This window comes from Canis aureus, chromosome 18, assembly GCF_053574225.1.
Source record: "Canis aureus isolate CA01 chromosome 18, VMU_Caureus_v.1.0, whole genome shotgun sequence".
NCBI lineage: Eukaryota > Metazoa > Chordata > Mammalia > Carnivora > Canidae > Canis > Canis aureus.
This window is the reverse complement of record NC_135628.1, coordinates 45,689,592-46,830,743: the sequence shown is the minus strand read 5'-3', so window position 1 is coordinate 46,830,743 and position 1,141,152 is coordinate 45,689,592. Positions and strand designations below refer to the sequence as shown.

The 1,141,152-nt window shown below is 36.7% G+C and overlaps 4 protein-coding genes, 4 long non-coding RNA genes, 2 other non-coding genes and 4 pseudogenes across 20 annotated transcripts; 6 read left to right on the top strand and 8 right to left on the bottom strand.

The window, feature by feature from the left end:
* Positions 1 to 4,558: 4,558 nt before the first annotated feature.
* Positions 4,559 to 20,698, bottom strand: SRI (sorcin). Of its 2 annotated transcripts, none has more exons than XM_077857095.1 (8): positions 20,381 to 20,698; positions 19,166 to 19,249; positions 16,982 to 17,051; positions 10,320 to 10,363; positions 9,407 to 9,554; positions 8,895 to 9,008; positions 7,578 to 7,636; positions 4,559 to 6,007 (listed from the first exon to the last, which is right to left on the bottom strand). In XM_077857095.1, the coding sequence occupies exons 1-8, from the start codon at positions 20,681 to 20,683 to the stop codon at positions 5,981 to 5,983; spliced, it is 849 nt and encodes a 282-aa protein (XP_077713221.1). In that variant the 5' UTR covers positions 20,684 to 20,698; the 3' UTR covers positions 4,559 to 5,980. The 2 variants fall into 2 exon arrangements, with proteins under 2 accessions (XP_077713221.1, XP_077713222.1); XM_077857096.1 differs by lacking the exon at positions 20,381 to 20,698 and adding an exon at positions 20,127 to 20,261.
* On the top strand, positions 20,387 to 23,349 carry LOC144288974 (uncharacterized). The gene is made up of 2 exons (XR_013357031.1): positions 20,387 to 20,924; positions 22,198 to 23,349. It is a non-coding gene; the product is annotated as an uncharacterized LOC144288974 (long non-coding RNA).
* Positions 23,350 to 42,588: 19,239 nt separating this feature from the next.
* On the top strand, positions 42,589 to 45,175 carry LOC144288966 (putative ATP-dependent RNA helicase DDX6 pseudogene; annotated as a pseudogene).
* An 18,712-nt stretch (positions 45,176 to 63,887) lies between these two features.
* Positions 63,888 to 65,543, bottom strand: LOC144289173 (dnaJ homolog subfamily B member 6-like; annotated as a pseudogene). Its single transcript, XR_013357185.1, has 2 exons — positions 65,299 to 65,543; positions 63,888 to 65,027 (listed from the first exon to the last, which is right to left on the bottom strand). The product of XR_013357185.1 is annotated as a dnaJ homolog subfamily B member 6-like (transcript).
* Positions 65,544 to 72,076: 6,533 nt separating this feature from the next.
* On the bottom strand, positions 72,077 to 97,512 carry STEAP4 (STEAP4 metalloreductase). Of its 2 annotated transcripts, XM_077857093.1 has the most exons (6): positions 97,273 to 97,512; positions 95,036 to 95,121; positions 79,442 to 79,899; positions 78,271 to 78,798; positions 76,636 to 76,800; positions 72,077 to 75,008 (listed from the first exon to the last, which is right to left on the bottom strand). In XM_077857093.1, exons 3-6 carry the CDS (start codon positions 79,895 to 79,897, stop codon positions 74,724 to 74,726), a joined length of 1,434 nt encoding a protein of 477 aa, XP_077713219.1. In that variant the 5' UTR covers positions 79,898 to 79,899; positions 95,036 to 95,121; positions 97,273 to 97,512; the 3' UTR covers positions 72,077 to 74,723. The 2 variants fall into 2 exon arrangements, with proteins under 2 accessions (XP_077713219.1, XP_077713220.1); XM_077857094.1 differs by lacking the exon at positions 95,036 to 95,121.
* Positions 78,257 to 87,726, top strand: LOC144288972 (uncharacterized). Its single transcript, XR_013357028.1, has 3 exons — positions 78,257 to 78,477; positions 85,613 to 85,731; positions 86,395 to 87,726. It is a non-coding gene; the product is annotated as an uncharacterized LOC144288972 (long non-coding RNA).
* Positions 97,513 to 204,214: 106,702 nt separating the features above from the next.
* LOC144288973 (uncharacterized) lies at positions 204,215 to 439,896 on the top strand. Of its 2 annotated transcripts, XR_013357030.1 has the most exons (6): positions 204,215 to 204,330; positions 204,616 to 204,696; positions 378,422 to 378,467; positions 380,120 to 380,174; positions 438,990 to 439,096; positions 439,615 to 439,896. It is a non-coding gene; the product is annotated as an uncharacterized LOC144288973 (long non-coding RNA). The 2 variants fall into 2 exon arrangements; XR_013357029.1 differs by having other exon boundaries at positions 438,990 to 439,896.
* On the bottom strand, positions 335,988 to 336,136 carry LOC144289240 (U12 minor spliceosomal RNA). Its single transcript, XR_013357226.1, has one exon. It is a non-coding gene; the product is annotated as a U12 minor spliceosomal RNA (small nuclear RNA).
* LOC144289254 (U6 spliceosomal RNA) lies at positions 371,954 to 372,060 on the top strand. The gene has a single exon (XR_013357232.1). It is a non-coding gene; the product is annotated as a U6 spliceosomal RNA (small nuclear RNA).
* On the bottom strand, positions 406,413 to 407,908 carry LOC144288360 (zinc finger CCHC domain-containing protein 17 pseudogene; annotated as a pseudogene).
* Positions 439,897 to 498,385: 58,489 nt separating the features above from the next.
* LOC144288965 (uncharacterized) lies at positions 498,386 to 499,431 on the bottom strand. The gene is made up of 2 exons (XR_013357024.1): positions 499,250 to 499,431; positions 498,386 to 499,136 (listed from the first exon to the last, which is right to left on the bottom strand). It is a non-coding gene; the product is annotated as an uncharacterized LOC144288965 (long non-coding RNA).
* A 622-nt stretch (positions 499,432 to 500,053) lies between these two features.
* ZNF804B (zinc finger protein 804B) lies at positions 500,054 to 993,370 on the top strand. Its single transcript, XM_077857064.1, has 4 exons — positions 500,054 to 500,272; positions 898,824 to 898,967; positions 982,968 to 983,098; positions 988,898 to 993,370. The coding sequence occupies exons 1-4, from the start codon at positions 500,165 to 500,167 to the stop codon at positions 992,565 to 992,567; spliced, it is 4,053 nt and encodes a 1,350-aa protein (XP_077713190.1). The 5' UTR covers positions 500,054 to 500,164; the 3' UTR covers positions 992,568 to 993,370.
* On the bottom strand, positions 503,628 to 532,851 carry TEX47 (testis expressed 47). 7 transcript variants are annotated; one of them, XM_077857058.1, is made up of 4 exons: positions 532,758 to 532,851; positions 530,931 to 531,923; positions 524,525 to 524,591; positions 503,628 to 503,899 (listed from the first exon to the last, which is right to left on the bottom strand). In XM_077857058.1, exon 2 carries the CDS (start codon positions 531,822 to 531,824, stop codon positions 531,063 to 531,065), a length of 762 nt encoding a protein of 253 aa, XP_077713184.1. In that variant the 5' UTR covers positions 531,825 to 531,923; positions 532,758 to 532,851; the 3' UTR covers positions 503,628 to 503,899; positions 524,525 to 524,591; positions 530,931 to 531,062. The 7 variants fall into 7 exon arrangements, with proteins under 7 accessions (XP_077713184.1, XP_077713183.1, XP_077713187.1 ...); XM_077857057.1 differs by having other exon boundaries at positions 530,931 to 531,920; XM_077857061.1 differs by having other exon boundaries at positions 503,628 to 503,948; positions 532,680 to 532,830.
* Positions 838,945 to 859,150, bottom strand: LOC144288448 (60 kDa heat shock protein, mitochondrial-like; annotated as a pseudogene).
* Positions 993,371 to 1,141,152: the final 147,782 nt, after the last annotated feature.

The window sequence follows — 1,141,152 nt, the reverse complement described above, 5'->3', positions numbered from 1 at the left end:
GGGTAGTTCATTGGGAGGATGCCAAGTGACTGGCAGAGAACATGGGAAGGGGGAACAGATGTGGCGCTGCATGAATGAAGAGAGGCCAGCCGGGTGTGGCTACAGCCTGACTAGGACACCATTGTCAAGGGCGCCCCCGTGGACAGTGTATTATAAATATCGTCCTACAAGTGGGTAAGTTGCCATCAGTTTTCCAAGAAATGCTCTCCCATTGGCGGCATAATGTCTACATTTCAGAGTCCTGATGGTATTTTTCCTTTCACTTCTTAGGTTTTTCTCTAAAAATGTCACCCAAGGTTTTGTTTTGTTCAATGGAATCAAGGTGAATTTCTCATCCTACTAGCTTAGATAGATAAGAAGCAGGCATCTCTATGGAATAGAGCTTAATTTGAGCCTCGGGATTTTTGCTTTTCTCCTCAGTTATTTTCTGAATGGATAAAACTACTCTGATTTTGGATGCAGCAGCTTTCCCTCTGGGAAGGGGGCACTAAGGACTTTCATCAGCAGCTTCCCCTGTGTGTTAGATTGTGAGGAGCCCAGACCACTCTTGTGATCAGTTAAGGGGCAGCAGCCCATCATCTGGGGGGTAGGGATGTGCCTGTGTGTGTGCACATACCTGCTGGAACCATGCATGCTCATAGCATATGCTCTATGGGCAGGTGCTTTTAATTCTGAGGGGAGCTTTCCCACCACACCTGCAGATGTGGAGCAGAGTTGCAGCTAGACTTTAGAAATCAGGGCATAATATTTCTGTTCACATTTTATTCATGGCTTTTTATTCAGTCCCCAAAATGGAGCACCATCTGGTTCACTTTGTAAGTAGAAAAACAAAACATTCAAAAACAAAAACCCACCTGGTATTTTTGTTTTTTATATCAAGGCCCTGACGAACAGTAAGCATCCTCCCTATGGAGCTTGAGAGATACTTCCAGACCCTACTGGAAGGGTAGGGTTCCCAAATTGCTCTCCTTCAGTGGCTTGTCAGCCCTTTTCTCCTGAGTAGGAACTTTCACTGGCATGGAGGTAAATATCCCCTTTTTTGGCCCCCCCTTTTTTGGCTAAATTGGCACTGGGGAGAACTATAGGAGTACCCAGTAGCGGGGAGAGAGGCACCTGTAGTTTTCTCCCTTTGGCAACAGGGCGTGATTATTACAACTTCAGTAATCACTGAGAGATTGGTCCTCAGGTGTGTTTCAGGATGGAGAGGAGATAGAAGGCAGCCCTTGGGAGATCAGAGGGCATTCAGCCCTGGCATAGGAGTGGAATGGAGACCCACATGAACTCAGAAGCCAGGTATGCAGAAGGTGGTCACTGGGAGTCTGGTGGAGGCAGAGGGGCTCCTAGAGGGCCAACAACAGACCTATCTGCTCTGCAGTTTTACTGAGTGGTTGGCTCTGTAAATACTTCTTGGGCCAGTCCCAAATGGGCCAGTCATTCTTGCCTGCTGTGTCCCTGCTGCATTGTTCATAAAACCTGTATCCTACTGAGAGGTGCTTAGAGGCTGGCAGGGTTTTTGCTCCAGGGCATCCTTATTTTGTGTTTTTAGATATCCTTGAAATCAAAACCAGAGAAAATGTAGGGTATTTTTTTTTTTTTTTTTTTACAAAAAGGCATACAATGAGACTAGCGATCTTAAGATAACGCACTTACAAAATCATCAATAAAGTTTTCAAAGAATTTATGAAGGGACATTTTCCTCTCAAGTTAAAGTTTCAGAGGTGGATTTTTGTGTTTTAATGTTCCAAGTTCTAAAATAATGCGAATAGCCCCCAATCTTTAAACACAAGCGGTGCTAAGTTATACTAGATAACATACTATGGAAAGTGCTGATATGAATTAACAATTTATCCAGTAATAATACAAGAGTTCTTGCTAAATTACACATGTGTATCACTGCCTGATTAGAAACCCCACTTTTCTTTTCAAATCCAGCACAATATCCAACTGTGATTCTATAGCCAGTGTTTTTAATGGGCAAAAAAGACCCAACACCTTTGTTTTGTAAAAACTTTTTTTTTAAACACTAACTTCAAAAGTGCTTAACAAAAGGTTTATTCAGGATAATTAAGCATGTATGTCCTTTTTTTAATCTGCTGGAAGAGACGTGCCTCTCCAATCTAGCATCCCAAAAAGATAACTTCTTTTAGAAACAGCATTTACCTAAACATAGCAGTCTATATGTTAGCCAAGGTAGGTCTGCGCTAGTGTTTCCCACAATCCTCATCTATATGGGGTGATGTCCATCAACAGCGGAAGCCACTTCGTAGGGAAGTGTTCATAGCAGCATGATTTCACTTTTGGTAACCAAGGAATCCTGTGTATATACCTAAGATTGGCTTCATTTTAATATATTCTCTGCTCCTCTGCACTTCAGGTTCTTAAGCTATTTTACAAATAACTGGGTTTTGGCAATCACCAACTGATATGTATGTGGCAACTGCTTTCCTGAGCAACCGTGATGTGTTCGATGGCTGTTCAAGTTACTAACTTGTTCTTATATTGTAGGTAAACAGTCTTACTGTTTTTAAAGGTCACTGTAACTTGTTCAAATTTCTGGCACAATTTTATTAGTAATTCACTTCTGAAGCTAAAAAGATACAAGTTTTCTATGTTACTCTCATTGTAACATCAATAAAGTGACTTTCAATAAAAGATTTTATGTTATTTTGATGCCCGACTCCGTTTAATCCTGCTTTTCTCCCCATCAGTTTCTCTTTAAGAAACTTTCGTGGTAGTGCTGTTAGGGGCTCCGTTTTCTCTTCATGCTGCCCTGGAAGGCCTGCCATCAACACGATGAGGAGCACAGAGATCCTTTAGTAAAGGATGGCCCACTCACTTTGTTGAACAATTTCCCCAGGTGGGTGGCAGGCGGGGTCTTGTCTCCTAGGCACTTCGTTTCTTGCCCTGACTGAATCAGTCACTGTATCCTGACTGAGCGCCCTAGTGGTGGTGCTGGTAGTGGTGGCAGTACTTATTTATATGCTCTCCTGGGTTAGACTCTAAGGCCTTGGGCCTTGGATGGACTCCACCTAGGTTCAGGAGTCCACTGCCTAAAACACTAGCCCCCTCAGCTGTCTGCCTCTCACACAGCCCTTTCATCTTCTGGTCTCTACCTTGGCACTTAGTTTCCTTGCTGTCAGCTCAGTGTGCTGTGGAAAGAAGTAGTTATAGGTAGTCAAAGTACTGCTTTAACGTGAGAAAAACAGAAGTCATTGACAAGGTTTGTATGTTTATTAGATTAAAAAAACCTTGGGGGTGAATACATATAGCTGCATTTCTTGTATTTATAATATTTTAGGCACAGAATCATCCGGATGAATACTGAAAGAGTAACACTCAGCTGAGCAAAAAAGCAAAGTCTAGCTGGGATAAGTACAAGTTTTAGTTCATGTTGCCTCTCATGGGCTGATGGTACCACCTAGAACATCATGCTGAAATGGGAGTCTCACCTCCACTTTGGCTCTACGAGAGTGCAGGCTATGATTAATTATGTACGACTGCTGTGGTGCAAATCTACGCCAGCTGTCCTCAAGGAAGTGCCTGGCTTCCTGTAGCCACATTCAGTGCCTGAAAGGCACTTCCTGTAGGCACATTCAGTGCCTGAAAAGGGTTACATACAGGTACTTTACCTCTTGCAACACAGTACTAAAAGCACATATCTCCAAATGAAAGCTAAAGCTTAAGCTGGCAGTTTTTGAGGAACTTAATCTCCAAATAACTGAACTAGTCCAGCTTGGGTTCACAGCTTGACCATGCTCCAGCTAGCTGTTTTAAGAATAGACCAAGAAAGTTTTAAGAATTAGGCAAGGCTGCACTAAAAGTTTATAATGAATGGAACACAGAACCCAACATAAATAATGCAACCCAAGATTCATTTGTAATGAAGACTTTGGCTGTAATTAAAGGGGATGGATATGTTAAATTTGTCAAGAGGAAGGAAACAATTTCTAAGTGCAGGGACATCCTGAAGACTAGGCTCTCTGTGCTTTCAGAAAGAAACTGTGAAAGCAGAAATGGAGGAGATAAGGAGCCTTGCTATGAAGTACCAATAATTAAAACTGAGTATTTCCAGAGACACAGTTTTGTTGATGCTTCAGCATTTATCCAAAAAGCAAATCCAGAACCAAGACTGACACAGCATACCTTAGGACTTACCTAACCAGTAGGATGGTTCAAATATGGTCCATAATCATGAGCTAGCAAGGGCCTTCCTCCTTACCACATTAGGGTGACCCAGGAGGTCACCATTTCCTCAAACTATCCCTTCTTTATGGGACTCCAGTGAGACTAAAACCAACTCTGAGGGTGAATTCCCTCCCTCCTGGTCCTCTGAGCCCTCTCTGGCCCATTTCTGAACAGCTCTGGCTCATGCCAAGCTGTGTATGTAAAATGAAACCTAGAGTCACCAGATAACATAAAGCAGGCTGCATCACGGTCTGATATGCAAGCCCCAGTGTGACTATTTGATGTGGATGCATAAGCTAAGATTGTATAAATATTTATAAAATTAATGTATTGTAGCAATATTTGAAAAAAACATAACCAAGTGAAATAAGGCTGAAGATGCTTAGGAATATTTTATTTTTTCATTGGTTGACAACTAACTGATCATCTGAATGATAACTCTCACACTATGCCCTGAAGTAAGACACATACTCTGCTGGCAGGGAGAAAACAGGTGAATTTCACGGTTTCATGTGCTATGCTCTCTTGCAGAAAAGAGCAAACCAGGCCAGTTTTAAAATTTAAGAAACAGAAATACTATTGTTATACCAACACACTTTTTCATGTTCAGAACTACCCCCATGGAGTATTAACTTCCTTTTCAAAGGTGGGGAAGCTAAGAGTATCTGAGATGACAAAAATCACATATTCAGGAAGAGGCACAGCCAGCGTGAGAATCCAGATCTTATTTAAAAGCACATGATTTAAAAATTAAAAGAAAAAAAAAAAAGTCTTCCACTACAAGAGTAATACTTATCAGATGAAGAGTCATGGGAAGGAAGAAAATCGGTTCCTGACCCTGACTCCCAGGGGTAGCAGCACCAACATTGTGGTCCTCTCTGTCTGGTCCTTTTGCCATGTACAGTTTTTAAAGTGACTGTGAACACACTTAAAAGATTATTATCTTCTGATTTTAAAAGGAAAGTGCACACATTATAGAAAACTTGCAAAGTACTGAAATCTATAAAAGAAATTACAGTCACCTGGAATCTCATAAACCAAAAATGACCATAGTTAATATTTTCATATTATTACCTTAGTTTTCTATCAGTTTTCTTTTTTTATACAGTTAAGTTCATAATTTATAAGACTTTTAAGTAGAGCTAACAAAGGTCTAGGTGGTTGACGACAACAAACTTGGTGACAGATCATATTTGCCATTCAACTGATGCAGGTTTTCAAGAGAAAATAATCATTTCTGCTCCCTGTCCAATCATGAGGCCATCAAAAATGTGTAAGCCTTAAAAAGCTGGTGCTAAGTTCCCACTCAAGTGAACCCTATTAATTACCATGGGTTTTTGTTTCTGTTTGCATCCAAGTGAGAATAAATTATAAGAATACTCCATACATAAAGCTTTTACTACCATGTAAAAGCTCCTCTAGGAAAGACAAGAGCTGTGGTCTAATGAAAAGGTTTTTAAGAATCTTACAGTGAAAAATTTGGGCTAGTGATTTAAACATTTTGTACACCAAAATTTACATAAAAGGTTTAGTGAGAAAATAAAGCATCACTGACAATGGCTTTAGGAAATTATAAATGGGGTAAGAGACCTGATTTTATATTCGTAAAATTCCAACGAATTTATTATCAACACTAAAAACTTTGATTGTACATAAAGTAATAAATCTTTATGACAGCTAATAAGGAAAAGCTGCGCTGCAAGTTTACACACAGTGGCTGAAGGCAAAGAGTAAGAGCAAGAGAGAACTCCAATCGGAATGCTGTTGGTTGGTTGTGTTCATACGGCTTCTTGGTTTAAACGCTCATGACACACTGGATGAACTGAAAGAGAAAAATCCACATGATCCTGCAAACATTGCAACAAGTAATAGCTGATTTTTAGACTGCTTACATTTTATTTTTCTAATTTGAATTAAGGATTGAGAAAGATCCCGGTCTAAAATAAGAGTATATGGATGGAAGGGTTCATTTTGTAGGGGAAGCAGTCTAGTATAAAATCCAGTGGATATCTCTTCTTACAGAGAGCAGATTTTACTTCATTGGATAAAGAATTATTTAAATTCGTTATCCCAGACTCTACAAATGGCCATGGTAAAAGGTTCCTACTCAGAAATAACAGATGATACTGTTCCATCACACGGATGCCTCCAAACTACAGTGTGATCCCACCACTCACAGAGCACCTTCAACAGTTTACTCCCTTAAAATCTGCTTCGCTAAAATAAATCCTAGTTTGCAACTTTATATATGACCAGAGACAGAATATGGGACCTTTCCTCAGCAATTCAGAAACCCGGGTTTAGAAACATCAATATTCACTGTGAAATGTCTGCTTCACTATAAACACCAATAGGCTCTATTTTCTACCAATTTTTTCATTCTTCTGACGCCAGGGAGGCACTATGTACTGCTAATGCCTGCAGCACTGCTACAAAGCCAAGCTGACTATTCCTTTCAGGGAAGGGGGAACCCAGGATCAAGATATTTAAAATCTCTTAGGGGGCCCGTTGGAGGCACTTTCCACTCCATAGGCTGCCTCTCCATCTCTGGAAACAGTGACAGGGCCATCACCTGAGAAACTAATGCACGATAATGAAAACACCTTCAAGCAGAAGGAATAAACAAATTTACACACAAATCTTTTTAAATTATCAGAACTGTGGCAGCTGCCAAACTGAAAATGTCATCCTTGCAGTTTGTAATCATTATCACAGTGATTTCCATTCTGAAAGTGAGTTTTTTACATCCAAGGCTGAGCAAAAATAGAAACACTATGAAACATTTCCCTAGCTTTGTTATGTATATCCAACTAATGTCATCCAAGATGGCATGTGACTGCATTCCCACTGAGTCTTTGGCATTGTCCTACCTCCTCCAGTGTGGTTAGTAAATGCATTGTTTTAAACAAATGAAATCTGTGCCTTATGTCCTCAATGAACAACACAGGTGTGTTAAGTACAGTTTTGAGCTGTTAAATTTACTTCTCGGTGACAGAGATACTTGTTCAATGAAGGCAGAAACAGACACAACATCTGAATGGTGTTTTCCAAGGACATTTCTGATTGACATCTCCCAATAGCCCAAAGAAGGAGGTATTACTGCTTTCTCTCCTCAAATATTCTCAGAGCAATGATGAAACCTATCTCTGTGACCCAGCCAGTAAGTGGGACCAGCTGGGCTCCGAACCAAGTCTTTTAATGAAAGTCAAAGTGAACTATATGAGTAAGACTAGTAATAAATGAAATTAATAAATTCTGAATGGTAACTCCTAATCATTTAATCCTTGATTACTCAGCATCCTTAAGATGCTCTTCATGGCTAACTTCAAAACGGATGCCCAACTGGCGTACATCTTATTCATCTTTACAGTTCCGAATTTAGTGAGACTTACATCATCATATGGGAAATTCACAACACCTTGCTGAGCAGTATCCCGTCTTCGAAAGCTGTCTATAAAACACCACAGTAAAATCTATGGTTATTTTTAAACATCTGACATCACAACAGTAAATTATTTTGGCATTGGGTTCAAACTGCAGTAGTATTTGAGTTGTAAAATCAGCCAACATAAACAAAAGCCCACAGTAAAGAAGCCAACTATAATAACGTGGATAGATTTAATATACAACAGAGTAATACAGTGCAGAAATAACAGATGATACTGTTCCATCACACAGATGCCTCCAAACTACAAACTTCTTAATAACACAGATAGTGTTTAGGAAAATGGATGGATGGAGTTCCTAATATGGCAAATGGGCTATAAAAAATATTCCACCCCTCTGAGCTCTGTGCTATTGAAAAGGATTTACTTTAATTAAAAAAAAACAAAAACAAAAAACCTGGCCTCATACTTTTGTTAGGATGCAAAAGAAATTACAAACCCAGGTATTAAAGAGAGTAAAGACTGGGGTGCCTGGGTGGCTCAGTCAATTAAGTATCTGATTTTTGATCTCAGCTCAGGTCTTGATCTCAGGGTCCTAAGTTCAAGCCTCAAAAAAAAAAGAGAGAAACTAAAGAGAGGAATGGAACAAGAAAAATAGAAAAATATACAGAAAAAAGAAAAAGAACAAAGGAAATAGAAAAGTAGAGATTACTGATATAACCTCATCTAAGCAGTCCATACATTTGAAACAGATGACCACAGCTTTAAACTACTTTCCAACAGAAGGAATTAGGAGAGAGAGCTAATGAGTAATTTCACTCTCTTCAAATATTTTATATTCTAGGGAGGAATCACAGAGTACCGCTCATATGCTGATAAAAAAATGCACAAATTAGCTGATCATGTTTTGGAACATTTTTGTGAAATTCAGTTAAGATTTTTTTTTTAAGGATTTTATTTATTTATTCATGAGGGACAGAAAGAGGCAGAGACATAGGCAGAGGGAGAAGCAGGCTCCACGCAAGGAGCCTGATATGGGACTTGATCCCGGGTCTCGGGAATCACGCCCTGAGCTAAAGGCAGATGCTCAATCACTGAGCCACCCAGGAGTCCCTAGTTAAGATTATTTTAAAAGCAGTTTACCACTAATCTGAAAGGATTTCTGAAAAAAAAAAAAAAAAAAAAAAATAGTTATTCTGCTAGACACGTTTACTAGCAGTGTTTAAAAAGCCACTGAGGTTAGGGGGGAAAAAAGATTGTGGGCAACAGAAGTTCAGAAACACTTTACAAACACCCTGGTGAACACCACCTCAAAGAACGCACCTGTCAGGGCTCGCAGTTTGACACAGCAGGCGATGTAGTCATCAAAGGTGATCTTGCCATTGGTGCTGTATCGTTTTGCGATTGAATTCACAGCCTGGGGACTCAAATGAAAACCTGAGGAATGAAAAAAGGTAAAGTGTAAGAAAAAGATCATTAAAAGTCATCACAATTTTTTCAGTCTGGGAGTACTCATTTTTAACTATGAATATACACTAGGAATTACATATGTATTATGTACTTCATTATGAACATATACTACTTCTAGAAAACAGAAACTGCCTTTTTTTTATAAATTTATTTTTTATTGGTGTTCAATTTGCCAACATATAGAATAATACCCAGTGCTCATCCAAGTGCCCCCCTCAGTGCCCATCACCCAGTCACCCCCACGCCCCACCCACCTCCCTTTCTACCACCCCTAGTTCATTTCCCAGAGTTAGGAGTCCGTAACACTTGGTTTTGGAAATGAAAGGAGAATGATGTCTGCGGTGGCTGGAGTCAGCCATACACACCCATTGTGGTCAAGGCCTTCTGCAGTTCTTGAGGATCCACTGTTCCACTCCGATCACTGTCAAAACTGATGAAGTGTTGTCTCCAGCCATTCAGCACAGCCCAGAGTTCTTTAAATTCATTGAAACCCATTGTGCCTGACATATCTCTCTGAACCGTAATTAAGGATTAGAGCACCTTTATTTGGCAACATTTTCTAATGATTAAGCCAAAGCTCAAGGGTAAGGGAGTTTAACATTCTTTCTGCTAAAAAGGTTAAAATGTTACAAGTCCCTCTTGATGTGATACAATGAAAGGATACTCTAACCATATAATGAAAAGAGCCTATGGTGAAAAACCTCACAGTACAGATCACCTGTGAGATGTGATTACAAGGGAGTAAAGTGGGCACTGTGGGCCACACATGGAAAGGGATCTCGTTACCGGAACCCGACTGCACTTTCTGAGTGCCCTCGGCACTGCTGCTGGGGTCCAGGCATTCCCCTGGCAGGCCCTTCGAGACCTGGGGCTTTCACTTTTGGAAAATGAGGTGGGATGGAAGGCACTGCAGGATCAGTACAGGCTAAGCTGAGTCTAATAACTGTGATGTGAGAAATTCCACAGTGTGAAGGTCAGGTGTGAATCACGTGGGGCAAACAACGATAAAGCAACGATAAACCCTGATTTCACCCTGATTTCTATACTTGTTCTCTTCTGATGCTTCCTTGAATTCCTGAATAACCAACACTATATTTACTAAACTCCCTTCCCTTTTTGCACCAAATTACATGTTAAAAGTTAATGATTTCAAGAACTTTGTGGTCCTTTGTTACCTTATATTTACTGGGTATTAATTCTTAGATGAATTCTTTTAGGAGAAAATTTTTGGGGGAGGGGTGGTCAGGAAAAAACCTTCCAGCAGCAATCAAAGGATACATCCAGCATTGAAACCATAAGCCGACAAGTCTCCAGGTTAAAAGCTGTTAAATCAAAGAAAGTACATACATATTAATACAGTTTCAAAAATTCACATTACATTGCATACATTCAAATTAATTAGGAAAGTGACTATTTATGTACTCTGACTTTTATATACTACTTAATTTATGTAGAACTAAAGTACATGGAGCTTTGAAGGAGATTTTTTTCCAGGTAGTGGGGATTCCTTGTAGAACCTAAATTTGATAGGTGCCTGGGTGGCTCAGTCAGTTGGGCGTTTGACTTCAGCTCAGGTCATAGTCCTGGAGTTCTGGGGTTGAGCTCCATGTCGGTCTCCCTGCTCAGTGGGGAGTCTGCTTCTCCCTCTGCCCCTCACCCACTCTCATGCTCTTTCTCTCAAATAAAATCTTAAAAACAAAAAAATGAACACAAACTTGATTTTAACAACTTTAATAGAAATCTTTTTAAAAAGTATTGCACTATACTCTTAATATTTTTAGGTATGATAATGGTTTTGAAATTGAGGGGAGAATGTCCTTATCTTTTAGAAAAGTAAACACTTAAGTTATTTCTAGGTGAAATGAATGTTGTAAGATATATGGAATTTGCTTCAAAAGAAAATGGACAGAATTACAGATGAACTAAGTAGCAATGGCAACACATTGATAATTACTGAAACTGGGTGACAGGTGCACACAAGTTCACTGCATCATTACCTCTGTTCTTGGATAGGTGTAACACTTTCTATGTAATCATCTTTTTAAAGGTCTATAATCTTCATGCCTTTGAAACTATAATATAGTGAGCTCAATTCACCATGATGAGTAGGAAGAGAGGGTTGCTTTGTTCCTATACCTAACGGACTATAAACAGCTGATTTTGCTAATTCTATTTCATTAGTTTCTTTCCTTCCCCTTTAATGTCACACACTGAATGGTAACCTCCTACCTGAAATAGCCTATGACCTGGTTTCATATACAGTAAGTTTATATATGGAACTGGTAACTATGCTTGCCAGGTCTGTGTTTAGTTAAGAGCATTGTAGAGTAAGATACAATGACCCATTCAGGGATGGCCACTCTTCAGAAGCCTCTTGAGTTTACATACAGCTAGAGCATATTCTGAGGGCATTTCTATACCTCACTTAGAAAACCAAACTAGAATTTACCTGTTGGTTAATGGGCCTACTGATGAACTACCTAAGCATTAGCAGGTTACGAATTAAGAATTCCTTGTACCTTACATTGTGTTCATGGATATCAATGACTGGAAAACATAGGCACAAGGAATGTAAGGCTAGAAGGCAAAAGTGACAGGGTCACATGGGCAAAGCTGGCATAAACTCTGCAAGTGTATTGAAAGGCACACAGAAATAACATTTTTACAGCTCTTACTAGCTTTGTTTTTATCTCCAAGCAAACTGAATTTAAAACATATGTGAGCTAATTCTTCGTACTGTAATGTCTCCAAACAGTTCAAATTGTTTCCCACTTTTAACAGATTCCTATGTTTGGTATATCCTGGAACTTGAAATAAAAGGTGGGGGACTATTCCTACTTTGGCCCTTCAGACTCCATCCAATCCACCGATACAGCTCTTGAGATGACTGGAAGCAACACTTTCCCACACTTTTGAGAAAGAGCTGGTTGATTCTTCATTCTGGCTTTTCAGTTGTGTGGAGGTATGAAGTCTCTCTAAGCTAGGGGGAGAACTCTAGATGAGTATCAGAATCACCCAGAAGGTTTAAAAGATCCTGCTATCGGGGCTGAACCACAGAATAATTTTTCAGCTCTACTGAGATGTCGTTGACAAATAACATTCGGTAAATTTAAGGTATACAATATAAAGATCTGACATATGTATATCCTGCAAAATGATAACTACAATTAGATAAGTTAACATATCCATCACCTCACATGATTAACTTTTTCATATGTGTGATGAAAACTTTTAAGATCGACTCTCTTAGCTACTTTCAAGTATACAAAACAGTATTAGGTATAGTCCTCATCTACACAGAACAATTAAATCAGAATACCTGAGCATGGAACTCAAGCATGACTATTTTTTTTTTTGAAGTTTCCCAAAGATTCCAGTGAATAGCCAAGGTTGAGGCCACTGTTACTCTGAGTGTGATCCCTGGGCCAACCACATTAATATCATCTGGGAGCTTTCAAAACTACAGAATCTCAGCCTTTAACCTACACCAACAAAATCAGAATCTATATTTTAATACTATCCCCAGGTGATTTATATTCACATAAAAACAGCTGGTCGGTCTGGACCATCATCATCCGGAAACTTGTTAGTGATGCAAATTCTCAGGTCTCACCTCAGACCTTCTGAATGAAAAATTCTAGGACAGAGCTCAGCAATCCAGTGATGCTGAGGCAGCTAAAGTTTAAGAACCAGTGCTCGAGAAGGCCTGACAGTCATGACACAGACACACCTGTGTTTGACTTAAATCAAGGGTTTTGAGGGGCCATGAAGCAAACACCTTCCCTCTATCCCAGTGCTATGAATGTCACCACCATCTACTTAGTCACAGGAGCCAGAAACCTGGGAGTGTCCCCAATTCCTTGTCCACTGATATTCAATCACCTTCTAAATGGCTTTAGGACCCATCCATTTCCAGCCCACAGTCATTTCCTTGGTTTAGTTAGTATTTCTGTCACCTGTAGGATTCTAATGGCCACTTAACAGGTATCCCTGATTCTCCACGTTTCCCATATCCATGCCCCCCCAATTTGGTTGGTCTTTATCCTATATCCAGGATAGTATGTGCTTTTCTATATAAGATGTCCCAGTACAGATGTTCCACTGCTGTTAGCATGAAGTCCAAGCACCCAAGTGGCATATGAAGTCACACCTGTATTTTCCCAATCCAGCTAGTTTCCTGGCTCTTCATTTAACCTCCATATTCTATCTTCACGGTGAATTTCTCTCAGTTCCTTGACTGCACAAGCACATGCTCTCTCTCCTGAGTCTTTAGTATATGCTGCTCTATTTGCCCGGAACACAACTGCCCTGCCCTATCCCACTTGCTTCTAGGTCTGCCTCATTTCTACTTGACTTTCATTTCTCCTCAGTTTAATTATCGATTCTGCAAAGAAAACCTTCCTGACCACTTTCTGGGTTGTATGCCTACGTGATCCCACAGCCTCTATATTTCACTTATCCCAGTGCCTTCCACAATGTCCCACAGGCACTGTTTGTGGGTGCATATCCTTGCCGCTTGCACATGGTGGGCATCCATTAAAATGTGCTGGTGATATGACTGAATGGAACTTCTCGTCCCTATGTAGAAAGCTGTTACTCCTCTCAACCAGTCTAAGGATAGTTGGGGTTTGGTTTTTTTTAAGGATAGGTTTTTTTTTTTTTTTTTTTTAATAAAATCTAATTTTTACCAATACTTAAAAGTAATGTATAATCCCTGAAGACAAATCATAGTCAAAATACCAGTAAGGGTAGAGGGCTATGCTTTTTCCCATTTTAGACAATCTTCCATACTTGTTAATTCAATAAATGCCTACTAGGTACTCATTATGTGCAGGGCCCAGGATACCAAGAATACTGGAAATACAAATGCAAAACTGGATCCTGCTCTAGCTGATGGTCTAAGGAAAAGAGAAGTCATGTGTGCATACAACTCTAATCAAGGCAGAGAATGGGGAACCATAATGGAGACACCAAGCAGTACCAGAAGTATTGAGAAGTGAAAGGTTCCTTCCTAGTAAGAAAGGCTTCACAGACGAAGGAGCATTTAAGTCAAGCCTTGAATGATAGGAAAGATGGGGGACATCTGGTGACAGCCAAGTAGAGCTAGGGACCAGAATAACCAAAGAGAAGCAGGACAGTCCGGGTCAAGCAAAGGGAATGGGAGTATGTATGTTTGATGAGGCTGCAGTAGAAGATCTTGAATTCCTACTAAGCTGTTTAGCTTTTGCTTTATAGGCACTAGGGAGCTACTGAAGAATTTTAGGGGAAGAGAGTGACAGGTTATAGTTTTATGTCAGGAAGCCCAGAAAACTGGTCATCTTTTGTTAGAAGGATTTAAAAGAGGGAATGAGATGTGCAGTGAACAAAAGTGAATGAACAGAAAATTCACATTTTCAGACAGTTCTAATGAACTAGAACACTGATGTCTAACAAGTTTGGAAGGGGAAAATTCTGGCTCAATTTTAATTTCAATTTTTCCCCAGAAATAGCTTTTATTAATGCTAATTATATTTTAAATAATTTCAAAGGAACCTTAGCTATAATTTTACTTTACTCTCTCCCTTCTCCTGTTCATTCTACTAGAATGCTTCAGACATCTTTTCTTCCAGTAGAAATCCACAATGTAATGGACCTAGCAGGAAAACCCTACCTTCAGTTGTTTCTCTCAACTTTACCACAGAGTAACAACTACACTTAAGGGGAAAAAAGAAGCTGAATTACTAGCTTATAGACTAGAGCAACTTCTCTTATCAACTCCACCTCTGGTACGACTGCTTCTTTTAAACTGGAGAAGATGCTTGTAAGTACTGGATTGGAATATCCCTCCGCACTGCTCCCCCACCATGTGTGTTCTTTGGTTTGGAAGCTGGGTTTAAAAAACACCAATGGTGGGACGCCTGTGTGGCTCAACAGTTCAGCATCTGCCTTTGGCTTGGGGCATGATCCCAGAGTCTCAGGATCAAGTCCCACATCAGGCTTCCTGCATGGAGCCTGCTTCTCCCTTTGCCTATGTCTCTGCCTCTCTCTTTCTCTGTGTCTTACATGAATAAACAAAATCTTACACACACACACACACACACCCCAATGGCTGTATAATTTCTGTATTATAAAACTCTGACACCTCACAAGAAGGATGGTTTTATGGTTCCTTACTGCCTCCACAACCAGATGACAGTAAGCAAATAAATTCAATCATATGGTTCTGATGACTCAGGAAATATCTTCCCCATAACTCAATGATCTAAGGCCATTGCTAAACATGATTTTCTCATATGAAATGTTTCAAAGGACTATTCTCCAAGGACATAAATTCATTTCTTAGTCAGATCTTAAAACCTGCCACACCTCTTCTACCAAAAGGGTACAGAATAATAGTTTATGTTGGGACATAGCTCACTTTCACAAACCCTGCTATTAAACCTTCTTTGTTCACTAGCCCCAACTGCTTGAGGTTAACAATTAATAATTTAAATGTATTTCCTACAACAGGAAAAAAAAATCCCCTATCTAGAAAGTGTTTCTTTTGTAAAGAACCAGATTAAATGAGAAATGTAAAAGGTTCCTCTTTCATATTTCTCCAACTAGGAAATATTAATGGGATCTGAAGTCACATAAAAGAAAGGGTAATTAGATGTGCAAATAGTTTAAAAAGAGAGCCATCTAGTAAATATGCCACGTCGAACAGCTAAAAGATGCCATTATAAATCTTCAGGTGTGATTTCTAGTTTGAGCATTTTAATACACAGTCTACCAACAGCTAAGGCTTTGATTTGATGTTCTGTCTCAGTTAACCACTGGCAATATCAGCAAGTCAAGACACTATTCTCTACTTTGAGTATTTGTCATGGTCAAGATCTGATCTGAAAAGAAGCATATGGTATAGTGCATGGGATGATGAGAAGCACCGTTGGGATGCAGCACTTCTGCAATACTTCCTTATCTGCAGCCCTTGACAAAGAGCTCTTTCAAAAGGCAGGAATGTGGTGTAAGCACTGAATTTTAAGGCAGAAGATCCAGTCTTTGAGGAACTGAGGAAGCAAGGTGGAGGAAGACTAGTGCAAAGAGTTTAGAAATAAGGAAGGGCACTTCCAACTTAGCCCACACACATTCTCTGAGGTGAAATGAGAAATGAAGACAGACCTGGGGGATGTCATGGCAAGGATTCATGTTGCCAGCACCATACTCAGGAAATAGGAGTGCAGAAGTGGCTCCCTGGGGATGAGAGTGGGGCTCAGCTACTGTGGGGAAGGTGGACAGGATCAGCCACTCAGAACCAGGAGTGCAGGACATGTCACTCAGGGACCAGCTGTACAGGACCAGCCACCCCAGACCCTAAGTGCCATCAGGCTCAGGACAGAGTCGACTTTTGGCAAATAGTCGTAAATGTTAGTTCCTGTCATTGATGACACCCGACCTGGCGGATTTCATTTCAGCACCCTACCGTGAAAGAGGCCACACAGACTGGCTCATTGCTTTGAATCCAAATCCAAAAGACCCAATCAACTGGCAGGCGGGTAGTATAGAATGATTAACAACTATTTTCATATATATATACATTTTTTTATTTATATATTTTCATTCATTCATTCATTCATTCATTCATTCATTCATTCATGATAGACATAGAGAGAGAGAGAGGCAGAGACACAGGAGGAGGGAGAAGCAGGCTCCATGCTGGGAGCCCGATGCCGGACTCGATCCCGGGACTCCAGGATTGCGCCCTGGGCCAAAGGCAGGCGCTAAATTGCTGAGCCACCCAGGGATCCCAACAACTATTTTCAAATTAACATTTTGTAATGAACAACCAAAATTAGCTTTGGAAAGTCCAATTTTTGCTAAGTCAGAAAAACCCAGTGTCCTTGAAGGCTATCATCATAAGTAACAGTTAAAATATGAAACACGAGAGTACTTCTAGAGAAACTTTGGGACTGTCAACTCACGTTTGTATCCTCCAGCAATGCCTGACTGTGTCAGGCACCTCTGCAATTCATCAGCATCTATTTGCCCATCCTTTTGAAAAAAAAAATAAATAAAATAGGAAGAGGAATTACAATAGTGATCGGTACCTTTTAGTTCTTTGTTCACTTTCACAGTGTATTATTTCAGCAATAATGATAAAGAAAATGAGCATTTTCATGCATGACACTTTAAAAAAGAATACCTTCCAAAAACAGGCATTCCTTTCTCCATTCCACTTTCAAAAATAATTTAATGATGAAAGAAAAACAAATTAAGTTCTCTTCCACAAATGCATAATTAGGGACACAAACAAAAAATGCATTTCTTGATACCTAAATAAAGTCAGCATTCAATTTCAGACTCTATTCTATTTTATTATTTTATTTTTTTTCAGACTCTATTTTAAATAATTATTACATAAGAATTTACAAAGTCAGAAAGCTGCTCACATCTATACTTTAGTATTACCAGTATCTTTTCATTATTTCCTCTAAATGCCTCAATTAGATTTGGCATTAAATTTTCAGGTACAAGATTCCTTTTTTAAATAAAACACTGAGGGGAATTCAGTTTCTTCCACTGATGCCTAGTATTTCTAAATGTATGAATAAAACTCGTCTCTGTCTTGAACTACTTTTCTTTTAGCCTCAACAGGGAAACTGCCCATTAAGCACTTAAAATTATTTATATAGTTGCTTAAAAGTCTTATTCCTCTTTCTAGCTTTTGGGGGTTGGTAGGAGTGGAGAACAGGGCACACACCTGATATCCGTAAATAAAATGCTTGGATGAAACAAAGAGAAGCCTTCCTGATCACCTAGGCTTCTGATGAGGCATAATGGTTTTCCAGAATCACAATTTCATCTGGAAGATAAAGGTTCCTGGTGCCTATTGGTGGGCTGATCAAGTTCAGAAATAGACAGATGTTACTTTTAGGGATTTAAAAAATAAAATACCCCAAGCCTCAAGTCCAGGCATATCGTAAATTCTAACCAAGGAGCAGGAACAATAATGTGAAAGACAATGGATATGCTGCTGTAGGCCAGGGCCGCTGCAAGGTAAGCAGGTGGGGTCATTTACAGGACTGGAAGGATAGGCAATCTAAGAACTCAAGTCTTGAGCTTTGCCCTGTCTTGTGGTTTCAAAGATACAGATCACTAACAGATTAAGCAGATACTTCAAGGGAAGCTCTTTCAGTTTTAGACACAATTTTCCACTCAATTTCTTCAACTATATTTCTCAGAATGCTGTTCTGAAAGGCGGCCTTGGGTTTTTATCCCATAACATTTGATAGCATCTTCACATGAAGATTATGTTATTTCTTGTTTTTGATCAAAACAAAGCAAAATCGAATTTCTAAGACTAAACATCCCTTCTGGACATGTCTGGGTTATACCAGCGGTGTATTTACTGTACACAGTGTCCTGGTGAGCAAGGGATGTGTCCTCCCTCAACGTACACCACCCCGTCCTACAGCTCAACCAAGAGAAGTGAAAGGTCTCCAGGAGCTAACACTTGGGTCTCTCTCGGTCAACAGGCCACAACACCTTTTAAGGACATGGAAGAGCTGACCTAGAATAGGCATCAGCCTTAAAGAGAAACCAAACTGCTCACAAGATTAACTTCCTCACAGTAAGGCAGTAATAACTTTCTTATTTTGAAGCTGGTAGTCTAACACAAGAACCTATTTCTTAGGGGGTAACTGATTAACAATCGAATTCAACCCAAAAAAGTGTTCATTAGAATCTGACTTCATAATTACCGGTATGTGTCTTCAAGTTGTACAAACAAGGGCTTGTGGTCGTCAGATCTAGAATTTCTCCTCTGGAAACCACCATGGACCCTGACAATTCATAGTCCTAATAACATCTTTCTACTTCACAGATCTTCACAATATATTTATAACCCCCTATTCCTGTTTAATCTGACCCTAATTCAATCACATGTTTAGTTTGAATTGAACTAACATAAATACAGGCAACACTTTGTCCTATTTGTTCTGAATATTCAGAAATAAGTAACTATCCATTTCCTTCTCTCTTTTTCTCTTTTACAGAAGCAAAGGGATTCTTCTCCAGAGGAAAGTTCTTTTTTCCATCCCACTCTAACCATGGCTAATACAGAGGCAGACTCTGACAATTCTTGAATATTAAGGGGAAAAGCTAACCTGTCCAGCTACGGCAGCAAAGTAACCATAGAGCGGATCCTGAGTTTGTCCGGGAAACGTAGGTCCTCCGGGGGCCCCTCCATACTGTAAAACAAGAAGCACAACAGCATCATTCCGCTGAATCCAGTTTTATTCTTTCACCACTGAATGCTTTTGTGCAAAGGCAGGCAACTGCCCGCCCTCCGCAGGATGGTTCGCCTCCCCAGCACCGGGCACGCTTTAGCTGCAATCATTCCACCCCTTCTCTCCGTTCTCACCGCATCAGGATTCAAACGCCGGCGGCTTGGACCACGGTGAGTGGTGCTGATCGTGCCAGCCGCCTACGGGAAGCGACTCTAAAGCTCCCCGCCGGCCTGCAGGTTACCGAGGAAACGCAACCGCGACGAGCAACTTACGAGCGGGGCGCGAAGTGTTCTCCTTCTACTTTTAGAGCGTTGAAGGGATCTTTCGCGGCGGCCCGGGACAGGTGCACCCCGGCTTCGGGGTCTGGGTTGGGCCGTGGGGCGGACGACGCGCGACCCCGGCGCCGCGAGAGGAGGCCTCCCTCCGCCAGGGCTTTCCCCGACTTTTAAAAAAAATCTCTCACTTGCTTTCAAAGAGGGGAGGTGGCTCTCCGGACCCTTCGAGATTAAAATGGCTGTTTGCTCTCAGGGGAAGAAACCGGGAGGGGGAGGAAGCCGATACCCAAGGCCGCGCATCCCAGGCACCGGGGAGGGGGCGTGGGGGGCTTCCCGGGCCATCACCCCCCACCCCCACCCCCACCCCCACCCCCGCGCCTCGGCCCCCACGCGGCCGCCCGCAGCGCGAAGAGGCGGGGAGGAGGAGGGGGCCTGAGGATGGGGCCGAGCGGCAAGGGCCTGCGGCGAGGCACCGCCCCGCGGAGCGGCCCAGGGCGGCCTCCCGGCGTCCACGGGGCCCCGGGGCCGCGGCCCGACTGCAAGCGCGCGCGGGCTCCACTTACCCCGCCCGGGTAGTACCCGCCGCCGGCGCCAGGGTGCCCCGGGTACGCCATGGTGCAGACTGCGCCGCCGCCGCGCCGCCGCGCCGCCTCCCTCCCGCCGGGGCCGCCCCGGAGCGCACCACCCGGGCGGGGGGGGACGCGCGCCCGAGCCGCCCCCGCCCCCGCCCCCGGCCCCGCCCCCCGCCCCGCGCTGTCCCGGCCCCGCGGGCGCCCGCCCCGCTCTGACTGCCCGGGGCCCGCGGCGCGGCGCTCACCCGCCGCCTTCCTCCCCGCGCCACGAATGGCACGTCCCAACCCAGGGCGGCGCCCCGGGGATTCTCGATTTCGTCCTGCTGCCTCGGTTCTGACGCTCCCGAGCCTTGCGGGCGGCTTCGGCAGTCGGGCCTCCCGGGCTCCCGGGCTCCCGGCGGAGGGCGCTTTTGGGAGGCAGGGGCTGCACGCTGGCCCCAGGGGCCGCTCCTGCACGCCTGGGAGGGAGGGGGGCGTGGAAAGAGCAAAACATGGAAACGCCCTTGGAAAACAGGAAAAAGCTTCAGGAACTGTGTGCGAGAGAGCATTTGGCTCGCGGTTGCACAGTTCACCGCGAGGGCACCCAGTCCGGTCCTGGTTCAGCTGCGGCGACACCCAGGGAGGACAGAGGCCCCTCACTGGCAGGGCCTCCCCGCCCAGGCTCTCGGGGAAGGAGTTGTTAGAGTTATCTCGATGATTCAGGCGATACGACCACTCTTCCCAAAAAATTACTCAGCTACTTTTTTATACGAGGAAACTACAGCTAGGAGTGTGCTGGTAAATCGGAAGGTGAGAGGTGAGAACTCTTCCCGGAGGTAGATTCGGAAAATGGTTCTCTGCATACGTTTTCCTTTCTCGCCTGGTTGAACAGTCCGATGTGAGCAATTCAGGTGTCAGATTTTCGTTTGGTTTCGTCTCATGTAATTTCAGTCCTAAAGAATTTTTTTCCCCCCTGAATTTTATCGTTTTAAGAAATGCATTCATAAAAAAAAAAAAAGAAAAAGAAAGAAATGCATTCATGAGCAACATTCAGGGTATTTGCTATGGCGGTTGCACGGAAAAATTGAGCGTCATCAACATTTAACAAATACTGGATCACCTGCAGAGTGTGGTGATGTGCTTGCTCAGCATGGTAGACGGGGTTCCTCCACTCCAAGTCCCCGGGCTGTGTTCCCACTGGGGTCATTGTTTTTCTCTTCCTTCCAAGTCCCCTTTTTGGATAATCAGACTCCAAAAATGAAAGTCCTGAACTGTCAGAACAATTTTAATAATCCCCGTTGTTACATATCAAATAAACTATAGATTACCTTTTTTTTTTTTTTTTTAAGATTTTATTTATTCATGAGAGACACAGAGAGAGGCAGAGACACAAGCAGAGGGAGAAGCAGGCTCCATGCAGGGATCCCGACGTGGGACTCGATCCCCGGTCTCCAGGATCAGGCCCTGGGCTGAAGGCGGCGCTAAACCCCTGGACCCCTGGGGCTGCACTGGATTAACTGTTTTAGGTTTGATTTAGGAAGTAGGAAGTAGACTATTGTTTTCAAATACCAAAGCGATTATCAAGATAGATTAGACATTTTATGAGTCCTTTGACCTCTGTGGGGTTCTTTTTTTCTATGTATGTATGTAAGAACAACGCACGGGAGATCTGTCTACCCTCTCAACCAATTTTTAAGAGTATGATACAGTATTGTTGACTGCATGCACAGTGTGGTACCGCAGGGTCTCTAAGGTTTTTCATCTTGCCTGACAAAATCTATACCCCTTGAACAGCCACTCCCCATTTCTCCTTCCTCCAGCCCCTAGCAACCAGTATTCTACTTTCTGTTTCTATGAGCTTGATTATTTCAGATACCTCATATGATTACAATAACCAGGTATTTGTCTTTTTGTGATTGGCTTATTTCACTTGGCATAATGTCCTTGAAATTTATCCATGTTGCAGCATATCGCAAGATTTCCTTCATGAATCTGGATAAAATTCCATTGTAAGAGTAGGTCACATTTTTAATCCATTTATCCTTAAACTTTTTTTTTTTTTTTTTTTTTTAATTTATGATAGGCACACAGTGAGAGAGAGAGAGAGGCAGAGACACAGGCAGAGGGAGAAGCAGGCTCCATGCACCGGGAGCCCGACGTGGGATTCGATCCCGGGTCTCCAGGATCGCGCCCTGGGCCAAAGGCAGGCACCAAACCGCTGCGCCACCCAGGGATCCCTCCATTTATCCTTAGATGGACATTTGGGTCGCTTTGGCATCTTGGTTATGGTGATTAATGCTCCAATGAACATGGCTGGAGTAAATAGCTCTTTGAGATCTCATTTTCTATTCTTTTGCGTATATGTTCAGAAGTTGGAGTGCTGGATCATATGGTAGTTTTATTTCAAATTTAAATTTAACTTAATTGAGGAACCTTTATACCATTTTCCATGGTGGCTACACAATTTTGCATTTCTACCAGCAAAGTGCTAGAATTCTAATTTTTCCACATACTTACCAACATTTATTGTCTGTTTGGTTTTTTATTTTATTTTTTTGATAATAGTCACCTGGACAGGTGTGAGGTGATATCTCAGTGTGGTTTTGATTTGCATTTCCTGATAATTAAAAACACTGAGCATTTTTTCATATACTTGTTGGCCATTTGTATATCTCCTTTGGAGAATGTTTATTAAATTCTTTAGCCCATTAAATGTTTTCTAATTTTAATTCCAGTATAGTTAAATTAGTTTATATTAATGTTGGGTGTACAATATAGTGTTCAGCAATCTATACATTACTCAGTACTCATCATGATAAGTGTACTCTTAATCTTCTTCACCTATTTCAGCCATCCCCCACCTACCTTCCCTCTGGTAGCCACCAGTAAGACTCTGGTTTGTGGTTTGTCTCTTTTTTTCCTTTGTTCATTTGTTTTGTTTCTTAAATTACACATATGAGTGAAATCATATGGTATTTGTCTTTCTCTGACTGCTTGGCATAATACTCTGTAGTTTCGTCTATGTCATTGCAAATGATAATATTTCACTCTCTTTTATGGCTAAGTAATATTCCACTATATATCTATATCTGTATCTATATCTATATCTATGTCACCTATATATCTCACCTCTTCTTTATCCATTCATCCTTCTATAGACATTTGGGTTGCTTCCATAATTTGGCTATCATAAATAATGCTGCAATAAACAAAGGAGTGCAAATATCTTTTCAAATTAGTGTTTTTGTATTCTTCGGATAAATACCCAGTAGTGGAATTACTGTATTATATGGTAGTTATATTTTTAATTTTTTGAGGAAACTCCATACCGTTTTTCACAATGGCTGCATCAGTTTGCATTCCTGCCAATAGTGCAAGAGGGTTCTCTTTTCTCCGCATCCTTATTAACACTTGTTGTTTCTTGTGTTTTTGTTTTTGTTTTTGTTTTTGTTTTTGTTTTGAGAGAGAACATACACGAGTAGGGGAGGAGAGGCAGAGGGAGAGGGAGAGAGAGAGAGAATCTTAAGCATGGAGCCTGACACAGGGCTCAAATCTCATGACCCTGAGATCATGACTTGAGCCAAAATCAAGGGTTGGGTACTTAAACCAATTGAGCCACCCAGGTGTCACTGTTTCTTCTATTTTTGATATTAGCCATTCTTAACAGGTGTGAGGTAATGTCTCATTGTGGTCCTGATTTGCATTTCCTTGATGATCAGTGATGTTGAGCATCTTTTCATGTGTCTGTTGGCTTTTTCAGCCCATTTTAAAATTGGGTTATTAGTTTTTTTGCTGTTGGGTTCTAGGAGTTCCTTATATATTTTGCAGACTAACTCCGTATCAGGTATATAGTTTGCAATTTTTTCTCCCATTCCATGGTTTGCCTTTTCATTCTGTTGTTTCTTTCGCTGTGCAGGAGCTTTTTATTTTATTTTATTAATTTTTTTTGCAGAGGGCAGCCCGGGTGGCTCAGTGGTTTAGCACCACCTTCAGCCCAGGGTGTGATCCTGGAGACCCGAGATCGAGTCCCACATCGGGCTTCCTGCATGGAGCCTGCTTCTCCCTCTGCCTGTGTCTCTGCCTCTCTCTCTCTCTCTGTCTCTGTCTCTGTCTCTCTGTGTGTGACTCTCATTAATAAATAAATAAATAAATAAATAAATAAATAAATCTTAATTTTTTTTTTTTTTTTGCAGAACCTTTTTAGTTCATGTAGTCCTATTTTTGTTTTTGTTACTTATGCTTTTGGTATCATAGCCACAGCCATGAAATCATTGCCAAAACCAATGTCATGAAGACTTTCCCCTATGTTTTCTTCTAGAAGTTTTATACTTTTCAGTCTTATATTAAGTCTTTAATCCATTTTCAGTTGATTTTTATGTATAGAGTAAGAGAAGAGTCCAATTTTATTCTTTTGTGTGTGGGTATCTGATTTTCCCAAAACCATTTGTTGAAGAGACCATCCTTTCTCTGTTGTATATTTTTGGCATTCTCCTAGGAGATCAGTTACTTGTATATGCATGGATTTATTTTGGGGCTCTCTCTTGTTACTTGACCTCAGCTGTTAAATCTGTTTCTTCAGAAAGAGGTAAGTAGGATGCCTGGGTGGCTCAGCGGTTGGGTGCCTGCTTTTGGCTCAGGTCATGATCTTGGGATCCAGGATGGAGTTCCGTGTCGGGCTCCCTGCGAGGAGGCTGCTTCTCCCTCTGCCTATGTCTCTGCCTCTCGCTCTCAGTCTGGTCTCTCATGAATAAATAAATAAATCTTTAAAAAAAATTTTTTTTAAAAGAAAGAGGTAACTATAAAGAATGGATAGGGAGGACTGAACTCAAAGTTGAGTGTAAGCTCTCTCAAGACTCAAGTTTGAAAGAGCATATAGCATATAAAATATGTGTAAGTATGCAGAATGAGCTTTATGGATGAGCAACTATGCTAATTGTCATTTCAATTATCTTTAGACATCTTCCTACTACTCTGCTGCTAAAGAATTAATTTAATGGAGTGCTGCAGATGAAATTCCTACAATTATTGCTAACAAATTGGTAAGCTGCTCCTGCTTTCATTTATGAAAAAAACTGTGGTAACTAATAATAACATAGAACTTAATATGTACCAGACCCTCTTCTAAGCACTTTACGTATTTACTTAATCCTCATAGAATCCCATGAAATAGATGGTATTATCATCTTCATTATACAATTGAGAAAACAGAATGGATAAGAGAATTTACCCAAGTGGAAGGAACACAGAGCTGAGCTATGCTGTCAAGCCATCTTGGCTCTGGAGTCTGTGCTCCATACTAGCAGACAGCAAACTTTGTAAAAAGCCAGATAATAAACATAATAGGCTTTGTGTGCCATGTAATCTCTGTAGCAACTATTCAATTCTGCCGTGGTAGCATGGGAACAACCATAGATAATACACAAGTGAATGGGTGTGTTTCAATGCAATGTATTTACAGACACTAAAATTTGAATTTTATGTAATTTTCATATATCATGAAACATCATTCTTTTTATTTTACTCAACTATTAGAATATGAGCATACCATTCTTAGCTCCCTGTTATGCAAAAGCAGTGGGCCAGATTTGGCCCTTGGGTAGAAATTTGCTAACCACTGCTAAAAATCTCTCTAGGATTCTGGCTATGACTCTGGGAGAATAGCACCTTAGCAAATGATTTGCTGCTTTTAAGATAGAGCTATGGGTAGCAGTGCCTGAGTCACACTGAGGAGCGATGACCTCCCTGGATTAGGATCTGATGTATAAAATGGCTTCTTCAGAGTCTTCCCTGTAGTCCATCCAGTAAGAGGACCGAAAGGAACACTGTGAAACCCTGACTTGTCAGTCTCACTCTATGTAGTAGTAGCTAGATGGCCTGTTCAGTGACAAAACTAGATGCAAAGCCAGCTTTTAAATGTTTATTCGTGTAACATGGATTCCCTTATTTATAGGCTGAGAATTGTCAAATCCTCTCCCAAATTAGGAAAAAATCCTGAATAGGAACTCCACAAAAATAGAAGTAAATACAAGCAATTTACTTGTATGATTTTGACAGTCATTACAAAGGAAGGGGTAAAGATGGAGGGAGAAATAAGCAACTTTTTGAAGTTCTTGCCAAGTGTTGTACTAGATACTTCCTTCTGGTATTGCATGTAAAGAACAGTGCTTTCAAAAGGAGTTGCAATTACCCACATTTTATAGACAGGGAAATGGAGGCATAAGTAACTTTCCCAAGGTTACATACCACATCTTTGACCTCTGATCTACCTAACTCTAAAGCATTGGTGTTTTAAAATATGAAAAATCATAAAGATATTCAACCAAACTTACAATTTTTTCCTCATTGTACTGCTTCTTGAGGAGTTAGGGCAGAGGAGGGACTGTAGGAAAAGAATTTTTAGAGGTAGAAAAACGCTTCAAAGTTCCTAAGTGTCAGCCTTGGGCACAACTGCACAGATTGTCAGAGTGACAATTATTTCCTTCATTTCCTAAATATAACCTGGAGAAATCAAATCTGCTCCTTATGTCTTTGATTTTGAATCCAATAAAAACCCCAGTGGAATAAGAACTCATCCTTATACCTTCAAGTTACAGAGTCCTGGATATGGACATTGCAATTCCCAAGTTGTTTAGAGAAACTCAGCAACAGAACACCCAAGCTGTGTAGTTAGAGGGTTTACTGGGGCACTAGGGTAGCTCAGTCTGTTGAGCTACCAACTCTTGATTTTGGTTCATGTCATGATTTTGAGAGCCCCGAGTAGAGCTCTGTGCTCAGCAGAGTCTGCTTGGGATTCTCTCTCTCCTGCTCCCTCTGCCCTTACCCCCTGCTTGTGCTCTCAATAATATATATATATATTATTATTTTATATATATATATATATATATTTTTTTTTTTTTTTAAAGGAGAAGGATTTCTGACTGCTATGGGCAGTGTGGGGAACTAGAATACTGTTATTTGTTTTAATAGTATTGCTAGAAAAAGGCTGGAAATTAGGCAGCCATACCACAGTGGTTGAGGGGAGTGGCAATAGCATGGGTTATGCAATCACAGATACCTTGGCTATCATCTCCAACCATGCTGTTTTGTGAAAAAGATGAAGAAGGTAGGAAAAGGTGGGAAACTGTAAATGACTGGCCCAAGATCTTGAAGGTATGACCCTAGCCTGATGCAAATATATCACTTTTTCTGATTAAAGTTGTGGTGTTATCTAATAATGTTTCTCAGAGAAATTATTGTTCTTTGTGGCATACCCTCCCCAATCCATCTTTATTCTGTTTTTAAGACAAAAGACAGGTGGACTCTCTTTTTGTTCCTGGAAAAAAAAATGTAATATAAAGCACTGTGTAGATTTCAGTTATAGAATGAAGATGTCACAGGGATAAAAGGCACACAGCATAGGGAATAGAATCAATGGTACTGTAATAGCGTTGTAAGGTGGCAGATGGTAGCTATGCTTGTGGTGAGCACAGCATAATGTATAGAGCCGTCCAATTGCTGTGTTGTACACCTGAAACTGATGGAACATTGTCAACTATTCTTTATTAAAATAATAAAGTACTCTGTAGAGCATTCAGGTGGTACTTGTTTGCTCAGATGCAGGGTGAAATAAACACTCTAGCTCAGTAACTGCTATTGTTTCCTCATTTCCTGCAGTTGAACTAATGTCTAACGTATCAGGAAGAAATGCGCAATAACATTTGCTGGATTAAGGTCTCAACTTTCTTTTAACTCTAATCTGAGCATGTTACCTCATGATTTAAAGATCTCTGCCTTAGAACTCATATCTCAAAAAATGTAAAAATGATTCTGTGGTACCAACATAGGGAGCCAATAAATACTATCTTCATTTTTTTGAAAAAGATTGATGGGAAAAAAGATGAAGAGTAGGATCTTCACTTGGGAATAAAAGATATCCTTTTTCTCTCACTGCCCAGAATAAGAGCTCAATTAATCATGTAACTATGTAACTATTTTCAAGGGATAGTAAAGCTTCCATCATTTATGTTTTAGTGCTTGCATAAAAAGTATTTAATGCATTCCTGGCGCACTGTAGGTGATAATGAGTCATGAACCATACCTGTACTATAGGTTGTGTTTTTGTTGATTTTCCTACCCACTTCCCACACAGAAGCTTTCTAGTTTGTTGTGTCCTACTTGTTTATTTTTTATTGTGTTGCTTCTGTTTTAGGTATCATATCCAAAAATTCATTACCCAGACCCATGTCAAGGAGCTTTATTCTGATATTTTCTTCTAAGAATTTCATGGCATCAAGTCTTTACATATAAGTCTTTAATCCATGTTGAATTAATTTTTTAAAAAGATTTTATTTATTTATTCATGAGAGACAGAGAGAGAGAGAGAGAGAGAGAGACAGGCAGAGACAGGCAGAGACAGAGACATAGGCAGAGGGAGAAGCAGGCTCCCTACAGAGAGCTCAATGTGGGATTGGATCCCAGGACCCTGGAATCATGCCCTGAGCTGAAGTCAGACACTTAACCACTGAGCCACCCAGGCGTCCCCATTTTGAATTAATTTTTGTGAGTAGTATAAGATCTGGGTCTGGTTTCAGACTATCTTTTCTCCATTGAATGTTCTTGGCTCCCTTGTCAAATATTAATTGACTCATATATGCTTGGGTTTATTTCTGTTCCATTGGTCTATTTGTCTGCTTTATACCAGCACCATTCTGTTTTGATGATTAAAGCTTCAGAGTATACATGAAATTAGGAAGTGTAACTCCTGCTTTGTTCTCTTAGGATTTCTTTTTTTTTTTTTATTTATGATAGTCACAGAGAGAGAGAGAGAGAGGCAGAGACATAGGCAGAGGGAGAAGCAGGCTTCATGCACTGGGAGCCCGACGTGGGATTCGATCCCGGGTCTCCAGGATCGCGCCTTGGGCCAAAGGCAGGCGCTAAACCGCTGCGCCACCCAGGGATCCCCTCTTAGGATTTCTTTGGCTATTCAGGGTCTTTTGTGGTTCTGTATAAATTTTAGGAGGTTTTTTTTTTCTACTTCTATAATAAAATGCCACTGGAATCTTGACAGGGATTGCATTGAATCTATAGATGGATTTTGATAATATTGACATTTTAACAGCATTGAATCTTCCAATCCATGAACATGGGATTCTTTCTCATTTATTTGTGTCTCCTTCAATTTCTTTCATCAATGTTTTATTTTCACAGTAGACATCTTTCACCTCTGTAGTTAAATTTATCCTAAGTTTTTATTGTTTTTGATGCTATTGCAAATGGTATAGGTTTATTTATTTATTTATTTATTTATTTAGAAATCTGTTGTTAGCATATAGAAATGCTATTGATTTTTACATGTTAATTTTGTGTCATGCAACTTTACTGAATTTATTGCTTAGATCTAACAGGTTTTATTGGTTGAGTCTTTAGGATTTTACATATTCAAACTCATGTCATCTGCAAATAGAGACAATTTTACTTCTCCCTTTCCAATTCTAATACATTGTATTTCTTTTTCTTGCCTGATTGCTCTAGCTAGTACATAGTTCCAGTACTATGTTAATTCGATAGGAGTAGTGAGAGTGGGCACCTTTGTCTTTTGCCTGTGTGTATTTTTTTGACCATTTTTAAAAAAATTGAACATGTGACCTAATTCTGGCAGCAAGATCAAAAGGGAAGTCGTGTGTGTGTGTGTGGGGGGGGCATCTAGAAAATATTTGCTTGCTTTTAAGAAAGTGATGTAAGGGATGCCTGAGTGGCTCAGCGGTTGAGCACCTGCCCCTGGCTCAGGGCATGATCTGCGGTCTCAGGCTTGAGTCCTACATCAGGCTCCCTGCATGGCGCCTGCTTCTCCCTCTGCCTACAACTCTGCCTTTCTCTATCTGTGTCTTTCATGAATAAATAAATAAAATCTTAAAAAAGAAAGTGATGTAAGTAAAAATGTCCATAATTGTTACATCTATTTTATTGTTATTCTCAAGATAAACCCACCAGCAGACTCTCAGGGCACATAAGGAGACCACTGAATTACTGCATCTATAAAGATGTCACACTTCTGAATCAGTATTTGTTACCTACAGCACAGAAATATCCTCCATAAAAAAACAGAATATTTCTAAAGCATAATTTTAGTTTTTTGGTTTTGACAAGTTATCTTAAATAAACCTACATTAGACCTAGGAATTAATCTATAAATTAGGATTACTTATTTTAAAACTATACAGAAGACTTTCTTTTTATAAAATCAAGTTTATTGAGATATAGTTTACAAATAGTAAAATCCCACTTTTTAAATATATAGTTTTTTATTTTGATAAGTGTATACTTCTTTTTTTTTAAGTGTATACTTCTTTATGGATTAGTCTCTATGCCCATTTACCATGTAAAAAGAATTTTGAGGATGTTGTCTTGATTTCAGCTTTTATTCGAGAAGAAAATTTTTCTCTAAATGGAATAAAACTCTTTTTATATTTGTAACTCCGAATTAACTTTAAAGGAGCTGTGAAGGATTCTGTAGCAATAGAGATAATCTGACTTAGATCAGTATCTTGAGTGCCTACAAGTACACTTTACATAGTCACATTATTTTGCCTGTAGTTTTTATTTGCAATAACCTGGGGCTTTCCTAGTTTTCAAGCTGAAAATCCTCAGTTCTGAGAAACTCTCCAGTCCTGGGCAAACCAGGATAGTTGATCACCCTAGGAAGATTCTCAACCTTGAAACTATTGACGTGGTGGGTCAGATAACTTGTTTTGGGGGACTGTCCTGTGTGTTGTAGGATATTTGCGGCACCCACGGCCTCTACCCACTTGATACCAATTAACACTCCCCACCTCCAGTTGTCACAATAAAAAATGTCTCCAGACCTTGCCAAATGTAGCTGGGAAGCAAAATCACCCAAGATAAGAACCAATGACCTAGATAACAAATGCCCTTATATTCCACAAATTTGAAACTCAAAATCTTATTCTTTGTTGCTGTTGTAAAGCAAAAACAAGTTGACTCTGCTATTTTTATCCAGGACTTAAAACTCTGGGAGACTGCTTCTAGATTATTTCTCTTTTGGAAGGTTAACACCACTCCGTCCCTACTCACCCCTGCTCCACCCAAACATTCCTTTTTAACACTGCAAATGACCTGAACAATTATTCTAGCTGCTTCTCTCCTATAGGTTCTGGGAAGCTGCCAGTGTGGTTGTGTCAATCTAACTCTCTGGACTCAAAGTTCTTCTTTTGTTTGTTTCTTTGTTATTTCTAATTCATCCATGCTTGCATAATCATGCATATAATTATATCTGTACACATACTTATAGGATTGAATGTTCACGTGTTTTAGCAGGATGGTGTTTTACACACTTTTCTGTTTTTTGTTTTTTTTTTTTTTGCCTTTCTCGATTAACAATATTACCTGCTACCTAGAAAGATAACCAAAAAGATGAATGAAGCTTTAATTTATACTTTAAAATAACAGTATTCTATTATGTAATTAAACTATATTTTATGTACCATTATTTTATTAACTTTCTTTACCTTAACATGATGTGGTGATAAACATTTATGTACATATATCCTTACCTTCTAATGCTCTTCTTTCTACAGCAGAGATTCCCAGAAATGAAATTGCTGGATCAAAGGCTATTTCAAATTTTAAGAGATTTGCTGGACAAGTTTCTAGAAAAGCTATAATGGTTCACATTTCTATTCATATTGTTAGGGGAAAGGCCACAAAACCAAAATCTTGTACTCCTAGATTCCTGATAGAAATGTGCTATTGTTCTGTTTACTTCTTTGCAAATCTGATGGGAGTAAATTGATGTTTTGTTAATAGTTTACCTTGTATTGCCCTGACTGGAAGAGTTTAAACCTTGTTTAATGTTTATAGGCTGTTTCCATTTGCTTCTTTGTGAAAATTTCAACTTCTACACATGACATTTTTCCCATTGGAAATTTCATTTTTATAAGTTGTAAGAATTTGTGTATATCTCTGTCTATATGTATATTTATATCCATATCTACATATGTACACATAACTTACCACTGTATCACTTTTAACTAATCTCTCCTGATTGTAGTATTACCTGTCCTACCCCTATTTTACTTAATTAATATATTTTTGGTGCTTTCTGCTTCTCCTTTCGTTTTTGGCCTCTCTTTACCACTTTTCTATTTTTTTTCTTGTAAACAGTCTATAGCGAGGTTTTGTTCAATTAATCTGGCTAAGTGTCTTTGCTGATAGTATTTGTAGGAGTATTATATCTTGGCCAATATTCTTGCTATCCCTTCCATAGTTCTTTATTATTTATTTTTGCTTGGGTGTTTACTGTTGCTTGTCCCCTGATTAACTTGTGAATGCCACTCTACTTTTCAATTTTCAGTACTTATAATTAGACATCTATTTCTCTGCTATTATTTGAAATATGATAACCAATATTTCTCCCACCAGAATGATCACTTTCCTCAATGTTCTCTGCAACTAGATGAGATCTTTAGAATAATTTGTCATTCTTTCTCTGCAGCCAGCCTCCTCTGGTCCCATTTGTTATGCTTTTATTTCTTTCCTGTCCAAACCACCAGTTACTAGGAATTGCTGAATACTTTTAGTGCTTTCTGTTCATGACTGTTGTTAGAATATCTCTGGCATTGTGTCTCCTCTTTTTTCAGTGCTCCTTGTTTTTATTAATTTTCCATATCCTCAGCTTATCATTATTAATTTAAATTTGACTGTATTTAAAGATAGTTACTTGGGAAATTTGTTGCACATTACTCCTTTCCTCTCTTCTTCATAGGCTCTTATCTTGATTACTCGTTCACATTCATTTGTTGTTGGAAATCTTTCCTTAGATGTATTTTCTAAAATTTTGCATATCCACCAATCTATGGTCATCATGGGAAAATTGGAATACAGCTCTTTTTTTCTCACTGGTCTGTGGATTCTATCTTCATCTTAAAATTAAAAAAGACTTTTAAAAATTCATTTTAAATTTCATTTTTAATTCCAATATAATTAATGTACATTGTTATATTACTTTCAGGTGTGCAATATAGTGGTTCAACAATTTTGTACATTTGCTCACTGTTCATCATGATAAGTGTACTCCTAATCCCCTTCACCTATTTCAGACATACTCCACCCACCTCCCCTCTGATAATTATCAGTTTGTTCTCTATAGTTAAGACTCTGGTTTTTGGTTTGTCTCTTTTTTTATTTGTTCATTTGTTTTATCTCTTAAATTTTACTTATGAGTGAAATCATGTGGTATTTGTCTTTCTCTGACTTATTTCATTTACATTATACTTTCTAGCTCTGTCCGTGTTGCTGCAAATGGCAAGATTTCATTCTTTTTTATAGCTGAGTAATACACATACATATATATGTGAATATATCTTCATATATTTATCAATCAATGGATGCTTGGGTTTTTTCCATATCTTGGCTATTGTAAATAATGCTGCAGTAAACATAGGGGTGCAAATATCTTTCCAAATAAGTGTTTTTGTATTCTTTGTATTCTTTGGGTAAATACCTAGTAGTAGAATTATTGGATCATGTAGTAGTTCTATTTTTAACTTTTTGAAGAACCTCCTTATTGTTTCCCACAGTGGCTGCATCAGTTTGCATTCCTACCAACAGTGCAAGAGGTTCCTTTTTCTCCATATCCTCACCAACACCTGTTCTTTTTTGTTTTTGTTTTTCCCCTTGTGTTTTTGATTTTAGCCATTCTGACAGGTATGAGGTGATCTCTCATTGTAGTTTTGATTTGTATTTCCCTGATGATGAGTGATGGTTAGTATCTTTTCATATGTCTATTGGCCATCTGTATGTATTCTACAGAGAAATGTCTGTTCATTTTTTAATTGGATTATTTCTTTTTTGGGGTGTTGAGTTTTATAAGTTTTCTGTATATTTGGATACTAACCCTTAATCAGATATGTCATTTGAAGGTATCTTCTCCCATTCAGTGGGTTGACTTTTAGTTTTGTTGATTGTTTCCTTTGCTGTGCAGGTTGTTTTCATGCTCCGAATCTAAGGGAAAAAGCTCACCATTTTTCACCATTAGGTATGATGTTCACTGTGGGTTCTTCATATATGCCCTTTATTATGTTGAGGTATTTTCCCTGCAAACCTATTTTGTAGAGGGTTTTTTTTAATCATAAATGGATGTTATCCTTTGTCAAATGCTTTTTCTGCATCTTTTGAAATGATCATATGGTTCTTAATCTTTTATTTATGTGGTGCATCACATTGATTTGTGAATATTGAACTCCACTTGTAACCTGGGAGTAAATCCCACTTGATGGTGGCAAATAATTTTTTAATGTATTGTTTGGTTTGGTTATGCTAGTATTTTGTTGAGGAGTTTTACATCTATGTTCATCAGAGATATTGGCTTGTAGTTCTTTTGTAGTGTCTTTATTGGTTTTGGTATCAGGGTAATGCTGGCCTCATAAAATGAATTTGGAAACTTTCCTTCCTCTTCTGTTTTTTGGAGTACTTTGAGAAAAATAGGCATTAACTCTTCTTTAAGTGTTTTTATTTCCTTCTTTCTATTGGTTTGGGGTTTTGTTTGTTTGTTCTTTTTCTAGATCCTTTAGTTTAAGATTAGGTTGTTTGTTGTTGGTTTTTTTAGATTAGGATATTTTAGATTTTTCTTAGTTCTTGAGATAGGCCTGTATTTTTTTAATTTATTTTTTATTTTTTTTTTAATTTTTTATTTATTTATGATAGTCACACAGAGAGAGAGAGAGAGAGGGGCAGAGACACAGGCAGAGGGAGAAGCAGGCTCTATGCACCGGGAGCCCGACGTGGGACTCGATCCCGGGTCTCCAGTATTGCGCCCTGGGCCAAAGGCAGGCACTAAACCACTGCGCCACCCAGGGATCCCCCCCCTTTTTTTTTTTTAAGATTTTATTTATTTGTTCATGAGAGACACAGAGAGAGAGAGAGAGAGAGAGGCAGAGACACAGGCAGAGGGAGAAGCAGACTCCATGCAGTGGAGTCTCGAGACGTGGGACTCGATTCCAGGCCTCCAGGATCACGTCTTGGGCCAAAGGTGGTGCTAAACTGCTGAGCCACCCGGGCTGCCCAGGCCTGTATTGTTAAAACTTCCTTATTAGAACAATTTTATTCTATCCCAAAGATTTTGGATCATTGTGTTTTCATTTACATCTGTTCCCATGGTGTTTTGTTTTGTTTTGTTTTGTTTTGCTTTCCTCTTTGATTTCTTGTTTTACTCATCGCTATTTAGTAGCATGTTATTTAACCAGCATGCATTTGTGGTCTTTCCAGATTTTTTCTTGTGGTTGGCTTCTTCTAGTTTCATAGTGTTGTGATCAGAAAAGATTATGGTATGACTTCAATCTTTTTGAATTTGTTGAGACTTGTTTTTGGCCCTCATATGATCCATTCTGGAGAATGTTCCATGTGCACTTGATAAGAATGTGTATTCCACTGTTTTAGGATGGAATATTCTGAATATATCTCTTAGAACCATCTGGTCTAATGTGTCATTCAAAGGCACTGTTTCCTTGTTGATTTTCCATTTGGATGATCTCTTTAGTATGTGGGGTATTAATGTTCCCTACTGTTATTGTATTACTATTGCTGACTTCCTTAATGTTTACTATTAGCCACTTTATTCATTTGGGTGCTCCCATGTTGCGTGCATAAATATTTACAGTAGGTATATCTTCTTGTGGGATATTTTTCTTTATGATTATATAGTGTCCTTCTTTGTCTCTTGTTACAGCCTTGTTTTAAAGTCCACTTTGTCCCAGGTAAGTATGGCTACCCCAGCTTTCTTTTTACTTCCATTTGCCTAATAAATGCTTTTCTATCTCTTTGCTTTCATTATTTATGTGTCTTTAGGCCTGAAATGTGTCTTTTGTAGGCAGCATATAGATGGATCTTGCTTTTTTATCTGTTCTGTCACTCTATGTATTTTTTTAAAGATTTTATTTTATTCATTCATTCATTCATTTATTCAGAGAACATGAGTAGGTGAAAGGTCATAGGGACAGGGAGAGAGAGAATCCTAAGCAGACTCTTTACTGAGCACAGAGCCCAACCCAGGGCTGAATCCTATAACACTGAAATCATGACCTCAGCCAAACAGACTGAGCCACCTAGGGGCCCCTTACCCTATGTATTTTGAGTGGAGTATTTAATCCATTTATATTCAAAGTAATTATTGATACTTGTTGTATGGTTGTTTTGTAATTCTTCTGTGTTGCTTTCTTCTCTTGCTCCCTTCTCATGGTTTGCTAGCTTTCCTCAGTGATATGCTTGGATTCCTTTCTCTTTATTTTTGACATATCTGTTACTGTTTTTTTTTTTTTTTTTATTTGTGGTTACCATTAGGTTTCTATATAGCATCTTATGCATAAAGCAATGTATATTAAGTTGAAGATTACTTATATTTGAATCCATTCTAAAAGCACTAAATTTTTCTCCTCTCCTCCACATGTTTTAAGTATATGGTGTCATTTTAAATACTTTTTTTCCTGTAAATTCCTTGGCGTAAAAATCCTTTGATTTTTATAGATATATTTAATTTCACTGTCTTTGTGCTTCCTACTTTTCTTACTCCTGCTTGTAGTCTTTCCTTTCCAAATGCTTCTTGTAAGGCTGGTTTGGTGACACTGAATTCCTTTAACTTCTGTTTGAGAAACTCTTCATCTCTCCTTCTATTTTGAATGATAGCCTTTCTAGATAGAGTATTCTTAGCTGCAGATTTTTACTTTCCAGCACCTTGAATATATAAGGCAATTCTCTTCTGGCCTGTGAAGTTTCTGCTGAAAAATCAGCTGATACCCTATGGGATTTCTCTTGTATATAACTGTTTTCTTTTCGCTTGCTGTTTTAAAAAATCTCTATCACTACCTTTTGCCATTTTAATTACTATGTATCTTGGTGTGGATCTCCCTGAGTTGGTTTTGTTGGAGACTCTGTGCCTCCTGGATCTGGAGTTCTGTTTCTTTCCCCAGATTCTATCTGTTATATCTAGCTATTATATATGTTTCTTTCCCCAGATTTTAGCTATTATATCTTCAAATACATTTTGTTCCCACTTTTCTCTCTCTTCTCCTTCTGGGATGCCATAATGTAAATGTTATCATGCTTGGTAGTATCACTGAGTTCCCTTAGTCTATTCTAATTTTTTACTTTTCTTTCTAATTTTTTACTTTTCTTTCTTTTTTTCTCCTATTTAGCTTGATTGTTTTACATTACTCTCTCCTCCAGGTAGGTCATCCATTCTTCTGCTTCCCTTAATCTACTATCTATTCCACCTAGTGTATTTTTCTTTTTAGATTTTATTTTATTTAGAGAGAGAGAGAGAGAGAGAGAGAGAGAGGCAGAGACACAGGCAGAGGGAGAAGCAGGCACCATACAGAGAGCCTGACGTGGGATTCGATCCGGGGTCTCCAGGATCACGCCCTGGGCTGCAGGCGGCACTAAACCGCTGCGCCAAACCGCTGCGCCACCGGGGCTGCCCCCACCTAGTGTATTTTTTATTTCAGTTATTGAGTTCTTCATCTCTGATTGGTTCTTTTTTATGTTTCCTATCTCTTTGTTGAGCATCTCACTGAGATCCTTCACCCATTTCTCAAGTCCACTGATCATCTTTATGACCATAACTTTAAATTCTCTATCTGGCATATTACTTACCTCTGTTTCATTTATCTCTCTTGCTGTGGTTTTGTCTTCTTCTTTCATTTGGGACATATTCCTCTGTCTCTTCACTTCATCTAACTCTTTCTGTCTTTTTCTATGTGTTAGGAAAGTCAGCTACATCTCCTGCTCTTGAAAGTAGTGGCCTTAGAAGAAGAGACCCAGTTGTGATATGCCCCCTGTTCACCAGCACTTGGTACTTCTCCTATGTATGTTTTCTTCATTGTGCTGTTGTGGCTGAGCTGCATTTTCCTTCAGTCCAGTTGTCTGCAGTGGCTGTCTTTGCCTGTTGTGGGCGGGCAGATTTGGTCCCTGTTTTGTGAATAGGCCAGACTGGGGCCACCTTGGGTTTGAATTGGGTCATACCTAGCATTTGTCAGAGCTGCAGTAGCACCAAACTGCAGAGTGCTCTCCCTGTGTTATCCTCTAGAAGCTTTCCTTGGTGAGTGAGGCCTGTAGTCAGACCAAATATCTGCCCCCAGCCCTCTGCTGGGGCTGCAAACTGGTGGGTGTGGTTATCTTTCCCTGTCCCCAGGGCAGGATTCACTTTGGAGTGGTGCTGGCATCTATTGGGGTTGTTTACATACTGCCATGCTTGAGGTGCCCACTTTGAATGGAGTCTTGAAGAGAGTGGTTTGGATGGGGCGAGTCTGCAGAAAGTGAGGGGACAGAGCTTTGGATGTTAGCAAGGTTTGCATAGGTCTGTTGTGAGAGGGGACCTGGAGCCGCTTTGGTAAACTACTGACGGTGGGTGGATTGGGCTGTCCGCTGAAGGGTGTGAGGCCTGCTAGGTGGAGAGTGTCAGTGCTGCACTATTTCCTGCAGGTGTTCCTTTATCTGGGTAAGGTGGGGGGAGTTGGGATGAAGTGTGGAAATGGTGCCTACCAGCTCTTTTTGTTCTTGGAGAAGTCTCCTAGAGCTCTCTGCCCCTTTAGCATGTGCTCTGAGATTAATAAACAAATCTCCCTCCAATATACCCTAGGCATTTTTCTTTCTTAATTTTTTTTTTAAAGACAGGCATTTTTCAAACTGCTCCTATATTGCATGTGAGCAGGGCTATTTCTTGTGCTGTCTTTAACGGAGAAGATTAAATTTCCTGTCTCCCTCCTTGCTCTCCCAGAGCCAAGCCAGCTGATTTTAAAGTTCCAGATGTTAAGCCCTATTGGTTGTAAGAACTTGTGAAATTAAGCCCCTCTGGTTTTCAAAGCCAAATGTTATGGAGGGTCGTCTTCTGCATATGGGTCTCCTGTGCCTGAAGTGCCTGATATGGGGTCTGTTCCTCTCCTTTCTCTATGTCTGTCCTGTCCCACTCTCTCGTGGACAGTCTTGCAGGTCAGCTGGGTTCCCAACTGTATCCTTATCCCTTCTACCCTCTTTGATGTGGCCTCTTCTCTATAGTTAGCTGTGGAGTCTGTTTTGCCAGTCTTTGGGTCATTTTCTGGGTTATTTACACTGATGTGGGTGTTATCTAGGTGAGTGTATGGTCCTCACAAGGTGAGTATATGGTCCTCCCACTTTTTCCCTCCATTTTGTCTTCTCATATTACAGGTGAAACATTCATTGCCAGTCTCATTAGACAACTTTTTCTTCTGTCTGAATGTTTATAAGGTTTTCACTTTACCCTAGGAATTTAGGAATTTCTAGAATGTACTTGTGTGTGTGTGTGTGTGTGTGTGTGTGTGTGTATTAATCAGCCCTTCTGGGAACTTTAGATCTTTCTTCAGCTCTGGGAAAACTTCTTCCTCTATTTCTTTGATTATAACCTGTTCCTTCTGCGTCTTCTTTTATTTCTGGAATCTTTGTTTGCATATTAGACTTCTTAGATTTATCCTCTAATTCTCTAATTGTTTCCCTCTTTCCTCACCTTTTCCCCCCTCTTGAATCTCTTTGGGATTTTCTCTTTGTTTATTTATTTTTTTGCTATGCTATTTTTTTGAAGGATTTCTTACTTGACTTTGCAGGCCACTATTTGGCATCTCCTAGTCTCCTTTATTCTACAGCTTTCAGTACAGATGCCTGAGAGCACCAGGATTTGCTCTTCTGAGTACCAAAGGACTCTTAATCTCTCAAGATCAAAAGGCTGAAGAATGTTATTTTATATGAAAAAAAAATCCAACAGATTACCAAGAATGCATAATAGTCATTAACCTTTACACAGGAGTAGCATGATGTGAGACTTTATAAAACAAAACTGAAAGACGTATACAGAGAAATGGCCTAATACAGCCTTCTGGGAGTTTAAACACATCGCTCCAACACTGAAATATTAGGTAGGTAGAAAATAAGAATAGAGAAAACTAGGATAATTAACAAGCAGAATGTAATACACGTGTACAACTTTGCATCCAAGAAAAAAGGGAATGCATGTTCTTTTTAATATAGAATTTTCTGAGAATCAATTGAAGAGGAAGTTTTCCACAAATGCCCCCAAAACCCCAAACATAACATACATACTTTGTTTCCTGACCTCAATGGAATTGAAAAGGAATCAACAACAAAAGGATATGTATTTTTAAAGATTTTATTTGTTTATTTGACAGAGCGAACGTGAGCACAAGTAGGGGGAGCAGCAGGCAGAGGGAGAGGAGAAGCAGACTCCCTGCTGAGCAGGGAACCTGACTCAAGGTTCATCCCAAGACCATAGATCATGACCTGAGCTGAAGGTAGTTGCTTAACCTACTGAGTCATCCAGGCACCCCAATATGAGTTTATTAAAAAAAATTAAAAGCTAATTTTTGATGGAGCTTAATACTGTAGAAAACTCTTTGGTATGATTTTTAGAAGAGAAGAGAGGAACAGGAGCAAAAAAAAAGAAAGACAGGAAATTAAAAAATACAGCTTAACACAAAACACAATACAATCTATGGTATTTTCCATAATTGTTCTCACTTCATCCTTCCTTATATCACTGCTCTGTGCCACATAAATTTGTAGTTCTTTTTGAACATTTTTTTTTTTTTTTTTTATGATAGTCACAGAGAGAGAGAGAGAGGCAGAGACATAGGCAGAGGGAGAAGCAGGCTCCATGCACCGGGAGCCCGATGTGGGATTTGATTCCTGGTCTCCAGGGTCGCGCCCTGGGCCAAAGGCAGGTGCCAAACCGCTGCACCACCCAGGGATCCCCAGATTATTCCCATCTTATACAAACTATTAGAGAACATGGAAAAAAATGAGACCCTATATAATTCATTTTTAAAAAAGTAATGAAGGTAATGTGATATTGGTAACAATGCAGTATTAGAACAGAAAAAGAAATCATTGACCAAGCTTAATTGAACATTCATGCAGAAATCCTAAATTAAACAGAAGCCAAAGTTACAGTAAAGAATCAAAACTATGTTTTAAAGGAGCATATAGTTAAGAGGCAGAAGTTAATAATAGCATTTATTAACAATAAATACTGTAGCAATGCTAAGACAGAGAAAATCAAAGTATTCCTTTGCACAGCATTTTTTCCATCATTAAATGTCCTTCCTCATCTGTTCTACCAAACACAAATGAATACTTTTTGTGATGTCACCTTAAGAATGGCTAAATCTCTTTGTAATTTAGATTATTAGGTGCACATTAATCCCCCCAAAATGATAAAACTTTAACGGGAGTCACTGGAAGTTATTTGCCTTTATATATATCAGAGTATCTTGCCAAAAACAGACTCTCAGTAATTATGTGATGATTATTTGCCAGATGTATGTAATGGGCTGCTTAAAATTTCTTCCAGACAAAATTCTAAAATAAGTATTCTCTTATTAATAAAAATACCAAGAATAATACATGTTACCTCAACTACTTGAATCTGCAGAATACTTTACAATATATAAGTATTTTATGTACATTTCCCTATTTAGTATTGTTAATTTAGTGAGCCATGTTGTAATCCTCATTTTACAGATGATTATATTGAGGTTAATGAAGTTAGGTAACTTGCCCTGGTCTTGCAAATAAGTAGAAGGGCTGGCCTTGATTTTAGGTCTTCTCAACTCCAGTATCTTGTTTTCTAATATGTTATGTGGCCTACTAAACTTCTTTCCATACTAATTTAATTTTAAAACATGAAAGTGATTATATTCTGTTGAAGTGATAGCTGGCATACATCTTATAGTAACAGATGGTTTTAAAAACCAGAAAGTTATTTAAGAAAGGGTAAATTTAGAAAAATTAGAAAATTCATGGATGAACTATGATTATTTCAGGTCTAATATCTTTATCTCACACAAAAACACAATTAATTTTCTAGAATAGATTTCTAAAAGTTCAGTTTTTCTTTTTGACAGGTTGAAAATTTTAATGAAAAATGTTGAAATCTGCAGAATACAACTAGAAAAATTATACAATAAATAGGAAAAAATTTATATGAGAAAAAGGTGAAGATCATTGATTTATTTGAAGAAAATAATTAGGTCTTTAAACTTGAGAAATTAAAAATCACAGTAAACTGAATTGGAGCAAGTTGGTCTTTTAAAGGAAGTGACTTAGTATTGTGCAACATGAGGAATAGAAACATGATTTCAGGGATCCCTGGGTGGCGCAGCGGTTTGGCGCCTGCCTTTGGCCCAGGGCGTGATCCTGGAGACCCGGGATCGAACCCCACATCGGGCTCCCGGTGCATGGAGCCTGCTTCTCCCTCTGCCTGTGTCTCTGCCTCTCTCTCTCTCTCTCTCTGTATCTGTCATAAATAAATAAAAAATGTTTAAAAAAAAAAAAAAAGAAAAGAAAAGAAACATGATTTCACCAACTTGTACAAGTACAAAACTTGGGCTCCCGGCTGAGGCGCGCCCGCAGGGGCTCGGCCGCGGCCCCCGGCTCCGCAGGCCCCCGGCTCTGCAGCGGCTGCCGCGGCCCACGGGGGACGTCAGATTGAAGTGAGTGAATTCAAATATATAATTCAACCTTGTTAGAGGGCTTTTTAAAAAATAAAAAGTTGATTCGGTGCATGAGAGCAAGTTACTGCTGCATACCGTTCAGAGACTTACAGGTGCTTGCCTGCATTGCAATAAAGGACTCATATATTGAGCAAGACTTATATTTATCTCTTCGTTTTGGAGAGCCTAATAAACTGTTATTACAGTTTCTCTACTGACTTTCAAAAGTTTTGAAGTTTGAAAGAGACATCTTTACAATTAATACAGCATGAGCACGGCCAGAACAGAGAACCCTGTTGTAATGGGTCTTGCCAGTCAAAATGGTCAGCTGAGGGGCCCTGTGAAGCCCAGTGGTGGCCCCGGAGGAGGGGGCACACAGACACAGCAACAGATGAACCAGCTGAAAAATACCAACACAATCAATAATGGCACTCAGCAGCAAGCACAGAGTATGACCACCACTATTAAACCTGGTGATGACTGGAAAAAGACTTTAAAACTCCCTCCAAAGGATCTAAGAATCAAAACTTCGGATGTGACCTCCACAAAAGGAAATGAGTTTGAAGATTACTGTTTGAAACGGGAGTTACTGATGGGAATTTTTGAAATGGGCTGGGAAAAGCCATCTCCTATTCAGGAGGAGAGCATTCCCATTGCTTTATCTGGTAGGGATATCTTAGCTAGAGCAAAAAATGGAACAGGCAAGAGCGGTGCCTACCTCATTCCCTTACTTGAACGGCTAGACCTGAAGAAGGACAATATACAAGCAATGGTGATTGTTCCCACTAGAGAACTTGCTCTACAGGTCAGTCAAAGTTGCATCCAGGTCAGCAAGCACATGGGAGGGGCCAAAGTGATGGCAACCACAGGAGGAACCAATTTACGGGATGACATAATGAGGCTTGATGACACAGTGCACATGGTGATAGCTACCCCTGGAAGAATCCTGGATCTTATCAAGAAAGGAGTAGCAAAAGTTGATCATGTCCAGATGATAGTATTGGATGAGGCAGATAAGTTGCTGTCACAGGATTTTGTGCAGATAATGGAGGATATTATTCTCACGCTACCTAAAAACAGGCAGATTTTATTATATTCCGCTACTTTCCCTCTTAGTGTACAGAAGTTCATGAATTCCCATTTGCAGAAACCCTATGAGATTAACCTGATGGAGGAACTAACTTTGAAGGGAGTAACCCAGTACTACGCCTATGTAACTGAGCGCCAAAAAGTACACTGCCTCAACACACTTTTTTCCAGGCTTCAGATAAACCAGTCGATCATTTTCTGTAACTCCTCTCAGCGAGTTGAATTGCTAGCCAAGAAGATTTCTCAACTGGGTTATTCTTGCTTCTATATCCATGCTAAAATGAGGCAGGAACATCGAAATCGTGTATTTCATGATTTCCGAAATGGCTTATGCCGCAATCTTGTTTGCACTGATTTGTTTACCCGAGGTATTGATATACAAGCTGTGAATGTGGTAATAAACTTTGACTTCCCAAAGCTGGCAGAGACCTATCTCCATCGTATTGGAAGATCAGGTCGCTTTGGTCATCTTGGCTTAGCCATCAACTTGATCACATATGATGATCGCTTCAACCTGAAAAGTATTGAGGAGCAGCTGGGAACAGAAATTAAACCGATCCCAAGCAACATTGACAAGAGCCTGTATGTGGCAGAATACCACAGCGAGCCCGTAGAGGATGAGAAGCCCTAACAAGCATGCTTTCACAAACTACAGAAGGCTCGTTTGGATCTGTGACACATCGTTTGGGGGGGATGCTCTTCTCTTTGTGGGTTTTTCATCTTCTTTTATTTTGGAACTATGAAGACTTAAAAGAGCTCAGACATTTTTTTCTTTTTTTTAACTGGTGAAGAGAAAAAGCTGAAAAGAAGGAATTTACCTTTTTTGTTCCACTTGTTTGCACTGTGTGCTGACTGAACATTAGTTGCACTAACTGCTGGTTTTTAAAAAATGTTTTCTGGGGAAGGGGGACAAGGAAGGAGGAGAAAGAAGAGAAGGGGAGAAACCCTGAAAAGAGAAGAATCTTGATGAACACACAAGCTTGTCTACAATTTCAAAATTCTCCAACAGCTGACTCTTGAGTGCATTTCAACTTCTCCCTAATTACTCATCCGTTTTTTAAGCCTGAAGAGCTTATTACTTATTTGTGCGAAGTGCCTTATGCTATGAGACCATTCAGAATATCATCTTTTAGACACAGCCCAAGAAATCAACAATAGTAGTTCTTTCCTTTTTTTATTTTTTTTTCCTTCCTATCTTTTTAAAATTTTTGTCTTTTTATTTTGATTTCAAGTTGGAGTCTCTCTCTTCCCTTTTTACCTGATACTCAAGCCCAGGGCTGGAAGATGACACGTATTAGTAATGTTAAACACCATTCTCTTTTTCTTTATGTGGAGGAGTTGATATGCAACTGCAGTTCATCCGCACTGTAAATACATGTATTTAAAAAAAAACAAAAACAATCCCAAGTAAAAATTTCTTCTGGGCTGAGTAGATTACAACATCATCGCTCCCAAAGGAAAGAGCAGTCTATCATTGCAGGAGCCATATGACAAGCCTTTGTGCTCTATAGCAGAACACTAAAGACTGGTTTACATACGCTTCCATTAGCAGTTATGGCACTTGATGTGTAGACATGTCAGAGCCTTGACCCTCTTTCCTCTGTGGCAAAGCGTGTCCCATAGAAAATTGGGTGTGTATACTTGTATAAACTTTGTAAATAAGTTTTTTTCTGGGTTCATATATATATATACATATATATATATATATTTTTTTGGATGAAGGTTGCTGGGATTAAGGGGATTAGAATGATTATGGGAGCAGCTAAAGATGAGAGGGACTCAGTTTTCCGCAACACTAAATTCTAAAAAGTACTTTGGCCTCTTTAGTAGAGAGAGCAGACCTCTGTGGTGACCCTGTGTTGGAAGAGGGACCTGGAAGTCTGGGATTTATTGTTTGCTGCCACACTGTATCATCTAATACCTTTGGAGAACACCTGCCAGAGAGAGCAAAGAAACTTCAGAAACCTATAACTCAAGATGTTATTTTTGAGAAGCTCTCTCTGATTTTGCTTCTTCCTCCCCTTTTAAAGAAAGTTTGAGGAACTTTTCAAGCTCAGCAAAAGGGGACAAAGATTAATCTCCCTTGCAGTGTGGAAATTCAGTTGCGTGGCAGTGTCTGAGCAGTATATGTACAAAGCATGGATTTTGCATTTCAGAATATTAGCCAGTACCAGCTTTGGTAATGTTAGCAGTTCTGGAGCTTACTTTCTGTGGATCACTTCCTGTACTGTGTTAAGTGTGTTGCCCTCTGCCCACCTTGATACATAAACTTGCAGGAATGGGCAACTCCTGAGAGCTGTTAACTTTCATGCTAAAGAAAGCTGCTTGCCATCCTCTTGCTTTGTGACAAGAATTATCTGTCATTTTGCATTGTAAATTGCTGGCAAATGCTTTACAGTCAATAGTGTTGCTTTAAATTGTGCCCCTCCCAACATGCTTGATGTTTGGCCTGATCTCCAGGCAAAAGGAGTGAGATGAATCAAAACCAGTGAACTTTTTTTTTTAAATGTTTTTAATTCCCTTTTAACCCAGTGTACTAGGTCAATCAGGAGGCATCTAGGGTTTAAAAAAAAAAGCAAAAAATAAAATGAAAAAAATTTGTTTTCCATATTCCATTTTTTCGAAACCCTAAAATATTACAAGAGAAGTCCTGCATATGCTTTCGTGCTTAACTCATGGATAAAAAAATCAATTATTCAAAGTTGCTTTTTTTTGACTCTTGCGTAGTTCTAAGCAAAACTATTTTGTGACTCACCCAAAACTCCTTAGGATCAAAATCCTATAGATGCCTCCTGATCAGACATAGCCCTAACTCCTTAAAAAATCTGTAGCAAGAGCTGCACAGTACAAACCCAAAAAGAGTAAGCTCATTTATTTGGTATCCAAGCTATGTTCTATCCAGCCAATGTTGGTTACTAAATACAAGCCCTAATTAAGAAAATAACTCTTTTCCAGGGGGTGGGGGTGGGGGGGGGACGGGGGGAGGGAATTTAGAAGGCATCAACTTTTGACCAAAAATATCTTGCCCTTGTACTGATGCAGCTCTCTCTTTCTTCCCCACCTCTGGCGAGATAAGAGGGATCATTCATTATAGAAGAAAAGCAAGAAAGGCTTGTAAATGCAATTTGATATCTCGCTAGAGAGAGAGTAGGTGACAAAAACAGCGCAGTCTCGTTTGCTATCCTCAGACTGTGCCCGGTGCCACATGCCTGTGGGTCCCTCTTAAAGCACAGACTTAATTGAAAGTATTACTGAAGTATAGCCTCTGATGAGGAGTAGCACTTAAACTATCTGGGACACCACTATTGGACACAGTTCTGTAGAGGCAGCTGTCCAGTTTTGGTGCTGGACTCTTGAATAGGAATTATTAAATGGAAAGATGCTCTAAGGACTAGGTCAAGGCCTAGTCTTTTTTTTTTTAAGTCCCCCCTCACTATAAGAAGCATTGTTATTAGAAATTGTTTTTGTGTTCTTTCCACTATTGGGTGTCTGTTTTCAGTAATGGTAATATTTTTTCCGGTGATTCATTTGGATGAAACTTTTCCCTATTTTTAATATTTAAATTATGTCCAACTCGCGGTTTTGCCTGTGGTTGTAGTTGTGCAATGGGTTATGGACTGTTACACACCTTGCTGCCTCTGGGCCTGTGTTTTGTTTTTCTCTTCCCATACATTCCAACGGAGAAACTTTCTTGTCTTTCCCTTGGGAACAGAATAATCTAAGGGAGAAGCAAATCTAAATCTATTTCTCAATTATTTTCACGTTGGCCCCAGCATCATAATATGGGTGGGCCCCAATGGCGAGGGGGCGGGGGGAGGAATTGGTTATCAGTATTTGTTTTCAGAATGAGATGGGAGCATCTTTCCTTTGCTGTGTGCTTTGTGTTTGATACCATCATGCTTGAGTTAGAACCAGACAACTCAACACAAAGCCTTGAGTGTAAATTTGTTGGAATCAAAACATCTCATTCTGATCACTTGGTTTCATTTGTTTTTTTTTTTTTTTTCTTTTTTTTTTTAATAGGGGTGGGAGGGAGGTTACTATGCCCCAAAAGGGAGGGTGTCTACACTAAGGATTTAGAAACACTTTGGAAACTCATAACCTCATCAGAAATGGCCTTTAGCCACACTCCTGACCTTCTAGATGAGTACAAAAAGATGAAATGATTTTTGGGAATTAAGCCATTTATTTTAATTTGCTACTTTTTTCAGTGTTCTGTGTATCTTAAAAATTGTTACTGTGGAATCATTTTCTGACAAAATACTTTTGTCAAACAAAATTTTTGGCTTCATGGGAGCTGAAGTCCGTCAATGTTTTGGTGAAATTAAGTGGACTTTGGTGAGCTTATAGTTCTACTTTATATCCTTAAAGATATGTTTTTTAAAACTCCCCCCAAAAAATCTCTGGTCTAAAAACTCATCTTTGGGGTAAAGAGTTAAGTGTCCAAAGGTTACAACAGTTCATGAGGTTAGAGGGAGCTAGCCTGGCACCTGGACTCTGCCCCTCCACAGCTGACAGATTCCAGCAGAAGTGTGTTTAAATTCTCCAGTAGACAGTACTGGGCAGGGCAAGGGAGGGGGTAGGGCTGGGTTATTAAGATACAGGCTTCTGTATTTTAACCAATGGTTGTGGGGGAGGGGTGCCTGGAGAAAACAAAGTCACTTCCCTTTTTTGAAACAAAACTAAAACTTGAAAAAAATTATTTTTGTTTAGTAAAAATGGGGTAGAATTCCAATGTCCCTAGCCACAAGGGACCAGTTCCACTGAGAAATGAACAGTGGGGACTCAAAATTTTGAAAACATTTGGGGAAAGGGAAAATTGGCTTTCTGTTAATTGGCAAATGTTCCAGTGGGACTCTGTTTTTGTTGGGATGTGTTATGTTGTATGTACACATATATATGGACCAGAGTCTGCCGAGTTTATAAGGTTCAGGAAAAAAATGGTTGATAAAATCTTGGTTTTTGTTAATTTATCTCAATAAAAGCCCACTGGAACTCCAAAAAAAAAAAAAAAAAAAGTACAAAACTTGTACTTTCTATTATTTTGTGTTTGTTTTTCATTTTTCTAGTTTAACTAAAACATGTTTTTGTTTTTTTTTAAGTTCCAAAATACCTAATAGCTGCTGGTAGATCTAATGCTACTTAAAAAAAAAAAAATTATTTATGTATTCATGAGAGTCACAGAGAGAGGCAGAGACCCAGGCAGAGGGATAAGCAGGCTCCCTACAGAGAGTTCCCCCCCCCGCCCCCCCCCAACTGCTCCCTCCCTTCTGGGATCACGCCTTGAGCCAAAGGCAGGTGCTACACCGCTGAGCGACCGAGGCATCCCTAACGCTGCTTTTCACTGATGGCTTAGTGCTATACTGCCAGTAACCACAAGGTGTCACCGTAACATCATATTTATTTTGGAATCTGCCTTGCATTTTCACTCTTAATTTTTCCATTTTTAATAAGCTGGGCTTCTCAGAGGGAGTCCCCCTGGAGGCTGTAGGTTGCTCTGAGGGAGACTGCTAAGGCTGGTATTGGGAGTTCTGGAAAAAGCTGAGGGCTGGACCAGCAAATTTGCTGGTGGGCAATGCTGCCCAGAAACTGAAAAATGGGAAGGAATGCTTTTTTCTTCTCTCCTGACCTTTTACCATCCTTTTAATAGCACAGTAGGAAGTCAACAGGCAAGAAAGTCTGGGAAATACAGTATGTGGATTCTCAGCACTGAGCAGAGTAGAAAATACTGGCCATAGAGCTTAAAGACTGTGAATAAATAAAGAGCATGAATAAGTCAAGAAACAAGACTATATAAGTAGAAAGGGGTGGCGGTTGGAGTTAAAAGATTTTTGGTACTTGTATTATTCAGAAGACGAGTGAAAAGATTGATTATCTTTAAACTTTTAAAAAAGTTAGGTATGCACGTTGCAATCTCTAGTGTACTTACCATGAGGCTACAATAGACTATAACTTTCAAAGCAGGAGAAAGGAAAATATGGAATGAAGGGAAATAATCAATCACTTCAGGAGAAGGCAAGAAAGAGGAGAAAGAATTATTATAAAACAATATAAATAAAAAGAACAAAATAAGGGACACCTGGGTGGCTTAGTGGTTGAGCATCTGCCTTAGGGTCAGGGCGTGATCCCTGGTCTGGGATCCAGTCCCACATGGGGTCCCCTGCATGGAGCGAGCCTGCTTCTCTCTCTATCTGTGTCTCTGCCTCTCTCTGTGTGTCTCTTATGAATAAGTAAATAAAATCTTAAAAAAAAGAACAAAATAAAACATTTGAAATAAATGCAAATATATTCGTAGTCACAATCAATTTAAATAGACTGATATATGTAATATATTATGTATATAATTGTAATATAATAGTAATTGCAAGTGTGTATGCCCCATGAGCATAATTTTAAGTTATATAAAGTTAAAACCAACAGAATTACAAAAGAAACCAAATCCACAAATTTGAAAAATTTAACACACTTCTCTCAGTATTTGATGGATCAAGTGGACAAAACATAATCAAGGAAACAGAAAACCTAAAGGAACAAAATAAAAAAAAAAACAGAATCAACAAATTTAATTTAATGGATATATATAGAACATTGCTGCCAACCACAGAATTCTTTTTAAGCACACATTGAACTTTTATAAAAGTGGAAAATACGTCAGTCTATAAAGCAAGTTTCAACAAATTTTTAAGAGCTGATGTGGAGACCACATTCTCATACCAATACAATTAAATTACAAATCTGTAACAAAACAGCTACTGTATGTTTAGAAGTTAAAAGCATTTTAAACCAACTTTTTGCTCAAAGGAGAGATTATAGGGGAAATTAGAAAGTACTTAATACTGTGAAAAAAAAAGCATTACATCTTAAAAACTTGTGGATGCAGCTAAGGCATTATAAAGTTGAATCAATAGTCAAAAATCATTCGTCTCCTAAACACTCAGTGGGTTTTGTTGGCAAGTTCTACAAAATCAGGAACAGAAAAGTCCAATCTTAGAACCCACTTATAGATATAAGAAGGAAACATTCTCTACTGCATTTGATTAGGCTGGTATAATTTTGTAAATAAAAGTGAATAAAGAAAATATGAGAGGAACTTTAGACCAATTTCATGCATAACATCAGTACAATAATCCTAAATAATATATTAGCAAATCAAATCCATCAAGGTATAGCAGAAATAATACAATTTGACCAAGTTGGAATATTCCAGGAATGCAATATTATTACTGTAAATCACCATAATAATACAGTAGATTAAAGGAGAATAATTTCATAGTCACTACAATTTAATTAATTTATGATTCAGGCTCTAATATTAAATATAGAAGGTCATTCCTTAACCTATAAAGGATATCTAAAGAAAATGAAATACACACAGCAGATTTTATTTACTTTAGAAAAAACTTCTGGGGATCCCTGGGTGGCGCAGTGGTTTGGCGTCTGCCTTTGGCCCAGGGCGCGATCCTGGAGACCCGGAATGGAATCCCACGTCGGGCTCCCGGTGCATGGAGCCTGCTTCTCCCTCTGCCTATGTCTCTGCCTCTCTCTCTCTCTCTCTCTGTATGACTATCATAAATAAATAAAAATTAAAAAAAAAGAAAAAATTTCTGTCTAAAATTAAGAATAGGAAACAATTCCTGCTGCTACCACTTTTATTTAACATTGCAGTAAAGGCATTAGCTAGAGCAGTAAGACCAGAAAGAGAAATACACATATAGGAATTAGATAGATTCATAGATTCTATCATCATTTATGTAGAAACTCAAAAGAATCTAAAGATAATAGAGCTTAGCTGGTTCCTAGATATAAGATTGACGTAATATATTGCATACATGTATAGATCTACATCTATGTATAGATCGCTATTTATATGTTGGCATCAAAGAGAAAATTTAAAAATAAAAATTACCACCACCACCATTATCAACCAAATAACCTGCTTAGAAATAAATTTGACAAATGAGGTGTAACGACGTTTTCTAGAGAATTGTAAAACATTATAAATAGGTATTAAAGCCAGACTTAAATATGAATATAGAGACATACAATATTTAAGAATAGAAACATTCCAAATAGGGATGCCTGGGTGGCTCAGTGGTTGAGCATCTGCCTTTGGCTCAGGGCGTGATCCTGGAGTCCCTCTCCCTCTGCCTATGTCTCTGCCTCTCTCTCTCTCTCTCTCTCTGTGTGTGTGTCTCTCGTGAATAAATAAAATCTTTTTTAAAAAATAAACATTCCAAATAATTAAAAAGTCAATTTTCCCCGAAATTAATATATAGATTCAATCTCATTCTGAGTGCATATTTTTAAGTTGTATATGAAAGTTAAATATATGTACATATATAAGAATGTATATTAAAATAGGAGGGAAAGAGAGAGGAGTGGGGAAAAGCAGAGGGAGAGGAAGAAAGAAAATCCCAAGCAGGCTCCATCTCTAGCATGGAGCCCAACTCCAGGCTCAATCTCACATCCCTGAGATCATGACCTGAGCCAATATCAAGAGTCAGAAGCTTAACTGACTGAGCCACCCAGGTGCCCCAATAGTTAAATATATTTTTTAATGTGAGATCTATTTCATCATGAGGACTAATACTGCATATGAGAGAAAGATCTGCTTATATGGCATATTCTGTCAATTGGATTAGCAGCCTAAAACCACATTTAGTTCTCAGCTGGGTTGTGACTGTGTCCTGTGACATTGGTTCTCAGAAGATGGGTATGTGCTGTGTAGGGAGACAGAGATAAAAATTCCTCCAATTTTCATGGATTGAAGTTGCATAGCAAATACTTTTTTAAAAGATTTATTTATTTATTTGTTTGAGAGAGCATGAATCCGAGGGGGAGGGGCAAGAGGGAGAGGGAGGGCAAATCTCAAGCAGACTCAGGAGGCTGAGCATGGAGCCTGATGTAGGGCTCAAGTCCCTGACACTGAGATCAGGATGTGAGCTGAAACCAAGAGTCAGAGTCAGATCCTTAACCTACTGTGCCAACCCAGTTGCCCTGACAAATATTTAGAATAGGCAAAAGTATCTGATAAACTTGCATTTACTTCATGTGTTTTAATTTTATGAAGTGATCTAGATAAATAATATCATGATGTTTTGCCCCCAAATATGTCATATGACATCTCTGAATGATGAGAACATTTTCTATATAAACACAATACCATTGTCTCATATGACAAAATGAACATTAACTTCCTAATAATTATGTATTATTATAATAGTCTGTATTCAGATTAGCCTAATTATTCCTTACGCTTTTGCATTTCCCCTTTATTTCCTTAATTCTGTCGATCACAAAACTTAATGGTGCTCCCATGTCCTCTCTCCAGGGTATTATGGAAGGCTTTCCTAACTCTCAAAATTGACTTGCTGCCTAATTGTTTAACTTACCTTAATCAGCAATTTCAACTAACCTATTCTTACTTTGGAGTAAGGGGGAAAAAATAATTACTAATTCATAAAATGCATGATGCAGGAAGGTCTTACATATTTTGGTTTCATTTCCAGCCTATATAAGATGCTTAGAAGGTGTTAAGTCAAATTCAAATTACTGCCACTGATGTCAGCTGTACAGCTTGTTAGTTCTAAATCAGGTGATTATTAACTGATCATTTCTTATATTTCTTAATATCCTCTGTTGTATGTTGTTCCAATACTTTTGATTGATTGTTACTGCCAAAATATAAATTCTGATTTTTAGAGTGCTTAGCATACATAGTCAAAAGTGAAGATATTTTAGGAAAATCTTTACCGGTTTTCAGGTCCAGTATTTCATTCTCATATCCACTCTTGTCCCATTTCCCCGTCATCTCAGTATTGGTGTTAAACCTCTTCCCAGAATGAACTGGCATAGAGTAAGCCATATGATCTTTAGCTTAAAACCACAGGAAAAGATGGGAGAAAATAAGCCAGTTTCTAACCAGGTATTTGGGAAGTCTACCTTGAGATTTCTGGCTGATTGGTCACCCTGGAAGCAGGATACTTCTTTCTGTAGCTATCTTTTAGAAGCTAATGTTTTTATGTTAATCATACACATTAGTATCTCCTCCTGCAGACTATCTAGTGAATTTTGCTTCTATTTATTTTTAACCAAAAAAATTTATTCATATAAATAAACACAACAGTCAGCATTACAAATTATTTTAAATCATATGTGATGAATTTTACTGGTACATCTCTAGCATTTGGGCAACCTGTTTCTGTAGAGTTTATTTCCTTTGTACTTTCCTCTTGCAAAATCAGAGAAATAATTTATTTTATCCTGTATTTTTAAGCAGCTCAACTACAGAATTTAATAGAAACTTCAGAATTACAGTGTATATCTTTCTATTTATTCAAAAATATTTTTTAGACATACTATGTGTAAAACATTCTCAGGGATACAGAGTTATTCAGGTTTTAGGGTAACCAATGATTTCCATATTGCCAAATCCAATGATCAGCCTCTCTCATACTGGGCATATCAGAAGTCCTTAACAAAGTCATCAGTCCTGCCTACTTGACACTTTCTCCATGTGGCCTCCAGGTCCTCTTCTTTCAAGATTATCTGTCTACCTCAGTCTCCGTTGCTGAATCTTGCTCATGTTACCACTGTCTAAAGAGTTAGGATGTATCATGGCTCAGTCATGAAACCTGATTTCTTCTCACTCACATCTCAAGTGGTTCATTCAATCCCATTCCACATTTGACATGTCCAAAATGAGATTCCTCCTCCCTCCAATTCTGTTCCTCCCACACCTGACCATGCCTCCCTGTGTTGCCTGCAACACCACCAATCCAAACCACTGTAATTTCATTCCTGGATGATCATCTTATTTCTTCCTGCCTAAAAATGGTTTATTAACTGACTTCTAGTAGAATAAAAACTCCATGAAAACAAGGAATTTACCAATTTCTGGCACATAACTGTCTTTCAAAAACTCTTTGTTGAATGATTGCCTGAATTGATCCTCCTCCTAAATTTCACAATATGAGTTCCTAAGTATTCACTCATTTAACAAATATTGATAACCATTTCCTTCTTGTATAAATGGCATAGACAAATTAGAACTTCCAATGATAAAATCCATTAATTGGGAGTTGAAATTTTCTCAAGTGAAAACAAAATAGTGATTACTTGTACTATAAATCTGTATATTATACTTCTGCAGAATCATAACATTTTAAAAATTTTAATGGAGTACTTTCTTTGAGCCTCAATTCCACTCTTTTATAATTTATAATTTTTTAAAAGATTTTATTTATTTGAGAGAGAGAGAGAGAGAGAGCACGCATAAGCAGGGGGAGGAGCAAAGGGAGAGGAACAGACTCCCCTAGTGGGAGTGGAGCCCAACTGGGGGCTTGATCCCATGATGCTGAGATCATGATCTGAGCTGAAGTCAGACGCCACCCGGGTGCCCCTATAATTTAAAAATTTGATATATTACACTATATCTAATGCTTGAAATCACTTTATAAAAACATTTTAAAAATGTTTTACCACTAGCCTCTGGTAAAACAGTCTCCAGTGGCAATTGGTTCACTCTCAAAATGATCCATTCCACCTTTGGACAACAGTGGTCCTTACAAGAATGCTTTCATCCCCAGGGTTCAGGGAACAGTGTCTCCTCTAATGTTCATTCATCAGTCTCAGGTATGGTCAACTGCTTACCCTCTCCCCTTTCACCTATTACAACAACTCATCAGATGTAATATTTTAAGATTCAATCATTTTTACCAAGATTGCTTTAATTTTGAGTGCTGACACTCTACACTTTCCAGCTCAGTCTCAATCTGTATTTTTTTTTTTTTTTTTTTGAGAGAGAGAGAGCACAAGCATGCGAGCAGGGAGGAACAGAGGGATGGGGAGAAAGAGAATCTTAAGCAGGCTCCATGCACCGTGTGGAGCCCAGTACAGGGCTCGATTTCACATCTCTGAGATCATGACCTGAGCTGAAATCAAGAGTCCAATGCTTAACTGACTGAGCCACCTAGGCACCCCTCAATCTCTGTCTTAATTCTAGCTTTTGATTTTCCAAAAGAACCTGTGTTTAAGGATGCTTATCTGGGGTTACAGCACTAGTTGTCTCTTGAGTTGTAATACAACACTAAAAAATTTAACTTGCTCCCTCTTCAACATTAATAGGCTCTTTTTTTTTTTTTTTTTGATCCAGGGATAAGAAAGTTGGAAACCAACTGTTTGATTCCTGTTTTCCTATCCTGTTGATAAATAAGCATGATATCTAGAGTACAGAAACAACAGCCTTGCTGATACTGAGTGCTAACATCAGCCACTAGAATCTGATATAAAACTCTCCATTTTTTGATCTGGACTATGGCTATAGCTGCTACATTTCATAGAATTTTAGAAGTAGGAGACATATTAGAAAAATGTAATCTAACCCACTTATTTCACATAGGGGAACTCAAGGAAGTTATTCTGGTTAACTGCTCTTTCATGCTTTTGTGATAACTTCATTCTGTGCCCTCTGCTTACCTGTAAAAGTACATTGATTTTACTTTCTGGTGATTGGATTTAGAAAGAAGACTTAAAGTCATCTTGGGGCACCTGGGTGACCCAGCAGGTTAAGTGTCTGCCTTTGGCTCAGGTCATGATCACAGGGTGCTAGGATCGAGCCCTGTGTTGGGCTCCATGCTCAGCAGGGAGCCTGCTTCTCCCTATCCCTCTGCCTGTGGCTTTCCCTGCTTTTGTGCTCTGTCAAATAAATAAATAAAATCTTTTAAAAAAATAAAAGAATTAAAGTCATCTTATTTAATTTCCTAAATTTACATATTACCAGATCTGAAAAGAATAAGTGACTTGTCCAAATTCAAAAGATTAATGTCAGGAACTGGTCCCAGGTTTCCCTCTGGACTTTTATTCAAGGACATTTTGTATTACACTGGGATTTAGATTAAATTCTTAGATGATTAGAAAGGAGTAATTATCTATGATCTAAATCCTTCCATTGTACTTTGTAAAAGTAACATGAAATACTTTTAAAAAATTGACAGAGTTCTTTGGGTCCACTTTTTCAATTTCACTATTTCAAATGTATTTCAGAGTTTTAAATATATATATAAATAGGAAGGATGGTATAATGAATACCCATATCCTAGACTCAATAGCCACCAACATTCTGCATCACTGGTTTCATCCATTCTTCTTTTTTGCTAAAATATTTTAAAACAAATTCCAAATATGTTATTTTATTCTGACAGATATTAGTCTTTACTGCTTAAAAATAGATTTGAAAAAAAAATTATGAAACCTATTATTACTCCAACAAAATGAGCAATTCTTCATATCATCTAATATATTTATAGTTCTCCACATGTTTCTAAAATCTTTTTCCATTTGATTTGGTCACACAAGGTACCATACTCTGCATTTGGTTAAATTTCTAGATCCGGTTTCACATCATCCTTGTTGATTTATTGAAAAGTTTGGGTTATTTGTCCTGTAGTATGTTCCATATTCTGGATTTGTCTCTGTGCTTTCTGTTGGTGACATTTAACTTGTTGCTCTATCTCTTATATTTCTTGTTAACTGAAGTTGGCACTGCTTGATGAGATTCAGGTTCAACTCTACTGGCAAACGTTTGTGGTGCTGGTGCTTGATAGAAAGCACATGATATTAGTGTCTAGTTGTCACACTTTTGTGATAATAACAAGCTACAATTACCCATCAGCTTTAGTATAGAAATTTCATCTAATGATGAAAGCCACTTGAATTATTTCATTAGGCAAAATGGCACTTTTCTAATTTTCTTTCTTTCTTTCTTCCTTCCTTTCTTTCTTTCTTTCTTTCTTTCTTTCTTTCTTTCTTTCTTTCTTTCTTTCTTTTTTTTTCACTTTCATTAACTGGATATTTTTCTGTGGAGAACTTCGTATCACTCAACTACCACTCTTTGGTTACTGGGTAGAACAGAGAAGGCAGGATAAATGCCTAATTCTTTTCTTTTTACTGCCAATTTTCAAAGTAAGGAAATATTCTAAACACAATGGTAACCAAGTAAATGTGTGTGCATTGGGTTTTTTTAATTTTTAAGTGATGGAATGAAATAACAAATGCTAATTAATTAGTTTCAGTTACTATTTTTCATTGTTAGTATATTTTGCCACGGCATTCTTCCCTTATATTTGCTCCTACATGTTTATATTGCTTCTGATATGTCTCATTACTCTGATTGTCTCTTTCTTTCCTAGCATAACTTTTTTTTAAAATTTTTTAAAAATTTTTATTTATTTATGATAGTCACAGAGAGAGAGAGAGAGAGAGAGGCAGAGACACAGGCAGAGGGAGAAGCAGGCTCCATGCACCGGGAGCCCGACGTGGGACTCGATTCCGGGTCTCCAGGATCGCGCCCTGGGCCAAAGGCAGGTGCCAAACCACTGCGCCACCCAGGGATCCCTTTTCTAGCATAACTTGACACAAACTCATTTAATGCATTTTCTTCCCCAAACCTAGAGTCAGAATTCTGCAACAGGTCTGTGGTTCCTGTTAGTAGGAAATGGCACTTAGAGACCAGAATGTGGACATTGAGAGCTCTCTTGTTTTTGGGTGGTCGCTGTCCTCAAGATCTTTGCAGTTGTAAAGCTAAGGAATACATATTTTGAAAAGAAAAATAATGAAATAATACTGAAATTTCATATCAATATTCAATTCAAAGTTAACATCATAGAATTTTCATGTAATTTCTTTAAACTCTTTTACACTAATAATTTTGGCTCTTAGCAAAATTGAACTTTTAAAAATTTATCTTCATGCACAAATGTATATGCATATTTGTGTATATACTAGTTCCAAATTAATAATACTGATACCAATAGATACTGAATTGAGTTTAAGATTAATTAAAGCTCTGTTTTTAATTAGAACACATTCCACTTAATATGAGAAGTCCTCAAAAGCCACTTGAGATAAATCTATCATTTGTGTTATAATGTCATTATTTTGATACATTGATATATTTGATTGTTTTCATTTGTTTTAAGTTTGGAGGCAAAGTGTGGTGTCCAGAATAGCTACTTCAGCATCACTTGACAACCTGTTAGAAATACAAATTTGTGGGCCTCGTATCAGAACTTCTAAATCAGGAACTTTGGGAGTCAAGCTCTGAAGGAGAATTTTATGTAATATTTGAGGATGACTGATCTAATGATAACTATTTTTATTAGTTTCTCTTTTTGCAAATATAAAAGAATTATGTATATATTAATTATCTCCTTTTTTGCTTATCCAAATATTATCATACTATGTATGTTGTTCTGTATCTTGCCATTGAAAAAATATACTTTTCATATAAGTCATTTTTTAAGTTTTTATTTTAATTCTAATTAATTAACATGGTATTATATTAGTTTCTTCATAGAAATCATTTTTTATTTTTGCGAGAATATTTTGGAGGTAGATTCCTAGAACTGACACTGCTAGATAGATTGCTAGTTTTTTTGCTTTTTTAAAGATCCTATCAAACTCCTTTGCCTGGACGTACAGTTGTTCTCTAGAACTTTGCCGATAGAGACTTTGGCAGACTTTGGGATGTTTGCCAATCTGATATATGAGAAATCGTAGCTTGTAGTTTTCACTTGCATTTCCTGATTAAGAATGAGTTTGGGCATCTTTTCATATGTCTAGGGACCATTTTCGTTTCTTCTTTGGAGAATGGCTGCTGGTATATTTTGCCACTTTTCCATTAGGTCGTTAGCCTGTTTCTTCTCAGTTTGTAAGAACTCTTAATACATTAAGCATATTATCCAGTTAAGTGCAAATATGTTTTCTCAGTTTTTCATTTGTCTTTTACCTTTAGCTTTTACCTTATGTTATGTCATATCATGCTAACATTTTAAGGAAAAGGAACATGATTAGATTTATTCTTGTTTTCTCTTGTAGCTTCTAGATTTTGATTTTTTTTAAAAAAGATTTTATTTATTTATTCATGAGAGACAGAGAGAGAGGCAGAGACACAGGCAGAGGGAGAAGCAGGCTCCATGCAGGGAGCCCGATGAGGGACTCGATCCCAGGGCTCCAGGATCACATCCTGGGCAGAAGGTAGATGCTCAACCGCTGACCTACCCAGGAGTCCCTAGATTTTGATTTAGTAAGGCTTTCCTCAACTCAGGTAATAAGGCAGTTCTGCTATGTTTTCTTTGAGTATGTTTTTCAGTTTTTAACATTTAAACTTCAATTTGTCTGGAATTTTTCCTGGTGTGAAGTGCTGACCTGATTTTATTCTATTTTCCAAACTTATGTCTGGTTGTCCTCACACAATTTATTAGTACAGTTCATCTCTTTCCTCAGCAATCTGAGATGCTACCTTTATCCAATACTGGGTTTCTATACACCCTGTGTCTATTTATACACTCTCTTTTTTGTTCTATGTGTCTGTCTATATTACACTGTTTTAATTATAGTGGCTGTAAAATATGCCTTAATATCTGGTGATAATTAGAAATACTTTTCATTTTTATTCTAATTATTACTTTTCTGCTAATGTCCTTAGGCTTCTCTGTCTTAGATCCTCTCCCTTGACTTCCTGTGAGATCTGGTACTTAAAATAGCTGATTATTGCTACCTCTCCTCTGCTCTTCCTCTCTCCCACCGTTCAAATTTATTTTTTGTTTTAATTTTCATCTTTAATATTAAAAAGACAAAACATGGTAGTTTTATCTAATTTTAGTCTGTATATTCTTAAGTACAATTAAACAACTATTTTTTGGCTTATCAGCTTCAGGAGATATCCTTAGCTCACATTTTCTTTCACTGGGTATCTTAAAGAGTATAGTTGGGAAGTTCACACCTAATATCTGTTCTACATTCCTTGTATTCTTTTCTTTCCCTTCCCATTTTTGCTATTTGTATAGATTATTCACAGGTTGTCAGAACATCTGGAATTTTTTTTTTAATTTTTTTTTATTTATGATAGTCATACAGAGAGAGAGAGAGAGGCAGAGACATAGGCAGAGGGAGAAGCAGGCTCCATGCACCGGGAGCCCGACGTGGGATTCGATCCCGGGTCTCCAGGATCGCTCCCTGGGCCAAAGGCAGGCGCCAAACCGCTGCACCACCCAGGGATCCCAGAACATCTGGAATTTATATGCTACTTTGTCACCCTTATTCCTATCTTCTAGTCTTTGTTCTATAGTTTGATATATTCAGTGCTTACCTGTCAGCCTTATGCTGAAACTTCTGTAATCCTCTTGTGCTAGATTGTTCTCTACTACCTTCTTCAGGAAGAGCGTTAGTGTGTTAATAGCTTTTTATCTGTGGCCTTCCCCTTTTTTTTGAGAGAGAGAGAGAGAGAGAGAGAGAGAGAATGAGAATGAGAGGAGTGAGGAGGGCCAGAGAGAGAAGGAGAGGGAGAATCCTAAGCAATCTCCACTTCACACTCAGGTGGAGCCTAATGAGGGGGGTGGGGTGGGGGAAGAGCAATGGATCATGACCCTGAGATCATGATCATGACCTCAGCTGAAGTCAAGAGTCCCACGCCTAGGGGATCCCTGGGTGGCGCAGCGGTTTGGCGCGTGCCTTTGGCCCAGGGCGCGATCCTGGAGACCCGGAATCGAGTCCCACGTCGGGCTCCCGGTGCATGAAGCCTGCTTCTCCCTCTGCCTGTGTCTCTGCCTCTCTCTCTCTCTCTGTGACTATCATAAATAAATAAAAATTTAAAACAATATATTAAAAAAAGAGTCCCACACCTAACCGCCTAACCGACTGAGCCACTCAGGCACCCCTGTGGTCTTTACATTTGAAGAGTAATTTGATTAGATGTAAATCTTTAGTTTATGTTTTCTTTCATTGAGTAGCTTAATTATATTGCTCCAGTGTTTTCTACCTTAAAATGTTGCTGCTTAGAAAATGGAAGACAATCTGATTTTCATTATTCCTGACAAACTAAAGAATTTTTTCCTTATCTTTGAAGTTTAATAACTTTACTAAGATATGTCCAATAAAATATATCATTTATAGATTAATATACATTTCTCTTTGATACGTAGATCTAAGACTTTTTAAATTTAGGAAAACTTTTTCTTTTTTTTTTCCAGGAAACTTTTCTTGAATTACAGTCATAAGTATTTTATTTGTTCCATTTCCTAGGTTATCTTACAGTTCTCCAATTGCATCCTCCTTTGTTGCAATTGCAGGTCTCCTTTGTTTGCTGGCTATTTCTAGTACTTTCTCCTTAGTCTTCACAACAACAACAACAACAACAAAAACATCTTTGAGTTCCTTCACTTTCTTTTTTATGCACTTATGGCATCTATTTGTGTGTTCAATTTAGTTTTTCTCTTTTTTTGCTCTCTTTTCCCAATTCTTTTTCGACATCAGTCAATTCTCATTTTCTGTCTTTCCATAACTTTTGGTACACAACTCCTGGGTATAAGAAACGCTACAATTCTTTAGTTCTTTAAATCTGAGTAACTGTTCATGGAGCTACCACTCCACTAGCCAATAGAAGATTCAACTTAAGTAACTCTTTGTGGCTTATGCTCCTTCACTTTTTAAATCAAAACAGAAACTGTTCATTGCTTGTGGCTAGAGGATGGTGGGGAGTGGTCTGGTCCTGTGTCCATGGTGGTTGGCATCTTTATTCTGGCTCCTCTGGCTCCATGACAGTGCTATTAAGACTTGGCCTGATTTAGGCTCCTTGCTTTGAGTGTCCTTAGAGCTGTTTCTGAGAGTACTTCACTACGTTCTCAGATTCTTACCAAAACGTTCGTGTCTTACTAAGACTCAGTAAGGCATGTCTTATCACTTGGGTTGCTTTATTCCATATGCCTCATTCTTCTGGCCACCCCAGTCTCTGGGCAGAGGAGGGGCTAAACTCATACGTTTCACTCAAATTTGGCCATTTCCAACTTCCGTTGCCCAAGCTTCTTCCCTTCGTGACCCCCTCAACACATTTAGCCTCTCTCAGAGACCATCAGTTTAATAATTTTTGGTGAAATAGAAATACTTATTTTTCCTCTGTGTGTCTTGAAAGATATTTTATATCTTTATAAAGGATATATATACTGTGTGTTTTGAAGGGTATTTTATATCTTTAAGGATATAAAGATATATCCTTTTTAGGAACATATGTTATCTTCTGTTTTATGGGTAAGGATTGGATCCTGGAAAAGTCAATGCCACCTCTAGTGGCACGTTCCTAACACATTCTGTTACACGCATCTTGGCTTATTTATGCCTGTCTTACCTTAATATATGAGTTAGTGAAACTCATTGTTGAAGGGTTTATTTTAATGAAAGACATAATTAATGTTATGATATTGAAGATACATCATAATAAAAAATAATTAACTTTGTGACTTTTCAGCCACTGATGCTTTGTCAGTTAGATCCTCCAAGAAGGAAATAGCAAGTAGAAAGAGAGATACATGGGAGGAAACTCCCTGAAGGATAACGCAGGGGGGAGCCTTCCTATGGGAATACAGGTCTTACACCTTTAAAGGTGAAAGTGAGGGAAAGGTCAGATAGGAAAAAATGCAAGCATAAGTCTCTTCACTGCGATACTTCCAAGGACAAAAATTCAACCACAAAGCAGCCTAGCTGGCCATCTTATGGGAACGAAAATACACATGGCACAGTAGAATTCTAGGCAGCTCTTAACATGGTGGCTACAAAAATTTATCTTAACATAAGCTGCTTCCTAAATATTGACTGGAAACCTTGTGGATAATCTTATTAAGAAAAATGTATTTGTGGACAGCCCCGGTGGCTTAGCTGTTTAGTGCCATCTTCAGGGCCTGATCCTGGAGACCTGGGATCGAGTCCCACGTCAGGCTCCCTGCATGGAGCCTGCTTCTCCCTCTGCCTGTGTCTCTGCCTCTCTCTCTCTCTCTCTCTCTCTCTCTCTGTCTCTCATGAATAAATAAATAAAATCTTTAAAACAATGTATTTGTGTATCCATGAGCATGTGTGTTTGTGCTTGGAAGAACATGCAGGAGAAAGAATAGTGCTAATATTCTAGACAGGTAAGATTGTAAGAGATATTTCTATTTTGGTTTTTGGCATTTTCTCAAAACATTGTACAAATTTATTAACTTGAAAAAGCAGGAAAGCTCTTCCCATATAACACACACCTGTGTGTATATGAATGCGCTTTCCAATGTGACTTGGAACACGTTCCATTCTGCATTCTTCCCCATGTATAACCTTGTTTTCTTGTTTGTTTGTTTTTTTTGAATGCACCACATTCGCATTTTTTTAAGCAAATGACAAAGACCCAGTTTACCAGCTTTACTTTTTTTTAAACCTAAGCTTAACATTACATATTTAAACAATTGTCAAATCTTACTAAGTTGCCAGCATTCATGCACAACTAGAAAAACATCCTCAATTTATATTAAACAAGAAATGTATTACCATTAATGCATTAATATCTCTCACTACTAAATACTGAAAAAATTTGAAATTATTTTTGTGGAAGATTCATCCTGGCAATGTTAACTTCACAGCAGGCTGACTCTACTTGGCTCACGTTTCAAACACAATGGAAAAGCAGGTCCGTGCTGGTGTCAGTGTACGAAAGAGTCACGGCCACCTTGGATTATGTTGAATAAAAAAGCAAAGTGCATACAGAGATTTACAACAATTTTAAAGACAAAAACAAAACAAAACAAAACAAAACAAAGAAACCCCAAAACAATGGTCCTATTATGTGGTCCCAACAATAAACTCAAAAGTCTATGACAAATAGGGCTCCGATGAGCTGTGTATAAATACTTTAGGTACAGTTATACTGAAAGTTGAGTTCGTTTGAAATCTTCAAAAAAAAAAAAAAAAGAAAAAAAAGCGTTCCTGTCCGTCCTCAGTGGTGCCCGTTACAGCTAACATTTCTGCTACACGCGTGCGTTGTTACTTGTTATCCAAGCGCAGCAGCTGCTCCTTTTACCATATTAAGGACTTTAATTGGCCGTTCTCTTCAACTTCTACTCTTTCTTCACCATTCTCCACAATTCTCTTTGTAGTGATTTTTCTGCCATTAACCACTTTAGTAGAAGTGGATATAGATTTGAAGTTGCCCATCCCACCACCACCAAACGTCGTGGAAGAGAATGAAGCGAGGCCCCCGCGACCTGGCGATGCGAAGGCAGTAAACCCTCTAGCAAAAGAAGAAAAGCCTCGCAGAAGACGCAAATCCACTGGAGACGGAGGACCACGACCCGTGCCTCGGATCCTGCTCCCCCGGAGCCTCTTCGGCTCCCAAAGAAGTCCTCAAATGGGTCTTCTAGGAAGTCCAAGGAAAACGGGTCCCTTCCACCAAAACATTCCCTGAAGACATCATCTGGGTTACGGAATGTGAAGCCAAAGTCAAACGGAGTGTCAAAAGGAACTCCACCCCCACCCCCACCCCACCCCACCCCCACCCCCACCTCCACCTCCACCCCCACCCTCACCCCCACCCCTACCCCCACCTCCACCCCCACCCTCACCCCCACCCCTACCTCACCCCCACCCCCACCCCCACCCCCACCCCACCCCCACCCCCACCTCCACCCCCACCTCCACCCCCACCCCCACCCCCACCCTCACCCCCACCCCCACCCCCACCTCCACCCCCACCCCCACCCCCACCCCTACCTCACCCCCACCCCCACCTCCACCCCCACCTCCACCTCCAGCGTTTAGTCCTTCTTTGCCGTATCTGTCCTGGATGTCCCGTTTTTTTGCATCTGATAACACCTCATACGCCTCAGCTACTTGCTTGAATTCCCTCTCTTGCTTCTTCTTTATTTTCAGGGTTTTTATCTGGATGCCACTTTAGGGCCAGTTTCCGGTTCGCCTTTTTAATGTCCGCAGCTGAGGCATGTCCCTGCACGCCCAGAACTTCGTAGTCCTCCACCAGGAGTCAACAGGCTGCTGCGGTGAGCCCCGGGCGGGAGCGGGGCGGGGGCGGGGCGGGGGCGGGGCGGGGGCGGCGGCCCGGGTCCCCTGGGCTCCCGCAGGGCGGCGCTGGCAGCCGCGGCCTGTTTTCTTGTTTTAAAGAAGGGAAGGGATTGGGATCCCGGGGCAGTTGTGGAAAACTCACTCATGGCGAGGCAGGGCAAAGGGAAATCCTCAAACAAAACTTGACCATTAAAAAAATCTTGCCTGAGGCAGTAGTCGCTTGGTTCCAGTCCCCAGGTCATGCACAGGCGCGACCGGGAGCAGCCCCGGCTCAGCGTGCATCATGGATTGAGCGCATGGGGCGGTGCACTCCAAGATACGGCAGTGGAAGGCTGTCAGCAGGTTCTCCTGAAGGGCCGTGGGAGTGGGTCATCTCTATGGCTGCCCGTGATGTCTGCTTGATACGTTAGCCGGTTAAAAAAAAAAAAAAAACACTTTTACCATAAATTTCTTTTATATTAAAGCAATTTGACAAAGTCATCTTCTTATGGGGAAAAGATTGCAACAGAGATTAATAATGTATAACTTCTATCGCTGGGTATCTCTCAAATGTTTACTAAGACTCTGATATCTTAATTAGAGAATGTGAAAGGAGTTAAAATATCATTTAGCATTATTTAACATTCTAATAATCATAGGCAATATAAATAAACCACTAGATTGTATAATGGTGTTCTTTTAGTCTTATTTGTCACTTTTCTAAAGGTAAAGCTGCTCATCACTGCCTGAAAAGTCCGAAATTGGTAGCTGGATATACCTGCTTCTGATCAATCTGTCCTTTTGACCGTTTTGATTTTGATCTCCAGCCAATTTGTTTTCAATGGAGTCATCTGCTTCCAAAAGGACCAGAAAAACTCTGAGCCTGGGAATCAGGTCATCTGGGGTCTAATTTTACTTTGTTACAATGTAGCAGTGTGACCTTGCAGAAATGACTTCACCCCCTTGGGCTTCAGTTTCCACATCTGTGAAATGAGTTTATTAGATTAGATAATCTCTAGGCTTCATCTAGCCTATGAAATATCACAGTTGAAGTTGGAAGTTATGGATAAAATGTTTCTATATTTGTTATCAAAAACTAAAATAAGGACATGGAAGCTATATTTAGGAAATGTGTAGACCGCACACATGTTGGAAAATTCAATTAATATTTAAAACAATCTTCCAGGCCAGAAGAATAGGTTATTTTCTACAAAATACACTTTAATAAGAATAGGATAGATTGTTTGTCAATTATTTTATTAAAGATTTATTTATTTATTCATTCAGAGAGAGCGAGAGAGAGGCAGAGACATAGGCAGAGGGAGAAGCAGGCTCCATGCAGGAAGCCCGATATGGGACTCGATCCCGGGTCTCCAGGATCACCCCCAGGCTGCAGGCAGCACTAAACAGCTGCGCCACCAGGGCTGCCCCTGTTTGTCAATTTTTAAAAATAAACCTTTTATTTTAGGACAGTTTTAGATTTACAGAATTATGGCAAAGATAATAAAGAGTATTTATTTGTTTTTGCTTTACACTTAAGTTTAAAAATATTTGTGGCAATCAGTGTTCGGTGTGTGTGGTTTTGGTGATGGAAGGGGCTGAGATGAGGCCAGTAGGGCAGATTGTGGAGAGAATGGACTTCATATTTTATGTGAAAAGAATTTAGGCATGTAATGTGATGCAATCCTGGTGTGTGACTATCAAAAAACTTCCCAATGACAACCTAATACAAGCTTACCTACATTAATGATCTGGAATAGGGAAGTAGCAATCATATTGTGCTCCAATGTGACTACACCTCATCTAGATTGTTTTTGGGATCATTGAAATGCTTGTAGGAGGCTCAAAGAAGATGGAATGGTATGACAACAAATTTAAAAATTATTGTATAAGAGGAAAGACTGGATGAGTTGGTGAGGCTTAGCCTGAACAAGAGAAGACTTAGCAGAAACAAGCAACCAATTACTTTTTAAATTAAATTTATTTTAAAAACCTAGGTAAATGACTCATATAATCAAAAAATTAAAGTGATGTAAAAGATATCAGTGCTTCTACGTCTGTTTCTACTCAGTTCCTCTATCCTGTTTAGGTATGATTTTTCATTCCTTTCTTTTGAATCCTTCCACAGTGATTCTTTTTCTTTCTTTCTTTCTTTTTTTTTTTTAGATTTTATTTATTTATTTATTTATTATTTATTTATTTATTTATTTATTTATTTATTCAGGAGAGACACACAGAGAGAGGCAGAGACAAGCAGAGGGAGAAGCAGGCTCCCTGTGGGGGAGCCCAATGTGGGACTCAATCCCAGGACCCTGGGACCACAACCAGAGCCAAAGGCAGACGCTCAACCACTGAGCCACCCAGGTGCCCCCACAGTGTTTCTTTAGGCAAATAAATACACATATACAAAAGGAATCAAGCAATGTATGTTGTTTTGCAACTTATTTTTTTTTTCTTAATATATTTTGGAGATCTTTCCATATATATAAAGAAGGTACCTCATTTGTAGTTTAAATAGTTGTTTACAATCCCATTCTGTGAAAACATCACAGGTAACTTAATCAGTTACAAAAATCAATGTTTGAGTTCTTGCCCATGTTCTGTTGTTACAATGTTGTTATTCACAGGAAAAAAAAAAAAAACAAGAAGAAATGAGCAGCAATGCTGATTTTTCACCTCAAATTAGTGCAGGCATATCCATAGGACAAATTCTCAGAAATGGGGCCCCAGGTCAAAACCTAACTATGAATTTTTAACCTGAAAGATATTGCCTTATTGCTGTCCATAGGGGTGGTCCCAGTTTGCATATTTCAAGAGCAGTAGACCGGAATGCATGTCTTCACAGCCTCACCCACACAGAGTGTGCTCAAACTCTTGGAGTTTTGCCCACCCGCTAGGTGAGAAATGGCATCTCAATGCAGTTTCAGTTTCTATATGCCTCTGCTTATAATTGTAGGAGAATATCTTTTCACATTTTGGGGAGCCATTTTTTCCCTCTTAGAACTCTATGCTCAAGCCCCCTGCACAATTTTGCACTGTATTGTGTAGCGGCCGTTAGTGTCACACTCTTGCTCTGCTGGCACTCACCTCTGCAGACTGGAAGCTACTTGTGTCAACACCTGTGATGCTTGGCCTGCAGGCATTGTTTTCTGGCCACAGTGGCATATGGGGCAAGAGTACTGCAAAAGTCAGAAGAGCCAGAGGTTAATGCCCTAGAAGCTTTTTTGATCCAATAACAAACAGGGATTTGGTGCATAAAACTCCCATCTTCCTTTCCTCTTGATAGGGAGAAATCTGAGATCTATTTAACACTGTCTTCCAGAGTTTCCCTGTAGAGTTGAGCCCACAGTGGAAAATGGCTTGAAAACCCACCCTTTATTCCTTTTCTACTTTCCTACTCCATTCCAAGTACTTAATGATTTCATTTCCAAAGTAACCTAGTTGTATTAGAATTCTTGCCTCAGCCTTGGCTTCTGGAGGAACCCAAGCCAAACCATGTAGTCCTGTCCTTGAGTGCTATTCCAAGGGTAGTCTGCAGATGATGCTGGTTTGTGACCTGCTTGTTACCCATCTGATAAATTCAGAAATTGAGCATAAAACCTTAGAAACTTTCAGGTTGTCTGGGTTGTGCAGTAGATTAAGCGTCCGGAGCTTTTGGTTTCAGCTCAGGTCCTGATCCCAGAGTCTCTAGATGGAGCCCTGACTTGGGCTCCACCCTTAGCACTGAGTCTACTTGAGATTCTCTTTCCCTCTCCCTCTGCCCCTGCTCCCACACACTATTTCTCTCTGAAAATTAAATAAATCTTTTTTTTTTTTAAAGAAAGTTTTATAGCAATTTGATGTCACCACAGTATTTAAGCATGTGATTTTGTGTTTTACACTCTGGTGCATGCAGGCACACAAACACAGAATCTTTGGTGAATTGGCAAAAACAAAAACAAAAGATCTGGCTTTTACCTCAGATAGCTGGAATGGCACTACTTTATATGATGGTACTAAGAACAATGGGTGGAAGTACAACTGGAAAAATTTTGTTTAGATATAAGAGAATTTTCTAATTGCCTAGGGTGCCTAGAACAGGAAGAGATGGCAGTCAACACTTACGAGAAGAGTGAGCCTGTTTAGCTGGTTGGCTGTAGAGACTGAAGAATCCTGTACTCACTGGCAGAGCTCTTTCATTTCAATAGATTCTACTACTCTGTCTTAATGAAATTTGAGCAGTAACTCATTCCTTTTCTTCTCTCTCATTTTCATCTATGTTCATTTTAAGTAGTCTTTCCTCTTAGGTTTTGTATTTTATTTGCTTGCTCTAGTGTTGTGTTTTTTTTTTTTCCTTCTCTTTCTTTACGAGAAAGGATTAGAAGAAAATGGAATCAATATGCTGGTTGTGTTCTTTAAAAACCTGTTGACTGTCTTAAAATGATCAGGGAAAGTTTAATTCTAGTTGGTCCTGTTTTGATAGCTTTTGGTGTACTGTGAGTTCTATTTCAGCAGCTGAGAAACTGTCAACTAGGTCATGTACTGAATCTTTTTTTTTTTTTTTAAACACTAAAATTTCTCAACTGGTATTGAAATACTAAGTGAAAAGTATTATGAGATTTCCAAGGTGAGTCACTAGATCTCAAGAACAAATATGTTCACTCAGTGCATAAAGCCCTAGAGTGAAACCAGAGAGAAAGAAAACATTTGTCTTTGATCTCCTGGAAAAGAATTCTACTGTCCTCGGCTACTCCTCAGGTTAGGGGTTTAGTCGGCCTCCAGCTGAACCAAGCTCTCCCTGATGCATAGGACAGCTTGTCAGACTGGAATGGAAAGATTAACATGGCAGTTACAGCAGAGTTGAACTCAATGCTGAAACTGCAAATTTCAGGTCACTACAATATTACAGGATGTACTAAAATCAATACTAGGCAAATGTAAAGTGTTAAGGACGGGCAGTCAGGAATATTGAAAGTGCTAATGAACTTCCTTTTTAAGCAATCTTTCAAAAACCATGCTTTAGTCCATCCAGCCTAATATACGGATTTGAAGGAACATTTTGGAAGCCAGCGTGAGTGTCCTCCAATTTCTGGTAATGTTGAAAGGGACTGGTTATGGAGGCACACTGTCTCCAGTTCTGATTGCAGCTCTGCCTCTTACCAGGCAAGGCACTCAATGCTTTTAAGGCTCAGTTTTTAATTCTGAGAAATGGGGGTAATTGGTATGATGATTAAGTAAGATTATGTGAAGTTTAGCACAGGCTTTCCTATAGTATTAAACAACGAACATTATTATTAAAAGCCTTGCAGGATCCTCTTGAAGCAGGAAACATGTAGAACTGGATGCTTCTGTCTTTAGGCTAGGGCAGGGGTGCACTGTCCTGATCATCCTTGCTCCCCTTTTCTCTGACATCAATTCCTTTCCCTTTCAACCTTGACTCTGCTCCTCCTCATTGTGGTCTTTTTCTTCCTTCCTCTTAGCTGGGAGTTCAGGGGGTTTCAGAGGGAATTACACTGCGTGCAGCTATAAATTTGGAGTGTGTGGGAGGAGCCTCTTCGGTTGCCATGTTGGCCTGGAACTCTCTGGGCTTTGGCTTGAGCTTGAGGAAAGGCAGTGCAGAGGAGAGTAACTAGAACTCTCTTTTCCTTTATTCTCCTAAACAAATCTTTAGAAGAGTGGAGGGTTTTTCTACATTTTAATTCTAACTCATAATAAAGAATTGGAGCAGGATCATGCAAGGATATGTTTGGTGTGTGAGTGTGTGATGGACAGGTGGTATGGATGCTGTTAGTAGGGGTAGAGACTAAAACCAACACCTGGACTGCCATTTTACCTTGACTTTGGGATGAGGTCCAGAATCTTTTGGGGTTCCTGGAGGTAGAATTCATTATATACTTTCATCATTGTTGTGGCTCTTTTCTGGTCCCTGAACGATTAATGCATGAAGAGCTTTAAGTGCAATTTGTAATTGAAGTAGCTTGTGAGTAGGGGCTTTTCTATTTGCTTCTAGCTTGTTCCAGATTTATAGCCTCTATTTATCAGTTTTTATCTTGCTTTTGAAAGAATGATCAACCCATCAGGGCTGTTGCTGTCCAGTTGTGCAGGGCGTTTAATGTCTGGTCTGCTGGCTGAAATCCAACCTGAAGTCATCCATTGGTGAAATTATTAGCCTCGTCCTGTTGGTATCTACCTGGAGGAAGGAAAGCTTTTTGTTCCCCCCTACTTCTCACCAAAGTCCAGTGTGGGATAATACACCCCTCCCTCTGTTTGGCCAGCTAATACTCTCCCCTCTCTGAGAGTAAAACACAGACACATAGGATTTTGGAGTGTACCTACTGCTGAGCTCAAGTATGTATTACATAAAACTGCAAATCTGTTAATGTGCTTTAGAGCTCATGTACTGCCTCTCCTTTTCCTTATGCCTGAAGGGAGGTATTTTTACTTCCAGATGCCGGAACTACTGTGATTTAAAACCTTTTAATCATTTTCTTTTGGAATGCCAATAAGTCAAAACAAGAATTAAACAAAACTGGAACATATTTTTAAAATAACATTTAATGAATACAAACTTACAAAAGTAGTCATCCCTTAACATGGGGAGAACATACAAAAATAAAAGGTCTATGAGCTTAAAGCTTTTCCTAGAATACAGTGCAGCTTAGTCTAACATTTTTATGCAGAACAGTTTGGATTTGTTAAAAGCTGTACAGTTCATTATTTCCATCTACTCCAAACTCATTCTTTCCAACCCAATGTAAACTAGAGGAGTCAGCTGTGTTAGGATAATCAAGTTGGTTTGGTGGTTTGGGGAGGAAGGATGTGGAGAGGGACAAGAGGAGGAAATTGGCTTCTCTGGTCCATTGTGAGGCTTGGAGCCCTTGTGGTTGAGGCCAAGGGTCAGGCTTGGCACTGTAAAACACCAAAACCACTGGAGGTGTTCTTCAACTTCTGGCTTCATGGATGGCTTTTCTTAACTACACAGGCAGAACATTTTTACTAGGTTATAAAAATAGAGTTTTACTCTAGGTAGGCTTGGTTTTACCTCAGTGTGGCATTTCAATTTTATTGACAAACTATGGCCCAGTAAAAGCTCTTTACCAAAAAGCATGGTTAACCCCAGAGGCTTTCTTTACATCAACCTGGATAGTATTTAATTTTGAAGCAACCATTCTCTAGACAAAGAGCAGCCTTCAACTCTGGGACACTTACATGGCTGTTTTGCACAAAATGGAGTAGATGAGTAGCAACATTTTCTGTCTTTTCCCTTGATACTCTAGGGTCAGCATCACACACCACAGGTCTGCTCACAGTTTTCCAGGATTTTCGTAACCTTGCTTAGGTGGGTCATGGATAAATGAATGAAGCATGTGTTCTGTGTATCTTCTCAGTGTACATGAACTGATATGAAAGACAAAATCTATGAAAGGTATGATGAAACCAATGCCTTCATCCAATGCCAATGATATGGACAAGGTTAATTTAGAAATAATTTGGCAATATATATCAAATGATATTAAAAGTTCCTTAATTTTGTAATCTCAATTCTTGCTAAGTATTCTAGTGAAATAATTTAAAAAATGGAAAAGAGTTATAAGTGCTAAGATATTCTCTGAAATGTTATTTGTTTTAGTAAAAAACAGATATAACCTACATGTTTAGTGTAATGGTTGAATAAATGCCCATTTGATGTAATATAATTCAGCCACTAATAATACACATATATCATGTAAGTCAGAGAATAAAACCACTGATACATTAAGTGAAAAAGGAAGGATGTAAAATTGAATGTAGATGGAACTATTTTCAAAAAGTTTTATAGAGAAATATCCTAGATGGTGGGTGATGTTTTAATATACTTTAATCATTTTGCATCATGTAGATATGATAAGTTGAAAAAAAAGAAAAAATAGATGGCCTTTATAAGGCAGGCAGAAAAAATGCCAATCTCAAAGCCTTTTGTTTATTTCAGTTTGTGGAAAGAGGGTACATGAGGCTCCTTTCAGCTCCATGCATGAGCCAAGAAGGCCAATCCTGCTGAAGGTCATCTTGGAAATGGCACTATCATTAGAGACGGAGGAAACCATCCTGCATTCCAGCAAAGATTTGAGAATGAACCAAGTCTCATATTGCAGCTACTGTTCATACCTCTCTAACCCTAAGATTTTACATAATTCTCTTTCATCTATGCATTGGTCAAATTTATACTTTCATTATTCATTTAATTTCACTGCTTAAAATTATAGTAAGCCCTGATTATAGAAGCCACTTTTTAATACTAGAAATCCATTTCATAGATGATTAGTATTGAATGATATTTGGAATATTCTATTCACCAAGCATACCATAATACCTAAATCATGCAATCCTCGTATAGTGCAACTTTACAAAATTCATTTAGCTTGCTATCTAAAATTCTGGGTTTTTTTATTTCAACTTCTTGTGCAAGGGCTTTTATCAGCCCTTCCTTGCTTATTGTATAATGAGAAAATCCAAGCAGATATCTCTCAATTTTAACTCAGTGTACACCTTTCCCTACACCTATTCCTTTTAGAGAAAGGATCTTATGACAAGAATAATAGATTTGCATATATCCAACCCATGGTTACTTCCAATCAGTTGTGATATTTTTGTGGTGTTATAAAATAGTTCTCCACAGTACAGATCCATGTTGGCAAAAGCAAAATCAAAGAGTACATTAACTACAGAATTCACTATAGCAATACTTATGATCACTTTCACTTACAAAGAACAGTAAGAAAAATTCTCATTCCTTTTACTTCATTTGGCCCTCCTTCTCAGATGTATCTCAGAAAGCCTTTATCAGTGGCCACCATCTTACTGTTTCTTTTTCTTTGCATTCAGCTCTTGAACCAGAAAAGGAAGTTGCATGTATTTCCCCTGGATTTTGCAAGACATTAGGTCATGCATGTTGCCCAAAGCAAAAAAACTTTTTAGTGTGAAACCACAAAGCTAACTGTGACCTTAGCCCCGCTGCCTCCGGGAAGAAGAGAGGCAGGGACCTCCACAGATTCATCACTAACCTGAGATTAAATGGCAATCTATTCCTGTCAATTTCTAAAAGTCAGGCAGCAGTTCCTTCTCTGTTAACAAACTTTAAGCTATAGTGGGAGAAAAATTCTTTCTTAGCTGTGCGCATTACATAGTCTCCTCTAAATATACAATACTATAATTGAGAGTCCAGGTGAATTGAGCTTTGCTTTAAATATTGTCCATCTGATGTTGGTTTTGAGTTCCTCTCCCAGCCCTGGCGGATTCGTGTAAGGGTCTTGTCTATACATGGCAGGATGAGGATAAACTTGATCACCAGCACGGTGCAGGGAATGATGAGCGCTATCACATAGGCTGAAGGAAGATACCATATGAGACTTGCAGGACTGAGGAACCTCTTTCCGCCGTACACCAAGGTGTGGGCTGTGCACAAGATCAGGGTCAAGTAACCCAATTTGGACTATATAAGCAAGAAAAAATACATATAAAAAAAAGAAAAAATACATATATATTAACACTATATTTACAACTTAAAGTGAAACACTCTAAGCCAATGAAGAATATTTATTACCAACCACAAACCTTTGACATCTGTACCATTTAGAACACTCTTCTAAGTACTGGAGAAAGCATTAACCCTCCTTTGGGATGACAAATATTTCATTAAAAAAAGATTGTGCTTACAAATGATATGGTGGTTTTATCTTTTTTAAAAAAATTTTATTCTTGAAGTAGAGTTGGCATACAATGTTGTATTAGGTTCAGGTGTCCAACAGCTTGATTCAACAATACATTTTGTATGCTCACCATGATAAGCATAGGTACCAGATATCACCATACAACGTTATTACAATATTATTGACTATATTCCCTCTGCTGTACTTTTAATTCCCAGGATAGGTGACATAGGTGAAGGGGATTAAGTGGTGGTTTTATCTTAACTTGGCTGGATGGGAAAGTTTAGCTAAGAGTAAACTCTTTTGAGTTAGAATAAATAATATACTTTGGCTTCTTCCCCAATGGAAAACTCTTTCCTTGATCAACTTTTCTGGAGGCCAAAGGTGAATAAGACACAATATGTCCTCAAGAAGCACCACATTAGGTTATGTTACTGACTAAAAGCAGATGCTAGATTGTTTCTATCACAATAAAGAACAATTAGAAAACTTTACTTTTGTTTATGTGTTTTGGCCTAAATTCTAAAGCTCAACATTTATTTCTGTCTTAATGCCTTGACTAAAGGTGTTAACATGAGAAAATGTTGACTGTATTTGTTCTCGGGGAAAAACTGCAAGACTTCTGAAATTTGAATAGTTTTATAAAATTCAAATCTAATTTCAGTTACTAAAGGTCTTTTCTCTTATACTGGTTAACAATGAGCTACATCAGAATAATCTGGAAGGCTTGTTAAAACACATTGTTGGGCCGCACTTCCAGAGTTTCTGATTCATTAGGTCTGGGTGGAGCCTGGGGATTTGTGTCTCTAATAAGATCCCAGGTGATACTGGGGTTCTAGGTACACACTTTGAATACTATTAGTTCATAAGAATAGTAACTAAATGCCAGACATGTCTGGTGGTTGATATGTGGGAAAAAAACAATTTTCCCTGTTACAGATCGGCCTTGAGTCTGGTATGATAACAGTCTAACATAGCTTGCTTTGATGGTTTTAAACTTGAGTTTAATACATGCCTTTTTGTATCAATATATCTGTATTCTAAGGTTGATTTTTCAGAAGTAGAAATTTTGTCTCTGGGTTTCCTTTACCTTGTGCCTAGCACAACCCTATGCACAAAGTCTATTAGTTGTTGGTACTTTTCACTAGCTACTCTTACCTGTGGCCCTGGGAGTAGGCAGTGATCTGGGCAAGTGATGCCCAGTTACGAAACAAAACTATTATGCTAGGCCTTTTGGTGCTAGAGTTTAGCATTTTCTCACTTGAACTTGGTTCACTTGCTATTTTTGTGACATTGCTAGGGAAGTGAAGGAGCAAAATGAAAATCTATGCGTGGTATGAGAGAAAAATGAAAATATTTGTTAAGCTGGACTTGTGCAATATAAAGGAGATTAAGTCTTGAAGCCCTTACCTGTACAAATCGGAACTCTCTCCAGTTGACCATATTGCTAACTGATGGCAAAGAAGTGATTCCCAGGAGTACAAACAGGAAAAATCCAAGGATTCCCAAAGCTACGTAGGAATCACTAAGCCAGGCAGTAGAAGTGCTAAATAGATCTTGTGTCTTGGCTGTTGCCTAAGAAAAATTATAAGTAATTTTAAAAAATTACATTTTTTTACAAACTGCCCAAACTTCTAAGGGGACTGAAAAATACCTCTGCATGGTATATTTGCTCAAGATAAATTGTATGTATTTCTTAATAATCACTTGAAAATAACTGAAGAGAAAAATATACTTGGAAGTGATATTTCTTGGTAGGAAAAGTAATTGGTTCTGCTGGGACTTTATTATAATAGTTGACTCCAGGAGTTGTGTAGAAAGTTTTAATTGACCCCATAAATTTGAAAACAAAGTAAGCATTTACTTAAACCTTCTTTACTATATGGCTTTTTGTTCCCCAAGCAAAACTTGATGTTCTCAAATGATTATACCAAGGATTCTCTTGCCTTACATGCTGATTATTCATACACAGGAAGCTTGGGTTCTTTCATGTTTATTTGTGTCGTAATATAGCATCAAGTCTGTCACACCACAGATTGAGAAAAATCAGGCCCTTAAAATGAGACTCTTACCCAAGAACTTCCCATGTATTTGTCAGGGAAATAATGTAGAGAAATCCACAGAAGTACCATCAATAAGTTATTGACTCATAAACTTTGAGAATGCAGTAAGATTGATCAAAACCAATTATTTCCAAACTAGAATGGATGGATAGCACTTCCTCTGGGACTGCTTTCAGACTCTCTAAGCTGATTCTCTCTGAATTTTTGACTATGCAGAAAATAGTATTTGACATTTGCCCAGAATTGTTCAGTTTTCTAGTTATTGAGGATGGCTCTCCTTGAGTCAAACATTAATGAAGTTATAAGCACCCTTTGTGAATTTGTTTACCTTCCTGTGACACAGGTTTGAACAGCCCCCTTATTTATAAGATGGTTGGTTTTGACTCCCATGTATAAAAATAGAAGTTTGAAAACACATTGGTTTACATTTATTGACTGTACCCCTCCACAAGGAATTCGAGTAGGTGTTATTAAGTTTCCTCAGCCCCCAAATCTGTCAGTTTGCCAGTATTCCAGTGAGTCTTGTAAATCTAAATTTCATTCTCAATAGTTGTACAAGATCTCAACTGAATTCATTAAAAAACCAAAACCAAAACCAAACCAAATCAACAACAACAACAAAAGAAAACAACCAAAAACAGACAGTAGCTCTAGTTACTTTAAAAAAATAAAGATGTGGTGATCCCCGGGCGGCTCAGTGGTTTAGCACCTGCCTTCGGCCCAGGGCATGGTGCTGGAGTCCTGTGATTGAGTCCCTCATTGGGCTCCCTGCATGGAGCCTGCTTCTCCCTCTGCCTGTGTCTCTGCCCCTCTCTCTCTGTGTCTCTCATGAATGAATAAATAAAATCTTTAAAAAAAAACAGTAAAAAAATAAAAAAGATGCTTAGAAAGTGATTTTTCTGTAATTGTGAAGTGTAATATGATGTAGCAAGATTTCTCTTTGATTTAAGGAACTGGAGAATATAAATGAGTAGAGATTTACCTGGGTAATGGTTCTGTTTTTCAGTGTCCATCGTACATAATAACGGATAGGAATCACAAGTGTGTAGAGGACATGGAGGAAGGCAAATCCCAGAGCTACCAAGCCAAGCTGCTTTCTGCAAAGCATCCAGTGGTCAAGCCAGTCTGGGAATCGGCGGTATTTTGTACCTCGGTACAGTTGCAGAATGGCAGCAATAACACCAGGGAGGTAAACCAAGGCAAGCAGTGTAAGCGCTGCTATCGGAAAGATACGATTTGGAATGGAAATAGCCAAGCGAAATGTGATATCTTTCTTGCTATTAACATAAGGGTAGATTATGTCTCTTATAACACAGTAGAAGAAGAAGAAGACACATAGAATAGCAGACAAATAGAAGGGGAACTTCCACATTGGAAATAGTTGCAGGGGGTAGTTTTCAATTTCTTTGGCTGCCATGAGAGATCCTTGATCCAGTGGAGTAAGCCCAAGAGTACGAACAATATCCATCACTCTTTGCTTGGCATGGCTATCATTTCCGCAGACAAACACCTGAGTGAAGAATAATTAATTAATAAATAATTAAATAATACTTATTTTTTGTTAATAGTTACCTTGAAAGTCTATATAAGCACTGTGCAGAACAAGGACATGCTTTTCAAACAAGGATGGTAGACACAACATGTTTTAAACTTGCACAGGTGTGCTGGATATTTAAGCACTAAGGTTTAGGTTGAGGGTGGTTTTAAGCAGATTGACCTGATATAATAGGACCTGGTTCTCCACAGGGTGAAGGGTTTGATTTTTCTTCTGTATTTGTGGGTGCTACATCATCTATGGATTACCTTAATCTCAGTGAATAAATGGAACCAGTTTCATACAGTGTAATGGGAATGGAAAGGATATCCATCAACAATTTAACTGTGTTATTTTTTAGTACTTACACAAGGCCTCTGGAGCCTGACACCACTGGGTTCCATCAACCTAAAAGTTGAGGGTGCTGACAGTGGGCATAAACCACAACAATCGACTGTTTTACTTAGTTAAACCCAAGAAAATTATACATGGCATGTATTAGCAAACTGACATGAGTGTGTATTTTATTTTGGAATTCTATGTTGGCGTCTTTGAGGTAAGTGCCCATTACAACATTCACTTTTTAAAGATTGAGTGTAACTTAATCCTTTAATTTTACCTGCCGATTTGCATCCAGTGTTCCAGACTGGAGAGCCCAGGCTGAGATGGTGTTAAATGCTTTTACTATGTGGGCTCCTGGCACCAAATGAGCAAGGTACTCTGCATTAGATTCTGGATACTGATTGATTTTGAGGTTGTTGCTGATGTCAACCAGTATTTTTCCTTTGAACACCTCAGTTAGTTCCTTGAGAAAATCATAATGCTCTCTGTGGACTGCTATGATTATGATGTCCGATTTCTGGGCTGCTTCTGAATAGCTGAAGATCTCTGCACCATGGGGCAGCAGACTGGACTTCTGGGGATTTCTACTTCCAAAAACAATAGAATAATTACACTGGAGCATTTTAAATGCTAGTGATCTTCCAAAATCTCCAGTTCCAAAAATGCATACAGTCTCTTGCTTTTCTGAAGAATATATAGTAGAAGGAAATGCATCTGTAGAAGTTTTTTCCATAACTGAAAGATAATAACAGAAATGGGAAACAAATATGAAAGCTCAACATGGAACAATTATTGTCATATATATTCTCATATGTGTCTTATTGAACAAAATCACTGGTCAAAAACTTCTTTTGTTGTATAAAGAGATGCAATGAAAAACCAGGACACTTATTGGCAGATGCTTTAAAGTTATATGGACATGTGTTGCAATGATACTGTGTTTGTCCAATACTTAACAGTTAGAAGAGTTCTCAGAGCAAAATCTAACAAAGAATTCACTAGTAAGGAAATTGTAGAGCAATTTACTTATGTTTCATGATACAGAAAATCCTAAATAAGACATTAGCAAACAGAATCCAGCACTGTTAAGAGAAAATGTACATTGATCAAATGCAGATTATTTTAGGAGTGTAAAGATGAATTCTGTAAATTCAATATTAGAAAATCTACTAATATAGCTTACCATATTTAGAAGACGTAAGGAGAAAAACATAGTCATATTTATGGATGCTGTATGGGCATGTGTTAAAATTTGACATTTATTTTTGACTTATAGTTAAAAAGGAACAGATAGGTATTTCCTTAACATACAAAGTATCTTTCTCAACCTAAAATCTAGTATCTAACTTAAAAAATAATTACCAAAAAAAATTATTAGAAACACTCCCGGAAAAGTCATTAGTCAAACAAACATGTCTGCTTTAACCACGTTAGTTAGTATTGTTTGGAAATTCTAGCTAACATAACTGACCAGAGAAAGAAATTCCAAGTATAGAAACTCAAAAGGAGTTGTGAGTGATGAAACTAGTTTCGCAAAACTGGAAAAAGTCAACTGAAAAGGTACCATACATATAGAGTCAACCCAACATCTTGTTTAGGAACCCAATTAATATCAATATTTTTCATATATTAAAAAATTGGTTTGAAGATTTAATAGAAGAAAGGGCCCTACTTAAAGCTGCAACAAAATAGAGAAAATATTTAGGAATAAACTTAACAAGATAACAAGACAGATACATGGTCTACATGAAAAGAAATATAAAATTCTACCCAGAGAAGATTTATGTAAATGGAAAGGTACAGCATGTTCCTGGATGGGCAGGCTCAGTTTTATGCAAATACCAATTTTCCTGAATTTAATCTCTAAATTCTGAACAAGAAAGTACTGAATAGGGGATAGTTCTATTAAATATTAAATATTTAATATCTAAATATTATAAACCTAAAATAATGAAATAATATGGTGTTATCACAGGAATAGAAAATGTTTAGTGAAATAGAGTAAAAAATATAGAAACTGACCTAAGCACATATGATAAAGATGTCATCTCAAGTCAGTGAGAAAAAGGTTGATTATTCAGTAGCAAATATTGATTGGGACAGCTAAATAGCCAATTGGAAGAAAAGGTTGAATCTATACCTCATATTCCTGGTACAAGGAAAATTTGAAATATATTAACGATTTAAATTATCTATCTATCTATCTATCTATCTATCTATCTATCTATCTATCTATCATCTATCTACCTTCCTATTTTAAGTAGAACTACAATAAAAGTAGAAGGAACCATGTAGAATTCTTTTATAACTTGAGGGAAGAAAAGCCTCTTTCCTATATCACAGATCCCTGAAACCATGAAAGAATAAAGGGCTAAATAAAAATACAAAGTATGTCTCTCAACCTAAATGTAGTATCTAACTTAAAAGTAAAAATTGTCATTTATATTACATAAAAAATGTGATTTCATAAAAACAAATACCTGCAAAGCAGAAACCACTGTAAGCAAAGTCAGAAGATCAACAAACTAAAAAATATTTTTAATTCCTACAGATAAAAAAAGATTGCCCATTAGAAAATTGGACAAAGAATATAACTTTCATCCTAAGGTGATGCAACAATAGTAAAAAAATCTTAATCATATCCAAAATAAAAGAAATGCAAGATAAAATTAAATAGAAATACTGTTATAAAGCATGTGAGTTACTTTTTTAAAGTTTTTGAAATTTAAATTAAAAACAAACCAAGTAAATGTTTTAAAAGTTCCTATGGTCCAATAGAATAATCTAGGTTGTCCTGAAGTATATTATTTTTTCTTTCAGTAATGAATTTTTCTCAAAAACTTTATTTTAAATAACATTTATTATTTACTTTAAATTTTTCTTTCATCTTTCTTCTTTCTTTCTTTTCTTTCTTTCTTTCTTTCTCTCTCTCTCTTTCTTTCTCTTTCTTTCTTTCTTTCTTTCTTTCTTTCTTTCTTTCTTTCTTTCTTTCTCTTTCTTTTTCCTTCCTTCCTTCCTTCCTTCCTTCCTTCCTTCCTTCCTTCCTTCCTTCCTTCCTTCCTTCCTTCCTTCCTTTCTTCTTTCTTTTTCTTTCCTGTCTCTTTTGTTCAGTAATGTATCCCCAGTGTTAACAAGAGCACTGACTATGACAGACTAGGCACTTGAAAAAATTTGTTGAATGATATTAAAAAGGTGGAATGTAGATGTTGGAAATAACTGTTTGCTTCGTGTGCCAGGCACAGTGTGGGCACATAATGAAGAGGAAGTTGAATGATTAAAGTGTAGCCCCTAGGAAGAATAAAGGAGAAAAGAAGTTGGGAGGGTGTTGTGAAGACATTGCTTCTTTCACCCAAATGGGTTTAAAGTAATCCTCAGTGAATTTGCTGTGGAATTTTAAACTAGATGTAGTCACTATTCAATTCTTTTTTTTTTTTAAAGCTTTTATTTATTTATTCATGAGAGAAAGAGAGAGAGAGAGAGAACGACTGAGGGAAAAGCAGGCTCCATGCAGGGAGCCCGAAATAGGACTCAATTCCAGGGCCCCAGGATCACACCCTGGCTGAAGGCAGACGCTTAACAGCTGAGCCACCCAGGTGTCCCACTATTCAATTCTTCCATGGTGGATTTCATGCCGATTGTAGAGCAGATGAAGCTTGCACATTTTTAATGGGATTTCAGAAATTTGCCCTTTCCTTCGTAGCCTATGGAAAACACCCATATTCTTACCTGAGTTTATGCAAAGATGTGTCCCTGTATCACAAGCAGATCATTTAGAGCTTTCAAGTATTCAGAAGTCATGGAAGAAATGAACAAGAAATACAAGACTTTCCTGCACTTCCACAGGAACTCTTTGAATAATTGAATTAATCACCACAACTAACTCACTTTTAAAACTAGCTGGTGAGTGATATCTTGAACTATGTCAGAGAAAGGCATGAGCACATGTGGAGAAGCACCTGATGATGATACGTGGCCTTTCATATGGAAACATAGCTGAGCTGTTGAGAAATTCTTAGTAGCATCTGCAAACACAAACCAGTTTAGCAATTTATATTATATTGGTTAGCTGCTAATCGGTTAACACCTGCTTGTTATAACTTAAATCTCTCATACTGGTGAATGAAGCCTTGATTATTGTGAATGTGTTCAAAGAATGTCAGTTGGCAAGCTATCCCCTCACCTTTTATTGAATCTTTTTTCCCCTCCTATGTTATTTTTCTCTCTCATAATCAGATGAACATTTGCAAGCAAAATACAGATTTGATAAAGTTACCAGTGTCCTGTAATGAGATGGATGATATCTTTATTGACATATTCTCACTTGGATCATTTTAATTAATGCAAAGAGAGAGTGATTCCAGACTATTTTGACAATTTGGCAACTACCTTAATTTATTCCAACCTGTCATAAACTTTATTTTAATGGAGATATCAACCAAAGAGCTCTTTTTTTTTGGGGGGGGGGGGAGTCCAGCTCTTACTAGCACTATCAGCTTGAGTAAATTACTCAAACTCTTGGTGTCTCAGTTTCATCATCTTTTTTTTTTTTTTTTTTTTTTTTTTTTTAGTTTCATCATCGTTCAAATGAGAGATTGATAGTACCTACTTTGGTGACTGTGAGAATTAGATGAAATAATGTTTGTTTTGTTTTGTTTCTAAGAGAGAGAGGGAGAGAGAATAGAGAAAGAGAAAAGGGGGAGAGGAGAGAATCCCAAGCAGGATCCATGTCCAACACAGAGTCCCATGTGGAGCTCGATCTTACAACTCTGAGGTCATACATGACCTGACCTGAAATCAAGTCAATCACTTAACCGACTGAGCCACCCAGTTGCCCCATGGATTAATGTATCTTAAAACAGTTCTTGAGACATAGTAAGTACTCAGTAAATTGGCTATCATTAATAGATTATTCAAGTATCTAGTGATTTTCTAATTTTCCAATCTATTAATTACCTAATTAATATAACCTTTATACAAATTCTATAAATTAAGGGTTAATTGTGCTTCTATAACTGATTATTGGAAATATTTAAAATTTATCTGAAATAGTATTCAATAATTCTTAAGAAATTTCTGCTTTCCCCACTTACTGCTTATAAATAAAATCTTATATGAAACGGCTTTAGAACATACAAGTTTATCAAAACACAGATGTATAAACAGCTCAAGAGTGAATTTCTCTCATTTGTAATTCTTACTCATTTTAATATTTCCCTCTTAAAATGCAGGTTGGCAATCCAGTGTAAACACACTTGGACTGTTACCAACCATTGAAATTATTTTTACTTTCTTAAATTTTCAGAGTTATCACTGGACAAACTGGAGATACAAAGACAGTAGGAAGATATAAAATAAAATATCACTTACTGACTTAAAAAAGAAATACAGTCATTCCATTGGGCAATTAATTACTCCTTATCAAGTTATAGAAGTTCTAACGTTGATAATTGTGTTGACCACATCTTGAGCTCCTCCTCTCCACATCCTCCTGGTTTTACTTCCAGTTACTGGGCAGTAATGGAGCTCTGCTGAACTCCCTCTGCCCAACAAAAAGACTCGCTTTGGGGACCCACATCTTGTATCTCTTGATTCTTGTCCCAAGGCTTCTCTGATACCTACTTCTGCTTAACTTTCACACATGTATGACCCATGGGGCCAGCATTGACCAATGGGGGATGGGACTCCAAGGATAAATGCTTACCCTTTCATCGTCTGGCACTCAGTTCTGACACATTTTATAAGGCTCCTCAGAAAGTCCCAGTGAATTGAGCACAACTCCTCTGTAGTAGTGGCCTACTTAATGTTTTTTCCCACGATCTTTCTCATGTTCCTGATTTATGCTTCTTGTCCTCACTCCTGCTCCTTGGAATCACTTCCCTGGTAAACTATCTGCATGCAAACCTTTGTCACAGGCTCTACTTGCAAATCAACCCAGGATAATACAACTTTTTGATAATTTATTTTTCTGGAAAAAGAAAAATGATTGGACCTCAGGTTTCCATAACTGGGATGATGGAATAACATGTGAAAAATAAAAAGTTAGTAATTCTTTGGAAGAATTTCACCCTGAACTCTTGGAAAAAATTCTAATAAAAGGAGTTCATAAAAATGAGATGTATGCATAATCTAAACCACAAGGGAGATCAAGTTGAGGGTATGTTTTACAGTAAGTACTATGTAAAAAAGGAAGTTATGCCTATTTCTGACTATTTATAACTCAAAATTGCTCCCATTTGTAAACATGGATTAATGGAGGTAGTAAGATTTCATATGCAACGACTTAAAAAAAGTTTCGTAATCCTAGTTTACTCTTAGATGTAGGAGGAAGGAATAAAGAAAATAAGAAAGGTGGTACACAGGGAGCAGAGTTATTAAGGGGAAGAAGAATTAAGATAGTTAAAACATAGCATGGTGATTTCTTTTTCCTTCTGCTTTTTACAAATCTCAGTTCTGTGTAACAGAAAACACAACAGGAATACCCCCTAGATTGGAAAAGCTCCAGGACTGATTTTTGTCTCCTATGGAAGCATCTCCCACAGAGGCTCCTGGAGACCAGGGCCAAGACAGGTAAAGTGATCCTACTGGATGTTCATATAGATTAAGAGATTGGTAATCAATAGTGCAGATGCAAAGGGTTGAAGATGACTTTGAAGCCATGGTAGCAGCTGCCAGAGAATCATGTGTGCGTGTCTGTGTGTGTATGGCATTAGACGGGGAACCAGGTGTGGCTCATGTAGAGTCTTGCCTGTCGTCTCCCTTGGTCTGCAGATCCCACCCCAGGCTTGGGGAACCTGAGGTGGCATTCTTTGGGATATTCCAACTAGATGTCCCATAAGGATCCTAGGGCTTGTCTGGCTTTTGCATTTTACTTCTATCACCACCCCCAGAGGTCAGAGATTAGGGAGGCCCTGGCTATTTCCAATTTAAGAGGATTCTAGCATATTAAAAACATGGAAATGTCCAAATGAGATAACAAAACTTGCATTTTTAAAATGTTTACACTTAACAAATCAATGCTATTAATGATAGAATAATTTTATTTGAAATGGTTATAGAAAAAAAAAAAAAAGAAATGGTTATAGACTCGCAGGAAGTCCTAAAGCTAGTACAAGAGGTTCCTGTGCATCCTTCATTTGCTCTACTGGTTGCACTGTACATAGCTATAGTGCAGTATCAAAACTGGGATATTGACATTGGTGTAATGTGTGCATATGTCATTTTATCCCATAGGTAATTCGTGGATCCACTGAGGTTAATCAGGATACAGAGCTATTCCAGCACTACCCTGTGATTGTTGTACTTGCCCTCTTCCCTGCACTCCTAACCCTTGGAAACCATGCATCTGTTCTTTAAATCTCTAATTTTGTCATTTTTGAAATGTTTTATTTATTTTTTATTTTTTATTTTTTTTGAAATGTTTTATAAATGAAATCACACCAAATGTGATCTTTTCATAATGGCTTTTTTTTTCCCATTTCACATAATGCCCTTGAGGTCTATCCACTTTGGTATGTGTATCAGTAGGTTCTTTTTTATTGTTCAGTAGTGGTCCACTGTATGGACTTCATTTGCTTATTTTTGACCTATAGGCCATTTGGTGAAAAGTCATCTCACCTTATACCATCTTCCAGTCAGATTTTTATGTTTTAGCTGTTGAATTTTTATATATTCTAGATATGAATTATTTGTCAGATATGTGGTCTTCAAATATTTCATCCCACTCTGTGGCTTGTTTTGTCATCATCCTAGCAGGGTTATTGATATAGCAGAAGTTTTAAATTTTGATTAAATTTAATATATTGCTTTTTTTCTTTTATGGATTGTGCTTTTCATGTCATATATAGGAATTCCTCACTTAAACTTTGGTCCTGAATATTTTCTCCTCAAAGCTTGATAGTTTTATATTTCACATTTAAATCCATTATCCATTTTGAGTTAATTTTTATATAAAGTCTGAGGTTTAAGCCAAGTTTATTTATTTTTTTGCCTATGAATATCTAATTGCTTCCCTACCTGTTATTTAAAAGGCCATCCTTCTTTCATTGAATTGCTTTTGTACCTTTGTCAAAAATCAGTTGCCTGCACACGTGTGGCTCTATTTCTGGCCTCTCTATTCTGTTCTATTGATCTATGCATCTGCCTTCTGCCAATTCTAAGTAGCTTTGATGCCTTAAAATTAGGTAGACTGAATCTTCCCACTTTTTTTTTTTTTAATTTTCAGAATTGTTTCAGATATTCTAGTTCCTTTGCCTTTCAATGTAAGTTTTAGGATAATCTTGTCCATAGCTATAAACAATTGTATATTTTAACTGCTTATACTCCAACAAATCACTGATTTTGGCATATTCTAAAAATACAACACAACCTATTTTGTTTATTTAGGAGATAATTACAGTTTGTATAACGATATTAATTTATGTTAAAGCATAATAGCAATGTACGGTTATCTGATAAATAGATACAAATCTAAAGTTGTATAATGGACTTCTTTTCATCCTAAGCAGTATATTTCTGTATATGCATAGCTGTCATTTGGAAAATACATCAAAATAAAAATTTAAAGTCCCTTGTGTATCAGCAGCCAAAGGCTAACTGACTTTTCCCCCCTCTTTTTGCCCTGGAAGAGATCCTATTCCTTATTCCTCTTAGTGAGAACAGGAATCAACAATCCAACCAGGCCACTTCTAAAAGGTGGGCACTTTTTTGCCTTTCTTTCAGAAAATGGGCGATTTGATTCCCCTAATGTTTTCACAGAGTGAAGAGGAAAATATGTGAATACTTATGAATATAAGATCATTTGTAAAAATGGGAAGAGGAAAGAAAATCTTCCCCCTCTTTCTCAGGTGCAGATAGACCTGAAAGGAAAAATTAACCTTCATGAATCTTCTTATATCTTGTATCCTGAGAAATTTATAGAAAATACAAATTAAGGTAAATTCTTTTATATAAAGATTTAATCTTAGTTATACACAATATTATATTTGTTTTTTGGCTTACCCAATTTTGCATATTTATACAAACTGAAAATGCAAAAAATATTTCTTTAAAAAGGTTTGGAAGTAATCATGAGAAGGACTATAAAGACAAAACTATCATCACAACACACAAATTTGGGTAATAGAAATAGTGTGCTGGGAATCATAAAGACGTATAAGTGACAAAAAAAAAGGACCCATTTAGAGAATTTGGTTTGGATGGGAATGCAGGAAGACGAGGCCATGATGGTGGTACAGACAGATGTCTTCCTGGCTCTTTCTAGACTTCTATTTGACCATCAAAGCAACTTCTTAGAATAACTAAGGTTTATAAAATGCAAATACCACCACAAAGGATTATACTAGAAACCAGGGGTTCTCAACCCTGGTGCATATTATTATTACACAAAGAACTTTTCATAAAATACAGATGACCAAACTCCTGGAGAGTCAATCAACAAGTCTAGGGTAGAGCCTGGGCAATTTTTTTTTTCTCCAAAAAAAGCTCCCCGAGATGATCCTACTGTTGAGCCAAGATTGTGAACTAGTGCCTGTTAGCTTTCAGCTAACGGCCTGCTACAGTGGTTTTCTTCACACATTAAAATCAGCTAGGTAGATATTAAATGCTAGGACACAACCCTCCTGAGGTTCTGAATCAGTTGGTCTGAGAAAGAGCCCAGACATCTGTAATTAATTAATTAATTTATTTATTTATTTATGATTTTATTTATTTATTTATTTATTTATGATTTTATTTATTTATTCATGAGAGACACAGAGAAAGAAGCAGAGACATAAGCAGAGGGAGAAGAGGACTTAGGGAACCACTCAACTGCTGAGCCACTCAGGCATCCCCAGACATCTGTATTTTAACAAGCAAACAAAGAAAACAAACATACAAACAACAACAACAAAAACCAACCCAAACAAGCAATCAATTCTAAAGAGCACCCAGGACTAAGCACCACTACAAATGAAAAAAGATAAGGGTGTCTTTTTTGGAGAGGGATGGTGGGGAAGAAAAAGGCAGAGAGAAAGCAGGGTGTTGATGAGGTTGTCAGGGGTTGCTGGAACATTTCACCTGCCTTACAACAACTTTTTCCACGAAATAGTCATTGGCTGAATCTGAGAGGCTAGAATTCCTATTTTTATGAAAACCAGAGGCAAGAATGAGTGTGCAGGACCCACAAGGAAGAGAATCAAAGGAGCCAGACTCAGGGCTTGGTGTCAGACTGCGGGTAGGCTTTGTCAAGGAAACCTTGACAAGTTGTTCTCCATGAGCCACAAAGTTCGTCGGATCAAATCCTCCCACAGATCTAACAGAGTACTCCTGAATATTAACTCTCACATTGTGCCATTCACTACCTCATTTATCATTTGGATAAAATAATTATTAAAGATATCCTCCCCCTTTTCCCACTTAAGAATTCAGCTTTGAATTCTGAAACGATTGCTCATCGAAGAGTATGAATTCTTTGGCAGGTAGTATCCCCACAGGATGCATACACTTCCACTGATGTTGTACCACACAAATCCAGTGATCTGGCTTAGCCCCTTCCAGGGAGTTAGAACACAAATAACACTTTTAAACTCTGTAAGATGTGACATGATTTGTCATTTTAATTTGATGCCTGGAAACAGGGATTTTTTTTTTTTTTTTAGTCCTTCCTTCTGTTTTATTTTTCCTTCTGAATTTCAACCCGAAAGCACTACATGACTTGACAACATATTTGTAATGAGCTGAAGCCCATCAATCAAATATTTCCTTTTATCACAAGGCATAGGGGCAGGAGGGAGTTCTGCAACAGTGCCAGGCTTTTTGTGATTAGAGCATTTGTTTTAATATATCCCAGGGAGAAATGGAAAGCAAAAACTATTTTAAAAAATTTAAAACCTTCCACTAACATGTGAACCCATCCAATTTTTTCACTGAGGTATTTCTGTATTTAGTGAGATCAAGGTTCTTCAGGGAAAGCAAGCATATTTACATTTAAGCCCATATCCTTTTCTGACAGGTATATATTATTGCAGCAAAATCAGAAGACTTTGGCTTAAAAAGACCTCTGATTGCAGTTTATGAAAAATGTAACATCTAGAATCAATGGATTCTTTTACTAATTATATTTTTTGACATTCAGTCTTCAGTGTCTATATGTTATTTGAAAATATAGTTAAAGTATATTTCTTATTTTAGCCTCTGTGGTTAGAAGTACCTCTGTTAGTAACAGCCACTGACTAACATATCTAGCATTTAACGCATTTAATCTAAATAAGGAAACCACTGCCGGTTGGTTGCTGAAAAACTGATAAATTATTGCAATTGTATTGTAAGAAAATGTTATTTATCTCATAGCAACCAAGTTTACTGGTGATTCGTTTTTATGCTAGCTAATAGAATAATACAAAAAGAAACAGTAGTCTTAACTTTTATGGTTTGATCAAGTCCTAACTAAATCTAACCTTCACATTAATGTTCTAGAGGGATATATACCTCCTCAGGAATTGCTAATAAGTAGAACTAGCTATGGCCTGTGCTATAACCAAATGATTGTTAGTAACATTTCATTACTAACCAATGAATTACCAAGACAGCAAGGAGATGCAGATCTCTGTTACCTATTTTAATTGTACTTTAAAAGAAAAAGGATTTACTTTTAAGTTCTTTGTGAAATTCTAGTTCATTCAAAAATCTTTTTAATGCATGTTTTCTCATTTAAATCTCAGCTTCATCTGTCAAGATAGATGAAGATTGTGTTATGATTCCCTGGCCAAGAATTTTATCATGTAGGTTCATTATCTACTGACTAGGCTGGTTAGTTCATTTGATTAAAGCCTGGGGCTCATGACAACAAGGTCAGGAATTCAGTCTTGTCTGAGTTAATTTGCCTTGACCTCTATTTATCTTCTAAATGCTGAACAACTTCTTACGAATCTGTAATTCACCAAAGATTCAGCATCAGGACAGAACCTGGGCTGCCACCACCAGAAAAACAACTGTATCTCATGGATTAGGTGGCATTTTGCTTATACACACTACATGAGCATTTGTTTACTGAATAATTTGGGGATTGCAACAACCCACTTAGTATTTAGTGTTAATGGATTTTGCTTTTTCTAGGATTACTGTGGTCAGAGATTTTTAGCAAGAGATTTGATCATTTCTATTAATTTCTATTTTTTTTTTGTATTGAAGACTTTATTGATTTATTTGAGAGAGTAAGAGAGAGAGAGCATGCAAGAGAGACCACCAGCGGGTGGTGAAGGGCAGAAGGAAAAGAGAGAACAGCAGACTCCCTGCTGAGCAGGGAGCCCTACTTGGGGCTTGATTCCAGGACCTAGAGATCATGACCTGAGTCAAAGGCAATGAGTAACAGACTGAGCCACCCAGGTGCCCTGATCATTTCAATTTTGAATGAAAATTTTTTGTTTTTTTTTTTTGTTGTTTCAGTAAGCTTTCTATTAATAGTCATTTATCTTCATATTGAGACCACTAAATTATCTGAATATTGATAATTGCTAAATTAGTTTGGGGGTAGAGGAATTTTGATGTGAATCTGATCCTACTCTGAAGTCTTTGCTGATGAAACGCCATTCTGCTTCGTGTTACCTATCTTCTTACCATTTTTTTGGAACTCTCCTGGGGGTGGGGCACCTGGGTGGCTCAGTTCATTGAATGTCCAACTCTTGGTTTCTACTTGGGTCATGATCTCAGGGTTATGAGATCGAGCTGGTCCCTCCCCTCCTTAGACTCTGTGCTCAGCATGAGTCCCCTTGAGATTCTCTCACTCTCCTTCCACTCCACCTCCTGCTCTTCAGCACACATGTTTTCTCTCTCTCAAATAAATAAATAAATCTTAAAAAAAAAAAAAAAGAAAGAAAGCAAAGAAAAGAAAAAAAGAAATCTCCTGGGGGTGATTTACAGATTCTTGGGAAAATAGTCTCCATCTTTTGGGTATCATTTTCTTCTTTCTAAGCTGGCTCCCAGAGGCAAGGAATCCCCAGTGGCCACTGGGCCTCTAATGTTTGCCAAAACTGATGAGCTTGAGCTTGAGGGCAAGACCTGGCCTTGCAGCTGCTCCATGTCTTACCCCAGGGAACAAAGTGCTCTTGAAACTAACTCCTTCCCCCTTCTTTGTGTTAGCCTGTGATAGACAAGTTTGAGAGAGGTCCTGGTTGATAAATATTTTTTAATGAGATGCTCCCTATTTTAAATTCCTTGGTTTTCAACCTCAGCTCATTTCAATGGTATGGCTAGAGCTGGCCTACCAGATGAGGGCTTGAAATCAGCCATGGTGAGAGTTTTCCCCCATGAAAACCAGCAAATGCTAGCAATTGGGACTTTTTTTTCTTAGTCATTTACCAGCACCCCACCGGCTGTTTCTCTTCCACTCATCCCTTCTCCTCAAGAATGGCATGTGATCATGGAAATGGGAAAATAATTTGGCTGATAGGGTGAAACACTTTTCCAGTCCTACCTGCAATTTAGGCCTAAATCTCTTTCCCTAGGGGCCTCCCTTCTCAGAGGGCCCCTACACTCTAATGCAGATGGGGTCTGTGTGGCTCCCTCTTGACCAGGAAAGGGCCTACACACTGTCTGCCCCAAACATGGAATTAACACAATGCTGCCTATAAATCTGATACTTTTAGACTCTTGCTTCCCTCAAGGAGATAGAGGTGGGGGCCTCTTGCTGTACCACTCTCCCCAAACGTATATCTTTCCATTTTCCAGGTATGCCTCAAGAATGCACAATTGGGGACTGCAGTCTGGGAAAACCAGAGGCAACTGGCACCTTTCATTATTAACTGAGCCAAACCATTTGTCAATCTATGAACTGTTTTCTCCCCAACATCCTTTCCTTTTCTATGAAGAAATAATGGGGAACATAATTTTTTTGTATAAGTATGATTTGCTGTAACTTAATTCTTTTGAACTGTTCACTAAGCTTCATATCTTATGCCATGCTTTCAGGTATTAAGGAAGGTCTAACGTGCTTTACTTAAGTTAAACTAATTAAAGCCTTTAAAAATTCAATATTCCAATTTTCATGACCTCAGTTAAATGCCTTAATCGTATTGTATCACTCTTTAAAATGAATTAGACTCCAAAGTATTATAGTTACAAATTTTTTTTTTTATGAAACTTACCCAGTATAGTAACAACCTAATAAGGTTACTAAAATTAAGGTTAATGAGAAAAAATGCCAAGGTTCCTGCAATTTCCTCCTTCTTTAAAAAAAAAAAAACCTTATAATAATTTCCACTATTTATTTTATATGCACCATACAGTGCAAAGCAAGCTTATGCTTCTCCTGGATTGGCAAGCAGTTGAAATCTGGACACTTCAGCCTTAGGTTGTACAGTGCAGGGTGCTCCTCTGCTCATGTCCTGCTACCTCCATAAGAGTTCACATCTTCCAAAAATAAAAATCAGTTTATCAATGTCTTGGTAGGGCTTCATGTTTTCAATAAAGTTTTGAACAGATTCTCAGTGCTAGGCACTGTGCTGTGCTCCAGTCTTGGGGAGGATGGAGACACATCATCAAACTGCTCTAACCTGCTGTGTAAGGACCCAAGCACAGGAATGTGCACAGCAGACCCCACATTAGAGAATGGGCACTAATTTAGAAAAAGTGGAAACAGAACAAGGAGTATACTAAAGTCTGCACGAAATTGCTTCAGCCATTGTTTAATTTGTGTTCAAAGCTGTTTCCACACCCTGTAAAAAGAGCAGGCATAGATGAAACACACAGAATCAGTGTGGACCATTAATTGCTCCCTCATCTTCCCAGCATTGGTGCCATTGCCACTGAAGACCTGATTGGAGCCTTCTGCTCTGTTCTTAATGCCATTTTTTCCCTTCAGTATTTGGATCTGAGACAGAAGAGACTCCCTAGTTTGCATTCTAATAACCTTCTATGAGGTGTGATATATAGTTGTACTGCTACCTTTTTGGTTTCTTTCTTTTTTTTTTTTTTTTTCAAAATGATAGTTCCTAACTTTTCAAAATTACCCTTCACACACATTTTTTTTTCCTTTTAAGATGAAAAGTGGGCTTTACTTCAGCCTGACATTAGGATTGCTCATACAATCTACATTTAAAAAAAACCATATTTCTCTCAAAACAAGTCTTCTGAAATATTTGACTGTCAAAGTACAACGTAGTAAGAACTCTCCCACATGGTATCATAAACTCTTCTGGGGCATTGTGGAGAAGGATTTGGATCAAGATGTCAACATCCTGCCTAGTTAGAGTGGAAACACTTCCTCTAGTAGAATAGTACATTCTTTTTGTAGTGATACATTTCTGAAAGATGATCTTCAAACAGTACAAGCATTCTTTGTTCTCTTTTTCTTAATGATTTTGGAAGAACAAATTGTTTATGTATATAGGCCAAATATGTTTTCTGATCATGCATTGTTTTAAGCATTAATTATCCTTTAGTTACCTTCTTGGCTTTGTTCCTTCCAGGACTAATTTCTTCTCAACAATAGAACAAGTGTTAATTAAAATCATTTTGGAAATGTCCTACAAGTCATTCAAAATATCCTGAACAGGTTTAATACATCATGCAGAACTATTCAGAAAGTCTTCATCATTAACTAATGAATGATTTTCTTTGGATTTACAAAGAACAGAATCAAATAGGTGACTTCAGAGTTCTTGTCTTTGTAAATCTTATTTCTGTTATTTCTGGAGTAACTACAACTTCAAAAGAATCCTCCCACCCAGAAAACTACATTATTCATAGTCTGCATAGAATCTTACAGTAAGAATTATAGGTAGATGTGGGGATACGCACTTAGCAAATGACCTCCTTCTTGGAGGACAACCCAGAGGACACTAGCTATAAGGAACCCTAGCAAGTCTTCAAGTTTGAAGGGTTATTAGGCACATACCTTTGTCAGTAGCTTTGTGGCCTTCTTAAGATTTTTAAAAGGAAATGATTTTTAAATTCCAGTTGACAAAAAGATCCAAATGACTTCTAAAGAGAACAAGAGGATGAGGATCATGAAACACTAGATTGCATTTCTGAGGGTGATTACAGAATCAGCTACCTGGGAGACTTTAAAAGGAGAATGAGGGCAGCCCCGGTGGTGCAGCGGTTTGGTGCTGCCTGCAGCCTGGGGTGTGATCCTGGAGACCTGGAGACCTGGAGACCTGGGATCGAGTCCCACGTCGGGCTCCCTGCATGGAGCCTACTTCTCCCTCTCCCACTCTGCCTGTGTCTCTGCCTCTCTCTCTGTGTCTATGAATAAATAAATAAAATCTTAAAAAAAAAAAAAAGGAGAATGAAAATAAAATAAATAAAAAAGAAAAAACTAAAAAAAAAATAAGAGAATTTATGTCCTTTTAATAATGGCATTAACAGTGGTAGAGTGAGTAGGGGCAGTCCTTCAGGAGATAGGGAAGAGCAGAGTGACTGCCCAGGATTGCTTCGATTTTGAAATTCTATGACATCTGAATCCATTTTTTTTTTAAACTGTTCAGAAGCAGGCTCAAGGCCCAGGGTTTTCAATTTATTAACAGGCATATAAAAATGTATTTGGTTACTTCTAACAGCAGTTAGCAAGTGTAAGCAAGGCAGAAGTCTAGAAATTATTCTCAGGTTAGGGGTCAGGTCTTGTACATATTGGTTTCTGAAACCTGAAGCTTCTATGTGAACTTCAGCAGAACCATAAATGTTGCCAGTGGAGAAAGTGCTATGACCCAATTTCTCTGTACACATGTACCATTTACCTTACAACCACAAAGCCTGATAAATAGAGGAAAGCTTCATCCTGTTTTCTGAGTTGGCAATGTTTGCCATGCAGATAGAAAACATGCAGGTGGAATTTCATTCCGTGCTAAATCATAGCATTCTGAAAAACTCGAGGCCTTGCAAAAGGCTGTATCTCAAAAAGTTACTGCTTCAAATAAATGTGCCATTTTATAAAATTACACCTACTGGATCAGAAAAAATGTTCTTTCATGTGAGTGACATTTATATGACTGCCATTTATAGGGAATAGGACATTCTCACATAGCATGGCTGAAGAATGCTTTTGAAAGCTGAGAGTATTCTCTGAATGATAAACGTGGTAGAAGTCTAAGACACTTGTGTGGGAAGAGATGCCCCACAACCGAGTAGCAGCCCTATGAAAATGAAAATTGGCTTATTATGAAGAAAGTAATTGCTTGGTTATATTTATTGCATGAATGAGACTTTCAATGCATTTCAAACCAGCAAGCATCTTTAGTAATGGACTTTCACTTTGTTACAGTGTTGGACTGTGAGGATCATCTGGTCCAATAGCCTTTTATTTTACATACAAGGAAACAGAGGCTAAGGTGGTGAGCTGCTAGTTGGAACTAGGAATAGGATTCTCCAGCTTCCCTCCCCTATCCTCCATCCAATTCATCTTCATCACACCAGTCATCTTTTTTAAAAAGTTCCTAAATTATTGGGTAGCCCCAGTGGCCCAGCGGTTTAGCACCACCTTGGGCCCAGGGCGTGGTCCTGGAGTCCTGGGATCGAGTCCCACGTCGGGCTCCGTGCATGGAGCCTGCTTCTCCCTCTGCCTGTGTCTCAATCTCTCTCACTCTCTCTCTCTGTCATGAATAAATAAATAAAATCTAAAAAAAAAAAAAAAAAAGTTCCTAAATTACTATCTGGAGCGAAAAACTACCATCCAGCTGCCTCTGGACAAACAGGGAAACCAGGCTATATTTATTCTTCACAATAAATTACACGTCAAAGTGTCTCTGGAAAGGACACGGATATCGAGGTCAAGGACGGAAGCGGTGGCAGCTCTGAGGACGGATCTCGGCTCTTGGGAGGGTCTGGGGCTGCGGAGCTCGCCAAAGCTACCTCCTTGCAGGCTCCCTCCCCAGGAGCGCCGCAAGACCGCTCGCACCCCGAAGTGAGGCGCGGAGAGGAAGGCACACCCTCCGCGCTCTCCGGGGCGAGGAGCCGTGAGCTCGGGGAGCTAGACGCCCGCGGACGCCCCCTCCTGGAGCGCGGCGGGGCGGGGGCGGGGGCGCGGGGCGCGGGGTGCCAGCTGGCGGGGGACTGGGGTCCGGGACGCAGGGGCCCGGGCGGGTCGAAGCGAGCAGGGAGCGGGGCTGGTGGCGCAAGGTGCGAGGCCGGACCCACCTGCTGAGACGTGCTCGGGCGCAGCTGCGGGGCGCGGGCGGGCTCGGCGAGGGCTCGGCGAGGGCTGCGCGTGGCGCCTCTGGCGGGTATAAGAGGCCGGGGAGAGCCGAGGGAGGGCCCGCTAGTTTCGCAAGATGAGCGGCGAGGAGAGCGTTTCCAGGAAGAGTTCGAACTGGGAATCCCGGGCAACTGGAAGAACCAGACCTTCCGGCGCTCCGCTGCTGCGATCGCGGCAGACACTGCCCAGGGACCAGCCTCCCGGGGTTTTCACGGGTTTTCCCCAGAGCCCTTGGAATCTGTGCAGTCCAGGCAGATGGAAGCTTAGCGAGGCTGAGCACGATCCCTCTCCTGAGGCGGCCAGACAGCCCTGAGTAGCTGTGAAAACACTGCCTACCTGGTCTAGACTTCCAGGCATTTCTCCCATTGCCATTTTGTCTCAATTCAGCATAAGAGGTGACACGTCTTTCCACCTCTGTCTGGAAGCCTTGTGTTCTTGTGGGGCCCATAGCATGGGTGATCTTGAATTTGGAGGGTTTAATTTAGGTGGAGTAAATCGTTCAAAAGAAACAAGCCAAATGAAAAAGAGGGATGATGAGATAGATGCCTTATTGTCTATATAGATCTATATACTATTGCATAATAATATGTAATAATATATGTTGCATAATTATGGATATGTAATTGGATTGATAAATCTTTACGTACAGGAGGAGAGCAGAAGCTACAGCTATGAGGGGTTTAAGATTTAATTCATCATGTTAACCTATGTGGCAAAGCACCACTGCACTCTCAAACTGCAGTTTAGAACCTAGAGTCCTTCCAATCTTGCTCTTGCCCAGCCAACTGGTCTTAAGTTTCACGGCCTACTAGCCAAGACCCAGATGTTCAGACACATGGAGGCTGTTCCTGACACTTCTGAGCCAAGCCTTCCTTTGCCTGAATTGCAGTTCTCCCCGGAGTAGCTTGTGGAGTTAGCTCAGACCCCACATCTTCACTTCTTTTCTAAGCCTCTCATTACAATTAAACTTTCCTTTCTCCATACAGTGTAGTTTATGCTTCCAATACAGCGGTTAGGATGCTTTGTCTCTTTAGAGAGTTACTGTGTCTGTATCACCTCTCCTGGACCGCAAGCCCCGGGGGTGCCGACATCCTATCCTGTTCAGCCTGGGATTCTCCACCACACCTAGCGTAGTGCTTTGCTTATAATTAGTACCCAATATTTGTTACACTCATTAATAAACCTGTCAATTATATTTTATAAAAATTTCATCTGATTTTATTCTTCAGAAGAGGAAGAACTTCAAAAGGGATTCGTTGATTTTAAAGCATCAATTTCTCCAGCTTGAAGACTGACGGGGGGAGAAAAAGGGGTACAACTAGGAAAGAAGGCCTCCTGGTGTGTCCCTTAGAGGCCTCTTGATTGATCAACAGGGTTTGAGTCACTTGCTCCTGGTCTAGGACCTGGCTTTATGCCTTGTGGGCACAGAAACCGGATTCTTAGTGTATTGAACTTGAGACTTCCAGCCAGAATGCTGAGTTGTTAGTTGTTAGTGGAATATAAAGGAAACAATTACTGTGAAAATACAATTGCTGAGGGTACCCAACATTCTAGCCATCACATTTTTTCCCTGGGGATAGATCCTGAGAAGGCCATTTTATGCAGAAGTGTGCTCCATAAAAGGGGGGGGGGGAGGGAGTGAGTTATCAGACCTCAAGGTTGCTGGCTTCTAACTGTCCATCACTGACACCATGGGGTCATATCTGCCACCAGGAGCATGTAGCTGGGTCTATGGACCAGGTCATTCTGGTTTCTGGGTGGTGTTTGGATCCATGATGGGTTGACATACGGACAATCATATTCCCAAATGCAGCCTCCAACTAATAACAGAATCATTGCTTTTTATACTTATTTTCAGGTGGGTAAAAAATTTTAAAACCTGGTTTTTATGACAGGCAGATATATTTCAGTTATGTAAGCTCTTTTCTTTGCCAAAGGCAACTAGAGTCCCAGAAAGGGAAGATGAAATTACTGGAATATGAAGGATAGAAGAAATTGGCTTTATTAGTACTGAACTTAAGAGGTACTTGACTTATTTATCTTGTGGTCTAAAGATTGATTTTTCCCGTGGTCCTAGGAAGGACACAAAATTCATAACTCTGCTAGTCTTTCCTTAAATCCCTGCTGTTGGGAAAATTAAACTTTCAAAGGTGCCAGCAACCTGAAGACTCAAGGCTTTGCCATTGGCAGAATTCATCTTTTTCCTGAAAGCTTAACATCAGAACTCCAGATAAGCCTTCCCAGATGTTGCGCACACCAAAGCATTCCTGTTTAGAGATTTCCACATTTACTGTCTTTTCTACCACGTTCTCACTTGCCACTCTGCTCTCTCCATTCTCTATATGGCAGAACTTAGGAAAATTGATGAAGTAGGCCTAGTGCCAGTACTAAACGATTGAATAAAAGTATGCCTTTAGGGACGCCTGGGTGGCTCAGCGGTTGAGTGTTTTGTCTTCAGCTCACAGCATGATCCTGGAGTCCCAGATCGAGTCCCGCATCCGGGTCCCTGCATGGAGCCTGCTTCTCCCTCTACCTGTGTCTCTGCCTCTCTGTCTGTGTCTCTCATGAATAAATAAATAAAATCTTTAAAAAAAAAAGTGTGCCTTTAACCTTGTATCTCCTTTTCTTTGTCATTTTTTTCCTCTTAAGGGGCCGTTTTCTGTGCAGTCTCAAGTCCTTACCATTCCTTCCTCTTCCTCAAGGCCTCTCCTTACAACGCATCACACTATTATCAAGGGGGGCTGGCTCTGGAGTGACTAACTTGATAGTCTATAATTAGCATGTATATGGGAAACTCTTATTGACCTAAAGATTTGCCTTCTAGCTGTTTTTGAAAAACAAAGCAAAACTGAAGGATATTTGGAGATGTCTGGCTTTTCCAAAGAAATAAATCTCTAATTGGGAAATTTAAGCATGCTGGGAGATATTTCTGAATACGGGTATAATGAGTGTTTTGTCTTTTGCTTGCATAGAGTCCAGGTGAGATGAGTGGGATGCCTAGGACACAAAATTTAAGGAGGGACTCTCTCAAAAGAGACCCTCATGAACCAGAAAATGAGTGTCTTCCTTAAAGATAGGCCCCTTGGTGCTTCATTGACTTCCTCTTGTCCTGGCCTTGCAGAATCCATTTCTCTACCTGCTAATCATAGCTTCATTTTCACCCTTGCACATCTGAGTCCCTGTGGTCCAGGTGGAAAGTGAGAGCACCAGCGGGGAGTGGGGGAGGAAATGTTGGTTTCAGGCATAGATTCATGATTTAGGCCTGGCCAGTCAAAGAGCACAGCCTCGTCCACAGTGATTGGTCCGCTGATAACATGTGACCTAGGCTGGGCACATAGGTATCATCCCTGGAACAACCCAGAAGGAAGCGTGCTCTCTTTACAGTGAGTTGTTGAGCCGCTAGACGGTAAACCTACATCATTGTGAGCAGACAGTTAGCCTGAGAAAGAAGCCAGTCAAAGCAAAGCAGAGTGAAAAAGTGAGAAGGGACAGATTTCTGAAGTTATTGGAACTCTACACCTGAAGAGTGTTCTGCACTGAAGGATTTTGAGTTGCATATGTCAATGATTGTGTGTGTATTATTTGTACAGTCCTGCCTAATGAAGTGGGTCTGGGTGGGGTGAGCAGGGCACCTACTCAGTCTCTCTTCTCCCATCAGACTGCTTACTAAGGAGACGCCATCACACTGCTCAGTCAAAATGAGGATAACATTTGTCGTTTGGGGAAAAAACAACCCTCTCACTTTCTGAATTGTCTTGTAGCAGTTTTGGGACTTGAGTGAATAATCTATGTGGCTTAAGTTTCTCAGCTACTTCTCGGTCTATGTGGAAATTTTTTCTTGTCCCAGCCAACTTCTTTTTCTACTTCTTTCCTACTCTACTGGGAGGTGGGCGGATAGAACCATCTTCTCTCCCCGCCACAAACTGTGAAACTGCAAAGGGTTAAAACAGGCTGGTGACCTGAATTTACTATATCGATCTCTAGGATGCCTGCCAATAAAGAACAGGAATCAAAACCAAACATTTTGCCACCCACCTGTTACCCAAAAAAGCACTGATGGGAAAAATATGCCAGACGGATGCTGACACTACTGGAGACTGGGCAAGGCAATGTCAGGAATGACAATAAAGAATTTAAAAATAAAACATGCCCTAAAGACCCTGATTCTGTCACAGAAATTCAAGAGAGGTAAAAGTGGAAGAGTTGAGTGTGTGAGGTGAGTGAATAATAATACTTTAAAAAGTCACTAACTACAGGTATAAGGCAGCTACTTCTGGGAATTGGCTATGGGGAAAGAATCCCTATCCTCTTTACCTGTGTCTCTGACTCTCTGAGCATCAAAGTCTATGGTGATTTGGCAGGGCTATGAACTGACCATCCCGAAGAGAAATCTGGATGTGGCCCAGGCCAGACCTGCTGATCTCAGGGAAGGTCACTTGGCCGTGATATCATCAAAGAACAAGATTTTCAGGGTTGTCTGGGTGGCTCAGTGGGTTGAGCGTCCAACTCTTGATTTTGGCTCTGGTCATGATCTCAGGATCACGCAGGCCTGCATACTTTTGACTGTTTATAGAGATCAATTACTTAATAAGTTATTTTTCTTCCTTGAGATTTCCTTAAAAACGACTATAAAACTTTATCATGTTGGTAAAGAAATGCCAAATATAGGTGATTTATTTTATATTTCTAGATTATTTGCCAAACAATTGATTTCACTACTGTAGATTATTTTCAGTCCTGTAAAACTTCATTTTAAAGGATTCATTAAAATATTTGAAAAATTCATGCACAGGTGCAAAATTCAAGATATGAAAGCAGTACCTTAGAAAGCATTTTCCCCCAGACATTGAGTTCTCCTGCCTGGAGGCAACGCTGTTGATGATTTATTGGATTTCTCTCACAGACAGGCTATGCATATAAAACATATCTATTTAGTCTTAAAAAAATCCAAGTGGCAGCCTACTAGTCACATTCTCTGCCTTGCTGTTTTCACCTAACAATGCAACTTAGAGAACATTCAGAAAGAGCAGTCAAGGCAGGCCGATTTGAATTTATGCCCAAGCATGCCCAGCTCCCTTTACCTTGTTGCCCCTTTCTCTGCTTTGTTTCCATAGCTCCTGTTACTTCCTATTGCACTGTAATTGAATGATTTATTGTGTTTATTGTTTGTCTTTCCTCCTGGATTGCAGGAGCCACAGAGATAAAGAATTGTTGTGTCATTTGTGGTCTGCTGTATATGTAACACCTAGAATGGTGATTGGCACGTAGCAGGGTCTCAATAAATATTCAGTGAATGAATGAATGAATGAATGAGTGAATGGAGTGTTTCAAAGGAAAAATGATACACTGGTGGAAACCCATAGAGAAACAAGTAGAAATTTAAGATCTTCGAAACCATTCATGTAAAAACTGTATTGATGTGATTAAGCCCACTCTTCCGCAGTGGAAGTGGAAAGCTCAAGTAACTGCCTCTGCTGATTGCCAAACATTTTTGTGCTAAAATCATTCAAAAAGGCCAGTGCCTCTGGCTACTTATCTCTTGTTATTCCCAGGGTTCTGCCTCCGCCCCCCCCCCCCCCAGACTTCTTTTTCAGCTCTAACCTTTTCGTTTAATTACTTCTCTCCCAGCTCCATATCTCCTATGCCTGCAGTAGCATTTTGTGAAAATGTAATGGAGTTCCTGGGTCTTCTTTCTGAAAGTTTCTTTGTAGTGAGATATCTCATGAAGTGCCAGCAGTTAGGACTTGTAAACAGACAGTGGGAAGATGTCCAGCCAGCATTCCTTTTAGAAAAGGGAGGAGAGCCTACCCTCTTCAAGACTTTTGGGGATGGTACAGGAGGCATTGAAAGAGTTTGGATTCGTCAGAACTGTCACCTGTGTTTTTATATAATGATTGCAGGGAAAAGGGATGTAGGGCAGATGCTTTCAAATGGCATAAGTAAAAAACAATATTTGGAATCATTTTTAAAAAAAGGGAGGTGGGGAAAACAAAATAAATGTCTTATTTTCCTGGCCCCTTTAGGTAGATACCCCGGAGGGACTAGTGGCTATTTGGAATATTCTTAATTTGTGCTTTCTTGCATTTTGTAAAGCCGTGATTACATAATGGATTGATACACGAGGAAGGCCACATGGGAAAGAATACTTGGCGGTAGTGGAGGGTAGGTTATAATTTTTTATGTCATTCAAATGTGAATTACTTAAAACCCTAGACCAGAACTATTTTAACTTTAAACTTAAATCCAAGGTCATTCATAATTTAATGGCTATTACTTAAGAAGAAAGCAAGAGACATGTTTAATTAAGCACTAGAAATTTAAATAGAGAGAAGTTTGTCAAATCTTGTCAAAACCTATTTACTAGAAATAAAAGCTTATTTTTTAGAGGGGGGACCTCTGTCCATTCTGGTGCCCCTTATCCCCTTCAAAGAGTAAAGTTTCATTTGGCCAAAGGGAAGGAAGGAAGCCAAGTAAATGTCACCTAGGAAACCCAAACAGATTCAGTCAAGTTCATAGACTTCAATTGTAGTGCCATTAAGACCTTCTAGAGAGCGATATGGAGTCCCTTGTCAGGCTGGAGCCTGTGCCAAGCAATGAAGCAAGCAGTTAAGGTACTACAGCTAGGAGGTATTCCCAGGACCAGTATCAGCTGACAGCCCAGAACTGATAAGGAGCAGAACCAGAGGAGGTCTTCTGAGGGGATGGGGGTACCCAACACTGATCAAATCCCTTAAAAAAGGGGAGGATTTGGGCAGCATCTGTCAGACTCTTAAGACCTGACCTCTCTACATCTGATGACTTAAAAAAGGCAACTGCCACCAAAGGCTCTGCCCAATGGGTCTCTGAACAGGACGCAGAGCCTTCCCTGCTTGAACAGAAGTAGCAATAAGTGCCTAGAGCCACCCGCACCGCCTGAGGCCTGATCTTAGCTGTGTGCCCACAGAGTGACTTCCTGTTTGGTTTGTTAACTTCCTGCACCCTCTGTGATCCTGTTTGTTGTGTGCCTTGTCTTTTGTCCTGTTCTGTGTGTGGTGTAAGAAGCCAAGTTTAATCACATGAGGATATGTCATTGAGTTTGGAATCCTGAACCTGCTGTATAATTGTGATTTAACTTTACTTTATCATTGAATAAACCTGACACTCGAAAGACACCACTCATCTGTGCACTTCCACAGCATGCTCGTGACAGACCCTCACTCAGGGACCCTTTAGTGAGTTCTAAGAAGTCCAGTTTTGAGGCTATTATGCCTGAAAGGGAAGAAGGAAGAGACAAGAAAACTAAAAAGTAGACTCAAGGACTCCAAATACAACAGTCTGGAATAGTTTATTAGAGAAACAAAACAATTAGGAAATACTGAGGAAATTACCAGGTATACCATAATATATTAATATTTATATTAATAGCCATACTATGACAAAAGTTATGTTTAGTGTGCTTCAATAATATAAGAAATGGAAAAAAGCCATTATAATGGCATTTCTATCCAAAATGATTGTCATAAAGTCGGATTTTTGTACTGACCCACCCTCCTTCCTGAGAATCCACTCACAGTCAATCATATCCACCTTTTCCTAACTAATAATTGCCACACTTTCATTTCAACCCTCTCATTTTATCATCATGACCTCTGTCCCTCCATCCCACTCACCCTGTCTGTCCCACTCTTGCTAGTTTCTAGCTTCATTAAGACCTCTAATTCCTGTTATTCATTTTTCTATGTGTCACTTGCTCTTGCTTCCCCGATCTTTTCACTTCTCTTACCCAGCTGGGGTTACATGTACTACCATGACCCTTTTCTCGAAAATGGGTCCCCAGTGAGATCCCCTTGGCTATCCCTTTGTCCATTGCTCTCATCTGGCAAAATCTCAAGCTTGGTTTCCCCCAGCTAATTGCCTACGCTGCAACTCCACTCAAAGCAGCTAAGTGTTGCTGGAGAAAATCACACAGTTGTGCTGGCTCGAGTCATTTCAACACCATGACCTCACACGGCACATTACACTAAGTGCCGTCCTATGGTACCTGGCAGGCATAGTCACTAACTCTCTGAAATGACGCCTTAAACCTTCCCATCCCTTCCCCAATCAGTCACGTGTTATGAAGTCACCATGATCTAATTTTCCTACCGCCACGTTCATACATACTCTGCCATGTCTTTTTGGCCCCAAGGCCATTTTCTCCAGGTATGTCTGGCCCCCACCCCACGCTGCCTGCATAAAGAGCACTCCTCTGATTATCATCTTCCTTTTCCCAGTCTTCAGTTCATCCTTGTCCACCAGATTGTATCTGACAGCATTCAAGTAATGACTTTGTGCCCTAACCTTGAGCACTTGTTCTCATTGTAGGATGTTTGCATGCTGTGGCTACTACTGCTTCTGCTTGGAATGGTCTTTGCCCAGAGCTACAAGTGATCAGTGCATTATTCTGGTCTCAGCTCATCTTCTCTTCTTGTTGCCTTTAATGACCTTTTCAGTTCGAGTTAGCTCTGCCATCCACTGTCTTTCAGGTAGGCACTGGATGTCGCATTACATAGCTTAATTTTCCTCATGGTACATATTATCTGAAAACATCTAACTTTTTCTTGATGTGTTTATGTATTTCTTTTCCCACTGGAGTGTAAGCTGATTGAAGGCCAGGGACCATTTCCATTTCATCATGGTGTTACTGTATTGCTGTTACGGTCCCTGGCATTCAGTAGGTGCCCAATAAATACTGATAGATGGACTGATTGATTACTTAAAGGTAGTAGCTACAATAATTTGGGAGACATTGTTCCCCAGCAATGTGGATGAAAAATGTATTATTGTGTTTTCTCATTCAAACAATCTTTTTCTAGAAGGCTAGTGAAAAAGAGTAATGCGAACACCACTGCTAAGAAAAATGCTTATATAGAACTTATGGTGTGCCAGACATTCTTCTGGACACTTCTCAACTCTTAATTTATTTAAGCCTCACAACAATCCTCTGAAACATGTACAACAAATGAGGAGACTTGAGGCACAGAATGTACCAGCACACTTAGGTGTCTCCCAAACTCAGGTTTCACTGTTCCTTCAGTGGGAAAAATGTTGAGCAATATTTATAACATAATTCCCTTCAGATCATCACATTTGCAGGTGGTGATTTCCATAAGAAGGAACAATCATTTAGTATAAAGTATCAGGCAATCCTGTAGTTCCCATTGATCTTGGATTCACTATACCTTAGGAACTGTGCTAGACATTGTGGGAGATACCAAAGAAGGATGAGACTGGGTCCTTTCTGGAAAGGCAGAGTTAATCTGTTTAGTAAGTCGAAGGACTATAAATCTATCAGGGACCGTATCGTATCAATAAATAAGATGAACACATTGATAGAATATTTACACCTTTGAAAGCATCCTTCTTGTTTTTCTGTGATGATATTCTTTCTATTCTGAAGACATGGAAAATTTTTATGAAGTTAGATGTGTGGATGAAGGCCACATCATCATACCTTGGCACCTAGCTTTCAAAATCTTAGGACCTAAAGGGTGTTGGACCCAAATTAGAGTGTCTATATGTAGGCATCAGGCAATCTCCCCTTTCTGAATACATCAGTTGGTCTACCCAGCTCAGATACCATTTTTCTTAGTACCTCATTAAGAGTCTTTTTTCCCACTTTTTAAAGGACTTTATGTAAACATAAAGCCTTAGTTTAGCAGAATTGGCTACATACTGCTAGATGAACTATAAATTTTTGAAAACTCACAAAGTGGTAATTTAAGAACAAATATAGACAGCATTAAACAATCCAGTCATAGTTCCAACATGGGGTGGGCGATACTCAGCTTATTTCCTTCAAGAAAGAGGAACACCCTGAGGCAGCAGTGACTAAGGAGACATCTGTCTTCATCCTGTTTTTGCATCCTACACTAGCCCACACCTTCCAGGACTGGCCTGGGCACAGCTCATTTCAGAGATGATTACCGGGAGTTTCTGGTTTGTGTCTATAATTTCTCAAAGTTGAGTCCCTAAAATATCTTAACTTTCTGTTTCAACTACACAGTCTGCACCAACTCTATTTCAGTTCTGTAGCTACATATACTCCTTGTGTTTATTGTTCAGGTCTGCAGTGCTAAGTATTTATGATGTGCAGTTTTTTTAAAATACAGAAGTACCCACTGAGACTGTGTGTAAGAAAAAAAATGCTTTATATTTTGTGTTACCTCCTGTCATCTTCTACATCTTCTACTGAAAGCCTCAGTAACTAGAATGTATGAAATTTTAAGATTTTTCGGTGTAGTAAGTTGAATCGGTGTCCCCCTAAAAGATATATTCCAGTCCTCCGCTCTGAGTCCCTGTGAATGTGAACTTATTTGGAAATAGAGTCTTTGCAGATGTAGTTAGTTAAGGATCTTGAGATGATCTCAGTCATCCTGGATTTAGGGTGGGCTCTAGCACCAATAACTTGTGTCTTTCTAAGAGAATGGTTTGAGACACAGAGAGGAAAAGGCCAGGTGAAGACAGAAGCAGACCCAAGCAAAGGAATGTTATACAGATCCAAGCAAAGGGATCCCAAGAGTTGCTAGAAAGGCCTGGAACTGGACTCTTGGGTGGCTCAGTGGGTTAAGCATTTGCTTGCTTTCCACTTAGATCATGACCCTGAGTCGAAAACTGAGTCTCACATCAGGCAGGGAGCCTGCTTCTCCCTCTCCCTCTGCCTGCCATTCCCTCTGCTTATGAGTTCTCTCTCAAATAAATAATTTGTTTTTGTTTTTGTTTTTGTTTTAAAGAAAGGCCTGGAACAGATTCTTCCTCAGAGCTTTCAGAGAGAACCAACTCTACTGAAACCTTGATTTTCATCTTCTGGCCTTCAGAACTACGAGATAATATATTTTGTTGTTTTATGCCCCTAGTCCTGTGGTAACTTCTCATGGCAGTTCTAGGAAATTAATATACGTGGCTTTAGGTGGGGAAATAACAAATTCATGACTTGAGTAATGCCATGAAGATCCTCACGTATTACCGATTATTGCTTCCTTTATGGTTATGTCCTGTCTCATATGTCATCAATTGCCTACTTTTGCTGTGCTACCTTGGTTAAGGCAATTGCTCCCAACCTTTACAATAAATACAACCCAATACCAACAACAATCAACCCACCAAGTAATTAAAAAGAAATCTGTTCTTCTGTTTTTTAAGCATTTCTTGTGTACTATTATAAACATTCTGATTATCATGCATTTTTAAATATTTTAATGTGCAATGCCTAACTTAGAATTTTGGTGAAGCAAATCTTTTTTTCTGGTAGAAGTGTAATCAAAATCTGCAGAGAGAAATAGACTTAGCAACATGATCTTAGATAAGATTGTCATTTGCACATTAGCGGTTTTCAGGACACAGGGTAAATCACGTCAGGCTGGAGTAACTGAAGGAACACGGCTGTGCTCAACCTTCTTCAGAGCCCTTCCAGGAGCCAGTTTGGCAGTAAAATGAATTTCTTGGATGTTGCTTGTCAGAGCGTATCAGAGATTCTCTGCATCCATGGACTTTCATTCATCTTTCTCGTGCCAGCTTCAGTTACAGTTCTTGGTCTTTGCTCTCTGATCATTCCCTGAAATCTAAATAGTTCTAGAAGGTAAACACTTGTGCTTATTTTGTTAATAATCACAGTTGGTGAACACCAGTTATATTTGTCCTATTTATAAAAGGGACAACCAAGGGTTCTTAACCTGGCATCTGTGAAGTCAGGTTCGCGGCAAAAATTCTCTTATTTTTATTAAGCATGAACTGATACTCAAGTGTAATTCAATTTCCGTAGCTTTTGAAAACTTATTTTATTGTATGCATTTATCAATTTTATTCTGAGAAGGAGTCCTATAGGCTTCACCAGAATGCCAAAGAGGTTGATGGCACAGAAAATTTGCATTAGCTCTTAGAAAGAAAGACAAATAGGGTCTGAGGCCACTAAGTCATTTGCTTCTGCAGCCCTGGCTTGTTTAGCACAGTTCCTTTCAAGGGCACAGACAGATGGCTGTAGGTAACATTCTAATTTTCCAAAAACTGACTAAGCCCCCCTTTTTTAAATTACTTTGCATTTTACTTACATCTCGTGTACCAGCTTTTTTTGTCGTCACACTGAGCATGTTTTGTTTGGTTTTCTGCTGAAGGGTATGCTAGGTTATCATCATTAGTCATCTGCAACTCTCAGCTTTGATTCTGAGCATGTGGTAATCTTTGTTCTGCCTTGATCATATGCGGACCTTCCTTATTTGGCTTGTCACTGGAAATGAGGTGTAAGCTACTCTCAGAATGTGCTGGAGGGCACAAAGTCATTTTATGGGAAAATGGGGACATTAGAGGCAGGACATGGAAGGGTGTCATGGCGTTTCCTTTCCGGCAATGAAAATGCACTCTGTTTATAGTACTTGGACTTTCATAATGGCAAATTATTCTGTGATGCTGTGGCTTCCGAGTGTATAGGTGTGGCTGAATTAACTTGGGTATGACACATAATGGCATTCCTCTTCTCTGTGTTCAAGGCAAGTAGAACTTATTGTTATTTCTGGCTCTCTTTACAGCCAATGGTTATAGGATGCTCTCTTCTCTGAACTATTTTTAAGAACCATCAGCAACAAACACATTCATGTCTACATTCATGCATATGTATTGGAGTGGTGGAATCATTTATTCATTCGACGAACGTTTGTTCTGCTCTGAACTGCCTGCCAGGCCTGTGCTATGGACTGTGATTTCACATGCTGGCCTCATCATTTCTCTCAGGAGGCCCCTCTTGTGATTTTACAGGGGATGGAAGACCTCAGGCTTTCACTTAACTCTCTCCTTTTCCAAATCAGATTTTCTTTTTCAGGCACCCTCACCTCACACTCATTACCCTTCCAAGATTTTATTCCTACCAATTTTACTCCCTTTTATGCATTTTCAATCTCTAGGGTCACTGGTCCCTTCCCCACTACAATACCACTAAAAATGATGGTATTGTTGTTCCATAGTCAAAACAATGACAACAGCGACACCCCAAAACCACCATCCAAACTTAAACGACAGAGAAAAGAAAACACTCATGATCTGGCCTCACTCTCTGCTTTTCTTCTCCAAATGCACTCAGCAGATCTTGGTCTCCTCAACTTGCTCCTAATTACTCACTCTTAGGACCTCTGTCATTTGATAATCTCTCTCATCAAGCCATGGAAAGGCTCAGTGGCTTCTTAAGCTTGAAGGCTAGTCTCAAATTCTCACTTGTTTTCTAACCTCCTTGAGGTGTTTAAAACCATGGCCTGCCCCCTCCTGAACCCACTCTTCTCCCTTAGTGTCACTGGCACTGTGCTATCCTGATTTCCGTTGCTTTCCGTTGCTTTCCCTGGGGCATTTTAGTCATATTTCTGCCATCTGTCCATTCCCAAATGTGGCTCCTCCCGCAGCTTTGCTTGTCCTCTCTCTCTGTCCCTATGAAGCTCTGCCTGAGTTAGCTCATGTCAACAGTGAGCCCTGATGGCCAACTCCCATATCTGCAGCTGCAGTATCATCTTCCCTTCTGGACTGGTAGGCATCCCCACCAGGGCCAGGCAGACGCCTTGTGTACACATGAGCTCTGGCCCCTTAAACTGGAGCTCCTCCCATTTTCAGAAGGAGTTACTGATCTTACATCTGGAGTCACCCAGGTCCCCGACCTGAGACAGTTACCTTGTACTCCTGCTTTCCTCCATGATCCCATGCAGCCAGTCGGTTGCTAAGGGTCATCCAGTCTTCTTTCTCAGCATTTTTCACACTATCTTCCCCTTTCTATCTGTACAGTATTTTGTTGTTGTTGTTGTTGTTAAGGTTTGTTCTCAATTCCCAACTGATCTCTCTTTTATATTCCCTCCGGCTTCCGTCCCCCACTCCCAAACCCATTCACCAGGTTCATTTTCCCAAAGCACTGTTAAGTTTAGTCTGGAGATGTTTGTTTTTCAACCAGATTCGTTGTTCTCAGTGCTAAGAACACAGGTAGGTCTCAAAGGACTGGAATAAGGATTGCAAAACCACTGGGTACTTTCTTTGTGTCTGTTCCTTGATTCTCCTTGTGCTGCTACCTCATCCCTCTCTCTGCAGACTCATCTGACATTTATTCTCAGAGTGGGATATGGCCCCTCATAGCTCTGAAATTTACATACGTTATTTTCTGGCAGATAGAGACACAAACTCTCCTTATCTTGGCTTCATTTCCCAAAGTCTTCCTTTAGAGAATCTGATTTTCTGGCTTGGTTCAGTGTATACCTGAGGTCCAGTTAACTAGGGCCTGAGTAAAGATGTTACTGGTATAGCATGGCTGCTTGTGGCTGGATAAGGGACTAGGGGCAATTTTCAGAGAAAGAAGAGGAGGTTGATGATTCATAAGTTTATGATTCAGGAGTTCCCAAAGCTGATTCAGTTAGAACTGGGACTCAATGGTAGGATAACAGGGAAAAGCTGTCTTGTCTACTTACTAACTCTGTGGTCTAGAGCAAGTCACTAAACGTAACTAATATTTCACAGTGCTATTAATCAAATGAGACAGATATCAACTCATACCAGTTAACATGGCTAAAATTAATAAGTCAGATATGACAGATATTGTCAAGGATGCAGAGAAAGGGGAACCCTCTTAAACTGCTGGTGTGAATGCAAGCTCAAATGGCTACTCTGGAAAACAGCATGGAGGTGCCTCAAAAAGTCAAAAATAGAGCTACATACGACCCAGCAATTGCACTACTAAGCATTTACTCGAAGAATACAAACATAGTGATCCAAAGGGGCACCTGCACCCCAATGTTTATAGCAGCAATGTCCACAATAGCTAAAGTATGGAAAGAGCCCAGATGTCTATTGATAGATGAATGGATAAAGAAAATGTGGTATATTCATACAATGGAATATTACTCAGCCATCAAAAATGAAATCTTGCCACTTGCAACAATGTGGATGGAGCTAGAAGGTATTATGCTAAGCAAAATAAATCAGGGATAGACAATTATATGATCTCACTCACATATGGGAATTAAGAAACAAAACAGAGGATCATAGGGGAATGGAGGGAAAAATAAAACAAGATGAAATCAGAGAGGGAGAAAAAACATAAGAGACTCTTAACTCTAGGAAATAAACATGGTTGCTGGAGGAGAGAAGGTGAGGAGATGGGATAAGTGGGTGATGGACATTAAGGAGAGCATGTGATGTAATGAGCACTGGGTGTTATATGCAATAGATGAATCACTAAACTCTACTTTTGAAACTAAAAAAAAAATACTATGTAAATGGTAAGGAACTACATAATAGATGTTCATTGTTATTGTGGGCATACTTGGTTAGTGTCATAAGATATCTGTAAGAACATGGGAATAAGGGAATTAAACATATTCTCTTTATAAATAAATTGTAAAATTAGTCCTTGTAAAGGGCAGGAAGTCTCTAAGCCCAGCAAAGCTAGACCACTATTTTTTACTATATTAACTTATCTCATGAGTGACTATCAATATCAATCAATAAAGGAGTCAATCAGGCATAAATCTTGATTATTTGATGATGATTGATATAGTTAGTGATAATTTCATTGCTACCCCCCCGCCCCCCAAGAACTGTTTGGATTTGTAATCAACAGTTGCCTCCTCTTTTGAATCCTATATAATTTGTTCAGCTTCTTTTTTTTAAGATTTTATTTATTTATTCATGAGAGACACAGAGAGAGAGGCAGAGACATAGGAAGAGGGAGGAGAGCAGGCTCCATGCAGAGCCCAATGTGGGACTCGATCCCAGGACTCCAGGATCACGCCTTGAGCCATAGGCAGACGCTCAACAGCTGAGCCATCTAGGTGTCCCTCAACTTAACATACTGGAAAATTTCCTTAGTGGGCTTGTATTGACAGAAAGACAAGATACTTTTTGAGTAAATCAAATACATTTTACTTGGGAATGCAGTTAGAATAAATGATGGCAAGATCAATAGCAGCATCCACTAGAAAGATACAAGCTTCCTAGTGCCCGTTTTCTAACCAGGGATTACACAATTGTGAGTGCAGATTGCAAATCTTTCTAGAAGTGTGACTTGTCCCTTTCCATGCCAGTGTTCAGGCATAAGGCTGGAGAAGGCCTACACATTGTCTAGTCTAGAAATGTGCTAATATTTCCTTACTTGGTCCAGGTCATCATCAATCTCAAAATTATAGAGTGCAAATACAATTGAAGCAGTACATTCAGTTCTTATCCATTACCTTTAGACCCTTGAGGATAGTTCAGCTGATCCAACCACATTCCTGAACTTTATAGAAGCAGAATAGGCATCAATTCCCCAGAATTCTTTGGATCCATTCTAAGAAACTCTTAGATCATCTAAAGGGCATATCCTAAAAGTCTTAGAGCATTAAGAAAAAACATATAGCCTTGTCACGTGCATCTGTGTGTTATCTCTCCTTCTAGATGATGCAGTTATTGAAAGAAGAAATTGTAATTTATTATTTTTGTGTCTCCTGTGGACTTAGCTCATTTTATTAACAAGTGAGTCTTCATTATTATTGAAAACAAGGATACCTATTTACTTCTTCCAACTTATTTCTGGAAACTCCTGCTTGTCTTTTAAAAAACTTAGATTGTGGGGGCACCTGGGTGGCTCAGTTGGTCAAGTGTCTAACTCTTGGTTTCTGCTCAGGTCTTGATCTCAGGGTGTGGGTTCAAACCCCATATTGGGCTCCATGCCCAGGGTGGAGTCTACCAAAGGAAAAAAATGAATGAATGAATGAATGAATGAATGAATGAATAAATAACTTAGATTGTATATCAACTTTCCTTGATATGTCCCTGACACTGTCCAAGAAGTTAATCATTCCACTCTCTGTCAGTAGCAGTTTGGACAGAGTTCTATGAGCACGGTTTTCATTGGGTTGTAGTAATATATCCTCCACTAGACTGAGTTTATCTAAGGCTAGAAATATGATTTGTTCATTTTTGTGTTGTTCCAAGTAGCTAAAGCTAGAGTCTGTTCATGCTAAATGTTTACTGAAGTAATGAATGGTATAGTATCTCTCCTTCCCCTCTCACTCCCCAGGTTTGTAGTATTACAAAGCAGTATTGATGTAGGAAAGACATTAGGGTTTGAAGCCAATGGCCGAGAAAGAATTCTTGAGATGTCTTTAGTGCTAAAAGATGGATTTATTAAAGCACAGGGACAAGATCCATGGACAGAAAGAGCTGCACTGGAGTCAGGAGGAGTGGCCCGTTATATACTCTCACGTTGGGAGGGGGTTAAGAATAGGGTAAACCTCCTGGGTTTTTGGAAACAAGGATTCCTGAAGGGGCTAGTTATTGTTAGGGAAAGGTCATTTATTACTGTTTATTAAAGCTCAGTCATGAGACTCTTCAGATGTATACCAGTGGGTCTCTGTGGATATACCAGTGTATACCACTGTATACCAGTGGGTGTATATGCTTGGAGGATGATCACCAACATGTAGCTTGCAGGGTAGAGATAAAGGAAGTTTCCAAAGGAATTTTTATATGTTAAAATAGACTTACAGGGTCCTGGGGGTCAGGCCTAAGGTTGCCTTTTGCCTTTAGTGAAGTATTAACATAGAGGCAGCTGAGTTCCTAGAGGAATGTCACTCTGCCTGTTTCAAGGATTTGTCAGTGGGCTGCAAGTAGTAAGGAAATTTAATAATTTTTCTTCAGCCTTTGTTTGCCACATAAAGTTTTAGAGTAGAACCCACAAGTGGATGCAATAACGGTTCCCTTGCACATAACTTAGTGAGTAAAAATATGGTCTCCTGAACTGGATTGCTTGTGTTGAATCCTGGACCTGGTACTTACTAGCTCTGTGACGTGGGTCTCTGTGTGTTAGCTTTTTTGTCTGTAAAATGGAACATTAATAATATCTACCTTATTGAGTCATTGTATTAAATGAGATATTATTTGTAAACTGCTTAGAGCCATGCTTGGCTTATAGTAGGTGCTCAGCAAACATTAGCTATTATTACTAGAAAAGTTTTCTACTGAATTTAGTAAACTAGGGAAAAGGAAAAGAATAGAATGAGGTATTTTGCTCTGTTGTAATCATAATTTTGCTTATTTTCCCCTTCCATTGATTCCTTACATGTTTTCCCCTTTATTCCTTCCTCCTTTCCTCTTTTTTACTTTCCTGATCTCAGGTCTTTTCTTTTTCTTGAGATGAGTGGTAGGAGATGTTAATAATAGGGTTAGGGTTGGGCGTTGAAAAAGTAACAGTTCTTGGAAGTCATAGATTAAGCCAAGTAAACTGTGATAATGAGAGTTTGATATACATGAGTCATTTGAAAGGGTTTCCTGGATGTGGGCCTATAGGGTTTCAGGAGGAGGAATATCCAAAGATTAAAGGACTGTGAGTTGGCCAGTATGAATGCATTTGCTATCTCTTACCCTTCTTCAGTATATGATAATTCTTTGTTTAGTGCAAATAAAATGCCGATTACATTTTGGGTGAACTATACTTCTTTGTTTTATAGATTTAGGACTTCAAGTCTCCAAGGCTGAAATTTCCTAATTTATAGAGAAGTTTACACTGCAATATGTACATGTATAAATCTTCATCTTTTGATCATTATGTTAATTGTAGAATCTCCTTTGGCAATTAAAAAACATATTGCTATTGACATAATTTGGTCTTTGGTAGTTGTATGAAACATGAACAAGCCAGGGTTGTTTATTCTTAAAATTCTAGATACATTTGACTACTCTCTTCAACTCTTTGTAGGACAGTGGTTGTGTACTACAGAATAGAATAGAACTGAACAATCAAATTTTTGAAATTTGGACTTGCTGTTTGTTTTAGAACTTCCTTTTAGTTCTAGATTAGGACAGTTGCCACAAAATACATTTAACTTAATACTTTTAGCGTAAGCAGACCTGTTTATTGAAAAACAGGCATTTGCATAGTTAGCCTTTGGGTGTTTCTTCATCCCTTCAATCATACTGCATTTCCTATGAATCAATTATCTAAAAAAATCAGAAGTGGGATGGGGCAGGGCATGAAAGTGCTACAAAACTATTAGGGTTCAATGAGGTAGATTTCAAGATTAGAACTAGGATTGAGATGTTAAATGCACTATTCAATGTTTTGATAAAAGGCTAAATTTAAAAGATTTTAAAAATGGATCTGATATGAAATAAGATTGTTCTTAGTAAGTAGACTATTTGGATTGGGTAATAAGGTGAGCATGAGAGAAAAGCATATATATTGTGGTAATTGAAAGCTACAACAAAGCTACCCACAAAATGACTAGAAACAGGGACGCCTGGGTGGCTCAGTGGTTGAGCACTTGCTTTCTGCTCAGGGCATGATCCTGGGATCCGGGACGGGGTCTCACATCGGGCTTCTAGCGGGAAGCCCGCTTCTCTCTCTGCCTGTGTCTCTGCCTCTCTCTCTCTCACTGTGTCTCTCATGAATAAATAAATAAAATATTTTTAAAAAACCCTGTCACTAACATATTTAATGGCAGAGAATCATTATAAAAAAATGACTAGAAACAGATTCTGATGATACATTAACCACGAAGGTGAAGCTTGAGTGGCTTATAAGGCCATCAAAATTCAAGAGTAAGAGAGTATACTTATTCACAGTGTTCTTTTGTTAAAGATGCTGGACGGATGCCTCACAAGGTCAATGAGAAACACATGTTCAATGAACTGTTCCCTGGTTTTCTTCAAGGCCTTGATTAATAGAAGCATCCAAGTAAAATGTCCTTGTTTTCTTAATTTTTCAAGGTGTAGCCAAGCAGAAACTTTAAACAAGTCCTCCATTTTCATATTTTTTGGAATAGCATATTTATACAATTCTTTGAATATATTTTTATTACTTTTGACTGCTCAATTTGAGTGAGTCAATAGGTTTCTGACACAAAGATTAAGTTAATATGTCAATTCTGGCATCAGCAAACATGTCAGTCTATTTAAGGATACATGTTTATTATGAAGAACTTTTTCAGTGATGGGTGATTGGATGTGTGGAAACTTTTGAGTGAATAAGATCAAGAAGGGTATTTCCATTTCCTCTGGTTATGCCCCACAACCACAAACATTAGCAAGTGGTGACAGATGACATTTAGATTTAAAGATTTAAATAGCTAACTAAATATTTCTTGAATAACAAACTATAAAATGTAACACTTGTGTTTTTTTCTTTCTTTCTTTCTTTCTTTCTTTTTTTTTTTTTTTTTTTTTTTTTAGTAATGAGGGGGTGAGGTAGGAGGAGGGTCTAAATATATAACCTGAATTCAAAAAACTTCTATGTAGTACTTTCTTTTTATGTAATACTTTACATTTATTTTTTATTTGTGGTAAGATACACATAGCATAAAATTTACCATCTTAATCATTTTTAAGTGTACAGGTTAGTAGTATTAAGTATGCTCCCAAGGTTGTGCCAACATAATCACCACCATCTAGCTCTAGAACCTGTTTAATACTGTTTGGTGAGGTGAAATTCTCACCTCTACAGTTCAACCTACCAAGTATAGAAATCAAGGACTAGAACTACTTTATAAGATATGTGAATTATGACTAAAGGTAGAATTTAGTGATATGCAGTCGGCATGAGTAGAAAAAGACTAAAAAGCCAGGGAACCATGTTTATGTGATTTCATTATAGGAGATAAGCACCATTTACCTAAAAATATACACAACCTGACCTTGTCCCCACAGAATTTCCATTCCTAAAATCTTGTTATGTGTTTAATTGTCAAGGATTAGATTAGATGTTGTACTGTGTGCTACTTTAGTCACAAATTGGATGATAAGAGCAGGGGTCATAATTTCTATTCTAGGATTGGAAAGAGGCTCTTCACAGCTCTCCAGAGGTTTAATGACCCCCTTCTTGCTACAATCTCATGTCTTCCATGTCCACAATAGGCAGAACTTTAGGTCATAGAGTTGTTCTTTATTTTCCCAGGAGAAGTATTCATTCCCCACATCCTGCATGTTCAGGAAAGTGTAGAGAAGGGAGAGTAGCTGATGACAGGGTAGAAATCCAGGTCATCTGATCTAGTTGGGAATCTTAGAGAAAGTCTGTGGGTCTTTGTTTCCCTTTGTACTAAGGAGAGTTTAACCTTGGTTCTACAGTGTGGGACTGGGCTCAAGAGTGGCCAGAATGGAAGACAACACATTTTTCCATGTAATAATCTCATTGGAAAGATTGGCTGTATAGTATTTTTTCAGATATGAGTTCACAATCTTTTAATGGTGGCAAAATCAATGATAGATTACTATCAACATTTTAATAAACTGAGATAAAAGAGAGTAGAGAATATCACAATGAGTGCTGCTTCATGAAACATTTTTTAATTATGTATGTGCAAATGCATTTGTTTATATATGTATACATGGGTATGGACATGAATATTTGCTTTTGTATATTTTTTATTGGAGTTCGATTTGCCAACATATAGTATAACACCTAGTGCTCATCCTGTCAAGTGCCCCCCTCAGTGCCCATCACCCGTCCCCCCGCCCACCTCCCCTTCCATAACCCCTTGGTCGTTTCCCAGAGTTAGGAGTCTCTCATGTTATGTCACCATCTCTGATATTTCCCACTCATTTTCTCTCCTTTCCTCTTTAATCCCTTTCACTATTTCTTATACTCCCCGTATGAGTGAAACCATATGATGATTGTCCTTCTCTGATTGACTTACTTCACTCAGCATTATAACCCCCAGTTCCATCCACGTCGAAGCAAATGGTGGGTATTCATCATTTCTAATGGGTGAGTAATATTCCAGTGTATACATAGACCATATCTTCTTTATCCATTTATCTGTTGATGGACACCGAGGCTCCTTCCACAGTTTGGCTATTGTGGACATTGCCAATATAAACATTGGGGTGCAGGTGTCTTGGAATTTCTTTGCATCTGTATATTTGGGGTAAATTCTTAGCAGTGTAATTACTGGGTCATAGGATAGCTCTATTTTTAACTCTTTGAGGAACCTCCACACAGTTTTCCAGAGTGGCTGCACTAGTTCACATTCCCACCAACAGTGCAAGAGGGTTCCCCTTTCTCCACATCCTCTCCAACATTTGTTGTTTCCTGTCTTGTTAATTTCCACCATTCTCACTGGTGTGAGGTGGTATCTCATTGTGGTTTTGATTTGTGTTTCCCTGATGGCAAGTGATGCGGAGCATTTTCTCATGTGCTTGTTGGCCATGTATATGTCTTCTTTGGTGAAATTTCTATTCATGTCTTCTGCCCATTTCTTGATTGGATTGTTCCTTTGCTGTTGAGCTTAATAAGTTCTTTATAGATCTTGGATACTAACCCTTTATCTAATATGTCATTTGCAAATACCTTCTCCCATTCTGTAGGTTGTCTTTTAGTTTTGTTGACTATTTCTTTTGCTGTGCAGAAGCTTTTTATCTTGATTAAGTCCCAGTAGTTCATTTTTGCTTTTGTTTCCCTTGCCTTCGTAGATGTATCTGCAAGAAGTTGCTGTGGCCAAGTTCCAAAAGGGTGTTGCCTGTGTTCAACTCTAGGATTTTGATGAATTCTTGTCTCACATTGAGATCTTTCATCCATTTTGAGTGTATTTTTGTGTGTGGTGTGAGAGAATGATCTAGTTTCATTCTTCTGCACATGGCTGTCCAATTTTCCTAGCATCATTTATTGAAGAGACTGGACATGAGTCTTATAAATGGGTGTTTGTGTGCAATGGACAATTTGTTGCTTACCAAGAAGTCATTGAGAAAAGTTTGAGTCTACTGAAGTCACAACTGCTTGCTTTTGAGTTTTAGAATCTAATTTCCTCAGAGTATTAACTAATACCCAGTTGCAATTAAATCAAATCCGGAGCTGTTTCTAGTTTCCTTCTGTTTCCAAATAATTCTTGTTAACTTGAGTTAGTAGAGTGCTAGTCAGTATGTAGAAATGGTGATTCACTACTAAGTTAGCTAACATTTATCATATTGTCCAATATTGTGCTAAGAGTATTATATGTACTGATCCTTACAATTCTTTGGGATGGGAAATATTATTATCCTAATTTTACGGAGGAAAGAATGGAGGCGCTGAGAGATTTAGTGAATTGTTCAAGCTGGTAGCTGACATGTGGCCCAGCCAGGATTCCAACCCACAAGTCTGACTTCAGAGTCCATGATCTTGACCACTACACAATACTACCTCTCACTATATTAAACAGAAGTATTTTGTTAACAAAAATGTAATGTTTTTAGTGTCACACTGCGTATTTGAGTCTTTGGTAACACCTCATTCAAAGTGATTGAGATAATGTCATCACTAGTCTTCTCTGATAATTCCATTTCAGAAAATATTTGCCAATGAGTTGATCCTTACTAACTGGTGTGGTGCAGAGATGCAGTGTGATGTTGTCTAAGACTAGGCTAGTTCATAGTTCATTCCTCTCTGTGTGAAGAGGAATGGTATCTTTGAACACTGAGAAGTGCTTCATTGAACAAGTTGACTTTTAGTTCAAATTGTCAGACATTTCCAATTGGTAGGTGGCTGCCTAAGGAGGCCCAGAAAACAACTATGCCATTGTTTTACCCAGAAATCAGATAAGGGCTATTACTTGCCCCTTGTCAGGCATTGTAGTGTCTCAGGAATTCAAACAACAGCAACACAAACTTCACACACAGCAGAGTTTGAATTAGAAACAAACTGACTGAAGCTAATCACCTTGGATGCTTTGAATCACTTTGGATGGTAAATAATGTGTTGTGTATAGACACAGACAGGGTTTCATAGTATCCAGAGGGCTTGCTCTTTCTGGGTGTGATGGAAGAGTCCTGACTGTGGGTATCTGGCTTAGAAAAATAATTAAATTTCCTTAGTACCTATAGCCCATTGACAAGTCTTGAAACAGAGTGAACTTCCTCTAGGAACTCAACTGCCTTGATGTCACTTTGCTAAGGGCAAAAGGCAACCTTAGCCTGATCCTCAGGATCCTGTAAGTCTACTTTAACATATAAAAATCCCTTTAGAAATTTCCTTCATCTCTAGGCCTCCAAAGTACGTGTTGACAATCATCCCCCAAGCGTATGGTCTACCAATACACATCTGAAGGGTCTCATGACTAAGGTTTTATTAGAGGTAATAAATGACCTTTTCCCAACAATAGCTATCCCCCTCAAGGGCCTGGAAACCTTGCTTCCAAAATTGCTTAGAGACTTGGGCTATCCCTAACCCCCTCCCACCTTGAGAGTATATAATGGGCCACTCCTCATGACCCCAGTGCATCTTTTTCTGCCCATAACTCCTGTCCTCATGCTTTAATAAAATCACCTTTTTGCATCAAAGACATCTCAAGAATTCTTTCTCAGCCTTAGGTTTTGAACCCTAACATCCTTTCCTATATCAACATGAACTTACTTTGGCCATTAGGAAGTTAGCAAATATGATCCAGTCGGAAGCTTGTACAGTGCTTGCTTGCTGGGGCTCATTTTCTTGCAGCATTTGGACCTTGAGGCTGTCATTGAAAGGAGCCCAGGCTAGCCTCTTGGAGGATGAGAAGAAACTTAGAAATGAGCTGATCCAGTGAGAGCTCCCTATGGCAACCATTCAAAGTGTGTGTCTAACCACTGAAAGCATCTACTCCTAGAAGAGCTGTGAGATGAATGTAGAAATCATTTGAGCTCACCCAGACAAGCAGAACCATCTGGATGATCACAGAAATATGGGAAACCACACATGTTCAGTTTTAGAATCAGTAAGCATAGGAATGATTTGTTATGTGACACCAGCTAACCAATGTACTTGCCCATCAACTTACCCTCTATTGCCTTCCCTTCCCTGTATCTTCCTCCTATTCTGCTCCTGGAGTTTCCTGAGCCTCCCAAATAAATGTTCACTCAAATCCTTACTTCAGGATCTACTCTCCTGGGAGCCCAAACTGAAACACTCTGTGCTTAGTTTTTACATACAGGAAAGTCTTTTTCCTTAGGACTTCTGTTTAGGGATTGTGAGCCATTAAGTGGCCCTGGACAAGGAATTAGTGCAAAACCCAGACTGTGCCCATTTGAACAATCCCACAGTGCTCTCTGCCTTGACAAATTCACTGGTCGGAATGTTCTCTGCTCTGCGGACATAACTTCCTGATTCCCCGCAGATAGGAATGTCATACATGCTTTGTTCTCCCTCAGCATGACAGTAAGACTCCCTTCCTAAACTGTTAGATAGAGAAAAATTTGTCCTTCTAGGCTGGAATGAAAGTGCAGAGTTGATCCAATTCCTCTCTGCAGTGAGGGAGGAAAAGGTGACTATTTCTATGAAACTTGACTCCTATACTTTTCTTCTTTGATCAATTTACTGTCAATGTGATTTGAATGAAAAAGAGAAGCTCATAAGCTTAGCAGTGGATTTATGAATCAAAGAAACTCAATTTCCTCTGGATTTTCCCTAGGTAGCAAAAATAGAAAACTTGGGCTCTATTGTAACTGGATAACCAGACAGCAGAACATTTGCCGAGTAAAAGTGCAAAGAAATATGATTTGTTTTTGATTATCGTGGTGATGGATTGAGAATGTGTGTGTGTGTGTGTGTGTGTGTGTGTGCATGTGTGCATGTGTGTACCTGGGAGCATGTGAGCTCAGGTGGGATAGGAAGAAATTAAACAAAGGAAGTTCCATTTGAAGGATAAATATAGTGCTTGCTTCGGCAGCACATATACTGAAGGATATATTCATAAACTTGCAGATACAATAATTTTATAAATGCTTTAACACAAATAAATTTTAAATGTGGTTACATGAATCCAAATTTCCGAAATGTTGTTTCTTTTTGCAAACTCTTTATGTGGTGACTCTATGAATCTAATAACATAATTCTTGAAATGCTTATCACCATGCATCAAAAATTAGTATAGTGATTATCTTAAATGTTGTTAAAACTTGCTCTGTTCATGGCACTTCACAAAGAGAACTATTTACCAGAAGTACAATCTACTATTCTTGATTATTTATTCTATCAGCATCTCTGTCTGGGGAACTTTTGCATTTGCTTGACATACGACTTTGAGACTATTAATAATACTTTGGTTTCCCATTGTAGCACTCTGACACCGCTTCATTGTAAGAGTGTTTGTTATTTATTATCATTTCAAGGTGGCAAGATAGGACTAAATCTCTAAGAGGTAACACACAAATTATTCCTTGCTGTTGCAATGAACAGCTGCTTTACTTTTCAATATTCTGCTACACATTAAGTGCATTTTCTTTATCATACAGTTTTAAAATATATAGGTTTTTTTTAATTGAAAGGCAATATCCATTCCATTATAGTTGATTTTTGGAGTAAAGTATAAAGGCAACAGATAAAAATTATGTATAATTCAAATAGTTAGGGACAATTGCTAATCATGTTTGGTGTATTTTTGTCCAGAATTGTATTTTGTCCAGAATTGTTTATTTGAGTAAAAATGCACATCTATTTCTGACCAAATTGGCATTGTTGTATATTAAGATTATTTTATTTTTAAATAATAATACATTTTAAACTTAAAACTATATTGTAGTTATTTTTTAAAACCTCTAAATATTTAAATATCCTGTTAATGACTTTATCCTATCCCCCTGATCTCCGAGTTCATGACATATTTTACTGACCCCCTGTTGTTAGGTATCTATATCATTTCCAAATTTTCATGATTACAATTATATACAATGCTAACATCTTTGTAACTGAAATTTTCTGCACATCTATGGTCATTGTCTTGGTCTAATTTTTCCCCAAAATAAAATCGCTAGATCAAAGAGGAGTACATTTTTGAGGCTTTTGATCTATTTTTCCCTCAAACAGATTGTATGTATTTTCAGTCTCTAAGGGTATATTTTAATAGTTTTGTTGCTCTTGGCAACATGAATTTTATACACAGTTGTCAACTAGTTTGATCCCCAAACACGAAGTAAAATAAGGAGCAATCTGTCTATCTATCTATTGAGGAAAATAGCATAAGGACACAGAGGTGTCAAGGATTTGTCCTTATGCTTTATTGTGTGAGCCCCTGGTAACCTGGTTCTTCACCTGTGGCCAGTGTGTAAGCATGGCAGGGAAAGCACCTGCCATAATGATGTGGCATAAATGTCTCAGAATGTGCTATACCACACCCATATTTGTTTAGAGATCATAGTGCAATTCTCCAGTTCTCCATTGCTTGTGAATCAGACTGGCACTTGTACTACTGCTTTGGTATATTCTGTTGCAAACAAATGGGCTTTAAAGAAAGAAAACTCTCAAACAAAATTCATTTTGAAAAGCATAAAATTTAGTAGGTAGAAAGTTGATTTGTTCTTTGAGCTCAAGGGAAGTGAGACTATGGAGTAAGACAAAGGTGAGAGTACACATTTTGGGCTAGATTTTGAAACTGGAAGAGAACATGCCTAGTTAATATATGCAGAGTTATTAGAAAAGCTATTTTGCAAGAAGGAAGAGACCTGTAGGAGAAATATTGCAATTTTCAGGGCAAATTTCTCCATAGAGTTGACTAGTCTGACATCTTCTTTGCTTCCTCCCCAAGTCTCATCTCTCTCTCCATCCTGCACCCCAGTGTGGGATTGTTCTTGTCAGTTCTCACTGACAACTTGCTTGGATTGCACCCATTGAAACCACCTGACTTTCTACCTCCCAGAGGCCTTCCATCTCCCTGAAGGCTCCAGGCCCTCATTACCTGATCCTATAGCAGGTATGTGTTGGAGTGACTCCCCTTATGAGCATCAGCCTACACTCTTCTCCTGGGAGTTACATCTCCTGTCATTGTTCAATCTGAGAGACATGAAGGGCTGAAGCAAAGTCATTTATAATCCCAATCATACACTCTTGACATTGTGCCTCCAAGTAGAAATATCCCAGTGCTTAGGTTTTTGTTGCTTGTTTATTCATCCAACTTATAAATTGAGAGCTTTCAATGTGTCAGGTGCTTCTAAAGGGTGTGAACTTCATATTGAACAAAAGCATACAAATTCATGACCACAATGGAGATTATAATCTAGTAAAGCTAGCTGAAAATTAACAAATATGCAGCAGTTTCATAATGTGCTGTTAGGTAGTGACAAGTGCTATGAAGAAAAATTAATTGGAATATGAGGATAAAGAGAGAGAGAGGCTACTCTTCTAGATAGGAGGTGAGGGAAGGTCTGTCTAATGGGGTTTCAGCAGAAACCTGAAAGAGAGAGAATAAGCCATATTGATATCTGCAGGATAGACAGATTTCCCAATAGGGGAAATTGTATATGCAAAGGCCCTGAGGTAGGACTATGCTTGAGAAGAACAAGGAAGCCTGTGTATATGGATGGAGTAAGTGAAGAGGAGAGTTGGGGTAGTTGAGGTCAGAGATAGCCAAAGGTCAAGTAAGGTAGGTAATGTAGGGTCCAGATGATGTAAGGACTGGATTTTGCTTGAAACTTGATAGGCAGCTTGTGAAAGCTTTTGAGAAAGAAGTGGCATGACCTATTAACATTTGGTTGCTGTAGTGAGTTTTTTTCTAATTCTGCTTTCATGGTTTTATGGCACTGAGACAGGAGGACATTTTTTTTCAAATTATCTTTTGCTTTTGTCAACATCACCATGTGGGAGACAGTTTAGATTAGATAAATGTTTTCTCCCTGCTAAAGGCATAATTAAAATTTCTGGGACTTTATATAAAACTTTATAGAGGACTTGGAGTACTGAAGTTTCTTTGGATTTGAAATAGCAGAATCCAACCCAGATTATTTTAGCAAGATTCATTGAAAAATTGAATGTATATTTTTGAGAATCCGAGGAAAAGTTCTATGTAGGCCTTGGGAACCAGGGCTGCCCCAGGGGCCTTAGTAGCAGCCATCTGTGGTCTCTCTTCTGTGGTTTCACATTATTGAGACCAACAGTCTCTGAGTCCCTTTGTTTAAAAGTCTAGATGACTGGGGGACACATGGGAAGCTCAGCTGTTGAGCATCTGCCTTTAGCTCAGGGCCTGATCCCAGGTCTGGGGATCAAGTCCCACATCAGGTTCCCTGCCAGGAGCCTGCTTCTCTGTCTGCCTGTGTCTCTGCCTCTCTCTGTATCTCTCGTGAATAACTAAGCAAAATCTTAAAAAAAAAAAAAAAAAAAAAAGTCTAGATGACTGGAAGAGAAAATTTGATTGGCTCAGCTTAACTCAGATATCATCTTCTGAACCCAACAGTTCTAATCAAGGGGACAAGGCAGCAGAAACACAATAGCTCTAAGACCCCTGTGGGTAAGGTACATTGTTCCTAAGGACCAGGCTTTATAGAAAACTTTCTCTGGAGTGGCATGTGACTACCCTCTGGGCAATCCCACATGGGCATCCATGTGCTTTGTTTATGTACTTTGATGGAGGCAGACCCCTGGAGCAGGGGCTTCTGGGTAGTAACCATGTCTCTGCTCTCTTTCTCTGTGGAGATTTAGTATTCTGGACAGTTTGGTTTCAAAGTCCTTGACAATAAGGGCCAACTTTATCCCATTTTGTACCTCCTTGCACAAAATAAAGGGCAGAGGATGTTTTTGGTGTTTAATTTTGCTTCGGGCCCTGTTCTTCATGATCCTAGAGCTGCCCCACAACTATTTAAAATTATAGGTTTTTTTTTGCGTTCTTAAGAGATTTGCTGATAACTCGGCAAGAAGCTATAGTTTTATCGTGAAGGACATTGTGATCACTCTCACATGGATTGCTCTGCCAAGAACATGGAATTTGGAGCCTGGAGACGATTAAATCTGGTTCCTGAGAAACTGGGAGATGGAGATTTGTGGTGGGCAAGAGGTTTCGTAGGGAACATTCTGGAGATTGGTGCCTGTGAGGCATGAAGAAAATAAGACTGGGCAGAGGAAGAAGGGGAAGTATGATGCAATTACAAGAGCCTTCAGCCCATCCTTCCAGGGATCTGTGGAGCTTGGGTAGACCTTCAGTGTTATTCAGAAATGAGGCAAGGGGGCCAGGCCTCTGCACCCTACAGTGGTCACTATGGGAAGGAGGCTCATGTTAGGAGAGACAGCTCCCTTAGGCCTAAGGCGATGCCTGGAGAAGGTTGCAGCTATGAGCTTTCAGCCACCAACGCTACCAGTAGCTGGGAGAATGAGGGCTTTACTCCTGACTCATGGGCTAGGGAGAGAGAAGGTCTGGCTGGTTCACCATGGTATCCCCTGCAAAGGCTTAAATTTCATATCCATCCTACCACAGTCTTCTGTGAGGCTTTGGGAGAATCCCTCAGTTTCTTTGAGACATCATGACCTCATAAAAAAAAAAAAGGTATTTAACAAATTGGATTAAATAAGTAGTGTTGTGAGCACTGTGTAGGACACTTTCACTTGTGTTTATTGTTTAATTTTCCCTGTGAGTCTATGCCATATCTATTTTAGAACAACTCTGTTGATAGATCCTCAGAGAGGTGAAAGTGGTTTGCTTGAGTTTATGTAGATAAACCATACAGAAAATGCAGTCTCAGGTCTTCTGAACTTAAGTCTTTATATTGGCCAATGCATTAGAGCTCCCTCTCAGCAACAGAAGTAGCATTAACAATATTATTAATGATATAATTAATAATGACAAGTAATGCCTCTTTTTTTTTTAGTAATGCCTCTTTTATATGCTTGTTATGAGGATTGAAAGGAAGACATTTGCAAATAATAAGTTGCTGAAAAAAGTGAGTCCGTATCACTGTTCTTCAAAATTGCTTTTTCTGTCAGTAAGACATGGGCATGGTCTACTCAGTCTTGAAAAGATGAGGGGAAATTAACATAGGATCCTAGAGAATCTCTCCTAGCCAACCTTTAAGAGGCACAGGGCACCATGTTCCCAAGTTTTTTAAAATGATGTTTGGACTCCTCTGGTTCGCTCTTTGAGAGCTTAAGAAATTCAGCTCACATACTCTGAACTGTAGCTTAGTCTTTGAGGGCTGTGCTGTAGTGCTGTAGAGTACAGAAGTGAAAAAAATGTCCTTGAGGGATAAAAATAAGACCAATCAATGACAGTGATGGGAACCCATGTACTGGAGGAACCAGGACATTAAAAAGAGCTCGGAGGCTCTGGGAGTCTGGGTCAGAATCTTCAATTGTCAAGGTGATTCATACCATAGATGTCAGGTGAGGTTTTGAACTTTATATGCTTTGACTTTCAGGATCCATTTTTATAAGGTGAGAAAGTCATGGCAAGGAACCAGTCTGTGGTATCTTTACGAGTTTGGGGGAAAAAATGCAACTCTCTATGTGAGGCTTGTTTTCCCATTGGCATATGAAGCGTTTTATATGACGCACAAAATCCAATGAAAACAAAATTGTTTTGAGCACATACAGTCACGGATGTAGTTTATATTGTTTTGTGAATGATTGATATCCATGAACCTTAATGCAAACTCAATAGCACATTTAAATTTAGATTGAAATTGTGTCTCCACATTTTTGTGAAAACCCCCTTTTGCACTCATTTCATAGTTACCTTGCTAGAAAATTATAGGTTTTGATCTAAGTTTTACTAACTTTTATTTCTGGACAATAATCAAATATTACTACTAACATATACTATTTGACTTAAGGTATTACTTCTAAACCATTAAATCAAAAGTTTCGGGTTTTTGCATGTTCAGCCTCACCCTCCCACCTGGGTTTCATTTAGTAAATTCTGGATTCCCCAGTGTAGCAAGTTCAATAGAGGTCAATGGATTCTCATGTCCCTGGTTTGTTTACTTTATCTCCACTTGACCTAGATTAAAAAGTCAAGATTCTTGGCAGGAGGACTTATTTGAAAAGGAACTGTAATGTTATGGGGATGGTTAAAATGAATCTGAAAATTCCATTTATAATTGTAGAGAGATTGAGTCCAAATGGTTAGTTTGTTCAATCACAGTTTCACTGCTTAGCTTCAGTGGTGATAAGAAAACATGTCTATTAGGGCTATGTTTCTTCCCACTCTGTGAACCACAGTCAGTGTCAATAACTGATTATGTTTTCTTGTTTTCCTTCTGTGAAAAGGTGAGGCTTTATTATCAAATGATTATGTTATTTATTTATTTATTTATTTATTTATTTATTTATTTATTTATGATTATGTTTTAATTGAATAGACCTGACTGATGTTTTGGGTGCAATTTGGCATAATACACCAAACTGTAGAACAATACAGATATATGTGCCATAGATAAAGAAAATTTTGATGGTTATTTGTAGCAAAGAAAAAAATTAGTAAAATCTAGAACATGTTTTTATTTTCTCCTTTTGTTCCCATGACTATCATTATCCTTTGAGTCAGAATCGTGAACAAACCAAACTGCCCTCTAGTGAAAAAAGCAAAACCCTCCAATACATTAAAAAAAAAAATGCAATCTCATTTTCCCTTTCTAAAGCATTGGTGTCAAGATATACTTAAAACAAAAATTAACCTTCGGAATGGATATGATAAGAGAAACTGCTAGCAACTGATCAGCTTAGGTTCTCTGAGTTATAGACGTATATTCAAAACCATAAGCATAAAACAGTCCTTCTCTTATTGAGCTTTATGTTTGATAATTTATTTGAGGTAAGCACATGACATGTTTTCAGTTTGTGATTACACACAGGTTAAAAAATACTCTTCAGTTGTATTAAAAATATAATTTAATGCACGTGGTTTGAAGCCTCTGTCTTCTTCATATGATAACATGAGTACCCTGTGATACAGTAAAAAAAAAATTAGCCCTAAAAAAATCCTTCACAAGTGTGCTCTAGCCAAAATTCCAAGTTTAGTTTGAGAAATATAAACACAATTATCCCTCTGATAACATAGGATCTGGGTTTCTCCACCTCAGCAGTATTGACATTTTGGGCCAGTTAATTTGTTGTGGGAGCTGTCCTGTACATCATATTTAGCAGCATCTCTGGTCTCTACCTTCTAGAGATGTTGGTAGGACCACCAACCTCCCCCCTTCCCAAGTTGTGATACCAAAAATGTCCCCAAACTTTGCCAAACATCCCAGAGGTGGGGAAGGGGGTAAAACCATGACTAGTGAAGAACCAGTATGCTAACAATTCTCCTGGGTTTCATGCTTAAGTTCAGTATTACAATTTAAAAGCAAAATTTACCTATGTAGAATATTTGAAAGATCAATAACATTTGCTAGGAAGATTTTTTTAAAAAGAAACTATCATATATCTGGTAGACAGTGGCTAGAATAAAAGGTCTTCTTGTGAACTTTCTGTGTCATGATTTAGTGACACACTTAGAGGAGTAGTGATTGCAAGCAAGATCTGTTTTCAAGCCACAGAATTCAGTGGCATGTTTTAAAAATTATGGATAAAGTAACTGAAGTGTAAATTGTGTAATTCTCATATTGACTTCATTTCAAAAAAGGAAATAACATTTAGATTTAGGGAAAAATGAGTTGTCAACAGCTTTGGGAAATCTCTAGGTATGCCTAACTATGCCAACGTTCATGGGAATAAAATTATGCCTTTTCTCAGTAAGGTTGCAGTGGAGTATCATATTTTTATCCTTTTGTGCACATGATTTTCTTATTTATAGTATCCAAGTTTTAGGATTGAGAGTATTGGTATTATTAATATACTCTGTTAATGAATCTTCACGTAATACAGTTTTGTTTTTCCTTTTGTGTTTTGGTAAGTTTATTTGTATTTCTCCAGAGTTAAATAAAAATGGATTCACAATATATCGGCTTTAGGATTTACAACAATTGACCTTATGATTGGATTTTTATGCATATATGAGAGTGTGTATCCGTCTGTTCTTGGGAGGGCACCCATTTGTTTTCATTTTTATACCCATTTATAAGCCTCTCCCTCACTGTGTCCACTTAGAGCAGGTACATTGTTTATTGAAAGGAAAAGGTTTTTTCAAGATCTGCTCAGTTGAAACTCACCCAGATCCAGATTCTGTGTCAAAGTGCTTGTCAGAAATCAGAATATACCCAAATTATAATAGGCCGCTCATCTTTCTTTCTCCTTTCTGAGGTCAACTGTGAATTGATTGACTTCCCCTGGGACTGTGCTGGCCCAGCAGGGCACCATTTACTCTTCCAGCTGCTGATCTGCACGGAGCTTCTCATTTGAGCTGCCCCCCACACAGTCAGAGCATCTTAACAGACTCCCTATTCAATGTTAGGTTGTACAGTTAATTTTCTTCCATCACACTTACACCCCCTCCCCACCTTTTCTTAATGTTAAAGATAATTTGGATTTTTCAAAGCTTAGAGGAAATAAGAAGTACCCTGTGAAAATCTGGCATCCCAGTATTTTCCCTCATCTGCTCATTTTCTATCTTCCCCCAGTCACTGTTAACCACTGTTGTCAATTTCTTATGTGTCCTTCCAAAATTAAAAAAAAAAAGTGTGTGTGTATACACACACACACACACACACACACAAGGAAATTGTACTTTCTTCTTTTTCTTACACAAAAGAGAGGATGTTGTATGTGATGTGCAACATACTGCTTTTTTGACTTAGCAATTTTTCCTGGAGGCATTTTTTACAGGAATACACAAGGCACTTGCTTAAAGCTCAGCCTTTCTTATAGCTCTATTATTCTTTATATGAATGTACAATAATTTATTTAATCATTCCCCTATAGATGACATTTAAGTTTGTTCCATTCTCTGACTATCTTAAGTAGTCAGCAATGAAAAACAGTCATTATTTTGTCTACAAGTGCAAGTACATATGAATGATAAATCCACAAAGTGAAATTGCAGGGCTAAGGGGAATCTGCAGTTGTTTTTTTTTTTAAGAGAGAGAGAGAGAGGGTGTGTGTGCATGCATGCATGCATGTGACCATGGGAGTGGGGGGGAGGGGTAGCGGTTGGGGCATGGGGGTGGAGGGGCAGAGAGAGTGGAAGAGAGATAATCTTAAGCAGGCTCCATGCCCAACACAGAGCCTGAGTTGGGGTTTGATCTCAGGACCCTGAGATCATGACCTGAGCTGAAATTGAGTTGTACACATAACCAACTGAGCCTCCCAGGCACCCCAGGGTATCTGCAGTTCTAATTTTGATAGATAGTGGAAAATTACCTTCCATAGACGTAATCTTAAATTTTTTTAAAAATTATTTATGATAGTCACAGAGAGAGAAAGAGAGAGAGAGAGAGAGGCAGAGACACAGGCAGAGGGAGAAGCAGGCTCCATGCATCGGGAGCCCAACTTGGGATTCGATCCCGGGTCTCCAGGATCGCGCCCTGTGCCAAAGGCAGGGGCTAAACCGCTGCACCACCCAGGGATCCCCCATAGACGTAATCTTAACAGCAACACAGGACTGTGCCTCTTTCCCCACAGGCTGGTTATCACTATGTTAAGTTCTAACAATATGGTAGGTAAAAATGATGTAGTTTTAATTCACGTTTCTATTTTTATAAATGAAGTTGGGATTATCATTTAATTCTGATTGGGTCTGTTGAATTCCTATTAGATTATGCTCCTTAAACTCTCATAATTTTAGGCAATGTGAAGTCATCTGGAGGCTGTTCATAAGATAAGACCCCACTTAGGAATGTCCAGCTACCTCTGATTGTGTCTGGATGTCTGAACTGACAAAGCTCACATCATGTGTTTCTCTGTTTCCCTTAGAGTGAGCTCAATACTAATCTGTCAAATGACAATTTCATAACTACTAATTTGTATTTTCTTCAGATAATTTATATATTCCAAGTCTACCAGTTTTACCAACTCATTTGTCTTCATTTCTGATGCCATTTTCTCTAAGTTCTTTGGAATTATAACTAAAGAATAATGTTTTTCATTATGACAAATCTGAAATTCTCCCCTTATTTCCATCAGATGAAAAAAACATAGAGGGTTTTCTTGTCAAAAATTGTCTTCTGGATAGCATCTTTTACATTGCATTCTCTTTTAAATAGATGTAGATGTCAACAGGTGAATGCATTCATATAGGCATTCAACATTCATCCACTATTCATTGAGGCACCTACCAAGTGCCAGGCACTGTTATAGGACCTACCACTGTCTATTGCAGCCCAGAAAAGACAGGCATTTGAATATTCATTAATCTTACCTACTCTGTGTGTGGGTAGAAAGGACTATGCAGGGACAGTACATATTGCACAGTCTATCAAAAGATCAAGACTGGCAATTGGGACACTGAGTTCTATTCTTGGATTTGTCCTTATCTTGCTGTGAATATTGAGCAAGTTCTTTCATCTCTTTAGGCCTCAGCTTTCTCATCTGTGAAAAATGTAATGTTGACTAGAATAGATGATATTTACATCCCTTCTAGTTTTGACATTCTAAGATCATAATGACCATATGCTACTTTTACAATTTAAAAATATACCCGATAATCCTCATTTATATACTAACAAAGATAATTGTTCCCCCCTTTTGTGGATACCTCTCTAAGGATTCATATTCATTCTTTTTCTATCTGGAGGTAGCAGGACATGCATTTCCCACAGTGATAGATTAGAATTTGTCATTATATGTAAACATTTGCATTAAAAAATCTCCCAGAAAAAAAATAAAATAAATAAAAAATCTCCCAGGACATTAAATATTAAACACTTAGGGCATATTTTTGTGTAAGTATCAGTAAGTGAATGAAATGTCACAAAATATAAATCTCAGCAGAAATCTTTAATAATAGACAGGTTCTGGAGAAGGATAGAAGGATCATCATCTCTCAGATAGAAGGTATTATCGTCCAACTCTTCATCTGGAACTGAGTTACCTGCCTATGAACCTGGAAGTAGTGATTTATTTTTGAAAGATGCTTACAAACATCATACAATCTCATTTTATCAAGCCATCCACACCTATGCATTCTCCAACTCTTCTTCTGATCTCTATTATATTCACCCTGGATTATTCTTCAGGTTAAGCAATTTCTTGTGCCACGGCAGTAGGTCAAATTGTAAACTCAGTCTTGAAATAAATCAGTCAGAGAAGGATAAATGCCATGTGATGTCACTCATATGTAGACTTTAAGAAACAAAACAGATGAACAAATTAAAAGAGACAACCCAAACCAGACTATTAACTCTTGAGAACATTGATGGTTACTAGAACCAAGGTGGGTGGGAGGTGGGTGAAATAGGTGAAGGAGTTTAAGGGTACACTTGTTGTGATGAGCACTGAGTGATGTGTGGAAGTGTTGAGTCACTATATTGCACGTCTGAAACTAATATAACACTGTACGTTAATTTGACTGGAATTTTAAAAAATTAATTAAAAAATTGTAAATTCGGTTTAAAAATGTATCCTATTTCAATGACTTTCAATCAGATTTTAAACAAGTTAAATAATTTCATTGCAAAATATTTAGATATAATGCAATATATTTAGATATAATGATATTAACTTATCACTTGTCACTCTGGATAAAGAATTAATATCTATTATTTTCAAATTAACATGATTTAATGGAGAAGAGTGGGTTTTTGGAGTCCTGTTTTAAATTCCAGTTTCATCAATTTCCAGTAGTAATTTACCAGCCTTATATTTATTTGAGCTTCCGTTTATTTCTCAGATGATGATACTAATAACTTTCAAATCGTTATGAGGTTAGAAATAATATATGAATATACAAAACTATCTCAACACAGAAGGACTCAATAAATGTTAGTTGTTTTATCAGTACCATTATTATAATGAATGATCATCTAAAATAGCCACTAGCAATTATTCCTCTGATCTTTTCATGTAAGGCAAAGATTAGGAAATTAGGTCTTGCTGTTTTTTTTTCCCCCTTCTTTTCAATTACTTATTGATGTCTGAGAAATATTTATTTCTTATTGCTATTTGAAAACGTCTAGCAACTTACATGATGAACGTGCAAATCCTGGATGAATTCAGAGAGGGATGATCACAGCGCTCACACACTCCACTAATTGATCACTTTGTATAGAAAGTAGCGCTCTGCCAACCACAGAGCTCTCTAATGAGGTATTTTTCCCATGATTGCTGTTCTCAAATTCATTATCATGCAAAAACAGCACCATAGTTTATTTAATACGGTTGGTCTTTGTTGGGATGAAGTCTGAAGACTCAGGAAGAAAGCCGTTTGGTTTTCAAAGGAGAAGAGAAGACCCAACTCTCAGCACGGGGTCATCTAAAGGAGACACGGGGCGCAGTTGGGAGCCCTGGTGGCGGTCGGTGGCGGTCGGTGGCCGCCGCGGCCGGGCGCGGGCAGGGCCTCTAGGTGGCGGAGGAGCACCGCGCGGCGCCCGCCGAGCCCCGAGCCCCGAGCCCCGAGCCCCGAGCCCCGAGCCCGCCCGGGCCGCCCGGTTCCCGCGCTCCACGCGACTGCCCAGTTTATGCTTTAGGCCGACGTGTGCCCCCTAATAAAAGTCACTTAACTATGGGAGAGCAGGGTGTGTAATACGGCACACCAATGAACAACAACACATTTTTTTTGGGAGATTGGCTTTTCAGTATTTTAAAAGCATTTTTTTTCTCTTTTCTTTTTACCTTTTTTTTTTTTTTTTTTTTTTTGGCCAGTGAAGAAACCTTCATTTAGAAAGAGGCCCGAGAGCAGAGCGGTTAAGGATTCAGAACTCGCAGTGGTCTGGATCTGAATCCCTGCTCCCACACTTGCTGTGTGTCCTTGGGTAAGGTGCATCCACTCTCTGAGCTTTGGCTTGTAGTCTGGGCAGAATGGTAATGCTTCTGCCTCATTAGGTGGTCGTGCAGATTCAAGGGGCAAACGTGGTAAAGCACTTGGCACAGAATTTGCCTCCTTGTAAGTGCTCCATAAATGGCAGAATTTGGGCCCGATGAGGTACTAATACAAACGAGGTTGGTTTATTCAAGTTGAACAACATCCGACAATGTGCGTCGTAGGAATGTGGCCCATTACTGGACTCTGAGATGGTGACCAGACATCCTAACAGCTTTTCTTACATTGCTGCTTAAATGTGAGAGTGTGTCAAATATCTCCATTTCTCCCTGACGAAATGTGTCGGGGGAGGGACAGGTGGTCACAAAGTTCTGACAGATAGGAAGTTTAGGGGCACATATAAAGCACGCCACTCAGATGTAGCTTCTCAGTAGGAGAATTTTGGTACTTTCTTAAAAATCAGCATAAATAATCTTGTCAACAGCAGATTTTCAAAGAGGAGAGCAGAGAGGGGGCTGTGCTTTCCCTGGTACCTGAAACAGAGCCTTAGGACATCAGATTTCAGTTAAAGTTGGTGCCCTCATTCATTTGGGGAATATAAAAAATAGTGAAAGGGAATAGAGGGGAAAGGAGAAAAAATGAGTGGAAAATAGCAGAAAGGGAGACAGAACATGAGAGACTCCTAACTCTGGGAAACAAACAAGAGGTGATGGAAAGGGAGGTGGGTGGGGGGTGGAGGTGACTGGCTGACCGGCACTGAGGGGGGCATTTGATGGGATGAGCACTGGGTGTTATGCTACATGGTGGCAAATTGAACTCCCCCAAAAAATAAATAAGTAAATAAATAAAGTTGGTGCTCTAAAGAAGCACCTACCAAAGGAATCATAGGGAAGTCACAGAAAGTGATATTTTGAATAGTTTTCTATAGCAGGTGGAAAGAAAACGTGTTATAATTATCTAAGTGTAGGCCTTTTGGGACAAATATGACATGTTAAACCAGCATAATTGCAGCAAGAGGTGAGAGGTAAATCTCTATTGAAATTGCACTTTCCTCATTTCTCTATATTTTGGCCTAATATTTTCATTCTCTCTTTTTTAAAGATTTTATTTATTTATTCATAAGAGACACAGAAAGAGAGAAGCAGAGACATAGACAGGGAGAAGCAGGCTCCATGCAGGGAGCCCGATGTGGGACTGGATCCAGAGACTCCAGGATTACATCCTGAGCTGAAGGCAGATACTCAACCGGAGCCACCCAGGCATCCCTAATTTTTTCATTCTCAATGAACTTTCTCCCATAAATTAACTGGGAAGCACATGCATAGTGATATTAGAAAACAAAGGAGGTAGAGCTGTAAGTACTTTCCTAGGATCCACAGATATATTGACCTGAAAATGAATGGGAAAAAGAAATACACTTTGGTTCTTACATAGAAAAAGCAGCAGATCTAAATGCCAATATTTAACTCACACCCTGTTCTCTATGGCCAGGGAGTGAAGAAGTGTGGAAACATGGGCTTTCTTCTCTGCTCATCCCCCATGGCAGAGTTAGCAAGCATCTTTTGGGGTTGAGGAGCCTTTCCAGGACAGGAATGTATTTTGTCTCCCAGATCTGCCTTCCAGGGTAGCCATGCTTGGCTGGCTGCTTGTCCATCCTGTTCCTCAATGCACTGCCTGCTAAACTGGCCTGTACCCAGTCCTCTCCCTCCTCACTTCCCTGGTGAAAGGGGGGTGTGTGTGTCCCTGTGAATCTGAGGCAGGGACCACCCCTCTGTGTGAAGCAAAAGTTGCAGTTGTTGCCCAGGCCAGTGAGGCCTTCTCAGTGCCTTTTGGCAAGTTACTTGTAAGGGAAACAATCCTTGTGTACTTTGGTTCTGAAACTTCTGGAAATATTACATAGGCTTCAGTAGATACTACTTTATATAGTGGCTTCAATTCATTCATTCAAATTGCAGTTATTTAGTGCCTATTAGATGCTAGGCACTGTGCTGCATACTATCGATACAAAATAGAGTAAAATATGGTGCCTGCTCTTAGATGTTCACGGAAGAGAGGTGGGCAAAGACAAAAGAGGTGATTACATTGCCCACACACCTGGTAAATGGGTAGCCTGCTGTTTTCTGGAGTCATTCTTTTTGAGAGCTGTGGTGGTTGGTGATGAATTAATTGTGGAGGTGGTGTGCTGAGAAGAGGGAAGAAAAGGGAAGAAAACCCAACCTCATACATTCATTATTTCATGATTATCTCAGCATTACAATATCACAGAACAACTTCTCTAGCCAAAAATGTGGGCAGTTGGGCCCTGTATATTATAATCTACTTGATTAGGAAATTACTTACAGAGACATAGGGGGCAATTTGTGGTGCCCATGATGGCTTAGGATGACCACTTTTTTCTTTGTCAGTTGCTGTCTCTCTCTTTTGGGAGCATCCATTACTATATTTACAGTATGCTCTCTGGAATCTGTGACGAGACCCTAAGGAGGGAGATACAAATTTCATTTTTAAAATTCAACTGGAAGGAGGAAAATTAGGTTGTGGGGATTTTAGGTCTCCTGATTTATTGTATGAAAACTTTTATATATGATTATGGAAAGAACTCTGCGACAGTTCGAATTTACAGTCTTGGAAGTAGCAGATTATGAATAGGTTTAGTTGTTTTAGAATAGTGCAACCTTAAGATAAAGATCAGTATTGATACAATACCTGGAAGTAGTCTTTTGGGATAATGACATGTTCAAATGAGAGATTTTTTTTTTTTTTGCCATCTCTCTTCTTCTAGATAATCATAATCTTCCTATACATGTCCCTATTATTACAGTGTGTTATTCATGTTTTTTGAATGAGATATTAAATACTAGCAAGGTGTAAGCTACCATCTAGAACATAACGGAGAAATAGAATCATTAGGTTATCAAAAGCACATGAATAAATGGGGCCATCCATCTTCTTTACAGAAACCTGGGGGTTAACTCTTTGGATGTTGAGAACAATTAAATATAAGGAATTGTGTGTGTGTGTGTGTGTGTGTGTGTGTGTGCATGCATGAACACGTGCATGAGTGTGTGTCTATTTCTATGAGCCAAAATTTATAATGTGCTTCTGTCATATTTATTAAAAGTTTTTAAAGTGTAAAAATATGAAGAAACACATATTTATCTGAAGCATGAAACAACCCCACAGGAAAACCTTTCAAAACTTCATCTTCATCCTAATACCCAGGAAGTGTCAAGTCATTCATCATGTACAATTAATACATCCTTTCTTCCCTTTCCTCCCCAAGCACAAGGATTGCAAAATCAGTCATGCAGTTTTTGTAGTAAATAACTCTGTTTTCAACAATTTGTTTCCATGTCTGGACAGATGTATCACTTAATTTGTCAATTCTGAAAATTTATTCTGCTCAGTTTTTGTTCTCGAATGCAAATATACACATACCTGATGCTGCAAATATGGAATGAAAATCTTCATTTTGTAATATTAAAAAGCATTGTTTGTTTACAGACCTTTAATTTCAACATGACCGCACAATTTATCAAAAGCTGCACAGTATTTAAGTAAGGTGAGATAGTTTTATGAAATACAGAAACCTCTTCTATCTGAAGAAAGGTCATGTGGCATATATATTAGCATTTGATCTATTTAATTGTCTATTTGTATAAGACTGATCATCAGTGATTTCCCTCCTCCAGAATGGTTTTCAAGTGAGAAATAATTTTCAGTATATAAGGTGTTAGACTATCATGTAGAATTTGTGCTCAATCAATACCTGGCTATTTAGTCAATTTTGGATTGTATTCGTTTAAGGAAAGTAGCATTTGTGTAGGTAACTCACTGGTATTTGTTCTAGTATCTTAGTGTGTGTTCAGTTTATTGATTAAAAGTGATTTTATTGAAATGCAAGGGAAATGAAAACTTTATTTATGACAGGAAATCCAAATCATCTAACTGAAAACTAACTCAGCTGGTTTTTTGGCTTCCCAATCCATTTTGAATTTGATAGTGTCATTTCTTGGAGAAATACAAATTACCAACATAAGATAAATAGCCTTTATTCTTTTTACCAGATAGAATAAGTGATTAGTTATTTTGATTTAAAGTGGTAAGCAGGGATCCCTGGGTGGCGCAGCGGTTTAGCGCCTGCCTTTGGCCCAGGGCGCGATCCTGGAGACCCGGGATCGAATCCCACGTCGGGCTCCCAGTGCATGGAGCCTGCTTCTCCCTCTGCCTATGTCTCTGCCTCTCTCTCTCTCTGTGTATGTGACTATCATAAATAAATAAAAAAATTAAAAAAAAAGTGGTAAGCAAAAGAGCACAAATACATATATGGCATAAGAGTAATTAGCAAATGATTCTCTTATTTTCTCTATTTAATTGTGGTGATGAAAGTCTGAAACTAAAACAGATACTCCTATTGTTAACATTTTTTTCCATGAGCTCTATTAATAATAGAGGTGGCTCTACTGTTTTTAAAGTTCTTCCTAGGCTTTTAGGGCAAATGAACAATAAAAGATAGTAGGTAACTGAAGTGGTTATTTGAATGACTGTCTCAAAATTTTAACCAGTTACATATGTGCTACATAATCGAGGCCAAGACAGGTATTTTAACTGAAACAGAACAAATTTCTTTGGTTTGCTAATATGATTAACTTTTGTCTGGATCTGAAAAGATGTTCTCTTTTCTAATGTCATATTTTCTGTTAACTTCAGAAGGAGCTCTCTTGTTTTTAGAGAGAAATGTAAATTAAATTCAGGGTCTTTTTTTTTTCCTTAAAACACATCTGTAGGCCATCTAGGTGACAAGCATTGTCAAACATGTTGTTGAAAGATGAAATTGAATTTTACAAGTTCCCTTAAAAATTATTATTATTATTTTTTAAATTTTTATTTATTTATGATAGTCACATACAGAGAGAGAGAGGCAGAGGCACAGGCAGAGGGAGAAGCAGGCTCCATGCACCGAGAGCCCGACGTGGGATTCGATCCCGGGTCTCCAGGATCGCGCCCTGGGCCAAAGGCAGGCGCTAAACTGCTGCGCCACCCAGGGATCCCTCCCTTAAAAATTATGGTGCATTGAGTTACTTGCTCTAGGGGATCGCTGGTCTCTCACGCCCCTGGATTGAATGGATGTTTATTTTGTGTATTTGATGAGTAACTCTTTTCCCTTGAAACTCATCTCGGTGTTCCCAGAATCTTGGATTATGGGAGAGTTCTGTATGTGGCAGGTGAGGACCTCTGTGGTGGGGGTTGCTAAATGAAGTTCCTCCACAGTTCTCTAGGCCTCATGTAGTGGGATTGTGCTCATACTCCCAGGGTTCTACTGTTACTGACACTTCCAATTGAATGCTTAGTTAAGGACAAAGATAAAGATGCAGAAGTCTCCTAAAATGCACAGAAATTATGTTGGTTTGCACAGGAACCACGCATATGGTAATACATAATGACTCAAAAGATAACATTTTTGTCTCTCACCTGAATAGTCCTGCTCAGTCCCATACCCCTAGATTAAGAAGCCCACTTCTCATTCCTTCTTCATGGCCATCTTTGATTTTTCTGCAAGTGGAAGAAGTCTGCTTGTGTTCTCATTGGACATCTTATTGAATTTATAAGACACTGTTTTTCTGGTGAGGAGGAAAAGAATGTGTGCAGTCTGGTTTTTCTCTTTTGAATCATTCCTTTTGGAGGTCTTGCTTAGAAATTGCTATTAGTTTCAGCCGTGGCACCGTGTGAGCTACTAGCCTGCGGTGCCCATCAGGGTTCCTTGCCCTTCATTCACCCAGAACCCTAGTTTGGCCATAATTTTTTACTCCTTTTTCCCCTTTTGAATGTACATATCCTTAAATGTACAAGTGTCAGCTCTGACATTTTCATAACTTCTGAATGAAAATATCATAGAGGATACATGCCTGGCATGTCTCTGTGACCCCAATTTACTCATAGGCCGCTCTGTGCTCATAATTTACTGAGGAGTAAGAAAATAATGCTATTACTTGATAGCTCACTGCATTTAGGAATCTCAGATATATGGATGAGCTAAGGTCCTAAGGAAAAGTTGCATAAACTGGAGTCATAAAAAAAGCATACTGCTGAGACTGTCTTTGAAAATATGTAGCTTAGAATAAAGGGGCTGATTTTGCCATGGCAGTAAAATTGCAGTAGGTCAGCTCCTGCAGCTTTGATTGCTGCTTAGAATTTCAGAATTCAGACGTTATGAAAATGCAGGAGCAGACCACGTGTGCATTCAAAAGATACGTAGTTTAAAAGGAAAAAAAGAGAGAGAGAGAGAGAGTTCAGATCACTACGGAATATATGCTTGTACAAAATGCAATATTCCTTTATTTATTTATTTATTTATTTACATTTTAAAGGAGGTTTTCTAGAACATTGGCATGTAAGAAATTGAAAGGCATGGAATTTGCAAAATTTAATTAGAAAACATTTTTTCTTGCTAAGAATAGGGACAATTCTTATTAAACAGGACAGCTAAGTATTATATTATATAATACCATAATTCACACAATAAACTCGTTTCAACTTTAGAAATTAGTTTTGGATAAGCCTGGCTATTAGTATCAGCTGCCAGGGCACTGACGTACTCATTAGTTTTATTGTCTCTTGTTGGGATTTCACTGTGGTGGCATTTCTGTATGTTAAGTACTTGAGAAAGAGCAGGGAAAACAGTGAAGGACTGAACACATTTCCCTGAGAGGTTCAAGGCCTGCGGAGTTCCACCTTGACCCGGTGGAATGTGCAGAGACATTGTTGTTTTACCAACATTATGAGGGAACAGATATAGCTCCTTCCACACCAAAGGCTAACTGCTGAAAAAATCAGGAACTTTCCTGGCTGAAAAATACATAGTGAGGGAAGTCAAAAGCAAACAAGCAGACTTTTGATCTTTAATGTTTCCCCGGAGAATGGCTGCTTTAAAAAAATATATATCGTGCTCCCAGGAGTGGGGAATTACTACTCATCTGACTCTTGACTGGGCTTTACCTATTTTGTTCACTATTTCATGTAAAACAAGCTTTTAATTTGCCTTTAAAAAAACACACACAAAACAAAAACTAATGTTATCTGGCAATGTTACCATGGTAACCAGGCCTTGGCAACCAACCATGAGTGCTGCCCAAATAGTACTCAAAAATCAGAGAGTACAACAGTAATAAGACTGTGAAGCTGCTCCCCCTTCTTGCCTATGGAAGCTCCAAACAACTAGCTGGTAATGAAAAGAGGGAAAAGAGGAAGAAATGAGGCATAATTTTGAGTGCAGACAATTGAAAGGAAAAGGGATTTAAAAAATTATGCCCACTGCAGGTTCTTTTCTTTAAAGTAATCATGGCATTTTAAAAGTTAAACTGTGGCAGTAATCAAAATCCGAGATTGGCATGGTGGGCAGAGCCTGTTGAGAGGGCAAGTCCAGCAGATCGCGTAGGACTGGCTCCATCAGGGGCCAGGGAGGCTCAGGAGGAAAGGGAATGCCAGGCTGTGGTGGAGGCAGACACCTTTCTCAACTCAGTTTTGAAGCTGTGTTCTAATGGTATGGTGTGTGTGTGTGTGTGTGTGTGTGTGTGTGCACATGTGAACACACACACACGGGGAGTTATTTCTCTAGTTGAGCAAAACTGGGCTTCAGAGTCTGGTTGTGTTTGGCAGAGGGTATCTCCTTTCAAGCATACATTTATATGTGAATGTAGTTGAGGAGTGAGTTACATTTTTTAAAGGTTTTATTTATTTATTTGGGGTGGGGGAGAGAGAGAGCATGAACACAGGGAGGGGAAGAGGGAGAGGGACAAGCAGACTCTTCACTGAGCAGGGAGCCCAACAAAGGGAGGAGGGCCCGATCCCAGGACCGAAGACAGATGCTTAACTGACTGAGCCATCCAGGCACCCCAGGAGTGACTTATTTAAAAAAAGTTTTTAAGCAGTTTTTTTTTTTTTTTAGGGCAGGGACTCGAGAGAAGGCATATGGTTGTTGTTTCCTATGTAGACTTCTCTAAAAGATGTGTTTATTTTGACTCCATCTGTGTATCTCTTGAACTCATTTTCTCCTGTTTCCACTGACACTGCCTTGTGGCTTTGGTTCTTATCACCTGCATCCTGATGGCAGTTGCTCTTCAGCATTTTTGCCTCAGAATCTGTCTTTCTCTTACTTGTGGGCAGAGTGATTGTACTATAATGCTAGATTGATCACTTCACTGTCTTCTTAAGATCTTATAATGAATTCTGACCACCTTTTGGAACAAATCCTCAAACAAATTCCTTCCTGATAAGTCCCTGCATACTTCTGGCCTCATAGGTTGGTTGATCCCCTCTCATAATTTGTCCCCCACCGTTAACAGATCTCATTCTAGTTCCTGAATGTATCTGATTTCGTGCCTCCCCTTCTCTATGGGCCTGGATTCCTGCCTCTTTACCTCCCTCTCCACCCCATGCTTCCTTTCAACTTGCAAGAGGAGAGCAGTTAAGAAAGGAAACCATTTAGCTGGTTGGCTTCATAACTCTATTTGTCACTTGTTGAAATGGCAACCTGTCAAAAAATCTTTTCTGACTCAATTTCTAGATCAGTTTATACAAAGAGCATTTATGCTCTTTCTCAATTTTGTCGGGAAAATCAGTTCCATTTATTAAAATACGTTGAAATTTATTGATGAAATTTTATCCTTCTAGTAATGCGAATGAAACAATGCATGAAACAATGTAAATGAGAATAACGCATATATGATTTTGTAATATTTAAAAAATCTGGTGAAATTGGGAAACTGAGGTCGTTTCACTAATTGGCAGCAAGAGTAGCAATGCTAATCTTCATCTTGTGATTGTAGCAGAGGTATCCATGGTGAGCTAGCTGGGGTTGGGGGGTGGGTGTAGATAACTTGTGAGGAGAATGATTGAATTATCTCAGAGTTATTTGGAGAAATTCATATTAAGAGAGGGTTAGTCTGGATAATATCCGGGTCTCCCTTCCTTATGAATTCAGAGAAAAATAGATGGCTCTGAGACTTGAGTGTGCAACAGAATCACCTGAAGGGCTTGGTAAACCATCGCCAGGTCCCATTTCCAGAGTTTCTGAATCAGGGATGGGACCTGAGAATGAATGTTTCTAACAAATTCTCAGCTAGTGCTGGTGCTGCTGATCTGGGGCTAGACTTTGAGAATTATTGGGCTAAAGATTCTAAAAGTGCCTGCATTCAACTTCGCAAATTTAGAGTGTAATTATAAACATGCCACTGCCCTGAGTTATACAAGTCACTTTTGTAAGATGTAGGTAGGAAATGGTTACAACACACAAAAGAAAAAGAGAACTAGCATCTTTTGTTAGTTTCAGCAACAATATTTAATAAGTTTTCCCTAAAAAGAAAAAAATGCTCAGAAGGGTAAAAGCAAGAGACAGTTGTATCAAAAATCTCAAAAAAAAAAAAAAATCTCAACAAGACTTGAGTTTAGGTGGCACATGTAAGTTAGTTTAAAAATACAAATGTATGCGCATACTCATACTGATCTTTAACCCAGTATATTGCTTCTTCTTAATTGTCTGATAAATAAGCAATGACACAGTTAAGTGATATCAGAATTATGGTAGAGATTGTTGTGTGTTTTTCAAAATAGCTGAGAATTACATTTAATAATACTATTAGAAAAGAAAGATTATTTTCTTTGTTGTGGGAAATAAAAATATCATGGGAGTTAAAATATCATATTCTTTTTATCGTCCTCAGTTATTCATCATGCAGTAACACTAGCAAGAATCAAGCTCATTTTCTTTTGTAAATTATTTTTTTCATAATGGATAAGTGATAATAGAATGAATCAACATTAGTATTTTTTTCAAAAGCAATTGTTAGGCTATGTCTGGAGATGAGTACACATTCAACTCAATTTTGTGCTCATATCACTTCCATTTGCAGTATTGTAAAAAGATTTTTTAATTTCCATGTGATGACCTATATCATTCATCCTCACACAAAGATTAAAATATTTATTAAGGCAAGAACGTCTATCAGTATATTCTATGAATGTTTTCAACTCTAAGGCTAAGATGCTTAGGCTTTTCTAGATAACTCTCAAATATCTAGAAAATGCAATTAATCAAAATAGTTCATCCTTTGGAATTTTGGTCCTATAAGGTAACTAACTCATCTATGAAATTTCCAAATCTGATAATAGATCATGTTGAGGTACCCAAAGCAGCGATGTTCAGTGAGCAAAATAACATGTGGATCAAATCCATATGCATAGCTTTATTAGCCTAGTATTCTAACCAACAGGTAATTATATATATTGTAAATTCTGAAAAAGAAGTATTATCCATATAGGAAGTGAGTTAAAAAGCAAAGAAGTTACTTTTATCATTCTACCTAATAACATTTAGAATTCATACGTAACGTGGTCATGTAGAATTAAACTAACATTACCTCAAACAATAACAGCAATAAAAAGAAGATATTTAGTAGCATTGGAATCCTTTTTACCACCCTGAAACATTCTTAGATTTGTAAGAGTAACTATGTCATCATCACGGTGTGTGACTTAAATCATTTACGTTGTTGGAAATCATTTTAGTGTAAGGCAGTTCACTTCAGCTTCTTGCAAACATGCAATTTATAGGAGCTAAATGAGAGCATTTATTTTAGCTCAGAACATATTAATTTATTAGCCCACAGATTCTGTTAAACCTCCTGACTAATCAAAAATATGTATTAGAGTGAGTTGCTGTTGTGAATTCAGCCTTTTGGAACTTTCCACCTCTTTTCAATTTCAGTTTTAGACTGTTCTGTTGCTTAATTCCCATCATAATTAATTAATTTATAAATAATTTATGCCCATCTTCTCCCAAGAAAGGATTTAAGGAGGCTACATTTAACTAGGAAACTACCATAAATGTATAATGAGGTGGATTTCAGTATCCTCTCTTTGGTGACTGGAAGGTCACTCCTCATCCCCTAGGCAAATGATACCACAAAGCCACCTCTGCCAGGAGCCCTCCTCCTTCAGCTCTGCCTCGCTAGCTTTGGGGCTGTGGGTGCTGATGGTCTTGTCCTAGTCATTAGGGACACAGACAGGTTCAAATTCTCTTCCTTCCCCAAATTAGCTTTGTGAGCTGGGCCAATGGTACTAATTCTCTCTGAAGCCCTGTTCTATCTTTTTTCCTTTCCTTTTTTTCTTTTCTTTACTTTTCTTTTTTCTTTTCTTTTCTTTTCTTTCTTCTTTTCTCTTTTCTTTTCTTTTTCCTTTTTCTTTTTTCCTTCTTTCCTTCCTTCCTTCCTTCCTTCCTTCCTTCCTTCCTTCCTTCCTTCCTTCCTCCCTCCCTCCCTCCCTCCCTCCCTCCCTCCCTCCCTCCCTCCCTCCCTCCCTCCCTCCCTCCCTTCTTTCTTTCTTTCTTTCTTTCTTTCTTTCTTTCTTTCTTTCTTTCTTTCTTTCTTTCTTTCTTTCTCTTTTTTCTTTTTGAGAGGTTGGGGAAGGTTAGCAAGAGAAGGAGAGAGAATCTTAAGCAGGCTCCATGAAGCAGGGTTCGATCAGGACCCAAGACAAAATCAAGCCTTCCAAATGAACCACCCAGGGGTCCTCCATGTTCTGTCTTTAACATAAGTATGATAATTGCACTTGTCTCATAGGCTTGTCCTGAGGATTAAATGAGTGATTATACATGGAATCTCAGAAAAACGCCTGGCAGGTAGTAAGGAATACTCAAATGCTAGCTGTTATTATACACCCTTCTGTTCTCAATTAAAATGTAATTTCCTCAAAGATGCCTCACTGAGACACCACGTTAAACTAATCCTGCTATCATAGGAACCTGCACTTTACTTCGTGATGCTTGTCATCATTTGCTACGGATATTTACAGTACCTAATCTGTCTCTCTTATAAAGCTGTAAGCTCCAGGAGGGCTAGAATCTGTCTGTCTGGCTCAGCACTCTATCTCTGATATTTAGTATAGTGCCTAGCACAAAGCAGTCACTCAGTAACTCTTGAGTGTGTGCATCCAGAGAGACCTGTCTGCAAACAGGCTAATCAAGATGAGATTACAAATAATTGTTTTGTTAGTTTTGCAAATTTTTATTTAAAAAATTTTAACCATTACTATGTGTTTTCTTTATGCAGTAAAAAAAGGAAGTAAAATCTTGGTATATCACCTTTATGTACTGTTGTGAAGTCACTTCAGCAAGGCAACAGTGGGGCCATAGGATGGAATTCTCATTTTATTTTTTATGGACCACTGGAGTAGATTAGTGGTTCTCAATTGGGGGTAATTTTGCACCTCAGAAGTCATTTGGAAATGACATTTTTTTTTTGGTAGTCACAATTGGGAAGTTGCTGAGTGTATCTAGTATTTTGAGGCTGATTAACACCTTATAATGCTGATAAACATCTTATAATGCTCAGAACTGCTCCCTCCCTCAACAGAAAGCATCCAGCCTTATATGCCAATAGTTAGTCAAGGTTAAAGGACCTTAGCATAAATGGATGGAACCTTGTAAAAAATAGTAAGTTCATGCAATTGACAAAATTGATGAGCTGTTAAATAACGAGACATCAGAATTCTGAAAATCAGTAAAATTCACTGTGATTTAAAACAAAATTTTTTGTGGATTGCATTTACTTTGTATTATGATTTACTGGTAGTAAAGTATCAGTTAAATTCACTGTGATTTAAAATAAAATTTTTTGTGGATTCTATTTACTTTGTATTATGATTTACTGGTAGTAAAGTAAAAATGACTCTTTAATGTATTATATTCACCAGTATGGTCTGTGACAGTAGAGAACTTTGTAGTGTGCTATATAGGTTTTTCCTTTCATGGCCAATTGGACCGGTTTTATTTATTTATTTTTTAAAGATTTTATTGATTTATTTGACAGAGAGACAGCATGTGTGCACAAGCAGGGTGAGTTGAAGGCAGAGGGAGAAGGGGAAGCAGGCTTATCGCTGAGCAGGGAGCCCGACACCAGGGCTCGAGCCCAGCACCCTGGGATCAGAATCTGAGCCAAAGGCAGACATTTATCCAATTGAGCCACCCAGGTGCCCCAGGGGGACTGTTTTTAAAGGAACAGTGTATACTGACTGCTTGTTCACATACTTATCAATGCCCAATTTGATGGAAATTTTTTTTTTTTTTTTTTGATGGAAATTTTTTTTAAAGTGCAGGTTATGAGTCAATTTAGCTGAAACTCTTGGGCAGGGAATACAAATAACCATACTGCTTGTAGATTATTACGTTATAGCTCTAGAGTAATAAAATAGAAATAAGGTAGGGCTGTTTAATATTTATGGGGTTTGGTCTATTTGGATTTGATGTGTAATATGTAGGAGAGGATGAGCTGGTACAGGCTAGGGGATGCTACAGTAACAACATTTCTGTGGTTTAAGCCAACAAAATTTATTTCTTCTTTGGAACCCATGGTGCATCTGAGTGACTATCCCAGACTATGTCAATGTATGAGCCTTCCAGGCTAAGAAGGTGCCACCATCTTGCATCTGCACTGTGTGGGTCATGTGGCCTTGTTAGATGATGTGGCAAGGAAGAGAGAATGTGGGATACTGTTAACTCTTCAATGCTTTGACCTGCAGTTCACATAGTTGAATTACAGTAATATTTCATTGACCCAGCAAATGATATGGCCATACCAGGTTGAGGGACTGAGGGAGGTTTAATCCTTTCACGTTGTGTGGGAGAAACAGAAATGTTCCTGAGCATGATCAGCATTTATCATAACTAGCTTTAATGTTTGTGTACCTTTGTATGTGGTCGTTCAGGAGAGTTATTAAGAAGGTAGTTGCTAAGTGAGCAGATGCCATATCTCACACCAAAATATTCTAATTTCATTATATTCCTTTTGGGCCCGTATTTATATCTCAAAGTATTTGTAATTTGCTTCTAAGTGTTTGGACTTCAAAATGAGAATCTTTACCAGATGCTGTGGTCTCTGGTTTCTCAAATGGGCTACCATATTTCACCGGGTACTGAACGCTAAGGGAAAAGAATGGTGGCCTTTGCATTTTACATAATGGTGAATAATCAAAATGTTATTTTTGTTGTAAAAGAAAAACAAGCGTACCTCAGAGTACAAAAAAATATAGTGAATTCTTAAGATAAAACATGAGCCCTAATGGAATTTTGCACTGAAGCAGGCTGCTTTTAGCTGTGCCCCAGAGGAAAATATTTACTTCCCTCTGCTACCAAGGTTACTTTACTGGACAGAGTTGAGAAGCCGTGTACTTAATTTTTTATTCAATTTTGATTTGGATATTTCCTTAGTTATTTTTATTTGGTGGAAATGATCGTGTCATCATGTTTTTAAAGCAGGAACTCCTTCAGGGATCTGCTATTATTATATCACGAAAATGGGGCTGAGTTTTACAAAGAGGAATTCAGAATTTCTATTCTGCATCCATTAGCAGTTTGACATAGGAGAAACTAGATAATAAAATTGATCATTGTATTCATTTTTCTGGACTACCACGTGGAACTGTTAGAAGATATAGACCTACACCAACTTTCCCTCATTTTACCATGTGATTCTGTGTATTTGGTGTTCTTATTATTTATAGCTATTTGAGTCTGTATACATTCATTCATAAAACAACTTTTGAGCATCTACTGTATGTGAGTGGCATTATGTTAGGTGCTGGGGATTAGGACAAGATGAATAGAGACAGCTCTTCCTCTCAAGGACATTCCGTGTAGTAGATGATGGCCCACAGGCATTGTAAAATCTGTCATTCATTTCACATGTATTTATTGAGCACTGATATGTGACAGGCACCCAGTAATGGTATAGTGAACAAGAAGCAGTAGAGAGTAGTGTTTAAGAGCGGAGTCTCAACAGCCAGGCGGTCTGGCATCAGATTGCATTTCGAGCTTCCTGGAAGGTCTTTGACCCCCTCCTGCCACAGTTTCCTTGTATGTGAGATCAGGACGATTCAGAATTCACTCCTGTCATGGAATTCTTGGGAGAATCCTGTAAATTAGTGTATATAAAGCACTGTATTGTTGTGCCCAAGATTGCGTATCCGAGAAACCACCAAGGAGCCAACACCGATGCAAATACACAATGGTTTATTTACAAGCTCGAGCTTGGGTCCATGTGTACCCGACACAGCGGAGCAGGGACTTGGACCCCGAGGTTAAGAGGCATAGCAGTTTTATAGGGGCCCGTGGCCAATGGGATTGTAACACACATGGAAAGTTGCACAGTCATGTTGGTCCACACGCAGGTGGCCAGTTGAATTACAATTTACCCTATGGTGACCGTTTGAACTAGCCTATCACTCTGGTCAGAATTGGCGGGCAGGTTTGGCGGGCAAAAGGCGGGGTTTACATTCTAATGAGCCGGTTTCCGGTAAGGGTGTGCTCGTTGGCTTGACTAGGGTCGGGGAGTGCCTTAAGCAATAAGCAGGTCATGTGGGGGTCATGCAGGAGATGGAGGCTGTAACACAAAATGGAGTTAGTCCAGGGGTAGGGGATTTTTGTTAAATTCCTTGCGCCCACAGTTTATTTTATTATTTTTTAAAAGATTTTATTTATTTATTCATGAAAGACAGAGAGAGAGAGAGACAGAGAGACAGGCAGAGGGAGAAGCAGGCTCCATGTGGGGAGCCTGATGTGGGACTCGATCTGGGTTCTCCAGGATCACACCCTGGGCTGAAGGCAGGTGCTAAACCGCTGAGCCACCTGGGTCCCACAGTTTAAGTGTTAGCTCCTACTGTTACTCCTTATTTTTTTTCTCCTGCTTTACCCTCTCCTCAAATCTATATTCTTTCTCATGTCTCCCTTTTATTCCTTTAGACAAAGCAGTCCCAGTAATTAATCATTATTTTGAATATTGTAGTTTATTGGTAACCTGTTAAAAGTATTCCCTGGAAAAAACACATGGGAAATAATAGAGCTCTATCAATTTTCTGGCTTTTATGTAACCTTTTGTTTTCTGTGTGTGTGTGTGTGTGTGTTTATGTTTTGTAGTCATGGAAAGAAGCCATTGCAAACCACATTTTTCAAGGCACTTAATCAGGTAAGACATTTGATTCAAGGGCAAGACAACCCCAATCAGAAGTTGTGCTTTGTAGGAGCCTCCTCCACTTTTCCAGACTGAAATTCTGAAATGTCTCCTGTCCACCTCCATTACCAGGGCCTTATGCTTGCTCCACAAGTAGGCATTCATCAGGAGTACACCCAGTTGTCAACAGCCTGCAGAGCTGCCTTGGCAGCAGAAAAGCAAGTATTCGCCGCTTAAGAATTTCATATTGCCTTTATGAAGTGCTTCACCAGTGTGATTGAACTCTGCAAAGGAATAGGTGTAGGGAGAACTCAGTGGAGACCCATTCTTTGGCAATGTTTGAATTTTATAGGAAGCATACCTATAAATTTCCCATTTCTATAGTAATGTGGCTTTAATCTTAATGAATATCATTTTGGTGGTTCTCTTCAGAGACTGGAATTAACATTCACATGTGAACTGGAAATGTTAAAGTGTTATTAGTCTTGTGAGGATTTTGCTTCTGGTTATGCAAGTTTATCATAGTTTAGATGTAGCAAAATACCACCATTTCTGCCTGTTAGAACAAAACTCTCCCAGGTTTCTGTCTATTTCAGACCAGGGTTTGATTTTTTCAAAGCAGAAAAAAAAATGTTTTTCCTGGACTCTGAATAGAACCCCATGTCAAAAATCAATTGAAAAGCCAGCAAAAATCTGTCATGAGTGCTGTTTAAAAGCTTTTTAGTAACCGTTTTCTTGTCATTACTAACAAATTTCTTAATTAAACTGTTGAAGTTATTAATATGGTTCTGTGCAATTTTAGAAATCTTGTTCATTTATGTAGTGATTTACATCTTGTTTGGCTCTGCAGAGTTTAAATTGACAATCGCGTTTTTAAGTTGACAGATTCTTTAAGAATGGAAAGGTGAGACCCTGGATTTAACCAAGATGTAAAGTAATCCTGGGTTTGAGAATGCTGTTTACTTTTTTTGCCTCTGCTGCCTGTCTTTTCTCTCAAATATGGAGCTCTTCTTGTTTTGGTCACTCTCCAGGTCATGATCATTTAAACTTATATAGAGATTCTTGGTTATTAAATAAAAATTTGGATAGTACCCCAGGTTTTGGTTATAATAGTAATTGGTACAGAGGCTGTGAAACTTATCTTTTTAGGGTGTAACTTCACTTACACACACACATACATCTTGCCTTTCACATGTAAATTTTTTTAAAAAAATTTATAACTTTAAAAAAAATATATTTTTTTAATTTATAATTTTTTAAAAAACTTATTTGGTAGAATCTGGGTTGTCATCTTGTGTGTATTTTCCTTCCTAAATACAAAGTATAAACATTCCAAATCCTAAGGTCATGTTCTCTCATAACAAAGTTGGTCTTTTCAGTAAAAGGATATTTATTAGGGGCCTGAGTTGACCATGCACTTATCACCTAAATCCTCCTAAGGTCTATGCAAAGTGGATGTCGTTATTCCCAGACAACTGATAAGGTATAAAGGAGGGTCTGAGATGTTAAAGGATCTGGCCAGTGTCACGGCTTTCAGGTGGGAAAGCCGGAATTGATGTGCTATGGTCTTCAGACTGTTTACCTTGGGATATCCTGGGAATGGGGTAAAATGCAGTATCCTGAGCCTCAGTACTCTGGGATCTGAATCTACATTTTCAGATAATCAGGTGACTTTTATCCACATTAAAATTTGAAAAAGGATATATGGTTCTTTAAAAAAATCATTTCAGCCAGTGTGATATAAGACATTGAAAAAAAAATTCCACTTGAGACGCTCTTCATCTATGGGCCTTTATGATTGTTACCTAATTACAAGTTAGATTATAGTTCATTTCCTTCAGCTGTTCTGCTCCTGCATCTGGCTTTGAGCTAGTCTAACAAGGATTATATGTCGTGCTGGCTTCTGTGACATTTCTTAGTGATCTGTTTTGTGGTATTATTGTTAGTTAAAATGGCCTTGTGGCTATAAAACAAGAAAAATTGATTCTGTCCTAACTGCTTGATTTTTCCATGTATCCAGGTAATCTTCTTGTCCTATTTCCCTCCAGACTTACCTTTGCTTGTTTGATTCTTTAAAAAATTTTTGGCCTTTTCCTTGTCCACTCCTTCAAAACATTAAAAATGACTTATAGTGATAAACTCCACTTAAAACAAGCAAGTTTAATCTTACATAGAAAAATGGGAAAATTATAGAAACAACTTTAAGAAGGAGAAACATACATCTTGCATATGAGATGTTTAGTTGCTGTAGTTATAAATTGAATTTAATTCTCATCTTTTGGGCAGTGAAGTCAAACAGGGAAGTGTAAGCGGCTGTTGAGTTCTTAAAGTAGGATGAATAGGATCATTCATGTTCATTTGGAGTGAAATACATTTTCTTGCTACTGAATACTAAGAGGAATATATTAAGTATCTCTTTGTGTTGAAGTTCATAGGCAACATAACATATAATGTCATATTTTGCGAAAGAAAACGAAATACATTTTAAAAATATACCTTTCTTATGTTAGTCTTCAAAAAATGCTAAGGTCATGAAACTTAGATTTTGTGAAATGATTTTTGGGAGAGAATGAAAATAATATGGCAGTATATTGTCTCTTGATGATCAAACAGCTGAATACAGGGAGGGGCAAGAGCTTGAGAGCCTTATTTAAATGTGTAATTTATTATATCCCCTGGGATGAGCCTCCCTCTTCTGTTAGGTATATCTGAAGTGAGCTTTTTGGCAAGTGCTAGATCTCAGTAAGTTTGGATTTTCAGAAATAGGTAAGGTAATAAAATGTTCTACTGATGGTTCAAGGAGGCTTGGAACACCAGGCATGTTGGCAGGAATGTTGACATCCCATTGTGAAAACTGGTGTTCTTTTCTTTGTGAGAACTCTCACTGTTGCAAACCTCTTCTCATGAGATAATGGAAGAGACCATTTTCTGAGTGTATAAGTGAGTCTTAAACTCTATAACGAAAGAAGCAAATTTTGAATATAATTCTCAGAATTGTTATGGATGATTGTTAAAGACTATGGCTACATGGTGTGTGTGTGAGTGTGTTTATTTATTATATATAATTTTTCTTAAAAGAAGATTTTATAAATAAAAAATTCAGTTGACCATGTTGGAGGTCATTCAACATGAAACAGTTTGAGGCTCAGTTTTGTTTCAATTTCTTTATTAACATGGAATAATTATTGACTAAAGCATGGTCTCAAATCTCAAGGTATTTGCAGACTGGTAGGGGAATAAAACTCTCTTAACTATTATTTAATTAGAAATAATGTTTTATAAATTTATATTCTGAATAAGGATACTGCCCTAAGAAACTGGTTTATATTTTACCACAGAATCACTTGGAAATGCTTCCTAAAATTGCAGAAAGACAATTCATTTGAATACCAGAATGTCCATTTTAAACAAAATCCCCAGTGGATTCAAAAGCAGGAGTCTTTGGTGGACACTTGGAGAGATAATGGATGAGAATGGTAACCTTATATTTAATGGACTGACTGGTCATTCTCACTGCATGGAGACCCAGTTAAAGTGTAATGACTAAGGTCATCTGTAAAAACTAATGTTAATAATCACCTTACAATTTTACCTGAAGCAAGCTATCCATGTTAATCTCCAGGCATGAAATGTAATGATCTGTTTTATTATTGTTAATTTATGCTCAAGCTTCCTTTTGCTCTTCTTTTCAACCAACATAACAATTATACAGGCTAACTATTTGCCTCAGGGAGTTGCTGTAATAGGACTAATTAAATATTTAATATTTTAAAGGACTTAAACAACCTTGTAAGAAATACATTAAGAGGAGATAAAATCATGATGTTCCTTTTAGTAGAAGGAATGTTAATGAAGGACTGGGATCAAGCATCCCTCTAGTGCCTATATCTTATTTCTAACCAGAAGCAGAATAGCATCATGGTTAAATTTGTGGTTTTGGCAACCTATGGGCATTCTTTTACTTCCTTGCTCTGGGCCTAGAACAGATGTCTTAGTCTTTCCAGGCCAGTTTCATTTCTGTCACCTATGGGGTGGGGGATATTAGTATCACCCACCTTTCTGAATTGTTGTGATGCCATATATGTATCTAATAAAGGGAAATGATTTTTAGTAATATGAATTAATCCCATAGATTATCAGATGTTGCCAAATTTGTGATTTGTAGATTCTTCTTTTTAAACAAGAAATGTGATTAAGAATTTGAAAATGGATATGCACTTTTAGAACTAATCTCAAATCTGGAAAGAAGGAAAGGGGAGTAGGAGAAAATGCCTCTAAGTATAAATATACACAGGGGCGAGAGACAAAGAATTAGCAATCTCTGTGCAGAGGAGACTTATTGTAGATAAATACAATCAATGTAAAAATGACCTCACCAATGTGGACAATCACAGAATCTTCAAATGTCAAGAGTAGGGATCCCTGAGTGGCGCAGCGGTTTGACGCCTGCCTTTGGCCCAGGGGCGATCCTGGAGACCCGGGATTGAATCCCACATCGGGCTCTCGGTGCATGGAGCCTGCTTCTCCCTCTGCCTGTGTCTCTGCCTCTCTCTCTCTCTCTCTCTCTGTGACTATCATTATAAAATAAAATAAACTTGGCTGCTAATTTAAAAAAAAATGTCAAGAGTATAGAGATCATATGGGAATGCTTTACTTTCTAAGTCCGTGATTAGTGAGTGAATCTGAATTAGCCTAATGTTTTCATCATTGTTTTTTTAATGGCATCTTATTTCTTCAAAGTTCACATAGAATAAGGAACCAGACTAACAAAGATTTAGAAAAGTTCTCTCTTTGGAAACTGAATCAGAATTAATTGAATAAGCATTTTAAATACATAAACAGGTTCATCTAAAATATTTCAAAGCTTGTCTTCCTATTTCCTAGGTGTTTTTTGAAGGTCTTTCCTTTATAACTAAAGATATTTTATGAATTCCTTTCTAACGGAAAGTCTAAATGTAAAACTTATTCATATGGTTTTTCCTGATGACATGAATTACAAATTTTGGGGAGACCCAAATGCAATTTTTTTGGTACATTCCCAGTCCACAGTTTTGTAATTGGCTATTGGCAAAGGAAATAGTATGCTCAACTCCATTCATTTGACTAATGTTTATGATTGTTACTGTGTTCTAGGCCATTGGAAAAGAGAATCAGGTTTAAATTTTCTCAGAAATTATGTATTTTTTTTCTTGTCCCTTTAATGTACCATCATTAAGTATTCTTGATTGGTTCTTAGGATTTATTAACTATGTGTTGGTTTTGAGAACTTACTTGAAAGTCAGGGTGAGGTTCCACTTTGCTTTCAGGTACAGTTGATCCACATTATTTATGGATTCCACCTTTGTGAATTCTCCCACCCATGAGAATTTATTCATAACTCTAAAATCAATACTCCTGACACTTTTGAGGTCATTCATAGACACATGGGTGAAAAATTTGATTTGGCTCATGTACATGTTTGGGAGATTAGGCAAGGCTGATACTTCATCATCTTCTTTTTTTTTTTTTTTAGATTTTATTCATTTATTCATGAGAGACACACAGAGAGAGGTAGAGACATAGGCAGAGGGAGAAGGAGGCTCTTTGTGGGAACTTCATGTGGGATTTGATCCCCAAACTCGGGATTATGACCTGAGCGAAAGGCAGATAGATGCTCAACCAGTGAGCCACCCAAGTGCCCCTTCATCTTCTTGACTTAGCTTTTATAGTGCCATATGTTTTACATTTTTGTGCTTTTTGTTGGTGATTTAAAAGGGACCTTAAGTGTAGTGCTGGAGCGCTGTCTTGTGTTCCTGTGCACAAGAAAGCTATAATGTGCCTTATGGAGATAATGTGTGTGGTAAACTTTCATTCAAGCATGTGTTGGCTATGATTTCTACATTAATGAATCATTCATATAGATTTAAAAAGGCATTTTTAAACTGAAACACACACAAAACAAGGTTATGTATTGATTGGTTCGTGGAAATGTGATCAGAGGCTTGCAAGAATCTAATCTCGTATTTTCCCAAGGAATATTCAGTACTTCAGTGTTTGCAATACTTTATAGAATATAACTACCATGAATAAAGATAATCAGTTGTATTTGCATTTTTGAGGAGTTTGCTAAATGCTTGTTCTTGGTTACAGCAGTATGGTAAGATATTCTTTGGCAGGGCACTTGTGAGGCAGTGTTTTGAGAGTCATTCCTGCACCTCTGACCCTCCCAACAATGTTGTAAGGCCCCGATTCCCAACATTCCATCCAATCCTACATTGAATGGGCTAGAATGGTTTCTGTAATCTATCACTGAGTTCTGACTAACATGACTCCTTCCACCTCTGACTTTTAGAATGTTCTCTCCATCCTTACAAGCTAGTAGATTTGAGATAATCTTGATGTAAAGAGTTATTATTCTCAAATAAGAGTCATATACTAAAAATAACAGAAATTTCCCTTTTGCTTTGGATCTACTCAAGATAGGAACAAATAAACTGCCCTCCTGAGGAAACAGCATGAACAAAACCCCACAGTATTGAAAGCCCTAGAGTTTAATTTTATAAATGCTCTCTCTTTTCCTAACCTTCTGTATTAAACCTGTGATTTGTGTATTTATGGCTGAACTAAACTAATTTTGTAAGATCTGCTATTGGTTAGCAAATATAAACAAAAAACTTTCATTTTTCATTAGATTATCTATATTAACTTACTGAAGAAAAAGTGACATATTTTAACTTCTTTAATGGATTCAGGAATTGTCTGAGTGATTTAATTTAAGTGACTTTAAAAATTATTTTTTAATATATTATTGTAGAATTTTGACTTTTAGTACCTGCCAAACAATGTAAAGAAATGTTCATGCTATTATTAATTCCTATACATCATATACAAAACTATTTTAATTAATTCCTTTTCTTTTAATATTCAAATGACTGAACTAAAATATACAGAGTAATCATGAGAGAGACCTAATGACATTTAGTGTTGCATTATTGATATGCTCAAATATTTTTTATCTTAGTGTCAAAACTAACAAAGAATTCTATCTAAATTTGTTTAAATATTGGGCATTACAGTAACATTAAATCAATTGAAAATCGGCCTCCAGCCCCATTATTATACTTCAGCACATCAATTGATTGAAAAAAAATCAACATCCCTTTTACATATATCACTGTTAACATTTAGCCATGAGCATTTGCAGGCTTATTGTGTCTGTTCCATAAACAACTTCCTTGCAGCTCCTGAAATATTACATTATACAGACTCAAAGTCAACTTGTTTTCTTAAAAGAGAAATTCAGTAATGAGTTGATTGTGGATTATAGCTTCTAAGCAATTCAATTTTAGTTTTTCAGTTTAAATTTCCTTTTCAACTCTCTAAAATTTCTTTACTTATAGAGGTAGGTAATCAAGGGTAAGGAGATCTTTATATAATCTGCAGGTAATGTGAGTCATGGGGGATGCTCCACTTCTTCCTTCCATTCTGTTGTCAGTGATTAGAAATTTTCTTTTCATACGTCAGTGCTGCTATATACTGTCTATCCTAGACTTTCTGGAATCATTTTGGAACATTTCCAATTTATTTCATTGGGTAATTGACATTTCTTATCAGGACATCCAAACGGAATCCACCTGGACTCCCTTCTTTGTTCTGTTCATTTTCCTCCCTCAGTCTCCACAAAGAGACTCAATATTAACCTATCTTCACATTTTGCTGTTGTTTAAACATGGTCTATATACTATGTGACAGGTAACATTGAATTCGGCTTGTTTTGGACATAGAGAAGGTTTCCCAATTTTTCACTACTATGAATAGCTGTAAGAAGTCTTAATTTGTCTTGTAGGTTAATTCTTTTGTCCATATTGCCCAAAGTGGAATTAACAAGGCATAGGCAGGAACCATTTTAGTCACTAATTCTTTTCTCAAATATTTATTCATTTTCTGATATATATCAGAACTTGTGCTAGCTGCTGGGCATATGATGGTGATCATTTAAAGTAAAAGAGATGTGGTTTCTGCCTTTAATTTGATAAGCCTTGTCTCATGTGCTCTTCAGAAAGGGTGAACAATTTTCCGAACCCCCAACCTTTTTCATTCCCTCAGTCTTTCTGATGTTGGTTTTTAAATTTTGTACCCCCTTTGCTAGCTTAATAACTATGTAATGGTACCTTAAAATTATTTTGATTTGTGTTTGTTTAGTTGTAGGTGAAGATATGCATTTCTTCCCAAATCAGTTTATTTATCTTTTCTCTTTGTTTAATAGGATAATTGGTAGATTATTTCCCCTTTTTGAATAGGAATTTCTGTTTTTCCCCATTTTCCTGGAATATTATTTTAAATTTGAATTAGACAGCAATTAGACACAGAGGAATGATGTTTAGTAATTCTAACAAATGCTCACCTTGAAATAGTACATATAATGAATTTAAAGATCATTAAAGTAATCCTAATACAGTTGGTTTCAATAATTAAAAAAACCCATGAGATCAAATAGCACTTTGCTTGTCTATAAATATATTAATACTAATTTTATGACACTATAGCCAGAAGAAAAGAGCAAAATATGATAATTAATGAGTCCTTTAGGAAACAAAGCTAAATTAAACACATTTTAGTGGGATCCCTGGGTGGCGCAGCGGTTTGGCGCCTGCCTTTGGCCCAGGGCGTGATCCTGGAGACCCAGGATCGAATCCCACGTCGGGCTCCCGGTGCATGGAGCCTGCTTCTCGCTCTGCCTCTCTCTCTCTCTCTCTCTCTGTGACTATCATGAATAAATAAATAAAATCTTTAAAAAAAAAATTAACACATTTTAGTTTATTTAAAAAAAAACTCAAAGTGAAAATTACCTTTTTCAAAGCATCATTTAGTAGACAACTTCTTCAGGAACCTACATAGATTTTGAATTAAAAATCCTTAGTCTTGGGATGCCTAGGTGGCTCAGTGGTTGAGCATCTGCCTTTGGCTCAGGTCGAGATCCTGGGTACTGGGATTGAGTCCTGCATCAGGCTCCCCGCAGGAAACCTGCTTCACCCTCTGCCTATGTCTCTGCCTCTCTCTGTGTGTCTGTCATGAATAAATAAAGTCTTTAAAAAAATCCTTCATCTTATGGTAACTCAAACAGATTTTCTGACCCATTAACAGCAGTTTCATGGCCATAGCATTCATATAGCCACCAAAGAACTTTAAGTTGTATGTTTAGCAGGGACAGCCCAGCTTTGAATTATGTCTATCCTGGCTGGCTGTATGCTAGTTCAGTGCCTTTCCTTCCTACAGCTCCCACATCTTCTCTAGGCTTCCTCCCCACAAGAGCTCTGGATCTCAGACCTCCTTTGTGAATCCTCCTCTAGTACGTTTTGACTTGTATCTAAAGGCAAAAAATGAATATGGAAATGTTTTGGGGAAGCAAAGCTACACATAAAAACAAGCAATAACAACAAAACTCAAAAAACAGACCATAACAGCAGTTCATCTGTTGGTTTTTTTAAAAAAAATTATAGAAACACAGTAGTATTGGGGCAGATTACTTCATTTGTCCTCAGTTTCTCTCTCTGTGAAGTTTTAGGTTCTTTCATCCAACCTCCTGATCCATAAGACATACACAGACACACCCCATAGTTGGTGTGATGGGGCTGAAACTGATAAAAATCTTAAAAAAGTAGTTCTTAGGTCGAACCACAGGAGATGACTGTTATTTGATCATTGTTTAACCCAACCTAAGGGCCAATTGTATATCTTCCTTCAGTAGGAAACCTCATAAATATATAAGTGCTATTAGGGGACAGCAAAGCAAAGTGATAAGCGCGAACAAAGACCATTGTCTACTACCACCCAGCTTGATAGTATGAAACACACAAGAGGTCAAACAAATAAAAATGTATTTTAAAGCAGACTTTTTCAGTTGAACATTGTGCCTGAGTAGAAGCAATATTTTCCCTTCATGTTCAAGTTACTAGAATACTGGGGCTTCAGAGTAGGAAATAGGCCCTGTATTCTGTTTGTTCACCCACTATTTCAGAAGCATGACTGCTGGTCCCAGATTCTGCTAGGATCTGTGAGGAATACAAAAGACATCATGATTCCTCTCTGCCCATGACAGTCTAGTTGATGAACACAAGACAGAATATTATGGAGTAATTTGAGAATGAGTCCAAGGCAAATACCTATAGTAAAGAGCAGGGTGAATTCCTAAGGTGCAGTGGGAATTCAGATTAAGAGAAAGCTCACCATAAGTGTATTTGATCCAGTCTGGGATGACTTCTTGGGGAATAAGAGCTTTAAACAGGGAAGGTATGCCAAGTACTATGCTTGGTGTTAAACATATGTTAGGAATTGTATTAGAAAAGATAGCTATGTATAGGATTGTCAAAAAGGGGGAGTCTACCCTTTAGTTAGTACAGAGACATTTCCATTTGCTGTACAGTAGCCCAGGTACTTTAACTGATTCCAGGATTCTTCCCTAGTTGGCTGATTAATGACTTTGGGAGAGTTTAGGTATCCCAAGAACCTGCCTCACTGAATTCTTCTTGATAATTGATCTGCTTAGCATTGTCAGTAACTTATTGTGTGTGTGTGTGTGTGTGTGTGTGTGATTCAAGGACAAAAAAATGTTAATTGTATTTTTTAGGACTTGTGCTAGATTTTTCAGAAAAAATCCCTGAAATCACTAAAATTTTCTCGACACATCCAATATTCATGATTCCCACCAAAAGGAGACTGTATTTTCACATTTCAGCTATCCAGGTGAGAAATTATATGGTCTAGTCATTCAACGTTTGGGTAAGAGACCAACTCACAGAACATAACAAAATACTGTCATAAATCAAGGCGATTTTTAGGGCTGTGGTTTGCATTGAAGAAAGAATACAAATAAGATTAAGCAAGATTCTCCTCCTTTAGACTAAAAAAAATGAATAACAGGACTTCCTTATAGTTTGTCATGAATACAAATGATATACAAGTGTTAGAAAAGGAGGAAAGTAAGTATGTCATTCAAATTTTAGTATTCTACAATATATGACTTGTCAGGATAGGAGAGACCAAACTACTTAATTGATATTTCCATAAAATGGGCATGCCATTGTTTTCTGATACGCAGAACACCTCTAAATATTTATGGAAAAGGAAAAAGATAATGATCCTTAGAGGTTTTTAAAAATGAAATAGACTCATTTACCAGGAAGATTAGAAGCAGTCAAATAAGAAGATGAAGTTTATTGCCTGCTGTCACTTTCTCACATCATTGCAGCTCCAGCATACTTTCTTCTTAGCCCATGTAAAAAACGAACAAACAAAACAAAACGAAAAACAAAACCGCATTTTCACTTATGATCTCCAACAGAGTAGGAATGGAAAGTTTTTAATCCAGGATCTCTGTATTGTAAATCAATTGGTATGCTGACCAATGCTTCACTCTCAGTGGGGGATCAAAGTTCCTGGAATAGGAATCACTCCTCTAGTTCAGACTCTAAGTCAACCTCAATTCATCCCGTCTTTAGCAGGGAACACTCTCAACTTTGAAGCAGCTGATAGTTTAGTGAGGCTTATTTACATATGTAGACCCACCTAGAGGAGCCAAGTATTGCATAACTTTGTACTTTATATGCTCCCTTCTGTCCTTTTCAAAGGGTTTCGTGCGTATCAATAGCCCCTTCCAGATTGCAAGTCTTCTGGGGACCGAGACTCTGTCTTACATTTCTTTTTACTTACCTTTCCCTCCTGCCCCATTGTGTGGCCTTTGCGGCTCCTACCCAACTCCATAACTGCTTTCTTAATTCAGAATATGCAGATCGTTCTTAATATTCACTGCTAAATTTGGTAAGTTTAATTCGAAATTACACTAACTATAGAGAGAAAAATCTGTGCCGACAAATTCACCAGTGGGTCTGCACTCTGGTTTATTCATGGCACATTTGCATTTTATAACCTTTTGGTGACCTCCTACCAACAGAAGGATAAAGTTAGGGAATATTAGAACTTGTAGCTCTAGGGTGCCCCTAAACCTTTGTGCGAGAGATTTTTGTGGGAAAGCCAAATAGGATCCCGAGGGAGCAGTTTCGGGGCAGAGAGAGGCAGAATGAATCCCATTCAGGTGAAGAGAGAAACATTTATTCATTAAGACGTAAGCTGAGGGGAAGAGGACGTGAAAGGGGCCGCAGACCTCTGCAGGAAAGAAATAGTTACGGAGTCGCAGGAAGAGATATTGCTGGGAATTTTGAAGTCTAAAGTACCAGCTGAGGGCATTGTATTGCTCTCTCTCGGGAACAAGAGGCCTCAGGGTTCAATTCATTTGTTTTGAACTAATAACAACCACAACAAAAAGCTCCCAGCTCTACCCTATGATTTTAAATATGAACAAAAAATATCCTTGGAGGGAAAAGAAGGCTACAGTATGTGACCACCATTGTACTCAAGAACATGAAATTACAAATCAATGAGTGACTTGAAAGAAGATTAAAATTTGTGTTTGTTAGTCTATTTTTAAGCCTTTCTTTCATAAGGCTAGGAAGGTTACATCAAGTTTAGCCAGCTTTTTGTAAGAGAATCTAACTGCACCTTTTCCACCTTCTGTTCTCAGATTTGGCAGCAAAAAAAAAATCGTTCTGATCACAGTTTCTTGAAGTATAATTACTTTGTCAAAAGAAAATATAATTAGAACTGATATTTTAAAATGCACCGTAATTGTATCTAAAGATTTGATAATTTGCTCACGTACGAAATGTTCTGTTAATTTAGCAACAACCAGCAGTGCCGGAGTCAGGAAATGATCTGACGGTTTTTCTCTTTCCTGTTTTAAAAATACCATCTATTCTGCCCTTTTGTCTATTCAAAGAGATATAGTCAATTTCAGTGGTGGATTGAAATAAATGCTTGGCACAGCTTTATGAGTGTCAGGTCCATTTATCTCCTCTGTTCTACTGCACTTTTCCACAGGTCTCATACCATTACTGCAGCAGCGTAACAACAAAAGTGGCTGGGGGATGCCAATGAGTCCTTTAAGGCCTCTTCATTTTTAACCTCAATCAGCATAAATCTGTTTCTTGTTCTTTATTCCTGACCTGGAAACTCTGGAAATCCCCTCCTTCCTTCTATTACTCACATCATCTAAGGCTAGATTGTCAAAGCCAAAACAAATGGGTGACTTTCTCCTCTCTTTCTGCAAAGGGCACACTTGCTCTGGCCCCTGTTACCCTACTTTCTGGGTCCTCAGCATTGAAATGCAGGGCAGGATCTGAACCTGTGCTGTTTGGAAGTGATTTGGAAGACTACAGGGTGGAGTTTCTGGAGTCAGGTGCTTCAACTCTGTATCTTAGCTCCCCCATAGAACCTTCGGGAAGTTATTTAGCCTCTCTGAATTTGTCTCCTTATGTGTAAAGTACATACTTTTTTTTTTTTTTTTGGTTCTGTGAGGCATTTAGAATGATTAGTTATTACTCTTATCACGCTGGATTAAATACTGTCTAGCCAAATATTTCAAACAAATTATAGCTATGATGGTTCATTTAAGCTTGGAATATTTTCTCCCAGAATTTAACTTCTGATTAATTGACAGTGACTCATAGAATCGCATACATTTCTAGTTAAAATTTTTTTTTCTTCTTTCCCTTCAACCAATTTCTAATTGAAATGAATACTGTAGTGGTCATTTTCCTATTTCACATATGAAGTGAAAATATGTATGGGAATTATATGGTTAAAATATAATATTCTCATTACTGAATTTTGTTGTGTGGTGTGAATTACTAGTTGAAATTAGAGTACCTGGAAGAGCACTATATATATATATATATATTTTAAGATTTTATTTATTTACTCATAAGAGACACAGAGAGAAACACACACACACACACACAGAATGAGAGGCAGAGACACAGGCAGAGGGAGAAGCAGGCTCCATGCAGGGAGCCCGACGTGGGACTCGATCCCAGGTCTCCAGGATCACACCCTGGGCTGCAGGCAGCACTAAACCGTTGAGCCACCAGGGCTGCCCACAAAAACATATTTGAAAGAATATAAGTTTCAATCTCTCATTCTGTCTAGGCCTTTTTTTCCCACCATGATCTGATACTGATTTGCAGAAGTGGAATGGATGGAAAAAAGAATGGCAGTCAATTTAGGTCATTAAGATAATTGAACAGAAGAAAGAAATTCAATATTTGCTCCAATCACAATGCAGTAATGAATTCTCATTTGTGACATACATTATTCAGCATGACATTGATAAAGAATAGGGATTTCTTACAGTAATGTTTTATTCTATCTGAAACATTGGCATTTAGGCCATTTACTGGTCACATTCCTTATGTTCTTCAAGTTAAAACATTTTTGATTGCAAAATAAGTTTATGTTTCATACCAAATTATGATGACACCAAGTAAATTTATGAATAACTAGTGTTTGCTTAGGATTATTGGATGATATCAGATCTTTGATGGTCATTTGAATTGTTTTCATTGATATTCTCAATATGAATAATCTAACCAGGTACAACTGTAGAAACTGGTCTTTGGTTTTTAAGTGAACATGATATACTCACCTGGAGTTGAAAGATGAGTTCTTCGAAATTGTATAAAAATGTTTTTTTATAAAACTGTGTTAGCTTCCAAATAATGAAGACCATTCAATTGGCCATGGAGACGTCTCTGAAATAGAACAGAGTAAAGGTGAATGCTTGGATGTAATCTTTTTTTTTTTACAAAAGTTACAGAACATTCTTAATTTTCTTTTTTGGAATAGTTAAAGAATATTCACAGAAATGGGTTTGAATTAGCATCTTTAGTGTTGGCTAAAGAGACAGTCATAGGGTATGTAAGCTAGAATCATAAGGGAAAAAAAAAGCCAAGAAGGAAAGGATGGCTTCTTGTTTGACCATTCTGACCATTGACAGAACTGTGATTGACTCTCTGACTGTCAGTTTTTTGGCACCAGGTAAATATTTATTGTTGACTTAAGGGAAGTGGCGCATCAGTAAATATTCCAGGGCCAAAGGGTTATTAATAATGTTGGCTTGGTTTGAATTCCTAGGGGGAACATGTAACTGATTTTCTTTATTTGAATCTGCAGCTCAAAGCTGAAAAGATGTGGCCTGCTGCAGTAGATGTGTTATTAAATGCTATGTCTTGCCTTAGACCACAGTGTGTTGTTTAAAGCTAACTGTATGCTACATCTCACTGGGAAGAGAAGTGTATAATTCTTTAAGGAGTTTCTAAAAGTGGCATGTTGTGTACAGTGTATTGTGTATATGTCTTGCTAATTGTATTGAACAGTAGCAATATTTGCTACCACATCCTTTTCTTTCTGTCAAACACTGGGGACAAATGCTTTTTCTTTTTTTCTTTCTTTCTTTCTTTCTTTCTTTCTTTCTTTCTTTCTTTCTTCTTTCTTTCTTTCTTTTCTTTCTTCTTTCTTCTTTCTTCCTTTTTTTTTAGTGTGAAAGAGGGCATGAGTGGGGGGAAGAGCAGAGGGGTAGAGAATCTTAAGCAAGCTCCCCGCTCAGTGTGGAGCCTGACAAGGGGCTTGATCTCACGACCCTGAAATCATGACCTGAGCAGAAATCAAGAATTGGACACTTAACTGACTAAGCCACCCAGGCTCCCTGGGAACAGTTACTTTTAAAAATGTTTTTCTTCTCTAACAGCTTCTGCTCAGGGACCTGAAAAATCTTTGTTTTAGTCATTCAGAATAGTATTTCTTCAGTCTGATTAAAATTTAGCAAATATTTATTGGAGACTTACTCTGTGTCAAGAACTTTGCTAAGCTCATGAGGTTGGAGAGATGAATATGACTCAGTCCAGTGCCACAGGAGCTAATAACGTATAGGTAACATGTTCTCCTGAAGAACAAAAACAAATATAAAATCAAAACCCCAAATCACTAAGTGTAACATGAATTACTTAAGAGTGCCTTAAATTAGGAGACTTCACCTCAGTTGGGATGAATTTTGTCCAAGGAGAGAAGTTCCAAGTTGAGGAATAGGATGTATCAAGGAATAGAGATGTGACCTTCATACAGCTATTAGCAAACTGTGCAGTCCCGTGTGTGGTAAATTATAATATAGCTTGTTTATCACTTTTGATGAACTCCAAAGGCTTGGCCATCTTTAACTGCTCTTTCTACTTTATCTCTTATGAGTCCTGCAGTGTACCACTTATACCACTCCCTGAATATCTATTTAAAAGATACAGAATCATAATCACGGAATACTGAATAAAAAATTGATCGATGGTGTCACCCTTTTTTTTTTTTTTTTTTTTTTTTTACTGGAACGCACCATTTGAGTTTATAAATGTTACAACATTCATTAAAGATTTTGGAGTTGGAAGTGTTGTTTATTATTATCTAGGCAAAGAATTTCACTTGAGGATTAATTATAAGGTTGGGTTGGAGATTATTTTACTTTGAAGCACTGACTGAAAAATGGATCTCGTCCTCACAGATGCTTCAGAGGCCAAATTTTCCTCTGCATACCTTTCAAAGACTGTGGTTCTCAGATCACAAATATACCTATATTGTACTTTTCAAAAAGTAAGTTTCAACAATGTTTGTGGAAAGAATGAAGGAACTTTTGAGACATTGCATCGCCATTGGATCAGGTGATGTCATAAATTTCTGCTTAACAGTTTACATTTTACACTGGAGATAAACATCATGATTTTTAGGGTCTCTATTCCAGAATAATAAAACAACCTCTCTGACAGAATGCAAAGTCCAACACTAAACTCTGGCCAGGGTGCGGGATAGAGAGAGTTAAGTGGTTAGAGAAAAAAGTTTTTAAGAGTCATTAGAAATAGTTTGTGGTGCAGTCCAATAATTATTGATTATAAAAGTCACCAGCTTTTAGTTCCTGCTTATGGTTTTAATTAGTTTTAATGAATGTAAATCATGTGGTCCTCTACTGACCTGTTCAAGTTCATTACTCACTAGGTTGTCTGCGGCTGGTTGTTTCAGGATTAACTGTCATGCTGAGGAAGACAAGCTTTTGTCACTCATACAGTCTCAAGCCAGGGCGATTTTCTTCCCTGGAAGGAAGGCAACGAAATTCAGTCAACACAGAGCATTTGGCTTCAGTTTCAGTCTGCATGTAATGACCCCATGGGTTGTATGAAAGAAAGACTCAGAGATGCCAGGTGAGCATAGACTCTGGATTTCATATAGAAAGTGAGCCCCAGAAATGCCTATTCTGATATTTGCCTTATTAGTAAATATGCCAATATATTCGTATTTATTATAATAATGAAATTTGACCTTATTAAAAGAACGGGGATGGGGAGGAGTAGATTTAGTGCTTAAACTCAGTGTAACATTTCGTGGGACCATTTTATAGGTGAGAGTAGGTCCTTTGAGTTTCATGATTCTCATCTGGCTATACTTTTGAATCACCTGACAGCTTTAAAAAACTCCATATACAGGCCTCATCCCAAATCAATTACTTAAGAACTTCTGGGTTACTGATTCTATAGGTCTGGGATAGGGCTCTCACCCTCTGTCTAACTTTTTGTTTTGAAATAATTTAAATCTTACAGAAAAGTTACAAAAACTCAATGATACTTTAAAAATCTATATTCAACATTTCTTTTACATTTTATATTTACTTTGTATATATTGACATTTTTTCTGAACTATTTGAAAGTATGTTTTTTTGTTTTTGACAGGTTTTGTTTTTTAAAAATTTATATTTTCCCAGCTTTATTGATATATTCCTGACATGTTATATATATGTTTAAGCTGTACAACTTGATGATTTGATACACATATATTTTGTGAAATGGTTGCTATAATAAGGTTTGTTAACACCTTTATCCATTTACATAATTACTGTCTTTTCTTTGTTATGTAATCACATTTAAGATCTACTCTCTTAACAACTTCCAAATATGCACTATAGTATTATTAATCATAATCATTCCATTGTATATTAGATCCTGTAACTTATTAATCTTATAGCTGGAAGTTTGTACATTTTGACCAGTGTCTCCTCATGTCCCCTACAACCCAGCCCTTGCAGACACTATCCTCCTCTCTTTATGAATTCATCTTTTTTAGTTTCTACATATAAGTGACATACAATATTTGTCTTTCTCTGACTTATTTCACTTAACAAAATGCCCTCTAGGTCCATCTGTGTTGTCACAAAAGGCAGGATTTCTATCTCTGTATGACTGAATAATATCCCATTGCATGTACATACTACATTTTCTTTATCCATTCACTTGTTTTTTTTTTTTTTTTTTTATCCATTCACTTGTTGATGGACAATTAGGTTGTACCCATGTCTTGGCTATTGTGAATAAGGCTGCAGTGAATATGGGGGTGTAGTTACCTCTTTGACATAGTGATTTCATTTCTTTAGATATGTCTGTGAGAGTGGAATCGCTAGGTCATATGTAATTCTTTTTTTTCATTTTTGAGGAACCTCCATTCTGTTTTCCATAGTGTCTGTACCAATTTGCATTCTTACCAACAGAACACGGAAGCTCCCTTTTCCTCATAGCCTCATCAACACTTATCATTTCTTGTTTTTTTTATTTTAGCCAATCTGATAGGTGTGAGGTATTATCACACTGTAGTTTTTATTTGCATTTCCCTGATGAGTGATATTGAACATCTTCTCATTAGCTGTTGACCATTTGCATGTATGTGTCCTTTGGAAAATATGTCTATTTAGAGCCTTTGCTCATTTTAAAATCAGATTATTTTGTTTACTTTTTAGCTATTGAGTTCAAAGAATTTTTAAATGTATTTTGGATATTAACCCCTTATCAGATATATGATTTGGTTACTTTCTCCTATGACATAGATTGGTTACCTTGAAAATATGTTGCAAAGAACATGCCTCTTTACCCAATAATTTTTCGTGTGCATTTCCTTAAACAAAGAATATTTCTTATAGAGCCAAATTATAGTAATCAAATTAAGGAAACCTAACACTTATATAATACTTTTACCTAATTTGTAAACCATATTCTGATTTTGTCAACTTCCCCAATAGTGTCCATGATAGTTAAAATTTTGTGTATCAACTTGGATGAGCCAGAGGGTGTCCAGAGATTTAGTCAAACATTATTCTGGGTGTTACTGTAGGTATGTTTTTATATGAGATTAACATATAAATCAGTAGACTGAATAAAGCAGATTACTTTCCCCAGTGTGGTGGGCCTCATCCAGTCAGATGAAGGCCTGAACTGAACAAAAAAAGCTCACCCTCACGGTCCCAGAGTAAGAATGAATTCTTCCTGTTGGTCTTTGAACTGGGGCATCAGCTTTTTCATGCCTTTGAGCTCAAACCGAAACACTAGCTCTTTCTGGGTGTCAAGCAGGCAGGTTTTTAGGCTGGTGTATGCCATTGGCTTTCCTGGGTCTCCAGCTTGCCAACTCACCCTGCAGATCTTGGGACTTGTCAGCCTCCATAATTGCCTGAGCCAATGCCTTATAATAAATTCTTCACACACACCCCCCACACTCTATTTGTTCTGTTTCTCTGGAAAATGCTGATACAGTGTCCTTTATAGAACTTTTTCCCTAGTTCAAGGTCATGTATTACAGTTAGTTGTCATATGTCTTCAGTCTTCTTTAAACTGGAAGAATTCCTCTGCCTTTCTTTGTCTTTCACACTATTGGTGTTTTTTAAGAGTAGAGGACAGTTATTCTACAGAATGCCTTCTATCTGGATGTCTTTGATGTTTCCTTGGATTACATCCAGATTGTATATTTTTGGTGGAGTACTTCATGTAAATTGTACATTTAAAAGCACACCTTCTGGGGTGATGTTACTTTGGATCACTTAGTTAAGGTGTGGCCCGTCTCCCCACTCTCCTGTTATTATTCTTTTTCTTTTAAAGCTAGTATGTATACTTTGTGGGGAAATACTTTGAGACCTCATAAATAACCTATTCCTTTTAAATTTTTTGCCAGTAGATTTAGCACCCATTGGTGATTCTTGCCTGCGTCAATTTTTACTATGATGGTTGTTAAAATAGTGATTTTTGGTACTTTCTTCTTTCTTCTTCTTCTTTTTAATGATTTATTTATTTATTCATGAGAGACACAGACTGAGAGAAAGAGGCAGAGGGAGGAATAGGCTCCTTGCAGGGAGCCTGATGAGGGACTCGATCCTGGATCCTGGGATTACAGCCTGAGCCGAAGGCAGGTGCCCAACCGCGGAGCTACCCAGGTGTCCCTGTTCTATCTTCTTTATTAGTTGGCGTTTTGTTGTAAAAAAGAGCTCTCATTTCTATCATTTATTTGGTTACTTATTTGTTTTTTTTATTATTTGTTTATTATAAATAGGACCCACTGATTCTTACTGAATTCAATGGGTTATACAGTATTAACCTTTGTCTTTTTACTTTGAAATATTTTTAAAGAGAAATTTCAGGGGCACCTGGGTAGATCAGTGGTTGAACATCTGCCTTTGGCTTGGGTCGTGATCCTGGGGTCCTGGGCTCGAGTCCTGCATTAGACTTTCCATGGGCAGCCTGATTTTCCCTCTGCCTATGTCTCTGCCTCTCTCTCTCTGTCTTTCATGAATAAATAAATAAAATCTTTTAAAAAGAGCAATTTCAGGTCAAAAGAAACCTGAGAGGAAGGTACAGAGATACCCCTAGTATCTCCTCCCCACCCAGAAAGCCTCTCCCTTATCAATATCACTCCATTAGAGTGGGACACTTATTATAATTGATGAGCCTACAATGACACATCATAATTGCCCAGAGTCCATAGTTTATACTGGAGTTTAATCTTGGTGTTGTGTATTCTATGGCTTTGGAGACATGTATGATGACATGTATCTATTATGGTATTCTACAGAATATTTTCACTGCCCTAAAAATTCTCTCCACCTATTTATTCCTTCCTGCCCTCTTCATCTCCTGGCAACCACTGATCTTTTTGTTGTCTCCATAGTTTAGTTTTTTCCAGAATGTCGCAGAGTTAGAATCATATAGTATGTAGCCATTTTTATTTGTTTTCTTTTACTTAGTAATATGCATTTAAGTGCATGTCTTAAGCATGTCTTTTCATGGCTTGAGTGTTCATTTTTTTAAGCACTAATTATTATTCTGTTGTCTGGATGGATCACAGTTTATTTATCCATCTACCTGATGAAAGACATCCTGGTTCCTTCGAAGTTTTGGCAGTTATGAATAAAGCTGCTCTAAATATTCATGTGCTGGTTTTTGGTATATTTATTTTGATGATAAAATTATCCTAGATTTTAACTATGAGAGTTTTATCAGACTGGCGTCTCTGTCTTGTGGTTATTCCCTCATGGTTTTGTGAGTGCTTCACTTTTTTCTGGCACAAGATATTCTTAATGCATTTTGCATTCTAGTTGTGAGAGTCAGCTGTTTCTGCAAGGATCCCGGATTCCTTTTAGTAAGAAAAGGTGTTTGGAAAGTGGGATATGAGTGATATTATACCCTCTCTCAATGAAGTCAAGCGTTAGAGTGAGCATGGTGATGTCTGATTATGAGAACAGATATTTTGAAAACTAGACTACTTTGGAGTGAAGTTTGCTTACCAATTACTGAAACCAGGAAGGAAGGAAGAATATACTTACTTAAGATAATTAAGTCTTATAATAGTTGATTTTTAGTTAAAGAAAAAGCATCGTTAGAATCAAAAGGAAACTGCATTGCATAATCTATGATTTTCTTACCAGTAAGCAGTGTTGGTTTTGTTACAAGAAACTGTCATAGCCTTGTGCTTCTGCAAAATGAATGACACCATTTAAGTCTAAATCAGTTTCACAATGACCAAATCTTGGCAGTGACAAAATAGACTTGACATATAACTATAATACAGATAAATATTTGAGAAATGGAATATTGATGCAATTGATGAGTTTAAGAAAGAGCAGTCGCTTCAAATGGAAGGCATGAAAGATGGGCAGATCAGCTCTGTGCTGTAGGTGAATCCTGAGGAGGTAGCAAAACATTGCACCTGGAAGGAGGAAGAAACTTAGGAGAGTTAGCCAGCAGAGTGAAATGTAGAAATGAAAAGCTCTATGCAGAAAATTTAAGAATTATTCTATTGAAATTATAAAAAAAACCCAAAAAGTTGCTCAAATTAGTGCAAAAACATGCTGTTGTGAGAACTTGCCTGGAAGTGGCCTTCAAGAGCCTAGGAATGAAATATTTAAGTCAGTCTAAAAATTTTTTTCTTTGAGATAAAACATATTCTATTAGCATATATATGAAATATGAATATATATATTAACATATATGTAATATATTTAAATGAAACTTCGCTTAGCCATATGAGCCCTGTTGGCAAGTATGGGGTGGGGCCGGGTGTTGTGAGCAGAGGGTTAATTAATGTGAAGACTCAGGCCCTATGCTGAACCCTGGGGAAGAAGGCATTTCAGTTTTGAAATCAAACAGGAAGTAACATTTCTTGCAAAAAGGGTAAAAATACTTTGGTACTGTCAAAATATGCAGAATTCTAATGCTGATCACAGCAGAGAAAATAAGGACCAGACCTACTGAGGTTGGGTGGTGAAAACAAAGTTCACCCACTCATTCGGCCTTTTTCTTTGGCAAGTGAGAAGGAAGCCAGCGTTTTATAAAACCTGTTAGAGGAAGGCAGAGAGTCAATCAGTGGATAATACCTGGTGTGTAGTGATTTCACTGTAAGTTGTATGTAAACACCTCAACAATGAAACCTCTTGTGTAATTTGCTAGAAAACTTAGAATTGGACTTGTACATGGCACACAAAAATAATGACCAGGACAAAAAGTAGAGTCTAAATCCAGACAGAGTGCAGTCTTCTCTGACTGCTGTGACTAAGGAGTCGCTTCAGCTCCTTCATGAATGGAAGTTGGAAAAGGCTTTCAGAACTTTGTATGTCCTGTTGACATTTATATACAGGGAGGCTGAAGCTCTCTGCAGTCCAGTAGATGGTTGTTACCTGTGGGAAGCTGTTTGGAGACAGGCCAACTCTCACCTGATACTGACTTTGTTCAGTTGTCAAACTCCAGGGTTTTGCTAACACTATGAAGCCAGAGACGTGCTTTTTGTAAGAAATGAATGATCAGGTCTAGAAATAGACTCATATTATGTGTTCAGTGATGATTAGAGCATAGGAGCCTATGTAGTAGTTTGTTCTGAGACTACATTTTATAATTTTAAAAAATATTTATTTATTTTTAGAGAGGGAGAGATGGGGAGAAAATGGAGAGGGAGAGAGAGAATCTCAAGCAGACTCCCCTCTGAGCTCAGAGGCTGATATGGAGCTTGATCTTATCACCCTGAGGTCATGATCTGAACTGAAATCAAGAGTCAGATGCTCAACCAGCCGAGCCACCCATGCATCCCCTGTACTGAGACTATTATGGTCACATGGGAACACACCATTCTCCCTAATAGGGATTGAATTATATTCACCTAAAATTTATGTGTTGAAGCCCTAACCCGCAATGTGATGCTATTTGGAGATGGGGCTTTGAGGAGGTAATTAGGGTTAGATTTGGCCCACATAATGAGATTAGTGGCTTTATAAAAAGAAGAAAAGAGAAGGCTTTCTTTCTTACCATGTGAGGACACAGGGAAAATGTGACCTTGCATAAACCAGGAAGAGAGTTCTCATCAGGAACCGAACTGACCCTGATCTTGGACTTTCCAGCCTCCAGACCTGCGATAAATAAATATCTTTTTTCAGCCACTCAGTCTATGGTATTTTATTATTGAAACCCAAGCAGACGAATAATATAGTCCTATAATCATGAATGGGAAGCACTCATGTGTAGTAACTGTTTTATTAATTTATTATAAGGTATCTTAGCAGAGGAACTTGTGATACTTGAAGTCCTTGTTCCTGATGAATTCTCTCTCTACAAGAATTACATGGAAAATCAGTCCTTAATCAGAAAGTGATTGGGGGACCATGGAATTAGAACAAGGGCCAGTAGACAAATTCAATGTTAAATAGATGGCTTGATGGTGGTGTTGAAAAATCCAAGGGGTGCTTTTTTTCTCATCAGTTTTCAACTCAGTTGACCATATCCTTTCTTTCTTGAACCAGACCTCTTTTTTTGTTCTGAAAATACCACACCCTGTTTCCCTCCTGCCTCTCTGGCTGCTCCTGGACTCCAACTGCAGTCACTTGACCAGCTGTCTTTCACTGACCTCAGCCTACTGTTCGAAGCAAACATGTATATTCACAGGAACAGGTCTTTCTTGCCTTTGTACTTTTCTCAATCTTCTCTTTTCTTTTCTCAGATGTTCACCTTCTTCCTTTCCATTCAGGCAAATCAACTGTCTTTTGAGAATCAGCTCAAGTTATCCCTCCACTATAGAGTCTCTACAAAGGAGTTTACTTGTATTTAAGTCTCTCATACTTAACTTTTCAGACCGAGAAATGGCTATGGGAAGTCAGTGAACTAAATGTATTACAAATCCAAGCAACAACGTGGATAAAACTTGGAAATGAGTTGCAATGGGAAAGGGAAGAGAAGAATACGTGCAACATACTATTTTCTACATCACAAAAAAATCTGGCATAGTGATTTCTTCTATGGGGTGGAAATGCGGGATTCCCTGACAAGGGGCTCCAGTCTAGACAGAGCACACAGGTGGATGCAGTGGGGAAGGTTGTGTTGTAGTTAAATGGAGATGATTCTGCTTATAACTTACAATGTTACATACATTCTTTTGTAGTATCAACTATTACTGAGTAAAACATGAGAAAAAGTTTTATTTCATGTCAGTTATAATAGTTGCTCCAAATATAATAATTGCTTTTTATTAAAAGATTCTGCAACAGCTTAAGGGGACAGCACTTGAATAGACTAGCTAGAGGCCCAGACAAGGGCTGCTGAAGCATGTGCCTCTTTAACAGCAGTTCTGGGTGGGGCTTAAGGACACAGGATCAGGAGCCAGACTGTCACCTACCAGCTGTGTGGTCATAAGTAAGTTCCATATTTTTCCTCCTCTGTAAAATGAGGGTTATAATAATTCCTACTGTATAGGGTTGTTGTGAGGGTAAAATATGTTAATGTATATAAATTGCTTAGAGAATGTCTGACATATAGTAAGCTGACATTAAATGATAGCTATATTTATTTGTTGGGGAAGTTATGGGGTATGGCCCTCAGGTTTGAAAAAAGGAACAAAACCAGAGTATCTTTTTTTTTAATTTAAATTTTACTCAGCATACAGTGCAATATTGGTTTCAGGAGTAAAATTCAGTGATTCATCACTTTCATACAAACCCAGTGCTCATCACAAGTGCTCTCCTTAATACCCTTCATCCATCTAGCCCATCTCCCACCTTCTATCAGCCTTCCATTTGTTCTCTATCATTAAGAGTCTCTTATGGTTTGTTTCCTTCTCTCCTCTTCTTCCCCCTCTTCCCATATGTTTATCTGTTTTCTTTGTTAAATTACGTATATGAATGAGATTGTATGGTACAAAATCAGTGTATCATGATAACAGACATAAATTAACCAAACTTGAATGAGAAGATGTGTAAACCCTATGGCTAATATATCAGTACCCAAAGGTGGTAACTTTTTCCAGTGATAGAATGCTAGTGTTTGTTATCCAGAGCATCTATTTTTCCTGGTATAGAGGGATCCAGAAAATTCAATTCAATTTTATTATCAAAAGAATCCTTGAGGTCGTGGATTCAGGGAATAAAAAAGGAAATATTTATTTGTGAAGCTTGATGAATTAGTTTCCACTATCCTATCCTATCATGGATAACTGTGCTCCTTTTGGTCACATTCAGAGTATCCTCACCTGGAAAGTGCTGGGAAATTGTCACCTTAGGGTCTTCCGGTTTCTTCAGGTTTCATTTTTCTTCCATGTTTATGTTTACTATCTGTCTTATATTCAGCCTTTTCCCTGAAAGGACAGAATGTAGTTGGTAAACAACAGTTTAGTGCAACACAATTGCAGACTTCTTTTTCCCTAGGAGAATAACTGTTTTTCTGTGTTTTGAGTTTGGTGCTTCTGGTGTCTGCAGTTAACACATTCGCGAACATTCTTTTTAGAATTTTTTGAACCCTAGGCAAAGCAGGGCTAGCATGTTTTGTGGAAGGGGCACATGTGTGGGGATCTTGGGCCTGCACACATATTCTATGAAGATCATGGCTGTCCCTCTTAGTTGGAGAGCTCTGTTTACCATCCAGACTTTTCCAGAAGTTCTGAAAGCTGATGTGCAAAAGCGGAGGCAGTTGGAGAGATGGAAAAGACAGGTGATAATTAGATGACTTAAGAGAGCACAAGCAGGGCTATGAGTAAGCTACAAATCCCTTTTGGAGGGATTTCAGGGAGAAAAAGAAAATATAGTCCATCTTCCTGATTTTTTTTGTTTATTTTTGATAACATTTTTCAAGTATTTGCATTTGCTATAAATTCCTTTTGTTCCTCTGGGAAAAAGAAGGAGTATGTATCCCTCATCCCCAAGCCACTCCTAATGCTACTTTATGAAAGCAAGCAACAACAATGAGTTATTGCTTGTGAATTTTACTGGCTGACTCTTGGCAGGAATTTTATTAGCAGGCTTTCAGGAACTGCTTCACCATTTCCTTATGAATAGTTTACAAGGTTCATGGGATGAAAGTAGTAAAGAGACCCTTGGGACAAGGAGGTGGGGACCATCATCACAGGGCCTCCTCCAGAGTGCTCCCGGAAAGTCATCAAAGCTTGAGAACCTTCGTCTTTCTGTTGGCTGATCACGTAGTCTCCCCTGGAGAAGGGAGAATGATGCTGTTTATGGTGTGATCTGGGAGGTGCTAAAAGGACTTTCAGAAAATATCATCCTCACTGGTTTGACCTGAAGCTGTCATTAGAATGACTCTAATGACGGTTTCCAGAAAAACCTTTGTTAAAAATAAGTGTTGCCTGTGAAGCAATAGCATGTAACCCTGGGCACGTAAACCACCTCATTTCTTCTTCTCTGGATGCTCCAAAGAAAGCACTCTCTGTGCTACTCTCTGACCTACCTGTGGAGGTCCCCGGGGGGCACGGCTCCTGGGCGTCCGTACACGCAGGAGGGAGATGGACCCGGAGCTCCGAGCCCGGCTCTGCGGCGGGCTCCCCTCGGCACGTCGCCCGCCACGGCGAGAGGAGGACTGGCCCGCCCGGGCTGACCGGGCCGTGGGGAGCATCCGAGAAGCAAGCGCTGTCCCAGCTCTGCTGCCCCGTGGCTGGGGTGGCAGGGGCCCCAGGGAAAACCCCGGGCCTCCACTGTGGGTCCCAGACAAGAGCTTTGCAGCTCGGCCTGAGCGGCTTCCGGAGGCCCAGGCCTGCGTGAGATCAGGAAGAGCATCTGCTTGTTCGGGCCGGGACCCCGGCAGCCCCTCTGGGATCCGTTACCCACGCGGCAGCCAGAAGCTCTTGAAGCAAATCTCTTCACGCTGCAAAAACAAAACAAAACAAATCTGCTTGATAATAACATGTCCAGTGAGGGGAGGCCGTAAGTGGGAAGGGACTGGGGCATGAACCAAGAATGAGGGCAGCCCATTTTGTCAGAATGTGTAGGAGAAGGAGTGAAGTGAGTGGGGAGCGGAGTGGCTTTGCCACTGCCCTACCCTCAGCAGAGGCTTGTGGATCTCGGGTAGCAGATGAAGGCACAGGAGTGGGAAAGCTGTGAACAGAAGGCCAACTGCATCACAGTTTTGTCTCAGATAGATGGGGTGACTCCTTACTCTATTGATTTTTCCTATATTAAAATGATATTGCAAATAAACTGGCCAAAACCTTGATATTTGTGCAGAGAGCACCATCACTGAAACTCACAGGGGGAAAAAATAATCTTTTTTATTAAAAAAAATTTTTTTTTGAGTTTCCTAGATTCCTCTTGGCAGTTGTTTTCATTTCCTGGTAAGAAAACATGTTCTATAGCATGGCTACATTAAACTAACCCTGCTTGGGCCCCATTCCAGTCAATTAGGATGCTTCATTTCAATAAGCCCTTTCTTCAGTTCAAAGTTGTTATCACACCGTCAGGTTTACATATTTTTACAACCAAGGCTTGACAGATTCTGAGCATTTCTCATTAGTTTCAGAAAAGACAGGAGAGAATCTCATGAAGTCATCACAACAATTTTGAGTGGTCTTCTGGTCTGCAAGCTTTTGAATTAAAATGGAGCCTACTGATTTCAAAATGAACCATAGAATTTTCTCTCCTTTGGAAGAAATATCTTTCTTAAAATTGACAATTTTAGGAGTACATGCATTATCTAAGTATCTATAAGTTTGTAGGAGCTTTTTGTTTGTTTGTTTTTTAAGCAATAGAAAATCCAGCCATTACCAGGAGAGCTGTTAATATTTTCACTTTCTATAATTCTGAGATTTAGTTCCTGTGGGATTGTTAGTATTATTTTTACAGTGTTATACTACATACCAAAAAATAATATATCTCCACATGACTTAAGGGACTTGATATTTGACATAAAATTATGATCATGTATAACTCTGAAGTTGTGTACAAAAGAGATGAAACTGAATCATTTCATTGAATACAGTACATTTTCTCCCCAAATAAATTGATTTTAGATGAATTCCCTTCATCTCTTCTACCCTGCTGGGCCTGGCTGCTTGCTATGAGACACAGCTAAGTAGGAGGAGGCTGTTGTTACTTGATGGCAAATTAATTCAACAATTTCAACAAACATTTATCGAATGCATACTATATGCCAAATATAATGCTACGTGCTAGGCATATAAAGAATCAGGTATAGTTTTTGCCTTCAAGAAGTTCACTACTGAATTAGGCTAGAGAAACATTTGTAATAAACTACAGTGTAATAATGTAAGTGCTCTATTAGTGATGATGCAAAGGGAAAAAATGGACAGAAATGATCTATTTTCTTAGGTGACATTTGCTCTGGACTTTGACTCTTAACAAGTGGATAACACAGAAAGGATGTTTTAGGCAGAAAGCAAAAAATAAGAGCAGAATTCTATAGACTTTGAGATACCTTCTGGGTATTTGGTTACAATGGACCCTTTAATCTGGGCTAGGAACAGATATGGGGCTTTAAACCCTCCTGTAAATTTGTAAAAACTAACATTTATATAACATTTTATAATAGAGTGCTATCCTATAAATTATTTATGCCCCACCCAGACCCTGTAAGATAAAAGAGTCACAGAAATTCCTCTGCTTACAAACTTTTAATTATAAACCTTTCCTAATCCAAATAGAGCTAGTTTGCAGAATAAAAGCATTTGAATTCTGCTTTCCACCAACAGATGGCAATGGTAGGCGTGCACTGTGTAGCTGCTCTGGTCCTCTGCTCATAGTAGATTGTGTATGTAGTCTTCATGCTGAATTTTGAGTATTTCATAAGTAGTACTAACTGCATTATGTGTGATGAGTACAGAGGCAGAGGGGATGTGGCATGTATATAAGAAAAGCGTAGCAGATCCCTCTGGTGTCCTGGTCATGTCCCCTCAGTCCAATTTTGATTTCCACTGCAGCCATAGTGGACAGTTCAGCGAAGGTATAGACTCCCCTCACATCCTAGTGTCACCTCAGGAGTGCTGTGTATTCTGGCCCAGAGCCTCCTCTGCACTGGCAGGAGCTTGCTCAGACTGTACCCATGTGCAGCCCAAAGTGCAAGGAATTAATATCCCAGAGACAACTCTCACCTAATAGTGGATAGGAGCCTGTGGTTAACTGCTCTGGGCTCCTATCTTTCTAGTGGACAGTTATGGGAGGCATTCCTAAAGCTCTTGGCAGAATGGAGCCCCCACTTCTCCAGCAACTACTTCAATAATCCCTTCTTGGCTTTTCTTCCTATTCTATCTTACTCAGTTGTGTGAAAGCGTGTTTACCTAGAGAATGCCTTCTTTAGAATATAAACTCCATGAGGACAGGAATCTTTCTTGTTTGTTTGGTGCCTCAGATAGTTTGGGACAAAGAATCAGCAATATAAGTATTTGTGGAATACGTACATGGGAGAATGAAGGAAAATAATATATTTGAATGGAATTATGTATATATAGCTTTGAAGGAGCAAACTAACACTCCTGTATTGTAGAAATGCATTGGAGCCTGCAAAATCAAATCTTTCTCTGGCCATTCTGAACTATATCCAGGTGAGCTTGGAGACAGACTAACTTGTTGGTAAGTAAAGAACTGAGTGTGGACTATCTTATGTGGATGAGAACACTGAGTCTTAGCCAGGCCAAGTGACTTTTATGAAATATAAGAAACTGGCCAAGGGTACAGTAAGTTGAATAATTTAGCTCACCAAAGATACTGAATCCTAATTCCTAGAACTTAAAATGTTATCTTATTTGAAAAAAAGGGTCATTGTAGATGTCATTACCCAGGGATCTTAAGATAACTCTGGAGTGTCTGGGGGACTAAATCCCATTGCATATGTCTTTACGAGAGAGCAACAAAGAGAGATTACACAGACACACAGAGGAGAAGGGAATATGAGGTTGGGCAGAGAGACACCTGGCCATAGCCAAGGAATGACACAGATGCCAGAAGTGAGAAAAGGCAAGGAAGAGCAGTTCTCCCCTGGAGCTTCTGGAAGGAGTGCCACCCTGCTGACACATTGATTTTAGAATTCTAGCCTCCAGAATTGTGAAAAAATAAGTTTGTGTTGTTTTAAGCCATTCAATGTATAGTAATTTGTTTCAGTAGCCCTAGAAAATTGATGTAGAGGCCCAGTGAATTGACCACCACCTACTCTAAAGAGTCTCATAAAAGGAAAAATGCCACGTGGATCAGCAGACAACCTTGCTGGCATCCTCAGGTCGTTGGTAAGATTTCTTCATGGGAAACGTACCCTTTTTCCCTCTCCAGTAGCCTTCCTGGAAGACCAGAGGCAGGGTAGAAGTGACCATCTCAGGAGGGCATCAGGGTGATCATCCAAGGACCACCAATTTAGAACTTGGTGCATATTAAACTTTGGTATTGGCCCAGTCATCCATGGCTGCTCTCCTGAACTGCCACTGGTAAAACTTTTAAAACAGAAAAGACTCTTGAGTTTATTTAAGCAAATCAAAGGTCAGGGAATTTCCCAAGAAGCCTAATTTGGGGGAGAGACTCGACAGTTTAAGTAATTAGAAATATTCCCCTTGGCTCTCCCTTTAGCCTGTACATGACCAAAGACACTGCATTTCACACACTACACACAAACACCCCCTACACACACACCCCTCACTTCACTATAACACACATATGTGTGCACACAGCTGTCTTGAGAACAATGACCAGAATGCCACTACAGAGTAACGAATTACCAAAATGTCTATGCACAGGTGAATGGATAAACAAATTGTAATGTATTGTGTAATAGAATACCACTAGGCAGTGAAAAACAGTGAACTACTGATTCATGCAACAATATGGATGAATCTCAACAGTATTTTGTAACCAGACACAAAGTGTACATGCTTCCTGACTCCATTTATATAGAATTCTTCAATAGGCGAAACTAATTTATAGCAATAGTGGATTAGTGGTAGACTGGGACTGGGGGTTGGGCCTCGAGTGCCAAGAAGTATAAGGGAATTTTGGTGCAATGGAAATGTGCCATATCTGGATTATGGTATTGATTAGCTGATCACATGGCTGTACACATGTGTCAAAACATATAGGACTTGTGCATATAATATGGATGCATTTTATTTTATGTAAATTATAGGTTAACAAAGTTAATCTAAGAAAGAAAACAAAAAGACCTTTTGTGCCACTTTTGGCACAGATGTTCTGGCTGAATTATATTGTATGGAAAACTCAAATATTTTTTAATGGAGTTATTTTCTTCATTTTTTAAGTTATTAGCCTAATAACGGAAAATGTTAAATAGAATACAGCAACAATAGATTTAATAATGCTCCTCAATTAGAAATGCTTATATATGTAAATTCTGTTTGAATTGTTGATAAATTTTGAATATAGCACCTATTTTTATTTTCAAAGTAAAGTTTGTCATAGGCTTAAAAACATCTATGATTCTGGGAATGAAAATAAGTGGCCCACTCATGATACTTTTAAGACATTTCTGGTCATTTTGCCTACAGGAGATATACACACACATTTCTTGATTTTTTTTTTTTTTTTTGTATATCTTAACTTCTAATGTTGTTTGTTTGTCATTAGGGAAAGAACAGTGGTTCTCAGACTATCCATCTCTCTGGGTACCATTGTGTTTTTAATAGCAGGTTAAATGAGTACAGACCATCCTAAAGCAAAAGAGATCCACAAATTAGGCACAGGTTATACCACCTATTATGTATAAAATTATCAGCTCAATGCAAGTAACCATGAGGTATAAAATGAGACACACCATAAAGAAAACAAAACAAAACAAAAAAAACGACCAAAATCCAGGCGCTCAGTAGATATTTTTGTTTCAGATAGAATTACAGGATCTTGAAATAAATGTGAAATTGGATGAGTGCAAACCTTTTCTCAACTAAGCCCAATAAAAAATATAGTTGGTTAAATGTATTGAATCCCTGGGGAATGTGCCTAGGGAACCGAATGGAGTTGTTTGGAAAGTTATAAAAGAAGTTGAAGACTCAGATCTTTCTTGGGCCTTGGTTTAAAGATTAAATTGAAAATAGAAGATGCTTGACATTTGATATTTGGCATTATGGCTGGCTTTGGAAATCCAGAGTGTGAGTAAGGGTATTGCTAAAGGCCATTTCCAGTGGGTGCTAGAAATCTGGCCTAGAAGCTCAGTGGATGAAAAAGACAGAGCCAGGCAACAGCAGTGGTGACTGCTTCATCCATTCTACCACTGCCTGGTCTTCCCAGCACCGTAGATGGAGGCTGGGGATCTGGTTCCACTCATCACTTCTGTCTTCTCCCCTTTCTTCCCCAGCCCCACTGGCACGATAGTTAATATAGGGGTGGCATTTCTAAGTGCCATTAGAGAAAATCAAAGTTTCTTGTTTACAATTTATGTCTTCAGTGACAAGAAAAGTACCTGACCTAGAACAATCGTGAAATACATATATGTTGAACAACTCAATGTTGAGAACTACAAATGAACAAATGCTTCTGCTTCTGAATAATGATATGTGAAATGATAATGGCTGTGCTGTAGCTCACACCATAGGAAACATGCTGCTTATGTAGGTGGGCAGTGGCAGAGGTTAAGGCCATGTGGAGAAGCTGGGAGCCTAAACTATATAGAAGACCAGATTATAAGTAGAGTAGAAGGCAGGCAGTGACAGGATGAATTGCAAAGTTCTAAAATTTTGTTTTATTTTAAGATTATTTATTTGGGAGAGAGAGTAGGTGCATGTGCATGAGCAGGTGGTGGAGGGGCAGAGAGAGAGAGAGAGAGAATCTCAAGCAGACTGCCCGCTGAGCATGGAGCCCAATGTGGGGCTTGAGCTCACAACCCTGAGATCATGACCCGAGCCAAAAATCAAGAGTCAAGGCTTAACCAACTGAGCCACCCAGGTGCCCTTAAAATTCTAACATTTTAAACTTCTACCACAGAGGTATGCTACTTTGACAAAAGTTTCTTTTCGAGTGGACTGTTAGCCTGAGAGAATACATGATAATTAGATGCATGTGTTCTGTTCTCTTACCATATTCATAGTCTACTTATAGAAGAGTTTTACTTTAATTTTTTAGGGAGGTAAAGGTTAAAGGATTCACATAGTGATCAGAGTACCCTGTTGTCCACTTCCATAAAGTATGTCAAATATCTTTGCTTCATGATTTAATCACCAAAATTTATAAGTAAAAGCCTATATTTAAATGATATTAGTTATATTGACAAGCTAATGTGGGGAAAGCAGTGGTAACTATAATTATTTAGATTATCTTCAACTATGTTCATGTATTTAATAATAAGATCATTATTGAATACACAGTATTGGGTAGAGAATCGGTGAGTTATATTCCATCTATTCTGTAAATCTTTGCTTTCATAGAGCTTCCATGTAGCAGACTCTGGTTAGTGACCATAATGGAAAGGTTTGGTTCTATATGCACACATACTAAGTATGAGGATATGCTCATCTGTTCTTTGCTGAATTTAAGTTGATCTGACATCAAGGAGTTTCAAATTCATAGATTTGATATACCCATTTTAATATACATATATTTTCTTTTAATATGGAAATGGAGATTAGGTATATTTTCACTAGTGTTGTGCCCAATTGATAGCAGTACCTTATTCTGAAATTATGTGATAAGAATTACACATTTATGGAAACACAGCTATGTTTTAAAATCGAAGAGTTAGGTAATGCAAATTGCGGTCAGGGTTTAGGAAGTAACTCATTGAAATTGAATACGTCATATGCATAATTATGTGGCACATTGTACACCTATCAATTGGCAATTCAGTCAACTAGCACATTGTATAGGCCACAAATACTACACTTAGAACAGACAATAATCAGGATCCCTGGGTGGCTCAGCATTTGAGCATCTGCCTTTGGCTCAGGGCGTGAACCCGGAGTCCCGAGATCGAGTCCCACATCAGGATCCCTGCGTGGAGTCTGCTTCTCTCTGCCTCTGTCTCTGCCCTCTCTCTCTCTCTCTGTGTCTCTCATGGATAAATAAATAAAGTATTTAATTAAAAAAAAGAACAGACAATAATGATGTAGAAGCCTTGTAAGACATGGTGTGCTTTCACTAATGTTTAAAATGAAGTAATCTTTCTAATAGGTTTACTGAAATCAATACAAAAAATACTCACTGAAATCCATACAAAAACAATTTTTTTCTCTTTTTATCTAACTAGTTTAAGAATATTTTGTATTTGAAATTTTATTTTTTCTTAAAAATCCAACTGTATAATAACCAATAGGATAGATCTGATGATCAATCACACAATTGTTAAACAAACTTGGATAACTGATCAGTGGCCTCAAAATGTTTTATTTTCTTCTGAAATATCCTTTTGTCCAGTAGTTTCACCCTTTCTTCTAAAGGGGTTCTATTATGAATTTGCTTTACTCAATTGGCATGGACACATTCTCGTTCTGGCAAATTGACCAGTTTATCTTAGAGGTGAACTGTAAGAAATTAAACTTTCCAATGTACTTCCTCGTCTTTCAGATCTCTGATTTTTCGCATTCATACGATGTTCTATGCTGTTTATTAAATACCTTCAAAATTCTATTCTTTGTATGGAATTTCTCTTTCAGAATGAAGTATTGGTACTTGAAATGCTAGAATATATCCTTTAGAATATGTTTAATACAGCACACATGCATACCCATTTTCTTGCTCAAATTCCAATGTAGGAATAACTAGAAATTGATTAAATATGTATGAATGTTAGAAAACTAAAAGAATACAGTGGTAGCAAGATATATTTGTTAGAAGGGAGCAAGCTAAAAAGCACTGGGCTCAAAATAAACTTGGGATCTATTCTTAACTCACCTAAGTAAGTACTTTCACCCATTAAAAGTAACCCAGTGGACTGCAGGTAGCACAGAAAAGAGGAGCATCAGGTATTTGATAAACCTGGCTGCCTCATCTATGTTTGAAAGTCAGACCTTTCAGAGCCTGGATAAATCAGAATCTTCAAAGAACAGAGGCAATAGCATTTTTATAGGTGCTAGGATCAAAAGCTTTCTCCTCTGGGGAAAAATTGCTCTATTATTTTCCATTTCTAGCCTTGGGGCTGGAATTCAGATTGATTCTCCCATGAGCATAGCCTTCTGCAAAAAAGGATTTCTCTCACCTAATTCCTTTATGTAACTTTGGGCCTATAGTGGTGGCTTCAAATTTTAAGACCTCAGTCAAGCAATTGCAGAAACATCACTGGGATGTACAACTGTCTCTTAAAGTATTTTAGTTTTCAATCCCCTGTACATATAGATTTATAGGCTATTATGGAAAATTTTTTAAATGAAAAGTATGTTTGTGTGTGTCTGTGTGTGTGTGCGTGCACACACGCGGAAGGGTAGGAGAGAGAAAGAAATCAGTAAATAATCTAGTTTGTTGACGAGATATGAAAATATAAGTATTCACTATTTAATCCCACAAGTGGCTATGTTTCCTTTTACATGGAGTCAACTATCAAAATCATGACTGCATTAATTTGCTATAAAATCCATATATCTTTACTTTGTAGAGACAAAGTGTGTTTACAACCAAAGTTATACCTTTGTGAATGTGACTTCAAGAATGTCTTCTTATAATTAGCAAAATATGAATATAATGATTGTTTCTTCACTAAGGCCATGCAGTAGAATATTAGGCTCCTGTGTAAAAACTTCCAGGGGACTTTTTTTCTCCCTCCTTCTCTCAATGACAAGCTATTACATTCCCAGGAAAGGAATCTCTTCTTTTTAGTCTTCTGAACCTACAATCTCAGGGGATGATAATATAGCATACCTTTTATTCAGGTGTTCAGAGGAAAGTCCTATAATTAACACAATTATTATTTTTTTTTAGATTTTTTTACTTATTTATTCATGAAAGACACTGAGAGAGAGAGAGAGGGGCAGAGACATAGGCAGAGGGAGAAGCAGGCTCCATGCAGGGACCCCCATGTGGGACTCGATCCCGGGACTCCAGGATCACTCCCTGGGCTGAAGGCGGTGCTAAACAGCTGAGCCACCCGGGCTGCTGTAATTAACACAATTAGAACTTATTTATAATTGATGAAGAACTTGCAAGATGATCATTACTCATTTCAAGATTTAAAAGCAGCAACATATTCTATAGCTCAGAAATGAAGGAATTAACTAGGTAAAATGCTCGGTGAGGTCAAAATATATCTGGTAGATATTTGGGAAGGTGCCATTTATTTATTTATTTATTTATTTATTTATTTATTTATTTTCCCCCCAAGCAACAGGCACTGTGCTATGTCCTATGAAGTAGCTATTGTGACCTCCATTTTATTGTGAAGGGAATAGTCCTGGAGGTCTGAAGTGATTTGTCCAATAATCAATCAATAGCTCATTAGTGACAGAGAAGTAGGTTTCAGCTTTGGTTTACATGATTTAAACTTGGGCTTGTCACTGCTTTACTCTAACAGACCATTGTAGTTACAAAGTTTGTTAGTAGCTTGCTGATGCAGAAATATGCCGCCTCTCTGAAAACATGACTCAGTTCTGTTAGGATCAAGGCAAGAATAGTGCTCATGAATATTCTATGTGGTTATTTTCATGGGCTTTATAATACTTTTGGATTAACCATATTATAGTTACTTTAATTAATAAACTCCCTTGAGTGATGGTGAAATCAGCCTTTCAACTAGGTTTCTTAGGAATTTATAAAATTTAAACCTAAAAAGAAGAACTTAAACATTCTCTGGCTAGATCCTCTCATTTTATAGAGTTGAAGCTTTAGGAGTTTGTGTTTGATTCTAACATATGTGATGCTGCCTAACAGTCTGCTGCTGTGTGTTTGTCTATGTTGGAGGTGAAAAGGAGATTGTTACATTCATTAGAAGAAAATATATAAAACTGTGTTATATCTGAAAGCCTCCCATCATAAGGAAATTAAAATGTATAGTCTGGGAGAAGAATTAACATGAGTCTGTTTCTCCAATACATTGAGTCAGTTAGATCATGACTGAATTAATTTTCTGTAAACTTCATACGCATACTTAGTAGTGTTAGTATATTTTCTGCCTATATCACATTTTTTTGTATGTGAATTTAATTTTATTGTATTTTAAAGATTTGTTTATTTATTTGATAGAGGGAGCATGCATGAGCAAGGGGCGAGAGAGAGAGAGAGAATCTCAAGTAGACTCTCTACTGAGTGTAGAGCCTGATGAAGGGCTCGATCTCACGACCCTCAGATCATGACTTGAGCCAAAACCAAGAGTTGGATGCTTAACTGACTGAGCCACCCAGGTGCCCCTTAATTTCATTCTTATTCTAGCCTGCTACTTTTGTATCTTCTTGAAGTATAATTATATATACGTATATATATAATTATATTTTTTAAAAAAATCAAAACATTCCTGGGATTCTCATATGATAATAGTGTTTTTAGCATTTGTTAACTGAGAAAACGTGTAATTTCAAAAAGTTATTCCCAATTCAGTAAACCTTTTAAATAAATTTGTGTTTCATGAATGTCAAAAGCATCTCCAGAAATTTGAATAACAATAGTGCATATACATAAGGGAAATATTCAGTATGTAGACAGTATCTGATGTGCACATGGATCCTTTTAGGTTCTTCATCATTCATTCATTCATTCATTACATTAAATTTTCATTTAACATATATTGATAGAGTATGTACTACATGCCAGACACTGTAAAGCAGTGGTGTAGAGAGGAGGCCAACCAGGTTTGTTCTTGACTTCTTGGAGTTCCAGGTATGCAATGTGCAATAGAGGAAGTTTATAAGGCACAAGTTTACAGGCATCAGTCCTGGCACTTGACCTAGTTTAGGGTTCAGAGAATGCCTCCTGAGTTTGTGACTCACCTGAGACTTGAAAGACTTCAGGTTTTATGGAAGATGTAGGAGAATGGGTGCAGTGCTGAGGGAGCCATGGGCTACAGACCTAGCTCTACTCCAGAGCAATTTTCTATGGAGTAATAAAAGCACATGTTGTAATCCCATTATTCTCCATTGAATAGAGGGAATATTTGAAACCAGGTTAAATGATTTAGCAAGGCCTTGGTGAGGGCATGGGATTATCAGTAAAAAGGATTTATATTTCAGAAATTCTTACAATGGGATGCTCAATGGAGATGCATTCATTCAGTCTATGAGCTCAAGATCCATGGCATGTGCTTCCTCCAAAGGGAAAAGGTCTTCTTGCTGAATCCCTCCCATGGGGAAAGGCTAGCCTTTCTTCCAAACACCTGGTAGAGCTCTCATGTAGTCATTGATTTATTCAACAAATATTTAATAAGTACCTTCTATGTGCTAAGCAGTCTTCCAGGCACTGAGGATATATAAAAATCCCTCCACTCGAAGTTTACATTCTAGTTGGGGGTGGGGGAGAAAGAGATAAAGACACAGCATATAAGCTTGTGGTAAGTGTTATGAAGACAAGGCATATTAAGCAGAAGAAAAAAGATTGAAGGGATCATGGGAAGGGATGCTGTTGGGTATAAAATGTGCCAATTAGGTGCCTCTGATCAAATGACATTTCCACTGAGGCTTAGAGAAAGAAAGTCTCATTGCTACAGGGTGGGGGGAGAGTCCACATTTCCCATGCCCCGTTAAGTCAGAGAGGATAATATGACCTCTTCTCTTTCTATTCTAAGGCCTACTCTCTAAGGCCACATTTTCTTCCCATGATTTGCTGCTTCCTGGGATGACCAATAGTGTTAATATTTATTGCATTCAAGAGAAATCTGAAGGGAGGAACTGGTTTGTGAAGGTCTTTTGACCTTATCTAGCTTGTAACAAATCTCTCAGCTTGGTACACCAGTTCCAAGTGTTTGCTGACACCTATAATAAATTCTTATAACCTTTGCTCCTTTAAGGACAACTTTTTGACCTCACAGTGTGGTTTTGTTTTGTTTTTTTTTTTTTTTCCAATGTTATGGTCTGCTAAGAAAACAAAAGAAACATACAAGTTAGTCATCAGGATCTGCTCGGAAATGAAATTTCTCTCACTGTACGTATATAGTGGGATTGTTTTTCTCTGCCAGCTTGAACTTAGCCTTTGTCATATGACTTCTTTTGGATAATAAAATATGAGCAGAATTATTGATGTTTGCCACTGCCACAAAGTTGCTTTAAGAGCCATTTGTAATTCACCACATTTTCCCTGCCTCTGAGATCATGGAAAACACATGTTGAGAAAGAGTCTTCTGTTAGCTGGGTTCCTGAGTGATAACACTGAGTGGAGTTCCATGGCTTATATATGATAGAGTGGGCAAGAGATAAACTTCGCTGTTTTAAAGTCAGGGAGATTTTGAAGTTTTCCTTGCCAGACCTCGACTTAGCGCATCCTGGCTTATTCAGCAGGGGAGGGAGTGTTCTGGTCCCAGGCACAAGGCTGGAGTGGTGAGTTAGGCATTTTCCTGTAAAAGATTTCAGCTGATCCAGGAGCAATATTCTCCATGAAGAGAGGAGAGAAGAAAGTACACCTGAGAAAGAACTGGAGGCCAAGGCCAGGAGTAGCCAGATCTTACATCAGGCTAATGAGAATGAAGGGATATCAATGGTTTTTACTACAAAGATGGGGAAACAAATGGGATGACTATTAGGATACCAGTAAGGTCACTTAAGAAACATTAGGCATGTGTCAGAATATTTCTTTTACATGATATCTGATATATCCTGCTAGGGTTAGGGTGGCAACTAAAACCACTGCCGAGGAAGTACATTCCACTCTAGTGCAACCCATACCCCAGAATGAGATACTTTGTTGGATACTTTCCATTTGCTCTTCCAGAAGCACTCTGTATCCTTTCTGTGCTACTCTCTGTGCAGAGAATTTGACCTGTGTGAGTTGCCTTGATCTCTGGCTTCCGATTAAGTCTAGGCGATGGGAGGCCCCATCAGATGGTCAGTAATGAGAGGACAGCAGCTGTCTGTGGTCTGCTGGCTCTATCACTGTCAAGTTGTTGTGGGTTGGTAGTAACCTTCTACCCAAAGCCACTGCTCCTGACATTGATCCCCTCCAGATGGCCATTTTCTCAGAGTGCTGGTAACCACAGCCTCTTGTCTTACATCTATCTGACTTAAGTGTCATAGAAATACTGTGCTGTCGCTGGCCCGGACACTGCACCATTTCTTGTTGGTTTTCCTAAGCCTTGCTCAAACTTTTGTAAATGCTCGCTTTAAGGAGCTGTCCTGAATTACTCCATTTGATTGTGCCCTTTGTTACCTACCGGGGGTCTGACTAGTAGAAGCACTTGTCTTTGTGTTCCCTTCTACTTCTTTCTTTTTCTCCACCTTCTCTAGTCATCAGGATGGTTCTTGTCTTCATGCTTGAGAGACTCACGATTACCAGAAGTCAGAGTCATCATTTATTCTGTGGACTTTCGTGGTCTTCACACACATAGAACTTCCTGTGTTCCATGGGATATCAGAATTTTAGAGGTGGGAATGCCAATGTTGCCCTTACTGGGATCCTTGCTATTTTGTAAATTTCCATTTATAGTTTTAAATGCCTAAATAAAAAATTGTCATTGTAGAAAAATTTTCTAATTTTTCTACAGATGATCATAGCTAGTCATTGCCAACATTTGTGGGTAGTGCTTGTTATATATTGGGTACTATTTTAGGTGTTGTACATATATTAACTAAAAAAATCTGAAACACTGTGTACAGAGGCATAAGGAATTTTGTTGTACATCTTTTGATTTTACTTACGCAATATTGCAGTTATTTTTAACAAAAATGAGATTCTATTATGTATGTAATTTTGTTAACTTTTTTCACCTAAAATTTGTCTGAACATTTCTCCAGGCCAATGTGATCTACATCATCACTTTTAATAGAAGTAAAACACTGCATTTTCTATTGCTTTTTATACATCCTGCTCTTATTGGGTGTATTCTTTCCAGCTCTTTGCTGTTATGAACAAAGGATATACCATCCTTGTATATAAATCTTTGTCACATTTCTTATTATTTCTTTAGGATAAATTACAATGCCTGGAATTATGGAGTGAAAAGACATGAACATTTGAAGACTTGTAAATATTGCTAAAGAGCTCTACTGAGAGCCACATCAATTTCTACTTGTATCAGTATGTAATAGTGTTTCTATATACCCTATGCAAAGTGGCTATTGTTGGTGTTGATCTTTCTCAATTCAGTAATATGGAGAGTATCTTGTAGCATTTCTTCAATTGCTAATGAGACTGAAGGCATTTAAAAATGTTGTGTTATTTATACGTTTGTGCTTTTTGCAAAATGTCTTAATTTCCTTTACCTATTTTTCTAGTAGGATGTTTGTTTTCTTATTGAACTTTAATGTATTTATTTTTAATCAAAGGTACATAAGCACACAGTTTAAGGAGTCACTAAATGAATAGTATGTTAAAGACTGTAGTCTCTCCCTCTTCCTGCCCTTCCACTTCCTCAGAGGCAACCACTTTCAATACTTAGAGTTGATTTTTCTAGCATTTATTTCCACATCTCTAAAACATACCAGTTAATTGGTTTTCTACTATGGAATACAAAAATGCTCCTCTTCTCCCTCATTGTTTCCCTAGCACATATCTGCTCATCTTTCCATTCTCATACTATATTTATACCATCATTTTGGTTAAATCTGTATTCATTGATTATGTTATTAGGATTATCCATTTTAAGAGATAAACTATGTCAAACTACGATTAATTTCATGCCTTGCAGTTTTTTGTTTCTCCTGGTTAAAAGTTTTTTTTTTTTTCCAGATTTGCCTTTTTTCCTGATTTGCATAATTTTCTGTCTTTTTAAATAACTTAACTTCAAATTATTTTCCAGGTTTCTAATCTCATTCATATGAGGTATTCTATCAAAATCATCTTCCTTTATTTTCCAGAGACTTATAACCTTTTCCAGTATGGACTGGTAGGTAGCATTTATGCCTGGAGCACAGATGGTTTTCTAGGATCTTGGTTTCTTTATTTTATTTCTTTTCTTTTCTTTTCTTTTCTTTTCTTTTCTTTTCTTTTCTTTTCTTTTCTTTTCTTTTCTTCTCTTCTCTTCTTTTCTTTTCTTTTCTTTTCTTTTTTTCTTTTCTTTTCTCTTTTTTCTTTCTTTTCTTTTCTTTCTTTTCTTTTCTCTTCTTTTCTTTTCCTTCTTTCATCTTTCTTTTTTCAAGATTTTATTTATCTATTTGACAGAGAGAGAACAAAAGCAGAGGGAGCAGCAGGCAGAGGGAGAAGTAGAAACAGACTCCCTGATGAGCAGGGAGCCAGAAGTGGGGCTCTATCCCAGGATCCTAGGATCATGACTTGGGCCATAGGCAGATGCTTAAGTGACTGAGCAACCCAGGCACCCCTGATCTTGCTTTATTCTTATCCATGTGATTCCTTTTTCCTTTGGTGTTGTATTTCCTGCTTCCTGTACCTCAGCTATTCCTCTTTTTTAATTTACTCCCTCTTTTCTGACGGAGCTCATCCTTTGTACTTTCTAGGGTACATAAAGTTAAAATTTTAGATTTTACAAGTTTGAGAATGTCTTTATTTCTGCCTACACATTTGACTGGATTTTTGGCTAGATGGAGAATTCTAGGTTGGAAATAACTTTTCCTCCAGAATTTTGAAGCAATGCTTCCAGTTACTCATCTGAAGCTATTCTCCTTCCTGATCATTTGACTGTGATCTGTTTGTTTGTTTTCCTCTCTGGACACTTGGAGGATTTCTTTTTTGTTTCCAGTGTTAAAACTTTGCAATGATATGCATTGGTGGAAATCTATTTTCATGTAGTGCTGAGAACTTGCTGGGTCCTTTTAAATTGGACATAACATCTTCACTTCTCATCACTTTTTGAACAATTTCTTTAATACTTTTTCTTCTCTCTGTTCTTCCCTTTTGGTTCTCCTATAATTTGATTCTTGGATTCTCTGGACTTTATCATTTTTGTATTTATTTTTCCTGTTTCCCATTTTCTATTCCTATGTCTTTTTCTTTTTTTATAAAAATCTCTTCTAGTTAATTTCTTCAGATTTATCTTCTGATTCTTCTAATGAGTTTTTTTTTTAAATCTGTTATTATGTTTGAAATTAAAACATCTCTGTCTCTCTCTCATCCTCTTCTCATTTATGGCCCTGGTAATTGATCATCAGAATAATATAATTACTGGGTTGTTGCCAGTGAGACGGGTTTTCTTTGGCTGTTTAGATCCCCCAGAGACTTAGTAGACCTCTAGTCTAGCTGCTACCAGTAGATTTAAGTGTGAGGAGCTACAGTAAATTTGTTTAAGTTTGAAGCTTGAAATTTTTGGCTTCTTTGTTTTGAACCCCCTCATTAGCTTAATAAATGGCTGCTGCTTTGTAATAATTTAACATATCCTCTTGGGTGGAATGACCACCCTTACTGTAGGCTTACTCCCTTCCCCACATCCCCTTTTCCTTGCCAGAGAACTCTTGATGGAAAGTGCTTAGCAAGCCCAGGGTTACCAACCTCATTTTCTATCAAGGCTACACTTCACAACTTATAAGAGTTTCATTATGGAGGATAGAAGCAATTGGCTTTCTCACCCTGCAAGAATCCTAACTGGGGCACCTTGTCAATCTAGATTGCTTGCTGAAGGAAGAATGTATCTCAGTAATGCAGTGTTACTTTCCATTTCTGGATACAGAGTGGCTTGTTCTAGTCTGAGTTTGTCCTTTTGTTGTGGTGGTGGTGGTGGGACTTGGCTGAAAATTGCTGAGCTAGCAATCATATTTGCACATTTTGAAATGTCCCTACCATTTTTAAACTACATCCTGTGTTGAAATTCAGGGCAAGATACAGTTTGGCCCAGTGTTCTGCCCCATGTAGCAAAGTCCTCTACACTGTAGCCTGGAATATCTGGGTCTTTAGTGTCTGTTGATACTTCCTCTCAGGCATTTCTATATTTTAGGGTCGGTACTTGCAGTACCCTGCTTTTGGACACCAAATTATATCTGAATCAGTTATTAATTCATTCAGCCAGTAAGTAACCGAACCAAACAAATACTGGTTTAAACAGGTAAGAGTTTTGCTTGTTTGCTTTTGGTGTCTGGAAATACATAGTCCAAAGGCTAATGCGTGCTCAGAGATACAGTCCAGAATCCAGGCTCTGTCCATCTTCTTGATTTGCCATTCTTAATGTGCACTTTTTACTTACATGGTCATAAGATGACTTTTGTGTCTTTTACTTTTAAGGGAGGAAGAGAAAGACAATGTGCGTACCATCTGCTTCTTTCCCTTTGAGAAAGCTTTCCCTACCCAGCAACATCTGCTTCTATCTTACTGGCTTGTCACATGATCCTCACTAGTCCAATCTGTGGATAGAAGTTGGGTTAGTCAACCAGTCGTGTCAGCATACATTGTGCCTAAGCTACTGGGACGTTTGTCCTAACCCTCAGCTTATCTATGCTGACCTTTTATTTTAGTTCTCTTGAAAGGGATCTCTCTCCTGACCAAGATCCAATCTGATCCTACACAGAATAGTGGGCTTTTCAGACTTTTAGTTCACTTGTGCAGAGCAGCCTGCCTCTCTCCCTACTACGAGTGTACTGCTGCTCCCTCCTGCCCTGAATCAGCCTCATTTTCTTTCTACCCTTTTTCTCCTGTCTCTGCTTTGTTCAGTCAGACTCTATTTATAGGAAATTTCTTATTCAATGCTTTAAACTATAGTGCATTCATTTAAATGAACCCTGGAGATTTTACAGCATGGTGAAGCTTTCTAACCTAAAGCAAAATATTCAATGTAAATTTTAAATGCATTTAAAAATGTTTCAACGCACGTAAGTAGATCTATATTTAATTTCTGGACTCTTAGAGGGAGCATGGAGGATAAAAAAAATGCTTGCCAGTTTTACCTAGTCATACATAAATTTGGCTTTAATGAGAATGTGACACTCTCTGTTTTCACATTATTATTGTCATTTTCGTGTCAATCCTTCCTTGTCTTCTCACTTCTGTGTCTATTGGAGCCCAAAAGTCAACTGGAATTTCTTCAGCTTTCTCTCAGTTATAAAAAATGCACAAGAAAGCAAAGTAGATTTTACTGAAGGAGGAAAGAGGAGGGGATTTATGTCTTTCACCCCACAGAAAACAATTTAAAATCCATTTTAAACACAGTCCTTTCTTAGCAGGAGACACTCCAGGGGGAGTGTCTCTTTGGCCTTTTTGCAGTCAGTGCTGTGCTTTGCTGTTTCTCTCATTTCCTGCTGGAGTCTGCCACCCTTCAGTTGACATCTTTGCCCTCTGAGATGGAGCGACTCAGTTTTGGCCTGATTCCCACCATGTAAAGTTGTACACCCAAGCTCAGAAAAGTGCTTATTAAAACAAAGTTTGTATTTTCCTTGATGGCTTATAAAGTTGTTTTGGGGAAAAATAAAAGTTTTCTGTTGTAGTATAATTCCATAGTTCTCCGACTAGACTGCAGTCAAGAGAACTATAAATGTATTTTGTGAAATGTGATTATTTCACAATTGGATTGTTATATTTTTGAAAGATATCTTTGTCCACAGACCATTTTGGCTAGATAGTTTTTTGCAGGCCAAGATGTTTTTCAGATGGACCACAGTGGTAGGGTAAAAAGATGATATTTAAAAGGTAGATCTCCTCTGTTTATTTTTATTTTTATAATTTATTATTTTTTATTTACATGTAGTTGATATGCAATGTTAACATTACAAATGGTGATTCAATATCTCTATACATTATGCTGTGCTCATCACAAGTACAATCTGTCACCATTCAGTGCTATCAAAATATCATTGACTATGTTCTCTATGCTGTACCTTTTATTTCTGTAATTTATTCATTTCATAACTGTAAGCCTGTATCTACCACTTCCCTTCATGTGTTTTGCCCATTTGCCCCCCTTCCCCCTGGCAATCATAAGTCTATTCTCTGTGTTTATAGACCCAAGTATGTTTTTGTTTGTGTATGTATTTGTTTTGTTTTTTTTTAGATTCCACGTATGAGTTAAATCAAATGGTATAGGTATTTTTCAGTTTGACTTATTTCACTTAGCATAATATGCTCTAGGTTCATCCGTGTTACTGCAAATGGTGAGATCTTATCCTTTTTATGGCTGCATAATATTCTGGTATATGTGTGTTTTGTGTGTGTACACACCACTTCTCCATCCATTCATCTATCAATGGACACTTAGGTTGCTCCCATTATCTTCACTATTGTTAAGTAACACTGCAATAGAAATAGGGATGCACATATCTTTCTGAATCAGTATTCTCATTTTTAAAGGTAAATACCTAGTAGTGGAATTATTGGATCATACAGTAATTCTATTTTTGTTTTTTGAAGAACTCCAGAATGTTTTCTACATTGACTATACCAATTTACTTTCCAACCAACAGTACATGAGGCTTTCCTTTTTTCTACATCCTTGCCAACGATTGGAGTTTCTTGTATTTTTGATTTTAGCCATTCTGACAGGTTTGAGGTGGCATCTCATTGTGGTTTTGATATGCATTTTCCTGATGATGAGTGAGGGTGAGCATCTTTTCATGTGTCTGTAGGCTATCTGTATGTTGTCTTTAGAAAAATGTGGATTTAGGTCTTCTGCCCATTTTTAATTGGATTTTTTTTGGTATTGAGTTATGTGAGTTCTTTATATATTTTGGATATTAACCCCTTATCAGTCATATCATTTGCAAATATCTTCTCCCATTCACTAGGATGCCTTTTTGTTTTGTTGATGGTTTCCTTTGCTGTGCAAACCCTTTTTATTTTGGTGTAGTCTCAATAGTTTAATTTTGCTTTTGTTTCTCTTCATAGGGGATATATCTAGAAAAATGTTGCTATATCTATGTCAAAGCTGTGCTCTCTTCTGGGATTTTTATGGATTTAGGCCTTACATTAAGGTGTTTAATCTATTTTGAGTTAATTTTTGTGTGTGATACAAGTAAGTGGCCCAGTTTCATTCTTTTGATTATAGCTGTCCAGTTTCCCTAGCACCATTTATTGAAGAGATTGTCTTTTCCTCATTCTATATTCCTGCCTTCTTTGTCATAGATTAATTGACCAAATACATGTGGGTTTATTTCCGAACTCTTTATTCTGTTCCATTGATCTGTATGTCTCTTTTTGTGCCAGTACCATACTGTTTCAATTACTACAGCTTTGTAGTGTAACTTGAGGTCGAGAACAAAGCTGGAGGCTTTGTGTTTAAAAACAAAACAAAAAAATAAAATAAAATAAAATAAAAACAAAACAAAGTTTCTCAAAACTGCTTTGGTTATTCAGGGTTTTTGGGGTTCCATACAAATTTATACTATTATCTATTCTAGTTCCATGAAGAATGCTATTGGTATTTTGATAGGTATTACATTATAGATTGCTTCGAATAGTATAGACATTTTAACAATGCTAATTCTTTCAATCCATGATCATGGACTATCTTTCCATTTGTTTGTGTCATCTTCAATTTCTTTCTTCAGTGTTTTATACTTTTCAGAGTATAGGACTTTCACCTCCTTGGTTAAATTTATTCCTGGGTATTTTATTCTTTTTGGTATATTGTAAGTGGAATTGTTTTCTTAATTTCTCCTTCTGCTACTTTGTTATTAGTGTATAGAAATGCTACTGATTTCTGGGTATTAATTTTGTATCCTGCAACTTTACTGAATTCATCTATTACTTCATATAGTTTTTTGGTGGAGTCTTTAGCATTTACTATACAGAATATCATGTCATCTGCAAATAGTGACAGTTTTACTTTTTATTTACCAATACAAATGCCTCTTATTTATTTTTTTTACTTGTCTGACAGCTGTGGCTAGGGCTGCAGTACTATGTTGAATAAAGTAGTGAGAGTAGACATTCTTTTCTTCCTGATCTTAGAGGAAAAGTTCTCAGTTTTTCACCATTGAGCATGATGTTAGCTGTGTTTTTGTCATATTTGGCCTTTATTATGTTGAAGTATGTTCTCTGTATGCCCACTTTGTTGAGAGTTTTTATAATCAACAGATACTGAGTTTTGTCAGATGCTTTTTCTGTATCTGTTGAGATGATCATGTGATTTTTATTATTCATTTTGTTGATGTGCTGTAGCACATTGATTTGTGAATACTGAATGATCCACGTATTTCTAAAATAAATCCCCCTTGGTTATGGTGAATGGTCCTTTTATGTATTGTTGAATGCAGTTTGCTAATATTTTGTTGAGGATTTTTGCATCTATATTCATCAGAATTAGTGGTATGTAGACTTTTTTGTGATATTTTTGTTTGGTTTTGGTATCATGATAATTATGGCTTCATAGAATGTGTTTGGGAGCTTTCTTCCTTTTGTATTTTTTGATATAGTTTAAGCAGAATAGGTATTAACTCTTTTAAAAATGTTTGGTAAATTTCACCAGCAATCTGTCTGGTCCTGGACTTTTATTTTTTGGTAGTTTTTTGATTATTGATTCAATTTTTTAACTAGTAATTGGTCTCTTTGGATTTCCTCTTTTCTTTTCTTTTTTAAATTAATTAATTAATTATTTAAAAGTTTTTATTTAAATTCTAGTTAGTAAACTTATACTGTAATATTGGCTTCAGGAGTAGAATTTAGTGATTCATTACTTACATATAACACCCCAGATTTTCTATTTCCTCCTGATTCAGCTTTTGAAGATTGTGTGTTTCTAGAAATTTATCCATTTATTCTAGGTTGTTCAATTTGTTGGCATACAGTTTTGCATAGTATTCTCTTATAACTCCTTCTGTTGGTGTGGTGTCAGTTGTTACTTCTCTCTTGTTTCTGATTTTATTTATTTGGGTCCTTTTTTTTATCTAGGTGAGTCTGGTTATGGATTTATTACTTTTGTTTATCTTTTCAAAGAAGCAGCTCTTGGTTTCATTGATTTTTTCTTTCTTTCTTTTTTTTGGTATCTATGTCATTTATTATTGCTCCGGTATTATTATTTTCTTCCTTCCACTCACCTTGAACTGTGTTTGTTGTTGTTGTTTTCTAGTCCTACTAGGTGTAAGTTTATTTAAGCTTTATTTATTTATTTATTTTGAAATAGGCCTGTATCACTATGTACTTCTCTCTTAGAAATGTTTTCACTGCATCTCAAAGATTTTGGAGCACTGTTTCCATTTTCATTTGTCTCCATGTATTCTTTCTATTTCTTTGTTGACTCATTCATTGTTTTGTAGCATGTTGTTAAGCCTTTATGTGTTTATGTTTTTTTTCCAGTTTATTTCTTGTGATTCTTTTCTAGTTTTATAAGGTGTGGTTAGAAAAGACACATGGTGTTATTTCAGTCTTCTTAAATTTATTGATACTTGCTTTTTGATCTAACGTGTCTTGATGTGGAGAATGTGCATTTGAAAAGAATCTGTATTCAGTTGTTTATGGGTAGAATGATCTGCCTATATCTGTTATGTTCATCTAGTCTAATGTGCCTTTCAAGGACACTGTTTCCTTATTGATTTTCTGCCTAGATGATCTATCCATTGATATAATGTGGTGTTAAAGTTCCCTCCTATTATAGTATTACTATCAATTTCTCTCTTTATGTCTGCTAATATTTGCTTTGTGTGTTTAGGTACTCTGAGGTTGAGTGCAATTGCTATATCTTCTTGTGAATTGATCCCTTTATTATTATGCAATGCCTTTTGTCTTTGTTTTAAAATCTGTTTAGTCTGATACAAGTATTGCCACTGGCTTTTTTTTTTTTCCTCCCATCTGTGTTTTCTGTTCCTTCACTTTTAGTTGGTATATGTCTTTAGGTTTGAAGTGAGTTTTTTGTAGGTAGCATATAGAAGGTTTTTTTTTTTTTTTTAAATCCCTCCTACATCCCTGTCTTTTGATTAAAGCATTTAGACCATTTACATTTAAAGTAGTTATTGATATGTACTATTGCCATTTTGTTAATTGTTTTCTGGTTGTTTTTGGAGTTATTCTCTGTTCATTTCTTCTTGTCTTCTTCTGTCTCCCTTGTGGTTGATGAGTCTCTATAGTGTTATGTTAGATATATATACATGAAGTTCGTATATAACTTTCTAAGTAATTAGCAGTCTATACTAAGTTGATGGTCTTTTAAATTCAAACACATTCCAAACCAACTTCTTTTATGTATTTATTTTTACTTTCTCCATGTTTTATATATATGCTGTCATATTTTACATCTTTTTATTCATAATTTTCTTAGTCTAATTATGGTCTTGTCCTTTACACTTCAAGAAACCTTCATAGTATTTCTTTTAATGCTTGCTTAGTGGTAATAAACTTTAACTTTTGTTTGTTGGAAAGCTCTTTTATCTCTTCTACAGTTCTGAATGAAAACCTTATCAGGTATAGTATTCTTCATCGTAGTTTTTTTCCTTATGGAACTTTGAATATATCATGCCACTTTGTTCTGGTCTGCTGAAAAATCTGCTCATAGTCCTATGGTGGTTCCCTTGTACATAGCAAATTGTTTTCCTTTTGGTGCTTTTATAGGTTTTTTTTTTCTTGTTTTTAAGCTTTGACATTTTAATTTTGATGTGTCTTGATGTGGGTCTTTTTGAGTTCATCTTATTTGTTCATCAACTCTTTGGATATGAATGTTTTTCATCCCCAGGTTAGGGAAATTTTCATCCATTATTTCTTCAAATTAGTTTTCTGTCCCTTTCTCTCTCTTCTTCTTCTAGAATCCCTATGATATGAAGGTTTGTTCTCTTCATGTTGCCCAAGAAATTTCTTTACCTATCTTCATTAAAAAAAATTATTTTCTCTTTCTCCTGTTCAGTTTGAGTGTTGTCCCTTACCCTGTCTTCCAGATTGATGATATGTTCTTCTGTATTACTAGTTTGCTGTTGATTCCTTATAAATTCCCTGTGATGTATTTTTCATCTTAGTTATTGTATTCTTCTAGTTTCTATAGATTAGGTGGACAGCCACTTATCCTAAACTTGAAGGAATGGTCTTGTGTATGGTAACTTTTGCTGTGCTTAATGACTTTTGCTAGTTGACTAAAGCTGTGGTTGGCATGGGCTAGGGGTCCCAGGCTCTCCATGAAGTGAGTGACTTGGAAGGACAGCTAAAGTTGAAGTATGCCAAGATTGGTGTGGTTTCCGGGCTCTACATACAACAGATACCTTAGCAAAACAGATAAAGCTGAAATGGGTACAAGCTGGGTGTTTCCAGAGGTACTCCACACAGTAGGTACCCTGACAGGACAGCTGGAGCTTCGGCAGTATGCAGGCTGAGAGCTCCCTGGGTTTTCTATGCAATGGGTGCCCTGGCAGGATAGCTGAAGCTGAAATGAGTACAAGCTGGGGTGTCCCTGGGATACTTAATGCAGGGGGTGTCCTGGCCAGGTGACTGGAGCCAAGGCTAGCATGGTTGAAGGTTCTAGGATACTTTATGTAGGGTGCCTTGGCAAGGTGGATGAAACCAAAGCAGGCATGGGCTGAAGTTTTGAGGGTGCTGGATCTGAAGCATGTGTCACCTGAGAGGTCCAGGAATGCTCTTTGCAAGTTTGCCCTAGCAAACTATCAGAACCTGAAGTGATGTGGGCCTGGAGTGTTCCAGGGTGCTCTGCACCTGTTACTTGGTGTAGAGTCTGGAGCCATGATGAATGCTAACCAGCTCCATGGCCACCTTAGCAGGACAACTAGGGCTAGTGTAGGCTAGGGTCCTGGAACTCAATGGGGAAGCAGGCTGGTTGAGGTGCCTGAATCCTGCTCTGGTCTGACTTTTCAAGGTGAAGAAGGGAGTATAAGCCATGTTGCTTGCCAGTCTGTCTGACCACAGAGAGTTATAGATGCTCCTCCACTGTTTGGCAGAGATCTAGGGCTGAATCTTTTATACACTATTTGATCTATTAAATGTGGCTTCTTTTCTGTGCCTAAGAACAAAGGAATGTGCTCCTGATCCCTCAGTACTATCTCTTCTCACTGTAGTTTGCAGCTTCTGGGATGAAGTTTGGTACTGAGTATCCTTTTTACTCGCTGTTCTCTTTTGCTGTTTCATCTTTTGCTGTGTAGAAGCTGTTCAGTCAGCCCTCAGTTCTTCTTCAGGAGGAATTGTACTATAAATAAGTATAATTTGTTGTGTCCTGTGGAGAAGGTGAGTTCAGGGTCTTCCAAGGTTGCCATCTCGGACTGGAACCTTGTCAACATTTCTTCTCCTTGTTTCTGTGTGTGTGTGTGTGTGTGTGTGTGTGTATCTTCATGCGTTGTGGTTGAGACTCTTGGCTGTCCTCTCTTATAATAGAATCTCTGATGATTCCTTGTAGCTAAGTGTAGACTTTGGAGTAATTTATCTCAAATGGAATATTGTCAAACTTTTATGTGAAACTTATGGAATGTGCCTTCCTTTGTTCATTTCTTTGCATTGCTGACTGGAATTTAGCTGTGATGTCAGATGTCTGGAGCCCAAGCATCCATCTTGGACCTTGAAGAGAAGCTTGGGTAGGGGTGGAAAAGGAGCAAGGTAGGAGGTTGACATCCTGGAGTGCCACATTAGCTCTTTTCTCCTTGTCTTCCAACTTTGTTTATGTGAGAGAGAAATATCTTGTTTAAGCCACTCTATTCATGCGTTTTATAACATGCAGGAAAATCCATTTCTGATGACACTTGTATATTTATTCTACAGATTTGATATATAATCAAGGAGTTGTTACTTTGCAGCTAGACTGACCTTTAAAGCAGTGGTTTCCAAAACGAGTAAGCATATACTACAGAATGTGTAAGATACATCAGGATATAGGAGGAAAATATTAGAACATTTCTTTGAAAAATTCTAATAATAATATAATAAGGTAGAAGTGAAGATTTACTAATATTTGATTAATGAATTGACTGTGATTCCTTGGCTCTATGTGTTGAACAATCACATAGCCTAAGGAAAATTTTACAATATGGAAGGATCAGTGGTCACATCTCCTCCATTCTTGGTTTGTTTTTAGCATATTGCAATAATTAGCACGTTGCTTGGGTTGGTTACAAAGAATTACAGATTATATTCTCTCGTTTCGTTTTAGCTAAAGTAATCTTTATAAGATAGCTAAATGCTTAACATTTTAGGAGAGAAACTATGAATTGAGGATAATCTCAACACATATGAACAGCAAGAAAATGGCAGAGCAGACACATTCCCTATCCTGTAATTTGAGTTTTCGTAAACTATGAGGTGATTGCACCACACTTACTTACCTCACTAAAACATTAGTATTATTTTTGGTGTGAAGGGACAGTCTGGTATTTAGTAAATAAAAAATATTGTGTATTCCATATTAATCTTTTCACTTATAATTTCTATTTTTGTATATGTTGATAGTGTACATAATATAAGTAATTAATATATAATTTATAAATAAATGTATGTATATGTGGGTGAGGGATTATTTTTCTGATGAGGTGAATTTTTTAAACCTTTTTTGTTTTTTAAGTTTGGAGAAGTTAAAAAAGCTAAAAACTTTATTTCTAAGCCCTCCTGGCCAGAGATTGGAAAAGATGAAGTGAGGGATAGGCCTCCTTCTTGCAGTTAAGTGAGGCTATTGCCGAACTAAAATTGTGATAACTCCATGCTCAGCTTGAAAAGAGATTATGATAAACAAGTTTTGTTTCTCCTCTCTTATAGTTTCCCAGCAGGTCTGGCCTGAGGCCCAGGATGGAAGGAAATACAGAAACTGGGGATAATAGTAGTAATAACCAGTGTTATCCACTGAAATTTATCGTAATTCTTGAGCATCTTTCTTGAATCAGGCTTACATGCTGACATTGAGCAGTTAAGTCAGCTCATTTTAACTCATTGGATATGTGGGATCACTGTTAGAACAGTATTTTCTGATATTAAAATTGAGAAATTTATGTTCAATGCCATTCTCAAACTGTCTAAAAATACAGCTATTCTTTTATAAGAGCTAAGATTGTGGACAATACATCTTTTATTTTTGCTATTGTGACAATAATTTATTGGTATAAATTTCTTCCAGTTTAAGTTTAAGAATACTTATCAATGGGATTTCAGAAGATTTGTATCTGACTAAGATAAATGCCAGAAATGTGTTGTTATGCTAAAACATGGTAAAATATCATTTTCCAGAAAGGGGGAATGCTCATTGTTTTTTTTTTTTTCCACCAAGAATGAGATGCAAAGTAGAATCCAAGGCGTAAGAATGATGTATAGTGAAACCAGTATGGATGACTGTTTCATCAACCTTTCCATCTTTCCTGTGTCATTTCTGATATTGACTAAACAGGGATATTTACATTGCTTATTTCATGTTTTGGGATTTGTGTGTGTGGGTAGCTATCTTATCACTCACTTCTACAGGTTCAATCACCAGCAACAATAGTCTCAATGAATTCCAAACCTGAATTTAATTATGGAGGGAGTGGGAGCTGTGAGTATGTGAGTATGAATTAAATCACAGGAGTTTGGGAGGATGGTGATGGGTGAAATGTGGGTATGGTAGGCAGCTGGGTGAGAAGATGTGGTTGTCTTTTAGTTTAGGGAGTATAAGGGACAGTTAGGACTGTGGTAACTTCGTTTCAGATATCCTATATAATAGGTAACAGAAAACTAGAAAGGTAGAGATGAGTGATGTTGCAGAAACCTTTCTCTGTTCTGGACAGTACTCTTTGAAGTAGTTGAAAATTACCCAGTGAGCAAAGAAAAAGGCAAATGGAGAATCCAGTGGTGTTTTATAAAAATGACCAGCAACTATAGTTTATAGGCTCTCATAGGTTAAAAATGATTGTGACCTCTCTTTTTTAATAGCTTTATTAAGATATAATACACATTCCATATAACTCACCCATCTAAATTTTGCAGTTTAATGACTTTTATTATATTCTCAGAGTTGTGCATGCATCAACATAAAACAATTTTAGAATATTTTTACTACCCCAGAAAGAGACCTCCTACCCCTTAACTGTTCCCCATAATCCCTCCATCTTCATCAGCACTAGGCAACTACTAATCTGTTTTTTTTTCTAATCTGCTTTTATTTCAATATAGATATGCTTATTCTAGACCTTCCACAAAAATGGAGTCAAATAACATGTGGTCCTTTATGACTGGCTTCTGTCACTTAGCATCTATTTCAAGGTTTATCCATGTTTTAGTATGTATTACTATGTGTCAGTGTTTCATTTCTTTTTATTGATGAATACTATTATATTGTAAGGATATACCATACTTTATTCACTCATCACTTGATGAGCATTTGAGTTATTTCTACATTTTGGCTATTATGAATAATGCTATTATGAATATCCATGCACATATTTTTATGTGGATGTACATTTTCATTTCTCTTGGGTATTTCTTAGGAGTGGAATTGCTAGGATATATGGTAATGGTTTTTAAACTTTGAAGAACTTGCAGACTATTTACCCATGTGATTGCATCATTTTATATTCCCATCAGCAATGTCTGAGCATTCTAATTTCTCCTCATCTTCGTCAACACTTATTTGGCTTTTTTGATTATAGCCATTCTAGTGGATGTGAAGTAGTATATCATTGTGGTTTTGATTTGCATTTCTCTGGTGATTAATGATGTTAAGCATCCTTACATTTGCTTATTGGCCATGTATATATCTAATTTGGAAAGATGTTTAGGGTTATTCTACTTCGCTTTTTATTATTGAGTTCTAAGAGTTCTTTGTATATTCTGAATACAAATCTGTTATCAGATCTCTAATTTGCAAACATTTTCTCCCATTCTTTGGGTTATCTTTTCATTTTCTTGATGCAGTTCTTTGAAGGATAATTTCTCTTTAAGAGCATATTTTAGAGGATGTTTGAGCCTGGGCTTTCTTGAAAGCATTGCTGGAGGCAAAACTCACTCATATGAGTTGCTGGTAAGTTTTGCTTGGAAGTAATTTCAGGGACAAGCGTGAGGGATGGGACCACAGAAGGAGGGAAAGACAAAAACATGAGGTATAATTGAAATAGCCACTCGTATGAGTGACTGGCACCTGGTCGTTGCTGGGACTTTCTGAGGAGCTTTATCAAATGTGTCACAAGAACTTCAACTGTGGGACTCCTGGGTGGCTCAGCGGTTGAGGGTCTGCCTTCAGCCTCGGGGCATGATCCCAGAGTTCCAGGATTGAGTCCCCATATTGGACTCCCTGAGGGGAGCCTGCTTCTCCCTCTGCCTATGTTTCTGCCTTCTCTCTGTATCTCTCATGAATAAATAAATAAAATCTTAAAAAGAAAAAAAAAAACTTCACCTGTGGGACAAAAGTGGGGAGTATTTAGCTATCAGTTCCCAATCACCCACTTGTTAAGGGTGGTCCCAAGGGTATTAACTTCTGGGATGTGCATGTGAGTACCATGCTGGTTTCTGATGGCATCCCATGGTGTGTATTGGAGGAGGTAGGAAGCAGGAGGTGTATTCCACAGATCCCAGGTGAAGAGCTCTTGAGTGGTACCTGCTTTAAGCTGCTGAAACCTCCACTGAAGTTGCCATTGTAGAAGGGGCTGGGGCAAAGGGTAGACCAAGGGAATCTGAAGTAGTGCACAAGCAATATCTATTGTAATAGGTAACAAAATACTAAGATTTATGAAAATGGCACAGTCATCTCATGAAGAAAGTATTCCTAAAAATCCCTTATGATTAAGATAAGGTAAACTAACATTGTGGATCATTTCTGGTGATAATATGGTTCATTTGAATAGTAATTAGCAGTGAAGTGTTTTTGAAAGTATCTCATTTAATTCTTACAGCTCTGAGAAGTAGGTATTATTAGTTCCTTTCTTCAGATGAGAGAATGGAGATGATGAAATCACTTGCTCAAGGCCACACAGTGAATTTTGTTGCTGCTTGATACTTATTCAAAGCTCAGTGAGAGAAATATTGGGGCTGCGCTGTCTGAAATAAATATAATCTACTCATTCCTCCCGATGAGGAGTTTCAAATTCATATGAGTTCTGGGGGCTGAGGAGGCAGAGCTGATGACTGAGGTGGTCAGAGAGGGGACAGTGAGTACGAGATAGATGCTCTCCAGTTTCTGGTGACATCCTCAGGTGGGGATGTGGCTCGGTGGGCCAGATCTGCTAAGTAAAAAACAAGCACACATTGGATGTGCACCTTATTTGGAACTTTCAATTTGAATGTGGGAAATAATAATAATAAACCCCACACAGACCCATGAAAATACATCTGTGGCCTAGATGTAGCTTATTTTGTGCCGGTTTGTGGCTTCTACTGCAGGTACTTGAAGCCCCCATCAGGGAACTGTACCTAACACATCATTTAGTCTCTTTTGTAGAACTGGTTTTATAGCACTGTGCTTTCGGAACATTGTACTTTGGCTTACATCAAGGTACATGAGGTACGTGATAGGAAACTCATTCTTGCGTTTATTCTAAGGCTATTTGGAGGACATTGTTCACTGCATTAGTCCTCATTATAAAAACCCAATGGGAAAAATTTCTCTCTGGATTCAGTGACAGTAATAGTTGCATTCTTAATGAAAACTTTGTTTTAGTCTTATGGATGCTGTAAATTACGTAACTGGGCATGCATTTTCATTTGTCTTGCCTTCCAGAAGGTTTAGAACCAAATTTGTGACCTATAATAACAAAATAATAAGGTAATAATGACATTATTTGAGTGTTGATCTTACAGTGATTTTTTTTCATTTTCTTCTCTTACTTTGACTTTGCTCCATTTCACTTCTTCTTGAAAATAATCTTCCACTGAATGCATTTTAAAGCTGCTGCACACATGTAGTAAGGCATAAATGATATATCTAGTGAAGGTTAGAATCTGAATTTAAACTCAAAGCTTCAATTCTAAGTCCAAACTCTCTCCTTTGTGATCCAATTTAACTCATGTCTTTGGTCTCTGAAACTAAAAGTAGTTGGGTTGGCAGGGGCATGTGATTGGCTGTTTTAGTCCAATGCAGTTGCTTTTATTTTTTACAAAATGTACTTCTTGATATGTGTGTGTGTGTGTGTGTGTGTGTGTGTGTGTGTACATGCACACATGGATGCCATAAAGTTTAGAAAGAGGTCAAAAGGTGCTTAAAACTGATAACTCCTCTATATAGTCATAGCAGGGCAGCAAAATTTTGACTCTGAGCTTAATGAAAATTAACATCTACCTTCTCTCAATTTTAGGCCATTCAGATTTATTTGGAGAGAAGGTGTGTTAATGGGAAAGCTCTGAATGTGTGTGTGTGTGTGTGTGTGTGCGCGCGCGCATATATTAGATCCAGTTGTGTATGCTGAGCTTGCCGGGAACCAGAGGTAATAATACTTGGGAGAAGATGAGAGAACCATGGATGATCAGATCAGCTCAGGTCAGGAAAGTTGTGCAGCTGGAAGAAAGCACAGCACATGTTCTAGTCACTGCTATCTCAGAGGGTCACTCAAGAAGCTTCAGTACCACACTTGCTCTCACATACTTCTTTAGTCCTAAAGTTTTGGAAAACTCATTGTGCAGCTCTAAAGGAGCCCCAGAATTGTCCCTGCCTATCCCATTATTGTATTATTAACTTATCTCCAAACCTATTCAGTTTCTTATTCTTTACCTTTGGGCATTTAATTTATCTTAAACCTTATAGGGCTATGAAAGCTTTCCAGAAGTCAAAAGTCTTCTGTTATTAAGCAAGACTGCATTTTTTCAGCATTCCCAGAACAGCAGATTTTATAACCTCCTTTGGAAACACCTTTTGGCATTTAATCAGTTCTCACCTTAACTTAGCCTTCATCCCTCCAGCTGTGTCTTGAGCACAGTTCTAAGTGAGAAAAAAAAGTCAATGATCTATACCAGTGTTTCTAAAACTTTGTATACAAAAACCCAAGGTACTTGTTAAAAAGCAGATTCTCAGGGTACCGGCATCATAGGGACAGATGAGAAGAATCTTGGGTAGATCAAGGACTCTATAATGTTTTCAAGCACTGGAGATGTGTTGCTTTTCCATACTTCAAGAAGCACTATTCTATACTTTCGACCAGTGGGCCTTGGACTTTGGAATGCAGTTCGTGAATTTTAAATATGTTGCCTACCCATCTTTCTGGAGAACAGACTTTATAGATCAGATAATGGACCTTGGAATTCATAGAAACACTTGCTGATGTTCACCAGTGTTTTTGAGATATATAGCATTAGATCATCTCTACTGTTCTCCATGAGTTTCAAGTTATTTACTTTCTTTTTGCTTGATTACACTTAAATGTGTTAAATGTTGTATTTAATATTACAGAAATATCCACACTTTAAATTATATGTAATTAAGTAATGTATAAATCAGCATTTATCATAGTTCTTGTCCTTCTGGAGTAAAATTTCTTACTGTATATACTAAAAAAGCTATGCTGCTCACTTACATGGGTAATTTTGCGTAGTAGATTAAATATAAAACAAAAAATGTACAGAAATGTAGGAAGAATAACATAACAAATACCCAGATACCTATCATCTGAGATTAACAAGTGTTGCTATGTTACAGTATTTAATTCATAGTTATTTTATTTTTAATACAATGTTATAGATAAAATTGAAGTGTCATTTGGATTCTGACCTCTCCAATTTCCATTTCCCTCCTCATCTTGTCATAAGCAAATCTTAATCCACGTGCATATTTTTTTTCCTTAAAATAAATTTCCAGAAACCTACCTGATGAGTCAGAAAGCATAAGAATTTAAAATCTTGCCAAAATTGCTCTGAAGTGGTATCAGTTTGTATTACTGCCACTGTACATGAGCTGGCTCTTTTCTGTTAGGCCATTACCAATGGAAATTGGGGATTTATCATTAGTAGTAATTCCAAGTTCTACAGGTATAGGTAGTATATCATTGTTTGAATTTAATTTTATTACCATTGAGTTTAAACATTTTTTTGAATATAGTCATACATTTACATTGTTCAGAAGCCAGAAAGTATTAAAGGCCTTTTAATCACTTTAAAAGAAAATTCTCCTCCATTTTTGAATTCCAACCCCTGCAAAGTAACCACTATTTTTAGTGAATTTCTCTGCTTCCATTATTTCTGTATGCATATTTGAATATCATATTGGCATTTCACTAGATTTCTATCCCTCCTTCTCCCTCAACATACCAAAGTTAGCATATTTGTTCACTATTCCGTACCATGATTTTTTTTTTCTACATGGCAGTATAGCTCATGGATGTTACTGTAATGGTACATAGAAAGGTCCCTTATTTCTTTTCCCTGTTGCACAGTATTCCATGATACATCTGTGCCATACTTTATGTAACCAGCCCCTATCGGTAGATATTTGGATTGTTTCCTTACTCGTGCTATTATACCTGGCTTTGAGTCATTTCAAATGTGTGGCAGTGGATTTGCTGAGTCAGAAAGTATATTCATTTATCATTTTGATAAATATTGTCAGATTGTTCTCTTTAGGTGCTGCACTAATTTACTGAAGAGATACATGGAATGCATTGTTTCCTCGCAATCTTACTAACTGAAGTTTTATCAGACTTTTGAGAATTTGCCAGTCTGACAAGTGAAAAAGTTTCTAAGTGTATTTCTGTCTTAATGTTCTGCCACTTGAGTGAACTGAGCATCTTTTCGCATTTTTGAGAGTAATTATATTTATGTGAACTCCCTGTTCGTATCTTTTAGCCATTATTATATTGAATTTTTCTTTTCCTTATCAATTTCTAAAAACCTTTTGTGTATTAGAGGGGCTATTCTTTGTCTCCAATTTGAGTTGAAAATCTTTTTTTTTTTTTTAGTTGTCTTTTGACTTTGCTTGTAACTTTTATTGCCAACGGTATCTAACGTCTTTTTGTGTGTGTGTGTGTATGTGTGTATAATTAAATGTATTGACTTTATCTCATGTTAGATTCTGGATTTTGAGTCATAGGTAAAAGGACCTTATAATGCAATTCTTCTACGTCTTCTTTTGTTACTTTTATTACTTCATTTGAAAATCATTTTAATCTTTGTTCCATTTGGAACAAAGCATGATGTGGGAATTACACATTTAACTATTTTTTCCAGAAGACTACTGAATTGCCCCAACATGATTTCCAGGTTAATCTGTTTTCCCCATTGGTTTGAGATTCCATCTTTATCAGATAGTGAATTACCATATATATTTGAGTCTATTTCTGGATTTCCTTTTCTACACTGCTGATCTATTCATGTACCACTACAATACTGATTTGATCATTGTTATTTAATAAAATGTTTTAATATCTGATCATGGCAATCCTTTTGGTCTTTTTTTCAGCTTTTCTCCTCTCACTCTTCTATTTGATCATTTTTCTATATGAAGTTTAACTTCTCTAGTTTAAGAAAAATAAATCTGGGGGCATTGTTTAAATTTGTACATTTCTTCCCCCCCCCCCTCCCCGGGCCAGCCCCTCTATACATTTCTTTAAGGAGAATTAAGATTGGGAATCCCTGGGTGGCTCAGCAGTTAAGTGCCTGCCTTTGGCCCAGGGCATGATCCTGGAGACCGGGGATCAAGTCCCACGTCAGGCTCCCGCATGGAGCCTGCTTCTCCGTCTGCCTGTGTCTCTGCCTCTGTCTCTGTCTCTCTCTCTTTCTCTTTGTGTGTGTTTGTCTCTCATGAATAAATAAATAAAATCTTTAAAAAAAAGGAGAATTAAGATTATGATATTGAGTTTTTCTTCTCAAGAACATGGCATATCATTCCATTTGTTTCTGTTTTCTTCTGTGTCTTTTGGCAGTGCTTTAAAGTTTTGCTCATAATAGTTTTATGCATTTCTTATATTTAATTGTTGGTATTTCATCTTTTTCAACTCTGTTATGTAGATCTCTCACCAATTCTGCTTTCTACCTTGCTGCTATTTCTATTCATGAAAATATATATTTCCTAATCTGCTGTGAAGATTACTGTCATCTATTGAATTTTAAATTATAATAACTTCATTTTTACATTCACAGAACTTCTGTTTCCTTATTAAAGCTCAGCTGGAGCTGTCTTCATAGTGTTCTGGTCTTTCGTTATAGTTTATTCTTTTAGCTTCTTAATATTTCTAAGAAGTCTATTTTATTGTCTTTTTCAGCTCTAAGGGTTCAACCTCAGCTGTTTTTGGAGTCTTTTCTGTTTTGGAGTCTCTGCCCTCAGGGCACTTTCTTTCTTAGGTGATTTCAAATTTTTACTCTAAATATCTCTTCTGCTGGGCTACTTTTCCCCCTCAGGGGTCCCTTGAGACCCTGGTTGTGAAAGTATTCCTACAACAGTTTATACATACTTCTTCCAGAGCCTTAACATTTCCAATGGTTGTGGAGAGCTCTGTATCTTAATTTCTTGTCTTCAGGATGCCTTACCTTATAGTTAGTGGAGATTGAGACCGCACATTCCTGGGGTTTGATGTCTCATGAGTTTATTTTTATCATCCCTTAGAGCCCTGGACAGATAGCAGACTTCTTACTCTTTCTCCAGGCTTTTTGAATTATTTTTTCATGGAAGTGACAGCTCTTCAACGTCGCGTATTATGCAGAGGGTTTTATTTCAGTTTCTCTGCTTACTATACGATTGGAGGTCAGCCTTTTGTTCCTGAGGGAGTGTTTACACTCCAAGCTCTCATGTACCTTGGGCCTACATCTTCTCCTCTAAGGAGTCTTAGAATTGATAAGGCAACGTTGTCTAAACAAAAGTTGAAATGAGCAAGACTGTATGTAACACTGGGAAATATCAGAAAAGAACAATCATGTGAGTGTGGAGAAATTTCTTCCCATTCTTGTAGGAAAACATTGGAGAGACAGACTATAGTGATTTTTTTTTCCTACATGAATGCCCCAGAGTTTTTTGTCAGTTTGTGCCCTTGCTTTAAGTAAAAGTTGATAAGATCTGCGTTTTCTTCCCTCACCTTCATTTCTTTTTATGTCAGAAGTTAATTATCCGGTCCGCGTAATTATTACCAGTGCCCAGAGTCTCCGGGCCTGCAAGTTTAGAATTACATATGGGCTTTTAGCAATTTACACAGTATGGGCTTTGAGCCAATTTGAGAAACATTGAAAGCCATTATCATCTATCTGTAAAATACCTCGCCCTGTGTTTGCTGCCCTCAGAAGAGTGGGTTATAAAAAAGCCACAAAATACTGGTGAAATAATTGGGCACGCAGTTCTGAGCATTTTGTATACCCCTGTTCTCTGGCTGCACATCTGTCGTGTGCTTATTGGATTTTTCTTTTGAGAGGTCTGACAAGTTTTTCTTCTGTTCTAGAGAATCATCATCCTATTCCAGCTGCCCGTTCTCTTCAGAATATTTCTTTGCCGTAATCAAATCTTCTATGCAGATGATTTTATTTTATTTCAAGTCCGCGAGTGTCACATCCTTATTGGCTAGGGCAGTCATTTCTGAATGATATTAAGGTATTCCTTTTTCTTTGAGTCCAGGGATTGAGGAGCTAGATTTCAACCAACAGTTGATTTTCTTCAGTGTACTTTCTCTTCTTTGTCTACCCTACTGTAATCTTAGCACACTCTTCTTTCCTCTTAGTAGGTATTTACACTAGGAGTCAGCCAAGACTTTGGAAATACTTTATTTTTATTTATTTTTTTTACAGTCTTTGGTAGAATATTTCCATCTTTTATGTGAACTACTGTTTGGCTATGAAGAAAAGCCTTTTAAATTATTGAAGTCTCTTGACAGTGATACAAGATTACTATATATATCATCTGTTCACTAGGTAAAGAACAACTGCTCTGGGCCTTATTCAAAAATAAACAGTATCACACACACCAGTCAACAAAGCACCACAGGAAACCTTCAATTCATGAGTGCCTGGCATAATGAGAGTAGGCTGGGGTTTTGCTGTATTCCCAGACCTCGTCATTCCCTGCTGTATGCAGCTGCGCAATCAGCTGTAGGTCCTAGGAATCACCATACATTTGTGTATGGTTACATGGAAAGGAATATGTATAAACCTCAGGGATGCTTTGCCTGGAGTGTGTGAGCCAGTTTTGTGGCCAGACCCAGTGTAAACTGAGATTTGCCACTGGACCCAGAAAATTGCCTCTGCTGTTCCTATGCTGTTCCTGAATTTACACTGTTCTCTCTCAAGATAATAGACCTTCCACATAGAATGGAGCCTTGGATGCAGAGAAACTGGTAAGAAATGAGAACATCCTCCTCTTTAATGATAGGGATTCCATTTGCACTGCACACTGAATGCAATAGCAGTTTTGTGGGGTTCTCAAGCCTCACTAGGGATATATTTGGGGGAGAATGTGATGAGGATGGCAAAGTGGTGCCTCATGGTTCCCTGGGCTGCCTGCACTGATGTGCTGATTTAATTCAAGGATGTGCTGAAAAGACACTTCTCTGCTCGGAGCACAAATTCCAGAGAGAAGCACCCTTGCACTTGATAAGAATGAGGAGATGGTGGTTTTGAACCGTGAGCATTTATTCCTCACTGCAGGTTTTCTTAAGTTTTGATAATTATGACCTTGTAGTTGGGCTTAAAGCCGGGTTCTTTCTTTCCGGGCTGGCTGGGTAAACCGGTCTGTTTGGTTAATTTGAGCATTGCAAGTGTGTGTTTGGTGACACAGAGTTCACGTGCTATTCCAGAAGTGGGTACTGTGTCTGGACTGTGGGGTAGCAGATAGTTGTCTACATGTAGGGGTAGTGACTCAACAGCATAGCTTAAGCCCCTACTTGCCCTGTCCCTTCCCTCCTGCAGAGAATTGTGGGATAATTTGCTCGCCAGTACCTTCTAATATGAAAGAAAATATATTCTCTTGAGACGGAGAAGGACTGTAGTAAAGTTATGATTTTATATAGTACCCTTACCTAAGGAAATTCTAGTTTGATAAAATGAATGTAACTGTAGCAACCTGGCAGTCCAAATCCTTTTAATTTTTCTCTTACCTTAATGCCCTGACAAAAGGCATTCAGACAGCTCTGGTTTTGTTCTGTGTCAGGCCTTCTGCTTCTGTCAAATAGAATCCACTTTTAATGGATTAAAAGTTATGGATTCATAACTTTATTATGAAGATATAAGGCTGTTATTTCTGGGGCAAAATGTTTAGGAATTGACAGATGCATGAAAGATGTATGAATGCTTTTGCTTGGGAGAGCTCATTGCTTCAGGAAAGGAGTTTTGGTTCTCAGGAATTAGACACACAATTAAAATACTTGTAAATTACTATGAAATACTATACTTGGCTAGTGACACTATCACCAACCTTGCCTGGTTCAGCTACATTTCTAGCAACTGTAAACACTTGACAATTTGGCTGGAGCTGTTTGGGAAACTGGCTGGCCTTGAGTGTGACATTTTTCGCCCCTTATTTACTAGTCTATCATGCAGAGCCCTTACATTCAAGGACATAAAGCATCCTTCAGAGACAACAATGAAAACAAAATCAAAATGGAATTCAGTTGGTGAAACATCCCAAATCACTCATGTGGATTGAACCCATGTTTCCATTCATTTTTCGCTGGTGTGCCCAGTACTTCTCGTCATTGAATGGATCCTTCCTCAGCACTCCATGCTAAGCACTGGCCAGAGTCTAGACCTTTACCAAAATCTCAGTTTACTTTCCTGAGTGTGGCCTGACTGCAAATCATCCTACTTTCCCATACTACTAGTGTACTTTTGTGAATTCCTTTCTGTGAATTCCTTTCCTTTCCTTCTCTCCCATTCACAGGGACCCTCTTCCTCTGTGGTGGGGGTAGGGGTGGTACAACTAAGAGGAGAAAGAGACCATCAGAATTCATTCTGTGTGGATACTTTAATTTAAGCTTCCCTGAATACCATAAGCATGGGTTCTACTGAATTCTTAGTTGCTACATTTGGGGAACGTTCTGTGTAAAGTGGAGCCTCATTAGCTTTAGTTCATTAGATATATTTAGAGTTGTATTGAAATAGGATGACATGAAATGGTACATAATTTAAGATCATGTATTATAACTGTATTCAAATCTGAGCTCACCAGTTAAAAATCTATGTGTCTTTGGACAAATTACTCTTTCTGAGCTCAGTTTCTCATTGTAAAACGAGGTGGATGATAATAGCAATCCCAGAGCAGCGTTTTGAACATAAAATGAATATTAAATATGTACTTCACATTTACTAGTATTTCCCTTTCTTTTGTTTTTTTAATATAATAAATCTGTCAGGAAACTAATATGTCTGTTCTAAATTCTGCACTCGATTCTTGGCATCTCAGAATCAGCAAGATGTTAAATTGGCAAAAATGAAGGAAATTTAAAAGAAAGGCACTTGAAACAATTCATGTCAGTTGTAAGATTTATGTATACAAATAATAAAGATAAATCCTTTTTGCATAAACCATGTGGAAAACATACTTTTGCAAAGAATGCAAATATAAAAGCATTTTCATTAATTTTTAATTTAATTTATCATAATATTTATGCTTTCACTCAAGGATGTTGGAGTCTTTACTCATGTTTTCATTACATTCTAAGAATTGCATGAGAAAGGCATTATCTCTCAATCATAGATGGGAGAGAAAAAGGAGCATAAAGATAATGTGACTTGGACAAAGTTGCATAGAGGAGAAGAAGCAAACTTGTGTGGACTTAGTCCAGGCCTTTGAGGCTTTGGTCCTGGAGCCTGAAGGTTGAGGGTCTCCAGTAACTATTCAGGAAGGTAACATGTGCCACCTTGGGTTTCCTTCTCAGAACCTGCTAAAGACGAGAAACTAATCAACCAGTGATCTCCTTTTACTTGTCCCATATCTAATTGAACCTTCATGCTCAGTAGCTATAATCTCCCTCATATCCCATCACCCTCATTTTACGCACTTCTCTAAATCACAACTCCTGTCAAATCCAACTGTGACCTTCTCCAGGCCAACACCCATATGGCTTAGGAAGAATACACAATTGTGCTGACCAGTCTGTCTTTAAATTCATGACCTTGAATGTTAGCTAGCTCTGAGTGCCCACTGACATTCATACCCAGCTTTGCTGTCTCATTCTCTTCTTTCCTCTTCTAAACACTCATTCTACTCACTCTTCCTCACCAAGCTTCAGCACATTCATCCCCTCCTTCATTTTTACAGAGACATTGGAGCATTGGAAGAGGATTGCCACAGCCTCTCATGGCATTTCCTTTCAAAGTCTTCCAGCCTGTTGCCCCTACACACTCTGCTGTCCTAGCTGTGACCAGAGGTCCGCAGGGGTCTGGACCCCCCAACTGAGCCACCAGATCCCATCTTCTCTCACCTACTCAAGGACATTCTTGTAGAAATCCTTTCCTCCTCTGACATTATTCAGAAAATAATGTTGTTTGTTGTTATTGTTTGACTGGTCTCTTGGGTTATTAACATCAGCATTCAAACACATGGCCATATTTATCATGATAAAACCCAAATCCAAAGCAAAACAACGACAAGCAACAAAAAACAAAACAAACAAACAAACAAAAAAAACACGAATTTTTTTTTAAAGAAACTCCTCTTCTGGGGATTCACTGGGTGGCTCAGCGGTTTAATGCCTGTCTTCGGCCCAGGACATGATCCTGGAGACCCGGGATCGAGTCCCACATGGGTCTCCCTGCATGGAGCCTGCTTCTCCCTCTGCCCGTGTCTCTGCCTCTCTCTCTGTGTCTCTCATGAATAAATAAATAAAAATCTTAAGAAAAAAACAAAAAACAAAAAACAAAAAACAAAACTCCTCTTCTTTGACTTCACTTCACTTCACTTCTTCCAACAACTTTTGCTCATTTTCTTTGCAGCAAAACTCTATGAAGCAGAGTCTAAACTCAGTTCCCAATTTCTCTCCAGTCTGACTTTCATCCTCACAGTTGTCCCCAGACTGCTCTTGTCCTGGTTAACAATGTCTGCCTTGTTAAATACAGGGGTCACTTCCCATCTTAATTCTGAAGCAGTTGACACCTTGATCTCTTTCTTCTTGTGAGTAAACTTTCTGCTGTTGGCTTCTAGGATACTGTGCTCTCTACTTTCTTTCTGTTTCACTGGCTGCTCCTCAGCTACTTTACTGCTTCCTCCTCATCTCCTAGACCCACTTAATAAAAGTGTGCATGGTAGGAGGCGGGGCAGGGGATGGGGGAAGAGGGAAGAGTTCTTCCAGGGATGCCTTTTCTGTCTGCATTTCTTTTCTTTCTTTCTTTCTTTCTTTCTTTCTTTCTTTCTTTCTTTCTCTCTCTCTCTCTCTCTCTCTCTTCTTTCTTTCTTTCTTTCTTTCTTTCTTTCTTTCTTTCTTTCTTTCTTTCTTCTTTTCCTTTTTTTTTTTTTTAAGATTTATTTATTTATTCACAAGAGACACACAGAGGGAGGCAGAGACACAGGCAGAGGGAGAAGCAGGCTCCATGCCGGGAGCCCGAAGGGGACTCGATCCCGGGACTCCAGGATCAGGCCCTGGGCTGAAGGCAGACGTTCAACCACCGAGCCACGCAGGCATCCCCATTCATTGCATTTCTGATCTCAGGCAATCTTGGGGGCTGAAATGGACAAACAAATAATTACTCCCAAATTTGCATTATCCCATCAGACATCCCGTAATTAATTCTAAAGTGTTTTTTTCTTTTTTGAAGATTTTAGTTTTAAGTAATTGTATACCTAACATGGGACTAGAACTCACAAGCCCTGAGTTTAAGAGTTGTATGCTCCCCCGACTGAGCCAGCCAGGCACCCCCAAAGTGGTATTTTTGACTGCGTAGTTCTTTTGTGATTAAATGGTATTTCAAATTTAATGTATTTAAAACTGAACTTCTGACCTACCTTTTAAGGAATCCTGCTCCCCCCATCAGGTGATAGCAAATCCATCTTCTGTATGCTCAGGCCTGGATCAGAGGAGTCATCCCTCACTCTTCTTTCTCCCATACCCCACCTCTTATTTATCAGAACATACTGTAACTTCTTTCTGCAGGATCCTCCAAATTAGACCACGTCTCACCATTTTAACGGCTCTCCCGGGTCCAGGGTGCCATTACCTCCTACACTCACTACCAGAACAGCCTATAATGTCAGCTTCCCGCTACTGCCCACATCCCCTTGACCATCTCCCCCTGCTTTCATGCTTACTGGAAACACAGCACCCAGAGTGAATCTTCTTTAATGTGTTAGTCATATTATATCTTTTTTCCTCTCAAAATGTAGGAATAGATTCCACACAGAAGCCCCGTCATTATTCTGTCTGCAAAGCATTTCATGCCCTGACCCTATCCCCCCCCCTCTCTCTCTCTCTCACACACACACACACACACACACACAACTATTTCATATCCACGCCCCTCCCGCATGCCACTCAGGCGACATGGGCCACCCTGCCACCTCAGACATGTCAGGCATGCTTACCTCCTAAGACTTTTGTACATTTCTTAGGAAGTTTCTTCCTTTGTGAAATGCACGTGGCTAACCACTTCACATCACTTAAGACTGCTCAAATATCAACTTTTTAGTAGTTTCTACTCTGTTCTATTTAAAATTGGAAACTCTGCTACCTTTACATTCCCAAATCCCCTTGCAATACTGGATAGTTTTGTCTAGCCCTTATCACCTCCTGATATATGATGTGTAATTTGCTTATCTATTGTTTCTTGTCTCTATGTTGCCAGATGTAAGTTCCTCAAGGGCTAGAATCTTCTTTTGTCTTGTACACTGACAGAGTATCCTGATTGCCTACCAGGCAAAAAGTGGCTGCTCAAAACACATTTGTTTTGGGACATTTGGGATTTGAGGCTACCTATTCCTGGGCTGAATTGATCCTTTGATGGAGAGAGTCATCATATATTATGGGGGAACTTGTAGGGATCCTGGCCCAGTGTGTTTTTCATTTGGAAGACTGCAGAATATTTTTTTTTCTGAGATTTTACAAGAGTATCCCACACGTTTAGCACCCTATCTGGTGCATTAATGAATGGGAAAAGCTCCAGACTTTATCTAGACCTTGCATTCATGTAAAGCGACATGAGTTCTAAAATGTACTTACTGGGGAGCTGGGGAACCAGTTGGGTCTCCTTTGTGGCTAGATCCTTGGACCTCATGGTCACATCACATAGATTGTGGCATTGGGAATCTGTTGGGTTATGCAGTAATTGTTAAATAGTCCATGTTGAGGTGGAAAGAATACAGCTTGAAGTCAGATACATGAAGGATCTGGTGAGTTCCTGGACTTAACACCTCTGGGCTTTCCTTTCTTTCTACTGTGCATCATCGTGGGGCTCAATAGGAAGTAGAAAGTTGCCAGCCCAAGGCAGATACAGAGCGGGATCACTAAGGCTGAATTATCCTTTCTTGAGAACTCTCTGCGTTTCTCCTATTATATTATTTCCTGGGTATCACAAAGGAATTTAACTTGCCTGAATATATGAACATACACTAAAGAGATTAATTTATGAACCAGAAGAAATGGAACAAAGAACTACCTGCTTCTCTTTTATGAACTCTGAATGCCTCGGATTTACAATAGAAATTACAAGACTATAGAAACTTTCCAGGGAATATACATGAGAAGACTGCAAATCATCAGTTTTGGAGATGAAAAGAACTCAGTAGCCAGTTAAATTTCCTCTCAGACTATGTGATTGTGCATATTTATTAAGAACCTACTGTGAGCAGTTTTAGGTGTTTTGTGGCATTGAACATAGAAGAGATATGAATTCTGAAACTACTAAACATGAATGTGCTTTCATTGTGCTGGGCAAAATATTTCTACCAAGATGACTGAAGAACTTCTAAGGGACTTTCTAAGAGATTATTAGGTACACTTCAGAGGATGCTGTTAGGAATCTTCTAGGAAGTTGTGCAAATGCATAGTCAGCTTAAAGCTGTTAAACACATTAATTAATTACAATTATTCTTGTGTGGTGGCTCTAGTTTCAACTGAGAATGACTGTACCACATCTGTTTCCTTCAGGCACAACTTTAGTCTTCATTTGAGATAGTGTGTAAAACATCTAGGATTAAAGAAAACAAACAAACAAACAACTCTTGGGAATGGCAAGAAATTCAATTCCTAGGTAGTCTTATAAAAGTCACCTACCATTTAGTGTTGCAGTTTATTCACTTGTGAAATAGAAACAATAGCAATGAAAATAAGACTTACGTTTTGGGAACTTCTAATGGAAGTTCCCCACAATAGAAGTGGGTTTAAGTTGACTATGGAAATTATCAACTTAACAATTGAGGAAGCCTGATTTCCTTAGAAGACGAAGTATGGACTGAGCCAGGGCTTGATTCTGTTTCCCCGAGTGGCTGCTGCTTGCACGGAGAGTACTTGGTAGCAAGGGTGAGTAAGACCACGGTGGAATTGAGAATTCTTCTAGTCTTCCAAACTGAGTTAATTTCAGATATTCCAGAAAAATATACACATGCCATACTTCTAATGATGCAAAACCAGTTTAGGCTATTGGCATGACTTTATTTTCAAATTGGAACTAAACAACTGCTGATTTCTAAATATTCACCGACATAAATGACTTAACGTTACACTTCAAATATGCAGCAATAATTAAGTTATGTGTATAATTTGGTATGTCTTCATCAACAGCTAAGTGAAAAACCAGAACATAAAATGAAAAATAATGATCTCAGTTATGCAAACATATTTACATACTTCACATTTTCTTCACATATATGAATAGGAAAATACTGGAAGTAAATAAACATAACAAATGTTAGGCAGTGGTCATCTCTAGGTGATGGGATTATTGGTGCTCTTTAATCCCATCTATTTTCTTCTCTGTATTTTCAATGCTTTTGAGGCTCCAGTGAAAGTCTATTAGTCTTACAGTAATAGACCAAAGCCATTAAAATTGTGGTTAAAGGTACTTTGCACAGGGCAGGAGCATAGTACAGTAAATGCTGAGAGAATGAATGAGTCCATCAGGAAAGCTGACAAGCTTTACCAACTATCTGGCAGCTTTGTCCATCTTTCTTGTAGGTTGATAGTAAAATGTCACATTATGAAGGTTTCATTACAAAATAAATGATAGTGTATTATAAATCACTACCATAAATAATAAGCGTAGACTAATCAAGTCGCTTTGTGATGAGACAGCTCTAATTGCTTTTAATTTCATGCTTTCACTTACTGTACTTGCTAATTCTTAAAGTTGTAATCTCCAGTGTTCTCTCAGTCATTAGTATAAATTAGCAATGTTGTACTGTATTCAAATCAGTTGGCTGAAAAAGTCAGTTATGTGGAAAATACTGTAAATAACCTTTTTCAACTCAATTAAACAATTTTGGTGTGATACCCCAGGCTTTGAGGAACAAGTAATTGACTAAAGCAGTTAAAAACCTCTGAGTCCAATCCAGAAAGCCTTACACAGACAAAATTCTCACTCTCTTCAGCACTAATGGTGTACACTCAAGAGGATAGGGATAAGGCTGGGAATGAAATCCTGTGTGGACAAAAGAAGATAGATACTAGCTAATATTTACTGAGTGCTACATGCACTCTTGTCATTCTTTGTCCCCAAAGTGAAAATGGCATTGAAATATAAAGTGCAATCAAAGATATGCCCTTCAGGGTTTTCCAGGCTGTATTCTGCTGGCGTGTGCTTTCCCAAATGTGTTGTTGTTTACAAAGGGAGGTTCATGATAAAATGATTTGGGGGATTTTTGCATAATGTGTATCCCTTTGAAGGGTGGCAAGATTAAGATATAAAAGGTCTGAAACTTGTGCAGTAAAGAAATAGTTTTACTTATTTATTTGTTAAATATTTACTTATTTGGAGGGGTGGCAGAGGGAGGAGGAGAAGCAGGCTCTCTGCTGAACAGGGAGCCGGATGCAGGGCTCCATCCCTGGGATCCTGACCTGAGCTGAAGGCAGACGCTTAACCAACTGAGCCACCCAGATGCCCCAAGAAATATTTTAAAATTGGTTTAGGGATCCCTGGGTGGCGCAGGGGTTTGGCGCCTGCCTTTGGCCCAAGGCGCGATCCTGGAGACCCGGGATCGAATCCCACATCAGGCTTCTGGTGCATGGAGCCTGCTTCTCCCTCTGCCTGTGTCTCTGCCTCTCTCTCTTTCTCTCTCTGTGACTATCATAAATAAATAAACATTTAAAAATAAAATAAAATAAAATAAAATTGGTTTAATCCAGTGGTTAATTCCATTTGAAAATAAAGCTATTTTATTTTAATTAATTCATTTATTTATTTCACCTAATATCTGCTAACATCCCTTGAAATTATCATTCCATATTCAAAGACCAAAAAGCATTGAAGTAATATTCAATGCATTGGACTTGTTGAATATGGTGCATGTGTGATTAGGAGGTAAATAGCTATAGCTGCCACATCCCCTTTTTATCTAGTAAGTAGTGTTAACAAACAGATGCTAATACAGTCTGTTTTTCCTGGGAAAAACCGTATAGTGACCTGATGGCTGCTAGGATCTGCTTAGGTCCAGGCACATCTGATAAAAGACGTGTTTAGAATTCTTGATTTTTTAAAAATAAAAAGAGATATTTAAAAATAAATAAAAAGAGATATTTAAAAAAATAATTCAGTTGCACAGCATATATAAAATGTCTTGCAGTTTGAGGACTTTTCCTCTTAACTTCTCACCCTTATTTCCATGTGTCACACTGATAACCATTGTTTTGAGCCATAAATGTGAATAGGTTTTGACTTTCAATCCCATATCACTAGATTGTGAATTAGGTGGGGTCCAAAGTCCAAGGCCCTCTGAGGTCTGTGGATCCTCTGTCCTTTTCTTCTTTGTTAAGATTTTGGCAAATTTCTTCTGCACTTTGCTCACTCTTCTACTCTAACACTCAAGATAGCCTTGTGGTCAATCCATATATGCAGAGGAAAAAATGAAAATCTCTCTCCCAAGTTCTCCTCTTTAAAAGATCACCAAATTATAGTTTAGAGGCACCTCTCAAGGATCTAAAGCATCCCTTTAAACCTTGGCTTGATATGTTTGCTGCTTAATCTTATAGGGCTTTTTTGTGTGGGGCTTGAACATGTTCATTTACACTACACAGACCAAACAAATAATAGAAAATACAGCAAACTATGAAATAGGAATGCTCCAAAGTCAACGAAATAGGAGGTATGATTGGAAAGATACTGAATTAGAAATAGAATTTCTACTCTGACAATTACCTTTAGCATAATATGCACACTGAAACTCTAACATAATGATAACCCTTGTTAGTTCCTTCTACCAAACAAAACCAAAAGTTTGGCTACAAAGGATACAGGAATAGACAGAAAATCTTGCTTGCCATTGGCTTGTTCACTGTTGGAATGACTTTTGGTGCCCTATTTTGCCAATAATCTTTTTAATCTTTAAAGCTAAATTTAGTATTAAATCAACATTTACATAAATTCTAAAGAAGAAATATCTGCACATTACATAACTTGAGGGCAGTTGGTTTGGAGTGTGTTGTTGTTGCTTTTTTTTTTTTAAATCTGTTCAGTAGTGTCTCCATTCCAAAGACTTATGTTTACACTTCATTTATTTAAACAAAAAGTTTTGTGTATGAACTGTTGCATTATATTTGCTTTAAGTGTCCCTGTGTCTTATTTCCCTCCTAGACATTTAACCTGCATTCAATAATGTTCTTTCATTCTGGGATTTTTGTTTTTGAAGTATGCTAATTCTCTTTGGTCATGATTGTGGTCAGCATCATTTTCCTGATTGAAGGTGACTCCGGAATCTATTCTATAGCGATTACTCTAGGTTGGGTAAAATATTTGAATTTGAAAGTACTTTAAAGAATACATCTCAATACCTAAATATCTGAGATTTAGGGAAAGACCTTATGTCATAGGATGAGTAGCAAAAGATTTCTTCATGTCCTCTATAGTCTAATAAATCAGAACTGAAACATCAATCTTACTTTCTTAGTCTGGAAAATTTGCCTCATCTCCTCACCTAAACTTTAAGTAGAAGGATTGTTACAGTTACCAAATAGATTTTTATAAAAATAAAGATTAGATCAGGGTAGACCTCCTCACCTTAAAAAAATAGAAAAATTTGCATTCAGAGATTTAAAAAAAAAAGATATTGTTTTGTGATCTGATCAGTGGTTCTCAATGGGCAGTTTTTCCCCTGTGGGACATTTGGCAATGTTTGGAGATATTTTGGTGGTCACATGTGCAGGGGTTGCTGCTGGCTTCTAGTGGGTAAAGGCCAGGGATGCTGGTGAACATCCTACAATGCACAGGACAGTCCCTCACAACAAGAATTACCTGGCCCCCAAATGTCATAATGCTGAGATTGAGAAACCCTGATGCAGGTCAGTGGTTCTCAGAGGGTACAGTTTGCCGACCAGTGGCTTCAGCATCACCTGGGAACTTGTTAGGTATGTGCACCCTTGAGCCTCAACTTGGGCCTCCTAATGTGTGGGACCCAGAGATTCTGATGCATGCTGATGTTCAAGAATCACTGAAATGGATATTCTAGTCTTCTTTTTCAGTCACTTTGAAAGATATGGATTCTTGCTCTCTACTCAACCTTTCCTTTGACCAAGTTCCTAAAGTTTAAAATCCATTCTGTCTAAAACTCCAATTTCTTCTATCTTCAAGAAACTTCTTGTGTGGTGGTCTTTCTCCAGTTTTCTGTTCCAAAGAAATCCACTTGCCCAGAACCAGTGTCTTCTTTTCCTTTGTATCTTTCTAAAATATTGGCAATAGCCAACCCTATGCTTTGGTTTACTTCAGCTGGTCTACCCCCGACATTTGTGTAAGGCTGTAGCTTGTGCACCAATGAGTCAGCATTGGTGAGTGGAGCTGTATGTAGTTGCTCAGCAGGTTGCATCAAAGGGCTTTTGAGATTAGCACTCTGAATTCTCTTTAGCTATGAACCTGTTAGATCCATTTTTTTCTGGTGTTGGGGAAGTATCCCTATTCTCAACCTGTCACCTCATAACTGCCAAATCACTCACACTTGAGGTGTAGCTCAAACTAAAATCTATACCATGACATAACTCAGGGCCTATCTCAAATTATGGCCAGATAACGTAGATTTCTTTAATTATATTTTAATTCCAGAATAGTTAATGTAAATGTTATACTAATTGCAGGTGTGCAATATAGTGATTCGATAAGTCTATATGTTATTCAGTGCTTATTATAATAAATATACCTTAATCACCTTCACCTATTTCACTTATTCTTCTACCCACCTCCCCTCTGATAACCATCAGTTTGTTCTCGTAGTTGAGGGTCTGTTTTTTGATTTGTTTCTCTTTTTAAAATTTGTTTGTTCATTTGTTTTGTTTCTTAAATTCCACATGTGAGTCAAAACATATGGGATTTGTCTTTCTCTGGATGACTTATTTCGGCTTAGCATTCTACTCTCTAGATCCATCCATGTTTTTGCAAATGGCAAGATTTCAGACTTTTTTATGCTGGAATAATATTCCATTGTTTATATATACCACATCTTCTTTATCCATTCATCAATTACAGGCTGCTTCCATAATTTGACTATTGTAAATAATACTGCAATAAACATAGGGGTGTTACTGTTTTTTGCATTCTTTGAGTGCATAGCCAGTAATGGAATTGGATCATATGGTAATTCTATTTTTAATTTTTTTGAGGAACCTCCATATTGTCTTCCATAGTGGCTTTCCCAGTTTGCATTCCCACCAAATGTGCATGAAAATTCCTTTTTCTTCACAACCTGTCAATATTTGTTGTTCTTGTGTTTTTTATTTTAGCCATTCTGACAGGTGTGAGGTGATAACACATTGTGATTTTGATTTTCATTTCCCTGACGATGAGTGATGTTGAGCATCTTTTCATGTGGGCCATCTGTGAGTGTTCTTCAGAGAAATGTATGTTCATGTTTTCTGCATACCTTTCAATTGGATTATTTTTGTTGTTGTTGAGTTGTATAAGTTTTTTATATATTTTGGGTACGAACTCTTTCTGGGATATGTCGTTTGAAAATATCTTCTCCCATTTAGTAGTTCATCTTTTAGTTTTGTTGATTATTTCCTTTGGTGTGCAGAAACCTTTTATTTTGATGTAGTCCTAATGGTTTATTTTTGCTTTTGTTTTCCTTGCCTCAGGACACATATCTAGAAAAATGTTATGGTTCATGTCAGAGACATTAGTGCCTATGCTCTCTTCTAGGATTTTTATGATTTCTAGTCTCACATTTAAGTCCTTAATCCATTTTGAATTTATTTTTGTGTATGGTGTAAGAAAGTGATCCAGTTTCATTCTTTGGCATATAGCTGTCTGGTTTTCTCAACACCATTTGTTGAAGAGACTGTTTCTTTTCCCATTGGATATTGTTGCATCCTATGTTGAAGATTAATTGACTCTATAATTGTGAGTATATTTCTGGGTTTTCTATTCTATTCTGTTGATCTATGTGTCTATTTTTGTGCCCTAAACATATCTTTTTGGTTACTACAGCTTTGTAGTATATGTTGAAATCTGGGATTGTGATACCTCCAGTTTTTTTCTTTTTCAAGAGTACTTTGGCTATTTGGGGTGTTTCATATTTCCACACAAACTTTTGGATTATTTGTTCTAGATTTGTGAAAAATGCTATTTGTATTTTGATTGGATTTGCATCAAATCTATAGATTGCTTTGGGTGGCATGGACATTTTAACAATACTTGTTCTTCTAGTCCATGAGCGTGGAGTATCTTTCCATCTGTTTGTGCCATCTTCAATTTCTTTCTTCAATGTTTTATAGGTTTCAGAGTACAGGTCTTTCACCTTCGTGCTTAAGTTTATTCCTAGGTATTTTATTATTTTTGGTGCAATTATAAGTGGGGCTGTTTTCTTAATTTTTCTTTCTGCTACTTTATTATTGGGGTATAGAAATGCAATAACTTGCTGTATATTGATTTTGTATCCTGTGACCTTACTGAATTCATTCATCAGTTCTAGTAGTAGTTTTTTGGTGGAGTTTTTAGTGTTTTCTATATAGAATATCATGACATCTACAAATAGTGAAAATTTTACTTCTTTTTTTAAATCATTTTGGATGCTTTTTATTTCTTTTTGTTGTCAAAGTTGTCGGTTTTTTCCCCATTGAGTATGGTGTTAGCTATAGGTTTTTCATATATGTTCCCTCAAAACCTAATTTGTTGAGTTTTTTATCATGAATGGATACTGTACTTTGTCAGATGCTTTTTTCTGCATCTATTGAGATGATCAGATGGTTGTTATCCTTTCTCTTGTTGACTTGATGTATCGTGTTGATTGATTTGCGAATATTGAACCAACATTGCATCCTAGGAATAAAACTTGATCTTTGTGAAGATATTTTTTAAATGTATTGTTGGATTTAGCTTGCTAATATTTTGTTGAGGATTTTTGCATGTATGTTCATCAGAGATATTTGCCTGTAGTTCTCTCTCTCTCTCTCTCTCTCTTTTCTGCTGTGTGTGTGTGGTCTCTTTATGTAGTTTTGATGTCAGGTTAATGCTGACCTCATAAAATGAATTTGGAAACTTTCCTTCCTCTTCTTATTTTTAAAGGAGTCTGGGAAGAATAGGTATTAACTCTTTAAATGTTTTGTAGAATTGACTTGTGTGTAGTCAAGGACTTTCTGTTGGGAGTTTTTTGATTAGTGTTTCAATTTCATTGCTGGTAATCAGTATATTCAGGTTTTCTATTTCTTCCTGACCCAGTTTTGGGAGGTTATGTGTTTCTAGGAATTTATTCATTTCTTATAAGTTGTCCAATTTGTTGGCATATAATTATTCATAATACTCTCTTACAATCCTTTCTGTTTTTGTGGTGTCAATTGTTTCTCTCCTCTTACTGATTTTGTTTATTCGCATCATCTCTCTCTCATTGTGATGAATTTGGTCAAAAATTTATCAGTTTTGTGGATCTTTTCAAAGAACAACTGGTTTCATTGCCTGTTCCTTTTTTTTTCATTTTCTGTTTTGTTTATTTTTGCTCTAGTTTATTATTTCTGTCCTTCCATTGGATTTGGGTTTTGTTTGTTGGTCTTTTTCTAGCTGTGTTAGGTATAAGGTTAGATTGTTTATATGAGATTTTTCTTGCTTCTTGAGGTATTGCTATAAACTTTCTTCTTAGAACTGCTTTTGTTGCATCTCAAAGATGTTGGAGGGGGCAGGTCTGCAGGAGAAGGCTGGACTCATGTTGTGAGTAAGGTATGTACAGCTGTGCTGTGGGAGAGGACCTGAGGCTTGGCTGGAGGGGGCATGTGCAGGAGAATCCAAGGTGGGTGTGCTGTTAGCAGGTTAGGTAGCAAGTGTTGGCACTGTCCTGGTTCCTGCAGGTGTTCATGAGTCCAGGCTGGGGGATGGGCAGGAGAGGAAAATGACACCTGCCAGCTCTTTTGTTCCTGGAGAAGTTTCCCAGTGATTTCTGCCCCTCCAGCACAGACTCTGAGATTAGTAAACAAATTTCCTTTTGGGGTACCTCAGACATTTTTCAAATTGCTGCTTCTGTGCTGTATCTCAGCAGGACTGTTTGTTGTGCAATCTCTTTAAGGGCAAGGACTCAGTTTCCTATCACTTTCCTGGCTTTTCTAGAGCTGAGTCTGCTGATTTTTAAGGTTTCAGGTGTTAAGACCTAATGATTGTAGGGACTCTTGAAATTATGCCCCACTAGTTTTCAAAGCCAAATTTTATGTGGAATCCCCATGCCTTGGTTTTCCTGGTATAAAGGTCTGTTTCTTTTCCTTTTAGGCTCCTGTGGTATCCCTCCCTCTGTGGACAGTCCCAAACATCCCTTTAGGTTCTGATTGTGTCCTGCCCTTCCCATCCTCTTGGATGTGGCCTTTTCTCTACATTTAGCTGTGGAGAGTATTCTGCTAGTCATCGGGTTGTTTTCAGTGGTTACACTGATGTGGGTGTTTTCTAGTTGTATCTATGGGACGAGATGAGCTTAGTGTCCTCCTACTCCATCATCTTCCCATAACATGGTTTTCTTCATATATAAAAAGGAGTATACCACATTTTCTTTCCTGCTTGAAGTACAAAAAATGGAACATCTAGAATTATGAGAGTAGGAGCCGAATTTTATTACTGATAGTTTTTGGTAACTTGAGAGGGACCTTTAGACCTTAAATACTAGTCAGGAAGGCTTAGGTTTGCCAATCCTATCCCTTCCCCATCATGCATTCACATCCTTATTTCACTAAAGGAAAAAAAAACAGCTTTGATATGAGCCTTTATGATGGAGTGGAGGAATGCAAATCTTATAATTAAGAACTCAGTCTTCATTATTAGCCTGCAAATCATACAATAAAATAAACCTGGCAGACATGGCCAACTGTTCATACTCAATTAATTTGGAAATATATTATTCATCTGTTGTGGCCTTCTATTGCAGCTGACAGTTTTGCTTCTCTTCAGCTTTATTAAGGGTTTCTGGCAAGTGACACTGCCAAAGGGTTTGAAAACCTAAACACAAAGCAATTGTAAATCCAGAGGAGAGGTGAACCGTGTAACCACCTATAGCTTTCTTCCTGAATTGCCTCCTTCATTTCCATGAGGGCTGGAGAGAATCTACTGAGTTGGTATAAAAAACATTTGACATTGTGCTCTCAGGAAGTGATACCGAATCATAAGGCTTTTCGACCAAGTAATGGTCACAGGGTTGCAATGAAGACAACATCCACCTACATCTCAGATTAAAGATAAATTTGTGTTCTGACTTGTCATATGGTCTCTTCACAACTCATCCAGTGTCATCCTTCCAGGATAGGGAGGTAATTGTGCTCTTCATTGCCCTCGACTCCTTTCCTTTTCTTAATACCAAAAAGGAATGGGTGTGTGTGGGGGGTGGGTATTTGAGTTTAATTTGCCTGTTTTTACCCAGTTTAAACATAAACTTAAATGATGTCTCCCTTTTTTAAAGTATGCAGTGTGGGGTTTTTTTCCCCTTAAAAATAGCTATAGTATGGCTTTTTATAATTTGCAATATCAGGACCTGTTTCTGTTCCCGAAAAACTAGCTGAAATTCTGTAGGTTCCTGGGCTCCTTAAAGTTGATCAATAAAATATAGAGAGCTTCCTTCAGAACAATTACCACCCATCAAAACAGGCAATTTCGTGATGACATGAATTCAGCAGACTTATTTTGTGTGTGTATTGTGAGGAGAAAATAGTTTTTAATTCCCTAAATTTGTGGTATTTGGGGAAGAAGGGAGGGTGGATGGTGACAGTTCTTGTGTGTGTGTGTGTGTGTCCATCCCTGGGGACAGTACACAGTCTTGAGATGACATGGAATAAGGGAAGGAATAGATGTTTTAGAATAACAAAGAGTAGGTCTGTGAGGTGAAATCTGTCAGGCATTTATTAAATGCTTTAAAAGTCAGGCTTCATTTTTTGGAACCCCTGCCTTAAACACTTTATTGTCCTCAGTCATCAATCATTTCTCAATTCAAATGCTAATCACTTTCCAAATAGACCCTCTCCAAAAGTTCTGCCTATCTGTACTCTGCTACCATCATGCTTATCAGAGAATTCAAGGTTCTGCTTCACAGGTACAGGCAAGATGCAAGATGCATTAATGTACCGGCATAAAGTGTAGTTTCCACTCCTAAAACCTCTAGAAAGAAATAGAAGGGATACAGGGGCACATCTCTTGCTTTGCTAATAGGATTTTACATTGTGCTTGTCACATCGCAAGAACTCGGTAGTTTGTATCTTAACCAAATAAATATGTAAGCAAACATGAATTTGGGTTCTATTAGAAATGATACGGTAGTTACCAAGAACCAGTAGAAACAAAAGGTGCCTTTACTGGTCACGTAAACCATTCCTTTCTCTTCAAATGAAATTAATAATCTACTTCAGGTACAATACGAAAAGAAAATGCTACAATGGTCTTGTTCAGCTAGTTATTCATCCCAAACAGGAGAGCTTAGCCCAAAACTGAAGTTGTGTCTCTGCTTCCCTGTTAATAGACCTGTGTCAAGTTAGATGAGCTTTAGATTGCTCGACCTCAAGACTGTCGCTTAAGCGGGCTGGGGGCAGCTCCCCAGGCCGATGCTGAGATGCTGCACAGGTCTGCTGGACAGGTTTCAGCTTTGGGTCAGGGTCAGGGGAGATGAGGGAGTAAGGCCACATCCAGACAGCCTGAGCACTGATTACAGGTGGGGATAAATGATATCCTGCCTTCTGAATTCTGGGGTGCTATTTTTATCTCTATCTGGGGGGTCTCGCCCCCCTTCAGTGTGTCTCTTCATCATTGTTTTCAAAACTAAACACCTTCCACTCTCTTCTCATCGTTGGTAACCGTCTTAGGTTGGCTAACTCTCTAAATCAACTGACCTGTTTTTACCCTATTTTACCCTCTTACCTCTTCTAAGTTGAAGAGCTTGATAATAGATGATTTGGCAAAATAAGAGATTGGGGATTTCAAAAGGTCTGGCAGATTAATTCATCACATCCTTCTAACTCCCTACCTTGCTGAACCTCAGTCAGAGGGAGGTGTACCAGCACTTAAATTTTGCTAGAGTTTGGATCCTGGTTCCATCATCTTTTGGCTGTGGAGCCTTAAGCAAGTCATTCAACTCTTCTGTGCCTCAGTTTCTCCATTTTATAAAATGGGGTTAATCCACTGATATCAGTGGATAATTGTATTAGATGAGATGAATTATTATGTATTACAGTCTTAGAATGGTGCCTTAAATGTGGTAAGTACTCGAAAAGTGTTAGCTACTTTTTTTTTTTAATTTTTATTTATTTATGATAGTCACAGAGAGAGAAAGAGAGAGAGGCAGAGACACAGGCAGAGGGAGAAGCAGGCTCCATGCACCGGGAGCCCGACGTGGGATTCGATCCCGGGTCTCCAGGATCGCGCCCTGGGCCAAAGGCAGGCGCCAAACCGCTGCACCACCCAGGGATCCCGTGTTAGCTACTTTTTATTGACCTTGTGTCTATTTCTCAGTAGCATTAGATGGCTACAGCCACAAGGCAGTGTGGCTGCTTGTGGGGGCCATGATGACCTCTCTGTGGCTTTGTAGATTGCTAACAGGATAGGAGAGGGCTTAAAGACGCACTCCCTAGGAAGTAATTGCAAGGGGCAGAAACCCTGGTTGACACTTTTTACTTCTATTTTTCCTCATTTCCATATTGGTGACCAGCAAATTTCCAGGGGAAAAAATCAGTGCACTTTGGGTACCTTTATTCTACCTAATCCATTTGTATGAATGGGTTGAAGTTAGATGATGCGTCATAGGTAGGTGTTTATTTTTCTCACAACACGGAGAGCATGAAGTATTGGTTATTTGTCCAGTGGCTGTGGGGTATTACAGTTGTGGTTCTAGAATTCTTGTGGCCTTTTCTATGTGGTACTTCATTGTGTGCCCCTCTCCATCTGAGAAAACCAAAGCTTTCCCAGACCTACCTCCCCCCTGCCCTTGTCCCATCCCTCATCCAGGCACTTTCCAGTGAGGTCTCATTGGCTAGAATTGGAACACTTGACAAGCCCTAACTGCAAGGGAGGCTAGGAAAATATGGCACAAGGTTGTCAAATTGGATTTAAATAGATCATGATCCATTGCTTGAAACTGGACAGTGACTGAACATTCTCAGGAATCTGCAGAGAAGGTGGTGGCAGTGATTGGCATTGGCTAGGCCATTAGCAATATCTTCTATACCAGCATCCATATTTACTGCTCTTGCCTATTTCAGTGGTAAGCGCTTTTACTTGAACTATATCTTGGTTATTCATCAGAACATATTTGTAAGTAGATATCTTATTTTGCAATTGAGATAAATGAGGCAACTATTAAGTGTTGGGGACAGGATTCAAATTCAGGTCATCTGATGTCATGCTGGTGCTCTAACCCACTTTCCCATAGTGATTATATTAGAGCTAGAGGCAAAATGATTACCTGGCACCTCCTTGAGAAAATGAAGCATGATTTGTCAGGCTCATTACTAGAGAGAAGAATCTCTGGAGTCTCCTATTGTGAGAGTCCTGAGTTGAGAATTACTTGTCACAGCAAGTGACCCAGAATTTCCGTAAAGCTCAGCCTTTCTTTTGAGCCTCTAGACACTTTCATATCTGTACCCATTTCAGGAATTCTGTCTCGATCTCTTGTATTCTTCTGCCTAGGATTCTTTTTCTTCTGTCAATTTAGGGCAAGTCCCAGTAAAGTAGAACTCATACAGTGTGGATGACCCTGGCCATTTCTTGACTTGTGATTACCCTGATGTAATGACATCTTTTCAAGAAACACTCACATATAACCAGTGTGCCTTCTTTTTGGTGTAGGGAGGAGTTCACAGTTCACCAAGGATGCTGTCATGTATTTTCCACTCCGATTGCACTTACATCTGGTTTGAGGCCTAATTATGCCCATCAGCTCTGGCCTATGGGTCTAACTGTGCAGCTGCAGGGAGAGTTGGTGCTGTGTTCAGTTAAAGGGAACTGAGCAGGACTCTCATAGAGGAGATCTAGGAGCCCCTTGTTTAGACTAGGGAAATGGTAGGGCTTCTTTTTTTTCCCCCCACTCATTTTTAGGCAGTGGGGGCCCTGGGTGCACTGAAGGAAGCACAGTGAAATACAATGCTCTAGAACCTGTCTATTGATATTGGGGAAGAAGACATTCTTCCCCTTTATTCCCTCTAACACCACCTCCTGATAGTGGTCCTTCTCCTTTCCAGTCTCCACCACAGAGATGAAAAGCCTTTCCATATATCTGAAAGTCAGTAGCATGCAACTGTATTATCTGGACTTTCATAAATTCTCAGAATCTGAGACAGCATTAGAGACCTTAGCACCTGTCTCTAGAGCAAGAGTTAGCAAACTTTTTCTATAAAGGAACAGATAATAAATACTTTAGACTTTGCTGGTCATATGATCTCTGTTGCACATACTTAATTCTTCCACTATAGCATGAAAGCAGCCATCTATAATATGTAAATGAAAGAGCATGGCTCTGTTCCAATAAACTTTGTGAACTCTGAAATTTCAATTTCACATAATTTTCACATGTCTGAAAATATTCTTCTTTTGAATTTATTTTCTAGCCATTTTAAAATAAAAAAACTTATTCTTATCTTATGGTTAATACAAAACAATTTGGCTTGTGGGATATACTTTGTTGAGTCTTCTTGTAGAGCAAAGCTGTCTAATAGAATTGTCTGTGATGGAGATGGCCTATGCTATTGAGTGCTGGAAATGTGGCTAATGCAACTGAGAAAATGAATTTTTAATTTTAATTTGCTACACTTGAAATTTAATTTTAAGTAGCCACCTGCAACAAGTGACTACTATATTAGACAGATGTAAAACTTCACTGTTTATCTTATGAATATTTGGCGCACCTAGATTTTTAAAAAAATCTTTTAGATTAGAAATTTAAGTACCTGGAAGAAAAACTCCAACTGGCCTCATTAGGGCAAAATCATCAGACAGTTGGCTTTAGAAATTCCATTATTTATTGCACTTACATCTTATTTATTGCACTTACAGTTCATTATTTATTGAGGTTAAGTGGAGGGGTAATTTCTTACCAAAGAAAGACTGAATATACACCCCAAAAAGCGTTTGCTACAATCTCCTAAAGTCTTTTGCCTTTCAAAAAGAGATCCCTAATGGAAAAGGAAAGGAATAACTTCAAAATGACATACTCTTGGAGGCAACAGAGTGGGAGAGAGATTCTTAGCTGTACCTCGTTTCAGCAGTCCTTAATTCATCCTACAGTGTTGACTTGTATAACCTGGCATCTGTCAGAGAATATCATTGTCATTTTAAATATGCTACATGTGTAGTCAGTCAACAAGTATTCTTAAGCATCTGCTATATCCTTAGCACAGTGCTAGGTGTCTTCACAAATCGCTTCAGACTTTTTTCTTCATCTCATGAAAGTTCTTACATAGAATGCTGTTTTGCAAACAATTAAAATGATATCAAATGGCCTCATCATGAAAATAATATGGATTATCATTCTGTGACAGAAGGCACTTCAAGACTATATCATGAAAAAGCCAAGACTTTAACCTTATATCAACTACTGAAACTGAAAAAGTTTAACTCTCAGAGCTTTAATCCTACAAAATAGTGGTTTATCAGCTTAAGCTGCTAATCATTCTCGCCTTCTATTTGGGAACCCCCTAGAAACGTCCTTATTTGTGTGTGAGGAGGTGGGAATACTCATTATGAATGAGAAATCGGGTAAGAGACCACTGACATTTCACCTGAGGCTTAAATGGTAGGAAAGTGCAAGTCAGGAAGATTTTGGAGCAGAGATTTCTAGAAACAGCCACTGCAGGGACTCTAGAGCAGGAATGAACTTCCTTTGTTGAAGGAAAAGCGGCCACAGGGGTTTGGAGCATAACACAGCAGGAAGGCACTGAGAGATGGATGGATTCTGGAGATGGTCCATAACAAAATCATAAAATGAGGTGTGTTAAACAATCAGCAGAGATCTGGAAAGTATCTCATTTTAGCACTCTGTACACAAAAATTACATCACTGACTCTGGAGTCAGGACTGTTCATTTATGGCTAAGTTGAAATGCATTCAATTGAGACAGAAAATAGGTTGGTAGAATCATGTCCCCAGTTTCCTCCAGGTGTCGTGGACCACATAGTTCAGAAGGAAATGCCTAATGTTAAACTCAGCAGGGGGATGTGGTTGTCCAGAAACCACTAACTATGGATGAGTTGGATCTCTTTTGGTCTTTAGAAAAAAAATCTCAAGCTGCTGATAAATTGAAGGGTTCAGACAACCAAGGAAACTAGGATATTAAGTCATAGAAGATGTAGAGCTAAGATACCTAACACAAAAGCAGTTTTCTCTGAGCAGAAATCAACAAAAATTCCAAAGAACTAGAAGGTAAAACAGCAACAAAACAAATCAGAACAAATTATCAAAGTTATTAAACCTAGGAAGCCTCAGAGAAGCTGTATATGCAATATAATCTGTAGTCTGATTGCTTGATTGCTGGAGCCCAGCACAGCAACCAAGGTTTTGAATCAAATTTGTAGAGGTGCTTCAACAGTAGTATTTTAAATTTCTGTGAATGAAGGCTAAAGCAGGATTCTGTGATAAAAAGAGGTAATTGATTTACTTCATTAATAATGTTTGGAACTACATCTATGAACAGGGAATTTGCAAGGTATTTTCCATGGTTGACATTGAAACCATTTTGAACACACTTATTTACGATATTAAAGTGGGGATGGCAATTACTGCAAATGCAGGCAGCATTGGCAGTATGGATAGTATGTGACTCTGATGATCCCCCTCAGAGCATCAGTACAGTCATATAGGCCACTGGTTCAAGGTCTTTTGAGCATTGCCACAAAAATGGTGTGATATCACTTATCAAATGTAATTTACTTACTTCATTATGGGTATCAAAGTTTCTAGAAATCAAACATTACTGTAGAGAGTAAGGACTTGCTGTTATGAAAATATTTTTTATTTATGAAAATGCAAAACTTCCATCACTACCAATAACAGTAGCTTAATAGTATATAATACTGAAAAGTGTTATAATTCCCAGACAATTTTATCAGGATTTTAAGACCTTCTTATGGTTATTCAAGGAAAGATAAGCTTATAAATGCATATTTGCCAAGGATGCAGGATAAATACAAAGCATAGAAATTACCAGGTTTGAGGCTGTTTGTGAGGATCTAAATTAGCTAGTTTTTGTATCTGATTCATCCCGAGTATTTTGTTCTATTTTTAACCATTGAAGAGGCTCCTTGACAGCACTGAGAACATACAAATGGTGCAGGAAGAGGTTGCAGCAGTAAATGCAGATTTGTGGTGTGGTATGAAAAGAGACATGGCATCCATGTTCCATAGTCCATTGTATCTTTTTATTTTGTGTATATAGTCAGAAATAAAAAAAAATAAGCCACTGTCTTACCTCAAGCACAAATGATGACTGTCCAAAGAACAATATGTGATATCATTGTAAAAATAGTAATTATCATTATCTTTCTAGTGAGACTATATCACTGTAGCTGCCTGACTTTAGAATTTCTTGGAAGTTTCAAAATAAAACAAACAAAAAAAGTCCCTGTCCATTGACAGGGTTGGTTCTCAAGTGGTTGGTTCTCACCCACTTTAGTTCTGCCTCTTTGGATAAAATTCTATCTTAATGCTTTGCAGCTGACCCATCTCCAGCTCGTCCCTTGTTCCCTACATAGTGTAGCTTTTGAGGCCCGCTTCTCTTGGCATTGCAATATGGATCAGCCTCAATGACTTTGTGGCAGATACACTTGGCCTTTTTAACCTGAAGAGGTAAACCCAGTTCTCAGATACCTCTGAATCCCAAAGGCAGTCCAGGGCTTAGAAGAAAATCCTTTTCTGCAGTATGGCAAGGTGAACCTCTGTCTGAATAGAAATACCTGTCCTTAAAGTTAAAAAAAATTTCCATATTTGGCTCTAAAATAATTCGACTTTAGAAAATGCTCTTTTCTTTTTCAAACAATTTTAGGCTCTTTTTTTTTCCCCACATAATTTTAGGCTACTTAAAACTAGAAGTAAAGTATTGAGGTTGACGATACCACCTGCGACATGAATTATGGTTAAAATAACTGTTCAAGGAAAGTGAAGGTAGTTTGAAGTCCACACATTTATAATCCTCTATTTCCTGCCAAAGGAGGATTCTGCTAGAATATCGTATGATATAAACGGGGGAAGGAAGGCTTTCCATGGACCACTGAGCACTTATTTTCTGGTAACCAGTTCATGTCCTATGCTATTCCTGTAATCTTTTTTGACAAATAAGAACAGGTTTTCTTCACTTTTTTGACATCAGAGAAATTTGATGTCCCAAGTATTGACCTTTTTAAAAGATTTTATTTATGTATTTATGAGAGACACAGAGAGAGAGGCAGAGACGCAGGCAGAGGGAGAAGCAGCCTCCCTGCGGGGAGCACTGACCTGAGCCAAAGCAGACACTCAACCACTGAGCCACTCAGGTTCATCCACCCATATTGGCTTTGTAATGTAACTGCGATTTTATTTGATGGGATTTCAAAGAAACAGGAGTAATAGTTCTGTATGTCAATTCAAATGCATGCCTATTAAATGACTTGGGGATGCGTACACAAGTACACACATACCAATAGTATTTTGGGATGGAACGAAGTGATTTTGATGGTTTTAGATTTCATTCTTAGAAAGATCATCAGTTACTTAAGTTTGGAATGCAGCCCTCCAGGAGGCCAATGTAATCTGTAAGTGCCTGAGATTTTCAAGTATACCTAGTAATTTGTCAAATGTTCACTTCGCTTGGCATTAATGTTTATTGATAATTTTTATAATCTCTAGGTCACTCAGTCTGATCCTTGTGATCACATTTTTCTTTTAATATTTATACATTTAAGTATAATTAGTGATTGCTTATCAATTTAAAAGCTAGTCTTTTAAATTGATAGTCTTTAAATATGCATTTTTAAATGCCCTTGGCTGGCTTGAATGTCTCTGGGTGTCTGTTTGTGAAATTCTTCCTAAATAGCCACAATACAAGAATAAAGCATTTAATACTGGCTTAAATACACAAACTGTTCAATTCAAACCTATGTAAATCATCTTGGGTTCAATTATGTTTATTCCATCTGTTTTTATCATCTGTTGTTGCAATAATTTATCATTTTTACATGGTATTAAAATGTAAATGAATCAAGAGAGGAAATACATCTGTGGACTGTTAGTTAATAAAACTACATTGGGCAAGTGAGCTAAGTCATAATAATTAATTAAATTTCACTGCCCATATATGCTTGTAATTGTATATTTAGCGTGCATTTGCATAATCATGTAATAGGATCTATATGATTCATACTTTGCTGAGCATAAACTGGATGCACAAATTACCGGTTCAAAATTAGAATTGCTTATAAAGGTATCATAGAGACATTGTGCTTTTTTCAGGAAATGATAAATAGGAAGTAAATCTTTTTAAAAAGCTTTTATTTTTATTTTTATTTTTTTACTATTTACTTATACTTTTTACACCTTTACTTATTTACTTTTCAGTAAGTTTAAATCCTTGATGGGTAGAGCATCTCATGGATTCCATGGCCAGTGGTTTTAGCTGGAAGGTTTCTTTGGAATTTGGCATGAACCATGAGTACAAGTTACTTTTCCCGTTTACTCTGGTTTTGTTCGGTTTGCCACCAGGAGTCACTGTGTTGTCCTTTACTAAGTACACAGAAGCCCATCTCTTGCCTAGGTAGAATTCAGGTTCATCTGGAGCATAAACGCCTTTAATTTTAAGAAGAACTCGGTGCTCCTCTGCTTCTGGAGACCCTGCTTATAGCTAGCAAAAATGGTCTTGGACCACAACCTTCCAGATTTATTTGTTATTTAAGGAATGCTGTTACCAGCAGGCCCCCATAGGCTCCAGGATGACAGAAAGACAAGGCTAAAATAAAATTTTTTTTAATGTGAGTTACACTTTTTTTAAAAAAGATTATTTATTTGAGAAGTGGGGGGAGGCCAGGTAGGGGAGGGGCAGAGCGAAAGAATCCCAGACTCCCCACCAAGCACAGAGCCCAGTGATGGCTTGATCTCACAACTCATGAGATCAAGACCCAAGCCAAAACCAAGAGTCAGAGCTTCAACCAACTGAGCCACCCAGGTACCCTTGTAAGTGATGCTTTCTTAAACTTCATCAAAGTAACTGATTGTAGAGACATCAGACCTGGCGTGGACAAGTTCTGGCTTTGTTCTTTGAAATCCTGCTTTTAAAAGTACACTGGTAGTATATTTAGTAGCTTTTTATCAGGGAGGATTTTTTTTTTTTTTGAAGTGGCATGAGCTGGTCAGATTAGATATTTTTCTGAGCCGGGCTGTATGTCTAGGGCTCCTCAGTCATAATATTTTGTGACTGAATCACATTCCAATCAGTCTCATCTCCAAAGTAACTTAATTAAGAAATATGAAACCTTGTTTTAAGATCATATCCTAGGACAACATTGTGCATATTGACCTTAAACTTCTAGCATATGACTTCTAGCATTTGCTGCAGGTGACTAGGGACAATGTTCCTGAGTAGACAGCAGGCTCTAGACAAAATCTATTTTGGGCATTGTCCATCTCCACCTCCTCAAAACCTAGTCCTCTCCAGCCCTCTTATTAGCAGCTCAAAATAGCTCGCTGCAAGTTTGAATGACAGAGACTTAACTTCTGAGGTATATTTGCATATTGAAAAGAACCTTGTCATTTTGAATATATTTTGAAAATGCCAATCTGTTCAAACCACTCCCCTCCCTGATGTCCTTTCCTGGCTTCTCTGTGTATAAAGTTTAAATCTAAATTTCTCCAGGCATTTAGCATCGTTTGCTGGCTATTTCATCATGTGGTCATCTTGGCTTTATTGTTTTACCTTCCTTGTCACTCACCAATCATCCTTCTGTGGCTTAAGAATCGGATTGCCAAGAAACCTGAAGTGAACACAAGTTGAGAGTTGCATTATTTTAAAAAAATGGACAAGTAGTGTCAGGGACCAGACTGTCTCAGTCTCATAATTAGATTCTTTCCTCACTAATGCCAAATTAAGGAGTAGGTCAGTTGGGTGGCTATTCCAGGTACCAGTCAATTAAAGATACTAAAATGTGCTTAGAATAAATTGGAAATATGGTACCAGTTAATTTAGGTATCTAAGTGTAGTTCCTTTCATAACTGGGCCAAAATAAAAAATGTTTCTCTTTCTGCCAAAGGAAATGGTGCCTTTGTGTGAAAATAAAAATATAACAGAGCACAGGTACTATACACTGGTTTATCCAGTTTATCCACTGAACACTCTTCAATGGGCAGAGCAGATTCAAGTGGTAAGTTGGATTGAGCAGATCACACCCAGAGAACAACCAGACCAGTTAGCTGACATGTAGCTAACTATGAAAAGGGGGGAAAAAGAAGGCAATGAATACAAATTCCTTAAGGATTCATTAAGAATGAGTGAATTTGTTTTGGTATTTAAATTTTAAGCTCTTTTAGGAAAAGATGTGCCCTGGTCAAAAATAATCCTTCTCAAAAGTTTAAGAAAAACCTGCAAGCAGAACAAAATCTATAGAGAAGATGTTGCCTGGTAATAAAAGAAAAAAGCCAAATAAGTAAAAGAAAAAAACAGAAAATACTTTAAGTAATATTTTGAATAGACCTGATTGGGAAAAAAAATCTGTAATTCAAGGCAACTTCAAATAAGTCAAAATACTATGTTACATCAGTGTGTTTAATAATTACTTATTTTGAACATAAAGAAAGTATGCAGTTTTGATTAATATAATGTATTTTTCCCTGAATCTGCTAAACATTGAATTCTGTTTCCTCTTGAGTCTCCTTGTTGGCAAGGAACAACTCCTCTTCTCCTACCTAGCCTTCCTTCTTTTATAAACTTTTTACTCTGAATTAATTTCAGACCTACAGATTACAAAAATAGCACAGTTTATTGTGCATGTCATCCAGCTTCTCTGTGGAAAATGCTTCTGACAGTATACCATTGGTGGACTCATGTGATGACTGATTCAGAATAAAGTTATCCCACATAGTTGTGTATATGACCAAGGAAATAGCTCACAGCAGAAGAGAACCAGAGGGCCATAGAAACCTCCACTCATACATTTACATTATCACCCAGAAAAAGTTGGCTTTGTAGAACTATGAACTGGTCTGCTGAAAACCCAGTATGTCTCCAGCTGCGATATGATACACTGTTAGTGATGCTCTCCTACAAGATGCCATATGTGCTTTGAATTGGTAGCAAATAGGGGTGCCTGGGTGGCTCAGTCAGTTAAGCGTCTACCTTCAGCTCAGGTCATGATCTCAGACCTGGGATTGAGCCCTACCTCCAGCTCCCTGCTCAGAGGGAAGTCTGCTTCTTCCTCTCCCCTTGTCCCTGCTGCTCAGGTGCTCTCTCTTTCTCAAGTAAATAAATGAAATCTTTAAAAAAATGAACTGGTAACTAATACCCAGTGCTCTTTCTCTCATAGCCAAATCTCCCATAGCTAAAGAGGGAGCAGTAAGAATGGTTCCTTTCACTATTATTCTGAGAACTCCTCCCTCCCTCCTGGTATTGGTTTCTAATGACTTTTGCTTTCATTCCCACCATCATGGTTTTAGATGTCTCAGAGGATTTTGTATCCAGAGAATAGGCTTCTACTGGAATTGTGGGAGATGATGTAAAGATGGTTTTCTCGAGTTGAATTGGAGTTGAGATTAACACCTGGCCACTTGGGGCTCTTCATACCACTGAACCAATACAGTAGATAGAGGAGGTTACTAACCTGGATGAGATCACTGATTCCAGTTGACGAGGGCAAGTTGCATTGCTCTTGCAATGGAGATGAGTGGGACTTAGAGGATTCACTGGACACTTAGTACTTTCGCACACAATAGTGAAAATTAATGGGGGATTAGGACTAGCCTATAAAGGCTGGACACCAAAGGCTTAGCTTCTTCAGGGAATAATGTGTAGGTCACTGTACCAGACAGAGAATCTCTACTATCAAGGTGGTAGCTATGGTCAAGGGGAACATGGAATGTGTGTTAGAAGAAGAATGTATTACAATATTAATTATCACTCATGATCACATACTAGAAGGAAGAACAGGAAAACTATGCATATTATATATATTACCTATAAATATATATTTTACTTACATATTTAAACATATATTATGAATATAAGTTCTGTGTATATTGAGAAAGGAAAAAGTAGCTTCTGACATCTGGCAACTGGTCTGATGCTTATGGATAAGCCATGTTGTTCTGTTGGACATAATCTTACAGAAAGTTAATGTCAGGTTATGATCACTCTGAGACCAGAATCAAATGAGACAAATGAGGACACTAATCAAGCCACAAACTACCACATATCTCTCTCTCCCAAATAACAGTGATTATTGCTTTTTTTTTCAGTTACAGATTTATCCTCATTTATCCTAGTTTGCCCTCCCTATAGCTACTATTTACTGAGACACCTGGTATTGGATTAGCCCCTGCTTTCTGACAGCACTCTATCTAAGGTAAATCTCTGCTCTCTCAGACTCTCCCCAAATCACCTAGCTAAAGCCCAAATCCTGTCTGATAATGGTTTTTGTTTTTTAGCATCCTTTTAACTGAGACACCTTTCTGTTCCCTACAGTATGTATTCCCCCTCAACATAGGGAGTAATAAACCCAGCTTGTTTAACTTGTTTTACTGATGGTGTTTTGGCTGAAGGACATGGACAAAGTTTAACTGCTCATTTCTCTTTTTCTCTTTCTCCTTCTTCTACTATTTCACATAAGAAGTGTTATCCTTGGGGTGCCTGGGGAGCTCAGTTGGTTACGTGTTGCTCTCTTGATTTTGGCTCAGGTCATGAACTCAGGGTCCTGAGATGAAGCCCCGCATTGGGCTCCAAGCTCAGTGTGGAGTCTGCTTGAGATTCTCTCTGTCCCCTTGCCCCTTGCCCCACTTGCATATACACTCTCACTAAATAAATAAATAAAATCTTAAAAATAAAAAGGAATGTTGTACTTAATTTTATAATTAGTTTTTAGATTACAGGATATCCTGGTAGGATTTTGATTGAGTTAGATGGGAAATTAACACAGATGGAGATATTCTCTCCCTTTCTGGAGAGGGTGAGAGTATCTTAGTTTGTATGAAGGATGGTTGCACCATGATAGGCAGATACAAGCAGTTCTTGTTGTAGGAAACTTCAGTATAAGTGGAGAGTGAGGAGGGAGGCTAGAGAACAGACAGGATACACGGTGCTAAACATTTGCCTGTTACTTCACCATTGCTTATAAATATTTGAAGCAATTAAGTGAAAAAAATTTTAATAGTCATTTTCTAATGATTTGAGAGTTAAAAGTAGGCCTGACAAGACAAGAATAGGGGGCTTGGCTGAAGCATAAATCTTAATGTTTTTCCTGCCCCCAGAAACTAGTTGAAGGACAGGATCTTCTCATTATGATTCAGATTTGCCCTGGCTTTAGCAGGAGTTATACACAACTCCAGCTGGAGAAGAGGATCTTAATTTTTTATTCTCTCAGTGGATACTTGTCTGGATCTGCTTTCTCAAGGCTAAATGATACTCCAAGGTGCTTTCAAGATCAGAATTGAGTAAGTCTTTAAACCTTTGACATATCTGTAGGAGGCCTTTGGGGTAGGTCATTGTCTTTGCAAAATGTCTCATATGTAAGCAAGGCAAAATAAAATCTAAGCATAAGAACAATACAATTAACAAAAAAAATTGATATCTCTAAACTTTGGATACAATTTATCATCGAAGTTGTGTTGATTATTTTATTGTTGATGTTTTTGAATAGCTGCTACAGTTGCAGTCATAGCTGGGGGTTTTACATAAGATTTAAATAGTGAAGAAATAATTTATTTCAGAATAAACGTGTCAGTCATCGATGGACATTCTCCTTGAGTTCACTAAATCCAAAACAGAAAATTCTATTTCCTCCGTGCTAATCAGTGTATTATAGGGAGCGTGTTGCCTAAAGGCCCAGAAGTTCTCACCCGTCTTTGGGGCTCAGGGGAATTTTCTTTCTCTTTTTGTTTTTCACTATGTATTCAGTAAATGGGCCCCTTGTGGCCTGAAAGAATTAACATGCCTCTTTAACACCCAGATTACCTCCAGGGAGTGACTTAGAACTGTGGATAGTCTGGCTCTCTTTCTTTGAAGATCTTTGAGCAGGTTGGATGAAAGCAATTGCCAAGAAGCAAGTAGAAATCTATGCTATTTATTAAGGTGTTGAATATTTTTATTAGATGAGGCTGTTAGCCACAGGGGATGTTTCAAAATTTCAGCAAATAAACATTCAAGCCAGATTATTTCTGTGTGTCCATCTCTCTTCACAAAGTCCATGAACACACACACACACACACACACACACACACACACGAGTCATTTATAGAGTGCATCTTCTCTTAATTCAGAAAAGGTTTCTTCTGTCCCTTTTCTGTTATTAAAGAGGCAAGAAAATGGGTGATATTATAGAGCACGGTAATGTTAAAGAATCAGTGTTAAGCATGAAGGAATGGAGAGTTGCACAGGGTATAGATGCACAAGGCTAGGATTTGAAACACATTAAACTACAAGTCATTTTAGAATTTGAATAAAAATTAAACATATGACCTGGTAATATATTTTGATTCACACCTATTTTCCTCCTTTTGGGCTCTTTCCCCTTTTTCTCTGCCGGTCTAAATATTACCTACTCCTGAGTACTCCGTTCCAATCTCTCCTTGAAGTTTTCTGACAATAGGTGCACATAGAGACATCTCCTTCCTCTGAAATCTCATTGTTCCTATGGTCTGTAACACTCTGAGACACAGTATTAGGTATTCAGTTACACTCCATGTTGGTGTGATGAATCAACCAGGAACTTAATCTTCTGTTACCTTGCATTGTGTTTGAAAATCACGTCCTGGGACGCCTGTGTGGCTCAGCGGTTAGCACCCGCTTTTGGCCCAGGGCATGATCCTGGAGTCCCGGAATCGAGTCCCACATCGGGCTCCCTGCAGGGGGCTGCTTCCACCCTCTGACTGTGTCTCTGCCTCTCTGTGTGTCTCTCATGAATAAATAAATAAAATATTTAAAAAAATAAAGTAACAGGGAATTATACAAAAAAAATTATATATAAAAAAAAAGAAAGTCACATCCTTTGCATGTTATTTGATTTTCTCTGTTTAAGGCTTATTTCTCTTTCTAGACTATAAACTCATTGGAGGCAGGGATTAGGTTTTATATCACTTGGGTCTTCCTTTTGCAGGCCTCAGCGTATATATATATATATATATATATTTATAAATATTCATATATATAAGCACCTGTATATTGGTTATTGATGACCTCTGTCATGATACATCAGTTCATGGTTGGTCTGGCCATTCTCAGAGGAGTCACTGCTCTTTGCTAGTAATTTAGCACCCAGAAGCCTGGGTGATTACCTTGTTAATTTTCCATGAAAAAGACCCACTGCTTAGCATTGATTTGATCTGTATTTCTTCAGACATAATGTTGCTCCTCTGAGTTTGGTGGGTCATAATTTGCCATTATGTTGTCACTGTGAAGGATGTAGTATCTTAGAAATTCCATTCTTGGTAAAAATATTTTGTTTCGATATGATTTTTGGCTCCATAGAGCAGAGCTTCTAAGTGATTTAAAGCAGGCTCACAACCTTTATCTGAAGAAGCATTTGTATTTCTCTCCTTGCATTTGCCCTTAGAAATTATGAAAGTTCAGAAATGGAAATAGGTTTGTGTAATTTGCTGAGGCTGCTGGTAGGCTTGCTACTGCAAGCTTCTGGAAACATAAGTGAAGATGGTTCTAATATTTTCTCAAAGAGCTGCTTTGTTCAGTGTCTCAGTATTGACAAAGGCCTCTTATCAATTACAGAACAACAGGGTCTGCCAAGGGCTCAGAACTCTTTTGTGACTCTGAAGCCAACAAAAGCAAGAACATATTCTTTAAAGGTTCCCTTGACTCTAGCCAGTCAAACAGACAGGAAGGAGCACCTTCCGTGTGATTCTGTGCTAGGTCCTGGGTAGATACAAATCAGGTGCAGGCCCTGCCTGCAGGAAGCTCATAATCTAGGGCTGGAGAAAGAATATATTAATTAGCACATGAAAAGCTGCAATTATAAATGCATTAGAGGACACAAAGATTACAGAGAGCAGGTGACACAGTTAAACCCTTTTAGAAGGAGGCAGTTCTTGAATTGGATTTTGAAATTGGAAAAGGAATGTTCCAGACAGAACACAGGTGTGTGTATGAGGGTAGTCTGGGGCAAAAGCATGAAATGAAAAGGCGAGCATTCTAGAAGAAGCAACATGATTTGTAAATAATAGGAGCTGCTCGATGATGTGGATGTGTAAACAATATGGTATGCTTGAGATGCTGTAAGCCGTTCTGAATTCCTAGAGCATAAAACGTGAGAAAGGAGTAGCAGAAGTACCTTTGGAAAACCAGTCCATCCATCTATATCAAAATGGGTTCTGCATGCAATGCTGAAGAATTTGGATTTTGGTTTGCAGAGGACTGGAATTCAGTGCTGTACTAGCAGTGGGAAAGAGACATGATCAGATTATCATTTTAGGAATTTTACTAGTGTGGCCAGGAGATTGGTCAAGGGACACAAATAAGGGCAGGGAGAGTAAAAGGGGATTCTATAGAAGTTTATGCAGGAGAGTAGCACGCACTGTCCCTCCAGTTATAGAAAATTAAGAATTGTCGAACACCTGGGTGGCTTGGCAGTTGAGCATCTGCCTTTGCCTCAGGGCATGATCCTGGAGTCCTGGGATCGAGTCCTGCATCAGGCTCCCTGCATGGAGCCTGCTTCTCCCTCTGCCTGTGTCTCTGCCTCTCTCTCTGGGTCTCTCATGAATAAATAAATACAAATCTTAAAAAAAAATAAAATTAAGAATTATTAGTTTTAGTGACATTCTTCCTCTTGGTAGAAATTCATATTTTCTGGGAAGGAAGATAAATTTAATTTAATATTAGTTGGAAATGTTTCTTATTTTCAAATATATCTTACCAATTGTTATGTAGATATCATTCTTTACTCTGTGTATGGACTTCAGTTTTAAGATAAACCTTACAAATTCATATAGAAGACAAGCTGTGGTAATAGCAAAAATATATTTTAATTAATAAAAATAAAATTCTTTTAAATTAGGTTGGTTATGGAACATTTTTTTCTTGTGTGTATGACTATAGGAATCTCTAATACTCCAGGACTATTTTTCTTAGGTTGGAGTAGCATTTCAAAATAACTGACCAGGCCTTATTTAAAATTATCAAATATTCAGAAGCTACTGAGAAATAATAGTCCTTCTGTAAATAGAAAAACATTTTAAAAGTATATCTGTGATGACATTTTAGGACTTCAATAACTCGTGAAACCTTTTATCTAGAACCACAGATGTTACATCCATTTAGTATACTTACAGGTGGTTCATATGTGTAATAGTCCAAAACTGAATTTATTTTTCTGGTGTAAGTTATTTAAAATTTGTAAGAAGCTTGTTTCTCACTTCTCTTACACAATTTAGTGCATTTTAAAAGCTTAAGTGAGGGGCAAGATGGCTGAAGAGTGGGTCCCCAAATCACCTGTCCCCACCAAATTACCTAGAAAACCTTAAAATTTCCCTGAAAATCTATGAATTCGGCCTGAGAATTAAAGAGAGAACACCTGGAATGCTACAGTGAGAAGAGTTCACGCTATCAGGTAGGAAGACGGGAAAAAGAGATAAAGGAACAAAAGGCCTCCAAGGGGGAGGGGCCCGGGAGGAGCCGGGCTGAGGCCGGGGCGAGTGTCCCCAGGACAGGAGAGCCCCGTCCCGGAGAAGCAGGAGCTACACCGACCTTCCCGGGGGAAAGGGGCTCGCAGGGAGGTGGAGCAGGACCCAGGAGGGCGGGGATGCCCTCGGGCTCCCGGGGACACTGACAGACACCTGCGCCCCGGGGGAGTGCGCCGAGCTCCCTAAGGGCTGCAGCGCGCACGGCGGGACCCGGAGCAGCAGCTCGGGGGGGCTAAGGGCGGCTCCGTGGAGGGGGTGCGGAGCGGAAGCAGCTCGGGGGGCTCGGGGGGCGGCTCCGCGGAGGGGGCTGCGGGGCGGAAGCGTGAATCTAACAGCGCAGGCTCCGGAGCACAGGGCTCCAGGACACAGCCCAGGATCCGGCCTCCCCCGGGACAGGCAGAGGCCGGGAGGGCCCAGGACCCCAAGGACGCTCCTGCCCCAGCTGAGCAGATCAGCGGCCCCGCCCCGGAGCCTCCAGGCCCTGCAGACCGAGAGCTCTGGAGCTACTGCGGGGGCTGACTCCAGGGCTCCAGAGCTGGCCCCGCCACTGGGGCTGTTGCTCCTGGGGCCTCAAGGGGTAAACAAACCCCCTGAGCCCTGCACCAGGCAGAGGGCTGAGCAGCTCCCCCAAGTGCTAACACCTGAAAATCAGCACAACAGGCCCCTCCCCCAGAGGACCAGCTGGACAGACAAGTTCCAGGGGAAGTCAAGGGACTTTATACAGAATCAGAAGATACTCCCCCGTGGTTCTTTTTGTTTGTTTGTTTGTTTGTTTGTTTTTTGTTGTTTTGTTTTGGTTTGTTTTGCTTTGCTTTTTGATTTGTTTCCTTCCCCCACCCTTTTTTTTTCCTTTCTTTCTTTTTCTTTCTCTTTTTCTTTTTTTTCTTTTTTTCTTCTTTTTTTTCTCTTTCTCTTTTCTTTCCTTCTTTCTCTCCTCTCTTTTTCTCCTTTTCCCAATACAACTTGCTGTTGGCCACTCTGCACTGAGCACAATGACTAGAAGGAAAACTTCAACTCAAAAGAAAGAATCAGAAACAGTCCTCTCTCCCACAGAGTTACAAAATCTGGATTACAATTCAGTGTCAGAAAGCCAATTCAGAAGCACTATTATACAGCTACTGGTGGCTCTAGAAAAAAGCATAAAGGACTCAAGAGACTTCATGACTGCAGAATTTAGATCCAATCAGGCAGAAATTAAAAATCAACGGAATGAGATGCAATCCAAACTAGAAGTCCTAACAATGAGGGTTAACGAGGTGGAAGAACAAGTGAGTGACATAGAAGACAAGCTGATGGCAAAGAGGGAAACTGAGGAAAAAAGAGACAAACAATTAAAAGACCATGAGGATAGATTAAGGGAAATAAACGACAGCCTGAGGAAGAAAAACCTACGTTTAATTGGGGTTCCTGAGGGCGCCGAAAGGGACAGAGGGCCAGAATATGTATTTGAACAAATTCTAGCTGAAAACTTTCCTAATCTGGGAAGGGAAACAGGCATTCAGATCCAGGAAATAGAGAGATCCCCCCTAAAATCAATAAAAACCGTTCAACACCTCGACATTTAATAGTGAAGCTTGCAAATTCCAAAGATAAAAAGAAGATCCTTAAAGCAGCAAGAGACAAGAAATCCCTGACTTTTATGGGGAGGAGTATTAGGGTAACAGAAGACCTCTCCACAGAGACCTGGCAGGCCAGAAAGGGCTGGCAGGATATATTCAGGGTCCTAAATGAGAAGAACATGCAACCAAGAATACTTTATCCAGCAAGGCTCTCATTCAAAATGGAAGGAGAGATAAAGAGCTTCCAAGACAGGCAGCAACTGAAAGAATATGTGACCTCCAAACCAGCTCTGCAAGAAATTTTAAGGGGGACTCTTAAAATTCCCCTTTAAGAAGTTCAGTACAGCAATCCACAAAAACAGGGACTGAATAGATATTATGATGACACTAAACTCATATCTGTCAATAGTAACTCTGACTGTGAATGGGCTTAATGACCCCATCAAAAGGCGCAGGGTTTCAGACTGGATAAAAAAGCAGGACCCATCTATTTGCTGTCTGCAAGAGACTCATTTTAGACAGAAGGACACCTACAGCCTGAAAATAAAAGGTTGGAGAACCATTTACCATTCGAATGGTCCTCAAAAGAAGGCAGGGGTAGCCATCCTTATATCAGATAAACTAAAATTTACCCCGAAGACTGTAGTGAGAGATGAAGAGGGACACTATCTCATACTTAAAGGATCTATCCAACAAGAGGACATAACAATCATGAATATATATGCCCCGAATGTGGGAGCTGCCAAATATTTAAACCAATTATTAACCAAAGTGAAGAAATACTTAGATAATAATACACTTCTACTTGGTGACTTCAATCTAGCTCTTTCTACCCTTGATAGGTCTTCTAAGCACAACATCTCCAAAGAAACGAGAGCTTTAAATGATACACTGGACCAGATGGATTTCACAGATATCTACAGAACTTTACATCCAAACTCAACTGAATACACATTCTTCTCAAGTGCACATGGAACTTTCTCCAGAATAGACCCCATACTGGGTCACAAATCGGGTCTGAACCAATACCAAAAGATTGGGATCATCCCCTGCATATTCTCAGACCATAATGCCTTGAAATTAGAACTAAATCACAACAAGAAGTTTGGAAGGACCTCAAACACGTGGAGGTTAAGGACCATCCTGCTTAAAGATGAAAGGGTCAACCAGGAAATTAAGGAAGAATTAAAAAGATTCATGGAAACTAATGAGAATGAAGATACTACCGTTCAAAATCTTTGGGATGCAGCAAAAGCAGTCCTGAGGGGGAAATACATCGCAATACAAGCATCCATTCAAAAACTGGAAAGAACTCAAATACAAAAGCTAACCTTACACATAAAGGAGCTAGAGAAAAAACAGCAAATAGATCCTACACCCAGGAGAAGAGAGTTAATAAAGATTCGAGCAGAACTCAACGAAATCGAGACCAGAAGAACTGTGGAACAGATCAACAGAACCAGGAGTTGGTTCTTTGAAAGAATTAATAAGATAGATAAACCATTAGCCAGCCTTATTAAAAAGAAGAGAGAGAAGACTCAAATTCATAAAATCATGAATGAGAAAGGAGAGATCACTACCAACACCAAGGAAATACAAACGATTTTAAAAACATATTATGAACAGCTATACGCCAATAAATTAGGCAATCTAGAAGAAATGGACGCATTCCTGGAAAGCCACAAACTACCAAAACTGGAACAGGAAGAAATAGAAAACCTGAACAGGCCAATAACCGGGGAGGAAATTGAAGCAGTCATCAAAAACTTCCCAAAACACAAGAGTCCAGGGCCAGATGGCTTCCCAGGGGAATTCTATCAAACGTTTAAAGAAGAAACCATACCTATTTTCCTAAAGCTGTTTGGAAAGATAGAAAGAGATGGAGTACTTCCAAATTCATTCTATGAGGCCAGCATCACCTTAATTCCAAAACCAGACAAAGACGCAACCAAAAAGGAGAATTACAGACCAATATCCCTGATGAACATGGATGCAAAAATTCTCAACAAGATACTGGCCAATAGGATCCAACAATACATTAAGAAAATTATTCACCATGACCAAGTAGGATTTATCCCTGGGACACAAAGTTGGTTCAACACCCGTAAAACAATCAATGTGATTCATCATATCAGCAAGAGAAAAACCAAGAACCATATGATCCTCTCATTAGATGCAGAGAAAGCATTTGACAAAATACAGCATCCATTTCTGATCAAAACTCTTCAGAGTGTAGGGATAGAGGGAACATTCCTCAACATCTTAAAAGCCATCTACGAAAAGCCCACAGCAAATATCATTCTCAATGGGGAAGCACTGGGAGCCTTTCCCCTAAGATCGGAAACAAGACAGGGATGTCCACTCTCACCACTGCTGTTCAACATAGTACTGGAAGTCCTAGCCTCAGCAATCAGACAACAAAAAGACATTAAAGGCATTCAAATTGGCAAAGAAGAAGTCAAACTCTCCCTCTTCGCTGATGACATGATACTCTACATATAAAACCCAAAAGCCTCCACCCCAAGATTGCTAAAACTCATACAGCAATTTGGTAGCATGGCAGGATACAAAATCAATGCCCAGAAATCAGTGGCATTTCTATGCACTAACAATGAGACTGAAGAAAGAGAAATTAAGGAGTCAATCCCATTTACAATTGCACCCAAAAGCATAAGATACCTAGGAATAAACCCAACCAAAGATGTAAAGGATCTATACCCTCAAAACTGTAGAACACTTGTGAAAGAAATTGAGGAAGACACAAAGAGATGGAAAAATATTCCATGCTCATGGATTGGCAGAATTAATATTGTGAAAATGTCAACGTTACCCAGGGCAATATACACGTTTAATGCAATCCCTATCAAAATACCGTGGACTTTCTTCAGAGAGTTAGAACAAATTATTTTAAGATTTGTGTGGAATCAGAAAAGACCCCGAATAGCCAGGGGAATTTTAAAAAAGAAAACCATATCTGGGGGCATCATAATGCCAGATTTCAGGTTGTACTACAAAGCTGTGGTCATCAAGACAGTGTGGTACTGGCACAAAAACAGACACATAGATCAGTGGAACAGAGTAGAGAATCCAGAAGTGGACCCTGAACTTTATGGTCAACTAATATTCGATAAAGGAGGAAAGACTATCCATTGGAAGAAAGACAGTCTCTTCAATAAATGGTGCTGGGAAAATTGGACATCCACATGCAGAAGAATGAAACTAGACCACTCTCTTTCACCATACACAAAGATAAACTCAAAATGGATGAAAGATCTAAATGTGAGACAAGATTCCATCAAAATCCTAGAGGAGAATACAGGCAACACCCTTTTTGAACTTGGCCACCGTAACTTCTTGCAAGATACATCCACAAAGGCAAAAGAAACAAAAGCAAAAATGAACTATTGGGACTTCATCAAGATAAGAAGCTTTTGCACAGCAAAGGATACAGTCAACAAAACTCAAAGACAACCTACAGAATGGGAGAAGATATTTGCAAATGACATATCAGATAAAGGGCTAGTTTCCAAGATCTATAAAGAACGTATTAAACTCAACACCAAAGAAACAAACAATCCAATCATGAAATGGGCAAAAGACATGAAGAGAAATCTCACAGAGGAAGACATAGACATGGCCAACATGCACATGAGACAATGCTCTGCATCACTTGCCATCAGGGAAATACAAATCAAAACCACAATGAGATACCACCTCACACCAGTGAGAATGGGGAAAATTAACAAGGCAGGAAACCACAAATTTTGGAGAGGATGCGGAGAAAAGGGAACCCTCTTACACTGTTGGTGGGAATGTGAACTGGTGCAGCCACTCTGGAAAACTGTGTGGACGTTCCTCAAAGAGTTAAAAATAGACCTGCCCTACGACCCAGGAATTGCACTGTTGGGGATTTACCCCAAAGAAACAGATGCAATGAAGCCCCGGGACACCTGCACCCCGATGTTTCTAGCAGCAATGGCCACAATAGCCAAACTGTGGAAGGAGCCTCGGTGTCCAACGAAAGATGAATGGATAAAGAAGATGTGGTTTATGTATACAATGGAATATTACTCAGCTATTAGAAATGACAAATACCCACCATTTGCTTCAAAGTGGATGGAACTGGAGGGTATTATGCTGAGTGAAGTAAGTCAGTCGGAGAAGGACAAACATTATGTGTTCTCATTCATTTGGGGAATATAAATAATAGTGAAAGGGAATATAAGGGAAGGGAGAAGAAATGTGTGGGAAATATCAGAAAGGGAGACAGAACGTAAAGACTGCTAACTCTGGGAAACGAACTAGGGGTGGTAGAAGGGGAGGAGGGCGGGGAGTGGGAGTGAATGGGTGACGGGCACTGGGGGTTATTCTGTATGTTGGTAAATTGAACACCAATAAAAAATAAAAGTAAAAAAAATAAAAGCTTAAGTAGCCTAGATTATCATTGAAAAATCTTTTGTACTTTTTTCAATGCCCATTATCAAATAATTCATGGAGTGAGCTCTAAGGGGTACTGATATAACAGAGTATATATCACATTCAATTCCACTTGTATTGGTCATAAAATACAGCACATGCAAAGTAGAGCATAGTGGATGGTTTTCTATGACTTTCTATTGTATAACGTATCAAAAACATTTTTTTTTTTATGTATCAAAAACTTAAGTGAGCATCGTGGGCAGTTTTCTTCAAACCCATACATAATAGCATGAAAAATCAAATGTAGCAAAAGATAGTGAATGCTTATGTTAGGACTTACTAGGTGTTGGCACATTTCCAGTCTTTACCAATATTGATTCATTTGAATCAGCTGGTGTGTTATACTATAAATTGTGCTATCATATATAGAATTCATGTCCCAATAGTTGTGAAAGCCAGTAATTATAGTCAAGCAGTCATGTCCAAAAATAATACTGAGGAGTCCTGAATAGTCAAAATTATGTGTATGATCAAGATGGCCTGCTACTCAAACTTACCAAACAAATACAGTCACTCCTTTTATTGTTACAGATATTTCATTGACCCTTGACTTTTACACTGGCAGGATGTCTTGCATTTGCATCAGGACCAAGGTCTCCTTTGCCCTATTGTTCCAGGAACCTGGGAACTCACTTAATCTTGGTGTCACCGTTGATGCCAAGTTTGTAGGGTTCCATGGACACTTGTCCAGGTATGGTTTTTCTATGGGGAAAGTTTAACTAATATACCTTGAAAAAATTGCCCTGCTTTAAAATTTTGAAGAGTAGGAATTAGGCTTTAAATGCTATTTATTTATTTATTTATTAAGATTTTTTTTTATTATTCATGAGACACACAGAGAGGCAAAGACATAGGCAGAGGGAGAAGCAGGCCCCTTGTGCGGAGTCTGATGCATGTCTTGATCCCAGGACCCCAGGATCATGCCCTGAGCCGAATGCAGATGTTCAACCACTGAACTACCCAGTTGTCCCTTAATGTTTTTTTAATTCTAAAAGGTTCTTGGATTCCACAGATTGGCCTTATTTTGCCTTATTGGTAATTTCTGAGTACAAGGGTACAGGTAGTAGCATCCCTCAGGTACTCCGTAATGCAGAAAAGTGGATGTATGTTTATTCTAAATTTGTATATGAACTCCTTAAGAGACCATTACCAAGATAAAGAATAAACTTCTCATTAAAAATAAACCAAACCACATTACACAGTGTCACACCTGATGTAGGAAAATGTTGGAGTTTGGAGCCAACAGCCAAGAAGGAATTCTTGAAACATCTTTGGTGCAAAAAAGGTGGTTTTATAAAAGCACAGGGACAGGCCTGTGGGCAGAAAGAGCTGCTCTGAGGTTGTGACAGGTGACTGATTATTTACTTTCAGGTTGGGAAGGGTTTAGGGATAATGTAATTTCCAAGAAATTTTGGAAGCAATGTTTCTAGGATCTTGAGGGGGCTAGCTATTGTTAGTAGAAGGTCATTTATTACTGTCTAATAAAACCCTAGTTATGAGACCCTTCTATGTATCTCATTGGGTCTTATGTGTGTGGGGTGGTTGCTAACATAAATCTCTAGGGGGAGGGGGGAGAGGTGAAGTTTTCAAAGGAATTTTTATTTCATTTATTTATTTAAAAGATTTTATTTTTTATTTGTGAGAGACACAGAGAGAGAGAGGCAGAGACACAAGCAGGTTCCACACAGGGAGCCCAATGTGGGACTTGATCCTGGGACTCAGGATCACACCCCAGGCCAAAGGCAGGCACTAAACCGCTGCACCACGCAGGCTTCCCACCCAAAGGAATTTTTATATGTTAAAGAAGACTCATGGGATCCTAGGGCTCCAGCCAAGATTACCTTTTGCCCTCAGCAAAGTGTTAACATTGAGGCAGCTAAGTTCCTAGAGGAAGGTCACTCTGCTTGTTTCAAGGACTTGTCAAAGGGGTGTAAGCAGCAAGGAAATGTAAGTTTTTTCTTTTGCCTTTGTTTCCCCCGTCAACACCAAACCAAATTAAACCACAGGCAAAAACAAAACAAAACATCCCAAACTATATCAAATTATATACTTATAAGCAAGATAGATGATTTCGTGGGTTGCCCAACTCTTTTGACTTAAAGATATTCTTTGTCCTCTTGAACTGAATTTGAATTCAAGATCCATAACCCAAAAAAAGGCATACAAGTTTCCTTTCTAAATGATGCTTTGCTCCTCTCCTATTTGGGAATGAAGATTCGACCTTCTTTAAACATTTTTAAGCCCTCTAATATCCCCCTTCCATTCTTTTTATAGAGAAGGTTAATACAAATAGGGAGGGGAAGGGCAAGATGTCTCTGTATGTGTTTCTTAATCTTGGCTCAAAGCTGCAGAAACTACAAAAATTGTAGAACAATTCTGAGGGAAGGAGGCAAGGTAAAAATGTCTTACAAAGTGATCTCACTGAGTTGGATCACATATGGTTTTTATATCCCCTGTGATATTATGATTTATAATTAGAATTATATATTTTGTCTTCATTCCCATTTCTGGCACAGTTTTTCTAAAACTCTTGGCATTTTCTGTGCTGAGAGCAATCAATAAAGCATTTTGCTAGTAAATGAAGTGACTTTTAGAATGCACCTAAGAATGGGAGGTGGTTGCCAGTGATTAGCTGGAAGTTGAGTTCTATGTCCAACGGACAATGATTTAATCAGTCAGATCTAGGTAATGGAGCCTCCCTAAGAACCCAAAAAGACAGGTTTCAGAGAGCTTCTGGGTAGCAAATACTAGTATATAAATAACATTTATATTATGTTATAAAAACATGTGGAAATAATGATAGGTGATCACATGGAGATGTGGGGTGAGAAGGGTACCTTGAAAGAGCATGGAGTTCCATACCTTACGATTTTCCTGCATGTAGTAGTTTCTGAATGATAACCTTTTATAATAAACTGGTGATCCATTAAGTAAAAGGTTTCTCTGAGTTCCATGAGCTGCTCTAGCAAATTAATTAAACTTGAGGAGGGAATTGTGGGATTTATAGTAATTTTGATTTATAGTAAGTTGATCAGAAGTGCAGGTAACTTGGGTTTATAGCTAGCATGTGAATTGGGGGTACAGTCTTGTAGGATTGAACGCTTAATCGGTGGGATCTTATGCCATCTCTGGGTGGATAGTGTCAGAATTGAGTTAAATTGTAGGAAATCCAGCTGATGTCAGAACATTACTTTTTGGTGTAGGCACCTCCCATGCACACCGATTGGAAACTAGGTCTCAGAACACTCTAATAACTCCTCCAAAGAGCATCATTTGACATATGAAATGAAAACTAGGAGCTTATATTTTGAGACAGTTCAAAACAACCCTGTAACAAGAATTGTTTTGCTTTTTTTTCCTCTCTGACTTAGGGCTGAACTTACTATTTTCTCAGTATTCTAGGTACCTCTTTCTCTCATTCTCTCCTAAGCTCATTTTTTCCCTTAACACACACACACACACACACACACACACACACACACACAATTAAATAACATTTTTATCATAGCATAATATTTTAGCGAGTGCCTTAATATTTTCAGCTAATATTTTAGCTAATGTCTTTCTTCCTAATCTTGGGCAGCCTAGAAAGGAGAAGTTATAGTACAGATAAAATGTGTATATTTTCACTAACATAAATAATATCCTATTACAAATTTTCACACACCCACTGCCATCTACAGTCTGTTAAAAAACAAAAATTCAAATGAGTACATTTGAAGATTTAATTGGCTTTTATTAAGTGATTTACAAATTGGGCAGCATCCCATCTAGCAATTAGAAAGATGCTCCAGTGGAATTGTACAAAATGGAAGGTGTTTATCAGAAAGAAGGTGGGGCAAGGGATTGTTTCAGGCCAGGACTTTTTGTGGCTAAGAGAATGGCAGGGTTTTTATCATGCAGATTCACTCATTAATGCTGTCCTAACATTGCTGAATGGTCTTCAGACAACTAAATAAATGTGCTCCCTCCTGAGCTACATTTTTAGTTTTAATTGACATGATTTCTTGGTGAAGGAGAGTTGATCAGGAATGGATTTCTATCATATGTCATGTTTATTATCTCAATACACCATTTTAATCACTGTATATTAGTTATATAGGGAGGACTCAAAAGATTACTACTGACTAAAAATTATAGTTGCCCCCTTTGAACAGTGCAAGGAACAGGTGCCAATTCCTACACTGTTGAAAATCCATGTATAACTTTCGACTCTCCCAGATTTAATAGTCTACCTTTGACTGGAAGCTTTACTGATAATATAAACATCACATATTTTGTATGTTATATGTGTTATGTACTATATTTTTACAATAAAGTAAGTTAGTGAAAGGAAATTTTATTAAGAAAAAATATCCTCCTATGTGAAGGTGGAATACATTTTAGATATCTTTTTGGGATCCTTTTTTTCCTATGTGAATTTGTTAAATACATGAGAACATACTAAAATTTTGTCTTCAGCCTTTTAAAAAGACTTATCATTACAGAAAACACATTTTACCATATTATTAAATTTGATAAAAATGCCATTCTGGGATAGCATATGAAGCTGCCAAATTAATGTCTCACTTTTAATTTTATCATTATTATTTTTTAATATTTTATTTATTTATTTGAGAGAGAGCAAGAGACAACGAGAGAGAACACAAGCAAGGGGAGCAGCATAGGGAGAGGGAGAAGCAGACTCCTCCTTGAGCAGGGAGCCGATTGCAGGGGACTTGATCCCAGGACCCTGGGATCATGACCTGAGCTAAAGGGCAGATGCTTAACTGATAGAGTAACGCTGGTGCCCTTTTAATTTTATTATTAAAAAAAAAACTTTTAATGGTTATTTTCCAACACACATAGAAATAGAGGAAACAGCATAACAAATGCCCAAGTTTTGGTATTAATCACCATATATATCTGATAAATGTTTTTTATGTAAGTAAAATGCCGTTATCATATCTAAAAACGGTAGCAGTAATTTCTTAATTTATCTAATACTCAGTTTATATTCTAATATCTCCAACTGTTTCAATAAATATCTTTCTTAGAGTTGGTTTGTTAAAATAGAAGGCAAAACTGCATTTGGTTGTTATGTTTGTTAAATCTCTTAATCTCTAACAAGCTCCCACCCCCCAATTCTTATGTCATTTATTTGGAAAGAGACTAGGTTATTTGTCCCACAGTGTGTTTCACATTCTTGATTTGACTGATTCATCGTGATTTATTTTTCTTCCTCTCACCCTATATTTACTGTAAACTAATATTTATACCCAGAGACTGGATTGGAATCAAGTTCAATTTCTTTTTGTCAAAGATATGCCATTCTTTGTGTTGTCTCCCTACTGCACTACAGCCAGAAGCCCATACCATCTGGTTCGCCCATGTTCAGTAGTGTTAGGATAGATCAGGTGTTGTCAGCCCGTTAGAGCTTCCTTCAATCTTTCTGTTTTAATCTTTTAATCATTTTAACAGTGATTGATGAGGATTGGCTGGATCCATAAATTCATTAGGGCTTGCAAAATGGTAATTTTCTAATTCTACCTTCCCTTCTACATTCTTGACCCACCAAGAACCTTCCCTCAATAACAGTTTGGTTTCTTGGATGATAGTTTGTACATACGAGATCTGTTTCTTTCCCTTTCTCACTTTTTTTCTGAGTTAATGTCTGAATAATCTCTAATGGTGACCAAAGAGTGGTTTTGCTTTTTCTTATTTCACTATCCATGAATGCGTTTTCATACTACAATTTATATTCTTTTTGATAATTCAGTTACTCATCTTTGATCAGTGGAATTCCTTTAGGTTTAGTTGCATGTGTCTTTAATATGACCCTGTTTATGTTGGCTGTCTTCCATATGGCCCTTTGTGAAAATTCCTCTGGAATTTTTGAGTGTTGTGTTTGCTGTATAGTTAGTTTGCTAAATAGAACTATAGAATTTATTTCTATAAGGAATATAATAGGTCTTCTGTATATCTACATCTTTTTCAACACTTGGTGTTCTGATTTTTCCAGGCTAAAGTACATATGTCTCATTGATTTAATTTGCATTTCTCTGAATATCAATGATTTTTAGCATCTTGTGATATGCTTGCTAACTTTTTGTATATATGTGTGCATTTTTTAAAGACTTTATTTATTTATTTATTAATGAGAGATACAGAGAGAGAGAGACAGAGACACAGGCAGAGGAAAAAGCAGCCTCCATGCAGGGAGCCCGACGTGGGAGTTGATCCTGGGTCCCCAGGATCACGCCCTGGGCTGAAGGCGGCGCTAAACCGCTGAGCCACTGGGGCTGCCCCCTGAGCCACTCGGGCTGCCCCTATGTGTGCATTTTTAATTACCTATTCATATCTTTTGGAGTTTTGGGGAAGGTGATTGTTATTTTCCCAATTATTCTGCGGCCCTATCTCAATCAATCTTGGGGGTATTATTTACATAATCTCTTTTCCTGCTATTTGGTCTTAGCTTAAACAAACATAGCAGCCAATTTACAAAGATTTTGAGACTCTAATTTCTGGATTTTTTGCAGCCTCTGCTGGATTTGTGTGTGTGTGTGTGTTGGTTTAATTTGAATACTTCCTGCAAAAATGTTTTCAGTGTCGGCTTCTAGTAGTAAATAAGGGCATATACCTGAAGTTATTTTTATTTTGCTCTCATACTGTCTTTTTAAAACTCTTACATGTAAATGATAGAATACATGTAGAGTTGTAGGTTTAAACTTCTTATAGTATTTAATAATTTATTTCTCAATTGTGTTCTTGCGTCCAGAGAGGGTGTTTGAGAAGTTTGATGGCAAGATGAATCTTATTTCTTTGTAAAAGATCTACCCTTTCAGAAAGCACAGAGTTGCCTCATTGACTTTGATATGTCTTTGTAGCACTTACCCTTCTCTCTCACCTGGAGGGCCTTTCAATCCAGTCTTTTATTTAAATTTGGGTGACTCTTTTTTTAGCTTCTCAATACATTTTCAAGCTTATTTTAAGTTTTTGGCCTACTTTTTTTGTAAAAAAAGTTGGCATATTTTACCTAGTTAAAAAAAAAATTCATTGAGATACTTATACTTGACCTGAGAATCCATCATCCATCATCCCTTGGAAGATGAGTTATTGGGTTTAGTAATATGAGTTAAGAAAGGGTTGAAAACAAGTTTCCAATGTTTGCTGGTTTGGTGAACTTAAGGAAGGTGTAGGGAATGAACCTCAGTGTGGAGAGCCTCAGGCACAGCAGAGCCAGTGGTGATTACTCCCATTTGCCTCTTGCACAAAATTTCTTCTGCCTCCTGGGAAGCCTCAAGGAAAAACAATAGGAGCTGCCTTCTTAGTTTGTAACTCATCTGCTCTGGGGCATTAAATAGGGAGTGGGTAAAAGTAAATGTCTGGGGGGCAGCAGCTTTGTGGGCACCTGTTTTTATATAATACCCACCCTGATGGGGCATTTGCAATCTTGCAAAAGATAATACATTGGAACATGGGTACTAGGATCTGAAAGGTTGCCAATGACTTTTATGGTGCAGGCCTAGGAGATGATTGTCCCAAACACAGCATAGGAAAAGACAATGTTGTATTCAGAGAGTTTTATTCTAACATATCCTCCCATAGCTCCTTCAGCTGTCCTCTGTCCTAAGCTTTAGACAACTACTTCCCCTCAACACATCAATTGAAATCAGCTTAGTATTTACTATGGAAAGGTTAGTCTCTGAAATACACTTTTCCCTCTTACTTCTATAGTTATCCCAGGGTTAATTTTACAGAGGGAGCCAGAAGCCCCATGTTAGGTTGCCATATGGACAGGAACCAGAAGTTCCTACTATGTTGAGTAAATATTTTTTTCACAAACCGATGTCCTATTTTATGAGGCATCTGTTCTTTCTTTTGCCCACTTATCCTGTGTGGTCTTTGTGTTTTTTAAATTGATTTTATGAGTTATTTATCTATTATGGATAAAACCATATTTCCTGCTTTATTAATGTATATATTTTAATGTGAATATTAAAATAAGGGTATTTTTCTCATTTTTTGCTTGCTTTTCATATATTGTTAGCGAATAAAATAATTTTAGACTTTCAATGTAAATAATTATGTCTTCCATTTCCATTGTGTTGTCCTCTGTTACTTTTAAGCTTAGAAGGTTCTCAGGTCAGAGCAGGTCATGGATAGGAAAATTTAAATTACTTAAACATATAAGATATATGTGTGTAGTGGGCATCCTGATAAACCAAGCAAAGGGGCACCTGAGTGGCTCAGTCAGTTAAGTGTATGACTCTTCAGCTCATTTCATTATCTCATGGTCCTGAGATCAAGCCCCATGTCAGGCTCTGTGCTGGCCATGGAGTCTACTTAAGATTCTCTCTCTCTCTCTCTCTCTCTCTCTCTCCTCTTTCTCCCTCTGTCCTTTCCCCCACCCTGCTTTCTTTCTTTCTCAAAAAGCCCACAAAAAACTAGAAAGTAAAAAAAAAATCATGTTTAATAAATGTAAAAGGCATATTTCCACCAGTGACTAGTAATATGAGGGAAAATGCTCAGATTGAACTGAGTGAGCTTCATACAAATTGTTTTGTATGAATTGTTTTATAACAATTGTCATTGTTATTTTGTATGAATTGTTTATAACAACTCTTTTGTAATGAATTGTTATATATATATATATATATATATATATATATATATATATAATTGATATATAAAATCTTTTAAGACATTCTTTGGAGTAAGGAAAACCCAGGATCCAGGAATCAGGATCCAAGAGTCTTGTGTTTTCAACACATTTGAAATTTTATTTTTTTATTTTTTTTATTTTTTTATTTTTTTATTTTTTATTTTTTATTTATTTATTTATTTTTTACATTTGAAATTTTTTAAAGGATGAGCTTAGATACAATTTAGCTTCTTTGAGTCTCAATTAAAAAAAATCTGTTAAATGATAGTAATAATTGAAAGTGCCTAGTTTTAACATTTTAAATCATTAAATTTAATAAGAACTTTATATCTTAATAGTAATAATAGTTGTAATAATAGTAACAAGAAGGAAATGACCAACTGCTTGGAGAAAGTCAGAGTTAGTAGACTGTTGAATTATTTTGCATTCATCTTCTGAAGAATTATGCAGCATCTAGAAAGAATATAAAAACCCCTAAAAGGATCTGACTTCACTAATATGAGAAAATGATATAATAAAACTCATTGTTCAGTAAGTCCAGGCTCAGGTATCATATTTAAATCCTTGCACTTTGCTTTCTGTTGTGTCACTCAGGACTGATGACATACACATACACACAATACTCCCATGAATGCCTGCTGACATGAAACCTACACTCTGACCATCTTTTTATTTTTTATTGAGATAATTGATGTCCAGCACTGAGTAAATTTAAGGCATGTAATGTGTTGGTATGATACATTTATATTTTGCAGTATAATTACCACCATAGCATTAACTAACACTTCCATCCTCTGTTATAATTATCATTTATTTCTTTTTTGTGGTGAGAACATTTATGATCTAGTCTCTTAGCAACTTTGAAGTACATAATACAGTATTGTTGACTTTAATCACAGTGATGCATATTAGATGACCAGAGGATGTTTATTTTCTAATTGCCAAGTTTGTACCCTTTGACCAACATCTCCCCAGCTCGCCTAGCCCTTCCCTTTCTCCTTTTATATCCTTTCCTCCCTCCTTTTCCTCTTTTTCCTCTTCCTGACCTTCTCCTGTGTCCCTCCCTCCTTTCTTCTCTGTCTCTTCCCTCCACCCCTTCTCTCTTCCATTCTCCCTTTCCTCCCCTTCCCTCTCTCTTCTTCTCCCCCTCCTCCCCTCCCTTCCCTTCCTCTCCCATTTTCTTTTCTTTTCTTCCCTTCCCGTCTCTTCCTTTCTTTTCCCTTCCCTCCTTCCTTTTCATCTTTACATAGATTGTACTTATGTTCATTTTTTTTTTTTTCTTAAACTGGGTCATCTCACTGTTCTGAAGGTAGCTGGGGTCCATGTCTAGGTTTTGTAATAGCCCACAGGCAAGATAATGTTCCACAGAGATATTTAAGACACTTGACCAGGGTTTCCAGTAAGAGCTGGGGTGAAATTGACACATGAAGAATTATTTGCCACCTAGATTTCCTCTCTTTCCCCTAGCTAATTTTGACTTACGTTTCAGCCACTGTTATCAACGATGGAGAACAACCTTGGTCGTGTCACTAAACATGTGTGAGTCTTTTAGAGTTTAAAGCTTAGTCTCTCTGGTGAATTTAGTCTCTTGGGTCAATGCTTGGTTTCTCAACATCTTCTCCTCTGGCCTTTTTATATCCCTCCCTCTGCTTCCCCGTCTGTATCTCACCACCACCACCACTACCAAAGCTCCATCTCCCACCAGCTTTCAGGATCAAGAGGAAGCTTATATAACATCTTAGCAATGGAGAGTGGGGCTCACTGGCTCTTGTTAGCCTCTGGCCTCTTGCCAGCTCTTTGGGCATTGCTCTCTATCCTTGCTGGCCTTTTTGCTGACCTATTGATGGCTGGTGTAACCTGTCCTCTCCCCCCTCAGCAGAGGCAGGCCACACTAATGGCTCCCAGATAGACTAGCCACCACTTCTCACTCGTGCTACAGACTCCCCAAGCTCTCCCTTTCAATTCCATTTGGGGAGCTGACTGTGTGTCCTTCTGCTAGAGGATCACAACTTTCATGGTGAATTTGCAGCTTCAGTTGTCTTCTGAATGCATCAGTAGGTCACTGAGAGATTTATGGACCCCTAAATGCCCTGTACAGGCTGAGAGGAAATGGGGCACTGTTTCAGGCCCACCCACCTGGCCTCCTCCCCTCAGTCATTGCTGTTCTTATCATTCAAGTACCATGTTCCACATGGCCCCATGACACCCTCAGAAAGGCATATGTCTTCAAAAGCTGTGTCTGGGTATGCAAGTAAACTCCCTTACTCTAGAATTCTACTGAACTATTTGCACATTTTTATAATAGTAACTTCACTTCCCCCTATCTCCATCTCCCCATTTGATTCTGGGGCTGTGTTGGAGGCTTGAATAGGGTTTTCCCTCTTTCCCTCAGACTTCTCTTTTCATTTTTTTTCTTCCTGTCAGGCAGGGATGATCCTAAATAATTTCCTTCTGATTCTCAGGAAGATATTTGCCCTCTACTCCCTATAGAAATAAGTACTAAAGTCATATTTGTCCTAATAACAGAAGCTGCAGAGAAAAATTCAAATTACAGACAAGGAAAAATACTATCAGAGAATATTTAAAAATATATCACCCTACTATGGAGTGGAGGGACAGATATTCCAGGCAGAAGGCACAGCATGTAGTGTCCCTGAGGTGGGAAGGAGTGAAGCCAGTGTAGTGGGAGTGGAGGAGGAGACAGTGAGATTCCTAAGAACTGGGGCTGGAGCCACTGCTGACCAGATGATGAAGCACCCTCTAGACCATGTGAAGGAGATTTTGTTGCAAACGGTTTTTATGCCCAGGTAAGGAATAAGGCTGTGCCTTCTTCAGATTCCTCAGAATATACAAATAGCAAGAACATCCTTCTTTTCTGGGCATCCTGTTGCACTTTATTTCATCCTAAAATCTGATAGTATTCTGGTTTCTATGCAGTAAGTGTAGAATGAACACTGACATAGGAGCCTGTGCATGGTCAGCCCTGCATGAATGTGAGGGAATTCATGGAGTGGAGGTTACTGTGTTAGAGATATGCTAGCTCTCTTCTCTTCATTGTTACCTTTACTAGTGGTGGCTCTCAGAAAGGGGCAGCAGATCCCAGAGTTAGATTGCATGAGGGTCCTCTAGGCCTGCCAGTCATTTTTAGGCTGTTTAAGGAACTGATTATGGTCTCTGTAGATGGCAGAAAGGAGCAGCCTGAACACATGAGGGTAACATCTCAGCAGGTTCAATCTGAGTCGTGGGCCTTTGCCTTCAAGTCAGTGTGGCCACAGTCACCCTTGAGTCTCCTAAGGTAACTTACTGTTATCATCTAGGGAAGCGAAAGGGCCAAGCTTGGATAAAGACATTTATTTGCAGGAGTTTGCATTGTTTGTTGTTTGTCTTCAGAAGACAAATATTGAAATTGGTTTTCTGTCTCCTGTGAGCTACTCGATCTCTTCAGAATAACATACCACCTCAGACTAAACTCAAGCATCTGTTATTTGTAGCGTTAGAGGGCACTTTATCTTTCTTAGTGAGGGGAGATATTTGGGAGCAGCCTAATGAGATTGTTTGTCGATAGTTTTTATTTTCAGTTTTAAAAGATGGTCAATGTGAAATTAGAAAGCAAATTAAAATTGTTTCAACTTGCTAGAGAATGTATTCCAACATTTAACAAATCAAAAAAGAAAAAAGAAGAAGAAAAGGTAACATGTTCAAGTTTGGAGTATACTTTTTCTGAAAGCTAGTGTGGTCTAATTTACACTGTGAGTCAAGACATATATGTGATCTGATTCCAGCTTCAATCCTTTGATAGGCTGGTGGCTCAGCTTTTAGAAATTAAAAATTTTTTTTTGAATAGGTGAGATGTCTTATTTTTCTTCCTGTGTCTCACCGTGCTATCATGGTTAATTTTATTTGTCAACATGATTGGGCCATGACATTTGGTGAGATATTATTCTGGGTATGTCTGTAAGGGTATTTTTGGATGATATTAATATTTGAATCGGTAGACTGAGTAAAGTAGATTGCCCTCCCTAATGTGAGTAGGCCTCATCCAATCAGTTGAAGGCCAAATAGAACAAAAAACCTGACTCTCCTGAAAATAAGAAGGAATTTCCTCCTGCCTGTCTTCCTCGAGCTGGAGCTTTTTTCCCTCTGCTTTTGGATTGGGACTGAAACATTGGCTCTTCCTGAGTCTCAAGTTTACAGGCCAATGAAAGGAAGTACATCATTGCTTCTCCTGGGTCTCCAACTTGCTGACATCACATCTTGGGACTTGTCAGCCTCCATAATTACGTGAGCCAATTCCTCATAATAAAACTGTGTGTGTGTGTGTGTGTGTATACACACACACACACACACACACACACACACCACTCTGTTTCTCTGGAGAACTCTGACTAATACACATGCTGATGATTTTTTAACAACTATTTTAGAAAATGAAGGCAAACCCTTTTCTGGCATCATAGGCCTACTCCCATAAACCAGTTTTATGCTTAGAATGAATATCTTTGCATTCTGAGAAGAAAGGATGTTGAAGGAATGCGTTGATCATTGAGGTTTGCTGTGTAACATACGTTTTTCATCCCTTGGACCACTTCTGAACATTAATGCAACAAACACAGTCAAAGGACCAGATTTTCATAATTAACAAGTCTTTGGTATAAAATGAGAGATCAAATATTATGTTTTCTCTTAATCTTCTGTCATTTTACTTATTTTCCATTCACTGTTACTGCCTCTGGGGCTATTCTGGGCTGACTCAGCCTGATCTTCGGAAGAAACCACTCACCTGGAATCTGGCCAAGTGCACAGCTTGGGCTCCAGAGCTTCTTTCATCTTTCCAGGAAGCTGCCAGCCCGCGTCTCAGTTTGTCTTTCTGAAGAACATCAGTAGGAAAGTGGGCCTAAGTGCTCAGAGAGAAGATGTTGGGGAGTATATAATAACTTTGGTGCTAAAATTATAAGGGAAAATATACCAGCACTTTATTAAGATTCGGTTTCCTATGGAAATTCCCCCAGATATTAAATTCTGTACTAGTTGCTTAATGTCTAGTTGATAATTGAATACTTTTCTATAAACGAATAGGTGTCACATTATTAAAATATAACAATGTAAAATAAGCTTCTTGTTTAATTGGATGACTTAGCTAATTTTTCTTTCCAAAATCCTAGAATTGAGGTTTTTCATTTTTATCTTTTGCTGACGTATCTAAAAAATAAGCATAAAGAATGAGAATTTTATCATTGATGTTTCATGAAAAATCATATGAAATGGTCTTAGAGATATGGGGCAGGTCTACCTCAGCACAGAAAACCAAGATTTGAAGCAATTATTTAGATATCTTAAGCAGAATATGCATTTTTTAAAGTATTTCTTTAAGACCCTTCTAGCATTTATATACTATTCACTCCCTTCCCTTTTTTGGATTTTACTAATTGATTTATAATCCTTACTTTGTTAGCATAGATCTGAATATAGAATCATTACTCAATGAAGATATTTATAGTGTAATTGAAATGGTGTTACCATAGTCCTTATAACACACTGGTGTTTTTGCAATTAAATTTGCACACTTATTTAGAAAAGTGCTTGATCAGAAAAAAATAGTATAGTGGTCATTGATAGGAAAAAGACACTAAAAAATGGAAGTAAAATCAGCATATTTGAAAATCTAAACCCAAAGGTGAAAAGCCTCAAAGCTAAGCTATGTTTCACTGCAAAGGTTGGCGAATTATAGGCTTGTTCTCATAATTCAGATGTAAGAACCGGAAGGTATTTGGGACTGAGCATGTTGAAAATGAAAATGCTTCACATTAAGTTGTGATAAGAGAAATCCAAAGGAAATTATTGTTAGGATACAAATTGTTTATCTTTCTAGAATACTGTTTGTCATTTTCCATTTTAACCCTTCAGAAAGCACAAAGTCCCTATACTTTTTTTTTTAAAGATTTTATTCATTTATTCATGAGAGACACAAAGAGAGAGGCAGAGACACAGGCAGAGGGAGAAGCAGGTTCCATGCAGGGAGCCTGATGTGGGACTTGATCCCGGGACTCTAGGATCATGCCGTGAACCAAAGACAGACGCTTTAACCGCTGAGCCACCCAGGTGTCCCAGTCCTTATACTTCTTTTTTGGTGAACCTAGTGCTTGGGAAAGGCAATGATCATCATGGCCAATATTTTTCTGACCATTTTTTTCTTTGTGAACACTGTGTGACTTTCGGCAAGTCACTTAGCCTCTCTGTAGCTCAGGTCCTTATTTGTAAAATGGGGATAATAGTGGTACTTACCTAATAGGGCAGTTGTGTGGATTACAATGATAAAACACAAGTAAAGTTGTAGAACATGGTAATGCCTCCCAAATATTTCTCATTATTTACTATTGAAATTAAAGAAAGAGTCATCGGTACATTTTAAAAACATATGCACTGCATACTAAAGAGGACCTTTTAGTTGTAAGGTGAATGCTAACATCTCTGGTTGGGAAAATTGGAAAGTAAGGGAACCCATGATACTGCTAGGTCAGCTCCTGATTTGAGATAGTTCAACACCGGTCACTATTCATTGCAGCGATTCAGTGAATATGAAAGAAATGTGTGTGTGTGTGCGTGTGTGTGCTTACACACATATGTAATATGTATGTTATATAGTATGCTATGCATTAAAGAGAGGGAGAGGAGAGAGAGAGAAGAAAAGGGAGAGGAAGAGAAAAACATAGAAACTGGAATAAATGTCCTATTGTTGGGCTAACGTGTTCTAGAAAAGTTCTATCCACAGACATGTCTTTCAGGTCAGAATAGGGTTATCTTTCCATTTGTCAATGTAGTCATGATTATTCCTCCTCTTTGATGCCAATCAACTAAATTTCCCTTCATTTGCAGATTATATCAGGAAATCGATATTGTTGGCAAATTGAGTGTGATAGAGTCTTAGGTTCAGAATTATCCTTCCTCCAATGAACACATCATTGTCAGATGTCTCCTGGCTGGTGAATAGGGAAGACATGAATGACACTATGGAACTGTTATTGTATGTCGCTTTGCTGGTCTCATGCATTTAATCAACTCTATTGTTCATTACATAATTAACAATTCAATGCAGTGCTGCCAAGACTTTAATGATATTTTCCAACAAAACACACCAAGAAGTTAGGCTTTTGTTTTGTTATGTTTTAATTCTCTTTTTCTTTGCATATCAACAACCGCTTAAGCTTTAAGATGCAGACCAGGGTGGTGGTCTCTGGGAAAACTCCTTTAGTGGCCTCCACTGTCCTGTCATGTCTCTTGTGCTTCCTTTTAATATAGTGAGTATTTTATTATAATCACCATTTTAATCTTATATATCTCTGACGAGTTTTTCTGCAGGTCAGGATTTGCTGGTTCTTATCTCTAAATGTTCAGTATAGAAGTAGGGACTCATGGGGCACCTGGATAGCTCAGTGGTTGAGCCTGCTTCTCTCTCTGCCTATGTCTCTGCCTCTCTCTCTGTGTCTCTTATGATAAATAAATAAAAGCTTTAGAAAAAGGAAGTTGGGACTCATAAATATCTGCTGAATGAATAAATCATTAGGCAAATTTCTATAAATTTTCACTTCTGTAAGTCCATTAGATTTCATTGTAGAAATTCACCAGGTAGACAAAGACGAGATATTTCTCATAAAACACGCAGTATGGACCAAGAGAAAATAGGGTGAAGAATATGGTGTATTTTGGGGATTGCAAGGGTTAAATGGGTCATAGCACTGTATACCTCAGTAGTAACACAGAACTGTCTGTTTCAAAAGACAAAGTTCAGATATTGTCTCTTTGGAAAAGATCTAGCAGACCTTTATCCTTTTCCTTTACCCCAAGCAGGATTTACTACCCTATTTTTGCCATTACTTTATGTTGTACACATTTCCATTGTACTATACATTTTTTTTTATTACAAGCGTTTGCTTTCCCATCTTCTTTGCTAGAACTACTGGCAGCCTGGTGCAGAGAGCTTGGAATTTGCACTTTGACAGATCTTGGTTGAAATACTTTGTTAATCTAACTGGGTAATTAATAATAAATGAGCAGTTTCCTTGAACCTTAGTTTATCAGTAAAATGGGGAAAATAGTACCAACTTCACAGCAGTGTTGTGATCACATACGTTGGGTGCATGACAGATGCTCCATAAATTATAGTTCCCTTTCTCTTTCACCTTCTCTGAAGACAAAAATCATGTTTAATTAATTTATTCATAGCAAGTAGTACTTCCTCTGACACCTAGGAGTATTTAATAGATGCTTGTTGAATGAATAAAGTATTTATTTAAGTGTCTAATATAATTGTGTGTGTGTAAGTAGGTACTCAGGAAATTTATTTGGAAATGTAACTTTGCTAAATTTAGTATATCAGGGTCACTGCTACAGTAATTCTCATATGGTCTAATCTACCTTACCAATCCTTGCCAAATTTCAAGCTTGCCTGAATTCATATGTGTAAGATGGGAGGAATGTTCTAGGCATTCCATCTGCTTAGGGAGTTTCTATTGGAATAGCTGAGGAAATAATGATGCACAACTTAACACAGCTTTCCAAGTAAGTACAAATCATTTATCAGCCTACCAAAATTTATAAGTCTTCCTTTCCCTAAGGAGGTGCGCAGACAGTTAAACAAATTGAATTGGTATTGTTTGTTACTGGTCTATTATAAATCATTGAGTGAATGCATGTTATTAGCTAGGTTGCTTCACCATACTCTCCTCTTTATATTCCTGAGCATAATTGCTGATTAGAGATTGTTTCCAGGAGGCTCCGTTTTGCCTTTTGGCAACATATGAATGGGAATTCTATGCCACTTCTATAAAAGTTAACCATAGCAAGCCTGGAAAATGTACAAATCAAAGTTGTGGATGACTCAGTCCCTTTCAACATGTCATTTTGCTCTGGGTATCTGGAATTGACTGGGCCTACATTTTTTCTCCTATTCCTTCTCATCCTTTCTTTATGTTCCACTCTGTTTTCCTTTTCCATTTTTTACTGAGCTGGATCAGTGAAACAAACTGCAAGACTACATGCCTTTATCAAGGATGTGATTGAGGCAGATAAACTTTTACCTGGAAATCCCATTTTGGCTGATTACTACTTGTCAGTAAAGGTGGCTTCTCCTGTTACTCATTCGGAGAGTCCAATTACTTTGAAAAGCTTCAGTGCATTAGTGAAAGGAAATGGAGAGATGAGATAATGTGGTTATGAGGGGATAACTCTTCTACTAAATAATTGATCTGTTTTGCTAATTGAGCTCTCAATATTCAATTATTATTTGGAGATGTGTAGCCTAGTTGAATTTCCTAACTCAGTACAGTTAAATTAATAGGAGTAACTTTTATTGCAGCAAATTGTTAATTCCCAGCTGTGTTTTATCTTTTTTTTTTTAATTTTTATTTATTTATGATAGTCACAGAGAGAGAGAGAGAGAGAGGCAGAGACATAGGCAGAGGGAGAAGCAGGCTCCATGCACCGGGAGCCCGACATGGGATTCGATCCTGGGTCTCCAGGATCGCGCCCTGGGCCAAAGGCAGGCGCCAAACCACTGCGCCACCCAGGGATCCCCCAGCTGTGTTTTACCTTATGTCATTTGATATTACTCTTAAATTTTTTCACTTAAATTTAGAATGATTTTGCTTATATGGGAAATTAATCAAAGTGAGACCTTTCTATTTTTTAAAAAAGATTCTTGGTGGAGGTTCAATTAAAAAAAAATCGCCCATAAAAAATCCATCCTTACATTTGCTTTTTAAAATTTGTTTTGTGTCAAATTCTCTTTTGTTGATTTTGTTTTTGTGTGCCAAATTCTCTTTTGACATTAAAAGCAGCCATTAAGAGTTACATATTTTGTGATTTCTCTTTATCTTTTATGACATTTCAGTATTTGTTTTTAGACGTTCTTCAAAATATAGTACTAAATAAAGTCAAGGTATAATTTAAAGAAAAGTATACCTTAAAAACTTAATTTTGATTATATAAAGGAAGAGTTTAAAAGTTGAAGATCTCTTTTTTCCCATTCAGGATAGAAGGATACTCCCCACTGATTTAATGCTGGTGTTTACTAAATACAAAGTACATTTATAAGATTCACAGCAGCATACTCAATATATTAAATAATTTCTCTAGGTATGCTGCAAAGTGATGTATATAAAGAAAAAGTCAAGTGCTTAAAGTGTTCATGAGTTTCAGGGATGAGGTATTTTTCTGGGCTCCTTGCCTTTCCCATTTGGAAGGCAGGCTTTACTTTAGCTGAGCTTGTCAAAGCCGATAGCCTGGCTCTCTGCCTCTGGCACTGAACTTGATTCAGCATTTTAAGAGAAACATGAAAAACATCAACATTCTGTGTTTACACTTTGCCAGTTGTTGTACATAAAAAAATCCTTTTTGATGCTTTATATTTAAGCAATGTATTTACACTGGCATTTTCTTTTCACTAATCAACAAAGTAGAATTGAAATGCAACTATCTATTCAATGTTCTTAGGAGTTCATCTCAGTATCTTTGATAGAGTTCTAAGTGAGCTAATGCTATTATACTTTTTTCCAAGTAAATACTGGAGTGAATTAAAACATATTTTATAAAATGGATACTTTTTTATAATAGAGAAATGATATTCAATCTCTTTACATATTTATTTTATATTATAAACAATGATGACCAAAGGGAAACAAATGAAATGTTTAGCAACATTCAACATTATTTTTTTTAAAGATTTATTTATTTTTATTTTAGAGAGAGAGAGGGAGTGAATACATGTGGGGGAGGGGCAGAGAGAGATAGAGGGGTAATCTCAAGCAGACTCCCCACTCAGCATGGAGACTGACTCAGGGCTCAATCCCAGGACCCTGAGATCATGATCTGAGCTGAAATCAAGAGTTGGATGCTCAACCAACTGAGCCACCCATGCACCCCCAACATTATTTTTTAAAAGTGGTGTTCATCCTACCTACCTTAGTTTAAGCAATATATAGGCACAAAGAATGGAAAATACTATTTTTCCTCTTTGTAATGGACTGAATTGTGTGTCCCCCTCCCCAAAATCGTGTGCTGAAGTTCTAACTCCCAGTACTCAGAATATAAGTATATTTAGAAATAAGGTCTTTAGAAAAGAGATGAAGGTTAAATGAGGCCCTAGGAGTGGGCTCTAAGATTGATGTCCTTCTAAGAAAGGGGAGAGGCACAGGACATATGCAGAGAGGGAAGGCCACGTTGCTTAAGGTCCAATGAGAAGATGGTAATCTGCAAGCCAAGGAGAGAGATCTCAGAAGAAAACAAATCTGCCAAAACCTTGTTCTTGGATTTCTAGCTTCCAGAACTGTGAGAAAATGGATTTCTGATTTAAGCCATTCAGTGTGTGGATTTTTTTGTGGCCTGAGCAAACAAATGCATCTCGTTTTATTACTTTAACCAAGCCTTATGATACTTATTCCTTTGAAAAAATGGGTGTGGGGTGTGGGGGAGAAAGAACAAAGGACGAGCATGAAGAGGAGAAGAACAAGGAAGAAGAGGAGAAGCAGCAGCAAAGAGAGGGTTAGAAGAAGCCATGATGAGGGGCCCCTAGGTGGCTCAGTTGGTAAAGCATTTGATTCTTAATCTCAGCTCAGGTCATGATCTTAAGGTCATGAGATCGAGCCCTGAATCAGGCTCTGTGCTCAGCAGGGAAGGGGTGCTACTTGAGATTCTCCCCATCTCCCTCTGCCCCTTCCCTCATTTGCATGCTCTCATTCTCTCTAAATAAGTAAATTAATAAATAAAATCTTTTAAAAAAAGAAGAAAACATGAGACGGTTCATAGAAGCATTGTGGTGTGGGGGATATGTTCCAGTATTATTCTCAGGATGAAGGGGAAAACGTTAATAGTTAACAGTAATAGAGTTTAAAATGTGTGAGGATCTGTGCTAAACACTGTGCATACACTACTTCATATAGTTCTCACAAAGGTTCTGTCAAGAAGGCATTGCCATTAACTCTTTTAGCCTTATTTTATGCATAAGGAAACTGGGGCCTTATTGAAGTTAAATAATTTTTTTCAAGGTTGCTTATATAGGCAAAAGAGAGGTAATTTGAGGTCAGGTCTTTCTGATACTGTGGCTGATGCCCCTAAATGCTATATACTCTCTTTTCTTCCAATGGGATAAAAGCTCTCAGCAGAGTAGAATTGTGGTTCTTAATGTTTTCTATCCCAAGAACTGAGCTGGTCTTTTCTAGTCTGTCGTAATTGGCACAATTCAATCTAGCAAACATTCTTTAAGATCTAAATGGCAAGGAAGAGATTTTTGCTTGAAGCAAAAATCTAATAGAAATAGAATTATTGGTGAGTGCCATACTACAAGAATGTCGAAGGCAGAGAGGAAAGATGATGCAGTTTCCTAGGTTGGTGATGGGTGTGCTAGTACTGATGATGACAGTACAATGATTTGCCATTTTAGTTTTGCTTCCTTAAATATTTTCATGTTCTATTATATTCCTTGATGTTCTGTTTTGCCCAGAAACAATACTGATTGATCCAGAATTAAAATTCCTTTAGGGACTTTGCATTTAAGTAATGCATTTAAGCAATGCATTAATATCGTCATTACTTCATTGGTGGCTTTATTGAACAATTATTTAATTTTCTAGATATGTTAGGTTCTCTCTGAATTAATTCAGCAATTTGGGTACCTTATTTGGGGTTTATATTAATGCTTATATTTAAAAAAATCCCCTGGCCAATACAGACATCTTTTGTCTACAGATATGGGTGGCTCTCAGCAGGTTCTGAAACCTCACATGATCCTCCAGTGCTCTCGTTATCAGTGTACTCTTCTTCTTCCCTTTATCACCAGTGTAGCAAATATCACAGGCTCCTTATCCCTCCTAAACAGTTTCTGTTTGGACTTCTGCCCCCACTGCTGTCCTACACTAGCCCCATCAGAGTTCACCAGTGACTCCTAGTTACAAATCACATCACCTTTTCTCCTCCTCTTCTTTGATTGGTCTCTGCTTAACACAAGACCTTTCTCGAAATGTTCCACTCCTGGATTTCATGATACTGTACTTGATTAGTTTCCCTGACTCTGAAATGTTCTCAGAATCTTTCATGACCACATTTTCCATTCACTCCTTAGTGATCAGTTCTTTTCAGTTTTCTTTCCCTGAGGATTTCCTTATGCCTGGGACTTGAACTCTCAGCTCTCCAAGGCTGACTTCCAGTGTTTATCTCTGTCATCTACTCTTTTTAAATCACTCTCTTAAACTTTACTCTTATATTTTTTTTTTTTTTAAATTAAAGATTTATTTATTTACTTTTCAGAGAGAGAGAGCATGAGTGGGAGGAGGCGTGAGGTGGGAGAAAGTGAGTGAGAGGAGAGAAAGAGAGAGAGAGAAGATTCCCTGCTGAGCCCAGAGCTCCTAGAGGGGCTCAGTCTCAAGACACTGAAATGATGACCTGGGCCACAATCAAGAGTCAGATGCTCAACCCACTGAGCCACCCAGGTTCTCCAACTCTTACTACATTTCTTAATGCTTACCTTTCTCCATTGATATTAACACTAGCATCTAAAACCAAACATATCTCGAATACTCTTTTAAGGACAACTCTATTTTCATTTTTTAAAGAAATATCATTTTTCCAGTCATTCAAATTTGAACCTTTTATCCTGGCTTTGATTCCTCCTCTTTCAACTATAATTCGGTACCAGTTCTGTGGACTGTAATCCATGAGGTTTCTCACATCCATTAGTTTGGAAATTAGACTTTAGAGCCAGATTGCCAGCTTTGAATCTGGACTCTCCAATGAAATTCTGGCATTTTGGCAATCACTTTATTTCTTGTGACTTTATTTCGTCTTCTAAAAAATAGGGTAATGATAGCATCTATTTGTTGGGTTATGATGATGACTAACTGTGTTAACATGTAGCAGATTTCAGATCGTGCATAGGACAGTAATCACGGTGAACCTGAGTTTGCTATCACCATCATCATCTCTGTCATCTATAATCTCTGTTTTCATATATATCCTGTTTCAGGTTCTTGTTATGTCTTCTTTAGTCACTGATAGATCTCTCTAACTGGTTTCTCCCATTCTCAATCTCTTCCTATTCTACTTCATTCTAAAATATGTTCTAAAAATAACATTCTAGAAGCAGAACCAGATCATTATGGCCCTGTACTGAAAAACGTTCGTTGATTCCACTACTAATCTTTCATGTGATATCAGCCAGGTCTCTCTGGTTTGAGTGTCCTCATCTCCACTGTAAGGGGTAGAGTGGAATGTTCCCAGCAAAAAAATTGATTCTAGCTTTGATTTCCCAAAGCCTGTAGATCATAGTACATATGCCTAAGCGTGACATTCAAAGATTTTCCTGCTTTGCCTCCAAACTGCATTCTCAGCATTACCTCTTTCTTGCTGCTAACCAGCCAGAAGGAAATATGGTATTTCTTATTCTGTGGAAACGTCTGGTGCTGTCCTACCTCCACGAGTCTAATTATGACATTCTCCCTGCCTGGAATGTCCTCCTTCTTCATTTACTTAGCAAAATTCTGCCCCTTCCCCTCTGTTCAGTTCAGGGCTGCTGCTTTCATAAATCTGCCCCACAAATAAATACGATTACTTTCTCCTCCATAATCCCATAATGAGTATGTTGAATTACATAATTGTTTTTCTGTCTTTCTTTTTAATTTTTTTAAAGATTTATTTATTTATTTATTCATGGGAGAGAAAGAGAGAGAGGGAGAGAGAGAGAGAGAAGCAGAGACACAGGCAGAGGGAGAAGCAGGCTCCATGCAGGGAGCCCGATGTGGGACTCAAGCCGGGATCTCTAGGATCAGGCCCTGGGCTGAAGGCTGCACCAAACCACCGAGCCACCCAGGCTGCCCTGTCTTTCTATTTTTAAATGTGACTCCCTTATGATTTAGGGTCTCACTTATTGCACCCCCTGTCCTAAAACCTGTCATATGCACCCTGCTTTGCACGTAGACTCTCCATGGATGTTTATAAAATGACTATATGGAGTAGCTAGTGTCAGCAACACTATGTGGCTCAGCAGAAACTTCTTGAAATCACAGAGGACACAGTATTGATATATAAGGATCCTATAATGTAGTAGGAATCTTCAGCTCAATTTAGCCCTGGAGAGCTCCAAGTTGTAGCCTGACCCCAAGGAAGGTCGTAGGCCATACAGAGAGACACCTTTCTCAATGGCAGTGATTAGTGAGTCTATTTTGATTTTGTTGTTTCAGAGGACCTTATATCTATCTGCACTCAGCTATTAGACTAGCTTCTTCTTGCCACCTCCATGAGGGCAAGTAGTGTGTCTTAAATAATATATAGGAAAGTGTTGAAACATGAGCTCCTTATTGACTATAGCATCTCTAGGGCCTGACACATGGTGGGTTCATTTTTTTTTAAGGTTTTATTATTTATTTATTTGAGAGAGAGAGTGAGTGAGCAAGAGAGAGACAGAGGACAAGCTAGAGGGAGAGGGAGAAGCAGACTCCCCGCTGAGCAGGAAGCCCGACATGCGATCCCAGGACTCTGGGATCATGACCTGAGCTGAAGGCAGATGCTTAACCTACTGAGCCACCCCTCATGGTGGGTTCTTAATATGCATTTGGGTAGGGAGCCATAAGACCATGCCCTTAGGGGTGGGGCTTATGACAGGCCCCTTTGGGGCTTGCATCCCATGGCAACATTCATCCACGCTAAGGTTTGGCACCTGTAGGCAATAGAATCAGGGTCAGTCAGAAAGACGAACTGCATAGTGTCTCTGAATAAATCACCAAAGCTGAGTAACTCTAAAGTCTAATAGATTTTGAGGTTTCCTAAAATATATAAATTTTAAATAAGTGGTATTTTTTTCTGGCCACTTAATTTCCAGGGACCTTTTAAGACATTAGAGTTAAAATAGTGTGGTTCTTTCATTTAACCCCCATGCATTATTTAGAGGAATCTGGTATTATTTGTAATCTAATGCCATCTGTCTTTTGAAAGTTAATTGTTCTTCCGTATACTAATGCAAAATCTTCATACACAGAGATAGGGTCACTGGATTATGTAGGATTAAAATTCCACCTATTAACCCAAATTCTCTTGCTGACCACGTGGCACTTGCTCTCAGGGTAATTGCCAATTTTCTGTTTGGTGGAAAAAAAGCCAAAGTAAAAGGAACTTAAATAACTTGGCTAAGTTTTATAGCAGACTAAGTACAAAGATGGAAGGAGATGTTGAACAATGATGTGATTTTTACAAAATCCCGTTTCCTTTGCCACCCTTAAATATCTCTTTAGGCCACCAGTTACTTTACTTCTGCGATTTTTGTATTTGATGGAAATAAAATAATACATAAAGGTTTTGGCTTATGAAGTTACTGTCTCAGCCACATTCAAAATTCAGTTGTGTCTTAGTCTCATACCATGTTGGATTATTATACTGAAATTATAAACAAATAATGAAGGAACCATGCTATCATGCTTAGTTAGTGTATATACTTTGGTAGAGGAGTTTCCTCATGAAATTTAGGGGATATAGTTGGTATATAAACATGAGTTGTCCTCATAGTCGAAAGCATTAACATGAAGGGAGGTTCAGAGTTCACTTGGCTTCTGACAATCTTTGGTTCAATTCATTATGTAAGCAGCACTTCTCACTACTTTGCATGTTGTTTTAAGTTATATAACCAGAAAAAAAAAATATGCTCTCAATAGACAGCTTTTTTTTCTTGGAATACTTCAAATGCTATTCTTTTTAGTGTAGAGAACATTTCTATGTGAAATGTCTCAAATTTATAAGACTATATGATTTATGAATATTTATTGAATGTGTCTTTTCATATTGCTTCTCTAAGGACATGTTAGACATTCTAGATAATCGATTATAAGAAATTTTTTGGCTATATCTATACAGGAAAATCTGGTTTCAACTTGGAACTTGAAGAGTTTTCTTTTACAATACTAGTAAGTGCTTTAATATCTGGGTGTTTTTTTCCCAAAGAATTTGGTTTGCATTTTTGTGTCTAAAAAAAAAAGCCCCATACGCAAAGCTAATTTGTTACTTAACTGTATAGAAGTAGTCCTCTCTTAAAATTTCCCCTGTAAATAGCTCCCAAACCAGAATATTTGTGGGAGAGTTCAGCAGAAAAACACACCTATTAGTGTAAATATACAACAAAAGAATGATGGTAAAGTCCAGATGGCACCACCCATCAATCATACTATGTCACCAATGCTATGTTGTTACTCCAGTAAAATTGATGGGTGTTTATTTCAATCAGCCCAACATTCATTTCAGTATATCAATGCTGCTGTTGGAAGAATATACTTCTTGCTAAGTACTAAGTACTCTAGGTGTCTGGTAATCTTGTCCGATCCTGTCACATCATCTTCCATGGCCCTGTATCATTTGTTCCTAAATAATGGTCCCAGTTTTAACCCTTTTTGCCAGCCACCTCATTCCAATACAATTTTTTACTTTTTCATGCCTACATGGTCTTTCTTGTTACTTTTGTTAGATGGTTTCCTCCTCTTTCTCCCATGTTTGGCTTTCAGTTTCCTCTTCAGATGTTCAAAATACCACCGAAAGTTCATTTCCTCTGGGAAACCAACCCCCAAGTCACCTTGTAAAGTCAGAACTGAGATTGGTTGAAATTCCCCCAACAGATTCAGCTGTATGGAATCTTTTGAGAGATGATTCATTCACCAGCTATGCATTGGGCATATAACTATGCATTGAGCATATAAAATATGCTGTAACTGCTCATTTCCACAAGGAATATAAAATTTCAAAGGCCTCTACTTTTAAATATTGTCAAAACAAATGGTGATAAATATTAGGACAAAAAAAGAGAAATGTGTATTTATCTAAAAGAGTGAAAAGGGAAAGTATTAGTGTAATATTTTCCTTGGTACTTACTCTCAAATACCTAAATATGGCTAATGACAACCAGAATAACAAGGAGTGAGGCATAAGATGGAGTCCCTTTCTATTAAGTTAATACTTAATTTACTAGTCACAAAGAAATGGATTCTTTTGTTTTTAGATAAGGAAAATAAATTAAATGTTCATTTACGCTTGATTTTCTTTCTAAACTTGAAGCACTAAAAACTTTTCAGTGGAGACGTTATGCTTGCTTGTTAGTGGTTTAATTAAATTGTTAGGGTTTACAATACAGTATAGACAGTGGCTCCCTTGCACATCTTTTCAGGCCAGCGCCCTTTAGCTGTAGAATACTTAGTAAGTACAATAGCTCGATGCTCTGGTGAGGCATTTAGATGGGAGCGTATTATATCAGAATAACTTCTTTTTATTTTGTTTAAACTCCGACTTTGCCACTTTCTATTCTAAAGAACTCTAGTGAACAGAAGTGTTTTTATAAATGTGACCTGTTTTTGGTAAAGATTGTGAGGCGACCTCAGGCAAGACGGCGGAGGAGCAGGGGCCGCACCCCCCCCCATGACTTTCAAACCAGCCTGAGCACCTACGAATTCAACCTGAGATTTCAAGGGAGAACAGCCGAATGCTACAGAGAGAAGGGTTTTCGCTTCTAGCAAGGTAGGAAAAGGGAAAAAATAAAATACAAAAGAATCCAGTGGGGGAGGGGCCCCAGGAGCCGGGCTAAGGCGGGGGAGACTCGGAGCGGGAAGGCCCCGCCCCGAGAAGCGGGAACTTTAAATATCCGCACCGGATCCTTCCTGGAGGGGAGGCGCTCGCAGGGAACCGGGCGGGATCCCGGGAGGGGCGGCGGGGCTCCAGGTTCCCGGGGGCACTGACGGGGAGCTGCGCCCGGGGGAGAGCGCCCCACACCGCGGGCCGAGCTCGGTCAAGGGCTGGAGCGTGAGGCCGGCGGGGCCCCGGGAGCAGCTCAGGCGGCGGCTCCGCGCGGAGGGGGCTGCGGGGCTCTGGGAGGAGCTCGGGGGGCGCAGGCCGGGAGCCCAGGGCGCGGGGGACACAGCCGGGCTCCTGCGCTCCCCCCGGGACAGGAGGAGGCGGGGAGGGCCCAGGACAGCGAGGACGCTCCTGCCCCGGGCGCCCCCCGGCTGTGCATCTCTGCACCCCCCACCCCCAACGGGGTATCCTGGCCCCTGCGGACTGGGAGACTGCGGCGGTTACTGCAGGAGCTGATGCCAGGGCTGGGGACCTGGCCGCCACCAACAGGGTCGTTCCTTCTGGTGTCACCATGTGTCTGGGACAGAGTGGGGGCCCCAGGGAATAGGAGCCTCACAGGATAAACAGCTCCCACTGAGCCCGGCACCAGCAGGTGGGGGGCAGCTCCCCCAGGTGCACACACCTAAGAGTCAGCACAGCAGCCCCCCCAACCCCCAGATCAGCTGGAAGGACAGCAAGTTCTTGACCCAGCAGAGCTGGAAAGCTCCAGGGAAGTCGAGGGATTTACAGTATATAGAACCAGAGGGTACCCCTCCTATTTTTTTTTTCTTTCTTGTTCCAGTACAACTCATTTTTATGTCAGATTGTAAATTTCGAATTTTTTTTCTCTTTTACACCTTAACTACAATATTTTACCACCTCTTCATTTTTAAGTATCTCCTTTTTGACTTTCATATTTCTACAATTACAGGTCTTAGATATATTTTCCACTTTTAGATTCCCTTTAACATAATTCAATTTTGGGAGATATATGAGGTTTTTTTTGTTGTTGTTTTTGTTTTCTCTGCCTCATTTTGTTCTACAATGGCAGAAGTTAATACCTTCTAAAACATGACTAGCATGCACCCAGAACCAAGTGGTATACTGTGCTGGTTCATTCTGTGATTCCTCATTCCCATTCTGCCCCCCTCTTATATCTCATTTATGTTTTGCTGGTCAATGGTGGGGCTCTCTACAAGTATTTCTAGTTTATATAAATTTGAGATGAGCATCTTCTAATATACAGAACTTAATATACTCAGAACCAAGACAATCACCCTCTAGGACCCCTCAGGTAGACTACATTCTCCCTCCACTACAACTTCATCACCATGACCATCTCCCACCCTTTTTATCTTTTTCTTCTCCTTTTTTTTCCTTTTTTCTTTTCTTCCCTCTTTTTTCTCCTTTCTCTCTCTTTTTCTTCCTTTTCTTCTTTGGGATTCTTGGCCTTTTATTTTTTACTACTTTGTTTTAAAATTTGTTTTTCACTTTAGTGGTCCTTTTATTTTATTTAGTTCTGATCTTTGTTTTCAATTTCTGGTCTCTGACCTCATCAGAATCATCTAGGGTGAAATTTACTTAGGTCGTGGTTCATATTCTTGACTCAACCCACTCATACAGCCACTGTGCACTGAGCAACATGACTAGAAGGAAGACCTCACCACAAAAGAAAGTTCTCTCTGCCAGAGTTACAGAATTTGGATTACAATTCTATGTCAGAAAGCCAATTCAGAAGCACAATTATAAAGCTACTAGTGGCTCTGGAAAAAAGCAAAAAAGAATCAAGAGACTTCATGACTACAGAATTTAGATCTAATCAGGCTGAAATTAAAAATCAATTAAATGGGATGCAATCCAAATTGGAGGTCCTAACAACGATGGTTAATTAGGTAGAAGAAAGAATGAGTGACATAGAAGACAAGTTGATGGCAAGGAAGGAAGCTGAGGAAAAAAGAGAAAAGCAATTAAAAGACCATGAGGAAAGGTTAAGGGACATAAATGATAGCCTCAGAAGGAAAAATCTATGTATAATTGGGGTTCCAGAGAGTGCTGAGAGGGACAGAGGACCAGAAAGCATATTTGAACAAATCATAGCTGAGAACTTTCCTAATTTGGGGAGGGAAACAGGCATTCAGATCTAGGAGATGGAGAGGTTCCCTCCCCACCCAAATCAATAAAAACCATTCAATACCTCAACATTTAATAGTGAAACTTGCAAATTCCAAAGATAAAGAGAAAATCCTTAAAGCAGCAAGAGACAAGAATCCCTAACTTATATGGGGAGAAATATTAGATTAACAGCAGACCTCGCCACAGAGACTTGGCAGGCCAGAATGAGAACATGCAGCCAAGAATACTCTATCCAGAAAGGCTCTCATTCAGAATAGAAGGAGAGATAAAGAGCTTCCATGATAGGCAGAAACTGAAAGAATATGTGACCACCAAACCAGCTCTGCAAGAAATATTAAGGCAGACCTGTCAAAAAAAGAGGAAGCCCAAAGAAATAATCCACAAAAACAGGGAATGAATAAGTATTATGATGACACTAAATTCATATCTTTCAATAGTAACTCTGAACATGAATGGGCTAAATGATCCCATCAAAAGACACAGTTTCAGGCTGGATAAAAAAGCAAGACTCATCTATTTTCTGTCTACAGGAGACTCATTTTAGACCTAAGGACACCTCCAGCCTAAAAATGGAAGGTTGGAGAACCATTTACCATTCAAATGGTCCTCAAAAGAAAGCTGGAGTAGCAATCCTTGTATCAGATAAATTAAAGTTTGTCCCAAAGTCTGTAGTAAGAAATGAAGAGGGACACTATATCATACTTAAAGGGTCTATCCAACAAGAGGACCTAACAATCATGAATATTTATGCCCCTAATATGGGAGCTGCCAAGTATATCAATCAATTAATAGCCAAAGTAAAGACATACTTAGATAATAATACACTAATAGTAGGAGACTTCAACATGGCATTTTTTTGCAGATGACAGATTTTCTGAGCAGAACATCACCAAAGAAACAAGAGCTTTAAATGACACCCTGGACCAATGGATTTCACAGATATTTACAGAACTTTGCATCCAAATGCAACTGAATACACATTCTTCTTAAGTGCACATGGAACCTTCTCCAGAATAGACCACATCACTGGGTTACAAATCAGGTCTCAACTGATACCAAAAGATTGGGATTTCCCCCTGCATATTTTCAGGCCACAATGCTTTGAAACTAGAACTCAATCACAAGAAGACATTTGGAAGAAACTCAAACACATGGAGGTTAAAGAGAATCCTATTATAGATGAATGGGTCAACCAGGAAATTAGAGAATGATTAAAAAGATTTATGGAAACTAATGAAAACGAAGATAGAACCATTCAAAATCTTTGGGATACAGCAAAAGCAGTCCTAAGAGGGAAACACATCACAATACAAGCATCCCTCATAAAATTGGAAAAAACTCAAATACACAAGCTAACCTTGCACCTAAAGGAACTGGAGAAAGAACAGCAAATAAAACCTACACCCAGCAGAAGAAGAGAGTTAATAAAGATTCAAGCAGAACTCAATTGAACAGAGACCAGAAGAACTATGGAACATATCAACAAAACCAGGAGTTGGTTCTTTGAAAGAATGAATAAGATAGATAAACCATTAACCAGCCTTCTTAAAAAGAAAAAAGACTCAAATCAATAAAATCACGAGTGAAAGATGATAGATCATAACCAATACCAAGGAAATACAAATGATTTTAAATACGTATTATGAGCAGCTATCTGCCAAAAAAATTAGGCAATCTAGAAGAAATGGACGCATTTCTGGAAAACCACAAATTACCAAAACTGGAACTGGAAGAAAGAAAAAACCTGAACAGGCCAATAACCAGGGAGGAAATTGAAGCAGTCATCAAAAACCTCCCAAGACACAACAGTCCAGAGCCAGATGGCTTCCCAGGGGAATTCTATCAAATATTTAAAGAAGAAACAATACTATTCTACTAAAGCTGTTCTGAAAGATAGAAAGGAATGGAATACTTCCAAACTCACTTTGCGAGACCATCATCAATTTAATTCCAAAACCAGACAAAGACCCCACCAAAAAGGAGAATTATAGACCAATATCCCTGATGAACACAGATGCAAAAATTCTCAACAAGATACTAGCCAATAGGATCCAACAGTACATTAAGAAGATTACTCACCATGACCAAGTGTGATTTATCCCCAGGACGCAAGGCTGGTTCAATACTTGTAAAATAATCAATGTGATAGATCATATCAACAAGAGAAAAAATAAGAACCGTATGATCCTTTCAATAGATGCAGAGAAAACATGTGACAAAATATAGCATCCATTCCTGATCAAAACTCTTCAGAGTGTAGGGATAGAGGGAACATTCCTCAGCATCTTAAAAGCCATCTACAAAAAGCCCACAGCAAATATCATTCTCAATGTGGAAAAACTGAGAGCCTTTCCCCTAAGATCAGGAACATGACAGGGATGTCCACACTCACCACTGATATTCAACATAGTACTAGAAGTCCTAGCCTCAGCAATCAGATGACAAAAAGAAAGAAAAGGCATTCAAATTGGCAAAGAAGAAGTCAAACTCTCCCTCTTCACAGATGACATGATATTGTACGTAGAAAACCCAAAAGACTCCACCCTAAAATTGCAAGAACTCATACAGCAATTTGGCAATGTGGCAGGATACAAAATCAATGGCCAGAAATCAGTGGCATTTCTATACATTAACAATGAGGCTGAAGAAAGAGAAATTAAGGAGTCAATCCCATTTACAATTGCACCCAAAAGCATAAGATACCTAGGAATAAACCCAACCAAAGAGGTAAGGGATCTATACCCTAAAAAAAACAGAACACCTCTGAAAGAAATTGTGGAAGACACAAAAAGATGGAAAAACATTCCATGCTCATGGATTGGAAGAATTAATATTGTGAAAATGTCAGTGCTACCCAGGGCAATTTACACACGTTCAATGCAATCCCTATCAAAATACCATGGACTTTGGTAGTCCTGGTGGCCCACAGTTTAGCACTGCCTTCAGCCCAGGGTGTGATCCTGGAGACCCAGGATCGAGTCCCACATCAGGCTCCCTGCATGGAGCCTGCTTCCCCTCTGCCTGTGTCTCTGCCTCTCTCTCTCTCTCTCTGTCTCTCATGAATAAACAAAATCTTTAAAAAAAATACCATGGTCTTTCTTCAGAGAGTTGGAACAAATCATCTTAAGATTTATGTGGAATCAAAAAAGACCCTGAATAGCCAGGGAAATATTGAAAAAGAAAATCAGAGGCGGGGGCATCACAATACCGAATTTCAAGTTGTACTTTAAAGCTATTATCATGGAGACAGTGTGGTACTGGCACAAAAACAGACACAGAGGTCAATGGAACAGAAGAGAAAACCCAGGAATGGGCCCTCAACTCTATGGTCAACTAATATTCGACAAAGCAGGAAAAACTATCCACTGGAAAAAAGGACAGTCTCTTCAATAAATGGTACTGGGAAAGTTGGATAGCCACATGCAGAAGAATGAAACTAGACCATTCTCTTACACCATACACAAAGGTACACTTAAAATGGATGAAAGATTTCAATGTGAGACAAGAATCCATCAAAATCCTACAGGAGAACACAGGCAACACCCTTTTTGAACTTGGCCACAGTAACTTCTTGCAAGATACATCTATGAAACAAAAGCAAAAATGAACTACTGGTACTTAATCAAGGTAAAAAGCTACTGCACAGTAAAAGAAACAGTCAACAAAACTGAAAGACAACCTACAGAATGGGAGAAGATATTTGCAAATGACCTATCAGATAATGGGCTAGTATCCAAGATCTATAAAGAACTTCTTTTTTTTTTAAAATTTATTTATGATAGTCACACACACACACAGAGAGAGAGAGAGAGGCAGAAGCAGGCTCCATGCACCGGGAGCCCGACGTGGGATTCGATTCCGGGTCTCCAGGATCGCGCCCTGGGCCAAAGGCAGGTGCCAAACCACTGCGCCACCCAGGGATCCCTATAAAGAACTTCTTAAACTCAACAGCAAAGAAACAAACAATCCGATCATGAAATGGGCAGAAGACATGAATAGAAATTTCACCAAAGAAGACATACACATGGCCAACAAGCGCATGAGAAAATATTCCGCATCACTTGCCATCAGGGAAATACCAATCAAAACCACAATGAGATACTGCCTCACATCAGTGAGAATAGTGAAAATTAACAGGACAGGAAACAATAAATGTTAGAGAGGATGTGGAGAAAGGGGAACCCTCTTGCACTGTTGGTGGGAATGTGAACTGGTGCAGCCACTCTGGAAAACTGTGTGGAGGTTCCTCAAAGAGTTAAAAATAGAGCTATCCTATGACCCCTATGACCCGCAATTGCACTGCTGGGGATTTACCCCAAAGATACAGATACAGTGCAACACCGGAACACCTGCACCCCAATGTTTATAGCAGCAATGTCCACAATAGCCAAACTGTGGAAGGAGTCTCAATGTTCATCAAAAGATGAGTGGATAAAGAAGATGTGGTTTATGTATACAATGGAATATTACTCAGCCATTAGAAACGATGAATACCCACCATTTGCTTCGATGTGGATAGAACCTGGAAGGTAGTATGCTGAGTGAAGTAAATCAGTGAATTGGAGAAGGACAAACATCATATGGTTTCACTCATATGGGGAATATAAAAAGTAGTGAAAGGGATTATAGGGGAAAGGAGAGAAAATGAGTGAAAATATCAGTGAGGGTGACAGAACATGAGAGACTCCTAGCTCTGGGAAACAAACAAGGGGTAGTGGAAGGGGAGGTGGTTGGGGGGTTGGGGTGGCTGGGGGACGGGCACTGAGGGGGGCACTTGACAGGATGAGCACTGTTATACTATATGTTGGCAAATCGAACTCCAATAAAAAAAATATACAAAAAGAAAAAAAAAAGATTCTCCAGTTAGTCACCCTGGAGTCACCAGGGTGTGTTTCACCCTGAAATGTTAGCCAGATGACAATGGGTTGGACCATAAGAAATTGCTCATGTTTGGCCATTTTTGACTTGAAAAAGGCAAGTCTTATGGTTCATCTTACTAGTAGCCAGTATTTACTGAGTGCTTACTACTGTCAGACTCTCCTAAGCACGTTACCTTTCGTTGGTTGTCTTCTAAACATCCCTTTAAGTTCAATCCTGATACTATTCTCCATTTCATAGACGAGGAAACTGAGGCACAGAGAGGTTAAGCAGCTTGCCCAGTGTTCTCAGTGATTAGGAGGGCAGGCTTGAAAGTCATCCTCACATACATGAGGAAAGAACACATTAATTCCTGGAGAGTCTATTGACTGGATTTTAGAAAAGTCATTCTTGTTTTTACATTCTGGTACCTGACAGATGTCTCTATACTCAGTTTTCCTTTTTATCCTGGGAACAATATTATTCCTACCTCCTATGTGTTGGTAGGGACTGTGTATTTTCTGCCCCTGTTGTTTCTTTCTGTATCGGCCCTGTTAGCTGCCCATTAGGCCATATTCTCACCCAACGGCTCTATCAGTAGCAAAGGTAGTATTTGGATCTCCCATCTCTCTTACTGTTAGTTTTGCTTTTCAGTTTGGTTCATAACTTAGGCATAAAAGAAGTTTTTGTTCCCCTTCAAATCCCCTAACAAGTAGTATTGCTAGGAGGGCTAAGTAAGAAAAATACATTTAGAAAGATTATTATATAGACTTTGGTAAATATGAAATACTTATTGTATTTACTGTTATTACTTAAATATAATCCCTCTGGCAAATTCATACTTTAAAATTCCTCTAAGGTTTTTAAGTTGCAAACTGTTATTAAGACTAGTTAAAAGTAATAAAACTTATTTTAAAAATGCTCTACAATTCAGATCTTTTGCTTTCACTAATTTGAAATGATATTTATTATACTAGGAAATAGTGAGATGTAACTATATCATATTTCATCTAATCCAAAATGCCAACAGTAGTAGCATACACATTTATTTTATATGCCATTTAGAAAGAAAAATGTTTCTAATTAATTCTGAGATGCTATAGATTAAAGACACATCACAATTTCAGGAGGTTGAATATGTAAAAATGTCTTAGAATTGATGAAATATGGTAATAAAATCAATGAGTCTGATTTTTTCCTTCACCCATGAGTTGGGATAGTTTGAGATTAAACCAGAAAGGCAGTAGGCAAGACCATCCATATTTCTGAGCTGTATTAATGATTTCCCAGACCTACTTGGCAGTACCCATAGGTTTCTGCTTCAAATCAGCCAAATCTGGAACATTAGTATGGACTGTACATTCCCCAAAAATGTTCCTTGATCATGGACATGAACTATGTCCTGAAACTAAACCAATATCAAATTGCTGAATTTCAATCCACATTCAAATTCCGATGTTTTTCTAAGGCACTAGCAAGTCAGAACTTTTTTTTTTTAATATTCAAAACATGTACTCATGGCTATGTGTGCATTATAGTTTACTGAGTTGGCTTCAAATAGAACATACAGTTTACAGAAAGTAATTAATGTAAAGGCTACAACATTAAAATAAGCTCTGCAAAGTACCTCAAATGTGCTGGTATTTCCTTTGATTTGAGACAGTGTTTCTAAGAGTAAGAGATTGAAGGGAACCAAAATGAATATACACACTGTATGCAAAACATCACACAGGAATATTTACTATTTTGGTAATGTATCATATCTTTCTGCTTTCAATTTTCAAAACCATTAAAGAGAGGAAGATTGAATATAAATTCTCCTAAGCAGAGTTATTTTTTTCTTCAACTACTGTTTCCTTTTCTTTTAACAGTACTCTCTTGCCACATGGACATGTTTATTCATGTATCTCATTGATTCATGTGCTTACTGTACTTGTTTATATCTGGTGCACAGTTGGTATTGTAAAATATGGGTTTGTGGAGTGCGACTCTTGATTTGAAATAGCTGGCCCATAAAACTAAGCTATTAGATTAACAAGTCAGCGCATTAAAGCAAGGAATCAACACAAGGTTTGATTTTCAGTCTGTTTATCACTTCCACACCAGATGAGAGAAAAGGATGACTTGACGTTTGCATAGTTCTTTAGTCTGCCTGGAAAGATTTGTGTACTTTTCTAACATTGTGTTGGCAACAGTTCAATCTTATAGTCTTCTGCTAGATCCATTCCCTGTCCTTTAAATATTTTCTAAGCTATTTGTGATGAGGCTGACTTAGAATAGCAGTAAACAAATATATATTGGTAGCAATCCATGGAATACTTTTGTTTTCTCACAAATTCCATCCTTCAAGGTCAATGACCAAGATATGGGATATTTTCTGCTTCTGTTTGCAAAATTTATTCTGTACCCAGGTTGGCTAAGGGTCATGGTTTTCTTGAACCATATAGATGACACAGTATTTAAGGATATTTAGGACAAAGCAGTATCAAGGAGTCATTGTCAGAGTGTGGCAGATTTTTAAAAGGACAACTTTTAGTGGCCTCTTAAATTTGGGGTTTACAAAGCAATGTTACTGATTGAATGCTGATGTGGAGAGCTCAGACCTGGTCTATATTATTCCACCTGTTGCACAGTAACATGAACCATGCACAGATTTGGAATGTAACTTATTCCATTATGTCTCTTGGTTGTTCAGACAGTTGATCCTTGATTTACCATACCTATAGCAGCATGGTAGTGATGGTACTGATTCTATTTTTGGTGTTACCTTCTTTGCTGCACTGATGATGAGATTCCAGTAAACCACCTGGAACAGGTTGAGACTCAAAATTGTAATGGTAATTGTAGGCTTAAAGCTAGGCATTCGTGGGGTTGCCTGGGTGGCCCAGTCAGTTAAGTGATTGCCTTCGGCTCAGGTCATTACCTGTGTCCTGGGATCGAGCCCCTCATCGGGCTCTCTGCTCAGCAGAAAGCCTGCTTCTCTCTCTCCCTCTGCTGCTCCCCCTACTTTGCTCTCTCTCTCAAATAAATAAATAAAATCTTAAAAACAAAAAACCCCAGGCACTCATGAGTTTTGTTTGTGAGACAGCACTTAACACAGCTCTTTCTAAAGTATGTTTCTCATCAGTTCTCTGTGCTGAGGATTGCAGTGTGTTTATTTAGGGTGTGTTAAAGTGGCTGGCAACCTTGTAGGCAGCTGCTAAAGGGCAGGTTCTACTACAGTCCATCCTCTTCTTCCTCCTCCTGATTCAGAGACCTTAGTTTTCACATTCTCACTCATTACTTACTTCCACATAGCTGGCAAGCATGGGGCCAACCCCGAGGTAAGCCTTCTAAAGTTTGCTGCTAACTCACTGCTTTGACTGAATGCTTTAGCATAGGAGAAAAACTTGCTTGAAACAAGTATTTTGCTCCGATTCTCTTGTTAGAGAAACAAATATCTGGACCAAATGCATAAATTTTTCTTGTATCATCACCCACCTCTTGTAAAAACAACAACAGAGAAAAATGACCCAAGTCATAGGCTCTGTGGAAATCCAGACAAATGGCTATCTGAAGTAATAATAGAGTATTTAAACCATGCTATAAGTTTAGCACACTTGAATTATTCCATGTCTTCTCAATACATGACCTATCAGAAACCTAAACTGCTCCCCAGATAGATTGTTTCAGAATTCATAGGAAAAGAGTATCTCCTTTGGAATCAGTCAAGTATGGAATTGAACCCCCTTAGCTTTGCCTTTTGTTTGCTATGTGAACTTGGGTAAATTCTGACTCATCTCTGAACTTCAGTTTCTCTTTTATAAAACTGATACTGTCTTACCACCTTGGAGAGCTGTTGTGAAGGAAAAGTAACATCCTACTGAACACAGTTGTTCCTGGGATATAATGGGTATACTGGCAATTCTCTCCTGCCCCAGCTCCCTGAGGCTGTATTCCAGGTCCTGACAATTTTGTTGCTGAGGGTGTGTTCACATGAAGCAGGTATATCTTACCTATATTGTACTGTTAGACTTCCTAAATCCCCCCCCCCCCATTCTCTATCATTTCGTTTTCCCCCCTGCTCTCTTTTTGAACAGTCTTCTTTAGCTTCATGGGCCAGATGAGCATATCTGTGCAGAAGATCCTTGATTATCTGTCTTCAGCTCTGATCTGTCTCTAGAGCTCTCCGCCCCCATTCCTAAGTGCCTGTGGATGTCTCATTTCTGATACCCTGTCAGTACTTCCAAATAGGAATGCTAAACTGAATTCATAACTTTTCCTTCCAGACCTGTGCCACTTTTCCCTTGGCTTTATGTTAGTTTAACTGACTCTCCTGGGAAGCTAGGGATTATGTTGGAATCTTCTGTCTACCCCTGGCCTTGAGAGTCCATCAGTCACAAAGTCACAGGGTACTCACTACAGATATTTCTCCCTTCCTTCCCTTTCAATTTCCTCTGCCTTCCCCATGCCTCACCTTGTCACCTTCTTTCATAACTGTGCCGGTGGCTTTGGTCGCTTATTTCCCTGACCCTCATCTTTCTCCTTTTCAAACCATTCTTCACTCAGCTGTGAGAGTGATCAGAGTCCCAAGACTGTCATTTCTTTCTAGGAAAACTTCACTGACTACCTCTTTTAGACCACAGTCTAAATCATCAGCAGTGTTAATATTTTTTGTTCCAATTTGGCCCAGATCTAATTTTCATTTTGAGTAAATAGTTTTCTAAATTTAGTACAAAACATTTTAAACATATAGGCAAGGACAAAGATTTAACATAAGCCAATATGCCACCTACATAGAATTAGCATTTGTTGGGATGCCTGGGAGGCTCAGGTGTGATCCCAGATCTGGGGATCAAGTCCCACATCAGGCTCCTTGCAGGGATCCTACTTTTCCCTCTGCCTATGTCTCTGCCTCTCTCTGTGTCTCTCATTAATAAATAAATCAAATCTAAAAAAAAGAGAATTAGCCTTTGTTAATAGTTTCCGTATTTGCTTCATAGTTTTATTTACATATTTTTAAGTAAACCCTAAAATCTTACTCCCTCATCTCCTTTCCCTGTCCTCAATATCTGTCCACCTTATTTCCCTCCTCTATTTCTCATATTCTATGTTCCTGGTGGTTGTAAGGCAAAAGAGGGATAGTATTCAGAGATGCTCTTTCTAAGGTGGATTTCTAAGGCAGCAATCTGAGTAGAGTTGACCTTGCTCAGGAAAACAAAAACCCTCCATATTATGTCCCTGATCATAGTGATTACGTCACTGATGTGTGAGGAGTAGGCAATATGGCAAAGTGGTTTCGTTTTTTTAAAACTATTTATTTATTTTAGAAAGTAAGGGGAGAGAAAAGAGGGGGAGAGGCAGAGGGAGAGGGAGAGAGAGAGAGAGAGAGAGGGAGAATGAATCTTAAGCAGGCTCTACGCTCAGCATGGAGCCCAGCATGGTCCTCAGTCTCACAACCCTGAGATCATGACTTGAGCTGAAATCAAGAGTTGGATTCTTAACCGACTGAGCCACCCAGACACCCCTTACTAATCATGGCTATGACACTTACAAGCAAGATACTCAATTCTATAAAACTTATTTTTCCTGTACATGGAGTGAATATCATAGTACCTACCTCAAAGATTTTTGTGGAGACTACTTGAGATAATGTGTGTGATGTGCCTAGGTCAGAGCCTGGCATCAGAATGGGTCATAAGTACTAAACAATACAGTGTTTGCTTCCTTTGCAGGATCACTGCATCATGAATGTATAAGTGCCATAAATATGGCTGGAGGGATTTTTAGGGGAGTATCATGAAATGTGGAATGCTTGGATTTGGTTTGAACTTGAAGGTGGTAAATAGTAAAGTTCATTTAGTAAATGCCCTTTCTCTTTTGCCTCTTCTAGCCTCCACAAACTTCTGTGTTACCATTAGGAGTTAAAGTACATAACTCCATGTTAAAGTATTCATTGGTGGTAATTGCACCCAGGGAAACTATGATGTTGCTGCTTCATTAAAGGCTTTGCTACCTGCTACAAAAGCGATCTTATATCTTAGATAGTCATTCAGTGTATTTTTTGTACTTGGGCTAAGAAATAGTTAAATAGGTTTCTCACTTATATCTTTGATTTGAATCATGTTTAAGTGACTTCCTGAAATAAGAAGTCAGTGTTACATCTGCCACAGAGGGAGAAAAAGAAACTCTACATATATGAGTGATTATAATCTTTGGCCAGGGCATAAGTCCCCCAGTGCTCCAGAAAAGACCATAAATCCATGCAATATCCCTGACTTCTGCTTTTTATATCCAGGTCTTAGAGTTATGGAAGGATATGTAAAATTAGGGGCAGGCAGAAAGGGTATTGACTATACATCTGGGAAAGTTCTTATGCATTGCTTATTCCTGGCTGTTTGTCTTCTGCTCATGAAGTCTGACACTGTAACACTCCTGCCTGATGACAGGGAACTGAATAACTTGTGTACGGCCGAGACAGTTGTCCTTTTAAGAAACCTCTCGTTTGACTATTGGTTAAAACCTTTCATTGATGACATAATACCCTTTTAGATTGGGAATTAGGAACAGTCCCTTTCTTGTTCTGATATTGAAACTTTTTCATGAAGGGTAATAGAACTTTGCCAAACATCAAAAAATGTTTACACAAAAACCCAACCCTTAGCATTTAAAGAAAGACTGATGTTTTTCTCATGACTTAAGACATTTTGAAAAATGTGTTAACAAGGCCAGCTCACAAATAATATACTAGCTCTGAAAAGTCAGATGGCAGAGAGCTTAGGAAAGGGCAGAAATCATGGCTGGATTCTTCCTATTTGACTACCACTGAGACTAATTTAGGTTGAAGAAACACATTTTCATAATTCAAATATATTAATAAATGAATAAAATTAAATCACTTTCATTGCAGGTCTAGGTTCATAAAACTTGGGGTGGAAAGCATGGGTTTAATTAACCATTGCTTGTTCTGAAGGGCAGGAAGGTGGTTGTGTAAGCTGAAGGCAGTGAGAGGCAGAGACAGTAATTAATTCAAGATTTCAAAGTGGAAATAATGAATCAACTATTGAAATTTTTATAATTTATTAGTCTATACTTTTGGTAGCATTTCCATATCTCTCAATAACATGTTTAGATTGCAATTATATTGTTTTTAAAATTGTAGGCTCTATCTTTTGATTTCCCAGTAAGGATTTAGCTCTTTTACCAAATTCTCCTGTGTTCTGCCCCTACTTGCATACACACCCTCCCATTTCTCCAGTGTCCCAATGTATTTCTATCATCATTTTGGTTATATTAATATTCATGCATATCTTCCTAGGATATGTGTTGGTTCTCTTTTTTTTTTCTTTTTAATTTTTCCTCTCCTTTTTTTTTTTTTTTTTTTTTGAGAGAGAGAGAGAGAGAAAGTGTGAGTGGGGGTAGGGGAGTGCAGAAGGAGAGGGTGAGAATCTTAAGTAGGCTCCATGCTGACAGCTGTTGTGCTACTCGATCTCATGACTCTGATATCATGACCTGAGCTCAAATGGAGTCAAATTCTTAATTAACTGAGCCACTCAGATGCCCCTCCTCTCCTGTTTTCGATTACTTTGTATTTTGCTATACTTTCAGGGGGAATTCATCAATTTTATCCTCTAACACTCTTCAAATAAGTTTTTATTTCTGCTATTGTATTTAATGTGCAAGCATTCATATTTTTGTATCTTGAATGTTTCTTTTTATAGCATTCTATTCTTATTCTGGAATATAAGATCTTTTCTTGCCTATTGGAAGGTATTACTGGTAGGCTTTTTAAAAGTTTACTTCTATGCATCATTTTTGTTATCTCCATGTTGCTTATTTCTGTAGGTTGTTTTGATCCTTGCCTTTCATAGTAGAGACATTTATCAAATCTGGTTTTGTTTACGATATATATTCCTATTTAATAATGGGACATTAAAAAACATTGGTAGCTCTGTTCTCATGGATGGGGCTTGGCAATTGTGGAATTCTCAATAGGATAATTCTAGATTTACCTTAAGAAATTCCTGCCTTCAGTGTCTTTAGCTTCTCATTTCTGGAGCTTTTTGGATTTTCTGGTTGATTTTCTAAACTCTTGCCTGAGGGTTCTGGGATTCAAATTGGAGAAGAAATACTCTAAATATTCAGGGTATTAATCTTCCCTTAATTCTTATGTTTACTGTAAAGTGCTACATGCTTTTAAGTTAGACTCTGTGATTTCCATAAACCCCTGGTCTGCCAGGCTGGGGAGGGGCAGCTACCAGGCTACATGGGAGGGAGGATGGGATCTGGCAGTGCAAATGGTTCTTTAACAAATTTGTCAATTTTTCTTCCTAGTTTTGGTCTTTACATCTACATTTCAAGATTCTACTATGTAAATCTTTTTTTTTGTTTGTTTACTCAACTGTCAGCTCATGATTCAGTTTTCTCAGCTTTCCTAAATGAGTAACCATTCCTTCTCTAGTTTTTCAGTGTATATATCTTGTTAGTTTGATTATGGTATTTGTCCAGGTTCCAGCAGGGATTGTATGGGATACTCACACTAGGATTTTTTTTTAAGAGAGAGAGAGAGAGCAAGGGCTTGTATTTTTTTTTAAAGATTTTATTTATTCATGAAAGGCAGAGAGAGATTGAGAGAGAGAGAGAGAGAGAGAGAGAGAGAGAGAGACGCAGAGGGAGAAGCAGGCTCCATGCAGGGAGCCCGATGTGGGACTTGATCCCGAGTCTCCAGGATCACACCCCGGGCTGAAGGCGGCGCTAAACCGCTGAGCCACCGGGGCCGCCCGAACAGAATTTAATAAAGGGCCATTCTCTCTCTCTCTCTCTCTCTCTCTCTCTCTCTCCCTTTAAGATTTTTTGTATGAGAGAGAGAGAGAGAGAGAGAGAGAGAGAGAATGCAAGCCAGGGAGTGGAGGGAGAAGAAAGAGAATCTTAAGCAGACTCCCCACTGAGCACAGAGCTCAACACAGGACTCGATCCCATGACCCTGAGATCATGACCTGAGCCAAAATCAAGAGTTTGAAACTAGATAGCCTGAACCACCCAGGTGCCCTATAAAGGGCTATTTTCAAAGATATAGGAAGAATGTAGGTACACTACAAGGAAGAGGACAGCCTGCTGGAGTTAGGAACAAGAAGGTTCTTTACTCACTTAGACTTCAAAATATGAAGAGAGAGTATGCTTACCAGTACCTGGAGATAGAGACAGCTGTACATATATGGGGGGAGCTGTGTAATAGGAACTGGATTTTCGTTGGAGAGACACAGCTTGCTCTTGGCTACCTCACAGGAGGGAATGAGGGGAATAAGTATTACTACCAATTCCACCCCCTCCTGCCATCTTCTGATGGTGGCTAATGTTGCTTAAGTCCACAAGAAAATGTTAATGCAGTGATCCAGGTCAGTGACTCTCCCCCATACTCCTGCCTGCACAGAACAAAGTGAAAATGAGTAGAGAGTGGATCTGGAGAGGAAGATGAAACTTCTACTAATTTACACTGTGATTATGTTGTCAGCCTTATTTATTTTAAGAAAAGGTCAATTTGAAAGCATTTAAATTCTATACAATTGAATGGTAAAGAATAAGGAAAATTATTCAAGACACTTTGAAAAACATAAAATGAAGTAGGTGTTAGGTTTAAATATACACATTATCTCTTTGTGACCTCACAAAAATAATGAATTTGATTAACCGAGTTGTAAACATATATTTATGTGACTTAATTCTTACTGCATCTGGATGAAATTATTTCCAGTTTGAGGTGACCTCAGTATCTTTCGTGTTTGCATTTGACAAGGATGACTTACAATTACTGCCCCATAAATGGCACCTATAGAATAAATGCTATTTCACATACTTTTCCATTTTAGAATAATTTGGGGAAACTTTTCACATTTGAAAACTCTAGTGAATATAGTAATTAATCCTGCAGTTCTATTTTAAAACTAATCAGAAGCAGTCTTCCTGATTTCAAATTCAGCTACTAAGCCAAAGCAAGGATCTTTTCAAGTAATCTGATTTTTTAGTACAAGTGTTTCCCTGGGATCTAATTATAGGTAGAATATTTTCTTCATTGTGTTTCTCTTTTTTCTACTAATCCTGGAAGAGGACACACACATTTTGAACATAATATTAATTATACACAAAGAAGTTCAAAAGTGGTCTTGTAAGATTAAGTTTAAAAAATTGGAGGGAGAAGTTCTCCTAGAAGGTATTCAACACATTAAAATAGAAATATATATATATTTACTCCCAATATGATTGGTCACTGAAGCCATTTCCAAGCAATTGGAATAAATTAAACAATATTATTGGAGATACCATGCTAATATGGGTGTAGAGACTCTCATGTTACAAAGTCAGAGATGATATGAAGAGCCATGTAAAGGAATCCAACAACAAAGTGTGGATTTTTGAGGAGTTTTCTCTGCAATGAAGTCAATATCAATTAGAAGGAAACATACTTATGTATGTGTTCATGATGTTCTTTATTAACCTGCTGTTTTCTAGAGCATCAACTCTAATAGTTTATAGACCTGGTATGAAGGCCTAGTAATTTTTATGACTCTGAACAGCCCTGAGAGATTATGAAGTCCGTGGCAGAGTCAGCTATGACAGGAAAATGGGGCATTTCTCAGCAGAGATGGCCTGTAATTTTTTTTGTATGTGAGAAGGAGTGAGCACCTGATGTCGGTGTAGTAGTGCACCTGTGGAGAATCACACATTTTTCATATACAAGATGTCAGATCTCTCTCAGCCTCACCTAAAAATTTGACTACTTTTCCCTGAGTCTAGTCTTAGCCCTTCTTTTTGCTTTTAACTGGTGCAGTTAAGGTGTAGGTGTACCAGTATATGTACACCAGCAAAGTGTTGTGGGAGGGTAGTTTATAAAGTGAGAACTCTAGAAAGAGTAAATTGTTAGTGAATGGCTCATGCCTAGTCAAAAATACAGAGTACAGGAAGCTACAGATCATCTGCTCTGAGGACAGGTTATTGCTACAAGCTGGATAATGAGCAAAATAAGCTTTGGTACATCATGAGGCCAGGATCTTGCTCTTCACGGGTTCTAATTTGACTCTCCCCTGCCCCTCACTAAATTCATATATTGAAGTCCTAACTCAGTTTTTTAAAAAAATAAATTAAAGATTTATTTATTTATTTTTGGGTTGGGGAGAGGCAGAGGGAGTGGGAAAGAGAGAATCTTAAGCAGACTCCCCACTGAGCACAGAGACGGACTCAGGCCTTGATTCCATGACCCTGAGATCAAGACTCGAGCCAAAACCAAGAGCTGGACACTTAACCAACTGAGCCACCCAGGTGCCCCTAACTCTGTTTTTTAGAATGTGATCTTACTTGGAAATAGGATTATTGCCAGTAAGCTAAGGTGCTTTCTCAGCTGAGATCCTAGAATTTACTAGATAAACTGAGCCAGTGAGAATAAGCTTTCATTATTCATCATATCTTTTGTTAACTTTTTACAGAATCATGAAGGTGGAATATTATCAGGCAGGTATGTGTGAAAATAAGCCACTCTGTACTTGAACCCTATCTGTTTTCCTGTCTTACCTTTCAAAGCTTTGTTGGCATCTCAGAGGGATTAAGATGGAAGCATAACAAAGGCCTTAAGAACTCATCTTTGAGCTTTAGATTCTAAAGCAGATGGACATCTAATTTTTGAATGCTCAGCATCTATTCCCCTTATTTGCTAACAACATGCTAAATGTCCCTTGAAAAATGATCCCTACTCCCACCCTCCACCCATACCCCCACCTCATCCTGGTTGGTCTTTGTAGGATGGTCAGTGTAGGAGCCATATCCTTTTCCCAGGCCAGAGTTTGTGCATGTGATTGAGGCTAGAAGAATTAGATTTTTCCTTGTAGGAATCCTGACTTTGTCACGAGGAAGAAAACATTTTGAACTGGTTCGTTGCAGTGGTGGTAATAACTCCTTTTGTTATGGGCTAGAAGCACCCCTAAACTACCTGTCCTCATTTTCTCCAAGACCTTGGCTTGTTTTTGAGATTCTGTGAGATACTCAGTATGCTTCCAAAGCATTCAATTTTCTTAAGTTAACAAGAGTTGTTTTCTGTTATGTTCAGTCACAGATCCTTAACTGATTCAGCCTACCATTCTTTTCTAGTGTTATACTTTTCTAGCATTCTGACATTGTATATCTGGGGATGATTATGGATGGTAGCAGGGAATATAAAATACTTATTTGATAGTTATTGTTTTGTAGAGTTTTTCTCTTTAAAGGACCTGAACAGTACTTTATCAGTTCATCCTAGATCCTTAAGTAGTTAAATTTTTCAGGGGAACACAAGAATTATGAAAATCATTCAGGGGCTCAGGTTTTGTGTATGGAGGTATTTGAATTGAAATGGCTTCTCAATGATTTACATTGTTTCCAAGTCTGTTTGTATAATGAACTTGAAGAATAAGATTAAAACTAGAAGAAATGTTTTCAGTTGCCTAAAGATAGAAATTGCTGGTGGAAAAGGGAAGGACATTCATGGTAGTCTACGCACAGCACAGTATAAATGATATTTAATTAACATTCTTGAAAATACTTTTTATTGTTCAAGAGAATGATTAGTTTGTTTACATATTATTTGTCACAGTTAATGAGAGTAAGAAAAAGCATAATGAATTTTAGAAACAGAAATGCAAATTCTGAGATTATATAAAAAAACAGAAAAGTCTATTTTAGTTCATAATCCACATAATACTCAGTTATAATAATTGTAAATATATAAAATATTTCTTATCATTCTGGTAGTAATTCTAAAGATGTAAGCAACTTTGACAAGAATATATAATTGTAAGGTGTCTAATTACTGGAAAATATCTGAAGATAGCTTAATTGGAAATCAAGTTCATTTTCCAAATAAACAAATAAATCTGTATTTTTTTCAAAACAAGGATATAATTTCAAAAATTCAAGATTGCATGCTTAAACAATTCTAAAATTTCAGACTTTTTAATAAATTAAAATTATAAACATTTTAGGTTTAAAAATTAATTTAGAAGTTTTCTCTAATGAAGACTAAAACTAAATATTTTATTTCTTAAAAGATTTTATTTATTTATTCATGAGAGATACAGAGACAGAGAGAGACAGAGACACAGGCAGAGGGAGAAGCAGGCTCCATGCAGGGAGCCTGAGGTGGGACTCAATTCCCAGACCCCAGGATCACTCCCTGAGCCAAAGGCAGATGCTCAACTGCTGAGCCACCCAGGCATTCCTAAAACTATATATTTTAATATAATTGTACTAGAATTTATTTTGATTACTTCTATTTTATCTTATGTCTATTCTAAAATTATATATATGTGTCTATATATGTAACACACATACATACCTACACAATTGTGTTCAATTAAAAAATACATTAAACTTTTTTCCCTTAAAAACTGGAATACAAATACCCTATTTACATTTATAGTCAGAAAAAATTGTAATGAATTCTATTTCTACTACTTACTACCCTTCCAGCTATTGATTAATACAATCTTAAAAATATCCCTTGGTTTCTCTATGACTCAGTTTTATTGCCTATTAAATGTAGAGGCCAGTGATTGTTTTGCCTACCTATATCAGTCAGATAGGGTAGGTTATGCTGTGCTAACAAATGACCTACAAATCTCAGTGGCTTTCAAGAATCTTTTTTACAATTTTTGCTCACCTAAGCAACATGTTCTTTAAAGATTGGCAGGAGAGGGTGGGTTGTTCTTGTCATAGTCCCACAGGAACTCAAACTGACAGAGCATATGGAATGCTACCTGTTTTTCTTCCAGAAGCAAAAGAGAGAGTTTAAGAGTCTTGCATTGTCAACTAAGTGCTCTAATCTGGAGATGACAAATGTCACTTGTATTCTCAACTCATTGGCTAGTGATATGGTCTCATTCAACCTCAAGGGTACCAGGAAATGCAGTTCTAAATACAGGAGAAAGAAATATCTTCCCAACATTACTAATGGCTACACTATCACTTCAGAAGATTCTTGGGCTTTGTATATAAAAATGCTTTGTAAGCTTATGAAGTAATATTTATACCAAGTGTTTTGACTCCATAGACCCTCTTATTCATGATGTCAGATTGCTCTTCCACTTCATTGTCATCATTTTGTTCTTTCATTTAATTAGCACTTATATTTGTTGAGTGCTTATAAAATGCTAAATTACTGAGTTAGGGATACAAATATGAATAGGGAAGTCTTTGTCTTCAAGGCATCCAAAATTCAGCAGAGAAAAAGAACACAGACCTTTACTTCAATGAGATTAGTTCCATGCTTTACACAGAGGATAGGATTATTACTTCTGCTGGGGTAGAATGAAAATAGCACATATGAAATTGACTGTAGATCATGAGGCTTTTGGAGTTCTAAAGTCGCTGAGTTTTTATAATCATATAATCTTTCTTTGTCCACTTAACAGGTACCTGTCAGTTATTAAAAAAAGAAGAAACAAAAGATTATGTGCTGATTCTATTTAGGGAAAGAAATTGTTTTACTGCATCATCAGAATTATTTGATATCTTTAAAACCAAATTTAGATAATTATTTTTAAGCTGTTTCCCCCTAAAAACAGACCTTTGTTTCAAATACAGTAGCATGGCACTGTTCTTAGAAATTCATCTATTTACCTTTAGCAGTACTTGATTTAAAAAAAATCTGTTTCATTTCTATGTATTTTAAAAAATTTTATCCTGAGTTCTTTACAGAAGAAATGTATTACTTTTCTAGTCATTTTTGCTGAAACAAGAAGGACTGGTAGATAATAAAACCTGAGAATGGTGTATTCTGGAAAAATTAAAAGTGTGTAGAAAACTACTTCAGTCCATAGTATTTAATTCAGTTCAACAAATATCTATTGATTGTTTGTTGTATGCAAGCCATCAAGAGATTTACTAACAGGTTGGGGAGACAGACAAACAAAAATGATCTATATTATAAGCTAGAGTGAAAGCAAATGGTGCAAATAAGTGTAGTAAAAAATAGCTGGGGCACAGAGGAAGGAAGGGTAATTCTGACTGGGAGGCCAGTTAATGCTTCACTAGTCCTACCATGTGCTGAACTCAGAAAAATGAGTAGGGTTTTAAAAGCTGAAGGAGAGGAAGACAGTGGAAGGTGGAGCTGGGGATAGATTATTTGGGATTGAAATCAAATATGAGAAGAAGCATAGTGACAAGAAAAATATATGATCTATTTGGGCAATGGCAAACAGTCCAGAATGATAGAACATTGCAGTGTGTGTGTGTGTGTGTGTGTGTATAATAGGAGATGAGTATAGCAGAGTAGGCTGAGGCTATACCATGGAGACCCCCTCCATGTCATGCTTAAGGTGTTTAGATTTTTTTCTCTAAAACAGATAACCTTAAAAGATTGTCAAGTTAGAAAATGATATGGTCAAATTTGTGCTTTAAGAATATAGCTCTTTTATTTTTTTATTTTTTAGTAAAATTATATATATGTAAGATGTACATGATGTTTTGATACACATAGTGAAATGATGACTACAGTCAAACCAATTGGCATATTCATTTGCTCACATTTTTTTGAGTGTGTGTGTGGTGAGAGCACTCGACATCTACTCTCTTAGCAAATTTCCAGTATACAATACAGTATTATACATTATAGTCATCATATTCTACATTAGATCTCTAGACTTACTCATCCTACATAACAGCTACCTTGGACCCTTTGACCAGCATTTCCCCTTTTCCTCTGTCTCCCTACCTCCCTGATAGCCACATTTCTACTCTTTTGAATCTGAGTCAAGAATGACTGTGGTTAGATCCTGTGGAAGAAAGACTAGCTGGGGGATCCAGGGATGAGAACTTGAGGAGTGAAACCAGTATACTGGGAATGGAGAGGGAGTGGCTATAGAATATTGTGGAGGTAGACTTGATTGGTGACTGATTACATATGGAGCATGATGGGGAGACTGGGTGCTCTAACTTGGTGATGTCCAAATCTTTGCATTTTAAGGTTACACTCCCCTCACCTAGTAGTTGCTCAATGACTCCCACAAATTCAGGGAATGTTCCTGATCCCTTCTTTAGTTTTCAGTTTGTATTGTTGGACTGACTGGTGCCAGATACCCCAGTTAAATCTAGGTTTTGCCTTACTGCCCACACCTCATAATTGATATACATGCAGGAACTGTAATCATGAAAGTAAGCCCATTAAAAGGCAGTGTCCCACTGATCCTTTTTTACTGTTCAGTAGGGATAGTACTCTCCTTATCACTGGATACAAACATGGGAAGACTCTGTAACTTTTCTGTTCATTCATAGGTAAGGGGAAAAATTATAGTTGCTTTAAATAATTTGTCTCAGTTCAATAAAGAGCATGTGCAGTCAAATAACAGCAAAATTCAGAAAGTAATTGAAAGTTAAAAGCTTCTCCCTCTATCCCTTGCCAAGCTGGGGGCTTGCTTTCCAGTGGCTGCTAGAAGCTTCCCTCCTGGCATTTCTTCCCTTCCTTTAATTTGGTAGACCTGTGGGGAGGGAGGAGATATAAGGGAGGTGCAAAAGTTGTTGCTTTTTGCTACCATTACAGTATGACTCTGCCTTCTCAGCCTGTCAGCTGCTTAAAGTTGATTCTCTTGTCAGCACTTTTGTGGGGTCTTTGGAGACCCTGGCATATCTAGCATCTCCACTATAATTCCCTTTATGCAGATGCAAGTTTCTCTATTTTAGCTTGTGACTTACTTTGTCTGCAGTTGCTAGCAGTTCCTTGGGGGATCTTGAGTCTGTGTCTGCTGAGAGCTCATCATAGGAAGTCTTCACAGGAGACGCTCTCCCACATCTCCCACTCTGGCTGACCTTCATCTGGTCAGTGGGAAGCACGAATACATTCTTGGCCCAGACAGGCTCTAGGAGAACAAATTTATCCTTTTCAGCAGCATTTGTTTCTAAAACTGCTGACTAGCCCATCTCAATCTCTTGATTGTTCAAGTGGGAGTCAAACAGTAGGCGACTGCATCTCTACAAATACAGAAGACATGTCAAACTCTGAGTGATCCTTATGAACTCCCTCTCACAAGCTTGAGATGAGGACCAGGCATGTGCCAGTCTGCTATCCACTAGATTTTTGAACCCGCCTTCAGCTGGCTCGTCGAGAGATGGGACCCAGGTACCAATGTAGCACTGTAAAATATCTTCCACACCAAAATGATATTTCCACACTCCTGCTTGTTTTTAACCTTCAAAATGGTGGAGATACTTGAAAGAATCATAGGATCAATAATTAACCCAATCTTTTGAAAAATGTTGTATAGTCCAGCATCCCCTTTCCAATGCAGCATTTATCATATGTTGATATTTCAGATGAACTTTCCAACTTAACCTTGCTTTCAGTTACTGTCTGTTTGATTGTTGAACCCACCTTTACCTTAGAGGCCACCCTCCTGTATCATGACCTCCAGCTGCTTCAGTTTCAAATTCAGCTATAAAGGCTGTCTGCATCAGTGCCAGAGCCATGGTCAACTTGCTTGGCTGGAAGATGGACAAGTGATAGAAATAGAGCAGTGTATCTCAACTTAGACACTGTTAACACTTGGGGCCAGATAACTCCTTTTTTTGTGGGAGCTGTCCTGTGCATTGTAGTATACTTAGTAACATCAGTTGCCCTACCCACTAGATGCAAGTAGCACCCCCTTCCCCAGTTGTGACAACCAAAAAGTGTCTCCAGACGTTGGCAAATGTTCCTTACAGGGCAAAAATACCTTATGGCTCAGAACTAGTAAAACAGGGAGAGGAACAATTTTAAGTTTTGTTGTTTGTTGGGAGGAAGATAATGTGTTTGGTTTTGTATGTTATGAAGGAAGCTAGAAAAATATCCATCTGGAGTTATTTAATAGTCCATTAGGAACTGAGGTCTTGCAGTCATGAGCAAAGTCAAGGTTAGACTTTGCTGATTTGAGGGTCATTTGTTTTTAGCTGATACCTGTACACTTGGGTATGGAAGTTCTCATCTTATGAGGTGAGTCGTGAAAAAGTCTAAGGAGAAATTGCTATGAAAGACTTTTGTTTAGAGCATGGACAGTTATAATTAGAGACAGGAATAGAGCCAGGGAATGTTTCAAAATGGAGAGACTAGCAAAAAGTATTCAGAGCTGCAGAGAGATATTCCTTTACCTCTGTTCCGAGCCAGCCAGGTCAGGCTCTAGGCTCCAACTAGGGCATACGGATGGTCTGGAGTGGTCCTTAGCCCCTGTTGAACCTGTGGAAAGCCCACTATGGAGTCTGATATGCTTAAGGTCTACATAATTTCAGTATAATTCATTGTCTTATGCAATAGCCACATGAAAATCTCAGACATCAAGAAGTTTAACAATAAAGTTTAATAAATTTTTCTTTAACAATAAGTTCCCAGACTTCCATGATAGCATGGTGTATTCTAGAAAAAGTACGGTGTTGTTCAGAACAGATTCTGTGAAGTCTGTCTATGGAGTAGCACCATCTGATGTATCATACCCTTAGATGGAGTTATTGACTGACACTAATTTGTCTGTTCAAAAGTAGGAATCAGAAGACTTTGTACTGTCTTAGATTTTGTAATGTAACAGACAACCAAAAATGGAACAACACACTAGGGATGATAATGTCAATAAAGTGAACACAGAGTATATAAAGAGTAAGGAATTAGAGTAGAACAAATGATGCTTTATTTATTTATTTATTTATTTGTTTGTTTATTTATTTATTTATATTTTATTTATTCATGAGGGAGAGAGAGAGAGAGAAAGAGAGAGAGAGAAAGAGAGAGAGAGAGAGAGAGAGAGAGAGAGAAGCAGAGACACAGGCAGAGGGAGAAGCAGGCTCCATGCAGGAAGCCTGATGTGGGACTCGATCCCAGATTCCAGGATCATGCCTTGAGCCAAAGGCAGATGCTCAACCACTGAGCCATCCAGGTGTCCTGTGATGGATGCCTTAAATCAGTGGTTCTCAGACCTTTGTTAACAATTATTGAAGACTCCAAAGAGTTTTTGTTTATAATACCTACCTATATTTGCTGTATTGGTAATTGAAACAGAAAATTTAACATACATTTATATGTTTGTTAATTTAATATTAATTAATCAATTAATTTTGAGAGGGAGAGAGAGAGAGAGAATGCTAGCTGGGGGCAAGAGGGACAGAGGGAGAGGGACAGAAAGAATCTTAAGCAGGCTTCATGTGGAGCCTGACATGGGGCTCAATCTCATGACCCTGGGAACATGACCTGAGCCAAAATCAAGAGTTGGATCCTTAACTGACTGAACCACGCAGGCTTCCCTGTTCATTAATTTCAAAATGACGGTATATTCATTGCTTGTTAACATAAATAACATTATTATTAAAAAGGAGTATGGTCTTCAAAACAAAAAAATAGTGATAATGGAGGTATTGTTTTAGATTTTTGCAGCTCTCTTTAATGTTTCTGGCTAATAGCAGATAAGCTGAATTCTCACATTACCTTCTGCACTAGTTTGTCATGGTAGCATACATTATGTAGCCTTCTGGAAAACTCCATTGTACATTTGGAAGAGAATGAGAGTGAAAAATGCAAATAATATCTTAGTACTATTTTGAAAATAGTTTTGAGCTCTCAGACTCTCACATAGAGTTATAAGGTTCTCAAGAGCACACTCTCAGAGCTGCTGTTTTAGATGATGGCTATGAAGTTTAGAAGAGCTATTGTTAAATTTCAGCAGAAGCAACAGGGTTTAGAAACAAGACTCTAAGAAATAGAACAAAATTTCAGTTGTTCTTAGGTCCTTAAATAAATTTGGGGCATTGTAAGCACCAGCCAAAGCTCACATTTATTGCTAATTTTTTAAATAATTTTCTGGTGGGTTCTAATATTGGTTATTATAATTGTCTAGCTTTTATTTTCTTTCCACAGAGTACTAGATTTAAAAGAGAGCTTTTTTTTTGTGGATGAGTATTTTAAATGTACAATTCTGCATTTATTAAAACATAGTTACTAACATTTCCACTTGCAATATTAATTTTAGCCAGGTGAACAATACACAGAATCGAAAATCTTTGGATTTTTTCAGAAAAGCAGAGGCTGAATATTTCCTCAAGTATATTATTAATCATAAAGTATGGAGCTAGTATTTGATACATCTTGGAATTCAGTATATATGATAGAAATTTATAGATAAATTTAAAGGCCTGGAAGGCATATCTGCCTGTCTATCTATCTATCTATCTATCTATCTATCTATCTATCATCTATCTATCTATCATATACTCATTCATTCTATATATTCCTCACTTGGCTGTTGGATTGCTCTTAGAATAATATATTGATTAATTGTATGGGCCGTGAGAGTGAGATTTCTGTGTTCAAATTTTAAATGTATACCATTTTTTATGCCTTTTGACTAAGTTTCCTTATCTGTAAAATTGGGGTTGTGCTTGTATCAATTCATATCGTTCTAATAGGGTTTCAAAGATGCAATTAGAGCTAAAGCTCATGGCATAGTGCCAGGAACAGAATAAGTATTCTTTACATTAGTTTTGAAGCTGCTGGTTAAGAATTTGTATGAATTGTATATAAATTAGCTGATGGATTTGGGGCATAAAAATAATATGTTTAGGCATGTGTGAAATAATAAGAAATAGGTATACATCATGATCCTTGCCCCTGGTTCCTGACAAAGAAGTCCTAAATCCCTTGGAATTCCTGGGTGATAGCATTTTCTTTTGCTTTAATGAGGTGACTTTTGGTGGGCTCCTGGATGTGTGCTGGTTCCCAGAAAGACCAAGCCATAATGAGATTGGAATTTTCATCCCATCCTCCATAGGGCAGATGTGCTCGCTGGAAATGGAATTAATGACTAATCAGGCTTACATTGTGAAGCCTCCATAAAAACCCCAAGGTAAGAGATTCAGAGAGCTTCTGGGTTGGTGAACACATCTAGGTGGTGGGATGCCCTTGGTGCACCTCAGCACCACAGAAGCTGGACAGAAACTCCAGTGCTCAGGATCTTTACAGACCTTTATTCTATGTATCTCTTTATCTGGCTGTTCACTTTTATCCTTTATCATATTCTTTACTATATAATGGACTGTAAATGTAAATAAGTGTTTCCCTGAGTTCTGTGAACTATTCTAACAAATAATCAAATCCAAGGGGAGAGTCATGGGAACCAAGTTGGACAGAAATTGTGGGTCCATATTTGGGGACATACTACTTGTGACTGACATCTAAAGTAGGGGAGGAGGCAGACAGTCTTGCGTGACTGAGCTCTTAACCTTGGGGTTTGTACTAGTTCTTTTTAGTGTCAGAATTGAATTGTGGGATGCCCAATTGATGTCACAGAGAACTGCTGGGTGTGGGGGATAAAAACCCCACATGTTTGTTGTCAAAAGTGTTGTGAGTGTGGCGGTAGTTTGAAAGAAAAAGAGCAAGATAGAAGTAAATGTTTTCGTACTCAACATGTAAAATACTATCTTAAATTTAGATCACTAAAAAAGTAGAATTTTTTATATCATATACTAAGTAAGTTTTTGCAGAATTTTTGATCTGTAAATGAATTATTTGATGGTAGATGCTAAATGAAATTCATGAAATAGACTACTATAAAAAGGTTGCTTGAGACTATAATTGTGGCTTTAAAATTTTATTTCATATATTTCTTATTACAGCTAAGAATTTCTCACTCAGTCAAATTAGTGACTAATACCTCTAGAAGACCCCAGCAGCATCTGGATTGCTTTTTTGCTGTGTAATAGTCATTTTCCATAATCCCTTACTTCTCCACTCCCAACAGCACTAAAGCTCTGGGATAGAAAGATTTATAATACATAGTGACTTTAGCCCTTTGCACAGTAGTTGATCAAAGCAGGATATTTTGACGCCAATGTTTTAGCTGCAATGGAGTTTTGACTATGTTGTCTTCTATTGAGATGACTTTCAGTCAACATCAAAGAAAATTAGAAGTTGACAGTTATTAGAAATGCACAGAAACATTGGTTTAGAAATTTCAGGCACTTTGCAGGCATTCAGTAGTCATTGTTTTGTATGTAACATATTGGGTAACAAGTCAAGTGTACATAAAAAACAATGCAGTGAATGTGGAAGCACACTTTTTAAGGACAAGGAATTTTTAATGATTCCTTTAGATCAATAATGGAAAACAGATTATTCTGGCAAAGTATATTGCCTTTCCAGAATAAAATGGCTACTCCTGAGGCAAAGAGGTTACATATACAGTTACATGTACACAATTATTGTTTGTAAGCCTTGACCAGATCCACTGTGTCTGGTGGCAGTATTTTCTCTCTTTATAACTGCAGAGTTTACATTATCTTAAACTGTTTATTAACATACAACATAGTTTGCATCTCTTATGAATAAAAGAATGATTGCTAATTTCTTTTTCATTTTATATCTTAAAGGAAATTACTTCACTATATATTTAATAATAAAGTGGATTGTTTTAATGCTCGACTCATAGAGTATATTTTATACTTAGTTCTTAATCGGTGTTCTTTTGGTACATTGACATTACACATTATTGGAAATGGGCAATTCTTATGTAATTCCCAATTGCAAATACAAATACTTTCTTTTTTAAAAAGATTTTATTTACTTATTTATTTTTAGAGGCATGGGGAGAGAGAGAGCAGAAGGAGGGGCAGAAGGAGAGAGATAATCTCAAGCCCACTCCACACTGAGCACAGAGCTGAGCAGGGAGCTCACCTCAGGACTCGATCTCACAATCCTGAGATTCTGACCTGAGTTGAAATCAAGAGTCAGATTCCACCAGGTGCCCCTAAATATACTTTATCTTTTTTTGGTACCATAAATATAAATACATTCAATGTCCATGCTAGAGTATTATAGCCCAATATGGAAGTTTATGTGTACAGACAATGTTATGAATGATTTAAATGGCATAGAAAGAATGATGAGACAATGTATAATTTTAGAGAGGGGCATCTGGGTGGCTCAGTGGGTTAAGCATCTGCCTTTGGCTCAGGTCATGCATGGACTCCGGATCCTGGGATTGAGCCCCACGTTGGGCTTCCTACTCAGCAGGGAGTCTCTCTCTCTCCTCTCTGCCCTTCCCCACTTCTCATTCTCTCTCTCTCAAATAAATAAAATCTTTAAAATATATATATTTAATTTTAGAGAAATTGTATTTAATAAACACTAGTAAACCACCAAGAAGGTTGTAAAGAAGAGAGGGTTCTGTGGTTTTAGTTACTCTACATCCAAACTTCAAAGTGTTCAAAATTATGACACAAATTGAATACAAATATGTCATATACCAGCAGCATGATAAAATAATAGTGAACAAACCTAGAATGTAGAACCTTAGAATTATAGCTAGAATATGGTAAACCACAATTTTGGATTTGTAAAGGAAGTACTCATCTCTCTTGATTTCTGTGTAGGCAGATGTGGTAAAAAGAAAGACTGCTTATTAAGTAATCTCTCAAGCCAAAAGGATCCATTGTCTCTTATTGAGGATAGGACAAAAATTTGGAATACATCCCATAGGACAGAATAAATGATACAAGTATCAAATGCTAAATCAGAGCTATCTTGTGGAGAAGAAACTTTGTTTCTTCTGTAAAGTAGAGGTGGAATTATGATGAATACTAGACAGGATAATGAGTATAAAATGTCTAGAATAACATTTGAATCATTCTAGATGCCCAATAAATAATCTCCATTATGAGAAAGATGAACACAGTATCCCTAAAAAATGTATTAAGGATAGAACAACAACTCAGGCTGTCTTTTCCTTCATGTATCTTATAATTCATTAGTTGCAGTGGGACTTAAAAATTTTAGAAAAATATAGAAACAATAGAACAAGAATGACAAGTTTTTACCTGAGTGCTTAGGGGAAGGAAGCATTCATCAAAATGGTGATGCTTAAACTGAGAGTTGAAAGGTAAGTTGTCTCCAACAGGCTGTGGAGCTGGAGGAGGATGTGATTGTGACAGTCCAGGTAGAAGGAGCAAGTTCAAAGAACTATAGTTTCATTTTGCTGGATCCTGAGGCTCAAGAGGTTGGCTTGGTGAAAGCTAAGGATGACAAGTTAGATGAGGGCTGGGTCACGTATGATCTGACATTTTGTGTTGGGAAGTATGAACTTCATCCTGTAGGTATAAAGAAGTCATAGGAGCACTTCAGTTGGAGAAATGACATGATCATATTTCATTGGAAATATATTGTGTTCATGGCAGTATGAAATATATATCAGAGAGAGAAAAGAGTAGAGGCAGGGAGCCAGTTAGAAGTTTAATGTAGCTGTCTGGCTGAGATAATGTGACTGCCTAAACTAATCTTTCAGAATATGGTACTTAAGAGGAGTAGTCAGGTGGTAGCATTGGCAGATTTTGGTCAGTGTTTGAAATATGGGGCTTTAAAAGAAGGAGTTTAAGAGGTTTTTTCTTTTCTTTTTTTTTGTTTAAGAGTTTAATATCAATTTCATTGAATAAGAGAAGTGTGTCAAGAAAAGAGGAGTCGATTGTCTCAAATGTTAAGAAGATGTTAGGTAAAAACCTGAAAAGAATTAGATTTTTAACTAGATTAATGAATATACATACACATATGTTCTTTATGGATTAAGGTCTAGGCGGTTTAGTGGCAATTATAATAATGGTTGATTTGGGGAGGTGAGAGTCTGAAAAGGCTTTTACTTCCTGCATTTGTGAATTATAATTACTACTGAATACTTTCAGTATATTATTATGAAAAAAAGAACAAAAAAGAATTTTAAAAAAAGGAGAAAATAAGCCAATGTGCTTTGTTTGCTTTATTTGTGTTTAAAGCATTGACATTATGAGTGATTGACTATCTGTTATGGCAAAACTAGTGCGGTCCAAATTTGGGTCAAATTAGACTTAGAAATGGACTTATTGCATTCTTGTTGCATGACATTTTACCAGAGGGTTTATGAGAGCTACATGAAAATGTAATTTCCAGTTTGAAATTATTTAATGAGAATTTAAAAATAGTATAAATAAACCTAGGAATTAAAAATACAGGGGACTATGTTTACAATTTTCCATTAACATAGCAGTAAAATCACACATTTAATGCAGTGGAGGAAATGTTCTTGGGGATATTTGCCCAAGATGTTTCAGTGCCATGGTGAGCTTGGACGGTGATGGGCCTACTGAGCGACTAGGAGGTGAGGATGTGGACAGAAGGTTGAATGTTCTGAAGGACTGGAAGTGAAGGCTACGTGAGGTAAAAGGGAAGCCAGAGGCCCACATGGGGTGGAGAGGATCCATGGTTTTTTTTGTTTGTTTGTTTTTTGATTTTTTTTTTTTTTTTACACAACCTGAGAGAGCCAGGTGTGTTTACAGACTGTGCAGAAGGAGTAGAGAAAGGGGGGATATTTGAAAATACAGAAGACAGGGTAGGAGAGATGGAACAAAGTCCTTGTTCCAGATGAGATGGGTGGGAGGGGCAAGTGGGTGGAGGTCACAGGTGGAGGGAGTAGCCTGAAACAAGACAAGGAACACTTCAGCTTTTGAGACTTGAAAGGAGTCTTGAAAGGAGGAGCAAGCACTGGTGGTGATGTTTGTCCCTCAGAGGGCTGGAAGTTGAATAGCTGTCAGGCTATCCCTCCTGACAGCTTCAGTTTCCCTGTGAAACAGGAACAAGGTCATCAGCAGAAAGGAAAGTTGGAGACAGAGAAGGGGTTGGTTAGCACTTGAGAAAGGTGAAGAACTCTGTGTAGCTTTTGTGAGGATGGGGAGAAGGATCTGGCTAGGGGAGGATAAAAGGTTTTGCCTTGGTCCCACCTGCAGGGCTCTAGGGGTGGGGGTGGGGGAGTGGGGCGATTGTTCTTTGCCCTGGTCAGCCAGTCAGCTATCTGGGCTGAGAGCAGAAATTCTTTTGAAGGGAGAAGGAAAAAATCCGGTTTGACAGAAATGGAGGACTCTTCAGTCTTCTGATGTAGATGGAAAAATAGAACACCCATATCTGTATTCTTTCCTCTTATGTACATTTTAACTATTGAGGAACATTTTGCTGACTGAACACGAAGAATTTCAATTAGCTCATTTAGAAGGGATCATTTAATTGCCATATTAGCTGAAGGAGATCTAGTTAGGCCTTAGGTGACCGATGTTATCTTTCTGACCTGTTTCTGAATGTGTCTGGTGCTTAAAATAAGTGTCCTTTTGTCTCTCTCATTATCTTATAAATGACATAATTCCTGCTAGATACTGGATACCAGAATTCTTCCTCTCATTTTTACTACTTCATTGCTCTTTGCCTTGTTCATTCGTCACAACACTGATCTTTATTTTTTTAAAAGATTGCATTTATTTATTTATTTATTTATTTATTTATTTATTTATATTTTTTAAGATTTTATTTATTTAGTCACGAGAGATACAGAGAGGCAGAGACATAGGCAGAGAGAGAAGCAGACTCCTCACAAGGAGCCCCATGCTGGACTCGATCCCAGAACCCCGGGATCACGACCTGAGCCAATGACAGATGCTCAACAACTGAGCCACCTAGGTGTCCCATAACACTGATCTTTAAATGGCTGTACTTCCTGTATGTCAGAAAGTACCCAAAGCCTCAAAACACACTGCATGTTTTGGGTAAATCTCATTGAATTCAGAATCACATCTCCATTGTCTTTCAAAATCTCACTATTTATAAGGGGACTGAAAAAATGATTTAAAGTAGGGATGAGCCAACTATACAGTCCATGTGCCAACTCCAGTCTGCTGCCTGGCTTATGTATATATGGCTCATGAGCTGAAGATGGATTTTACATTACTCAATGGTTGAAAAAAATCAAAATAGGATAATATTTCAAGACCTGTGGAAATAAATGAAATTCAAATTTTAGTGTCCATAAATAAAAATTTTATTGTGACCTATCACTTTCATTAATTTACATATTGTTTATTGCTCGCTTTTCCTTACAGTGTCAGAATTGAGTGCTACAGAGATCTGTATTGCCAGCAAAGCCTAAAGCACTTTACTATCTGGCCTTTTATGGAAAAAGTTTGCCACCTCATGGTCTAGAGGTGGCCCTGGATGTATTATGTTAGTATATAGTTAGCCTTTTTTCTTCTTGCTCATTAGTGGAGTTTTTTAAAGGAAAAAAGTTTTGATGCTTTATGTTATGGCTTGGATATTGCCTCTGTCATTTATGTGTTCAGTTGGGCTTTCTTGAATCCTTGCTAGGCTTGTTGCCAGATGCTGTGAATCTAGTGATGGGAATGTGTAAGTAGAGTATCATGTAGTATGTTATTCAGCTCTGGTGTCAGATAGCCTCATTTCAGATTTTGCCTCTGTTTCTTTCTTGCTCTATAAACTTAGACAACCTCTTTTGATTTCTTTATCTATAAAATGAGATATTATCCATACTTATCTCAGAGCTCTGTTGTGACCCTCTAATGAGATAATTCATGTAGTCAAGTATCTGGCACATGGTAAGTACTTAATGTTGCTGTTATTTGATTGTAATAATTTCTATGATGAAGAACTTTCTTTTACAAAAACCATCAGACAAGGGCAGCTAAACCTTCTTTGGAAGCTTCATCTTGCATCCGTAACATTTGATTGGAGACACAATGCTTCTTTGAACACTGTCAGAATATAGGGGTCCTGGCCACTGCCATGGATGGGCTCCAACACTTTGGGCAGGTTACAGTTGTCTCTGTTTTGAACCTGGCTTCCTCCTTCAAGACAGGCTTCTGTGTGATAAAGCCTCCCAGAGCTCAGTGGCAATCGTACACCAATCTCTGTGGTTGATAGAAATCCCTTAGAAGAAGTTATTTTTTTGTTTTCCTGGTATAAATTCTTACAGACCTCACAAACCTGCATCATCAGTTAGGACTGGGCCTTTAATTTATGGGCCCACTTACAGGTGAGATTTGTAGTGCCAAACAAAATGCCCTCTCATTCTGTTACTCTTTTTTATTTTTATTTTTTAAAGAGAGACACAGATAGAGAGGCAAAGACATAGGCAGAGGGAGAAGCAGGCTCCATGCAGGGAGCCCGACGCAGGACTTGATCCCAGACCCCGGGATCACACACTGAGCTGATGGCAGACACTCATCTGCTGAACCACCCAGGTGCCCCTCATTCTGTTACTCCTAATTGATCACCACATGATGGAAAAAATTAGTCCCATTCAAATGTACTTCAAAACTCTACTTCTTTGTTGCTACTACAACTGACTCTGGCTTCATAAATGTTAAAATAAGAAAGAAAGAGGTGAGAGAAGTACCAAAGAAGGTACTACTAGAAAGTAAAATCAGTGGGAAATTCAAATAGAATTCTATCTGTTAAAAATCATATCCAGGATCTGAAAGCCTCACGGTCAGGACATTGTCACTACAAGTGGAGAGCCTCTCTGCTTTTTCCAAAATACCAAAGTAGTTGATTTGAAATGTTCCCCAAGTTCAAGACTAATTTTGCTTGGATCGTGACACCTTCAATTATGCAGAGACTCAAAATATTTTACTTAGTGGAGAACTTTTTGGCCTAAGTCACTCTACTACCAGCACAGTCATATGTCTGTGCTGTGGCTGTCTTTGGCTACTTTTGAGTTATTTGTTGTATTTTGACAACAAAATGAACATAGTGCCTAAGGATAAGCAGTTAGGGAAAGAAAACTTGTTGGAATCTTGATAATCAGGCTGTGTGATCTTGGCAAGCCTTTTTTTTTTTTGTTATTATAAGGTGGGATAATAAAACTCATCTCACAGAATATTGTATGGGCTAGGTGAGTAAATATGTATGAAATTCCTGGCACATATATAGCATTACCTAAATTGGAACCATTATCATATTATAAATGAATTCTCTTTGTCTCCCTTCAAAGATAAAATCATTCTATCAGCCTCTTTTATTCATAATAATTTACCTTGGAAAAATTTTCTCTAACCTATTAGTGCAGACCGCCACTTAACTATGTGTTAAAGCAGATATTTGGCAACAGCATTCTATCACAAAATTTGCTTTTCAAAAAAAAAAAAGGGCTTGTGTCCTAATGAAACAATCTACAGAATGAGAAATACCATATAAATGACTAAGAAACAGATCCCCTTGACCTAGCTGATAGCTTGGTAGAAGTTTAATTAGTTAATTTTTAAAGATTATGACCTTGAAAAATAACAGTGGGTTTTTAGGTGAGGCTTAGTTACTTGGAGTACAAACATATCAAGTTAAAAGATGTTACTGACAAGTAAGGAACCCAAAAGAATCAATGGTGATAAATAATAAAGTATGTGGCTGTTATTGTTTTTCTTTACTGTACAAAAACATGCTTCACAAGACAGAAATGGGAAACTGGTTGTAATTAAACATTTATATAGATTTATTTTAATGCCTGACTTCATGGATGACCTGAGCAATGTAATCTGTGGCTGAAAAATATAATGTAGTACATCCACAAGAATCAAAATCTATGGCCACAGTCTCAAATGAAAGGCTTAATAAAAATTCATAAGTGATTCTAAGTAAAATATAATAAAATCTATCTCCAAATTCTAAAATACCTTCCCTCCCAAGATTTGTTTAATTGTCATTCTTTAGGGGTAAAATTATGTTTATCACATTTCTTCCTGAGGCAAACAAGATTTATCACTAAAAATACAGCAAATATTAACAAAGTGCTTACTGTAGGTCAAGCACTGTTCTGGTGAACAAAACTGACGGTGAACAAAGCAGACAGACACCTCTTAAGGAGTCTACATTCTTGTGGACAGAGGCAGACAATAATATTGATGTGTACGTCTGTATGTGTGTTGTAAGGGAGCAGAATTTGCTACCCCAAAATGTGCCTCTTTGGCATGCGAATTATTTTAGGCTGATTATTCTTAAGAAACAGAAGACTCGAGATTTTTTTTTTTTTTACCTCCCCACTTAGCTGCCTAAAAGTATTTAGACAGAGTAACTGCTCCAAGGCAGGAGTTATCACCATAGATAACTGCAGTATAATATGAACTAAGCGCCATAGACAGGAAGGAACCTAGCAGGGCCTGTTGATCAAAGTCTGATGTCCCATTTTTTTCTGGATGGCCCAAGGTAGATTGTTTACCAAATGTTTACTCTTTCATCTTCCTATGACTTTCCTTCCTTCTCTTTGAAGCCCCAGACCCCTACCTCCTACCTCTTAGTCCAGAATAACAATCATACCTCATTTTACCTGTCTTTGGAATCTCTCATGTTTATGTGGATTCTATGTATGTAATTAAATGTGATTTTCTCCAGTTAATCTGTCTTGTGTCAGTTTAATTTTTAGACCAGACAAAAGTACCTTGAAGGGTAGAGAAAATTATTCCTCCCCAACAGTGTGTATACATACACACACAGTTGTGTGTTCCTATGTGTGTATGCATTTTTAAAAATAGTGATAAGAACTATTAAGAAAAAGTAAATAAGGAAAGGTCATATGGGAGGGGTTGCAATTTAAATAGAGTCTGTGAAAGCTTCACCAAGAAGGTGCCTTTGAGCAGAGATTGGATGACAATAAGGAAATGCACACACAGATTCTGAAGGATGAGAGTTTCAGGCAGTATGACCATAAAATGCCAAGGCCATGAGGTGGCAGTAAACCTGGAGTGTGTGATAAATGTCAAGTTCGCCAGTGTGGCTGGAGTTATGTAACAGAAGATGAAGTCAGGGATGTCATAGTTGGGAAAAGTAGATCTTACAGGTTCTTACACCTCACTGTAATGATTTTGACTTACTCTTAGTGAGAGTGGGAACCATTGATCTCATAAGTAAAATGATTTAACATATTTTAAAAGGATTGCTCCAGTTGCAGTGTGGATCATAGAGTGTAAAGAGAAAGAAAGGTTCCATGCTCATGGATTGGCAGACTTAATATTGTGAAAATGTCAATGTTACCCAGGGCAATTTACACGTTTAATGAAATCCCTATCAAAATACCATGGACTTTCTTCAGAGAGTTGGAACAAATTATTTTAAGATTTGTGTGGAATCAGAAAAGACCCCGAATAGCCAGGGGAATATTAAAAAAGAAAACCATAGCTGGGGGCATCACAATGCCAGATTTCAGGTTGTACTACAAAGCTGTGGTCATCAAGACAGTGTGGTACTGGCACAAAAACAGACACATAGATCAATGGAACAGAATAGAGAACCCAGAAGTGGACCCTCAACCGCATGGTCAACTAATATTCGACAAAGGAAGAAAGACTATCCACTGGAAAAAAGACAGTCTCTTCAATAAATGGTGCTGGGAAAATTGGACATCCATATGCAGAAAAGTACCTTGAAGGGTAGAGAAAATTATTCCTCCCCAACAGTGTGTATACATACACACACAATTGTGTGTTTCTATGTGTGTATGCATTTTTAAAAATAGTGATAAGAACTATTAAACTATTAACTATGAAACTAGACAACTCTCTTGCACCATACACAAACATAAACTCAAAATGGATGAAAGATCTAAATGTGAGACAAGATTCCATCAAAATCCTAGAGGAGAACACAGGCAACACCCTTTTTGAACTTGGCCACAGTAACTTCTTGCAAGGTTCATCCATGAAGGCAAGAGAAACAAAAGCAAAAATGAACTATTGGGACTTCATCAAGATAAGAAGCTTTTGCACAGCAAAAGAAACAGTCAACAAAACTAAAAGACAAACTACAGAATGGGAGAAGATATTTGCAAATGATCTATCAGATAATGGGCTAGTATCCAAGATCTATAAAGAACTTCTTAAACTCAACACCAAAGAAACAAACAATCCAATCATGAAATGGGCAAAAGACATGAAGAGAAATCTCACAGAGGAAGACATAGACATGGCCAACATGCATATGAGAAAATGCTCCGCATCACTGGCCATCAGGGAAATACAAATCAAACCACAATGAGATACCACCTCACACCAGTGAGAATGGGGAAAATTAACAAGGCAGGAAACAAATGCTGGAGAGGATGCGGAGAAAGGGGAACACTTTTGCACTGTTGGTGGGAATGTGAACTGATGCAGCCACTCTGGAAAACTGTGTGGAGGTTCCTCAAAGAGTTAAAAATAGATCTGCCCTATGACCCAGCAATTGCACTGTTGGGGATTTACCCCAAAGATACAGATGCAATGAAAAGCCTGGACACCTGCACCCCAATGTTTATAGCAGCAATGGCCACAATAGCCAAACTGTGGAAGGAGCCTCGGTGTCCATCGAAAGATGAATGGATAAAGAAGATGTGGTTTATGTGTACAATGAAATATTACTCGGCCATTAGAAATGACAAATACCCACCATTTGCTTCGACGTGGATGGAACTGGAGGGTATTATGCTGAGTGAAATAAGTCAATCGGAGAAGGACAAACATTATATGTTCTCATTCATTTGGGGAATATAAAAAATAGTGAAAGGGAATAAAGGGGAAAGGAGAAAAAATGAGTGGGAAATATCAGAAAGGGAGACAGAACATGAGAGACTCCTAACTCTGGGAAATGAACAAGGGGTGGTAGAAAGGGAGGTGGGGGGGGGGGACTGGGTGATGGGCACTGAGGTGGGCACTTGATGGGATGAGCACTGGGTGTTATTCTATATGTTGGTAAATTGAACACCAATAAAAAAATAAATTTATAAAAAAAAGAGAAAGAAAAGAACAATGAGGGCAGTTAAGAGGCTTTTGCTATGTATCAGGTTATAAATAATAGTGGATTGGACCTGGGTGATTTTACCAGAGGTGACAGGAGAAGGTTAAATATTTTAAAAATAGCACCTACCCTGGGGCACATGGGTGGCTCAGTCAGTTAAACCTTTGAATCCTGATTTCAGCTCAAGTCATGATCTCAGGTTGTGAGATCAAGCCCTGTGCTGGGCTCCAAAGAGGGAGTGGAACCTGCTTTAGATTTTCTCTCTGCTCCTCTCCCCCAAACTCTCTCTCTCCCTCTAAAAAAAGAAAAAAAAAAAGAACCTACAGGATTTGCTGATGCCATGTGAGGTAAACGTTTTTTTCTCTTGAGTATTTGAAAGGTGGGATTGTCAATTACTGAGGGGGAGATAATGGAGAAGCAAATTTGGAGATGAGATCAGGAGCACAGTTTTAAAATGTTTATTTGGAATGATTTTCGGTTGAGTTGCTTGTTGGGCATAGGAGTCTGGATTTCAAGGGAGAAATCCATGCTGGAGATATAGGTATATAATAGGTCTTTGGCACCTACATGGTTCTTAAAGCAGTCAGACCCTCTGATGAGATCACTAAAGGAATAATGGTTGATAGAGTAAAAAGAAAGTTCAAGGTCCATTCCTTGGCACAGTTCTAAATTTCAGGTAGTGTTTCTCAACTTTGGCTGCAAGTAGAATTGCTGAGAGACCTTAAAAAATAGTACGATTGACTGGGGCATACCCCACCATACCCAAATGTTCAGATTTAATCGTGCTGGTCAGGGTGCACTCTGGGTGTCATGGAATTAACATCACATCACTTTTGCTATATTCTATTCATTAGGAATAAGTCACTAGGTCCAATCCATACTCAAGAAGAGGGGATTATACAAGGGCTTGAACATCAGGAGGTGGGGATCAATCTTTAAAAGCAGTCTAATCCAAGTAGATATAAATTTATTTTAGTACATATTTGAAAAAACTCATGTTTTCACTTAAACTATAGTGATATAGTTTTCTTTATAAGTAAATATATTGAATTAAATATATTAAGTCAAATAAAAATTAGTAATAAAACTATAATGAATATTGCAAAAAAACAAGATGATGGTATAAATAACATGTTTGGAAAATAATGTGTCTGTATAGATGACACTCTGTGTGTTAACATTATGTGCTATTTCCCATTACTGATATTAATGCTCCCTTGGCTGTTATAGAAAAGAGAATCCTAAGCTATTAGTTTCTGCCTGTTGGCAACTTCTAAAAAGTATAATTTAAAAATATTCTCTAGATACCATCAAAAGTGACATTTGAAAACTAAGAGACAATGATCTATGTATTGAATCTTTATTTTGCTGAAAATCAGGAATAGTGAACTGCTGTAGCAGCAATTATAACAGCTGTTGAATTACAGAGTGAAATTCTCCATCCTTCCCAAGCAGCTGCAAAGTTTGAATATTAATTATCATATTATGCCTGGCCCAAATAAAGGATGTAGTAAGAGAATGGAATTGAAGGAAAATGTTCATGGGGAATTTTATGAAGAAATTCTGAAATAGATACTCAAGGCTTTTGGCAGTATTCTGATTATTAAGAGATTTTTCCTGTTTTTGAGTGTCATAGAAGGCCAACCATCTTATTCCTCTTGCCCATTCCTCAATAGAACATCATCCCATGAAAACAGATTTAGGATTATGAACTGACATCTGAAACATGTATGCTGAGCTGTGTGGAAGAAAAGGGAAGCAGCAAAAAGTGCCTATGATTAGTGAAATTTTAATCCCATTTCTTTCATAACAGCCCAGGAGTGAGGCTGTGCCAAACCCAAAGAACATACTCAGCAGGTGAGGATGGCTAATCTGAAGAGAGAATCTAGATTGAGAGCAAGAACCATGTGCACAGGGTTCTGGTCATGGATCTTTGACATGTATATGTCATCTATATCTATCTATATAATCAGGTTTATAGATCAAGGAGAAAGAACTAAGACATCTTTTCTTTCTTATTTCATAGATCCCCTTACCACTGTACTCCTGCAGATTGTTATGCAAGTATGTTTTCTCAGGAGACCTGCTGTTCTCTCACTGTAAAGGACCAGCAGCAAATCTTATATTAGATGTAAATTTTTAACTATGGAATTGTAAATTAAATCTATACTATATACTCTGGTCCCTTTACTAAATACTATTGGCCAACTGTGAATCAGCCTTTTATAAAAGTCAGAAACCCAAGGGTTCTCCTCCCATTTCTCTCATGCTTTATTGCCAATTTGTAACTGAATTCTGTAGGCTTTGTTGTTCCTAAATATCTTTCAAATTTCTTCACTCCTCCATCTTCCCTACAAATAACCAGTTTTAAACTACTATCACTTATTTGTTTGAGTCATTGAATAAGGGAGTGATTTATGTAACTTCTTTTTTAAAAATTTATTTATTTATTTATTTATCTATCTATCTATCTATCTATCTATCTATCTATCTATCTATCTATCTATCTATCTATCAGAGAGAGAGAGAGAGAGAGAGCGACCAGGCAGGGAGAGGGAGAAGGACAGACTCCAAGCTGAGCGTGGAGCTCGACATGGGACTCGATCATGGCCCTGAGATTATGATCTGCGCTGAAATCAAGAGTTGGACACTTAACTGACTGAGCCACCCAGGTGACCTGATCTGTGTAACTTTTTAAGTCATGCTTTTATGGGCATCAGAGAAAGACTTGAAATTAGACATGGTAGACAGTCAAATGATTGCCATAAAATAAGACATAGTTAGATCTTGGAAGCCATCTTGTTGAGTCTGTCACTTAAAAATTAGGAAATTGGGGTCCCAGTGGAAAAGTCTTATCAAAATTTGTTTAATTATTTTGCGTCAAAGCAACAGATCGCTATTCTCCAGAGTCCCAGCTGGGGGTTGGAGAAGAGGGGGCAGGTTATCAAATTGATTAGTAATACATGGTGTGGAATTGAGAGGCTTGGTCTTGATCCTTGGTGCTGTCACTTACTAATTATATGGTCTTGGATAATTTTCTAAATATTTTTGTTCTATTTTTTTTCTTCAGTATCTTATCCTTAGGTATGTCATTCCTCCTCATATTCTTCATAGGATTAGTTTAAATATCAAATGCTCAATGCAAGGAAAGTACTTGCACAGTTTTTGATGTACACTGAGCATCCAGTATGTCCTAAAATTATATTTACTTTTTTTGTTGTTGTTCAGGATTCAAAAGGCTTAAGATATTTGAATGACTTTTTTTTTTCAAATTGTGATCCAAATATTACCTTGTTTGACAGCTGGGAAGGTCTTAAACCCAGCTTCTTAATTCTACAAGTAAAAGAACTGAGGTCTAGAGGCCTGAGATGGTGTGTCCTAGGTTATATAGTTAGTTGATGCTGTGATGTATACAGAAGACAGGCTCCAGTTCCTGCTCTGATTTCTTAGGGGGAGACAGACCCATATTTTCTTCCTCCGACACACCCATATTTTCTTCTTTCCTCCAAGACAAAATATAAATGTCTTGTAATAAACTGACAAACTGCAGTGATATGGCATGCACAATAAGAATTTATTTTGAACTCTGCCAGAGGACTCCTTTTGCATGATGCAGATAACACCCATCTTTGTAGCAATTGGACAAAGTATAAATGTCTTGTAATAAACTGTCACTATGTAATAGCTCAACAAACTTAGAGAGGTTATCTTAGCTTTTGCAGGGAGTTAAATGAGATTTCCTTCAGTCCATTTCATCCTTAAAACGTCATTTATTGTTTATTTCACTGCATATATAAAATAAGACGTAAGTACTAAGTAAATTGAAGACTAAAATTTAAGAACCAGAAATGATGGTTTCCCATTCTTTAAACAGATTTCATATCATATTTGAAAGCATAAATGAAAATTCATATTGAACATAAATAGACATTTATATAATAACATAAGTATGATAGATGGGGAAAAATTACCTGGGAATCTGGGCAATATGCCTAGACTAGAGAGGCTACTTTTTGAAAGAAGGATAGCAAAATTTCTGTGAGCTCAAAGCTTCTCCATAAAACATCATCTGAATTGGATTGATTCTTTAAGAGGTAATAAACCAACGAGTCAATGGTGGGGTTACTAAAAAGGGAGCTACACAAAATATTTTTGGCTACAATTTAATTACAGTCACATTAGACTTAAAAAAAGGCCCCTTCTCATAAGACTTTTTTTTCTAATCAATCATTTCTCAGTCTCTGCTTCCTAAATACGGTGTCCACAAAATGTGTAATCCACAGGACAAGAGGAACAAACCAGGACTGTCCTGGACAAACTGCAGTTTATGGTAACCTCATCTCTGCTGTGGAAATATCCAATTAGAATAGTGTGTGACTGGGAAATGGGTGAAGTTTATTTTTGGTGCCTTCCTCTTTTCCTTTTTTTCAGTTTTTATGCCTTTTCTGATGTTGCCTCTTTCATGGTGCTCTCCTGACATTCCATCTGTCAGGAGATAGCCCGCTATTTCCAAGGAGGGCTTCATGTGCCAATATTGTTTTCCTTTCAAGTGAAGGCTGCTCTTGTGCTCAGGGGTCATATCTACAAACAGCCCTAGTAAATCAGTTTACAATTAATTGATCCTAACTTGGCACAGAGGAAAACCATTCAGTGTTTGAGCTTCAGTTTCCTATGCTAGCTATGTGGCCCTGGGAAAGTCCATAAGCTCTCTAAACTATGATTTCTCTATAGGTTTCTGGAAGAAACCTCTTCATGGACTTAAGGTGGAAGAGGGAGAACTCTTCTAGAGACCCAATGTGGAGAACTATGAACTTGAATATCTATTCTCTATCCTAGTTTTATGAGTTTAAGCCAAGAATGTAACATTTCATCTCCCAAACAAAATTGTTTTTTCACAGACTATCATTCCTTCCATTCCTTTTGCTCCTTTTCTTGGAGCCAGTTGTAGTTCTCCAGGGTCTAACACATTGACAAAGGAAAGACATTGTATGATTATAATTCTTATATCTTAAAGATTAATACTTGGCTCGACTAGAATTATCAAGCACCAAGATGTTGGCTTAAATGTTGTACATTGCTGAGGCTTACCAAAAGACAGTAAAGGGTCTCCTAAGATAATCCCTATCAAAGAAAAGGGATGGCATTATGTGGGAAAGATGAGGAAGTTGTTTTTCTCTTTTTTTAAATGATTCTTCAGAATGCTTATTTAGGAGCTTTTAAATTTCTTTTGCCCCTATTGCCCCCAAAGCCATCAAGACATTAATAAAATCTATAGTGTGGTGTGAAACACTAATTCTGTTTTCTTTTAAGTGACTGTAGAACTTAAGAGGCTATTGTTACTAAAAATATGATCTTGGCACCCAAAACAATACCTAAGTTAAGAAGTTCTCTCAAAAATTAAATGAGATATTGTCAGTACCAGGTATATGAATAGTTGTTTAATCATGTGGTTTCTCTTCTTCTCAGTGTTTTTTTTTTTTATATCTTATCTGAGTTTTCATATCAAGTGAAAGATATTGGAAAATGATCTAACAAGTCTTGTAGTACTCAACGGGGGCCTGACAGAGTTTTGGGGAGATATATTTGGGTTCAGAGAGGAAAAAATTGCTTTTCCCCCAACAAACCTTTTATTATGAATAAATTTCAAATATGCAGAAAGGTTGAAAGGATTGTATGATGAACACCCATAGTCCTCACCTTGATTTTACAATTAATATTTTGCTATATTTGCTTAATCACGTCTGTCCATCTGTCCCTATCTCTATCTACCCATCAATCTATCTCAGTTTTTGAATGAAATTTCAAAAGGAGTTATAGACATTTGTAAACTTAATTCTAGACACTTCACCATACATTTAATTAATGGATTCTATACTTGTTATATTCCTATTTTTAAGGTACATTTTATATACAGGGAAATGCATATATCTCAAGTGTTCCATTTGATGAGGTTTGACAAAGACATAAACATGTGTGATCCAAACTCCTATCAAGATATTGAATATTACCATTACTCCAGAAAGTTCTGTTCTAAGTCATCACCTACTTTGACCCCTCACATTCAGGATGTAATCATTATGGTGATGTTTTTCACTATTGATATCAGTTTTATTTTATTTTATTTTTTGGTAGATCTTCATATAAGTGAATTCAATATATGCATACTTTTTTTGTTTCTGGCTTCCTTCACTCTGCATAATGTTTCTGAAATTCATCCATGTTGTTATAACAGCATTTCGGTTTTCTTTGTTGCCAATACTAAAGAATTGTCTTTTGAAAGCCCCTGTAATTCTTTCTCTGCTCTAGAGTAAAGCCAACCCTTTAAGAAACAAAACAAGCAAGCAGAGGGGGAAAAAAAAAGAGCAAGAGAGACACAAATCAAGAAACCGATTGTTAGTTATAGAGAGCAAACTGATGGTTACCAGAGGGGAGGTGAGTGAAGGATGGGTGAAACAAGTGATGGGGATAAAGGAGGGTACTTGTTGTGAGGAACACTGAGTGATGTATGGAAGTGATGAATCACTGTATTGTACACCCGAAACTAATTTAACACTGTATGTTAACTAACTAAACAAATTAAAACAAAAACTTGAAAAAATACATAAAAATAAACAAAAATAGATTAAAAAACACAAAAGAGTAAAGCCAATTGATAGCATTTTTTTTTTAAAGTGGGGAACAATTGTAGGTAGATTTTTTTTCACGGAGTTTTCCTGTATTAGGATCTGCTGTCTCAGGGTGTTTTTCTTCATTGTCCTTCAGACTCTAAGTTCTACTTGTCCTTTATACAACAAGAATTTGCTCATTAGGTAAAGAACTCGGTTATTCCACAAGATGTCAAATACTTGGCCCTCCTTGCCTGTCGTTTTCCTTTGCTCTCTGAATATACTTACCACGTACAGACAGCTGTGGCAACACACAGGATGGAGAAGAGGTGCCAACAACATGCAAGACTGTTTGCTTCTGTTGTTAAGCTGATGTGATAGTGGCAGAAGTATAGTCCCTTGATTGTAAGAATTTTTTCCACTAGTTCCAATTCTAAACCACAGAAAGCTTATGAAAAGAAAGCTTGACAAAGACCAGCTACATTTTGCAACTGACACTCAATGAGTATGGATAAATCTATGGCAGGAGTGAAAAAGAGAGATAAGCAACCAATTACTTACTGTAATACCAAGGATATGAAATTGGCTCTAGTTATGTCCTAAACTTCTATTGGAAATATGTGCCTATGTGAAAAAATTTAGGGAAAGTTGATGAGATAATTAACAAATAAAATAAAATGGAAAAAAATCTGTTTTATTGAAGCCTATGGAAGCAATACATTTGACCCAATCAAATCAATGCTAAAGTGAGTTACTTACAGTCTAAAGGAAATCAGAGTCTGGAGAGAAGGAGGAAAGGAAAACAAAGTCCTCCAAAAAGCTGTCTGAACCTCTGTGACAGAATTTTTGTCAAAAAATTTCCTTTACAAATTAAAGAAAACAAAGCCCATACTCCATTTCTCCACATCTACTCTTTTTGTTTCTTTGGTGTTTTTCTGTTTGTTTGTTTTCTAACTTTGGTGAAAGTGTGTCCTTTTTCTTCTTTTGCTTTATTTTTAATTTCTATATGCTTCAGAGAGATACTTTTGTAAAATAAATGAATGGAAAAAAATAAAATGTGCAAAATGAATAATATGAGTCCATAGTTTTTATTAGATTAAACAGATATAAAATTACTCTACCAAATAACTATAAGAGCTTAGAAGCACATCTTCTCATTCCTCTTCTATCTTATGTGGACCTGTAGCTCATAGTCATGGGCAGCAGTGTGGGTAGTGCCGATTTACATCAACTCTTACTGTGTTTTGGAAGTTAGTGTCCCAGAAAAGAGAGAACTCACTCATTCTTTAGAATGACATTTACTCTCCCATTTCCAACTCCTAAATCGTTTACTTGCCATTAGTAGCTTTTCTATCATAAATCAATAACATGCTTAATTTTATAGTCAGGATAAATTTATAGTTAACATTTTATGATAAGCTCGTATTTGCAATAAAGCAGAGTTCTTGAGTGAAGAATTATAATCTGAAAACTGGTTACCCTTCATGCTAGTACTATAAAAAATACCATAATCAATGAATTCTTTTAAATAGACATTCTTTTACATATATGATTATTTTGATTTTCCTAAATACATCATCTGTTAGGAAAAGATAAATGAAGGATATGTCATCTCCCTTCTTTCTTCCTCCCTGTCCTGCTATCTGTTGCTCAACTCAATAAACTTTGTCAATTTCCTCTTTTTTTTCAGGTTTTAACTGCCATAGATATACCGTGCCTTTCATGAAATATCAAAGCAGTAAGGGCATTCATAATATTTTCACTACTACCTGACAGAAATAAATCTCTTTATTGTTCTTAAAAGACAGTTATCAAAAAGATAAAGTACAAATACTTCTAAAGCCATGTTCACTTTTCTCTAAATCTGCAGATTTATCTTCACACCAAAAGTGTTAAAATAGACAGAAACTCCATCACTTCAAAAAAAAAAAGCCCAATTAGAAATTTAGTTTTGGAGCTCAGAGCTTAGAGCATTTGCACCCACCAAATATATTTGCAGAGGCCAATAAAGTTTTGTAACTTTCTTTTCTAACAAAGTCATTTCAAAAATAGGTGTTATTTTTTTACATTCTGAAGGTATGATTTATTGTATTTAACTGGCTCTATAATGAGATCTGGCATGAAGATTGATTAGCATATTACTAGGTCAATGAGTATCATAAAAGGTTAAAGAGTGAAAAGCTGAAAATCTGAATTCTCAGTTGAAGGAGTTGAACAGTGAAGTGGTAGAGGAAACAGCTGTTGTGTTTATTATATTATGTCAGTCAGTGCTTATGTTAGTGTTGGATGACATCATAAACACTTCATAAATAATGTATGACCCAGCTTATTTCTTCTTGAAATATAATAAACAGTGGTTCTTTTCCAGTCACTGCACCTCTGTGTGTTTAATGGGCCTTGCTGGGGGTAGTACTGTTTTTAGCAGAAACTCATTAAATTGCAGACATTTCTGGAATTGGATGTAGTAGCAAAGAAAAACCCTTGGAGCAGAGATAACCAGCAAGAAGGAAAAGTAGCAGAGAAAATGACTAGAAACAAGATCCCAACCAGCCAGAAGTCAGTAGACACCATAATCTTTGTGGCCTCAAGGAACAATGTGGTTGAAATAGGCTGATGTAGAGCCAGAGAGTGGCTTAACTATTTGTTTATTGCCTGTCTCTCCTCCCAGAGTGTTAAAGTCCACGGACATGAACTTTTTATATCACCTCTGAGTCCCCAGTGTTTAGCACTAGTACTTATTCAACAAATATTTGTTGAATGAATGAATGAATGCCTTGTCTTTCTGAATGGGTGGGTGGGTGAGTGGGAGGGTCATCCTTTCTATAACAGGGACTACTTAGACCACCATAAAATACTGGAAGGGGACTTGGCTGTGGTAGCTTTTTACATTATATTGTCTCTCCAAACAAAAGGAGCTTAAACATTCTTAGTTAATGTAGGAAATATCTTTTCAGTCAAGAGGGATTATGAGGAAGGACTTAAGTAACCAATGGAACCACTTGAGTCTGTCTGTATCTGAGGGGGAGATGTTTATGTGAAGAACACTCCCATTTTATTTATTTGTCTCTTTGATTTGTTTTCTTTTTCTTTTTTCTGTAAACAAATCCACACCTCACGTCATCAATATAAAAAAGAATAGTGAGAACACATTGACACGTTTTTCAGAGCACATGAGGACTGGGGCCTGCTGGGGTGCAGCAAGGTTAATTAGTCTTGTTCTAGACATCCACTGTAGACTTTGTATTCACCATCAATTTGATGATAGTTCCCTAATTGTTATCAACTTTATTTATTTTTGCTTTAATTCTCAGCCCTCATCAAATCTCCATCAGTAGTGGCATTGTGCTTGGAGTATAGTCTGATAATTAGATGGGAGGTTCTTCAATTTGGGTTTAACAATCTTAGATCCTATCTTCTCATCTGCCCAGGCCCCTAATAATAACAGGACAAAGGAACACAAAACCTAAGAATAATCTAACTTTCTACTTTCTGAATGAGATGGGAGATACAGTGGAATCTGTTCATGAGTAAGTGACCATATTTTATGGTTGATAGGTTGTAAAATAAGCTAAAAGTTAATATGATTTCCTTAGTGGGAATTCAGATTTAAAACATGAACACTTCTTTGGGTAGAAATGTAGATGCTGACTCTACCATAAAGTTAGGTATTTTTTTCTATTTTATTATTTCCTGTTTGATATCAAGTATGTTAGTCTAAATATCTGTAAATTCTCTATTTATCTATGTCTATAGGGTAATTTCGAATCATTTCCAGATCTCTCTCTCTCTCTCTCACACACACACACACACACACACACACACCATTCCTTCCCCCACATAAAAGATAAGTAGGCTCAATCAAATTAACTAAATTTAATTCACACACTAAATTCTTATTGTTCGATAAGTAGAGGCATAGTTACAAATCTTAATCCAGATTTATCCTGGATTATAGGTAAAGTAAAAAAGAGCTACTTTAAATAGTCTTTCCACCAAAAGTAATGAATGTTTTTATTCATTCAATTCTTCTGTAAGAGATCTGAATTAATGTTTATAGTTTTCTTTCTTTAAAAGAAATTTTAATTTCTTTTAAAATTTTAAAAAGATTTATTTATTCATAAGAGACATACAGAGAGAAGCAGAGACATAGGCAGAGGGAGAAGCAGGCTCCCTATGGGGAGTCTGATGTGGAACTTGATCCCAGGATCCCAGAATCATGACCTGAGCCAAAGGCAGTTGCTCAACCACTGAGCCACCCACGTGCCCTAGTTTTCTTTTTTTAAAAAAAGATTTATTTAGTTATATGAGAGAGAGAGTATGTGTGCACATCCATGATTGGGGGAGGGGCAGAGGGAGAGGGAGAGAGAGAGAACCCTTATGTTCCTCCCCACTAAGCCTGGAGCCCTACTCAGGGCTTGATTCCAGGACCCTGAGATCATGACCTGTGCCAATATCAAGAGTTGGATGCTTAACTGACTGAATCACCAGGTGCCCCTATAGTTTTCTTCCTAAGCGTCTATATTTTGTTTTCCCCATTTAAATTATTGATGTCTTTGGCATTGCAGTTTTGTTTTTGTACGAGGGAGATACTGAATTCTTGCATATATATCTGTGCCCAGTCACTTTGTGGATCTCTCCCATGAATTCTAATTTTTTCAGCTTATTCTCTTGGGATTTTATGAAAACAATGATATTATGTGCCCCAAATAATACATTTGACTAATTTCTAATGGTAACTTTCCCTTTTCCCATGGTTTTCAAGTTGTCAGCCATGGCTAAGCCTGTGTTCTTGCCTGGGACTTTAAATCTTGGGGAAATAAAGCAAAGTGAAAGGCCAGGAAGAGAGATCATTTGCTGTGATTGCAGAAGACTGAAGGGCCCAGCGGTATAATGATGACTGATAACATTGAGGGTCTCCCCAACAGATCATTCCTATGAAATATTCTTGGATTCAATTCCTTCCTTCCTTCCTTCCTTCCTTCCTTCCTTCCTTCCTTCCTTCCTTCCTTCCTTCTTTCCTTCCTTCCTTTCTCCCTTCCTCCCTTCCTCCCTTCCTCCCTCCCTTCCTTCTTCCCTCCTCCCTCCTTCTCTCCCTCTCTCCCTTATTTCTCTCTCTCTCTTTCTTGAATTAACCTTGTTTATTATTTAAAGGAAACAAGCATCTTCTCAATATAGCTTACTAACTTATAGCAGTCTACTCTTTCAGTGTTAAAGGAGGATGGGCAAATCACGACTCCTAGGCATACTGGCAAGTAGGCAGGTCACCTTAGGGGCACCTGTATCCACTCACAAATTCATCTCACATTAGCAGTGAGGATTCAGACATCACCCTGAATTGGTATTTTCCTTACTCATAAGCTTAAGTCATGGATTTCTTCCTTTCTTAATTTCCTTCCTCTTAGAGTTCTCTGGCTTTTCCATTTCATTCTATGAACTGTCCACTACCCTTCCAGTTAGTTCCTTTACTGTGCAAATTAACCAAATTCAGTTTCATTGAAAATAAAGATTGAAACAGTCCTGATTTGGGGTGGAGAGTGACTAGTGACTGGGGATGCAAGGCGGCCAGAATTCAAAAAACTGATTAGATCTGGGGCAGCACAGGATGTCTGAATTTGCTCAGTAGTAGGGAATAGATTAGAATGACCAGTCAGAGAAGATTAGAGAGGCCTTTACGTTAAGAATCTTAGACTAAGAAAATAGCCTTTGGGCCTTGTGAGCATATGATGATTTTTCATAAAAATATGAGTTGAAAACATTAGTTTTGACAGACTGTAAAAATGGAAATTTACTTACCATAATTTCAGTGGAAATTGAGAATATTTTGATAGGGATCGAATACATACTTTGGGTCCTGCAGGACTATGCAGAGCATGTTAGCAGATTGGAAACATGTTTTTTTTTTTGTTTGTTTGTTTGTTTTTTAGTGTCATGAATGCTGACTTCCATCTTTCAAATATGTGGGGTGAACAGACCAGAGGGAGTTTCTCTGGACAGAGGCACCTGTATGTCTATCTATTCCCCTTGCAGGGGGTACTATGGACTGTCCTGATAACTGCTATCAGCAGTCCTAAGAGACACATCTTAGAAAATGTGCAAAAGTACTCCCCAAATGAGGGGCACTTGGGTGGCTCAGTCAGTTAAATATCTGACTCTTGATTTTGGCTCAGGTCATGATTTCAGGGTTGTGAAAAGGAGTCCTGCATTGGGCTCCATGCTAGGCATGGAGCCTGCATAAGATTCTCCCTCTTCCGCTCCCTCTGCCCTTCCCTATTTGCATGCTTTCTCTCTTAAAAAAGAAGTGCTCCCCAAATGAGAAATATATTGATACGAATTAGTATTTGAGCATCTGTCACATCCCGAAGGAGGAATACCTTTAGTTAACCACAAGATATAACTCTGTTTATCTCTCATTACCTTTTTTTCTGGGTCCTGGCTCTTGAGGTGTCCATTAGAACAGCCAAAAGTGGAGGAGGAAGTGACAGAAATAGAGGAGAAGCAAAAAAAGTTGCCACCCTCCATTACAGGCTTAAATCTGATGCAGACTATATCAGGGATGGGGCAAGAGGAGAAAGGAGAGGAAGATTTTTAAATTATTTTGGACCAGATAGTGACTGTTTGTGACCAAAAGGGCCTAGAAAAAGTTCTTATCTGCCTGTGATTTATGGCAGATGCAGGGAGAGAATTAGTGCATAAGCATGTTTGAATGTAGAAGAAGAGAATAACGCTCTTTTCCACTAGCTCACTGAATATAGTATTTACGTATTGTTGCACAATGTTTAGTATGAGAAAACATGGGGCAATCAAATCAGTTGCCATGTAGTAACAGCTAGCTAGCAATGAGTTTCTAAAACCTTAAAGCTGGTGATGATGACAGAACGAAATGGACAGATGTGGGAGAGATTTAAAGGACACATTTCTTCCTCCTCCTCTCCTCCTCCCTCCTCCTCCTCCTCCTTCTCCTTCTGTTTATTTTATTTATTTTTTTTTTTTTTGGATGGTGGCTAATTGAATTGAACAGGAAGATAGAAGATTAAAATATTATTTTGAGGTTTTTGTTTGTTTTACAACCAACAAAATGGTTAAAATTTATTTACTTATTTTTATCGAAGTTCGATTTGCCAAGCTTTAAACCTGGTATAATGGTGGCACTATTTACAGAAAGAGAGGGATCAAAAAGGTTTCCTACTATTGGGAAAATAAGAAATAAAGGGGGGGAAAGGAATGTGTTTTGGAAAGTGAAACTAAATAATGAGAAGGGAACTATTCAGAGGTCTTCGGAAATCAGAACAAAGGAAGAGCAGGTAGGTCTTCATAGAAGGGAGTAATAAAAGGAAATAGTTTACCATACAACTCATATCATTTCTAATACTATCTGAGAGTGCTGAATAATGATGATAATAATACTAGTGATAAATTATATCATTGATACTTGGAGGAATAATAATGGACTTACTGAGGGATTACTGTGTGCCAGGCACTATGGAAGTGCTTTAAAAGCCCATATACCAGCGTTCTTAAGTTTATTAGTACTATTTACTTCAAGAAATGGAATATTGCTGAAGTCATTTATTCATTATCAATTAGACATCCTGGTAAAGAATGATCACAAGTGGAAATGGCCAGTTTCCCAAAGAAACAAGCAGACAAGGATATGACCACTCACATATAAAATTTGTTACACAGTGATGGCCAGCATTTTCTACCCGTATGCTCTATTTGCTTTTGTCAAATGTTCTGTTGTTTGAAATTTGAGAATTTCTTCCTTTATTTATTGCTTTTAAAAGTGTATGTTGTGATTTAGTTTCCCATATTCTGATTTATGTTTTTTTAACTCCTGTTCTTATTTCTTTTTTTTATGTAAGCTATGTATTTTAGAAATGTTTTGTTTTTTATTATTTTTAAAAAGATTTTATTTATTTACTCATGAGAGATACACAGAGAGAGGCAGAGACAGGCAGAGGGAGAAGCAAGCTCTCTGTGGGGAGCTGGATGCAGGACTTGATCCCAGGGCCCAGGATCATGACCTGAGCCAAGACAGACACTCAACCACTGAGCTACCCAGATGCTCCTGGTTCTTTTTTTTTTTTAATTTTTTTATTTTTTTAAGGAAATTTTTTTGGGTCTTCGTTCTGGTTCACAGAGATCTTAACTTATTTTCAAGCTAGCTATGTGTTTTTATTTGCCTTTTAATATTTTATCAATTACTATTATGTTTTAAGTATATAGGTTTAAAAAGCATGTGTTTACAGTGCCTTATTGACTGAAAGTTTTTGTGTGGTATCTGTAGTAGGGTATACTAAGCATAGTCTCAACTTTTCTTCACAAGTCTGATATTTGTGCTTGAAAATTAATTATTGTATTGTTTTGTATAGTACAGTGATAATCCAAAGACATTTTTTTTATCTGCTAGATTATTTCCCTCCACACTCAATGGCCTCAGGTCAGGTTCGCTAAAGACTGCTTGTTTTACTTCCTATTCCTATGTAATTCTCAAATTTACACTCCTGTCTCCATATCTACTGTTTCTGCCTCATTCACAGCATTACAAAATACCTCTACTTTCAGCTCTGCCTCTAAAAATATATATGCATGCTGTTGCAGATCTGGTGATGTCATTCACCATCATCCCCAGGTGGAGATCTAGGTCCTTATCCAGACACAGGAGCCTTGCACAGTTGGATCTGGTCTCACCCTTAGTCTTACCCTTTGCCCTTCCAAATTATCTGTCAGTTCTCCATGCAGCTCATGCCCTTCCTTCTACCTGTAATTCTGATCACCCTTTCCTTTTCCTGTCAGGCCTACATATCCTTTAGAATTGATCTCAGGTATTCTCATTAAACTCTAGATTGGACTAGGAACTCTGCTGGACCTATGCACCATTGAGCCTTGTCAATTTTTTTGTTAAATCATTTAGTGCCAGATTGAGTTGGTTTCTTTACTATAATATCCTCCCAAGTATGCTTTAAGTACTCCAGGATAAGAATCTTGTCTTATTCATTCTTAAATAACCTTTTTATTTTGAAAGAGTGTTAGATTTACAGAAAAGTTGCAGAGAGCACAGAGAATCCCTGCAAAGCTCCCACTGATTTTAGTTTCCCTAATGGAATCGTCTTCCATTATTGTCGTGTATTTGTCAGGTCTAAAATACCAACATTGACGCATTACTGTGAACTAACCTTCAAACTTTATTCAGATTTCACCAGTTTTCCATTAATTTCCTTCTGTTCCAGAATCCAATTCAGGATACCATATTGCATTTAGTTGTCTGGTCTCAGTCTCTGCGGATCTGGGACAAGTTATCGGTTTTCCTTGTTTTTCTTATTCAATTTTGTAACCCAGCAACTAAATGAACTAAACTGACAAAGCTTAGAAAATAGCCAATGAATTAATCTGGTTTTGATAGTTCTTCTACTCGCTCATGCTGCTATTTTCCCAACTTGATGTTCTAACTATTGGTAAGACTTTGTTGCTCTGCGGTGCACAGTTATCTGACCACTTAATCCCAGCTAACTTTCACTTTGGACCTCATGCTAGCTACTTCTGGCTCATAAACCTTTTACATTTCTCTTGGATCTATAGAATTCTCCCAGATGGTTAAGAGTAAAAGGTTCCAGATATACAGTTAAAGGTTACAGAACTAAGGAGCTAAAATGTTTCATATTCACTGGCTGTTCAGCATAACACCATCAAGGAGTCAGGAGAGATTCCAAAATTCTTTGGAGCTCTGGCATTGTGAATGCAGTGAACTTCACATGCACAAGACCAGAGGAGGTCAGACCATCCTCAGCATTTTTGTGCCATCACCTTCTTTCAGCCACAGAATGGGATAGCAGTGCTTAGGAGTTTCCATTACATAAGACAAATCTCTCTTTGGAATAAACCCCAGTGTATGGACTGGCACCTTAGTTGGATCAAGCAGCAGTGAGAATGTACTTCTGTGGTGTGTATGTGGCACTGGGACCAATAATTCACTCCTAGATCTGAGGGACAGTACAAAGTGGCAAGAGGAAGAATTCTGTGTGCGGCTTTGTAGCTTTAGGCTCAGATTGTTCACTCATCTAAAGACTATCCTTAAAAAAAAAAAAAAAAAAAATAAATAAAGACTATCCTTGAGCCTTATAAATGATAAACTTGTCCTAACAGACATGGTTTTAGACAAAGAATCTTTAGTTTGGGTGCTTAACTTTTATTTCCTTGCAGTCTTCAATGATACATAAGCCTGCCCTAAAAGCAACGAGTGAAAAAATTACTTGGTCTAACTGGATACAGAAAGTAATTTTATAAATTTACTAACAATATCCCATTAGACTTTTCACATTATCCCCTATAACCCTTTGACAAAAATACAATTTAGATAAATCACAGCGTTGGAAGTACCTGCAGCTGAGAAACACAATAACGAAGATTATAGGGTTTTTCAGGAATGTCATCCCCAAAGAGTTACAGCCAAATTACTTAGAACCTGTGGGGGAAAATAAAAAGTCAGGGTGCATTTATATGTAATTTTATTTGTCCTGAGGCCAGCCTGACTATGAAAAACAAAGGTTGATGTAGGGCACAAAGCTTTCGCTCAAGATAGATGTTGGACTTTGGGACTATACCTGTCAACACAGTTCTAGTTTTGGGGGGTAATGACCTTCTTAAGAGATGTGAGGTGATATTTCACTGTGATTTTGAATTGTATTTTGGTGTGGATGTTTTCTTAATTTTTTTTGAGATCATTTATTGTTAGTGTAGAGAAGTACAACTAATTTTTGTATCTTGATTTTGTATCCTATGACTTAGTGCTGAATTTATTAGTTTAAAACTCATGGATATATGAGAAACTGTATGGAAGTTCATCTCAGTTAAAAGAGAAGCTCCTAAAAAGATTTTAAATATAACCAAAAAGAAGCAAAAGTCTTTAAACTACTTTCTATTTTGTAAACTTTGTAACTTAAATTGTAAAACTCATTTCTACTTTACATAGTTTTAAAAGGAGATCTGATTAGGAGTCTTTATATAGAGCACGTCAGACAAAACTTCTTAAAGGAGATGTAAACAGAAAAGTTAACAGGAAGGTAAACTATCACTGCAATAAGAAAACAAAATGTGTGTAATAAAAGTGTTAATAAGAATAAAATAGCTTCTACAACTCTCAGGAGAGACATGAGGATTTATAGATAGTCTCTTTCTTTTTTAAATAAATGAAGAGAAGAATGGAATGTAGGATAATCAAAATGGCTGGAGCACAGCTCTTTAAAAATAGGTTTTCAATTTGCACAACTGAAGAAATAACATTATTTCCTCTAAAGGCTCATGAGGAAACACAAGTAATGAAGCAGCAGGCAAAACAAAATAGAAAATGTGAATGAAACAGAGTGGCTTGTGTTTGGGGTCCTAAAATCAAATAGCTTGATTTAACAAATTATTTTTGGGAAAACAGAACTTGTAAGCAACAGTATTATTTTTAAAAAGTGGTCCATTTTCAAACTAAAACCCTAAATATTTAGGTAGCAGATTTTCCTTAACTCTGTATTACTGACCCAATCTGAGTAAATAGTAAAATAAAATGAAAGCAGGAAGGAACACTGATGCTTTTTAGGAGAAAAATTTACAATGATAATGATTAGCAATGCTTATTTGTCCCAGTTTTTAAGCATGACTCATAATCATGATCATATGTGATTGGATGCTCATATGTGGCCTGCAGTCTGAAATATTTACTACCTGGCCCTTATGGAAAAGGTTTTCTCACCCTTAGACTGACAGATAGCATTTGAATTATCTTCCCATTAGTTGTTCCCTCTGTAAGAGCGATGAATAAAAATCATTAAAAGGAATGATTGTAAAATACTTGACAATATTGGAGTCCAATATACATTTGTCATGACAGTGAGCAGCTTAGTTGTAGGAAAGTTCCTTCTCAATTGGTCGGTTCCTGCAGGAGTGTAGATTCTTCTTGTTTTATAGTTCAAGTTCCAAAGATCAATGTAGAGTAAGAGTATTTTATGCTCTCCTTTTCCAGTGATCTCAAAAGCATTTTAAAGCATTAACTAAACCTTGTGGCAAATATTATCTCCATTTTACAAATGCAAAAATTAAAGCAGTGAGAATTTAAATGACTTCTTTAGAGTCATGTGGTAAAATAATAGAAGAATGGGGAATAAAACTATTCTCATGAGTCAGTACATTATCCCTTTGATTGTTCTCTAGCTCCAGCATACAGTTAAAATGCTTCTAGAATGGTTTCCATTTATTCTTTTGTCTTTTGGGGTAAGGATAGGAAGGATACTTACTTGGTAAACTTACCAAGTGACTTATTTCAGCCATACAATCAATCAAACAAATCTACAAAAGAAAACTTGACCAACATCTCATTCACATTCTGGATCATTCCTAGAATGTGAAAGTTGGGTTAGGAAAAAATTTCAGAAGAAATTGAAATTATTTGAAATGGAACAAAGAAGGAATTTAATAGGGCTTAAAATGTGTTAAACTACTCTTTCATTCTTTTGTGAAATGTCAGGACCTCAGTTGAAGCCAAGAAAATATTAACGTATATTTTGAGTTGTTGGGCAAAGAGAGATGGATTCATAATTTTTATTCCATTCTGCAAGAGTAGAGTGAGGCTACCAAATCACTAGGATGAGAGAAGGATGAGTCTGAAGACCTATATGCCTCCTCTTGAGACAGAAGCACATTATTCCTCAATATCTGAAATTCTCTTCCTTTGTCAAAGCACAGTTCAAAGGCTCAGCATTCTCAGGTGGCTCAGTTGATTAAAAGCCCGACTCTTGGTTTGGGCTCAGGTTGTGATCTCAGGGTTGTGATCCCAAGGACGTGAAATCAAGCACCATGTCAGGCTCTGTGATCAGTGCAGAGTTTGCTTGAGATTCTCTCCCTGTCTCCCTCTATCCCTCCGTTCTCTCTCTCTCTCAAACAAATAAATTTTATTCATTTATTCAGGAGAGAGAGATAGAGACAGAGAGAGAAAGAGAGAGAAAGAAAGGCAGAGACACAGGCAGAGGGAGAAGCAGGCTCTCCGCAGGAGCCCCATGTGGGACTCCATCCCGGACCCCGGAAATCACACCCTGAGTCAAAGGCAGACGCTCAACCACTGAGGTACCTAGGCATCCCAATAAATACATCTTAAAAACAACAACAACAACAACTAAATACAAAAAAAAAAAAAAAAAAAAAGGCTAAAGTCTATGATTTTTTTTTTCCTTTGGAAGGCTTATTACATCTTTTATGCTCTCTTAGAATTCTGCTGAACCTAAACCACAGTGGTTCTCAATGTGTGGTCCCTGAACCAGCAACATCAGCATTACCTGGAAGTTTGTCAGAAATGTTCATTCTCACACCCCTCCCATACTTTCTGAATCAGAAACTCAGAGGGTGGGGTCCAAGAATCTATTTGCCAACAATTTTTCCAGGTAATTCCAGTGCCCACTACAGTTTGAGAACCATGGCTCTCACTTGTATTTTATTTGCAGTTTGTTGTAAGTTGCAGTAATTCCACTGAGGGCTTTCCAAGACTGCAAACATATCTCCTCTTCTTCCTCCTCCTCCTCTTCACCCCCCTCCTCTCCCTCCTTTCTCTCCTCTCCCTCCTTTCTCTCTTCTTCCTCCTCCTCCTCCTCCTCCTCCTCCTCCTCCTCCTCCTCCTCCTCCTTCTTCTTCTTCTTCTTCTTCTTCTTCTTCTTCTTCTCCTTCTTCCTTTCTTCTTCCCCTGAATTCCTTGTGCTGCTAAGACCACAAAGTTCAGAGTATCTTGCAGTCAATACTAATTGAATGTTTGCTGTTAACTTGGTATCACACTTGAATTTGTTCTCTGTGTTAGTATATCTTAGTAATTGTGTTTGTAAAATATATACTCTTTGATAATTTTACTGGGACAATGGTATAGTACTTGAGAAAATAGTATTGTGTATTTTTTCTAGATCAAATGAACCCTAAAATGTCATACAGATTTTCAATGTCTGGTTTGCCTTGTTCCTTCCTCAGAGAAGGTTCCTTAATGATTCTGCTGTCTGCTTCTTATCCTTTTGGAGAATGTGTAATGATTGAGTGCAAGCTTTGAGGCCAGACGGATAGGAATTGTATCCCAACAGTTCCACTCTTTCTCTGGGTTTGTCATAATTTCTTAACTTTTATATACCTGAGTTTGTATCTGAAAAATAGGAGAAGATGCTCATTTTGTTAAGTTGGTATGAGGTTTAAGAAGAAAGATTGTCATATGTCAAGCAATCAAAATATTGGCTGCTATTAAATTATTAGCTTTATTATAAACTTGTAGAAAGAATGAATAGTCTTCCACTGTGAATAATTTTAGCATGCTCAGCTGATTATTCTAAAAATACCACATAATCGCTCTACTAGGAAGTCATGTATTTCTACACTAGGAAAAAACATCTGGACAACCATTTATTCTCTAAATCATTTACTGATGAAATTACTTTATTCTAAAAAAATTTGTTACAGAGACTCTTAAAAAAGGACAACATACTGTCCAAGAAAGATATAATGGTAGACTTGTAATCTGAAAAACCAATTTAGAGTCTTCATTCAGTTCTATTGATGGCTAAGATTTGAGTTCCAGTGATAAATCAAAGGGAAAGTTACTTAGCAAATCTGATTTTCCACCTCTGTAAAATAAAAGTGATACTTTGCCAATTAATTTCATAAGGTTGTTAAAAGAGATGAATAGTAAACATGAAAGTGCTTTGTGAAATGTAAAGTGCTACCTAAATACCAGGTGTTTTTGTTGCTGTTGCTATGATAATTATAACAAAATTGAGCTGCTCTGATACCTATTATTTGCTACTTTATTCTCTTGTGTTATGTGGACATGGTTTATCATTGGAGGTACCACCAGGGAGTAAATTGAGTAGTATGTTTGATAATGTAGTCACATCCCCTAAGAACTAGGTTCAGAACTCTGATACATTTCACATGGGCTAATAAAATGCTATTAGGCACAAATGACTTCTGCTCTGACAAATGACCCTGCTTGGATTTAAATTGGTGTCCCTGAGGTGTGTGGCATTGCACTGCATCATGCAGAGCCATCAGGTGCTCTGCATTTGAAGAGAAAACATATTTTTCTAGCTTAACTGTCACCATGGTCCTAGTTAATCAGCTCCCTGGTGCTTCTCTTTATGATTCTAGGCTGTGCAGTATTTCTGTTGGTAAAACTACATGTTCACAGGGCTTTTGATTTTATTTGAAGTTTTCATGCTTTTGCTTGAGTTTTCTGTTTCTTCCTATTTATGAGTGGCACCACAAACTTGCTGACTTTTAGAAACAACCCCAAATTCCCTAGGATCTCTCATTTGGCTGGGTTTTTTCCCCCTTAAAAGAACAACCACTACCAAGTCTTTCCCCTTGCCTACTCTGGAGGTTACATTAACAGAATGGTAAGACACACGCATGAGGTTTGGAGATCCTCTTGCTTTTTTGATTGAGAGGTAGAGATACATCCAGCGTAGGCATTGGATACTTGATGTGATACATACCTCAAAGGAAGGTTTTCTAGAAAGACAGGCAGAAACACATGCTTGACCCTCAGATTAGGAGACCTTGATGAGGAAAGAATGATCTAAATATTGAAAGCTAAGCTCAGGGGTAAAGTAATTCCAAAACCCAAAATAGATGAAGTGTTCTCACCTGAATAGTAAAGAATAAAGAGAACATAAGCTATGCCCACAGGGATAATATAGTAAATGAAATACAGAAAAGCATTAGAGGAAATTGAACATAATATTAATGGAAGCATGTAGTATATTGCATTTCTTGTTTGTTTTTCTGTATTTTTCAAATTTTATATGATGAACATGCACTATTTTTGTCAACAGGAAATGTAAATGCTTCTGTGCTGTTGAACATCCAATAAAATGGATGAACTTCTTACAGGATTCTTTTCTTCTTTATCCCTCTATCTCCAGAGGCTAGAATGGTGCCTGAAACTTTGTGGGCATTCAACAAATATTTGCTCAATGGATGAATTAATCATAAAAAACACTACAGAGCAGTATGTATCATAGGACCATGACGATATTAAAAAGAAAAAATATTACTAAATGGTTAATATTTCCACAAGTATGAAGTCATTGGATAGTATGGCCATGCAAGTGATAGAACTTGAATTACATTGTACAAAAAGATAACTTTGGATACTGTGCAGAAGTGACCTTTGGGAACAAAAGCAGAAAAGCTTGACCAGTTAGAAAGTTATTCGAGATGAAAATGATGACAAATTGAACTTAAGTGGTAGGTAAGGAGTGGCTGCTGTTAGACTATATTTTGCATAACTGTACAATCCTTGCTAGCAAATTGGACTTAGGCTTTTGAGAAAAAGATGATTGTATAGAATGACCCTGGGTATTTTAGTGTGAGCCACAGGAACAATGACAGTACCATCTTCTGAGAAGGAGAAATAGTAGTGGGGAGGATGTCTGGGGAGGGAGTGGAGAATACATAATTGTCTTTTGGCTATAATACTTGCGATTTGCCCACTGGAGATAAAAAAAAATGCCTAGTTAATACAGTAAGTATGACCCTTATTTATTTAGACAAATCTAAATATAGTTGAAAGGAGAAATCAGAGCTGGAGATAGAAATTGTGTAATTGAGTTTTGTATTGTCATTGAATAATATACTAAACCATGGGACTGGGTGATAAAGAGATGGAGAAAAAGAGAATTATGGTGGTGGATGAGAGGTCAAATGCAGGAGCACAGTCTGTCCTGGAATGAAAGAGGAAGGATAGGCAAGCATCTAGGGAAGGTGATGTGTGTTTGGACTTATACAAGATTAGAGACAGTACATTTTATTAGAATCAGAGAGAAAAGAGAGCATTTACATACACATGCAAAGGGGCCAAGAGGCAGATAAGGTGATGAGAAGATGGTCTTTAATTGAAAGGGAGGAAGAAATGGGGAAGGAATATTGGCAGTTTGAATAACAAGATCTGAAATAACATCTTGGTTTGTGGGAGAACCAAATGACTGGAGACATGCTGAGGGTTTACTTGAGATTTGTGCTTAAAAATATTAGGGGAAATCTGTCAGCTGGGTGGAGTGTTTCTTATTAGCAATTCTCTGATGTCAAGGGGCCGGCATGGGTTAGGCAGACAGGTGGCTTAGGTAGGGCTAGCATTATGTCAAGTGGGCGTAACAGAGAACAAGAGAGTGGAGGGGACATGAAAGGAGTGATTAGCAATTACAGTGAATATTCTACTTTCTTGTGTAATGTGAAAGTGTTTCATACCAATCAATATTCTTACACAGCATGGTTGATAATATATCCAAAGTAGCCCATCAGTGCATAATCATTTTTGGATGTGTATTGAAATCAGTGATGTCTCCTTTTCCTAGTTAAATGCATCACGCCTGCAAACATAAAATATGCCATGAAGAAATGAGGGTTGCTTTTTCTGTGCTTATATCAATAAAAGTTTATGGTCTGTCTTATCTAAGTATCAGGAGACTTTTCTCTATAGTTTGACAAATTTTAAAATTTTGTTCTTTGTTCTCGAGCAGGAAGGTACCCCTTCCTCTTCTTTAGTCCAGAATTTGGCCCTGCAAACAACCTAGAAGGCATGCACTGAGAGGGAACATGCAGAGAAAAATGTTGGAAGAGAAATACAGAAAAACATAAGAGGAAGACCAGTGCCCCCTTGAACTGACCACTGTTCCCTTTGGTTTGCGGCTGGTAGGTGACCCTGCCTCTCAGCCTTCCCTTTTCAGCCGCAGTGACTGCTCTCAGGCAGCTGCCACAGGAAAGCACATTTTACTAGAGGAAATAAAATCCTTAACAATAGACGAGAAGATTTGCGTCTGTGGCGATTGATGATAGGATAATGCGTGGCTGACTTCATAACATGGTTAGTTGCAGTCAGGCAAAATGTGCCAACTGCTCTGAAACGAAATGTACTAAACCAACTACAAAAATAGATTTTGAACACCACAATGTAAGGAGAAACAAGAATCCAAGAAGGGAAAGTGGGAGGATCATTAGAAAGCTGCACATTTGAGCTTTCATTAGACTTGGCTGAGGATGGAGATAGGCTTGATATTGGCTGGATGAACTGTTCTAAGGACCATTCTTATTGAATCTTGTTAGGTGCCTTCTCCTCCCCTCCTTACTGGCATCGTGTTGTAAATAAGGATTCTGACATTTTAGAAATGACTTTTTCCTTTATAGCCAGACTCTAAATCCTCTTAATGTTCATCTGATGCTTTGGAAGGTATCCTAACTCTTTTAGGCCACTAAGCAAACATTTAATTAATTAGCATTGTTGGTGTGGAGCAAAACAGCCATAAATATGTACTGACTGAAAGGACGTAGAGCTGTAGGATTTTAGGTCCTAAAACAGCCAGAGATGCAGACAACTCCTATTTGTATAACATTTGTCCTGGACAACCAAGATGGTCCTCTTGGGACAAGTCTTCTATCTGCCTAATGCTGAGCATTGTATTTCATGCCCTCAAGTAGGAGGGAAACCCTTCTGCATAAAGAAGGCAATAAACAGCCAAGGAACTAGGGAGCTCTCCTTAATCTCCTTCTGGCAGCCCCAGAAAAGTGAATTGTAAAAGTCTGACTTGGAGCTACACTGTTTTGAATGAGACAAGGCCCAAACGTTCTTAATGCACTCCTAGGGAGCACTCAATCCCGTTGACTGGAACATAAGGAATTTAATAAAGTAAAAGCAAGTTATCTAGTCAAACCTCCTGCTGCTTTTTTTATAATATCAAAATGAAAATAGGCTTAATTTGGTGCTAATGTAATCGAATTCATTGCAGTATCCAAACATGCTTTATGCTTCCCCCCCTTGGATGTTCTATTGCCACTGATTGTATAGATGAGGGGAGTGGGTGCAATTGCTCACTTGTTGAATGCAGATTATCTCATCCATTCTCAATCCTGAGGTGTCCTTCACCAAACTTCACAGCTAGAAATTTATAAAATGGCCATTTCAAATGGAAATATGGCTAACCTGAGTTATATTATTTATTTAGTAAGAGAGTTTACTAGAAAATTTTATATGCAAGCTTGTTATAAGTCCAATATAAGGAGTTGCTTTTCCATGAACTCACTGTAAATCAAAAGGTTATATTTGTAATGATCAAATAATTACCGTGAGCCCTGGCCAGCTGGGTGCGTGCAGCCTTACCCAGATGATAGATGTCTGCTCTCTGTCCATGAGGTTGGTAAATGAGACAAAATAACTACACAAGGAAGCAAGCCTTAAAGAATTCAGTGGACAGCAGAAGAATGACAGTGTCAAGAGAAGTTCGGAGGGTGAATTCAAACTGATCCTTTGCTCTGTTAGAGTTATAGTACCCATTTTAGAGAATTTCAATTTTCCTGCTTTCTCCATATAGAGATTTCTCCTAGCTCTCATTTGCATTTTTGAAAATTGTGATCAGCAAGTATTGATTAAAAATAGGTGAAGGAACTTCTTTACATATTTTAGATATTAACCCCACATCGCTTACATCATTTACAAATATCTTCTCCCATTTAGTGGTTTGTCTTTTTGTTTTGTTGACAGTTTCCGTTACTGTGCAAAAGTTGTTTTTAACTTTGGTGTAGCCTCAGTAACTATGTTTGCTCTTGTTTGCCTAGAAAAATGTATCTACGGCTGATAGCAAAGAAATTATTCTCCATGTTCTATCAATTTTATGGTTTCAGGTCTCACGTTTGGGTCTTTAATCCATTATGAGTTTGTTTTTGTCTGTGGTATAAGAAAGTGGTCCAGTTTCATTCTTTTGCATGTAGCTGTCCAGTTTTCCCAACACCATTTGTTGAAGAGACTGTCTTTTCCCCATTGTATATTCTTGCCTCCTTTGTCGTAGATTAATCAGCCATATAACTGTGAATTTATTTCTGGGCTCTGTCTTCTGTTCTGTTGATCTGTCTGCTTTTGTGCCAGTGTCATCGTCTTTTGATCTCTATACCTTTGTAGTATACCTTGAAATCTGGGATTGTGATACATCTAGTTTTATTTTTCTTTCTCAAGATTGCCTTGGCTATTTGGGGTCTTTTGGAGTTCCATACAAATTTTAGGAACATTTATTCTAGTTATGGGAAAAATTGCTTTGGTTTTTATGGACATTTTAACAATATTCCTTTAAGCCATGAGCATGGAATATCTTTCCATTTGTTTGTGTCATCTTCAATTTCTTTCATCATTCTTTTATAGTTTTCAGAGTACATGGCTTTACCTCTTCGGTTAAGTTTATTCCTAGGTATTTTATTATTTTTGGTACAATTGTAAGTGGGACTTTTTCTTATTTTCTCTTTCTGCCACTTTATTATTAGTGTACAGAAATGAATCAGAGTTCTGTGCATTAATTTTGTATCCTGCAACTCTACTGAATTCTTTTATTAGTTCTAGTAGTTTTTGGTAGAATCTTTAGGCTTTTCTATCTATAGTATTATGTCATCTGCAAATAGTAAAAGCTTTACTTCTTTCTTACCAATTTGATGCCTTTTATTTATTTTTCTTTTCGGATGGCTGTGGCTAAAAGTGGCGGGAGTGGACATCTTTGTTTTGTTCCTGGTCTTGGAGGAAAAGCTCTCAGTTTTTCACCTTCAAGTATGAGGCTCACTGTGAGTTTTTCATATATGACCTTTATTATGTTGAAGTATATTCTCTTGAAACGTACTTTGTTGAGAGTTTTTGTTATGAATGAATATTGTATTTTTGTCAAATGCTTTTTCTCTGTCTCATGAGATGATTAAATGATTTTATCTTTTCTCTTGTTATTGTCATGTGTCACATGATGGGCAAATATTGAACCACCCTTACATCCCAGTAATAAATCCCACTTGATCTTTGTGAATGATTTTTTAAAATGTATTATTGAATACAGTTTGCTAATTTTTTTTTTTGAGGATTTTTGCACGTGTTCAACAGAGATATTGGTTTGCAGATTTTTTTGCAGGGTCTGTTTGACTTTGGTATTAAAGTAATTCTGGTCTTATAGAATTAATTTGGAGGCTTCTTTTTCTCTTCTATTTTTTGGAGTAGTTTGAGAAGAATAGGTATTAATTCTTCTTTAAATATCTGGTAGAATTTACCTGCAAAGCCATCTGGTCTGGAACTTCTTTTATTGGGAATTTTTTTGATTACTGATTCAGTTTTACTGTTAATAATTAGTCTGCAGATTCTGTTTCTTCCTAATTCATTTTAGGAAAGTTGTGTTCTTAAGAATTTATCCATTTCTTCTAGGTTGTCCAATTTTCTGACCTAAGTTTTCATAATATTTTCTTATAATCCTTTGTGTTTCTGATATGTTAGTTATTATTTCCTCTCTTTTATTTAGATTTTATTTATTTATTTACTTGAATCCTTTCTTTTTTAATGATGAGTTTGACTAAAAGTTTATCACTTTTGTTTATATTTTCAAAGAATGAGCTCTTGGATTCATTGACCTGTTGTGGATTTTTTTTTGTTTCTATTTTATTTATTTCTGCTCTAATATTTATTATTTTCTTTCTTCTACTGGCTCTAGGATTTGTTTTTTTTCCTAGCTCCTTGAGGTATAAGGTTAGGTTGTTTATTTGAGATTTTTCTTGTTTCTTGAAGTAAGCCTGTGTTGGTATAATCTTCCCTCTTAGAACTGCCTTTACTGCATCCCAAAGACTTTGGACCGTTGTGTTTTCATTTTCATTGATCGCCCTGTACTTTTTTACTTTCTCTTTGGTTTTTTGGATGATTGATTCATTGCTAAGTAGCATGTTATTTATCTTTCATGTGTTTGTGTTATAAGTATAATATAAATTAAAACCACAATAAGATATCACTTTGTACTTGAAAAATGGCTAATTTAAAAAAGAAACACAAGAAATAACAAGTGTTGGTGAGGATGTGGAGAAAAAGGAGCCCTTGCACACTCTTGTTGGGAATGTAAATTGTTGCAGCCACAGTGGAAAACCATATGGAGATTCCTCAAAAAAAAAATGACCATATGATCCAGTAGTTCTACTACTGAATATTTACTCAGAAAAAATGAAAAGACTAATTTGGAAAGATATATGTACCCATATATTTATTGCAGCATTATTTACAATGGTCAAGATATGGAAGCAACCCAAATTTCCTTCCATAGATGAGTAGTTAAAAAAAATATGTGGTGAGTGTGTGTGTATGCATGTTTATAATGGAATATATATATATATATATATATATATATATATATATATATATATTACACACACACACAGAGAATATTACTTAGCCATAAAAATGAATGAGATCTTATCATTTGCAAAAATATGGATGGACCTTGAGGGTATAAAGCTAAGTGAAATGTCCATCAGAAAAAGAGAAATATCATATAATGTTACTCATATATGGAATTTAAGAAACAAAACAAATGAACTAACAAAGAAAAAAGAGACAAGAAAGGATTCACAAATACAGAGAACAAACTGGTGGTTACCAGAGGGGAGGTGGATGGGAATATCAATAAAATAGATGAAGGAGATTAAGAATACTTATCTTGATGAGCACTGAGCAATATATATTGCTGAATCACTATATTATATATCTGAAATTAATATAATATTGTATGTTAATTATAGTTTAATAAAAAAAATAGTCCAACAGCTATAGCAGGCTGAGAGTGGGGAGCATCCCCAGAAAGGACTTTACACAGGTACTTGAGACAGGAGATGCTAAGGATACTGATCTCTAAACTAAACGTTTAAATATTTGTAAAATCTCTAAACTTCTCTCTTCTTTTACTCCCCAGAACTAGCCCAAACTTTGATCTTCTCTTCCAGAGACAACAGATTACAGAATGCCTGCTGTTTTTTGCCATCCACTTTTCATCCCTCCTACTTAAAAAAAATAGTTGAAGAAGGAGAATTAATTTAGGATAATCAGGTTGGCTCCTTTGGACTATACTAAAGTTAAAAATTCAATATTTGTAGAAAACATGAGTGCACATACCATAGAGAATGGGAAGTGTTATACATATGCTATCATCTAAATTGCCCAAATGGTCATAGAACATGGTTTTGGCTAAAATATTAAGCACGAAGAGGGTATTGATACATTGCCAGATAAAAAATTGTTTGTAGTACATAATAAAAGCTATTGGTAAAGACAAGGAATACTTAGATAACTGAGAAAATGTCCTCCAAGACAGGTGGGCAAGGCACACCATCTGTCTATAGAGTGATAGTAATGGTCTGTACTCTTGATTGTTACTTTAGGTATCAGATGATGACCAATAAAGGAAGCGAAACTCCAAAATGGAGCAGAAATACAGGCCATAGTCAGTTTGGAATTCTGTCAGGAGAGGTCTTAATTTTTCTAGTCAGTTGTCTGGGGCCGTGGGTTGATGATTGTTTGGATTTATCATATTATGTGTATGTGTGTGTTGTGAGTTAGGATGGATATCTTTCCTTTGAGCCAGTAATGGGGGTGGGGAAGGTGATATATCTTCTTTCCCTCTCTCCTTATAACCCTCTGTGTTGTGTTGGAGTATTGTTGTTCTCCTATTCAATAGGGTGGGGTGCACTCCTTTTAGAGGGGCCTGTCTTTGTTTTTATTTTGTTTGTTTATTTTATTTTATTTTATTTATTATTTTATTTTATTTATTTATTTTTTTTGAGGGGCCTGTCATTACCTTCGCTCCTGGTTCTTAAGTCATCTTGGGATAAAATTTCTAGTTATTTATCCAAAATGGAATTTTAAAAATTCAAACTCCATTGCGGATTTTAGGTTTTGGAGAAAGAAGTGACCACAGAATTGATCCAATGAGAGTGGAATAGTGCCTCTCAGTCCAGATAAAGTTGTCCAAGTTATCAGCAACCCATCTATTGAGTATGAAATAGAAATAAGCTATCCTTTCATTTACCCATAGAGCAATGCTATCTGACTGCAAGCCGCAGCACACTGATAGAAGGATTGTTGGCAGAGTAGCCTCAAAAGCTGTATGGGAACATTTATTCAGTAGCTAATGATAATGATAATAATAATAATAATAATAATAATAATAATAATAATTAGTAACAACTTACATCTCAATGAAACTTTAAATTTTAAAGTGAGCTTCCACATATATTATTTTATTTGATTGTTAATACATTTCCTGAACCGTGAAGTCAACATATATGGTAGGAAAATTACGCTACCACGCATTACCTACTTACCAAAAAAAGCTCTTCATCTGTATTAGATGATACAAGTCCATATTAAACTGGACATCAGTGACTCATCTGTTGCCTTTGTAAATCAGTACCAATATCACTGGCATTGTATTTTATTAGATAAGAAAGTCTACATACATACTCTTTTAGAAAACCAAGCATTTAGAAAGTGAGCTAAAATTAAATTTCAAGATTCTTTCTCTTATTCTAATAGTGATAAGGAAGATGGTCTCTGCTAATTATATAATACAGAGGAAGTCTGAGCTTCTACATATAAGTGGTGGACACATCTTTCTCAATTCAATATTTAACTACACATTAGCATATGATACTTAATTTGAAATTATCATTAACTTCCCAGTCGGCATGTGGCATTCCTCTTTCTAACTTTAAACCATTTCATTCTGAAAGTATAAAAAAAGACCTGAGGCAGCAGCAAGATTGAACTGGACACATTTTCAACTCAATGATGCATTTGATTTTTAACATTTTTGTCTTATAATCAAAACTCTGTACAAGCTCTTACTGTAAAGATATTAGATGAATGGCAGAGAAAAGATAAGTTGTCCTCAGTTGCCCTTTGTGGTGTTACAAAGGAGTTATTTTAGAAAGAACTTTTTATATCAAAGCTCTTTCAAAGAGCTAGTTCGGGGAAACATTTGGTATTTACAATAACTAGTATTTCTAAAACTGCAAAGCTCACATTCTATTAAAAAAATTCTCACTTCTCAGAAATTTAAAGAACCCCTAGATGCTAAATGCAAAGCTATTTTAAATAAAGGAAACAGACCAACAGTGAAAGAAAACTGGTGTGATTCACTGGAAGCAGTGATCACACGGTCTGGTTCTGTTGAGTTGTGTGAACTTGAGAAGGAAATGATATCTCCAGACCTCAGTTCCCTCATGTGAAATTGAATGGGGCTGGACTCTATAACATGTAATCCCATTGCAGCTTTAATAACCTGTGATAATAAACCTGTATTTTATAGTATTACTTGGCTTTGACTCCTTCACTAGCATCACCGGATAGGGTTGTTTTAGCATTTCCACCCAGATTTCACTGAACATATTTCTTCTACTTTTCCACAACACTACTCAGCTCTTTGAATATTTTACCCATGTATTTCTGGAAGTTCCTGGGTCTGCCCAGTGGCCAGAGCTCCTCACCACACCTCTCTTATGGGCAGTCAGCTCCACCACATCTATCACAGCTTTGCTATTGCTGTTGGCCAGTTGCCACCCTGTCCAGGTACTGTCTCCTGCAACTCCCCAGCTATAGACCTTTGAGATACAAAAATTGTGCTGTTTTTCCTGAAAATTCCTGCATCTGAACCAGTTGATAAATGTCTTTTCCTTGCCTTTTCCTCCTGAGGCTTCAGATCTAGTCCTTGAGACTGAACTGTGGATAGAGGCAGGGATGCCATCTTTATTTCCCCTTTTCCTTCTCTGACCACAGAATGTGTGCATTAATCTTCTCATTGATCCTTTTTCTTTTAAGTGAATTGTTAATGTGTCTAGATTCCTGAGAGTTGTTGACCCTACAAAAGCAATCTCAGTTTGGGACTCAGGAAAGGCTTCTCTTTTACTATACTTTTACAAATACTTGTTGGTGGGACTTGATATTTTAAACCACTGCATAATATGTCCTACAACAATTAGCTTCAGTCCTCTTGATAAACAGAAGAGATAGCTTACATGAAGAAGGATGCCTTCAGATAGAAGGCATCTTGATCTTAGGTCATATTGATTTTCCTGTTAGAGGTTCTTTCTTCTAAGATCTACTTTTAGGTCACTCTCAATTTTCTAATCATGATCCGTGTGATATCAATTGCCACGATCAAGTAGATGTTCATTAATGTGACTTCAGCTTAAAAAAGTAGACTAATAAATGTGATAAATCTGAAGGGACTCTTCATATGACTAGTTTCTTCTTGATTATCACTACATCTTAGTATACAGAAAGCTCAAAATGTTACTGCATGATCTGGTTAAAGTAAATTTACCTCTCTGGTTTTTATATCATTGAAAAAATGGGGACACTGGCTCCAAGTGATTTTTAAAGTTCCTCTGAGCTCTAAAATGCATGATTCTATAATTTTTAGATGTTTAATTTATTAATTAAATGATAATACCTTTATTCTTTGATACCTGTCAAATTTACTTTAAAAACTATTATCACACTTCATTTATTTTCTAATAAATTTCTGACAGCATGAATTAAACATTCAAGGATCCCACTGATTTTGTTAGATTAAGCCTACATCATGCTTGGTGGGGTCTGAGGAAAGAAAATCTCCTGTTATGGTTATCACACATATTACTTAAAGAGGGGAGTCATAAGAAGTTTCCAGGTGCTACTTATTTTTAGTGGGTGGTGATAATTAGCATTATTATACCTGTAAGACAACCCTCTATATGTTGTTTCTTCATCTATTTTCATTGTTCTATATATTTAGATGTGAACTGACTCTAAAATCAATCACTTTCTATGTGTGCCAGTTGGGTTTAGTTGTGCCAGAAGAGCTTAATTTTTTGGAGAGAAAAGGTGATAAAGCAGCTTTGACAGCATAAGTTTAATAGACATTTTTGTGAATAGAGCCACAACTCACCCCCCTTGGAAATCTGTACTTTCTGAAAAAGGAGCTAATGCTATGATCTTTGACTCCATTTGAAAATGCTGGGAATTCCATCATTGTATTCCATTATTATATGAGTAAACACTTTTGAGGTATCTTATCCTATCTGTTTACCAGAGAAAATGTTTAGGACTTTAAAAAAAAAAAACTTTCTCTTCTCTTTTAAAAATATGGTCTTTACTCTTGTGGATTCTTTATGATGTTCTTCCCAGAGTTGATTGTTTTTAATGCTTTTTAGCCTTACCATTTCTTCTGAACTCCATGTTTGCTTTGATTTTTCTGTTCAGAAACCAAGACCCATGGAGTTTCCTTGAAATGATACACTTCTTTCTTAGTAATATCCTTAAATCCTTACCTATGTACATTTATATAAAACTACCAAAACCCAAGAATGAGGAATTGGTAATTTGAACAATTAAATTATCATGCTTGTTGCAGTAGCTCTTTATAGTCTAAATATGAGTTAAAATGATTAGAGTGGCCGTAATGATCCCAACATTTCTCCAAATTGGTGAGATCTAGCATTTTGGCCACATAGTTGTCACCTTTCCACATTTGCAAAAGACACTCACTTTTCACTTGATTATTCTTTTTTATTATTGCTATTTTTCTATAACTAGATGGTTTCTTAGTGCAAGGTCTGCCACAAGGCTTCTAGTGTCTCAATGTATATAGTGTCAGTTGAAGTTATGATAAAGACCTGTGTCATGATTCGTATTGTAGATTCAAAATATCTCATCTTGCTTATGAAAATTATACACTAATACTGTGTTTGGTCTTCACCATCTAAATGCAAGAGATCATTGTTTAAAACTTTCATTTCCAAATTTTCATTAAAGAATGAAAATGAAGGAATCTTGTCTCACATTTAGATCTTTCATCCATTTTGAGTTTATCTTTGTGTATGGTGAAAGAGAGTGGTCTAGTTTCATTCTTCTGCATGTGGATGTCCAATTTTCCCAGCACCATTTATTGAAGTGACTGTCTTTCTTCCAATGGATAGTCTTTCCTCCTTTATCGAATATTAGTTGCCCATAAAGTTCAGGGTCCACTTCTGGGTTCTCTATTCTGTTCCACTGATCTATGTGTCTGTTTTTGTGCCAGTACCACACTGTCTTGATGACCACAGCTTTGTAGGACAACCTGAAATCTGGCATTATGATGCCCCCAGCTATGGTTTTCTTTTTTAAAATTCCCCTGGCTATTCGGGGTCTTTTCTGATTCCACACAAATCTTAAAATAATTTGTTCTAACTCTCTGAAGAAAGTCCATGGTATTTTGATAGGGGTTGCATTAAACGTGTATATTGCCCTGGGTAACATTGACATTTTCACAATATTAATTCTGCCAATCCATGAGCATGGAATATTTTTCCATCTCTTTGTGTCTTCCTCAATTTCTTTCAGAAGTGTTCTATAGTTTTTAGGGTATAGATCCTTTACCTCTTTGGTTAGGTTTATTCCTAGGTATCTTATGCTTTTGGGTGCAATTGTAAATGGGATTGACTCCTTAATTTCTCTTTCTTCAGTCTCATTGTTAGTGTATAGAAATGCCACTGACTTCTGGGCATTGATTTTGTATCCTGCCACGCTACCGAATTGCTGTATGATTTCTAGCAATCTTGGGGTGGAGACTTTTGGGTTTTCTATGTAGAGTATCATGTCATCGGCGAAGAGGGAGAGTTTGACTTCTTCTTTGCCAATTTGAATGCCTTTAATGTCTTTTTGTTGTCTGATTGCTGAGGCTAGGACTTCCAGTACTATGTTGAATAGCAGTGGTGAGAGTGGACATCCCTGTCTTGTTCCTGATCTTAGGGGAAAGGCTCCCAGTGCTTCCCCATTGAGAATGATATTTGCTGTGGGCTTTTCATAGATGGCTTTTAAGATGTCGAGGAATGTTCCCTCTATCCCTACACTCTGAAGAGTTTTGATCAGGAATGGATGCTGTATTTTGTCAAATGCTTTCTCTGCATCTAATGAGAGGATCATATGGTTCTTGGTTTTTCTCTTGCTGATATGATGAATCACATTGATTGTTTTACGGGTGTTGAACCAGCCTTGTGTCCCAGGGATAAATCTTACTTGGTCATGGTGAATAATTTTCTTAATGTACTATTGGATCCTATTGGCCAGTATCTTGTTGAGAATTTTTGCATCCATGTTCATCAGGGATATTGGTCTGTAATTCTCCTTTTAGGTGGGGTCTTTGTCTGGTTTTGGAATTAAGGTGATGCTGGCCTCATAGAACGAATTTGGAAGTACTCCATCTCTTTCTATCTTTCCAAACAGCTTTAGGAGAATAGGTATGGTTTCTTCTTTAAACGTTTGATAGAATTCCCCTGGGAAGCCATCTGGCCCTGGACTCTTGTGTCTTGGGAGGTTTTTGATGACTGCTTCAATTTCCTCCCTGGTTATTGGCCTGTTAAGATTCCATCAAAATCCTAGAGAAGAACACAGGCAACACCCTTTTTGAACTCGGCCACAGTAACTTCTTGCAAGATACATCCACGAAGGCAAAAGAAACAAAAGCAAAAATGAACTATTGGGACTTCATCAAGTTAAGAAGCTTTTGCACAGCAAAGGACACAGTCAACAAAACTCAAAGACAACCTACAGAATGGGAGAAGATATTTGCAAATGACATATCAGATAAAGGGCTAGTTTCCAAGATCTATAAAGAACTTATTAAACTCAACACCAAAGAAACAAACAATCCAATCATGAAATGGGCAAAAGACATGAAGAGAAATCTCACAGAGGAAGACATAGACATGGCCAACATGCACATGAGAAAATGCTCTGCATCACTTGCCATCAGGGAAATACAAATCAAAACCACAATGAGATACCACCTCACACCGGTGAGAATGGGGCAAATTAACAAGGCAGGAAACAACAAATGTTGGAGGGGATGCGGAGAAAAGGGATACCTCTTACACTGTTGGTGGGAATGTGAACTGGTGCAGCCACTCTGGAAAACTGTGTGGAGGTTCCTCAAAGAGTTAAAAATAGACCTGCCCTACGACCCAGCAATTGCACTATTGGGGATTTACCCCAAAGATACAGATGCAGTGAAACGCCGGGATACCTCCACCCCGATGTTTATAGCAGCAATGGCCACGATAGCCAAACTGTGGAAGGAGCCTCGGTGTCCAACGAAAGATGAATGGATAAAGAAGATGTGGTGTATGTATACAATGGAATATTACTCAGCTATTAGAAATGACAAATACCCACCATTTGCTTCAACGTGGATGGAACTGGAGGGTATTATGCTGAGTGAAGTAAGTCAGTCGGAGAAGGACAAACATTATATGTTCTCATTCATTTGGGGAATATAAATAATAGTGAAAGGGAATATAAGGGAAAGGAGAAGAAATGTGTGGGAAATATCAGAAAGGGAGACAGAACGTAAAGACTGCTAACTCTGGGAAACGAACTAGGGGTGGTAGAAGGGGAGGAGGGCGGGGAGTGGGAGTGAATGGGTGACGGGCACTGGGGGTTATTCTGTATGTTAGTAAATTGAACACCAATAAAAAATTAAAAAAAAAGAATGAAAATGAAATAATTTTATTAAAGAGGAAGAATAATGAGAATGATGTAATTTTCATCAAAGAAAATTACAAAAATAAAAAAACAGGAAAACATAAAAGTTATCCATAGCTTTTTGTATTTGGGTAGCCACTAGTAGGATCTACACTTAAGCAATGTAATTGTGATTGTAAATGTCTTTTAATTAGTGAGGTCCTTTCTTCTCTTACTTTGAAATAAATTGTTTAAAGCGTGTGCTTTATAGAATTTCTGAATAACAAATTTTTAGACAGGCAAGAGTTAACCTTTGCCTAAATTTCATGTAAGAATCTGAGACTGAATGATAATCACTGAAATTTAAAATGATTGGCAGCGATGTAACAGAATTTTATCTTGTAAAAATTATGTAAAAGAAAAAGTATTATAGTATATAAAGCTTTAAACAGATGATAATATTCTGACATTTGGGAGATATTCAAATCCCAGAATTTTATAACTCTTTCAAAGATTCATGTTGCCCTATTCAGAAAAAAGATATCCTAATCCACAACCCAAATATCATAAATTCTCTTTTCATGTCCTCAGGCATTAAGAAGAGCAATGCTTATGTTAATATATATTTTCTTTGCCATCTTCCAAAACTTCATGACCTTTCTATCCTTGACCTAATTATACGAGACAAACAGAAATTATTTTCCCTGTGAGTTTACGTATTCCCTAGTATTGAGCAGAGGGAATAGGTAATCATAAATGTAAGAACAGAGAATAGAAATTATATAAACAAAGCAAATTGGAGAGTAGTTCCAGGCTTCTTAAAAATAATCATTTAATTTTGAGAGCCCTTATTTTCTTTAACAAAGCATGGTTAAATTTAATCACAAACAGTTTTGGGAATTAATATATAAAATGGTGTATATTGTATTTGGAATTACAGTGCAATTCCCTTATAGTTTATCTGATAGTTTACTCAGGTTTTACTCAAGAAATATTTATTGAGTGCATCTTTTATAACACACCTTTTAAGCAAATATACTTCCTCTATTTGGGGACACATTTAATACTAACCGTATCAACATGACTAACAAGGAGCTGTGGTGAGGCTTGTTTTAACAATTGTTCCAGAATGGCTTTCTTAGGGCATAGGATTAAGCATTGATTCAAGAACCATATGGATGCCAAATTGATACTATTTTCCAGAAGGTATTACGATTCCAACCACAGCTGAAGAAACTATCTAGGAAAGTAATAGTACCTAATGCATATAGGGAAAATGCTTCTGTGTATTTTGTTTTTGATGGTCTTACTCTGGGAGTTACAACGAAAAGGTTGACAGTGGTCAGCCTGTGTAAGGGATTGTTTTCTGAAAGATGAGAAGATAGAAGGGAAAGACAGAAGAAATGATATTAACATATAAATAATAAGAATATTTTGACTCAAAATGTTTTCAGGAACTAAATATAACTATGCTTTTTCAAAAGATTCCAGCTGAAAGAATGTTCCTATTTATTAAATCTGTCTCTCAAAGTCACTGGTAAAGTTCTTGAGCCAATAGATCTTAAAAGGAAATGCATCAAAAACTAATAAGCATTTCAGCTGTTAATTCTGAGGTAACAATACTTTGATGAGAGGTGATTGAGAGTCTACTTTTGTGCATAAGAGTTCTGAGAGGCCCTTAGAAAAGTCAGCTGCCTTTGGCATTACATTTATTTCATTACGGTGATACTTCATGAAAGAACTTGACTCTCTTCACAATTAGGAAGATAGATCCTTGGACAAGGATGAGCCACTGATATCACTTCTGCTCTTATTGGCAACTTTTCCCCAGAGAGCATGCTCAGGCTCATTAGTAGAATATGATCATTAGTAGAATGAGAGAGGGGGAAATGGAGTTATGGTGGAGAAACAAGGACTGAGGAATTGATGTACCATTTCTCTCTTTGCCTTTTTGTGCAACATACCCAGTAAATGGATATATAAGACTCTATTAAAAAATACTTAAATAACTTGAACCTTGTAGATTGGTTATTAAAAACTAAAACAGACATAGTTATAGATAAAGATTATGCATTTTATCCTGAAGGCTATAGGGAGACTGAAACCCTTTTTAGACCTCATCAAGTAAATAAATAACCTCTCTTCTACGATAGTTGATTTGTCTAGAAAATTATTTTGCGACTTGCCTTAAATATGAAAAGTGTTCTAAATGAAGAGGCAAATTTTATCTTTGGTAAGAATAAAACTTGAAAGTTAAAAGATCAGACTGCTACTTTTGGAACTCTTACTCAGAACTGATGGAGATAACCAGCGTATTCATGAATATTTTCTATGTACTTTTATCTAATTGAGTTATGTTGTTTTCTCTTGATGCTCCTAGTTTATGTGGTTGAAAATAACAAAATAGCCACTCCAGAAGCAAGCACACAAAACCCTGTATGTTATAATGAATTTAAAATATGGCAGTTTACAGATAGTCCATAATGAGCATATACATTGCTATAAATTTACACACATACACATGCACCTACCCCTTATGAATATATGTATATATAATATTGAATGTTTTCTTTCTTAAGCATTTGTTAATTTTTTCCTAACATATGTTGCCTATAGTTTATTTGAACTCTCAGTAATATATTCAGCTGCATTTGATAAATGACTCATGAAATTACTCATATTTTTTATCATTTTGATACAGCAGTACAATACTGCCCTGGGTTAATTTACTATATACAGTAATTTCAAGTAGAACAATGACTCCTGGCTAACAAATATTTTCAGCTGACTTCCATTTCTATATAACCTGCTCTGCCTTTGAATAGTCAGTGTATAAGAGATATATAATACACTAATCTCAATGAGGAAAATGGGAAAACCACAGTAAAAACATGGTGAGTTTACAAAGTTTGTTCAATTTGAAAATTTGTTGTATCCAGTGTTTTATAGAGCTTTTTAGTCTATTATTTTAAAATATTTTAAGTAAAAAAAAAAACCTGTTTCATTTATTGAGTGTTGGAATCTCTGATGCACCACTTACTAACTGAGCAGGCTTTGGGCAATTTTTTAAACATCTGTATGTCTCAATTCCAGCATCTGCAAAAAAGGGGATAATCATAACTAATGACTTCACAGATTTCATGAATTCATGCATGTAAAGACCTTTAAAACAATCACGGGCAGGTAATAAGCACTTATTATGTATTAACTGTAATAATAATTATTTTTATTTTACTTCAAGGTTAAGTACCTAGGTTCCTGTAGCTTACGTTAGGGCAACGTTAGTTGTACCTGATTCCAAATTCATTTAAGTGTGGTCTATAGTGTCTCTTTTTATTTTTCTTTAAGCTGGAATATTATGACCCTTTCCTTTTTGCTTCACTGGTTTTAAATATCCTGCTGAACTTTCAAGGATTAGTTCAATCCTACATATTCTGTTAAGTTTGTCTAAACACTCCATCCTACAAAGCTCCTTCTTTGTTAGCATCTTTTCTTTCTGACATATCTTCTCAATAATATTGTATTAATATCAGATTTGTAACTTACCCAGTGCCTTGCAGAGTACATGCTTAGTTAATAATTCTTTCTTGTTCCTTCTCTTCATTGTCATTCCATAAATGTGAAAAACTGGATTACCTGGATCATAGACTGGGTGAATTATTACTCAAATTTTCAGACTCTTCTCAGAGTGTCACCTCTGTTAGTCATAACTCACTCCTCCCTGGGCTTATTCAACCACCCCTTTTTTATTCGTTTTTTTTTTTTTTTTAAGATCCTTTGTGTATATTTGCAGCTAAAGTTATATTGAGAGGATGACTGAAATAACATAATTTTTGAAGTGCAACAAATGATACCCATTGGCCTTTTCCTAAATCACCTACTTGTTCTAGAAAAATTCAGATTTGATTGGCACAATTTTCTTCTCTAAGAGAAAGCAGCTTTCAGCTAGGGAAAGTGAAAGCTTCATCTACTGAGTGTCATTACAGAACTATGCCCCAGAACAGAAGCTTCCAAATTCTCAAAAAGCTTAATTGGTTGTTCTACCCAGCAACGATAATGTGGTTCAGTTCATGATCAGATGAGACTGAGAGAGTTGAGTTTTTTCTGATATTCAAAGTGACTTAGTTGTTTTCCTTTAATTTAGCATCTTGATAAAACAAGATTTGTACATTCAGAGATCACTTTTTACATTGAGATAAAGATTTTGATTCCTAGATCAAAATAGAGGCACATAAATCATTTTATTTTATTATTATTATTATAGTATATGATTAGTTATGTTTTAGTATTAGATTATTCATGTTTCAAAAAAATGATCTTGCTGAATAAAATCAGATGATTCATTCTTCTTTCCATTGGGGGTGTATACTAATTTGGATTATACAGGAGCAATGCAGGAGAAAATAACAGAGATAAAAAACTGCCTTTCACACATGTAAAATCTGCCTGCTTCTATGAATGATTTGTAACCCTCCAAACAGAGCAATACCAAAATAACATGGTTTGGAATGGCCTCTCCCCACAGAATATGCTGGAAGTCACATGGAGGGAAGTCATCTGTGTCTTTGATAAAGAAGCTTTGTTGTTAATTTCATCACTTTAAGGACTATTTAGAATAAGAAAGCTGAAAGTAATAATCTGAGAGTTTTAGTGCATTGTATCTATTCTAATTTTAAAAATAACATGCTTTTTATACAATCAGTGTATACAAGAAAATAATCTCTTCTGCTTTCCTTGTCCTATCTATATACCTATCTGTATATTTTCATGGCAATTGTCCATTTTTAATCTCAATTTTATAGCTTTTCCCAAGAGCAGACTGCCTTTTATAAGATAAGGATACCTATGTTCTAGGACTTGTGTTTTGACTTGGCAGTTATAGATGGATTATATATGAAAAAATACTTTGACCTCTCCAGGATTCCATTTCCATTCCATACCAAGAATCAGTAGGGTATCAAACTCTGGAGCCACTTTTCTTACAGAATTGATGGTGTACGTCTCTTTCTCTCTGCAGTTTGGTGACTTTACTTTGGTAGCTCAAAATGGCCATAGTGGAAGTGTTTACAGAAATCAACAAACACTACAAATCAAGATATGTTTTACCCCCAAAAAGTGGTTGTTAACAATTTGCCAGCACAAGGAAGATAACAAATCCCTATGCTGGCTCCCTTTAATTTTTAATATGGGGAAGGCAAATTTTTAACATTGGGAAGGCAAAGTGGAAGTTTTGGGTTATTTCTATAGGGCAAATAACTGTGGTTGGGTTGTAAGATATAACTGGAAATTGTGCTCTGGTGGGGAGTAAGTACATGTGTGTGGGACAATTTCGATTTTATTAGGTGGTGACATTTTTGGATTAAGGGAACTAGGGTGTGTGTGTGTGTGTGTGTGTGTGTGTGTTAAGGACCAAGTAAAAAAGAACAACAACAAAAAAGAACAAAATAGATCAAAGTAGAGTGATCCATCATGTTCAAAGATGCCCCAGTAACTGTAACCAAGCCCTATCTCTAGTCATGACTGAATGATTAATTCTCAGGCAGATACAAGGGCCACATTTGAATAATCAAATTTACTGTCACTGGGATTTAGTTCGAGCTAAGGCATCTGGAAAATTGGAGGTCATAGGAACAGTGTATTATTATGGCAGGTGATATTTTGTTTCTGCAGGGTAGTAACACAGACTTGGCCCAGCTGGGCCTGGCTTATTCCATCCCTAGTGAGATCATGAATCATATTTTTATTCTACCCTTGTTCACTAGAATTATCAGCCCAGTAAAATGGTTTTCGGAGAAACTAGGACTTCATCCTTAGTCTGTTCCTAACTAGAAAGAATAGTTAAGAATTGTCTGAACCTAGCAATGAAAATATTGAGGTGATATATGGGTGAAAAGTACAAGATGGGTCTAATCTAACTTACTTTTTTTTTTTTTTAAGATTTCATCCATTCATTCATGAGAGACAGACATAGGCAGAGGGAGAAGCAGGCACCATGCAGGGAGCCCAACACGGGACTCAATCCCAGGTCTCCAGAATCACACTCTGGGCCAAAGGCAGGGCGCTAAACCACTGAGCCACCTGGGCTACCTTCTAACTTACTTTCTCCTGAAGCCTTTGGCTTACTTCTTTTATATCAGACTAAGGACTTCCCAGCTTTTTAATATTACTTGGCCTCAGTCACCTTTTAATCTAGGATTTCTTTGACTAAAGTAACAAATAGAATCACAATTAGTTACCTGCAAGCTGTTGAATTCCAAATTGTTGTATATTCACCTATAACAAATAATTAAGCTGGATCCAAAATCATATCTGCTCTTCATGATTAAATGTTCTCAGAATAGTCCTCTACAAATTCCCCTGCCCCCTTTTTTTGTAATACAAACTTTTAAATATACAAAACTTATTTTGGGTATAATGCTTTTATTCTCTATTATGATTTTGTGTTTCACTAACTGGAGCAGTTGAGAGGCTACAAATGTTTGAACTGGGTAAATTTTAAGATCTGTACAGCAAGAAAGGGAACACTGTAAGTGTTACAGAGCAATTTGAGGAACTGGAAGTCTCCAGATCCTTTGGAATTCTCCTGGATACCCTTATTTCAGTGATCAGGGTTCCTTAGTTTCTTATCGGTATATCTTCCATATTAAAGAATTAGTGAGGTTGTGAATTTAACTGGTGCTTTAGTTAAGCACCTCACAGAATCAATTTCTATATTTGGTATTTACTAGCTTCAGTTCTATGATGACAAAAGATAGAAGTTTTGTTTTGTTTTGTTTGTTTTATGTGGTAACATACAGGAACTGAATATCAAATCGAGTGTTGTGGTAGGATTTTCAAGGGTTGTTTTTAGAGTTTTGTCACTTTAAATTACTCTTTACCATTAGATATAATAAAGATACTATTGTAGCTCTAGAATTTTTCACTCTTTGTTGTTTCTTTAGTAACCAGTATCAGTAACTTGATTGGCTAATTCACTGATCTGTACCTTCATGGGCTAGAGCTTTTCTATCCTGTAAATGGAAAAGCATCCCATTATTTTTGCTCCATGTTAACCACATAACAAATTTTCAAAAGATAAATTTCTCTAAGGATCTGTGGTCCTTGTCCTACTTTTAGTATCTAATTCTATATTTGTTAATGTGCAATAGACGTAGTTGTGATGGTACCTGGCTAGGCTTTTTGATGCTACTTTCCCACAGAATGGCCATCATGATATGGCTATGTTGCATATAATGTAAACACAATAACACAATAATATGCATTTTAATTACTTTATAATCTGCAGACAGTGGCATCAAACAAAACTGTAGATGAAATGTGGGTATTAGATACAGGTGACCTGGCTTGCAAAGTGACTTCACAATCATAAAATATTATTATGCTATAATTTCAGGGACATAAAATTGATGGTATAAAAGGCTGGAAAGCCTTCCGGTGGCTTCCCAAGACCTACTGGGGTCTAGAGCCTGTCTAGGAGAATACCATCTCTACCAACCTAAGTTTATTGTCCACAATAACCTGTAGAATCTTGAAAAGCAGCACTCGCTTCAAATCTTTGATCTTTGTGTCTCCCAGTTCATTCTCCTGAGAATGTATCTTCTGTATATTTTCAATAAATTGTACCTTCTATAAGAACAATATATCACAATTCTTTCCTTCTCTAAAACTCATATCTAATCTTTTAGAAGATTGAGCCACATACTTTGGTTAAAAATTTTGAGGAAAAAAGGAAAGTCTCTTGAAAGGAAAATGAGATCATTTACAAAGTTGAATAGTTAGGTAATTAGGTCTCAGGAAGGATGGAAATTCTGACTCAAATTGCCTTAAATGGAGAGGAAATTCATTGGCTAACATGGCTGCTACAATGGTGGTTTGATTCAGCACCTCAAAACTTTCACCAAGAAATTAGCTTCTTTCTATTTCTCCCTCCTGCCTTTGTACCACTCTAAAGTTATCTCTTTCTGTTGTGTCATAGGATGCAGCCACAGGCTCCTGAGGGTACACTCTTCCAGGTTTGTATCAAGAGCAAGTGTATGTGTGTATGTGTGTGTGTATGTGTGTGTGTGTGTGTGTGTGTGTGTGTGAGAGAGAGAGAGAGAGAGAGAGAGAGAGAGAGAGAGAGAAATATGTCTATTTTAGTCATTGAATAAAAGCCCCAAGCTTCCCTGTGACTGGACTAATTTTAGCACTTGTTCATTCATGGAAACTCATACGCTAACTACTTGGCTTAGGCATTGGTTTGCTGCTAAATGATTAAAATCAGCTTTCTGAAAAAAAATATAGCCATGTATTTTATGTACATAAGATCATTATAAATTTTACTCACGGAAAGGATGTTTGGCACACAATTCACAAATAAAAACATACAAAATACTCTTCAATGTAAATTCGATTTGACCAATTAATGCTCACAGAATACTTTTATTAACTTTTGCCAAACTCTTGTGTCTGTAGCCAACCTATGGTTGCAATCCCATAATGATTTGAAAACATCCCAGCTGTTGGGAAGTCTCACCAATTCATTACTTGATTATATGAGTGAATTACTTGCTCCAACTATTTGGACAATAGTTTTCAAATGTTGGAAGAATATATATTATTTGACTACCAGCGTGATGTCACTGACCGCAGAGTTGGGAACAGGTATGCAATAGTACACCATTACGTAGAATTTCTGTAAAGATACAATAAATGTCAAAATCTGAGGAGCATAAATTCAAATGAAGGGACTAAATAATATAAAATAATCAGGAATTGATATATTGTAAGTATTTTCATGTAATTAAGTATGAATTTATAATTGAATTTTTAATAATGGCTCCGTGTAGTAACTGACTTATAAACTTTGAAGCAATTCAGCAGTTGGCTCTGAGGAGCTGCTATGAGCTAGCTCCAGCACACCTAGGCTGGATTCCAGGTTACATACTCATCCCCCAGTTCTGGAATGGGGATGAATTATGTTGTTGGCTTCAACAAATTAAGACACATCTCAAATTAGAGATCAGATCATGCCATTCCAATTACATGAATGGGGCATTAGGGTATTGTTAGGGCTCGGGAAGGGAAGGTGAATTGTAGAAAGGCAAATAAAAATTTCTGCCACCAACAGGAATGTGAGTATCCTGGGGGGTTGCAGTGGTAGGAACTTAGGGCCCTTTGGTATAGTGCTTCCCTGGCTTGAATCAGATACCACTTTCCATTTTGGTATGCCTTTGCTCCATCTTCTAGCTGCTGGAGAAAAGACTATGATTAATCCAGCTTATATCACCAGAAGTCAATATTTTTCTGAATAAAATTGCTAGATACAACTGAAATAGGCAAAGTACTTCCAATGTATATAAAATAATAAAAATAATCTCATTTTAATTCAAGCAGTTAGGAATATATCCCAAGTTTAGAACAAATGAAATCTCAAAGTACATTTGACCTTGAATAGCATGTATACGAATGGCATGGGATCACTTCTATGTGGATTTTTTTTTTAGACAAACACAGTATTGGTACTATAAATGTATTTCCTCTTCCTTAATAGTTTCTTTCTTTTCTCTAGCTTACTTCATTGTAAGAACAAAGTAAAAAATATATACAACACAGAAAATTTGTGTTGCAAATCCCACACAACTTTAGTTTTAATAAGAATAAAAAATGTATTTCTTTCTTAGATTCTGGAAGTAGTCAGTTAAAAGATACTTTGGTACTCCACAGAATCTGAAAACCACATGACTTCTCTTTTTGCTCTGCAGAGACCTCAGTTCCCAAAATAACTTCATGGAAAGAGATGGTTGCTCCAGTTCTAACACTGCATCCTCACTTCAACCAGCAGAAAGGACATGTTCTAGAAATTTTACACTTGATTCTTTTCACATTCCATTGACCAGAACTCATAAGGCTACTTCGGTATTGCTGCAAGGTAGCTCTATGTGCAAGGTGAACAAAACACACACATAGATTTCTGAAAGTTTAATAATATACCAATAACATGACTATAGTTAGTCAACAAAGCAGTATTTGCTTATAAACTGTGATTAGAGCTGTGAAGAAAATAAACAGATAACAATACAAGGGGGAAAATGATCAGTAAAATGAGTGGTAGAAATTAATTTCAATAATAGGCAAAAGAAAGAAATATGGGAAAGCTTCATAGAGAGGCTTTTGTTGAGTGCATATAATTTGCAAAGATTTGGGCTGAAGATAAGCTTAGAAAGGGAATTTAAATATAGGGAAAACATAAGAATCACAGACATCCAAAAATGTGGGCTTTGTTCAGAGACTATCATGCAGTTTATTTGTTGAAATTAAGAGTGTGTGAGGAGTAGAAGGAATAATCTAACACTTAGACAGAATTTATTCTGTGCCAAGCACTTTTCTAAGTACTTACCTTTACTCATTTACTCCCCGCAACCACAATCTCAGGTAGGTTCTGTTGTTTTCCTCATTTTCAGGTGAGGGATTTGAGGCATGGAAAGGCTAAATAATTTGCTTAAATTCACAAAGCTGTGATTTTAAGAAGTGTAACTCTGAGTCTGCTTTAACCCTTGGACTATGTTGCTTTAAAGAAGGAGATCTCTAAAGGAGTGCCGTGATGTTGTATTTAATAATTTGAACTTAATTCTGTAGAATGGGTAGCTACTGAAGACTTTTGAATATAGATAGATCATATATTTGAATTTGTGTTTTGGGGTTACTGGTTTAATATTTGTGGGAAGAACATAACTAAATAGGTTAAGAATGGGGTGTCATTTGGGAGATGCTAGAAATGACCCAAAGAGAATCAATATAAACCTTCACTGAAAAACAGGTAAAGCTGTGGAGAGATTGTCTGAGACTAGTTTTTCTAACTTATAGTTCATATTCAGGATAAAATAAGATAGAGTGCTCGCTTCGGCAGCACATATACTAAAATTGGAACGATACAGAGAAGATTAGCATGGCCCCTGCGCAAGGATGACACGCAAATTCGTGAAGCGTTCCATATTTTTAAATCTTTGGGATGCAGCAAAAGCAGTCCTAAGGGGGAAATACATCGCAATACAAGCATCCATTCAAAAACTGGAAAGAACTCAAATACAAAAGCTAACCTTACACATAAAGGAGCTAGAGAAAAAACAGCAAATAGATCCTACACCCAAGAGAAGAAGGGAGTTAATAAAGATTCGAGCAGAACTCAACGAAATCGAGACCAGAAGAACTGTGGAACAGATCAACAGAACCAGGAGTTGGTTCTTTGAAAGAATTAATAAGATAGATAAACCATTAGCCAGCCTTATTAAAAAGAAGAGAGAGAAGACTCAAATTAATAAAATCATGAATGAGAAAGGAGAGATCACTACCAACACCAAGGAAATACAAACGATTTTAAAAACATCTTATGAACAGCTCTACGCCAATAAATTAGGCAATCTAGAAGAAATGGACGCATTCCTGGAAAGCCACAAACTACCAAAACTGGAACAGGAAGAAATAGAAAACCTGAACAGGCCAATAACCAGGGAGGAAATTGAAGCAGTCATCAAAAACCTCCCAAGACACAAGAGTCCAGGGCCAGATGGCTTCCCAGGAGAATTTTATCAAACGTTTAAAGAAGAAATCATACCTATTCTCCTAAAGCTGTTTGGAAAGATAGAAAGAGATGGAGTACTTCCAAATTCGTTCTATGAAGCCAGCATCACCTTAATTCCAAAGCCAGACAAAGACCCCGCCAAAAAGGAGAATTACAGACCAATATCCCTGATGAACATGGATGCAAAAATTCTCAACAAGATACTGGCCAATAGGATCCAACAGTACATTAAGAAAATTATTCACCATGACCAAGTAGGATTTATCCCTGGGACACAAGGCTGGTTCAACACCCGTAAAACAATCAATGTGATTCATCATATCAGCAAGAGAAAAACCAAGAACCATATGATCCTCTCATTGGATGCAGAGAAAGCATTTGACAAAATACAGCATCCATTCCTGATCAAAACTCTTCAGAGTGTAGGGATAGAGGGAACATTCCTCGACATCTTAAAAGCCATCTATGAAAAGCCCACAGCAAATATCATTCTCAATGGGGAAGCACTGGGAGCCTTTCCCCTAAGATCAGGAACAAGACAGGGATGTCCACTCTCACCACTGCTATTCAACATAGTACTGGAAGTCCTAGCCTCAGCAATCAGACAACAAAAAGACATTAAAGGCATTCAAATTGGCAAAGAAGAAGTCAAACTCTCCCTCTTCGCCGATGACATGATACTCTACATAGAAAACCCAAAAGTCTCCACCCCAAGATTGCTAGAACTCATACAGCAATTCGGTAGCGTGGCAGGATACAAAATCAATGCCCAGAAGTCAGTGGCATTTCTATACACTAACAATGAGACTGAAGAAAGAGAAATTAAGGAGTCAATCCCATTTACAATTGCACCCAAAAGCATAAGATACCTAGGAATAAACCTCACCAAAGATGTAAAGGATCTATACCCTCAAAACTATAGAACACTTCTGAAAGAAATTGAGGAAGACACAAAGAGATGGAAAAATATTCCATGCTCATGGATTGGCAGAATTAATATTGTGAAAATGTCAATGTTACCCAGGGCAATATACACGTTTAATGCAATCCCTATCAAAATACCATGGACTTTCTTCAGAGAGTTAGAACAAATTATTTTAAGATTTGTGTGGAATCAGAAAAGACCCCGAATAGCCAGGGGAATTTTAAAAAAGAAAACCATATCTGGGGGCATCACAATGCCAGACTTCAGGTTGTACTACAAAGCTGTGGTCATCAAGACAGTGTGGTACTGGCACAAAAACAGACACATAGATCAGTGGAACAGAATAGAGAATCCAGAAGTGGACCCTGAACTTTATGGGCAACTAATATTCGATAAAGGAGGAAAGACTATCCATTGGAAGAAAGACAGTCTCTTCAATAAATGGTGCTGGGAAAATTGGACATACACATGCAGAAGAATGAAACTAGACCACTCTCTTGCACCATACACAAAGATAAACTCAAAATGGATGAAAGATCTAAATGTGAGACAAGATTCCATCAAAATCCTAGAGAAGAACACAGGCAACACCCTTTTTGAACTCGGCCATAGTAACTTCTTGCAAGATACATCCACGAAGGCAAAAGAAACAAAAGCAAAAATGAACTATTGGGACTTCATCAAGATAAGAAGCTTTTGCACAGCAAAGGACACAGTCAACAAAACTCAAAGACAACCTACAGAATGGGAGAAGATATTTGCAAATGACATATCAGATAAAGGGCTAGTTTCCAAGATCTATAAAGAACTTATTAAACTCAACAGCAAAGAAACAAACAATCCAATCATGAAATGGGCAAAAGACATGAAGAGAAATCTCACAGAGGAAGACATAGACATGGCCAACATGCATATGAGAGAATGCTCTGCATCACTTGCCATCAGGGAAATACAAATCAAAACTACAATGAGATACCACCTCACACCAGTGAGAATGGGGCAAATTAACAAGGCAGGAAACAACAAATGTTGGAGAGGATGCGGAGAAAAGGGAACCCTCTTACACTGTTGGTGGGAATGTGAACTGGTGCAGCCACTCTGGAAAACTGTGTGGAGGTTCCTCAAACAGTTAAAAATATACCTGCCCTACGACCCAGCAATTGCACTGTTGCGGATTTACCCCAAAGATACAAATGCAATGAAACGCCGGGACACCTGCACCCCGATGTTTCTAGCAGCAATGGCCACGATAGCCAAACTGTGGAAGGAGCCTCGGTGTCCAACGAAAGATGAATGGATAAAGAAGATGTGGTTTATGTATACAATGGAATATTACTCAGCTATTAGAAATGACAAATACCCACCATTTGCTTCAACGTGGATGGAACTGGAGGGTATTATGCTGAGTGAAGTAAGTCAGTCGGAGAAGGACAAACATTATATGTTCTCATTCATTTGGGGAATATAAATAATAGTGAAAGGGAATATAAGGGAAAGGAGAAGAAATGTGTGGGAAATATCAGAAAGGGAGACAGAACGTAAAGACTGCTAACTCTGGGAAACGAACTAGGGGTGGTAGAAGGGGAGGAGGGCGGGGGGTGGGAGTGAATGGGTGACGGGCACTGGGTGTTATTCTGTATGTTAGTAAATTGAACACCAATAAAAAAAAATAAATAAAATAAAATAAGATAGAAGGAAATATTGACATTCCTTTGGTATGAGGTGTAAGTGTTAATTATTGATCCTTTCTGCAATGGCAAGGTGAACTCAGATGGAAGGCAGTAATGTTTATTAAGCATCTAGTTTGTGCCTAGAACTGATACTGGCTCATATTATTTTTAATTCTCACAGCAGAAGTATAGGAAGTAGGACTTCTCACTGAATTGTTTGTTCTCAGATGAGGACAGCATGATTAATTTTTGACTAGTTTTGTCAGCAAATGACAGAACTGGAGTTGAGTTTCAAGTCCTCTGTCCCTTACACTATGCAGCATCAATGGCAGCATCCAGTTCACAAGGTAAAATTGCCAGTCACAATGCCTCAGAACGTGGGGCCACATGCTCAACTTGAGACATGTTTTGAAATAAATATTCCTTTGAAATATCTGTCTGCTCTGAGATTACCTTGACTTTAGCTCTAAGTACGACATATTGAAGCATGAGTAGACAAATCTTCATTTATTTCTGGCTTACTCACATGATTAACTTATATGTACAAGACATCTATTCCAGAGGAAGAAGATACTAAATGTTTTCTGAGATTCCCAAGCTCTCTTGTTTCCTGGGGTCCTTAGTCCTCCCTCATGCTGTCACTGTGTCCTAAGATCAAAAAAATTACCTAAAAGTTCCACCTATAACACAGTAAAGACCAGATAACTCAGTAAGTACTTATGTCCTGACAACTTATTAGATATCTGAAGAAAACAATACACATAAATTATAAAAATAATTTAATTTTCACATTAGCACAATAACTAATGGGATATGTGAATCTATTAAGTATGGCACAGCTCTAAGATATTAGAACCACCCTAGACACCACTGGGACCTTCATTTACCCCGTGTTCCACATCATTTTTTGCTTAGTACTTGGTTTTCTTCACAGGAATCACTGAAAACCCAGCTATGCAAAGAGATGCAGTTGAAAGGATTTTAGCACAATCTTCTCTTGAAACCAAACTAGCTCATACTAGTAGTTTGCAGCCATCTGACAAATGTCAAATATTGCTGTGTTTCTCTTAAACATTTAAGAGATTCCCTAGTGCCTGGTGAATTTGCTGTGACGTCCCATGGCACAGCTGCACAGTTTGGGAAACATGCATATATGTTATTTGACACATATCAAGAGTTTTGACCTGAACGCATTACAATTTGCATCCCAGTGTACTTAATTCAAAACACGTTTTTCAACATTGATGTTTTTATTCCAAATACAGATTATTTTATAGGTACAGCCTGTTGCTGGGAGAAAAACAAAGAAGAAAGCATAGATCTGAAGACATGTTTCAAATCCTTGTTTCATTATTCACTAGCAGTTGGTCTCTGGGCAAGTTACCCAACATCTGTGAGCCTTAGTGTCTCCTGTTTTTTAATCTGTAACATGGAAACAGTCATAAGCACTTCTCATGGTGGTTTTGTTAGAATTAGAGTAAATGTTGTATTGGAAATACATAGGACAATGCTCGGCACCTTTTGGGCTTCATCAAATGTGTTTTTTCCCCCACTCCTTCCTCCCTAAAGGAGATCGTCTCATGGAATTGACTGTACTTCTTTTCTAAATAACACATACTTAAAATGAGAGATCCTTCTGTAAAGGCTGTGAAGGGCAATGATTTTTAAATTAGCAGAAGGAGGCTAACGCAGATGAGATGAGATGTTTAATTCTGGAGAATTTATGCCGCCAGAACCATTAACAATCTCCTTTCCAGAAGCAATTATCTCAGCAGCAAAGTAAGTGCTGAGGGACACACACACAAGAAGTAGACAAGCAAAAAGACAGATGAATTTAGAAAATACAAACTAAGATGTATTCTGTAATGAAGTATGTTCTATGTGCTCCTAAAAAATAAGTTCTAGGGAACATTATTCTTTCTGTTTCTTTTTTCTTCTTTATGTTATGAATGCTACTGATCAGGATTCTCACTAAGATGAATAATTCCTAATTATTTTCAGCATGTGTGTCATGCGTGACCATGTGCTGAGAGAAATTGAACCACTCATTTCATGGCCCGTTCTGTTCATCTTTCTCCAGGATCAGCCACATGCAGTTGGGAAAATTATGCCTACTGGAGAACAATTTCTCACTCATTCAACATTCCCTCAGAGCTACATCACATCATTAACAAGGATTTTCTCAATTAACTACTAAATCAGCAATTAAGGCTTAAGAGATATCTACTGCAAATAAAAGGGTTATTGATTTTAATTCAGTCATATCTTATAATTATGGATATTAATCACACACAGTCTTTAACGGCAAAATATGACTCTCCCTACCAGTCAGACATGAGAGAAGGAGGCAAAGTTAAATGACTTTCAAGTGGACAAACTGCCATTACTTAGTAATGAGATTGAACAGTATGGCACTAATTTCAAAGAAGGGATAGATGCTTTACAAGATAATTTTAAAATGACTTGAGATTTATATTTAGGCTTCGTTAAAACTCATCAGCCATGTAATACATGAATACATTCATTGAAGGATCATACACAATTACGGTAATGGAAAGGCAACGTGCCGTATGAATAGTTATAGCTGCACTCCATGCTCACATAGACCAGTACGTATCCCAGATCATGTTTTCATTAACATATCACATGGAAATGTAACTTGTTTAAAATAATAATAGAAGAGTGATAAGAGCATAGTAATCTAATGAATTCCATCAGGTTTAAATATATTAAAATAAAAACGTAGGCTTTTTTTTTTCTATCTGGATATGCTCATTTTGATCTAGCAGAATATGTAAAGTCTCATAAAAAATAGAAAAAGACTGCAGCCCACCACCTTTTTCTCTCTTACCAGATGGCAACATTTTCTTTAGCATTCTTTCATGTTTGCCAAAGCTCCAGCTATCAGCCATGTGTTGAGTGAGTTTAGGCAATCTGGAAAATACAGCCCGGGTTCTATTAGACAGTGCTGTAATTTTGCACAAAAATTTTCATTGCCCAAGACCAATTATATTTAGACCTTGTTTAAATGTACTATTCCAAGCTTGATACAGATTCCTGTGACTGACAGCAACCTTCTCACAAAGTAGTTTGTTTACATTATATCTTTATCAAATGCTACCATTCCTTCTGGACTGCTGTTGCCATGATTGCAAATTGCAGGTCTTTTCTTCTGTCCTAAACAGGTTCTTGAGTGTGGAAGCAAAAATTGCACTGGACGAAGTTAAAGAGGTAAGGAAGATTATATTCAAGGTTTTATTTATTGTAATCAAGAGGGAGATCAGAGTAAAGTCTGAACTCAATTCCTCTGAAACAAAGAGTAAGGATATTTGTAAGCACTGGGGTGAGAGAGGACAGGTCATCTGTGTTTGCTAATTCTCTTTTTCCAAAAGAAAAGTACATTTTCTCCTATTTTTTTTTGTGATGGGAGGTAATTTTACAACTTCGAGTAGGGCATCCACTGGAGTTAGGCTCCTGTCCTCTCGTAGAGGTTGGGAGATAGGAGAACTGTCTTCCTTGATGTTGACATTCCACGGGAATGGCTGCCAGTCCCCGCAGACAGGCAGTCCTGGACTTTAACACTGACAAGGTTTTTTGTTTTGTTTTGTTTTGTTTTGTTTTGTTTTGTTTGTTTGTTTGTTTATTAATTAATTTACATCCCAAAGGGGGCAAAGACAGGATTGACTGTGACAAAGTTTTTAAAGTTAATGCTCCAAGAAAAGGAAGATCAAGGTATTTCAGTCAGGAATAAGCCTGGCTAAAGCTGAATTAAATGGAGAAGAACTTTAAGGGTGTGTTCACCCCAAGTATTACTAGGACTCCATGGTGAAAACTGATAAGAATAATGAAAACCTCATCATAATGGCAGATGATTGGGATGCATTTCAGAATTTAGTAGCCAAGATATCCCAGTGTTTATTCTTCCCAGAGTCAGTTATAGTTATGGTGATAGACTCCTTACCTGCACTTCAGAAGTCACTACAAAATCCATTCAGAAGGTGAGTCAATCGGAGAAGGACAAACATTATATGTTCTCATTCATTTGAGGAATATAAATAATAGTGAAAGGGAACATAAGGGAAGGGAGAAGAAATGTGTGGGAAATATCAGAAAGGGAGACAGAATATAAAGACTCCTAACTCTGGGAAACGAACTAGGGGTGGTGGAAGGGGAAGAGGGCGGGGGGTGGGGGTGAATCGGTGACGGGCACTGAGGGGGACACTTGATGGGATGAGCACTGGGTGTTATTCTGTATGTTGGCAAATTGAACACCAATAAAAAATAAATTTATTATAAAAAAAGAAAAAAAAAAGGAAGGTGAAAATTTACTTTCTGCTTGAATGTCCTAAGTCATCCTTCTTATTGGTTCCCAGTCCTCTCCTAGAAATGTATGAGATTGAAAGTATCTCCAAAACCTGTCTCTATTTCTTTTATGGATTTGACTGTGGTTATATAGTAAGATTCTGAATATATTCATAAACCATCCACGTAGTGGTGTTTATAAATTTCGGAAGTACTTTCTCACTCATTTTTCATTTAATCCACACAATAACATCTTGAAGCATAAAGGGACGGATATGATGTGATCCCCTTTGTACAACACAGAAAAATGAAGCTCTTGGGAGCTAAGCAATTCGCCAATGGTCATAAAGATAGCAAATATTAGTACTAACTTTGACTACTATATCTGGCCTTTGATGCAAATTTTTCCCAAATACTCTAATCCTGTACTTATAATTCAGCCATAGTGAGATTTTTGAAGCAAATGGATTGTTTTTGTTTTTGAAGGTCTTTGAGAAAATCTGTCCTATTATTGAAGTGATATTGTCCAAGTAAGTCAGCCAGCATTAGCTGTAGGTGATGCTGTCTTTCCTCTCTTTCAGATATTCCTCCTAATTTTTGTGGACTTGGTTTTTCAAATCCCTGTCAAATATTAAGGTAACTATAGGGACATTTGATTTCTTCATCTATTTTTATAATCTGTAAATGTGTAGACAGCCTTATATTTCTTTTATTTTTGTACATCCGTATATATAAATTTATTCTTATCAATAAGAAGACTTTCAAGTTTCCCAAATTGCTCCTCTATTTCTCTCTATTTAAAAAAGATTTATTTAATTATTTGAGAGAGAAAGAGTGTGAACAAGTGGGTGGGAGGGCAGAGGGAGAGAATCTCCAAGCAGACTCCCTGCTGAACATGGAGCCCACTAGGGCTCAATCTCATGACCCCAAGATCATGACCTGAGCTAAAAGTAAGAGTTTGACACAACGGGTGGCTGAGCTACCCAGCCACCCCCTGCTCCTCTATTTCTAAAGTTTACGGAATAGCATTTCATATTAACATTTTTAAGTTTTACATTAGAGTTAGACTGTTACTGTGGGGCCAAACCCATGACTCCCAAAATGCGGTCCTTTACTGGGAATAAAATACAGAAACATATATTAATGGATAAGGATTCGTTGTGGGGCATTACAAAGAATCTGCATTGAAAGAAGGTCGAGGGGCAGCCCGGTTTGGCGCTGGTTTGGTCCCAGTGGCAGCTCAGCAGTTTGGCGCCGCCTTCAGCCCAGGGTGTGATTCTGGAGACCGGAGATCGAGTCCCACATCAGGCTCCCTGCATGGAGCCTGCTTCTCCCTCTGCCTGTGTCTCTGCCTCTCTTTGTCTCTCTCGCTGTGTCTCTCATGAATAAATAAATAAAATCTTTAGAAAAAATAAAAAAAAATAAAGAAGGTCCCAAATAATTCTGTGTACATTATAATTCAAGATATACTGGTCCTGGATTTTTATTCTCCCAGCCTCATATCTTGATTAATGTGTTTTCTGTTTTTCTGAAAATCTTCATTAAAAAAGCAAGCCCATCACTGCCACTACCACTCTATCTTACTAAATAACAATGTCAGTGGTTTTATAGTACCTATTTTTTTTAAAGATTTTATTTATTTATTCATGACAGACACAGGGAGAGAGAGAAAGAGAGGCAGAGACACAGGCAGAGAGAAGCAGGCTCCATACAGGGAACCCGACGTGGGACTTGATCCTGGGTCTCCAGGATCACCCCCTGGGCTCAAGGCGGTGCTAAACCACTGAGCCACCAGGGCTGCCCTATAGTACCTATTTTTCAAAGTATTTTAATCTTCTCAAATCCTTATATTAGCCTTGTGTGAGGGAAGAAAATAACTTCCTCAGAAAACTTTGTAAATGAAAATTAGTCAAAACTAAAATTATAGACACAGAAAAGAGTTTACCCATTGAACATGTTTTCATAATATTTATTGAGTTAATTTGTCATGAAATGGACCATATTTGTATCCCCAATCCTCAGAACCCATCATTTTCTTGGTGGGTTCTTGGGCCTTCTGGTAGACCTATATGACACCCCATTTCAGGTTTCGGGTTAATTATTTGAATTACTACGGTCACCTGATAGAGCCAACCCAGAATGTAGAGAGAGAAACAGAAGGATAAAATTATGGGTAGTTTATATTTTTGCCCAAAAGGCTTTTCTAACCTTTAGAATGTTCTACAAGTAGAATTGACTGGTTTGGGAGGTAGAGAATTCCCTGTTAATTGAACTATTGGAACTGAAACTGTATATAAGATATAATGAAAGGAATCAATGTCCTGGTTTAAAACCAAAACATACTATTTGATTTCTGAGATCCTTTTTAATTCTCTTCTTAATCTCAGAATATTTAGATTTGCCATCTGTCCAACCAAAATTATTACTGTTTTCCCATTCAATTATTATTCCTTGAATACTAGTTATAATTCATTTGAGTTTCTCATTTTTTGTAGAACAAAATCTGTGAGAGAATATTAAATGAAGCATTATGCCTTGAATTTCCTTGTCTGTAGCATAAGCAAAAACAAAAATAACAATTCTTCTCTTTGCCCAAATAATATGCAGTTTAATAAAATTTCCTAGCTTCCAGGTAATATAAAACCATGGGAAATTTGAAGGACCTTCACTCAAGAAATTTTTAAATCCAAAATTATCATGAATATGTTTCTACATATGAGGTTTTCCCCAATAATTTGCCAGCAATTAGTAGTTCTTTACATCTGTCAGAAAATTTTGTATTGGGTTTTTAATATTTTCTTATGTTAAGCATCTTTTGGACAATTTGGCTAAATATTAATGATAGTAAAATATCCTGAAAAAGTTAAGATTCTGCTAATTGGGTTCATTGGCTTTCTAATGAAAAAGACTCTGGAGTTCTCAAAAATTCATGTGAGTACATACTTCACTTCCCCATAAAATTGTACTGCACAGAAAACTCTCATTTAAAGGAGTATGAGAAATAGGTCTTCCTCCTCCCCCTTTCCAACAGAAATTGTACTTTTCCTTTATTAGCTATTTTTGACAGATAAAAATCACTTCGCATATTTTTATGATGCTTGGTATCATTTACTCTAGACATAGCCATTTCCCCTTGAGAAGCTTTCTAAAGAGAGCATTTGACAGCTACTTAAAAAAATGATTGAATGATATTCTCAACTTTTATCTATTACTCACTTTATGTTTTTGCCTAACAAAGAAGTGCCTTGAAGATAGGCTAACTTACAATTCAAAAGAAAATCTAACAAAAACACTTGCTTTGGCACAAAAATTACTTCACTTTCTATATTAGTTGATTTGGGAATCAGCTAACTAACTCTAAGTTCTAAGAAATAATGTACATATATTAATCATGCAGAGAATCTTGTCCTGAAACTTGAGATTAATAAAAGAAAATTAAAAAGAATGCAGCTTTGGAAAATGTTTTAAAGATGGTATTGTATTCCAGTTCTTTTTGCAAGAAATGTTTTTATCTGTTAGGCTAAGGAGGATTTGTTTGATTTGAGAAATGTCACTCTGATTGAATAGAACTGCCTGGAATAGAGATGATTGTCAAGGCCGAGCAAGTACTGATGCGCTAACTAGTTCCAAATGCAGAGTATATGTATTATATATGAAGTTGGGTAAAATTTTCCTTTGGACTTAAGTAAATAGGCTTCATGACTCATAGAGCTGCACAACTGGTAAGTGATTTTTATTGTTCCACTACACACAATTTATTCCTGATTTGTCAGAAAGTTTGTGGCAAATTTTTAGGTCAGGTATTTGGAACTCAGAATAAAATTTCTCATGGGAATTACATTATACATGGTGGTTGGATCTTTAGGCCAGTTCATAATGTGTCAGATCTGTATCACTCAACCAAGTATTAAAAACAAAACAAAACAAAACAAAACAAAACAAAACAAAACAAAACAAAACCTGACGTTCATCTACCACACTCCTTTAAGGGCAATGATTTCGAGTTTTGACTTGTCTTATAGAAGTATATCTGTATTTTGAAGTAGGATCCTAGGTTGTTCTTATGCTCTACTTTACAATTTAAAACAAGAGAATGGGATAGCAAGGTGACTGGAGATGCATTGGAAGGGAATAGGTGAGATAAAATGATTGAAGATATGAAATGGAAGGAAAGGAAAATGTTTTGGGAAGAGTTTGATTATCTAAATAACTAAATACTGATCGATAATAGTGGCTTGGATTCTATTCCACTCATTGTTCATGGCATTTGAGGGCTCAAAACTATTGGAACACGAAAATAATGTGCTCTAGAGCTGTGCTCTCCAGTGTGGTAGTCACCAGACAGATATGGCTCTAACAACATTTCAAGTGCTCAGTAACTATAGGAGTTTTGTGACTACCGTATTGGGACAGCAAACATATAAAGCATAACCACCATCACAGGAAGTTTCATTAGACACTGCTCCTTAAAAGAAAAGATTGGCCAACATTTTTCATAGGGCCTTTTGGTAAATATTCCAGCTTAGTGGGCCATGCATGGTCTATGTCTTAACCTCTCCTCCCCTGCCTTTTTCCTCCTCTTCTTCTCCTTCTTCTCTTTTTTCTTTGTTTTACAAACATTTAAAAATATAAAAAGCGTTCTTGGCTTATGGATTATCGTACAATGATAGGCTACAAGTTGGACACAGTTGGTTTAACTCTGCTCTTGCTGCCCTAGAGTATCTCATCCCTTTCTTTCTGATGAATAGCAAGACTGGAGGTCACAATTAATTCATGGGTAAAAATTTTTGTTTGGTCCTAAAATAGGTACTTATGTCTCATGTTGAGATTTCAGCAAGAATTGTGAGTTGCATGGTCCTTTTCTGCTTCTCCGAAGGAATGTGATTGGGTCTGCAGAGTTCCTGTATAGTACACTGGGGAGCAGTGCCATATACTTTATTTCAGTGGTGGTGGAACTTCAGAAAAAAAATGTATTATAGTATTATAATATGACTTCTCAGGAAGCATTAGACTTTTCATCCATGGCATTTATCAATACCGTACTGAAAATATGTATTGATGAAAAGTTTCTATGTTCTGTTACAGTATCATTGTAATTAACCCGAAGAGACATCCTCTACATATTTAATGTGATGAAGTGGAATCGATGATAGGGTCTTTATGTTCCTTTTAAAAAGGTATCTTATTTGATGTTTATGGTGACAATTGAAATTCATGTACATACTTTGCTTCCTGAAAATGTGATCATTACTTTTCTTCTTACATCTTAAAAAAATTGATTTTTTATTTCTCCTTTAGTCATCTCTATTTGTAATAGTAATAGTTGATTTTTAAATCTTAACTTCCTTTAAGAACAGGAAAATAAAATTTAAGAGTGTTATTTACAATATTTATGCATTCAATTTAGCAAGATTTGTTGTATATCAGCTGTGTGCCAAGCACTATGGTTAGCACTCTGGATACAAAAATCAGTTATGTGATTCCTGATATCAAGGAACTCACAAGTAGAGGAAAGCAGGCACATAAACCTGTAAAGCCGAGTATTAAATATTATATTGTTCAAGAAAAAAATATGAAAGCCTGATCAAAGAGCTATATTAATGTCTATAAAAACTTTAGGAAAGAAGAGACATCTCTTTTGGGCTTTTATGGATGAATGGGATATTTATTTATGTATTTCTTTATGAAGATTTATTTATATATTTTAGGGAGAGAGAGAGAAGGGGACAGAGGGATAGGGAGAGAGAGTCTTAAACAGACTTCATGCTGAGTGTAGGATGTGGTGTGGGGCTCAATCCCATGACCCTGAGATCATTACCTGAGCTGAAATCAAGAGTTGGAGGCTTAACTGACTGCACTAGCCAGGTGCCCCTGAATGGGATATTTTAAAAGTGAAAGGGAAAGCCAAGCCATGCTGTATAAAACAAATAGCATGAATCCACATATGGAGTATATACCTGGAATGAGAAAGACAGGTATTATAGGTTAGCTTGAGTAGAAGGTATGAAGGTAAGATATTAAGATGTGTGGCTAATCTGTGTAGCTTGATAAAGTTGTTGAATTCTATAATAAAATACCATTATAGCATTAATAGCATCTCATGAGATGACCTATTAAAGTACTATACTAAAGTATAGTCTTGACCTTAGTCAGAAATATGATTCTGGCAGCAGGGTATAAAATCAGTTGAATGAAACAATGAGAGTAGTGAGATGCCCTAGGTAGCTCTTTCCATAGTTAAGGGAAACACTAAGGATAAATGAAATTTAATTAATTAAATACAAATAAATAAATAAAATAAAATAAAATAAAATCATCACAATAAATGTTATGAGTAGGATACAGGAGAACTGGGGAGAAACTAAGGCAGGATTTGACCAATTGGTTTTGAGTAAAGGAAAAATAAGATAATTCCATATTTTTTTTCTTTTTTTTTTTTAAATTTTTATTTTATTTTATTTATGATAGTCACAGTGAGAGAGAGAGAGATAGATACAGGCAGAGACACAGGCAGAGGGAGAAGCAGGCTCCATGCACCGGGAGCCCGACGTGGGATTCGATCCCGGGTCTCCAGGATCGCGCCCTGGGCCAAAGGCAGGCGCCAAACCGCTGCGCCACCCAGGGATCCCGATAATTCCATATTTTATAGCTTGGTGTCTAGGTCAGCTTATAAACTGTTAAAGGAGAAAGGTAATGTGGAAGAGAAAGGTAGCATGGTGTTAGGAATGGAAATAGAGATTTAATTCTGGAAAGACCAATTCTGAAGAACCAATCCATCATCTCTGCAGAAATATCTAATAATAGTATAGATACTGATTTAGAGCATAAAGGAATTCAATTGTCATATCACTATCACCTCCAGACACATTTATGGGAAGTGTGAAGTATTTTAAGTGTTTATCATTCATTGCCTAGTTTATTTTTCATAAAAACCTCATGAGGTGGATACTATTATTATACTTATTTTAGAAATAAGACAAAATTGCTGATTTCTGCTGGGATTATCTTTTCTCCTCCTACATGATTCAGCAAAATGAGACAATATGTGTGAAAATACCTGACAATGCTGGTTCAAGGTAGAAAATCAAGTGTCAAAATTCAATCCATTCAATAGTTGAATATAGTACTTGAATTGGAATTAATTAAAATTAAATGTAATTAAAAACCCTTTCCTCAGTGGGGTAGTAGAATATAGTAGCTAATCTATTCAGATAGTAGAATATATTAATTAAAACCATAGGTTCTGGGGCTCAGCTCAGCCACCTGGGTGGCTCAGTGATTGTCTACCTTTGGCTTAGGTTGTGATCCTGGGGTCCTGGGATCGAGTCCTGCATCAGGCTCCCCCATGGGAGCCTACCGCTCCCTCTGCCTATCTCTCTGCTTCTTTCTTTGTCTCTCATGAATCAATAAATAAAGTATTTAAAAATACAACCATGGGCTCTGAAATCAGATTATGGTTTTAAGATATACTCCAGGACCAAAACTAAACAAAGACATTATAAGAAAGGAATACTATACACCAATATGTCTTTTGAACTTTATGTGCAAACAGTCTCAACAAAATATTAGCAAATTAAACTCAATGATATATAAAAAGAATTATATACCATGATCAGATGGGGTTTATCCTAGATACACAAGACTGGTTCAAAATTCCAAAATCAATTAATATAACATCACAATGTTAAGTTATAAGATAGGCTAGAAAAGAAAAATCGTATAGTTATATCAATAGATGCAGAGAAAGTTATTTGAAAAAATATAGCCTCCATTTATGACAAAAACTGAGCAAACAAGGAAGATAAAGGAATTTTTTTCAATTTGATAAAAAACATTTACAAAAAACCCACAGCTAACAGCACATCTAATAACGAGAAACTAGAAACTTCCTAAGATCAGGAAAAAGGCAAGCTGTGTCCTCTCACTACTCCTATTCAACATTAATGAGGAAGCTCTAGTTAATGCAATAAGATAAGAAAAGGAAATAAAAAGTATACAGACTGGGAAAAAGGAAATAAAATTATCTTTGTTCATAGATGACATAATTGGTTATGTAGAAAATGCCTGGGAATCAACAAAACAACTTCTAGAACTAATAAGCAACAACAGCAAAGTAGCAGGACATAAGGTTAATATACAAAAATAAATTGCTTTCCTATATGTAAGCAGTGAATTAGAAAACTGTATTAGAAATTAAAAAGAAAACACTTTCTTTTTAAGAAATGGAAATTAAAAATACAACACTATTTGTATTTCAAAAATGAAATACTCGGGTATAAATCTAACAAAATTCATACCAGATTTACATTAGAAAAACTAGAAAACTCTAATGTAGGAAAAAAAATCAAAGAAGACCTAAAGGATGGAGAGATATTCTGTGTTCATGGATAAGAAAATTCAATACTGCTGTCAGTTCTTCCTAACCTAGGAATAGATGATTGTATAGATTTAATAGAATGCCAGTTAAAACCCCAGCAAATTGTTTCCTGGATATTGACACAGGAAAGTTGAAAGTTTGAAATTTTGTACATAAATCCAAACATCCAGATGCCAGACAATATTGAAGAAGAAGTAAGTCAAAGGATTGACACTACCTGACGTCAAGACTTAATGTAGGGCTACAGAGAATAAGATTGTGTGGTGTTGGCGGAAGAGCAAATAGAATAATGAAACAGAATAGAGATCCACCAAAATTAGTCAACTTACTTTTGAGAGAGCAACTAAGACAATGAAAAAAAAAATCTAACATCCACTCACGATAAAAATTTGTTGGAGAAAGATTAGTCTAATCTATTCAGTAATCTAGTGCTGGAATTATTGGACATTATCATGCAAACAAAAACAGCAGACTCTTACACTTTCAACAAAAGTTTACTAAAAATTAATTATAAACCTACATATACAATACAAAAGTTTAACACTTAAAGTAAATGACATAGGAAGTAATCCTGGGTTTAGTAATGACTTTTTATAAACAAACCAAAGTCAAGAAAGAAAAAATGATAATTTGCACTTCATTAAAATTAAAAGCTCTGTCCTATGAAAGACCATTTTAATAAAATGAGAATATAAGCCACGGACATGGAGAAAATCTTCACAAAACACATATAATAAAGGAATTGTTTCCAGGGTATACAAGAAACAGTTAAAGACTCAATATTAAGAAAATGAACAACCCAATTTAAAAATGAGCAAACTACATGAAGAGGCAACTCAGGAAAGAAGATATACAGATGGCAAATAAGCATATAAAAAGATGCTCAATATTATATTTCATCAGAGAATTGCAGATTAAAACAGCAGTAAGATCCTACTATGCATCTATTAAAATGACTAAAATCTAAGACAACACCAAATGCTGAGCATGTGGAACAGAAACTAACTCTTTGCTACTGGGAATGAAAAATGGTACAACTAATTTTTTAAAATTTTTATTTAAATTCCAGTTAGTTAACGCACATCGTAATTTCAGGTGTGCAATATAGTGATTCAGCACTTCCATATGACATCCAGTGCTCATCACAAAAAGTATACTCCTTAAACCCCATCATGTATTTAACCTGTCTTCTCCTCCCCTTTGATAGCTATCAGTTTGTTCTGTATGGTTAAGAGTCTGTTTCCTGGTTTGCCTCTTCCTCTCTCTTTTTTCCCTTTGTTCATTTGTTCTGTTTCTTAAATTTTACATATGAGTGAAATCATATGGTATTTATCATTTTCTGACTTACTACACTTAGCATAACCTCACATACCCTCAATATCCATCCATGTGGTAGCAAATGGCAGGATTCCATCTTTTTAATGGCCGAGTAGTTTTCCATTGAGTGTGTATATGTGTGCGTGCGTGTGTGTGTGTGTGTATACACATACAAATACATATAAATGTATATCACATCTATCCATTCTTCTATTGTTGGACATTTAGGCTGTTTCCATGTCTTGTGTATTATAAATAATGCTGCAATGAAAACAGGGGTGCATATCTTTTTGAATTAGTGTTTCCAATTTCTTTAGATAAATATCCAGAAGTAGAATTCCTGCATCATATGGTAGTTCTATTTTTAATTTCTTGGAGTAACTCCATAATGCCTCTCATAGTGGCCGTACCAATTTACATTCCCGCCAACAATGCATGAAGGTTCCCTTTTCTCCACATCCTCTGAACACTTGTTATCTTTTCTATTCTTAGTGATAACCATTCTAATAGACGTGGGGTAGGATATCATTGTGCTTTTAATTTGTGTTTCTTTGGTGATTATTAGTGAAATTGAGAGTCTTTTCATGTGTATGTTAGTCATCAGTATGGTTTCTTTGGAAAAATGTCTATTCAGATCCTCTGCCCCTTTTAAAATCAGATTGTTTTTTAGTGTAGAGTTTTATGAGTTCTTTGTGTATTTTGGATATTCTTCATCAGATATATGATTTGCAAATATTTTCTACCATTCAAGTAGCTTGCCTTTCCATTGTAGTGATTTTTTACTTTGCTGTACATAAGTTTTTAGTTTGATATAGTCTAATTTGTTTATTTTTGTGTTAGTTGCCTTTACTTTGGGAATCAGATTTTTAAAAAATCACCAAAATTGATGTCAAAGACCTTACTGCCTATGCTTTCTTCTGAATTCTTAAAGTTTCAGTTCTTAAATTCAAGTCTTCTTTTTTCTTTCTTAAATTCAAGTCTTAATCTATTTTGAGTTAATTTTTGTGGATGGTGTAAGATATTAGTCTAATTTTATTCTTTTACACGTGGCTGCCCATTTTTCACAATACCAATTACTAAAGAAACTACCCTTTCCCCATTATATATTCTTGGCTACCTTGTTGTAAGTATTTTGACCAGATATGTATGCATTTATTTCTAGGCTCTCTATTCTGTTGCATAGATCTATGTGTCTGTTTTTGTGCCGATATCATATTGCTTTGAGTACTATAGATTTGTAATATAGTTTGGAATCAAGGAGGATGCTGCCTTCAGCTTTGTTGTTCTTGTTCAAGATTGCTTTGGCTATTTGGGATCTTTTTGATACCATACATATTTTATGATTGTTGTATTTCTGTGAAAAATGCCATTGAGATTTTGATGGAGATTGCATTTAATCTGCATATGTTTTGGGTAATATGGACATTTTAACAGTATTAATTTTTCCAGTCAATGAGCACAAAATACCTTTCTGTTATTTGTGTCTTCTTCAATTTCTTTCATCAGTATCTTACAGTTTTCAGTATATAGGTCTTTCAACTTTTGTTTAAATTTATCCCTAAATATTTTATTCTTTTTGATGCAATTGTAAATGGAATTATTTTCTTAATTCCTTTTCGTGATAGTTTGTTGCTAGTGTATAGAAATCCAGCAGAGTTTTGCATGTTGATTGTATACTCTGTAGTTTTTCCTACTTTGTTTATTCATTCTAATAGTTTTTTGCCACAGTCTTTAGGGTTTTCTACATATAAAATCATGTTACCCGTAAATAATGACAGAGTTTTTTTTGTTTGTTTTTTTTTTTCAAATTTGGATGCCTTTTATTTATTTTTTCTTGCCTAATTTCTCTGGCATGGGCTTCTAGCACTTTGTTTAATAAAAGCGGCAAGGGTTGGTATCCATGTCTTGTAAAGGATTATCTTGTAAAATGTTTCAGCTTTTCACCATTGAGTGTGATGTTAGCTGTGAGTTTGTCATATATTGCCTTTATTGTGTCAGGTACATTCACCCACTTTGCTGAGAGTTTTAAATCATAAATAATGTTATATTTGTCAGATGCTTTTTCTCCTTCTGTTGAGATGATCATATGATTTTTATCCTTCATTTGTTAATGTGGTAAGTCACATAGAGAGATTAGCAGAAGTTAATCCATCTTTGTTTTTTTTTTAATTTTTATTTATTTATGATAGTCACACAGAGAGAAAGAGAGAGAGGCAGAGACACAGGCAGAGGGAGAAGCAGGCTCCATGCACTGGGAGCCCGATGTGGGATTCGATCCCGGGTCTCCAGGATCACGCCCTGGGCCAAAGGCAGGCGCCAAACCGCTGCGCCACCCAGGGTTCCCGCCATCTTTGTATCACTATAGTAAATTCCAATTTACTGTCATGGTATGTGTTTCTTTTAATGTATGGCTAAATTGATTTGCTAATATTTTGTTGGGGATTTTGCATCTATGTTCATCAGGGATATTGGCCTATAAATTTTTTTCTTTTGTGTTGTCTTTGTCTGGTTTTGGTATTAGGGTAATGCTGACCTCATAAAAGGAGTTTAGAAGTCTTTTCTTCTCTAAATTTCCAGGAGAGTTTGAGAAGGATAAGTATTAAGTCCTCTTTAAATGCTTGATATTAAATCACCAGTAAAACTGTCTGTCTAGGAGTTTCAGTTTTTGTTGGGAGACTTTGGTTACTGATTCAATCTCCTTAAATAGTAATCAGTTTATTCAGATTTTCTACTTCATAAATCAGTCTTGGAAGATTTTATGTTTTAGGAATTAATCCATTTCTTCTAGGTTGTCCAATTTGTTGATGTACAACTGTTCATATTAATCTCTTATAATCCTTAGTATTTTTTTAAATATTTACTTTAGTTTAGAGAGATTGAGCATGCATGGAGGGGAAGGGCAAAGGGGAGAGAGAGTCCCAAGCAGACTCTGCATGGAATGTGGAGCCTGATTTGGGGCTGGATTGATCCTACCACCCTGAGATCACTACTTGAGCCAAAATCAACAGTTGATTTGGGGCTGGATTGATCCTACCACCCTGAGATCACTACTTGAGCCAAAATCAACAGTTGGACTCTCCATTGACTGCATCATTCAGGGGTCCCTAATCCTTTGTATTTCTGTGGTATTTGTTGTAACTTGTCTTCCATTTCTGATTTTATTTGTTAAAGTTCTCTTTCCTTCTTTGTGGTCTGGAGCTAACAGTTTATCAATTTTGTTTTAATTTCTCACAGAATGAGTTCTTATTTTCATTAATCTTTTCAATTGTCTTTTTAGCCTCAATTTCATTGATTTCTGCCCTAATATTTATTAATTTTCTTCTTCTACAAATTTTGGACTTCATTTGTTCTTTAGATTGTCCTTTGGATTGCTTATTGAGATATTTCTTGTCCCTTGAGGTAGGCCTGTATTGCTATGAACTTCTGTCTTAAAATTTTTGCTACATCACATAGATTTTGGTAAGTTGTAGTTTCATTTTCATTTATCTGAAGGTATTTTTTAATCTCTCTTTTGATTTTTTCATTGACCCATTCATTGCTCAGTGGCATGCAGTTTAATCTCCATGTATTTGTATTTTCTATATTTCTTATATTTGATTTCTAGTTTCATACCATTGTGGTCAGAAAAGGTGTTTGATTTCATTCTTCTTAAATTTATTGAAACTTATTTTGTGGCCTAATATATGATCTGTCCTGGAGAATGTTCCATGTGCAATTGAAACAAATGTGTATTCTGCTGTTTTTGGAGGAAATGTTTTGTATATACCTATTAAATTCATCTGGTCTTATGTGTCATTTAAGCTTAATGTTTCTTTATCAATTTTCTTTGTGGATGTTCTAGACTTTGATTTAAGTGATATAGTAAAGTCCCCAACTATTATAGTATTGCTCTCAATTTCTCTATTTATGTCTGTTAGTGTTTGCTTTATATATCAGGTACTCTCTTTTTGGGGCATAAATATTTACAAATATAAACTTCTGTTGGATTGGTCCCCATATCAGTATGTAATACCTTTCTTTCTTTTGGTCTCTTATCACAGTATTTATTTCAAAATCTATTTTGTATGATGCAAGTTTAGTCACCCAGCCTTCCTTTGATTTCCATTTGCATGGAATCTATTTTCTATTCTTTCATTTTTAGTCTATATGGATCCTTATATCTAAAATGAGTGTCTTCTGGGCAGTATACAGATGAATTTTTTTTCTTTAATCCATTAAGCCACTCTCTTTTTTTTTAATTTTTATTTATTTATGATAGTCACAGAGAGAGAGAGAGAGGCAGAGACACAGGCAGAGGGAGAAGCAGGCTCCATGCACCGGGAGCCCGACGTGGGATTCGATTCCGGGTCTCCAGGATCGCGCTCTGGGCCAAAGGCAGGCGCCAAACCGCTGCGCCAACCAGGGATCCCCTCTCTATCTTTTTTTTCACTATCTTTTGATTAGAGATTTTAGTTCATATAGATTTATAGATTTTATTTATTTATTTATTTATTTATTTATTTATTTATTTATGAGAGAGAGAGGCAGAGACAGAAGGCTCTCCATGGGAGCCTGATGTGGGATTTGATCCGGAGACCCTGCAAACATGACCTGAGCCAAAGGCAGATGTTCAACCACTGAGCCACCAGGGGCCCCAGTTCAATAACATTTAAAGTAGCTATTGATAGGAACTTACTTGTTGCAATATACTAATTGTTTTCTGGCTGTTTTGCAGTTCTGTGTTCTTTCTTTTCTTGCTCTCTTCCATGACTTTCTTTAGTGTTCTGCTTAGATTCCTTTCTTACTCTCTTTTGTTTATTTACCATATGTTTTTGCTTTGTGGTTGCAATGAGGATCACATGTATATACATTTATATATATATATGAATAAAACAGTCTTTTTTTTTTAAACAGTCTTTTTAAAGTTGATAGCAACTTAAGTTTGAACACATTCTAAATTCTACATTTTTACTCCCTGCTCCCTATGTTTTATGTTTTGATGTTCCATTTTACATTTTTTTATTTTGTATATTCTTTAACTGAATATTGTAGTTAGTTATTTTTACTTTTGTCTTTTAACCTTCATACTAGCCTTACAAGTAAGTGATTATCTATTACCTTTACTATACTTACCTTGACCAGTGAGATCTATACTTTCATATGTTTTCTTGTTACTAGTTAATACCTTTTCTTTTCTGCCTATAGAAGGTCATTTAACACTTCTTGTAAGGCCAGTTTAGAGGTGTTGAGCTGCTTCAGTTTTTACTTCTCTGGAGAACTTTTTATTTCTCTTTAATTTTGAATGATAACTTGCTAGTACAGTATTCTTGGTTGGGAGTTCTTTTTTTATTTTAGCACTTTGACTATACCATTCCACTTCCTTCTGGACTGCAAACTTTCTCCTAAAAAATCTCCTTGTTGTCTTAGGATGTTTTGTCAAAAGTAATACGTTGTTTTTCTCTTGTTACTTTAAAATTCTCTCTTTGTCTTTTAACTTTTGACATTTTAATTCTAATGTGTCTTGGTGTGGGTCTTTTTTAGGTTCATTTTATTTGAAACTATCTTGGATTCTTGGATCTCTATGTCTGTTTCCTTCCCAAGTTAGAGAAGTTTTCAGCCAATATCTTTTCAAATACGTTTCTTTTTTCCTTTTTACTCTGTTACCTGTGTCTGATCCCTATACTGCAAGTGTTATTCTGCTTCCTGTTGTCCCATAAACCCCTTAAACTATCTTTACATTTTTAATTCTTTTTTCTGCTTCTCTGCTTGGGTAAGTTTCACTGCCCTGTGAATCTAGGTCACTGGTCCTCTTCTGCTTTTTCTAGTCTGCTGTTGAACCCCTTTTGTGGATTTTTCAGTTCAGTTATTGTGTTCTTCAGCTCTGTGACTTCTGCTTGGTATTTTTTTTAGATTTATCATCTCTTTGTTGAAGTTCATCCATTCTCCTCCCAAGTATAGTAAGCATCTGTATAACAATTATGTTGAACTCTTTATCAGGTAAATTGCTTACTTCTGTTTCTTTATTTTTTTTTCTGAGGTTTTATCTTGTTCTTGTGTTTGGAACATGATCCTCTGTATTTTCATTTGACTCTTGTGTTTCTATATATTGGGCAAAATAGCTATCTCTCCAGTCTTGAAGGGTTGGATAGAAGATGTGAAGGGTTGTGTAGAAGATGAAACTTATCTTTCAACCTTTCTCTGGTTCTTGGTTGTTTTTCAAATTTTTGTGATTATCTAAGCATCCTGATTTATTCTGGATAGGTCCCAGTTGTTGATGGTGTGCTGAGATCTGTCAGTATTACAAAAGGAGGTTCTCACTCAGTTCCTAGTTTTAGGCTGATTGGAAGCCAGACCCTCAAGCAGTAAGTAGCCTTTAAAGTACATAAATATATATGTTCCTATGGGACCACATTATAACCCTGCTGGCTTCCGGACCAGGTAATCTGGAAAGTGTCCATTGGGTGATATGTGAATAATTAGAACTTCAAAAGAGAGTATAAGCTCCTTTCTGGGAGGTACTAGTGAGCTGCAGTGGGACTAAGGGAGTATAAGGGTGGTGTCTCCCTGCCTACGTTCCATGAGAATTCCTCTGTCACTTCTAGGTGTGGCAGACTTGAAGTCTGACCCTCAGGCTAAAGATCTAGAAAAAGTAAATGAGCCTTTATTTTTCACTGAAAAACTGAGGATATGATTCATTCTGCTATTTTGCATTGCCCTTTTGGTGGTTGTCTACCAATAACTGTTTCTCTAATGGGATCCAGGAACTCAAGCCCTTCTGTCCACCAAAGACAGGTGGTTTAAGGAACATCTGTGTGGATTGTGTATGCCTGCTGGCTTTAGCAAGGTAGTGGGGGGAGGCATAGGCCTGGGGTATGCCTGCCAGCTTTAGTGTGGCAGCATAGAGTTCAGACAGGGCCAGTGTGTTCCTGTCAGCACCATCAAGGTAAGGAGAAAATGCAGAAATGACTCTCACCAGCATCTCCATCTCTGGAATGTCCCCAAAACTCCTTGCCCTTTCCCCTCCAACAGATGCTTTGAGGTTAACAAATGAATCTCCACATATAATCTAGGTACTTTCAAGCTGCTGCTTTTGTTTTGGTCCCTGGGGTGAATGAGTTTGCACATGAATCCTTCAAGAGAAATATCTCTGTTCCTTATAGCCTTTTGGGTTTCCTGAATATGAGCCCCATTGATTTTCAAAGCTAAACATTTTGGGGACTCATCTCTCTGATGTAAGTCCTAAGGGTTGAGGTGCCAGATATAGGACACATTCCTTTGCTCTTCAAGGAGAAGCTCCAGATTTGTGAGATTTCTCTTTGATTAGAGTTAGCATTCCAAGGGTTGGATTTTTGGTGAAAACATATCTTTGCTTCTCATACTCTTCTTGATATTGGCCTCTAACTGTTTTTTGTGAAGGATCTGTTCAACTTTTTAGGTCAGTTTTAGAGGAAATTATGTCATAATTAGCTGTAGATTTGATATTTCTGTGGTAGGAGGATAGGATCTTTCTATGCTGCCATCTTGAACTATTTACTTGCATTTGCTTTTGAAATGGAAGTTTTTGATGCAGCTAGACCCTAGCCTGCTGGAAACTTAATAAATACATCAATATGAAGTTTATTTTTATTACATTTCACACAGGGCTTGTGACTGATGTATACTGTTGAACCACCATTTTAGATAAGAGAATCTATTGGTAATATGTGTTTTCCTACACGGGCTAAAAGACCTTATATAAGTCCTTGACTTTATGCGGCAGATGTAAACAGTATGTGAAATTTACCATGTGGAGTCACTATGACAAATAACTGTGATGCATCTTAGATGCCTTATCCCCAGTGCTCTATTAAAACAATCTTGTTCAGACAGACAAGAGTTTAGAACCATATTAGTGCACATATGATATCTTTAGAGACAATTAATACTGGCTTATCTCTTCTTATTTTATTAGATATCTTGCCTTTACTAGCAGGTGAGGTTGAAAATCAGTTTTATGTTGTCTAACTCAATTTTCAAACCCCAGCAACATAAAGCTCATAGGCTGATGGCAGTATTTGTAAATTAAAGATTACTTTAATCTTCAGTGACAGAGATTTATGAAATATAGCTTTAAATTTGTTCTTCATGTAGTAAAGCAAATTGAGTTTATTTTATAGACAAAAGCAATTTGAAGAAACCCATAGATTACTCTGGCCACTGAAGGGTATAAATTATCTCTAACTAAATTTTGTCAGTATTGTATGTTGAGCTATTTAGATAAAACATGTTTTTGACATTTATTGCAAAATGATACCTTCTTCTAGACTCTTGCATTCTCTGGAGTTGAGTATAGAATGAATCATTAAGGGAATTAGTAATCCTTTTCTTGACACGAATTGCATTATCCAAGGATGTGAAAATTTGAATGTATTTTTCTAAGTAAATTATTGTGAAAAGGTATCCAAACCTATTATGATGAATTTGAGTCCTGCCAAAACATTATACAACCCACATGCTTAATTTCTAGGCAAATTCTCTGCCATTATTTAGGATTTTAAATGCATATTTATTCCCACAGGGTATAATCCCATGTAGTGGCAAGGTAAGTAAATCATTGTGATGGTGGTACTTGCTCATATGAAGTAAGGCAATTCTTACAGAGTGTGAAGCTTTCTAGTGGACACCCACCACAAATGCTAGTGTTGCTATTATTACTAACCTCTAGAAACAGCAAAAAGGCATCCATTATGAACAAATCTCTGCACTAGAAAGAAAAAAGAACAGTGTATGTTTTAAGACTTCAATGAACATAACGTAATGGGCAAAAGACACTATGGTATACATGTTTATAAACATTAAAATACAATCAACCACAGGCTTAACAACTGGGGAGGTATAAAAGATGAAGAATAGGTAGGTGGTTTAAAAAACAGTATAGCTGGATCCAGGAAAATTATTATTTGCTAGTATTTGTAATCAAATTTGTACGACACTCAAATTTATCTCTGTAGCAACTGCCATTAAACAGAATTTCAATTTAATAATTTAATTATGAATTATATTGACTGCCACTAGTTGGAAAGGAGATAATGAACCTTTGATTAATAGTTCTCTTCTTCTCCTCTTGTCTTCCTCCTCTTTTCCCTTCTCCTCCTCCTTTCCTGTTACTTCTCAAAAATGTTTCTCTAGGCAAACCTAACTTTGAACATTGTAACTTATATTTGTTATTTATATTAAACCCTGGTGGCAATGACAGGCACATAGCCCTCCCTCCTAGATGATATAATTTAAATGAAATGTCATGTATCTCTTATAAAAACCCTCTGGTAGAGATGCCACAGAACAATAGATTTCATTAATTCAATCACCAAAGCATTTTCCACTCTAATGATCTTTGTTCTTTCATAACTAATATTAGTTCATTTACATTTATCTTTATTACAGGCATACCTCATTTTCTTGTGTTTGCTTTACTATGCTTTGCAGATACTGTGTCTTTTACAGATTGAAGATTTGAAGCAACCCTGTGTCTTGCAAATCTGTCAGCACCATTTTTTCCAAAAACATTTGCTCATTTCATATGTGTGCCACATTTTGTAATTCTTGCAATATTTCCAATACCTTTATTATTATTTTATTTGTTATGGTAGTATGTCATCAGTGATGATGACTTGAAAGCTCAACTGATGGTTAGAATTTTTAGCAATAAAATTTTTTGCTTTTTTGACAAAATACTGCATACTTAATAGACTACACTATAGTAAAAATCATAACTTTTATGTATTCTGAGAAAGCAGAAATTCATTTGACTTACTTTATTGCAATATTTGCTTTATTGTGGTGGTTTGGAACTGAACTAACAATATCTCCAAGGGATAACTATACTTACATATGTGGATTTGTTGGATCTAGAAATTGGGAGTAGGATTATGTGTACTGGGTTGGTTAACTGAAGCTTGGACACCATTGTTGAGTGAGGTGAGACTTGGCTTCCTTTATATATTAGAAGACCGAGTCCTGGAGATTAGTGAAATAGAAATATTGGAGCACACCATTTTGTATACAACTAGTTTGGTTATTCCCTAACTATGTATCTAGGAGGGTATGGCAGACATGCTCTTCACCAGGGAATTAAGAAATACATTGGTGAATGGAATACCCTAATCCTTGAGAAGTTTTGCCCTGGTTACTCACTGCAGAGGATAAATAAAAATGTGGTAGAGATACTACTATGGATTAAGTTCCCTAATTTCAATAGGAATAATGGGCTTAATACTTGAAAGATGCAGAGATGGTCATTTTAAAAACATCCATATTTAGGTCTATTTGATTGTTGAAAAGCCATATAGGTCCTGTAGAATGTCTGTATCTTGTTGATCCAGTGATGACTCCACAATCACATTTGTAGTCTCTTATGATATTTATTATATCAAATTAATACAGCCCAAAGTAGATTTATACAATGATTATTTTAATAAAAACTTGGTGTTTAATACCAACTAGTAAGGACTATCAGAAGCAATTTGCCTTTCCCTATCAAGATCAATAGTACACATTTATTATTTTGTCCTTAGGTAGTCAATGCTCCTGATTTAGGTCATATCTAATCATGAAAGTTTACAGGGACCCTAATCATCCTACAGATCAACACTATGGTCCATTACATGTATGATATTATGCTAATGGGGTTGGGTGACCAGGATATAAGCAAGTACCTAAATGTCTCAGTAAGAAGCCTCAAAGCCAGAGGATGGGAAATAAAACTTCAGGGGTAGCTACATTAGTAAAGTCTCTAAGGATTGAATGGTCTCAGAAATGTCAGGACAGCTCCTTAAATGGAAGAAGTTGTTCTACCTTATACTTCTCCATAAAAAGAAAGAATCACAATCGATGGGCTTCTTTGAATATCAAAGTCAATATACTTCATATTTGGAGATGCTCTTTCAATTCATTTATTGAGTAAACTGCAGATTTTGAAGGGGGTCCAGAATAAAAGAAGGATCTGCAAAAGGTCGAATTTTCAGGACTTTGACCAATAGATATAACTGCACTTAAAGGACAGAAGAGATTGCTGCATGGAGCTTCTGCTTCATCCCAAAGAGAACATAATATAGACTTCTAGGATTCTGTTTTGTTGTTGTTGTTGTTTTGTTTGGTTTTGTTTTTACCTCTAGGATTTTGAAGTAAGTTTCTCCTGTGTGCTGTACTCTGTTACTAAAATGGAGCGTGATACTAGATCCCATACCAGAACTAGACTATTGTCATTGTCCAGATCATTGGAGAGTGTTTTGTTATTTGTTTGAATGATATCTGGGTAGTCCATCTCCAGTGCTTGAACTGTGTGGGTGTATCTACAGTTGGATAGACTGCAAATCTATGATTCTGCAAATCAGAGCTCCCTGACTAGTGACTTTTCAGGGGCCACCCTTTTGGACCAATCATTTTATAAGCTTAAACTCATAGGGAGGGGCTCCAGTTTTGACATCTCTTTTGTCTTCATTTTTAGGAAGTTCTGAGTCCTCTTGTTAGATATCCCATATCTTATATATTAAGCAGTTAGTGCAATTCTACCAGTTTTTTTTTGTCAGTTGAAGGAAGCCCCCATTTTTACCTGGCAGTACTTTATTTTATATAAATTACAGTTGCGAACATCATCAATCTCATTATATTTGGCTTCTTTATCTACAAGTTATTTTACACCCTTATAACAGGAAGAGTCCTTAAGAAAGTATAGCTAGTGACTGTCAGGTGTACTTGGTACCTTTGAATGTTACCTGTTTTCCTAGTGGGAGGGCTAGTCATGCAAGTCATGTGTTTTAGATCTTTTTTATTTTCATTTATACTTACATAGAACATGTAGAACCCTAGCAGTAGCATCCTGTCTTGGACTGATATACTTCATTTCAGAAGAAAATCAAGGATGAAATCAGAAGAACATCATTTGTCCCATATGGGTTAGCAAATTATAGCTCTAATCTCCCTCTCCCCTTCATGGAGCCTCCTAACTTCTGGGAAGATCCCTTCAAGATCACTAATAATAGCAAAAGAATGTTATCTTTGGTCCCTGGTTTATGATACAGTCTGTATAAGAGATAAGTAGCAAATTAATAACCTGCAATTCAAATCCTTATCATTGATGGACTCCACTATCCCCAGAACACTACTTAATTAACCTTCTTTGGATATGTTCTTGATCTCTAATCCCTTGGTTCAATTTCTGAAGGCTATGGTGAGGAGGGCAAGATGTCTAGCTTTCTGCACCAAATTGTCAAACAAATGAGGATAAATGACCTAATAACATATACATCAGGCCTGGATGATGTTTATAGAGAGAAACTTCTGATATAGAGGGATTAATAGATTTGCATTTCCCCTTGAAATGATACTCTGGAGAGGAACTGGAGGCACACAGGAATATAAGATAGCTAGATAACAGGCTCTAAGTGCTGGTTCCTTGGTAGAAGAAACATCATCACCTGACCTAGATAGACTATGGGCTGAATATTGTAGTCACAGTTGTAGGATGTAATAAAACTTTGACCATCAGCACTGATTTGCCATAGTATTTTTGGTTACAAGAGCCAAGCCTCTTTGCTATGATCAGGGACGTGGGTCCATTCCTCATACTTGTAGATCTATGACAGAACAAATCATCAAATTCCAACCTTGCTCCACTACCGACTTAGCACTCTTACAGAATTGAATAACTTAGGACTTGTTTCTTACTCTTTTCTGTGGAGTGGTTTGCATTTCCAATTGGTCCTACTCTGCAGGCAGCCACCACCCTCTCAGAAAGACCATCTAGGAGATCAGCCTTGAAAGAGTTAACTTTGCTTACCTCTCATTCAGAGTCCCTTAAGAGGAATGGTTAAAAACATTAAGTGATTTGAAGAAAGAACAAAACAAACTTCAGAATGTATTCACATGATAGATGAACCCTTCGTAAAAAATAAGATCATATTGAAACACTGCAGAGGTTTATATATTGATGGTGTTACAGCAATGATAGGAAGGTGTAAAAGCTTTACACATTAAGTTAAATTTGAAAACTATGAAATTGAAGTAATACATTTTTCTATTCACACAGAATCTCTTATATGTAGGTTTGCCTGGAATTCTAGGATCCACATTAAATAATGTTGTCAAAATGATAAATCTATTAAAATTCAAGACTCAACATTTGAATTCTATTTTCAGCTTTATTTAAATAAATAGAACACCATACTGTATTGTTCCCTACTGAATAATGCTGAGTATAAAAAAAATAAATTCGTCAAGAATTTGTAAATTAAAAGAACTGTTGTGTGTTGGAGGGGAGCAAATACATCTGTGTGATTCTCACTTTAAGAGATATTATTGAAAGAGATCTAATGGCTTCCAAAAATGACTTACCTAATGGAAATTTGAGAACATCCAAATGACATTAACAGAAAAATGCAAAGACAATTATATATATGTTTGTACGTACATACTGAAAAGGTTTGTGTTTTCGTAGTCAAACTGGAAAAATGAAGTTAAGGTGCTTTCTAATAATACTTAATCTGGGTTAGAATTTGAATCCTGAAGACTAATTAAGAAAATTTATGGGGGGATCCCTGGGTGGCGCAGTGGTTTAGCACCTGCCTTTGGCCCAGGGCGTGATCCTGGAGACCCGGGATCGAGTCCCACGTCTGGCTCCCTGCGTGGAGCCTGCTTCTTCCTCTGCCTGTGTCTCTGCCTCTTTCTCTCTCTATGTGTATCATGAATAAGTAAATAAAATCTTTAAAAAAAAGAAAATTTATGGGGAAAAATACAATGTAAACTACATGAAATGTTTCAATATTGTCTGTATTTTATTAAATACCTTTTTACTGACATATAATTGTGTAAGCTCAAGGTATATGATGTGTTGATTGCAGTGTCATTACCACCATAGCATTAGCTAACACCTCTATCATGTCACATAAATATCTTTTTTTTTTTTGTGGCTAGAATGTTTAAGATATAGTCTCTTAGAAACTTTGAAGTAAATAATACAGTATTGTTGACTATAATCACTGTGCTGTACATTAGATCTTTAGAACTTACTCATCTTCTAGTTGCAAGTTTATAATCTTAGACAAACATTGTCTCAATTCCCCAATCCCCCAGCCCAACCACCATTCTAATATCAGTTTCTACAAATTCAGATTTTTAGATTCCTCATGTAAGTGATTTCATGCAGTATTTGTCTTTCTCTGTTTGGCTTATCTCACTGAGCATAATGCACACTGTGTTGCTGTGTTGTTGCAAATGGTAGGATTTCCTTCTTTTTTAGAAGGAAAAATATCACAATATATATCACGGTTTCACACATCTTCTTTATCGATTCATTTGTTAATAGATAATTAGGTTGTTTCCGTATCTTGGCTATTGTGAATAATGCTGCAGTGAACATAGGAGTACAGATATCTTTTTTATAATTCAGTTTTCATTTCCTTTGGATATATCCAGAAGTAGGATTGCTACATAATAATAGTTTTTTTTTTTTTTGCTTTTCCGTTAAGTCACATCTTTAAATCTGATTGCTTTCTAAGATCATTTCTAGCATCAGAGGGTGATTATTGTGCTTCTGCCGCATATAAAATGATGTAAACTGTGTATGGATTATAGTCCAGACCATTGGCAATAATAAACTTATTTGATGCCTATCTTTGGAATTAAAGGAAGGATTAAAATAAAGATAATAATATTCATGTTTTCATTTTCCAAGGGGTAGAGAATTGTATTCATTCATAAAGTGTTTAGGGAGATAACAGAGAACAAGATAGATGAGTGCTTCAAATTCAGAGAAAAGTGAGTTTTCCCAATGATCATGATCATCACAATGTCTATAAATCATAAGCATTCAAAGACTTAGAGAAATATCTTGTGATTCTTCCACCATGTGGAAGTGAAAAGATACAGTGAATAGATGGCTATTTGTGGACCAGGAAGTAGCCTTCACCAGACACACCAGTCTATAGGCATCTTGATCTTCAACTTTTCAACTACCAGAACATGTTGTTTCATGTAGGTTTTGAGTCTTTGTTTATGATGTTCCTCATCCATTCAATGTCCTCCCACTTTGTACACTTACAAGGTTTGCACATGTGCTTTTGTTTTGGATTTTCTCATTTTGTAATCTGCACTGTTTGTGCTAACATTTCTTGCTGAGAGGGATGATGCGTGACTTCTAGCCTATATCAAAGCATAGGACAAATCTCAGGTGCTTCTACTCAAAGTAATAACCAATTAGTTGGTAGTTGCTGTTCTAATAGTTAGAAATTGAGATAGGAAACACATTTGAAACCCTAGGAACCTGCTGATGCTTGGTGCTTGGGCCTTGGTTCCCAGCAAACCATCTACATGAAGGTCTTCAAAATGGAAGGTCTTCCATTTTAAATTCTTTGAAAAATTTCCATACTATTTTCCTTAGTGGGTGTACCAATTTACATTCCCACCAGTAGTACATGAAGGTTCATTTTTCTCCACGTTCTTGCGACGTTTATTATCTTTTTACTTCTTGATGATAGGTGTGAGGTGATAGCTCATTGTGGTTTTGGTCTGCATTTCCCTGGTAATTAGTGATGTTGAGCATCTTTTCATGTATCTGTTGGTCATTTGGATATCTTCTTTGAAAAATATCTAATTTCCTCTGTTCACTTTATAATCAGCTTGTTTATTTTTTAATGACTGAGTTGTATGAATTCTTTATATGACTTAAATGTAAGATCTTATACTGTAAAGCTCCTAGAAGAAAACATGGGAAGGAAGCTCCCTGAAATTGGTCTTGGCAATGATTTCTTAGACATGACACCACAAGCATGAGCAACAAAGGCAAAAATCAACAAATGGGACTACATCAAACTGAGAAACTTCTACATAGAAAGAAAAACCAGTCAACAAAATGAAAAGGTAACCTACCAAATGGGAGAAAATATTTGCAAAATGTAAGTTGAGTAAGGGGTTAATCTTATATCTAAAATATATTGATACATTATAAATTTTAGAACAGTTGTAGATCTATAGAAAACTTGTGAAATAGTATAGAGAATTCTCATATATCTCATGACCAGTTTCCTCTTTTAGTAACATCTTAAATTAGTATAGTACATTTGCCACAATTAACGAACCAGTATTATACCTTATTATTTTTAGAAATTTGTTAATTTTTGTTATACATTCATATATGTTTTTTCTATGTTAAAGATATTTGAGTACGTTTTATTGAAGTATGGTTGACATACATTGTTATACTAGTTTTAGATGTACAACATAGTGATTTGACAATTCTATACATTGCGCTATGCTCACTGCCATAAGGGTAGTTACCATCTGTCACCATATTGTACACTAAAGTCCACACTTTATCCATATTTCCTTACCTTTTATGTCATGTCCCCTTTTTGCTCCAGGATCTTAGCCAGGATACCACATTACATTTAGTTATATCTCCTTAAGTCTTTTTGGCTATGACAATTTCTTAAGCTTTACTTATTTTTGAAGACCTTGACAGTTTGGAGGGGTTACTAGTTAGGTATTTTTGTAGAAACTTTCTTAATCAATTTTGTCTGATGTTTTTCTCATAATTAGACTGGGGTATGAGTTTTTAGGAGAAAGCGCTATCATCCCATCCCTTCAAGTGTATATACTATCACGATGACTTTTCACTGTTGGTATTATCTTTGATCACCTGGTTGAGGTAGTGTTTGTCAAATTTCTCTATACTAAAAGATAATCCCCCCCCCCTCTTTTTCATACTTTACTCATTGGAAAGAAGTCACCGAATCACCCGGACTTAAGAAGTAGAGAGTTAAGCTCCATCTCCTTGAGCACGCAGCATCTACATAAGTTATTTGGATTTTCCTGCAGAAACTATTCTTCCCATTTTATTTCTTTATTCAATAACTCATTTTTATTAGTATGGGCTTAGAGATACTTATTTTATACTTAGAGTTATAACTTAACAGTATGAATATCACTTTATTTGTAGCAAAAAAAAAATGTTCTATCTTTGGTTTTGAGGAGTTGTTTTACTTGGTTCCTATGTACATTGACACAGTTTCATTGCATTTTCTTTCCTAACCTGTGTATTTGCAACTATCTATATTTCTATAGGTATCTTATCTGTATCTTTTTTTTTTTTTTAAACAAACACACTTCCATTTATGCCAGGAATTTAAGCAGAGACCTGAAGTGGAATCAATTGACTCACATAGTAGTAAATACAAAGTAAAGCAATGATCTTGGCTTGAGCTATGTGGTTCAGGGGTCTGGCCGAGTGTCCCACATAAGCTCAGTCGCTGCAAACAATGGTTTTCGGGCTGTCCCTTGTAGCCTGGTAGAATCACACTGGGGGAATGGAGAAAGTGAGCACCACTTCTTACCATGTTCTCCCTCCGCCTGCTGGTCTCCCTCGGCCCCTGTGTTGGATGCCGCAGGGATCACTCACCAATCAGCCCAGGGCAGACCCAATGGCGGGGGCCCCATCACTGTTCTCCCAACTACAGCCAGACTCGCCTCCACAGCAGTACCTGTGGCTGCAGCCTGGACTCCCGTGCAGGAGTCCCGTGAATCTGGCTCTGGAGCTGAAGAGGGTAATAGGACCTGCTGCTGAATGAAGGAAGTTGAGTGAATGAATGGGTGAGCTGCAGGGGTCACTTGCAAAGGGACCAGGAATGATAAGTTAACAACAACTCATTCAGGCAGATGCTTTGACATCTAACTCCCAAACCTGCCTGCTGCGGAAGGGGAAGCCATCTCCCGCGGGTGAAAAGTCAGTGGGGTGGGAGGCCATATTCACACTACTGAGTCTTTCCGGGAGCCAGGGCTTCAAGGCACAAGGCTCCTGGTTCCTCCCCCTCTCACCACCCCCTCTACTCTTTCCACTCTCACTCCTTGTGTTTCTTCTTGTGCTGCTGCTTCTTCTTCTTCTTCTTCTTCTTCTCTGCCTTTGCTGTCTTTTGATGTGTGCCTTGCCCTCTTGCCTGTGTCACTCTCAGAGTCTGAGCTGTCAGAGTCAGACGACTTCCTGTCTCTATGGTTTTTTTTCTTCTTTCTTTTTCTAGAAGAATTCCTTGTGGGGTCAGGCTTCTCAGACTCTGCTGACTTTGCCTCTTCCTTCTCCTCTTCCTCATCTGGTATCAGAGAATACTTGGTCCCTCCTGGTTGCATAAAACAATCTTTTGCAAAGTGGCCTTTACAGCCACACTTCTTGTAGGTGGTGTTCAGGACAGCCTCGAGGGTGATCTTCTGCCCAGTGTAATCCTGGAAGGACCGCCGCCACCTCTCTTCTTGCTCAATGATAACGTTGTTGGGGTCAAGGTCTTTCCCAGTTCCTTGGTTGACGACTTTCATGGATAGGGATACTTTTATCCTATCATTTTTCATCTCCCGGCCAATAAGCTTCACCCACACTTTGTCTCCAACATCCACTATCTCAGAGGACTTATCCACACGACAGGATGACATGTGAGTTCGATGGACCAGACCTTGCTTCCGACAGCCAGGGATTTTGATGAAGGCTCCATAGTCTATAACCATAGCAACCTCTCCTTGGAAAATAGTGTAGAGAGCAGGCAAGTTCTCCATGGTCTCGGGTCTTCCTGAATTCATCCTTAATGTTCTATGGCTCCTCCATTTCTCTTCTGCCAAAGTTAATTCAAGTGTCTCTGGGTCAGCTCCCGGTCTCCCGGCCGCAGCATTGCCGAAACACCAAAACCCATCTTATCTGTATCTTTATGAAGTTTTTACTGATGTCTCTAACTCTAACCCAATATAACATGATCATTCTAGCCTTCATTCTTGTTTATTTACAATTTTCCATTTCAGCTTTGAGAAACCTGCCTCCTACCATCTGTCATTTATTTTCTTAATTATTAAGTGGAGTATATATATGTATAGTTGTTTTAGAATTGTTAATCTATATTCCTGTGGAGGGAAAAAAAAACCTATCAATTATGGTACAGTACTTAGTACTATCTCTTTTGACTTTAATCTTAACATTCTCCACTCGTTTCCAGAATTACTTTGGTGGATATACTCTTTCCTCTTCAACTTCAGTGACATTGTTTCATACACTTATGATACAGTTAGATTATTTTGTCACCATATGAATTCCATCCTGGGTTCCCTCCTAAATGATTTTTTAAAAGATATATGTACGTGTTAGGCTTCAGTCTTCAAATTGTGAAGCTCTATGAATTTTGACAAATCCATAGTGTCATGTAGCTACCACTACAGAAAACACAGGAGAGTTTCATCATCCTAAAAAATTTTCTGTTTCACCTATTCAGCAACCTCCTTCCACTAAACCTTTGCAAACACTGATCTGTTTACCAGTGCTGTTGTTTTGCCTTTTTCAGAGCATTGTGTAAATGTAATTTTACAGTATATAGCCTTTGCCGACTGGCTTTTTGCACTAAAAATATGCAGATAAGGTTTATCCTTGTTATTTATATTGCTTTTTTATCTCATTTATTTTAACACTGATTGATATTCCATTATATGAATATGCCAGTTTGTTTATCCATTCATCTATTGAAGAATATCAGGGCTGTTCATAGTTTTTGACAACCATGAATAAAGCTGCTATAAAATTCTAGTACAGGTTTTTATGTGGAAATAAGTTTTCCAAACCAACTGGGTAAATATTGGGAGTACAATTGTTTGGTTATGTGGTAAAGAGTATATTTAGTTTGGTAGGAAACTGTTAAATGATCTTACAAAGTAGCTATTCCATTTTGCATTCCACCAACAAGGAATGAGAGTTCTTGTTGTTCTACATTCTCTTCAGCAGTTGATAGTGTCAAAATTTGAATTTTAGCTAGTTAAATGTTAGTTATTTAATGATTTCTTATTATTTTAGTTTGCATTTCTTTATTGACAAATTATCTTTTGTTGTTTGTGTGTCTTCTTTGGTGAGATGTCTCTTCAGATCTCTGACTAACTTAATTGCATTTGCTTGCTTTCCTATTGTTGAGTTTTAGATGTTCTTTTGTGTTTTGTATAAAAATCTTATCAGTTATATGTTTTTGCAAGTATTTTCTCCCAGTGTATGAGTTGCTTTTTCATTCTCTGACTAGTGTCTTTTATATAGTAGAAGCTTTAGTTTTAATAAAGTCCACCTTACCAAGTTTTTCATAATTGGATTGTGTTTTGGGTGTTTTATCTAAAAAACTCCACTGCCAAACCTGAGGTAACAGATTTTCTCTTGTGTTTCTTCTAGAATATTTATAGTTTTGTGCTTTACATTTAGGTTTAACATTTAGTTTGAGTTAATTTTTTGTGTAGGATTTAAGGCCTGGGTCTAGGGTTTTATAAAATCTTAAAATTAATTAATCTTAATTAATCTTTTTTGGAAAGACTATCTTTTCTCCATTGAATTGCTGTTTTATTTCTGGGATTTTCTTCTATTCCACTGACAAATATTTATTCTTTTTTCAGTAATATGCTAGCTTGATTTCAATAGTTTCACAGGAAATATTGAAATCAAGTAGTGTAAGCTTTCTAACCTAACTCTTCAGTTTTGTATTGGCTATTCTAGGTCCTTTGATTTCTTCTTTGATTTCTTTCTTCAGTTTGTTTTTTGTTTTTTTGTTTATTTAGTTTTCTCTACATATCCTGTACATACTATATTAGGTTTATGCCAAAGTACTTCAGTTTTTTAATACTATTGTAAAAGGGATTACTTTTCTATTTCAATTTCCAATGGTTTAATGCTGGTATATAGGAAAGCAACTGACTTTTGTATTTTTACTTGTATCCTAAAATTTTGCATTCCTGCTTGTTAGTTCCAGGAGTTTCTTTGGGGATACTTCGGGATTTCTACATAAACAATCACACTGTCTTTGAATAATAATGATTTTATTTCTTAAGTTTCAAACTTATTTTATTTGTTTTTTATTGATATCTTAATGGACAAACTAGGAGAATGGACACACTAGGGTTATTTAACCACTAGCAAGTCATCAAAATTACTGACCTATGGCTCCAGAGGCTTCTGCTTGAATTAAGGTGATCTAGCTTGTGGCTCTGGGTATATATATATATATATATATATATATATATATATATATAAATTTTATTTATTTATTCATGAGAGACAGAGAGAGAGAGAGAGAGGCAGAGACACAGGCAGAGGGAGAAGCAGACTCCATTCAAGAAGCCTGATGTGGGACTTGATCCCAGGACTCCAGGATCACATCCCGAGCCAAAGGCAGACACTCAACCGCTGAGCACCTAGGTGTTCTTATATACCTCTTTAGATGATGGAGTTTTAGTTTGTATTGTGATTTTCAGTTTGTCCAGCTTTTCCTGTTAAGGATGAGAGTAATAACTTCTAATCTCTTTGCATGTCATAGCTGATCTTGAAGGTCTCTTCATCATTATTTTAAATATTTAATATGGAAAACTATTGAAATTTAAATCCATTTTTAATTGTCTCAAGATTTTCTAATATTTATATTAAATGAAACACAAGGAAGAACTATTAAAGTTAAAGAATGATCATACTCTACAATGATAAGAGTTGAGATTATCCAAAATCATACTACTGGAAAAAAAGAAATATATCAACAAAACAGTAGAGTAATAAATATACTTCTGCAATTTGTATTATTTGTGCAAAAAAGTGTCTCATCAGTCTTTACTACCAAGGATTTAAAGGCATTTTTATTAAAATATTTAATCAGGAATTGTATGTAGATGTTCCAAGCATTAAAAAGATTATTAACATGTAAACAACCTCAAGTTTCTCATTACATTTCAATTTAAGATTTTCTTTGCAAGTTTTATATAAATTCAAAGCTTAACTTCTCTGTTAATTCTTTATAATTTATTTTTGTTATAATTATATAATATAAAGAACACATAATTATTTACTTACATCAAGCTCCCTCTTCATTCTAAAATTTATTCCAATTTGGCCCAGTGTATAGTGTAGGTATTATGATTTTCTCTGTGTGCCATGAAGCAAAATTGTTTGTGGTCATTATATATTGTAGTATGCATAGACTGAAAAGTTTATAACCTCTCAGCATTTTTAAAAGATTTATTTATTTATTTATTTATTTATTTATTTATTTACTTACTTACTTATTTATTTGAGTGAAAGAGCAAGAGCAGGGGGAAAGACAGAGGGAGAAGCTTACTCCCAGCTGAGCAGGGAGCCCTACATGGAGCTCAATCCCAGGACCCTGGAATCATAACCTGAGCTGGAGGCAGACACTTAGCTGACTGAGCCACCCAGGCACACCAACTTCTTGGCATTCTGAAAAATGTTTTTCTTTATGAGAGACAAATATCAAGAAATAACTTTTTGGGAGGTCAGTAAAGCAGTTCATCATTTTTGAAAGCAAGGGTCCTGAACATGTTTGTTTGTTTGTTTGTTTGTTTGTTTGTTTTAAATTGGGGTAGGAAAGTTATGGGTATGCATTTCTGTGTTGCTGTGGAGAGATCCATCCTTGATCTCATTGGCCACGGGTTCCCCTTCCCATCATTTTATTTTGTTGGCTTGACAGTAGTGTTCAGGAAGGAAAGCAAGACTTCTGACTAATGTCAGCGGATGTTCTCTTCCCACTGCTGAGCTAGCCCATTAACATTTAACGTGGCATGGAGCTTTGTACCTTCCCCCAGCAGGTCCAGTCTATAGTCCAAGTGCCTCTCCCTAAGGAATATCAGTGAAGCACTAGGGGATCCTTATGTGTGGTTTTAGTTATTAGGGAATTTTATGACAGCTAACCCTGTGTATTATAATTATTATGTGTATTTGTTGATAAGCTAGGATATTATTTTTTTAAGCTAGGATATTAAACCTCTAGCAAGTCATCAGAATTATTTACAAATGGCTCCAGAAGCTTATGCTTGAATTAAGCAGATCTAGCCTGTGTCTCTGGTATATATATCTCTTTAGATGATGGGGTTTTATTTTGTATTGTGATGTCAGTTTTCTGCTGGCTCCAAAATAAGTCATTGATTTTCAGTTTGCCCAGCTTTTTCTTGTTAAGGATGAGCATGGTAACTTTTAACCTCTTTGCATGTCTTAGATGGTCCTGGAAGTCTCTTCATGATTGTTTAAATATTTAATATGGAAAACATGTTGAAGGAACTGTGTATATTCCATATTTTGTGAACCACAGCAGCACTGATGAGATTAATTAAAAAGATTCCTTTGAAAAATCTGATTTCCTGTATCTCTTTTCTCACTTGGATTCCTGATATAAGTAAAGTGAAAAAGGATTCTGTGAATGATTCTTACATTCCCTATTTTCGTTACCCTGATGATTAGCACCTCATTGAAGCAATCAATCATATTCAGAATCCTAGAAAGCCCTGATGACAAATTAGAACATACAAAAGTTAACAGATATTCAGAAGTGGAGGTATTTCAATTTGGAATATTCCTTGGTGAGAGATAATTTAGTATCTGTAGAAGCAGTCTTGATGACCAGTCCTTCTTCATAGGTTGGGCAAGATTAATAATTTAAATACATTTCTCCTGGGAAAATGGAATACTTGATTGATTACAGCCTGTGGACATGATTTATTTGTAAGAGCCTTATTTGAAGTTCACTCCAAGCCTTCCCAGTATTCTTACATTGTAGCTATGATATGATTGTACTTAAAAGGAACACAGGATTGGGAGTCTCCACAACCACAACCTTGAAAGACATTGATCTTTTTCTCCTAGCCATTAACATATCTGCAAATGTCCCAGTTTTCTATCATAGCTTGCTATGGGCTCTTTGAATATAACATGGCAATATAATGGACATCACTCTGCTGTCAATAGACTTCATCATCTGATGATTAAATGTGGTACAGTGCCACAGCAGTTTCTTTATTTTGTAGAGAGTTTTGAATGACATGTGTCTCTCTAAGTTGGCCTTTGAGACTCTGTGTTCCTGATTAGCAAGCTGGATATTAGCATTGGTTTGTACAGCATATGACTAGTTTCTCAAACAGATTCTCTATGTTTTTCGTTAATTGGAGTCTATTCATGTTATAGATGATCTGATGTTGAATTAAACAGAAAACAAAGCCCAAGAAGATTTTAACAAAATAAAGTCTTTTATTGCTACAATACTTTTGGATAAATTGATCACAAATCTTTGCAAAAAATGAGTGAAGCCAGAGAAAACAAACTTAGACAATTATGCCTATCAATATGCATACATATATCTACTGAAAACACTAAGGACATTTCACCACAAAATGAAAACAAGCATTAGGATTGACTTTTATACCTCATAAAAAACCATGTAGGAGGCAGGCTCATCTTACTATAGCAACAGTGACCAGGAAAGATTGGCCAAAAATAAATCAAAAAGGATAAAGTGATTTGGATATGTGTCCTTAGCATCATCGTTTATCTCACTGAGTTCTCCATTGTGATCCAGAGACATTCTAGCTTTAGTTCTAGCTCTAGCACCTGTCCTGCTGTGTGCCCAGAGGAAGGCTATACTTCCTTCCTAGTGGAGGGGCCTCACACAGTTACTTGCAGTCATCTAGTCCAACTATACAAGGCAGACAACTGAAGATCTTTTAATTGATCTATCTATCTATCTATCTATCTATCCATTCATTCATTTCTAATAACTAAAGGACTAGAAATGAGATCTGTATACTCATTTTGAAATGAGTGCAAGACACTAAAAATTCATTTAGCTTCAGATGCTCAGGCTCGTTTAAAATATGAGGGCAAGTGATCACAGCAAGCCTTCTATATAACTCTTAAAAGCCTCTGTTCTTTTCAGTGTTAATTGAAAGAGTGAGCTTTAGAAACAATAGCAGGGAAACAATCCCAAAAATTAAGAAGCAAAGATTAGAATTTCACAAATGCTTTGGTTGACACTGTGACATTTCTAATTGTTCTGTTTATTGTGCTATACATTAGCCAGCTTATTTGAGTGGGCTTATTAGTAACAGGTTCATGCACAATCACATTGAGTATATGAAGCTATTAGCATTATACAGATCATCTGTATGCAGCAAATGTTGCAGGAGGTTCTCATATATTGCTTTTTACCTTTAATTGGAAGTTAGTATGAAAAGTTCTCTATGAAGAAAATATTTAGCCTTACTTGAACAGACAAAAGAAAACTTGGTGAATGCAATTTTTATCCTTACTATCCACTCAACTCAGATTCATTTATTTATTCTATAAATACTGACATAAAATGTAAAATAATCTTTAGGATATATAATTTAATTTTGATATGATGTATGTATATAGGTGTGTGTATATATATATGTATAAATATATCATAGAAGTTTAACATAAAGGAAGTATTATAAAAGAGTGGCTATGGATGAATTTTTAAATAAATGATATTGAGAAAATTTGCTCCATAGAAACTTTAAGGTATATTCTCACATCCTACCATACACTAAGTTCCAGATAATTTAGAAAGCTAAATATAAAATTTTAAGTCATAAAATACTGGAGAAAATATAGAAGCATAAATAAAATTTTAAAGCATACACTGATAGGCTTGACAATATAAATTAAAAAAAATAAATTAGAAATTTTCTGTATATTACTAATAATGTTAATGAGCAAATGTTATAACTAATTAGAGGAATATTTTCAATAAATATGTGAAGAGTTAATTTCAATATATAAATAACCCTTACAAATGAATAAATTATGAGAAAAGAACTTGAGTAGACTAATTACAAAAAGAAAGAAAATGGTCAAGAAGTCAAAAATTAGTCAATATTTTATAACAAAGATACATGGGATATTATCACTTTTCCCTCACATTTTAAATGTTCTTATACAATATTGAATTTTACTTTCTTCACATTCCCAGCTAACATTTATGTTTATATGTTAAGGATTTGCTAGGTTACTCTTTTAAGCACGTTGCATATGTTTACCCAACTTAATTCTCATGATAAACCTATGAGCTTAGTATCACTGTTATCTCCTCCGTATAGGTAGGAAAACTGGGGCAATAAGATATGATACAGATTTCTCAAAGTCACAAAACTAGCAAGTGATGAAGCTGGGATTGGAACTTGGGCAGTCTCTCTCTCTTTTTTTTAAATTTAGTTTTATAGAAAGAGATTGGGAGCAGGGACAGAGAGAGAGTCTTAAACACATTAAGTATGGATTCTGAGGCAGGGCTTGATCCTAGGACCCTGAGATCATGACCTCAGCCAAAATTGGGTTGGAGGCCTAACTGACTGAGCCACTCAGGTGCCCCTGGCTTTTGAGCTCTCAATCATGCTAGTACTTTGCTTCTGAGTTCTCTCCGTGGGTAAGGAGAGATAGATATCCAGTGTGCTCATTGAGGTGTATGTTCATACATCATTTTTGGAAAGCAATTTGTGTGTAAACACACACAAATGCACACACATATCCTTTCACAGAATTTTAATTGCTCAATACTAAGAAAAACTGATATATTAGATAATGAAAATCAGAGCATGAAATTGTCCATGCCACATGACACTCATGTGAAGATGTCAGCCATGGATAACCTAGGGAAATAAGTTGCTACGTGATTTTTTTATTATTTTAAAAATATTTTATTTATTTATTCATGAGAGACACAAAGAGAGAGAAGCAGAGACATAGGCAGAGGGAGAGGCAGGTTCTCTGTGGGGAGCCTGATGCAAGACTCAATCCCAGGACCCTGGGATCACAACCTGAGCCAAAAGCAGATGCTCAACTGCTGAGCCACCCAGGCATCCCTAGGTGATTTTTTTAAAGCACATTTTCCTATTTTTAAATATTTCCTAAATTGACCTACTGTATAACCTTTTAGTCCAGAATCTCTGTAAAATTCTATCTTTAAACCTTATAGGGGCTACAGTTTATAAAGAGTCAGTGACTATAAGAGGGTTATCTCTTCAATTCTATCCTTCATTTCTTTGCCCACTTAAGTAGGCTGAAAATAGGAAAAAGCTCTGAGCCATGTAAGTTACATTTCACTCACTAATTCAACAAATACTGTCTGTGGGCATTCCTTTTTTTTTTTTTTTTTTTTTTTTTTTTTTTTTTTTACTTATGATAGGCACACAGTGAGAGAGAGAGAGGCAGAGACACAGGCAGAGGGAGAAGCAGGCTCCATGCACCGGGAGCCCGACGTGGGATTTGATCCCGGATCTCCAGAATTGCGCCCTGGGCCAAAGGCAGGCACTAAGCCGCTGCACCACCCAGGGATCCCTTTGTGAGCATTCTTTATGCCACACATTATTTTAAAGATAATGCAGCAAACAAAAATATATCAACTCTTCTGTGCTTGTGGCATTTTCATTTCAGCAGGGAAGGACAAATAATAAACACATACATGATAAACAAGAAGAATAAAAGAGTGATAGCACTAAAGATTTATGGAAGATGCTACATTAAGTGATGTTTATGCAGACAAAAAGAAGAGAAGAAGGTATCTAAGGAAGAGCATTTCATGGAGAGAGAAGAGTGAACATGAAACCCTGGAGTGGGAGTGTGCTTGATTTGCTGGGGAGCACCAAGGAGGCCATATAGAACATGAAAAGTTGAGCTGGAGAATGGGGAGGAGGTTGGAGACAAATGCAATCTGTGTAGGGTTCTGTGGGGCACTGTTAGAACTTTGCATTATACTCTAAATGAGCATGGATTTTCACCAATGGAGTGATGTGATCTGACTTCACTTCAAAAGGCTCACTCTGAATGCTGGATGAAGAGATGCTAGGAGCCAGAATAGAGGCACAAGGACCAGTGAGGAAACCATTGCAATAGTCCACATGTGAGATAACTGGAATTTGAACTAGTTGCATACGTGTCAGTGGATAGCATGTGGAACAAATTTGGGATACATCATAAAGGTAGACCTAATAATATTTGCTGATGGATTAGATGTTGGGTATAAAGAAAGAGGTAGATAAAATGTCTCTAGAGTAAAAGAAAATGACATCTTAGAGTAAAAGAGCAAAGCTAATTTCACTTAGATGATGCAACACTTCTTGCCCTTCCACCTCAGAGTCCTGCCCATTTTTAGTCCTGCCACTATCTGAGGTGACATGGGGACCTGTCACCCCTTTGTGATTCCCCAGCACCCGGAGTTAATTCTTTTGACCAATCCATGAGCCTCTTGGGGAGGGATATTATCCAACTATTATTTCTATCTTCAATACATAGTACAGTGCCTGGCAGGTAGTAGATGTTCCATGTAATGTTTGTTGAATGGGTATGTTATTTGCTTAATTGAGTGATTAATTAAATAAGTAAATAATTATTAGATTTTCTGTGTAGTTATGACAGTTTACACTCTTTCCTATTCAGGGTAGAATAAAATTAATCAAATGTGTTTGTGTGTTTAATAAGGTTTCTTTTATTCTAGGCAGTCTTGAGTTTTCATTTTTCATAAATTACATATTCTAATCAACACGTAATTATTAAGCTGGTCACCAGATCCTCTGGCAAGTGTCCCAGAACCACCAGCTGGGCCCTAATCAAAAATACTACTTCAGTTCAGAGGGGCAGGGAGCCTATTCATTGTGGATGACTAAGACGTTATATATCCTGAGTGTTGAGAACTTCATAAATATTTTGGATAACTGGATCTGAAAACCTGAAAACTATTTTTAACTTTTCTTTTACTAGCTATGACACCTAACAATTCTTCCTTTGTAGATAAGCAGGTCCCCATTCTTCATTTCTTAATTATTGTGTATCTAGGCAATTATAACCTCAAGCCCAGATTTCTCTTGTTTTCTTCTAACTGATATCAACCATGAGAGGTTCCTGCCATTCTATTTCCTTCTTATTTACCACCTTGATTATTCTAAGGATTCATTATGTCATTTTTCTTAGAAAGAACTTCAGAAATCTGCTCTTTAACCAAAGGCTACTGCTCAGATTCCTCAGCCTGATTTGCCAGGTGTCTTCAATTCTGACTAGTCTTTATGGAATGGCTCCCCGTGCAAGACATGACACTATATCACCTTGCCTCCATTCTCCTCCTATATTGTTCACACTGCCCTCCCGAGGTAGACAATCCTCTCTGCTGTTTCCCTTCCTCTCTGCACTGCAACTATCTATATAAGTCTCATTTCTGTCTTTCATCTGCTGATGAGCAAACCTTGTAACTCCTTACTGTCAGCCTGAAAGCGGCATAACCCGTCCGTCCCTATCTGAAAGCTTCCTCTTGCACACCATCAGCAGCTCAAGCTATTCCCTGCCGAGTGCTCTCTTCTAAAGTAACACTATACTGCATGCATTGCAAACCTTTAAAATTTTTTATGGTATTGTAAAATTCTTCAAATTTTCATGAGTTTTATATTTCCAACTTGTCTGTAAGTCCCTTGTAGGCAAAGAATATATATCTTCTTTTCTTTATATCCCTAATTTTTTGGTTACCTCCCATACTGTGAATTGTTAATAGTGCATATTTCTTTGATCTAGAAATATGACAGTGGAGGTTAAACATCTTTCATATCAAAATCTATGTAACATTCAAGAGCAGACTTGTGACTTCCAGGGTTGGGAATTGGCAGCCACTACATATGCGAATTCACCTGTGACCACAATATCTATGTTCATTGAACTGCTTGTCCTTGATTTAATCTTAGCCTGCAATGTAAACTTTATAAGCCTGCAATGTAAACTTTATAAATTATATAAAAATGTATCTATGATATCTATTGTCCATTTGTGACATCTATTATGCTGCTTTGCAGAGTCCCGTATAGCACAGTAGTGGGAAAGCAGAGACCCTGGAGTCCATGAGACTGCAAGTTAAAATCCCAGATTCACATTTTTTTTTCACTCTAGGAACAGGCAATATCATTTCTGTAGTCCTCTGTCTTCTTTTTGGCACAAAAGTACAGATAATACTACTACTATAGAAGATAGTAATGAGAACTGTATTTTAGGCACCTAAAATAGTACTTGAAAGTAAGTCCTCAATAAATTTTAGAAATTATTACTTTTATTACTAGCATTATCATCATCTTTATTATCACTATTAAGGTGCAACAAGGCCTCATTTACTCAAAGACTCTGTTATAAAAATATGTCACATTAAAAATATAAGCAAAAGAGGAAAGATTGAGGGCTAGGACCTCCAATGAAGTACCTGTCAAAAAACGTTTTTTAAATACTTTATGCCTTTGTATAGTAGAACCACTGTAGCCTTCCATATTGTACGTAAAATAGGTAGACAAGGAGCCACTAACTCATCTTGTCAGTACTGAGATATAAAGATTAGTTAAAAATAAATGAAATAATTATAGAGTAAAAGCATGAAACTTTGGGTGCCTGGGTTGTTTAAACGTCTGCCTTTGGCTCAGGTCATGATCCCAGAGTCTTGGGATCTAGCCCCCGCATCAGACTCCTTCTCAGTGGGGAGTCTGCTTCTCTCTCTCTCTCTCTCTCTCCCTCTGTGACCTCTCTCACTTTCACTGTCTCAAATAAATAAATAATCTTTTTAAAAAGTTTAAAACTTAAGGAAAATTAGAAAGCTTTGGGGCCACTTAGTTCAAGATAAGTAACCTCATATATTATGAAATAAAATCTCGAGGATCTCATTTATTGTACCAAAATAATATATTTGATAAATCACATTGCCATAAACTAGCAAAAAAGTAAAATTATTTATGATAAATCCTGTTCAAGAAAGGAGAGTAGATATTTCTGTATAAGAACATTTTATTAACTTTGAAAACTTTGACATAGCATATCCAGTTGAAACTAACATTTTGCACACAATTGTATATCACCGCCTCCTAAAGTACCACTAACATGGTAGTAATAGGACTTTTAAAATGGTGTAAGTTACATGGAAAAGAATTTAGAGAGGAGAGAGGAAAAAGTAATAAAAATCTTATTAACTGGAAAGCAGATAAAGTGGCAAATAACTTAGAAGATGCAAGAATGCTGAATTCTCTATCAGCAGTGGTGGGGTAACTGACTTCAAAATTTCCCAAGAGGCTCAAGTTTTGGTTACTTCTTGTTGCTGGTTTGTTACCCCTAACTATAAAGATAAAGAAGATGCTGAAATTAGTTGAAAGACTCTTTAACAAACAGCTGGGTACACAAGATGCCTTTTCCCATTCCCCTGAGAGGCTCACTACTCCTTCCCATTCTACCTGAAAAGAGTAGTTTTATTCTCTTGAGATAGTAAAACTCAGAATTTCTGCATTGTCTGAGACCTCCAGTTTTCTTCTCCTACCCTAGCCCAGAACATTGGCAGGCAGACTTATCCTTCTACACAGGAGACAGTCACTATTCCAGTCCTGACTCAGGTCAGCCAAAGGAGAAGTGCCCTTACAAAATTACCAACCTGGTGGCCTTAGAGAAAATTTAGTGAACAACAAACAAAAGGACCCAGTCAGCTTTCTAGTGCTTCAAAATTAAATATGAGAAAGTAAAAAACAGTAGCTTTAAGGAAGCGTATCAGGGAAGAAAAAAACCCCACTCTGCCCCCATTATTATATGCGATGAGATGAAAGATGACAGTGTCTACAAAAAACAGCCTTTACTCAGAGAACAAAAAGAGCTCTAGAAATTTTAAATATGTGGTAAAAATTAAAATTTCAATGAAAGATTTGCAAGATAGGGGCACCTGGGTGGCTCAGTCGGTTAAGCATCTGCCTTTGGCTCATGTCATGATCTCAGGTCTGGCTTGGAACCTTGCATTGGGCTCCTTGTTCAGCAGGGAACCTGCTTCTCCCTCTCTCTCTACCCCTTGTCCTGCTTGTGCTCTCTCTCTCTCTCTCTCAAATAAAAAAAATCTTAAAAGAATTACAAGGTAAAGTTGAAGATCTCTCACAGATGGTGTTTTTGTTTTTGTTTTTGTTTTTGTTTTGTAAAGAGTTGAGAAAAAGAACACTATAAAGAGAACTGTAAAGAAACTAGAAGACTATTTCAGGAAGACTAGCATTTTTGAGTTAGGATTTCTAGAAAGGGGGAGAAAGATGGAGGAAAGGAAATCATTAAGAAGTTTAAGAAGGGGCACCTGGTGGCTCAGTGGTTGAGTGCCTGCCTTTGGCTCAGGTTGTGATCCCAGGGTTCTAGGATTGAGTCCTGCATCAGGCTCAGAGCCCACAGGGAACCTGTTTCTTCTTCTGCCTATGTCTCTCCCTTTCTCTGTGTCTCTCATGAATAAATAAATAAAATCTTTTTTAAAAAGTTCAAGCAAATTTTCTAGAATAGAAATATGAGATTGCTGAATTTTCTCAGTTTCCTAACTGGATGACAACCACAACCACATAACTGACATTCCAGCACATGAAGGGAGAAAAAGAAAAAAGGATAATCCTGCAACTCTCCAGAGTGGAAAATAAATTTAACATAATATCTAATACAATGCATTGGATGTCTTGGAGGCATGATTAGAAGCCAGGAAACACTGGAGAATGTCTTCAAAATTCTAAGGAAAATACTTTCTCAGGAGACTAGTAAAGGATATGCTCCATAAAAAAAGAGGGTAAAACCAAGAAAGAGAAAGAGAAGGATCCATAGAGCTGGAATGCCAACCCAAGGGAACGGAGGAGAAAATTACCAGGATGATGGTGAAGGGAATTCTTGTTTTATATTGGGTTCCCTCAGAGCAAGAACGTGGTAATAGTTTATGAGGGAGATAATCCCAGGGAACAAGAATGACAGAATAAGGGAGTGAGAAAAAGAAAGAGAAAGGAAAATCTATAAATACTCTTATTGGGGTCACACTGAGCAACTAAGATTCGATTCCAGGGGACCACTGTGAGTGAGAATCATCTCTAATTCCCCCAAGGATTTTTCCCTTGCAGGAGAGGAGCATGCACCTCTCTCATTCAGGGGCCACCATCCTAGTCATTTGATCTAACTCCAGGAAGGTAAACTACTCCTCACTTCTGGGCCACATTTGGGGGTAGGTGAGGCACCAAGGGGGAGGGCAGAAAGTCATACAAGGAGAGTTTGAGATGGGATGATGCCGCAAAAAGGTAGGTCTGAGATCACGGAGCACAGTCTACCACAGCTGCAGCTGAAATCAGAGAAGTGGGGACAGTGTGAGGTGAGAAAGCACAGGTGGCTGCTATAGATCCCTAACTTTCCTGCCTGCAGAATTGTTCTGTGAGACAGCAAGTCATAATTCTGCAGAAAAGCTCCTCAACAAGGGTGAACTGGATAGACTGACTCTTTTGGCTTTCTAACATAACTAAAGACAGGTGAGGGGAGAGTGTGGGCTAAGATTAGTGGATAATAAACAGGATACTCAGTAATAGGGGGGGAAATACATTATTAGCTGCAAGGTAGACTTTATTCCTTTGTTGAACAGTAAAGGAAAGCTATCATAGTTTGTTACGTGCCTCAATAGCGAATATCATTGACATGGTAATAATACAAGTGTTGAATGTTGAGCTGACCAAGATTATGATAAAACTACATTGAGAGTTTGGGGGCAGGGAGTATTCGTTGTGCGTGTGTGTGTGTGTGTGTGTGTGTGTGTGTGTGAAAGAACAAGGTGCCAAAAGTAGTGCCTACAATTTAAAAAAAATAGAAATAGTAATATAAGTATACCATTTGCAAATGTGGAGTGCAACAGGAAGCAATATAAGTATTTTCATATTTCTGCATGGTAGAGGCTTTTTGGAGGATGGAAATCTATGTGCTATAAAGGGAGAAAATTGTCTCCTTTCCCTTCCCCAGACCTATTTGTTCTTCACACCCCCAAGGCTCTTTGACATGTAACTACTTGTCCTTCATTGTGGAGCCATCTACCCCATTCAGAAGGTAATAGGTTAATAAAAACTTTCTGATCTCCCCTAGAGCCAAATACCTATACTTGAGGGTGGATCCCTTTCCCTGTTCCTCTAAGAAAAGCTTTCTGTCCCTGTGTGTCTGTCTCAGAGTCTCTTACAGCAGGGGAGAGGGGTTAGATGTGATAACTCCTATATAATCTCCCAATTTCATAATTTCTGAAATCAGAAATATAGACCTCTTGCATGGGAAGTGAAGGGAGACCCTGGTTTATATTGGTTTTCCTCAAAACAGATTGCAACAAAAACTTGAGAAGTAATTGCCCTTCAGATGAAATGGAGTGTGGAGAATTGAGGCAAGATATTCTGCAAGTAAACAATTGGTCTGCCTCTGATTTAGAAACCTAATGTTACTGTTAAGATAAAATAAGTGCATATAGGTATAAAACCTTATCAGAATTATATACTAATGAATCATCTGAAAAAAATTAAATTTGGTCATTTCAAGATTGGGAAAAAAGGATGGAGTCAAGCCAGGACCTGCTGTTCTTACAAGAAGCCTTGTTTAATCTGTTTGATTCTTGAAACTATGTGCTGTGTAACGTTGATATTAGTAAACTTTGAATTAAAATTTTAAACGATCACCTGTAAATGCCATTATCGCAAAAGAAGGCTATTTTCAGTATCTAAATAATTATATTGACCTTAAAATTTGCACTAGTACAATATCTTTACATAACAGTTTGATTTTCATTTACTGAATTGTTTGCTATACTCTCACTAAGTAAAAGATGTATTAACCTATGTTACACACCTGTGGTTCAGCTCATGAATTTAAGAGCTACACGGTTTAAAAGGCTGGGCTCATACTGTAATTATTTAAGTATGGCTACAAATGGCCTTCAAAGAGTGCCTTGGGATTTTTTCATTTTCCCTGGGTCAATACCTTTCCTCTCCAGGACCTTTTGCTACAAATGTAATTGCAGTTTATCAAGGCAGTTAGTCATACACAAAGGATTTCTGAGATGCCAGTTTGAGAAGTTCTTCACAGTATTTTCTATCTGCTATCAGCTATAAAACTTGGTGACAAGAAGGTTTTATCCTCATGCCACATTTTTTTCTTCTTCACCTTGAACAGTGCTTCTTTATGTATTACAGTTATCTCAATAGCTTTTGTTGAAAAATAGATGAAAATGGTCTAAGGAATTCTTAGTACATTTTGATATTAACATGAAAATTTGCCATTTCAAAGAGGGAGAATGCTAAATAAGACATAATGTGACTTTCCTATGTGTGTTGCAGATCTGAAGTTATTACCTAAATAGAACCTTTTGCTTTATGTGTGAATGCCATTTTTTTCTGTAACGAGGGTATTTGATAGACTTTATTTAAGGGATCTTATAAACTAAAGTTTTGGACAGTTTCTTTCAGTGATATATTATTTGTTCTGCATAATTTAATAATATCTTTAAATATTTATAATTTATATTCATTTATTAGCTTAGTTGCCATTAAAATTCTGAGAAAAGTTCATTTTATTTTTTATTTTATTTTATTATTTTTTTAAAGATTTTATTTATTTATTCATGAGAGACACAGAGAGAGAGAGAGAGCCAGAGACACAGGCAGAGGGAGAAGCAGATTCCACACAGGGAGCCCGACATGGGACTCGATCCTGGGACTCGATCCTGGGACTCCAGGATCACATCCTGGGCCAAAGGCAGGCGCGAAACTGCTGAACCACCCAGGGATCCCCAAATGTTCATTTTAAAACATAGTATTATCATTATCATTATTTGTCAGATGAAGAGGAAGGATAATAGCTAGCAAGAAAGTGGGATAAAGTAACTTTTAAAAATAAACTTTTTATTTGGGGATATTTAAGATTTACAAAGGATTGCTAAAAACCCTCATCCAGTTTCAGCTTCCCCCAAAGTTACTAGCTTACATTGCCACCTACGTTTGTCAAACTAAGAATCTAGCATTGGTACATTATTTTTAATTGAATACTTCACTTTATTTGGATTTTACCAGTTTAAAAAAAATTAATGTCTTTTTTCTCTTCCACAATCTAGTATAGTTTGTCATATCCTATTTAGTGTCCCTGATCTTTGATAGTTTTTCAGCTTTTTCTTGTATTCAATGGCCTTGGCAGTTTTGACAGTGTCAATCAGTTATTTTGTAGAGTTTCCTTCAATTTGGATTTTTCTGATATATTTTTTACCATTAGACTGGGATTATGAGCTTTTAGAAAATATACAGATTATGTGCCTTTTCCATCACTGTATGTCAGGGGTATATGACAACCAACTTGGGAATAGAGTTAATTTCATGGGCATATAGTGTTCAACATGCCCCATGAATACAGAATTCTAACAGATGAACAGTTCATGGAAACTCAGCCAGACTCAAGAAAGTATATGGCAAGCATGTTTCTTTGACAATTAAATGAGGTTGCTTATCATCTGGAGTGACCACACATTCAATTGGTACCAGAACTTGTTTCACAGTTGTAATAAAATGACCAAAGGACCCCAATGTATCCTTCCTTGCTTGTGTTACTTCCAGTATAGTAACCTACAACTTCAAATGGGAGGAATCTCATAACCAACCCTTATACACATATGTAACTTTTGAGACAGGAGGAGGACATTTTAGAGAAAGTGAAATATATATATATAGTAACCATTAGGTGTTTAATTTGCATTCTGAATCTTCACCTACACAAGGAAAAGTGGCCTGGAGAAATATGTATTACAGAGAACCAAGACAAACTACTACATTTCATGACTGAAGTTTACTCTCCCTAGACAGGGGAATGAAATTTGGACATTCTACCCAAATTTCTCATCAATTATTTGGGGAAACCCCAGCTGATCTTATTGATTCCCAGACTCCCTTTTCAGGTATCTATGGGTAATACAGAGTTGTATAAACATTTCTAATATTAATTTATAACATTTTTGGGCAGCCCCGGTGGCGCAGCGGTTTAGCGCCTGCCTTCAGTCCAGGGCCTGATCCTGGAGACCTTGGATCGAGTCCCACGTCCACGTCAGGCTCTCTGCGTGGAGCCTGCTTCTCCCTCTGCCTTTGTCTCTGCCTCTCTCTCTCTCTCTTTCTCTGCATCTCTTTGAATAAATAAATAAAATCTTTAAAAAAATTTATAACATTTTTGATTAGTATTTAAATAATCAAAATTTAAAATGAATTCTATTATGTGTACAATGATTTGCTTAATTCTTATATAAAATTAATATTTATATAGCAATTAAAATGATTTAAATATATTTAACATTATTTAATGTTTAACTCTGGATGCCTGATCAGGTATTATGTACATTGTTTCTTAGGCTATACTTTGGGCAAATCTTCCTTAGCTTTATCTTAGTATCTCCAAGGTCATGAGTACAAATCAACATCACATTATGAAGTTTATGAATCAGCTTGATCCTTTAATTTTAGGTTTTGAATATTTTGGAACCAAAAAGATAGCAAAATGCAGATTAGAATCAAATTGGTGCTTAATGAAGAACTAAATCAACTCCTCAAATTTATAGCTATCAGTTAGCAATCACCCTGAAAGTAATGTATTTGGGAAAACTTCAAAAATGGACTGGATCTAAAACAAAAGATTGTCTTTGTCATATGTTCAATTGTGCCTCCTCCCCAACAGCTCAATTCACATGTTGAAGTCCTAACCCTCCATACCTCAGAATGTGATCTTATTTGAAAATAAGGTCTTTGCAGATGCAACTAATTAAGTTAGGATGAGGGCATAGCGGAGTAAGGTAGGTCCCTAATTCAGTATGACCAGTGTAGTGTTTTTATAAAATGAGGAAGTTTGGAAAAATTGAGGTAGACTGCGAGAGTACCAAGGGAAGATGCGGCTGAGTTTGGGAATGTCAAAGGTGGTCAGCAGGACACCAGAAGTCTTCAGAAGGAAACAATCTTGAAATAACCATGATCTCAGGTAAACCAAGAAGAATTTCCCTATTTTAAGATAAGTTGATTAACAATGTTAATGCCACCTACAGCCTTGGTTCCCTTCTCCTATGTAACAGGTTCCTGGTATTAGGATGTGCACATCTTTTAGAGGGACATTATTCTGCCTACCACAAAGCTCAGAGAAGGAAATAATAAGGATACAAAGCTATTGAGGTCAAGAAGAGAAAAACAGGGGACCTAATTAATAATTTGAAAATCTTAATTTTTCAAAAAAGTGAACAAAAAAGAAAGATTACTTATTAACTTGGTGAAAAAAGAAAGGAAGGGAAGCATGAAGGTAGAAACTAAGACAAAATAAAAAGATAAATATTTTTTCAGAAAAAAGTTTTTTAAAAATCATGAAATTACATTGCAAGCATTTATGAAGAAAATAATTGAAAATGTAGATGAAATGGATAATTTCCTAAAAAAATTCTGATTACCAAAATTCAGTTAATTAAAATAATAGCAAGCAAACCTTACATCCAGGACATGGTTTCTAAATATCATTTCCTGATAAAAAGGACCAGGGCTCCTTGAAGATTTTAAGTATTAATGAGGTAAATTATAAGATGAATCTGGAACATTTTGTATTTTCAGAAAATAAAAAAGGACTGAAAAATAATGAGGGATTTTTTTTTTTAAGGGAATGTTTATAGGACAGAGTTTCCAACTTCCAATGCCCAAATGTGGGACAAGTTGGGAAAAAAAATCTAGATTGTAACTCAGAAAAAAATACATATACATAAATCTATACAGATTGAAAAAAATGACTAAATAAATAAATAAACAGTACATCTTTTTATAGTAAAATACAATTAATAAATGTAGATAGAATGGTGGAAATAGAAAGCCCCAACAGGCAAACACCATAGAAATAATAGTTACAGACTGAATGAAAACTGAATGCTAAAATTAGTGGCCAAAGTATGATGAAAAACAAGAAATTTGCATAAACTTGAAATATCTTCCCACAAGGTTCTTAAAAATATAAAAATGAAAAGAGATTATTTACAGTGCAGAAACATGAGAGCCACCACCTCAACTAAGTGATCAGTGTTAACATCATTGGTAATAAATTATACCGGCATCATATACCACTTGATTTGTTAGAGAAAGTCCGAACATGATTTCTGATTTCTGTGTGTTTTTTGTTCTTGGCAAAAATAAGTGATCTCATTCTAATCATGAGGAAATATTACACAATTGAGGGGAATTTTAGTAAGTGGTTAGTACTTTGCAATAGTGGATAGGACACACATGAACAAAATACCATAAAATAAAATGATAAATTGGACATCGAAATTAAAAGCAAATGCTGTTCTAAATTCTTTGTTAATAAGTTAATACAAGGAGAGCCTAGGTGGCTCAGTCAGTTAAGCATCTGCCTTCAGCTCAGATCATGATCCCAGGGTCCCGGGATTGAGCCGCACAATGGGCCCCCTGCTCAGTGAGGAGCCTGCTTCTTCCTCTGCTGTTCCCTCTGCTTGTGCTATCACTCACTCTCTCTGTCAAATAAATAAATAAATAAATAAAATCTTTTAAAAAAGAAGCTAATATAAGCTACAAAGTGGAAGAAAATATTTGCAAAACACTTATCTGATATCTGAAATACATGAAGGACTCTCACAACTCCGTATAAAGTATATGACACAGGACCTCAAATTTGAGCATACATTTATCAGAAAATAATTACAGATGGCCAATAAGTACATGAAAAGATCACCGTTATTAATCAGTAGGAAATGCTAATTAAAGCCATAATTCAACAACACAGTACACCTATTGTAAAAGGGAGGGAGGAAAGGGCAAGGAAGGGAAGTAAAGAAAAGCAAAGGAAAAAGAAGAAAAAAATATAACTGACAGCAGCTGGAACTCTGATACATTGCTGATAAGAATGCAAAGTAGTGCAACCACTCTAGAAAACAGTCAGCAGTTTCTCATAAAACCAAATATACATTTACCGTATCACTCAGGTATTCCATTCTTAGGTAATTCCTAAAGGAAAATGAAGATACACAAAACATTTTATGTGAATATTTATAGCAGCTTTATTCACTATTTGCCCAGTTATGGAAACAAAACGAATGTCCTTCAACTGGTGAACATATATGCATAAAACAGATACTACACAACACCACAAATGAATGAACTAATGACCCGTATAGCAAAATGGATAGCTTTTAAAAGCTTTATGTTTATGCTAAGTTATAGAAGCAAAGATAAAGCTAAGCAAAATAAGTCAGTCATAGAAAGATACCTACCATATGGTTTCACTCATATGTAGAATTTAAGAAACAAAACAAATGGGCATAAGGGGGAAAAAAAGGAGAGGAAGAGAGACAAACCAAGAAACAGACTATATAGAGAATAGAGTGATGGTGACCAGAGGGGAGGATGGGTGAAACAGGTGATGCAGATGAAGGAGGGCACTTATGATGATCACTGGGTGTGGTATGGAAGTGCTGAATCACTATATTGTACACCTGAACCTAATATAATATTGTCTGTTAAATGTCTGTTAAATTTAAATGTCTGTACATTTAACTGTAATTTAAATAAAAGCTTTAAAAAAGGATAAAGGAAATTCAGTAGGGAGAAAATCAGATTAGTAATTGGCAGGGGATTCACTAAAAATAGCAACTTTTTGTGGTGATGGAAGCATTTTATGTTTGGATTGTGGTCGCAGCAACATGACTATTTATGGATGTCCAAATTCATAGAACCTAAAAGGATGAATTTTACTGTATGTAAATTATATCTCAGCAAACCTTAAAAATAATAAAATATGGGCAAAGATATACTAGGTGAATACAAATCAAAAGAAAGCAGGGCTCACAATCATACTTTCAAGGCAGAAGTCAGACCAAAAATCATTAGAAATAAGTATATTTTATAATCTTATATAAAGGCTATAAATCACAATAAATTTAATAGAGTTATTAATATTTATGTGTACACCAACATAGCAATAACTCATAAAGCACAAAATGCAAGAGATTCAAAGAATATACAGGGGCACACTTATAAAACAAAAGAATAATGAAAAAAAATCCAGAAAATGTAAACCAACTAGGTTGTTAAACTTAAGAATGAAATTTAAAAAATGTCAAGAAACTTTTGGGTCACATTTGAAAAATAAAATTACAAAATTCTTTCAAAATGATAGAGTATGGAATACAAAAATCTGTGGGACAGCAGTAGAATAAGTACCAAAGAAAAAAGTAGGGTACAAATCCCTATGTAAGTAAGATAAAAAAGAAAATAGATTAATTAAACACTCAGCTCAATAAACTAGAAAAGGAGAAACTAAATGAGAGTAGAATTAATAAAGATAAAACAGAAATTAATGACTTGAAAAACATAAAAACAATGGAACTAATGAATAAATGTAAAAGCTAATCTCCTTGGGAGAAAAATATACAAAATAAACCACTAGCTAATCTAATGGTGGGGCAGGGGGAAGATACCAAGGGAAGACAAGCATTAAATTCATATTGTAGTAAAATTTTCAAGACCATTCCATTTTTTAAATTTAAAAAAATGAGTTGCAAGGGAAAATATGAAAGAACAAGATGGGGGGGGGTGACGACTAGGGCTTAAATGGGACATATTAACCATTTAAAGCACATGAACTTCTTTTGAGTGCTGCTTTAAGCAGCCAACCAGACAGACTTAAAAAAATGGGGAAAATGACAAAATTGGGACATTTAAATGCTGACAAGAATACTGAGTAAGGAATTCTTTATTTTTATGTATGATAATGTACTTAAACTAAATTTTAAAATGATTACTGGCTTTCTGAGTTAAACACTGAAATGTTTATAGATGTAATGATCTTGGGTATTTAAAAAATAATCCCATATTGTGAACTAAAGAGGAGAAAGCAAGTAGAATTGCAGATGAAACAAGAATTCCTAGGGGCACTTGGGTGGCACAGTTTATTAAGTTGCCAACTCTTGGTTTCAGCTCAGGTCCTGAGATCAAGCCGTGTGTAGAGCCCCCAGTGGGGCTCTGCGCTCACCATGGAGTCTGCTTAAGACTTTCTCACAACTTGCCTCTGCCCTTCCCCACCCTACTCCTTCTTTCTCTCTCTAAAATAAATAAATCTTTTTTTAAAAAGAATTCCTAATTTTTAAAAAAGATTTTATTTATTCATCAGAGACACACACAAACACAGAGAGAGAAAGAGAGAGAGGCAGAGACACAGACAGAGGGAGAAGCAGGGTCCATGCAGGGTGCCTGACATGGGACTCGATCCCAAGACTCCAGGATCATGCCCTGGACCAAAGGCAGGTACTAAACTGCTGAGCCACCCAGGGATCCCAAGAATTCCTGATTTGATGAAGTTGTTGACTCTAGATGATAGCTACACGTGGGTTCATTTTATTCTTCCATTTACTTTTGCATATGCTTCATAGTTTTCATAATGAGTTGATAGTTTCACAGAATTTAAAGCTATTACTCTACTGGTTCAAGCATTGTACGTAAATATGGCAGATTGGGAACGGCCACTAATTGGGGGGGGGCAGAATATACAGATTTGCCTAGCACGTCTAAAAATTGGGTTGACCATATTCAGTGACATAGGTAAATCTCCTAAGTCTCATATGGAGCAAAATAAATGATACACAAGAGCATATACTCTGTGATTCCATTTATATAAACTTCAAAATAGCAAAATCTATGGTTAAGTTTGAATAGTGTTTCTTCTGTTGGGGAGGAGTAGTGACCAGAACAGCGATTCACAAGAGGCTATTTATTGCACAGGCAGATTAAATTTTTGGCATTTTCTTTGAGTTATATACTAATCAATTGTGTATTTCTCAGTATACTTTCAATAAAAAGGTAAAAAAAAATGCCTGATGTGGGAGCAGGTGTTCTAAGATCTCTCATAGACTCCCTTGGCATTGATTTCATCTAATGATAACTTTATTACTTCATTTGAAGCAAGTTCAATGGACAGGTCCCCCTGTGCTCTTTAATCACACCATTTAAAGGCAGCCTAGTGCCGTTTTTGGCATATTATTTCTAACTGGGACTTGGCGGGCTTATTAAAAAATGCAAAATTTATTTTTTGAGAAATTTGTGTGAATTGGTAAATACACTTGAGAAAGTAACACAGTGAGTTTGTTATTTCTATTTTTTCAAGATAGAGGGAAGCAGTGAATGCATTCCAGGTATTAGAGGACTTGAAATCTTACAAGGGAAATTGACCAAGAATTTTACTAAATTGAATATATAACACATAAGGAAAAATTATGAGCCATGAAATTCCTGTCCTCGACGGGGGAAGCTGTCATCAGGTGAGAAAGGAGAAGCTTCAGAATTCCTATTTAGAAAGCAAAATCTTGGCATCAAATCAGTAAGATCAATATATTTTTAGAAGAAACCTATATAAAATCAACTCAAACAGCAATAGTCTTGAAAAACAAAAGCACAACTTTCAGACCAAACTTCAAGATTGGTAGAGAAAGCCTGTGCCTGGTGTTATCTCAGATTTAAAGCCAGGTAGCACCATGAAAACACACTGATTTATTTCAGTTAAAAAACTTCTTTTTATCAAATGATGGCAATGATCACACACTGTAAAGTAAAAGATATAAGAAGTATTATCAGAAAAGATCCAGTCATTCAAGGAACTCGATAGTGGATCAACTTCCCTGAGTTGCCAGCACATTTTCAGATTCATTACTCAACTAAATGTAATTTTCACTTTTTGGTAGTTTATTAATTTCTTTTTTTTTTTTTTTTTAAAGATTTTATTTATTTATTCATGATAGTCACAGAGAGAGAGAGAGAGGCAGAGACACAGGCAGAGGGAGAAGCAGGCTCCATGCACCGGGAGCCCGATGTGGGATTCGATCCCGGGTCTCCAGGATCGCGCCCTGGGCCAAAGGCAGGCGCCAAACCGCTGCGCCACCCAGGGATCCCAGTTTATTAATTTCTATTGCTTATTCTTTCCCCCTGAGAAAACCTTGCAATTTATTGAAAATCTGAGCCACTTACATTATTAAAATTTTCAAAAATAAATCATGACTTTATTCTCAAAAATTTTTTTGCCCTTTAACTTGGAAACATTTTTGATCACCCCTTGTGATGTTGATACTTTTCGTAAAACTGAATGCAGTCCTGTTTTTTTTCTGCATATTTTAAAAATTCATTTGGATCCATGTTTTTCCCCGCTTGTATCTCTGTCATTGCTATTGCTTTTTTTTTTTTTTGAGGAGAAAAAATTCAAACACTTGCTTTTCATGTTTTTCATGCAGCTAGCAATACCACAGGGAACTCTCCATATTTTTCCTATGTCTGTCACCTTTCATATTTATGACTAAAGCTAGAAAATCATAAGTAGTTTTATGTCCTTATATACCGCTGACTGTCCACCTCTGCCCACTACAATGACATCCCTGTTGTCCCATATTTCACTTGAAAGCCATTTCTAGAATCAAGTATATATGGGAGGAGTGGCTTTAGGAGAGCAGAGAACAATATTTATTGAGAGTCCATGAGTCAGATGATAGGATGGTCATTTTAATACCTGGTATCTCATTTTATCTGCATAGTCTCATGATTGCACAGAGGAGAAACTGTCTCTCAGAGAGATAAATAAACTGTCCAAGACCCAACACAAGCTTATCTCACTCCAAAGTTAGGTACAAAGATCTTGAATGTGAAAAATGAAGCGAATTCTAGATGCTCTTATGTTTTCTGAATCTGGTCAACCCAGACTTTCTTATCCTTACATTCTTGACATCTGGTGCTTTGGGAGAATGTAGAGGGTTACAGGCAGGTCAGTATAGAATTATCAGTTCCATTTGGGAAACTACCAATGTAAGGAAATGACTAATAATGAAGTAGGGAAAGAAGAGTCTTTCAGAACACATGTCCTTCAGAAATATGGTCTCCTAACTGCACTGAGTTCTCCCTATTTTTAGCAACTACTGTCTAAACTAAAAATCTTAGCACTGGTCTAGTTTAAGTATTCAATTTGACTTGTCTCACGAGAAAAAAAATGTCAGTTCCTTGAAGGAAACCGTCTTGAGAAATATCTTTTTTTAGTATCTTCATAATTCCCAAGAGGAGATTAACTAAATAGAATTGAGTTTTGTTGAACTAAATTGTCTTAGGTTTCAACTGCTGTTTTGATTTTCACCTGTCTCTACATTTTCTGTTGTGGATTGCAGCAACACTTTATAACATCACTGAAATGATGTTATGCTGGAAGTTGGTGTAATGTCTGCAGGGATGAGACACCACTTCCCTGCAGCTTTTGGAAGGTGTTTCATGCAGTTCAAAAGGAAGCATTTTAAAGCGAAAACTTTTGGCTTGCCAGTGAATGTTCTTCGTGATCTGACTGTTTTGTCAAAAACTATGAAGGTTTTGAGATATTCTCCCTTGTGTGTGTATGAGTATTTGTGAATACTGTGTATCTATGTATATGTGTATGTGTATATAGACATATATGTGTAGGCATGTGAATTTTATATATATGTTAGTAGAGAAACACAAGGCGTCCAGATAAGAGAAAAGAGTCTCACACACAAGATCAACAGTAACGTTTCAACATTTAATTTCCTACAGCTAGACTGTAGGCAACATAAGCTCCTATGGACACTTTCAAGGCAAGTGATGAGTTTCACTCCCAGAGGAGAGATGGAGAACAATGGATTTGTTCAGGGGAAAGACAGCTGCTCCTTTCCCCTTCTGAAAGGAGATAAAACAACAGCAGCAACAACAACAACAAACAACAACACCTTGTTCTTTAAATGGGACGGAAATGATTCACAACCTTTTAGAATGTGAGTGCGTCTTTCTAAGGAACATGTAAAACCTGGAGTCCACAGCTTTTTTGACCTAAAAATGTATCCAGATTCTGGGCTTCATCCCTTTTGAATCATAAATTCCTAGGGAAACAGTCTTCTTGATACCTTGATTATTTAATCTAAGGGCCTAATCCATATTGTAACCATTTGGCTCTCTAGGGGAGATAAGAGAAGTGTTACCATAATTATGGATCAGAGTAATTAACTGCACAAATAAGTGCCGATCTAATCTTAATGGCATATGGAAGGTAAAATGTTTCTAGGGAAAGTGAAAGCAAACATTCTTTTTTCTTTTATTTCTATGTCTCAGGAGGATAGGCTTTTTATAGGAGCACTGAGAAATTAGGGAAATTGTATTTCCCTTTATGTTCTCACTATTTCCCTACCAGTATTACTCATATTTCCCCCTTTACATATAGCATGTTTTGCCAATGGAACTATTCTCTGGACCTGATGGTATATGTCTCAGAATTTCTCTCTTCTGCAGCTTTGCCTGTAGTATTCCCTCTACATAGAACTCCATCTCAGCCCAGTGGGCCCAAACCCTCCCAAAGACTTCAACATTGAAATACTTTCTTCCCATGGAATTTGGTAGATTTCCTAACTGGATACCTTCTCTTCCTTCTTTGAAGTACTATCTCATGCTCTGGTCCTCTTTTATAGTATTTAATCATGTTCTAGCTTGTATTATAGCTATTTAGATACCAGTCATTTTCCCTGATATACTATATGGTTATTCAAATCAAGGCTTATGATTCAATTTTAGGTATACTGAATATCAGTTTTTTTCTTTCAAGCTGAAATGTTTCATTTTAAAATTTATTTTAAGATAAAATACACCTGGGTGACTCAGTAGCTGAGCATCTGCCTTTGGCTCAGGTCATGATCCCAGAGTCACATCAGGTCCCCACAGGGAGCCTTCTTCTCCCTCTGCCTATGTCTTTCCCTCTCTCCCTGAGTCTCTTATGAATAATTAATTAATTAATTAATTAAAAAATAAATTTATTTTTTCCTGTGACTTATTATGTCTGATGTCCTTCTTAATATCATAGGAATCTAAATTTTCTGTTGGAAAATACATTGTTTAATTTAGGAAGATACATTAATTTAGGTAACTAATGCTGACGTTTCACAGGCTAAGAACTAAGCCTAGGCTTATTTAACCGTAAAAAAATCCGTAAAACAAAATTGGTTAATGAGACCAATTAATGTTCAAAGATTTGAGCAAGGGTTAATTGCATCAGAAACACGATTACATTTTTTTAAATAAATGAGCTTGACAATTATAGAACAATGCTTTTAAAAATTGTTTTGTGATATGCCTATGGCACCTAGGACCAATCGTGTATGTACTTCTTCTTTTTAAAAGTTTTTAAGAGAGGGAGAGAGAGAATCCCAAGCAGGTTCCACGCTTGACCCGAGGCTCCACCTCACAATCCTGAGATCATGACCTGAGCCGCAGAATCAGTTGCTTAACTCACTGAGCCACCTAAGCACTGCTCATGTGTGTACTTCTAACTAGTTTTTGTGTTTACAGCTTTTGAAACCACATTAAGACTTATTTATGTGTCATACTTAATGTAATATACTCACATTAATTAATATACTTCTATTAATATACTTAATATATTAGCACATTGAATTATGGTTTAATAAATATTGAGTGAATAAAAGTTTGGTTTATTGCTATTATTACCTTTTGATTCTCTTATAACAATATTATCAGTCCTTTTTGAGGTAACTCAACATTTTGTGGGGTTCAATTAAGTATAATATTATAATTAGACTAAGGATTTGAAAGAATTTTTTCTTTGCATTATTTTGATTCCTAGCTCTTCATTTTGAGTATTGCTAATGCTAGTTAGCTGATCTTAGCAGCCAGTACTTAATTTCATGATAGAATATGAGCTGAACTTAAATGTTCCACTTTCTGTGTTACTGCTAGAGACTTAATTTGTCTCTGTTTTTGAAAGAGAAATAGTGATGGAAACATTCTTGTTGGTGTTTCCATTTGGCTCTCTAATTCTGTTCTGTCCTTACTGCACTTGTACTCCTAGTACTGCAAAAGTGCTGGATTATAGAATACTCAGAAAATATGAAACTGGATTTCTAAATATGTGACAGTGAGAGAACAACATCCTTTGGCAAAACTGTGAGGGGGATGAAAGTGGGACAGTGTGAATGTCAAGCCTGATCATTTTGGGGATTGTAGCAATACTTGCATGCCATCCAACTAAATGTGTGGTATCAGACAACCTGCTTTTCTGTTAGAAGTTCCACAGAGAAAATTTCAAAGTTCAATTCTGTAACTATTTGGGGGTTTTTGGAAAAGCTTTGTCCCCCTCTGAGTTAAAAGTAAAAAAAAAACCTGTGTTAATGAGACCAATTAATGTTCAAAGATTTGAGCTAGGGTTAATTGCATCAGAAACACGATTACATTTTTTTGAAATAAATGAGCTTGAAAATTATAGAACAATGCTTTTAAAAATTGTTTTGTGATATGCCAAAATCATCAAATATTTAAAAAATAAACCACTGCAATTTCTCCATGAATCCTAAAATAATCATATTAATAGTACTTATTTTTATTTTACGTAATATAAACACTATTCCTGCTACAGATTTTCCATAGCTGTCAAGTTTAAAGAAATGCCATGTATAATTTCTGACCAATTTGAAAAACTCAACACCTCTCTGTGCTAATGGGAGACCTACTTCATTTATATAAATAAGCCTTATGATGACTTTACTTTCTCTGAATTCTTTTTTATTCCTTTGTTGGTTTGTGCACTAGTGGTTGTGATGATATAGCATCAATAGGCACTAAGCATGTACCTGTTAGAAGAGAAAATCCTCTGTGATTTGCTGCTTCAAATAGGTTGGATTATATTTTTCTCTTGTATTCAAAAGAAAGGAGTTTTTGGAAGTGTCTGGTATGCATACAGATCAGAATACTGGAACAACTGTCTTAGATGAAGCTTATTTACATTAAGATTCTCTAGTGCTAATGTATATACATCCTATCTTTTACTTTTAGAAGTCCTTTTAGAAACAATATGACTCTTCACTGTCTAATGAATGTTTACTTTTGATTATGATTAAACTCTTTTGTGCTTACAAAAAGCAAACGAAGTTGCCGTTGTTGTTGTTGTTGTTGTTATTGTACTCTTGCCAGAATCCTTGGAATGGAAAGCCTTGAGGGATTCACATGAAGTGTTTGTCCCACTACAATGTGTGTTATATGGAGTCTGAGGCAACTGAACCAACACATTTCTGGGGAGAGTATTCACAGCTGGATGATGATAATAAAGCTTGTGTGTAGTTACCCTGTCATGTGACTTTAATCTTGAAATATTTTTAGAATCTTTTCCCTCCATTTCAACTCCATCTGTTCTGGATTGTTCTTCATTCCTACAAGCCAATCCTAACTTATCTCCCTGAGTCCATGATCCCTTTCATTTACTGTGTATTTTCTAATTCACTCTTCTCATGTATGTTATTCAGTCAAATAACTGTTCTTTATTTGTTTAATCATTCACTAGTATTTCATGTATCAAGCTTTTATTGGATGCCTTCTAAATGCATAAATTCTGCTGGAGAACTGAGATGACAATTCAGTGGCTACTTTCATGATGCTTAGTAATTCATTTTTCTACTCAACTCTTAAGTAGCTATTCAATTTTCCTAATGCATTGTCAATCCAAATGCTATCTTTCTATCACAGGTTCTCTACATTATAGCCCCTTGGCTTACTAAATCATCCAGGCAGCCCATAGTGTATTAAACAATTATGAAATTCAAGGTACTGTGCTCTTTGATGTTCTTTCCCATTATCACTAAGTATGCTTCCTTTAGGTTTGCCTGATAAAATACAAGATGCCCAGTTAGTGTGATTTTAAGCAAACAACAAACAAATGGTTAGTATAAGAGTGTCCCTGCCGTACTTGGGACATACTTACTCTAAAAATAGTTACTATTTATATGACAATAAACTTTAACTGGGCATCCTGTATTTTTATTTGCTGTGACAATGAACCTTTAGGAGCTTTCCTCTCCTCTAGTGAGATCGAGTTCTTTGCTCTGGATTTCTTGGTAATGAAATATTCTTAGCACTTTACACATTTTCACTCATGTAATTCTCAGGCTACCCAATGATGAAAGAATATTATTCCCACTTTAGATATGAAGGTGCTGGGAAATGAGGTCAAGGAATTTGCCCAAAGCCACCCATTTTGCCCAAGTCATAAGTATTACTTCTGATGGTCAGCCAGAAACTTCAAAGCCAGAGCCCGGAGTCTTCACCATCATGTTTTGCAGCTTCTGTGGAGCATCGCTGTGTTGCTGGTGACTAATGTGGCTCCAGAAGATAGTACTTGATGGTGACACCTGCAACGACACTTTCATAATTGTTCATTCTTAGATATGTAAGTATATATTTAAAGTATTGGCATAGTTATCTTGCCTGAGTGTTTGTGGATCCTGGATGCCTGGACACCACAAACACCATTAGAAACCCTCTTCTCTTTCCCTCTTGACTCTGAAAAGAAAGCAGTGCTGGCCTGTAAGAAGGATATGGCTGTGCCAATTATCATTTCTCCAGGCACTGAGGTGTTAAGACGTGTTCTCATTTTGTGCCCTGCAGCTACACCTCCTGAGACCCACTGAGGGAAATTCTATTTCTCCTTCCTCTGTATAATTGGACTCCATCTCCTGGAGATCCATCCATAGAGTGTCAGCGTACTCTTCTGCACTTTAGGTGTGTGACACATTCATCTGCAATGGTCAGAAACTATTCCCTTATCTCTCTTATCCTTTCTTTTCCACTGGGGTCCTTTGACAAGGCAATAATAATACTTGTACATGATCCATCTCTGTAAGGCTGTTCCACCTTGAAAAGGTGTTATGGTCTGATTTGTGTCCTCCTCAAATTCATATATTGCAGTCCTGACCCCTAGCACCTCAGGATGTAACCATATTTGAAAGTAAGGTCTTTCAAGAGGTGAATAGCTTACAATGAGGTCTTGACAGTGAGTCATAATCCAACATGACTGGAGTCCTTATAAGAAGAAGAAATTTGGACATGCTGAGAGATACAGAAGCACACATGCACAGAGAGACAACCAAGGGAATATACAAAAATACAGCCATCTATAACCAACGAACGAGGCCTCAGAAGAAATCAAACCTGCTGATAACTTGATCTTTGACTCCTAGTCTCCAGAACTGTGACAAAATAAATTTATGTTGTTTAAATCACTCAGTTTGTGGTGTTTTGATGTGGTAGCCCAAAAAAAGGAATACAGAAGGCTCATTCAGGAAAAAAAAAATCTGATACTAGCTCTTCCTCTGAAAATGGACATCAAACTAATGCACATTAATGCTTCCATGAGCATGTCATTACCATTTGAACCCACATGCTTAAACTATTCAAAATTTCGCTGTCCACCACTATAGATACCCACATTATCCATGGCACAAGCTACAGTTTCCTACGCTCTTGGTATGTGCTAGTCAATACTCTAGTGACCTTCATATGGCATCTCTACTAATCCTCACAACAATTCTGAAAGTTAGATGTTACTACAGATAAGACACTTGAGTCTAAGATCCCCAAGTAGAAAAACTATTATTTATCTAAACAGTACTCATTGTTTCATGGGAAGAACTTTGACATTCAATTAAATTGCTGGTATAGGAAGGTCAGGTTCAATATCTTAGATTACCTACAGAATGAACATATGATTGGTACTTAATACATGCTGCTGATTGATTGCCTGATTGAAAGAGGAGGCAAAAAAGAGTAGCAATCCACTGTCTTCCTGACAGCACATGTTCCCACATCATCCCTCTTATGAAACTCTGTGCTGTGTTAATGGAGAGGCTGTGCATCTATGCACTCATATAAGTAATACCACTGACCAACCATATAGATCATTTAAATTTGACCCAGGAAAGAACTTTTTAAGGCTTTGATTTAAAATCCTGTGTGTGCATATACAAGAACTTTGGATAGTAGAAAGAACATTGGTTAAGAAGCTATAGATTCTGGTTTCTAATAGTTTTTTCTAATAGATTCTGGTTTTCTAATACTAGTTTTATTCTGTAATGAAAGGAAACCATGAGAATAACTTAATGTTTCTAACTCTTGGGTCTTCAGAATTCCAATGAGGACAAATTGTGGAAGCTTTACTTGCTTCATAGAAGTGATGGAAGAACCAATTAAAGCAGCATGGATAAGCTTTGAAACACTTGCCTCCTTAAACCTAGAACAATGTCGATTCTCTTCCTTTGCTCCTTTCCAAATTTTGCTATTCTTCCCACTGTTCCCACACTGTTGTAGTGATTTTTGGATAATATGGATAGGCTAGCTTGATTATTAATGTTTTATTGTGCATACTAGATAATATTTTTTTCAGATTAAAAAATTTTTATAAAAAATGTTAAAAGATTGTTGATAATCTAAAGCCACTCTACTTTGGTGGCAGCTGATATATCTTAGAATTTGTTGTCAGCATTCAACCTTTTCTAGGAGCAGCACACAGTAATATTGGCAATAATAGCTAAAATTTATTAAACAATTATCAACCAGGAACTAACCTGGAACCTTTACATATATGACATCATTTAATCCTTTCAACAACTGTCTGAGGTAGATATAATTATTATCCATGTTTTAAATATGAAAAAGTTGCAGACTTAGAGAGGGGTTAATGAACTTACTCAAAGTCATGTAACTAGTAATTGTGGAACAAGCCTTTGAATGCTTGTGGTCTGAATCTATGCTCTTAACCACTATTTTATGTTAAAAGAATACAAATTTGCCAGAAAATCAGTATTCTAGGCAGGAGGGAGAGAATGAATGAGATACATTTCAAGCATTGCTCCTTCCACCCCGTGAGAATTGTTGTATCTCCAGCACCAGCACCTGGCATATTGGCTGGCCCAGAGTAGTGATTTTAAAAATGCTTACAAATTTAATGGTTCAGAAGCAGAGACCTGGACAGGAACTTCAAGGAGATTGACATACCTAGAACTTAGAATGTCATGCGTAAAATAGCAAGAAGTCAGTATATGCTAATAATTGTATAAAGAAGCAAGTCCATTCATTCATTCACTCATGTTTTAAAAATTTATTGGCCATCTGCCTTATATAAAATATTTAAGAATCAGATACATAAATAATAGAGCTACAATCTTTTCCTTGCAGAGATATGCTGCAAAAAAGAATTTACCATCATTTGGTGGTAAAGTTACATATGTACATACATATGAGTTAACATATCATAACAAATGTAGTGTTTTCCCAACCAGTAGCAGTATCTTGTCATGAGGAAAAGTATTGATGAAATTAAAGTGTATACTAGAAAGGAAATGCACAGTAATAAACAACTAATAATGTTTTCTGTGTATCTAAAATAATACTCCAATTTCATATTTAGGGCTAGATATTAGGTAGAAAGCAGTTCTTCCTTGACAAAAATACAAAAGAGAACAAAGTGGAATAAAACAAAGTGAAACATATGTTAATGGAAGTGAAAGCAAATTCTGTTGTCACAAATATTCTGTTTTACTGGCTAATTATTCATTTGTTGTGCATTACAGTGACTAAGCTATCACTGGTACCCTTCTGGCATTTAAACTTGTATTTATCAACATAATACCTCCACCAAATGGTTGTCATAGAGATGGGTTTCCTGAGAAGCAGCTTCTGAGACAGAGGGTAGTGTATCGATGATTACTGAGCACCATTGGGATTAACCCTGTGGAAGGAATTGAAGGAAAGCAGAAACATGTAGAAGTGAAGGCCTAATGACAGTATTTCCTGACTCTCAGGAGCTAGAGTGGCTTTGAAGAGTTATTGGTCCCAAGTTGGGTTGAGATGGCCAAACCTAACATCAGGAGTAAGTCAGTCATTAAGTGTGGCTGCCTGGGAAGTTGCATTACTCTGAGACTATCGGCTTTCTGCAACTGAGAATGTCGCAGAAGGGGCTGATGGCAAAAGGCAATCTGTGAGAAGCACTCCCAGCAGCCAGTGCCAGCAGCTCTGTCGCTGAAGGGGCTGCATCGCAGTTTCAGCCACAGTGGCCTCTTAGGTACTACACAGAGCATGTCAGGGAAAGGAATAGCTTCCTTCTCCAGAGCGCCCCCCCCCCAAGCCCCCCCCCCCCACTAATACCATGACTCACAGGCAGCCTTGTTCTACTGTGCTTGTTTTGGTATTTCTAAATGGTTTCTTCACCTCCACAGCACTAGGTGATATATTTTTACCTCTTATTTTTTCAGTCATGGTCAAATTCTCCCTCCTGATCCTGTGTGCATTACTGGGTCCTCAGCACCTAGCGTAGTACCTGGCACAGAGCGGTATTTTTTTAAGTTTATTTATTTATTTTTAGTAATCTCTACACCCAACATAAGGCTGGAACTCATGACCCCAAGATCAAGAGTCATGTGCTCTTTCAACTGAGTCAGCCAGGTGCCCCATAGAGTAGGTGCTTAATAAGCACCTATTGATACCTTCTCTGAAAGCTGAGGATTTGGCCCACTCTTTGTTCTCCCCCTTTAAAATATTTATAGTTTAATTAGTTTAAATTCTTCTGTTGATCTCTTTTACAATTCTAATGCTGTTTATGCTTATATTTTGTGTGTGTATGCTTTCAACTTAGCAACAGCATCTCCCAGCTTTCCACTCACAAGATAAGGACTTCAGTGTCCCCACCCTTTCTTTCACCTTTCCCCACTTTTGTCTTCCATGATCAATCAACTATAGGTTTACTTTTATTTTGTTCAATATGTTGACATTTATATTCTTTTTCTGAAAGCACAACTATATTAGCTATGCTTCACCCCCCACCCCACCTGACTTCCTGGATCAAACATAGTAATGGCTACAAACTTTTCGAATTAAATAAAACTTAAGAAAACTTTTGGCTAAAGACCACCAATTTGAAGCTTCCATCAGCTAAAGGCTATCATGGTTCCAGTCTGGGGCCTGGGGCCTGGACTTATCCCATATCAGTGTTTTATTTGGCTAATGTAATATTTTATACATTTGAGCTGACATTTAAAAATTGGGTAATTTTGGGTTGACTCTAAAAGTGTGTAATTAGGAACACCTGGGTGGCTCAGCGGTTGAGCATCTGCCTTTGGCTCAGGGCATGATCCTGGAGTCCTGGAATCGAGTCCCACGTCGGGCTCCCAGCATGGAGCCTGCTTCTCCTCTCTCTTCCTGTGTCTCTGCCTTTCTCTCTGTGTCTCTCATGAAAAAAATAAATAAAATCTTAAATAAATAAATAAATAAATAAATAAATAAATAAATAAATAGATAAATAAAAGTGTGGAATTAGTGAGCAGCATTTATATTGTCATTTATTGTTGAATGTTGTGCTAGGATGAGATTTCTATAGGAACAATGTTATCAAAATTATATTACTCTTAGAAGTGTTTCTAGCTTCTCAGGTTTTCTGTTATACTACCTACTGTGAGGAGTTTTCCTTTTCCCAGAGTGTTCTCCTGAAGACCCTCTATCCTCCTGCTCTAGTCTGGACTGGATGCTGTATGAGTGGGCTATATTTGAATGTGTTCTCTTATTATGAAACCCCTGCTACTTGGAGGCTATATTTCTTGGATTGGTCTTTTATTTACCACTTTTCATCTATATTTTCTGTCCATATTTTCTTCTCTACACCGTAAAATATTCTATACTGTTCAATTTTAGCATTTTAACGTAAATCTCTAAGAACACTGTCACAATCTTTACCTGACACTTTTCTCAAGAATCCTAGCTTCAGTTAATCTCCCTGACCTCTGCTGTGATTGGTGTCTTGACGGGGGGCTCCCAGTGGGATAGGCATGGAACGCCAATGTTCACAAGTTCTTCCTGGGGTTGAATATGGGGGATATGGTCTAGTTATACCTTCTTCTAGTGAGTTTTATTTTTTACACTGACTGGAAAACAAGAAACAATCTATTCCCTGAAACTCCCCAGTGTCAAGAATCTGGGAGCAAAGTTGGTTCTGAACAATAGATTTAAAAACAAACAAACAAACAAAAAAACCTTCTTCCTGCTTTCTTTTGACTATTTTCTGCTGGCAGTAAAGGTGCCGGAGAAGCACCTCTGCAGGCATGTTCCAGGTTCTCATCTCCAGCTTCCGTGGAGCTTCTCGGAATAGGCAGCAGCTCTTTCCTCATTCTCGTTTTCTGATCTATATGTATGTTCATGAGCTCAGAGCTTTCATAGTTCTGCTTTTTGTAGAAGTAGCAACTGTTCTTATGTATCAGTTCTGAACTGTTCTGAGAGTCATATCTGAAAATATAGTGTAAATGTTGCAACTCTATCACTTCCATTGATTTTATAATCATCTAATTTCTTTTATTTAATTCCCGCCCCCCCCCCCCCCAAAGCCAACCCAGAATGGTTTCTGTTTTCTGTACTGAATCCAGACAGACAGAATGAACCAGTGGGGGAATTGAGGATCAGGCTATAGACTCTCAGATGTCAGAATGAGGAGAATATTATTCTAGTGGGCAGAAATATATACTAGCTTTTTGATAATATCTTTAGTGAGGAGCCATTTAGGTAGGATTGGGATAAGGCTGGGGTCAGTGTCAGATGCTTGTGTCCTGAATTGGGATAGAGGAGAAGAATGAAAGGAATCTGCCCCAGTTGTTCTGTGCACGTCTTCACTTAATTCCACTGTTTGCAGACCCGTATTTTCCCCCACCCCCTCCACTGCGTATGCTGCCTTTGGAGGTTCTACAGACAAAAGGACCAACTCTGGCCCTGTGGTTACTAAATGGTGTATTCTCTCTGCTGTTTTTATCAAGAGGAATGTTCCAGTATGCTTTTCAGTGAAGCATAAGGAAAACCAAGTATATGAAAAATTTTGCACAAAACTGAAGAGAGCAGGGTTCATGGTTTTGCTCCCAAAGTCAACATGATAATATGTACAGAAGATAATATGGTTTGATATCTTTATACTAAATAATAAAAACACTGGATTAAGATTTCTGAGTTATTTATTTCAAACCTCTTGTCTGGAAGTTTTAAAAAGAATACTGTCAATAAAGCAAATGAAATATATTGAATCTCAAAGACGTGTCTAGTTTCTCTTCTGATTCATTACTCTGAACATTGATTTGGTTTTTGCAGTTTCTGAAATCATGTAAAAAATACATAATTTTGGAAATAAAAATGGAGGAAAGGATAATATAGATACATATCCTGGGCCTTCATTTAGATGCTCTTTATAATTCCTCTTTCTGTGTTTTTAAAAATCTTTTTGATAATTCGTAATAATATGTAACAACTTTGGATAATAACAGATGGTAGCTAGATTTATCATGGGGATCACTTCATAATGTTTATAAATGTTGAATCACCATGTTGTACGTTTAAAACTAATATAATATTGTATGTCAACTACACTTCAATAAAAAATAATGTGCAAAGTGAAAAAATATTTTTGAATATTTCTCTGTGGGAAAAGGGACCCTGCAAGTCATTAGCGGCATATTGTTATTATAGTGATTTAGAGATTATTTTTACTTGGTCACCATGACCTGGCCCCTGAAATAAAATGTTGGCTTTCAGTACTATTCAGCTTTGTGTTTCTAAGCACGGTAGAATGTTCATTACTCTCAAAATAGACCTCTATTCCTCTGATTGGATTTTATGATTAAATAAGCCAATGAATATTAAGTCCCAAAATAACAACCTAGGGGACTTCACCTGCCCATGAAAAATAGGCCCTGTTCTTTTGTTTGTTTGTTTGTTTGTTTGTTTGTTTTTATTCGTGAGAGACACAAAGAGATAGAGAGAGGCAGAAACACAGGGAGAGGCAGGCTCCACGCAGGGACCCCGATGCGGGACTCAATCCTAGGACTCCAGGATCATGACCTGAGCCGAAGGCAGATGCTCAACCACTGAACCACCCAGGCGTCCCATAGGTCCTGGTTTTGATGGTGAGGAGAATTAGGACAAAAATTAATTGAAGCCAGAGCATGTTCCTTCTGAAATCCTTCCTTTTTTGGTTTCTGAGATATTTAAGACATGAATTAACTTCTTTGGCTTCTCCCTTTAAGTACACAAGCAATTTGAGAGAGCCAAAAATGGGTAAATCATAGGCTAAAGAGGCAATTGATCACAATATGCTTATTTTATCTGTTCAAGAGAAAGCACCCGATCCATGAGAAGAGAACTGTACAAATTTTCAGAGAGAGAAAGAATATATGTTTCCTTCAAGAGATGAAGTAGCTGAATGATATTGGACTTCTTAGCAATGCAGGAAGCTAGAAGACTGTCTTGAAAATTTCCAGTGAAACATTATTTCCAATCTAGAATTCTGTGCTGTCAATCAAATATAAAAGTAAAAATAGGACATTACAGACATGCAAGACATGTAAAAAAAATACCTCAATGCATCCTTTTTGGAAACTACTTAAGCACGTGCTCCGCCAAAAGCAGGGAGTAAACTGAGGAGAAGAGAATCTACAGGTTCCAGTCAATGGGAGGCCAAAGACAAGGAGAGGTGAAGGGAATCTCAGGATGAGAGAGAAGAAATATATGAGGAGGATAACTGCAGAGCAACTTGATCAGATGAAGCAAGTCAGAGGTGTCTGGCAGAAATGTCTCTGTGAAGATGAAATTGTTAGGATTCCTGATGTATTTGGATATATTGAGTGAAGATGTACAGAATTGAGGCCTTGAGGCATTGTTTAGGAACAAATGGTGATAGATTACTAGGCCAAAGAAATAATATTTTGTGCAAGAAAGGAAAACTAGGTATTGTATACTATGTAGACTAGTCATGAATAGTATTTACCTAATTTATAATAAGATAAAATACTGACCACATCACTCACGAAACGTTGATATACATTGAACTGTCAGATTTTAATTTTTTATACAGGTCAAACTTTACTACTGATGGTTTGCATAGTACTAAGCATACATCCATCATCTTTGTGTGTAGAATAATGTTTTCATCAGGTATTTTTTGAGATTTAAACATGATTTTTAGAGATATCAAAGTAATGACAAGTTTTTCAAAAATCTAGGTTACAAAAAAAAAAAAAGAATCTGGGTTACATATTTAACCTGGAAATTACAATTATAAATTTGTATATATAATGAATAATTCCTGGTAATTGAGAAAACATATTTTAAGTGGATAGTCAGAAATAAAACTAATGCATGATTCTATTATGCTCCTTTATCAAAATGATTTTCTTTGAAAATAGATATTTGATTTCCATTTTTGCATATATATAAATGTGATCCTTTGCTATATCAGATAGGATAAAAACTTGCAAATAATTTTCATTAAGGCACTGATTTAAGGAGAAAGTACTATAATAGGATGCTCTACTGGCTAGTGAATTAAATAATAGGAACTATTTTATATATACTTAGAGTTTATATATATATATAAACATATATATATACACATAGTTTGTAGTTTGTCTGGAAAGTCAAGGTTATAATGTCTCATTTTTATGCCTAAAATCGTCTAATCATTAACCTCAATGCTGCTACTATAATAAGAAATTTTTTTCCCTTATATTTTCTGACTATATTTCTTTTGGCTCCTCTACCTATTTTTAAAATGTAGTGAATTAAAGCAATATAAAAAGTGAATTTAAAGTATCAGAGAACCATAATTCAGTCTAAATTTAAGTGATTTGCCCACTGCTATTATAGATAAAAGACTATATTAGTTGACTTCTTTATAAATAACTTTCATTTTTGAAATATGAAATGCTACATAGTTTTTTCAGGCAAATATTTTTATTTATTTATTTATTTATTTCTTTTTTTTTCAGGCAAATTTTAAGAGAACATTTACTGGAGTATGTGCAAAAACAATAATTAAATACCTAATGCCACTTGAACTAAAGTATCAAAGGAAAATGTGTGCATTTCCTTCATTTAAGGGTTCATCTATGGTAAAATGTAGAGCTTTTTCAAAACAAAAGCAGTGGGAACATGGAAGAAAAGTACCATGTTTATTGCTGAAGTACTCATTTCCAATGGTTAGGTCTTAAGAAAATCCAAAGGCAATTGCTGGAGGTTTGTGGAGGTTTTTGTTTTGTTTTGCTTTTTTTATTTTTTGAATTTTCTTTTTTTTTTTTTTCCTGACCTACAGCAAAGAACAAATGGTAACTCAGCATGAAGCAACAACTATATGCCACATCAGATATATTTCAGATATTTGAAAGCTATAATTTTTTTTCCTGTTGGCTAGTTTCAGCTTCATAACTGCCTTGCTGTGTGAAATTGGACATTTATTCTTGTTGAACTTATTCCTCCATGTTGTAAATGGCAATTATAAAACTCTGCAGCATTTTAAGTATGCATGCATTATGCTATTCCATATAGAAATGCCCCTGTTGTTGATGTTTACCGCAGGTGTGTCTAAGGTGTTCAGTGAGCGATGTATCATCTAGCGCTTTGCTTACTGAATCTCACTAACACCTATGGAGTTCTTACTAACATGCTAGTGATTCTGACCCTTAGATTGCCTGATATTGAGAGTCAAACAGAGCCACCGTATCTGTGGCTCCTGTTTGCCAGTGTAGTCTATTAGCACCACTTTTTTTTTTTTTTTAGATTTTATTTATTTATTCATGAGAGACAGAGAGAGAGAGAGAGGCAGAGACATAGGCAGAGGGAGAAGCAGGCTCCCCATGGGGAGCCCGATGTAGGACTGATCCCAGGACCGCCAGATCACAAATGATCTGAGCCAAAGGCAAACATTCAACCATTGAGCCACCCAGGTGCCTCTAATAGTACCACTTTTACAAAAGTTTTCGTGGCCATGTTAATGTGATCAAGTGATTCATTTGTGGGCTTTAAGCTCAAGCAAAAATAGAAATTTTCCCTATTGGTCACATTTCGGATAATTCTCTTTAATTCATCACTCAGCAGGTGAGTGCCATCATGTTACATTCCTTTTGTCTTACATTAATATCCCTAAGGGATTTGGCAATTTTGGATCTATATCTGATACAGAAAATCACAGTGACCTATGTGTATATTAGATGGAAATAATTGACAATTTTCAGACACTTTTAAGTTACTGATGTATGGAAGATATACAATAATAATATGCATTCACATCACAGTGTGAATAACAGAACTACACTTTTCTTTTTCTTATGACTATTCACTTAAGCGTGCATTTTTTTAACTACCAAGAAATGAATCGTTACTATTAATACATATTGTATATAAATTATTATGGTAGAAATCTAATTTTCCCATTGAATCACTAACTCGGATTCATGAAAAAATTGCCATGGGCTTGATTTCCCATAAAGTCCTAGGTAGAGCCTGAGTTATTACTGAAGCTAATGTTATTTTACACTTATATAGCAAGTGGCAATATGCTCAGCACTTGGCAAGCCATTGGGAGTGAAATTTGACCTATCAAGAAATCATAGTATGACAGGTTGATGTATGGGTTTTTTCCCCAAGGTCTCTCAGAGGTTGCATCTATGTCAGGTAATTATCTTTTCCACAGAAAAGTAGAGATTGCCTTATAACTACTTTTAAGTTTCTAGAAACACTAGGAACATTTGGTTAATGTGTAAGCCTTAGTGTCTTGTCATGAATGCTAAATTTTCATTATTTTACTAGTATAAGAACTATCAGACATGACTGTTGAATAGGAATATTCCACACATTCCACACAAGGAATAATACCTTGTGTTAAAGATACTGTTTTGGGGGGAGGGAATTCAGTTGCTATGTGTAGCACTCCAAGGAAGAAGCAAGCACTTTGAAAATATTGTCTTTGATTACTGAGCATCAGACTTCTACCTACTATTTTCAGGTAGAGGGTCATCCAGATATATCAGTAACAGGCTCGGTTATCTATCTTGGGAATTTATTAAGAGAACAAAAGTAGTTGTTGAGAGTGAATATATATTTAGGGATAAACCCATGTAATCTTTAACATTCATTGATATATATTTTAGTGATGTCACTTTCTGACATCAGTACCCATGTATCCTCTTAGCTTTAATTTTTTATTTTTCTTATTTTATTATTTTTTTAGGATTTTATTTATTTATTCATGAAAGACACACACAGAGAGGCAGAGGCATAGACAGAGGGAAAAGCAGGCTTCCTGTAGGGAGCCCGATGCAGGACTCAATCCCAGGATCCTGGGATCATAACCTGAGCCAAAAACAAACGCTCAACCACCACTGAGCCACCCAGGCATTGCTCCTCTTAGCTTCTAAATATGATACTGCTTAGGGAGGTAACTTTATTTTTTTGTAACTTTATTTTTTTAAGTGGCATATCTCTTTCTGAAATTCTGTTTCTTCTTTCCTGTGTGTGTCCCATGTCATTTTTGTAACTCCATCTTGGTACTGTGATAGTCCTTATATTATTAGTTGTCAAAAATTCTCATTTTTTATTAACAAGCCCTCCAAATTGACTCTGTAATTTAGGTAAATTCTACAGTGATTTTGCTTCTTACTAATGTGCTCTAGAAAATGCTGGCTGCCTGGTTTATTAACCCCCTTGTTTGTTTATTAACCTTCTGACTGGCTTCTGTTAGGCCCTGTAGCTTTCATTTTATTTGAAATGCATCCTCTTTTGTTAGCTTCTGACAAGACAGATGTGACCAGGAAGATCCTTTTCTTGGGAAAAGTCCCTTTTGGGTTAGGAACTCAGCTGAGAAATAGATATGAAGGGCCATGTTGCTTCTGCAATAGTGTAATTGAAGAACATCATCCCTCTGCTCTAGCAAAAGTATTTCAGCAGTGTTACTGTTTAACATGTTACTTACTGTTTATTCAGTCTTTCTTTCTTACCTAGAGTTAGGCAGGTAAGAAATTAATTCTGATTCAAGACATGTGATTGGCATTTCATAGGTCCCAGTTGATTACTAGATGCTATCCTAGGTCATTCATTTTCATTATTTTCAAGCCCCCAAACAAATCTTGAGGATAGGTGTTATTACTATCTCTAAGATGAATAAACAACGTCTCAGAGAGATAGTGTGAATTGCCCAAGGTCAGTGGGTTGATAAATGACTAAATGCAGGTGTCCTGATTCCTAGCTCAGTGGTACATTATTTTGCAAAATCTGAGGCTTGTTTTATGGCTTTTGACTTCATGTGTTTTGAAGCTTTGTTTTTAGATGCATGCATATTTATGATTGTTATACCTTCGTGATAAATTGACTTTTCCATTGTTAAGAAAGGCGACTGTGTCTCTAGTAATACTCTTGTGGTCTATACTGTCTTATATGAATATAGCCACATCAACTTTCTTAGGCTTATTGTTTACGTAGTATGTCTTTTCAATCTACTTATCTTCAGCTTATCTATGTTCTTGTATTAAAGTGGATCTTATAGTGTATACTTGAGCCTTGCTCTTCTTAAACATCATATTCTGCTATCTGCCTTTTAATTGCATATTAAGTCCATTTGTTTCTTTTTTGTCCCCCTTTGTTTTGTTTCTTTGTTGTTGTTGTCATTCCTCTATTCCATTTCCTGCCTTCTCTTTATTTGAATAATTTTTGCATACCATTTTAATTTGACTATTGACTTTTTAGCTATCCTTCTTGCATTATTTTTCTGCAGTTTCTCTAGAGATTAACATATGTATTTTCTTGTAAATAATGTTTTATCATTTAATGTCTAATGTAGTAAACTTGTAGCTATGTAGTCTCCCTTTCCAGTCTGGCATCTATGCTATAGCTATTATATGTATGACATTGACACTCACAATCAGCCGACAAGATAGTGTAATACTTGCTTTAAATGGTCTTTTGGATTTTAATGAAATTAAGAGAAAATACAGTCTTTTATATTTGCTTCCTTTGCTTTTCTAAAAACCTTTTCAAGGTTTTACATTCCTTCTCAAAGATCTGAGTGTCATATAGGGTCATTTCCATTCAGCCTGAAGGAATCCCTTTAATGTTTCTGATAGTAGTGAATTTCTGATGGTGATATATTATCTTGGTTTTAATTTATCTTTGATTATTTTTATTTTACTTTTATATCCTTGAAGAATATTTTCACTGAACATAGAATTCTGGATTGGTATTTCCTCTTTCAGTATTTTTTAAGATTTTTTGGCCTCAGTGGTTTCTGATGAATTATTGGCCATTCACATTGTTCATCTTCTATCAGTTTTCTGTGACTGCTTTCAAGCCTTTCTCTTTCAGAAGTTTGGCTATGAGGTGCTTGGGCATGGTTCACTTCATATTTATCCTACCTGTGCTTCACTGAGCCTTTTGAAGCTGTAAATTTGTCTTTTACTAAATTTGGAAAATCGTTAGCTACAATTTCTTTAAATACTGCTTCATTTTTTATCACTTTTTCTTCTGGGATTGCAATTACATGTATGTTTGAACTTTAGCTTTTGTCCAAGAGTTCCCTAAGTTATTGTTCATTTTTTCCCAATCTTTTCTGTTTCTGTTCTTCACATCTGATAATTAAATCATAATTATTGATGTAGCTGTCTATAAGTTCAGTGATTTTTATGTCCTTTCTATTCTGCTTTATAGTCCTTAAGTAAATCCAGTCCTTAAGAAAATCAGACATTGTGCTTTTCGGTTCTAGAACTTTCATTTGGTTCTTTTAAAAAAAAAAAAAACAACAACAACTTTTGTATGATAAAATATACCTGACATGAAATTTATCATTGTAACCATTTTTAAGAGTATATTAATAAATTCATAATGTTGGGTAACAATCACTATCAATCACCATCCATCTACAGCTCTTTTTATCTGGTGAAAGTGAAACTCTGTATGTATTAAACAAAAGCTTCGCATTACCTTCTGCTACTTGCTACTGGCAACAACAATTCTACTTTCTATCTCTGTGATTTTAGCTACTCTAAGAAATTCATATAATGGAATCATATAGTATTTGTCTTTTGGTGACTGGCTTATTTCTCTTAGCATTATTTCTTCAAGGTTCATCCATGCTACAACATGACTTCCTTTTTAAGGACTGAATGATATTGTACTATATGTATATACTACACTTTGCTTTTTTTTTTTTAATCTGTCAGTGACATCTGGGTTACTTCCATGTTTAGCTGTTATGAATAATGCTATTATCATGAGTGTGCAAATATATCTTTGAGACCCTGCTTTCAGTTCTTTTAAATATATACCTTGGAGTGGAATTGCTGGATCATAAGGCAATTCTATTTTTTACTTTTTTGAGGAATTACTATATTGTTTTCTGCAGCAGCTATATCATTTTGCATTCCCTTTTTTCCCTTTTTTAAATGATTTTATTTATTTGAGAGAAAGAGTGCAGGTACAAGTTGGGGGGAGGGCCAGAGGGAGAGAATCTCAAGCAGATTTCCCACTCAACAAGGAACCAGACTAGGGACTCCATCCCAGGACACTGGGATCATGACCTGAGCTGAAATCAAGGGTCAGACACTTAACCAACTGAGCCACCCAGGCACCTTATGTCCACTAGAAACTCTTTATTGAACTTCTTTTGTTCTATGTCTAGTTTCTCATTTTTTTTTAATTGGAGTTCAATTTGTCAGCATATAGCATATCACCCAGTGCTCATCCTGTCAAGTATCCCCACTCAGTGCCTGTCACCCAGTCACCCTAACCCCCGACCCACCTCCCTTTCCACTATCCCTTGTTTGTTTCCCAGAGTTAGGAGTCTCTCATGTTCTATCACCCTCAATGATATTTTCACTCATTTTCTCTCCTTTCCCCTTTATTCCCTTTCACTATTTTTTATATTCCCCAAATGAATTAGACCATATAATGATTGTCCTTCTCTGATTGACTTATTTCACTCAGCATAATACCCTCCAGTTCCATCCACTTTGAAGCAAATGGCAGGTATTTGTCGTTTCTAATGGCTGAGTAATATTCCATTGTATACATAAATCACATCTTCTTTATCCATTCAGTTGTCAATAGAGACCAAGGCTCCTTTCACAGTTTGGCTATTGTGGACATTGCTGCTATAAACATTGAGGTGCAGGTGCTCTGGTGTTTCACTGTATCTATATCTTTGGGGTAAATCCCCAGCAGTGCAATTTCTGGGTTGTAGGGCAGTTCTATTTTTAATTCATTGAGGAACCTGCACACAGTTTTCCAGAGTGGCTGCACCAGTTCACATTCCCACCAACAGTGCAAGAGGGTTCTCCTTTCTCCACATCCTCTCCAACATTTGTTGTTTCCTGTCTTGTTAATTTTCACCATTCTTACTGGTGTGAGGTGGTATCTCATTGTGGTTTTGATTTGTATTTCCCTGATGGCCAGTGATGCGGAGCATTTTCTCATGTGCTCGTTGGCCATGTCTATGTCTTCCTCTTTGAAATTTCTGTTCACGTCTTCTGCCCATTTTATGATTGGATTGTTTGTTTCTTTGCTGTTGAGTTTGGTAAGTTCTTTATAGATCTTGGATACTAGCCCTTTATCTGATATGTCATTTGCAAATATCTTCCCACATTCTGTAGGTTGTCTTTTAGTTTTGTTGACTGTTTCTTTTGCTGTGCAGAAGCTTTTTATCTTAAGTCCCAGTAGTTCATTCTTGCTTTTGTTTCCCTTGCCTTCATAGATATATCTTGCAAGAAGTTGCTGTGGCCAAGTTCAAAAAGGGTGTTGCCTGTGTTCTCCTCTAGGATTTCGATGGATTCTTGTCTAACATTTAGATCTTTCATCCATTTTGAGTGTATCTTTGTGTATGGTGTAAGAGAATGGTCTAGTTTCATTCTTCTGCATGTGGCTTTCCAATGTTCCCAGCACCATTTACTGAAGAGACTGTCTTTCTTCCAGGAGATAGTCTTTCCTGCTTTGTCGAATATTAGTTGACCATAGAGTTGAGGGGCCATTTCTGGAGCCTCTATTCTGTTCCATCTATGTGTCTGTTTTTTGTGCCAGTACCACACTGTCTTGATTATCACAGCTATGGTTTTCTTTTTCAATATTCCCCTGGCTATTTGGAGTCTTTTCTGATTCCACACAAATCTTAAGATGATTTGTTCCAACTCTCTCAAGAAAGTCCATGGTATTTTGATAGGGATTGCATTAAATGTGTAAATTGCCTTGGATAGCATTGACATTTTCACAATATTAATTCTTCCAATCTATGAGCATGGAATATTTTTCCACCTCTTTGTGTATTCCTCAATTTCTTTCAGAAGTGTTCTGTAGTTTTTAGGGTATAGATTCTTTACCTCTTTGGGTAGGTTTATTCCTAGGTATCTTATGTTTTCGGGTGCAATTATAAATGGGATCGACTCCTTAAATTCTCTTTCTTCAGTCTCAATGTTAGTGTATAGAAATGCCACTGATTTCCGGCCATTGAATTTGTATCCTGCCACAGTGCCGAACTGCTATCTGAGTTCTAGCAATCTTGGGGTGGAGTCTTTGGTTTTCTATGTAGAGTATCATGTCATCTGTAAAGAGGGAGAGTTTGACTTCTTTGCCAATTTGAATGCCCTTTATTTCTTTTTATTGCCTGATTGCTGAGGCTAGGACTTCTAATACTACAGTAGTGAGAGTGGACATCCCTGTTGTGTTCCTGATCTTAGGGGAAAGGCTCCCAGTGTTTCCCCATTGAGAATGATATTTGCTGTGGGCTTTTCGTAGATGGTTTTTAAGATGTTGAGGAATGTTCCCTCTATCCCTACACTGAAGAGTTTTGATCAGGAATGGATGCTGTTATTTTGTCAAATGCTTTCTCTGCATCTATTGAGAGGTCCTATGGTTCTTGTTTTTTCTCTTGTTGATATGATCTATCACGTTTATTATTTTATGGGTGTTGAACCAGCCTTGCGTCCCAGGGATAAATCCCACTTGGTCATGGTGAATAATCTTCTTAATGTACTGTTGGATCCTATTGGCTAGTATCTTGTTGAGAATTTTTGCATCTGTGTTCGTCAGGGATATTGGTATATAATTCTCCTTTTTGGTGGGGTCTTTGTCTGGTTTTGGAATTAAGGTGATGCTGGCCTCATAGAACGAGTTTGGAAGTACTCCATCTCTTTCTATATTTCGGAACAGCTTTAGTAGAATAGGTATTGTTTCTTCTTTAAACATCTGATAGAATTCCCCTGGGAAGCCATGTAGCCTGGAACTTTTGTGTCTTGGGAGGTTTTTGATGACTGCTTTAATTTCCTCCCTGGTTATTGGCCTGTTCAGATATTCTATTTCTTCCTGTTCCAGTTTTGATAGTTTGTGGTATTCCAGAAATGCATCCATTTCTTCTAAATCGCCTAATTTATTGGCGTATATCTGATCATAATATGTTTTTAAAATCGTTTTTATTTCCTTGGTATTGGTGGTGATCTATCCTCTTTCATTCATGATTTTATTAATTTGAGTCTTTTCTCTCTTCCTTTTAATAAGGCTGGAAAATGGTTTATCTATCTTATTAATTCTTTCAAAGAACCAACTCCTCGTTTTGTTAATATGTTCCATACTTCTTCTGTTCTCTCTTTCATTGAGTTCTGCTTGAATCTTTATTAACTCTTTTCTTCTGCTGGGGGTAGGTTTTATTTGCTGTTCTTTCTCTAGTTCCTTTAGGTGCAAGGTTAGCTTTTGTATTTGAGTTTTTTCCAGTTTTTTGAGGGATGCTTGTATTGCGCTGTATTTCCATCTCAGGACTGCTTTTGCGGTATCCCAAAGATTTTGAACAGTTGTATCTTCATTTTCTTTAGTTTCCATGAATCTTTTTAATTCTTCTCTAATTTCCTGGTTGACCCTTTCATCTTTTAGCAGGATTGTCTTTAACCTCCACGTGTTTGAATTTCTTCCAAATTTCTTCTTTTGATTTAGTTCTAGTTTCAAAGCGTTATGGTCTGAAAATATGCAGGGGACAATCCCAATCTTTTGGTATTGGTTAAGACCTGATTTGTGACCCAGTATGTGGTCTATTTTGGAGAAAGTTCCATGTGCACTTGAGAAGAATGTGTATTCAGTTGCGTTTGGATCTAAAGTTCTGTAAATATCTGTGAAATCCATCTGGTCCAGTGTATCATTTAAAGCTGTTGTTTCTTTGGAGATGTTGTGCTTAGAAGATCTGTCATTTACAGAAAGTGCCATGTTGAATTCTCTGAGTATTAGTGTATTATTATCTAAGTATGTCTTAATTTTGGTTATTAATTGATTGATATACTTGGCAGCTCCCATATTAGGGCATAAATATTCATTATTTTTAGGTCCTCTTGTTGGATAGACCCTTTAAGTATGATATAGTGTCCCTCTTCATCTCTTACTACAGTCTTTGGGATAAACTTTAATTTATCCGATATGAGGATGATGGCTACCCCTGCTTTCTTTTGAGGACCATTTGAATGGTAAATGGTTCTCCAATGTTTATTTTCAGGCTGTGGGTGTCCTTAGGTCTCAAATGAGTCTCTTATAGACAGCAAATAGATGGGTCTTGCTTTTGTATCTAGTATGAAACCCTGCACCTTTTGATGGGATCATTAAGCCCATTCACGTTCAGAGTTACTATTGTAAGATATGAATTTCGTGTCATCATAATACCTATTCAGTCCCCTTTTTTGTGAATTATTTCTTTGGATTTCCTCTTTCTTTGCAGAGCTGGTTTGGTGGTCACATATTCTTTCAGTTTCTGCCTATCTTGGAAGCTCTTTATCTCTCCTTCTATTCTGAATGAGAGCCTTGCTGGATAGAATATTTTTGGCTGCACATTCTTTTCATTTAGGACCCTGAATATATCTTGCCCGCCCTTTCTGGCCTGCCAGGTCTCTGTGGAGAGGTCTGTTGTTAACCTAATACTTCTCCCCATAAAGGTGAGGGATTTCTTGTCTCTTGCTGCTTTAAGGATCTTCTCTTTATCTTTGGAATTTGCAAGTTTCACTATTAAATGTTGGGGTGTTGAACGGTTTTTATTGATTTTGGGGGCGGGAATCTCTGTCTCCTGGATCTGAGTGCCTGTTTCCCTCCCCAAGTTAGGGAAGTTCTCAGCTATAATTTGTTCAAATACACTTTCTGGTCCTCTGTCCCTTTCAGCGCCCTAGGGAACCCCAATTAAACGTAGATTTTCCTTCTGAGGCTGTCGTTTATTTCCCTTAACCTTTCCTCACGATCTTTTGTTTTCCTGTTTTTTCCTCAGCTTCCTTCCTTGTCATCAACTTGTCTTCTATGTCACTCACTCGTTCTTCTATCTCATTAACCTTTGTCGTTAGGACCTCCAGTTTGGATTGCATCTCATTTAATTGATTTTTAATTTCGGCCAGATTAGATCTAAATTCTGCAGTCATGAAGTCTCTTGAATCTTTTATGCCTTTTTCCAGAGGCACCAGTAGCTTTATAATTGTGCTTCTAAATTGGCTTTCTGACATCGAATTGTAATCCAAATTCTGTAACTCTGTGGCAGAGAGTACTATTTCTGATTCTTTCTTTGTGGTGAGTTCTTTCTAGTCATTTTGCTCAGTGCAGAGTGTCTAAAAACAAGTTGCACTGAAAAAAGGAAGGAAAAAAAAAGAGAAAAAAGGGGGGAAACAAAGAGCAAAAAACAAAAACAAAAACAAAAACAAAACAAAACAAAAAACAAAAACAAAACAAGGAGGGGTATCCTCTGATTCTGTATACTGTAAGTCCCTCGACTTCCCCTGGAGCTTTCTAGCTCTGCTGGGTCAAGAACTTGCTGTCCTTCCTGCTGATCCTCCGGGGGAGGGGCCTGCTGTGCTGATTCTCGGGTGTGTGCACCTGGGGGAGCTGCCCCGCCCCTGCCAGGTCACAGCTGAGTGGAGGCTGTTTATCCTGTGAGGCTCCTGTTTCCTGACAGCCCCGATCCGTCCCAGGCACACGGTGACACCAGGAGGAACAACACTGGCGGTGGCCAGGTCCCCAGCCCTGGAGTCAGCTCCCCCAGTAACCACCGCAGTCTCCCAGTCCACACTGGCCTGGATGCTCTGGGGGCGGGGGGCGCTGACCTGCACAGCTTGGGGCGCCCGGCGGGAGGAGCATCTTGCTGTCCTGGGCCCTCCTGGCCTCCGCCTGTCCTCGGGGGAGTGCAGGATCCCAGCTTTGTCCTCCGGGGCCCTGGGACCCGGGGCCTGCGCCGCGGGAATCGCACCCCGGGGCTGCGCAGAGCCACCTCCCAGCCGCCTCTGAGCTGCTCCCGGGACCCCACCGGGCGCGCTCCAGCCCTTTAGGGAGCTCGGCCGCGGGGTGTGGCGCGCTCTCTCCCGGGGGCACCTCCTCTGTTAGTGCCCCTGGGAGCCTGGGAGCCCCACCGCCCCTCCCGGGATCCTGCCCGATTCCCTGCCTTTCCCCCGGGAAGGTCGGTGCAGCTCCTGCGTCTCCGGGACGGGTCTCTCCTGTCCTGGGGACACTCGCCCCGGCCTCAGCCCGGCTCCTCGTGGGCCCCTCCCCCTTGGATGCTTTTTAAATTTCTTTTTCCCCGTCTTCCTACCTTGATGGAAGCGCGAACTCTTCTCACTGTAGCATTCCAGGTGTTGTCTCTTGAAATCTCAGGCTGAATTCGTGGGTTTTCAGGATGATTTGAAGGTTATCTAGGTAAGTTGGTGGGGACAGGTGACTTGGGGACCCTACTCTTCCGCCTTCTTGCCCCGCCCCCTTGCATTTCTTTAAAAAAAAGATTTATTTATTCATGAGAGACACATACAAAGAGAGAGGCAGAGACACAGGCAGAGGGAGAAGCAGGCTCCACGCAGGGAGCCCCATGCGGACTCGATCCCGGATCCCGGGATCACGACCTGAACCGAAGGCAGGCGCCCAACCGCTGAGCCACCCAGGCGTCCCTCATGTCACACTCCTACCAACAGTGCACAGGGGCTCTAATTGTCCACAGGCTTTATGGTTTTTTTTATAGTAGCCATCCTAATTGGCATGAGGTGGTATTTCATTGTAATTTGGATTTGCATTTCCTGAATGATTAGTGGTGTTGACCATCTTTACATGTGCTTACTGGCCATTTGTATATCCTTTTGGAGAAATGTCTATTCAATTCCTTTTCCTATTTTTGAATTGGGTTGTTTTGTTGTTGCTGTTACTGGGTTTTAGCAATTATCTATATGTTCTGGATATTAATCCTTTGTCAGGTATATGATTTGCAGATATTTTCTCCTATTCTGTGGGTTGCCATTTACTTTGTTGATAGTGTCTTTGGGTGTATAAATTTCAAAAGTTTAAAGTCCAATTTGCTTATTCATTCTTTTGTTGCATGTGCCTTTGGTGTCATATCCAAAAAAATTGCTGCCACATTCAGTGTTGTGAAGATTTTGCCCTATGTTTTCTCCTAAGAGTTTTATAGTTTTAGGTCTTACATTTAAGTCTGACCCATTTTTAGTTAATATTTGTATATGATGTTAGATAAGGATCCAATTTCATTATTTTACATGTGGATTTCTAGTCTGTCTAGCATCATTTTTGCAAAGACTCTCCTTTCTTCATTGAGTGGTCTTGGCAACCTTGACAAAAGTTGTTTGAACATATATGTGAAGATTTTTTCTGGGCTCTCTACACTCTTTCATTAGTATATTTATCTGTCTTTATTGCCACTACCATGGTCTTTTGATTATTGTAGCTTTGTAGTAAGATTTTAAATCAGGAAGTCTGAGTCACTCAGCTTCATTTGTCTTATCCAAAATTGTTTTGGCTATTCAGGATCCCTTGAGATTCCATATATATTTTAGGACAGGTTTTTCTATTTCTGTAAAAGATGTCATTGGGATTTTGAGAGCAATTGCATTGAATCTTTAGATTTCTTTAGGTAGTATTGCTCATCTTAACAATATTGAGTTTTCCAATCCATGAATATGGCATGTTTTCATTTATTTATATCTTCTTTAATTTCTTTAATTAATGTTTTATAGTTCTCATTTTATAAGTTTTTCACTTTCTTGTTTAATTTAATTACTAAGCATTTTACTCTTTTTGATACTATTGCAAATGGAATTGTTTTTGTAATTTCTTTTTCAGATTTTTTAAAAAAGATTTTATTTATTCATGAGAGACACACTGAGAGAGAGAGGCAGAAACACAGGCAGAGAGAAAAGCAGTCTCCATGCAGGGGGCCTGATGTGGGACTCAATCCCAGGACTCCAGGTTCACACCCTGGGCCAACGGCAGGCACTCAACTGCTGAGCCACCCAGGTGTCCCATTTACTTACTTACTTACTTACTTACTTACTTACTTACTTATTTATTTAGATTTTATTCCTTTTCAGATTTCTTATTATTAGTATATAGAAATACAACTGGTATTTGTATGTTAACTGATCCTGCTACTTTGCTGAATTTATTTATTAGTTCTAACAGTTTTATTTATGTATGAAAATTTCAGGGTTTCCTGCAGATTAGGTCATATCATCTGTGAATAGAGATAACTTTATCTCTTCCTTTCCAATTTAGATGCCTTTTATTTCTCTTTATGGCCTAATTGTTCTGGCTAGAACTTCCAGTGCTATGTTAAATAGAAATGATGAAAGTAGACATTCTTGCCCTGTTCCTGATATTAGAAGAAAAGCTTTCAGTTTTTCACCATTTAGTATGATGTTTGCTGTAGATTTTAAATCTATGGCTTTTTATGTAAGGATAGTTTCTTTCTATTTTTAGTTTGTTGAGTGTTTTTATCATGAAAAGGGACTGAGTTTTGTTAAATTATTTTTCTGCATTGGATGACTATGTGTTGTTTTCTTTTCATTCTGTTAATGTGGTATATTACACTGATAGATTTTTAATTTGTTGAACCATTCTTACATTCCAGAACACACTCCATTTGATCATTGTGTATAATCTTTTTTATTATGTTGCTGAATTTGGTTTGCTCCAGTATATTGATGAGGATTTTTGTATCCATGTTCAGAAGGGATATTGGTCTGTAGTTTACTTGTAGTGTCTTTGCCTGGCTTTGGCATCAGGGTGATGCTGGCTCTCATCAAATGAGTTAGTGTTCTCTCCTTTTCACTTTTTGGAAAGAGTCTGAGAAGAAATGGTACTAATTTTTTTTTTTTAAGTTTGATAGAATTCACCAGTGAAGCTATCTGGCTTAGGGCTTTTCTTTGTCAATATTTTAAAAATATTTTATTTATTTATTCATGAGAGACACAGAGAGAGAGGCAGAGACACAGGCAGAGGGAGAAGCAGGCTCCATGCAGGGAGCCTGATGTGGGTGGGACTCGATCCCAGGACTCCAGGATCACGCCCTGGCCCTAAGGCAGGTGCTGAACCGCTGAGCCACCCAGGGGTCTGTTTTGTCGAATTTTTGATTACTGATTTAGTTCATTACTAGTTACAGGTCTATTCAGATTTTCTATTTCCTCATGATTTAATCTTAATAGGTTTTATATTCCTAGAAATTTGTTCATATCATCAAGTTTATCCAGTTTTTTGGCATATAGGTGTTCATAACTCTTTTTAAAAATTCTTTTAATTTCCAAAGAATCAGCAAAAATGTTCACTTTCAATTTTGATTTTAGTAATTTGAATCTTATCCCTTCTTTTTCCCTTAGTCCATCTACCTAAAGGTTTGTCAATTTTACTGATCTTTTAAATAAAACCTTTGGTTTCATTGACTTTTATTCTATTCTCTGTTTTGTTTAATTCTGCCCTGGCTCTTATTATTTACTTTATTATAATAGCTTTAGATTTAGTTTGTTATTCTTTTCCTACTTTCTTAAGTTGTAAAAGCAGGTTGTTGATTTGAGATCTTTCTTGTTTTGTAATGTCTGCCTTTTTTCATATTTTTTAAAGAGGTCAATTCACATACAACATATTTTACTTTGGGTATACAGTATAACAACTTGGTATTTGTATATATTGTTAATTTTGCATTCTTCAACTTTACTGAATTTGTTCATTACTTGTAATAGTTTTTTGTTGGAGTCTTTAAGGTTTTCTATATATAATATCATAATATCATGTCATCTGCAAATAATGACAGTTTTACTTTTTTCTTTCCAACTTGGATGCATTTTTTTTATCTTGTCTAATTGCTTCTAGATGGAATTTCTAATACTGGTGTTGAATAAAATTAGTGAAAGTAGGCATCCTTGTCTTGTTCCTAATCTTGGAGGAATAACATTCAGCATTTCACCATTGAATATGATGTTAGCTGTGGGATTTTCAAAGATAGCCTTCATTATGTTGAGATATGGTTCTGCTATATACACATTATTGAGAGTGTTTGTCATAAATGAATATTGAATTTTATAAAATGCTTTTTCTGCATATATTGAGATGATCAATGATTTTTCTCCCATTGTTAATGTGGTATGTCACAATGATCATTTGTGGACATTGAGCCATTTTTGCATTCCAGTAATAAATCCTACTTGATTATGGTTTCTATGCCTTCTAATGTATTGTTGAAATCTGGTTGCTAATACTTTGTTGCGGATTTTTGCATCTATGTTTACCAGGATATTGGCCTATGGTTCTTTCTCTTGTGTGTTCTTGTTTGGTTTTGATATCAGAATAATGTTTTATATTTCTTCTGTTTCTCTCTTTTTCTTTTTTATTTTTCTCTTGCTCACTTCTTTTGCGGTTTGATGACTTTCTTTAGTGGCATGTTTAGATTCCTTTCTTATTATCTTTTATGTAACTACTATAGGTTTTTGCTTTGTGTGTACCCTACTTACATATAACAGTAAGTTATGACAGTTTATTTTAGTTGATAACAGCTTAAGTTTGGACACATTCTAAAGTTCCACATTTTTACCCTCTTCCCATGATTTATGTTTTTGATATCACATTGTAGATAATTTTATCTTGTACATCCCTTAATTATTGTAGTTACAGTTATCTTTTATCACTTTTGTCTTTAACCTTTAACCTTCATATTAGCTTTGTAGGTGATTATTTCACTAACTATACTATATGTTTACCTTTATCAATGAGATTTTTTTTAAGGTTGTTTTTTTTTACTGATGAGATTTGTACTTGAATATGTTGTCTTGTTACTAATTAGCATCCTTTCTTGTGAGCCTGAAAGTCCCTTTAGCATTTATTATGGGCTATATATGAATTTCTTTAACTTTTGCTTGTCTAGAAAAACTCTCCATCCTTTAAATCTGAATGATAACTTTGGTATGTAGAAATATTTTTGGTTGGGAGTTTTTCTTTTCAGTGCTTTGACTATATCATGCTACTTTATTCTGGCCTGCAAAGTTTCTGATGAAAAATTTGCTGTTAGTTTTATAGGGGTCCCTTCTACATAACAAGCTGTTTTTTCTCTTGTTGCTTTTAAGATTCTTTCCTTGTCTTTAAGTTTTGACGTTTAATTATAACGTGTCTTGGTGTGAGTCTCTTTGGGTTCATCTTTTTTGGACCTCTCTGGGTTTTCTGGATCTGGGTTTCTGTTTTCCTCCCCAACATAAGGAAATTTTTAGCCATAATTTCCTCAGATAAGTTTTCTTCCCCTTTCTCTCTCTTTTCCTTCTTGGATTCCTATGATGTGAATGTTTTCCCTTTGATGTTGTGGTGTAAGTCTCTTAAACTGTCTTCACTGTTTTCATTCTTTTTTTTTTTTTCTTTTTGCTGCCCTGATTGGGTGAGTTCCTCTGTCTTATCTTTGAGTTTGCTGATCTTTTCTTTTAGTCTTCTAGAAGAACACCTTCATCTAGTCTGCTGTTGAATCCCTCTAGTGTGTTTTTCAGTTCATTTGTTGTATTCAGCTCTATGACTTCTGTTTGATACTTTATTATACTTTCCATCTCTTTGTTGAAGTTCCTACTATGTTCATCTATTCTTCTTCTTAGTTTGGTGAGCATCTTTATGACCAAATTTTAGACCTTTTAACAGGTAAATTACTTATCTCTGTTTCATTAAGTTTTTTTTCCAAGCTTTTATTTTTTTTCTTTCATTTAGGATGTATTCTTCTGTTTCATCATTTTGTTTGATTCTCTTTGGTTTCTATGTATTAGATAAAACACCTATCTCTCTGAGTCTTGATGGGCTGGCCTTATGTAGGTTTATTGTTCAACCTTGCCCTAGATCTTGATTGTATTTCTAATCTCTTTGACCCATGCAGCCTATTTTATCTTTACTAGGTCCCAGTGTTGAGGATGTGCAAGACAAGTCATGTCCCAAAGTGGTAGATTTCAGTCAGTAGCTAGATATAGGCTGATTGGAGGCCAAACCTGGCAGCAGCTTTTAAATAATGAAAACATATTAGTCCTGTGTAATGACAGTTTAAGCCCCAATGGATATTCAGAGCCAGGTAATCTGGAGGTGTCCCCTGAACAGTAGTTGCAAAAATCAGAACTCCAAATAAGTATGTAAGCTTTTCTTTTGGGAAATATTTGTAGCAAAAGAGAAGCAAAGGTAGAGCACAGTGATGGCATCCCCCAGACTATGTTCTGTTAGAGCACCTCCATAGCTCCTGAAATGTGCCAACTTTGATTCCTGTCTCTACAGCTGAGGTTCTAGGACTCTCACATAGGCAGCTTTTACAGAAAGATTGAAGATGTGTTTCAGTCTCCCTGTGAAGTTGGACCTTGGGGTTGGTAGCCTGCCACAACTGTCTTTCTTATTGTTAGAATTTCATGGGCCCTAGGAACACATACTCTTTTGGCCACCAGAGATGATGAAGGGTATCTATTGGGTGGCAGCTTCAAAAAGCAGGGCATCAGATGTAAAGACTGGTACACCAGACACCTGTAAGAGGTCTCTTCCAAGAGATACTGGTGTTCTGTAGTTCAGCAGAGGGAAAGGGCAAAATAGCACCTGCTCTCTGAGGTCTCAGGGAGGGTTTACAGTCAGTTCTTAAACATATCTTTAATTAGAAGTGCCCCCTCAGTCAATAACTATATTGACAAGCTAATAGGCCTCTTTTACATAAAGACTGAGCTCCTGTTGCTTCTTGCTGTGCCTTAAGGGTGATAGCTATTCAAGAGCTCTTTTTTGATCTGGGAAACAAACTAAGAGTTGTGAAAGTAGAGGTGGGTAGAGGGATGGGGTAACTGGGCAAAGGGCACTAAGGAGGGCAATTGATGGGATGAGCACTAGGTGTTATAAAAATATTTTGGCAAAATGAATTTAAAATTTAAAAAAACACCACTTTTTTCATTGGTCACAGTCCTAGGGACCTGTGAGTATAAGCCCTGCTGGCCACCAGAGCCAGGCAATGTAGATGTGTCTCCTGGCAGCAGCCATAAAAATCACAGTTAAGGGTATAAGCTCCTCTTCTGAAAATACCAGTGACTTAGAGCAAGGTAGAGGAAGAATAAAAATATGGTGTGAGCCAGCCTCCATTCCCTGAGAGCACCTCCATCAGCCCCTGTAAGTGTGCCAAAGCAGGATTTGCCCTTCAGACTAAAGCTTATGCACAAGCAAATAGACGTTTTTCTTAGAAAGACTGGGGATATGATTCATTCTGCTGTCCGTGCAATGCTTGGAACTGGTAGTCTGCCAAGAACTATCTCCACAATTGTTATAGTCCCATGGGACCTAGGAACACAGGTATCTCCCTGGTCTTTGGAGCCACACAACTAAGAGGTATCTCTTGGATGGAAGCCACACATACTGGATCACCAGACATAAACACTGAAAAGTCAGACAAGTGTAGAAGCTCCCCCCAGGACATACTGGCACTCTAGGGTGTTACAGAAGGAGAATATGAGGGTGGTACTCACTGGCTTGAGTGAGGTGGAAGGGGGATACAATGATGGCACTGCCCCCAAAAGAAAAATAAAAAGATCAGAATAAAAAAAAAGAAAGAAAAGAAAAAGAAAAAGAAAAAGAAAAAGAAAAAGAAAAAGAAAAAGAAAAAGAAAAAGATGGCACCTGCTGGCTTTACCAAGCTGAGAGTAGGAAGATGTTTGCCTACCAGCCTCTGCCCCTCAGGCCATCATTTTAAAATTAGCAAATCAGCCTTTCACATAAAGTCTGGGTGTATTTCAAAGGGCCACGTCTGTGCTGGTCCCTAAGGTGGCTCAGTCTATGGATGAGTCCTTCAAGAGCCATTTCTCAGTTGACCACAGCACTACATGTCTCATGGTTGAGGATTCCATTTGGTCTTCACAGGCAATTGTTTTGGGGACTTGTCTCTCATATGTTGGTCTTATAACTTGGGGTGCCCAACATAGGGTATGAACCCTTAAGTCCTCAGGGAGAAGCTCTAGGTTTTGAGTTCCCTCCCGACTGTGAGCTGCTGCACTGTGAGTGGAATTTATGGTGAAATTGTGTCTCAGCTTTTCCTACCCTTTGATGTGGTTTCCTTATTTGATTGATGTAAAGGGGTTGCTTCACCAGCTTTTAGTTTTGTCCCTCACCAGCTTTTAGCTTAGTCCCCCCCCACCCAGCAGAAATTATTCCACATATAACTATAGATTCTATGTGTCTATAGGATAAAGAACTTTCAGGATATTCCTATATCATCATCTTGACATGGAATTCTCTTAATGTTTGCATTTAAAGCTTTAAATTTCTCCCTTAAGCCGTTTCACTGCATCCATAAGTTTTGGTATGATCTGTTTTCAATTTAATTTTTCTCTAAGTATTTTCTAATTTCTCTTGTGATTTCTTCTTTGATCCACTGGTTGTCTAAGAATGTGATATTTAATTCTACAAATTTTGGGATTTTCCAGTTTTGCTTTTGTTATTGATTTCTAAATTCATCCCACTGTAGTCAGAGAAGATAGTTTCTATGTTATTGATCTTTTAAAATCTATTGAAACTTAATTTATGACATAACATATGAGCTGTCCTAGAAAATGTCCCATGTACCCTTGAGAAGAATGTGTATGCTGTTGTTTGGTAGAGTTCTTTATATGTCATATCTAGTTGGTTCATTGTATTTTTAAGCTATTTGTTTCCTTTCTTAACTTCTGTTTGTTCTATCCATTTTTGAGAGTGGGGTATTGACATCTGTAATAATTCTCATAGAGCTTTCTGTTTCTTCCTTCAGTTCTGCCAGATTTTGCTTTATGTATTTTGTTCATCTGTTATTAGGCATGTAAATGTCTATAATTGTTATAACATCTTGCTATATTGAACATTTTACTGGTATATAATGTCCCTCTTTGTCCCTCATGACCTTTTTGGCCTTTTTTAAAGATTTTATTTATTTATTCATGAGGGACAGAGAGAGAGAGAGGGGGGGGGGAGAGAGAGAGAAAGGCAGAGACACAGGCAGAGGGAGAAGCAGGCTCCATGCAGGGAGCCTGACGTGGGACTTGATTCCGGGTCTCCAGGATCAGGCCCTGGGCTGAAGGCAGCGCTAAACCACTGAGCCACCGGGACTGCCCCCTCATAACCTTTTTGGTTTAAGGTTTATTTTGTCAGATATTCATTTGGCTACCCCTATTCTCTTTTGGTTATCATTTCCATGCAATACCATTTTCCATCCTTTTGCTTTCAATCTATTTGTGTCTTTAGATGTACAGTGATAGCATACAGTTATATCATGATTTTATCCATTCTGTCAGTCTCTATATTTTGACTAGAGAATGTAATCTATTTCATTTAAAGTAATTACTGATAAGGAGAGACATATGTCATTTTTCGATTTGGCTTCTATATGCCTCATATTTTCATTCCTCATTTCTTGCATTTCTTCTCGGGTGTTTAGTTGGTGTGTGTGTGTGTGTGTGTGTGGTTGAAATGTTTAAAATCCTTTCTCATTTTCTTTTGTGTATATTTTATAGCTATTTTCTTTGTGATTATCATGGTAATTACATTTAATATCCTAAAGTTATAACATCTTAAATTGAATTTATACCCACTTGACTTCAATAGCATACAAAACTTCTGTTACTTTCCAGCTCCATCCCTACCCTTTCAGTTGTTGATGTCACAAAATTATATCTTAAATTTTGTGTGTCACAAAACATAAACTAATAATTCTTTTGAATGCATTAGTCTTTTAAATTATGTAGAAAACAACATATGGAATTACAAGCCAAAGTTAACAGTAATATTAGCTTTTTAAGCAAATAATTGAAAAAAAAATTTAGTCTTTTAAATCATGTAGAAAATAAAAAGTAGAAGTACAAACCATTGTTATAATAATACTGGCTTTTATAATTGCCCGTTTACTTTTATTGAGATCTCTATTTTTTCATATAGCTTTAAATTACTGTGTAGTGTCCTTTCATGTCACCCTGCAGGACTTCCTTGAATATTTCTTGTAGGGTCCGATTTATTGGTAATGGACTCCCTCAGCTTTTGTTTAGCTGGGAATGTCTTAATTTCACTCTCACTCTTGAAGGACAGTTTTGTAGAATATAGGATTCTTGATTGACTTTTTTTTCTTTTAGCAGTTTTTTTTTTTTTTTTTTTTTTTTTTAATATCTGCCCACTGTCTTCTGGCCTCCAAAGTTTCTGATGAGAAATCTGATGATAAACTCACTGAGAAACCCATATATGTGCTCACTCTGGGTCCCACAAGTTGTGCTGGCTACTTCAGGAACATGTGTACCTTGCATAGGCCTAAGGGTGTGGAATGGGTACCTGCTATTGTGCTAAGATCTGAAATTAACTCCAATTTAATATTCAAGCCTTCCTTTGAAAGTTGCAATCTTCAATTGCCTCTAGAGTTCCTAAATAGTTACATTAGACAGATTTTGCCAGTACAAGTTTTTTCTAGTTGGGGAAACAGATTCCTGGTACTTCCTATTTAACCATCTTCTCAGAATCCTGTCCCATTTAGTTCTTTTTCATAGCTTTTTATTTCATCTCCAATATTTACTTTCTTTTTTCATTGTGATCATATTTTTACTGAGTGTAGTTATAATAGCTTTTAAAAAATCCTTTCTGAAAATTTCAAGACCTGGTTCTTTTTTGGGTTGGGTCTTAGGTGATTTTGTTTGTTTGTTTTTGGATTCTTGATTCTTTATGAGTCAGGTAATTTTTAATTATGTCCTGAGCATCATGAATTTCATGTTGTGGAGTCTCTGGATTGTGTTATATTTCTCAGAAATGTGTGGATGGCTTATTTTAGTTGGTAATTAATTTGGTTGGAGTCAAGTTGCAAACTCTGCCTCTTAGCCATCAGTTTAAGTCTCAGTCAAATTTTTTTATATTTATCCATACTTCTTTGAATTTTCCCAGTGCATGTATAGTTTACGGGGTCAGCAAAACATATGGACAATGTATATGAGCAACGAACAAGATCTGTGGCTCCTATCTCTGGCTTTCTTATTTCCTTGATTTTACATTCACTTTTAAATACCTGTGGTTTTGATGAACTTTTGTGTGATCTCCTAATGTAGAAAGACTGTGTTTTTTTTTTTTTTTTCTCCTGAAATTTTAGCCACTTTTACAGTGCCATCTCCAGTCTGCACTCAGGATAAAAGCTATAACAAATGAAAACTTACTCCTTTCTGGTCCCTTCTGATTCTATAGAAACTTAGCCATTCTGGAAGCCTCATTTTATAGTATGATCTAAAATTTTGTGGACTTTAAAATATATTTTAATATCATAGTTTAGAGTTTTATAATATCATTTCATTTTATATTCAAATGCTGAATATTCAATGATGATTAAATCTTTCCAAAGACTCCTTCAAACACTTTCCAAAATTGAATTTTTCCAAATTATATTCAGATACTGATAGAGTGATTTTACAACTATCAAAATAGAATTTTTTCACTTTGGGCATTTAAATTAACTAACTGTATGATTAACCTCTATTATGATGCTAAATATTACAAAGCAAACTAAAAGTTTATGAAGCGGGAATATCAATATTCAGAAGGCCTCAATGGGAATTTTGTCTCTGTAAAGACCAAAGATTTGTGATCGATGTTGGTGGTGACCTTAGAAGAAAAATCAAGGGAATAAATTATTGTGTCAAAATTACCTTTATAGGCAATGTTTTTGCTGTCATAGGGCAATCTATGCTTCCCTTTCTTCTTATAATTGTATCAGTTTCTCATTGTTAAAGAATTCCTCATTCCAGGCTACTCTATTATTTCTGGAATTTGTAGAAAGGTCAGTGAGTCTCAGGAGTTGTGATTACTTTTTCTAGCTGACATTTATTGATCTCATTACCTTCATGCTCATATTTCAAAAACTTTTTTTCATTCTGTTACCATTTCAAAGATGACAGAAATGCTGCAGTGCTCACTGTATTAGAACTGTATGTAATTAAAATTTGTACTCTGTGTTTCATCACAGTCTTACTGTCAGAACCACAGTATATATTGTTTATGAATTAGATTGTTATAATTAGAACACATCATGTGCATAGAATCAAGTCTGAATATATATCCTAACATATATTCTACTTATTTTCATAGAAATGAATGTTGTAAAATCTTTGGGCTTGAACCTTTACTTGCACTGAATGGTTCACTTGACTCTCTCAATTGCCAGTACTTAGTTTTAAATGACTGCTTTCAAAAAAGTTTACATTTTTGCACAAGGAGTTAGTTCTTATAAAAATTCTAAAAACAAAGGATAAAGAAGAGAGGTATTCATGAATAAAAGTGATTAAATAAAATTAGACATAAGCAGAGTATATATCTCCTTAGTAAGATTGAATCATAATTAATCAGATTCATCAAAGAAATATGTATCTATTTCCAAATATTTAACTCCACAGTTCTAGTCCAATTTTACTTGTCTACATTAAAAAAAAAACTTTAGGAGGATGATGAAAATTATTTTTTATTAAAGTTCTCTTTGTGTGGGGATAGGTGTAGGCAGAGTTTTCTCTTGTCTTTTGTCTGCCTAAGCCACAATTGTGCTTGGGAATCTGACGTGTCTTCTTGCCAAGAGTTTATTTAGCCAGGAGTATTTAAGGATTCTATCAGAATCAAAAATAGACTCAGGCATTCAGCTGTCATAATGAATCAGAAATCTAATCTATGAACCATTTTCCAGAGGTTATATTTTAGATTGATTAATTTACGAAGGGTCCTAATTTACAGAAGCTAATAAATTGTATTTGATTGTTATGACCAAAATCACTTTTGGATAAGTCTGCCAGTTTATGTATATGACTTTAGTCTTTTTTGCCACAGATTTGACTCCTTTTAATTCATTCCTCAGGGCTACTAGTTGTTTATTCTTCCTCCTAACATGAGGGTTATGGACCAGGGAGGCATGGTCTTTCTCTCACTGCCATTCTTGTTTCTGAAAGATCTACTGAAACCCTTAATTTAAAATTGTATCCATGTGTCTGAAATTTGCAATGTTTTGCTTTACTCATATCTGTTTAAAGATCACTGATAGACTATATTCATCAGACAAACTTCAGCCTTATAGTTTGTGAACTACAAAGATAGTTGGTCATTTTGACTTCCCCACTAGACACACAAAAAAATACTCTACATTGAAATTTCTACTAGCTATAACAGAATACAGGAACCCAAGGGAATAAGTGTTTTTGTGGGCCATTTTTTAGGGAGAGTCTAGTATTTCCTGAAGAAAACATCATTATGTCTTTTCTTGAAAAATATGGGTTTTTATTATTTTTAATGATGAGCATGTTTTATACTATATGGATAATATGTGTAAAGTTCAGAGACTCTCTTTATAATATTTGAATTCATCAAGATGGGACATGATCTAGTTAAAAACAGAAAAACAATGTTTTAATGGCATCCATCTCTTCAACTGTTGGTCAGAGATCAGAGTTCTTATTATCACAAGAAGACCTCTCTATGGATATTGTTACAGCAAACAGTGATTATTTGAAATTAAATCAAACACATTTGCTGAATAGTAACATAAGTTGGATACCATGTTCTCTGTAGTGGAAGGTATGAGGGAAGTACTGGTACTAAGTACTGAGTCAGTTATAAATATTATTTTATTTATTCCTAGCAATATTGAAAAGGGTATTAATCCTATTTTATTGCTGATGAAATAGGCTCTTGATTAGAAAGTAGTACAAGAAATTATTACATCCCAGGAATGACCAAATCCCAAACCCCTTGCGCTATGGTAATGCCTTCAAACTTTTCAAACTTCTTCGCTCTATTCTGTTTACTGAATTGTGAAAACTGTGCTCCTCATCATGCATGTTTAAGCTGATGGCTACATTTTTTTGATAGCTAAATTTTTTAATCAAAATTTTAAATAGTCATAAAATGCAATTTTACATATTGCAAGTATTTTCATTAAATAATTAATACCCAGATAACTATCTTAAAAATGTCCAATTAAACCTAAATACCACACTGATTTGATGCACACATTTATTTTTTTAAAAGTACTTAGACATTCTTGTTATATTTAGGAATTTTACATAACACATTTTTTATCCTAGATCTCTGAATTTTATTATACAACTTAAATAAAATTTTATCTTAATGTAATATTTTTATATTTGATATCTTTTACTGTTTACCCTATTATAGTTCTCTACAACAAATATATGTATATAATTCAAAATTAATTTTTAAAATTTCTTGTAAAAAGTATCTAAGTATTAAGATGTATCTTCACAACTAATTTGTCAATGCAATTTTTTTGTGGGATCAGAACAACATAACCATATTAAGAGGCTGATAAATAATTAGTTATGACAAAATTTATCAGTTTTACATTTCTAAATGAGAGATTAAACTTTTAATCTATGGATGAATAATAAGCAATATTAGAGAATTAGAGTTCAGTCAAATCTATTGGGTTTTATTTTTATGAATGTAAAACCCTCTCCATATGGGAATGGGGTGTTAATGTTACTCAATTTCCCTGAAGTTTTTATAGGAATATGCCAAAAATTATTTTAATAATATGTTATTGATGTTATTGAACATTCCATCAATATTTTTGAAAACAAAGAATTTAGATCCAACTGACTTGCCCAACAAGTTGTTAAATAGTCAGTAAAGTCATTCACTTTGTCAAAATCAACACTATACTGATTCTTCACTTGATGCCTTGGATAGTTTTACTGGCTAGGGACGTACATCATAGAAGATTCTGAATAATGAGAGAGAATCATTTCCTGTTTGAAGTAGGATAAGGGGTTATGAAGGGAGAGTTGTAAATGAAGAATCAGCAAAACCTGTTCTTTCTCAGATAAGTATTAGAAAAGAACCCACATAGAAGCTGAGGATCTAAAAAGCAGCAGTGGCCTTTGGAAATGTTAACCCTTTGGAAAGTCTTTGTGTATCCTCTGGGGTATTTATACCCAAACTAGTGTGAAGATCACAGCTCCAGGACACACTGTGGACTTTGCAGTCCAGTTTAAAGGTTAACCAGAGAGGTATTTAATTTCAGTACAATAATAAAAATTTTAATAAAAGTAGGTCAAGTCCAAAATAAACCAAAAGTGTCACAAGACAGTTTCATATTAATAGTAATAATACTGTATATATTTTTCATTCAGCATTTTGTCAGTAATGTTCATCCAAACACTGACATAGCTTTAAGTTAGCCAAGATAAAGTATACAATTAGGTAAAAGAAAGGTAAGGTTCTGAATATAGTTTAAACTCTCAAGTTTTTCAGTGTATTTTAACCAGATGAAAGGACAAGAGCAAGAAGTTGTTGTACCTTCAAGATCTCACCCCAAAGTTAAACGAAAGGCATAACTGAAACTAAAAAAAAAAAAAAAAAAAAAATTGTCAGCGATAATCCCTATCCATGTGCTTCTCATCTGTTCTTGCTGCCACCGATCACTGTGATCCCTTAAGCACACAAACTCTATGAACCTTGTCTGAGTTTGACAAAGATGTATTGAAAACTCTCACAAACATCTTCCTGTCAAATTCATCTTGTACTTCTCATGTTCCATTTTTGTATAAAACAGACACATAGAAGTATATGGCTGTTATAGATCTATGGGAAATTAACCCTCTGGTCAATATAAACAGTCCTATTGCTTCTGCAATGTTTTTCAATCTACTCTGTTCATGTTGGCACTTTTGTTTTTTTTATTATTTCTTTAATTTGGGAAACTTATTTTTTTGTTGTGTTTTTAACATTTCTATAGCATTTTGTTTTAGATTTATTTCTTCTAGGCACAATATATTTCTTTAAACTGAATCAGAGAAATTAGTTTCTTTTTCTGAGTGAATTTAAATGAATTATGTTCATTGATATAACTGAGAGACCTGTCTTAGTTTTCTATTGCTAAGTAAGGAATTACTGCAAACATAAAGGCTTCAAATAATACCAATATATGATTGCACAGTTCTGTAGGTCATAAATCCAGGCACAGAGAGCCTCAGTTCTCAGCTGACTGCGCTTTTATCTGAAGCACAGGGTCCGCCTCCAAGATGATTCAAATTGTTGGCAGAATTCAGTTCCTTGATAGAAACCTGCTGGAGGGTCACTCTCCTACTCTCAGGCCCCTGCCATACAACTCTCTCCATATTCAAAGCTGCAATGGAAAACTTCCTGCACATCAACTTTGTGTTCTAGAATTTGAATCTCTTTTCCAGCAAGAGGGGTCACCTAACTTATGCTCAGGCCCATTGAGAATCATCTCTCTTTCTTTTTTTTTTTAAGATTTTATGTTTTCTTTTTCATGAGAGACCACAGAGAGAGAGAGAGAGGCAGAGACATAGGCAGAGGGAGAAGCAGGCTCCATGCAAGAAACCTGATGTGGAACTCAATCCCGGGAATCCGGGATCACACCGGGAGCCAAAGGCAGACGATCAACCGCTGAGCCACCCAGGCATCCCTCATCTCTCTTTCTTAAGGTCAACTGTGCAAAGTAGCATTACCCAATCACAGACGTGACTATCCCATCATAGTCACAAAGCCTGCCTACCTTCAATAGAGAGGGTTATGCAGAAATGTACACCAAGGAGCAGGAATCTTAGGACTATATTAGAATTGTACCTACCATACTTGGTTTTACTTTTGAATACTCGATTTTACTTTTCTAATCTTATCTTACAATTTATGTGGGCATTTTAACTTTTTTTTTTCTAAAGGAATTTTTAAAGAGTTTTTTTAGAGCAGTTTGGGATTTGCAACAAAATCGAGACAAAGGTATAGCGACTTCTCATAAAACCCATGTCCCCACACACATGTGTATGCCCCCTCTTCTTAAGCATCACTTCTCAGGATGGTTCATTTCTTTCTTTCTTTCTTTCTTTCTTTCTTTCTTTCTTTCTTTCTTTCTTTCCTTTCTTTCCTTTCTTTCTTTTCTTTTCTTTTTTCTTTTCTTTTCCTTTCTTTTCTTTTCTTTTCTTTTCTTCTTTTCTTTTCTTTTCTTTTCTTTTCTTTCTTTCTTCCTTTCTCTCTTTCTTCCTTTTTCTTTCTTTCTTTCTTTCTTTCTTTCTTTCTTTCTTTCTTTCTTCTTTCTTTCTTCTTCTTCTTTTCTTTCTCTTTCTTTCTTTCTTTCTTTCTTTCTTTCTTTCTTTCTTTCTTTCTTTCTTTCTTTCTTCTTTCTTTCTTTCCTTTCTTCTTTTCTTTCTTTCTTCTTTTTGCCAAGAATGAGCCTAAGGAATTTTACGTTGTGAAGAAACTTGAAATTATGGAAATAGTTTAGAAAATGGCTAGAGGGATCCCTGGGTGGCGCAGCGGTTTGGCGCCTGCCTTTGGCCCAGGGCGCGATCCCGGAGACCCGGGATCGAATCCCACATCGGGCTCTGGGTGCATGGAGCCTGCTTCTCCCTCTGCCTGTGTCTCTGCCATTCTCTCTCTCTCTCTCTGTGACTATCATAAATAAATAAAAATAAAAAAAAAGAAAATGTCTAAGAGTGTGGTGGTGAAGGGGATAGTTCTGAACACATCACTTAGATGGAAATCATAGCTTCTGGTCTGTGTGATTTGTGGCAAATTATTTTTCTCTGCATGTGTCTCATCTGTAAAATGGGAATACCATCGCATATTCCCCAGGGCAATTTTAATGATAACTGATTTAATATGCATAAGAAAACAATGCTCAGGAGAATAGTTGTTAGCTGATAGTATTTCTCGTTCACCATTACATGGAAGATATTTATTCTGCCTTAAATCTTCTTGATTTCAATCATACATTGAAACTATATTTCTCTAATTATATATAACATCTAATTCCATATAATATCTAATGATGGATTTAGCAAGCATTTACTATTATGCATGTTCTAGTCTTTATTAATACTCTATTTTATATTAGACCCCTATAATAAGTTAACAGAAAATTGAAGAAAGTGAGGAAGTCTTCATTGTTGATCTATGTGGAAAGGAGATTCACAGGCAAAGGAACACAGGCTCTTAGGACAAGTGAGGGCCAGCTGTGTTCTAGAAAACAGAAATATGACAGTGTGACAAGAAATGACCAAGGTGGAGAATGATAAGAGATAAGATCAGATAAAGATCTTGTTAGCCTGGATTACATAGGACCTTGTAAACCATGGCAAGGACTTTGGCTTTTACTCAGAGGAGGCTGGTAAGCCAAAGGATATTCTTAAGGAGAGACATGCCATGACCTGTCTTTACCTACTATGTGAAGAACAGACTGCATGAAACAAAAGTGGAAGGAGAGGGTCCATATAGTTGAAATGAATGACAATGGTGGCCTCGACTAGAGTGGTAGCCATGGTGATCATTAGAATTACATTATCCAGAATTATTAGATATGGATATATTTTGAAGAAAAAGTTGAGACTATTTGTTGTTGGTTGTATGTCGTTATAAGGAAAAGAGAAAATTCAATTGTGCCTTCAATGTTTTGATCTGAGCAACTAGGAACAATGGAGTTGCCATTTTTGGAGATGTGGAACCATGAGAGGGAAAGATACAGGGAAGATCAGGAGCTCAGTTTTAAATATGTTAAAGATGCCTCGTAGTTATGTTGCCAGAGATTTTTAGTAAGCAACTTGAATATATTGATCTAGAGTTTAGGAGTGTGGTTTGGTTTCAGATATAAGCAAGGAATCTTTCAGGAGAATAAGAATATTTGAAGTTGTAGTTTGTATGAAAACATTTAGGAGTCAAATAAAGATCAACATGCCAACATTATAAGGGCAGAACCCCGAGCATGCCCACACTGTGTACAGTGATACAGAGAGAAAGAGAGAATGACTGTGGAAGTTATATCTTTGAGTAGACAACAGTAGATGGCATCCAGTGAACAGGTGGAACACCTGAGTTTAGACAAGAGCTTGGAGACCACTCATTCTCCCAAAGAAGAAGGCACAGTATACTACTTGCAAGGGTTTTGCCTGAGTTGGTATGATATGGACAATGAATCTTTTTTCTAGTGTAAAATTCTAACTTTTTATGCACAATAATTGGGGAAATAATAGACCCCTATTTTTTTAACAGGAACTGGGAGGAAATAAAGAGATGGATAAAGCTCCCTCTTTGAGTGGAGAGAGCTGAGCCCCAGCTAGAAGCTAAGGGGGAGGGTCACAGGGAAGACCTCACAAGATGAAGACTGTACAATTGCCAAAAAGTAGGAAGGCTGAGTGCACATATCTTGTTCAGGTAGTGCTTTAAAACTTAAAAACAGCTCAACATTCTCCCCATAAAAGTCAAATATCCAAAAGTGTTTCAAGATCATCATATATTTGTCTGAGGTTGTCATTTCATACCAAACACAGTAAACTATATACCTATGAAAATAGATTAGAGATTTTATATCTTATTGTTAACTATTAGGATGTTCATGTGTAAATCTACCCTATCCTCATTCATAAGTCAAAGAAAAGAAGTACGGCTTTCTGGAGAGGGCATGTGTCTTTGGAAAATATTATACTCATATTAGAATGAAATTATTTATACTACAACCAAACAAAATTATCGATAACTATTTCTTACTGACAAAAATACAAATAATTTATTGAGAAGCCTGTGAGAGTTGTAAGTGTAACAAGACAGAAATGTCCAAAGACATTTAATTAATGAGGCTAAATAATCTTAACAAACTAGAATTTTAACATACTCCAATTGAATATATTAAACTTTATATATGTGTTTCTAAGACTGTCTTTGTGGACATTCCTTTTAACTGAACCCAAATTACACAGCATTATATATTGAAGAGCATTTTCAGAGGAAAACATTTAAAAAAAATGGTTGATAATTTATGAAAAGAAATAACAGTTTGAAGTAAAATGAGATACACATTTGAGTTAAAAATTGGCAAAAATTACAAATACTGATTTTATTTTGTATTGGAGAGAGTATGGATTTATTCATAGTGTTCAATTATTCTTGGATAGTTTTAAATTGACGCAGAATTTTTGAAGAGCCATGGGGCAATATATGTTACAATTTTAAACGTGTCATCAATTACTTGTTAGGAATTTATTCAAACAAAACACTCTTACAAGTGTGCAAAGATGAGTGTTCAAATATATTCAGTGAATATATTTGTACCAGGGAACATGGGAAATACCTTAAATATGTATCAATATAGGCTTTATTAAATAAGTTATAATGTATCCTATTACCTCTAACAGTTAAAGAATATTTATTAGACTCAGAAAAAGTCCAACATATGCAGTTGTATTTTACATTTAAGATGTAGAAGAGCATTGGATATGGTGGCAGCAGACTGCCTCGATGCAGGCAACATCGGCAGTAAAAATGATAGAGGTTTTCGGTGCAATGGTAAAATCAACTAAGAGACTCATACCTATAGAGAACAAACTGGGTTGCTGGAGGGGAAGTGGGTGGGAGGATGAGGTAACTGGGTGATGGGATTAAGGAGGGCACATGAGGGAATGAGCATTGGCTGTTATATGCAAATGATGAATCACTGACCTCTACTTCTGAAACTAATATGCTATATGTTAATTAATTGAATTTAAATAAAATAATAAAAAAATAAGATTAGCTAAAGTCATTCTGCTTTTTATTACCATGAATTGGCAGTTTAAACAGAATCAGTAAAAAATACTCCTCCCCTTTGAAGTAGGTTACTCCCTTTGTACACCATGACCCCTGCCCTTGATTCACGGGGTGAATCGGGGTGCCTGGGTAGCTGAATTGGTTAAGGGTCTGTTTGGCTTACGTAATGATCCCAGGATCCTGTGATTGAGACCCAACTCAGGGTCCCTGCTCAGAGGGGTTTCTCCCACGCCTCTCTGCTTGTGGGCGCGCTCTCTCTCTCTCTTTCTCACTTTCTCTCTCAAATAAGTCAAATCTTTTTTTAAAAATACTACAGCAGAATCTGAGAGGAATGAGAGTAAGAAAGGGGGAAGGGACAGGAAGAGGAAGAAAGATGATGAACAAGTAGTAGATTTGGGAGTGGCCCCATATATTTCAAATGTGGAATACAATATAAGCTTTTGCTCTATTTTAAAGAGTCTTATATGCCATATCATGGGATTTGGCGAACAGTGATCTGTGGGCCAAACCTGGACTGTTGATTGCCTTTGTAAATAAAGTTTTATTGGAAACATGGCTACACTCGTTCTTTTATGCATTGCAGTAGTTGTTTTTACTTGACAAGGACAGAGTTGAGTAGTTACAACACAATCTGTAAGATCCTAAAAACCTAAAATATTAACTACCTAATCATTCATAGAAAAAGTTTATGGACTTCTCTGCTATAAACAATGTAATATTTTAATTGTATTTGAGAACAATTATTTCCTATTAGATTTTAATTACCTTACTCAATTGCTGAATTATACATTAATGGCTATTTTGGTCACTACCATTTACTATCATACTTAATGAAAGTCATTGATCAATTCCTAGTTTCCATATTTTAGTATTTTTGTGTGATTTACAAGCCATGTGTGGGAAAGTTATCCACCTTTCAACTAAATAATTCAGATTTTTCTATCCAGTAAGTTGTCCTACTTTATAAAGCCATGTTTGAGTGCTTGGGGTTTCCATGTCTCCTGATTCTTTAAGAGTAATATAAAATATAAAAGTAAAATAAAAAGTAACTTACTTCAGCCCCTTTTCATAAATATAGAATTCATGGTGACCAGGTTTCTTCTATAGTTTTGGTGAGTGTGTCTTACCTGTTCCTGCAATACAGTGCTCATTAAGCTCTAGAAACAGAGCTACTATGTTTATTTTAAAAATATGTCTTAAAAAAATATGACTTAATTTTGGGCAGCCCTGGTGGTTCAGCAGTTTAGCACTGCCTTTGGCCTGGGGTATGATCCTGGAGACTGGGATCGAGTCCTACATCAGGCTCCTTGCATGGAGCCTGCTTCTTCCTCTGCCTGTGTCTCTGCCTCCCCCGCCCCCCCCATGTCTCAAATAAATAAATAAATAAATAAATAAATAAATAAATAAATTTAAAAATATGACTTAATTTAAATATAATTTACTTTAATTTATGAAAGAGGTCCAAGTGATTTACAGAAGACCACATTCATAACACATGGTTCAGGGTATGTGCTCACTTTAAAAGTCTATTATTTTTTATGAATTGCTCTTCCTCCAGCCTCAATTGTTCAAAGGTATCTCACGCATTTCTTAACCAAAAGTCTGTCAGAAATAGGCATTCTATAAACTTTAATTAATTTAATTGGGTATTTTCTTCTGATCTCACATTGAAGTGTTTGTTGAATGGACTGAGAGGAACCAAAGCTCCCCCAAATATAAGGAAAAGAAGATTGTTGTTACTTGGTAGCTTATTCTCAGAGAAAACCAAGCCTCTGGATTTTTACCAAAACTGCCTCAAAGTTGGGCCTGTTGAATCTTGATCTACTTCACCCATTAAAGATGCATTTTACGATTTGATCTTAAAAAGGGTCATTTTTTCCCTTTAAAAATTATCATCATCCTGATTCATTTATTTTACTGCTATTAAGCATTTCACATGCACGAGGCTCATTTCTAACCACAGAGGAATATTAAACTAGACAAAATCTTTGTCTCCAGCGCAACTTATGTTGTATATTCAAATGTAGATATTCTTGTCAGTTTTCTCCTTCCCTCCCCTGTTCATATCTTCGAATATTACAACTACTAAGCTAACCCTTTTACTAGGGGATTCTGAGGAAAATAGCAACCTGAATGCTCTTCAATTTTCCACCTCTCAATTGTTTCTTTGTTGAAGGAGACAGCAAGGATGCTCTGGCATTTGGAGGGGCTCAGCCTTATAGACCAGTGAATCAATTCCCCAGAGGGAAGCAAGAGCCCACCTACCTGGGCAGAGTCCTGGGAGGGTTGGCTATGTCTTTCTGACTGTTAGGACGTTCAGGAAACTTGAAAGCTCAGAGAGGGCTGCCTCTTAAGCTTAAGAACACCTGGACAGATGCTCAGTAGTTGGTATCTAGTCTGTAGTTCTGTTGTACACACCTTTTTAGTATTGTTTCAATGTTATATACCCCAGTAGAAGATGTATTGAGAAAAAAGAAACAAGAATAGCAACATCATGGAATAAAGTAGATAGTCTTATGAAGCAGCAAGCACACGCGCGCACACACACACACACACACACACACATAAAACCTCAAAGATTACATGTGAAGAAATAAAGTAACACATGCAAGGTGTTTTTGAGAGGAGCTATGTATGCAGTAATCAGGCATATATATAATTTGAGAAGGCACACTGGAAAAATAACTGAATGTGAATGAGATCTAGAGATATTTATTTAATGAGGAATTGTGTTCAGCTGAACAGACCTTAAAAAGATAATTTGGATGGAGCTATACTAAATTTCATGAAAAAATTTGTGTGTTTTATACAAGTATCTCAAACTTGGACAAAATTGTGGTGTCAGCATTTACCAGAAACTTTCCTCTTTGGACTCAGAATTAAAACAATTTCAACATCTTTCCTTCATTTTAAATATTTGATTCAAATTATGCTCTTCACACTGCTTATAATACAAATTCATGGAAGCAGATTTTACTCTTATAAATCACACACATATATATATATATATAATGATGATTTTGCATACAGTCTAAACAAAAATCGAATTTTCTTATACACTCACAAAAAAAAAAAGAAAGAAGATTTGATCATTGTCTTGGAAATGTCCACCAAATAATAAAATTTTCTCTGGGGACTTTAGAAATAGGTCAATCTAATGAACAAGAAAAGACACATTGAAATGCAGAACATGTTCTTCTTGAAAAGATTGATGTATTAAATATTTATGCAAACACATTAAATTGGCAAGTGTATGAAAACATTATTACATATTTATCACCTTCACATCTCATCATTTTGAAAAGAACTTCTTTCCTATAAAACTAAAATGGATGACTATAAGTTTTCCAAAGTCACATTTTTCAAACTTCATAACATGGAATAGTTTGTTTTTCAGAGTTTATATTAATTCTCATAAATAACAAAATTAATGCTGAAACTAGAAAAGGCTAATAATTTATTCAAGATAGGAGCAGTCAAATCCTGTTTCATCATTAGCCTTTCTCCAGAAACCTGAACTGGAGCCTCCTAATATGAAAGATGTTCCATAAGAGTGAATATTCACTGTGAGAAATAAATGAGCTCTTTTAGGTCACAGAGTCATTTAGCCAGCAACTGGTTCTGTGGCAAAAGCCAAATGTCGTAAGGGAATTAATGCATTTCTAAAGTACCTAACTTCTCCTAGAGGGTAATAAATCCTGATGGAGTCCAAAATTTTATGGTCTTTGGAAAGTGTTATTTAAATTAAAGTTTAAATTGACTACACTTCTCATTAAAAACCAGAAAGTTGAAATGATTTTATATAGGTTCTAAAAGTATTCGTGTTTAATATAAACTGCCTTATTATGATGATACGGTGTTCTGTATTCAAAGCTCTCTTTCTGCCTCTTCACTTCTACTTCTTTTTCCTGCTGAGCTCGTTTCCCTGACTCTTACAACTTTCCTTACCTCATTGTTGATTGGATTTTTTACCACACTTTTCTATTTACTATTTTACTGCTGAAGGATAACTACTTTTTCATCCCTCTGCCCATTTCCAGAAGCTTTTGTTATTTTTACTGTTCTCTTCTGCTTGCCTCTCTTCCTTTTTCATCTTTCCTCCCCTCAAAGACCACCCCCTTAATTCATTACTCTTCTTCATGTGGAGTCCTTACCATCTTTCTGTGCTTTGACATCAGGCCTGTGGGGGGTAGCATGTCCTTGGTGTTGACTCTGGTGAATCGAACTTGTCTATTCCTATCGTACACTGTGGTATGAAAAATCCATATCATAACATGGGAAGGGATGGAGGAGAAAGAGAGAGAAAGAGAAAGAACTGGGGCCTCAAGTGGCTGGTTTTGAAAAAACTTGGAACTTTACGCTGGCTGAAATTGACCGCAAGGCCGCCTTCGTAACCCACACCCCGGCTGTCCTGTCCTCCTCCAGCCCCCAGCTGCTCTGCGGTCATTTCTCCTTGATCCAGTGCCCTTGCTATGAAAGGTCCCCTGCCATCTCCAGGTCCCTGCAGGCTTGCCAGGTTTTTGTTTTCCTGCTCACTACTTATTACTGTTCCCATGCTGCTGCTGATTATGGGGTCCTCCTTTGTTTCGCCCCTTCCCTGTTCTGCTCTCTCCCCACTCTGCTGCTCCGTGGCGCACAATGCAAACCCTACATGCTCAATCCCCAAAACCTTGTCCATTTAAGAAAACCACCCTCACTGAGGAAAGAGGGATGAGGAATAGAGATGAAGCTAGGGAACAGTACAGCATAGATAACATCACAGTGAAGTGAAGTCATTCATTGTGGCAGCTTCTAGGTTACACCCACCTCACCCTGCTGGCCACTTTGTGCCAGATTATTTTCTATCTATTATTTTCATTAGGGAGATTATTTTCCCCTATCCTCCTCTTCTCCCCTGTGGGTACCCCGAAGCCTGTTCTCCCATGATCAGGAGAATATTCTAAATTCTTGCTATCTTATTACATAGAGTGATTTCTTTCGTTTTGTATAACCACTCTGGATTAGCTCCCCATGCCTGCTGTAATAATGCCATAACTGTGGGGTTTAAAGCAACAGAAATTTATTTTCTCAGAGATCTTGAGGGCAGAAGTCTGAAATCAGGGTGTCAGCAAGGCCACATGCTCCCTCCAAGGCTCTAGGGGACATTCCTTTCCTTGCCTCTTCTGAGTTTCTGGTGGTTCCAGCAGTCCTGGGTGTTTCTTGGGTTTGTGGCCACATTGCTGCATTCTCTGCCTCCTTCGTCATGCAGCCTTTCTGTCTCTTGGAAGCTGACTCTCCTTGGATATAGGACCCACTAGGTAATCTGAGATGATGAACTCATCTCAAGATTCTTAATTACATCTGAAAAGATGCTTTGTCTGAATAAGAGAACATTCACTGGTTCCGGGAGTTAAGATAGAGGCTTCTCTTGGGGGATGCAAGGGCTCTGTCTAAGCAAACTTCGGTTTTCTCAATTTTCACAGTGGGAGACAGACAAAGTATTTTCCCAATTTAGTTTAAAAGACAAAAGTTTTTCTGTGCTCCCAGAATAAATCTCTAGTACTTCTAGGGCTTTTACAGCAAATTACAGTTTGTTTTTATTTTTATGTTTTTATTTTTTAAAAAATTTTTTAAAATTTTTTTTTTAATTTTTATTTATTTATGATAGTCACAGAGAGAGAGAGAGAGAGAGAGAGAGGCAGAGATATAGGCAGAGGGAGAAGCAGGCTCCATGCACCGGGAGCCCGATGTGGGATTCGATCCCGGGTCTCCAGGATCGCGGTCTGGGCCAAAGGCAGGCGCCAAAGCGCTGCGCCACCCAGGGATCCCACAGTTTGTTTTTAAATTACATTTTTCTTTTCATTAAAAGACCCAACTCATTAAAAATGGTGAAAATAATGTAAATTTTTTAATGTGGGTAAAGTAAGGGTGTCTGGGTGGCTCAGTTTGTCTTTGGCTCAGGCCCTGATCTCGAGGTCCTGGGATGGACCCCCACATAGCTCCCTACTCAGTGAGAAGTCTACTTCTTCCTTTCCCTCCACCATTTTCCTGCTTGTACGCTCTCTTAAATAAATCAAATCATTAAAAATAATAAATAAATAAATGAAAATTATAACAAAACAGATGAAAATTTGTATATATTTACATGAATGCCTTTACATCTTTGTGTATATATGTGAATATGTAAAAATACATATTTGTAAACAACTGCATATAGTGTGCTTAGTCTTAACATCTAATAAACCTGTTCAATATTTTAACATGTTTTTTAAATTTACTATTTTTTGTTCTTAATTTTAATTATTTAAGAAATGCTTAGTCATTGTAGAAGACACAAACTTTTTTTTTTTTACAAAAAAGGAAAAGTAATTGCCTCATTCTACCAGAAAACAAACAAACAAATGGAAAAATAACCAGTTTGGGGACACATCCTTATTTTTCTCACGTGACTATGTCCATATGTATATGTGAATCTATATTCCTGTAACTACATCCACATTTACTTATAGTGTTAATTATAACAATAACAAACAATACAATAACAAATCTCAAACCATGATATTGTTCAGTACTTGACTTTTTCATTTTTCATTTAATATTATGTTCTACTTTTCATTTTCTATTATTTTATACTAATATCATTACTCTATGTATTATATAGGCCTATATGGTACATCATTGTTTTGATGTTCTATAAATTATTGTCACTGGAGATTATTTTCATTATTAAAATGAGCACTGTTAATGAACATACTTTATCATGCATAATTATAAATGCGTATCATTATTTCTTCAGAATTAATTCTCAAAGATGAATCTGCTAGCTCATAAAATGTTTATGTTGTGGCAGAGACTGCTAGTCATCTTCCAAGATCTCTGTTCTCGGCTTCCTAGGGACCAGGAAGCTCATTTCCCAGCCTCACCTGCAGCTGAGATGGCCATGTAACTGAGTTCCAACCAGTGGCATAGAAGAGTGTGACTCATTTATGCCATCTCTGGGCTAAGATAACGAGCAAATCTACTTCGTCCAGGTCCTCTTTCCTCTGGGGTTCCAGGAGGCTTTAGAGGAAGAGGTCTGAAGGACAGAAGAAACCTATGCCCCTTAGCCACCCTGTGGAGGGAACTACCCTTTGACTAGACCAGGAACATTCATCTCAGGGGTTAGTAGACTGAAAAATACTGGTTTTGAGCCATTATGTCTTTTAAAAAATACTGTTTCATGCTAAGTAATACACTTGTTTTTAGAAGCATTAATACATATTATTAAATTATATTTTCTTAGAGTCTACAGTGAGGATCTCTCTGCTGCTTTTTCTTTTGTTTTTAAAAACATTTCTTATTTGTGTGTAGTTGACATACAGTGTTACATTAGTTTCAGCTTGATAATATAGTGATTTGACAAGTGTATATATTATGCTGTGCTCACCACAAGTGTAGCTAAGATCTGTCACCATGCAACCCTATTACAGTATCATTGACTGTCTTCTTTATGCTGTGCCTTTTATCCCCATGACTTATTCATTCCAGAACTGGCAGCCTGGATTTCCCACTGCCCTTCACCCATGCTGCCCATCACAGACCCTTTTCTGGGAATCATCGGTTTATGCTTACAGGACTGATTCTGCTTCTTGTTTGTTTATTTGTGGGGCTTTGTTTATTTGTTTTAGCTTCCACATATGCTTTTTTACCAAGATCATACTCAAATGTTTACAGTCAATTTTGATATTTATTAGAAAAGGTCTGCTAATACTTCCTAGAGATTCTCCTACATTGATTCTTCCACATGACTATTAAAATCATGTTACAAATTTTACTACTAAGTCTTAAGGGAGATAGTTAAGGCTGCAGCTGATCTAGAGTTAGTAATTGTAGCATTCTTTCATCATTAAACTTTATATATACTTCTAATTATTTATTGTTATGTTGCTGTTATCAACTGTTTTGTATGTATAGATTTCTTAAGTTAAATTATTCTCTTACATGAATTTCTTGGAAATGTGGGAATTCAGAGAAATGGTAGCAACAAATCTACAATTGTCCTTACAGCCTATAGTTTGCCTTTCATAGAGAATGTGCACAGATCATCTCATCAGAATAAGCCAGTATGATTCCAGAGTCACTATCATTATGTTTTGATATTAACATTAGTTTTTTTCAATATAAAGAAAATAAGATGTTACCTTAATTTTAATTGCATTTCTTCTGTATCAAAATTGAAGTTTATGTGAGCCCCTAAAGTGGGTTCAAATTCCTTTAGTGTAAATTATTTATAATCTTTGTTCACTTACCTCTCAGGGTCTTCATTTGAATATATTGTATGTATTACAGGCGGATTATCTTTCTAGTGATCTGTACTTAATTAAATTTTCTAAGATTTGTTTTTACTTAATTCAACAATCCATCAGGAACTAGATTGATGTAGACTGTGTGAGCTGTGTATCTAAATTACTTTTTCCACAAATCTAATTATTCTTATTTATTAATGAATATTCTTTTTATTATTTCCAGATGTTTCCTATGTCAAATACGAATGTCTGTTAAAGCTTCTTTCAGACATTTTCACTATGTTTTATTTATTTTCAGACTTATTTTTGTTCTAGTAGCATACTGTTTTGATTATCACTGTTTTAAAATGTGACTTGATATTTGATTGGGTTGGCAGTCCTGCCTCACAGTTTTTCTACTAAAAAATATTTTTTATAATCTCTCTTTTTTTTTGAATTTTAAAAAAGTTTTGCTAAATGGCAAGAAAAGAATTAGGAACTGTTTTATTTAGTGGGCATCGTATCAACTCCACAGAACAACTTATGTAAAAGCTTCTTTTAAAATTATTAGTCAATGTATCACTATTTCCATTATAGAGAAATCATAAAATATTCAAGAAGCATTTTGCTTAAAAACAGGGTTTTTTGTTTTTTGTTTTTTTGTGGATGTATAGTTGACATAACATTGTATGTTTCAGATGTATGGCCTAATGGTTTTGTATTTGTACATACTGCAAAATGATCCCAGTAAGTCCAGTTAACATCCATCATTGTACATAGCTAAAAATTATTTTCCTTGTGATGAGAATTTTCAAGATCTGTTCTCCTTACTACTTTCAAATATGCAGCACAGTATTATTATTATTTTTGCAATACAGTATTATTAAATATAGTCCCTATGGTGTGCATATTACAACCCCACGACTTGTTTTATAACTGGAAATTTGTACCTTTGACTTCCTTCTCCTATTTTGCCTACCCTCTCTTCCCCCACTTCAAGTAACTACCAAGGTTGTCTCTGTATCCATGAGCTTAGTATTATTTGTTTTGCTTTTGAAAAATAGGTCTTTTAAAAATGAAAACTAAGAAACATGATGTATTGCTTAAAATAAAATAGAAATAAATAACACTATATGAAAGTCTCCCCTGTATTTTTTCCCCTTTATTTTAAAATTCAAACATACATACACGTTTCAGGGATTTTGCCTTACTTGAAATATCACCAGATATATCCCCATCATCCCTGATAATTGCATTGTCTTATGTTCTGCATTTCATTTATTTTTTAAAAAAGATTTTATTTATTTATTCCTGAGAGACACAGAGGGAGAGAGGCAGAGATACAGACAGTGGGAGAAGCAGGCTCTCTGTGGGGAGCTTCATGGGGGACTCAGTGCCAGAACCCTGGGATCACAACCTGAGCCAAAGGCAGACGCTCAACCACTGAGCCACCCAGGTGCTCCTCTGCATTTCCTTTAATATGGAAGTCCAGAAATGTTCAAGAAGATTTGGTACAATGTCTTACAAAGCTCAAGGTCTAACATGAAATGTTTGATATTGCGAGAAGTCAGGAAATGCAGGGTTTTTTTTTTTTTTTGGTTTTTTTTTTTTTGGAATGGAACTGTATTTGTATCTGGAAGTTAATTAGATATTATGCCTTATAACCAATTGGTCTAATTCGTAATGAAAGTATTTTATGAAAAAATAAAGATTAAAATTTTCATTAAGACCTTTTTGTGTTGGCAGTTTGCCTGTGCAGTTGATTTGCATAAAGCATGATTAATGATAACTAAAGAAATAGTTTAACAGGTAGAAGAAGATGAAAAATTATCCTAATGAAAGAACATTTTATGGGGTAAGCATTTCAACAAGAGAAACCTCGATTCATTGGAAGTTTGGACATGACATAACTAGGTGAAATAGTAATGGGATAAACTTATTAGCCAGTGTTCATTAGTTTGATTTGCTTACCTCTGGCATGAGTTTTCTAAGACAAAGGCTTGCAGGTTCCATTTTTTTCTAAAAACTGCACAGAGTCTCAGGCTAATAATCAGTTCAGCACAATCTGATGGTGCAAATGCAAACACTACAGACCAATTCATCTATAAATAACTGAAAATGTGAAAATAAACATAATAAAAACCTACATCTTCTGGTGTATTATTATTAAATTGCTAAATTACATTCTCATGTACACATTTGAGAAGACCAAATCCATTTTACAACTCACACAGGACTTTTTATGTGGCTTCTGACCTATTTTCATATATTATCCATATAATATAAGACACAGGAGGCCCAGGTCATGTGATAAGAATGATTAACATTTGAGTTTGTGTTTGGAATACAAAATATAATAAATACTATTAATGCAAAATAACATTAATAAAATATGGAACTTTTGTGGAAGGAATGCACTATAGAGCTCATTTATTTCAACTATAGCTCTTGACACAGGGTATAGAGGTTCAATACAATCTTTATTCTGGTTGAGTGACTATGGATTTTTGATAATTATGGGAAGAAAGCCGTGACATATTTAGTATTTTTTTATTCATAATAGTGGGCTATATGGACATGATATCTGTGTGGTCACACAGGGTTCCCCACTGTGAGGAGACCCACACTTGGTTAAATTATTGTTAATACCAAAATACTAATAATATTTGAACAAGAGTTCCTTCCTTTTCATTTTGCCCTGAGCCCTACAAATTATGGAGCTGTCCTTCCTGGAACCAAATACTGTGTCCAAGACTCTCTTGTATTAGTATGATCAGTTACCTTTAATCTAAAAACTTCAGTCTTCTGCAAAACTATATGATTTATTATTCCTTCTCTCCTTTCTTATCCTTAGGCTTCATAAACAGAAATTATCAAGGGTGAGACTGGCATGGTTTTCTACTGGTCTTATGACTTTTAATTGAATTTTTTCCTTTGTGAAATGTAATTTTTTAATAGTTTCTTTTTTTATCTAAACTCCAGTTAGTTAACATACAGGTGTACAATTTAGTGATTCCACACATCCATACAACACCCAGTGCTCATCACTACAAGGGCACTCCTTAATCATTATCATTTATTTTAGCTGACAACCTCTGCAGTTTTTCCCTTTTAGAGACTATCTGAATGCTGTTGCAACTGCAAGCTATATTACATAGTCTCATATTAATCATATTAATCCCTCAAACAGAAAAAAAGTACTCTTATATACTCCACCTAGATTTAGTGATCATTACCATTTTGCACCATTTGCTTTATCTCTATATATTCATACATGCACGCACATTTTTCTCATGAATCATTTGAAAATAAGTCACAGACATTATGTCATTTCACCCTGAAATGATTTAACTTGTGTCTCCTAAAAACATGCTTCTCTATGAGCTGGGCACCATGCAAGTTATTTTAACTTGATACAATAATATTATCTGTTCTTATTCCAATTTAAATTTCTCTAATTATCTGGAGTATCTTTTATAGATTTTTAAAAACCTAGCATCCAGTCCAGAATCATACATTATATTTGGTTCTCATGCTTCTAGCTTAGCAAAAACATCAGTATTTGCTATTTTTCCTCCAGAGGCTTTCAAGCGTGATGAAAGCAAGAGCCCCCGTGGCTTATCCTTCTTTGATCATTCAAGGAGGCTGAGTGATACAGGATAAAAGGCAATGTGGTGTAAAGAGTCTAGACTTAGAGTTATGTGTGTGAATCCTAGCTCCATCACTTCATTCTGTGACTTAAGTATTATCTTTAAATTCTCTGAGCCTCACTCTCCTCTCTGAAAAATAGCCATATTACCTACATTAAAGCAATTGTAGAGATGAAATGATATCACAAATGTAAAGTAACTGGAATGTGGATGGCACTCCGTAAATATTTCCTCTTTCCATCCTTCCCTCAATTTTTTGCTGATAGTGAGTTTTTGCTATTTTTTTTTTCCAATATGCAGAGTGAGATTGAGAGGAAGAGAAAAAAGCAAATGTTTTGCCTACTGGCCTTAAAGACCTTTTTGTCTTGTATCATCTCCAATGTGATAACATGCTTTATAGTATTTCAAGTATATTGAGGTTCATTTTAAATTTGAAGGGTATATACAATAGGGTTGTATTTTAAAAGTGTGGCACCTGGAAACCAGAAAAAATAAAGTCTAGAAAAGGCATCTTACGTGTAGATGAATGGTTTCTGCCCTTGAATGTGACATGGCAAAATTCCAGAAAAAGCTGGAAGAGGGTTTCAGCCACAATACGCTACCCTGCGATCCTTCTGGGTTCCACTGGCATTCTGAGTGCCAGCAGACATGATGAGGACCACATTTCTTGGCATTTGCTGGCAGTAAGTTTCTCTCCTCTCTCCACAGCTTTGTCAAACTGGGCCATAGTTTTGGAAATAGGGAAATGAGAACTTCTGTCATCTAAGTCATTCTCTACCTCCTTGGCCTCTAGAACTTCTCCTTGAGGAGGAGGAGTGTGGAATGGGACTGGGTATTCTACAATGGGAGATTGATGGTTAGGTCTTGTTCAATTGACTATGAATTTCTGAATTATCGTGGGAATGCTATGTCTTTCTTTTGACGGCTCAGGGTAACAACAGTCAATATCAGTGGTTTCTCTAGGCTACAGTTTTAACTAGTCCAAGCTACTGAACTGACACTTTTTTCTTTTTCATTTCAAGACATGTATCTTGGAAATATTTTTTAAATTAATCTATGGGGTCAGTTTGATTTCTTATCATTTGCCCTATATTCTCATGGTTCACATAATAAATTTGGCTTGCTGATTTACTGGTGTTTTTTTTTTTTAATGCAAAATTAGTTATTGAGTCTAAGTCTGTCTGAGGAAACCTTCCTTTAAATTGTTTTCTTGACTTTGATTAAATAATCACCCTGTCTTTGTTATTTAGTCTGCTAGGAGGCAGTACTGAGATAGAACTTCAGCTTTAGGGACTACTGGATCCTTTACTCAGTCTCAACCCACTCTAACCCTGTCGGGTTCATTTTAGGAGAGAACATCACTATCATAGGGATCTTAAAGATGCTGCTAAGGAAAGAATGCTCTCTCTCCTTCCCTCTCTCCCTCCTCTCCACTGCCTTTTCTCCCTCCTTCCCTTCCAATCTTTCCCTCTTTCTTTTTTGGTATGCTTTAAACACAAATAGAACTTCACATCTGAAAATTTATATTTACTCTCAGATTTACTACTGTGAAAATGCTAAAGATCTTCATCTTGGCTTTCTATACCTTCATGGGAAAATGATGCCTGTAAGGGACTAGGAAGAAACACTTACTTTTAGTAGAAAATGTCACTAAGAGTTAAGATCTAGGAAAAGAGAGACCGATAAACGAGGTCCATATAGTTGGGGCACCTTGGAGTCAGACACGTGGTAATTCTCAAACTTCTCACTCAGGGAGCTTAGCCCAGCCATGGGGTGGCCAGTTCCCTGTGGTTATGTTTAAAGTTAGAATCGGGTACTGATTAGAGGCAAACATAGAGAATAACTAGCAGTATTTGGGGATATAAGCTGAGTTAGATACTAACTGGTTGATAAATGTTGCTTTTTGTTAAATTTCAAAACTTTAAACTTCTATTAAGCTAAATATTAGGGTAAAATGGAACAGACCTATAAAAGTGAAAAAAGGTAACTATGAGAAGATGCAATTAGCAAACCAAATAAGACAACTTAGAATGAAAGAAATTAGTTGAAGAAATGTTTGAGAAACAAAAAGCTATAGTGCAATTTGTACTTTCTGAAGAAAAATAAATAAATCTAGACAAAGACCTTACATCTTTCACAAAAATTAACTCAAGATGGATTATGGACTTAAATGAAAAGTCTAAAACCATGAAACTCCTGGAAGATAATATGGAGGAAAAATCCAGGAGGGCTCAAGTTTGGTGGTGACTTTTGAGATACAACACTGAAAGCACATTCCATGAAAGAAAAACGTAATAAGTTGGATGATATTAAAATTAAAAACTTCTACTCTGAAAAAGACACTGGTAAGAAATTACAAGAAAAGCTTTATATTGGGAGAAAATATTTGCAAACATATATCTGATAATGAAGTGGCATTCAAAGTTTACAAGGAGCTCTTAAATCTTAACAAAAAGAAAATAAGTAACCCAATTAAAAAATGGGCAAATGATGTGAGTAGATACCTAACTTAAGAGGATATACAGATGGCAAAGAAGCATATGAATAGGTGTTCAGCATCATATGTTCGTAGAGAATTGCAAGTTAAAACAATAGTGAGATTCTGCTACATACCTATTAGACTTGACAACACCAAATACTGGTGACGGAATGGAGCACCAGATACCATCATCCATTGTTGGTGACGATGGTAGATGGTGTAGCACTCCTGAAGATGGTTTGGCAGTTTCTTACAAAATTGAGTATAAGATCCAGCTGTTGCATTCCTTAGTATTTGTCCAAAGGAGTTGAAAAGTTATGTCCACACAGAAACCTGCTTATGAATGTTTATGGCAGCTTGATTCATAATTGCCAAAACTTGGAAGCAACCAAGATGTCCTTCATTAGGTGACTGGATAAACAAACTGGCCCAGCTAGACAATGTGCATTCATTTCCTGAAGATGCTATAACACAGTACAAGTGGGGTTGCTTCAACAAGAGTTGTCACACAGTTTTGAAGCTGGAAGTTTGAAATCCAGATGTTGGCAGGATCAGTTCCTTCTGAGTGCTGTGAGGGAGAATCTGTTCCATGCCTCTCCCCTTGCTGGTGGTGTGCTGGTGATCTTTTGTATTCTTCGGCTTGTGAAAGCATAATTCCCGTCTTCACATGGAAATCTCCTTGTGCCTCTGTATCCAATTCCAGCCCTCCCTTTTTTTTAAAAAAAGAAGTCATCTTGTAGCAGGGACCACCCTAATGATCTCATGTTAACTTGATCATCTGCAAAGACCCTATTTCCACCTAAGGTCACATTCACAGGGCATCAGAACTTCAATATGTGTGGGGAGAGGTACCATTCAACTCATAATATAGTGAAATACTGTTAAAATATTCCATTATTCCAGCAATAAAAAGAAATGACATATTAAGCCACTAAAAGACATGAAGGGAACTTAAAATGTGTATTTCCAAATGAAAGAAACCAATCTGAAATAAAGCTATGTACCATATAATTCCAGCTACATGACATTCTTGAAAAGGCAAAAACAGGGAGAAAGTAAAAAGATTGGTGGGTTGCCAGAGATCGGGGGTGATGAAAGGATGAATAAATGGAGCACAGGTGATTTTTAGGGCAGTGAAACTATTCTATATGACATTATAAAGGCAAATACATGTCATCATACATTTGTCAAAAACCTATAGAATATAGAACACAAAGAATGATCCCTAATATAAACCATGGACTTTAGTTAATAATATTATATCAACATTGGCTCATCCATTCTAACACATGTGCCACAACAAAAGCAAGATGTTAATAATAGGAAAAACTATGTGTGTGATGAGGTACTGAGATATATATGAGAACTCTCTATACTTTCTGTTCAAGTTTTCTGTAAGCCTAAAACTTCCCTAAAATAATAAGTTTTATGAATATACTTTAAAAATATCCTGTGGTAGAGAGATTCCAGATAGCTCCATTAGCTGGGGCAGTAAGGAAGGGTCTCTGGGAGCACCATAAGGAGCAGACGGAAATAGGAATGCAGTAGAAGAAAATGAGCATGGACTGGAATAGGGTTTTTTAAACAGAGTATCATTTGGATTTTGTCCTAGGTATGATAGGGTTTAATAGGAAAGCATTAGGATATGATCTGTGTTTCAAAAATATCACTCTGGGGTGCCCGGGTGACTCAGTTACTTAAGCACTGACTCTTCATTTCTGCTGAGGTTGTGATCTCAGGTTGTGAGATTGAGCCCTGAGTCAGCTCTGCATGGGGCATGGAGCCTGCTTGAGATTCTCTCCACTTCTCCTCACTCTCTCTATAAATGAATGAATGAAATAAATAAATAAATAAATAAATAAATAAATAAATAAATAAATAATCACTCTGGCTGTTGGATGTAAAGAATATATTATGTATGGAATGTATGGAGGCAACACTGGAAGGAAGCAGGGAGACTGGTTAGGAGGATACTGCAGTAGTCCAAGCAAGAAACGATGATGTTTTGGACTAAGGTTGAGCAGCAGATATGGAAATAAGGGGATTGATTTGGGATGTGTTTGAGAAGGGTAATGGTAGAGAGGATTTCTCCCTCTGTCAATCATCTGTGACACAGCCATGAATCTGGAAATATGTGGAAATGTCAAATTGGTTCTAGGCTGAAATCCATGCCCTTTGCCATTCACATCTCCTTCCATGGAATGAAAACTCATCAGATCAAATATTACTTTAATATAAATGGCCTTGCAAAATTGCACATGATGTTTGTTTTTCATAATGTTTGTTGTATAGAATTTGACCTGTATGTAAGATTCATTTAATACAGGCTTAAAGTGTTTTGCTTTCCTTTCACTTTCTCTGAAAATGTTTAATTACTGAAGTAAGAAAGTGTCTCGTTTAGCAAAGAGAGAAGTTAATATAACTGAGCAACTCTGTATCTGTAGCAACTCTGCAACTAAAAACACTCCTGTTTCTGTTACTTAGATTGGTCATACCATATCTGAAATACAGGCCAACAATAATGGGAAGCTGTTGAATATGATGAAATCACAAGGGCATCAGTCATAACTTGGCAAGGGAAAAAGGGGAGTTTTTGTTATTGTTGTATATTTTAAAAAGTATTCTTAAAATTGACTGAGAGTAACAAATATTTCAGTTTTTGCCTTGATATTTTAAAACGGATGACAAAAATTAGAAAGCAAAGGACAGCCATAACTGACTTAGAATATGGCAAATTAACAGAAGAATTGATATCACTCATTTTAAAGAAGACTGCAAAAATAAAATATTCTTAAAGAAATTTAGAAAAATTACTACAGTCTTTGAAACATTACAAAAAGCAGGGTTACTTTGTTTCCTGTGGGGAAATCCAAATGCACATAGGATAGTAGTCAAGTGAACAAGAATGCCATACTTCAAATAAATGTAATATTTTGAATAAGAAAATAGGATGGTATATGTGAGTTGTATGCTTTTTTTTTTTAAAAAAAAGAAAGATTTTTTAAAAATTTATTAGAAAGATCAAGAGCACAAGCAGGGGAAGGGGCAGAGAAAGAGGGAGAAGCAGGCTCCCCACTGAGCAGGGAGCATGATTGGGGGAACCCCGTGGGGAGAGCCTGCCACGCAGCTCGATCCCAAGGCTCCAGGATCATGACCTGAGGCTGAAGGCAGATGCTTAACCCACTGAACCACCCAGGCCCCCCTGAATTGTATGCTTTTTGATTACTTGTCAGTTCTTTCATTTTAGAAGAGTATACCTGATTCTTAATAATTAAGCATTATTAGAAATTACATTTGCCTAATGAAAAAGAGATAGTATCCTTGGAGCTATTATTCACAGCTTGTGACATTATTGATTTTTCGAGTCCATTCCGGGGTGCTTACACTTAGGTCCTCAGTGCTTCCCTTTACGAAGAGTGAAATAATCTAGATTGAGCTGCACTTTCTCCTTTTAAAAATTCTACCTCATTCATTTTCCGACAAAGCTTTTACCTGATTTGGAAATTTCACTGTTTGCCAATACCTTGTTTTCTCTGTATAGAATGTATCTAATGTCTATACATGAGCAATATTACTTACTCTTGGCTGCAGGAATCATCTCACAGTTCTAAGTTCAATAAACATGACATCGTGAACCACATCAATCTTAATAGAAAGGAAAACGTGAAGAAAACAAAAGAAGGGAAAACATGAGGATGTGTTGTATCTATTGCTACTGCTCTACCATTTTTTATTTCAGAAGTTCTTACCAACAAGATAATCACAAAATAAACAGTTCTACAAGATTTGTCTTGCGCCGTGTCAGCCTGAGTAATTTTCAATTCAGAGTTTGCAAGGAATTGGCATTTTGCCTCACATTAACACTTCTAGAAAGACTATCTGAAACCTTCAAGGTGAGAAACACATCCACGTATTTAATAAAACCTTAAGGATATAAACTATTGTAATCATGTAAACAAAAAAGTCAGGTCTTCATGGGGTGGTCACAAAAATGATATTAATGGCATTTTTTTTTTCTTGAGAGTTTTAGGAGTTGCCTGAATAGGAAAAACTAAATTATCTGTTTTCTTTGACCTGTTTCTATCATTTGTGAAAGGTCCCCAGGGTCATCCAGGAAGCCAGTGGAGCATGTGGGAGACAGAAGAGGAGAAAACTGGGGAGGGCACGGGGAGCCTTAGCTTTAACCTTGCATTAAGTCCAGTCCCCCCCGGGCGAGAGGGGAAGGAGGTCACCCTTCCTCTTCCCCCTGCACAGGGCACAGACCTGGCCTCCTAGTTCCTCCTCTTTCCAGGACGCGTTCGTGCGCGCGTCATTGGTTCCCAGCGCAGCTCGCTCCCGGGCGGCTCTATTCACAGTAAAGGATCCAACTCGGTTAAGAAGCCCCACCGAGGGCTGACGGGGAGGGCCGTGGGCGCTCGGACGTCCCACGCAAATCCCAAATCTCGGCCTCTGTGGAGATACAGAGACACCTGTAAGTGTAGCTCTGCACACGCACACGCACACGCACACGCACACGCGCGCGCAAGCATGTTTCGTTTCCATTCCCGACGCAAGTTTTCTACCTAGAACTTCTTTCCTCCTGCGTCCATCGCCCGCCTCACCGGGGCTGCGCAGCTCGTCCGCGCCGCCGGCCCGGGGGCTGTCGCTCCTGCCGACCCCGCCGCGGGCAGCCCGGGCGCCGGAGCGCGCTGCAGGCGGGCGGGCAGCGCCGGGTGGAGGCGCCGCTCTCCCCGCCGTGTCGCCCACCGCCGCCCTCCGCAGTCGCCCCGGCCCCCGCCCCCGCCCCCGCCCCCACGCTCGCTGCTAAGCCGGCCCGCGGGCGCGGCGGGCGCGGCGGGCGGGGCGCTGGGGCGTGGGGCGCTGGGGCGGGGGGCCCGGGATGCCCGCGCCGCGCGTCCCGCCTCCGCCGCCCCCTCCGCCCCCTCCGCCGCCGCCGCCCCCGTCCCCGCCGCGCGCGGCCGCCCGGCGCGGGGGCGCGAACCGCTCGGGCTCACAGGTGGCCGCGCCCCCGGCTCGCGCCGCCGCCCCCGGCCGCCGCCACCTCCCGCGCAGCCCGCAGCCCGCAGCCCGAGCCCGAGCCCGAGCCCCCCGGGGGCGCGCCGGGGGCGACGGCGGGGCGGGGCAGCGACGGGGCGGGGAGCTCCGGCTTCCCCCGCGGACCCAGGAAGTTGTCCTGAGACCAATGGCACCGCCGGCCCGCGGCTGAGCAGCCACGTCGCCAGAGCAGCATGTGGACTGGCTCGCCGGGTGCCCGAAGAGCCGCGTGGCCGCCGCCGCCCCCTCCGCCGCCGGCAGCCGGAGCCCCGCGCGGGGCGAGGAGCGGGGGCGCGCGGCCGCCGCGTCCCCTGCTCGCTGCCGGCCGCTGCTCCTCGGGAGGTGGCAGTCACCGTCGCTGCTGAGAAAGCGGCCCGCGCTCCCGCGCTCCCGCGGCCGGGGCCGGCCAGGAGGGACACGCAGCGCGCCCCGCTCGGACCCACATGGCTTGTTACCTGGTCATCAGTTCGAGGCATCTCAGCAATGGGCACTACCGGGGCATCAAAGGAGTCTTCCGAGGGCCCCTCCGCAAGAACGGATCTCCCTCTCCGGTAACCTGCACACGCGCGCGCGCTCACACTCACACTCACTCACACACACACACAGCGCGCGTTCAAAATCAAGAGAAACAGAAAGAAAAAGAAAGAAAGGAAAAAGAGAGAGAGAGACCTTGTCCGGGCGTAACGCGCCGGTGGTGGCCACCTGCCTTACCGGGGAGGCTGCTGTGTCTGTTTTTGCCATTTATTGTCAGACTGTTACACGGTGAGGGTGTGTGTTTACAGGTGTACGTTCAACACGGTCATTAGCATCTGTAGTGCCACGGATGCAAATATTTACTGAATGCAGTTGTTCACTGCAGGGCTGTGCTGAAGGTAGCTCCTGAGCGCTGTGCCAAGTTAGGAATCTACGGATTTGGGCAGGGTAGAAAGTTCGAGGGGCACTTTGCAACCAGGCTTTGTGAACTCATCAGTTGAGATTAGTTGGATAATGCTGCGGTTACTTTATAAGAAAATTAACTTCTTCCAGATTTTGCATCAGGGTGCTGGCGGATGGAAAGGTGTTGCATGCCGACACTTGAGTAGATTTAACGCTTAACTGTGTGGGTTCCTTAAGGAACGCCAGAGTCCTTTGTGGAAATAGGAAGTGGGTAGTTGGTGGTATTAGGTACAGATGGATTTACATGACATGCGAGTGATCACTCAACTTAATGCACTATTGAATTTACTTAACTATTTGATTTATTCAAGTATTCTTCTTTATCTTTTTAGATATTTATTTTATTTATTTGTTTTCCTGGAGAAGTTACTACTGTTTATTTTTTTCTTTTTACATTTTTTTAAAATTTAAATTCAATTTGACAACGTATAGTATAACACCCAGTGCTCATCCCGCCAAGTGCCCTTTTCATTGCAGGTCACCCAGTTACCCCAACCCTCCACCCACCTCCCCTTCTGCCTGGACTATAAGAGAAAGGAGGAGAGCTGAGTGAGAAAAATTAGAGAGGGAGACAAACCATGGGAGACTCCTAACTCTGGGAAATCGTTACCAGACTGCAGGACTTCGATATATTATTTATAATTGGTAGATGCTAGAGACTAATATTTTACAGATTTAAATGTATTTTAAAAATGTTATGGCATATTAAAAAAAAAGTTTTGGACTCTTAATAAGTGACAAAGGACAAGTTTTCTAGTTTAGTAGAAAAACCAGTATTTTAAGTCTGTATGATATGAACAGAGAAAACTTAAGTTGCCTGATTTTTATCTATTTTTTGTACTTTTCATCATGGTTTAATGCTTCATTAGCATGAATTATTCAAAACTGCAATACATCTTGAAAACTTTTGATTAAGTGCTATCTGTGATTTGCATGAGAAATTTAAAGTCAGAAAGTCCACGTACCCAGAGCTATCACTAGGACTCCTAATTATGACACACTAGTGCCTCACATGTTTTTATGCACTGTAAATGTGGGTCGTTGCAATCCCTCCCACCGCCTCAACTACATGGTGCCAAAGCAGAAGTGTTAGATGGAATACACAATTTATATTTACAATAAATTTCTTAGGACTAGAGGGGTCTTGGAGAGTTTTAGTTGAAGAAAGCCCACATTCAGTCCTTCTGAGCAGCTGGTCTGAATTCTTTCTATTTTTAAAGATTCTCAGGATTGGAGTTTCTGCAGTCTCAGCAAACCACCTTAATGTTTAACAACCCACAGTGTCAGAATCTTCCTTATAGCAAACTTAAATCTATCAAGTTTTTCCTACAAGCTCATTTCATCTTGAAAACCTAGAATGTTCCGCCTTTCTCATAGGTATTAGTGTTCAGTGCTTTGATAATCTCTGTGGCTGTGTTCCAAAACCCTCTCTTTGGTTATGGAAATCTGAATCGGGGAGTGTGTATAGTATATATGCCTTAATAGTTCACAGGATAAAGGAAGAATTACTTCAGAGTTCCTACATTGTTCAGTTCTAGTTAAGTTGCTTAGAATATGGAACTAATCTTACAAAATCTAAAAGGCTTGCAGAGGAAATTTTTGTCACAAGGTCAGAAGGTGTCCTTCCTTCTCCTCTGTGGTCACTCATCTCCTAGAGGCCTGATTGATATCCCAGGGACAGGATGCATGAATGTGGTCGTTGTGACAAGACAACCCGTAACCCCCGTGGCTCTACTGGCTGACCAGGTGCTCACAGCCACAGGACACTATTCTCATTCACTGCTGGGCTCATGTTTACTAAATACTAATTCATTTACTTTTATCTAGGTGCTATACTTTGGGCTTGTTCTCTCCAATATTTACACACGTCTGAGTGTGCTTAAATTACATTTGCAGCATTCAAAAAATATACGATTTAGCCTGTATATGGGCTTCCTACATCTGATATATTTGTCTTCTTTTACATTTTACTTTGGAATTTGAATGATTTTTTTCAAAGTTTCAGTAGTTTCTCACATGAGCTAGGCAGTGTGTGAAAAATTGATGTTCATTCATTTTCTGTCACGAGCAGGTTTTTGAGACAAGTCATTGCCTTCACATTACATGACACTTAGTCTTTCTTCCTAGATTAAAATAGGTCACTACCTTCTGGACCTTAGACTTTTGAGCATCTAAGTAATAGTTTTCTAGTATAGATGAGTGTAGGTTTGCCATCTTTATTAATGAGTTGTGAAGCATGAAGCTGAAAACTGTGGCTATACGTCATTTCTCTTTTTATATTAAGCAATACACATACCCCTGTTAATTTCAGGTTGACAGACATTTGTTGATTTTTTTTAACAAGATAAATATTAAGCTCACAGATCCACAATATACAGTCATCTATTTTTTTTCTTAAAACACTTATCTATTCTGACAGTATCTTTTTATTGTTTTTTTCAAATTTGGTGCCTATTTGGGGCACAAATTAACCTCTCCGTCATTGACTTGGATTATTTCCACTCACTGAGACTCAGTTTATCTGGGACTCTGGATTGGGATACAATCATTAATTGATTTAACTCACTCTTACTGAGGTCTGCAGTACTTCAACTTTGGCTCTTACTCTCTTAATCCAAGTGTCCTTTCTATTTTAATTCCTATTTTTCTGTTTTAATAAAGCTGTTTAAAAGTAGCACATAACACAGTTATTGAATGAGACTATTTTGTAACTTTGTTATAAATAGTGTAAAAACCACAATTCCTCTTTATGTGATAAGAATTTCTCCTAATAGACACAGACACACACACACACACACACACACACACACACACACACCCCTACCTGGATAGTATAAATTTAACATTTCAGTACCTTCTGGATGTAATTCTTCATTTATATATTCAAAGTAGTTATATACATTTGTCATGTTCAAATCACATGCCTGTAGAATCTGGACATGTGATATTAAACTGACAGTACACAGGGAATGATTACATTTATATACATTTTTATTTCAAAGAATTTCATTTAGAAAACATTGAATCATTACATGGAGTTCTTATAATAGATACTTAGTGGGATACTTGAGAAATAAATAAAGCATTTTACCCCCAAACAGTCTCCACAGATCAGGAAACTGGAAATCCTGGAGTGAAATTCAGCTCCTATCTTCAAAGTGAACACATGCAAATGTCTTCTGTGTTGCATCTCTCTTCTTTTGGAGACTTGATATGAAAAAAATAGCATACTGCTTTCCATCCTAATTAGAATGTGAATAATTGATGAGATAGTTTATGTTACTTTAAATCCTGGGATAGATTAAAGAAAAGAAAAATGACAGAGTATTACATAGTACTTTGTATGCCATTGAGTGTTACGTAGTACTTAATGATAAGAGTCTCTAAGTTTAGAAAATAAATTTGTACCCTCTCACGTTTTAGGATATGTATCTCCTACCCTATCACAACTCGAAATAAAATGACTGGACAATGACTTTAAAAATCCATGTGATATACACATACACATGCACCCACATGCATGTCTATAGGCACACACACAGGCATACAGATGTAATGTTATCAGCGCTCAAACCTAAGAAGTAACGAGATATTACATTGTAAAGCCCTTTCCCATCAAATATGTTAACAGTAAAACTTTGTTATTATAATTGAAACACTCATTAAGAAAACAGTCTATAGGTGAATTCACTTTTTGTGTGTGAACTTCTGAGTTCTTCTGTCACCAAGTTTGGATTCAATAAAAAAAAATAATATCCTCTATGTAGTGCCAAAAATATGTTTGAATTTATTATTAATTAATGAAAATATTGTCTCAAATTCAGATTTGAGTATGGTTTGTTAGTTAATTTGTGTGTGGTTAATAGTACGAATGTCATTCAGGTTACCAATTGATGAAATATTAATAACAATCATAAGTTGTATATTTTGTCCATGGTTTGAAGCTTACATAGAGTGACACTTCTTAAGAAGCACCTATTACTGAGAGTACCATAGTTAGACATCTAGGATTGCCTGTTTCTGGAGATGCTTATTATCTTCCCTCCAAATGTTGCATATGAAGGAAACTCTTGGGATTTTCATCTGAGCAACAGATCAGGGTCCTTGGATTTTGTTTTTGTTGTTATTTTGTTCTGTTTAGTGATCTTATTTTAAATTATGTATCTGACTAAATTGCCGAATGGAACGAGGTGGCAAAAAAAGAAGCCAGCATTTTCAGTGGACTAAAAAATTGTATAAAGCTCCTTTTTAAAAATTAAAAATGAATATGTATAAATCAAAAAAGTTCTAGAAACCAATTACCTTGAGGATACGTCTCTTCACAGAACTCCTTACACAAAGCAATGAGTGCATACACAACTTTGTTGTTTTTTCTAATGCCTATACTTTTCCGTTGTGTTTTCATTATGTTTAATAAGTACCAAGTTAAACACATCTAAAAAATGCTCTCAAACTGATGCACTTTTCATGTGCCAAGTATAATCATGAAGATATGATCTCCTGTAGAGAAGTCACCTGCCTCCTCTTTTGGAATTCATGAATAGGTAATACCTCCTACTGAAACATTTAGATATTTGCAATAAAGAGGACTCAGTTAAGATTTTTATAATCATGTTTTCTTTATTATGACGAATGTTGTATTAAGCACACGCCTTTTTTCTCACCGCCTTTTCAGCGCTTTCTTCTTTCCCCCAACTAACTGATTTCAGAAACTTGTAGTTGGCATTTATGCTTTCAAAAAGAAGTGTCAACTTTTTACGTCTGAAATTTGTGTTTATCTGCCTTTGGAAGTTTCCCATAAGTAAGAAAAATCAATTGGGTATTTGAATGGTATAGTTCATGACTTTTATTAGATTATTCTATGTTTATTTCATAATTAAAGTTTGATAAATCAAATCCTTTGTTTCTTTTAGACATACAGTTAAGATAACCTCTATTTTAAATTTCTCCTCCATAATTTGGAAACAAAATAAAAACAAAACAGATTGGTATCATGTGTAGGTGAAATTAGGTTGATATTTAACATAGAACTTAATCATTTGTAGTTGAAAGCGTAATTATGAGACCTTTGTTGTATAATTTGTATGCACTATGATGCATATTTTTCGTGTGGTATGTATTAACAGAGCTCGAAATATCAGTAGGTTTTAGGCTGTATTGGGAGCAAGGAGCAAAAAGAGTAATATATGTTTTAAATAACTCTCTGAAGTGCATTTCAGGGTGAATTTGGTTGGTTCAAAATACACATTGTCAGAATAATTCTTGAGTATATATGTACATATTTTGTAGAAAGTAATTTGAATCAAAATTGAAGTAAAAATGCTACTTTGCTTGAAAAATCTTCGTTTTAACAAGTACGGTTTTTTTGGGTAATCCTTATAAAATGACAGGTGACAGCCTTTTGTAGATAGTGTGAGTCAGGTTTACTTAGGGGATAAGGTGTGGAGAGAGAAATTAAATATTTGATAGGCTTTCACGACAAAGTGTAGTTATGATGATGATAGGAATATGCCAGTCACCAAGTTCCACAGTCTCTCTTGCTTTGGAAGTACTTACTGAATTTCCAAAAGAAATTCTGGAAAAATGAGTTACATTATACCTTAGGCAATATTCTCACTTGTAACTAAGGCCTTGTTGGCTTATTGAAGACAAAAAAAAAACAATGCCAAAGAATATTATATAGCATATGAAATGAAAGGGGCTTTTAGAAACATTCACTCGTGTGTGATGTTACTTTTCCCAAGATTGGCCCCTGATAACATACATTCATCGAACTAATAATCCCTTCTTTGATTCAAATTTGATATCTAATATTTAAACATATACTTCTGAAAAACAGATAATATGCTTTCCTCACAGATAAAAAGAGCTATTAGAGTTAGCTATTTTTTTTTCTTCTTTGGCTGGTAGGAGACTCAGAGATAAATCTGTAGCTTAACAAAGCTGTGGGGATCGCAGTTGGCATCCAGAACAACACGATGTCCCCACCCCTGCTCATCTCCTATTCCCAGTTCGGCTTTTATTGTAATTTTCTTTTCCATGGCTCTCATTCATTTAAATTTATATTTTATTGTTTCAACGTATAAAGTTTCCTTCAGATGACTTAGTTCTGTTGTGGAAGCGAGTCAGGCTATAAATAAATAATAAAATACAGAATATCTAAATAAAAGGATGCCACTCAGGATTTTGTACTGGACAGCTTTGACAATGATTCATGGAATAGAGAGTATTCATTTTGTTCATTTGTAGCAAGTGTAATCAGAGCTGCCAATTTTTTGCTTTGACAATTGGCAAATTTCTTTTGGCAAATTTTACTTCACTTTAGCGTGGGTGTGAGAGGCAGGATATAGTTTATTTTGAAACGGATGCTGCCAGTCTGGTTTTTTTCTAAACAATCTTTTCCCTCCCTGTTATTCCTATTGCCATTGATCTTTATTCCTTTTGTGAACGTGATTATCAGGGTTTTCAGTACCTTTTTTGGCTTATGCGTCAACGTTGGCATATATGTCTAACTCCAGAGATACAAACCCTTGCAAATGGTGAGAACCACCCCATTCTGTCAGCTTCCCAATCCAAGCATATAAGTTTCTTCTCTGTTCGCTCTCCACGTTTAACTTTCATTTCTAGCTCAGAATTTAGAGCTTCCTCCGTATCTCCATTCAGAATCTACCTCCCAGTGTTCTTCCCCTGCCCACCTTCCCACAGCTATTACTCAGCACTTTACTTGTCCCATCTACCTCCTGAGCAACAAATAGTCAGTACCTCCCCCCCCACACACATATGTCCTTTCCAGATCTCCATTTTGCCATGAATAATTATATTCTCTAACATTTTTCTTGGCAAGCAAAGGCTATATGTGTTTCTTCTTTGTGAATGAAATAAATAATCATGTTCTACACAGAAAATAACCAGTGGACCCCTTTTCTGAGTGATGATGGAGGGGATGGAGCTCCACTTAAGTCTGACCCTTCCTATTGATGTATTTCATCTAAACATGAAGTCAAGAGATATCCTGGTGACCAAATTAATTACATTCACATTATCTCTAAAACGTTCAGAGTTGCTGGATGGTATCTAGGATCTTCATGATTCAGACCCTGTCTATATCTTTAGCTTTGACTCTGTTTTTTCACCTGACCCTATGCTGACCAAACTACTCAGAGTTCTCGACTATGATGCGTATTTCTAGACCTTTATTCCATTGCACGTGGCACAAATCCTCTTTTTACTTTCATTGTTTGTGCCATGTCTTATGAATTCTTTTGACCTAACTAAAGAGTTGGGTCCTCATGTGACTGGACCCTGAGTCTCTATCGTGGATCAAGCACTTCTCTTGCAGGTGCCATCACATCCATTGCTCAGCTTATTACTGGAGTTGTTTCTTGGTCTCCGTTTTGGTCACAGGATATGAGATCCTTGAGGTCATGCCTGCTGTTTTCCTTATATCCCAAGAGCTGAGCAGCAGCTTGTGGTTTATTATTGATTTCAGTAGGGGAAAAAAAGGAAGTTGGTAGAAATTTAATTGATGTAAATATGTTCACTTTTGGTCCTGCTGGTACCTCCATGATGAAAACTTTTCCTTAGAGACTTTTCTCCCAGGTTAGTTAGCCAGAATCTTTTAGAATGCACAGTGTCCTACTGATGGATTAAGTGGTCACTGTTTTCATGGTAATGCTTCTCACTTTAATATCTACCAAGATCATTTGGTCAATTGCTTCAAGTATAATTTAATATTTCCTATTAACCCAAATTGCAGAGTGCTTTATTCCATGTAACCATTCCAGAACATTTTTGTTAAAGGCCACAAGAGACTGAAGATTGGCTATGTATGAATAGATGAAATTTGTACATGAGTTAGTTAACCATATATTTCATTGGCACATATTTAATAGCTTCTTAGAAATGAATTACAAGTTAGGAACTTGATTATTCCCCTCCTATTTAGGAGTATGTAATAAAGAGGAAAAAACAGTGGTTCTTACACCTTTTCTTTCTTTCTCTGAATCTTGGTTTTGCTCCCTCTCCCCTTCCATCCTCCTCTCCTGACTTCTTGCCTCCCCCTTCTTCCCCTCCTTCTCTTTCTTCTCCCTTTCTCTCTGTCATTTTTCCTTTCTTTTGAAAGAGAGACAATAATAATTCCCTGATCAGTGGTCACTATAGCTCTTGAGAAAGCACCATCCTGGATCAGCCATAGGTAGTTTTTGCATAATTCCCAGTACTTTCCCATTGCTCACACTTGTTAGTCACACACGTTCCAACAACATTTTGCTAGCGATTATTCTTTCTTGGATCAATCAAGATGTGGCCATTGTCAGTAAGAGAAGCTTGGATCTCTTCTGAACGATGAATTTTATTTTATTTTATTTTTTAAAAGATTTTATTTATTCATGAGAGACACGGAAAGAGAGAGGCAGAGACACAGGCAGAGGGAGAAGCAGGCTCCATGCAGGAGCCCGATGTGGGACTAGATTCCGGAACCCCAGGATCACTCCCTGAGCTGAAGGCAGACACTTAACCGCTGAGCCACCCAGGCGTCCCTGAACAATGAATTTTAGCTAAAATATCCAGCCATCTAAGGTGGACATACAGAGAGATAGTAATACTATCTGGAATGGAGAAAATCACGTTAATTGTGTGGTCCGTTTCTTAATACAAATAAACTTTTTAACAGTTAATAGATATTTGATTTCTTTGCCTTAATTGTAGGATATCGATATTGGAAGGGCCCTCAGCAATCCAGTTTAGGCTCCCACTATAAATTTTTTAAATATTTCACTATGATAGACCATAACAACTCCCCAAAGATGTTCATGTTATAATCCCCAAAACCTTCAACTCTGTTACTCACATGGCAAAACAGGCTTTGCAGATGTGATTAAATTAAGGATATTGACAATTGTCCTGGATTATGCATGAGGGCCAAGTATAATCATGAGGACCTTTATAAGAGGGAAGCAGGAGTGTCAGAGTCAGAGAGGGAGCTTTGAAGATGCTATGCTGCTGGCTTTAAAAAGAGAGGAAGTGGCCACAATGCAGGCAACCTCTTGAAGCTCAACAAGGCAAAAAAAATGGATTCTCCTATAGAGCATCCAGAAAAATCACAGCCCTCTTATACCTTGATTTTAGCCCAGTAAGACTATTGATTTAATGGATTGAATTATAATACATTTGTATTCTTTTAAGCTGGTAAATTTGTGGTGATTTGTTAGAGCAGCCATAGGAAGCTAATATAACCACTCTTGACATGGGTGGACATTTTTAGTGATGGGAAGCGTCTGCTCACAAAAGTGACTGAGCCTCCTGTGAGACTGCTGTAATTCATGCTGAGGCTCCTTCTGCCCCTACCCAGATGTCTCCACTGCCTTCTTGCTGTTCCTGATCCTGCCCTTTGGAAAAAGGGGATAGATCTACCCCTGGGACATGACGTACCTTCAACTGTTCAGAGACAGCTGGTGGATTTTCATTGTTAAATCATGTGAAGGACTGAAAAATTTGTGAGAATGAATCTTCCCTGAACATCACTTGCATTGTTTTCTTATACATTAGTTGCATTTTCTGAAACTCGAAGTGCTTTATATATTATACTTTTTAACGTAATACAAGTTTTGGGATATACTTAGAGTTCTTATATTCTTGAGAGATGGTAAACTCAGTAAAACACTCTCATACATTTAGAAAAATACAGTCCACACTTTGAGCTACTTCCCCCAGATATTTCCCTATTTATTTATTTATTTATTTATTTATCTATCTATCTATTTATTTATTTATTTTCGATATTTCCCTTTTTATACTGTATCCATCATCTTTACGGAAGACGAACTTAAGAACACAAAAACCAGATCATTTCAGAGGTACATCTTAAGGCTATCTTTCTTAATTTCTTTAGTCTTTGATTTGGGCATTTGCAAATTGCTGGGGGGGGTGGGGCAGAAAGCATTACTTTTAAATAAAAAGTGATGGGATCAATTGAAGTAATAATTATAATTTCATGAAATCCCAAACATTTTCTGCACTAGACATAGTAGTATCTCCATTGAAAGTTATTTTTTAACTTTTGTGTTGAAGAGTAGTGTAATATGTAAATTGCCATGAATTATAAGCATATAGCTTTTTATTTTTTTTTAAGGATTTTATTTATTTATTTGACAGAGACAGGCAGACAGAGAGAGAGAGAGAGAACACAGCAGGGGAAGCAGCATGCAGTGGGGGAGGAAGAAGTAGACTCCCCACTGAGCAGGAAGCCAGATGTGGGGCTCTGTCCCAAGACCCCGGGATTATAACCTGAGCTGAAGGCTGACACTTAACTGACTGAGCCACCCAAGTGCCTGAATATAGATTTTTAAAGCTTCAGATGTAGTTAGAGAACATTACAACTCCCCGGAAACCCCAGATGTCTCTTATCAAGTACCACCTACCTCAAAGGAGTGAATGTCCTTACACCAGATTATAAACTGCCTTATTTTTTTTTAAATGATGTCAAATTAGTTTTAGTGAAGAATGCATATATTTGAAGCTCAACTGCCAGCAAACTTTTGAATGAAGGCCCATTTTTTGGGGTCAGGGTAATAATGACACAGTGTTTCAGCTGCTTCATTTCTCTGCTTTGTGAAGCAAACTTGTTAACTATTTGAAACAAATGAACAAAAGAATCCTGATTAGGTAAAAATGAATGGATTTATTCTAATAAAACACATGGATTATATCCAGGGTGACATCTGTGAAGTATTTCATTATCTTTTCTTTAATATTACATGTTGAAATTCAAAGATCCGACCATCATGTAGATTTAGTAATCTCTTGCAAGCGGTTAGGAATGGCGCTGTTGAGTTTTCATTATTTGAGAGGAGATGTGAATTATGTATTTAGTGGCAAGATAACAATAAATGATTCAAGGAAAGAAACCTCTAGCTTGGACTTCTCATAAAAAATGAAATTTATGTGCAAATGATGTGTAAACTTTATTACAAAAGTTGTTATAATTTCACACGCATCCATGAGGATAAAATACGTTTGCGTTACTATGGAAACAGGATTATTGCCAAGAGGATTATAGATAAAACCCAAACAATGCTTATATATACTAATCAATCCTAATTTAAATGAATTTAAGTATATTTAAAGAATTGACCAAATATTTTCAATAAAATGTAATGCTCATCTTCCAATCCCCATATGCTGTATAGTATGAGTTCAAGAGTTCTGTCTAATGTTCCTAGAAAATCTTTGGTGACAGTCAGTGATGATTTGTTTTTCATCATACAAGGAAGATTTGTGAAACAGTGTTATAAAGGAAAAGTAATAAAGAATGATAAACCTTCCTTATGTAGATCACTTTGCTGTGAATTTGTCGTCTTTTTGTTTTGTTTTGTTTTTAAGCCATACTCAATGCCATACTCTGTGATCATCAGGGTGGACTCCACCCCTGAAAGTGATAGAGAAAACCAGTTCTCCACAGGGAACAGAACAGGTAAGAAAGCATAACGAGTGATAAATCATAATTGGCATAAAGATATTCATGAGAGTGGCCTTGGGTAGACTTATGTATATAAATATCACTTAATCTGAAGATCTTAGAATTGGACTCAGTAGACAGCAAACTGGAATACAATGTGTGATCTTCTGTGACAAAAATCTAGGCATGTAAAGTTTTAAATTCTTGGTTAAGTCACGACTATAAGGCCAGCCCTAAGATTCAGTTTCTGATCTTGATGAGTGCTGTGCCTGGTGAAATGTGGAAAGAATCTGCAACCTGCAAGCATCTTGCTTCCCTCCCAGTTTGGAAACGACACTAATGTTTGACCAGTGGTTTTCAGGTTGTTTTATTTTGAAAGCGATGATGTGTATGCTTTGTTTGAAGGAAATCCCAGAAGCAAGGCAAGCTAGACAGAAACACAACTGTTTCTGCTACAGAATGGTGAAAGCCCCCTCACCTTTCCCTCTGTATCTGGACAGGGAGGCTGGTGAAAGTATAAGACAAGGCAGATAAGGTCCAGCCAGGTAGGATCCTGTTGGCCATGTAACGAGGAGATCATCTCAGGTAAGAATGTGACTTTTAATCTCACTACAGAGTTAAATACTCTGGAGTAGCTCTGACATGAGAACTTCTCATTACTTTCTGTGGGTTGTGCCAACTGAGATAGATAACCATGGCTCTTGTTGTTGTCGTTATACACAAAACCAGAAGTGATTTATAAACAAGAAAATAAGAATACCAAACTTGAGTCATCATTAGTTTAGTTACTAGTGGAATAAATGCATTATAATTAGGCCTTTTTGTATAAGGAGAGAAAACGTCATAGATATATACACAGGAATGATAGGGTTTAAAGTTCACCCTAGATACACCTCTTTGCTCTCTTATTAGGGTAATTTTGGGGTGGTCTGGCTAAATAACTGTTCTCTTGCCTTAAGGGTATATAACATTTCCATCAAGAAAACAAATAAAGTGGAAGCTTTAAAGAATATTTTGAATCAATTATAGAAACTCTTATTAAGGAGGTTTGGTCAAAGGTATTAGATACCATTAGTATAATAACTTTGAAAATCTAATGCAATAATCCCTTCTTTAGATCTCTGAAATTCATCTATGCCCACTAAAAGTCTCTCCTCATACTTGTTATGTAAACAAAAGTTGCATGTTTTTATATTTATTTCACATTTTAAGATAAAAACCTGTGTTGTGGATAGGGTTTTGTTTTGTTCTTTATGCATGTATTTTGTCTTATTTTAAGCATTTATCCCTCCTGCCCCTACAGTTTTATGGTGGGATCATGGACTTTTTCCCTCCTTGTATTCAGTGTAGAAAAGTAGGTAAGGGATGCCTGGGTGGCTCAGTAGTTGAGCGTCTGCCTTTGGCTCAGGGTGTGATCCTAGGGTCCTGGGATCGAGTCCTGCATTGGGTCCCAGGAGGGAGCCTGCTTCTCCCTCTGCCTATATCTCTGTCTCTCTCTGTGTGTCTCTCATGAATAAATAGGTATAATTTAGAGAGAGAGAGAGAGAGAGAGAGAGAAGTAGTTAAGCTACATTGATCTGAGAGCTGTACAGACCTGTCCTCCTCAGCTCCAACCAGCTATGTGCCTGCACCACCACTTTGGTCCTCAGCTTGCTCTCGAGGGATGTTACTGGTCTTCTAGGGTTGATGTGAGATGTGAGCGAGCCAGCACAGTGTCTAGCACTTAGTAAGTGCACAGTGAAAAGCAGCTAGTGGTTACTCTTGGAACAATTGGCTCATTCTGTCACAGACAGGTGTCCTTGATCTGTTAACACGTTCTCAGCACTGGCTGGGAACTTGACACTATAACATCGACTGGTTGAAGCTGTTGTTCTTTTGGATGAACCTCTCAGATGGCTCTTTACTAGGCTTGCGTCTTGATGGGAGGAGAAGCACAGGCTTGGAGGCCAGTTAGCTTTATGTTTGACACAACCATTGCAAATAGCAGCCCCGTGTTTTCACAACTTTCTTAATGAAACTGCTCAGTGTGCCCTACTTTCCCGATGCCACTTTAATTCATGACAATGATACATTTTCCTGTTGTTTTTGTCAAAGCAAATCGAGTTAAGTAGATGAGTTGTTGTTATGATCTTGCTGCCTTGTGGAAGGAATTTTTTTCTCCTCTTTTTCTATTAGAGAGAGATATTTAATCTAAAGCTGCTGTCTCTGTACTGATAAGCATCCAGCCTCATTATTGTGTTTAAATATCTTTCACTGCCTTTGGAAATTCTAATGAACCAAACAGGTGTGTGTGTGTGTGTGTGTGTGTGTTTTATCCATCACTTTCTCTCCCCAATAAAGACCCATTACAGTAAAATATTTGAAAGGAGGATTGTATATGGTATACATAGGTTCCCATTAGGAGTAAATATTAGGGTCCATGTATCAGTACTAGTTCTTATACACATACATTCTGCTTTTGGCACACATAGATGGTATTCAATCCATGAATATCATTGTTGCAAAGAGCATTCGTGTCAGTGTCTAGTAGGATAGCAAAACCATTCTTAGCTTTTCAAAAAGAGGGTGTACAATGCAAGGAATTCTTTACAAATGTGTTGAATAGCCTGAGGGAGAGAAAAGGGGAAGGTGCTGTTCCTCAGAGATTAGTAATTGTAGGAAGTCATGACAGTCCCTGGGGCTGAAGGGGCAAAGAGGAAATGGTATTCCCTAAACCCTCGAAACCTTACTCTTGGTGGTCCTGCCGCCGCTGCTGCTTCTGAAAGCACCAGAGGTGTCTGCACCGTGGGCATCTGAGAGTTTGCAGGCACCCTCTCTGCTGGCCTCCCTGCCCGAGTGGCTGGCTGGTGCCTGAGAGGGATGCTGTGCCATGGTAGCAGAGGTCAGCAGTTGCCTACCACTACCAGAACCCAGGAGTGCTGAGATGCCCAGGCAGCTTCAGGGAGAAGCAGAAGAAAGAAAATAAATCATGACTCCTTTCATTTTTCTAACTTCCCCCCCAGTGCTTTCCACTGGCAAACCTAACCAGAAACCAGCTGGCAAAGAGCTCTGTGGATATGCAATTTACATGTCTCCAGCTAGTACCCTTGGCCCTCAGAGAACACAGGTTTGAACTGCCTGGTCCACGTATACACAGATTTGTTTTGCTGAATACCATACAGCATGTTCTCTTCCTATGATTTCCCTAATAACATTTTCTTTTCTCTGGCTCACTTCATTGTAAGAACACGCTGTGGAATACATATAACTTACAAAATTCATGTTAATTGACTGTTTATGTTGTCGATAAGGGTTCTGGTCAACAGTAGGCTGAGTCATTAAGTTTTGGGGGAGTCGAAAGTTATACATAGATTGTTGATTACACAGGGTTGGCACCCCTAAGCCCCGCATTATTCAGAGGTCAGCAGTAGTTTTCTGGCTTCCAGTCCCAAAAGAGAGTAGGCATGGGAGAATAGAACTGATTGGCAACAGAGATATACCCAGCACTGCTTTTATATCACGTGCTCTAAGCTTGCAGAAACTAGGAGGGAGGAACATTAACTCGTGAAAGAGATAGTTATTATTTTTTTTATCATACAGAAATCTGAAAGATGATACAAATGTTTATGTTCCAACCAGACCTCATGTGTATAGTTTCCTATTGCCCCAACAAATCACTGTAAACTTAATGGCTTAAAACAACACATTTATTATTCTTGAGTTCTGTAAGTGCACAGAGATCTCCTTGGACTAAAATCAAGGTATAGGCAGGGCCATCCTCCTAGCTGGAGGCTTGAAGGGAGAATCCATTTCCTTGCTTCCTCCACCTCTTAGAATCTGCCTGTGTTCCTTGACCCATGACTACCTATCTCCATTTTTAAAGCCTGCAATTTGGGGAGCCCTGGTGGCTCAGTGGCTTAGTGCCACCTTCAGCCAGGGTGTGATCCTGGAGACCTGGGATCGAGTCCCACGTCGGGCTCCCTGCATGGATGGAGCCTGCTTCTCCCTCTGCCTGTGTCTCTGCCTCTTCTCCTTCTGTGTCTCTCATGAATCAATAAATAAAATCTTTTAAGTAAAATAAAATAAAGCCAGCAAGTTCTTCTCCTGCTACACTCTCTGATTCTCCTCAGCTGGAAGAACTCATTTTAAAGGACTCATGTGATTAGCTTGGGCCTCTCTATTCAGGATCCTCTCCTCCCCTCAAGGTTCTTCATTTTAATCATATCTGCTGAGTCCCTTTTGACATGTATCATACCATTTATAGGTTCTGAGAATTTGCTCTTGGGCATTCATGGGGCCCATTATTCTGCTTACAGCATTTTAGATTCATATACACCTGTAGTTATTCGCTAGTTGTTATCTCTTGTAGACCTCTCAAATACATAATCTCTAGAACTAAACCAAGTGGGTTCTTCCTTGGTTAGGGATATCATCTTCATCCAACAATGTGGGCTTGAAACTTGAGAATGTTTTCCTTTAATCCCTCATCGGATTGGTACGTCTGCCCATTTTACTTCCTAAATATTTCTCCAGTCTACTCATGGCCTGTACCTCTGCTACCATTCATTCCTAACTTCTGCCTAGGACTGCAAGCATTTTCCATTTTTCCAAAAACAAAATGCTTCTTGGTTAATGGTATCTGGCATTGTGTGAGCTGGGGGAGCTACTGATGCAAATAAGGTGCCCGTGTCATACGCCTCGATGGAATTTACAGTCTAGAATGGAAAACACATGCTAAACAGATAAACCTGTGTGACAAATGTCTTAGAAGAGGACATTTCTGATCTTTGTGATTAGGGGTCACTTTTCAAAAATTGGGGTTAAAAATTGTGAATATACTAGAAAAAGCCATCAGGTTGGCTGATAGTATTTTTTCCCCATATATATGTGTCACTTCCTCTTGATTCTAGAATATAAAGACGAACAGTAAGACTGCTAAATTATAGGGTGAATATGGCAGTTAGTTACTGGTAGTAAAATCAAGCTAGAATGGCCTGTAGATCTCATCTTCATGTTGTCTAAATGGGGGTTATGCTGCAGATTTGAGGGCTCCAGACTGGACTTGATAGAATCATAATGCTGGTAGTGGTGGTGGTGGGGGGGTGAGCCTGGAATGTGTACTTTAAGCAAGGTATTCATGAGTGTGTTGTGCACATTAACATTATGAAATTATTGAACCAATGGCCACTCACCAAGACCTCCTTATAGAGGCTGAGGAAAGTTCACTCATGCTCGGTCCTCTCCTTTTTCCACTGCTAATTCCTGTGGGCATCCTCTGTGAAGCTTCCCTGGTGTTCTAAATACCTCCTTAATTCTCAGTTCACAGAGTAACAGGTTAAAAGCACTCATTTTATATCAGACATACTAGGCCAAAACAAGCCTTGCATGCCTTTACTTTTTAAATTTTTAAAATAATTTTAAGTTGTAGGTGCTACTGTCTTCCATTTTGCAGATGACATGAGGCTCCTCATTTCACAACTGCTAAGTGGTAATGATGTTATTACCTTATTCCTTCAGGTACATGTGATTAAGCAACCAATTTCCTTTTAGAAACATACAATAGAAAGAAAACTCATAAAACCAACATAAGTCCATTTTCATCTTATTAGAATTTGAGTTTTTAAAAATAATAATCCATTCATAAGTATATTAAGCCATTTAATTACAGTGATGAGTGATTTTCTAATGTTCACATTATTATTGAAGAGTATAAGCAAGCTATTCATAACACATATTAATAAAAGTTAATTAACTGATCAGAGTCCAGTTGTCTGAAATGGCATGTAAGCATTTATCAAAGGATAGCTCGGATTCTTCTAGAGGATATTAAGAGCAGGAGCAAAAGTTGGTTGAAGGACTTACCCTGTGCTTTATTCTGCTAGGGGATTTTTTAGAATATCTCTAGACTATCCTTGCTGCAGAAGCATTATATGTATCAGCAGCTTGACTAATTGGCCTGACATCCCTGAGGTCTCCCTTGTCTGATGGTCAGAATTCAAACCATCTCATGTCCTTGTCACAAAGCTTATTGTTGTAACTGCTGGATATTGTTAGGTGTAGGGTGTGGGGGAAGTACAGGATTAGTGGCATGTGTAGCAGTAGGAGTACTTAGGGGTAATGTTAGTGTTAGGCCTAGGAGTAGGTTTAAGGGTAGGTGTAGTGTTACGTTTAGGGATTACAGAAACTGCAAACTTGCAGAGCATACTGTAAACTGTGATGAATTCATTAAGCACTTTCTGAGGTTCTGGTTACTTGTATGTATGATTTATCTCATTTTGTCTTTGGGTGCTTGTTCAGTTCACAGGCGACAAAACTGAGGCTTAGAGAGAGGTTAGCAACTTTCCTAATGTAACGTGAGCTAGCAGAAAATAAGAGATTTGAACACAAATCTTCTCGTATGTACTACATGTGAGTAGGTTGCTTTGAAAAACATTTGTCAGACTTCTAAGAATTTGTTGGCTTCAAGGGAAACAAAAAACGAACTCAAAACAACTTTAACTGACTTCAGCAAAAGAGAAGCTTGGTTGTTGGAAGGATTCATGGATAGAAAATGTTAGGGCCTCAGTCAGGGCTGGGAAATGAAATCCGGGGTTAAGGTGGCTGTGTCTCTGGTGTTTCCAGATATCTCAACTGTTTCTTATTTCAGCTGCATCATTTGCTGCCTTACATGTGGGCTCTCTCTGCCTCTGATAGATAATGACTAGTCCAGTCTATGAGCATGTGTGTGTGTGTGTGTGTGTGTGTGTGTGTGTGTGTGCACCCACTTGCCATGTGCATGTAATGGAAGAGGAGAATAGAAAGAAATTGGGTGGGAGAGAGGAGGTCAGGGCCACTCATTCTGTGGCCCACATGAGGAGCTATGGGACGAGATACCCCAGGAGAGTTGACGGGCAGTTTCTCAGATGGGAGTCAGAGCACAGGTGGGGAGAACATAACTGTTAGAGAAGCGATCTACATTATTTATATAAAAGGATTTTCTTGTACTGTGCTGTTAAACTTTGATAGTTAAATCCCTGGTTCTCCCACTTGTTTGGGAGCAGTTTTATGAATCTTAATTGGTTTCTCTAGTTTGGGTTCAGAGAGTTGTGTGTATATTCATGTATGTGTGTGTGTATACTAATATGTCTAGCCTATAATTCTATTCCAAATATGCACATATAATTCTATTTATGCAAGCATTTTATTCCTGTTAGTCAACTGGGAGTTAACTTCACCAAAGAGATATTTTGGTGTCTCTTCTATGACACGCAAGGGGAAACGTTGTCTTTTTGTCATTTGTAAGCTAATTGCTTGTGCTTCTACAACTATCATTTGGTTAATATTAGCAAGAAAAACCAGGTAGTGCCAGAGATAAGAATGGTGCCTCTGTTAGTAGAATGTGCCTGCTTGTAAGCTGTGGGTTTCTAATATCTCTGACATGGCACACTACCATGAGTAAACATTTTTAGCAGCAGACATGAGTTAGTGGCCCTCATAAGAATTATCCCACAAAGCAGTTTTTATGGACGAGAAGACTCTTCAGGAAAGCATTACACTCATTTCAACTTAATATTATCTGAAAGCCCTAAACATCTTTCCTTATACAAAAACATTTGCTGTTTGCACAAGAAGGTCAAAAGTGAAAATGTCAAACTGGTGATTACCTTGCCTTGTGTGTGCTGAAAGGAATATAGGAATTCCTGTAATCACCTGAAACTGATGATTACCTTGCCTTGTGTGTGGTGAAAGGAATACAGGAAGTTCTGAAATACAGGAATATAGGAATTCCTGATTTCAGGAATATCAACTTAAGATATTAAGATTAAGGAATATCTTAATATCAACTTAAGATATTAAGCTGAAATGAGTATGAGGATGATGGCAGTAATAAGGAAGTGCTGCTTCTTGATTATCCCCTCCATCCTAAAAAATATGTTAGATTAGTTTATTTCAATGAGTCACCTGAACATGAAAGATGATATAAATAATAGGATGTAGTGGGAAGCAGAACTAGAGGAATTGGAAAAGCTTGCAAGTCCTCTTGAGCCATTTCAGTTGAAATGCTTTATCATTTTGTTATATATGACATATAAGATGTACTTATAGTCAAATTTAATGAATATACATTACAGAGATAAATGGTTCATGAATTCACCATCATTTTGGATTATGCATTATTGGTCTTTAAAATCATTAGTTTGGAAAATTGAGATTTGATTGCAATTTGCAATTTCCTAGCATGCTTTGACTGGGCAAAGGATAACTGCCATAGCAAAATTTACAAATGTGATGAGATTGATCCATAAAGTAGATAAAGGATATGGCAAAATCTGCAATCAACTGTAAAAGTTTGACCATGGAAATACCATTGGAATAACCCAAAGTTTGAGTTGTAATATCAGGGCTCATAGATATTATTTTATTTTTTTAAAGATTCAATTATTTATTTGAGAGAGAGAAGGAGAGTGAACATGTGCAGAGGCAGAAGGAGAGAGAGAATATTTAAAAAAATTTTTTAAAGATTTTGATGTGTTTATTTGAGACAGAGCTGGAGAGAGAGAGAGCATAGCATGCGTGCAAGCATGAGTGGGGAAGAGAGAGAGAGGGGAGAAGCAGACTCCTCGTTGAGCAGGGAGCCCGAACTGGGGCTCCTTCCCAGGACCCTGGGGTCATGACCTGAGCTTAAGGCAGACACTTAACAGACTGAGCCACCCAGGTACCCCGAGAGAGAATCTTGAAACTGACTCCTGCTGAGTGTGGAGCTTGGTGCAGGGCTATATCCCAGGACCTCGAGATCATGACCAGAGCTGAAATCAAGAGCCAGCCATTGAATGGACTTGAGTACCCAGGCACCCCACAGCTCAAAGATATTCTAAAGTCACTTTTTGCATAGCTAGGTTTCTCCCAATGATTAGTGCATTTATCTGAACAAATGTTTATTGAGCAATCATTCTTTTCCAGAAATGTACAAATAGTAACTTGAGGACATTTAAGGTATAAGACCAGATCTTTGCCATTCAAAGCTGAGTAGAGCTCTTTCCCCCTTGGGCTATGATTGGATGCTTAATCTCACATGAGAGGACAGATTCCTTTCTTGAAACCAGGATAAATTACTGGTTTTCTTTTTAGTAAAAAATTTTAAAATATCCAGAGGGCTTTATGCATTCCCAAACTGACTCTGCAACTTCACTAACAACCAACTCAACAGCCAAGCTTGTAGAAATGTTGTTTATACTTTGTTCTATTTCCTCACCCAACCCTCACTCCTCAGCCTACTGCATGCCGCTTCTGTCTCTAGTATACTATATAAGTCACTCTTTCTGAGTCACCAATGATGTCTTTGTCATTAAATCTACTTTTTACTCCTTGTCTTACTTGACTTTGAGACAATTGATACTGTTGAGTACTGTCTTTTAAAAGAAATGTTCTTTTCCTTTGACTTCCATCACACTTCCCTGATCTAATTCTCTTTCTCTGCTTCTGGGTGATTTGAACAATGTCTTCTTAGACTTTGTGGGTCCCTGTTCTTCCCATGGCACTCTTCAAGGTTTTGAAGTAGCCTGTCTTCTCTCTTCAGTATCTAATTGAGCTGGATGATAGGATGCTAAATCCTCAGTCATCATCTGTGATGATGTCCAATCTCTATCTCTACCAGATCCATCTCCAGGGCTTCAGAGAATATTTCCAAATCACTACTGGATAGTTTAACACTGATGCTTTGCAGGCACTTCAGATTTAGCATGTTCAAAATGGAAAACTTCATCTTACTCCCTGCACATCTCCAGGCTGCTTCTCTTCCAGTATCACCTGTCTTGGGAGATGGCACATGCTTTCTGTTCTTGCCATTATCTTTGTACAGACATCATATCATCTCGTTCCTTGATTATTGTAATAGCCTCCTAATTGGTATGTCTGCCCGGTCTAGTTACCAAGTACTCTTCTCATCTCTTCTTCCAATTCAAAGTGGTTCTTCTATAATGCTATCTAATCATGGCATTTCTCTGATTAAAACAAAACTGTGTCCTATTTCACTTGAGATGAAATCATGGTGCTTATGTAGCTAGCTCTAAATGTCTGCATAATCTGGTCCCATGCCTAGCTATCCAATCTCATCTCTTATGATTCCATTTGTATTTCAGTCCTGCCTTATTGATATTCTTTCACATCTTCAACACAGTATGGCTCTTCTTGCCTTTGGGTGTTAGCACATCCCTCTGATCAACTATATATATATATATATATATCCTCCACCAGGAACACTCCCCTCCTACTCTTGTCTTTTATTTGGCTCAGTTCTATGCAACTTCCAGAAATCCTTGAATCTTTCTTCCCTCAGAGGCATCCCCTAATCCTCTACCCTAGGTAAAGTTAGTAAACCACTGCAACTTGTATATCCAAGATAAGTAATTATAATTATATATTATTATATAATATATTAATTATTAGAATTACAACTGTTTAATTTTTTATATGTTTGGGATAGAGGGAGATAGAGACTGCATACTCTCTAAGGTAGAAATTATGCTTATTTGCTCATAATTGCATTGTACCTCCAAACCTCCATGTCTAATAAAGTGTTTGATACAGTTTTTTAGTTCACACTTGCTGAATGATTAAATCCAGAGAGAGAATAAAATTCAATGTGTGTCATGTTGTCCTACAACCAATTGAGAGAAACAGAGGGCAAAACATGTCAATAGGGTGCCAAAGGGCACCTTTTTACCTAAATTTTCATTGCAAATGGAATAAATAATATACCAAAGAATTTAGGAGGGGTTCTATAGCAGCTTTTATGTGTGCTTTTAAATGACAATAGCATGGCCTTCAATAAATATATGTGGCAATCAATAAATAATTATTAATGTTTTGAATGACTTTTATTTGACAAAAGGAAGGAATTGAACTCTGTAAGTGCTGCTGATTTTATATTTGGCTCCACTGAATGTAAACATATTAAGGGGAGCTATGGTGGTGAATATCAGTCCTAGGATTATCTTTGGGATAATTTTTCCTTTAGCCTAATTTATTTTAACTTATCAAAATGTTTTGACTTTCCTGGAAGTTACTTAGATCAGAAAATGTGTATTAGTAGTTATACATATCAGCAAATTATGAGATTTAATATGAGATTTAATAATGATGCATGTCCTCTATACCTCATCAAGTTATTATTAATGTGGTTTATGTATACAATGGAATATTACTCAGCCATTAGAAACGACAAATACCCACCATTTGCTTTGACGTGGATGGAACTGGAGGGTATTATGCTGAGTGAAATAAGTCAATCGGAGAAGGACAAACATTATATGGTCTCATTCATTTGGGGAATATAAAAATAGTGAAAGGGAATAAAGGGGAAAGGAGAAAAAATGAGTGGGAAATATCAGAAAGGGAGACAGAACATGAGAGACTCCTAACTCTGGGAAACGAACAAGGGGTGGTGGAAGGGGAGGAGGGTGGGTGGTGGGGGTGACTGGGTGACGGGTACTGAGTGGGGGACTTGATGGGATGAGCACTGGGTGTTATTCTATATGTTGGCAAATTGAACACCAATAAAAGATAAATTTATAAAAAAGGAAAAAAGTTATTACTAATAACTGATATGGAAATATCAAAAATTATTCCAACCTGATGTAGCTGTAATATATCAGTAATCAAAAGCACATTTTCCTTTACAAACTCTATACTCCTTATATATTTCCTGCCTCAGGAATGGTACTGTCTTGTTGTAAAAACTAGAAACCAAAAACGTTTGACACCTTTCTCTCCTTTATAAGCAATGTTTATTTACCTCCTGATTATCTCTCAAACTCATCCCTTTAGATCCATTTCCACAGTCATTAATTTAGTTCTAGCTATTATTATCCCTTGCTAGGAGACTTGTAACAACTTCCTGAGGAGCCTGTCTGCACCAATATATTCCCTGCCAGTGCATTCTCCACTCAGTAGCCAAACCATCTGATTATGCTCTGCTTAAAATCTTCAGTGGCTTCCCATTAGGTTAAAGGAAAATGTCCCATTCTTCACTGTTTCTCGTGACTTCACAGTACTACCAAACTTGCTATTTAGATGTCAGATCTAATAATCTAATGCATAGATTTCTGGCTTTTTGGCTTCCCATTCATCTTTGCACTAGAATGCATCCAGGATGGACTTTTCAAAGGAAAATGTTGGCATTGCTCACAGGCACTCTCTGATAGGGTGGATTAGTTTAGACATTCATTCATTCAGACATTAGGGTTCAAAATTTTAATACAAACATCTTAATTCTGTCCTCCTGCCTGACGCTAAGACAATAAGTCTTTCTTTTGAGACATATTTTTGGATACAGTTCAAGAGCTTCACAGACTTCTTTATGATACAGATGAACAGAAACCCAAAATAAAATTACTTGTTCAGGGCCACATAATGAATTAGCAATGAAGTACATAACAAAAGTCAGTCATCTCACCTCAATGTTCTTTTCATTTTGTCATTTTGATTTTGGCTGGAACAGAGTATGTGCTCAAGAATTGTTGCTGTATAGGATAGAAAGTGAGGAATGGATGAATCAAAATATTACAAGGTATATAGTTTTATGTATCTACTTGCTGTAGAGTGGCTTATTATTTTTTGCTTTCAAAAAGCAAAGTCTAGTATAAACTGAGTCTAGTATAAACGAGAAGGAGAAGGGAAGTGAGACATGAGTGGCTGAGATCCCTCAGGAAGTCATTACACTAGAATGCATTTTGGTAAAATGTAAATATGTTCGATGTTCAGACTTTTATTTCTTCCTCAATAAATCAAGGCTTGACATTTAATGCACTCTTTTATAAATAGTATTTTTAAAAAATTGCTTAGTATTCTAGAAAGAATAGAAATGGGAAATGCACAATTAAAATGAAATCAAATTTACAGTTTTATAATAACCTAAGAAAACAAATATAATAAATATTAGCCTTATTGAGCACAAATCTCTCAGAGAATACATTAAGTGTGGCTAGTAAAATAAAGATTTGAAGAACATAAAGAAAACAACTTTAAAATTTGGAATAAAGGTTGTATACCGGGGGATCCCTGGGTGACTCAGCAGTTTAGCCCCTGCCTTTGGCCCACGTCGCAATCCTGGAGTCCCAGGATCGAGTCTCGTGTCGGGCTCCCGGCATGGAACCTGCTTCTCCCTCTGCCTGTGTCTCTGCCTCTCTCTCTCTCTCTCTGTCTATCATGAATAAATAAATAGAATATTTTTAAAAAAAGGTTGTATACCTTACCAGTAGCTTGCTCAGATGCTCCAATAAGAAAGAGTATTTTTATTTTAAATCCTATGAATTGGGAATGAGTTCCTATACTTGGCTCAGTGAATAGTAATATATAAGTACAAAAGTTCCACTGAATCACTTCCAGAAGTGTATTCTTAGTATCCTTCCAAATTAGAATGTAAGAAATTAATATGTAGGGAAAACTGAAAACTAAAGTACAACTATTATATTTTCACTTGCTATTTTCAAGAGCTTTATGGACAATGACCAAAAGCCAATCAATTCTAGAGGAACGTTTTAAATCTATTGACATTTCACAACCGTTTTGATGAAAGTAAAATGAACTTTATGGGAAAATTCTTAGATATTTTAATGGCCTCCTTTAAAAATGAAGCACTAAAGATAGGAATACCAAAAATTTGCACAGTAATAGCTTACAAGTCACTGGCAGGGAAAAGAGTGTGAAAATAAACAACAGCCTTATGATAGGAGAATTGTTATTGTATGTGGTGGAGTACCACATACCATGAGGGTATCTCGAGTTTGCCATGCCTCCCAGAGCAAATATAATTTGATTGATAAGCAGAATTTTGCTAAGAGAAGTGAGGAAAGAGGATAAAGACAAAGAAAGGAGAAATGTTGGGAATCAAAGCTTTGCAGATCATGAGAGAATTTTTTGTTGTTTTATCCTGGAATGAAGCCATTGAAGAATTTTGACCAGAGGAATGACATTTATTGAGTTCTTACTATATGCTGGGTTTATTAAACCATCATTTCATGCAACACACCCCTTATCAATCTTATAATGTAGATACTTGTTATCACACTCATTTTGTAGGTGAGGTGTCTGAGGTGTTGAGAGGTGAAGGAATAAAATATAACTCTACAATTCCTGAGCCAGGTTTCAACACAGCAATTTGATACCAAAGGTGGCTTTCTCTCTCTCTCTTAAAGTTTTAAAATTTATTTGAGAGAAAGAGAGCTTACACATAGGAGAGGGGTTGCAGAGGGAGAGGGAGAGAGTCCCAAGTGGGTTTAATCTCAGGACCCTAAAATCATGACCTGAGGGAAACCAAGGTTTAACTCATTGAGCCCCCCAGACATCCCCAGAGGTGGTTCTCTTAAACCTTGTGCTACACAGCTTTTAAGGTTTTTAGAAATACTTTATAGATTAGCAGGAGGAAGAGGAGACTGGAGAGAGGGAGATCTCTAAGGAGAGCACAAAAACAAAGCCAGACACTAGAAATACTTTCTGTGGGAAATGGGTGGGGCTTGGGCTGATTGGCTGTCAGTGATAACAATGAGGAAGGGAAACTGGGACAATGTTGAAGTTTCTGCCTTGGCCACTGTGTGTAGTGGTCTATTTTATAGCAACAGGGAGTGCAAGTCCAGGAGCAGAATGCAGGAAGAGTGGTGGCTGGGAAGGGATCCATTCTCTGTAGGGCATATGGAGATGGAGATGCGTGTGGAGGTGCAGGGGGACATTGGGAGAAGGCACTAAGAGAGGACATGGAGTACAGGAGGAGTATGGTGGAGCTGGAAGAGACCACTCAGAATTAAATCCAGACTCTAACCCACGAGCACAGCTAATTATGTAAAGTAGTGAAGTGGAAATAGGAAACTTCTGTAATCAATCCTTGCTTTCACTGTTGGCAAAACACTTCATGTCTTTGGGTCTCCAAATTTTTATGTGCCAAACAAGGAGAGTAGAGCAGACACTTGAAAAGTGCCTTTGGGGTTCTCTTTATATTCTCTTTAAAACTATGTGCTGGGTTTACTGCCTAAATCCTATCAGCAGGTAATCTGGAAATTTACATAATTGGCCACAAGGGGGAGAGCTCTAATTCTACATTAAGTCAGTTTCTACAATATGAAATAATCTTAGAGTTGGTGATAGGCTGTCTCATTTCTACTTCCTTGTGGAAGCTGGGGGAATTCTACTGCTTGAGATAAGTTTAACTGAATTCAAATGTGGTTTTGTGTCACTAAGTTATGATAAAGTCACTGAATGTAAAAATCTATTTGCAATAAGCAATAACTTTCTATGAAGGAATCTAGATGCCTCTTTAAATAAAATGAAGACAGTAAAATTTTTAAATTGACCCTGGGAGGATTTTTCCCTCCAAATAACATTATTTTAGTTAACTTCATGAAAACTATAATCTACTCTGAAACAAACATAAGAGCATGTCAATCTACTGTGAAGATACCCGTATCAAAATAAAAGAATTAGAATGGCACTGGCCACACCAATTTAAATGTTACATGTTCACTGCATATGTATATGTTGTATAAATACGTTCATTGGGATAAGAGCATTGAATGGTATATTTTCAGTATTAAAATACTCTGTACTCTAATTCTATGGAAAGTTTTATTCTAAGGAAACTATAACTCTCATTGGATTGAGAATTACCTTAGGAGTCTTTCTAAGACTTAATAAGTCACATTTTTTGACTTGATCAAATTAAATTATATTCGTAAGGTCTGAATATCATATTTCTGCATTTTAACAAATATACCCAAACATACACTACATGCCTTCCCTTTTAAAGACATGATATCAGTGAGCTGTATAGGAACCTCAATAATGCAGTGGTTACTGAAAACATATTTGTGTTCCCCCTTAGAGACAGTGTCACATTCTTTTAATATATTTTATGACAGCAGATCTTCCTTTGAGAGTGAATGAAATATCTTAAAAACCTCAACAAATGTTTTTATGAATGGAGGCTGAATATTAAGGTCACCAGTCAAATTAGAGTATATATTATATGGGAATCAAAAAAAAATAGATGTAGCTAAAATATTTAAATTCTCTTTGATTTATAAACCTTTTTAATTCATCTGTCATAAAAGTCACAAAATGTTTTTAGCACTGATGTTGTAGCTGAAATAAATATAACCCCCCCTAATGTGATTACTAGGAAGGGTAACTTTCATTTGAATAAACTCATTCCTATGTGCTCACTAGAGTAGATAAATAACTGTATAAATAGTTTAATTTATTTAGTCACTTTTTGCTTCTTTTCCAGTTATTTTCACAACTGACATCTCAAGAATCCTTTAAATGTAAAATAACAGTATACCAAGTAAATCAGTAATATTATTGAGATATTTTCTATAACTTCCTCCAAAAATGATTCAGATTTTTAATGTTTCTCTTTAGCTGACTGAATTACTTTTCAATCAATACTTTTCATATCAGAAAGTCTTAGAGACCAATAAAAGATCTATGCTAGGCAGTGTGCTAGGTCTATATCAGGAAGATATACACCTTACTGCTGCTTGGTATACCCAGTGACAAGCATGGTGCTTGGCCCCCTAGTAAATATTTACCAGTAGATATTTAATAAACATTAGTAACATAGATGAATGAAAAATAAATGATATGAAATGATATGTACGTATATGGATATATAAAATTATTCCTACTACATATTCCTACTACATATATATTATTGTTCCAGACTGTTATAATCACCCACCCAAAATGTAATGGTTTAAATTTTACAACAGTCATTTATCTTGTTCACAGACCTGCAATTTGGACAGGGCTCAGTGGGAACACGCCATCGCTATCACTCCACACATTGTCAGTTGGGCTGGCTTGAAATCCAGGGTTGACTGGAAGCCTAGAGTCTGGAATCACCTGAAAGTTCACTCACTCACATGTCTAGGGGTGAAACTGGCTATTGGCCGGGACCTTGGCTGGGGATGTCCTCTGGAAAACCACTTGGATTGCTCACAGCATATTTTTAGAAAGTTCCAAGAGCTAGCATTGAGATGATCATGGTAAAGTACATAGCATTTTTAGGATCGAGCTTTGAGGGTCACATGAGATCACTTCTGTTGTAGTCTGTTGGTTAAGGCAATTGCGAAAGTCTCCCATTTTTGGAAAATATGCCATATATATATATATAGTTTTACTTGTAAACTCCACTTTTATTGCACTTCCCAACCTCTCCTCACATTCAGGAGTCTTTTCTCTAAGGCATTTTTTTTTCTTTTTGCCTGGAAAGCATTTACTTTTACTTCCACTCATTTTGTTGCTGAACTTTATCCTCAGTAGATGGGTGCCTTTTCCTTTTTCTCATTTCAGAGTAAATAGCACAATCCTAATGAATACTAAGTGTTTAATATTTACTAAATTGATAAAATATTTGTAAGTTACATACTCTTTCTTGACCAGAAGAGTTACTTCATGTTTTATCTCAAATATACTCTTTCTGTTACTAAATTTAAATGAACAGAACTTCAAATTCAGCTAAGAGTAAAAAATGCCATTCTCTATCTAGATCTATAATACAAAATTTAAAAATAGAAACACTCTTTCCTGAAATCTGATTTTGACATGAAACAAGTGATGACAAATTATCTGCATATGACAAATTCGGGTTGTATACTGGGATTGCTTTTTTTCCCCTAAAGAGACTGCACATCAAATTATAAAGTAAAATGATACACAGTATTTCTTCTACTAAATCTGTTTCATGAGATATTGCAGTAATTTTGGATATCACTGAAGTCATCAAGGTAGTAATGCCACTTAATAGTTTGAACAAACTATTCAATTTTAAATGATGCATAAGAGCATTGATCCTAGGTGAAGAAAAGGATAGAGCAACTTAAAATAGGTCATACAGAAGTTGCATATCATTATTTGCTTCATAGGAAGTAAATTGAAAAAACATAACTGGGACGCCTGGGTGGCTCAGTGGTTAAGCATCTGCCTTCTGGCTCAGGGCGTGATTTTGGAGTCCCAGAATCGAGTCCCACATCGGGCTCCCTGCTTGGAGCCGGCTTCTCCCTCTGTGTCTCTGCCTCTCTCTCTCTCTCTCTGTCTCTCATAATAAATAAATAAAATCTTAAAAAAAAAAGAAAAAAACAATTTGTATATCTTATGTGGGATCAGTTATAAATGTTTTATAAGTGAGCATGAATTATGTTTTCTGTGTACCCTGCCATATCTTAGCATCTGGCAAATGTCTGTCATATGAAGTGTTCAAAAAATGATTTTGCATGAAAGAATATAGTGCCTTCTGACAGTGTAATTTCCTGTTGTCTCACAAAGCTACTGTGGTGTTCAGCTTTATAATAACCTCAAAATTCTTGATTGTGTAGTTCAGAATAGATGAGCCTTGGAACTAATTTCAAAGTTTAGGTTTTGTTTTCTGAATTCAGGAATCATATAAAGATTATCCCTTACATACTGCTAACTAATAATGATCATATCATGTCATATATCATAGCATATATTTACTTTTACACTTACTTGACTCTAAACGCAGGTTGCAAGCAACTCAGTGATGGTATTTTTCCACTGAATTTTATATTCTGAAAACAAAATGTTTTTTCCTGAAATTTGATTCTATGTGGTGGCAGCTGCTCATTGACCATTGTTGAAAGAATGAATGAGAATCTGAATCTGAGTATGTCCTTTATCATCTATACCTTTCCTTAAAAAAATTAAGCCACTTCACCAAAATGATGTTAACATTTGAACAATTGTTAACTTACTAAACTCCTACACCTATTAAAATATTTCAAACTTAATATCAGAATAAACATTAATTTTCAAATTTAGCTCAACATACTCTGGAAAGATTAATACATTACCTTCGTGTCTATTGTGGTGTTCTGGTCCTTTCTTTTTGAAAGAGAGAAGTAGCTTTAGAAATACTTTCCTTTTCTTTAAGTAGCATCAATTCCTTGAGAGATTGGACCACATCGACCACATCTCTCTCAATCCTAGAAATAGGTGGGAGCAGGCCATATCACATCAGAATCCAAAGTGACATGTATGGGCTTATTATACATGTCTATGAAAGTTTCTGGATCCATGAATTGTTCAGATTTGCACAAGTACTTTATTATTTGTTCAGGGATGAGCAGTTCAGGTGCAATTTGGTGCAAGTTATCCCCTGGTCCTTTAGCACCCACTTTAACAGTCTTTAAAAGGTGGAGTGCCAGTTTATGAGTCTGAGTGAGAAACTCTGTGATGACCTCCTCTAGGGACTGTGTCTGTGTCACATCATCAAGATACATGACTGGAACTTTCATTACTGAAACATGCCATTGCATGAAAAGTCTTGTTGGGATGTTATGGGATGCAACTATAATTTTCATTCGTTGGATAAAAAATTCTGTTTCATTCTGTTTATGGTTAAGATAATCCAAAAGAATTCGGTAAAGGGTACCACTGGAGGTCTCAAGGATATGCAGAATAGAAGTAGGATATACGAGCAAAAACCCTGTCACTGCTTCTCCTAGGTGATGTTTTAAAATTGACTGAAACACTTGCTCATAATAGTCAGAAATATCTTTTTTTTCTGTATTCAGTGTTATTGTGGCCACTAGAAACATCCTATGAAGAAGGAATTTCTTTAGCTGTAGTCTTTGCTTCTCTTCCTGAAGATGAAAGTAATTGCCACGTGGAATTTGTGGCATTAGAAGCGATTCCACTGGAAAAGTCCTTTTGTTGGTCTTTTGGATATGGCCTGGGAAAGCCATGATGGGTCCTATTTGTTCTTCCAGATGACTTCAGTTTTAGCCTATCACAATGTTTACATTATAAGGACATCTCTTCAGGGGTGAACTCTTGTATTTCTTCTTACAAAAAAAAAAAAAAAGTTACTATTTTGTCAAATGCTAGTGAATAGCCTAGCAAAATCCCTTCCCAGTATTATCAACAATACCATCTTTGAAATACAAGAGAATGCTAAAACATGATTCAAATTATAGAGATTGTTTAAAAGTTTACAACAAAATAACATTCTAATACACTGGCAAGTGGGGAGAAGAAAGAACATACTATAGAGCAGGTTAACTCTGTTTTTTGTTTGCATTATTATTTTCTCCTTCAACTTATAGTAAATTTTTTCTCAGCTCCCTTTCTTGAATCACATGTGTGCCTGTGCATACGTGTGCACACACATATGCACCCATACACATACGCACACAGGAATGTATCTGCCAACAGTCACTCACCGTAGCATTGGCATCACATTAAAATGTCTTTTCATATATGTAACTAATTACAGATTGTCCTTGATTTGTCAATTTTTTAAAAAGTGATATTTTCATGGTAATTCCTCCTTTTTAAAAATTTTAACTGGTCAACTAATTTTTAAAAATCTGGGGAATTCTCAAGTCCTAATTGGCTTACTTAATCTTTACTCAGTATACAAAAAGTTAATACTGTGGCTTGTTATAATACTGTTATTAATAAGAGTAAAATTTTGGAATAACTAATTTTGATTTTGTTTTTTTTTTTTTCCTATCAACAAACATCAGAAGTGGCTCTTTTTCCTTCCTTTTGTTGTTGTTGTGGGTATCAGATAATAAATTCTGTTACTTTTAACTTACTCTTCTTACAAATTTCTTTTTGTTTCCTCTAGGTCACCTTAACATTTCTCTCCTTCTTCAAGTTTTTCTTGCTTTTACCTGTCCTCGAGGTTCCACTTATCCTCCATCACTTTTCCAACTGCCAGTGTCCTGGGTGCTGCCAGCTGTCCTGTGTGTTCTATTCTTGTTTCCATGGTGCCCTCGTGAATCAGGATGTCAGTGGTGTTAAAGGGCAGCACACAAGGGCAAGTGCCATTTCTTAATTTAATGAGGGTATCACTCAACAGATACCTCAACATCACAGTAGAGAAATGAGGGCTTCTTTTGTGGAATGGCTTATTTGTAGCCTGGAGCCTTTGTAAGTCAGACAGATGGTTGACCTGAACATCATACTCTTTTCTTTTTTCTTTTTGTCCACAGTTTATGGAAGAGGAGACTAAAGCATGGAGTAGTTACATACCTTGCACACAATTCAAATGTCTTTTCAGCAGCCTCTCTAGTCCACCTAGGATAGAGGAGTATTGATGCATTAATTGAATAATTTAAGAGCGGAGTATTGATGCATTAATTGAATAATTTAAGAGCACATGTCAGATTCTGTGTAATGGTGACTCTGTTTTAAGAAAATTCTTCTATGGGGCACCTGGAGGGCACAGTTGGTTGGGCGTCTGCATTCAGTTCAGGTTGTGTTTCCGGGTTCCTGGGATCAAGCTCCCTGCTTAGTGGGCAGTCTGCTTCTCCTCCCTCTTTGTACTCTCTCCCTCTCTCTCAAATAAATAGATGAATCGTTTTTAAATTCTTCTATGAGGTTTTCTTAATTTAACGTAAATTTAAGTTAGTTTTTATAATAAAAATTAATACCATACCTTAAAATGGCATTCATGTGAGCTGTAACCATAATTTTAGAACAAGATTAGAAAACATCCTTATTCAATCTTTAAAAAGTAAATCTTACAGCACTCCCCGACCAAGATTTGTGTTATTCAAACTTATTATCTGGTTTTAATGATATACAGTAATGAGTTATCCCAAAAAGTGGAGGCTGAGATATGACTTAATAATTCCTTAATTGTGTGGTACATAAAAACTGAGTAATTTCTCATGGGGTTCACTTCATCACTCTCTGGAATGATAGTCTTTCCCAAAGCATACAGGAACTTGTCACTGCTTAGTCTAGGGCTTGTTCTCAGTCTCATTCTTCTTGCTTTGCAGAATGTGATTCTGTTGACCACAACCGCCTTCTTTCCTCCGTTGGTTTCTGTGACTCTGGACCTGCCTGAATTTCTTCCCAAATCTCTATTTATGGCCTTGTTCCTTTCCCTCTCACACTTAGCTCTGGGTAAAGCTGAGGCTCTGTGCTCATTGTACAGATCTCTTATTCTCCCTCTGTGCCCAAGTAGTTTAGCACCATCTTTTGTGAGGGCAGGTGGCTGGTGCTTGATGTCACTCTCACCTCCAAACTTAATGACTGACCTTGCTGATTAATCATGGAGGCTTTCCTGCTGAGGCCAGCCATGGAGTTGGACTCTCTCAGTCTAAGGCTCAGAGCAGGTACTGTTAGTTTATGTTGACAAAGAAGAAAAGACTAACTTTCCATCCCAGTATTTTTCTGCACAGAGGACTCCTAAATTGTAATCCTATTTATAACTCTTTTTCTTGGATGTACCTCTACCTTTTCAATTTAAAATGCCAGCATTTTAACTATGATTTTCTGTATATTTCCCTTGCAAGCACCTCATATGTGTCGCAGTTACACATTTTTCACTTATCTCCTACACCAACATCCTTGGTCTTATCTTTTCCTAAATGTTATCTCTCAACCCTATTCTGTCACTAGGTCTTTTTACTTTGAAATGTATTGAGGATTCTTGATTTCTTTACAGTTATTGCTCTTTATTTGGATTATAATCAGAATCTCCTGCCCTCAGTGTTTTTGCACCTCACTTGTCCAGCTGAGAGCATGAAACTTGAAGACCTATGACACATCTGCTTTGTAAAGTTCAGGAACTACTTATTTTATGAAGTCCTTCCTGTTTATCTTCCCTCCATAGAATGCTAGGAGAGGGCACTTCTCCCCTTCCCAGGTCCATAGCAGTTCCTGGCACTTATTTCCATTGCACAATGATGGGTTATAACAGAGAAAATGGGGACATGCAGCTATAGCGTTTGGTAACCTAATATTGACTTTGCTCAAAGTCAGTGGGAGACTTTATAGGGCATTGCTTCCCAGAAACCCTTTTTGAATGCACAAATTTAAATTTAGTCTTTTATATATAGATATGAGTTTCTTCTTCCTGACACTGTTCTTACTTATAGTACAATTTTTCTATCTTTTTGCCCCCTTTTGAGCTCAGTTGTGATTTATCTCTGCATGTGCATTCTTTATTTCCCTTCTCTTTCATATACCTTGGTTCCTCCAATATAAACCTAATAGAAAAATGACAATCTTTCATCATTATAATTCCCCATGTAAACCTTGCAAAATATCACTGAGCTCTTCTTTCTTCAAAAGAGAAATGATATCTTAATTAGTATTGCCTTGGAACATATGAAATTGTCATTTCTATAAGTTAAAAACTGATATTGACAACTATTTCATGTTTTAATTTTTTATTCCAGTGCAATTTACACTGTTATATTAGTTTCAGGTGTGTAATATGATTCAACAATTCTGTATATTTCTTAGTTTCATGCAGTTCAACTGAATACATTTTGAATCAGTAGTTTTTACATCATAGATAATAGTTTGACCTATATCTTCCCCATGTATCTTTCTATCTCTCAATACATGTTTAGTTGTTGCTTTTATGATTTTGTTTCATGGTCATGTCACATTTAAAGGCAACTTATCTTGTTTTCTTGCCTTTCATCAACCATACTCTTCAGTCAAGAGTAAAGTTTTGAGCAGATAGGAATAGAAACACACAGTTTGGACTGTGTGTGTGTGTGTGTTTTTTTTTTTTTTTTTGGCTGTACATGTAATGATAATTGTACAAGCTCCTTTTGATGGATACTCAACATTTGAATTTTCAGATGCCACAGTCCTGTGTTCCATTGATTAAGGGACAGTTATTTATCTTCAGGTGGCAACTTAAACAGAACTCCTCTATTCATCCCACGGAATAGAAAGAGATAGGTGGGGATGCCTGGGTGGTTCAGGGGTTAATTGTCTGCCTTCGGCTCAGGGTGTGATCCTGGGATCCGGGTTCGAGTCCCATATCAGGCTCCTTGCAGGAGGCCTGCTTCTCCTTCTGCCTGTGTCTATGTCTCTGTGTGCGTGTGTCATGAATAAATAAAAATATTTTTAAAATAAAAAAAAGAAAGACATAGACATTTGTTCTCCCAGTGTGATCTATTAGATAACTGAGTTTAAACAACGGACAAGTGACAGAACCTGAGTGGGAACCTACAATGTTGAGGAGTCTTCTTTCAGATTTTCTACCTATCTGACGCTCTTGTCCAACATCTCATATTAAGTATGCAGCATATATTTGGAACTCGTGTCAAGCACCCATCTTGCTATTTACTATATACTTTATGCTCTGTTTTATTTTCTGGAACCAAATGTTTCTGAATAACAAACTCCCTGTGTTATCTTTTTAAAGCAGAAAGAAAGGATTAAAAAGATTAAATACCATTAATTGGTTATTTACCATACGCCCTATGCTAGATGCTTTTACACATATTAATTAATTTAATCTTCACAACAGTCCTATAAGGTCGACAAAAATTTTGCTCACAATCAGTAGAAGAGGAAACAAAAGCATGGGTTATTTAAGTGCTTTACGCATGGTTCAGACATGCTCTCAGCAACCTTATCACTCTGTCTACCTAGGGTAAAGAGCAGATAAATTATTCCCTTTGTGTCCATGCCCACATGGCATTTTTTGCTTCTTTATGACAGAGCAATTTTTCTGGAAATGGAGGATACCTTGTGGTTTGGATAAAGGAAATTGAAAACTCTTAACTCATACTTGTAATTCAAAATTGATTTACTGTCTTTATTCTCTCATTCATCTCAGATTTATGTACACCTTTGGTGAACCAGGTCGTATCATGTGCATTGTAAGAAACACAAACATGGAAGACACCTGGTCCCTAATTTGGGGAGTTGAAAGTCTAGTAAGGGGTGTTGAGATATCCATGAATGACTACAGGGCAGGGGAAAACATCATAAATACAATGTGAATGATGGTCAGTGCTTTAGAAGCAAGATAGAAAGGGTGTCTAGTGTTTTGGAAAGCTTAATGAAAGAGCTTTTATTCGGGCATGCTCTTCAGGGGAACAGACTGGGAAGTGGCTTTGTGAATGTTTCTTGAATTCATTTCTTTAGATTGCAAGGATGTGCAACTGAATGACTTGTTTTCTACTTGGAATACCAGATCTTACTTTAACCTTTCGCTGGTGTTCATATACTGGAAAAACAGGAAACTCTAAATCATTTCCACTAACTTTCTGTCTGGTTTGGTATATCTAAATCATTTGTACTAAGTAAATGGCTGACAACTTGTGTGGAGGAGTCTTTTACTAGGATCACATGCTTAAACTATTAGGTAGACAATATATGCTTGACTTAGCAGAGAAAAAAAGTTTAGTATCAAATCACTAGATATTTGAAGATTTATTAAAAAAAAAAGTAGATCACCCTCTTCAGCATGGCTTCTCCTTATCAAAACCACTGTGGAGCAATGTATGGTAATTATTTATCAAGGAGAGCATGGGCTAAAAATACTTTGCTATTCAATTCAAGCATTTAACATATGTCTAGTATTTGTAGAAAAATGTGCCAGACACTCTGAAGATAATCTTGTAAATCAGATATTGTATCTGCACATGAAAAAGTCAATTCTATTAGTAGATCTGAAAGTCTACACAATTATGTTTAGTACAGAGCTGGAGAGAAGAAATACAATAAGAGCATAAACAATGAACATGGGAAAAAAAGTGTTGGAACAATGAAACCTGACTGAAAGAACTAGCATTTAAATTGGGCATAAGAAAAGATATGATTTGGGGTAGGACAGGGAGGGGATGGGGGCGAGGCAAGATACAGAACAGACTCTGTAAACGAGAAGCATGAAGAGCAGAAGGCACATATTGCAGAGCTGGGAAATGTGGCACTTGAGGAAACGGCAGTGGTCTTATTTAAGTAGAGTGTAGTTCTCAAACTATAGAATCTGCAGGTTTGTTAAACTGGAGATTCCTGGTCTCTAGCCTCCAAAAGTCTGAGACCGCTTAAAATGTGGTCCAAGAATTTGCATTTTTGACAAGTGCTCTCCCAGTGCCTCCACCTATTTCACTTTAAGGAAGAATGGGCTGGCAGGTGGTGATTTAAATGCTGGCTATCTATTAGAATCATCTGGTGGAGAATTAAAAAAGAAGCCAGCTCCTGGTTCTTATTTAATTAGTGTGGAAAGCAACTCTAGCGTATGTGTTTATGAAAGCTTTTCCAGGTGATACCTAAGTGTAAACCAGAGTAGAACTGCTAGCCCAGGCTGGAAGGTTAGCAGGGGAAAGACATGGGAGAAAGAGAAAATGGAAGTTGCAGCTAGTTTGTGGAGGACTTGGATATCTGCACAGAGGTATAAGTATTACTCTGTGGATGATAGAGGTTCCCGGGGATTTTTTGAGCACCTGTAATCATAACTGTGCTTTATAAAGTTGCCCATGATGGGTAGAGAAGTTAGGGACAAGAAATCCTGGAGGTAACCAGAACACTTTTAAGAATTATGCAGCTGGGAGCTGGGGGTGGTTGGGTGGCTCAGTCGGTTAAGCATCCTACTTTTGATTTAGGCTCCGGTCATGATCTCGAGATCCTGAGAACAGTCCCCGCATCAGGCTCTGTGCTGGGTATGCAGCCTGCCTAAGATTCTCTCTCCATCTGCTCCACCTTGCTGCCCACCCCCCCCCCCCCACACACACACCTTCTGCCCACATTCTCTCTTTCTCTCTCTCAAAATGACCCCTAAAATCGGTGGAATTTGGTGGTGATATTTGTTTTGCATTTTAAAAATTTTCTAAGCATGTCTCTGTTACTGTTCTATTCAGAAAAAAATAACATTAAAAAACCCAACAGGCTGTGATACTGGTTTGGCAAAAGGTAATACATATGTTGCTCTATTTGTGGTCTGGGCTAGTCTAGTTTGAGAGCCTGCTGAGGGGTAGAACTTGTGAAAGGGCAGATGCCAGACCAATGTGAGCAAGGAGGCTCGACACTCAGGGATGTTTGAGCTTGCCAATTGAGAGTAAAAATAGGAAGACATTAAGATGAAAGGTGGAGCTGTTATAAAGACACAGTCCAGGAGCTTTAGTTCAGAAAAACCTTTCATGAAGTGAGATCATCTTTGTATGACTAGCCTAAAACCTATCACTGAGAAAAAGGTGGATCTTTGAAGATTTTGGCAGTTGCTAAGATTGAGGAATATATGCAAGTCTTGACCAAGGTAAATATAATTTGGTCAACTGGATGTGTGAAGTGAGTTGTGGAAAGATTTAGAGATGACTCGTGGATTTGAATGTCAGTAGCTGGAAGGATTTTGATTTTTAAAATACAGAGATGGAGGATAAAAGAGAAAGCCTAGAGTTGGGAAGAACAGTTTGTAACTGTTATGTTGAAGTGGACTTGCCATAGGAACATCCAAGTATAAAAGCATTTAGGAATCTGGAGATCTCGAAACATCAGGATCATGATTACAAATTTGATCGTCATCTTCACTGAGGAAAAAGTTGAAACCACACAAACCAATGTGCTTGTGAGATAATGACAGGAAAGGAGAAGGTGGAGAGAATACCATGTGGAACACTTGATTTTAGGAAGTGGGAACACGACGGGCTCCCTGCTCTGTGGGGCATCTGTTTCTCCCTCTATCCCCCGTCCTTGCTCATGCTGTCTCTTATATTCACTCTCTCTTTCTCAAATCAATCAATCAATCAATCAATCTTAAAAAGAAGTGGGCAAATGAGAACCAATGAAAGAGGCAAAAGAACATCAGAGACAGATGGAGAACTAAGGAAACACAGGGTCATGAAAGTAGGTAGATAAGAGTTTTAAAAGCGGGTGATAGTGGTAAAATTCTAAAGAGAGGTAAAAAAAAAAACCCTTAAGAACTGAGGTGACCTTCTACTATTGGCAATGACGAGTTTCCTGGAGACTTAAAAAAAAAAAAAAAAAAAAGAAGAAGATTCAGTAAAATGATTGAGGGAACCCAGGGTGCAATTGTTGAGTTGAGTCAATATAGAATAAGTGGTCAAGGAGTAGACCGCTCCTCCAAAACATTTGGCAGTAAGAATGAAAGCATTCTGATAGTAAATTATAGAGGAAGAAAATTATAGGGCAATTATCCTATAGTGATCCTAGGTTTTTCTCTATTAAAAACTAGCTTACTGTGTTGTTGTTTTGTTGTTGTTATTGTTTCTAAACTACCATTGTGTCCGGCCAGGAAGGTGGAGTCTGAAAATGGAATGCTATATTGTAAGCTTTGAATCATCAGTTCTAAACAGATCGTCCATTTTAAACAGAGATTTTGGAGACAACAAATAGCACTGAACTCTGGATCATGTTTATTTTTCCCCTTTTATCAAATGTGTTTTGTGGTGCTGTAGTGAACAGAAGAGCTCTAAAGACATAGGAATTACTAACAACTGATGCACATTATGTCATGTGATACAAACACAACTAAACCTTAATTTAGTTTCTTCATGATTTAAACAATTTTTGAGTTATAATAGCAAAATTGCCTTACACATACAGAAGTAATTATGGTTGGAGTAGTAACTTCTTATGCCAGTGCAAGCATCCACTTTGGTTCACATAATCTGTTATGCTAAAACACATCGTCAATAAGCCAGTTTCTATTTTAGTGCTTGCTTTTGGTTTAATCTTGATCAATGCGCTGTGCAGAATGGAGAAAATTGAACTAAAAGAAGCTTAGGGTTGGAAGGCAGCTTGGCTCTACCGACATAACATTCCTTTTTCAGTTAAGGAAATGTGACACAAAGAGGTCAATTGATATTACTGCCATCAAGTTACTTATCTTCTATAACCGTTGACAAAAACAGATGTACATAAAATACTGAAATAGTGAGATGATATTTCTTACGAAATTATATTTTGGAAGTGTGATAGATGTTTCAATAAATAAAGTGGTGTGAGAACTATTCAAAAAACAATAACAGGAGTCTGTATTTTGTGATGCTCAGTAGAGAGCCATGAGATGTTTTTACAAGGGAAGTAATATGACAGATGCTGCATTGAATGGTTTTATTTTATTTTTAAAAAATATTTTATTTATTTATTCATGAGAAACACACAGAGAGAGGCAAAGACATAGGCAGAGAGAGAAGCAGGCTGCCTGTGGGGTGATGTGGGATTCGATCCCAGGACCCTGGGATCATGACCTGAGCCAAAGGCAGACACTCAACCACTGAACCACCCAGGTGCTCCTGAAAGGTTTTATTTATTTATTTTTTAATTTTTATTTATTTATGATAGTCACAGAGAGAGAGAGAGAGAGAGAGGCAGAGACACAGGCAGAGGGAGAAGCAGGCTCCATGCAACGGGAGCCTGATATGGGATTCGAACCTGGGTCTCCAGGATCACGCCCTGTGCCAAAGGCAGGCGCCAAACCACTGCGCCACCCAGGGATCCCTCCTGAAAGGTTTTAATAACTATATTCAGGATGTTTAGGAAGGCCAAATTTTAGAGTCAGTGCACTGTCTTATTAAAATATTATTGCATTCTATATAGGTAATGAAGATTTAGGTTATAATTTAAAACTTTGGAACATACTTCTTTTTAAATTAAGAGCAATGTCAATCCAAGCCTAAGTAACTGTCATTTTTATTTCATGTATCCAGAACAGCAATAGGTAAGAACAATATAGTGAAATATTTTGAAAGATTCGCTGTGTCCTGGGTATCTAAACAGAATTTTCCTTTATTTATACAAGCCTTTATTATTCTGCAACCTTTCCAGCCTACACTAAATTTAAAGCCCTCTTGTCCTTTCTTATTCAGGGAAATTCCATATTTCTTTAGAATCCACACCCACTAATATGAGTAGTTGTGGACATTTCACAGCCTCGTGTGATTCTAAGTACCATTGTTTGACTATATGTAATCATAACGCACAGTCACGTTTTTGTGAAGTGAATAAAATAAACATATATGAGAAGTGATATCATTTGGGAGGACAAATTTCTAGGATCTGCAGTAGCATCGCAGTGGGGAAATGTTGGCATCTGGTCCTCCATCATCAGTCTCCAGTGCTGGCATCTGCTAGAGATGCATGAATGCCTTTCTGGTCCATGCCTCATCTGTCACCCTAGTTTCTTGTCTCTCTGACAGGCACCTCTCAGCTACATATCTACCACCATCGACCTCATGGAAAAACCTTTCTGATATGAATACCTATTCTAGGAGAGTTCCTGGGGAAAGCTATCTTGGACTCTAGGACTTTGTGTGCTGAATGAAATATGGATAAATGATCATTTTGTCTCTCTTCTAGCCTCAAAAGGTTCTATGTATCACATTTGATGCAATTATAGCTGAAGTAAGAAGGTCTTCTAACTAAATGATCTAGTTAGTAGAAATAATTATGATTTCTATTTGGATACTTTATATTAATGTAAAACTTTTCACTTTTCAACGGGCTAACCCACTTCTGTTTAGTTGTGATATACTCAGAAAAATTCAACTATTAATACAGAATTAATAAAAGCATAACTATAAAGGCAAACTTCTCAGACTCAAATAATAAGCTTTAGGTTAAAAAATTAAGGTCGTTTGGATCACCTTCTCCTTAGAATTATCAACTTTTTATCCAAACCACTTGAGTATTGATTGTACTTGCTATAATTATATTTGTTTGTGATTATAATTTTTTATTAAGGACAGTTTGACTTTGAGAAAAAAGTGTGAGAGGCCACACTTTTTTGGTTATAGTTTGATAGAAAGGATAATTTTGTTTTTATAATAAAGAGCATAAAATGTAAGATAACTATCATATCTGGATATTTTAGGGAATCTTTTTACAAGGTAGAGAAATAGCCTGGCCTAGCCATTGCTAATAGGTAAAATCTGTAATCTCTTTCACAAAATATTGTACTTGGCTATTCATATTCAAGATCTATTTCATTTGTGTGTGTGTAACTTTTTAATAAGACAGTGCAGCAGTAAAAAGAAAGCATACCTTTAAGCTTTAGCTCTTGATTAAAGACCTATTTTGGCCCAGGCTCACAGGGTTGTGGGAAGTAATGTTTAATGAATTTCCAGAGGTGGAGGCCAATGGTGTGACGGGTTCAATAACTCATTTTTGGTTGTTAGAAATTTACTTCTAGTGATGTATTTGAGAGCCAGGCTAGTCTTACATGTTTCATAAGGTTATCCTCCAAACCCTATGCCTCATAAAAGGAGAGAAATTCTTGGTCATAATGTTATTGGAATCCAAGTGCAGATCTCTGGCTTGGTGCACATCCTCTTTGCCCTCAACTCACTGTTTTCTTTGTGAATTAAGAAATTAAAAATCTGTAGTTTTTTTTTTTTTTTTTGACTAAAGACAGCTTTACACTTATAACCTGCACTTTTGAAAAGCTAATTTGTAGAAAAAATAAAAATCTTTCCAGGGAAAGCTAAAGCATAGTCAGGCTCTGCAACATTTAAAAAAATTATCAGGTTGTGATTGCTAGTTTCTCTTTATTTAATTTCATAATAATTTCACTATTATACAAATTTCACTATTATATTTTACAGTTAAGCCATTAACTGTATTTCACTATTATATTTTACAGTTAAGCCATTTTTATTTAATGAAATATTAAGGTAGGCAATGAAAAAAACAAAAAGTTTATGTTATGAAAAGTAAAGTTAAGGAAGAAGAGATTTCTGTTGGCAAGGTGATGGTGGAATAAAAGTCAACTCTACCACACAGAGAGCTAGATTACATCTTGAATGCTTTGTGTTACATGAGTAGAAAAGCGTGATCCCTCCGAATACTTCATAACATCTGAAGTGAGTGAGTGTTGCTGCAATAGTATCTGGGAAATGCAGTCAGTATGTCTGAAGTCAGCATCTATTTATCTTAAATTAATCATTCTTCTGGGTAGGTAGATGATAATCAGTGTCATCTTTTTCATGGCACAGATCAAACTAGAGCTTTCCTAGGTTGGTGAGAGCTATACCATACGAGGGATCTCTGTCTATAACTCTTTTGTAGGATGATGGACTGCTTTTTAGATTCTTCAGCATTATTGTGGGATTGAGAACCAGCAAATAATTGTTTTTAAAATAAATTCTTGACCACAATTAAGTCTGTTTTACCTTTCCGCTCTTGGCAGAGTGAAAGCAGGGCATTGTAAATAGAAGGCAACATTTTTTTCTCTTTCACTATTAAATTCTCTAGTCAACGGAGTTCCTGGAACAAAAGTGAAAAAGGCTCTGTTAAGGTGTTAAACTCTCTGAGCATCAGGACCATCCTGCACAGATGTCAGCCTCTCAGCTTGTTGCTCCCTCTGGCGGTGGGAGGTTGCCATCTTCAGTAGTGTTGGTCAGCCCTGAATCTCAGAGACCAAGGCTAAAAACAGTGTGGATCAACCTGGGAAATGGCTTGCATGCATTCTGGCCATCTATCCACTCCTTTTATTATTTTATATGACACAAGTATGTAAATTTTTATAGAAAATTGAAAAGTAGAGATAATAAACAAGAAGATGAAATTCATCTCAACCTCAATCCAGAAAAATTAGTAAATTTGTGTATTTCGTGATTCTCTTCTGTAATTGCAGAAGAGAATTGTAATTCTGTAGGTATGTATTCAGTTTAACATGTAATGAGTTTTATTTAACATGTATCAGTTATGGTGTAATACACACTCATACACACATGGTTTTTTTCTGCCTTGTACTTACAATTATGGCTTTCTACCTTGATTTTACCACTTGATATATTATGAATGCTTTTTGATATTAATAACACTATACTAAAAGTACATAAAATATATGTTACAGAACTTGCATAAAAGTATATAAAAAGCATAAAATAGTGTTAATAAAACCTAAAGCTATAGAACTATGTTTAATGGCTGCACAGATTCTAATGTTCAGATGCATTTTTTAACCAGTCCCTACTCTTGAGCATCCTTGAACATCTTTGAATCTCCATTTTTGTTAATTCATTGCGCAATTTCATTAAGATAATCATGTATCACAAATGATTATGTATCTTGTAAGGCTTTTGACATATTGTCAAATTATCCTCCAGAAGTATGAACCAGTTGATGTCCAGGAGTTCCTTAGTAGTTAAAGTTTCAATTTGTTTGAAACTATGTATAAGAAGGAAATCACTTACTCTTGGGATAAACTGAGAAACCCATCAAAATTAGAATATCACGTCTCAGAAGGCATAAAAATTATTTTTCAATAAAAATAGTATTAATTTATTACCAGAAACAGTTGGATTTAAGATGTGAAGTGCTCCTGTATTAATTCTAACCAAATTCAGCACAGGCCCTGCCAGGAGGTCAGAGCTTTGCATTGGAGTTGCCAGAAATACCAGGCTGAAAATTTTTGATACTGTATCAGGCAACAGCGTCTTTTGGTGATGCATTCTTATATGCCCTGAAGATCTTTCCCTCTTTCTCCAGTGCTGCCATTATAGTACTCTATCAGAATAATTGAAATCAGATAGAAGTGATACAGCTTTCCTTAACTCAACAAAGATAGATTTCATAGCCAATAATCTATCCCTATGAATCTAAGGAAGAATGACTTTCATCCATTTTAAAGCAGTTGCCTTTTTCCATTCCAGAAAGTGTTTATTTTTATTTTTTCTATAAAATTTCCAGTAATATGGTATCCACTATCTACATTAAAAATAAGTGTGCACTCACACCCACTAGGATGGCTACTATATATAAAAAAAAAAAAACACCAGACTATTTAGGTCCTCTGCTCATTTTTTAATCAGATTGTTGTTTTAGTGTTGAGTTGTAGGAGTTCTTTATGTATTTTGAATATTAACCCTTAGTCAGATACATCATTTACAAATCATTTTCCATTTAGAAGGTTGCCTTTTTTGTTGCCTGTTTTGTTAATGGTTTCTTTTGCTGTGCAGAAGCTTTTCAGTTTGATGTAGTTGCAATTGTTCAGTTTTGCTTTTGTTGCCCTTGCTTGAGAAACAGATTCCCCTCCCCCTCAAATGTTGCTAAGGCATCCAAGAGTACTGCATGTTTTTTTAAAGGAATTTTATGGTCTAAATATAAGGACCTAAATATAAGGTCTTTGATCCATTTTGAGTTTATTTTTGTGCATGGTTTAAGAAAAATGGCCTAGTTTCTTTCTTTCTCATGTAGCTGTCTTTTTTTCCAACACTACTTAATGAATATATTGTCTTTTCCTTGTATACTCTTGCCTCCTCTGTCCTAGATTAATTGGGCTAATAAAAATATGTTTATTTTTGGACTTCCTCATCTGTTTCATTGATTCATGTGTCTGTTTTTGTGCCAGTACCATCCTGTTTTGATTACTGTAGCCTTGTGATTTAGTTTGAAATCTGGGAGTGTGATACTTCCAGCTTTGTTCTTGTTTCTCAAGATTGCTTTGGTTATTTGGGATTAGGATCTTTTGGGGTTGAATACAAATTTTGGGATTATTTGTTCCACTTCTGCCACAGAATGGTATTGGTAGGATTGCATTTGATTTGTAGAAGGCTTTGGATATCCTTCCAAAGAAGACATATGAATGACAAACAGACATGTGAATAATGTTCAACATCATTAATCATCAGGGAAACAAACCAGAGACACAATAACGTATTACCTCACACTTATAGTGGTTAGCTTCTAAAAGACAATAAGTAACAAGTATTGGCAAGGATGTAGAGAAAATGGATCCCTTGTGCACTATTGGTGGGAGCATAAATTGGGGCAACCACTATGGAAAACAGCATAGAATTAAAATTAAAACCAGAAATACCATATGATCCAGTAATTCCACTTCTGAGTATTGACTCAAAGAAAACAAAAACACTAATTTTAAAAGATATATGCTCCCCAGTGTTTATATCAGCATTATTTACAATAGCCAAGATATGGAAACAACCTAAATGTCCATTGGTAGATGGATGTGTGAAGAAGATATATATATTCACAATGGAATATTACGTAGCCATAAAAAAGAATGAAATCCTGTGATTTGTGACAACATGGATAGACCTAGAAAGTCCAATGTTAAGTGAAATAAGTCATAAAGAGAAAGACAAATACTATATGATCTCATTTGTATGTAGAATCTAAAAAACAAACCAAACCAAATAAAATAGAAACAGATTCAACAGAGAATAAACTGATGGTTCCAGTGTGGAGGATCTGGGTAGGAGAATGGGTAAAATAGGTGAAGGGGGAATTAAGAGGTACAAACTTCTAGTTATAAAATAAATAAATCATGGAGATAACAAGTGCAGCATAGAGAATATAGTCAGTGAGATTATAACTTTGGTGACAGTTGGTAACTATACTTAGTGGTAAGCATTTTCCAGTAAATATAAATTTCATATCATTTTGTTGTATACTTGAAACTAATATTATATGAATTACAATTAAAATTTTTTAAATGTAACATTTAAATAAGAACAACCAACAACAAAATGTACAAGGAAGTTGGCAAGGAGAAATTTGAACCATTGTGCACTCTTTCTGGAATTGTAAAATGGTACAACCACTATGGAAAACAGTATGGAGATTCCACAAAATTAAAAATACAACTATAGTAATGAGCCAGTAATCCCAATTCTGGGTATATACCTCAAACAATTGAAAGTGGGGTGTCAAAGAGATATTTGCCCACCCATGTTCATTGTAGCATTATTCATAACTCAAGGGGTGAAAGCAACTCAAATGTACATAAACAGATGAATTGATAAAATGTGGTTTATACATACAATGGAATTTTGCTGAATCTTTTTTTTTTTAAAGATTTTGCTTATCTATTCATGAGACACACACAGAGAGAGAGAGAGAGAGAGAGAGAGGCAGAGACATAGGTAGAGGGAGAAGCAGGCTCCCCACAAGGAGCCCAATGTGGGACTCGATCCTGGATCCCAGGATCATGCCCTGAGCCAAAGGGAGATGCTCAACCACTGAGCCACCCACGCATCCCAGAATTTTACTGAGTCTTAAAAAGGAAGATAGTCCTGACAGTACCTCACTGGGAATGAGCCTTGAGGACTTGATGCTACGTGAAATAAGCTGGTCACAAAAGACATGTACTATGTGATTCCACATATGAGGTACCTAAAGTAATCAAATTCATAGAACCAGAAAAAAGAATAATGGTTACCAAGTGCTGAGGGGAGGGAAAGACTAAAGGGGAATTGTTTAATGGGTATAGCATTTTGGTTTTGCAGGATGAAAGTCTGAGAGATTGGTTTACAGAACAATGGGAATATAGTTAATAATGAAAAATGGTACTTGATGGGATGAGCCCTAGGTGTTATGCTATATGTTGGGAAATCGAACTCCAATAAAAAATATACAAAAAAAAGGAAAAAAATGAAAAATGGTTAGAATGGTAAATTTTATGTTATGTGTTTATCACACTAAAAGGAATGGTGAATTATAGGTAATGTGAATTATACCTCAATAAAAAAAAAAACCCTGAAAATGTTTCCTTACAACTATTATTACATAGAATTTTTAAAAAGGTATCTAATTACCCATGTGCAAAGTTTTAAAAAATATTTTTAAAATTTATTTATTCATGAGAGACACAGAGAGGCAGAGACACAAGCAGGCTCCATTCAGGGAGCCTGATGTGGGACTCGATCCCGGCACTCCAGGGTCATGCCCTGAGCCGAAGGCAGACGCCCAACCGCTAAGCCACCCAGGTGTCCCTAAAAATATTTTTTAAAAGTCATTTTAAAATTTTATTTTCTTTATTTAAAGTCCCTTAACATAATCTTTTACACAGGGTCAGTTTCTTAATGTTTTTGATAAAATTATTTTCCCTTTACCTACCAGTGCTATTTATGTTACTTTGTAGAAATTCAACACAATACAAAAATATGCCTTGGACAAAAAGTAGGCATAGAAAATGAGCTTACTGTGTTAACTACCAGAAACCTAGTACAGTTTTCCAGTGAAAATCTTTACTATTTTAGACTACAAATTAGACATATTCTCAGGAGCCTCATAAACTTATGTACTTTGTTGTATACACAGCACTTTATCTTTTAAAGATGCTGAAAGAGTTATATAATTTTTATGAGTACTAGTATGTCCAGTCTAAGACTCTGAGAAAAAGTTCTACATGTATCATTATGTAGGTTTCTAAATGCTAAATAGAAATTGTGAATTGGTACAGGTTTTATACTGTGCTCCTTGAAAAGCATGGCTAATGTATCATCAGGGTACAGAAAGAAACAAAGGAAAGAAATAGAAGATATTTTTGGATCTGTGAAGATAATCACTTGAGGGAAAGGTGTGCAGAATTGGTATTTATAGTACCTGCTTTGGGCCCTAATATTTTACATACTCTGCTATTGGATATTGGCTAATATCATATAGCTAAATCTTTGATTTGGGAAACTTTTTGTCAAATGAATATTTCATGTTTCTTTAAAAAATATTGTAAAAAATAGTGTACATACTCTTAACGTGTTTACTAAAATCAGTTTTTGTATAAAATGTACACTTGGTTCTTATCTAACCAGATTGAATAATACATGAAAGAATATAGAATTCATAGAATAATCTATTATTCTAATTCTTATAGGACTGTGTTAGAGAAAAAATTATTCTGAAGTCCTAAGTTTGTTGTGTAACCTTCTTGGTTACATGTGATTTTTAAATATTTGTGTGTGTGTCTGTGTGTCTGTGTGCATAATGTGTTTAGATTTTTATATGTATTTTAATATATTTATAATGATTGTTAAACCAGTCTCTCTTTTTTTGCTTTCTCATATGCATACACACATCTTAATGATGATAGCACTTGTTTTTCTCACTCTATGAGATTATGACAAGGTTAGATTGAAGCAACTTAGTTTTTGAAAAGACCATGGATTTCATGTCAATACAAGTTTGGATTCAGATCTTGCCTCTATTTTTTATTACAACTAAATCCTTAAGCTATGAATTAAATCTCTTATACAATTTTCTATTTTTTAAAATGGGAATAGATGTCAATACCTAGAATTGTTGTATAGAGCAAAACATATTAAGTGCCTAGTGTTATATCTAACATCCAGTAAAAGTTACATTTTTATAGAGAGTTACAATTTTCACTTTTATTTCCCCTTACTTTCCTTCTTTTTTTTTTTTTTTTCAAGATTTTATCAGTTCATAAGAGACAGAGAAAGAGGCAGAGACACAGGCAGAGGGAGAAGGGGGCTCCATGCAGGGAGCCCAATGTGGGACCTGGGATTACACCCTGAACCAAAAGTAGACGCTCAACCACTGAGCGAGCCACCCAGGCATCCCACTTTACTTCATGTTGCAAAAAAAAAAAAAAAAAAAAAAAAAAAAACCTGTCTGGTTCTTAAATGTAGAAAGATGAGGAAGAAGTTTGGACAGTAACCTGTTTTTCATCCTCAGCTTTTGGAATGCATTCTGGTTATTTAGTTGAAAATTAAACTTATCCTGAAAGTTTCTTGGTTAAATATATATAAATACATACATGCATACATACAACATTCAAAATGTTATTTTATTTTATTATATTTCCTTATATAGACTAAATAAAATCCCTTAATGTAGTCATTTTTAGACAGGGCAGTTTCTTCATATTTTTAATATAAAGTATTTTTTCTTTAGTAATCTATGCTACCACATTATTCTATAGAAATTCAGCGTAACAAAATATAACGTGGACAAAAGCTAAGCATAGAAAATTGGTTTACTGTATTATATACCAGAAACCCAGTACAGTTTTTTAAGTCAAACTCTTTCATTTTTAGACTATAAGTTAAAGATATTGTCAGGATATTTTATCATGAATATATATATTAATAAAATTCTATTATATAATATTTTCTATTCATGGAAATATGCAGTTTATTAATATATGTATTATTTAACAATATGTTATTTTATTATATATTTTATATACATTATATGTTATACACATACAATGTATATATTATGTTATACATGATTATAATTGTATATGTTATGTTATATACAATTAATGTATAAATATAATTTATATACTAAATTATATATTAATATATTATATTACCATACAAATATGGCCATACAGTGTAACAAATATGACATAAGCCACAAGGGTGGCATGGTCATTTGGCAAGGAGTATTGGGGGGAGGCTCATCCTGCCTATCCTGGGAGGTAATTTAAAACTATTTAAGGGACACCTGGGTTGCTCAGTGGTTGAGTTCTGCCTTTGGCTCAGGGCATGATCACAGATCCTGGGATGGAGTCCCACATCGGACTCCCTGCAGGGAGCCTGCCTCTCCCTCTGCCTATGTCTCTGCCTCTCTATGTCTCTCATAAATAAATAAATATTTTAAAAATCTAAAATAATAAAATAAAACTATTTAAATATCTTATTCTTCATCAAATTTTAGTTTATTCATTTTTAATTTATATCAGTATGAACTCCTGGATTTCTTTTTTATTCATTACTACTTTATTATCTGTTACCATCCCACATTTGGCCATAGGAGGCCCTGCAAGCTGGCTACTCTCTACTTTTGACATGTTACCCTCATCCTTTGTGTACTTTCTCACTTCCTGGCACAATAGATGTTTGATCTTATACTTTTCCCTGCACCAGCCCTGCTATCTGCTATTTCTCCAAAGGGCCCTAATTTCTTTTAGTTGAGAATGATACTTAGAAATTAGTATCTGGCTACTAGATTGCTATTATGGTGGAACTGATTCTAGTTCCTTCTCAGTGGACAATTTACACACACACACACATTGATATCTCCATATTTCTGTATACTGAATACTATCAGTTCATGCTGACACCTCCATTTCTAGTTAAAAGTATCTAGGGTACATTCTAGTTTTCTCTTTTCCATGTTTGTAACTCATTCAACAGCAAGAAAACTGATGCCTTCTTCCATCTAGATCGCTTCTTCACCATGCTTGAACTTCATTACTCCCTGAAGAGCTACTCTTTGCATAGGCAACTAGCCCTGCCCCACCTATTGACCTAATAACTGAATTGTCCATAAAGAGAAAGCGTAAAGAGAAGATTATTAGGGACATTTTTTTATTGTTTAAAACATTTTGATTATAATTGCCTTTTTAGAAGTACAACTTTTACTTTAGAATAGTTGTAGGTTTACAGTAAAACTGCAAAGATAGTACAGAGCATTTTGACATATGCCACACCCAATTTTACTTGTTGTTAAGATCTTACATTAGTATGATACCTTTGTCACAACTAATGACCAATATGGACACCCTTTTATCAAATAAGGTCCACCCTGGACTAACATTTCTAGTAACATTTCTAAAGTGGAGGAAAGGATTTTATTCATGTGTCTTCAATTTATCCTTTATCTTCACTGTCATTTCTCCCACAGGATTCAATTGTTATTCAAATAGAGGAACACTAAAATTGCTGGTGTGTTAGGAATTCCCTTGGAGATCATTGTCTTTATTTATAGATTTTCTAGTGTTTTGCTATAGCAACCTATTACCTGTACCCAGCAAGCTTTTTTGACTTACTTTTTTTACATAAGGTAATCTAATGAAATAAGGTCTGTAGAGTGCCTGGCACAATGCTCAGGCCACTTTGTCTATCAGGCACCAGACACACAGTGTTAGGGGGGCTACAAGTTTTTCAGTGGCCTGCAAAGAAAAAAAAGTGAAGATCAAGAAAAGAATCATTCTCTGGAAACTATGAAAACAAAATGGCAAAATCTAAATGAATAAATGTTTTATTAAATGTCTATGAAGCATAATATGTCAACTTCATGAGTTGTTAATATTCATAAAAATGTCATATTTGAAAACAATCGGTAGGGTTAGATTTTCTACAAAATGATTGCTGAGAAATCAGAGCTCATCCTAATGAAATGAATAACTAATAGCCCATCATTTCAAAAGCAAAGAAATAACAGTAATTACATCTTTTTCCCACCTAGGCAAAATTATTTTAATGTGGGATGGGAGAGAGTATTAATGCACTTGTTAGGATACCTATGAGAATCATAAAAATTTTTTAGCTAGCATATATTGAGTGATTGACAAATATTATGTCTCTTTCTTTCTTTGTATTTGAACAAATATTTTGTACCGAGGAAGTAATAGGTTGATAATTTAGAAAATGCCCTTGTTGGCAAATTCCAACAGGAGAGTAAGTGATTTTAATTCATTTTGAGGGGATTCTGCAGTATAGGGTAGAGAAGAAACCTAGACTTTTAGTCAGAAACTTTGGCTGACCTCCTTCTCAGTCACTTCGTTTCTTCTAAGTATCTGGTTGCTATGTTCTGTCTCTGGCTTTCCATTATGCCATCTGTAAAATGGGGATAACGATTAATTATACTTGTGCACCTATATTGGAGTAATGCTTGTGAAGTCATTTAGTGAAATTAGGTCCATCAAAATATTAAATAAAATTGCTGATCATGATACTTATTGTTGGTACCAACATGTTTATTTAGATGTATGTCAGAGCCAGAACATTTTAGGCTTTTTACATAGTTTTAAACATTAGTATCTATAAAAATAAAGCTTATGTGGGTAAAGCAGCAGGAGATATTAGAGTGCTCAGCTGTATTCTCTCTACTGCCCACTGTGGTACTCCATGAAAATGTGTCTTGACTTTCTATGTGTTCATTTATTCATGGCTCCACTGAAGAGTGAGAGCATCTGAGACATTTTAGGGCTGACACCATATGATAAACCCATCAACTTCTGCTGCTGTATTAGAAGATACACAGAGTTAGAATATTATATCCTTACTAGCTTGTCCCAGACACACAAAAGCGCTTTGGCTATACACTTTCTCATAAGTTTTAAAAATCAATAAAGATGGAAAAAATCGATTAAAATTTTTCTCCCTGAATAATTACATGAAGAACATGAGATTCTAGATAGAAAGTCATTATAAAAATCTATAAATAAGTTTTTAAAAGTTCTGTCCTCCAATAAGCTTAGCAAAATTGTTCTGAAGACTAGAAGAAATTGGGATTCTCCTGCTTAATTGACAGTCTGACGTTTATTGAAGATTACTCAAAATGGTTAACTCTTAAGTTTTGGCAAGGTCAAGAAACTGATACAAGTTTTGTTCAGGAAGTACAGTTTGTCCTGTTTAGCTTTTTAAAGGTAATTTTTGAAGGTTCCTTAGATATTTTTAATCAGTTTTCTGAACTTAGTGTTATTTGAAATTGTAATAATACTCTCCTGAATGTATGGAAAGGCAGAGTAATAAATTAGCAGGGTTTTTTTCTAATTATTTTTTTAGCAGTATAGGAAAGACCTGAAATAAAAGAAGCCTTTAGTCACAAAATAATTTAGGAACTCTAAGGTGAGCATATAGATTAATAACTGGTGACATCTTTTGCAGAATAGAGGCAGCCCATACATCATTATATGATACTTCCTGAAAAATATATTTGAGGGCTGCCTGTGTGGCTCTGTTGGTTAAGTGTCTGCCTTCCATTCTGGTCACGATAGGGTCCTGGGATCCAGCCTGTGTGGGGCTACGTGCTCAACAGGGAGTCTACTTGTACCTCTCCCTCTGCCCTTCCCCCAACTCATGCATGTGTGCTCTCTCTCTCCCTTCTCTCTCATATAAAAAAAATTTCTTAAATATATATTTGAGAAATCCAGTATCTGAAAAAAAATGAAATTCTTATTTTTTTTTAAATGGAGGAGATGTGCTGTTCCACTTTTGGAAAGCTAAAAATCAGTACATGATTGTGATGGTCAGTACATGATAGTGTCAAGTACCATCCCCGCAAGCATTGGTGGGTGGGTGTAAATGAACCTGTACAGACACAAGGGGAGGCAGCTGCAGGATTGAACCTGCCAGTTCCCTCCTGGGAACCAGAGGCGTCAAACCATGAGCCTCCATCTCACATGACTCCTCCCTCTGATCTCTTCTCCAGATCCTTGAACTGAATGTTGAGTGGCTCTCCGTCTTTAAATTACCTGCCTGTAGTGTTCTGGAGCATGGTAAAGACAAAAGAGGGTCGAGCACATGTTCCACACTTGAACAGGAGACCACCTGGATGAAGAGATGCCCCAACTGCCTCCACAGGAGCACTGCCAGATGCCTTCTCTTCTTATTGCCGCTCTCATAGCCTGGCATTGAGTTAAGATTGAGAGGAAAGATGGGGTCTGGAAAGGAAGGAAAGATAAGTGGGATAAGAGGACATGAGCTGTGCATGATGGTGACGTAGGTGTTGATAACCTGAGGGATCCTATTACCTTAAGAATCTACATGGAACTGTTCAGCCTGGAAGAGAAAGTGACAATAGAAAAGTCTGTGGATACACTGTCATGAACATGGTCAGGGAGCATTCTGATTTTTTGGCTTTACTGGTGCTGCTGCAAATAATAGTCTACAAATGCCACGGCCACATCCATGAAGGCTTACCTCCCTTACCTTGCCCAAATCTCCATGAGTTTCTCTGAATCATTCTCAGTCAATGCTAGTGTGAAATTCTGAATTTGGTCCATGAAAGGTGGTTTAGGGCATGGATTTATAATACACAAAAAGTGTCTATTTTGTAAATGTCAAGAACCTCCTTTGTATTATGAATTTATAAAGAAACTACAGTAAACCATAATTTTCTGGTCACAATAGCTCCTAGCCAAGACAAATCGATTGTTAAATCCAGGTCTCCTGGGCCTGGTTAGTGCTTGTAGTAATTCTAAGACTACAATTTATATTTGTTGAAATCTTAGTCAAATGAAAGAATTAAAGAAATGACCAGATAAAAAGAATCTCTGTGACTGTATGCAGTATTTTCAGTTGTTTTCTCTGTGTGTTTTCACCAACCACAAATGACATTCATAAATCTCTAATGTTTCCAACTTTAAATTTTAAAATGTGTCTTATATATATTGCACTATAGAATGAGAAAAATATAGTATTGCCAGAGCTGGTCCTGCTAAGTGGTTGCAGTTCTAAACACAATGACAGTAACTCAATTAGTAGTAACTCATTGCTAAACAATATCCTTGGCTTACCATGTGCTTGCACAAATTTAGAATTATAGCCTCATAACCAACCCTCACAGGTAATTCTGAGGGAGAGGTGCCAAAGTCAAATACTCTTTCTGTGGAATGTTGGTTTCCTTTCTTTCAAAATTTTATTTCTAACCAATAATATTATTTTTATAAAAATCAAGAGATTTTCAAGAGAAAATACTACAATTTTAAAGAAAACATATATTTTGCCACTTAGGGAAAGTACATTATCATAATAGCTCATGTAATATAATATATATATGGCACTTAGATTACAGCTCTCCTGCTGATTTTAGTCTGCCACAATTTATGCTAATTGGCTTTAATTTTTATATTTTTATATTTTTAATTTTTAAAAGATTTTATTTATTTGTCAGGAGGAGAGAGAGAGAGAGGGAGGGAGGGAGGGAGAATACAAGCAGGGGGAGCAGCAGGCAGAGGAATACAAGCAGGGGGAGCAGCAGGCAGAGGGAGAAGCAGGCTCCCCATTAAACAAGGAGCCTGATGCAGGCCTTGATCCCAGGACTCTGGGATCATGACCTGAGCCGAAGGCAAATACTTAATGGACTGAGCCACATAGGTGTCCCTTATTGGCTCTATTTAGTCTATTTTTATTATGAGAAGAAATGCTAGAGCACCACTGGGTTTTGGAAACATCCTGTTCTGTTATAATGCAACAGTTTACAATAGATGGAAATCTAAAATTTTCCCCCTGGTATGTTGCTAGTATGAACAGTCATTGATTTATATCCAAATCAAGCTGTAATACAATTTAGAAAGACTATGTGAGTATAAGACCAACTAAAGGTACTATTTTTAATCATTTTGTTTTACCATAGTGATATTTTAGTCAGAGTTCTCAAGGCTATGCAACCATGCAGAAAAGTCTTTTACTGGCATTATTAGAGACTTTTGAAAAATCCTCAGTTTTATGAAGAATTTTTTTAATATATAAAAGTGAAACAACAAGAGCAAACTTTATTTTTATGGGAGCAACAACAAAAAAGACTCTAAAACATGGCTTAGATAGCCTACTGAAAGTCTATCTATAAGTAATCCTTATTTATCTAGTCATTTTCTCTGCTTAGAGTTCATTAACATTATTGCCACCTCTGGTTATAGTTATCGCTAAACGCAGCCCAGAGGCCAGCTGGTGCTGAAAGTGAAGCCCTTTTATTCTAAAATGTTTAATTACCTCTTTCAGCCTGGGAAAGTATAGGAAAAAAGATAGTGAGCTTTAGCTTAGGAACGATTGAACAAAGTTCTATTTAGTCTGATGCTTTTCCTCAATTGTAAAATTGATCCTCTTAATCAATACAGTAGAGAGAAAAAGAGGTAATCCTACAGAGAAGCGGGGTGGAAAATGATACGATTCGATGATGCTTGACAGTAGCACAGTTTTGAAGTAACAAAGATTCTAAGAATAGTTCTGTCCACAGCCACTTATAAATACGAATAAAATAAGCAAACACAATATAAATGATTTTCCATTTTAGTTTAGTCACATCATTGGTTCTGTCTATTCTCTTGATAATCAAGAGTTATCAAATCAAGCATTTACTTGGTAGAAAGAATTGTGTAAGAGATGGCAAGGCACAGAATTGCCTGTGTGAGTCTCCTCATCAAAGTTCAATCTAAACATAGTGCATATACACATTAGAAGTGGCTTCCAAGTGCAAAACATTCAAAGTGAAACAAAGCCATCACCATGATGGCTGTTACCCAGCCTGGGCAGTGGGCCTTCCTGCAGATAGAATATGAAGTCTGTTCACACTTGGGGTTCAGCTGTATGCTGTTACATTTCCAAATCTCCTGACTGAAGTCACAATTCAGGATGGAACAAAGAAATTTTTAAGAACGAAAAGTCTCTATGACAAAGTTTGAAATTTGGAAGGAGGTGCCGGACTTAGGATCTGGCCCTGAATGGTGGGTGGAAAGGGAGTAGGGAGGAGCCTCTGGGAGGAATGGCAGTGGTGTCCAGGGTAGAGAGCTCAATACAACCCCCCTGACCCCCGTAGATACTATGAGCTTGCGGCAAATTGAAAAGCTTTGGATGGACATGGAGAGTTTCTGGTATTGGGCCGGATGCACTTGTTGATGGCTTAGACACTAGGAGAGGAAGGTGTTTCTTACTGGTTTGAGATAAAGCTGAGAAGAGAAGTTTGGTAAACAAGAAAACTGCTGATAGAGGTGGCAAGTCTCCAGAGGCAACAGAAGCACACGGGGTTCCCACAGAGCTGACCCCAGAAAGAATGAGCAGTAGCTTTGATGCCCTGAGGGAGAGGAGAGAGATATAGTTACTCTGCTGACTCTGACTCTGGTTTGGTTTATGCATGGTAACCTTCTCCACAAACCCCATTTTTCTGAGAGGATTTGAAAAGACAAAGAAAGTAGTAGGGTTGAGTATCTGGTATGTAAAGACTACTAATTCAGAGAATATAGGAACCTAATCTTATCTACCTACAATTTCAAATCAATATTGTTTAAACACCACTTCTTGACCTGTTCCTGGCCTCTTGCTTTATCTTTCATCTGCTTCTTCACAATCCCCTATAAGCCTGATGCTGAATACACCCCCTTTAGTATTATCTTTGGCTTCCTGGAGTTTTTCTTAATTTTTAGATTGCATCTGACCCATCCCAGACCCTGAAACCCTATCCCAGAATTGAAGTGAAATTTGTCCTTTCTTTAGGTGAGTGGATTTGCCAAAATAATAAGAGCTGTGATTTATAATTGGTGGTAATGCTCAAATAAGTCTAGGAAGGAAGCTTAGGACAAATGGCTGGTTCTTAGTGGACAAGGCAAGATCAATCATGTATAGTCATATCCCTGAAAGAAAATCCAATGGTCATGGTGTTGACAAATGCCTTAGAAATGCCCAAGCCCAAAAAACAGAATGACAAAGTTTTTTTTCTGATAAGTTTTTGTCCTTATCTAGTTCTGTGTTCAAAGGATCACCATTTTTAAAAGGCAGATAGAAGGCTGGATTACAGAGAGAGGGATGAGTTGACTAGGGTCCTGTGAGAGATGATCATGGCACAGAAGCAAAGATATTGATCTCATTTTGTAGAATTCCATCTCAGAATGTCAGATACTTTATAGGCAGAGCTACTGGTCTTGGCACAGGTGATGGTGATTAAGATCATAGCTTATGTACTGTGAACCCTCTCTCAGTCATCTCCAACAATCAACTATGGAAGACAAGATTACAAGAGAAAGAAATGACTTTAATTTATGGAATCCAAAAATTACAAGGCACTAACTTTTTAGCATCTAGTATACAGAGAACTAGTGTACCAACCAGATACTCTGGGGCCCCAGGGACACCCTTAGATTGCTACCCAGATCATCCCTGGCCTCTTACTCTATCCCTGACTTGTCTATATGAGTGTTATGTTGCAGAAATCTGTGTCCTCTGGTCTCTACAGTGTGGTGAAGTCAAACTATTAAACCCCAGGAGACTTGGCCTCTAGTTTATCTACTATCTACTAACTCTATCTACTGACTAGTATAAAACTCAAGCAAGTCATTTATTCATCTCTGGACATCAGTTTTCTCATCATTTTTAGAAAAAGCCAAGTTTAGTTGATTTTTCCCATTTCTTCCAATACTGTGGATCATTGACTTTATGAATTTTTGAACAAATCTTGCTCAGTCCCATTTTGTACTTATACAATGATGCCTCTCACTTCAGGCCTTTCTGTGTCTCAACCAATATCCACCAAATTCTGTTTGACTCATTTTCCTCTTTGAATCAGCACTGACCTGGCCCATTTATGCTTCATATGAAACAGAGCAATATAGAATGAAGGGCACTTATTTTATTTGCTTATCTCCTTTTTGAAAATTCAGCTCTGAACTGCAAACTCAGCAAATAGTTTGTTGAGAACAGGTAAGCTTGCTTTTTAATAAAATAGGAAGGTATCTCATAACATAGGTGATTCCATATTCTTGTAAATTTTAGTGATCTCTGCACTTAAAGGCATCACAAAGGAACTTTGTGGAAAAAGAAAATACTTGGGAATGAACATTGTTGTCTCAGCCATCATACTTAAAACTAATGAGTTGGGTACTTCTGTTTCTTCTTTTTCTTTTGTACAACTGATTTTATGTATTTGATTTGAGGAAATATTTTGTAGCATTTGAAAGCCTTTTGATGGTTCACACAATATACTCTAAATTCATGTAACAAATTTCGATTTTGAAAACTGCTTCTAAGCAATTGACTTAACCTCACTGCACCTGCTTTTTCTCGTCTATAAATTGAAGAGGTTGAAACAGCTAATCTCAAAGGAACCTTCCAGTCCAAAAACTGTTATGATTTGATGTTTTCCTCATTTATGTACACAGTAAGAACAACTCATTTTGGTGGCCAAGGACAATAGAAAGCCTAATGATAATGGCTTTGACAGGGGTCTAATTAGGGCTTTTAGATATAAATTCAATTTATGCTAAGGTGTTTCTCATGAGCCTTAGTTGGATGGTCGCTTTAAGGAATATTACTAAGCTTGGATGAATTCCAAAGCATCTTTATTTCATGGATCCAATATTTTTGCTTTACAATAATGTCATACCAATTTATTGTTATAAGTTTATAGTATAGGAGGACTCTGGCAATAAGGAATTTTTTAAAAATGAGAATGATGAATATATTTTGTATAATGTTACATAATTTTAGAGCTAAAAGGGATCCTGGAAAATGATGCAGATTTACTGGTACAGGAACAATGTTAAAAATAAGGCAATATAGGGACCTGATTCATTTATTGGAAGATTTTATATGAAGAATTTCTGGCAATAAAAACTACTTAGGGATTATATAATAAAGCTGAACCTGTTTCCAAGACAAAAGAATTGTTCCCATTATTCCTGCCAGATATCATGTAGAGAAATAAACAGCAAAACAGGAAACAATTTGAAAATTTTATAGGTTACTATTTTAAAAAATTATATTCCGTCAACTTGGATTGCAAAAACCTGTTGCTCAAAAATGGGTATTGTTCTCAAATAAATGTGAGAAACACTGGTTTGAAGAAAATTGTCATATTTTAAATATCAAATTTTTAGGACCCTTAATATTCTAGTGTTTGATAGATAATTTGGTCTCCAATATAGGAGTAAAGCATATGGTTTCTAAAATTTATCGACTGGGGAAACTTTAAGAATTGTGATCAGGTTAAAATATAATTTAGTAATTGTAAAATAAAAAGAATGTTAGCATACATTTTTGAATTCTAGTCTCTGTTATATAAAACATTCAGTTAAAAAATATTTGTGATTTGAGTTGCTCATGCAAGTGTGTGCATGTGTGTGTGTGTGTGTGTGTGCTTATGTATTAACATTCATTTGGGCAAATATTTAGAAGAAATTTGGTGATGATGCTGTTAGCCTTTGATGTTCTGGTCTGTTTCTCTAGCTCCATTTTTTAACTGTCTCACTATCTAAAACTGAATGTGACTCCACCTAAATTCTTTATCCATGGCCCACCTTCTCCACTCCACAGTCAAAATGTCCAGGACATAGGATGGCTCCTACTTAACCCTGCCTCATCTCAGTAAACACAAAGTATCTTAGTATACATGTCAGAGAATTGGGACCATTAGTCCCACTGATTATTGCCAAATAATTACTATATACAGCTGACTTTACCTTCTATGCAGCTCTTGAACTGATCCCTTTCTTTCCATCTCTGCTACCAACAAGCATAGGTTAAGTTACTGACCTCCTTCCTCTGCACTGTTGTAAGAGTCTCCTAATTCTCTCTCCAAATGTACTTTTCCAAGTTATTTTTCTCACTGTCACATAAAATATTAAAAACAAAAACTATCACACCTCTTTATCACTCAGTATTCTCTCATAGCTTTTTCCTTAAAGGAAGATAAAACAATCCTTAACATGGTCTACAAGGCCTTAAACGATGTTGGGCACTCTCAACTTTCCTGGTGTCAAATTCCCTTTTTATTTTTAAAATCAGTTATACTGATTAACATATGATAAAATGCAACCATTTTGATGCACAATTTGCTTAATTTTGACAAATTTATGTGTCTATCTAATCAAGATATAGATGATTTCCCATCACCCATCCCAAGCAACCTCAAACATCACCACCACCACCACCCCCCCCCTTTTTTTTTTTTTTTTTTTTGGTTTTCATGATTCAGAATGTTTTTCAGTTCAGTGGAAGATTACCTGGTCTAGGGGCACTTCGGTGGTTCAGTGGTTGAGCATCTGCCTTTGGCTCAAGGCATGATCCTGGGGTCCTGGGATGAGTCTTGAGTAGGGCTCCCAGCAGGGAGTCTGCTTCTCCTTCTGCGTATGTCTCTGCTTTTCTCTGTGTGTCTCTCATGAATAAATAAATAAAATCTTAAAAAAAAAAAAGATTACCTGACTACTTATGTAGTAAGTAGGTGTAGGTGTAGGTATAGGATATTCCCAAATATTGTTTCCTCTGCCTGGGCACTCTTGCCTACCTGCAACCCCAAGCGCATGCCAAAGTGCCTACCAACTCTTAGTCACTTATCCATTTTTAAAGATTTATTTATTTATTTTAAAGAGAGAGAGAGAGAGAGAGAGAGAGCAGGAGGAAGGGCAGAGGGAGAGAAACCCAAGCAGACTCCATACTGAGCAGGGAGCTTGATGTGGGGCTCAGATTATCCTGAGCCAGAATCCAGTCTGACGCTCAGCCCACTGAGCCACCCAGATGCCCAACCATCCATTTTTAGTTTAAAACCATTTCTTTAGTCACTTAAAAGTATGCCTAGCCAGGTAGCTACTCATTAAACATTAGTTTTTATTTTAATGAGTAGTAAGTTAGTTTGAAGAACAGGGTTTTTTAGTAACAAATTCATGGAAAAATGGATAACAGCTCTGGCCTGTTTTAAAAAAATAGCAATTCAGCCAGAGACAGTTTTGAAGAAGATGTTCATCCTAACAATTTCTTTAGACCACAAGAAGAGATGTAGTTCTTTTGTTTGTTTTTTAGTTTATTATTGCTCAACGAATTTTCCAAGATGTTATCAAAGGTAGGATTTAGGGAAAATAGAGAATTAAATTATCTGACAGATAAAATATTCTGTAGTTGTAGGAGGGCCCATGTTCCCATTACTACCCCACAAGATAAATCTGTCTTTACTCAGCTACTAAACTGTTGTGAGGATAGAGAGAAGAAAAAGAAGAGGCAATTATTTTTTCTGGGGCTTATCCATTATCTTTTATTACCTATCTATGGTTGAGATTAGATATCCCCCCCCCTTTTTTTTAAACTTGTCTGTGGAGGTCACTGTGAGGGTTATGTCAGCCAGATCCAACTATTGAATCTGTTCTGCCAAAGCCACGTGAACCTAAACCTGTTCTCTAATTAAATATCAATCATTTCAGGAATGCTTCCTTGGTAAGACATTCCTTCTGGTGGTAATGAATCATAAAGCTCAAAAAAAGACATTTGAAGGAGTAACTAGTGAACCAGTGTGGTCCTATTAAAGGGAAGGTAAAAGATAAAATTATTTAGCCAGAATTTGAGATTAAACTTTGCAATTGATCATTTAAGTACTTTTCTGAGGAAACCTAAGGAAGTTTCATGTAATAAAAATGGCTAGGATGCCACAACTGTTTTCAACTCAGCAAAAATAAAGGGAAGTTGGTCATGTGTTATTATAATGGCTTATATGACTTTTATTCATGAGCTCCCCAAAGATCTTGCATATTCTGGAAACAATCATTTGTTAAAATGCTAAAGAATAAAGATGTTTATTGTTTTTTTATAAAATCCTCTTTGAGATGCACATAAAAAGGTGTGTTTGTTATTTTAATCATAAGTTGTGTTATAATATTTTATTCTGAATATGTTACGGCACTAAGGATTTTAATAGTATCCTCGATTACATTACCGATTCTAACCATCTTAATTGGCCTTACAGCTTTAAGTTTTTTTCACATATTTAAGTGCATTTGTAAACCATATATTTCAGTTGTTGAAGAAAGTTAGTTAAGCTGTTATTTGATCATGGAGTTAGGATTTTATAGTCTCTCATGTGCCTGCTGACATTTGGGCCCTGTGCTGCATTGGCATGCTTTGAGTGTGATCTAATGCACCTGGGGGAGGAAAAAATACTACAGGTACTTCTGGAGCATTTCTTACAGACCAAATCAAATTTGCTTACTAAAAAGAAATTAGGCTGAGGCTTGTGTTGCCAAATGGCATTGGGGAACTCACATTATGCAATTAAAGTGTTTATGATGATCAAATTAACTAGAGGACAAAGTGATCTATCATAGGGATGAAAAGCTGTATTTTCAAAAAAGGCTCATCAAATTGAATGATGCATAATAGGTTTTCTCTGAAGTAGTGTGTTGGACACAGAGCATCAAAGTCAGTTATACATAAATATAATTTCCTTCTGGAAATTCTATCAGCAACTGCAAGCTCTGATTTGTCTAAAATATAATATATTCAGTTGATTCATTATATATTTGTAGAAAGATAAGTAAAACAAATGCAAATACCTTGTTCAGTTCACTTACTGTTCTCATGAAGGTAAACTTACAGCTATAGAACTTACTAGATTATTTTTAATGTTATTTTAACAGAAATTTCCCTCATTATAAAAATTGTCAAGTTAGGGGTGCCTGGCTGACTCAGTTGGTAGTGCATGCAACTCTTAATCTCAGGGTTATGGGTTCAGGCCTCACGCTGGGTGTGGAACCCACTTAAAAAAATAATCAAGTTAGAAATTTTAGAAAATACCAATCTATTTTCTGTCACTAAAGATTTGTCTATCCTAGAAGTTTCTTTTTATATCTTTAATTGGTCTCATACAATATATTTTGAAATGTCTGCATTGTATTCTATGGTTGTAATGCTTCAATATTTATTTAAGCAATCAGTGATTATTAAATATTTAGATTGTATGCAGATTTCCACATTATAAGTCCTACAGTTGATTAACATCCTAGTGAATTTCTGTTCATGTCTGAAAGATAAATTGTAAGAAATTAAATTATTTGAGGTATAGGCACATTTTAAAATCTTTTGTCACATTTTGCCAAAACAAATTTGAAAGGTGTTTCTAATTTGAGCCTTTACTAAAAACTGGAATTAGAGATTTAGAAAAATAGTATGATATTTGAAAGATACCTCTAACCTTTGAATAACAGGGATTCTAAATTTTTCTTTTCCACATTTATTGGATATTTGGATTTTTTTTTTAAGATTTTATTTATTTATTCATGAGAGACACACAGAGAGAGGCAGAGACCCAAGCAGAGGGAGAAACAGGCTCCCTGTGAGGAGCCTGATGTGGGACTCAATCTCAAGACTCTGGAATCAGACCCTGAGCCAAAGGCAGACTCTCAACCACTGAGCCATCCAGGCATCCTGATATTTGGATTTTTCTTATGATAGACTGCTCTTAACATATTTTCTGTAGGAATAGATCTGATAGCCAGAATGAAGAAGCAGAACTATTCTATAACTGGTCAAACCATTTTTTCCTTTAAAAATATATACACATATTGTAATAAAAACACTTAGCATCAGATTACCCTCTTAACAAATTTTTAAGTGTACAACCATAAGCTCTAAGGGATTTAGGTTGGACTCTCAATTTGAAACTATATCAATATTTTTAGTATAGTGAGACTGGACCAATTCAAATGATTTAGTGCTAAGGTCCAATTATTTTTTAACCTGATGTGAATTTATAAGCAAGAAATGTAAATTTGCAAATTTAGAATTCATACCCTCTTTCAGTGTTTCCTTTCTGCTTTTTCTGCTTTTTTGCTCTTTTAAAAAACATATTTAATTGGCAACGTTACATAAGTCAGTTTACCTCCATAATTATCCACCTTTTCCAACATTAGAAGATTTGAAGATGCACTCTTAGCTCTGTCATTTACAATCCATGATTCTGAGGAAATTACTTAACCTTTCTGATCCTTCTCTCCTAATCAATAAAACGGATTGGAAACAGCTCGTCTTTTAAGGTGGTAGTGGAGATTAACTGAGGTATTTCAATCATTTAAAAAGTTAAGTGATCACATGTGCCTGGCCTGTTGCTAGGGTATTGCACTATGAAGATGAAGATAAAGTCCGAGGGTTTGAAAAAGACTGATTTTGGAAGGCGTTATGGTTTTGTTGGGGGGTCATCCATCCGTCAAGTACCATGGCCAAGAAAGAATTAGGAATGGTGTAACAGTAAATTTATTTAAGTAGCATGGGAACAGGACCCATGGGCAGAAAGAGCTTCACTTTTGCTGTGTGAAGCTGGTGTTTGGATGCTTAAGGCTCAAGGGGGAGGGGACATGCAGGGAGTATCAGATCATAAATGTTTTCTTCGAATTTCTACTCATAAAACTGCTTTTATGAGATTTCTCTGGTGCTTCTTGATCATTTCGGTATCAACTCTTGGTGAGATATACAGGCAGTCCTGAGACCCTTTGCAAATGTAACTACCAGCACACCATTTGATCCTTATTGGAACTCTACAGGCTTTGGGTCAAGCTTCTGGGCTAAAGGTGAGTGCACATTTTTCTGCTGCTAGCCTCTCATCAGTTTAAATTTCATTATTTCTGCTAATAATATAATGCAAAAAAATCCATTGTCATCCTATTTGAATGTTTGTTTCACTATTAGGTTAATGGAAAGCCTTAATTCTATTGACCTAGGCCAATAGAATTAAGGCCTGTGAAAAGGCCAAGGTCCTCGAACTGTCTGTACTATTTGTAAAACAAAACCAAAAGAAAAAAGTCTAAGAATGATTGAGTCTATATTTGGGAAACCTTGCAAGGGTGGAAACTGAGAACCAGAGATTTGAGGGGACTCCCTTAGGGTTTTAATGACAAGAACAGGGCAAAATCCAAGTTCCTGGTTGTTTCATGTATTATTACACATTTCCACATTTAAGCCAAAATCACTGTGTTTTTTTCTCAGCAATACTATTAAGAAAGTGAGATCAGAAGCTTTTCAGTTAAATAATACAATTTTAAAAAAATTACATAGAAAGAACTCTCCATCAGAATGGGGCTGGTTTTTAGCATCTATTTAGTTTTGAATACAAAGCAGTCAATTCTAAGCACTCTGAAGTATAGGTTCAAATGGGAGGCTTTAATCAGAAATAATTTCAACTCCATAAATTAAAGATAGCTTGAGAGTAAATGGTAGTTCTATGTGAAAAAAAAAATCCAAAAAAATTTGTGTACAAAAATCTCTATAAATGCTATTATTTCAAGCAGATGGGATCATAATAACATAAAAATGATGGAGAAATACGGACTATATTATGAATTATTTTAGAGTTGTGGGTGTTACAGCTATTATATCTGATCATTTAGCTAAAGATGAAAACTATATTCAGACAATAAACCAAACACACACTTTACTTGATGTTTCAGAATCCCAATATTTCTCTATAAGGAAAATAAACTAGTTCTTTTTAGTTGATTAAGAGACAAGTAATTCTAATAATCTTAAGAATGTAGAATTGAGAAGATAACGTGACAGTGGAGTTGAAATAATAGAGAGCTCCTAAAGAAAATTATAATCCCCTTCATGACATTTACTTTATAATGTTGACAGAGTCTCATGATTATAGTTGTAGTGTAATGGGCTTTTATATTTGTCAAAACTTATTGAACTGTAGGTTTAAAATGTATGCATTTTATTGTATATAAATTATACCTTAAGTAGATTTAAGTATTAGTTTAAGTTGAGATTTGATGCAGTATTGATGTCAGATGCTCTGTTTACCAATTTATTGTTCCTCATTCAGTCTCTTAGCTCCTTATACTTTGGTTACTAGACATAGAGCCTTTGGGAAATAAATACAAATAATAAATTCTTGATAAGAGGGGTGATGAAATACTTGCAATATATCTTAGAACTCTATATGATAACATTTTGGTATGCCTGGAAGGCACCAGCTCTCCACAGAGTTCAGCAGCAGGGTTTTGTACAAGGTACTGTCATAACTTAAAGGGAAACTTTCATGACGTCCAGAGTCCCTGATGTCCTGCAAGTGAAGGGGGATGTCCTCAAATTCTTTGCAGTGGAAGTTCACTTAGCTGGCACACAGCCTTGACTTTCTAATGGAGCAGTACATAAGCCTAGGGAAAAATGATGATCCATACATGATAAATCTGAAGAGAATCTAGGAGGAGCTTCTGCTGGTAGCTCGTACCATGATTACCTATGAACAGCTGGCTGACAGCAGTGGCCTGCTCTCCGGGACGACTGGCCTTCTGGCCACTTCACTCCTGGAACCCTCACTAACCAGATCCAGGCAGCCTTCTGGGAGCCTCGACTTGCTGTGGTTATTGATCCCAGGGCTGACCGCCAGGCTCTCACAGAACCCTCGTCTGTTAACCTGCTTGCCGGGGCTAGCTCTGTGTAACACAGACTCTTCTGTGGTGTGTAGACACTGCCTTCTAATGCTCCAACGAGGGAGCTCACTCAGAGGGTCTGATGCGGTGGATGCTGGTGTAGGAAGTTGGCGCTGGCATGGCACCAAGTAAATGCCAGAGTGGTCTCGGGTGATCTCTGCTTCTATAGAGATCCTGAAGAGATTGAAAAAGAAGAGCAGGCTGCTGCTGAAAGACTGTGACCAAGAAAGAATATCCTGGTGAGTAGCCTAGTCCTGCTCCCAAATTTGCTTCTACTTAACCTGAAGTCACAGAATGGTGTGAAGGAGTGCAGGTGTCCCCTGTGCATGTTCAGTAGCTCTCTGAAGTCAGGCACCCAGCCTGCCACTAAGGACGGGGCTGCAGCACCCACTGCTCCGGCCATGGAAGGGGTAAGAGCAACCATTGAGTGGTTTTACATTACTCTTCCATAGACTCTTGAGCAGAACATGGAAACAAAGTTGACAGAAGAGAGACAGTTGAAGGAAGGAAGGAAAGAAGGAAGGAAGGGGGATGGACATGTAGAAGATACCCCTGGACTCTTGGCATTCTCTTACTTCTGAACAGAGCTACAGTACTCATTTGTTTCAAGGAACTGATTTTTACATTAGTTTAAAATTGGAGATGATGACAGAAGCAGCTATTCCTTCACACAGTCAGTACTCCTATGTACCCCCTCATGCCAAGAATTTGAGTGTTAACCCCAGTTACAAAAAAAGGGAAGCAGAACCTCTTAGAGAAGATGTGATTCTATTTTGGGCATAGATAATTCAGAATGGGCACAAAACTTTCTATTATTACCCAAAAGCAGGAAAGCTTTTAAAAATACCAGGACTAATACTAAATGGACAAATAATCCAGCTGAGGGAGACTGTTACTGGCTAAGGGATGAAAATGTAAGCTCAAAATTTTAAGTAATTGAAGTAATTTGAGTTTAGAAATGGCCCCGCGTTCAAAATGAAACTCATAGAAAAAGTGCAAATAAAAGGTGCAGTAGGGAAGTTGTCATGTGGATAAAAAGGGTAACCTTGAAAGTAGAAGGCCAGCTTTCCCATTATTAATTTTAGTAAGTAGAATAGAATGCATGTGTACATGTTTTCTACATATACATATATCTTTGTTTCAATGTTTAAGTATAAGTATATATAGAGAGTTATTACTGATAAGCAAGATGACAGCAGATACCTAAAAGAGGAAGCAAATATAAACACTTGGGCTTGTTTTTTTTCTCCTGCATATGCAGGTCATATATGTATGTAGCTATGTGTAATCATCTGTAAGACAGAGTAAAGAGGACTAATTTTTTTTGTTTAAAATATTTTATTTATTTATTCATGAGAGACATATATAGAGAGAAAGAGGCAGAGACACAGGCAGAGAGAGAAGCAAACTCAATGCAGGGAGTCCAGTGTGGGACTCCATCTCGGGACTCCATATTCACACCCTGGGCCGAAGGCAGATGCTCAACCACTGAGCCACCTAGGTGTCCCAAGAGGACTATCTTTGAATAAGCCAAACATTTTCCATAAAGGTAATAATCTTCCTGAGAACTCTATAAGACAAGGCATTAGCAGATGTCTAATTACCAAATGATTCCAGCATATGATAACTAGGTAGAAATATTGTCCCTAGTTGATCAACTCTGGTGGTCCTATGCATTAATGAATTAACATTACATTTGGGGATAATCTAACTAAATGTTCCAAAGGAAAGAATTACTGGGTCAGATTTGAACCTTTATTTGTTAGAAGATAAAATGGCTGAACATTCTAATGATTTTAAGTTTAGAGAGCCAATAGAAATTTTTAATCATAATAAAAGATTTGTATAGGTAATTGGACAAGGATGATGACTTAGCTGGTACTGACCAGTTAAAAAGTAAACACATCTTTTCTGGAAATGATGTGAAAAGACTGGATTTGCCCCATGATGCTGCAAGTCAAATCATCTGAGTTATACAAAGGATCACTTGCTCCTTAAGCCAGAACTAGCAAGGACCTTTATTTTTTTAATTAATTAATTAATTAATTATTAGTTATTTACTTATTTATGAGAGACAGAGAGAGAGAGAGAGGCAGAGACACTGAGCAGAGGCACTGCCCAGAGACATGGGGCAGAGGGAGAAGCAGGCTCCATGCAGGGAGCCTGATGTGGGACTCGATCCCGTGACTCCAAGACCATGCCCTAGGCCAAAGGCAGATGCTCAACCACTGAGCCACCCAGGAACCCCTAGCAAGGACCTTTAAATCTGAGGTAAGGTTCTTTCTATTTTTAAAAGGTGATATTATTATTATTCTAGGAAGTTTCCAAAATATTTTTTTAGTTAAAATATTTACCCTCAAGAAGGTATAAGACAAGGAATAATAATATAATAACAATATGAGTAGATGAATACATAAACAAACAAAAATAGATTGCTGATCATCAACCACCTGAACATTTGAGGATGACTCTCTGAATATTTCTAGGGATTTTTTTGTTCAACTCATTCTTCTTTCCTATGAATATTTAGCTACTTGGAATCTCAGATGCCTCGACTCAGGGAGTCCATCAGCCCATTTCCTCTTTGTGTTTGGACATTCTTGAAAGAGTGAAACAGGACACTTGTAAGGCTGGCTTCATTTGTTTCCAGTGTTTCAGGGATGAATGGTCTTTATTGGCTGATGTCCAGGAATTTTGAAACTTTTGATTCACATATTTTATCTGTTGTGTTTTTTGTTGTTGCTGCTGTTGTTACATGGGGGGAAGATAAATCCTGTCCCTAGTGGTCCATCTGGTCCAGAAGGAAGAGAGCACCTACCTGTCTGCTTAATATTTTGTGGAACCAAATGAGAGGTACACAAACAGCATTTCTGCAACATACATAAATATGTTTTGTTAAGAAAAAGCATTTGTCCATTTGAGTTGAGAGCTGATCAGTCCCCTTATTTTCATGAAAAACTATTTTTACTTGAAAGATTAACTGACAATCTATGTTTTTTTTAAATACTTGGGTATTGGCAAATATTGAATTAAATATGAAAGAAGTGATCTTGCCACTTCAAAGAAAATCAACTGATATTTGCTGCCAGTGATAAGATTTAAGCTTTTAAGGGAAAATTAGAATTTTGGAAAACTTGTGACTACTACTATGAACTTGAGAGCTTCCCAATCCTTACAAACTTTTCTGATAAAGACAGTATAACATATAAAATATGTTAATATTTGAAATAAATGCACAACTCAGTGAACTAGTATTTTTCAAGTGATCAATAGCAGAAAAACATGTAGAGTAAAAGACCAAAGTGAAAGAGAGAGCATTTTATGTAATAGTAAAAGATAACAGAGTTTAGCAGTGTGCTTTGGTTTCAGATTGCACATTGCAATAAAGCTTTAATAGACTACCACTTACTGAGTTTTGGTGTAGTATGGAGAAGAATATCCAAAGTTTTCTGGAACGTCCATTAAAATACTCCTCTTATTTCCGACAACGTATCTGTGTGAGTCTAGATTTTCACATCGAACAAAAGAGCACGTTGCAACCCACTGAACTCAGAAGCAAACATCAGAATCTCTGTCTTCTGTGAAGCCAGACACTGCAGAGATGTGCAGAAATGTAAAATAGCACCACTCTTCTCATTATTTCAGGGGGGATAAAATAGAGCCCATTTCCTTCTAAAATATATTATTTCCTTTAACATATAGTGTAATTATTAATGTAATTATTGTTTTAAAAAAGTTAATGTTTTATTTTTTAAAACTTTAATTTCATACACGGTAAAAAAATTCTTACATGGTAAATATTGACAAATATAACCAATGTAAAACAAATGTTCTATGAGATTCTCAATAAAGGGAGTCAGAAACCAGAAAGTTATTTTTCTAATCATTGTGATATTATGGGTATAGCCAACATTTTCAAGCACTTACTGTATGCTTTGTGTTAACAAACTCTGCTAATATATTCTCTATTGTTGAATTCTCACAATAGAATAATAAGGTTAATGTTATTATAATCTCATTTTTTTTATAAATGTAGAAAATAAGGCACAATTTCCCCAAAGCTACACAACTCTTAAATGGAAAAAAGTCAGAATTTGGACATGGGCAACATGGCTGCTTTGACCACATTCTGAAATACCATTCTGTATTTCTGTGCTATGTTTGTTCTAAATCTTACAGTGGTTTCAACATTCAAAATTTTTATTAGAGTTATTTTAAATATCTATGGCATTTATGAAGTTTGTGATCAATTTTTAAATATTGGAGGTAATTTGTCAAATTCTCAAGTTAGTATTTATTTTTCATTACTGAGTACATATTGAGGGATATTGGTAGTTTAATGTTTAAGGATATCATTTGTTAGGGTAATTTTAGGACTAATATGTCAAGGAAGTATCAAAGTCAAGGGAGTAGCAGTGTTCCTTTCCATACACAAAAGCTGAAGTACTGAGGATGAGCACCATTTGGATACCAGACATAATTGTAAAAATGATGGCAAATCACATAAGAGCTTTGAGCTGTACTTGAATTGAGCGTACACCAACCCTGTGATTTGTACATCTTTTTATTTGAGGATAATGATAGTACTTGACTGTGACAGGAGGACTTACTAAAGACTCATGGACTCTTTCGCTAGCAATTGCATGCAGGGGCCATTCTATTCACATTCTAACTTTCTGAATCAGTTAAGATTTATACGACTGGGGTATCTCTTGATTTAGACTCACTTATAAAACTGAGATACAGAAAAACAAACTAAGAATACTTCCAATAAAGTATGAAATGCTTTTTTTTATTCTTAAGGGAGTCATGAGGAAGTCTTTTGAAGTGAAATGCCCTTATGTCAACAACTTAGTTTCAAATGGTAGAGCAAATCAAACAAAAACAAAACAAGCAACAGTCCACCCCACTTGTGTGTGTATGTGTGTGCATGTAGAAAAGTAGAAACATAGTGAAATGTCCAAAAAAAAAAAAAAAAAGAAAGAAAGAAAGAAAATGTCCAAATGCTACCTTTGATGAATCTAGACAAAGAGTATATGGGTATACCCATACTTACAGTGCTATCATTTCAATATTCTTTTCTGAATGTATAACATTTTTATAATAAATAAGGCTCGCAGATAATAAAAAAGGACCATGTGAAAAATAGGATTAAAAACAAAAGTGAATGTAGATTTTGAATTTTGCTTGCTTGTATGAGCAATTTTCAGTTTTCTTAAATGTGCAAGGCCAGACGGAGACACATGGTAGCTCCTTGTCAGAGTGATTTTTAATATTAATCTTATGTTTACTCGGAAGAGTATTGAAAGATATTTTCTCTAAATAAAAAGTTTATACTTACCTTTAAAGCTTGAAATAGGTATTGTTACCAATACTATTATGTAGGTTAACATACTTAAGTGTCTTTTGTTTTACATTTTTCAGCCACTCCTAATTTAGAGAGTCAATACAGTTTATCAGTAAGAGCAAGGTTTCAAATTTCCTGGGTTCTGACCTTATAGATCCCTGGGCAAGACATTGACACTCTATGTACCTATTTTGCTATTCTATAAAACTGAAATAATCATAGGAGCTAGCTTTTAAGAAACTTGTGAGAACTCCTTGAATTGACACATGAAATTTTTAGAAGCCAGCTGGCAGCACAGTAAGCCTTCAATACATTTGAGTTATTTTTATTATAATAAATATAATATTATATTTATTTATAGTGTTATACAGTCGCTAATATAATTTACTTAAGTAGATCTAAAAGTCTTAGAACCAGACCTTATATATCTTGGGTTCAATATTTCGGTTGAATGTAACTAGATCTTGCACCATTTCAATTCAAACGTGCAATTAACTGTGTCTTTGATCTTCATAGTCTAATGGGTGGTTTTAAAATTGTTGCAACTGTAACTGTCAACTTTATTAGTCTTTAAAAATTAGGGTGCCTGGATGGCTCAGTCAGTTAAGCATCTGCCTTTGGTTCAGGTCATGATCCTAGGGTCCTGGGGTCAAGCCCTGAGTTGGGCTCTCTGCTCAGTGAGGAGCCCATTTCTCCCTCTCCCTCTACCCCTCCTCCCCCAACTAGATTCTTTCCCCTTTGCTCTGCGTGCTCTTTCTCTTCCTGTCTTTTAAATAAATAAGAAATCTTAAAATAGAAAAGTTGGACAGTTAAATGAACCTAAGCATAGTTTATCTCTACTCTGTTTTTGGCAGATCTGTGTCCATTTTGTTGCCTGTTTTTTAAGGGCTTTTATAGAAAATCATGAGTTCCTAGTAACTGATCAACTTTCTGATTAGTTTTAGTAAGAGGATCCTCCTTTATATTTTGCACCCCAAAAGGTTGCTGTGCTGTCCCACACTTTAATGTCAGGTACTGTGCTAGTGCTTTATTTGTGATTTCTTACTTAATCTGTATAGTAAACCTGTGAAGTTGGTTACATTTAGCCTGGTTCATTTAAGAGGAAAACTGTTGTTCCGGATGTTCAGTGATATGTTCAAGGTTACATAGCTAGTAAGTGGCAAATCAGAGATTTGAACCATCACTTCCTTGAATGAGAGGCTATTTCATTCCCTGAAAGCTAAAAGCATCTCTACCTTTTTTAGCCTCAAGGAAAAATTATTGAAATAATTAGTTCCATCAAAAAGGGTGTTCATAATACTAGATCTAGAGCAGTTGGGCCATCTTGGTATGGTTCCTCAATAATTGAGATGAGTGTGGGGAAGAACACAGTCTTTGGAGTATGTTAAGGTGGAATTGAATCCTTTACTGGCCACTTTAGCAGCTTAATCTGGGTCTGCAGTCTTCTGCAGACACTAGTTGTTTCTTAGCCCCATATATGGGAAAGCTATGCTCTGGTCCCAACCCTGCAATCAGTTGTTCATCCAAAGTGCTTTCTTCCTATGATCATTTGCTTGATTGGCAGTTTATTTCTTCCTGTTGCCAGGTCCTCTGCTAAGTATTCCCCATCAGAGTAAATATATTCTAAATGGAACTTTTCATGGAGGAGTAATAATATGCAGTTTTGTTTATGCAACATTTATAAAATCATAATGACTTATATTTTATTTCTTTTTAGAGCAGAACACCAGATAATCTTATTAGTTTTGAAAATGTTAATCCTTTTTAGACATGCTCCTTAAAAATGGGAGTATTAGTAATTATGTGTTGAAACTGATCAGATTCAGTAACCAGGATTCCTAAAACACGTAACTCAGTTCTATTTGATGGACATTAACTCATTTTCCATCAGATTAAATTATCTTCCTAGGGATAGTTTTAAATTGAAATGAGATTGAACCGAATAAATTAGCTGAGAAGTCACTTGATTGGACAGAGGGAGAACCAAGAATTTGAATTGTTACAATTTGTGTTTGGGGAGGTGGAAAATAGCATGTGGTATGATGAAAAGCTTTCTTAGTGAATTAGAAAACAGCTTAGAAAAGACATGGATCTATAAACAAAATTTATTGACTGAAATAAAATGCCTTAAGATTAAGATTTGTGAATCCCAAGTATGGAAGGATTACACATTAAACTACATAAACAAAATAGTCATTGACTGCTAGAGAATAGAATATTTAATAGTGGACAATAAAAAAAAATAGTGGACAATAATGCTGTTTTAGTTTAAAAAAATCACCGAGGATAAAACTAGAGATATTACAGTACTTGTCTATATATATTTTCTTTAATGCACACTTAGATGTAAAATGATCATTAATATTCACAGTGTAGTAAAGCATTTGGCCTTTCTCAAAGAAAGATGTGATCTTTGCCATAGCCTCCTGGAAGGTAATCTATTTTGTACCCAACAGGAGCGACTTTGTTTAGGGTACAGGGCTGACTACACTGGATCTTAGGATAGGGTCAACCACCTCTACTAGTTTCAGAATGGGGGCTGATCTCACCAGAAAGACCGTGTGGCACGGGACAGGAGTTTTGAGTAAAGTGGTATAAGTTAACCTAAAGACTGAGTTTAACCATGTCAGCAATCAATCAATCATGCCTTCATGCCCAATGCTTCAGTAGTTACTTTGGACACAGAAACTTGGATGAGTTTTCTGATTTTGGAAATACTTTGTGCAAATTTAGTACACCATTGCCAGGAGTGGACAATGACAGCTTTGTGTTTGGAATCCTCCTAGACTCTGACCCATGCATCTTGTTTTGGGCTTATTTTACTTTGTATTTTAAAGTAAAATAATAAAAAAAAATTAAAAAAATAATTAAAAAAAAGTAAAATAATAAACAGTAACTATAAGTATAATAATATACTTATTATATTTCATAGGAAAAGATAATCAAACTCTCAAGTAATATAGTCTTTATCGATTACCTATTATATATGTCTAACTGAAATATGATTGTTTTATTACTCTAGATAGTTTATTGATAGGGGTATGTCATTCATGCTATGTATCTGATTAGACTATATAATAGCCATAATTTACTTATTCATTAAGTGGTAAAATATAAATATTTTGGTAGAATAGTCACATTCCAAATCCATCTCAGTTTTTTTTTTTTTTAATTTTTACCATTTTGGGAGATTTTGCTCTGTCTGAATTTCCCTGAACTTGTCCTAATGACCTGAGAATAGCAAGACTAATTATTTTGTTGTGTCCTCATCAATTGTACAAATGAACTGAACCAGCCAAGTAAGTTGGTTCCATTTCATTAGTTCTTACTCCTTCCACTGCAGCTGTTGTCATTCGTGGGGAAGTGAACTTACAGAAACCAGCTCTCCCATTAAGTGGAACAGTGCCAGCTCTGTTGGGGGAACATAAATTCTAAGAGAGTTATATCTCAAATCCATTATTAATAAAACCTTGTGCTGTGGGCTTCAGCCTACAGCAGATATTTATGAACAGGTCAGGAAATGAAGATTGGAAATTGGAACCTGGGCCTTTAATTACAGCTGTACAAATGGTAGGAGTTACAGAATTGTTAAAAATCAATTAAGAGAGATTGTCACCTGATCTCGCTGCACATAATCTGTTTAATTAGGTAGTCTGTTTCTGAAATCAAATGTTTCTGGAAACTGTGACTTTCTAAAAACAGCATGGCATTTTGATTAGAAAGTATAGAGATTCCTTGGGCCCTGTTATTTAAAAGAATATACATCTGAAATAATTGCACTGCTTTGTACCAATTATCTAATCTCTGACTCAAGCTTGTTGGGGGACCCTTTTAAAATGTAATAGAATTTTTACAAATTACTACTATAAACTCCTGAGCACTTTATAATTTTTATCTTACATGCTCAGCGACATAAATAATCTTAAGGCTTCTGTAATATAGAAAAAAGACCTTGTATTGAAATGTGTCCATACTTCTAAATTCTATAATCTTAAATTATAAGAAATTAAAATTTTGATTCTACCTTTTACAAAATAACTAATCTATGTATGCTATAAAGTTTGCTGTGATTGTTCAATGCAGGACTGTTTGAACAGATATTAGAGAAGGCTCTGAAGCAGAAAAAATCTTTTGGAAAGTGGTAAGAAACCTTTTATATTATTGATGTCAATGATACTGCTGTGACTCCAACAATCCCTTAGTTGAATTCTAGCACTTAATACTTACTATCTTATTTATTCCTCATATAATTATGAGATGATTATTAATATTATTTTACAGATAACAAAATTCAACCTCAGATGGTTTTGGTAACTTCAGCCAATAGGTCTGTGGGGCATCAAAATGAAAACTCTAGTGAGTGCTGGAAAATGGTTTTTCTGGGATGCCACTAAAACCTATTGAGTGAGGAGAATAAATGAGGAAATGATTGAACAAATGAAGTCAATGTAAAACTCATTATTATGTCATATCTGAATCACAATGGCAATGCTAAAATTATCTTTTATCTATTTTAGAAACGCTTTTATATGAAAAGCATCCTATTGATGCCATTTGTTCATTTAGTAAAAAAAAAAAGCAGAGAAATTGTTTAACAATGCAAGTTAACATCACAAGTTAATATCACATTTATAATTATAGCAATTAAAAAAACTTAAAGTTTATATGAAAATTTTCAAATATGTAGGAAAATAGATTGTGAAATGCCTCTCATACACTCAGGACCTAGATTATGCTAATGTTTTGCACATTTTATTGTTTTTTTTTTTCCCTGCCAAATAATTTTCAAGTAAATAGCAGATATGACACCTCAAACCTAAGCATTTTTGTATTAATTCCAAAATGAGATTTTTTTTCTGCCAGTGTAGTACCAGGTGGTATCATTATTGCAGCCAACAAATTAACACAATTCCTTAATATCAATTGCATTTTAAAATTTTACCAGTTAAACAAAAAAATATATATATCTTTTAAAGTTCATTTGCTTAAACTAAAGATCCAACTAAGGTAAGACACTATTTTTAGTTGGTATGTTTCTTTGATCTCTTTAGTCCCGCACCCCCTTTCCCTGCCCCACCCATCTTTTTTTTTTTAACATTGACTTGCTGAGAGCTGGTGCCACTAATTGCTTATTCTGCCTCATAATATCACATGACTTGTTCCTATACTCCCTTTATTATTTACTGGTAGATGAGAAGTTAGATTTAACAGCTTGGTTAAAATCAGGTTAAAGGATCTTGGGAAGAATCCCTTATAAGTGATGCTGTCTGGATACACACAAAGTCTAATCATCCCATTTTTCATTTTGCTGAATGATCTGTGGATTCAGGTGGTGGCAGCTCGGATTCTCCATGGTAGAGTGTGCTTTTCTCTTTCCCATCTGGATCTTGCTGTGGAAAGTGCAACTGGAAGCTATACATTTTTAACTTTGAGTTTCATGCTAATCTCTGCCAGTCACACTGTATTCCTTCTATTTATATTTTCCCTAGCTTGATGGAGCATAATTCTGAGATTTATGATAGAAGACATGGGAGTTAATCCTCGATTGTTTTTTGGCTATATTCTAATTTAGACTATGAAATAATATAAAACTGCTCATGATATCTGGGGTTTGCAAGCGGCAAGTCCCCTCAGTAAAGCACAAGCTTTATAGAGATCCTTTTCTGTAGGTTTATTTTTGAAAGAGCTTAGCTTCTTCCTTTGTTTCTGGTTCCAGAAAGCAGACAGAGCTGGGTTTGCTTCTGGAGAATTTACAAGGGGAGATGTTGATACTTTGATAAGGCAAGTGATGGATCATGGAAAAACACCTGGCAAGTGGTTCTTTCCTCAGCCAGAACAAATCTATTTTATGTAAAACTTCTAATTCTATGTAAAAATTGTATTTAAAATGTTGAATGTTACAGACAGAATAAATGCACACAAATTCCTAAGTCACAACTAACGATATATGCAAACAGAAAAAGTGTCACCTCTTATCTATGTGGATTTGGTACATGGTGTGGGAGCCAGGGAATCACTTGGATTGCATCACCCCTAAGGAAGAAGCTGGAAGACCTTATCACTGCAGCTCTCTCTCAAAATGAGGGGTCAGAGGGAGCCATGTAAAGTTGGCTAGTGTAAGCTCCATACATGGTTCACAAAAAGTTTTCATCATTTTTTTTCAAATGGACTGGCAATTTCAAGTTGCTGGCTTTTGCTTTTTCTCTCTTGGGACTATTCTTCATTTTTCTGCCATGAAGATCCTTAATGATCCTTTAGAAGCAGGATACAAGCCATCTCATTTCTAAAGCCTTTTCTGAGCCTTCTTCTGTCTTCTTAATATTGAACTTACTAATTCACAATTGATCTTTGGTATAACTGTTTTCTCTCTTAACTGAGAGGCCCTCGGGGTCAGGTATCATGTCTCTTTCATCTTTGTTAGTCAGTTCTTAGAATCCTTGTAAGGAATAAATATGTGTGTAATGCATGAATTAATAAACAATTGTAAGCCTCTGCAACATTGGAAAAGAAGTGAGGAGCAGAAAAGAGGGGGGAAAGGAGAGAACTAATCGGTATAGGGGTCTGAGATTGGATTTAAGTCTCTGGCTTTGGAATATCACTTATTTCTCGTGTGGAAAGGGACTTGTAGTCAAAGACAACACTGACACTTGCGTAACATCATGCATTAAGTTGAACTTTTTAATTTATTTATGACATGAACCTAATAATGCCTAGAATTCCTGATGTTCCAGAAATCTATTGTTTTAAATTCTCAAATGAGCAGCCTTTGGGGTGTGATAAACTGGAGCTGAGTCTAAGGCATTTTGTATTCATAAAACTTCGCAGAGTCACTAGTAAGTACTGGATATGCTTAATTAACTGAGCAGAAATAACTGTCTGTCAAAATAACATTTATGGAAGGAAGATTCCAAGGAGAGACCAGAAAGTCTCCAGCTTTCTAAAAAGTTTACAGAGCTCCTACAATTGAGAAGAACCAAGAGTGAGAGATAAGAGACTCCAAAAGAAATGTTATCTGGTATTCCCTCAGGGCCTTCAGGGATGTGCTGGTCAGAATCTGTAAGTAGGCTTTTATCTACATACTCACTTGAGATGCCTCGGAACTTGGCACTGTCAGGTGCTAACTGGGGGCAGGATGACCAGGATTGGAGCTCAGCCACTCACAACGCTTCTATTCCAAGGCATGAAGAGGAACAGGAAGGATGGAGATTCATTTCTTTAGCTTCACATTCTTTTCAGTGGGATGATGGAAAAGAACTAGCAATAGTCTATATGTGGAACTATTATACACACACATACACAATTATGTAAGGGGGCACCTGAGTGGCCCAGTCAAGTAAGTGTTCAACTCTTGATTTCAGCTCAATGATGATGATCTCAAGGTTATGAGATCAAGCTCTTCATGGGACTCCATGCTCAGCAGGGTGGGGGAGGGTCTGCTGGAGATTCTAACTCTCTCTTCGCCTCCCCCCCCGCTTGCAAACACTCAATCTCTCTCTCTCAAGTAAATAAATAAATACTAAAAAAAAATTATGTAAGGACAACAGCTAACAAATACTGCCTCAGAAACTTAGAAGAAAATAGAAAATGACAGCAAAGAAACTGGAAACAATTTTTTGATTTTTGGCAAAGATTGTAACAAAAGTAATATTTTCAGTTTGATAATGGATCTGGAATACTTGAAGATGCTTTTAGTCTAAAGTAGAATTTATTAAATTTAGCAAAATGACCTATAGTTTAGAAAACATAATAAAGTGGTATTGATATATATGTGAAGTGAAAAAGTGAAGCATAGAAAACTCAGCAAAATTCTATTTACTTCAGTACTATTCAATCTTATTGTGAGTATAATATTTTTTTCTCAGTTATGTCAGTATTGAAACAAAAAACTATTGGAAAAAACCCTGAATTTGCAATTATGCATTAAGAAAGGAAAAGATTCCTTCCTTCAAAATTTTTAAGAAAATAATATTTAACATTTGAAGCTTAATTTTAAACCATTACTCTTCTTATAGATGCTGATATTTACTTATTTATTTAAAAATATTTTATTTATTTATTTAAAAGATTTTATTTATTTATTTATTTGAGAGAGAGTAGAGTGCTCACAAGCAGGAGGAGTGGCAGAGGGAGCAACAGAAGCAGAAGGAGAAGCAGGCTCCCTGCTAAGCATGGAGTCCCTGCTAAGCAGGGAGCCTGATGCAATGTGAGGTTCAATCCAGGACCCTGGGATCATGACCTGAGCAGAAGGCAGATACTAACTGATGGAGCCACCCAGGCACCCCTAGATACTGATTTTTAAAGCTTAAGTTTTAAATTATCCACTGTTATTAACATTATAGTGAAGGTTTTTAATAAGTTTGTAATAATGTGAGTATAGTAGTTTGATTAAGACAGTGCAGAAGGCAAAATTCAATGTTTTCTTCAATGACTATCATATACGTGCTTGACATGGGACTACAGAGATGGTTTGGGTTCATGTTATTTTACAGCATTTATATTCTATTAGGTGAGATTAATTTTAAGTAAGTAAATTATGAGAAATGTGATGAATGCAGCAGTAGGAAAATGTTTATGCTCTAAATATAATAACAAAGAGAAGAGAAAGGTAAATTCTGCCTAGGGACCTAGTTATGTTTCCTCAAGTTGGTGACACCTGAACTATTGTTGTTATTGTGGTAGTTGTGTTGTTTTTTTTTTTTTTTTTTGATTACTGATTTGTTGATTGTTAGTTTGTCTTCTAAGTATGAATAAAGTTCTTTGAGTTTTCATGTTCAAGAAGAATGTAAAGGGAGATGGATTCTTTTGACAGAAGCACAGACACATTAGTCACTGTATAATGTTTGAGGAATAATTACTAATTTGCTATGGCTAGTAGTGAGGAGTGGTTTTGCTCCCTGAGAACATTTGGCAATGACTAGAGACACTTTTGGCTCTTAAAAAGGGGTGCTACAGCCCTAGCAGGGAGAGGTCAGGGATGCTACTAAATATCCTAAAATCTTGAAAAAACATCCCTCACATCAAAGAACTACCTAAACCCAAAATGTCAATAATACTAAGCTTGGGAAGACCTTGGCTGAGGCATTGAAGCTGAGGTGATGAGGGAGGGAGAAATAAAAGGGAAGGAGGCAGAGAGTGTCCACATTATGGGGAGTTGAGGTGGCTATGAATACTAGACTTAGAAACAAATGAATAGTATGAGTATAATCAATGATGATGGATTAAAAGAAAGATGGAGGCCCAAATTACAATGACTCTGGTGTACATGGGCCCAAACTAGGGAGTACATCCACACAGGTCACAGTACACGTAGTCTCCTCCAGAGTTACTTGTACAAGGCAATGACCTCCATGACCAATTGGAGTGAAGAAGTCTGTTCACAGCTGTGAAGTATGAAGACACTAAAGAAATCACAGAAGCTGAAATGATGTTAAAGCCAATTTAGTTTAGATGATGTTTAATGTGAAAAAAAAAGAAAAAAAAAGATTAAGTCTAATTTAGAGATTACAGGCATGATTATCCAAAAGGATTGGGAAAGGCAAGTAAGTCGATGAAAATTGGGAAAAAATCTTGAGGCAAGAGAGGTCAAGAATAATGGCATAGAAATGTCTCACTTAAACAATGGGGCTAGTGTGGGCAGTATCAAGCCATGAGGTAGAAGAGCACAGCATTAACTCAATGGAGAGCTTTGGCTTTGGCTCTTGGTTTTCAGAAGTTTTGATTTGAGGTAGTGAGTTAGAAAGAATCTTTGTAAGTTCCTGAATGGGGGAGAAATGAATGGAAATAGCCTTTGAGTAATACCGTGTTTCCAGCCCTGTGTTAGATATATCATAGACTGAAGAAAATGAAGCCTGTGACAGGATGATCATCTAAGAGACTATTGAAGTTCTGCCCTCAATTTACAAACAAAATAGCTGCTCTCACTGGTACCCATAAAATATCCTTTTATATACATGAAACTTGCTATTAAGTCTCCTTTCAATTTTCTTAGGTGTCTACACTTAGTCGTTCGGCCTCTCCTCATCAGACACATTTCCCAACACTTCATTGATTTATTTCACTCTTGCCCTCTGTACTCTCTCCAACTTTGTTGTTTCATATCTCACTTCATTTACCATGATTCAGATTGACCTTAGTATAGGCATACCTCGCAGATATTGCAGGTTTGGTTCTTGATCACCTCAATAAAGTGAATCAAATGATTTTGTTTTCTCAGTGCATATAAAAATTATACTTACACTATATCCTAGTTTATTAAGTGTGCAGTAACATTAAGTCTAAAGAAACAATGTATATACCTTACTTAAAAAATACTGTATTGCTAAAAATGCTAACTGTCATCTGAGTTTTTCAGGTAGTCGTAATGTTTTTGCTGGTGGAGAGTCTTGCCTCAGTGTTAATGGCTGTTGACTGATCAGAGTAATGGTTGCTGAATGTTGGGGTAGCTGTAACAATTCCTTAAAATTAACAATAAAGACAACACTGAAGTTTGCCACATTGAGTGAATTTTCCTTTCACAAGCAATTTCTCTGTAGCATCTGATGCTATTTGATAACATTTGACTTACAGTACAACTTCTTTCAAAATTGGAATCATTCCTCTCAAACCCTGCCACTGCTGTATCAACTAAGTTTATGTAAGATTCTGAACCTTTTGTGTTGTTTCAACAATTTTCACAGCATCTTCACCAAGAGTAGATTACATCTCAAGAAATCTACTTTCTTAAAAAAAAATCTACTTTCTTTGTTCATCCATAAGAAGGAACTTTTTATGTTTTAAAGTTTTATAATGAGATTGTAGCAATTCAATCACATCTTCAAGCTCCATTTCTCATTCTGATTCTCTGGCTATTTCTACTACATCTGCAGTTACTTCCTCCACTGAAGTCTTGATCCCCTCAAAGTCATGCATGAGGGTTGGAATCAATATTTTCCAAACTCTGGTTCATGGTGATATTTTTGCCTCTTCCCATGAATCACGAATGTCCTTCATGGCATCTAGAATGGTGAATTCTTTCCAGAAGGTTTTCAATTTACTTTGCTCAGATGCTTCAGAAAAATCACTATCTAGGACAGCTACAGCCCTATGCAATGTATTTCTTAAATAACTAGACTGAAAATCAAAATGACTCCTTGATCCATGGACTGCAGAATGGACATTGTGTTAGCGGGCATGAAAACAACATTAATCCCATTGTAAATTTCCATCAGAGCTCTTGGTGATTAGGTGTACGTGACCAGGTCAATGAACAGTAATATTTTGAAAGGAATCTTATTTTTGAGTAGAATGTCTCATCAGTGGAGTGGATTTAAAATATTTAGTGAACCATGTTTCAAACAGAAGTGTTGTAATCCAGGTTTTGTTGTTCTAGAGTGCAGACAGAATGGATTTACCATCATTTTTAAGAACCCTAACATTTTCAGAATGGTAACTAAGCACTGGCCTCAACCTAAAGTCACCACCTGCATTAGCCCCTAACAATAGAATTAGCCCATCTTTTAAAACTTTGAAGCCTGGCATTGACTTCTCTCTAGCTATAAAAGTGATATACAGCATCTTTTTTTTCAATATAAGGTTGTTTCATTTACATTTAAAATCCATTGTTAAGGGTAGCCACTTCATTCATTATCCTAGCTAAATTTTCTGGATAACTTGCTGTAACTTCTTTATTATTGCTTGCTGTTATGAAGGTGGTTTCTTTCCTTAAACTTCATGAACCAAACTCTGCCAGCTTCCAACTTTTCTTCTCCATCTTCTTTACCTGCCTTCATAGAGTTGAAAAGAATTAGGGCCTTGCTCTGGATTGCCTTTGGCTTAAGGGAAATATATTGCTGGTTTCGTCTACCTAGACCATTAAATGTTTTTCATATCAGCAATAATGCTGCTTCACTTTCTTATCATTGTGTGTTTACTAGAGTAACAATTTTAATTTTCTTCAAGTAATTTTTGTTTGCATTCACAATTTAGCTCATTGTTTGGTGAAAGAGGCCTAGTTTTCAGCCTATTTCAGCTTTTGACATGCCTTCCTCACTAAGCTTAATCATTTCTACCTTTTGATTTGAAATGAGAGATGTGTGACTCTTAGTTGAACAGTTAGAGATCATTGGAGTATTATTTTTTTAAAGATTTTTATTTGACAGAGAGCGAGCATGCACATGTGCAGGGAGGGGCTGTAGGGGAGGATACGGTTCACAGTGCCCTAAAACAATTACAATAGTAACATGATGATCACTGTTATAGACCATCATAACAAACATAATAATAATGAAAGGATTTGGAACATTGTGAGAATAACCAAAATGTGATGCAGAGACATGAAGTGAGCAAATCCTTCTTGGAAAAATGGCACAGATAGATCTGTTCAACACAGGATTGCTACGAATCACCAATTTGTAAAAAATACATTATCTGTAAAGTACAATAAAACAAGATGTGCCTGCATTTTAATAAAGTTCAGTTCGAACTCATCAAAAAGAAAGGATATTGTCTTTTCAAAAAGAGCATTTTCTACACTTAAAGTTTTAAAAGAACTTCAAGATTAAAAAATAAGTAGAGTCAATCTAAAATGTTATATTTTTATCATAAATACTGAACAGGTAATAAGATATGAATAATATAATAATAATAAGACAAACAAGAGAACAAGAAAAAGTATTATGTTAAAAATTATTTCTTAGAAATGTAAGATTGCCTTTAGTTTATTCAAAGCTATTTCAGCTAGAGTCTCACTTAAATCTATAAAAATTTTGAAATAATAATTAGAATTAAGTAACTTCATTTAAACTTGTGACATTGGGATGCCTGGGTGGTTCAGTGGTTGAGCACCTGCCTTGGGCCCAGGGTATGATCCTGAATTCCGGGATTGAGTTCTACATTGGGCTCCCTGCATGGAGCCTGCTTCTCTCTCTGCCTATGTCTCTGCCTCTCTCTCTGTGTGTGTCTCTCATGAATAAATAAATAAAATCTTTAAAAAATAAATAAACTTGTGACATTAAGTCCTCATATTTTTGCCTAATAAAAAGTAGGACATCCTCTTGCTTTCTATTAGATATATAAAAATACACCAGCAAAATACCTGTCTGTGAATCAATGCAAATTTTTTCCCCAAACCCGAGTCAGATTAAATGATGAAAAAAGGAAGAGACTTGCATTTCAGAGAATGGAATGGATTTACTCTCCTGTCTGAAACAACCTTTTTAAAAGAATAGTCACAGTATTTTTTAATAATTACTCTCAAGGAATTATATGTCAGACATTGAGAAAGAGATCCCTATGAAGCAATCCTGGTTAGTATGTGCCACATGAGTGCCTCAGTACTGCCAGAAGAAAGTTTCTAGGCATAACCCAAGAAAAGGGAGCCTAAGAAGAGCTTTCCTGACTTAAGGAGATAGAGCTGGATGTTCAGGGAACCCAAGATGGCTAAACTCTATAGGAAAGAGTACCAGAGAACAGAGAAATACACAGACAGATACCTCTGGATTTCTGTGTAGGGTCCCTTGTGATTATTTAGTAGTAGAGTTCTGGTTAGTTTATGTGTGTGGACAACCAGAGACACAGGAAAAAAAATCACCGAAAATAATTAAAAAGAACATTTGGGAATTGTGCTTATTCCCACTAGCCAGAGTGGAAAATTCTGTATTTCACAAGAAACAATCCTCAGAACCTTCTTGCCTCAGTTAAAATTTACCCATGACAAAAGCCTAAGAAGTCTAAAAGCAAGACCCCAACAAATCAAACTATTTCTAAGAAACTCAACTATGCCACAGAACAAGGATCAAGAATATTTATAGGAATAAAAAGTGTGCTCAGTAAATTAAAATTCACCATGAATGGCATCCAAGCAAAAACTGTAAGGCATATAAAAAAGCAGGAAAATATGAGAAAATAAATCAATCAAATCTAACCCAGAAATGGCACAGATGATAGAATTAGTAAAATGTCATTTGAAAACTTATTATAACTTTATTCCATATGTTCAAAGAGCTAGAGGAATAGTTGAGCATGCTAAGTAGAGTCATAAGAGATACAAATTAAACTTTTAGAGATGAAAAACTTCAATGTCTGAGATTTTTAAAAATTTAAAAAATACTAGTTGGAATTAACAGCAGATTAGGAACTTTCCATTGAAGGAACGTTTAGTGAACTTGAAAACAATAGGAAATATCCAGTGGGAAGCACAGAGAAGAAAAAAAGGCCAAAAAAATAAATATAGCATTAATAAATTGTGATGCAACTTGAAGTATCCTAATATATGCCTAATTGAAGTGCCCAAAGTTGGAGCAGGGGCATAAAAATATTTCAGGAAATAATAGCTGAATATTTTCTAAATTTGATGAAAACTATAGACTCCTGCATATACAAGAACTTCAACAAACACAAGAAACATGAAGAAAATTACACTGAAGCACATTATAATCCAACTGCTTAAAATCCACAATAAAAAAGAAAATCTTAAAAGTTACAAAGGATAAAAGACATTGCAAAGCAGAGGAACAAAAGTAATGATGACAGCAGATTTCTTTGGAAACTATGCAGGTAAAAGGCACTGGAGCAACATCTTTAAAATACTGAAATAATGAAGCCATAACCTAGAATTCTTCACCTGGAAAAAATACCTTTTGAAAACAAGGGCAAAACAAAGATTTTCAGACATACAAAAGCTGAAAGAATTCATCACCATCAGGCCTATACTACAAGAATGGAAAAGTATTACCAAAGGGAAATCTGTATCTTCACAAAGAAATTAAGATCACTGTAATGATGACTGTTTGAGTAAATGTAAAGAATTTTTTGTTATTTAAATCTTATTAGAAATCATTTTAGGACACTTGGGTGGCTCAGTTGGTTGAGTGTCTGACTCTTGGTTTCAGCTCAGGTGGCGGTCTCATGGGTCATAAGATTGAACCCCATGTTGGGACCCATGCTCAGCAGGAAGTCTGCTTAAAGATTCTCTCTCTCTGCCCCTTTCTCCACTCTTGTGCGTGCATGTGCTTGCTTTCTCTCACACTCTCTCTCTAAAAATAAATAAATAAATCTTAAAAAAAGGAATAGTAGTTTAAGACAACACTAATGATGATATATCATGGAGTTTATTGCATACACAGAAGTGAAATGTGTGAAAAACAATAGTACAATGTTTTGCAGAGAAAAAATGGGTGCATGCATACCATAGTATGATTTTATTTATTTATTTATTTATGATAGTCAGAGAGAGAGAGAGGCAGAGACACAGGCAGAGGGAGAAGCAGGCTCCATGCACCGGGAGCCCGACGTGGGATTTGATCCCGGGTCTCCAGGATCACGCCCTGGGCCAAAGGCAGGCGCCAAACCGCTGCGCCACCCAGGGATCCCCATAGTATGATTCTTATACTGTATGTGGAGTGGTATAATGCCAGTTGATGGTACACTGTGTAAAATTAAAGCTATATCCTGTAAGCCTCAAAGTAATCAGTAAAATGACATAATAAAGAATTGTAGCTACGAAGATACAATGAAATTAGAAAAAAATACTCCGTATGAATAGGTAAGAGAAAAGGAAAAAAGGAATGAAGGAAAGTTGGGACAAGCAGAAAAATATATCAATGGTGTTTTTTAATTCATTCATATCAATAATCACATTAAATATTAAGTTAAAAAGATCTAAAGCAGATGCCAGATTGGATAAAAAAGAATTATATGCTGTTTATAGAAAACCCACTATTAAAGTAATGGATGAATGAAAAAAGAAAAGAATGGTAATAAATGTACTGTGTTCATACTAATCAACACGAAGCCCCTTTGGGTTCATGGACTTTGGGAAGGTACAGTTACTATAGGTCCACCTTGTCCGAATCTCTTAACTGGCCTAGGTTCCCTATCAAATCACAGTGCATCTTTCAGTGCTCGCCTAAATACCATAGTTATGTAGAGGAATGTGCTAGTCTGGGTATGGAGGCCACCACATCATTTCTGCATAACTTTATGTGCCATTTGGCTTAGAAACTGGATAACACTGAAGAAAACAGGGATAAAAAGTCTAGAAAAAATTCTTTTTCATACTTTTTCAGAGCATATTTGACTACAAAATATGAAAGGAAGGACACAGAGGTTAAGTGATAGGCAAAATCCTGTCTGAGATATTTTCTTTCTCACCCTCAAGTATTGGGAGATGGGCAAGCTACTTTGTGTCTTTATAAACAGTCAGAATTCCATTCTCTCGGAGATATGCCAGGAGTTAGGTTATAGAAAAAACATGGAAGAAAGGAGAACACAACCAGAGAGGCAATGTCCCCAAGTGATCATTCCTCTGCAATCATTCTTCAGAATGAGCACCATCCAAAATGAAAGTACTCAGAGATTCGAATGACTACTCTAAGTAAAGGATCATCTGTTTTCTGCTGACAGTGTCTTCAAATCAAATTAGCATGTGCTGGTGGAGGGAGTGCAGGGGGTTCATTGTGGCAAACATTGTAACATTGTGGGAGATCAGAGACCCAGGATGAAAGAGAAGTTTGAAAAAGTCTATCTTGAGGAGGAACTCAAAAGTCAAAAGATCAACTTGGTGTCTGGTTCTCCTTGCAGAGGCAACACTGAGGCATGACACCCCCAGCAGCATGCATCATGATCTAAGATCTGGGAACCAGTAAAGTGCCATTTGATCTCTGGCTTTCCACCTACCACATATATCCTTGTCATCATATAAAACACATTTCCTACTGCCCATCATGGCCAAAAGAATTTGAAAGCCAGCACTTGGAGGGCACGTAAAGTCCTTGCCCTCAGCCATAAAAATAGAATGATGCAAGAATTTAGGCAACTAGGCTACTTTTGAAAGTAAGTATGCAATTAACTTGTAGCTATGTTTTAAATTTTTTAACTTGTGTCCTGGCTAAGCAGCAAATTCTCAAGGTCTAAAAATTAGAATTCCAAAGGATGTACGATAAAGATGTTTTCTCCACTTCTCTCCCCTTGACTTTTAGGAAGTTTCCCTTTCTAAAAGTGACCAATAAACAGTTTTAGATGTATTATTTCAGAGATACTCTACTCATTTGTGGTATGTTTCAAGGCAAACGGAGGGAAATTTTTGCCTACATTGAGGTTCCTGAATGGCTGACTACCTGTATTTTGCTCAGGCAGGCTTACCTGGAAGTACCCAACAGTCACACAGAAATTCTGCCCAACTCTTGTTAACTTCCTGCTCCCAAGAGTTACTTTTCCACTCCTAGGGAGATTCAGATTAAACCTAGACTATCATCTGCAAAATAGAGCTCATTGACCAGTTCTCCAGGATGTTCATCTGATATGCGCTATGTTCTCATTGGGAACCACTGGCAGCTTCTGAAAACAATGGCTAACACTTAGAGTTTGCTCTCTTCCATTCTGTTTGTAAACAATTTACACATAATATGTCACTTAATTCTCCCACAGGCACTAAATAATCTCTGTGAGTTCAATACTGGCATTTTACAGATGAGATGACTGTAGTGCATAAGTATCTATGTAGATTGTCAGGGCTGGTAAATGATGGCTCTTGGATTCAACCAGGCCATTAGGCTTCAAGGTTGTCCTCTTCATCTCAACTTCTCTTATATACACTGATCAAACTGTTCTCTTTCCTCATGAGAATAGAAGGAAGGTAGTTTTTTAGGACCCATGGTTATCATTGAACAATGGTTCCCCTCTTCTCCAACCCCTTTCTTTGCCATAGAAGTTACCATACTCTGCTGGAATGATAAGAGGCTACACCCTGCACTTCTCTCTAACTGAATTTAAGGAGGAATGGAAGCATGTGCACATGTGTGTTTTTACCATATTCTGTGAATTGGTGTCTCTTAAAAGACTCTGTCTTCTGGAGAAAAGATAACCTGGTTTATTCTCTGCTAGAATTAGAAAATTAGTCTTTCATCACTCAGACAAACATAGGCTAGAACAAACTAAAATAGTGGCCCTGAGACTATTTTAGATTCACTAAAGCAAGAGAATGGTGAATAAGGAGAAATGCAATTGGAAGCAGAGCCAACAGAGTTGGCAGAAAAGATACATAAAAAATTTATTTAGTTATGTGGGGAGGGTTGTGTGATGTCAAGTCTCTACAAAATCTTAAGTAAAATCTGCATTGCTCTCCAAGAGTTCTTGGTAAAGTGGATTTATTCTGGGGAAAGATGAAGTGCCAATTTCAAAGAATTGGTGACTGAGAGATATTTGGGTTATGTTAACATTAATTTTTCACCTTCTATCCAAACATTTACTGTGCTCAACAGAGTCAGTATCTATTTCTAAAACACTTAATTTAAAACTTAGGAAAAGTGATATGATATCAGATTAAAATGCAATAATGCAAAAGACAGAGAAATTTAGTCCTCTCAAATATTTCATAAACATGTGCATATGTTTTTAATGAGCTATCAATATATCAAATATTTCATTTTTTTTAATTTAATTATTGAACAAGAATTTGATCAATGTGTAATGATCAATAGACAAAGAACCATGGATGTTAAGATGGTATGACTTCTTTGAAAATAAATTGTGTATACTTAATTCTAACTTTCAGAACTTTAAACATGCATGGAGGCATATGTATATTTAATGATGATCATGTTTAAGAGCTTAAAATATTTTGAAGTCTATTACAATGAGGCTTAGCACATTTGTTAAACATGAAATCTCATGAAGGTAAAACTTAGGATACATAGCTAATAATAGTATTTTTTATTTTATTCAACTACTTTTATTTTTAAACTAAATGTGGGTTTTAATTTTTGAATATCTTGATAACCCTTGCAAATTCTCAACCCCAGAATTTAATCCCATACATGGGCAGCTAACGTTGCGGGAGAAAAATTTTTTAATTGTGCTAGAAATTTATGATTTCCACAATTCATGGGTCCTCCAGCCTAATAATAGTAGCTAACATTTATGTTTACTATAAGCCAGGTAATGTGTTTGGCACATAACAAGAGTTATCTTATATAAACCTCAAGTAATTCTATGATTAACTGAATATTTTATCTCCATTTTATATATGCAAAATAGATTCTTTAGTGAAGTTGTCATTTGCACACTTAGAAATGTACTGGGAATCAAGTTTTTATACAGTTATAAAATACTGATAACTAAGGTTAGAATCAGGAAGTTGCAGAGACTAGGCTCTGAAGTACTGTTTTCCTGTACCTATAACTAATCATTTCTTCTGACCTCCAATTTCTCTAATTCATAAATAGCAAGGCAACCTGTATACTCCTTCCTCCTCACATTCAGCTGATTGCTGGCCTTTTCTAGGTGGGTATTACCCACTTAAGTTCCTTCTTCAAGTTTCTTTCTTGAGTGCAAAGCCTCTTCTGGTAGTTGGAGTTAAATCTGATAAACTTCCTATCCTTACTTGCAAAGGATTCAAAGTAGCTTTAAAAAACAAAGTAAAATTAAGCATTCACATAACTTCAAGTCAAGGAATAGAGATGGGGGAGGGGTTAAAATTCCTTCTCTGGGATTAAATCTGACCACTTTTTATTCAGTTGGTAATATTTAAGATGAAACAAAGAGAATAGGACATGCAACTAGTTTGCTGAGTATTTTATAAAGAAGAGAATTGAAGACCTCAGATGCAATGAATGCAGTAAAGGACTATGAGGCAGTTACAGGCATGATAAAGAAAACCATTAACAATGAAACCTTAATGGATTATATTTATATTAAAATGTATAATGTGTTTTTTGAAAATCTTTAGAAATATTATAGCATAGAAAAATACAGTGATGTTCCAAAGAATAATGATATTGAAAAGAACTATTAGATTCACGCATTTGGGTTAATACAGTGGACTTCCTGGTGGCAATATTTTCCAAATCTATTTTGTTCTTCTGGTTCTATGGCTATAAGGTGGACATACTGTCAACAGTGGTTTCAGGAAATAAAGCAGCATGATTTAATATTTTAATTTTTATTTATTTGAGATAGATATTCTTAATTGGGGAGACTAAATATTTCCTGAATGCCTAGGCATAGATACATAAATAAACACTTTTATGAAAGCATTAAATATTGTCATATAAATATACATTTGATTGATATTGGGGCCTCTTTGTCCAGTGAGCAGATAAACTTTACTGGGTTTATTTTCAGACAGCAGTCTTCCATCAATAAGACATGGGGGAACATGAGGATGTTATATCAGGAGCGTGTGTGTGTGTGTGTGTGTGTGTGTGTGTACATGTGTGGTATGATTCTGTTTAGGTCATATTTGGGGGGAGTGTTTTATCTGTAAATATTACAAAACAACGGTTTACCAAAATCAATGTATTAAGCACAAACAATTGGGTTAGCTCATCTTTTTCTCTGTTTTGCAAAAGTTAATATAAGCCATATTTTAAGTAAAAGGGTACAAACTTTTCTCTAACTGGCAATATTATCAGGCATTAGTATGGTAGTTAGTTGAGTCCACTTTTATGAGCAGACATGACTTAGCAAAATTGCATTTGAGGAATAAGAATAAGCATACTCTTTTCTTTAATGTTCTCTCTCAATGTGAATAATATGTTGGTGTCATAATTTATAGACATACATAAATGATATATTTTCACTTAGAGCTGATAATTTTGTTGTCACAGTCTGTAAAATTGTTTATCAGTCATCAGATCTACCAAGGCAAAAATATTTTTATAAGCAGCTATATGCAACTAAGATCCCAAGGAGACTTTACATATGTATCCATATGTGCACATGAAACTATAGTTTTATTTAGATGTAAAACAACATCTAGTAAGTAAACTAGTATTACAGAAGATATTTAATGATCAGATAAAAATGTGTTTATAGTCAAAAGAATATTTTCTAAAATTCCTTGCATTCATATTTAAATAGCAAACTAATATAATTTCCTAGTCTACCTCAAAAAAATAAAGTTAGAGGACCAGTGTGTACATTTGTCTTTTGAAAACATTAGTAACTTATAAATATTAAAACTGTAGAAAAGTAAGATTAATATTTGAAGTTTTATATACATACTCTAAATTATAGTATTATGTCCATATTTCTTTTAAAATCTGATTACACTGACTTCTTCAGATATAATTATGCACTCTACTTTGTTATTATTTGAAAAATCAAAATTTATCAGATTTGATCTGCCAGAAAATTTTCTTTCTTGGTGACATTTGGCTTCAGATTATTACAATACAAAATATTCTGGAGGATAATGGTACTTGACAATTTTTTCTTTGAACAAATACAAAACTAGGTATAGAATTAAGTTTGCAATGAATAGTATTGAAAGCAATGAATGTGGAATTCAGCAGATTTAATATTTTAATTTTTATTTACTTGCTTAATACTGGAATATATTCTACTTCCTGTAAAGCACTACAAATGATGTATTCATTGCTATATAAAGAATGGATTAAAGTGAACTTTATTTGAATATATTTATGCATACTGTGGTGAGTAGTAAAGCCATGTTTGGAGTTTCTTGACTTTAAAAATGTTTTATTTTCCATGTTCAGAAATAAATAATCTCCTTAATTGGATGAAAGCAAATTACCCAAAGTTCATGTGAACTCTTTTTCACTAGGATTATTGAGTTATGAGAATCTAAGTTTCATATTTATAGGCCTATGTCTGAAATAATTGGATTGCTTTTGGAAAGAATTATGTTAACAAAAGAAAAATGAAAAGGGAGTGAGAAAAGAAGAAACCTGATGCATATAAATAGGAAGACACAAATGAAAGAAATATCTTAGTGACTATATTAGCTAGTAGAAGATGTAAAGGAATCAGAATACTTAATTTGTATAAAATAATGGGCCTTCAAAAATGTTTCTGGTCTTTAGTTGGCATTTTCCCAAATGCCAGTTTAAAAAATAGCCCCAGAATACTGATTACAAAATGTTGTTTTGGGTTGCACACTTTTGTGCTTTTCATTTTGTATTCAAAGTGAGTTATTTATTCCAGAAATAAAAGTTGGTCAAAATCTATCACAGAGTAACACTAGTCATTCACACTAAATTCCTGTCTGGGATGCTGACTGCTTCGGTTTAAAGTAGGAGTCTTTATTTACAGTTAAAAAACGAACAAACAAACAAATATGTATTAAAACACCAGAGTGTTGTAGACATTGTTTTAAGTGCCAGGAAACATAACATTGAGCAAGATCCTGCCCATCCTTATGGGGATCTCAGTCTACTGACTGATAAGTCCTGTACATAAAAAACAACAGAATTTTAATATGGATCGTTACCATGTTAAGCACTGGTTACAGACCAGACACTATTAAATGGTCTTGTTAACTTCTTTAATATTCTCATAGTGTGAACGGGTGGATACAGAGTACCCTGAAATTAAAGAAAAAGGTGGGACAAGAAGGCTTCAAAAATGAAAGATCAGTGCACTAGATGGAGAAGGAGGAATTTGCTGCTTGAGATTCATTCATTCATTCATCCCAGAGGAAAGACATTTAAGTCAGATTGCAGAAGAGCTAGGAGGCTGGAATGTGAATAATGAGAGTATCTATTAATACCGAATTATAAAGTATTTTGCATGTGATGCTAAGGATATTGGACTTAATCCTTACCAGAGATGGAAAGCCACTATGTATTTTTCTTTGTCTGATTGTTATTGATCTCTCATGTGTATCTGTCAAGTCTCCTACTGTGTTCCTAAAATCTTTGATATCCACAGTCTCTAAGATATTTTCACTATAATAGCAATCCATCTTATATCTTAACTCTTTACTCATTCTTTATATTTTCAGTGTGCTTTCAGATAAAAAAAAATCTCATTTTATTCTCAGCAGAATCTGAGGTAGAAAGAACATACTTTATAACGATTTCAGAAGGAGAAAAGAAGCAAAGTGTCCCAGTGGCCAACATGATATCCCTTGGGTATTCTCAATAAGAAAGACTAGAAACAAGGGTAGAAGAAGAAGACACACCAAAGTGCCTTGGTGGAGAGTCACTGGTATGTTGGGGAGGAGAGATGATAAGGGCTATGTACCATCACTTCCCCATCTCCTTAGCCAGCCTCATGCAAACACTTATACTGTTGATTCTGTAGCTGACTTCTATCTTGTGTAATTGGGAAATGGAGTGTTTTACAAAATCAAATATTCTGTTTAATATAACATTTAGATTGAATTATGTGCTTTCAGAGAAATGGATAAAGACATGTAATAAAAAATTATGCAGCCCATACTTTAAATCTTTTTGATCATTCATAATCTACTTCAGGATTACTCAGTCCCTCTGGATATGCATAAATTTGAAGCAAAAAAAGAAAAAACAAAACCATGAAAGTCTTTTGGATTCAAGGCACCATGTCTGGCACTAGGAATGCAAAGAATGCACAAAATGAAAGGCCCTTAAGGACCTCACCATTGAGCCAGTGATACAATTGCCCCACTGATTGTAGAGCATCTAATTATTCATGACAAGGCTAATGACGGACCCAAGAATAATAATGGAGAACACAGAAGATAGAATGCAAGCCTAGCCCAACCAACATAGAAAACAACATTATGAATGGTAGATATGCAGAAACAGAAAGTAATGGAACGTTCTGGGTGACAAGTTGCTTCATGGATCTGAAAATCATTCCTTAAAGATTACTTGTTATATTACTTATGTTATTTTTATAGGGTACATAATCATTTTGTAATCTCTCCCTGTGGTCTTTTCTAGGACAAAATAGTGATTATCCAGTCAGAGAAATTTTTATTTTAATTTTTATCAGTCTATTTTTGTAAAGTGGCCTAATGTCTCCCTTTGTACTTAGCAGATTACAACTACTAAATCAGATTGTGATATTCTTTGTTCTTGGATGTATATACTACCATATTTTTTTATCCTTTCCTCCTTGATACTAATTGTACCACTCACTGACTGCCCCATATCACTTTTCACTTTGTTGTCACTCCTATGTCACTCTGAGGATCTGCTGCCTCACGCTGGGACAAACGCAGTGTTCTCACTCATCACTTTACATCTCATGGCATTCAGAGTATGAATTTATAGTAAAAAGACCTAGAGCAACTTACAAGACCCTTCAGGAGCCCAATCCGTACTTCTCCCTCCAGATTAATCTCATCCTGCGTCTCCCTTGTTCACTGTACTCCAGTCAAACCTACCTACTTTCAGATTCTGGAATGCATTATGCTGCCTCCCAGGTAATGGCTTTTTGCATGCTAGTTCCCTCTCCATAGAATGCTCTGATACTCTTGCTCTGCTCTGCTCTCCACTTCTTGGCTTCCTTAATGCTTATTTTTCCTGATTTTAGCTCAGAAAAAAACCATCCTCAGAGAATTCTTCTTTTATCTTCCAGAAAAGGCTGGTTATCTTTCTCACCTTTGCTGTTCCCATTCATAGCTTGAATCTCAATTTGTAATTCTTTTGTCATTTTAAAATACTTTCATTCATTCAGTAGGTAATTATTGAACACTTTGTGTCAAATGTTGAAGTTACACTGGAGAGTAAGACAAGTTCTCATTTTCATGGAGCTTACATTTTAGTGCCTGGAAACAGGAAATAAGTCAATTAATAAAAATGTAATTTCATATAATCATTGTTGCTATACAACTATACAACAATAAAATAAGGTGATTTAGTAGAAAGTGAGATGAGGTAGTTTAGAGAGCAAATCATATTGGGATTAGACAGCAGAATTTCCAAGCAGAGAGAAAAGCTAGTACGCAGTCTGGAGGCAGCATCACGTTTGGCAGTTGGAAGAAGAGGAAGACCAGTGTAGCAGATTTCATGAAAAATCACCACCATATGCCTCCTTCACTAGACTATAGGTGTCTGAAGGATAAGACTGCATCTCCTTTATCTCTGAGGCTTTTTATACTGAATTACATTTTATTTTCCCCCTTTTTTGAAGATTTTATTTATTTGAGAGAGAGAACATAAACAGAAGGGGAGAGAGAAACAGACATGCCTGCTGAGCAGGGAGCCTGCCAATGGACTTAAATCCAACCCTGGTTCATGAGTAGAGCTGAAGGCAGGTGCTTAACTGACTGAGCCACCCAAGGGCCCTCCTTTATTTTTTTTATTAAGTTTTTTTTTAATATTAATTCTAGCATAGTTAACGTACAGTGTTATGTTAGTTTCAAGGTACAATATAGTGAGTCCACACTTTTCTGCTTTACACAGTGCTTATCATGATAAATGCACTCTTAAGACCCTTCACCCATTTCACCCAACCTTCCTCACCACCTCCCCTCTGATATGCTTTATTTTAAACAAGTACCCTTAGTTAAAGTTATTATTATTTTTAAGAATTATTTTATTGTCATCTTTTACTTGAAGCATACTTCAAAACACATGGTTCTAGAAGATGTATATAAAACATGCCATCCAAGAAAAAGGATACATATTATCTTCGAGTACACACAGAAGAATCCTCTAGTTAAATCACGTAAAAAGAGACAACAAAAATTACAAATTTAAGAAGACTGAAATCAGGGCAGCCTGGGTTGGCTTAGTGGTTTAGCGCCACTTTCAGCCTAGGGCCTGATCTTGGAGACCTGGGAGCGAGTCCCATGTCAGGCTCCCTGTGTGGAGCCTACTTCTCCCTCTGCCTGTGTCTCTGCCCTTCTCCCCCTCTCTCTCCATCTCTAATAAATAACTAAAATCTTAAAAAAAAAAAGACGGAAATCATACCAGGTATATTTTTCAACCACAATGATATAATACTAAATATCAACAATAAAAAAGCTGGGAAAATTACAATGTAAATATTATATATTTAATATGTAAATTATTAAACAACATACTACTGCACAAGCAATGGGCCAAATAAGAAATCAAATAGCAAATCAAAATATGTCTCAAAACAAAAGACAAAGAAAACACAATATTCCAAAACGTAGGAGATGCAGCAAAAACAGATGAATAGTAGAGTGAAGTTTATGCTACAAATGCTTGTGTTAAGATAAAAAGTTCAGATAAACAACAGTACACTGTAAGGAGCTAGAAAAAGAATAAACTTAAATGAAATTCAATAGAGGAAGGAAATAACAAAGAAAAATCAGAAAAAAATAACATAGAAACCAGAAGAAACAATAACATGACATTGAAATTAATGACTAGTTTTCAAAAAAAAAAAAAAAGAATAAAATTGGCAATGCTTTAAGTACACTGAGAAAAAAAGAGGGAAGATTCAAAAACCAAAATGCGAAATGAAAGAGAAAACAGTAACACATACCACAGAAGTACAGTGGGATAACAGATTGCTATAAACAATTATATACTGACAAATCAGATAACTTAGAAAAAAAGCCCAAACAGGTAAATTCCTAAAAGCTCATAACTTACCGAGATTGAATCAGGAATCCTGAATTCAGGAAATAGATCTTCTTAGAATAGTAACAAGAATGCAAGGCATCAAAAAAGCCCAGCACAGAAAAGCCCAAGACCACATGGTTTCATTGGTGAATTCTACCAAACATCTAAAAAAAGTAATCACAATCTTAATCAAAATCTTAAAAATAATGGAATAGAGGGGAACACATCCAAATCATTCCACGAGGCTAGTACTATCCTGAGACCAAAGCAGGATAAAAACAATACAAGAACAAAAATGTTTAGTTTGTCTGATAAGTGATGCTACTCCTCTTTTCTTCTGACATCCATTTGTGTGATAAATGTTTCTCCATATCCTTGCTCTTGATCTGCAGATGGCTTTTAGATCTTAAATGAGTCTCTTACACGTGGCATATGAATAGGTCTTAATTTTTTTATGCATTATGATACCCTATCTTTTTTTTTTATCCTGTGTCTTTTGACTGAAGCATTTAGTCCATTTACATTCAAAGTAATTATTGATAGGTATTTATTGCCATTTTATTACTTGTTTTGTCATTGTTTCTGGAGATTTTCTCTGATCCTTCTTTGTCTTTGTCACTTTTGGTCTCTCTTTTGCGCTCGAAGAGTCCCCTTTAATAGTCCTTGCAGGGCTGGTTTAGTGGTCACGAACTCCTTTAGTTTTTGTCATGCCTCCCTGCCACTTGTGCTCCTGAATCACATTTTAAAACTTGGCTCAGCAGTTATCTTGTTTGGGCAAATGCTGATATCTCCCCCTCGTGCTTTCTGCCCTTCCCCAGCACATAGACTCACACCTGTGTTCACCCTGAGTAGAACTGACCACTCTCCCTTTGTAATTCTATACTCTTGCATTCATATTTCTTTCTTAACATGAAGAATACTTTCTTTTTTAAAAAAATATTTTATTTATTTTTTCATTCATGAGAGACACTGAGAAAGAGGTAGAGACAGAGAGGTAGGCTCCCTATGGGTAGCCTGATGCAGAACTCAATCCTAGGACCCTAGCATCAGGACCTGAGCCAAAGGCAGGCACGCAACCGCTGAGCCACCCAGGTGCCCCTAAAGAATACTTTCTTATACTTGTTTTTATTATCTGTCCCCCTTCTAACAATGTCTTGAGGATAAGGATGGTTACCAATTCATTTACATGTTTCAAATGGCTAACTTAAATACCTGACATAATGAGCTCACTCACATTCAGTAAACATTTGTTGCAATATGTCTACATGCCTTATCTCTGCTATGGATTCTGTTTTTGTCTTGGTTGAGGTTTACTGGAAAACAAAACCTTAAGTAAGACTTCTGTGGTAGTGTGGTTATTGAGATGTGCAATCTCGGCCAAGGAAGTGGAAAAGGAGGTCAGGCAGAAGGAGATGATGTCACACAGCTGGTTCCCAGAGTCACACAGTCAATGCTCAGCCATATGAGATATCTCTAGAGAGGATGTAGAGAGATTGTACTCCTGGGGAAGTATCCATAACAGAGCATGCAGAGAAAACTTACCTGTTAATGTCCTCCTTCCTCCTTATTCCCATCAGCCCATGTACTGATGTTTCACCCCTGGATCACCTGGCCTTTGAGGTAGCCACTGAAGAAGCTAAATCCCATGCTTGTGCTTCATCTAAGATACAATTGGAAAGATCAGAGATTTGGTGTTGGTCTCTGGCATGGGCCCCTGTGGGTGTACTCAGGGGGCCAGTGTGCCACTGCAGTGGTAGCTAAGGTGGAGCAAGTGGCTGAGGGCCTGAGATATATATGAAGCTGAGGGGCTCAGAAGGTGGTGTAAGAAGTGATTAACAAAAATCTTCAAACTTTATTTCCTTCTAGATTCCTTCTTCTCAGCCCATAAGAATATTTAAGTCAAAAAAAAAAAAAAAAAAAACCACCACCACCACCAACCACCAACAGCAACAAAATTAAACGTAAGAAATAAACTCCTGGGACCTTAAATTCTTCAATTATCTACTCTTGAGTGTTTCTGTGGGTAGAACATTAGAGGGTGCAATGTGAGATGGGCACAACGGGACTGTGCATTCTGCCCAGTGGTAGTATACTCAAAGGAGACCCTCCTTAGTTAAATAATGAGGATGGAAGAAATATGAAAAATACTTAGAGTTTCCTCAACTGGTTGAGGAAACTCTAAGTAAAGGAAAAACATTGACATAATTAAGAATAAATGTACTCTCACTTAAAATCGTACAACTCCCTAATAATTTGTACAATGCAACAACAGCAAAGATGATAGCTGTAAGAAAACCCATTTCTATTGTCTTTATACGTGCCTAGCAAATTGTATCTCATTTAATTCTTAGAACAATCATATGATAGTTACTATTAATTTTTTAAAGACTTTATTTATTTATTCATGAGAGACACAGAGAGTGAGGCAGAGACAAAGGTAGAGAGAGAAGCAGGTTCCCTGTAGGGATCCTGATGCGGGACTCCATCCCAGGACCCCAGGATCACCACCTGAGCCAAAGGCAGATGCTCAACCACAAGCTGCCTAGGTACCCAATAGTTATTAGTATTAAATCCACCTTAGAGTCAATGGAATTGAAATATAGAGAAGTAAGCCATGCCAAGCCACACAGGAATAGGTATGGTCTGACTGAAATGAAGTTTGCAGAGCCTTCACTGTTAACTACTAGCTGTATGATATCTAATTTTGGTTTGTATAATAACCTATACTATATATCATGCATAATATATATATGTAATGTATGCATAATATCCACAAACTTATCTATACATATGTAAGTTTATATTAGACCTTTTGTTTTCTTAGCAATGTATGTTGCCATTCCTAGGTGTTTTGGAATGTTGAGGTAGTGGTTAACCTTTGCAAATGGCATCCCTTTACTGATAGCCTGGCCACATTTACCTTCTCTTCCTTCCATTGCTTACCTGAACATGCAATTATAATGAATTCTCCAGTATGCCTCAGTGCTCATTGATCAGCCCATGAACCAACTTGGCCAAGTATATCTATTACTGGGAAGCAAGAATTGACGTTAGGACAGAATAGGGGCATTTTGAGTCTGGCGAAATCTGTTACTTTTCATTGCTATTATGCCAGCTACTAATTATTATCTCCTAGCTTTTCAAGTAGGAAAAATTCTTTTTATCCTTTTGTTATCACTTCCAAAAGATAGCCAGAGACCAGAATAAGCGGAGTTGGAGAGTGGATCTTAACCATTCAGGCACATACCCAGTTGCCAAACACTATTCCATCTATCAGCTCTTTGCCGTTGGCAATTTGTTTGACTAACATCATGGCCAACCACAGGTAGCTTCAATTGGCTGACTGCCCTTATTGATGTTTTCAGGACCCAAGATCTTTTTATTCATGTTTTCTATTAATCTGAGATGCTTTACAGCATATCTAAAGATAGGAAAACATTTTGGGTCAAATTTAGAGCTGTCTTTTAACTCAGTGGTTGAATCTGCAAAGCCAAATCTAGATTTCAGCTAGCAAAGCAGTTTTTGAAAATACTGGTTTGAAAAGAACTCAAAAAGCTTTCTTAGATGTCAGTCCCTTGTGAGGAAAAAAAAAAAAAAAAGAAGGAACTCTCATTTTAATGATTTAGTTCTAGGTATACTGAAAGTACAATACATTTATTTTATTTTTTTAGTGGAGAGGAATCACTTGTTGAAGATGCTTTGCTATATACACATATTTAGTCTGTTTTTCTTCCTTAAATTCAACCTTATACTAAAGAAACAAGATGTTTGTAAAAATCTCACACTTTCATCTTAGAGAATATATTGGTAATAAAATAATTCTTAATCAGAATTATGGGACAAAAGCATATTAAGGTGCTCATACTGGCTTGTGGATATTTTTGAGTTTTTCACCATAATTCCTTGGAGAGTAGTGCTGCAATTAGCCACAACTGTAAACTATGACATTAATTTTTGATATGTTTTCACCTTTCTTCCAGTTCCTTTTATTCCCTACCAGGCAAACCTATCCTGGGACTCATCCCTCTGTATTTCAGTTCACAGAAATAACCCATCACTTTGAAACTGAATGCTATTTCCTGTAGACAAAACTAATGAGTTATTAATCAGCTATCTGTTGATCTTTATGGCACTTTTGAACATCCCTCATCTCTGGTGACTTCTTCCTTCGGGTGTTAGAAAACCTCTTTTTCAGAACACCTCTTTGTGAGGTGTTTCTTAGGTTCTCCATTAAAAAAAGGAAAATAAATATTGACAATCATTTATTTTTCCATTATATAATCATAAGCCAAAACAAATAGCTTATAAACTGAATATGTACCTTACCAAAATCCATGCTTAAGTTCTGCTTCTAAGTTTTAATTATGGCAATACTAGATTTTAGCTTCTCTTTAATGTATTTTTTGGGATTAGAAAATGTGTAATGAAGTGTTTTGAGGATAAAGGGCCCCTGGAATTTCATGTTTAATCCAAGGGTAGATGTGAAGATATTACCGATGTGGATATCAGAGGGGTATTGTGGAGAAGGCAAAATCTCTCTGTGCTTTTCTGAGGAGAAGCAAGTCACAGGGTCAGCCAACGTTTTTCTTATTAACTAGGCTCCCTCTGAATTTGGGGAATGCATCAGGCAAAAGTCAACTTCAAATCACTGAAAGCAGCCTAGCAAATTTAAGAAGAAATGGTTTAAAAAGGAGAAAGTACACAATTATAAAGTAACCTCAAGGGCTGAAGAACTAACTAGGCTCTGGGTTTGTCACCATCACTCCAGTGTAGAATAGATTCTCCATGCATACTGTCAGTTTTCACCATCAGAAAGTTAGGCAATTGGAAAATGGTCATTTCCTATTGGTCTTAGCTGAGATTTAGAGATCAGGAAATTGTCCTGCCTTACTTTTAGAACTATATCAGCTGAAAATATCTGTTTTCAAGCCTCTGCCTCCATTGCCAACCTTAATTGAAATCCAAATAAAAATATTACAAATGATTGTCAGAAGCTAAGTCATTCTCAGAGATGTAGCTGCAAGGGAGTCTTGACAATGTAGATTTTAGTTTTTTATACCCTATAGCTCACAAAAGTATTGGAAGAGATGCCAGAGGGAGTCAGACTTGATTGTTTCTTTAAAATGCAAGTAATCAAGAACCATTTTTACCTCCCTGATCTAAACAGTTATACACTGCAAAAACAAAGCATCATATACATAAGAAAAAATATTCCTGAATCATTTGCTATATGAACTAGAACATTATTTTGGACCTTTACTATTACTTTATTTTTACATTTGGTCTGTTTATAATTGTTACTGATTATAGTGAGTAGATATTAATATGTTTGCCATAAGGAAGTATATTAACTGTTAGTAAGATTTAGTGTTGAGATAATGATTTAATATCATTTGCTTCTCATATTAAATTCCATGTTAATTGCAAACAATTTCTGATGAAAGTATTGGTAATTCTATTTTTTTTTAATTTAAAGATTTTATTTATTTATTTATGAGAGACATGCAGAGAGAGAGAGAGAGAGAGACGAGACATAGGCAGAGAGAGAAGCAGGCTCCATGCAGGGAGCCTGAAGCAGAACTTGATCCCAGGTCTTCAGGATCACGCCCTGGATGAAAGGCAGGCACTCAACCACTGAGCCACCCAGGAGTCCCAAAAGGATTCGTAATTCTAGGTCAGATTTGCAAGATTGAGAGAACAATATAAGCTGATTTTTAAAAATAAACTCAGGAGCCATTGAGAAATGACTAATTGATATATGGAATTGGCTTCTTCAGTGAGGTAAAGGTACTTGGAAAAAACATATGCTATCTTTCATTCTCACCAAGATGATTAAGTAAAATCAAGTATAATAATTTGAACTATCTCTGTGAACTCTAATGCAAATATTAAAGAATCCTAACTGACACCTGTGGCAGGCATATGAGAAGGCTCTTAAGTCCAGTACAACTATTGAGGAAATGATGAGGAAATATATTGTTATATTAGAAAAGTATAAGTGCAATTTAACTTAGGAATAGAAAACAATACCCAATCCTGAAAATAGTAAAGGAAATTTGCTTTTTAAAAATTTTCAGTTAATCAATAACAATTAAAAGGTAATACAAAATTCATGAATGATATATAACAGAAAAATGACATTATACTGTAGTGGATCTGAGGAAAATACAGATAAAATAAAGACACATAAATAGGTAAAATGTATTTTTAAACTTCATTAAACAATATGATACTACTTTTAGGATTTTTTTTCATTTTCCAATTTCAAAATTACCATCTGAGAATGCTCTATCTAATTGAGAACTATGATAAAAGTGAAAACTGAAGTAAAGTAAATAGTATGTAGGAAATTTTATGGTTTATGAAAGGGATGTGATTGGTTTCCATGGTGAACAATGTTCATAGTCAAACATAATTAAGTTTTTTTATTAGGAAAACAAAAACAACATTTCTTGTGTCTTACAGAAACTCAACTAGGAATTTTATATGTTATCTTTTTATTGAAACACTATAAAGTGTAAATGGTAAACACATTTAATTGAGATTCAAGGAGTTTATACAGGCAGAATCAAATATTATCGAGATAATGAGTAGTGGATTTAGGAAAAATTCAGCTAATGCTTCAGAATCTATGACCATGCTAACTGCTAATTCCTTCTAGGAAGAATTGATTTGCATGTTTGCTGATGAAGATCACTTCTCTTTCTTGTTTTTCTCAAGTCCATTTATTTTGCTTCTTTCCCAGACTACCATGACAAACCAGTTTACCTTAAAAACATCTTGGACTCAAGGGTTTCTTACTTCATTCAGTCTTTTTGAGCTGCTAGATCATTGCTTTCTCTTGAACAGGTCTCCTGAGTGACTCTTCTGTATATCAGATCTAAACTTCTCTTTCCAAACCCTTTACAATATGGTTGCATCTAATTTAGCTGAATTTATTTTCTGTTCTTCTAAATGCATTCCTGTTTCCTCTAATGAGCCTAAGATTCTGGAATTCAGATGATCTAGCGGTGCTCATTCTAACATCCATGCCTTTGTTTACAATTATCCCTTAAACCAAAATGACAGTATCTCCGTCAATTATCCAGTAATCAAATCCTAGGCATTTTTGGTGACCCCCAAGCCAAGCTTTATCTTCTCTATCTTCAGCATGAGATCCATTATAATCCACTGGCTTCCTCATTATTCTACTCTTTTGTTGCACTTAGTAGAATCCTATCTTATATTGTTTGCTGTTAAGTTTGTTTTTAATCATCTCTCCTGCAGGAAGCTGTAAGCTCCTTAAAAATATGGACCATGGTGTCTTCTTTTTCTTAATTATATGCAATGTCTAGCACATAAGCCAGTTTCCAGGAGATGTCAATATGGTACTTTAGCTCGAATGAAATCTTTATGTACGTAATCTAGAATTGGTAGTAAAAGATACACCATTTTAAAAGTATTTGAAATGGTATATGGAATCACTGTTAATTACATTGGCATGTTAGAGATAAGAATTTAAAAAATAAATAATTTAGACAGAAGATAACAGTGAGTTTCACCTTGAAAACGTCATCTGAAGTAATACAGGTACTTATAAAGATGATATTTGGGAAAATATAATAATCAAATGAAACAAAATGACTAATAGGATTCAATGTAGGTATTGACTGATAAGAACTAGGAATAGTTAAATGTTATCAAAATGTGCTGACTTAATTTACCCTCTTTCTCAGTTATATTTTGTCTACACCATGTCCTAATATACCACTTAAATTCCTTCTTCCATATCTTAACATATGCAGTTGTGCCCAAATACCATACACTTCTCTGCCAGTCCCAATCATACTCATGCCTCAATATTTAGAGGGAAAAGTCTGGACTTGTGCAGGCAATGGTGTTTTAGGACTGTGGAAGGGGAGGTGGTGAAATGCTGGCAGATTCCTGACGTATTCAGGGAGTAGGACAGAAAGGATTGCGTGGTTTGGCCTAGGAATCTGGGGAGCAAGAGATGGCAAGGATGCCTTTCAGATGTTTGGCTTTTGTAACTGATTGGAATATTAGTGAAATTTACTGATATGTTCAAATTCTTAGAGGAATCTTATTTGAGGGAAAACAATGATGTTTGCACAATTTAAAATTCCCATGATAGATTTTATCCATATGGTCTCAATGGTGGTGATATCAACCCCAAAGGAGAGAAAGCTATTTCTTGGATGATGAAAAATATCCTACTCTTTTTATGCACAAAACACAGAAATGCATATAGTACCTAAACAGAATATATAGTATTACATTTTTGTGAGGGCCAATAGGAAGAAAATGTCTCTAAGGCTCCTGGGGAAAAGTGGGTAATGAAAAAAAAGAAGTGAAGGTATTAGAGAAGCTAGAGCTCTGAGAATGAGTAAGGGATAGATAGATCTATATCTAAATCCAGACATGTAATAACTAAACTCAAGTCTCTCTGCTTAACATGCCACAAAGACAAAAACTGAGACCTCAGGTATACAGCAAGCAAAGTTTATTGGAGAGGCAGCCAAAGGAAAAGACAGGAGTGCAAGCCTCAGATCTGCCTCCACCTCCTGGAGGGGGAAAGATCAAGGGTTTTTTGTTGTTGTTGCTGTTGCTGTTGTTATTGTTGTTTTGTTTTGGTTCTTTTGTGTGTGTGCTTTTTTTTTATTTCAATAATCACAGAAATTGAGATTGCATACATACTGATGAAAAAGGGTGGGGAAAATGATGACTGTTCATGAGGAAAAGCGGAGCACGGACACTGAGCAAACGTGCAACATGCATCCCATGTTCATTTATGATGGAGACATAACATCAGAATGAGGCAAAATTCAGCCCCTGACATTAGGAGGTTATCTTAGGACAAGGAGAGGGGCTGTGGGCTTGCTCTGAGAGCCAGTATAAACTGGATGGGGTCTTGGGCTCATCGTCTCCAGTAAGGAATGCTAGGCCTTAATTGCTCCTTGCCTAGAACCATGTCAGTTGACCTTCAGTCTAGGCTTCTGTGGAAACAACTAGTGGATTTGTCAGTGGGATTTGAAAAGATACAATTGCTGATTAGGGTGAAATACTTCTCTGAAAAACAAACTTTAAATCTGCTGCTAGTTTATAATTAAACTCATTATGCTTATTAATGCTATGGGGCATGGTTTCAAAGATAGATAATCTGAGAGGAGTATATACTGACAGATATACTCTCCTCAAATTCTATCATATGTCATCTAGGAGTCCGTGTACAAAACATAATTAAAGGCATATGCATAGATGAGTTTACAGGTCTGGTGATTTCCATATCTTGCTTTATATTATGATTATTTGGAGATACTTAAAACACTTTCTGGGCCCCATTCTCTGGAAATCTCATTTTTTAATTTTCCGGACTTAAATCTAAAAGCCAGGCAAGGTCAAAAGCTACTGACCTGGGGAGAGACATATAACATGAATAAAGGTTCTGTGACTAAGCCTTGTGGCATTAGCTCCCAAAGAAACTGGGATACAGAATAACTCAGAACACCAGCAAATATGATGTTTTCCGGGCAGAGCAAGAAAAATTAATTCCAAGTAGAGGCTGAATTGTATAGTTACTGATTATGCTGAGAAGTTGAAGAATATCATAGGAAAACTCATTGGATTTAATAAAATGGAGATCATTAGTTTTCTATGAAGCTCTTTGGTGAGGAAGTGGGAGGTTGAAAACAGATTACAGTATACTGAGGAGGAAATTGCACTTAAAACCTGAAAACAATGAGTTTAGGCAACTCCTGTAAATTGTGAGGTATTCTTTGTAATATAATAAATTATACAGAATTTCCTAATTGAAAATTTGTATTTGCTAAGCATTAGGTGGTACCATCAAACAGGCTCTAATTTTCCCCTATTTTTCTTATTTATTTTATTTTTTTTCTTTTTATTTACATTTTTAAAATTTAAATTCAATTTGGCAACATATAGTATAACACCCAGTGCTCATCATATCAAGTGCCCTCCTCAGTGCCTGTCACCAAGTTACCCCATCCCCTCACCCACCTCCCCTTTTGCAACCCTTATTTATTTCCCAGAGTTAGGAGTCTCTCATGGTTTGTATCCCTCTCTAACTTTTCCCACTAATGTTCTCTCCTTTCTGCTATAATCCCTTTAACTATTTTTTATATTCCCCATATGAGTGGAATCATATGATGATTGTCCTTCCCCAACTGACTTACTTCACTCAGCATATTACCCTCCAGTTCCATCCACGTCGAAGCAAATGGTGGGTATTCGTCATTTCTAATGGCTGAGTAATATTCCATTGTATATATAGACTACATCTTCTTTATCCATTCATCTGTCAAAGAACATCGTGGCTCCTTCCACAGTTTGGCTATTGTGGACATTGCTGCTATGAACATTGGGGTACAGGTGTCCTGGTGTTTCACTACATCAATATCTTTGGGGTAAATTCACAGTAGTACAATTGCTGGGTCATAGGGTAGCTCTATTTTTTTCTTCTTGAGGAACCTCCACATTGTTTTCCAGAGTGGCTGCACCAGTTTGCATTCCCACCAACAGTGAGAGAGGGTTCCCCTTTCTCCACATCTTTTCCAACATTAGTTGTTTCCTGTCTTGTTAATTTTCACGATTCTCACTGGTGTAAGGTGGTATCTCTGGTTTTGATTTATATTTCCCTGAAGACAAGTGATGCAGAACATTTTCTCATGTGCTTGTTGGCCATGCATATGTCTTCCTTGGAAAAATTTCTGTTCATATCTTCTGTTCATTTCATGACTGGATTTTTGGTTTCTTGGGTGCTGAGTTTGGTAAGTTTTTTATAGATCTTGGATACTAGCCCTTTATGTGGTATGTCATTTGGAAATATCTTCTCCCATTCTGTAGGTTGTCTTTTACTTTTGTTGACTCTTTTGCTGTGCAGAAGCTTTTTATCTTGATTAAGTCCCAATAGTTCATTTTTGCTTTTGTTTCCCTTGCCTTCATAGATGTATCTTGCAAGAAGTTGCTGTGGCCAAGTTCAAAAAGGGTGTTGCCTGTGTTCTCCTCTAGGATTTTGATGGATTCTTGTCTAACATTTAGATCTTTCATCCATTTTGTGTATGGTGTAAGAGAATGGTCCAGTTTCATTCTTCCTTATGTGGCTCTCCAATTTTCCCAGCACCATTTATTGAAGAGACTGTCTTTTTCCAGTGGAGAGTTTTTCCTGTTTTGTCAAATATTATTTGACCATAGAGTTGAGAGCCCATTTCTGGGTTCTCTATTCTGTTCCATTGATCTATGTGTCTATTTTTTTTATAAATTTTTATTTATTTATGATAGTCACAGAGAAAGAGAGAGAGAGAGAGAGAGGCAGGCAGAGACACAGGCAGAGGGAGAAGCAGGCTCCATGCACCAGGAGCCCAATGTGGGATTCGATCCCGGGTCTCCAGGATCGCGCCCTGGGCCAAAGGCAGGCGCCAAACCGCTGCGCCACCCAGGGATCCCTATGTGTCTGTTTTTGTGCCAGAACCATACTGTCTTGATGATCACACCTTTGTAATACAGCTTGAAATTATGATGCCCCCGGCATTGGTTTTCTTTTTTAATATTCCTCTAGCTATGCGGGGTCTTTTCTGATTACATATAAATCATAAGGTTATTTATTCCAACTCTGTGAAAAAATTCCATGGTATTTTGATAGGGATTGCATTGAACGTGTAAATTGCCCTGGGTGCATAGACATTTTCACAATATTTATTCTTGCAATCCATAAGCATGGAATGTTTTTCCATCTCTTTACATCTTCTTCAGTTATTTCAGAAGTGTTCTGTAGTTCTTAGAGTATAGATCCTTTACCCCTTTGGTTAGGTTTATTCCTAGATATCGTATGGTATTGGGTGCAATTGTAAATGGGATTGATTCCTAATTTCTCTTTCTTCAGTGTCATTGTTAGTGTATAGAAATGCATTTCTGTGCATTGATTTTGTATCCTGCCACATTGTCAGATTGCTGTATGAGTTCTCTCAATCATGGCGTGGAGTCTTTTGGGTTTTCTATATATAGCATTATGTCATCTGCAAAGAGGGAGAGTCTGACTTCTTCTTTGCCAATTTGAATGATTTTTTCTTTCTTTTTGTCATCTGATGGCTGAGGCTAGGACTTCTAGTACTATGTTGAATAACAGTGGTGAGAGTGGACATCCCTGTCATGTTCCTGACCTTAGGGGAAAGGCTCTCAGTTTTTTCCATTGAGAATGATATTTGCTGTGGGCTTTTCATAAATAGCTTTTAAGATATTGAGGAATGTTCCCTCTATCCCTAAAACTTTGAAAGTTTTAATCAGGAATGGATGCTATATTTTGTCAGATGTTTTCTCTGCATCTATTGAGAGGATCCTATGGTTCTTGTTTTTTCTCTTATTGATGTGATCTATCACGTTGATGGTTTAATGAGTGTTGAACCACCCTTGCATCCCAGGAATAAATCCCAATTGGTCATGGTGAATAATCCTCTTAATGTACTGTTGACTCCTATCAGCTAGTATCTTGGTGAGAATTTTTGTATCCATGTTCATCAGGGATACTGGTCTATAATTCTCCTTTTTGCTGAGGTCTTTGTCTGGTTTTGGAATTAAGATGATGCTGGCCTCATAAAACGAATTTGGAAGTATTCCGTCCCTTTCTATCTTTTGGAACAGCTTTAGTAGAATAGGTATTGTTTCTTCTTTAAATGTTTGATAGAATTCCCCTGGGAAGCCATCTGGCCCTGGACTTTTGTGTCTTGGGAGGTTTTTGATGACTGCTTCAATTTCCTCCCTGGTTATTGCCCTATTCAGGTTTTCTATTTCTTTTTGTTCCAGTTTTGGTAATTTGTGGTTTTCCAGAAGTGTGTCCGTTTCCTCTAGATTGCCTAATTTATTGACATATAGCTGCTCATAATACCTTTTTAAAATCATTTGTATTTCCTTGGTATTTGTGGTGATCTCTCCCTTTTCACTCATGATTTTATTAATTTGAGTCTTTTTTCTTTTTAAGAAGGATGGCTAATTGTTTATCTATCTTATTAATTCTTTCAAAGAACCAGCTCCTTGTTTTGTTGATCTGTTCTACAGTTCTTCTGGTCTCTATTCCATTGAGTTCTGCTCGAATCTTTATTAACTCTCTTCTTCTGCTTGGTTTAGGCTTTATTTGCTGTTCTTTCTCCATTTCCCTTAGGTGTGAGGTTAGCTTGTGTATTTGAGTTTTTTCCAATTTTTTGAGGGAGGCTTGTATTACGATGTATTTCCCTCTTAGGACCGCTTTTGCTGTATCTCACAGATTTTGAACAATTGGATTTTCATTTTCATTAGTTTCCATGAATATTTTTAATTCTTATCTAATTTCCTGGTTGACCCATTCATCTTTTTGTAGGATGCTCCTTAACCTCCATGTGTTTGAGTTTCTTCCAAATGTCTTCTTGTGATTGAGTTCTAGTTTCAAAGCATTGTGGTCTGAAAATATGCAGGGGACAATACCAATCCTTTGGTATCAGTTGAGACCTGATTTTTGATCCAGTATGTGGTCAATTCTGGAGAAAGTTTCATGTGCACCTGAGAAGAATGTGTATTCAGTTGCATTGGGTTAGAATGTTCTGTACATATCTGTGAAATCTATTTGGTCCAGTGTATCATTCAAGGCCTTTGTTTCTTTGGTGATGTTCTGCTTAGAACATCTGTCATTTGCTGAGCGTACCATGTTGAAGTCTCCTACTATTAGTGTATTATTATCTAAGTATCTCCTTACTTTGGTTATTATTTGATTGATATACTTGGTACCTCCCACTTTAGCAGCATAAATATTCATGATTGTTAGGTCTTCCTGTTGGATAGATCCTTTAATTTTGATATAGTGTCCCTCTTCGTGTCTTACTACAGTCTTTGGTATATACTCTAGTTTATCTGATATGAGGATTGCTAACCCAGGTTTCTTTTGAGGACCATTTGAATGGTAGATGGTTCTCCACTCCTTCATTTTCAGGCTGGAGGTATCCTCAGGTCTAAAATGAGTCTCTTGTAGACAGAATATAGATGGGTCTTGCTTTTTTATCCAGTCCAAAACCCTGCATCTTTTGATGGGATCATTTAGCCTATTCACGTTCAGAGTAACTATTGATAGATATGATGCCTATCATATTGCCTGTCGTATTGCCTATCCAAGACCTGTTTTTGTGGATTATTTCTTTGAGCTCCCTCTTTCTTTTACAGGGTCCCCCTTAATATTTCTTGCAGAGCTGGTTTGGTGGTTACATATTCTTTCAGTTTCTGCCTATCCTGGAAGCTCTTTATCTCTCCTTCTATTCTGAATGAGAGCCTTGCTGGATAGAGTATTCTTGGCTGCATGTTCTTCTCATTTAGTACCCTGAATATATCATGCCACCCCTTTGTGGCCTGCCAGTTCTCTGTGGAGAGGTCTGCTGTTAATCTGATATTTCTCCCCATATAAGTTAAGAATCTCTTGTCTCATGTTGCTTTAACAATTTTCTCTTTATCTTTGAAATTTGCAAGTTTCACTATTAAATGTCGAGGTATTGAATGGTTTTATTGGTTTTTGTGGGGGTCCTCTCTACCTCTTGGATATGAATGCTTGTTTTCTTCCCCAGATTTGGGAGGTTCTCAACTATGATTTGTTCAAATATACTTTGTGGTTCTCTCTCTCTCTCAGTCTCCTCTGGAATCACAATTAGACATATATGCTTCCTTCTCAAGCTTTCATTTATTTCCCTAAGCCTTTCGTCATCAGCAATTTATTGTTCTTTTCTTTTTCCCTCATCTTCCTTCTTTTCCATCAACTTGTCTTCAATGTCTCTCCCTCGCTCTTCCACCTCATTAACCCTAGCAGTTATAGCATCACTTTGGATTGCATCTCAGTTAAAGTATTTTTAATTTTGGCCTGATTAAGTCTCAGTTGTGCAGTAACAAAGTCTCTAGAGTCTTTTACACTTTTTTTCCAGAGCCACCAGTAACTTTATAATTGTACTTCTGAATTGAATTTCTGATATCATATTTAAATCCACATTCTGTAACTCTGTTGCAGAGAGTATTGCTTCTGGTTCTCTCTTTTGTGGTGAATTCTTCCTTCTAGGCATTTTATACAGTGCAGAGTGGTTGTATGAGTGAGCTGAATCAAAAATATCAGCCACAACCTAAGTTAAATACACCCTAGATGATTCTACAGAGGTCAGAGGGCAGAAAATAAAAGAACATGAAAAACAGAACAAAATAAGAAAAAAAAAGTACCACTAAAGTGAAAAACAAATTTTAAAACAGACTAATAAAATAAAAAACCAAAAACCAAAAACAAATAAAGGAAAAAAGAAAGAAAAGAAAAGAAAAGAAAAGAAAAGAAAAGAAAAGAAAAGAGAAAAGAGGGGATGTTGATGGTGAGGAAGTGGTAGTGGAGAGGGAATGTAGTCTCCCTGAGGGGATCTAGAGGGTGATCCTCTTGTTTCTGAGTGTATTTTGTTCTGTATGTTAGAAGATGGTCAATCCCAATTTTATGTAAATCGGCAATACTTACAAAAAGACCCAACATTGACTACAAAAACATAAACAAGATAAAAAAGAGGGGCAGAGTGGGAAGGAAGAGAGAATATAATCTCACAGAATGAACCAAAACTGTGTTCCACATGGTTCTGAGTGTATTTTTGTCATGTGTTAGAAGGTACTAACTTCCGCCATTATAAAACAAAATGGGACAGAAAAAACAAAAAACATTAAACAAAAATCCATATCTCATATATACACCAAAATTAAATTGAATACGTTGAAGGGAATCCAGAAGTGAAAAATATATCTAAGACATGTAATTGTAGAAATATAAAAGTCAAAAAGGAAAACACTTAAAAATGAAGAGTTGGTAAAATATTGTATGTAAGGTGGGAAAAGAGAAAAAATATTGGAAATTTTTAGCCTGATATAAAAATGAGTCATAATGAAAAAAAAAAAAAAAAAGGACCCTCTAGTTCTATATACTATTTTCCCTCACTCCTAGAACTTTCCAGTGCTGCCTGGTCAGTAAACTTCCTCTTCCCTTGTTCTTCCACAGTTCTTCTGGGGGAGGGTCTGCTGTGCTGATTCTCACATGTCTGTGCCTGAGCAGAGATGCCTCGCCCCCTGCCGGGTGCTGGGCTCAGGGTGAGCTGTTTATCCTGTGTGGCTTTTGTTCCCTGGCAGCCCCTCCCCTCACAGGCACAAGGTGAAGCAAAAAAGAAAAACAACAACGGCAGCGGCTAGATTTCCAGCTCTGGAGTCGAGCTCCCTGTGAGTAACTAACCATAGTCTCCCAGTCCACACTGGCCTATATGCTTCTGGGGGCAGGCCCGGGTGCACTGATCTGCATAGTTTACCAGGCGCTCAGCGGCAGGAGAGTTCTTGCTGTCCTGTGCCCTCCCCACTTCCGTCTATCCCAGGGGGAACAGAGGATTTCTGGCTTTGTCTGCTTGGGCGCTCTGTGATCCGGAGCCCTGTGCCACTGGACCCACACTCCCAGGGACTGCTTCTCCTGAAGGGAACGGGGTACAACCACTTCCATCCATTGCTGGCCTCTAGGGTAAAGGGAACTCCTGGGCCAGCTGGCATAGCCAGCGGGCTTCTCCCAAATGCCCCAGAGGGCTGTGGCATTCCAGCCCTTCACCAAGATTGGACTACAGTTTGCAGTGAGGTTTCTCTGGGTGCCCCAGCCTTATAGTGGCTCCGGGCATCTTGAGGCTTCACTGCTGCTCCTGCGATTCTGCCCAATTTCCCTGTTAAGCACTTTTCCTTCAGGGAAAACCCAGGCATAGATTTTTAAAGCTCTCGCTTGTCCAGGGCTGGGCATCCATGCCACAGAGGCGTTCATTGCTCCACTTTAGCCCAGCTAATCACAGTTCACCTCCCCCACTTTATTTCTTTTTTATTTTTTTCATCTTCCTACCTTGTTAGAAGCAAAAACTTTTGCAACATTCCAGCTCTTTTCTCTTTACATCTCAGTTCAAATTCCTAGGTGTTCAGGATGTTTTGAAAGATATCTAGGGTATTTTGTGAGACCAGATGTGTTGAGGGCCCCTACCTACTCTTCTGCCATATTACCAGTCCATGTTTTCCCCTCTTACAATTTCTGGATGGCAGCTCCTAGACAGCAAAGGAAGTGAATCACTGAAACACCCTATAGTACCCTAATGTTAGAATACAGGAAGAGGTGGGACTTTGGAAGAGGATGGGCGTTGGGGAACCAAACGGCCAACATACCTTAGAAGAAAATGAAAATAAAGGTGTAGACTCTGGAGCCATGCTCTCTGCCTTCAAGCACATGGCTGTCCTTCAGTAGGTAGTATTTGCCTAAGTTTCATGAAGTTTAATGACCAAATCTTAGTGATGGGCTACATGCTTAAGTGAAGTATCTCTCATTTTTTCTTTGAAAAATAGATTTTCCTCAAATATTTTTACTTATCACAAGTATCTCCAAATGGCATGGTGAAGTAAAATCACTGTAGAAGTTGCTGAATTCCAGTGGATCGATCATCTACATCTACTTAAGAACATGCTCTCATCCTTGAATATATCTTAGTGATAGGATTTTTCCCTTAGAAGGACAAAACAAAGATGTTTTCACATATGCTAGAACTAGGAAACTTTCTCCTACACACCTATTTCAAGAAAGCTATTTGAAAATGTACCCTAGCAGAATAAGGAAAGAGAGTAAAAAAAAAGAAAGAAAAATGAAAGAAAAACAAGCAAACGAACCCAGGAAGACAAGATCTAGTGCGGTTCTTTGCCTAAATGCAAAGTATATCCTAGAATAGAATTATAAATTTGAAGGTAAATTTATACTTTTGGTAGAATCATCTTGAAAGACAATTCTATAGAATTTCACACTCACCAATATTTTATGAGCAATCACATTTTCATATGTTAAGCAAGCCTAAATAATAGGGATATTTTAATGTTTAAAATATGTTAGATAATTTCTTATGTTGTTTGAATTTAATTTTGAGAGTTGAACATTTTATTCTATATAGGTTGCCAGATTTCTATTTTTTTCTTGAAATGTAGCATAATTCTTTTTCTGACAACTTCTCTTAGTTTGTAGTTTTCTTACTAATATGTAAAAGGGTGTGTAAACAATGAAAACATCACTTGGTCTAATATGTATTTCAAACTCTTTTTAACAATTTGGTTCATTCTTTTCATTTTATTTCCTTAAATTTCATGTTAGTTTTTTTTTTGCCATTTTAAAGTTTAAAGTATTATGCAGCCAAATTTCCCAAATGAAATAGAATAACCTGAGTAGACACTAGGTAGGAGCAGCTTATATACAATGGGCCAAATCAAAAAGGGCAATTTTAATTAAATTTTTGTTATATGTGATAGAGAACCTTGATTAAAAATGGATAACTTTCTATTTTTAATATGGTAATTAGAAATTTTGCTTCTTTTGTGATCCTTACATTTATTAATACTTGTGGTGTTCTAGTATTAATTGCATGAATTAATGGCCAGTGAGCATTATTTTAATTGAAAATTCCTTGAACATTTAAGCATTTAGTGAGGTAGATTAATAGAAGCAAATTAATACTATTTGGTTAAAGACTTGTATCATCATTATTTAACTACTGAACAAAGAACATCCCATAACTTTTTTCTCTCATTATATACTTAGTATATTGATCTTCCCACTTTTCAGATAGTGTTTTAAAGATAAAAATATCTTTATAATTATTAAAGCATTGTAGAGATATTTTAAATTGTGACAGCTACAAAAAATGATTCTTAATGGAGTGAGTATAGATAATATATAAAAAGGTAAAATGGATTATGTTTGGAAGAAAATTTATAATATGCTGTTTTTCATACAACTGCCTTTGTCATACAAACAATATTTTTTGAACAATGAAAACCTAGATCTGAATAAGGATTTCAGTCTGTAATTATGAATGCACCATAGAAATATATTGCTTATTTAGGTCCATGGGAACAGTGGTCCTGCATATTTTCTCTGAGAAGTACCTGACACCTAATAGATTGTCCATCAATATTTATTAGTAGTCTAACTTACTGCTTTCACAAAGAAATTTTTGAGTTCAAGTCACCTGAACATGTTTCAGAATATTCATTGATTATTGAGAAAACTATTAAAATGGTTTAGGTTACAAATACTTTCCTTATTAATCCATGGTATTGCTTGGGGAACATACTTGCAGGGCACTTCACATTAGGATGAAGGAGGAGGAGGAGGAGAGGATTTAATAAACTTGGAGATTTCTTTTTCCAAAAATATCATCATAGATTTGCAGTTTTTCATTATATATTTGTTTTAGTCATTTTTGAAGATATTAGTCTCAATGAGAAGTCATTGAAATTACTAGGTCCTGTACACATCTTATGTTGTAGGAACTATCTGCTTACCAGAGGTATGTGGAATGGCCAAATAAACAAATAATTGTTAAGTGCCTTATCTTAGAAAGAGTCACATAACCATCCCCCAGCAAAACAACATTAGTGTTTGTTTTAGAGGAGTTCTTTAGTAGGAAAAACTAGCTCATATAGATATGTATTTGTTTGTGTCCATGAAACAGAAACATAGCCATAACTCTGAATCTCTTCCCCTTTTCATATAGAGCAAAGCCTTTGTGAAGGAAACACAACAGAAGCTTCAAGTGCTCAGCATCTGCTCATGGGCACTTCTTTCTTCAGATTGTCTATATGCAGAAAGTCTTCATTTTAAGAATTAACACTGGTACAACTCTTCATCAAAACATGTACTTAATGTTTAAAAGGGCTAGTTTTCTTTGTAGAAAAGCAGAAGAGAAATTTTTTAAAATTACCCTTGGGAGAAAACAAGGGAGACAATAAGAGAGTGAGAGAGAAGCATTGGTTAAGATTAAGAGCTACCATCAAATTATAGGATATCTGAGAATGTCATGACAAAGTCTGTTTTTTATTTTTGTTTTTAAATTGGTTCACACCCAGTGTGGAGACCAACATAGGTCTTAAACTCATGACCCTGAGATCAAGACCTGTGCTGACACTGAGAATTGGACACTTGGCCAACTGAGCCATCCAGGCACCCCACAAGAAAGTTGACTATAGCTCCACTGCTAAGGATTCTAATCTTGTCAGTATGGATTGAGGAAACTCCAGGAATTAAATCAGCCATATTTTGTGAAACGCTGGAAAAGAATCTTCTTTCTGTCTTCCATGTAGTCACAATTAGGCAGAGACTTGCTGTCTCCTCTTCTTGAGTGCACAACTACACTAGATTTCTCAGACACCCTTACGTAGGGCATGGCCATAGAACTGAATTGTAGCCAACAGAGTGTGAGCAGAAGGCAATAATCATTCCTAGCTTATCACTCTTAGACACACTCATCCAGGCTCTTTTTCCTTTTCAGGCTAGCTTACATGGAGTAAAGAGCATGGTGATCTTAAAAGTCAACAAAAAATATGCAAACACCTTCCTATAAGTCAGTGGTTCTCCAGTTTCAGCACATATACACATCATCTCGCATGCTTATTATACCTACAGAGTCTCAAATCTTACTACCAGAGATTCTGATTCATTAGGTTGAAGGGAGATATTCAGAAATCTGTTTTAAAAAGTAACCAGGTGATTCCTATATGTGTGATGGTGGGTCTACACTTTGAGAAACAGAGAATATGTGTGCAATGTTAGTAATGGTAATGTTTGTTTTCAGTTATATATCATCTATCAAGTTGTATCTATATCTGTATATATATATATATATATATATACTATTTATATGTATATGTATATATACACACATTTATATTTACTTTAGAAGAAAGTAGCTCTATAGATCACAGAAAAAGGAAATTGGATCTCAAGAAATCATCTAGTTCAGTTCAGATACAAAAGAAAACAGATGTCTAATCTTAGTTTTTTTTAACTACTTTATCTCAAGCCAAATAATACCAGCCATTCCCTTAAGGTACTATATCTCTGTAAAGATTTCTCTTGATTTTTTTTTTCTGAGTCCTCTCCTTATGCCTTATCTCCTTTAAGAAACAAAGAGAATGAAATACAACCCTGATAAATGTTAATAATGCAGAATATTACAGAAAAATAATTCCTGGATTTTATTTCCAGAGACATACTTTATTTATGTATTTTAAATGCTAAGCTTGTTATTCAATTTCCTAAACATATCAGACTTTCTAATGTGATGCATGTACCTTATTCATTTGCATGCTTGACTTAAGTGAGGTAGTTTTGCATCTTTTTAAAAATAACTTTCCGGGGATCCCTGGGTGGCGCAGCGGTTTGGCGCCTGCCTTTGGCCCAGGGCGCGATCCTGGAGACGCGGGATCGAATCCCACGTCAGGCTCCCGGTGCATGGAGCCTGCTTCTCCCTCTGCCTGTGTCTCTGCCTCTCTCTCTCTCTCTCTCTGTGACTATCATAAATAAATAAAATCTTAAAAAAATAAAATAAAAAAAATAAAAATAACTTTCCATTTTATTTTCTCTTTAAGGTCTAAAAAAATGTATGATACTATATACACCTCTCTGGTCTTGATTTCCCTCTAGTGGTTTTCTATTTGCATGTTGAGGAATTATTATACATTCAGGCAAATAGCTTGGCATTTTATGGAAATTCAATATTTGAAATGGCCATTTATGTTTCATACCATATGACAGATGAGGTAAAAGTGCTTAGATGTAATAACCTACTTGCCCAGTATCATTCACCTCATAAATTGCATTGCAATTTAGAATTCTTTCATATTCTTTTGTCTACAAAATATTAAAGCTTGCAAGAAAATCCTTTATAATTAACAGCTTTCTATGGGTACTTCCCATTTTACTGTAAAATGAGTTTTCATCAGAATGCTTCCGTCAGGGAGTGGAAGTTGCCATGGTGGCAGTCTACAATTAGGTATATTAGTCTTATCCATTGAATCAGGGTGTGTACATTTCCTTCCTAGAAGGATACTACTAATAATTTTCTCTTAATGCTTTTCCACTTTGAGCTCAAAGTGCTCCTGAATACATTATCACATTAAATCCTCCCAGCAACCAAGGCAAACGAGAAACCATTTCAGTGCATATATAATTGCATTCTGACCTCGAATACAGAGTTTCCTTTCTAGTTACCCCATATTTGGTAATTCTTTTTTTTTAAGATTTTATTTATTGAGAGAGAGAGAGAGAAAGAGAGAGAAAGAGATCAAGAGGACATGAGCACTGGGGAGGGGCAAAAGGAGACAGAGAAGCAGATTCCCCTCTGATCAGGGAGCCTGACATGGAGCTTGAACCCAGGACCCTGAGATCATGACCTGAGCCAAAGGCAGTTGCTTATCCAACTGAGCCACCCAGGCATCCCTGATAATTATTATTTTTAAGTAAAATCCAGAGTTTTATGTTTATTTACTTAGGATCCTACCCACAATGTGAAAATAGTTGGGATTACATTACATTACCTGCCATATTTCTCAGGGCAGGAATTTTCAATGTGGGATAGAATTTGTCTTTTGTTTTATTTCAGTGAAGTATTGAACTGCTTAAGGTTTAGAGTCCGTATCTATAAATGAGAATACTAGCTTGCATTTACTATGCTAATTCATATTTTCTCATAAAATAATACAGGTTTTTCTTTGTGGCTACCACTGCTTCAGTGAGGTATTGATCTGATTTGGGTTGAACAATACAATATTGCTAAAATCTGGTTAAAAGGAGAACCATATCAGATAATTCAGTACAACTCCATACCATTTCCTATTAGAGAATTTGTGTTTCCCCCTGGAATAGTCTATCTTTCCCAAGCAGCACCATATTACAAATGCAGGAGTAAGAAAAGGCAACTATGAGCAATTATATAACATACCAAATACAGGCAACCTATTGAAAAGAATATGTCTATTGCATATTATGTCTCTAGTCTGCCTCTTTCAGAAATTAGATTTTTACTTTTTATAAGCTTTCATAAGATTCCTTACCAGAATATCTAAATTATTTTTTCATAGCTAAATCTGTAATATATAAAAGCCATCTAATCTGCATCTGTTTACACCTGATGAAACATTATAATGAAATTGGAAGTTAATTCTCATATATTGTGTGAAATAAAATGATGCATTATTAATTATATTAACACTCAGGTCACTGAGAAAATAGAATGTTCTTTATTGAATTATCACATTAACCTTTTGCTGAAATTTATTTGCTGGAGAAAATATTTAAATGGAAAGTTTAAATTTAATGGCCCCACATCTATCTTTTCTTTTCAGGAATTGGAGGCATTTTGTTAACTTCTCATTAACCACAAATATATGCATATCTCAAATTTGACCACACAATATTAAAAGACTTTAGAGGCTGGGTTAATCCAAATACACTAGGATGTATATTTATAGGACTGTTAACACAAATAAAGGGAGAGGATATAACATGCACTTATTCTAAAAGTGTAGGTAAAATTTGGAAGATTTTGTGGTAAAGGTAGAGACATCAAGGATGTCACTTTCCTATGCAGTTTCCCAGTTTTGAAGGAAAGGGGATTTGTAAGCTTGGGTAGCTGTCCATGTTAGCTGTCCCTGCTTGCTAACAAGTGCCTAGTGCTCTGGCCTGTTTGGTAGATTAACCAGGATGTTCGCCATTGTCTTCCTCATAAAAACCTAGGTGCTAATAGGAATTGCCTTCTTTGGTAGTTGAATAAACTCTGCTTGAACTACATTTACTGGAGATTCCCCTCCTCTCCTACTGTCTCTGAGAGCTTTTGAGAATCTTGAAATCCTCCAGGTGTCCTCTGACTGGAACTTATCTTACCTACCTTGCCTCTTGTCTGGTTCTTTTTTCTTGTTTCTGCTCTGTGTACATTTCGGGAGAGGAATATGACTGCTTCCTTTGAACTGCCCTGAGACGACTCACAAAGGACTTGCTTCTGTATGGCAGTCTTATTAAATATTCTTGTTTTTAGAGTTGGGGGCTACCACCATCTTTTCAATGACATTTTTTTAGCATCACTTGCCTTCCTTTTCCAACCTATGCATTTGAAATCACCTTATTCCCCTTCCTCGCCTTGCTGCACTTTGTTCATCTAGCAATTCTCCCTCATTCTAATTTGAGACAATTAGCTCCATATTTTCTTTCAAACCCTATTCTATGAACCATAACTTTTGAACTCAGTGGATGATAGTTTGCTAGACAGACTGCTGACCAGACGGTTTACCAGACTCTGCTGCTCTGAAAAGAAGTTTTGTCCATCCCTTAGCAGAAGAAGTCACTTTAATTAGTTGTGTCAAGTAGAAGCAGTGGAATTACTTGGGTATGGCTCTCAATCCACCTTCCCTGAAATGCAAATTTACATATAAAATAGGTGTTACATCTGCTACCATGGGTTTATCCTGCAGGTTCAGTGAGCATATACTCAATCGAAGCCCTACACGGTGTGCTTGGCACATAAGTGTGGCTGATGGGAGCTTTCTTTCCTCTGTCCTTAAAGGATAAAGAAGGTGGCTTCTCTGCCTTCCACCCCAGATTCCCATTTTGCTGCGAAGTGGAGTTCTCACGTGCTTCTCTGACTCATGAAAGCACAGATGTTATACACGATCATGTTTTGCCTCTTTCTTATGAATCTCCACTGATTACTTATAAATATGTTGTCTAAATTTCTTAGTATGGACTTGAAAATCTCTCATGCATAGATTCCATTTTTTTTACCTCTTTAGTTGCCTTTTCTCTTCCACTTCACACAACTTAGTGTGTAGCCACAATGTACTCAGCAGTTCTGGGAATGTGTTACTCAGTTTTGTGTTGGTGGGCTGCTGTTTATGCCATCCCTGCTTTTTCCCTCTGTCACCTACTCATCGCCTACTGATGGTATTTCCCAACTTTAGCTTCCTTTAACACCCAGGATTGTAATGATTGCTGTTTTATCTGAGTTTCCAGAAGAACTCTTTCCTTACAGTACTTAACCATATTGGGTTATTATTTCTGTAGTTGGCTGTCTCTTGCTGCACGAACTCTTTCTGTACCAACTATGCTAAGCCATGAAATGGGTCTCATCGTCCTTTTACCTTACTCTGCTTCCTCTGATCTTTGCTTTACTACCTCAGGCAGCATTGGAAGCTCCTGCTCACCTGGGCTCATTGGGCAAGAAGCATCTGTAATTATGTCCCACAAAGTGGAGAAGACTCCCCGTAGAATGTATTTCTATATTATATATACATCCAGATACCATATAATTGAGTGACCAAACTATTATCAATGGTACCCAAAAACCTTTAAACTCATCTACTCATTTGAATGGTTTGTAAATAATATTGTTTACAATATCTAAATATTTTGATATCAGATGAAATACTCCCAACTCTCTTTAATGTTGCCATTTCACTTCATATATATATATATATATATACACACACACACACAAAGGGTCAGCACATGCAGCAGATCCTGAACCTGTCTCATTCTCATATCTTTTCTTACCCAGAGTGAGCTCTAGGCCTCAACTGTGAGGTGCTCGTTCCTTGGAATCCTTATTGTTTCTTGCCACTAAAATGCAGCGCCATCTTTAAGAAATATAAGCTCTTTCTGAAAACTCCAATTGTGAATATTGATCATACTTATATCATGCCCAGTTTGTTTTAAAGAGTATTAAAATAAACTCCATATATGTTCATTGCAAAAAAAAAGTATGGATTTATTTTTACCTTATACATATCCTCTTCTTCTTTCTCCTCACTGTAATCCACCCCCGTCTACACATTCACACACACACACACACCATGTTGATATTAACTTTCTTATATACATATATAAGCATATATTTTTAAAACACATAAAAATATTATATAGATACATATATGTCTGAGATTTGCTATTTTAACAAAAATATGGAAAATTTCAGTACTGATGTATACCTATTGTCACATTTTCTTTACCAGTTTTATAGCAGCCCTAGTGAAGAATGCAATATTATGTAAGTAACATTTTATTGTTTTAGCCATGCTACGTTATTTTATTTATGAATAAGTGTTATGGAGAGGTTGGGTATTGATCCCCGTTCCTGCCTCTACTTTTTTTTCTTTAATATTTTATTTATTTATTTGAGATAGAAAGAGCACAAGAAAGGGGACTAGCAGAGAGGGAGAAGCAGACTCCCCACTGAGTAGGGAGCCTGACATGGGGCTCCATCCCAGGACCCTGAGGTCATGACCTGAGGAGATGCTTACCTGACTGAACCACCCAGGTACCCCACCTCCATCATTCCTTCCTTCAAGGGGTGAAAGAGAATGCTACTCATAACAAAAACTATTAATTATAACTTACTATTGTAAGTAAACTTAAAAAAATCTAATTTTATAGTGACAATAGGGTATTTTGTAATATATTCTGAATTAAGAGTAATTTTAGAAATTTTGCAATAACACTATCATTACTGATAGAAAGACACTCTTCAAAAAATGGTGTATTTTTGTCTCAACTTTTTTCAGTATTATTTTCTTCATTTTAACATAAAAGTTTTAAATTGTTGCTGTGTGATAGTAAATAAATAATTTTTTGTATTTTTAAAACTGAAAAGTTTCAATTCTATATTTTTCAGGTAATAACCTTCGCAAGTAAAATGCACTTAACTGCCTTTTGTTTTTCATGTTATTTTAACAATAAGTGCAATTGAGGGAATGAACTTTTATATATTTGTAACAGTTCTTTGTCAGCTAATAGATTTTAACTTCTAATGATATAAAAATACGTTAAATATTTCAGTGATCTAGTACAAAATTGATAATTCAATATTGTTTTTTAGTTGAATTTTTCTTTGTGAAAAACACAAGTACAAAGAATCTATGGAGAACTAAAGGGACTCCTGAGAACAAGGGTCTGGTTTATAGAAGCCTATAATCCAGAAGGGGAAACAAAGAACTTATACAGGAAAAGTTACAAAAAAAAGTGTTCTTTGACATTTTTCCCTTAATGTTTTCTAATTAAAATACTGACATCAATAACGTTTTATTGCTGAAAGAGTTTTTCCATTTAACTTAGGTAAGACCACAGTTGAGGGGATCCTGGGTGGCGCAGCGGTTTGGCGCCTGCCTTTGGCCCAGGGCGAGATCCTGGAGACCTGGGATCGAGTCCCATGTCAGGCTCCCGGTGCATGGAGCCTGCTTCTCCCTCTGCCTGTGTCTCTGCCTCTCTCTCTCTCTCTGTGTGACTATCATAGATTAAAAAACAAAACAAAAAAAAAAACAAAAACACAGTTGAGAAACTCACTATAACATTTCATTTAAAATTAACTCTTTCTCAATACCTGTGAAAGGTCCATTTGAAGAATAGGTAAATAGGTATAAGTAGATAGATCGATTGATCAATGTAGATCCTGTTTATTTTAGGGACTTGCTAACAATAAATTTATTATTTTAAAATACTTATCAGAAGGTTCCATCCCTTTTCCACATGGAATTGAATCCTTGTAAGAATGCCTTCAACGATTGTTGATTTCAAATGCTTATAATGGACATTGAGAATGGAAATTAGAATGACCCATGCATTACTGTTTCTGCCATTTAAGGACGCAGTTGGAAACTTCTGTCCATTATTCTTCAAAGGGTTTCATCACATAGAGATCCATGTTATACACAGATTTTCAGGTTCAATGCCAAGAAGAACATGTGTCTGAGTATTTTTCCTTGTTATGTTTTTTGATTGCTTTTACCCTTTGATGGCCACACTTCTAAATTGGGTTCTCTTAAGTTGAACACCAAATTTTAATATGTATTCTTTGTGTCAGTGTCTAGTGTGTTAATTTACCTTCTACTATGTGGTTTTGATATTTTAGAACAATTTTAAGAATTCTATAGTTTACATACTTTTTTGAAAACTAGAAATAGAAAAGGTACATACTTAACAAATACATGCATCTCATTATTTTAAAATTCATTTTAAAGAGATCTATATACAGTAACATGTTCATTTCAAAAATTAAATATAAGAAGAAACTAATAAAGCAATATGGATGACAAACATCCAGGTTAATCCATTTCCTATAAGCATATCCCAAAATGATATATACCATCTTTTCAAACAGCCTTTTAAATTCTTGGCTTAGGTGGTAAGAAAGCAGCTATATTCCTCAGAGGTCAGACACTATAATAAAATAGTAATCCATATGGTAGGCAAGTGCTGGAACTGGCATTTACCCTGGAGCTTATCTTTTGCTAGTTGCTGACCTCGATTCTGGAATGTAATGACCAAAGTGCTTGAGAGATATGAAGTAAAACCTGGAACCTAAGCAAATAGGTCAAATCCAAAATCACCATCAAAACCCCATATAAAGGGCAATATCTGCAAACAAACTAGTTGAAAAACTGCTCTGACAAAGAAAACAATGAGAGAAGTAGAAAAAAATTTCCCTTAAGACTTTCTGATCATAATCCTACATCTAAACTAGTTTAGGGCTAAAAGTAACAATACATATATATTCAAAGTAACTATTCTATTTTAATTGATTCCAAATTAGTGTTCCCACTAATGTGTATTGCCAGGAAAAAATTGACAAAGAGAGAGAGAAGATATGAAAGTCTAAGAGACATGTAGGAGAAAGAGATAACATTTCAGAGGGAGACTAGATTTAAAAAGTTAATATTGAAAAAAATAATGGCTGGGACTTTTGCAGAATTGATGGATGATGTTAATTTACCCTTACAGGAGGAAGTCCAGAGAACCCCGACAAGAATAAATTTTTTAAAGAGGTATACAGTGAGACAAAAAGGAAGCTATAGAAGTTTTAAAAAGAACCAGAAAAAAAAAAAAAAGAGAGAGAGATTGTACCTATAAATGATTGACACTTAGAAGGACAGTGACTTTCCAACAAAAATATTGGAGAGCAGAAGATAATAGAATGAGGAAAAATTCCTAGTAAGCTAGAGGTATTATTACTCCCAACAAAACTATTTTTTCATGAATGAAAGTAATATTAAGATTATTACATACAGATACAAACTATTATAGATAAGTCTAAAAACTAGGACTTCCTAAAGCACCACATAAATGTCTGTACTTAAAGAAAATTACCTGCAAAGAAAGGATTAAGATACTAGAGAAACATAGAAATTAAAAAATGTTTTTTTTTAATAAAGTTCAACTTAAAAAAAAGATTTTATTTATTATTCATGAGAGACACAGAGAGAGAGGCAGAGTTATAGGCAGAGAGAGAAGCAAGCTCCATCCAGGGAGCCTGATGTGGGACTTGATTCCCGGTCTCCAGGATCACACCCTGGGCAGAACACAGATGCTCAACTGCTGAGCCACCCAGGCATCCCTAAAAAAAAAAAAAAAAAAAAAAAAAAAAAAAAAAATATATATATATATATATATATATATATATATATGTCTAAATAAACACTAACTGAATCAAACAATAACAACAATGAAAGCACTGGAGTTAGAGTGGTTGGATATAACACATTAGGATGCTTTGTGGTTAAAAAATCTAATAGATTATACTAATGTAAGATGCTAATAATATGGGAAAATAGGTGTGGGTAAATGAAACACTTTACTGCCTCTGCAACTTTTTTATAAATTTAAACTCTTCTTTCTATGGAATGTCTGAATGGCTCAGTTGGGTTAAGTGTCTGACTCTTGATTTTGGCTCAGGTCTTGATCGAAGGCTCTGCATATGGGCATGGAGCCTGTTTAAGATTCTAGCTCTTCCTCTGTGCTTCCCCACTGCATGTGCATGTGTTCTCCTTCTCAGTCTCTCTCTCTTTTAAAAAAAAAAAAAAACCTACAAACAATAACAACAAAAAACTGTTCTAAAATAAAAGGCTTATAAAAACTGCACAGAAAATCAAAGAAATATTGAAACCACAATTCAGGATAGTGATTATCTGAGGAAGGTGTCACCTAGGCCACCTCAGGAAACTTGGCAACATTTTATTTAGTGGATGATATTTGTATTTTTATTATTTTTTTAACTATTTTATTTATTTATTTATTTATTTATTTATTTATTTATTTTATTTTTTAATTTTATTTTATTTATTTATACATGAGAGAGACAGAGGGAGAGAGACAGAGAAGCAGAGGAAGAAGCAGGCTCCACGCAGGAAGCCTGATGTGGGACTTGATCCTGGGACTCCAGGATCGCACCCTGGGCCAAAGGCAGGTGCTAAACCACTGAGCCACCCAGGCGTCCCATATTTTTATTATTTTTATATTCACATATGCTTCATATACCCTTTTGTATGTGTATTTTACAACTTAAAAAAAAAAAAAACAACAATTATCTGAAGAGAAGTGACACAGAGATTGAAGAAATTTTAAGGGGTAGGTAAGTCAGAGAAGTTTTTCTAGGAGGCAGCCCTTACTCAGTTGGCCAATACATTTAACTGGAAAGCTATAGCTGTAATCAATTTGGATTTGAAGGTAGAGTATGAAACTGCAATTATGTGTTTTGCCCAGTACTTTTCTAAGAGGAAAGTTAGAAAGGTCACCCTTCAGATGTGAGAAATTTATTTGGCAGGACATTTAAAAGGGTACACTCTGAGAATTATACATATTAATTCTCTTCATAAAAGTAAATAATGCTTACAGTAAAAGTTATATTTTATTTATACATATCATCAGCTCAATCACAAGTTGATGGCTTTCCAACTCCTATCAAAGTCTAAGCATAGAGAATTGATAATCCAGAGAGATGTTCAATAAACTTTCATTGCTATCGTTAGTATTATTACTACTCTTGTATTTGGCCAGCTACTGTATATACATCATGGTAGGCTGGATAACGCCCCCTGTAAGGTTTTCCACGCAATGAGTCTCAGAACCTGTGAATATATTACCTTATATAGCCAGGGGACTTTATAGATGAGATAAAGTTCAGGATCTGAAAATAGGGATATCATCCTGGATTATATGGGAGGGCCAAATGTAATCACTTGGGTCCTCATAAGAGGGATGCAGAATGAGGCAGAGATTGACAAAAGAGAGGTGACAGTTTATAGGAAAACAAAGTTTTCTGCCTGAGGTATTTAGAGTTTATATTGGACATAAATGTTTCATAAGAGAGACAAAGCTTGTCTAATTATTGTATAAAATGTAAGATATTTAAAATCTTAGTGACTTGAATAAGAAAAATAAAGTCATTCTTGCTAAGATTAATGAATGTGTATATTTTTACTACACATGAAATAGTATTGTGCTGTTCAATTTTGTGGAGGCTTTGTTTAGATAACGAATGGGAAAATATAGGTATTAATATTTTCAATGCTGACAGGAATAAGATTGGAAATTATTATTCTTAGGTGAAAGATTCCAATCCACCAAAACTCTATTTTAAGTTTCTAGTCCTTCCCTCTTCCCCAGAATTTTTAGATGACCAACTAAGAAGTAGAAAATTATCCAACTACAAATTATAATTTATCCACCTAGGCTGCCTTGCTTACCTTCTGATGATAGTTTTCATGGACAGAAAATGGCCAAATAGGGGCGCCTCAGTGGTGGAGCATCTGACTTTGGCTTAGGTTGTGATTCCAGGATCCTGGGGTGGAATCCCACACTGGGCTCCCCACAGGGAACCTACTTCTCCCTCTGCCTATGCCTCTGCCTCTCTCTGTCTCTTGTGAATACATAAATACAATTTTTAGGGGGAAAAAAAAGAAAAGAAAATGGCCAAATAATTGAGAGCAGTGAGAAAGGAAACCAGAAGCAAAGAAGTTGGCTGGATAATCACATGCTGGATAATCAAACCTGAACTCAAGTTGTGATAGGCTAGGATGACAAATAAAAATGTGGTTTTGATATTTCAGTTTTGTTTGAGGACTATGGCCAGAAAAACTAAGATAGTTTTGGAAGACACTGTGGTATTGGGTCAATTCAAATAGTATGCCAGGGGGAAATAGAAACAGGAATGAGGATATGATGGTTTTTATTTTATCAGATCATCTGCATACGTTTTGTGCCTTTGCTTTCACCTTATCTGCTTGCTTTGGTCTAATTCTGCTCCTACATTGCTAAAGTACTGCACCTGCCTCCCACCTCCCCACTGCACCCCAGTGAAGGCTGCTTTGAATTTTCTAAGTACAGTGTTTTACTCACTAGTGTGTATCTTAACATACCATATTGGAATTTTGAGCTCATCTTTATATCTCTAGTGCCTTTTACATAGTCTAGACATTTAGACTTTTAAGAAATGTGTATTTGTTGAATAAATGAATGCAGGATTCAATTAATGTTCCTACAGATAAACAAGGAGAGGAAAATCTGTGCTCTTAATGGCATTCCAAGATAGACATGAAGAAGCTTATTAGGCATAAGACAAAAAGGGTTTCGCTCCCTGTGTCTCACCCTCTGAGCAGGCTGGATACTCTCTGGTGTCTGCAGGAAGCAGGGAGAGTGACAGGTTGCAGCCACCATCACTAGCAACACAAACCAGCAGACAGAAACCACCTTGCTGTCGCTCAGCCCAGGGGTTTCTTGACACAGGTGTCTAGACAAGGACGGTGCCATCAATGTGGATCTAAGAGCACCCAGTTTATTCACTATCGTCATCACTGTGTCACAGGTGAAATGACAAACCAAGTAGGATGGAAACTCAAGGTTCCATCCAGAACTTCCCCCACAGAATCCTAATTATTGTTTTTTTTTTCTAGAAGTTCTTACCAAACACTACTCTCTTCCCTTCTGGCAAACAAATACCTCTGAAACGTGTCTGATTTTATGGGCTCAGTTCCATCTTTGTGCCGACAAAACACAAAAATAACTATATTAGTAACAACCATGATCACAGAGAACCTCTTACCAGGCACCTTCTTACACATATTAGCAATTATTATTTGTTGTTGTTCTGCTTATTGCTCTGTCACATGTATTGGTTTAATCCTCAAAATTTAATACTCTCTATAATTTGGTAATTTTGCAATAAACTACAAAGAATTGTTAACATATTCTATAAGAAATTATATAAACTTCACTACATATTTAGTGCATAGTATATAAAACTGTTGATTTTGTCTGAGACCTCTAGTTAGAATACATTTTATATTTTAAAAGATGCATATTTTAGGATGCCTGGGTGGCTCAGTGGTTAAGCGTCTGCCTTCAGCCCAGGGTATGATCCTGGAGTTCCCAGATTGGGTCCCACATTGGGCTCCCTGCATGGAGCCTGCTTCTCTCTGCCTATGTCTCTGCCTCTCTCTGTCTCTCATGAATAAATAAATAAAATCTTTAAAGAAAAATGAAATAAAAGATGCATATTCCTACCTTTATATATAATTTATATATATATATATACACACATATATACATACTATGTAATTGACATGACTTTTAAGTAACATTTAACTTATGCATACTAAAATACGGCCAAAGTTAATATAAAAATTTTATTATCATTTAACTACAATCTCGAAAATATACCAATTTAAATAATTAAATATACTTGCTATGAGCCACTAAATTGATTTTGTGACCTTCTAGTAGGTGATGGATTGTAGTTTAAACAAAACAGTGCATTAAAATGGAAGCAGTGCACCTTGCTTTTCAGTTTTTTTAAGAAACCAATTAAAGGCAGTTATTTCTCCCCTTTTACAATACATATGTTCATTTAATAATAAGTAAATTGGAAGAAATTAAATGGTATGGACCTGTTTATAATGCTAATTGTGTTTTTGTATTTTAACTAAGACTTAGTTCAGTGAATTCCCATATATTCAGTAAATAAACATTAATATGCATAGTAAACATTCTTGAAACTGCTTTTACTATGAAATCATTCATGTTTGGCTGCTTTTATACATTTCAATTGTTACAACTTGATTTTATGTAATAGATAAAGTCTCAGTTGTCACTTTCCTAGTCTAATGACTAAACTCACTTATATCTACAGAAAAAAATTCTTCTCCATCAAAAAATTGAATAACTTTTCTCCACATCTGTAGGTATTGGCAAATAATGACTCTTACACTCCTGTATAGGAATTAGTATAATAATGTGCACATACATCTACCTGAAGAGTAAGAGAGATTTTTATCTTAACAGTAAAGAACTGAAAAATGTGTTTTAAAAATTTTTTATTTTATTTTATTGGGAGAGAGAGCGATCAAGAGCAAGCGCACACACAGGGCAGGAGAGGGGAGAGGGTGGTGCTGGGAGGGTCAGAGGGAGAGAATCTCAAGCAGATTCCGGAGCTCCGCGCAGAACCCCATGTAGGTGCAATCTCACCACCCATGAGATCATGAGCTGAGCAGAAACCAAGAGTCAGGCACTCAACAGATGGAGCCACCCAGGCCCCCCTGAAATAATGTTTATAAAACAAAAGTGAAAGGAGAGAAAACTGGAAGGCAATGCATTACCTATGAGAGGGCATCTAAGGCCGAGATTAATAATAGAGGAGGGAGTGGAGAGAAAAGAAATCAGAAGAGGTCTTCTGGTCCTTTGGACTATCTAGAATTTGTTGTTCCTTGAGAGGTTTGCTCTTACTAGTTGAGCCAGCTAGTATAATTAAAAGGCATTTGGGGGCAGCCCCGGTGGCTCAGCGGTTTAGCGCTGCCTTCAGCCCTGAGGTGGGATCCTGGAGACTCTGGATGGAGTCCTACATCGGGTTCCCCACCTGTGTCTCTGCCTCTTTCTCTGTCTCTGTGTCTCTCATGAATAAATAAATAAAATCTTTTTTAAAAAAGGCATTTGGATGTTTGCACACTGAAAGCTGGATTGTCTCGCTCAAAGTCTTTCTTATCCATAGGAAGGCAAGGGAAAAGTGTAAGGAAACTTTTGGAATAGGGAGGAAAATGACCCGTGAGAAGCTATGAGCCAAACAGGAAATGACAGAAGGATAAAAAAGACGCTGACAGAGTTATATTCCTTCATAGAGTTTTGTTGTCAGATTTCCTCCATTTCACCTATTCAGCCAGAACATCCATTCCAATCTGTGTGCTGACACTGTTTTTTCTTATGTTACAAATGGATTTTGCCCATGATCTTAATAAAATGAAAAGAAAAATTGTCCCATGAGAAGGCAACATTTTAAATCCTTATCACTCACCTACTTCCCAGAGTAAAGACATAAACCAAACACCTTCATGAGAGCCAAGCTCAAAGGCAAAATAATAAGAATCCTAGTAGGACAAGTAGAACAAAGAGAAGAAAATGATGCAGAACAGGGACATTCAGTGGGGGTTGGGGGATATTGTGTCATTGAGATGAATTTAAATAAGTACAGTTTATCTATAAAAATATGCACTCCAATAATGAAATATATATGTAATCTCCATGTATTTCATATATAGTTGGCCCTTGAACAACATGAGGTTTACAGATGCCAATCCCCTTACTTCTTCCACAATAAAAATTTCACATATAATTTTTGACTCCCCATGAACTTGAGTAATAGCCTACTGTCGACTAGACGCCTTACTGATAACAATAATAGTCAACATGTATTTTGTATGTTATATGTATTATATGCTGTATTCTTAAAGTAAGCTAGAGAAGAGAAAATGTTTAAAAATATAAGGAAAATACATTTATAGTACTGCATTATATTTATTTAAAAAATCATGAGAAAGTAGACCAACTCAGTTCAAACCATGTTGTTCAAGAGTCAACTATACATGAAATACACATAGACTAAATTTTAGAATAGGAGGGATTAAAAATTATTACATTGCATCATATTGGGATTTGATAAGAAAGATTTCATGTGGCAAAAAAAATTTACAGGTGATGAGAATGTAGAAAAAACAAATATTTAAGATGCTAACAACTTCCTTGTGTGAACTGTTTGCTGTTTGTTCCATTATAGTCTATTCACATAGAAGCAGATTATCTCTTAAAAATGAATGTCAATTCCTGTCTCTCCTCAGTGGCTTCTCATTTCACTGAGTAAAAGTGCACACTCTTTCCATTGTTTTGCCAGAGCCGATTCAGTCTAGCCCTTATTGTCCTTCTGCCTTAATTTTCTGTCCCCTTCCTTCATCCTGCTTCTGCCACTCTGGCTTTCCTGGAGTTTTGGAAACACACTCCAGACCCTCTCCTGCCTCTTTGCTATGTCTCTTTCCAGAGATCCACTTGCCCCATATATTGTCATGGCTCACATTTTCATCTCCTACCTGTCAGCTCTTTAGTGAAGTGATTCCTTTACAAGCAGTGTAAATAGAAAACTCTTCTTTGCTTTATTCATTTTCCAGAGCTTTCATTTCCATAGTGTTTATCCTCTGATGTACTATATACTTTCCTGCCTGTCCTTACTAGAATGTAAACTAGGTAAGCTCTGTTTTGTTCAGTGCTGTATACATATCATCAAGAACAGGCCTGGCACACAGTAGGAATTTCATAAATATGGGGTGAATAGATGGAATAAGTGAAAAAGTGAGCATGCCATTCTAGATTTCTGTTTTTCATGCTTCCTTTAAAGACACAAGGCTCATCTGTATGCTATAAATATTTATGTCCATCCGATCACTATGAATGTACAAACTTACAACACATAGTACAATGTTTTTAAAAGCTTAACTATAAATAAAGGCTTTTTACTGACATTAAAACTAATGTGTTTAGTAATAACTAAACATTTGCAAAGTGATCCATGATATATTTGAAACTTACACAGTGATAAATATTCAGGCCACTTGACAACTTTCGTTACCTTTAGTTTTGTCTATAATTTTATTTAAATTGTTTCATTTGATGCTTGGATTAAAAGTTATTATACATGATAAAGCATTCTGATACCTTAAAATGTATTTAAATGGACATGAATAAAGATGTAAATTTTGCATTTCTATTAGATTTTTCTGAGATTAGCTCTGTTACCAGATTGGCCCATGGAGAAAAACTTAATATAAAATTGTCTTACTTTGTATTTATGTTCAAAGCAAACAAAGGTAAAATATATATTTAAAATAGCCAATCTATAAGATCACTCAAAAAAGTAATTTTAATGATAAATATTTCTAGTGGTTTATGACTTATATTTTTAATACATCATCTATCTACTCCATTTTCACTTGCTTTTTTCAATTTGACTACCCATCAGACCCATCTCTTAGTACTCAGAAGATATAATCATATTGAATTAATGAATTTTTTCAATAGAAAAAATTGAAATTTTATGAGTGAGCTATTTTTAAATATAATTCATTAGGATTAAACCTCAACATTTTTATCTCTTTTTGAACTAATCATTTAGAACCAAGTACATTAATCCCATTTACTAGTCTGATATGAAGTTGTATAAACCTAAGGCTTTTAACAGAATTATTTTTTGTTCAGTGTATTAATGATTTATTTTCTTTAAATTTTTTTTTTTTTAATGATAGTCACAGAGAGAGAGAGAGAGAGAGAGAGAGAGGCAGAGACACAGGCAGAGGGAGAAGCAGGCTCCATGCACCGGGAGCCCGATGCGGGATTCGATCCTGGGTCTCCAGGATCGCGCCCTGGGCCAAAGGCAGGCGCCAAACCGCTGTGCCACCCAGGGATCCCCAATGATTCATTTTCTTATCTCATTTATTTATTGATAAATTTTCAGAATTTTAAAATGATCAGTTCCTGTAGAATTCACCAAATTTTGGAATGAGTATTTATTTATTCCATAGAATACATATTACCAGCATAAATCAAGCCTACAAAAAGAGAGCAGAAACAGCTTCACTGTTTGCATTCCATTCCACTCTCCTTATAAAAAGCTTTAGGCTCAACTAGAAGATCTTTGCAATTCTTTTGATAATTTCTTTTTCTGTACTATCACCTATCTAGATAATTATTCATATTTAAAGTGGCTATCTAGACTGGGTGGGGGGTGAGTGGATGGGAGGGGAAGCTGTTCTGGGTAAGATTTGGTCCAAAAGCAAATTTTCAGGAGTTGAAGTTGGAAATTATGGACTTTCAGTAAATTGGTCCCTCAATACACTTTGTTGACTTGAGTGAGTTTGCAAATATTCAGACTGAATTCACATAGTATGTCGAGTATTGATGCAGTAATAATAATAAATACTTAGAGATACATTTTATTCTGGTAAACTTTTCCCATCTATCCCAAATAATAATAGGTTAATATGACACTTAAACCTAAAATAACTTATTTTTGAGCCATATGTGAAAGAGAAGCTGTGATATTTATGTTTAAATAAGGACATATCCTTATTACAGCTCAAGAGGAAGACTCGTAAAATGTGATTAGAGCACAAAATCATGTAATTAATGGGCCAAGGATACCCAAGGCAGAGGATCATAAAAAGATATATGCATTCCTTAGATATTTTAATATTAATCATAACTCAATGAGTATTTCTAGATTCATCATTCTTTTGATTTAGTTCTAAAATCTTTCTCTTGACTTTTGGAGGACCACATAGACTCTTGTGGTTAGTCACATCTCATACATTATATGTAAATTTTTAGTTTTTATTTAAAATGAAGAGGGATAAAGGTCTTTGAGAAGCAACTTTAAGATATAAAATTAAGATTTTGTTATTTTCCAAAAAATTTCACAATCGTCTCAGCCACATCCGTTTTAACAAGGCTTTTATAAAGCAACTCACCGGGATCCCTGGGTGGCGCAGCGGTTTGGCGCCTGTCTTTGGCCCGGGGCGTGATCCTGGAGACCCGGGATCTAATCCCACGTCGGGCTCCCGGTGCATGGAGCCTGCTTATCCCTCTGCCTGTGTCTCTGCGCCTCTCTCTCTCTCTCTCTGTGACTATCAAAAATAAATAAAAATTAAAAAAAAATTTATAAAGCAACTCACCTTTGTAGAGCCTTCCCAAAGCATTCAAATTAATACCATAGCACTAGAACTCCTTTTCCAAATCAACTACATAGTTTCACTTTTTGATTTATTTATGAAAATACAATAATAGGATAAAGAGCAAATTATTTGGAGAAACAGAAGCTACTGATTCTGTATGTACATAACTCACACAAAGCAGAAGTGATAGGCATTAATCAATAAAAATACAGTTTTGTCTTTTTTCAGTAAATTGCATTAAATAGAGAAATTTGGATGTTGAATAAAAGTTAATGTGGTGAGTCCATTAAGGAAAGGGTGATTAATTTTTTCCAGAGCTTAATTTTTTTAAATCTATATTTATTAAAGAAAAATAATTTCCTACTTCTTTTCTACTTTAAATATCATCAGTTCTGAAAGTAAATTTAAATACTCCATGTTGTAATGAAAATGTATTTTAATGCATCAGCGTGTGACTACATTCTTTTAAAACATGAGTGTTGTGTTTTCACTTCTGAGTCTTACTCAAAAGGAGAAACAAACGCAATAAATTCTAAGGTGACATTTGCCATCTTTCCACATAATTAGGACAATGTGAATCTTCTGTTTCAAATGTGGAATGCCAGTCATTTATTTCTTGTATATTAATAAACTAGTGCTACTATTATTATAAGAAGAATAACAACAGAAGTTGACACTACCAGCACCTGGGTGGTTCAGGGGTTGAGCCTTTGGCTGAGGTTGTGATCCAGTCTTCCTGAGATAGTCTCACGTTGGGCTCCCCACAGGGAGCCTGCTTCTCCCTCTGCCTATGTCTCTGGCTCTCTCTCTGTGTCTTTCATGCATAAACAATAAATAATTAAAAAAAAAAAAAGGAAGTTGACACTACCATAGCATAACTATGTACTAGGGATTCATTGAAGCCTGAGAATCACTCTATGAGTGAGGTGCTATTACTAGTGTCCATTTTCTAGAGGATGAAGTTGAGACACAGGCAGGTTAACTAACTAGCCTGAGGTGTAAGGCCATTTACCTTTTGAATGTTCGTATTTAAAAGGAGGCAGCCTGGCTCTAGAGTTCATGTTCTCAGCTAATACCTATACCACATTTTTTTTTTTTTTAACAAAACATGAAACCAAATCCCATGTGCTTGAATTTTGGCCTTCATTTATCCTCTGTGAAACCCATGCATTGGCTAAGAGGTAGATTTTATACATCTATTAAATAAGTCCTTGTTAACTGGCTTCATTTATTTAGTCAGAAAAATCAGTCTGTTCAATCAAAGAGCTGTTTCCACTTTGCGGTTTTTTATTATTATTATTTTTTTTTTATTTTTAAATGCATTGACCATTGGACTACATTGGCTGGGACTACCTGAAAAAAAAAAAAAAAAAGTTTTATTATGAATTAGAAGCCTGGGAACAAACAGTCCTGGTAAAATGCCTTTATCAGTCAATCAATAACAAGTACTTGAATGCCCTCTGAGGTGTAGGGGCAGAAAATGTTCCCTTCTTCCCTTCTAGATCCTTTGGCTGCCTAATAATTAAGTTGACATAACAGGATTAACATGAAGAAAATAAACAAGTGTGATCACGTGTATGTATACCTCCTGTATACCATTCAGCTTAAATACCATCTTTAACTAAAGACAAAAGATGTCAATGGGTATGGAATCAGTTGTAGGTGGTTACCAGGAAAGCATGGTGAGGTTGTTATGTGTGTTTAAGCTTTGTGTTCTCTGCTGGTGAGAGTTTCCTAGGGATTGAGTTATCCCCTCTTCTTGGTGAAGAGAGGAAGACACCCTCACAAGTGGAGATTTCCCCTTGTATATTTATCTCTTGCAAAAGGGTAACTACTCCTTAGTTTTCAGAGCTTCTCCAGTGTCTGCTTTCTTAGAAATCACCAGCTTACAATAAGTGGAATGCCTAACGGGCATATTTTGGAGTAGTATATTTTGCTCCCCTGTAGAGAGGTTGGTCTTGCCTGCTAAGGTAATTGCAATCCAGTGGGAAACTTAAAGTCTGGATCTCTAAACCTTTGAAACCAGCACTTAATTGATGATAGTATTCTGAGATTTTTATGATACATAAGCTATATTTTAAAAAATAGTTTTCATAGTCTAATTATAATATATATGTGTGATATATACTGATTGGTTGTCTAATTTTTTGGTCCTGTTATGCCTATGAATGATAGTTACTTCAAGGAAAATAATTAATGCTTGCACATTACAATTTGCAAAAACAACAACATAAATATCACAGCTTCTCTTTCACATATGGCTAAAAACAATAATATTAAGCTTGGGAAAGCACATTTTTTATTATCCATAATGTTAACTTTAAACAGAGCAAAGAGCCATTTTACTGAAGTAAAAAAAAAAAAAAAAGAATTTATTTGGAATAGCAGGGGAATTATAATTTGGGACAAACAAGCTATGGGAACCACAGGCAAGTCCAAAGAGACAAAGGGAAGGTCAGTTTTCATTAGGTTTTAGGAGGAAAGAGGGGAAGATTTTTCTGAAAGGAAATTCACTGAAGACGAATAGGAGCCTGAGGTTGGGGACATCTCTCAGCGGCTGTGGGCAGTGGTTGGTTGTTGCTGAGGCTACGAGGGGTCTTTCTTCCTTATCTTAAAGGTGGTAGCTAAATACCCATGTGAAAAGTGTCCAACTTTGTCAAAATAACTGTCTTCCTTCTTCCTAGTGGTTATATAGGCTGCTGTGAGTAGTACTGTGACAGCTCCCCCTTCATTTTAAGTGACTCCATTTTAAATGAGGTTTCCTTTATTTTCACAGAATAAAGGTTGTTGAAATGTATGTCAGACTAAAAACATTTCTACCTTTGTTCATGTATTCAGCCATCATTTTCAAAGAGTATCTATTAGAATTTGAGAAAATCTTCAAGGCTTTTATCTTTATTTTTAAATTTTTCTCTTGAACAACTTTTTCTTTAAATGTTGACTTTGCCAATTCTCCCTCCTACCCTTCGTCATTAGCCCATTGATTTTATAGAAGACTTTTGGGAAGAAGGAAAGTACTTTCACCTACTATGAATATGTGATTATTTTATAAAAAGTCTTTTCACCATTCATTCGTTCAAGGTAATAGGATATCATGAGAGTAATATGGCCTTGGAAATAGGGAATCCATCCCATCCTCCATCTGCCACTCTCTTATACTTTGATAAGGAGTAATTCTGCTTCTCCCTGAATACTCCCATTTATTTATCTACTAAGTAATTGGAGTGAACCAGATGCAGTATAAAAAAATTTTTTAAGTATTTATTGAGATTGTAGGGGCCAAAGGCAGTTGGCCCCAGGATGGCCCACTTTGCCATGTGGACTATTTCAAGCAGAAGGCAATTGAGAACCTGCAGGGTCAAGAAAGTCTTTTACCCCTCCTTTAATTACCCAGAAGAGTCTAAATTGGGGGGCCTTTCCCAGAATAAAGGTTATTGCTCAAGATGAATTTTTTCAGTCACCCTTCTGCATGGCAGAGCAAGTAGCTAATTACCAAGTATCTGCTCTTCTTAGCACCCTTTGAATCGCATTTCTTTCTTCTGAAGTCCTAGACCCTACCCACTTCTCTTTAGTTCAAATGACATATAGACCTCATTTTGTCTGTCTTTGGAACTTCCGTGTCTATGTTGATGCCCCATATGTGCAAAAGTAGATTTTATTTTCTCCTGTTAATCTTTCTTACATCAATTTTGATTCTTAGTCTGGATAGAAGGACCTGGAAGAGGACAGGGTGTTCTTGCTTCCTGATAAGATTTATACCATTGCCAATACAGAAAATTCAAAGATTTGTACAAATATCCTGACTTCAAAAGAATGACCATTCAGTGAAAGTAGATGAGAAACAATAATCAACATTTATTTTGAGAAGTTACTAATCGAAAGAAATTAGATTGCCAAGTCCACAGCAGATATTGGTCACAAAATAAAGCCAGACATTCCCAGAGCAGTTAGAGACTCCCAATCTAAACTGTTCCCTCCCTGCATTTTCTTCAATTGTGTTTTTTGCTCTTAGTTCAGAAGGTGAGCATGATTTAAAACATGCTCATCAAATGAGAAAGTATCTTTCCTCCCCTGCATGAGAAGATTAACAGGGGTGAAGAATACTGTTTCTTTGACTGTTGAGGGTTGTTAGAGTCAAATTGCTAATTATTTTCCAGACCTGATGGAAAGGGTAGTGATAACTTTCCTGAGTTGAGAGAATGTATTTCATTTTGCTTCAGTAAGTACAGAAAAGGCAGAAAATGGCAGCACAGGCCAATTAAGTAGGTTATTTTTTTTATCTTTCTCTTCTTCCTTCCTCTCCTAAAATTACAAAATAGACTTCATTTTATTTTCTAGTAAATATTCTAATACCACAGTTAGCTCGTATTTTGTTATTAACTCATTCGCCAATTCTCTTGTTCAACTTTCTCTAATTCAGGAGATTTAATGTTGCACCGGCTTGGAGTTTGCTTGATTGCCTTGTTAATGCTCTTATTCCCTAGCAATCAATTTAGTTTGATTGATGTTTGTTATGCAGCCTAGTAAGTTCTCTTCACTTGAATTTCATTTAGAGTTCTTTTTTCCTCAACTTCCTAGCAATCAATTTGACTTGATTGCTATTTACTTCCTGACCTGTTGATATTGCAAGATTGCATAAGTGTGCTAATTACCTTCATGTCCACAAGCAGATTCAGTTTTAGCCACATATTTGACATACCTACTTTAAATGACTTCATGTAAATAATTGCCTCTTTAATGCAGGTTTTATACATTTGCTGTCGATATAGTTCAATAGTTTGCATTTATCTCTCCTTTTTCTAACTTGGGATGTAAAAATATATATTATTATAAGATACATTATAATTTATGGGGGGAAAAAAAAACCCTACCGGATTAAAAACACAACCAAGTGTTGGTAGAATAGAGATGACTGTGGAGACAGCCTTAGGCGATTTTAGAACACAGCAGGTATAATCTGCATATCAGGTTTCTCTCTCACTATTGCAATTTTTTTTTTTTAAATAAACTAGGTCACTAAAACCGTTCTCTGTTTCTATAAGTATTTTCAGAGAGCACTGATAAACTGAATAAACTCTTCATATTTCAGAGTGTCTGAAGGGTCCCTCAATTTAAATTACATCAAGGTGAAGTAGAAGCTTCTTTGGAATACCATATCCCTAGTAGTTACTCTGAGAAAGTTGATTGGATGTCTGCCTGATAGATCAGAGGAATGCTTTGCTTAATTCCATAAACTGTCATGCTTTAATAAATATTTTAACACTCATGTAACTCTACAATATTTTAAAAATATGGAAAATTAATTCTTCAAAGGATCTCATTCTGTGGCTAGTAAATAATAGATGCTCTTTCAATGTAGGTAAACTATCCTTGGATCTATTTTACAGTTTAAGAACTCAAACTATGACTACACTTTCCTTCTCTGAATTTAGGTGAGAGTATGTTTCATCTGCTCACTACCTCAAGCAGACTGTTGTATAATCCTCCCTTTTGCTCAATATTTATAGAGACTAGATCCAAAGCAAGTATGATCAAAGAATCAGAAGGTGTTCTGCAAAATTAGATTACTGTCTCTCTTCATTTGGTAATTTATCAACGTGAGAACTCACAATATTCCCTCAGCAATCCTTTATTCTTGCCTGAGTGTTTGTGCTAGGTGCCATAAGCAGTAAAAAGATTTCAAATCTAGAAGAGTAATAAATACTTGTGTCACGGAAATAACTTTGGAATAGAAGCAGTATTTTAGCTGGTATTTAAATGATAAGATTGAGAGTAGTCAGCATGCAGCTCATATAATTACGGAAAATTTAGAAGATATAATTTGTGGTCTTATTCCTGGTCTTGAGGAAATGTGTGGGGGCTTTGGTATCAAAACAGGAAATAGCATAATCATGTTTGGAAGACAGCTTATCTGGAGGCAGAAATGAGCACTAGAGCCTAAAATAGAGAAATATGTACATCAGTGTGAAAGGACACTTGCAGAAAGGTTCAGAATCATAGCCTAAGTGAAATTTTACCTTAATAGAGATTATGGAGATGTCTTTGGTTTTTTTAATGATACAATTAGGCTTCTAGGTATTTGATATTTCTTACTTCATTTATTTCTTTGAAGAAGGCCTTCTGCCTGTATTCTACTACTCAAATTCTATTTCTTCTTTAAGACCCAACACAAATGTATATCTCATTTTCTAAATATATATATACACATATATATAATTATATGTCTTATTTTATATATGTATAAAATATATATGTATGTGTATATATGTGTGTATATATATCATCTCTCTCTATATATTTTTCATTATATATTTGGCTTTTTTTAATTTAATAAATTGTAACTCTACACCACCCCAGTGTGTATCTTTTCTTGTCCACTCTTTCAACAATTAATCCTTTACTATATCGAGGCAGACTTTTGTTTTTGCTGCTATTTTAATTAAATATAATTTACATACAAGAGAAAAATATCTTAAATGTTCAGTTTGATGAATTTTGACAATTACACACATCCATGTAAACTCATCCAGCCCTAGAAAGGGCCTAGAAAGTACCCTTTGTTAGAGAATTCCCTACCCTTTTTCTGAATTCTCTTGCTATAGATTAGTTTTTCTGGTTACATATGTACATTCTGTGTTATAAATATATAATTATATGTACATGTAAGTTGTGTGCCTGTATGTCTTTCTTTTAAACTACATAATATATTTTAAAAAATTTAATTCCAATATAGTTAACAGTGTTATAATAGTTTCGGATATACAATATAGTAATTCATCAATTCCATGCATTACTCAGTGCTTATCATTGATAAATCCACTCTTTAATCGCCATCACCTATTTCATCCATCCCCTCCTCCCAACTCTCCTCTGCTAACCATCAGGTTGTTCTCTATAATTAAGAGGATTTTTAGGTTTGTCTTTTTTTAAATTTGTTCACGTGTTTGTTTCTGAGTGAACTCATATGGTATATGCCTTTCTCTGATTTATTTTGCTCAGCATTATACTCTCTAGATCCATCGTGTTGTTGTAAATGGCCACATTCCATTCTTTTTTATGGCTGAGTAATATTCTATTATCTATTCATCCACACACATACATATACATATATACATACATAAACACTGTATCTTTTTTATCTATTCATCTACTGATGGACATTTAGGTTGCTTCCATATCCTAGCCATTGTAAATAATGCTGTAATAAACATAGGGGTGCTTGAACACAAATATTTTTGAGGTTCATCCTTGTTGTCATATTTTATAGTTTGTTCCTTTCTGTTACCAAGCAGTATTCTATTGTGTGAATATACACAAATTTACTTATTCATTTTCCTGTCACATGTTTGTGTTGTTTCCAGTTAGAGAATGGTTGGTATGTGTTAACTATGTAAGAAACCATAGAATGCTACATATAAATGATTAAGTGATGAATCACTAAATTCTATTTCTGAAACCAATATTATACTCTACATTAATTAACTAGAATTTAAATAAAAATTTGAACAAACGAAAAGAAACCACAACAATTCTCCAAAGCGGTTGTACTATTTTGTGCTCCCACTGATGTAGAAACCTGTTAGGGGCAGACAGGGCTAGGCAAGGAAACATAAGGGAAAGGCCCCAGAGTTAGGCTTCTCTCCATCCTAAGGAAACAGAGATAAGACAGTAAAAACAGAAAAATAAACCTGGCTCCTTAGCTCCAAAATGTTAGGGAGTATTTCTCTTTAATGTCTACTAGGCTCACAGAAACCCCAGATGTAAAGAAATATTATGGAGGAGATATTAACCAGAGAGAAGGGAATACCTTGTTTGTGCTTATGATATTTAAAAGAACATCTTGTTACAAGTCCACCATGTTTCTTCTAACTATAGACATGAAATTTACAAATCCACTCTGATATTGACAAGAAATTACCAAGTACCCCTTCAGTTTCCTATAAAAGACAGACTGTAAAAACCCTCCTGCAACCCTGTTGAGATCCCCTCTCCCTTTTGAGAGCTTTCTCTATATCTATATCTCTGCTTAATAAACTTTTATGGCTTTGCTCACTCTGTTGTCCAGAAGACTCATTCTTTGACTCCGTGAGACAAGAACCAAGCTCTCTCGTATCACCGCCAAAAGTATGTGATGTTAGCAGTTGTTCTATATCTTTGCTAATGTTTATGGTTGCTAGGCTTTTTCATTTTAGCCAAATTCATAGTTTTGAAACCATTATTTTATTGTTTCAATTTGTAGTTCCCAGATAATTATGTTGAATACTTTCACATGTGCTTGCTGGTCATTGATATATATTCTTTTGTCAAGTGTGTATTCAAATTCTAAGTCCGGGGATGCCTGGGTAGCTCATTTGGTTGAGGATCCAACTTGTAATTTCAGCCCAGGGCATGATCTTAGCAAGAATTCTGCTTGAGATTCTCTCCCTCCCACTGCCCTTACCTCTGCTCACTCTCCCTCTCTTTCAAACAAACAAATCTTTTAAAAAAATATTGTCTGTTTTTAAATGAGTTACTTGTTTTTCCATTGTTTTTAAAAGCTTTTTATTTATTTTTTAAATTTTTTTTTATTTATTTATGATAGGCACGCAGTGAGAGAGAGAGAGAGGCAGAGACACAGGCAGAGGGAGAGGCAGGCTCCATGCACCGGGAGCCCGACGCGGGATTCGATCCCAGGTCTCCAGGATCGCGCCCCGGGCCAAAGGCAGGCGCCAAACCGCTGTACCACCCAGGGATCCCTTAAAAGCTTTTTATACATTCTATATATGATCTAGGATATCAGATATATACACTGAATATATATTTTCTCATCTGTATCATGCCTCTTCATTTTCTTACCTTTTTAAGTATCTTAATGCTTTTTGGTGAGCAGAAATTTTTAATGTTGATGAAGTATAATTTATGTTTTCCCTATTATGGGTTAGTGCTTAATGTGTCCTGCTTAAAGGACCTTTGCTGACACAAAGGCCATCTATGTATTTTTATGGAATGTTTATGGTTTTGAACTTCATATTTCATCTATGCCCATCTCATATTAATTTTTGTACAAGGGATAAGGTAAAGATCAGATTTCATTTATCTCCATTAAGTCTTGTGGGTTTTTTTAAAAAACAACTTTGTTAATTTGCTTTATTCTTTGTGTTAGTCAACTTTTCACATAAAAGCCTTATCTTCTTGACATAGTTGTTAAGTCTATTGAGGACCAGGTTTGGTTTTTCATATTTATTTGTATCTTCGTGGTATAGATTTGCATAGAAATATCTTGCTCAGTGTTTGAGTATCTGCCCTGGGCTCAGGTTGTGATCCCAGGGTCCTGGGATTGAGTCCTGCATCAGGCTCCTTGCAGGGAGACTGCTTCTGCCTCTGCCTATGTCTCTGCCTCTCTCTCTCTCTCTCTGTCTGTCTGTCATGAATAAATAAATAAAATCTTAAAAAGATATATCTTGCTTTGTGTTTTTATGAATGTTTTATTTGAAATGATGATTCTAAATGCTGTGTGCATTATTATTATTAGTCCCAGGCTTGCAGTGCTTGGTTTTACTTACCTAGATTTTACTCACCTTGATTTATTTGTTAGAATGAATCCTAAGTTTAATAGAGTTGTAGATGGAACAAAAGAAAAAAATTACAAGAGGAAAGGTCAGTATTTACTAGAAGCAGTCAGAAGCAACTGTCTGGATTTGGATTGGTATTGATATTTTCAAAACATTAGATCAGGTTGTTTGAAGTATAAACAGAGATACTTTTGTGGTCAAGGAAGACTGTAGTCCTCCTCTAGTAACACAAAAGTGGATTAAGAAGCAAAACATTGGTATGTGTTAGAGTTATCTCGGTGCTTTGATTGCATGTATTTTCATTTACTTAACTTTCGTTTTGCTTTATGATTCTTGAAGAGATGAAATTGGAATATAAAGAATTAGTGGGATCATTGAAATATTTTTAAAATACTGTACCTCTTTTTATAAAAATACATATATAATGCATTTAGGAAAATTCATTACTTGAATTCATTACTTCTGCGTTTCTGGAAATGGCACAGAGCAGTATCATACTTCTTAAGGAGCTTAGAATCTGATGCAATTTTAAGCATGATTTGCACTCTTAAAAAGTACATTGTCCTCCTGTCTATCTGACACAAATGAATTTACTGATGAGATCATTTAGATAACTGTCAAAATGGTAGTTAGCTTTAGCAAAAATAATAGTAAAAGATAACCTGCTTTGCAAGAAGCTCAACTTTACTATGTGAATGCCTGAGGATTTCGAAGAGGTTGTGATATCATAGTGCTGCTTAAAGGGGCTGGCTGTAAATAGAGCTGACTGAGCAAAGTTGCTACAGGAAACTTGCAAACTTTTCCAAAAAGAGAAACTAAACCCAGAGCACTGATTATAATTGAAATCTGGGTTCTAGGAAAAAGACTTAGGCATTCCCACTGAATGTGCCTAAGGGCTTGCTAGATATCGGGTGGCTTTGTGGGCAGGTGTTCTGCCTTTTATCTCTATAACTTCCTTTACACCTGTTCCTCTTCAAACTTAGAATTTCAGGTAACTATGGGTGACAAGTTTACCAGAAGTTTGAAAATGGAAATGAAGCTCCTCTCCTGCAAACTTTGTCTTCTGTTGTATCCCATTTGAGGGCCATCTAAAACCTCTTAGAGGACTTCATAGGACATTTTAACTACTGAAAATGCCCAGGTTTGGCACAACCTCCCCATTCTCTCTCTTTTTCCCATCGCTTTTTTATTAACACACCTGCTAACCCTCCTCATCTAGTTACAAGTGATATAAATGTGGGTCTAGGAGATTTTTTTTTTCCCCTGGGGACAAACGACCATAGCCAGATGTGGAACAACAGTGTTTTTCAGTGTGTTTTAACTTAAATATAATTTTTATGTTGACTTATGCCTTTTGTTTATTAAGCAGTTTGAGGAAAAATGTATAAATCTCGAGATTTATTAGAGTCTACAATATTACATTTTCATGCTAAAAATTCTGTACTCTGTTAGAATTTAAAATGTTCCCAACTGGGTACCTTATTTTTGAGTTGTAAATATTTAGATTTAACCCAATCCATATTTTAAAAACTAGAACTATAGCATATTCTCTCTCCCCGTCCTTTCCTAGCAAGCAATTGTTATTTATTGATCTACTAACATCACTGAATTAGAAAAATTCTGTGCATACCATTAGGTAGCTGGGTACCATTTTGATAATATTAACTAAATCTTAAGAGAAAATAACTTGCTCCTCTTTGATGGGAGTTTCTTTTTTTAAATTTTTATTTATGTATTCATGAGAGGCTCAGACACAGGCAGAGGCAGAAAGCAGGCTCCATGCAGGGAGCCTGACATGGGACTTGATTCTGGGTCTCCAGGATCACACCCTGGGCTGAAAGTGGCGCTAAACTGCTGGGCCACCAGGGCTGCCCTTTGATGGGAGTTTCTATTACCACCGATATTTATTTTAATAGCATAACTTCCTGACAATACAAACATTTTCCAGATACATGTCCTTACATTAGATACCGCCAATAATTTTACCTGCTCTGATTCTAAATTTCCAAAGTGTATATTATCACAGACAGAATCAGTAGCATATTAATACTCTCTTGGATATGCATGAAATGCTCTTGGACAAATGTTCCCAGTAGAGATTCATTCTACCCTAACCAGAAAATTAAAAATGAGTATATATTATGAACAAATTACATAGCTGAATTTAATAGTTGAGATGACCTATGCTTTTATAAGTGTAAGGAAGAGTAATGGAAGAAAATTATGTATCTATTTATAAATTATTCAATTTTCAGAAAGATTTTTGTTTAAATTTATCCTTTATGTTCTAGGACCTTGCAGAATGTTGAATCCTAAGGTATTGGTTAATGGAGACAATTATTTTCAATAGCTAGAACTTAGCAATATGATCTAGAAAAAAAATCTGGAAAAATTTTAGATAGTGTTATGTTGAAAATGGAGAAGGGAAAGAATGGAATGTAGATATTTATTTAAGGGTGTGGTAGTTAAATGCATTACCAAAATCAAACAGACACTTGCTGAAATTGTAGGTTCATCACAGAAATATGAGTATTACAGCAAGCCTATGATATAATATATTTAAAATAACATATCCAAAAATGTTACAAAGGAATCTGTGCCCTATAGTAAAAAAAAAAAAAAAAAAAAAAAAAAAAAAAAAAAAAAAAAAGGAAGAAAATCAAAGTTAATTAATGGTATCAAAATAATTCAAATGGCTCCAATAACATATATTTGGAATGCATACATTTAAGATTGTGAATCATCCTAAACTTATTTTATAAAGAAAAATATTTCTCTGGGCTAAAAATAATATATGGGTCACTTAAAATGAAAGCTCTTTTGGGGGGAAGAGTTATTGACCTATATTGACTTCAAAGACCCTTTTGACTTTGGTGTGAAATATATGGGAGGTGAATTAGTTTATGTGCTCAAACTCAAAATTAATGTATAGAACTAGATCCCATGTTCTCCATAGTAGGTTGTATCAAATATTGAGTCAAGATACAGAAAGTTCAGATTTGAACAGTCAAACCTCACCTAGTAACTATGAATAAACTAGAATCATTAACTCATAAATAAAGGATTTCTCAAGTAAATGATAGGTATAAGGTATTTTCTGAGCATCTTGAACATTATATTCTGTCATAATGATATTCTTAATGAAAGCAATGCCTGTGATCCAATTGACAATAATTGTCATACTGTGCTGTGTTGCTACTGAAGTGCTTAGGAGATTTCATGCATCTTGGTAGCCTTCCTTTGAAAAAGCAAAATTAAAGAATGGTGGCAATTATGTCTTTGACTCCCTAGAATAAAATGTGAATATCGTGTGCTACCGATTATTTCTTTTGCTATTTAGAAATCTAGAGGAATACCTACCTACAAGTTAAATTATAGCATATTACTCTGTGCCCTTTATTTCTGTCATAATAGCACTGGAATGTTATAATTACAAAGTCCTTTATCTTATAACATGTTAATCTGTTACATTATAAAACAGAATACTCTATATTTTAAGATACATATTGTTATGAATCATCAACATCTACTCAAAATTTAAGAAACACCATTTTGGAAGAAATATAATATCATTCATATTAAAGGCATATGTATATTTATGAGTTTCACTGCATTGTTTTTAGTGTTTTGTTTTTTAAGATTTTATTTATTTATTCATGAGAGACAGAGAGGCAGAGAGACAGGCAGAGGGAGAAGTACCTCTCTGCAGGGAGCCTGATGCAGGACTCAATCTTGGGACTCCAGGACCATGCCCTGGGTGGAAGGCAGGCGCTAAACCTCTGAGCCACCCAGACATCCCTGTTTTTAGTATTTTTAGTGGAAGATTATTCGTTCAAATGTTCAGGCCTAAATGCTTCATCTTGAAAAACTAGCTAAAATATAATGTGCTTTAATGAAATTAATAATTAAATGATCTGAGCACATTGAATATAGTAGTGACATTGATACTGGAAAATGCTAAAATGCTAATATTTGTACAGAGGCTACAATTGCACAATGAGGAATATAATGTTTCTAACAGAAAACACAGCTGAACACTTCTGTTATAGATCTTCTACAGTTGTGTACAGCATTTTTGTCTGGTATATTTTTTGGTTCAAGTAGAAATAAGAGATTCAACAGCTTGCTCTTTTTAAGTGTATCTTTGGAATCAGGAGACCAAAATTCTCTTCTCAGAATAGAGTGACATCCTTTATACAAATCTCATGCATACTCAACTATTTCTTTAGTAAAATGATGATTATAAGATATTTTCTGAGGATCTGGCAAATTGCATCAAGATTGCCAAGCTAAATGCAATGGCTAAGTACTAAATTTTGAAGATAGAATACAAAAAAAATGTGGGTGCATAGTTCCTTGCCATAGGATTTGGGGATATTGCTCTGAAAACCTGCTGCCACTTCTTCCATCCTATTTTATTTTTTAATTAGAAGAAATTTTTGAGCAAATTGAAAGAAATCCAGAGATGACTTAAAGATGAGAGTTGTTCAGAATACATAGATCAGGAAGTAGGTAGGAGAACTCAAAATTAGCCAATATCTAATTGAGAGGAAAGTACCATTTAAGGAAAGAAATGATTAATTTGATATTTACCTCGAAATAATAAAAATAAATTAAGGTAAGAAATATGCTGGCGTTATTATCAGCAAAAACTACTGTGGTAATGAAACTTGAGTAATAAAAGAGAATAATTTCTCTCAAAAAGATAATAGAATTTCTCTTCACTTAGTGCGTTTTGAAACTCAGCAAGATAAGCCATCAGCAGTGGTGCTAATGTGGTGCAGAAAGGACAAGATAAGCAGTTAGGGAACTTTAGCTCTGGTTTCATAGTTCAGTAAATCCTTTTAAAGAAACATGAGACTCCATTGGCATGTGTTTTTCAAGAAGTATAAAATATTAGAATTATTGACAGTATTTGAATTATATAAGCAATTATATTTGTAGCTTTTTTTTTTTAAGTTCAGTTAAGTTATGATGAGGGGATTTTAGAATCCCTTATTATCAAGTCAAAAATCAGGAGTACCACTGGCTGATTCATCCAAGGGCTATCTTTTATGTTAAATTTCATAATGATTTTTTAAATGAGTTACTGCTCTATTTGCTAAGCAGAGGAGAAATGAGTGTTTTATTTCATTAGAATCTTCAGTTTTCAACAATTAAAGAAAATGTTTACATTAAAATAAAATTGTGCAAAAAGATATAAAATCTCATTATGGAAAATGAATTGTACAACGTCATTCATGCCTCTTCATAGTTAAAAGTTAATGCAATTAATGAGCCCATGCTCCCAACATTGTGGGAGTTAGACTGGTTGTGCATGTATTGATAAATCAGGATGAATTTTTATTTCCGTAAAATGTTCCATGGCTTCAGTGTCTAAGGTCTAGGGAGAAAATATGGATTCTTCCTGATTATGTAGTAAAACAAGAGTTTCTCTGAGCTTGGATATATATACATCTATTTTTATAGTGAATTCTCTGACTGTATTTCTTATGGAAAGCAATGGAAACACATCAAGGAATATATATGAGATTCAGCAAAAGGCAAACAGTGGAATGGAAATTCTTAGGTGACTTGGGCTGTGAAAATCAAGTGAGTTAAAATAATGTTTAATTTTAGGGGGGGAACTAATATTTCTCAGCTTTAAAAATCATATTTATTATCTATACATGTGTTACATTTCACTTTAGAGCTTCATATTGAAATATAACTATAGTGTTATCATAAGCTGTATTTCTAGACCCTTCATTCTGTGCTTGGAAAGATATTATTCTTTTTTGTTTGTTTTTAAGATTTTATTTGTTTATTCAAGAGAGGCACACAGAGGCAGAGGGATAAGCAGGCTCCATTTGGGGAGCACAATGCAAGACTCCATCCCAGGACCCTGGGATCATGACCAGAGCTGAAGGCAGACACTCAACCACTGAGCAACCCAGGCATCCCGAGATTATTCTTATAAACTTGATGTTTTTAAGCCATAATTGTTCACAAAGAAGTGTAGTAAAAGAAAAGATCTTGAAATAATTAGGATTTAGTTATTGACTAATATGAAACATTCATTCATTGAAATAGAGAGGAAAAGACATTTTAATAATGCTTGGGAAAATGGAAGTCAGGCTTAGTTGTTAATCAGAAAAGGATGTTGCACTTCTGGAACAAAGGAGTGCTAATTTCCTATATACTGAAAAAGACAGTATTCTTAAAGCAGGATATTTTAGCATCCATTTGGTTCTGTCCAATGAAGCACTCTCTGTTAGTATAAAATTTAAGGTTATGCTAAGTCTATAAAAGGCAGGAGAATGAGTTATATTTTTTAAAGACTTGTTATATTGGCTCAGAAGTAGCTATATTTTTATTCCTGTGATTCCAAAATTTGGAAATTGAATGAAAGTGGTTTTAGGATAGTCTGTTTCCTGTGTCACATAGATTTGGTCCTAGACTGACTCGGAATCTGCAATCCAGATACACTTCTACCGTAGCATTACTTGAACTGTAAAAGTAATAGATTTCTCTAGTGTAATAATTCTGATTAACAGCCTAAATTCTGAGACAAGCCTGATTCTAAATGTCAGTCATGACCTCGTATATCCTAATCATTACACAGATCAGTAGAGAAGAAAAGTAGTTGAATCTGTACTCAGACACGTGTTAAGTACAGAACCCACCAGAGGTGAAGGTCTATTCTTCAAAGTAGTTCAAAAATGAAAACATCCAAGAGCTCTGAGACTGCATGTTATGAGGGAAGCCTGACAGATGTAGAAAGAAGAACTTTAGAGAAATACAATTCAAGCATAATAAAGGATGGCATTATTTCTTATCACTAAGACAACTACCATGAGTATTGAAGTTAGCAAAGAAAGTTTTAACTTTAAAATCTAGAACTATTTAAAAAGTAATCATAAATCAGGATCTTCCTTAATAATTGTCTTGTAGTTTAGAAATTACAGCCTATAAAAGCATATTAATAATAATTCAGAAGGAATAATAATATTTCAAATGAAAATTAGCTCCTGGTTTTATAGTATTAATTGTACATACTGGAATCACGTTAAGGGTTGTTGCAAATAATATAACATTACTCCTAACATTCGCCTAGTAACTTTCAAGAACCTGTGCCATTTGACTAGGGGCGTGTTTTGTTCTGGTGGAGGAGGTCAGTGTTCTGTCAAGAGTTTGACTCACAGATGAGTTAGATTGCAGTTCATTGTGACAACTGAACCAAAATTTGTTTTCAGAGGCACCTGGGTGGCTCAGTGGTTGAGCATCTCTGCTTTTGGCTGGGGGCGTGATCCTGGGGTCCTGTGATGGAGTCCCACATCAGGCACCCCACAGGAAGCCTGCTTCTTCCTCTGCCCGTCTCTCTCATGAAAAATATAAAAAAGAAAGATGAATAGATAAAGAAGATATGGTATGTGTATATATATATATATATATATACACACATATATATGTGTATATATGTATATGTATGTATGTATGTATATATATACACATATATATATATACAATGCAAATATTTTTCTTAATCACAAATGGTTAAAATAAAGAAGTTAAGTGCCTAAAAAACAATCTTTAAAAAAAGGTTTGTTTCCAGATACAATAGCCAATAGACTCTTGTAGTAAATGCATTTATTTACTGGGATATTATTTGTCCTTCTAGTGTTCTAAAAAGTATTCAAGGCAGTATGCAAAACTGCGCCTACTCTACTAAGTTAGAAAAGGTAGTACATGAAGAAATGTAGAGGAGACAGGAATGTGGTTACAGCAATTAAATTGAAGCAGGGAGGGAAGTTAGGAAAACAAATGTGTGTTGTGAAGTGCTTACTTTTGCTAGAGGTGAGCCTTACGTTTGAGTCTCAGTTCTCTAGGGAGCAATGTGAATAATAAACAGGTTCTGTTGTTTTACTCTATTCCCTGGATAAAATCAAACCAGTTATCTAGAAATACTGAAACATAAGAGATATTCTGTTTCCTAATAAAAAGGAAACTATAATTTTAATAAATGTTCAGCAACATTCTTACAGGAAATACACTTCCTATGTTCAGATATGCCAAAGATCAAATCATCCCCAACCCTACATACAGAGATTAAGAGGCTACAAGCATAATTTACATACTTTAGGAAAAACATTTAATCCTTCCCCTGAATATAACATAATAATGATTTATATTATGTTTCTTGCTTTAAATCCTAAAGCAAATATATTATGTATAGATGGCGCTTCTAACCTTTTTTCCAATGGGCCATACAAGTCTTACTTGTAAAAAAAAAGTTCTTATACCAACTTGTCTAAAGATCATCATGAATGAAACACATTTTGTAAATACATGTAGAGTGGAATAAACCTCTATATTAGTGAATAATTTATTCTACAAGTAGGTTAGTTAAATCTTAAAATTAGACTTAGAAGTCAGCCTATTGAATCATCTGATTCATTTGCTCTGAAACCTAGTTCAGCATTAGAATATCCTGAGGTATTATAAAATTAAAAGAGTTTCAGGCTCTACCATAAATCTATTGAATCCATATCTATTTGGAGAAGTAGGTATGGATGTTGCATGCAGGAGGAGGAAGCTAGAAAGAAGAAACTGGAAAACTAAACTTTAATAAAAATTACTAGGGAATTTTGATGATAATTTAAATATGTAAGTCATAATCTAGTATAAAACTCATATATACAGAAAATTATTAATTCATCTAGATGCATATTTATTGAGAATTTTATTATAGATATATAATTATCTGAGAACAATTAGAATAAAGTAGATATAGTTCTTATATAAGACTCCATAGCCTAAAGACATGAGACATGAAATATTTGTATACTAACATAAATCAACAGAACATAAATTCTCAAATTCCACGGTTAGCAAAAGCTACAATATCACATGAAAATCCCTGAACTTGAAATTATCAAAATAGGTTACATAATTTTTCTGGTGACCAGTATCCTCATCGATAAAATGAAATTGCATTAGATTGCCCTTTTGGCAATACAATGTTAAGATTCTCTTATACTGGAGAAGTGGGAGTATGAGGTGGGATGATGGAGGGATAATGAATAGGTGGTGTTTAAGACCTGGTAGATGGATAAGGATAAGGATAAGGATGCATAGAAAGGGAAACAACTGTAGAAGAGGAGGAATAATTTAACATAGAACTGGATGGTCAAGGTAAATATTAAGGTTTTCTAATAATTTATAATATATAAACAATCAAGATAAATGGGTAAATCCTGGAGGTCTCTCGAACTCCAAGATTAGCTCTTAAGGTCCTTTCCTTTCCCATCAGATGCACCTTCAGGCCCAGAATAATAGATGTGTCTATGTGAGATATGTGAGTTACTTCATTCAGCAGGGAACCTTTCGACAATGAAACATCTCCTGTTATATGTAAATAATTGCATAGCTTGTGTGACATTTATAAGGAACCATACTCCATAAATCCATCAATTTTAGATTTGTTTCCTAGAAGAAATTTAGCCATCCTAATTTCTGTGTATTCATATGTATACACAAGTGTTTATAAAATGACATTTATGCACCAAAAGGAATTTTTCTCAAATCTTACAAAAAATAGCCCTTTTTAAAATTTTATTAATTTTCTTCTTAAAGATTTTGTTTATTTGACAGAGAGAGCATAAGCAGGGGGAGCAGGAGAGGGAGAAGCAGGCTTCCTGCTGAGGCCCAATGGATGTGGGGCTCAATCCTAGGACTTCTGGACCATGACCTGAGTGAAGGCAGATGTTTAACCAACTGAGCCATCCAGGCATCCATCCTTTATTTTAATTTTAATCAATATTTTTTTATGATTTGCATCATAGGTAAATACATTGTATGGTTTATGAAGGGTATACAGAGTGATTCTTACAACCACCAACATGACAGCAATCAATCTGTTACACAATTGTGATTTTCATACCAATGCATTGAATAAAAAGGTTGAAATTAAATGCTGCATTTCTTTTGTTTTCAGCTATACTTCGAGGAAAAATATAAATTCAATTTATGGCCTTCTAATAAATTAGATGCAAATTATCCATCTCATGTTTCTGAAATTGGAAAGAAAAAAATATTTGAGTATCAATAAAGGACATGTAAAACTGCTTAATTTTATTTTTTATTTTTTATTTTTTTAAACTGCATAATTTTAAACTACATCCAATCCTAATAGATAAGTACTTATTGAGGACAAAATAACTCACAGAGAAGCACTTTATATTTCATAGTTTTCCTATCCATCATCATTTTATATTCTCGTTTATTTACCTATTTATTTTTAAGGATTTTATTTATTTATTGAGAGAGAGAGAGAGCACCAGACATGGCACTCGATCTCAGGACGTGGACTTCATGACCTGAGCTGAAGGCAGGCACTTAACTGACTGAGCCACCCAGGTGCTCCTATATTCTCATTTAATTACAAAGTTCAGCAGATTAGAATCTTATTACTAGTATCTGAAAACAAAGATAAGATGGATGTAGGCTTTCTGTTATAGGATCCTGAATGACATGAGTTGATTCACATTGTAAAGAGGTCTGAGAGAATGTGTTCATTACTGTGTTTGTATGTAAGTGACCATTTAGACTTCTATAGTGCTGTCTTGGTTCTATGCCATAGGACTGCCTGATAATAATTTCCTACTAGTGGATAGAGATACCAATAAGTCCGTTCCATGTTAAACTCTGCTCATTGGTGAGTTTTATTAAAAAAAAAAAAAAAAACTAGATTCACAGTGGTCAATTATGGACAATTGTCTTGCAATTTTTCTGCTGTCAGAATAAATGGAAAAGTATTTCATGTAACCCTCTTTTATATTCACGTAATTATGGTTGCATTTATCTAGGACAAAGTAACTTATTTAACTTTTTCAAAATGATCAATTAACTGCAATGTTCAATCTAGTTATATGGTGCTATGGAGACGAAAATGTGGTTGAAATGTTTCCCTTCTTAAGTTTCTTCAAAGGATATGATTTAGTGCAAATGTCTCTTGAATACATATTTTTCTTTTACATAAAATAATAGTGATTAGCATAATATTCTCTAGCTCCATCCAAGTCACTGAAAATGACAAGATTTCAATTCTTTTATGGCTGAGTAATATTCCATTATACACACACACACACACACACACACACACACCACATCTTCTTTAGCCATTCTTTATTCATTCAGCAGTCAGTGGACACTTGGACTGTGTCCATATTTTGGCTATTGTAGATAATGCTGCTGCAAACATCAGGGTGCATGTATCCCTTGGAATTATATTTTTGTGTTCTTTGGATAAACACCTAGTAGTGCAATTGTTGCATCATAGAGTAGTTCCATTTTTAACTTTTTGAGAAATCTTCATTACTGTTTTCCAGAGTAGCTGCAGTAGTTTGCATTCCTACCAAAAGTGCAAGAGAATTCCCCTTTCTCCACATCCTTACCAACACCTGTTGTTTCTTCTGTTGCTGATTTTAGCCATTCTGACAGGTGTGAGGTAATTTCTCATTGTAGTTTTGATTTGCATTTCCCTGGTGATCACTGTTGTTGAGCATCTTTTCATGTGTCTGCTGGCCATCTGTATGTCTTCTTTGGAAAAATGTCTAGTCGTGTCTTCTGCCCATTTTTTTAAATTGGATTATTCATTTTTTTGGATGTTGAGGTTTATGCTAAGTGAAATAAGTCACTCAGAAAGAGACAAATACCATATGATTTCACTCGTGGAATTTAAGAACCAAAGTAAATGGGCATAGGGGAAAAAAGATAGAGGCAAATCAAGAAACAAACTTTTATTTTTTTAAAGATTTTTAATTAATTTATCAGAGAGAGAGAAAGAGAGAGAGAGAGGGAGAGAGACAGGCAGAGGGAGAAGCAGGCTCCATGCAGGGAGCCCGACGTGGGACTCGATTCTGGGTCTCCAGGATCATGCCCTGGGCTGAAGGCAACACTAAACTGCTAAGCCACCAGGGCTGCCCAAGAAACAAACTTTTAACCATAGAGAACAAACTGATGGTCATCAGATGGGAGTTGGGGGGGCATGGGTTAAATAGGTGAGGGATACTAATGAGTGTACTTGTTGTGATTAGCACAGGGTGATGTATGGAATTGTTGAATCATTATATCATACACCTGAAACATGTAACACTATATGTTAACTAACTGGAATTTAAATAAAAACTTTAAAGAAAAATAGTGATTAATTTTATCATCTTACTCATTTTCCTGTGAGGCAATAAATCTTAATCAGTATGGTATATGTCCTTCTACCATCGTTTATCCTCATGCAAACATATGGAAATAAGCTTAGATATAAAATGGAAGTATCTTAAGTTTATTTTACAAAAATAGTTAAAGCAGATAAATTTGCCTTCTGTGTTTAAGATATCACAGATACTTCTCTAGCTCAATAAAAAAAATAAAACATTTTAAATACCTATATAGTATTTCAGAGATTGCATGTACCATGATGTAGTGGCCATTCTAGCAATACCCATTTATGTCATTTCTAGCTGTGTTTTTGCTTTGCGACTACAAGTAATGTTTCAACAGATAGCTTTCCAATTAGTGCACTTTTCCCTCTAGGGTAGATTTCTAAGAATTGAATTGGTGGGCCAGAGGGTATGTGTAGTTTTAAAAGATTGCTGGACTGTCTTCAAAAATGGCTAAAACGATCTGTATCTCCAGCAGTCATTTGTGAGATAGTCCATTATGTGCATTCTTGCCATTCTAAATATTGTCATTTCTTATCTTTTCTTCCCTCCTCCCTTTCTAAAAGCATCTGATTTGTGAAAAACTATCATATCCAATTATTGTTTAAATTTGCTATTCTTCATGTGCATGGTATCTTGGAGATACTTTCCTTGTCCTGTTAGATTTCCCTGTCTGTGACTTCATTTCCCTATCCTTTGACTTCATTTGGACTTTTCCCATCATCTTCTAGGTTTTCCTTTTTTTTTTTTTTTTTTTAAGATTTTATTTGTTTATTCGTGAGAGACACACAGAGAGAGAGGCAGAGGGAAAAGCAGGTTCCATGCAGGGAGCCGGATGTTGGACTCCATCCCAGGACCCCAGGATCATTGAGCTGCCTTGAGCTGAAGGCAGAAGCTCAACCACTGAGCCACCCAGGCATCCCTTATAGGTGCTTTTTGTGTACTATAAACACCGACCATTTACATGTTACCTGTTTGGCAAGGATTTTTTCCCCTATATATCCTTACATAATAGGGCATCGCCTACCTGTTCTGGTTTGTGTCTTACCTACTTCTGGCCTACATTTGTGTAATTTCCTGACTGTTCCTCAGACAACCAAGCATTGGCACCCACTGAACCCTCTACCTGGAAAGTTTTTCTACAGAGGTGCACATTTCTCCCTCATTTTATTCAGGACAAAAATAACACTATTGTAACTCCATCTCTACATTCAAGTTTATTTTTACTCATAGACATAGTATTCCTCATTACTGGGAATACATATCTACCTTTCTGCTTATGATCTCTTCTGTTACCCAACAGTCTCCATGAGAAAAGGAATGTCTTTGTTGCGTTCACTCCTGTGCAACCAGCATCTGAAACTCTGCCTTACACAGTAAATACTTTAGATTTGATGAGTAAATTATTTGTTTTTTTTATCTTGATTGGTGATACCTATGATTTTAAACAATGTATAGAAGTGACTGAAATATTTCAAGTAACTTATTAACAAAACTGATCTAGGACTATGCTGTGGGTCTGCAGTTGGTGAAAACATTTCTTTTTCCCTAATCCTTGTGTTTCAGGATGTAGGTACTACTTAGTGTCAATTACTAATGACTGCCTGTGAATTATTGTTGATTTATGATTCCTAGGTCTCACATTAGTAACATTTTCAGCAATAAATAGGTTTTACCACTAAGCATGAGTGCTTTGGTCACTGCTCTGCTCTGAGGTCATCATCACTACAGTTTAAACGTGGATCCTGCCATACTAGGGCCTGTGTCACCAGTGAGGAGATTGGTGCTTCCTACCTGTGGTGGGCTGAATTACATCCCCCTAAAATCATGTGCTAAAGTCCTCACCCCCAGCACCTCCACATGTAACCCTATTTGGAGATCAAGTCTTTTTTTTTTTTTTTTTCAAGATTATTTAGTTGTTGATTCATGAGAGACACACAGAGAGAGGCAGAGATATAGGCAGAGGGAGAAGCCGACCCCCTGGGGGGAGCCCAATGTGGGACTCAATCCCAAGACCACAGGATCACGACCTGAGCCAAAAGCAGATGCTCAACCACTGAGCCAGCCAGCAAGTCTTAAAGCAGGTGATTAAGTTAAAAGGAGGTCATTAGATTATGCCCTAATTCAACCTGACTGGTGTCCTTATAAGAGGACATTTGTATATATGAAAGGACACAAAGAAATTGTGCTTACAGAGGAGAGACCGTGTGAGGACACAACAAGAAAATGACCATCCACAAGCCTAAGAGAGAGGCCTCAGGAAAAACCAAACCTGTTGGAACATTGATCTTGGGACTCTAGCCTTCAGAACAATGAGATCATAAACTTCTGTAGTTGAAGCCGCTCAGTCTATGCCATTTTGTTATGGCAACCTTGGAAGACTAATCACTACCACCCCCCCTGCACTTTCACTGGGCATAAACCATATGGCTGGACTTCTATATGGACCTTATTCTCAGTGTCTGATTTTTTGGAAGTTGATGTCCAAGGAGGCTTTGTCAATCCTAATTATACAGTGTTGAGGGAGTAGCTGCAGAACCTGAGGATAGAATAGCTTCCAAAGTGTTATGAATAAAAGGAAAAGTGTATGGATACTTTAGACACCAATGATACAACCAGAAATCTTTTCTAATATCCCTTTATAGCTACAGTTTAGCTTCCTTAGGGGTTAAATGTTTTGGTCACTATGTAACAAATTGAAAATATGATATAATTACTAATTAAAGCATTGTTTTTGAGAGATAAATGCATTCCTCAATGACCATTCTGAAAACAACCCATATTCGAGTTTAGAATTGCCTCTATTTTATTATAATTGGAGATGGCTCATATAAGATGGATACTTGAAATTAAAAACAAAACAAAACAAAAAACAAAACAAGGATAATAGAAAAGAAAAAGAAATCATTGCTGGATGCCCTTCTCAGAAAAGCTGAAGAATCCAGTCTGGCTGCAGCAGCTGGCCCCTGCAGGAGCAGCTGTGCCACTGAACACACAGACAAGAAGGGATGGGGTACGTTAGGCGACAGCAGTCAGGTGTCTGAGGCAAAGATTCTGATCCAGCAGGCAAGGCAAAGCATGGCAGGAGAGAAAGCCCTGCACGTAGAAAAGACTATAATCAGAATAAGGTTATGATGTGATCTTCACAGTCACGGCAGGATAGTGAAATAGAAGGCACCATACGGAAAACACCTAGGCACGGTGTTAAGGCATGTGCCTTATAGACTGGAGTCAAGTCTTGGAGAGAAACGGTGTTTCTAGACCAAAAACTTAAAGCAGAAACCTCATTCTATAGAGGTCCTCAGGGCAGGCAGCAAGTGAGAAATACTGCGACTAATGGCAATATGTGACAGTTTAGAACTCATCACTGCATTCCAGAGCACAAGCTGAAGTCCCAGGTAAACCTGATGAAGGCAAGCCTTGAGGACAAAGGGTGGAGAGCATCTGTGATTTTAGTCACGCCTTTCTGGAGAACCTAAGGCAGACGTATTTAACTGTGCTCTTTTATTCAAAGAAATGATCCACATCATAGGATTTCTTTACAAGGTCTTCATTGGAGGTGGGAGGAGAGTAATATTGTACCCTACTCTCATTTGTTGGCATTTCCCAATTCATCTCTCCACCTGTCCAGCAATGAAACATTCATGATATCACCACTGGGTGATTTTCTTAATTCTGCTTCAGAATTACCTGTGGCACCAATCGAAGAAAACGTGAACTTGCATTTATATAGAACTCGTATTTTTGCTAACCATTTTTGTGTTTCTGATTTCATTAAAAAGAAAAAGAGAAGACACCCTATTTTATTCTTATGCCTGAGTTTCTACTAAATTACAAATCAGAGCTTGATGGCTGCCAGGAAAAAAAAAAAAAACAAAAAAAAACAGCTGCCTTGTGGTTTGTAACACAAGTGCAGGTCTCCCCAAAAGAATGAAAAAGTGAGTGGCAGTTCATATATCCTGGCAATTGACTGAAGAGGACTAGGTCTTTCAAGATTCTTTTGGAAATGTTCCTGTATTCCCAGGTATGCCCTGATCATGAAAGAAGTGCCAAAATTGACAGATTTGTTTTTCAGAATTTTGAGAATTTATCTTTTGGATATGGTAAATCACAGCCAGCCTTTGACACTGCCCTATTCAAAAGAAGCATCGCAGCAGCCACGAGTGAATACTCATTCTGTAGAATCGAATGCTGTTAACTACTTTGATTATATTCTGTATAGAAATAAAGATATTTGGTCAAGAAGAGTTCAGAAAATCAGATGGACTTCTGAGAAAATCTGACTCACCTTAACAGAGAAACAATGGTGCTTGTAGTAGAAAACAAGATTGTGGTTTAAACCAAAAGGAGTTATTCCATGCTTTCGGTATGTGAAGAAGAGCATCACCATCACCTTGTTGATGGTCAAAGATGCTGTGCTCACTTACAGTCCTCAGTGAAGCCTATGTGGAGAGCTGCTTAAATCCATGACCCTATATATTTCTTGTTGTATAGGTAGCCTAAGAATTGGCCTCACTTTATCGTTGTCCTTGAGACATCCTGTCATAGATCACAAGTTCACTGACTGCAGAATTTCTCTGTCTTCTCCCTTCCCCCTGGTTCTTTCTGTGATCCAGATATTATAGTTTCCAGTAATTGTTTTTTAGCCTTTTCTCAAGTGATAACCACGTCTCTTTCAAGCACATATATTTCCTATTGACTTTTGCCCCCTTTGATGGCTTCACAATCATTCCCTCATTACCTCCTCGTTTATAATAATAGAAACCGTACCTTGTTCAAACCCTGTCCTTAAATGACCATGCATTTACATTTTTGCTGTACTTGCTTAATTCTTCTCATAGTGGAATTATTTCATGGACCAGCCTCCCACGAGCCTGTGTATGCTTTCCCTGAGCCCCACTTTATCTGTGACTGTGTCCCTCTAGCTCCTTCCAAACCTCATCAGTGTTACCATTACCTGTCTGTAGATGTGCAAGTTGCTAGGTCTACCCTGGCTGTACCAGACAGCCCAGTCATTAGGATTCTTTTGAAAATGTAGCTAATTGAGTCCTATCATTCTTGTAGAAGGGTTTTCATGGCCCTCATGTCCTGACCCTCTCTATTCTGAGCTCCCATTGTGAAAACTTATTCTGCATAAATGATACTTAAAAAATAATCTTTGACTTATAAAGTAGCATTATACAGTATAAGTATTTTTAGCTACCAGCTGTGCCAGCAATAAGCAAGAGACTTTGAAGTGCTAAAAATATTTGGGATGTGTCAAGTGGGAGTTGGCAAATACCCTGGGGTGAGAAAAGCCCTAGATATGATACATCTGGCACACATTTTTGGGATGTCCTATTTTTAGTCTGTATTTTGATTTCTGAAGAGATCCAGGGGTGTTTCCCTAAAAAAGAAGCAAAATGACAGAAATGCCTTTAGTGAATAAGGTAATCTCTTTCAAATTAAAATTATCAAGATGCCTGACATTAGTCTGGAATCATAGATAATTGGAAACCTTTGGAAGAGAAAGGGTTTAGAATATCCAATTATGAATGATAAGACACAGATAGTAGCAGGAAAGTATTTTGTTTCTTGGTTACAGCTCTGAGTGTTATTGTTGCCATTACTGTTTTCTTAGTTGTTTTTATTGGCTAATCATTATCAACTTTCTGGCTAATTATTTTAGTTGGCTCATATCTAGCACATATATTTTGTATAGTATACTCACTAATTCTTTTTTTTAAAAACAAGAAATACTTTTTTAAAAAAAAGATTTTATTTATTTATTCATGAGAGACACAGAAAGACAGAGGCAGAGACACAGGCAGAGGGAGAAACAGTCTCCATGCAGGAGTCGGATGTGGGACTCGATTCTGGGTCTCACCCTAGGCCACAGGCAGGTGCTAAACCGCTAAGCCACCCAGGGATCCCCTACTCACTTAGATTCTTGCCTCAAGTAGTTCAGTGAATAAAGAATGAAAGCCAAGGAGAAAGAAGATGTGGTGATACATTTATCTTTTGGTTCTAGTCCTGATATGACCAATTCTCAGAATATTTCCTGAGTTCTATTCTCAACCTACTTGTAGTTTTGAGCTCCTAGATCATGTCCCTTTTTCATATGCAAAGCTTAGGCCAAAAATTTCCTGTGGCTATCATAGAAATTAAACTTCCAAATAGGTATGGAAATGGAGATTTTGAGGGGTGGTATGAGAGTGCTCCTGTGTAAAGGTGAGGTAACTAGTCAGGAAATCTTAGTGAATCCTACTTTTTACTAGATCATTAGGGTCCTGAAAAAAAAAAAAAAAAAAAAAAAACAAACAAACCTGTGGTTCAAGAAGAATATCAGACTTTAACACATTTACCAAAGGTTTGTTAATTAACAGAGATTTCTAGCTAAAAGAGAAGTACCGATCATCAACAGATCTTTATACGGTTATCAGCTCTGACTTCTGGTAGTGCTATGGATTATGGAACCACTGATTTCATGGAAGTTCCACATCACATCTTTTACAGTTGCTATAATAAGGAAACTTGACATCCAGGACTTCCTTGAGGAATCAACGGCTTTCTCTTTGTGCACATGAAATCCTCCTTCTCTTCTTGTGATCCCGCTAGGTTGCTGTAAACATTTCCTGATTCTAGCTGGCAAGAGATGGTATGATTTAACAACAAAACATAATTCTGTTTTGGAAACAAGCTATTTGATAGATTCTATTGTGATTCTATCAGAACTATAATCGTGATTTTTTTTAAAGATTTTATTTTTTTATTCATAGAAACACAGAGAGAGAATGAGAGGCAGAGACACAGGCAGAGGGAGAAGCAGGCTCCATGCAGGGAGCCCGACGTGGGACTCGATCCCAGTGTCTCCAGGATCACGCCCTGGGCTGCAGGCGGCGCTAAACCGCTGCACCACCGAGGCTGCCCTATAATCATGATTTTTAAAGTATTTTCAAGAGATTACAATTTTGTGATTTTTCTCTTCTTAGTGATTTAAGTTTACAAAGATCTGTTCTTCATATGTTTATGAGTCCAAAATAATTTCAAGCTTTTGAGGATAGATTTTTTTTTTCCAATTTTCAAAAAAACATTTTAGATTCTCTTAAAGAAAGATGGTTCAGGAAAACGTAAGTCTGGGTTATACTCAGTGTAGTTGTGGAGTATCCATGTAAAAATGTACAGAAATCTTAACAATTTTCCATACTTATTGTTCTCTATAGAACTTATCGAAAGATTTATAAAAACAAAGGGTCAGGTTTGAGAACTCACTAGGATGTGAATTGTAGTTGTAGCAACATTTAATATTATTTACATATTTTTCTTAGTTTTCATTTCGATCTTTTGTGGCAAATATCTCAAGTTTTACACTATGTTTGGTTTTTATTTTATTTTTTTTAAGATTTTATTCATTCATGAATGCCTTAGTAAGAGAAATTTGCATTATTGCCTGCTGGATACAGTTGTGACAGGAATCTCAGGAATATTAATATTTGGTAAGTGATCTGTAACATCATTGAAGAGAAACAAAGTATTTCTGCGTCAGATTTCATCACAAATAGCCAACTAGCCCTTTGACAATTTAAAAGGCAACCTGCCTGATCAACTGTAATAGAAATACTTGGCAAGAAAAATATATTTTAAAAAATCTGCCACATTTTCTAGTTGAACAAGTATCTGAATGTAAATTTAGACTTATGTTGCAAAAAAAAATGTCCCAGATTGATTTAAAAAGTGCTTCAATTCATGTCTCTTGAATTATCTTTATGATTAATGTATTGAACTTTCATTACCACTAAAGAGAATTATTGGATGTGTATGCACGGTGAGTTAAGACACTATGTTTTGTGGTAATTGATAAGGGAGAAAGGGAGAGTTAATGGCCTAGCTTGCTGACCTTTTATGGATTGTTCAAGGGAGCATTCACTAGGAAAAGAAAAGCTTTTGATGGTTCTGGCTTTATGATTCATCAAATAAATTAAGGACTCTAGCATCTTCCTCTTTAACTACCCAAAATCATAGAGGTGCCCTTTTATTTTGTATACCTATGAGATGATACTAAAGGTGCTGAGATAATAAGAAGAGTTATCAGAGGCTTTTTCCCTATGAGAAAATGTTCTTCCTATCATCAGTAGATAATACAATCCAGCCATTGCTAGCCAGTATATTGGCCTTCTCCTTTTGGTCAGTAGCTTAGGAATTGAACCATAGCATTTATAATTCAGTAGTTTCTGCATTTGATGTGCATGTTTTGCCTCAGTGAGTCAGTTTTATTGATGTTCTTGTTGTAGGAGTTGCACATACAGTATAAACTTTCCTGGGAAAGCTGCTTCTTGGCCATGAGACTTAAATTTATTCATAAAATAGTTCCAGTGTTAGCACAGAAGATCTAAATTTGGGCAGGAAACCATAAAATCAAATCTATGGCTAATTCATGCATGATAATTCAGAGAGGTAAATAATTGGCAGTTATATTTGAGACAAGTTCAGTGTTTCAGCACAAAGATTTTATGCATGTATCTCTAAAACAGTGGGATTGCTGTTATTGTTTCTTGAATTCACTAGAGTCTGCAGTTTGATGGATGAGTAAAGGCCACTTACTTTTTATTTAGATGATGATATAGACAGAGCATAAGGAAGACCATCCCACCATCATAGAAAGAAATTTTATGAATTTCTGATACTCTGTTAATTGCCAATGTATTTTTCTTCTTGAAAAAAAATTATAAAGAAAAAGGACAGGTCTCTCTGATGTAATCTGGCATAAACTTTTTAATAGCTCTGACTGTAATTATAATCTTATGTGTATTTGTTATGTTTGTTTATCTTCTCCATCTGACCAAAAGCTCCAAATGATCAAGAGTTGAGTTGAATTTTTTACATCATTACTCTCTGACCCTATCACCTTGCCTGGAATCTAGTAAAATGTGGAGTAAATAGTTGTCAAATGAATTAGCAAGTGAATAAAAGAAACACTAATCCAATATTTAAACAACTTCAAAACATTTATCTATATTGGATCACTTGAAACATACTAAGAAATCATTAGAATTTGATAAACTTGATTTCAAGAACTATTGATGCTTCCCAGATGGAAAGAGAAAAAATTAAATCTGTATGCATTTCTCTAACTCTGCATTTTCTTAATAGGTGCTATATATTTTTCTGAAAACTATCTTAAAATTCATTCTAGTTATGGAATGAATAAGTCATAGGAATAAAAGGAACAGTATAGAGAATATAGTCAATGGTCTTGTAATAGTGTTACATGGTGAAGACAAATGGTAGTTATCCCTTGTGGTGAGCACAGCATAATGTTTAGAGATGTTGAGTCATTATATTGCACACCTGAAACTGATGTCACATTGTATGTCAGCTATGCTTCAATTAAAATAACAATAAATTGAAAAAATAAAATTTATTCTTTTCATTTTACTTGGAAGTTAATTCAAGTAATAATGGCTTTAAAACTTTAATCCTCCCTAGAATTTGTAGTATTTAATTCCTTCCTCCCTCCTTCCCTTCCTTCCCTCCTTTCCCTCTATCCTTCATAAGAAACTATATGGGTCTTCTAGAAGTACAAGGCTGTTAATAAACAACCTTGGTGCTCAGTAAAATGTGGCACAAGTTAACCAATAGTAGTCCGATACTTCTTTTCTAATATGTGTAAGACCATGTAGTTTTTCTCCTTTAAAATTAGTAACTTTATTTCATTCTGGAATGTGTATGAGTGAAAAGGGTGTGTTCAGTAGAAATTGAAGCATAGTAGGTAGAGTGTAGACAGATTGTGTTTTTGGGTAGGTGTTTGTATTTTATCTTGATTTGGCTTTTTGTTTTTGCATTGAATTATTATAGGGTTTTTGTCTTTGATATATCTCTCTTCACCCTAGAAAAAAAAGCCTAGCATATTCTAGGTGCTCAATTAACAACTTTCTGCTATTTTGGTTTTTTTTAAGATTTTACTATTCATGAGAGACACAGAGAGAGATGTAGATACTTAGACAGAGGGAGATGCAGAACTCGATCCCAGAACACCAGGATCACGACCTGAGCCAAACGCTGATGTTCGAACCACCCAGGTGCCCCTCAATTAACACTGAACCACCCAGGTGCCCCTCAATTAACAATTTTAAACAAATAAATGAAAGAACAAAGAATTACATAAGACAAAAGACCAAAGGGTATTTAGATTAGACAAGTGAGACCATCAAGTAAAAATAAATATTAAGAGGTCTTTTCTAGTCTTGAGTTCTTCTATATTATGTATATTGGTTCTCCTTGACATGTTTTCTTTAAATATTTCCATTCTTCAAGTGTGTTTTTTACTGCCTTTTTTATATTCACCACGGAGTATTTTATGGAAGTGACTATTGAAAGACCTTATTTTTAGGGGCACTATCTCCCTGAATTGTTTGTAACATTTAAAGTCATGTAACATTTAAATGCAATGAGATTCATTAATGGCATTCTTTCCCAAAGACCCAAATGGCAGTTGTATACATAAATGTATGGGTGTGACTTGTCTTACATGCTGATGAATTCTACAATTAGATTTGCCAGCTATAAACAAAATCACAGACAATCCCTAATAATTCTTATAGAGCAAATTATAAAGAGGAAAAAGCTTCTTTCTGTCTGCTTTAACTTAGCTTTATTAAATGCTGAATATCAAAAACAATTTATCAGGATTTAATAGATCTTTGTTGTTTCAGAAAAGATATTTCTCTGGTATATAATTGAAGTTGGAATCTTCTCTCTGTTGGAGCTCATTACCCAGCAGCTGTCCCTTCACCCTTCCCCAGGTCCTGAAAGTAGAAGTGTATAAACTACAGGAATGTGATTACCAGCACTGGTATTGGAGGAGCAAGAAATAATGAGATTTCCTCCCTGAGACGTGTCTCTTCATACTGAGTCAAGTGGATTCATTTCCATGTTTTCAAAGTCAAACAGTGCTGAGAACGCAGACAGTTTATATAACAGCAAACATGTTTTAGGAAAGATAGCAAGAATAGTGTATTCTGTACCACACGATCTTTCAATACAACTTTGTTTCAATGTTTGGTTTGTTTACATATTGATGGAACTTTTATTCATATCTAAATCAGTCAATATGTACTGTGTTTTATTGTATTATAAGGAACAGGAAAGAAATAGAACATACTGTCCTTGCCACTGTGAATACTACAAATCCTTGCTATTAAGAATATATATTTCTGATGATTATTTATAAGCCATAGCCTATGATGTTGAATGCATGTTTTTTTCAAATTTTATTTTTATTTATTTTTATTTTTTAAAGATTCTAGTTATTTATCCATGAGAGATGCAGAGAGAGGCAGAGACCTAGGCAGAGGGAGAGGCAGGCTCCTTGCATGAAGCCTGATGCAGGACTCTATCCCAGGACCCCAGGATCATGATGCTCAACCACTGAGCCACCCAGGTGCCTACATGTTTTTGTTTTTGTTCTTTAAACTTAAGTAATTTTAGCATTAGAAGAGAACCTTAAGGGACATTTAATCTCACCATCATCTAGTATATCACCTGTATATACTACATGATGATATTACAGTCCCTTTTAGGGATTCCACATTGCATATACATTAAAGGCTGTAATAGAATCTACAAATAAAACATCTATTTAGTATTGTTTAAACCAAGATTTTTTGACCATGGGAATTTTTCTTTGTTACAGCTATTAGAATACGTTTTAAGGAATCCACCACTATATCCTCTCCAAGAAGTGCACTATATTTGGGCTGTTAGCAAGAACTTCCTTATGTTGAGATACTTTGCTTTTTTTTTTAACATTTTATTTATTTATTCATGAGAAACACAGGGAGAGAAAGAGGCAGGGACACAGACAGAGAGAGAAGCAGGCTCCATGCAGGGAGCCTGATGAGGGACTCGATCCCGGGTCTCTAGGATCAGCCCTGGGTGGAAGGCAGGCGCTAAACTGCTGAGACACCCAGGTATCCCCCTGTTGAGATAATTTTCTTTGTTTTTATTTATTTTTTTTATTTTTTTAATAAATTAATTTTTTATTGGTGTTCAATTTACAACATACGGAATAACACCCAGTGCTCAACCCGTCAAGTGTCCCCCTCAATGCCCGTCACCCACTCACCCCCACACCCCGCCCTCCTCCCCTTCCACCACCCCTAATTCGTTTCCCAGAGTTAGCAGTCTTTATGTTCTGTCTCCCTTTCATATATTTCCCACACATTTCTTCTCCCTTCCCTTATATTCCCTTTCACTATTATTTATATTCCCCAAATGAAGAGAACATACACTGTTTGTCCTTCTCCGACTGACTTACTTCACTCAGCATAATACCCTCCAGTTCTATCCACGTCAAAGTAAATGGTGGGTATTTGTCATTTCTAATGGCTGAGTAATATTCCATTGCATACATAAACCACATCTTCTTTATCCATGCATCTTTCGATGGACACGAAGCTCCTTCCACAGTTTGGCTATTGTGGACATAGCTGCTAGAAACATCGGGGTGCAGGTGTCCCGGCGTGTCATTGCATCTGTATCTTTGGGGTAAATCCCCAACAGTGCACTTGCCGGGTCGTAGGGCAGGTCTATTTTTAACTCTCTGAGGAACCTCCACACAGTTTTCCAGAGTGGCTGCACCAGTTCACATTCCCACCAACAGTGCAAGAGGGTTCCCCTTTTCTCCGCATCCTCTCAAACATTTGTAGTTTCCTGCCTTGTTAATTTTCCCCATTCTCACTGGTGTGAGGTGGTATCTCATTGTGGTTTTGATTTGTATTTCCCTGATGGCCAGTGATGCAGAGCATTTTCTCATGTGCGTGTTGGCCATGTCTATGTCTTCCTCTGTGAGATTTCTCTTCATGTCTTTTGCCCATTTCATGATTGGATTGTTTGTTTGTTTCTTTGGTGTTGAGTTTAATCAGTTCTTTATAGATCTTGGAAACTAGCCCTTTATCTGATACGTCATTTGCAAATATCTTCTCCCATCCTGTAGGTTGTCTTTGAGTTTTGGTGACTGTATCCTTTGCTGTGCAAAAGCTTCTTATCTTGATGAAGTCCCAATAGTTCATTTTTGCTTTTGTTTCTTTTGCCTTCGTGGATGTATCTTGCAAGAAGTTACTGTGGCCGAGTTCAAAAAGGGTGTTGCCTGTGTTCTCCTCCAGGATTTTGATGGAATCTTGTCTCACATTTAGATCTTTCATCCATTTTGAGTTTATCTTTGTGTATGGTGAAAGAGAGTGGTCTAGTTTCATTCTTCTGCATGTGGATGTCCAATTTTCCCAGCACCATGTATTGAAGACACTGTCTTTCTTCCAATGAATAGTCTTTCCTCCTTTATCGAATATTAGTTGCCCATAAAGTTCAGGGTCCACTTCTGGGTTCTCTATTCTGTCCCATTGACCTATGTGTCTGTTTTTGTGCCAGTACCACACTGTCTTGATGACCACAGCTTTGTAGTACAACCTGAAATCTGGCTTTGTGATGCCCCCAGCTATGGGTTTCTTTTTTAAAATTCCCCTGGCTATTCGGGGTCTTTTCTGATTCCACACAAATCTTAAAATAATTTGTTCTAACTCTCTGAAGAAAGTCCATGGTATTTTGATAGGGATTGCATTAAACGTGTAAATTGCCCTGGGTAACATTGACATTTTCACAATATTAATTCTGCCGATCAATGAGCATGGAATATTTTTCCATCTCTTTGTGTCTTCCTCAATTTCTTTCAGAAGTGTTCTGTAGTTTTTAGGGTATAGATCCTTTACCTCTTTGGTTAGGTTTATTCCTAGGTATCTTATGCCTTTGGGTACAATTGTAAATGGGATTGACTCCTTAATTTCTCTTTCTTCAGTCTCATTGTTAGTGTATAGAAATGCCACTGATTTCTGGGCATTGATTTTGTATCCTGCCACACTACCAAATTGCTGTATGAGTTCTAGCAATCTTGGGGTGGAGGCTTTTTTTTTTTTATGATAGTCACAGAGAGAGAGAGAGAGGCAGAGACACAGGCAGAAGGAGAAGCAGGCTCCATGCACCGGGAGCCCGACGTGGGATTCGATCCCGGGTCTCCAGGATCGCGCCCTGGGCCAAAGGCAGGCGCCAAACTGCTGCGCCACCCAGGGATCCCCGCTTTTGGGTTTTTTATGTAGAGTATCATGTCATCGGCGAAGAGGGAGAGTTTGACTTCTTCTTTGCCAATTTGAATGCCTTTAATGTCTTTTTGTTGTCTGATTGCTGAGGCTAGGACTTCCAGTACTATGTTGAATAGCAGTGGTGAGAGTAGACATCCCTGTCTTGTTCCTGAGTTAGGGGAAAGGCTCCCAGTGCTTCCCCATTGAGAATGATATTTGCTGTGGGCTTTTTGTAGATGGCTTTTAAGATGTTGAGGAATGTTCCCTCTATCCCTACACTCTGAAGAGTTTTGATCAGGAATGGATGCTGTATTTTGTCAAATGCTTTCTCTGCATCTAATGAGAGGATCATATGGTTCTTGGTTTTTCTCTTGCTGATATGATGAATCACATTGTTTGTTCTACGAGTGTTGAACCAGCCTTGTGTCCCGGGGATAAATCCTACTTGGTCATGGTGAATAATTTTCTTAATGTATTGTTGGATCCTATTGGCCAGTATCTTGTTGAGAATTTTTGCATCCATGTTCATCAGGGATATTGGTCTGTAATTCTCCTTTTTGGCGGGGTCTTTGTCTGGTTTTGGAATTAAGGTGATGCTGGCCTCATAGAACGAATTTGGAAGTACTCCATCTCTTTCTATCTTTCCAAACAGCTTTAGGAGAATAGGTATGGTTTCTTCTTTAAACGTTTGATAGAATTCCCTGGGAAGCCATCTGGCCCTGGACTCTTGTGTCTTGGGAGGTTTTTGATGACTGCTTCAATTTCCTCTCTGGTTATTGGCCTGTTCAAGTTTTCTATTTCTTCCTGTTCCAGTTTTGGTAGTTTGTGGCTCTCCAGGAATGCGTCCATTTCTTCTAGATTGCCTAATTTATTGGCGTATAGCTGTTTATAATATGTTTTTAAAATCGTTTGTATTTCCTTGGTGTTGGTAGTGATCTCTCCTTTCTCATTCATGATTTTATGAACTTGAGTCTTCTCTCTCTTCTTTTTAATAAGGTTGACTAATGGTTTATCTATCTTATTAATTCTTTCAAAGAACCAACTCCTGGTTCTGTTCATCTGTTCCACAGTTCTTCTGGTCTCGATTTCGTTGAGTTCTGCTCGAATTTTAATTAACTCTCTTCTTCTGCTGGGCGTAGGGTCCATCTGCTGTTTTTTCTCTAGCTCTTTTGTGTGTAAGGTTAGCTTTTGTATTTGAGTTCTTTCCAGTTTTTGAATGGATGCTTGTATTGTGATGTATTTCCCCCTCAGGACTGCTTTTGCTGCATCCCAAAGATTTTGAATGGTTGTATCTTCATTCTCATTAGTTTCCATGAATCTTTTTAATTCTTCCTTAATTTCCTGGTTGACCCTTTCGTCTTTTAGCAGGATGGTCCTTAACCTCCACGTGTTTGAGGTCCTTCCAAACTTCTTGTTGTGATTTAGTTCTAATTTCAAGGCATTATGGTCTGAGAATATGCAGGGGACGATCCCAATCTTTTGGTATCGGTTCAGACCCGATTTGTGACCCAGTATGTGGTCTATTCTGGAGAAAGTTCCATGTGCACTTGAGAAGAATGTGTATTCAGTTGAGTTTGGATGTAAAGTTCTGTAGATATCTGTGAAATCCATCTGGTCCAGTGTATCATTTAAAGCTCTTGTTTCTTGGAGATGTTGTGCTTAGAAGACCTATCGAGGGTAGAAAGAGCTAGATTGAAGTCACCAAGTAGAAGTGTATTATTATCTAAGTATTTCTTCACTTTGGTTATTAATTGGTTTAAATATTTGGCAGCTCCCACATTCGGGGCATATATATTGAAGATTGTTAAGTCCTCTTGTTGGATAGATCCTTTAAGTATGAGATAGTGTCCCTCTTCATCTCTCACTACAGTCTTCGGGGTAAATTTTAGTTTATCTGATATAAGGATGGCTACCCCTGCTTTCTTTTGAGGACCATTCGAATAGTAAATGGTTCTCCAACCTTTTATTTTCAGGTTGTAGGTGTCCTTCTGTCTAAAATGAGTCTCTTGTAGACAGCAAATAGATGGGTCCTGCTTTTTTATCCAGTCTGAAACCCTGCGCCTTTTGATGGGGTCATTAAGCCCGTTCACGTTCAGAGTTACTATTGACAGATATGAGTTTAGTGTCATCATGATATCTATTCAGTCCTTGTTTTTGTGGATTGTTCCACTGAACTTCTTCTTAAAGGGGAATTTTAAGAGTCCCCCTTAAAATTTCTTGCAGAGCTGGTTTGGAGGTCACATATTCTTTCAGTTGCTGCCTGTCTTGGAAGCTCTTTATCTCTCCTTCCATTTTGAATGAGAGCCTTGCTGGATAAAGTATTCTTGGTTGCATGTTCTTCTCATTTAGGACCCTGAATATATCCTGCCAGCCCTTTCTGGCCTGCCAGGTCTCTGTGGAGAGGTCTGCTGTTACCCTAATATTCCTCCCCATAAAAGCCAGGGATTTCTTGTCTCTTGCTGCTTTAAGGATCTTTTCTTTATCTTTGGAATTTGCAAGCTTAACTATTAGATGTCAAGGTGTTGAATGGTTTTTATTGATTTTAGGGGGGAACCTTTCTATTTCCTGGATCTGAATGCCTGTTTCCCTTCCCAGATTAGGAAAGTTTTCAGCTAGAACTTGTTCAAATACATATTCTGGTCCTCTGTCCCTTTTGGCGCCCTCGGGAACCCCAATTAAACGTAGGTTTTTCTTCCTCAGGCTGTCATTTATTTCACTTAATCTGTCTTCATGGTCTTTTAATTGTCTCTTTTTTCCTCAGTTTCCCTCTTTGCCATCAACTTGTCTTCTATGTCACTCACCCGTTCTTCCACCTCGTTAACCCTCATCGTTAGGACTTCTAGTTTGGATTGCATCTCATTCAATTGATTTTTAATTTCTGCCTGATTGGATCTAAATTCTGCAGTCATGAAGTCTCTTGAGTCCTTTATGCTTTTTTCTAGAGCCACCAGTAGCTGTATAATAGTGCTTCTGAATTGGCTTTCTGACATTGAATTGTAATCCAGATTTTGTAACTCTGTGGGAGAGAGGACTGTTTCTGATTCTTTCTTTTGAGGTGAGGGTTTCCTTCTAGTCATTTTGCTCAGTGCAGAGTGGCCATAAACAAGTTGTATTGGGAAAAGGAGAAAAAGAGAGAGAGAAAGAAGGAAAAAAGAAAAAGAAAAAAGAAAAAAGTAAGAAAAAAAAGAAGAAAAAGAGAAAGAAAGGGGGAAAAAAGGGTGGGGGAAGCAATCAGAAATCAAAAAGAAACAAAAAAACACGGGGGAGTATCTTCTGATTCTGTATACTTTATGTCCCTCGACTTCCCCTGGAACTTGTCTGTCTAGCTGGTCTTCTGGGGGAGGGGCCTGTTGTGCTTATTTTCAGGTGTTAGCAGTTGGGGGAGCTGCTCTGCCCCCTGCCTGGTGCAGGGCTCAAGGGGGTTGTTTACCCCGTGAGGCCCCAGGAGGAACAGCCCCAGTGGCGGGGCCAGCTCTGGAGCCCTGGAGTCAGCCCCCGCAGTAACCACGGAGCTCTCCGTCTGCAGGGCCTGGAGGCTCCGGGCGGGGCGGCTGATCTGCTCAGGTCGGGGCAGGAGCGTCCTTGCTGTCCTGGGCCCTCCCGGCCTCTGCCTGTCCCGGGGGAGGCCGGATCCTGGGCTGTGTCCCGGCGCCCTGTGCTCCGGAGCCTGTGCAGTTGGATTCGCGCTCCCGCCCCGCAGCCCCCTCCGCAGAGCCGCCCCCCGAGCCCCCCCGAGCTGCTCCAGCCCCGCAGCCTCCTCCCGGAGCCGCCCCCGAGCCCCCCGGAGCTGCTCCCGCCCCGCAGCCCCCTCCGCGGAGCCGCCCCCGAGCCCCCCGAGCTGCCCCCTCCCGCAGCCCCCTCCGCGGAGCCGCCCCCGAGCCCCCCCGAGGTGCTCCCGCCCCGCAGCCCCCTCCCGGAGCCGCCCCCGAGCCTCCCGGAGCTGCTCCCGCCCCGCAGCCCCCTCCGCGGAGCCGCCCCCGAGCCCCCCGAGCTGCTCCTGCCCCGCAGCCCCCGCGGAGCCGCCGCCCGAGCCCCCCGAGCTGCTCCGGGTCCCGCCGTGCGCTGCAGCCCTTAGGGAGCTCGGCGCATCTCCCGGGGCGCAGGTGTCTCTTACTGTCCCAGGGAACCCGAGGCCATCCCCGCCCTCCTGGGTCCTGCTCCACCTCCCCGCGAGCCCCTTTCCGCCCGGGAAGGTTGGAGCAGCTCCTGCTCTCCGGGACGGGGCTCTCCTGTCCTGGGGACACTCGCCCCGGCCTCAGCCCGGCTCCTCGCGGGGCCCCTCCCCCTTGGAGGCCTTTTGTGTCTTTTTCTTTTTCCCCGTCTTCCTACCTGATAGAAGCGGGAACTTTTCTCACTGTAGCATTCCAGGTGTTCTCTCTTTAAATCTCAGGCCGAATTCGTAGATTTTTCAGGATGATTTGAAGGTTATCTAGGTAATTTGGTGGGGACGGGTGACTTGGGGACCCTACTCTCCCGGCATCTTGCCCCTCCTCCATTGAGATACTTTTCTTTGTAATTTCCAGCTATATATGATCCCAAGCTATACAAAAGCAAAATGGAGATGAACTGAAAAAGTTTTGAGGTTTAATTTCTCCTACATCTGGATTCTTCAGTTTTATAGGAAAACCAAAGCCTCATTTTTGTTTGCTTCCTTACTCTGAGTTATTCAGTTAACATAAAATTCACCCTTTTTAGGGTACATTTCAATGAGTTTGACCAAAGTTAAACGGGTCACCATCACTACAATCAAGATACAGAATATTCCCATGACTCCAAAAAGGTCCCACGGGCCCCTGTGTTGTCATGTCAGTCTCACAACACATATATATATACACACACACATATATGGATTATTATACGTCTATAAATATATGTATTAATTTTTAGATTTTCTGTTCTGTTCTATTGATATCTACTTCCACCTTTCCATTAGTATCACACTGATGTGAAGTCGTATGTCATCCATTGTTCATCTTTTTCAAAGTTGTTTGCCTTTTCCAGTCCAGGATTTCTCCATTGTGGAGCTGTTGACACTGTCCATCAAATAATCGTTGGTTGTGGCAGGCTGTCCTGGGCATTGTAGGATGTTTAGTAGCATCCCTGGCCTCTACTCACTACTTGCTAATAGCAGCTACCCTAGGTGTAAACACCAAAGTGTCTTCAGACATTACCAAATGTTCCTGGGGAAGGAAACGTCCCCTGGTTGAGAACTGCCATTCTAGCCTTTTGCTATATCACTTAAGTTTTAGAATCAGCTTACAAACCTTTACAGTCAGACCTGCTAGGATTTTGATTGTGATTGCCTTGAATCTTTAAATAAATTTGAGGGAACTGACATCGTGACTCTAGTGAATCTTCTAATCTGAGAATAGGGGATAGCTTTCCATTTACTTAGATCTTTAATTTCTTCCTTTTTCTTGTAATTTTTAGTATACAGGTCTTTCAGAGATTTTGATCAGTTTATCTACAAATATATTATTTTTTGATGCTATCTTTAGTGATGTTTTAAAATTTTTTTCCTGTTTCTAATATATAGAAATATAATTGATTTTTATATATAGAGTATGTGCCCTACAATCTTGCTAAACTCCCTTGTTAGTTTCAGTAAATATTTACTGGATACTTAGGATCTTCTATATACAAAATCATGTAATCATTGAATAAAAACAGCTTTACTTCTTCCTTTTCAAGAAAGCTTTATGTCTTTCATACCTTTATCTTTTCTTATTGTAACATCTAGGACTTCCAATACAAGGTGATTGGTGAATATATGCACCCTGCTTTGTTTCTTATCTAATGAGTAAGATTTTAGTGTCTGATCATTATCTGTTATTTAGCTGTAAGGTTTTTGTTGTTGCTTGGTTTTTCTTTTGTTTGTTTTTTTGTTTTAATATACATGCTCTTAAACTTGGAGGGGTTTTGTTTGTTTTGTTTTATAATTGCTAGCTAACGGAGAGTTTTAAATCAGAAATAAGTATTGTGTTTCATCAACTGATTTTTCTGCATCTATTCTGTGGTGCATCTATTGAGACTATGGTTTTGCTCTTTTAGTCTTTTAGTAAGGCAAATAATATTAATTTTGAATGTTAAATCAATGCTACACTCTTTGTAAGACTTACTGGTCATGATGCATTGTCTCTTTACATACATGTATTGCTGGGGTTTATTTGAAAATATTTTTTTAAGATTTTATTTACTTATTCATCACAGAGAGAGAGAAAGAGAGAGAGAGAGAGAGAGAGAGAGAGAGAGTCAGGCAGAGGGAGAAGCAGGCTCCATGTAGGGAGTCTGATGTGGGACTCAATCCCAGGACTCCAGGATTGCGCCCTGGGCCAAATGCAGGCACTAATTGCTGAGCCACCCAGGGATCCCCTATTTGCAAATATTTTAAGAATATTTTGAGTCTATGTTCATTAGGGATTTAGACCTGTAGTTTTCTTTTCTAGTAAAGTCTATATGATTTGGGTATCTGAATAATACTGGCATCATAGATTCAGTCAGGTGCTATTCTCTCTTCAAATTTCTGCAAGAGGGCAGCCTGGGTGGCTCAGTGGTTTAGCGCCTTCAGCCCAGGGTGTGATCCTAGAGACCCAGGATCTAGTTCCGTGTCGGGCTCCCTGCATGGAGCCTGCTTCTCTCTCTGTGTGTCTTTCATGAATAAATAAACAAAATCTTAAAAAAAGAAAACCTCTTCCACATTTTTGCAAGAGTTTGTGTAAAATTGGTATTTCTTTCTCAAATTTTGCTTTAGAATTTACCAGTAAAGCCCTCTGAATTGAAGCTTTCTTTATGAGAAAATTTCCAACTTCTCAAATTTTCTGTGGAGATTTTTCAGCTTATTTATTTGTTCCCAAGTGAGCTTTTGTCATTTTGTTCCTCAAATAATTTGTTCATTTAAGTTGTCAAAATTATTGGCACCAGTTCACTTACAATATGTCTTTATTATCACTTTCCTTATCATTAGTAATGACTCTCTTATTCTTGATATTGATAATTTTCTGTTCAGTGTGACTAGAATTTTTTCAATTTTATTGATAATTTTTAAAGAACAAGCTTTTTGTTTCATTGATTTTTCTCTAACAGTTTCACTGATTTCTACCCATATCTTTATTGTTGCCTGCCTTCTGTTTGCTTTGGATTTAATTTCCTCTTTTTTTAGTTTCTCTTTTCTTTCCTTTTCCCTTCTTTCTTTCCTTTTCTCTTCTTTCTTTCCTTCTCTCTCTTTCTTTCTTTCTTTCTTTCTTTCTTTCTTTCTTTCTTTCTTCTTCTTTCTTTTCTTTCTTTCTTTTTTTCTTTCTTTCTTTCTTTCCTTTCTTTTTTCTTCTTTCTTTCTTTCTTTCTTCTTTCTTCTTTCTTTTCTTTCTTCTTTCTTTTCTCAAGGTGGATTTTTATTGTTAATTTGACACTCATTTGTTTATCCAAGGTAAACATTTAATGCTATAAATGCTTCTCTAAGACCTGCATTTCACAAGTTTTGGTAGGTTGTACTTTAATTTTCATTCAATTAAAGATGTTCCAATTTCACTTTTGACTTGCATGTCGACTCATGGGTATTTAGAAGTGTGTTATTGATTGCTAAATTAATTTATTTGGGGTATGAGAAAACATATTTTATGTGATTGTAATTATTTCTTACTTTTTAGCAATCTTAGTTTTCTTAGGAGCTCAAGAATAATCCTGATGTTTCAAATTACCCAGCTTTTCCTTATTGTTAGGACAAGAGGTTTTCTCACTCATAAGCAAAACTCCTCACACAGTTTTAAAATAATTACTAATAATACATATTTCTATAAATAGAGAAAATACATCTGTGTGTTACTAGTGGGGAATATTTTTTTCCCATGGAGCAGACTTATGTTGTTTCTATGGTCATAGACACATTTCCATACTGTCTGTTGAATACTTGACTATAAATTATCTTCTCCATCAAGTAATTTGCCATAAGATATTTTGAAAAATAAGCCATCCAGTAAGACATCTAACTAAAGTCTCTTTTAAATTTCCAGGTTTAAAATGTTTTCTCTCCAGCCATTTATTATCTTATTTGATTTTGGGAGTCTAAATAACAATTACATAACTTTGAGTCTGTGGAAACACAGACAGGATTCTTTAGCTCTTCTCAGTGGCTTATGTGTCAGAACATGTAGGATTCAATGCCTCCTCTCATTTGTAAATCTCTGTGCTATTCGTAAGTCTTTGTACCACAACAGATATTCAATCAAAATAGTAAGAACATTATGTTATATGTGTGTAAAAAAACAATTTTTTTCCTCTTAATGTCTTCACAGTTTTCAAGAAATTACTAGCCATATTTGAAGACTTATCTTTCTTACAAGGGTCAAATAACATTATGTAAATGAAATAATATTTTGAACTGTAAGATGAGAGACAAATGCTTATTAATATAGCTTATGCATGCAGTATATACTCCACAAATACTTTTTGAATTGGCAGTCCTAGAGATGCAGAAAATTTCCATAGAACCTTCAAAGCTTCAAGAAGAAAGGGTAGTGAGCTACGTTTTTCTGCTATGATTTTATTCTAGTTACTGTGACATAAAGTACCTTTGAAAATATTACTAAGCAATTATGGAAGTGTTGCTCCTAGGAGATTAAGACAGTCATCTTTTAAATGCCATTCATCTAAATGTACATAATACTTAAGGAATGTTTATACTTTGCAGGAATCTGTGCAAGTTCTGTTGAATAAGAAATATTCAGAGGACTCGAATAGCAAAAAGATTGCAGTGGGTCTATCATATCTAGGACCACAAACAGGAAGGATGATGCTTCTTTCCTGTGTTAGTGCTCAGTCTTGCTATGGGAGCTTTAATCCTTCCTGTCTTCTCTCAAACATTTTTTAAAACGAAATTAAAGAAAAAATGTACAAGTATACACTTGTAGTTGTTTCAACATTTACTATTAACATAGAAACTTAGGTTAATAATCATGCTAATATGATTAGCATGAATTAGCAAATGAATTTGGAGCCTACCTAGTACATTACTGCTTCAAAGGGCAATAGATTTTGTAAACATAAACACTGTATCTATATACTGACCTGTGTGTGTGTGTGTGTGTGTGTGTGTGTATGCCCAACATCTATTACTCTTTGTCATTGATTCTCTCATGATGGCAATGATACCTTTTATTGAAGATCTCATTAAAAATATTTGAACATTTTAAGATACACTTACTTCATGTGACTAAAAATATTTTTTACATAAAATGTGGCATGTCTTTTTTACTACAGAAGTTTCCTGAGAAAATATGGAACAATATATACATGGACACAAAAGATTGGCATTTGGAGATGAGCTGATTGACTTACCAACTGCATTGAACTCAAACACTTTTTAAAAATCCTAATGAATGCAAATGTAGGCAAGTCATTCACTCTTTAACATATTTCTGAATAACTTCTAAAAGGACAACTTAAAAAAATGATGAAACTCCAAGTTTAAAATATATAAACACACAAAAAAATTTGGTTCCTTATCCAAGGGTAAATTTCTCTTTATTTATATCTGTACCCAGCTGGCAGTGGGTGGTATCTCATTCCTGGAAACTCATATCTTGAAAAGCAAATGCTTAGGGGAATATTCATTTAGCTACGAGCAATGGCGTTTTCAGCTCGGAAATGTCATGTTGAGGAGTCCCTGAGTGCAGGGCAGAGAAATGTGGCTGCACTTTGGCAGTCTATAAAGCTCAGTTCTCAAATTAATGGGTCTTATAAAGTCCTGGTGGTTTTGATGACCAGGCTGTATGCATAATTTGACTGGGTTTATGCCATATTTGCACTGATAAAATTATTGTCATTAGTATCATTAATATATATGTATTTTCCTTGTTCTCTGGATTTGTTTGGATGTTTTAGAGGAATAGACTATTGGTTAAGCCCTAAACTGATTACCATAACCATTTTTATTTTTAAGACAAAGCATTTTATTAATGACCATATTTGGGACAAACTTAGAGAAATAGGAAGGACATATTAAATGTTGTGGTTCAGAACATAATGAATTTGGTTTATGATGTTATCTTATTTGTTAGCACTTCTTCTTATGTTTTAGTATTTTGATACAGCTGATTATAATGGCATACCCAGGCTTTTATAAATCCAATAATAAACCAGATTAAAGAAGTAGAAAGATTTCCTTTATTGATTGGCTCTTGAATAGCTTTCATTCATAATTACCAAAATAAAACATTGTCATGCCAGAAAACTTGGAAGACACTGGAGCAAACAAAACAAAACAAAACAAAAAAACAAAAAAAAAACTCAAAGAAAACTCCTGTAACGACTCATTTACACAGATATTTTTGATACTTTGTATCCGTTTGTCTTTCCCAGCTTAAGTAACACTGTGGTGGTAAAGTTGGGTCTCTAAAGTGTGAGGACTTGATCCCTATACCTAGGCTTTGGATGGATCGAGTCCCCAATTCCTGAGTGGATAAATGAAAGAATGGCAGATACATTTAGAATATCATTTATGGTTGATTTGTAGGTGGTATCTTTGAATATAGGCAATGAAAGGAATCCTGCTATGAACTCCACTGCATTGATGCATCATCCATGGACCTTGGTTCCTGGATATATCCTCTTGCTTGTTTATGCTTCTGCTGTCCCTGGCAATGCTTGTCCCTCAGTTCCCTAGTCCTCTGGTCCATATCTTTCCACTGCCATATGTGGCAGTCAGCTCTACACTGGTGTCAAGATTGAATCACATGCCCTGTCTCCCAGACTTGGAACTTTTCTGATTCTTCCTCTCCTCTCCATTCTTATCTTTAACCTTAAATTACCTACAAGACCCTACATGATTCGGCTCTAGGCTTCTATTCCAAATTCATCTACCACTTTGCCTTTCTGCTCAATAAAAGTCAGTTATATATTCCTTCTTTCTGTTTTATTCCTTGACCATGCCAAATGCATTACCGACTCAAGGCTTATTGACTGTGTTAACATATCTGGAATGCTCATTTCTTTGATCCTTACCAGTTCTGAACACAAGTGGCACCCCTCAAGTGATCTTACCTGACCACCCCATCTGAATAGCTGTCTAGTCAACACCTTCTCTTTCTTTGACATCAATTCTTTTTTTTTTTTCTCAAATAGCACACATTGTTTAACATTGTCTTATGGTTTTATGTATGTATTTATTGTCTGCCTTGATTCTCTCCCACCACCTTCTCATTTTCACACTAGAATTTAAGCTCCTTGTAAATAAGAGCTTGTTTGGTTTATTTGCTCACTTGTGTGTCTTTATTGTTTAGATGAATCTAGCACAGAGAAAGTGCCTGGTAAGTAAATGCTAAATGAGTGTTGGGTGATAGCATTTGGCTATCCAATAGAATGAGTGTTATTATTTAAAAAGTTCTAGATCAAAAAATCTCAGGAGTCCTATAACATTCCCCTTGGGACCATGAGAAAGTCCTAACCTGACAAACAGAAAGGCTGTCCACCTTCTCTAGAGAATATGAATGATGATTTTCTTCCTAATATATATTATACTACAACATGGTTTTTAATGACTGCCTCATGTTTAATTACATGGATATGACATATTTTAATCACCAACCCCCTATTTTTGATCATTTGTTGTTTTAGTTTTTTTTCCCCCATCTTTTCTGTATTTGTGAGTGTCACCTCCATGGATATCTTTGTACCCATATCTTGTGTAGTCTACATTCCATATAATAAAATTGCTATGTTAAGGTATATACCCCCTTATTTTCCATATTATTATTTGAAAACATGACTGCCAAAGTATTTGTGTTTTAAACACTTATAAAAAAACAGATCTTTAAGGAAAGGTTAGAAGTTGGGGCACCTGGGTGGTTCAGTTGGTTAAATGTCTGTCTTCTCAGGTCATGATCCCAGGGTTCTGGGATTGAGTCCCACATCTGGCTCCCTGCTTGTCCCTCTCCTCCCCACTCCTGCTCTCTCTTGCTATCTCTGTCTCTTTCTTCCAAATAAAAAAATAAATAAAATCTAAAAAGAAAAAAGATAAAAGGTTAGAAGTTTTGGATCTACTTGTTTAACTCTGTAGTTTTAATTTCAATTTAACTGCATTATTTAAGTGAATAAAGATTGATTTTTTCCAGAAGAAGAGCCAGAGAAAAGTAATTTGTCTGCCTTTTCTTATAGCCATTTCAGTCAAAATAAGGATGTAAATTGCTTCAAGTTGTCACTCTTTCTTGTTCTTGTTTGCTATGTTACTTTTAAAGTAAATGAAATTCAGCTAAAACTAGGCTCAAAACATACCAGTAAGAAACAATATCCATGTTACTCATGGGTAACATGATATTCAATGCATTTAATACTTTAAGCTTACTTACAGAGATGTGCATCTCTTTTCTTCAAAGTTAAACTTCTTTTTCTCTGAAAAGGATGGCCATTCTATGATACCTTTCTAAAGCAGGGTTTTATTTTGTTTTGTTTTTAACCTCTTGGCATGAGCAAAGAAATGTAATGCATTTGCTGCCCCGCAAAAAGAAGAATCATATTGTACTATAGAAATGCCTAAGTTAAAAAAGAAGGAAGGCTTAAAATGTTCAGCTTTTGTGATCATAGTCTTACCATACAATCCAGTAATCACATTCCTAGGTATTTATCCAATTGAGTTGATATCTCATGTATGCACAGAAATTTGCACAAAAAGGGCAGCCTGGGTGGCTCAGGGGTTTAGTGCCACCTTCAGCCCAGGGCCTGATCCTGGAGACCCAGGATCTAGTTCCACATCAGGCTCCCTGCATGGAGCTTGCTTCTCCCTCTGCCCTTGTCTCTGCCTCTCTCTTTCTCTCTCTCTCTGTGTGTCTCATGAATAAATAAATAAAATCTTTAAAAAAAAAAGAAATTTGCACAAAAAATGTTAACAGCAGTTTTATCATAGTTTTCAAAACATGGAAATAATCAAGATGCTCTTCACTAGGTAAATACATCACCAAATTGTGTTGCATCTGCACAATGGAATGCTACTACTCAGTGATAAAAAGAATGAGCTGTCAAGCCACCAAAAGACATGGAGGAGCTGTAAGTCCGTATTACTAAGTAAAAGAAGCAAATCTGAAAAGGTGAAATACCATATGATCCCAACTCTATGACTTCCTGGAAAAGTCAAAACTATAGAGACCATGAGCATATCAGTGGTTTCCAGGGGTTTAGGGGGAGAGAGGAAGGAGTGACTACATGAAACACAAGGGATTTTTAGTTTAGTGAAACTATTCTGTATGATATTGGTTGATATATGGCATTACGTATTTGTCAAAACCCATAAAATTGTACCAAAGAATGAGCATTAATGTAAACTATGGACCTTTTTAATTATAATTAGTGCTCAATAATGGTTTGTCAATTGCAACAAACGTGCTGCACTAAAGCAGAATATTAATAACAGGGGAGATTGTATGCAGGGGAAGCATAGTATATGGGAACTTTCAGTACTCCCTGAGCCATATTCCTGTAACTATAAAGCTGTTCTAAAAAAGAAAGTCTCTTAATTAGAAAAATAAACAAGAATAAAATGTGTCATTTTCCTCCTGTATCTGTCTTTTTAGTACTGTCTAGTGACAGGTTATTCCTAATCTTTTTTTTCTAGGTAAAACCATTTCATCACTATGATATTACAAATCTTCTGACACCAACTTTCTCAATTAGACAATTTATTGTTGTTTTACAGATTTTACTCATTTATTCATGAGAAACACACAGAGCAAGGCAGGGAATTAGACAGAAGGGGAAGCAGGCCACCTGCAGAAAGCCTGATGCAGGACTCGATCCCAGGGCCCTGGGATCATGCTCTGAGCTCAACCACTGAGCCACTCAGGTACCCCTCAATTAGATGATCATATCAGCCAATCATTTTCTCATCGTCAGACTGTGTCTTGGTCTTCTGGACCCCTGGATTAGAGTGTCAAAGTGATTGTCTTAGTCAATATTTTTATTTGTGAGTTTGAACTTAAATTTCTGTGTTACAGCTGCACCAGATATTGTTCTGTCTAGAAAATGATAGAGAGCATGTGGATGTTTTAGGCTCTATGATACTTGATAGTCTATTATTTGGACTGATCTTAAAGGGAAAAATAGGAACATTTGTAAGTCTATGTTCTAGATATTTCCCACATCAATGAAATTACAACCTAACTATTATCATCTTGCCTATAAGGTTTACATTCATAATGTAACAGTAAGAACTTCCTATAAAAAAAAAAAACTTCCATGATGCTTTCTATTTCCACATTATAAAATTTTTAGTTTTATATTTAAAAGTAAAGAAAGTGCTAACATCTTAAGTTTTAGAGAAATTCCTGCCACCTAAATTTTTAATTTCCTAAATTAAATTACTCTGAAAGCAAAGTAAATGACTTTCAAATGGGCCACCCACACTTGAATATAGTTTTTTAATGTGATAGAGGAGGAGGAGAAATATTAAATGTAGTTGATTTCACTTCCCTCTGGAATTCATTGTGAGCGTGTTAGTATAAAACTACTGTGACTCTCTACATGTTATCTTATACTATGCAAATCATATGGACGAGACTCCATGTCAGTCAGTGTTTCTTAAAGTATAAATGCTAATGCTACTGTATTCCCTTTGTTGCACCTGCTCTGCTCATGGGTATGGAAGTTCAATTTCAGATGTAGCCAACTATTTGCATTGTCTTATTCATGCTGCGTTAATTGGAGCAACTTCTTTTCTTCCTTAGCAGATGCTTATTGCTGAAAAAAAAATGAGAGCTTTAATACTGTCTCATATTGATGAACGAATTCTGTTGAAACACTTTGATTGTAAGTGAGCAGAAAGGTCAGTCATTGGTCTTTGACCATTTCCTCTGGCCTCTTCTGTCTGAGACTCAGCACTAATATTGCCTGTTTTTGGAAGAAAGCCCACCTGAAGTAAGATGCTTCTGGATCCTTTGACACCTTGTTTCCTTTCTCTACAGTAAAACTGTCTGCCCAGAAGACCTGTCACTGTGGTATAAGAAAGTATATTCAAAGCCTGTAGTCAATGAGCTATCTTCAACTTTGCTGTCTTTCCAATTTAATAATTAAGAAACTTTTGGGGCACCTGGGTGGCTCCGTGGTTGAGTATCTGCCTTTGGCTCAGGGCGTGATCCCAGGGTCCTGGGATCGAGTCTTGCATCAGGCTTTCCAGTGAAAGCCTACTTCTTCCTCTGCCTATGCCTCTGCCTCTCTGTGTCTCTCATGAATAAATACATAAAATCTTAAAAAAAATAATTAAGAAACCTTTGATTAACAACCACTGCATTGTGGTTTTCTGTAAAAACAATACTTTCTATAACTGTGTATTTATAAGCAGAATAAAGAGGCTCAAATGAATTAATGTATATAACCTCAAGCACAATTACGCACTCATGGAGTGTTATTGTATAAATATTACCTGAAGGGTAATATCCATGTGTGTGTTTCTTTAATTCAGAAGTTATTAAACATAAGTTATTAAACATATAAGTAAAGAAATATTCAAGGTTTAAAATAACTAAAAATTTTTGTTTCCTAGTATTTTAACATAATATATGAAAGAATTGTTAAATTTTTCAAGATTTTCAGATCATTTTCACTATTTTTTTTTAAAAGATCTTATTTATTTATTCATGAGAGACACACAGAGATAGAGAGAGGCAGAGACACAGGCAGAGTGAGAAGCAAGCTCCATGCAGGGACTCGATCCTGGGTCTCCAGGATCAGGTCCGGAGCTGAAGGTGGTGCTAAACTGCTGAGCCACCGGGGCTGCCCATTTTTACCATTTGAAGGAATGTGACTTTTTAGTCAGATGAGATTTTAAGAAAAAAAAAAAAAACTATTTTGAACTAAATATCTTCCTAACATAATATAGATGGAGAAATGCAACTGCTAACTGATTTTGAGTTTTTTTCATTGTTCTTCCTTCGGCTGGTCCTTAAGTTTTATTTTTGGGCTTGATCCTTTAAAGATAACTTCTCTAAGCACAGAAATATACATAAAAGGAAATTATAATTGGTATTTTACTTATAAAATATTGAGCTCATCTCTACCTTCATATAAATATATATATATGAATATGTGTGCATATATACACATACATAACTATATACACTGAGATAGAATACTACTTATATTCTGTAATTAGATTCATTCAATTGGACATAGAAAAAAACAGCTGACAACATTTTCTTAAAGGCGAATAATATCCCACAACAGTGAATCTAACAACAGTCCGTTCGATTGTAGATTACTTAGTAGCAAAAATAAGTCACCAACTCAAAGGCACAAATCATGAATATTTATCACGGAAAACACCAGCTAAACAATTGAAGCCCATTGGATCTAGAATTTTCCTTGTAAGTTCAATTGATGATGGCAGTTGGTAATTTGTCTTCATATGTTTTCATTTCTTTCATATGAATATTTTATTTTGTAAATTCAATAGATCAAACACATAGAAATATAACCAAAAGGTTTATCATCCTGAAAATTATTCATAAAAATGAATACTTCCTCATACATATGACAAAATACACATTTAAATGATAATTCCAATGCCCATGTTATATCTTTTATTCAAAGACCAAAACTTTTCAAAAATCTTATTTTATTTATACAATCATTTTTTAGCTTTTGTAAGAAAAAATTGCCAGGTAGGAGATACACAGAGTCATCCACAGATGTCACCATGTAATAATGCTGGTTTCATAGCATTTGCTCTGTTCTGTTCACTTCGGTCATTGTAAAGTACGTATAGTACTCTAAAAATGACTGGTCACCTTATAGCTTACCATATGTCTAATAATAGTTTTGACTTTGAGACCCAGAGTGGACTTCAATTCACCTCTGGAGACTTTCAGATTTTTTTTTTTTAATTTTTTTTATTTATTTATGATAGGCACACAGTGAGAGAGAGAGAGGCAGAGACACAGGCAGAGGGAGAAGCAGGCTCCATGCACCGGGAGCCCGACGTGGGATTCGATCCCGGGTCTCCAGGATCGCGCCCTGGGCCAAAGGCAGGCGCCAAACCGCTGCGCCACCCAGGGATCCCAAGATTTAATGTCACACCCAACAGTAACTTTTTTCATTTCAGATGCAGATTCTCATGATGTAAGATGCCTATGAGATAATTACTCATTATCTTTCCTTTGCCTAAAACAAATACAGATAAATGATAGTGTTAGAAGGAATTCTGCTGCACCCATTCCATTCTGTATTAATCTGAAAAATGGAGAGGCAGGCATGTTCTCTATCTTATAGTGTCTGCCCACAGAGGAATTATGATTTTAACCAAATCCCTGAAAGTGAAATCGTGGTTCCTAGATAGAGATGCAGTATCCTCTCAGTGCCTGCTTCATCTATGACTATATATATATTTAAAAAAGAGTTCAATCTCTTTTGTATGGAGAGTTGTTCACCTGCCTGATATGTTGAGGTTGATTCACTGTTTCATATACTCCATCACTCTAGAAGTGGCCTGGTCCTTCACTTCTCATTACATACCAAGGCCTTTTTTCTCTTTGAAGTATTTTCTTTCAAATTGGAGTAAGGCTCATATATTTTTCTTGCTACCTGGCACACAATGTTTCATATAATGTCCCTATTCATGGCAAGTTTACCCTTTCAAGTGTGCTTTAAGAAGAGGAAAATTTGGGCAGCCTGGGTGGCACATTGGTTTAGTGCTGCCTTTAACCCAGGGTGTGATTCTGGAGATCTGGGATTGATTCCCATGTCAGGCTCCCTGTGTGGAGCCTGCTTCTCCCTCTCATGAACGAATAAGTAAAATCTTAAAAAAAAAAAAAAAAAAAAAAAAGAGGATGATTCAACTTTGTTACATTATCTTATAAATACATTTTATATATCAGTTTAGCTACTACTTTAACAAATATCTGGGTTCAAATTGTTTATAGAAATGTTTTGCTAATTGGAAAGCACCCTTCATGGCATTTAAATTTTTCTCAGACTAGAAGCTTCTATGTACTTCCGAGTCAGCCTTGCTATCCTCAAATCTTTTAGGCTTCTGGGAACTCTTATTTTTAACATTAATTAAAAAAAAAAAAAAAGCTAGACTCTCTATCCTGCTGGCTTGATGATATCCTTAAAAATTTCCTCAAGAGTTCTCTGAGAGCTGTCATTTATCTTCTTCAACTCTTGCTCTGATGTCCTATTTTTGTTAGTTTCTCAGAACTCACACCGAGTCTCGTTTTCCTCCACTTCTCTGATAATTTCAAGCCACATTGTTCACTCAAAAACAAGTTAATCTCCTCTCACGTCCCATGACACATATCATGATAACTGTATATAGTCAAAATTTTATTCAATATTTGGGGTAATGGGAGTGGTTTACAACCCAGCACAGTATGGGCAGCAACTTAGAATTTAACATTAACTACCACTTAAAAATTCATCCTTTCCATGCTGGAGTGAACCTCTTATAGGGCATACTCTCCCTCTCTGGCCTTCTTTCTTCAGTAGTTCCAACTTCTGACCTCAAACTTCCTGATAGCTTTTTGTCTACAAAAATTAGTTCATTCCTTCCTATATAGTGGAAAACTTGACTTTTCACTTATTTGTTCAAAATAAAACAACAACAGCAACAACAACAAAATGGCCCTTTCTTGAACAAAGGGCTATTTGTTCTCTTTTTATAAAGGGGTCCTTTGTAAAAATTTGTATATAAATCCTCTTATGTTTAGTTCTTATTGTTGGTGTTACACATTCATTCTTGTAGTAGTTTATTTGTTCATCAATTACTTTAAAAAATATATTTGTTTGTTGTCAGTAAGATATGGTGATGATCTGGTAGGTTCTGGGAGAGAGTAGCAACAATAAGACTTAACCCTGCCCTCAAAACGAGCACAGTCTACTGTGGTGGAGGGGGCAGCAACCTGACACGGTGTAGTGTGACTTGAGCAATATGAGCAATTTGTACCCAAAGATAGTGTGTGAGATAGTGTGTGGATTATCTAACCTGGAAAGGAAGTGGAGGAGGGGTCCCAGAAACTTCTTAGAGAAGGAGATAATCTGAGATATTGGGACATGAGAGGGAAGGAGAGTGAGAGAAGGATTAAGAAAGGAATGTAGAAATGAGGAACTATGAGAAATGAGATGAAACACTCTCAGGTGACTTCTGGGGGAACACTGTTAACAAATACACAGAGCATCATTAGCTTTTTAGAGATTATTTTACTTAACATACTGTCTTTGTGACTTTTTAAAGTTAAATTTCCTCTTTTATTATAATGAAGTCAAGAGTCATTGTCCTTTCCAAGATGGAGTATTGAATCCCGTGAACTTTGTGAAAGCATGTTCAGTTGAAAGGTTACATACACAATATAATTTTAATTTCTGAGTAGAAATGTATCCCTCCAACAGAGTGTAGTGATTTTTAAGAAATATCCATCAGAAAAAAAATGTTAAATTGGGTGTTAGTTTTCTGTTTGGATAAAAGCAAAGAAGTATTTGTATTGCAATACAAATTCTCCCTTTTGAATGCACTGATAATTTTGTCATTTACAAATGGCTCTAAAAGGTTAAGATTTATTCAATGTAATAACTCTGAATAGTCACTTAAGAGAGTTATAGTGTGTGAAATATATTTTAGACATTAAGTAATTGAATGTGAGTCAACCCCTCCCCAACCAGTTCTATCATATATGCTCTAAGGCATGCTTAAATAATGAGAAAAGGCCCAGAAATTTTGGTAAGAAATTGAACTTGTCTATTTCAGTTCAAAGAGAAGTTTTCTAAATGCGAAATGATTATGTTTAAATATTTATCCACATGCTTAAAAATTACTGTTACAGTGCTTAGTGTCTCATGTTTTTAAAAGGAAAGTATAAATCTTCTTTGATGTGTGAGAACATCTTTCTCTGATTTTTAAGGTGGTCCTCTTCAATTGTGTCTCATACATTGTGTGATGTATGAATGTTTAGATGAAAATTGATTGTTGCCCTGAACTTAACTTTGAGGTATCAACAAGTGAAGCATCTTTGGGAGGTCTTCTTTTTTTCTCCTTCTTCTTTTATAAAACTATTCTCTTTTTGAAGTTTTCAACAATAAGTAGCCCTGAGTATAACAGTGACCCCTTCATAGCTTTTGCAATAGAAAAAAAATCAAGCACTGGTTTGTAAAATACTGAGCTGAAATGAAATTGTTCGTGAAGGGCACAAGTATTCAGTTTATCCCATATCTCCTCACAGAATTTGCCCTCACGGGCATGAGGTAAAAAAAGTAGATCTCAGGTTGTTCATAATTAATGTCAGGGAACTATGATCCTGGCATGACACAAACTATATTACCAAAAGCAAAAGGTAAAGAAAAATGATGATTGCTCAGCAATTTACACCAGAGGATGAGAGAGAAAGGCATTTTAAATTAAAGGTCCTAAAGCCTTGATGCTACCCTGCCACATTTCATCAATCTTTTCTGAGTACTATCACCTATGAAAAGGGGACTTCACAGTCACTTAGGGAATACCAAAGAGTAAATTTTTCAAAAGAAGTTGGCTTTTAAATTTTACTTTAGAATTTTCTTTATAGTCCATAAGCTTTTAGTGGGGTATTTGATTAAAACATACTCTGCTGCCTGGAAAAGCTTCTCCTAGTAAAAACTGTCTAGTTTTATTGTCAAAACGGTATCCAACTGCAATATCTTTAATTGCTTTGAAGAAACTTGTAGTTACAATTCATTGTCCTGAGGTTTTTATAGACTTGAAATGCATTGTCTCCATACTCACTTCTTTAAGGAGCAGGAAGTTGCCTTCTGTAAAAGTTATATAGAACATTGTTTGGAAAAAGCATTGTACTGCTTCTTCACTCAACCATCTCATGTTTTAGTTTATGTAGCAAGCTGAAGGCCTGATGAGGAAATGGAGCTGTATCAAAATAACAGTCATTTAGCACCAGTCAGCTTCCTGTCAAGGAGTAGTAGTATGGGCCATGATCAGATTTGAGCTTCCGCATCACTGAACTCACTGTGGCTCCATTTTAGGTCATTTTTCAAAAGGCTCAGAAGAAACAGGCCTGTAGGAGAGAGGCCATGATTTCATACTTAGGAGGAAGCATTATTCATGGAGGAAGTATGCCTAAGAGTACATGAATACATAAACCATTGTTTGAAATGTTCTGTCTTTTGTAGATGTGTGCAGTTGGGATGGCATTACCTGCTTTTCAGAAGCTGTTGCGTGCTTCTAAAAATTATATTTTAATTTTATGTATAATTTAATATTTAATGTTATATATAAGGTATATATATGATTAAACATACAAAGCTTTAAAAATATATCAGGGAACAAGAATTCTTGCCCCATCAAAGTCCTTCTTATTGGAGTAAGAATCAAATTGACATGGTACAAATTAATAGGAGAAAATAAAATTTAATTGGTACATGTAAGGGAAACCCACAAAGACCTGGAAGTTCCAAAGCCAGTCAGGCAGGTGAGGTCTATGTATCATTCTGAACTAAGGAGATGGGGCTAGGGGTCTGAGATTTCATAGGGAAGGGATGCACTTCAACAGAGTAATAAGAAAAGCAGATGTTTGATAATTAGATGTTTGCCCTACCATATGGTGGGTCACTCAGATAAGATCTATCTCTGTTTATAACTCTTAATCTGGGAAAGACTCCTCCACCCACCCACCCCCTCCCCGACCCACTCCCCCCCTCCCCCACCCCAATTTAGATTATTCTTTGTGGCTAAGGGCAGGACAAAAGCTGCCCTTGAGCCTGCAGGCTTTCAAGTGCCTGGAGCTCATATAATCCACATGTCAAAGTGGCATGTTCAGGGGCAGGAGAGGGTGAATGGTTCAGTACCTCTCCTGTCCTGAACACCTTCACGTGTAAAATTGATGTATTTATATATAGAGTAGTTATATCTCTATATATAGCTTTAAAAACACCAAAATCAGCTGAGTAAATTTAAAGATCAATTTGGCTTTATTCAGTGATTTATGAATCAGGCAGCAGCCCATCTAGCAAACAGAAAGGAGTTCCAAAGAGCTGTACAAAAATGGAAGGTTTTTTTTAAGAAGAAAGGGGTGGAAAAGGAAGTTTCTAACAGAGTGGATTGTTTCAGGCAAGGCCACCTTCCTCTGAGGAGAGGATGGAATAGAAAGAAGGGTGAGACAGAAAGAAGGATGGTGGTTATCAGTGGAATGGGGGGATGTCTGTCAGGAGGAAGACTTCACTAGGGCTAATCAGGTAATTCCAGATTAACTGGTTAAAGATCACATTCCTGGGAGAGGCTGAAATTGCAATAAAGTTAGATAGTAAGTTTCGTTTGCTGATGTGGGGTTTAGCACAAGTGATTCATTTGGGGCTTGTCTCTCTTTTTTGCTTAAATATATATAATAGTATTTATATATATTATATATATATTATACATTTACATATATATGTTACATAAAATCACATACATGTGGAGAGTTCACACACAGAGAGATCTCAGCTTCTCTTGATAAGACATCATTTTTTTTGCAGAATTTTATTGTCATTTATTATTTGTATCAGTGTCTCAGTGTCTTAAGTAGAGAAAGCATTCCATCTGAGCATTTGCTTAGTAGTTTTCTCTTTAATAGAGAAATTTGTGGAGTGCTAATATAAAAATATGCACCCAATAAGTACAGCTATCTCTATGATCTTTTTTTTAATGTCACAGGAAAAAAACAACAAAAAAAATTATCATGTTGAGTTTGGGAAATTACTAGAGTGCAGTTCAATTAAAAACCTAATGTCTGGGATGGTCTCAAAAATAAAGAGGGGTTAGGGGAAACATCTCATTATCATGGATCAGAAGACTTAATATTAAGATGTCAGTACCTCCCAAAGAGATCTACCAATCTGATGCAATCTTTATCAAAACTCCAAGGTTCTTTTGTTCAGGAATAGAAAAACCCATCATAAATATCACATGAACTCTCAATGGACTCTGAAAAGCCAACGCAATCTTGAAAAAGAACAAAGTTGGAGGACTCACACTTTCTGATTGTAATGTTTATTATCAGGCTACAATAGTTCCAATACTGTAGTACTAGCATAAAGACATATGTATAGATGAATAGAGAAACAGAAATAAACCCTGACATATACAATCAGATGATTTTTGAGAAGAGCGTCAGACTACTCCAGGAGGAAAACGCAGTCTTTTCAACAAACAGTGCTGGGAAAACAGATCTGCATATATAAAAGAATGAAGTTAGACACTTACCTTACACCACATACACAAATTAACTCCAAGTGGATGAAAGACCTAAATATAAAAATGAAAACAATAAAACTCTTAGCATGAAGCTAAGGAGAAATCTTCATTGACATTGGATTTGCGTGATTTCTTGGATATGACACCAAAAGCACAGCAAAAGGAAAAAGATTAATAAGTTGGATTTCATCAGAATTAGAAAGTTTTTTACATCAAAGGAACCTACTAAGAGAGTGCAAATACAATCTTTCGGGAGTGGGAAATATTTGCATAACATCTATCTGACAAGGGAATAATATCCAGATTAAATAATGCACTCTCACAACTCAAAATTAAAAATACCTTAGTTAAAATATGGGCCAAGAACTTGAAAAGATTTTTCTCCAAAGAAAGAAATGGCCACTGAAAACATAAAAAGATATTCAACATCATTAATTATTAAAAAAATGTAAATCAAACCCAGAATGAGATACCACCTCACACCTGTTAGGATAGCTAGTATATACAAAAACAAAACAGAAAATAAGTATTGGTGAAAATGTGGAGAAATTGGAACACTTGTGCATTGCCGGCAGGAATGTAAATTGGTGCAGCCACTGTGGAAGACGGTAGGGCAGCTTATTAAAAACTTAAAACATATAAACACCATATGATTCAGCAAGTCCACTTTGAACTACAATGAATACAAAGTGCCTACCCAAAATGTTCAATACTAGGGAACTTGAATGGACATGTGAACACCCATGTTTGTAACCACGTTATTTACAATAGCCAGAAGGTGGAAATAACTCAAGTGTCCATCAACAGATAAATAGGTAAACAAAATATGGTTCTACATAAAATGAAATATTATTCACTCATAAACAAGAATGAAATTCTGACTTGTGCATGAATACGACTTGAGACATTCTGCTAACTGAAACAAGCTGGACACACAAGGAGAAATATTATATGCCTTAACTTAAATGAAATACTTGGTGTTGGCAAATCGATGAGACAGAAAGGAGGGTGGTTATCAGGAACTAGACAAGGAAAGAGGAAATGGACAGTGTTTAATGGTTTCACTGTTTTAGTTTGGGAAGATGAAAAAGTTCTGGAGGTAAATAGTGGTGACAGTTGCACTAACACATGAATGTACTTAATTTCACTGAATTGTATGCATAAACGTGCTTATGATGGTAAATTTTATGCATATTTTACCACAGAAAAAACTATGAGGAAAAAAAAAAAAACAAGGAGGCACATGTGAAACATTTCTTGTATCACAACAGTGTTGTGACCTGTCATCTTTGAACTAAGGCTCTTTGCTTTCCATACTCCTGTGGACAAGGTGAAGGCATTCAGAAACTTCTCTGGAAGTTGAGGGCAGAACTCTGTAGATACAAGAAAATTCTGCATATAGAACAGACATTTGTATGAAGCTTCTAAACAAATTTACCACCAGGATTTGCCTAAGTATTCACTGTGGTTCAAAGAGAACTCTTTGGTGAAATTTTTATTTGGAAATGATTTTACAGGGTATGAAGATTTGTAATCTGCGGGATGTTGATACCTGAATAGAATCTTGTCTTAATAATCCAGAAAGAATTTAAAGACAAATTTTAAATGTTTAAGGATAGAACAATATAACTAGTAGAGTTGATTTTCTTGCTGAGAAATACATTTATTTTATCATGATCTCATAGATTTCCCCCTGATTTAGCACTTCTTTCCTTATAAGAGGAACTCCTTCTCCACTGTACCCCTACCTGTGTTGTAATGCACTGAAATGTGTTTAGAAGACTTGGAGACATTGGTGACCAAGGAGATTCTCTATGGCTTCTTTGTTTTGAAAGTTTGAATCAATGGGATTTCCTAACACTATTACACAAAATAGTCCTACATAAATCTGCATAAATCCACATGTAGAGTGGATGTATGGATAGAAGCTATTTTCTTCTCTTCAAAGTTGGAATACTGTTTCATAAAAAAGTTTAACCTTGAAAGGGAGACAATAAGAGATGTCAAACCATATATGGGGATTGCCATTTTTCCCCTTTATGTTTGGCTATCACAAAAATGTCTGAGCTATAAAGAGATGAGAAACTTGAAAACAGATGGCCCATCTGTTTCTGTCTGTATGAATTGTGGAGCATTTGAAAGAAGCGTCAATCATGTAAATTGAAATCTAAAAGCACTCTACCATTCCATAACTTTTGTACTTACAAGCCATTTGTGGATTGCTGCCACAGCTCTCCCTTATTGAAGTGAATTGAGAGTGTTTGTTACTTACTAGGATGATTTTGGGATCTAAGAGCATATCATTTATCTTCAAGTAATACAAAGCAAGCAGTGATTGATATGGTCATCAAGCAGAATACTTTGACCTTCCTCAGATGTCCATAATAACTGCAAAATCCCTAATGAGACACACTTCTGAAATAGTTATTAACTAAAATGATTCTAATATTCATTTATAAGTATGGTTACCATTGTACATCAAAATCACAAGGCAAGGCGCATGGTGGTGCAGTCGGTTAAGCATCCAACCTTTGGTTTCTGTTGGGGTCATAATCTCATGGTTGTGAGATTGAGCCCCACATTGGCTCCAAGTTCAGTGCAGAGTCTGCTTGGGATTCTCTCTCTCCCTCTGCCCCTCCCACTCGTGCGCTCTCTCTGTCTTTCTGAAATAAATAAATAAATATCTATTTAAAAATCACAAGGATAACTGGCCAAAGACCAAGATGCCCAGACTTTACTTTTTAAAACTGGTTCAGTGGGTTTGGGGTAAAGCTAAGCACCATCTGTATTTATAAAGACTCTTCTTGAAAATTCTCCTTTTCTTTTTTCAGTTAATATTTATTTATACACAAGTAATACTTCATCATTTTTGTTTTAATTATCACTAAGACATGTGTTATTATTGTAACCCATAGGTAGAATAAATGAGACAAGATAGATTTTTTTTTTCTCTTGTCCTTCTAGACTTACACTGAAGGGCTATTCTTTTCTTGTGTGTGAATTTTGGGTAGTCTCTGTGACTTTCAGAGTAATTTTCAAATAATAAAAGTCATCTAGTTATATACATACACTTACATGTACACACTTACACACAGAAAATTTTTTTTCTCATTTTTTTAGAGAGTGAGCATGAGCATGGTGTGGGGAAGAGCAGAGTGAGATGGAAGGAGAAATCTCCATACCCAGCATGGAGCCCAGTGTGGGGCTTGATCTCATGACCCTAAGATATGCCTTGAGCTGAAATCGACAGTTGGATGCTTAACTGACTCAGCTACCCAGGCGCTACCCCCACCCCAGAATATTCTTATTAATATTTCCAGACAAGTGTAATATTGTAAATATCTCTAAGTAAGCTCTGGCTAAAGTTCAATCACCCCCTTGCCCCAGCACATGTTTAGTGATCAAATGGTTGTTGCATATCAAAGAAGGCTGCTACCCACAGAATCCAGCATTCTAGATTTTTCAGGTACAGATGAGACACTAGTCCTCTAAAATCTAAGGTACATTTACCAACCTTCTAAGTGATCACCTTGGACCCTCTCCAATTTAATTGACATATAACAGTTTAAATTGTACAGATTAAAATGTAAAATTTTCAGCTTCAACAGTGTAAAAGGAAAAGTGTAATAAACAGATTTTTGGATGCAGAATTAAGGAGATGATTGGCTAGAGAAAGTAACTTCCTGTTAATGTCTAAGGTTGATGATATAAGAAGCAGAGATTTAAGGATAGGATTTAAATTGTACCCAATAGTATTACCAATAAAATAGTAATAAAAACAGTGAGGAGGCAGTAGAGTGCTGTTGATGAATGATATAAATAGACATTATCTTTCAGGATGAGAAGTCATAAATAATGACTAGAATTGATAAGCCAAAAGAACTATGTGGAAAAATAGGATTATAGATAGGCAAGTTAACAACAGAAGGTTTTTGTTGTTTTTTTTTTCCTACCCCCCAGCCACCTCCATTTTGGTAGCCATCAGTTTGTTCTCTCCAGTTAAGAGTCTGTTTCTTGGTTTGCCTCTCTCTCTCTCTCTCTTTTTTCCTCTTTGTTCATTTGTTTTGTTTCTAAAATTCCATATGTGAGTGAAATCATATGGTATTTGTCTTTCTCTGACTGAATTATTTCCCTTAGCATAACATTCTTTAGTTCTATCCACGTCATTGCAAATGGCAAGATTTCATTCATTTTATGGATGAATACTATTCCATATTCCATATTCAATTTCTTTATCTTCATCAATGGGTGGACACTTGGGCTGTTTCCATCTTTTGGCTATTGTATCAACATTGGGTGCAGGTATACCTTCGAATTGTATTTTTGTATTTTTTTTAAAGATTTTATTGATTTATTTATTCATGAAAGACACACACACAGAGAGAGAGAGAGAGAGAGAGAGAGGCAGAGACACAGGCAGAGGGAGAAGCAGGCTCCATGCAGGGAGCCTGATGTGGGACTTAATCCCAGGACTCCAGGATCACACCCTGGGCCAAAGGCAGGCGCTAAACCACTGAGCCACCCAGGGATCCCCAATTTTTGTATTTTTTGAGTAAATACCTAGTAGTGCAATTGCTGGATTGTAGGGTAGTTCTATTTTTAACTTTTTGAGGAAACTCCATACTGTTTTCCAAAGTGGCTGCCCCAGTTTGCGTTCCCACCAACAGTGTAAGAGGGTTCCCCTTTCTCCGCATCCTCACCTACACCCGTTGTTTCTTCTGTTGCTGATTTTAGCCATTCTGAGAGATGTGAGGTGATACCTCATTGTAGTTTGGATTTGCATTTCTCTGATGACTGATGTTGTTGAACATCTTTTCATGTGTCTGTTGGCCATCTGCATTCACTCTTTTGAAAAATGTCTGTTCACATCTTCTGCCTATTTTTAATTGGATTACTCATTTTGGGATGTTGAGTTTTATAAGTCTTTTATATATTTTGGAGACTAACCCTTTATCAGATATGTTATTTGCAAATACCTTCTCCAATTTGGAAGGTTGTCTTTTAGTTCTGTTGATTATTTCCTTCACTATGAAGAAGGTTTTTACCTTAATGAGGTCCCAATAGTTTATTTTTGCTTTTATTTCCCTTGCCTCAGGAAACATATCTAGTAAGAAATTGCTGTGGCTGATGTCAAAGAAGTTACTGCCTGGGCTCTTTTCTAAGATTTTTATGATTTCAGATGTCACATTTAAGTTTAATCCATTTTGAATTTATTTTTGTGTGTGATGTAAGAAAGTAGTCCAGTTTCATTCTTTTGCATATTGCTGTCCATTTTTCTCAGCACTATCTGCTGAAGAGACTGTCTTTTTCCCATTGGATATTCTTTCTTACTTTGTTGAAGATTAATTGACCATGTAGTTATGGGCTCATTTCTGGGTTTTCTATTCTGTTCCATTGATCTATGTGTCTATTTTTGTGCCAGTACCATACTATTTTGATTAAAACAGCTTTGTAATATAACTTGAAGTCTGGAATTCTGTTGCCTCCAACTTTGCTTTTCCTTTTCAAGGTTGTTTTGACTATTTGGGGTCTTTTATGGTTCCATACAAATATTAGGAGTCTTTGTTCTAGCTCTGTGAAAAATGCTGTTGGTATTTTGATAGAGATAGCATTAAATTTATACATTCCTTTGGGCATTATAGACATTTTGATAATAATTCTTTCAATCCATGCACATGAATGTCCATTTCTTTGTTTTATCTTTAATTCTTTTATCAATGTTTTATGGTTTTCAGTATACAGGTTTTTCCCCTCTTTGGCTAAGCTTATTCCATGGTATCTTACTGTTTCTGGTTAACAGCAGAAATTTTGAATTGTTCTTCAACCACTCTCATGCTAGAATGTTTCTGAAGCTGTAGAAGAGTATGAAAGAATTTTATAGTCCTTATCTAGTACTAACTTTATTAGACTTACTAAAAACATTTTAAAAATAATAATATGGCCTTAGTCTTTATCCCTTCTAAAATAAGTTCATTGGGAAGTCCTTTCTAGATACATTGGAAACTTAATGATAAAAATTAAGTCAATGTTAATAATATTTTTCCATCACTAATAACTACCAAAAATCATGTTAGATTTTTATCATGCTAATTATATTTAATAAGGCAATAAGTGAGTTGTCACAAACTTGCATTATGTTGAAATTCACTAACAGCATTAAGCTTTTTTAAGCAATATATTTTGGAAAAACAAAAATGAGGCTCTGAATGGTCAGAAGTCAGTGCTAAAACTATTCCTTCCATGATGCAATTGATTCATCTTCATTTGTAGTTGTATCTTTCTTTGATCCTTTCACTAATTTGTATCTCTTTCTCCTTTTCGTAAATATGAATGTTTCCCAGTGTTTTCAACTCTTTGTTTTCTTATCAACTGGATTTAGTCACATTCAGTTTCATACACTTCGATATATTGTCATTTTATATCTCTCCTTATTTACAAGCTTGTTTAGTTTAGACTGATATGCTAAGTGCCTGAATCACACAGTGGCCTGAAACATGGTGCCTAGAGTCAATGGGGTTCCATAGACTGGGGTAGGTTATTAATGAACAAATGATTAAAAGAATGAATTTATAGAAAGGAAAGTCCTATAAATTACAGATGTAAGGAGATTCTTCAAACAAGGAATGTTGCTCCATAACATTTAATCAAAGCAGTAGGACTGGACTGATAAAGATTAAACTGTTTCCTAATCAAGGGTGATGATCAGAAGAAGCACTGTGCTACCTTGGATAGTTGACTTTATGCTGTGCCCATCATCAATCTTGTTATATGGGTTAAATTTTATTTCTGATCATACAGAATTTTTCTTGAACCTGTATCTTTTTATATATTTTACATTTTTTACAATGATATTATGCATTTATTCAATGTATTGTCTTGCATAGACTGTGTTTATATTAACCCTTTATCAAATGTTTTCTTTCTCATTGTCATGTGAAATTTGGGTATTTGTTAAAGCAGCTAATCTTTCTCTAACTTTCTTTAGTTAGGTTAAACAGTCCCTATCTCTTGGTTTTATGGATCAGAGAGCCTATAACCCCATCAAAATAAAGCCTACTTTCTACTAATTACGTTTGGTATACAGCCACATGAAATTCATTTTCCATGAGGACTCTATTGCTGAAGCTCCATTTAGATGCTAGCAATGAAGATTCTGGCATCTTCATCAGTCTCTTATTATTATAGCATGTGTAGCTTTTAAAAGCAAATGGCTTGGTGTTAAATTCAATTTTATAAAGCATCAAGGTGCATTTACTTTGGCCTGTATAAGAAACTGATGAGTATGCAAGATGAGGTTAATGCAATGGGTAAAATAAATCAATTCCATGTCTCGACTAATAGCCTTAATAGTTTAGCAAACCACATAAAAGTTTGCTTTTAAATGGACACTTAGGCTAATTTGACAGCATGCTTGCCATTAGGCAACAATTAGTGTCATTAGAGTGACATTTTTTCCTTCTATTCCTAGGCAGATTTAAGAAAAAAACAAGAAGTAGGAAGAAAGGAGGACAAACTGTTTGGTTCTGACATTCAATTGCAGTGCCTGTGAGTCAAGCTCATTATGCTTATGTAGCTGAAGCAACCAATACATTTTCACAGCCAGTACTCTGCACCTGAAACACTTTGCGTTTATTAGTTAAAATTATATGCCATAGACATGATTGCTTCGAGCGAAGGGAAAGCTGTGTTTTGTATCATAGCATTAGTCACTTTCTTCCAATTTTTGAAACAAGATAGAAACTTTCTGTATAAATTGCATAAATATCAGGATTTTAAAAATCTTTTTGCTCTACTATTATAATAGAACACTGAATAGAGTGATTTCTGAAAGTGTGAATCTTGACAAGCAAGTACCATGGAGTGCAGATATAAAACCTGAAGCACTTAACACTCAATGGGCTCTTCTTTTGTTCTTTCCCCACCTTTTGCTCCCCGGACCTCTCTCCCTCCTCTTTTTCCTTCCTCACTGCTGTGCGCCTTACAGCTTTCTTCCACATGGAGTAATTAATGGTGCAAAGCCTTTGTTTGTAGATAGATATTTAAGCAATATACTTCAGTGGTATGTTGCATCATACTTTTCTTATGTACTCCCCTATATCAAAGAAGCAGGAGAATAAAAATTTTATACTCCAAACATCTCATAATAATCAAACTATTTTTCTGAAATTTCTTTCTGTAATTTTAAAGATCTAGTATGGATGTTTTGTTTTTTTCAAAATCAGAACATATTTTAATGATATGAAAACAAATATTTTAAAGCTTTATTTCTTACCCATGTCTTTAAGAAAATGACTAAATGAATTGGGGTAAGAATCCTTCCCACTGCCTGTTTTTATAAATAAAGTTTTATTGAAATACAGCTACATCTATTTCCTTACCTATTGCTTGTGGCTCTTGTCACACAACAGTGGCACGGTTGAGTAGTTGCAATGGTTACTGTCTGGCTTTAAAAACCTAAGATGTTTACTACCTAGCTCATAAGAGCAGAAGTTTGCCAGTCGCCATGCTAGAGCATATGTTTATCTTGACATTTTTACCTCCTTATCAAAGACTGAACTATCCCTATATTGTTAGGTGGAAGGTCCCTGTCATAATATGCAAGATATTTCATCCTTTAGGCATTATTTCTTTATTAACCATTCTTCAACAAGTGCTAGGTGATGAGAAAACAAACTTGATAAGATGGCCTTGATGATAAAGAGATATACAGATATAAATTCTAATATAATGTGCCAAGCTCTAATAGAAATATCATTCTGTCACTCATACAGTTTGCCAGGTATACTATGAAAGGCATATTGCACACTTCAACCTTCCAGTTCTTCAAAATAATAATTCTCTGAAGAGTAAAACAATAGCCTTGAACTTCTGAGATCACTGTTTCTTTAAACCTTTTGAGATATGTAGAGAAAATGTGTAGCTACTGGGACACAAAGCTTGAAGTTAAGAATAGTATTATTGGCTTTACTGGCATAATTATTCTCATGCAATATTTCTCTTTACATTCTCTACCTATATTTCTTTCATGCATATTTTTAGAATTAAACTGAAGAGATGTTTTTCTTTTTTTAAACATTGCCTTTTTATTCTGCTTTTTAAAAAATATCTTATGTATTCAATTATTTAGAGAAAGAGAAAACATGCATGAAAGGGAGAAGAGGCAGAGGGGGAGAGAGAGAATTTCAAACAGATTCCATGTGGAGCTCAGAGACCAATGTGGAGCTCCATCCCATGGCCCTGAGATCTTGACCTGAGCCAAAATCAAGAGTCAGAGGCACTTACTAACTGAGCCACCCAGGTGCCCCTTATTCTGCTTTAAACAGAAATAATGTTGTGATAGAGTTTTTTTTTGTTTGTTGTGTTTTTTTTTTTTTTTTTTTTGTGGCATATGCTGTGAGGACCCACTCGGCATTAATTAAAATGAAGGGATACTCTGGGACCTGGAGAAGTAATTAAATATCTCTCCCCTGGTTTTTGACCATCTTGCCCTGCTCACCAGAGCTATGGATTCAGAGTTGTAGGTTTCTCTAGCTGTGGTCAAATTCGGTGAACAGATACCAGTATAGGATGAGGAGTTGGTGTTTCCTTCCCCTCCTGCTCCTGGAACCATGTCCTTGTCAAGTATTTATTGAGAAGCTGTTCTCTATCCCCACTGTGCTAAGCGATGACACTGAGTCCAAAGCTTCAGTAAGCATGGAATTTGAATTGTGTACCTTTGCTCCATCCTTTAGGCATTCTACACCACAAATGTGCTCTCATCTGCCTGTACAGCCTCTTTTCTCTCCAGCTTAAAATGCCTTTTTTGGAAACTATTTCCGGTTTCTCCAGGCAGTGCTAATTTGTTCCAGTCTCTGTGCTAAAATAGCCCATTATTCATCTCTTGATAGCAATACCTAACTTAATTTATTGTGAATTGTGTAGCTACTTGTGAGAGTCTTTTCCTAAATTGTTTGCTTTTTGAGTCAAGGAAGCTGCGTTACACTCCCTCTCCGCGCCCCACCCCCACCAACCCCCTCCAACCCCCCACCCCCACCCCCGCCTGCCCAGGCTCCAGCATAGTGCCTGCCTGGTATAGCATAGGCACTTAGTAGATACTAATGGAAGATGATAGTAATGATTGAGAAGAACATCTGCTGTTCATTATCAGTTTTTCATAAATACACATTCAACTAGAAAATATAACATCCTTTTGAAAAATAGAAGACACTTATCTAAAAGTATGCTTTTAGATCAAAATTTACTCATCTTTGGAATTTATTATAATTTAAAAAACGTTTGGTTAGGATTGATAATGTCAATAATAATCTGAAGACTGCTGAGTCTTCTATAATTCACTTTGGTATACCTGATCTTAAACCCGAAAGGGAAGATGTGTTGGAGAAAGGAGATATATTTGAGTAAATGTAGTATTATGAATGATAGACTTTTAGATTGATTTCTACAAACTGCTAGGATAAGCAGGCTTTACTAGGGAATATGAGATGGTCTTACTCTACTTATATCATAATTTACTTATATCATAATTTCATACCTTCCAAAGATAATGTCCAACATATAGATATCCTCCAGCAAGAGATTAATGCAAATTATGGATTGAATATTGAAATAATAACCAGTATTTTAAGGTTTTTCTCCAAAATAAAATCCTGCCACTCTATCCTCCCAGAGCAGTTGTTTCTCAGATGTTGTCAATTTCCAGCATTCACTGAAATAGTGTAGCGGGTTTTTCTATACATATTGTAATCCATCATGTCTTTTAGCAAAGTAAAGTTATCTTCTCTAGGGAGGGACCTTGTACCCTTGTGAATAAAGTTTAGTACATGATAGATGAGACCACACTGGTGTGCTTCAGAGCTTGTGAGACATGGAATAGTAGCAATTAAAAGCCACAAGAAATATCTTTGGGGAAAACAGGTCATTCCTGGTGCATTTACTTATGTATCTTTTTTAAAAATTTCATTTTAAATTCAGAGGGTGATGTGTTGTGGTCAAAATCCAACATTCATCTATAAGACCTGCAAACCTATTTAATTGTGCTAATTTCCTAGTAGACAATGTTTTCTACTAGAGCACTTTGAAATGGCTTTTTTTTTCTTTTTAAAAAAAGTAGTTATTGACTCAAAGCTTCAAAATATAGATATGCTATTAACAGGAGACTTCAAAGTAAGTAACTTGTAGTCTTTCATGCTATAGTGACCTACTGTCTTGATCTTAGGAGAAAATGTGTATTTTATTGACTATTCATGATGCCATGATAAAGTTCAGTGTTACTTCTAAGCTCTTTTGTTTGTAATTGACTTAATGATCATTGGCTTCCTTTTTCATCTAGCATTTGCTTATTTTAAGAAAAGAAAAGTGAAGATAGTGCATATAGGACTTTGTGCAATGCAGAGTCTTTGTATCGAATAAGCAAGACTCACAAAATGTCGTCAAGATGTGGACACAACCATTTCATCCCTTAGCCCATTCATTCATAGCCCTTTCTCTGGTTCGTGTAAGAAAATACCACTAAGTTCGTGACTTCGCTGGAATTGGAATTTCTTAGAAATTATAAAGCCCTGGATTTACTTTAAATCATAATCATTGGACTATTCAGGTTTGAATGTCTAATTTCTAACAATAATTCAAAGACAAATGATTAGTGTCACATAGTCTCCCCTCCCATACAGGTCTTCCTGCAGTGGGGATGGGCACATGGCCCTTCTTTCTCCTTGCTCTTTCTCCTCACTGGCTAACTGCCATCATAGACCCTGCCCAGTTTGGAATGCAAGGGCTGAAAGAAAAGAGTTCTGGTTGCAGCTTAGTTGAATTTTCTGGCCTTATAAAAATATTAAAAATAATAAATATATAATAATACATATTTTATAGATTTAGAAATATATATCCTATAAGAATAAAGTAGAAAATATTTTATGATAAGTAAAATATTCAAGCTGATTCTTTCCATCATGGGTCCTATCATGGACTTGCCAGAGGCCCCCTGCAGGGCCCTCCACCTAAAACTCCCAGACCTGGGCTGGGTCTCCTCCTTGACTAGCCACTCTCCACAAGCCTACAGTTTTGGCTGCTCCACTAAACTCAGGCTCTTGCTGTGAAATCCTCTTGCATTTTTTCCATTTCCCCTTAGGCAGGACTTTAAAAGTTTGGAGGTTGGGCTTATTTCCTCTAGATTCATATTGAACCACAGGAAACCCACAAGCATCTGTCTACCCCTCCTTAAGAGAAAATTTATTCCCAGACGCAACACAATCCACTTTGGCTTTCCTACCAGAGTAACTCACTGCCATCATTTCTACTACCTAGAATGGGAATCTAATGCCAGGTTGCTGAGTCCTCCAAACAGGAGCATCTCAGAGACTTCATGTGTTCTCCTTAAAGTTTCTCTTACTAGGCTTTAGGTAAAAGAAGTAATACTCTAGTCTATGTTCAGTGAAGGGATGGGATCTGCAGCTCCCTCCAATAATCTGTCTCATCAATCTCTCCAAACCTTCTTTCAGATTCTAGACCTGTGGTTTTCAACCCTGGAGGTTGCATGAGGGTTGAGTACCGCTGATCAATCCCTTACCTTTCTGAGTGTCATCTGATCAACATTAGTCACATTACTTGAGGTATATTAAAGATAAAGCAGCTCTGGTCCTATATTGACCCACTGAATCAAAATCCACACTTAACAAGATCCTCAAATGATGTGTGTCCAAATTAACATTTGAGAAATATGTTCTTCTAGCAAGTGGTACTCCAACCATAGTGGGCATTGTAATCATCTAGAGAGCTTGTTAAAACACAAATATCTAGGCCCCGGCTCCAGAGCTTCTGATTCAGTAAATCTGAGATGAGGTCTGAGAATTTGCACATCTAACCAAGTCCTATGGTGATGTTAATGCTGCTAGTTCAGGAATCGCCCTTGAAAACTACCATGTTTACACCTACAGTGATACTCCAGCCACAATCACATGGTTTTATCAAGTACTTGAAACGTGCTCTGCACTGATATGTACTGTGTAACTATAGAATACATACCAGATTTCAATGAACATGGTATGAAAAATGCAACATATCATATTTATAATATTTAATATTTAATATTTTCATATTGAGATGCTAGTATCTTAACCACAATAGAGTTAAAATTAATTTTACCTTTCTAATTTTTACTATTTTTAATGCAACAACTAGAAAATTTAAAATTAAATATATGGCTCATATGTTTTTATTGGCCAGCATTTTTTTAAAAAATTTATTTATTTGAGAGAGAGAAAGTGTACAAACATGAGCACAGGGGGTGAGAGGGGCAGAGGGAGAGAATATCAAGCAGATTCCCTGCTGAGTGTGGAGCCCCACATGGGGCTTGATCTCATGACCCTGACACATCATGACCTTAGCTGAAATTAAAAATCAGATACTTAACCAACTGAACCACCCAGGACCCCAAGCCAGCACACTTCTCATTTTTTTTTAAACATTTTGTTTATTTATTCATGAGAGACACAGAGAGAAAAGCAGAGACATGGGCAGAGGGAGAAGCAGGCTCCTTACAGGGAGTCCAATGTGGAACTCGATCCCCAGACTTGGTGTCATATCCTGAGCTAAAGGCAGACACTCAACTGCTAAGCTACCCTGGCGTCCTGCACTCTTCATTTTGATCTCTGTCTGGCTCAAAGAATCCTGAGGGGTTTCTGAAACTGATTCTTGGTCACCTACCTTGCAAATTTATTATTTGGTCATTCAACCAACTTTGGTATGCCATATCTAACAGATATGGCGTCTCGGGAAAATTGCAATTTAATATTCTGGGTTACACATACAATTACTTGTTTGATCACAAAAATACTATGAAGTGGGTATTGTTATCTGTATTTTCCAAATGAGAAACACAAAGAGAAATAATTTACTGAAGTCCCTCTATCTAGCAAGCGAAATGCGAGGACAAATTTGTTTAACTTCCAAGTCTGTGGTTTTCCACTTCACCATGCCTTCTCTCTAGCATGATGTGTGCAGACTTTGTTCTTACTGGTTATTTGGAAACTATCAGTTTGTATAAATTTGTATAAATTCAAGCCTATAGGAGGTTCACATAAGGTAAATATGTCTGGCAACAGCTTATTTTTTTGAACAAAGCAATCATTTCTTCTTAATGGAGAAGTCTAACACTTCATGTTGCAAATGTTAGTACTTTTCAAAGCTTTATAACACTATAATTGTCTTTTTCTGATATGCCAACTCAGTTCTGTTCTCAGAGCTGGGTCACAATTGCTTATGTTGTATCATTATTATTTTTATAGTTAACATTTAATAGAGGCACATCCATTCTGTGTAACTGGACTCTAACTTTGGCTCTTTCTTCTATATTTGTACCAGAGTTCTGAGTATCTTTTTTTTTCTCTCTATGACTTCCTGAGCGGTCAAAACACAAATAATGGTACAAAGCAATAGATAGTGTTAATGGAAAAAGAATCCTTGACTACATTCCAAGTCATCACTCTGGAGCTAAAGGACTCCAGCTTTCTGTGATGTTTACCATAAACAAGTAGGCAGTGTTTTCCTCTTCTAAATTCTGTAAACCATAAAAAAAATATTTCTAAATGTATCAATTAAACTTTTTGTAATTGTCCATTGCCTGTCCATCTCCTTGATTGGAAGGTGAGCCTTTTGAGGACAGGGAATATATATTAAATACATATTCCTAGGAAAATATATGCATGCAGTAAATGGTCTGCCCTTTTTTTAATAAATTTTTATTTATTTATGATAGAGAGAGAGAGAGAGGCAGAGACACAGGCAGAGGGAGAAGCAGGCTCCATGCACCAGGGGCCCGACGTGGAATTCGATCCCGGGTCTCCAGGATCACGCCCTGGGCCAAAGGCAGGCGCCAAACCACTGCGCCACCCAGGGATCCCAGTAAATGGTCTGCCTTGAACTTAACACTAATGTTGAAATGGTTTTAAATTTATCAGGGAGTCTCTTGGCCTTCATTCAGTTTTCACATGACTGTTGAGTATGTTGTTTATAATATTTTATATGTATTTATTTATATTTCTCATTATTATTATTTATGTCTATATTTTATTGTTCTTTGAGATACCTGAACATCTCTATTTTCAAAGTCCTATAGTCTATAGTAGTGGTTTATAAGTATATGGATTAATGGACCAACAGGTTTCCAAAAAATGTTGGAAATTGGATTTTTTATATTGCTATGCAAGGCCATTAAATATTTGTGTTTCGTCTAGCCAGAAAAAAAAAATGGCCACCCATTATCTCTGTCATTTTATGAAGGATATTTTTATTTTTTTTAAAGATTCATTTATTCATTTTAGAGATAAAGACAGTGTGCCTGCATGAGTCAGGGGAGGGGTAGAGGGAGAGACTCTTCAAGCAGACTCCCTGATGAGCAGGAAGCCCCACTCAAGGTTTGATTTGACAACCCAAGAGATCACAATCTGGGCAAAAAGCAAGAGTCAGCCACTTAACCAACTGAGCTACCCAGGTGCCCCTATGGGGGATATTTTTAAAATAAAGTGTAGAAAGATTGTAAACTCAGAATAAAAACCAACTTTTGAAAATATAAATTTATTTTTATTTAAAAATTCAAAACACTGTCCTCCTCCTATTTTTTTTTTTTTTTTCTCCATGGACTATATTTGGTAGTAGTCTATGGACTAGAGGAGAGAACTGTTTGTCTGAGATGCAAGGCCACAGCATAGAGGACATGAAGGGCAGAAAAATGATCTGATGACTCCCCTTTGTTTGCAGGGTCATCTATATATAACACCCAGCAGAAGCTCCTTCATGGTTATTTCATGTGTATAAGCTAGTTATCCTTAATTCTTTGGTTTGGTAAGATTACCATTACAGAAAAAGGAAGAAACAAAAATTCCAACTAAAAATTTAGGTCCTCCTTTAATGAGAAGATGTGAATTGACAGGCTTCCTACATAGGGCAAGAATCAGAAGTACTACAGGATTTTTATAGGCACAGGGCCCACCTACATTTTCGCAGTATAAAAATGTTCTATGAGCACCATGGGTGATCTATTGATTCTTTCTCATTGACAAACTGATTGCGTACTTGCCAAGATTAATGGAGTGGAAGCATAAGTATATTCAGATGTAAACCCTATCATTATGGGAGGATACACTTCCTTCTAATAGGAACCAATAAACCTAAGTATTTCTTCAAAATGATTCATCCTGTGCCTCAAACATTCCCACATAACTAGAAATATAATTTCCAATAATTTATTTCTTTGGCTGGGTCCTCCATTTATAAAATGTGGCAGGGCATATGCAGGTTCTGGCAAACATAAAGGCTCTGATAGTCATAAAATACATTAATGTAATATTCAAAGCAACAGAGCCAAGACAGACTGCCTAATTATTTAAATTCCTTCTGCCTTTACTAGTCCTATTCTAACAGGAATTACTTGCTAACACCATCAGTCAATTTATTCCTTCTCATACCTCCAAGTCTCTTTATAGCAAAATGGAGCTAGTGATTACTGATGATTTGTGATTCACCTTTTTTTTTTTTTAGTAATTGTAGAACTTCCCTCCTTCTCCACAAAATGAATAATACCAATTTATTTTCTTGCTTTCTCTGTGTCTAGCTTTTCATCCAAAGAAGTAAAATGGAACGCCCTCCCAAAATGCTTCATGCTCATTGCTTACACAAATGCTGAGTGTTTCACTCTACCTAATAGGCTTGAGAACCATGTATAAAATAAAAATAAACTCCAGGGATCCCAATACAGAAACACATTCCCTCTGTCACCTTGCTCTGCTCTGTAGCTTGCTTTCTTCCCTGTTATCTTCCATCTTAGATTCTCTTTGGTTTGTTCCTTGCCCCCAAATTCCCCTTTACTTGCTGTACCTCCTCTGGTATTCATCTCTGACTCATCTTAGATACCAATCTGCTTTTGCCCTTATCATGATCTGGATCTGGATCTTTAAGTATTGATCATTTCTTTGACCCTCCCCTCCACCTCACTCTGGACCTTGAGGGCCTATGTCAGGCCTATTTCATTCCTCAAAAGAAAAGTGGGCCCAAAGCTAAACAGAGTTGGACAAAGCAGAATACTTAGAAAGTAGTAAGATAGATAGATGATAGATAGATAGATAGATAGATAGATAGATAGATCGATCACCTGGGTGGCTCAGTCGGTTGAGCATCTGACTCTTGGTTTCCGCTCAGGTCATGATCTCATGGTTGTGGATTGAGCCCCAATTTGAGCTCTGTGCTCAGTGTGGAGTCTTCTTCAGATTTTTCCTCCTGTTCACCTTCTCTCCCTCTCTCCCCTCTCTCTCTCTCAAATGAATAAATAAATACTTTTTTAAGAAAGTGTTTCATTCCACGTAAATCAAATTCTGAAATAATGCTGATCATTCCTTAAGTTGAAGAAACTTGAGTCATTCCTTTCCTTGGGTCTATTACTCAAAATCCTTTTTCATCAAATAGCTCTATGTAATATAATCGGGGTTTTTTTTTTTTTTCATGCTTTTCCTCTGAGGTGGTTACTTATGCAACTTCAACTGCCTAACTGTTACACTTGTATGACATTTTCTTCTTTACCAGTACATTTTTATAATTCTTTCCAAGTATCCCTCAACTCTAGCTCCCTTCATAGGGCAATCAAGCACACCCTGATGACAATAGCACTATTTTAGAGTGCACATGCTAAAGCCTGATTTGTATAGAATTTATATTACATTGTTCTTAAGAGAATGTTCAAGTGTACAATTTTCATATGTAATTTCCTGAACTGGACTCCAAGCACAAGAAATAAAGCAACTATGGCCATATGTCTCTGTGTTGCTTAAAAACCTAACATTTCTGGATGCTCCCTGATAGGAACATAATAAACATCAATAGGCTAGTTTTGTAAAGAATCATTAGTCTCCCTTTTCATATTTAAATTTTATTAGGAGAACACGTTTTTTATTAGTGTGTCAAACAAAATTTGTTTGTAGCCTAAAGAGTAAGAACATACTAAAAACCTTCCTACCATTCATAAAAAAGAAACAGAAATGCTTTCTGTATCACAAGAGGATGGATTCAAATGACAAACAAATGAGATGTGGAATGAAAATAAAATATCACCAGGGATAGATCAAAGCTTTGTTTGTTCCTTTGAAAATGTGGAGATTTAGTTGTTCAGAGTCATTGTCTGAATTGTTTGTCAACAAGAGAGAGATTTGCCGCTCTCTTTTGCATATAATGATACTTGATATGGGAGCATAAAGTTTAAACACCATTGTCAAATAGGCAAAGAGCATTATGCATTCACTGATGTGTATACAGCATAAATACTTAATTATAACAATAGCTACTGCAGAGCTTTATTAGAATAACAAAAGGAGCAGAGATCAGACAAAGGGAGAGGAAAGTCCACATCTAATCTTTTAAGAGGAATTATATCAATTACAAGGAATTATTTCAATACTACTTTCAGTATCCTTGAAAAACAATAACAAAATGATGTGGAGCTTTAGAAATTGATTGACGAAATGGAATCTCCTTGAAAATGTTATTTGTGCAGTTGCAAAAAATAGGAACAAGATAAAGAAGGTTATCTCTGTAGGAAGAAGGAAAGTTGATACAGGTTTGACTAAAGGAAACTCAGGGAGAAGAGAGAAGAAATCTTTTAACATTGGTTCATACAAGAATTAAGACCGCTCCTGTATATACACTGAGCAGAGCTCCCATTAAATTGTTGGTTTCCAACTTTAAGTGTACCTTAAGGTATCTTGGGGAACTTTTACAAAATATTGATGTGTAGGTCCTGCCCTCAGAGATTCAGATTCAGCTCTTAGTTCCCTAGGTTTTACTGTATCTCCAGGGTAGCCAATCATCCCAGTAGGTAATTTCAAAGGAAATGTTACTTTGACCATGTCAAGAGTGAATTGACCTCAACCTGCATTGCCCATGAATAAGAGGACTAAACATCCATCCAGCTCATCTTGCCCCTTTTGCCTTAGGGTCCCTCTGTTAGGGACACAGAAAACTTTGACAACTTCCCCAAAACTAAACTCTCAGCAAATAGTCTGAGCTCTTGATGTTCCACTCAAGAGTCACAGTATGTACAGGCTTAGAGAGGCCGAACAAGAAGAGTAGAGTTTAGACTCTCTAACCTGATGTTAGTTAGTCCTTTAACTATATAGTCAGATGTCTTCAGTGGCCATTTGTCTAGTGATACCTAGTGATATCTAAAGATAACCTACATGCTGCTCAAAGCAGAGTTGACATAAACCATTTGAGAATGACTAGTTTAATGAACTAGCATCATGGATATGTTTTGTAACAAATTCTTTTCCTTTAACAAATATATAACACACACAAAAAAAATCCCAATTATATAACACATATTTTCAACATTACCGAACTTGATATTTATTAGAATATCTATTGTAGAGGTATGATCTTTAATAGATCATGGGAACCATAAGATTTGATCAATTATTGTGAATTATTTTAGGTCTTTGGATATTTAAAAATATATATTTGCTGTGTTATTTTCCAACTTTTGTTTAGAAACAAATTATGATGTCTTTATATGTGTTAGTAAAAGTTTCCCTTAAGACAATTGATTTCTGTCAGAAAATCGTCATAATAAATGCACAGACTTACCATGTGAACAGGTCTCCTTGGATGTGGTCTTCTTGTGTAGTATAAACCACTATGACTGAAGTTAGTGATCCTCTGGGAGCTTCCTTGAGCAGACTCAGTGGATGATGCGGATGCTCCCGTGGGCATGATTCTGTGACCATCTATAGGGAATCTATTCCATCGCCTTGTTGCTAGGGTACCTGGCTCTGCTTTGGCAGCCTATCTGGTAGGTGTCTAAGCCAAGCTCTTTAGCCAGCCTCTCAGAGGATCTAGGATCTCATCCTACCACGTGGAAATCAAGAATGGATGAAGAGGGGCACCTGGGTGGCTCAGTAGTTGAGCTTCTGCCTTTTGCTCAGGTCTTGATCCTGGGGTCTTGTGATCTGGTCCCATATCAGGCTTCCTGTGGGGAGCCTGCTTCTCTCTCTGCCTAACTCTCTGTCTCCCTCTGTGTGTCTCTGATGAATAAATAAATAAAATCTTAAAAAAAAATAATGGGTGAAGAGTGCTAAATATCAGGGCTTTTTGGTTCAACAATTCACACTTTCAGGTTCACATATGATTTGGCCACAACCCATGAGGGCTCTCATTTAATAGCTTGAAATAAAGAGCCAAACAGAAAAAAAAAATCATTAAAATCATGTTTCTAAAATGAGAAAGAAAATGAGAATCCTGACATTTCTCTTTCTTTAGCTTTATCTCCCTTTTCTGCTTCATCTCCCACAATCCTGAGGGATCATAAAACCCTCGCTATTCTTTTACTTCCTCTACATCAGTTCCTCCTCCTTTCTGATTCCAATTTTAGGAACCCACTGTATGGGGAAAAGTTCAACATGAGACCTAGCCACTGATGTCTTAAGTTACACAGAAAAATCCTAGAAAATCCTCAGTCCCTTTCCTTCCAAATTGGTTTTGGCTTTAAGTATATTATATTGCTTTAAAACAGTATTTTTAGTATCAGTGCTTAAATATTAACTCTTTTTTTTCTTTTTACTATGCTCTGTAACTGTCCTAATCAGAGGTCCCCTCCCTCCATCCCTCCACCTTCTTTCTTTCTCTTTCTTTCTTTCTTTCTTTCTTTCTTTCTTTCTTTCTTTCTTCTTTCTTTCTTTCTTTCTTCTCTTTCTTTCTTTCTTTCTTTCTTTCTTTTTCTTTCTTTTTTTCTCTTTTTCTTTCTCTCTTTTCTTTCTTTTTTTTAAGATTTTATTTATTGGGACACATGAGTGGTGCGGTCAGTTAAGCATCTGTGTCTTGGTCTCAGCTCAGTCATGATCTTAGTGTGGAGTCTGCTCAAGATTCTCTTTCACTCTCCTTCTGCTCCTGCCCCTCGCTCTCTCAAATAATCAATATTTATCAATAATTTTATTGATTTATAAATAAGTAAAAGATTTTATTTATTTGAGAGAAAGAGAGAGGGAAAGCATGAACCAGAGGGAGAGGGACAAGAAGACTCCCCCACACTGAGCTTGGAGACAAACATGGGGACTCTACATGGGACTTGATTCCAGGACCCTGAGACTGTGACCTGAGCCAAAGTTGGACAATTAGCTGACTGAGCCACTCAGGAGCTTCTCTACCAGTCTTTCCTTATGTCTTGGACTGAAGAGACAATCATGTGCTTGCTTAAGGTCCCCTCCAGGTTGAAACAATTTAAATTTCTGCATTACTTTCCTGTGGTGTCTTAGCAGATTAACACAACATCTAATTATCTCTTACAGTTCTGTCGATGAAAAATCAGGGTGAGCTTAACTGGGTACCCTGCTCAGGGTCTCACAAAATATCACCCTGCCTGGACTGTTACCTAGAGGCTCTGGGAAGGAATTTGTTTCTAAGCTCATTTAAGTTGTGGACAGAATTTAGTTCCTTGTGGTTGCAGGACCAGTCTCTGTGTTCTTGCTGCTTATTGGCCAGTAACTGCTCTCAGACCCTTATCTTATGGTCCCACCTATCTCAGTGATGGATAAGTTCTCTGACTCCCTCTTCTGCCATCGGTAGGAGAAGAATTTTCGTTTTTGAAATGGCACATGTGATTATTCCAAGCCTAATTGTGTAATCTTATTTTCCATTAACTCAAAGCCAATTGATTAGTAACTTTTTAAAAAAGATTTATTTATTTTAAAGAGAGAGTGTGTGGTACAAGAGCACGTAAGCGCAGTGAGGAGAGGCAGAAGAAGAGAATCTCAGACTCCCCACTGACCACAGAGGCCTAAGCAGGGCTCAATCTTATAACCCTGAGATCATGACCTGAGCCAAAATCAAGAGTCAGCTGCTTAACCAACTAAGCCACCCATGCACCCCAACAATTTCTTATTTTAAATTAGAAAACTAACCATTGGCACTTATATAACTCTTTTGTTTATGATAGCCATAGAGTACTTCTCAGAGTTCATAGAAATTTGTGAAGATTATTCTATTCATAAAATAATATTTCTACTTTTTAAATTTCTGCAGTAAAAATAGTTTTCTTTGTTGTATTTAAGTGGTGGTGTTGTTATAAAGGCCACATGATTTTCTTAAAAGAATATTGCACAACATAAGGAATGCCTGCTTTACTTACAAAATACTAGTTTATATTTAGCTTTTTTTTTGTATTCTTTACACATGTCTTGCATTATGAAATCTGACATTTAATTCCAGTGCTTTCAAAACATAGGAAACATTGCTTCAATTTTTTCTAAATGTTTTTATTACCATTAGGAAGAAGGTGTAACAAACTACACTAGTTTCTTTGTATAAGTTTATTTACTCATTAGTCTACAAATCATTTGAATCACATTTCTCTCCTAAGAATGTTAGCATTCAGAAAATTTGAGCCAGATTTTTAACCTTACCAAATCCTTTAAGATCAGATTAGTGTTTTTCAAAGACAGGATGAGGCTAGGTTGACATTTAATAACAACAACAACAACAAAAAAAAAAGTCAAAAAGAAGACAAGTACAGTTGATTAAATCCAGAACTAGCAAAATGAATTATTACCTTTGTATTAGTTATTTGGCCTGTATGATTCAACGAACAAGAAAAAGGTCAGTGATCCTAAAAGAGTTGCTCCTTCTTGCACTAAAGGTGGAATTGCTGTCACTTACCAAATATTCATACAAAGCTTACCATCCAGCTTCCAAAAAAAAAGTGCTAATAAAGGAACCAGAAACAGCATCAGCTCATTTCAAACATGTGGAAATTCATATACATGCTGGAACATTCTGTAGTGTATAAACAGAAATATCAGGTCGCATAGAAGATTTTGAGAAATCTTATGAGCATTGTAAGATCAAGACTATTTTATTCATTTAAAATATTTATTTATCTGATCTTATTTTTATTATAAAATGAATTAGTACTTATTCTGAGCAATGGAGACAAAAAATTTGAAAGGAAACAGTGATCTGGCTCTCTTTCAAAAGCTTTCATAGTCAATATAATATTAGATGTGTATATCCTAGGCTTTATTCCTAAGCAGATTTTTCATGGTTTTGATTATATAATATATGTAAAGGCTGATTTACTCACTTAATATTATAACAAGTATTTTTCTATGCTATTATAGTTTCTTCATAAAATCAGTTTTGCCTCATTGATTCTTCATCTTACATGAAATGCATTATAAATAATTTCTCACACTTAATTTTTGCTACACTTGAGTTAATGTCTTTAAATCTGAGTGATTTCATTCTTTCATCAGATGCTAACTCTTCCCAAATAATTTATTTTATTTAACTGCCTTCTGACAAATGAACTCAATCCTAGAAATTTTTGAAATATAATACGATACAGGGTGTTGATGTAAAATGAAATGGCAGTATTATAAAAAAATTTCCCTATTTTCATAACAATTCTTTCATATTCATTAAATGTGCAAAGATGATGGCTGTGCATCTATTTTATGACTTTTGACACATAAAAACATGAAAGTGAAATTGTTTTTTAAGCTATTTCATGACATTTACAATCAGTTTGATTCTAAATACTTAATTCCTAAAATTGACCAATTCTTAAGAAAACTTTAGGATAGTAATTTTGCTAAAGTTGTCAAAAGCCTGGAAAATTGTAAAGTGCCTAAAAGCTCACAGACCTTCTGTCTTTCCATCCAAAGTTACTGTTCCTAAATATTTAATTTATTGATGACACATAACACTTTTTTTTTGACACATAACACTTTGAAGTAGAATTGGAATGTAAACCAATCATGCATCATATGAGAAAAAACAAACAACCAAAAGCAGTAATGTTACTGTTCCATGATGACCTGCTCTGAAAGCCCATGTCTCTGAAGATAATTATGCCACAGGATTTCCAGAATCTTAAAATAATTTAAGTTTTACCAAAGTGTCTTTAAGAGATGGAAGAGGGAGCATTCCACCACACTGCACACAGTTACACTTTTCAAAAACCCTCTAAATTTTGGCTCCAAATTTCCATTCATCTATGCAACTGCCTAGTCTTCTCTTTTAAAAATCTGTCTCTCAGGCACCTGAGTGGCTCAGCCAATTAAACATCCAACTCTTGATTTCAGCTCAGGTCATGATCTCAGGGTTGTGAAATCAAGCCCATCTCAGGCTCCGTGCTGAACAGAGAGTCTATTTGAGATTCTCTTTCCTTCTCTCCCTCACCCTCAAAAAAATAATAATAAGTTAAAAAAAAAAAAAAAACTGTCTCCCTACTTTCTCAGATTTTGTGGTTTATTTTCTATTTCCAGGAGTAGCAATGTATGAGACATTGAAAGGACACTTGAACTAGTTTCAGTTCAGTTGAATAGGAATTCATCCATTCATTCATTCATTCATTCATTCAACAAATGTTTATTAAGTTCCTGTTACAGTCCAGGAACACTTAAATGCTGGACATACCGCAACAAAGAAAACAGAAGAAACTCTACTCTCAGGGAACATACATTACAGTAGAGAGAGACACACAATAAGCAAATAGACAACTTGCCAGATGGCATACTAATCTGAGCAGATGCTGATAAAGAAAGTCCAAAAGCTGGCTCAATTTCCTAGTAAGACCCCGGGCTTACATTAATGCCCATAATAATAGTGAACAATAACATAGCTCCTACCTTGAAGAGGTACTGCTCCAAATACTCAATCCTCTTTGTCACCCTAAGTAGGAGATACTATTATTACCCACATTTTGGAGACAGGACAACTGCAGTGACACAGAAATGACTTAATGGATCCTACAATTTTGCTAGGATAAAGGCAAAGCCACATTTTAACCTGAGCTTTTTCCAGAAAAAGCTACTGAAAGTATCTTGATATTGAAGGCAACATACTCCACAAACATCTGATTCTCACTATTGAGATCTGCCGTTAATATCACATTGGGGAGTGGGGTCTATAAAATTTGCTTTTCCTAAAGTTCTAATTTCACTGGTTGTCCACAGACCTATTATGGTTTGTGGAAAAACCTTCCTGGTAAAATGAGAAAATTGAAGACAATTCAGAACTATTTCATAAAGCTACTTTAGATAATAATAAATGAATCTCTTAGGATCAAGAGTGCTTTAGGAATTATATATAAAGTACATTTTTTTTAAATACATTGGAAAATAGGGGCCTTGTGCACCACTGGTTTTCAATGTTGTTTTTAACTATGGAAATATTTCTTCACAGCCTTAATCAGAGGTGCTGTATGTAAAATTAAATACAAATCAACAGCACTGACTGAAGCAAGCGTGGCAAAAGTGCACGTCTAAGAGTCTGATCTCCTGTTCCCTTCCTCTTTATTTCATTGGCAGCCACCAAGGTGCCTCTGAGGTACTTCTCAGTCTTCAAATACCACAGCTTGTCAGAGAGTTACATTTTTTCAAAATACATTGTGTTTGCTCTATGTGTAATTCTGCTAGATTGATAGAAGCTTCCACACCCAAGTGTGAACATTGTTTAAACCTGGTGGGACAGGGCTCTGGCAGTTTCTAGCTCTACTGGGATCATCTCATCTCTTCAGTCCTTCTGTTTGTCCCAGCCTCAAAAGAAATGGGTAATTGGCTCTGGCTGCATGGTTTCCTTTTCCAAATCTTCTCTTTCCCACACTTTTCTTCCTATTTAGTATTAGTTCATTTTTCACCCTACTCACACAGTTATCTACCAGAAAAAATAAAAAAAAAGACCTTGTAAAATGATTAAGTTATGTATAAAATCATTTCCTAAGTGGTTAGGACTTGGGCAAAAACCACACTCCTTAATTTGGTATTCAACATCTTGTATAATTCATCTCAACTCCCATTACTGGGCTCATTTTCTGCCATTTTGTCTCACCCATATCCTGTACCTGCATTTTATTACTTTTCTTACTACCTCTCCTCATGTAGTGCTCTCTCAGGCCATCATAGTTGCTCAAAAACACTCATTTCATTAAATTTGTTTTTTTTTGTGTGTGTTTTCTTAATTACATTCATTTTTGTCATATTTCACACGTGTGATAACGTTAACATAGGAGAAGTATATAAAAACTTACTGTATGTATCAGTTTCCTGTGGATCCATTTTGCACAGGGAGGAAACAAAGTATGAAAATTATTTCCAGGCTTTATGTCATCTTCTGGACTGGAATCAATCAACACATGTGAAGGAACATCTGATGGTTTGAACTTGATGGTTTGCTTGATGGTTTTGTTGATAATGTCATTTGTTTTCTTTTGTTTCCTGGCAGAAAAATAGGTACTAAAGTGATGACTAATCCTTCTAGAGCTTCAGATTTACAGAGATCTTGGCACATTACTTGTTTTTCTGTTGCATGGTTCTATTCTTTCTTTACCCACAGATGTGGTAAGTAATAAGAGCGTGAATAAGAGAGGGAGGGTAGAGGTGTCATAGACAGAACATCTTTGATTTGCAAGTAGGAAGATAGATGGACCAAAGATGAGATCAAGTGGTTAGAAAATTGAACCGCTGTTACAAAAAAAAAAAAATTATTACAAGTAATTATGAAGTTCAAATTACCAATGGAATGCACTGCAGTGATAGAGCATGTAATAGACATACTATCTAAGTGGTGAGGAAGATTTTAATTTTATCAAATTATACTTCAAGGAGATCCCTAGGAAACCCTTATAAGTAGAAATCAAACCAAAATGATCCATGGTGTTACTCCACTATCGCAAAAACACGCATCTGACTCGAGTTTGATTTTGTATGAAGAAACAATGCACTGCACATTTCTTTTCCTGGGCAAGTCTCTCCGTAAATCCCACTATGCTCTAGTTGTACTGGAAGTGCCAGCTCCTGCCTAGGGCCAGCTTTGCTGACTCATTGGCTATCTATCTGTCCCACCTTTTTCTTCCCTTTTAAAGACATCGAATGTGTGCTATCTTTACTTCATTTCTTCTGTTTGGCACTGCTTATAGCTATAAAAGTAAATCTTTGATAATCTTTTCTTATAAATACATATATATGACTTCTCCATAACACCTCTGTACTCTCCTCTCTTTTCCATTTTTTTCCAGATATCTTAGGAAATCACTACCACTAGTAATTACTCTAAAAATACTTGAATTGTGACTAAGAGCTAAGATTACTTTTGGTAGAAAATGTTTTTAAAGTATTTAATACATTTTCCTCAAAGCTGCTCTTCCTACTATATTCTCTTTTTTGATTGATGGCACCAACAGTTGCCCACACTAACTTCTTCATCTCTCAAACCAGAAAAAGGAAAATCATGGACGTCCACTTCTCCTTCACTGCAGTAACAGTACCTAGTCATTAGAACAAGAGTCTACCATTTCTCGTGTCTCACCACTTTCCTTCAAGGCTATTGTATTTTTGACTTGGCTCAGGACTTTATCTATTGTTTTCAACATTTCAATATTTTCCTAATTTATTCTGCCTCTATTGCCATCCCTCTCCTCCCCATTCTTAAGATTGTCATCAGAGTAATGTTCTTCAGACACAAATCAGATCATCCCATTCCTTTGCGTACAATTCTTTATTAGCTCCTCATTCTTCTAAACTTAAAGCCAATCTTCTTAGCATGGCATATAAAGCCTATGATAATTAAATCACTCCTTGCCTGTCCAGGCTCATTAAAATCCACTCTACAACATGCCCTGTGTGTTCCAGCAATTTCAGAAGTCTCCATGCTGGTTTTCCCCTTCACAGATGTTTCCTCTGTGTTTAATAGACTTGCTACTCTCAACCTCCTTCAGCTTTGCCTAAGCATCTATATCTAAGATTCATACAATACTACTTCATACTTGTTTTAATATTTTCCCTTTTTACTTACTAATATTACTTTCTATTATTTTATTTGTAAATACATATTTTTAAAACTGTATTCTGAGCTAAATAGCCCTTGTGGGCTAGCCTGGAAAGCTTACCACTATATAACATTGTTTCAATGAAAAGAAAAGCCCAGATTCTAAATGACTGACGAGAGGGCAAGCACTTAGAACATCACCTTTCTGTGATTTTATATAACTAGATGAGGACAACAGCAAATCCCAGAGGAAGACTTGCTTGGTTTTTAAAACACACATTGCTCCTGATAAGGATTTGAGAGAATGAAGTGGGTATATCTCTCTTTAACTTTTTAAATTATATGTTAGATGCTATTTAAACATAATAAAAATTTGAGGAACAATAGGTTCTGACTCTAAACCTAAAAATAAATCATTGTGGTGGCACCTGGGTGGCTCAGTGGTTGAGCATCTGCCTTCAGGTCAGATTGTGATCCTGGGGTTCTGGGATCGAATCCTGCATCAGGTTCCCCCACCCAGGGAGCCTGCTTCTCCCTCTGCCTATGTCTCTGCCTCTCTCTCTGTGTCTCTCATGAATTAATAAATTTAAAAAATATAAATCACTGAGGAATTGAATTATCAAGTAAATAATGGATGGAAAATGGTGGAGCCAGATTTCTTACTGTTGGAGTTAGGAAACTCCAGATTAGCAAGGAGAGAACTATATTTAGGATATATGTGTACATATAGCATACACACATATTAGCCACCAAACACATATTATCTTGTTTTGTTGGCTGAGGGGGCCTAAGAAGCAGTGTCATCCCAATAGCAATGAGCATAACTAGCACCCACATCTTGATTTCTACTATCATTCTCCCATAAAAGAAACCAAGGCTCATTAGAGAAACGCATGGTTGCCTAATTCTAGGACTGATCAGGGAGTACACAAGATTATCCTGGGATATTTCGTTATGCCAGAAAGCAAGGAAGTGCTCAAAGTGCCTCACTGACAAGTGTATGTCAAAGAGACACAGAGTCCATTGAAATAGCTCCCAACGTTCAAAACTGGAATAATTTAAGATACAAAATATATCAAGTAGCATTGAATTCTGACCCAAAGTGTAAGATAAATATCCATGAGTCCATGATATAAATAAATGATTGAATAAAGAGATAAATGAGAGACTAGACAAATCTCTTGTGCAAGAGAATCCCAAATATTTTATGCAGATAGATGTTCAGCCCTTCAGAAGGGAAAATATACCTGCCCACTCATCAAGTCTGGGCCTTGCATAGTGACTTGCTTCCAAAGAATAAAACACGGAAAAGGAGGGAAAAAAAAATAACTTCACAGTATAGAAACCTGACAAACACCACTTCAGCCGTGTGAGAAAGCTAACATTAGCAGTAATAAATTACATTGATAATATATACCTTTGTTATGACCTGATGAGGTTGGCCTTCCTCCCAAAACCTTGTAAGTCTAGCCTAATCATGGAGTAAATATCAGATGATTCCCAGTTGAGAAATACTCTATAAAATACCTGTCAGGATCATCCAAAACAAGGGGCATCTGAGAAACCATTATATCTTGGAAAAATATGACAAAAAAATGTAATGTTGCATCCTGGACAAAACCCTGCAATAGAAAAAGGCATTAAGTAAAAACTAAGAAAATCCAAAGAAGCTCTGGACTTCAGTAGATAATATGTATTACTGGTTCATTGATTTTTACAAATGCAGCATTCTAGTGCGATGGCAATAAAAGGAGAAATAAAGTTTCTCTGAACACGAAATATGTGCATTTTTCAAAGAAAATCTCTTGTACCTCTTTCCTCTATTTTCTACATAAAATAGTGACCTTATATATTTATGCCTAAAGGAACTTGCATTTTGCAAGGTTAAAATCTTTCATCCTTTGTGAAGACTATTGCATGAATTTCTGCTGGGCCACTCCATTGGTAGTGTTCACATCCAGAGTGTTCTCTTCTGTTCTTTTTTACTGGCTCTTGATTGCAATTCCTTATATTTAATGCTCCTTGAATATCCTTCTGAGACAATTTAGTGAACAGACACACTCATCTCTTCCCCTCAAGTGTTTTTGTTGTTGTTGTTTTTAATCATCTGTTAACATTACCTTTCTCATGCCTACTTGAACCAATACGTTGTACTTGTGAATGATAACTCTAAAATAATGAGTTATTCTGAAATAATACCATTTCAATATAACATTTTACATTTGACAGCATTTAAACTCTGTTCTATGCAGAGTCTGGTTATCATATTCTGTTTACTTTAAGGCTATGATGTGGCTTCTTTCTTATTAAATTATTTTAAACATTCACAAAATAGAATAATAAAGGATAAAATGAATCAGTTCTCCATTAAGTAGCAAACATGAACGACCTCAAGAAAATTCGAAAATCTTAACACAGTGAAATATAACGTACAGAGAGGAATGAGACTGAGCCAGAACTGAGGCCCTTGCTTCCATGACAGTTAGGGTGGAAGACACCCACATCTGTAGTTTCCTTCCTTCCTTCTGATTCAACAGGTATGGTCAACACTGTTTGTGTAAACTGGATATGCTATAGCACACTGAATGCAATTCTTTCTTAAAAATATTCTGCATAAGGAATATTATTCAGCCAGAAAAAAAGAATGAAATCTTGCCATTTGCAATGACACGGATGGGGCTAGAGATATTATGCTAAGTGAAATAAATCAGTCAGAGAAAGACAAATACCATATGATTTCACTCATATGTGGAATTTAAGAAACAAAATAAACAGGCAAAGGGAAAAAATAAATACAGAGACAAATCAAGAAACACTCTTAAGTACAGAGAACAAACTGATGGTTACCAGAGGGGAGAGGAATGGGTGAAAAAGGAGTGCACTTGTTGTATTGAGCACCAGGTGATGTATGAAGTGTTGAATTACTATACTGTATAACTAATATAACACTGTATGTTAATGAACTGGAAGTAACATAGAAACTTAAAAAGCCAAAAAAATGTTTTTTTTTTCCCCTTAACATTTTTTGTTTTTAAAAAACTTTTTATTTATTGTTTTTTAAAGATTTATTTAGTTATTTGAGAGAGAGAGCACTAGTGCATGGGGGTGAGGGGGCAAGGGAGGAGAGAGAGAATCTCAAATAGACTCCCAGCTGAGAGTGGAGCCCAATGTGGGGCTTGATCTCACCATCCTGAGATCATGACCTGAGCCCAAATCAAGAGTCAGAGGCTTAACTGACTGAGCCACCCTGGCACCCCAACACTTTTTAATTTTTTTAAAAAATGAAGTATTGTTGACCCACAGTGAGACATTGGTTACAGGTGTACAACACTGTAATTCAACAAGTCTATATGTTGCTCACCACAAATACAGCTAGCATCTATCACCATATAACACTAATTCAATACCATTAGCTATATTCCTTATGCTGCACCTGCATAACTTTTTAAAAGCAATGTGTGTTACTGATTTGCATTTGGAATACTTAAAGTGTGAACCGGAGGCCACTATTGAAAACGATTAATAAAATAGTTGTTTCACCCAGAACTAGAACTAGATTTGGAACATAAATGAAGGATCATCTAATCAATCATTAAATTAACACCTTTCTTTTGTTTTCTGTGTGTCATCATTAATTTCAAGTGGTCACCTTATTTTGTGATTATCATTATGTTCAGTTAATAAGGGATGGGATAAAAAAATAAAAAATAAATAAAAAATAAGGGATGGGATCAATTTCACAAATATGCTAATTTCACAAGTATTATTTCCCTAGCTGTGGCTCAGCCTCATTTAGAGTTTCTAAATAAATAAATAAATAAATAAATAAATAAATAAATAAGAGATAATATTTCTTTAAAGGAGTTTTATTTAAACTACTGTGATTTTTTCTATGATAAAACAGCAGCATTCTTATTAAAGAAGTTGTTGGGAGTTATTCCCTGTTTTTACATGGAACTAAAATTCTAATTCTAATCATAATAATGCTTCCAAATGCTTACATATTACATATATTCTTAAAAATTTTGTGTAAAATATCTCTGTGACACCAACATCTGTTTTACCTTCAGGTGTGTTATTTCTTTGGTAGGAGCACCCATCAAGAAACCTGAAAAAAAATAACTTATCTAGAAATAATAGGTTATATTTGTGTTACTAATTTTTGTTTTAACTCATTTCATTTGTTCATTTGATTCATTCATGCAGCCATTGATTAATTCTCTCTAACAAAACAACTTGCTCTCCTATTGCACCTTTCACAGTTTGACACATCTTTCAGAATTCAGGTTAAGTGCCATTTTGCCATTAAGTTGATCCTGATCTTCTCAAATATTTGTGATCTCTCCCTCTTCAGAATGCTAGTACCTTGATACATTTTTTTTTTTTTGGAGATTTTCTTATATTCTGCCTTGAATGACAGTTGCTTATGTACCTGTCTTAGTGCCCTGTTAGCCTATCCCTCTTGGAGCAGACTGTCTGCCCTTTATCACCCTCACCTGGCACAGAGCACTCTGCCCTCCATGTAATGTCAGTGGCCACAATCTTATGTTTCCACCTTGTTTTGTAAACTTGAGTTCTTCTGCTCATGTCTCTGTTCTGTTCCCTGTCTTTTTCTCTAGTCCTTCTGCTTTGAGCATATATTATTTCTAGTATGCTCCTTCTCCATATAATCCTAGCCAGTCCTAGCCAAACCTCATACTTTGGGGGGAGGATACTCTAATCTTGGAGAGTTTGGAAGAAAGTGAGGAAGTGAGATTTGACCTGCAAAAGGAAAGCACATAGGTACAGACCCAAGTAAGCAGAATGGAAAGGAAATTGGAAGAAAAATTGGAGATATGCCTAGGAAAGAATTCTCAATGGACTGGAATCATGAAGGGATGAGAAAACATCCTCAGGAAATAAGATCAGATAAGTAGATATTATTTCCAAATGTAACTGATCATAAGAAGTCCCTTACCAACTTGTTAAACTGTAGATTTAGGAAACCCACCCTAACTGAAGCAAATCATAGGAAGGAGCCTATAAATCTGATTTTAAGAATCTCCAGGGGCTAAGCAGTTGAGCATCTGCCTTTAGCTCAGGTCATGATCCCAGAGTCATGAAATCAAGTCCTGAATCAGGCTACCTGCAGGGATCCTGCTTCTCCCTCTGCCTATGTCTCTGTCTCTCTCATGAATAAATAAGTAAAATCTTAAAAAAAATAAGAAGCTCCAGAATGACCCTTTGGGTTGGTTAATTTTGAGAATCCCTGAACAAATTGATAGTAATATCACAGAGACAAAAAATCAGGAGAATCAGAGGCTGGAAACAATGTCCTTCGTCATCCCCCAATATGGGATAATTGGGCTAAAAGCAGAGACACAGAGCTGAGTCCTAATGCAGGGAGTGCTGTGGCTTCCTTAATGAGCCTGCATTAACTCTGCTAGCTGCAAATATGTCTCAGTAAGAGTAAAAAGGCTTTTACAGTAAGATTACCAAGATTTTGTTAAATATGTTTAACCATTAAGGAAAACATGTGGGAAACTGTGAGCTGTTTCCTTCCGAAGCAATCATTTGTTATTAGTACTTAGCTGTCAGTTTACTTTGTTTTCTCTTATGTTCTTAGTTTCTCAACCTACCACAGAGGACTTGAAAACATCATCTGAATAATGTGATATGGAAAAATCATAAGAATTCAATGAGTTTTACAAAAAAAAATAACTTATATTTTAGAGACTATGAATTTGTTTTTGGTGAATCATAGTTCACTATACCAGATAACATTTAAACACAATTTAACTAATGTTCTTATGAAAATAATACATATTTTATACAGTACCAAAATTTTCCATATCAATATGCAAAGTGTGCAAATTTGTTGTCCCTATTTTAGCCTAAGGACTAACATATTTAATGAGAATGTTAAACCTTGAGGAAAATAATATAATTCATTTATTTATCTCTTTTGTTTGATTTTTTCAATTGGATTTATAATCTGGACTATTGAAAAAGAAAACCATGGACAAGGGCAATTCATGTTTTAAGAACTTTTCATAACCTGTTTTCCATTATCTACAGCTTCGATTATTTTTCTAATAAAGAATTCTATTTCTCATTCATTGAACACAACAGTTAATTGTAATCAAAGCATTTTTATTGCCTTATGTCTCATGTAGTTGATATTTTTCTTCAGTAAAAAATGAATAGCTGTTTGAAATTAAAAATAGCATTTTGTGGAGAACAGGGAAGGAATGAATCAGTATATCAAAATGTTTTTCCTTTTCATAAAAAGGTTATTTAATTTTTAACATTCAATTTAAAAAATTACAAAGCGATAAGCAGAAAGGAAGTTTGTGTATAGTCTGACAGTCACTTACTAAATAAAACATTTATTTCCAGATATTTTCTGTAATATTCTACTTAATCCAGTCCCTTTGAAAATTTGTTAACTAGATTTTTTGTTTCACCTCTCAGTGATATGTAACATTAAAATGTCTTTTTAACTCAATGCATAAATGAGAAATCCCCTGTTTATTCAATATTTTCATAATTTCCTTGAGTAAAAGTGAGAAATAGGTTATTTGCTAAGAAAGAATCCAAAATTCTAGAAGACTCTTGGCATGGCATTGGTTATTCAACACAATCTGATTGTCCCAAGAGTTGGCCAAAAGGTCTGCAACAGTTGTTACTGCATATCCTTTCACTGCTTCTGTCCTAATTCAAGATGTTTTCATATATATGACACAACTACAAATGTAGGTCAGTTTCCTGGGTAGTGGTTACCTGGATTTAAAATATACTGTTTTAAAATATAGTTTTAAATACTATAATGATCAGTGTCTGACTTGAGGAAAGATGCATTGTTAACATTTATTTTACCTTTAGGCAAGACTATCATTTGTAATTATGAATTACATTCATAATTAATTCTTAATTCTTCAAATTAATTCATTAATTTGAATTAATTAATTAATTAATTCTTCAAATTCTTTTCATATCAATAGTGGTCACATCACATGTTCTTAGTCACAGTAACCTAGTTTTGGGGGGCAATGAGGGGCAGAGGGAGAGAGAGGGAGAGACTCTTAGGCAGGCTCCACACTCAGCGCAGAGCCCGTCTCAGGGCTTGATTTCATGACTTGAGCTGAAATCAAGAGTCAGACACTTAACTGACTGAACTATCCAGATGCCCCACAGTTACCTTTTTATCTACTATTTGTAACATAAACTGAGTATACTACTTGGTGTTCTATTAGTCTCATATATCATAATAAATGATAAAGGCTTGATAAAGAAAACATTAGTGGAAATATGGTTGTTGCCATAAAGGGGACTAGGAGCTTTTCTTCAGCGCAGGCTATTAGCTCTGTAATGCTAACAGTACAAACACATTTGACAAATATTTACTGAGAACCTAAAACAGCTATAATATACCCAATATAAATTGAAGAAAGCAACACATATATCTTGTAAAAGACCTTTCCTCATTTTTAGTTATTAAGTCCTATAGAGGGAGCGATCTTCTATTGCTGACACAGTAACTAAGCATGTGGAAAGCAAGTGACTGGAAAGCAAGATTCCATAGATAGTAGCTCATAGAGCACTTTACAGGATCCTATGGCTAGTTCTGTTCTCTTCTGGTCCTCTGAAGACCCTCTCCATGAATTGAGTTAACTGCTTCAATCTAGCTCTATAGGGGTCCTGGGAAGGGAAGGGAATAGGAGAGACATGTCCTTCCAACAGAACCTCATACTCTGGAGACACACAGAAAAGAAAAGAGATAATTTCTTACTTCTCTGCTCTACCTAGGCTCACTTAGATGAAATGGGAGAGGACTGCTTACTCTTACTCCTTACTACTTCATACTGTGCAGGGATGCATCATTTTCCACTTTCTACTAAATGTGAGGGGAGCAGCAAGAGGCTGATGTGATGGGAAGGATGGCTGGTCCAGGACCAGATGATCTCAATTCTAGCATAGCCCATGTTTTATTTTGGAAAACCCAAAGAATCCCTTTAGTTGTTTTGCTGGACATTGTCCAGATATTTTGGAAGAGTATGCTGCACTTTTCCAGATTCACAATGCTCAGAGGGATCATTTGTGATCTGAAACTTGCCCAATGCACGTGAGAGCCAAGAAAAATTGACAGAGAGAAGATTGTCACAGAATTTTTACAGGCAATTCCTAGGAACTGAAGAGCTATGTAACTAGCACCCAGAGTTACTTTTGGGTCATCATGTTTTAGTGCCAGAAGGAGTCATTTAGCATCAACTCCTCAATTTGCTGTTGAAGAAACCAGACTCCAATAAGTTGTCTTGCCTGAAGTCAAATGGATGTCGGACTCAGAATGGAATCTAAATTTTCAAATTCAAAGCCTGGTGCTCTGTTGAGCACCTCATGCTGCTGCTTCTGTTAAGCTTCACAAATTTAATGCAATTATTCACCTTATAAATAGTGTCCTGTTTTCATAGCCACAATATCAATCATGTAGATGAATACCCATCTCTTTACGGTGCCAATTCAATTATATCAATTATGTTTAAACATGTAGAAGAGTCCTTTCTGACTACCTGTGATTATTATAGTCTTAGGAGGAGCAACTGTGAATAGCCATTGTGCATAAATTTGTATGTTCAGCTTGTTAAGTAACTAACAAGATAAGAGGAACTTCACAATATAATATTAAAAAGGAGTACTGAATAACTTAAAGGATATTAAAAGAAATCAAAATTTATTTTTATGGTAGGCAAAGATTGGTAGACTTTGCACTAGTAATAAATGTTTAAAGATGTTAAAATATATCAGGAAAAGCAAATAAATAAAAATTAAATGATCTATAAATAGATCATGTTTCTCTTCTGAATTTGGTGATATCTTTTCAGAAAAATACTTTTTGTACCTTGGGCTCCCATGAATAATTTAGTCATTATTTATATGAAGTGTGATGATAAAATTAAGGGGATGCATATAGAACAGTTGAATTACTCACACAAGGAATGCAAGTTTATATTAAGAAGCTGTGGGCTTTGTTGATTTAAATAGTTTCTGTGGGTTTTTGTTATTTTTTTTGTATCTTTGTTGCAAGATTATTTTGTATTATGTTAAACTGTAATTGTGTTATCCATAGAAATGAATTGTATAATCATAGTGTGGTGATGGCATGCAGGTAACCATGACTACTACTATTGTTCAATCAATTTTTGCTTCTTTATGCGGTAGAGAATATTTTTAGTGGTCCTATTATTTGCTCTTTTAGAAATTGGAACTTAAATTATAAGTCATTTCTATTAAAAAAAGTGTTGCATAATTTTATAGTGTTCCTTCATTTTAGATATGTAGGTATGGGATACCAAAAAGGAAGCTTGCAGGAAGAATCTGATCTAAACAAAAAATGTCTCTCAGCGGGCCACCGTTTTCCTCATTTTTCAGGCCACAATATTTGCATTGCTTACATTTTTTTTCTAGGCTTTGACTGTAATCATTAGTCAATTACTTGCTATTCTTTACCATGAGATTTTGAAAAACTTCCCCTAGAAGTGCTGAACTTCTAGGCCATTCATACAAACACCACTATTACATGGGTCTTTACTTCTCACATCTGGATTATCGAAATACCCTTCTGACTGCCATTCAGGCCTTTCTTAGCATTAATCTGACTTGATCTCTTCACAACCTTTTTAGCCTGACTCCATCCCAAGGCAGCATTTTTTTTTTTTTTAATCACAAAACCTTTTCTAAAACTAGGCATTTCTCCTAGTGTCAAATATTGTAGAGCTCAATGTAAATCTAAAATGATTTACTTTTGGGATCCCTGGGTGGCGCAGCGGTTTAGCGCCTGCCTTTACCCCAGGGCGCGATCCTGGAGACCTGGGATGGAATCCCACTTCGGGCTCCCCGTGCATGGAGCCTGCTTCTCCCTCTGCCTATGTCTCTGCCTCTCTCTCTCTCTCTCTGTATGACTATCATAAATAAATAAAAATTAATAATAATAAATAAAAAATAAATAAAATGATTTACTTTTTAAGTTGGGAGCATTATTGGCTTTATGGGTAGTCCCACTGCCTATGTGCAGAGCACTGAGTGACCAGGTACTCAGAGGCTTTATAGTGTACAACACAGATTTTGTTTCTGTTCTTTTGATAGTTATGAACTCTGCTATAAGCAAAATTCCAAAATCAAAGTCAGAGGTGATAGTACAGTTTAAATGCTTCTGAAAGTGGAGATTGAAGTGCAAATAAATTACCGCCATTAACTCTGATGAGCCAATTTATGATTCTAAAGTAACATTGACAAAATACTCAAGGTTTAATAGATGAAACCCTTTATTAGTGGGACTTCATGTTGAGGAAAATTTAGTTATTGCTGATGTAAAATTCTTCTTAAATGAAAACTACTCTTATAAATCCTTGAGTCACTGGTTCAATCTGAAAGCAGTGTGATGACCAAAGGAATAGAGTCCAAAAATCAGGCTGTATCAAATAGTTTAAAAGCTTTATTTACATGTTTTTAAAAAGTGAAGGGTTTTCAGACACAGTGCTAGTAAAATTCTTTCTTCTTCCAACATTGCAGACCTACAATATTCCTCAGAAACTTGCTCCTCTATGGGCTCTGAGTGTTTGTTTTTTGTTTTTTCTCTGCCCCAGATTCTTTATTATGTAAATGTACCTGGCAGTTCTCTGCAGGCATAATTATTCTTCTTTAATTTAGGGAAGGAAAAAGAAAATCGGACTGGATATTCTTTTTGGCAGGATGGGGGAAGGGAACAATAATGAACAGTCTTGAATTGTTTCAGTATTAACTGTTTTTGTAACTAGAGTTTTGAAAACAGACAATTTTATAAGGACAGATGTATCATGCCATAGTAGAATAGATAGTGCTGAAATTTGGCAACAAATCTTTTGGATTTAAGGGTGGCTCAAAGCAAGAGCACTCGGTTCTAGATAAACATGATTTTTGTTACTATATGGTCTCTTCCTAATCTCCTAGATTATAATCCAGATAGGTCTCAGTTTCTTTCTTCTTTTTTCATCTATTGAATCAATATTTCTCTTTTGTTCAGTCCCTTATATTTGAGATATGCCTATAGTTTTATGCCTTTTATCATTGATGGGAGAATCATACCGTTCATTCCTAAAACACCTTATATTTTATCCAGTCATGAGTAAGTTGTTTAGAAGAACATATGAAAGTTTTAGATGATATAAATCAGGTTGAAACCTCATTCATCTCTGGTACAGTAAAGAACGGGTAGTTGGTTTATCTGATTTTCAGTCTTGTATGGAATGATACTTTGAAAAATATAACAAAAATCAATTAATTTTATAAACATTTTAGCCAATTAATTATTTTATTTAAAAATAATATAATAAAAGTCATATGGGGCTGAGTGCCATGGCCATATCAAAGTTTCCAAATAATTACTTTCAATGTTTGCCCATCTTGTATGAGATAAAAGTGAGATAAGAGGCCTCAGTTTTATTAAACAGTTCTAAAAAAAAAGAAAAAAAAAAACAGTTCTGTGACTGGCAAGTATTGTTAGCATCGTCTATGAAAGGAGGCACATTTTCACAAGACTTCAAGCCATGCAAGTCATCTGAGTTCTTCCATAAAAGCTCTCCAAGATGAAATTATATGTATGTACAATTATATATGTGTAATATATAATATATATTTCTGCGATTTTTAAATATTTTGAAGCATTGTAAAATTTGAAAGTGTGGCTGATAGTAGCAAATAAATTGAGAGACTCAGTAAGATGTTAAAATAATTCAAAGGAGAAAGTTAAAGTATATAAGTAGTTGGAAAGGTTAAATAAGTCTGCTAATAAACGTAAAACTAATAAGGTATAATGCAATAAAATGTCATGTTTTCTGGAACTGGAAAATCAATTGTATCAGATGAAATATATTTATATTTTTATGGCAAGAATAATTTCCATGAAAATCAGCTTTGTACAAGTAAACTTCAACTCCTGCAATAATCTGGTTAATAGAAAATGAACTAGGGACACCTGGGTGGCTCAGTAGGTTAAACAGGACTCTTGGTTTCTGCTCAGCTCGTGCTCTCTTAGGTCTTGAGAGGGAGCCCTTAGGTGGGGCTCCATTCTCAGTGGGGAGTCGGCTTAAAGATTCTATCCCTCAGCCCACCCACCCCCCAACACACACACTTGTACAGGCTCACTCTCTCTCAAATAAATAAAGAAAACTTTAAAAAAAAAGAAAATGAATTAAAGGTTCTCATACCTATTGAGTGAGATAATCCCCAGAAAATCCACTAAACAACTTCTACCACTCCACAAAAATGATACCCACCGCTCTCTTTTGCTAAATTACAAGTCTTGGGCGATCTTTCCTGATTGCATCACACGACGAGTTTCTAAAATATAAATAATAAATAAATAAATAAATAAATAAATAAATAAATAAATAAATACCAAAGAATGAACCATGGTGTTTTTATACATATAATTATTTAATATATACGATTCTTTATTTTGGCAAAAAAAAAAAAAAAAGGAATTTTGAAGGCCCACCCCAATTCAGTATAAAATCAATCTATTAGAACCCAAAAGGGACAAAATACTCCCAGTATGCTAGCCATTCCCTGAGAATTTTACCGTCAGGCCTTGCTTTCTACATCTGCTCATGCTAGTGAGTTTTAAATCAATCCTGAGAAAAACAAAGAGTCTGGGCTGACCTGAGAAACACAGATTATTGACATGCATTTCTCACCAGGTCATCACTGATGCTCACAATTTTTTTTTTAAGATTGTATTTATTCATGAGAGACACAGAGAGAGAGAGAGAGAGGCAGGCAGAGACACAGGCAGAAGGAGAAGCAGGCTCCATGCAGGAAGCCCGACATGGGACTCCTTCCCAGGTCTTCAGGATCAGGCCCAGGCTGAAGGCGGTGCTAAACCGCTGAGCCACCAGGGCTGCCCAATTTTTTTTATCGTAATCATTCAATGATTCCCACACAGCCTTTACAGCCAAAGGGTAAACTCGATTCTCATTAGCTTTTAGTCTCTCTTGCTTTCCATGTTCTCACCTGATGATCTATCTTATCCTCTACTTGAGGAGAAATATTGAGACCACTGGCTTAATTTCCCTCTTGTATGCCCACTGTGCCCTCAGAACGCTCCTCACAGAATTCTACTCAGCCTAAGAGAAGAAGATTTTCTTTTTCTTCCAAGTAAACTCCTATGTTTTCTCCCATTTCCACCTCATGAGTACATCCCAGGTTTAACCTCTCATTCTGAAGTGTTCTCTCCTAAAGACTATTTCCTTTTTACCTTTGAACCTGGTCAAGTTTCTCTCATAGTGCCTGTTTTTACCTAGCTCAGCCACGTTTCGATTTTTTCCCTTCATTTCCCTGCTGAACTCCTAGATTATGAGAATTCCTCCTGCTACTTCCACAAGGTACTTATTTATCATTAAGTATTATTATTAAGTATTATTATTTGAGGTTTCCCCTATAAAGTTTGTTCTGTTACTAAAATTTCTTTCTCAATGTTGTCCTCTAGTGTCAGAATTTTTTCCCATCTCCTATAGTAGTGGCATTTTAGTTTTCAGTCTTACTTCTGCAGTGTAGATAGCACTTTTCTGATTCTTTGCCTTCTCTTTACCACTCCTTTCATTCACTTAATACAGCATTTATCTTAAAGTCTTTACTTTGGATTCTTGATCATTCTTTAAATGTAAGCCATACTCAATTTCATTGTTCCGACTCTTGAACCAAAAAAATTTGTCTCCAAGCTGAACCTCTCAAATTCCAGACACATAATCCCAGCTGCCCATAGGATAAATATTTTCTCCTGGCAAACTTAGTATATCTCAAACCCAAACCAGTATACCTCTGCACAAATGGGGAGTTCCTTTTGGGTTAATCTAGTTTTAGTCAATGTCAATACGTTTTTCCAAATCTCATGGGAAAGAAGACTTTCATTTAATTTCCCATATACAATGTTAATTGAGTTGCACTTTCCAAATTTGTTCTCAGCCCCAATTTAATCACCAAATCCTTAGGTTAGGATTATATTTACTATTTTTAATTTATTTTCTACATATATCTCTTTTACTTCCCAACCAGATTATAGGCCACCTGAACAAAATTAGTTCTAATTGAATCTCATGATTCAAGTTCAGAGGTTAAGGGACATTGCTCAAGGTTGCATAGCTTTTAACAAACAGAGCAGGACATTTGTTGCCTGAATTCACGTTCAATGCTTCTTCATGATAGTGCTCATCAAACACTTAGTTATCAGAATGATATTACCTGGAAAAAATGTAAATCCATATTTAAATGTTAAGCCAAAGCTGGTAGTTTACTAATTATTTTTTAGTATGGAGATTCTCTTTCTCTTCCTTTTTTTAATAGGCAACAGAAAAATTCCTGAGGGGGACAAAAGGGTTCTTAGAGTTTAAAAAAAAACAAAAACAAAAACTGATAGCTTGAGAAACCTCTACACTGACTGGGAAATATCTGCTTACTGAAAATATAGTCTCCACAAAAGTGTTTAATAGGGCTTTCTCACTATGCTCCAGAAAAACAAAATTTTCATTAGTATTGCTTGCTTTAGTCTTCCACACAAAACAGTAAAAGCAGATATCTCAGCTGTGAAGAGTTACATCTTATAAAGCTCTCTTTTAAGAGCTGCATTTCTTGTCCACCATTAGGGAGCTAAAATTATTATGTGTTTCAAACTACAGTCCAAGACTATGGAAAGGTCATGTAAAATTTAGAGCTTTTTAAATTCCACTTTGGAACATGTTTCTTCTATAAAATGTTAGATTTTGATTGCTATGCTTCTTCACAGGAAAAAATCCGGGATGTTACGTTGTATAGAAATAATTTATTATTGCACAAATTCTTTATAAAATAAAAATATAGTTATTTCAGTATTTTATCCTGGGAGTAATAAGATTTTATCAGAGAAAGGTAATTTTAAATTAGTCATGCTCCTGTGAGCAATTAAGAGAGAAGAAACATGTGGGAACTAGAAAGCTAGTACTCACTATAAAGAAAATCTCTAGCTGGTGAATAGTATACTTGAAAATGTAGTATTGAATCTACCAGTGTGATTTCTGACTTTTGCATGATGGTGGACTGCTAGCATCTGCGTAGTATGAGGCCCCCATTTATGTAGAAAATACTTTTCCTTCCTTCTGTACTCAAATTGGAAGAACTGAGAGTCTTAATTGTCAGGCCATATTTTAGATATTTGTTGCTTTGTTTTTTATTTTTCCGAAAGTTCCAAGTTGTTTATGAAAATCTAATTTAAATATATTTGCATACTTTTGTTTTGAATGATTACTGAAGGACACATATATGTGATCCAGTGTTGATCTGTGAGTCAGTGTTCTCTGTACTTTCCTAAAGGGAACATGTCTGGATCAGGAGTGTCTTCTTTGAAAGGAAGCTTATAGGTTGCTTTCTTAATTCTTGGGTAAGGGCAAGATGTCAGAGAAATACTTAACTCTTGTTAATGTTTACTTTTTTTTGCTCCTCAGTGACAAAGAACCTGGGGTACCACTTGTAGGTAAAGCAAAGCAAAATTAAGAAGAAAACAGTAGTTGGAGAAAGAAACTAGAAGGAGAACCTATTTATTTATTTATTTATTTATTTATTTATTTATTTATTTATTTTAATAATAAATTTATTTTTTATTGGTGTTCAATTTGCCAACATACAGAATAACACCCAGTGCTCATCCCGTCAAGTGCCCCCCTCAGTGCCTGTCACCCATTCACCCCCACCACCCGCCATCCTTCCCTTCCACCACCCCTAGTTCGTTTCCCAGAGTTAGGAGTCCTTATGTTCTGTCTCCCTTTCTGATATTTCCTACCCATTTCTTCTCCCTTCCCTTCTATTCCCTTTCACTATTATTTATATTCCCCAAGTGAATGAGAACATATAATGTTTGTCCTTCTCCGATTGACTTACTTCACTCAGCATAATACCCTCCAATTCCATCCACATTGAAGCAAATGGTGGGTATTTGTCGTTTCTAATGGCTGAGTAATATTCCATTGTATACATAGACCACATCTTCTTTATCCATTCATCTTTCCATGGACACCGAGGCTCCTTCCACAGTTTGGCTATTGTGGACATTGCTGCTATAAACATCAGGGTGCAGGTGTCCTGAGGCTTCATTGCATCTGTATCTTTGGGGTAAATGCCCAACAGTTGCAATTGCTGGGTCGTAGGGCAGGTCTATTTTTAACTCTTTGAGGAACCTCCATACAGTTTTCCAGAGTGGCTGCACCAGTTCACATTCCCACCAACAGTGTAAGAAGGTTCCCTTTTCTCCGCATCCTCTCCAACATTTGTGGTTTCCTGCCTTGTTCATTTTCCCCATTCTCACTGGTGTGAGGTGGTATCTCATTGTGGTTTTGATTTGTATTTCCCTGATGGCAAGTGATGCGGAGCATTTTCTCATGTGCGTGTTGGCCATGTCTATGTCTTCCTCCGTGAGATTTCTCTTCATGTCTTTTGCCCATTTCATGATTGGATTGTTTGTTTCTTTGCTGTTGAGTTTAATAAGTTCTTTATAGATCTTGGAAACTAGCCCTTTATCTGATACGTCATTTGCAAATATCTTCTCCCATTCTGTAGGTTGTCTTTGAGTTTTGTTGACTGTATCCTTTGCTGTGCAAAAGCTTCTTATCTTGATGAAGTCCCAATAGTTCATTTTTGCTTTTGTTTCTTTTGCCTTCGTGGATGTATCTTGCAAGAAGTTACTGTGGCCGAGTTCAAAAAGGGTGTTGCCTGTGTTCTCCTCTAGGGTTTTCATGGAATCTTGTCTCACATTTAGATCTTTCATCCATTTTGAGTTTATCTTTGTGTATGGTGTAAGAGAGTGGTCTAGTTTCATTCTTCTGCATGTGGATGTCCAATTTTCCCAGCACCATTTGTTGAAGAGACTGTCTTTCTTCCAGTGGATAGTCTTTCCTCCTTTGTTGAATATTAGTTGACCACAAATTGAGGGTCCACTTCTGGATTCTCTATTCTGTTCCATTGATCTATGTGTCTGTTTTTGTGCCAGTACCACACTGTCTTGATGACCACAGCTTTGTAGTACAACCTGAAATCTGGCATTGTGATGCCCCCAGCTATGGGTTTCTTTTTTAAAATTCCCCTGGCTATTCGGGGTCTTTTCTGATTCCACACAAATTTTAAAATAATTTGTAGGATACAAAATCAATGCCCAGAAGTCAGTGGCATTTCTATACACTAATAATGAGACTGAAGAAAGAGAAATTAAGGAGTCAATCCCATTTACAATTGCACCCAAAAGCATAAGATACCTAGGAATAAACCTAACCAAAGAGGTAAAGGATCTATACACTAAAAACTATAGAACACTTCTGAAAGAAATTGAGGAAGACACAAAAAAATGGAAAAATACTCCATGCTCATGGATTGGCAGAATTAATATTGTGAAAATGTCAATGTTACCCAGGAGAGCCTATTATTTTAAATAATAGACCACCTTAATCCATGTTAATATTAAGGAAAATCTCACATACTCTAAGAGAAAAAAATAACTGGGAAAAATCCCCAGATTTTTGGCATTAGTGGCATAGAGAGAAGGTAGCCCTATTTGTAGGTGTCACTTTTGAATCCATAGACACTATCTGTCTATCACAAAAGAAAGCACTATAATAATTTGATAGGGATATGTTCCCTCATTTACTAGAACTCCTATGCTGGTTCTATCACCCTATCTTGAATATTTGGATAGGTGAGTGGTGGCCGCTTTAGATACTGCTTCAAATGTTCAACAATGAACAGTGTAATATGTCCCCCCTGTGATTCTTTCTCACTAGCAAGCTTGATTGGCTCAATTTGTTTAAGTACCAAACTGAAGAAACTAAAGCCTTGTGTTTAAGTCCCTAGTGAGAAAATGTGATAAGTTGATAGATGTCTTCCCTCCCTGAACACAACACTCGGTATATCTTGACAGGAACAGATTATTATTCCTCCACCTCAGAGTAAAATACCTTGAAAACTCTGCTTTATTGATGATGTAGATTTAAAATAATATCAATTATGAAGTTCCAATAAACAAATATTTACTTAAAATGACATTTTGGGGGCACCTGGGTGGCTTAGTCAGTGAAGCATCTGCCTTCGGCTCATGTCATAATCCCAGAATCCTGGGATGGAGCCCCACATTGGGCTTTTCCTTCTCTCCTTCTGCCTATCTCCCTGCTCATGAGCTATCTTTCTCTATCTACTAAGTAAATAAAATCTTAAAAAAATAAAATGACGTTTTGGTCTTTACATTGGTTAGTTCATCTTTATGAACCATTTCAATGTACTTGAATAGTTTACCAATATTTAATAATTTCCTACAAAGCATGCAATCCTCCCTAATTTCAGAGTCTTCCCAAGTCACTAGAGAAAGACAAATCCATTTGTTCATACCAAAAACATTCAAGATTCACATACAGTGGCATGAGAAATACACAGGAAATCCGTGGAGAGGTAATGTCCTGTATAGTGCATTTCCATGAAATCACCCGCTGGACCAGTTTTGATTCCCCTTTTAACAGCTCCTTTCTTTCAGACCTCAGCTCATGTGCATAGGGTTCTCTTGGCTGTAGCACAGCATCACTCTTGCCTCCTTATCCTGTCACTTTTTTCTTCCCGTGGGATAGGAAGTTTTAAACAAAATAAATTGTAATGCAACTAAGTTGCTGTAGGCTTCTTAACTGCCAAACTATGGGCAGCGTCCTGCCAAGTGGAAGGTGTTCGGAGCTGTGCTTTGACCCTCACCATTTGTCTTTCCGCACCCCATGACTCTGTCTGTAGATGCTTCACATTTTACATTAAAATAGTGAGAACTTTTTGCCAAGCATCTGTGATCTTGCAGAGCTCTCACGTCTAATAATATCCTGTTGAATAGATGAAGTGTAACTGAGACCCCATGAAACTAGACTATGAATAACTATATCTATCTATCATCTATCTATCTATCTATCTATCTATCTATCTATCTATCTATCATCTATCATCTATCTATCTCTCTATTTATTGAAAGCAGATATGATTCCTTTTCTTGGTGGAGTTTACCCCACATGCTTATTATAATATTAGATGGCCATTTATTTTTCAGGCTCATATTTAGGCAAGAAGTATGTTTCATTGCTTTTTTATTATTTATTATTGCCAATTTATTATTACAGAGCTTGATAGTATATCCTTATTGAATGAACAATTCAGCTCATTAAATTAGGGCTTCTCTTCCTTTTACATACCATGACACATGCAAGTACTTGTTTGACACATTGCAATAAAAATATGACTGCCTCTAGGGCTCTGGCCTTTCCAGTGTCTGGACAATCACTACCTTCACATAGCTTTAGCTATTCATTAAATACCCCTGGCATAGCCATGAGGAGTCTGTAACACCTCTTCTGGGACTCACTGATAAAACTATTACTCTCTTTACAGTTTTCAGAGTCTTCTCAGAGAAGTCTCCTTCTTTGAGAGTGTCCAGGCAGAGTGTACAGCCCTTTCTGTGGCCTGATAACATTTTCCACACAGTTGTATGATCTACACAGCCATCAACTTACCCTCATTCCAGTTAGATATCATAATATTAAAGATCCTCACATGTTAATATTTGTGGGGAGTATCTTTGGAGCTACTCTTCTGTCTCAATCATAATTTCCCCAGAATAGAAGAAACAAAGAAAACCCAAAACAGGTAGAATAGGAAAAGGACTCATCCTATTCTATGCCTCTATCTTCTTCCTTATTTTCCTTTTCAAACTAATCTTCCTGTCAAATTCACAGCAGGAATTCAGAGATAATTCTGAGTTTGTAAGAGCATAAGTAAGGAGCCATCCCTTTGATAGTGAATGGAATTAGGTAGAAGATACAATGTTTATTCCCCCCCCAAATTCACCCATGCTAACTGAAATTTCTTGCCAGTTTCTGTTTCAAATATGCAAGGTTAGTACTTCCTCAAGTCAATTGTTAGCACAGCCTTTTATGCATTCCAGTTATTATCAACCTTGGGAACAGAAATAGAAACACACTGAGTGACATCTGAAATTGTTACTGCTTCCTATAACATTAAAACAAAAACAAAAACAAAACAGTCCCAAAGAAATGTTTGAGAGAATTGGAACATCCTGACAAGCACTAATAACCAGAAGTATGGCCCTAGGCAGGATTATGAAAACACTATATTTGCTTTAGCTTGAATCTTCAAATATCCACTAATCTTTACATTTCTTTGGTCTCTGCCCTGCTAGGTCCTTTTGGAGTTCTCTGTCAAAGAAAGCCCTAAAGACTTGTGGCAGGAGGACTCAGGATAGGCTGAGGCTATCTTTGGGGTTGTCTCTTGTCCGGGGGTGGGGGTGGAATATTTCAAATTTCTGCAACACACCCAGGTTTGCTATCCAGCACTAAAATGCTTTGGCAATTAATACTAGCAGGCCGTAAAGTATGTACCTGTGTTAACCCTATCATTAAGAAGTGCATCCTAACAGAAATATAGAGTTCCTAGAGAATGGTTAGAGATGAAAGCTTTCAAGTAGCAGGTTACACCGTGCCTCTTGAGATAGTCACAGGACCCACTATAATGGTATGTGATTTGCCCATTTAACTACTTCTCAACCCTTTTCAATTTTCTTCTCAGTGCTTACTATACAATTTGGTAAAGTGATCTAATGATTAGTCTTAAACATTTTTTGACTCTCAAGTACTCATAAATTGAATTTGAACTACTAGAACCAAGAGATGTTTTAAACCTTCAGAGTCAATTTAATCATGACAACTTTTTGCTTTTAAAGGGAATTTAAGAGGGTGAATGTTGTGTTCACTTAGTGGCAGAGACCCTATTATTTATAATTAGTTAAAATCTAAATATAAATTATGCATATTATAGTTTGAGCTCTTAGCTTGTTATTTGCTATGAAACTATTATCTACCTTGGAAGCTCCAGGGTACAAAGCAGTTAAGGCAAACTCTACTAGTTATATTATGCTACAGGTACATGTGCTATTCTTTGGATTTTCAAGATACCATATATGGAGCACCATTCCAGAATTAAATATAATTTTCTTTATTGAATTATATATACAATCAACCTGCACTGAGTTGACTCACATAAATGTGTCTTTAGTAAGACACATTTTGAAAAAAAATTACATGTATTCTCTCTTGGAGCAATTTCAAACTACTGTTACAAGGTTGAAATGATATCGATTGCTCTTTCCTCACTGTTTATCAGAATGAAACTCCATTATTTTTTTAGCCTTCAAAAGTTATTATGTATATACATTTTCTCCGTTGATAGACATTTAGATTGTTTCCATTTTTTGGCTATTGTGAGTAATGAACAATGAGCATAGAAAGGCAGGTATTTTTTCGAGATTCTGGTGTAAATTCTTATGGATGTATACCTAGAAGCAGAGTTACTGGATCATATTCTATTTTTAGATAGTTCTAAATAGTTCTATTTTTAATTTTCTGAGGAACCTCCATGCTATTTTATAGAGGCTATACTATTTTACATTCCCACCAACACAAGGGTTCTGGTTTCTCCCAATCTTGGTCAACATGCTTTACTTTCAGTTTTCTGCATGTGTTTATGTTGTTGATGTAGTTATTGCCATGTTAACATGTGAGGTGATAACTCATTGCGTCTCTCTCTTTTTTTTTAAGGTTTTATTTATTTAATAGAGAGAGTGCATGCGTGCAAGCACACAAGCAGGGGAAGAAACAGAGGGAGAGGGAGAAGTAGGCTCTCTGATGAGCAGGGAGCCCAACTCAGGGCTTGATCCCAGGACTCTGGGATCATGACCTGAGCTGAAGGCAGATATCATTGCAGTTTCCATTTGCATTTCTCTGATGATGAGTGATCTTGAACATTGTTTCATGTACCTATTGGCCATTTGTATATCTTCTTTGGAGAAATGTCTATTGAAGTCCTTGGCCCATTTTAAAAAGAGTTTTGTTTTGTTTTTTTCTATCAAATAATAGGAGTTCCATGTATATTTATTATTAATTATTTATCAGATGAATGGCTTCCAAATATTTTTTCCCATTCATTAGAAAATTATTTCGCTCTGTTGATTATTTCCTTTCTAGGAAAAAAAATTTCAGCTTGATATTTGTCTAATTTTACTTTTGTTGTTTGGGCTTTTGTTGTCATATCCAAGAAAAATCATTGCTAACTAAGTTCAATGTCATAAAGATTTTCACCTATGTCTTCTTGTAAGAATTTTGTAATTTCAGGTCTTAGAGTTAAATAGTTAAGTCATTTTGAATTTATTTTGCATATGGTGTAGGATAAAAGTCAAATTTCTTCTTTTTTTTTTCTTTTGCAGTCGATATCTAGTTTTCCCAGCACCATTTATTGGTTTTTTTTTGTCTGTTTGTTTTTGTTTTTGTTTTTGTTTTTTGTTTTTTTTTTATTTACGATAGTCACAGACAGAGAGAGGCAGAGACATAGGCAGAGGGAGAAGCAGGCTCCATGCACCGAGAGCCCGATGTGGGATTCGATCCCGGGTCTCCAGGATCGCGCCCTGGGCCAATGGCAGGCGCTAAACCGCTGCGCCACCCAGGGATCCCCCATTTATTGTTTATTGTTTTTTTTTTAAGTTTTATTTATTTGAGTAATCTCTACGCTCTACGTGGGGCTCAAACTCATGACCCTGAAGATCAAAAGTTGTGTGCTTTTACAACTGAGCCCCACCTCTAGCACCATTTCTTGAAGAGACCATCTTTTTTCTCATTATATATATATTTTTTTAAAAAATTTTATCTGTTGTTTTCAAGATTATTTATTCACAAGAGACACACACACACACACACAGATAGGCAGACACACAGGCAGAGGGAGAAGCAGCCTTCTTGCAGGGAGCACAATGTGGGACTCAATCCTGGGACCTCAGGATCATGACCTGACCCAAAGGCAGACACTCAACCACTAAGCCACCCAGGTGCCCTCATTTTATATTTTTGACACCCTTGACCATGATAGATCAGTTGACTATATATGCATGGTTTTATTTTTGAGCTGTCTGTTCTGGTTCATTCATCTCTATATCTGTTTTTATGACAATGCAGTATTAGTTACTATTGCCTTATAATATATTTTAAAATCAGGAAGTCTAATGCCTCCAGCTTTGTTTTTATTTCTTAAGATTGCTTTTGCTATTCAGGGTCTTTTATGGTTCCATAAGAATTTTAGGATTGTTTTAGCTATTTCTGTGAACAATGCCATTGGGATTTTGATAGGATTGCATTGAACCTGCATATAAATTTGGGTAGTATGGACATTTTAAGAATATCTTCGTATCCATGAATAGGAGATGTATTTCCATTTCTTTGTTTCTTCTTTAATTTCTTGCATCAGTAAGATGCAAGTTGTAACCACAACTTGGTTAAGTTTATTCTTAAGCATAATATTTTTGATATTATTGTAGATGGGATTCTTTCCTTAATTTCTTTTTAAGATTGTCTCTCCTTACTGTATAGAAATGAAATTTTGTATCCTGCAACTTTACTGTATTCATTCATTCTAAGAGTTCTATATTCTAATAGAATATTCAAATTCCTACATACAGATCATACCATCTGAAATACTAATATTCAGGCATCAGTAAGGAGTGAAGAGTTCACAAAGAAAGAGGGACTCTATAGTCAGGAAGAAGGTAATGAGAAATGAACAAAATCCATGGGGCAGAGAGTTTTGAAGAGCAGGAGATCAAATAAGGTAAAATGTTGACTGAAAAGGCTTACATAAAGAGCAAATCACTGTTTGCTAGTAAACTGATGATAGAATGATCATGTCTAAATGGTGGGGGAAAGAAGCCAAAAAAGAAGGAATAATTGAAAAATAAAAAGATAAAGAAAGAAAAGTCTTCAGTGCTAGCTCTCTCAGGATGAGATGGGACAGCTTCTTCACAAAGGAGGAAAGATTGACCTTAAAATAGGAAAGAGAGGTACACCTGGGTGGCTCAGTGGTTTAGCATCTGCCTTCAGGGTCAGGTCCTGTTCCTGGGGTCCTGGATTCAAGTTCTGCATTGAGGTCCCCGCATGGGGCCTGCTTCTCCCTCTGCCTGTGTCTCTGACTCTTTCTCTGTGTCTCTCATGAATAAATAAATAAACTCTTTAAAAAAATAGGAAAGGAATTTCTTCCGTTTAACATGGCAAAAAATAAGAAAGATGCAGTTAAGGTTGTAGGTTTAGAGTCTATAATTGGAAAAATAAAAACAAAAATCAGATTTCTCAGCACTTCTTCCTCTTCTGCATGAGACTAATTAAATTTTGTAATGATGACATCCAGTCACTAAAACTACAGACCCATTTATGAGAATGCAATGGCCAAATTAGGGAATTTCATCTGTGTGGCTTTTTCCTCCCCTTTTTTGGTTAGATTTAGAAGAGAGGACCTTTCCCAGAAGGGTCTGCATTGTTATGTGTGGACTTTGAGTGCATAAAGAGAGAATATCATGAAACTGTTTCCAGACAAGACAATTGTGTGTGTGTGTGTGTGTGTGACAAGACCCTAAAATCATTCTTGTAGGGATCAGTTCAAGACAAAGCAAATACTGGTCTCATCTCAGAGACTCAGACTGTTCACTGGCACTATGGCCTTACTTACTTTATTTGGAACTAGTGCTTATGCTGTGCGTGCTCTGTAGTGGTAAGAGCCATCAGTCAGTCAGCTCCTTATCTGGCTTCTCTGCAGACATGAAAAAGCTATACCAGACTGAAGTTGTTAATCCTCCAACTTTTTATTTCAAATTTGTTGCTCTTATGTGTCTAACAAAGCTCTTTCTTAAACAAACAAACTAACAAACAAAAATACTGGGATGCCTGGGCAGCTCTGTTGGCTAAGCATTGGGTTTGATTTTGGCTCAGGTTGTGATCTCAGGGTTGTGAGATTGAGTTGGGCTTTGGGCTCTGCACTCAGCAGGGAGTCTGCCTGAGATTCTCTCCTTCCCCCTTTGCTCCTCCCCCTGTTCATTCTCTTTCTCTCTAAAATAAATAAATAAATTATTGTTTTTAAAAATTACTCAACCCATGATTCCTGAGTTCATCATGTTTATCAAGGATGGGACCTTTGAAATACTTAGGAGGCGCATAATTATACAAGGGTTCATTATGATAGGTGATTTGTTTAGACACTACCGATGTATAGTGTAAATAAGGAATACCTGTAAGTAAGTATTTTATACAATAATCTTAACCCAATTAGTTGTAACTTTAGATGGTAATAAACAATAACTCCGCTCCTGTGAAATGGAAAGCAAAATTATGTACTAAGAATGAACAGACAGTGCGGAATTTGGAGGTTTTATGATGATGAAAAAGCATGAAATGACAATGAGGAGAAAGCCTGAGCAAGATAATTAGGATTGCTGGGCAGCTTGCAAAGCAAGTGGAGGTTGGAAACTGGTGTGATGGAGTGATCTGATTACTTGTGATTGTTATTTGTGCAATGCTGTTGGTGTATTTGTACTGCTATCCACATGACTTTGCCCCTTTCTGCCTCATTGTATTCACTAAACAAAACTTGATCCTTTAAGGACCAACTTGTATGCTTTATTCTTTGTGAAGCCTTCCCTAATTATCAAACAGGGTTTGCCACACAGTAGACATGCTATAAATGTTTGTTGAAAGGATTAAAATTATGCTTCCTTTGAGCCGAGTCTTTCATAGTGTTTTTCTTTTCTTTTTCTTTTTTAAGATTTTATTTATTTATTCAGAGAGAGAGAGACAGAGACAGAGAGACAGAGACACAGGCAGAGGGAGAAGCAGGCTCTGTGCAGGGATCCCGACGTGGGACTCGATCCCAGGTCTCCAGGATCACGCCCTGGGCTGAAGGTGGCACTGAACTGCTGCACCACCGGGGCTGCCCCTCACAGTGTTTTTCTTATGCTTTTTGTGCTTCAGTTTCCCTACCTGTCAAACATGGAAAATAACAATGCTTATTTCATAGGGCGGTTTTGTGGATTAAGTAAGTTCACACATAAAGAAGCTAAAATAGCACCTGGCACAGTTTAAGTGCTCAACTAAAATTAGTCATAATAATTATTATTGTCAATGCTATGTTGTAATGATTACATTTAATTGTATTTCCATCATTTATTTACGTGAACTGATCTCTACCTAGACTGCATATTACTTATCAAAGTTGTCTTTCTATTTTCAAGAGCTTAGTGTGGGTTTGATACAGAGCTGTCGCACTTTTTAAGTGTTTGTTGAACAAATGAATGACAGTGGGTAAGATAGTCTGTATATGTATATATACATATTATGTAGCTAATAGGTGAGTGGCATTTTGAGATGCAATGTGGGATAAAAGGGAAAACAAAAACCCACACAGACTTTGGATCAGACTGAGTTTTTAGCTGGCTGATCTGAGCAAGTTGCTAATTTTCCTGGAATTTAAGTTGTTTATTTGCAAAACCAGTATAACAAGACTTAGTTCATGGAGTTGTAGCAAGGATTGCATATATTTTTCACCAAAGAGGTAGATGTTTGGTAATGACTCTCACCACTACCACCAGCTTTATCTCACAGGTCGCTATTGTCGTCCTCATTGTCACTTTTTCCCTTTCACTTACTAGACTTAGAAGACAGAGCACCTCACAGCGATTTTTCTACTTCCTAACATGTAACTTTCATTTTAATTAGATTCTTCATCCAGTAATGTAATTAAGAGTGGTAGACATTGGAGGAAGAGGCTCTGCTTTGCAATTTCACGTGGTACTATGCTAGCGATATTCTGATTTTTTCCTAAGTAACAGGAGCAGCGATTTTGTACAAAGACACCAGGCTCAGTTTTGATATAAAAATCAGATATATAAAGAGACTTATTTCAGGAACAAAACAACTAAAAATATCAGGGTTCTGCTCAAGTTACCAGATGCAAGCATTAGTCATAACTGTGCCACAAAAGAGTTAATGAAGTTCTTTGGGTGAAGGAGGTGCAGAAGGAAGTCACGCATAGTCTTCTGATGAGATGAGTCACTGTGGTCTGTAACCGTATCAGCAGATAGCATAAAGGTTGAAAAATGTTCTGACTCATGGTTGGATGTTGTATTGCAAGATCAGCCTCGCTCAAAAGCCACTGACCAGTAGGAAGCCCAGAAAAAAATAGCAGAGTGCTATCTAGGCCGCATTAATACTTAAGCAGTTTGGATTTTCCCATTTCATTTTACCTATCCTGTATCAAACTTGTTAGATTGGAGAATATTTTTATTTATTAATCAACATGTACCATTGGTTATTACAAAGAAAAAAAGAAATATAGTAGATCCATTCATTCTTACTTTTTTAGCCTCACGGTTTCCTGCCTTGATCTCATTTTTCTGCTTCCCTTCATTCATCAGTCTTGGGTTTTATGGTTCTAACCTTAAATATCCTACCCCATCTGGGCCCGCCTCATTTAGCAATTAAATTCTAGAGAAAAAAAAAAGTGGCTTCCATTTCTCTTGTCTTTTTTCTAAATTATTTTAAACAGTATAGGAAAAATATCATTCTCAAATCCAAATTAATCACCCCAGTGTTGTTCAGTTGCTCCCTTGGGCTCCCAGGCTCACTGACTAAACATTAATGGCTCTTAATAAAGGACCATTTGGGATCTGACCTTGACTCCAGTCTTACTGACTTGTGGTTTCTGCCTCCAACGTTATATTCAGCTACAATTGTAGCTATTCAGTGTATCATTCAGCTTCCTGCTCATGTGCATTTATGGATTAAGATGAGCTTTTACCTCAATACCCTTCCTGCAGCCTTCAGCACTGGTCAAATGCTGGTTTGTTTTTCAGAACCCTGCTTACACATTCCCTCTGCTCTAAAACTCTCCCTGACCTGGTCTTCATAGACTCCTCCTCCTGCAACCGTGCACAGTTCTGTTAGTGTAGTGTCACCCTCTTTTACCATCAAGTGTTTATGTGAACACTTTCGACCCTGAGCTACTTGAGGGCACAGCATGTTTAACTCCCTCTCTCCCATCTCCAAAAGACTGGGCAGAGGGTAGAAGATAAAAACAATTTTGTTGAACCAAATTTACAAATTATACAGTACAATAATGAAAAATGTCATCAACATAGTAGTGTCAATGGGAGCATAAAAAATACATCCTATTTCTTTGCTCTGCTGTTAAATTTTATAAGCTATGGAAAAGGCAGATATTCTCTGTGGGTTTCTGTTTTCTCCAGATTTATAGAAAGAGTGAGTTAGATAATATCCAAGTCCCTTTTCAGTAAAAATATCTTAGGATTTTAAGACTATATTAAGACCATTGGAATAAACTGAATAAACATTTTATGTCTCTTAAAATAGCAGAATGACCTTTTTTCACATTTCTATCATGTCATGCAAATTTTAGATTTCAGACTAGTCAGTTACTTCCTGGAAGGACTCTTGAAGGTGAATTTATATCTTAAGGTACAAGGCAACCTTTTTAAAAATCAGTGTGGTTCCAAGGCTGAGATACATAAAAAGAATGGATTTACTGGCATAGCTAGATTTTATTTCATATTGGCAAATGCTTATAATATTGCTACACTAGTTTTTTTATTTATTTTTTCCCTGATACAACCTGTTCAGTGGCTTGGAGGCAAACACGGTGTCCCTCATTTGTTTGCAAGCTTTCCTTTCTGGAGCATGAATAATATATTAGCTAAGTTTCAGGCCAAGATCACACAAGCCATTTTATTTTGAATTGAAATAAACCCCATCCTATTAAATATGATGAAACTAGCTAATCTTTTGCAACATTTTTAAGAGGCTTGATTTTTTTTCCTCAAGTTTTATGTCATAGTGATCTAAGTATTTCAAAGAAAGCCAGAAAGGATTTCAGATTTTTGTAGCTTAAATTGTGGGGGTTGTATGCAATGAAATTTTTTTTTTAGAATGTGTTCCAGAGAACTGAAGAATGTGTGTGTCAGTGTGTGCATGCAAGTGAGGGTGGGGGAGAGAGAATCGAGAGAATATATTAAGAAAAAAGTATCCTTGGGATCCCTGGGTGGCTCAGCGGTTTGGTGCGTGCCTTTGGCCCAAGACGTGATCCTGGAGTCCCGCAATCAAGTCCCACATCGGGCTCCTTGCGTGGAGCCTGCTTCTCCCTCTGTCTGTGTCTCTGCCTCTCTCTCTCTCACTGTGTGTGTCTCTCATGAGTAAATAAATAAAATATTTTAAAGAAAGAAAAAGAAAAAAGAATCCTAGACCAAATAGATACATATTGAAATATTTCTGGAAAAAAAATTTACTAGGTTTTAAAGTAAATATTCCATGCCTGGAACTAATGGGAAGTAACAGTAATGAACATTTCATTTTATTATACAAGGCAGACAATATAGATTTCTTTGCTTTCCTATCTTTATCTTACATTGGAAACATTTGAAAATTATGAAATCACCCTTACTTTTAATAAGGGTATTTTTATCTAAAATGGTGTCACGTTCAGAAACGTGACAAGATACATAAAACTGGATGTTGGAAGCAGAGCAAATACGTACATGGTCAGGGAGGTGGCCTGAGACTTCACTAAATGAGTAGCCTTCAGGATAAAAGTCATTTTGAAAACAGGATGGGCATCAATGAGTAGAAGGCAGATGTGAAATTGTTAGAATTCCCAAACATGACCCACCTAGGAATGCAGAACCTTTTTCCTTAGTAGAAAACAAATATATTTCCTATCATATTTATCATGGAATTTAACAGACTTAAAAAAAAACAGTTTTAAATATTTATTTAAAAAAATAATAAAAATAAAGATTTTATTTATTTATTTGAGAGAGAGTTAGAGAGAGAGAGAAGGAGAGAGTGAAGGAACACAAGCAGGGGGAGGGGCAAAGGGGGGCTCCTTGCTAAGCAGGGAGCCCAATGGGGGCTCCAGAGCTTGATCCCAGGAAAGTGGGATCATGACCTGAGCCAAAGGCATACACTTAACCTACTGAGCCATGCAGGTACCCCTACATTTATCATGAAATTTAAAACATGAAGTTTAGAAAAATGTATCTGAGTATTTTCTTAGAAATACTAAAACAACAATAACAACAACAACAACAACAAAATACCCCTGCCTTCGTAGATGAATGACATAATGAGAGGGCTCTAAAAAATAAATACTGTTCCAAAAACTAGTTAGAGTTAAGGTTAAGAATATAAATAAGAAAGTAAAGAGAAATTTGTTCATAAATGTTGAGAAACCCTTTTGTTTTGAACCTTCAAAGTTTTCAGTAATCTCAGTTTTGAGATTAACCATTAGCTAGTTTAGGAATTAATTATGAACATCATTGATCACATCATTTTAAGTATTACTGATCACCAGGACAACATCAGCAATTATAAGTACATGTTTATTGTTCTTTTTAAAACCACATACAAACTATATAAAATAAAATAAATAATTTGGGGGATATAATTTATCTCTACCTACAAATCCATATTTCTGGTATTTTACAGTAAATCCCAGACAAATAATTTCAAAATTATTTTATGTTTAATAAACTCAAGGACCATTTATTGAGTACTACACGCATTTGGTTAGTGGAGATGGGAAATAATAGATCACTAGCATGCAGTCTCTGCCCTATAACCAGATAGAAAAATATTGTCAAACAACTACATCAAATCACATCTATTGACTATAATGCAGCCTCTTTGAATACATGGTTTCTTCTTTTGTTCTGTATTATTTATCAGAAAAATAAAATTAAGAAGTTCTTGCATAATTTATTGATTTATTCAGCCATCCATCTACTCTCATCATATACAAAATTCTGATAGTTTATCTTTTATAAATTTTCTATTGAGAGAACTGTAGGGACTGAATCTTTCCAACAGCACATTGTACATTCACAGAATCACCATAGATAATTACATTTTGAAGATGAGATGATATGTGTCTGAGCACTCTGGAGAAATAGGATGCTGAAAGCAGTATTTTAGAAGACAGGATTTTATCCAAATTTTCAACAAGTGTTCTAAACCAGATATCTCTTATTTTTTATTGCACAGTCTACTTGGAAAAGACCCACCTGCTCAAAAAGAAAAAGCAAACATGATTGCTGTTGTAATTATCCATTCAGAGGGGATGTTATGTGAGTAGGAATATCACAAGCAATTCAATAAAGAACTCTTTTGGTAGGTTCCATCACTAGTAATGAATAGAGTTTAATTTCATTTCATTATAGTTCAAAAGCCTCCTCAGGGTGTAATTCTGATTTCTTGCCATGGGAGCCAATTGTGTCATTAGAATAACAAGATGGTGTATTTTTTTAATCACCTCCATTGGCTTTTTATCTTGACAATGGTGGAGAATTTGTGTGTGTACGTTTCACATGTTATGGAATAGATGAGTTGAGTGAGACATAAATCTTTAGAATTAAAGCCTGGGAGCAAAGTGTGTGTTATGGGTGAGGCTTTAAGTGACAAGCTTCTGATTAGTGTTTCTTATCCTGAGGCAGTTTCTTGATCAATTAACAACCAATTAGACTTCCAGACATTGCTTAGCTGGCGTGGCCCTATTTCAAAATGCAGTGAATGAAAAAGAAGTTTTGGCAGACCCCAAAACCTATGAATATATGATTCAAGCATAATGGATGCATTCAAGTACTGTATTTTCTTAGTACATTGGGCCTACAGTACATGGAAAAAAACAACACACTAGGATCTGCAATCATTCCAAATATATATGACTCATTTGCTATTTACGGTTTGAAACTCTTCTCTCTACAATTTTTGATGTGGATTGTAAAACTAAGTACAGGATGCCAGTTAAAAGCAATAGAACAAAACAGTATGAGGCACCTACAATGCTCACTGTTATTGAGCACTGAGTTTTAACTCTGAATATCCTGGAAACCAAAGCAAAATGGGACCTATATTGAGATCCACAGTTCTTAGCTTTCCTGGACTGAAATTTTGACTCATCCACTTCTCTAACCCTCAAGCATAAAATGTGATAACAGTCTTTTTAATATTTATATATACTTAAAATAGTTTTAATAAATTTGGTATTTAATAATATGGTTTTATATATTAGAATAGAGTAATAATATAGTTTTATATTATATGATTATTTAGTAATTTAATAGTAATTTAATAATAATAATTTAATAATATGGGACTACTGTGAGAATTGCCGGTTTTACTATGTATAAGACACAAGTGCTGCACACATTCTAAATACTCACTATGAACTCAGTGAATATTATCAGTGAATAATAATCATAATAATAGTGTCTAAAAAAGGAAAGTGCAGTAATTTATATAGTGAGTTTCTTCCTCCTCCTTCTCCCAATAGCGAAATTCAAAATAGCATTTATGGCCAGGGAAAACTGAAGGGAAATATTTTACTAGAACATTTAAGTGTGACATTCAAAAAAGGCACATGAATATATTCTACATAAGTATGTTTCTTTGATCAACTCTCCACAGAAATCGGGACCTTAGCATTTATGCATAACAGAAAAGCCTTTTCCGTGGTGGCATGTTGAAACAATATAGTGTGGACACTTGATTTTCTGTTAATCTCCTACAGTAAGTGTAATAGAGTGAACTGTGCAAACTTGACAGTGCTGAGCACACTATGCTGCGCCTTCCAATCACTGAGAGTCTGAAGTAGCCTGTGTTTGGCCTGGCTGGAATCCTTTCCAGGCTGTTAAGTGAAGAGATACTCTTTCTTTGTTGACTAATGGGACATCTATAAGCTTTAAGTTCTCAGACACGAATTAGAGTTGGCTTTCTGCTGCTAAGACATGGAAACTAAAATGGTTTTCTCACTATGAGACTTAATCTACTTTCTCACATCAGTCAGTCTCTGAAATGCCTGTGGGTACAGTTGATATTTTCCTGCAAAATGAGCCTTAATATATATTTAATTACTTGCCACATTACATGGATGAGAAGATTTTAACCTAAAGACAATTTAAGGACAGATGGTATCAATAAATCATCCTAATCTTCCCCCACACAACCCTCCCCCAAAAAATCTATGTGAGTCCGAATTTCAGTAGAATTATGTTCAAATTGGCCTGCCAGCATTGGCTCCTAAAAATAACAGTAAGAATAAAATAAACTGCCCATTTAATATTACTAGTATAGACCACCTAGTATTTAGTGTTGACATTGTTCTATGACGCCAGATGTTGGGTTTTAGCTGTGTTTCATCAGGACATAATAAAATGTCATCACACTAGAAGAAGCTGTTGGTTGTAATATCTTTTGTATTTGAACCAAATCATTTTAATGCATGTGTCAAATTATTGAAATGTAAATTTGATAGTGTTGTTATTTAGGACTTATAGTTAAGATTCAAAGTTCTTTTTATTTTCTTTTTTAAATTTTATTTATTAAATTATTTATTCATTTATTTTAGAGAGAGACAACACAAGTGGGGGAAGGGGCAAAGGGAGAGAATATCCGAGCAGACTTCCCACTGAGCATGGAGCTGGACACAGGATTTGATCTCACCAGCCATGAGATCAGGACATGAGCCAAAACAAAGAGTCAGATGCTTAACCAACTTAGCCACCCAGGTGGCCAAAGTTATTTTTTAAATAAACTATTCCTGTGGGGGAGTCAAAGTGTGATAAAAGATCACAGAAGGCTGAAAAATATGTTACACTTTTTCTAGTTTGGCTCAGCTATAGATAGTAGCAATTTTGGTAAAGAACAGATTATGGCCCTGGATTCAGGCAGAACAAGAGCTGGACGGTAGTGTCGGCTTTAGTAATTACATGCTTGTGCTTGCTGTATACAGAAATATTAGGACATTTCTGAAAGTTCTGTCTGAAAACCTCTAACTTTGGGAGATGAAAGGAACCTGTTTGAGGAGTTTCTTGAGGATTTTTCATAATAAAAATTGTTAAAGTTGTCTCACTTTGGAGAAGATGTGGGACGCGCCTACTTGATATTGATTCAGATCGTGAGAACAATTTGCCTTAAAATGTTCACCAAATGAGATTTTTCACTTTGGACATGGAGTGATACTTAAGAGTTTGAATTTCTAGTGATTTCTAAACTTTGTTTTCCTACCTAATTAAGTTGCAATCTCTCTAAGTCTTAGAAGAACAATTCCAAAGTGAAATGAGCTCTGATTTCAGCTATAATAATTTGGGACCAGTGCAGAGCTGGCCCTACTCTTAAGGATAGGAAAGGACTCTGTTCTCTTTATTAAATTCTTCATTCCCTCTTAGATTCCCCAATTGAATGAATCAGTGATGACATTGAAATCTAGAGCTTCTGAAAGAGTTTTATCATCTCCTGCTTCACAGGCAAAAAAAAAAAAAAAAAAAAAAAGAGCTCAAAATCACTTTGTTTCATAGATAAAAAATATATGATATTATGATATTCGTATTGTGGGGATATGAGACGGGAGCAGGTTTTTAAAATCTTGATAAGAGGTAGTGAACTACTGCTTACAATATATACACAAGACACTTTCAATTCAATTTTTTTCTAAAAAGGTATGATAGCATATTCACTTCTATACTCCATTATATAAAATATGCCCTTTTCATAAACTTCTTCACACAGGAATTGTATGTGTAAAACTAACATGTAAAACAAAGACAGCTGCAAAATAAAGAAGAAACTTGAGATTCTGCTTAAAACAAAACAATACAAAAACAAAATGACTTCTAAATCAACTCATAGCTATCTGACATTCCTCCTGATTAATGTCAGGGTTCTCTGAGGCATACTAACAGGATAAACAAGAAAGAATTTTTTATTTCATGACATACAGTGAGGGTCATTTTAAAGATATGCATGCCCCAGCCTTATTGTTTAATCACAAATACTTGCAAGCCTGAGGCAGAAATTCCTTCAGTGTGAATTTTATACAGTTAGACACCATAGTGTTTATTTAACATTGTATGTCATCAACCTTCATTGTTTTAAATACGACAAAATAAAACTAGCTTCTACTTTTAATTACCACCACTGAATTATTTTTATGTTTCATTAAATGGAATACTTTTTGAGTTGGTTATAGAGTATGGTTAGTTCTGAAAGTGCCCAAAAAGATTTCATTGAGAAACATAATACAGCATCAGTCATAAAGTGTCACGGTTGAGAAGAAACTCGCTGAAAGCCTTCAAAGGACTTCTGTATTAACTTTTGCAAATGCACTCTTTAAATCCATAAATCTTTATGGGAATGCATTTTATCCAATGTACTGTGGTTTATATTTAAAAGCACTGTGTGGTTTGTAGTTAAAAAGCAATTATGATTCCCTTTCTCCGCTGACCCAGCTAAGGGGAAGGTGGTCACTGAACACAAAACTACAACACTTAAGAACAGTAAGGATTGTTGTTTAAATTCAGGACACTAACCATCCTCCAAACTGGGCCACTGACCTCCTTGTAATAAGAGCAGCTTCATTAAATAGATATTAGGGACAATTAGGAGCTAAAATAAGTTAATAGAATAGAAAACATAAAAGAGGCTGGCAGGACTGCCTGTTACATGTATTTACCGGGATTTTTCTTACCAGTGCCTCAGACTTAGAAGAAACACATTATGTCATGCCTTCTCCAGAACTCTGCAGTTTATTTCTTCTTTTTCTTATGCTGTGTCAGTTAATGATGTCACTTTGTGTTCAGACTTCAGGGTCATCCTGAAGTCCATTTCCATCTGTCTTCTTCCATATCCAGACAAATCCAGATCTTGACTTTGCCTTGTCTTTTCTGTTTTTACTGTCTCTCCTTGTGCTTTTCCTGCCTTCAACTGCAAGATTATCTTCAGCCCATCCTCCACACTGTAGATCAAGGTATAATCTGAAGGCCACCATGTTGCAATCTATTTTATACTAACTGTGATCAATATAAATAGGTTTTAAATATTTTTGTTTCTGAGATTCAGTTTTGGTACATTTTGGAAAACATGAATAATTCAACAAAATAATTTTGTCTGAGTTCTTAAAATATCCCCAGTTGTAATTAATTGTCTGTCACCTTTCATAGGAAAATTAAGAGTTATGGTTACATCCACTGCTATGGAATCCAAGGCTTATTTATTAAAGGTTAGTCCCCTAAAACTTTTGCCTAACTACCTTACCTTAAAGATATGTTTACTTTTGCCTTCTGAAGAATGATTATCTGAGCAGACTTTATGAGGTGTATATGGCATATACATATTTAAAGCCAAATAAACTAAAGCATCAACAGGAAAAATATACTAAAACTTAATGGAATTTAGCAAAAACAATATTAAGAAACAATTCCCTAGTAATGAATGCTTATATTAGGAATGAAAAAAAGATCTCAAATAAACAACCTAACTTTACACTTTAAGGAACTAGAGAAAGAACAAACCCAATCCCAAAGATAGCAGAAGAAAGGAAATAATAATGATTAGAGTAGAAATAAATAGAGACTAGAATAACAAATGAGAAGATAAATGAAACTATGAGCTGGGCTTTTGAAAAAATAAAAAATTGACCAACCTTTAGCTAAACTAAGAAAAAAAGAAGAATCAAAATCAGAAATGAAAGAGGAGACAGTACAACTGATACCAATGGTATAGAATGATCATAATAAAATATGATGAACAATTATATTCCAAAAAATGTACAGGAAATAGAGAAATTCTTAGAAACTTATAATTTACCAAAACTGAAATGTAAAGAAATAGAAAACTTGAACAGACCAATACGAGAATAAGGAAATTGAATCGATAGTCAAAAACCTCCCAACAAGAAAATCTCAGGATCAAATGGCTTTGCTGGTGAATTCTATCAAACAAGAATGAAAACTAGTCCTCATCAAATTCTTCCAGAAATAAAGAGGAGAGAAAAATTTCAAACCCATTTTATGAAACCAGCATTAGTATTTTGATGATACCAAAGCCAGACAAAGATGCTACAAGAAAATAAAGCTGTAAGTTAATATCCCTAATCAACATAGATGCAAAAATCCTCAACAAATATTAGCAAAGTGAATTGAATAGCACATTTAAGGAATCATATACCATGGTCAAGTGGAATTTATCCCTAGGATCCAATAATGGATCAACATATGCATATCAATAAATGTGAAACACTGCGTTAACATAATGAAAGCTAAAAATCGTATGATAACCTTAATACTTGCAGAAAAAGCACTTGTCAAAATTCAGCATCCTTTCATGATAAAAAAATCTCAACAGATTAGGTATAGAAAAATGTACTCAGTATAATAAATATAGAAAACACGTGCTACTAATGTCATACTTTATGGTAAAAAGCAGAGCGATTGGGTTTTGTTGGATTGAGTAAAGACCTCTCTCCTATGGTTGTTTGAAACAATGTCTAGATAAGTAGATGTTAGTATGGATAGGTGGCTAGATAAATATATCTCCCTAAAGCGTTCAACTTGTTAAATTATAAAGTATTGCTACTGCAAATGATTTAGAAGAAATATTTTTGATCTTGTTAATTTCAGTTTGGATTTTCTACTTTGCCCAATTTAAAAAAAAAAGTTTTAAAGATTTTATTTATTTATTCATGAGAGACACACAGAAAGGGAAAGAGGTAGAGACATAGGTAGAGGGAGAAGCAGGCTTTCTGCAAGGAGCCTGACATGGGACTTGATCCCAGACCCCGGAATCATGCCCTGAGCTGAAGGCAGACACTCAACTGCTGAGCCATCCAGGAGTCCCTATTTTGCCCAATTAAAAAACAAAAAACAAAAAACAAAAAACAAAAAAAACCTAGGAAGTTTGAGATAATTTGAAGTTGCCTATATAGTTTTTAATCTCTCAAATGTTGGAGGTTATCTTGTTACATTTTGTTTTTTAGTCTCCATAGAGAGTGTAACTATGAGTATGAAAAAAAAGTCCACAAGTTAAAATGTAATTAATGAAAACAGTGTTCTAGTCTGGTTATTATTATCAAATATAATTCATTTATTATCTTCATATATTTAGACAGTCATCTGCTCTTGAGACTGTACCCTGAATAACTTAATGAACTTAAATTTGCACCTTTAGTTACCTTTTTTCTGAGTATTTTTTACGGCAGGTAATTTTTACACACAGCTAAATTTATCCTTTATTTGGGGGTTTAAAGTTGTGTTAAATTTCTGTGGTTAACTCCAAGTTTTAGGTTGTATCTCATATCACTGATTTCACTCATTTGTGCAGACAAGCACCAGCCTCCTCAGATAATTCCGTAACAACAATAAACATCATTGTTGTAGAATTTCATGTCTTGGACTTTATGGTGTATTGGAGGTTTGACTTTTGGCTGGTTTAGACAACTAAATGTCATTAAGCAAAGACAAATATCAGTAATACAGAAAACAAGTTCTCTTATTAAAAAACTAGGGAAAATACAGCATAGGCTATCGAAATAGGCAGATCTGGATTTAGATCACAGCAGTGATACCTATTAGTTGTGTGATTTTTATTTTTTTTATTTTTTTGTTTTTTTTAATTTTTATTTATTTATGATAGTCACAGAGAGAGAGAGAGAGAGAGAGAGAGAGGAGAGACATAGGCAGAGGGAGAAGCAGGCTCCATGCACCGGGAGCCTGATGTGGGATTCGATCCCGGGTCTCCAGGATTGCGCCCTGGGCCAAAGGCAGGCACCAAACCGCTGCGCCACCCAGGGATCCCAGTTGTGTGATTTTTAAATGTTACTTGATTTTCCTTGTGGGTCTACCATAAATATTAGAGATAATGTGTAGTAAAAGGCCAAGAATAGTAATAGGCACTTGTAACATACTATTATTTTATTACAATTGTTAAAATGAGTGATAATATAGTATAATAAACATAAGTCCTTAATTTGTGTTCTTAATTTAATAAGATAACTTAATTAGAATATAAGTCCACTACTTAGATTGAAAGGTGGTCTTGAAATGCGAGAAGAAATTATACAAAGATGATAGAGAAAATTCTAAGTTTTTTTTTTATTATTACAGAAATCTCTTTTATTTAACTGGTTATAGCACCTTTATCACCATACCCTAACTACTGCTTTTAATTACATCCTTTCTTTGGATTAACTAATGGTTCTGCTTGACCTCTTGTGGATTTCATGAGATAAATCAAGGCCAAGTTCAAGCTAGAATGATGGCAAAGTAGGGTCTTAAATATGTAATTTTTATGATGAATTGTCCTGCCCTTTGCATCAGCTTCAGGGGTATGCTTCCGTAGGAAACACTCGCTGACAGAGTAGAAATGCATTTTTAGTTTATCAGTAAACAGTTGAATGTATTTGTCATCAGATTTCCCAATGGAAATCACCTCTATGGATTATAAAACTAGTCATTATTGTGTCATTAATAATCATGGTATATGAGCACTTAATAAGTAACAATATTCTGGGACTCCTTGAGGTACCGTATATACAATAAGAATGTGGAGTTACCTTGGTTAGTAAGGTTAGTGAGTGGGTTATATGGGACACACTGGTTTTCTCATTCAGCCCAATGATCCACTCAATGGAGATGGCCATTTTGCCACTTTTAATAGCATGATTCATTAGAAATGTAGGGATGATTTTACAACTCACTTCAGTGATATGCTGGCGCTGGTCTGTGTTGATTCCCAAGAGCTGACTTAAATTTAGGGGGAATTTGCCACTCAGTTTTTAAATGTTTGGTAGCTTGATCTTGGCCATAGTGTGAATATTTACACTACACAAATTAGAGAATGCTTCTGCCCTGCTACCCCCTAAATTGCCTATTCTTTAACATTTATTAGCATATCTGATTCATTTTCACAATTTCATTACTCTGGCAAGGTAATTGTTACTTAACCCTAAATTTAATCACTATGTGATAGGGATGCGAGCATCAGAGATTGATTGAGAAAATTTGGCTTCTGGTTAATTTAAATCTTCCCAGAAGAAATAAGGATGCTGATGAATATATTTTTTTCTTTAGTATCAATTTTCAAGAAATTTAAAAATGTACTGCAGAAGCTACACTACTCTGGATATAATTCGTATTGAGCAGTTGACAGTTACCCACAAAGTCCAGAAGTAAGCATATGGAGAAAGAATGTTTTCTAGTGATGAACAACGCTGCCACAACTTGGCTGTTCTAGGTCCAAAGTGCTGTTACTTTGTGGTAGTTTAAAAAAAATAAATAGATGGGTATGTTAGAAGATTAAAATTTCAGAAAAAATTCAATTGAGATGACCAAAAATTTTTTTATAATTATTACCAGATAACGTAGATATGAAATTTATCCATTAATGCAACATCATGGACTTTCTACAAGACATTCTTTCCCATTCCAGATGAAATGGGATTACAGTTTATTGCTACATAAGAAATCATGGAATCAGAGTTTTAAATCAATATGCATATCTAAAATAATTGCTCCTGTAAAACAAAGTCACACCATTTTCAATCTATTATAAAATTCAAATAAAAAATTGGCAAAATTCCAGTGCTTATTCTGTGGGTAATGGTTTTCCAACTAATTCCTAATATCTTAAGTGCATGAGCCTTAGATTCATGTCCTCATGATCAAAGAGTCACTTTATTAATCCATCATGACTCATTTTGTGATGATTTAAAGTTTTTAAAAAAATATTTATTAGACAGTGAGACAATGTGCCTGTGGGAGAGCCAACTCATGAATGGGGGGAGGCACAGAGAGAGAGAATTTTCAAGTAGACTCCTCACTGAGCAGGAAGCCTGTCCAGGGCTGGATCCCAGGACCCTGAGATCATGACCTGAGCCAAAACCAAGAGTCCAACCAACCAGGTGCCCCCCATTTCAATTTTTATAGAAAATACAGTGCTTGCTGTCTTAAAGGTGTGCTAAATGTTTATCAAAATATTACTTATCAAAAGATAAAAATTACTTATCAAAATTTTATTTTGCAATGAAATAACTAGTAACTTTTCTCCTCTTCTGTTTTTCAAAATAGGACTCATTTATCATTTAACAAAACTTGCTTATTATAACAAGTAAAGAATAGAGTTGAATAGAAGAAAAGTTAATAATCCCTACTCCAGCCTCTCTTAATTCTTCCTGTAGTAACAACTTTGATAGTGTGTATATCACTTCACCTCATTCTCCAATCTCATGATTAAATATACAGACAGATACAATTTATTATTTTGTTTGAAGCTTTATTAAGGCAGAAGAATGGCATAAACTTTATTCTCCAACTTCAGTTTTTTACATAGAAATATATTATGGATATCACTCCTGGCCAGTAGATCGAGATTCTACTCTTCCTAATAGCTGCAAAATGTTCCATAATATAGATGTATCAATTCTTTTCAACCATTCACAGACTCATAGACCTTCAGATTATTGGGTTTTTTTTCTCCTCTCTGTGCAATGCTGCATTTTGTGTATGTGTGTCTGCACATGCACTCACATGCATGTGTATATGTGCTTTTAATGCAAAAACAATCCCAAGAGAGTTATGGCTACTAAGTTTAAAATTTAATAGTTATTGCCAAGTTACTTTTCAAATGTATTGTTTCATTAAAATCAACTGTACTTAGAAAAATCATTAGTTTCTTTTGTGAAAGCATTAAAACATATTTTAAGAATTACCGAAATCAAAAATTTGTGTCTGTGGATACATGCCATTAAATTTAGATATAAATATAACGGCATTGTAATCTATTGGCTTTATAAAATTGAATAGAATCTACTTCTTGTGGGAGAGTTGTGTTAAAGACATTTCGAATTGTGATACCTACAGTGCTAGCTGTCAGAAGCAAATCCTGTCAAATGAATGAATAAGTGACACTCTTTACTGAAAACCATGCCCTGCCTGCATTTACTTCCTCATCATCTTTATAGCATATAGTCATAAATTCTACTTTGACAGACACTTGGAGTCTTGTTGCTGAACTTCGAGGTATTTCTTGTCATTTTTCCATTCTTTTAGATGCTCTTGGTTCTGTGTTTAACTCCAACATTTAGAAAATCAGATATAACGGTAACTATGTTGAATAATAAAGCTGGTTTGGGTGACTTCTTTCTTGACATATTCAATTTGAACTTCTACAGAAGAAGTCAATATTAAAAATAGTATCAATATTAAAAATAAACTAATTTGTATTGGAATCTTCCAACAAGGATCAAAGAAGAGTCTTGCATGGATGCTATTATTTTTGACAGGGGCTTGCACCCTTTTGGATTTTTTTTTCCATATTCATTGTTGTTTTTTTCTTTCTTTTTTTCCTATTAGAGCAATAATTATTTAAATTTCCTTCCTCCCTCTCTCCCTTCCTTCCATTAATTTTCTCTCTTTTTCTTTTTGTTTAATATAACAAATCCAACATTCTTACTGACTTAAAAAAATCAAGACCCTCTTGTATTGAAGATAGCAATATGAGAGTAACAGGAGAATTGAAGGTAGAAATTGGAGTTACAAAATAATTGGATGTTGCTGGTTACTGGTTTCTTGATAGCACTGCCATAGATAGGAAGGACATAAGGAATAGGTTTTGTCTGTGTCAAAGTGTTGTCACTTACTGTCCAATTTCAACACTCAAATATGGTTTTAACCTCTCTTTTACCTTGTTCAGTTACATTTTCACAACTGTAACCCTTGCTGCTACTTACCATGTGGTATTAGTCCTAAAAATGTTCTTTTCACCAACTTTCATGCAGGATTCTGAACCCTGTGTCCTAGGGGATTTGACTCACCCGGCAAGTGGAGGCTTCCTTAGGAAGTAGTGCCTATTAGCCTGGTTCTCTTCTCAGTGTTCTTCTTCCTCCCTGGCATTTATGTTGTCTTTCAGTAAATTAACTGCTACCTTGTGTATATTTCCTATGTAACAATACAACCATGCAGACCTGGGGAATTAAAAAAAAATGAAACAAACAGTACAGTTCCTAGTATAGAGTATAACGTTGATAAATATTTGATGAATGCACGAATCATGGCAAAATGAGTTTTCTTTTGAAGAATAGTTTTTGGTTGTTGTTGTGCCTTTTTTTTTTTTTTTTTTTTTAGAGAAATTCCTGGACTGTATTACTGCTAAAGGAAGTGGTTGTGACATAGAAGTGCGTTGAAGGAAACAAGAATGAGAAGCAAGAAAGGATGACCAAGCCCTGAATAAATCCTTATTCCTTTTTTTTTTTGTTTGTTTGTTTTTTTTTTAATTTCTCAGTTAACATAGGTTACTGAGCAAAGGCAACTCTTGTTTCTGGATGTCCCCAGTCTTCCAATAGACAGATGTCCTGCCTATTTTAACAGTTTAACCAATTTCATTCAATGATTATTGCAGTGGGAGATGAGGAGACAGTATAAAATGAACACTTAAATGTAAAAATTTAAGATAGTGATTGATTGTTGCAAAAAAAATAAATAAAGGTGATGAGTCATAGAGTGATGGGAGTGTTATTGAGTGTTGCATGGCCAGAAGGCCTACATAAGAAAGTGTATGTTGAGACAGGACTTGAACAAGACAGAAGAACTATTTGTGTAAAGGTCTGGGCCTGAAGGAGGAGTATTGATGAGGAAGTACTGAGCTAGGGGAGGAATCCCTTGCAGGAAACATGGAGAATAAAGGAGAGAATGGTGGAAAATGAGTGGTGAGCAGGTCTAGGCCTTCTAGATCTTGGAGGCCACTCTAAGTTCAATGGGAATAAAATAGATTATTATAAGCAGCAAAATGCTAAGATCGGATTTGTCGGTTGGTTGCTGTGAGGGGAGGGCCTGTTGGGGAACAGCAATGGAAGCAAAGAGAACAATTAGGGCATGGGGTGAATGAATGAGCATTGGGATTAAGATGATCAGGGCCACTTCTAATATATTTGGGCATGGAGCAAAAGAACAAAAGAATTCTTGCTGACCAACCTCCTTCCCCTTCTGCTCTGGCACCTCTATGAGGAACCTCACACAGGCCAGTGAACAATCCATCCATCTGGGCAAGAAATTCCACGATCTTTTATATTTGGAAAGGAATATAGAATTGGCATTGTGGGCTAGTGGGGGTGGTGGCAGGTGGGGGGGGAGGGTGGGTGGTGGTGGTAGTGGTGGTAAGATTACTTGGTCCCACAGATTCCTTGTCCTGTAAGGAAGGATGATGATGGAGGTGGACAAAAGTGGGCGCAGTTAAGCTAAGAGCCCAGATCCTGGGCACCCTGGTTGCTCAGCTATAAAGGAAGTGCTGAGGTTAAAACTATGGAATAAAGTAGAGAGGCACTATGCATGTTTAGGAAGTAAAATCAACAGAGTGGTGGGGGTGAGGCATTTGAGGAAAATAGGTAGCATGTATCTTCCTAGAGCTTATGATATAGACATAAGGTCAGGGGTAGCCGTGATAAAAATTAGCAGCCCACTTTAACAGCAAAGAAAATCCCTCTCACTTCCTGTCCCAGATGTCTTTCCTGTGAAGGATCTTTGTTGTCATAACACAGAAATTGGCAGGACTGGACCTCTGCAAGAAGAGGACAACACTGTCCACATTTCAGAGAATCCTATCAGTAAAATACCTTTCTGTAACTGAAATGGGATGGGAGGTTAATAAGCTGTCAGGAAGAGGTTGGGCATGAGCAGATTTGCCTAATTCCACAAACCCAACCAGACCTGTGGGCAGAGGGTTAATAGGGAGAAGAAGAAATAAAAGAAGAAAAAAGAAGGGGGGGGAGGCCAAGAACGGTTGCAGGGACCTAACCATGAATGGGCCAGAATGAGGTCGGTTCCTTCAAGGACTCAGACAATAAGAGAGAATCCACTTCATTTCATTAAAAAAAAAAAAAAAAAAAAAAAATTAATTGGAGATGTTTACTGCTAGGTCTGCTTTTGGGCACAGAGTAGCATAAATAGAATTTATGTCATTATGTAAATATTTGCATCCCTGATTTCATGAACGTCCAGTTTAACAATAGGGCATATAAAGTGGGGGGAGGGGGAGGGATGGAGCAGGGAACCTGGGTGGGGGTGGAAGGGATTCAGATGATAAACAGCCATTGAGGGAAGCAGTGTGAGTGTGTCTGTGTAGAGAGCTTGGGGCGGGGTGATTTATTTTCCAGTGAATGAATGATTCTGTGATTTGATCCTGTGCTACTCATTCATGAGTCTAAAGCTTCTTGATCCCCTCCCTAAATTGAAGGGTTTAGTGTCTGCCTTTGAGAGAAAATTGTACTTGGAGAATGAGGAGACCAAGGGATCCTGATTTCAAATATAAAGAAATGCAGGAGTGGGTAGAAAGGTGCATCGTTACAAAAACTAATCTCAGTAATGACATAAACTAAGTGCGCATGTGCAGGTGAGCAATTTTCATTAATGGTTACATGTATAAGTAGAGGCATTTATCAATACTCAGTCTTAGGAAAGGAGGGAAGTGATGCAGTTTCTGGAGGGAGGTCAGTATTCAGGTTTTATATTTTCAAAACAACATTCAAAAGCATCCCATCTCAATCCCATTGCAATCAAGCAATGGACTTGATTGCATTCTTCGGGATGCTTACTTGCCCTTATTCACTGGTCATAATACGGTTTCCTTCTGTTTATTAGAAAAACAATCTATATTAAAGATCTGCAAATAAAATAATGTGTTGAAATATGGGGACATTTTGAAACTGCTTAGGTATGGTAGAGGTTAACGATTCCAGTTATATCTTAATAATTATAGTCATCAGGTTTCTACCTTTATAGCTTTTTAATTGTTTAAAGATCATAAAACAGCAAATTTAGCACAAGCTTGAGGAAGATCCTTTATAGGATAACATAATTTTATATTGATACCATCACTATAAAATAATTCACCAAAAAAGCATCTTAATGGATTTTACTTTCCACACATCTGATTATTATTTTTGCTATCATATATTATCCACTCTGTGCCATCTTACACAATTCCTGCTAAATAAACATTCTGCTTTTATTTAAAGCAAGCATTTTAAGGTTTTAGCCTTTACCAGGCTTCCCTTGAGGATGCAAAATAACAAGAAGGGAGGTGCGGCAAGATCAAGGAACAAAGGAAAATTGTGCTCCACTGGGAGAAGTCAGAATTATCCCTCAGAACCCTGAGAATGAATGGTGATTTGTTGTTTTAGTTTTAGTTTTTTTTTTTTTCAGGCCAAAAATTCATTTTTGGCCAAATTCACTTGCCCCATACAAATATATTAAGACTGTGCTTATGAAACCTTCAGTGCATGCAAGCAAGCAAGCAAGCAGGCAAGTGTGTGTGTGTGTGTGTGTGTGTGTGTGTGTGTGTGTGTGTGTGTTAGTATCAGGGGAAAAGACACAGTAGAGAATGTGAATTAAAGCTTTTCTGTGGTCAAAGATTCACTGGCCACCTATGTGTTTTCTAAGTCTGAAGTATACTTCTGCAGATAACTTCATGCTTTTTCCTGAGCCAGACATTTCTGAGAGCTAGCACTACAGTGGATACAACCAGTGACTTTTTTTTTTAATAAGGCCTGAAAAAAGAAGGAAATTAGAAATGAATGGGGAGAGACTAAGATATATCGCGCACATACACTGTACCAGTCTTTGTGTATGGCTCCAGGTCAGGCTCTATTTGCCCCCTTGTTCCAAATGGTATAAGACCTATGTCAAGCAAGTCCTGCCAGTTTACTGGTATTTAATGGTATTTAAGTTGTGTTAACTTTTAGATGAAGAAACATAGCTACTCCTTTCAGTATTGCCCATGTGGCCATTTTCTTACAAAGTATACAGACAGATTTTTCCTTAAAGCAATGTGAATATGACGCCCCTACTGGGGGCCCCCAGAGACCTTGATAAAGTGTAAGCTCTGCAACATAGTTCTAACCCCATGTTACATCAGGCAAGCCCCTGTGAGTTTCTTACCTCTTTGTGCTTTAGATCCTTTCATAAAATTATGTGAGGATTAGAAAGATTAATACATACGAAATGCTGGGAAGAGTGCTACATAAGTGATTATATTTATCCTTAATATTACTTCTCCATCCTGGTGCCTCACTAACACTGAAACTCAGTATGTATCACCATCTCTCCCTTCCTCTCTCTACCAAGTGTCAATTATTATCCAAGTCATGAACCTTACTACCTCTAAACATTCACCCCACCCATGTAGTTCCTCTAGAGTCCAGCAGATATGCCTCCTGTTATCCCAGCTGCCAAGGACCAGGCTGGATACATGCCATGTCCAAGCTGGGCCCACCATAGTAACCTCCAGATGAACTCTGCTTCCCACCTGAGGGCCCTTCTGTTCCATCCTTCATGCTGTCACCAGAGTGATCTTTCAGAAAGACTTAGAGAAAAAAAAATCCTGTTGTCAGTTGCTTACTTAGAAATCCTTTCCTAGGTCTCCATTCTTGACAAAAGAACATTTAAACTTCTTGATGTGAAATGTAAGGCATTCATGGTCAGCCCTATAACTACTTGTCCAGCACCATCTTGTCTGTTACCCTCCACCTCCTGCTGGAGGTGTCACCTCCCCTCCCATACACCTTTGTCTTAAGCACTATTTAAATGAATACTCTTATTATTAAATATACTGTGCTGTATCAAGCTTCTGTGCCTTTGTCACTGATGACCCCCTCCCAGAATGTACTTCCTAGCTCCTCCTTTATCCACCTATTTCCTACTTATTCCTCAGACATAATTAAAGTGGTGCCCTTTCTGAACTGTTCCTTCACTTCAATCTCTCTCCACCCCCATATAGAATTGAGGTGTGTTTCCTTAGCAATCAAGGCCTCTAATCTGGTGTTTATCCTATTCTTTGTGATTTCCTCTTTATTTTTGTCTCCACCTGACTATACATTCCTTGAGGGCAAAATCATAACTTATTTTTGTTTCCTGGCACATAGAGCTGGACACAGTAAGCATTTATAAATGTCTGTTGAATTGGTGAATAAAATGATCCACGATAAGTCAGGGCAATTGATTGGTGATAATTAAGAGGATAAAAAAAATCATTATCACCTGACATAACCATATCTCCTACTGAGTGGACATAATGGAGCCAAATCTGTATTTTCCAGATTAACTGAAGTGAATAAAATCAATAATAATTCAACATGACATGTAATTCATAATGCAGTTGACCCTTGAGCAACATGGGGTTAGGGTCGTCAAATCCCCTGCACAGCTGAACATCTGTATATAACTTTTGACTTTCCCAAAACTTAACTAATAGCCTGTTGACTGGAAAACCCTTACTAATAACAGTCAATTAACACATATTTTATATATTATATGTATTATATATTCTTAGAAAATAAAGTAAGCCACAGAAAATAAAATGTCATGAAGAAAATGATAAGAAAGAGAAAATACATTTATTGGTACTGAATTGCATTATTGAAAAAAAAAATCCACATATAAGCAGGCCAGCGCGATTCAAGGCTGTGTTGTTCACATATTCAAATTTTATGTTTTTTTTCCCTACTTTATAATATTTTAAGGATTCACTTAGGGAGCAGTACATTTACATCATCTGAAGAAACCTGATATGATTGAAAATTAAACCTGATATGATATGGTCTGAGGACAGACTATTTTGAAACTTTACTTTTGCTCTGACGAGTTATTTGATTTTAGGCAAGATGCTTTAACTTTGTAAGATACATCTGATATTTGAACATGATAGTAAACTTTATTTCATATGGTCATTGTGAGGAGATAATCTGTTTATGGTACTTAGTACAGTGTTGGATACAAAAACAAGGCCTTTGTAACTATTAGCAATTAATAGTATTTGCTTTATTGCAGGGGACATGCTCCTCCCTAACAAGGACAAACAATTCAAAAATGTCATTCAAACTAAGCAACTTTCTCTATTCCCTATCATCATAAGAAGAATTGAATTTGGGGACATTAAGAAGACCTACTGGGTGTCAGATACTATGCTAGACTCTGAGAGTAAAAAGGTATATAAGACTGAATCCTTAGTCAAGGAGCCCATAGTCGATGGTTTCATCTTCTTCAAAATGTTCATCCTGGAATGAAGATTGGAAACAAAGGGAAAATAGAGATCTACCATAAATGTAAATTGAACCAAAATGTCAGCAGAATGAATGATAGTCAACAAATCCCCATTAGGTATCCTGCCATGTGGGACTCTCATGGGGAAGGTTTCATACTATTCACATAATTATTATGGAGGAACACTGGTGGTGAATAAAGGAGGCAATCAGGAAAATATAGAGAGACCGCCCTAATCTCTTTAATCTATAGAAAATGGAAAGAATGAAGAATATCCTCAAGTGGAGTAAGAGGAAGGCCAAGATGAAGTTTAAAATATTGTAGTTTTACAATATTTGAAAAAAACAAATGATTTAACTAAAATTGTTCATACCTGTGATCTCAGTATTTTGTTAAGTCAACCATTCATTTGGTTATTCATTCACTTAGTACGTATTAACTATCCAGGCATGTCATAGGCATTGCCTCACGATTGATTGAGTGTGTGAGTAGGGAGGCACTATTTTTGGTGCTGATTAAAGCTAATAAACCAGATAAAGTCTCTGTCCTCAAGAAGATTCTATTTTAGGACTGCTAGCATTGAGTGTTACTCTCAATAAACTACCTGCTAATAATTATTGGACAGTTTAGAGTTGGGAGTCTATCAGTAATACAGATTGAGTCTTCCAGGAAACAAACCCTGAGAGACAGTTTAGTGATTGGGATGTTTGTTGGGGGAAGGAAGAGGAGCAGGATTGAGCAGAGGGAGAGGTTGAGCTGCACTGTGGGCCAAAACAGCCACGGCTCACCCCACAGGGAGTTCTAGACCTTAAATGATCACTCAGAGTTGTCATACATTGGGTCCAAGTGACTGAGCTTTTACATCCATGCCTCAAGCAATCGCTGGATATTGTATACTTCAAAAGAGCCTGACTTTGGAGGAAGCATTTCTCTATATTAACAATGATCCCCAGGGGACTGATCCACCAACAGAACTCCCTGCAGCTGGGCTAGCAAGTCCTTCCTTGAAGGAGAAGCTGCCTAGGACAGCCCCATGTCTACCACACTGGTTAGGAAGCTTTCAGAGCAATAACTTAAAAATAGTTCAATTGACTTAAATAAAAATGACTCATCTAACTTAAAACCCTAGAGCTGAGTAAACTTCAAAAGTGGCTGGAGTAGAGCTCACATCTTGGTTGCTGTTTGTTCATCCATTTGTTGTTTCTTTAGAGAAGTCTTTTCAAACAATCATGGAAGAAAAGTCCTGAACATTGTCCTAGTGTAAGGTTTCTGAAACTTAGGCTTTCCTCCTGATATGATGGTGTTCTGGGCATTGTAGAATGTTTGGTGGCATCTCTGGTTTTTTCACCCACTAGAAACCTATAGAAAAGTAGAGGCTCCCTTGTAATTATCTCCAATCCTCACTAAATGTGGGTGATAGATCTTAGGAGCCTCTATTAAAGATGTTTATGCTGATGCTCAGAGTCATGAAGTAGCCACACTATAAGTGTCAGAAGCAGGATTAGATTATCTGGTTGATTGGCAAGCTGATGCAATACACTAGTTTCATCTAAGAGCCATTCAAAAATACAAGAACCAGGGTAGGTACAAGTTTCTGTGATCATCTCCAGAACAGAATTAAGGAGAAGGTCAGAAGGGTGATTGCTTGGGGTGCCATATCACAAAGACCACTAAAATATTATTGGAAACATGATGATTTTGGGGGAAAGATCAGCATAATTTTTTCTCAGAGCACTATACGTGGTGAGAAGAAAGACTTTGAGGAGTCACCTGACAAAAGTAAGGGCCCTTGGAAAGGAGCTTGCTAGAACAGAGGCCTTCAAACGTGTGTCAGCAAATTCACTGCAGAGCATGTGGTTAGAAGAAGGCACACTGAGTTAAAACTAAATTGTTCAGAGTGGCATTGCCACTGGCTGTCTTTCTTCTCAGCCCTGAAGGTAGCCTGCTGGGGCCCACATTGAGCTTTCTTCTTACATGAATATTGAACAAAATGTATTATTTAAAGGGGCGCCATGTTACCAGATGGCCCAGAGCACTCTTCCACCTTGGCTATCTCTCGGGGGTTAGGGGTTCTCCATGGAACTATCTACAGGTTTTGTTTCATTTTGGTTTTGTTTTGTGTTGTATTTGGATCATACATAAAGCTGAAACCTCAGAACCAGCACAGTCCTTTTGGAAAGTCCTGGGAGGGGCCCAGCAATGCCTACATATGTGCATTCATTTCCTATTGCTGCTATAACAAGTTACCACAAACATAAAGGGTTAGAACACAAATTTATTCCCTCACGCAGTTCTGGAAGTTAAGAGCCTGAAACAAATGTGGGCAGGGTTGTGTTCCCTCTAGAGAATTCTTAGGGGGACTCTGTTTCCTTGCTTTTTCTAACTTCTAAAGGCTACTTGGTTGCTTGGCTCATTTTTTCCTTCCCATCATTTTAACTTTGGCTTCCATCTTCATATTGCTTTCAAGTTCTTGGATCTTAGGCTGCCCTTTTATGAGGACACTTCTGACTTCATTGTGCTCACCTCTTGATAATCCAGGAGAATCTCCCCATCTTGAATGCTTTATTGCATCTGTAAAGTCTCTTTTGTCACATAAGATGATTTGCATGGCCTGGGGGTTAGGTGGCAAACATCTTGGGCAGCCATTTTTCAGTGTACTCCAACATGAGCATGTTTGTGTACAGTTAGTAGAAGTAAAATATTTCATGCACAGTTAAGATGGCCATCTCTTTTAACTCTTGCTTTTATACTTCATCTTGAATCTAGCAGTTGGAGTAGTTTCAGATGTTTTGTGTTCTAAGGAGAACTTCACTTGAAAATGCAATTGATTTTGTTTTAATGAGATGCATTTATGTTGTTCACGATGACAACCCTGTATTTATAAGGTGTAGCTGGCTGCTGGGTGTGGGAGTGACTCCTAGGAGTAGTCCTGCTGCCTGTTGTGCCAAAGGTCATATTGCAATAAAAATAGGTCCTAAGGTGCCCAGAACTGAATGTATATAGTTGGAGAATCAGGGCTTGAAATACATGGAGCTCGAAGCCATTGGGTAGAAAATTATTACAGTCATCAACAGATTAAAATGATGTGTAGAATTTGTTTTTTGTTGACATCTGATCAAAATTATCATTAATAAAAGATTTCAATCAACCATACTAGAGGACAATTTTTTAATTCTCTCTATAGAAAATGGTAGTACTAAATTTTTGTCAAATGGAGAGATAGTTAAAGAATATGCAATTAAAAGTTATAGATAAGAAAGTATTTTAAAGTATGCCAGGCAATTCAGAATAAAAATATTATATTATTATTTTGTGTTAGGTGGTGTTTGTGATATATGTCAGCTTTTAAAAACATATTTCCTATGATTCTTTTATCATCTCACTTTCATACCTGAATGTCTAATTTTTTCTTTTTTAAATAATTTTTTATTTTTTCCTTAAAGAGGATCCACACATGCACCAAACTAAGTTTCAAGATTCACAGAATCAAGATCTGACACTGATAAAACTTGTGTCAGTCAGGCTTTAATCAGAGAAGCAAATTATTTATCTACCTACCTACCTACCTACCTACCAACCAACCAACCATGTCTTTAGGGAGGTATGTATTACAAGTAATTGGCTTATGTAATTGTGTGTGGGGGCTGGTTAAACGAGTCTGAAATCTATAGGGAAGATCCAGGGAAGGGGCAGTAATTATAGACCCAGCTGTTGTTTGGAGTCTCTATCACCAGAAAGAGTCCAGATCATTCTAAGGGCTCACCTAGGTCAAGTCCATCCAGGAAAAAACTCCTTTTTTTAAAGTCATTTGCTCCGGGGCCTTTTTTTTTTTTTATTAAGATTTTATTTATTTATTCATAGACACAGAGAGAGGCAGAGACACAGGCAGAAGAAGAGGGAGAAGCAGGCCCCATGCAGGGAGCCCCACGTGGGACTCTATCCGGGGGTCTCCAGGATCACACCCAGGCTGCAGGCGGCTCCAAACCACTGCGCCACCGGGGCTGCCCTTAGGCTTTAATTATATTTGAAGAAATTCCTTCACAGCAGCACCTCAATAAGTGTTTAATCGAATAAGTGAAGTAAGGGGTATGGGTAGGACAAGATGACTGGCCCCCTCCGTTCCTTTCTCATAGCTTTGCTGAGTCACGTGGACACATCAGAAATACATAACAACAGTCTTGGTATTATTGGCTAAAATTGTCCCTTTTGGAACAATAAGAAAGATTGCTGTCCTCTTATAAATTGTGCTTACTATCTAATAACTACTAGCTTCATGTGTATCCTAACAAGTAAATTCTTACAAATTTAAGCAATTTAATAGCAATAGTTAACCTGAGGGACTCTGAAATCACACAATCTGGGTCCATATCCAGACTTAATCATATTACATCCATGTGACCTTAGGCAATGACCTTAGACTGAATCATGACAGCTCCATTGGAGTTTATATTAAAAGATTAAAAAGCTTTAATGAAAAAAAAAGCTTTAATGAGATAATCCATGCAAAGTATTTAACACAGTGTGAATGACAAAGTACTTAAATGTTGGCACTTCAAAGCATTTTTTAAAAAGGTTTTATTTATTTATTTATTAGAGAGAGAGCATGCACGAGCATGCTCGTGGGGTGGGGAGGGATTGTAGCAGAGGAAGAAGGAGAAGCAGGCTCCCCACTGAGCATGGAACCCAATGTGGGGCTCGATCTCAGGACCTTGAGATCATGACCTGAGCCAAAGACAGATGCTTAACTGACTGAGCCACCCAGGCTCTCCTTAAAAGCATTTTAAATATCAACTATTTTGAACCAGAAAGCATCAAAAAATGTTTATTTATACCATTTCATTTAGTTTTTATAATTATTGTTGGAAAGTTAGTATACGGTGAATGGGAACAACATTGTGATCTTTATCCTTTTAAAGCTGTAGCAATGTACTCAAATTCATGACTTTCTGTATATTACGTGAATATGACACCTAGAATATTTTACATATTACTCCTGCCTGATACTATTTTTAATATATTCTACATAATGAAGTACCCTGTTGTGTTATATGAATATTTTATGAAGTAGAAACAATGTCACTAAAAACCAAATGTTTGCCTGGGGTTGTTACTGATTTATAGCTACTTCTGTTCACTGATCTCTCTGCAAGGAAAGTGAATGTGATCAGAAGTTTTAGTATATTACTAAAAGGAAACTGTTGATTTAAAAAAACAAAACAGAAAACACCCTTATCCTTACATTTTTCTAAATGCTGTATTGTGCAAGGCTTTAGTCGTACTGGATGGAGAATAGAGAGGAAAGTACTGGAAGAGGAAGAATTAAAGTCATGGACTAGATGTGTTGAAGTACTGGGGGATAAAGGGTCTATCTGGAATCTTTAAAAATTAATTAATTTCAGATAAATTTCACAGTCATCCAAGAAAGTATAATTTTTCTTTTTTTCTTTTTTTTTTTTTTTGAAGAAAGTATAATTGAGAAAAGAGTCAGTCTTCTATTCAATTAGTCTAGAAACTTTGTACTGTGAAGAACAGAATACTTACAGACTCTCAGAAGACTGCAGCCAGACCTGCCTGGAAGCAGAGCTGAGTTTTGACCTAAGGGCAAAGGCCAGTGCCTCTGAAATAATGGACTTAAATCCAGTGCTTAAGGCTGGTGATAAGATTTGGATTCATTGAGCATAATTGTGACAGGACCACACAGAGGATGGGCAGCCACTTTCCTACACCAACGAAATCATGGAGATTTATCAATACCCACTAGGCACAAGACAAAAGAGCACAGGTCTCCAGGGTTGCCCTGGCTGTGTTTATGCAAGAAGGAAACATGCACGAGGCCTGCCTGTCCTGTCTGTGAGCAATTTAAAAGAGAAAACCTCTAAGCCTCTTTATCTGGCAGGATTCCACTAATAGGGTTAATAGGGTTGGAAGCCGCACCCCCCCAAAGGGCTTACAGGGTGAGGTGGGGGTGGGGGTGAGGGGGTGCACAGAGAGGAAAACTCATGTATCATAAAATCTAAATGTCTCGATGAGGCTGTGTATGTGAAATGAAAAATTCACACCATTACTATTACGAGCTCGTTAAGGATAATTAGGGAATTTTAAAAAGTAGAAAAAAGAAATACCATGCATAACGCAGCCACCCAACACAATCACTATTTGATTCATTTCCTTCAATATTTTTTAATGCAGAATTAATTTTTGTTCATTTATGTAACTGCAGCACATATAAGATTTTGTACCTTTTAAACATTGATATTCAATAAGCATTTTGAGTGTGATTCTGGAATCTTTATAAACATTATTTTAATGATTGCACAATATTTCATTTCATGATTGTGTTATATTTGGATCTATATGCTGCAGTCTGTCTTTCCACTATTGGAAATAATTGCCATCTATCTTTTTTATAGCATTTTCTTTGGTATTTAGCATTCTGCTTAAAGACATGGATACAAGAATTGGATACATTCAGTTTTGAGCCACTTATTTTTTTTTAAGATTTTATTTATTTATTCACTAAAGACACACACACACACACACACACACACACACACACGCACAGAAAGAGGCAGAGATGCAGGCAGAGGGAGAAGCAGGCTCCACGCAGGAAGCCTGACGTGGGACTCAATCCCGGGTCTCCAGGATCAGGCCCTGGGCTGAAGGAGACGCTAAACCGCTGAGCCACCTGGGCTGCCCTGAGCCACTTATTATTTGAAAGACCTTGGACATAAATGAACATGATTTCTCTTAGAGAGTTTCAAAATCCTTTGAAAATGAAGGTAATAATAGTTCCTGTTGGCAGGGGTAAAGTGGGAGTTAAATGAGATGATAGACTTAAAACAGTAAGCAAGTTGTCTGCCACAAACTTGTTGCTTGATAAATGTTAGCTATTATTACTGAGTGTATTTCCCTAGGGTGGAAGCAAGAAACCCTTGTTTCTAAAGGGTATGAATATTTTGTTTCTTTACACCTGCTGCCTAAGAATGTTTCCAAACAGGCAGATAATTAAAAGTAAACAAGATCTTTTAGATTGTTTTTGTACTATGAAGGGAAGAAAGTGAAATGGTAACATGTACTGGAGATTAACCTTGATTGTCCGAATGGATGGGGGCAGAGTTACTTTAGGTACTACGGTCCCAAATATCCAGGAAAAAAATTATTTTGAGGGAAGACCCAGTGAAAAAGCTCTCAACTGTGAAAGAGCTTGGCAAATTTGAGAAAGTGCGTGGCTGGGCTATGCTAAATTAAATTGAGCTGGTGGGGGAAAGGAGGCCCCTGCCAGACCCTGAGGGTCCCCCACCCCGTCTCAGGTCATGATAAGGAGCTTCAGATCTAGTCCTGAATGTAATGTAACATCATGGGAGGGTTGAAGTCCAGAGTCTAAATATTAGAATGAAGCTTTTGACTACTATTCCCACCTCAATTACTTCCTAGCTGTGTGAGCTGGGAACGAGTTAGCTAACTTCTCTCCACATAGTTTCTTCACCCATAAGTTGATAATAATAGGATCTACCTCTTGTTTGTTGTGAGACCTACGTGAGATATAGCATGCAACAATTCTTACCACTGTGTATGGCCTCTGAGTGAACTTTAGCCTCTATGGCTAGTTGTAGATGTGACTTATTAAGCCAAATAGCCTGTTAATACCTTTTTTCCCCCTCAAACTAAAGAAGATGGTGCTCCCAAATGGGTCTTCCTGTCTCGAGAAAGAGAAAGAGAAAGAGAAAGAGAAAGAGAAAGAGAAAGAGAAAGAGAAAGAGAAAGAGAAAGAAAGAGAAAACTGCTTACTGTCTTTTTATAGCGCTATCCCAATTCCTACTCATCAAGATTTCAAAATAATGTGGATACTGGCTTAATCAGAAAACTATAGTACATAAATAATGCTTTGAGAAAAAATGTTAATTCTTGCATTTTCTCTTAAGTATGTTTTTAAGTTAAAAATATTTGTATAGAGTCATGTCAGGTGATGGTGGGATCAGGGGACTCTGGCAAAGGCATAATTACCCAAAGAAAGATAGAAATGAAACTCTGCTTTTAGAAAGTGGTACTTTTCACCCAACATTAGTCACAGCAATAATCAGTAAATGGCCAGTTCAGTCACTAGCTTGTAGCCTGTTTTCTGTCTCATTAGATCACAATTATCTCATTCTCAAATTCAGGTTCATTTTGTTATAGTTCCAATTTAAAATGTTTGACATTACCACATTTTAACAAAAGGAAATATGCTTCTCTATGAATAGAAATATTTTCAATTCTTTTTAAATAGAGAGTATCATGTATGCAGAAGAGAGTACATACATATGTCTATTTAATTTCTCTTCCAAGAACATCCTTTTAAGAAGTGTTTCTTAACTTGCACCCAAATCTTGTAGTGCTTCTTGTTACTGTTGTGAGTTTCTTATGAATCCTACTAGTTTGGGCCAGTTTATCAGTATTGAGACTTGTTTCAATTTGAGTCAATCAAAGACCATAATCTCTTGGATGCAGGTGATGAGAATGGGGACAAGAAGTTGATATAGGCTGGGTAGATCGGAAACCTTCCTCCAGAATTTGAATTTAAGAGGAGGGTTGAATGTTAGCGCCTCTGTAGGTGGAGATCTGAGACTTTAGAGGAATTGTCTCCATGGCCCAGCCTTTAAAATTATTCAATCTGAAATAGGAAGAGATGAGATCACTCAGCAAAGGAGAGAAGCCCACATAAATGATAAAAGCGTAACTGGCATCTTTTATTCTCTATTACAGTTTTTTTTTTTTTTTTTTTTCAGAGGCCCTGGTAACATTTCCTTTTACACCATTAGAATGACTTGGCTAGTTGCCATTCAAACTTTAGGAGTCAAGACTAGCAGAAAGTATTACCATGACTTTCTTGTTCCTTTTTAAGGTTCTCCTGCTCAGGAGATTGTATAACTACTCAATAAATGCATTTTCAATAAAAGAATGAGTCCTGGACAATCCTTGAAATATTCTTTCAGTAATGTTTAAACGTGTGGGTATCTAATAGAGTATGAACCTACATTAACTCATTCAAACTGAGCCTTTCTTCAAGGCTCATACCTGAAATTTGGGTCACTGCCACAGAGGGGATGGGATCATGTACTCTCTCTTCAGGTGTCTGGATAAGTGATTTATAATATCAATATGGATACACTTTACACAAAATGAATAAGAAGGATGAGTTCAGAAGAGTGGCCTGAGCCTATATGCATATAAGCATATGACAAAAAGCAGAAAGACAATACATAATTGGCTGTTATTTAGGAAGAAGTATAGAGATTCTTGTTTTATTTATTTTTTCTGGTTTCAACTATATTCAGAAAATATAAAGGCACTGCTTGAGAATCACAGGTGTGAGCTCTTTTATTTTTATCTTCTTCTATTATGCATCCTGAAGAAGAAACTCAAACCTCAGAAATGCCCTTGGGTGATAAACAGATTCCTCAAATGTGTTTAGGTCAGAGTATTCAGAGATCTTGTTAAAGAAATTAGGAAGCGGCTAAAAATCTTTGATCAGAGATAATGGAGAGCCAAAGCTTGAAGCCATATCTACCAACCCACTCTTAGAAATTGATAAAATAATGAATGGCAGAAACTTTTATAATAATTTGTCAAAATATGTTAAATGAATTTTTAAAATATTAACTGTTAACTAAAATAAAATAGTGACCACAAGAAATCAGGTAAAAAAAAGTAACTCAAGAGCACTTTTGATTGAATTCTTCATTGATTTGTGAAAATCATACATATATGTATTCTGCAAAATACCTTTAGCAAATAAAGCTCGGAAAATATGTCTTCAGCTTACACCTTGGAGAGGCATGAAGTTGTAAGAGGAGTCATTTCCTACATAGGCAAAGTGTGTTCATATATAATGGGTGACCAAAAAGATACTTGCTAAAATAGATTTCCAGTAGAAAAAAAAATCCGTGCTATTATTTCCTTTTTTAAATATTTTATTTATTAATTCATGAGAGACACAGAGAGAGAGAGAGAGAGAGGTGGAGACACAGGCAGAGGGAGAAGCGGGCTCCATGCAGGGAGCCTGACGTGGGACTCGATCCTGGGTCTCTAGGATCAGGCCCTGGGCTGAAGGCAGCCCTAAACTGCTGGACCACCCGGGCTGCCCTATTCCATGCTATTCTCCCTAAGTTTTTATTATAATAGACTTCTTATTTTTTATCTAAAGTGGTCTTTTCTTTTCTTTTCTTTTTCTTTTTTTGAAGTCCTCATTATTTTTGGTCTTCTTGACTGTCAGGTTTATGAAGTTCAGGACACACATTAACATGGTAACATATGACAAAATGAAGAGAAAGGGGTTGTTTGAGTCATCTTCCTATTCCAAGCCAGTGTCATCTCTCACCTGTATTACAATCAAAGCCACCAACTAGTCTCTCCATAACCTCTCTATCCCCCATATGTTCAGACGGAAACTAGAACTACCTTTATTTTATTTTTTATTTTTTATTTATATTCAGTTAATTAACATATAATGTATTATTAGTTTCAGAGGTAGAGTTCAGTGATTAATCTGTCTTATATAATAATACCCAGTGCTCTTTGTATCACGTGCCCTCCTTAATGCCTATCACCCAGGTACCCCACTCCTCCACCCTCTTCCCCTCCAGCAACCCCTTTATTTCCTATGATTAAGAGTCTCTCTCTCTGATTTCCTCTTGTTTTATTTTTCTTCCCTTCCCCATGATCCTGTTTTGTTTCTTAAATTTCACATATGAGTGAGATCATATGATAATTGTCTTTCTCTGGTTGTCTTATTTCACTTAGCATAATGCCCTCTAGTTCCATCCATGTCATTGCAAATGGCAAGATTTCCCCTCCGATGGCTGAGTAGTATTCCATGTGTACATACCACATCTTCTTTATACATTTCTGATGGGTTTTCTGAATATGCTGACATCATTATATATTCATTCCCTTCATTTTGCTCCATTTTCTGTTCAGACCATTCTTGCATTTCTGCATTTGATGTGTGCTAGCTTCCTAATGGTTTTTTAGAACTTTTGATATATTAATAATTAGCAATTAGTCTAATTTTTTGTTTTACACCATTGTCTTCCATTTTGTTGTATTGGTTTTGTTGGACTTAGAATAAAATTAGATATTTGCATAGTATCAGAAATACTTCTTATTAGAAATTATATGCAACTCAGTTGTAAATTAACCTTTGCCTTTAGACCTTTAAATACTTTTGATCGGTTGATTTATCACTATTTGTCATGTAGTCATTATTAGAAATCATTCTTTTCTCCCCAAAGTTTTAACTTTATTGATAGAGGTTCACATAAAATCAAAGCCTGTGCCATTTTTAGAATTCCCTCTCAGATTATAGAGATTGATTCTGAGATAATCACAGAAGATAATCTTCAGGAATTTAGAATCAGGTCTTCACTGTTTTTTTTTTTTTAAGATTTTATTTATTTATTCATGAGAGACACAGAGAGAGGCAAAGAGAGATGCAGGCTCCCTGTGGGGAGCCTGATGCAGGACTTGATCCCAGGACCCTGGGATCACAGCCTGAGCCAAGGCAGAGGCTCAACCACAGAGCCATCCAAGTGCCCCTAGGTCTTTACTGGTTTTAACAGTATTATTCAGTCTGACTACCAGCAGACACTACAAGGCAATTGCTAATCTTTAGGAAACAACATATACAAAACAAAACACTGAAGGAAGTAAAGACCAGAAACAGAGAAAGGACTGATGATATTATTTAAGTGTCTGGATAGAACCACGTTTATTTATGTGAGTCAATAAATTTCAATTATTCTAAGGTTTAATATATATATTATCAACCAAGCTAAAGGTTAGATCATCAGAACATATTCATCATCTAACTGAAAGTTTGTAACTTTTTACTAATCTTACCACACTCCCCGACTCCCCAACTCCTGGCAGTAACTGTTCTACTCTGTTTCTGTGAGTTCAACTTTTTCCCCCGCACACTGGAAGTGATGCCATCCGGTATTTGTCTCTTTCTGTCTAACTTATTTCACTTAGCACAATGCTTTCCAGATTCATCCATGTTGTCACAAATGGCAGAATTTCTTTCCTTTTAATGTTGAATAGTATTACATTATATATATATATATATAATTATATACCTATAATATATGTATACATATATAATTATATATATATCACATTTTCTTGATCCATTTAACTGTTTATGATTATTTCATACCTTAGCTATTGTGAATAATGCTGCAATGTGCATGGGAGTACAGATAATCTGTTTGAGATGATAATTTGATTTCCTTTGCATATATATCCAGAAATGGGATTGCCGAAGCATATGACAGTTCTATTTTTAATTTCTTGAGGAGCCTCCATACTATTTTCCACAGTGACTGTACCAGCTTACATTCCCACTGGCAGTGCATGAGGAAGGGTTCCCTTCTCTCCATATCCTTGCCAGCACTTGTTATCTCTTGTCTTTTTGATGATAGCTGTCCCAACAGATGGGAAGTATTATGTCATTCTGGTTTTGATTTTCATTTCCTGCCAATTTTGTTTAATGTAGAACTTAACAAGATGTGTGAGATACAACATCTCTTCCAAAAAAATACACATTTAATAATTTCATCAACCTTTATTTTAATTGGGCATTGTTTTGAGAGAGGTGATTTAATGAAATAGATTGATCTCAGTAATATTTTGAGATAACAGAAAGAAGAAGAGAGAAAACCTCATGGTCCTTGGTACTATAGCAACTTATGTTTTGCTTAATTAAAAAAAATAACTTTAAAAATCATGAATTTGAAGATATTTGTGTGGTACTTAATCTTTTCAAAATTTTCAGTATATTGAAATACTGCTTCTTCCTAAAAATGTGTATTCTTTTAAATGACCAATGTTATATTAGCATCCCCAAAGTTCTCCCTCTCTTGAATTCATCAAGGGAATTCAAGTGAAATTTGGTGAATAAACACTGAAAAATACTTAACTACATCAATATAAATAAAAGTACTTAGAGTGCTATCTGCCTTAAAAATATTTACAGAAAAGCCATTAGGGAAGCTTTATTATATGGCATCTAGTTGAACTATTGCTCTCACGTTTATTCAGGTTAATTAACTGCACATTTTTGAGAACAGTTTTTGTATCAAAATAATTTCTGTAGTAAATAAGGCAAGTAAGGGCAGTATTCATAAGGTATTACTCTTTATTTATTTTTTAAGATTTTATTTATTTATTCATGAGAGAGAGAGAGAGAGAGAGAGAAAGAGAGGCAGAGACACTGGCAGAGGGAGAAGCAGGCTTCATGCAGGAAGCCCGATGCAGGACTCAATCCCAGGTCTCCAGGATCAGGCCCTGGGCCTAAGGTGGCCCTAAACTGCCTAGCCACCCAGGCTGCCTGGCATTGCTCTTTAATAGAAGCTTTCTATAGCTATTGAGAGTCATGAAGACATGATCTTATCATTTAACACTAAATGTTTACAAATCTAATGAGAGAATGAACTGGAATATCTCAAGTTCCTAAATAATTTCTCATTAGTAAAGTGGATCTTACCATGAAGACAAACTAACTTTTCCAGACTTATAGTACCTCACTATATATTATTGCTTCAGTGACTTGAGTGCTAACTGGAATGAAATTTAATCAGTACATTGTGTACGAAGAAAAAGAAAAATCCCAAGTTTTATCTCTCTTTAGCATGAATTCACTGGAAATACTCAATTATGAATTTTAGAAATTGTTGGCTTGCTTCTGACTTACTATATCCTCTAAAGACCAAAATGCAGTAGTCATTGAAATTAATTGTTGAGAAAATGGAATCTTTTTTATCTTGGCTAGAAAATGTGTGGTATTTGTTCTCTTATTCTCTGCCAGTACACACGTTTTCATGACATTTTATTCTCATCAATGAGGTCTATTTACTATGACAGGAGTACTTAAGGGTTTTCTTCCTCCTTACAATATTATCTAAATATTTTGTGATCACATGAACGAAATGAAGTGTGAGGAAAATACAAGACAAAAGTACTATAGTTTCACTAAAGCTGTGTTTTAACATTTCATTACTTACCTTAGATATTTTCTTTCTAACCAGAACTTTCTCAGTTGCCATCAAAAGCATCCCCAGTTTTATTTGCTCCTCTGTAAGCTGATAAGATGACAACTGAAGAAGGAAGAAGAAGGAGTTAGGGAGTCTGAGAAATAAAATGGGTCCTTACCCTCCTTCCTTTCCCTTCCCCTACTCTATGCCTTAAAAAAAATGTTTTAAAGTTTTCAAAAATGTCCATTGGATTTAAACCATAATTTTGTGAGCTAGAACAAGGCAAACTTCATGCATTCAGGAGATGGAAGAAGATGGAATGTGGGGTCAACTATTTCTTATGGCAATTGGGAACTAGGAGGTGTGGCTCTTGTGACTCTTTCCTCTGCTTTATTTATTTAATTGTATCCATTTTATCCATAATTCATCCAGCTTTGAAGGCTCAAAACCTAACTGCCACTTTCATGTTAAAGTATATCAAATCTCTACGGATTTTTTCCAAACTATGTGTACTTGTTTTGCAAAGAACACAGTTTTGTCAAGGCAAGACACTACTTTTGACAAGATGTAGAGACCCTGTTTGGGAGTAGGGTACAGGTATCAAAGTGCAGACTTTGATACCTGTGATCAGGTATGGTGATGCTTCTTGAATACTATGGCTGTCAGACATTCTAATTGGAACTGGAGGATCATGTTACCCTGTCATTTCTCTACCTGGAATCAGGCTCCAGGGTAAATGTTTTATATTTGAATGTTCTCTCTGAAGTCCTAGATTGAAAAGGTAGCAAGTGCCGCTTAAGAAAGTTAGGCAGGTGTCACCAATTAAGAAATAAAACACCATGAAATAAGAAAAACCTAATTTGCATACAAGGACCTTCACTCTTAGCCATAGGGTCTTCATCAACTGTTTAACATCTGGGAGCTTCACTTAACTTACTCAACAAATACTGATTAAACTGTCCGTCTCTGCCAAATACTCTTAATAGGTGAGCGGACGCTACAGTGAGTACAGGTGAGAAATACTCTGCCCTTGTTAGACGTACATTCTAATTGGAGCAGACAGGCAATTTTAAAAAGTGGAATATATAGAATTAATATATAGAATTATAGTTAACATATAGAATATTATATATATAGTTAATATATAGAATTCAGATAGTAAAATGCAAGGGGAAAACACATAGGGAGGGGACAAGAACCGAGGTAGAAGATAGTATGCCCAGAGAAGGCCATTCTGTGAAGTGACTTTTGAGTAAACTAACCATACAAATAGGGGAAAGCTTTCCAAAAGAGGAAAAAGCATAACCAACAGCTTTGAGATAAGCTTGGTAATGACATGTTGATGGAGCTGCAAAAGGCCATTGTGGCCAGTACATCGTGCACAAGGTTGGGGTGGTAGCAGAATGTGAGAAGGTGGAACGGACACATCTGGAAGCTAGAGATTACAGAGCACTTTGCAGGTTCTGGGAAACCAGTGAAGGCTTTGAGCATAGGCATGATAATGTTTGACTTAGGCTTTTATAGGATCACTCTGTCTGCTGGGTTGAGGGTAAACTGAAGGCAGCCAAGTCCAGAAACAGGGAATGCAATTAAGGGATATTGCAATAATTGAGGAGAAATATGGTGGCTCAGATCAGGGCAATGGTAGTGGCAATGGTGAGAAGTAGTCAAAATTTGGATATATTTTGGGATGCCTTGGTGGCTCAGCGGTTGAGTGTCTGCCTCTGGCTCAGGGCGTGACCCCAGAGCCCCAGGATTGAGTCCCACATTGGGCTCCCTCTGCCTATGTCTCTGCCTCTCTCTGTGTCTCTCATGAATAAATATTTTTTTTTTGAAAATTTGAATATATTTTGAAGGTACTTCATTTGAATCCTACTGAAATTAATTAAATTTGCATAAAAGATCTCTTGTGCAATGTGAAGCAAGAAGAAGAATCATGCACTTTCTGTCTAGTCACCTGAAAAAAAAATGAGCATATCATTTGCTCTGTTTCCTTGTGAGATTTCTGTGAAATACACATTGCAAGAATCAAATCAATACCAGTTATTGTTATTTGGATCGTGTAGTCTATCTAGTTAAAATCACACCGTATCATAGACTGAAAGTGCAGGATTACATCACTTTTAGGAGGTAATCCTTCCTTTTTAAGCATAGGAAAACTTTTAATGAGCTTTTTACGTCCAAAGAGCATATCTTTCATTTACATTTGTTAAGATTTTGATACATAAGGATAACAATCTGTGGAGATCCAAGCGACATTTCATGGTTAGGCCCTTCATCTGTGAACATCATCACATCCAGCCACCTTGCAGTTGTGCATCCTGGGAAGATTTCCTTGATGAGTGAATGAGTTCAGTTCTACTTCAACATGTATAATCTAGAAATCTTCAGCAATAGGAGAGGAGATCTCTGATAAGGAGCTGTCTTCATCCTATAAATATTAAGTGCATTTTGTAATCTATCTAAAGCATGGTGTTATTTTATTTATTTATTTTTTATGATAAAGAATCCCCACATGCATACCCTAAATTTATGCATACCCTAAATTTATTGGGGTAAAAGTGTCTCAATCTCAAGTACATATTAAAATTCATCCACAGAATTCTGTCAAAAATTAGTGAACTGATTTTCTTTAAATTGAAATGTGGAGTTTGTTGTATACTGAATGCTTTTGTTTGATACATAAAATTTAGCAAGGGGATCTACAATAGTTTATATAGCAAAGCTAGACTTTCAGAGGTGGGGAAGAGTTAACCAATGAATGTTGAGCAATAGAGATGAGCTGGGTTTTGTTACTGTGTATCTAAGAGAGCTAAGATTATTCTTCATGTTTGGGGAAAAATATCAGCTTTCATCAGGGATATTGGTCAATTTCAGGTTAGAAATTTGAAACAGTGTCAGGAAAATAGGAAAAAAAATAAACAAAATTGAAGGTAGTGTTGAGTCCCATTAGCAACTAGGCAGGGACGGAACCCAGCAGGATCATGTGTTCTTCAGAAATGCTTTTCCAAACTCTGCTACTTGGTATGCCCCCTTCCATTGAATGGTCTCATAACTTGATATGCTTCCTTATCAGAGTAAGGCATTTATATTTATCTAGTTATTTCATCCATATTGCTTACTTCCAGTCCACTATAAACTTATAAGTTCCTCTAAGGCTGGTTTTGTTCACCATTATGCACTTTATGCATAAGGACCATTATGCATTTGCCATATGCACCATATGCACCATTATGCATTTGCTGAAGGAAATGAGGAGGTGATGAAGGAAAATAGGTCATCATAGGATCAAGAATAGAACAAGTTAATTTTAAATTAAATGAAGACCATTCTAAGGTATAGCTGCAATTTTGCATTATCTCTAACATGAATATCTTTGGAAAATGAATTTTTCTTATCTCTCTTCACCATTTAAAATAATTAACTGCATTCATTCTTCTCACTTTCCCATCTATACAGAGCAGATTGTTCATCCAACTTTATTTTATTGTTATGGATCATGCTGTCGATCTATCAAAAGGAAATGACACTATGCTCAACTTTCTCTACCTGAGTTTCTCTCCATGATACCTCCCTTATATCTGAAACTCTTTGTTTCTTCAAATCTAAAATACTATCTTCACTTCCTCCAAACTCCACGAATTTACCTGAATGATTTCTAAGTTTCCTGGAAACTTTAACATTATTCCAATTCTAAGAATATTCCTTGATGAAGTGTGGAGTGAACCTCTCCTCCATTTTTCTGTCTGTAAATTTGGGGACTTAAATTATATCAGTTGTTGAAGAACTATACAACACTTATTTCTCCCCAAGTGATCAAAATATTATCCCATTGTTGTATGAAAGGACATTGGTAAATGTTCCCTGCAGATTATTAATAAATGCTAACTATTGAGCTGGTGAAATGGAATAGTACAAAGTGACAATTGATGAGTCATCCAAAATCGTTTTAAAATTTAAATACAAATGTTGGTTCAAATGTAAGAGAGATCATTTAACTAACAGAAGATCCAGAGTGCCTCTTGTTTTGTTCACATGTTTCTTGATTAGGCTTTCTCAAAGTGAGAATTGTGAAGTGGGCAAAGTTGGTCCTGAAAATTCCTTACACTTTCTTTTTCTAACAAGCACCTACTATTTTCATATTCTCTTTATATTTTTTCATTCAAAACTAGAATTCAAAATAAAATACTTTTAGTTTTTTTGCTCTAAGGAGTAGAACACAGTAGTATACAGTTGTTGTGTGACCCACAGGAAGTAAAAAAAGAAGAAACACCTCTCTTCATTTAAAATGCCATTTGTAGGGGCAGTCCCTGTGGCGCAGCAGCGGTTTAAGGCCACCTGCAGCCTGGGGTGTGATCCTGGAGACCTCGGATTGAGTCCCGTGTTGAGCTCCTTGCATGGAGCCTGCTTCTCCCTCTGCCTGTGTCACTGCCTCTCTCTCTCTCTCTCTCTGTCTCTGTCTCTATGAATAAATAAATAAAAAATCTTAAAAAAAATAAAATGCCATTTGTCATCAAGTTATGGCTTGAGGTGGGAGAGAGGGGTTAAGGTACCTAGATCTGAAATTACACTGTTTACTTTCCTTCTAATGAAGCTAACCTGTAAAAGTAAAATTAATAATCAACTCATATACATTTTTTATTTGGAAAAAATATAATGCCCAGGGATCTTGCACTATTTAATGGAAAACATGATAGCGATCTAAATATAAAAATGGAATTCTCACAGACTGTAAAGGAAATGAACTTTCTAAAGATAATTTTATTAGGGAGAACCTAGAGCTGAGCAGTGGAAGAAATGCCCCGAGGAAACTCATCACTTGACCTGAAAGATGACAAAGTCCCAAGTCCTTGAGAGGGGAATGATAGCATAGACAATTTGATGTGATTTGGGGGCAAGAGTGGTGATAAATAGGTTATGTGCTAGAAGCCGGATGCTTCAGGCACCTGGATGGCTCAGGGTATGATCCCAGGGTTCTGGGATCCAGTCCCATATCCAGCTCTCTATAGGGAGGCTGCTTCTCCCTCTGCTTGTGTCTCTGCCTCTCTTTGTGTGTCTCTCATGAATAAATAAATACAATATTAAAAAAAAAAAAAAGAAGTCTGATGCTTCTACACCCTGGGGCTAGTGGATAGGGAGCCCCAGCAGCAGAGCATGCATTCTCCCCCTCACCTCTGCTGCAGGTACCCCTACACTCATTATAATACATTTGCATTGCGCTTACAACCCCTACCCCCCATGGAGAAAGTCTATCTTGAAGGTTCCAGTACAAACTTTGTTGGGTCAAAACTCCCCCTCCCAGCCTGTGGAAGGAGTCCCCCAAATGTTTGAAGGCAGCCTCGGTTAGACCATCCTGTCCATGACACAAGATTCACAAAAAAAGGAAAGGACCGCTGTACCCTTGGGGTAGTTGTGACCTCTGAGCCTGCTCACCAACTTGAGTCTACTGTCCTTAATAAACTGCTTTGTGCTTGCTACTTTCCTTCTGGCCGTCTCGATTAGAACATGGATCCTTACATAATAAATCTTTTGTGGGGAATCCAAAGAACTGAGACCACTATTCTCACAATGCAGACTCTCTCGCCAGTAACATCTTCAGTTCTTCAGCTAAATTAGCGACACTGACAGTTCCCTTGAGAGTCAATTTGTAGGTTACATGTCTATTGGCAGTTTAAGGACTAATATCTACCATTAATAGGAAAAATATTTTCATAACAACTGTGTTCTGTTGGATGTTTTTCTGTTCAGTGTTATTTGGAGTCAAGAGTTCCCAAGGGGATTGTATTTTTGTAAACTCTTGACATAAAGATTGTCTTTACAATAAACAGGATTTTAAAGAGGTAACTTTCAGCCTGCTACATAATTTGAAATTCTGCTAATTGGCCCAGCAAGGGTGAATATGGTAGTATAGTATAGAGCCTGTTTATGGACACACATACAGACGCACACACATTTCATAATAAAAAATATAACAGTCTGAGGTTTTCCTGAATGAATATGTACAATTATTTGGACTTTGTGAAAGGATGTGAACTCTTTAAGAAATAGTAGATGTTCACAATCAAATTTGTTAATGATTTCAGTTCATTGACTGTGTCTTCCTTTCCAAAGGAACTTCTCTGGTTCTGGATTTCTAATTACATGGGGGAAAATGGTATAGTGTTAGAGACTCAGCAGTGTTATAAAGAAATAAAGGACTAAGCTAAGAACAAATGATACTGATTGTTACTCTACACTCCATTCTTTTATTTATTTATTTATTTTGGGTTTTTTTTGTACACTCCATTCTTAATTTCCCACTTCTTCCCAAATTGCTGATTATGATACTTACCCAGAAATGTATTTGAGGATACATGTGCCTAACTTAAATGGCTGAATAAGACCTGTTCACATTCCAAGCTGAGCAAAACTCATATACTTTCCAAGCACTGCAACCAGTATAAATACTAAATTTCCTCTAACTTAATCTAAGCATAAAAAAATGGCACATGTGGAGACATTTAATCTTTGAAGATATTTTCGTTTTCAGAAATTCAAAGCCATAGCCTATGGATTACGGTGATGCCTCAGAAAGGAACTGACTTCTCTTGTTTGTCTTTGTTTTGAATCCCAGAGAAGGGGAATGTATGGTGTTACAAGAGCCTTGGATGTATTTCATACGTGGGGAGGGCCTACACAGTGAAGCTTAAGGCTCAGAGTTGGTAAAGGACCATGATTTCAGCCATGCTGTGTGTTTAGGGGTTTGATTATAAAGCCACTATGAGAACAGTTGGAAAAATGGCAGAAGCTGGAGATGGAAGGACTAAAACAAGGATAACTAGATACTCTCTGTAAGCCAAATTGGTCTTGCTGAACTGTGCAAACGTTCAAAATTTGGGTGGGCACACAGAGAAACTTGACCTAAGGGAATAGCTCAGAGGATGGAGTAACTCAGCTATGGCAGTGCACTAAGTTTTGCAAGGAACATGATTCTAGGACGTTTGCACAGCCAGTGAGCACCTCCTGGTGCCAGTCTCAAGAGTGGGAGTGGATGCATAGAGGGTGGTTGAGGAGTGGGAGACAATAATAGAACCCTAGAATGCTGATGAGATTTCAAGAGAAAGCTCAAGCCCCAAAAGAATCAACAGTTGTGAAATTGAGATACTGAAAGAGATGTTGGATGATACAGCATAAACAGTGATACAGGGCTAAGCAGAATCCATATATCATGGGCTCTCCCCTCAGGCACATATGGGATACCGGGCTGCCAGCTCTCCTGGGTGATGGTTCCTAATCCTATTTCCCAACATGTCAAGTGTTAACAGTGCCAAGTGCAAGAACAATATCTCAATGACATTGCCAAAAAGGCTTACCATCAGTATTGAAATTCTAACCATTTATTCTTACACTGCTGGAACTGACATAGACTTTTGTAACAAAAAGTTTAGGTAAGCAGGATGCATTTTGCTGAGACTGATTTCACGGTGTCTCCATATAAATGCCTTGAAATGTTGAGATAATAGGAAGTGGTTATATTTAACAAAGTAATTTCTCTAAATTAAGTAAGTTGTCTAACATGACTACTAATTATCTATCTGATTTCCATTTTACTTATTTTTCTGATCAGATTTTTAAAACTTCTTTAATAAAATGTGATTTGCTAGCCATTTATAATAAAAATCTCATGGTGAAACCTGGATTATGGCAATTTCTATAAATAATCATTTACACTATCATTTTATTATAGTGAAAAAGACAAATACGGGCTTTGGAAAAAATTACTATAGCTTTTTTTTTTTTTTTTTTTTTTTCTCATTTCAAGGGGATGAATTGATTTTGTACTTGATTTCATTTTCCTTCAACTCTCCTTAGGTTGAACTTCCCAAATCAGGTAACCCTGTTGAGCATTTATTCTGTAAGGTTAGGGTATGCTTGTCCAAATCAAAGTTCTCTTGAAAAATCTGTGAACATTTACAAATAGAACTATTTTCTCTGTTCTTGAAATTCTACCTTCTTCCCCTTTCTTAAGTTTTACAGTAGTTTGCCAAAGAAAATGATTGGATTTTTAGTTTTATAGTACACCAAATAGGGAATCTCATTTATTGTTTCTCTTGGATGCATAGTTAAAGTTTCTGAATAGTTTTGGGCAGGAACTTTTCCCCTCCACTTAAGTAAAGCTTTTCTAGTTGTTGAGAAACATTCTTGGAGTTGATGAATCGAAATGTAATTATTTTGAGGCTTTTAATTACTTCCCAAATCTGCTATGTTCACTCTTCAGGAGTGACTGTTAACCTGTCGAAGCATGGTTAATTGTGGAGTTGGTAGATTCAATGATGTTTGAATGTTTCACTTGGAAGCGTGCATACTCTACGTACCACTCAAATGAGTGCATTTTGTATATTTTACAAGTGTCTCTGTGACACTTTGCAGGATCTTTGTCTATTTGCAAAGGAGGCACACAGCTGTTAATTGACAAGGTAAGTAATCGTCTTCTGATTACAGTAGTTAAAGGCTGTTCTCTAATGGATTTTACTTGTCACTTTTAATTCTTTTTAATCTTTGTCTGCATTTCATTAGAATGGCTTTATCATTTGGATTGCCCTCCTGTCGGTTACTTTGATAGATTTAATGGGTTATCTTCAAACTATGGCAATCCCTCAAAAATATAATAGAGTGATATTTAGATTCTTCAGGGACTTTTTAAACTTGATTGCTTTTCCAACCCATTTTTCCTCTTTTACACTTTACATTTTTGCAAATCAAGTATTTTGCATTTTCTACATGCCCTGAGCAAGCTTCTGCCTTAATCTTCCATGACTTAATCTACTGACTAAATATGAGATAGTTGGTAAGGCAGTGAGGAGAGTCTGTTATCATTTCCTGTTCTGCTTGCCTGCTGCAATTTGATTTTTTTTTTTTTAATTTACAAGCAATAGACTTTCACTGTTCAGTTTCTTAAAGAGATGATTCAGGTACTGACAAAGTAAGTCTTTTTAGGGTCTGCTGATAGCACAAAAGGGAATTTATAAAAATGGTTTATTATGCATTTCATGATGTAGAAAGGTAACGTTCAACCATTATTTATTCTATAAGAGAGCATTTTTAGATCTTGCATATGCTCCTCTACATTGGAAAATGACAATTTACATACAAATGTATATCCTGAGATCATATTTCATTCTGCTATAGTTCCTGCATTTACCAAACAGCTCTTTCATGAGGTGTAATGTAATTACTAAATTATGTCAATCAAGGTGTCTGGGTGGTGAGAATAATTTATTGATATAAAAATTATATCAAAAATAAATAAGAATGCAAAAAATTATGGGATAGAGATAAGATAGAATTTCTGGACTTTGTTATATTTAATAAATCGGGATGAAATTATCCTTGGTCTCAAGTACACTTGAATCATTTTATAATCCTATCTGGCAAAGGTTATGTAATATTGAATCCTGCAGCAGATGGTGGAATTCCAGAATGCAAAATTTTGTGGGTGATTTTTCAAAGTTTGCTAAAGTTAGATCTAGTACAGGGCTTTTATTACAAGTTAATTCAGCCTGGAAGCTTGTATGTAAGTAATTTGTCAATATTGTTATAATGGACACTTTTCTTTGTATAAAATGGAATCCATGCCAAATTATTCTTTTTAATTCATAGCATAGATTCTCAAAAATGAAAGGAAGCACAATTTTTAAAGAACATAGTGTATATTGATTTTTAGAATGCACCAGTGAAGTGACAAGACAAAATTGATGTATGCTCAGAAGTTTAAATAGATTTCATCTTTGGTAATGTAAGTAAGAGGTTTAAAGCATAAGTCTGAAAATGGAAAAGACAAACAGTGATCATTTTCAATTCTTGATTTGCCCTTATTTAAATTACAATTGTGCCAAAATAGAATTATGACACCTCAATTACTGTATATTTTCTGATTATAAAAAAGGATCCAGAGTTGCCTGGGTGGCTCATTTGGTTAAATGTCCAACTCTTGATTTTGGCTCAGGTCATGATGTCAGAGTCATGAGATTGGGCTCCATGTCTGGCTCTGCTTTTAGCACAGAGCCTGCTTGGGATCCTCTCTTCTTCCCCCCCGCGGCCCCCCCCCCCCCGTTTCTCTTCCCACTCACTTTCTCTCTCTCTCTCTCAGATAAGTAAATAAAGTCTTTAAAAAAAGGGGGGGTCCATATTTTAAGTAAATGTGACTATGAGGTTTCAAAATCCCAAAAGTCAAAACCCCAAATCCTTTAATGAGATAGAAAAGAAACAAGTACATGTCAACATGAATAGAACTCCCATACAATCAATGTAAAATAAACATTAATATTATTTGAATGTGCAAACACAGTATCAGTTAAATAGTTCTGATATATATTTAAATGTTTTATTCATAGATATTATCACAAAATTCTACACTTAACTCTATATTTTTAGTGTCTCCTGATCTTTAATGTTAACAGAACTTCACTAAAATTATGTGAAAATGTAGAACCAATGAGTAGTGGGCATTTCCTTTCAAGTGTTCCATTTAGATTTGTCTTCGTATGTAACACATAACTTTATTAGTTCCACTTCCTACTTTTTCCTTTTTCTAAATCTTGTATTGCTTTTTTCTTCTTCTTACCCACTGCCAGAAACATATATTGTATGCTGGGCAGAATTCTCTCTCCTTGACTAAACTAAAAAAAAAAAAATTGTAGAGGAGATGGCCATGTTTGATTAGAGAATCTTCAGCAGAACATATATCTCAGCAAATGTAACATAGAGATTGATACAGTACATACATTGTGTCCAGTCCTGCCCTAAATGCTTCCTGTGTATGAACGTATTAAATTGCTGTGACTCTTCAAGATTGGCAAGTTTGATATTATAGACAAGGGAAAATAATTTTCCTTAGGATTACATAGCTTCCAAGAGATGGAGCCAGCATTCCAACTCAGGATAACTTGAGAATTTGCATTCCCACCAATGTCCTGGGCTGATTCTCTATTTATAGTTTGGTGATTATTAATGTCAAAGCATGAGAAAGAAGGTCACACAGGCAGAGGAAAATAGCTAGAAAGAAGATCAGACCATCAGATAAATACTGGAAGGGAAATGACAAATAAATAAATCCCTATCCATGAAAACCTGAGAAATAAAGGCAATGGAAACAGGAGACAGTAGTGGATCTCAGACCACTAAGGAGTTTAGAATGTATGATCATCACTTAAAATCTGTTACAAACTATTGCCTACCTACTGACATGTTTTTTTCTCACTTTTAAGAATGATTTGTAGGTGGGGGTGGTGGTGGCAGGAGAGGGAGGAAGAAAAAGAAAAACAGATGCCGTTCTAGTCAAGGCAAAAAAAAAAAAAAAAAAAAAAAAGAATGTTTTGTAGGTAATTCCCAAGAAGAGCAAAGAGAGGTATTGTGAATGAGACCTATTGTCAAAGACCCCATGTCATGCAGACTGGACTCAGCTAATAATTTGTTCAGCCCTGATCCTTGCACTTGCCTTGCTCTCTGGCCAGCGTGGCCTTGGTAATGGCTTGGCTCATCTCTGTGTTCTGAAGAAAGATCATGGCTGTTACTTCTCATGTTGCTTTTGTTATTGGGGGGAGCAAAACTCTATGATGGCCCAGGCCTTCTACCTCACGTTTCCTTATTGCTTCCAATCAGCTCCACATCACTTGAACACACTGGAAATTAACACCTCGTGGAGGTCACGTTTGCACAATCACACATGAGAATTAGCAGCTCTCTTTTTCATCTTCTTCCCCTAGCTAGACTTTTCAAAGATGCAGTAGCTATGTAATGCTACATAATGCCTCTCTGGAGATGTCTGGCCAAAGAGAACCACCAACCCTTTACAGAGCCGTGGTCACCTTAGCAGTGCTCTCCTTCATACTTGCCATCCGTTGCCCCTGGCTGCCGCCACACTACCCTTTATTCTCACTCTTCCTTCCCTGTGCTCCTGCACAAAGTGTTGTCAAGTACAATTTGGCATCATCTCTTTCTGAGAGAAACTAAGGAAAGCTAAAGCCTAGCATAATGGCTAAATGCACTTTGAGTCCTATGAAGATGATGTGCAGTGACCTTCAAGAGTTGTCAATAACTGATTTTTATTGATATTCTCTATAGTAAACTGTAAACTGTGTTTCTTAGCTCAGTGCTAATTCTTGAACAAGAAATCCTACACTGTTCAAATTCTGTCCTCTTGTAACAAGACACAGTGTTTTATTGTCTGAAAATGTGCTGCACTTAGGTATAGATTGCTATGTCTTGGGAAACATTTCCCATTTCTCTAAATAGGCAAATATACAATCATGCACCTAAGTATATAATGTTCTTATTTGAATTCTGCTAGGACAACAGATAATGTCTGGAAAATTTCCTGATAACTCCTTGTGTGAAGTGAAAATGAGTGGTAATCTAAATCAAATATTTTTTATTTTAAAATGCTTCATAAGTGGTAGAGGAAAAAAACTTTTTATTTTTTTGTACACACACAATACACATATACCAGTATACACACTCACACACACACACACTCTAGCACACCCACCTATCTCAGAGGCAGAATCACTTTCAAACAAAACATCAAAATAAGTTAGAATATAAATATTCAAATATAATTAAAACGGAATTCAATTCATTCTCAGGTCAATGTAATTTTAATTTGATACTACTTGCAAATGTGCAGGTGGCAAGTGAATATTCAAAGTGCAGATGTTGTATTTTGGGCTAACTTTACTTTCTAAAGACATTTCATCTACTGATTTTTATGGAAATTTATACTGAATAATGCTCAGCTAGATAGTATTTACTTGAGAATGGATTCTAGGCTGTACTATCTGAAATATATTGGGAGAACCTTCCAGAGATCTGTGTATGTAAATTGTTTAGAAAAAAAATTAAAGCCTGAATTCTTTCTTAGATTTTATAAGAAGTTGTTAAATATAGAGAAAGCAAAACAAATGTACCTGATCATCACAACTATGAAACATAAAAAGAAATTAAACACAAAGAATATTCTGAGATTTCAACATCTAGTGGGCAATTGGGCTTTCTCTTCTTACTATCATTAATTAGTAATGGATGAGCGGTTACATTTATCCTTCATGTACTGAACTTTTCTCATCATAATTTCAGTATTTAAATGGGAAGATAATGATAGATCCACAAGTACAGAATTTCTGCTTGTTTTGTTCATTGCTACGTCTCCAGCTTAGAGAAGGGTTCCTGACATATAGTAGATGTTCGATAAATACTTGTGGCCTAAATAAATATGAAAAATATTTAAATGTTGGGAAAAAACGTAAGAAGAGATAAAAATTGTCAGGGGAGAATCACAGGTATTCAGGATGTTTTCAGGATATGATTACTTAGTTATCTCCTAAATCAATTGTATAGTGTTTACCCCATAGGAAAACAGCATTATCAACCTAAATTTGACAAAATACATCCAAACCAAAACACTGTATATAGGTAGGATTTCAGTTTTTTTTTTTAAGACTTTATTTATTTATTCATGAGAGACACACAGAGAGAGAGAGAGAGAGACAGGCAGAGGGAGAAGCAGGCTCCATGCAAGGAGCCCGATGTGGGACTCTATCCTGGATCGCCAGGATCACACCCCAAGCTGCAGGTGGCGCTAAACCGCTGCGCCACCGGGGCTGCCCATGGGTTTCAGTTTCTTGATTGCTCTAAATATTCACTTGCCTTGTGATGATTTTTAGACTATAAAGGTGGAAAAATAATAGATAACTAGCATTATTGTCCAACTTTGTCAAGACGAGAATTACCTGATGAGTAATTTGGGTATTTTGGCTTCCCGGTCCCCCGTAACACAAGTGTACAGATTTTGAAAGGCTTTTTCTTACCCCATTCCCCCCTCAAAAAATTCAAAGATACTATTCCGGTCTCGAAGGATTTTGTAATCTGTTTTGGTAGAATGAATACAAATACACATGCATGCCTTTGTGCGCACAGAAACACACAAAGTATAAATGGACTGAGAACATTTAAAAAGCAATTAAGAAACACAGACTTGATACAGACTGATTCAAATGCAAAAATGCAAGAGAATATGTTTATGTATACTAACCCATGCCATATACATAGATCTATAAATCTATATGTCTCTATCTGTATCCATATTAGACTAAAAATGAATCCATTCTGTTATCTCCATTAACCCATTACTGTGTGGATCATTCTAGCTTTCCCCCTTCACTTATGTGTGATCTCCCATTCCAACTGTGAGAAAACTGGCTCTAACTATCCTCCATCCAGTTACAAATTTTTCAGCTGTAATATACATGAAAAATAATGATTTCAAAACTGGTTATCTTTATTTCTGTGGGAAACAGCATCAGCAAGAGTACAGTGCTGTGTCCGTTCCTTTTGCCTTTAATCTTGAAGTCTCCTCTCATTTCCCAGGTTAATTAGACAGCATGCTTTTCTTCTATTCATTAGTGAGATATTTCTTCATAATTTGTAATAAAGTGGGTTTCTTTTGTCACATTGGGCATTCCATTCTTGGATTACCTGAAATTTCTAAATTATTTTTGAAACCTGTATATGCTAAAATTTGCTTTTTGTGCTTTAAATATCTGTGGGTATTGACAAATGTTTAGCTTCATGTATCCACCACTACAGTGGCAGAATAGTTGCCCTGCCCTAAAAACTCCCGGTATATATTCACATGGTCCTGTCTTAGGGACTCATATTGGTTAATTTGACTCCATCATTGGCCAAGAACATGCTCTTTCTTGGGAAATAGTAAGGGAATTTGATCTCTACACTTATATGCATAGGTGTAAAGTGTATCTGAAGGAGCCACTGAGTTGTTTAGCTGGTCTCTTGGGGATGATGCTCATCAGTGGGCACAGAAACTCCAGTGTCCAAGGTTGGCCTCTCCGTAATTCAGATAGCAAAACCTCTTTTAGCTCAAGACCTGGGCACTCAATCAGAATGCACTCAATTTGTCTAGAACTGAGTTAGATCTTTGAGAAAACACTCAGATTGTTGTGGAACAGTTCCTTCCATTACTATTGGCAGATTTAGAAGCCCACCCAAAATAGATGGCTAACTATTCACTATTTAATCTCATGAATATATGGAAATATTTTGGTTCAGGACATTACATGTACTCTCTGGTACTGTCAAACACATTTGGAAGAGTAGAAGAAGGAAAAAAAGAGAAGGCCAATATTTATTGAGAATTGTCACATTGCAGATACTATCCTAGGTCCTTCAGATCATATATTCTAAAAGATCTAAAAGTTTCAACCAGGGGATACCTGGGTGGCTCAGTGGTTTAGCACCTGCCTTTGGCCTGGGGCATGATCCTGGAGTCCCTGGATCGAGTCCCATGTCGGGCTCCTGGCATGGAGCCTGCTTCTCCCTCCTCCTATGTCTCTGCCTCTCTTTCTCTCTCTCTCTGTGTCTATCATAAATAAATAAATAAATAAATAAATAAATAAATAAATCTTTAAAAAATAAAAAAAAATAAAAGTTTCAACTAACAAATATTTTATTTTATTGAATCTGCATCCTGATGCAAGTATAAACCCATACTTTCTTTTTTTTCTTCTGAAGAAATACTGTGACCTCCTTTACTTTCAAATGGTTATTTTACCTCCTTTCAAATATATGTATGATGACATTGAAAAAATGTCCAAAAAAATATCTCCCACAAGTAACCCTTTCTGTCAACAATGACAATTTGGCAGTCATCCACAGATAAGGTGTTTTTCTGGATCTTTGAGGTCCAGGTAGGAGATTGTGAAACCATGCTGCAGTCCAAGATTGAAGAGAACTATTTTGAGAAGGCAGATTGGTACTTTGGCAGCTGACCCATCAACTGTGATCCCTGCTCCAGAAGTGGAAACAGTTCTATGACTCTGAAGAATTTGGTTGCAGTCCTGTCTGGCTTTGGGTCTGGCACCAGCTCTATAGGCCAAGAAACCCATGAAGAGTCACACCCATCCATGTGAAGAATAGGATATACAGACTTCATTCCTGTCTGTGTATCCTGAAATGGTCTGTGAACCACCACTAGCTCTTCTCCTATGAGAAGTCTCCTGTGAGCCCCTGGAGGTAAGCCTGACAAACTGGTCAGAATGTAGATTCGAAAAAGGCCCTGTAAGTGGGCTCTAGCCTGTCCCGGCCAAATGAGCAGGGTTCTGTTGGCACAGGGACCCTGTAGGAGACATTACTGTCTATGCTCCCCCGAGATCCTCAGAGGGCCTTAGGCACAGCCCCAGTCCCCTTACAGCCACAGGCTCTAACTGCCCAGTAGCACTGGGAGCCATGGTCCCAGAGTGGAAGCTATATATGTGCTCCAGCTGCAGATTCTGAAAAGCCCTATGTTCAGCTCTAGGCCCTCTCAGCCATGGTCCAGAGCCAGTCCTGCCTATCCAGGGACCTGTGCTGGGAGCAGACAGCAGCCCTGTCCTATAACAAGGGCCACACTCACAGAGCATATGGTAGTAAGCCTACCACCAGAGACCTCAACTATGTGGCCTGGAGCAGACCATTGTCCCTGTGCTACCCTACTGAGCAGAATACAGGAGGTGGTCCTATCCATCTGGTGAGCAGACATAATCCACACCTGCCTGTGTTCCTGGAAACAAGCTGGCCAACTGCAGACTCAGCAAAATCCTCCTAGCTGGATCCATCCCAGGAGGACTTGGATTCTCTGCAAAGTTCTATGCGCTATTGTTGAGCATATAAACTGGTGTAAACACTATGGAAAACAGTATGAAAGTTCCCCCAAAAAACTAAAAATAGAGCTACCATAGGATGTGGCAATCCCACTTCTGGGTATGTATCCAAAGGAAATGAAATCACTATCTTGAAGGAATGTCTGTACCCGCCATGTTCATTTAAAACATTATTTACAATAGCCAAGGCATGGAAACAACCAAAGTGTCCGTAGACAACTGAATGCATGAAGAAAATGTGGTGCATATATACACAATGGAGTATTACCTGTAAAAAAAGGAAGGAAATCCTACCATTTGCAGCAACATGAATGGACCTTCAGGGCATTATGCTAAGTGAAATAAGTCAGTCAGAGAAAGACAAATACTGTATTTTTTCACTTTTATGTGCAATCTAAAAAAAAACAAACTCACAGAAACAGTAGAAAGATAGCTACCGGGAGCTGGAGGGTGAGGGAAATAGGCAGATGTTGATCAAAGGCTACAGACTTTCAGATGAATAAGTGCTGGTGATCTGATACTCAACATGGTGACCATAGTTAAGAGAATAGATATTTAATGTTATTGCCACACACATAATAGTTGTAGTTATGTGAGGTGACGCATGGGTTAATTAACGTATGTGGTAATCATTTCACAGAATACATATGTATCAAGTCATCATGTTGCATACCTTAACTTACACAGTATTATGTGTCACATCTCAGTAAAGCTGGAAGGAAATATATGTTTGGCCTCATTTAAAATATACTGGTCTCTCCAACGGTATATTTCAAGTTTTCTGTTATTGAGTCTACCTTTTTAATCTTTTCTGGGGATCAAGTGGTCATCTTTCTCCTATGTTAGTGTCCCAAGAGACCATACCTCCACTGCTTCCTGCCGTCCATAAAACAATTTTTGGAGGGTAGTTTGGGTGTACCCAGATATTTTTTTAAAAAGACTGAAATTGTGATGTGCTTGTTATTGAAGTGTGATAGTTTTCAGACTCCGACCGGTGGACCCTCCTCCATCCATACAATGCAGTTCTTGTTAATAGCAAAGCTTTGCCTTATACATTTTGAGTCAGTGCTCCTTTTCCAAGACACAAAGGATAGTTGTATTATATATTAATTTTAGTATCAGTTGAGTTAGTTCTTTATTTTGCTTATCAAGTATTTATAACATTGATATTAACATTAAAAAGTCATTGCATTTAAAAAAAAAAAAAAAAGGGCAGCCCTGGTGGCTTACCAGTTTAGTGCCGCCTTCAGCCCAGGGCATAATCCTGAAGACCCGGTATCGAATCCCATGTCAGGCTCCCTGCATGGAGCCTGCTTTTCCCTCTGCCTCTCTCTCTTTCTCTGTTTCTAATAATAAATAAAATCATTTTTAAAAAAAAAGTCATTGCATATGTTAATAGATCTAAAAAGATAGTTTGCATTGCAATCTCAGGATATGATTCAATTAAACTGATTCCCCTTTAAACTTTAAAGGGGAACAGCAATAGATAATTGTTTCAAAGTTAAGCCTCTAACAATATCTATCATGGACTGATATTTTCATAAGCATAAAAGTTAGAAAATAGGTTTCCCCCAACACATAAGCATTAAAATTCTTAGAATGTGCTACTGTCACAATACAATTGTGTTCTATTGTACATGTTTGTACAAGAGACAGTTATTCCAAAATGAGAATTTGCGTTGAAAGATGTATTTCAACCTTGCTTGGTATTAGACAGTTATACAGGCATGCCCAATTATGAAGAAAACAAAGATCAGTGTAAATCATTAGTCTTCTTATTGATAAATTTACAAAAGCTTCAATGTATGCCATGAGAAGGCAGGAGAAATTCTGTTACAAGTTTTTCAGAAAACTAAGTTATCTGGTAACTACAAAAGTTAGCAAATGAGATTTCTGACATTTTAAAATTTGGTATGTGAAACACATTTGTTTCCTTTCAAATTTTCAAACTCTTTAAAACTATATGCAAAAATATTCTTTGGCTGAAACTTTGCAGCTGCCCTAGAACTTCTCTGTAGGACTTACACAAATTCATGTCCACAGCACCCAGTTTGAAAAGTAAATATCCCAACAAATAACAAATGGATTCATCTAAGGCTTAACCAGACAAATAAGCATCAAAACCAAACCCTGGAAAAAAGTATGACAGGTCTGGTGATATAGGCAGGAACAGAATTTATGTTGGGAAATTCATAGTGTCACCAGGTCAAGATGAGACAGAAGAGAAATTCTAATAGACAGTAAAGAACTATGAAGGTAACAATCATCCAAAGATTGGAGGGGCACTTGATGGGAGAATTGATCCTGAGGCAGACACACAGCAGTTTTTATGAAACACTTTTTCGTTGGCCTTTCTTAGAGCCTTCTTTGCTTATCTTCTGGGTTCTTTTTGGTCCTAAAGTGATGTATGCATTGTGGAATGAAAGTCATATATTCACTGACATTACTTCCCTAATTGTTTCTTGAATGGGTATTTTTTTTGCCAGTTCCTGATTTTAATATAATCCAGTTTGAAAGAAAGTGTGGAATTTCAGAAATACATCTTATTTTTTTCTTTATTGTTTAAAAAATTGAGATGATCTATTTTATATATATATATTTTTCTATTTATATTTTTGAATGCAGGCTGCCTCTTGCACTCTTCTTCAAAGTAACTTTCATTAAAATATACCTCTTAAAAAAAGATCATATTTATTCATGAGAGAGACAGAGAGGCAGAGACATAGGCAGAAGGAGAAGCAGGCTCCCTGCAAGGAGCCTGTTGTGGGACTCAATCCCAGGACCTGGGGATCATGACCTGAGCCAAAGGCAGATGTTTAACCACTAAGCCACCCAGGTGCCATACTTCTTTTAAGTTGATTAATTAATTAGTTAGTTTACTTGAAATGGCTGACAGACTGGTCCTTTCCAAGGAACTCGGCTTATATAAAATAAAATTGAGTTGAAATTACGCAATGAAGCTGGTACTTGGGTCAGCTGGAGACCTTCCTGGCAGACACTGTTCTCAGATCTTCAGATCATCCTCACACCTGCAATGCTGAATTATTCACTCCCTAGATTTCATCCCTCGCATTGTTGATCCTTAATCTTTGCTTGTCATGAAAGTCATTCAGTTGCAAGAACTAACTTTTGGAAAGCCTCACAGATTGCTTCAGGCTAAATCCTGTATTCAGGTTCATGCTGAGTCCCCAAGTGAAATTAATGGGAAACGTGCAGCTGCATCTCAGGGTGGGCCTCACCTCCCCTTGCTTCCTTCAGTTCTCCCCACTTGCTTTCTAAGCACTTTTTAGACTGTTGTGCCTGCTTCAGAGAAAAGCAAACACTGTTTCTGTGACTTTTGCTGGCTCATTTCACTCAAAGGCTGAATATTCTTGTACCTGGGCCATAGATTAATTTCAGCAGCATAGATGTTTGTAATATACATGAATGAATTGGATGAAGACATTGAAACAAAATTTCTGAGTCAGCAATGAAGCTGGAATTGGATGCAGAGAAAGTAAGGAAGGGCAACAAACTCAATTCAAGGACAAGAAGGTTTGAGTAAGAGTGCCAACAAGCACCCAGTCAACTTAAAGGAAGACACATATTAAATGATCCAGGAGCAAAAAGCCAGCTGGATATGATCTGCTAAACAGAATCTTGACTCGGCAGTCTAATCAGTATACGGTTTGAAAGTTATCATAGATGGGCATTAAGGAGGGCACATGATGTGATGAGCAATGAGTGTTAGACACGACTGGTGAATTATTGAACACTACATCTGAAACGAATGATGTACTACATGTTGGCTAATTGAATTTAAATTAAAAAAAATGCAAGTCATCATAGAAAATTGTAAAAGCTGTCAACTCAGAACTAACAAGAAATTAATGGAAACATAATAACAGGTTTATCTGTTGAAAGAGAGTATGTATCACAATGGTAAAAAAAAAAAAAAAAATTGCAACACAGAACCCAGAGTCTATCACTGTAGAAATAGTCACATTTTCTTAAATTCATAAGGGGTTTTATTGAGTTGGAAGTCTCACAAAGATGGACGTGCTAATTTGTTTTATGCATCTTCTTAAAGGATATTCATTTTGTTTTACAACAAATGCACCACCAATTTTTGCGTCCACTGTTCATGAAACATTCTAGTAGAATTACCTACTTCGATAAGATGGTGCTTCATCATATCACTGAGCTGCCATACACTGAGCATTCAAGACACATTCAGCAGTTATATGATAATATAATAATTATAACTAATGCTTTTCAGCAGTAGCTTGGACACTGATGCAAGCACTTACATTATCTAGTCCAAACCTTTACAAAAATCCTTTGACAGAGGAAGAAGGAATAATTTTTATTTTAATTTTAAAGGGGAAGGAAGGAGGAACTGCCACATTAAGTCACTAGCCTAAGGTCACACACACGGTAGGAAATGGAGCTTGGATGCAAATCCTGGGTTACCTTCAGAATCCGTGTTCTTAATCACCGTGTTATCTATTTAACATAGATAAATAATGCTGTGTGGCTAGCAAATGGCTCCAGATTCAAATTCTAGTTTGTCTGTCTTTCAACTCTGTGTTCTTTCTCTGAGATATATGTCTCATACTGTCCCCAGACTCTTACCTTTCTCCTTTTGTGTACAAAATGGGATGGAGGGTGCCTGGGTGGCTCAGTTGGTTGTCTATCTTCAGCTTAAGTCATGATCCCAGGGGTCCTGGGATAGAGTCCCGTGTTGGGCTACCTGCTCAGTGGGGAGTCTGTCTCTCCCTCCCCTCAAGCCACCCTCTGCTTCTCGCTCATGTGCACTCTATCTCTCTCTCTCGCAAAAATAAATAAAATCTTGAAAAAAAAAAGAAAGAAATGGAGACGAACCCATGGTTCTACACTGTAAACTACCAGGATAAATCATTTAATGTGCATTTGTTTGTGTGCTAGCTCAGATACCTGCCCAGACACCACTGAAGATTGTATTTTTTTAAGGTTTATTTATTTATTTGACAGAGAAAGAACACAATCAGGGGGAGCAACAGGTAGAGAGAGAGGAAGAAACAGGCTCCTCACCGAGCAAGGAACCCAACGTGGGGCCCAATCCTGGATCTCCAGGATCATGACCTGAGCTGAAGGCAGATGTTTAATGGAATGAGCCTCCTGGGTACTTCCGAAGACTGTATTTTTACACCTGATCATAATGAACATTGACAAACCAATCCCTCTAAAAGCTTCTGTCATAGATAGATGAATCAACTTTTCCTTATAGTAAAGCATGAATGTACCTGATACACTTAACTGAGATACCTTAATTCTATCATCATATTTAGAAACATGTGAGGGATTGTTATTTGCTAAGATATTTTAATAACAAACAGCCTGTTATTTCATTAAAGTATTTTCTAAACTGAGTATTTTGTTCAGAAATGTACTAAGAACAGAGCAATAGATTGTGGCTATGGTGCTATATGAGGACTTTGTATTGAAAATTAACTTGTATTTTTAAAATTTTTTTTTAAATTTTTGATTGAAGGATAGTTAACATATTAGTTTCAGGTGTACAACATAGTTTTTTGATAATTATATACATTTCGAAATGCTTACCATGGTTAAGTGTAGGTACCATCCATAACTATACCAAGTTATTACAGCATTAGTCATTATATTCCCTTTGCTATACTTTTCATTCCCCTGGCTTATTTATCTTATAACTGGAAGTTTGGATAACTTATGTTTTTTTAAATATTTTATTTATTTACTCATGAGAGATACACAGAGGCAGAGACCCAGGCAGAGAGAGAAACAGACTCCATGCAGGGAGCCTGACGTGGGACTCGATCCTGGGACTCAGGATCACGCCCCAGGCTGAAAGCAGACACTCAACTGCTGAGCCACCCAGGAGTCCCAAGTTGTGATGTTTTAACAAGCAAACTGAACTGAAGTCTTGACTGAAAAACAGAATTCAGAATTCAGTACAGTTACATATATTTGAATATTTATATCATATATGCACTTGTTAAAGGTGGCATGGGAGAATGCTATTTAAAAAAATCAACAGGCTTGTGAAAAGATTCATTTTGGTTGTGACAATTCATGCTTGAGGACACCCTGAAAAAGGTGAGGTCATAGAGGTAAGACCTATTAACTGAGCATTCACTGAGTACCAGGTCTCTGCTGCTATATCTTAACTTAAAACCTAGAGGTCTTTCTTTGAAATGATGATTTAAATACTGCTATGTAAAACAAAGCAAAACAAAAACTGATAAAAAAAAAAGGGAGAGAAAATGCAAATTGTTTTCCAAAAAATATTAAATTATTCTTCAAACACGTTTTACATGTATGCAGACATGTTTTGAAACCCGCTTGTTCACTGGGAAAGAGCATCTACTAGGAAATAGACCCACATCCAGGGACTGGAGAAAGGAACATGGTGTTCAGATGTGAAAAGCAAGAGTAGCTGGCAGGTTGGGTAGACAATACACATCATGGGTATCAAACCATTGCAGTGGAAAGGTTGCAATTAATTGATGGGTGGGCACAGTATTTGGTAGTTCAGGCCCATGATTTTCTGATTCATCTCACCCAAGGGAACTGTCAGAAATAAGGCAGACCCCTAGTTTCAGAAGTGTTAGACAAACTATAAAGACAAAGGTCAGGGTCGGAGATTCAAAGCAGAAGCAGCTTGTATATGTTAACTGGGTGGCAGTGAAATCCAGACTGGACTAATTGCAAGGATGACCTCTTGCTGATCCCCAGATGGTTTACACAAAACCATCTTTACCCCTTGCATCTGGAAAAGGCTTTAATCTTTAGGTGTTGATTCCTACAGCTCATATGAAAGAAGAGGTAAATTCTGAAGGCTGAAATCCAGGTAGAGGTTTAAAATGTGCATTTAGATAACCTCAGATTAATTAAACCAATGTTTCAAGCATAGGTATTTTATTAATAGACTTTCTCTTAGAAAAATGCCAAGAAGCCATATTATCAAGGTAGTTTCAAGGGTATATATCATAGATATGGTGTATATATCAGGTTATATTGGTATTAGATACATATTTTACCTCTGTTCCATCAGAAAACTTCAAATGTAATTCATATCAAACCACCCCCAGAAATAAATGACTATGTTCTTTCCATTTTAATCATTTTTCTTCAAGCCAGAATTCGTTAATGGAATACAAAAAGCAATGCAATTTCAGAATGAAATCCTTTAATGTAGCAGTTTTAGTACACACAAACTGATTCAAAAGCATTTCATTTCCTCACAGTCACTATAGCAAAACTCAATAATCTGTATTCATTATATACACCAGCTCCTCCAGGAGGCATTCTTAGCTTTGAGCTATTTGCATGGTATGCATATCACCAATTTGGCAAGGCTGGCATTCAGACAGACATGTCAGAAGTGAATATTTTGCATTATTATAAAATATATTGCATTTTTTTACAGTATTATGCTACTTTTAAAACTCTCTTCATGATATTCTCTATTTGATAAACTTAGTGTAGTTTTAATGGTGAAGATAAATAGCCGTTCCCCTTAAAATTATAAAATTTGATTTCTTTACAATAATCAAAATAATAATCAAATAATAATCAAAATTCTCATTTTTCATTTTCAAGACTATAAAGTTTAACCCACATTTATATCCCACAGCAGAAAATGATATATAAAAATTTCCCAATTTTGTATATAAACTCATAAGTAATTAATTTTAAGTAGCTAGTATAAAAGCAATGTGAAAATTATATTACTTTCCACATGTTGATTCTATATTACAGATTGATTTAAAAGAATTTCTAAAGAAAATGTAAGTTCCGAGAGGACAGGGACAGTTCATTCTTATTCACCTAGTTCCTAGCGTGTGGCCAGGATATATTGGTACTCAAGAAAAGCTTGCCAAATGCATGAATTCAAAAATAACCTAATGTACTAAAGATATATAATTTAATTTTACATATTTTTATTTCCTCAATGAACACATGTTAAATGCATAACCAGTATCCTAAGGTATTCTGTGAAAAAGTATTAGGAACCAATATTTGTAATATACAGCATTACTTGTGACTTTTAGTATTATGTGCTACATGCTCAGTGTTTTAATCAGATGATACAGCAAGACACAGTCTACAGGCCCCATATCACTCAGTTTAGCATTTAGAATTCAGAGAAGTGATATTCAGTCTTTAAGAATACATAGGAATAGAATGAAGAAGAAAGAAAGTGCTTTCAAGGCAAGATATGTAACACACTAAGGGGGGTGGAGAAATTATCCTGGATGCTTCTGGAGGCTAGCCTGAGCCAGAGGGTCCCTACAAAGAGAAACCAGAGAGGTAGAAGAGAGAAGTGGGTCCTCATTATTGAGAGCCTGGACTATCAGACTTCAGAATGAATCACTGGTAATACAGTTGAAAACTGTTTTAAATCCCAGTGAAGGGAAATAAAATTAGAAAAAAACTATAATTTGTGGAAATCCACTGCTTCCACAAATATAGGAACTGGAGGGTAGTAAGACAACATAGAAGGTTGTAGTAGTAACACAGGCATGAGATTTAACAAAGGCTGGCCTGGGATATGATAGGAGACATCTATGAGTCAGGAGGTCATTCAGTGTGTATTTATAAGATGAAAACAGGACCAGCTGAATATGGAGGAAGGACTAGGGTAGGGCAATAAAGGGTGTATCAGGTTTTTAAGCAGGAGACAGGTGATATTGTTGAATATGGTGAGGACAGCAGGATTTTTGTGGAAGGAAGATGATACCTTTGGTTTGAAGCTACAGGGATTTGATGACTGTGTGCTCTTACTAGAAATGTGCAACAGAAGTTGTAAATACAGTAATGGAATTCAGATAAAGAACATAAGTGATGATGGAACTCCAGTTTTTAAAGGTATAGTTATGAAAAGGAATGTAAAATGAAGAAAATGATGAGTTTTTCCTAGAATGTAGTCGAAACGGAAATGAACCTGCTAGTTTTAATGTTAGTAAGTAAACCGCTTTTTATTTATAATTGATGTCATAAGTTTATGCATTTCTCTAGTGCAATGATTTCTAGTTCTTTTGATATTGAGAATCACTTTTTAACAACATGATTATTCTCTTTTTTATTATGATTCTCTTAATGTGTGTTTATTTGAGAATATATTGATGAGGTATAAAAGTTCAGTGATCATCTTACATGAATTTATATTATATTAACCACTGCCATTAACTACATTTGTAAGATTTTCCATATGTGAGGCATCTATGATGGAGTATTATGTGAAATATAAGCTCATAAGATTTATTCTAGTTTTCCTGTTTTGGGCACTGATGCATCCTTATTAGAAGCTCTATAGAAGGACTTCTAGTGCCTTCAGAAGTATCCACTGCTGGAAACAAAGACTTGACATTTTAAAGGTTCTGAGTTTAAAATACAGGAGTTATAAAATGATTAGGGGATAAATTTGAATATACAAAATCATCATTTTCTTTGCTGTGAGACAAGATAGTTGACCATCTGAACTGGAGAAAAGTGAAGGATAGTGAGTGGGTGAGAGAAGGAAGATGCAGTGTGGTCACAGGCCTTCTGCCCCCAATCCCATGAATCTGGATGCTTGGAACACATCTGAATGCTCTTGCAAGTGTAAGAGAATGGCAGAGTTACATCCTATGTCTCTTTCTTGATTTATACAAAAAAGAGAAACAAAAAGGGCTGGAGACAGCTTCCCAAAGCTCTCAATGACAGCTGAGTGGCATAAAACTTAATTTGTAAACTTTCTGTGAGCCCCATGTGGGGAAAGGAATTGAGATGGGAAAGAGTGAGTCCTTCTCAGCAGGTGTCCCAATTAGAGTAAAGAGCTGAGCATGGGGAAATTGGAAAAGTGTTCACATGCCTGTAGCTAAGGAAGGAACCCTCCCAATCTCCACCAACTGTCCCACCCAGGAGGTCAAAGAGGGAGCTGAGTCAGCAGAGGGAAGGGAAGACAGTCATAATGCACATGACCTGATACACATAATTGATAATAGATTGCAAAGTTGCTATATGAAAAACAGGGAATGTAGACATAAACAATTTGAGACTAAAAGTGCTTGAATATTTCCTCTCTTTCACCTATTAGTGGGCTTGAGTTATGAAATTAAGTAGTTGATTCTTTTTCTTTCCTTCTTGCCTGTAGAGAAAGGTGAGGGGCTCATATCTCAGAAAGTACACACAGAGAAAAGCAAAGGCGTGGATGCTGATGCTTCAGGGGATTCCCAGAGAGAGAAGGAACAAAAATTGTAATGGGGTCAGTGGCTTCTAAAGAAGTATGAGCTACATGATAAGAGAATAAGGAAAGAATTTTAAGAAAGGGGTATCTTAAATACTTTGAATATTATATAATTATTTCTACATCTTGACTCAAAATAGTCTCATTTTTATAAACTTTTTCCTATTCTAGAATGATTTCACTCTCTTTAAGCATTCTCACAGTTCATCTCTGGAAAGATGATTGTATTTATTTGGAAACAGTAACAATGCAGCTGACACTTTGAATGGTCTGTCTGATGACACAGAAGGTCAAAGAGAATGATTCTATGGGATGTAGCAAGATCTAGGCCAACGATGACCTTTTAGAAAACCATTTCCAGAGAAGGACTTGCAGAAGACAAATTGTAAGGGGTTAAGTCAAAATAAATGAGAAAGGAGAGGAAGAACTGGCTGAAGACAAAGAAATATGCCCCCAAAAGTAGTGGTGAGCAAAAGGACAAGAGTTAGAATGAATAACCTATTTAAAATGTAGGCTAGAAAGGAAGAAGCCAATAGAGAGAGATTGCTTGAAAATACTAGAGGGAGAGAAGAACAATGGTTTAGGAATTGCTGTTAAGTTTAAACTGCAGTTATATTTAATAAATAAAGGCTTTCCTGCAGAGTCATGTCATTAGTATTGGAGGAAAAATGTCCAACGAATAGTTATAATCTATTCATAAGCATGAAGTAAATCATGTTGGGTATAATTAGTAAGAGAGCATCAATAAAAGAGAAAAATATTTTTAATCTACTAATAGACCTGGAATAAATCATGCATTAGGTGTAATTACTGGGAGAACACTTGGATCATTGCAAATAATTTGACAACATGATTCTATTTAATGCACCTCCCTATTTTAAACAAAAACATGATGCTTGTGATTTATTTTATTGTCTGCTTGTTGTACTAGCACCCTGAAGGAGGGACAAGAATACTGTAAGGTAGTAAAGAAACACCTGTTCTCCTAGAGTTGTAAATATAGCCCTGACCTCCTAACTTTACATTGTTTTCTTTCATGAAAAAAAAAAGTTTTCTTTCATGAGATTATTTTCCTTTCTTTTATTTTAGTTAATTAATTAATTAGTTTTAAGATTTTTTTTTAGTCATGAGAGACACACAGAGAGGGGCAGAGACAAAGGCAGAGGGAGAAGCAGGCTCCCTGCGGGGATCCTGATGCAGGATTGGATCCCAGACCCCGGAATCATGACCTGAGCTGAAGGCTCAACCACCGAGCCACCCAGGCACCCTGAGATTAATTTATTTTAAATGAAATCTCTTGCTCTAAATGGCATTGCCTTCTCTACTAGTGTGATCACAAGCTGTCCACCATCCCAGTGCTGACTGCCGCCTCTCTGACAGAATCTGGGTCCAGGCACCGGGAACCCCTGGAACTTTTCAGTCTTTCACCTCTTGATTTCACTTTCATGGTCAAGTCCCTTCTACAGACTCCATTGCCCTGCTGTTGCATTAAGGCCAGAGTCCGGGAATGCGTGTCCCATCATGTGTCTTTCTTTTATCCTCCCTTTTTCTCCAATACCTCATTTTCCTTCCTCAGGCACATCTATCATCATTTTATTCACTTTTCCAAAAATCAGTAGCACCTCTGAGCATCTCCTTGCTATCCCTTGTTGATTTTTTTTCCTCTTCTAGCAGAGGAAAGATGATACTTTGCCACTCTGCCCCTAAAGAGAACTGTATGTCCTACCTAAAGTCACTGTCTCATGCGGTGTATATATTTAATAAATTCACATGTTGAAACTGAGTGTATTACATGTGTACTTGGACTAAACTCTGTGCCAGGTCCTGCTGCTGTAAGGGGGTGAATACCTGTGGCATTTGCCCTTCCTTGCAACAGTCGGGTGTGGCAAGCGGATGAGAAAACTAGTGATTTCAACTTAGCATTCAGAATAATGGCACAGAGATGAGAGGATAAGTTGATGTTTTAGAAAAATAATTTGGTAGGTCGGGTGCTAGGCACAGGTAGTTGAGCTGAGAGTGTCACAAGCCAATAGCATAGCACAACACAACTGTAATTAGTTTGCTAATGCCAAATGTTGGAAAACCACTTGGGTTAAACAAGGAGAAGATGGTGAGGTCCTCAAAGATTTAAAACAAGAAAGTGCCATGATAAAATTTGCAATTGAGAAGGAAATTTTGGAAGCATTGTAGAAAATGGATTTAAGTTGAATGAACCAAAGGCAAATTCACTAGCTAGAGGGCTATTACAGCAGTATGAGTGAGCTACCATGTGTGTCTGAACAAAGGGAGTGCCAGCATGGATGGAGTTAAAAGAACAAGCTTGAGGGACACCTCAATGTGTGTATGTGTGTGTGTGTGTGTGTGTGTGTGTTTTAAATTAACAGACTTTGTATTTTTGAGTAGTTTTAGGTTTACAGAGAAAATGAACAGAAGGCACCAAGGGTTCCATATACCTCCTCAACTGCCACCTGGGTTTTCCCTATTACAAAACTCTTGCATTGAGGTGGATGTTTGTTACTACTGATGAACCCAAACCCAAACTGATGCATTATTATTGACAAGATTCACATTAGGGTTTATATTTAGGTCCGCTCTTTGGGTTGTATAGTTTTACGGCCTGTGGATCAACAGGAAGGCACAATGTAATGTATCCACCATTAAAGTATCATAGTGAAGAGTTTCTTTGCCCTGACATCTCCTCTTCTTTATAGTTTCACCTCCCACCTCACCATATCAAAGGAAACTACCAATCTTTTACTGTCTCTATAGTTTTGCCTTTTTTGATACAGTTGGAATCATACAGCATGTCGTCTTTTTAGATTGCCTTCTTTCATTTAGCAGTGTGCTTTTAAAGTTTCCCCAAGTCCTTTAATGGCTTGATAGTCCTTTTCTTTTTATTGTTGAATGGAAGTCCACTGTCCAGATATACCACAGGCTATCTCTTTACCTACTGAAAGCATCTTGGTTGCTTCCAAATTTTGACATTTATAAACAAAGCTGCTATAAACATCTGTGTGTCATTTTTGTGTGAACGTTTTTCACAGTTTTGGTAAGCACCAGCACGTGTGATTGCTGGATGGTTTGGTAAAAATATATTTAGCTTTGTAAAAAACAAAAAACAAAAAACAAAAACAAAAGAACCTACCAACTGTCTTTCAAAGTGGCTATACCACTTTGGCTTCCCATTGGCAGTAAGTAAGAGTTCTTGCTCCATATCCTCATGAGCTTCTGCTATTGTCATTGTTCTGAATTTCAGCTATTCTAATCAATGTGTTATGGTGTCTCATTGTTTTCATTTGCAAATCCCTAGTGATATGTGATGTTGAACATGTGTTCATATGATTATTTGCCATCTATACATCCTCTTTGAAAAGGGGTTTGTTCTGATCTTTCACTCACTTTTTAATTGCATTTTCTATTGTTTAAAGAATTATTTACTTTGGATAGAAGTCTTTCCACAGATATGTATTTTGCAAATATTTTCCCAGTTAGTAGCATTAATATATACATATTAATATATATAATTTTATATATAATATATAAATATATAAATATATATTTTAAAGATATATAAGTATATATTTTAAAGATAGATTTATTTATTTATTTATTTATTTATTTATTTATTTATTTATTATAGACAGAGAGAGAGAGAGAGAGGAAAAGACAGGCTCCATGCCGGGAGCCCGACGTGGGACTCGATCCTGGGACTCCAGGATCGCGCCCTGGGGCAAAGGCAGGCACCAAACCACTGAGCCACCCAGGTGCCCCAGGGATGTGAATTTTAATAAAATCTAAATTTCCTTTTTTTTTTTTTTTTCCACAGATCATGCTTTTGATGTTGTACTAAAAAACTCACTGCAGGGCTATAATGTGAATATACTTAATCACTCAAGTGTACATATAAAAATGGTTAAATGGTAAATTTTAATTATACATATTCTCTGTCTTTGTCTCTGTCTCTGTCTCTGTCTCTCTCTCTCTCTCTCTCTCTCTCACACACACACACACACACACACACACACACATGTTGCCATACCTAAGATCACCCGGTGTCCCTCTTATGTTATCTTCCAGAAATTTGATAGTTTTGCATCTTACATTTGGGCCTATGATCTTTTTTGATTTAATGTTTGTGAAAGGTTTAGGGTCATTGTATGGATTCATATTTTTTTTCATGTTGATATTTAGTTTTCCCAGCACCATTTGTTGAAAAGATTATCCTTTCTCTTTTGAATTGTCTTTACCCCTTTGTCAAATATCAGTGTGCTAGATTTGTATGGGTCTATTTCTGGGCCCTCTTGTATTTCACTGAGCAAGAATATTTGTCAGTTCTTTAATACATATCACACTGTCTTGATCAGTATATCTTTATAGTAAGTCTTGAAGCTGGGTGGTGTCAGATTTACAACTTTTTTCCTTTTTTTTAATATTGTGGTGGTTTTTCTGGGTCTTCTGCCTTTCCATATACAATCTTTAGAATTAGTTTTTTTATATATACAAAGTAACTACTAGAATTTTGATTGGGATTGTGTTGAATAGATCAAGTTGAATAGCACTGACATCCTGACAATATTAACAATTTTGTTGATTGTCATTAACATTACAATTATTAGTTATAGTTATATACATTGCTCAGTGCTTATTTTAAATGGAGAGTAAAGATACAGGAACTAGGGATTACTTCTAGATATCTGATAAGGGCAACTAGCAGTGTCTTGTTACTCAGGAGGGCACAAGATTTGGTAATGATAATGGGAAATTAGAGATTGGATATTTAGAATTTGAGTTTCCACATGAAAACCAGACAAATACAGCCAACCATAGTGAAAATGGCAAAGGTGAAATAAAAATTAAAAACTAAACAGCAAAGGAGCTGGAAGTTAAGATGGTGGAGGAGTAGGAGGACTCTGAGCTTGTCTCATCCCTCGAACACCCCTAGATAGTGATCACATTATTCTAAATATCCAAGAAGTCAGTAAGTAGCCTGAGAGAACAAAACTGCAAGTCTGCAAGTAGAAAAGCGACCACCTTTTGGAAAATATGAGGTACGGAAGTTCCCTAATGGGTAATGTAGCTGTGAATGTGTTATGAAGAGGGAGCCTTCTTAGGGAGGCTACAGTAGAGTATTAGATTATTTTGGAAGCCACAAAAAAAAAAAAAAAAAAAAAGAATTCCATGAGAGAAACTTGTCACCAGTGCCAAATGCAATAATAAAATAGCATAAAGAGTAAAAGTAGAAAGAAAACAGTAATTTATGGACATGAATGAATAAAGCCATGAATGTGAACAACTCATAAAATACTTGCCTTGGGAAAGGGGGCAGTATAATTAGATAGAAATGATAGAAGGTCTAGGGAGAGTTTTGACATGATCATTACAACTTCCACCCTTAGAATAATTGTCATTATCATCATTATGATCATCATTACTTAGCTGGCATAAATTGGAGTATGTTTATATATTAAGGGCAAAGAACTAGTAGTAGGTTGGAAGGTGAGAAACAGAGGGGTTTTCCCAGAATGATGTAAAGGAATGTGATTCCAAACACAAATGCAAGTTAACCTGGACAAAATTTCTCCCAGGCAATTAATAAAAGAATAGAGAACTGGTTGAAAAATAACAGCAAGCTTGATATTTGGGCCCTGGTTTAAAAATGAATATAAATTATTAGTATCTAGTAATTATCTAACATAAGTTAATACAAATATTTCTCCTCTGATGCTGACTAAATGTTCAAGAAAATATTCGACTAATTTATTTCCAGTATTTTACATTAAAACTTAGGACTGACTTATTGGAGGTACAGTGTGGAAATTTGCAACTCTTGGGATTCCTGGGTGACTCAGCAGTTGAGTGTCTGCCTTTGGCTCAGGGCATGATCCTGGAGTCCCAGGATTGAGTCCCACATTGGGCTTCTTACATGGAGCCTGCTTCTCCCTCTGCCTGTGTCTCTGCCTCTCTCTCTGTCTCTCATGAATAAATACAATCTTTTTTTTTTTTAAGGAAATTTGCAACTCCTTCTCCTTGAAATCATGTAAAATTTGCCAGGTAATATTGGGACTTGGGTCAGTTGAGTCCACTCATCAAGCTTTTTCTCCTTATTGAGAGTAGTGACCATGCATTGATGTCAGATACTGTCACAAATGTGTATTTCGCAGCATGTAAATACCAGAATTTCCCATCTTGAATAATCCAGTTCCCAGGTGGAGGCATGGATAAAGTATGGCATATGAACATAAATTTATTCCTTGAAAGGAATCTGGTGCCACTGGTTTTATTTTGTCTTATTGATGCTCTCTTTACCCTCCATCAGTCAGGATCCAGTCATAGAGAATTAATGCAGAAAATTGGTATTATAGAGATAGGAAAAGACCTGATAAAGGAGGACAGAGAAACATTTTATATTTGAACTGCAAGGATACATGATCTAAGGGAAGCTGAGGGAAGAACGGTAGGGTTTGATATTACCAGTGCTCAGAACAATGGAGGATTTCCTGGATCCAGTGCACATAGAAGAGGTAACCCCACAAAGGTGCTGGGAACTCAGAGACTCTGAGCACTTATGCTCCATCTAAGGATGTAGGTGTGTGCTGTAAGCACCAGAATTGCAAAAAGGATTGGATATTTAGCTTTGTCATGTCTCCAGAGACTGGCAACAAGAGATTATTTTTCCTATATTACTGTCTTCTGTTTTTCCTTGACTTCTTCTAGTGGAGGGAATTTGGCTAAGAAATTTGGAAAATGTGCCTTACAGTCTCCCCTCCGACACACACCTTAAAATGCACAGCAGAGCACAAAGGAAAGTCAACTAAAAGCAAACCAAATTATGACTGGCAAAATGAACTTTCCAATAAAAGCATTCTTTGAGAAGATTCTCGGATAAAAGAGGTTTTTTTTTGTTTGTTTGTTTGTTTGTTTTTTGTTTGTTTGTTTGTTTGTTTTATTCATGAGAGACACAGAGAGGCAGAAACATAGGCAGAAGGAGAACAGGTTCCACGCGGGGAGCCTGATGCGGGACTCTGGATGCAGGACTCAATCCCAGGAACCCGGAATTATGACCTGAAGGAAGGTAGACAGATGCTCAACCACTAAGCCACCCGGGCATCCCAATAAAAGAGGGTTTTATTTATTTTTAATTTTTTAAAAGATTTTATTTATTTATTCATGAGAGACAGAGAGAGAGAAAGAGGGAGGCAGAGACACAGGCAGAGGGAGAAGCAGGCTCCATGCAGGAAGCCCGTCGTCGGACTCGGTCCTGGTGTCCAGGATCACGCCCTGGGCTGCAGGCAGCGCTAAACCGCTGAGCCACCAGGGCTGCCCAAAAGAGGGTTTTAAATGAAACATCTGACATCGACTGAAACAGTATACTTGAATTCAGGACATTACAAACATGAACCAAAAGTTCCAATTTCTAATGCCAGACTTTTTATTCTTAACAGAAAGATAAGGAAGAAATCTACCACAGGCTTATTCTTGGGAAGATTTGAAGAGACTGTGTTTTGAGCTAGCCCACTGTCTGTTGTCCCACCCAAGAGAGAAGCACCATATTAATATATCACTTAGGTGAGAGTGGGCCTGTAATTGTACAGTGAGAGATAAGGCAGTGTGGGAGAGGAGAGCTAGACATCTTGACCCCAGATGTATTGTCAAGGAGATACATTTTAGAAAGATTACACATGGAAGTTGAGCGCCTGAAAATTGATTTCTGTAAAATATCATAACCTTCCATCTCTTGGGAAGTCTTAATGAACTTCTACACGTGTGCATGCTTCGCTTTGAAGATTGCTTTGCAGATAACTTCTAAAAAACATGCATAAGGAAACAAAAATTCATACTCCATGCAAGAAAGGGAAAAAAAGATTAATATTTTCACTTTGCTCTGAATTCTTCTATTAATTCATAATAATGTGAGTGTGGGTTGTTTGGATCTGAAGTGCTTGATTTAAAGATCATTGGTTTGAAATTTGAATTGGTCCCCAAGTTCTGAGCTGCCGAAGTTGGGACAATGGTTTCTTCTGTCAGTTTGTATATGAGGCCTGCTCCTCTCAACCTCTGGTCTTTTTCCAAGTTTCAGATCCTCTCCTCTGTGTCTCTAGCTAGAGGCTTCTGGTAAATTAATGCATTGTTTGGCGTAGGCCAAAAGCAACTGGAAGAAGTATTGTAAGCCTTCTGTCTGCCCCAAACTGCCATGCTGTAATGGCCCATCACAGGAGCGTAGGGCACTGTCTCTCCAATTATATCAATAGGAAATAAGGCGTGCTCCTTCTTTGCTTAAATCACATCCCTCCTCCCCAGGTGTAGGTCCAGAAATGAAAGGTAGTTTGTTTTCAGTCCCAATATCAATCCTTGATGATCTCATTTAATAATAATTTATTAATAAACTAATTTGAATCTTAAACAAGCACTAATCTTTTTGTCCTAGACTTGCTGTGTTTTATTCCTAAAATTTTTGTGTTGACTAGTTCCAGTCAACTAATAAACATACTATCTCAAAAACATTATTACCTCTACATTTGTTTAATGGGCAGAATGGATGTAAATATTTTTCACCTAATTTGGCTTTCCAAATACCATAATTCTACCTTACCAAAGGTCAAACATGCATAAAACATATTTGCTATTTGAGAAAATAAATTACATTGCAAATATAAAATTGCTTTAAACTACTGTTCTAAATTTGTTAAGTACGAAGTAGACATAATGACAAGAAAAAGTTAAATGATCTGGAAGGCATTATATGCTTATAATTTTTTTGATAGAGATGTTTTCAGGAAACTTATTTATTGACGTGTAACATTAAAACTGACATGTGCACAAATCGTGAGACTATGGAAATCCTTACCATTAATACAAATTCATTGTTCAAATTTTTCAGGAAAAACAATAGTTAAGTATTTCTGTTTACCCTGAACCACTCTGTTCCCATTTGACCTCTGCCCAAGTTGTGCAGAACTACAACTGTGTGGTTAAAATGGATTAAAAGAATAAATCTCTATTTTTGAGTGAAGGTACAATTTCCCCTTCATTTAGGTGAATAGCTACCAACAGTGGTATATTCTCATCATGGCCAAATTTTCTTTATTTATAGTTTTTCAATCATTTCAATATGTTCTTTATCCTGGAAAATAATAGTTCAAAATTTCTGAAGTATATTTCTTTATTTTTCTAAGCTGCTAGTGTTGTCATTGTCCCAAGTCCAGTAGACTTGACAGTATTATTAATATGTACTAGAATAATTGTGATTTTTCTCCCTTAGCTTTTTCATAGTTCTGTGATTAGAAAGGTATCTGATTATTTTAAGAAATGATGCATATTTAAACAATAATAGAACTCTAAGAAAATTATACTGTGACCTTAAATAGGAAATAATAGTTCTTTGCAGGGTTTTACCTATTATAACCTTGTCAATTTCCTAATGAGGAATCAAGCTTTTGGCTAATTGCAGTCATCCTTATGAGTGAGTATTAATTAAGCAATTATTAAAAGGTCAATGAAAAAGATTTTTTAAATTAAGAATAGAAAGACCAGACTCCTAAATAAAGTATTTGTGCTGTGTATGATTATGACAAGCATGGTTATTAAAAACCTTTTGTTTCCATCTTACTTAAAAGACCTGGAAAACATAAGATAATTTCGTTATAACTGACTGTTTGCATCTCCTGCTCCACCTGAAAAGTCCTCAGAAGAGTAAGTCTCCATTTCTGTATTTGGTCCTTAAAACTCAAATAGGGTATTTTGAGTCTTAATAATCACTGTGATTAAAATAAAATTACCTATAACTATTTCTTATATAACTTTGAAGAAAAATGAAATAAATTGTACCTAAAATTAATTTTAAGAGTTCAAAGATTAAGCTTCAGTTCTAGAAATAATAAAGCCTCCTCACCATTTATGCTGGTTAATAGTGCAGTGAATTCATTTTCATGGAAGTGATTTATACCCATAGTCTTCAATCCTAATTTACTTATTAGCGTAGTTTTTTGTATCTCCCCATGAAAACAAAATTATGCGGTAAGATTCGGAAGAGTTCCCTCTCTCTCTCTCTGTCTCTCACTCACTCTTTTGAATGGACTGGATTCTGCTAGAGCACAGTAGTAGGCTGATTAATGGCCCCAAAGATATCAGATCCAAACGCCTAGAATTTGTGAATGTTGCCGTATGTGGCAAAGACTTTGCAGATGTGATTAAGGATATTGAGATAGAGCTATATCTTAGGTTATCATGATGAACCCTAAATGCAATCATGTGTATCTTTATAAGTGGGAGGAAGAGTCAAATTGGACTACACAGAGAGAAGATGATGTAGAGATGATAGCCTTGAAGATTGGAATGATGTGCCACAAACTGAGGAATTCTGGAAGAGGCAAGGGGCAGATTCTCTACTAGAGCTTCCAGGGGGAGTGTGTTCCAGTTGACAACTTGATTTTGGCCCAGTGATACTGATTTTGGACCTCTAACCTCCTAAAGTGTGACAGAAAAAGTTTCTGTTATTCCAAGCTACCAAGTTTGTAGTGATATGTTATAGCCATTAGGAATCTGCCAAAGGTCCCATGCATCATCTACAGAGAAAAATAGGTAGGACAGCTACTGCCTTATGTAATGCCAGAATGAATCTCCTGTTTCTTTCAACTTAAATATTAACCAGATAAGGGAATTTTCCAAGTTTATTTAAAAAAAACTATATTTTATGTTCTCGTAGCTTATTTACTGTAACTGATTAACTCTCTGGTTACTTTTTAAAGTAATTGGGATTGTACTTTTTGAAGATTTTCTCCAATCATGACTCAAAATACAGCCATTACCCAGTATGATACCCAATTGGATAAATTCAAGTAATTTGCTCAATGGGGTGAAGTCTGAAAAGGTTCAAATTGTGATGCTTTTCAGCCATATTATTGATACTGTCTTGACTGAATTGTAGGTATATTAAACTTACGGTATTTTTGGCAGTGAGAAAATTTCATATTCACATGCCCATAATCATCAGCCATGTGACTGTTGAAAAATGAGCTTTGAAAGGTTGTAATCATGATGCTTTCTTTCATAGTTTGCACATACATATAAAATCATACTTTGAAATTTAAAAAAATATTCCAGTAGAGTTTTTGGATTTTGAGTTTTGTGACATATTCTCAGGATTGTTCACAAATACTTTTTTCTTCTGTTCCACTACCTTTAAAAGTGATGGAAAATGTACCATTTGTCAGAGGACTTTTGATTCTGTTTTAAGCTGGATATACAATAGGAGAAATTATTTTGTGCCTGGAGGAATGGGTTTGCATTTGAGAATAACAAAATGCAATCAAGGAACAATTTGTCTTAGACCAGAAAGGAACTGGATACACTTTCTTTCAAGTACAGAATAAGAGCTTTTTTTTTTTTTTTTTTTTTTTTTTGAGGTTTGGCATACTTTTTTTTTAAATGTTACCACCGGCTAAACTCTTAATCTTACAATTATTTTATAAGTTTTGTGTTCCCAGTTTGTAGCTCAAATAATTAAGGCTCAGAACAATTAAATATCCTCTCCTTGGAATATTAAGTCAGAACTGGGAGGCAGGTTGTAGGCCCTAGGTCCACCTAGGTCTTTCCTATATCCATTCAGTACTATCTCAATAATAGATTCATTTCATTAATTATTGCAATAATCTCATACTCCTTGGGCCATTTAACTTTGTATATAGGAAATAAAGTTTTGAACATTTTCACATTTTGCAAAATCCATCTCCTCTCAGAAATTACAGGGAAAATGCCATTTAGCAAATAATGAAATAGGGCCTATCGTTGATTAAATAAAAGCAAAATGTTACTTCCTCAGTTTTATAGTGCAATGTAATGAGTTTTCAAAAGAAAGGGAAAAAAAGGCATTACATAAAGTGCCTCTGGTTCTCATACTTTTAATGTTATGAAATTAAGTTCCATCTTAAAGTGCACTAACAAGCTATTTATTATCTTTCCCTTATTTTAGTTATTAACTGAAACGTAAGCAGGTTTAAACTTGTTTGGGCAGAACACTGGAAAACCCCAAGCCCTCATGTGACTTGTCTTTGTCACACTTTTGTCCAATGTCCACCCTCTCCCTATTCATCACTCTAGAGTTGTGTTGCAGGAAGGAATCCACAGAGATTAGATGAGGTCTGTGGTAATGGTGATGATGGTGATGATGATGACAATGACAAATCTGACAAAAAAGGAAGCCCAACTGTGCAGAATTCTATGATCCATTCCCAGTCATGTCTAGGTCAAAGTACCATTTTTTTCAACATATGCACTCTTAAATTTGATAAGCTACTGCATCAATTAAGAGATCATCTTTAGACTCACTTCAATGAAAGAGAGAAGAGATATAACATTTTGAGTACTTCCCATGTTCCAGACACCGTACTGGGCTCTTGGCAGACATGATTACATGTTGCCACCATAGTCTTTAGTGTCACTCACAATGATATCCCATCCTGGCTGCATAACAAGATTAACTAAAGATATTGAAAATTACTGATGCTTGGCCTAGACCCCACCCACCAAAAAATCACATCAGGATCTTTCAAGGGGTCTGAAACGGGTGTTTTTTTTTTTTCTTCCATGTCTCACAAGTAGATTAAAATAAAAGTGTAGGGAAGGATTGTCAGCTTCAAGGTAAAAATATTATTCTGTTTATCTCTGTTTGATCAACTTATAAATTTCAGGAGGCCTTTTTTCACTGAACAACCCTTTTAGCAAAAAAAATACTATCAAGTATGAGGTATGGAAATATTAACTCAGTTTGCTTTTTCCCATTCTTCCTCATAATCAGAATAAATCAATAATCATAAAACTACTTACCCAAAGGACTCTCACCTCTAACTCTCATACACTTGAAAGTACAATTTGTCTTCTCTGTACTCAATTTGCTCTTCCCTTCTGTAACTCAAAAGCATGTATCTGATCTAGGGAATTTTAGTGAAGAGAAGTAGAAGATAGAATAAGGAATCTGAAACATGCATAGCACCTGGCTGTGCCCAGTTACTTCCATCAAACAAGCTAATTACTCAGGATCCACCTTATTTGATAATCCTAACATGGGAAACTACTAAGGCATAAAGCCTATTAAAATTACATAATTTTAAAAAAATACCAGTTTCTGATTTTCTCTATTTTTGTTTGCTTATTCAACATGTTCAATATTGCTAGCAAAGTTTATACCCATGTGAGTTGGGTTCCTTTGACCTGGCTAGCATCTTTTCCCATCTAATGGAATGAGAAAAGAGATGGAACAGGAATACAGATACTAATAAAATGGCCTTCATGAGGCACAAAAAAGAGATACTACAGAAAATTACTTTTACTTTCTTAAAATAATACCTTTTTCCATCCTTAAAAACAACAACAACAACAAAAACTCCACCATTCTTCCCCCAAATTAAAAAAAAAAACAAAAAAACAAAAAACAAACTTCTAAACTACCTTTAATCTTAGCCTTACATTCAATGAGTTGAATTTTAGTTTAGGGCTTTTTTTTAACTTCTATTTTGTTGATGTGTCCAAAGATAACAGTTTTTGATAACACTTTAAACATTTTGTAAAGGAAAATCATAATAGTATTAAGGATTATAATTTTAAAATAATCTTTTCATTAGGGGAAGATATTCGAGTATGTTAATAATCACTGCTAAGCCAGATGTTTTGTGACTCTGTGTTGCTTTTTCTAATAAGAATAGAGACACCACTTTCTGTGGCATCTACTGTCTAAGATATTGTGCATATATTATCTGAGTTAGTCATCACAAAATATACCTGCAATTTCCCTATCTTAAAAGGGCAGCAGCTAAGATCCAGAAAGATTGAGGAACTTGCCTAAGAGGTGGCAAAGCCAAGATGTTAATTTACAGTTTGTGCTCTGTGTCCTACTACCATGCCATCTGTTCCTCAAGAGTATGGCAAACCAGTTGAGAGCTAACTGGTTTGTGGTTAGAGCAAGAATTTGCTTTTTAGATTAGAAGTCTTGAAGGTCTCTGGTTTCCTGTAGGGCTTAGATCCATATATAAGAATAATGTGAGTTCTTCCTATAATTTTACCTGGTCAAATTTATATTCTGTCAAGACTATGTGTACGTTGTGAAGATGACTCCAGCATGGTGTACCTAGCAGACTTGACAGCACGTTTTAAATATTTTCCTCTATATTTCAGAATTATTTTTAGTAATGATCATGAAATGAAACAAATGATGAAAATAATGCAGAAAATGCCAGAAAAGTAATGCAGTTAAGAATTGTGATTGAACTTTTACCTAAATGTATATGATAAAGAAATAAATGTTATAGTACAGAAAAGTAATATATTTTTTTAAAGTACGTTAATGCACTTTTTAAAAGATCTATGTGTATTAATCTTTCATCATAGTGGATTATAACATTACAAGTCTTCCTCAAACTTACAAAGTTTTAACACATAGACTCCAAAGAGTTATAGAAAGGCAATATTAAAGTAAATCCACTTCTCATACTCTATTTTTGTAGTTATGCCATTGATGTCTTTTTATAAATTACTGTTTGAATTCAAATCTAGATAGTGCCACAGAGACATGAACTGCATAGGAACAAACTGTGATGATTCCAAATTGCTATGAACTTCTTTGCAAAATAAATAGTATGCGCCTGGGTGTCTGTGTGTTGGGGTCAACCATAGAACTAGAAATTATCTGAATTAACTTCTATGCTACATAGTGTTTATTAAAATATAAGTAATAAAATGCTAATTAAAATTATATATGTGTCCAAATATGGATATGTATGTTATTATATATTGTGTGAACATAATATTATATATATATATATTTATTTATCTATATAGTTGAAACATAGCAGTAACCATAATATTTGTAGAACTATTATGTCCAATATGGTAACCACTGGCTACACAGCACTATTTATATTAAATTTAAATTTATTCAAATTAAAGAAACAGAAATTTCAGTTCCTCAGTCACATTAACCACATTTATATGCTGAACAACGACAAGTAGCTAGTGACTACAGTGTTGGATAACACAGATATAGAACATGTATATCATTTCATAACATTTTGTTGGGCAGCATTGATTTAAAACTTTGATCAGTCAAAATTTTATTACTAATATTGCTTAGAATTGACAGTATAAGGGGCTAATAAAATCAGACTTTTTTTAAGGTTTATTTATTTATTCATGAGAGACACAGAGAGAGAGAGGCAGAGACACAGGCAGAGGGAGAAGCAGGCTCCCCGTGGGGAGCCCGATGTGGGACCGATTCCAGAACTCTGGGATCATGACCTGAGCCAAAGGCAGATGCTCATCCACTGAGCCACCCAGGTGCCCCCCAAATTAGACTTTTAATAGGTATTGTTATTATATAAAAATTCTCTGTAGACAATGCACCCCTTATTGCCTTCACTGGGGACAGTCCTTCTGACGGGGCTGCCCTGGATTTGCCACTGTTCCAGGAATCCATCAATGCTTCTATGGCTCTCATCTAATCTCTCGAAGATATAAAATTTCTTTACCCCTTCATTAGGCTTTATCATGATTAGTGTGGTTTGGATGGCAGGTTCTCCTACCCCCTCGGGGAACATACTTTATCAACAATTCTCATTTTTCTCTACTTACTGGCAATTCATTGTAAATCTAAGCAAGCTGTGTCTTACCCTCATAAAAATTCATATTCTTGTACCTTGGCTTTGTATTACATCTCTAGTCAACTTTGAAGCATTACATTCCTTGTCACATTCTAGTTTCCTGAAATAATATTCTATGGTCCTGTTTGTCTCCCAGTCATTCTTTGTCCATTCCACAAGATCTGCTCTGGTTATAGCCACCCCAATATCTACATAAAGTCATCCCTGACCCACCTCTGTGCTCCTATATAGAATCCAGTATATACTGTGTTTCCACTACTTTTCACAGTGTACTTGAAAGGTAGATTTGCTTGTTTCTTGTGTCAAGAGAATATAAACTCCTAGAAGATACTAGAAATATCTTATTCAATTCTGAACCCCCTGGACTCAGTTTAGTGCTTGTGAGTAGTCACTAAGTAGACATTTGTGGAAGAAAGAAGGAAAGAAGGGAGAGAGTTTTACTATTATTTTGAATAGCTCAGTTGTGAGTTAGGGGTAGGGGCAAGAGGACCAGCAATTAAATGAAATGTATGTTGGGGCACATGGGTGGCTCAGTCAATTAAGTGTCTGCCTCTCGGGTCTTGATCCTGGGGTCCTGGGATCAAGCCCTGCATGGGGCTCCCTGCTCAGGGGGAAGTCGGCTTCTCCCTCTCCTTCTGTCCTCCCTCATCCTCTGTCTGTCAAATAAATAAATAAAATCTTTTTTAAAAAATGAAATGTATGCATGCCACCTATATGTTCAAGTCTATAGAGCACTTAAGATGTATTACTATATAGCAAGTAAATTATTCTGCATGTCAAGATCCTCCCTGATGCTCAAATCATTGGAGATGTTTGATGATCTCTTAGAAATTGATACATGAAACTCTTTCTGGCTCTATTCAGTTCAGTGTAAAAAGTGTAATAAAGGTCTTGCTTTGTGTTAAGCACTGTGCTAGAAACAGGATATTAAGGTGACTAAGACATTTTATCTGCCCTTAAGAGATAAATTTATTTGTTCGGAACAAGGCACAAAAAGATAACTGAGATGGCAATGAGATTTCATGTTCATTTAGCACCCACAATTTGCCATTACCAAGTGCAGCAAATCTTGGGTTGGGGAGAGCTAAGGTAAAAGTTACCAGCGGGATACATTTGATCCTGTTATCACTGATTAAGCCAGCCTGTTTAATGGGTTATGCTGGGAGAAAGCGTAAGTAAACACATTGGTTCTCAGGATAGATGGGGAGTTCTGTGTTTAAATAGCACATTATAAGTCCCACTGTTTTTCTCTCTTTCTCCCTTTTAAAAAATATTTTATTTACTTATTTACTTGACAGAAAGAGGGGAGGAGGAGGGAGAGAGAGTGCACAGAGGGGAGGGAGAAGCAGACTCTCTGCTGAACAGGGAGCCCAATGCAGGGCTCCATCCCAGGACCCTGAGATCGTGACCTGAACCCAAGGCGGACACTTAATTAACTGAGCTACCCAGGCACCCTGACCACTGTTTTTCTCTTAAAATAGTCAAAGAGGGGAATCCAAGCATCCCCAGAAATAAGGAAACACTTTCCCAGTCTAGCTGTAAACTAACTCTGTCCTACACAGTAAGGCTGTCCATGGTGATGAGGACACAAGGGAAGAGGCTTTGGTTGGGGGAATTTATAGAAAGGATACTGATCAACCACGGGTGAAAGTGCATAGCAAAGTAACATAGAGGAGTGAGAGTTGTTCTAGAGCTCTCCCTGGGCAACAGGTAGACTTGAATACCAGTAATACTGTAACATTAGTTACCATGAAGGACTTAATGTAAACCAGTAATTGTGTTAAGTGCTTCACATATATAATCTTTAACCACATTACAACCTGGTGAAATGAGAGTGATCCCTCATTTATAGCTGAGAAAACTGAGCCCTAGTGAGAATAAGCCATTTGTTAATGTTTAGATGAAGAGAAAATAGTGAAGCTCTTTGAGCCTGTCTCAAAAATCACTGATTATAATTTTATAGTGTGGTCTATAGGTGATGGTCAGTAGAGATTTGGGTTTTTATTTAGGACCAAATGCACAAAGGGAACTGATTGGTATTTTAAAAATACCTTTTTCTGGTTTTTGATGACTTCAAGGCAAGGTCCTTGAAGAAAATGTGAGGGGCAGTCTCAACCCAGAAAGACTTGCTCTCATCTAAGGATCTTTCTTCTCTTTGTCCACATTTGCAGGGAGTTCTAGGACTGGTTGGGTAGTGTTAGTTTTTTTTGTTACACCCATAACCAATATTTGGCATCATGATTGACCTTCACTCTTGTCAAGAAGAAAACTCTAGAGACAAGAGTGCCTTGTTCTTTCCAGCTGCAGTTAATTTTGGCCTGTCACTATGACAGATGTCAGGGAAACTACTTGGCTTTCTTCTTAATCTCTTAAGCTTAGGGGATGTCTAACAGCAGGCCTGATTCCAGTGCTGGGCTGGCTGTCACATCTGTAAATAGCATCAAGGAGAAGAGCTAAATAGAAGTTTAGAACTTAATGGTATACCAATATTTTATAGTAAACGGAAGTAATCCATTTCCTGAAGTGGCCCTATGAACATACTCTACTGCATCCCATAGATGTAGATATTGATGTGAATATATATGTATGAAATATGTATATACACAGGTGAACTAATGGGCCACACATTTTATGTATAGAGAAGTAGAAATTATCAAAATAAATTATACTTGAATTGACTTCTAAACTTCTTGTTTTTGTCATTCTCCTTAATCATTTAGTTAAAGAAACCAATTCCTACCAAGGTAAATCTCTCTCTCTCTCTCTCTCTCTCTCTCTTTTTCAGTTTCATTAAAAAAAAAATCCTAATTGTCTTAGTTAACCAATATTGGTTACCATCAAACACTCCTAAGTGTTTCATTAAGAAGGGAAGAAACCTGACCACAGGTTTTAGTTTAGTTTTTTCAGTTATGAAATAAAATTTAAAAATTGAGCATGCATTTTTTTGAATGCTTAAGGACTAAGTCTTTGTTATTTCTAGAGTAATGAATGATACCTGTTTTTCCTACAGTGCCTGCCTCTAGGTCTTGATATGTTTGCTATAGAACACAGGAAGTAAATGACAACAATAACTATTTGTGTGCAGCTCCTTTGCATCCTTTGCTCCCAAGTGACTGCAACTGGTAATTTTAGAGCACTATGCTGAAATTCGAATAATCTAAGATAATTTAAAATGAGTATCATACAGTGCTTATGAGTGAACAAAATGTATTTTACAGCACATATTTTTCTTCCATTATTATTTCAAAATTGGTTTGTTTCTGGGCTAAAAAAGACTCAAGTAACATATTGGTATTCTGGTTCCATGAAATCTTAATAGGTATTTTTTAAGAAAATAGATTTTAGGAGAAGGAATTGAAAAATTTGGGACAGTGCATATTGCATAAACAACTTTATATGGTAGTCTATAGTATACCAGTTTTCCTTATGAATGTCCAAAAGGGTAGTGTCACATATTGGATTTTCTACAAATATGCAACTCTAAATCTCTTTTCAAGTGAAACTTCTTGATGATTCCGCGGTCATGGAATATTCTTTGGGAAATATTGGATTAGTCAGTCTTAAAGCTTCTGGGAAGTGAAACTAATGCCAGTTTTGGATTAGAACCAATCTCTAGTCAGTGCACAAAGTAATCCCTACACAGATTGCTAAGCTTCTGTTTTATTAATAATCTCTACTTATCTTGTAAATAATTTTTCAGACTCATTCATGCTAAAAACAAGAATATCAGTTTAGAGTATATCATTAGGCATTAGAAAAGAAGTATCTAAGCTTTATGTCCAATTTTGGAACTTAAAGCTTTTTGCTTCTTAAAAAAAAATAAGTTTGATTTTCTTTTGGTGACCCTGTGATTTTGGAACACACAAAGGCCCAGCTGTTCATCTCCTACAGGTTCGAAGTCCATGGATTCTTTACTTACCAAGATTTGATACTAGATCTTCCATCTCTTCTGTAAACTATATACTATGTGATCCCACATGAAGACCTTTAGGTCATTAAAGCACCATTAGTATACTGAGATAGTGACATGATAAATAGATCTTACATAAATAGCTTTACTTTTGTAACTCACATTTCTCTGAAGAAAATGATCCCTGCTCTACCTACCTCAAGGATGTCAAAAAATAAAAATGAAAGTAATGCATTGTGTGTGAAAATGTTTTATAAATTGCGAAACAGCCTACAAAGACAAGGAGCTTCAATAATGATAATGATCATAAGTCCCAACTGTACCTGATGGATTCTGAAAAATAGAGCAGCTTGTAAGTTAACCAAAGACAAAACATTCTCTGGCTCAAATACAAATTGTGTCAAGGCAAATGTTTACTTCAAAACATTATTCATTTTGGGAAAACACTAGAAGAGATAAGTAAATATTGATATTGATTTTTCAGGAGCCTCCTAAAAATGCAGAAATAAACTCTTCAAGAAACTATGAAAGTAAAACAATTAAGTGGTAATTTTTTTTGTCTTGGATTTATTTTTTTGGACTATTTTTCTTCTTACAACATTGGAAGAGCACAACTCCCAAAACAGTTTTTTTTTTCTCCAAGTTATTGCATTGTTCAAGGTAGAGTTATTTTGAGAGTGAAAATCTCTGAGGCATTGAAGAAAAAATACTGAAAGTGTCTCAATGATCAGAATGTTTCCTTCTTGGGAAAGTTCTATAGTACATTTAAAAGTACAGGTCAGAAAAAAAAAATAAAAGTACAGGTCAGAATGTGTCTATACACTCAATTTTGATTTTTATACAACTCCCTGATATTTCTACAACAGCTAGATATCTAAGATAAGAAAGTAGTTGAAGGAAATGTAAACCCAGATAATATGTATTTCTTTTTGGTGCCAGATAAAAACTATAATGCTATGCTACTAAATAATATATTTTGAGGTTCATATACATCACATATTTTATGTGATCAAATCACATATGTTTTAAATATAATTAACATTTTTAAGGAAAGATATAGTTGTACTTTATGTTGATAAATTCAGACAATTACAAGTTAAAGATAAAAGAAAAATAATCTAATATCCATTTAAAAAATATTTATTTACTCATAAGAAACATAGAGGGAGAGGCAGAGACATAGGCAGAGGGAGAAGCAGTCTCCCTGTGAGGAGCCCAATGCAAAACTCGATTCCAGGACCCCAGGATCACGACCTGAGCCAAAGGCAGACACTCAACCACTGAGCCACCCAGGCAGCCCTAAAATTCATTTTTATCTTATCTAAAGCCCACAGGATTTTTTTTCTACCACATGAAATCTGTTTTTCTGTAGAAAAAATGATCATACTGTACATGATCTTTCATAACTTTTCAGCACTTAAATATTTTTGTGGGTGTTTTTGTGGACATCCTAATTACACATCATAGTATTTCACATTTTCATAGTATTGCATTGTGACAAATATTATAATTTTTAACCAGTTACAATTGTTGGACATTTAAGATCTTCAGTTTTTTCCTAGGACAAAAAGTACTTTGATGAACATTGCTAAACCTAACATATTTTTTACATTTCACAATTATTTTTTTCAGGTTCAAGCCCTGAGATGTGTAAATGTTAAACTTAGCCAAAATTTAGCACTTATAAAATTTTAAACATATTTCTAGATCTCCTTTAAGAAAATGCAGCAATTTTCTCTCCAACATTAAGTGTGCAGATATGCCCTTTTGCCCATCCTCTTATCACTATGAAGGCATTAACAGACATATTTTTTCCTTTCTCAGTCTGTTAGATAAAAAGTGGTGTTTCATTATTTCAGTTTGAATTCATTAATAATGAGGTCGAACCTCTTTTCATTTGTTTGGCCATTCCTTCTCTCTCATGTGGAATGTCTTAATGCCCCATCTTTTCATATACTTTGTTTATATTTTTAAAGATTACTTATTTATTTATTGATAGAGAGAAGAGAGAGAGAGAGAGTACAAGCAGGGGGAGTGGCAGGCAGAAGGTGAGGGAGAAGCAGGCTCCCCACTAAGCAGGGAGCCCAATGCAGGACTCCATCCCAGGACTCTGGGATCATGACCTGAGCTGAAGGCAGATGCTTAACTGACTGAGCCACCCAGGTGCCCCTGTTTATAGTTTTCTTTTTTTTCTGTTTATATTTTTCTAATAGACACGCGCATTTTGTAATTAAAGATATTTTCTCATTATTTGTATTTTCTACTCTAAATTGTTGTCTTTGCATTTGATGCATTGTTACTTGAGAAAATAAATGAACGAAAATTTATTCGAAAAGTTCCCATTTAATTCTGAAACTAACAGGAGAGCCTATTGGCATGGGATCTGAACCTTCCCAAGAAAGCTTGCACTGAAATAAGAACTTTCCTAACTCTGTCTTATGTGTGGTTCCTAAGTGGTTGGTGCCAAGTGAGAGCAGCCATGCACACCTTTGGCTGAGTGTTTCTGAGTGAGATCTGAGCCGTCCTTGCAGCAGACTCCCTTGTACTGCTTGTCTACTGCTGATTCTTGGTCACTCTGCACCCGTTACATCCAGGGATGGGCCTAGGAACCTGCATTTAATTTCTAGGTGTTTCTTATATGTACCGAAGTTTGAAAACCCCTGATTTCATCCATATTTGAATATCAATCCTCACATATATTCAAGACAGTTCTCAAAAAGGACCTTTTGAAGGCTATTTTTTATCTTTAGTGCTCCTCCCTTTATGTTTGAAACATTATAGAAAAAAGCTCTCTTACATATTCAAAATTTTAAGAAGTTCAAGTAACTCAGCAGAGTGCTATCTCTTTGTTAGATGAGAATTACCCAGTGTTGTATTTTCTTTGGTCATTATGGTCTCCATTGTGTCTGAGGTTAAAATAAATACTCCGTTTTAGAAAATTTCATTGGTTTACATTGCTGGTATAATTATCTACCTCACTAAGATACATGACATTGTGGCTTTCATCTTTATTGTAATGTTGTTATTGCATACTTATCACTTGTTAAAAACTACCACAAATCATTTGGGAAACTGGGAAGGAATGAAAATAAATGTTCTATATTCAAGAAATCTGATGGAACAGTATCTTCTCTGAAACAGATCAGAAACATATCTTTTCTTTCTAGTTGGGCTTGAGGTCTCCAAGGCAGAGAATAATACAGCAGGTGCCAGATTCTTATGTAGGTGATAGCTAACACTTTTTAAGTGCTTATTACATGCTAGGAACTGTGTTAAACGCATTTATATTTAACCCTCCCCCATATTATTTGATGAGGTTAAACACCAATAATTATTAGTATGCCTTTTCACAGATTAGGATAGCAGGCATGGAAAATTTAACTTCCTCGTGGTTACAAGCAGGTTGATGGTTGAACAGGATTTGAACCCAGGTCAGTCACGTGGCTCTAGAACATGTGCTGGTTTTTTTTTCTTTTTAACTTTTTTAAAAAAGATTTTATTTATTAGTGAGAGACACACAGAGAGAGGCAAAGACATGGGCAGAGGGAGAAGCAGAGAAGCAGACTACCTGCAGGAAGCCTGATGTGGGACTCGATCCCAGGACTCCAGGATCACACCCTGAGCCAAAGGCAGATGCTCAACCACTGAGCCACGTAGGCATCCCTCTTTTTAACTTTAAATAAATCTTTATTTCACAGAAGTTGTCACATAATTGGATATTTCTCTACTTTTACACAATTATTGTTTCTCTCCACAGAAAGGCTGCTTCTTAACTTTTCATCTGAGCAAGCACTCACTAAAATCCTGATTTGAACAGAATAATAGTAAAAATGTCTCAGTGGTTTAAGTTGAAAGCAGTACATTGGTACATGGCTCTTACATTCAGTTTATCAGGAATGTATAAATGTCTTTATTCAAAAATAAAAAATAAATTATCTGTAGGCATGGACAATAATGGAAATAAACCATTATATGTTGTCAACTGAAACCAGTAACTGGCCGTTGGAGTGATTTTCTTTTTTTCTAAGCTTTATTTATTTTTAGAGAGAGAGAGAGCATGAGTGGGTAAGGGTTGGGAGGAGAAGGAGAGAAAGAATGTTGAGCAGGTGTCATGTTGAGAGTGGAACGTAACATGGGGCGGGATCTCACAACCCTGAAATCAGGACCTGTGCTGAAACCAAGAGTTGGAGGCTCAGCCACCTGAGCATCCAGGTGCCCCATGCTTGTAGTGATTTTCTTCAACATCAGCCATCCTTTTCTTCAGTCATTTCCTTCAGCTGACTTCTCTGAAGTTAGTGTTGAGGAGTTATTATTATTCTTGAGTTATTGTTAAGGAGCTCTGCCTCTGAGTTTCCTCTCACAGTTTATTAATAATGGTAAAGCACAATTCTAGTAACCTACCTTCCATGCAACCTTCCATACCACCTCCCATTCTACCCATTCTATGTGTTCCAGTGTCCTTCTTTTCTTTAGGAATTCTGATGACTGCAGCTACCGCTGTCACTAACAGAGGTCACTCCAGCAGCATCCAGTAAAGCAGTTCTTAACCTTTAGTTGGATCATTGATTCTTTTTTCTAGCACTTTCACAAAATCCCTAAGCACAGCATCATAACAGACTTCTGAGGATCTTTGCATAATTTTCTCAACTATCATTAATCCTTCAACATCTGCATTCTTAGCACTGGTCACTAAAATAATTTTGAGTGTTCTCTTAATAGTTTCTATTTCATTTTTTTGATCTTCATTAGCTGGAGTTATTGATTCCAAGGCTGGAATGCACTGAAGCAGTGTTCAATCCCTTCCCAGAATAATGTCTTCTTCAACAGCAGCTCATGTAGCATTGAGGCTATCTCCAACTCTTTCTTTCTTTTCATTCACTTAAAATCACTTGTCTCACTAAATTTCAGTATAGTTATAGTTACTTCATCTGAGAGTTTTGCCAGGTATTCTTTCAACTTTTCATATTCATCAGTTGTGATATCTCACTGCTTAGTGATTTCTTAAATATGTTTTTCAGCTTGAGCCTTGTCACCTTTTCCTTTTAAATGCATGGCATCATCTTTGGTCACAATGATCTCTCCCACTTTTCCCAAGTCATGAGGCTGAGGATCTTCAAGATTTAGAGTCAGTCCTTCTCCAAACATTGCACCAGCAATAGCATTAGTTACACCGTCGAGCTGGTTCTACTGGCACCAAAACCCAGAGCTTAGACTGCTACCTCTTTAAGACCAACTTTTAGCCTATTCAAAATGAGTATGCTCGGAGTTTCTCCTTCAACATCTGTAGCAATTATGACTAAAGGCTCATGGTGAGCACTGGCAATTTGAAGAGCAGGTACAATGGACTGGACTCTGGAAATGTTCTTTTCACTCAATAGAACATAGGCATCTTGGAATTCACATTTCTGATCTTTTGACATATTAATAAAGTATGCAGAAATATAACCTTGATCAAATCTCATGCCTTTAATAAACCATACTTGGTACCTTATATCTTGAGATATGAAATCAGTTCCAGTGGTATTACTATCTGATTGTCACCAAGTCAAAAAAGCAAAAGATTAACTGGAATGGTGTACATGCCCATAGCGTAGAGAGAATAAGGTTGCATCTCACTGGAAAGGCCCCTGAGAGGCCCTTTATCCTGGGAACAGTCTGAGGAATTTGTGTTAGAAAGTTGTGGCCCATCTGCTATTCTGAAGGGACATATCCCTGGAGGATGACCTAAACACAAATGCCTCAGGAGAGGAGCAGGCATTCCAGGTGGAACAAAGCAGCTTGACTGGAGGAGGCGCTGTCTACATCAAGGGAACCGTAATACAGAAGATGGCCTAGAGAAAGTATCTCTGAGGAAATCACAAATACATCCAAGAAGGAAATAGAAACTCACTCAGCACCTGCTATGGAGAATGCTTGGATGCTGCTTACAATTGTACCAGCCATGTCAGGCTTTGCTGTCCTTCATGAATCTTCGTTTCACCAGGTCTGACCTTGAGAGTCAGAAATAGCACTGTGAGCACTGTGAGGAAGGAAGGAGGGAGGTGAAATGAGTCATAGAGAAGAAGCATTTTCAGATTTACTAGGTTGGGAATAGTGCATGCCAGGGAGAGGGAAAAAACATTGTATATTTTTTATGATGAAGTGGATTCCTTCTCTCTCTCTCTCTCTCAACTAAAACCAAAAGTAACATTTATTTTCCCAGAGTGGCAGGAAAAGCTAAAAAACCTGAGGTGATTTTCATGCTGGTGCAGGGAGTGGGGAGATCTTCACCTACAGAGGTGTGGAATGGGACGGCAGGAAGCAGGCCCCTTTCTGAGTTTTCCCTGACCTAGTTCAACAACAACAACCAACAAGTGACCCTGATGTTGTCACAGTTAAAATATACATATTTTTGAAGACCCCTTAAAGAGAACTGATATTAAAAATTGTGATTCCAGTGATGTCATGGGGAAACATAATCACCTATTTCACTAATCCATGGAACAGGTTTAAAATTTCCACAGAAATATCAACAGTAAAATTATATAATATATGTGGAAAATGTGTAGCTCACTGAGCAGCACGGTAGAGTTCATTAATGTTTGTCTTTTTCCTTAGGAAATAGGGTATTTTATTACTACAGAAAGAAAATGGAAGAAATTTTGTTATGCCAGTTTCCTGTATTTTAGGAACCAAGGAACTAATTATGAAATCCTTCTATAAGCCCAAGTATGAAACTCAGATGTAGCCTATAGTTTTGAAGAAATGTTACATGAACTACTTTTAATCTTATTTATATTTTCCCTACAGAAGCATAAGAACACACTTTATAAATTTCCCCTTCTTTGGACTGTTAGAAACTTGGTCCAGAAGCCAGAAGTGCTATGGCTTTGGAATCATGTCTGCTCTCCTTAGAAAAGATAAAGGCAAGTCCACCTATCTGTGAAGATCTTTGATTTGAGGGAACATAGAACTGAAATTGACTTTATGCACTACTTTTTATAGAGAATTAGATTAAAAAAGCCCAATATCTAAGTCTGGTTTGTTCTAATTTAAAAGATAATCAAAATATCTTCAACACTGTGGGAGGTCTCTCAGTAAACACGGATTTATATTTAGCACAATTTATTTGAAAATCAGAAAGGCTGCCCAAATAGTCCAAACATTAAATTATTTCAATTTTAGAGGGCAGATATTACTGAGAAGTAATAAAATATTGCCAGCCTGCATAGGCAGCTCATCACCAGTAAGATGAAAAGACCAATTATGCCTCACACGGACAAATGTTGATTAAAGGGTGGACTTCATAACTGCCTGGCCAAGTTTGAGGCTGTAATCACAGAGGAGGGGGAAGGAAGCACTTAGCACAACACCAAAAGCTGCAAGGAGGAGTCATCTGATGAAGGGGGAAAGATGGGAAATTTTAAAGAAAATGTCAGAGGAAATTGCCTGGTGGTAAGAACTCTACTTATGTATGACTCTTAAGGAAATTGTCTTCTTAGAAAATTGTAAGTTCTCAAAATCTCTTAAATAAAAAACGGACCAATCCAAGCATTCTGTAGATCAAACTTGGTATTCTCAAACTTCAGAGAAATTGTTTTTATTCATCACGGCTCCTCATTCTTCTGAGGAAGACTCAGAAACTGTGTGAGTTTGGGTTCGTACAGGGTTCCAGAGGGTAACTCCACTTGCTTGCAGGTTAAGCCTGATAACATGAAGGTGAAGCTAAGTCCCCATCAAGTGCTTACTGGGTAATTTTGTGTGTGAATAATTACATGTAATTTCAAATGAGATAGCATATATCAGATGCATTATACAGGCAAGGTTATATGATGCATAATAAATGATATGTAACGATCTCTATGTATTCATTAAGAATATATTGAAATGGACTCAGTACCATGCTGTGTATAGGCAGGATAAAAGAGTTGTGTCTAGGCTACTAGGGAGGCTCTGGAAGGTACTAAGAGAAAAAAATAACATGCATGAGAAAAAGTTTTTAAATTACATGACACAGTATGTAATTAAGTACCATACTATGTAACACAGGATTATTAAAGTTCAGAAAAAAATAGATGCAGTGAGAAGTGGAAAGATTTTCTGGAAAAGAGGGAACTTGAAGTGGGACTTGAAAGATGCATAAGATGTGGGAATCCAGAAGTTGAAAGGGAAGAAATTTCAAGAAAGAGAAATAGCAGCCCAGAGGTTCAAGGGAGAGGATGGCAGAGAGATTGGATTAGGGAACCAGTGTAGTGGAGCCAGATTTACTAGATTTGAGTCCCAGCAACCCATCTTACTGGTGTCACCTAAGTATTATGTGATGGTTCTGTGCCACACTTCCATTGTCAGTAAAATGGAAGTAACATATTTATTAAAGAGGCTATTTTGAGAATTAATGGGTTGACATATATAAAGCACTTATATCAGGACCCAACACCTAATAGGTATTCAACAAATGTTAGCTACTATTACTATTATTATATTGTTGTACACTGTTAAAAGATGTGATTTTCATGTCTAGAATGAAGCCACATTATACAACAATGGTAGCTATTTGTTACAGATGGAGCGATGGACACTGTGCTCAACATTTTGATTACATTTTCTCTTATAAACCACTCCCTAGAGAGAGGGAGAAGGAAATATCTCTCTCACTTTACAGCTGAGAGAGTTGAGAATTAGAGAAGCAATTTTCTTGAGAATTCTGCAGCTAGTAAAGAACAACCAAGAGATGCAAATTGTAGTCTTTAATGGCTGCATTACAATGCTTGAACTTAAATGATAAAGGGTTCTGACATTGAGGCAGGAGTTGGTTCAAGTTTAGTAGATAAGTTCAAAGTAGAAAAGAGTTCAGATCTAGGAAAGCAGCCTAGCCGGTGGCAGCTGGAATACCCTAGGAAAGGTGAAGTAACTAAACTTCTAAGATGGCAGCCTTGAAATCTGAGAAAGAAAAGATGGCTAAGACTTTCTCCTGGGCCCTGAAAGTGAGATATGATGATTTTGACTCTTGGTCTTGGAGCCCAAATGATTAGGAGAATGGTAGCTGCTGGAGCGCTGCCTTGGAGAGAGGATACAAGAGGGACCTTGGCTCCTTACACATAAGGCCAGGGCTGACAGAGTCTCTTTGTCTCTGTATGTTTTGTAGTGTTAGTTGGGCCCATCTCCCAATGCCTTCATGAGATTGGAAATTAGCTTTCCTGGTACTCTGTGTTGGATTTCACTCGTCCCTTGGGAGCTCTTGCTTACATTTTCTAAGCTGCTTGCTGTATGGAAGTCATTTAAGGAAGATCAAATTAGTCCTGGAAGACAATAGTTGCTCCTAATGCAGTTGAAAGTTCACTTTTTTGTAGCCTCAGACCCTTTACGAGCAAGGAGTAGAAATAAACATCATGGCTAATGCACTTCAGCAATATAAAAGGTTTCTACAAGGAAAATGCTAACAGTAAACAGTTTATATAAAGCAAAGATAAATCATAATGGAGTGGTAATTTGAGTTTGTATTGTACATCTCCTCAGGGAACCCCTAGTGCTCTAAAGACACTATCTCATTACTACCTGGAGTACCTCTGAGAAATATGCAAAAAGCATCATTTTCTTCAATTTTTGCATAAGGACCTAAGTCACAGGGGATTAATGTGGCTTGTCATTATATGGAAGTGGATTACTCATATTCTTGGAAAGGATTGTCTCAGTGAATTGGTTGATTTTCTCATGAAATTAGTCACTCAATCTGAGGGAAAAAATGTACAAGTCAAATCCCCCCAGGAAACAAGCAAGCAAACTACACTTTTACATATTTCCATATCTATTTTGGCAGCCCTCTGGACTTGTTTGAACTTAACAAATGCCACTAGAACTAGAATACAGTTTATTGACTTTATCCATTAAAGTAACTCACCACATATTTATTGGAACATTTTTGATGAGAAAGATGAAATTCCTGTCACTTTCATTTTCTTTAAGGGAAAATGTAGGAAGCCTGCAGCTTCTAGACAAATGTGTGACAGAGTGGGAATGGAGCACCCCACTCTGCACCCAGAAATGATGAATAAAGAATGATCAGTCACTTCCTTAGGATTTCAAAGGAAATTGTGATGGAGCCCACTAACTCTTTAGGCATGCTGTTCTACAGAGCACCCATCACTGCTGCACTAGAGAGTCTGACCTAACTGCTTCTCTGCCCACTTTTCCCATAATCCTCCCTTTCTCCAGAGAGGTGTATAGACTTAGAAATCACTCAGTCTGGAGCATAGTTCTAGAAGATTCTAACGCTTGTCTTTGGTGATCTTTTTGGGTAAGGCTGCATAGAGCCACTTAGCTCAGTGTGTTTGATCTTTTATTATATCCCACATTTTTATTCCTCTCAATTGTATGTATTGCTAAACAACCTATTCTCCTGTTAATTCATTTGCAAAGGAAAATATGTTTTTTAACTACTGAGTATGACCTTCTTTATGGATACAGATCTCTGGCAATGATTAAGATTTGTTCTTTATTTTTAACAATTTTTATTTAATATTTTTTAGAGAGAGAGAGAGAGCGTGTATGAGTGGGAAAGGAGTGGGGGACAGGGTAGAGGGATAAAGAGAGAGAGAGAATCTCAAGGAGGCACCACACTCAGTTTGGAGCCTTACACGGGGCTCCATCTCAGGACCCTGAGGTAATGACCTAAGCCAAAATCAAGAGTCAGATGCTTAACCAACTGAACCAACTAGGCACCCCAAGATTTGTTATTTTCAAACAGTTTCATTACCTTGACCATATTTCTTTAGATATATATTTCAGTGTTAGGAAAGGGATATTTGGATTATAAGTTCTCATTAATGGTCTGTTAAATCATAAAACATGAACCCTTGCTTTCAGCTGCCAAGTGCTTAGGAAACATTGATTGTATTCAGTAATGAATGAACTATTTTAAAGTAAATGAGGACCAAATTGAACTTTTTTTTCTTTTTAAGATTTTATTTATTTATTTTAAAGAGAGCAGAGTGAGAGAGAGTACAAGTGAGGATGGGGGCAGAGGGAGAGGGAAAAGCAGACTCCTTGCTGAGCAGGGAGCCCAATGTGGGGCTCAAGTCCAGGACCCCGAGATCATGACCTGAACCAAAGGCAGACGCTTAACTGACTGAGCCACATAGGCGCTCTCAAATTGGAGTATTTATCACCATTCTTTTTTATGCATGACCTCCAATAGAAATCTACACACAGTCATCTATAAGGTACCGTTTCTGACTTGAAAAATCTGAGAAAGTTGGGCATTCTAGTGCATATTTATGTTAATGTGAAGCCCTGTATAAGCCAAGAAAGTAACTGAGGTATTTGCTGATCTTGGAGATTGTCCAAATATTGCATAAAGTACCTGTGCAACTGCCTTTTCTCTAAGTGAGCACTTAGCTAGTCTGTTCTTGTACTTGTACTGCTCAGTATCTCTTGAGAGTCAAATATTCTTCTGTCTGTATCAGAATTTAATTTGCTTTGCCACATTTTTACTTTAAAACCCAATTAACATTTGCTTTAGCTCATCTAGCTCTTCCCTATCAGGACTCATATCAACAAAGGTCTTTGTTATTTGTAAATTCTTTAACTATACAAATCATTAGATATGTAGATAGGCTTACATCTTTCTTAGACATTCCATAAAACATGTACTCCATCTGATGCACACAGATGGTATTAAGATGAAGGCTCTTTGTTAGCTCATTGTCATTTTACTCCCATTACCAAACTTGAAATTTTAAAATATATTTTAGTGGGGCCACCTGGATGGCTCACTTGGTTAAGTGTCCGATTCTTGATTTTGGCTCAGGTTATGATCTCAGGATCAAGTCCCATGTCATGATCCACAATGAGCATAGTGCCTACTTAAGATTCTCTCTCTTGCTCTCCCTTTACCTCTCCTTTCTCTTTCTTTCTTAAAAAAAAAAAAAATATATATATATATATATACACACATACATACATACACACACATATACATATATACATTTTAGTTATGAGAAGAGATGTCACATATCTTCTATCTACATCTTTTTACATGCTTTTGTTTGACAAGAAATATGAATGGGCTTCTCACTAGATTACATGTGTTTACCACAAAAGAAAAAAAAATCAATGATTTTTATATGTTCTACACACACTTGAAACTGGCTGAAATTAACAGAATATGAAGCTCTTATTTGTTTTAATACTTTTTATTGATATATCATATCACAGTAAAAATATAACAGAAATATCAAGTGCATTTTTGTCTTAGAATTTATTTTTAATCTTAAAAAATAGTTTAACATTTATGAGCTTTGAATTTATTTGTGGAATGCATGAGGCCTCCTATTCTCTACATCCTAACCAACACTTGATCGTTTTTTGGTTTTCATTTTTCCTCCCTCCCTCCGTCTCTCCCTCCCTCCCTTCTTTCCTCCCTCCCTTCTTTCCTTCCTTCCTTCCTTCCTTCCTTCCTTCCTTCCTTCCTTCCTTCCTTCTTTCCTTCCTTCCTTCCTTCCTTCCTTCCTTCCTTCCCCCTCCCTCCCTCGCTCCCTCCCTCTGTTTTTCTTTTTTTGTGATAGCTTTCCTAATGAGTATGAAGTTTTCCTTAGCTTTTGAAATCAAAGATTTTAAGTGCCAGAATAATTTATGAGAGATTTGCAAGAACAGTATTTTTCCCTACAAATTTCAACACAGTGAATATATGTCATTTATTCCAATTATTCTAATATGAGTTAGTAGCAATTGCCTTAAATTGCTTCTGGTATAGAAATCATACCATGTAGAAATATTCTATCTAATAACATTAGATAGACACATTCTATTTAACTTATCCCCTTGTATGAAGAATATTTATTCATAATTACTACAATTAAAAAAGTATAGATAATTATCTCCCTAAAATCTTAGTGAGGTTTATGAAACCTTCACAATTTCCCAAGAGCAGAGAAAATACCTTTGATTTAGCTTAGAGAAATACAAAAACTTTGATTTGACTCAGAAATGTCACAAGAACTTAATTTTCTTCTATTTTTCTACATTTTCCATGAATAAATGCATGTCACTTTATTTTGAGGAAAAAGTGTCATGCAAATAGTGCTAAACTTTAGGATCTGGGCTAATATGCATTCTCTTCTTTTAAAATAATGAATAGGTCAAAGTGAATAATATCTCGTAGGGTGTTTGGTATTATTCTATTCTAAAAAAGAACTATTTCTTTTTTAGGCTGCTATCAGCCTTAGGTTTTATTTTTCAAAAATACTCTGAAATCTAAAATACATTAGGGCTTCAAAAAAATCAAACCAAATTTTACATGACTAAACATTTCATATTTCAGAAAATGTCACCAAAGAACAATGTTTCACAGATAACTGAAAAAAGGAAATTGTATGTAATAAACATATTTCAGAATTCAGGAGTGAAATTATGGTTATTCCTTGATAAGACAATCATTTGAAAAATAAAGATGTGATATTATGACCAGATAGTGTGATAGTTTAAACACTTAAATTGTATTTGCTTTGATGACTTCACTAATGCATTCATACATTAAATATTTATTTTACGTATATGGTGTATTCAGTACTAAGGTAGGATCACACAACCAATTCTTTGGTTTTCTAATTGTAGCATTATTCAGCCTTTAAAACAATCAGATTTATTTAAAAATATTTTATTTATTTATTCATGAGAGACACACAGAGAGAGGCAGAGACATAGGCAGAGGGAGAACCAGGGTCCTTGTGAGGAGCCTGATGTGGGACTCCATTTCAGGACCCTGGGATCACAACCAGAGCCGAAGGCAAATGCACAACCACTGAGCCACGCAGGTGCCCCTAAAACAATCAGATTTCAATTTAAAGAATGGTTTATACTTTATAAACTAATTATAATCATAAACAAAATTATAAATTATAATCAATTATATCAATTATATCAATCAATTATTATAATCAATTAACTGATTCATTCCACAAATGTATACTTATTTCCTACTGCGGACCCGACCCTATGTTCCATGTTAGTGAACACAAATGATAAATACAATGTGTTTCCTTCCTAGATTGTTCAAAGACATTCATTATTAATTGACTTGGGATCAGTGCACTAACTCAGAGGATAAAGCCTCTTTTTTTTTTTTTTTTTTTCCATTTTCAGTTAGTTCTGTAAAACTTAGGCTAAGGAATTAAAAGAATCTGTTCCTTCACCTTTAAATTTCAATTCACAAAAATTATACATATTTTCCATTTACTCCCTGAATTCTGTGCTGAATTTACCACTCTCAGAAAGTTTTGGCATGAAATCAAAATGAACTAGGATCTTCAGCATACTCTGAATCAGTCTCCAAATAAAGAGATCATTGAGCTTCCAAATGATGTTTAAACTCATTATCCTCCAACAGGGAAGCATTAAACTATCATCCCCTAGAAACATTATTACCATGGAACATCTGTAAACATCAGTACGTGGTCAGAGATATTGATGAGATCCACTTTTTTTGGTAAATTTAAACATACTCAAAAGATGATGAAGAAAATCAATGAACATTTATCAGTAATGAGACAGAAAAAAGATCTTATAGTGTAAGCCCGTTTTGTAGGATAAAAAAATATACCCATAAAACTACAGAATTATTTATAAACATATTAGGATATGACATTAATCTAAATGTGGGGATAATGAACATGGCAATAGAAATTTCCAGTCAAGTACTTCTGAGTGTTTGTATTAAAATTAAGCCGCTAAATTGTGATACATTTAAAATGCAACAATGGGTGTAAATGATAAACTGGAGGTAGTTTCCCCATAGATGTCCTGTACACTTGTAGAAATAAAGCCAGTAAGACATTAACAGTCAATTTTTCTTCTTAAAGTCTGCCATATACATAGACCATCCTCAAAATGCTACACCTTGAAATATTTCAGAAATAATTCCTGCACATTTTTGGAACTAAGGAAATCAGGACAGTCAAGGTAACTGTAACTGGGACAGACATGTCCCAATGTGTACTCTAGGGCTCAGTTGTAGGGGATAAAATGAACTCTGTAAATTTAAAGTGTTAAAAATAAATAACACAATTAAAGTGTTTATACATGAACATAAAAAGTATAAAAAAATAACATGACCACAAAGTGGCTCTATGAGCAGGCCTGAAAAAAATCATTCAAATTATAGGAATGCCAGATGTATATTTCCAACCACTGATCAATCATCATTTGACTTTCTAACCCAGATATTGGAGAGCAAAGCCCCAAGTTCTAACAGTTTTGTTGTCAATGAAAGTATAATAACGATCCCATCCCTCATCTTGCACCTTTGTTTGTTTTCCTAAGAGCAGATGATATAAAAAGTTCTAATAGTAAGAAGGGAAATGTCTAAATTTTAGTCATATTGAATTAAATAGCTATACTTTTTAACTTCTTGAATACAGTAACTAGCAATTATTACATAATTTTACATACATTTAACCAGAGGAAATGTAGAGTAGAGATGATATGCTCAGGAGTCAAGCTAACATAGATTCATAGTCCGATCCTGCTACCTTTGATGCCTATAATCTTGGACAAATCATTTAATCTCTGTAAATTTTCATTTTCCTGGCTGCACTTCATATAAGATCTATATAGAAAGCAAACTGAGGATGGCTGGAGGGGTGGTGGGTGGAGGGGTGAGTTAAATGGGTGATAAGAATTAAGGAGGGCACTTAAAAAAAAAGATTTTATTTATTTATTCATGAGAGACAGAAGCAGAGGGAGGAGTAGGCTTCCTGCGGGGAGCCTGATACAGGACTCAATCCATGGATCCTGGGATCACAACCTGAGCCAAAGGTTGATGCTTACCCACTGAGTCACCCAGGTGCCCTAAGAGGGCACTTCTGATGAACACTGGGTGTTGTATGTAAGGGATAAATCACTAAGTTCTACACCTGAAACTAATATTACACTGCATGTTAGCTAATTGGAATTTAAATAAAAACTTGGGGGAAAAAAAAGACCTATATCTTAGGACTGTTATAAATGGTCAATTAAGTTACTTCTTGTGAAAAGCTTAATAGGACTTCCCACACATAGTACTTTTCCAACAAATGTTAGCTGTTGTTACTGATTATTATTCAATTATATTAGTTGCTAGTGAAAGCATTGCCAGTGTGTATGGTATAACTAAATACAGTGTGGCTTCCAGCCACTTCTAACATACAAACAGCAAATAAAAGTATATGAGAAAAAAGAGACCAGAAACTGTAAGCTGTTCATTCTCCTGTAAAATTCAATTATCTTATTTGTATTTTACTTTTAATTTTCTCTACTATGAACAAAGAAAAAATGTAGATTATGTTGCTGAAGAAACTCCAAAATAATGCTATATATTTTAAAATATTAATGTCAGTAGTCTGCTGAATAAAATAAAAACTAATTTGAAAATTAAATCAATAGTTTCTCCAAAGAAATCAAAAGAACCTGAGTTACCCAAGAAAATTTCTGCTGTTGAAATGAAGGCACTTAAGAGGTTTGTGAATAGAACTTTTAATAATCACACACCCCAGGCCATCATGGAAGATAGACAATACCTGGAAGAATGTAATAAATGATGTTGTATTGACAACATCCGTTGAAATGTCCCTTATGTGAACTCCAATCTTTTTTATTCTCTGATGAATATCTCTGTTTAAAAAAGTCTCAGGTTTCACTCTTCTTCCCTGTTGCTGCCTTAAAAAAGGAACAAGCTAGCTATAAACAATCAAGTCGACAGATGCCTATGAGAATTATGTTGCTCTTTACAAGTCACTCCCAGGGCTTCTTTGGAAACTTCTGACTTTCTGCCCAGGAGACTTAGGCTGATTTTCTACTTTTGGCTTCTTATCCTGTCACTCAATGGAAGAAGGTATTAGAAGGTTACCACCGAGCTGAAATTGAAGTCAGCTACTGACCCTACTGCATGAACCTTTCATTTTGTTCTCTGGGCTAGGTCACATCTTATTTCTCCATCGTAAATTTTTAGTGTCTATTTGCTGAATTCCCATTCAGTATTTCAAATCAATTTCCCAAGGGTTTCCTGGGAAAACAAGCCCAAAAGAACAAAATTTGAGCTGCCAGTCATGAACTTACATAGCTTACCTTTGCAAATAGAAACAATTCAAAATAAAGGTACAAAAGCTTGGCTAAGAATTTCAATTTTTAAAAATACTGTTTTAAAAAAGTCACAAAATCTACTACTCCATTAAAAATGATCATAGTTAAAAAAAAATGATCATAGTTACTTTTAATTCCCACAGTTACCCTAAGTTAGCTAGTATTGCTAATAAATCAATAGTAACAGTGGAGTTCTTATTTTCCTGGGTAAATAACATGTGAATGAGTATTTAAAGGCAGTAATTTATGTCTTCTCAACTGTTCTATTGTAGAAATGCCAAGGACTTTTCAAAGCTTAATGTCAAATTGTCATTATCTAAAACTTGAGATAAGAGTTTTATCACTTAACATGTGGGGAGAAAAATCCTTAAATCTATTTTCATTGTAAGTACTTAATCTCAGAGATCTCATACTTCCAAAAATTCATGCAGTCCTGGCACAAGGAAGCAAATAATAGATCCCCCATTTTGGAGCACCAAATTAGCAGGAGTAAGTGGCTTATCTACAGTTCTCAGTATTATATGAAATTAGCATTGATATATGTCTAGTAAATACCACTACCAAACATCCATTGTTGACAGCTGGTATCCTTTATGACTAGATTTGATTCCATACTGAATGGTCCATATCTGTGCCATAATTATTGTTAAATATTTTGAATACTATAGATGGCTCTCTTCCTGATTCTATGATTTCGTGGTGGGGGCCAGTAAGTTGCAAATGTATAAGCACATGCATTGTTTCTCATTAAGATGATCCAATGAACACCAAGAGAAACATTGTCTTCTTAGAAGAAGTACAAGGCTAGGAATTTGCTGGCCTGAACTCTGGTCCTATTTTTGCGTTAGTTAAATCTTTGCCCATAGGTAAGTCGCTTAATGCTCTCTGCATGTCACTTTATCTGGAAAGTGTGAGGGTTTGAAGAATGTTTAGAAAATTTAAGAACTATAGAGGTCAGAGATACTTCGACTATCCCTTTCATTTCCTAAGTTATATTTTTATATTTGGTCATTGGTGAGATAATAGTCAAGAGATGGAGTTGGGATATTAAGTGTTCCCCCCCAACAGACAAACTGGGAAAGCTTAAAAAAGATGAAAATAGAGAGATTGGTGTTCTGGAGGAAGCGCAGGAAGGAGCTCCTGGCTCAGTCTTTCTGAAGGTGCTAATATTTCCGAGGGTACATGGTATCTTCTTTGGAGGTATCTGAATATAATATCCCTTAAATATTATTTGGTGAGTTTTTCCTTACGAAGCAAGTGCATATCCTAAGCCCTTGAGAAATTAGAGAAAGAAGGTGAAGGTCAGGTTATTAAATATTTGTTTGAAGTTAGTACATCAGGACTAGTATAACTGTTATAAATTACCCCAGAATAGATATTGAGCTAGTATAACTGGTATTAAAGTACACTAAAGTAGGCATTCTTGACATAAAAAAAAGTATAGATGAAAAATATCAGAAAATCAAATTATTAGATTGTGGAAAAGTTTACGTTTATTTGATCCATTTTTCAAAGTAATTAAAAAGTAGAAGACTTAAATAGACTTCTCCCTTCCCAGTCACCACCAAATTTGAAATTTGGAATATGACATTTGATGTTCAGGTGAGAATTAGGGGAAAACAAAAGGTGATATTTCTTGACCCTTGAAATTTCTCCATTACTAGTAAAGACTTCATAGAGATTTTACTGCTTCTATTTTATTAGAAACTCCTTGATCCAAATAATTTATTTATTAATCTGATCTGTCATTGGTGCCATCATCCATCTGTTCCCATGTGATCATATTATATGTAGTTCAATTTAGAAATACAGTTGTAAACATTAAAAGCACTTGTGGTCTCTTCTCAAGAAATAATTTAATCACCAATGTGGAACTGAACTCATGGAAAATAATTTTTTTATTAAGTAGAGAGACCATAGGCATTTTTCATGATTATTAAGTTTTATAATCCATGATGAGTTTCTGGTTGTAAGGTGGTAAATGCACTTACTATGAAATGTAAAACTGTTAAGTATTCAAGAATATAGAACAAGATGTAGTAGAGAATAAGCATTAAGTAAACCTATTCTGACCTTCTGTGAAAAGCAGTTCCTCTGAACACAGTCTCAAGAGCCCTGTCTAAACCACCTATGAATAGAGCTATAAATCCCCAGGTACTGGTATGTGGGGAGCTGGAGGTATCAGAGTATACACAACCCATAGGCCATCTTTACTGTTGAAGATTTACCCTTAGGGAGGAACATTGTGTAAAGATCATATACCACAGGACACAGATGTGGCTTTGTTGGTTGGCTTGTCTGTTTGTCATATTTGAGTGTTGACTCTTAAAATTTACGTGTCAATTTTGATAATCCTTTGCTGTTTTCTCTTTTTTAAGTTGTTCACATATGAATTACACTAGTAAAAGTATCAATGTTAAACCTTAATGTTCTCGGGATTCACCTAACTTGGACAGTTGCCCTATTATTTATGTTGACTTACAAATAATTTACATTATTTACATTGATTTATGATTTATATTTATATGGACCCAGCTTGCCCAATTTTGTTTAGAGTTTTGCTGGATATTTTTAAGTAACATAAAGGAGCTAGTAATCATTTACGGCAAGGAGTTATCTAATGCTGATCCAAACTACAGTACAATTTTCTTCAGACTACCAATTTGCTTTTCAAAAATTCATCCTTATTTTAGAGAGGTATTTTAAGAACTCATAGGTCTTATTAAGAAAACATTTGTCTGAAGTTCAGCAATTTCTTTCTTCAGCTTTCGTGTACTTTCCTTTCTTCTGCTAAATTTAAATAAAATTAAGATATTTTTTTAAATTGTGTATAGCTATGAACCTCTTTTTCAATCCATTGAACATTCTATCTGTACACATACAGAAAGAGGTGTTCAAAATAATGTTCACACAATTTTAAGTGATAGTTAATTTCTCAGTTTTCGATGATTTAAAATTTTAGCATCTCAGTCTTTTCTGTTGCTTGAATTTTTTCATAAATTTGCATCATTCTTTCATCAAAATGGTTATTATTTATTAAAAATACAAGATATAATTACATATTTTCTTGCTGTTAATAGCAACTAAACTAAATTCGCCTTGATATTTTCTTGTTCCAAAATGTAGTCTAAATTGCTACTGCTGCTGATTAACATCTTTGCGTGTATTGAGTTTTTGCCTGCTGATATCCAGATGACATGCACCTATAGAATATGAAGGCTAGAGTCTGTTCTAGGTCATTGGCCATATGTTCTGACTAGCCTTTCCCCATGTCCTTTATTCTTTCAGCCTTTTGGATATCATCCATGAGCGTATGCTTACATTTTAGCAACAAATACTAGGATGTCATATCTCTTTTTAAGTGAAGATTATAAACTATTTTTAGTATTAAGCAACTGCGATTCTGCTTTATTATTATGAATTTGACTTTATATCTATCTCTTCCACATATAAATGAGGTCATGCAATATTTCTCTCTGTGTCTCACTTATTTCACTTGGTAAAATATCATCCAGGTTCAAAGATGGTTAGTTACCAGAGACCAGGGTATGGAAGAAAAAGTGGATAAAAGAATGAGAGAAAAAAAAAAGGGAAGGAAGGAGAGAGAGGAACAAAGGAAGGAAAGAATGAAAGGGAAGGAATGAAGAAGCTTTCAGTCTTACATCCTTAGAACTGTCTTGCACTCTGCTGTCAGTGAGGCTTCAGAAACACAAATCTGATTATTTGGTTCTCTGCCACTATTTTTCTCCATGTTCTGCTAATCAAGTCTGTCTCAGGGCATGGGAGGCCCTTGGTTATTTGGATGTTTTACTCACCAGCTTCTCCCTCGGGGCTCCATGGTATGGCTGCTGCTTCAACCACCCTGAACTCCTTGCAGTTTTCTGAACATACCAGTCTCTTGTGTCTTTATGTCATTGCTTATTCTATGATCTTTGCTTAGAGCACCTGGCTTTGATTTATGTCCACTTGCCTTTTTTCCCCAGCATTTCCTTTAACCATTGCCTATTCTAAGATGTTTTCTGACCTTCTGTTTCTCAGGAGGAACTTATTTCCCAAGTATGTGTTCCCCCGCTGTGCTCTAGCATTACTTCCTTTGCAGCATTTATGTTGTTACTCACTTGTTTGTTCATTCGCCTGATTACCTCTCCTAGATTCCAATCCCCTTGTACACAGAAATTGTTTTTCATTTCTGTAAACCCCTATTTGCCTGCATATAATAGGTACTTGAAATATCTTTCTAGAATGAGTGAATGAATATGAAGAGATTCCCAAAGAAGTCTTGATAAGAAGAACAAAGCTGAAGGCAAGATGTTCCTTTGCTTCAAACTCTGTTACAAAGCTGTACTAATTTAAACAGTATGAAATTGGCATAAAAATAGACACAAAGGTCAACAGATCAGAGTAGAGAGCCCAGAAATACTCATGCATGCATATACAGTGTATTTAATTTAAGACACAGGAGTCAAGAATAAACAGTAGTGAAATGATAATCTCTTCAATAAATGGTACTGGAAAAACTGGATCACTATCTTATACCATAAACAAAAATCTACTCAAAATGGATAAGAAAGATACTTGAACATGAGACCATAAACCATGAAACTCCTGGAAGAAAACATAGGCAGTAAACTCCTTGATTTTTTGAATCTGATACCGAAACTAAAAGCAAAAACAAGTAGGACAACATTTACCTAAAAAGCTTCTGCACACCAAAGGAAACCATCAGCAGATTAAAAGGCAATATACAGAATGAGAGAAAATATTTACAATCCTTATCTCTGATAAAGGGTTAAAATCCAAAATATATAAGGAACTCATAAAACTCGATAGAAAATAAAGAAAAAGATTTAAAAAATGGGCAGAAGACTTCAAAAGAAATCTTTTCGAAGAAGACATACAGAAGACTAACAAATACATAGAAACATACTTAACATCGTTAATCATCAGGGAAATGCAAATCAAAACTACAATGAGATATGACATCATACCTATTGAAATGACTCTTTAAACACACACATACACACTGACAAAAGAAAAGAAAAAGAAATAACAAGAAGTGTTGGCAAGGAAGTGGAGTGAAGAGAATCCTTGTGCACTATTGATAGGAATGTAAGTTGGTGCAGCCACTGTAGAAAACAGTATAGAGTTTCCTCAAAATAGAATTACCATATGATCCAGCAACCACCAATCTGTTTTCTGTATCTATGACTTTGGTTTCATGTTTGTTTTTTAGATTCTACGTATAAGAGAGATCATACAGTATTTGCCTTTCTCCATCTGATTTATTTCACTTAGCATAATGTCCTCGAGGCCCCTCCATGTTGTTGCAAATGGCAAGATTGCCTTCTTCTTTACGTCTGAATAATATTCCATTGTGTATATAAATCACAAATTTCTTTATCCATTCATCCATCGCTGGACATGTAGGTTGTATTTCCATATCTTGGCTATTCTAAATAGTGCTTCAATGAACATGGGGATACGGAGATCTTTCTGAGTTACTGTTTTCATGTTTGGATAAACACCTGGGGGTGGAGAGTGAGAGAAATAGCGAAAAGATGTCAAAAGATTTTTAAAAATCTGTTAAATGAATATGTTGGCTGAATTATCATCTGAGTTACCTCATTTAAAAAAAACAAGAATGCATAATTAATCTTACTCATTTGATTTCTTAAAAATTTCTTTTCATTTGATTTTTAATCAATAATTATGTAGTACTTTTATCCAAGTATTTTATCATAATGTTCATGAAGTTAGGCATATTGAGAGAAAATTATGTCTACATTTTTCTGTTGAGGACAAGATCAGCTTTGATGCTCAGCAACTGAAATACAAATTTTTTCAAATGTCTCTCTCTATTTTTAATAGATTAACAGAAAAATCACTTGCTTATTGTATAATTCTCTAACAAGGCCAAAAAATAAATGTATTTCTAAAAAATAATGAATGGAACTTATATTGTCAATATTCTAGGATTTTTTCAGAATTAAAAAAAAGAAAATATCTATATAGAGAAAGAGAAAGTACTTTTTGATTTTCCAAAGAATGCTCTGGAATCAGCAAAGTTTGAAGGATACTTAATGATTGCCCACACCGGTTACGGCTTCCAACGCCAATGGGAAGGACTGGTAAGGTCAAGGGGCCACAGCAGCGCTGCTGACTTTGCTTCCCGCAAATAAAAATGTGAGCTCCACAACGAGGAAGCTGCTGGCTAAAGAGACAAAGCCCATAAACTCGAATTCTAAATGCACAGAGATGATGCCGGTGGTTCTCGGGGCGCTGTCTCCCACATTCCCTCTGCACCCATTGCACTGTGTGCGACTCTCCTCCAGGAAGAGTCCCCCCAAGCTCTGAAGGGCCCCGGGTAGGTGAGCGGGAAGGTGACAAAAAAAAAAAAAAAAGGTACGTTATATTTGTGAATTTGAACTCATAATGACAACACTTAGATAATCTAAGGAAACAGAAAAAATAATAAAGAAAATAAGCAGTATCTTAAAATGTTGGGCTAGATTCCTTGAATTTGCAGGGGATTCAGCATGATTTTTGGAATTTCTACAGCAGCATTTGAAGAGCTATTATGAGCCAGATAGTGAGAAAGAGGGAAAAAAAGAACCAAAGAGGCAAAAGAGATGTTCCTTTCATTCTGAAGTTGTTTTCCTGAAAGTCCAGCATAATAGTAAGTATTTGTTTCGCTGGCCACACCTTATCGCAAAGGGGACTGAGAAAATGTAATGTTTTGGCTGGACACAGAAAACAACCCCAAATGATAAAGCTGGTAAAGCAAACCCTATCTTCAGGGCTCATCAGCGCCTGCTCTTAGAGCTAGGGATCTACCAAATGACTGACTGATGCTTGGCCACCCAGCACTGCTCCCCCCCCCGCAAAAAAAAATTTACAAGAATAGATGAGAAATGATATTTCTTTGATAAAATGTAGTATGGTATCTGTAGAAGACTTTGAAATCTTGGCAGACATTTTCCAGTTGTGCAAAATTATCATATTACAATCCTCTGTGATAATCCACTTCACAGCTATAAAGCAGGAATAATAGAACAGACCTCTGAACCTGGTGGTAAGAATGACCTGAGATGAAGTATGGGAAAATGCTGGGAACATAGTAGGTATTCAAAAAGCAAAGCATTGACTCTGTTCCATATGTTTATTTGTAGAAGCCCACCTCTGCTGGAGGGATGATGGCTATGATGATGGTGGTGGTGGTGGTGGTGATGATGAAGAATTTCTTTAATCAAAGGGTTGCTTTTGTGCCACTTCTCTTAGACAACTTAAAAATATATTTCCCTTTAAAGTTATCACTAAGTTTGGAAAAAATGAGAGTTGTAAATGGTACCTGCATATGTAAAGACTGAAGTTCTACATTCGTCAAAGATAAAATAGATGCAAGTGATTGTGTCTTACCTTTCTTCTCCAGGGACAGCTATTACTGGGCATTTAATTGCTGGTGAAAGAACCATTCAGAACCTGATAACCAGTGAGCAAGGATGGAAGTGGGAGGAGGGATAAGCCATTGTGGGGTTTTCCCTCCCTTCCTCCTTTTCCATCTCACACACTTGGCTCTCCAATCACTCTCATTACTTGAGACTGACCAGCACAGATGTTAGAGGAGAGGCAGGAGCAAAACTTTTGTGGGACAGGCTCTCTGCTGGTCATGCTGTTTATATTTAGGCCAAATATATAAATAAAATAGGACTTGCTGAAAATAAGTACCTGGGGTAGCTACCTGTAAAGATGGGATTCGTTAAGATGGACATAGTTAGGATCAAAATTTCTCTTATTCTGTAAAATCATTTTCAACCAAAAATTATGGTATCCAAAATACATTAATTAACACATCCTATTTAATAAAAAGGAAATGTCAAAATTTCCTAAGCTAATTGGTGATTCATCTTTCTTAACTATCATTTTTCATCCACAATTAGTGAGAAAGCTTTTGATTTTTGTAGCTGTCATTTTTCTTTTTATAAGCTGTAAAACATGTACTAAAACACTTCTTTGATGAACATATTGTCACCTACTAAAATGTAATGGGACATCAGATTTTTTTTTCAACAAAAGGAAAAAAGAATAAAGTCTTTTGATAATAGTATTCTTTGATGTTGTAAAAGTTATCTGACTTCCAATCTGGTGACTGCAATTTTGTAAAGGATTCATTAATCACAACGGAGTAATTATCTTTGGCAGTCATCTTTCTCAGAGTCACGAAGAACCAGTCCCAAAGCGAATGTTATTATAAAGCTAAGAGGAATAGGATATCCATGATGTTGGGGGAAGAAAGATTTTGAAATACAAAAAGCTGTGTTTGAAAGTCAGTGTGTAGTGAAATAAACCTAGTTCTATACTCATGGTATGACCTCCAAAGTTTAATCCTCTGTCACTGAATTGACAGTGACCCTTCAACATGAACAAGTGTCAGGCTGTCACACAATAGATTGCAAATAGAAGAACATCAAGATTTCCTAGACTTAACCATAGTGTGCTTCACTCAGCTCCCCAGGTGTGCCTCACTTTGAAAATAAACTCATAAACTAAGTCGATGGGAGATACGTCAGTCCAAATGTTTCTCTGGTGTCTGGTTCAAATGTTTTTCATCTTCTCTTTTGTTTGTGCCCACTTATACAGAGAAAGTAAAAGACAGGTCAGGTGTGAACTTGACTCAGACCTGGAAAGCAGGTTTGACTTGAAGAATTCCTTTTCAAAAAAGGCTGAGAATAAGTAATGAAAACTGAAGTGGAAAATATACTGAAAGTTGCTACTGTGAATTGGATGAAATTGCCAAATATACGTAGCTTAATGACTAATAGCATGAAATACAATTAATAGAAATTAATAAACTGCTCTTCTATTTTGGAATATAGTGTCCATTTTGGAAAGCCTCATAAGGATAATCTTATGACAACAAGCCTAACTTACACTTAACTTTTGGGAATTAACAAAGGGATATATCTCAGCAAACTCACAGTATGAATCTGGGTTGAATTAACTTCTTGGCTCTGGCTTCAAACTCTTCTGGGCTCCAGACTCTGTATGAACATCTCCTAAATGTTCCATGGAGTTCTTCAATTCAAAATGTTTGCCACTGAATTTTACCTCCTTTAAGCAAATCAGCATCTTCTTTGAATTAAAAGTCCTGCCCTCCGTATTACTTCCTCAGCTAAAAATCTCAGTCACTTTTCCTCCTGATTCCTCCTAAGCCCTTCTCACTCATTGCCAAGTTCTGTCAGCTTCATCTCTGAAACATCTCTGAGATTATTTCCCCTTCTATTCTCAGGACTGCTGTGTCAGTTCCTGCTCTCATCTTCTCAAAGTTTGTTTATGGCTATGACCTTCTAATTGGGATCCCTGTAGGGAGCCTGCTCTCCCCCACTCTGATTCTCCTTCTAACTACCACCAAAATAATGGTCTCCTCCTCTTGTTTAAAATACCTACTTATGCCTCAATGAATTATAGTGAAGCACATAAATCGTCTTATAATGTAACCCAAACTTACTTTCCTAAGTTTATCGCCTATATTTCTTCTCTTCTGCAATTCAACTTTTTATCCTATGCCTTTGAAGATTTCCCTCTTCTAAAAATTTCCCTTCATAGCCTTACATATGTCATTCTCCCCCTGGAAAATGAGAAATCATTCTCAAGACCCTATTCACATGTCCTTTTTCTGTGGTGAGTTTTCTAAAAAGCCCAACAAAGATAAACCACTTTCTGCTGTGAACTTCTTCAGTACTTTTATTTTTTATTTTTTTAATAATAAATTTATTTTTTATTGCTGTTCAATTTACCAACATACAGAATAACACCCAGGGCTCATCCCGTCAAGTGCCCCCCTCAGTGCCCTTCTTCAGTACTTTTAGAAAATATTTATCTTATCATATAATATATAGCTCACTCCTAAAGTTACTGATGATCAGAATCACTTATAGCTTTTTTATTATTATTTATTTATTCATGAGAGACACAGAGAGAGGCAGAATCATAGGTAGAGGGAGAAGCAGACTCCCTACAGGGATCCCATTTCAGGATTCGATCCCGGACCCTGGGATCACAGCCCTGAGCAAAGGCAGATGCTCAACCACTGAGCCACCCAGGCATCCCTCACTTATAATTTCTAAACAAAAATGCGTTTCATAACTCACTGTAAATATCTAAGTTATTATCCTGGGGATAGGGTCCCAGAGATTCCCAGTTACTTTGAATGCCATGGATTTGCTTTGTCATCTTTTTTTCCAATCTTAAAGATGATGCCTTGCATAAGCACAGACATTAGTGAGTGTTGGCCAAATAAAAGTTAAACTCCATTGATCTTTCAATTCTCCACGCATGTCCACAAGCTTGCTCTGACTCCATCTCCAGCCTTAATCTAGAGACAGTTTGGGCTAGGTGATATTGAGGCCAAGAGTGGATGAGCAGTTGGAAATCCCATGACCTACAGCTCTTTGTGGAGTCAAAGAGCCCATGCTTCAGAATGAATTGAGCAAGGGCCTTGGAAATGGATAGGGCCTGGCTTTATCATTTTCTAGTTCTATGATCATGGGCATGTTATTGATCATCTTGAACCCCAGTTTCTTCACATATAAAATCCTTATTAGATTGTATTGTCTTAGAGGGCCAGGTTTATTAAAGGCAATGGTGAAGGTAAAGCACAGAACAAAAAAAAAAAAAAAAAAAAAGCACAGAACAAAGTGGGTGTATATTAAATAGTGACTCCTATAATTAGACCCTTAGTGATCTTCACTAACTTCATGAGTTAACGTTCAGTAATATTCCATAAATAAGTACCTCTTTACTTCTAATGCTTAAGTCATGAAATCTTTAATTATTGGCATAGACTCTGCTCACTGACTTGAAATAAAGTATTTGCATACCTCTGGCTCAATAATTCTTTAAGAGGAAAACATTCAGGGTAGAATAAGAACTTTCCATTTGTGGTTTACAATCCTGCATGAGTTTAGGGAAGGCTTAAAATGAGAACCAATTTAAGGAACATAAAGTATTGGAAAGTTCCCAGAGAGCCATCTTTCCTACAGGGTCATTGGAACATTTTCTGAGCACTCAAAGCAAAGCAAAATCCCAACCAAACTAGTATCTGATATAAAGACATAGCCACCCACCTGGGTGATGATGTAAGAGTGTTTGTGTGGCCAATGATGCCATGGCATTCATAACTACTCATCACTTTCTCTTTTCTTGATACCTATAAACAATGGTAATTCCAGGGCGGACACTATCTCACTATATCTTTAGGGTATCTCATTGTTAAACATACTTTTGAAAGCATTATTAATTGATAATTAATTGTTCTAGTTTAATTTGGCTTAGAAAATCTGTAATGTTGGCAACTGCACCTTGAGACAGCATTTCATGTGACATCTTTGTTTACACTTTGTATGTATGCATGTGTGCAATAAATCAGGCTCAGTAGTATCTCTCCTGTCACATTCCATCAAGTCACACTATTAAAATTTGACATGCTCTGGGATGTGGTGATGAATAACCATATGTGGTGACATCTTGGAGAATGCTTAAAAATTATGCTCCGAAGATATTTAGTGCTATTTACCAACACTGCAATTCCCAAGTCCTGCTATTCACTCAATCCCCTTAGACAAAGCTGAACGTCCTGCCAGGACACCGTATCCTGCTGTCCTCAAATCACTTCCCGCAAGTGTCTCGTAGTGAGGATTCCATTCACCAGGAGAGGAAAAGCTGGTGGCTTCTGCCTGAGAGCCAAGGCCTGGCTCCCACAGCTGTGTGGAGAGACCTTTGTAGCATGTGAAAGCATATTGTGCAATTCTGCTCTGATTAGTAGCACAGCATGACTTCTGAAATCAAGCAGTTTCTAAAACCCAGCAGGATTCATCTGGAGAAAGGCCTGTCAACAGTCTTCTTGAAACTATACATACTAAATTTGGTGCTAAGCTTTGAAATGGAAGCCCACAGAACATTCCCTAGGTGACATGAACTCAATGCTTTGCAATTTTATATTAAAAACAATTCTACTGGAATTAACTAATGTACATGAAACAATGGCTACTGCAATAAAAAGCAAGCATGATTTTATTAGTATTTAATTTAGAGGTGGTAAAAACAGAATTACAATTATTGAAGAAATGAGAGTTTTATTGCTTTTGCTTAAAAATATTATTTGCTGAACAGGAAACTTTTTTTTTTTTTGCAAAGAACTTCTGGCCTTTTTGTGGAAGATTGGCAAAATATCTCAATATCTGGGTATAAGCGAACATTATTAATTCCAGTTTGAAGAGATATTAAATTATGAAAGTATTCACTCATATATTTATTACATTTCAGCACCTTTTCTGATCTAGGAAATGCATTATGATAGTGATCTGTAAATGGTTAATGTCTATACCAATATGAAATTGTGAATGTTATCCACACGTATTACATGTAATAAAATTTATTATATATAGCATGTTGATAATGGCTTATGTAGATAATGGCTGCATAATGGGATGGATAAAAGGAACATATTTAGGATTTGTCACATGATATATTATTTTTGACATTCTAATAATATCTATTATTATGGAGTCAGCTTAGTGTCTGTGTACTATAGTCTCAAGCATGTGAATATTGCTATTGGGGGAAAAGAGAGAAGTTTTATCGAATGTAAATATATTGCTACAACCAGTCACCATTTTAAAATAAGAAATACAGATATAGGGGCCCCTGGGTGGCTGAGTGAGTTAAGCGTCTGCCTTAGGCTCAGGTTCTGATCTCAGGATGCTGGGATTGAGCCCTACATTGGACTCCCTGCTCAGTGGGGAGTCCACTTCTCCCCCTGACTCTCCCCCTGCTTGTTCTTTCTCTCTCTCTGTCAAATAAATAAATAAAATCTAAAAAAAAAAAAGAAAGAAAGAAAAAAGAAATAGAGATATTTATCTCTCTAGTTCACTTCCTTCTTTTTTTTTTTTTTTAACATTCACCTCTGCAATTAGTTCTGAAGCTTTATTATAACTTCAGCTTATGAACATATGCAGCACATCCCATTTGGGATTGGAAGTGACTATGAAGATAACATTGAACCCAATATTGTTTCAAATGCATTTTAGCTCTATGACCAAAGTCAAGCTCCTCAGTAGCTTTTGAGCCAAAAATAGAATCTAGGAAAATACAGTGTAATTGTTGATTGAATGTAAAGAATCAATGTAATAATTCAACTTAATAGAAATCTTAAATAAAATTTCCCTAAAGTTTGGGAAAAAAAATCCTCCTTATTCTTTGTATTTACTACCCCCTTTTATTTTTTCCTGTAGTGAAGTCATAGCTGCCAGCAGAGGCCACTGGTGGCTTTAAGAACTTGTACCATTGAAGGCAGACATAGGAGCTCAGTATTTCTTAACTCAAAAGTTCTGTTTAGTGTATGTTACTTTTTAAATTGAGAAACTCTTTTTTTTTCCTTTTTCTTTCCTTATTCCTTTTTTTTATGAGGTGGGATTGGTGTTTTTCTATAAAGCAGAGAAAGTGTTAATCAGCCAATGTTGGGGATCCCTGGGTGGCTCAGCTGTTTGGCACCTGCCTTCATCCCAGGGTGTGATCCTGGAGTCCCGGGATCAAGTCCCACATCAGGCTTCCTGCATGGAGCCTGCTTCTCCCTCTGCCTGTGTCTCTGCCTCTCTCTCTCTCTGTGTCTCTCATTAATAAATAAATAAAATCTTTAAAAAAATAAAAAAAAGAATCAGTCAACACAATAACTGTATACCTTTTATTGGCTAAGATTTTAAAAAGTGAGTTCCATAGCACTTAGTGTCATTTTTCTTTCCTTTGCTTATTTATTTTATTTCCACCACTCCTGAACTATCAGTAGTAAATATAGTCAACAAAAAGCAGCTATAACCGAAAGTGTTGTCCATTTGTAAGAATAAAGTTATCTATTTGAAATACTTATGAATTTTCCATGCATATGATCTAGAGTTTGGGTAGACAATAGAGCAGATGATTGAATCTATAAGTGCTTCATAAACGTTTTCCACATAGACCTTCAAATAAAAAGAAAAAAAAGATTATTCTAAACGCAGACATTGTCTTTTTAATCACTTAGCACCACTTTCTTCTTCCATTCCTTCCTTGTTTGTTCGACTTTTTAAAGATTTTATTCATTTATTTTAGAGAGAGGGAGAAAGAGAGCATGAGTGGGGGGAAGGGGCAGAGGGAGAGAATCTTCCAGCAGATTCCCTACTGAGCTAGGACCTCAACACTGGGTTCCTTCTCACCACCCTGAGATTATGACCTGAGCCAAAAATCAAGAGTCAGATGCTCAGTGGACTGAGCCATGGGAGGCCCCTATCATTCCTTCCTTGTTCTTACCCTTCTTACATTTCTTCTTTCCTTCTTCCCGTCCTTGCTGTCTTCTATCTCTCCTTCCTTCTTTCTTCCCTCTCTTCCTTTGTTTTTCCCATCTCCCTTTCCTCAACTCCTTCCCTTCCCTGTTTTCTTTCTTCCTGTTTTCCTTCCTCCATTTCTTTGCCCTAGATATTTTGGTAAACATCAGCTGATATTTCTATCCAAGGGCAAATTTGCATTTCTTTAGTTTGAAAGGACTTTTTTTTTTTTTTTACAATGAAACTAGTATATCTCAAACAATGTTTCCTTAAGCATTCTTCAAGAACTTTAAAGTACATCACTCAAAGGTAGTGATACTTATTATATATTTGAAAGATGCTAATAGAATAGATCTTAAAATTCTCATCACAAGGAAAAAATAATAACTATGTGCAGCGATGGATGGTAACTTATTGTAGGGATCATTTATTTACTTAATGGATAGATAATCATGTTGTATGCCTAAAGCTAATACATATTATATGTCAAGTATGTCTCAATAAAACTGGAAAAAAGGGATCCCTGGGTGGTGCAGCGGTTTGGCACCTGCCTTTGGCCCAGGGTGCGATCCTGGAGACCCGGGATCGAATCCCACGTCGGGCCCCCGGTGCATGGAGCCTGTTTCTCCCTCTGCCTATGTCTCTGCCTCTCTCTCTCTGTGACTATCATAAATAAATAAAAATTTGAACAAAAAAAACAACTATGTAACAGCTTAAAAAAAATATGGGTGCCTAACTTGTCCTAACACATTGATTCAGAAAATATGGTGTGGGGCCCAAGCAACTGTATTTTAAAAGAAAAAAAAAAAAAAAAAAAAAGAAAAAAAAAAAAGAAAAAAACTGGAAAAAAATTTAAAATTTAAATAAATAAATAAAATGTCACTCAAAATACTTGTTATCAAATAAGCTTTGATAATATTACATAATTTACTGTAGAAGAGTCTCATTGACATTAGCAACACAAACAATCCTGAGAATAATTGCAGAGACCTTTTTGCTTGCCCTTTACTACCATGTGGCATTGTGTTCCCAAAGTCACCAGTTTGTGAAATACTAAACAGAACCAGTTATAGTTGTATGTCAGGATTCCTGCAATCTCACAAGTGTCCTACAGCTTCTCGTTTCTGAGCAAAGTATCATGGGGAGTTAGGAAAAAGTATAAGCAAATAAACTTTGATTGATTGGATATTTTGTGAACAAGCAAAATGATAAACCATTCCATTTCTGTTGTTATAGACTTACAAGTAAGCTTTCAGGGAGAAGATTTTGGAGCTTAAATGATTCTCTTTGAGTGATGTGTTCATAGGGCCATAGTAGACCCATGGTTCGTTCTTTTAGTCATTCTGGATGTTGATGTTCTCAGTAACTCTCTTCATCTTGTCTTTAAACAATACTGAAAAGATAGTATCTTTATGTGTTTCTTCAATTCCAAACTTTGCCTTATCTTTACTATTTTGATAAGAAACTTTCTAAAGTTTCAAATGGCTTCTCTCTTTTTTCAAAGACTGTAGAAATATAATTTTGATGGTTTAGATGCATAGCACAATCCTCTTTTACTGTATTGAACATAGATACTGTATGTCTATAACTTTTTGGCATTTAGGACCATTTGTTTCTATGATTAATAATAAGAAAAAATGTAATAGTGACAGTTTATAAAGTATTTTCAATATTTCAGGCTCTATACCACATATTTTATATATATCATTTAATTCTAATAGCAGCCATATATGACATGTATTGCTACCTTACTTTGAAATATGAGGAAATGGGGGGCACCTGGGTGGTTTAGTTGATTAGTATCCAACTTTTGGTTTAGGCTCAGGTCCTCATCTCAGGATCATGATACGGAGCCTCACATGGAACTCTGTGCTCAGTATAGAATCTGCTTAAGACTCTTTCCCTCTGCATCTCCCCTTCTGTGCTCACTTTGTCTCTCTCTCTAATAAATAAATAAATCTTTAAAAATATAATGAAGAAATGGCAGTTTATTACTATCAAATAACTTACCCATTGTTAAACACAGCTAATGGGTAGAATAATCAGGATTTAAATTTAGGTCTCCCAGATTCAAAGCTTGTGTTTCAAACTGATTATTATGCCTCATGCTACAACTAGAAAGCTAGAAGAAAAAAAAAAAGAAAGGAAGAAAGAAGAAAGAAGAAGTAGTCTGAATTTTTTATAGTGCTCTTCTGCCTTTTTCCCAGTATGGAATTGTATGTATAACAAGTCCACTCCTTTTGCCACTGAGCTATGTCTGAATTTTAGGTAGTCTGCTAATGAGACATGGACTATACAGATAATGAAATATATCTGGGGTCTGTACAGGGCATGGAGGATAAATAGAAAATAATAGAAAATAATTTGAGAAGGTGCTATATGCAACTAGGTTAAATTGAATCAATAAAATAAGTAGAAATCTATATTTCACAAAAACACAAAAAAATTGCAAAGCATTATAGGGAAAATAATTCAAAGAAATAAGGCCCTTTGGGCACAATTGTCCAATGATGGAGATTTTACTAATATTTTTGGAAGTAAGAAACATCTCTGACTTGCAGCTTGATAGTAATCCAAAACAGGAGATTTAGCACTGAACTTACAGGAAGATTTTGTTTTCATATTTTAAGAAGTCAATGAAGATACCTCTTCATTTAACCACAACTGAAACATCTGGAAAAGGAACATCTGGAAATATCTCCAGAGACATGTTTAAATACCTTATGTGTTAGCCTATGTCCAGCTGAAATTAATAGAAAGACAGTAAGTGTAGTCAATTTTTTTCTATATATAGTCTCTAAAGACATCTTGCACTCCAAATAGCAGATTCTGTGTAAAGATATGATGTGAAAGAAGATTTAGGAAGGCCTTGATTCACCTTTTCCTAGAATACATGAGGTGAAACAACCCATATAGATGCTTTTAAAGAGTAATAAGTGAGTTCCTAAATGGAATCACTGCCAGTCAGTGTCGACCTACCAAATATCATCTGATGTTATCAAAATGTGCTCTTGTGCTCTGGGTAGTTTTATAAAACACTTTAATTTATTCCTTGAAAATTACATTGTATTTGTTTATAAAATAACTTTTAGATTACTGGTGGCTCTCTTCTGTCAAAGAAGTGATTTCACAATGCCATCATGGTTTGCATAAGTCTTCAGAAGAAGTGCTCAATGTCCACAATGGTCAAAACATGGAAAGAGACCACATGTCCATGGATGGATGAATAAATAAAGAAGATGTGATATATCTATATATCTATATATCTATATCTATCTATCTATCTATCTATCTATCTATATATATATATATATAATATATATATAATGGAATATTACTCAGCCATCAAAAAATGAAATCTTGCCATTTGCAACAATGTAGATGGAACTAGAGGGTATTATACTATGCAAAATAAGTCAGAGAACGACAAATACCATATGATCTAACTCATATGTGGAATTTAAGGAACAAAACAGATGAACATAAGGGAAGGGAAGGAAAAATAAAATAAGGCAAAAATAGAGGGAAGGAGGCAAACCATAAGAAACTCTTAATTGTAAGGAACAAACTGAGGTTTGCTGGAGGGGAAAGAGGTGGGTGATGGGGTACCTTGGTGATGGGCATGAAGGAGGGCATTTGATGTGATGAGCACCGGGTGTTATATGCAACTGATGAATCACTAAATTCTACTCCTGAAACTAATATTATACTATATGTCAACTTGAATTTAAACGAGATCTGGAAAAAAAAAAAAAAAAAAAAAAAAAGAAGCACCGGATAGGTATTCTATCCCCTGGATCCCACAAATGCAAAGCTTTCAGGTTATACTGCCTGGTACGCTATTATTTCGTTGAATATTCCTTTTTGTGTATTGGGATTCCAATGTGAAATGAGTTTCTATGCATCAAGAAAGCATGAAACTTAATCACCAAGCTGTATTTTAAACAAAGCAACTCATTCCCAACAAAGGAAGTTAGAACATATGCAGAGTGTACTTGCTTCTACAATGCTTTTAAAAGATTGTGAACAGTTGGGATAAGGGTTGCCAGAATTAAAGAATGACTTTTATGAGGAGGATAAAAGAGAAGTCCCGCTATAAAAATGCTTTAGAGTTCATTGAACTCTGCATATTTCAGCTTGGGTAGAATGCAAATTATGGCATTCGTTATTAAAATAGGCTTGGGTCTCAAACAGCAAAATGAGGGGCCCAAGTGGTGAGCATTACATTATACAGCTTGTCATAAAATCTCTTATTATTCTAAGTTGTCTCATGTTTTATTGCATCTTAAATACAAACTAAAGAAACCACCAGAAAAGATCTTTTCTAGCAATATCAGTAAATAAAATGGTTGTTAAATCACAGATACAGAGATTTAAAATTAACATACACTACATATTCAAAGAAAAACTGTACATTGTGCTTAACCCTGAGTACCAAAAATCCATATTTACTCTAGTATTCAATGAAATGATTAGGGAAATTAACAATGTTATGAAGAGAAATGGGCTTATCCACTGAGAACATAACTATCCCATTACCTTTTCTCAAGATGGGCATTTCTCTCTCTTTTTTTTCTCCCTTCTGTAGTCTTCATAGTATTTATACACAGGTTACCCTAAATTTTTTCAGTAGTTAATCCTGTTAAGAAAACACAAACGAATGGCATGAAAATAAGTATTTGTTCACAGACTTTCTGAAGTTGAGTGAAATCCCTGAAGTGGTTATTTTTAGATATGTGAGCAAACTGTTCTACCACATTATTTTAGCAAATCTCATAGCTAAATTGAGGGAGGAAAAAAATTAGGAAAGGATTGAGCTATAGTTCTGCTAATACCTCTAAATTATTTTTTAATTTTATGCATTTAAGAAGGAATTTGGTGTTGTTTGCTCTGTGCCTCATGAGTTCTAGTGGGCAGCCTTCTTAGCTAATGCCGTTGGGACTTGTGGTTGGTTGGTTAGTTAATAAAAAGTTATCCATTAAATCCAGAAATTATGAGACATGACATAGATAGAGGCGAAAATTTTTAATTCCGAATATTCTTTCACCTTTTGTGGTAGAGCGAAGTACTTTCCTTTAAGCATGGATCTGCTCATTGGAGTGGATTTGCATATTATCTTTCTCACATGAAACATATCCAAATTCATCATCCTCAGTTTCTCTGGGTTATTCAAAGTAGAGTGAGAATTTCATTGGTACTTGTGAAGCAGTGTGAGTGCCATATCCTTCTGGATTGGTGTTATTTCCCCCAATATTTTAATGTCATTGTCCTTACATGTAACTCAACAACATCAATGCTCAAGTCTTTCCAAAGCATTAAATCTAGTTTTCATAGAAACGGATCCTTCATTTCAAACTTGTATTTTTATCAATGTAACATATTCAGTTAAACAGTTACAGTAGCAAGAATAAGTGCATAAATAGGTTGGGAAGAAACATGAATAATTTATGTAAGCATATGGCGTGGGTGGGAGACCAAGTATTCAAATACCAGAGGATGGTGTGCTAGGACAGGCCTTCACAGCATCCTAGGCTTCAGACTGTATGGTAGGTCCAGAGGGGACCAGAAGCTATTGGTCAGCCTTCTAGTTGATTCTTTAAAAGTCAGTTAAGGGTGCTTTTACTGAAAAATTTTAAAGGCCTCTGGATAAAATGAGAAGTTGAATTTCAGTGCCCTTCAAATACATGTACTTAAACTTTCTGTTTGTACACTTAGAACCCAGACTGAACAAATCTCTCAAATAGTTATTTGAAAGACATTGTATTTACTGACTTTAAAATGAAGTCACAAAAATTTTAACTTTCTTTGTTAAGTGTTGTATGAAAACACATATGGAGTTGAAATAGGTATAATCAGTAACTGAATTTTACTCTTCATTTAAAAGTGGGGAAAAATGGATATTTTATCTTTGTCAGGTTGTAGTGATACCTTGAATTTGCTGTCATGGCCCAGAATGATTTGCTTAATTGCTGAATGTGCTCACCAATTTCCTTTAGTAATAGCCATCTTGTTACAGAAACTGTGGCTTCTCTAACGTCTTTGTCCTTGTTATTTGTAGCAGTGAACAAAAATGACAGGTAACTTTACCTCTAGGCCCCCCTAAGCACAGGTTGGTCATTTTTATTAAAGCTATGAATTCAGAAAGAGTAAAGGTGTGTATCTCCCTGTTTATACCTGACATGAACAGGGAATGGAGAGATGAGGACTTGAGGGAGAGAAGTGTTTGCACCTCTCCATCAACCCTTTTCCCTCATTCAAGAGCTTAGCAATTTTTTTAAGATTTTATTTATTAATTCATGAGAGACACACAGAGAGAGGCAGAGAAATAGGCAGAGGGAGAAGCAGGCTTTCTGTGGGGAGTGCGATGCAGGACTTGATCCCAGGACCCTGGGATCACAACTTGAGCCAAAGACAGCCGCTCAACCACTGAGCAGCCCAGGTACACAAGAGCCTACCAATTTCTAGCTCACCTTTTAACAATAAGCCCACAGACTGACACCTTCAGGATATCTTCCTTTATTTAGCCTGGAAAATCTTGCATGATCAAATTCTGGGTTTATTCATAGTAAGATTAACACCATGAGACAAGTCTTTATATGAATGATCAATAAGCTCTGATTCTAGCCTGAATTGAACTCTGGTTTCTGGTTAGTTTATAAAATGTGCTTATGCTCTCTACTTTTGTACCTTAACACCAAAACAGAGCAAAGCAAAAAACAATAAAAATAACAAAAAATAATAGATTATTTGGGGTTTAAAGAGTGTAAGTCAGGTGAGGCTTTCATATCCATTATCTTATTTTTTCCTTCAAATAACTATATGGTATATAAATAAATATGTGGTAGGCCTTATTAATAGCACCATAATCCATGGATGGGGAAAGCAGGGCTTACAAGGATTAATTTGCTCAAACAGGTAGTGTTGGCAAACATGGGATTTGAACGTGGGTCACCTGATTTCAAAGTCTGAGATCTTAATCCGAAAGCACAATGTTTCCCTAGTTAATAACTGAATCAGTTCAGACTTGAAGGAATTCTGGGATGCCAGGCCAGAGGGTTTTGACATCACAGGAATGGCTATTTGGAGAATTAAAGCCCGACACTTTCAGAACTGGACTTGTGTAGGGATCCCTGGGTGGCGCAGCGGTTTGGCGCCTGCCTTTGGCCCAGGGCGCAATCCTGGAGACCCGGGATCGAATCCCATGTCGGGCTCCCGGTGCATGGAGCCTGCTTTTCCCTCCGCCTGTGTCTCTGCCTCTCTCTCTCTCTCTCTCTCTCTCTCTCTCTCTCTCTGTGACTATCATGAATAAAAATCTTAAAAAAAAAACAAAAAAGAACTGGACTTGTGTAATTGACTTACAGTGTAGGATAGTTGTCAATGACTTCATGGTCTCATCCAACCCGTAGCTGGAGGGGTATCTTGATTTTGTGGCACTGTATTTCAAATAAAACTAGTCAAAGAAAGGAAGCATTGCGGTTAAGAATGGGTAACCTAGATGATCACTGCTCAAATGAAGAAATGGAGGACACAAGAATATCTGAATGAGGATTTGGAAGATGCATTTGGTTTGGAAAATACAGTTTTATGATGATTTTGAGAGAATTGTTTCATCAGAAGATAGAAAAGGGTACCGGTTTGCAACAAGAGTACATGGGATGTGAGAAAGTGACAGCAGTTAGCATAGTCTGTCTTTCAAAATGTTTAGCTAAATAATCTCGTGAAACTCTTCAATTCAGCAAAAAACATGTCTAGAGGGCTTGTACCCATGTCATTCAATTCATTCTGTACATAGAAGGTCACCTGGCATACTCCTTCTTGATTTACTTCCCTCCAATATATCTTTCTCTTTCACTTTGTCAGCTGTTTTGCGAACTATAGAGTCTCTTTTTATTTTATTATTTTGCCACCTAAATAAAATAAACTTGAGATTTCCTACTGGGTATGTCTTATAGCAGTGTAGCCACTTTAACATACTTAATTTACATTTGTAGAATGTGCTACTTTAAATAGAAATGTTTATAAAGAGACAGAGTTCACTGTGATTAAGCAAAACTCAGAGCGTTGTATCTCGTTCATAATTTAACATTCCAAGCAGGCTTCTCCCCACCCAGTACCCCTGATTTTGAAGTAATAAAACATAATCTGAGTTTTAGAATTGGCCTTTGACTGGAATAAAAGTTTAAGCAAACATTTTGATGTACCAACTGTGTATATTTCATCCTCATATGCCCTCAAAATGAATAAACTTGGAAAAGTAGAGCTAATTCTTTCACAGTATTTGACGAGAATGCATTAAACAGAAGGTAATAAGTAATTCCAGTGGTGCCACAGAGACCCAGGGTTTCTAGAAACAACAATTCAAGGCACTGATTACAATTTGAGGTTGCTGTATAAATCCTTCTGGGGCATCAATTAATCCCTGAATTCTTTCTGTTCCACATTATTTAACAAAGGACCTGAAATTAATGGGATTAATTCTTTGACTCAAAAAGTTAATCTCTGGGTCAAACATGTATCTGGCTCTCTGTAAATCGTGATTCAAAGTTACGGAATTTTACTTTATATCCCACCCCCAACCAATCAGCAGTAGTCTCTCTTCTTGTATGTATTAATTCTTATAGAGGTATCACTGATGTTTACCCAAATTTTAATATTTGAGTAATTTAATATAAGTTAAGTTATAATTGACTAGTGAATATTATGGAAGTGCAAAGATAATTACATTAAACCTATACATAACATATTTAATAAAGCTGAACATATTAATACTCTGAGACTCAGTAATTCCACCTCAGAGATATGTTGAAAATATCCATTATGGTCCTATTCAATATAGTTCCAAACTAGAATCAACTCAAATGTGTCTCAAAAATGGAGTGGATAAATAAATGATGATATATTCCTACAATGGAATACCATACAGTAATGAAAAAAATAAGATATTATCACAGTCAATAATATAAATGAATCTGATAACTGTCAGGTTTTTTTTTTTGATAACCATAATTTTGAGCAGAAGAAACCAGTTACAAATGCACATATGCTGATGAGTCAGCCTATCTATCTATCTATCTATCTATCTATCTATCTATCATCTATCTATCTATCTATCATCTGCCTATTATCTATCTATCTATCATCTGTCTATCTGTTTTGGATTGAATATTTGCAGCCCCCCAAAATTCATGTTGAAATTCCTAGTGTGATGGTATTTGGAGGTAGGGCCTTTGGGATGGGATTAGGTCATGAGGGCATAAGAGCTCTCATGAATGGGATTAATGCCCTTATGAAAGAGACCCCAGAGAGCTTTCTTGCTCTTTTCCCCATGTGAGGACACAGCAAGAACTGATCATTAACCTTTTTGAATGTTTGACACGTATCTTCTAAAGTGGAATTGCCTTCCTTGAACTAGGAGGTGGGGTGTCACCAGACATTGAATTTGTTGGTGCCTTGATCTTGGACTTCCCACCCTCCAGAAGTGTAAGAAACACATGCCATTTAAGTCACTCAGTATGATATTTGTTATAGCAGTCCAAATGCACTAAGATAGTATCTATCACAGGCAAAGCTGGGCTGTAGGAATTAGTCTTATGATCTTTGCAGGAGAGGGGCTGTGAGAGGGCGTGACGGATATTCTACAGCATGGATGATGTTCTACTTCTTGATCTGCCTGTTGGCTGAAAGGTTGGGTCCACTTTGTAAAAACTTATCGAGTTGGTGATTGTTCTCTGACTGTATGCAAGTTATGTTTTAAGAAGGTACACTTTAATAAATGTTCTTGCTAGGAGCAACTTCCAAAGAGACATGTTATGTGCTGGTTTATTCTCTATTAGCTACCAAGTCAATAAAATGCATTCTTAATATTTTAACCTGTAGGCTTTCTGAATTGGGGATAAATTCAGATAGAAACTCCAACAAATTAACTCTGAGCAGATGACATTTAATTCAAACAAGATCAAATAGGAAATTGCCCTTTCTTAAAGATGCTATTACAGTGGTGTGCTACCTAATTATAGGTACTAAATCACTTGCTTTTATTCATTCTATTTTTAAGAAATGTAGTTGTGTGGGTGGCATTCATGAATCAAAACTTGTGATAACATGTGAAGAGACACTTAGGGATATTGTTAAAACACATTCTCCAGAGAAAGGCTAAGCTAATTTGAATTTGACCTTATCAGCAATCCAAATTCAGCAAGTGAGATATACTATAATGTTCATGAGAATTATATGCGGCAGTAGAAGAATTTAGTGTAATAGAAGCCAAGACGTTGTAAGAGAGGATTAGTGTGGTTGCAGCTATCATCCATGGTAAGCATGTGCTAGGTAAAAACCCAAGACTTAATTTCTAATTGTTGGCCAATACTCCTGGAGGATTAAGATTTACTATTAATTCTCAGGAAAAAAATGTTTAAATAATACAAAAGAGAGAATATGAAATTCACTTTTTCTTGATTACTTTGTAAATAAACAAGCTTGACTATTCCTCCTGAGAACTAAGAGAAGTAGACAAGCTGAGTCCTACTCTGCCTCTGTTTCCATAAGGGGTAGCAGGGAGAATTGCTCCATGATTATGGAAAACTATTTTCAGCAGAAATGATCAGAGTTGATCTGATTATTTTCATTGCTGATCCCTATTCTTTGATTTGATCTACCATTTATCTTATTCTGCTCAGGGTTGTATTTTGGCTACATATAGAGTTTCTCTGCCCACATATTGGTTCAAAAACATATATTTTGAATGTTTGCTGTGTACTAGGAGTGTTAAATCCTACCAAATATGGGTATGATCTGTTTTCAAGAAACAAACACTAAAGACAAGACATATATGCAATGAAGAATTGACACAGATCACATGAAAAGAATTTAAGAGCAATGGGGGCTCATGGCAAAGGGTTACTTTTGGCAGGTGTGACTATTGTAGGCTTTGTGGAATGGATATAGCAAATGATTTCAGCCTTGAATATCGGCTGAAATATCAACATGAGGAGGCAAAAGAATGGCATTCCAGGAAGAAGAGTTAGAGCAAAGGTTCAGAAAAGGGAAAATAATGGATATTGAGAGTAAATAGTGAATCATTTATCTTGATAGGAATGCATATTGGAGCATCATGAAGAACAACACTGCAAAGTGTTGGAGTCAGATCATGGAGGAATTAAGCATATGTATTTTGTTCATGAGGCAAGTGACCCAAATGTCATTATTTATTGGGCAGTGATATGTGATATATTAGAGCACACAAGGGGCTCCTGAAAGTCCCAAAGGAATAGTCTAGCTTGGTCTACTCATCCATGCAGGAGAAAAGTCAGGATAATACTGGTAGGAAAAAAAATTATAAAACTAATTTCCTGTTTAAAAATACTGCTTTTTTTTTTCTCTAAGGAAAGAATGATGTAACAGATTTTCCCATCAGTTAATCATTTTTTCCTTTAGCTCCAAATCCTATCGTTCTAAGCACATCGTGAGTTCAGATAGAGCAAATTTCAGATGTAAATGAAAAATGGAATGCTTTTAATTTTTAAATAATGCCTGCCTTAATGGTAAAATGGCTGAGACAAGATTAGCCAGAATCATAGCACTCATTTTATGAAGAAAAATAAGTCAGTGACAGTCATTTTATTTATATAGCCATCTGCACATTCGTGTCTAAATCCTTCTGGTATTTGAAAATGCAGCTTCCAAATTCGGGATCTTATTGGGAGGCCTGAGTCATTTGGAAGCCAGCAGGAGTGACAGGCAATGACAATTTTTTTTTTTTTTTGTGGGCCCTTCATTCCAACCTTTTATACAGTTAGCCTTTTTATAAGCTGCTGTCTCTGTGAAATCAAGCAAATTCCAATAAACAGGCAAACTACTGCTTGGCTCTCTACCATGCAAAGGCTGGGCTGGTTTAAGATTAGATGTAGGGAAGGTGGTTTGGAATAAGATCAGAATAGGATGATGGACTCATTGAGTTTGTGAGGCAAAGGGCCCTTGGAGCATCCACACTGTGCAGAGATGCTCAAGAGTGCTCTGGGCAAGCCTATGGAATACAGGACTACAACCCTATGTACACAGACACACACACACACTTCACTCAAAGCAGTACCCTTTTATCTACTTTAAATATACTGATTTTTCCTCTAATGAATAGGAATGGAAACTACAGGCCTTGTAGAGCAGCTTACAGAATCCAGTTTATGGATTCATTTCATGGATGATGTAACAGTTTGGAAAAAGGATAAATGACTTTTAAAAAAATAACTTTTCCCCCAGCCTTACCTTAAAGAATAAATGGTTAATAGTGTCATATAGTCTTTATAAGGTATTTAACATAGGGTAGGTCAACTTTAAATGTCAGTTCCTTCTCTTCTATTCTCTTTAAATTCTGTGTTCATATTATTTCACAACTTCAATATTTACAAAAAATTCTTCTTTGGTGCTTTTTTTTTACATATTTAAAAATACTCCCAACTCTTCGTTTACTACAAACACGGATTTCATCATTGGGGTTCCTAGCTTGTATGACTCTGTTATCCTTCTCCATGCAAGTTAGTCTGTCCACTTGTAACCATGTTTAGAATCTAAGACTCCAGTTGCTCTAGAGAATCATAGGAGACAGTGCAAAACATAGGTATTAACCTAGATACTTATTTAATATCAATATTATATTTAAAATATTTTACAAATTTAAAATTGAGTGTCCTAAGGGACAGCCAAACAAGATTTTTGATATTAAGTCTATTCCAGGAAATCTGGGGTAAGGTTTTGATTTTTCATTTTAGTTAGAGTTTGTCTTTTAAAACTTTGCTACATTTAAAATATTGAAGGTATGTGAAACAATGCTGTCATTAGATTAAAATGTAATATGCCTATATACCTATATTAAAATATTAAACTGACCATTTGAAAAATTAACTAAGCAAAAGAAAATGTGAAAAATTAACAGTCAGTAAGAATATGCATATATTGTCAACTTAAATGGTGATAAAATAATTGTATAAATAAAAATTATGAAAACACCATTTATGCGTATATAAAGAAGATAAAATTATTTATAAAACAAATCATTGGGCAGCCCGGGTGGCTCAGTGGTTTAGCGCCACCTTCAGCCCAGGGCGTGATCCTGGAGACCCGGGATCCAGTCCCACATCAGGTTCCCTGCATGGAGCCTGCTCCTCCCTCTGCCTGTGTCTCTAGCTCTCTCTCTCTCTCTCTCTGTGTGTCTTTTATGAATAAATAAATAAAATAAATCACCTCTGCTACAAATGGAAATATCTTAGAAATGTCATTATACACAATACAGTTAAAGTACTAATTCCTGTTAAAAAAAACAAGGATGAACTTTTTAAAAGTAAGTTTACTCTGTGCTACTTTAAAGTTACTCTTTGAGTGAATAGGAAGAAATCTCACTATGAATAACAACATATTTATTCTTGTATAAAAGAGTCTGCTTGTTTGATATACTAAGATTTGTATGATACTTTTTCTAAGAACTACCCCCAAAATCAGAGGTGAAAAAAAAAAAGTAAAACCAGAAAGAAATAGAACTACTCTTATCGTGTAGCCTAATGCTTAAAACCAAACACCTGAGTATAGAAATTTTCAGGATTCATTCTTTTCCTCTATTTGTATTCTCTTTAAAGGTTATAGTCCTTGTGCCCACTCCTTTTTTTTTTTTTTTGTATAGAAAAGGGCACACACCTTTGTCCATATCCGAACAGTAGTTCCTGGTAAGCCCTATGCCATCCATCTGATTTTAAAATAAATAACTCTTCCCCAATAGCAATCTTTTCTTGATTAAAAAAGATGTTTAGAAAAATAAAATAATATATTTGTTCACCTACATGAGCCTTGAGTGATATGGCTTAGTAGTTGTGTTGCATCTTTAAATACATCTTTTGGCATCTGAGAAAATCACTTTCCTTCTGCTCACTTTAGAAATAATAAGAGCCTTTTGCAATTTAAACTCCAAGGAAACAATCATTCTGAGGACCTTGATGGACAAACCAACTTCTCAAGTCCCTGCCTTTCTAATCTAAATCTTTCTGTCAAGATCTGATAGATTCTGTCAACCTTGATGACTGTCTCAGAATAGAATTCTGAAGCTGCTCTAAGCATTTTATTTGCAAAACCACAAATTTCAGAAGCTTTTGATTTTTTTTTTTTTGAAAGTGGCTGAATTCTTCACTCTAAACTTGGGATGTTGCTATGTGGGGGAACACCATGTTGGAAATGCAAAGGCATATCTCTTCTAATCACTGCATTCACCACCATTGTTAAGAGAATTAACTTTATCTCTTAGTGGTTGGGATTTATCCTTTCAATTTCTAAATCTTTTTCTTTTGCCTCTGACTTAGAAGATCATTTATAACTGAAAGAATATTTTCTACCAAACAAATTTCAGTCCATCATCTTTCTCACTAGTGGATTGCAAATGTGAAGGTACATCAATAAAAATGTTACATTAATTTATTTCAGTCATTTATCTTGACTGAGTAGAAACTAAGGGAGTTCCAAACAAATTGAAAACACAAACAAAGTAAAAAAAAATAGCCTAAATAAGTGGATGTCAACACATTTAAACTATAATTATATAACAGATGTCTTATTTTGGCATGAATAACTAGATTCAAGAGATTTGGAAGTTTTCAATATGTTATTAACTCTTAAGAATGTGTGACAGGTGACATATGGTATAATGTCTTCTTGTGCCTTGGGCTTTGTGTACATCGACACAGAGTTGGAGAAGTAAGTATTCATGGGTTCTATCAGTGAGGAAATCATTGCAGAAGCCTGCAAGCCTGAATAATTCAGCATCTTCTCCCCAAAACTCCTCATCTTCACATTTTACTGTCAGAAAGGTTCTATTAACTGAATCTTTTTCTCTTCAAATATACACTTTGGTATTTAAAAAGTCTGTTCCTAAAAGACAAAAATTAGTGGTACAGTCTTAGAGTTCAAAATAAACTTGTCAATTAGCTAAACCCTTCTTTTAAAGGCAGGGAAACTGAGACTGAGGGAAGTCACACACATCTAGCTGGAGGTAAGGCTGGCTATGTAGGCCTGAGGTCTCCCTGGTTTCTGACCTCAGAACTGGGCTCACACACAATTTATTGCATTTTCTTAATAAGAATAACTTTTATTTTTATTTTTTTAAATTTTTATTTATTTATGATAGTCACAGAGAGAGAGAGAGAGGCAGAGACACAGGCAGAGGGAGAAACATGCTCCATGCACCGGGAGCCCGATGTGGGATTCGATCCTGGGTCTCCAGGATCGCGCCCTGGCCAAAGGCAGGCGCCAAACCGCTGTGCCACCCAGGGATCCCAAGAATAACTTTTAAAAATTATATATCCAGTTTAGATAAGATAAATGTTTGCTAAACACAGGATTTTTTTAAAAAATCAACTTAAATAGAACTAAGTTCTCAAGAATAATATTAATTAAAATTTATATACAACCTATAAAATGTTAATTTTTAAAAAAGATTTTATTTGTCTATTTATTTATTTATTTATTTATTTATTTATTTGAAAGAAGAAGAACAGAGAGAGGAACAGAGGGAGAAGGACAAGCAGACTATGCTCTGAGCACTGAGCCTGATGCAGGGCTCCATCCCATGACCTGAGCCAAAATCAAGAGTTAGATGCTCAACCAACTAAGCTACCATTTTAGATTCCCCTGAAATGTTTATTTTCAATACCAAATTATCCTATGTATCTCACAAAAGTAAGTTTGGAATTTTAATATCAGTATTTGTCAGTAATTTTAACTTTCAGTATTCTTCATGAATCTATAAATATGCAAGTGAGCAGTTAATTTCAAAATATAATTCATTGTTGATTTGCCATGACATTCAACATTTACTGTCAAGTGGGCATAAGGTACAAGAAATTATCTTGTATCACACAAAATTGTCACCTAAACATTGTTAAAGCCTCATAAACACAGACAGAGTACAAAAAATAGCCCCCCAGATTATTGAATTTGCTTTCAACCAAATGCTGGATAATTCGTCAGCTGTCTGGATATGCCTACAAGATATATGAATTAACTGTCTCCTTACTGAACAACTTGTTATCACTTCACTAATGTCTGTAATAAATCATGAAATCTATATTTTAAAAAAACTTTTGAATGACATTTGGTAGTACTCACATCATGAGCTTAAGCATTCTCCACCACATCCATGAATAAAGGTAAAATACATCACTAGACCAAACAGGATACATGGAAAAGAAAAAATAATTGCCTGAGAACATTTATGTAGGGAGAAGAATAAAAATGTAGCCAAGTAGCGGGGGGGGGGGGGGGGGGAATCTGAACTGGATTTTTAGAAGTACATCCATCAAGCATATTTTCCATATTAAGCTGTACCTTATTCAAGGAAAGGTAAATGTGTGAATGAAATTGTACCTGGCAACAAAATTATTTTTGACATCTATACAAACTTATGAAAATAATTTTTATTTTTAGAATGGGATAAAGAAAGAAATAAAGAAGAAATAATTAAATCCTGGAAGAAATATTACTGTTGTGATGTCTGGGATTAATATCTACCCAGATCTTTTCTTAACAATGGGAGAATCAAGAATCCTTATTAGGAGTATGGAAAAGAAATTAGGAAGACTCATCATTGATATTTTAACACTGAATATATTAAAAGTGTACAGTTTAATCAGTTATGACATGTGTATACGCCCACAAAATCATCACTACAATCAAGACCGTCTCATATATATTCAATTATTTATATTATAATATGTATGTATATATCATCAAATGTTTCCCAGTGTACCTTTATAGTTCCTTCTACCCCTACAACACTTTTACCCCTTCCCTAGTTCAGAGAATTGTCAAAAAAGAACCCAAATGCCCATCAACGGGGAATGGATAAACAATTACAAGATAACCATACGATAGAATGCCATCCTATGATAAAAATGAACAAGTGTTAGACAGAACATGGATTAAACTCAAAACAGTTATGTTGAATGAAAAGTTGAAAAGAGTACATGCTGTATGATTCCATTTGTATAATATCTTAAGAAGTGAAAAGTCTTCTGTAGTGACAAAAAAAAAATGAAACAATACTTAAGTAGATTTTCTGGTAAAGTATATGAAGTATTTAAGAATTCAGCTTCAAATTTTTCAGTTCCTAGTCCACACAAAGCAGAATGAAAAGCCCTGTGCCTAACTATAGCAAGTTTAAGAATTCTTTTAGAGCTCATACAGGGTATCACAAAAATCTGACAGGAAGAGGATAAAAAGCAGATGTAAAATATGTACAAGTTTTAATCACATCATCAGCTGTCCACTTGTTGTTGACTTCTTTTTGCATATTTGTCTTCTACCGAAGAACATATCTGCATCATGGCTCTTTCATTTCTTTTCCACTTTTTTTTCCCATTGGCTACCTGATTACAATCATATTTTGTATATAGCACAAGTTTTTTGCGTTGTATCTCCTGTTTCTAACTTCTGCAGTAAAATATAAAGGGAGAAATGTTTTCAAAAATTTAGTTATGAGGAAACAAGAATAATAGCTCTTAATTCAATATACTTGTCACTTGGTTATTCAATGGAATTCATAGTTAGCTCTTAAGAACATACTTAGGTTCTTGTTTTTTTTCTCCCTCTGTATTAGAAAAGACAGGTTTATGCATACGTTGGTGAAATTAAACTTAATTTAGCTAAATGGGGACACAGAGGTGAAAAACTTCCTACATTTTAATGTTGAATATTGAAGAAATGTGGCCTTATTTCTATCTGAATCAATTGTTCTTCAATTGATTAGCAAATGAAATGCTTAGATGTGGCTAAGCATCCTGTAAAATAATGGCATCTTACTTGTATTTTCAACATACAGATCTGGTCATTAAAGACTGATGAATAGAATACTGACATTAGACTCTCCAGGTTTTCATGAAAATATTAACTAAATGGACAACAGAAGAATGGACATAATCAACAGATAATTACACCTTTAAAAATTCATGGTTGAATTCATGGTTCATAAGAGCAGCTTGATCAAATAATGAGTTAATTTAAGGCAGATAGGTTAACAGGGAATATTTTGTGGAAATGCTATCACACAGACATATACACACATAAGTTTTTGAAAGTTTTGCTAAAGAGACAAAATAGTTGGTGTGAATCTGGACAGCATGTTTAGTTAGAACCAATAAAAATTGCTCCTTGCCATTTTGTTATTAATAATAAAATGTACAATGTTCAAAACCATTTCTGATCACCTTCCAAGTTTGTGGTCACCTTGACTGAATGCTTTTCTCTCTACAATATTATACTATTTGTAAGAATACTTTTTTTACTTTTATTGAAACATTATAGAAAAAATTAGGTCACATGTAATTAGGGAGAAACACTCTAAGGTAGCACACATTTTATATTAAATAAAAAATAAGGTGACCTTGAGATTATTTGTCATGACATCTAAGGAATATTTTCACATAAATGTAGTAGAATTTAATACATGCCATTGCAGAGTGAATAAAAATTATTTATTGTTTATATGACATGTAGACTTCTATATGTTATAAATTGATTAAGTTTCAAATTACATTTTTTATAGAGTAATAGAATGTAACAGAAAACATCTAAAGCTTTTATTCAGTAACAACAACAAAAAAAGTACATAAAAAGTTAGTCCATCTGTACTTGTGCCAAAGGCAGAAATCCAAAAGACACAGTAGCAAAAGGCCAGGTCAGGAAGCCAGCTCAGCTCACCATCTGTAGCAGAAAACAGAGCCTATTTACAGAAAGGAAAATGTATGTTTAATGCAAAGAACATCATTTCTAACAAGTAACTTATCTGGAATATGGCGCCACGGGGAGTTTGGAAATAAAAGAGTCAGCAATAAAGGGTACTAGTGTCCTCATAGGAGCATGATTAAGTGTCTGACTGAAGCTTCCACTTGTTTTTGCATTGAATTCTTTCCCTTTAGTATGCAATGCAAAGACAGGTCCCATAGGAAGAAAAACTTGCCATCTACACAGTACATTACTCAGTCGGGTACAGATAACTACATCTCCTCCCTGTGGGAAGAAATTCTTTTTATTGGACTTTGCGGGCTCATTCTTTATTTACTTATATTGTATGGGTGGCAGTTATGGGAGGCATGGCTCCCCTTCCCTGTTAGAGCCAGCATTGTTTTGGTGTAGTCCTGAAGGATTCTCCCCGAGTCTCCTTTTCCAGCCCAGACACATCTACTCTAACCAGCCCATTGTTTGTCCTTAACTGTCACAGTACATCACATTCTAATCCAATGCCATGTTCTTCTATTTGCTGTTAAACTCTGTAAAAACAAAGTGAAAAAACAAACTCCCTGTCCTAGGAAATATACCCAAAGTAACCAAACAAATAGCAATGGGACTGGTACTATGCCAAGTATTTCATTTGGTTTGTTTCCATAATGAGTACAGTGGACCTCTGGGTTTGGTACTAGTATCTCACGCTCCTGTTTCATAGTTGAAGGCACACGTTGGTTTGAATTGCTGAATGCCCTACGCACATGGAGAACAGAGCTTTGGTTTGTACTCAGGCTGCCTGATGCAGAACTGTTCTCCTAACCATAAGGACATATTACCTCCTCTATTTTTAATAACTAGTTTCAAAATTTAGGACTTCCTAGACACCATTCCTGCTTCATCCTTCCACTTTGCCCACTCTCTCAGCATTGAAGAATATATTTATTTTATATATTCACATACATCTATCTCAGCCTCTATCTATCTATAGTTATGTGACTGCTGGGTAGTGCCTGGGGCTGTGTTAGGTGCTTTTTATGGTCAAACTTAATTATTATAATGATACTGTGAGAATGACATTTTTATCCTTGTATTACAGAAGTTAAGTGATGCAATGAAGGGATATGGCATTTACAAAAGATTGAGTTAGGATTCAGACTCCTAACCTCTTTACCTCCTAAAAGCTTTTACTCTTTATTATGTGAAATGCTCCCTTGTTTCCCTCATGTTTTACCTCCAGTAGCTAACTGTATATTCTTTTAGTCTAGGGATAAGACCTTTGGTGTCTTAGACAGTCCCTAAAGCACCTAACTCACCAATAGCAACACAGTAAGAACTTAATATTTATTTCCAATCTTTGAATCCTTGTCCTGGTCTTTAAATCACTACTTGAGACAAATTTACTATAAAATGTGTAGACTCCTAAAAAATGTCCCATGACAAAAGGTTTCCCATTGAGGAATACTGATTTGAACTTGGTCAGTCTGAGAATGTCAAGGTCAAGATGATTCATATGCAATGTAAATATTGTTGACCTTTCTATACTTTCAAGTCTCTACAAATAAATTTCAAATCATGGACAATCCTAGTAGAACTATATTCCCCTATTCCCCCACAAATAGCCTTTGGCTAAGAAAAATTACCTAGGACTAAGAAAAATATTTATGACTTATCCCTTTTCTCCCCCTCCAGTATATTATTTTACAATTTTGATTCTTTCCTTCTCATTAGTCTTCTATCCCAATCCTCTATAAGAGAATATGGGTTCTTCTATTTATCCCATGTGCCTCTTTTCTCTTTCTTCTTCCATATCTTTGTCCATATCATCTAGGTTTTAATTCTTTTTTTTTTTTGTCTCTTGGCATTCTTCCCTAAATGGAAATCCAAAATAAAGCCATTGTAATATTTGAGCATGAGGTAGATGACGAAGGATGCTCTTGTCTGAGACTTTGCTGCTGTTCCTAGGAAATATCTAATGCACTTATTTTGAAGTTTAAGGACATCATCATTTCTTATCAGGGAAGGTTTTCTTTCTCTTTATATTATAGAAGAGACATGTTTCTACTAAAAGGTGTATAAATGCCCCCTGCTATCACTGCAGTGAATACAAAATAGAGATTTGCTGATAAATGCAGCCATGAGTTACGACACAGATTCCAACCAGGGTATTTTAGCAGAAAACAGCCAGTCAGGCTTTTCTGTGACATAATGAATGTAGGGAAAACATCCCAAAGGGATCAGTTTTTCAAATCAGTTAATTTTGTTTTGCACGTTCAAAGTGAACTCAGACTTTGTGTGAAGACTCTGAAACAAGAAGCAGAAAGTCCATGAGAGATGTTCTGGGGAAATAATCACAAGGAGTGTACAGAGGACCAACATAGACAGGAACATCATTCTTCTCTTAGCTGCCAATCAGAAATACCAGCTGGAATAGAAGAGGAAATGGGGAATAAGAATCATATCCTCCCTAAAGTTTGGGTGGCTTCTTGTTTATTAGTACATAGAGTAAAATCCACATTATTCAGATCATAACATGTAGGTTCATTCATTCTCAGCAATACTTTACATACCTTCTTAAGCTCTGGTATTAAAGAGCCCAGCAAAGATTATTCATTTTTTATATTTAAAGGTTAAGTCCAAGACTACTACTAATTTTGACTCATTATAAAATTGTATCATAATAGGCTTATTCTGCTTATGTATGTAGGCACATTACAAACAGCATGGCCAGCTCCCTTCTCTAAATATACATAGAACTAAATACACCCCAGTAAATGATTATATATCCCTTTGTGTTGTGGCTTGCAATATGTGAATTAATTCTGTGCCCTCAGGTGGTTGGAGAGTCTTTGAAAACAGGAATTGTGTGTTACATTATCTCGTACAGTGGAATAGCACAGAAACTAATTCAAACCTTCATATAACACTAAATCCTTACCCTACACCAAACTCCATCAAAGGCAGCATAGAAAAGTTAAAAAAAATTCTGAAGTATGAATTCTTTTGCTTTTTAAATTTTTCTTCCTTTTCATCTCAGATATCCCTCCAATAGCAGAGAAGAAGGTAGCTTTCTCCTTCCCAGAGTTAGTCTTTAGTACTGGCTGAATTCAGTCCTCAATCCCCAGTAACTCTCTGCACCTAACAGTCTATGGACTAATAAAGCACTAAATGCTTTTTTTTTTTTTTAAGTTTAGGGGAATAAAGGGAAAAGGGGTTCCTCTATTTGAGGGTGATTCTCCTCCTGTAGAAGATGGTTTAAAACTGAACATTTTCTGTTCCTGGCATTTGGAGAGCAAAAACATAATTTTCTAAATATGTTGTTAAATAGATTTTGATTGTGTGGTTTAAGAAAAGAAAGAGAATATCTGTATCTATATCTACATCTCTATCAGTTTAAAGATTGAATATTAATTTATACCTCTCTAGTTTTCAGACACAAAAATCTAGCCCTGTAGTTCTACCTCATTTTCCAAATGAAGAGATAATATTAATTTCTCTACCATTGGTTTCAAAGATAGAAGTCAAGAACTTCAGTTCTTATCCTGGATCTGCTACTTATCTTACACCAGCCTGAGCAAAGCATAAAACTTCCAGACTAAATCTCTTTGTCTGGGGAAGAATTTCTGAAGTCCTTTCCAATTATATGCTTCTGTAATGGTTCTAATTTTTCTATCACACTTCACTTACAGTGCACCCACAACTTCTGCTTTATTGTAGCTTGCTCTGTCCTTAGACTGGTTCTATCCAAAGTGCATACATCTATGTATGTGCATGCACATGGTAGATTGGAGCACAGCTATATGGTTTATTAAATTGGCACCGATGTTAACAGTAAGCATGGATCCTCCAAGTGCTCAAACAGCTGTGAAAATTTATAACAACTATAGTCTATTCGCCACAAGCAGGGTAGGATGTACATTGGTATTATCATTATGACACAAGTTGACTTGGCCACGGTTTCCAACTAATCAGGCTTTTTTTACTTCAACTGACAAGTGTTTTCAGTTTGTTTTCAAAAAAGCAAGTGTGGAATGCCTGGGTGGCTCAACAGTTGAGCGTCTGCCTTTGGCTCAGGTCGTGATCCCTGGAGTCCTGGGATTGAGTCCCACATTGGGCTCCCTGTGAGGAGCCTACTTCTCCCTCTGCCTATGGCTCTGCCTCTCTCTCTGTGTCTCTCATGAATAAATAAATAAATAAATCTTAAAAACAAAACAAGTATGGTATACAGACTTTCCTTTAAGGGATTTCTGAGGTCACTAAACCACATTTTGCGAAGTTCTATGAGAATAATAATAAATGGACAAAATATAAGTGACAAATACATTTCTTCCAAATTATATGACAATGGTGCCAAGCTTTTGTACATCATTTCATGATCTTGAAATGAATATAATCTAGTTTACAGCATTTCCTCAAGCCCATGTGAATGCCATTTTCCCAAACTAGCATTTTAATAGATTTTCCTTACTTTGACACATTTTCCCAGGTTGCAGTTAATATTTCAAGATTTGAGTCACAGAGCTTCTGTCTAGCATACTTCTTTCACAATTGCTAGTTTTCTCTAAGTTTAAAAGTAAATTACCTATTAGAATTGCAATAGATAGAAGCCTGGAGCAGCCAGTTTGAAATAATGAAGTGTCTTCGTGAGCACATTCCCTTTTTAAACATCTCTGGGTTATAGAACAAGTAAACCAAATGTAGTAGACTTTTTATCAGACATGATAGCAGACATTCAGGAAAAAAAGAGACTATGCCCTTGGAGTTTTGCATTTATCTGGCTTGCATGTCTTTAAAAGCAAAGAAAGCTATTGGCATTATACTATTTTGGTACATCACTTCAGGAGTTTGCGGTCCTGTTTTAGCACATGTAGAATGTAAACGCAATCTTTTAGAACCCTTCAAGTTAGCCCCAGAACAACCCAAGAACACCTGGAAATGAGAATGTGCTTGACAATCTCTTGAATCTATATAAGGGAACATACTTGTAGTCAGTTCCCAAGCAGAGGTGAAATCATGTATAGATCAGCATCTCCCCTTGATAACTGTGAGAAATAGTGAGTTTAAAAAAATGGTTTGTAATGAGCCAGTGTCACTTGCAACTTTCTAAAAAACTTAGTTACCTGACATTTTTCATCGATTTCTCTTATATTAGAAAATGAAATGTCAGACACTATTAATTGCATTTTTACAATAAGTAGTTACAGCAGGAGTAATGGCTAAATGAAGGTACTTTCTGTCTAATGCACAATGGATGTATTCATTTAAATGTATTCAATTTAGATGAATGCAATATGTCTATATTCATTACAGTTATACATATCTGTGGGCTGAATTGATGGGGTGGTAATTACTACCTTTATAAATGGGACAGTATTGTCAGTCTGGAGGAAGAAGATTCCTTTTCTTATCATACTTTACACACCCACACAATAGATACATTCTAGAATCTTTCTTTCAAATGTAGACATTTTGCCCTTGAATTTCCAGTGGATCTAATGATTGTAATGTGGTCTGTCAGTAGTAGGTCCTGCTTTTCTTGAAGGTTGGCACGGGCAGCTCTTTGTCTCACGGAAAATGACAGAGGGGAACTGAGAGTCTCTTGAGAGTCTCTTAAGAGTCTCTCCATACAAAGAAGCTCACATTTGTCATTTGGTGTGCTTTGAGCTCAGCTATATGCTTAACATAGCGTGGATTTGATTACTCTTACACCACATGCTGTTTTTCTTTGGGTTCAGTACAAGTAGGACTATTAAATTGTGATTTAGGGGCAGCCCCAGTGGCACAGCGATTTAGTGCTGCCTGCAGCCCGGGGTGTGATCCTGGAGACCTGGGATCAAGTCCCAGGGCTCCCTGAATGGAGCCTGCTTCTCCCTCTGCCTGTGTCTCTGCCTCTCTCTCTCTCTCGGTCTGTGTCTCTATGAATAAATAAATAAAATCTTTAAAAAAATTGTGATTTAGTTGTATCTTATTTTTTCAAAATAACAGACTTTTTTTGAGAGCAGATTTAAGTTTACAGAAAAACTGGGGAGGAGGCACAGAGAATTCTCATAGAATCTCAACTCTTACATCTAATCTCCTCTATTATTTTCATTTTGAATTTGTGTGGTGGGTTAGTGTGTTACAACTCCTGAACTGATATTGATACATTGTTATTAGCCAAAGTTCGTAGTTTATATTAGTGTTCATTCTTGAGTTGTACAGTTACATGGGTTTTGACACCACCATACATATTTCAGGCATTCCAATTCTCTCCCCTTTAGCACTATAAATAACCAGGCAAAAAGAGAGAGGGAAATTAAGCATATTTATTCCTTCACTCACTGTATTTATTCATTCATGTATTCACTAATGGGTGTTAGCAGGCCAAGGACTGCTATTTAATGGATTCAATCACTTCCCTGACCCTGGGTTAATTTACATATCTTTTTCATGTACCTTCTTTTTCTCCCCAACCTGAGTATACTGATGAGGGCTGAAATGTTCTCTATTAGATATTGGTGGTCCTTGAACCATGATGAATACGTGTATTTTACTGTTTCATCGGTTGTTAAAAACCTCTGCAAACCAATTCATGACCTTTAAAACATGTGCGTTGTACCATCTGTGTTTGATTGATAAGCAATCTAGGAATTATACCCACCCCTTTTCGCCTCCATGACAGACAAATGCAGGTAAGCAATGAAGCAATAGCTACTGTTATGATTATCGTATAGTGCATCTGGGACTGCCTTATTCTCTTTCTAAATTGTTTTTCTTGTGGAGGAACCGTGTATTAATTTATACTGAGGAAGATGTAGTTGCTGGTGTAGAATGCTGATGAACAGTGGTTCTAATGGAAATGCATGTGTTTTTCCAAAATAGTCTCTGTTCAAATGCAGCCAATTAGGAAGCTTTTCCAAAATAAGCAGTTATACAAGCAAACTTTAAGTATTTAATTGTTACTTCATGAGCAGAAACACAATCATCATTCTGCCATCTTGCCAGTAAGTCAGAAAAATGTCATTTCTTTCCAAATTAGAAATGATGTCGAACCGTCTCCAAAACATGCTACCCAGAGGCAAGTTCATATGTTTAATGTGGTTGTATTTATCCTCTAATCTGGGCACCTTAAATGAATTATTAATGAGGAAAAAAAGCTCTCTTCCAAGTCTAGGAAGTGACTAACATCACACCTCCCTGGACATTGATGAGAAGGTATAACTTTTTGGTCGTGTTCTATTTCAAGTCTGGGAAACCAATACTTTATTCTTAATGAATTGTAATGAGAATAGTTGATTATGGCAAAATGGGAAGCATACTGAAAGTCAAGAAACTTTAGTTCTGGTTGTGAATCTAAGTGCAGAGCACCCTTCCTTACTTTAGGATAGTTCTTCAATAAACTCCTTAGTCCTCAGAATCTACATTAAAAAAATATTGTTCTAAAAGTTCCATGTGTTTGGAGTCAGAATCATCTTCTTATTCCACCATTTCAACAATTGAATTCATGATATGATTTACATTGCCAGGGCAGGCCACTCTATCCATTACGTAGTGATAATAGCATTCTCTGCTTCTGAATTCATTCATTTCACTCATTTAACAAGTGCTTATTGAGTTTTTCTAAGTAACAAGTACTATGGTAGATGCTATATAATGCAAAGACCATTCATTTTATAAAAGAAGCCAGACACGTCTTTAGGAAAATCAATATTAGTAGTATTAATGTTAGCTGAGCACACATGATCTCTTGACAATGTGTGGTATTCCAAAAAAAAAGTCGAAAAGTGAAACAATTATCATGAGATAAAAACAACTGAAAATCCTAATAACATCAACCAAATTTGCATTTAAGAGCAGAGATCGACTGTGCTTTCATATGAGATGGTGGAGTGAGGATGAAAAGGGCTCCTCTCACTTGCTCAAATTTCCATCAGTAAATGAAGGTTGCTTTGTAGACTCAGGAGAATGGCACTGTTTTTTAAATAATTTTCTAAAGTCACATGCATATGATGATGCATACATGCAAACGTATATATGAACACAGAATCTCTAGACATCAAGTTCCTACTTTTACCATGCACTATACTAAGTGCATGGTAAAATAAACTCATTTTATACTCCCAGCAATCCTGCAAGCCACTCATTATTCCCCCAAATTTATACTGGAATAAGTGAAACTGGTAGAAGAGACAGGCTGAGATTCAAACTAGTCAGTCTCCAAAGAATAATTTTTTACCCATCACAAAAATAAATAAGTGAATAAAGACCTCTAAAATGAGTTTTCTATTACCGAGTCTGTTGCAAAGATTCAGAAAGACAGTCGGTTTTCTGAATCCACGACAGCCATTTGATCAGAGGAAGAGGGGAGGAAATACACTCTCTTTGAAGCAGGATTTTATTTGGGGCCAATATAATAGAACAGGTTAGGGAATATTAGAATTCTTAAAGCAATCTCTTACACATAACAGTGAAAGGTCAAATGTGAGCTTTCATACAAAGAATATGAATTCAATCCTCAAAGCTCTGAGCTGGTATTACCATCAAGGAGATATGAAGAACAGCAATTGATTTTTTTTCTCTTCCTTTTTAATAATCAGGGCACATATTCACAACCAGTGGAAACAAGACTACCACCTTGTATTTTCCTAGGGCCTATCTCTCCGCTTCAGGAGCTTAATAGATTTTTAAAATTATAATTACTCCTCTTACTCCCTCTGGGAGCTAGGGCCTCTGTATCATCCCAAATCCACAAAAAAGTTAGCCGAGGCAGCTTGAAATTTTGTGGCATCTGGATAAGGGCTAAGTAATTGGGGCCGCCTTTAGCATGGTGATTAATAGCTCTGAAGTCAGGCAGATCTGATTCTTAACCCAGTTTCTGCCTTTCAATGTTGAGCAAGTTTTTAAACATGTTTGTGCCTTCCACATCTTTGTATAGAATAATAATAGATAATACTTCATAAGATTATTGTGAAGATTAAGGGAGTTAACAAGTGTGAAGTGCTTAGCAGATTTCTGGTTTACAGTGAATGCTCAGTGGGCGTTACTGTGTAATCATTATTACAATAATAAAATAATTTGGTAGCAAAACACCCATATTTCTAATTAAATGCCTTACTCTAGGCAGCATTCTCGCCACATTACAGACATACCAGTTATTTGCATGAATGTAAAATTCTTGGTGTAAAAAAAGTACATTTTCTCTCCCTGCACCAAAAATATTAATTATTAAACATATTTAATTACTACAGAATTTTTAGTGAACTGAAACATAAAATGCCCACTGGCAATACCTAATGTTTTAAAAATGACTCTTGTTAAGATAACTGTCATATTCAATTTATAATTCATTTTCAACATCTTAATGAATCATTGAGAATAGTTAAATGAAGTTTTCTTTCACTTCCTAAATGTTATTTTTTTTCTGTTAAATAAGCTTCTAAAGACCCCTCTTTTAGGCAAAGTGTGAGAACTTTGAATAACTAGCAAGTCAATGATGGAATTATATGTTGTCTTGTATGTCTAGTGTATTACTGTGAATTTTATTAATTTTTATTTTTTTAAGTTTATAGATACTGAGTATAGGTAGTTATTTTTACCTCTTTCATACTTATTCTGCATCTCTAATATATTTAAAAACTGTGTAATTATTTCAGGGAGCAAATGTCACAAATTGCATTGCAGGCTATTTGACCAGTGAAAGTATCCTGTCATTTAACAAGAAGACAAGAAATTCTGAGTGCTTACAGTGTATCTAATGCTATGTGAGAAAGAGAAAAAAAAAAAAAAAACCTTAATTTTTTCCCTCTAATTATTCTTAACTAGTCAGAACTAGGTAATGCTTTATAACAATTTGTGATTATCACTCTATTGTGATTTATAATTGTTTAGCTCTTGACATGTAATTCTCCCCTTCTAGACTGTAAACGTCATTTAGAAAATGCTAACAGCTTCTTTTTTTGTCATTACATAACGAACTTTTATTTATTTTTGTTTTTATTGAGTTTTTAGTTTCAATCCCAATATAGTTAATATTCAGTGTTGTATTAGTTTCAGGTGTACAATATAATGATTCAACAATTCTATACATTACTCAGTGACAAGTGTACTCTTATTCCTCATCACCTGTTTCACTCATTCCCTCCCCCACCTCACATCTGGTAACTATCAGTTTGTTCTCTATAGAACCATATCTCTCTCTTTCTCTCTCTTTTTTTCCTTTGTTCATTTGTTTTGTTTCTTAAATTCCACATATGTATAAAATCATATGGGATTTGTTTTTCTCTGACTTATTTTGTTTAGCATTATACCCTCTAGCTCCATCCATGTCTTTGCAAATGACAAGACTTTATTCTTTTTTAGAGCCAAGTAATATCTATTGTATACATGTACCACATCTTCTTTATCCATTCATCTAACCATGGACTTGTGGGCTGCTTCCATAATTTGGCTATTGTAGATAATGCTGCAATAAACATAGGGATGCATATAACCTTTCGAATGAGTATTTTTATATTTTGGGGGTAAACCAGATAGTACGATTACTGAATTGTAGGGTAGTTCTATTTTTAAAAATCCTTGAATGTTTGAATGCTTAATGATTAGTTGGATGAGTGTGTGGTTAGACAGATGGATGAATGAATGGTTGGATGGATGAAGCAGCATGGCACAGTGGAAAGTGTGCCCTGCTTTACATTGCCTGATTTGATAGAACTCATGAAATCACTAAGCATAGGGATCCCTGGGTGGCGCAGCGGTTTAGCACCTGCCTTTGGACCAGGGCGCGATCCTGGAGACCCGGGATCGAATCCCACCTCAGGCTCCCGGCATGGAGCCTGCTTCTCCCTCTGCCTATGTCTCTGCCTCTCTCTCTCTCTCTGTGTGACTATCATAAATAAATAAAAAATTAAAAAAAAAAAAGAAATCACTAAGCATAAATTGCCTTGTCTAAATGGTTGACTTAGACTACACCTTCCCTACAGGTCTGCTAGTCTGAGCCTTATCCTCCAGCCTTCTGGTACATACAACTAAACCAACTCAGCTCAATCTCCATGGGCAGTTCAACTCCACACTTGAAGACAGGCCCACCTCACACTGGGTCATATCCTGGGCCACTGGATTACAGATCTTTTACTAAAATTCAGCTCTAGTTCCAACATCAGTTTTCAGTTTTGCCAAAGATGCTTAAGGAAGCTTTTTTTTTTCTCCTCTGTGATTCCTCTAGCCCTACCCGACTCATGGCTTATATCCTCCTAATCTCATGTCTCAGCTTCCCTATTTCTGACCCCCCAGTCACCTGCCATTAAGTTTATGCTCTTACTTCTGGATTTGATAGGCACACTGGGTTGTAAACTCTGTATGTATGCTTCACTAATGGCCTTTACAGCTCATGTGTGTATTCCTCATCTCTTATTAAGAGGACTAGAATATGCCCTTGGGAATCTCATTAATCCCTTAGAAGGAAGGAGAATGGGAATAGTATCATTTCCTGGCAGAAAGATGAATTAAGAAATGGAGTATATAATTTAATCTGATAACTGTAAACATTCACAGGAAATGGCTAAAAGGTTGACAAAACTCTCTTATGATTACAAAATTTTACACTGAAATTCATTTAATGTCATAATTAAAGGTTATCTTAGAAATAAATGCTGTTTAGATGAAGACACCAAGAGTAAATGAAGAAGCCTCACCCCTAGTCATTGAGCTATTGTTATAAAACCCTCTACATATTCTGGAATAATATAAAGTATATTTTTAGCCACTCTGAAATCTCAGTTGCCACCCTACCTCCAGTTAATGAAGCTGAGGCACTGTTGAGCACAGAGGCACAGGCAGGTGCTCAACGTCCAAGACACATGGCCACTTCTCTAAGGCTGTTATTCTAGTGTTATAATAAAGAAAGAAAAACTGTAAGCCCTAGTAGTCCCTAGTCCCAATCCCATCCTTAAAAGTATACCCAACATATAAAGGACATGTAAAAAAAATTCCTAGTGAAAAATATGGAAAGGGAAATAATGGTTTCTCCTTATTGTAAGGTTATCAGTTCAAAAGATTTAGCTCTGCCTCAATGCTGTACTTCTGCCTCAACTCTCAAGTGACTACATTAGCAAGCCATTTTTTCAATTTTTTGAGCAACTGGGTTTTTGTCCTGAAATTGAAGTCTGCATTCTCATTACTGGTTATATCCTGTCAGTTTTTATGTCCCCATCAGTCTATAATATAACCAGATTCCTACTTTAATTCTTTTAGATAGACAATCTAGATATTTGGTCTAGTTTTGTTGTTTGCTAATGGTATTCATGTCCTTCCTGCTTTTGTGCCATGTGTATTAGCATCTTATATTTGAGTTTGCATCATTATGTGCTCATGTCCAAATTTATTGCTCCATCATTTCACCCAAACCTTTGATATTCTGCCTATATTCCCTGGCTTGCTTTCTTATCTGGTTAGCAATGGCCCTGTGATTTAGGTTTATGGTCTGATTTCTTTCTATGAAGGATTAGTCATTTTAGAGAAATAGGACTAAAATCCATCCTTTATTTTGTCCATTCATTCTTTATGCATATTTAATTGATATCATCTATATGCCAGTCATTCACTTATTTAGGCACTGGGATAATGAGAAACTTGCAGAATGATGGGAGGCATGAACATACAAGCCACCATTATCCATTATTTTATGTAATACATATTAAATAGGTAACTCTGGGCTAAACAATATGTTTGGCATTGTGTACACAAAACTGAATAAAATAGTTCCTGCCCTCAAAGGATTTATGAGCTTAGACATGAAAACAGATCATTTAATATATGTGACATGTCTGGTGATAGAATTAAAGGGGGTAATATGGGAGCATGGCTTGATACAATATGACACTGATTAGGTAGGAAAGAGTTTGCATGGTACATTAAGAGGATTAGCCTTAAGGGGGATGGTAAAGCACAGCTGTTTATTAACAAGGGAGCTAAGGTAATAGTTTTGAAAAACGTGGTAAACCCATTGTCTGTGTCTAGCACATACTGATGCTTGTAGAAGAAGCTTATCTTGGAGTTAGAGACTACAGATAAATAAGGCCTTAGCTATAGAGTGAATGAAGGTCACCCACAGAGACTGTATGAAGTAGTTAGATCAGTTGACTGAACATGACATTATGGGAAACACAGAAATATACAGGATAATGTCAGAAGAAATGCTTAGGAATGGTCATAGATGTGTTTGGTAGCAAGCAATGAAATGCAGGCTTTGTCTTCCTGATAAAGTCATTGGAAAGCATTCCAGAGGGGACAAAGAGCTGGGTGTTGGGAAAGGAGTAGGAGTTCACCAGTTTAACAAGGTGGGAATAGGCATTATGTGCTGAGAATAGTAAGTCCAACACTGCCAATTTCAGTGAGGCTAAAATACAGGAAGTACTAGATGAAGGATATAACAGAATGTAATCAATGTCTCAATTAATTATTATAGTAAAGAGATCTTGTAGTAATGGCTGTTTCAAGAAGACAGTGGAGGTTTGTGTTTGAGATTGATCATTGGATTGGCAGAAGAAATGGTGCTGAGTCAGTGGAACCACAACCTGAAAATGGATGGCAAGAAAGAGAATGACCAGACTGCAGCAGTGGGCTTCTTCTTCTTTTTTTAAGATTTATTTATTTATTTTAGAGAGAGAAAGAGGGAGAGAGCATAAGCATGTGAGTTGGGGGAGGAGCAGAGGGAGAGTCTCTTTAAGAATTCTTTCCACTGAGCAGGGAGCCCCACATAGGGCTTGAACCCATGACCATGAGATTATGACCTAAGCTAAAACCAAGAGTCAGCTGCTTAACCAACTGAGCCATCTAGGGGCTCCAGTTGTGGGCTTCTTCTTCGAGAGTTCATTATGTGTTTGTTGATAAGTTAGGAATAAGGTGGTGCTGAAAGTGATATCCATAGTGCCATGAATTTCCAAAAAACTAATGAGCCTCACCATACTCTTTCAGTCATAGTAAAATTAAATAACAACTTGATTAATATGAGATCTGGTTATGCTATTAGAGGGAAATATAACCAACATTTCTTCCTTCTTTAAAGGATTTTCCAGAAAAGGAGAAGTCCACAGCAAAGGCCCTGGAAGATGTAAAGGCAAACTTTTACTGTGAATTATGTGACAAGCAGTATCACAAGCACCAGGAGTTTGACAATCATATTAATTCTTATGATCATGCTCATAAGCAGGTAAGCCAAAATGAGAAAAGTTCTTCTCATTCCTAGATTTATACCTTCAGAAGAGAATGTATGCATTTGGCTTTATTTATTGTCATCTAAGATACTGAGGTGAAACCATTTTATTTATTTATTTCTCTGGAAAGGTTTTTTTCTGTTTAAATGCCAGGTGAAATATTTTTTTCCTAGAAGTATCATAAAACTGTAGGTGAATTTAAAGATTATCTAAAAGTAAACTGATATTTATTTGATAATTATACATATGGGGAAACCAGAACCCAGTAAAAATATGTCATATTTAAAACCACCTAACTAGTCAGCAGCAGAACCAGAACACTGGACAGAATCTATTATAAGGTTCTTTCAAAATTTCTGGGGTTTAGCAAATCCTAGGACTGTGGGGAAAATAATTCTTAATAAAAGGTTATATTCTCCAAAGAATACCCTCTTATAAGAGTTAAAGTGGTTACCTAACAGATGAAGCACTGCAAATGAAAAAACAACCAAAAACTCCGGCAGTTAAATTGAGAGGTAATTCAGATAGGAACGTTGCATTTCTTTTTCTTCAAAGGTCATATATATACATTATCAGTTTAGATATTCTATACACAGCTGCTAATATTCTCTATTTCCATCTCTCCGTGAAAGAGGAGGCTGTTATTCTTATCCTGTTAGATTTTATCTTTGTTGCATGAGGCTTGGAGATATTGGCCATTTAGGAATTGGGAGTGTTAAATACTAAGAAAGAAATCCCACTTGGCCAGAGGATTATTGCTGACAGCTGTGAGGAGGTGCATTTTCCTGATGCCAAATGGACCTGATATCTTGGAATCTGTGGGTAAGACTTGTGTAATCTAGACCTAAAATATTTATTCAGAGTAAACAACAATAAATATTTTGACTAACATTGCCAGTATTTACTGAGCACATCCAAAATATTTGGCCTTGAGAGATGGAAGGCATCAATTTCTATCTTTGAAGATGTGGCATGTATCTATACTTGACTGTATTTCTCAGACAAGAGCAAAAAACATGGGATAAACTGTTTTAGAACTGTGATTCCCAAATCTTAGTGTGCATCATAATCACTTTGGAACTTAATAATGCAGATTCCCAGACTCTCCTTCGAGTATTGTAATTCAGCAGTTCTGAGTTGGCCCCAGGAACTTGCATTTTAAAATGATATAAAATGGAAATTTTCAAAAATATTTAAAACTAAACTATGTGGCTACCACCTAACTCCAGCTCTGACCTCGTTTCCTTTCTACTACCACCCCTCATCGACCCCCACCCACCACCACCATATATGATTTTGAAGCAAATTCCAGATATCATATTACATCTGAAAGTATTTCAAGATGGAGAACAGTGCTTATGCAACATGGCCATTACCATCCTAAAAAGTAACAGTTGTATCTTAATACCAGTTAGTGATCTTGTTTCTTTAGTTGTCTCATAAATGATTTTTAAGTTTAGGTTTTTTGAAATCAGGATCCACAAACATCCATACTTTTGGTTGACATGTCTTTTGAAGTTTTTCTAAATATATATTTAGACTGTAGGTTTATCATTCCTTCTTTACATTTGACCTCTTGCAATTTATCTGCTGAAATAACTGGACATATTCAGGATTTTGCTGAATGCAATCCAGTGCTGTCTTTTTTTTTTCTGTCTTCTTTCTTTTAAACTGACTGTTACACGGAGCTGAACAAATTCCAGTTCATATTTTTTTCTTGGCAAAAATATATCACAAGGCATATTGTATCCTTCCATAAAGAGGCATATGATATCTGGTTGTCTCTATTTTTATGACTGTTTGAGAAATGGATTTAGATGCCACCAGTTTGATCCATCTATCATTAAGTATATCACTTATGTTTTTCCACAAATGGTTTTGTAGCCATAGATGATCATTTGTTTAAATCCCTTACTTCATTTGGAGTTGTAAAATGATTATTCTAATTCTATCATCCTTTCGCCATTTCCTAGATAAAAATGTGTATAAAGAGAAATTCCCCATAAGCATCACTCCCTGAGGATTTTATGTAGGTGGTCTTTAGGCTGTATATTATATATCTATATCTATATATATCTCCAGGATCTATATATATAGTATAGATAGGCTACACACACACACACACACACACACACACACACACACACATCATATATCCCCAGTATCTCTCTCTCTCTCTCTCTCTATCATCTATCATCTATCTCTCTATCATATATAGTATACAGATAGTGTAGATGGTATATATAGATACTATATCTATAGATACTGGAAATTTAGAGAAACAAGTAACCAGAGAAGGTTTTCATGGGATAGCTACACTTGATCTATGCTTTAAACATGCCTAAGCAGATGTTAAAACAGGGTGAAGATGGGATGGAATCTCTGATTGTGGAAACACAAGAATCTAAGGCAAGGAAATAAGAGAGCCTGGGCATCTTTTCAAAACCGTCCAAAGTATTTGGACTAGGAAGAGGATGAATTCTGCACAGCCAATCGGCATGCTACAGCCTCCCTGGTACTCTGAAACCCGCCTGATCCATTTCCCTTTTTATTAGTTTCTTCAGTCTTATTTCCACTGGCTTCCCAACATGATGAAAAAGCAACCTTTCCTCAATCCTTCTTCAAAATACATTGATTTAAGTGTTCTAGAAATTATATACTTAAGATACCAAGAGAACATATAAAACTGATTTAAGAAAGAAAAGATGAGAGGTGAGCTGGATTCCTAAAGAATGAATTGAAATTAACCATGTAGTTAAGAATGGTTGATCCTGTCCAATAGAAAACCTCTATCCAGGGCATCTGGGTGGTTCAGTCAGTTAGGCATCTGCCTATCGGCTCAGGTCATGTTCCCAGGGTCCTAAGATGAAGCCTCCTTTCAGGGTCCCTACTCAATAAGGAGTATGACTCTCCCTCTTCCTCTGACTCTTCCCCAGCTTGTGCTCTCTTTCTCTCTCTTGCTCACACTCTCTCTCAGATAAATAAATAAAATCTTTAAAAAAAGAAAAAAAAAAAGAAAGCCTATATTAGGACATGTGGCAGTTATAAAGCATGACCAATACACTGCAAAAGATTCACTATGGCTACTACAGTCACCGTCACTATCCTGAGGAGCTCTCTAAAACTCTTTGAAACTGTATCTCATTTCTCTCATTCTTCTTTTGCAATAGATCTTGCTCTCATTCTTCACTTTGCAATCTCTTTCCACCATTCATGTTTAATCTCACTCTTGAATCTGCTAGGGGCTTTGAACTGGACTCCCAACCTCCAGTATTTTCCCTCCTCCAAACCAGGCTATCCATTTATGGCCAAATTAATCTTAAACTACCACATTCAATGGGTGATGACTGACTTTTTCAAGAGTCTGAGCTACTTAGTCTGTCAATTCAAAATGTCCACGGTCTGGCTCTTGCTTCCATTTCCAGATTTATCTCCTGCAACTCCAGAATTTCCCTACAGTTTCTCAAAAGATGCCTTATGCTTTTCCACCTGCTCATTTTGGCTCATAATCTTCCCTCTGCCTGGGATGCCCTCCCATCTCGTGGCTGTATTTCAACATATACTCCTGCGTATTTAACACATGGATTGACAATTTATATCTGGATATTCAAAGAGCTGAAATCTCATAATAAGCTGATTTAACAGCATTTCCTAGATTCCCTTTGATCAAAACCTATTAACACTGTGCAGAATGTTGTCCAAGCTGCCCACTTTGGAAAACAATGGAATAATTAAATTTGCTGTAGATCTTGGAAGACTGCTTTCTTGGGTAATGTTGAAATACTTTTATCTAAAGATTTCTTTTTAGCCTAAAATTTTGACAATAACTTGAATTTTAAATGAAGCTGAGTTTACAATTTCCCTTTTAAATGAAACTGAATTTTATATACAGAAAAAGGAAGTATGCACTAAAGTAAAACATGCAAGTCTTTTTTCCCCCCAAATTCCAAAGCTAAATATGTCTATTTGGTTCTTGCTTCAGTAAGGGCTCTTCTTGATTGTGATGATGATTATAATGATAGTGGTGAGATTTGGCTGAGAGTATTTTTTTGGCCTGAGTAATATGAATAGCTTCTATAATTTTATTTTCCATGTGTGTTCAGACAAAATATCTGGCCTCTTCTGTTGAACTTCCAAGATGGTCTTTTCGGCATACTTCGAAGTGAATCTAAATTCACATAAAATTAATCCTGCTATTCATTAACAGAATAGCATAGAATTGGAAATGAGGAAATCTGAATTCTTATAATTATTTAGAATCCTTCAGTTTAATAAGTGATTTCTAAAGCTTTTGTATTGTCTTGTATCTAAATAGCAGTATCATGTGTTATTTTATTACAAAGATTATATTATTCAGAGATATACTGTAATTCTAGAGAAGTAAGTCAATACATATCTTTAAAGAATAAAGTAAAATAGTCTGAGATTCATAGCTTTAGATTAATTTCATTGGGTATTTAATATTATTTTTCTATAATTTGATAAATAAAATTAAAACATTTTTCTTAGGTATTATTGGTAGGAAAGGTAGCTTATCAGTAAAAAAGGCTGAATTTTTTATATTTATTCAACAAGGAAAAAATTAATTTCTAGCTTTGACAACCCAATTCTCTACATAACTCATGTTTTTGGGAATAACTCAATTGTTTTAGCTATTGCTTTGAACTACTTATAATTCCGTGTAAATGTTGAGCATTACTACTGAAGCAATTTGAATATATATACAAATTACAGTCACTTGAATGAAGAGAGCAGTATAACTATTAACAAAGCTAACATGCTAATAACAACTCCTTGTGAGACTATCCACAAGTCATAATTCCTTTCTCAAGATGGTGAGTCATAGTGTATAATACTGAAATGAAAACCATACATCCTCACAGGCAGCAAAAATCTCTCCTGCCCCAGAGACATCCTGGCTCATCTCAACTTAGATAAAACAAAGGAGCCTGATCCCCATACAAATAACCCATAAAAATATCTTCAATAATAAAAAACAAATCTACTTTTAGATCCTCCACATGTGACATTTAATCCTCCTAATCTTCGTTTGCTTCTCAATTGGATTTGTTTTCACTCAGGAGGAGCTGTTCACTTGTCAAACCTGAATTTGAACTCCAACTGATTTATTCTTAAAATATTGTTTTGGATTCTCCCCAAACCTACCTGCTCAGGATAAAAGAACAGAACAGAATCATCTTTGCAGTCTTGTCTCCAAGAGGAAAAGACATCCAAAACTGCTAAACAAATTCAATCCAATTACCCCATGCTTGGTTTCTACAATTTGATTTATATTTTCTCCAGATACTGCCCAAATTAGCCTGATAATATATTTCAGCATAGTATGTTTCAGTTACCAGTCCTCTTAATGTGACAACAAAACTTCAAGGTCTAGTTAGTTTGTAGGGTCAGCAAGATTGAAGAAGTGTAACCTCAGGTATCTGAAACGGAAATTCTCAGAAACATACGTTGGTATAATAAAATACTATTTATCTCTGTTTGCATTTTGCGTTCTATAAACCCAGCTTTCTAGTATATGTATATTCCTCACTGCCCCCACCCCCACCCCCTGGAATCACTCAGCAGAATTTGGAACTTTCATTTGCAAAAAAAAGGACAAACGACCCAAAGCTAATCTTAGCTTCTGACTCCTAATTTAGCTCTCCTGAAATACTGCTGTCACCCTGGCTAAGAGGCTTTTTGATCTTAAGGTTGTCTCCTGACTGAAAAATAAATTAAAAATCTATATTCTGGCTCTTTCTGTATCTCACATGTGCCAAGTGCTTTCTTGCTGTAAGGCATTACGGAGATCTCTCTGTAATGTTCTGCCATCTGACACTCAACTTTTTGGCTCTCCTCTTCATTCGTGGGGTAGCTCAGTGTCACTTTCTCCAGGGGATGTCTCCTTTCTGCTCTACCTCAAGTGGACAGTTGTCATTTCTCCAAATCTCACTACCAGTGGTGGGCAGACTCCGCTTATGCTGGCTCTCCAGAGCCATTTGTTCAATATATAAGAATTCTGTGAACTGCTTCTTAAACCATCGGTAGCTTGAAATCAACCATGGTTTGTGGTGGGACATCCACAAGCACTATAAACAGGACATGTTAGGTTTTGTTTGATTTTTTCCAGAGTGTTGGTATAGCAGCACACCATTGCTTATTACTCTGTAAAACAGTTTTTTTTTTCTTTTTGATTTTTTTTTATCCTCTCCCCTCTTTCCTGCCATTAGTTCCACAAGGAGAGTAACAGGGTACTATCAGTTCTATTGGTCATGTATCCCTGTCTCTGTAAAGTGTAGAGCTATGTCTGGCACATAGTAATGACTCCATGAATAGTTTTTAAAAGAATAAGTAACCAAAGAAGTAAGTTTCTATAAGTGACCGTGCTACTCTGTCTTACGTCAGTATATTCATCCACCATTGATTAATTACTACTAGTGTTATTGAGAAATAACTGACATATATTAATGTGTAGATTTAAAGTGTATAGCATGATGGTTTGATTGACATATATTATGAAATAATTATAAAAGAAAAAAAATTCTCTTTATGATGAGAACTCCTAGGATTTACTCTCTCAACAACTTTTCTGTGCATCCTATAGCAAGGTTAGCTATAGTTATTATGTACATTACATTTCTAGTAATTATTTATCTTATAACTGGAATTTTGTACCTTTTGACCATCTTCCTCCAATTCCCCCTCCCTCCACTCCACATTTGGTAACCACAACTCTGATGCCTTTTTCTATAAGGTTATTTTGTTTGTTTTTAAGACTTAACATTTAAGTGAGATCCTACAACTTTGTCTTTTTCTGCCTTATTTCACCTAGTATATACTTTTAAGTCTCATCCACATCACAAGTGGTAGGATTTTCTCATTTTTGTGGCTGAATACTATTCTATTGTTTAATGCCCATGGATATTTAAGTTGTATCTACGTCTTGGTTATTGCAAATAATGATTCTATGAACATAGAGGTGCAGCTATCTTTTGACTTTTTGTGTTTTTTGAATGTATTATTGCCAGAAATGGAATTATTGGATCGTATGGTACTTCTATTTTTAATTTTTGAGGAACCTTCACATTATTTTCTTTAGTGGCTATAACAGTTTACAGTTCCACCAACTGTACACACAGGTTCTCTTTTCTTCAGATCTACACCAGCATTTATTAACTCTTGTCTTTTTGATGATGGGCATTTTAACAGGCATAAGATGGTATCTTATTGTGGTTTTAATCTGCATTTCCCTAAGGTCTAGGAATGCTGAGTATCTTTATTTTGTACTATTGACCTTTTATATACATTCTTTGGAAAAAGGTCTGTTCAGGTCTGTGGCCCATTTTTTAATTGATTTACTTGGGCTCTTTTGCTCTTGAGTTGTATGACTTCCTCATATATTGTGGATATTAACTTTATCAGAGACATAGTTTGCAAATATTTTTTCCCATTCCCATTCTTTTCAGTTTGTTGGTGGTTTCTTTTGCTGTGCAGAAGTATTTTGGTTTCATTTAGTCCCACTTGTTTAATTTTATTTTGCTGCTTGTGTTTTCAGTGTCATAGCAAAGAATTCATTGCCAAAAGCCACGTCAAGGAGCTTTACTCCTGTTTTCTTCTAACAGGTAGAATTGTGTCTCAGCTCCCTTGTCTGGGTGGCAGGGAAGGAATGCTCCAGGCAACTCTCAATTTCTTGAACAAGTTTGGGCTAACTTTAGCCTTGGCTATGAAAAAATTCCTCTGTCTTTGTGTTGCACAGAAACCCTCTATGCCCTGTACTGGCTTTATCTGAGGGTAATCCATTCTGTCCATGCACCTCTACTCAAGCACCTCTGGGCTGCACAGCATCCAGGAGTTACAGCCAGCCATTGGGGTCAGATGTAGCCTGGAAACACTCTCCATAAACGGTAGGGCTATGACTCAGCTCCCTGCTTGGATCAAGCAAACGAGGCATACCACAGAGTTCCCTGGCCAAAGTATACCGTTGATATGCTTCTGCAAATGAGGATAGCCCCTGGTTTGGGTTACTCCTTTGCCATATCAACTCAGTCCACCAAGATTTCTGTGCTGGTTGTTGCAAGCCCCTTCTTCCTTTTCTTCACAGGCACATTCCCAATAGCTGAGCCCACAGATTCCCCTGCAGTACCTGTAGGGCCAGATCAGAGTTGGGGCTCTCACAAGTGACAAAACATGCTGTGGATGGTGGTTGTCCGCCTCTAGATTCTCTTTTTTCCCCTCTGAAGGATCCAGAGACTCAGGGGAGATCTCTCCACACGGTACTTCACTGGCCTGGGGGAGAGACATATTGTCAAGGTGTAGCTGCTTCTCTTTCCCTTCCAGTGTGGTCTACCTTGGTCTCTGAGGTGTGGGGGGGTGCTTCATGTTCACTCCCATTTCCTAGAATTATCTTTGTGGTATCGTGTTTTTAAATAGTTGTTAACTGTTCTTGTGAAGGGGAGTGAAATTAGGAACACCTTTAATTGCCATCTTGGTGATGTCACTCCTTAATCTCTTCTTAAGTAGAGACAGTGGATGTTGCTGTAAACAAGAGGGGACCCCCTAAACCCAAATTCTTTGTGATTATTGAAGAAAAATTGTCATGAAAAACCCCTTTTAATAATTTAGAAAATATTTGAGCTCATGTAAATGTTGATGCGGTGTACCCCTTTTAAGAATTTTAGACTTTAATTGTAGAAAATTGCTAGCCTTCAAGCAAGCAAATGATATGCTCAGATTTGTGATTTAGAAAAATAAATCTAGAAGTAGTTCAAGAGATGGTACACAAGGAGAGAACTTGGCTCTGTGATCAGATATGAGCCCAAAAGCCCAAGAGAGATGATCAGAGCCATTACAGCAGTGACAAGGAGAGAAAGTGAGAGGAGTGCATTGAAAGATTGTCAGTGGCTTGAAACACACGAACACATGCTCTACATCACTAATAATCAACTAAATACAAACTTGGAGAGTTTTTTTTTTAAGTATGTCAAATATGATAAAAGAATGTTACTATCCAATGTTGACAAGATGTGAGAAAATAAACACTGTCAAACAATCCTTGTGAGGATATGAAGTGTTTCAGTCTTTTGATGTTCAGTTTGGATTATTTATCAAAAGCTTTAAAATGGGAATTTTCTATCAACAATTCCATCTGGCATGTATTCTAGGAAAATAATCAAATGAATTGCAAGATTTGTGTATAAGGATATTTAAAAGAGAAAAATACTAGAAGCATTCTAAACATAAGATGAAAAAACAAAAACCCTGAGAGACCAAATTATGACACATATAAATGGGACTACTGTGTAAAAATTAAAATTGTGTTTGGATCTATATTTTACACAAAATTTAATTATTAAAATGAATACTTGAATACTTGTTTATTTATATTTTTAAGAATTGTTTTAAATATTTATTTATTTGAGAGAGAGAGAGAGAGTAGGAGCAGGGGGAAGGGGCAGAGGCAGAGGGAGATGCAGACTCCCCACTGAGCAGGGAACCCAATGTGGGGCTCCATCCCAGGACCCCCAATTTCATGACTGGAGCAGATGCTAAACTGACTGAGCCACCCAGGTGCCCCTGAATGCCACTTTATATAAAAAATTAAAGAGGGATGCCTGAGTGGTACAGTCATTTAAGCATCTGATTCTTAGTTTCGACTCAGGATGTAATCTCGGGGTTGTGAGATCAAGCCTCATGTTGCGTTTCACGCTCAGCATGGAATCTGCTTAAGATTCTCTCCTTTTCCCTATGTCCCTCTCCCTGGTTTGCTCTCTCTCTCTCTCTAAAATAAATGAATAAATCTTAAAAAACAAAACAAAACAAAACAAAATGAACCACCAAACAAAAAACACAAAAATTAAAGAACACAGACATATAGAACAATGAATAAAAGTATATAGTAGCAATTTGGTCCGTATCTTTTTAGAGGAGTCTCTAAACATTTACATCAAATCATAAACTTGTATAAAACATAAACATAAAATGTGATTGTGTTATATATACTGTTCTGCTTTCATACATTTTCATTTATATCTTTTCAGTCCATAAAGATTTATATTCTATTGTGTTGTTAAGTCAATATTCCAAATTTATATCGTGGTGACTTGTAAATTGTTTTTTCATCTGAGCTTCTTAGGTGCTGTGATTACTTTATGATTATGTTTTCTTTATTGTACATTTTTTTTCCCGTGGAGTTAGAAATTGCCTAACTCTTAGATTTGCTCAGTTTTATACAACTGCCTATTACTAATTTATCTCTGAACTATCTACCATATTAATAACAAAGTCTTAACAAATAACATCAGATATATGCGGCAATAGGTCAATTCTGTTTTGATTTCTTCCCCCTTCTTATTTTAGAGAAATGTGTGGTAGAGTCCTCTGTCTTTTGGCTCTAGTCGGGCTAGATTGTGCTCTACTCTTGCTGCACAGCTATCGTACTTCTTATCATCATCCTGTGACTGCTTTTGCTTCTTTCCAAGATTGCTTATTTCTCATATCCTTGAACTCATGACTTCCCATATCTTATTTCCTCCTCCCTGTGGAACCTAGTCTCCACAGCTTCCTATACACATGTTAAAAATTGGGGGTCCATGTCTATCAGTAAATTCAAATGTGTTTATTCTCCTCTCATACTTAATTTATTTTTCAAACAGTTTTCAGCTTTTAATCTTGCTATTGAAAAGTTATATCTCATTTTGAGTCCTAATCATTTTTTTCTGAAAACTTTTAGATGTGTCTCGCCATCATTTCTTCTCACAACAAACATTTATTTACTGCCAGCTATGGGCCAGACACTGTTCCACATACTGGGGATACAGTGAGAAACTCTCCAATCATCTCCATCCTTGTGGAGCTGACATCATAGTTCATGCAGGAACACAGAAAAGGGAGAGAGAAGTAATAAAATAAATAGGGCACTGGATAGTCATAGGTGCTATGGGGGAAAATAAGAGTATAGCATGTAGGGAATGCTCTGGGAAAATAGAATTTTAATTTAGAGTTTCATTAAGGGTGAAGACCTTAATGAAAAGACGATAATAGGGCACCTGGGTGGCTCAGTGGTTGAGCATCTGCCTTCAGCTCAGGGCATGATCCCAGGGTCCTGGAATTGAGTTCCCCATCAGGCTCCCTACAGGAACCCTGCTTCTCCTTGGGCCTGTGTCTCTGCCTCTCTCTGTGTGTCGCTCATGAATAAATAAAAATCTTAAAAAATAAAAGGTGATAATAGGTAAAACTCAGAACATACAGGGAACTATTGTTTTATCTGAGGGACAATATTCCAGCCAGAGGGAATATTACATGTCAGGTCTGGGAATTAAGGCTATGCACACTGTGCCAAAGACTTAATATGCTAACATCCTGCAATGACCTGCTTTGATATGAGTCACTTTTCAATACTGTGCAGGGCATCCCATGGAATATTTCAATTAGAAAAGTCATGTCATTTGTTTTGGGAATTTTTAAATACTGTATTGGATAATTTCCTCATCTGCTCTCTTTCTTCTCTTCCACGATTCTCTTATTTTGATATGAGAATTCCAGCATGAGTTTTCCAAGTTCCTTATTTTTCTTACCATTTTCAGTACCTTCATGTTTATGTAAACATTATGGGAGATTTGCACAATTCCATCTTCCAGTTTCCCAACTGAACATTATTTCATATTGTATGTGTGTGTATTTGTGGGGAAATAGTGTGAGACAGAGAGAGAGCAAGCAAGTACTCATTTGGTTTGATCTACAGTTCACACACTAGAGGCATTCCTCAAATATTTTGAAGTACCCAGCTGTTTACCTGACATGCTCATTTATAACTGAGGGACCAAAAATTTGATTGGAAAGTTTACGTGTATGGGTTGAGTTTGGAGGGAGGCAACCTTCAGTATGATGTGATAGGGTAGTAATATATATATTTTTTTTCATTGAGTGACCTCCAAGTGTCAATATCTGTGAAGCTTTTGGAAGTTGTGAACAGAAAAGAAATTTGAAATCTCACTTGTATGCAAATTTTCACTTAATCTGCTTATTTTAAATGGTTTTATAGCTTAGCCCTAAGCTGTATCAGATGTTCCTAAGTCTAAATCCTACCTGGTTCGGTATCTCCAGAGAGCAAGCCTCAATTTTCTGCCAGAGTAGGCTAGGGGACATGCTGGCCTGTCTGCTCTTTTGTAAACTTTAACTGGTTTTCTTATTTCAAGTCCCAACCTTTACTTTTCCAGTTTTACTTCTCTAGCAAAAGTTTGCTGGATTAATGTCCGCTAGTCCTCACTCAGCAGTCAGTCTGCCTTGTCTCATGAATAAATAAATAAAATATTTAATAAATAAATTATTGGGTTACATACATATATATTAATAAATTAATCTGATCGTTTAAATGATAAATATATAAATTAATCTGGTAATATAAGTGATAAAATTATACCCATTAAAATTAAGTAGCCAAAATATTGCAGAGCTGTAGGTCAAGCCAGAACTTCTCTCCACAAATGTTGATGATAAGGCCAGAGCCTGGAAAGTAATGCATGATGTATAAATCAGTTTTGATTAATCATTTCTTTCTTATTTCCATGTAATTATGTCAGATATGTAATTCATTCATTAGTCACTCTTCCAGTCATTTGTTCAAAAATCACTTGTGCTAGGCTCTGTGTATTTTATAAATGTAAAAATAAGTAAACACTTCCAGTTTCTAACATCCTACAGAATTATGTACAGAATTTGGAAGTTCTCACTCCCATCCACATAAGCAGACAAAAATTAAGCAAACTGAAAAACCAACAATTCTCTTTAGACCCACCAGAGAATTGAGGTTATAGAACAAATTGTTTTCCTCCAAACTGGACAGGTGGATACAGGAAATTACAACTTAGCAAAGCTGAAGTGTGGGAATTTTGAGGGCATCTGTAGCAGTGTATGGAAACCTAACCTATAATCGAGGAATTGCAGGAGGCTCAGTGTGGATAACTTCGAGGTAAAAATTTGGCAGGAGAGGGCTGTCTCAAGCAGGCCACCAGGCTTTTTATAAATTTTACCTCTGGGAAACCCATCTTGTTCTTAAAGTGAAGATGAGAGAAAAAAAATTCCCTTCTGCTTCAGGCAGCAGAAGAAACAAAGCCATTTAAAAAGGTGTCAGAGCATTTCAGGCTTCTTAGCAAGACATACCCTCAGGAAGAAAACAGTTTTCCAACATCAGGGAAGAGAAATACCCATCTCCCCCTTTCTGTCTCAATAAGGGTGGTGAGGGAGGAAGAGGCCAGCCCAGAGAAGCACTTGAGACAGTCATAGCCCAACAGGTCACTAAAGGCTGAGACCTAGTCATAGGACTACAGAACACTTGGCTTTCTCCAGCCAACACCTTACACCACATCAGTAGGGTTCCTGCAGAATGGTAGAGGAATACGACAGAAAGAATGGCATGTCTTCAATCTTATTTAAGAAGCCTGTAGAAAAACCCAAAGTCAACAGAGGAGATAAATACATGGGCACCAGATGAAATTTTAGCCTCTGATGAAATTACAGTTTCAAGAAAAGGAAATAGCCCAATATCTAGCTGTGTATACATAAAACCTCACACTAATGGCATATTTACTTCAGTTTCACCTACCCAGTACATCATGTCTGGCTTTCAAGAAAGTAATTGCAAGATATAATAAATAACAAAAAACACAATTTGAAGAGACAGAACAAGAATTCAAATAACACTCAAATATGGCAGAAATGTTGGCATTATCAGACTAAAAATTTAAAACAAATATGATTAATATGCTAATGGCTTTAATGGAAAAAGTAGACAATATACAAGAACAGAAAGGTAATGTAAGCAGAGGGAAGGAAACTAATAAAGAAGCAAAGGAAATGTTAAAAATAATAATAGGGCAGCCCAGGTGGCTCAGCAGTGTAGCGACACCTTCAGCCCAGGGCCTGATCCTGGAGACCCAGGATGGAGTTCCACGTCGGGCTCCTTGCATGGAGCCTGCTTCTCCCTCTGCCTGTGTCTCTGCCTCTCTCTCTCTCTCTCTGTGTATCTCTCATGAATAAATAAATAAAATCTTTAAAAAATAATAAAAAGAAAAAATAAAAGTAATAATAATTTTTAAACTACAGCAGAATAGAAGAATGCCTTTGAGAGACTTATCAGCAGATTGGACAGAGCTAAGGAAAGAATCAGTGAACTTAAAAAGATGCCTGTTAAAACTTCTAAAACTGAAAGGAAAAGAGAAAAAAAATAATGAAAAAGATTATCCAAAAATTGTAGGAAAATTACAAAAGATATAAAACCCATGTAATGGTATTACCAGATTCAGAAGAAAGAAAAAGAAGAAAGAGAAGAAAGAAGAAAGAAAGAAAGAAAGAAAGAAAGAAAGAAAGAAAAGGAAAATCTGAAATAATCATCACTAAGAATTTTTCAAAATTAGTTATGGACAATAAATTACAGATACAGGAAGCTCAGAGACACTAATCAGAATCTTAGAGAAAATACAAAAATTGATACCTACGTCTATCATATTCAAACTGTAGAAAATCAGACAAAGAGGAAATAAATGAATACTTTCTTAGACAAACAAAAATTGAGGAAATTTGTCACCAGTAGATCTGCCTTAAAAGAATTGTTAAGAGAAATTCTACAGAAAGAAGAAAGAAAGAAAGAAAGAAAGAAAGAAAGAAAGAAAGAAAGAAGAAAGAAAGAAAGAAAAGAAAGAAAGAAAGAAAGAAAGAAAGAAAGAAAGAAAGAAAAAAATATGTATATATCAGAAACTCCATCTACATAAAAAAAGGAAGAGCATTAGAGAAGAAATAATGAAGATAAAATAGTCATATTTTTCTTGTTCTTAACGGATGTAACATAACCGTTTGTTCCAAATAATGTCAGCGATGTATTCAATGATTATAGCTTATGGATAAGAGACATAGTGCCAGCAATACTGTTAAGAAACAGGAAGGAGGGATGGGAAACACTGTATCATAAGATACTTGCACTGTCCATGAAATGCTGCAGTGCTGTGTGAGACAAGACTTGGATTAGTTGTAAATTTTTTGGAAAATCAAGGGCCACTGCTAAAAGGAGTAGAAAAGAATAACTGATATGCTAAGAGAGGAGAAACAATAGAATCCTGTAAAATATGCAACTGAAACAGTGAAGGCAGAAATAAACTGGAAGACAAAACCAAAAAATAAGCAAAGAACAAGAGCAATGAATAGCAGACATTAACAAGCATGGCAGATGTTAATCCAACTATATCAATAATCACTCAAAATACAGATGGTCTAAATTCCCCAATTAAAAAAACAGATTGTCAGAATTCATTTTTTGAAAAAAGAGAGACCCAATTACATGTTGTTTAGAAGGCTTACCTTAAATATAAAGACACATATAGTTTGAAAGTAAAGTAATGGAGAAATATATACTATGCTAACATTAATCAAAAGGAAGCTGGAGTAGCTATATTTATTTTAGACAAAGCTGACTTCAAAGTAAGGGAAATTATCAGGGATAAAAACAGCATTACCTAATGGTAAAGAGGTTAAATCATCAAGAAGACATAACAATACTTTATGTGTATGTGCCTAACAACAGATCATCAAAAGCTGTGAGACAAATTTGGAAGAAAAGCAAGGAGAAATAAATAAATCTGCTATTAACTTGAAGAGACCAACACTTCTCTGTTAGTAATTGACATATCCCGCGAGCAGAAAATCAATTAAGAATGTAGTTGAACTGAAAAATACCACCAGTCAACTTGATTAGTTGACATTCTTTTTAAGCTCATGTGAAGCATTCACCTAAGTGGAGCATATTCTGGTCATTAAAAATATCCAAATTTTAAAAAATAGAAATCATACAAATTTTTTTCAGACCAAATGATATTAAACCAGAAATCAATAATGGAGAGATAGTTGGAAACCTCCACATAACTGGAGATTAAACAACACACTTCTAAATAATATGAGTACAAGAAGAAAGTCTTGCAAAAAATGTTAAAATATTTTGAACTAAACGAAAACATAATAGGATTTATCAAAATTTGTGGGATGCAACCAAAATGGAGTTACAAAACGTTTTATATTGTTGAATATTATATTAGAAGAGAAGAAAGACTTAAAATTAATAATCTAAGCTTCTACTCTAGGAAACTATAGAAAAAAGAACATATTAAGCCCCAAACAAACAGAAGAGAAGAAATAAAAATTAGAGCAGAAATCAATGAAATTATAAACAGGAAAACAATAGAGAAAGTTAGTAAAATCTAAAGCTTGTTCTGGAAAAAGATCAATATATTGATTGAACTTTAGTTAGGCTAATAAAAAAGAGACAGAAGACACAAATTACTAATATTAAAACTGAAAGAGCACCCATTACTACTGATTCCATGGATATTAAAAAGTTAATAAAGGGGACACATGGGTGGCTTAGTCAATTAAGCTCCTGGGATTGAGCTGCACATTGGGCTTCCTGCTCAGCAGAGACCCTGCTTCTACCTTCCCTTTTTCCTCTTCCCCCAGTTCATGCTCTCTCTCTTTCTCTCTCTCTCTCAAATAAATAAATAAATAAAATATTTTTAAAAGGGATAATAAAAGAATATTGTGAAAAAAAAAACCTATGCTCACAAATTTGGTAATCCCTTTTTTCTAAAAGATTTTTCACTAATCATGAATGCTTAGACTAACTACAGTGTTGGCTTTCTTAAAGTTAATTCTATGGAATGACCAATGAACATGTGGTTGTATGATTTACAAAGTAATTCTAGGCAGAAAAAATAAATGCATAGTGAAATCCTCTTTTGGTAAGTATTGCACATCCAGGAATCTGAGGATTTCTTGGTAAGTATCAATGTAACCACTTCATATGCAGATTAAAGACATACCTCTGTGCTTTATTCTTATGATGAAAGAGGGAAAGCTAACGTATGCCTGTCTCATTGTGGAGATGGGCTTCTGTTGAAGGTTAGGTTGGAAGAACACTTGAAAAACAGAGCCAGGATTTTTCATAAGAAGTAGTTTTGTATCTACTCCAGTGCAGAGAATAAAAGCATTAACATTTTATCCTGGAGTACGACTCTATTAATTTTAGACAGAGAGCTGTTAAAAATGAGTTCATACCTGTTTGGGAAAAAGCAGCCTCATCTTTGACATAGCCATAAAGTCATCTCAGTAAATAATTTAAAAAATTTTAAAACAAGTAATATAGCTTTCTGGCTTATATCCCCAAATAAACTCTTAAACACATACCTCGAAAATATAATGAGCTTGTTCTCAAAATGGAATTATTAAAGGTGGGCATAATATGTTCTATTGTGCTTCACTTTATTGTCTTTCACAGATGCTGCATTTTTTTTTTTTTTTTTTTTTTTTTACAAATGAAGGTTTGTGACTACCCTGTGTTGGGCAGTTTAGTGGTGCCATTTTTCCAACAGCATATGCACACATGTGTGTGTATCTGTGTCAGATTTTGGTAATTCTTGCAATAGTTCAAGATTTTCCATTATTATATTTCTTATGGTAGCTTGTGATCAGTGATATTTGAGGTTACTGTCATACTGTTTTGGGGCACCGTGAACCACAACTATATAGTGAACTTAATAAATAAATGTTATCTGTATTCTTACTGTTCCAGGGACTGGCCATTTCCCCATCCCTCTCCCTCTCCTTTGGGCTCTCTTATTCCCTGAGGCACAACTATATTGGAGTAGGGCAATTAATAACACTACAATGGCCTCTAGGTGTTCAAGTGAAAGGAAGAGTCATACATCCCTCACTCGCTTTAAATCAAAAGCTGGAAATTATTAACTTTAGTGAGGAAGGCATGTTCAAAGCCAGGATAAGCTGAAAGCTAGGTCTCTTGCACTAAACAGTGAGCCAAATTGTGAATGCAAAGGAAAAGTTCTCGAGGGAAGTTAAAAGTACCTCTTCAGTGAACACACAAATGATGAGAAAACCAAACATCTTGATTGCTGATATGGAGAAAGAATTAGTAGTGTGAATAGAAGACCAAACTAGCCACAACATTCTCAAATATTAGGCCAAAGCCTAATCCAGAGCAAGGCCCTAACTCTTCAATTCTGTGAAAAGTGAAGAGGGTCAGGAAGTTGCAGAAGAAAAGTTGGAAACTAGCAGAGTTTGGTTCAGTTGATTAAAGTTAACTCTTTAAATGAAAGTGTAAGGTGAAGCATCAAATGTTGATGTATATGCTGCAACAAGTTATCAGATCTCCGATAAACAGATTTTCAGTGTAGACAGTACAGCCTTCTATTGGAAGAAGATGCCAGTTAGGATGTTTTTTAACTATGGGGGAGAGGTCAATTCCTGGCCTAAACTTCAAAAAACAAGCTGATTCTCTTGTTAGGGGCTAATACAGCTGGTGACTTTAAGCTAAAGCCAATGCTCAGTTACCATTCCAAAATCCTAGGACCTCAAGAATTATTGTAAACCTACTTTTCCAGTTATCTATACATAACAAAAACCCTGGGTGATAGCACATCTTTCTTACAACATGGTTTACTGAATAGGTTAAGGCCACTGTTGAGTCCTACTGCTCAGAAAACAAGATTTCTTTCAAATGATTATTGCTCATTGACAATATACCAGGTCACACGAGAACTCGGATAGAACTCTGATAGAGATGGACAGTGAGATGAATGTTGTTTTCCTGCCTCTTGACATAACTGCTAACACACCTATCCACCCATGGATCAAGGAGCTTTCTGCATTTCAAGGCTTATTATTTGAGAAGTACTTTTCATAAGATGGGAGCTGCTAGAACTACTGATTTCTCTGATGGATCCAGGAAAAGTAAATTGAAAACCTTCTGGAAAGGATTCACCATTCCATACACCATGAAGAATATCAGTAATTTGTGGGAAGAGGTCAAACTCTCAACATGAACAGGAGTGTGGGAGAAGTTGATACCAACTGTCTGGCATGACTTTGAGGGGATCAAGACTTCAGTGGAGGGAGTGACCTGAACCTGTGGTGGCCACAGCCAGAGGACTAGAATGGGAGTGGAGCCCCTAAGGTGTGACTGAGCTCATGCAATGTCATGATAAAATTTGAACAGATGAGCAGAGAAAGTATTTTGTTGAGATGAAATCTACTCCTCGTGAAGATGCTGTGAAGATTGTGGAAATGACAGCAAAAGATTTTGAATATTACATAAACTTAGTTGATCAAGCAGTGGCAGGCCTTGTGAGGATCAACCCCAATTTTGAAAGACGTCCTACTAGGGGGTCAAATGCCATCAAACAGCATCTCATACTAGAGAAAAATCATTCATGAAAGAAATAAGTCAATAGGGGAAACTCTTCTGTTGTCTTATTTTAAGAAATTGCCATAGACACTCGAGTGTTCAGCAACCATCCCCCTGATCAGTTAGCAGCCATCAACATGAGGGCCATAACCTCCACCAGCAAAAAGATTGTAGCACTGAAAGCCCAGAAGAAGGTTAGTATTTTTAGCAAAAAAAAATTATTTTTAAATTAAGTTATAGTATAAACATAGCTTTTGCTTGCACTTAGAAACCAAAAAAATCCATTTGACTCACTTGATTGCAATATTCACTTTATTGTTCTGGTCTGGAAGCACTAGTAATATATCCAGAGGTCTGCCTATGTAAACTCATTAATGGTTGAAGTGTATAAACTTAAAATTATTCCTTTTGTCTCGATTTATTATTTGGTACTAATCCTTTTTCTTGTTCTTTCTTCTTCTTTTTCAAAATTAAACAAAAAATCCTTTTTGTTTAATTTTAATCAGCCCAATGGGAAGAAGTATATTAAATTTATTATGACCTCTGCCCAGAGTAATTAAGGACTCATAATCAGACTAAGCTCTAACTCTAGATCTAATAGCCTCTTTGAGCAGTAAATGATACCTACTTCATAGGATTTCTATGAAATTAAATACCGTCATAAAGTTGCTCAGTGTACTGTTGACCCAACAAATAACTATGTTTATAATAAAACTTTAAAAAACATATATGTATAATAAAATCCTTGTTTTCCTGTTTTCTATTAGGGGTTTCACTGTTCCAGCTCATCAAATTTCATCAAATGACAAATTAAAAATTAAAAAGATAATCAAAACTTTCTTCACTCTATTATAAATTGGTACCTTACCTGTCTAGAGAAATATAGGAGTCTGAATCTTAAAGACTTTTGAGGTATAAAACTTGAATAAGCACTAGCAGACAGAATAGTACTATGAGCTTTAATTTCTTAGTTCATAGCCAAGTCTTCATAGATTAAGCTGAAGGGATGTAAACAAAAAGAGATTTTCTCATAAAGTAATGGTGATAAATATGAGGTTAATCTGTATTGAAATTTTGAGTGATCTTCAGACTTTATGAAAGTGCATATGTTCTATGCATCATTAAGGAAACTGAAATGCATTTGAGATTCAATTCTGAGTAAGCTGATATGCATAATTTGAGCTGTGTAAAAGCTGCCCTTTACAAAAACATTCTTGATCAAGACGTATAATGGGAAAAATGACTTAATTGGCCATAATATAACAGTGACAGCCACCTATTCTTTAGGGCAGTCTTTTAAAAAGCAGTTGTGGATATCAAATGATTTCTTCTTGCACAGGAAAAACCTGATGGATTTTAATTTGAGCCAAACTGTGTTTTTGAAGAATGAAACAATTGCCTGAACTGAAATGAAATGGTTTTCTTTTAACACTTTTTACAACGTATTTGCACATGGAACAAGTATGTAGTGGGGGGTACTTATTTATTAAAAATAAAAAAATTAAATATTTGGAATCAAAACCACTCTGTGAAGCTACTTTCTTTCTGAATCTTTCATTGGGAATCACATATCTATTTCTAGAAATATTTTAATTTGAGCATAGATGACACACAGCGTTACATTAGTTTCAGGTAAACAACACAGTGATTTGACAAGCTCATACATTATGCTATGCTCACCTCAAGTGTAGCTGCCATCTGTTACCATACAGCACTATTACAATATTATTGACTATATTCCTTATGCTGTGCCTTTTTTTGCTGTGACTTATTCATTCCAGAACCACACGTCTACTTTTAAATCTGACTCCCAAGTTTTTGTACCTTCTCAAGTGCAAATCAAGTTATCATGTGTGGTGAATCTAACTGCATTTGCTAATGACCATGAATAAATTATTATAGTTCAGCCTTCAAATTTCATTAAATTCAACCAATGTTTATTTAGATCCTAGTATTTGCAGAGATCTTTCCAGCATGGTTCAAGATGAAAGTTGGAGTAAGATGTATCTCTGGTCTTCAGGAAGCTTGTATATACATGATGACCAACTATTCTGGTTTCATTTTTGATACTGGTAAAGTTTTAGGCACATGTGGAGATGCGTAGGGAAGTGAAGTGAAAAGAGCAGGACAAAGCAACTATACACATAATTCTAATATACTAAGCCAAGTGTTATGAGAGTTACAGAATTTTCTATGGAGATTGAAAGGAAGGAGAACAGGATCAATATACAATTCATGAATATACAGCAAAGTTCCATTCATACATATAGAGAGAAGAATTGATTCTCTCTCAAGATATTTAAAAGTAGAACTTTCCAGTCTATCTTAAGTACATATGATGTTCAACTGAGCCACTTAGTATTATTAGAAATACATACTTTATTATGTCCATTTCTTGGCAAACTACAAGACTTTCAGGGTTCTAAATTGCAATGATATTTAAAATCATACTCATGTGTAGGAGCACCTGTGTGGCTCAGTTGATTAAAAATCAAGCGCTCTTGATTTTGGCTCAAGTCATGATCTCAGGGTTGTGACATCGAGCCCCACATTGGGTTCCATGCTCAGTGGAGAGTCTGCTTGAGGTTCTCTCTATCTCTCTCTCTCTTTCCCTTCCTCTGCCTCTCCCATTTGTGCTTTCTCTTTCTCAAATAAATAAATCTTTAAAAAATAAATAAAATTATATTCATGCGTATGAAAATAAAATATATATAACCATAAATGATTTTAAAATAATCATTTTTGATTTTATAAAATAAATTTTAAAGCTTTATAAAATAATTTTCTTGGATTTCAGAGTTGGTGCTAATATATAAGGAAATAAATGAGGCTTATATTAGTAAATTACATATCAGTGCATTTTCTGCAGTTCCATTGAAATCTTCTGATCAGTAATTTTAGAATCCTGTAGTCTTTTTTTTTAGGGTTAGAATGTTCTTTTTTTTAATTAATTAATTCTTAAAATTGAAATCTATTTTTCAGACTCTATATGCTAACATTAGGAAGGATTTTAACATTGTGAAGGACATAAAGGTCTTGTGAAAAAGTGGGTGAGAAGCCAGGTGTGAACCTAACCCTATGACCCCCACCTCTAGTGAGCAGTGAGAATTTGGGAAAGTCACATGGTTTCATTTAGTTTCAGTTCTTCATCTGAAAACTATGGTAATAAGACCTGTCTTGCTTATCCTGCAGGGAGAGAATATTGGTGTAGAAACTTAGGAGAGCTCTAAAAATATAAGTATTATGTAAACAAGCATAACCAGAACATTTATAACTCATTGTTTATGTGGAAACTATGATTTTCAAAAAACATATGTACTATGAAGTTGATTAGAAAAAAATCTGCCTGTAGTTGATTCCTTGATTATGGAAGAACCCTCATATAGGAAAGAGGCCAAGTTTTCACACTCAGAAGAATTAGATTGGAGCCCTGGATCAATCATTTTGTAGTTTTGTATTTTGAACCAGGTCTTTCTAGCTCAATGACTCCTTTCCGTTTCCTCTGATGTGAAGTGAGGCTTGTAGACCTTGCCCCTTCATTGGGAAGGCTCATGTGATGATGATGGATCAAGATGATTTATGCTACAGTATTCCACACATTTCCAAACAAAACATTGCTTTTCACAGCTTGACTTTCTAAACAAATATATTTATGTAGTGTTCTAGCTCTAGGCAGTTGCAGGAATGAGAACAGAAAGTGTGCAGTGAGGTAGTAGCTTCCATGCCTGAGTGAGACCTGTAGAATCTGAGGTTCAGAGTTACACATGTTCTAGAGAAGCTGGGCCATAGGAACTGCCTCTCATGATGTTTTCCAGCTATTCCAGTCATTCGGTGCCTGCTGATTGCTGCCCTCACTGCACCCCACGATTCAGGCAAATTACACACCAAAGAGCTATATAACATACAACGGCTGTTCTCAAGGTATTTCTAGCCCAAGCAGAGAAATCATAAACACAAAACATTATAGTAAGAAAAAGAGTTTAAACCACTTACCATGTTTCACCAAGAGTAATTCATTGACAAATGATGAGTTAAGAAAATAGGTTCTTTTCAAGGAAGGCTGACTCAAAGGAAGTTTTTGCTGTTGTTTTCATTGTTTATCAAAATACAAGTGACTTGACCTGATCAAATCTGTCTGTAGCAGGGAAGAACAAAGTGGGGAAGAGAGACACAAGATGTGAGGGCAGTTGGGGACCAGGAAAGTGGGAATAATAGAATAAGACGTTTCCAGTAGGCAAAGTGGGATTAGAGCAAAGCTGAGCAAAGCAGATTTGGAGAGGAGAGGGTGGGGCAGAACTGTGAGAACCCGAGTGTCAGTAAAAGAATGTTCATAAAAGTGTGTATTTTGAAATGCAGAAGAAAAAGATAAAAACACTTATGACTTACCTTGACTTGAAGAGTCATTCACTGAACATACATGCCTAAGTCATAAAATTAGTAGTTTTCTAAACAAAGGTGTATGGGTGTATGATCCATTAGTGGGTCATGATTCATCATCAGGTCATATAAGCACTTCAGTAGGTTGCAACTAGTATATTCAAAAGTGAAATAGAATCCAACAGAAAATATTAGCGTGCATGACATTTTGTAAGGGTAGACTGTTTCATAAAATGTTCTTGCAGTTAAATAGATATATATGAATATCCTGGGTCATGACATAAAACGCAATTCTTTCTGTGGAGTGTAACTTAAAAAAAATTCCAAAAGCCACTGAACTAGAGGATCTCTGTGAACTGAATAAAAATTTTGCAAGGGGCAAATAGAGGTGGAATACAGTTTGCTGATTTAGATTTGTATTGGGCTAATCATTACAATGCCCTGCCTTTTTCCAGTGGCTCCAGGAAGCCAAAAAAGCACAAAGAAAGGAGCTAGTGATGTTGATCAAAGGTGGGAAATTGGACCCAGCGGGGGCAAAATTATTAGGGAAGCGAAGATGTCCTGGCAGTTGTCAAGGCTAGGTCTAAAGTGGCAGACCTGATTTCCAGACTGGCACAGGGTGACCATCTATTTTTAAGCAGCTTTAGCTGTTAGAAAATATCTTTTTCCTTGAGCTTCAAGTTTACCTTCTGTAAATGTCTACCTGTAATATTTATGGCTCTCTCTTCTGGAGCCACGCTGTGGACCTAGTCACTTTTCTACAATTAGGATTTTTATGTATCTGAAAATAGCTGTTGCCACTTGGATATATTTGGGTTTAAATGTAGGAGCTCAATCTAAGAGTCTCAAAGGCCAAGATACCGGTCAAGGTGGGTACAAGAAATTAGCTGAAGCTCTAAGCATGGTAAGGGGCTGGTTTGTGCAGGGCAGCACTGAGTGAGTTTGAGGATGCCCCAAGTGTATGGAATAGGTATGTGGACCAGCAGAGGCCAAACGCAAGCATAGATATAGATCATGAAACCAAGTGGAAACCACAGTATTGTCTGAGCTCTTCCTTTTCTCTATGAAGTGGCACTCTGCTTTGAGAGAGAGCTGGTACTTCAGAGGTCAGGGGCATGACCAGTTTATATCCTTATTCTTCCTTTTTTCTTCAGCTTTTTATCAAATCATGCTTTTGCAGCCCTTCCCATAACTTTAGAGGAGCCTAACACTTCAACTTTTCGAAGTCCCGTTCTCAAGTCCTAGTCTCTTTTTAAAATGCCTCAAATGTATGGGACTAGCTGGTTTATTGTGTTTGTGGATACAGTAAAGTATGTATCACTTGAATTTCAAATTAAGCTCTTTAAAACCATTCTGATACCTAAACTGTTTTTGGATGGCTGATTTGGGGGTTGGTAATCGTGATAGACCAGAGGGGCTCCTATGCATAGATCAGTTTATTTATATCTGGAGATACACGGCCATGGAGAATACAAGTTTTGCTTAAACTTTTACTAATTTTTTTTAACAAGGTGGAGTTTCTTGATATATATAGAATGTAGCAGATTGACTTTTATTCCAGTGGTTTTGAAAATTGTATTGGAAATACTCAGTTGTATTGAGACTATTTTCATTACATATGTTTACATATACATATTATCCAGTGAATGTTTAATTTTGGGCAAGCACATTCTCACATTGACAGATCATATCTAAATTCTAAATTAAAATATATTTCTCCATCCTTTTACCATAAGTTACTTATTTAATAGAGGTGAAATAATTCATTAATTCTAAATATATTGAATAAAATGTTCCGGTGCTAATTACTATTATGTTTAGAAGAATTTCCCTCTTAAATATTATCCTACAAATTGTCGTATGCAAACTGTCATTTTGTAAATAGAAAACTTGAGGTGTATAGATGTGCAATAATTTTCCAAAGTCATTTTGCTAATTAGTACTGACAGAAGCTAGCCTTTCTTTTAGTTTGAATATATACATACTTTATATATATATATAATAAAGTATATTATATATAATAAATAAAGTGAATATATACATATATGTACACTTTATTTCCCTCTAATTTTTGTGAGTTAATTCTGAAGTATTTTTAGAAGAGATATGTGTATAAATTCCCTTATGTGAGCTTTGCCTATGATTGTTTATACCAGGCCCATGGCCAGGTGAAAGGCCTTTTCCTTCTATTCTTTTTCTGTAAAAAGTGTGTATTTTGTGTCACTGGCATTAAGTCTTACTCTTTTTTTTTTTTTTTAGTGAAAAATCATTATATCATTGGCTATATATCTTGTCTCTCTCTAAATAACCTCTGCTATTTATAATTTAGAAGTGACTTTTTCCTAACTACCTCTTGCTTGATTTGTAATTGACATAGTCCTTATATTTTCTGCATATACTCTTCATTTTATATTTGGTACATCTCAACTGCTTTTACTTTTTTTCTAACCTTGGATTTTTTTTCTAATTTCATATTCATCTTCTTCAACTCTCTACTCCAAGTTATTAATATTAGACTGCGATCTCAAACCTTGAAGGCAGAGCATAATTTCTTGCTCAGCACTTAAAATTTTCCTATTTCATTGTAATGTGTAATTGCTTTAGTCACTGGTTTTGAGAAGATGGGTCCTTAGTATCTCAAAATGCACTTGGCATATTGTTTCAAAGGCATGATAGACTCACCTCATTTTAACTCATTCCTGGTCATACTTTATTTATTATTTAGTTTTTAACAGCTGTCCAGTATCTGTAGCAGATGGTGGCAGTGGCCTGTCCCCATCTCTCAGAGCTTTCAGTGTTCTCTTGCTTTCTCACAACCCTCAGTGCCTGCACCTATGTGCCTGAGTCGTTAGTTTTTCTACCTGAAACCACAGAAGGCTATTCTGCTCTTGTGTATAAGAGATAAGAGGCTGGAAGCTCCTGGGTGGCTCAGTTGGTTAAGCTCCCTCCTGTGGCTGTCATGATCTCAGGGTCCTGGGATCAATCCCTGTATAGGGCTCCCTGCCCCGTGGGGAATCTGCTTCTTCCTCTCCCTTGTCCTCTCCCCTGCCCCCTCATGCTTGCTCTCTCTCTCTCTCTCTCTCTCTCTCTTTCTCCCTCTCTCTGTCAAATAAATAAATTAAATCTTAAAAATAGAGATATCTCATTATTGAATCCCAAATGAATGACTCTTCTGAATATAAATATCCCAGTCCCTTTCTCTATAGACAGAAGCATTCCTGTTTCCTCCCTTCCAGGAGGACTTTCCATGCAGGTGAAACTTTGCTTACTCAGGAGTGTAGTTTCATCGCATACCCTTTACTGGCCTTCATCCCTTCTCTGCACCACCACCCCTAACTCCCTGCCAGTTTTCCCTGGCCCTCCCAAGTACACTCTTTGCCCTCCAGTCCCTATCACAGAGTCTGTTTCACTGATGTTCTTGCAGGTATAGGCCTCTCAATTATTAAGGAGGAGAACATACCTAAATTTAGGGAGAATGAAATAACTACAGATCCTGACATACAGTAACTACTCTATTAACATTGCATCTAATTAGAAGAAATGTTACCTTTTATTGCTGAGTACTCTTTCCCAGGTATAGTTTTGTTTCCTCTGTAGCTCAGCAGGATGAATTATTTTTACACTGGACATGCAGAGCCATACCAGTGGTCCCCAGTATGACAAAATGTGAGCATTGTCTATGAAGAGTTCACATATTTCTGTGATGTTGCTGTCTATGATTTCATCACCAGTCATACATTTTCCTCCAATGCAACTGTTTTTTTTCCTACAGTCCTTTTGAACCACTACAAACACTACAGAGAAGAATATTCCGTGAAAGGCGGTGGAAGAGGCTATCTTTTCCTTTTTCTTTTTAACTCTCCCTAGAAGAGTGACGTGCCACGCTCTTTCACACTTCCCACCAACTTCTCTTTGCCCAGCTGTTTCTTCCTCATCCTATAAAACTCAATTCATAGGTCCCCTACAACGCTTGTCCTCATCCATCGAAGCAATTGGGATACCTTTATTCCAAGCTGACATGGCCCCCAATACTTATTCCTCTCAAAACATGTAAATCTACATAGTGATTAACTTCTTGTTTATCCAAAATTGGTGGGACTGGATTTTTTTATTATTGCATCTCCAGCACCTAGAAGAGGATTGAGTACATAAAGACATGAACTGTTAGACAATGACTACATTTATGAGTATTGGTAGAAATAAGAAAATTATTGCTAGATCTGCAAGTGGTTTTAATGAAATCTATATAGTTATAGAACATTTGGCTCTGCACTGCTTCAAAAGGATACAGAGAATTACCTACCTTCTCGTTTATCATCTCTACTTTTATGTCACTAGGCAATTAATCATTTTTCCCTGTTTCCAAAGTCTGACCAATATAGAATTTGCTGGTGGTAACTCTGTGAATATTTTTGACTCTCTATACAAGAAGAAGCCTTTAGCTTATCGTTTGCACTATAATAAAATTAAATTAAAAATATAACTTAAAATTATACAATATTTGAATTTAATCTCTGCTTAAATAAAAGCAAAAAATCCTAGATGTCAAGATGCTTACTGTTTCTAAAGCATATGTATCATGAAAGTTACATTTAATTATTTGTGTTATGTTTGTAATAATTTATTACTTCATTATGTATTGATCTTCTAAATATTGAAACGTAAAGTTATGAGTTTGATAAAGGGTTAGGTAATGTTCTTTATTTGCTCATTAAATAACTATGTATTATAGCAGTGCTGCTGGAGAGAAACTTAAATTATCAAATGCCATCGAACACAGGCCAGTGATTGCTTTTGTCTTACGGTAACAAATTCCAGTTTTAAGATCAGCTTGCACGATTCTTTATTTTAAACCTATACATTTGTGAAGATAGTTGGGTTTTATTGTGAAATGCTGTACCTGCCACACTGGGAACATTTTTTTTTAGTGTCAAGGAAAGCAAATAAATCAGTAGTTTTAATATTTGGAGATAGTATGGAATAATGAGCTTATTATTCCAAAAGATACCTAATAAACAGAGTAGTGATCCCTTTAAATTTAATGGCTAGATATGCTAAGTTTGTCATTAAATGTTGGATGCAGAGGAATTACATTTCTTACTTTTTAAAGTGAATGCTAATCAACATGCAAATGAGCAATTTAACCCTCTTTAAATTGGAAAAAAACCCTTGGGACAGTTAATTTCATAGTTGTTAGCAATAGCCAAATTATTGTAGGATGATTCTTCATATTTCATTATATAAGAAATTACAGAAATATATTATCAGACTTTTATACTTAAAACAGAATAAGTGACAACTCTTACTGGCAGAGGATATTTTATTATTTTATTTGTATACTGATGTTTTAATTCTTCCAGAAGATTCAAAGCAAAAACATCCAGCTTTGAAAACCATGAATGTGTTAGTTGGGGGAGTTGTACTACAGCAAGAGCTGGTGTAATACTGTTCTGAGTGATCCCAGTGAACTGCTAAGATTTGGTGTAAATTCAGATAACAGAGTTTACCTAATGTACTGAGATTTTGACCCAAATCCTGTTCTAGTCCAAAAAGTAGGCCTGCCCTGTGCCCTGACCTTTTGGTTTTTTGCATGTATGTATCTCTCATTAATGAAGCCTTTTGATCGTCCGATGTTGCCCAGCATCATATTTTTAGTGCTAGAAAAAGCTAGAAGCTCTGAGATGCCAGTGAAGTCCACCATATCAGCCTGTCTCTCAGGTCTTGATGTCTCTATATTGCTGGCTCGAGAACTCTAACCTGTCAGTTTCTCATTTACTGAATATTTCTTTCAACACATACTTATTATGCATTTGCAACATTCCAAAGACTTTTGGTCTACCTTCTAAGTCCTAGTGAGAGATGCTACCTTAAACTAATGACCAAAGGAAACATACATTCGAGCGATCTCAGAGTGCTGAAACTAGGTTTTTCCTTGAAAACTAAGTATATGCAGAAGAAGATGGTTCTAATTCACCAAGGTAACTAGGGAGGGTGTGTGGGGAGGGAGCCGTATTTGGTGACCTCTAACCAAGCCATGACTCTCACTCTAAGCTAAAGATCAAAAGATCTAAGTACCAATCAGTTACCTATGAGTCATTTCAAATGGATCTGCTAAATTCACAATTACCTAGGGAGTTCCAGATCTGAGAGGGCTTCCACATACAGTTGTGCAGGTTGTACATCTTAGACCAAAGGCAGCAAGCTGTGCAGCTCAATGTCTGTGTGGACCTGTATGATGACTCTTAGAAAGAGAGGTCAGGATTCCTGGAAGTCACCAGCATTTAAATATAGTTTAGGTCAAAAGATCACCTAAGAGAAACTATTGAATCAAAAGAGGGCCTAGCACCCAACTCCCAACAGTTTAAGTTTAGCTAAAGTTTAACTAAAGAAGGAAGCACTGGCATATTTATATAGAGTGAATAGAGAAATGCCAGTGGTGTGCTAAGGCAGAGAACTATTCTCCACAAAGGGAAAAGAAAGCCAGTAGTGCCAAATACTGAAGAAGAGAGAGCTAGGATTCAAACTCTCTTCTGTCCACACAAAGTTCTAGATGCTCTTGAGAAAAAAACATACTACTCCTCAAGAAATGCACAAACCTAAAAAACAAGACAAAAACAAAAACAAAACAAATCTAGCACTCAGGGATGTAATGTGGTGGCTAACATTTAAAATCTTTGCAGACAGTCTGTGAAATGTCATTGTACCTTTCAACAACCTGATAATACTTATTTTGGCCTCAAATGAATGCAATGATCAAAACTGGAAGCCAAAATAACCATTAATTTTCAAGTGTAATATTAACATTATGGTCATACGATAATATGTCCTTTTTTTAGCAATGCATACCAAAGAACAAAGGTATGAAATGAAATGATGCCTTAGGGTTTCTTTAAAATAATTCAGCAAATAAAGAAAGCAAGAGATGAAGTAAATGTATAAAGATCTTAAAAAAAAAAAAAACTGGAAGCCAAAAGACAGTCTTTTCATATGAATGAAAAGATTTGAAAAGTGTCTTTTCATCTCATCTCACAAACCTTTCTATGTTTAAATGAACTAGTAGGAAACTGTGGAGCAGCTCTATAAGAGGAAGAAAATACCACCAGCAGCCCAGGCTCTGGGGGAATAGCCATGAGCTAGGAAGCTGGTAACATTGCAGGGCTTCTGTCCTCGTGAGAACAGTGAGGTGGCCGTGCTAGATTTGTGAATCCCCTTCTAATGCCAATTTTTATTGTCATAGGTCACACTTAGATTTGTGTTCCATAAATATATTTACAATAGCATACCAAGGGCAAGTTAGATGCTTAAACAACTGATTGATCTCTCAGTCCTATCTTTAAAATTAAATAAAAGGGTCATCATTGTGTTCACACATACATGCGTGCACACACACACACACACCTACATGCATGCACACACATACTTGCTAGACTTTACAATGGTTCTAGGGGTGTGATTTTGATATTTATGCATAATCTGAATGTCGAGAAGAGACACATAGTATGAAATTTAAGTTACCCATGTTTGTAGATGGTATTCCTACTATAATACATTATTTTCTTGGATGATACGTATAGTTTATATTTTCCTGGATCTTTATTGAACTTGTGTAGTTATGATGAAGATCATAGGTGAAATCTGCCAGCTATATATTTTGGTATTAAGAATATGACAATAATCCTCTGAAAAAACTAAAACTTTTCATATGTATTAGGAGATTTGGCTATCGGGATGATATATATGAGATGAAATATACAGTGTACATGATGATATGGTGTATAGATGTGGTATATAGCACATGATATATATATATATGTAATGCACATATGTGGTACATATAGTCTATATTGTTCATATTTGAGATGATATGTATGAAAAAAACTTTTATTTTCTTTTTAATAGATGTTGAGATGAGTGCTGAGAATCCTATTTGCTGACTTTGCAGGATTATAAAATGCAATCTGATTAATGCAATCATTAATCTTCTAATGTAAATACATGGTCCTTTGTAAAATTCTTGTTAATTAATTAAAATAAGCCCTCTCAATACTCTTGATACCATAGAAATTGGCTTCTGTGAATAAACTTAAATGTATGACTAAAACATAAATGAGGTCAAGCTGTTACAAATAAGGAAATTAATCATTTGGGGCCAGGTAAACATTTGAGAAAGGATATGGGGACATAATTTATTGGTACTTTAGAAAAAGTGTACATACATATTATGTAAGTATAGGATGCTGCCGTGCCAGTAGGGTTGCTATTTTTAGCAAACAATAATAACAACAACAATAGGATGCTCAGCTATAGTTGAATTTCTTTTTTTTTTTTTAAGATTTTATTCATTTATTCATGAAAGACACAGAGAGAGAGAGGCAGAGACACAGGCAGAGGGAGAAGCAGTCTCCCTGCAGGGAGCCCAATGTGGGACTCGATCCTGGGTCTCCAAGATCATGCCCTGGGCCGAAGGCAGGCACTATATGGCTGAGCCATCCAGGGATCCCCAATATATTTTAATTTCATAGAAATAATAAATACTTTTTAGTATAGAATGCCCCAAATATTGCATGGGTCATAATTACCCAAAAAGAAATGCTCACTTTTCATCTAAAACTCAAATGTAATTGGGCATTCTGTTTTATCAGGCAATTTTACATATTGGAAATTGGTGTTGTGTGGATCCTTTAAAAAGCTTATTATTTTAATAACTTTATTAATTTGCAATTAAGGAAACATAAAGGAAGAACTATCTCTGAGATATTTTCAAGGGAAGCTTGGGAGGCCATTTAGTCATTATATTAAGCTTAACAGGAAAAAAAAGTAGTAATTTGGCTTTTTTCTAACTTCAACTTTCTATTGCTGTTGGACATACAATATAAATTTATTTTGGAATCAGAAATTCACATGATAGTTGTACATAGAAATTGATATGATGTTATATTTTTCTAAGTTAGAAAAAAATGCACATGATAACCAAACACTAGGGAGGCAAGCTAAGGATCAATGCTTCAAGGCAAATTTATCTAGTATAAAATGTCCGGGCAGCTTTTTATACTTCTAAATACATATAGAATAAATTGGAAAGTGTTTACATTTTAACTAGTTTTAACACATCTATCATACAATAAATTCAGAGGAAAAGAGATTACAACTCCTCTTTTACTACCCTTTTAAAATTCTTTCATTGTTTTCATTTGTATGTAATGTAATTGAAAGGATGAAAGTCAGAAATGACAATATTATCCCATCAAATTGTTTTAATTATATAAATTATCTGCACATTTATAATGCTGTTAGCAACACTGTAGGTTTGTGATATTCAACAGTTGTGAAACCTGGAGTGATACATGTGATCTCTAAATTTTCCATATAGCTGTGCATGGATGATTCGATCTACCACATCTCAATTATAATGATCATACAGAGATAAAATGTTTTCAAACTTGCTACATATAAGGCACTCTGTTTAGTGCTTGTGAATATTATGAACTTCAATATTACATTATACATAAGTTTTAAGATTTTTCTTTTTAGATTTTATTTATTTATTCATAAGAGACACAGAGACAAGGCAGAGACACGGGCGGAGGGAGAAGCAGGCTCCCTACACCCCGGGATCACGCCCTGGGCTGAAGGCAGGCACTCAACTGCTGAGCCATCCAGGCATCCCAAGTTTTAAGATATTAATATATTTCAAAAATGGCATAAGTACTTCCTTTTCAGATAGTATGTTTCACTAGATACACTGTACAACTATCCTCATGATAATGCTGGGTAATGTAAAAATCCATTGCTAAAATTGCACAAAAATGAAAAATCCACAAAGGCCAGCATGTGGTGAAAGTTAGAACTCTTCAGTGGAAAGTAAAGACCAAGATAGTCTTCACCTGAAGAATTTTGTGGATTTCTGGAGACCTGACCTTTTTCAAAACACCTTTGTGGGACATGGGGACAAAAGATAAAGACTAGGGAGTGCCTAAGGTATAAAGTTCAGAGGATAAACATGGGATATAACATTTCTATCCTCTGTGTGGTAGTGGTGGTAGAGGGCAGGGCAGGATGACAGAAAGGGCAATTTCATTAATGTCTGGCTTCTCAGAAACAAGAATAAAGGACAAAAGGCAATAAAAAATTATTGCTTATTCAACCTATTTCAGTCATATGTTGAAAAAAAATATCAAATTAGAATTTTAGATGCAATAAAACTATCTTTCTGGAATAAGAAAAATGAGGTACCTGGGTGGCTCCATTGGTTTAGTGGCTGACTCTTGATTTTGGCTCAGGCCATGATCATGAGTCCTGGGATCCAGCCCCACACTGTGCTCTGTGCTCAGAAGTGTGCTTGAGTTTCTCTCCCTCTGCCCTTTCCCCCTTCAATATTAAATAAATATTTAAAAGAGAAAAAAAGAACATCACAAATGAGGCAAATTTCAGGGAAAAAAAATAAGCATTGAGAAAATTTACTGCCTATAGATTTTTACTAAATTAAATTTAAAGTCCAATGAATGAATATCAGGTATGAGAAAAATGGTAACAGAAGTAAAGTCTGAAATATAATAACAAGTAAGGAAAAAAAGTATTGAAATATGTGTGCATAAATTCTAAGAAAAATCACTATCTAAAACAGTAACACCTTCCAAATGTGGGAATGAGACAACAGAACTAAAATAATACAAGGCAAAGGTAATATGTAAGGTAGGAGGGTATGATTGTAGTTGAAATATATAAAGTCTTTGCTCAGTAGAAGAGTAAATGCAGTAACTTTAGTGCTTCATTTTTTTTTTAGAGTGCATCTTAGCATAGCTAAGGTAAACACTAAAAGAATAAGATGTAAAGACTGTAACTTGTTAAACAGTAGAAGAAACTAAACTGGCCAGTCTTCAATCACAGTGGGATTAAATTAGGAATCAATAATAAGTTTCAAGTAGAAACTTAACATATTAGAGATTAAAAACTATATCAAAGGGAACCTTCATGGCTCATTCCATTAAGTCCTGCCTTTGGCTCAGGTCATGATCTTGGGTCCTGGGATTGAGCCCCAAGACACACTCCCTGCTCAGCAAGGAGTCTGCTTCTCCCTCTCCCTCTGCCCTTCTCCCTGCTCATGTGCTCTCTCTCTCAAATAAATAAATAAAATCTCTAAAAAATATATAAATTCTAACAAATAAAAACATCAAAATTAATAAAGGAAATATTAAATAATTATTTGTGATTAAATAAATATGAAGTTACTGCATTTCAAAACTTCTGACATGTCCTAAGGTAGTACTTAATGGGAAATATATAGTTTAATAGGTTTTTTTTTTTAAGATTTATTTCTTTATTTGAGAGAGTGAAAGACTGTAAGCACATGTGGGAGCATGAGAAAAGAGAAGGGTAGAGGGAGAAAGAGAGACAGAATTCTCAAGCAGACTCTCTCCACTTTGTTCCAAGCCCAACTTGAGTTCTGACCCAGGACCCTGAGATCCTGACCTGAATCCAAATGGAGAGTTGGCCACTTGACTTACTGTGCTACCCAGGTGCTCCAAAGAGTTTAATTTAGAACAGAAATAAGGCTAGAAGTTTATAAGCTAGGTATCTAACTTAATTAAAAGCTAGATAATTTAAAAAGATAATTCAAAGAAAGTAGAAAAAAAGGAAACAGAAAAAGTTAAAATTAATAAATATTGCAACAGAGAGGACCAACAGTCAAGAGTGCTATTCAAATAAACTAATGAAGCCTATAATCCCCAGATGAGAAATAAAAAGGGCATCCAAAATACACCACTTAAAAAAATAGATATGACTAAAGATGCTATTAGTATTATGCCAATAAAAGAATATTATGAAAACTTTATACTTGTCAAAATTAGATGAAATGAATGATTTTTTTAAGAACTCAGCTCATCCAAACTGAGTCCAGAAGAAATGGTAATTATGAATGGTTCTATCACCATCAAAATAATAGACACATTTAAAAAAATTTCATTTTGGCAATATCAAGTCCATGTAGTTTGCAACACAAGTTTTCTTCAGATAATTTCATTTATGCAATTTCTCCAGACCATATAAAAAAAAGGAAAGGCTGACAATAAAAACAGAAGAGTCTAAAAAATGAAAACGGAAATTATAGGCCAAAAATGACTCATGAGCAGATACAAAAATAAATACATTATTTACATGTAAATCCAGCAATTTATAAAACAAAATATATTACATAATCTAAACTTGATTTATCCCAAGAATGTGAAGTCGATTTACTACTAGAAAATGAATTAATGTAATTCACTTCATTATTCACCTACAGAAAGTATTTGGGGGAATTTTTACATTTATTATCCATTGAGAATAAACATCCTTAGAAAACTAAAAACAGAAGGGAATTTTCTTAGCAGGGTAAATGATTCTAAGATCAATGAACATCACATTAGTGATTTATGTTGAAAACTCTCCCTTGAAATTAGAAACAAGGAACAAGCCAATGGTTCCCATTATCACAATTTCTATTTAACATTGTGTTGAAGACTCTAGCTAATGCCTTGAGATAAGGAAAAAAATTATAAAAATTGGAAAGGAAGAAACAGCACTGTCATTATATCTACAAAGTATAATTGAACTTACTGATTATTAGAGTTAATTTAGAAATCAGTCATGTAACTAGATAGCAATATTCAATAGGAAATATTTGCTGTTGATTTAATGACAGTAAAAATCAGTTGGAGAATATAACTGTATTAACATAAAAATTATAACATCAAAACTGTAAAATACCTCATAAATAACAAATGCAGAGCAAACCTTTAGGCAGAAGAATATATACAATTATATTGAAAGATAGTTTTTCCTTTTTTAAATTTTTTAAAAGATATATATTAAAAACTTAAGAGGAAAGAAGCAGTGTGTTCTTATATACGAAATTTCAATAATACATAGTGGAGTTGATGAAGAGAGAGACAAGTAAAGGAATGGAATAAAATAGCAAGCCAGGAAGCATTCCATCCATGAATGTAAACTTTATTTATAGAAGAGTAGGTGTTGCAAGTCAATGGGGCAAGGAGAGCCCATTGAATAAATAATATTGGAAAACCTCGTTATGTATTAGAATACCTCAATGAGATTGATTCTTACCTCATACTCTACCCAAATAAATATTAGATGAATTAAAGACTTATCCGTGTAGCTATAAGAAAATTTCTTTATAATTGTAGTGGAAGAAAAATGTTTAATCGAATAGTAAGAAGTACATAGCCTAAAAGAAGATTGATAACTTTCATGATAGAAAAAAGGAAAGGACCTGTTTATCAAAAGACATCGTACAGAGAAGGAAAATAGAACTAATAGTATTAAAATTTTCTAGTATTTATAAATGGCAGATAATTAGATTCAGAATATAAATAGTAAGAATAGATGATTTGTAAAAAAATGAGTAAAAATCATAAATAGGCATTTTGCAGAGGAGGAAATATAAATGTGTCATAACTGTATTTTTTAAAAAGCTTAACTTTTAATAGTAGTCTGGGAACTTGAATTTAAAACACAGCACAATTCCAAATAAAAGCCACCAAATTTCAAAAATTAAAAATTCCATTCTTCAGAGAGTTAGAACAAATTATTTTAAGATTTTTGTGGAATCAGAAAAGACCCCAAATAGCCAGGGGAATTTTAAAAAAGAAAACCATATCTGGGGGCATCACAATGCCAGATTTCAAAGCTGTGGTCATCAAGACAGTGTGGTACTGGCACAAAAACAGACACATAGATCAGTGGAACAGAGTAGAGAATCCAGAAGTGGACCCTGAACTTTATGGTCAACTAATATTCGATAAAGGAGGAAAGACTATCCACTGGAAGAAAGACAGCCTCTTCAATAAGTGGTGCTGGGAAAATTGGACATCCACATGCAGAAGAATGAAACTAGACCACTCTCTTGCACCATACACAAAGATAAACTCAAAATGGATGAAAGATCTAAATGTGAGACAAGATTCCATGAAAATCCTAGAGGAGAACACAGGCAACACCCTTTTTGAACTCGGCCACAGTAGCTTCTTGCAAGATACATCCACGAAGGCAAAAGAAACAAAAGCAAAAATGAACTATTGGGACTTCATCAAGATAAGAAGCTTTTGCACAGCAAAGGATACAGTCAACAAAACTCAAAGACAACCTACAGAATGGGAGAAGATATTTGCAAATGACGTATCAGATAAAGGGCTAGTTTCCAAGATCTATAAAGAACTTATTAAACTCAACACCAAAGAAACAAACAATCCAATCATGAAATGGGCAAAAGACATGAAGAGAAATCTCACAGAGGAAGACATAGACATGGCCAACATGCACATGAGAAAATGCTCTGCATCACTTGCCATCAGGGAAATACAAATCCAAACCACAATGAGATACCACCTCACACCAGTGAGAATGGAGAACATTAACAAGGCAGGAAACCACAAATGTTGGAGAGGATGCGGAGAAAAGGGAACCCTCTTGCACTGTTGGTGGGAATGTGAACTGGAGCAGCCACTCTGGAAAACTGTGTGGAGGTTCCTCAAAGAGTTAAAAATAGACCTGCCCTACGACCCAGCAATTGCACTATTGGGGATTTACCCCAAAGATACAGATGCAATGACACGCCGGGACACCTGCACCCCGATGTTTATAGCAGCAATGGCCACAATAGCCAAACTGTGGAAGGAGCCTCCGTGTCCATCAAAAGATGAAAGGATAAAGAAAATGTGGATTATGTATACAATGGAATATTACTCAGCCATTAGAAATGACAGATACCCACCATTTGCTTCAATGTGGATGGAACTGGAGGGTATTATGCTGAGTGAAGTAAGTCAATCGGAGAAGGACAAACATTATATGTTCTCATTCATTTGGGGAATATAAATAATAGTGAAAGGGAATAGAAGGGAAGGGAGAAGAAATGGGTAGGAAATATCAGAAAGGGAGACAGAACATGGAAGACTCCTAACTCTGGGAAACGAACTAGGGGTGGTGGAATGGGAGGAGGGCGAGGGGTGGGGGTGTATGGGTGACGGGCACTGAGGGGGGCACTTGACAGGATGAGCACTGGGTGTTATTCTGTATGTTGGCAAATTGAACACCAATAAAAAATAAATTTATTATTAAAAAAATTCCATTCAATATTAATGATAGGATAAATATAAATGATAATAAACCCTTTGGTGATTTTTACTATCAATAATTTGGCATGGGTATATTTGTGACCAAGAAAATCCATTCCCATGCATATAGACTAGAATAACTCTCATTATATTTGCCTTCTGAGATATTTATAAGGATAAATTCTTCTAAAAATTATTTTAATAGCAATAAATTGGAAACAACCCACATATGCTATCAAAAATAGTTGGCAAAATGTACTGAGGGATACTTATACAGTGAAATACTATAAAGCATTGAAAATAGACATTCTATCAGTACTACAGCCAGAGAGATGAACTTCAGAAACATAATAATTAGCAAACAAATCCAGCTTGTGGGAGAATGAATAGGATACAATTTCCATTTAATAAATCTTCAAAACTTGTGAGGCAACAACATATTGTCTGGGCTGACATACTTAGGTGATCTAGTTATAAAGTCAAGTGAATGGTTTACACACTCAGATAGTTGATTAGAAGAGAGGCCTTTATGGTGCTGGCCCTGATAACATTCACTTGCTTAAATCCAGTGGATGATTTCACAGGTGCTTTTAAAATTATTATTCTCTAAACTGCATACATTTAATATTAGTTTACTTTTAATTGGTTAGATATCAGGATTAATTTTTTAAAAACAATAGCTTATGTATATGCAATTTCAGATGCCACTGGGGGCAAGGTGATTGAGTTAGACAAGGTGCTGTAGCTCCTAGTGTGTTAGCGCTCCATAAAATGGCTCATTAAAGAACAAATTTTAGGATGTTTTCTTCTCATCAGCTGTGCTGAGTTTAATTACAAACACACATAATAACCTGAACTAAGAGGCTGGATTCTCTCCTGTAGCAGGAGAAATTTGCCTCCATTACACAGTGGCGGTAAGTACTGGAATTAGTTTCTAAAGGAAATTATCAAATATCCTTCTATCATTTTTTTTTAAATTTGCTTTGAAATTGCATATTGCATAGCAAGTTCTGCATGCTTATTCCTAAGTAAAATGCTGGATCTCCTGGTATAGTGTGAAGAATTCTGAGACAGGAATCATAATTTCTGTTCATGTTAGTTTTTATAAACCTAATCTATCAATTATAATTTCATCACGTGTTTAATGTCCATAGCTTGTTGTGTTGTGTAAATAGTCCCATAAAATTATACTAACAGCAATTCCCTTTATACATGAAAAGAATTACTTCAATTCGTTTTAATCTTTTTGTTTGTTTTTGTTTGTTTTTTTTTAGTGAAAAGCCCTACATCTTTTTCAGGTGTATAATACAGACCTCAATGCCTTATAAAGTCATGCCATCCAAATATGCCAACCTTGAATAATAACACATCAGAATATATATTTTTTCCCATAATAGCACAGGATCCTGCTGTTTTGGGCTAATGGAAAATGAACATTTGCTCATGGCAGTGAGGCTTTGTATAATAATGATATTATAGTGTAATTATTTTTGGCTACATACAGGCATACCTCAAAGATATTGTAGGTTCCACTCCAGACCAATGTAATAAAGCAAAGATTGCAATAAAATGAGTCAAAATAATTTTTGCTTTCCCAGTGCATATAAAAGTTATGTTTATACTATTCTATAACCTGTTAAGTGTGTAATAGCATCATGTTTTAAAAAATGGACATATTTTAATTAAAAAATACTTTAGTGCTAAAAATGACAGCCATCATCTGGGCTTTCAGTGAGTCACAATCTTTTTGCTGGTGGAGGTTATGGCCCTCATGTTGATGGCTGCTAACTGATCAGGGGGATGGTTGCTGAACACTCGAGTGTCTATGGCAATTTCTTAAAATAAGACAACAGAAGAGTTTCCCCTATTGACTGACTTCTTTCATGAATGATTTTTCTCTAGCATGAGATGCTGTTTGATGGCATTTGACCCCCTAATAGGATGTCTTTCAAAATTGGGGTTGATCCTCACAAGGCCTGCCACTGCTTGATCAACTAAGTTTATGTAATATTCAAAATCCTTTGCTGTCATTTCCACAATCTTCACAGCATCTTCACGAGGAGTAGATTTCATCTCAACAAACTACTTTCTCTACTGGTCTGTTCAAGTTTTATCGTGACATTGCATGAGCTCAGTCACATCTTAGGGGCTCCACTCTCATTCTTGTCCTCTGGCTCTGGCCACCACAGGTGCAGGTCACTTCCTCCACTGAAGTCTTGATCCCCTCAAAGTCATGCCAGATGGTTGGTATCAACTTCTCCCACACTCCTGTTCATGTTGAGAGTTTGGCCTCTTCCCACAAATCACTGATATTCTTTATGGTGTATGGAATGGTGAATCCTTTCCAGAAGGTTTTCAATTTACTTTTCCTGGATCCATCAGAGAAATCAGTAGTTCTAGCAGCTCCCATCTTATGAAAAGTACTTCTCAAATGATAAGCCTTGAAATGCAGAAAGCTCCTTGATCCATGGGTGGATAGGTGTGTTAGCAGAGTGGATGTTATGTCAAGAGGCAGGAAAACAGCATTCATCTCATTGTCCATCTCTATCAGAGTTCTTGTGTGACCTGATATATTGTCAATGAGCAATAATCATTTGAAAGAAATCTTGTTTTCTGAGCAGTAGGACTCAACAGTGGGCTTAACCTATTCAGTAAACCATGTTGTAAACACATGTGCTATCATCTAGGTTTTATTGTTCCAATTTTAGAGCACAGAGTATATTTAGCATAATTCTTGAGGGTTCTAGGATTTTTGGAATGGTAACTGAGCATTGACCTCAACTTAAAGTCACCAGCTGTATTAGCCCTTAAGAAGAGAGTCAGCCTCTCATTTGGTTTTGAAACCAGGCATTAACTATTCTCTAGCTAAGAAAGTCTCAGATGGCATCTTCTTCCAATGGAAGACTATTGTGTCTGCACTGAAAATTTCCTGTTCAGTGTAGCCACCTTCATTACTTATCTAGCTAATGTTCTAGATAACTCACTATAGCTTCTACATCAGCGCTTACTGCTTCACCTTGCACTTTTATGTTAATGAGATGACTTCTTTCTGAAACCTCCTGAACCAAACTCTGCTAGCTTCCAACTTTTCTTCTGCATTCTGCACCTCCCTTAAGCTTCATAGAATTGAAGAGAGTTAAGGCCTTGCTCTGGATCACACTTTGGCTTATGGGAATGCTGGGGCTTCTTTGATGTCTCATCCAGAGCACACACCCTTTCTTCATATCAGCAATAAGGCTTTTTCACTTTCGTCTCATTGTGTGTTCTCTGAGTTAGCACTTTTGATTTCCTTCAAGAACTTTTCCTTTGCATTCACAATTTGGCTCTCTGTTTGGTACAAGAGGCCTATCTCTCAAGTTATCTTGGCTTTGGACGTGCCTTCCTCACTGAACTTAATTATTTCTAGCTTTTGATTTAGTGTAGAAGGTGTCTAACTCTTCCTTTCACTTAAACATTTAGAGGCCATTGTAAGGTTAATAGCTGACCTACTTCAATATTTTTTTTATTTGTATTTTTTATTTTTATTTTTTTCTACTTCAATATTGTTGTGTCTCATGCAACAGGGTGGTTTGAGGAGGGGGAGGGAGATGGGAATATAGCCAGTAGTGGAGCAGTCAGAACTGATACGATCTTTATTAATTAAATCTTAGTCTTCTAGGAGCTCAGTTCATGGTGCCCCAAACAATTACAATAGTGACATTAAAGATCACTGATCAAAGTTTACCAGAATTAATTTAATAATAATGACAAAGTTTAAAATACTCTGAGGATCACCCAAATGTGACACAGAGATGTGAAGTGAATGAATGCTGGATAAACAGTGCTGACAGCCTTGCTCAATGCAGGATTGCCACAAACCTTCAATTTGTAAAAAAAGGCAATTTATCTGTGAAATGCGGCAAAATGAAGCACAATAAAATGAGATGTGCCTTTAGATGCATTGAAATAAAATAATTTAGGAAACATCAAATAGATTGAATAGCTAATCCATAGGCAAGACAACACCCTCTGTATTGGAGAATCAAGTACAGATGAAGATAATGAGAAAATTTGTAGATATATTTATAGTGAGTGATGGTGTCTTATACCTTGGTCATTAGAATTCTCCTTTTGTCTGAATCTCTCTCTGGGCTCATTATACTGCTTGGATTTACATTTTCATATTGAGTAACTAGAAATATATTTTGAAATTACAATTTTAGGACTTATGTATTATCCCCCTCAATTAGCCCTGATCTTAAAGAAGAAGGTGACTTTTGAAAATCATTTAAAGGAATGGAAACACCTTATGAATTACGCAAACACTCAACGTTATTCCCTCCATGTCAACTTTGTTGATTAGCCTGGAACCTAAAGAAGAAGAAAAAAATATACGGACTAGAGATGGGCCATTTGTCATTTTGGTTCATTTTATTGTTTTAATTGTTTTTGTCCTCAGAGAAGCTCGATGTCTTTCCTTAGTTTTGGGAGCTTCTCTACTATCACTTCTTCCATTAGGTCTCCCATCCATGCTTATTATTTTCATGGTCTGACAGCTTAGCATAATGGTGAATAGCTTCCATTTGGAGCCTGGTTGCAAAGGTTCATTTTCCAGCTTCTCTATTTATTAGCTATGTGACCTTAGGTGAATCACTAACTTCTCTTCCTCAAAGGCTAGTTGTGAAGATTAGATAAATTAGTATAATGTCAACTGCTTAGATCAGTGCTTGGCACATTTTCAGTAGTAGAAGTGCTAGCTTTTATTACAACTAAGATTACTTTTGTAGAGATGTGTAAATTTTCCATCCATAGAAAATGAACCTGTGCAATCTTTGGATTTTATTCCTTGGCTTAATGCTTCAGAGCACTTAAGTGTTAATCAGGTGTGTCCATCTTCCTTTCTAGTCTGGATAATCACAGCAGGTTCTTTTGTTTTGTTTTTTTAATCTCAACAACTGTATTTTGACTTTTTCAAAAATCTCTACTCAATTCTTATTTCACAATTACCTGTTCTTGTTATGGGGGTGATACCTTCCTGTATCTCCCTGTGGATATTAATAATGAATATATATTAAGCATATTCTGATTGCTGTTGACTCTTTTGACACATATAAGCTTTCTATTGATTAGCTTGTCTGTCTCTATTTCAGGATTCTATTCAATATTTGTTGCTTATTTGTGCACTCATCTTTGTAACTGAGTTATTCTGTATAGACCGTTCCCTCTTTGTTCAGAGAGATTGATGCCAGCTAATCTGTGACTATTCTCTTTTTCAGTGACTAAGAGAACAGCATCCCTTAGCAGTTAATTTTCTGAAAGGGGTACTCACAACCAAGTGTTAGCCATCAGGATTTATGTGTGCTTCTCTTTTCCTAAACTCCTTCACTTATTGTTTCTACCCGAAGAACTTTCCATTGCTCTTGCTAAGGGCCACCTATGTGATGGCTCCTGCTATGATACCATAACTAATAACTCTGCATGTCCTTCCTTGGTCCCCTTGTACTCATAGGCTCCATGCCCTCCCAGCACAGATCATCAGGATGTTGCTTTTATATTTTGCCACTGTGGTTTGCTCTGCGGCTTTTTTTCTTTTTCTTTCTATTTCTCAGGGATTCACTAGAGTTTCCGGTTCAACCAGACTGACTCCTTTCAGTTTTTGAGTGGAATTATGTATTTATTTTTATATATGATAAATCATGTATATGAATTTGGAGCAGGAGAAAACTGGAAAATGTATTCAAATCTTCCTTTTTGAGATAGAACTTTGTAGATATTATAGTGGTTTGAAGTCGTGACTCCACAAAAGATATATCCACCCATACCTCCCTCCCCTGTGAATGAGACCTATTAAAAAAAAAAAGTTCTGGGGGTACCTAGGTGGCTCAGTCATTTGGACATCTGCTTCTTGATTTCCACGGGGCTCATGATCTCAGGACTGTGAGATGGAGCCCCACATAAAGCTCCACATTGGGTGTGGAATCTGCTTAGGATTCTCTCTCTCCCTCTCCTTCTGCCTCTCTCATTCTCATAAATATAACAAACAATTATGTGTGGGATGTCATTAAATTAAGGATCTTGAGATCAGATCATCCCTAAATCCAATAAATGTCCTTATAAGAGGCACGCAGGTAGAAGAAATAAAAGGCCATATAAAGATGAAGGTAAATTAAGCTTTGAATGAGTTCTGCAGCCACCAGACAAGGAATGCTAAGAACCACCAGAGCTGGAAGAGACAAGGAAGGAATCTTCCTCAACTGTTAGAGAGCATCCCTGCTGTTACCTTGGCTTCAGACTTTGGCTACCAGATTGTGGGAGAATAAATTTTTGTTGCTTAAAGAGATTAAGTATGGGGTGATTTGTTAGGGAAGCCCCAGAAAACTACATGGATAACCCTTCTCCACAAATATTCCATGAATACCCACAACAGGGAATGGAAACCCACACAAAGGAATGGAATGACTACACGGATGTGTAAAACTACACGGATGACCCTTCTCCACAAATATTCCATGAATACCCACAACATCAATAGCACCAGCAAACAGTGCCTCCCACCCAACAAAAATTAAGACTGGTACATAAAAGCTTCCTCTAGTTCTTCTTCATCATTTACGAATGTATTTTTATCTATATCCATACCTACTTCCTTGTCCTTTCTACTGTGAAAAACCAGCTTTATATTAGTGACTCTCTTTCATTTCTGCCTCTGCTTTACTAACTGACTCAACTTTATAATCTAGTAGGGATATTCCTTTTGCCTATGAACATGGCCAACCCTCTTCCAAACAAAACAAAATAAAACAAAAAACCAAAAACTTCCTTCAGGTTTGACACACCTCCAATTTCTGCCCTGACTCCATATTGGTGTTACAGCCAATCTTTGAGAGAGAGTAGCCTGCGCTTGCTGTCCTTTCTGTATCATATATCTCAACTTGTGCAGTCTCTCCCTGGAGCCCAACACACTTCTGAAAACTAACAATGCCAGTGTCCTTCACTTTTCCAAAGTCTGAATACACTTCCACTTTGATTCTTATGTCCTTCAATTGACCTCACTCTGGCATTAGATTCTGACCACTGCCCCCAGCAGGGAGATTCAAGCTCTACTCAACCTCCCCTCATGTTTCTGTGATTGACAGTCATTTAAGGTTCCTCTTTGTTGCTCTTTTCTTCCCATGTTACATGATCTCTGGGTGACCTCACCCACACCCATGATTTTTCTTAAATGATTATACTGGGAACTCTGAAATATATATTCCTAAATTAGAACTTGTTTTGGGGCATCAGTCCTGAACATCTAACTACCATCTACATATCTACATTAGGATCCAAAGACATTTCAAACTTTGACCTTTATTTTTGACACATACCTGCCTCTACTCTAAACGTGTTACTGTGTTACCTTTTTAGTGAACACACTCTTTATTCAAACAATCAAAAAACAGAATATTGTCTGTATCAAGAAGCTCTTTGTGTGCCCTCTCATACCATATCTTTGTACCTGATTAAGCAGTTATTTTATTCTTGTGCATGATATGTGAAATTGCATCTAGAATGATAAATAGTTTTATCTCAATCACCATATCCCAGTGATTTGTAGGGGCTATCTAAAGAACAGGGCTGGGAAGCATAGTGAGGTCACCTCCAGAGTGAGAAGAAAGATGGCTGTGACTGATAGTGGACAATCACAGGCTGGGGTAGAGCAGCAGCATCTGACCCTGAATCTATTTTCCAGGAGCATAGAAAAAAGAGGATGAATGTGTGTTTGAATGTTTGTGATTTGTGATAAATTATTATAGTAAATAAATAAATGAGCACCATAAAAAATGTTTTAAGCAGTGGAAACAAAATCAGGAGTGCAGTGCAGTTGAGGTGGTACTAAGGAGCCGCTCAAAGCTTATTTGCATAGAGCCAAAAGTTATGTTCAAATGCAGTTGATGTGAGAAATTTAGGTTGAGCCCTAATCGGTGAAGGCTATTCATGCCAACTTAACTGGTTTCCATGTAAACTAACACAAAAAGATAGAAGCCTGTCCTTACCTGTATTGCTGGAATTTTTTTCATATTCCACTTAAATTTATTTAAAACAAATATTTCTCCTATAAGCTGATTTGAAAGGATAAAATGATACCATGTTATTAATGATTGTGCTAAGAAAACAAACATTTTGTGAAAATAAAAGTTATTTTTCCACTTTAATTAAGAAGTAGGAATAACAGGAGTAATACATCTTTCTGTCTGCAATGACACCCACCATCTGTTTGTTCCTTGACCCCTGGAAGTAGTTTCAGGAAGAGATGGAAACTAGCCTTGCAGTCGGTGCAGCTACATTAATGTTCACTAGGGTCTCAGAATAAGTTCCACACTGCCATCCTTTTCGGAAAAGACCTCTGGTCACTCCATTCTATCGCACATATCTCAGCTAATGGAAAAAGTGATGGTGTTATGGATTCTCTACAGCCAGAGTACAAGTAATTGATGCAAGTTCTATACTATTGTCTAAGCTTAGATTTTTTTCCTCCCACTATTCGTCAGAGGATTTGAGGTTTCCAAATAGATTCTTGAAGATGTCAGTCAAGGCTTTCACTGACCTCTGGAATAGGGCCATTTCTATTCGTCTGCCGAGCAACTTGCCTATTTGTCTTTAACAAGCCACTAGAATAGCTGGCCTAACACCCTTGTTGTTGCTATTTCTGATATTACCAGTCTAGCATCAAGGTTGACTTATTTTTTCTTTTTTCCCGTCCCCAGACATTTCATGATAAAGGTCATGTTTAGATTTCAGAATTTTGAATTTCTGCACTGCCAGATGTTAATGTATATTGTGAATAGTATGAACTCCCAAATTTGCAAGTAGCATTGACTCTAAATAAATATACCTTAGTAAAGAGGGCTACATATCAATTCTAGTATTCTTTCCTCTAATGTAAAGTTCTGCATATGAAATTAAAGTGGCAAGTATAGGCCAAGTAATCCTAAAGTCCCCCTCTTGTGTGAACCACCATCCCACAGCTGTTATGCTAATATTGATCTCTTAGTTAACTTCAAGGTGAGCTTTGTTTTCACTTTGAAGAATCAGATTTTGTACTTCATTTGGCACTTACCCACACATCCTTTCTCATGTTTATTTTGTTCCAAAATTACTGTGTTGTGAAAAGCAGAGTTTTCATCAGATATATTATTTAAAAAATGTAGATCTCTTTGTCAGGAAGTAAAACTGGTGAGCAAACAGCTCAAAAATTTGGTTATTATCATGGGGGGTGGGGGGCAGGGCAAAGAATTTTACTAAAGTTGTGTATACTAAGTTGCATCAATATCTGAAAAATCAGTTGGAATGGAATTATGCTCCTAAATTGCATGTTACTTAATTGTAATGGGATTTTCTTAGGATTGTGGAGTGGACAACTTGGAGTAATTTGGCCAATTTATTAGCATTCTTCAAGGCTTTTTTTTTTTTTTTTTTTTTTTTTTTCTAATCTGTAGTTTTTATTTTTTTTTTTTATTTTTTTTTTTTTATTTTTTTTTTTTATTGGTGTTCAATTTACTAACATACAGAATAACACCCAGTGCCCGTCACCCATTCACTCCCACCCCCCGCCCTCCTCCCCTTCTACTACCCCTAGTTCGTTTCCCAGAGTTAGCAGTCTTTATGTTCTGTCTCCCTTTCTGATATTTCCCACACATTTCTTCTCCCTTCAAGGCTTTTAAACCCTACTTTATATTCTTGTACCCCATCCCTTCATTTTGTCCATAGGGATACTTTGTTTCATTTTTTGTCCCCTCAGACTACGAAATATACCTACTTCCTTTTAAGAATCTACTTCCTACCTGCTAGTGATTGGATCCCCTCTTTATTCCTCTGTGAAATTACTCCATCCATTGTAGTTTCCCTGTTTTGTATATTCTATATTATTTATAGTAGCTATTTGACATTCAGCTATAGTATCAGGATCCTAGATCCTACTGGTTGCAAATGACAAATCAAACTAGTGTAAATACCTGTGGAAATTTATTGGCTCAAAAATTTGAAGACCAGGGTAAGATCTAGTCTTTGGCATAACTGTATTCAGGGGCTCAAATGGAAACATCTTTCTTTTATATCTTTACTTTCTTCTGCACGTTGGTCAAACTTGATTCCACCAAATATGCTCTAGTCCCACGTGGGACCCAGTGTGGCTTCCAACCTTCTTGTTCCCAGCCAGTAACTGCAGACAAGAGAGGACTTTGTGATTGTCTAGAGCCAGCCAATGTGCCCTAGGCTAGAACTACTGCCAGATTCAAGCAGAATGGTTGTTAGGAAGAATTCATTTCTCAATAGAATGAGGTGTCTTTATTACAAGAAGAAAAGAAGGAATATATAAGCAACGATAATCTTCTAAATATTTTTGTTTCTTAACCTTCCTCTATTTCTCCCTATTTAATTATTCCCTTTTTCTGCAAACGACCTCCTCTTTCTCTTTGGACACCTAAATGCTGCCCATGTTTTGCCTAGCTTTGCTACTCATCTTGCTGTGATGAACTTTTTGGCTCAACAGTCTACTGAAAGTCTTCCTCCTGTGTTTTTTAAAAACACCATCCTTTCTGGGGATCCCCGGGTGGCTCAGCGGTTTAGCACCTGTGACCTAGGGCATGATCTTGGAGTCCCGGGATCGAGTCCCACATTGGGCTCCCTCCATGGAGCCTGCGTCTCTCTCTCTCTCTCTCTCTCTCTCTCTCTCTCTGTCTCTCTCTCATGAATAAATAAAATCTTAAACAAAAAATCCTTTCTAAAATCAGTGACTGCTTTTCTTTCTTCATAGTACTTGATCACACTGTCTTTGGCATTGTTTCAAGGCTTTTTTTCTTTCTTGGATCTGTCTCCTTCCTAAGTTTTATAATATGTATCTCTCCTGAGTATCTTTGTAACTTGTACCTATTTTTAAATATTTTTCTTTGCTCTTCTTCTATCTTTTAATTAAGTAAATGTTCTCTAGATTTCTATTATATTCTCTCAATATGAAATCTCCTTTTGTGCTTGATTTATTTTCTGTGGATTTGAATATACCTAAGTGACAATAAGAACAAATTCTGTACCTTTTGCCCAGAACAATATCTTGAAGTAAAAACCTGCATTTCTAACTATCAGCAGGAACATATAAAAAAGTAGTATATCAAACGTCAGACTTTTTATAATTACTTTTAAATCTCTTCTTCTTCCTATGTTTCTGTCTAATTTCATGACTTTACCAAATTCTCAGTTACAGTCCCTGGCACAGAGTATATACTCATATACATATATGAATGAATGAATGAATTAGATAGTAACTTATCTTTGATTACACATTTTAAAAGATGGTATAAGAATTTATGCCTTGAGTACCTCATAGGCAAAAATGAAGATTTTTTGTTTTGAAAATCAATTACAAGTTATTAATTAAAAGTATAGTAGTCCCTACCCTTATTCACAATTTTGCTTTCCACAATTTTAGTCACCCATGGTCAATCACAATTTAGAAGCAGATGATCCTCCTTCTGTTGTATCATCAGGAGGTCAGTTGTAGCCCAACAGTATGTCACAATGCTTATGTCATTCACTTCAGTTCATCTCATCATCTCCCCATTTTATCTTCTCACATGTTCACCAGAAGAAGATACTTTGAGACAGAGAAACCATATTCACATGCTTTTAATACATGTATTATTATAATTGGCTATTTAATTGTTAGTTACTATTGCTAATCTCTTCCTATACCTAATTTATAAACTAAACTTTATCATAGGTATGCATGTGTAGTAAAAAACTAGTATCTATACAGTTTCAGGCATCTCTTGGAGGTTTTGGAATATATTCTCTGTGGATAAGGGGAGACTACTCTATGTTTTAATGATGGGGTAATGTGATACACAACGTGGTGAACTTGTTCCATAAAACACAGATAAAGTAGGAGCCAAAAAATAAATGCACACATTGATGGTTTAATTATTGGAGTGGTGTTTAATTCTACATAAAGGTAATTGAGATCGAAGGCAGGGTTCAAAACAGCAGATACTTTCTCAGAGTATGATTTGCTTGTAGATTCCACAAAATAACTATTGAGTTTTGTATCTCTGTGTCCCTCCATGTCCCTCTGTGTTCCCATCACTCTTAAAGTGATCCTTTGAACTTTATTTGTGGCACAGCAACTCAGAGTTGTAGAGGGAAAAAATTCTTTCATCTTCATCTTTCTTCCTTTCTTAGATTATTAGGTGGAAGGTTTTGCTGTTGTTGTTGTTTGCTTTGTTATTGTTTTTGTTGTTTTAAGAAACAATTTATATATACCACCCACAGTCAGAGCAAGAAAAACAAAGAAGCATTTAATTAACTCTCAGAACACTGGAAAGGCCAACTCCAATTCCATATATCCACTCTCCAATTTTTGGAGAAATGTTGCGTTCATACTGCCTTCTTGTCTTCTGACACTGTGCAGCAGAGAAAAACAAATACTGTTAAATTGCTTTTCGAATGCTTGTATAGCTTCAGGTTTAAAAAATAAAACGGTTCTTTCTGATGACTCTAAAAACAGTTTCAGCTGTTTAAAAGGCAAGTCCTCACATGTAGATAATTACAAGAAAGTAATTAATCAGTTTTTATAACAACCCTAAGCACCGTGTCTCCATAAGTAAGCAAAGCTCTGCAAGTAATTTTGAGGATATCTTACTAAAACTAGAGTTTAAAAGAAAAATTCGACTTCAAAGGACAGACTAAAGTAATGACCTCATGCTACTAACTACAAAGGGGCAACATGTGATAATACAGCCATCAAAATGGAAATCATGCTAAGTCTAATGAAAAAAGGGCACTAAGTTTCTTTTCTTTCTTTCAAAGAATGCTTTCATCAGGATTTCTAATGACATCTCCTGGATTACAGATGAAAGGCAAGTGCAAATTGCTAGGTGGGGTTATTGATTAAATGTTTCCCTTTGTTACAATTAATTTCCAACTTCAAATTATTTAAAGTGGCCAGGTTCTAATTCAGTTTTAGAATTTTATTCACATTTAACCAATTTACAAATATTTATGGCCAGAAGCTCTCAATTTGCTCAGTTTGATATTTCCCATTTGCCAAGTATAATGTGATTAGGAAATTTACAACTGAAAACAATAAATGGGACTTAATCTACTATTTCTGGAATATTTTTCCTATTCATGAAACTCCCTTTGCAAATCTCACCTTGATACCTAGCACCTATAAAAAGCTCAAATAGTTAATGTTTGATTGATTTGTGCTGCATGTTGGGTGTCTTGAGTGGAAGATTTACATTTTCCCCAGAGCTCCTATTTAATTCTCATTTCTTAGGTCATCAGTATTTCCAACCAACAAAATGTGGAAGAAGACACAAAACAAAATATTGGCATCTCTCTGAAGAGTGATAACAATGCCTTTACGTATTTGAGGCAGTTTTTTTCTGTATCACTAAGGTTATATATTAACCTCGAGGAACACTCTTCCTTTTTTACGTTCTTCACCACATTCTGCATGTAATGTTCCAAACAGTGGCCTTCTAAATCTGTGTCTTGGTCCAAAAGAGCAGTTATGTTAAGAGTCTATCCTTTATGTGCTCTCCCACTCTGATGGATGACTATTCCACATCATCTTCTCCCTGCTAATATCGCCCATGCTACTTTGCTGATGACATTTTTTTCCTATTTAAGTAAGAAAATAGATACATTTAGAAGAGATATTCCCTAAATCCCTAACAACACACAACCTACCAGTCTGCTTCTGTGATCACCTCTTCTCCTTTCACTCCAGTTATGGAAAAGTCTTTACCTCCATCCAGAATTTTCTATTAACTCCTCTATTTGTCTTTCTTTCCTAAACTTACCTACTTTACTTGAATTTCCCTTCCAGGACTCAACTCTACCCCAATTTCTCTCCATGCTCACTGACCACTCTGTTCTAGTTTCACTTGTGGATTCCTTATCTCTCAACCTCTAAATTTTAGAATGTCCCAGCTCTCAAACCATGGACCCTTCTCTCTCTTCTATTTTTATGTAGTCCCTTGGCAATTTTTCCTGGTCTTCCTAACACAGGGAATAGAAAACTTCCAAATTGATGGCTCTAGAATGAGCCACTCTTCTGATTCTAGACTGTTACATGAATTCATAGACAGGTATGTGCACTTGGATTTCTAATAGGCATCTCAAAATGTCCTTCAAAGAGATGAAAAAACTTACTTTTGATTTTTCTTCTCAGAAACCTGCTTTTCCTTGAGTCATTCCCTTCTCAGAAAGTAGAAAGTCCTGCTTCCAGCTTTTCATACCCAAAACTTTGACTTCTCTGTTTCCTCTTATTGGTCATAAAATCGGTACAATGTGTTATCACTGTAAGACTATAGCAACTACTTACCACCATATTGGCTACCACCCTGGTTTTGTCTGGATAACTGTAATAGCCTTAGAGCCAGTTTATCTGCTTCTGTTCTTGCCCATCCTCCACTCAGTATGTTTTCAAAAGAGTAGTCAAATCATTCTTATTATTTGGATCAAAGCCCTCCAACCCTCCAACTCTTTTGCATCTGTCTCAAAGTAGAAGCTGATGAGGATTCACCCCCTCCTACCTACTTCTTTTTTCTAACTCATTGCTCTCTGGACACATCCCTTCCAGCTACTCTGTCCTCAGAATTCTTCAACTAGTAGTTCTTCCTGCCTGGAATGCTGTTTCCCTAATATCTACATGGCTAATTCCCCTGTTTATTTCAGATCTTTGATCGAATTCCTACTTTCTCAATAGGTCCTTTCTCGCCTGCCTATTAAATTTGCAACTTACCCCATTGTTATTTCACATCTTTTGTTTCCTACTTTATTCATTTTTTTACAGTTTTTATCATGTTATACTGTATATTTTAATGATTCAGTTGTTTTTTGTCTTCTTCCCACAGAAAGTAAGCTCTATGAGGATAGAGATTATTCTTTGTTCCTGTTGCTAATGTAACCCCACTATCTTAGAAGGCTTACCTGTACCTACTAGACATTCTAAAAGCGATCTGTTGGCTTTGCATAAATTGTCCAATGTGCAGTTTTATATATAACCTGTTTTCATAAAAGACTTTGGATAAACTCACATCTAGTCATTAGAAGTTGAATGTTACATTGGCCTAGAATGCAAATTCCCAAAAGCTCTATTGTATTTTTATGGGGGAGATTCACTAACTTAATATCATATTCAGAACAAAATATATGTTTATTTTTGAGAGTACAATACAATTAAAACCTAACCAAATTAAAGATATATTTTAAAAGCTATTTTATGCATGTTTCAAGAGAAAAGTTTTAAATACATTTCAACTGTCAAACTCATTTAGAATTTAACCCAGTAATTATAATAGAATTTGATTACAACACAATACCCCTTTAAGTAGACATTTGACTATATTTAAAATAATTTTGAAATTAACTAATATTAAAATATTTGGAAAACTTACCATTTTAAAACTCCATTGTGTATTTGTACTTTGTATGGACCTATGGATATTGCAACACCCCTCAGAGTGTTTTTATCACTTCAATCTGTTGAACAATGTAGATAGCATTTGCTAAGTCACAAAAGCATGTGTTTATAAATTGTTTTTTCCCTTCTCCTGAAAAATATTATAAAATAAAATATTATATCTGTATTTCAGTGTATTTGTGTGTGTGTGTTTGGACTATACCTATAGCCTGAATTTGCTTACACAGGCAAGCAAGTGTATATTCAAATAATGTGAAACAATTTTGCTTGGTTGACAAATTTAATTGACTTTTTCAGTTTAGTACTGATGTGTGCATGTGTGTGTAGATGGTATGTGTGTATGTCTTATCAGTCTTATCTATACTAAGCTCCAACATCAGAAACATACATAGGAGAATTTTTTCAAGATGCTTACATTATCTGTAATATAATATTTAATCTTTGTTCAACCATTAATTTCTTATAGTAAACTTCAAAAATATCATGACCACCTGCATCTTTCACTTTATAATCGATGTTGAGACGTTTGTGGCAGAATGGTGTCCTGTATAGTTAACCATATATCTTGGTGCTAATGGATTTATATTGTAGAATATATTTCTTTAAGGAATACTTTGTTAAGATCTGTGTATTATTTTGATAGCTATAAGGGATAAGCTGGCATGATTATAAATTTCAAATGTTAATTTGTAATCTTTTATTCGGCCTCCAGCAGAGAAAAATCAATAGCTCTATTAATTTTTTTTATGTAAAAGTCTTAGCAAATTCTGGTGAACTGGATTTCACCACTATTTTCTCAAATGCTATGATAACATTTTAAATGTTCATAACTAATGCTAAGTTGCAGTGAAACACTTAAGGAAATATATAACATTAACATGAATGTATTTCAAGCAAAATACTTTAAAATAATTTGTGAAGATCCATATTAGTTCCCCCCCCCCAAGTTGATACAATTAAAGACCACAAAGTAAAAAGAAAACAACTAGAAGCCCTGGTCTAGATGAGATAGTAGGTCTAGGTTATGACACCACACTGCTTCAAAATATAGCAAAGCCAAGCACAATGTTCACACAGATAACAACAGCAAGTGATATGACAAAGTTCTAAATGAAATAACATCTCTGTAGTCTGGAGGTAGATCAGAAACACAAGGATGACATAGTCTTGATATACCATGGATGCTAAAGCTAGCAAAAATATTTCCAAAATTTTAAAGAGTATTGTAATCCAGTCACATGGAGTCTGAAACTCTCTTCTTGAAATACAGCCCTGGAGGGGGTTTCACATAAAAGAAAAGAATCAGAGAGACTGAAAAATTATAACTCAAACAGTGGCAAAACAAAAACTGGGGATATTGCTTTTAACAAGCTGCTAGCCAGGTAGGCTACCCACCCAATCACTAGAAACTGTGCAGGTACCTGTAATAATGCAAGGACCACAATGGGATAGAAAAGCTAATTGCCATTGCAGGACTTGATTAAGTTGGAAAACAGACCCAGGTAACTTAAAAAGTGATGAAAAGGAAGAGTTGACAAAAAGGAAGAAGAAAGCAACAACAACAAACACAAAGACTCTCTTGTCCCAGTGAGCCTCAAAATGAAATACCAAGACAATGAAGAAACGAAATTATAAGTGTGGTAGGCTGAATAATTGTACCCCAAAATATCAAGTCCTCACCTTTGCAACCAGTGATTGCTACCTGATTTGAATTAAACAACAACTTCGCAGGTTTAAGTATCTTGAAATGGGAGCATTATCCTGTATTACATATAATACAATTATATGTATCCTTATAAGAGAAGACAGTGAGATTTGATGATATAAGAGAAGGGCTTCCTCTCTTGTGTTGTCATAGAGCCAAATCGGAGTGATGTAGCCACAAACCAAGAAATGCTGGCAGCCATCAAAAGCTGGATTTTGCAATGCAAAATGCATTCCACCCATAGGCCTTGTGGAGGGATTTTGGCCCTATCAATACCTTGATTTGAGCCCAGTGAAATAGATTGCAGACTTCTGGCTGCTGTAATTATAAAGAGAATATATTTCTCTTGTATTAAGACACTTAGTTTGTGGTGGTTTGTTACAGTAGTCAGAGGAAACTAATATAATAAAGACACACAGTTAACAAAACAAATCAGGAAAAGAAATGAATTTTACTGAGATTTTCCAGTCTTTTCATATGGCTGCTAGACACAATGAGCTTGCCAGATTTCTACATTCTAAGCAGAAAACCAGAAATCCATTTTAGATTTTAATTCCAAATGTTTTTGAAAATAGTTGTATTTTGCCCTTGCAAGTGAGTGCTAATTTAACCAAGTACAAAATTTAAGATTTAAAATTGTTTTCCCTCAGGCCATTTATAATGCTGCTCCATCGTAGTCTAGTAACCAATTTTGATAATGAGAAGTGTGTGTTCTCAGGTTCTTCTGTGTAAAGAGTTTCATGGTACTAGTTTTCCTCAACTATTTGACTCTTCTTGGCAGCATATAATTTTTGTATTTGAGAATTCCTGCTGACTGGTCTGTAGTTGATAGTTCAATGTGTCTTAGCCTGCCTCTGGTAATTATGTCGATCACAATATGTGATCTGAGAATTCTGATAATATTTATTTGGAAAGTGAGAGCTTCTTGTCTCTTGTCTCCAGTAAATCTCTGGGCTCATTATACCTCTGTTGTCAATGCCTGTACCCCACCCTTGGTGGAGGAACAAATATCACTGCCGCCCACCATTTAGTACAAGATGTTGGGTGATACAGTCGCTGAAAATGAGTCTGGCAATGACTCACTCAAAATTCTCTTGTTGATTCCGACTTTGCGTATGACCTAGTTTCCTCACCTTGAAGGTCGTCTTCTTCTGTGAATGTTTTGTGCTCCTATTATCTACTTAATGACTTTTCTCCATTTCTTACCTTCCTGAAATGATCAGAATAGTCCCGTAATAGGACTTTTTGTTTTGTTTTCCACTGTTATCAATAATTTAGTATTTTATAAAAATACATTTCTCTCACCTCATTGGATTTGGGGCAGAATGAAAAACACATTATGTTAACAGTATGCAAATTTGAATCAATCTCAGGACTTTTAAAATATATATTTTGCTTATGGTAAAAATTGGCTTTTTTAGAACACAACTTTCTCATTTATTAAATCAATTAATCATTTAAAATTAGACTATTCAGGATAAAACAAACAAGATGTATTAATATCATCTGGATGTATTAATATCATCTCAATTTGTCTAAGTTTCCATTATTTTTTTTCCTGATCGTTTTCTTTTCATCTAATTTTCAGTGTTAAAATCTATATGCTTTGTCAAGGGCTGAAAAAGATCTATTTTAAGATATACTAACTTAAATTATATCCTTAGAGAATGTTTGGATGTACAGAACTCTCACTTTTTGGAGCCACACCACTTTGTCCTTAATGAGCTATTATTCCAAGATTCCTGTCTCCTACCTTAAATGAGGAGAGTGTGGGTTTCTGTGTCAACTATTTTAATATTGATTTGTTTACGTACTTACTTTGCTAAGAAATTAATTAAGAGTCAAATATGACTACTTGTAGCTTTTACTGCTTTGCATTAGCTAATAGCTATTTGTACAGAATTGGGCTAGGAGCCAAACAATATACACTTACTATATAGTTCTTAAATTGTTAAATTTTCATGTAACAATGAAATACCATTTAATATCATTGTATTAATGTAGTAGCCAGTTGCTCTGGTTGATCAAATCACAATTTAAAATAACATATACTAAGATTATGTTTTAATTCTATAAAACATTCTATATAATTCTATAATTCATTTGTAATGGCCTCCTACTAAGTTCAACTAATTGGACACATGCTATCCTGGAGTAATAAAATTAGAAATACATGTGTTTCTCTGTGTTGTGTTGATGAAATGTTTTCTCTTTAGGGACTACAAATTATTATTAGAGGCACCTGGTCTTCATATTTAAGTAGATAATATTCACTTACTATTAATTACACTGAGTTATAGTCATCACCTTGAAATCTATTCTCCCAAATTAATTGTTCACTCCAATCATACATTAGTTCTGGAAAACCCACCATAAGATTAAACAGTCCACAGAAGCTTGTCTGAAATTCTGCTGTATCTATGATAGGTAAATTGTAAAATAGTTTCAAGGAGGTGTTAGGTTCACATCAACTCTGCCATATTTCATATATGCTATAGAACTTTGAAGGTTCAATTGCATATTTGCCACTTATTTTCTTGATGTGTGTGTGTGTCAATCTGGGATATTACCAATTTTTTTTCCATTTTCTCTATACTGTTTATTATTTTTTCTCTGTAGAAATACAGATGTATTTTTTCTAATCATTTGAGAATAGGCTGGAGATCCCATGCCCCTTTAGCTCTAAATACTTTAGTGTGCATTTTCTAAGAGTAAGGAGATTATTCACACACACTTAGAAGAGTTACAAAGTCCGGAAATTTAAGACTGAGATAAACACTAATTTCCAATCCCCTTATGTCTCTTTAGTCTTCTCTGATCTGAAATACTGCTAATCCATGCTCTATTTGTTTAGTTAATTTTTAAGGTTATATTCCCATATACATATTTAATGAATTTGACAAATATTTGTATCTCTGTAATCAGCACTATTATAAAGATATAGAACATTTCTATCATCTCCACTCTCCTTATATGTGGAAACATAGAGGATGTGTTATTTTGTTTGGCTTCTTGAGCTCAGAGCAATGACTTTGTAATGTATCTATGTTTGTGCAGATACCAGTTGTTTATAATTTATACTACTGAAAAGTATTTCATTTTCTGTATATATCACAACTTAAATTCTTTTGAAACTATTTTTTTTTTTTTGCTTTGGACTTTTATGATAAAGCTGCTTTGAAACTTTTGGTAAAAGTTATATTTCATGTACATGTATATTTATTTCTTCTGAGTATTTAAGAATGGAATTTCTGTGTCATATAGTAAATATGTGCTTAGTTTTACAAAAATCTGACAAAAAAAAAAAAGGTGAGTTCATTTTACATTGCTACCACCTATGTGTGAGAGTTGCCAGTTCTAGAACAGGTTAAAAAAGAAAGCCAAGAAATGGTTGGTTTTAGAAGTGTGGTAATTCCAGAGCTATTTAAGAAAATGAGAGATTAGACTTGGGTACCCTTATGACTCATTTTCACAGAAAATACACCTATACCTTGATAAGAATACTAGCCAGATTTCTCAAATTTCATAATAAGTGTTCAGCCCTTCTTTCCACCTCTCTGTTTTTGAAAGCTTATGACCTACCAATTATATAAATCTCTGGACTATACATTCTTCCTTGTCTAAGCTCTTAAGAGTTAATTGTCTGCTCCCCAGTTTTCATGACAAGCTTAACAGAGGCAATTAATATTCAAGAAAGATTGTATATTTGACCAATTATTCATGCATTACTCTAGAGATACTGTTATTTTATATTATCAGGCTAGACAGCCCAAATACCAGGTATTTGGAACATATTATTTTACCACCCTAAAGTTGATTTGTTTTTTCATTTGCAATTTAAAATAAAGCCCTCATTTTTTTCTTGTCGTTGTTTCAAGATTGAAACTTTATTGATCTTTTTTATCCAGCTTTATTGACAGATACTTGAAATATGGAATTGTGTAAGTTTAAGGTGTATAATGTAAATTTGATACGCACACACATATATATATTGTGAATGTTTACCACAATAAGGTTAGTTAGCAGTCTTCACCTCACATAATTACCAGTTTGTTGCTGTTATAGTGAGAACATTAAATCTGTACTCAATAGCAACTTTCAAATATACAATAAAGTATTATTAACTTTAATCACCATGCTGTACATTAGCTCTCCTGGAACATCTTACAATTGAAAGTTTGTACAATTTGATCAATGACTTCTTAGTTGATCCATCCCTCAGCCCCCAGTAATGACCACTTTATTGTTTTTATGAGTTTAACATTTTTAGATTTTATATATATGTAGGATATACACTATTTGTTTTTCTCTGATGTATTTCACTTAGGATAATGCCTTCAAGGTATATCCATGTTTTCACAAATGGCAGGATTTCCTTCTTTCTTATGGCCAAAAAATATTCCATTGTAGATATACACATTTGCTTTATTCACTCATCCATCAACAGACACTTAGGTCAATTCCATGTCTTGACTATGATGAATAATGCTGCAATGCACATGTGAGTACAGCTATCTCTTCAAGATAATGATTTCATGTCCTTCAGATATATACCAAGAAGTGATACTGCTGGATTATATGGCATTTCTATTTTTAATTTTTTGAGGAACCTCCATACTCTTTTTCATAGCAGCTGCACTAATTTAACTTCCCACCAACAATACACAAGAGTTCCCTTTTCTCCACATCCTCAAGAACACTTGTTATCTCTTATCTTTTTGATAATAGCCATTTGAACAGGTATGAGATGATATCTTATTGTAGTTTTGATTTGCATCTTCTTAATAATTAGTGATAAGCATCTATTGAATTGTATATGTTCTTTATATATTTTGGATATTAAGTGTTTATCAGATGTATGGTTTACAAATATTTTCTGCCTTTTCATAGATTGTCTTTTCATTTTATTGATTCTTTTGCTACCCAGAAGCATTTCAGTTTGATGTGGTCCCACTTGATTTTTGCTTGTGTTAGTTGTGCTTTTGGTGTCAGATCCAAAAAAGCATTGTCAAGACCAATGTTAAGGAGCTTCTTCCTGTGTTTTCTTCTAGGAGTTGTCTATTAGTTGTCTTAGTTTAAGTCCTCAATCAATTCCAAGTTAATTTTTGTGAGTGGCATAAGATAGGAATTCAGTTTTATTACTTGGCATGTAATGCATGGTTTTCCCAATAGTATTCTTTCCCTATTGAGTATTTTTGGCTACTTTGTCAAATACTAGTAGACCATGCATGCATGTGTTTTTCTAAGTTCTTGATTCTTTTCCATTCATCTACATGTCTGTTTTTATGCCACTGCCATAAGTTTTTGATAAATGTAGTTTCATAATATAGTTTGAAGTCAGGAAGTATGATGTCTCCAGCTTTGTTCATTTTCAAGAATGCTTTGGCTATGTGGATTTTTTTTTTTTTTTTGTGGTTCCATATGAACTTTAAGTCTATTTTTTTCTATTTCTGTGAAAAATGCCATTGAACTTTGTATAGGATTGCATTAACTCTATAGATGGCTTTGGGTAATATGGACATTTTAATGATATTAAGTCTTCTTATCTATGAACATAAAGTAGCTTTCTATTTATTTGAGTCTTCTTCAGTTCTTTCCTCACTATCTTATAATTTTTGGCTTATAAATCTTTCATTTCATGGTTATTTTTGGTAACCTCTGTTTTTTTTCCCTTATCCCTAGCTAGTTCTGTACCTCTCAGCTCTCTTGGAAAAGCTGCTCACTTACCACGCTCTCCCTTTCCCAATGAAGGGGGACTTTTCCTAGCTGGAGGAAAAGTCCTTCTTGTCACTGAGCCATGCCAGCTTAGAGATTGGATGATGCTAGTAAAATGAAGCTGCCTTCCCTGTCACACAGTTAATCTCAAGTATTTTGTTCTACCATGTTGCTGAATTTTCTTAAGTGGACTCTGGAACTCTCCCAGAGCTATTTTTGTTCTTGTATAGCTATCCAATTGTTGATCTTTGTAGGAGGGGTAGAGGCTGAGGTCTCCCTGTCACCATCTGGGTGATGTCACTCTTGAAATCCATATTGATCTTTACAGTGGAAATACTTGCTTCTTCTTCCTTTCTAGTATTCTAATTTCTGATTCTGCTTTAAGTTTTATTCATGTATGACAACTGAAAGCATTTTCAGAAGAAGTGAGATATGTTTTTAAAACTTCAAAATCATGGGATCCCTGGGTGGCGCAGCGGTTTAGCGCCTGCCTTTGGCCCAGGGCGCGATCCTGGAGACTCGGGATCAAATCCCACGTCGGGCTCCCGGTGCATGGAGCCTGCTTCTCCCTCTGCCTGTGTCTCTGCCTCTCTCTCTCTCTCTCTCTCTCTGTGCCTATAATAAATTAAAAAAAAAAAAACCTTCAAAATCACATGTGAAAAAAATTCCAACATAACCACAGTCACAAGAAAGCTCAGCTACATAATTAGAATACCTTTCAACAATTTGCTCATTTTGGAAATACCTAGTTATCATTTTGGACTAAACACCTCTAGCCCAACTCACTGCTTTTAAGTCCCCCACACCTGAAATAATGTTTTCTTTTCCCTAAGTGTTGAGAGTTAACTGCTTCCTCCCTTTTAGCTCTTAAAAATAAATATATCAATCTGTTTACAATATCTCCTTCTCATTATAAGAGTAGAGCTACTCATTTAATTAAACCATTAATGACCTTAACCAAAAAACGAAAACAAAACATCTCATTGAAATAAATGATTTGTTTTGGTAATAGTGTCCTGTCGAGAGTGCAAATAGATTTCTGATTGGTGAGTAATCTCCCAGGAATTCATTCTGCAGCTAAAGTATTCCCCTTCCTTAGTCTCTCCCAACACTGCCTCTTATTTTATGGTAGGACACCATCATCTCTTGCTTGGTTAGCTTCCTTGCCTCCAGTCTTCCCCACTCCTTTCCCCCTTATCTACACTAGTACCGTCATCTTTCTAAAATACAATTATGGCCATATTCCTCTGCTTGAAACATTTCATTGTCTTTCTTCACATAAAGTGCTGTATGTTCAAAATAAAGCCTAACCTCCATATGTTGACTTAGAAAGCCCTGCATATCCCAATTACAACTCCTATCTCATCTCTTCCCCCCACCCTTGCCTTTTTATCCCTACTCTATTTGAATCTATATTCTAGGTCTATAGGTGTTCTTCTCTTACCTGTGGATCTTTATGTATGTCTTTCCCTTGTTCCTGAACACTGTAGAGCAGATTTTACTCTTTTTGGGTTAATGAATACTCTTCCTCTGTGATGTGTTAATAATTAGGGAAAGGAGGTGGAAGTTTAGAAGTTGTTTTAAATTATTGGTTAGGTTAAGCCTCTCTGAACTGACAGGATGGTCTTAGACTCTAAAGATGAGAAGACGTTGGCCATCTAAGAAGAAATTAGAAGAGTCCAGCAAGGGCATAACTGGGAAAGATTATGGAGAATTTAAGTAATAGAAAGAAGTCAGTATAGCTGAAGAATAATAGAATGGGGGGGGGGAGGAAATCACGGTAGAATGATTAAAGAAGAAGCTAGAAAAATATAGAGTATTTGAATCATGTATAGTATTTGATAGTTCTTAAACCCGATTTCAGTGTGGGGTAGGGAAGTTCCCCAACTTCCAACATTTTAACAAGCAGTGCTCTGTACACCAACAATTCAAGTCAATTCTTACACTGTCTATTAAGCGGTGGCATCATATTTCTCAGGTTAAGAGTTTACAGTTCTACAAGACTGTTCCCACATACTTCAGGCACCAATTGCAAGAGTAGGCTGTTACCTGTGCTTCCGACTGACTGGTTACAGACTGGAGGTTCCCACGACCCCTTCCTTGGACTTTAGACACTAATCACAACTCTACGTTGTTACCTATTCTTTTGACCAACTGGCTACAAATAAAAGGTTTCCATAACCTCTTTACTAGAGTAGCTCACAGAACTCAAAAAACTGGCTCAGTTGGTTGGGCATCTGATTTTGGCTCAGGTAATGATCTTGGGGTCATGGGATCAAGCCCCATGTCGAGCTCTGTGCTCAGTGGAAATCTGCTTGAGATTTTTTTCCCTCTCCCTCTGTCCCTCCTGCTCGTGGTCTTTCTTGCTCTCACTCTCACTGTGTCTCAAATAAATAATAAATAAATAAATAAATACATAAATAAATAAATAAATAAATAAATAAATAAATAAATAAATAAATCTTTATATATATATTTATACCTCAGTAGCAGCTAGATGGAGGCAACACATACAGCAATATTTGGGGAAAGGGTGCAGAGCTTCCATGCCCTCTCCTGCGTCATTTTCCCTAAATCCCCTATGTTCACCAACCCAGAACCTCTCAGAACCCTGTTCTCTTAGGCTTTTATGGAGACTTCATTGCTTAGGCATGATTGATTTAATAATTGACCATTGACAGCTGAATCTGTCTCCAATCCCTCTTCCTTCTCCAGAGTTCAGAGTGGTGGTATTGAAAATTCCAACCTTCCAATCATGTGGTTAGTTCTCCTGGCAACCAGCCCCCATCCTTAGATGAAGCCCAAAAGTAACTTCATTTACATAACAAAAGATAACTTTATCATTCTTAGCACTGAGAAAACTCCAAAGGTTTTTTGAGAGCTGTGAGTGAGAAACTATGAATGAACACCAAATGTATATTTCTTATAAGTCACAGTATCACAGTATCACAGATCTTTCCATTGATTTTGGATTTTAGTCTCAGATCACTTTTAAACCACTGATATATTTTAATCAAGTAAGAGGTTTAATCTGAAAGATTTTTTTGAACTAATTGCTCTGTTTTCTCTGTGAACCAAGGATTGATGTAAAGGAGGGTGAAATTGGCAGTTTTGAGATGGGCCGCAAAGTTATTATGGTGTCCAGGAAGGATATGATGATAGCTAGGTTAAGGTGGAAGCCCTGGAGACAAAACAAAACAACAACAACAAAAAACAAACAAACAACAACAACAACAAAACTATCAATACTATCAATACAGGCTATAATTTAGAAGTAGAGTCAAATAGGACTTGGTGATGGATAGGGAGTTGGAAAAACTGCCTTGCATTTAGGCAGAGAATGGTATTTTTCAATATTTTTTCCTTTTTCTGAAATAACTGATAGAAAAGAAACAGTAATAGACACCCTAAGCATTCCACTCACTTACTTTGACAGTGTTTCGCCTTATTAGTTTAGCTGATCTGTTGGCTACACAGTTCATTCTCTCATGAATGGTTGCAAGATGCTTATTATTTACATCAACTAAATAAAGTGGACTGCAGTAGATGATCTTGACAGGAAAGTGCAATAGTTCTATCAGATTCTTATGACCTGTTATTTTCTCATCCTGACCCACCCAACTCACACTTTAGGGGGATTATTTCAATTAACTTTTTCTCCTGCTCAATGTGGTTTTCATGACCCACTGTGGTCAGGACCAGATTTGTCTTTCAGGCTTGGTTTTTCTCTTTTCCTTATACATCTTGTGTTTCAACTAAAATTAGAGGTCTTCTTTGTTCCTTGAGTACTGTAGAATTGTATCATCCTCTTGCCTGTACTCCTATAGTCTTCCAAATGATATATTAGAATACCTTCTCTCTAAAAACGTTTTATCAGCATCAGGGCTTGGAGTGACAGTAATGCATAATAATTAGGGTAATTAGTTTAAGAAGCATATGTTTTAAAAAAAAGAAGCATATATTATAATCTTGCCTCTGTTACTTAATAGACATGTGGGTTCCAGCAAGTTCCTACCTTCTTTAAGAGCCAGTTACTCTTTCTCTAGGATGGGGAAAATAGTAGTTTCTACCTAAAGTGTGGCTCTAAAAATGATATGATTTAATGCACAAATGAATTTCATAACACGTTTTACATAAATTAGGTGCTAAATCAATGACAGGTATCAGTATCCTTATTAATGCTCACTTCAAATGCTAGAACTATATGAGAAAAGCTCATGACATCAGCTTGTACTTTCAACTTGAATATGATGTCATGTGTTACAATTGTACATATATGTCTGTATATATGCATACATACATATAGAATGATCAAAAATAATCTTATAGTTTCGCTGGCATAACAACATGACTACATATCTTGCATACTTCTTAGCACATCCCATTGTGCATTAAGATTGTGTTATATACCAAGCATACAGTAATTTCCTGTGCTGAACATTTTCTAATCTGCCTTACATGCAATTCTTACAGAACTTGCTCATGTCTTTTTTTTTTTTTAACATTGTTTGTACCTACAACGCCTGTTAAATGAGAGTTAAGCCACAGCTCTCACCCACTTTGTCACAGGTAATTGGATTTGGATGAACCCTTGGCCCTAGTTCTTTTAGATACATTCTTTCTTCCAAATCAGAGGCCAAGTACAGAGTATCAGGCTAAATTGGTGTAGCTGAGCCAGTTTAGACTGGCCATACTCAGGCCTAAAACATTCTGAAATAGAGAAAGGCATGCTGGACAGTGACAGAAAAATGTCATTTGTGTGCCCACAGAAGGATGCAACCCTCAATTGACATATAAAATCATCCTGGTGCGTAGCTTTCTTGTTGCTGATGTCATTCTGTAATTCAGCCTTTCTACACTTGCCAGATCTCTGAGTATGATACCCTGTGCCCTTCCAAGAAATCATCCATATTTTAGTAGTTTCTGTTGCTAATAAGTAAACTATTCCTGTTGGAGACTATGTGCAGATCTCCTTTCCCTCTACATAGTCTTTGCCGTGTGCCATATTTTCATCTTTTCTCATCCACAACACCTAGCTCATTGCCTTACACAGAATAGCAGTAACAATCTGGATAGTGCTCGGTTGTTTTTACCACTTCTTTCTAGGGTGAATTTAACACCATATTGCTCACAGTGCTGGATTAGATGTATTTAAAAGTGAATTCAAACTAATTTCCTTCAAGGAATGTGGTAGCATTGAGGTTTTCTCTTAAGACCCCCTAGATTGTGGTGAGCCTGAATTGGGAATTACTAAATTGGACCAAAGTAAAGAGCACAATTGGCTGTTTTTATAGTACGTCACATACATGTGGAAAAAAAGGACACTTCCTGGATTGTATCTTACCCTGGTAAAAAATAATTTTTTCTGAAGCTGATTTGCATTCCAGAGGTCTCATTTGTTAACCAGGGAGAAAGCAGATGTTTCTATGTTGCTGGCACAGAAACATTCTAAATTTCAGATGCTAAATCCCAAACGAATGTTTCAAAGCTTTCATGGATGTATGTTTTATAAACTACAGTTTATGTGGAGTAGAAAATAAAATTTTTGAGATCTAATTGAAAAGTCTTGGTCCTGTGAAGATGGCAATGTCATGATTCTAAAGGAGAGTTATTGAAAAGTTGCAAAGTACATAATCTATCAGAGAAAATAGAATATAGATGTTAGCAGCAAGGCTCGGGAACAAGGCAGCTAAATTCTATAAATTCTATAAAACTAAATATATTCTAGAAAACTGATCATTGGTTACATAATTCTAAGTAAGTTACTCAGAATTTCTGAGGCTCAATCTCCTCATGTAAAAAAAGTGGAATATGGGTGCAAATAATACTTGAAAGCTTTTAGGGAAAAGTAAATCAGATTATGGAAGTACAGGGCTTACCATAATGCCTGGCCTATAAAAATCTCATAATTCATGTGAGTTTATTGTCATTTTGTTGTAATCATTATAGACAGATTTTTCACTTGAGTTCACTTGTTCTGTGGCTCTGGTAAGAACTGGGCAGGGAAGATTATGGGATTGCATGAATGACAAAATTTATATTTATGAATAAGTGATGCATAATCATTTGAAAGAACAAACACCAAAATGTTAATTATCTTTGTTATTAAATAAGGATAATGCATATTCTTAATTCTTTTTATATGTGTTTTCCAAGATGGCCTTAATGTTCCCCTCAGCTTGAATAAAATTTAGACTGATTTCTTCTTGTCTATAGGGCCCTGACTGCCCTTCTCTTACCACACTTACTTTAGAAAACTTGCAGTTGTAAACTCTTTCTCTGTCACTTAGAGATGTAAATTGTTCACAATCCAGAGATCTCTCTCAGGACATGGGAGCATACCTTTGAAAAGTAATTTTTGAAAGATGCAGACCTTCTATCACCCTGTTTCTGTGGGATGGTAGGAACCTATCTTTAAGAAATGATAATGAGCAAACACAGATGGCCTAATGACATTGAGGGAATGCCCCGAAATATCCTCCAGTACTTCTCCATTACCTCACCCTAGCCACTGATAAATCTTCCTTCCTTCTTATTTCAATGGAGTTGTGTTCAATTTTTCTTCCCTATTGCAAAAGTCTTGAATAAATTCTTCCTTCTTGTTTAGCCTGTGCAGTACAATTTTTTTCTTTTATACTGCAAACATGGTAAAAATGAAAGTATAGGGTATATTTTTGAGCAGGTGTGTGTGTGTGTGTGTGTGTGTGTGTGTGTGTGTACATGAAAGAATGATGTTAGCTGACAATGTTTGTTAGCTAAAAATTCTAAAGAGGAACTGAAATTCAGTCTTTTTAAAGTCATTGCCCTCAAACTTGTTTCTTGGTATATTATAATGACTATATTTCAGCAAAACTGCCAACTTCAAAAACTCAGCTATAGGGGTGAGCTGAAGAGCACTTGGCGGCTGATAGCTTTCTAAAGCATAGCCCTCCAGTCGAAGTCCAAGTCCCTATTGGCTACTGACTTACAGAATGGCATTCAGCAAAAGACATGGTCTTCATCTAGCCTCGGTATCATTTTCCTATATCTGAAGATAAAGGGAAAAATGTTCTGAAAAGAAGTGTAGAATTAGGAGTTCAAAAAAAGCAGAGCATATTTTCACTTAGAAAGAATTTCCCTCCATTAGTTTGCAAGATATATTTGCATTACAGGCCATATTTTTGCTGGTGAGAGCCACACTCTAAACTTTTCTGGCTGCCAGTGTTCTGCCTCTAGCTGTCTTTGCCTCATCTGTAAAATGGGAATGATAAAAACAACGTTTGTATCATAGATTTGTTGTGAAGATAAAAGGAATTAATATCAATAAAGCACTTGGACTTTTTTTTAAAGCATTTGTACTTTTCACTGAGCCTTGTACATAGTACTTTGATGTCAGCCCTGCTTTATTATTGTATTTAAATTAAGACGTTGCAAAGAAGAACATAGTGGCCACCAAGCAACTTGACTTGAACATGAGAATTGAGTCTGTTAAGAGTTTCTTTTTTCTTTTATTTTTTTTTTCAGATTTGATTTATTTATTAGAGAAAGCACAAGCAGGGGGAGCAGCAGAGGGAGAGAGAGAAACAGGCTCCACACCAAGCAAGGAGCCCGACATGGGGCTTAAACCTAGAACCAGGGGATCATAACCCGAGTTGAAGGCAGTGCCACCCAGGCACCCCCATTATGAGTTTCTTATGGCCAAATTGTAGGAGTTTATTTATGACCATGAAAATACCAGAGTCACATGTACATCTGAGGTCAAGGAATTCTCACATGATATCTCAAAAAAAAAAAAATGTTAACAAGAAAGGAAGGAAGGAGTGTGTAATTTTTGGGTAAATGGTATATCTGTCACAATCTATATCTTCAGGGTAATTAAGTGTTCTTCTAGGTGTAGATTTCTTTTTGGTGGCATGTGTTTTATCAAATGTTTGTATCATAACTTATTTACCAATTGAACATCTGGATTGTTTTCAATTTTTCATCATGATAATAAGGATGAGTTTATTATCTAAACTCAAAGGAAATAAAGACTGCTGATAAGGCTTCAGTTTTCAGCAGAGTATTTTATATATTTATATTTTTTCTTATTTCTGGTATTAATTTTTGAAAGGAGATATTTTTCACCCCACTTGTATTTATTTGAAGACTCATGTGAAACTTATTCATTCATGGCTTCATACCTATTTATTTCTACTGAATAACGATGTGTGCTTGTTTATGATCTCTATGTTCATTTTAGTACTTGTGAAAGAGCTAATGGTTAGGTGGCTTTATTTAGGAAAATTGAAGTGTATGGCCTTCTGAAGTTGCCACTCTTCATGAATTTAATATTTTTGACCAAATTTTGACTTATCATGGTTAATAAGATTTAGGGAATTCAATTAAAACTAGGCTAAATGAAATAAGGAGTAATAAACAGCATCATTAAATAGCTTTGTAGCTGAATTATCCAAACAGAGTTCATCTCTAGGCATAGTTTTTCCCCCATTAACAACTAATTCAAATGTCGGATGGTTTTTACTTGAATTACAGGTTTCGGTTAATTGCATAATCACATTAAATATCTTATTCCATTAAAATTGTATCTTTGTGATATCTTTTGGAGGTTTGGATGTAACAGCCAGTTGGATACTTCAAAGGAAGGAAAAGAACCTCTTGATACTTTCACCAAGGCCAAGAATCCTAGCCTTGACCTTCTTCTGCCTAACTCCTGCAATTTTTATTTCCACTTTAACTCACTGTTGTAAATTTTAATTTTTAATTCCTTAAAACATCCTCATCTCAACTGATGTGCTTTATTTTATTTTATTTTATTTTCTAAAAAAGTCAAAAACTTCTAGAAAAGAAAGGTTGTGGTATTAATTGGCTCTGGCCTATAAGATTATGTGACTCTGGACTTAAGAAAATAAAATTCAAGGCCTGATTCTTTAGGCCCCGAGTCAGATGAATTCTTTTTTTTTGACTCAAGTATTTCTTAAGGCAACAACAACAACAACAACAACAACAACAAAGTAATAAGGTAGACTTCTCATTTTTTCAAAAATTCTTTTAAAATTTTGACTAATTTCAAGACCAAGTGTAAGAAAGAAACTTACATAAAAAGGAATAGAAAGTAATCTAGCATATAGACATGGTTAAAACTGTGTATCATTCCCAAGGAGAAGCTATCACAGGCAGTTTGAGCAGTGGCTATGAACAAGGACTCAGGAATTACACAGCTTTTTTTTTTTTTTTTTCCCTAAACTTACTTCCATCAATATTACAAGGAACAGCCTTTGTTCAGATGTGTAATTATATCTGAGGGATGCATTTCTAGGTAGAATTGCTGAGTCAGGGGGATGGTCCATATAGAAATGTAATTGCTATTGCCAAATTACCCTCCAAAGGGATTGCGTCAGTCTGTAGCTCACACAGAGAGAGAATGGATGTGCTGTTTTCTTGTATATGCAATGCTACTGGGTGTTATAAAACATTATGACTTCGTTAGTTTGATAATGGAAAAACTGTGGTCTCTTTGATGGTTACATTATGTTTCTTTATGAATGAGATTATTTTCTTTTTAAAAGTCAAAGTAAATCTAAGCAGCCTTTCTTAGTGCTCCTGCATTCAACCTCAAAGTTTTATATGATATATATATTTGAAGATATAAAATACACAATGAATAATGCATGCAGTGCTAGAAAAAGCATAAACACAACTAAAAATTTCCTTTGTTGTAATAATATTTTTGAAATCATAAATAGCATTCATCAAATTTTAAGTCATTTAAACACTGGCTAAATTTTACACAACTATTATAAATTTTCATAAATGGACACCTATGCTTATGTTCTGCTTAAATGTCATACTTTACTAAAATATCTGAGACTGACCAATTTTGAAACAATGCAAATCTTTCAGTGTTTTGGAAGTTTAATTTATTAAATGTCTTATCACTTCAAATTAAATTATAAATTTGATCTTAGTGGTAATATACCCATCTGGAGTATTTTTCCAAGAAACATTTGTAGTCATTAATAGAACGAACATATGAAATGCTATTTTTCAGTAGTAGCAACAATGGATGTTGATAAAGTTTTGTTCAAATAATTTTGATTTTAAAAATAACATATTTCTGAGGTGACTAGGTGGCTCAGTTGGTTAAGAGTCTGCCTTAGGCTCATGAGGATTCAGCCCTGAATCAGCAGGGGGTCTGCTTCTCCCATCCCCTCCCTCCCCACTTGTATACACTTTTTCTCTCTCTCTCAAATAAATAAATAAATAAAAATAATTAAAAATAATACAGGTCTAATCAAAGTATTTGCTTGTCAAAGAGGCACTAATTATTATTTTTTAAAAAGATTTTATTTATTTGTTCATGAGAGAGACAGAAAGAGAGACAGAGAGAGAGAGGCAGAGACACAGGCAGAGGGAGAAGCAGGCTCCATGCAGGGAGCCCGACGTGGGACTCAATCCCGGGACTCCAGGATCACTTGCTGAGCCGAAGGCAGGCGAGAGGCACTAATTATTTAGAAAATAACTAAAGTAGACTTATAGAAATACTTGTTTTCATTGTCTAGGAAATAAAAATTTGAAAATAAGTTTTGTTTCAAAAATAAATAAAAATTTAGTTTATTTAAGGAGATAAATCAAGAGTCAAATTAAATGAGCTGCTTGCATGGTCTTACCTATAATAATCTCTTTTTTTCTCAGCTAAAACCTTAGTTTCCCAAGCCTTCTGCAATTTCTAATGTGGCATTTATTATGAGTTTCCCACAACACATTTAATAAATGGAGTTACAGTTTTGAAAAACAGGAACAGAATAAAAGTATTTTAAAGGCTACTTATCAGTTTCACTTGGAAAACTCCCTTGCCCCAGAACCAGAAGTCTTTTTAGTATTATTCAAATATACTGCTCTTTATTCTTGGAATATCCAGACACTCTTGACTGAACTATCTACATTTTCCTTATTTCTTTCCTCGGCAGTACCTCCATGCAAAGATAGGCAAAGTATAGAAAAGCCCATGAATCTCTTATCTGCCTAATGTTTTCTGTGAGCATTATCAGTGAAACACTTGAAATAAAAAATGATTCAATCTGTTGAGTTCAGAAATTAGCTATGCATTTAATAGTTCTGTGGGATCCTATTCAGTGAGAATATTCAAGGCTTGATTTGTTAACAAAGGCTTGATTCAGCGAGACTTCCCATAGGAAACTGGGAATGTTAAAACTAAGTCAACATCTTTATAAGAACACTAAAAGTTACCCCCGGAGCACTGGTAATTTCACATTCAGAGTTACAAATTTATTATTATCCATTAAATATAACTGGTATTTTTTCTCCAAATACTATTATGTCTTTCTCTCACTACTACCTGCTTCACTGTTTTCACTGGATCTTCATACTTTCTCTCTGTTAGAACATCCCATGTGGTGTGTAAATATGGAACCAACCACTTCCCTTATCTGGAACTGACAGGAACAGGGCTGTTTCTCTTGCTGGGGATGGCAAACTTTCTGGAAAGGGTCAGAAATATTTTTGACTTTGCAAGTCACATGGCCTCTGTTGCAAAAACTTAAGTCTGTCATTTTAGCTCAAAATTAGCCAGTGATGAGATGTAAACAAAGGGGCATGGCTGTGTTTCAATATCACTTTATTTATAGAAACAGGCAGAGAGCCATATTTGTTTGACCCAGGGGCCTTAGTTCACTGACCTCTGCTTCTAACGCAATACACTAAAGTAATAAATCAATTTCAAATCTTTTAAGAGAATTAGTAACTTTAAATTTAGGCTATTATGAGGATGTAAAGTAGCAGATCTGGAAACTTCTCCATATCCTGTTTCGCAGCCCAGTGGCTTAGAGCTTGTAGAGAGGAATTTGATATCTGAAAGAAGCAGTGCACTGGTTGAACACTAACTACAGCCATGCCTTTTGTCAACATTTAGCAAATTTAGTAAAAGGGACACTGTGTTTACCTAGTCAACATCCCTTCCACCCTCTTGCCTTACTAACAGAGCTTGGATTTATTTGAGGGGGAGGGGGCCATATGCCTAGCTAAAAACTTGGATTCATTCACAATACTCCTTACTTAAATGCTAATATCATGTGATATCCTTCTAGAAAATGATATACAAGTGAAGTCTAGTTGTGCAGCTTCCAAAAAGCTGTTGTTTATGGGACTTAAAAAAGCACAGAGTCACCTTTTGCCCTGGACTCTTCTTCCTTTCTACCTGGAGTACAGTTTTGATGTCTGATATTTCTCGGGTGTGTGGCAGCCAGGATGATAAAGCCACGTGTCTAAGTTGGAAGAAACTCAAAACTGAAAGGGAATTGCGCTGGGACCTTTCTAGAGAAGATGTAAGGACTGTGCTATATGCTTAAGCTTAGATTCTTGGATTAGAGTAAAATTAACCTCATTGCATTAGGCCACTGCAGCTAAGTGCCTGATACACACAGCCCAACTGAACACTGATATCTTTAGCTTTAAAATATCATCTCTATTTACTGCGTAAGAGTAACCCGATCCAAAATTCAATTTTACACCAGATTCTAATTTCATTAATGTCTCATTTCTTTCTGTCTCTATTTTAATAGTTTCTTCTCAAAGACAGTTCAATTTCAAAATGGCATTTGGTTAGGAAATTGAAGAAACCTCAAAAACACTTTCCCTGTACTAAGACAGTCTCCATTTGCTGTATGTTCAGATTAAATAATTCTGTCTGCAATATTCTCAGCAGGTGTCACTGACCCTAAACTCAGGTATGAAAGAGTGAGGATGAAGTAGAAATTGAAAGAGCTCTTAAAAATCAATATAATGTGAGGTGGTACAAGATGCCACAATATGAGGAGTTGCCCTTGAGGAAGCAGTGGGATAGCTGGATCAGAGTGCACCAGGTCACGTTTTCTTTAGGAACCGAACAGGGAGCAGGTGACCATGAAGGAGGCATATAATCGGGAAATAATGTTACAGAGCAGATAACAACTTGCTAATAAAGATGATATCACGACAGCAACTGCACAATCTGCAGGAGGGCAGAGGTTTGCCATGGGATTCTTGTAAGATTTCCTTTTTAGACTCTTAGGGCTTCAGTGCAAATCATTTATTTCCTAACACTTTTCCATAAAGGGTGTGATTAATTCTCTTGAATTAATTAATTAATTAATTAATCCTTTAGATCACTTTAACAGATAAAATAGTCCCTTAAGGCCTTGATATGGGACTAGGAATGCCAGAGATAGAAATGAACCTACCAAACACATTCTTAACCCATTTGATACCTTATCACATTAACCCTTTGAGACCCTTTCTAACTCTACATTTTGACCCTTGGAAGTGTTTCTAAAAGACAAGGATTTATAAACTTGACTTGAACATTTTTTTTTAGCATGAACAACACATTTTAAAGATAAATTATAAATAATTTACATACTAGACTATAAAAAATGTTTGAAACATCTGACCCACTCTACTTTTTCTCTAAGGATATAGTTGAAGTTTTAAGACCCTGTTAGATGAGGAGAAGTGTGTATTTTCTTGATCTACATTCTTGTATTTATTCACCATGGTTTAGACAGTGATGGAATGCAGAATTATTTCTTGAGGTTTTATTAATTAAATACGAATCTAATCAGATGTTTACACAAGTCATTACCTCTAATTAATGAATTTCTATTTGTTCATTTCAGAAATGCTGGATTTCTCAAAACCTAGACATACGTTCTGCAGACACTTAATGGGAGTTAATAGTATTTTAATATGGTGGATGTTTTCTTATCATGCTGTGAACATGGTGAAGGGTGGGATTAAAAGCTCTTTGAATTTTACTACTAAGCCAGTCTTAAAAGCAATTTCCATTCACTCATAACCAAAGTACTTTCTTTATAATGCTGCTAATCATTTCACAACAATCACCAGAGATATTGATGTTGCTGTCTTATTGGCTATATTCTTGCCTGATATAACATGACTCGCAAAAGTACTAAAAACTTTATGCCATGGTATGGAAAATAAATAAACCTACCATTAAAAATCCAATAAATGTGCATGCCTTGTATCACAACTGACTTGGATCTTGACTATAATAGCTAGAGGATGGAAGGAACTTCCCGGAAGGAATGGAAACACAAGAGCTATCTATTTGCTGTTTGAAGACTTCTCAGGGGATCCTGGGCATTGGAGGGGGATGGCATGGTGACTTGTCAAGGGCATACACCTTGCACATCTTAGTATATTCTCTCCTTAAGCCACGGAGGTTATCTCAGGTTATTTTGGATTATTAAATATTGTCTTTTATATGAACCAACATTTTCAGGTTATTTTAGTATCTACAGACATCCCCAAACTTACATTTGGAAAATGATGTCTTCAGACCTGGCCATATCTCTCCTGAATATTACACTTATCCAGTGTCAGAGTCCAGAAATGACTCCAACAAGGAGTCTCTAGATCCTAATTGTCAAAACACAGTGGGCTGGCCATCAGCAATTAGGTTTAGAGTCTGGCAATTCCTATTACAGCAAGAATATGAAGAATCCTCCAGAAGCAGTTATAAAGTATTTAACTTAACATTTATGAAGAAATGGATGGAGGCTGAGTATCTGCCCCAAGTTCATTTCTTCTCACCTATTATTTGCTCACTTGTGGCTCTTGGAGGAGTAAATTCTACCAGAGGGAATATGCTCAGGTGCATTCATTCCAGAACACAGCAGGGAACTCTTCCTGGTGAGTAGCCCAAACCGTATCTTCTGAGAAGATGGGAGACCTTACGATATTTTAGTTCACCTCCCTGTGTTTATATGGCTACCAGATCACATAAAAAATGACATGCAAAAAAGTTCCATTTCAACATGTAGAAGTCTTCTGAGAAATAATAAGGACTTTTTATATAATTTAATTCTTGCATCTTGATCATATTTTTGTTCAAATTATGCCCTCTTCTATTTTATTTTAATTTTTTTGTCCTCTCCTAGATTATTGTTAATTATCTATAAGTGTCTCCCAGATCATTTTGATAAAAACATTTCCAAACAACGAACAATATCTCAGAACTGGATAGACTTTTCATTTCATAAAATGAAACTATTATAAATGTCTAAAATTTTACATAAATTCTTCTGACTTCCCCTTGCTTTTTATGAAGGTCAGACATCCTGTTTTCCAGTCACAGTTCTTTTCTTAGTGTCTGCTTTGGTGTGGATCATGCCATTTAACCTTCTATCTTTGTTTCTTCGTCTCTAAACTGAGGTTAATAATTTTGACCTTTTGCACTGGGGCTTTGCTCCTCTGTGAAGAAAAAAATTAATGCCAGCAAAGTCCTCTGGGATCTGTGGATGAAAGTGCAGGAATGGAAGGAATTATTCTGTTTAAGGGAGGAAAAAAGTGGATACACTTGAGTAAATCTGTTTCACACGTGCTGTTCTGCTCCAGCAAAGGTGAATGGGGCGTGGTTTCCAGAGTAGGCAGATGCTCACATGCATGGTCTGACTGGTAGACAATAATATTGGGGATATTACCATTCAAAGCACATAGAGACTCACTGACCTGATCAATTTGCCTCTTCATTTATTTATTCACGGCTGAATTCCACTTGCAATGTGTGTGCCAAGCATTCATGTTGGCAGGTAGGGAGATAAAGATTGCTTAGTTTGTGCTCTTAAAATGAAGCTGAGAAAAAAATTAAATTCCAAATATTTCATAATTGTGTTTTAGCAAATAAATCTCCAAAGCCTTATGTTACTTTTTGTTGAGAGCAAATGAAATGCCTTGTGAAACTAGAGAAGGTATGTGAGGACTGCTTTACTTCCTTTAACTTGACCCCTGCATCTGCCCTTTATTAAATTGCTTTTGTTCTGGGCAAGGACGATGGCAGGTAGCCTCTCTTCAGGACCAGGAAGACCATCTGTTCTGCAATTTCTCTTTTAAATTCCTTTACAAAATACAAGGATGTGAACTAGATGTCTCCATTTCTTTCTAGGAAACACTTTTACCCTCTTTCCTGATCGAGGTCCATTTTAGATAGTAATAATACCCAAGAGCAAATAAGATTCATCAAAAAAGAGTCTGCCAAAAAATCATAATTGAATCTAAAATTTATAATTTTCTTCAGTAGTAAAAATGATGGAATTACAGAAATTACATGTTTCCATTAAATATTACAAATTGGTCAAGACAAGGGTGAGGAACATACCCAGTATGCTTCCTTCTCCTATCTTCTCCTTTAGAAAAGACTACACCTACCAGTTCTGTGAAGTCCCGATGCAAACCACTCAAACACTCTGCTTTCAGTAAGAATATCGAGTGTTTTTAATGGCTCCCCATTGCCAAGTAAGTCAAGGGCTCTTCATTTATGCTGCTTCCCAAAGATCCCTTTTAGAAAAGATAACACCTACCAGTTTTGTAAAACCCAAATGAAAACAACTCAAATACTCTGTTTTCAGTAAGAAAATCAACCAAGTGTTTTTAATGGTTCCCCATTGCCAGGTAAATCAAGGACTTCTATTTTTGCTGCTTCCCAAAGATCCATAAAATCTTTTTTTTTTTAAACATTGTATTTATTTATTCACGAGAGACATAGAGAAAGAGAGGCAGAGACATAGGCAGAGGGAGAAGAAGGCTCCATGCAGGGAGCCTGATGTGGGACTTGATTCTGGGACTCCAGGACCACACCCTGAGCCTAAGGCAGACACTCAACTGCTGAGACACCCAGGTGTCCCAAGATCCATAAAATCTGACCATTGCTTACCTCTAAAAGTAGTAATAGTTCATACTCATTGAGCATTTGCTATATATCAGGTGCTGTGCTCAGTGTTTTACCTTTATCAATTCAAATAATAATTCCAAGAACTCTACATGGTAAATAGTGATAGTTTGCCAACTTACAAATATGTAAACTGAAGTTTGGGAATAAGTAACCTTAGATACCCAAAGCTAGTGAATGACAGAGACAATATACAAATTCAGGTCTGACTGATTTCACAATCCTTCTCTTAACTCCTACACTGTGTTGTCTACTATCCAACACCTCTGGACATCAGACAGACACTGTTTTATTGCCTAATGATAGGGATTTTAGGTGCTATTCTCTGTCTTCCTTACTCCCCATCCCAGTGAGGCTCAACTTCACCTGCTCTAACCTATTCACCCTGAGTCCCTGCTGATAAGCAATGATTACTGGGCTTTCTACAGTTCTTTGTAAATGACATGTGAGGTAGCATTTTTATTTTTTTTCTGAAATGTGTTTGTCTTGTGCTGTTCTCAATAAGAACAGATCTACTCTATACCCTCAAAGAACTTTTTTTTTTTTTTCCAATTGGTTTGTTTTCTGTTTAAACAGAGGTAGATTGCGGGCAATTATAATCCATGCCGTTGTTTAAATAATTGGATTTTTATCAGAACAGGAGGAGAAAAGTAGAAACTTGGGAAAACTCAAGCTAAAATATGAGGTTGACAAAATATGCTCCCTAGATTCTTGGAAGTTTTCCTTATCTGTCCAGTTCTCTTTTCATTAGACAAATCAACTGTTGGAAGAGTCTCTTATAATAGGCATGATCCCCTTAGTGTAACCTATTCCAGATATATGGTATTTGCGATTAGCATCCTGTTGTATTGTAGAAGGTCATTGAAAATTCCTAATATAATTGTGGATTTAACTTTTTCTCCTTGCAGTTTTATCCATTTTTGCTTTGTGTATTTTGAAGCTTTGTTATTAGGCATAGAAACATTTAAGTTTATTTTTTCATTGTGATTTATTTACTCCATATCATTATGAAATAACCCTTTTATTCCTAGTAATATATCTGCTCCAAAATATACTCTGCTTGATAGTGATTGATGTCTTCAGCATTTTTTTTGCACTAGTGTTGACATAGTGTATCTTTTAATATTCTTTTAACCTGTTGTATCTGTATTTTAAAATTTGTTTTTGTGGTCAACGTATAGTTGGGGCTTACTTTTTAATCCAAACTGATACTAACTTTTCATTTCAGTGTTTAACCATTTACATTTAATTTGATTAGTGATATATTTAGATCTTAGTTATTTGCTAAACCATTATTACATTTGCTATTTGTTTTGTAACTGTCCCTTCTATTTTGCCTTTCTTGATACCTTTTTTCTGCCTTCTTTTGGATCAAGTAAACATAATGATTTCCTTTTATCTTCTTTGTTATCCTATTGGCTAAAACTCTTTGTTTTATTATACTAATGGTTGCGATAGAACATATTGTGCACTTCTTTACTTATCACAGTCTGCCTTCACTTGTTACTCTACCATTTCATGTACTGAATAAGACCTTTCAACATATTTGTTATTTCTGCCTTCTCAGGTTTTATGCTGTTGTTGCCAAACATTTTAACTATAAATTTGTTAGAAATTCTCAGAAACATAGTTATTATTTTTGCTTAAATTATCTAAATACATTCAAATATTAAGAAATATGTCTTATTTATCCTGTAGTCACTATTTCTAGTGTTTATTCTTTTGTGTAGACATGCATTTCTATGCGATATTATTTTCCTTTTGCCCATTGATATTCTTTAACATATTCTTTTTGTGTGCTCCTAAATTCTTCTAGTTTTTCTTGTCTTAAAATATCTTTATTTCATCTTCTTTAAAAAAAATATTTGTGGGGCACCTGGATGACTCAGTTGGTTAAGTGTCAGACTCTTAGTTTCATCTCAGGTTATGATCTCAGGGTCATGAGACTGAGCCCCATGTTGGGATCCCTGCTCAGCACAGAGTCTGCTTGAGGCTCTGTCCCTCTCTCTCTGCCCCTCCCCCTGCTTATGTGTTCTCTCTTTCTCTCTCTCTAAAGGAAAATAAAGAAAACTTTTTTTTAGAAAACTTTTTTAAAGAGATATTTTCACTAAACATAAAATTTTATTTTGAGAAGTTTTTAATTTTCTTCAAGCAATTTAAATATGTTGCTCCATTGTATTGTTTCTCATTTATATTGTTTCCAGTAAGAATTCTTTTCCATCCTCCCCTCTTTGTTCTGTATAGGAATATGTCACTTCTCTTTAGATGTTTTCAAAAATTACACCTTTTTATTTATTTGGTTTTAAAAAATTTGATAACAACAAGTGTTGGTATAGTTTCTTGCACTTGAGATTTGGGGGAGATTTGTGGGTTTTTAGTCTTCAGGAAATTTGGAAAATTTTCACCATTACATTTGCAAATATTCCCTCTCCCTTCTTCAGAGACTCCAATTACACAATGGTTCAGTTGATCACCATCTTTTATCTACTTTTTGAACACATAGGATAAAGTTAAAACTGTCCTAGTGCACTCTTCTGCCAATTCTAGCATCTGTTCAGTTCTGTATTGGTCTTTATTATTTTCTTCATTTTAGGCTGTACTTTCTTGATAATCATTGCATGCTTAGTAATCTTTGATTGGATGTTTATGTTATTAATTTTCTTTGTTTTTGATGAATATTTTTGTATTCTTATAAGTTTGTTTAAATTTGATTCTGAAATGTGGTTAAGTTATTGCAGTCAGGTGCATACTTGTATTTCTTGCTTTTATAATTTGCTAGGCAAATCTAAATTAGTGCTCAATCCACAGAAAATTATTCTCTACTGAAGCAAGATTTCCCTGATTTTTTTTTTAAAGTAGGCTTCATGACTGGTGTGGAGTGCAATGTAGGCCTTGTGCTCATGACCCTGAGATCAAGACCTGATCTGAGATCAAGAGTCGGACACTTGACTGAGTCACTCAGATGCCCCAAGATTTCCTTGAATTCTTTTTTTTTAATTTTTTATTGGTGTTCAACTTACCAACATACAGTATAACCCCCAGTGCTCATCACCCATTCACTCCCACCCCCCGCCCTCCTCCCCTTCTACCACCCCTAGTTCGTTTCCCAGAGTTAGCAGTCTTTACGTTCTGTCTCCCTTTCTGATATTTCCCACACATTTCTTCTCCCTTCCCTTATATTCCCTTTCACTATTATTTATATTCCCCAAATGAATGAGAACATAGATTTCCTTGAATTCTAAACTCAATGTCGCATGAGTTTTTCGAATTTGTTGGTTAGAACAGGCACTATTCCTAAACCTATATGAATGCTCGATATTGCTGCCATTAATTCTTTCAGGTGGCCCTTTTCTTGGATTTGAGTAATTTTCTCACTGCAATTCAGTACACTGAAAATTTGAGGGGATCCCTCTGTAGATCTGTGGAGTTTGTTGCTGTGCAGCCTTCAGCATTAAGCATTTATTAAGCCAAATCTGTGGCTAGATGTCTTTAAACAAAATATCTTCCAGTTTTCTGTGTTCCTTAAATGCATTTTAACTTTACTGACTTCCTTAACACAACAAATCTCAACCTCCCCAGTCTGTCTTAACTTTTCCTGTATGCTTCAAAAGCATCTTGTGTCTACCCCTATTAAGAAACTAAACACTAGCTTATAAAAATATCTATTCACACATCTGTCTCCCTTGAAGGGAAAATTATTGATTTGACAATTTTATGTCCCTATTATATGGTAGTAGTTGACAGTATCTGTTGTTGGATGAATAAGACAGAATTCTCAATCATTTCTATAACTCAGAGATAGAAGTACAGTCTTAGAATCTGGGACACTAATGGAAGAAATAAGAGGTGTACCTGCAAGTTTCAAAGAAGTTTCCAGTCAAGTCAGTTATGAGTAAATGAATAAATTTCATCTCCTAGGCTATTTAGGTTTTACATACAAGTAATATCAAACATTAAATAAATATAGAGTATTTATGTGGGCTCTTAAATTGTGTAGAACAATTTCTAAAAGGTCTTTGCTTACAAGGCAAGCTTTCACTTCAAAAACTAGATTATTATTATATGGAGTCTGAGGAAGTGTGAGTAGGAGGATAAGTAAGAATGGAAATTTAAAAAGCCTTTCTCCCTCCTGGCCAAGGCTCTCTTAACACTTAGACATTCTGCATTTATCAGCTCTAGAGAACTGTTGATCTTTTTTTTTTTTTTTTTTTTTTTTTTTTAACACATGGGCCATCATTTTATTTCTTGAAATTTTCTGTTATTTAAAAACTTCTGAAGCACTTGTCAAAAATTGAATTCGGATTGACTCCACTATTCCCCTTGTAGCTATTTATGGTTCTATGAATCTCTCTCTCTCTTTTTAAAATTTATTTATTGAGAGCTGGAGGGAGGGGCAGAGGGAGAGGGACAAAGAGCAGACTCAAGCAGAGTGCAATGCAGGGCTCCATCTCATTACCTTGATTTCCTGACCTGAGCTGAAACCAAGAGTTGGACACTTAACTGACTAAGCCACCCAGGCACCCTTTGTTCTTTGTGCTTAGAATATTCTCTCTTTGAAAAGTTCGTCTTGCCTCCTTCTTTAGATACTTAGCCAAGATGTGGTTATCTGGCCACCATTTCCCATAAGCATGTCCTCTTTCAGGAAAAAGCTAACGATCATTAAAATTGGGGTTCTTGCTTTATGGTGGGCCACAGTCCAGTACAGCATTATTACCTCACTTGAGAGCTATGTGGTTTTTGCCATTCCTGGGAAATATCGCCTATACCTGATTTGGAAAATTAAAGTAAATTAAATGAGTATAGATTTCAGACAGTTTAAAATCATTTTGTATTGGTTAAGAGAGGCTAATGTTCAAATATCTTCTCAATTCAGGATTAAGCACCAAACTTCAAGATGCTCATTTGATTGTAGTTGTTTCTCAATTTGTTCAATGTCATTAGGTGTGCTTAGTGGACAGTTCTGAGGTGGAAATCCAAACAGGTAATGAGTAACATCCAATTTCCATGTAAGCCAATTGTTTTAGAGAAAAGAATTAATTAAAAGAAGTGGTAGGTTAATTTAAATCAAGCAAGGCCAAGCATCTATCTTGAGCTTATGTCCCTGACCCATTTTTATCTTCTGGATACAATTTAGAAATCTGCATTGGATAAATAACTCCACCAGGAAAAAATTAGTTAAGGATCACATTTAGAGCTTTGAACTAAATCTTTCACATTAACAGATGCTCTTAAATGAAACAAGCTCATTTCATCAAGTGTATTTAATAGCATCAATTTTCATGAATAAGAGAAAGTGTATTTTACAAATGAGAGGACCAGGGGCAGTGGTGAGAGGAAAGTTCACCCTATAACCTCCTCTCCCTTCATACCCCTTCATATTTTTCCACTTATATTTCACAGGCACCTAAATGATTGCAGATATGTAGCTAGGGTGGTTCCAACAAGAACTGGGGTCCAACTTGGCCACACATTTCTATGGTGATTGTGACAAGCTTTGATAAATAAGCCATTTGCCAACTAAATGTATCTTAAAGAGGAGAATAACATTGATGGAAAAGGCACTTTTTACTCTATCCAGAAAATCACCTCTGTACCCAGGACAAAGTTTAATAAAGAGCCTCATGGATGGAAAAATTATTGCTTATTTATATACCCTTTCTGTTTTTCTTCTCTGTCCATAGAGGCTGAAGGAATTAAAGCAACGAGAATTTGCTCGAAACGTAGCTTCAAAGTCATGGAAAGATGAGAAGAAACAAGAAAAAGCTCTTAAACGGCTTCACCAGCTGGCTGAATTAAGACAACAATCTGAATGGTAAGAATGAGAGGTTTCTTGGATCATTCAAAACTGTTTTCAATCATTGGGGAAATGTCTAAGATGAATTTACTTGATTCACTGTTACAATGTAAACAAATTATGATTTATCAAAAGATATGTTTAAGGGGAAATGTTTTAGTAGTTAAAAGCTCATAAATTAGCTACTTTGGTACCTAAATTTTTTGTTTCCCAATATTGTTAATTTTATGTGCTCTTTAATTAAATAAAGATTCTAATAAGCTAGCACTTACTCTATCCAGTTGATTTAAATGGTACCATATAGTTCTTCAGTAATAATTTTAAGTTTTATAATAATAATTTTAAAAACCATATGTAAGTGTGCATCTTTTGGGGGAGGAAATAAATCTACATTTCCCTGTACACACCTGAATCTCAAATAAATAGCACTACCATTGTCCGGATGACAAAAGATGTAATTAATGCAGTTAAATTTACCACAGCGTGTCATTTAAATTGATAATTAAAACACATGTTATACTAATATATTCTTGTAGCTGAAAAATAACTGTTTTACGTAAGCTTGGAACTGCTGAATGTTTCAAAGTGAGGAGATTGTTACCTGGAACTCAATTAAATTTTCAGGTTGTGACTTGTGTTCATATGAATCATAATGTAGAACATCTAATGTAGCTAATTAATGCAGTTGACAGGAACCTGGCCAATTGTGAAATTTATAGCTCTGTGCCACAATTTAAACCCCTGTTGTTGAAATGAGAAACAATATGCATAAGTTTGGGAATGAATGACTTGAATTATTGAGCATCATAAAATATTAGACCTCAGATTTGATTCTAAGAAAATATTTATTTTAAGGATCAACTGATGAGTTAAATTATATTCATGTATTTGTGCCACTCTCTTAGAACAATTTAATTAATTTATCAAAATACATAAAAGATAATCATATTAAAAATAAGAGAGAAATGTAATATAAAAGAAAAATAAAGTTGAAAAAATATCTGTCCAGAAGTGAGGTTAACATAAAAAGGCATGCTCTGAGGTCCTCTGCGATCAAAGAATCAGGACATGAAACTGGTACTGAACTTTCTACCTGCCAACACAATGAGGATCTTATGTTATTCAAACACACTGTCAATAAGATCTCAGATAGTCCTTGTAAAACAGAACTCAGAAGGAAAATCTAATGAAAATTATGGTAGCATGAAGGAAAAAAATCTGAGGAATATGTTAATTATTGGGTGACTTACGGTATTATTGTAAGACTGCAAAAAAGGGCAAACCTTATTGTAGAGAGACAATCTTTAGGTAGGTCCTTTAAGGCCAAACAACAAAAAATCTGAGTAGCCTTAATAAACATAACTTTGGTTATTTTATTAGTAGAAAGTTGTCACACTTCTGCATTTTCCATATTTTCCTTTGGGAGAAATAATGGTGGTGATGGTTATGATGCTTTTGTTTAAAAGTTCTGAGTTTGTAAAGCTACCCATGATGTGTCTTTCAAATTAAAAACATATTAAAATTGATTAGATTGGGGTTGAGCTGAAAATCATATTAAGTAAAAAAAAAAAAAAAAAACCACATACTAAAGCACATACCTTTATAGAATAGACAGGCTCTTTAGGTTCCATTTTTTTATTTTTTATTTTTTGTATTGCTAGGGAAACGATAGGTGTCTAGCTTTCCACACACAGTAGTTGGAATTAGGAAAATTACTGCACTCTTTTCTCCTACCTGCCATCTGCCCTCCAGCCAATTATTCTCTTTGCTTAAGCAGCCTCATGGCCTAGGGAAGTCACTTAATAGAATTATTTAATATTTTCATGTTGGCAGCTGAATTGAAAAATGAAAGTAAGGAATAAAATTAAAAAGAAAAAAATCATCTGTATTACTACCCCTTTCCTGAACCACCTTTCTCCGTCCATTATTCTCACAACAAAGGCTTCTACGTAGGATGATGAAGATAACAAGAAAATTCTTCTATGACCCTATGGAGAAGAGAAGAGAATTTCCTAGTTGTACGAATATTCAAATTGAACTGCTGAAAAAAATAATAGCAGAAAACTGGTAATAAATCTTATAAAGGGCACTCAACTTTGGCCACCTCTTGGGTAATTCAACCCAGCCTGGTTCCTCAGGTTGGAGATTGAGAGTCATTCTGTTTGTAAGCTTTACTATGTGTAAATTAAAGTATATGAACATTTTTCCAAATTTCAAAAATCATAGGATCACTGACTCTGAAAATATGGAATTCCTTATATATGAGCTGGATAATGTGGGACATTAGCATATTGCATCATTTAAAGAAATTATGTTGTTTTAAATGTCTTGTTAAAAAAATAAATAAATGTCTTGTTTCCTGTTTAGAAAGTATATTTTGCCCAGAAGATAATTAAATTGTGCATATGTTTAGTCACCAAGAATTAGAATTTTGGGAGAGCTATTAGAATGGACAATCTATTAATAAGGGTGAGGGGTTACCTGTATATCACTTTTAAAAATCATAAATAAACACTTAGGTAAAAAACACAAAAAGAAACTGAAGAAAGTTCTAGAGAAAGGAGTAAAATCATAAATAAGGATATAACCATAAAAGTTAAACTTTTAATTATGCTAAAAGGCATAAACTTGTATTAAGATAATAGAATTGAAAAACCACAGAGATAGAAAAGTAGGATTTTCCAAAGAGAAAAAATAAACTAGATTTAAGATAAGGGTATTTAAAGTTTAGAAAGCAATGAGATAAAGAGTCTAAAGCATAAACATTAGAGGTAGAAAAGATTAATAATGAGGGTAAAATGCTAAAACTTGTGAAAAATATAATCATAAATGTAGATTGGATTATAGAGTGAGAACAAGAATTGAGGACAAGAAGAGCCAAACATACAGAAACCATAAGAGTAAAGAGGATTACAAATATCTGAAAGATTATAAAAGAAAGAACCTTACACATTAGAGAGATAAATGGTAAAATAAAACAGCAATACAGAAAATAATGTTTAGACTAACATAAATCAAAGCAAGAAAACATGCAAAACAGCACCAGGATAATAAGCAAAAATATTATTAAGGGAAAAATAGTGAGCGATAATATAAAATAGTAAAATATCTGATTCATAATGGAATCATGAGAAGCAGAATGATAATATCCATATACCAGGCTTTTGAAATAATTTCTACTAAATGCAAATTATATCAGATTAATTGATGTTCCTAGAAAAGGTAACTTAACAGAAATATAGCTCCTATTTAATCTGAAGTGTCTCTCTGGCACTGAGGCAAAATCCAGAGCTGCAGATGTCTCTGGTCTTCATCCTTCTATGCCCAGACTGTAGGCACTCTAAAAGACCAATAACTATAGTTAATCTCTGTGCTTTCTATTTTCCTTTACGTTTGAAAGAAATATTCAGTAAGCCATACTCCATCTTAGGCTGTTCCCTTTCTTTCTTTTTTAAAGTTTTTATTTAAATTCTAGTTAGTTGGGGGCAGCCCGGGTGGCTCAGCGGTTTAGCGCCACCTTCAGCCCAGGGCATGATCCTGGAGACCCGGGATCGAGTCCCACATCGGGCTCCCTGCATGGAGCCTGTTTCCCCCTCTGCCTGTGTTGCTGTGTCTCTTTCTCTCTGTGTCTCTCATGAATAAATAAATAAATCTTAAAAAAATAATAATAAAAAAATAAATTCTAGTTAGTTAACATATAGTGTAGTATTGGTTTCAGGAAAAGAATTTAGTGATTCACCACTTACATGTAACACCCAGTACTCATCATAACAAGTGCCCTATCTTAGAGTGTTCCTTACCATTCTTCATATTAAATATGCCTAAACACCTTCTATAAAGAGAATTTTTTAAATGATTTTTTAAAAAAGAAGATTAATGTGATGAGGAAAAAGAAAATTTTCATTATGAAACAGTTACTGGAAATTTTCAAAATTTATTCTCCATGAGATTCAAAGAAAGGCTATAATTCTAAAGCTACAGCTATTAGTTTATGAAGAAGGAACAATCTGAAATTATTAAAGACTGAATGGTGGCTAAAGCTATTGTAAATTAAAATCCATTTGGGCATAGTAAATGACAGACTGGATATTGTAAAAAAAAAAAGTTAAATCAATAAAATAGAAATTAAAAACAAGGACTTCTTTCTGAATGAGAGAAATAGACTAAAGATACTTGAAGTGCTGAGATAAATAATAAGATCTAAAAACTATATTCAGGAGAGCCAATACACTTAACATATAAATTCCAGGATGAAAAGCTAAGACAGGGAAAAAAATAATCAGAGAAATCAGAGAAGAAAATATAACTGAACTGAAGAAGTTGAATTGAAAGTGCCCAGGAGTACCAGCAAAAATTGACCCAAATAAATCTATCTGTAACTATGGTCTTGGGAAAATACTTATATATCATACATATATAAGTATATATCACATTTTATATAAAATATAAATGTAACAAAAATATATCCTAGATAGTAAATATAATATAAATACATTATAGATTAGAAATATAATAAATATATATGTGAAAAGAAAAATTGCAAAATCATACAAGTGCACCAGTGAATTCATTTCAAAAATAAGTAAAAGGATGTGAATTAAGTATCTTTCTACAATATTAAACACATAAACAGGATGAAGCAAAGTATTTGCAATTTGGTGGACAAACGGAATATATTCCAGAATTGTACGCTGATTGGCCAAATAGTCATGTGAAGGCAGCAAGAAAGAATGTCTCAGAGAAATGCTCAGAAGACACACATCTCCATTGGAATTGAAGCCACATATGGAAAAGATATCATTTATTTCAGTATTGTATACTCAGATAATAAATAGCTGAATCAAAATCAAATAAAAATCTAAACTAGAAAAAAGCAAATACACATATCCAAGCATGTGGGAAAAGAAAAGGAAAATGAAAAGAAAGCCAAATCAAAGCAAAAGATCAGATAAAGGATGTGATTTGTGTTGCTCACCCTCCCGGAAGACCTTGTTTTGTAGTAGAGGTTTTAAGGTAGAACATTACAGAGACCATTTTAATCTAAAGAGTTTCATCTCCTATGTGTACTGCTGTTTCCAATTTTCTGATTGAATTACTAATTTAAGCTCAGCAGAATGAATAAGCTTTACAAAGCTGTTAAAAGATCAAACATATATATGCAAAAAAGGTAGAAAGTATTTTTGTGAGGAAGATGCAAAAGAAAAATTTCAAAATAATTGAAGATATGGAGATGGCTTGCAGATGTGTGTTATTTTATTATGCATTTGTTATAATTGGTCAAAATAGTGACAAGTCATGAAGAGAGAACTTGCCACATTGTTGGGAAGGGAAGGAAACTTGAAGGAATTTTAAAACTGAGGCAACAAAAATTATAAACGGGTAGCGCTTATATAAAAAAGCAAATTAAGCATATATTTTTATACTTTGGAAATGACTTTTAATTTCATTTAATTTCTTCTTTAAAGTGGAGTCACCGATTGAAAAACTCTTTGTTAAAGAATGTTATGGATAGGTTCTGCAGGACATATATTGGGCTATAAATGCAACACTTTGTTTTCTTTTGCAGCACTTGCATAAGATACTCACCTGCTATTGCTTCTTGCTGATTTCAAAAGAACATATTTAAGTGATGCATTTTAGAAATAGCCACTATGAAACATAGATGTACTGAGTTGTACAAACACAGCGAAATGGTTATATTACAATAGACCTGGTTCATAAATAGCATAACTCATCATACACACTAAGAATTGTTCACATATAGATAAGATTTCAAATCTAACATCTTAATCACTTAAATATTTATTGTATTTACAGTGTTTCTGGAAATGGACCAGCATACAAAGCTCCCAGGGTAGCCATAGAAAAGCAACTTCAGCAAGGAGTCTTTCCAGTTAAGAATGGCAGAAAGGTATCGTGCATGAAGAGTGCTCTTCTCCTTAAAGGAAAGAATCTGCCCAGAAGCATTTCCGATAAACAGCGGTCCCCCATGCAAAATCGACACCAGTTACAAATGGACCGACATTATTTATTCAGAAATCGGGTACCACAGACCTCTTCGGATCTCAGCAATGCGAATCACAGGACAGGAGTATCATTTTCTTTTTCCAAAAAAGTGCATCTAAAATTAGAATCATCAGCGTCAGTTTTCAGTGAGAACACTGAAGAAACCCATGAGTGTAACAAGTCACCCGTCTATAAAGCAAAACAAACTGCAGAGAAATGCAAGTGCCGCAGGTTTGCAAACGAGGATACATATCCCACTAAGGAAAAAAATATAAACATCACACCAAGCCATCTGGAAAGCATCTTACACAATACCTTCTCCATAAGCTCTCAAATCTTGCAAGGCAAAAATGACTCTATTGATGAAACACTAGAAGATTCGATTGGCATTCATGCTTCATTCTCTAAATCTGATATTCATCTTTCAGATGTGGATTTTCCTCCTTGCAGCAGAGAAAAAGAAACTAGAAGTACATTGAAGAACACTTCAGAAAACTGCATAAATCACTCGTGCCAAGCAAATGCTTCCTCCAGCCCACCAAACATTTACAAGCACAGCAATGCCAGGGTATTTGAATATCTGGATGAGTTTCCATCACTGGAGCCAAGTGAGCAAAACAGTACAGTTCATCTGGATCCCAGCTCCAGAATGGAGAAGAGAGAAGAATCTTTAGAGGAAACAGAAAGAGTTAGGAAAAATGTACAGAGGCTTGTAAGAGAAGCATGTCCCCATGAAGTGAAGTCTAAACCATTGCCTTTTCTCCATGTACAAAGTAAGGATGGCCACACCACTCTCCAGTGGCCTACAGAACTTTTGCTCTTTACAAAAACAGAGCCCTGCATCTCTTATGGATGCAACCCATTGTATTTTGATTTTAAGCTTTCTCGGAACACAAAGAGTGACCACGGTTCAGAAGACCTAAAAAAAGAACTGATTAAGGAGCCCTCGGAAATGAAGACAACAATAGACAGCCAAGTCTCAGGTTTAATCAAAGACCAACAAGAATTGATCCAAGAAAATGATCAATCTCTGAAACCAAAGATGATGATAGCTAATCCAGATTGGGAAAATTTCGAGAGAAAATGTAATTTGGGCTACAATGATTCTGAGCCAAACATGAGTCAACATAATTGTAATACAAGCGATTTGGAAATGAAAAATCCTGAAGTGCCTGCTTACCTTGATATGTCTCTAAGGAATTGTGTAGGAAACAGTAATAATAGTGATAATGAACTCAAGGCGTCCTCAAGGACCCATTGGCAAAGCTGCCAGAGGGTGGTTCTAAATGATGCAAACGAGGGCCTTGCTTTTTCTCCCTACATCTCTAGGACTAAAAAACCAAAACTGATTCCTTGCGATCCTCATTCGGATTTTGAAGATGCAAACCAATTCACTTGGAATTCTAGTCCTTACCCAGTAAGGGGTCACAGTGATCCTGGGAAGGACTTTAGAGTAATTCTGAACAGTAACCACATCAGCATGACCAGCAGGGCTTCTGGATGTAGAAACCAAACTTACAAGAGAAATTCTCCAAAATTGACTCTGAATAGACTTTCTAGCCCCTCAGACACATGCCCTGGCAGCACATCCAGCTTGAGAAGTACTTGTTCAGGTCATAAGTCCAGGGGTAATGGCAGAGGTAATTTGCTCTACTTTTGTAAAAGGGAACACAACTCCGTTGAAAGGCACGATGGGAGACACCAAAAGCACAGCTGCCTCTGCCTGTCTGAGGAGATGGCAAGGAGCACCTGCCTGCCATCTGAAATACAGAGAGATAGGAACTTCAGATTGTGGGAATCCCTTAAGAAGGAAAAATACTCAAAACACAGATACGGTCGCTGCAGAGAAAGATCTAAACTGGGCAAAAATCAGCAGCAGTTTTCAGGGCCCAAATCCAGGAGACTCACCCATTGTGACTCCGGCTCACAGATGTCCTGTTCTGGGAACAGTGAAGAACCACCAAATTGCCAGGGACCTCAGCTCGGCAGATTGGGCTCTTGCTCCAGAGAGAGTATGTATTGCTTAAATAAAAGTGAGAGAAATCCGGAGTCTTTGGACAGCCCTCATATCTGTGACCTGGGAAAAGTAAAATCCATGCAGTATAGCTCGGGGAGTATCAGCTGCCGTCTAAGGAGCTGTTCCAGCGGCCCTGCAGAAGCCGCGGAGTTGACAGAAGGAGAGAGGGCCCCCCTGACAGCCAAAAGCCTTTTAGAAAGAGTCCGAGCCAAGAGGTGTCAGGAACAATCAACTAATTTTGAGGTCTCTTCAAAGAATCATAAAAACGAATCCGAGGCTCATTCACAAATTCAGCGCACAGTTCAGTGTGAATTCACACCACTGGGCTGTAACCGACCAGCATTGCCTTTGTCTGACAAAACACAGAGCGCAAGCGCAAGAGGAAAGGATACAGGCGGTGCGATGCCGTGGACTGCAGAGCATGACAAAGTCCAAAGTTCACAGACAAATACTTTCGCCCTTTCAGTAGATCCTGATTGTGGTGACCACCTTTCTAAAGGCAAGATTCATGTAGTAGCAGATTCTCAGCCACCAAACACGAGAAAGAACCCAGTGACAAGAGAACAAGCAAAACCTTTAATTGGCCAAGTCCAACACACCATTCAGAGCCGTGACCCGGTACCGAATGATTTCCCTGGTGCTTTTCCGTCTAATAGATATACTGGTGTTACCGATTCAACAGAGACCAAAGAGGACCGAATAAATCTCGACTTGCAGGATGTAAGCCTGCATATGAATCACGTAGAGGGGACTGTAAACTCTTACTCTGACAGAACTATGCAGAAGCGTGACAAAGTGGAAGATGAATCAGAAGCGTGTCATAAATCTAGCTCGCCCCCTTTAATTCAACAGCCAATCACTTTTTCTCCTGAAGAAATAGATAAATACAAGCTCCTACAGCTGCAAGCCCAGCAGCACGTGCAGAAACAGCTCCTATCGAAGCATCTTCGAGTGTTGCCTGCTTCCGGGCCCACCGCCTTCGCCCCGGCCTCGGCCATCCAGACGGTCCCAGTCCACCAGCACACTTCTATCACCACCATCCACCACACCTTCCTGCAGCATTTCGCTGTTTCTGCTTCCTTAAATTCCCATGGCAGTCCCCTCCCCATAGCTCATCTGCATCCCCTCTCCCAGCCACACTTCACCCCGTTTGCATTTTCACCTCTGACTCCAGCCATCATCCCGGCCCACCCTACTTTCTTAGCGGGCCACCCCCTGCATCTGGTCACTGCTGCTCCCTTTCACCCACCTCACATCACACTTCAGCCCCTGCCCTCGGCGGCATTGATCCCGGCATTGTTTGGCCCTCACTTAAACCCAGCCACGGCTTCTATCATCCACTTGAATCCTTTAATCCAACCAGTGTTTCAAGGTCAAGATCTTTGCCATCATTCTTGCTCCAGTCAGATGCAGCAGTTAAATGGAGTGAAAGAGGCCTTAAATATATCAGCACACTTGAACTAATAGGTGTCAAAGCCCCTCTTGTGGATAAATAAAACAAATTGTCACTACCTACAAAATGATCTATTTAAAGTGGTCTGATTATTATTAAGATTTGAAATATTGGTGCCAATTCAAAATGTGACCAGTATATAAATAGAAACTGAATTGCCAATATCAAAATAGGAGCATTTTAAGGATTTCTTTTAACTCGCATAAATAACAGAACAAATTGAAAATAATTTTGTGGAAGGGTAGGGGGAAACCTGTTAAAGATCTGTTTGGATGAGTTCTCACATAATGTTATAAACTGATAACAGAAAAAATTCAGGCAGATCATTGATATTACAAAGAAAATCAAATGGAACGTAATATTGTATGTTCTAGGTGTTTGTTGAGTGAGTGAATGAATGAATCGCACATTCGGTTTTATGCATCAGATAGTAATGAAAGGCCAGTGAAATAAACTGCTTATTAAAACTAACTCCTATGGTTAACTACTGACTGAGCTTTCGATCAATATACTCTGTTTCAATCAAAATAATTTATATTTTCATAGGAAATAAAAGATGGCAAGCAATTTTCTGATTAATTCAAGTTAAAAACTACTCTTCAGTGAAAACCAATCTTTACACAGATTGTATTGAGTTTCCGTGAAAAATTGGGTCATCTTCATTTCACACACATCTATGTTAAGGGAATTTTGTAACTGTAAGAATAACCAACATCTAAAATTAAGAATGTTTAATTTTTGTATAAGAAAACATATATAAGCTATCATTAGTATTTGATAATGCAAAATAAAAAATAAAATATATTCAACAACATTTTGAATATATTGGTTAATCTTTCAAATATTACAGGGACTGAAATAATAAGTTTTCTTTATTCTTCTACTCAAGAAATCTTACCATGTTCCGCCAATATTATGTATATGTTGAGGGGTGAAGGTTTGGAAATGTCAGAATTTTTACATGATATTTATGCAGAAAAATCATATAAATTATTTTGTGTATTTTACTCAAATGTAGTAGATTTCAGTAAGACACAGTGAATGGTGAGAATAAAATCACCATTCGTGTAATTTTGCAGATGATCTTAAATATTTATTCAAAATGTTTCCTGGCCCACAGAATCTGCATGTCTTACATCAGTATTCTGGATGGCTCTCCAGTTAGACTTATTATTTATATTCTGAAAATGAAAGAAAAATTCATATGACTGCACATTTCCTATAAACAAGAATTTCAGAGAAAATCAACTGAACAGAAATGGAGTGATCAGCCTTCTACTGCATGTATGATGATGCTACCGCTTCTGTTACATGAGATGGGGTCTTACTCAGCCTCAGCTTCACAGGGAAGAGAGCTATGCTCACTGAGGGCCCATCATGCATCAGACAGAATCAGGCTAGGCACTTGCTCTGTTATTTCATTCAATTTTCACAAATGTATTTTGAGGTCAATGTTATCATTCCTCTGTACAAATGAGGAAAATGAGGTTGAAAGGGTAAATACTTAATACTTAAATAGTAGGAAAGGATATCATTGATCCTGGTGAGAGAGAGAGAGAGAGAGAGAAAGGGGATGATATGATTTTGAAATTGTAACATAAAGAAAATATGTAGTTTCCTAAATATCACCAGAAACTTGCAGGATGGGGGTTTTGACTGAGATATGGCAGCAAATGTCTGATTTATCTGGAAAGAATAGAAAATGGAGGAAAGGCATCAAATAGAAAAAAAGAAAAAAGAAACCTCAATACTTGCATAGAACTTCATAAAAATAACTATAAAAGAACATTAATAAAAATTGAGTGAATCCAATAAAAGTGAAATAATAGAATATTTACTATAAAAAATAAATGACAAATGGCCCAGCAGATTTAAAAAAAATAATGTGAATGAGTGTTTCCTAAAACGGATTAAAAATTGACATAGAGCCAAGACAGAGTAATTAGGGGAACACACTAAAAGACCTATTATGAAAAAGACAGTATCTGAGTAATTTTTATAATCATCTTTGTGATAATTTAATCTCTGAAGGTTAGACCAGAGAACCTCTATTGGGCACTTCATTTTGACTAACAAGGATAAATTGATAGGAGTTGATGACATAGAAATGACTGTCTTGTATTATCAGTGATGAAAATGTTCACTATCTTTGACTATGGGAAAGCAGACTTCACCATTTAAATAAAAGATAACTTGTACCACAGAGTGAGAAATTATAAGTTGTAGCATCATGTGAGGAAAGCTACAATTATAGAATATTCCAATAAGGAGAAAAATAGTCCTTTAAACAATCCAATATAAACTGAGTGGAGAAAACAGAGTAATTTTTAAAATGTCACATATCCATGTATCAAAATGAACAGAGATTAAGTTAATATCTTTTTAATATCTCAATTATTGGAAATATCAAAATAAGTTAATATTTTCCCTCGGCTTATTGCTGGGCTAGGTGATTTAATGAATCAAACAAAAACAGTAGTGTTATCTAAATCTGATTTCATTATGCTTTCTCTATTAAGCAACAGGTTTTCAAAGTGGAAACTGTAGAACAAACATGGATAAAGAATTTGAAAAAATTATTTCCCAGCTGCTACAAATGATTTTGAATCTTTATATTTGAAAGAATTTTACCATAGTATATTAGAATTGCTTGACAAGAGAAACATGATATCAATTGTCCTTGAGAAAACACGCAGAATTGAAGAGGAGCTGGAACAAATATCAAATATCTTTACTTTTATAAAGGGAGGAATGTTGAATACAGATATTACTGATTTAAAAGCTAGCATATTTATAAATGAAATGTTAAGCAGAATATTTAATGAAAAGAAAGAGACAATCACTGGTAACTATTAAGAACAAATTGTACAAAAGTTAAAATATTTTATTTCTCATTTGTCTACTCTATTCTCATTCTCATTCAACAATGATATATTTGGAGTCATATGCTAGGCAATAATCTAGCTGCTGGACCAACAAAAATAATGCCACATAGTTTAATTTAAGTTGAGTCATGCAAACAAAAACCAGACTAGACAAGTGAAATATGTACTATGCCTGATGATGAAAAATGCCATTAAGGAAAATAAGTTTAAAAAGGCAGATAAAGGGACTCAGATGAGGTGGTGAGTGTAAAGCACTATTAAAAAAAAAAAAAAAAAGTCAGGGGAAGCTTCACTGTGAAAGTGTTTTTTCAGCAAAAACCTGAAGAAAGTGAGAGAGGAAGCTTTCCAGACTAGAACAAGATCAAATTTCAACAACCTGTTGGATGTACTTACTCTGCTCAAGAAATGGCAGGAAAACACTAGCTGGGAATGGTTACAGGGGGAGTATTATAGGAGAAAAGGTGAAAGAAATAATTGTGGAGCAAAATCATATAGGATCTTGTCCACCATTGGAATGCTTGGCTTTTATTGTGAGATGAGAAGCTGTTGGATAATTTAGGCAGAGAAGAAATGTAATTCCTTGTAGATTTTACCAGGATCACTCAGCTATTGCATAGTGAATAACCTCCAGGGGAGTAAAGGTTGTGGTGAGAAGGTTCATTAGTAGATTGGAAGCTGACAAGAGAATGCAATGACATCCTCAGCCATAGTCTGGTGGGAATGTTGAGAAGTGCTGAGACTCTAGATTTGTTTTGAAAGTAGGGCTGGGAAAATGTACTTCACATTGAGTGTAAGGTGTAAGACAGGAACTAGAAATGGCATAATAGTTTTCGCACATGGGTGGATTTACTGTCACCTGAAATGGGGAACACTGTGGGAGAGCAGGATAGGAGAGGGTCTGTTTAAACACTCTTATTTGAGATGCCTAAAGTTATAGAAATGGAGGTAATGAGTTGGTAGTTGGAAATATGGGTCTGAAGTTTGAATAAATTTGTGAAAAGGACATACACTTTCGGGAATCATCAGTGTATAGTAAGTATACAGAAGCCATTAGCTTGGATACTATCATCAGGGGTAGGTAAGGTATATAAAAGTTTTGGGGACTCAGTGCCAGGTCACTCTAAGAGTGGATGTAACAGAAGGAATTAAGAAATGAGGCCATGAGGAAGTTTCAAGTTAAGTAGGAGAAAATCAGGACAATGAGACCATGATGAAATTCCAAGTTACATAGGAAAAGTCCAGGACTGCATAAGGCAAATTGAGAAAGTGATTCAGGGAGGCAGAGATGATCAATTTTGTCACATGTTGCTGAGTCAAGAAGAGGATAGAAAATTAAGTGTCTCTTCAGTTATGTAGTGCTCACCTATTGCCTTAACTAGAGACATTGTGGTGGAGTGGTTGAGGCAAAGAAAATAGTAAAATACATGAGGAATTTTACATAGATACATTTTATGATTCTTATAAGTATCCGTATGGATAATAGCACTGTGTTATAAATGTGTTTTTATAGATAAACAACTATACCTGGAGAGTGGTAAAACTTAGATTAATTCCAAACTGGAGAGAGGGTTGTAGTGATTGGTTATGAGGCTTTGTACTGTACTCTGTCATGTAAACTTTCATAAAACATGGATAAAATCATGGAACAATATGTACCAAAGAGGAGAAACACACAAACCCAAGAGGACTAGCAAATATAGTGAATGGCAAGATACGATGTGAAAAAATTTTGAAAACATGCAATAGGGCAAAATTTGAAAGGTTAAATTTAGCATGAACAGATGTCAGATCCTACATTAATTTTAAAAATCTTATTTTCATAGAGCCTAATTATAATTCATCAAAAGAATGAAAGGCTTACTAGATTATAAACTCCATAAAGTTTTGAAGTATTAGGTTGTACTAAAGGAATTACACAGAATTGGGAAAGGGGATTTCTTTTAGAACTTGGAAAAAATACACCACTGGTAGAAAATTAAATGTTGTTCTTAGACAGGATTTAAAAGAGTTCTTAGCAAACTGAAGTATGTCCGTAAATGGCAGGTTTGACTAATTAAGAGACCATATCAATCTTATGTTTTTATACTCATTAGTAACCTGAGTTTTTTGAATTAACAAAAATTAACTGACAAAAATCCATTTTCACATACTTGAGGGGAATGTTGACTTACATGGCCCATTTCAAGACTTCCACATATCTCAGACCATATGACAGGCAAATATTTTTACCAGACATTTCCAGGAGGGGGGATAGACTATACTGAATTTCTGAAAGTAATAATGTCAGAAACGTTTCATTTTTTTTCCTGTGGACCATCTCATGGAACTAATGTTCTATAGAAAAGGGCCTGGTAGATGGCATGTGAAAAATAAAGACTAATATGCATATTCCAAACAAAAGAATGCTTGGTGAGGAAAGAATAATATGAGAGAATTAAGCTTTCCAGCTTTAGATTTCCAACCAGCAGCATGGAGCTGTGTTTGTGGAAGATCATCTCTATTCTCTTTAGAGCCGAGAGGATAGACGCTACAAATAGAGAGGCTTTGACTCAACATGAAGAAAACCTTGATAAATTGAGTGATTTATATAAAGTTGTAAAATCCCCATCACCGAAATATTTAAGAACTTTTGCACATTTGGTTGAGTAAAATGCTTAAGGATTTTCAGAAAAGATTTATGAGAATTTTGCTTGTGACCAATGACCTTTTCAGTTATCCTCTAGGATAATTTTGAAATTTCAGATGGCTGATTTATAGTGCTTAGTTTGGGACTAATGTTTTTCTTCTGATAATACCCAAAATGCCTTTTCTGCTAGGGAGAATATTCTGAGCCATCCTCTTACTTTCTCACAGTTAGTGAGTGTGGGCCTGAACAATTTATTTTGTACTTAAGTGAAACACACTCTGGAAGAAAATGAAATAGAATTCTAAATACATATTAAATTCTAAAGTGGATCCTTCTTTTAAAAAATGTCACTGTGATGGATGATATTTTCAGGATTGTTCCCTTTCATTTACACAATTATTTGACAGTTGATTTTCAGCATTCAATGTCTATTATGGCCATTGTCTGATATTTATGGAGCGGTTCTCTTTATGGGATTATTCTTTCACATTTGGCACATCGAAAATACTTTTTTGTATCTGTCTTAAATTATAAATGCTTAATTAAAGACTGAAAATATTTTCAGAAAGTCTGTAAGATCTTTACCTACACATGTACAAACACATATGCACATGCACGCTATATATTTTTCTTTGACACAAAGAACCAGTCCACCAATAGATAGCCTTCCTGAATTCAGGGTTTGTTTTAATAAAATAATTCTCTGTACAAATAATGGGACATTTGGGAAAGTTCATGTTCTTAATTTCCTGACAAATTCAGCAAGAAAAAATACAGTGGCATTTGAAAACTGCATTTCAATATTCTCTGTGAGTTCACCTTCTATATATATAGAATGTAATTTGGAAAGGCCCCAATTCCCAGGGGTTCTTTTTCTTAGGCAGACATTTCACAGAAAGATCCCCTATACTTTTAATTTCATTTACAGAACATGGATTTGACAGTGTTTTTTTTTTCCCCTTCAGTTTCTGCCAGGATTCAACAGAATCTCTTTGTTATCTCTGAATAGAAACATATACAAAGAAATGTAAACTTTCATAAAGCCCATAAAGCTTTCCCATTGAATGGAATATTTAATCAGTAGAGGTACTCAGTATCATATTCCCGGATTGGGCTGTACCCTTAGGGTGTGAACTTGTTGCTTACTTCCACAGTTCCCAATGATGGCAGCAACACAGCTTCTCAACCTTACCATAATACTTGGAAACGATTCAAAAGCTTCATGCTTTTCAAGCATTCAGAACACTAATGGGAGATATGAAGATGCTTTAGTCTTTATCAAGGGAACTGCTTGATAGCCTAGTGTTTTAGATATATATGAGTGAAACATCCCGATGCCCTCCCCAGGCTGTGTGGGGAGTTAACTGCCTCCTCATTAGTGAAATAACATTGCTGGTCATTTCAAACTGGTAGCACATTTTTCAATCTTCCCTGAAAATTTCACCACAAGAGTTCAGAAAGATGGTTAAACATTCCAAAGAAAAATATGTAAATGTCAAATCCAATTTTCTAGAAGCACAATAGAAAGCACCCAAATCTCACAAATCAGTGTATGTAGCTAATGTACTTAGGGGCAAAATTGGCCTAGTGCTTATCTCTGGCTTAGCAGGACTCATGAAGAGATTTACTTTTGAATTTTTAAGTGAGTGAACTCCTAAAGAGAAATGTACTCTCCTTGGAAAATAGAAAAATTATTAAAAAAGCAAGTGAGTGACCACTTCCATAGAGTAGTCGAGAAAAAAGTTTACTTCCTTTGTGTCTCAGACTGAAACTACTTCAGTAAGATAGGAGTTTCCTACTAAAATATGAGTTTCTCAGCCAATAAACCTGGGTCCAGAGGATTTTAAAAGGTTATCATTTCATTGCAGCAAAAATATTATCCACTGCTTCTATTAGGTAGACATTTGAAAGTGATTGTTGTATTGCTTTGGATTAAGTTATATTAAAATGGAAGCAGTGGCTGAATCGGTAGGGTTTAGAATAAACCAATATGAGAAAGATAAGCCAAAGGGTCTTTTTTTTTTTTCATTTTATGCAGCTTTGTGTTGGAGGGCAACCTCCCAATCCTCCTTCTTAATTCCCTTCCCAAAGCCACTGCTTCCTTTTGCACCTCATCACCTTTCTTAAATTGCGAGATCATCTTGGCAGAAATGCAAAGCAGGCAAATTGGAAATATAACAAAATATATGTGTGTGTACATGTGAGTGTGTATGCCACTGTGTGTTCCTAATGAATATATTCTAGTCTTCAGTTGTAGACCTTTATCTTTGTTCAAAAGATATTCAAAATAGTGTTTTTCAAGACATATTCACTTATTGAAATAATCAACTTCAAGAAAGATTTATTTTCCGTCATGCTAAAAATTGTCACTTCCTTCTATTTGTGGGAGATTATAAATTGGTTGATAATGTAAATTGGTTATGTAGCTGTTTAAGACAAATTCCTACCTTACTCGATCCTATTTAAAGTATTTACTTTGTAATTAAATTGGATGATAGTCTGGCAATATGAAACATAATCCAATGATTTTATTTTGTTTTTTATGTACAAAATGTTTTTTTTTTATCATGGTGTGGTTAAGTAAATTGCACTAATGTACATGCAAAGCAGCTTTTTAAGGTTATTCAATAAATTACTTGGACTGTAGTTCAATGCAATAATATTTTTTTCAATAAAATGCTTAATGGTATAAGAGTATTAGTCATGCATTTCTAACAAAAACGTACCAAAATATAAAAGCAAAAGCAAAATGGTATGGAAATATTCTGTATTTTACACTACTGAATTTAAAATGCAGTTAACGTTTTATTTATTATTGTATATATTTATATTATATATTTAAAAGCTGGGATTTCTTAGACTATTTCTTAAAATTTTAGTGTTACAAACTAAAGCTGTTTCCTCAAACTTAAAATAAATGTGATTTTAAAAGTTCTATAGATGTATTCTTTTTCAAAATCTACTATACAAATACTATGTCAAGTCCTTCTGTTTCCTGTAGCTTCAAAAACTTAAGCAATACTTTGTAATGCTCTAACAGAGTTTCTGAAATGTATTCTCTAACTGATAAGATAGACATGATGGTATTTTTCACATTTATAATAATTTTAATGTAAACTCTGAAATTACTGTAATGAATAACCTCAATAAGCTCTTGTTCCAGAAGGATTCAACTTACTAGGACTTTTCTTTCATCAATCATGACCAATAGGGTGAGAATATGACTTAACTGTTACTTCTTACTTTATTTTCTTAATCTTTGCCCTTATTTGCTGGATCTTAGTAGGATATCATGGATTGTTTCATTCACTAGCAAGCCATTCTCATAAACACTTGTCCTTTGTCATTAGTTCCTTATTGTTTGTAGGCAAATAGTTTTATCCCACATTTCTAAGGCTTCAAGAGAGTAAAGAAAATTTATCGTAGAAATAATTCATCAGAAAATAACTGGGATATGATTTTTCTCTCTTTAAATTACTCATTCCATAAGTAGTTAGGGGGATTGTTCAACATTAACCAAGACAAAGGCAAAACCAAATGATGAGTGGCAAAGGTGATGAAGCTAATCATTTTGGACCATTTTTTCACCTGGACATTTATCCTTATTGTATCCTTTTCTCATGCAACTAGCATTGACTACCAACTCTCAATTTAGGACAATAAATTGATATCATCCAGTCAAAGCTCAAAGTCCTTTAACTTAACCTAATTTGGGTGCTTGGGTGGCTCAACTGGTTTAGCATCTGTCTTCAACTCAGGTCATGATTTGAGGTCCTAGGATCAAGCACACTGTTGGGCTCCCTGCTCTACAGAGAATGTGCTTCTCCCTCTTCCTCTGCCCTTCCTCTCTGTTCATAGTCATTCTCTCAAATGAATAAATAAAATCTTTTAAAAAAATAACTTGACCTAATCATAGTCTTGATAGAAGTATACAAATAAATTTTAGGATTGTGAAAATTCCATTAAGCCTACTGATTTCCATTATTCCAATCCAAAGCCAATAATGTTGACAGAATTGAAGTCTCTGTGTGCTGTATAGCTGATGTATGCAGATATGAGAAAGTTTGCCATAAATGAATTTCAAGAAACGAGCTCGAATACATTGCATTTCCTGTATTTAGGACATGAGACAAAGGCATATATCATAATCTAACCAGCCAGGACATTCCTGGGAAAGGTCCCTTTCAAATACCGTAATAGCCAATCTATTCTTGACAGTATTTATTACTTTTTCTATTTGAAATAATTTCATTTGACTGTAGGATACTATTCACTTTGATTTTCCTTATGTCTGTTTTTTTCTTTGCAACTTCGTATCCCTGAGCTTCCTTAGGGTCCCAACTCTAAATGTTGGAGTAAGCCAAGGGCTTAGTTCTTCGACATTGTCTTGTCTCTATTACACGCACTATGTGATCTTATTTAGTACCAGGCCTCTAAGAACCTTTTATATACTGATAATTCTCAACTCTGTATCTTCAGGTATGACCTTTCCTTAATTTTTGCATTTATTTGATGACTCACTTAAAACCTCCACTAATGCTCACTAGTCATTAGGAACTCAGTGTCCAAAAAGAAACTCTTGGTTTGCTTCCACAAATCCTTTCCTTTCCATGCCCCACATCTCAGAATAGAGCTCTATCAGTCTCCCAAGACCTCATGTTAAACTCTTCAGCATCCTCTTGGATCTCTCTCACATCTCACATCTCACATCCCTATCACCATATCCTGCCAGTTTTAGCTACACGATATATCCCGAAACTGACCTCATTATGTCCATTGCTACAGTCTCAGTACCCTCCATCTTCTCTCACTTGTAATATAGCAACAGCCTGCTACCTGGTCTCCCTGGATATCCTGTTCCTAGGGCTCAATCCACAGAGGGGCGAGAGAGTGCTATTCCAAAGATAAAAATCTCTTAAAGAGTTTCACATTATTTTTAGAATAAAATTCAATGTTCTGACCACAGCCTTTAAGATCCAATTTCATCTGACCTCTGACAATCTCTACAACTTCATCTTCTCCCATTGCCTCTGTCTCTGATCTTGCAATTTTTCAAACAAACCAAGCATTTCCTATGCAGAGCCTTTGTATTTGCTGTCTTCTCTAACGAGAATGTTCGTTCCTTAGCTACTCTACACCTCCTTCCCTTTTTTCAGTCAGGTGTTCTAAAAAATAACTCCTCCTCAGAGAGGCCTTTCTTATCCACAAAATCTAAAAAGAATATCTACTCTACAGGGTACATGAGTGGCTCAGTCAAACTTTGACTCTTGATTTTGGCTTGGGTCATGATCTCAGGATCATGGGATCAAGCCCCATGTTGGACTCATTGCTGGGCGTGGGGCCTTCTTGGGATTCTCTCTCTCTCTCCCTCTGCCTCCCCACCACATATGTGTGCATGCATGCTGTCTGTCTCTCAAAACAAAAAACAAACAAAAAATCTGTCTACTTTTCATACTATTAACTTTGAATTGTTCTTTACAATTAACACCTTGCTATTCTATTATGCACTTTTACGTTTTTAAAATTTCTTAAACTCATACTGGGAACACTAGCACTCAGTGAATAATTGCTGAGTAATATAATGAATGCAGACCTTGAAGAAGATTCTCAGCTTTTTGATTGATCTGAAACAATGTTATTTTACTGAACACTGCAAAGTTTGATGCAATTTATTAAATAGGTCATAATTTGGAAATTAAAGACTAAATTAAAGGGTAAATGTGAAAAAAAAAACCTCCCTGATTGACAGAATATTTGTCAAACTTGAGAGATTGTTTAGCTGTTCTTTTAATTTTTAAATTACCTATAGGTCATGATGTATTTCCTTAAAGATGTAAAATTTTTAAACATGCATAAAGTGTTAAAACGTTCTTCCGATTTTACATTGATTTGTAGAAGTGCTTATCATATAACATCTCTAAATTCAGGGATTATGTTTGATCTTGTCAGGAGCAGTATTACCAATATCATTTGGGTGCATATATCTACTTCCCCATACGTAATGTTCTTACTGCTCTCTACAAGAGGTAGGACAAGGTGGAAATTCTCTGGAGAGTGGTTTTCTCATTCAACTAGTATGTATAAAGTAGCCACTAGCTTCAAGACACAGATATAGTAGTAGATACACAGTCAAAAAGCTCTGCTCTTCCGGAGCTTACATTTTAATGGAGGAGAAAGAAAACAGAATAACAAAAAGCAAACTATGTGTTAGGATAAGTAATATTCAGTGCTAAAGAAGTTAATGGCACTCTGTGTGTAATGGAAGAGCTTGTATTTATATGTAGATCTCTGTTTTATTCCCAAAACGACATTTGGTCTATTTCATGAAACAGTATAAGATAGAAATTTCTGTTTGGTTGATTAAAGATAATTGTCTGTTTGGTTAGTTCCTTCAAGGAAAGATGATGAGTTGAAAAAAAAAAAAAAACATTTCAATGGGCTGCGGAGAATCTTAAAATTTACCTAGTGTCACTCATATTAAGTGTATCTTGACTTGGAGACTGGAGCTTGTGACTTAGTGTGTGTAACACTTGTTGCTATTGAATAATTTAAAATGTGATAGATGTGTATAGGAGATGTAATAATAGCATCCGATGACGAATTGATATAGATATATAGTTATAGTTAGATTCCTACTGCTGTTGTCAACAATTAATACATGTCCAGAAGGAGGGGAAAAAATCTGATTCCAGAGAAAGAAAAGTGAAGTTGTCTTTTGAGATGTCTGTTTTAGAAAAGCAGTTTTGTATGAGGCAAACTTCTAGCTTTTGGCAAACTCTCCAGAGAAATCTCATTTCATTAAGAGGATAGGTGCTCCAGCTTTGTTGCCATTCAGTTTAACTCGTTGCTATATTTGTTAAGGCATGACTGTTCCATATGTCTTTGATGTGCAGTCCTTCTCTTACATACCCGATAGCCAGCAACCCTTTATTAAGCTTTCTATAAAAAAAGATTTATTTATTTATTTTTAGAAAGAAAGAGTGTAGGAGGGGAGGCTTGGATGGAGAGGAAGAGAAAGAGAATCTCAAGCAGGCTCTATGTCCAGCACAGAGCCCAATGCGGAGCTCAATCTCACAGCCCTGAGATCATGACCTGAGCTGAAATCAAGAGTCAGACACTTAACCTACTGACCTACCCAGGTGCCCCAAGGAATTCATTATCAATAAAGTCTAGCTGATAAATGAGACTTTTTGGCATCATTGTTACACAGGCAAACGTGTCTTTTGGGTCCATACCCAGTATTTCTCCTTGGAAGGTCGTACTTTGAATTGCAGCACCAGGCTTGGCTTCTTGGTTTCAAATTAAGCTGTCCCATGTTGATGGCAGCGTGGGGTTGGCTCCGTCACCACGGATAGAGATGTTTCAGCGCCTTGGGCTGAGTGTGGCATGTCCTTGAAGCATGAGACTGCCCATCCAGGGCATGCCTCTTCTCCTTCTGTTTCTTAGATATTCTGCCCTCATCAATTTTCCTCACATGCCAATGCTGTCAGAGTTGAGTTTTCACAATCGTTGTGTCAAATTCAAAGAAGCAAATGCATCCTGAACCCTGACCAACAGGGATTTAATCTGCCTGCTGAGGTTGTGTGAGTGGTATTTGCATTAGAATTCAGTAACCTGCTGTGACAGGGAGAAAAATTCTCCAAGATTGAATGTTTGGAACCACGTGATTACTTTATCGCTTGGGTCTTGATGTGGGATCCTGTGGGAGAGACAGTTTTCATTAAGAGGCAACGAGCTCAGGCACCAATTTGAGGGACCCGTCATTAATCAAGATTTTAGAGAGAAGGACATTTAAATATTTTCATAGAGTTAGATAATCCAAAAGTTGCCAGTGTTACTCATGTTTCCTTGATCAAGACGTGCAGATAGATTGCAGGAAAGAGCATAGCAACCATAGCTGACCATCAGGTTAAAAGACAATAGTCACAATCTATTTGTCACATCGAGACCCACAGAATGACTAAAATGTTACTTGGCTATGCCAAGATTGTCAAGTTCTAGAATAATGGTTAACTTATGATTTTGTGTACTACTTTCCTTTACCTAGTATTAGAATTCTTTCATGCTACGTTGTTTCTTTTTTAAGATTTTATTTATTTATTCATGAGAGAGAGAGGCGGAGACACAGACAGAGGGAGGAGCAGGCTCCATTCAGGCCAAAGGCAGGCGCTAAACCACTGAGCCTCCAGGGATCCCGGCTACGTTGTTTCTTAATCAGCATTTTAAATTGCACAAAAAATTGCATGGAGTGAATATACCTTAACTTACACAACCATGCCTTATTTCACTGTTTATTTAGACTCTCCCCCAGCTTTTTGCTAATATAAATGATGCTTCATGAACATTTTCACAAATGTAGGATTTCTCTTATCATTACCTATATAAGTTCAGTTCTTAGAAATGGTGATTAAAGCACACATATATTACTGTTTTGTTTTTTTTTGTACACTACCTAATTGCATTCCAGTGAGTTTTATCAAGATCTAAAATACATTAAAATTTTGACAGTAACATGCTATAATTTATTCAACTCTTCCTTCTTCTGCCAATTATTATGATGATTACTGCTCCTATTATTATTCCATCTATACTATTATTATGCCATAATGATATGGAAACTTAAGGTAAAAAGATGTTGGTGGGTTGTTTATCCTTATAAATTTTAATTTTTATTTTATTTTTGTTTATTCCAGTTTTATTGAGATATAAATGACTTACAGTAGCATATAAGTTTAAGGTATGCAAGCATAATGATTTAACTTATATCTTTTATGAAATGATTACCACAGTAAGTTTAGTCAAAGTTCATTATCTCATGTAGATATAATTTAAAAAAAGAAAGTAAGTCTTTTTCCTTGTGATGAGAACTCTTAGGACTTACTCTCTTAACATCCATGTAATCGTATAACAGGGTTAGTGGCAGTCATCCTGCTATACCTTATATCCTTAGTATTTATTTATCTTGTAACTGAAATTCAGTACCTTTTATCCATATTCATCTAATTCCCCCTCCTCCCACCCCTGACATCTGGGAACCACAAGTTTGATCTCTTTTTTTTTATGAGTTTGGTTTTTCTTTTCCTTTCTTTTTCTTTCTTTCTTTCTTTCTTTCTTTCTTTCTTTCTTTCTTTCTTTCTTTCTTTCTTCCTTCCTTCCTTCCTTCCTTCCTTTCTTCTTTCTTTCTTTCTTTCTTTCTTTCTTTCTTTCTTTCTTTCCTTCTTTTTTTCTAGATTTCCCATATAAGTAGTATCATACAGTATTTGTCTTTCTTTGTCTAAATTATTACAGTTAGCATAATATCTTCAAAGTCCATCCATGTTGTCACAAAATGGCAAGATTTCCATCTTTCATGATTGAATATTCTTATATTATATATATATATATCTGATATATATGTATATAAATGTGATATACATATCACATTTTCTTCATTCATTCATTCACCAATGGCACTTAGGTTATTTTCATGTCTTGGGTACTCTGTAAATAATGCTGCAATAAACATGTTAGTAAACAGGTAATAAAAGAAAGCTTTTTGACATAGTGTTTTCATTTCTTTCGGATGTATTTCCAAAATTGGAATTGCTAGATCATATGGCAGCTCTATTTTTAACTTTTTGAGAAACCTCCCTACTGTTTTCCACAGTGGCTGTATCAATTTGCAATCTAAATAATAGTGCATGTGTCTCCTTTTCTCCACATGCATACCAGCAATATCTCTGGTCTTTTTGATGGTGGCCATAATACCAGATACCATGTATACCAGTTGGTATCTCATTATGGTTTTGATTTTCATTTCCTTGGTGACTAGTGATGTTGAACAACTTTTCACGTGCCTGTTGGCCATCAGTATATGTTCTGTGGAACAACGTCAAATGGGGTCCTTTGCATATTTTTCATTGGATTAATTTGTTTTTCACTATTGAGTTGTATGAGTTCTATTTATATTTTCAGTATTAATCTCTTATGAGATACATGGCTTCCAAATTTTTTTCCCCATTCCATAGGTTTTCTTTTTATTTTGTCAACAGTTTCATATGCTGTGTGGAAGCTTTTTAGTGTCACTTAGTCCCACTTGTTTGTTTAATTTTTCCTTGTGGCTTAGTAGTCATATCCAAAAAATCTTTGCCAAAATTCATGTCAAGGAATTTTTTCCTGTTTCCTTTTAAGAGTTTTTATGGTTTTCCAATCTTACATTGACGTTTTTAATTCATTTTGAGTTCATTTTGTGAATGGCTTAAGATAGGGGAATAGTTTCATTTTTTTACATAAGAACATCCAATATTCCCAGTACCAACTATTGAAGAGACATCTGTTGTCCATTGAGTATTTTTGGCTCCCTTGTCAAATATTAGCTGACCATACATGCATGATTTAATTTCTGAACTTCTTTTTTTTTTTTTTTTTAATTTTGGGCTTTGTGTGTTTTTATGCCATTACCGTACTATTTTGACTACTATAGCTATATAATATAGCTTGAAATCAGTAAGTGTGATGCCTCCTGCTTTGTTCTTTCTCAGGCTTGCTTTGCCTATTCAAGGGCTTTTGTGGATTCATGTAAATTGTAGGATTTTTTTCTACTGTTATTAAAGACCATTAAAATCTTAATAAAATTTAATTGAATCTATAGAAGTCTTGTGTGGTATGGACATTTTAACAATATTAATTATTCCAATCCATGAACACCTTTCCATTTATTTGTTTTCTTCAATTTATTTCATCAATGTCTATGGTTTTTAGTACATAGGTCTTCACCTCCTTGCTTAAATTTATTCCAAGTATTTTTTTATTCTAAGTATTAAATTCTAAGTATTTTATTATTAATAATGCTAGTAGAAATGGGATCATCTTCTTAATTTCCTTTTCAGATAATTTGTTGTTGGTGGATAGAAACACAGCTGATTTTTGTATGCTAATTTTGTATCCTGCAACTTGACTGAATTTGTTGATTAGATCTGACAGGTTTTTGATGGGGCCAGGACTTGAAGGCCAGCCTGGAGCAGCCTCCCATGTGTTTCCCACCAGGCTTTCTGGTCAGGAGGGTCTGGGGGCTACTCAGTCAGAGGCCAGGCTAGCATTCAGCTCCCCAGACAAGTTGAGGCAACAAAGTTTACAAGCCCAGCAAGGCTTTTTGATTGTGATCTTAACTCAAAATGACCCAGTCTCCAAGTTCCCTGGCCAAATGATGCCAGTGAATTTGCACTGTGGGTGATCAGCTCTGCTTGCCACACCCTCTGCTCAAGCACTGCTGGGCTATACAGCTTCCAGGTGTTCCCCATCAGGCTTTCTGGTCAAAAGGGGCCAGAAGTTACACTCAGCAGGGGGTGAACCTTGCCTGGGGAGGGGGACAGCTGACAAGACTCCAGGGCTGGCAGAGTCGGCTCCTAAGTAAGTTTCCTGGTCCGATTGCACCACTGTCTTGGCTCTGCAGGTGAGAAGCTGCTGGTTGGGAATACTACTTGGGCACTGCAGATAGGAACCAGTCTGCCAAAGTCTGAGCACTGGTTGTTGCAAGTCTCTCCCCCACTTCTCCTTTCCAACCAGATTCCCTATAGTCAAGTCCCACTGATTTTCCTGCAATCCCCATGGACTGAGACCAGAATTTGGTTCCCAAGAAGCAACCCACAACATAGAGGAGGGGAGCTGAATGTCCACCCTATGCTCTCTTTCTCCACTGGAGGAACCATAGGCTCAGAGGAGACCCTTGCATGGTCCTCTGCTTATCTGGGGAAGAGGCAGTTGAATCAGCATGTAACTCCTCCTCTTACCCTCCTGATGCAGTTTGTCTTGGTCTTGGTGGTTCAGGGGGCTTGCTTCAGCCTCACCTCTGTGTTCTAGGATTCTCAGTGGTATGTTACCCATGATTAATTCTTCGATGGGGAGCAAAGTCAGGAAAGGACTTATGTTGATATTTGGGGATGTCATATTTTTTAAATTTTTAAAAAATTTTCGAATATTTTTAAAAATTCTTCTAGCTGTAGTTCCTACATTTTTATGTAACTATATAGTTAGATTGCACACTTGAAAATTTACATGAGATGAGCATGTTTGTGATGGTTTGTAGCTCTTGTTCTTCAAAAGGCTACAGAGAGCATTATACCTTAATCATTATCCTTAATGTTGTTATTGTTGACTTGCATAGCTATACTTTATATCCCAAACAAATGTCTAATTGACTGACTAGGAATCAGATATGCTTTAGGATTTTGTCTTTTGCAATTGTATTCCTCATATTCTAGAAAATTGTTGAACTTGAGGGGGTAGTAAGAATCTCTCAATTTGTAGTAGGTCAGAAGTAAGAGTGGCCTAGGGAACCCAGAACTTGCATCTGGTGTCTGAAGTGAAAGCAGTGTTGTGGAGGGCTGTACCCTGAATCTGTGATGTCCCTTACAATTGTAGGTGGCCGATGTCAAAAGTCTTTGCAATGTCTCATAGTTATTATGAGTATTTAATGGTTCAGTATACGTAAAAATTCTTTGAATAGTAACTAGTACACAATAAATGCTCTGCAAATGTTAGCTATTACAATTATTAAAGGTTCACATTCTTCATGACTGATACACTAGCAAGAATAATAACTACCAGTTTTTGTTACATACTATGTTTTAATTAACCCTGAGTCTAGTCTAGAGGATGTTTTTATAAGATTATTTTCTCAAATTGTTTAAGGAAATATAATAAGTGTTAAAATAGACACACTCACAAAAGTCTATGGTTCTTATTACAATGTAATAAACTTAAGTCTAGAAACTCCTTTTCCAAAAGAAACTGTGATGGCATAATCACTTAAAAGTTTAGGTCTGGGGGATCCCTGGGTGGCTCAGCGGTTTACCGCCTGCCTTTGGTCCAGGGTGTGATCCTGGAGACCCAGGATTGAGTCCCGCATCGGGCTCCCGGCATGGAGCCTGCTTCTCCCTCTACCTGTGTCTCTGCCTCTCTCTCTCTCTCTATGTCTATCATGAATAAATAAATAAAATCTTAAAAAAAAAAAAAGTTTAGGTCTGACATTTATTGATAAAAGAGGAGGAATAAAATGTTTACCTCTAGGTTTTCTTATAATTGAGATTACTCAAAAAATAAATAAATAAAAATTGAGCTGACTCAGTGCCACTCTATATAGGAATGCTGGGGTAGCTGTCATAACAATTAGACTCCAGAAATTGCAATGATGCAAATTTAATAGAAGTTTATTTTTAATGAACTATTAAAGTTTCTTTTTTTCTTTTTTTGTTGAAATATAATTGACATAAAATGTTAAGTTAATTTCAGGTTTACCACATAGTGATTCAACAATTCTCTGCATTATGCAGTGCTCACCACAATAAGTGTAGTTACCATCTGTCATCACATAGTTATTACAATATTATTGACTGTATATCTTATGCTGTATTTTTCATTCCTATGACTTACTTAATTTAAAACTGGAAGTTTGTACCTCTTAATCCTCTTCAGATATTTCACCGATCCCTCCTCCTCCCTTCCTCTCTGGCTACCACCAGTTTGTTCTCTGTATTTTTTGTTCTGTTTCTGTTTTTTTGTTTTTGTTGTTGTTATTCATTTGTTTTTCTAAAATCCCATATGTAAAAAATATCGTATGTTATTTGTTTTTTTTCCTTTGGATTTATTTCACTTGGCATAATACTATGTCCATCCATGTTGTCACAAATGGCAAGATCTTATCCTTTTTTTGAGATGAGTAATATTTCATTGTTATACATGTCATTTCTTCTTTATTCATTCATCTGTTGAGGGACACTAGGTTGTTTCCATATCCTATTGTAAATAATGCTGAAATGAACATTGGGTACACATATCTTATTGAAATAGTGTTTTCATTGTCTTTGGGTAAAATAGCGAGTAGTGGAATTAATGTATTGGATGGTATTTCGATTTTTAATTTTTTGAGAGACTTGTATATTGTTTTCCACAGTGATTGCATAAATTCACATTCCTACTAACAATATTTCCCTTTTCTCCATATCCTCACTAACATTTGTTATTTCCCGTCTTCTTGATCTAGCTATTCTAACTGGTAGGGGGTGATATCTCATTTTGATTCTGACTTGCATTTCCCTAATGATTAGTGATGTTGAACATTTTTTTTACAAGTGTCTAGTGGCCATTTGCATGTCTCTAAGTTCTCTACCCATTACTTAATTGGATTTATTTTTTTATTTTTCAAACCTTCTCTGTCCTCATACTCAGCTGGTAGAGAGTACTATGCAGAAGTGCAGATTCTCACTGCCTTATGTTTAATTTAATCTCAAAGGCCTCGCTGGCCTTGGATCTCTGTATTGCTTAGTCAGGCTCTCCTGTTTAATTCGATACATTTTTTTTAATTTTTTTTATTTATTTATGATATTCACACACAGAGAGAGAGAGAGAGAGAGAGAGAGAGGCAGAGACACAGGCAGAGGAAGAAGCAGGCTCCATGCACCGGGAGCCCGATGTGGGATTCGATCCCGGGTCTCCAGGATCGCGCCCTGGGCCAAAGGCAGGCACCAAACCACTGCACCACCCAGGGATCCCTAATTCGATACATTTTTAACACACATACAACTTCAGACAGAAAGGTCAGACTCTTTTGGCAAAGGTGGTCTGATGTTACATTTAGCTAGAAGTTCCTGCTATGCCCTCCTTCACAGTAACAGTAATAAGTGCATGCCTTATACCAAGATAGGTGAATAGGCGGGCAGGCAGACAGGTATACACTGGTTTTTACTCTAAAATTTTAATATAAGAGAACATATCTTATGAATCCAAAGCTAACGGTGACAGGTCCCCATCAATGCTCTAGGGAAATAGCCTGGATACTCTGGACTGCTTTACCCATGACCGCATTCATCCTACACTATGAAGTTGAAGAGCAACAGAATAAAAATCATGACACTTCTGATATGTAGTCTCCACCGACCTCCTTGGATATTTCAGTGACTGCCAATTTGCTGCAACTCTCTAACCCTAAAAGTCAACAATTCTGACTTTTAAAGAAAATTCCCTGTGTGAAATATACTCACAGGCAGCTACCTGAGCTCCAAAGAAAAGCACTGTTCCAATTCAAGAGGGATGCATCCCTGCTCTGTGTGCAGCTGTGAAGTTCCTGCATGGCCCAAAGCCCAGAATGAAGCCAAGAAGTGTGCTGGGGATGAGGGGGATGAGGCAGTGTACCACAGGAGGCTACCGTTCCCTTGGTCTCTGCCCCATGAAGCCCGGCAGCCAGAAAGAAGAGTCTAGTTCGAGAATCACTCTTCAGTGCTTACCCTTAAAATGAAAGATGGCTGGTCTCACCAGGCTCTGGTTGTAGGGCCTAATGTTGCATTTCCATCTTCCATTTCATTTCTGCTTCTTGAACCATTGGCATTTCTTGAACATCAATCGGAAGGTTGCTGTGAACTTTCCCCATTTGTACTCGGTCGATGCCAAATTTGTTTTCTAGGTAGTCTAATTTTATCATAAAAACCCAGCTCTGAAATCAAAGCTGGGTTAAAGCATGTCTTTCGGGAGTCTGAAGTTTGTGTCACATTGGCTTCTGCAAGTTTTATTTCTTCACATGAAAAAACACTCCTCAGGAAAGGGTGCCCAGACAGGATGGGGCACCTCACCACAGCAGCAATACTCAAAGTTGCAAAGCCCAACAGAGAAATCTTTACTCTGTCCCTCCTGCTATCTCTCTGTTTCTGTCTCCTGGGTCCTTCTAGCAATTTCATAGTTGACATGCTGGTCTTGTTTCCTAAATTATAGGTTCCTCCAGGGCAGAGACCACATCCTTTTCTTCAGAGCACGTAACAAGTCCTGGGATATGGCAGGTGATCCATCAGTATTTGGTTTTTAGAAAAGAACTAAAAGAGCCTACGCAAACTGCATTCAGACTGCTTCTCAGAGGCAACTTGATAGGGAATTGCTCATCCACAGTGTCAGTATTTACATGGGGCCACTCCCTAATACCATGCCCACTGTTTCTGTGCCTCCGGCCCCAGTGGAAAGAGAAAACCCCAGTGGGCTCATGTACCCCTCACGTGGGTGGTCAAGGGTAGAAACCTAGATGACTCCCTTTTACTCTTAAAAGGAAGAAGTGTACTACTGATTGTTATGCTGTGATTAGGGCCCTGCTGGGTCTCTACCTAAATTAAAAGAAAGTATAGCACAGATAAAAAGAGAGACTTCCAGGTCTGTTAGCCTCGATTTGAATCCTTTTCAATTTTAAGTGTATTTCTTTGAACATCTAACATTCCTGGACCCTAGCTTCTTTTTGGCAGAATGGAAAAAGCATCTTCCTTTTTCTGGGTTGTCCTGTATATGATCTGAAATAATACAATTAAAAATGCTTTGTAAATCATAAAATACTATGAATATAGTATATTCTTACCCTCTTAACTATAACAAGTTTGTCAGTGGCAAGACACCTGGAATCTTCCATCACCAAAGTAGGTAACTAAGCATAAGTTATGCAAGAATTGGATAATTCTGTAGTTAATTGTGCAATAAATGCAACCCCTCTTCCTGGCAGTCCCAGTTTGCCTTGGGGTACATACTGACGTACAGATTTAGGAGGTGCTTGCAGCAAATGAGGCAGCAAGTGAGGCCAAATCCAGACTCTCTGATTTCAGTTAGTAATGCTAACAATTTGTGTGAAAAATCCTGCCAACAAAACCACAATTATTATGAGATGACATGTCTTTCGAGGCCAAAAAGTAAAAGCTCACATTTTGCCTTTACATGTAATGAGAAACGAGTTGCAGCAGGGGCAGCTCTAGGAATCATACCCCTCGGGAACATTCAGGAGACCCCCAAAATATCATGAGTGCCACTGCACCCCTGAGAAGAGGACATGTCCAGATCTGGATCTAAGAGATAGATCTCCTGCTCAGGCCCAGGCTTGCCGATGCCCAGGAGAATCCCCTCCCGCCTCTGGGATCAGGCCTGTAGCCTCTGCTGCTGTTCTAGTACAGCTTCACATAGCTCTCCCACTTCCCACCACCCCTTGCCTTCAACTGCAGTGGTCAGCCCAGCCCGTAGCACATTTTTTTTTTTTCCCATGAACAAAAGCCTATACTTACAGATCAGGCAATATTCTTTGTAGCAAAGCATTCTTTGCATTTTCAAGTTGGTATAGTTAGTAAAAAATAGTATTAAAAGGGTGCTTGGGTGATTCAGTTGGCTAAGCATCTGCTGTTCGCTCAGGTTATGATCCTGGGGTCCTGGGATCCAGCCCCATACTGGGCTCCCTGCTCAGCAGGGAGTCTGCTTCTCCCTCTCCCTCTGCCTCTTCTCCATCCTATGCTCTTTCTCCATCTCTCAAATAAATAACATTTTAAAAAATTAAGACATGTCATGTGCAATAGCTCAGTAGTGTTGACAATGGGTAATACCATAAACTGTTCAGTCATAATGAGTCTTAGCTTTTTAGTTTAGGGGTAGTATAATGTGGGAGGGGGCATGGTTCTACTTAAAATGACAGTGGAACTATATTAATTCCCCAGGACTGGAAACTGAAAGTAAGCACAAGCCTTCATAACTTTTTTGAAAGGCATCTTTCCACAAATTAAACCAAATGGCACACATGCCTCTTTCTTTGATTATGAAAGCATTCTTCCTTAAGAAAATTCTAAGAGTCAAAAAGTCCTCTCAGCAAGAGTATCAGTAAAACATCTAAGAATCTTGGCTTTGAAGTGAGTTTTGTTTTTTCTTCTGCTGTGGATTTCCTGAGCAATAAATTTAGAAGAGTGAGTTGTCCTTGTCCAGCCTCTCAAGTCCTGTTGCATTTGTTAAACAATAGCCCAGGCTTCTCCATAGCGGATTCTAATTCTACAGCTTTCCTGAGAATTTCTATGTAGCATTTGAGGCCAGGTACGCATTCATTCCGGTTCTTCCTTTTTTTTTTTTTTTTTTTTTTTTTAATTCAGGTAGTCTCCAAGTATTTATTAGGTTCTTGCCAAATGAATGTGTGAACAGTTTATAATGAGGAATGAAATTGGATTCTTAAAGTTCAGGCCTTTTACAAGAAGACTGCAGGCCACCATTTCTTTTGCTCACCATCATATATATCTCCAGACAATAGTACAGATTTTGGCACACAGTGAGCCCTCAATGTTTATTAAGTTAATAAATAAATAAGCAGATAAATGAATCATGATATTAGAAAATGGTATGTGAAATGTCTTGAGAGAAAAATAATTCCATTTCTTATGATCTTTGATTTCCCTTAACCATGGAACCATAGAAGACACTTTGGGTGAACCCTCTTCAATTAATATCCTTCAAACACATCTGGGAGAGATCACAACCCAACATTCCCTTATCTTATACATTTCCAAGGTAAAGCTATGCAGATAAGATATATGTACTGGAATGCACAAGAAGCATCACATCTTGAGCAGAATATAAATATGAAGATTCTTGACACATCACATTCTCTTAAATGCAATCCTCATCATTCATAGTCTTTTGAAATTCATGGCAGAGAGGATTTTTTTTTTCCTTCTGGCAGGCCGCATGGTAAACTCTGCTGAATCCTCTGCTTCTGAATACTTGCTTATTTCTTCCTCTTCCATGTGATCTGCTTGCTAAGCTCCCTCTAGCAGACTGAGTACACTGGTAGCCTTGGAAGAATCTGGAAGAGTCCATTTCTCTGTTATTTCTCCATGACTCCACTTCCCCCCACCCCTTTTATCACCATTTGGAGAAAAGTGAAACATATTTCAGTTTGGGGTTTGCGTTTTTGGTGAAGGAAGAATTGATTTGTGAAAGGGTAGGTTTGGCCAAACCATTTTTCTCTTTATACCTTAATTATAGTGACTGTATCAAAGTCTTCAGTGCTACTTCCATTTGGACTATTATTTATCTATATGATTTTATGTATTTTTCCTTCACAACATTCAGACACATCTCTGATTCCTTTTCCTCAGAGATTCTTTAGACTGCTGACCTAAAACACCTTCCATGTCATTTTTAACATTATGTTATTTTGTAGTCTTGATGGAACTGAACAGTATTTCATGTTTCTTCATCTCTGCCATCTGTTTCCACCACAATATACACCCTCTTTCAAGTCAGGCCTCTTCACTGCTATGTCTACTTCACCTAGAATAGTTCCTGGCTCATGGTATCTGTGTGGCCACCTGACAATAAAAGGCTTAGAATGCCAGACTTTTTCAGGTGCATAAAGGGGATCTTTTGTAATTCCTCCAGCTGTGGGAGGGTACATGTCCAGAATTGTGCCTCAGAGGAATTATGTTCATTGGTGGCAACATGTAGTCTGGATTAGAAAGCAGAGATCCTGGCACAGTTCAGTAAGAACATTAGAATTTTTTTTTCCTGTATGATGTGAATAACATTGGTCTAAGGTTTTGTGTTTGTTTGTTTGTTTTTGTACAATATAGTAGCTACTTAGACTGGAAACTGATCTTAAGCTAAAGGAAATCTATTCCTTAAGACCTGTTAAGCATCACACATTATACATATTTCTATAGCAGCTATTAGGGGTGTGTGTGTGTGTGTGTGTGTGTGTGTGTGTGTTTACAAAGTCTTCTTTGGTTGCTTAAGGCTCTCAACACATCTGTATAAAAATGAAGACAACTATTAACCAAAGGACATAAGGATTTTAACCTAGACAATATAAAGAGTCTTGGAATTCATAACTTGCTGTAATTATTGCGGTAAAATAAAAAATAGTGAAGGCTATTTAAAAAGCTTCCTGTCTTGAGATAGTATGGCCTTATATTCCAGGAACTTAATGAGGGATAATAATAATGATTATGATAATGATAATCTCATCAAAATCATGAAAGTATGCTTAAAAAGCCTAAAATGAGTTTCCTACTGAGAGGATAAAAAGAGGTTTTTTATTTTTTTAAGGCCAAGTTGAGAATTGAATTTCTACATAGTCCAATTAACTTCACACAGAGGGGGGAAAAAAAAACCCAACCCAACTATTACACGGCTCCACGCCTTATTCTCCACCCTGTGTAGCAACCACAACAAATCAACACTGTAATTATTGAGCACCTAATGTATTCAGGGCTGATGGTTTAAAACTCTTCACAAATACATGTCACTGGCCAGACAGGAAACTGGGCAAAATGTGGATGAGTTAGTGCAAACATCACAACTACTGCCAAATGTCAGAAAAAAAGTCACTTAAAGCAGAACCATCTTTTGGGGTATTCAAGAACCAGATATTGTTTTTATCTGTTGATCTCTTATGACTTCTTGTTATTAGCTTGTAAGAAATCTTAAGAAAAAAAGAAATGAATGTATCCCCATATTGTATTTTTATCACATGGCTCCCAAACTTCCCTTTCAATTCTGTGGTATCTATTTAAAATGGAGATCTGATTGTGACTCTTTTCTGCTTATAAACTTTTATTTTTATTTTTTTAAAGATTTATTTATTTATTCATTTAGAGAGAGCGAGAGAGGCAGAGACACAGGCAGAGGGAGAAGCAGGCCCCATGCAGGAAGCCCGATGTGGGACTCGATCCCAGGTCTCCAGGATCATACCCCAGACTGCAGGCGGCGCTAAACCACTGCGCCACCAGGGCTACCCCATGCTTATAACCTTCTAATAGCTACCCTGAATCTAGAGAAAAAAATCAACCCTCTAAACATGGCCTACATAAGAATTATTAGTACATCGCCTAATTCTCCAGCTATATTTTTCAAATCCCTCTATTTTCTACCTAACAATGCAGTAATCCCAACTGCTCCTTGGGTCTCTGCAGTTCCATAAGCCTCGGCTCAGGCTGACTGATGCCCACCTTCCTTCCTGCACCTTCTTTCTTCCTCCACGGACTCTTGCTTAACCTTCCAGATTAAGTTTAAACATCATGTCCTCGAGGCTTTCCCCACCTCTTGATATTAACTCCATATCTGATACATAGTTGCAAATATTTTTTCCCCGTTCCATGGGTTGCCTCTTCACTGGGCTGCTTGTTACTTTTGCTGTGGAAACGATTTTAAGTTTGATACAGTCCCACATGGTTATTTTTTATTTTCTTGTTGTCACATGGGTGTCATAGTCCAAAACCCATACCAAGATTCAAGTCAGGAGCTTTTTCTCTGTTTGTTTTTTTTTTTTTTTTCTTTTTGCATGTTTTACAGTTAAGTGTTTAATCTTTTGCCTGTGATTGTCCAGTTTTTCCAGCACCAATTATTGAAAAAACTATCTTATCTTCAGTGAGTATTTTTGGCTCCGTTGTCAAATATCAATTGAGTATGTATGCCTGGCTTTATTCTGGGCTTTCTACTTTACTCAACTGGTCTATGTGTCTTTTGTTTTGTTTTGTTTTGTTTTGTTTTGGCTAATACCATACTATTTTGATGACTCTAAACTTTGTGCCTTGTAGGTTACTTTGAAATTAGTAAGTGTGAGGTCTCCAGCTTTCTTCTTTCTCAAGTTTATTTTGGATATTCAGGGTCTCCAGTGGTTCTATACACATTTTAGGACGGCTTGCATTTCTGTGAAAAATGCCACCAAAAGTTTTATAGGGATCACATTGAATTTGCAGATGGCTTTGAGTGGTATGGACATTTTAACAATATAATCCTCCCAACCCATGAGGGCAGATACCTTTCATTTATTTGTGTCTTCAGTTGTTTCATTAATTTTGCAGTTTTCAGTGTATAGATCTTTTTACTTCCTGGTTAAATTTATTCCTAAGCATTTTATTGTTTTTGGTTCTGTTATGAAAGAGATCGTTTTCTTTGTTTCTCATTCAAATTCTTGTTACTGTATAGAAATGTGGCTTATTTTTGTATCTTTATTATGTATCCTGCCACTTCACTGAATTAATTTCTTAATTCTAATAGTGTTTTGGTGGAGTCTGTAGTGTTTTCTATATGAATGACCATGTCATCTGCAGAGACAATTTTGTCTGTAATTTCTGTTTTGGGTGGATTTTATCTGTCTTGCCTGATTGCTCTGTCTAGAACTTCAGTACTATGTTGAATAGTACTGAGAATGGGCACCTTATCATGTTCCTGGTTTTAGAGTAAAAGCTTTCACTTTTTTTTTCCTAAGGCTTACTTTGTGGCCATTTGATCTACTCTGGAGAATGTTACATATGTGCTTGAGAAGAATGTGCATCCTTCTGCTATTGCATAGAATGTTCTATATATGTTAGGTCCATTTGGTCTGTAATATTATTCAGGGTTGCTGTTTCCTTATTAATTTTCTTTCTGGATAACCCATCCAATATTGAAATGGAGTTTTGAAGTCACCTACTATTATCATACTGCTGTTTGGTTTTCCCTTCAGTTCTGTTACTATTTTCTTTAAATATTTAGTTGCTCCAATGTTGGAGCATATATATTTATAATTGTTATATTCTCTTAATGAATAGACACCCTTTCCACTATATAGTGTTCTAGTTAGTTTCTTGTAACAGATTTTGAGTGAAAGTCAATTTATTTGGATATAAATATAATTGCCACCACCAGTCTCTTATTTATCATTTTAGCACCTCCGGACTATCTTTCTCCATCCACTCACTTTCAGCCTATGTGTGTCCTTAAAGTTAAAATGTATCTCTGGTAGGCAGCGTATCCTTGCATCTTAATTTTAACACCTTTAGCCACTCCGTGTCTTTTGATTGGATAATTTAGGCCATTTGCATTTACATTAATCACTTATATATAAGGACTTAAAATTGCCATTTTGTTAACATTTTCTGATGGTACTCTTGTTCTTTTGTTTCTTTCTTCCTCTCTTGCTTTTTTCCTTTTTTATTTTTTGTTGTTAGTGGAATCTACTTTAATTCCTTTCTCTCAATCTTTTGTCTCATTACTGTAGATTTTTTCTTTGTAGTTAACATGAGGTTTCCTTGAAACATCTTCAGATCTCACCGTCTATTTGAAGCTGATAACAGCTTGTTTTCAGATGCTTATAAGAACTACAATTTTATTTCTCTATTCCCCACATTTTATGCTACTGTGGCCATATTTTAGCTCTTCTTTTAAATAATGTGAACCTATTGACAGATTATGCAGTAGACTGAAATTGAGTACAGAACCCTTTCAGGATTTCCAGAGGTGCAGACATGAGTGTTTTCCACCTGGTCCGTAGGCCAGCAGGACTGCTCATGGACTTTGGCTGCAAGGGACTGAAATAAATTATAAGGCCCTTTCAGCCTCTCCTAAGGTACAGAGAGAAGTATCTCCCACTAGTTCCCTGGCCTAGTGATATTGCTCATACTGAGCAGCGATAATCACATTTTGGAAACCGACCCTGATGCTTTGCTTCTTTGAGTTTTGATTATACAGGAAAAGAATGAAGGTGTAAAAGCCCTTATCAGCTATTATCTAGTGAGGTAGGCTACGATAAAGCAAAATGTTCTTATTTTATAACTACAAAAATGGTAATAATTACCCCCAAATTATCCTGAGGCTGTCAGTGGAGAAAAATGAATGGAATATCATTTGCAGGGCAACAATTGTGTAATGATAATAGATAAGAGGAACACTTCAGACTGCAAAGCTAACCTGGTCCCAGGGTCTACAGCAGAGCAGGTTTGATGTAGAGCCTGTCATACAATTAGCTAAAACTCCCCCAAACAAAGCTGCTACAAAGACAATGTGTAGAGGCCTCCCTTGTGCTTCCCTCACCATCCTAAACACAAGCACCAAATATCATCATCATCTTCACCTTCACACAGGAATAACAAGTCCCTTGGCTTTCTGCCCACACTGGAGTTAAATACCAAACATTGTCAGAATACTCTTTAGTACAATGGTTGCTATTGCTACATTCAGAGTGCCTGAAATGGAAGCAGACCTTCTCTTTTAGAAAAGAAATTAAGAAGAAAAAAAATGAGTTTAAAATGGAGTCAAAATTGAGACATCTCAGAGATATTTTTGTTATTTCAACTCTATGAAATACAAAAGCAGAAGAAACATCAATAAAATTTAAAGGAGCTATGAAATTGATTTGATTTGATACAATCCTAAATGGTAGCTTTAAGTAAGCCTTCCCCTTCTTGTAAATTACCTTGAGCAGAGGCCTTTATAAAATAACGTACCATTTGCCAAAATCCTGCTTGGTGTTCTGCTTTGTTAGTGAATGCCTCCCATTGAGGTTGAGCCAATTACAGAGTACAAATGCTGTTTAATTTTTTTTTCCCTTTCTGCTAACACAAAGGTCAAATATCTGAGAAATCTTTGTTTGGGTGGAATGAGTTTTCTTCTTTTTCCAAATGGGACTCTGTACCTATATTTCTTGGTATGCTCCCAACTCTTGGAGAAGGGTATTGGATCTCACAACATCACTGTTGTGAGTCTTCTTCAGGCTGCCACTGAACAAGTGATGAAATAACTCCAAGGAGTTTTGTGTGGTATAGCTACTCGTCTACCTAGTGGTACAGTGGGTAGTAACGAAGGGATTCCCCAGCACAAACTGTTCGTTTTCCTTCAACTTGCAAAATAAATTGAGGAGAAGCCATAGCAAGTTAAGATCAATCTTTTATCATATTACAGAGCTGACACATTAATTTTTATTATTAGATTTCCATGCAGTTTTATACTTAATTGCATAAGATTCTATTGCTGTTGACATCTCTTCAGCTAGAATCTTTCCAACCAGGATATATTATAGTATTCTGATAATATTTTTGCAGGTTGATTTTATTCATTCCAATGAATACCAGATTTCTATTACTTTTAGGATACTAACTTCAACATCTTGAAATGTCAACTATTTATATAATCCTGAGAGGATTCAAAGGAAATAATGAATAACAGAGTCAATACGTTTAATATGTGTGATTAGAGGTTAGCATTTCTATTGGGATGTGATCCCCAATAGGCTATCATTTCCATCTCCATAAAAATAAACTAGAACAAGTGTAGTGACACATTTAGTAAACTGCTGCAGCTGGCTACTTCCCATTACTGTCTATTTCCTTATTCATTTGTGTGCTTACAAACTCAGTGTTTCTGTCAGCAGTGGATAGATACTTAATTATTCAATACAGCTTCACATTTGAGCGTAAATAACATGCCTGCCAATTTCCAAAGATAACTTCGCAAAGGCCCTTGAAAAACTGTCATGAAAATAGGGTCTATGGACAGGATTGTATTTCAGTGACCGCTCCCTTCCCATTGCTAATGGAAGACAGTTATAGCAGAGATAGTCCAGAACACAGGGATAATCCTATGTCATACAGATTTGACTTGAAGAACACTGCATTTTCTAAACTAGACTTACTTTTCTGGTTCAGCTGGGCTGAGGCTAACAGTCAGCTGTGTCAGTTTCCCATTGGAGAGTGAAATCTGAACCGTGTTGGGTGCCACGGTAAATGAGCTTGTCATCACTGCTATACCAGTGGCTCCCTGTCCACAGAACTGTTGGTCTTCTATGTACATAAATGAGAGCAAATGATAGTGTGGCTGTTCGAAATACATTAGATAATGAATTTCATTAATCCCATTGTTCTTAATGCATTTTAAAGCACTTCCAAATAATCTCCTTTGAACTTTTCAATAATTGATGAGGCTTTAAATTTGACCATTAAGAAAGAAACAATTCGAGAAAAATTTAGTTTATATTAGTGGTCCTAAAACATCATCTTTTTGTATTAATAATGTTACCTTTTTACTGTAAAGAGTTATTCCAAGAATGATACTAGTAATGATTACCAAATTATTGCACTTCCAATATTGCATGTACTCTGAGAGTTTCATCTGTATATGACCATGCCTCCAATCTTTTTATGGACATAGAAGTTATTTTTAAATAAGGATATATGATTAATTGATACATGGTCTATCCTTTTGGTGAGCCTGAACATTTTCAGTTCCTTAATGTCAGAACTGATTGCAGTTTTCTTGATGCCTCTTTTTAAGGCCTGCCTTCAACCTTTCCTTTTTGAAAAAGTAACCCTGAAAAGATTAAGTAGGGCTTGAAATTACGGAAAGGCCATGGGAAAAAGTTTCTACAACTATGGCAAATAGTGGAACAATTTCTTCCATGTGATATATGTGCAATTATACAAGGCGAGTATAATTGTATTCTAGTTACCTCTAAACTCTCACTTAGACTTTCAGGGTTAATTTTTCATTTTTTATAATTTTCATATTGCAGTTCCAGTTGTGAATATTTGCTTTATACATTGAAGTGCTTAAGTGTGGTTGTATACATGTTTACAACTTTTATATTCTCTTGATGATATCATTATATAGTTACCTTCTTTGCTATTGTGGGGTTCATGGTTGGTGGACCTGATTCCAGGGCCTCAGGTGGCCATGGATCCTGTGTGGTCCCTGGATAGAGACCTTGGCCAGTAGAGTTGGTGCTGGTACAACTTTCTGCTTCATTGTCTACAGTTGGATCCACAGACCATGAACCTGTTATCAGCTGTGCAGATGGGTGTGGCTTCTGCATGGCCCCAGAAAGGGCTCCTGCCAGGTTCGTAGGTAGGCCCAGGTAGGCAAACTAACCCCAGACCTCTGCCGAGAGCAGCTAGGAAAGAGTCAAGGGCTGCTTCAGGGTTCACAGCTGGAACTATGGTCTGTAGTTCTGCCTCCAGGGAATGGATGAGAGTGCCTCCTGCCAGGTTCCTGTATAGGCAGGAATGTTCTCAGACCATGGCTGAGCTGGGCTAGAGTCAGGGTTGCTTCAAGATCCAAAGTCATGCCACATCATGGTGTGTCAGCCTTTAGGTGTTTCCCACCTTGTACCCAATGGGACAGTGGTGCTCCCAGACCGTGACTGAGAGCACTGGAGCTGCTTATAGGTAGGACCTTTCCAGGATGTGCTAACAGGTCAGCAGATCTGCCTCCCTGGGTACGCGTGGGTCCTGTGCAATCAGGACCACCCCCAGACTACAGAGGAGAGGGGCTAGAGCATGATTTAAAAGCAGTTTCAGGATAAGCAGTCGGACGAAATATGATGGAGCTGCCACAGGAGTGTGGGTGTGTATTATCTTCTGTGTTGTCTCCCTGAAGACAGTACTGCTTCTAGACCATGACTCTTAGGAGCTAGAGCCAGGTCACTGGATGCTTCAGGGCCTAAAACCAAGGACAGAGGTTGGAGGGCCTGTTACCTGAGGCACAGGGACACAGGCCTCCTCCTCACTGGTTTCCTGGCAGATGGCGCTGGTGCTGGTGGCAGGACCAGTCGAACAGGCTGGAGCTGAATCCACAGGAGTCAGTGCTGTTTCTAGGTCTTTAACAGGACCATAGTCTGTGGGCCTGCCACCCTGGCATGGGCCTACCTTCTCTAAAATCTGGATTCTAGAGCTCTCACAGATACACTTCTGTCCATGAATACTGCCAAATTAGTATTGCTGAGGGGAGGGGGCAGGTACCAGTGAGAAAGCCTCCATTCTGCCATCTGGCGGATATTACTGCATGAGTTTGTTTTAACGTAATCTAACTATTCCATCTTATCCTTTGTGGTTAGTGGTGTGTGTGTATGCATTATTATTCTGGGACTATTTTATAATCATTTTATCAAGGCAAAAAATACTTATTAGCTCACTGATTGGAGGTGGAAATGAATTTATTGATTGCTTTATAGATAAGTGACACAATACTACTTTTTTTGCTAAGAAAAACATGCCTTTCCATTTCCTTACATTGTCTTTAATGTAATACAGTAGAGTTTTATTTTTTTTTCTAAAATAGGTCTTGAAATTTTTGTTCAGTTTATTCTGAGGCATATTTTATGACACGTTTATAATACGTTATAAATAAGCATTTTTTTAGAAAACAAAGCTATGGGTTTATTTTATAAGTATTTAAAATGCAAAAATCTGATTATGAATGTGAAAATGGAAAGGATATTATAGCCCTACCTGTTATTAAAATATATTAAATGAAATTTTACCATATACAGGAGTTTGATCCTAGAAAACTAGGCACATTTATGATATAGCTTAAAATTACAAGGCTCTTTAGCTGTAAGAATGGTAGTATTTCATGCTAGTGGAAAAATTAACCACCATTCAATAAGCTTTTTAAAGAACTATCTAGCTCAGTGGGAAAAAAATAATATAAGGCCATATTCCTATCACTCTATAGCATTAAATTGTACATATTTTAAATAACACATATAGAGGAACCTAACACTAGATGGAGGAAAGAGTTTCTCAGTGGAACTCAATACAGATAAGCCAAACAAAGGCTGATATCAAGTAGATGGTATTATAGGCACAACTGGTGGGAACATAAAAGTGATCTTCTGCAAAGAAAATGGGATACTCTTTTGTTTAACATAAAATTTGTGTATCTTTGTTTCCAAAGTTCCACTCAGGTGGCTATTTCTCATTGATATCCTAGTATTAGGTAGAAAGATTGTGGACAAGACTGCTTACTGGAAAAAAATGTAATGGTAATAAGTAATGAAATCATTTAATATAAAGTTGTACCCATGAAATAAAATAGTATACTGTCATCAAAAGGTATGAAGTAGAGTTACAGGTACAGAAAAGCATGCGGAGGGCAGCCCTCATGGCCCCGCGGTTTAGCACCGCCTTCAGCCCAGGGTGTGATCCTGGTGACCAGGGATCGAGTCTCACCTCGTCGGGCTCCCTGCATGGAGCCTGCTTCTCCCTCTGCCTCTCTCTCTCTCTCTGTCTCTCATGAATAAGTAAATAAAATCTTAAAAGAAAAAAAAAAAAAAGCGTGCTGCTCTATGCTTTAAAGGAGCAAAATAGGGAGGCGGGGCAAGACGGCGGAGGAGCAGGGGCCGCACCTCCCGCCCCCCGCACCCCCCCCCCATGACTTTCAAACCAGCCTGAGCACCTACGAATTCAACCTGAGATTTCAAGGGAGAACAGCCGAATGCTACAGAGAGAAGGGTTTTCGCTTCTAGCAAGGTAGGAAAAGGGAAAAAATAAAATACAAAAGAATCCAGTGGGGGAGGGGCCCCAGGAGCCGGGCTAAGGCGGGGGAGACTCGGAGCTGGAAGGCCCCGCCCCGAGAAGCGGGAACTTTAAATATCCGCACCGGATCCTTCCTGGAGGGGAGGCGCTCGCAGGGAACCGGGCGGGATCCCGGGAGGGGCGGCGGGGCTCCAGGTTCCCGGGGGCACTAACGGGGAGGTGCGCCCGGGGGAGAGCGCCCCACACCGCGGGCCGAGCTCGGTCAAGGGCTGGAGCGCGAGGCCGGCGGGGCCCCGGGAGCAGCTCAGGCGGCGGCTCCGCGCGGAGGGGGCTGCGGGGCTCTGGGAGGAGCTCGGGGGGCGCAGGCCGGGAGCCCAGGGCGCGGGGGACACAGCCCGGCTCCTGCGCTCCCCCCGGGACAGGCGGGGGCGGGGAGGGCCCAGGACAGCGAGGACGCTCCTGCCCCGGGCGCCCCCCGGCTGTGCATCTCTGCACCCCCGACCCCCAACGGGGTATCCTGGCCCCTGCGGACTGGGAGATGCGGCGGTTACTGCAGGAGCTGATGCCAGGGCTGGGGACCTGGCCGCCACCAACAGGGTCGTTCCTTCTGGTGTCACCATGTGTCTGGGACAGAGTGGGGGCCCCAGGGAATAGGAGCCTCACAGGATAAACAGCTCCCACTGAGCCCGGCACCAGCAGGTGGGGGGCAGCTCCCCCAGGTGCACACACCTAAGAGTCAGCACAGCAGCCCCCCCCCAACCCCCAGATCAGCTGGAAGGATAGCGGAAGAGCAAGTTCTTGACCCAGCAGAGCTGGAAAGCTCCAGGGAAGTCGAGGGATTTACAGTATATAGAACTAGAGGGTACCCCCCTCAGTGCCCATCAACCAGTCACCCTAACCCACTGCCCACCTCCCTTTCCACTCACTACCCCTTGTTCGTTTCCCAGAGTTAGGTGTCTGTCATGTTCTGTCACCCTAAGAGACTCATTTTAGACTTAAGGACACATCAACCTCAAAATGAAAGGTTGCAGAACCATTTACCATCCAAATGGTCCTCAAAAGAAAGCTGGGGTAGCAATCCTCCTATCAGATAAATTAAAATTTACCCCAAAGACTCTAGTAAGAGATGAAGAGGGACACTATATCATACTTAAAGGGTCTATCCAACAAGAAGACCTAACAATCATGAATATTTATGCCTAGAACTCAATCACAAGAAGAAATCTAGAAGAAACTCAAACATGTGGAGGTTAAAGAGCATCCTACTAAAAGATGAATGGTCAACCAGGAAATTAGAGAAGAATTAAAAAGATTCATGGAAACTAATGAAAATGGAGATACAATTGCTTAAAATCTTTGGGATACAGCAAAAGCAGTCCTAAGAGGGAAATACATCACAATACAAGCCTCCCTCAAAAAATTGGAAAAAACAAGTACACAAGCTAACCTTGCACCTAAAGGACCTGTAGAAAGAACAGCAAATAAAACCTACACCAAGCAGAAGAGAGTTAATAAAGATTCGAGCAGAACTCAATGAAATAGAGACCAGAAGAACTGTAGAACAGATCAACAAAACAAGGAGCTGGTTCTTTGAAAGAATTAATAAGATAGATAAACCATTAGCCAGCCTTATTAAAAAGAAGAGAGAGAAGACTCAAATTAATAAAATCATGAATGAAAAAGGAGAGATCACAACCAATACCGAGGAAATGCAAATGATTGTAAAAACGTATTATGAGCAGCTATACGCCAATAACTTAGGTGATCTAGAAGAAATGGATGCACTGCTGGAAAACCACAAATTACCAAAACTGGAACAGCAAGAAATAGAAAACCGGAACAGGCCAATAACCAGGGAGGAAATTGAAGCAGTCATCAAAAAACCTCCCAAGACACAAAAGTCCAGCGCCAGATAACTTCCCAGGGAGAATTCTATCAAATGTTTAAGGAATAAACTGGATCCCTGGGTGGCTCAGAGGTTTAGCACCTGCCTTCAGCCCAAGGAGTGATCCTGGAGTCCTGGGAATGAGTCCCACATCAGGCTTCCTGCATGGAGCCTGCTTCTCCCTCTGCCTAGGTCTCTGCCTTTCTCTCTCTCTCTCTCTCTCTCTCTCTCTGTGTGTGTGTGTGTGTGTGTGTGTGTCTCATGAATAAATAAATAAAATCTTTTTTTAAAAAAAAGAAGAAACAATACCTATTCTACTAAAGCTGTTCCGAAGAATAGAAAGGGACAGAATGCTTCCAAACTCGTTCTATGGGGCCAGCATCACCTGAATTCCAAAACCAAAGATCCCATCAAAAAGGAGAATTAGAGGGATCCCTGGGTGGCGCAGCGGTTTGGCGCCTGCCTTTGGCCCAGGGCGCGATCCTGGAGACCCGGGATCGAGTCCCACGTCGGGGTCCTGGTGCATGGAGCCTGCTTCTCCCTCTGCCTGTGTCTCTGCCTCTCTCTCTCTCTCTGTGTATCATAAATAAATAAATTAATTAAAAAAAAGGAGAATTAGAGACCAATATCCCTGATGAACACAGATGCAAAAAAGTCTCAACAAGATACAAGCCAATAGGATCCAACTGTACATTAAGAAGATTATTCACCATGACCAAGTGGAATTTATCCCTGGAATGCAAGGTTAGTTCAACACTCATAAAACAATCAACATGATAGATCATATCAACAAGAATAAAAACAAGAATCATATGATCCTCTCAATGGATGCAGAAAAAGCATTTGACAAAATACAGCATCCATTCCTTATCAAAACCCTTCAGAGTGTAGGGATAGAGGAAACATTCCTCAGCATCTCAAAAGCCATCTACAAAAAGCCCACAGCAAATATAATTCTCAATGGGGAAAAACTGAGAGCCTTTCCCCTAAGATCAGGAACATGACAGGAATGTCCACTCTCACCACTGCTATTGAACAATAGAAGTCCTAGCCTCAGCAATGAGACCACAAAAAGAAATAAAGAAATTCAAATTAGCAAAGAAGAAGTCAAACTCTCCCTCTTCTCACATGGCATGATACTGTACTTAGAAAACCCAAAAGACTCCATCCCAAGATTGCTAGAACTCATACAGCAATTCGGCAGTGTGGCAGGATACAAAATCAATGCCCAGAAATCAGTGGCATTTCTATACACTAACAATGAGACTGAAGAAAGAGAAATTAAGGAATAAATCCCATTTACAATTGCACCCAAAAGCATAAGATACCTAGGAATAAACCTAACCAAAGAGGTAAAGGTTCTATACCCTAAAAATTATAGAATGCTTCTGAAATTGAGGAAGACACAAAAGAGATGGAAAAATACTCCATGCTCATGGATTAGAAAAATTAATATTGTGAAAATGTCTATGCACCCAGGGCAATCTACACATTCAGTGCAATCCCTATCAAAATACCATGGGCTTTCTTCAGAGAGTTGGAACAAATCATCTTAAGATTTGAGTGGAATCAGAAAAGACCCTGAATAGCCAGGGGAATATTGAAAAAGAAAACCATAGCTGGGGGCATCACAATGCCGGATTTCAAGTTGTACTACAAAGCTGTGATCATCAAAACAGTGTGGTACTGGCACAAAAACAGACAAATGGATCAATGGGACAGAATAGAGAACCCAGAAATGGACCCTCAATTCTATGGTCCACTAATATTCGACAAAGCAGGAAAGACGATCTACTGGAAAAAGGACAGTCTCTTCAATAAATGGTGCTGGGAACATTGGACAGCCACGTGCAGAAGAATGAAAGTAGACCATTCTCTTGCACCATACACAAAGATAAACTCAAAATAGATGAAAGATCTAAATGTGAGATAAGAATCCATCAAAATCCTAGAGGAGAACACAGGCAACACCCTTTTTGAACTTGGCCACAGCAACTTCTTACAAGATACATCCATGAAGGCAAGGGAAACAAAAGCAAAAATGAACTATTGGGACTTAATCAAGACAAAAAGCTTCTGCACAGCAAAAGAAACAGTCAACAAAACTGAAAGACAACCTACAGAATGGGAGAAGATATTTGCAAATGACGTATCAGATAAAGGGCTAGTATCCAAGATCTATAAAGAACTTATTAAACTCAACACCAAAGAAACAAACAATCCGATCATGAAATGGGCAAAAGACATGAACAGAAATTTCACAAAGGAAGACAGACATGGCCATTAACCACATGAGAAAATGGTCCACATCACTTGCCATCAGGGAAATACAAATCAAAACCACAATGAGATACCACCTCACACCAGTGAGAATGGGGAAAATTAACATGACAGGAAACAATAACTGTTGGAGAAGATGTGGAGAAAGAGGAATCCTCTTGCACTGTTGGTGGGAATGTGACCTGGTACAGCCACTCTGGAAAACTGTGTGGAGGTTTCTCAAAGAGTTAAAAATAGAGCTACCCTATGACCCAGTACTTTCACTGCTGGGGATTTACCCCAAAGATACAGATACAGTGAAAGACCAAGACACCTGCACCCCAATGGTTATAGCAGCAATGTCCACAATAGCCAAACTGTGGAAGGAGCCTCAGTGTCCTTCGACAGATGAATGGATAAAGATGTGGTTTATGTATACAATGGAATATTATTCAGCCATCAGAAAGGACAAATACCCACCATTTGCTTCAACGTGGATGGAACTGGAGGGTATTATGCTGAGTGAAGTAAGTCAATCAGAGAAGGACAAACATTATATGGTCCCATTGATTTGGGGAATATCAAAAATAGTGAAAGGGATTATAGGGGAAAAGAGAGAAACTGAGTGGGAAATATCAGAGAGGGAAACAGAACATGAGAGTCTTCTAACTCTGGGAAATGAACAAGGCGGGGTGGAAGGGAATGTGGCCGGGGGGATGGGGTAACTGGGTGATGGGCACTGAGGGGGGCACTTGACGGGATGAGCACTGGGTGTTATGATATATGTTGGCAAATCGAACTCCAATAAAAAATATACAAAAAAATAAAGGAGCAAAATAAAGTAAGTTGTTTGAGTATAAGATAGATACACATAGATTGCAAATATGCTCACATATCATGGTTTATGCATGAAACATATATCCCATATTGATAGTAATAACATTCTCAGCAACATTCATTCTCCTCTTTTTCTAACACTATTATTTTAATTAGTATATTTTCATATCTTGATTTTTCTTTAAATGATTTCATGTCAATCCAACCTCATGCTTTAAATTTTTTTGATTAATTTTTGTATAATTATTTTTTCAATTAGTTTTATAACTAGGTTGTGAGGTTCTATGAAACTCTGATAGGATTTTAAAAGATATTAATTTGGCTTTATAGAACGATTTACAAAGAATTGATATCTACATGGAACAACACATCCCCATAATTGTATAATGGTAGACTTTAAAACTTTGTCTTTTTATAAAACTTCTTGGATTGTCTCCATAAAGTGTTTGTACCAATTATTAAAAATTATAACATTTTTAATTTGCATTTTGATACATTGGTTTTGTTGCTATGACGACGTGCATCATTTTCTATAAGTTTTAATTAGTTGTTCTTATGCAGAAACAATTGAATTTGTATGTTGAACTTGTATACAGCAGCCTTGTTGAGTTTTATTAGTTCTTTGCATTTTAAATTTGTTGAATCATTTCACTTATCTTTATAAGAAAAAGCTATATATTTTCTTTTATTCAGTTTTTGTCTATGTTTGGTATTGGTACTATGCCTTAAATCATGCCTTGTAAAGTCAGTTGATCAGTAACCAACCGACTGAAACATTTGTTCTAAAACCATTTGTGTAAGATGATAATTATCTTTTCCTTGAAGATTTCATAAAGATATCTGCAATTTTGTGTGTGTATGTTTTAATGTTTCAAATTTGTTTTTGGTATTCAAATAATTTTTAGTATTCTCTAGAAATGTACTCATTTTAATCTTAACTAGGTTTTCAATTCTATTGGAATGAATTTACAACATCATCTTATAATTTTTAATTATTTTTTCTACTGGTACTTAATTATTGTTTTTGTTTTTTTCCTCTTTGTGATTGCTCCTGGTCTATTTTCTCTCCCTCAGTGATTAAATTGCAAATTTCTAAGTTATTGTTCTTTTCAATACCAACCTTTAATTTTCTCCATAATTTTCTGCTCTTTTGTTTTCTTATCAATTCTAATTTGTTTGGATTTTAGGTTTCTGTTTGATTGTGGAAGAATTTCTAGGTTTGATCTTTGATTTGTTAATTTTTCAACTATATATAATGTATTCTTTACCTATTTATTTTGTCTTCAAATCAGCAATTAGATCATTCATTAGATCTCTCATTTGATCTCTTTTCTTGTCATCTGTTTCTGTTTTATAGCATCCTGTTTTAATATCAGTGGTGGTTCCTTTCACCATCTCACATAGTCATTTTAAAGCTCTCTTCTGATTTTTTTCTAATAATTCTAATTTCTTTCAATTTAAGATCTCTCTATTGTTGTGCTTCTATAATAATACTGGCCTTCCTCATGTTTTTGTCATCTCAGTTTCTGTGAATCTTTAACAACCAGTCTTGTAGTAGCTATAACTGTTCTCTCTGTGATTATAGTGGAATGATCTCATGGGTTGGTTGCTCTCTAAGTGTCCCCATCCGGGACAGTACCTGCTACTGGGCAGGCTTGCCTTTGGCAAGGGTCTGGCTCACCCTGTAGTATCACTTGTCAGGCATGTCCTACAGCTGAGTTTCCTGTAAGTCTCTCTACTTTCCAGGAGTTTGCATATGTAGCACTAAGCTTAATTTTTTTTTAAGCTTAATCTTCATATATTTTCTGTCACTTTTCAGGTTGCACATAGGTGAGGAAGATTTGAACATGAGTTTACTTCCCGAAAATACAAAATTACTGTATTACATTTATAATGAAAAAAACTTTTTAGGTTTAAACTGTCTACACAGTGCATGAAATATATTAATTTTCTTGTAGGTCTGTTGCACTGAATTGAATTTTATTGTTTCAGACAATTAAATTTAATAAACATAGGTCTTGATACTTAATCACATTCATCATTTTCAAATTCAAACATTCCTTTATTACTATTCATTTACAGATCAGACACATTCTTACAATAAAACAAAGCCATTTATTTACTGGTCATAGAATATGCCACAGTCCAATGCTCCAGGCACAGAATATAGATCCATGACATGCATGCCCTTTACACGGAAATTCTAACCAGCCTTCATTTGTTATTGCTTTCACAAGTCATCTATTCTTTACATTGAGAAATGTAAACTTTTTAATATGTCTCTTTTCATAGACTTCTTCAAAAGTCACATTTAGAAATTGTAAATAAAAACTGGCATTTACTTTGCAAAGGGGAGGAATTGTCTCTTCTAATAGTATTTGTGGTATATAACCTGCAATGTTACATGTGCCCATGCTCGGAAATTCACTGTAGCTTGGCACCTTTTTCTGATGATTGCACTTTACTTTCTCTTGCTCCATAAGTTCCATAAGAGATTTTGCTCATAGTAACGGGATTGGTCCTGAAGATAAACCAGAGAAGTTTGCTTTTGAGATGAACTCCGAATTTAGCCTTATTTAAAGGTCATCATTTCTTAAAGTATCTGAGCAATTCGGTGTAATTATGCATTGGGCTTTCTCAGCGAATGGCAGATTACTGATATATCTCTCCCATGCAGAATGTTCTTTCCTCTAGTTTGAACTACAGAGAGACTATATGGTAAGAAAAATGTTAACTAATTTTGAGAAACTTGAAGTAATATTTTAGACCTGGTCAAGTAGTTCTAGCACAGGCCAGAATCTCCCTAAATTTCTGGGCTCATTCTTGTTCTAAATGCTGTGCATTCTGTGAAATACTGGCCATAGGTCCAAGACCAGAATGCTCACAGAATGATTTTAGATGATATACCTTCTCAAAAGTACATCTTACTTAAATATGAGATAGAGCAGCTTGGAGAAATTGAATAATACTACAGTTAAATGTTAATGATGAGTCTTTTTTTTATGATGAGTCTTTTTATTCCATTTTTATACCAGATAAATCACATCAGAGTGATGCTCCTGCAGTTTTAGATTTATATCTCTTTTTCTTTCCTCCACTTCCATGGTTTCTGTGGGGGGATATATTGATTACATAATGCTTTCACAACCACTGAAAAGCTTTTATTTACTTTTTTGGGGGGGAGTTGGTTATATTTTGAAGTAATTAGAACCATGTTTGCTGGAATGTAAACTGATAAATCTAGTGTTATATGATAAACTCACCATGAGTATTTGCTGCTATAAGTTCCCATTGGCAATAAAGGAGGCGATTTGGGAGCCAGCACAGAAACTTTTGCAGGGAGAAAGGTAGCAACTTGCCGAAAGATAGTTTATTTCTAGTTTTTTTTTTTTTTTGGTGGGATTTGTGAAAAAATATTAACAAGCAATTATCTTGTACTAGTTTGTGCTCTATTTATACAGCATTATACAGTTTGAAATTCATTTGAGAAAAAGAGTTACCTTTTTCCTATCTGAATCTCTCACATTGAGGCTCAGTTTTGCTTTCATGTGTTGAGTAGCCAACCCAGACACCACCCACCACCCACACAACTTTCTTCTAAGGCAAGATCTAAAAGTCAAATTCTGACAGAAGGAGATTGCCAGGGGATTGGGTTGAACTCATGCTTTACACTTTTCACTAGGATACAGTTTAAGTTTATCAGATATTTAAATGTAGAAAATTAAACTATAAAATCAGTGAATAAAGCATTGATTTTTAAAAATAATCTTGGAATATAGAAGATCTTTCTTTCTATAGATCTTTGTAAGAATGTTAAAAATTTATGAAAGTCATATAAGAAAGGTAAGATATTTGTATACCACATAGAAAATTAAAAGACAGTTGGTGGGACACCTGGGTGGCTCAGTGGTTCAGTGCTTGCCTTCAGCTCAGATTGTGATCCTGGGATCCAGGATCGAGTCCCGCATCGAGCTCCCTGTGAGGAGTCTGCTTTTCCCTCTGCCTATGTCTCTGCCTCTCTGTCTCTTCTGTGTCTGTCATGAATAAATAAATATATCTTTAAAAAATAAAAATAAAAAATAATAAAAAGACAATTGGCAAACAGAAATAGTTGTGACATAAACAATGTCTAAATATATATATATGATTTATATTATATATGTAAAAATATTTAATCATATATAGATATTCTCAATAGAAAAAAAGGAGCAAATAACTTTTATAAAAAGTTTATTAAAAATGCAATTGGTCTTTTTGAAAAACAAGATTTCAATCTCATTTAAGTAGATAATAATAGTTGTAAATATTTATGTGCCTAATACCAGAGGAAAAAATATATATATTATATATAAAACAGAGTGAAAGGAAGAAATAAACTAATACGATGATAGTTAGGGATGTTAGAACCTCACTCTCAACAATGGTTAGATTGTTCAGACAATCATAAAGAAGCAGAGGATTTGAACAACACCATAGACCAAATGGACCTAACAGATAGAAACAGAACATTCTATCCAACAACAGCAAAATACACATTCTTAAGTCCACAAGCAATATTTTCTGGAGGATGTAGACCATACGTTAGGCCACAAAACAAATCTTAGTAAAGTCAATTAGACTGAAATTATACCAAATATCTTCTCTGACTACAATGGCCGCAACAGAAATCAACAACAAAAGAAAACTGGAAAATTCATGAACACATAGAAAGTAAACAACACTCTCCTGAGCAACCAATGGATCACAGAAGAGAAAAGGGAAATAAAGTTTCTTTAGACAAATGAGTATGAAAACAAAACATACCAGACCATATAGGATGCAGCAGAAATAGTTCTAAGACGGTAGTCCACAGCAATAAATGCCTACATTAAGAAACAAGAAATACCTCAAGTAAACAACCTAACTCTACACCTAAGGACATACAAAAAGAATAAACTTAGCCCAAAGTTTATAGAAAAAAATAAAAAATAAAGATTAGTGCAGAAAAAAAAATTAAATAGAGAACAAGAACAACAAAAACAATAGAAAACTAATTGAAGAGGAGGGAAAACACCCAAACTCAGTTGATGAGACCAGCATTATCCCAGTACCCAAACCAGGAAAGGACACGATTAGAAAAGAAAACTACAGGCCAATATCCTTGAATGATATAGATACAAAAATTCTCAAGAAAGCACTAGCCAACTGCATTCAGCAGCATGTTAAAAGGATCATTCACCACAATTAAAATGGGATTTATCCCTGGTGTGCATCTCTCTGGGTTCAACATACACAAATATATCAACATGATACATGATATTAATAGAATGAAACAGAAGAATCATATAAACATCTCAATGGATGTAGAAAAAGCATATGACAACATTCACCCATCCATCCATGATAAAAACTCTTATCAAATTATGCAGAGAAGGAATACATCTCGATACCTCGAAGACATTACACTAAGTGAAATAAGTTAGAAAAAGACAAATACTATTTGAACTCACTTATATGTAGACTGAAAAACAAAAAGAATACCAAGTTTATAGCAAAAGCAATCAGACTTTTGTGGTTATCAGAAGAGGAGGCTTGGGAGAAGGTGATCCAAAGGTATACATTTCTGGTTATGAGACAAATAAGTATCAGGGTTGTAATGTACATGGTATTAGCTATAGTTAACACCACTATATAAGAGAGATGTTAAGAAAGTAAATCTTAGGAATTCTTATCATAAGATTTTTTCCCTTTATTCTTTCCTTTATGTTTTCTTTTTAGTGGATCTGTTGAGAAGGTAGATGTTAGTTATACCTTTTGTGATAATCATTTTATAGTATATGTAAATCAAACTATATGCCTTAAAGTTATACAGTGGTATATATCAACTATTTCTCAAAACTGGTAAAAAAAAAATTGTTAGAAAAAAATCCAAAAGAGCACACCAAAAATGGTAAGATTAATTTCCCCCAGGGAGAGAAAGTTGTGTGACTGACGGGGAAGGGTGAGAAAAAAAATGTGTATTTTCTGTACATTTAGAACCATAGTGCAGTGTATGCTCAAAATATTAAAATTAACAAACTATAAAAACTGCAAATATTGTTAGTTTGGAGGTAGATAAAATTTTGAGAGCAGCGGTGGCCTCTGGAGTAAGACCTGAGAAGTGATAGCATGGAGGCGTGAGAGAAGACTGCTTTTACACTACACACTTTGATGTTTTATTTATTTATTTTTTTAAATTTTTATTTATTTATGATAGTCACAGAGAGAGAGAGAGAGAGAGAGGCAGAGACACAGGCAGAGGGAGAAGCAGGCTCCATGCACCGGGAGCCCGACGTGGGATTCGATCCCGGGGCTCCAGGATCACGCCCTGGGCCAAAGGCAGGCGCTAAACCGCTGTGCTACTCAGGGATCTCGACTTTGATGTTTTAAAATTTGTTTCTGTATATATCGTACCTATTAATTTTTATAGTCGATTTCAGACATTTTGCTGAACACTGGAAAATAATGACTTTGAAAACACAAGCAATTAAGATTATAATTCCTAAATGAAATTTTAAAAATTTATTTAAATTCAATTACTTAACATATAACATATTATTGGTTTCACAGTAGAAGTCAGTGTTTCATCTGTTTTATATAACACCCAGTGTTCATTACATCACATGCTGTCCTTGATGCCCATCACCCAGTTATCCTCTACCTCACACCTCCACCCCTCCAGCAACCCTCAGTTTGTTTCCTACGATTGAGTCTTTTTTTTTAAATAAATTTATTTTTTATTGGTGTTCAATTTGTCAACATATAGAACAACACCCAGTGCTCATCCCATCAAGTGCCCACCTCAGTGCCCGACACCCAGTCACCCCCACCCCCCGCCCACCTCCCCTTCCACCACCCCAAGCCCGCTTCCCAGAGTTAGGAGTCGTCCATGCTCCGCCTCCCTTTCTGATATTTCCCACTCATTTTTTCTAGTTTCCCCTTTATTCCCCTTCATTATTTTTTATATTCCCCAAATGAATGAGACCATATAATGTTTGTCCTTCTCCGATTGACTTACTGCACTCAGCATATTACCCTCCAGTTCCATCCACGTTGAAGCAAATGGTGGGTATTTGTCGTTTCTAATGGCTGAGTAAGAGTCTCTTAATGATTTGTCTCCCTCTCTGATTTCATCATATTTAATTTTTTTCTCTTCCTTATGATCCTTTGTTTTGTTTCTTAAATTCCAATATGAGTGAAATCATATAATTGTCTTTCTCTGGTTGACTTATTTCACTTAGCATGATACCTTCTAGTTCCATCCACGTCGTTGCAAATGAAAGATTTCATTTTTGATGGCTGAGTAGTATTCCATTGTGTGTGTGTGTATACACATCATATCTTCCATGGTGTGTGTATATATTTTTATACGCACCACAACTTCTTTTCCATTTATCTGTTGATGGACATCTAGGCTCTTTCCATAGTTTGGCTATTGTGGACATGCTGCTATAAACTGGGGCCTAAATGAATTTAAATCATGTTCCTATGGAGAAATAGATAAGGACCCTGGCTGGAAAAAATATTACTTCTCATGAGAAACAAGAATGATGCAAGAGAGTGCCTGAATGTCTCATAAGGTTAAATGTCTCTCTTTGGATCAGGTCATGATACTGGGGTCCTGGGATTGAGTTCTGCATTGGGCTCCCTGCTCAGGATGGAGTCTTCTTCTCCCTCTGCCATTCCCTCTGCCTGTGCTCTCTCTTTCTCTTTGTCAAATAAATAAATACTTTGAAAAAAGAATGATGCAACAACTACATATAGCTCACCTAGAAAAAAAATGAAGTCACCTTAGGCAAAAAGAATATAAGAAACTGAGATTTTCAGACACTTGTCTGCTGCAAAAAAATCTTTAATTATTTTATAGTAAGCGGGTACTGGAATATCGTATCAACCCCTCTCAATAACAATTCAGTTTGTCTTAAAAAAAGATTTTTAAAAGCAAGAGACAAATTCTCACAAACTCTTGATTAAACTTTTAAAGAGGAAAAAGATTGGGATGGCTGGGTGGCTCAGTGATTGAGCGTCTGCCTTTGGCTCAAGATGTGATTCCGGATTCCTGGGATCTAGTCCCACATGGGGTTCCTTGCATGGAACCTGTTTCTCCTCCCTCTGCCTGTGTCTCTGACTCTCTTTTTGTGTCTCTCATGAATAAATAAAATCTTTAACAATTTTTTGAAAAGAATAAAGAGGAAAAAAAGTATGAAATTTATACCCTTGCATCAAGCTTTATAAAATTAGGGTTGGGGCTGGCATTTTGTTTCTCTCACTGACTCTGCAAGGATTTCTTTCTCAGCTTCTCTAATATTTTTTTCCTTCTCTTTTCTGTCTGAGTCTGCCTTGTATCATATATAGCACACTATGCCTCCTTATGGTCATCATGAACCATAAGCCAGGTGATGGGTCTCTGTGGTTTCTTAGGCCTGCTGCCCATAGAAAACTAACTAAATTTGTCACTGGTCTAATATATGGGCCTCTGAGGGGAAAGAATCACAGTAACTCAGTCCACTTCAGGCATTGGTTGCCCTGGATTCGGGGTATACTCAAGTCCTTATAGCAAGGACCACCATGGGGTGAGATGCAAAGATCACTTTGTACAGTTACATCAGAAAGTGATATGAGCAAAGAAACATGACTTTGTCATGATAGTGGCTTGTCTCCTAATAGCATCATGCATTGTGGTTATCAAGCTGACTATATGTTTACATGGAAACAATTTTCACTTCAATAGGTTATTTATTTATTTTGTAACAGCATTTTGTTTTCTTTATGAAATTCTGAATTTTAAAAGCAACAGAAATAAAGCAAATTCTTCTGAATACCGTGACAGAGATCTTTGGTCTGGGTAGACTGTCTTGTAGTCAAGACATTGTGCTTCAAATGAGTAAGTCATAAAACACCCCTCACACCACACAAAATGACGTTTTCTTAGGTTCTGTTCTAGGAGAATGTGATAAGCTGTAAATGTACACATGTAGCTTTGAGAATAGGGAATACAGATTCTCAAGAACTCTTCCTGACGGGTATTTTACATTCAGAAAGCCTAATGTAAGATGTTTCAGGAAACTGCAATATTTACAATTTTTTTACAGGGCCATGAGTGCTAGGTGAAAGGTAACACAGCAAGCAGTATTTCAAAGATCAATAGAGATTTTACTTTTCTTAGTTCTTTTGTGTTATTAAGGCACATCTTTTTCTTTCAGATTGTGAAAATCACACATGCATGTGGCGACATAATGAATGTGCATTCAATATCCAGTATAGCACACATGATATGAGCATGATGGCTAAGTAGGAATGCACCTAGACTACTCTTGCTTAGGGGATTCTTAATGAGCCTACATCAGACATGTTTAGTGCTGAGCAATGGACTTTCTGCATTCAGGCGAAATATAGACCCTAAATAGCTCTTCCTGCCAAAGGAAGCAGGGTAGATACCCCAGCAATGGAGAGAGAGGATGCAGACAACCGTGAAAGCACTGCAACAGCAGACAATAAAGATGGAAGGAAGAAAACAGAGGAAAGCAATTCCAAGTTAACAAGAGAAGTATATAACAAATATTTTGCAGCATTAGAGGGAAACATACTCTCACACAGATTGATGAAAAAACATAAAGACGAGAACTTTACAGAAAGGGTCCCTGGCTCTCAGTCGTTCTAGATAGGTCGATGATACTATCTGGGACAGACAGGAGAACATCATGATCACGATGACAACAGGAGTCTAAGCTATCCATCTGAGAACATGGACCAAGCATTCATTGGAATTTTGAGAGCACTGAAAATGCATATATAAAACAGTGGAATTGTGACTGTGACTGGCAATACACATCCACTTTTCCATGGAACATGACTATGAAACTGGCTTAACATTCATATTGACTTTTCTAAGAAAAAAAAAGTGCTATTTTTCTTTCTCGAAATATCTTAATTTTCCTCTAGTGTTCTTACAAGACACTGATAACACTGACAGTCATCACTAAGTACTCTATTTGCCTTTAATATTGAGAATTGAGTCTATTTGTCATGCAGGATCACAAGTGAGATATTTAATAAATTATTGTACTGAAAGGACTATGCATAATCCTCATAGCTAAAATGTTATATTCTCTGTCAGCGCTTCTTAATAATAATAGTAATGCTATACATATCTCACATTTATTACATAATTAATAGGTTCTATGCTAAGTGTTGATATTATTTCACTACCCCTCAGGGTGATGTTATAAAGTAAATACTCTTGTTATGCAATTTTGCAGATGAGACAACTGTCGCTTAGAGAAGTTATTGGTCAGGACCCTGTTAGGAAACAAATAATAGTGAAAAAAAAAAAGTAGCTGAAGAAACTATTTATAGAGGCATGGGAAGGGTTAAGGAAACCAACGAAGTGCAAGATTTAGCAACAATGAAGTGCCATTATACCTCTAGGCCTGAGTGGCAAGGGGAGCAAGAGAGGGAACCATGTTACTGGAAATGAGTTCAAATGATATAAGAAGGGTCACACTGCTGTCAAACAGAACTCCTGAGTTTTTTTTTTTTTTAAGATTTGTATTTATTTATTCATGAGAGACACAGAAAGAGACATAGACAGAGGGAGAAGGAGGCTCCCCTACAGGGAGCCCGATGTGTGACTCGATCCCAGGACCCTGGGATCACAACCTGAGCCAAAGGCAGAGGCTCAACCACTGAGCCACCCAGGTGCCCCAAATTCCCGAGTTCTTGATTCCCAGACTAGCTGCCCTTTCACTACAGCATACAGTTAAGCAGATGACAATCTTCAGAGCCCCGTGGCAGAGCTTTAACAAGTGAAAGTGACACGGGAGAGCTTGGTTCTTGTCTCACCGAGTGGAAGAATGAATCTCGCGGACAATGGAGAGTGAGCAAAACATTAGAAGTTTATTAAGCAGAGATACAGAGAAAGCTCTCAGAAGTGAGAGGGGTCTGGACAGGGTTGCACTAGGGCTTTTAGTGGCAGTCTTTTATTGAGAACCTAGCCAGGGAGCCCAGGGCCTTGAGATTCTTGTGCAGTCTTGGTTTGAGTAGGAACTATTGATAACACCTTAGTGACTTATTTCTTTGTGGTCTGCTGAATTTCTGTGATTACTTAGTAGCCATCAAAGGGGGATACTCCCTAACATTTTGGAGCTAGGGATCCAGGTTTATTTTTTTCTTTTCTGTTTTTACTGTCTTATCTCTGTTTCCTTGGGATGGGTAAGAACCTGACTCTTGGGGCCTTTCTGTGTCCTTGGGGTTTATGAGAGCCCACAGATTCCTCAGAGCCTGACTCTGGGCCTTTCTCCTATCTTTCCCTCCGTAGCTCCATCTGCCCCTAACTCATTCCTACATCAAAAGAAATTACCCAGTTCAATTATGGTTTGTTTTCTCTGGGTTCAGCACATTGTTCTCTCTCCTACAGGTAGGAGCACTCCATGCAGCTAGAGTGTATCAGCTAAATACTCTAGTGGGAGTGTCATTTGCTCATGGAAACCAGAGAGGTGAGATGGGGTTCATGACAAGGCAAAGGGAATGCAAATCAAGGAAAAATATAAGATAGTGTAAAAATGGGGAAGAGACAAAGCCTGGTGAATGTTCTAAGATGGTCTTATAATAATTATTTAATATGGTTTGAATTTAAATTTATTTGAAAAAAATCACATTGTCCCCATTGCTGATCTCTTTGGGATAATTTCTAGGGGCTGTAGTTTTAAGGATGGTTGGACAACATGTGTGTGCCAGAGAAAGCCAGGTAGAAATTATGAGGACCTGGGAAGACTGCACACCAGTGAAAGAAATAGAGATATTTATCTAGGAAGAGAAAAAAAATCTCAGTGGAATTAATATTAGAAGAAAACTTATCCTGTCTAATTGTAATGAGCAAAACTAGAACCAATAAGAAAAAAAAAGATCAAAAAGCAACTTAGTTTTGATAGAAAGAAAGTAGCTCTATTTATAGTTTTAGTTACTAAATTCTGTCTAAAAATAAAATGCATTGTCCTGCAAGGTGGTAAGTTCTTTGTCAAATGAGGTATTCCAGCAGGATGTCATAAAAGAAATTCCTAAACTGAAAGATCAAACGAGATGATTTCAAAGATAATTTGAAGTTTAACATTCTGTGCGATGTCGTTAAACTAAAATATCAACTTTTAGTAACATTTCTGGCCTCTCTAGTCTCTTATCGTATAGAGAGATACTTGTCCAGATGGTTCAGCTGGCTGAAAATGAATTCCCAAAAGTTTCCAGAAAACAATTTTTAAAATATGCTTTCTTCTCTTAAATTACACTCTTATGAATTCTACATAAATACTTAAAAAACTCAATAGGATATTGCCAAAATTTATATAGCTTTTATTGTTCTATTTTCATTTGATTAGCTCTCTACAGTATACATTAACTCTTTATCCAGAATTCAAAAGAGGAATGCCTGGGTGGCTCAGTTTGGTTAAGCATCTGCCATCTGCTTGGGTCATTGATCCCAGGGTCCTGGGATCAAGCCCCACATCAGGTTCCTTGCTTAGTGGGGAGCCTGCTTCTCCTTCTCCCTCTGCCTGCTTGTGGTTTCTCTCTCTCTCCCTCTGTCTCTGCCTCTCTCTGTCTGTCTCTCTCTCTCAAATAAGGAAATAAAATTTAAAAAACAGGAATTCAAAGAGAATGAGAAGTTAATATTTCCTTCATTAGCATTCTACCATTAGCAGGGTCAGGCAGGTTAAATTTTGGCTGATGTACTGTGCTCTACATAAGATAGTAGAAATCTTCTGCATTGAGGAAGTTCTTCATATTATAGGATATCACATGATCAACGTATCATCTCATGACTGGAGACTTCATTTTAGATCTAACGAAAGACTCAACAGTTATGTGGGCTTGGAGCAGGTGATCCATAAGATTTCACTTGCACTGGGGATGCCTAGGTGGCTCAGCGGTTCAGCGCCTGCCTTTGGCCCAGGGCGTGATCCTGGAGTCCTGGGATCGAGTCCCGCATCGGGCTCCTGTCTATCATGAATAAATAAACTTGAACTAAAGGAAATACACAATTACCTAATGAATGGTAGGGGTTCTAAAAATCAGCAGATTGGATATATCTTTTTTAAAGATGAAACTGCTATATCCAGATAGCCTAGTATAGTTCAGTAAATTTCAGTGAGTCACAAGATGCTATTTTTCTCCTTGAATGAGGCTTTCTCCTCTGCTTCCTCAGCAGAGAATGTCATAGCCTATATTGTGGTTCTCTGGGGGTCAAGAGCAGCAGACCTACAGCCAGAGACATAGCCAAGTCTGGCTAAGGTTCAGCATACCCTTCATCTCCTTGAAGACACCTATCAGATGGGGAGAAAGTTTTCCCCCACCTGTCTTCCTGGTTAGCACTCATCTCTGGTTCTTACCCCATACAATCCTTAAGCATCCAGGAGTTCAAAAATCTCTTTACTACCCTCCTTGTATCAAAATCTCTCTGAAGAAGAAAGCTAAAATATTCACACACACATACTAATGATGTTCTCAGTGATATTTATATTTTAAAAGCACTCAAAGACTTAACCCAAAGAATATAAACAAAAAGACTCAAAAGGCCATTTTAGGTGCTTTTTTAGGGCATGGACTACATAATATTCCTAAGATCAGCCCTTCTTGTGCCTCTGTGTCACCTATAGTATTTTCCAGATTATCAAAGTGTTTCCGGGTTGCTTGGCTCTGGTGCCAGATACATCAAAGAATTGGAGACCCAAGACCAGAATGTGGAGATGGTTTATTGAGTAGAAAATTATAGAAGACTTGCAAGGGGAAAAGTGGACAACTGTCAAAGCAAGATTGGCAATGGTGCCAAGAAACTCTGCTGCATCCTTTTAAGCCTGCTTTGTGTACATTTTGGCTTCTGTGCATGTGCCTACCCATGATGCATTGTTATAATTATATTTATTTATGTATCGTATATGAGTTCCTAATGAGTTTCTGCTATGACCTTAGGAGCAAGTTGCATCTCTTATGTGCATGCTCAGCTCTTGGAAGTCCCCTTGTGGCTTTTGAGCCTGTTCTGTGGCCAGGCCTTGCCTGTTCTGTTAGCCCTGAGAAGTGGCTAGGAGGGAATAGTTGTTAACCCCCAGAGGTGGCTCTGAGGGTGTTGCCAGCATCTGCTGTATCTCTTCTCACTCATGCCTAACTAACTACCTAAATAAAGTACAGAACACTTGTGCTTAAGGGGATCACAGAAAATTTATTCAAGTCTCTCAGATTGTGAGTTAAAATGCAAAAGAGAACAATAAGAGCAGCAACTGAAAATCTGAGGCTTCAATGGATAAAGGCACTTGATTGGCACAAACCACAACTGTCCAGTGTCAAAACTAAAATGAAAACTTGAGTCTTCCTATTTGTATTCTGGGGCACATTTCGCCACCTCTTCGGTCTTCTTTCTTCTTCTTCACCTCTTCTTCTATGTGTCTTCATGGTATTTGGATATTCTTTGCATGTGGAGAATTTTAAAGCAGAAAATGTGATTCTTAAAGGACAGATTTGGCCATGTGATAGCTAAAAGTTTATTAGAGGGTGCCTAGGTGGCTCAGTCAATTAAACGTCTGCCTTTGGCTCAGGTGATGATCCCAGGGTCCTGGGACCAAGTACCACGTGGGACTCCCTCCTCAATTGGGAGCCTGCTTCTTCCTCTACCCTACTCCCCTGCTTGTGATCTCTCTCTCTCTCTCTCTCTCTCTCATGTCCTTTCTCTCTCTCTCTCTCTCTCAAATAAATGAATAAAATCTTTTAAAAAGTTAATTATATTTAGATAAATATTTTGATGAGTGTGTATGTATATTGGTAAAAGCAGGAAATTGACGTCTGAAAGTAAAGATGTATATTTTTACGATTTTCAGTAAAGCTCTGTTTAAAAATTTGTATTTATCTTGCTATAATATATATATATATATATATATATATATATATATATATATATATATATATATAATTGAAATAAGTGAACACCTTTGTGTTACCAAGCTATTTATACGGTAATAAATTATTACAATAAGGTAAATATAAGTTTTAATAGTACTTGCTATACTCTAGCATGCCTGCATGCATGTACACACGTATCTATACACATTTAGCCAAAGAGAATCCAGCAAACAGCTGTGTAACTATAAACAACACCAGAATATAAAAGCATGGTCAAAACTTAGAGAATTGTCTCTAATATTTCAACCCACACTTAACACATTTGTAAAATATTGTCCATCTCCGTTTACTAAACGAAACATTCCTGCATCAATTTTACATATTCAACAATATACAACATTGTCATTCCCCCAAATTTTATAGGTTCTTCTATAAAATATCATTTAGTAAGCATTTGTCTTTAAAAACCGGCTCTTGGGTGGCTTAGCCGGTTAAGCTTCTGAGTTTGGCTCAGATCATGCTCCCGGGGTCCTGGGATCGAGTCTCATATCAGGCTCCCTCCTCAATGGGGAATCTGCTGATTCTCACTCTCTCTTGCTCTCTCAAATAAAATAATCTTTTAAAAGTAAATAAATAAAAATTTAAAAAGATAAAAAATGTTTTAAATGAACCCTCCAAGGCTTAAAACAGAGGTATTAACTGATGTGAAATTAATTTTATTTCCCCCAAAGATTCTAGTGCAAATCATTCTTGATAACTTAACTGTAAGCAGAGATGACATATTCATTCTGACTCTAAATCAGAAGAAGCTTCTGTGTTGCGCTCACTCGGGAATTCTATTGATATAAAGAAATGAACTCTCAAATATTTGTTCACCATTTCTCTTCATGGGGAAAAGAACTGGGTTTGAAAGTTAAAATGAAAAAGTGCCCATTAAATAATAATTGTCTTAGAGTAAGGCATTAAAGTCACTGCTTATAATCAGTTTCTTTCTTGTCAGTAGAGATAAGCTCTCTGGGGAAGGTAAGAAGTTGTCTCAGTCTAGTTACTTTTTAAATTTGGTGTTAACTGAACCTCCTGACATACAGACTGCTTTTGTTTGCTAAGAGGAGAGTCCTTATCTATGGAATGTTTTTAGTGGGCTGCTCCTGATTTAGGTTTCCTTATTAAAAAATCTGGAATCTATACATTCAAGGAGACATGGCTCCATGGAAAATACAACATAGGGCATATAGCTATCTGGGTATAAAAAGTATATGGCTTATAAATTAAACATTCCTTGCTCCATTAGAGAACTCATATACATCATTAAAGATCAAATCTATTACTCTTGGGCAGAGGATAGGTCTGTTATTAGAAGGATCTGGGGAGCTGTACTTGATATTCCAAACTGCTCTTTGTATTGCCTGTGGGTTTTGATTGAATGTATCCTTGAATTAATTAGCAAATCATGTTTCTGGGTATACCTGTTGTTTATGAATCTGATTTGGTAATTTGATCTTTGTGATAGTTTGATCATTTATTCATATCCTTCCTCTTTGAATATTGCCAGAATATTACCAGTACCAAGCCTTCTTCAAAACCCAGAATCCCACCACCACACTCTCCTTTGGTGAATTTCATCATGGCTCACAAGAAGTGCAATAAAAAAAAGTGTCATGAAATTGTTGTCTAATCAGACTCTGGTTCCCATAGAGCTCTAATACCACCTCTCCTGATCTTATTCTATGTTCCTCCTGAAGTGTCTGATACTTCTACTGTGTCCCTTAGTGCTCAGAGATTATCATCCACATATTTTTTTTTCTGAGTATTTCTCAAAGTATCTTGTTTTAACTACAGCCTGGTTTCTTTCTGAGAGTATTACCACATGAAAGGTCTTTCACATGGAGGCTCTTCTGTCTTTCATATTTCTTAAGTTGCTGAGTATGAAGATAGATGACAACCTTGCCACCCACTGCCTTCCTCCCCACTGTTGCTCTATGACCCATTAACTCTATACTTCTTTATTGACTACCCACCTCATCACAGTCTTCTACAAACCTCTGAGGATTCATTCCTTGGTGATTTTAATTCTTGGCTCAGTATAATGTGATTCGTCAAGTTTAGTTGTTGCCAACAGACACACATTGCTATGAAAAGTCCTATTTATTCACCAAGCACATTTAAAATGGTGTGAGTTCCAAAGAGTGCTCTCTTCTTTAGAATCTGAACTCCTTATCATCAAAGATAATGGTATCTTCTGATCCAAATCATTTCTACAATTATTTAGAAGATATTTTTTTAATAACCTGGCTTCTCAGTTCCTTGACCTTTTCTTCTCCAATGACTTCCAGTTCATCTCAGTCACTCACTTCTATGTTTATACCTTAGATATTTCATTCCTAATAATTTTTCTAAACTCTGAAATCTCTATCTTTATTTATACAACTTTTATGTAGATAAAACACAAATATAGATATGAATATAGACATAGATAAGTCAAAAGAAATTTAGAAGGAACATTTTGGGGACTTCCTCTCTGACCAAATTAAGGAAATTGGGCATTTCCAAGGATGAATAGTTGTGTTTATTTAGCTTTTTGTAGCTACCAAGTGATAGATTTTCCCTGTGCTGCTTTTTACTTCTATATGCGATGATACTCCTGTGGTATCATAAAATGCATTTTGAATGTTCAATAATAAAATTTTGTCTTTTTTCAGATGTCTCGTCCCTGCCAATTAGTTTTAAGTTATCTCCTTATTATTTCATATTTTACCACATATCAAAGGTGTGTCTGGAGGAGACAGAGACCAAATGTGTTTTCAAACAACAGAGACACCTGAAGAAGTGACTGTATTATCTAAATAGACAGGAGTTAATAGGCAAAATGATGAATAGGGAAAATAATTAAAATTTATTTTTACTTTTTTAATACTTTTTATTTCTTTTATTTACCTACATTAAAATGTACAGGTATGCACTATTCAGCTCAGTAAGCTTCACAATCCTATACACCTATGAAGTCACCACCCAAATCAGACTTGGAACATTTCTATCATTTTAGAAAGGATTCTCATTCTCCATTCCAGACAACCCCTGCACCTCCATCCCTGCCCCCACAAGAGAATCCACTCGCTGACTTTAATCACCACAGCTTAGTTTTTGTTTTGTCTGGACCACATTGAAATGGGATTTATATTATTTTATTCATGAGATATTGAGAGGAAATCTAATATTAAAGGGGAAAAAGTGATTACTTACCGCTTGGAAAATAAGAAAGAGACTTTCAGTCAGTAAGGATTAATGTTGAAATAGAAACTTTTGCATGTGTGGTTACACATGAAACTTATGTGGTGGGAGAGCTCTTTCTCTCCCCCCCCCCACAATATTGCAAATACAATGAAAATGAATAGAGCCTTAATCTATAGTAGAAAATGGATGGCAGGACTGAAGAAATTAAGGAACCTCAGGCAGCAAGGGATTTCAGGAAAGTGATCTCTTCTCTCTGATGAAGAGATTTATTTAAAAAGGGACTTGAAAAATAGCACCTGGGTGGCTCAGTGGGATAAGCCTAGGACTCGATTTCAGGTCATGATCTCAGGGTCATGATCTCGGGGTCATGAAATGGAGCCCCTGTCAGGCTCCGTGCTCAGTGCAAGCTCTGCTTGAAATTCTCTCTCTCCCTCTGCCCCTCCCTGCCCTTCCTCACTGTCTCTCTTTAAAAGGACACCTCAAGTACAGAAGACTTGAAAGCATTTTTTTTTTCTTTTAAGGAGCCACATAACAGCATTAATCAGCGGTGATGACTTGGGAAAACATTGCTGGCAAAAACCTGCTGCACTCAGTATGGTTCCACGTCTAAAAATTGATTTCACATTTATTCAAAAGATTTTATTTTTATAAAAGAAAATATTAAGCACCCCACTCTGGCGCAGCTTACTAGTACATGGATCAGGGGAAAAAATGCCTACGGTAAAAACAGTGAAACAGCCTCTAACAATTCAATCACATTATGTCATTTATCCTTGACTCTAATTCCTTTCTCCCCTGAAGCACACCCATTAGAGACAAAACAGACCATCCCAAGTGCAATTGCCCTCTTCTTCTGCTGGGGGTTCACACTCTATATTGGTCTTAATGTTTTGGCATAAACATGATAGCACAATACCCAATGGGATGTAGACTTTTCTAGAGAACAGGCAGTTTCTGTCCTAATCATATTAGTTCCATGCTGGGTCTTGCCTCCTGTCTCTTGACCTTTATAAAACGAGTGAAGGAAATCATTATTGCCTGAAGCAGCTGACCTCAGCAATTCCCAGAGATCGGTCCTTCCCCTTCAGTAAGATACATTTCTTTTAAAGGGAGATCTCAAAGCGAAGCTGAAGAGGGCATTTTTGTTTTTTATCCCTAACTCTGCTTGGTATATCTTCAAGGTTAGAAAAGGTTTATCAGCAACCTTAGTAGTGGGTATCTATAATTCCACATATTCTCACATATTTAGAGAAATTTTAAAATTGAATTGTCAGTGTCGTAAAGTGAACATTAAAATGATGTGCTGATCTCTTATAAATCTAGGGAAAAGTGTTCTTACCAGCCTAGTAGACAAATATGTGGAGGAAAATGCTAAAGGAAAATGTGTGGTTAGCATTATATAGCCAGTTTATCTTCTAGTTGTTCAGGTTAAAAACCCTGGAGTTATTCTTAACTCCTCTTTCCCTTATAACCAGACTCAATCTTTAAGAATTGGATCACTTTCACTATTTCCATGGCTACAGCATTAGTGCCAGGCGTCTCCCAACTAATTGCACTACATCTGCCTGACTCCTAGAATATGTGGTCAAAGAGCAGCCAGCCTGCCTGTGCCTGCAAAGCGAGTGCCAGATGACAACATCCCTCTGTTCAAATCTTCCAGTGGGTAAAGCCAAAAGTTTCCTGATGTCTTAAACACCCTGCCTCATATTTTATTTTGTATTATTAAAAATGATATACCTAAGAGAGGACATAGTTTTCTAAATGATTGTGCCAATATTCACTCCTACCAAGAGTATATTAAAAGTTCCCAGTATTCCACAATTTTGTATAGACAGAGTTATTTATGTCCTCCAGTTTAGTCACTATAGAAGGGCATCTCATTATAAATTAAATTTACTTTCCTTGATTACAATTGAGCTTGTACATCTTTTCATATTTTGAATAACCATTCATATTCCCTCTCCTGTGAAATGCCTGTTCATGTTTTTGTTTCTTTCTTCGAGTGGCTTAACTTTTCCTTATTAAATTGTTTCTGTTTAATGCTGGTTCCTTACTAATTTATATGAGTTTTATACATTTTGGGTACTAGTTCCTTTTTGACTGAAAGCATTTTAAAACATCACCTCCAAGTTTAAAGTATTTTCTTTTTAAATTATAGTTGACATACATAATTATGTTAGTTTAGGTGTATAACATAGTAATTTGACAATTCTGTATGTTATGTAAGGGTCACCATAGTAAGCGTGGTCACCATTTACCATCTGTCACCATACAAACTTATTACAGTACTTTTGACTCCATTCTCTCTGCTGTACTTTCTAACCCCGTGACTTATTTATTTATTAACTGGATGTTTGTATCTCCAAATCCCCTTCACCTTATAGTATCTTTGAATCATTTTAAAGTAATCCAATATGTGAATCATTACCCTAATGGTTTGACCTTTTTAGGGTCTTATTTTAAAAATCCTTCCCTGTTCCAATGTCTAAAAACATATTTTAACATTGTTTTCTAATACTTTTGAGGTTTAGTCATTCACGCTTGCCTTTAATTTAACTGGGTTTTTAAAAATATATATGAGATAGAAGACAAACTTTACATTTTATATATTTTTAAAAATATATAAATATATGGTCTCAGAACCATTTATTTGATAATCATTTCCCTGCTGATATCCATTGTGATACATCAGCGTTCTCTCAGTCATTGGTCATTTCTACTGTTTTTTGTTTTTTTTTTTTTCCTCTCCTGGTTTTTGAGCCTAGTGGCACCTTCCCAGTGAGGACTTGGCTGGTCAAATCATCTAAAATTGAATCTCACTTGCCTCTTCAGCAAAAAAAAAAAAAAAAGAAAAAGAATGCAGTTTCTATCCACCTTCCTTGCTCAATATCTCTCCAGAGCACCTGCCACCAGCTAATATATGTTTTACTTATTGTCTCATATATCGCTTTCCCCTTGATACAGCTAAACTCCACAGGGACAGAGTTTTGTTTGTTCTATTATTGCTATATCACCAAACCTTAAAACAAAATCAGAATTCAGTAGGTGTTGGGGCACCTGGGTGGCTCAGTAGTTGAGTGTCTGCCTTTGGCTCAGGTCGTGATCCTGGGGTCCTGGGACTGAGTCCTGCATCGGGCTCCCTGCAGGGAACCTACTTCTCCCTCTGCCTATGTCTCTGCCTCTCTCTGTGTATTTCATGAATAAATAAATAAAATCTTAAAAAAAAAAGAATTCAGTAGGTGTTGAAAAACATGTAGACTTGTATTGAATTGATACTACATACCTGTTGCTACTCTGATATTATCTTTGTTACCATTTGTAATCAATTGATATTTTATATCTCGGTCCCTTTACCTGGTCTTTTTTTTTTTTTTTTAACCTGGTCTTTATTAATAGTATCTTGGACTTGAGTATTTGATCTTCCAGATACATTTGAAAATTAGCTTTCCAAACTTAACAAAAAAAAAAAAATCCTGCATGGTGGGTTAGTATTTAATCAACATACCAACTTGGAAGAAACTGAAATCTTTATATTGAACTCTCTTCTCCACAAATAATATTTGTTAGATCTTATTGAACTGCCTTTAAAAACATTTTGTAATTTTGTACATAAAATTCTTGCATGCATTTTGGTATTTCCTGAGTTCATTATATAGTCAATGCTATTGTGAATGATAATTTTTAAAATTAGAAGTTGCCATGATGGGGAAAATATAGAAACATATCCTCACTTTTGATCAATCGTTTTCAACTCTCCTGCATATCAGAAATGCCTAATTTGTTAAAAACAAACAAAAACAAAAGTCCTGCAAAAAAAACTAGGCATTTCTCCAACACCAATTAACTTGGAATCTCTGGGGTTAAGTTCAGGTATATGTATTCTTTTAATTTTCCCCTAAGTGATTCTAATATGAAGCCAGTCTTGAAATACACTGTTTTAGGAGAGTATGTCTCAGAAAAGCAACCATAAAGATACATAAGAGAACATATTAACAGGCAAAACTACTAGGTGATAATTAACATATCAAAGGCCCAGATTTTCATTTTTATATATTCTTGGATTTAGATCCTCCACACTTCATGGCTAATTAAAAGATCAAACATTGTATTTCAATATTAACTTTCCATAAGAGATCTTTAAGTGTATACAAACAAATATATATCATTTTAGTTTCAATTAAAAAAAAGTATTTTGAAGATGTGTAAACCCAAGTCACGAGCTAGCATGCAGTGGAAAACAAAGCTAAGTGTTCCAAACAACATAATATCTATCAAGGAAAAAGAAAACAACTCTGCATGGGCTTAATGATTTAAAACAATGTCCAAATTCTTAGCAAGATCATTAATATAATCCACATAAGACCAAGTTTATATTATTCAAAATATAGCAATAACAGAAGATTCTCTGGATAATAGGGTCTGTATCATTTCAGCTAAAAAACAAAACAAAACCAAAAAAAATGAAGAATCACGAGAGAGAAAAGAAAGGAAACATAGCAGACCCATACAGAGCAGAGACACAAACAGAATATGCTTATGTAAAATTTCTCTTGGGAGGACAAATCCTTTTTCTTTAGGAAATTTACAATCTTTTTGAGTGTAAAATGTGACCTGTGCTTCTCTCCATAGGCAGAATGAGAATAAATAGATTGTCGAATGAGTATGATGAAAGTTGAGGAATTTTCAGTTTCTTGGGACAGCCTGATGAATCATGGAAAGAGAACCCTAATGACATAGGAGAATGCCAGGGATCCAGGGAAGGAAGCTGACAAGATGTGATATGCCCTGCAAGAAAATAAGAGAATGATCATAGATAGTAGAAAGAAGGAATGAGAGTTATAACAAAGCTACAGTTTGGAGTCCTTATGTATTTTATAACATTTTAAATTCTATTATTTTTTAAAAGATTTTTTTACTTATTTGAGAGAGAGAGCAAGAAAACACAAACAAGGAGAGCAGTAGAGGGAGAGAGAAGCAGACTCACCACTGAGCAAGAAGCCCTATGCAGGGCTCCATCCCAGGGCCTGGAGGTCATGACCTGAGCTGAAGGCAGATGCTTAACCAACTGAGCCACCCAGACACCCTAGATTCTAATTGTAAAAAGAGTATGACCACCATTTGGGCTGGAAGACTTAGGACTTTCTATGCAAATGAAATCTGGATTCCACACACATGACAAGCCCTGCTAGGTAGTCTAGAAATAAATTTCCACTAGTGTCAAAAACTTAAATCCGAGATTTTTTCCCCATTTTTAAAAAAGATTTACTTATTTATTTTAGAGAGCAAGAGAGAGCATGAGCAGAAGGAGCGGAAGAGGGTAAGGGAGAGAGAGAAAATCTCAAGCAGACTCCCTGCTGAGCAAAGAGCTCCACAGGGGACTTGATCCCAGGACACTGAAAGAGAACCAACCAGAGACTCCTTAATCCAGGATTCTTAAATAAGGGAACCTAAGAGTTGGCTTTTTTAAGGAAGAGAATAGATTAAAATATAGGACAAAGGTCATCCAAAATAATGATCGTCAAATTAGGATATGCATACTGTGGGTTACAGAAAACCTTTACAAGGGGACAGCATGCGCATAAATATTAAGACAATATTCAAATTTCAGGTTTTCATATTTACTGTTGTAACAAATACAACTGCCATCTAGGTCTCTTGTTGGTTCTCTCTTCCCCTTTTTCCTTTCACAATTTCTATTCTCATAGTCTATAAAAGAAAAGCCTTGTTTCCCCTAGCCTATCAAAACCTTTCTGTGTTGCACAGTGGTTGAGTGAAAAAACTAAGGAACGAAGTGATAATTCCAATTATTGGTGTTGAGAGGCTTTAATCAAGACATCAAAAATTTGTGTCCAGCTTTGTATCTCTCCACATCTTTTACATATTAATGTTTAGGACAATGGGTGGTATTCAAAATAGGGTATGCTGGTCTGTGTTGAAATATTCTGAATTCAAGAGAATTCAGGTGGGATTTTTGACAGTTTTCCCTTTCCTTTCCAACGACTGTGGTCAAAGAATTCATTACTTTTGAAGGAGAATTCTTTGAGATTTTTGGGAAAAAAGAGAAATTATCTATATTGTATTTATATAAGGTTTGAATTCATCTGTCTTCTAAAAATATAATTTACAAAATTTCTGGACTCTATACACAAAACTACAATAAATAAACTATCTCAGTAAAATGTCAATAAAACTAAAAATATCATGTAGTCAACATTACCTTGGAAGCTTACTGAAAGTAGCTTTGCTCAATGTGAAAGTTAGAAATTATATCCAATAGGAAAGACTGTACTGTTGCACTATTAATAATTTGAAAATATTAGATGCCAAGCCTATTGTTACAATAAAATTGATTTTTCCTATTCAAACGACACTATACTTTGTAGAGATCAGGTAATAGCAGGGAACATTGTTTAGTGCACTTTGACAAAAACTGCTGTAAAAAAAGATATATACTTTGGGTGCAGAGGAGCAAGGGATATTTCCAGTCATCACTTAATAATGTAGATGGAAGAAAATCAGAAATAATAATTAGGGTGTGGTATGCAACTCTTGCCAACTAATATCCTACCAAAGAGATTTTCAGAATATTAAACAGTGTTATTTGAGTGGATCCTGGCTAGAAGGACAATGAACAGGTATAAGAAGGGTTTATTGCACATTTTTGCACTTTAAACCTTATTTCATTTTATTTATTCATTTATTTTTTAATTCATTATTCATTTATTTTTTAAAACAACCTCTTGATGTGTCATCTGGTAACTTTAGTAAGTATTGAAAAACAAATTCAAATAAAATCTTAAAATGATAGAGTAAAGTAATGTGAGAATCTAATTCAATCTGAAAAAAAAAAATGTTGATGACAGTGTCAGGTACTTGAAGGACCTAGCAGAGTAAAGCAGAATTAGTCCATCTGCCAATTAGAGAATACATTTAGAGGCTTTAGTAAGACATAAGTTTTATATTTAAGGGGAGGAAAGTCCATGTAGGAAATATAAATTTTTTTTTCTAAGCTGAATATTCTAAATCAAAAGGCAATAAAAAGGGGGTGGTGGTGGTGGTGGTGGAATGTGTTCAATATCCATGTCCAATCAATCAGAGCACTGGAAATAAGCTGAACAGTTAAAAAAGACTGTTGACTACAGCAACAGTAAGCATGTGAGTGTCTTTATTCATTGACACTTGATAAATTTACAGGTCTCTACACTCTTATCCTCAGTTCACAAGTCCCAAATCTTCTGAAAACCAAAACAGTTGTATAGCTTATTTGGGGGACAAAAACCTGATGTGAACAGCTGTAAGGCTACTTATAGTCCATATCTTAGGAAGTAGGATATGTTATATTTCACTGCAGAAATAGTAACAGGCTTCATTACAGGGTGTGCCCTAGGTGCAGCTGAGAGTGTTATGTAATATATGGCATAGGTATTCACAAACATTCTAATATCTACAAATTCTGAATACCCAAGCATATCTGCCCCATAAAATTAGAAAAGAAATGCTTGGGTTGCTCAGATTATTAACATAAAATATATTACAGGAATCATTAGCTATCTTTCCATGCTGCAAAGGTCTTTGACCTGGGCTTCCCTAAGTTGTTAAAAGAGCCTGACTGTCCAGTTCAGGCCCATTTCAGCCATCCTAAGGGACAATTCATTTGAATTCAGCAAGATGACACTGAAAACTGTTCCCCAAAAGGAAACTCTAAAACATTGTTTTTCTATTTAATCAGCAGTATGTTGGTTCTCCAAAATAATGAAAAAATAAAAAAAAAACTATTACTGTATGTGCTTACAAATTCATGTAAATTCAGTTTTCAAAGTATTTGGATACCAAAGTGAGAAAAATACATCACCTGGAACATGAACATGGTATGTTCATTCATTCATTCACTTAACCATTATGGAATTCTTCACATATATCCCGTACTTCTAGGTGCTGGGAATGCAGCAGTGGCAGTTACATTTGCTTCTTGTTTTGGCCCATGCCACACATTTTGAGGTACTTTCTATATATAGAGGGTTTCCTATGTTAAGAAACACTTCTTAAGTTAGGAACCTAGAACTCGCTTTTCTTGACACCCTTGATCTGGGGTTCGGCTATGTGACCTAGAGTTTACTAATCAGCTGCACTAACTCAGAATTTTGGTCCTGAAAGAAACAACTAGCAGAAGCAAGAGCCAAAGGGGAACCTATTACAATGTCTTACTTGTTAAGTTACAGCCCACACCTGAGAGGTTGGGCTTTCAGGGATAGCTTGTGACCAGTGTGTAAACTGTACTATCTGACTCAGGCAGTAGAGGTGGTAGGGTTTTGTTGGAACATCCCTGTGGTGAGGCTTTGGGAGTCAGTGTTCCTGTTGGCTTGGATGCCGAGCCTGCTAATCTTGTCATCTGGAGGGTCCATAGGCAACTAGCTTTTAATAAATTTATTATTTTAAAAAAATATTTTGTTTATTTAAGAGAGGGAAAGAGAGCACAAGCGGGAGGTGGAGGGGCAGAGGGAGAAGGAGAAGCAGGCTCTTTGCTGAGTGCAGAGCCCAGGCTTCATGAGAGGGGCTCCATCCCAGGACCCTGAGATCATGACCTCAGGCAGACGCTTAACTGAGTCACCCAGGTGCCCCTAAATTTATTATTTCTTACAATAACTATGGATTAGGTTCTTTTGCACTTAACTGCCATGATTTAGATAAATAATGACAAAATGTCCCTGGCCTCATGGGGCTGGCATCCTAGGAGGGGTTTATGAACACCTCCTAGGTTCATAAACCATTGGTTCATAAACCAATGAACTGATCAATATAAAATGTAGTATGAGGCTATTTTTTAAAAAAGAACATGGATAGAGGCAGAAAGGATATGATTTTATAAGACATGATAAAAGCAGAAATCCCAGAGAAGATAGCATTTAAATCTAAGTAAAATCTGGGAAGAGAGGAAGTGAACTATGTGAGTATCAGGCAAAGAAACTATAAATGCAGAGGTGCTGCACTGGAAGATTGCTTAGAATATTTGAAGAAGAGCAAAAACGTAATGTGGCTGAATTGAGTCAAGAGAAATTTAGAGGAAATGAGGTCTGAAGAATAGCCTTGGGCAAGCACATCTGAGTTTGTAGACCATATTAAGGACTCATGTATATGGAATGCTATTTGAGTCTTTGTGCAGCCCATTTTACAAAAGCCTTAGAATAAACCAAACAACATAATGCCCATTAGTCAATGTGACAAGTTTGAAAGGTTGGCTTTTGTGTTTTTATGAGTTAGTGCAATTTTAAAATAGTTTTTACATTAATAAAAAGATAGATGGTAGGATATAAATTTTGCGTGAATTTTAAAGTTATTACAGGAGGCCCTAAAGATAGTTTAAGTTTTTGGACAATTAGAGTATGTTTCCCAATTTCCCTTTGGTACAGTTTTCATGTTAATATCTTCTGCAATTAGATAACACTGAGTGGCAGAAGTTTGAGAACTACACTGGTATGCCATGCCCAATTGGAAGATTGAATAAAAATCTGAATTGACTGAATATTTACAAAGATTCAGTCCTCTAAAACAATGTGTTTTAGTGAAAGAGGGTGAAATTTCACATTTTTCATTCCTGGCTTCAACTTTTGTTCTGCCCTTTGATTTTTTTTTTTTTTTTTTTAAGATTTTATGTATTTATTCGAGAGAGACACAAGAAAGGCAGAGACACAGGCAAAGGGAGAAGCAGGCTCCATGTGAGAAGCCTGATATGGAACTCAATCCCAGAACCCTGGAATCACTACCTGAGCCAAAGACAGACAGTCAACCACTGAGCCACCCAGGTGTCCGTTTTGACCTTTACTATCCATGTGACCATGAAAAAGTTGCTCTTGTGCTCAGCACTTAATTTCCTTCTCTGTAAAAGTAGGGAAAATAAAACATATACTACAAAATTGCTATAAATATTAAATTAGGCATCATCTCAAAGGAACAAATTAGGGTGCTTCCTATAAATCATACAACTATACATGTGATTATCTTTTTTAAAAAATTTTAAGTTGTTTATTTCACAGCACAGCACAAGAGCTGCCAGAGAAGTTACAAGAAGAAAAATGTGCTTAGAATAATATTTAATCTTAACTGCAACAATAAAAACAAAAAAGAGTTGTTTAATAAGAAACTTTTTTTTGTGAGTTTCCCTATCATAATATACTTTAAGAGCCTCATGTCTGTTGATAAAATCCATAGGTTTTCAATGTGTGTTGAACTTAGCACCATCTTAATGTTCCCTATCTCTCCAAAGCACCTGGAGATGTAAAAACTGATAGAAATAAATTAACACATGCCCTAGTGTGAGAATGAACTCAAGATACTGGCTCTTAATACAACTGGTAGGTGAGCTTAGTAGATGTTGTAATTTTTTGGAAAATACCAGTGAGGAAAAAGCTCAGAAGCTAACGTAAGGACCCATGGCACTCCAGAACAAACCAAGACATACATATTTGTAAGCATGTTGGCCATCCAGGTCTAGAGCCAATCAGAAACCAATATAAAGATAAAACTCTTAAGAATCTAAGGGGTCCACCAAGATATTTGTAGAGTAGAGGTCACAATCAGGAATGTAAAAAATTAAAATTCAATTGAACAATAAAAAAATAAGAAATATGTAAGATATTATATCACTATAAGGAAAATGTGAGGGACTATAAATAAAGGGGATGTTGGATAAAATACGGTGATCAGTAGACTTTTCCCATCAAATGTAGAATACCACAAGCTCAAGAAGACTTGGGGGAAAGACATGGACTTCATTAATGGACCAAAATGCTAATGGTGCAAACAGTCCTTTAGTGCAACACCACACTACGGAGTTACTGGTGATGGGCTTTGGGTATGCTTATATGAGCGTCCAATAGGCATGGCAACTTTGTGTTGCAATAAGTTAATAAAGTATAAATAGCAAGCTTATATTGCAAGGCAATATTGGCATAATATCATAATATATCGGCATCATTCCATATATAGTTTCCAATTCAGCCTCTTCCACTTAGCTGCTGGTGTAGACTTGGCTAAAGACTCTTCTTCTCTAAAGTTGAAATCATAATTCCTATCTCATAGAACGTATGAAACAATGAGTACGTTTTTTTGGTACACAGTAGGTACTTGAAGTAATAGTATTATAATAGTAATTCGAGTAATAGTATTATAATAGTAATACTATATAGTATATATAATATTATATAGTATATATATATAATATATATAGTATATAGTAATATTATATAGTAATATTACTATATAGTAATATATAGTATTATATAGTATTATAATAGTAATTCGAGTAATAGTATTATAATAGTAATAGTAATAGTATTACTATTTTGTTATTGATATTCTTTTTAAAAGTCAATATGAACTTCTCTTTTCATAATCCTGGATACAGTCAAATTGGGATACCTCTTCATCTCTTTCTGGAACTCTAATATACATTGTTAAATTATATTGTATTCTTCTATCCATTTTTCTAGAATATTAGCTGTTTTTACCTCTAACTAAATTATGAAGTATCAAGGAAATCAAATTTTATTAGGCGTAACAAAAGGATGTGGTCTTTAGTAAAAGAAAGAAGATATTACTAATATTTCTTCAAGAAATTAGTAAGACTTTATTGTTTCGAATTATTTCCATTCGAGTTTGAAGGCAAATATTATTTATGTTCTCCATGAGCCCATATATACTATCTGGTATTGCAATTCCCTACCACTGCCCAGACATTTCAGGAGTTATTCTGGTAATTAAAACTCCTACCATAGGTTTAAGTGGTCTCAGTTAAAGGAATTATTTCAAAAACGTCAAGTTCAGAGGAGAGTTTCCCTCTGGAGAATTTAAAGGATAGTGGTGCTAAAATATGCAGTGTCTGCAAATTTTTCAGCAGCTTCTCAGAGCATAGTATGATTTTATCATTTCATATCTCTAGGTCAATCTTTCTCTATAATAATTACTGTGCATGCTATTTTGATCAGTCAAGCTCCCTTCAGTATAGGCCACGTACTAAGGATAGGTGCTAGACTGACAAATGTTCTTGGGGTTTAAATTCAATGAATTCTTACTCTTTTACAAAGTGAACACAAGTGTTAGATCCACCTCCCATTTGACACTCCTAATCAAATGCTAGGAAATAATTTTCCCTCCTTATTTTATATAGTAAATTCATTATTTTTCTGCCTAAGGTGACGGACTCTTGGGGAAAAGCTTATTTCGTGTTGATTTTTGGCTACCTGTACATTCTTCTATCTTCTTCTACAGAAGAGGAGCCATTTTCCACATCTGTTTATTGACCATGCAGCAGGAATGGCAGCCCACATAAAAACTGAACAATCAACACTGCAGCTAGTCCAATTGAGACCACTGCCCAGGTCAGCAAAGTCAGGGAAAGCAATGAATCAGTTTTGTCAAGACCTAGGCAACAATGGGACCTGCCTAATACTCCTTATGTGAAAGTAGAGTCAGTATTCTGGCAATGGAAAGCTGACTAGCCTGGGATGCCTGGGAGGCTCAGCAGTTGCACATCCATCTTCGGCCCAGGGCGTGATCCTGGAGTCCTGGGATCCAGTCCCACATCAGGCCCCCTGCGAGGAGCCTGCTTCGTCTTCTTCCTATGTCTCTGCCTCTTTTTCTGTGTTTCTCATGAATAAATAAAGTCTTAAAAAAAAAAAAAAGGAAAGCTTACTGGTGTTTAGACATTTATTGAAAACAGTTTCACATTTTCATCAACTAGAAATTTCTTTGCGCACCTGCAAATGGCCCAAGATGAGACAAAGTTTTTTTTTGTCCTAAAGTGTTATTGCCCCAAAGGGGAGAAATAACTGTCATTTCCCGAGATGGTGTCAGAGTGGTAACTCTCCTGCTGGGGAAGAAATTGAGAATAGCCTTAGATGAAGAGAGTGGAATAACCAGGGCAGCACTATTTGGCTTTGTTGACCCAGCTAATGCAAAGCAATCATTTTAAAGGTGTTTTCTAAATATATTCAAGTAATTGTTTCAATTCGTTCATTTCCCTGAATGGATAGATTTCATAACAAATCGCCATTTGGGTAGTACTGCTCACTGGAAGAATGCAGTCTAGATGCCAGGGAAAGAATGCAGTCTAGAAAGCCAATTGTTAAAATTATTCCTTTGCCAGTCTTTCTCAGGGTATCACCACATATCACCATGGCCTCCACATTTTGAAAGCTGCCAAGTTGGTCAATAGCCACATTGTATGCTGCGTGCATTTCAAATTAGGATAAAATGTTAGAAACTTCTTCAGCTTCCTAACCAGGTGAAACGAACTTGCCTATCCTGGACAGAGTTGGCATAGTTTGAAAGTTTGAATAAATAGCTTTAAAAAAGTTAGATATAGGGGCAACCCAGGTGGCTCAGTGGTTTAGCACGCCTTTGGCCCAGGGTGTGAGCCTGGAAACCCGGGTTGGAGTCCCACGTTGGGCTCCCTGCATGGAGCCTGCTTCTGCTTCTCTCTCTCTCTCTCTCTGTGTCTCATGAATAAATAAATAAAATCTTAAAAAACAAAGTTAGATATGGTATCCAAGATTTACAAACTGCTGAACTCAAGGGAAATGCCCATGAAACAGTGCCCATGAAAATAATGAATCTAAAGTGAAATATTATGAAACTTTTCACCATGCTTTGACATTATCATTCGTTCTCTAATCTACTCTGAGAAACACATGCTGGGAAAAATGAGAGAGGGTACTTGAAGAAACAGCCTAAAATACATTGTCAAAAACCTGCCTAAATAGTCTACACACTTCAAAGAAAATATTCTTGGCTTTAGCATTGGGCAGTGCTCTTATCTGATAAACCGAAAGAAGCATATTGATAAACCTAATGGCTAAAAACTTTGTGTCACTCAGTAAATAATCATTAGTGCATAGTACACATGAGGGCCATGTTTGATGTTAAGACAGAAGCACTGTTACTTCTTACATATTTCCAAGAAATATCCATTAACTTGCCCTCTTGGATTTGTCTCTTATTTAAATATTCTTAATAAATGCTACCACTAAAGAAAAGCTAATCTTTCAATTTTACCCTAATGGTGGCTGTTCTAAGAACAGAGCACAGCACTTTCGCAGTATCAGACTTCTGTGAAGCTTTATTTCTGTGAAATAAACCTCTTGTTTTTTCCCATTTCATTTTCTTTTAATTAAAAAAATGGCAACAAAATGTATGAATATCAGCTGGAGCTAGGCAATAAGTAAGAAAACAAACTGTCAGTGCTAGGCTGTAGTCCTGACTGCTAGTCCTCTTTCTGGACCTCATTATCCTTTTACATAAAGTAAAATACATTTATGTAACATAAATTTAATACTAAATTAAAATGGTCTCTAAGATCCTTTTTGGTTATAAAATCTCACAAGTCTTTTATTACGGTTTCATCACCTATGTATAAACAAGAAATAATCTCTTGCATTTTGGAAGTTCTATAGTTTTCAAAATTTTATTAACAATCCCCCTATCTATAGCTTAAAAAACAAGTATCTTAAAACTAACATGGATTATTTCTCAATTGGAACATGGAATATTTCTCCAGTGATAGGAAAAAAATCATAAAAATTTTCTTAAAAACAAAAAAAATAAGAGAAATGCCTACATATATATAGCAAGAAATACATAGATATGAATGATATAGTTCTACATATCTTTATCTACAGCTAAACTAAATTAGGATATACAGCTAGCCAGAAAACGGAATGAAGATACATTAATATTATAAAATTTTAAATGTACTAAACTATTTTTTAATTTTTTTAAGATTTTATTTATTTATTCATGAGAGAGAGAGAGAGAGAGAGAGAGGCAGAGACACAGGCAGAGGGAGAAGTAGGCTCCTTACAGGGAGCCCAATGCGGGACTCGATCCTGAAATCCTGGGATCACACCCTGAGCTAAAGACAGACGCTCAACCACTGAGCCACTCAGGTGGCCCCATACTAAACTATATAAAATTAAGTAATGGCTTTTAAGAAATAAAAGAAAAAAAGGTATTTTGAATGAATTTTTATTGCTTATCTATTTTCATTAAAATAACCTGACATTAATTTACTGTTGGCTTGTCCAGGACTGAAAGAAGACTGTGTCTGTCTGAGTTTCCTAGAAAATAGAACCTGAGGCAAAAACTGAATCACTTCAGTTTTTGTTGTTGTTGTTTTGTTTTGTTTTGTTTTGTTTTGTTTTGTTTTTGAGGCCTTACTAGTGCTTTTATTTTGTTTCATTTTTTGGGTCCAGCCTTCTGAATCACTTCAGTTTTAATGGGAGTAGCTGATGGGCAATCCCTGGTAACAAAAGTGAGTGATAGAAGGAAGAGAGACCAGGACACCTGGGTAGCTCAGTGGTTGAGACTCTGCCTTTGGCTCTGGTTGTGATCCCAAGGTCCTGGGATTATGTCCTGCATCAGGTTCCCCACGGGGAGCCTGCTTCTCCCTCTTCTTATGTCTCTACCTCTCACTCTGTGTCTCTCATGAATAAATAAATAAAATCTTTTTAAAAAAGGAAGAGAGACCATAATGGAAGGAGAGCAAATACAAGTTGGCTTATTATCATAGCAGAGGCCACAGCTTTAGGAGCAGCATAGTTGATAGCTCTGCTATAGGAGTTGCTGAACTCTGTGCTTGGGTAGATCTGTTGAGGGTTGAAGCAGGGAGGAAAGGCTAGTGAATTGCCTCCTGATTCCTCTTTGTCATTTGTTTCCTATTTCCAGAGCATAGCTCATGAGTTATTTCTCCTATACTGCTAGGTTGTGTCACCTGGACTCTCTGGGCAAGTATGGAAAATATGAGGGCTTCCAGAAGGTCCAGACCAGTCAGTGCTTAGTACAATGGATTTCTCCAAGATTGTGTGTATGAATGTGTTTGGGGCATGGGAATTACTTGGTTTGTGATGGTTGTGATGGTACTGATGATTGTAGCAATGATTTGGCTTTATGATTGGGGGTAATGGCATGAGTCATTCCCGAGCCCATTTGGGCCAGAATGCAGAGTAAACTGCCGAGAATTGAAGGTCAGGTGAGATCAGGTAGGTTGAAGAGGCAGAAATCCCTCCTATTTACTCACAGACTTTAATGATCTTCAGATTTCACATGAGAACATTGCATTTAATTCTTCCCTGGGAAAGAAGGTGTAAATCTCATCCTCAAGGTCAGTACAGTCTCCCAAAAAGACTTACAGAGGTTTGAAAAACAAAGCCATATTCAAGCCATCACGGGTAAGACAGAATTGGTATTGCTCACCATGCTTCTTTACCCAAACTTTCTGATCTTCCCCTACTTTCTTCCAGCACTTTCACAGATCAATGTTGCCTATCTTAGGAAGTGACACAGTCTTCATTTTTAATGCGTTTGAAATCTTAACTTGCCTTATTTGGGTCATAAACTGTTGGAAATTTTCACTCACAATTCTCAATGGGCATAGAAGCCTCAAAATATGCACCAGTGACTCTCCTGGGACAAAGACATACTCTCTTCTGCCTCCATTGTGTAATGGCAAGCATATCCAGCCTTCGATTCCTGGTCTATAGCTTCTAGTTAGGATCCATTCCCATCTCCCATACTTGGTTCCCTGGTTTCTGTTGGCATACATTAACCAGGCCTTTAATGTCGTTGACATCTAGGCCTTTTCTTCCCAGAGCAGAGTCTATTCCGCTCTGTTTGGACTGTGGTGAGACTTGATTGGCATGGAGCCAGTGAAGCATATTAGGGAAAGATTTTATAGAAAACAAACATTATCTTTTGAGACCCCTGCCTTAGGTCAAGTGAGTACATAGTTCTTAAGGAAAGGACAAGATTATTCTCTTCTGTCAAGTTCTTTTAGTATTATCTCTATGGACCAAGAATATTTTGGAAAATTCAGCAAGTTGACCTTCTCAGGCTCATTTATCCAAATATAACCATCTTGTTTTCTAGGGGCCCATCTTTTCCCAACCAGAACCCTGGTTTAACTTGTTAAGATGACACATTTGTTCTCCTTTCCAGATTCTCCAGTTTATATTCGGATCTTAGGCTTTATTTTCAGCACAATCTACTAGAGGAACAATGTGTGAGAGACTTTCTGAAAGCTTCTGTGAAGATACTTTGGTTTGCATGAGAAATAGCTACCAAAAGCATGTCATTTTTATTTTTCTCAAAGTTTCCAATATTACCAAAAGATCAGTTATCACTCTCCCCATAATGATCAGTGCAAGCAATTGCTTGATCTTCCAATGCCTTGCCTTCTACTTATACTCAGTTTCAATTAACTATAGGTTAAAACCTGAGCAATTACTTACATTACCTCTGAATATCAACTGTTATTCCCTTCCTCCACTAACTGTGAGCTTTGTGGTCACTATTGCCTTCACACAGGTAGAGAATCCAAGTCCAAAATCCCATCCTAAAAGGTACATGCTATCTGAGGCCACAGTCTAGGATTTCATCAAAAACAGAGCCTGAAAGGGGCACCTGGGTGGCTCAGTGGTTGAGCATCTGCTTTTGGCTTAGGTCATGACCCGGGGTCCTGGGATCAAGTCCCCCATTGGGCCCCCCACAGGAAGCCTGCTTCTCCCTCTGCCTATGATTCTGCCTCTCTCTCTCTCTGTGTGTGTGTCTCTTATGAATAAATAAATAAACAAACAAACAAATAAATAAATAAATAAAATCTTAATAAAAAAAGAAAAAGAAAACAGACCCTGAGGCAAAGAATGAGAGGAGAAAAAGGAAGTGAAACAGAGAATGTGTTGGGCATGTTTTATAATCATTAATCTTCCTCCCCCACTGCCAGAGCCTAGCAGGCATCTTTGCTTCCTAGAGGTAATACCCCTTAAGCTTGAACCTCAAGAGTTTCTCAGTCAAAGGGTTGTTTACTTTCAGGCTCCAGAAGTTCCTCAAAATTACCACTGACATGTTTCTACCCGATTAGGACTCCAAGGACCTCCGCTCCTGGTAAGCGACGCTCTCCTGTAATTCTGAATTGTCTGTCTTTCTGAATGTGGGAGTAATACTTTTTCCTTTTACATGCAGTCTCTGATGAGTCCAAGAAAAGTCAATGATTTAAGTTTTGTCACCTCTTCCTTGTTGTAAGGACAGGAGTGACAGATTATAAGCTCTTTACATGTTCAGACTAAAACTGGAAGTAGAGCTCATATTCTGTTTTTTATTCCACTGACTGTTGAAAACAGTTTTTCCTTGATTCCTACAAGATAAAATAATAATCATTGGTCTGTCACTCATTTTTAGGTATTTTGATCAAATTGAGGAAAAAATAGTATCTAGGCCTCCTTTTTCTGTTATTTTCCTGTTCTTGTTTTGTGTGGTGGACAAAAGAGATTAGCAGTGGCACTTCAGGGGAATGTCAGGAGTTAAAACTTCAGGTCATTCTCACTTAACTTTCACTTGACTCTCAACTTGATTTTCATCCACTCCCAGGGCAGATTTCTTCCCTTTATAAATAGTAGTATCAATTCTTACAAATAAGCCAAACTTAAATATGGCCCGAGTCAGCACCTTCTCAATGAACCTCAGACCTAAAAAAAGAAAGGGAAAATATACAGTACTTTTAAATAAGATAATCATGGCTGCTTCTTTTTTCTTTTTCACAATTGTTACTCCATCTTCCTTTGCCTCTCCTTTTTCATGTTAGGCTTTCTTATAACCAAGGATAATTAGACTCATAATAGTAATACATTTTATCAAGAGTACAATTATTTCTACTTTAAAATATAAAGCTAGTCAAATGAAATTGATCATATTAATCTCAGTTAAGTTACTTATTTTAATATAGGCAGATGGAAAAAGGACTCATTATTCATCATTTTAGTAAGTTTCACACACCACCTGTTTCAACCAGAAAAGAATGGTCTCTTAAGTAAAACATCCTCTCATCTCTTGAAAAACTTAGAGTTTTTCATCTGTAATGCTTCACTATCCTCATTTCCTCTATCTGGGTTACACAACTCATTGATATTCAAGCATAATGAAAGAAAACACTAAAATGTGGTCCTAAATATTAAAGTCACAGGGAATCCTGTGAAAGGGGAGAGATTTTTCTAGAGTGTCACTTACCCATATTAATCTCAACATAGTGACAAAATGAAAATACCAACAACTAATTTCCTAGTAAAACGTGTGCTTTCAGTATAAAACAAAACAAAACAAAAAACAAACAAAAACTTGTGTCCTCCTTGAGAAAAAGTAATTTAAATTTCTTAAGATTTTATTTATTTGGCAGAGAGAGAGATAGCAAGAGAGAGCATGAGCACAGGGAGAGAGGAAGGAGCAATCTCCCAGCTGAGCAGGGACCCCAATGTGGGGCTCGATCCCAGGACCCCAGGATCATGGGGCTCGATCCCAGGACCCCAGGATCATGACCTGACTGAAGGCAGATATTTGACTGAGCCACCCAGGTGTCCCGTTTTTTTTAAATATTTTATTTATTTGTGTGTGTGTGTGTGTGTGTGTGTGTGTGTGTGAGAGAGAGAGAGAGAGAGAGAGATAGCAAGAGAGAAAAAGTAATTAAAATTCTTAAGTGGAAAAGCATTATTTTCATAGACAAACGTACCTGACTGAATTTGAATAATGAATGCGCTCTGTGGCCTCAGTTAGCTACCCAATGTCACTAAGCCTCAGTAGCCTTACCTATAAAATGAATCTACTGATAACTGACTGACAGGACTATTGAGATATTGAATTTTATCCATCCATATAAAAAATATAGAATGGTAATATTCAATAAATGATAACTATAATTATTAATATTTTGAAATATCCTTTTTAAAAAAGATTTTATCTATTTATTAATGACAGACACATAACACAGAGAGAGAGAGAGAGAGAGAGATAGAGGCAGAGACACAGGCAGAGGGAGAAGCAGGCTCCATGCAGGGAGCCCAATGTGGGACTCGATCATGGGACTCCAGGATCACGCCCTGGGCTGAAGGCAGGCGCTAAACCGCTGAGCCACGGGGGCTGCCTTATTTTGAAATAGTCTTACAGCAATATTTCTCTCTAAAAAATAACCATTAAACTTGCTATCTGAAATGGATAGAGAAAAAAAAGTTTATTCTAACTTTATATCTCTAGGTAATATGATCTTTCTACCTAGAATAGAAATAAAAAGAAAAAACAGATCAGGAGGAGGAGGAAAAGGAGAAAGAAGAAAAGATGAAGATGGCTTTACTCCAGAATGTTTTACATAATGTGATATTTAAGCACTTGCACGCTTTTGAGAGAGAGCAAGTAGCCTCTACTATTTTATTCTTGCCAAGGCAAGGCCCTATCTTGACCACACTTGATAATATGTAATGATTGTTTTCAGGATTAAGTAAGAAATAATATAATAAAATGACTATAGGGGATATCATAAAGGTTCCCTAGGTAAGGGACACCAAGCATCAGTCAGAAGGGAACAATCCAGTGTTTGTGTTTGTGCGTGTGTGTGTGTATCTGTGTCCCAGATTGTGGCTCTTGGGAGACCTCACATAGAACATGATAGGGATGCCAAGAAGATCGAGAATGTAGACATTGTTATATTTGGTCATATAAGAGGGTATCTTTTTGTTGACTACTTGTTTTTAGAAATCCTTACAAAGTTAGATATAAAGAAAGTTAAAAAAATAATATTGCTCTCCCAGTTTGTTTATTTCATAAGTTGGCAACAATTTGTGAATGTTTGAAAAGAGTTTTTAAATGTGTTATTTATTCCAAAGAAACTCATAAAACACTGAGAACAGGGAAGAAAAAAAAAAAACTGTGTGCTTTAAATATCTTCATAAAAACAAACTGTAAATATTGAATAAGCAAATCCATTTCAGCTTTCAAAACCCAAGTTTTTCGTTGTTGTTTGTGATGGTGACAATGGTGATGATGTATGTGTTTGTGTGTACGTGCGTGGGTATGTTAAATTATAAATGACTTTGAAATCCTTGCTCCTTAATTACTGGAACTGTGGTGTTTTCACATTGAGTTCCACCAGTCTATGTGTGAAAGTCTAATGAGAGGGTAAGAAGACTTTACAGGTTTTCAAGAAAAGGAAATCATGAAATAAATCCACTATTTGATTCCAAGTGGTACTCAGCCACATGGGAATAACAAGAAATTATAACTTTTGCAAAGAATAAAAAGTTTAAAGCAGCTTAAAAATAGCCCTGAGTGAACACATGGCAACCAAAACAAAGGTGAAGGAATGGCAACTTGGCTCCTACTTTACTAGTGAGGAATTTTAAGTTTTCCATCGGTCTCCATTTGCTTTGTGTCTCCAGTGACTCCCCAGAATCTAAAGATACTCTGCAAAATGCCTGCAGTTTTCACATACAATCAAGTCTCCATCTAAAGGAAACAATCATTTTCCTTTCTTAGCAAACATCATAAGAGTTCTCATGAATGTAAGCAATCATTTGATGGGGACAAGAGTGGCTTTCAATTTGCCATGGGTATGTTGAGCTAGAAGTAGCTGGAACTCCCAGTCCATTAAGCTGATGTCTGTAGACTAAGTAACAGGCTGAAAACTGAAGCAAACTTCACCTGTATACAAACATTAAAAAAAATAAAAAAAAAAGGTTAAACTGTAAAGTACCAGTTGAGAGAAAATGTTTAAGGGAAATAAAATCTTCTTGGTCCTTTGGAAGAAGCAGAAAAAGCAACCAAGCATTTTTTTTTAAAGATTTTATTTATTTATTAATGAGAGACACACACAGATAGAAGGAGAGATTGAGAGAGAGAGAGAGAGAGAGAGAGAGAGAGAGGCAGAGACATGCAGGGAGCCCCACGTGGGACTCGATCCCTGGTCTCCAGGATCACACCCTGGACCGAAGGTGGCACTAAACCATTGAGCCACCTGGGCCACCCGACCAAGCATTTGAAAAGAATATTCTGTATCAGAAAATAGGGTATATTGCATAACATCTAGTTAATGGTAAAATGTATAAAAATATAGCGCCCAAAGCAGGTAGAGAGTTTCCAGTCTCCTCTTACTCCAGAAACACACAAACAGATCCACTTTCTCTCTCAATCTCTTTCTCTCTCCATGTCACTGCATATAAGATTTCCTTTTTTATTGCTAAGTAATGTTTCCTTTGTACATTTGTATAATTTACCAGTTAATAGACATTGTTTTTTTTCCTTCATTTTTTGCTATAATAAATAAAATTGCTATGAGTGCTATGAACACTTGAATATACATCTTTGTGTAAACATGTAGTTTCATTTATTTAGGGTAAATAATTTCTCTGGTGATATATGTTCTGACCTTGTCAAATATTTGAAGATTTTCCAGATATCTTTCTGGTTCTGATTTATAGTTAATTTTTTTATATTAAGGAAGCATACTTTGCTGATTCAATTTTTAATATTTTTTGAAATTTCTTTTATAACACAGAAGATGATCTTTCTTTTTGAATGTTTCATGTGGACTTGGAAAAGATGATTTTAGGGTAGAATTTTCTATAAATCTCCATTTAAACACATTAGTTGATAATGTGCTTGAGTCTTCTACACTCTTACAGATTTTTGTTTACTTTTTCTATGCTATCAATTACTGAAAAAGGAGTGATCAGTTCTGCAAATACAACTACAGGTTTTCCAGTTTCTCCTTTTAGTTCCCTCAGAATTTTAATATATACTTGACCTTTGAACAACATGAGTTTGAACTATGTGTGTCCACTTGTATAAGGAAATTTTTTTTCAATAAATACAGTACACTACTGTAAAGGTACTTTATCTTCCTTATGATTTTCTTAAAATCATTTTCTTCATCTTTAGTGTAAGAATATGGTATAAAATATATATATAACTTTCAAAATATGTGTTAATTGGTTGTTTATGTTATTGGTAAGGCTTTCAGTCAACAATAGGTTATTGGTAATTAAGTTTTGTGAGTCAAAGTTATATATAGATTATTGACTGTGCAGAGAGTCAGCTCCCCTAATCCAGATATTGTTCAAGGGTCAACTGTACTTTAAAGCTCTGTTATTAGTTCCATACATATTTATTATTTTTATGTCTTTTAAAAAATATTTTATTTATTTATTCATGAGAGACACACACACACAGAGAGAGAGAGAGAGAGAGAGGCAGAGACACAGGCAGAGGGAGAAGCAGGGTCCATGCAGGGAGCCTGATGCGGCACTTGATCCTGGGACTCCAGGATCATGCCCTGGGCCGAAGGCAGACACTAAACCACTGAGCCACCCAGGAATCCCCTATGTCTTCTTTTAATATACCCTTTATCATATGAAACTTCTCTTTATCTCTTATAATTGTCTATTTTGAAGTATGCTCTCCCTGATGCTAGTATATTCTTCTATTTTTTTTTATTTAGTGCATTCATGGTCTATCATTTTCTATTATTTTGCTTTTAACCTTTCTATGTTTTTATATTAAATGGGTTTCTTATAGACAGCATATTTTCAGTCCTGCTTATTTTTATCCAATATGGCAATCTCTGTCCTTTACTTGGAATATATACCACATAAATTTAAGATAAAATGACAATGTGTATGGTAGGCAAAAAAATGACCCTCTAAAGATGGCTATATTCTCATCCATAGGGCCTATGCATCTGTTAGGCTACATGGCATAGGAGATTCAGACTGCAAGTGGAATTAGCTGATCTTAATTAATTGATCTTAAAATAAGGAAATTAACCTAGATTATCTGGGTGGGCTCATCGTAATTACAGAATCCTTAAAACTAGAAAAGTGAGGCAGTTGAGATAGATGGTAGCATGAGGACTTGGTCCAATGTTGATGGAGGAGAGAGGCCACAAGCCAAGGATTGTGGGTAGCCTCCATCAACTGGGGAAGGGAAGGATATGGGTTCTTCTCTAAAGTATGTAGAGGAATGCAGCCCTACTGACCCCTTTATTTCAGAAATGAAACCCATGCCAGAGATTTGATATCTAGAATTGTAAAATAATTAATTTGTATTATTTAAACCTTTAAGTTTATGATAATTTATTATAATAGTAATAAGAAACTAATATAATGTGTCATTGAATGTTCATCAAATCAAATTTGTCGGGACAACACTACTTTGTCATAACCAAAGCTACGTGAGAGAAAGTAACATAAGCCACTTCTAAGTCTGGCCATCTAAAACATCCCATGGCCTCTTCCACCTCTCTTGCTCTGTTGCTATGACTTTTGTGGTCCTGTGTTCCAGGCAGCATAGCTACAGGTGGTAGAGGCTTGGCTTCATGAACTACCACTTGTAGGAGAACCCTTTAGGAGAGCTGCTTGATCCACATTAAACATGAGAGCAAGAAATAAACCTGTATTTGTTAAGCCCCTGACATTTCAGGGTTTGTCTCTATATCATAATCTACCTTATTTATAGAAATTAAAATAGATTTTTGATAATATTTAAATTATGTAAATGCTGATAATATACTTTGTACTAATGAATCACTTTTAGACTGGGAAGTCAGGGAAACAAGATTATTCTGTGTTCACATTAAGACCTCTTATATATGCACCCCTTCTTTTTCTTTTGACGACATGACTGCACCAATAAAGATGTCTTTGTTTGATGTAACATAGATGAATGCCACCTACAAAAAAGGTAGAAACATCAGTCATACTCTTAAAAAAAATCAGAGTATCATGGTTTTCATTGCCTTTAGTTTTCTGTCAAATAATCAAACCTGACAGTGTCATTAGAACTTTACATTATTAAGCCCAAAATATATTTTTTTGTTTTTAAACATCTAAACTATTGGGGCACCTGAGTGGCTCATTCGGTTAAGTTTCTGCCTTTGGCTCAGGTTATGATCTCAGGGTCCTGGGATCGAGCCCCACATGGGGCTCTCTGCTTAGCAGGGAGTCTGCTTTTCCCTTTTCCTCTCCCTCCCACTCATGCTTGCTCTCTTTCAAATAAATGAATAAAATATATTTTTTTAAAATGTCTAAACTATCAATAATTACAACTTTTAATCATGTATTCAGATGGTATTCAGATGGTTGTGTGTTCATAATGTGTCTATAAGTAAGAATTTTTGACTGATTGTTTTTTGTTTTGTTTGTTTTGTTTTTTAACGTTATCCTTTTTTAAAAAAAATTTTTATTTGTTTATTCATGATAGTCAGACAGAGACACAGGCAGAGGGATAAGCAGGCTCCATGCACCAGGAGCCTGATGTGGGATTCGATCCCGGGTCTCCAGGATCGCGCCTGGGCCAAAGGCAGGCACCAAACCGCTGCGCCATCCAGGGATCCCTGTTTTGTTTTGTTTTTAATGTGTATTACCTCCTTTGTTATTTGCTTAGGGTAGCTGGACTTCAAAATGATTTGCAGTTCATTTCGGGAAATTAAGCTAAAATTACACAAAATAATTAGATAATAATCAAGTTTAAAGGAAGGATAAAAAATAAACAGAGGTTAGATATGAATTTTATAGTCAGACAAGAAATGGTGTCTGTTGAAAAAAAGAAGAAAACAGAGTGTCTGTTGGTGAGGGGAACACTTATAAAGTCACCCTCAGCTTTAGTTTTCTTATCTGCAAGCTGAGATATTTGTATTATCATCAAAATTCTAAGAAAAAGTTAGGATATAATGGATATAAAATTCTTAGCACATAGCAAGCTCTCAACAAATAGTGTGAAGGCATCATTTCCATCATTACGTGCACTAAGAAAATCAGAGAAGTTGGGTCTTGATAAAGGACTTAGCCACTAGGAATGAAATTCAGAGTAGTTACAATAGAATAGGAAAAGGTAGAAAACTAAAAATAAACAAGGGAAGGAGTAAAAGTAACAGAAAATCATAAAAAGAGAGTTTATGCATAATATAGAAGCATAAGCTTTGAAGCCAGAAAAAAGGAGGTTCAAATTTCGTTTCTGTGATATGGGGCAGTAATTTATTCTCTTTAAATTTCAGTTTGGGGACACCTGAGGGCTAAGTTGATTAAGTGCCAGACTCTTGATTTCTCCTCGTGTCATTATCTCAGGGTTGTGAGATTCAGCCCTTTATTGGAGGAGCTTGGATTTCTGGAGCCTGCTTGGATTTCTCTCCTCTCTCTCCCCCTCCCTGCTCTCTCTCTTCCTCTTTAAATAAAAAAAATAGAACAAAAAGACCCTTCAATTTTATTATCTCTAAATGGGAATAATATCTGTTATGGGATTGTTGGGATAAATAAAGCTATATATATATAGGGTAGCATGCATATATATATATATATGCATGTATATTATAGTATATATAATACAAAATATTATATATGTATAAGATTATACATACATATACATACATATAATGCCTGGCCCATGTTGGGTGATCAGTGCTTGAAATGGAAAAATAAAGACGTTCATAAATAAATGGTGAGCAGGGCCTTAAAAACTACATAGAGAAATTAAATCCTTTCATTTTGGTAGGCAATTCCTACTGGTACAAAATGTAATATCACCATGGGAACAACCTCATCCTACGTAACAAAAAAAGAGATTTTTTGGAAATTATATAAACAAAACAGGAACATGGGGCACCTGTGTGGCTCAGTGGTTGAGCATCTGCCTTCAACTCAGGGTGTAATTCCGGGGTCCTGGGATGAAGTCCCTCATTGACCTCCCCACAGGGAGCCTACTTCTCCCTCTGCCTATGTCACTGTCTTTCTGTGTCTCTCATGAATAAAGAAATAAAATCTTAAATAAAAACAAAAACAAAACATGAACTTTAGGAATGATAAAGGAATCCAACTCTGGGAAATGGTATAGAAAGTGAAAGTGAAAGTTACAAAAATGAAACTTTACACATCATGAGTTAGAATACATGAGTGCATTAGCACACACACACATAAGTAAATTTAAGCATATTTTAGTACCTTCAATACTTTACTTGGAAGATGGAGCAGTGTTGGTCTCTGATTAGGTTATGTTTAGTGGGCATGATATGTAATAACTCAAATGGTTATAATACCAAGTGTCCGATGACATTTCACAGAAGTAAAACATAAGCTGTATCAAAATGCTTAATAAGTGATAAAATTAATAACTTATTGTAATAAATGGAAACTGCAGAAGAAGTCTTTATGGAAAGGTTCACTTATGAAGTAAAAATTGCAAAGAACTTTTAAATTTTTTTTTTAATTTATTTATGATAGGCACACAGTGAGAGAGAGAGAGAGAGAGAGAGAGGCAGAGACACAGGCAGAGGGAGAAGCAGGCTCCATGCACCGGGAGCCCAACGTGGGATTCGATCCCGGGTCTCCAGGATCGTGCCCTGGGCCAAAGGCAGGCGCCAAACCACTGCACCACCCAGGGATTCCTGCAAAGAACTTTTAAATGTGTTTGGACTTTAGTCAAAGCTAATGATGAGGGTGAAAAAAAATTTAAGTAGGACAGATGTCATCTGATATCTATTGTAGAAAGATTATGTTGATGATGATAAAGGAAAGAAATGAGACTATAAGAACATAGAGGAAAGGTATCTAGTTAAGAAGCCGCTGCCCTAATTTGTCTATAGAAGATAAAAGAATGAGCTTTGTTGTGGTGAAAACACAGGGTGAAGACAGATATGAACATTGCAGAGGTAGAGTGAATGGAGTTTGAAGACAAAAAAAAAAACATGGGATGGTGGGTGGCCATTTCTAGGAAGGGAGTCAGATTCATCAGAGAAGTTAACATCATTCCAGAGATCTCCCAGGCTGTTTTGTCCTCTGGCTTTGAGAAAAAATAAAATCACTATTTACCATGGAATACTCTCTATTAGGTTAGCTAGAGATACTATCACAAAAGAGAGCTAAAAAGTCAAAACTCATAAGTTGGATCTCTTGGGTTTTGCTTTCAATGATTAAATTCCATATAATTCCGTATATGTATTATTGTTTACTGGTGTTTATCCCCTGCTGCCAGAGTCTTAAAATAATTTGATTAGTAATTATTATGTCCACCAGATAGAAAGGGAGAGAGTGGTAAAATGAAAAATTAGTTACCTTGGCTACTTACCACCAATATTCTGAAAATAAGTTAATAAGGTACTGTAAACCCCCATTAATAGACAATTAAGAGATGAATGCTGGTAGTGGTTTACCGTATTGGATCCTGGGAAACCTTCACAACCAATACTTTTGTTCACTTGAACTTAAGATGTCAACATTAATAAGCATTACAAGTTAGAAAATGGTCAATTGCTCATTCCTTGTACTTGTAGCAATATAATTCTTACACATGTAAAAATGTGAGATTCTTCTTCAAAGCTTATCCCTTTGTAATAAATCTCATCTGAAAATTATGTCCCAAACTCAAGAAAAACTTGAGGAAAAATATTAGAACATTCATAGGCATGTATATATTTTCAAACATTACACACATTTTTATAACATAATTTTACTTTATAAATCAATTAATCATTGCCAGCTTAATATATACTATAGAAACAGTATGTATTTTCCCCAATGGATTATTTATGATGAAATAATGTAATTTTGTTTGGAAAAACACTGCTATTTGAAGAAATAACATAAATAAGAAGTAAGATGGAAGTTAAGCAATTATTCACCAGCACACTTCTTAAAGATCACTCTACCTAACTTGTAAAATTCTTGGTTTTTCGGGATGAACAGCAACAAGACCTTCATGAAGGATGATTCTATTAGCTCCCTGGGTCATGACAATGTTAATGGGGCAGGGGATATAATACCGAGTTCACAAGCTGTTCCTTCATGGATTTTTGCCATTGCCTCACAAACCATCACCCATTGAATTAAAAGTCTTTATTACTTCAGGAAGCATATATTTGCCCCAGGGATGGGGAGATTTAAAATAACCCAGCAAAAATAAGAAAGTTAGTGGAGAATCTAAATGTATTTCTTGTAACTCAGAGCAAGTTACCACTTTTAAAATGTCATTTGATTTTTCAATCATATACATTTTTGAAAGGAAAAAAAGGAGTTTTCTGAGTTCAAAAAGCTTAGCTTGGAATATCAAAAGATGTGGGCCATCACGTAATGCTTAGATGACAAAATAAGGATGTGTAACTTTACAAAATCTGGCTTTCCTTCCCCCAGAACAATGAAGTAGACTGATTGGCAGGATGAGAGACAGCTGGGAGCTGATGAGTAAGAGTGAATGATTATATTTTAAAATTTGAGAAATGACCTCACCACTTGCTCCCCCCACTTCTCTGTCTGTGACAAAACTGTGTATAAGCTCATGTTCCAAAAAATGTGTAGGAAACAGAGCTACCTGCATTGCACGCTATGAAAGATCATAAATTCTGAAAATTTTGTTCTAATAACACATAGAAACAAGACTTAAAAATGCAGCTTTGGGGCAGCCCGGGTGGCTCAGTGGTTTAGCGCCACCTTGGTGATCCTGGAGACCCGGGATTGAGTCCCACGTCAGGCTCCCTGCATGGAGCCTGCTTCTCCCTCTGCCTGTGTCTCTGCCTCTGTGTGTGTGTGTGTGTGTGTGTGTGTGTGTCTTTCAGGAATAAACAAATAAAATCTTTTTAAAAAATGCAGCTATGATCACACTCCCATGCTGATAGACTAATGTCCCCTCAACTTATTGCGTGAATTATTAGTGAATTTTAAAAAGTAAGCAAATGACATAATTGATGACTCCCTGGGCAGAAGAACTCCAAGTTTAGGAAAAATTGGAAATCTCTTCTCAGTTATTTCTGCCATTTATGCTGTTTCCCTAAGGAGAGACTACAAAAGAGAGACATGCTGCCCATTGGGTCACAAGGGGACTGACAAGAAGCAGTTCTAACACAAAGATGAGATTTCCTTCCGTGGAAACTCATCTCTGGATGTTGTTTCCACGTGTGGATTTGAGGCTGCAGCAAGAGGACAGACCCCTTGAGAACAGATACAGAGCTGTAAAGTCACTCCCAACAAGGACCCAGAACTTCCAAGTCAGGATGGAGACTAGAGCAATAATTATGGTCTCCCCTAACCTCCTAGTCACACACGCAGTTTTGAATTTGAGGAAGAAGGCGAGGAGGTGGAAGGAAATTACAGAAAGAGAAAGAGAACCAAAGAGGAAGGAGACCATGCAAAAACCGGGAAATGGGAGTGGGAGGCCACGTTCGGTGGCTGTGAGCGCCTCTGCCTCTGACTGCATGTACCTACCGGTGTCTTTCCTGGCCCAAGGTTTCTTATAGGTGGTGTATCCAAGCAGCAATGCAGTAATGCCAGACAATTGCAGTAATTTATTAGGTCCATAATAATGTGCATTTTCATTAGCTTCGTATTAGATTCAGTGCTCGTGACTTGGAGTGCAAAATGCAGATGGCGAGTTCCTTTGAGAAGGCGCATTGTTTTGTTGCTTAATGTTGCAAAATGAGGATGTATAGTGAATTGTGTGTAACACATAATTACAGCTTATTTACTGTATTTAGCACTGAGCAGTGTACAACAGATGGGAGCATCTGAAGGAAACCAGGAGAGTCTTTTATGAGGCACGTGCCATAACATGTGTAGAACTAAATTTATAAACTAGAAGCACAAGCACTTTTGAATAGAAGTACTAATAGATATTTGACTACAGTGACAAAAATAATCTTCCCTCTAATGAAAATTTTCAGAAGTTCCATCAGGCCAAAGCTAGATAAGAATAAGGGATATGGAATTTTGCAGCTCCTGCTGTTTTTTTAATTAATTAATTTATTAATTAATTAATTTATTTTTCATTAGGGAAAAAAGGAGTGGGGAGAAACAGTGGTATTTAGCCTCAGGGAACACATTTCTGGAACCTGTTTACAAAGAATACTCCAGCAGAAGAACTAACAAATTGTAGCTACATTGTAAGACATCAGAGGTTTATATTTTATTCACTTATTATTCAATATAAACCATTGTTCATAGTCAAAAGAAAAGTCATCCTTAAGCCTTTTATCAGAATTGCTCATAATGTTATTTAGACACAGTGCCAGCATGTCTTTTTAAGATTACCTTACAAAGCATATGTAAAATTCGAGGCTGTCTTTGAAACAGGGTTAAAAGTGATTTAGGTTTTATTCCAATATATATATACCTCATGGAAATGGACTCCTGTGTTTTGCCTGTATATTTGAAAATAACTGAACATGAAAATAATTCCATCACTTTCATCTACCTCACGTTCATAAGAAAAAGAACAAATATTTCTAATTATTTAATGTTTGGGAAGAGTGTACAATGAACCTTTTTATTTTGTGGTTATGACATTTGAGTAATTTTGCAGATATGGCATTTGAGTAGGTTTGCTGCATGTAAAGAAATGCTTTAAATGAAGTTTGGAGCAGTTGCATTGCACTATACCTACTTAAAAAAGAGTCTTACTATTAATTTTGTTTCCATTGCCTCACCTCACCCACACACAGCACACAAACCCTTATTACAAGCCCTTAACTTTTGATAGTAATGGAAGAAAAAGTCATAAAACATCGAATCCTTTATTTCATTTTGCTGAAAAAAATACCTGGGAATGTAACAACCATTCATGAAAACTTCTTTGTTGTCAAGGGCCAATTGAACAAATCGAACTGTATTAATTACAGCCTTAAATCCTCTCCCCTGAGTTCTAACCTTGTGTAATTCTTACACAGCAGGCCTACTGGAATGATGAATGGGCATGTCAGACTTTAACATGCCCCACACAGAATTACTGATAGCTATCCTCTTCCTCCCCATATTTACTTTGAACCCTCACCACTTGTTTGGCTCATGATTCCTTCATTCCTCCTGTCCTTCCTTCCTTCCTTCCTTTCTTCCTTCCTTCCTTCCTTCCTTCCTTCCTTCCTTCCTTCCTTCCTTCCTTCCTTCTTTCCTTTTCCTTCTTTTCCTTTCCTTTCCCATCTTTCCATCCTTATTTATTTTTGTGTAATTACAAGTTGAGACACAGCATAAAACATTGTACATTGATACTCTCAACACACATGTGTGAGAGTTCTGCAGGGTTTATCCAGCATTATGCAATAAGAACTTCCTGTGATAACTGAACTATTCTATAAATTGTGCTGTCAAATAAGGTGGCTACTAGCACTTGAAATATATATAGTGAGACTATGGAATGCAACTTTTTAAATATATTTTTTATTTATTCACTTGAGAGACAGAGAGAGAAAGACAGTGCAAGCAAGTGAGAACACTAGCAAGGGGAGGAACAGAGTGAAGAGGGAAAAGCAGACTCCCTGCTGAGCAGGGAGCCAGACTTGGAACTGAATCCCAGCACCCTGAGATCATGACCTGAGCCTAAGGCAGACGCTTAGCTGAGTGAGCCACCCAGGCAGCCTATGGAATGGAATTTTTCATTTTATTGATTTTAATGTAAGTAATTTAGTCACACGTGGCTAGTAGCTAATTTATTGGAGAGTGCCAGTAAATTCCAAAAAATGTAAATGCTAGGTAATCATTTATGCACATTTAAATATTAGCTAATGTTGAATTGCTGTACAGAATAGACTTCAGTGTTTGTATGCAAGTATATATTCAATTATCTCTTTTCCCACCTCCTTGATGGGAAAAGTTAATATGTATATATTTGTATGTTTATTATATATTATGTTCAATGTATTATAAAAATATCATTATACTATGATACATATTAATATATATACACATATTTACTGGGAAGTAAAACATGAAATTATCAAAATGCTATTTATAACATGAAAAAATAGAATAATACAAAATATATAAAATATATGTATACTATTAGAGATTATAACTTTTTCATTTACTATATTTTTAATTGAGTGTTGCTATTGGGTAGAATAATGTTCATTTTAAAATACAGATCTCCAATACACATGATGAGTTACAGAACTGTGAGCTAATAAAGTGGTATTGTTTTAAGCCATTAAGGTTATGACAATTTGTTATACAACAATAGAAAACTAATGCAATTACTTGTTTTTCCTTTGATGCAAATATGTCTAAAACCTTATAATTATGTAAAATCTTTTCTTTATGATCTTAGCAAATATATTTGTCAAATTAAGGAAGTTTTTTTTCTGTTTTTCATTTATGATCATTTAAATTAAAAATCAATGTAGAAATATGTTTAAGGTTTTTTTCTACAACTGTAGTATTATTATATACTGCTTATTAATATGCAACTCTGGATGTTAGTATTGTTAGATTTTCTAATACTTAATCTTTCTTGCATTTCTGGATCATAATTACTTGTTTTATTATTTTATATTAAACTAAATTTTTGCTTGCTACTAAACTCTGGAATCTAGCTATGGTGCATATATATTCTTATTTTTATATTCTTCTGAACATTGAATCATTTTTAGGGGATGGGCAGAGATGCTTAGACAGTCATGCTTATGTTTGATATCCTCTCAAGAAGTTGTCTATTTGCTTTTAAAAGTAGATTCTACTGAAGGACCTTGAAGTAGATAAAAAATGTTGAGATATTGTCACAGGTATGTTCACCAGGAAGGAAATCAAGGGAGAGCTGATCTTGCAGTCTAGCATCTGCTAGCATGTTCGGAAGAGTAGGGATGAAAGCAGAATCAAGAGTGAAAGAAGCAAAAGTACTGTGCAGTCCCAACAGCAGGATAGGCTGGGGGCATTCTGGACTCAGAGTTGGCCTGAGATGATCACGCTTCTCCATACCTGTGTTGTTTAGTCATTGCACAGGGGTCATCCTGAGAAGGGACATAACTTTGGGTAGGGCAGCCCTCTGCAGATAAGATAGTCCATGGAGGGTCTGATCGGGGGAAGCTGTCTGCTGTGGACACTCCCAGAAGCTGGGGTACCAGGTCCTTCCCTGAAGAGAGAATTGAGTTGTAGCCACAGTATCTCCCATGGATGTATATGTAGGGATAATGAGAAAACTTCCTTAGTCCTGAAAGACCTGTTTAGTCTGAGGCAGCAATGATTTTGGCTGACTTCTGCGGGATGACTAGATACTCCAGAACTATCTCAGATACGTTAAGAGGGACCTTGCATATGACTGTAGATATTAAAAAAAAAAATAGTATGCACTGCTTTGTAATCACATATCTAAACCAGTTAGTGGAAGTACTTGCAAAATAACCATTAGACACGTCCAGTGTTAGAGTTTGTCTCTTTTCTGAAGCCTGCTAGGCTGATCATTGGCCAAAATAACCGAGCCAATAAGAAGATATCTGGAGCCAGAATATTTCAAACTGCAGATTTTGTAGAAGAGTGAACACTCTCTGGTACCTGAGGTTTCAGTTTCAACAGTGCCTGCCTCTTCCAGAGCCACTTCTAAGCCTTTTAGACTTAGAAGGTATAGAGGGAGAATGTCAAGGTTAGTTCCTCATTTCTTTGCTAATCTTAACTTTCTCTTTGGCCCAGACCCAAGTGTTTAGTGGATAAAGAGTTTATTCTGTTTAAACTAAGATTTTATTTGAAAAGAGGAGAGAAATCAGAGAAAATTTGGTTTATACTAGCCCTACATCCAAGGAATCTATGGAAGAATAATACGCTTTCTCTTTTAGGAGGTAACGTTGATGTAAGGGGGAGTACAACATAGGAATGGGTTATGGTTTAGCTATAAGCTTATAGTCCACAGGCCAAAGCCTTAAGTCTCTGTTAATTTGGTGGAAGATTTCAGACCAATTCATTTCACTGGATTTCATGTAACTGGATTTATTTTCCTAGTTTCCCAAAATAGAAATATAAACTATATTGCTAAGATTTATATCATGATTCTACACTATTCTTTCCCTTCATTTAATTCAAAGAACTTTTCATATACTATCTCACTTATTTGTATATCTTTAGAAGTGGCATCTCTTTCATTAAAGCCATTTGTTGATGGATACATGTGAGGGATAAGGAAGTAAATGAATGACCTCTTTTCAGTGTTTTAATGAAAAATATAGCCTGGATTGAAAGTTCAAGCACTTTGGATGAAGGTACACACATTAGTCACACCACTAACATTTATCTCCTTTTAATTTCCTGATTGTCAAAGGAAAAAGTTTGGTTCATTAACCTTATTATATCTATTTTGCTTTCATAGTTTTCTTATTAGTAGAAAATATTTTTGATTTGATGACTGACAATTTCTTCCCTTCACATTTTAACCCTTCTTGCTCAGCTCTCAAGTTTCATCAAATACAAATCAAATACACATCAAATACAAATATGACTTGAAGCTGATATTGCTGAAAAGTAAAGACATTCTCTTTACTAGTGTAAAATCACTCCTGTCAACATCTGAAAACATCTGGAGTCCTATAAATTTTACCTTTCAAATAGAAAGACTTTACTTAAATTGGATTGCTAAAAGTATAAATAGGCAATAGGTTTAAATTGTTAATGATATCCCTAACTTTAATTTATGATATGACAACAATGATTTATATTTCATTTTTTCAATTTTTTTTAAGAAATTGGATATAGGGGAGATTCAGTATTTTTAGGAATCAGAACAACCTTGGGTAAGATATTCTAAAAGAAAAAATAAGACTGTTAAAAAGACCATTGCACTAGAAGCCTCCCAGAATAAGCAGGAATGTAGGTTATGGCATTTCCCCTTAGGTTGGTGCACTGATATACTGTGTATTGAGATACACTGTAATACAGTGAAGTTTGGAGGTGAAATGCTTTCAGTCCCCAGTATTTAGAAGAGATTAGATTATCAGTTTCTGTTTAATTAAACTTAAGGAATCATCATTATCTCTGGACAGTGTTTGGCTTTAACCTAAGGTATACATACCTCTTTCCAGTGTCACTCCATTAAACCATGGCCTCAACCATTAGATTCAACTGAGAGAACGTATGTGAAAATACATTCTGTACATAAATGTACCATGCCGGTACAGGGATTATTATTTACATTGTTCTACCATACGATGCCACCCTGACACACTATTTCAGAATTAGACATTCGCTAAGAGCACATAATTCTAGACATGAAGACTCAAACTTTATTCCTGCCTTGGAGAATTCCTTTGATGGCTTAGCTCCTCACCTAGTTTTTTCTTTCCAGAAGTTAAAATCCTGCACTTTCTAGAGAAGTACTATATGTCTTAATCCCTCACTGGGTATTAAATTAAGGGTAATAATTACAACAAAAACTGATTAAGAAAACATGCCGGAGTTCTTGGGTGGTTGAGTCTGTTAAGTGTCCAACTCTTGATTTCCGCTCAAGTCACGACCTAAGTGGTCATGAGATCAAGTCCCGCATCAGGCTCTGCCCTGGGCATGGACCCTGCTTGAGATTCTTTCTCTCTTCCTCCACCCTTCCCCACAACGCTTGCTCACCAGCATGGACATGCTTTCTCTCTGTGCCTAAAGAAAATTTTTAAAAATTTAAAAAGAGAGAGAGAGAGAAACAAGAAAAGAAAATGTTCCAGTACTTCTCCTGAATTTTAAGACAATATGCCACTTGTATTTGCTTTATTTAGTTTTTACCTCCATGCTCATTACCTATTTCCCCATTAGTTTTACACAGCGTGGCACTTTCTTTTACTTTACCCATAGGATTTATTTCCACTTTGGAATTTTCTATGTGTTATAGGGAAAGCATCTTTTGAGGCTTCATCAAAATCTTTCTCAAAGACTATCTGAATAGATTAAAACTGGAGCTTGGAAACTCTGCTAGTAGGGATTGGCTGTCCATGTTTCACAGTATATTCCAATATTAATAAAATTAATTGTTAAGCTAGAGTATCTTCCAGCCCACATCCAAAGCCTCCAGCCCATCATTCCAAGTATAAACTCTCAGCATGGTTTACTGATCTATAGTATCTCAATATTAACTAGGTCCATCGCCATTTCTTTCTCCGGTAATTCAATTCTAATAGAAGGTGTTGTTCGTGTTGATGTGCTTCATCTTTATTTCTCTGTGTTTATTCTTCACATCCCTCACCTCTGATTACTATTTACTAATTGTTATAATTTAACAGTCCAGTTTTAAACACTCAAAAGATATATATCCTAGAAATTAATTAAGCAATTTTTTTCCCAAAAAAATATAAGTCTACACTTAAGAAGCTAAAAACATGGCCCTGATCCCAGCCTTAACCATCAGACTAAAGGGACATAATTATAGGCACAAACTGTGATTTAGGCCCAATTACACGCTGTGTCCAAGCTGGGTGCCTCCTGTTTCTTCAAAGATGAATAGCCAGAATTAGAATTTAAATTGTCAGCTCAAAGAAACCTGGGGTGTATTTGGTTTCTGCTAGTTAAAAAGTCATAAGGGATCCCAGGGGGCAGACTCCCATGTCATTCACATTTCCCTGAGCTAAACCCAAGCCTAGGTTCCTGAGAAACTGATAATATATCGCTTCTCAATTACTCATTTTCATACTTTATAAAAATATCGTATTGCCGGAATGTGCTTCTATTCAATATGAATAAGTGTAACTCTATTCTCCTGCATTACATGTATAGGGTGGGATGTAGAGAGGGGGAAAGAAAGGGAGGGGGGAATGAAAACCTCTTGAAATTATACAGTAATTAGTTTCTTTATTTGAAAGCCCTTTCATTAAAAGGCAATGATAACCAGCAGTAAACTGCCACCCCCGGGAGAAGGGAAAAGTGTCAAATTTTATTCTGAAAAGACCTTTGCGAAAACACAGACACAGTCAATTCAGTTTTATTCTGAGGATTTATTTCATAGCAGTCAAGCTATTCGAGATTAATTTAAACCTGTCTCCCAGATGCAATGAGTGTGAAGAACTCGAACTTACTGTCATCTGAATTTGCAACATCTCCTCATCTCTAAATATTGTGTACAGATGGCAGGAATAGTAGTACCCAAAATCTGTATTAGAAAAGCTTTAGTTCAAGAAAATACATGCTGGTATAGCATTAGACGTGTCTATCATGTGTGTGTCTGATTTTCCTTTTTGGGTGATCTATTTGTGTGTGTGTGTGTGTGTGTGTATATATATATATATATATATATATATATATATATATATCCTTTATATTGCATCAATGTAATAAAATGGGAAAAAAATATTAGCCTTCCTAAAAGGAAGATCCTATTCCCAAACACTATATGAAGTGATTCCACTCACCTCTAGAGGGTAAGTGACGTGACATGTTGGAGAAATGATATATTTCTCACTACACTAAGTAGTTTGAGAATTAAATCAATGGATAATTAACTGTTTAAGGAACCAAATCACAACATTTGTGTTGCAATTAAAATAGTAAGCAATCATTTTTTTTTGCTGTCTGGCTTTTTCTTGTGAATTGACAAAATCCATTGTAGATTATGGAATCAGAGAACCTAGAACATAATGCATACAAATATTTATGCTATCTCTAGTTTGCTTCAAAGATTTAAATAAATAAACAAAAGCTAATGCTCCCCAGGGGAAAAAATATATATGGATGGCAAATATATACAGATATTATGTGCACGTTAAATGCCATCGGGGAAAATGCAAATTAAAATAGCAATGAGATAGCAACACCAAATGCTAGTGAGCCTGTGGAGCAACAGGAACTGGTGCTGGTGGGAATGCAAAATGGCATAGTCACTTCGGAGGACAGTTTGGTGATTTCTTATAAAATTAAATGTACTATCACCGTAATATCCAGCAATCATGCTCCTTGGTATTTACCCAAAGGAGGTGAAAACTTCTGTCCATACAAAATCTGCACATGGGTGTTCATAGCAGTTTTATTCATAAGTGTCCAAACTTGGAAACAACCAAGATGCCCCTCAGTAGGCAAATGAGTAAGTCACTGACGATACATCCAGACAATGGAATATTATTCAGCACTAAAAACAAATGAGCTATCAGGTCATTAAAAAACATGTAGAAATCTTAAATGCACATCACTATGTGAAAGAAGCCAATATGAAAAGGCTCCATAATATATGATTCCAACTATATTACATTCTAGAAAAGGCAAAACTGTGGAGATAGTTAAAAGATCAGAGATTGTAGGGTGTGATGGCAAAGATGATGGATGAATAGTTGGAGCACAGAGGATTTTTAAGGTACTAAAAATACTCTGTATGGTACTATAAAAATGGATGAATGCCATTATATATTTTTTCAAACCCATAGAACATATCTTACTAAGAATGAACTGTAATGTAAACTATAAACTTTGGGTGATTATCATGTGTTAATGTAGATTCATCTTTGATTAAAAAAACTCTGATAATAATGTTGATAATGAGGGAAGCTATGCATATGTGAGGGCTGAGGATATATGGGAAATGTCTGTCCTTGCCCCTTAATTTTGCCATGAGCCTAAAACCTTGCTAAAAAAAAGTATTTTGAAAAAGGTCAATATTCTTTCCTTGGTAAATCAAGTACCTCTAACCCTGCTACCTGAAGTTAATGGAATATACATTGGAAGTAAATGCCAAAATCATGGAATGATATGGTTTATGTAATATATGATAGATGATAATGTTCATAATAGCAAAAATGCATGCCTACTAATCATTTAAACCAATTTCCTTCTCTTGCTCCCACCCACCTAATAACAACAAGCAAAATTAGTGAATTTTTACTAGTGTCAAGCATTGCATTAAATGAGTATCTGGTAGATACACATAAAGAAGTGATTTCAAGAGCATGTGAAATGAGTGTTGAGGCTCCAGAACATCCAAGTGACAAGTTGACACATAACTGACCTTTAAAAATTAATTAAAATGTTAATTTCTTCTTACTCATTTGTATGGCAGCTATCTCTTTCTACCCTGCTTTGCCACAGGTGAGACATTTTGCAAGTCCTGTCTCTCCTTGGAGAGGCTTGTCCATCTTTGGAATCAGTGAACCTTGAAAGTTGTGATTCTACAGATTATCTAGGTTTTTCTTATTGTAAATGAAGAAGAGATCATTTTTATAGTTTTCTACTTCCCATGAATAGATGGAAATGACCTTATAAACATTCGTCCATATTTATAATTGTTGCAAACATTATCTTCAGTAGGTGTGTAGTATTCCATTATAAATATGCATCATAAATACTTCTTATTCCACTTTGCTGAATATTTGGGGCTTTTTTCTCAATTTTTTACCTTTAAGACAGAATATCACAGTAAAAATACTTATATGCATAGCTTGTTTTTTATTCAGGATTATTTCCTTAGGACATATTCATAAGTACAAATTACTGGGTTAAAAGAAAATAGGGTCAAACCGAAGACCGATGAGTTTGAATGAAGTTCTGTCATTGATTGCCTGTTGTATTTTCAGGTAGTTGATTAAACCCTTCAAGCATTTTTTGTAAAACATTTTATTTTTTGTAAAATAGGAATAATGATAGCATATATATTATAAAGTTCCTATGATAAGTAAATGAGGTAATCCACATGCAGTGCCTAGGAATGGATCATTGCAGAGTAAGCATCCAGTTATTCTTAGTTATTATAAAACAACTGAATCTTTTCACAGATTTTGGAAATGACTTTCCAAAATGATTGTAGCAATCCACACTGCACTAACAATGTGTAACAATAAAGTCCTGCCTTTAAAATACTTGATTTTTTTAATCCAGGAAATATTTTTCATATATACTTTGTCTTATAATCACACATGTAGCATGATATAATCAAAATGGTATGATTAAGTGTGAGGACAAAGATACTTGGGTTCAAATCCAGGTTCTGTATTTGCTACCAATGTGGACTTGGAAATTTATCTTAATTTCTCTAATGTTCAGGTTCTTCATTCTAAAAAATGGGAATAATAATCATGACTTCTAGGCATTAAAAGGTATTAGAAATTAAAAGGTATTCAAAATGAAGTTCTTATCCTTGAGTGCATATTAGAATTATTGAGAGATCTGATGTCCAACTGCATCCTAGGCTACTTCATCAGAATATTTGGGGGTAGACACCAAGTATTATTATTTTTTATAGTCTCCTAGGTGACATGTATAGCCAGGCTTGTCAACTGTTGGGTATTATGTCCTTATTCATGTTGTATAAATTAATAACAACTAAAGTTTATGAATGATCTGACCTTACAATTTACAAATCACTTTCATAATTATAATTTGATTTGATTACAAAAGCTTTGAAGCATTATTTTTTTTGAAAATTCATACGTGTTTTTAAAAAGTGAGTGGAACCATGATAATTAGCAACATTGACACAAAGTTCATTGCTGTCTCAGGTTTAGTGTATTACCTATGTTGGCCATACAGTTGTCACTGAATCTGTTGACAAATCTTTGCTCCATTTATATCATGTATGATAACACCTCTAGCACCAATTGTTCATTCCAGAGCCAGTCAAATCCTTTGACAAAACCTAGGAAGATAATGCTCAGGATTTTCCTTGGCTTCCTATCTGGTAACATGATCTTAAAAACAGAGTACAAGCAATTTATGCATAACCCTATTTTATCTGTAAAACCTTTTTTTTTTCTTTGCTCATGAATATCAGGAATCTAGATTTCTAGGTGTTATAAATAGTTTAGAATCTTGAAAAGAAGAAAATAACTGCATGGGATTTTGGAAAAGGAGACCTTGGCACAGAATCCAGGAGGATAGTCTAGGTTAATGGCTTTCTGGATTCTGTCTTAATGCAGAGACCAAACTTCCAGACATTTTGACATAATTGCAAAGTCAGGGAAATATTTTCTCTACACAAGTGGGTAGGTTAAATCTCTTTTTTTCCCCCCCACTATTCTGCAGTGTGCTATTCTATGCATCATGAAGGTAGCCCAAAGGAAGAATTTCTATAAAAATGTCATATGCCGGGATCCCTGGGTGGCGCAGCGGTTTAGTGCCTGCCTTTGGCCCAGGGCGCGATCCTGGGGACCCGGGATCGAATCCCACGTCGGGCTCCCGGTGCATGGAGCCTGCTTCTCCTTCTGCCTGTGTCTCTGCCTCTGTCTCTCTCTCTCTCTGTGTCTATCATAAATTAAAAAAAAAAAAAAGTCATATGCCACTTTCTTACACTATGTAAAAAGCTGTAATGTTTTATAGTTATCCCTCCATATATGACTGTTTGATTTGGACTTGCAATATTGTCCTGTAAGTTCTTATAGCTTAGTTCTGAGATGGATTTTACATTACAACCTCTCTTAAATTTAAAAACAAACATCTGTTTCTGGACTGCTCACAAAGTGCATGTTTGGGGCTCTTTCAAAGATATAGAGGTTTCAGATGTAATTATAAAATGAGAGTATTGGTGATGTAATAATGTAACTTGAAAGGAAAATAATACACCTTTAAAGGAAATAATATTCCTTTAACAGAAAATAGTACATCAATACCTTGGCCAATTTTTACCATATTTGACGTAAATCCTCCAGCTGCATTTTGCCAGTAGGTGTAACTATTTTGATTGGTTCCAATTATTCCTATCCCCTAGTATCCTTGCCTCTTATTTTCTTATTTTTAGATATAATTTTATGAAACATACCATCGGACACACATAGAATAAAATTCTGCTTCTGATTCAGACTCCTTTACATCTTAACCAATAGTGATATGTTGAAAATTAAAACTGTAAGCTATAGTATATATTTTAATTATACTTTAATAAATCTGAATGAAATAAATAAAATTAAAATGCACTTATTATAGAGGTACAATATGAAAGGTCTATTATGTTAAGGGACACATTATAGAAAATGTGATTGACCCCTTAACAAAACCAGGAACTCTTCTGTAAAACCCAGAAAACCAATTTATGTGCTAGGTAGATTTATTAGCAGCTGTTCTTTTCCTAGGCTGAAAAGTTGGAAGAAGTAAATGCTTTATAAGATGGTAGTATTAATAAATGTACAGTGGGATCTCTGGGTTGCTCAGAGGTTTAGCGCCTGCCTTCGGCCCAGGACGTGATCCTGGAGTCCCGGGATCGAGTCCCACATCAGGCTCCCTGCGTGGAGCCTGCTTCTCCCTCTGCCAGTGCCTCTGCCTCTCTCTCTCTCTCTCTCTCTCTCTCTGTGTCTCTCATGAATAAATAAATAAAAACTTTTAAAAAAGTGTACAGTTATTTCATTTCCCAACCCCTGAATAACTCCTATTCATAGTTCACTTAACGAAAAGCAAGCTGATTGTTTATTTATTTCAATATGTTGTTCTCATTCAAATTGTATCTCATTAGTATTGGCTCTAGTATTTCATGCTGGCACATTGTGGCTGGATTATTGCTACAGATTCAAGGAAAAAAAAATGACACAATACAACGTGGTGCCCCATGATGTCACTCCCCCAAACGTAAATTTTCCTTTAGCAGGAGCACAAAATTCTTGTCATTGTGGCTATCTTCTCATTGATTAAAACAAGAACTTAGCCCACATTCAATACCATCTGCAACTGGTTATTTAAGCTGTATCCACACGAGATAGATATTTTTACTTTAACGCTAACAGAAAGATCACTTTAGTTGTTTTTTTCTTTCACTTTATCATTAAAAATTCACAGAAGGCTTGATTGTCCATCAGCAAAAGTATTCTTAATAAGTCAGATACTCTTGGTCCAAACAAAAAGTTTTGAGGAAACATGTAGTATGATTCAATAAAAATAATAAAATCTAAGGTGAATACAGAATTCTGTTTTTCTTTTTTAAAAACAAAGGTATTATTTATTAATTAGACAGAGAGATTGAGAGAGCTAGAGAGCACTAACAGGGAGATGGAAGAAGGAAAGGGAGAAGCAGGCTCCCCACCAAGCAAGGACCAGATGTAGGGCTTGATCCCAGGACTTTGGGATCATGACCTGAGCCAAAGGGAGAGGCTTAACTGACTGAGCCACCCTGGCACCCCGAGTTTTATTTTTCTTTTAAAGCGGTGTGAACAGGGGCAGCCTGCATGGCTCCGTGGTTTAGCACCTCCTTCAGCCCAGGGCGTGATCCTGGTCCCGGAATCGAGTCCCACGTCGGGGTCCCCCCATGGAGCTGCTTCTCCCTCTGCCTGTGTCTCTGCCTCTCTCTCTGTATCTCTCATGAATAAATAAATAAAATATAAATAAATAAATAAATAAATAAATAAATAAATAAATAAATGCAGTGTGAACAATTATATGATACAAAAATCTCATCAACTATTTTCATTTTGGAAATAAAGCAAGATGAAGCTAATTCTGTGTTTAAAATAGGTTTATGAGGTTAGGTTGCTCAGAGAGATAACAGTTGTTTTTCAGAATTATAACTTCTAAACGTATAAATATCTTAGCTGTATAAATATATTAATCAACTAGATAGGCTGCCCATATTTTTTAACATTGATATGATAGTTCACACTTGACACGTTCCAGTTAGAATCAGCAAAACATTGTTCACCAGAAGTCTCTGGGAAAAATTGATTGCAAGGTTTTATTTTTCTTTCTAGTATCTGACAATTTACGATGCTGGCTTTCCCCTGGAAATCTCTACAATACGTCTGGAATGTCTGCCCCAAGGAACATGGAGTGACTAACTCGTTTTGCCTTCAGTAAATGTCTGTGAGCTGATTGTTCTCAGAAAAACAGTGCTGTGTCTGATTTACTCAGTGTGGATAACAGTGTGCTAATTGGTACTTTGGGGTCATAGGTTCTAAAATAGGTACTGTAATCTCAATGAACACTTGCCACATTAGGAGAGTCTAGCCATCTATAAGGAGCTAAAAGCCAGAAAGGGATGGCTGAGATCTCAGTGGTGAGTTGATAATCCCTGAGGACTCCACATGGTGTTTTCTTTGGCCTTCAGAGAATTGTTGGTGAACAAAGAGTATTATTTGTAAAAATTATTCATTTGTCCTCAGCCAAGGTCATGAGGATTTCAGCAGTAAATACACACAATGGATATACTGCATTCTTAACATTTTCATGTGCTAGAGACACAGACATAATTTACTTGGCAATAATAGCAAGCTATCACAGGGCAGAAGTACTTTCAAGGAGATTGAATCCATGCTCTGGACAATTAAGCCGCGCTACCCACCCAGTGAGGGTGCTTTATAGTATCTCATATTTTCATAACAGCCTGTTTCGTAAATTTAAATGAAAGGCTAAATGAAAGGCTTAATGGGTAAAACAGCCACTGACCTGGCTATAGAGATGTTAAAGTATGAAAGTAACGAAGAAAAGAGAAAAGAGAGAATTCTTTAAACAGAAATTACAATTCTGATAAGATACAGACTACATAGTAGTTGAGACGTATCCAAAGCTGTGCTTTGATTTAGTAAAAAAAAAAAAAAAAAAAAAAGGAAATAATCTATAAGATAACCACAATAAATGTGTCCTATTCATATTGGGATATAATGTTGCAGTAACTTTGCTAGAACTACAAACTCAAAACACAGAGTATTAAGTTTTTAACTCATTCTAGTAGAGTTTTACCAAACATAAATTGAAATATGTAATAGTAAAAGCTGGAATTGCCATTGTGAATCCAAATATGAAAACCATGGCATAATATTAGCAAAGTCTAGCATTTTAATATTATGATTACAGTCTCTTTCTTTTGTCAAAAAAGCACTTTCTGTTGTAGATATTTTTTTTTAAATTAAAAGGTAGAAAGAAAGGAGGGAGGAAAATAATATTTTGTGAATGCCTGCTTTGTGTCACGATGCATTCTGTATTGTATCTCCTTTAGGTAGCACAGTGATTTTTGCAAGGTTCAAATTATATCCAGCTGATAAACACTGAGACTCAGAGAAATCGTCTGACTTTGCTATTAAGTGGAATAAGCGTGGTTTGTCCTACAAACTTGTTTTTCCCAAGTATACTGAATTATAAATGGAATTGCCATCCATCTGGTCACCAAACTAAGATAAAATATAAATATATTAATTTATGCAAAGTGCTTACTGCAATACCTAACACAAAGCGAGCTGTCTATAGTTTTTTATGACAATGATCATCATCGTATCAGAATTCTCTTTTACATCCAAGGAGTGCTCTGCTCCTCTCTGTATTACCTGTCCAACATCCCAGCAGCTCCTTTCTCCAGCTCTCCATCTGACCTTAACTCAAGCTCCTGTCATCTCTCTTGGCTTGATTATCATAACAATGTCCAAATGATTTCTTACCCCTCGTTTTGCCACCTCTTCCCAAAGCCATTTCCTTAGGCAAGGATTTTGTTTCTTTATGTTGACTTCTACAAAGCATATCCCCAACGTTTTTGTGGAATGTAAGATATATATTTTGTTTGATAAATTCACTATTTTACTTTTCTATATATTTTACTTCATATTAACTGCATTTCCTTTATTTTACTTTTTATCAAACATTTCCTAGAAAATAAGGCATGAGGCGAAGCTTATGTGCTAAGGTTTTATTGAGAGGTGCAGTTCCAGGTGGAGCGGTAGGCGAGGGAAAAAGAAGTGAGGTGAGAAGGAAGGAAGGCAAACAGCTGGATTTTTGTCATGAAAAATGTCTTCCAGAAAAGCCATGTAGAATCATATTGCCTTAGTAAATTCCACTGGGAGGAGGAAAGGAAAGATATTTACCTGTCAGATCCTTAGAATTCTCTGTACTTCATTTTAAAATATTCTCCCCATGGACATTAAATTCCCTGGTCTTCTAGGAGTCTCCCATTAATTTTCTAGTCTGTCCAGGCAATTGCTGGACAAGCTAGATGTTACTTCCTGAGTTTTAGTACTACTGCTGAGTCACAAAAATATGGAAGGAAACAGTTTTGGGGTCCAGTTCATTAGATTTACTACTGGAGTTGCTGTGGCCCACTCTGTGATGATAACAACAGGGGCTATGCAAAATTTAGTTGTTATCCCAAGGCAGGCTGCCCCCATGGGTAGTGTCAGAAGAGGAAATGAAGGCAGTGGCATTTGGTATTCTCCATTGAGCATAAGACTAAGACTGAAGAGGGAGACAAATTGAGTCTCATAGAGTGCACCTTTGTTCCTTTCAGATCTCCCTGCAACCTTTTATGATATGGTCTCATATGAGAAGAGGATGCCATCCTATATTCTCTAACAGGGAATGCACAGGGCTTGTTTCTTTAAAGGTTTTAACAAATTTCAGAAAATTAAAACTATGGTCTCTAATGCTGCAGCTAGCCCCACAGCCAATACAAGATGATTTATCATCTTCCTCTTCCACTACCCATGCATGATTGCTCTCTTCTTTGGCTATCATTTTCTCTCATCTGGTTCCTTGTTTTTTGGACTGACCTAGATGTTAAATTCAAACTCAGAGGAGACTGGTTTCTTTTCTTTTTTTTTTTTTTTTTTTTTTTTTGAGACTGGTTTCTGTTACGCAGGGATCTATTCACAGTTTTTACTGGTCATGGAAGCAGCAAAAGACATCCTAGTGGATCACCTGGGTTCTTGGATTGACTTTTCTTGCAATTGTAGGTTTTTCTGGTGATTGAAGTCAATTTTCCTTCCTAGTTAGGTAACTCCATTCTTTGCCTGCTCTTCTTTTAGCATGAGAAGTCTTATACAATTCTTAGAGGCCCTAGGATTTTTAGTCTTACACAGTCTATTTCAGGTGATAATTTCAGGTATAACAGAGTGAAACCTTTATTGTGTTCTATGGTGGAAGTATTCCCCTGCATCTGACAAAGAATCAAGACTTCTGTTGGACCTAAAAATGAAAACTCTGGGGATAGAAAGTTTAAGTTGCAGGAGAAATTCGATAGCTATTATGGTGAAGATATTATCCCTACTTATACCCATAGGTTTTAGACTCATCTAGTCTAGTTGGCCCAGACAGGACACAGGACACACATTTTTTTTTTTTTAAATATTTTTTAAATATTTTATTTATTTATTTAGGATAGTCACAGAGAGAGAGAGAGAGAGGCAGAGACACAGGCAGAGGGAGAAGCAGGCTCCATGCACCGGGAGCCTGACGTGGGATTCGATCCTGGGTCTCCAGGATCGCGCCCTGGGCCAAAGGCAGGCGCCAAACCGCTGCGCCACCCAGGGATCCCATTTTTTTTTTTTTTTTAATGGATCAGTTGTTTGATTAGGTTCTTTGTAAGAAATTTAGAACACCAATTTGTGAGAGTAAACTCCATTTGTGAGAGAAAACACAGAGCGGAGGTAGCCCTGAAGCAGAGGAACAACTTTGATTTTTGGCAGAATTTGCGAGTCCACAGCTTTCTGATCAATCTTGCGCTCCTCTGTAATCTCGTATTTCTCCTTCTCTGTGTCAAAAATCTCCCCTTCCTTGTGTCTGGGTTTACACAGCTTCTTCTTGAAATAAGCATCAGTGAGATGTTTAGGGGTTTCACACTGCTGATATCGATTTTGGTGGAAGTGGCAATGACAAATTTCTGATGTGCTCTATGCAGGGGAACTCGGTTGAGGGCCAGAGGTCCAGTCACAAGTAGCAAGCCACTGCTCAGTTGCTTCAGGAAAACTATCCTCTTGCCCCACGGGCCCATTAGTTTAGATCCTATCCAACATCTTATTCCACACCTTAATTAAAAAATACTTATAATGCTAAAAATTACTAATTATCACCTGAGTTTTCAGTGAATTATAATCTTTTTTGCTGGAAGAAGGCCTTGCCTTGAGGTTGATGGCTGCTAACTGATCAGGACGATGGTTGCTGAATGTTGGGATGACCATGGAAATTTCTCAAAATAAGACAGCAATAAAGTTTGAGACATCAGTAGACTCTTCCTTTCATGAATAATTTATCTGTAGCATGTGATGCTTTTTGATATCAATTGACAGTAGAACTTCTTTTAGTATTGTAGCCAATCATCTCAACCTCTGCTGATGCTTCACAACTAAGTTTATGTGATATTCTAAATCCTCTGTTGTTATTTTAACTAACTTGACATCTTTGGCAGGAGATTTGGTCTCAAGCAACCATTTTCTTTGCTCATCCATAAATACAAAAAACTCATCCATTAAAGTTTTGTCATGAGATTGCAGCAATTCAGTCCCATCTTCAAGCTCCACTTCTCACTAGTTCCCTTGCTGTTTCTACTACATCTGCAGTTGCTGCCTCCACTGAAGTCTCGAGTCCCTCAAAGTCATCCATGAAGGTTGCAATCAACATCTTTCAACTGCTGTTTGTGTTGATATTTTGACCTCTTCTCATGAATCATGGATGTTCTTTATGACATCTCGAATGGTGAACCCTTTACTTTGCCCAGGTCCAACAGAGGGAATCACTATCTATGGCAGCTGTAGTCTTACACAGTCTATTCCTTAAATAATAAAACTTGAAGGTTGAAGTGAATCTTCGATTCGTGGATGGCAGAATGAATGCTGTGTGAGGAGGCATGAAAACAATATTAATTTCATTGTATATCTCTATCATAGTTCTTGGGAGACCAGAGGCAATATCAGTGAACAGTAATATTTTGAAAGCAGTCATCATTTTCTGAGTAGTAGTTCTTAGAGAAGACTTAAAATATTCAGTAAATTATGTTGTAAATTGATGTGCTGTCATCCAGGCTTTGTTATTCCAGTTATAGAGCATGGGGAGACTAGATTTTATACAATTCTTAGAGGCCCTAGGATTTTTGGAATGGCAAAGAAGCATTGGCTCAAACTTAAGGTCACCAACTGCATTAGTCCTTAATAAAGAGTTACCCTGTCATTTGAAGCTTTGAAGCCAGGCTTTGTCTTCTCCTCTCCAGGCATGAGTGTCGTACATGGCATCCTCTTTCAATAGAAGGCTGTTTTGTCTATTTGACAATGTTGCTTATGCAGCCACTGTCATTACTTTTCTTAGCTAGACATTCTGGATAGCTCTCTGTATATTCTGCATCAACATTTGCTGCTTCATCATGTAGTTTCATGTTATGGAAATGGCTTCTTTTTTTATACCTTGTGAACCAACTTCTACTAACTTCTAACTTTTCTTCTGCAGCTTTCTTACCTCTCTCACCTCTCCCAGAATTGAATGAGGGCCAGGCTCTGGATTAATCTTTGGTTTAAGGGAATATTGTGGCTAGTCTGGTCTTCTATTCAGACCACTAAAATCTTTCTCCATATCATCAATAAGACTGTTTTGCTTTCTTGTCTTATGTGTATTCACTGGAGTAGCACTTTTATTTATTTTGATTTACTTATTTATTTTAATAATAAATTTATTTTTTATTGGTGTTCAATTTACCAACATACAGAGTAACACCCAGTGCTCATCCCGTCAAGTGCCCCCCTCAGTGCCCATGACCCACTCACCCACACCCCCTCCCCTCCTCCCCTTCCACCACCCCTAGTTCATTTCCCAGAGATAGGAGTCTTTATGTTCTGTCTCCCTTTCTGATATTTCCCACACATTTCTTCTCCCTTCCCTTATATTCCCTTTCACTATTATTTATATTCCCCAAATGAATGAGAACATATAATGTTTGTCCTTCTCCGATTGACTCATTTCACTCAGCATAATACCCTCCAGTTCCATCCACGTTGAAGCAAATGGTGGGTATCTGTCATTTCTAATGGCTGAGTAATATTCCATTGTATACATAATCCACAGCTTCTTTATCCATTCATCTTTCGATGGACACCGAGGCTCCTTCCACAGTTTGGCTATTGTGGCCATTGCTGCTAGAAACATCGGGGCGCAGGTGTCCTGGCGTTTCATTGCATCTGTATCTTTGGGGTAAATGCCCAACAGTGCAATTGCTGGGTCATAGGGCAGGTCTATTTTTAACTCTTTGAGGAACCTCCACACAGTTTTCCAGAGTGGCTGCACCAGTTCACATTCCCACCAACAGTATAAGAGAGTTCCCTTTTCTCCACATCCTCTCCAACATTTGTGGTTTCCTGCCTTGTTAATTTTCCCCATTCTCACTGGTGTGAGGTGGTATCTCACTGTGGTTTGGATTTGTATTTCCCTGATGGCAAGTGATGCAGAGCATTTTCTCATGTGCATGTTGGCCATGTCTATGTCTTCCTCTGTGAGATTTCTCTTCATGTCTTTTGCCCATTTCATGATTGGATTGTTTGTTTCTTTGCTGTTGAGTTTAATAAGTTCTTTATAGATCTTGGAAACTAGCCCTTTATCTGATACGTCATTTGCAAATATCTTCTCCCATTCTGTAGGTTGTCTTTTAGTTTTGTTGACTGTGTCCTTTGCTGTGCAAATGCTTCTTATCTTGATGAAGTCCCAATAGTTCATTTTTGCTTTTGTTTCTTTTGCCTTCGTGGATGTATCTTGCAAGAAGTTACTGTGGCCGAGTTCAAAAAGGGTGTTGCCTGTGTTCTCCTCTAGGATTTTCATGGAATCTTGTCTCACATTTAGATCTTTCATCCATTTTGAGTTTATCTTTGTGTATGGTGCAAGAGAGTGGTCTAGTTTCATTCTTCTGCATGTGGATGTCCAATTTTCCCAGCACCATTTATTGAAGAGACTGTCTTTCTTCCAATGGATAGTCTTTCCTCCTTTATCGAGTATTAGTTGACCATAAAGTTCAGGGTCCATTTCTGGATTCTCTATTCTGTTCCATTGATCTATGTGTCTGTTTTTGTGCCAGTACCACACTGTCTTGATGACCACAGCTTTGTAGTACACACTGAAATCTGGCATTGTGATGCCCCCAGATATGGTTTTCTTTTTTAAAATTCCCCTGGCTATTTGGGGACTTTTCTGATTCCACACAAATCTTAAGATAACTTGTTCTAACTCTCTGAAGAAAGTCCATGGTATTTTGATACGGATTGCATTAAACATGTAAATTGCCCTGGGTAACATTGACATTTTCACAATATTAATTCTGCCAATCCATGAGCATGGAATATTTTTCCATCTTTGTGTCTTACTCAATTTCTTTCACAAGTGTTCTATAGTTTTCAGGGTATAGATCCTTTACCTCTTTGGTTAGGTTTATTTCTAGGTATCTTATGCTTTTGGGTGCAATTGTAAATGGGATTGACTCCTTAATTTCTCTTTCTTAAGTCTCATTGTTAGTGTATAGAAATGCCACTCACTTCTGAGCATTGATTTTGTATCCTGCCAAACTACCAAATTGCTGTATGAGTTCTAGCAATCTTGGGGTGGAGGCTTTTGGGTTTTCTATGTAGAGTATCATGTCATCCGTGAAGAGGGAGAGTTTGACTTCTTCTTTGCCAATTTGAATGCCTTTGATGTCTTTTTGTTGTCTGATTGCTGAGGCTAGGACTTCCAGTACTATGTTGAATAGCAGTGGTGAGAGTGGACATCCCTGTCTTGTTCCTGATCTCAGGGGAAAGGCTCCCAGTGCTTCCCATTGAGAATGATATTTGCTGTGGGCTTTTAAGAGATGGCTTTTAAGATATCGAGGAAAGTTCCCTCTATCCCTACACTCTGAAGAGTTTTGATCAGGAATGGATGCTGTATTTTGTCAAATGCTTTCTCTGCATCTAATGAGAGGATCATATGGTTCTTGGTTTTTCTCTTGCTGATATGATGAATCACATTGATTGTTTTACAAGTGTTGAACCAGCCTTGTGTCCCGGGAATAAATCCTACTTGGTCATAGTGAATAATTTTCTTAATGTATTGTTGGATCCTATTGGCTAGTATCTTGTTGAGAATTTTTGCATCCTTGTTCATCAGGGATATTGGTGTGTAATTCTCCTTTTTGGTGGGGTCTTTGTCTGATTTTGGAATTAAGGTGATGCTGGCCTCATAGAACGAATTTGGAAGTACTCCATCTCTTTCTATCTTTCCAAACAGCTTTAGTAGAATAGGTATGGTTTCTTCTTTAAACGTTTGATAGAATTCCCCTGGGAAGCCATCTGGCCCTGGACTTTTGTGTCTTGGGAGGTTTTTGATGATTGCTTCAATTTCCTCCCTGGTTATTGGCCTGTTCAGGTTTTCTATTTCTTCCTGTTCCAGTTTTGGTAGTTTGTGGCTTTCCAGAAATGCATCCATTTCTTCTAGATTGCCTAATTTATTGGTGTATAGCTGTTCATAATATGTTTTTAAAATTGTTCGTATTTCCTTGGTGTTGGTAGTGATCTCTTCTTTCTCATTCATGATTTTATTAATTTGAATCTTCTCTCTCTTCTTTTTAATAAGGCTGGCTAATGGTTTATCTATCTTATTAATTCTTTCAAACAACCAACTCCTGGTTTTGAAGATCTGTTCCACAGTTCTTCTGGTCTCAATTTCATTGAGTTCTGCTCGAATCTTTATTAACTCTCTTCTTCTGCTGGGTATAGTATCTATTTGCTGTTTTTTTCTAGCTCCTTTAGGTGTAAGGTTAGGTTTTGTATTTGGGTTCTTTCCAGTTTTTGAATGGATGCTTGTATTGCGATGTATTTCCCCCTCAGGACTGCTTTTGCTGCATCCCAAAGATTTTGAACAGTTGTATCTTCATTCTGATTAGTTTCCATGAATCTTTTTAATTCTGCCTTAATTTCCTGGTTGACCCTTTCATCTTTTAGCAGGATGGTCCTTAACCTCCATGTGTTTGAGGTCCTTCCAAACTTCTTGTTGTGATTTAGTTCTAATTTCAAGGCATTATGGCCTGAGAATATGCAGGGGATGATCCCAATCTTTTGGTATCGGTTCAGACCCAATTTGTGACCCAGTATGTGGTGTATTCTGGAGAAAGTTCCATGTGCACTTGAGAAGAATGTGTATTCAGTTGAGTTTGGATGTAAAGTTCTGTAGATATCTGTGAAATCCATCTGGTCCAGTGTATCATTTAAAGCTCTCGTTTCTTTGGAGATGTTGTGTTTAGAAGAAGTATCAAGTGTAGAAAGCTCTAGATTGAAGTCACCAAGTATAAGTGTATTATTATCTAAGTATGCCTTAAATTTGGTTATTAATTGATTGATATATTTGGCAGCTCCCACATTTGGGGCATATATATTGAGGATTGTTAAGTCCTCTTGTTGGATAGATCCTTTAAGTATGATATAATGTCCCTCTTCATCTCTCACTACAGTCTTCAAGGTAAATTTTAGTTAATCTGATATAAGGATGGCTACCCCTGCTTTCTTTTGAGGACCATTCGAATGGTAAATGGTTCTCCAACCTTTTATTTTCAGGCTGTAGGTGTCCTTCTGTCTTAAATGGGTCTCTTGTAGACAGCAAATAGATGGGTCCTGCTTTTTTATCCAGTCTGAAACCCTGCGCCTTTTGATGGGGTCATTAAGCCCATTCACGTTCAGAGTCACTATTGAAAGATATGAGTTTAGTGTCATCATGATATCTGTTTAGTCCTTGTTTTTGTGGATTGTTCCACTGGACTTCTTAAAGGGGAATTTTAAGAGTCCCCCTTAAAATTTCTTGCAGAGCTGGTTTGGAGGTCACATATTCTTTCAGTTCCTGCCTGTCTTGGAAGCTCTTTATCTCTCCTTCCATTCTGAATGAGAGCCTTGCTGGATAAAGTATTCTTGGTTGCATATTTTTGTCATTTAGGACCCTGAATATATCCTGCCAGCCCTTTCTGGCCTGTCAGGTCTCTGTGAAGAGGTCTGCTGCTACCCTAATACTCCTCCCCATAAAAGTCAGGGATTTCTTGTCTCTTGCTGCTTTAAGGATCTTCTCTTTACTTTGGAATTTGCAAGCTTAACTATTAAATGTCAAGGTGTTGAATGGTTTTTATTGATTTTAGGGGGTGGGGGGGAGCTCTCTATTTCCTAGATCTGAATGCCTGTTTCCCTTCCCAGATTAGGAAAGTTTTCAGCTATGATTTGTTCAAATACATATTCTGGCCCTCTGGCCCTTTCGGCACCCTCGGGAACCCCAATTAAACGTAGGTTTTTCTTCCTCAGGCTGTCATTTATTTCCCTTAATCTATCCTCATGGTCTTTTAATTGTCTCTTTTTTCCCCAGTTTCCCTCTTTGGCATCAACTTGTCTTCTATGTCACTCACTCGTTCTTCCACCTCATTAACCCTCATCGTTAGGACTTCTATCTAGTATGGATTGCATCTCATTCAATTGATTTTTAATTTCTGCCTGATTAGATCTAAATTCTGCAGTCATGAAGTCTCTTGAGTCCTTTCTAGTTTTTTTCTAGAGCCACCAGTAGCTGTATAATAGTGCTTCTGAATTTGCTTTCTGACAATGAATTGTAATCCAGATTTTGTAACTCTGTGGGAGAGAGGACTGTTTCTGATTCTTTCTTTTGAGGTGAGGTTTTCCTTCTAGTCATTTTGCTCAGTGCAGAGTGGCCAAAAACAAGTTGTATTGGTAAAAGGAGAAAAAGAGAGGAGAGAAAGAAGGAAAGAAAAGAGAAAAAGAAAAAAGAAAAAAAGGAAGAAAAAAAGAGAAAGAAAAAAAAGGGTGGGGGAGGCAAACAGAAATCAAAAAGCCAAAAAAAAAAAAAAAAACAAAAAAAAACGGGGAAGTATCTTCTGACTCTGTGTACTTTAAGTCCCTTGACTTCCTCTGGAACTTGTCCGTCCAGCTGGTCCTCTGGGGGAGGGGCCTGTTGTGCTGATTTTCAGGTGTTAGCACTTGGGGAGCTGCTCAGCCCCCTGCCTGGTGCAGGGCTCAGGGGGGTTGTTTACCCCGTGAGGCCCCAGGAGGAACAACCGTAGTGGCGGCGGCCAGCTCTGGAGCTCTGGAGTCAGCCCCCGCAGTAGCTCCGGAGCTCTCCGTCTGCAGGGCCTGGAGGCTCCGGGCGGGGCCGCTGATCTGCTCAGCTGGGGCAGGAGCTTCCTTGCTGTCCTGGGCCCTCCCGGCCTTTGCCTGTCCCGGGGGAGGCTGGATCCTGGGCTGTGTCCCGGCGCCCTGTGCTCCGGAGCCTGCGCTGTTGGATTCAAGCTCCCGCCCCGCAGCCCCCTCCACGGAGCCGCCCCCGAGCCCCCCGAGCTGCTCCGGGTCCCGCCGTGCGCGCTGCAGCCCTTAGGGAGCTTGGCGCACTCTCCCGGGGCTCAGGTGTCTGTTAGTGTCCCCGGGAGCCCGAGGGCATCCCCGCACCCCCGCCCTCCTGGGGTCCTGCTCCACCTCCCTGCGAGCCCCTTTCCGCCCGGGAAGGTTGGTGCAGCTCCTGCTTCTCCCGGACGGGGCTCTCCTGTCCTGGGGACACTCGCCCGGGCCTTAGCCCGGCTCTCGCGGGGCCCCTTTCCCTTGGATGCTTTTTTAGTTTATTTTTTTCCCCATCTTCCTACCTTGATAGAAGCGCGAACTCTTCTCACTGTAGCATTCCAGCTGTTCTCTCTTTAAATCTCAGGCCGAATTCATAGATTTTCAGGATGATTTGAAGGTTATCTAGGTAATTTGGTGGGGACAGGTGACTTGGGGACCCTGCTCTTCTGCCATCTCGCCCCTCCTCCCTGGAGTAGCACTTTTAATTTCCTTCAAGTACTTTTCTTTTGCATTCACAACTTGGCTAAGTGTTTTGACATAAGAGGCCTTACTTTTGGCCTATCTCAGCTTTCAACACACCTTCCCCCTAAGCTAAATCATTTCTAGCTTTTGATTTAAAATAACAGTAGGGTACCTAGGCGGCTAAGTTAGTGAAGCATCTGACTCTTGATTTTGGCTCACGTCATGATTTCAGGGTCATCAAATCAAGTGTGTCAGGCTCTGCACTGGGTGTGGAGCTTGCTTAAGATTCTCTCTCTCTCTCTCTTTCTTTCAGCCCCTCGACCCCCAGCTTGAGTGTACTCTTTCTCTCTAAAAAAAATATAATAATAATAATAATAATAATAATAATATAATAGAAAAAAAGGAAAGACATGTGATGCTTCTTTTTATTTAAACACTTAGAGGTCATTGTAGAGGTATTGATTAGCCTAATTTCAATATTGTTATGTCTCTGAGAGAATAGGGAGGCCTCAGAGGAGGGAGAAAAAGAAAGTTACAGCCAGTTAGTGGAAGAGTCAGGACACACAATATTTATTGATGAGGTTTGCTGTGTTGTGTAAGCACATTTCATGGTGCCCTGAAGAATTACAGTAGTAACATCAAAGATTATGATCACCAATCATTGTAATAAGCATTAAAGAAAAAGTCTGAAATATTGTGAAAATTATGAAAATGTGGCACAGAGAGCCTGAAGTGAGCATATACTGTTATAAAAATGGCCTTGATCAACTTACCCAGGCAGGACTATCACAGGGTCTTCAATTTGTTATAAAGAAAATACTCAAATCTGTGAACTGTAATAAAGTGAAACACAATAAAATGAGATATGCTTGCATAGCTTCCAACTATGCCCTACAATTCTTCTGTTCATAGATCCATTACCTATACACTAAGTGCCAAGGAGTAAGTTCCAGAAGATAGGTCATTCTGTCCACCTAGTTGAGAGTTCCTTCTATGGTGGCTACCTTTTGATAGTCATGGTACAGGATACAAAGATGAAAGACTTTGTGCCAATTTATATCAGTCTATTCACTTACTTTTTCCTAAGCCTTTTTTGTTTTAATATTTCATCATTTATTCAGGCTCCTGGCCAACCAACCAAAGTGTTCATTATTTCCCACAAGTGTATATCTGCATCTATGACTGTTTCTCTCTTCATATGAAGTAGAAGTTCAAGTGTACTGCTCACAAATTTAGCCACTGGAAGAATGTTTCTTTACACTATTTTTAAAAATAACCCTTTAATGAGATTATAGTAACAGATAAATTCCAGCTAGTATCATCATAGCATGCATAATTACTTGATGTCCATAATTAGGTACCTAGCACAGTAGCTACAACTTAATATATTAATTTAATGAACACTTTTAGCTGAACAACATACTGCTAAATAACTCAAGATTAAAACATTAAGTCTCAGGGGAAATATTAAAAATATTTTGAACTGAATATAAAGGAACATACAATATATCAAAATCGACATGCCATATCACAAGTAGTTTTGAGAGCAAAATTTATAGTATTGAATACACAAATTTAAAAAAAATATTCTAAGCTCTTATCTCAAAAACATAGAAAAGAACAGCAAAACACACCTCAACCAAGTAGAAGGAGAAAAAGATAAAATAGGATAAACATATAAGCACATTAATCAATGATTTTGAAGACAATAACTATAGAGAATAAACAATAAAACAAAGATATGGCTCTTTGAAAAGGCCATAAAATTGGCAAACCTCTAGTAAAACTTAGCAAAAGTGAGAAAGAAAATTTGACAACTTGGATAAAATGAACCCTTTCTTGGAAAACACAAGTTACTACAAGTGACTTAATACGAAATGGATCATTTGTATAGCCCAAAGCTATTAAGTAAATCTAATTCATATAACTCCTCTACTCTCCCAAAAACAGTCCCCAAGCCCTCTATGGTTTTGCTGAAAAATTCTACCAAACTCTTATAGAATGCTTAATATGAATCTTACACATACAAGAGAAATACTTAGGTATAAGTGTAACAAAACATTTACAGTGCTATATGCTGAAAACTAAACAACACTGATTAAAAAAAAAAATCAAAGATCTAAATAAAAGAAGCACAAGAAAAAGGTGTTCATTATCATCAGCCATTAAGGAAATACAAATTAAAATCACTATCAGATATCACTACACATCAGTCAGAATGGTTAAAAGAAAAAAGTGACATCGAATGCTGGTGAGGATACAGAGAACCATGTCATTCATATACTGCTTGCAAGAATATAAATGGTCCAGCCACTCTAAAGCAACATTTTGTCATTTTCTTAAACATCTAAACAGATGACCACCCTATAACCCAGAAATTGCACTCTTGAGGATCTATCCCACAAAAATGAAAACTCATGTTCATGCAAAAATATGTGCATGAATGTTTATAACAGCTTTATTCAAAACAATCAGAAACTGGGAACAATAATGTTGTTCTTCAAGGAGTGAATGAGTAAAGAAACCAGTATATGCATACCATGAAATATTGCTTAGCAATAAAAAAGGAAAAAAACTGTTTAACACACAATCACCTGAATAAATCTCTAGAGAATTAAACTGAGTAAAAAAAAGCCAACCCAAAAGATAACATATTGTATGATTCCATTTGCATCACTATTATGGGCAGAATTGTTCCCCAGCCAAAATCTGCATGTTGAAGTCTTGACCCTTAGTATCTCGAAATGTCACTGTATTTGGAAACAGAATCTGTAAAGAGGTAATTGAAGTGAAATGGGGTCATTTAAATGGCCCTAACCCAATATGACTGTTGTCCTTATAGGAAGAGGACATTAGGACACAAACACACAGGGAAGAACACATGAAGACGCAAGGAGAAGATGGCCATCTACCAGCCAAGAAGAGAAGACCTCAGGAGTAACCACCATGCTGACACCTTGATCTTGGACTTCTGGTCTCTAGAATCGTGAGGAAATAAGTTGCTTTTCTTAGCTACCCAGTCTTTAATACTTTGTTATGGTAGCCCTCGACAACAACAGAAGAACCTTTATGAAATGAAAAATACTTCATTAATGGAAAACACATCAGTGGTTGCAGAGTTAAAGAATTATAGGGAGTGAAAAGAAAAGGGTGTAATGATGAAAATGAAAAAAGGGAGATCCCTGTGATGATTGGCTCACTAGATACCAAATCGATGAGTCCAGTCACCATAATTATTTCCAAATTTCCAGGTCTTGGCATTCATGTTAGCCTGCACAGTCATATCACCAAGAAAATGATCTCTAGCATATCTGTATCTTTTAAACTTCAGACCAGTATAACCAATTGGCAAAACTTAATGTATACTCAGTAGTCAAGATTAAGGACACCTTGAAAATTAGTTTTTTTATTTCCAGCCTCTCTACTTGGAGGGCAGTGGAATGGATATTTTCAGAAGCAGTACATAGTACTTACCACATTAAAACTTTATTTTTAGATATGTGGTAATAGTTAAATGAAATAACACTTGTGATAATGTTTCCTTAACTGCTATTCACAAGTTAGTTTCACTGCTAATCTTCAGACCTGTGTAAACTTGAAGAATCACTTTTGCAAGTCCATATATCCAAATACACTAAAATATACAGTTTCAGTCTTTGGCAGTTTTCCCTCTTTTCCTGTGTTATCTGTTTCATCAATTTCATTCAGACCTACATCTTCAGCTTCTGACTTTCAAATCTGTATCTTCTGCTCTGATCTTAGGCTTTGAACTTTTATTTTATACATCAGAAATCTTCACCTAGATCATCTACCTGTACTTCATAATTAATTTGCTTCAAATTCAAGGCATCTCAAATTTGTGCTGTATGTTCTGCTTCATTAAAATTGATTCAATGATTTGCAAAATATATAGATGGTATAAGAAGTTAAAAATGAATGTAAGGAGATTTGGAAAAATTAATAATGAACCAAAATGAATTTATATGTCTCTCTAGATAGGTCATCTCTGCCTCTTCGAAGACTTAAATAAATGAAAATCCCTTATTATTACTGTCTTCATTTCTTCTCCTAATATCTGTGTCTATAAAGTACAACTTGGCTGGACTCAGAGTCTCTGCTCCTTATAGCACTTCCTGAGTTATCTGAACACCACCAGCGGTGGGATCTGATTTTTGTAACTCAGTTCCCCAGTGGCTTGCATAACATAATCCAGAAGTCTGAGAAAGATGACCCACTTTGGGAATCAAAGGCAGAATACAGAAATGAATGATCATCCTCTCATTTCTTCTTCTTGAGAACTGTTCAAACCGAGTTATATTCACACATCCTGTCTTAAAGATGACCCTCATGGCCTAGAAACTATGTTATGCTTTTTAAGCTGTTGCCACATGGATGATGCAACCATTTGTATTTGCTTTTCTTCCCCGTCTTCTGACTCACTCTTTCATTTCCTCACTCTTACTCTTTACTCTTGCAGCCCTAGGATTGTTTTTCCAAATAAAGCCACAGCTCACAATCTTTATCTCAGGCTCTATATCCTAGGCAATCTGGGGTAAGACAACTTGGATTAGAATAACTCACAAATGCAGATATCAGAGTGAGATTTTAATGTTGGATTGCTCGCCTGTCTTTTGGTAAGTGAGATGATTGTAACCCCTGACACAAAATGACACCACAATTAGTGAAATTTTGACCCGTGGTTACTTTTGTTGAGATGCAAGGGGAATCTATGACTTAAGGAGATCAGATGGGCATCATTTAATCACTGTGGAGACAGTGGTAGATATGAAGATTGTGGTTTAAGATCTCTGTTTTAATGAAATCAGAGCTTGCAAAATAAAATGATAGGATCGATATAGCTAACAAAGGGAATGAATGCTATAAAGGCCAGAAAACCTCTGTGGTTTAAAAGATTCCAAAATACCATGGACACCTAGCAGATTATGATTAAAGTCAGGCTCATGACTTTATGATCATAAGAGAGTCAGATCCTCCATAGATATTAAATAAGCAGTCTCCAAAGATCTTTGATGTCAATACCAGCATCATAATAGCAAAGTTGGTTAGAATGGGAAAATCTGAGTGGATGAACCCAAGACTACTGAATCTCTGAATTCAATATCTACGTGAAGACCTCCAGTGTTGCCATTCTCCTGAAATTCACCACCATTTATTGCCTCCAGGCCAATAACCAGAATCTGATTTTAGTACATCCTAAGTGACCTGGAAAGTAATTCTATAAATGTGTGACAGGAAGAGGACACCTGGAAGATATGAACCAGCAGCTTCTGAGTGACTATGCATGGTCATAGACTTTGAAGGTGTTAGAGCAAAAGATACAAAAGATAAAGCTAATTGCAAGATAATTCATTCATGTGAGAGTATTTACACATGACTTTGGATTCAAAGTGTAGGCATAAATATCTATAGCTGGACCTAATAATTTTATGGAATGGCTCCTTGAAGCCTGAACATGAGAACAGTCTATACCAAATGGAGTCGAGATGCTGTACATTTTTGACACATATTGAAGAACTTAAAAGCCTTCAGGAGTTGGGAAAGTTAAAATGCATTTACCTTGTCATGCCTAAAAATGACAAGTCTTTCTCCTTTTACAAAGTTGGCCTAGAAAAAAACTTTTAAATTGTTATAAGGTAGTAAGGAATGCTTTAATAAGGGAGGCATCTGAACTTTGAGAAGTTCGGTGACAGCTATTCTCTATTTTCTAGAGGCTGTGAGAGATTCTTCTGAAGAATTAGAGTACCTAATGGGTGAAGAGATTCCAGAATGGTACAGCATAGAGAGAAGAACTTACCTGTGAGAAACAGGAGGCATGATTATTGTAGTCAGCAATAATGCTTTTTCCTATAGGAGACTAAATCATGATGTTCCTAGGAATTTGACAAATGGGTATCTGTCAAGGATATTCCTCTTTTTATATAATAAAATGACCAAGTGCTGACAAGCAGAAAGTTGACAGTCCTGCAATAGAAATTATAAAACTCTCAGAGTACATAAAATGTTAAAAGTGTCATGTAAGTTGGTGATCATTGCTAGTATCATCCTTAGAATAATTCTCTAGAAGAAATAAGTGGCATTACAACATACAAAAAAGGCGATATTTTTGTGACCATTACATATGTTAATGGTCAATTTTCTTGAATTGTTTCTTTTTTAATGTCAAATTTAAGTCTTCACTAATTTACTGAAAGGTTCAATTGAGATCATTTTAGAAGTGCTTTAAAATGCATTAAGAGGCAGCCTGGGTGGCTCAGCGGTTTAGCGCTGCCTTCAGCCCAGGGTGTGATCCTGGAGACCTGGGATGGAGTCCCCCATCATGCTTCCATGCTCCATGCAAGAGCCTGCTTCTCCCTCTGCCTATTTCTCTCTGTCTGTCTGTCTCTCATAAATAAATAAATAAATAAATAAATAAATAAATAAATAAATAAAATCTTTAAAAAAGCATTAAGAAAAATAAAGTTAATGAAAATTATTAACATCTAATGTATTTTGAATAGCATTTGTGAACAAATACAGCCCATCAACTCTGTGGACAGGGAGACACAGATACAGCAATGATGACAAGCTCATTTACTCTGGCACCCAACACGGTTCAGGTTTCATTCTCCAAAGAAAAGGCAACACGTTTGATTGTTAGCCTCAACCCAGCTGAACCAGAAAAGTCAAGCTGCTTTAGAAAATATGATGTTCTTCAAGTCAAATCTGTATGACATAGGATTATCCCTGTGTCCTGAATTATCTCTGCTATAGCTGTCCTCCATTAGCAATGGGAAGGGAGCATTCACTGAAATCCCATCTTGTCCATACACAATATTTTCATCACATTTTTCAAGGGCCTTCACAAAGTTATCTCTAGAAATTGGCAGGAATGTTTATTGACACTCAAATGTGAAACTGTATTGAATAATTAAGTATCTAACTATCCATTGCTGGCAGGAACATTGAATTTGTATGTACACAAATGAATAAGGGAATACGCCAGTAATGGGAAAGAGTCGGCTACAGAAATTTACTAAATGTGTCCCTACACTTGCTTTGCTATTCTAGTTTGTTTTAATGGACATGGAAATGTTAATCTATTGGGAAATCACATCCCAGTAGAAATGATAACCTCTAATCAAGCATATTAAGCATATTGAGCCTTTTTTTTTATTATTTCCCTCAATTCTTCTCAGATACAATTTGTAAAAGGTTGATCATTCCAAGTAGTTGAAATTAGTGTCCATGAGATAATAGAAAAAATATATGTCTATATTGGTCTCTGCCCCCAATTCCTGGCACAGAGCTCCTAAAGCCCTTATAGTTTCCTAAGTGATATAAGAACATAAGAGTATCTGTTGTACTAATATTTGTCCTTGACTCCATTCCTGACTTGGGGCTCATAAAACCCTTGTAAATTCCTAGTAGTATTAGGAGCATCTTTTGTTCTATTGATGTGACTCTTGGTGGGCTTCTGGATGGAGGCTGGTCTTCAGAAAGACCAAGCCATGATTAGAAACTTGGAATTTTCAGCTTTGCCATCCACCCTCCCAAGTGGTGATAGAGGTTGGAAATAGAGCTAATGGTTCATTGTTCCTACATAAGAGGCTTCTATAAAATCACAATAGTAGGAAATTCAGAAAGCTTCCAGTTTGGCCAATATATCCACACTGGAAGGTTGATGCACTCCAAGTCCACAGAGACAGAGTTCCTGCACTCAGGAGTCTTACAGACCTTACTGTATGCATCTCTTCATCTGTATCCTTCATCATATCCTTTCATAAACGGATAAACATTAAGTAAGTGCTTCCTGAGTTCTGTAAGCTGCTCTGGCAAATTCATCAAACCTGAATAGGAGGTGGTTGGAGGCTCTGATCTATAGGTAAGAAGCCAGGTGGTAAATGGCATCTGAAATGGGGATAGCAGGGATTCTTGTGGGAATGAGCCCTTACTTCTATGATCTGATGTTATCTCCAGGTAGATAGTGTCAGAACTGAAAACTGTAGGATACCTAGCTATGTTGGAGACTTGCTCATTGCTGAAAAGATAAAACCATACATATTTGGTGACCAGAAGTGTAAGAAGTGTTCTGTGTGAGTAGAAAAGGAGATTCTCAGGAAAGAAAGACATGGTAGGGAAGAACTGGGTTTTTCTTTACATAGGAAGGAAAAATCTAAGTTTTCCCTTCACATATCCAAATAGGAAATATAAATCTGCTATTCACTGGAATGCATGAAATTACCACATAAAGTCATGTTCAGAACACTATAAAATATTCTGGTCAGAAAGACTTTAGTCAAAGAGATATCAACAGCAATAGAATCTCATGCAATTAAGTATACAACTACATGAAATTCTACTAACATGATAGCTTTTCTTCAATTAATTCTGCATATTGAAGGAAAACCAACAATTTATACTGGGTAATGCCTTTGTTACTACCCATTGTAGATAGAGGAGTTGCTACATCAAGCAAAAATCCCTGAGACTATTCCATCATTTGCTCAGGTGTAGCCTGAGAAAAGATGTCATCATGATGCCGTGAGCTTTAGAAGCCTTCTTCAAGAATTAGGAGGATCCCAAGAAATATAGGCATATAGTCTCATTTGGAACAAGGAGAAAATTCATTCCACCCAAAGGGTTTCAGACATTTGTCCTTTGTGCTGGTAAGAAGAAAAAAAAAGTTAAACATTTATACTCTGTAATTGGCCCAACCTTAATGGAAGGCATTCACTAGCAAAGAATATCAAGATAGGATTTTGGTAAATGGCACATTACTTCATAAAGGCCTCTGCTCAAGGTAATTTACAAGAAGGGGAAGGTTTACTTAAAGCTACCACTTAGGATTGTATTAAATCAAATCAATTTCATAGCCCCTTTAAATTTTATCGATGTTTCTTCTGCTTTTGTATTTTGTAGAGTTGAAATAACAAAAATATCTCTGAAGTGTCTCAATTTTGACTCCATTTTAAACTCATTTTTTTTTCTTCTTAATTTCTTTTCTAAAAGAAAAGGTTTGCTTCCATTTCAGGCACTCTGAACATAGCAATAGCAACCATGTACTAAAGAATATTCTGACAACGCTTGGTATTTAACTCCAGTGTGGGCAGAAAGCCAAGGGACTTGTTCTACCCATGTGAAGGTGAAGATGATGATGATATTTGGTGCTTGTGTTAAGGATGGTGAGTGAAGCACAAGGGAGGCCTCTACACATTGTCTGTGCAGCAGTTTGTTTGGGAGAGTTTCAGCTAATTGTATGACGAGGTCTACACCAAACCTGCTCTGCCCTAGGCCCTGGGACCAGATCAGTCTTGCAGCCCAAAGTCTTCCTCTTATCTATTAACATAACAGTGATAGCAGTGGTAACACAATCACTGCCCTGCAACTGATATTCCACTCATTTCACTTTACTTATAGCTTCAGGGTATTTCCAGGTAATAAATATTTCTTATGGCTATAAAATAACATTTTGCTTTGTTACAGCCTACCTCACTAAACCATAGCTGATGAGGTCTTTGACACCCTCATTCTTTTCCTACAGAATCAAAACTCAGAGAAGTGAAGTATTCATTTCCAAAATTTGACTGTCATGCTCAGAACAAAGACCCATGTTAGTTTGTAATATTGATATATTTATGTTTTTTTAACATGTACCTACATCCTAATTTCCCCACTCCCTTCAGTGTTGTTTATATCTATTTGTTTTTTCCTGATTAAAACGCAATTGCTGTTTCATGTTTCCTATGTGGATTTGTAGTTTCATATAATTGCAGTGATAGAATATCAACAAATTTGTGCTTTTAGCTTACTAAGAGTATATGTTAAATAGTTTCCAATGTTTTACATTGTTTTAATAAAACACAGTACACAATGGTCCATTGAATTTAAAGATCATAATTTACTTAACTATTTCTCTACTTTGGAATATATAGATGATTTATAAATTATGCTATTACATTGAGATTTTTCAGAAAGTACATACATTATCTTCATAGGTTTTGTTCCTTTTCTTTTAGAGAGTAATTTTCTTACAATAAATTGTCAAGAATAGAATTATTTGATTAATAGTATGAACATTTAAAGAACTTCTGATATATATTTATCATTATTAAAACTATTATTTTAATTATCAGACATTTAAAATATAGAAACATGAAAATAATAAATTTGATACCTAAAATACATCACTGATATTTTATTTATTAAGCTATAACATTTTACATATTTAATTCAGAGAGTCTTTTTTCTTTTAAAATAAAATGTTAGAGATCTTAGGTCCATTTTTTCAAACACTTCATCTTCTTGCCATTGCCTCCAGTTCTATACTATACTATAGATGATGTATATCATTCTCAGGCATGCTTAGGTGTTTTACTGCATTTGTATGTGTCCATAAATAATATGAATTACTGCTTGGAGAGTGTAAATATGCATAAATGGTATCATTCTTATATCTTTTGGCAACTTGCTTCATTTTTTCTTCACATTATTATATATATACTTTTAGCACTTTGATTCATATTTTCTTTCTATATGAAAGTTTTTTCATTATTTCATATTTCAATTAATTTTGCTCTTTTTTTTTAATTGCCTTCTTTAGGTTTACTCCATTTCTTTTTCTTGGTTAAGCATAATGCTCCATATTTATTATCTTCTGATATAAACTCTTAAGACCAAAGAGTTTTGTGAGACTGTGGCTTTTTCCACATTTAACGGGTTTGGACGCATTGTGTTTTCATTATTAATTTAGTTCTAAATATGTTTCAATCTCTATTATAACTTCTTTTTTGGTCTCTTAGTTTTTTTAAGAAGATTGTACATGATTATCTTTCTTTAAAATATCTTGGGAAGTGGATGCTAGCTTTCTGTTGTTGATTTCTTACTTTTACATTTAAGCGTCCTTGGGTCCATTCTATGTGATCCAAATTCTTAGACATTTCTAATGATATGTTATGTAATATATTACTTGATAAATTTTTCATGTATTCCTTGTATGCAGTAGCCAGTAGTGCTATCCCAGAAAATATTGCCAGCTCTTTCCAGTTGACATGAAACTGATGTTGTACGGTATTCCCATGTGTCTGTAATGATCATGACTTAATACTTGATTGCATTGTTACATAGCACTAGCATGAAATACATTTTTGTTGTGTTAACCCACCAAGATTTTGGTTCTTTGTGTTACTGTAGAATTATAACTCAATTCTGCTATTGTAGATATGGATTGATGCTAGCAAATCCTGGCAGTGATAAAGGTGGCAATTGATGTTACACATTATTTTATTTTATTTTATTTTAAAGATTGTATTTATTTATTCATGAGAGACACAGAGAGAGAGGCAGAGGAAGAAGCAGGCTCCATACAGGGAGCCCGATGTGGGACTCGATCCTGGGACTCCAGGATTATAGCCCGGGCCAAAGGCAGGCTCCAAACCACTGCACCATCCAGGGATCCCCACTGTTACACATTATCAAAACACTTAAAAAAACTACCATCTGCTAAGACCTGGATTTTAGTCATGTATCCAGTGAATGTGTAGTACTAGGAGATGTGGTTGAAAGCTCAAACTTATTGGCATGTATTAGTTGGTATTAGCCAGCCATCATGAAAGAGACCCAAGGAAGGTGTGTTTAAATATATATATATATATATTTTTTTCTTCATCCTTTGGTACAAGTCCATCACATCAACTTGTATCTCCTTACAAATTTCTCTGTATTTTCAAGATGATCATTTTAATATCTCTCAGTGTGTGAAAAAATAAATATTTCTTGAACAGAATTTAAAAATTATTAAGCAAAAAACATACATGACAAATTGGCAAATTGGATATTAATAAAATTATAAACTGTTGATAAGAAGGTACCATTAAAAGAATAAAAAAGCAAGTCAAACAAATGTCTTTGCAATACAAAAAAAACACACATCATTCAGACCTAGAATACACAACAATTCCTGCAAATCAATGAGAAAAGTAATCATTCAAACCAATAGAAAAAAATATATAAAATACTTAGACATTTTCCAAAAGAAAAGATACCCAATAAACCTTTGAAAAATCTGAATCATCTAAGTCATTAGGGAAATGCAAATAAAAATCATGATAAAATGATTAAAATGAGAAAAAAATACTGTCATTCACTGACAATACAGCTGGGAGTATGAATTTGTATAATTTCTTTGCAAAACTGCTCTTTGCTCTTAAACTACACTAAATTTGCACTTTACACCTTGCACTTTCACTAAAATTCAAAATATGATATCTGATGGCCTGGCTATCCCAGTCACGCTATAAAGATCTTTGAGAATTCCAGCTCTATGTAAAGGAAACTCTCCCAAAGCCATAAGCTAGTCCAGTCATAGGGCCTCTCTCTTTTGTTTCCCCTCTTAATAATAACTGTTCTGTACTACCTACTGTCCAATATCTTAAAATCTTTGTTTTCAAATATTTAATTGGCTTTTAGTTTTTGTGGTAGGAAGTTAAACTGGTCTGTATTATTCATCCATCTTAGCTAAAAGCTGGGGTGTATAACATTTTGTTGGCTAACTGCTGTGACAGTTCCATCTTCCTGAGTCACATCACTCGTAGCCACTCTTACTCTAAAGGCACTTCTGTGGGATGACATTTTTCCGAACTCCAGGAATTTTTGTCAATCTAAAACTCCTAATCCATACATAGTTTGTTATTTTGATTTTTGAATTTGTTTTTTTCTTTTCCTCAAGAGGCAGATAGGAAACTGAAGAAAGTTTTCCATTCCATCCATGTATTTGATTTAAAAAACCCTTTAATAAAAGCACATGTTTATATTACCCTCAAAAGGAGATATAAATTTCTAACTGATAATTGGATTTTCGTTTGGGGGTTTGCAATGAGACCACATATCTGAACTTGCTTTCCTTATGTTTGTACATGTTGACAACATCAGAAAATGCTGTTCTTGTGGATTATTAAATTTTATGATAAAACTAGAAAGTGCTTTGAATTGCTTATTAAGATGCTATAAAACTAAAGCTGTTCTTTAACTTAAATTTTTTATGAATATGAGTAAGCTAATAAAATTTGCGATGCCCAAATGTAAAATAATGGTAGTTTCTTCTTTTAAATCAGCTTTTTAAAAATTTTACACCTTATTTCATTCAGTAGAGAACAAAATGGTGTAATTCTTTTGATATTTTGTTGCTGCTGTTCTTCATGTGGAAGTGTATGTGTATGATCAGGGTATCATTAAACAGCCATAGTAAGCAAAAGTGACTCAGATAGAAACCTACTAAAGACAGTGTGTTGTTGTTGTTTAAATTTTACCCCTTTGTTTAGCAAGACCCTGATTGACAAAATGATTGAGTAGCTGAAGTTTATTTTTGGTGCACACCCACTGATTTCCACTCTTTCTCATTTAAGCCCTGAGATCACCTGCAACTCACATGCCTCTCCAGTATTCCCAAAGTCATGTCCAGCACTGCATTAGTAGATACTGTTCTTTTGTACTCTCACTTGTTCCATATGGTGTGGAATATATGGAATCTCAGATGCATAGGCAAGTGTCAGGTTAGCTGTCACTAATGTTTTTTTTTTTTTTTTTTTTTTTTTTTTTTTTTTTTTTTTTTTTGTCACTAATGTTTTAATACAGGGTCAGCAACTTTCTCTGTAAGGGGGCATATTATAAATATTTTTAGTTTTGAGGCCATAAAGTCTCTGTTGCACCTACTCAACACTGTTCTTGTGGCACAAAAGCCGCCATAGGCAATTTGTAAATGTACAAGCATGCTGTGTTCCATTAAAATTTTATGTACAAAAATAGACAGTGGGCTAGATTTGGCTGATGGGCCAGAATTTGCTGAACATGTTTAATAGATTGTTCTTCTCAAAGTGCTATGTTGGGGTTTAACACAGACCTCTGAGCAACACTGTAATTCAAATTTTAAAGGTGGGGCCTTTTTTAAGATTTTATTTATTTATTCATGAGAGACACAGAGAGAGAGGCAGAGACATAGGCAGAGGGAGAAGCAGGCTCCTTGTAGGGATCCCAGTGTGGGACTCGATCCCTGGACTCCGGGATCACACCCTGAGCTGAAGGCAGATGTTCAACCAATGAGCCATCCAGGCATTCCTAAAGGTGGGGCTTTAATGTGACATTAATAGAACTAGGTCATATTCTTAAGCTATTCAGCATGCAGAACAAAACATTGTCATTTGAGAAATGTTCAAAAATAACAGAAAGCATATAATGGTCAGATATGAGAATCTGGTAAATTATTTAGCTTCTCATTTGAAAGAAGCCTCATTGTTTTACAAAATGATTTTCTAAAAAAAAAAATAAAATAAAATAAAAATAAACAAAAAAACCAAAATGATTTTCTAATACACACCTGTAGTATTTGTGTTGCCTGAGGGGAGAAATGATCTATCTGAAAGTATCTGCATGAAGATCTACATGTAAACCATAAATCTCAGTGGAATGTAGGGACACAAGAATTATTTTCTGTTAACTGACTTTGAGGAATAATTGTAATTTTCTCTCCAACAAAGGAGTGATTCTCTATGGGTTAATATTTTTGTATCTGCGGCTACATGTAGACTGTAGAAGTGTGTTTTTTTTTTTTACAATTCTAACTTGAAAAGATATTTTTTTCCTTTGGAAGTTGTCAGAAATGCCATGAGTTTTCAAACAAGACTAAAACTCTTTTAGTATAAAGTTGTATGATGGATTTGAAGACTATGTTCAAAGGACAGATACATGGTTTCAGGTGAATTTTGGGGAAAAGATCAATCAACCAGTGTTTTCTGCTATCCTGTCACTTTTTGTTCAAGTCTCTTTATGTATATAGCTTTGCAGTAAAGTATTCCAGCTGAGATATATTTGGCCATTGTAACAACATCCTTTTGACTAAATCCAGGTAACTTAACAAGTTTCTTAAAGCTACATGCAAGAATTGTAAGTATTATTAAGCCATTTAGAACGTTTTATGAAAAGCGTATTCAAAGATTACAGTGGTCACTCGGCAGGAACATTCCATTTCTTATGCCACTAAGGATTCTGTGAGCTTTTATAATACCAGGTAGGTCAGGATCTCAAGTAATTTTTCAAGTCATTTCACAGTAATTCCAAAGTTATACATTTATTCTTAAAATTCATAGCATGTCATAAATCCTGACTTTCAATTTTGCTTAATAACCCATGCCTTCACTTATTCAATAAATGCATCGTGAACCTACTACGTGTTAAGATTTGGAAAGCCAAGGATGAACAAATCAGATGTAATGTCTACCCTGATAAAATTAACATTCAAGTTGGAAGTGTGAGACAGTAAAGAGGTAGAAAAATATATGTAATAACTTGAGAATATGATGAATGCCTGAAGGAAATGAGCATATGTCATTAGAGAATGTGAGAGTTATTGGACCCAGTACGACCCAATGAAGGAGGAATCCAACAATTCCTCTAAGGAATGTATAAAACATGAAACTGCAAGTTGATGTTTATTTATTTTCTAAGGAGTTTTCCTAAGGAATAAGAATTTCCTGAGAAATTAGGACTATTTCATGACAGCAGTAATCTATAGGAGAACAAAAAGCCATTTCAAGATTTAAAACTCAGAATAAAATGTTTTATAATTTCCTTTAACTTGGGTTCTATATTTTCTCAGCCATCTGGACAGTCCAACAATCATCCTTTATTTATATTTCAACCTTGAGAAACTTTTAGGTCCCTTAGACCTGTGCTGCTCTGAGTGAGAGGCTGAGAATCCTAGGGAGTTAGGCCACACGTCTTCCTCCCTGAATACCCTGGTTTTGTTCATACTGACAAATAATAACTTCTGTTGATCTAATATCAAGAGATGGAGCCTCCAACACAGAAGTGTTTCTTTTAGAATGTCAGACTTCCATGTTACTCTTCTGAAATGGAGTCAAGATTCAGGACTTCCATCTCATTTGATTTAACACTTTTCCATGTGTGGAAAAGGGCAGTCACTCTAGAAAGCTGGTTCATACTGTTCCCTTCAATATCTAAATACCCGCAGGGCACTTTCAAATTTAGCTAACTGCCTTAATTTTACAGCTCAGAAGCAGAAACAGCCAGTGCCTCTGCAAGCATTGCAGGATTGCATTTCTCTTCAAGTTGCAGACAATCCCTGCAATGATGGCTTAAGTGACTCAGCAGTTTACTTTTTTCTTGTAAATAAGAAGTTGGCAATCCATCGTTCTCCTCAAAGAACCATTAAAATCCAAGTTTTAATGGTTTCTGTTCAATCTTCCTTAGTAAATGGCTTTCATTCTCAAGTTTTCCTTCAGGTTTTTTCAAAATTTTACACTGACATTAAAAAACACACCCAACATTTGAGATGACTCATTCTCAAAAAAACATGAAATGCCCTCCCAGGCTATATAGGCACAAGACTTTCCAAAATCCAGTTAATGATAGGCAATCAAGAAAGAAAGCAAATACTGTTACAGTTAACATCGGTGTATGAAACTTGACAAAGCATAGCACTGGCTACTGAGGAGCCAGAAGGCAGAGCCTTGAAAGCTTGCAGGACTAGAGTTGCAGGAGATGAAGATATCTTGAGATAGGAGGCATCTCTTAGAAGCTTATAATGACAAAGAAAGAAGGGACACCTCCTTACTGCCAGATCACGGTGACATTAGGGTGCCTACGTAGTCAACACTGACATCACAGGTGGTAGGGAGCCCCATTACCAGCTGGCAGGAATCGAAGTCTAGTCTCCCTTCTTAACCTTCTCTGACACTAACCCAGGGATTATCAAGGCACCTTTTACAACTCAATGAGGGTAGAAGTCTAGACTAACCACTTAGCCATTGCTAAATTGGGTGACTAGGGGTGGGAGCCCCAGTTCTCTTCTGCAGTGTATGGCTGGAGTAGAGCGATTATTTTGTAAAATCTATTTTGCTAGGCTGCCCTAGCTTGTTCCTTTGGCTAAAAAAAACAGACTTTTCTGGTCAATTTTTTTTTCCTTCTATGCACTTGTTGGCATTTCCAGATCATCAATGTCTTCTGCTATGGGACCTATGGGATCTTGGTGGCCAGAAGAAAATCCAGGGAACACACTATTGTGTCATTCACCAGGTTGCAAGTTTTTCTACCTTTTAGCCTCTTCCAGCATTTTCTGTTGTACTTAGTGAGAAGAATAGGAAAAAGTATGTCTACTATATACTATATAGTAGGTATACCATATACTATATGGTAGGTATACTATAGTACACCTTCTATAACCTCTTGGAAACAGAGGTTGTCTAGAGTCATGCACATTTTTATTTCTGGGAAGTAGATTTATTAAATGTTGAAAAAAATTTTTTTTAACTTTCCTCTTAGGAGTCCCTTTTGTTTAACCCACTATATGCAGAAAGGACTCAAAAATTCAAAATTTTAATTCCACTTCTACCAACATAACTTGCATTCTGTATAAGTTGAGAAATGTGTTATTATTAAGCAATAATATGTCAGGTCTTTAAAAAAAAAAAAAAAGCTTTTTTTTTTTTTTTTCCCCTTAAAGCTTATGGCATGTCCTGGAGATAAGTATTGAGAATATCTGAAACAAATTACATTTAAATATCTAAAAGAAGATACAGCATTTCTTATAGATCATCTCCTGCTTTGCTCCCAAGTTGACTCCCCCAAGAAGATGCTCTACCATTAAATAGAGGATAGAAGTGTTTAGGTCAAGCCACTGAAGGAAATTTGTCCTCATTCCTTTGCACACTCATTGATGTCAGAATGTTTCATCGAGGGCCAAAACATCCCCATTCAAATGTCATTCTTGACCTTTAAAAGGAATGATGCACATTATTAGTTCTGCGGTACATTCCCCCCAGATATTACCATCTCTTGAAATCAAACGCATCTTACACTTGTGGTGGGTAATGATTGTCATTGCTTGTACCTGTGTAGTGTGAGATCAGAATGTGCAGGTTGGGTGTCAGTAGCTCAGAAGAGAATCTCACAGACAATACTACAGCCCTCTTCTATTTCCTGGCAATCAAAAGACTGTAAGTTGAGATGGGACATGTAGCCAAGTGGAGGGCTTATACTTTATTCTCAAATTAAGAAAGCAAGCAGGCTAGCTTTCTTATGAATCATCTCTAAGAACTTTTAGTGCTTCTAGGTTACTTTAAGAAATTCTATACCACCAATGCTTTTGGTGGAACAGAGGTTGATATTTTGTGAAAAATGACTTTAGATAGAAAAGGATTCCAGGGATGCCTCAGTGGCTCAGTGGTTGAGCGTCTGCCTTCAGCTCAGGATGTGATCCTGGGGTCCTGGGATCAAGTCCCACATCAGGCTCCCTGCATGGAGCCTGCTTCTCTGCCTATGTCTCTGCCTCTCTCTCTCTCTGTGTTTCTCATGAATAAATAAATAAAATCTTAAAAAAAAAAAGGATTCCAAATTTCAAACCCTAAATATGAAGAATTTTTAAGGAAAGTTTTAATTATATATTATTAAATATTAATTATATATAGTAAGATATATATGTATTAGATACATAAGAGATATATATGTGTATCTTGTATACTATTTATATAACATATATTATATATCTATATTATATGTTAATTATAATATAGATTTTATATATATAATATGATGCAAGCATATGCCATTTTAGATACTAGCAATTTAAATTACAAATATTAAAAGTTTATCTCTCTAGAGCAATTCTCAAGGGCATGTGTTGAATCTCCAAATATATATATATATATTTCCCTCTTCAATATTTATCACTTCATTAAATCTGTGAAAAAAATCATCCTTCTATCTAAAATAACTATTAGAATAAGAATTCACATTGAGGCCTTTTAAGTACATGTTTGATTCAGTTACCTATTCTTTTTATCTTTACACACAGGCAAAAATCTATTTTTTTTTTTTTTTTACAAATTGTATTGATTGCCATTATCTTAATCTAGCATGATTTTCACGTTGCCAAAATATTCTGAATCATGTAGGTGATCTATTTTCTTCTGACACTGTTTGTTAAGTTATTGCTTCATTTATTAAGCACCAAGTAGTGTCTCTAAAGGGACATCTGAGTGGCACAGTTGGTTGAGTGGCTGACTCTTGATTTCGGAGCTCAGCATCCTGGGATCCAGCCCCTATCAGGCTCCCCGCTCAGCAGGGAGTCTGCTTGTTCCCTCTCCCTTTGCTCCTCCCCCTGCTCTCTTTCTCTCTCTCTCTCTCATAAATAGATAAATCTTTTTAAAGAAGTGTATCTAAGGAAGTAAGTTGAAGTAGCATCATCCTCAGGTGAACTCTTTTAACTACTAATATATTTCCCTTAGGCCCAAATTCCCAGACAGTGAAACCTGTCTGTGGTTTACTCTCATAGCAGTTATCATAGATTCACTCATATGCCTGCTTCACGCATGTTGAACAACAAAATACAAATGTGACAGATTTATCAGAATATCAAGAGGAGAGAATGTGAACACTTAAAAAGAAAAAAATTTGCTTGCATAAGATGGATGTCTAGCATATGCTCTCCAGCATCATAATTAAACTCGTCATGTTCAAAGTAGGTTGGAAGAGACTAAACATGTTTTATAAAAGGAGATAGTCATTTCTTCAAAGCATTTTTAAAAAAATTCCATAAGAATCAAAAAACAGCACAGAAAATACAAAATTATAAGTGACTTACTATTTGCTTTTATAAAAAGTTACATTTAGGTGAATAGAAAAAGTATTGGTCCTTTTCTCCCTCAAATCATAGTTTGTTCACCATATAAAGTATTTGGTTTATTCAGGGTGGCTCAGTAAGAATTTCAGGTTATCAGCTATTTCTCCAAAAAATGGAGTGGAGTAGATTGAATATAAACAAGAAGGAAAAATACACAGGCAGTGAGGCCCTTAACTTTTAAGGTCCTGGATTATTTCTTCTTCTCCTTCTTCTTCTTCTTCTTCTTCTTCTTCTTCTTCTTCTTCTTCTTCTTCTTCTTCTTCTTCAATTCTTCTTCTTCTCTCTCTCTCTCTCTCTCTCTTTCTCTCTCTCTCTCTCTCTCTCTCTGTCTCTCTCTCTCTCTCCCCCTCTATTCCTCCCTCTACCCTGGTAATACTATTCCCCACCTTTCATTCAGGACTGCTCATTATTCTTTTTTAAATGACAAGGGCCATTCCAGCCTTATTAAGTGGAAACTTGACCGGGAGCAATGAAAAGGTCACCTGTAATTCAGGCTACAAGTGATAAAAATTTAGGGGTTAAGATCAACAGAGACTGGAAGGAAAATTGAAAAAAATAGAGATAAAGATTTATAGGCATGAGGCTATTCAAAAAAGACCAAGCACTGCCAGTTGCTGAGAAATCAAATTGATGGCCAGAAAATAAGATCAGATTAAAAAATATGAGGTTGGTAGGGCCTCCTAAGGCACCGGCAAGGGACACTGAAATATATTTTTAGCCGATTATGAAGGGTCTGGGAATGGATAGCTCTAAAATCCTTTTACACTACATCACAATGTGTCACATATTCCTTGAGAAACTCAATTACCAAACATCCCAGACAACATGAGTGCCTCTTGTTGAAGTGAGAAAAACTTTGAAAGTGACATGAAATGCTAAATTGGCTTTCAGGGTTCAGGAAAGTATTTTATAAGTAGGCATAAACTCTGATTTTCCTCAGCGCAAGAAGCTCATATCTACTGACAAGTACCTGTTACCTGTGAAAGGTAACTAAGTAGATTAAAAAAAAAAAAAAAAAGGTATAAGATGGCTCCGAGTCCTTCAAAGGAACACAGACATGTATTTTTATTTATAATTATTTAAAGTCTCTCTTCTTTAGTGTATCTTTCCTCAGTTGTAATTTACTGGGGAGAGGTGCTTAGAAGCTAATCAAGAGTAAACAAGTCTGGGAGGTGTATATATTGAAAAATCATTTATGGAGGGGAGCAGAGAATAATTTTTTTATGAGTTCGAACAAAGAATTATTAAAATAAGTGTTAGAGGAAAAAAACTAATTCATCCTAAGAGCAATAATGTATTGGAATAAATTAAGGCAACAATAAACTTCTAGTTACTTGAAATTCCCCTTTGCCTTCATCTATTCTTTCTCTTCAAATTTGATTTAGGTACATGACTGTCCATAATTAACAGTGGAATTTGAATTCTCCAAGCTCCCTTGCATCTAGACAGGGGATCAAGGATAAGTTCTGATCAATGGAATGGAAGCAGAAATAATGTGCACAACCTCAGGAATCAGTCTTTTAAAAAGAGGATTTGCTCCTTCTTTTCCTCGTCTGGTCTTTGATAACATCTTCATCTCCTCCAGACTTTGGCACCTGCCAATCGGCCCTTACATCATGCTCCCATGGGGGCTCCAGCTGCTTTCTGGTTACATCAATCATCTTCCTTCTTTTGTCCCTTTGTCCCTAAAGGTGATACATCTCGCCATTTCAGATGTCAAGGTGCCTCAGAGTTATTTCTTTGTCATTGCTCTGCATTGAAATATCTTAGTTTGAGCCATCCTTTTCCTGCAGAGACCCTGACTGACACAAATAAAACCTGCTTCATAAGTTTTAAATAAACTAATATACATGAAATGTGGGGGAATTGTGCCTTGTTTATAGTAAACCTTCAACAAATGTTAGTAATTTCCCGTCCAAACATGTAAACAGTAAACAATAATGCACCCTTCATGAGGATCTTTTGTGGACTAAAGATGTAATATATATATATATATATATATATATATATAGTATTATTCAGAGGGTTTCTTGCATATAGGTGGCACTCCATGCTATTACTCTTACTAAAGGGTTTAATTGATTATATGTACACAGGGCCAATTTGTGTGCACCTTAGCAAGGTGAGAAATTCAAAACGGAAGAGTGAGGGAAAGAAAGTGTTTCACCAGGCAAATATATGTTGGTTGCTGTAACTGGATATGAATGGCAATTAAATCAAGTGAGCTTGGTTTTGCTCCCAGGTGGATGCCTGAGACCTTGCTGGTGTGGCGAGCAGTGAAATTACTAACTCTGCTCACAAAACGGCAGACTCATGTGCAGAGGTGGCAGTAATGAGAGATGGTACACAAAGGAGAGCACATAGTGAGTGATCCTTGGTCTAAGTGCAGGGAAGGTAGATTGCCAAACTCACCCTGAGTACCTGAAGGCAATTACTTGCAAGGGAGAGGAAATCAGAGTTTGAAATGGTATTCCTTGGCAGGTAGGGCTGATTTCGTAACAGTCCATACTCATGGTGGAAAGGCAGTTGCCGGGCCCCAGTGCAAAGCCACTGCTGGAGGAGGGCCAGCAGCTGAGGTTCACTGAGCAGCAGCACCCAAAACTCCTACAGGCAACATGCCTCCCTGGAATTGATGTTACAGGACTTGTGTCTCCTTAGTGCCCAGGTTCTTGGTCATGTCACTTCAATGAATGAAGAGGTAAACCAGACAAGGAGTGATGGGCAACAAAGCAAAGTTTGTTGAGCAAGAGTATAGAGCTCCCAGAGACAGAGGGGGACCCCAGTGAGTTGCCCTTGGAGTTTCTAAGTTTAGGGGTTTTATGAACTCTTTTGCAGAATGTTTGTAAAAAATCAGAGTGTGCTGAGTTGTCCCATCAGGATTTTGATCACATCTCTGTCTACCTATTAAGTTAAAGTCTATGTGCTGATGGTCTTTTTGGCTGACATCTGGGGGCTTATGTCTTAACTTCCCTTGCCTGTAATATTGACAAATGCTTTTGTGATTTAATTGTCCTATTTTAGAACGTTTTGCAGAAGTCATTTCTGCAAAGGCTGCAAAGCAGAATGTCAATGTGGTCCTATCTAGGCTGCAAAACAGGATGTCAGTGCAGTTTTATTTTAGCTGTCCTAACTCCATATTTTCTTGTTAGGACGCTGGCCCTGACTACCTAACTGTCCAACTAACTCCTAATGTGATGACTCAGGAGAGCTAAATCTCAGTGGCAAGGCACAGGGGACTGAGCAGAGCCAACCTGGAAATGGGAAACAGAGAAGGCAAAATAAAAGCCAAGGATAGAACCCTTAGGAGAGCAGTCAGTCACTCTCAAAACTGTGTCTGAGCAGAAAGGAATTGTCTCTTACATCTAGACTTTGAGAGGCTCTGCACTTCACTTCTTGGAAGGTTAAAGTATTAAAGGCACATCCCAGTTGGTTCTTAAGTCAGAAGATGTTATGGGTTGAATCATGTCCTTCAAAATGTTATATATTGGGGCACCTGGGTGGCTCAGTGGTTGAGCATCTGCCTTTGGCTAAGGTCATGATCCTGGGGTCCTGGGATCGAGTCTTGCATCAGGCTCCCACGGGGAGCCTGCTTCTCCCTCTGCCTATGTCTCTGCCTCTCTCTCTCTGTCTCTCATGAATAAATAAATAAATAAACAAAACAAAACAAAAAAATGTTATATATTGAAATCCTTACACCCCCAAGATCTCACAATGTGATAAGAATGTGGTGAGGTCTTTTCAGAGGTAGTCAAGTTGAAATGAAATCAAATTGAAATTAGGGTGGACCATAATCCAAAATGACTGGTGTCCTGATGAAAAGGGCAAAGTAGAGACAGACACACATGCGGGGAGCATGCTATTTGAAGAGGAAGACAGAGATTGGAGTGAGATTCCTACAAGCCAGGGAACATGAACGATTCATAGCCCACCAGCAAGTGACGCAAGAGGTTTCAACAAATTCTTCCTCAACCCTCAGAAGGAGCCAATTCTGCTGACACCTTGGTTTTGTCCTTCTCATTTCCAGAACTGTAAGCAATACATTTTTGTTATTTAAGCCACGAAGTTCATGGTACCTTGTTTTGGGAGCTCTAGCGAACTAATACAGAAGCTAACAATAAGGTCCATATATTTGACAAGAATATTTTAAATGAAAAAAAAAAAAGAATACTTTAAATAAAAGTGTTCAAGACAAAACAAAATCCCTCATATTATCAGAAACCTGAGTATAAATTTATAAGTTCAGGCAAATGAAAAGTCCAGGAATGTTCAGGTCTCAAGAACATCTTGATTCAAGCAGTTAAATAATGCTATCAGAAATATGTTGTGGTTCTGTGCTGGCTCACTTCCCCGGCAAGCTCTGCAGAAATGAGAGAGAAGATGGGACCTCACCATTGCAGATTTCAGAGAGCTCTGGCTAGCAAGGAAAGTTAAATAACCTCCCATCTCTGGGATCATATCGTTGTACATTTTATTACCCATATTATCCTACATTATTTAATTATTGTTAATTACTTTACTTGCATTAGATACTTGGAAAATGGGATCTCTGGGTGGCGCAGCGGTTTAGCGCCTGCCTTTGGCCCAGGGCGCGATCCTGGAGACCCGGGATCGAATCCCACGTCGGGCTCCCGGTGCATGGAGCCTGCTTCTCCCTCTGCCTTTGTCTCTGCCTCTCTCTCTCTCTCTCGCTCTCTCTCTCTGTGACTATCATAAATAAATAAAAATAAAAAAAATTAAAAAAAAGATACTTGGAAAATTATTTAGCCAAAGAGGTAAAAGGATGAAAATATGTGGAAAAATTAATATTTGTTAAGTGTGATTTTTCTATTTACCATATTATCTGCTGTTATGGACATAAATATGGATAGTTTTATTTGCAAATGAAAATTAAGAAGCATAAGAGATAAAGGAATAACAAGTCAAGCATGAATATGATTTTTTTTTCTTTACTTTAACTGTTGTCATATTCTTAGAAGTATCTCTCTCAAAAGGAGGATGCTTTTATTATTAAAACCTCTTGTCATTTAAGCCTCGGTGTCCAACGAAAGATGAATGGATAAAGAAGATGTGGTTTATGTATACAATGGAATATTACTCAGCTATTAGAAATGACAAATACCCACCATTTGCTTCAACGTGGATGGAACTGGAGGGTATTATGCTGAGTGAAGTAAGTCAGTCGGAGAAGGACAAACATTATATGTTCTCATTCATTTGGGGAATATAAATAATAGTGAAAGGAATATAAGGGAAGGGGGAAGAAATGTGTGGGAAATATCAGAAAGGGAGACAGAACGTAGACTGCTAACTCTGGGAAACGAACTAGGGGTGGTGGAAGGGGAGGAGGGCGGGGGGTGGGAGTGAATGGGTGACGAGCACTGGGGGTTATTCTGTATGTTAGTAAATTGAACACCAATAAAAAATAAAAAAATAAAAAAATAAAAAAAAAAACCTCTTGTCAGAGGTTAGGAATCCTGGATCCCTAACCAGGATTTCAATGCCACTGAGGCATTGAAAACAAAATTTAACTTGTGGCACCTACTCACTCTACTCATCTGAAAAAAAAAAAAAAAAAGGCAGTTTCATTGTCTGATATTAATATACTAAGATTTCCATAATTTAAGTAGTAGAGGACCCCAAGGGCTTGACACAGCCATACTTTTTCTAGTGCTTAGGTGAGCTTTCTTTTTTTTTTTTCTTCAAATAATTTCCTTATTTAAATTTCAATTAAAAAATTATTCATTTTTAAAATAGTATCTTGATTATAAAAGTCTTGCATGCTTATTGCTAAACATATTTAAGGCAGCAGTTGTGGAAAAGTTAGGGTGTTAACATTACCGTGATTCAGAGATAACTACTATTAATAGTTTTATGTATTCTATACAAGTTGCTTGGGGCTGGGTGCCTGGGTAGGTCAGTCGGTTGGTTAAATAACTATTCTTACTCAGGTCATGATCTTAGGGTTGTGAGATGGAGCCCCACATTGTGAGATTCTCTCTCTCTTTCCCTCTCCCTCTGCCCCTCTTGCACATGCATGATCTCTCTCTAAAAACAAACAAAAACAACAAAAAGAACCTACCTGCAATTTAGGAAGTGGACATAATATTGGTTTATTCTTTAACCCTTGTCTTAGCATCTGTTTGTATGTCTTTTATTTTAAAGCAGGCATATTTGCAAGGAAGAAGGGAATTGATATATATATATACACATAGGAAGAATTCAGCTGAAAATGTATCTTGCAACTAACTTTATCAGATTCAATTAATGTGCAAGTCACTTTCCTTTAAATTAGAGAGTTGCTTATCTAATGTATTCCCATAAGAAATTTATTCATGTGAATTAAATTATTTATTTTGGAAAGTCTTACAGGTAAAAAAGTAACATATCTTATCAGTCACACAAAGATAATGGGAAATAGATCAGGAGAGTATACTTACAAAGAAACATGGTAATCTTCAAATTGAAGTGACCACCAGAGAAGCAGAGCGCAGTCTGCACAAAGACAACAGATAGAATCGATACACATTTCAAAAGCACCTGATAAAATGAATGGATGTTGATGCTACCCAGTAACTACTCCTTCTGGCCAATGCATCCTCTCTTAGATGAACCTCAATATAGCCCTTTGAACATGACACATCTATCCATTTATGAAAAGAACATGGCTGCAATATAGACTAATTTTTTTATTGCAAAGAGTATTATGTTCCTGTTTCTGTATTTGAAAGCAGAAACTAAATGATACTTCTTTCGAAGGGCACCTGCACACACACACACCTACTCACTCCCCCCTCAGGGATTGCTGAAACACAAGACACAATTAATCCCCCTCAGGGATTGCTGAAACACAAGACACAATTGTAATTTAATGTAAGTTATAATTGGGGGAAATTATGTAGGTAATCATAGACTCCCACAGAAAATCACTTATATGCAAAATCATTCATTGATATGGACAATCTATAATAGCTAATTCTTACTCTGATTACTTTTCAACATATAATAGTTTATTTATATGTTCTACTTAGCCACCTGCTAGAATCTGCATTGTACTTGTAGGCATACAAAGGAAAAATGTTCAGTGGCCACTCACTATTCCCATAAGGAAATTATGTTCTGATGACAAAGCAATATATCACTGGCACTCTTCCAATCACAAGAATCTATCTAAAACTTTCATCCATTCATAATCAAAAAGCAACTGGCAAGGTCAAAGCGATGTGTATTAAAACACACCACACTAGTGTCCCGTCGAGTGAGTAAGAATGGAAAGTTAGGAGAAAATCACAGCATGGAGGATGGTACTTATAGGAAGTGAATTAAAATTTCAATGAAAGCAATACATGCATGTGTTCTCCTTATAGAAAAGAAAATGTAGAGAGAAATCGGCCATCAGGCCTGAGTAAAGCAGGCAGGCATTTGTCTGTAGGAACTAAGATATTTCGAAGTTTTAAGATAAGGAAAAACATTTTACTACTCACCAAACAGTCTGAAACACTTCTATGTTTTCCCAAATTGTCCCATATATTTCACAGAGAAGGAGAACCATCCAAGTTCTCTTAGGCCATAGAATTTTCTCACTACCCAAGGAAGTATTGTATTTTCTTTAATTTGTTGAAAAAAAATTGGGGAATGTGGATTCAAAAGTGAGCAGATAACAGTAATATCTATCCATTTTGACCTAAAGTTTCAAACAAAAATCAAACTTTTTACTGATATAGAACATGGATAATAAACAGAGCACAGTGCAGAACACTTTGCATTCCCTCTTAATTGCATAGTGCCCAGCCTGTCACAGTGAATCAAAAGGCTTACCACCTAAATATCAAAATTTCCAAAGAAACATATCCAAGAATGCTCCTGGAATAAAGCCATGATATTGACTGAGTTGCTTGCTTCTGAGTGAAGAGTTATAAGAAACAAAGGTGAGAAACTTATCATTAAATTATGTCTAACAGTTAGTTATTAAAGCATTTTCAAATTAATTACTCCACATCATCCTCACAACCAGGTCTTGAGCTGGTGGAATAGTTGTCACCATTTGCAAAACAAGGGAACTAAGATTGTGAGGAGAAGTGAAATAACCAAGGCTCATTTTTTTAAAATGGTAATACTGCCAGGGATGCCTGGGCGGCTCAGTCGGTTGAGTGACCAACTCTTGATTTGGTCATGGTCTCGAGGTCATGAGATTGAGCCCCAGGTAAGGCTCTGTGCTTAGCACGGAGTCTGCTTGTCTCTCTCCCTTTGCTCTTCCCGCTGCTCACTGGCTCTGTCTCAAATAAACAAACAAACAAATAAATAAATTCTTTAAAATAATAAATAAGTAGCAATACTGTGACACTAATCAAGATTCTCTTGAGTACTTATACTATGTATTTTTATATATAATTATACAAACAGCCATGAAATCCTCCCTTTCTGCTTCTTTTAAATGAAATAACCCAGACTGTATTGGATTAGTATACAATCGTTTTCTATTAAAATTCAGAAGACACTACTCCTCTGTTTCCCGTGTCACATTAGCAATCACAAAGTATAGCGCAAATCGAAACTTGTACATTTATTAGAGACATGCCTTGTTTCTCTGGAAATTTTTTATGATCTTTTGTTTTTCTGTCTATGCCCTCTGAGAGTTCAGGTTTTCTCAATATATGGGATTTTTCTTCGTTTATCCCATAGGCCCCTGGGAGACCGTGTAGTCTAAAGATTTTTGTCTTTCCTCAACTATGAACAATTAATTCAATAATTTCTTAGACAATATTCCCCTCAATTTTTTTTGATATTTTTATTAGCTGGATATTCTCCTTCCTGTATTAATCTTCTGTCACAAAGATTCTATTCCCTTTTTATCACTCTGCATTCTGCATCCTGCCAGATTTCTGTCTCTCTCTCTCTTTGTCTCTTTCTCAGTCACTGTGTGTGTGTGTGTGTTTTTAATTTCAAAGGACTCTTTACTGGTCTCTGAATATCACCTTGTTACCTTTTGATAGCACTTGATTCTTATCTTATAAATTTGTCTGTGTATATGAGTTTGAATTTTTCAAATCTCTTCTATGTCCTGAATTACCTCTGTGATTTTTGGTCTTTTGGGTCAACAGTTCTGGTTAGTGTTTGCTGTTGATTTTTCTCACTTATCTAATTATACTTGGCCATTCAATTATATTTTTAAGAATTGAAAGTTGGGTCAATCTAAATAGGTATGTATTTCCTCCACTGTTGTGTATGTAAGTTGTTTCCCTAATCAGCGATGCACCAGAATTAAAAGTTTGGCTGGACATGCTATAAAAATGGGTGTAGTCTATTGACCAGTATGCTTTGCTGCAGGTCTAAGTGGTCGTGCTAGTGGCTGGAAAGCCACAGGTGCCAGAATATCAAGGGTTTCAACTCAGGATCACAAAAACCACATCTTCGGCCCTATTTCTCCTTTAAGCAGGAGTTGAAACTTCAGTTAGCAAAAAATTACAAAAAATTTTAAAGAAATAAACAAATGCCTACAGCTATATTTACATTTCTGATGGTTATTATTCTATAACTTTGGATATTTCAGTAATCTTTTCAAAACTCTCTATGGTTCAGGAATTCTCTATAGTTTTGTGCATAATAGTTATGCTCTCAATAAAAAAAAAAGTGAATAGACTTTAAGAAAGTGCCAGTATTCATGTGGAGTTTTCTCAATTATATGTTGGTTTTATATTGAACTGTATGTATATACATGCATGAAGATTATTGCAGGAACCTCAAGCTAGTGAGACTAATCACAAAGTAGCTCATCTCGAGACCATGATCATTTCAGTACAATGAGTTAAAGCCACAGACTGATATTTGGAGAGAGAGGATGGTCTATAGCCAAGAACAAAACTGAGACCTAGGAAGAAGCCCATTGAAATATTGGGCAGTTAATGGTACATTCACTTGAAGGAGAATTGTTAACGCCTGCTGCGAAGGGATTTCAAGTGGATACAATTGTGTAATGGACTATGTATGGTTGGGGAGGAGGTTGTATGACAAGTCATTAGAAGTGAGCTGAAGGAAGGTGAAGATAGTAGTGAGTCATGCAGAAAGAAGAAAGTGAATTGGGTTGTCTGCAAGCTACTTCCACAGGTGTCTAAATGAAAGTTGACTGGAGAAGTGCAGCTTTGGAAATCTCCTTAGCCAAGCTTAAAATAGATCAGAATAAATTTTTTTCTAGAATACTGGCATATTTCTGTTACTGACATAATTGTCTTTGGGGTAGACCACATCAACATGGGATATGGTTCAGAGTATTATGGTGGGAAGGATATGCAACAGGCTTTTTCATGACTTAAAAATGTAGTAATAGCTACACAATACTAATTGCTATGTGGAGGTGAATTAAAGAAATTTCTGAATAAAACAAAAGTGAAGATATGTCATAATGAAAGAACTGTCTCAAATAGTATTTTTAAAAAGAGAGAATGTGAAGCTCATTATTTATGAGATTTTTGAGCCAAAAGTGGGCATAAAGCTAGGTTTTTAACTTTGCCTCTGTTTTGTGAAGAGTTTACTGAATTCATAGCACAGAGCAAACACATGTTAAAGCCAATGCAAAACGGTAAGTAAATTAAAAGGACAGTGTGAAAGAATCTTACTCAGAAGTGAAACCACAAGATAGACTTTCATCGTGAATCAAGACAACGGTCTTCACGGTTCAAATAGTCTAGTAATGGCCAGAGCACATGATCACCAGAGATTAAGCATGAAGTTCTAGCCGCCCTTCTGAATGGCAATCACAGGACCCAGATGCCAGCCTTTGAAAGATCTTTTTCTAGCAGCAGGATCTGACTCACTGGCAGGCTTTTCAAATTGTTTCCCTGGCAGCTTTGAAGCTGCTTCTAAGTCAGTTATGTGATTAGACTCTTCAGGGAGCCTGGGTTGCTTATCTTCCTCTATGCCGTATCTTTGGACAATGCAGCCTCTCACAAAGGTAGGTAACTGTGTGGTTCCCATCAGTTTGGGTCACCAGGTTTCTCAGAGTGAATATCTATTTTGTTAAACTAAATAAATAATCATAGTCATTTTCCAGAATGTACTTGCCTAAGCAAAAATCCTGAGTGGCCGGAGAAAGCAGGTTTATAATGTTTTGATTCCGGGTGCCTGGTTGTACTTCCTTCCTGCTCCCCATTCCTGTTTTAGAGTTTCCAAAGATCCTTCTTCATCTTGTCTTACCCTAAGTAACTGCTTCTTCTAGGATCCTTCTAAAAGAATGTTTCATAGTAGAATTAGGAAAGAAACAGAAGGTCAGAAGAAAAGATAAAAGATACTCATTGGGAGTTATCTTTCTAGTTTGTATTATCATAGGTGTTTCACTAGTGCATAGAACTTGACGACAGATACAGTGCCTTAAAAAAGGTTGAAATTACATAAAATTAAGAAAATCACCAAGTAATAACCTTTCTTGGTGAGTATGTCAACTAATAAAATAAGATCCCTAGGGGCTGTATTTTCCTTTCCACTTGTGCCTTTTCATGGGAAGTGAGTGTGGTCATCTTTAGCAAGGCACTGAGGTGTTCTCTACATCATACAAGAACTTCATCTTCTTTTTATTTGTTAGCAGTATAAATGACAAAATTTGGTTTATGTTATAGTAACTTGCAAAGGAGATGCCACAGCAACCTGAAAAAGAAGGTCCAAGAATTTGCCAAAGAAACAAAACACACCGGTCTCTGAATATTTGACACCACATGTGGTTTCTTATGCTGTTCTTGTAATGTTTCCTAGTCTATTTCCTATAATCCATTGATTTTTTTTCCTTGAGATAATTTTGTGTGAATATACATACATTATTCTAATTGTATCCAGTGAAAGGATGATGCATTTTATATTAAAGAACCTAAAAGCAATGCTGTATCATATATTTGGGAGATAGGGTGTGTGGCTTATTTTTTCCATTGTTACAAATTCAAAATAGTACATCAAGGCTGAGCATGATAAAATACCTACTTAAAGTTTCATGTCGATAACATAATTAATTTATCACTGCTTTTATTAGTAAAAATATTCTCTGCTACCTCCGAAGAGGCTTTCTATATTTTAATGACAATGCATATTTGATTAATCAAAGTATGCATCTCTGTGAAGTTAGAAATGAAATAATAATACCATGTCATCTCTCTTCAGCTCTCTCCACTGTGGCACTGCTTGGCTTTTAGGGTTTTTTTCTGTATATTTTGCTTTCTCTTCTCATCTGGCAAGGGGGTCTGCCTACTTAGAGGTTCTTCTCCCCAGGACTAGGGGAAAAACAGGTGTGTTCAACCTTAGGATGCTTCTTCCTTAGCCAAGGGTACTGAGAAAATTACAAATGAGACAAGACTTGATCTTCAGCCAAGGGAGGTGGCGCTCATCAATCTTAACCATCCAGTCATTCACTGCTAGAGTTTGCAGCTAGGCCAGCTTGGAGAAAGTTAAACAGATTTTTTTTTCCCTCTTTTCTCCCTCCTCTCTTTTTTATTTTTGCGTATCCTAAGAAAAAGTTGGGAAAGAATGTAAAAAATAGGTCCTTTGTTCAACAAATCTACTTATTGACTCCCAGAATAAAGCTTTTAGCACTGTGATTGATTGGAAAAATTAAATGAGGGATTTCTAGTGTATGAAATATAAAGTTTAACTTGTTTATTTTAGAAAATTTTACTTTATCCTTTGGCTGGAGAGGAGATTTGGCAGTTGTCCTCTTGGAAAAAGAACAAGGTTCAGATACCGACCCAACATTTCAACTTACTATATTCTGGATTGACATTTAGAGACCTCAATATTTAAATAAAAGATAGTAAATAAGAACAGAAATTTTATGTTTTGGAAATGTGTGGAAATAGTGTTCTTTCATTTTTAAAAGCAAAATTCCAACTCATTTGGGTGGTGACAGCTTCAGCAACAAATGTATGAATAAAATCATGTTCATTTTCTTCCGTTTCCACCCTACCCAATATGCTTTTACCATTTTCCATTATAGAACTTCTTTATTTTTAAGTATATTATAGCTTCGAGTTGCTCAATTGCATCCAAACCTTGATAAATAAGTAAAAAACTCAAATTATCTCTGGTATTAGTATCAAACATTTATACATTGCTTTACTTTTTCATCTTTCACATACACCATGTCATTTGAATCTCATGTAGAGTACCTACAGGGAAAGATTATTATCTGAGTCTTACAAATGTGGCAATACAGGTTCAGAGATTAGGTGACTTTCCCAAGGTAGTAAGTAATACTGCTGGCATCAGATGCTTTGTAGATCCAAAGCCAGAGATCTCTAAGCACTGTGTTCCAATATTTTGATCTCCTCAGCTTTTAGGCTGCCTAGCAGAGTTTAGGTGCCAGTAATCACCTACCCAGTTGCTTCCAGCTGTGAGAAGCCTCATTCTTTACAACTGTGGATGGTACACATATTTTCACCTTTTATATGCCTCATGCTAGGAACATAGCAGGAAAGTATTGCTACAGGCCGTCAATGTTTCCTAAAAACATTTACCTACATGGTTTAAATATTCCTGTAAATTCATTCAAAGACTGAATTATTAAATCTTATCATATGGGCTTACCTAAAGCAAATTTCCTTCTTCAGACCACATACCAATTTTCTCTTACTATTTCCCCAGAAGGGAATAGAGAAATATTATATATGTACGTCTTTGTCAGGGAAAGAGAATGTGAGAGAGATTGAGACTCAGAGATACAGATGTAAACTGTGTTTGATGCTGTAAACCCAAATGTGTCCAATTAGCCACTTCCTCCTTAGTTGAAGTTCAACATTTCTCTGGAGGCTATGACAGTAACCAGGGTTCATTCCAACTGAACAAAACTAACAACAACAAAAATACCTTTGGATATTGTTTTGTCATTCACAATTTACCAGATGCTTTTATGGGTGTGTTTTTCTTTTGAGTTCTCACAACAGTTTTGTGAATTAGCTATCATTATCCCAAAGTTTCACACAAGAAAGTATTTGTGAGACACAATTCTTTTCTCCAATTACTTCAAGTTCAGGTCTCTGCTGAGAACTTCCTACAAGTTCTGAGAAGTGATCCTGACTTGCCATGTCATTCCTGTCAGACTGATTATTCCACTAATATTTACCATTTGACTGCCCTTGTAATAGCCCATGAAATTCTCTAGATGCCTTTTGTTTTCTCTTTCTTTGACTAGGGAATATCCTGAAACTATAGGAGTCATCCAGGTCTCCTGAGATAGGGTCATTAGCTCCTCATTCCCCCAAACCTTTGGGGTCCTCATACCCGCCGACAATAAATGGTTTTAAAATGGATCACAGTTAGTATAAAGATAGCTGACTACCACCGAACCATTAAGAGACATAATTTCTACCAAGGGAAGAAGATGGTCGTTTTCATTACAGAAAGTCTTCATAATGGGTGTCTCCCTACTTGCAGTGATTTGTTGGTGGTCGCCCTTTATATTAGAGGCTAATAGGGTCACGGCCATGGAGGAGAAGCACACAGCATCAGGTGCAAGCTGGGAAGCCAGAAAATCCCATGACCAGAAGAGATTCAGAACCCCAGACTGCTTTATCTACTGCCAGAACATTCTGACTTGCAGCAAAAATAGTACCATAATTTGCTCCACAGCCCCAAAGTCATACTCAATCCCCATTTGCACATAAATATTTCATGCTAAAGAAACCACTTCAGAGCCCCAGAGCTCAACAAGCTTCTTTCAAAATGACAGATGACCCTTTGCCCCACAGAGACAGATTTCACTGACTGCCTCAATGTAAGTTTTGGACAGAGCATTCTGTGATGAATTTCATAACAACAGTTATTCTGCTGCTCACAAGCCTAATAGCCAGTCAGCAGTGAGGAGCTTTGACTTCAAATTCCTAGCCTTAGGTTCAGCAGTCCAGACAGCAATCTAGTTGAATGTCTAGTAGACATCCTCCCCGCCTTGGTGCTTGATATGTGGCAGATCATTAACATCACAATTGCCAGGCTGACAAACATGGGAAAAACGATCATGTGAAGAGTGCCTGAGATTTGGAGTAGCATGCTTTTAATGTTAGTTAGGGACTTTTAAGAGCAAATATTCTAACTGACCATTATACTAAAGACGTTAACAGCACTGACCAACAGCAACCAGCACCAACAATCTCAAGTCAGTCATCTAACCAAAATGTATCTATTCCTCAGGCACCTGGGTGGCTCAGTGGTTGAGAATCTGCTTTCAGCTGAGGTCATGATCCCGGGGTCCTGGGATTGAGTCCCTCATCGTGCTCGCCGCAGGAAGCCTGCTTCTCTCTCTGTCTGTGTCTCTGCCTTTCTCTCTCTGTCTCCCATGAACAAATAAATAAAATCTTTAAAAAACAAAAACAAAATGTCTCTATTCCTGGACAAAAGTCAAGAGTCTTTGACGTTCATACATCTGTACATTTTGTCAGCACTTCCAGACTCAGCTTCAGATGTGTTTCCACTACATATTCATCGAGATCCTGGTGAAAAGGAGACAATGAGTCAGTCTTTACAAAGCCTTTTCCTGTTTTATCCATCCATCTGTCCA

Excerpts from the sequence above, each read along its gene's own strand:
- STEAP4 (XM_077857093.1), bottom strand. The coding sequence starts at position 79,897 with ATGGAAAAAACTTCTACAGATGCATTTCCTTCTACTATATATTCTTCA. Across the intron at positions 78,799-79,441 it reads CACTGGATGCAAATCGGCAG|GTGTTTGTCTGCGGAAATGA; the intron begins GTAAAATTAAAG and ends TTCTTCACTCAG. Across the intron at positions 76,801-78,270 it reads AAAACAGAACCATTACCCAG|GCAACAGCCAAGACACAAGA; the intron begins GTAAATCTCTAC and ends AATTTTTCTTAG.
- ZNF804B (XM_077857064.1), top strand. The coding sequence starts at position 500,165 with ATGGCTTGTTACCTGGTCATCAGTTCGAGGCATCTCAGCAATGGGCAC. Across the intron at positions 898,968-982,967 it reads ATGATCATGCTCATAAGCAG|AGGCTGAAGGAATTAAAGCA; the intron begins GTAAGCCAAAAT and ends CTCTGTCCATAG. Across the intron at positions 983,099-988,897 it reads TTAAGACAACAATCTGAATG|TGTTTCTGGAAATGGACCAG; the intron begins GTAAGAATGAGA and ends TTGTATTTACAG.
- SRI (XM_077857095.1), bottom strand. The coding sequence starts at position 20,683 with ATGCTCTCTCGCACACAGTTCCTGAAGCTTTTTCCTGTTTTCCAAGGG. Across the intron at positions 9,009-9,406 it reads GAAGGCCTTGACCACAATGG|GTTTTCATTTGAGTCCCCAG; the intron begins GTGTGTATGGCT and ends TTCATTCCTCAG. Across the intron at positions 7,637-8,894 it reads CAAACTGCGAGCCCTGACAG|ACAGCTTTCGAAGACGGGAT; the intron begins GTGCGTTCTTTG and ends GGTGTTTTATAG.
- TEX47 (XM_077857058.1), bottom strand. The coding sequence starts at position 531,824 with ATGGCTTTCCCAGGCCATATCCAAAAGACCAACAAAAGGACTTTTCCA.